Below are 1,106,010 nucleotides of genomic sequence, written 5' to 3'. Positions count from 1 at the left end.
GACCCTCATTGCCAGAAAACTTTATTTTAAATTTGAAAGACACACTTTAAAGAATCAGCCTTGATTAAAGACAGGCCTGCCCTTACACCCAGATCCTAGTCTAAACCCATAGAATGGTATGCAGGATTCATGTCTTTGTTTACCTGGAGCTAAATAGTCTATGCTAACAATGTGAATTATGAATTATGGCTGAGCCTTGAGTTCTGAGGTCTCAGGTTGGCCTGTGGAGAGGTTAGAAACTCAGGCCAGCTATGCCATTGGGCTGCTGTTCATGTCTACTTCCCTGACCTCCCAGTAAAAATCTTGGACCCCTGTGAGGAAGGATTTGGGCTTCTTCCATCCCATGTGGGAGATCCAAGCGGGAATGAATTACTTCAGAGTTCTCAGCCTCCAAAGGCACTCCAATTCCCCATGGTCTCTTTGGCAGTTGGGATGTAGTCCTTGGTGCCCATACTGATGGTCCTTGTCCTTGGTGAGGTTCTGAGAATCTCCAGGGTTGGGATACAAGCCTCCTCCTGTCCCCCTGCTCCACTCTGTGGTCCCTCACTGCTCTGTGCATATGACCTCCTGTTAAGAGGTTGCCTAGAGAAACAGAAGAACAGTAAGCTTCCTTTGGGAATAGGGGGAGGAACTTTCTCTGGTCCTTACCTAGTTCCAGCTTTGGATCCCCGCCCCGGCTCTTGCAATGACTATCAGGGTCGCTCCGGAGCCTCCTCCCCCACCCCCCGAAAAAAGTTAGATTAGATAGACAGAGAACAACAAGGAAAGCTTAGTACCAGACAGGAAATGGTTAGCCTGGACTCACATATACCTTACTATGTAGGACACAAAGATAAGTTACTCCTCACTAAGGTATTGAAGATTTCTTTGAAAACCCCTTCTAAAACTATTCTGCACCTAAACTCTTGACAAATGCCTTGTTAGAGTTATAAGCCAGCAAGGACTATCCCAAAATCTACCAAGTTCAGTAAAAATTATGCTTCAACACTACAAACTATTAAATACACAAATGAAAATAGACATGAGACAACTGAATAGTACCCTACCATTTTAAGGTGTATAGCAGCCAGTTGTATGTAAACTAAAATTGAAATGTCAATGAAGTAACCGCAGGATGTGGATAAGAACTTGCATTTTCTAATCATATTGGTCACTCAATACCATGTCATTTAACTATATAAGGTTGTAAACAGTAGTTGATGTTATATTGTGGTTTTTTAATTGGTCAGGATGAAATTCTGCCAGCTCTGCCTTCAGACCAGAGATGGTCTCCCCAAGAAACTGTTGAATTTATCTGGACAAGAAGATGCTGGACACTATGCAAAGTACATGCTTGCAATGGAAGAATTATGACTGGATCTGAACTGTAATACTGCAACTAGGTGGAGGAATCCACCATGGGGATATGGGAAGGGGTTGGGGGAATCCCAGAGCCTATGAACTGTGTCATAAAATCAAATGTAATAAAAAAAATCTTGGGCCCTAAGACCTGCATGAGTTTCCTGCTTAGCAACATCTCATGCATTTTTGTCACATTTCTAGGAGGATAAACATTTTCTACCCAACCCTGCAGGCAGTTGACCACTCATGACTCGTGCCTGTTTTCTCCTGGATCCTGCCCTAAGTAACATTTTGTGTGGCAGCTGACTTGAATCTGTGACCTTTCATAGTGCTGAACTGTGCCTGGAAATAAACTGCTTCTATTGATCCTATTAGTCCTTCTAAAAGAAATAGGGGACACAATCTGAATGATAATGCTACAAAATTGAAACCTGATAGTTTTTCTAAATTTTCATTTGTCTTGTTTTCACAAGCAGAAAGATGTCTTTGAGAAGGCTTGATATCCACTAGTTTAAGAATTAGACAGGTTCGGGACCCAGCACGATGGCGCAGTGGTTAAGGTCCTCGTCTTGCATGCCTGGGAACCCATATGGGATCGGCATAGCACTTGGGAAGTGAATCATCGGACGGGAGATCTTCCTCTCTGTCTCTCCTCTCTGTATATCTGCCTTTCCAATAAAAATAAAAAATAAATCTTTTAAAAAAATAGAATTAGACAGGTTTATGGGCCCAGAGCAGTAGCCTAATGGCCAAAGTCCTCATCTTGCACACACCAGGATCCCATAAGGGCACTGGTTTGTATCCCTGTGGCCCTGCTTTTAGGGAAAGCAGTCAAGAACAGCCCAGAGCCTTGGGATCCTGCAACTATATGGGAGATCTGGAAGAGGCTCCTGGCTCTTGGCTTTTGGCTCAGCTCTGGGCATTGCGGCATCTTGGGGAGTGAACCAGTGGACAGAAAATCTTCCTCTCTGTCTCTCCTCCTTTTTGTATATCTGACTTTCCAGTAAAAACAAATAAATCTTTAAAAAAAAGAATTAAACAAGCATAATATGAGAAGAGAGTAAGAAAAGTTTGTTTTTGTCAAATAAAATTGTTTATTTTCTCAGATGCTGACCATTAGATTCACAGACCACTCAAAAATGGTTTTAACATTTTCTTTGATGAAATATTCCAAGATTAAATGGGGAATGGTGTGGCACAGGAGGTTAAGTTGCCACTTGAGATGCAGGCATCCAGTACAGGTGCTGGTTTGAATCTTAAGATGCTCCACTACTGATCCAACTTTAGCGCATAAGCCTGGGAAATCAATGGAAGATGGCCCAAGTGCTTGGACCCCTGACCCAACATAGGAGACCTGGAAGAATCTCTGGCTCCTGGCTTTAGCCTGGTTCAGTCCTGGCTCTTGCACCATTTGGGAAATGAACCAGCAGATGGAAGATCTTTCTTTCATTCTATCTCTCACTCTGTCTCTGTAACTCTGATTTTAAGTAAGTAAATAAATCCTTTTGAAAAACATGAATTAAGCCTGAAAATTTCTAAGTTCATAGCTTAAATCATTTGGTTGTATTTATTTTGAAATTATGGCAAATAATTTCATCTATTTATCTCTTAACATACTGCTACCAAGTTGGAATGGAGAGCCCAGCTGCCTTTGAGGGTTGTTAAATACCACAAGCTGTTTCTGAAACACTCTGGGATCAATAAAGCTTAAAATATTTCCTCAAATGCTTTTAAAAAATTTCTCAACATGTTAGCTTATTTGCATTTTATTTTTCTCTTATCTTTATAAGATTTTGAAGCTACAATTATAAGCTTCCAAAGAATCAATTTAGTTCTATAACTATACGGGAAAAGTTGGATTGGGCAAGTGCATATTTGCATCTCAGTACACTGATATGCCAGATTGACCACTTGTCTGACCTTTTCTGGGCCATAGTTTTTACTTTTGTAAAATGGATGATTTGAACTGGATAACTGTTGGGTTCATTTCAACACTAAAATTATCATTTTCGATTTAACCAGTATATACTAATCCTTAACTTCTGCACATTGGTGTGGTACACATAGGGTTTATAAGTGGAGAACATATGTTAATCCAGGCCCTGAGGATCTTACAACTAAACAGAAGAAACCCATTTACAATATTAGAAAGATTTTTGTGGCTGCTATGGTTATAGACCTATAAACTCAATACTATGCAAATTGCACTGCAAAAGAAAGATTTCTGCCTATGTGAACCATAGAAAGTTTCATGGATGGCCTAGAAGATGAATCAGGATTTTCCAGTGGAGAAAGTTGTAAAGACGATAAGGATCTGAAAGGTAACCTTGTAACCCATTATGAGTGCAGAACGGATAATATATTAAACAGCAGTCCTGCATCTTGGTTTGATGCGGCATATAATCAACTGGCAACAAACGAAACTGAGAAAAAAAAAAGCCAGCAGAAAAGTGTCTAGAAACTTTGAGCTGCATGGTACTATTTCCCTCCTAATCCCATTTTTTCTCTTGTCTGTCCTCTATGAAACCAGCTGATCTGAAGGATGACACATCAGTAGTTACAATTTCTTGGTGTTCCAATCCAATGAAAAGCACTAGCAGGCGGTCAGAGGTCTGGGGATTTTGTCGTCCCAGTTCCCGATCTGTCATGCCTCTGTATGGTGTCTGCACACTCTACGGAAAGCCACAGTCACTTGCCTCTATGGGTTTTAAGACTTTCTGTCTTCAGGCCAAAGGACAATGCTTTTGTTTCCTAGTGCAGCTGTAACAAGATAATAAACAGTGCTATAGTAAACTAGATGCCTTACAACAGCAACAACTTGATGTCTCATGGTCTGGAGGCTGGGAGTATGAGATCTGAGTACTGTCTAGACTATATTCCCTTTCGGCAAGAAAGACTTTTGCTTTTTCCAGCCTGTGGTATTTGCTGATAGTTTTTGGAATTCCTTGGCTTGCAGATGTGTCACTCTGATTCTCTACCTTTGTTGGGTCATGTCTCCCTTCTCCCTGTGTGTCTACCTTTGTACCTCTTTTTTCATAAGGACACCGGTCATACTGGGTTAAGAGTGCTTTTTCAGCATGATCTCATCTGAACTAATTATGTCTGCAGCAGTTCTATTTTCAAGTAGAATCACATTCTACAGTACTTTGGGATTGAATTTCACAAGCCTCTTTTGGAGGGATAGGAGTACACAGTTCTGCCTATTTCAAGATGTTAGGACTCCCCAAGAAGTTGAGCTGATCTCACAGCCCTGTAGTGTCTCTTCTTCGGGACCAAAACTCTGCCCAACCTTTATAATTGGCCCCATTAATGAACTGCCCTAAACCATTCATTTGATTTGCACCGTTACTTGTTCTTCAGAGTCTACTTTATGTAAATTCAATTGCCTTAAAAACTATTTGATCAGGTGTTTTGCCATTTTGTTTTGTTTAATGGTGAGATTTTTTTTTTTAAACAGGAAAACCACGGGCAATCTAGATTGAGGAGGAAATAGTTACTAGGGCAAAGTATGCATCAGTAACAAGAGAGCCCAGAGGCAAGCTCTGAGGCAGCAGCCTGCTTTTTTATATGGTTATGAAAGAGGTATGAAGTGGGAAGGGGCACTGGAGAACCACTTCCCCCCCTCATGTCCCAGAGTGAAATCGCATAGCTAGTCCTTCATGTCTTTGGTGTGGCACCCTTTTCCGCCAAGAACTCTTCCTTCACTTCCTCTCATGCTCTGTCCTTCCACAGACCCTCACTTGCTGCTCAACTGCTCAACTCCTTGGTCTGTGTTCCCTACAGGTGGCATCATCCTGCATCTCAAATTGTGCGTTGACAGTCACTATCCTAAGTGTTTTCTAATCTCTTTTCAAACTGTCAGGGAAAACTTCCTTCCTAGAAAGCTGGATAACATCACCACCCCCTACAGTTTATCTCCAGTCACCTGTCTCCTTTATTCTCATCTACCTTTCCTTTTAGTACTGACTCAATGGCATAGAATCTATTTATTTTCTTGTTAAGTATCTGCCCCCTTAGAATTTCAGCTCCACAAAAACAGGGGCGTTTTCATTGTTCTGTCCCCAGTTGCTGAAACTGTACAATTACACAGTAGGCTTATAATAATGGCTTAATAAATGGTAGTCACCTTAAAGATAGAAACTACAGAATATGGTAATGGACATCATGTGTTGGAAAGAGTACTGGGGAAGGAATTAAATAAAGCTTCAGAGTTTTTATTATTATTTTGATTTGGTTTGATTTTGGTTTAGGTTCTTGTAGGTAAGTTTCGTTTCATCCAAGTCATTTTGCCTTTCTTGGGAAACACGCCAGATTTACTAACCCAGCTTAGTTACTCTTGCATTTTACACTTTGAGAAGTAGTTGCCTTCACCTGCCTTGCCATTTTAAAAGTCCTAATGTTAGTCACACACTAATAATTCCTGTGAGAAATGTTAGTAGGTTGTGAGTCATAAACACAGTTTTAAGATTACACTTCTGATTTGTATTTTGTCATTCTATTAGCAGATTTTGTTGATGTCACTCTGTCAGTGGGTTGTAGTTGGGATTCCCAGGCTCTTTTTCCCTTTCCTTGAACTTCATGCAACACTTTTATGCTTATGCCTCATGAGTTGAGTCAATGCTTTCATTTTCGCATCAAATATTTAAGTGACAGAATTAGTCAATGTATTTAATATGATTTTCTAGCTTGTTCTATCATGCATAATTTTTATCTAATTATTTGCTTCCAATTTTAGGCATGACTAAGAGATATTGTGAAATGACAGCTCCACAGTGTGCTATAGGAAAGCTTTCCTACACCTTAAAAGCTTGTTCAGCATGATGTCTACACTACTCCTCAAAATGACGTCTGGGCCTGAAATTTTGTAGACAAATGGAAATGTGATATGCTTGTCTCCAACTGTCATAGTCACTCATGGCCCTGCCAACCTGTGACACATACTCTAGAGAGTATATGTCATTGTTTTACGTATAGTTCTTTAAACTTCAGAGGAAAAATAGATTAAACTAACTTTTTTTCATGTTATTCATGATCTGATTTTTTTTAAAAACTGTTCTCTGTATTTATTTTAGAAAATCTCATTTAATATTTTATAATCTGTCAAAATTCTATCTTTATGTTTTTAAAAGACAGTGAAAATTTTAAGATAGTGAAAATTTATACTGTATGATTATTTACTGTTCACTTTATAAGATTATGGAATAAAATTAAAATAAGAACTACTGGGCAGCATAGTGAGAAAAACAGCCATCTACAATGCCAGGATCCCATATGAGTATCAGTTCAGTTCCTAGCTGCTCCACTTCTGGTCCAGCTCCCTGTTGATGTGACTGGGAAAGTAGTAGAGGATGACCCAAGAGCTTGGTCTCCAGAACCCACATGAGATTCTTGGAAGAAGCTGTGGGCTCCTGGCTTAGAACTTGCCCCGTTCTGGCCATTGGGAATGAATCAGTAGATGGAAGATTCTCTCTCTCTCTTTATTCTGTAACTTGCATTTCAAACAAATAATAGTTAAAAAAAATAGGATCTACAAGACACATGTAATAATACGCTAAAAGTATGTACTAAAGTCAAAATATAAGAAGGTCAAATTATGGCATAATCTTGGCCAGATATGATTCAGGTATCATTAAGACAATTTATTTTAGCCATTTTTCTCTGATTCCAAAGCAATTGTATTCTGACTGGTTATTAGAAACTATTAGAGTGGGCATTTGACAGAATGGTTAAGACAACTTTTTGAGATTCTTGCATCCCATGTTAGAGTTCTCAGATTTGAATCGCAGCTCTGTTCCTGTTTCAGTTCCCTGATGAAGCACGTTTGGGAAGCAGAAGCCAGTGGCTCAGATGCATCCATCCCTGCCACCATGTGGGAATCAAAGACTGGATTCTTGTCTCCCGGCTTGGATATCTGTCTTGGCTTTTGTAGGCATTTGAGAAGCTCTTCCTTTATCTGTCCCTCTCTCTCTCTCATTACCTTTCCCTCTGCCTCTGTTTCTTTCTCTCTAAAATGAAAGTAAATTTTTTTTAAAGATTTATTTATATATTTTTTTTATTGGAAAGACAGATATACAGAGAGGAGAGACAGAGAGGAAGATCTTCCGTCCGATGATTCACTCCCCAAGTGAGCGCAACTGCCGATGCTATGCTGATCCCAAGCCAGGAGCCTCTTCCGGGTCTCCCACGCGGGTGCAGGGTCCCAAAGCTTTGGGCCATCCTCCAATGCTTTCCCGGGCCACAGGCGGGAAGCTGGATGGGAAGTGGGGCTGCCGGGATTAGAACTGGCACCCATATGGGATCCCAGGGCATGCAAGGCGAGGACCTTAACCACTGCGCCACCGCGCCGGGCCCGAAAGTAAATTTTTAAAAGAAAAATTTAAAGAAAAATGCTGTCAGTGTATAGCACAAACTTCACACTGAAGATACTGTGATCCCATGTAGGTGTCAGTTTGTGTCCTGTCTACTCCACTTCCCATCCAGCTCCCTGCTTATGGCCTGGGAGGGCAGTAGAGGATGGCCCAAAGCATTGGGACACTTCACAAGAAGCCTGGAGGAGGCCCCTGGTTCCTGGCTTCAGATCGGCTCAGCTGTAATCATTGTAGCCACATGGGAAGTAAACCAGTAGACAGATCTTTCTCTGTCTCTCCTTCGCTCTGTAAATCTGCCTTTCAAATAGAAGTGAATAAGCCTTTTTAAAAAATTGTGAAACAAAGCAACTGTGTTTGCATTTTCTGTACTACACTTGTTCATGCTACTGGGCTCTTGTTGCTTGAAAAAGATTCTTCCACTTTTAAAATCTGGCAAAATTCACATTTTCCCAACATCATTCCCTCTGTCATCTAACCTACATATGATTCTCTCAGGCCTTTTTGCTACTCTCCAGATCAAAATTGGTAATTATTACAATTAATATTAGTATCATATCCACATCGTAATTTGCACTGTGTTTTCCCATGTACTGTGCATCTGATTCTTCACTAATATTGTATGAAGAGAATGTCTAATACATAGAAGCAGGCAAACTATAGCCTAACATCTGTTTCTGCACAGTTCTTCAGCTAAAGATATATATTTTTTTTGCATTTTAAGAGCCTGTTAAAAATACAGAATACACTAAAATATTTACTATTTGTCACTTTACAGATGAGGCTTTTCTACCCCTGAATTAATAATATGACCTTCATTAGAGGATGAATAAAAAGAGGCAAGACTACATAGAGTTGAAGAGCTAGGAACCTTTTGACTTAAAGCTATTTCTTGAAAATTTTCACAAATATATTTAAAACATTGCAAAATGACAGAAGTGCTACTTTCCTTGATATCCTTAAATTCTGAGAGTACAAGCACTTTTGCAAGTGAGTGTTCATTAGATAATCACTGTGTACCAAGTATTCTAGAATGTGCTCCTATTACACTGCTTACTGTGATTATCTGTACACACAGTGTTGTTCTAGGTATATTTGCTACTCAAGAACCCCTTATGGTTCCTAGCAGTAAATGAGACAATATGGCCATAAGTATATTCAACTGAAAGATAACGTTAATAATGCATAGTGATATATTATACAGTCAAAATTCCTAATATATAAAAAGAATGTTGTACCTGTTACTGTTGCTGAATGACCATATTATTGTCATGATATGGGGGAAAATGGTTGCTGGGAAGAAAACGATGAGGAGGAGAAAGGAGAGGGGGAAGGGAGAGAGGAATCCCTGTATCTAGAAAACTATATTATGGAAAATAATGGTAACATTATACATACAAAAAATCTCAAGATATATTTCAAAAGGTTCTTTTTGAACATGTAATATCTGGACATTTCAACCAATTCTGATAAGTGCTAATGTTCTAATGACATAGTCAATTGGTTTTAAATTTTTTATCTGTAAAATTAGAAGTTTATCCAGCCACTTGAATCTATTCTCTCTAAAGGCTTTATGTCTGAAAGACTAATAAATGCTAATATATATAAATTTATAGTTATGTTGATTTTTAAAATTTCCAAAACTAAGAGTCGAGATCTGTGGGCATGTAAGCACTAAGTAGATTAACTCATCCTTTCAGTGCAGCTTTAAACAGAATCAAAGAACAAAACAAAACAAAGCAATACACCAGAAACACACACACACACACACACACACACACACACACACACACACACACACACACTTCAACTATCTAAAAGCTCTGGAAAATGTACAAAAAAACCCAGGCAGATTCTGGAAGTGAATTAGCTCTTGAAAAAAGTTACTGACTCATAACGAATGTCATGTTTATATGATTTTAACCTGAAGATAGGCTGTGCACTACACTGCATGAAGTGACAGAAAATCCTGATAGAAAATCTAGAGATTTCAATGACTATAGAATAGAGTTTAATGCAACTTTAGCTGCCAGAAAGCTCGGGAACTCTGGTTGACCATGAAATACATGTGCCTGGGACAGATTATGAGCAACCTGGTTAATAATCAAACAGTTCATCAGAGGTGAGTTCTGGCGGCTCTGCTTCCAGTTCAACTTCCTACTAAGGTGCCTGGGAAAGCTGCAGAGGATGGCTGGGCTCACGTGCTTTTGCCGTTGCACCTCTGAGCAATATCCTGATGAAGCTCTTGGCACCTATTTTGTCCCTGTCCTGGATATTTGAAGAGTGAGCCAGACAGATGCAAGATTTATGTGTGTGTGTGTGTGTGTGTGTGTGTGTTTGCCTTTCTGTAAGCCAATAAATGTTTTCAGGAAGAATGAAAACAACAGAAAATGCTCAACTTGAAATTATAGAGCCAGAAAAAAATACCTCAAGAATAAAACTGAAATTAAGACATTAATTTTAAAAACCAACAGAAATTATTACCAACAAATTTACTTGAATCACAATCCTGAAGTAAGTTCTTTAGGCTGTAAAGATATCAGAGCGGCTTTCACTGGTGGCTCAGCAAGGTTACGCACCTGCTAGCACTAGGATTCTACATGGGAGCCAGTTTGTGCCCTGGCTACACCACTTCTAATCTAGCTCCCTGCTTATGGCCTGGGAAAGCAACAGAAGATGGTTTGATTCCTTGGGCTCTTGCACCCAAATGGGAGACCTGGAAGAAGCTTTGAATTGGCTCAGCTCCACTGTTGCAGCTGATTAGCGAGTGAACCACCAGATGGAACACCTGTCTTTGTCTCTTCTCTCTGTAATTATGCATTTCAAACAAAAATAAATATTAAGAATATGCTATCAGAAAAAATCCCTATCCTCAAATTAAAATGTTAAAATTGATTTATATATTAACAGGGCAACAATAAAAAATGAAATTGAAACCATCTTAAAATAGTGCACAGAACAAAGCACATAATAGGAAACTTAACAAAAAATGTCAAAGACAATCACTTTGAAAATTACATAACTTGAGGGCAATTTAAAAAGAGATAAGCAATTGAAGATATATATTAAGACACACCAGGTTTGTGGATTGGAATACCCACTATTTTTAACAAATCAATTCTCCACAGTAAGTATGTAGATTTAATGCAGACCTAATTATTACCCCAAAGACTTTTTTTTGGGTAGGAATTGACAAGCTGATTTATTTGTATGTATATATGCATACATACATATGTATATGTGTGTGTGTGTGTGTGTGTGTGTGTGTGTATAAATGCATAGGAACCAAATATCCAAAGCAGTCTTGGAAAAGAAGAACAACATTAGAGAACTCTGGTATCTGACCTACAGGCTAAAATAAAGGACACTAATCAAGACAGTGTGACACCCACATAAGTTCTAATCAGTAGATAACTGAACAGAATAAAAATGTCAGGAATAAATTAGTGCTTTATAGAGTCATTTTGTTTTTTTTTAAATCCTCATGTAATGCAATGAAGAAGGAAGTTTCAATAAATAATTCTTGAAAGAATTGGCTTCGTATAGTTTTAAAAATGAAACTTGACACCTTCTCCCGATGCCTTCTCCTTATATTTAAATAATTAATTTGACACTTCACAGGCCTAAATGTGAAAGCTTAGACCATTGTAGTTTTAAGAAAATCAAAGGCAGGACTGGGTTGTGGTGTAGCATGTTAAGCATCACCTGCGTTAATGGCGCTCCATACTGGCAGAGGTCCGAGTCCTAACCACTCCATTCTCCAGCCAGTTCTCTGCTAATGGCCTGGGAATGCAGCACAAGATAGCCCAAGTGTTGAGGAGCCTGTGATCGTGAAGAGAACCCAGGATATACTCTAGGTTCTAGGCTTCAGCCTGGCCCAATTCCTGCAGTTGCAGCCACTTGGGAAATGAACCAGGGAATCAAGCTCTCTCTCTCTTTCCCCTCTTCCTGCTTTCATCCTCTGTGACTCTTGTATTCAAATAAATAAAAGACAATAAAATATTGGTATCCTGGCTATGTAAATAATTCCTATGGCTCAATCATAAGAAGGTCAAATAATGCAATAACTAATAAATGGAGGATTTAAGGAGAGAACTTAACAAACAAGATGTATAGCTGATCAATATGTACAAGAAAATGTGTGTGCATCATTCATCACCAGAGAAATACAGATAAAACCTTCAGGAATACCTCTACCTATCCACCCAAAAGGCTAGAATTACAAAGATTAGCAATAATATACTCTGGTTTCTCTTCACATCGCATAAATCTTTCACCTTTTGCAAAGATTAGCAATACCAAGTCTTAATAAAGAAGTGGAGCTGTAGAAATGTCAGGCATATTTGCTGGTAATGTAAGTATGATTCTGAATGAATTCTAATAATTGACTATAGTATCACACATACATATGTCCAGTAATTATAATTCTAGCTGTTCACCCGAGAAATGAAATCATATGTTTACAAGAGAACTGCTTAAAAATTTATTCATTATAAGCAAAAATTGCAAGCAAGTGACTGTACTTAAAATCTGTGATGTATTTAAACAGTGAAATCATATTTAGCAATAAAAAGCAATGAGCTATGTATGCATATATACATATAAATACATTTTAAAAACATTATGCTAAGTAAAATATCTAATACATTATCCTATATATGGGTAATATAATAGGCTGAACTGAAATATAATAGAAAGGAAATCAGATGACTATGTATGTGGTGGAAAAAGTGATTCCTAGGGCAGAAGTATGAGAAAGACAGCTCCTCTAGGCCAACAGGCAATGCCAATTGCCTCATCAGAGGATGGAAGGCAGAACAGGTTGGAAATTTTTCCTGGCCAAGCTTTGCAAAATGTTTCTATGTCTGGGGATGCACTAAGACACACTTTTCCAACCAGTAGACCTTGGAAAGATTTTCTCAACCCTAAAGCAATAAAATGACAAAATCTCCGGGCTAATGAAACCACTCAAGTAATACCCATGAAACACTCTTTCCCTCAACACAGTCTGTAGGGTGTTATCAAAGGACTGTCCCCCATCCCTGGGTGCTGATGTAGCTTGACATCAAGGAGAAGCCCTTTCTGCCCTGCTCTGCAGACACAGAAAAAAAAAAAGACTGAAGCATGTGTCCCAAACACCTTCCTCCATAGCTGACCCTCTCCATCCTCGTCAGAAGCCCACATGGGCAAGCATCACTCTCAACTATGTAAACGATAATAAAAATAAAATTTGAAAAAAAGAAGATAGGCTCTTGGAGGAGTGTGGCCCAACATATTTTCATATGAAAAGTAGACTCTGGTCCTGGCATGATACCGTAGCAGTTAAGGTCCTCACCTTGAACATGCTGGGATCCCGTGTGGACGCTGGTTCTAATCCCAGCAGCTCCACTTCCCATCCAGCTGCCTGCTTGTGGCCTGGGAATGCAGCAGAGGACAGCCCAAGGCCTTGAGACCCTGCACCCATGTGGGAGACCTGGAGGAGGCTCCTGGCTTCGGATTGGCTCAGCTCTGTCTGTTGTTCCAGCGGCTGCTTGGGTGGGGGGCGAGGTGAACCATCGGACGGAAGGTCTTCCTCTCTGTCTCTTCTCCTCTCTGTGTATCTGCCTTTCCAATAAAACTAAATAAATCTTTAAAAAAAAAAAAAAGTAGAGTCTGAGCTCCTGAAAGGCATTATCAAGAGGAAAATGTCTTCTTGCTTTATCTCACTTCCTCTAGGAATTTACAAAAGCAAGTATGGGACATACTCTGTGTTTAAAAATACAAATGTTGTAATTATTACATCATTGTAGCATTTTAGACTACTTTGAAATGGAATTTTCCAGCACTGAACCATCTCACAACCAGCCTTGAATCAGAAGACAATAAATGATCTACTAAACAGATGACATAGGCCTGGGATACACATCATATGCATGAGCAATCACAGGATGTTCGACCTTTCTCAAGCAGTATTTTCAGCAAAGTGCTGTAAATAGCTCCAACATTCAACCTGATGTTACTGACTTTAGACATATTTGCTTTCTCCAAATATGTATTTTTGTACTAAAAGTTTCAATTGCATTGCATTCTATTTTATTGCTTATCAAAAGCTTCAAGATCTTAGTTTTCAGAAAAGAAAAACCCGCTGATTCACAGTATTTATGACTTAATCCACAGAGTCCTCCTGTCTTTCTTGTCTTTTCTGTGTTGATATTCAGACACAGCACCACTACTTACGTCTAACAGTGATTATGTCACCAGGTTATATTTATCTGTTTGCTTATTTCCTCCCTCATACATAAACTCATAAACTCCTTTAAGGCAGAGCCATCATCTAGATGTCTTATCATTCAACTTCATAGCACAACATCTATAATTTGAAATAAATGTAATAAGTATTGTAGAATACATTCAGATGTAGCTATTTTTAAATGTAGCTAAGAAAACTGGCATAAAGAAAGAAAACAGGGACTGGCGCAGTAGCCTAGCAGCTAAAGTCCTCGCCTTGCACATGCTGGGATCCCATATGGGTACCAGTTCTAATTCTGGCTGCTCCACTTCCCATCCAGCTCCCTGCTTGTGACCTGGGAAAGCAGAGGAGGACAGCCCAAAGCTTTGGGACTCTGTGTGGGAGACCCAGAGGAAGCTCTGAGTTCTGGCTTCGGATGGCCTCAGCTCTGTCTGTTGTGGCTACTTGGGCAGTGAATCAACAGATGGAAGATTATCCTCTCTGTCTCTTCTTTTCTCTGTATATATGACTTTGCAATAAAAATAAATAAACCTTTTTTTAAAAAAAAATAGAAAGAAACTAAGTAAATATCAATTACTTAGTTGATCCTAAGACTCACTGTCTCAGGCATGGAATTGAAATTCCTCTCTAGGACATTTTTCTTTCAGATATCAAGGCACCAGGGAAAGTGAAGCTTCAATTGGAAGATGGATTAAGTAGATACAGTGAGCCATGCCTTTGTTGAAGCACTCCTAGCTTGCAAAACAACAAAAAAACCAAACAAACAACCACTTTTCTTAAGGGATTTTATTCACATCTCTGAGCCTTGAAACAAGAGTGGCTAGCCCAAAATCAAAATGAATACTCTTTCTGGATGTTTGTGAGTGTGTGTGCCAATTATTCCTTTTCTAATGATATATTCAGTAGATAGGTCACGTCGTGGAATAACTGCTCTCAACTGGTTTTCGTCATGAACAGAATAAATACTCAGACCTCTTAGTTGAGCAATGATCAGCATGATTTGACTCTCGTTCACTTTCCTAACTTTATCACATATTTTTTTCTCCTTTTTGTACTACCCTCCACACCTGTAGGCTACCTATTCTTTAATTTTTTTTTATTAATAAAATTTATTTTGACTTTCTTTACATACTTAGTTAGAGTAAGAAGGTTCAAGGGCTACAGGAAAGTGGATAATACTAGTATGTTTTCCATATTGTTACCTTCATGTTTAAAAGGGGGGTATTAAGGGAGAAGGCCCACCCAATTTCCCACCCTCCCCAAGTCCCGGGTGTAGGGCATGCTCTGAGGTTCTTGCTCAAGTGGTTTTGATATTGCAACAGTTATGAATCGCTGTCAATCTTGCCACTCCAAGCACTATGAGGTCTTTGAAAAATCCACTGATTGACATAGTCCATCATAGCTGAGATGGTTGGTTGACCCGTTCTGTCTTCTCTCTTTTCTTCGTTAGGGTTCTGAGTCCAGCATTTAGATTAGGAAGATCTCCAAAGAAACTTCTTGTATGTGCTAACAAGTACAGGGCCTGGCACCGTCCATCGCTCCAATCAGCTGGTGGTTGCAATTGCTGGGTTGGTTCTGTTTTCACTCCCGACTTCCACTGGAACCAATGGGTGTTGCAGTCCAGCCTGGTTCTGCCCAGCACATACTTGGCCCTCACCTAAACCAGTGGGACCTGCAGCCTAGTTGGAGCGACCCACAATAACCCCCACCAGGACCGCCCCTACCCTGGTTTGCCAGTAAGTGTAGCAGTAATCCAGTCTGTCCCACACCCCATTCCACCCCAGCCGCTTAGTTTTATGTCCTCCTGTGGAAGTGGTAACCCAAGAGGGATGATAGGCTACTTATTCTACCAGCATGGTAAGGTTATGCCTACCTCAAAGTCTTCGCATTCAATCTGCCCCCTGCTTTGAACCTACTCACCCTTCTTATCTCAGCCAACTGTTTACTTTCTCTTCGGTTCTCAGGTCAAGTACAGCCTCCTATTCTCTATCACATTACCCAAAGTTACTTTTTCTATGGCACTGACTGCTCAGATGAAACAATCTTTTTTTTTTTTGGTCCATGTATACATATACGTGTGTATGTGCATTCATGTGTGTGTATGTCTGCCTTTCCAATAAAAAGAAATACATCTTTAAAAAAAAAAGGAAAGAAGTATGTACTTGTGTATTTTTCTTCTCTGCTATAAAATCGGCCACAGTGCTTAGAAAAGTAGCTGACATGGTAGGCCTCAGAAACACTTGCTTAACGGTTTCAGATAGAAGTCAGTCTTTTTCTTCTGTCACTTGTTAATAATAGCTGCACTGATATTCAGCGTTCTGGAGACAGTTGGAGCAGACAGCCTCACTACCTGTCAAATTTATCTCACATTAATTCCCTAAATTCCCTAAGTTTTGTGCACCCTTACTAGTCGATTCATTGTGATTTCAGAATAATTTTAAATACTTTAAGGTCAAGGTTTCTTTTTTTTTTTTCATGTTTTTTTGTAATTCTACACTACTGTCTTCTCAAGAACAAGTATTTGTTTATTGTTTAGTGATCTTCCAGGAGAGATGCCCTCTGGCCAACTGGAAACAGAACTACTTTGTGGTAAGGAACAGGATGCTCCAATTTGGCTCCATTAGGAAAGTCATGAATCTGTGGGAACAGTTCTTGCCGGCAGTAGAGTGAAGGGAGAGAGGAGCACAAACTTCTGGCAAGGACTTAAGCGAAAGTGGGAGAAAAATCAGGGAATACACATCTGGTGGACGATAGAAAGCTGGAGTTGGGGAACAGGATAGAAAAGAAGGCAGAATGTTAAGCAGTTTTTAATAGCAATGGATTTGGATAAAAGAAACAGTTTTACTAAAACTATGAGTTTTGTTTTTTAGCACCAAGTGTTCTGGAAAAGAATCTGTGTTTAGCAACATATTTGGCATTTGGCATTAAATGTTTCTTCTTTATGTCCTTAGCAAGCAAAATATTAAATAAATGATTGTGAGTGTAATGCATTAAGTTGTCTGACCTGATTTTGGAGACCATCCACATTAACATATTTCCATTGCCTTAGATTTATGGATTTGAAATTTAATTGTAACTGGATGTTCTCTGCTTATCTGAAACTTCATTCATTTCCTTTCTAGATAACCTCATAGTTTTCACTACCTTCTCTTTTGCCGTAGTTGTGCCTCGGCACCACTGCTGAAGTAACTTTAAGGTGCCTGGTGGTGGGCCTAGCATGGTGGCCAAGCAGTTAAATCATTATCCTGTTACAGCCAGGATCCCATATGTGTGCTGGTTTGTGTCCCAGCTGCTTTATTTCCCATTCAACTCCCTGCTTTTGGCCTGGAAAATGTCTTAAGTTGAACAGACGTTTGGAGTATTGGCAGAAGATGTCACTTAAGAGTCCATATCCCATTTCAGAATACCTGGGTTCAAATTCCAGCTGTTTTCTGAATTACAGCTTTCTGCTGATGCACATCATGGGAGACAACAGGTGATGGCTCAAGTAACTGTGTTCTTGCCATCCACATGGGAGACCTAGATAGGATTTCAAGATCCTGGCTTCAGCTTGGTTCAGCCCTCATTGTTGTGAGTACATGAACTCCTTCCCCTATACTTTTAAAAAAGGAAAATATCATAGGCCAAAATGTATTTAGTATACTTAATCAACTTGCCTTACAAACAATGGCATTAACCTTCAGTTGGGTAAAGTTGTGTAACAGTAAGACTATTGTGTAAGACAATGCTGAATACTTCCTGGAATGTATTGAATGATGCACTACAAATGAGAACCAGAATGGTCGTATGAGGATTGGGGGGTGGGGAATGGGTTCTGAGGAATGCATAATGCTTTCATATCTTAGTAAAGTCAAAGTGAGTATAACCGTTTTATGTCAGGAAGTGTGTATGTTTAATTTTCCTCTTACTTTAAGAAGGACAGAATATCTACGGAAAATTATCAAAGATAGTTTGGAATGCCTTTGTGAAGGTAGGCTAGAGGAAAGCAAGCTTTCCTGAAACATTTGACTCCTATTAATGAATGTGGAAAACAGAAATAATTAGACTTTTTACCCCTAAAACAATTAACCAGTTAATCCAATTAAGTTGAGATTTTGTGGAAAGAACATAGGGTTCTAGCAGTAAATCATCCATTAGGTGGTCACGTGATTTAAACAAGCTATTTAGCTTTCATGATGTCAGTTTTCCATTTCGAGTTAACCAGGGATTCAATGAGGTGATCATAGAAATCTCATTATGGTCTAACATTATATGATTTCCTGAAATCACATAAAAAAGTTTGGAGATGAAAAAATAAATACTAAATCTGTGCTGGTAAGAATCAGGCTGTTAGCTCTCTTTTTAAGATATAGATCTGACGAAATAATATTTTTTTCTTGAAGTCTTCATAGTTCCAAATACCTTCTTCATTTGCTAGTTTCTTGATGAGTTTTACCAGAAAATGGCATCATTATCTGTTTACTTCTAGATAAACAAGACACATTGTTTGAATCTTCAAAAACTCAAAATAAAACACCAAACAATAATTCACAACTCAGTTTAACCCTAAATCATATTTATTAAAAATCCAAACATTCAGAGTTAAACCAGAAAGAAGAGTTGAGGCAAAGATTTTAATGCCTATGTAAACTAGAGAAGGCAGAATTTTCTGTGAACAAGGAGACATAGTATAAAGACATACATGCTTCTTTTGTTTAGATGAGGAGTGAATAACCAGCCCTCTCCTTCCTGTCTCAGATATCTGGCGATTCTTTGATTACTAATGGCATTGAATATTTTAACATCCTCTTATTCATTATGCTCAGTTTGATAAATTGATCATAATGTGTGACAATTTTCCTCCTCTTGGCTTATATACATATTAAATTACATATCATATTTTATTTATTATGAACATATTTGCCCTAAAGATTAGCAAAGTTATGTTCACCGATCATATTCTACTCAGTTATTCCTTACTTGTGATTCTACTGTCTAAAGTTCAGTAGCCCAGAAAATATTGCTACTGGCTTATACACATTTTCTCAAAAGCTTTTGTTTTTAAAATATTATTACTAACTTGAACTAGTTAGACTCTAACACAGTACTTTCATTGCAAATCCAGTTAGGCTGGCCTATACTTCTACACTTCCCAAATAATTATATTCAATGTGTTGTAATTATCCTGCATATTCTTTCCAACATGCAGAACTTCATTTGTCGAGAATTTAGTATTAAGATGATCAGAATTCCAATAGAGAACCAAACAAATTACAAATTGTAACTATCATTGCCAATGAAGGCTTGTTTAAGCAAAGAAACAGAAGACAGGGGTCTTTATATATTGATTACCTTGAGTTTGAGTCACAACTAAATGATCAGATAAAATGAAAGCATCAGTTTGGATGGTGAGATATAAAATCCAAATGAAACAAATGCTCAATTCCATGTTCTTTGGAAAAGTTCGTAGTGAAATCAGAATTCACAATCTAATTTGTTGGGGGCTGTAATCATATGAAAAAAATCCATATATTAGGAACAACTTGTTTCATAAAGAGGCAAACATTTGGGCAATTATTTTTATGTTATATTTAAATGAAGAATTAAATATTTCCACAGTATTAAATGACAAACAGCAAGCAGCTGAAAATTATAACTAAGAAACAAATGAGTTATAACAGAAATTATTAAATTAACCAGCTGTTCATCTGAATACATGAGTGAATGTTGGAATAAATTAAGGCAGAGTTACTGTGTTATCCAAATTAGATCATGTACAACTCAGCAGAACAGCTATCTTACTATCATTTTCCTTATGTATTTCTTTTTTTTATTTGAAACAATGTTAAGCACTGAATATCTCTAAAAAACTCATTTAGAGCAGCCATATCATAGACCTCATCCCATCATTCAGAATATGAGAGCTTTGTGATATTAATTATTTAAAAGTAAAAATACTCTAGGTTATAATTGAATGAAGTGATAAGCATGATCAATCTGTATGAATACATGGGATGTTTTAAATCTGTCATTTAGTTAAAAGAAACAAGAAAATAAAAACAAAACCTACACTACACTTACATGAGAAGATGGAATAAAGCTTCCTTTACCAACTGGCTTCATGTAATTTATTTATTTCTAAAGGAAGTTACCTTTATTGGACAAAGCATCTTTGTCAATTACATTATTAATCTTCAGATCTTACCAGCAAGTGCCTGAAATAACATCATAAGACAGAGAGACAGACAAAAAATTCATTATTCTTGAATAATATACAAAAAGTTTTGATTTATGGAGTCATTCTTATTTCCTATGAATGGGTTAATCCCAATAATATACAGTCTGCAGATCCCTTAGATTTTGTTTTATTTTTAAAATTATTTTAATTCTTATTTCATATGAGAGACAGAGTTACACAGAAAGGAGAAGAAACACATATAGAAAGAGGCTATTTTCCATTTGCTGGTTTATTCTTCAAATGACTTCATTGGCCAGGGGCGCTCCAGGTGAAAGACAGGAACTTTTTTTAAGTCTCTCATGTGGGTGCAAGGGCTCAAGCACTTGGGCCATCTTCTACTGCCTTCCCAGGCACGTTAGTAAAAAGCTGAATCAGAAGAGTAACAGCTGAGACTTGAACTAGCATCTATGTGAGATGCCGGGATTGCAGATGCCACAATGCTGGTCCCTTAGATTTTAAGTATTTATTCTGTGTGTTTAAAAAAGGGGTCAAAAAATCACAGTTGCATTGATAACAATTTACAAATAATTGTTAGAGCAGATGTTTCTGAAACTTAAAAATATGTTTTAAAATATCTTTGTGCTCCAGCATATGTAAACAATTTTGGAAAATATCTTGTTGGTCTGATCCCATGGGGTATGCATCAGAAGCAGGCTAGCAGGATGCTCCTCTGCCAATGTCAAATTGAAACAAATCTTCTTGGTCATCAGTTCATAACCTTTTTATGTTTGGTACGTCTTTTTAAACACAAAATGTTGTTGAATGTTTTAAGCAATCAAAAGGCTAAAACAAATACTAAAATTCTCAATGAAGATACTCTTGCACATAACAGAATTTTACAGAGTTTAAAAAGAGATCCATAGATTTCACAATGTTTATTTTGTCATTCTGAACTGTGCCTTTGAGAAAAATTCTAAGATCTTGCCTTACAAGCACACAGGAGTGTACTGCCTATCTTGGTAAACACAAATTTCTTAAATATTGCATGGATATTACAATACTTTTTAAAAAAGATTTATTTTATTTTATTTTTATTGGAAAGGCGGATATGCAGAGAGGAGAGACAGAGAGGAAGATCTTCCGTCCGATGACTCACTCCCCAAGTGAGCACAACGGCCGATGCTATGCTGATCCGAAGCCAGGAGCCTCTTCTGGGTCTCCCATGTGGGTGCAGGGGCCCAAAGCTTTGGGCCATCCTCGACTGCCTTCCCGGGCCACAGGCGGGGAGCTGGATGGGAAGCTGGGCTGCTGGGATTAGAACTGGCACCCATATGGGATCCTGGGGCATGCAAGGCGAGGACCTTAACCACTGCGCCATGGCGCTGGGCCCAATACTTCATTTTTAAAGATCATTTCCTTAGAGGCAATTCTATCCCATTTTGTCAAATTTACTCATTTAAGATGTTTTGTGGTTTAATTTCTAGTCCAGCTGATTTATCCAAATTGTGAAATATTTTACAAAGCATTTTAAATTTTCTAGGACATTCCCAATAATATCATGGGGCTCAGTATGTATTAGCTGAGAAATATTCATCTAGAACCTAGAATGCTTCTAGATACGATTTCTTGTCTCCTGATATACACCCTTATGCACTATTTAAATTTTTTGTTGTTCTGTATCATTTGGTATTTTCCAGATATGTAGACAGCATTGTTTCATTTCCCCCTTTCTAGTTATACTTTTTAAATTCTCTTTTTACTAAAATCTGCTCTTCATGGTTGCTGTTCTTTAGGCAAATGCCAAGCTTTATGGTTGGTTTCTCTTGGACATAGAAGGGAAGTTAAGGCATCCTTAACTTTTGGTTCCTAAAATCGTGCCACAGAAACAGAGCAGTATTGGGGTTATGGTTTTCTCTTCCATTCTTGACAGTCTCCAATGTAGACCATCTGAGTGAGTCTGGAGGGAATGCCATTTCAAGGCTGGGAAACTTGGGAGAGGTCCAAAACCACAGTCGGTGTTTAGGAGTCATGAACATGACTCATTGTGACAATAGAACTGATGCACTGTACAAACACCAGTTTTCAGCAGTATCTGGGCTGTAATCCTTTTGCTCATGTAAGGGCATATTGTGTCTTGTGACCCTGTCAATAGCTTGAGGTCTGGATGATGGCCAGCCTTCAACTTTTCCAAATCTGCCAGCTCACTGTTTTTGCAGAATTGTGTTTGTAGCCCTACATTTCCATAAGACTGGAGGAACTCCAGCTGTTTGCTTAAGGAAGTAATTGAAATTCAATGCATATTAAGCCCAGCTTTCCAGGAGAACAAATTCCTTCAGAGAGATAGTCTAGGCATAAGATATGAAGACATGCTATTTAGTTGTTTAATAAGTGCTTATAAGTTAGGCTCTTAAAATAAGTTTTAACTTTAAAAGTCTTTTTCAGTTTTAAATTCAGGCAAAATTTATTCAGTGATAGTAAAATAGTATTTCATCATCTAAGAAAGACTTGTTTAAGATGCACGTTTCCATTGAGAAATTATAAGCAGTGAATTACCAAATAGGAAATTCAGCAAAGATAATTTTAGGAAGTTATAAGAAGCACCAATAAATAAAGAATGTTAACTTTTAAAATGTTTATTCTAAACAAACAAGTTAGTTGCTACTTAAGAAAGAAGACTAGATATAAAATGTTTAAAAACCAGGAACTTGACATACAGGAAAATCAGGAAAACAAACAAAGAAAGAAGAAATTAGTGCTTAGTTTGAATGTGTTCTTCAAATATCAAGTGTGAGAAACTGAATCCCCAGTGCAATAACCTTGAGGGGTAGGACCTCGAAGGGGTGGCAGGTCAAAGAGGCCTTCATGAACGGATTAATGCCCTAGTCAGAGCAATGGGTTAGTTACCAGCCCCCTTCCCTACACTTGTATTCTCCCTTGCTTTCTGCCATGGGGAGACACTGCAAGAAATCATCACCAGATGAGGGTCTCTTGATGTTGAATATCTCAGCATCTAGAACCATAAGAAATATAACTCCAATGTTTATAAATGACCCAATTTAAGGTTTTTTGTCATAGGTGAACAAAACAGACTGACAGTGAGTGACTAAATTCTATAGGATATAAATGCTAAGGAGAATGTTTGCAACCTTTCTAGATATAACATTCATAGAAAACATCATTTTCTACTTAGTGCTCTCATTTAATGTGGAGGAATTCAATGTCACGGATGGCTAAAAGATTTGTCTACTATTTCCAAGCTGGTGTGGTTGAGCTGAGTTTCTGCCAACTGACTGAGTACTAAGTAAACCAGATAAGAATATATACACTGAAAACAATAAAGAAGTGGGCATTTGGCCTAGTGTAAACATGCCCACATCCTGTTTCAGAGTTCCTAGATGTTGCTCCTAGTTCCACTCTTGATTGGAGCTCTTGCAAATGTGCATCCTGGGAGTTATCAGTTTATGGTGCAAGCAGTTGGGTCTCTACTGCTTACATGGGAAATCTGGACTTAGTTTCTGGCTCCTAGCTTCAGCCTTGGCTGCAAGCGCCAGAGCTGAGCTGATCTAAAGCCAGGAGCTTCCCCAGGATCTCCGACACTGGTGCACGGTCCCAAGGTTTTAGGGCATCCTTTATTGTTCTCCCAGGCCACAAGCACAGGGCTGGATGGGAAGTGGGACAGCTGGGGCACAAACTGGCACCCACATGGGATCTCGGTGTGCAAGGCAAGGATTTAGCCACTGAGCTATTGTGCTGGGCTCTCTTTGTTATCTTTTTAAAATTGTTCCTCTGATGCAAACGTAGGGTGCCAGTCATGTCTCTGTACCCTGCAGAGTGGTCTTCTTGGTTTAGCGTTTCCTCCCACATAACTTTGTTACTCTGATATCTGTGTCCTGTCTTGGGTTCCCTGCCCAGCGCTGATTACTCCCTAGAATTATGTTATTTGCTGCTTGTGTTGTCTGTGAAGGTAGCAACTAAAATTTATGAAAACATAGTTTTTTAGTTGTATCAGACTACTAAAGAGGCAAATGTTGGGCACAACAATCAACTCACTGCTTAGTCTACCCTCATCCCATACTGGAATGTCTGATTCCTGTGTTCTATTTCATTTCATCTTCCTGTTAATGTGTAGACTGAATGGCAGCTGATGCTCATTGACATACTTGAATTCCTACTACCAGAGTAAGAAACTCAAACTGGGTTCTAAGATTCTGGCTTTGGCCTAGGCCAGCCCTGGCTATGGCAGGTATCTGGAGAGTCAGCCACCAGATGGAATATCTTTCTATCTTTCAAATAAAATGAAAATAAATTTCCAATGAAAAATGAAAGACTGTATTAAGGTTACTTGTGCTTATAGTACAAGTGCTTTATATGCATTTACTGAATAATTTAGTTTTTATTTCTTTATTTAAAAGGCAGACGAACAGAGAGAGAGAGAGAGAAAAAGAAAGAAAGAAAGAAAGAAAGAAAGAAAGAAAGAAAGAAAGAAAGAAAGAAAGAAAGAAAGAAAGAAAGAAATCTTCTATCCACTGGTTCTCTCTCAAAATGCCTATCCTAGCCAGACCAGAGTCTAGGAGCCCACAACTCCTTCTGACTCTTCCCAGTGGAGGCAGGAATCCAATTTCATGGGCCATTATGTGCTGCTTTCCAAGTACATTAACAGAAAGCTAGTTTGGAAGCAGACCCCAACCAGGCACTGCTATACAAGGCACAGGTTTCCTAAGTGACAGCTCAACATCCTGCACCGGGGAGCCTGCCCCCATGTTTACCCATGTTAAAAGTGGAGATTCCTTTCACAACTTTTCATGCCTTGCCTTCTTGCTTCACTGAGGTGCATAGCGAAAGTAAAGGAGAGACAGAACTGGCTCAATATGAACGTAGTCGTGAATCGACTTTTTCCCTTTTGGTCAAACAAGTTCTTCCTTTAATCTGTGCTTTGCATCTTCTGTTATAGGTTTCTTTTGTTCAAAGCCTGTGTGGGGTAAAGGCAACAAAAAGATCTGTGTTTCCTTCTCATAATTAATCTTGGTTTTTTTATTCTGTGTAGTGTACTGTCAGTAAAGAAACCCTCTGATTTCCAATAACCAATTTCTCCACTCACAGGATGTCATCACTCTCAAAGGTCCCTCCTCCTAACACCACCACTTTGGGGTTTAGGATGTCAATAGCCCTCATGGACTGTATGATATTGGGAACATTTTGCAATTAGGAAAAAATATGTAATAACAGAATTACATATGCTACCAATGCAAGTATTCCATTTTTCATTTCTCTTCTTTCTTGTCAAGGATGAAAAGACTTTTCTAAAACTCTGGGAAAATAGGAATATTGGGAATGGGTACACATCATGAAGCTTGAGAGCTGCCTACAAAGTATGAGAGAATTTCTCTGAAGTAGCTGTGCAATCTTCACTGGCTTCCCCAGCGAACTTGCTCTCCTAGTTAGCTTTCTGAGATCCTCAAGTAGACTGGAACTCATCTTCAGAAGTAAAGCCTTGCCAACACCAAATTTCCCGTATCAAAACCAAAGTCACCAGATGGTAGGACTACAATGGAAGTTGAATTACTTTCATCTGAATTAAGCTAGTCGTGGTTCTCTCCACCAGCCTGTTAAAATGAACATTATGAGCTCATTAGTCTATACAGAACACAACTGTTCATTTGCCTCTAGATGTTCAAATCTAAAATCAATAGTGTAGACTGGCTCAAATTAACTTCAAAAAATCAAGCTTCCTATGGAATGAACCAAGTAATTATGTCTGCTACTGGTCCAAACATGCTGTCAGAGTTTTGGAGAGGCATTACAGTGAGTAAGAAGTGGGAACGATGGATCTAGACCATGCTGGAACATCTCTGCTAACCACAAATATTTCTTTTGCTACAGCACAGAGCGATGTTTGTCTTTACAATCTCTAATGAAAGCCCCCCAAAACATAGAATATAATTAAATTCTGAATTTTCAGGTGGTTGAAATTGCCTATGTGAATAAACATGTGGTTTAACTGGGACATCCTAAAAATTCTTTGGTTTGACTAGTCTGTGTTTGCTCTTGGGGCTCATGCTGCTTTAAAATGGTCGCAGTTAAATCAGACTGTTGAAATTCAGAGGTTGCCTGTTTGATTTACTTTACGCCACACAAACCCATGCAGACTATTATGAATGCTGCATTTAAGAAAGTTTCCCATATTGGGTCACACTAAAAAGGAGATTAAATGAATCCATTTTTCAAAAAGGTTTTGGTAAGTAGAAAGGAATGTTGAGGTGATGCCTGTATAACAGAAGTGCTACTGATGTCTCTTTCTCGAGGAAATCTGTTCAAAATTTCCCCTTCTCCCAGGGGAAAGAGAATTGTAAAAAACATGCTTCGGATTCTCCTGAAACGGAAGGCTGGCAGAGGGGATCTGCTGCTCTCAGCAGGGTCTCTAGGCAGCAGAACTGAAGTAGCCCAGATATTTTCAAAGGCAATCTCATTGTGAGCTTTGTGGTACAACAGCATGTCCAGGTAGGCACTCCTCCATTGCTCTGCATTGCCCACTGCAGGCAATGGTGTGCTTGATCTGTTTATTTTACTACTAAAACATTATTGCAGGCATACTTTCGTTAATTGGTCACAATTCTGTTGTTTGTAAATTGAATTATAAATCCAACATGTATAGGCATTAGGGTTGTGGGGAAGCATGTTACCTCTGCTTACATTGCTGACATCCCATAATTAGAGAGCTAACTTGAGTCCATATCACTCTGTTTCTTAACAGCTTCCTGTTAAGGTGTCTGGGAGAGCAGTGGAAGAGGAACGGCCCAGGTAACTATGCAGCTTATATTCACATAAGAGACCTGGAAGAAGCTGCTGGCTCCTGGCTTCAGTTTGGCCAGGACCTGGTCACAATGGCCATCTGGGGAGTGAATCAGCCAATGTAAGACCTCTCTCTGTGTTTCCCTCTCTGTCAAAAACTTTGCTCTTCAAATAAATAAAATAAATACTTAAAAAAAAACCCACCAGAAACAATTGGATTTAAATGTACATATATTATACAAATGTGTTCTAAGTTATAGAGATTTTCTAGAAATTATGGTGTGTCTGAGAGTGGTATGTAAACCAGTTTTAACAGGGAGCATGTGAGGTCTTAGGGTAGCTAACAATTATCCCTTGGAATCAGAGTTCAGGTGAAACATCGTGCATGAAGAACAGTGTGAGATGGGCTAGGCTGAGCTAGACCCTTCTAGGGAGGCGTGACAGTCAGGAGCCCAAGGAACCATTTTTAATACTGCTAGCTCTGTTTTAACTAGTATGATGCTCATTGAGAAATACCTTCTTGTTAATTAAAAACAAAAAGGATTTTAGACTGAAAGATTTAAACAGAAAGTTTTGTTGTACAAGACAGGAATAAAACAACTATTTTATTTATATATAAGCATGTGGTGAGAAATTGTCATGCATTTTGCTATAATTTTCCTGCTTCAAGACTGAGGAGTACTGAGTTACGGTTGGATATTAGTAAGAAAGTCCGAAGTTCTATTGCATGGCAGAGTGACTACAGATGATGTCAATATGTCGACTATTTCTCTACTTTAAGAAAACCTACATGATAGTATTCTGAATGCCTTTACTATAAATAAATTTTAGTGTCTTAAAGGATAAATGTATTTGCCCTGAATGAATATTATACAATGTATACATACATGAAACATAACCCATAAAAAGCATAATACTTATATGCTTGCTGATTATTTTAATAAAAACCTCTCTTAATCTTAAAAAAAAAGACTACTTCAATTTCCCAGTTAAATGACTTAAGGATGGTCTACTCACTGAAGTAAACTGTAGCCTTTGACATAATTTGCTTACCAAGCAAATCCTAGAGCAGTCACTTCATGTTGTTGCCCAAACTGCTGATTTTTTGGAGTTAATGGGATAAGACATATTTTGTTACTTTTCTGGAACTTTGTGTTTGGTAATGTCTTTGCTTCTGCTCTTTTCATGTTACAAAACAAATTATCTTCAAACAGATATGCTTAGTGTTTGAAGCACGCATTTCATAAAGTAACAGAGAACAAGCTGAAATATTTTATTGCTATGAAGTTTCCTTCCCAATCAAGAAGAAAAGTGGGAAAAGTTACCTAAACAGGATGGAAAAATGTTCACCCTGGTCCATTTTAAAATCCTTAACACTGTTAGTTGTGATGTTCAGTTGAGTTGAATATCAAATGTATTCAAAAGGTAAATTTCACTTTTTATTGCTGAAAAAGAAAAATCCTGAGATATCCAAAATTCAGCTATATGGCTGGCTGATGAAGGGGTGGAGAGATAAGAGAAGTTAATCAGCTGTGCTTGAAAATGAAAACATTGTTTTATAGTCCTGAATAGGTGCTGAAAATGAGTCAACTATTGTGGTTGACCACCAGAGCCAGGGAACCCTGTCTATGTAGACTTTACCGACTGTTAATCTTGAATAATTCAGAAGCAACAACTACTTCTGTAGACTGCCCCCTGCCAAACGTTCTCTGCTTGTTATGTTGCTTCTCTCAGAGCAAATGCAGGGCAAGGCAAATAACGCTTACTCATAGGTAAAGTGGAGTATTTCCAACTATTATTTTGCCCTCCACTGGTCTCTTGTTCCAGGTTCTTTTTATAATTAGCATATAATTAGCTCAATAAGTCAGATATCAGAGATCCCTCAGTCTAAAGAGTTTAGGCCTGACAGGTCACAGGGATTGTGTCTCAGAACCCTAAGCACATATGAGAAAAGATGCAAAGGATAGTGGGTAGAGGGCATTTGAAGTGTGAAAGGAGGGAGGTCAACACAGTCAAAACATGACTTGTCATGGACGGATTTAACAGTCCAGCCTGAGAGCCAGGCAGTAGCATGAATGTGGCCCACATGGAGACTACCTACAAGTCTCACTCAAGTGAATGCTGGGCATTATCCTGCAAAGAATGGTATCAATATGTAACAAATTGATTTGTAACTAAATTCTCCAAAAAGGCAGTCCCATGCTGAGAATGTAAGATTGTATTTGAGGATGTAGCAGTTTAACCCTCCTAGGAGAAAGCAAGTTTTCTCTATGCTATTGTATTTAGTTTCTGGGGGCTTGTAAATTAAAATGACAAAAGAGTAATAGAAGAATAAGGTTTATTTGGATGCCTATGAAACCAACAGCAGGAAAAGCACCTGCCTCAATGAATAGTTAGTTAGGGACTTGCTTAATTTAGTAGAAGTGGGGAAGGGAGTGACATGTAGAAAAGGCACTTATGGTAAGAAGAAAAAAAAGTTCTTTAGGGGCATCTATCAAACGAGTACCTATTAAAAAAGTGCTCTACTTTTCCAGCCCAGTTCCTTGCTAACACGACCGGAAGAGTGACAGATGGAATCAAAGTGTCCAAATAGCTCAAATTCCCATGTAGGAGAGCCAGAGGGAATTCTGGGTCTCTGGCTTCAGCTTGCACCTGCCCTGGCCAATGTCCCCATTTTGAGAGTGAATCAGTAGTTGGAAGAGTGCTCTCACTCTCTTTCTCTGTCCCTCTCTCCAATAATTTTGTCTTTCAAATAGATAAAGATTTTTTTTGATACAAATTTGAAGTTTATTAAGATGAAGATAGAATTAATAGTAATTTGTTTAATTCTTATGTTAATTTTATGAGACAAGCTTTCATTCAAACTAGCATGGTTTAATTTTGAATCTAACTTTCCCTTTCTTTTCTCTTTTTTCAAATTATTTTATTTTTGATGGTTTTTACATGGTTGATTAGGATGATAAGGGTAAGGGATTCAGGGGGTGAGATCGCTATTTCCACATTCTCTTTTTCCTTCCTCTATTTGAGGGAAGGGGAGTGATAAGGAGAGAAGCCACACCCAGCCTCCCAAATGCCTCTGTACCCTGAGATGGAGGACAGGCACCTGATACCAACCCAGGATCACCAATGTGGGGCATGCTCTGAGGGTCCTGTTCAAGAGCTTTTGATAATTCAACAGATCTGAATTGCTGCCAGCCTCACCACTCCAGTCACAATGAAATCTCTCCAGACTTCATTGACTGATATAGTCTACCTTAGAGTCTCCATTTGCCCAAATATTCAGTGCCAACTCTTGGATGGAGTAATTGATCAATTTGTTTTGTCCTCTGTCCTCTGTTATGGTACCAGATGTCCTCTGCAGACTCCAATGTACTGCCATATCCTCCATGTGCATCTGGATATGCTGTTCACTGCTCCATCTGAGACGCTGAGGAGGCCCAGCTCTGACACATGCACTCCATGGTCAGACCGAGGAGCCTATGATTCTCTCCATGGTTGGGGTTCTGAATCAAGCAATTCAGTTGGGATGATCCCCAAAGAAACTTCATCTGAGGAGATCCCAAATGAATTTTAATGAATTTTAAAAAATTATTTTGGAAATACATAGAAAATTAGTGGAAAAAAATTGGTGATAAAAATAATATTTTTCTATTCAGGTATGAGTAGTATTTGCTTTCCTCAAAGGCCAAAAAACTCCACTGGAGAAGAGTTTAGAGAGGATCTCATTCTGCTGCCTTCTCTGAGATCAGACCCACCTTGGACACAAGACTAAGGTCAGCCTTGTTTCCTGACAGCTGCTGCTTTTAGGCATAGCAGGAAGCTTCAGGAAGGCCCGCTTGTCTACCAGTTGGCTTGCAATTCCCTCCAGTTGACAAAAATCCTGTACCGAAGTGGCCTATTCTATTTTTATTTACTTGAAAGGCAGAGTTACAGAGAGAGAGGAAAGGAGCAAGAAAAAGAGAGAGTTTTCCCACTATTGGTTCATTTCCCAAATGGCTGAAATGTCTGGGACTGAGATAGGCCACAGCCAAGAGCCAAGAGCGTCATCTGGATCTTCCATGAGGATGGCAGTGGCTCAGGTCCTGGGGTTATGCTGCTTTCACAGGTAGTTGGTCTGGAACTGGAGCAATCAAGACTTGAACTGGAGATAATGCAGAATACCTATGTTACAGGCAGCAGCTTAGCCTACTATACTACCGTGCTGGTCCTGGGCATGCCATATTTTGATTCCTTCCATCCCGCTTCTGATAAGATCATTGAAAAAATTAATTCAGCATGTTTGAATAGTTTTTAATAGTCTTTCTACAAAGAACATTCTGGTGATCTCTTGGTATGCAAGAGATATTAATTATCTTATTTTCAAATTCCGATATCATAGCCAGATATTTTTCCTTTTCAATGAAATGTGGCTTGTTGCATTATTCCTCAAAGTTCACATAGCATTAAAATGACAAATAATATTTTGGCAAGAGATGATATAGTGAGTAGAACCTACAAAATTACACTTTCTTTTGCTAGGACAACAATGATTTACATAAGTAGAAGAAAAAATTTAGTAGAACAACTTTTTTATTATATCCATTATAGGAAGCATTTAAGAAGTATTCATGGAATTTCTACTATTAATATATGCTTCTTGGTGTTTACACTTATGTTTAAAAAAGTTGTTTACAATTTTGAATAAAGCGAATGTGGTGACTATACACATACATGGCATGTAGTTCAGCTTTAATCAAGAAGGAACTCCTTTAACACGTAGCAGCACAGGTGAGTCTGGAGGACATGAGGCTCTATGAGATAAGCCACGGGAGAAGGATAAACACTGCCTAACTCCAGTGCTATGAGTCATCTAAAACAGGCCAGACAAGAGAGTACAATGGCAGTTACGGGAGATGGGAGTACTGAGAAATGAGGAGCTGCTGTTCAGCAGTGTTAATCTAATTGGGAAGTCATTAGACAAAGGCAGATCAGTGTTCTTGGTTCCTACATATGCAAATTAAAACTCAACTCAGCTAACAACCTTCGCCAATCAGTAAATGTCAACTAACCTTGAACTAGGGACTTTCTACTCCTTATACTTAACCAATCAAAAGCCACTGATTGACCTCTTTCTAATGACTTTGCACTGAAATGATCAAGGCTACTGCTTTCCATTGACCAACCAAATAATTTCTTTGCCTTGCTTTAAGATCACCTTATAAAAGTTTGCCTTCTCATTTTTCAGCACTCCCCAAGCCACACTCAGTTCAAAGTTGCCCAATTCATGAATCTTATCTGTTCAAATGAACCCTTTAAAATTCAAGATGCTGAAGTTAATCTTTTTTTTTGTGGGTTATTTGTAAGTTATACTCTTTTTTATTATTATTATTACATTTGATTTCATAACTCAGTTTCATAGACTCTGGAATTCCCCCAAACCCTCCCTGTGCCCTCCCCCCGTGGTGGATTCCTCCACCTAGTTGCAGTATTACAGTTCAAATCCAATCCTCATTCTTTCATTGAAAGCATATACTTTGCATAGTGTCCAGCATCTTCTTGTTCACTAAGTTCAATAGTTTCTGGGCGGACCATTTCTGGTCTCAAGGCAGAGCTGGCAGAATTTCATCCTGACCAATTAAAAGTCACAACATGATATCAACAACTGTTTACAACCTTATGGAGTTAAATGACATGGTATTGAGTGACTAATATGATTAGAAAATGCAAGTTCTTATCCACATCCTGTGGTTACTTCACTGACATTTCCAAAGTTAATCTTTAACAGTGAGTGTAAAGCTTCAGTTATACAACATAAACTTTTGAGTTCTGCTCTTAACATTGTGCTGGTAGCAGACAATGCTGTTAAAAAAAAGTCTTTAAAATGTCAAAAATGTGCACTAGGAAAAAAGTGGATAGTTTAAAAAAAATTTTACATTAAAATAAATGTATCTTTGAATTCTGTTTCCATGAACTTTTTGAATATCCTAGAATTATAGACTTAAAATCTTGTTAAAAGGATATAGCTCATCTAAACTGTCCTTACTCAGGTTTGTTTTTATTTAAAACTGTTCTTATTTCAAAATTATTTAATATTGGAACCTATAAATAAGTTATAAAGAATAATCAATATGCAATAAACCTGCCATTTGTAAATAGAAAATTTGAAGATGTGCATCTGTTCAAAAAGTGATAAAATTTGAATTACACTTAAAATAGCTATTTTGTATAGTTCTTTAAAAAACCTCCATGATAATATTTGTAGGCACACATGTGTGCCATGTGTCATGAATGGATTAATTTATTTCTCACTATAGCTCTCTGAGACAAGTATAATTATTGTCTGGATTTACAAATGAATAAACTCAGACACTGAGAAAAAATGCATAGGATGTTGTCTTTGTTCGTTTACACTGATAAGAAAAATGACCACAAATGCTATGTAGAGAACAGACATTTATTACTCACAGTTATGAAGGCTGAAGAGTCCAAACTAAAGGTGCAAGCAGGTTCAGGATCTGGTACGCTCCTTGGATACAGACGTTCTTTCCAGATATTCTCATATGGTGGAATGGATGAAAGGCAAAAGGATAGGGGAGGTTAACAAACACCCTTGAATCCTTTTCCCTCAAACCCTTATTTATTTATTTTGTTTGAAATGCAGTGTAGTGAGAGAGACAAGTCCATCACTCTTCAAATGCCTGCCACAGCTGGGTCTGGGTGACACCATAGCTGGGAGCCAGGAATTCCAGCTGGGTCCGCCCAACTGGGAGACAAGGACTGGGTCATCATTTGCTTCTTCCCAGACACATTACCAGAAAGTAGGATCACAAGCAAAGCAGCTGAGACTTTAACAGGCACTCTGATATGGGAGACCTGCCCGTCTAGACCTCTTTCATAGGATCACTAATTCTCTTAGGTTTCACCATGATCTAATCATCTCCTACCTGTGCTCAAGGTTAGTACCTTGGGATTCCAGCTAAAAGATGAGTTGGGGAGTACATAGGTAGACAGTGTGAAATTACAAAATAGTTACTTGAATTTTCATTTATTCACTCAAAAATACTGAATGATCCTTGATTACTTGCCCAGAGAGTTTTCAAGGTAGTGAGCAGCACAGCCATGCTTTTGTCCTCAACAGGAAAGAGGGAAACTGACAAATACGGTATTGAAGGTGGTATATACCATGGAGAAACGGTAGGACTTAGGTTAGGGAATGACTTAGTTTCTGAGAAGAGCAGGCTGAGAATGGACAGAATAGTCAGCTTGGTGAATGAGGGGAAGAGGATCATGCCACAGAAAGGAAGCAGCATGTGTGAGTTGCTGATATGAAAAGGGCATGTTGGAGCTGGCACTGAGGCATAGCCAGGTAAACTGCTGGTAATGCCTGCAATGCTGACATTCCATGTTGGTACCAGTTCAAGCCCTGGCTGCTCCCTGTTTATAGCCTAGGAAAGGATGGCTCAAATTCTTTTTCTTTTTCTTTTCTCTTTTAAAGATTCATTTCACTTGCTTATTGGAGAGACAGATGTACAGAGACAGGGAGGTACAGACAAAAAGATCTTGCATTCACTGGCTCACTCCCCAAGTGGCTACAATGCCAGGAACTGAGCCAATCTGAAGCCAGGCATCAGGAGCTTCCTTAGATCTCCCACACAGGAACAGGTCACAAGGCCTTGAGACTTCTTCCACTGACCTCCCAGGCCACAAGCAGGGAGCTGGATGGGAAAGTGGAATAGCTGGGACATGAACCAAAGCCAACGTGGGATCTCGGCTGATGCAAGGTAAAGATTTAGTCACTAGGCTATCTCGATGAGCTCATGAATCAAGTTCTTTGGACCCTGCACCCACATGGGAGACAAAGAAGAAACTCTTGGCTGCTGCCTCAGGTTGGCTCAGCGCCAACTATTGTGGCTATTTAGGGAACAAACTAGTAGATGGAGGATGTATCTCTGTCTCTCTCTCTCTCTCTTTCTCTCCGTAAATCTCTTTTCAAATAAAAGTAGATATGTCTTAAGATGAAAAAGAAAAGGATGTGTCATATTGTGGGAAATGAAAGGAGTAGCAAGTGGTTAGACCATAGGCAGCAAGGAGAAGAGTGACAGAGGAGGATTAGTGTGGCAGATGCAAGCAATAAATGGGGTGGTGAAGCAAGTCAGCTGTAAGTGATTGATGCATGAAAGGACATTAGGCAGGAATGTAAATTCTTAGGTTTCCAGATTGTCCAACTAGGTGGATGTTTAGATTGGGGAGCAATACTAACTTCACTTTTGAGTTGCTTGAATTCAAATGAAGATACTGAGATTAACTAAATATATGTACAATGTTTGATTAGACTTATTGAAAATTGATAGTCTGTAGATGGTAGCTAGAAAACAGACGAAAACAACTCCTGTGCTTGGACCCCTGCCAGCCATGTGGGAGAGTGGATGGAATTCTGGGTTCAACCTGGCCAAAGGGCCACAGTGATCATTTGGGAGTGAACCCATGCACAGAAGCTCTCTCTGTATGTCTCGGTAACTGCTGCTATTACTTCCTCTATCTCTGTCACTTTGTCTTTCATTTAAGTAATTGTAAAGAAAGAAAAAAGAGTAAAGAAAAAAAGGGAAAAATAAGAAAGGAACATGAACCAAAGCCAGAAGGAAGAGAACTGAAGAACATATTTCATTCCCTAGTGTGGAAAGGTTGAGTAACACATCACAGAGCAATGAGCCAATCCTTCATTTTTTTCTTTTTCTTTTTAAAGCATAAATACCCTTAATAACTCAAAGATTCAAGGTGATATGTTAGTGGCACCAGGTAAATGGTGGATGTAGCAGATGCTATAGGCGGTCAAAAGAGGGGGAGGCATCTAGTTTTAGAAGAACTTTCCGTAGGAAGCTGGGTCTTGTCATGGCTACGGGTCCACCAAAGGAATTTAAATAAGAACTAAGAGGAGCAGACATGAGGCATATTTTGTCCAATAGTTACAAACAGAAACTGAGATGGTGATTTCTGCCCTCACGGAACTTATGTATAAATGGAGAGGTTATCGCCAAGCAAAAAAGCCTGTCTAAAATATTTAACAGGGCTATATTTTATGCACTATGAAATTAGACTTGTGGACCAACTGATCTGAGTGCCGAGGAAGCATTAGACTAGTTGTGCTACTCTGGGATTAATTAAGTAAAGACTATAGAGGAAATGAATTTGGAGTTACAGTTGAAAGACAGTCATGAATACGAATCTCTTAGGCTTAATTCGGCATTTTCACTAAAATATTTGATTGCCCAGTAAATACATCTTGACTGTCCATTTTGTAGCAGGTTTTTAAAGCCTAATAAACCGAATTTAAAAGCTTTTTTTCCCTTTACTGTTCATTATAAATGTAAATTGTAATTGCTACAATGAGCCATAATTACCTAAAGCCAGATTAGATGAAGTCTAAGTGCCATTACTATTCTCTTAATTAGGGAAGGCAAACTCAGGGGAAAAGGAAAACGGATCAGTGATGCTTGCTTTTACTTAAGCAGAGCAAGGACACTCAAAGGAAGTAGACAACAATAGCATGGTTCTAAGCCAATGGGTGCATCAAAGAGTTCACCGTTAGGGAATGTGATACCACAAGCCCTGAAATTTCCAGTGTGGGTTTTCCCCCCATTGATCACTCTTTTCTATATTGGTGTCCAAAGAAAATCCCTGTTCTAAAAATAGAATGTTGAATACAACTAAATACAGGAAATAGATGGCTTTATGATTAATACTCATAAATTGATCTCAAATTTAATATTCACATGTTTCCCCTTTTCACTGTATGCCAATTGTTTCATCCCTCCATTATTTTGATTTCCAAGGGAAGATATTTCCAGCTTAGATGGAGGAAACAAAAGGAGCAGGTTTTTGTTCTGATACAGAGAGCAAAATGCTGCAAATGTAAAGATGTGTGCTACTTCTATTTTTTCTTTCCCAGGTTTCTCTTATGACTGATGTAGTAGTAAATAGTTCCCAGGATTACACAGAGGACTCTCTCCCAACTGTCAAAAAGTAAATAAAACCCAAACAAAACGCAAGAGAATGATGCTGCCCTGCTGGGTCCTGCCAGGGCATGATGTCTGTGCCAGGGCTCTCAGGAGGCAGGGGCCTCTCCTGTGACCCCCAGCTCCTGAGGGAAGGCCCACGGCAGTCTCTCCAGGCGCAGTAGGAGTGTAGGAACGTGTTTTCACATGGCTTAGAGCTGTTTATTTTTCCATCGATGGACAAGGCTTCATTTTGATCAAACAAGAGCTCAAGAATTTTGGTGAGTTATTCAAAAGGGCATATGAAACAGATTTCAGCGAGTCCTGGTTATCAATGCATCTGAATTTGATAAGACATAGCCTCCCTCCTCCTCCCCTCAATCTGTTACACCAACAAGATACAGGAAATGATTTGCTTTGCTGTTTACAGTTAAGTAACAAGGGATAAAAGAAGCCTAAGATTCATTGCGAACCAGTTCTCCCAGGCTGAGAAAGCTGCCCAGGGAGGTCAGAAACTTGACCGTTTGTGCCTCCCTTGCTCTGCTCTGGGAGATCCTGGAAAGCGGTCCCTCCTGGGTTTTATACCCTGGGGGTCACATGATATGCTGGACTTAAATGCTAAAGGACATCCTGTTCTAGGAAACAGAAAGGGGCCTGGAACAGAAGAGGGCCTGTCCAGCTCCCCATTATCTCAGGATGTTTCCCACGCAGCACATGCTATAGTTACTCCTGAGAGTTACAGTGAGAAAGTGCAGAGACCTGCAGCACTAGAGGGGTTTACATACTCTTTGCTGGCATTGCCTTGCAAATCAGCTTATTGCCCAGGAGCATAACATTTGCAGATAGAGAACTCAGGGTTTAAATTACTTTGCAGTGTCATTGCTGAGAACTCCATTTTATTTTTTTCAAGCAAAACATGTGTATTACAAAATAATGCATGACTGTTGTAATTGAAACAAAAATTAAACTAAATATACAAAAACATAAATACAAGGTAAAAATTCATTATTTTCCTCCTTCCGTCACACTGAGTCATATAGAAGAGACTATTTATAGTATACCCATGTACAGAGCTATGTGGATAATATATTTCAAACACAGAATTATGTTTATTGGAAAAAGCACTTCTACTGGAAATTACATTCTTACTTGGGTAAAATCATTTGACCTCATCAAGCTTTAGTGTTCTCAATTGTGCAATAAGGATGTTAATTCCTACATCAAAGAAAGATTTTTTTTTTCTTAAAAGATTTTATTTATTTATTTGAAAGCCAGAGTTATAGAGAGATAAAGAGAGGCAGACAGTGAGCTCTTCCATCTGCTGGGCTGGTTCACTTCCCAAAGGGCTGCAAAGGCTGGGGCTGAGCCAGGCTGGAGCCAGGAGCTTCTTCAGGGGTTCCTTAACGGGTGCAGGGGCCCAAATACTTGAGTCAGCCTCTGTTGATCTCCCAGGTACATTAGCAGGGAACTGGATCAGAAGTAGGGCAGCAGGGTCTCCAACTGATGCCCATATGGAATGTGGGCACCAAAGAAGGTGCCTTAATCCATTGTGCAGCAGGAAAGGCCCCAGAAGAATTATTTTTTAAAAGGATGTATTTGTTTATTTATTTTACCTGAAAGTCAAAGTTAGAGAGGTGGGAGAGAGAAGATGGAGAAGGAGAGGACTTTTATCTGCTATTTCATCCTCCCAAATTGCTGCAGTGGTCAGAGCTGGGCCAGTATGAAGCTAAGAGCCAGAACTTCCGAGTCTCCCATAGGGGTGCAGAGGCCCCAGGCTTTTAGTCATCTTCTGTTGATTTCCCAGGCCATCAGCAAGGAGTTTGATTGGAAGTGGGGCAGCTGAGACTAGAATGGGTGCCCATACAAGATACCAAGTGCCATAGTAAGAGGATTAACAGACTATGCCACTGTGTCAGTCACAGAAGGAATTTTTTTTTTTTCAGATTAGAAGAATTAAAAGCAAAGTGCTCAGCAGAGTGGTTAGAAGTTAGAAAAGCCTCACCTATCACCAGATGTTATCTATAATCCATTTGCCCCTTCTCTCTTCCTGGCTGCAGCTTATTTCCAGGGTTCAGCAATTGCACTGGGCATGTTCTCCACTCATATCACTCCTACCCCAGCCCTGGCCACGGTCATGGCAGGTGCTTAGCCAGTGACCACTGAATGAATGAGCACATCCTGAACCTGCTAGTGAGCAGTTTTACTCAGATTCATTGGGACCGTTTTTCTTCTTATGCTGACAGCCCCAGCAAGACAGTGGACTCTTGATCTCATCCATTTTTACCTGGTATTGCAATAAATAGGTATTACCCAATGCTTAGTAAACATAAGCCTGTACCTGATCATATAAGTCTAGTGCTCAGCTTTATTCCAGGGAGGAGGAATTTCAGCAAGGAGGGATTTCAAGGAGCCAGGAACAGAGTTCTGAGCTCCTGGCCCAGCACCAGCTACTAAGGGCATTTGTGGAATGAACTAGTGATGAAAGACCTCTGCCCATCTTTCTGCCTTTCAAATAAGGCTTGGTCCAGACCTGGCTGTAGGGATCATTTGGGAAGTAAACCAATGAACGGAAGATTTCTATCTCTCTCTTCCTTTCAAACATATGAATTCTAGAAAGGAGCAGCAGCAGCAACTCACTGTGGAGCAAAATGGAAGCCCTGCAGTTCTATTTTTCTCAGGCAACCTGTGCTTGTTTTAAACAAATAATCTTTTCTGGCTTCTTCTGAAACTTTTGATCTAGAATGCCTTTGGGGGGGCTTGCTGAGGAAGGGAGGTCTGAATCACAGCCTCATAGATGGGAAAAGTAACAAAAAGAGTTTTTCTGTTTGGTTGCTGGGTCTGGCTAAAATTCTTGAATCATCTGGATTCTGGAATTAAAACAACCTTGACTGGGCATGAAGTGCTATCAATCACTTTATTTTCCCTTCAGATACTGCTCCTTCTACTTCACTTTCTAGCCTGGATATTCTTTGTAATTTATCATCAGGAGTTAGTTAATCATCTTGCTTGTAAGTCGTTTTTAAACATATCATTTATTATTAAAAATATTTATTTATTTGAAAGTCAGTTATGGAGAGGCAGAGAGAGAGAGAGAGAAAAGGAGAGAGAGATCTTCCATCTGTTACTTCATTCTCCAGATGGCTGAAGAGGATGGAATTGGTTCTTGGCAGTCAGGAACCAGGAGCTTCTTCCAGGTCTCCCGCATATAAGGAAGGGCCCAAGTAGTTGAATTATCTTCAGCTGCTTTCCAAGGCACATTAGGAGAGACCTGGAACAAAAGTAAAGCAGCCAGGACCCGGATAGGCATCCATATGAGGTGCTAGCATTGCAGGTGGTAGCTTAAGATACTATGTCATGATACCAGTCCCTTAAACATCTTATTTAAATGAAAACTATCCAGTTTATTTTTGAGAATTTCTTGGATATGAGCATCCATCAGTTTACCTAACGTAGAGCATAAACCTACCCCAAGTGGCAATTACCAGCATTTTATGGCCCCTATGTTAGGTTTCATACTTTCCACAGGTCATTAACTGCATGTAATATTATAGCCTTTCTTCCCTTCTTTGTTTTGTATTCCACACTGCATGTATAAGACTTTTCATTTAGTGTAACTTTTTAGTATATGAGACAGAAAACAGGGGTCTTAAAGAATGGGGTAAAATACAATGGTTAGCAGAACCTAGGAAGGGTATATGAGAGAGAAGGATGGAGACAGGGTGGTTAATGAATGCAAGAGTACAGCTGGGCAAGAGGAATGTCATATAATAATCTATATTATAGGAGAATAATCATGTTTGATAACAATTAACTGATATTTCATAACTAATATAGACAAACTTGGATGTCACCAATCCAAAAAAATGTGTAATATCTGAGGTGACAGATGTGTCAGCAACCTCAATTTGTTGACTAGCTGTACAAGTGCATACATGTATTGCAATGTCAAATTTATTCCTAAAATATGCATAGTATCTTTGTGAATTAAAAATAGAGGAAAAACATGATAAAATACATAATACAAAATTATGTACCAAGAGCATTTTTAAATTATTATTATCTTTAAATTTAAAAACAGACAGAGGCACAGAGACAGATAGATAAAGATATTCATTTGCTGGTTCACTTCCCAAATACTTGCAAAAGCCTGGGATGGTCTGGGATAAAACTCAATCTGGGGGCTCCCACAGGAGTTAGGGCAAGGCCAATATTTGAACCATCACCTGCTGCCTTTTCCAGAGGCAGAGTTGGAATTCTAATCCAGACATTCCCACATTACTTGGAGAATTCTCAAGTGGAACTTAAACACTGTACCAAATGCCCATACCATCTTCTATACATATATAGTTTTAAAGATTTATTTATTTTTATTGGAAAGTCTGATTTACAGAGAGAAGGAGAGGCAGAGAGAAAGATCTTTCATCTGCTGGTCCACCCCGAAGTGGTTGCAATGGCTGGAGCTAAGCCAATCTGAAGCCAGGAGCCAGAGTCCTCTTTGTGGTCCCCCACGTAGGTGTGTAGGGTCCCAAGGCTTTAGGCCATCCTTGACTGCTTTCCAAGGAAACAAGCAGGGAACTGTAAGGGAAGTAGAGTGTCTGGGATATGAACTGGAGCCCATCTGGGATTGTCTTTTTTTTTTTTTTTAAAGATTTGTTTATTTATTTATTTATATTAGAAAATCAGATATACAGAGAGGAGAAAAGACGGAGAGGAAGATCTCTCCCCTTGCCCCCCACCAATGGTTCACTCCCCAAGTGGCTACAATCCGAAGCCAGGAGCCAGAAGCTTCTTTTGTGTCTCCCACATGGGTGCAGGGTTCCAAGGCTTTGGGCTGTCCTCGACTGCTTTCCCTGGCCACAAGCAGAGAGCCGGATGGGAAGTGAAGCAGCTGGGATTAGAACCAGCACCTGTTTGGCTTCCAGCGCATGCAAGGCAAGGACTTTAGTTGCTGGGACACCACATCAGGTCCCAATTATATATATTTTTAAGTACATAATTCAGTGGCATTATGCACACTTTCTTTATATTCATCACCATTGTCTGTTTCTAGAACTCTTCTGTTATTCCAAATAAAAATTCAAAAATCACTCTTTCAGAAATGTAGATCTGTTGAAGTATGCCTTTAAAAATGATTAACTCGGAAAGTATATTGAAAAATTTGTGCAGATTTTCCTCAAAGCTACTGAAATACACCCTGAGACAAATTATAGCATCTTGTATAAGCAATGTTGTTTTATTTTACTCAAATACAGTTTTTAACCTCATGTAAAAGCAGATTGGAATGTCCAACACTGCATCAGCACCAAAGTGGAGTAGAAGGAAAGCCAATTAACCAACCTGGTACATTTTATGGGAACTAGGTTAGCTTGTACCTTCTCTTGAAGAAAATCTTCTTTGTTCACTTCACCAGAAATAATTTCTTACTTTACTGAAATTTGCTTCAATTTTAGCTTCATTTTATTGCACTTTTATCTTGTATCTTACGTAGAATCCATCTCCTTATCAGAAATAGTTCCTTAGTGAATATGCTGAAATACTTATTTACTCATATTTTATAAGTTCTTTCACTTCCTCCTTAAATAGTGGACTTTGTCCAAATAACTAAAAGAATCAAGGGAACAAAGAACAACATTGCAGATATCACACATTCTGTTTTCAAAGTTTTCTAAAAATCCGAAATAATTAGTATGCTATTGGACTGATGTAAAGATGGACACACAGGCCTACAGGACAGAACCGTGAATCCAGAAATATAATCTTCATATATAGCCAAAGGATTTTTTTTGACAAGTGTGCCAAGAGCATTCATTGGGAAAAGTAGGGGCTTTTCAGTAAATAATAAATGACATTTAAATATCTATGTGCAAAATTTAAAAATGAACTTGGACTCCAACTTTACAAATTCATTGAAAATTATCTCAAAAAAGAATGAAGGTTTAATTAGGAGAGATAGAAGTCATAAAGCTTTTTAAAGAGAAAGCATGTACATATCACTGCATTTAGCAATAGTTTCTTGAGTATGACACAAAAAGCACAGGAAATAAGTCACTAAATTGGACTTCATCAAAATGTAGAACTTTTGAGCAGGATAGGAATAGGAATCCAACAACAGAGACAAAATGCAGCCCACTTAAGAGGAATATACAATTGTAAATTAGGTGTTCTATGATAGCAAGTCTCCTCTGGAGTGTATGTGAGTGATCCAAAAAATTGTCAAAAATGAAATTAAAAGAAGTTTAGGTGGATGGATTCCATTCTGCTCTATCTGTATAAATGTCTCTTTTCAAATTTTATTTTTATTCATTTATTTATTTTTACCAATACCAGGTTGTTTTGATCATTACTGCTCTGTAGTCCATCCTGAAATCTATTATTGTGATGTCTCTGTTTTTTTTGGTTTGTTTGTTTTTCAGAAAGCTTTGACTTTTTTTAGATCTGAGAAGAATGTGTTGGTATTTCCATTGGCATTGCTTTTGATAGTTTGTACATTTCAATGATATTAATTCTAAACCACAAACATGGCCAATTCTTCCATTTTTGTGTCTTATATCTTTCTTCAATGTTTTGCAACTTTCATTGTAGAGATTTTTCACATTCTTGTGAACTGAAATCATGTCATTACAAACATTTAAAAGGAAAAAGAGGAAATTAAGGAGAGTGAATGTGGAACATGGGCAGGAGAGAAAATGCAGTGGGACATATTGCTACTCTCCTAAATCTGTATTGTAAATTACATGAAATTTGTTCATTCCATATAATTAAAATAAGAAGATGATTAATGTCCAAAAACGTTTATTTTAGTGAAAAATAGTGAAATCCATTATTTTCCTTTTTTGAAAATTTATTTTTGGGGGCAGACTCCAGGTAAGTCTGAGCAGCAGTGCAAGTGTCTGGATACCTCAGCCACCCGTGCAGGCCCAGGCTTCCTGCTGGGAATCCTAGCTCCTCTTCTACCCCTGTTAGGCAGGGGGAAGGTCATTGCCTGGTTGCTGGCCACCCAGCAGCTAGCTCTTGGGTCTTGGGGATATGAAATTACTTACTAGGGACAGTCATGGATAAGACCACTGTACATTTAGGTGAGGAATAAATCCTGAAGGATACCCAATGACAGGGCCACTGTACTTGCAATTAAGCAAGGAGATTGAGACGTGTTGGTTTGGTGGGGACAGACCTGAAGATCTTTATGGGTCAGACTGATGCATTAGCCCACATCATATTCCTGGGTTGGGCTTGTTAGCACGGAACATGGCTTAGCACCACATGCCGGTGCAAATGCAAGCTATGACTGGGGGCCTGTCTGGCAGGGCTAGATCCCAGCACCTGACAATGAGTGTTGGATCAGGGGATGAGTCACATTAGACTGGGCCATGTCACCAATCAGCATGCAAAAGAACCAGGTTCGGGGTTGGATTCTGTCGGGGATATGTGGGCCCAACTCTATGGAACCTCAAGTCCCACTGGTTAGCTTGAGAGTTGGGATGGTGATAGGCTGAACTAGGTGTGACCATGGAACTCCGTGATGGTCACCAGTGCGGGACTGGGAACAAACGGGGCAGATCCAGGCTGCAGCACCCACATGAACACCCTAAAACTGGGTGTGGGGGTGGGCCAGGCTGCACCAGTTCATACAAAGGCCAAGACAGATGGGGCAGGCCATATCAGGTAAGGTCAAGCACCTGCTGGCATGTGTGAAATCTGGGTCTGGGAGTGGCCTGACGGGGGGAACCTGGGAAACTCCCTAGAGGGTCTTAGCTTCCACTGATGAGCACGTGGTCCAGGTCTGGGTGTTGGGCAGGATGGACAGGGTCCTTCCATCTGCCCGCAAGCATGTGAGTTGGTTTTGGAAGGGGGTAGACTAAGCAGGGCCGAGCGAACCATAGCCCACTGGCAAGTGCAGAAACTAGGATGGAGTGCAGGTCATGCTGGGCTAGACTGCCACACCTGCTGGTTTGCATGAGTCAGGGGTGAAAGCAGACTGAGCAGGGCCAGGTTGTACCACTTGCCAGTGAGAGTTGGGACTGGGGGCTGGGTGGGCCAGGCCAGACTGCAGCATCCAAAGACAAAGGCCAAGACAGAGGAGGGGTATGCTAAGGTGGATCAGAGTCACACCTGGCACATGGGAGATCTGGGGCTGGGATCAGACCTGGTTGGGGAGCTAAGGGGACTCCCTGGATGGGTTATGGATCCCACTGGTGAGCACAGGAGCAGGAGTGGGGGCTGCTATCTGGTCTAGACATGATTGTAGTCTCCCTCAGCACAGCTATGGACTGGGTCTGGGCCAGGCAAGACTGGACTAGATTCCAGCACCCGTTGGAGCTTGTGAGAATCAGGATGGGTGTGGGATGGCTGAGCTATGTCTCTGTCCCCATTAAGCCATGCTTGAGCTGTGTCTGGGTGTGGACTAGCTGTGGCTGGTCTGTAGCACCCAATAGTAAGTCCCGGAATGGGTGAAGGCCAGTCAGGAAACACCACTGTTCCAGCTAGGACAGGAGGTGGACCAAGTAGGGCTGGCCCGTGGACCCACTGATGTGCGTGAGATCTTGAATTGGGAAAGGTGCTGATGGAGGAGCTTTACAACTCTTCTGCCAGGACACAGTCTGTGCAGAAAAGCACAAGAACCAAGAAAGGGAGCAGCCCAGACCAGGTCAGGTTACACTACTCATTGACTGACCTTTGGCTCAGGTTTGGGGCAAGCCAGGCTCAGCCAGTTCATATCACCTGCTGGCAAATCTGAGAGCCAAAATAGTGTGTGGATCATGCTGGATCAGGCCACAATATGAGTCAGTTTACATTAGGACTGGGAATGGGGGCTGGGTGGGTCGGCTAGGCTGTAACCCCACCAGTATGAGCTAGAACTGGGGGTAGGCCAGGCCGGGCCAGCCTGCGCCAAGATACAGCACCTACACGTAAATGCTGAGGTGAGGTGAGCCGTGACAGACTGGACCACAGCGCCCATCCAGCCCATGTGAGACCCAGGGCATAGTGGGCAAACCCAGTAGGAGGCCTGCAGGGCCACTATTCCCAGTGGTGAATGTGAGAGCTGGCATTGAGGACAAACCATTCTGGGCAGGGCTGCAACACCTGTGGGCCTACATGTAAGCTGGACTGGGGACAAGCCAGACAGGGCAGACGGTATCTACTGGTACATGCATAAGCCAGAGTGGATGTGGATTGGTTGAGCTTTGCCACAGCATCAGCTAGCAAATGCTGGTATGGGGCAAAACTCTGTTGAACTAAACTGCAGAACCACCTGTAGAGTACAAGATCTGGGAGTGGGAATGGGCCCAAAAGGGAAACAGTGAGCACCTCCCTCTTGGGTTGCCACTCCAACTGGTAAGCATGAGAACTGGGACTGGGACAGGCATGGCTGGACAGAGAGTGGTACCCGCCAGCACATGTGTGAGCTGGATAATGGGATTGGTTGGATTGAACTCGGCTTCAATGCCAGTTGACATGCATGAGAGCTGAATGGGACGTGGGACAGACAGAACCAGGCTGTTGTATATATTGGCAAGCATGGGAATTAGAGCAGGGGGCAGGCCTGGTGGAGGTAATTGCGGGTCACTTGACTAGTTTTCAGCTTCCATTCATTTGCATGGTGGCCAAGTGTTTGGTGGACAGGATCAGGCTGGACTACAACAGCATAGTTTGCATAAAAGAGGGCTAGAGACAACTCATCGAGCAATTGCAACCAACAGTGTGCACATGTCCATATGGATTTTGAATGGTGCTGGACCCTGTACTGGCATGCACACACAAGAATCAGATCTGGGATCACCTCAGATGAAGTTTCTTTGGGGATCATCCCAACTGAATTGCTTGACTCAGAACCCCAACCATGGAGAGAATCGTAGGCTCCATGGACTGACCGTGGAGCGCATGTGTCAGAGCTGGGCCTCCTCAGCGTCTCAGATGGAGCAGTGAACAGCATATCCAGATGCACATGGAGGATATGGCAGTATATTGGAGTCTGCAGAGGACATCTGGTACCATAACAGAGGACAGAGGACAAAACAAATTGATCAACTACTCCATCCAAGAGTTGGCACTGAATACTTGAGCAAATGGAGACTCTAAGGTAGACTATGTCAGCCAATGGAGTCTGGAGAGATTTCATTGTGACTGGAGTGGTTAGATCAGCAGCAATTCAGATCTGTTGAATTATCAAAAGCTCTTGAACAGGACCCTCAGAGCATGCCCCACATAGGGGACCCTGGGGTGGTTGGAGGCTGGATGTGGCTTCTCCCCTTTCGTCATATCTAGGAAGATAGAAAGAGAATGCCATAACAATGGTCTCACCCACTTTCCTCTAGCCATTGACTCTTATCTCAATAATAAAATTTGTAAAAATAATTTAAAATATAATTTATACAATTAAAAAAGTAATAGTAATAGTTATAAAATATAACATTTAAACAACACAAAATGTCTGCTTAGAATAGCACAAAAATATGCAGTATTGCAAAGAATAAATCTAGCCAGAAGAGAAAAACAAAAATTTATTTTTGGGTCTGGTGCAATAGATGGAGAATCTTTCTCTCTGTCTCTTCTTCACTCTGTAATTTGCCTTTTGCGATAAAAAATAAGTGAATTTTTAAAAATTTATTTATTTTATTGCAAAGTCAGATATGCAGAGAGGAGGAGAGACAGACAGGAAGATCTTCTGTCCAATGATTCATTCCCCAACTGGCCACAACAGTTGCAGCTGAGCCATCTAAAGTCAGGAGTCAGAAGCCTCAAGCCTCTTCTGTGTCTCCAACACAGACGGGTACAGGGACAAGGCTTTGGGCCATCCTCAAATGCTTTCTCAGACCACAAGCAGGGAGCAAGATGGGAAGCGGGACTGCCAGGATTAGAACCAGCGCCCATATGGGATCCCGGCACATTCAACGCAAGGACTTTAGCCACTAGGCCACAGCACTGGGCCCAAATATCTTAATATTAATTTATTTTTTTATTGAAAAGGCATACAGATTCCTGGAGAGGTTCACACCCCAAGTGGCTACAATGGCCAGAGCTGAGCCAAGCTGAAACCAGGAACCTCTTCTGGGTCTGCCACATGGATGTGCAGGTTCCCATGGCTTGGGTCATCTTCCACTGCTTTCCCAGGCCACAAGCAGGGAGCTGGATGGTAAATGGAGCACCAGGACATGAATCAGCACCCAGATAGCATCTTGACACCTGCAAGCTGAGGACTATCCAACTGAGCCTTTGCATTGCCCACCCTCTATTTTTTGTAATAAATATTTTCTATGAACTTTTGAAATCCTCAAATATAATGAACTTGTAGAATTCAATGAGTCAGGAAAAAAATAGTTCAATTAAAAAAAGAAGCAAAATATTTGAGAAGACATTCCTCCAAAGAAGGTCTATAACTAGCTAAAAAGCGCATGGAAAGCTTAATGTTACCAACGATTAAGGAAATGAATATCAAAATTGTAGTGAGAACCTCTTTTCTCTCTATGAACGTAACTATTGTTAACAAGGCTAACAAAGCAAATATCTTCAATGAATATATGAACACCTTGGGGTCTTGTTATTGTTGCTGGAAAGGTAAAATGTGCTTGGAAACACAGTGGAAGATGGCCCAAGAGTTTGGGCCTCTGTGCCAATGTGGGAGACTCCGCAGGAGCTCATGACACAAGGCTTTGGGCTGTCCCCAACTCAGCTAGGGCAGCCATTTGGGGAGTGAACCAGTGGATGGAAGGGCTCTCTCTGCGTCTGTCCCTCCTCTCTGTTTGTCATTATACCTTTCAAATACATTAGTAAATCATGAAAAATAAATGTACAGCAGTTTCTAAGAAAAAAAAATTAGATGTAGAATTGCTACATGATGATTATGTTTCTGGATAACACCCCCAAAAGTAAAAGCAAGAACTTAAAAGTTACTTGTACAGCCATGTTCATAGTATTACTAGTCCCAGTATGCTAATAAGTTTAAGCAACTCAATTGTCCATCAACAGGTGAATAAATAAGCAAAATGTGATTACAACATGGATGAACCCTAAATATATTTTGCTAAGTAAAATAAGTCAATCGCAAAAGGAAAAATATTGTATTTTATATAAGAAATTATTAAAGTAGTCAAATTCATATCGATAAGAAAGTAGTATATGGTTGACACTGTTTGGGGAAGGAAAAAAGGGAGTTTGTGTTTAATGGGTTCATTAATTTGGTGTGGAAGATGGTGTGAGAACATGATTGGCTGGAGGGCTGCAGAATAATCTGTACTGACTTGATACCACAGAATTGTGCACTTATATGGCTACAGCGTGCATTTTGTATTTTGTATATTTTACCATGAAAAATATCACTGTCAGCCTTATAACCTTTAATTACTAGCTTTCTAAATGTATATTTGGGGAGAAGAATTTATTTTCCTTTTTCTTTTTGTGTTCATTAATATCCTTCCAGATTTTGTTCTTGAGCAGAACTGATCTAGTGAGATTTAATCAATTATACTCTGGAAGCATCCATGACGCCCATAATTTTTCCCAGAATGGAAAATCAGCAACAGAGTCCCTGAACTCAAAGATAATCAAATCTAATTCTTGGGTTTCACAGACAAAGATGCAGGGACCTGAGGGGATTTCGTGACTTGAGGAGATAACACAGCTGCTCTCTGATGCATTGGATCCATGGCCATTACTACTTTAACAGAAGCCAAGAGGTTTACAGGCTGCATACAACTTGTAGTGCAAATCATATTAGCCAGAGAAACAAAAGTGTAGTACTGAGGAACTCAGTAAACAAAATAGCCGCTAGAAAAACAAGATTAAGGATGGGCTGAAAGAGTTACATTTAAGACCCCTGAAAGTTACATTTAAGACCCCTTTGATCCCTGGTCACAGGACCTAGTAGTTGCATGGCCAAGTGCACAAAATTACTCACGTCTGTCTTCAACTCGTGTTTCATTTCAGAGCACACATCACAGAGCTCTGAGATGCAAGGAGGTTGCACACACAGAGTATCAGACATGGAATGTGCACTGTATCCCTAATAATCTTTTCATTTTCCAAAATGGTCTAGTCAATAAGGAAAGAATGAGCTTGATTTTTGTTTTCTTTTCATAAACTCATCAGAACATAAGGGTTTAATGGAAATACATTCTTGAAGAGTAAACACATTTCCTCCTGGGAGATAGAAACATACATAAAGGAAAACAGGCGAGAGTTCAGGAAGCAAGTAAAACCACGGGGCTCTTCACACTGACTCCTTTCCACTCTACTCATTGCCTTCAGGCCAGAACAGCTCTTTGGCAAAACCACTGTCAAGTGTGCCCTCTCTCCTTGCGGTGCCTCTCTTCCCAGGTGCAGCCGTGCAAAAGTACATCATCTTTCAAACCACCGTTCCTTAATATTCTTTATGTTATAAGGGATTTATTGCTACTTGCTGTAGGAAAATAAACAAAAACAATATTTTGAAAAGGAGCAAAAGTTCAGGAAATTTCAAAAATCATTTCTCAGTGGTATGTGCCTGGATTATGCTGAAATACAAACCGGATTGTATTTACCTTTTTAAAGTATATTCTATTATTAGATGGCCCTGTGGAATGATCCTATTACTAGTTCTGATTCTGTCACTCTAAAAGACAGAGTAATCCAAATGTACAGAACGGCTACAATCTCACAATGTCCAGAATACTATGCTAAGGGATATTATTCTTAGGTACTTTGTTCACTAATTAATGACTTGGGGCTGGCACTGTGGCATAGTGGGTAAAGCCACTGTCTGTGATGCAGGCATCCCATTTAGGTTCTGGTTCAAGTCTTGGCTGCTCTATTACACAGTTCCTCTAGATGATTATATTTACATGCATGTTTTCCGCTATATCTATTGACCTTGTATTTTGCGTGAATGTTGTCATCTATCACAAAGAACACACAATATTTGTCCTTTTTGTATTGGCTTATTTCACTGAGCGTAATGGTTTCTAGTTGAGACAATTTTTTTTTTTTGCAAATGGTAGAATTTCATTCTTTTTAATGACTGAATTGCAAAGGTACAGTGCAGTATGCATCTCTGCTCCCAAATCAAAGATGGACTCCCAATGAAACTGTTAAATATAACTTGAAAATAGGATGCTGGACTGTCTGCCATTGTTCATACCTGCAACGTCAGGATACACTTAAATAGCAGAATGATGGACTTATGACTGTTCTTGAAGGACTATACTATTGTAATGATACAGGAAAGATCATCGGGGGAGAGGATTTGGAGACGGGAAAAGGAAAATTTCAGAGACTATGGAATTGTATCATTAAAAAAGAAAAGTCTTTGCTGCTTCACTTCCAAACCACTTCCTTACTAATGTGCCTGGGAAAGCAATGAAGGATGCTTGGGTCTCTGCACCCATATGGGAGACCCAGAAAATTTGCCATCTCCTGGCTCTTTGATTTCAAACAGTCCAGCTCTGACTGTTATAGGCATTTGGGGAATGAATATGCAGATAAAAGATATCTCTCTATGGAACTCTGACTTTCAAATAAATAAACAAATCTTTAAAAAACCTAATAACTACATATTAATAATTATGTTATTAGAAACATATTAGCATTAGCATCTTGAAGTTTCCAGGTACAACCAGCCATGAGCCTGTAAGATTCTTAAAGCAAATTACTTTGTCTCAATTCTGTTTTTCCAATCATTGCTATGGGAACATGATAGAAGAATGGTAAATCATCTAATAAATGAAAAGAATAAACAGAAAAATATCAATGAACTAGCTGTTCATTAAGCATTGAAAATGAAAAGCCGGGCCCGGCGCGGTGGCACAAGTGGTTAAAGGTCCTCGCCTTGCACGCCCGGGATCCCATATGGGCGCCGGTTCTAATCCCAGCAGCCCCGCTTCCCTTCCAGCTCCCTGCCTGTGGCCCAGGAAAGCAGTCGAGGACGGCCCAAAGCTTTGGGAACCTGCACCCACGTGGGAGACCTGGAAGAGGCTCCTGGCTTGGTATTGGCATAGTATTGGCCCGTTGCGCTCACTTGGGGAGTGAATCATCGGACGGAAGATATTCCTCTCTGTCTCTCCTCTCTGTATATCTGCCTTTCCAATGAAAAAAATAATAAAAATAAATCTTTAAAAAAAAAAAAAGAAAAGGAAAAGTCAATCTTTTTAGAAAATTTGTGTTTTTAGTTTCAGTGAAGGATTTTCCCCCAAAAATAGTCCTTTATATACAATTATTTGTTATATAAAATGCTACTTTGCAAATTGAAATTCGACAAAGTACACATTGAGTCCCAAACTGATGCCCAAGGTACAGCCTACTTTAAATAGCTTTTGAAATAATGGTTACAGATTTTTAAATCCTGACACTGTTGCTCCAGTTTCAGTAAATGGACACCTGTTTATTAATCTGAAAAAGAATGAAGTTGGATTCCTAGCTTGCACCATGTACAAAATTCAACTTGAATCATATGCTAAAACTTTGACTCTTAGAAGAAAATACAGAAATAAATTTTCGTGACTTTGAGTTTGGCAATGATAGATTAGATGTGACATCAGACGTATAAGTAATGAAAAAGAAAGATACATTTGTTTTCATTGAAATTAAGAACTTTTTGGTTAAAAAATGCAGAATAGGAGAAAATACTGCGAATCATCATCTGATAAGGGAATTGAATGTACAAATACAAGGAACTCTTACAACTCAAAAATAAAAGGACAGGGCCCGGCGCGGTGGCGCAAGTGGTTAAAGGTCCTCGCCTAGCACGCCCGGGATCCCATATGGGCGCCGGTTCTAATCCCGGCAGCCCCGCTTCCCTTCCAGCTCCCTGCCTGTGGCCTGGGAAGGCAGTCGAGGACGGCCCAAGGCTTTGGGACCCTGCACCCACGTGGGAGACCCGGAAGAGTCTCCTGGCTTCGGATCGGCATAGTATCGGCCCGTTGCGCTCACTTGGGGAGTGAATCATCGGACGGAAGATCTTCCTCTCTGTCTCTCCTCTCTCTGTATATCCGCCTTTCCAATGAAAAAATAATAAAAATAAATCTTTAAAAAAAAAAATAAAATAAAAGGACAAAGCCCAATGAATTATAGACATGTTACGGTCAGCATGGTGGTGAATCTTACTAGTCCTCAGCCTGAAGTAATGGCCTCCTACATGGATGTCGGCTCATGGTCCAGCTGCTCCACTTTCAATCTAGTTCCTTGCTAATGGCCTGGGAAAGCAATGAAGGATAGCCCAAGTCCTTGTGTCCTTGTACCCATTTGAGAGACCTAGAGAAGCTCCTGGCACCTGGCTTTGGACTGGCTCAGTTCTGGCATGGTGACCATTTGCTGAGTGGACAAGTGGATGAAAGATTTCTCTGTGCCTCTCCTCTCTCTTTTTGTAACTCTTTGAAGTAAAATAAATAAATCTTTAAAAAAAGACACTTTTTCAAAGATGAAATATAAATGACCAAAAATCTGTGAAAAGATGATCAATATCTTTGTCATTTGGGAAATGCAAATCAAAACCAAAACACATTGCAATCTATGTTCATTATGACAGATAATAATAAACATTGACAAGGATGTAAAAAAATAGAATTCTCATACATTGCTAATTGGAAGGAAAATTGGGCAACAATTTTGAATAATAACCAGTATTTTCTTCAAATGTTAAATAGTGTAAACATGTGACCCAGCAACTCATTTCTAAGTACATACCAATGAGAATTGAAAATATTGGACAGCATAAAGATGTGTGCATGATTATATTATGTATTATAATAATAAAAATTAGAAGCAACTTGAATCTAAAGAAAATAGATTATGAAAGTATAAACAAAATAAATATCATACCCATACAAAAATATTATTTAGTCTGAACATATATGAAGTGCCAATCTTAGCAATGTAGATACTGCAACATAGACAAAGCCTGAAAACACTTTGGTAAGTTTAGGAAGTCATTCAGAGAAAAAACATGTAGTATGTATGGTCTTACTGTATTTGATCTTAGCCAAAAGACCAACGAGTGATACATGTATGATCTTTTAAGTGATATGTCCAGAATAGAAAAATCTGTAGAAGCAAATTTGTAGGTTTGGGTTGTCTAGGGCTGGCAAAGAAAGAGGAGTGACTTAATAATTACATGATTTCTTTTTAGGGAGATCAAAGTGTTGTAAAATTGATTGTGTGGGGCCCAGCAGTGGCGCAAGTGGTTAAGGTCCTCGCCTTGCATGCCCGGGATCCCATATGGGCGCCGGTTCTATCCCAGCAGCCCCGCTTCCCATCCAGCTCCCTGCCTGTAGCCCAGGAAAGCAGTCAAGGACGGTCCAAAGCTTTGGGCCCCTGCACCCGCGTGGGAGACCCAGAAGAGGCTCCTGGCTTCGGATCAGCATAGCATTGGCCATTGCGCTCACATGGGGAGTGAATCATCGGACGGAAGATCTTCCTCTCTGTCTCTCCTCTCTGTATATCTGCCTTTCCAATAAAAAAATATAATAAAAATAAATCTTTAAAAAAAAATTCAATACAGCTCGTTGCTATTAAAAAATGGGAATTATTGCAGGTTGAGTTTGAGTATATATTTGTTTTAACAGGAATCCTCTTAGGTGTGCCAGCATGGTGGTTGTTAAGAATTATGCCCTTAGAAGATACATGCCAAAATATTTAGAGAATTAGAAGAAAGGGACCAAGGCTGTGATGTAGTGGGCAAAGTCACTGTTTATGATGGAATCATCCCATATGGGCAGGAGAGTCGCAGCCGCTTCATTTTTTATCTAGCTCCCTGCTAATGTACCTGGGAGAGCAGCAGAGGATGTCCCAAGTGCTTTGATGCTTGCGCCCATGTGGGAGACCCGGAAGATTCTGGTTCCTGCATTGGGCCCACTAAGCTCTCATAGACGTGACAAGAGATGAAAGGTCTCTCTATCTCTCTCCTTTTTCTCACTCTCTCTTTCTCCCTCTTTCCTTCCATAAATTTACCTTTTTTTAAAAAAAAAAAAAAAAAAAGGGAAGGGAAGCGGGGCTGCCGGGATAGAACCTCTGCCCATATGGGATCCCGGGCGTGCAAGGCGAGGACCTTTAACCACTGTGCCACTGCGCCGGGCCCTGAATTTTTTTAAAGCCTGGATCAAATTGAAGTTTATACACTGCAACTGGTCGTCATGCATTTTTACTCATAAAGCAATTTCAAAATGGTAATTTTGAAAAACTGAAATATTGAATGTCGAGTATTGAGTATTCAATATTGAAAAATAAATGGTAATTTTATAATTTTATGACTGTGTTTCTTGTGATAGCTTTGTCTTACTATGTAATTATTAAATAGAAGTTACTGTACTCCAAAATTCATTTCACTTTTTTCAAAACCAGAAACATCAGTCATTAAAATGATCATGCTCTGAAATATAATAAGTCACTGGACACAGCCAGAGCCACCAGGCCTTCATCCTCCATGAGTCAACTGATTAGTGGAAGCTAATGCCTACGCAAGAAAACATCGTCATTTATTCTTAAGGGAGGATGCATTTAGATATCAGAAGAGGTATGGGATTGTGGCCTCATACCAGCAAGTGTTTCTGATTCTCAGAGTGGTTTATTCAGTACCCTCATTATAGTATCACCAACTAGGGCTTCTTGGTCATCTTCAGAAGGCATGTAATACTGTGTTAAAAATAGGGGATCGCTCTTGCCTGGCCCAGGGAATCTTCAGGTAGATAATTGATTATAGTTTCTTTGTTTTAGGAAGACTTGGTTTCCTCGTTTAGAATTAGCATCACTTTGAAATCAGCATTAGCTCTGCTTTGGTAAATTTTTCATAAAATACAGTAAGAGAGGAATTGAGTTAGTTTCAAGCACCCAGATCCAACTATTGACATCTTTGTTAACCGATTTATTGACAAATGTTTGCAATGTCATTAACATTCAACCATTTGGTTTGCTCAGTTAGTTCATCACACAATCAATTTTTTTTTATTATTTTTTTATTGGAAAGGCAGATATACAGAGAGGAGATACAGAGAGGAAGATCTTCCATCCGATGTTTCACTCCCCAAGTGAGCACAATGGCCCATGCTATGCCGATCTGAAGCCAGGAGCCTCTTCCGGGTCTCCCATGTGGGTGCAGGGTCCCAAAGCTTTGGGCCGTCCTTGACTGCTTTCCTGGGCCACAGGCAGGGAGCTGGAAGGGAAGCGGGGCTGCTGGGATTAGAACCGGCGCCCATATGGGATCCCGGGCATGCAAGGCGAGGACCTTAACCACTTGCGCCACCACGCCGGGCCCCATAAATTTACCTTTTAAGTAAATAAATGGAATGTTGATTAAACTTTTACCTATATTGACACTAGGGAATATGGGCTTTTAGTACGCAATTATGTTAAGACATGATTAGTATTCTGACTATGGAGTGTTATGAGAGCACACAGCTGAGGGTCATAACATAGTTTGTGCAAGAGCTCTTATCACAAATGACATTCAACTAAACTTGAGATAACTGTTGTGTCCTAGTTTTTGAGATTATTGATTGTGCTGCATTGAATACAGGCGTACGCAATGCGTTCTCAAATATCAGGTTTGAACGACGAGACTACAGAGAGAGGGAGAGACAGAAAAAGATTCTCTGTACACTGGCTCAATTTCCAAAGAGCTGCAAAGGTCAGACCTGAGCTGATTCAAACTCAGGAGCCAGACACCTCCTCCAGGTCTCCCATATGGGCGCAGAGTCCAAGGCTTTGGGCCACCCTCCACTGTTTTCCCAGGCCACAAGCAGGGAGCTGGATGGGAAGTGGAATGGCTGGGACATGAACCAGCACAATATGGGATCTTGGTACGTTCAAGTTGAAGATCCAGCCATTGAGCCATTAACTGGGCCTTATCCTTTTTTTATGTTTTACATAAATTTTTAAAAAATTTTATGACATTATAACTGAAACTTCACATTGTCCTTTATAATATCTAGATTGTGACAAAACAGTTGGTTGGAAAGTAAGATATGCATAGAGGAGGAGAGAAAGAGAGGAAGATATTCCATCTGTTGATTCACTCCCCAAGTGGCCACAACAGCTGGAGCTGAGCCAATCCAAAGCCAGGAGTTAGGAGCTTCTTCCAGGTCTCCCATGCGGGTGCAGGGTCCCAAGGCTTTGGGCTATCCTTGACTGCTTTCCCAGGCCTCAAGCAGGGAGCTGGATGGGAAGTGGGGCTGCTGGGATTAGAACTGGTGTCTGCATGATATTCCGGGGTGTGTAAGGCGAGGATTTTAGCAACTAGGCTGCAGTACCAGGCCCAGCTAGCAGTCTTTTAAAAGGCTCAGTAGGAGGTGAGAAGTCTGTTATATTTACAAGTCTTCCCCTGCTGAACTCTTTTGCCTTTGTGATATTACATGATTTTCTTTCATCATCTTTTCTGTTTAGAAATCTTCTTTTGGCCATTTTTAAAGGACAATATGTCTCTGGAGACATATTCTCTTAGTTTTTCTTTATGTGTTTTTCCTTTTTAATCTGTGAATGTTTTCTTTCTCCTTTATTCTTAAAGAATAATTTTGAGTGTGTCTAGTATTTCAAACTGGTTACTATTTTCTTTCAGGCTTGAAAAATGCTGTAGCTTTTTGTGTCCATAGTTTATGATGAAAAGTCTTTTATATAAACAGTTTTCCCCCCTTACAGATAAGGCATCCTTTTGTCGTCTCTGCTTTCAAGATATTTTGCTTGTGTTTAGTTTTTTTTTTTTCTTAAGATTTAAAAAAATAGATTTTTTTGAGCTCTTCCATCTGAACAGCTGCAAGGACCAGGGCTGGCTTTGAAGCCAGGAGTCAGGAGCTTCTCTGGGGTCTCCGATGTAGCAGTGTTCCAAGACTTTCAGCCATTTTCTGCTGCTTTTTCAGGTGTATTATCAGGGAGCTGGATGGGAAGGGGAGCAGCTGGAAAATTGAATCATTGCCCGTATAGGATTCTGTTGCTGCAGGTGACAGCTTAACCCACACAGTGCTGGTCTCTGTCTTCAGTTCTTATAAGTTTAGACATTGTGGATGTTTCAGTGTAGACGTATGTGTGTGTACCTTTATTAGAGTTTACTCAGCTTTTTAAAAGTCTATTTTTAATCTATTGTGTAATTTCTATTTTGCATATTTTTATGTTGTTTTTTTTCTATGTTTTCATCCATTCTGTTGAATCAATCCATAAAATTTTAGAATTTTTGGTTCTAATTTATTATCTTAAAATATATAATTAGTGTTATTTTTGTTTCCAAAGTCTGTGAAGATTACCAAGAAAATAAAATTATATTAAGGAAATGTGGCAAGGGCCTGGTGTGATGACTCTATTGGCTAAATTGTCACTTTGCAAGTGCTGAGATCCCATACGGGTGTTGGTTCATGTCCCCGCTGCTTCCTTTCTTTCTAGCATCTGGCCTGGGAAAGCAATGGAGCAATGCCCAAAGCTTTGGGGCCCTTAACTCATGTGGGAAAACTGAAAGATGCTCCTGGCTCCTGGATATGGATTAGGCCAACTCAGGTCATTGAGGCCACTTGAGGACTAAGTCAGGGGATGGAAGATCTTTCTTTGTTACTTGCTCTCTCCATAAATCTGATCTGCCTTTCCAACAAAAACAAATACATCTGAAAAAAAATAATGTCGCAGAAACCTGATATGGTTTATAATTATTTTAAGATTAGAATAGGGACACTAGATAGTCATGTGTAGAAGAAAACATTTTTGGGTGGGGCATTTGGATCAGAGGTTAAGATGATAGTTGAGTTGCCACAACCCAGACTCATGTTCTGGTTCTGCTTCCAGCTCCTGATCCCTGCTAATGTGAGCTCTGTGGTGCATTGTCGCTGTCTGTCCCGCAGCGACGGACTTGGTGCACGGAGCTGATAATAACACGCGTGGACCTTGACTGATGGTCAAAGCCGAAGTTTATTAGGGGCATCAGACTTTATACACTGAGAGTCCGTACTGTTTCCCTCTCTTGATTGGAATTCCTTTTGTTTTGTATATTACACCAGGTGTTCTCATTTACATGCTGTTTATACCAAAGGTAGCCATTGGGTTGTTGTCATGCAAATACTGTCCAATGAACTGCAAACCTGTGCTCGCTGGCCTTCCAGGCTCACAATGTCCTCCTACAAATCCCCCTTCTGTGTTTTATAAAATCAGGCCTGAAAGTTGTAGCTGGGGGAATATGCTCTTGGAAGAGCAGAAGAATGGGGAGAAACAATGTTATATATATTAACAGCTATAATTTCTCCCGAGCTAACATGTTTTTGAATTTAACCTAAATCAGAGTTGCACAGGAACAGTGAACAGTTAACATCCATCATATGTAACAGCTGAGTATAAACTTAACATCACAGTTTCTATACAGTTAGTATTAACAGTTGATGAAAGTTTTGGGGAGAATCTCAACTTACAATTTAAGCCTGGCCATTTATATAATTGAAGTGTGATTTTACAGATTTCTATGCATTTAGGAAAATCAAAATAGTCTTATGATTCTACCAAATCATAGAAAAGTGTTAGGCAGGTGAGCAGGGAAATCTCCAACAACCTAGTGAATGAGGAAGAATTTAACTCTATATCCTAACCTAGTAAAGTCCATGAAAAGCAAATAGGGAGCCCAACCAGTAAGTACAGGCTGAGCGATTATCGGTTAATTGGCCTTTTTTCTGACTGTTCCAAATGTTCTATATCCATGTCTCTCTGTAGCCTGATCAGTTAGGTACACGTTGAGTGATTATCAGTTAGCTCACTTTTATTAGTGTCTAGTATCTAAAATAATTTTGGGGCTCACAAGCAACCCTGATGGTCGGTGTAAGAGAGGGCTGGGAACCGCGGCTGGAACTAGGTAAGAACTAGAGCAAGCTCCTCCTCTGAGTCCACTTGTCTCTGAGTGCCACCCGGGGCTCCTGACTGAAGTTCCAATGTCACCAGGCCCTATCACGAGGGAACTGGGCTACTTAAATCCCGTGTGGGAAATTCAATAGGAAAGGACTGACCTCAGAGTTCTCGGCCTCCAAGGGCACTCACCTTCCTTGTAATCCCCTTGGCAGTCGGGATAAGGTCCTCCTTGATGAGGCAGGCATCCACTGCTTCTGTAGTGAAAGCACATGGGAGACCTCCGGGGGTCTCTGGGACTAGGATAGAGAGCTCCTTTTATCCCCCTGCTCCGCCTTGAGATCCCTTCCTGCTCTGTAGACACAACCTCCTTTAAGAGGGTGTCAGAGTCGTCCTTGGATCCCACCACAAATTAATATGGCTTTTCTAATGTCTAAGGCAGAATTTGTTATCTATGAATAATAAGTTATACTTAAAGTCTTCCTCAAACATCCTAAGAGGGTGGAGAATTTTTCTGCACTCCTGACCTGTAGTGGGACAAGAGGAATATTAAGCCAACTTAGTTTTCAGTTCTTAGAGGCAGTTCCACTGGGGGGTTCCATCTTCTCCAGAGGCAGCGTTGCGTTGAAGGGAGTTGCTGTACTTCCAAGGTCAGATGAGCCATAGGGAAACAACAGTTTTGAGGATCTATCAGGAAATTCTAGGGACAAGAGCATAACCTTTCCCATAGATTATTAGTGTTCCACAGTATTAATCATTCAGTTTATTATCAAACACATCATGAGGTCAGGGACAGTTGTGCTTGATGCACCAATCTCTTAGAATCTCCCATGTCACCTGGTATTGGGAGGGGTCTGGCCTCATCCTCCTCCAATGTTTCCTTGATGGTGATGCATCTTTCAGGATGAGGTCGTGAAGCTGTCTTACTGCAGGAGCTTCCTCCAGTGAATGGAGTCCAGGACTTGACTTTACGAGTAGGTATCCACACAGGCTGCAGCTCAGTTTCTGGGAAAATAAGCATATCCTCTTTCCACAGTTAGCAAGGGGTCAGGGCCTCTACACTTGTGAGTGGCTAGGTCCCTCCATCAAACCAAAGACATCCACGTTGGACCTGCAAACTGCCTCCAGTAATGCAGAGCTGTTGCTCACTAGAAGGCAAAATGTGAAGAAAATTTAAGGTGAATAACACCAAATTAATGCACGCACAGGGGTAGCATATTCCCCCTTCTGCTTTTAAAACATATATTGTTGGAAAAAGTAAATTAGATTTAGTAACAGTTTAAAATCATGCAGATACTTTTACAATTCTGTCAGAAAGCTCTGGGGAGTGGCTGCAGGTTGCCATAGTCCTGAGACAACCTGTTCTTGTTGATAAACAAACAGCAACACATGATAACAATTTTAAACAATTTTTACAAAAGACAAAATGTTAAGACACACATGTATGCGCGCACACACACACAGACACACACACACTTTTGGAGACTTAAACTATTATTCTCAACCAAGCTTAGTAGCAGTGTTCACCAGAAATCTGTAAGCGAAATGATATTAAGTCAATAGTCTTTTTTTTTTTTTTTAAGATTTATTTTTATTATTTTCTCATTGGAAAGGCGAATATACAGAGAGGAGAGACAGAGAGGAAGATCTTCCGTCCGATGATTCACTCCCCAAGTGAGCGCAACGGGCCGATTCTATGCTGATCCAAAGCCAGGAGCCTCTTCCGGGTCTCCCACGCGAGTGCAGGGTCCCAAAGCTTTGGGCCATCCTCGACTGCTTTCCCGGGCCACAGGCAGGGAGCTGGATGGGAAGCGGGGCTGCAGGGATCAGAACCGGCGCCCATATGGGATCCCGGGCGTGCAAGGCGAGGACCTTAACCACTTGCGCCACCGCGCCGGGCCCAAGTCAATAGTCTTGAACCAAGAAACTCAGTGAAAAACATTGATCACTGCTATGAAATTCCTCCATCAATCTAAAAATGCAAATTTCAGTCTTCCAGTAATATAGGCCTCCTAAGAATACATAGTTAACAACCAGATACAACTTTAGAGCTAAATCATTAAAAGCATGTAAACTAAAATTTAAACCTTCACAATTCCATGGAAGCATACACCATTTTGACACAATAAAATTTTACTCCATGTTGCATTTGGCAATAATCTTAATATAATTCAATAGTATGGTCAACTGTCTCCACAAAATGGGAGATACATCCGTTGGCATTCTTGAGGCCTAGTAAGAATACCAAGGGAAGTCCTAGGATTTGAAACCTTTGAATATTTAAATGCTTTTTTAAAGGTAGCTGAAAATATCTGAAAGATTTGTTGTTGAAGTTAGCATGACACATTATACATTACAATTGGTTATTGATGTGAGAACATCACTCAAATATCTTTAAAACAAATACAAAACCTTGACACATTAAAGGCAGTGAGAGATTTGATAACTAGCCAAAAATACGAGAATTACATTAATACATGCACTTTGTAGACGATATCACATTAATTTAACTTATAGCTTGATATAATCTAACAGTGTGTTACAGTTCAATTCTATACCAAAATTACGATAAAATTTCACTCCTTTTTTAAAAATGTCTCCCCAAAAAACCCTCAAGATTTACAAAAGCCCAGTCTTTTCTTTGAATTCCAAGTTCCCAAAAGTTGCAATGGATATGCAGATGAAATCAGTTAGCTAAACATTTATCACAACAAAAGACCTTGAAATTGGTCAATATTGTGAAATCTAGCAGTTAAACTGAAGGCCTGTATCCCAGTTTTCTTGTATCCCAGTGTCCTCAGCATTATAAAATATTCCAAAAGACATGCAGTTACAACCTGGGTACATTAACACAAAAACAGCAAACTTTCGCCTTATAATGATATAATGCCATCGCCCAAATACTCCTTAAAGCAAGAACATCACTTTGTTAATTTTAAACAATAAGAACTTAATGAGACAGAGAACATTACTTAATATAAAAACTTGCACTTAAAAATTAGCATACATGATTAAGCAATGCTGTATAGAAAAAGTGCTATATGAATAACATGCATTCACCACAATTGATTAGAATTTCCCCCGCCAGCATTTATTTGCTGGCTGTTTTAAGTTTGAAGCTTCTCCGCAGACACAAATTGAATAGGATGTTCCTGTTTTGTAAACCTCTGAATGTTTGGAACCCGGATATGGCTTCTCCAGGAGTCTTCTGGCCACAAACATCTGCCACCACGATCAAATTTAGATTTACATTGCTTTTTCCAGTACTGGCCTCTTTGGCACTTAGGACATATTCCTGGGGAGTGACTGTTAGAAGTATCAGGGTGGTATCTTTGAGTTGTAGGAAGCATCCGGCAATTTTTTCTCAGGTGTCCTGGCTTGCCACAGTTAAAACATTTAGCATTCATTTGCTTTTGAATGGCAAAAGTTTCAAGTGCTGCTAGGCGGGCAAGGTGTTTAAATGTGCCTATGTTGTGACAGGCTTTGAGGTAACCCAAAAGGTCTTCCTTTTCTTTTATAGGATGAATAACAGCCTGGCAGTCCTCGTTTGCATTCTCAAAAGCCAGTTGCTTTAATAACAATTTCCTAGTGCCTTCTCCTCTAACTTGTTTTTCTATGGAGTCTGTCAAATGCCTTACAAAATCAGCATAAGATTCTCTGGCTCCTTGAAAGACTTTTGTATAACTGCCTGCAAATTCAGACCCAGCTTCAATTTTCTCCCATGCCCACAATGCTACGTCTCGTATATGAATGAACGCAGCTTGAGGTAGCAGTATCTGTTGCTCTGTAGTAACCCACTGTCCATCTCCGACTAACATATCATAAGTCAATTGCCCCCCTCCAGGCAGTTGGTGACCTGATGCTCCTAATGATCGCAATTTTTCCTTAGCCATATCGCTTCTCCACATTTTCCATTGTAAATGTTGAGAAGGAGAAAGTCCTATTTTTGCTATTACTTCAAAATCATAAGGAATCCAGTTTGCTCCCTGGCTCCAGCCATTTAAATATTCCCACACATACGAAGAAGTAGGTCCGTAGGACATGCAAGCCTTTTTAAAAGCTGTGATGGCATTAACATCTGGGCTTTCATAGATAGGTTGATGGTTTTCTTGACTAAGTATGATTGGAAAAAGCAATTGGAATTCATGAGGTCTCCAGGGAACAGACATTTGGAAACGTCTTTGATCAGATTTAAGAGTGAGATGGCATGGGCTGGTATTTAACTGCTCCTTTATCCCTTCCTCGTTTACCTCACTAGAGAAATCCTGTGGTTTAACACTACAAATTTTCTTCTTTTACTTAGTTCTCATTTCATTTTCAGTCACATTATGGTAACATCTTTCATTAGGAGAATCTCTCCTGAGTTTTCTTTTCCTAATTTCCCCATTTGCAGCATAAGGCCTTTCTCTTTTAGCTGCATTACAGTGGCATCTAGGAGGGTCTCTCACACGTTCTTTTTCATCTTCATCTGTAGTATAAGCCATTTCTTTTCTAGCCACATTACAGTGGCATCTTCCAGGAGTGACCTGGGAAAATAGTAGAGGATGAACCAAAGCCTTGAGACCCTGCACCTGCGTGGGATTCCTGGAAGAAGCTCTGGACTTCCGGCTTTGGATCAGATCAGCTCCAGCCATTGTGGCCACTTGGGGAATGAACCAGTGGACAGAAGATTGACCGAGTGGATGGAAGATCCTCTTCTCTGTATATCCTCTTCTCTGCGTATCTGACTTTGCAATTAAAAAAAAAAGATTAAAAACTGCATTGGTGACCAGTGAAAGTGACTTGGACTTTGTGGTTCATTTTCAGATTCTGTATAAGTTTTAAAGGCAAAACAGAAGAGCAGACAGGATTCACTGATGCATAAGATGTGGAAATTGAGAGAAAAAGAGGGCTCATTCTGTATTTACTGAGTCAGAATATGTGTCAGACAGCGTGCAAAGTGTTTTGGCCTAATAAGATAAAAAAGCACAGCCCCTGCTCCAAAGCAGAATATCTAGGACTTTTTTGTCTAATCTTCTCGCCTGTAAGAGCAGAAAATGTTTTATCTTTTGACCTAGTGCTCACATGAGCATATTTGTATCTGCATAACTGAAATAAAATTCTCAGCAGATTATACTTATTCACATAATCAATAGTAGTATGAAACATGGTTACTATAAAATATTTTTATAATATTAAAATAAAGCATCTTTCTATATTCTATTTCATTTTTGAAATATTGGCTATAATCTATTAATTCATTGGTTCTCAAACATTTGATCTCAGGAATTCTTAACCCTCTTAAAAATTACAGATGCCAATTTTAAATATTGTTCAAATTTTGCCATTATTGATGTGGAATTTCTTGTCAATATTTACCACGATATCCATTAAAACGGATAACTAAAATCTGTACTTAGCTCATCTAACAATAATAACTCATTATGTGTTAACATATATTTCAAACAAATTAATTGAGATATAAAGAAACAGAGAGGTGACAGAGCAAGATAGAGAGGGTAGCACAGTGTGGAGAGAAAAAGAACTTACCATTCACAGTTCAGTCCCCAAATGCCTACAACAGCCAGGTCTGAGTCAGGTCAAAGCCATGGCCAGGAATTTGGTAGAGTCCCACACACTTGAGCATCTGCCTCCCATGATGCACATTATTGGGAACCTGGGGCAGGGAATCAGAGCCAGGAACTCTAGCAGGGGACCAGGCATCTTTACTGATGTCCTGTTTCCATGAACATCTGACTTAAGGGAAATTTCTTCAAGATTCTTCACCATATGGATGCTGAAATTGTGCCAATGAACTTGTGCTTCATTTACATTAAAATTCCTTGGCCTGTCTTGCAGTACAACAGATCACCTAACCACCTATAATTTGGGTCATCTTAAGTTGGTAATTTGCAAAATATTTGCTCACTGAGTTATGATCTCCAAAGGCTTCCAAATTTTATTTCTAATACAAAAAAAAGTCACATCCATCAAAACCATCATCAGTGCCATCAGGAAAATCAGAATGTTGTTAGAATGTCATTCTCCCTCACATTGTGTTATATGAACTTTCTAAATTTTGAATTTTTGCTTGAAATCATGAGCTTTGTCATTAGCAGTAATGATATGGGATAACGATGTGTGTTTCAAAAAATTTCAAACATCACTCTGTGCATAACAACACTTTTTCAGTTACTGTTCCATTAAAAAGTGCTTTGTTCAGCTTGCAGCTAAATTGAACATTTTTCTCAAGATGATATCTTGTGTCATTATTCTCTCATTTTGTCACAAAGAATATTAAAAAGATGGATACTTAAAGTTGAGATTTAATAAAAACAATAGTTTCACTGTTTCATCAAGGACATTCTTAAGTGACACTGGTATTTCTTTTCCTTTTGAATGATGGCCAGTAAGAGCCGCTGCACTCATATTTGACAAGGGCCTGCGGTTTTATCCATCATTCCTTCTTCACTATTAGTGGAATTGTCAACACAGTGGAAAAGGCAAGTAGCATCTTGGTATTACTCTGAGAGTAGTTTTGACTTTATGGATTTACCGGAAACAGCTTGGGAACCCCAGGGATCCATGGGTCACATTTTGGCAAGTGCAACATTAAATCAGTTTGATAACCTACTAACAAGTGAAAAATCACAACTAGACATTAGTTTTACCCTTACTAGCCAAGATCATGTCTAGTAATAAAATGAGAGAAAATTCCACTGAAATTTATCCAATTTAAAAGTTTATATTCTATCCAATAAATGTTATCATATCATGGGAAGAAAATAATCATTTAATAATTGCAACAAATATTAGCATTTGCTGTGAGATGCTATTTTAAAATTAGGATTGTAGATACTATAATAGGTAGAGGCTGTTTTCAAAGCATTCAGAGCAATGTTAAAAATAGATAATAGCAGACAAAATAATAACATTTCAGATACTGCTACATTGTATGATAGGAATACAGGAAGCTGAGATTAGCACTACCCAACTCATATACTTTAAAGGACTTTATTGTGATTACCTAGGCACATTTCTGCACACAATGCGAGGAGTCTCTGGAGTCAAGAGTCACAGCCATTGCAAATCAGCCATCCCAGATTTTCCTATTCCAAAGCCTGGAGTTTATTTTCTAAAGCAAAGCATGAACCATTGGAGTGCTTTCTTCCAGGACTGTTAGACAAAGCAGGAAGGTGGGACTGACCTGTACATAGATTTGAATGTGAGATCTTTTATGGTCCATTATGAAGTGGAGCAGGATGAAAGATGGATATGGGCCATGGGGCTACATTTGTCTTCTTGTCTTTTCCTGCAAATGTTAAAAGATTTGCTTACGTAAAGAGATAAGGAAGATGGCATACATAATTTGGAGCCCCTTTCAACAGGCATAACAGTGGGTTACACTAGTGGATAGACTGAGTACTCTTACAGAATTTATACTTCACATCATATTAGACAGATTTTTAAAAAGTATCAGGGTTCAGTGTTGTGGCATAATGGGTAGGCTCTGTCTGCAGTACCAGCATCTCACACAGGTATAGGGTTAGGTCCTGGATATTCCACTTCTGATCCAATTCCCTGCTAATGCATCTGGGAAAGCAGTAGCAGATGGCCCAAATATTTGAACCTCTACAACTGTGTAGAAGACCCAGGTAAAGCTTCTAGCTCTAGATTGTCCCAACCTTGTCCACTGTGGTAATTTGGGAAATGAACCACTGAATGGAGGATTTCTCTCTCTGCTTCTCCCGTTCTGTAACTATGTCTTTAAAATAAATACGGAGCTGGTGCAATAACCCAATCAGTTAATCTTCCACCTCTAAGTACCAGCATCCCATAAGGAACCACAGTTCATGCCCTGGCTGTTCCACTTCCCTTCAAGCTCTCTGCTTGTAGCCTCGGAAAGCAGTGGAGGATGGCCCAAAGCCTTGAGACTTTACATCCATGGGGGAGACTTGGCAGAAGCTCTAGTTCCTGGCTTCAAATTGGCTCAAGTACAGCCATTGAGGATACTTGGGAGTGAACCAGCAGATGAAAAATCTGTCCGTCTTTCCTTCTCTCTGTAAATCTGCTCTTCTGATGAAAATAAATAAATTTTAAATAAGTAATTCTTTTTTTAAAAAGTAACAGATTAAATATTCATTGTGTACAATACTTTTGAAAGATATTTATAGTTCTGTTTTTTGTTAGAATTTGGCCATGACAAAATCCTTTAATTCACAACCAGTTATGGCTTGATTTCTTGGCAATAGTTATATATATATATATATATTTGGAAGTTATTGTTAAAAGGAAAAATGTTACCATCATATTTGGAAGCATAAATTAAGATATTTATAGATTTTGAGTCTGAGGTTTGCTGTTATTTTGTTTTTTGTATCACCTGATAGTCTAGCACATAGTCTTAGAATGTGTTGTCCAATGCAATATCAGTCAGTCCCCTAGGGCTATTTAATTAACTAAAATTCACTGGAGTTAAAGAATCAGTTTCCCACAGACACTGGACTCATTTCAAGTGCCCAGTGGTCACTAGTGTTGAGTAGCTACAAAAGTAAAGAATACAAATACGGCATATTCCCATAGTTACAGGAAGAATGCATTGGACAACACTGACAGAAGTCAATCTTAGTTCTATAATTACATTGATGCTATCTGTAGATCACAAATTGAGCTAGCTACATAGTGGGAGAAAATGCTCTCCACTGGATTATAAAGAATAGGAGTGTGGAGAAGACGGAAAATGTTCAGGATTCGGTGGTGGCAAATCTCCAGGTAAAACCACGGAGAACTGAATGAAAAGGTAGACTGGAGGAAACGTGGATGAAAAGGTTGATACTAAGAGTTTAGAAAACTGGAAGCACTGAAAAGAGGTTTGTGGCACACAGGGAAATAAAGAGACAATTTAATCAAAGATGAGAAAATCTAATTCAGGTGTTTGTTGAGCTGAGAGGAAGTGATGTATCTCCAAGATAATACAGAGGAAACAGCGGCCAAATCTGGTAACTGACTGCATGTGATAAGGGAAAGAAGTCACTAGCAGACCTAGGAGAAAGCAGATGATTCCACAGTTAGTGCCATTGTGAGAATGGAGACGCTTGCGGAGGAAATGGAGACTTGAGTGTTTATCCTTCTCAGTTGAAAGGATGGTCAGGGGTGGCACCCTCAGAAAACAGGAAGAAATGTGAGATTTGGTGGGGTCAAGGGTTGGTGGATAAATCACTCACAAAAGACGAAGGGTAAAGATCTGAAACAGATGGGGAAAGTCAGGAACTAAACAGAATCTTTTTTTGAGAGCTGTTCCGCTTCGTGAGAGGAAAAGGAAGCAAGTCAAAAGTGTGAAACAGTGTCAGGGAGGTGCCTAATGCCCGGAAGAGGGATCCTTCTGAGAGATGCTCGGCAAGATTTTAGCAGAAAGGAAGAACACGCACAAAAACAAACCTCACTGGTAGAACAAACTTTGACATTTGAGCAGAAAAGAAATGAACCTGGAATTCTAAGCATGACACTGAACGCCCTTTTTTACAGTATTAACTAAGAAGGTAAGAAATAACCCGGCTGTAGGACAGGGTGAATCTTCTAGAAAAATTCTGCAGTGGAGAGAATGTTACAGGGAGAACTTCTACACTGGTTTATGCACGAGGTGACTGTAAATGGGAGGTGGCCCACAGCGCACCTCAGCCGAGGGATCGATCGAGTGATTCGCTAAGAGTAATTAAAACTTGGAAAGCACCTTCTTGTGTCCCCAGTGCTCTTCCCGAGTGTATTTTCTCACTGTGGGGTAGCGTGGAGGATGGTCCCAGCCTCACTCTATTTCACATTTGGCTTATGAATTGGCAGAGACAAAAGACAGTGGTTAACAGTAACTGGCAGGCAACAAGCTGAGGATACCAGCTCTGTCTTTGGCAGTGCTTCTAATTCCTTCCATGTTCCTTGGGATGCACATAAGGCTTTGTAAGATGCTTTCACTACGTGGACAACCAGGTTCCACCTGTTTCTTTTGGAACTCATAATCAAAATGTGTCCCGTTATGCTCTAAGTTGTGGCCAGTGCAGATTATAAAACACACTTTCAAAGGCTGTAATCTAATTATGTTGCTGGGTCACAAAGTTGGTTTGTATTTTGGCTCAGACTACTGTTTATGGCATATGGTGTATTTGTGTCCTTTTTATGTTAATTGGTGCTTTTTTTCATAGAAAGATGAGTTATTGCTGCCAATAACAGAGTTTAGAGTAAGAAAAAAAATGAAGTTCTAACTTTGCTAGTAGCTCTATTTCTCTTGTGCACATGTGCACACGTGCACACCCACGTGTTGAGAAAAGTGTATATATCCAAGAGCAAAACAGGGCAGCCACTCTGAGGCCTTTAACCAAGAAGCGTTTCCTCTTCCAGAAGTAGTGATTAGTGACTTGTTTTCATTTCTGTTTCTGCTATGTAACAGAATGTGAGAATTGAGACAATATGTCTGATTCAAGGTTCTGAAAGGACAAACCAGGCAAAAATCTTAAATTACCTCTAACACACAGAAAAGATGAAAAGCAGCCAATGACGCCAGCTCCCTGATAAAGACATTCCTGAAGCTCTGGCCTGTGTCAAGCAGAAAGCCTGGCTCTCCTAGCATGACAGGAGGCTGTCCTCTGATGCTGCCCCTGCCCTCTCCTCCCAGTCTCAAATCTACAGAAGCCCCAAGTATACAATCACATTTTTTCATTGCCTGGATTTCCCCGCCATATCCTGTTTGGTGCAATCTCACACATTCTTCAAGATCCACTCCAGAGTTTGATTCTTCTGTGAACTTTCTGGAAGCCTCTGAGGCTGAACAGATCAGTCAGTTCAGGCTATCACAAAGTGTCATAGGCTGGATAGCTAACAGAATCACCGGTGCTGTAAGTCCACAATCAGGGTGCCAGCACTGATGGCTTCCGAGAGGGCCTTCCCCACTGCAGGCTGCTGACTGACTCCTTGTTGCATCCTCTCAAAGTGGAGAAGGGACAAGAGAACTCTCCTGGGTCGCGTTGCCCAGGTCACTAGATTCCTCCATAGATGCTTCATGCTGGATCTAAATGACTTTTCCCCAGGCCGTACTTCCTTGTATCATTACATTGGAGGTTAGGATTTCTTTTGTTTTGTAAAAGATTTATTTATTTTTATTGGAAAGGCAGATTTACAGAGAGAGAAGGCAATAAATCTTCTATCCACTGGTTCACTCCGCAAATTACTGCAATGGCCACAGCTGAGCCTATCTGAAGCCAGGAACCAGGAGCTTCTTCCAGGTGTTTCACTTGGGTGCAGGGTCCCAAGGCTTTGGGCCATCCCTTTACTGTTTTTCTAGGCCACAAACAGGGAGCTGGATGGGAATTGGAACATCTATGACATGAACCAAGGCCCATATGGGATCCCAGTGCATGCAAGGTAAGGATTTAGCCACTGAGCCATCATGCTGGGCCCGAGTTAGGACTTCAACGTATAAAACTTGGGAAAATACAAACATGTCCTTATCAGAGTCACTTTTCATTGTGTTCACAAATAGCTTCCTATACCTGACTCTGAAAACTTTGTTCTAAAATTTCCATTGCTTAACAATTCATGAAGGGGTAACATAATAAATAACCCAATTGAATGGGAATTTTTGGACGAGATCTTGGGTTTTGGATCATAGTTGTGATGGAAAATTCACTAACTTCGGTGATAGAATATGCATGGAGCACCAGTAGGATCTCCTTAAGTTGGACTTGAAAATAAAACATGTAGTTGAAAATAGTGCCAAGTGTCACAGCTTGCCAATGGAGGGGGCTAACTGGGAAAACTGTGCATAATTTATAATCTTGAATATAAAGCCAAATGCTTCAAATCCAGTTATGATTTTTATATGTCAGTTCAGGCTTTATAGAGTATTAATAAATGTTATGATTTTTAAAAAGTTTTGGTGGTAGCATTTGGAGCAGTGGTTATTTCAGGTGGATGTCCCACATCCTGCATCAGAGTGTCTTGCTTGGAGTACTGGCTCCACTCCTGTTACTTCAGTTTCTTGCTAATGAGCAGCCTGGGAGTCGGCATGTAATGGCTCAAATGCTTGGTTACTGACATGCAGGTGGGAGAACTGGGTTGCATTCTAGGCTCCTAGTGTCCTTCTTTTGTAGCTCCAACTACCCTAACATTTGAGGAGTTAGCAAGCTAATGGGAAACCTTTCTCTCTGCATACTTCTGTTTTTCTGCCTTTCACAAAACAGCTTAAAAAGATGTTTGAAAAATGAGCCAGCATTTTGCTGTAGCAATCCATATGGATTCCACTCAAGGCCCAGCAGTTCCACTTTCTATTCAGCTCCCTGCTAATGTGCTTTGGAAAGCAACAAAAGATAGTTCAAGTCCCTGGACCCCTGCCAAACACATGGGAGACCTGGAGAAAGCTCCTGGCTCCTGGATTTGGCCAGCAGATGGAAGATATATCTGTCTCTCATTTTCTTTCTAACTTTGCTTTTCAAATAAACTAATAAATAAATCTTAAGAATAGTATTTAAAAATTTTTACTGTCAATTTTGGGAAAAAATTAGTTCAAAAGAATCAAGGTGTTCTTTGTACTGCTATTTTACTAATCAATGGTGCATTACAATTCTGCAAGGAGTGGTGTAACACAGCATGGTAGTGTGCATTTCTTGGCAATTACTTCTTATTCCTTTCTCTTTGTAATAATACACCTTGCGGTATTACAGGTTAATGAAACGTTCTTTGAGAAATATTTTCCTAAAGCAAGCTCATTATAAAATTTACTTCCCCATAACCACAACATGTATTATGTAGTATTTTGTAATATTTTCTATAATATATTTGGTAATAATTTGCCTTATACAAATATATATGCAAACGACATGCAGTCTATATTTCCACTTATGCTTATGGACTGATAATGAGTGTGATTCAAACCGTATGTTTTGAAAAAAAAAAACTCTCAAAGCCATTCAGTGCCAGGTTACCTACATCTTTTGCTTTTCTTTCTTTTTTAAAGTAAGGTGAAGGCAAGAAAGCAAAATAATACCTCTGCAATTTATATCGAAGTGAATACTAACAGATTTTCAGGGTGAGCGAAGGAAATGAGATTCTCCATTTGCAGCTGCGTATGAAAACAGTGAGCTAGTGCACACCTGTTAGGAACTAGAGAAATACTAAGAGCACTAGAAGTAGACAAAAATAGCTCAGACATAGAGGCTACTGTTCAAAGGATTTGAATAGCAGTGATGCGGTAACGCTAAATGTTGTTAGACATTAAGAGAATGAGAGAGAGTGAGGAAGAGACCCTTTAAAATGAAATCCATCTAATTTCATGAGTTAATTCTTTTTCTGATCTAGCATGGAAAAACAATTAGCAGCATTTCCCTTTCTAAGCAAGATACCCACAACTCGGTCAACTGAAGCTTTCTCTTGCCACTGTAAACCAAACAAGGTGGGACTGGGAAGGGAAAGAGGAAGTGTATGTAATGGTATATGTGTGGCGCGAGGGGAGGTCCAATCCTTTCAAGCAATGAAATTGCTCTGTAGGGATAACTACAAGGTGAAAAGCCCAGACGATTTTCCCAAATGAGTAGTGTATTTTATCCACACATTACAAACCAAAGCCAAAGTAACTGAATTGAGAATGATTTGCAAAATGCTGCTGCTTTTGAGAAAAGTTTTCTTGATCAAATTTCATATGACAATCGTACTTTTCTATTTTGGTCTTTTTGAGGGTCTTTTTTTTTCCCCCAAAGAATCTGGCAGGAAATGATTCTTGCCACCTAATCAAAGGGGGCATATTTATGTATTCTTACTGATGTGTCCAGGAAATCCTGTGGAGAGAAGTTACTGATAAAGGAGAGGAAAAATAAAATGCCGTCTCCTTCGTTTTCTTAAACTTCTCCTGCCCCGCTCAGGGAGGCTTTCTTCTTTTAAACTTTAGGTTTCAGGATAAAGGCTAATATATATCTCTTGTTGATGAAAACTTCCAAAAGAGGTGATTTTAGAGGCATTTTCCTGTCCTGCCTGGGTCTGTCCAGTGGGAACATGGATTGTTAATCCCCACACAGTAGAAGGCATTCCTACTTTACAGGTTGCTAATCTCATGCCTGACAGGCCATCTGGTCTCCTGCTGACGTCCGTGAGCTGCGTGTCAAAGTCAGGAGTAATACAGGCTCTCTGATCTCTGCTGAATGACAGAGCCGCTGCCAGCTGGGGACGGGGCTGGCTCTTCAGATTCCATCACGATTTGAGCAGCTGCAGCTGCTGCCTTAGGGAAAACCAGATGCACCAATATTTCGAATGCATTTTCAGCTTTGCTAGGAATGTACAGACTTGTTGCAGTTGCTTTATCGGACTCTGGTATTTGAATTCTGCCACAGAGCCAATTCCAATTTTGATCATAATATGATAATTCTGAGCACTGGATGCCGTAGACGAAATTTTGCTTAAGGGCTCATGGATTCTTACTGTCTTGTTCTATGAACTGTTAGTGGTTTTCTCCACACACCCACACAGCAAGCGAGGTCCTTTAGTTTGGTGGGGGAGGTAGCAGTGGGGCAGGAAGAAAATGGGAGCAGAGAGAGAGAGAGGAAAAAAAAAACAGAGTAGAGAGAGGGAGAACAAAGGGGAAAGGCACCTTTCTAGCCTTGAGGTGGGTATTAGGAGTGGGGGTCAGGGATTGGCAGATGTGGCTGCAGGTGGATACCAGCTGCCTCAGGGGATTGGTGGAGCAGGGCTGGCAGGTATGGGGATCATAAAGTACAGGGATTGCTAGAGAGCATGATTTAAACCTAAAGGTCATGAAGCTCACTTAGGCAAGTGGGCTTTAAGGGGACCAAGACCTAGGGGATTTATGGTAGTGTTGGATAAGCAGGCATTGAAGGTAGTGCTGGAGTGCTCCTTATGTGTGCCCTCTGTTGTGAATAGTTAAATGATAAAAAAGTCTAAGGATACACAATCCATTCTAAGAATGATAATCTGGTGGTCCATCTACTCTGCAATAACTTTTAGCTTTTCTCCCTAAAACATACTGTATCCTTGAGCACATGTGGGCCATTTATGACCAGCTGGGAACAAGGAGCAAGTTAAGCCAATTGCCTTAAATCAAATTTAATTGCACAGAATCACTGTTGCCATGATTTAGGGATTAGATTGTCACTCCTTTCCATATTACACACATTTGTTGATGATGGTTGTTCAAAGTTCAACCTCCTTTCCTTTGTAAAGAAGACCTTGCATTCCCCAGACTGCTCCTCTCCTTCTTCAGCATGCTCCCCAAGTTTGCTGTTTGTCACTTGTGAAAGTGTGAACAAGGAAATTTAAGACTCTTTTACAGAGTTCAAGGTTTTAAAGGCCATGATTCTTCCTGACTGAGAATCTTGACCCTCAATTTAAATGGTTCTTGGTGCTGTGGGGCTTGGATTTTCTAACCAGCTAATAAGGAATTTCACAAAGGAAGAACAAAAGAAAGAAAAACTGGAATCTATATGCATTGAACTTCTACTACAGATTATTTTTAACCTCTGAAGAAAACATAGGCGCATTAAATAAGCAAGGAGGCTCTCCGTGAATGTTGTTCTTCTGAATCTCTGGAACATTGAATTGGGCCTGGTTGGAAGAATACTGGTAAAAGGTACCTGTGGAAGGAAAGCATGAATGAATAAATTAGGAACTAAATAAATTGGGTACTTTCAGGAGAAGCTTTTGATGAAAGAGAACAGTATATTGCAGGGAAGGAGAAGGAAGAAGACTGGGTAAACATTTAGCCATTTACTTTTTACCATTTTTAAAAGATTTTTATTGCAAAGTCAGATACACAGAGAGAAGGAGAGACAGAGAGGAAGATCCTCCATCTTTTGATTCATGCCCCAAGTGACAGCCTTTGTCAAGTGACCGCAATGGCCGGTGCTGCGCCAATCAGAAGCCAGGAGCCAGGAACTTCCTCAAAGTCTCCCAAGTGGGTGCAGGATCCCAAGGGCTGTCCTTGATTGTTTTCCCAGGCCACAAGCAGAAAGCTGCTTGGGAAACAGTGCTGCTGGGATTAGAACTGGTGCCCATATAGGATCCCAGCATGTTAAAGGTGAAGACTTTAGCCGCTAGGCCACAGCACCAGGTCCCTCCTTTTTCTGATTATTAAAAACATCAAGTGTGTGCTGCTTAAAATAGTTGCATTTTAATAAAAGCAACCGATCTAATGACTAGTTTTTAGTCCTCAGGATGTATAACGTCATACAAAAAGCAATATTACTTAGTTTGGGTTCTGGTATGCTGTTCCAAAGACTCAGAGGCTAAGAACTGTATTCTTGATTTTAAGTAACTTCCAATTCTAATTGTTCATATGTAATAGATGTTCTATTAGGATGATTGTTGAGCTGAATTTTTAAATTTCAAAACTTATTCGAAAGACCCTTATTGTAATATTTCTCTTGGTTTCTGTGTGTATAAACTTCCTTTCTGCTAACTGGAGATTTTTTTTTAATCACTGAAATCATTTTATAAGAACACTAGTAACTTTTCTCATGTGTAAGTCCAGCTTGAGTGTAAATATATATTTTCCAGGATTTCAATTTTCTCATCTATGAAAGTAAGGACAACATTTGGTAAATTAATAGTAATTTAAGAGGGGTGTGCAGAGAAATCTTTAATACCTTGGTGAGGAATAACTAATCTGTGTCCTACCTAGGAAGGTATATGTGAGTCCACGCTGACTGTTTCCTTCTGGTTCCAAGCTTTCCTTATTGTTCTCTGTCTATCTATTCTAATTTTTGTTGTTGTTGTTGTTTTTTAGGGGGGCCTCAGGAGCGACCCTGATGGTCATTGCAAGAGAGGGTAGGGATCCAAAGTTGGAACTACGAAAGGACCAGAGAAAGCTCCTCTCCCTAGTCCTGAAGGAAGTTTACTCTTCTGTTTCTGTGGGCCGCTCAGGGCTCCCGGCTATTGTTCAGATGACCTTGGATTCTGCAAGGAAGGATTTGGGCTTCTTCCATCCCATATGGGAGATCCAAGCGGGAATAAATGACCTCAGAGTTCTCAGCCTCCAAAGGCACTCCAATTCCCCGTGGTCTCCTTGGTAGTTGGGATGTAGTCCTTGGTGCCCATACTGTTAGTCCTTGGTGAGGATCCAGGAGTCTCCAGGGTTGGGATACAAGCCTCCTCCTGTCCCCCTGCTCCACTCTGTGGTCCCTCCTGTTCTGTGCATATGACCTCCTGTTAAGAGGTTGTCAGGATCGCTCTTGATTCCTCCTGTATGTCTTTGTAGTTTAACTATTGTCTAATGCTGATTCGAGTCTGTTGTGTATAAATTACCTGTTATGTTCCTGATGGATTATGCTTCATGTCTTCCTCATATATTATAAGGTGATGGAAGATTTCTCTGCTATCTTGCCCCATTTCTGAGTAGCATAGGGTCTTAAAAGTATATTAGGTTTTTACAATTCTTTGATGTAGATCATAAGCAGTCTGACTCACGTTGATTGTTGACTCATTGGTTACATCACAATATCTTATTGAATGAGATACAGGTTGTTTGAGGTTGAAATAATATTACAGTTTACAGGTACTGTTTTTGGATTGATATCATTTCATCTTAAATTAAGGCAAACATGTGGTATCTAACCTTTTGGGATTGGCTCATTTCCCTTAGCATAATGGTTTCTAGTTGGGCCCATTTGGCCACGAAGAACTGCATTTCGTTTTTTTGTTTGTTTGTTTGTTTTGTTTGTTTTTGTTTTTAACAGCAGAGTAGTATTCCATGGAGTAAATACACCATAGCTTTCTTATCCAGTCTTCTGTTGATGGTCATTTCAGTTGCTTCCAATTTTTGCAATTATTGATTGTGCTGCGCGAACATAGGGGTGCATGTTGGTTTCTCGTGTAACAGGTATATAACAGATAGGGGTGCATGTTGGTTTCTTGTGTAACAGGTGTTTTGGATATATTCCTAGGAGTGCTATTGCTGGATCACATGGTATGCAGATTTTCAGTTGTTTGAGTTTTCTCCATACTGATTTCCATAATCCCATCGTCTACACATGTCCAACAGTTTCATTGAGAATCCATCTTTCATCTGCATGCAGGGATGCATGTTTCACTGTACCCTCATGTCTGTGTATGATAGACCCCAGTACTTCATCACTATATATTACCAAAAGTGAGAAGCCATGAAACAAGGTCAACAACTGGTATGAGTTAGAACAGCCACATCATCAACAACAACAACATCAACAACAAATTATAGCATCTTGCAAAAATAACATGCCACCGGGCCCGGCGCGGTGGCGCAAGTGGTTAAAAGGTCCTCACCTTGCACGCCCGGGATCCCATATGGGCGCCGGTTCTAATCCTGGCAGCCCCGCTTCCCTTCCAGCTCCCTGCCTGTGGCCTGGGAAAGCAGTCGAGGACGGCCCAAAGCTTTGGGACCCTGCACCCGCGTGGGAGACCCGGAAGAGGCTCCTGGCTTCGGATCGGCATAGTATCGGCCCGTTGCGCTCACTTGGGGAGTGAATCATCGGACGGAAGATCTTCCTCTCTGTCTCTCCTCTCTGTATATCCGCCTTTCCAATAAAAAAATAATAAAAATAAATCTTTTAAAAAAAAAATAACATGCCACCGAGTAACCAACACCTGAGTGACAAAATGGAAACACAGATTTCTCTGCACACTCCTGCTAAAACTGTTCTGCACCTCAACTGCTGACTTATGCCTTGTTAGAGTTATAAGCCAGTTTAGACTATCCTAAAATCTGCCAAGTTCAGCAGAATTATGCTTCAACTCTATAGACTGCTAAATACTAAAATGAGGATAGACATGAGGCAGCTGAACAATACCCAATAGCCATTTTAAGGTGTATAGAAGCTGGTTGTATATCAACTAAAATTGAAAAGTCAATGAAGTAGTCACAGTATGTGGTTAAGAATTTGCATTTTTAAAGAACTTTTAACATATTTGTTACTCAATACCATGTCAAATAATTCCATAATGCTGTAAATTATTGTTGATGTTATGCTGTGGCTTATATTTGATTGGGATGATGTTCTGCCAGTTCTGCCTTCAGACCAGAGATGGTTGCCCCAAGAAACCGTTGAATTTATCTGGACAATAAGATGCTGGACTCTATGCTTGGCATATACTTGCAATAAAATAATCTTGACTGAATTTGATCTGTAATACTGCACCAAGGTAGAGGAACTCACCAATTGGGGGAGGGTAGGGGGAGGGATTGGGGTATTCCCAGAGCCTATGAAACTGTGTCACATAGTGCAATGTAGTTAGTAAAAATAAGTAAAGTAATTAAAAAGATAGTAATTTAAGAGAATCCAATGTTAGCATCATTGTAATTCCTTCCTGTATTCTACTTAAAGTTGCCAATAGCTAGTATCGTGTGGTATTAACAAACTGGAAAATTGATAGTGAAATGCACACATTTATAAAGTTGAAATCAAGCTATTCATATAGAAACAAGTGAAATGCTGCTTAAGTTATGAAAATAAAGTCAGAAAATCTTTATCTACTGGCTTGGGGTATGTAATAAACAGAAATTAGTTTAGAGGTAAAATGAAATAAATTGTGTTTTGGGGTTGTTACTAAGCTATATTTTTTTCAGGCAAGCTTCCCAAGGGTCAGACATGTTTATTAAAAGGGAAAAAACCCACACAATGTAATAAATCCATTCTTCTTTCATTTTGCAAAATGTCAAATGTGATCCTTTTAATTTCTTTCTTCTTCTTTTTCTTTCTTTCTTTCTTTTTTTTTTTTTTTGATACAGCAAGCAACACACTGCTGTAGTTAATAGCAGGGTTGATTGCTGCTTGACAGAATTTTTTTTTCCCACAAACAGAATGGGCATTTACACAAATAATATCTGTTGATTTTTAACCAATTAAGATGGGGGAGATGTACTCATTTGTTTATATACAAATAAGCTATATCAGTGTCAATAACTTTAAGTTTACTATTTATTCACATCTATTTTCTAGATGGTTTGTTTATAGATTATAGGTGCAGATTATAATACTGTAGAAACTTCAGTCCCAAATAACAGGTTGGAGATTTTGATGCTTAGTTTAAACATATCTACACTGTGTTTACTGAGTGCTGAAGTCCTGCTGAAATACTGTTTAAGCAAGCTTCTGTTTTAGGAGTTACTTGGACAAAAAAGTATAATGACAAAGAGTTCTGTTGAAAAATGCTTCTTAGTTGGTCCCTAACCCATATGCTTTCACAGGTAGAAGGGTGAGAGTAAGGGACCATCACAAGGGATTACTGTGGTTGTGTTAACTCTGCCCTATAATATTCAATGTCTGATGTTCGCATAGTAAAAAAGTGCTCAGAAAAGTGCTCGATTCTGTTAGATTTTGACAGTTTCTTGGTATTATTTATAGTCAATGGCCAATTCTATTGGGGAGGAAGCTTTAAAATGTGTCTCCTATTCAATCATTTTCCATATGCGGTTGATATTCCGACACAAACTTTAATGATAGTCATGAAAAACTATAAAAGGAGAAAGTCATTTATAGTAAGCCATCTATTTATTTTCTAAGCATCAGGCAAGGGACTTGCATCCGTACTAGTCCATTTAATTCGCCCAATAATGCTACAGAAGAATCAGCAGACTTCTCATTGAAAGGTTGAGATAAGCAAACTTTTGTTTCAAAGAAGATGAGCTGAATCATTTTCAAAGGTCCCAGCTCCCCATTTTAACAGCCTTAGAGATAATGTGATTAGGCCAAATATTGACTGAATAGGATTCATTATTTCTCCATTTGATGCTTTGACTGAAGCACTTCATAATCTGCTTCTCCCTTTTGTATTTCATGTACAACTACGCTGCAGATAAATGCCAAAAACTACGATTTTCTTAGTTTTTAATTGATCATTGGCAAATAATCACTATAAGTGATGAAGTTTGAACTGATGAAATTATAATTAGCTCCATGGTTGCTAGTCAGATAAGCTAGGATAGATAAATACAATTATCAGGAAAAAATAAGAGCCAATTATTTCTGATTGTAGACTGATGAAAGACGAATTCTGCAGGGACCCATAAAGCTCAGGCATTTGCAAGGCCTTAGGTTTGTGCCCTAAACTTTTGCAACCAGGAGAAACTAGGAGATATAACGAAGGGAAAAATTGCCCCATCATCTAAAAATTTTTAGATATTTTTAAACATTATAATACATTGGAAAATCTTATAAATTCTTCTTTGTATTACATACCTAATTTGTATCTCAAAACATGCATTAAAAGACAGTGTTTCATGCTAATAACATTAAAGGAGTTTATATTGGAATAAAAGGTGAATTATTCCACATTTAATCCTTGGATGATGACTCAGACAGTTACGTATTTGTTGTATAGAGTTTGTTACATGAAAATGTGATGATACTTGGCTTTGAGGGCCAGAGTTTGAACTCCAATCTTAGAACGCCCTCTTCTGTTGACTGGTGGTTATGAGAAATCCTGATTTTTATCAGGGGATTTTGCTTGTATTTGCATATTTTTTTATAATTAACTTTCTGAAATGTGATTATACATCACTAGTTTTGATAATAATTAACCGTTTTACCTGAGCTATAGGGTAATTATATCCAGGATTGATGTATTGAACAGGAGCATCTAAAGTTCCTGCATCTGAGAGCGCTGGGACTTACCTGAGTCTTGAGGATCAAATGAAAAGATTGGCATAAAGCAGGGCCATTCTCTGTCAGCTGAAACAGCAAGCATTCTCCAATCATCATTGCAAGGACATCAATGTTTCTTAGTTTGGTAAATAATGAAATCGAATTGCAAAGTGGCTTTCCCAATACCATCTACCTGGTAGTTTTTTTGACCCCAAATCCCGTCCTCTCTTCATTCATACATGAAATAAGGTACAAGGTAGGTGGAAGAGAAATGATGTATGGCATAGAAGAGTTTGCAACTCATTTTTTCAGTTTTTCTTTTAGCATTCACAATTATAGTTGTGAATTCTATTGTTAAATTACACCATTTTACTAGGTGTGATTGCTAAAATTATCCAAATATATTCCAGTTAAAATATTTCAATGTGTAGACTGATTGTAAATACTGTTAAATGTTACAAATTCTCCCCATTAGATAATTACCAAACAAATTGCACCCTTATCCTTTCATTTTAATGTCAGAAAGTGGAAAGAGATGGACAATGATTCTTTCTAGTACTGACTGTACTCTAAGGGTCTCAGAGTTTAAGTTAGCTTTTATTGTTATGGTGCCGCTAAAGTATTGGATATTCATTGCTTTATTTTTTTTATTAGATTTCAATTTTTAAAGTAATTTTAATTTCACAGAAAATTTGCACATAAAGTATAAAGATTCTTTATATACTCCAGACCAGCACACTCTCACGCCTACTGCACTACTTTTAGAGAGACACATTTGGCATATCAGATGAGCTTACACAGATGCATCATTATCATAAATGCATAGTTTACAGCATTTACTCAGAGTATTGTAAATCACTTGGGTTTGGACAAATACATCATGTCATGTAACCAGCATTATAGTATCAATGCCCTAAAAATGTCTGTGCTCCATCTTTTCAGTCTTCCTCCCTGAATCTTTGGCAATCACCAATAGTTTTTACTGTCTTTTTAGTTTTGTGTTTTCTAGAGTGTCACATATCTGGAATCATACAGTGCAAGGAGTTTTTAAAATGTTAACTAAAAATTTGTACTCAGCGATTTAAAAAATTCACAACCAAATAAACTTATTATTACATTCCATTTTCTATCAATGTGTAGGAATACTTTTTCATATAGGATTTTCAGAATTATTTTTCATGTACCAATATGCATTCAAGTGGCTTTCATGTCTTCCTTTACTGGTGGCTCATTCTGATATAACAAGGAATAACACTCCATTGTTTGTACCTTAGATTATGTACCCACTTCTCTACTGAAAAATATCTTAGTTGCTTTCAAGTATTGCAATTATGAATGAAGTTGTTATAAAAGTCATGTGTGGATATGTTTTGAAAAGACATAATTGCTGAGTTATATGCTAAAAAGCATTTATATTTCTTAGAATTTTACAAATTGGCTTCCTGAGTGGTTGTACCAATTTGCTGCCCATGAGTAATGAGTAAGAGAGCTAACTGTTCCTCACCCTTGGCAGTATTTAGTGTGGTCAACTCAGATGTTGATTTTTTTCTTTCTTGTTGTGTTAGGAGGACTGTATATCCTGATTGCCCTTATAGTATTGGCTCTCTCATGCTTTCATTAGTGGCAGCTCCTGTTTCGCTCTTCAAAGTATCTCATGTTGAATAATATATAATATTTCTTTTAGTTTTCCATGCTAACCATTGTGGACATCAGGACCCAGGGGAGTTAAACAACTTTTCCTAGCTGACCAGTTAAATGCTGGGACTGTGGGAAAATTTTGCCTGAATTTTCTGCCTATATTTTCCTCACGTGCCAAGGTTATGTCTGCCTGCAACATCTACAGAATTTCTTTCAGGTTTTTTCAACTCTTACTTGTCTCGGAGGGTTATGATTTGTTGCTCATTTTGTGGAGTTTACAGGCTAGGTCATAACCGTGATTAAACTTTTCACAGAAAATATAATCCCATTTTCATAATGAAACACAGGTCTTGCTGATACAAGTACTCATGAATGCTAACAGCTTTTTAAATGGCTTCATTGGATTTCTTTGTAGATTGATCACTGTAGAGTGCTTTGTTAGGTCATATCCAAAGGCTCTGATGGTATTCAAAGGCTATATTATCTTTACTTAATATTCTGCCCTTTCTGTGAGGCTCCATCAGATCAAATCTTGTGGAATAATAATTTCATTAATGAGTTCCTGGTAAAATGGTGTCATGTCAGAGCATTTAGACCATCTGTGGTGGAGTCATCGCATGCACTGATGCCTGAGAGCTACCCCCAGGAAAGCTGATTGCCAGGAAACACCTTTGGGAACACAGGGACATTGGTGGAGAGGGGAGGTGGGTTAGATCCAAAATGTGGCATGCATAGCAAGGGCACTGTTGGAGGAAAGCAGTTAAAATATTATACTTTACAAAAAAATCATTAATTTTAACGCAGCTTAATACATTCTCCTTCCAGGAGTATTAGACTTTTAAATAGTGATAGGGCAGACGGAAAATCTCTGTGTTAGTTGACAGTCTAGGCAAGGATATGTGTTTCAATAAGGAGACTGCCTGGAAAGCCTCAATGTAGAGAGAAAGGCTATCAACTCTAGTAACTGTCAGGGCACTTCTTGGTGCACTGCTATGAATTTAGGAAGGCTTCCCATGGTGAGAGACTTTTAGAAAGCAATTCACTGCCTGGGCTTTGTGTCTGATAAAAATCCAAATTAGAAATTTACATTGTCTGCTAGGCTGAAACTTACAAGTATATAACCCAATTGCATCATAAACTTGATCACTTTTGTGTTTTATGTGGAAACAGCATGATGGTTTCTGTTTGAGTATAATGAGGAACCAGAGGGATATTTTTAAGTCCATACTTTCTGCTGAGGAAAACCACCCTAAATCTTGCAGAAACATCTCCAAAAGTCAGATAGATAACAGAGAACATGTACAATTTTCCCACAAAATCCACTGGGGGTATTTTTTAAACCATTTTCTTAGTTTTTTCTTTTTCATCCTGACTTATTAGGGATTGCCAAAATATATTCAATATCCATTACCAAAACACTAGCTTTCTTTGTCTTAGTCTCTTAATAGCCTGCAATAAGGTGTATTGTTTATGCTGCAGTTAAGTGAAGAGGATCTTATGCTGGAGGCACCCTGGGGTGTTGCCATAGAAATGCCACGATCACTGGTTCAGCATTAGGATTTTTGGCCACACAATTGAAATGAGCATACAGTGAAGAACAAGTTGAAATTCTCTTTTCAAAAGGATCCAAAATAGCCCAAGTTACACTTATTCCTTAGCCATGTGGCAGACATAGCAGACATATTCTTAAGAGTGTGTATATTTTATATATATTGAACATATTACAGTATGATTGACTGGCCTGGAAACACTGAGTGTGAAGCCTCTTGTTGTTAAAGTTAGCGGTGCCTACTGCCTGGTGATACTGTGAAAATTAATTTCCATTACATCTGTTTTATTTGTCTTATTTTGTTGTTGTTGCAAGCGAAACCATACTCAAATCAAGGTGTTTGTAGAGACCTTTCTGGATTCTCTAGACACAAATCTGCTTCTAGATTCATTTGGTTGTGGGAAGACTTCAGTCCCTTGCCATGTATGACCGGGCTATGTTTTTTCTTGTTTTCTTTTGTTTAGGGATTATTCTTAGCTTTTAGAAGCTGTCTTGTGGGATCTGGAGGACTACTCACTTTCTGGTTTACATAACAGTGGAATAACAAACTTGTGCTGTTTTAGGCAGTGCAAGTGTGATAATTCATTATGACAGCAATAACAAACTAATACCAAAACAAAGCAAAGACTAAGCTATCTACACTTCTTTTCTTTGTCCCCATCTAGTTTCATCATTGTCCTTCTCCTCCTGACCAGTCTTGATAGTTCTGCTTTCCTTTCTGTGTGTTTTACTCTCATGCTTGAAATCAGTGTGAGAAAAAGAGCAGCTCTCCTCCCTTTTCAGAGTCTGATTCTTCTGCTTTCCTCAGAGTGCTCATTTCCCTGCCCCTCCACCTTTTTTCTCTCTCCTTCTACTATTCATCCTCTTCCCTTTTTTGCAGAAGAGTTAGAAGGTGATAGAATGTGGTGGCAGGTAGAATGGTTAGAATTATTTAGCAGATGGAGAAAAGATATCCCACTAGTTTCTTTACCAGGAAATATCTTTATTCTGTTCATGGGTTAAAACAAACTTGACTGGGCCCGGCGCGGTGGCGCAAGTGGTTAAAGGTCCTCGCCTTGCACACCCTGGGATCCCATATGGGCGCCGGTTCTAATCCCGGCAGCCCCGCTTCCCTTCCAGCTCCCTGCCTGTGGCCTGGGAAAGCAGTCGAGGACAGCCCAAAGCTTTGGGAACCTGCACCCGCGTGGGAGACCTGGAAGAGTCTCCTGGCTTCGGATCGGCATAGTATCGACCCGTTGCGCTCACTTGGGGAGTGAATCATCGGACGGAAGATCTTCCTCTCTGTCTCTCCTCTCTGTATATCCGCCTTTCCAATAAAAAAATAATAAAAATAAATCTTAAAAAAAAACAAACTTGACTAAAGACATAGAAAAACAGTTATATGGGTCTTAGAAAAGCTGATTTTGAAATGCAGTGCTTGTTCAATGCAGCAAAACATCAGGAGGTGGTTGGGAAGATAGCAGTCACATTAACAAGGAGGCTGGAACTATATCAATGCCTCCATGAAGATCAGAGTTGTCAGTGCTGTGTATATGTTTACCTTTAGACTATCCTCATTGGCAGATCATAACCAACATGCTAATTGCAGCTCAGCCATTGTGTAACAGATGACAGCCTTCTAAGCTACATGCATCTTTATCTTCATATATAATATATGGTAGAGCAGTGCAATATGTTTAATTCTAAATGATACACATTTTCTTCTAAAAAAAAGGTGAATTCAGGAGAGTGAGACATGAAATGGGTCTGAAGAGTAAGACCCACATTTTTCAGCACTGTAGCAGATGTCTCCACGTTAGGGCCTTTCTATAGATTAATTTGCTTTGGCAATGTCTTCAATACATTCAGCCACTTGAATTTAGGTGAGGAGAGTTTTCTGCAGTTGGGTAGGAGAAGGAGAAACTTGGCGTATATTTTAAGACTACAGACAGAATTATACACCAAAAAATCTAAGCTGAATATAGAACAAAATGGACTCTCCTAGGCTAGAAATGATAATTTGGGGGGGCTATGGGATTTCAAATTTGGCCAGCAAAAGGTGATTAGAACACAGCAATGTTTAATGTGAAAGCAGGATTTCTTATATTCATTTTTATGCTAAATGTACAGTTTAAATGCTTACTAAACAATCTTTCAGAAGATTATTTCTTACTGAAGTACTGTGAGGTTGATACTATTTGCATGTAACAAATAAAAAGATTAGTCTTATAAGGAGTCACCTGCCAAAGACCTTTCCTAAGTAAATGATAACATTCACCTTTGTGGTCTCACTGCAAAGTGGCTGTTCTTGTCTTTCAAGCTCTCATCTATTCCCATTAACCCAGGTACTGGCAGAGGACTAGCATATAGTCACCCTCTGTCTGTCCCTATATCTATCTTGTGATAAAATAAATGAAGCACATGTTTATCACCACTATCCATCCCTTGAAATTTTCGTATGAAATCTGCATCTCCATCTTCTGTTAACCATCACTCTATTTTCTTTGTCCATGAATTTGAGATAACTCATACAGATATTGTCATAGAGCATTGGTCTTGTTGTTGCTGTCCTTTAATTCACAATCAAATATTATAATAATCTTTCAGGTCAAGATTAGCCAAGACAGGGTTGGTGTTGTGGCATAGTGGGGTAAAAACACCACCTGTGATGCCAGCATCCCATCTGGGCCTCAATTTGTGTCCCAGCTGTTCCAGTTTTGATCTAGTGCCATGCTAATCAATTGGGAAAAGCAGAAGATGGCTCAAGTGTTTGGGCCCTTCCACCTACATGGAAGATTTGCATGAAGCTTCTGGCTTTGGTGTGACCCAGCTTGGCTATGGCAGCCACTGGAAGAGTGAGCCAGTGAATAGAAAATATCTCTTTGTGCCTATAACTCTATGTTTCATATAAATAAATCTTTTTTTTTTTTTTTAAAGAAAACAGTAGCCAAGACATTCCTGATTTACCAAGTAATGCTCTTTGCATCACTCCAGCTGACTTACTGGCATATTTCATGTTTTTTTTTTTTTTTAATCTGCTGGCTCTGCCAGTTAGACATCCCTGTTCTTGGGAAATGGAAAGTAAGGAATGTTTCCTACAAAGGATATACTAATGGCTTATTAATCTGAAATAATCTACTTCTACCTGACCACATTGAGATTCTCATGTTAGGGGGCTAAGTAGGCAAAGAAAGGAGTGCTATCCTAGCAAATATACCATAATTTTACAGATTCTTTAGAGTGTTTCATCATACTTCCAAGTCACACGATAGTTATCATGGCCAATTGCAAAAGTCAAGGCCTGGCAAAGACCACAAACCAACTGCACAGAGTCCTCAGTGGTGATAGCCTGGGTCATTTCACCAGGTAAGTACTGTACCCTTCCTTCCTTCCTTCCTTCCTTCCTTCCTTCCTTCCTTCCTTCCTTCCTTCCTTCCCTCCTTCCTTCAATCTGAAGCCAGGAGCCAGGAGCTTCTTCTGGGTCTCCCACATGGGTACAGGGATCCAAGACTTTGGGTCAGCCTGCAGTTTTCCCAGGCCATAAGCAGGGAGCTGGATAGGAAGTGATGTAGCCGGGACATGAACTGGTGCCCAATGGGATGCTGGTGCTTGTAGGTGGAGGATGTTACTATTCCTTTTTACCAGTCTCCTCTTGTGAACCTTTTGTCTTTTCTCCAAAGCCACAGGACTCTCCAGTTCAGATCTGTAGAGAGTTCCCTCATTGCCAATGCTTACAAAGGTGACTGATTCTTAGTTTCAATGCTTCAAGTTCCAATTCTTGAAGTGGTAATTTGGGGAGGATTCTTCAAATCCCTCTAGTGACAAATGAGAATCAATTTCCAATTGCCTAAGCCCTTATTCCTTTTCTGTTCCCAGTAATAAAATTTCAACGGATCACCTGCCACTAAGTCTGAATTGTTCCAGAAAGCAGATGATACAGAAAAGGGTTTTTGATAATGACATGCTTGGATGGCTTTCATTTTTTAACATTTACCATACATATATGATAGACATATATATATATTTAAATGTATAAAGATTTAAATATATGTTTTAGAAAGATCTGCACAAAAATAATTTTTAGTTGCCTTTGTACAAATTGGTACTTGAACAATAATTTAGGAAGTGGTTCAGCTTATTTATTTCAGAGCGAGGGAGAGAGAGGCATTATTCCCAACTTTTGACTCACTTTCCAAAACCTGCGATGGTTAGAGCCAGTCCAGTCAAGCTGGGAGCTGAGACCCAATCCAGGTTTCCCACAAGGATGGTAGGGATTAAAACTCTGGAGTCATCACTTGTTTTGTCCCAGAGTGCACACTGGCAGAAAGGTATTCTGGTATATGATACAGGCATCCTAACAGATGTCTTAAATGCTAGGCAAAATCCACACCCCAATCAGTTCTGGTTGGAAGAATTGAAGAATGTATATAACCTATATAAATATAACATTATATAAATATAATAGATAATAGATACTGATAGTTCTTTTATTCTTTTCTGAGTGACCAAATGTGACATTCAAAGCATACACGCGCATGTGACTCCTGGTATGGAGATAACTTTTACTGGGCATTTTCTCACAATTCTTACAAACTAGAAAGATATATATAATATTTAATGCTAGAGTTTTTCCATGTAAAGTTAATGTGCCTTAGAAAAGGTAAGGCACTTTTCCCAAGTTTGCACAACTACTGAGTGACTGAAACAATAGTTTCTGATTCTATTGTCTGTGTTCTTATTACAATGTCACTCAAAAATGAATCTTATTATCCTGGAGTAGATATAAAATCAGACTTCATATTTTGCAGAATAATCAGGGCAATTATAGAAAGAAAAGCTTCTATATAGTTGATTAAGTAGGAAATAGTCAAATGTTTGAACTTTGCAAACAGTTGAGATTTTAAAAATTAATAATTAGGCTTTAGGTAATAAAATGCATGATGTGTTAATATCAATAGTTTTTATAATTTTACCTACTGTCATTCAGTGAGATGAAAACATATTGGAACCCCAGCTGTAGGCCACTTGTCTATAGGCAAGTGTTACACTGTTGGGTGAAAAGCAAAGATCTGGCAGACATTTTGGGCCTGGTTAATGCCAGTCTGTATTAAGTACATCAGTGTGCCAATATAGTTGTATATCCTAATTTTTAAAAAGCTACATGTGGGAAGGTGGGGAATGCCAGGACAAACCACCCTCTGTGTTGCCAGGCAGTGGAGGGCTGCAGGTTTCCCAAGGAAGGAGGTCTGGGGACTTGTTGCAGTGGGGGTTTCTGAGGGCATGTTTGATAGAGAAGGGATGACTTTTGGGGACTTGCATAGACTGGGCCACTACATTTGCAAATAAGTGAGGAAACTAAGACTGGGTGGATCTGAATGGGGAAACTGGTCTGGCTCAGGCCAAGGCATCTGCCCATGTAGGAGACCTGGGCTGGGCTAATAATCTTGCCTGCCACACGTAGGCATTCACAACAACTGGGGCTGGGAGGCATGCCTGGCTGTAATATGCCACAGCACCCACTTGTGAATGTTGTGGCATGTGAAGCTGGGCAGCAATACCTGCTAGAATGTGAGAAAACTAGATCTGGGGGTAGATTGTGCGGGAGATTTGTGGGTTTGCCTCTGTGGGACTTCAGCACATGCTGATTTGTGTGAGAATTGAAGGCAGTGATAGTTCAGGCCAGGCTGGACTGTGGGACTTGCTGACACTTGCAGGAGCTGAGGAACTGGGAGAAGCTAGCTGGGCCAGGCTACAGCACCTGCTGGCACATGCAAAAGCCAGGACTGAAGGAAGACCATGCCAATCAGGGTTGTGGCACCCACTGGCACATGTGAAATTTGGGGCTGGGAGTGGACTTGAAAGGGGAACTTGTGGAACTTCCTTGCTAGGCTACAGGTCTTGCTGGGGAGCATGAGAGCTGGGGCTGAGATTAGGCATGGGCCAGGCCAGATAGGGGTGCAATACTTGGCATGTGTATGGGCTGGGTCTGGGAGCAGCCAGTCTGGGCAAGGCTGCAACATGTATGTGCACTGGGTCTGGGGGCAGACTAGATTGGGCTAGGCTCCAGTACATGCTGGTGCTCTTAAGAGCCAGAGTAAGTGTATGATGAGCTGGGCTAGTCTGTGGCACCCACAGGGTCACATGTGAGCTGGGTTGGGTGGGCCAGGTTTGAGCTAGGTGATAACCTACCAGCTAAAGCTGGAATGGGAATGGTGAGTGCCAGGCCTGGGGATGGGCCATGTCAGGGGAACTCCCATGCTGGGCTGTAGCTTCCACTGGAGAGCAGAAGAGCTGTGGTTGGTGGCAGGCTGGGCCAGGCTAAACTGCAGCACTTGTTTGCATATGTGCGTGCTGGATCTGGGACCAGGCTGGGCTGGGCACATACTGCCATGAGTGAAACCTAGGACAGATTGCAGGTCAGGGCAGGTTGGGCTGCAACATCTACCAGTTCACATGAAGGCTTGGGCAGGGGGTAGGCTGGACTGGGCTAGGCTGTTGCTCACTTGTGAGAGCTAGAACTGGGAATAGGCCAGGCTGTGCTGTGATGCATACACTACCAGTGAATGTCCCAACTAGGGGCAGGGTATGCCAAACTTGGCTGCAGTACCTGCTGGCATGTGCAAGACCCAGGGATAGGAGTGGGCCTGGTAAGGAAAATTTGGGGGACTCCTTGCTGGTCACTGATTCCACTGGTGAGAGTAGGTTCTGGGACTGGAGAAGGCTCAGACTGGGTTAGTCTTTTGTACCTGCTAGTTCTTGTGATAGTCAGAATGTATATAAGCTGGCTAGGCTGCAACACCTGATGGCAAGTGCCAGGACTATGTGCAAACCCTGTCAGGCTAGACTGAAGTACCCTCTGGTAACTGGCAAGTGCAAGATCATGAGCTGGGAGCAGGTCTGTCAGGGCAACTGTGAGCACTTCCCTGCCAGGCATCACTTCCTGCTAGTTAGCATGAGAACTAGAGTTGGGGGCAGAATAGGCCGGACAAGGTGGCAGCACCGATTGGCATACATGTAACTAGGTTTTGGGGTATGACAAGCTATGCTAAGCTGCAACACACATGGGAGGTAAAGGCACTATCCAGTGAGAATTTCTGTCCTAAGAGTGTAGAACAAGTGTGGACTAGAGAACATTGGGGATTTGTGAGGTCTGGCTAGCATTAAGTTGTGGTACATGGGTTAATAATGTTCACCATTGTGATGTTTTAAAAAAAAAGCCAGTTTATCCTGGATTGCACAATGAAGCACTCACTGTCTGATATCTGAAAGCACACATTTCTCTTCCAATGACATTCTTTTACTTAACATTTAAACGTTTATGTTGTCCCTCCTTCTGAAAATTTCAAACCCTGAAAAATGCTTCTTGCATTTTTGGAATCATAAAAAGATTTGAATATGAAGCAAATGTACAAACACATGAATATTTATACCTAAACCACTTTGCCTTAGAGGGTTGTAGTGAAGACCCAGGAGATAGATGGAGGGAGAGTATTGCTTATCCTACAGAGGAAAGCTTTATGAACCATGCCAAAGCTGGCTTTGCATGTGCATGAAATGGATTGATATGTCTGTATCGATGTTCTTTGAACACAAGATCTTAGAAACATCTAGGAATAGAATCATTATTTATTGCAAATATTATTTCTTTGGGATCCTATGTGGGAGAGATGATGGAATAGGTGAGCTAAATAAATTATATATTGAATATTTGACTTCTCCATAAAATTACTTTTAGGAAAAATATGATTTAAAAATGTTACAATGATTTTCCTATGTAATAGCACTGTATCATATTTTAAGCAATTTTTAAAATGTGATGTTTTGAGGAAAAACAATTTGAGCAAAACATTGTAACAGGTCCAGTTTATAACTGTTTGTATAACCTGCTTGACATCCATGTTCTTATTGACTCTAAGTAAGCATTTTCAGTATCTAAATAAGAATTTTCAGTCATCAATTATCATAACCAGAATAAATTTTAGGGTTAAAGATGAATAATTCAAGAAATAGTGCTAGAAACTTTTTAATGCTTCAACTCTAATCAGCAGGTGGAATTTAATAGCACCTGGATCAATCAGAAACTAATAAGGTAAAAATTGCTTCCTCTTTAAAGAATCAACATTTTCTCATTTGTATTGGTGCTTCTTAGAGGAAGAAATCACTCAGCAGGTTTTGTAGAGTCTGCCATGTGGGAGATAAGATTGTTGCTTATGGATCAGAGAGGAATTCACAGCAAAACGTGTTCTGTTGGGCGATTAACCCCAGAGGCTTATCTGTGCTGTTTGTCTTTTTATATACACAGCTTTTCAAGTACACTTACATATCTCCGCTGATATGGGTGCTACTCAACCAGTTTTAGCCAAGAGGCTTTCTAGTCAGACAACACTTGCCTGGCTTTCATTCCCCATTTTATTCCTTGGGATTGGTTGGGGTTTGGACTACCAGGCTGTTGAGCGACAGCTTTTGGAAAGAACTTACCCAGTACTTCCATGGCTTAGTGGTGGGTTCTGAAGATTTAGCCCTGTAACACCTGGCATTGCAGTTAGTCTGTGGGTGGTTGTCCTTGTGGATATAGGCAACCCCAAAAGTGGTAACTGTGTTGATGACTTTTGCAAGGAGTCAGCAACGAAACCACTAAGCCTGCATTTAGGGGCCACACTAGTGAGGGCTATCATTACACGGTCTGCTGATTTTGAATTAGCTACATGGACACATCCAACAGGGTTTCATCAGCTACCTGGGCTTCCCTTAGCCCAGTCAAGCAGACACATACAATGAACTGTCACACCAGTGTGCAGTGAGTCATTGCAGGGTGACATTGCTGCATCCTCACATATGCTGATCAGAGCCAATGAAAATACAGTGGCAACGTTTCAGTTTTAAAATTAGCCTAACATAGGCATGTTATTATATGTTCTGAATCTTTTGATATTTGTAGCTTGCATCTGATTTTCAAAATTTATAGTTTCCTTGACTTTGTATCTCAGTAAAGTCTTTGAATTTCAGAGCAATGTGTGTTTAAAATCATACAAGCTCAGCTTTTTTACATTGTCAATGAATTTGCAGTAAGAGGAAGATAAAAATGAGTCTTTTTTTGCTCATCTCTTACTAGTTCTCAAGTTGACTGTAGATCCTTTTATTAATTTCTGTTTTGTGTTTCACATATAATAATAAGGTACTGTAAGCAAACTTTGTGACCATGGTCTTGCTTCTTAAAGGCTAACAATTTTGAAATCAAGCAAGCTGTGTTACTTTGATTAAATTACAGAACTGACATCTATTTTTGGTGACAGTGTAACTAAATTTGTTTCACTTTTAGTAGAAGTATAAAATTAGTCATAAAATAAGTTATAAATTGAAAAGATATCAAATACAGTATAAAATCAAGTAGATTTAAATAAAATATATTATTATAAAACCAAGTCTCTATAAAAAATGATCTGATTGGGCAATACAATTAGAAGTAGTCTGCAAGGCAGCTTCAGATACAGGCTGATGTTTCCAACCATAATAATGAGGGGGTATTTAAGTTTCTCTTACTGCATGAGAATTTAATTTCTAGAAGTTTCTGTGGCCTTAAAATCAGTTAGTATAACTTTTCAATAGGAAATGTTGACTAAAAGCACTGGAAAGTAGAACCAAAGAATACATGCTGTCAAAAATGTAAACCAAATTATTAATTTACTTCGTTTATAGAGTCTTCAACCAAGAAATTGATATGGACTTTGTTGCTGTAAGTGCTGCTGTTTGTAAGTTTTTAAGAGTCCTAAAATGATTTTTCTTTGCTAATATTTTAAAACACTTAAGGAAGTTAAGTATATTCTATAGTGCTGTTGCTTTTTGAAATAGATACTGACAAGGAAATTGAGGAGCTGCAGAATTTGTAAGTTGAATCATTGGAAAGGCTCCTTGAGTGGCCCCTGGATGTGTCTTCAGGTTTCCTCATCATGTGATGCTGCTTCTCTGTAAGGCCATTGAGCAAAAAAGGATACAAATAGAAGCAATAGTTTCTTGAACTGTTTGATAATCCAATTATTCATGAGACATGAATTATATGAAGACGTTAGGAAAGGATTTAAATTCATGACACATAATGTCTTTCAACAAAGATAATATAGAAATAATGATATGCCACTACCTGAGGACATCAAAGACACATTTGTCATCAATTCAAGGATCAGTTACATTTAGTTTCTGCACACAATAGTTTGAAATGCCCTGAAGATCAAATTAAAGGCTTATTTTGTCATCATAGATGCAATGCTAAGCTAATGAATGTTTCTACACACTATCAAAAATAAGCACAATTCAATTAGTTGCTCTGAATGAAAGCCTTTATCACATGGAAATAGACTATAGGAGTGTTATTTTATACATGAATTCATATTTTGTTTCAATAGTGCTGCAAAATTGATGTGTATTGCTTTCTGCACCCCCTCGCTGGATGTGTTCTGTTCCATTTTTTATTTTTTTAAATTGTTTTATTCAGTAATGTTTACATAGTTGAATACGGCAAAAAGGGTCAAAGGCTACAGGAAAGTGGGTAAGACCATTGTTTCCACATTATTATTATTATTATTATTATTTTTCTGTATCTGGGGTAAATGCAAAATAAAGGGAGAAGCCCTACCTAGCCTCCCACCCATCCCAGGTCCCTGACATGGGGCATGCATGCTCTGATGGTCCTGCTCAAGTGGTTTCTCTGAATTGCTGCCAATCCCACCATTCCAAGCATGATGAAATCTCTCCAGAATCCACTAGCTGACGTGATTCACTTTAGAGTCTCTGTTTGCCCAGATTTTCACTGCCAACACATGGCTGGGGTAGTTGACTGATTGGTTCTGTTCTTCATCCCCTGTTTTGTTGCCATGTATCATCTGCAGGTTCCAATGGACTGTCATATTCTCCATGTGCACTTGATTGTGCTGTCCACTGCTCCATCTGAGCCTCTGAGGAGGCTTAGCTTTGACACTTGCTCTCCATGGTCAGACCATAGAATCTGCACTTCTCTTCATGGTTGGATTTTTGAGATCAGCAGTTCAGTTAGAGGGATCCCCAAAGAAACTTCATCTGAGGTGGTCCCAGACCTGATTCTTGTTTGTGCATGCTATACAGAGTATGGGACAGTCTGTCACCCCAATCAGCTTATGCACAAGCTGGTGCTTGTACATGCTGGCTCAGTTCTGTTTCCAGCCTTGTTTTCCACATGAAACAATGGGTGTCCCCTACCCTGATTCCCATGCTTGCCACTATCTATCGTAGACTTGTCCAGTCTGCCCCATATCCCATTTAGCTCTTGTACATGTCAATGGGCATTGAAACCTAGTTCAACCCAACCAGCCCTACTATCCAGTCCACACCCATACTGGCAGGTGCCTTTCTGTTTAGCCACCCCTGCCCCAGTCCTGGTTTTCATGCTCTCCAGTGGGAGTGATAACCAGAGGGAGATGCCCACTATTTCCCTACTAGACCACTCCCACATCATGGACTCTCTGGGTCGTTCTGCAATTTTACTTGACAAAATTAAACCCCAGTGCCAGCATCTGCCAGCTGATACTGTAGCAAAGCCCAACCAACCCTCACCCACTCTAATTTATGCTTGCACCAGCAGGAGCAGTCAACCCAGCTTGGCTTTTCCCTGATCTAGCTCACATGAGGCCCACAGGTGTTGTAGCCCTGCCTGGTCTGGTCTGCCCCCATCCAAACTCACACACTCCAGTAGGAGTGTTGGTCTAGCAGGGGAGTCCTCCACATTCCCCTTGCCGGCTTTGTCCACCCCCTCTTCTGGTTCTCACATGTGCTGTTTGGGTGCTGTGGCACAGTCTGGCATGGCCCACCTCACCTTGGTTTTTGCCAGTGGGTGTTGTAGCCTGGCCCTGGCCCAGCCCACTCCCAATTCCAGCTGACGCTGGTGGGGGGGTTACAGCCTAGCCCATCCCAGCAGGCACCCAATCCCGGCTGTACTGGGTATTGGTATATGTTGCAATCAAACATGGCCTGACCTACACCCTGTTCTGGTATTCTGTTCCATTTATTATTAAGTCTTGCTAATATTTTACTCCTGTTTAACTCTTGAGTCAGTCTGAGTTCCTACAGACAGTAATTATTCATTTTCATTCCATGTGGATTTTTTTAATTGCTGGGTTATTCTGTTTATGTTATTCTCTTTGTTGTTATACCCTTGCAATTGGTATTGCCTTTCTAATTTTTATGTGACCATGTTTACATAATATGTACATACAGTGTTTCATTCAAGGAAAGGGTTCTGATCTCTCTCTCTCATACCTACATATTTTCTAAGCTAGCCAAGAAAAATTTCTTCAGTTAGAAAAATGTATCTTTACTTTATTCATGCATGATTCTATTTGTATGTTGCCTTGTATGATTCCATAAATGAGTTAGTTTTCCTATTGGGCTCTTAATTATTGAGGATAGGGACCTAAATCTTACCCATATTTGCACTCATTTAGCATAATTCATTACACATCATTGAAACCAATAAACATGTGTAAAAAATCTAAGAGTGTATGAAACCTGTTTGATCTGAGTCATAGCATATTGGTTTCTTTACTTCGTTACTTGAATTTTAGTATGTTGGTCTTAGTTATATAGGAATATTTAAAATGAAATATGCAGGGCATGTGTTTGACTCAGTGATTAACACACTGGTTGGGATACCCACATCCCGTGTTAGAGTGATTGGGTTGGAGCGCAGGCTCCACTTGAGCCAGCTTTCTGCTAAGCTGAAACCCGAGAGTTCGATTACTAGGATCCATGTCACTTACGTGGGAGACTGGACTAAGTTTTGGATTCCTTGCTTCACTTTTGCCCAGTCCCAGCTTTCATGGGCATTTGGAGAGTCAACCTTCGGACAAAGATGAATCTCCATCTCCCTGTCTTTCAAAAGAGCAAAAATGAAGCAACCCAAGATTGTCTTTGAATAGACAACAACAACAAAAACAAACAAACAAACAAAAAAAACCAAAAAACTAAAAGCTCTGACCCGAATTTCTACTTAGAAAAGTGGAAAGCAGAGTCTAAAATTTTTCCACAGAACTGAGTAGAGAATGAAAAAAGACTCAGACTTGAACTTTAGAACTTTTTTTTTCCACATTAGAAAAGTCAAGAGTTCTTTCGGAGCACATTTGAGTGAACTACAGAAGTTTGTACAAGGTCAAGTATTTTACACCACAGTTGAGATACTGCTTGGAACATTTACATATCTGTCACTTTGCTGTAGATTTCAGCTTTTTGCTAATACTTACTCAGGGCGAGCAAATGATACTTGGTGTTGTTGTGTCTTTGCTGCCCATATGGGAAATTCGGGTTGAGTTCCTATGCTCCTGGGCATTTTGGGAGCAACCCAGTCAATATGAAGTCTCTATTTCCCCATCTCTGCCCCTCATTACAAATGAATACATTAAAAAATGTAAAACCTTTTGAAAATATTCATGAAAAAACACACAGATCTCACTTTTTTTTGCATTCTAATAAGCTCATGTTTTAATTCGATTTATTTTGTGATTGTTTTGAAGTTACTTTGTACCTGTCATCAGATAGTAATGCAGAGAGGAGAGGTGGAGGTATGTTACATTAGCACTTTTGTTTCTCTTTGGAGTTGGTTTGGAGTCAGGGTTAATTTATTTTAATGGCATCATGTTGTAAATCTTAAATGATCAGTAGGTTATACAGGACCTGTTGTGAAGAGATAAAATTGCATCATTTCTTGAAAATAGGGTCATAGGGTAATAGCTGAACCATTGACACAGGAGCATGAAAATATCATTTCCTATACAGTATTAATAAGCTACTGTACTTGTAAATGCAATTGTAAGGAAGTTGACACTGGGTTGGAGCACATATCCTGAAAGATTCTATTTCTTCTTACTTGAAAATTTATCTCCTGAACATCAAAATTCAACCAGTTATGGATGGTCCTTACATGTCATGTAGATCTTCTTCTTCTATCTTTTAGCTATAAATGTGGTACAAGACCTGAACTGATCTTACCTTTCTCTTTTTTTCTGATTCCTGGAATGTTCTTTATTTTCATAATTTCAAGTTGTACTTTATGTAAGCAATGTTTAACTACTCATCTCTATGATACAAGTTTTATTTATTATATCTCAACAGCTTTAAATGCTTCTGGGAATGAAACTCAAGCAGCACTACTCTAACCTTGTCACTTTATAATAGGTAAAAATTGAAATGTCTGGGTCCAGCATCATAGCCCAGTGGCTAAATCTTTGTCTTGCAAGCACTGGGATCCTGTATGGGCACTGGTTTGTGTACTGGCTGCTCCATTTCCCATTCAGCTCCCTGCTTGTGGCCTGGGAAAGTAGAGGATGGCCCATGTCTTTGGGACCCTGTACTAATGTGGGAGACTTGAAGAAGCTTCTGGCTCCTGGCTCAGCTCCAGCTGTTACCGCCATTTGAGAGGTGAACCAGAGGATGGACTATCTTTTTCTCTGTCTCTGCTTTTCTGCATAAATCTGATATTCTTTTTTTTCTATTTTATTCATGATTTTTTCACATTTTATTATTATTGCTATCATTTTATGATACAGTTCCATATTCCCTTATTCCCTTCCCAACTCCCTCCCCCCACCCAGTTCCTTTATATCATTACTAACATATAGTTCTTTATACTCAGTCACATGTTCATCATTGCGGGCATGGACAATGGCAGAGAGTCCAGAATCCTATTGTCAAGATATAATATAAACAGTTTCACTGTAAGTCCATCTTTGTCTGGAAACAGAAATGCATTCCACACTGCATCCTCACATCTGGTTGTTAGTCTCCATTACATAACTACTGTATATTCCCTTAAATGAAAAGTCATGATACAAAATCAACAATAGAAAGAAAAAATAGAAATTTACAATGCCATGAAGTTAAATAACATGTTACTAGATATGACAGCCTCCATTACACAACTAACATACCTTCGCTTAAATGAAGAGCCACAAAACAAAATCAACATCCAAGAGAAAAAAGAAATAACACCAAGAAGTTAATCAACATGCTATTAAATGTCTAACCTGTAGCTGAAGAAGTGAAAATCAAGAACCTTCTTGAAGAAAATGATGCTACTGTATGATCTACGAGTCATTGAATGATTTAATCAGAAGAAAGTGTTTTGAAGAGATGAAACCAACAGAAAACAACAAAACCCATGTGATAGAGTTTCCGCTGATCTTTATTGGAGTGTGTCTCCTCCAGACAATAAACAGATGCGTTTTGTTTTTTAATCCAGTCTACTAATCCATGATGTTTGATTGAGCTTAAGCAATTTACATTCACAGTTAAATATACATAGGTGGTATTTTGGTCCTGTCATTTTAGGAATGGGTTTTTCATTGATTTAGTCTTCTGTTGTCATTTTACTGGGATGTTCTTCCCGTTTGCCTTTGGTTTTGGTAGATGCTATTCCTCTTCTCTGTCAAGAGAACATCTTGAAGTATCATTTGTAGGGCAGGTTTGGAAGAGGCAAATTCTTTTAGCTTTTCTTTACTCTGGAAGAATTTTATTTCATTTTCAAAGATGAAAGAAATCTTTGCTGGATATGCTATCCTGGGCCAAAAATCTTTTTCTTTCAAAATGTGGAATATGTCACTCCATTCTCTTCTTGCCTGTAGAGTTTCCTGTGAGAGATCTCCTGTGAGCTTGTGGCCTGGGAAAGCAGCTGAGGACAGCCCAAAACCTTGGGACTCTGCACCTGCTTGGGAGACCTGGAAAAGCTCCTGGCTCCTAGGTTCGGATTGGTTCAGCACCGGCTCTCCGGTCACTTGGGGAGTGTAGTTTTGGATGGAAGATCTTCCTTTCTATCTCTCCTCTTCTCTGTATACCTGCCTTTCTAATAAAAAAAAATCTTTCAAAAAAAAAAAGATGATGAAATGGCAAGAAAGTAAGGATAAAGCTGATGAGATGATCAAAAAGTATTAACAAAGAGATAGAATTGAGAGTACACTTGAATTTTTTTTAAAAAAAAATCCATTTTTTTTTTTATGGCAAAGTCAGATATATAGAGAGGAGGAGAGACAGAGAGAAAGATCTTGCATCTGTTGACCTACCTCCCAAGTGGCCGCAATGCCTGGCACTGAGCCTATCTGCAACCAGGAGCCTGGAGCTACACCCAGGTCTCCCAAGCAAGTACAGGAAACCAAGGTTCTGGGCCATCCTTGGCTACCTTTCCAGGCTACAAGCAGGAGCTGGATGGGAAGTGGGGCCGCAGGGACTAGAACTGGTGCTCACATGGGATCCTGGAGCATGCAAGGCAAGAACTCTAGCCACTATGATCTCATATCGGGCCCAAGAATAAATAAATCATTAAAAAATTTCAAGTGTCATCTAAATTTTCTCTCTTTCTTCCTACTTTCTTAGTGTCTATCTCATCAATTAAGATTTCCTCTTTTTTTCTAATTTTATTGCAAGAATCTTTGTCTAAATCCAGATTATTTTTCATTTGCACCTCATCAAGAATATTTTAATCTGGCTTTCTTGATAAGCCCTAACCAGCCCATAATGTGTGTATGTTTACATATACAACTTTACATTAAATTTACTTACTTTCTCATTGAAAGAAATTCCAGAATATATATAATCTTCATTAATATTATTTATAACAAACAGTTAAGAGGGTTAATTCAGTTTAATGAAGGCATTAATTCTTTCATTTAAAATGATTTTCTTAAATACTAATAAACATCTAGTTATTGTTTTAGGCCTTCAGGGACATTGTATTCCAGTTATAGGAAAAATTTTAATGGTAAATAAAATAAAAAATCAGATTTAGGGCATGTTAAACATATGTGATAAAGAGAAAAATTAAAAGTCCATGAAAATGTAAAATGTTGAAAGAAGACTCCAATAAAAAGCATTCTGCTGAGTAAAGACATGACGAAAGAGTGGAGCACCAGCCCTGGTGACTGTGGATGATGCAGTTGACCACGGGCAGCGTGTCTACACAAGGCCAGAAGACCAGGCCTGGGGACTGCCGCTGACCCATGGACTTGGCAGCTATGAACTGTACTGGGATGGTAGTATCCAGATATGTGGATAAGGGGTATATCGAGTAATTACGTTACAGGTGAGGAATAACTGTTGGGGAAATTCCATGGACCAGGTCATTGCAATTGCAGATAAATAAGGGGCTGAAACTGGATGGTTAGTGGGGGAAGCCAGAAGACAAGTCTGGGTCAGGCCAGTTCACTTGCCCACAGGGAAGATCTGGTCTGGGCTAGCTGGCATTGATCATAGCCCACTGCCACACATACAAACTAGTGCTGGGGGTCTGCCTGGCAGGACTAGATCACAGTACCCACCATTGAGTTTTAGGGCAGGAGTGGGCCAAATTATACTGGCCATGACACTAACCAGCATGCGAAAGAACAATGTCTGAGGATAGATTCTGAGGGTAATTTGTGGGCTCATCCTTGTGGGAGTGCAATACCCACTGGTTTGTGCAGGAGCTGAGCCAAGCTAGATATAACCACAGAACTCACCAATACCCATAGGAACTGGCATTTAGAGTACACCAAGTAGGCCCAAGCTGCAGCACCTGCAGGTGCACCCAAGAATTGACTGAGGGTACAGGCTTGGACACAGCATCCACTAACATTCGCATAGGCTGAGATAAGGAAGTTGACTGTGCTAGGCAGAGCCCTGCTACCCATTGGCATTTGTGAGATCTGAGTCTGGGAGTGGGCCTGGTGTGGGGTCTTGGGGAAATCCCCTATTAGGCTGAGGCTTCTGTTGGTGAACACAGGCGTTTGGAGCTGGGTGTGAGCTAGACCAGGCAGGGCTCCTCCACTTGTCAGGAGATAAGTGGACTGGATATGCGAGCAGAGTTGACATAGCCAGGATAAGTCATGGCACACACTAGCATATGTTGGAACCAGGATGGAGTATATGCTGTGCTGGGCTAGGCTTCTGTACCCACTTATTTGTATGAAAACAGTAGATGGGGCAAATTGTGCAGAGCTAGGTTGCAACATCCACCAGCCAGAATTGGGACCAAGAGCAGGCTGGGCCAGGTTAGGCTACAACATCTGATGGCAAAGTCCAAGATGATGGATGGGCTATGTTGGGTTGGGTTGGAGCAACCACCATCGTGCACAAGTTCTATGACTGGGGTCAGGCTTGTATAAAGAGCTAAGGAGGCAACCCTGCTGGGCTGAGGTTCCCACTGGTGAGCGTGAGAGCTGGAATGGGAGAAGCATGGCTGGACATGGCTGCAGCATCTCTTGGCATGGATGTGGACTGGGTCTGGGGTATGCTAGACTGGGTTAAGCTTCAGCACCTGCTGTTCAAGAGAAACACAGAGGCCGTGGGGCAGGATGGGTTAGGTATTGGCACCGACTGAACCATGTGAGAGCTGGCTTTGGGGTGGCCTTCTTGAGGTTGGGCAGTAGAACTCATTGGTAAGATTCGAAATGGGTTTGGACTGGTTCAGCAAGGCTTCTGTACCTGCCAATAAATGCTGGGACAATAGGTGGGCCATGTCAGGTTGGGCCAACACCCATTGGTGTGTGTGATTTATGACTGGGATATAGCATAATAGAGGAGCATGGGTACCTCTTCAGTCAGAACACCATCCCTGCTGGTGAGTGCAAGAACCAAGGCTGGGAGCAGTCCAGACCTGGCCAGGTTAGGGTACCTCCTGGCATGTGTGTGGATCAGGTCTGGTAGTGGGTCAAGTTGGGCCAGTTTATAACATCCATTGGAAAATATGAGCCCTAGAATGGGAAAGGCTGGGTTGGGCCCTAACACAAGCCAGTTCATGTTAAGACCAGGACTGGAGACTGGCTCACTGGGCTAGGACGCGACCCCCACAGCATAAGGTACAACTAGGAGAAGACTTGGCTAAGTGGTCATATCCACTGGCACATATAGGAGCCAGGATAAATGCAGGCTGGTCAGGCTTTGCCACAGCATCAGCTGAAGAGTGCTGGGACTGGGATAGGGTAGACTGCAGAACCACTTGAAAAGTGCAAGATCCAAGGCTGAGAGTGGGCCTATACCAGGGAAACCGTGGGCATTCTTTTGACGAGGTACAACTCCCACTGGTGAGCATGAGAACCATGGTTAGGGGTAAGCTTGTCTGGATAGGTGGTAGCACCTGCTGGCATAAATGTGGACTGGTTAGTGGGTTTGGTTGGGCTGAACTAGGCTGTACACCCATTGGTGTGTATGAGAGCCAGTTGGGTTGTGGGATGGACTGGACTAGTGTGCTGCAAATATCAGTATGTACAGGAACCAGGGCTGGGGGCAAGCCTGCAGGGGGTTACTGGAGTCACTCTGACAAGGCTGCAGTTCTCACTGGTGTGCATGAGGGCCAAGAGTGTGTTTGGAAATGTTAAGCTGGGCTGCACCATCCATTGGTTTGCATATGAGATGGGGGCTGGGAACAAAACTGATCTGGCAAGTACAATTACCAGTGTGTATATAAGCTGATGCAAGTGATGTACAAAGCTACAGAACCCTGTTCTGGATGGCACACATAGGAGTCAGGTCTGGAGTCATCTCAGGTGAAGTTTTTTGGGGACTTGGTTCCCCTCTGCTTGCAAATGGACTGGTAGACTCAAAATTCCAAGCACCAGGAAAATCACAGGATCTGTGTTCTGACTGAAGAGTGCACATGTCAGAACTGAGCCTCCTTGGTTGTTGAAGCTTGTGCAGTGGAGGGCATGCCCAGATGCTCATGTGGGACATGATAGATTATTGAGTCCTGCAGAGGACGTTTAGTACTATGGATGGCAGAACAAATTGGACAGCTCTCCCAGTCAGGCTTTGACAGCAAGCTATCTGTGGTGAGTGGAGATTCTGAGGTGGATTGTGTCAGCCAATGGACTTTGGAAGGATTTCCTCATCCTTGAAGCAATGAAATCAACAGCCTCTCAGAACTATTGAAACCATTTAAGCAGTACATTTGGAACTTGCTTTACATCAGGAATCCTAGGATGACATCAAGTGGCTGTCCTCCATCCCCAGGTACTGGTGCACTTGGGATGCTAGGAGTGGTCTTCTCCCATCCTTTTCCCTGCTTCCCTTCCCCCAGACACAGGAAGAGAAAAAATGGAAGCAAATTGTCTAATCCACTCCCCCCAACTATACCTCAACCCTCCCCTCTCTAACCCTTGATTCATACAACTAAATAAACAGCATCAAAGACAAAATAGATTTATATAAAAAAAGAAAAAGTAGAAATCATTAGGATAAAGAGCATTGTAGGCAGAAAAGAAGACAAGGCACAGAGAAAGGAAGCCAACGTTTGTAAGGAATAAAAAAGAGGTCAGCGTGACTGCAACAGAGTGAGCAAAATGCTAAGGTTAAAAACTGTGCTAGATCTCAGAGGATCTTACAGGTAATACTCAAAATTCAGATTTTTGTTCTGATTGAATAGTGAATCCTCTGGAGAGTTTTTGCATGAAAGTGACCTGATCAAAGTTTTATTTTAAAAGAATTTCTCTGATCACTTTTTTTTTTTAAGAAGACTTCTTATAAGGCTATTGCAATAGCTTTGAAGTTGAATTAGGGTCCCTAAGGAAGCAGACTCCGAGACTCAGGCTACTGTAACAGGTTGATTAGTTCTCTTGAGGTTGAAATCTATGGAAGGGAAAAAAGGGGAGAAAAGGAAAGGGAAGAGAGAAGAAGGGAGTGGAAGGGAGGAAAGGAAAGGGAAGAGAAGGGAAGGGAAAAGTAGGGATGGGAAGGAAAGGGAAAGAAAAGAAAGGGAATAGAAGGGAGTGGAGGTGAGGGAAAAACATGAAAAGACAACAGAAAAAATTGGCTTATGATCCCCAAATTGCTAGACTATCTTATAAAGAGCTAAGATGGACATGTAGGCTGCAATGGGCCAGATGGCTGGGCTTTATCCATACATGTGGACTAGTCATAGCTTGTACAATGCCCCATGGGGAAATGTGAGCTTGAGTGAAGTAACTTCTTTCGAGGGAGACAATTTTCAAAGAAAGCTGACAACTGAGTTTATATCTATTAGAATATGTCCCAGTAAGTCTTTCAATCCTGAAGGACAATCTGATGGAATATCATTGCAATCTATACTAGGCAAGAGATAATGACTTGGAAAAGAACACTGGTGATGAGAACAACTAGAAGATAACCTATCTTTGAACGTTACATTTTTTTAAAAAAAGATTTATTTCTCTATTTTAAAGGCAGAATTGCAGAGAGAAAAGGAGAGAGAGAGAAAAAAAGAGTTAGAGAGAGAGGAAAAGAGAAAGAGAACTAGCGAGAGCGAGTGAGAGCGAGTGAGAGCGAGTGAGAGAGGTCTTCCATCCACTGGTTCACTCTCCAGATGGCTGTAACAGCCAGGTATGGGCTGGGCTGAAGCCTGGAGCTTAATCTGGGTCTTCCACATATATGTATGGCTCCAAATACTTGGGTCATCTTCTGCTGCTTTCTTAGGTATATTAACAAGAAGCTGGATCAAAGGTGGAACAATCAATTAGGTAGGAGTTGGCTGCAGCACCTGCCAACGAGAGTAGGGATTAGTGGCCATTTGGGTCAGGCCAAGCTGTAGCATCAAAACCAAGAAGGAGGCTAAGCTATTCTGAGCTGAGTCAGAGCAACCACTGGCATGCATAAAGCTGTGGCTGGGAACAGGTCCAGTCAGGGAGTTAAGGGAATGCCCTCATTGGGTTGTGGTTCCCACTGGTGACCGCGGTGGCTGGAATGGGCACATCAGTCTGGGCTGGATCCTTGGCATGGTCGTGGACTGGATCTGGGATGTGTCAGACTGGGCTAGACTCCAGCACATACTGGTGCTTGTGAGAGCCAGAATAAGTATAGGATGGGCTGAACTAGTTCTTGGTTTCTGATGAGCTACATGAGAGCTGTGTCTAGGTGTGGACCAGGTCTGGCTGGGTTGTAGTTAAAGCAAGGACTGGAATGGGTGTGAGCCAATTGTACAAGGCCACTACTCCTGCCATGATAGGAGGTGGACTAGGACAGTCTGGGCCAAGGACCCACCGGTGTGTGTGAGATTTGCCTCTGGGAGGAGATCTGATAAAGGAGCTTGGGGAACTCCTTTGTGGGGATGCAGTCCCTGAAGGTGAGTTCAAGAACCAAGACTGGGAGCAGCTCAGACCAGGCCAGGTTAGAATACCTACTGACATATGTGTAGCTCAGGCCTGGGGGCAGACAAGGCTGGGCCAATTCCTAACACCCACTTGCAAATCTGAGAACCAGAACAGGGTATAGGACAGGTGGGGTTGGGCCATAGTGTCAGCCTGTAAACATTAGGGCCAGGACTGGGGGCTAGCTGGGCCAAGTTGGGCAACTGTATCCACCAGCATGAGCTGGAACTGTGGACAGGCTGGGTCAGGCCAGGCTATAGCACCCTCTGGCAAATGCCGAGGTGAGATGGGTCATGCCAGACTGGACTGCTATGCCCATCAAAACATGTGAGATCAGGCAGGGATGATGTGAGCCCAGTAGGGGAGCTGTGGAGACTCTTCTGCTGGGCCACTGCTCTTGCTGGTGAGTGACAGAGCTGGGACTGGGGCAGACCAGGCTGGGCAGGGCCACAACACCTGTTGGCCTGCATCTGATATGGACTGGGGGAGAGTTAGGCCTGGCTAACTGATTGCATCCACTGGTATGAGCATGAGCCAGAATAAGTGCAGGTTGGTTGAGCTTTGCTGCATGCAGCATCAGCTGGCAAGTGCTGGGATTGGGGGCAGGTCCTGTTGAGCTAGATGATGCAAGATCCAGATCTTGGAGTAGGCCCAGTAGGGAAACTGGGCACCCCTATGATAGGCTGCAGCTCCCACTGGTGAGCATGAGAAACAGGAGTGAGGGTGGGCCTTGCTAGACAGGTGGTGGCATTCACCTGCATGAGTATGGGCTGGGGTCAGTTGGGTAGAGTTAGGCTTCAAGGCCCAATTATATATATAAGAGCTGAATAGGATTTGGGATGGACTGGACTAATCCAGTGCACATGCTGATAGACACAGAAACCAGGGGTGGGGGTCAGCCCAGTGGGGGTTAATGAGGATTGCTCTGACTGGGCTGCAGCTCTCGAGGAGGTACATGAGGGGTGACTGTGTGGAAGGGAGAGTTGGACTGGGCTGAAGCACTCATTGGTTTGCATGAGAAATGGTACTAGAGACAGATTTGACCTAACAATTGCAGTTGCCAGTGTGGACATAGGCTGATGTGGGTGACAAAACAAATGACCCTGTACAGGTGGGCACACACAGAAGAGATAGGCCTGAGATCACCTTGGATGAGATTGCTTTGAGGAGTCCCCCAACAAAACTGCTGGACTCATAACTTCAACTATGGGGAGAGTGGCAGGACCTGTGTTCTGAGAGTGGAGTGCATCTGTCAAAATTGGATCTCCTCAGTGGCTTTGATGGAGCAGTGGACAGAATACCTAGAGGCACATTGGGAATATGTCAGACCATCGAAGTCTGTGGAAGACACTTAGTACCAAAGCAGAGGAAGGAGGGCAGAACACATTGATCCACCACCCCAGTGAAGCATGACAGAGCAAATATCTGAGCAAACCGAGTCTCGGAGGTGGACTATGTCAGCCAATGGAACTTGGACAGATATCCTCATCCTTGCATCTGCAAGATCTACAGAATTATCAAAACCACCTGAGTAGAACACTGGAGGCATCCTCCACATTGGGGACTTTGGGATGACATCTGGTGGCCATTCCCTATCCCTGGGTACTAAGATAGTTGGGAGGCTGGGTGTGGTTTCTACCCATATCTCTCCCTTTCCCCCAGTTACAGGAAGAAGGAGAAGAAAATGTGGAAACAAAGGCTTCACCTATTTTCCCCTGATGCTGGACCCTTCCCACCCTAATCAACTATGCAAACATCATCAAAAATATATACTTTTTAAAGTGGAGCAACCAGAATTTAAAGTGACACCCATATCGAATGTGGTTTGCAATAGTGAACTTACCTGCTACTCTACAACTTCCGGGTGATTTAAAGGCGTAATCTGTATGACCAGATTAATATTTCCTGATAGGTCAAATTTGAGATAGAAGACAAGTAGAGGAAGCAAAATTGACACCATGGCTTTTGGCTTCAGCAACTATAGAACTGATAGTTCATTAATTGAGATGAGGAAAACTATAGGAAGAGCCTAGATGGGGATGGATATTAAAAGGTAAGTGTTGATACGTTTGGTCAGAGAGATTTATCAGACAATAAGGCAGGTATACTCTTTCTGGGGTTCAAGCAGACAATGTAAATTTGACTCTCAGGTCATGAGACTATTTTTTAAAGATTTATTTATTTTTATTGGAAAGGCAGATATACAGAGAAGAGGAGAGACAGAGAGGGAGATGATTCATTCCCCAAGTAGCCACAACAGCTGGTGCTGCGTCGAACCGAAGCCAGGAGCCTGGAACCTCTTCCAGGTCTCCCACGTGGGTGCAGGGTCTCAAGGTTTTGGGCCATCCTCGACTGCCTTCCCAGGCCACAAACAGGGATTTGGATGAGAAGCAGGGCTGCCAGAATTAGAACCGGCGCCCATAGGGGATCCCAGCACGTGCAAGGCGAGGACTTTAGCTGCTAGGCTACCATGCAGAACCTGGGTCGTGAGACTATTTAAATAAATTAGGGTAATGGTATAAATACAGAGCAGGTAAACTGCTTAATGATTGATCACCAGGGCACTTTGACATGAGAACATGGAAATACAGAGCTTAGCACATGAGATTAAGAAGGGAATTTTTGGAAATGTAGGAAGAAAATCAGTTCAGTGTAATTGCTAAAGGAACATTGAGGAAAATGTTTCAGGATCAGTGAGGAGTAAGTTACTTTAAATGGTCCAGACAGAGCAAGTAAGACAATCAGAGAATTTTGCTTAGTGAAACATGGGGTAACTTTGATTAGAAAGATGTTGATAGAATGTAGAGACATACATTCTATCAAATCCTTGTTATGGTGTATATTAAAAAGACATATTGCAAAGAGCAAGAATGTGCAACTATTCCAAGAAATCTCTCAAGGGAAAAATAAAGTCAAGTATTAAGTAAGGCAAAGTAGGTATGTAGGGAAAATATAATGATTTTCTAAATATTAGAAATTACAATTTTAATATAGAAATGAATAGAGTGAAACTTGATTATACAACAGAAAGGGGAATGACTTACTGACACTGAAATAAAATGGACTCATGTAATTACTTTTTAATAAATAATATTTTATACCTGATAACTTCAGGAATAAACTATTTAATCCTTTAACTCATATCTTTATTATCATATCCAATCAAACTTAAAATATTGTCATAAAAATTCTGGTGGATATCTTCATCTTGCTTTGTCTTCCTCTGAAAGAAGTTCTAAAACAAGGATTTAATTGGAAGATGACCCTATCGAGACAATGAGATATTGAATCCAGAAAAGGACAGCCACTGAACATGGGTAAGAAGCTGTGGGCTGTGTGCCATTGAGCAATTTATTTTCTCTCATCTCTGAAACTATTCTTCATTAACTATTGTAATTCAAGAGATCAGAACCCTTTAGCTAGTGCTCCTTTGCATAAGTTGTGTTAGAAAGCTCTGCAGAGCAGGTGGTAAAGGGATTCTGTAGCAAAACGGAAATCTTGTTGGTTCCAGTGTGCTCCTCTTGGGCTTTGGAAGGAAGAGGGGAAGGAAGAGGGAGAGGCAGGGAGTTAGAAAAGGGGGACGGAAGAGCGGGTGAAAGAAGAGGGAAATGAAAGGAAGAAGGAAGGGGAATCAAGGAAGAAAACAAGGAGAAAAGAATATCTGGCACCCAGTAGTGCACACAGTGCCTCTTAAGGGGACATTCAACTGATGCAATCATCAAGCGCCTTGACTGTCCTGATCTGTCAGAGAAGTGGAATGTCACTCGAGGGACTCTTTAGCATGAAAGATTCTCCACTCTTCTCCAATCAGGTGAATCGATAGTGACGTGCTCAGGCTTAGTATCTCCCCTGGCACCCTGTTACATGGTTTTGAAGTCAGCTCTGAAACATGGAACCCTCCCTGGAAGCTTTCACTGGGACTTCAGAGCTTGCTTTTTCAGTGAGTCCCACTGCTGTGTCACCTCAGTGAACTTCTTTGCCACCTAGTGAACCTTCTATGTCCATTTCAATGAAGTCTGGATATCAAACTTGGAGGTGTTGGCCTCTTCCTAATATGCTCTTTCTCCTCGTTAAAGTGTTTTCTACATTTCAATTCTTCTTATATCGAACCAATCCCCTACTACTTTAGTGCTTGGTTACTTTTTACAGTTTTTTTTTTTCCTGCTGAATCTACTATACAGCTTTTGTCTTTTGATTGGATCTGGACTACTAAAGACTTCTCTGAAGGACTTAAACAAAGTTCAAGGTCACTGCTCACACAGTAAACCTGGATAAAGTTGAGACTGATAAAGTTCGACACTAAATAACACAAACTCTTAGAAAACTAAAAATTAAAGGAAATTATTAAGTATGGTAAAATAAATTTATAAAAATCCTACAGCTGGATAACTATTCAGTGTTGAAGCTTTAAACATTTTCCTTTGAAATGAAAAGAAAGCTGCCCAGATAATATGGACATTGTAGATTATATGGTTGAAAAAATATAAAATTATGAACAATCAACAAATAGAATAATACATGAACTTAGATTACTAAATAGAAAGTCAGCATATAAAATTTAATATATTATTTCTACCTATATTTTATCTGTATTTGTTATATATATATACACATATACATTAAATGGCATTGTGCAGATACACATATACATTAAATGGCATAAGAATTTATGAAATACTTTGGAATAAAGCTGTACAGATGTCTACATTGACAGTAATGTTGAAGGAAGGTAAAGGCCCACATTACTAGAGAGATGCATGATTTACTCATTGCAAGACTCAGTTTCCCCCAGATTTATATATAGGTTGAGCATAATTTCTCTTAGAACTTCAGCGGGTTTCATTTTAATTTGAACAGTTAGTTTATATGTTGCTTTTAAATTTTATATGTAGAAAAAAAGAGATCTAGAATAGCTTGCATAGATTTCACTAATAATAAAATTTCAGGGCATATTACTAAATATCAAGCCATATATAAACTTAGAAAACTATAATATAATGTTGTTGCAAGATTAGGCAGAGAGACCAATGAGATAGACTATGGAGTCCATATAGACCCTCACATGTATGTTCACGTAATTTAAAGCAAAGATGCAGCCAAAAATTAGTGGAAGATTTGTCCTTTTGAAAAGTAGTACTGATCAGTTGGATATCGGTGAGGGAAAAGAGATTCCTAACTGCTACTTCACGCTATACAGAAAAGTAAACCAATTCAAAATGTTTCCTATGCCGAAATGTTAAAGGAAACATAAAACTACTGAGGGAAATACAGAATAATATCGCTATGATCTTGAAGTAGACAAACATTTAAAAAGAAAAAAAAAAACCAGAATGTAAAGTGCCCAAATCATGAAAGGAAGTGCCTAAATTAAAGTGAGAACTTCTGCTTATCAAAAGATAGCATAGGGGCTTGCATTATGGCACAATAAGTTAAATTGCCACCTGAAAGTGCCATCCCATATAATCACCATTTCAAGTCCAAGGCGCTCCATCTTGGATCCAACTCTCCTTGAATGGGCAAAGGAAAGCAGTGGAAGACAGCCCAAGTGCTTCGATTCCTGCCACCCAGCCTTCTGCCTTAAACCTGTCATTGTGACCATTTGAGAAGTGAAATAGTCCATACAAGATATCTCTTTCTCTCTGTAACTCCTACTTTAAAAATGATTTCTTTTTAGAAAAACACATCATAAAAAGCAAAAACTTGGGCAAGACAGTCTGCATATCTCTCATACACACACAAAAACATGCACAGCACACATACTTGTAACAAGAGCTATAACAAATTCATACAAACCAATTGCATGAAAGTAGAAAACAATAAAAAAATGAAGCATAAACTTTAGAGAAGAAACCTAAATTGCCAATATTTATTTGAAGAAGTTTGCAACATCCCTAGTTGTCAGGAAAATGTCAGCAAAACTGTATTGAAACAGTACAACATATCTACCAGCTCTAAGATTGAAAGGTGCTTTGGGCAGTCATCAGGATTGGAGAGGATGTGAAGCATCTTTGCTTGTCAGAATGGAGGTTGGTGTAAAAGCTTGGATTGCCATGTAGTAATATCTGCTGGGATAGATGGATAGACAAAGCAAATGGTTTTCAAGAGAGTCAACTTAGATTTTTTTGTGTAAACACACACACACACAAATTAAACATCAGTCTATCCACCCATCTATCCACCACCATCCAACCTGGCCATTCAATTCATAATATGTATTTGTGAGGTTTATGGTATAGGAATTAATTTAACACTTTTAAACTGGAAATGACCCAAATATCTTCATTAGCATAATGTGTAAGTATGTTGTGGGAACTCATATAATGGCACAATATAAAGCAAAGCTTGTTTAAAGTAGAAGAAATAGTGTTTGGTTGTGGGGCTGGGGTGAAAGGAGCCTCTTGCAAGGTGCAGGGGGTGCCCCAGTGGGGCCGGACCCAATGCTGGGGACTCAGGCCATGGTCACTGCTGCCTGAGTGTTCCTAGGCCATGGTCACTGCTGCCTGGATGTTCCTAGGCTTTGGGCAGCCAATGTGCCTATTTGGCACCAGGCTCTGCCTGCTGCTCACCCGGCAGTGAGCTCTGGAGTTTTTACGGCATGTAATCGCTGCCTAGGAACATCCATGGATAAGTCCAGTGCGAGTGTAGGTGAGGGGTGAATCCTAGCAATGGGGTCATGAAACTTTCTGGCCAGTGTGGGGTTTGAGACCTGCTGGTTTGGAGGAGAGTCCATAAGATCTATTTGGGCCAGACTGATTCACCAGCCCACATGGAAATCCTGAGATGGACTGTTGGCATAGAGCATCACTGACTACCACACACCAGTCTATATGAAAGCTATGGCTGGGGGCCTGTCTGGCAGGACTAGGTACCAGTACCTGAATGAGTGGTAGAAGAGAGGATGGGTCACACTTGGCAGGGTCAAGACACTAACTGGCACATGAGAAAAAGAGGTCTAGGGGTAGATTCTGTGGGGGAAATGCAGGCCCAATCCTGTGGAAATACAAGTCCTGCAGGTTAACTCATGAGTTGGTGATGGGCTGAGCTAGGTGTGACCATGGAACCTGCTGTCACTTATGGGTAAAGGAACCAAAAGCAGTCTGGGCAGGTCAAGGCAGCAGCACCTGAATGTACATCCTAAAACAGGATGTGGGGTGGGCTGAACTGCAACTAGAAGGGGCAGACTAGGCAAGGCCGAACAAACCTTAACTCACAAGGAAGAACAGAAATCAGGATGGAGCACAGGTCATGCCGAGCTAGGCTCTTACAGGTGTGCATGAGCCAGGGATACTAGGCCACAGCATTGAGGCAAAGGTTGAGACAGATGAAGGGTTAAGCCAACTGGGTCAGAGCAACCACTGGCATGAGCGTAATCTAAGGCAGGGAATAGGCTCAGTTGGAGAGCTGTGAGAGTACACCCTTGCTGGGTTGGGATACCCACAGTAGGGTGCGGGGGCTGGAGTGGGGGCTGTGTTCTGGTCTGGATATGGCTGTAATCTCCCTTGGCACAAGTGTGAACTGGAGCTGAGTGCACCTAACCAGGCTAGACTCCAGCACCATCTGGTGCTCTGGAGAAACTGGGTAGATATAAGATGGACCAGGCTAGGTCTCTGCCCCTGCTAAGCCATGTGTGAGCAGTGTCTGGGTATGGACAATCCTTGGCAGGGCTGAGACATCCAACAGTAAGAACTGGAATTGATTGAAGGCCAGCAAGGAAAGACCACTGTTCTTGCCAGGACAGGAGGTGGACTAAGTAGGGCCCATAGACCCACTGGTATGTGCAAGATCTGGCATATGGAGAGGTTCTGATTGAGGAGTTTGGGAAACATAGTCCCTGTAGGTGAGCACAAGAATCATGATAGGGAGCAAACCAGACCAGGTAAGAGAAAGATACCCACCATCATACATTTGGGATAAGTTGGGGGCAGACCCGGCTGAACCAGTTCACATCACCTGCTAGTGAATCTGAGCACCAAAACAGAGTGTGGGCCAGGGCAGGTTTGGTCACAACACATACCAGTACGCATTACGGAATGCCAAGGAGAGGTGAGCCATAACAGATGTGGCTGCAGTGCCCAAACAGCACACATGAGAACTGGGGATGGAGAGGAAAAGGCCGGCAAGGGGAATGTGGGCTCCCCTGCTGGACAGCCATTCCCACTGGAGAGTGTGAGTTGGGATGGGGGCAGACCAGACCAGGCAGGGCTACAACACCTGTGGGCCTCATGTGAGCTAGATCAAGGAAAAGTCAGGTTTGGCTGACTGCTCCTGCTGGTGCAAGCATAAATTAGAGTGGGTGAGGGTTGGTTGGGCTTTGCCACATTATTAGCTGGCAGATGCTGGCACTGGGGGCTAATTCTGTCAAGTTAAACTGCAGAACGACCCAGAGAGTCCATGATGTGGGAGTGGTCTAGTAGGGAAATAGTGGGCATCTCTCTCTGGTTATCACTCCCACTGGAGAGCATGAAAACCAGGACTGGGGCAGGGATGGCTGGACAAAACAGCACCTGCCAATATGGGTGTGGACTGGATAGTAGGGTTGGTTGGGTTAACTAGGCTTCAATGCCCATTGACATGTATGAGAGCTAGGTGTGATTTCTTAGTGAGGGAGCACAAAGTAGAGAGCTATTGTCTGCCTAGAGCAACTTTCAGATCTGCAACAAGTTTGGTTCATGTAGTGTCTAAGAAAGAGATTAAAATGTAGGAAATGGTTTAGCAGAAGCTCTTGGAACTAATACCACATTTAAAGCAAAACAAGTAGGATTGAGCAGAGAGAGAAGTTGAAATGCAGTAAAATCAAAACAAAAGCTTCAGTGCATTATACAAGTAGCCCTGGGATTAGGATTGTAATTCAACACTGAAGAAAGAATGCTGGGATTGAGTCCCCACAAGGAGCAGTCTTCAGTTTTGGCTTTAGTAGTGTGAAGGTTGTGACATTGGATGAGGTGGTTCTTTTTAGTTGTCTGAGGCCATACCACCCTAGAGCTCATCTGATCTTGGAAGCTAAGCAGGGTCCGGCCTGGTTAGTACTTGGATGGGAGATAAGGTGGCTCTTTTTAGTCAAGCTGTCTCAGGGTCTTAGTAAAAAGCTATCAGCCACTAAAACTTTAAGGAGCCAGAGGAAAGGCTATTTCAGTCTGAAGGAGGGAATCTAAATTGTGTGCTATCTTCAATGCAGATATATTTTAGGGTGAATTTTACAGCTAAAGGGAAGTGTGGGAAAGGTGTTCACAAACAAGAGAACTGAGAGGCCAGGGGGTGGATGGTAACTTACACGGATGACTTCAGGAAGTCAGGAGACTGAACTGGGTGACAGTTTCTCCCATTGGCCTCCTGTACTGCAAAGGGCAATGCCTGTTCTCCCAAGTTGCCTTTCCCCCGTTAGGAGGTGGTCAAATGCCATCTGGGTGTGCCAGGAAGTGTGGCTGTGGGGGATTGGCATAACCAACCTCTGTTCTAGTCTTTTTTTTGGTTAATTTCTTCTCGAAGATTTATTTATTTATTTGAAAGGCAGGGTTATGGAGAGTGAGTTAGATAGAGATTTATCCATCTAATGGTTCACTCCACAAATGGCCACGGTTGCTTAGCCTGGGCTGAGTCTCTCTAAAGCCAGGAGCTAGGTGCTCTAGGTTTCCTTCGTGGTTGGAGGGGTTCAAGGACTTGGACTATCTTATGCCATTTTTCCAAACACATTAGCAAGGAGCTGAATAGAAGTGCAGCCATGGCTTGAATCAGTGCCCACATGGATTGCTGCCACCTCAAGCATCAGTTTAACGCACTGTGCCACCACACCAGTTCCCTTTCTGATTCGTTTATTGCCACTCCACAAGAAGCTTGCATCAATGTCTATTCATCACTGATAAGGCAATTAACCGGTTGCCTCTAGATAATTGTATTCATGAACATCCAGAGTACGCAGAGCATCCTTCGTAACTGCAGTGTGACAGAGAAGCAGTCATTGCAGGGGAGTGCTCAAGGAAGAACCTCAGTATCACTCGAAGGCGACACATGAGAATAACTCAAATGAGAATCAAAATGTACTTATTTGTGGAAACGGCTGCATTCATCCAGTGTGGACCAACTAGCTCCCATTAATGCTAATTATAGTGGCACAAGTTGAAAATAACTGCTTTGACCACCTGAAGAGAAGCATTCAATTTAGTTTATCAAGTTTCAAGTCTATTTCACATGAAATGGATAATATCCCCCATGATTTGAAATAATGTCTTTTCATTTTAAACTAAGTTCTCCTTTGATGTGGATTCCCTATGACCAGTTGGTTAACATGTGCTTCAGGAAAGCCCATTGTACGGTATAAATGTCACTAGAATAAAGGTTTCTGATTTCTTTAGCTATTTTAAAAAAGTAAGGCAAGACAATATATGAAAACAGAAATTTTAGCGCAATATTAAGGAAGTTTACTTCCCTCCCATTCCCTGCAAAGTGAGCTTAGAGGAGAGGAGTAAAGTGTAATGGAGAAAGAATGAGGGTAAAATTACTTTTACATTTTCTGCAACTGACTGCTTTGCTCATTCTGCGATTTAATGATACCAAATTATGAATAATTTGTACAGTTTTGGTAATGTGCGACCTATCACCAGTGGTATTTTTTTAACTAAGATCATTCATTCTTACTTAGTAGAATCTCAGTAACACATATAAGCACATCATTGAACTTTAGACCTTGTGCCATAATTCGTTCTGTTAGTCTAATTTATAGTGATCAGTTCACACTAAGAATTAAAATTCTTCATGTGCACCAGAGTACAAATATCAGTCTTAAATTTCCTTTATATTCCATACGAGTTTATGGCACAAGAAGCATATGCAATAACTTCTGAATGCTTTTGTGCAGCTGTGAAGGATGGGATACATTCAAATTCATTTATAAGCACAACTGCAAAATTCTAGCATTTATTCCGCGGTACATGATTGGATTAATGGACATTTATAAGTGAAACATCTGGTAGAAAATGGAAGAATATTACAGAAAAAAACATTCATGGAAAGTTTCACTTTATGTTTATTTATAGAATAAGTATAAAAAAGATGAGATTTCAGGATCTTATTTTTTTAAAATTTTCACTCTTTTCTGAAGTTAGAAAAAAGTATGTATCAGCAATTCTTTTAGGAATCAAATATAGTGTTTAAGGACACTTTTTAGTTGATATGCACACATCCATGCTCTTCAGAAAGCCAGGATTGGTAATCTCTTCTTATTCATAAAGACTGTGGACATTGCCTTTCTTGTTACCAACAATTTGTACGTAGTCATTAAGTTATCGTAATGAACTGCTGGAAGAAAACAATCTTGTCTTCTTCATGGTCCTGGAGGCATTTTATTTAGTAAGAGTCAAGACTCAATGGTTCAGCCTCTGGTCCTGGTGTTCCTGCCTAGAGTGGCAAAGACCATCATGTGATGAGGCACGGGGAATGTGTTTGTCTGTCCACACCTCTGTCTCCTTACAAAGGCACCAGCATTCACTCCTGGGGAAATTCATTCTAAAGATCCAAAGCAACTTGTCACTGTCAGAAGTCCTAACCTCTAAATACCCTAATAGGATTAAGTTTATATGTTAGCACCATTAAATTTAGGGATCAAATCATATTCAAATCATAGCTACTGTGCTTTTTAGTAAGAGCTTATCCCTTTTCACCGTGTCACATCCAGGACTCAAACCAGGAAACGTATTTCATTGTTGTAGGCTGCAGCTTAACTCCCTATGTCAAAATACCAATCTCTTAATTATGTATTTTTAGAAGTTACATTTTTTAAGTTGGGTAGGATTAAATAAAAAATTATATTAAGCTAGAGTGCATTTTTATCTCACAATATCTCATAGTATATTTTTATACCAGATTTTTTTATGTTTAAGCATTCATTCACCATAGGACAAAACACATACATTTCTAATACAGCTCTTTTGAAGGTGCAACATGCTTAATATAAACGTGAAGTTTTAAAGAGCCTATAAAGAACTATGTACATAACTATTTCGTATATGCAATGCTTGGAGGAAACACAGAAATTAAAAGATGAGAGGACCGGGAGGATGAGATTTGTTTGGAATATCATAAATTTGTGTTATTTATATTTTAGTTGGCCTATGCATTATTATTAATTAATGAACACTTAAAAATTAACTATGTTATGCTTCTGTGTGAAATGTTCAATGCCATATTTCACGTTTTCCTTGGTTGATGAGAATCCAAATGGATAGAGTATCTCATATTGTAGAAAACTTCTGTAAAAATGTCATAAGTAGATATAAAGCAGGTATTCCATTGTAGAGACTTTCTTTTCATCAATTTGTAACAGAATTATTGCTATAAAGATTGTAAATTTTATGCATTCCACAGGTACAGTTCTAAGATGATAACTTCACTTCCCTCATTCTTCTTGCTCCATCCCATCCTCTCTTTCTCCTCTCTCTAAAGGCTTTTGCAAAGACATAAGTTTAATCTATATTCACAGGCTTCACTTGGTACTAATCAAAATATTCAATAAGTAAAAAGAAAAAAATAAGAAGACCACATTTCCTTTGGAGCAAACAAGGGCTAAAAATGACAATTATACCAAAAAGGAATTGGATACAAATGACAACAGTATGTTTCAGTAGAGGTAACAGAGACCTGAATGTCTTCCTGTGGCTCTGTGACTTGGAGATCTTCATTTTCATAACTGATGCTCTCCTGTGTTGACTGAAAGATTGACTAGTTTATTGTTAAGAATTTATCCTGTCCTAGAATGCCAGGGTTCTAATGATTATTGCCAGAGGACAAGGAGTAAGGTAGTAGTGTAGGGAGTTCTTTGAACCCTTTCAGCATGTTTAATATCTGACCTAATATTACAGAAGTGTGTATAATTATGCATTTATGATCCTTAACAAGAGAATCCTACAGTGGAGTGGGGAGTAGAAACTAAGTAGAAATTCAGCTGATTGTGCTGGGTGGGATAAGGTATTTTCCCACACTAAGAAGTATAAGTCTTAATTTTAGAGGTTTATGAATGTGTTATCTCACATGCTAAAAGGGGCGTTTATAGTCTATTTTGAAGGTAAGACAATGTCTCTTGGGTTGGGAGTGTTATTCTGGATTAGTTAAAGAAATCATTAAGGCTCAACATGAAAGTGACGAGAAGCTCAGAGTAAGGGAAGGAGCTGTAGCAGCAAAAAGCAGAGGGGGTGGAATTGAGAGGTTAGAAGATGCAACGCTTCTAACTTGAAGATGGAGGAAGAGACTAAGCCAAAGCATGCAAAAAATTCAAGAGACAGCTTAGCCCTTGAACCTTCAGAAGAAACACAATTGTGTGGACACCCTGATTTAAGCCCAGTGAAACACATTAAAGATATTTAATCTCTGGAATCAGAAGACAATAAGTTCATTTGTTTTAAAAAAGATGTTCATGTATTTATTTGAAAGGGAAGAGAGAGAGAGCCTCCATCCACATGTGCATGCACACACACACACACACACACACACACACACACACACAGAGCTGGCAGGGCTGAGTCAAGCTGGAGTTAGGAGTCAGGAACTACGTTTTTTTTCAGGAACTACATCTTACTCTCCAGTGTGGATGGGAAGAATTCCAGTTCTTGAGGCATTGTGTGTTGCCTTTTCAGAGGGAGGAAGGCAGTGGAAAAGTGCATAGGAAACAGAGCTGGGACTTTGGATCAGGACATTCCACTATGAGCTGTGGATGTCCCAAGTGGCTTTCCAACTTGTTATACCAAATGCCCATCCCATCTATGATTTCAGATTATTCAATTGCGTAATGTGATATAATGTCAATAAATAAATAGAGTGGTTTTATAGGTAAAGTCAAATTTTGGAGATGATATCAGCTATTTTATGTCTTCATTTATTTAAATACAAACTGCCAATCAAATAATACAAAGAAACTGCCAGCAATAATCAATAATATAAATAAACTTATATAAAATGCAATTGACTTTTATTAAAAATATAAGAAAAGATAGCTGAGCATGATAGCCTAGTGGCTAAAGTCCTCACCTTGCATGTGCAGGGATCCCATATAGGTTGCTGGTTTTTGTCCCAGCTGTTTGCTTCCCATCCAGCTGCTTGCTTGTGGCCTGGGAAAGTGGTCAAAGACAACCCAGAGCTTTGGGACCCTGTACCTGCATGGGAGACCCAGAAGAAGCTCCTGGCTCCTGGCTTCTGATCAGCTCAGCTCTGTTGTGGCCATTTGGGGAGTGGACCAGCGGCCTGAAGATCTTTCTCTGTTTCTACTCTCTGCAAAATCTGTCTTTTCAATAAAAATAAATAAATCTTTAAAAATATAGTTAAAGATAGACTGGCAAAGGTTTTGGATATAAGGGTTATCTGCTTTCATTCTAATGCCTGGATTTTAATTACTAATGCAGGTTATATACAAAGGCAAAATTATAAATAAGCATTTGAGTAAGACAGGTATAACATTTTGCAGAAGAGTGCAAGGAAAATTTGCACCACTATTTTGGTTCTCCAAAGTAGTCCCTTTGAGAGATGTAGATTTTTTAATGCTGTTCAATTCTTCTAATGAGAAAGAATGACAGTGGTGACATGGGTGTTTGGAGCAGGCTAAGCCGATACATAGGATGTCTGAATTGCACATTGGAGTTCTTGGGTTGGATTCTCAACTGTACTCTCCCTTACAGTTTCCTGTTGAAGCCCTTCCTGAGAGGTATCAAGTGACGGCTCAAGTACCTTAGACTTTGGGCGGTGTGAGCCAACTGATGGAAGACCACTGCCTCTCTCTGTGTGACTGCTTTCAAATAAATGAACCATTAAATAATTTTTAAAAGTTAAGTGAAGGACACCGGCTACAAATGCTTAATTTGTCCTTCCCTTCTATTTTAGCTCAAAACTTCTTAGTTGGTTTTAACTTTAAATGTCCAGCACAACTAGAAGTGAAATGATAAAAAACAATCTAAAATAGATTCGCTTTGTTTTCCTTTTCTCTTACATTTTTTGAGGAGATTTACAATATTTTTATTTCACCCTGCCTAGATGAGGGGAAATGTGCTGGTGAGAGAATCCCATGTTCATGATAGGACTACAATAAAGTCAGAGAAGGGATAATTTTAGAGTCCTCTTCTGAAATCCACTCTGCCAAAGGGCCTTAATAAGCAAGAAATCTTAATTTATGTCTAAATGCACACGTGTTTCTGGAGATTTTATTTTTTTTAAATAGAAATTAGAAGTGTGAATTGAACTTTGATATGTCACCTAGATGCAGTGATCCTAGAGAATTTTTCTGACACTAATGTATACTAATTAATATTACCTTACATTGTGGAATGTTGGAAAGAAAAATAAAAAAAGGTTTTGCTCCTTCTATACTTCCAACATACACCTGCACAGAAGACCAAGAAAGAAAATACAATTTTCACTCATAAAAACTAGTCATAAAAATTTCCTTTTTTTTTTTGGCTTGAGGTATCTGGATTCAAAGTATACTGTGGTATGGATACAATTTGGGGCTCTACATATATTATGACCATAAATGCACTGAACATACAGTATAATTAGCCCCAACATTTCATATCTGAAAATCTTAACAATTCTTAGTTTGCAATTTAATTGACAAATAAGCCTTGTTATTTTAAGATTTATTCTTGAATTTGCTTCACCAGAATTGCTTATATGAATGGTCATGAAATGTTAGTGCACATACAATATGTTGCCCAAAGTCTCTTTCTTTAATAGAAGTGTAGTTAAAAAAACAAAAAACAAACTTATCCTATGTAACTAGAGATTTGATCTAATTCATTGGAAGATCTGAAACTACCTAGTGTCCTCAATATAAAAGATTCCCAATTTCTTCTTTTCAATTTCGATAGTTTCTCATTCAGAGAAAAATCTTTCCAGGACTGTTTTTATTATTATGTGAACTGCATCTTAATTTCATTTATTACAGTAGCAAACTGAGATAAAGGTGAAGTGATACTGGTAGTGCAAAGATTTTTTTACCCTCCTGCCCATGTAACTATGCTGTGACTCACATGTCATATTTACTGCACATGGTCCCGATTCTCAGAGGAATCTGGAGCCTGGCTTAATGTTCTCTAGGGCTTTTAAATATATTTGAGCATGTAGTGAGAAGAATTGGTACCCTAGTATGGTAGTTCATGCAAATATTTATGAGCCAGCAGCAGTGCCCAGTGTCACTGGCTGAGGCCCCTGAGCACTGGGGCATGGGCAGACTCAGGGCAGTTTAGGGATCCTCTAGACCAGCCTCTAGGGAGGGTGGTATCGGAGGCGGCAGCAGTTAAAGTGATACTATAACCCAGGAATCCAGGAAACTCAGGCAGAATTACAAAGTGTGGAAAGTCCACTTGCCAATTAAGCTCCCAGGAGAGCTGATCCTGCGGCTTCTGTGGAAATAACTCTCGGAATTAATGCCGGGGCAGGAAGTGCTGCTGCTCAGGACAGGATTACCAAGCAAAAGCACACATGGGCACGGCGATAAGGCTTATCAGAGAGACGGGAGTACTGAGAGGTGAAAGTTTCCAGTTTTCAAAACTGCCCCAGGGTTGCAGAACAAATGTCCACACCCTCACAATAGAAATTAACGTGAAACAGTGAGGCATTAATAGTACAAAGAATAAAGCTCTCTTAGAATGTGAAGCTTCAAAAGTTCAGATTATTGCGAAGTGCAAATAAAAAACCATTTTTCTTGTAATTGAAAAATACAGTGACAGAATATGTAAGCCAGTGTTTTGAATTTTTTTGCTTTTATTTTTATTTTTTGAGTTTTTTTTCAGTGTTTTTAATTTTATTTATACATATTTGAAGATGTTCAGTTTCTTGTACAGCATCCACAAACACTGAAATGTTACTGTAAATATTTTTATTTGAAATTATGTTCAGGTTAGTAAGTCAAATTTTAATAGTTAATTTGAATATAGTTAAAAATAAAGAACCGCTTAAACATGAAAAAAATTTTAATTGTTAAGTATTTTTTTTTTACTATTTGCCAAGTAAAATTTTTCTGGTTTTTAAAATTCATATATGGTCCATAATGTTGTATAATGATACTGAGGCCTTGTTGGGGCTTTTAACTGACTGGATCTTTACTCTGTTAGACCTATCTTCAGACCATAGAAGGTCTCCCCAAGAGGCCACTGAACTTATCTGGACAATAAGACGCTGAACTTTATGCTAGGCATGTGTTTGCAAGCAATGAATCTCAACTGAACTTGAACTATGGTTATGCAACAAGGTGGAGGAATCCACCATGGGGGGAGGGGTATGAGAGGGGTGGGGGGGATCCCCAGCGCCTATAAAACTACTACATAATATAATGTAAGCAACAATAAATAAAAAAAAAAAAAGAAATAAAAAAAAAATTCATATATGGGACAGAAATTTATTTTTATTTTTATATATATTTAGAAGACTGTTGTGTGAATCATCAGCTCTAGATAAATAAAATTGATATTTCACAATCATCTACATAATTGTTTTTGAAATATTTCATTAGAAATTTTTGCAGTTTTTGAAATATTCTTATCAGCTGTGGTAATAGTTGTATCAGCAGAAGGATACTTCTCTAAGCAAAAATTATAATATGTTAGGTGCAACATATTTTTCAAGTGACATGACATGAATAAGCATATGCATAAAGGTAATCTAATAAGTTTTAGGAAGGTAACTCAATAATTTCATAATCAAAATATCTCACTAATAATATGCATTTACTGTCTTATATGAAATTATGGCAATCAAGTATGCTTTTCTGTAATTTATAATTTTGTTATTCATATGTAATTATTATTTTATGCTAAGTAATAATATAGCATTTAAGGAAAATATTTTTTATTTTATTATTAGTTTTATGTGAAAAGCCTAGAAGCATAGAGGCAGAGATCTTGCAATCTTTTGTTCACGCTGCAAGTACTGTCATCTGCGGCTGGACCAGGCCAAAGCTAGGCACTGGACACAATCTGGGTCTTCGATGTGGTGGGGCAGGTACCCAGGTACTTGAGTTATCACCTGTTCCCTCTGAGAGTAATCTACACTTAGCAGGAAGCTGAAATCAAAAGTAGAGCTCAGGTTTGAACCCATGCACTATGACATGAAATATGAATATCTAAAACATTGTCCTTACCACTGTGCTAAGTCCCTATCCTTTGCTTATTCTCTCTCTTTCAAAGGTTTACTTTATTTGTTTTAAAGGTGAAGTTACAGAAAAAGAGAGAGTATCTCCCATTATCTGGTTTGTTTGCTAAGTGGCTGCCGGGGGCCAGGAGTTTTTCCAGTCTCTCAGGTGGTTCAGGGGTCCAAGGTCTTGGGCGTGGTTTTACTGTTTTCCCAGGTGTTTTAGCAGGAAGCTGATTGGAATTGGAGCAACCAGGACTCGAATCTGTGCCCAATGAGATGCCTGCAGCAGGTAGCAGCTTATGCTGTTGTGCCCTGAAGCTCAGCCCCTTTTTAATTTTATTTTATTTACTTATTTTCTCTTATTTTGAAATTTATTTATTTTATTTTATTTTATTTTTATTTTTATTTTTTTTATTGTTGTTAACATTGTATTATGTGATACAGTTTTATAGGCACTGGAGATTCCCCCCACCCCTCTCATACCCCTCCCCCCCATGGTGGGTTCCTCCACCTTGTTGCATAACCACAGTTCAAGTTCAGTTGAGATTCGTTCCTTGCAAACACATATCTAGCATAAAGTCCAGCGTCTTATTGTCCAGATAAGTTCAGTGGCCTCTTGGGGAGACCTTCTCTAGTCTGAAGATAGGGCTAACAGAGTAAAGATCCGGTCAGTTAAAAGCCCCAACAAAACCTCAGTATCAATATACAACATTATGGAATTAATTGACATAGTATTGGGTAAACAATATGTTAAAAATAATGCAAGTTCCATTCTTCGAAACCTCTGGGTTGAGACAGTGTCAATGACAGGTTCAAAAAATAACCAACAACCAAACAAAAAATACAAGTTAAATCAAGGCAAACATGTGGTATCTAACCTTTTGGGATTCGCTCATTTCCCTTAGCATTATAGTTTCCAGTTGGGCCCATTTAGCCACAAAGAACTGCATTTTGTTTTTTTTAATAGCTGAGTAGTACTCCATGGAGTAGATGAACCAAAGCTTTCTTATCCAATCTTCTGCTGATGGGCATTTTGGTTGCTTCCATGTTTTTGCAATTACTGAAGAAATGGGCACGGGAAATGGGCAAACATTTCACAAAGGAACAAGTCCAAATGGCAAACAAACATATGAAAAAATGTTCCAGCTCCCTGGCAATAAGGGAAATCCAAATTAAAACATCGATGAGGTACCACCTAACACCAGTTAGATTGGCCCACATAAACAAGAACACCAACGACGCTTGCTGGCGAGGATGCGGGGAAAAGGGAACCCTACTCCACTGCTGGTGGAGCTGCAAATTGGTACAGCCTTTATGGAAATCAGTCTGGAGAACACTCAAACAACTCAAAATCTGCATACCATATGACCCAGCAATAGCACTCCTAGGAATATATCCAAAACACCTGTTTTACGACAAACCAACATGCATCCCTATGTTCATATTTATTTATTTTAAAAGCAGAAGACAGAGAAACATCTTCCATCTGTTGATGGACTCCCTAAATGGCGACAATAACTGGACCTAGGCTGGTGTGGAGCCTGGAACTAGGAGTTTCTTCCAGAAATTCCATGTGGGTGCAGGGCCCAGGGACTTGAGTCATCCTCCACTGCTTTCCCAGGTGTGTTAGCAGGGAGCCGGAAGTGAAGTAACTAAGATTCAAACTGGCGTCCACAAGGTATGCCAGTATTACGAAAGGCAGCTTTATCCACTATACCACAGTGCAGACCCTAGTTAATATATATATGTATATATATTTAAATTAAACTATATTTATTTTTATCTTTTTAAAAATTTAATTTAATTAATAATTTTTATGATACAGTTTCTTTAGGCTCAGGGATTTCCCTCCTCACCCTTTCATCCCTACTGCCTCCACACCCCCTCTGTTTCCCACTATATTATAGCAATATATATAGTCCTTTGACAATAGCATAATCCCATTGTTCTTCCATTTACATGTAACATAACATTGTAGGTACAGACAATTGTAGAAAGCCCAGCATTCTATTATCAACATATTTTTAACAGTTTCAGGGGGAGTCCATCTTTTGTTCAGAAGTAGAGATACATGCTGTGATGTGTCTCCACTTCAGGGTATACTTGCCTCCTCTATGCAGTTCCTCTAGATAAATGTACATGTATACATGTTTATATATCTATCTGTTGATCTTATATTTTTTACATGAAAGTTGCCCTATATCAGAGAAGATACATACTTATCCTTTTGGGACACAAAAAGAGAGTCTTATCTATTTAAACAGAAGGGAGAGACAGATATAGACAGAAAGGGAGAGAAAGCTGGAAATAGAAACAGAAACATGGTCTTCCCTCTTGTGGCTTACTCTTCTAATTGCTGCATATCCTGGATCCGAGCCAGGCCTAAGCCAGGAGTCAGGAACTCTCTCCAGGTCTCCCAAATGGGTGGCAGTGACTGGATGCTTGGGCCATCATTTGCCTCTGAGCTGCATTAGCAGGGAGCTGGAATAGAAGGGCCAGGGGGCCAGAGTAGACACTCTAATACAGGATGCAGGCACCCGAGACAGAGGTATAACCCTCTATACCACAACCTATGCCTCTGTTCTCATGGTTTTAATAAGGCCCCTTACACTTTCAAATTTTGGTGAATGCTATAAACTACATTGTAACTCTGATCATAAGCTATAGAAATGAGGTTGCTTTCTAGTAATTTTCTCCTTGAATAATTTTTTCAAATTTGCATATAACTGCGATATACAAGAATACATTGTGGAATGGTTAAGTGAAGTTGATTAACACCTCTATTACAATACATGCTTATTATTTTTGTGGTAAGGACACTTAAAATCTATTCACTCAGAAATTTTCAAATAAATAATATATTGTTACTATAGTCAATGTTATTATCTTATTATTGATGGGTTCAGTCATGTGCTACAATATATCTCTCGAAATTATCCCTCCTAATTGAAATTTAAGGCTTTTTTACTGATGTCTTTGTATTCTCGTCCAACTCCTGGTCATTGGTAACTACTGTTTGCTTCTTCTAAATCAAATTAAAAAAAATTTTTTTTCATATTAGTGAGATCATGTGGAATTTGCCTTGTGTGCATGGCTTTCTTCAACAAGCCTAATATTCTCCATTATTCATTCATCTGGCTCCAAATGGCAGGATTTTTAAGGTTGAATAGTTTTCTATTTTATATATAGTGTATCATATATATATATATGTATCACATATATCTCAAATTAAAAATCTATTCATTGCTTGATGAGCCCTTAGGGTGAAATCCTATCTTGTCTATTATGGACATTATGCATTAAACAGGAAAGTAGATATATTTACCACATAGCGATTTCATTTTCCTTTGGAAATATACCCAGTGTGATTTCTGGATCACATGACAATTTCATTTTTATAAAAGATGCTCCAGTAACGCTTCCATAATTTATGCTCTCACCTACAGTATACAGAAGTTCCCTTTTCTCCACTTCCTTTTCACCACTCACCTTTTGTCATTTTGGCAATGGCCCTTCTAACAGGCATTAGGTGGAATTCTTACTCTTCACAACTGAAGCTGGTAGATGGTTTGGCCCTTTAGAAACACAAACGTTTCCAGTTTCAAAAATATGTGTTTGCCTTTACACTTGATCTTAGCAAAAAGGCTGAGAAGCGATGTGTTTGCCTTTAAGTATTTGAAAAAACATATTCAAAAAATAGGCCTGACTTATCATGGACTACAAGCATAGGACCAAGTCGCTCGGCTCTCTCTGCTGACTATCCACATGTGCAAGTCTTGGAGGGTATCTCATTGCGAGTTCAGTCGCTATGGAGAACAAGGTTGACATTGCTTTACCAGTGAAGGAGTTTTCCCGCCTTCATTCAGCTTGATACTAGGACACTGATTCGCATTTATATGTTAATGTCCTCTTGTCTGACCTCCTACTGAGTGCATTTTGGTCACCCTGTGATAATGACAAGCGGCACAGGTGTTTTGGGGACATCTTATGTGAAGCTTGGAAGATTTATGTCTTGACAGCTGTATGCAAAACCTTCTGCACACAGAGATCAGCATATTCCCGAAAGATATAATGAGTAAAACTAGAAGAATAATGAAGAAAAATGACAGGCACATGGGAGGGAATAAATAGGGTATGCCGCTAGTAAATAACTCCCTGAAGGACTCTTAGAAAGGACTTACTGATTAATTGAATCAATCCATCATCCTTTGGATGACAGTATCAATGTGCAACATTTTTAAGAGTGTTTTATTCCTTTGGTGTTGCAGCTTAAATTCATAAGAGGGTAGAAAGATCATTTAAAAATATGCCTCCTTTGTTATTAAGATGCCATACTATCAAGATCCTCTCATCATAGAAAACATTTATATTAATAACAATGTAGACTGTATAAGACTGTCAACATGTGGCTTGTGAAAGGATTTTTCCTTATGGAAGCTAGCTTCCATTACCCATCCAAATTTTAAGCTCAGGGAATGAATATTTAACCAAGTGGTTAAGATGCCTGTGTCTGAGAGTGTGCTTGGGTTTGGCTCCCAACTCCAGCTTCCCGCTAATGCAGACTCTTGGAGACAGTGGTGATCGCTCAGGTGACTGTGTTCATGCCACCCACAGGTGTGATCTGGACTGAGTTTGACTTCTAGCTTCAGTTCCAGCCTAGCACTAGCCATTGTGACACGTGGGAAGTGAAGCAGCAACCGAGCTCTGTCTCTGTTTCTCTCTGATAAAAGAAAAAAAATCTCATTTGCTTCTTCATTTAAAAATGCCAAAGTATCAAAGATTCACTTATGAGAGAGAGAAGAGTGCAAGATCTTTAACCTACTATTTCACTCCCAGTCAGCTGCCTACCAGGAATTGCATTATCAGAAAGTTGGACACAGGTGTCAGAACTGGGAATGATGGAACCCAAAGTTACTCCAATGTAGAATGTGAGTATTGTAACTGCTAGAATAGAGGCCTGCTCCCATGTTTAAAAATGTTCAAGGACATTTTGAAATTGAACTTCTTCTAGTTCTAGAGAATACATAAATATTAGTCTTGTTTTTAAAGATTAATTTTATTGAAAGAGCTAGAGAGAGAGAGAGAGAAGGAGAGAATCTTTCCTTTCGCTGGTACACATCCCAGATGCTCAAAATTGCCAGGTTTCCCAGGTTGAAGCTAGGAGCAAGAGTTTTATCCATAACGTCCAGGTGGGTGGCAGTGGTCCAAATATTTGCTGCATCTTCCATTGTTCTTCTCATACCATTAGCAAGAAGCTCAACTGAAAGACGAGATTCCAGGAAAGACTAACCAGCACTCATGTGGCTTTACCCACTATACTGTAATTTTGGCCAAACCTTTGGCTTTATTCCTTCTGGTAAGAACTCGCTTTTGTTCTTTTTGTGTCACTGGCAGGTCATAACTCATAATACTTGTGCAGATTTCAATGGCAAGTGTGGCTCCTGAATGCTATTGCTGACATAAAGGCATAAATACACGAATATCTTGGAGACTGTGCTTTCACTGTTATTGGGGTCAGTGTTTCTAGATGTGAGTTATGCTTTATACTGGCCATAATGTATCAATCACAGAGTTTGTTCTTTTCTTGGAACTGAATGGACTGAAGATGTAATAAAATAAAAAGATCATAGGGTGATCTTTCACACATGATGAAAATAATTGGATTTCTTTTTGTTTTTACAATGCAAAGATCCTGATATCAAAGCTTCCTGAGTATAAACTTAGACATTGCGAGCTGAAATTTTGTCAGATGGATAAAATATCCAAAGATAGATTTTTCTTGACATGCAAAGCAACTACTTGAGATGGCACTGTTTATCCTAGTTGTTGTTCATCTCAGCTATTCACTGTGTGCCACTGAAGAAATTACATAAAGTTGCTAAACCTGAAACTGAACATAACTGGTAAGAGCATATCATACATACACGCTTATCTATGGCTGCTGGAGGTTATCGGTTCTTACTATAATAGATCATACAATGAACTATAATATAATAATAAAATCCACTTAACTTTGACGCTATAATTAAACTGAAACCCAAGAATTAAGAATCATTTTACAATTTATCATGAAGTTGAGGTCATCAACTCCCTTTCTGCATCCCTGCCTTGCTGCAGCCCTACCTGCACTGTCCAATCCTTTACTCCCCTTTTGTGTACTGGAAAACAGAAGCTTCTGTGAAACTGCTTTTTGAAACCTCTGAGGGCCAAAAGTCTCCAACATAGTTGCTGACTTTTTCTAGAAAAAGACCATTAGTTCATTATCATTCTATCACAAAATTAGCATAATTGATAACACTCCTACTCCCATCATGCACCAGACACCATGATATTTTTGGGATTTCCAAGAAAGCTCAAGGAAACGTGCAACACTCAAGCCTTGCCCCAAACTTTACCCTTAGGATATTCAATGAAACATCACCCAGACACCACTGGCTACACTGCCGTATCCATGCAGGCAGCCCCTCTCTGGATGATGCCTGAATTGCTTCTAGAGCATTCCTTATTTGCTTTGCATGCTTTACATTTGTTTACCTGGTGACCTCTGAATCTGAATCTCAACCTCAATTTCTTTCTTGAATTGGAGATAAGAACCTGGATAAGCAACACTATAGCACACACAGAGACACACATACCACGGAAGTATCTGTCCGTATCTGCAGGACAGAATTCATAGGTTAAGAGTTGATCTGTGAATTCTCTTCTTTCATGTGGCTGAGATGTTGTGTGCCTTCAACTTCACAGAACAAAGCCGCATCCTGACAGTCATGCCATCTATTTTGTAGAACAGCGCAAAATCAGTGTTTCACACCACAAACAGAAATAAAGCAGGCTTGACAGTTACAAGGCTCTCCACCACGGCTCAGAAGTCAGGTACTGCAGGTTGATCTTGAGCTTCTTGGAATGAGGCCTCAAAGGCTTTCTTGCTTTCAGTCAACTCCTGTAATTTGATTTGTGGAGCTGGTGTATGTGTGTAGTGAGCAGAAGATTCCCACAAGTAACACAGACCTGCCTGCTGCTCTTTCCTCTGAGCGCATCTCATGACCTTCACCTAAAATTACTGTTGCATCTTACAAATGCCAGGGGCTTTGTCTCTGCTTACCCTACCCTACCACATCTCAGTATAATCCTCTGTTGAGTTGAACATCAATATTCTAATAGCAGCAGAGAAGAAGATGATTTTCCCAAGGGCGGAGGAGATACGTAGTTATTTTTAATCATTTTATTTAAAATAAAAATTTCTATGAGAAATGAAGGGTTCTATCATTTAACCAAAGGAGTTTAATCTAGTGTCCTAACACCCCTGATAGAAGTTAGTTTGAGGTGCACTCTGAAGGGTAAATATGGTCTCCAAGTGATGGCAGGTCTGTTGCAGGCAGTCATGTGAAAATGCCCTGAGGACACAGCCGATGACTGAGCGAGAAGGGGGCCGGCCTTATCCTGTCTAAGTCCTTTGAGTACTGAGAGGTCCCTGAGTTGCATGGAATGTAGGCATCTCCTGGAAGCTTGATAGGACTTCCCAGTCAGTGACATCATCAAACACACACTGAAAAGCAGCAGGGGTTTTCAGGGAGGGCTCAGAAACTTAATTGTTTTGCTATTTATTTTTAAAATGCAAATTACACTAGTAAGTCAAAAAAATCACTCTGTTAAAAATACATTCAGAATTAACAAATGCAAAACAAAGAGACACATCAGGATTGAAACTCTCGCCTTCTGAATATTAGGTTTATAACAAAAGCTCAGCCTAGAAAAATAGCATTCTTCACCAGATTTTTGAGGAGGATACAGCTGTACAACTTAGATGTTTTCCCAGATGGAATCACACCACTGTGCTTACTGCTCCCAAAAAAGGTTTGTCCACTGATTACTTTTTAGTAGTCAACAACTGTTGGTTTTGTTTTTGTTTTTGTTTTTTTTGAAAATTTTGGTGGTGATGATAGAGGTGATTTGGTGGTAAATTGGCTTCAACTTAAAAGAAGACTATGAGGGCTTATTATCTGTATCCATATACATGTCCTATAAGGCGATCACAGCAGGGATGTACAGTGAAACCTCATTGTAATACTTACATTATTAGTCACATTAGAAGAAATTCTAGTATTTATATTTTAAGAATCAAAGGACAATACATTGGTAAGTAGTTTACTTATACATTAAACATGCATGGCACGATAAAAGCATCATATGAGGTTTCACTGACAAGTTTGCAATTATGTATTTATACATGTATATATGGACAAACGTGTACAAGCCATTGAGAAAATCCAAGCACAAGTGCTGGAATTTTTTTGTAGTTTAAATTCCAATAGCCACTTATTATTCTTTTATCATTTTCAAATGCATTTGTGTGCATATTACAGACATCCATGCAAACACAGTAATGGGACTGGCTTATGTAAACCTGGATGGGCTAAGGTTCAAAGTAGTTTAACCCAATGACTAAAACTTCATAAAAACCAATGAAAAAAAAAATAGCGCTATGCCAGCTTATAATTTTCCCAGTCTGAATTCCACTGTACTTATTGTTAGTGCATTTGTTTTTAAAAAAATGATTTTTACTGTCTCAGGTGGATGTAAGAAAAAAACATGTGAGTCAACTGAGTTACTGATAAGCCTGCACTCATAATGTTTTCCACGAATGAAAACCAAGTAATGCTTGAAAGTATAGGACAAAATTTCCTAGAAGTTCAGAATATTCCATAAACACTATTAAGTTTCCAAAGGCATCTTGTTGCCAACTACATTAACAGCACAGTTTTTCTGCCACAATAATACAGGAGGATTGAAATACACTCTAACACACAACAGATCCCCCAAATGCCACAAAGAAATCTCAAATATTTCACCAAGGTAACTATTGCACCCCCCCACCCCAAAAATAATCTCATACGCTGAAGTTAGAAAAAAAAGGTCACCTACTTAGGGTCTTCAGCTGGAATTAGATATAAAAGAGTAAACATAGCTAATACGTAGTCAGTCGGCCTCTGCTGCCAGAAATCCACAGCTGTTTGTTAGTAAAAGACATTTTAGATACTTACAAAAGCACCTAGAGTGCAATAAAGAATATCAGCGAGTTACGCCGTTACAGCTTCCAGTAGATTAATGAGCTTAGTAGATTCATACATTTCCCTTTGTCCCACTCCTGCCCCATCAGAAGACCTTCTTGATGAAGTATAAACCTTGGTGGTGTTCTTGTTGCTTGGTGTCGTTTGGCCACCATGCTGGTTCCATGCTTTACTCCGCTGACAACCGGCAGTTTTCTTCTACAGACGCTGGAGCTGCTGAGGATTCAGTCCTGTTCCTTAATGTGAAACACACACACTTGAACGCATTCGGGCTTAACAGCAGTGACTTGGGGATGGAGGTCTGCACTGAGATTGTTGGGCACACAGCGTAGGAGGGTTAAGGCAAGTATGTACGTACAGCCTTTAGGGCAAACAATCTGCCATCTGGACTTCTGTTACAAGGTCATCATGGCATTTTCTTTTTAATTTTCTTTCTCTCTTTTTTTTTTTTTTTTTGCAATTACATTGCCTAAGTAGCCGTGGTGCAATCAAGATGTATGGAGTGCAGAAAACGGGGCTCTTAAACGAAAATGTGCCCTGAATGGCTTCACAGCTCACAGAAGCCCACAGGCCAGGTTGCGGACAGGTTAGTAACGGCCAGCAGAGGGCACCGACACATTTCCTTATGATTTTTTTTTTCTGGGAGAAAGGAGCCTGTTTTCAGGAAATCCAGGATTTGCATGTCCCTGCATTATTTACTTTTTTCTCTTAGAAAGAGATCAACTGAAATTGCAGTGTGTGTGTGAGTGTGTGTGTGTGTGTGTGTGTGTGTGTGTGTGTACATGTGCATGCGTGTCAGTGTAGGCAGAACCTTTGTGTGTGTTTGTGTATTACTATGCACATTTAGTTAAATTTGGTTACTTCTTGCTCTTCATAAAATGCAGGTCACTGCGAAACAAGTTCTTTGAAAAGTCCAATGGGCTGACATACTGAAGTTGTCTGTTTTATTTTGACCTGTGGTAAAGACACACAGAGAGAAACAGGGAGCTTTAAATGAAGGGGAAAGGAATGGATGCCTGTCATCCAAACTGTTTCTCACCTCTCCAAGCACAAAAGCAACACCCCCTCCTCCACCACTCCACCTCCCCTCCACACTGGGTTTTAAACAGACAGAAGCTTTCGTCCTTTTCTTTTCTCTGAGTGCAACCACTCAGTTACAGGATATTTATGGTAACTTCAAATCTATTTCCGGGGACACATGGAATGAATATGCACAGCTGTACAACCAGAGTGTCAGGAAGAATGCGGTGTTTCAAGTGTTATCAAATACACTATAAAATATTCTTACTGGGGAGGAGGCCCATCAGATCTCTACTTGCTTTTCATACAGTCGGTGGTCATCAAGATGGTTCCTATCAACGTGGGATTATTTTGTGCGGCAGTTTTAAAGCTTAAACGTTATTTCAAAGAGCTTTACCAACATTTAAGGGGAAAAACAAACAAGGAAAAAAACCCTTCTTCTTTAGATGAGTTACTGATAATCTGAAGAATTATAAGCTAGGATTATTCACTGAACTTGCCAAAGGGAACACTATGCATTGCTTGTAGGCACTGAAATATGACCTTGACTCATCACTTATGGCAGTGATTTTTCATTGTCCAGATCTTGGACCCTGGAGAGTTGCTGGATTTAATGGAAATCTCACACCTAAACTGACATGCTGATTTTCAGTGTTGGCCTCCCTCAAAGCAAGAGGCTTTTATATGCTGTTACTACAGAATACTGTGAGTGCCTGGACTGAGTCATGAGGGCAAGCTCCTCTTAGTCTAGGAGCCACGTTTGTGGCAGGTTGTTGGAAGGGCCTGTTCCCTAGTCAGAGACGTAGGAGAAGCTCAGGTCTCTGTCACGCAGCAGGGGCTGAGGTTTGAAGATGAACCAGTTTGGGTTTCCCACAGGATTTGACCAGACAGTGGCTCTTGGATGCTGGGTTTGGAGGGTCACACCACTGAAAGGGTCGTTCATTCCACACTGTGTCTTGTAAAAACTCAAGGGACAAAAGGGGACCTAGCATAATGGGAAGAATGCGATGGCATGGCAGTGTGGCAGCCTGGCCAGTGAATTAAAATCAGATGCAAAAACGCTAGATCAATTTCCAAGAATACCTGGATATTTGGAAAAAATAGTAAACTAAGGAGTCAGCCCCAACACTAACATAATCTTTGTTTTTCCCTTTTTCTGTTCATTTTTTCTCATCTGTAAATTAACAATCTCAGTTTTATTGTTTGCAGTTGGCATTTGAAATATTCTGTGTAATGAAATCATAAATTTTATCCTCAAGAAATTTAATTCTGCTCAAGCATACATATCTTTGTAGAGTCCCTAGTTCAAGCACATTACAATTATAAATGCTAAATTTGAATAACAGGTGATTATGTATAATAGCATTCTTGTATTACATTACTACTGTAGCTGATCCATATCTATTATAATTTGGCTATGTTGATTTATTATTCATTGTGACCAGCATTATAAAATCTACATGCTAGCTCAAAAATAAAAATCACAAGGTTTATAGATATCTTGATTTACTTATGAACACAAATAATTTGTTACAAGTTATTTGAGGTGCTAATACAGGAAGGAGTTCCAAAAAGTTTGTAGAAAATGGAAATGAGAGATTTTTTTTTGTGAAAAAAGTTCTGAAGTTCAAGTATAGTTTTCTTCCCCACTAAATGCATTTTTCTGCTAATTGTTTAAAATTTTTGAAACACCGTTTGAGAGTGACATAGGTCACATGTTGTTTTACTGACATGATACGTGCCTTCCCTTTTTAGGTACTGTTCGTTAACATGTGCATTACTTTTAGCAGTCATCAATTATATTTATTAAGCACTTACTGTGTGATATGCCCTATGTTTATATGCTTCACATGTTCTATTTCATGTAATTTTAGACCAGTTATAAAAATATATAAGCTATGATCTCAATTTAAGGCTGAGAAAACTTAGGCTTGGTGAAATTAAATGGTTATTCACATAAAGGTATAAGAAAAGGTAAAAAGAAATTTAATATCAGGCAGGCTTTGTTTATAGGTCCTTTTTTTTTAATCACTACTCCTGATTGATTTGCCTTTTTAAACTAGAACACTTTGCAAAGGGTTGCAATAAAATATTGAGAAGAATTATAAAGAATTTAAAGGACTTATAATTTTATTTTTTTATGAAGTCACCAAATCTCGCTGGAAGGATAGAGAAAGTACCATATAAATAGCACACAACTATAGCACATGCCAACAGAAAAAATATTGGAGGAGAAAAGATTAAGACATATTTTATAAAGGCAGCAAATTTTATAAGAGAATTTTAAGGACAGTGGAGTTTCAAATAATAAAATTTGGAAAAAAAAGATTATGTCTGGTGTCAAGAGAAGAGCATGGGCAACTACACGAGGTTACATAAAAGGTTCATGGAAAATGGAGTGAAGATATCAGTGAGAGGCTGCTGCTGTAGCACAGGGGGTTGCCTTTCCGCCTCTGATGCCAGCCTCTCATTTCAGTGATAGATTGAGTCACTGCTGCTTTATCTCAGCTCCCTGTTAACGCACTCCGGAGAGGAGCAGAAGATGGCCCAAGTCAGGCTCTTCCACTCACGCGGGAGACCCAGATGGAGTTCCTAGTTGCTAATTTAGCCTTGGCCCCCATCCAGCTATTGCAGTCATTTTGGGGAGTGAATGAGCAAATGGAAGATCTCATTTTCTCTCACGCTCTTTGTTTTCCAAACACACAAAACAAATAAATCTCACTTTAAAAAAGATACATTTATTTTGCTAAAAAAAATTTTGAAATTCATGCAGAGTTTGGTAATATGTACTTTCTAAGAACTTCCTGAAGACGGTGTGTACACGTATTTGAATTTTTTTTGCAATAATAAATAGACATGCTATATCAGATGGTCTCCAGAGGTTCTTGAGGCTGAACAACACCATCACCTCAACCCTTCGGTGGTCTTGAGGGCCTGCTGGCAGGAAAAGTCCCTGATAACAATTATTTCTTGATTCTTATATTCTTATGTTTGGAAAAAATAAAACCTCTAGGCTGGCCAGAAAAAATGGCTAAGAAGAGACATCAATTTCTGCTCTCAATAGATTGGAAACCTCAGGAGGATAGGCTAGTTTGATTCATCATTATATTTTCTTAATGTTTCCCAGAAACTTCTTTCCATAAGGAACCCAAAAGTAAGTAAGGATTGAAGAGAAGAGCTAATCTTTCAACACAATATTGTAGTTCAAAGAGAATATTGTGGTTCTATGACAATATCATAGTTCTATGAGAATATTGTAGCTCTATGTATAGCCTGTGGTAAGGAATTTGGACTTTATTCAGTAATAGGGAGTCATTGATAAATTTTAGTTAGGGAAGCAAAATCACTGTAGTATGTTAGGGAGACCTTTGTGGCAGCCAGGTCAGGATAGGCTAGAAGGTTTGAAATAAGAGATTGGATTTAGATGGCGTTTTTAGTGTTTGTGGTTGGGGTTAGGTAGGAGGTAGATAGATATGGGAAATTTAGGTCATAATGGGTACCAAATAAGAGTCAGACCAAAAGGATGAATGCCTAATGTCATACAGCATATTGGGGTGAGTATATTTCATAATAACATATTACATATTTTATGAGCAAATAGAGGAAGGCCAAATGTTGATTACTATGATTTGATCAGTACACACAGTGTATGTATGTATGTATATTATATATATACACACAGACACACAGACACACACATACATGGCTCATTGTAACACATAAATATATAATATTATAATAGGTCATGAATGCATGAACTAGGGCAGAGTTGTGGAGATGTGAAGAGGGCGCATGGCATGCTATGGAGGCGATGCTTTGAATGATATGTATTATTGGCTAATTTTTTTGAGTTCATAAAGACTTTTCAGCAAGGCTTCCACAGAACTATAAGGGACACAACGAAAAGGCGGGCATGATTCACAGATAATCTATTTTTAAAGAGAAGCTTGAAAGAGGTGTCTAAAGGGAACTTTAATCTGTTCAGTGTAGAAATACTCTGAAAATTTGTTTGTCACCTTGCACACTAAAGATATTAAGAGGCAACATGATTCAATGGTGGAAGACAATGACAACAAACATATATCTTCAAAGAGAGTTCACATTTTAAAATGAATTGGAATCTTACTTTCTATTTTGATCTTCGCGTGCAATTCAGCATACCACTTGATGCTGATATATAGAATTTGTTATCAGTTGTTATCCAAGGGAATTTGCCTAAACACAGATATAAAAATCAGGCTTTGATTGTATGTCTGCTCTCTTGAGTGCTAGAGTTAAGGGTTTGATAAGTTTCAAAATGATAAAGATTCATTTTCACATTATATCATAGAAATTATAGAAAAAGAATTGTTCAGTTCTTTTAAATTTTTGAACACTGTGACTATATTGAACCTATCATTTATCATCTACATGAGAATCCCTTCCAGAGTAATAAAGAGGGGTGGTAATAATTATACCAAAACAACCAGTGTGAACTGGGTCTATCTTGGTTATCCTAGAAAGCATGATTTACATATAGTTATATTCATTATTCTATCATTTTCTACAACGTTCTATCATTTTCTAAAAAGACAACTTTTGTGATATTTCAAAGAAATTATGTTATAGGCTTTTGAGTCATGCAGGTGATGCTTATGTAAGACTAAAGGCAACCTTAGAAGCGATAGTTTTGATATTTCAAATAGAAAATCACAGAGAAAATGTTATAATTATCCCATTCAAAGTAATATTAGTGAAAGCAAAAATACTGAATTTTTTTCAACTGAAGGAGAATTGCATGCCAATTATTTCATGCCACAATGCATTTACTTGATTTTCTTTCTGTTTCCCAGAATACCTCCACAGTCCAGGACTTACATGTACATAGGTTGTAGTTGTAAATGAGATGTTTTCTGAGGTCCTTGATAGCCATAGGAGTCAAAGCCACCTATGAAATCAACTGGAAAGAGACATATTCATGGTTAAGGGCCACATGAGTTACTAATATAAAACTTCCAATAATCTATTAAACTTAAAGTGACTAGGAAGCAAAAGAAAAGATAGTTCTTTCAGGAAGTGATTTTCTTTCCACTCAACTTCGAGATTCAGTTAGTGTATTGCAAGAATCTTTCTACTTCAGAGAAGAAATTATGTACCCTTATCAAATAACCAAGATCAAGTTGGAGTAATAAAATGTCTTGCACATTGAAGATGCTGTATGCCTTTCTGATTAGTATGGAGGATTCTCCATAGCACATTTTGATTGTCACAACATAAAAATAATGATCACTGCAATCATGTATATCCATCAGCAATTGCAGCCCTGCTAGTAGCATTAAAGATCATCAAAGTCAAGAACAAGGTGCCATGGGACAGCTCATGTAAATGAATTCAATATTTCTGTCCCCTCCATCATGTATTTTACAATCAGGTGCAGACAATCTGAGGTAGAGACATGCAGCCAATGTCTAAGTGGAATACTCATCCAGATAGTTAAGCTATGATAAGATACAACAGTGATTAGTGGGTATGGGTGTAGTTTCCAAAATGACTCAATAAAATCTCATATTTTGCATGTTCCTTTATACTTCTCCCATCCATTCCACCCAGATCCCAAGGATCTATGTCTTTCTTTAGAGATTTATTTCTTCTTCTTTTTTCCAAGATTTATTTATTTTTGTTGGAAAGGCAGATTTTTACAGAGAGAAACAGAGACAGAGAGAAAGATCTTTTGTCCATAGGTTCACTCCCCAACTGGCTTCAATGGCTGGAGATGAGACAGTCTGAAGCCAGGAGCTTCTTCTATGTCTCCCATGCAGGTAACAAGGCTTTGGCTCATCTTCTACTGCTTTCCCAGGCCACAAGAATGGAGCATTGGGGAATACAGCATCTGGGATGTGAACTGGCACCAATATGGGATCCTGGTGTGTGGAAGGTGAGGATTTAGCCACTGAGCCTTCACGCCAGGCCCCCATGTCCTTTTTGCCCTGGAGACCTTTATAATGGTAGCTTTGATCACAGTAAATTACATTGTAATTTCCAAGCTAGATTGTAAATATGCCTTGCATTTTCCTCTAGATTTTTTTGGATGCTCTCTCGGGGAACAGTTAGCATGCTACAAAAAGGAGTGATCAATTTGGATCCACGAAAGCCATTTCACATGATAGACTGAAGTCCTGATAGCCAGTCTACAACTGGCCATGTGAGAGAAAATACTTCTAAATAATTCCAGACCACGTGTGTGGAGTCAAGCCAGTCTTGGAGTCTTCTCAGCTCAGGTCCCTGCCATACCAGTGAATAGAAGCATTTTATCTTTCACTTGCTTGTTTGACTTACTCACCCACAGAATTTATGACCAAAATAAGCAATTGTGTTACACCATCAAGTTTTGAGAATAGTAGCTGGAACAGTGAATATTAAAATTGTGGGGAAAAAAACCTGTTTTTTCTTCTTTTTGTTTTTAAAAAAGATTTTTAAAAATTACTGGAAAGGTTGAATCACAGGGAGAGGAGAGAGCAAGAGCGAGAGCAAGAGAGAGCAAGCAAGAGAGAGAGAGAACTTCTATTTCCTGCTGTATTCTCTAAATGACCACAATTGCCAGGGCTGAGCCAGGCCGAAACCAGTAATTATAAGTTTCATCAGAGTTTTGCACATGGGTGTGGGGGCCCAAACACTTGGCCAGCTTCTTCTGCTTTCCCAGGCATGTTAACAGCCAGTTAAATAAAAAATGGAGCAACCAGGATGCGGATCAGTACCCATACAGATAGTATCCATATGAGAGGTTGGCACTGCAGACAGAAGCTTATCTGACAATGCCGCAATGCCAGCCCTGTTTTTCTTTTCTATTCATGGGTAAAAGGCTGTGTAATGGGGATAAAAGAGACCAAACAAAAGGCTGACATGACAGAAGACACGAAAGAGATAAAGTAGAGACTGGATTAAGATGCCCTAGGGTGCCTGCTTTTTCTGATATTTTATTGGTCTATGCTCTCTCGTCTTTGCTCTATTTCTTCTTCTTCTTCTTTTTTAAAAGATTTATTTATTTCTATTGCAAACTCAGATATACAGAGAGGAAGAGGAGATAGAGAGAAAGATCTTCTGTCTGATAATTCACTTCCCAAGCAGCCACATCAGCCAGAGCTGTGCCTATCTGAAGCCAATCCAAAGCCAGGGACCTCTTCAAGGTCTCCCACACAGGTGCAGGGTCCCAAGGCTTTGGACCATCCTTGATTGCTTTCCCAGGCCACAAGCAGGGAGCTGGATGGGATACAGTGATGTTGGGATTAGAATCAGTGCCCTTGTGGGATCCCAGTGTGTGCAAGGCAAGGACTTCAGGCGCTAGACTACCACGCTGGGTCCTGCTCTCTTTGTAATATTCTGAGAGCTACATTTGGAAGGTGGAGAAAAGTGGGAAATAATGCAAAGCACATGTCTATGCATCAGGCAGACATCATTATTTTCAGAAGGATCTATCATTTAGAGTAATTTAGGTTCATAGCAAAACTGGGTATAAAGGACAGAGAAATATTATGTATCCCTTTCCCCCCTTAAATACAACCTGACTAATTATCTCCTACCCCAGAATAGTCTAAAACTCAATCCAAATCTCCCACAGGGGTGGCAGAAGCCCAATGACTTGATCTGTCAATGCTGTCTCCCAGGTTCTGCATTAGCAGGAATCTAGAGTCAGGGGCTAGAGCTGGAAGCCAAAAAAGATAACTCTATTGTGGGACTCAGGCATCTTACCTACCACACTAGGCACCTGTTACTCAGAGTGGTACACTTGTTACAGTCCATGAATCTGCATCAGTGCCTCCCAGAGTCCATGCTTCCGTAAGTTTTGGGAAAGAGACCACATGCAATAAGCTTTGAAATATCCTAACTGTCTTGGTCCTAACAGTTGCCTTTGTTCTCCCAATTGTCATTCCTTCTTTCCTAACACCTGGTAACCTCTTGTCTTTTTATTAGGTCCAGAATTTTGCCTTTTTCAGAATGTGATACAGTGCATTCTGGATATAGCCCCCCTACCTCCTCAGTTTTCTGTGAGGTTATTAACAGGATTAGAGTTCCACACTCTGAGGTTTTGTCTTTGTAGGATAATCTCCACCATGAGGATAGAATAGTGTAGGTTTTAGTAGATTAATATTATAGAAGACATAAGCAGTAAGATTTCCAATTTTCACCAAAATTGAGCTTTGTTAAACCTGAGTTTATTAGTGCTGATATTATATTTACTCATACTATTCCAGCAAACTTTCAGAAGGCCATCCTTGGTAATTAGAAGTATCAAACCATATACTGGATTTAATGTAAAATTTGAAGATTTAAATTTTCTTTCTATATTACGATTTCAGCAAAACTGAGGAGTAATTTTGATTGTTGATTCCTCCTTTGGCTATGTTACTCTCTGGTATCTTTGCTGTGTTCCTTTCCAGCATCCATCTATTTTCTAGAATGCTGTGATGAGAAAAATAAGTGAAGCAGAAAAGCCTTGTGCTGCCTCTTGTGATTGTGATTGTGTCCTGCAAAGTGCCATGGCTTTCTGTAACATTCTTTGAGATGAGGCAAGCATCCATTTTGGCTTAATTTATTTGCATTGTATCTGAGAACTTATGTAGGACAATGAATTAGTGTTTAAGCAGTCATTTCTTCCCTGAGAATTATTTACCTTTTCAGCCCTATCCTGCATGACTCTGATAACGGTAATGTTTGTCAATGTAATGAGGGGTGTTCTCTTTACAGCAACTTAGCATATTTAATATGTTATTTTAATGCTTAACAGAAAAAAGATGAGAGACTGAGAAATTACCAAAGGCTAAGAGGAGGAACCACCCTTATGGTATAGCGCGTAAAAATACCCATGCAATGCCAGCATTACATATGTGATCTGGTTCATGTCCTAACTTCACTTCCAATGGCCTGGAAAAGCTATGGAGAATAGGCTAAGTCCTTAGGCACCTGCCAGTTGGTTATATCAACACATCCAAATAACAAGTCCATTGAACACTTGAAAAGGGAAAATGTAAATTGTGATTCACACAAGGTAAATCGTGAACTTTCTGGACTTTCTCCTTAGCTAGCTTTATTTTGCTTTATGCACCTGGCATTTTAAGTGTACATGTGTGTTAGTCTATTGCTTCTACCACTGTAATACAAACTGTATGAGCTTTCCTATTTTCTACTGTTTACTCTAGTAGTTAATGGAAGACACTTGGTTCTTACTTACTGAATGAACAGTGTAGACACTTTAGGCTGCAGAGAGAAGTAAGATCATTGAATGAAAATGGGAAATACTAGTAAAATTTCTAAGATTAGTTGGACTTAGTATTTTATCATTTACTTCATAAGGGTATGAATTATGATAAAAATAAGATTCTCTGTAGAAGATCTAGGATGTTAATTATTGCCTGGATGCTGTGAAAAACAACAAACTTTTTAGATGTCAATGAGAAGAGGCCATCACTGTATTTGCATTGATCATTCATTGGCATCAACATGAGTAAGCTGAAAGGATCATCCATTGATAAATGCCTTAAGGTATTCCAAGTGTTGACAGTTGGTAGGAAAACTCTATTCTCTTTATGGACAATCCCAAGAATACTAAACCAAGACACACAACTTGAAGAAAAGTGAAAGAAAAGACCTGTGCTTGTTTAATTTGTGTCTCATTGGAGGGATTTGTCTTTGTTCTTCTGAATACAACTCAGCAATGCTTTCTCAAATAGCTTATTTATTTGTAATTGACACACCAAAACATACATACTTAATGTATCTAATTTGACGAGTCTGGATATTTGCATGCCCATGAAAGCATCACAATGAACACACATATCCCTTTGCCTCTAAAGGTAACTCAGTGAAGTTAATTGTTTTCTTTACAAATGTTACAGAATTTTCTCTTGGGCTTAGTTTTCTTATCTACAATATGGGTATGTTTACATGCACTGACCAATGGAGGCACAAGTAGTCCAATTATTTTAAATTAGTAAAGTGCCATATCATTTTAATAGCTATGATTTATAGCATTAATGAGAGTGGAATTTAGAAATTACCAAGTAAGAGAAAAATGCTTTTTTGAATAAACAGCCTTTGCTAAAATTGATTCCCTGGTGTGAGACTCTTTTCTACTGAAACCTTTTAATCATGAACATTGAGTTCAGCAAATCTAAAACTGCCTTTTGAAATACATGTTGTCAGTGAAGTATTGTAATAGAAAATTGTCCCTTGCTTATTAATGACAAAGCCACTAGTCAACACACTCTCTTTTGGAGACAGAACTGAAAAAAAAAAAACCACAACAATGAGGGAAATTTTTTAAAGGGCAGTTCTCAGAAAGCTAAGCTTAAATATTTAGAACTCACTGAAAGACATTAAAGAATTTGTGTGGGTCTGTGAAAACAGTGCGTGTATCCATTATCTCTGCAGGTATGAATTTCAAGGGTACTTACCTTCGGTTGTCCAGAAGGAATTTAGACCATAACTATTGTAGGTTTAATTGAAAAGGACTGCTTTTTTCCCTCTGCTTAGGCTTACTTTGTGGCAGCAATTCAAGCTGACTGTGAGTTTGTGATGTTCAGTCTGGGCTAAAATCCCTTTGTGAATTCTAAACTATTTTTCCCCTAATTAAGAAAGCACAGTATTTTACAGGGATCTTTTATGCTTGTTGTCTGAAAGGTCACTAAGCTAGTATGTTAACAGAGGGCTTCTTGCAGACAGAACACATGGAATGAAATGAGATGTTTTAGCCAAATCACTGCACATGCTTTATTTCCAAGCCTGTTCCTCAGGGACAGTGGGGGTCCTATTTTCCACGTTTCCTTCTTGGTTGCATCATAAGCAGATATTTAATGTTTTAAACTTGATAAAAATCACCTTATGCTAACCATTTGTTCTTAATTTGAATGTTGGTTGTGAGAATGGATAACACATTCATTTATCTCTACAGGCATACATGTTTCTTGGTGTATATACATTATTTCAATAAAATGTTTTTAAAAAGCAAAAGAAAAAAAAGCAATTGCATCATAATAAAGCATCAAATGGGTCAATGTTGTGGTACAGCAGGTAAAGGTGTAGTCTGTGATCCTCTGGTATTCCAGCTGTCTGCTCCAATTCAGATCCACCTCCCTACTATTGTGCCTGGGGAAGCACAGTGTTTGCATTCCTCATCTGTGTGTGAGACCTGGAGGAGGCTTCAGGTTCCTAGTTTCAGTGTAGCATAGGACCCACCATTGTGAACTGGTGGGGAAGCAGATGGAAAATCTCTCTCTCTCTCTCTCTCTCTCTCTCTCTCTCTCTCTGTATGCGTCTGTGTAACTCAGCCTTTTAACTGAATAAAAATGAAATAAAAAATATAAATTCCGCTTGTGAGCCATCTTGTCTGGTTGCTTTTCTGTATTTCTGCTAATTCTTACAAGGGCAACTCCTTCAATAATATTTGAAGAAAGACAAAATGGTTTTCAAAGGAGCCTAGATTGTGACCACCAGATCATGAGATCTTCTAGTCATTTCTAGTCATGCCACCACTTAACACCTCACAGGGAACATCTGGAGGAGCAGAGAGATCTGAAGACCTGGGCTCAGGTTGTACACTTGCTTCTCAGCATTGTGCTCATAATCAGGCCACCCTTTCACCGATCCCCAGTTTTTTCCTCTGTGAAGTGAAGATAACAAACCAATGTCAATGTTGTCAAAGAGATTCAGATGTCTTGTACGTGGAATATTTGGGTGTATTCCCAAGTGGATTTACAAAATTTTTCATATTAAAAAAAACTTCTTTAAGTTTAAATTTTCTTGAGCCTTTTGAAGTTTGCTCAATGGTGTACGTGACCTTTAGACTGATTGGCTAGGCTTGTGGTATGTAACAGGTACCTACACCCTATAGAAATGCTGTTGCTACCTGAGGCTTATTTCTGCTGTCCTACCCTACATTAATGTGTGCTTTATCGCCAATAAATGGATGTATCCACCTGATTAACTACCAAGTGTGGTGCTTGCTTGCCCAGGTGGTCTACTGTCCAGAGACCCCTGCAATGAGAGAGAGAGAAAGAGAGAAATCTCTTATCTTCTTATCTGCTGGCTCACTCCGCAAATGGCCACAAGTGCCAGAACTAAGTTGATCCAAATCTAGGAGCCAGGAGATTCTTCTGGGTTTCCCGTATCGATGCAGTGGCCCAAGGAAATGTGTCATCCTCCACTGCTTTCCCAGGCCATAAGCAGTGGACATGAACTGACACGCACATGGGATGCTGGTGCTTGCAGGTAGATTAACCTCATAAACCACCACATTAAGCCCCTGAATGTGGATTTTTAAAATACATATTTATTTACTTTTTTAGTTACTTTCAATTTATCCAAAAGGCAGGGAGTCATTGTCCATCCACTGGCTCCCTCTGCAAATGCTCACAACAGCTAATTCTTGCCCAGGACAGAGCTGGGAGCCTAAAACTCTATCTGCAAATCCCCAGAGGTGATAGTAACACAACTTTAGCTTTCATTTGCTGCTGTCCTGGGTGCACATTAGTAGGAAGCTGGATTGGAAGAGGAAGAGCTAGGATTTAAGCCAGCTACTCAGGTATTGAATGTAGAAATCCAGTAAGTATCTTGATTATTGTGCCAAATGACCATCTCACAAAATGGGATCACAAGATGTTTATTTTTGGTTCAAAATATTTGTAATCTGTGAATACTGTTATCAGAAAGAACACTGAGAGAGACTGGGACCTGCCTGATTTGTATTCTTGGATATTTAGGAACTATGCAAATGAGGTACTAATGGAGTGGTTGACAATGAAGATGTTGAGAGTTCATTGTATTGGATTAGACAGAAGTGGATGAGCTCAACTCTTGGTGGACAAAGTTTCTGTTTTCCCTCAGATTTAGAACTGGTTGTAAAGAGACAAAAAACTAACTGGCTATGTAGAGAATTAGTGCAGTCGTACACGGAAAAATAAAAGAAATTCATGTTTGATAGGTTTTTTTTTCAGACTTGAGTACTTGATTTGGAGACTGAAAAGGTTTAGTACATATCCTGTGTGAATATGAAACATCATGGACAGCCATGTGTAAACATTGTCAAGTAGGAGACAGCATCTAGCTTGGTTGAGTTGGCATACATTTGCAGCTGAGTTTAGTTGCTTTCTCTAGCAATGTGCAACTTTCCAATATGTGGAGGAATGGAACCTGCGACACACCAGCCATGGTTATTACAAATCTATGCATAACGGAAGTGCATGCAAGGAAGGAAGCCAGAGGTTCTGGTGAGGGCACTGACTGCCAATCCTGGACACAGATAATGATGAGAAAGACTCAAGGTATGACAAAAATGTAAGTTCCAATTGAGAGAAGCTCACCAATAAAGATGAAGTGGGATTTCTCCAAGGATAGAGAAATGAGAATGAAAGTAAACAAAGCATGACTTTAAAGCAGGTCAAGAACTGATGATTGGATAAGATCCAAATGTATGTTTCATGATGAAAGGAGTCAATGGGGAAGATGAAGTGAGTGGTGAAGAGGAGAAAGTATAAAGCTAGAATCACAAAATTATATATCCAGATGCATTTATACTTTTAATTTACAGAAGCATTTGGAAGATGGTGCAATAACTAAGCCAACCACACCTTAAATGGGCTGGGTTCGTTTGTGTCATGACATTTGAATGGATTAGATTCATCAGCCTTTATTTTGTTCTCTGTTAAAATTGCTTTCAATTATCTATGACATGGCTTTTCGACGGAATTGGAGGAAACAGTTATTAAAAAGATAGGTGAGCCAGTTAGAAACAACTGGGAATGTCTTTTCAGCTGACATCAGGATTTACAGTTCTCGCATATTTCAATGCAGCAACTTTCATTAGTGCTGTGGCACCTAAACATATACATGTTTAGGAAACAAATAAATAAAACATGTGCCTATTAATCACCCATTAGAGTGTATCCACCCTGTATTTTTTGTTAACATAATCTTTATGTAATTTTGCAGTCTCCAGGAAGAGAAACCAAAGAATTCTTAGCTTAACTTAATCATCATGTAAGAACTGAAATAGTTTCAGGAAAGGGAATGTCTAGTAATTACTTAAATATTTTCCTAACTGATATTTGGGAAAATTGAAGCTGCACTGAGGAGAATGAGCTCATCAAACATGTTTTATTCCTGTGTGATTTATGGCATATATTTGGTCAATATGGTTCCCTAAGGAAGTCTCTTTTAAAAGAGGCTGCTTAGTTTTGTTAAGTTATACAAATCTTCATAATTTATCTTTCAGATTTCATGTAAAGGTTACTTTCTTAGGAAATAATTTCCTTGTCTTCTAAATAGTGTATGATTCTCTTGGAGTGCATTCCATGACACCTGCCCTTCACTTTGCTTGGTTGTTTTACTGAAATTCCTCTTCCATGTCTGACTTCCAAGTCTGACCGTGGACACCGTGAAAGCAAAGATGGTGTCTGTTTGGTTCTCTCTTTCCCTGAAGAAGCACACAGAGTGGGTGCTCAATGAACAATTGCTGAAAGAATTGATTTCAGCTCTCACAGTGAAGTGATGTGGAAAGAAAACTTGTTCCTCTAAATAATTGGCCCCAAGCAAGTCAGTTTGAATGTCCCTTTCCTCAAATATAAAGTTAGAAGATCGAAATAGGCAATTCATGATACTGTTTATAGCTTTGGGACTCTGCACAATTCAATATTTTGGACATTGGTTTACATATCAATGTTAGCAATAGCATTTAAAACCAGCAAGCCTGCAAAGGAATGATGAATGGGAGAATTGATTTCAAATGAGTTATGGCTGAGCATTATTATTTTGCATAATTTTACCCGATTAGCTTCTAGGGAGATATGCTGCCAAATAGGAGCTTGTGAAGATATAAAGGAAATCTTCTAGATCCACAGGCTCTACAACTATGGATTTGTTCAAGCACAGAAAATGTTTGAAAAAAAAAATGCATCTTTATTGAACAAGTAGGGTTTTCCTGTTTTCTTAATGATACAGTACAATAACAATCTGCACATTGCATTAGATATTATAAGTAATCTAGGGATAACTTGAAGACATAGGAGATAATGGGAAGGTTTTACGTAAATATTACTCATGTAAAGGACGTGGGTGCTTGCAAGTGTTGGTATCTAAGGCTTGAAGGAACCTCCTGAAACTAGTATCTTCCAGATAGAGGAATAACTGAACTCACATGAGTATATGGCATCTGAATTCTGAGGCATGTTTTCCAGCAGGCCAAGAGAGATGAAAACGGTGTTGACTGGGAGAGGACAATAGTAATGACAGATTTGGAGCTAACGTAAGTCCGACTGCTATGATTTGCTATGATGGTGCATGGATGTGTGCCCATATGTTTCCCTTTGCAGCTCCACTTTCGGGACTTTTTTTTTTTTTAATATCAGCTCCATTAGTTAAAAAGGCAGCAATCCATAACCAATTTTCATTTTGTGTCAAGATTGGTCATGTATGAACTAGGCTCCTTTGTTGATAATATTTGCAATTAATCCCCCAAGCATACCACCCTCCCCCACCCCCAAAATGCCTGTCCCAGTCAACCCTGCTGGCTCTGATGCTTGGCCACCGTGTATTAAATATAAAAAAAATGAATTGAAATTCCTGTTTTGGACCTAACCTAATTTCCAGGAGGTAATAGGCCTGGGTTCCCAGAAGCACTCTATGCCTCTTGATAGTAACATCCTAATTTCCTTTCCTGGTAAATGTTTTAAACAAGATTTTAGCACCAAAGGAAATTAACCTTTAAATTAATCATAATTATAAAATGCCATCACTGATTTTTGTCTCCAGCCTAATTACTTTCTATTATTTAAACAAACCGCACCTCCTGTGAGCTTTAAGTTTATTTCGTTTTCATTTCCTGCCACACAATGACATCCAATCACAGAGGAGGCATCCTGAGTCCCCTCCTGCTGCCAACGGCCCCAAATGTCACCCAGGAGAAAGATGGAGTATTTGCCCTGATCTTCTTTAACACAAGGTGTGAATTCAGTGGCTGCAGGTCTAGGTTTTTGACACAGTTGTTTGCAGTCTGCAATGTGTAGCGCCTGTCTTTAGAGAGTCAGTGTTTCTTGGTCTTCCACCTTTCAGGAAGGACATTGCTAGGTTAGCCTTTTGCTTACAGCAGGTGCCATCTCCCCAACTGATGCACAACTGCATGTCATGAAATGGGTACCAGGTAGCATCATTTGCCTAAAGACAAGCATTGATTGTTGTTTTGTGGCTCTTGTCTGGAGGGCTTTTAGAGACAGTTCGATTTCCTGTGCCAGTTCTTTAACATGCTCTGTTTTTCTTTGGAGATATAACAAAGGGATTCTAGCAACTTCATTTGTGAGCATTCTTGTGCTAAAAACAACCCCTTTCCCCCTTCTTTTACACTGATTTCTTTTTCATGTTATTATCTATGTGACAATAGAGATGGTGGCATCAATCACAGCCCACCCACTACAGATGAAATGAGAAACAAAAGATTGTTCCCCCAAACCATTTCTGTGAATGTTGCTGCTTCTGCTTTCTTTCACATGCTCTGGCTTTCTCTTCTATTTAGTGAGAGTAAAGCAACTTGAACATTCTGCATCAGCTGGGTGACTTCAGTTAACACTGCCACAAACTGGCTTTGCATGAAATACCTCTTTTATTAACTTCAGAAAAAGATCCTCATCTGCTTATCTGAATACTCTCCCCTCTACATTGAGTTTTTAGAAACAAAGCCTTGATAATTCTAAATCAACAGAGAACAGCAAATGCATTAATTTCCTCCCCTCACATTTTCACTCGCAAGTATTAGATTTACTTAAAAACAAATTATTTTTTATATGTGTGAAAATCATTACAGTAAGACAGAGGAGTTACTGTAAGAACAGGCAGAAAACAGCAAATGATGATTGGAGAATTAGACTCAACCTTGATCTGAACATTGAAAATGTGTGTTTTCTCCTAAGTGAACACAAGAGGGAGCAATTTAATAGTAGGTGAAAAAGAACAGCACAGGCTAATTTGGGGAGACAAAGGAAAAATTAGACATGTCGCTGTTAGACAGTGTTATTGTCACGCAGAGGAACCTGTGCACGCATATGTATGTGTGTAGGCATCTTGTTCAGGGGTTGGTCCCTTATTCAGTCTTTTATTTGTATATGTAGGAGCACATCTACCCCCTTTCTTCCATTGATTTAGAAAATGAAAAAGTGGTCTAACCAGTAGTTATTCAAAATAAACTGAGACCTAAAGAAGTATCACATTTTTCCCAGCAGTTTTCATGTAGCCCAAAAAATATTTTTGGAAAGCTTATTGATTAATTCACTGATTTCCAAATACTTCCTAAGATCTCCACAAGGTTGGGTATATGCTGGATGCTGACAAGACAAGAGACAACAAGACGGATGACACCCTTCAGTAGTCTTTTATGTTGAAGTCATCATTTTGTACTGTACTTCATTGTCAGAAGTTTACAAGTGAACTTGGTGACTCTGGGAAAGTCTATGGCTCTCTGTGAAGTTGAGCAAAGCTAGTAGTTTTCTATCATTTAATCATACAAACACATAGTTCAAAAGAAATCTTATACAGAATTAAATAATGTGAAAGTATATAAATGAAGACTTTCTGGGCTTTGTGGGGGAAAGTTGGGAAAGGCACAAAATTACACCTCCTATTATGTTGGCCCCATTAGGATTCAGCAAAACAACATTTGAGATTAGTGACATTCAAAGTCTAGGCCTATAGGCTTTAATAATGTGTGATCCTGTTCAAAGATGAAGATGGAAATGGTTAATTCTGGTTTGTGTGAATCTGGTAGACATGGACAAAAATCCAAATCATTTTAAAATTTGCTAAAACAAAATGAAGGTTTGATTAAAAACACACTAGCAATATATCACTCTTCGATTACTTGAGTATGACACTTGCCAAGCATAGACACAGCCTTTTTCCATTTCTGTCAGCTTGGCTCTCAGGAGCTTGGCACCTTTTCTGCTACTACTTAATGTTTAGAGTGATCTGTGAATAATGGGAAACAAGCTCAGGTTATTCAACTAAATATACAGCATAAGCCTGCAACCCAGACAAGGATGATAGAGATATGGTAATCGATAGAAGGAATGTTAGAATGAAGGGAGAAAGGGAGGGATGGGAGAGATTGAGACAAGGAGGAAGGAGGGAGAAGAAAAGCAAAGCCAGGAGACACGTAATATACTTAGGTGTTAATCGAGAAGTAGAATTGAGAATTATAAGACAGTTTTAACTTTGTTGTCTCCTTTCTATACTTTCTTCGGTAAACCTACATTGCTTTATAAACAGGAGAAAGCATTTTATAAGGGGAGACTACTCCTTCTTGCCCTCTTCATAGGTGAGTGTCTGTGACTGTGCTCAGAAAATTTCATTCAAACTCAATGACCTTGAAAAGCTGGAGAAAGGAGTAAAACACACAGAATAGAATTCAATGCACAGAAGAGTAGGTCAGCAGGCTTTACAGAAAAAAATCAAGCAAAACAATAGAAAAGTAATAGCCTCAGAGAAGTGAATTTTTCTTTTAAATGTAAGATTCTATCAGTCTTTAAGATTTTTTGTTCAATTCCAGTTGATATAGGAGAGCTCAGTCAGGATTTTGTGCATTTGTCCTTGGTTGGTGGGTATCTGCATGTGTCTAACTTCAAGTTTAAACATGTAGAAATCATTTTCCAATATTGCTTTCAAAAGAAATCCCTTAGGATGTTCCTGTTTAAATGACATCCCATATCTTTCTCCAGCTTATTTCAGTGTTTAATAACATTTTCAAATACTTTGAGTCTCTTAGAGAAGATTGTGACTACATTTGTCCTTTAGTAATCATGGGAGGATTGGTCCCAGGACCCTTCCACATACCAAAATCCATAGATGCTCAAGTCCTTTATGTAAAAAGGAATATTTGCACATATTCAATGCACACTGTATACTTTAACTTATCTCTAGCTTACTTGATGGACATAATGAAAAGTAGATATATGTAATCATCTGTACTATAGTTCCTTTTAGAGAGTGAAGACAGAAAAAAATGTCTTATGTATTCAGTACATAAAGGTTTTTTTTTTTTTTTTTATAGTCCTGCAGTGGTGGTTCAATGGCTAAATCCTCACTTTGCATGTGCCAGGAATCCAAAGGGTGCGGTTCATGTGCCGGCTGTTCCACTTCCCTTCCAGCTCCCTGCTTATGACCTGGGAAAGTAGTAGAGGATGACCCAAAGCCTTGGGAACCTGCAACGTGTGGGAGACTCAGAAGAAGTTTTTGGGTGCCGGCTTTAGATTTAGCTCTGGCTTTTGTGGCCATCTGAGTAGTGGATCAGCTGATGGAAAATATTTTTCTCTCTGTCCTCCTCTCTGTAAATCTGATCTGCCTTTCCAATAAAAATAAAAATAAATCTTAAGAGATTTTTTTCTCCCTCAAATACTTTTGGCCCATGGCTAGTTATACCAGTGGATACTAGCCCTGTAGATACAGAGGGATGATTATGTTAAGAAAAATCGGTCAATTTGTTAGAAAACTGGCATTTTATATTCTGATAATTAAAAAAGAGATTTATAAGAAACTATAATACAGTTTTAAAAGTCTTGTGAGTTTTTTGGTTAATGATATTTTCCATGGCTGCATGGCCTGCTTTTAATTGACACACTGAGCAAGGCTGATGAAGCATAGAAGTACATGCTCTGTTACTGTACATGGGTATTGACTATTGCACAGAAGCACTAAGGACTTAGTGAGAGTGAAGAGTTACAGATCTAATAAAAGGCTCACTAGACCAGGAACCTTGAAACATTTTTTTTTTTCATAGAATGTTGTCAAAAAGAAAAAGTAGAAGGGAATAGAAAAGACTGAGGGCCAGGAAGAAAACACAGCATGTCTAGTGACAGGAGACTCACTGAAGATTCCTGCCACAAAGCCAGCACAGCCAGGGAGCCTGCTCCCCTGGAAGAAATCTTTTCTCCCAAGACGTCTCATTGATTTTTCGTGCACAAATATATAGAAGTAGGTTGCTGTGGCTGGCCCACTCAGTGGGGTCAGGGGTCATGGTGCGTTGTCTAGAGCCAGGGGCTCCTGTGAAGGCAGATCAGTCCACAGCAGGAAATGCTGGCAGGGAACTCCTACCTGGACAGAAGGCATGGAGCTGTGCCATGCAGTCCAAAATCCTTAAAACCCCTCACCCATGGCATATGATAGGGTAGTGAGCATAGGCTAGCCCCACCCTGGGTCCCAGAGATGTTTCCAGATGCCTAGAAAACAGTGTGTGCACACAGACAAGAATATTTCATGTTTGCGGAAAATGAAATGAAATGATAAATATATGTTCATAAAAGCCCTAAAATCTACCAATGTAGTTTTTCATAAATGCATTTTTCTATTAACTATTTGAATGTCTTTTATCTTTGAAGATGTTGAAATGGAGCTTATTAAGTTTCTCCAAAATGTGTATGTTGAAAACCTAATCCTCAGTGTAACTGCATTTGGAGACACAGCACTTATTTGTTTTAAGGTATATTTATTTGACTGAGAGAAAGAGAGAGAGAGAGGGAAAGAGAGAGAGAGAATATCTCTCAACTGTTGATTTACTTTTCAAATAACCATAACTAGCAAAGCTGGGCCAGGCTGAAGTCGAGGGCCATGAATTCCATCCATGTCTGCTTTATGAGAGTCTGGAACTCAAGACTTGAACTGGGTCTGTATTAGCAAAAAACTGGAGTCAGAATCAAAGAGCTGGAGCCAGGAATTAAACCCAAGGGTGCAGGTATCACAAGCAGTGGTTTAATATCTATGCCAAACATCTGTCTTTCCCAAAGAGAGAATTAAAAAATATCATTAAGGGTGGAGGAAGTCATAGGATACAATCTAAGAGAAAGTGATGCACAGAGAAGGCTGCAGACACAGCAATAAGGTGCCATCTGCACATCAAGGAAAGATGCCTCTTGATCAACCAAGTCTGCTTACATCTAGATCTTGGACATCCAGCCTGCAGGACTGGGAGAAAGTAAAAGTTACCACTGTGTAGTACGCTATTAAGGCAACTTCACTGAGTAATAATCAGAGAAGGGATTGGATTATGCTTCCATTCAGCATCTCTGCTCAGAGGGGTAATTCTTCCCTCTGGTAGGCACAGCAGATGGCAGTGGTGCTCTGTGGGTTTGCACTGCTGTGCCTGCCAGGCTATAGCACTGGCTGAGATAACTAAAGGATCAGACATGCAAAACTACAAGGTCTAAATGTTTTCACTGGAAAAAAAAAAACAATTTGTATTATAGTGTCTGCTATGATCTGAATTTTGTGTTCCTCAAAAATTCATGTGTAGGAATTTGATCACCAAGGTGATTGTGTGTGAATGTGATGACAAAGGCCTAAAGGACTGGCCTTTAGGCGGTCACATGTCAGGAAGCAGGACCTGTGTGGATGGAATTAGCGTCCTCATCACAGAGGACCCAGACAGCTGCGTTGGCCCCACTAGCCTGCAAACACACAGCTACAAGATGCCATCTATAATCCAGGAAAGTAGCTCTTACTACAAACTACCTAATTTAGAACTTTCTATCCTTTAAAACTGTGAGAAATAAATATCTGATGTTCATGATCAACCAGTTTGTGTTATTTTGTTAATAGCAGCATATTTAGTCTAAATATGAATCAAACCGGGCTCTGGAAAAGCAAATGAAGGCATTGGATGTGCATGCTGCTTAACTTCTGGTTTCAGTGATGACATTGCTACTACATGGAATCCAAGCTTGGATTTTGGTCATGGAGCTTGACCACTTTCCCAAGCTCCCTGTAGGTTTCTGCTTCTTTTCTCTGGAGTTCCCTGGGGTTGGATGCGCTGTGAGGCTTGATACCGAATAGAGAGCCTCACTGGTTAGTATCACATTCCAGAATGGTTTTTTTTCCAATTACCATATTCATGTTCCTATCTTCAAAGTTCATTATCAGTACCAGTTACACAACTACAACTAGCCTCCGTACCTCGTTAGGCTCCTAGGAATGGAACTGAACTAGCTTGGCCAGCAGGTAGTCATCACACGCTCCTCCCGCCACACTGTGTTTCCTGAGTGTCTACAGGAATTCTGTGTTCTTCCATAGAAGCTGGGCATTAACAAAACTGTGGAATGCTTTCTGGATCCTCTTATCTGTGCATGCCTCACTGTATCTCATCATGGTAATACGGTGAAAGAAAAGAAAAGCTGTGGATTAGAGATAATTGTACACGCTTCTTCATTGTACTACTTTCAGAGATGTTAATAGATATATGTGTATTCTAAATTTTTAGCTTTGACTGTAGACTTTTTTTTTTTTAGCAGTGTATCTTGTGGAGCTGACACTTCTGGGATTCTCTTTGGAAGGGGTCGTCTGTCCTAGAGATAAACGGATTATTTGTTTTGGAGACTTGATGCATTAATGAATATTGTCTGAAGATAAAAGTGCAATGGCATCATGAAATGAAACCAAATGCTATCACCTAGGGAAAGCTCAACTTATACAGGAAAATTTACCTTCCATCAATTTATAGTCTGACACAGAGATGACAAATGGTAATACATGACCTGTGGTGCTCATATTCTTAAACTCCACTTTTATTTTATCCTCAATAATATTGGATTAAATGTTGAAGTGTAAGACACACGTGTTTGCTAGATGTCTTCTCTGACATTAGGTACCTCAAGCTAAAACTCTTCAAGCTGAACTAATTCTATTTCCCCCAACTGCATTTTCATCCAGTCTCACAAATCTGCTACCTTTTCCTTACTTTCATCCTACAGTCCATATGGCAGATCTTGGTATATCAAATAGTCTTTGTCCTGTTTCCAGTACTGGTCCAGATTCTTATTATCTTTGATCACAATCAGTTTCATCATGTCCTAGCTGGTCACTCCCTAATCTTTTACCCTCACAAGTCTTTCCTAGAGACATCATTGTGTGTTTTCTAAAGCTCACTCCTGATTATGTTTCTCTATATTTACAAACTACCAGCCCAGTGATTTGTCCCTGTGCCATACTAAATGAAACCTAAACTCTTTAGTCTGCCATTGCCCATTTTTATAGTATCTATTCCATGCTTGCTTCTCTAGTCTTCTTTGGGTGCCCACTTATAGTACATTCAGTAACCTTGATTTGGCCACTCTACAGATTTTATTGTATGGGTTAAATATCCATTCCTGGAACGTTGGGACTAGGACCACATAAGATGTCAGATTTTAGAATATTTGCATATACATAATTAGATACACTGGGGATTTGACTCAGGTATAAACATGAAATTTACTTATGTCAGGTAATTTTATTAAATATTTTTAGGACAATTGTGTTTGGACAGTAATTTTTCACATTGAGTCAGGTGTAGAATTTTACACTTGTGATGTCATGTCAATATACTTAGGAACATTTTGGGATTTAGGTTTTCAAGAAGGGGAAGCTCCACTCATCTGAAACACCTAATGGAAAGTTCACATACAAAGTTCAAAAAAGGCAAAAAAATTGTGTTATTATTCATCTTTATATACCAAAAACCTGACATCACACTTGATGCACTGATTTTTTTTTACAAATGCTTATTTAGCAAAAATGTCGCCATTTGCTTTTTTTAAAAGCAGCATAAGTTACCTACTTTATATTCCTGATGTTTACATCATAGATGTGTGAGATTGAAAATATATCTTGAATCGTTTATAATGCCTCTTTTTGTTAATATGGTTAGAAATGAATCAGAAACACAATTCTTCAGATTTTTAAAATTTCAAATCATTGTATAAAAGAGTAATGGGTCTCATTATCACCCTTCTCCCTACCCCATCTTTCCAAAATCCAATCTTAATATGTTTAGAAAACAAGAAAAAAGACTCCTCTCTGATTCATTCAAGGGCAAATATGCATGCAAATCCAGAAAGTGCAGAGGTTCTTTCCCCAATCCTATTTCAGATCTTCAGGAACAAATAAGGAGTGAAAACTTTTGTCAGCCATGTTTGTAGGAGCAGTGGACTATGGGACCATCTTGAAGCTGTTGAGAGGGGCTGCTGTCCAAATGCAAGGCCTGAGTGTTGAAGCTTTGTGCATAAAACTTATAAAAATATTCATGCTAACCATGTTTAGAAAAAACTCCATCTTTCATCTTTCATATTCTTCACTAGAATTTTTAAAAGTGAAATATCTTTTAACCTATTTTTCATTGAAATAAAAAAAACATGTTTTCAAAGTGAATGAGTCTTCCATTTGTTTCAGTATGTTGAACTCATTTATGGAAAACACTTTAGCCCAGTGGCCACCAAAGGCTTGTTATACATTCTAATGATGTGACGAGTAACATTGTCTAATGGGTAGGAAGGTTAGAATAGGTGGTAAAGAAGAATCTCTGAACTTGAAAGAAGCAGAAGAGAGCTTTAATACTTACAGCTGTCCTCTTCTTCAGTTATACATTTCACAACATAACAGGCGTAGATGAACCCTGCCAGCTGAAACAAAATAGAAATACTTTAAATATCAGGCAAAGGCAACAGAACCAGACATCACTGCAACAGTGACATCAAAGACAGGCAGTTTATGACCAAAATCAGGGCTTCAAAATGAGCCATCAGTCTGGATCTTGACTCCACTGTGGATTCTTGATTCAAGCCATGCTAATCTGCTTTACTAATAAGTACATTGCTCTGTATTTCTCTGATTGCTGATCATGTGTAAGCTTTGTTCATTGTCAGGCAATCTGAAACAAATTATGTGAGGTACGGAAAGAGACAAAAATTACAGCCACTCATGAAAGATTTTAATATTTGCAATTGTGTCAATCAATTGCTAGCTTGCATTTCATTAGGTCAGAGCCAATGATTCTAAAATTGGACTCAATCATCAGAAAAATGCTTTGAGTGAGAATAACAAAGGAGATTCCTTGGTATATTATATGGAGTCTCTCAGTTAAAAAAAAAATCAAAACTCTTATTTATAGACCTGTTACCAGTCCCAGGGCTTCCTGGGTATAATTAAAACAACCTCTCACAGAAGATTGATAAGGTGGCTACCTATAAGTAGTATTGTCACAAAGCACTGGATTCAGTGTTTCTTTCTGAAACATACTATGAGAGATCCATCTGCCTGCTGAAATTTGTGCCTGTTAAAGAGCATAGCAAAATCACTGGATACCTGACTCTTCAGATGGAGTGCTTTTCTATTTCTTCACGTTAGCATAACATATAGTTAGTCAGAATTCTAATCTCCAGTTGAAAAGAGCAAGTATAATTTCCTAATAAACTGGCAGCATTTTTTCTTCAGGCAAAAACAACCCAGTTTAGGCAGAATTCTTAAAATTATGGATTCAGAACTGTGATGAAGAATACTGATGACATTTCAGACCAGCATTAATCTGGCTGAGGCCTGACCGTGTGAATGATCATATTTGGTGTGGGAAGGGAACATTAGGAAAGGCCGTCACACACAGCGAGAAAGGCATGATTAACCTAATGAAATTGTTCTTCATTAGGTGACAGATAGTGAACTTACCGTGGATTTGAGAGGTATGTTTTAAGTTAGAGACTACACTAACAGGTATTTAATGGGAGTGCAACTATTTGGAGATGGAAAGAAATGTTAGAAAATCACCAATTTGGATTTGAGGGAGAAATTCGGTCCTGGTAGATTTGAGCTCTCTTCCAAAGAGAGCTGGCAAGGGACAAGACAGTGGTCACCCTGGGACAGAATTGGAAGCAGCAGAGACCTCACCTGGGGAGGAACAGTTAAGGAAAATCATGTTTTTCAGTGGCTGTTGTTTTTGCATCCTTGATGGGGGCCTTTTACTCTCCTATCCACCAGTGTGATCCTGAAAGAGTAGAGATCACCGAGCTAGGTAGAATGCTGCTGCTGATTCATTAGCAGAATTAGGTTTTTTTAAGTAGTTTTTAGGAACCAACCTAGCATATTTCCTTGGGATATATATTATTTTTTTGGCAATAAAATAGTGATAGTAAGAGCTACTTCTTCAAATAATCAGTATCATTGTTTCTCATTCAATATTAAAATCTATTCATGAGAAAAGGAGAGAGAGACTGCCATCTCCTGGAACAATCCTCTAAAATGATGAAATGGGTGGGGTAGAGTGACCAGGACAGGAATGAGTTGCTGCCTGGAGTAGGGTTGTAATTCTGGCTTCCCATGGGGGTGACAGAAACTCAAATACTTGAACCATAACCTGTTGTTCCTTAAGACACACATGAACAGGAATCTGGAGTCAGGAGCAGAGATCGATATCAAATCTAGTCACAACATCCCAATTGATGTTGAAATCAGTATGCCAAATGCATGCCCTGGGATCATTGTTTACCTGGGCCTTAGTTTTAGAATATAGGGTTCTAGTTAAAATCAGGTTTATTTATTTCAAGAGAACAGATTGCATATTTCTTATACACAAGTTTAAACACATAATTCTTCCCACTGTCTCCATTCTTCCTTTCACTTTATTCTTTTCAAAAATTTTTGAATTTTAATTTAAAAGGCAGACTTTACAGAGAAAGAAGGAGAGACAGAGAGAAATGGTCTTCTCTCCATTATTCATTCCCTGAATGGCCACAATATCCAGATATGAGCTTATCTGAAGCTGGGAGCTGGGAGCTTCTTCCAGGTCTCTCACACACGTGCAAGGTCCAAAAGATTTGGACGATCCTCTACTGTTTTCCCAAACCATAAATGGAAAACTATATTGGAAATGAGGCAGCCATGACAAGAATGGGGGCAGTATGGGTTGCTGGCGCCACAGGCAAGAAGATTAGCTCAGCACATCACTGTTCAGGCCCCTAATTTTCCTTCTAATCTTTTCAATAACATATTTTCAAAAAACTTTATAATCACAGCCTTAATCCTCCACTAAGTAAAGAATTAAATAAGTAGAAAATAGAAAGACCATTATTTTGCAGGAGTATGTAAGTAAGAATCAAATCTCAAGATGTCAATTTCACCCAAACACATTTTTTTGGGGTACTCTATTCTAGCTAGCACAATGTGAGAAAACACATATTTGCCTTCTTGGTTCTGGCATATTTCATTGAGCTTAATCGTCTCCAAATATCCAACAACTGATGACCGGATAAAGAATTTTTATTGTAGCTACAAAAAGGAATACTAGTCAGCCATGAAAGAATTGAATCCTATTTTTATCAAGGACTTTTATTTGAATAAAAAAGAGATTTCCATAAGAATACAGTAATACTTCTTAATTTTTAAAAAATCTATCAGACCTACAAAAATGGTCTTTTCATTGAATTACCCAGTCTCATGGGTGCCTGATCACTGGTGCTTGGATTTGGTTGGGCTAAGAAAGCCATGAATCTGTGACATTTCACAAAAGATTGGAAGCTTTCCCAGTAATATTTGGAACTAGACAAAGATGTCAGCTATTGCCACTCCTATTCAACATAGTACTGTAAATCCTCACTAGAAGTAGTAGGCAGGAAAAGGAAATGAAAGGAAATCAAACTAGAAAAGAGGAAGTCAAACTGTCTCAGTTTTTATATGACATGATTCTATACAGAGGAGAACACAAAGACTTGATAAGGACACTGCTAAAACTTACAGGAGAGTTTGGTAAAGTGACAGGGTACAAACTAAAGGAACACAAATCAATGGTCCTAGTGTATACAAACAACTCCAGGGATGAAAAGAAGTAGTCAATATGGTACCTTTCAAAATAACAGAGAAGACACTTAAATACCTTGAAATAAATCTAACTAAAGATGTGAACTATCTTTATGAGGAAGATTATAAAACATTTAAAAAATGGAATAAATAAATACACCAGGTATATGGCAGATATTGTGGTCTAGCTCTGCCACACAGGTCCCCTTGACCTAACTTTCATGTGTGCCACTGGGTGGTGGTCAATGGCTGATAGTGGTCAATGACAGCGGTCTCTCACATGGGTGGGTACATTGGTCTGACCCAGAAAGGTCCTCTTGTTTCCCTCCTTCAAATTACCTGGTCACAGCCATCTCCCTAATCTGCAAGTGCAGCAGAATTGTCAGTGAAGTCCTCTAGAAGTCCTTACTTACCAGCCATATTTTCCTTCAGTGGCCTACCCTCCCACACAACCCCAGATACCCTTCCCTGAGCAATCCTAAAGCCCTCAAGCCTCCCAAGCCTGGCCTTCTGTTGGGGTAGCATGCTGGCCTGGAGCCCAACCTGCCTGTCTTGGATCTAGGCATGTGTACATGTCCCCCAGGCCTACTCTGCCAGCGTGGTGTGTCCACTGGTACCCTCACTGTGGTTTTTATTTGCTTTCCCCTAATAGGTAGAGAAACTGAGTATGTTTTTATATAAGTATTAGCCATTTGAAAAATGTCTCATGTTTATAGCAGCACAATTCACAGTAGCTAAAATATGGAACAATCCAGATGCTCATCAAGGGACAAATGAATAAACAAAATAGAAATGTACATATACACCATGGAATACCATTCAGTCACAAAAAGGAATAAAATCTGAACCATTTGCAAGAAAATGAACCCAACTGTAAATCATTATGCTTAGTGAAATAATCCAGTCTCCAAAAGACAAATATGTTTCCTCTGATCTTGTGCAACTAATACACAGAACATAATAAATGCTGTCTCAGTGAGATTAGCACACTTGGGATTAAATGTTGTATACAGCAGTTAATTATACTATTACACTACTGTGTAACAATGGGGTTTCCATTCTTGTTTTTTATACTTCCATTTTAGTTTAGCTTATTTTCTATTTCCTTTACTTGCCATTTCATTACATACATACATCCAGGCATACATATACATTTATATAACAGAAAGCTAAGCTTGTTACTGTGAAATGAATGCCTATGCTAGTGTAATAACTTGGGGAAAGCAATAAGAGGGAGAGATAAGAAAGGGGAAAGGAGAGTGAGGGGCCCTATGCTTATTATAAAAAATGTGAAAACTACTAATTTTATAAAAAATTCTAAAAAGATTAAAACTAAATAAATTTAAAAAGAAAAGAAAATCTTGCTAATGAGTATTGATGAACTCTGAGATCCAGGGTCAATGAGTTCAAATTTCTCATTAAAGTGTCACTGATTCTTCTTTATTAAGTATACTCTCCAAGAATGCAGCAAAGGCACTGCGTTCAGCTCACAAGTGATCTTTTAATTGTATTCAGCTGTGTCCTTTAATGATCAGGGGAGTTCTTTTTTATATAAATCTTGCTGCAATTCGTTACAAAAGCTTGCTGATTAAGAGGACTTTAGCTTTGAAATTGGTCACCTCTAAATACAAATGGAAATTTGTTTCCCTTAAATTAATTAAGATTCACAAATTCTGCTGTCTTCCAAACTTCCTATGCTGTATCCATTTGTAATTTAAACACCTTGATAGCAATTTATGAAATTTAACTGTAGGAAAAGTTACTTCTAAAATTCTGAGTGCTACCTATAATATACAGCTCTGCGATTTGCTATCTGGGTTGCAAAGATGAACTACACTGGAGTTTCTTAGTCTTGGCACTACCGACATGTTCAGTTTGGTAAGTATTTAGGATGTTCAAGCAGTAATATATTACAATTGGGACAATAAAAAAAAAACTCCAGGTATTACTTTACATTCTTTAATGTTATCTTGGTTTAGGGGTCCTGCTTCAGATACAGGCCCAGCCTTAAAGTTGTAATTTTATAGTAATACAAGGAATTCAGATGCAATTTGAAGTAGATTTAGATAACATTGTCAGGACAGAGGAAGAAAATTGCATGTCTACGAAGTGACAAAGAATTTACCAGTGTTTTGGTGTGTAAGTTCATCAGCCATTACATACATTTTAACAAATCGAGGCAAAAATGGGAATTGCTTATCCAGAGAGTACCAAGAAGAAAAGTAAGGAGTGCATTTAAGATAACAGGCAGTAATTGCATCTCATGAGAAAGTTGGGAACTTGTACTATAGCAAAGGAAATCAAAATTGTGAAGGCAGATTTTGGCCAGAATCACTGAACTTCAAGTGTGTATCAAGTTAAAAATCTGACTAGGCCATTTTGCTGTAGTATGTTTAAGGAGTTTACTTTGCAAAAATACATTTGTTTTTCACAGAATACAAAGCCTTCCCAATGAGATACTCAACTTCCTTTCTATCCTTATATATACATAAGCATACACAGAGCATATAAATATGCATATATATTTATGCTTATATAAATTGTATTTAAATACTTCCACTTCTTAGTAGAAATGCATTCTGTTGACTTTCTTTGGTTCATGGCACTCTGATCTCCATTACATCCTTTGCTTGTGGGATTACACATGTGTTTATTCACTTTTATTATTATTTTTAATTTTTTTTAAGGATTTATTTACTTTTATTGAAAAGTCAGCTATACAGGGAGGAAGAGAGACAGACAGGAAGATCTTCCGTCCACTGATTCACTCCCCAAGTGGCTATAACGACTGGAGTTGAGCTGATCCAAAGCTAGCAGCTTGGCGTCTCTTCTGGGTCTCCCACATGGGTGTTGGGTCCCAAGACCTTTGGCCATTCTGGACTGCTTTCCCAGGCTACAGATCAGGGAGCTGGATAGGAAGCGGGGCTGCTAGGACATGAACCAGTGCTGATATGGGATCCTGGCGTGTGCAAGGCGAGGACTTTAGCCACTAGGCTACTGCGCTGGACCCTGTTTTGTATTTTTGATGGAAGTTCTCTACATTAGAGCAAACATATGATATTTGTCCTTTTGGGATTGGCTCATTTCACTTAGCATAATGTTCTTCAGTTCGGCCCATTTGGATGCAAATGACAGAATTTCATTTTTAATAGCTGAGTATTATTCCTTACAGTAGATATATTGCCAGGAATTAAAGAAAAAGGAATTTATCTCTACTAAGGAATGAAAGTAGTCTCTTAGTGAAACTTGTAAATATATCTAGACAACAAAAAAATCTGAACTCTACTATTGCCTATGGTGTCATGACCCGTGTAAGGAGCACAAAGTTGCATCCATCTCTCTTTCATCTCTAATTCTAAGTGGCTCTTGATGCTCTTTGTTAAAATGGCTGAGCGGTTGTTTTGCTCATCTTCTTAGGGAATGGCTCTTATTTCAGTTTGTGCTTTGTTCTGTTTTGTTTCAAATTCAATTAGTTTTGCTGTGATTTTTACCTTTTCGCATTTCCTATTCATTAGTGTCTTTTTTTCATAGGTCCTTGTGATTCATTAATAGATCATTCATATGAGACATTTGATTATAAGCACCCGAGGTTGTAAATTTTCCTTTTAACATTATTTTTACTACATCTCATGGACACTGGTATTCTTGTTTTTATTATTCTTGCATTTCTTTGTTATCATTTTATGATACAGTACCATAGGCCCTGGGATTTCCTCTACCTCCGCCCTGAATCCTCTGCTCACACTGAGTTCTCCCATATCATCACAACAGCATAGTTCCTCAGGGCAGTCATAACTCCACCATTGCGGGCATGGGCAACACAGAGTGCAGCATCCATTGTCAACACACATCCAGCAGTTTCACTAGGAGTCTATCCTCGATCCAGAAATAGAGATGCACACTGCACCATATCCTCACATCCGGACATGTCAGTCTCCACCACACAGTCACTGTAAACTCCCCCAGGTGAAAAGCCACAAAACAAAATAACAACAGGAAGGCAAACAAATTTGCAATGCCATAGATGTTAAAAATATGCCACTAGATATGATAGTTTCCATACACAGTTGCTATGCATCCCTTAAATGAAAAGCCACAAAACAAAACCAACAACAGGAAAAAAAAAATAGAAACTTACAATGCCATGAGGTTAAATAACATGCTACTGAATGATTGATGTGTTGGTGAAAAAATGAAAAAGGAAATCAAGAATCTCCTTAAAGGAAATGATACTGCAGTATGTATGGGCCATGAGAATTTATGAGAAAAAAGGAGTTTTGAAGAAATGATTCTAAAAATAAAAACACCAAAATCCATGAGATACAGTTTCCACTGATCTTTGTTAGTGAGATATTCTCCTGTAGGTAACAAATAGATGGGTTTTGTGTTTTTAATTCAGTCTAATAATCTATAATGTTTGATTGATGAGTTTAAGCCATTTATATTCAGGGTTAATATAAATAGGTGGTAATTTGCTCCTGTCATTTAGTAATTGGTTGTTCATAGATTTAGTCTTCTGTTGTTATTTTACTTGGATGTTCTTCACATTTGCCTTTGGTTTTGGTGGTTGCTATTCCTCTTCTCTGTCAAGAGAGCATGATTAACATAAGCACCATTTTTAGGGCAGGTTTGGAGGAGGCATATTCTTTTAACTTCTCTTTATTGTGGAATAATATTTCATTTTCAAAGACAAAGGAAAGCTTTGCTAGGTAGGTTATTCTGGGCAGACTTTTTTTTTTTTTTGCTTTTAGCATCTGAAATATGTCACTCCATTCTCTTCTGGCCTGTAGAGTTTCCTGTGAGAGGTCAGTTGTGAATTTAATTGCCTATACTCTGTAAGCCAATTGATTTCTTTCAGGATCACATTTAAGGATCTTTCCCTTATGTTTAATTGAAGAGAGTTTGATTATCATGTGTGCTGGTGAAGATCACTTTTGGTCAACCCTGTTGGGAGTTATGTCACCCTCCTGGATATTGTTTCACAGTTCTTTCTCCAGTTTAGATATATTTTCTTTTATTATTTACTTAAATACATTTTTAAAATCCAGTTTCTCTTTCTGCACCTTCTGAAACTCCCATAACTTACATATTTGACCTTTTGATAGCACCTCTTAATTCTTGAACACTTGTATAGCTTGACCCAGCTCTGCTTCCAGCTCTTTGTTTTGCATCATGACAAGACGTATCTTCCAAATCTGAGGTCCAGACCTATTCAGGGTGGAACCTGTAGGATGCCATGTCATTGCAACTCACTGAGCCCCAAATGAGTTCAATCGCATCTTAGTGCATGTACTTCTTGTCCCATAGTCTTTGCCTCCCTGCACAAGATGGCTGCAGATTTGGCTCTACTGGGAATTTGGGGTTTGAAATCCCACCCCCACCCCCGCTCCTGCTGTCACCTGTTTTGGGTCTGCTGCTCTGTCTGTGCTCTTGGTAAATTAAACAAACCCACAGAATGGGCAGTTTTCTGTCTGGGTTCACCTCCTGAGCTCCCATGAGCTCCCTTTCCCACCTGATTGCTGGTGGAGTTCTGGCCACCAGTGCAGTTTAGATCACTTCTCACTGAGTGTTGCCAGTGTATCTGGTTACTGTAACACTGCACCATCATCTCCGCTGCTTTCCTGTTGTCCATCAGTCTGCAGGTGTCCTTCTACTGTTGGCCTGTCCTCTCCTACTTCCTGGAATGTGCCCTCTCTGCTTCACCTTGGCTAATGCTTCTCCATCTGTTTTTACATGTTTTTTTTTTTTTTAAACATTTATTTTTTTTTTTTTTATTGGAAAGGCGGATATACAGAGGGAAGGAGAGACAGAGAGGAAGATCTTCGGTCCGATGGTTCACTCCCCAAGTGAGCGCAACAGCCGATCTGATGCCAGGAGCCAGGAGCTCTTCCAGGTCTCCCATGCAGGTGCACGGTCCCAAGGTTTTGGGCTGTCCTCCACTGCTTTCCCAGGCCACAAGCAGGGAGCTGGATGGGAAGTAGGGCCGCCTGGATTAGAACCGGCAACCATACGGGATCCTGGCATGCAAGGTGAGGACCCTAACCACTATGCTATAGTGCCAGGCCCTTAAACATGTTTTCGCCCTATTCTGCCATCTTGCTTCTCGTTTGTTGTCATTTCTTCAAGTGCCACATGGATCATGCAGTAGCACCATTTTCTAGAAGAAGGCTTTTGATTTTCCTTTTCATTACTTCAGCGACACATTGGTCATTTTGTAGCATGTTGTTTAACTTCACGTTAAGAAATTTTGTGCTTTTCTCCCTGTTGTGCATTGTGCTTACTGACTCTGTATTTAAAGGGATCTATAATAGAAGTGTAGCAAAGACTGACATGTCTAGATGTGGAGACATAGTGCAGTATGCATCTCTGCATCCAGACCAAAGGTGGACTCCCAGTGAAACAGTTTAATATATCCTGACAGTAGGAGGCTTGCCTCTGTAACATTGTCCATGCCTACAATATCAGGAGACACTTTAATATTTGAATGATGGACTTTTGACTGCTAATGAAGGACTCCCATTGTGACACTACAGAGGAAATCAGTAGGAGGGGAGGGAAATTTGGGAGGAAGATAGGAAATTCCAGAGCCTATGGAACCGTATCATAAAATGAAAAATAAATGATACACACCTGTATGCTTTTTAAAAATGATAAACAATGAAATGAAACTAAAGTATAATGAACATAAATAAACAAATATATATGCAGTCACTTTTTGTAACACTCATTGCTAGTAGTTTTGATAGTTTTAATTACATTGCAGAGCTGTCTCTCTCTTCGTCTATTTCATCTCTCTGAAAGCAAAGAATGACAGTGCCCCACATCTTCTCCTTTCTTTCCCCTTCTCAGGCTGGCACTCTGAAGAACTGCAAGTTATTTTTTTCACCTAAATTTAAGTGTTGCTTCCCATGAGAACTGACAGTTCATTCCTAATGTAGGTTGTAGGTTAAGCTTTTCCTGTGATTGGCCTAGACAGATGGAAGGTATTTATAAGAGGGAAAAGGAGAGGTAGAAAGGACGTATTCTAGCAGTTCTCAGAACTGGAAGGATGTAGATCATGTTCAGAGAGGAGGAAATTATCCCAGGTGACAGAAGTGTCTGCCATGGGGTGGGGTAACTCATGTTATGACAGTAAATCTGAGTATCTACAATTAAAATCAGATGATATTATTTCATTCCTTATTTAAACAGGGTTAGAATTATAATTGGAAGATGTGTTTGGCCTTATGCCAGGGAAATGCACCATTATCCACTTGTGGAAATAACCAAGATATTGCAGGTGTTTTCGCCTTGGGGTTTCAAAACAGAGATGAGTCTAAGTTATTCATCTCTTCACTTTTGTGCTTTTGATATGATTTGCTCATTTCTAATTTACCTGATAGGAAATTACATATCATCTTGCTATCATTACTGAGTGAAAGGAAATGTTATTTTCTCCATATAAGTAAGTCAGATTACCACTCTTTTTTGTATTCATAAACAAAATTATGAACACATGTCCCAGAAATCCACTTAGAAGCCAATACACCAGAGGAAGTTGAAGGCTTTTAAAAATGGTTTTTAAAAAAGATTTTAAAAGATTCAATTGTGATCCAAAAATGTAACAATCTTAGTGTCTAAATTATTATATGTCGACATTTTGCTTCTGAGAAGTTGTAATGGTACCACCAAAGTACAATAAAATCTCTGGGCACTGTATGTAATGTCATAGATGGAACAGAATTTGACTCTCCAAAATCATGCAGATGTATTTCTTTCTTAAATGTCTATTTATTTTATGTTAAAGGCAGATTTACAGAAAGAAGGAAACACAAACCATACAAAGCTACACACAGAAAAAGAGAGAGACATCTTCCATCCACTGGTACACTCCCCAAATATCTAGACTGCTGGAGATAAGTCAATCAGGTGCTAGTAGCCTGCTGTTTCCACTAGGTCTCCCATGTAGGTGCAGAGGCCCTAGGATCTGAGCCATCCTCCACTGCTTTTCCAGGCCATAAGAAGGAGCTGGATTGAAAGTGCAGCAGCTGGAACATGAACTGGTCCCCACAAGGGATGCTGGTACTTCAGGCAGAGGATTAACGTGCAGAGTCACCTCACCAGTCGCAATGAGGTTAAAAACTTGATCTAATTATAACCTCTGAGGGGTGGGTTTGGTCTTTGGATCTTCGATGGATTGTGCTCAGAAGGTAGTTATCAGGGCAGTATTGGTGACTCAGCCTCTCTGTTTTCTGGTTCAGCGTGTGGTTGTTCCTCCACATCTGCTCCACCAAAGCCTCTTCTAACAGAGGCTAGCGTAAGGAGCCACCTGATCCTTGACTGTGAATCTCCTAACAAATCCTTTCCTTCCAAAGCAGTTCCTCTCAGGTATTCAGTTGAAGTGTTGAGATGACTAATGCAGAAAATTGGAACCCTCAAGTGGGGTCATCACCATTGACTTCACCTGAATATATGGAGAAGTCTTTAGAATTGAGTTACCACAAGTGGTTTGAGGAGTTTTGATGAACAGGTTAGAGAAAGATGGAACACTATAAACTGATTTATGTGTGTGTGATTCTGCTGAGGACTCAGTAGATCAGAATCCTTGTTAGGAGTGTGGGAACGATAAAGCATGCTGAGGAGTTTTTAGAAGGAAATGGATAATTGGACTAAAGGGCACCTAGTTTCCACAGTGGCAAAGAACTTGATTTTTATTGTGGCCTTGTTGTCCATGTCTTGAGATTTCTTTTTTTCTTTCTTTTTTTTTTTTGGAGGCTGAACTTAAGGATGATGGACTAGTTTGATGAAGGTTTAAGGTAGCACAATGTCTAGGTTATGAGCTGATTATTGTTGGCTTATGTTGGTAAGTTTTACAGAGAAAATCAGTACCAAAAGAAAGCAAAGCAGAAATACCTGGAATATTTGCAGCCAGGTCAGGTAAAGAAGAAAGAGAAAGCTTACTGGGAACTGAAAAGTGAGGCGGAAGGAAATAATGTGCTAATGAACAAGTCTGGTTGGAAGATCCTGATTGCAGGCTAGAAATGTGCCAGAGAGAGCCTTTCATCACAGTCCCGTTAGACGCCTCACAGAGCTAATTTATCTAGAAAAATTTTCTAGTGCAGAATCCTTTCAGAAAGGAGCCTTGGAGTGCCACAATCACTCAGGACAAGCTCTAGATTCCGGCTTGCCAGGTTCTGCCCTTGCTCTTGGCAGATGCTGACACTGCTCATATGATTGCAGTTTTGCAGAATGTAAAGAGTTATGTGATGATGGCTGCTTCCATGAAGATTTCAAAGGAAAACATGGAAGCCAGGCACAATTTTAGTGTAATGTTGGAGGCCCCGATGGAACATTATGTAGTGAACCTGTGAGATGTATAACTGCAGAAGATACCTTAGACAAGTACTGATGCCAGCAACATGAGAGATTTGCCATAGGAAACTGCAAATTGTGTGCCAGACCAGCATTATAAAGCCACTGACAATGATGTTCAGTCTCAGGGAACACCATGAGGCAAGGATAAGCAGAGCTCCAGAGCACGGAGGCCTCCATTTAGATTTCAAAAGATACTTTAGGCAATCTGGGACCCCAAGAAGATATTGGTGCCAAAGGTAGAGCTGCCACAATGAGACGCCACTAGGGCAATGTCAAGTGGAAATGTGGGGTCAGAACTGTAGCAGAGTCCCCATCACCAAATGATCAGTGGAGCTGCAGAACTGAGTCTTCCACCTGTGAGAAATGGATTGTAAGCAGCAATGCTTGTATGCCCAACATCACAGGAAACAGAGCCCCCAACACAATATGCTCAAGATGATACAGTTGAACTTTAGGATATAATGTTTGTTTTTGTTGTTATTGAGTCTTGCTCTGACTCTAAATTCAACTTCCTTTTGGAATTCAGATCTATACCCAATGCTTATTCTGCCATTATGTCTTGTAAGTAAATAACTTGCTTTGATTCTGCAAGAGTTCATAGCTAAGAGAGTTTGCTTTGTCTTAGGTGAGCCTAAGAACTTTGAAACATTAATGTAGAATCAATTTAAAACTTTAGGTATTTAGGGGGTAGAATGACTGCATGTGTTGCCAGCCGCATCTGTATGCACTGGCCACATGCCGTACCCAAAATGGCGCCGGCCGGCCGGAGAAGCCACACTTGGTGCCTGGTGGAGAGTCACATAGCTTTTGCGGAACTGCGCAGGTGCCTAGCGCATTCACAGTGAGCTGCGGCGTGGCCGGCGCATGAACACTGGGGACTGACGAATCCAGTCGCCCAGGACCCTGCGTGATTATGACGCCGACCTATCATCGGCGGAGGCGGGGCCGGTCAGCACATAAGAGCAGGCAGCCTGCCGGGGTCGGGGCCCTTTCCTCTTCCTCATCTTGGTGTGCACAATAAAGTTTACCGCAGAAGGCTTCACTCGCGTCTGCCTCTTATGGCTGGACGATAGGACACGTGGGCGCGACATGCATGTTGTAATGAAGAACCAAATTTTGAGGTGTCAAGTTAAAATATTAGGAACTGAACTGATCATTGTTCCTCAAACTGACAGAGTTTTAGACTCTTAGGTCTTATGCTCGTGGTTAGTGGGTTGAATAGGGACTTAATTATGACCTCTGAGATTTGGGCCGGGTGAGGGGTCTTTAGGTCACTGCGGGCTTGTCCTCAGAAGGCAGTTACAAGAGAGTTGGTTATTTTAGCCAAGCTTGGCCTTAGCATAGGTTCTCTTTCTTGACCTTTGGATAGAAATTACCTAATGGTGTCTTTGATTTATGGGTTGTTTCTGCTCCAAGATGGTACATTTGAGAAAAAAAGAAATTCAGATTCACCCAGATCCTTATTGCACCCCAAGGTACCTAGCTGTTTTGCTTTCTCTCTGCCTTAATATAGTCTTCTTATGTTTGTCATATGTATCGGTCACTGTCTCTTTGCTTTTAAATACTTGAGAGGAGTATCTTGGAAATAAAAACATTTATTTCAGATTGTATTTTGGAGGTTCAAAATCTACAATCAGGCAACCCCATTAGTCTGGCGTCTGATGGAGGCTGGCAACTGTGGAGCTGGTATAGAGGAAAGTAAAGCAGAAGACTTAAGACAATACTTCATCTACAACCTAGTATCACAGATATAACAGAACTGTAGTCCTAATGCCCCAACAACTGAAGCAAAGACTGGGGAGTCAAGACTCTCCGGGCCAAACTGTGGTGTCTAAGATATCCAGGTGAAAGCCTGGACTTACATTTCTTTCAGAAAGTAGAAAGACTCTCCCCATCCACCCAACACCAGACTCAGTGGAGACCATTGGAGATATCTAGATTTTGAACCTCACTCTGTAGCAATGAGCATCCCACTCTTCTATACAGGTGTATAATAGGAGTTCTAGGAGAAAACTGGTAATAAGGCTAATCTCTGCTCTTGTGATATTACTGAAAGTCACCTGGGAGCAACAACAGAGCACTATCCCCCTTCTGAGGCCTGAGTGTATCAGTGAGTGGACAGTCTGGACTCCAAGCCCCATTTGGCAGAAAGAAGTCAGCATCCTTCCTCCTGCCAAAGTGGTATTAGATGAGTCAATGGAAACAGAAAGCTTAACTAAATTCTAGAGCCTCATGGCACAATATCCCAAATGTCCATGTTTTCAGAGAAATTACTGATCCATCCAACAATGAGCAGGATTCAAACTTAATAAAATGCCAATGTATCCTAACATGTTAGAATGGTCACATAAACATTTTAAAGTAGTTATCTTAAAAATGTTTCAGTAAGCAATTGTGAACACACTTGAAACAAAAGGAAAAAAAAAATTTAAAAACCCCGACAATCTAAGGAAGAACTGCATGAAGATTTAGAAATGAAAAATGCAATAATTTTCATAAGAAAACTCAACTGAAGAATGGAGGTGAGCAAGGAAACAAAAAGGGAACTTGGGAACTGGAAGACAAAACAGCAAAAATTACCTAAGCCAGACAGCAGAGAAAATTTAGACTGAAAAAGAACAGAGCTTAGGAGTCCCCAGGAGAATCCCAAATGATCTAACGTTTTGTCATTTGAGTTATACAAGCAAAGACAAAGTGAGCAGCACTGCAGAGTTCACAAGGGAGGGAAGGATAGAGAGAGGTTGGATAACAGGTATCAAAACAGAGTTAAAAAGAAAGAATAAATTGTAGTGTTCTGGAGCAGAACACTGTAAGAGATTCCAGTGCACAGTGGGTGATTCCTGTTCACAGTCTCAGGTTATGTTTTCAAAGAATGAATGAGAGGAGGAACTCAAAGTTTCCAAGTGTGGATTGTTGATGAAAAGAAGGACAATTTGACTGCTTTGATTAGTACACATTGCTTACATTTGTTTAAATGTCGTACTCTGCCCATAGATGCACACAATGGCTGAGGATTCTTCAAAATTTCAAAAACATGTTTAAGAAGATGAAAATCCTAACTTGATTTGATTCTTACTCCCTAAATTCATATATCAAGTTATTATACTGTACTCCATATATATGTGCAATTTAAATAATTCTCAAAGAAAAAGTAATAGAAACTTTCTTAACTGTGAAAAAGACAAAAATTTATAAATTTGGAAAAGTGAATGACCTTCACAAAGAATAGTTCTAAATAAATTCACACCAAGATACATGAGTCAAACTTCAAAAAATAAAGACAAAAATCCTAAAGGAAGAGTGAAGGAAAGCTTAGCGCGTAGCTATTCTGCTGAAACAACTTAGCGATTTTTAAAGAAACTGATCACACAACTGCTATGTAATTGAGCAATTGCACTTCTGAGCATTGAGCCCAAAGAAACAAAGTGACACTTCACACAAAACCTGTGCCTGAATGTTTACAGCAACTTTGCCCCTAGTAGCCCCAAACTGATCATACTCAGTTTCTTTCAGTGGCCAAATTGCTTTAAAAACTGAGGGTATACTCACACCATGAAATAACACTCAACAGAAAAAGAAAATCACTGTTACATGTAACAACAAACATGAATTTCATAGAGTTATGTTGAGTGAAAAAGCAACCTAAAAAACTATATATTACACTTGTACGAAATTTTTGATATGAGGAAATATAAAAATAGAGAACAGATAAATGGTTGCTAGGTTGTGAAGAGGGGTGGGAGTCAGAGAGCAGTGGATGAGACCTTAAAGATGCAACATGGAGAAACCTGTGGCAACAGTTCTGTATCCTGTCTGAGTCTGTATTGGTACGGGGATAATGTTGGCCTGCTGGCTACTATTTGGAGAAGCACGGTAAAGACTACTACGATAGATAATATTACTCTGCATAGCTGCGGGTGCTACGCGGTTATCTCACAATTTCACAATAAAATAGGTGCTTGAAATGTTATTTAGCTTACTGTCATGTAGATAGATAGATATTAGAAATCTATTAAATGAAATAGATGCACTTATTTCTAGAGCATAAAAGTATGCTTAAATTTGAGCTGTTGGACCACGAGAAAAGTCTAACAATTTTTGATGTAGGGGGGAGCAAGCACAATTCTTTAAATCTAAAGTTATCTAAATATCCCAAATAATTCAGTTCTATTACACTTAAGTTTACTAATGTAGTTTTTTTCTGAATTCAAAAATTCATATGTTCTAAGTCCATTCTTTCTAAAATAGAATCTGAGTGGAGGGTATTATGCACCCAATGTATTTATAAATTTCAGATGATTTTTATTTACTGTTTTTTTTTTGTCTCATTCCAGTTACATAACTTTGGGATTACTTCAGTAAAACATTCTAGTATGATTATGTTACTATTGTCAATCAAAGTCTTTATCTCAGATATTGTATTACATGAGTTGGTGTATTATCTCTGTTTTCTGCTAGGTGTTTCTTACTCCATGCTATTCCTGTTGGTGGACTATTTGGAGCATACTACAAATTTTCTTTGTGAGAATCATCCAGGTATAGTTATCAAGCTAGCACAATGTGGAGGATTGCCTCTAGGGCTATTGTGAATGTTCACGGACTACTGAGTCAGAAAAGCTTTTCAGAGGATCAGAAATATATCTTAATACCAGCCTTTAGGTATTGTGCCGCATCATCAAGCATGACTGTATTATACACTTTTTAGAAGATTAAATAAAACTGGACATACATGCAAACTTGCATTATCTACTTAAGGTTGGGAAATGGAGTGAACCAAATGCCAACACTGGCTTAACCAATAATTCCCATTATAACTTGGTCTCCGGAGAGAGATAAGCTTCTTCAGTTCAATCTTACCAATGAGTTACCTTTGTTCAAATGAGTCTAAAGTGTTAGTTAACGTGGCAGAACAAAAGAGATTCAAGTAGAGTGAAAGGTGGCTAATAAAATTCAAATGTCATTATGGTTCATACCTCTCTCAGTGCTTAAGTACCAGATTAATTTAAAAACTGTACTGAGAACCATAGTTCAACTATTTTATTCATGTGGCAGTTGAAAGGTGATCAAAGAAAAGACTAATCTCACACAATAGACTGCCACAAATGTCGACCGTTTTAGAGGTAGGAGCCTTAAGGGACTCCTCATTCATTGAAACTAATTAGAAAGTATATAAAAAGAATTGGGAACCTATGAACACACTATTTTAACAGTGAAACTAAGTCTAAGATTGTGTGTTTGTAATATACAGCAGAAACAGATATATTCACAATGAATTATTTGAGGCAGAAAGTATAATTTGAAAGTATTCTATAAAATACACACAGTTAATACTATCCTACAAAAGTTCTGTACAAGGTAATTATATGGGGCCCGGCGCGGTGGCGCAAGTGGTTAAAGGTCCTCGCCTTGCACGCCCGGGATCCCATATGGGTGCCGGTTCTAATCCCGGCAGCCCCGCTTCCCTTCCAGCTCCCTGCCTGTGGCCTGGGAAAGCAGTCGAGGACGGCCCAAAGCTTTGGGAACCTGCACCCGCGTGGGAGACCCGGAAGAGGCTCCCGGCTTCAGACTGGCATAGCATTGACCCGTTGCGCTCACTTGGGGAGTGAATCATTGGACGAAAGATCTTCCTCTCTGTCTCTGTATATCCGCCTTTCCAATAAAAAAATAATAAAAATAAATCTTTAAAAAAAATAAAAAAAAATAAAAAAAAAAACAAGGTAAGTATATGATTCTTTGGGGTGAAAACGGTACAAGTTGCATATTTTCACCCCTATTTAGCCATGCTAGTGATCTTTTTATTTTTATAAAGTGAACATATTTCACAATACTGTTTTAGGAATAAAGTAATGCTTCCCACCCAACCCTCTCTCCAAAAGTATTCCCACATTCCCCTTTCTTCTTCAATAAATTTTAAAGTTATTCACTGAAATACCTTCAGTTCCCTTAACAGTCAGAGGTTTAACTTCCCATTAGGTAAAGGAGTCAACAAACAGTAAGTTAAAACTGAAAAAAATAAACACTGTCAAGACTAGATCTAGATAGCCAAGGATGATCAATTTTCAATATGTCAGTTTAGTTCATATAGAATGCATTTTGTATCCTTTATTTGGGTATCATGGATCAGAGGAAACACATGACATTTGTATTTTTGAGACTGGCATATTTCACTAAGCATAATGGTTTCCAGTTGCAATCATTTTGTTGCAAAAGACAGGGTCTCATTCCTTTTTATGGTTGAGTAGTGTTCCACGAGATTTTTATGCATAATTTTTATTAGCAGTAACAAGAACCTACAGAAAACTAACTTTTAAAAAGTAAGGTATTTGGAAAAGAGTAAATTAGCTACGTTGGGTATTTAAAAATCAAAACCAAACAAGGCTAAATTTTCTCATTATATTTCACTGGAAAAGGTGGTGACCCAGTAATGACAGTGGGATTACAAAGCCAGATTGTTTTGGAGAAACTAGGAGAGCAGCTAATCTAGTAATAGTAATAGAATACTAACTGCAAGAAAAGTTACATTAAATGTGTACTTTAAAAAGATGCAAAAAGTATCAATATTCTTCCCCAGATGTACTAGAGAAGACACTAAGGAAAAAATAGAATCTATTATACCACTGAGACTTTAGCGTATAATACACAGCCACATTTCAAGAAATTGTTAATGAGATGACACTGTGTTACTACAATCTGGAGAATACACTAGATATATACCTGGTTAAATGCCTGGACTCAGAAAGGAACATTGATTGAGAGCTCAATTTAACTTGAAAAAAGGTTGGAACAGGAAAGTTTTAGGTGTCTCATCATGAGTCCTATTTTGCAGGACACGAACACATTCTTGAGAGATGGCAGCAATTACCTAATGATCATCTTGTGTAATTTTAAGTAGGTTGCCCAAAGAAGCAGAAAAAGAGTATGTCTAGAACAAAAGAGCCCAATAGCCCCCAATTTCTTCCGGACTTGCCTGTTATAACCAGCAGAAATGTACTCAATGTGAGAACCACAATTGAAGAGAGATATCCAAAGGGTTTGTCATCACACTGCAAGAAGTGGGATGCCACTGAAAAAGAGATCATCTTCATCTTCATGTTACCTCAGAGATGCTTAAACTAGTTAAAAACTAAAGTATCATTGGTTCACATTAAGTTTGGAAACCATAAGTCTGTTCATATTTTATTTGCAAGTGTGTTGTTAAACTAGCATTTTAACTCCTCCCCCAAGATAAAATAAATGAATACTTTTTGTCCACATTAAAGTAATTGTGATGAAATACAGTGAAATATTTTATGTTTTGAAGATCATAAGCCGTTAATTCCAACTTCTGTCATCCTATATTGTCCACATCTTTGTGGGCATAGGGTCTTTCAGTGGTCAGAAGATGCTCCTTTTAATTTCATCTGAGGACCTTAAGTAGGCTAGATCCCACACTCCAATTCTACTTCCTAGAAACCATTCTGGAACCCTAACTTGCCATTCTCTAGGTTAGAACTTGATTTCCAGCGAAGTGTGTGTTCACAGAAACAGAGGATAGCTCAAATAGGGCAGCTGGGAATTGAAAATCTTGGTGAATGAACACTAAGTCTCACCTCAAACCTCACTGTTGATTCCACAACAAAGTGCCTTGTTTGAATACCAAACTTTGGGTCCTGACTCTTGTCAACAGATAATGAATTCCAGGAGAGATGTTAAATAACAAACTCTCAATTATAAAAATAATTAATTGACTATCATCATCTAAAAAGTCAATAAAAATGGTACACTCACTGTACTCAAAAGGATAATAAAAGACCTAAATAAACAGGAAATATTAGGATATATCAAACTAGGGAGAAGTTTGCTTCAAAATGCTATGGTAAACTCAGAGGTATTACAGGATTTTAAAAATACAGCTAAGTAGAAATCTCAGTGAAATTGATTCCTTTACTATGGCATCTATGGGAATAAGCTTTATTGTTATGGAAAGTTACTTTTTGTGGCATTCCATTAAACTTGCTTTTGGAGCAAACTACTTCTCACAAAATGTGGTAGGGAAAGACGAACGGGAGTGAAGGTAATGACAGAAAAAGAACCCCCAAGGGGAATACCATGTGAATTTTGGAAGGCATGACTTTTGAAGCCATTTGCTTTCTCCAAGCAATTTTAACAGATACAAAACTGAATCAAAGTGTCACTAAAAGGCGTGTCAACCCTGTCTTCCGTAGTAGTATAACATAGTTATTCTGAGCAAATTTGGAGTCAGAATTTGCCTCTGACTAAGGTTTGTTTAAAAAAACATTCATTTATTTATCAATAAAAAAGTCAGAGGAAAGGAGACAGGCAGAAAATAGGTCCCACTTGCTGGTTCATTGATCAAGTTCCAATAACATTCAAGGCTCATGGAAGCCCAAGCTGCAAGCTGGGAACTCAATCTAGGTCTTCATCTGACTGGCAGGAATCCAGCTACTTGATCCTTCAAAGGTCTTCATCAGTATGAAATGCCAGAGCCTGGCATTAAGCCCAGGCACTTTGTGGGGGTGTAGGCTTCTTAAATGATAAGTCAGACAGCAGCCCCCAACTGTTTTTAGCCGACGTTTCTTCCTTCTTTTTAATATATAACTTATATTATCTTATTTCTTCATTAGTTATAGGTAACATTGATGCTACCATTTCAGAAAACAAAAGCCAGGTAAATGACAAGCGTGTTTGTGCATTTATTTTACAAATTTCTTAAAGATATATTTATAATTTTAAAGATTTATTTATTTTTATTGGAAAAATCAGTTATACAGAGAGCAGGAGAGACAGAGAGGAAGATCTTCTGTCCGATGGTTCACTCCCAAGTGGCTGCAATGGCTGAAACTTAGCTGATACAGAATTAGGAGCCAGGAGCCTCTTCTGGGTCTCCTATGCAGATGCATGGTCCCAAGGCTTTGGGCAGTCTTCAGCTGCTTTGCCAGGCCACAAACAGGGAGCTGGATGTCAAGTGGGGCCACTGGGATACCAACTGGCACCCATGTGGGATCCTAGTGCATGTGAGTCAAAGACTTTAGTCACTTGGCTATCATGCCGGACTTGAAATACTTACTATTTTTTAAAACTTATTTATTTTTATTAGAAAGGCATATTTACAGAGAGAAGGGGAACCGGAGAGAAAGATCTTCTGTCTGTTGGTTCACTCCCCAAGCGGCCATAACGTCTGGAGCTGAGCATGTGCGAAACCAGGCCCAAGGAGCTTGTTTCAGGTCTCCCATGCAGGTGTATGGACCTAAGGCTTTGGGTGTCCTTTACTGCTTCCCCAGGCCTCAAGCAGGGAGTTGGTTGGGAAGTGGAGCACCTGGGGGCATTAACCAGTGCCTATGTGGGATCCCAGCATTTGCCAGACAAGGATTTAGTCCCTGGTTCATCATGCCCAGCCCTTTTAAAAATATTTAAAGCTAAACATCAATGAACATTCTGACCAACCTTCCATATCTTAGTTACAGCTGGGAGGTAAGAAAGGTAAGCCAAACTGTCAGTATTCAAAGACTAGCTGGCATTGCTGGAGTGCTCACTATGCTCTGGGCATGTGCTAACACCATTAAAAAAATATTGATTTGCTTTTATTGGAAAGGCAGATTTACAGAGAAAAGTAGAGACAGAGAAAGAGATTTATCTGCTGCCTCACTCCCCAGATGGCCACAAGGGTTAGAGCTGAGCCGATCCAAAGCCAGGAGCCTTTTCTAGGTCTCCTATATAGGTATGAGGTCCTAAGGACCCGAGATAGCGTCTGCTGATTTCCCAGGCCATATGCAGGGACCTGTGAGGGAAGTGGAGCAGTCGTGGCATGAGCTGGTACTCATATGGAATGTCAGCACTTGTAGACAGAGGATTAGAGGATTAGCCAATTAAGCCATCATACTAACTCCACGTGCTGACATCTTTATGGCTATTATCTTGTCTACTCTTCAGAACACGAGATAGGGACTTTTGTCATCATACATTATTTATCAATGAGAAAACTACAGCTTAAATAAACAAGTGGTGTCCCAAGATTAGGAAATAGTAAGACAAGGATTTAAGCCAATGATTACATACCTAAACTCCTTATGCTTTTGACTCTCACACAGTATTTTTAGCTCATTCAACAGGTGAAATTGAAAATACTATCAAGAGAAGGAAACACAAGTGTCTCAAAAGTAGAAGTGAATTTGTAATCAATTTAAAAAACAAAGTAAGTTTTCTGAATTGGAAGATTGTGTACAGGGTTAGCTTTGAGCTTTGGATTAGTAAAGCTTAGAAATCAGCAAGAAAAACTGGCTCAGCTACTAGACAAACCACAGATGAGTTTAATGCCACTCGTGGGAAACCTGGGGCATGTAGGAGAAATAGAATGTTCCTCCCACTCATTTAATTACCACTGAAGATCTCTTTCAGTGGTTCCGGCTCATCATGATTTTATGGCCCTCTTCTGAATTGTTTATACATGATTCTACACACCAGAGTGGGCTTCTTATATCAGAAATATATTGGTGAGCCACTAATTACCTTTAGCTTACTGCTGATGAGCAAGGAGAGCTTACATTATGCGGAGCATCTAATGGATGTAGAGGTTCTAGGAGACAAAACATTAATCAATGTCTCTCTTTGCCAGATAAAATACTGATAGCAAAGTTGTACATCACACTTTTGATTTTGTTCTAGCCTATCTTTCTAGCCCCAACACTTGTGGCTCCCCTTCTTTCTTCCATCTTAAATCTCTGGTTGTTGCCCAAATATACATACCTTTCTGTTTGGTACTTTTTTCATTAAATTTTATCTATTTTTTTTTAAAAAAGATTTATTTATTTTTACTGAGGAGGCAGTTTTACAGAGAGAAAGATCTTCCATCCATTGGTTTACTTCCCAAATAATAGAAACAACCAGAGCAGAGCTGATCCAAAGCCAGGAACCAGGAGTTTCTTCCAGGTCTCCCACACAGGCGCAGAATCCCAAGCAGGAGGGGTGAATGGGAAGTGGAGCAGATGGGACTTGAGATAGTGCTCATATTGAATCCTGGTGTTTGCAAAATGAAGTTAGCCATTTACCATTGTGCTGTCATGTCTCCCATGTAATATTTAGGTATACTGACCTCTGCACAGGCATCAGCCACTGATGAGACCTAGTCTTGACACATGTACTCCAAGGTCTGACTACATATATTGTGATTTGTTTTGTGTCCAGTATTTGAGTCCAGCCACTTAGCTGGGGAGTTCCCCAAGAAACATCACCTGGAGTGATCTTAGACTTGACTTTTGTAAGTGTTATCCAGTGCAGGTTCAGGTTTTATCACCTATATCAGTCAACACGCATTCTGGTGGACGCAGCTGTCTGGTCAGCTTTGTCCCCAACTTCAATTCTTATGCAGACCAGTGGCTGTTATGGCTTAGCTCAGCCTAGCCCACCACAGGCCTGGTCTTCATGCAAACCAGAGGGTACTATAGCCTAGTTGGGTTGACCTCCAATAATCCCCACCCAACCTATCCCTGGCCCCAGATTTTGTGTGTGCTGGCATGCATTTCAATCTTGCTTAGTTCATCCCGCATTTCATTTGGCTCTTATGAACACCCATGGGTGCTACAGATTAGCTCATCCTGGTTTGTTCCCAGACCCAGTCCACATGCATGCCAATGGGTGCTGCTGTCTTGCACAATCTGGTTCTCCACTAGCCCTGGTTCTTGTGCTCACCAGCAGGAGCTTTAGCCTCACAGAGGAGTGCCCCTGGTTTCCCTATTAGTTCTGCTCCCATTCCTGGATCTTGCTCTTGCAAGGGGGTAATGTGGTGCAGCCTGACATGATTTGTACCCAGTCCTGGAATGTTCCCATGGGTGCTGTAACCTAGCTTGGTTTACCTATACCCATTCTGGCTCTTATTTGTGCCAGTGGGTCCCACAGACTAGCCCAGCTTGGCATCTCCCAAAACCAGCCCATTCCTCGCTATCACTCTCACCAGTGGAAATCATGGCATAATAAGGGAGTCCCTAAAGTTCCTCTATCAAGACTGTTCCCAAGCCTGGGTCTTTAGCCTGCAAGCAGGTGATATGGCCTAGTCTGAGATGGCCTGCCACCAGTCTTGGCATTTACTAACAAGTGCTAAAGCCTGATTCAACCTGGCATGGCCATGTTCCTGGTTCTCACCAGTGGATGCAGCTACCTAAATCAGCCTGGCCTACCCCAGCCTTCATATGAACTAGTAGTTATTACAGTCCAATCTGGCCTGGCAGGCACCCTTTCCTCGCTGTTGCTTGTGCCGCGTGTGCTATGGACTGTCTCACCCTAGCCTGTTTTGAAGACCCAGCTCACACATATGTCAATTGGTGCTGCAGCCCAGCCTGTGCTGGCCTGCTTCCAGGTCCAGCTCTCGCATCACCAATGGGAGCTATAGCCTAGCAGGGGATTTCCCTAATTTCTCCTACTAGGCCTGCTCCCAGTTCAGGATCTTGAATGTGTCAGGGGGTGCTGTAGCCCAATCTGACATGGTTAACCCTAGTCCTGGCACTCACTGATAGGTTTTGCAGCCTAACCCAACTGGCCTGAACCCATTCTTTTTCTTGCTTGTGAATGCTACAACCTAACCCAGCCTGGCTTTTATGCAAACTGGTGGTGCTATAGCTTAGCCTTGCCTGTCTCATAGCCATTATGACTTTCAAAAGCATCATCAGGTGTTGGAGCCTTGCCAGTCTGATCCTCTTCCAACACCAGTTCTCTGATGGGTACTGCAGCATTGCCTAGCCTGTGTGCACCCAGCCTTAGCTCTCATACTTGCCAGTGGGAGCCACAGACTAGCAGGGGAGTCCACAAAATTCTCCTACCAGGCTTGATCCCTGCCCCAGATCTTGTGCATGCTGGAGTGTGCTTCAACCCAGCCTGGCAAGACCTACCCACACTCTCAGCCCTTGCTGGTGAGTATTGCAGCTTAGCTCAGCCAGGTACGGCCTACACCCTGTCCTGGCTTTTGTGCATGCCAGCAGGTGCTATGGCCTTTTCCTGCCCAGACCCAGGTGCTGTGGCTTTATGCCTACTCCCAGACCCAGGCATACAGATGCTAATGAGTGTTGCAGCCTTGTCTAGTTTGGCCCATCCCCAGACAGACCTGGCATTTCATGCTCCCCAGAGGGAGCTGTGACCTATAAGGGGATCTCCCCAAGTCCTCTACCAGGCTCTGGATCTCACATGTGCTGACAGTTGCCACAATCCTGTCTAGCATGGTCTGCCCTCAGTCCTGGACCTTGCATGCCAGGGAGTGTTGCAGTCTTGCCCAGCCTGGCCTCCTCCCAATCTCAGCTCCTGTGAATATCTGGTGGGTTCCTGTAAGGTGAATTCCATGGTTCAGCCTTGCTCAGCCTGTCACCACCCCAGCTTTTCCTCACAAACCAATGGATACTATAGTCCTAAAGAGGCAAGCCCAAAGACCCCTACAAAATCTTACCTAGCATCTGGTTGCTATCCAGGATCTCATGTTGCTGGTGGGTTTTGCAGCCCAGCTTGACATGGCCCACCCCATCCCAATACTTGTAGGCAGATACTGTGGCCTAGTTCAGCCAGTCACGCTCCCAGCCCCACTTTTGCATGTACCGCCGGTGTCAGGCAATGCTATTTAGCCCAGCCCAGATATCCCCTGTAGGCAGGTGACTTGTCCTGACCCCTTCATGCCTTCCAAGCTCCCCCTTTAAACCAATCTATCTCAACTCTCGTGACTACCTATAAGTTGTAGTGGTCTGATCTGCGGAAACTCCCAGAAGTCATTCTTTCCCTGTTAAACATGTCCTCAATGCTCCCACTGCAATAAGTGGGAACCCCTTCCCCGGGCAATCTATAGCCAATGCCCCCCACCCCCAACCCCATTCTGGAAGCTTGTGTCCTTGCTCAGCATTCTTGCCTTCCACACATATGTTAAAAAAAGGAAAAACAGAATAGAGTACAAAACTATGCTTACACATTGGTATAATTAGCACAAATTTGGCATTAACCAGGCTTAAATGCCTGCCAGCCGTGGCTGTTTTTCTTCCAGCAGTGTAATACTTCCCTAGGTGCAAGGCAATCTAGGCAGTTGCCTACATCTGGGGATTTTCATAGTTTTAATAGCGTGTTGTTCTATCAAACAGAATTTATCATTGTACAGCAAGTGTGTATTGAAACACAGGCTAATCCAAAGCTCTTTCTCAGGTAAGTAAGTGTTCTGTAAACACCAAAAAGTTGAGATGGGTACACTTTGTGCACTAAGTGCACTTTGTGCACTGAGATGGGTACACTTTCTCACTTTGTGCTCTAACAGTACCATTCAATATCTGCATTACCTAGTTTAATTTATTCTATTTTAATTTTGCATATTAGTTCTTAAACTGTTATAAGTATTCTTAAATAACCCAGAGTATTTTTATTATTCCAGAAATTATTTTCTTGATCTTTCCACTATCCTTATAATACCCCACTCCACTTCCATGTAACCATTGTTTTGGTATATTGATAATCACAGGGTAACTTTACTAGCCTTGAAATTCACACAACTAGAATTTTACTGCTTTGTGTATGGATTCTTCCAATGAGAATTTTTTTTGAGATTGATCCAAAATACCATTTGTATCAGTAATTTACTATTTTGTAATTCATAATATGAATAAACATGTTTCAGTTAACTTTTGCTGCAAAACAAATCTCATCAAACTTTAGTATCTTGAAATAACAACCCCCTTTCTCATTGCTCTGTTGGTCAGTCAGTGATTATAGTTAAATTCAGCTAGGCATTTCTTTCGATGGACTTGGTGGGGTTAGTTCAGGCCTCTGTGGTTGATTATGATCCATCTGGGTTGCACATTTTCTAAATGGTGGCTGATTGTCAGGTGTTGTGATGAGGACAAAGGGAACAAACACATATTTGTAATTGCATACATGCCAAGACACTCTGGGCTTGTTCATATTGAAGTGGTAGGCTCAGAAAGCAATGATAGCAGCCTGCACTTTTAGAATCTGTTTGTATTACACTTGAATCATTTCAATGTCCAAAACAATTGGGGGCCATTACAGCAAAAATATCCATGATAACTATAATTTACTTATTCACCTTTTGGAGTACACTAGAATTCTCTGCAATTTTGAGATACTATGAGTGAGGTTGCTTATAATTTTTTTTAAACAGAGGCTTTTGGAGAACATATCGTTTCACTTCTGTTACAGAAATACCTACTAGTGGATTTGCTGGGTCATGAGATATAAGCCTGACTGAATCTAATTATTCAAGAATATAGATTGTTACCATCAAAATTCAATGTAATTTTTACTTGGGGTTATGTTTGTATCATAAATCACTTTTCCACCACTTTATTACACCCTAAACTTTACTAAAGGTTTTCTATGCAGATTGTCTGATGTGAGTAGGGCTGGAGAAATGAGGGAATTCATTTGAGACTGCAACCGGATGCTAGGTAGACAACTGTGAATTCATTTGAAACAGTGGAGTTAGAAATGCTCCCCAGAAAACCCAGCAGCGCTTCTGAATGCATGGAGAGCAGAATGGGGATTTGGACAATTTTTCAATCTCACAAAACAAATTGATCCTGGTAGGTAGAAGGTTTTTACTGGCCTAATACCTATTGTTTCCTAACTCTGGATGGTTCTCATTTTGTATCTTGGATTAATTTGTTTAAACAAATATGACTCAAGGGTTCATGATTAAGAATTGACAGGAAGATAGTCTCATGCTAATTACTGACCCATCGTGAAAGCTAATGGAATGATACCTATGAACGTACTTCTTGCTCTTGGAAGAAACAGTAATAGGCTCATTCTCTTCACCTCTAAATATATACCAGATTCATTCTCTGTTCTGCCATCCTCAGAAGAAGGAAGGTAGCTTTATATTTCTTCGATGTTCCTGGTGTATATTGGATTAGCTCAAGTGGTTCCTGGCTTGCTGCTTGTCTACTCTCAGCATGTAGAAATTGAGGACCCATTAGCTAACTTAGAGATGTTCACAGAAATATTTCCTAACACAGAAGCTCAAACATGGGTGATTTGCTTGTTCCTTTTACTATCACAAGTTCTAAAAATTCTTTAAAAGACGTTTATCATTTATTAGTGAATATTGTTCATATTTCTGACAGGTAGCTTTACTATATTCCTGTTACACTAATTCTATTTAAGTGATCATTTTTTATTTTGTCTTTGTAATTTTTATGCCATTATAATTTCCTCATTACTAACTTGCAAAAAAAATCAGAGAAAGAAAAACATTGATGACTTCATTAAAAAATGAGAGGATTAGAGAAAGCAAAAGGCAAAGGAAAAGGAATTAATAATTTGTAAAGATTTGAAAAAAAAGCAAGAGGATGACTTTTTGTTTAAGATTTATTAATTTCTATTGGAAAGGAGTACACACAGAAAGAAGGAGATGCAGAGAGAAATATCTTCTTCCATTGATTGACTCCCTAAGTGGCCACAATGGCCATAGCTCAGCCGCTCTGAAGCCAGGAACCAGGAGGTTCTTCCGGGTCTCACATACAAGTTCACAGTCCAAGGTTTTGGGTCATCCTCTACTTTCTTCCCAAGCCACAAGCAGGAAGTTGGTTGGGAAGTGGAGTAGCTGGGACACGAACTGGCACCCATATGGTATCCCGATGAATGCAAGGCAAGGATTTAGCCACTGAGCCATTGCACAGGGCCCAGGGATAACTTCTATACAGGGCTTTTATTTTAAGTATCATTTCAAAACTCAATCAAGATGTTGTAATAACCATGTTTTTAGTTTTTAGTTTTTTTTTTTTTTAGTCCAGCACATTAGTTTCTACTCTGCCTTGCAGTGTTGTTCTTCGAAATCCAGGAAAATATGTTTTAATCCCATTAGATTTCTTACTACATTTGAATAGAGTTAAGAACCAAGTTTTTCATAATCATAGCAGCAGACCTCAGAGGGAGAGAAAGCCCTTTGTATGTTTTTCTTGTCATTATCCATTTTTCTCTCAGAAAAGTGAGCCTTGATGAAAATCTATCTTCTTGCTTTGCCTTAATGACTTCGAAACTGTTGAAACCTCATTACTGAATGTCTCATTACTGAATATGTGTGTGTGTGTGCGCGCGTGTGTGTTTGTGAGTGTGTGTGTGTGTACTTAAATACATTAATATACAAAGATACAGCATTCCACTGGTTTTCATGGTGGTTTATGATGGTTGGTTGAATTCTTACAAAATTAGCACTTTCATGCTTCTGAAGATCAACTTTCCAATGCTAGACAAACCAAGAGATACTGTTACATTTAACTTTCTTTTCACCTCCATTCCCAAACTCTCCATCTAGAATTTGCTTTTGACTAAGTGTAGTATCTTCTAGATCCACATCCTTAGATAGTTGTGATTTCAACTACTTATAATTTCACTGTCCCTGGTAATATTGTTGCTTCAGAAAAGCAGGTAGGCTTGTTGTTCCTCATTTCTGACAAGCATATTCAATTTGATGGTATTAATGAACAACACTAATTGCTAATTCTCTAGTGCTCACTCAGCTATGAGCCACGCACTGCTCATGCATATGCTTTCTCATTCCTCATAGTCACTCTATGAGATCCATAGAACATCGTACTCATTCTAGATCAGAAATTTGGGACATTGTAAAGATAAAATATTTCTTCATATTTGCTCACATATAATTTGTGGAGCTGTGATTTAAGCTCAGGCTTGAGATCAGCTGGGAAAAGCTGGCACTGGGGGCTAGTTCTGTCAAGTCAAACCATAGAACTATCTGGAGAGTGCATAATCTGGGAGTGGGAGAGGCCTGGGAAGGAAATAGTGGGCTCCTCCCTCTTGGGTTACCACTTCCACGGGAGGGCATAAAACTAGGACAGCGGCTGGGGTGGAATGGGGTGTGGGACAGACTGGATTACTGCTACACATACTGGCAAACCAGGGCAGGGGACAGGCCTGGTGGGGGTTATTGCGGGTCGTTCCAACTAGGCTGAAGCTCCCACTGGTTTATGCAAGGGCCAAGTATGTGCTGGGCAGAACCAGGCTGGACTGCAACACCCATTGGTTCCAGTGGAAGTCAGGGCTGAAAACAGAACCAACCCAGCAATTGCAACCACCAGCTGATCGGGGCGATGGACTGTGCTGGGCCCTGTACTTGCTAGCACATACAAGAATCTGGTTTGAGCACACCTCAGATAAAGTTTCTTTGGAGATCTCCCCAATCAAAATGCTGGACTCAGAACCCTACATAAGAAAAGAGAGAAGACAGAACAGGTCAACCAACCATCTCAGCTATGATGGACTATGTCAATCAGTGGATTCTTCAAAGACCTCATGGTGCTTGGAGTGGCAAGATTGGCAGCAATTCATAACTGTTGCAATATCAAAACCTTGGCACTGGATGAAAATCGCCCTGGCTTAGGCCATAGCCATGGGTGAGATTCAGCGCCTAGAGCCACCAGGAGCCTCAGCACATCTCCCACTGCCTGTGTGGAAAGGTGAGACCCAGGCCCCGACAGGCGCAAAACAGCAAAGGATAAACGACAAGCAGGTGCAAAAAGAAAACCAAAGAGTCTTCCAGCACCCGCCTGGGGGCTGGAGGGCATCGGGACAAGAAGCGTCCCATGCCTGGATCGCACACGGCCACAACCATGCACGCGCCCGGAGCCGGTATCGGGCTTGCTGGAGCGCCGTGGACTACCCATGGAGCTCTGTGCAGCAGGTCCGACTGCTTTACTGCTTGCCTGCAGGCTTGAGCTGGGGGCAGGACCGGAGTGGGTGGAGCTTGAACCTGGGGAAGTAGTCTTCCAACCACCACATGGGAGCTGGAAGGCCCGGGGACAAGCAGTGTCGCATGCCTGGATCTCACGCGGTCACAATCATGCGCGTGTCTGGAGCCGGTATCGGGCTTGCCAGTGCACCATTCGGCGGCAGGCTCTGCCTGCTGGCCGCCCGGCCAGGGAGCTCTGGGATTTGGTTTCTATGATTGCTGCTTAGAAAGCTCCATGATGAACCTTCAGGGCTTTGGGTATATGAACCAATCCTAAAGATTCCCAATGATGTAAATCTCCCCCGATGGACCTCTACCTAATATGGTCTCAACCCATGTGTTTTTAAAATTGTATAACCAAATATATTTTCAAAACCTTTTACTACTCAGAAATTGGGCGGGAGAGCATAGATACCTTCCATCTCCTGTGAACGTGTGAGAAAACTGTGTAGTGTAACCTCTCAGACACATAACAGGTAACTTGTAGACAAGAGATTCAAGACAACATTAGACAACAGTAAAACTACAAAGATATATGGGGGAATCAAGAGCGACCCTGATAGTCTATTAACAGGAGGTCATGTGCACAGAGCAGTGGGGGACCACAGAGTGGAGCAGGTGGACAGGAGGAGGCTTGTATCCCAAACCTGGAGTCTCCCAGATCCCCACCAAGGGCTATCAGTACGGGCGCCAAGGACCACATCCCAACTGCCAAAGAGACCACGGGGGACTGGAATGCCTTCGGAGGCCAAGTACTCAGAAGACATCCTCCCCGCCCCCCGCCTTTGGACCTACCACACGGGATGGAAGAAGCTGAATCCTTCATCACAGGATCCAAGGCCATTGGAACAACAACCAGGAAACCTGAGTGGTCTTCAGAAACAGAAGAACAGTAAACTCCCTTCAGGACTAGGGAGAGGAGCAATCTCTGGGTTTTACTTAGCTCCAACTTCGGGTCCCCACCCTCTCTGCAATGACCATGAGGGACGCTCCAGAGCCACCCCCCCCCAACACACACACACACACACACACACACACACACACACACACACACACACACACACACATTCTCACAAATTGGAAAGGATAGGCAGAGAACAACAACAAGGAAGGCTTGGTCAGCATGGACTCACACACACCTTACTAGGTAGGACATGGGGATTAAGTACTCCTCACCAAGGTATGGAAGATTTCTCTGCACACCCTCCCTAACACTGTTTCACACCTCAATTGTTGAAATGTCATTGAAATAGTCACAGGAAGTTGTTAAGACCATGCATCCAATTTTGACAAATTGGTTGCTCAATACTTTGTCAATTTATCCCTTATCGTTATTAATCGTTGCTAATGTTATGTTGGGGCTTTTAATTGACCGGGATTCTACTCTGTTGGCTCTGCCTTCAGACTGGGGAGGGTCTCCCCAAGAAGCTGATGAACTTGACCGGCCCATGAGATGCTGGACTCTATGCTTGGTGTATGCTTGCAATGAAGGAAACTCAACTAAACCTGAACTGTGGTTGCGCAACGGGGGGGCGGGGGGGGGAGAGGAACCCACCATGGGGGGAGGATTGGGAGAGGGGTAGGGGTGTCCCAGTGCCTATATTGAACTGTGTCACATAATACAATAAATAAAAAATAAATAAAAAATAAATTAAAAAAACAAAAAACAAAGAAAAAAGAAATATCAAAACCACTTCAGCAAGAATCTCAGAGCATGCCCTACATCCGGGACCTGGGGAGGGTGGAAAATTGGGTGGGCCTTCTCCCTTAATACCCCCTTTAAACATGAAGGAAACAATATGGAAAAAATACTAGTCTTACCCCCTTTTCTGTAGCCCTTGAACCTTTTTACCCTAATTAACTATGTAAAGATTGTCAAAATTAAAAAAAAAAAAAGAGAAAAACAAACTCAGGGTCGCATAGTACCAGAATCTATGCTCCTATACAATTCTCTATTCTTTAAATTTTGATTTGGTTGCAAAAGACTACATCCTCACTTGAATTGCAGTTTCTTGAAATATTTATTTTATAAACTGACATTTTTCCCTTGAAATGGAGCTGGTTAGGAGATTAAACATATGTAAATATAAAAAAGTACAGCTTTCCCTTTGAGAGGCAACACTACTTGATTTTATTTATTCACTTAGTTACTTAAAAGGCAGAGGGAGAGAGTTTCCAAGTCCATGGCTTATTTTCTAAGTTCTTGCAATGGCTGTGGGTGGTTTAGGGTTGGCTCAGATCTGGAGCTGAGAGCTGAAAGTGGAGAAATCAATCCAGGTGTCCCACGTTCATGGCAGGAACTGTTACCTCCCAGGGAGTGCATAGGAGGTGAACTAGAGTCCAGGAGGTGGAGCTGAAATTTAAGCCAAACGTTTTGTTGTGTGATGTGAACATCTCAGCCACTAGGCTAAATGCCCACTCTGAACATTATTTATTTATTAAAAGCCTAAACTATAGAGAATAAGTTTCTCTTCTGTTTAAACATTCTGAAAAAAATCTAAAGTATCTGACTGTAAGACACTCGGTTTCTGTGACTTTATTTTGCTTTATAGAGGTAAAGATTTCAGACTTACTAATGTTTTTATTGCTGACAATTAATGGAACGGCTATGATGTTAAAGTACATTGCAACTAAGATAAACTATAAATAACAGGTAACAAAGATGTCTAGCAGTATAAAATTTTACTAAAATTATAGTAATTGAGAAAAATGACTATTTGGTACAAAAATTACAATAACTGCCAGTATGGTTCTCTGTAATTTAAAACTTGATATTTTAGATACTGATGGAAACATATAGAGGACAAAAAAAAAAAAGAAACAGAAGATGGTTTTATGTCTTGGAACATATAACATAATAGAAAGGCGTAACAAAATTCACAGTGTGTAACATTATAGTTCATGCTCTACTGAAAAGGAGATACAGAGGAATCCAAGGTAATAGTGAAAATACGAAGCATTGTTGTGTCTTCAAGAGTTCTTGCTATTTGGAAAGCAAAAGAAGCCTGTTGTCTTCCACTCTAACTGCACTCACTCCTCACGTCTTACTGGGAATCTGATGGAATGAAGGCTGGATTGCAGATGCACTTTCTTACCACCATTCTTCAGCTGTGATTGCTTTCTTTGCTGTGAAGGGTCACATTGAGTGAGTCAAGGATCAAGTGAAAAAGGGAAGTGAAACAACCCATTTCTTGTTCTTCACTTCTTCCAGCCTAGAATTTCTATTTCAAACTCGAACTTGACTCTCCAGCAAGTTACTGTCAGCAAAAGCCCAGTGTAGTGCAAAGCAAGCCTGAGGATTATTTTGTGCCAGAGTGTTCAGTAGAAACATGGGATCCATAGTTATGCAAAAAGATCCATGGGATTAATGAAAAATAAAGCTGCGTTAGGTTTAATCATTTCTTATGGAGGAATTGAGTAGGAACAGAGATCTTCCGTGTTATTTCAGAGCAAATTCTCCCCCAAATCAAACTTTAAATGAGCTCAGGAAGATGAAGTTTGGCAGTCATTTCTGCTAGAAATGCCAGTCTTGGTCAGAAGGAGCAGAGTACCGAAGCTGGCACAGAATTGGCATATTTTTAATATTACAAAATTCTAATGATCTTGATCCTGTCCATTTTGATACTTCTGGTAACTCAGCAGCTTGATCTCTCAATGGAAGTGTTTGGGAAAATAAAGGAAAAAAAATTCTTAACTTCAAATAAAACAGAGTAGGGGTTTTTGTTTATTAGTTATTTTATCTGTATCAATTTATCAGAAGAAACCATTAATCTACTGCATGAAGATAGATGTTTCTCTGAAGAGATTAAAGGCCAGTTTGTCTCAGGAAACTACAAAAGAAGGTTCTGAATGGCTCAATTAAAAAATTATTTTTAGCCTTCTAAAAAATGGTGGGTGCAGAATTTGCTTGTGAGTTCCATTTTTGCTCATTTCAAAAATTGAGTGTCTATGCCTCACTCCCCAATTCATTGAGTGCTCAATATTCTAAAAGCCTATAATTAAAGGAAATGGAGCATTTTTCCTTCAAAAAAAGTCAAGAATGTGCTCAGATTATTTGGTTATCAAATTCCAATCACATAAATTCCATAAGCAATATCCAATTGCTCTGGGAACATGAAGGAGTCAAGAAATAAATCATTTCATTTGTTTCCTTATTTGGAATGTTTAATTTTAAAATTTAATAAATAACAGCATCTTTGGAAAAGCCTGTTTTTCTGTCCAGTTGTCCATCAAATATGCACTTCAGATATCCAAAGGAACATCTTACTCTTACCATGTCCCAAACTAATTTCAAGTTCCTCCTTCTAAATCTAGACTGTAGCCAAACCTTTGCCTCAGTTGCTGACACTGCTGACCTCTCAGCTGTTAAACTGCAGGGCTGTGAGCTTGACTGGGACTCTGCTTTTTCTTACACACACTGTAGCATCTGAACACGTTAGGGCCACTGCAGTCTCATAGATCCTCCTTGCCATTTCTCTCTGCAGTAATGCTGCAATAGCTTCCCTCATTTCATTGGCTGCCAACCATTCATTGTCCACTTGCTATACAGCAGGCAGCTGGCTGATTTTAGGGTGTAGATACATGCTACATTCAGTACATGTAATGATGACAGCCTCCACACGCAGCATAATCCATGCTCCATTACCTTTGTGACCTGACCTTCTCTTCCTGTCCTCCATCTTACTTTTTTTTTTATGTGCCATGAACATCCTTATTATTATTAGTGAACACACATTCCCTGTGCTTCTTACAAGTTCTGTCCAAACGTCCTCTTCTCAGTAAAGCTTGAAAAGGAAGATTTGCAGAGAGAAGGAAAGATCCTCCATACACTAGCTCATGCCCCAAATGGTCACAGTGGTCAAAGTTGAGCTCGGGGTCATAGCCTAGTGACTAAATCCTTGCTTTGCATGCAATGCGAGCACATATGGGTGCCAATTTGGTCCTGGCTTCTCCACTTCCCATCCAGCCATTGTGGCCACTTGGGGAGTGAAACAGCTGATGTTTTACTCTCTGTATTATATTCTCTCTGTATTATCTTCTCTCTATAAAAGCTGCCTTTGCAACAGAAAATGAAACTATTATTTAAAAAATGCCAAACCATGAGATAAAACAAAATAAATATTGAAACAGACATTTATAACATCAGGTGCCTACAAAAAATAGAAATATCTGAAATAAATGATCTAACCAAGCAAAAATGAACAGGAAGCAAGAAAATGATAAAATCACAGCAGAAATACATAGAATTGAAAGTAAAAAACTACAAATAGTTAAAACCATTGTTAGCATGAGTAAAACAAAATTTTAGCCAGAGTGGCAAAGAAATGCAAGAGAGTAAAACAAGTAAAATTAGGATGACAAAGCAAACACGAGAGACTAGTAAGGGGATCTCTTCTTGTTGAATGAATCCTTTGGTCACTATGAGGTGTCCTTCTTCATTGCTTTTAATATTTTTTGCACCAAAGTCTACATTTTCAGATGTAAGATTGGCTACACCAGCTTATTTTTCCTTTCCATTAGCCTGGTACAGCTTTTTCCAATCTTTTAACTTTCAGTTTCTCCATATCTTTGTTGGTGAGATGTGTCTCCTCTAGGCAACAGATAGATGGATTTTGTTTTTTAAACGAGTCTGTCAATCTTCGATGCTTGATTGATGACTTGAAGCCATTTTTATTTAGGGTTAATATTGACAGGTAGTAAATTGATCCTGTCATTTTAGTGACAGATTGTTTATTCTTTGATTTAGTCTTCTTTTGTTGTTTTATTGGGATGTTGTCCACTTTTGTCTTTGTTTTTGGTAGGTGCTATTCCATTTTTCTGTCAATGGAACACCTTTAAGAATAATCTCTATACTTGATCTTAGCCAAAATGCCAAGAAGCTATAAGAATAATTTTTTTAAAAAACTAGTTTTATTTATTTATTTATTTTTATTGAAAAGTCAGATATATAGAGAGGAGGAGAGACAGAGAGGAAGATTTTTTGTTCACTGATTCACTCCCCAAGTGCTGCAATGACCAAAGCTAAGCCGATCCAAGGCACGAGTCAGAAGTTTCTTCTGGGTCTCCCATGTGCGTGCAGGGACCCATGTGCATGCAGGGACGGCTTTGGGCCGTCTTCCACTTCTTTCCCAAGCCACAAGCAGGGAGCTGGGTTTGAAGTGGGGCCCATATGGGATCCTGGCACTTGAATACAAGTACTTTAGCCACTAGGCTTCCATGCTGGGCCCTTTAATTATTTTTTATATGGCCTGTTTGGAAGAAGGGAATTCTTTTTCATTACTGTGTAAGAATTTCTTTCATTTTCAGAGACAAAGGAAAGCTTTGCTAGGTAAGTTAATTTTTTTCCTTTCAAAATTGAGAATAAGTTCTCCGTTCTCGTCTGGCCTTTCAGAGTTCAGCAGTGAGATTGATTAGGGTTCCTGAATGTGTTAATTGATTTTTAAAGGATGTTCTCCTGGCTGAAGAGAGCTTGATGATCATGTGTTGTGCTGAAGATCGCTTTTGGTTAACCCCATGGGAATTCTGTGTACCTACTTTATTATTTTTTTTTTCTAATTCTTTCTCCAAATTAGGAAAGCTTTCCTTTATTATTTCATTGAATACTTTTCAGAATTGGAAGACATTTGCTTTCACAATAGAGAAACAATAAAAAAAAAACTGGAAGTGGAACTGAGCTAAGTTAAGAAAAATATTCAAGCATCAAAGGACACTATTTAAACGCTGAATATAAGAGTTATGAGATGGGCCTATGAGTGATAGCCTAGCAGCGAAAGTCCTCACCTTGAATGCGCCAGGATCTCATTTGGGTGACAGTCCTAATCCTGGCTGCTCCATCTGCCATCCAGCTCCCTGTTTGTGGCCTGGGAAAGCATTTGAGGATGGCCCAAAGCCTTGGGACCCTGCACCCACGTAGGAGACCCAGAAGAAACTACTGGTTTTAAGTTGGCTTGGCTCCAGCCATTGCAGCCACTTGGGGAGTGAACCATTGAACAGAAGATCTTCTCTGTCTCGCCTCCTCTCTATCTGCCTTTCCAGTAAAAATAAATAAATACATTTTTTAAAAGTTATGAGAGTTTCAGAAGGCACAAAAAGAGAAGTTAATGTTCTCTTAAAGAAATGCCCTCCAGATTTGCCTCCACTGTTATCCAGCCAGAAGGCCTATGGTCCTATTTCCAAGATGGCTCCTTCATGCTCTGGAATGTGTGTGATTCCTCACTTTTGTTTGGGCGTGGTATCTTCCCATTTACTTTCTTGGTCAAGTTTTCCCCATTTTATGGCTTTCTTCCCCACTCAACAAGAACAAAATTCAAGTCTTAAAATGCCTTTTCTGGATTTCTCTCTTTCTGTCCATTTGTTGCCAAGGTTTTTAAACAATTATTTCCATGCTTGCTCTTCACATACCTTTTTAAAATTATGAGATATCATTTGATGACTTGGTACATGTACAAGTTGTAGAATGCACAATTCATACTAAAAATGTCTATGTCCTTAAAGATTTATTATTTTGTGGTGAAAACACTATATCTAAACATACATATATTACATCACACACATGCACACACATATATGTACTAAATATATATGTGTATATTTTACATGTATATATTTTACATGTGTATATACTTATTTATATGTATATTTTTATTAGAGAGATACAATATTTGAGTACATATAGTATTGCACCACAGAGTGTTACAGAACACCAAAACATCTTTCTCTTGGGGCTGGTGTTGTAGCAAAGTGAAAGTGGATACAGTTGCTGCCTGTAATCCTTAAATTTAATATGTCATAGGTTTGTGTCTCAGCTGCTAGTAGCCACAACAACGCAGCAGCAGAGGCCCTAGTTTTTAGGCTCCTGCTGCCCACATGGGAGATCCAGATGAAGCTGCTGACTCCTGGTTTTGGGCTGGCCCAGTCATGGTCTTTGTGGTCATCTTGGGGGTGAACTAGCAGATGGAAGAATCTTTTTTTCCTCTCTCGCTGTCTGTCTCTAATTATCTGTAGTTCCAATCATCAAAACTAAATTTTAAAAAAGCTTTAAAAAAAACCCCTTTTCTGATTTAGCCATATCTTAGTATTCTTTCACTAACTCTGCAGATGTTTTATTCCACACATGGGCGCAAGCAGGCTTCATCTTTGTCCTTCATGGAAGACTGTTTTCTCTGGGATGAAAGCCAGTGATTTCCAGGGTGCTTTGGACCTTGCTTGGTTTGGCTTGACTTGGATTCGGTTTTACCACTACTGAAGAACCTGTAGATTCTTGAGATCCTTATACCCTTTGTCCTTAGTGACAATACTGCTTTTGTTTTCCTTCCTTCTACTTAAAAATTCGTTTCTTCTTTTGTCCTCATTTTCTATTAAAACACTAAACAACTGTTATCCCAAACTTATTTCTTAAGCTGTCTCACTTACTGTACTTCTGTATTCACTCAGTAACATGCACCGCATGTGGACTTGAAAGACACTGGAAACTATTTTAATGAGGACAAGAACAAAATTCCTTATTAAGATAGAGTGCAACAGGAAAATCTGATTGCTCTGAATTGTGGGATGAAAGACATGTGGAAAGCAAGTGTAGAATGACCCTCAACACCCTGCGTGAAAACGGTAGGAAGAATCCAAAATTCACAACTGCAGTCAAAATCTTTCCCTGAAGCTCCAGTTTACTGAGCAGCTGTTACTACGTATCTCGATTTGCATAATGTTAGATTACTTCAAATTCTCCATGTTCGCTCCAGGCCTCTTAGTCCTCAGCTATGGCTTCCTTGTTTCAATTTCTGTTTCTTAAAAAGCATAATTATCTATTCCATTGCATTACCCTGAATCTTAGAGGCTGTCATTGACAGCGCTTATGCTCCTATTGCTACACTTCTCATCCTAGGTTCCTTACAGATTCAGTTGTTTCTCTCCCAGCACCACTGCTACTGTTTTACTCTTGGACTTCACGATTTCTTGCAGAGTGTGTGGTCATAGGTTGCCGATTCGTTTTCCATATCACTGCAAGAAAGATCCTCCTAAAAATGCAATGTTATCATGCCAGTCCTATTTGTAAAGAATCCTCAATGTTCCTCCAGAATAAAATTCACTCTCTTACCTTGCATATATGACATTTCAAAATTGGCCCCCTGCCTATCACTCCAGCTTTATTTCTGTAACACTGTTCGTTCTAGATGCACAAAACTACTTGTACTTGTTCATCAACGTCATCCTATCTAAAAACTTCTGTAACATCTGACAGCCCTTGGCCCTGATGGTTCTTGAAAAAGAATTCTTGCATTCACTGGGATACCTTTTCTTGTTTCCTCAAAACTTGGGGTAGATGTCATCTGTCTTTACTGTGAAACAAACCCTTGTCTTTAAAAACTGGATTGACATTTCATTAGTCTCAACCATGCTCACTATAAAAAAAAGACAACAGAAGTTTCTGCATTTACTTAATCTCTGTTAACAATCTTTTTTTTTCTATAAATCGAGATGGCAAAATGAGAATATAATTTTCATGTAAAAAAACAAGTCTGAAAGAAATTAAATATTAACTTACATGCTGTGTAATTCCACTCTTCCTTTGGGAAAATATTTAAAATATTTTGAATATTTACAAAAATAATACATAGAAGCAACAATCATTTTGAAATGTTTACATGCATTGCATTATTCAGTGCTGCATAATTCACTCAATCCTGTTACTTTCAGACAACTTCAATTTTTTCTATTAAAAACATTCTATTAAACTATATGTGTTGATTAGGTTATTAAATCAGGAGTAATTCTTTAGGAAGCACAATTCAGAATAAATTCTAGTAGATAACAACTTATAGATCTTAAAAATCTGGTTAATTCTTTTGCAAACACTATCAAATTGAATTTTAAGCATAGACTAAAGTAGATAAAATATGTTACAGCATTTTAAAATTACTTTTACGATGTAGCTTCTCTAAAATGCCTCATGGTGAAGAAACTTGCAGAGAATAAGCACTTGTATGTGATGAATGGCAATTAAAAGCATTGGCTTCTGGACTGGTCACAATGCTCAGGGAGTCAGGATATTCTGAGTAAGTTAAAGGAGGGTTTGAGAGCTTTAAAAAACACAAATTAGCTAATGCTGTAGAGAGCCCTTGATGATCTCACGATTCTCTGGAGGTGGCAAATGGATCATGATCCAAGAGGTTATGTGGGGGCATGACTGAGTCATTGGGATGACACAGTGTGTGCTTGGAAATAAATCTGGAATGAAGGCATCTGATAGAAAACATTTGAGAATGACTGGGCTGATGTGAGAGGACCAATTAATCTTCTGGATGTACGATAATCTTTTAAGTTGTCTGTAGTAGATCTAACATGATGAAATCCTAAGAGGTGAAACAGTGCATTAGAGAAGGCTTAATAAGATTATAGTTAGTACAGGGAAAGCAGTGGGGGGGTAGAAGGAAAATTAAAATGTCTAAATTATACGATGGATACTTAAATACATGGCATGCAGAGGCAGTTAAAATAAAAGATACTGTAATTCTAAAAAACTGGAAACCAAACCCCTTAATCTCTCTCTTTAGGAGATCGCATTCTGCAGGGAAATGGGAATAAGATTTAAAGGTGTTTATCAGCACCTTTTTTTTTTTTTATAGATATGCAGCAAGACTCTTTCGGGAGATTAGGGGAAGTCTTATCACTTCCTTTCTCTGGGAAAGACAGAAAGCAGTTGAAGGGTATGAACATAAACCAGTAGAGAATTCCAATTGACAATTCCCAGTGGAAGGCTGCCTGGCAGGGGAGAAACTGGAGGCAACTTGAAGGCTGGAGAGACGCCTGGGTGCAAGAGCCACCAAAATAATATTTTTGCATTTAGTTAGACTTTTTAAAATTTAAAACTTAATACTTTCATATTCTTATGAGATGTTTGTTTTGTGAATTTTTCCTCTTTCCCTTTTGAGCAGATATGTACCCTGCTTTGTTTAACCCCTGTTGAATGTGACTGCTCTCATTTGAGAGAGCTGTTGAAGTGCTGACAGAATCTCTCTCCAGAGACAGCCTCTACCCGCCTTCCACCAAGTGGAAGATAACAAAGGAAAAGGCGTTAACTCTTGAATTGCCAGAAGAAGGCCATAGAATTACACACATATTTTCCAATTGCTTCCACTTAAAATGAGGGTCACCTTAGAGAGTGCTATAGAGTTCTAAAAATGATCATCCCGAGTCATGAATCTTCCTGTTAGGTTTAGGATTATTTGTTTAGATGTTTTGAAACATCAACTACCTGCACTTAATATGATAAATTTGACTGTACTGAATGTATTTCATCTCACTTACTGATGAATGCCTCAGTTAGAACTGTAAATAAGAAAAATCAGTAAAACAAATGCATGTCTATTAAGTGTTTTGCTAAAACCAGAGGGGAAACGGCTTCATGGGGAGACATGGAAAATTCTGAACACTTTGATGACCTTTCAAAATTAAGCTAAGTTGATGCTTTGCCCAACAGATGGAGAACATAATTTCCAGTAAATAGACCACAAGAGAATGCATTCCTCTGTCTGAATTCTTCCCCAATAGAATGAATTAACAGAAGCATAACATGAGAAACGGAGCAACAAAACACATACACATGTGTGAGCTCTGTTCTACAGGATTTATTACATTCTTTTTAGCACTAAGAATCTGGAGTACCTTTCTTTGGGTTTGTCTTTGGGGAATGCTGTAGAATGGTTTAATCATCTGGCTTTGGTAGCTGACTGCCTAGGGCAGCTGTAGCCTTTCTTATCATTATGTCTCACTGTGTGTCACCTTTCCGAGACAACTATACGATCAGGATAAGAAAAAATTGTTTCTTTATGGCTGTAGATCTAACAAAACCACATGCTGCTCACAGCCCACCAAATGAATGCCTAGCATCAAAAATCAACCTGAATTAAATGAAGTAGTTGATTATAAATGCTAGACACTCAATTTAGAAACTGTGACTTAAAGAAAGAAACAACACAGGCATTGTTCGTTTACCATGAGAGAAAAAAATGTGATTTTATGAAGAGAATGAAATATTTTCTGAGGCTGTGTGAATTCTGATTGTGGCGACCAACGCTAGCTTTGCAAGTATGACATTATAAAGTGATTATTTAAATGGCAAGTGCATCAATATTTTTGTCATTGCCAACAAGCATAGCCTAGGAATACACAACATCTACATTTCTGTCTCATTTATCTCAATACCATGCTAGTTATCAAAATATTATAAGCAATGGAGGAAATCAAGTGCAAGTTCCTTTTCTAGACAGCAAAATTTTGAAGTTGATTAATTAGACAATACTTATACCCAGCAAATGTTTGAGAAGGAATGTTTGGTGGTTGGATCAAAAGCATCACACAAGAAGGTGCTTTTTCAGCTCTAACAGCACTTATATTCAGGATACTGCATTCATTATTTTTCTGATAATGAGGGGTCGGGGTCTGAGCTTTCAAGGCTCCGCAAGCAGAAGACTCTTCACAGAGCAACCAGTGAGTGTGGCTGAGACGACAGCTGAGATGAATGTCTTGCTGGAGAGGGAAGAGCTTAGCTGAGAGCTGTGCATCTCTCTTAGGGGACACACTCATTATATTTCCACATTGACGGAAATACAGAGCTTATACATGCTTCCCTCTGCAAGAAGGCTGGATATGGAAGTTTGATAAAGAGTTAATTCATCCCATCCTGCTTTATTATGCTCTGTATGTTCATAAATTATAGTAATATACCACATGAAAATAATACAAATATGCATCCTTATTACTTAAAGACCTACCCTTAGTTTAAAATGATATGAATATTTTCGCAGCTATAGAATGGAAACACATTTTGTTGATTCTACTTTTAATGTTTTTCAATCATTGATGTAATTCTAATTAACATAAAGACATTGTCACATGGTGTGATGTGGAATACCAATAATTGGGTAAAAATAGAACTTCAGAACATACAATGACATCATGTGGTAAGATACAGTGGTGCTAAGGGACAATGTTGTGGCACGCAGATAAAGCTGACACATGTCATGCCAGCCAGCATCCTATAGGGTTTTGGGTTGAGTCCTGACTGTTCTATTTCTGGTCCAGCTTCCTGCTAAAGCATGAAAAAGTAGTTAAAGATGCTTCAAGTACCTGGGACCAGGTCACTCATGTGAGGGACTACTCTTGCCTTCTGCATGGCCCATCATTGGAAATGAACCAGCAGCTGTTTCTCCTTTCTCTGTGCCCATACAGGATCTTGGTGCTTTCAAGGTGAGGATTTAGCCATTGAGCCATTGCACTAGGTCCCTGATAATGTGCATTGTAGGAAGGAAGCAGGCAATGGCTCAGGTGGTTGGATCTCTGTTATTCACATAGGAGACAGACAGGGATTTCTGGATTCCTGTCTTCATCCCATTTAGTTGTGACTCCTAGTAGCCATTTGAGGATTGGACAGGTGGTCTCTATCTTCTGGCCTTTGACTCTTTGTAGTCTTTCTTTCTTTATTTAATTTTAAAGATTTATTTTATTTTTGTTTGAAAGGCAGAATTACTGAGAAAAGGAGAGACACCTAGAGAGAAAACTCCCATCTTTTAGTTCATTCTCCAAACAGACACAATGGCATGAAATGAGGCGCTCTGAAGACAGTAACCAGGAACCTCCTCTAGGTTTTCCATGTGAGTCCGGGGACCCAGGGACTTGAGCCATCCTTTGCTGCTTTTCCAACCCATAAGCAGGGAGGTGGATTGGAAGTGGAGTATGAGTAGCTACAACATGAACTGGAACCTGTGTAGGATGCTGGTAGGTGGGGGATCAGTCTGTCAAACCACGGTGCTTGTCCATGACTCAACCTTTCAATTATAAATAAATAAACAATAAACAAAAATTTTCAGAAAAGTATCCTTTTCTCCAGCTATTGCGGCCACTTGGGAAGTGAACCAATAGATGGAAAGTTTTTCTGTCTCTTTTTCTCTTTGTAAATCTACCTTTCTGTCTCTTTTTGCTCCTTGTAAATCTGCCTTTCCAATAAAAATAAATAAATCTTTTTTAAAAATTCAAAATGATTCAAGTCTGCCCACCAACCTGTGGCAGGCACAGCCTACCTGAAGAGAAATCCTGTGGATATGAAAGGGAATGGCCAAGGGTAACAGAAGAAGAACTACAAGCAACGTGAACAAGGAAATTAATGTTTCCCTTAAAAATGAACAAAAGACCATGTCAATCTTAGTGTTACAAGATGATGACATTGAGGGTCTCCCAGAAATTAAAAAAATTTCCAGGAATTTAAAAAAAATCAGTTTTAAAACAGAATTGAAATGCTTGAAATGAAGAATTCAGTAGAGCAAACTACAAATACAGTGGAACATCTTAGCATTACAATGAATTAGGCAGAAGAAAGCATTTCAGAGCTAGAAGACAGCTCATGTTAATATGTCCATCATTAGCAAACTAGAAAAGGAATTCAGCTAAGTTTAAAAAATATATGTCAAGAATTGAGTGAGTCAGGCAAACACCAAACATACGGGTTTTTGAATCCCTGAAGGTGAGAAAAGGGAAGCGAAGCAAACTTCTCTAACATGGAAAAAAAAAAAGAGGAATCCAAATATAGGATGCGCAAATAACCCCAAATAAGCATGAACAGAAATGATCTTTGCCACAGCACATCATATTCAAATGCTCTTTGATTAAGCATAAAGAAAAGATGCTCAAATATGCAATCCCAAAACATCAGTAACGTACAGAAGAACACCAGTCAGACTCAAAGCTGGCGTCTCATTGAAAACCTTACAGGCTAGAAGAGAATGGAGAGACAAAAATCCAGAATTTAAGAGGAAAAAATTCTGTCAGCCCAGAATACCATACCCAGCAAACATTTAATTTACATGTGAAAATGAAATAAAAACCTTTTAAAGCAAACAAAAATGGAAAGATTTTACCCTGCCTGACCAGTACTATACAGGATGCATAAAAAGATGCTACAGACAGGAAAACAAGACACCTACAACAACCAAAGAAGACAACAATGAAGAACATCTCAGTAAAACCACAAAATAAACCTAAAGCAAACAGAGAGACCTGCAACTAAAATAGAACAAAATCGATACCTGTTGATAGCAACCCTGAATGCAGATGACTTAATCTAATTAATAAAAGACATAGACTAGCACAATGGACTAAAAAAAAAGGACCCATCTATCTGTGAACTCCAAGAAACACATCACACCAACTTTCACAATCCTGAAAGCGAAAGGATAGAAAAAGAAATTAGTAAAATAAGTGGGTGTAGCCATTCTAATATTGGACAATATGGACAGTACATATTTTTATTAAAAAATATTTATTTTCATGTAGGGAAGGCAGAATTACACAGAGGAGGAAAGGCGAAGAGGGAAAGATCTTCCATTTGCTGGTTCACTCTCCAAATGACCACAATGGCCAGGGCTGAGCTTATTCAAAGCCACGAGCCAGAAGCTTCTTTCGGGTCAGCTATGTGGATACAGGGTCTCTAAGCTTTGGGCCATTCTACACTGCTTTCTAAGGGTTTCAATAGGAAGTTGGATGGGAAGTAGAGCAGTTAGGCACAAACTGGTGTCCAAATGGGATGCCAGTGCTTGCAGGTGGAGGATTAGCCAGCTGAGCCAGTACACTGGCCTTGACAATATAGATTTTAACGTAAAAAGCATTAAAAGGCATGGAGAAGGGCAGTACACAACGACAAAGGCTCCATGGATCAAGAGGAAATAGGGATAATTAATGTATCCACACCAAATGTTAGGGCAGCTGGCTATGTAAAGCCATTACTAACAGATTTAAAAGGAGATATAGACCCCAACACAATAGTTGTGGGTGATGTGAATATCACACTATTTTCAATGGATAGATCAACTGGATAGAAACTTGGCAAAGAAGCAACAGAATTTATATATACAATAGAACAAATGGACTTAATAGACATCTACAAAATCTTTCATCCCACTGACAGAATGTGAATTTTTTCCACTGATGCATGGAACTTTCTCTAGGATAGACCATGTTATAGGGCAAAAACAAGCCTCAGCAAATTCAAGAAAATCAAAATCATTCCTAGTGTATTCTCAAACCATTAGGGAGTGAAACTGGGGACTATCAAATCAAAATTCTACAGAGAATATACAAACACCTGGGTGCTTAACAGCACAGTCCTGAATGAACAGTGTGTCAAAGAAGAAATCAAAAATGAAATTAAAGGGCCCAGTGCGGTGGCGCAAGTGGTCAAGGTCCTCGCCTTGCACGCCTGGGATCCCATATGGGCGCCGGTTCTATCCCGGCAGCCCCGCTTCCCTTCCAGCTCCCTGCCTGTGGCCCGGGAAAGCAGTCGAGGACGGCCCAAAGCTTTGGGACCCTGCACCCGCGTGGGAGACCCGGAAGAGGCTCCTGGCTTCAGACCGGCATAGCATGGCCGTTGTGCTCACTTGGGGGGGTGAATCATTGGACAGAAGATCTTCCTCTCTGTCTCTCCTCTCTGTATATCAGCCTTTCCAATAAAAATGAAATAAATCTTAAAAAAAAAAAAAAAGAAAAACAAGTCAAGTATATACCAGAAGGTACTAGATAAAAACAAAGAAACAAACAAAACCAGCAAATCAACCCCAAACGTGGCAGATAAGAGGACATAGAAAATCAGAGAGGAAGTAAACAAAATTGAACTCAAAAGAGCAATACACGTGACCAATCACTCTAAGAGCTGGTTATTGGAAAAAAATGAACAAAATTGATATGCCACTAGCCTAACTAATCAAAAAAGGAGGGAGAAGATGCTAATCAATAAAGTCAGATTAAAAAATGAGACATAATAACAGACATAATGGACACACAAAGAATCATCACGAACTAATATAAGCAACCTGATGGCACCAAACTGGAAAACTCAGAAGAAATGGATTTCTGGCCTCATGCACCTACCTAAACTGAATCATTATGTCATTGAAAACCTAAATAAATCAGAAACCAGGACAGTGACTGAATCATAATCAATCGCTCCAAAAAAAAAACCAGAAAGAAAGTCCAATACTGATGGCTTCACAGCTGACTTCTATCCAATATTTTGAGAAGAAATAATTCCAATTCTTCACAATCTATCCAAAACAATGGAAAAGGAATCAGTCCTTCTTAATTCTTTCCAAAAAGTCAAAGTAACATTAATTTCAAAACCAGAAAAGTGAACAACAGAAAAAGAGAACTATAGACCAATACCGTAATGAACATAGATACAAAAATCCGCAACAAAATATTAGCCAACAGAATCTAACAACACATTATATGGACCAGGTGGGATTTACCTAGGTACATAGGGGTGGTTCAATATCAGTAAACATGATACACCACATCAACAAAATGAAAAATAAAAACCATACGGTTATACCAATAGATGCAGAGAACGCTTTTAGTAATATCTTTCACCACTTTTATACTCAAAACTCTAAGTAAAATAGGTGTAGAATGAACATTCTATAAAGGACAATCAATCAATAAATGAAAAGGCTAATGCCAGCATCCTACCAAATGGAGAGAAACTGGAAGCATTTTCACTAAGATCTGGAATCAGACAGATATATCCACTCACCTCTGCTATGGAACACACACTGTAGGTCCTAGACAAAATTGCCAGGCAAAAAAAAAAGTTAAACAAATTCATATTAGAAATGAGGAAGTCAATTTATCTCTGTTTGCAGAAACGATTCTCTATATAGGAGAACCAACAGATTCCACAAAGTGACTACTGGAACTAATAAGTTTCTGGCAAGGTAGCAAGATACAAAATCAATGAACATAAATGGATGGCCCACTATACATAAAGAACTTAACGGCTAAAAAAGAATTTGTAAGATCAATCACATTGAAAAGAATGGAGTAGAAAAAAACACATAAATACCTTGAAATAAATCTAACCAGACATGTGAAAGACTGACAATGAAAATTACAACGCAATAAGAAAACAAATAGAATATAAAATATAGAAAAATCTGCTATGTTCATTGATTAATAGAATCCACATAATCAAAATGTCCATATCACCAAAGTATTGTATAGATTTAATGTGATCTTCATCAAAATCCTCAGAGCTCCAAAAGATGATGCAAAAATTTATATGAAAGCACAAGAGACACTGATATCAAAACAATCTCAAAGAAATAAAAATAAAGCTGAAAAAGTTACAATTCCAGATTTCTAGATGTGTCATAAGGCAGTGATAATCAAAACAATCTGGTATTGGTACAGAAACAGGAAATGAGAGCAAAGGAACAGAATAGAAACCTAGAACTGGGCCCGCACATCCGCAGTCGACTAGTCTTCAATAAGAGATCCAAAAATAATCTGAGAGAAAACGGGAGAAAAGGCAGTCTCCTCAGCAAATGCTACTAGGAAAATTGGATATCCACTTGCAGAATTAAGAAAAAAGACCTCTACCCTTCTCCTTATTAAAAAATCAGCTGTAAATAGATTTAAGCCTATGTCCAGACACCATCAAATTACTAGAGGAACACTCTGTAAGACATAGGCCTCGGTAAAGACTTCTTACAAGAGACACCCAAATCACAGGAAACTGAAACCAAAATAAACAAATGGGACTATATAAGGCTAAAAGCTTCTGTACAACAAGGGAATACAGTGAACAAAGGGAATACAGTGAAGAGGCAACCAAGAGTGTAAGAGAAAATCTTCACACTCAATGTAACAGATAGGGGACTAGTGACAAGACTTACAAACAGTTTCAGATACTCAACATTTAAAAAAAAACAACAAATAACTCTTAATAAAAGGACAAAGGATATGAATAGATGTTTCTCAAAAGACGAAACTCAAAAGGCAAAGGGACACTTATTAGATAAATGCAAACAAAAACCATAATGGGATTCTACCTAACTCCAGTGAGAATGACACACATATGAAAATCAGCAAGCAATAATTTTTTTGGTGAGGATATGAAGGAAGAGGTACTCTAATTCACTTCTGTTTGGAATGTAAACTAGTATAACCACTTAGGAAGTCAGAATAAAGAGTGCTTAGACAACTGAGAATTGATCTATCATATGGCAAAGCCATTCTGTTCCTATAAACATATACAAAGTAATTGAAATCTACATTTGAGAGTGCAAACTGCAAACCTATATTTATAGCAGCACAATTTGCAATATTGATGACATGGAATCTATCCAGATGCACGTCAACAGAGGAATGGACAAAGAACTATAGTATATCTATGCAATGGAATACTACTCAGCTGTAAAAAAAAGAATGAAATCTTGTAGTTTGTTACAAAATGATCTCATCTGAAAACCACCATGCTGAACAAAGTAAGCCAGTCCCCTCAAAATAAAAATCATATTTCTGCCCTGAAATAAAATAGCTAATAATCAAAATACTATATTACATACTATGTATATTATGCATTATTTATTATGTATGTTTACATGGAAACATATATATGTATATATGTATATATATATGTATACACAACTATTGAAAGTAGACTAGCCTATCAGAAGTAAAGGTATAGGAAGTAGATGACTTTATGCCCCCAAAGAATGACTGTCAGTGAAACTTATAAATATGCTTCTATATTAAAACTCTAGGTTTTCTACCATTGTTAGCACTTATCACATCATGATACACTTAAATGCCAGAAAATTAAATGCATAACTGATACTATAGAACTATACTATCATAGTAACATGGAGGAGAGGCAGTGGGAAGAATGGGGAGGGGAAAGGATGAACTCCTATTTCTACAGAAATATGTCATGAAAAGTAGTAATAGTAAAAATAATAACAATAGAGTTTCTAATAAAATATCTGATAGAAGTTGAGGGAAGCATATTGGTTATCAAAGATTGGGGTAATACAGGATTTCATGGGGATTGGGAAAGGTTAATTAGGAAAGGTTTATTATTGTGATGTAGCAAGTAAGGATACTGTTTGTTTCACTGAAATCTTTGATGGGCACATTTTCGTATTCTGGGTGTTGCATTTCTCATCCATTTTCTTACAGCTAGCCTGGGAAAAGCAACAGGAAATGACCCAAGTGTCTGTGCCCTTGCCACCTACTTGAGAGGACCAGATGAAGCTCCTCACTCTTGGCTTCAGTGTGGCCCAGCTCCAGCTGTTGCAGCCAGCTGGAAGAAGTGAACCAGCAGAGGGAAGAGCTTCCTGTCTCTCCATCTCTATTTCTGTCTGTCAATCTCTTCCTGTAACCTCTGACTTCAGATACATAAATAAATATTTAAAAAGGTACTAAGTTATAGTTAGTAGTTAAGAATCTCCAATGTTCTACTGTAGAGTAGCTTGAACATAGATAACAATAACATAATTTTTCTTAAAACCAAATGCTAGAATATAGGATTTTGAATTTTATTCTGCATAAAGAACAATAAATATTTGAGGAAACAGATATTTTTACCACAACAAAATATACAAAGTATACATATGTTCTATTACAATTGTATGTACAATTATATATGCCAGTTAAAGTCTAAAAAAATGAATTTATAAATAAAAGGCAATAAAAAAAAAGATGAGGAAAAGATTTCTGAACTCAGGCTCAATGGACTTATTGTCTCCCAAATAGGTCAATTCTGGCATTCCCTAGGCACCAGAAAGAAAATCCATGGGGACTGAATTTCTTGAGCCATGTAAATATGGTGAGAGCTCAAGTTGAAAGAGATACAGCCACCAGGAGCGAATCTAAGAACTAGATGCAATACTAGATTCAGCTAATAAGATGAATTTAAAATGCTTTAAATTTTATATAGAAGCACATATGACTAGCAGTATTTAATTAACAATATTAGAAACCTATTTTTATGTTTATGAGCACAGTTATGGTTTCACCTAATCTATTTTTACCTAAAAGTATTAAAATTTGCAAATAAACCCTTGTGCTTTACGTAAGGAAGCATTTGGAAAGTTGTAAGTTCTGCTAAGATGGCAGAGAGGAAGGAGGCAAAAAAAGAGGAGAGAACTGAAGAGGGTGGAGCGTGAAAAGAAGTAAGTACAATTAGAAACACTGAAGAATCTTGATCTGGGATGGTGTGCGTGTGTCCATACAAAAGGTGTAAAAGAAAACCCTGCGGAGCTCCGGATGTGTTTAATGCCTGTCTCATACAAGATTTAAAAGAAAAGCAAACAAAATATTCACTTGGAAGTTGAATGTGAAAATATCTACCCTGGAAGGGTGTGTTCTGCTTCCTGTGCTAGGTATGAGTTTGGAAGAAAAGACCTACGAAATCACCAAGCAAGTCTCATTTTGCATTGAGAAATTGTTGGGATTAGCATTGTGTAAAAACAAGAAAGTGAGCTGTGGTACTTCTTTCCTTCCTTTTTCTCTCATTAGTATCATAACAGGAAGTTAGAAAAGGCTCAGCTTGAGACATGTGAGATCAAAGGTGTGTCCTACATGATACAATCTACATGTCTGTAAGATTGTTGGATTAAGAAAAAAAAAAGGTGTGTCCTTTTCTTCTAATGAAAAAGAAATGGTACCTTAAAGGAAATACTGAAAACTCAGTCAATATTCCCAATCATCTCTGGTTTCAATCCTTTTGCCTAAAATTAAAAGCAGACTGTTCTGTTAAATCTGTCAGAATACTTCACAAAGACAGATCTGTGAAGGCATATAATCCAGACCTCATCTTCTCCATATGTGTACATTCTATGTTAGCAATCATATGAGCAAACATTTCAGCAAGCGGTGGCATATTTGGAGCCACCTGTGCCTTTAGAGATGTGTTCTCTGAGTGTGAAATCACTTGTAGGGGTGGAAGAATCGGAGCGCTAAGGGTCAGAAAGAACCTTTCAGCAGAAATAGAAAATAATGATGCAGGCTCTTACATAACACACCACAGTGATTTTGCCGGCGGGCAGTGCAGAGGATGTGTGGGAAGGACAAATGGCTGAGAATGATTAAGTTTCAGAGAAGTTGGTCTGTTTCTGAGTGGGACTGAGTGCCACAGGCCCAGGGCTTCTTGTCTACATATATGTTCTTACAAATGCAAACACAGATCCCTTACTCTCACTTCTGGTTACCCAGGTAAAATTCAGCTTAACAAACTCAGCTGTCCTCACAAACACTTTAAACAAGTCCTGTAAAGACAGGACTCTACAGCCTCCTCTAACCATGCTTCAGTTTTCAACTAACTATGAAAAAGCTAATACATTAATGTTAATAACCAATCAATTAAAAACCTTACTGTTATACTTTATATCTTCTTTGAAATAAATATTCATTGTCTTCATTGTGTCTTAGGAAGCATTCTGTTGGAAAAAGAGTGTGAGATGCAAAACCAAAAAAAAAAAAAAAACAATGAGTATCTATGGAGTCTCTGAAAAACTAATTTTGTTTTAGATTTGTAGCAGAACGCAAACAGCTTTATAAAACTATAGGATAGAGTCAATTAATGGTCCCCAGAGTCCCCTAACTGAATCAATTTAATAACCTTCCTTCTGTTCCTAGAATGTCTAATCTGTAATACAATGGACATGATAGTGGAATCTCACATTTATGGTGTGATTTGGGTAGTGCTACGATGTGTTTAAGTAAGGTCAAAGAGGACTTCTCAGCTTTTAGAGATTTAGGGTTGTTGTGCACACCAGGAGGAAGCAATGTGGAGAAACACTGAGCCTGGAGAGCCCTGAGCCACTGTGCCTGTGCCTGCCCATGTTCTTCCTGGGGCCTTCCACGCTGTTTCAAAGACCGCATAAGAGGAGTGTGACCTTATCTTGGTCTGAACCTCTTTGGCAAGAAATAAAGGCTGCAGAAGATAATTTAATTGGCGAGACATCAGAGGATCCAGTGTAATTCCATGAAACGGCATCCAAGACACACAGGCGTTTTTCAGGACACAAGTGCTGTGCAGCAGCTTGATAACACCAGGCACTGCGCTGAGCCAAGCAAGAGGAAAACACGCATTTCCTTCTTGATTGTTGAGGGCCCTCTGTAAAAGCTGTGAAATCACTAAAGGAGGCTTTTAAGTATTGTTGGGAAAACTGGCCAGGAACGCCTTTCATAGCGCCACTGGAATCTCAGCAAGCTATTCATTGGAACCCTATTACTTCTCTCAGAAGGCAGAGGAGCAGGTATTTCCACTGCAGCATGCCTTGGCTGCATTTTTCTATACACTGACCACTTGAAAAGAATGTTGTATATTTCAATGAGATCTGAATATGGATATTCAGAAAAGACCGTGATTTTTGAATATTGATTTATGAATATTACAGAAATGACCGTGATTTTTAGTTTGCACTTCACATTGCAAGTGCCACTTTATTTTCTAAACTACTGTGTGGAGGTAGGTTAAGTGGAAACTAGGTATTTATAATTTATCCTTATTGGAACTTAGTTAAGAGATGGGCCAAACAGTTGCAAATATTTAGTCTTTTTGTGATAAGTTCATTCCACAAGCAGCATTATGTCTTAAAGAGACTAAATATGTTCTTGCACTAATATTTAATTGGTAGAATTCTCTTTGGTTTGCTTTATTTCCTCCCAAGCTGATTTATTCCTGTCTGTTCTGTCTCCAGGGTAAAATAATTTTTAAAAAATCCATTTATTGTCAACTTTCGAGTGATAAAAATAGTTCTAGGTAGATATCAGAGCTATTCACTTAAAAAGTATGGGAAGTACAATAACTAGATGATTTAGAAATTAAACTGACAGCCTACATACAGACTTTTTACAACAAGGAGGGACATAATGTCATGGAGTTGTGTCTACTGAGTCCTTTCTCCCAAGATTTGAATTTCATACAAAAAACTTCTTAAATTTGGATTCTTAATGATTTTCATTCCCTAGATGCCTTTTAGTTTATGGATTGCTTTTCTGAAGAAAGCTTTCAAATATATAAGACTAAAGTCAGGCAATAAGAAGAAACAAATTATGCACAATTATAGCAGCAAAGTATTAAACATTGTATTAATATTGGTAAAGTTTTGTTAACAGTAATCAATAAGCTGTAGTTTAAGGTTTGATATGTTTTGCAATTTTGAATTGCTGATGAACATAAACAATATTCAGGGCCTAGTTTACTATCAATATTCATTTTACAAAAAATAAAGGCACATTTTAGTAGAAAGAAGGTAATAACAAAAATCAGAGCAGAAATACACGAAATATTTTACAGAATAATAATAAAGGAGATCAACAAAACTTAAAATTACTGCTTTGCAAAAATAAGCCAAATCTTCACATCTTTGGCTAGATTGACAAGGTAAGTGCATATGCCTGTGAATATGGAAGAGTAGAACTATGACTGCACAAACTAGATCAGGAAAGGATGGTGTGGTATGAAGTAGAAGTAGGAGAGGACATGGAGAGAGGGCAAAATGTGAAAGTCAAAGAAAGAAGCCTCAAAAGAAACCAAGCCTGCCAATATCTTCACTTCTGGCCTCCAGAGCTGTAAGAAAGGAAAATGTCTGTGAAGTCACTCCATGGTGGTTAGTTATAACAGCCCTAGCAAACACACACTAGGCCATCAACTCTTACATAATAAATACCAAGTGTTGCTTTCTAAATATGAAAGTGGAAGAGAGGGATTGGTGCTATGGAATAGCTGGCAAAGCTGCCATCTGCACTGGCAGCATCCCATATAGACAGTAATTTGAGTCCTGGCTGCTCACTGGAAGAGTGCCGGTGAAACCAATATTTGGGCCCCTATAGCCAACATGGGAGACCAGGAAGCTGTTAGCTCTTGGCTTTGGACAACCTCAGTTCTGGCCATTGTGGCTGTTTTTGGGGAGTGAACCAGTAGATGGGAGGATCTCTCTGGGTTTCCCTCTTTCTGTAACACTGACTGTCAAATAAGTAAACTTTTTAAAAAAAGTGAAAAGGAATGAGAAAGAGTGAGACTAAAAGACATAGAGGAAAAAGAGAGGAAAAAGAATGATGAAGATTTGAAGATTGAAACTGAGATTGGAAGGTGTATATCTGTAAATTTTGAAACATATTTCTCTTTCCTGTCTCTATTTATTCACAATTCTTGATGCCTTAGCGAAAGATATTTACAATGAAAAATTCTACAGGGGTGATAACTAATATAATATTTTAACCAAATTTTCCCAGATTCCTAACAGACTTTACATGATTATCACAACAAAGATGAATGCCACACACACTAGTTTGATGAATTATATTGCATTTATAAGTGAAAATGCAAAAGAGGATAGTAGGAGAATATAAAATATTGAAGCAAGAGCAATACAACATTTAAAAAATATCCTAAAATCATATTATAGAGGAACACTGAGCAGCTGTTTGACAAAGAAATATTATTTTGGCAAGATACAAGCTATGTGGTTGACACTTACATAATCTTATGCAATAAAAGGCAAAAATGTCTGAGCAAGCTCACGGATGGAAGTCTGAAATTGAAAAAAGGCCAAAGAGGTTAGAGAAAATATGACCGCATTTTTCTTGCATTGGCACAGTACCTTTCAGATAATGATAGCTAAGAACTTCTGTGTGGAGGGATGGCATCATCAGGCTATAAATGGGGCTATAGCAGGTCAGCTAGGGTCAAGTAGTGTAAAGACTAGTGCCTATTTAAGCCTACCTGCTGTGTAGTCCCTATCTATTCCGGAGCTGTAACAGGAAAACAAAGTGCTTTATAATAACATAGGACATATTTTCTTTAACAAAAATATTTTAAGACTTGGCTATTATAAAGAATTCTGCTATTATCTTTGACTCACTCTAATGGCAGGGAATATGGGAATCATTACATTGGAACTGACTTCCTGTCTTAAGGTGTATAATTCCCATACCTTTGTTGATGATATGACATGAGAGAAAACATTGAAGGTATGTGTTTTTATTGATTGTCAGTGTTTCATTTATTGATTCAGGCAGTACACATTTTTTGAGTGCCTAATGTATGAGGACAGTAATCTAAGTACTCAAATAGAACAATGAAAAAGACAGATACAATATTTTGGCTTATTCTCAAGGTACAATGATAGTCCTCATTTGATTGGACATAAACTATCAGCATTTCAGCAAGAGAATACATACAGTAACCTGAAAATCACCAGACTTATGGTCCAATGATACATCTCTAGGACAAACATTGTAGTCCAATATTGCCTGGAACACCTGCCTCTTATATTCGAGTGCCTGGGATTGAATCTCTCCTCTGCTTCCAATCCAGCTTCTTTCCAATGTGCCCAAGAGGTAGCAGATGATGGCTTAAATACTTCCTGACACCTGAGTAGCAACTTGGAATTCCTGCTCCTGGCTTTGGTCTAGCTCATCTTCAGCTATTGCTGGCATTTGCAAAGATCTCTCTTTATAGATAATTTGTACTTCCTCTCCAGTCATTCTGCTATTCAAATATATAAATCAGTAAAACTTTATAAGTGGATATCTCTCTAGGCTACTAAGAATCCCACATTCTGCCTCTTATTTTTCCTTGGTTCTCTTTCCCTCAGTTGCATATTCTTCCACTAGAATTGGAGGGTTAGTTTTGTTGAGCTGGGGTATTTGGAGAGGCTAATCATAGTGGAAGAATGAACAACATTTTGTATAGGTATGAATTCCACGTTCATTTCCAAAGAAAACATAAATGGGTTACCTCAGTGTCCTTAAAGTACAGCATTGAAACAGCAGAAGGAGACTTGACTGAAACAATTGCTTCATTCTCACATTTGAGAACATTAAAGGGGCTTCTTCACAGCCAACCTTAGTGTTTGAAACTTTTTAAACTAGAATGAAATAAATTAGAATGCTTTGGCAATACAAGTCATCACATCTTTTCTTTCTTTTTTTTCAAAGGTTTATTTTATTTTTATTGGAAAGTCAGATATATAGAGAGGAGGAGAAACAGAGAGGAAAATCTTCCATCTGTTGATTCACTCTCCAAGTAGTCACAATGGCTGGAGCTCAGCCGAACCGAAGCCAGGAGACAGGAGACTTCTTTGGGTTTCCCATGCAGATTTATGGTCCCAAGGCTTTGGCACATGCTCAACTGCTTTCCCATGCCACAAGCAGAAAACTGGATGGGAAGCAGGGCTTCTGGACCTGAACAGGCGCCCATTTGGGATCCCCGTGTGCAAGGTGAGGACATTAGCTGGTAGACAACTGCACTGAGCCCTCTTTTCTTTATTTAAAATAAGTTTTTGATAAAGAGCACTGTTAGTAAAATTCATGAAATGTGTTCATGAAAACTATTATTTTTTTAAAGATGTATTTATTTTTATTGCAAAGTCAGATATACAGAGAGGAGGGGAGACAGAGAGGAAGATCTTCCGTCCGATGATTCACACTCCAAATGACCACAATGGCTGGTGCTGTGCCAATCCGAAGCTAGGAACCTGGAACCTTTCCCAGGTCTCCCATGCAGGTGCAGGGCCCAGGGCTTTGGGCTGTCCTCAACTGTTTTCCCAGGCCACAAGCAAGGAGCTGGATGGGAATTAGAGTTGCCAGGAATAGAACCGGCACCCATTCAGGCATGTTCAAGGCAAGGACTTTAGCTGCTAAGCCACTGCGCCAGGCCCGAAAACTATTATTTTAAGTGTGGTAGACTTGAAGTATAAATATTCATTCATTTTATTTGTGCCAGACATTAGGTTGGGACATGAAGAGACAGAACAGATGCAAGTTTTTAGCCAGAATGCAGAGAGCCTAATAAATTCTCATTAGGTAAATTAAATGATGAGAAATAAAATAAGACAAGAAATTCAATGTATCAATTAGCTCATTTTGTAGATGACATTCTTCATAACTTTGTTTATCATATGGTGTTTTATATTAACGGCATTTACTAACATAAATACTGACAGAGGTCATAGCAGATGACTTCAGATTTCCCGGGTTCTCAGGCAAACATCTCAATGATTGCAGTAAATGACAGTAAAAATCATTTTATCTGAACATCAGGTACTTCACAGAGGTTTTTGAACACGCAGTTTGAAAACTGAGCCATTGAGGAACTTATTAGTCATGGAAATTAAAATTGAAGAAGGTCTGATTGTACTGTGCAACGCATCCCTTGAGGAATGGTGTGAGATTGTCTTTTACTGCCCATTTTTCTCTATAGTTTTGACACATATATTCTGTATATTTATATGTATTCTATATACATATATATTTCTCTCTTTATTTTTTATACAGACACACATATATATGTTTCTCTATATATTTTCTTGTTTCTGAATGACTCAAAGAAAAGGAGTTCTAATACTTCCATTGGGATAATACTATAGATGAAGGTTTCATTATTTTGAAAATTTTCCTGATACATATCCCGAATTTTTCTTTTCTTCGTTTTACCTTCATTAATACCAGTTACATCTCACTGGGGCAAAAATAAACAATTCCAGCTTCCCTGAGTTGCATTCTTCGGAGACCCCTTATTCCCTCCCATGATGGCACAGTCTGACAGCACATCTGTTTAAGAGACATCCTGGCTTTTTACTCCTGTTTCTTTCCTTTCTAATTTTGACTTCTGATTTAAATTCTCATAAGCTTTGTGTTCATTTAGGTTCACGCACACACACCTTGATCATATAATAAGCCATTTTTTCCAAGTTGAACTGGCAATAGGGGTCTGAAAAATATCTTCGTGTAAATGGTATTCATGAAAAGCTCAAGCGACAGAAATCACTTTATTGTTGGGATTTTCATCTTGCTGAATACAATTTTGTGCTAAAGAGATTATCTTAGAAGGTTTTGTCTGCAGCACTGTTATTGTACTGGTTGATTTATAATCAGAATGTGCAGTTTAGCAAAGCTGCATCCTTCATTTCGAAAGAGATTTTGTTCTACAGACAAGGTGACATGAAACACTTGCCCTTCTAAAAGAGGATTAGAGACTTTTACATTTTAAAGCCCATTTTGGTACAATCACTAACATGAAACCAGTTTCCAATTTCATAAAAGGAAGATCTCTAAGGAGATATACAGCTTAATTAACTGAGAAATGATGAGCATTACAGAATTTCACACTGATAAATTATGACTTCCTGTAAAGACCTTAACCTTACCTGACCTTTTCAGTGGAAACTCACTAAAAGAACTAAGTTTTTTTTTTTTTAAAAGAGTCCTGAAAATATGCATTAAGAGTAAGTGGACAAGAACAATAGGGAAGAGTCATCAGCATTTAAATCATTTTCCTGTTCATTTTGTTGTTGTTGTGTTGTCTCTGAGGCCTATTGAATGTTTTCAGCATATATGTCAAGATTCTTTCTGCAATTATGGTTTCATAAACACAATAAATAGTACCAATAGAATTAATTAATTTCATGAGCAGAATTCATTTCCATGTTTATAGGATGCATGCTTTCTTTATAGTTCCTTTGTGCAGCCTGTCTTTGTCGTCAGCATAAGCATGTAAAAGCACATTTGAGTTGTGCTGACCTATGTGGAGCTCTGCTAGGTAGTCTTTAGAAAGCACATAACTGTGAGCTTCCTGTGCTTTTCAATTGGTTAGACTTTAGAATCAGCTCGTTCTCCCAAACACACACCTATACACACACAAACCAACGCATCATGTTGGTAACCAGAAAGTTTGATTATGTCGAGAATGGACGAAGTTACAAAGAAGTTGAAAAAAGTAGAAGGAAGAGAAAAATAAATGAAAACTTGAAGAAAATGAGAGAGGAAATAACGGAAGATCAAAAGCTAATACCTTTACTTCTGGTAGTATCCACTTTTAATTAACACTTGTATTATTTCTTAGGAAGTTACATACCCAAGAGCTGTTTATAATATGAAAATTTTTAAAAAAGTGTCTGAAAATCAGAATATAAAATTATTCCTGAGGATATCTGAGGTTAACCTCAAGCCCTTCCAATAGTATTATCTATGCTTATCCTTATAGCACATCCTATTCTATAATTTGAATAGTAAGATATGAAACAAGCTGTGTAATCAGAATTTCTCTTGCTTTTAATTGTGAGATAGATGTCGATTGAAAAGCAAAGTTGCATAAAAGGTTCCAGATCAGTAGTGTTTTTTGAAATATTGATACTTCAGCAGATGTACATATGCTTACTTTATTAACTAAAGTTACCTTTGCATCTAAGGATTTGGGCAATTACCTGCTGCACTCTGGCTGAGGGCTAGCTCAATTCAATTTTCATTTAGTCGATCTAAGGAGCTGTGTGGTGATTAATAGACACCATGAAAGAAGTTGACTTTCTGAAGTCCGTATTGTTTTTCCAAAGACAGCTCTAACTCACAAAACGTATTCCTACTGTAGGGGCTCTTCCTATCCCACAGTGCTTGGTTTCATTTTACACAAGCAGGTTTCTTCTATGTTTAGGCCCCTCTCTTCTCTTAGAACAGTTACTGCAGAAGACGTCTATAAGTAAATTATTTCTCTACTTCTTTGGGATGTAAATCCCTCTCAAAGCCTCTTGTGAGCTTCAAACCTAATGTTTCGTTTTGTTTTTCAAGGATTGGAGCCATCCTTTGACATGTAATCATTAAGGAAGAGCATGGCCACATTCCTGGTTACTGCATGAGAGACAGCCTTGGCTGTCCGCATTGCAAATCTTGAAGATATTAGAAAATTTATTTTGCCATACCGTGGCTTTGACACTACCAAGTCTCTAAACATTTCTTACCATGTTTATTTTAGGTGCTGAAACTTTCTTGTAAGCAGTTTACTTTCTGAGAACAAGCTCTTGTCTTGCAGGAAAACCTAATTACTAAATTACTAGCTTTCTCTGCCTCTAAAATCATGGTTTCTTGTTGATCACTCAAAAATGACACTAAAGCTCATTATGTAGAATACAGTGAATGTTTGAATAGAGGTATCAAAGAACTAGAAGACATTGTTTTCAGGCATGTAATCATGGTTATAGCGATAAAATACATAGAAATTGCCATTTAATAAGGAGGACAATTAAAGAAATAGGAAGAAGAAACAATAGTCAGAAGAACCTACTTAAAGGATACATAGTTTTACCTTAAATTGAGCAAGAATTTGTCAGTCCATTCTCGTACCCACCCATGCATGCATACTCCCATCCAGAGTTTTACAAATGACTTGTATCTTTTCCCTGGAGCTATGGAAAAATGATAAATAAGACATTCTTCTACTTAAGAAGTTCATAATGTGCAAGAAGTCATGGAAATGTATAGACATTTTCTGTTTAAGTAGGCTATTGTTAAACACATATAATTAAGAGGAACGAGGGTTAAAGCCTTACTAAATATTCGAGGTGTCAGCAACAGAAGAGAGACTGAGCTATAGCCTAAATGAAAAATGAGATTCTCTAGGGCATAACAATAACTAACATTTAGATTATACCTCCTAAATCATAGAAGCATGTGTCACATGCTTCTACTCAAAGGCTCAAAAATTCCTGCAAATAGTGAAAATGAATACCTGTAATGTTAACGCAGGACCCAGTCTATTTTCTAGCTCAGCACAAGGTGTCCCTGCCCATCCTTTAACAAAAGAAATTCCCTCATTTTGGGGAGTGATATGGTTGGCTCGACAAGCTTCTGGTCATTGGACTCACAGATTAAAAGTTCTGATAGCCTGTCTTATCTGCAGGGGTTAGTTTAGGGGAATTTGAGATCCAGGGAATGTATTATCAGCTTAATACAACCCCCCAAAGGAGCTGGAACCCACTTGGCCAACATAAATTCTCTGAGTGCCACAGCATCATTGACCTGTTAAAGGAAAATCACGAGCACCACTAACCAATCAGAAACTTGGATAAGGGTGGATCACATACCTCCCAATCCCAATTTCACACTGTAAGAACCTTCACCCTTAACTCCTGGGCAAGCCCAGGAATGAACTATCTGTCCAGATCCTTACTCTGTGCTTTCTAGTAAATAACTGTTTTCTTCCACTACCCTGATGGCAATGAGTTCCTTGCATTGCATTAGCAGATTTGCTTTTTCTTTGTGGGGTACTATAGCAATATCTTCAATTAGTTTGGGTTGTTATTACGCAATACTAGGTTTTAAAAATCCCATTTTACTTTCTGGGTAAAGGATGTTTGGATCATCTGAGGTCTTGTCAGTGGCAGACTACTATTTTAGATTAAAACAAAAGTAGCTTCACTGTTTTCATTGTACCAAATGTTCTACAAGAAAAGGGACAGAAGGAGTTCCAATCAAAAGCTAGGTAATAATACATGCAAAGATGTTCATGAAATGACATAGAATTTTGCAAATATTTTGGTTTGTTTTAGTTAATGACTGGGAAATTGGATTATATACTTAGGATAGGATCAAATTATAAATAAAAATATTTTTTTCCAGACAAATTAGATTTTATAGCATGGCATTTGGTTCTACAATTTAAAAAATTAGGCATGAATTAAATATGACAATAGTTTGGAGGTTGCATGGAATCAGGAAGAACATTTAGAGAAAACTGCAGTAGCCTGGGTGTACATAGAATACAGCATAAATTCTACCATAAACCTTATATCATAAAACCTTATTCAGAGTACTCAGATCAGTTTAGGACCTTGTCCAAGGATGTAAAGTTAGTAACTTACGCTTTCAAATTTATTTTTCACCCAGAATAAAGTTATAGCTGCTGATGGATCAAGGACACAAGTTCTAGACCTTTCTGGTTCAGACAGAAATCAGAGCTAGGTCCCTCAGGGAATCTTGAACTGTGTTTCCATAGAGTATCCCAACCCATGCCTACATTGTGCCCCACGCCATCCTCTGCATTTCTAATTATTTAGCCTCCCCAAAAAGAAAAGGTCACTGTAGTTGAAGTAACTGTGACAAACTACCCCAGCTCTGCCTACTGCTCATCTGCTTTAACTCCCCCACCTCTGCAAATACCCTGAGACCATGAAGTTATTTAAGACCCAGCCTGTTGGTTCCAGGGTCTGACCGTGGAGTGCATGAGTCAGAGCTGAGCCTCCTCAGTGGCTCAGATGGAGTGGTGGACAACAAATCCAGGTGCACATGGTAGTACATTGGAGCCTGTGGAGGATGCCTGGTACCATGACAGATGACAGAACAAACTGATCAACTATCCTAGCCAAGTGTTGGCAGTGAATATCTGGGCAAATGGAGAATCCAGGGCACACTATGTCAACCAGTGGATTCTGGAGTGTTTTTGTTGTGCTTGGAGTGGTGAGATTGGCAGTAATTCAGAACGGTTGAACTATCGAAACCTCTTGAGCAGAACCCTCAGAGCATGTCCCACATCGGGGATCTTGGGGTGGTGTCAGGTGGCTGTCCTCCATCCCAGGGTGCAGAGGTGTTTGGGAGGCTAGGTGTGGCTTCTCTACTTGTCACCCCCTACCCTTAGATGCAGGAAGGAAAAAAAAAAGAGAATGTGGAAATGGTGAACTCACCCACCTTCCTGTAGCCCTTGACCCTTATCACCCTAATCAGCTACCATCAAAAATAAATATAATTAATAAAAGAAGACGCAGCCTATTGAAGGTCAGGGCTGTTGCCGCATGTGTAATTCAGCTACACACTGGCATGGCTACCTCTGACAAATTTATTTCTCTTTATGTGTAAATTAGACCTAACCTCTTTATATCTCTTCCCTAACAGTTATCTTGTGGTACACAGAGTAAAGTCAATTCAAATGTCCACCTCCTATTTCTCAGAATCTGCCAACCTGATACATTATGTGGTCTAAGAAATTTTGCTAGTATCATAAATGTTATGGATCTTCAGAGTGGAAAATTATGCTGGATTATGCAGATGGGTCCTGTTTAACCATAGAAGACCTAAAAGTAGAGTTAGGGTCAGAGTGTTGCATCCTGAGAAAGACTGCAGCAGCCATGATGGATCTGAAGGTAGAAGAAGAAAGCTGCTAGCTAAAGGAACTGGTGGCCCTGAGTAGCTAGGGACAGCCGCCAGCTGACAGCAAGGAAACTGGGACTCAAGGAAACTGGGATCACACAGTCTTAAAATACTGGATTTTTCCAATTTTAATGTTCAGAGCAGGAAAAGAATGGAGGCCTGCCAACCCCATAATTACAATGTGGTGAGACTATATTAAAGGTTTCTCCTTTCATTGATGATATCTGTTGTTTGACACCGCTAGGTTATTGATAATTTATTGCAACAGTAATGGAAAACTAATACACTTACGTACTTTTTTAAAGGAAAAGCTAAACAATAATATTAGAGTTGGGAAGGCATCAAATGCTCCCAAGAAAATGTTTAAATACATTCTCACAAAGCCTCACTAAACATATGGGGGGTAATACAGAACCTGAGAAAGAAAAGTAAGGAATTGTAGTGTCTTGATAATTTTTGAAAAGCAAGGAAGAAAACATGAGGTCTATGCTTTACTCTCAAATATTAATAACTTTTCCATGTTTGCTTTTTTGTGTTATAGTGTTTCATCTTGTTTATCCCATATGGTAATGGTTGACACAGTGTTTTCTAAAGGTGTTTGTCTATGAGTTGTGCATTACTGGTGTGCAACAACACATGTACAATTAAACATTAACCTTTTTTTAATCGAATTCACAGTGATTTTTATGTTTGTCCAATCTAATAATGAAAAGTGGACCTAACTTTTCATTTTTATCTCATTGTTATATTAATTTGTTTTCATTATATTTTAAAAGCACTTACTGTAATGGATTAGGGCTAAAAAGGAAATGTTGAATTGACAAGTACTGGTTAAATGTTTAAAGAGATGTCAAGATTAGAGTAAGTAGAAATAAAAGGAAAGGAAGCAATGATTTTCCTGTTTTAGCTCTTACTCTGGCCTGGATGTTTTTATATTCTCAGAAGGCCACATTATGGAAAAGACAATTAAAAAAAAAAGACTTATTTATTTGTTTTGAAGATGGGGCAGGAGTAGGGAGGAGAGAGAGAGAGAAAAAGAGAGAGAGAGAGAGAGATTCCTTCCATAGTGTCTCAAATGGTTGTAATGGTTGGGGCTGGGCCAGGTTGAAGTCAGGAAATCTTCACCTACTTCCAGGTGACCCATGTGGGCACAGCGGCCAAAGGACTCGGGCCATCTGCTGCTTTCCCAGGTTGCATTACTGGGGAGCAGCCAGGATTCATTTAGTGACCAGTAGGAATGCCAGCAACACAGGCTGTGACTTTCCTAACTAAACCACAGTCACCTTTCCCTTAATTTTGGGGGGAGGAACAAATGCCTCTTGCATGTGTATAGGCTCCATCCTCTGGTTCTCCTGTTGATCATGGTCTTTATGGAAAATTTCCTATGACAATAAAGTATGTAGCCGTTTATTCTAATTCAAGATTTTTTTTTGAAATAATATCTCAGTGTTTAAACAACAATTGCACACTACCCGAAATGGCTTTGTCCTCTGAATGGGGAACTTGTGCTAATTTTTCTGGCACTTTTATAGCTCTGGCTTCAGCATAACTTCTCTCCTTCACACTAGGCTGTTCTCTGATAAGGTGCAGCTAGGGAAATCCATGGCTCTATGGACCAGCCAGGTTTTCACATCAGTTAAGTTAATTGACAGAAGACTTAACATATTTCTTAATTATGGCTGCAAAGTCATTACTAGAAGAATCCCCCAAGTCATGGAAAAACTGTATTTTCTGAGGAACTGGTTCTGAAAGTGGCTCAGTGAAAGAACACACACCTGATGGGATTCTAAAAAAGAGCAAGAGCAACCCAGAAAAGGATCACAGGATAAAGAAAGGACTAAGGAAGGTCAGGGACCAGGAAACCACTTTACCCACACCCCTGGCCCTGGGCAGCATCTTTTTCACCTTGAGTGCATTTGTCCTTCCAATCTCACAGAGCTATGATTAAGGGAATATTGAACTTTCTATTTGAAACGATTTTGAAAATGTAATATTATATAAATAGGTATATACTATTATTCATAGAATGAAATGGCCAGAGAATTGTGGTTTACTAAAATTGCCTATCAGACTTCATGCATATGCAGTAACTTCTGTTGCTATTAACACTTCAATTAACCTTTGTTTTCTTTGGATATCATACAGTAATAATACAATATAGATTCATAGAATTAAAGGCATGAAAATGACCTTATGAGGTGATTTAATACAATGCTCTCAATTTAAGAATATAAAAGGCTGAGACTCAATAAGATTAAGTGACTTCCCCTAGGTCACTTAGCTTATTAATGGTGAAACCAAATATAAAATTTCCTGCTTCTTGTCCTTGTGAATTTTCTTTGTGTGATCTTGTGAATAATAAATGCTCATTGTAAAAAATGAGAAAAATACTGAACATATAAAAGTGATTAAAATCACGTATAATTCTCTAATTCAAAGGTAGGCATTTGTGATGGTTTCTTATACAGCTATATATTTTTTCTTTTATATTTGGAATGATATTTTATTAATAGTTTGATATCCTCTTCTACTGAAATGAGTACGACGAAACATCTTACTGGCATTAAAAATTTCTGTAGTCTATATCTCATTTATCCTTTTAAACATTCACTTATTTGCAGGGCAGGGCAACAGAAAGGGAGAGATAGAGAAACACTTTCTACTCTTTGGTTCACTCTTGAAATTACTACAAAAGCCAGGGCTGAAACCAGGAACTGAGTATTATACCTGTATGTTCCTTATGGGTGGCAAGGACCCAAGTACTTGGACCATCATCTACAAGCACATTCTTTGTTAAGATTTTTTTTTTTTTAATTGGAAATGCAGATCTACAGAGGGAAGGAGAGACAGAGAGAGAAAGATCTTCCATCTGCTGGTCCACTCTCCAAGTGGCCTCAGTTGAGTCAGAACTGAGCCAGGAGCCAGGAACCAGGTGCTAGTAGCCAGGAGCCAGAACTTTTTCTGGATCTCCCACTTGGATGCAGGGTCCCAAGGCTTTGGGCCATCCTTGACTGCTCTCCTAGGCCACAGGCTGGCAACTGCAAAGGAAGTGGAGCAGCTGGGATGTGAACCGGCATCTGTATGGAATCATGGCCCATGCAAGGCAAAGATTTTAGCTACTAGACTATCGTGCTGAGCCCTAACCCAAGCACTTTTATCGGAACCAGGATCTGAGGTGGGGCAGTTGGTACTTGATCTGGGTCTGAAATATGGGATGCTGTTGTTGCAATCCAATATACTGTGCCATAGTGCCATGCCTCTCCCTTTATAAAAATGAGAGACAGAGAGAAAAACCAAGAGAGAGAACTGTCATTCATTAGTTTAATCTCTAAGTGGCCGCAATAGTTGAGGCCGAGAAAGGCTGAAATTGGGGGCCAAAAATTCGTTGCAGGTTTCTCTTGTGCATAGCAGATCCCATCATTGCTGTCTGGCAGTTTACATTAGCACATGGCTGAAATGGAGAAGGAAGCAAGTATCAATCTGAGGCTCTCTCCCATGGGCTGAGGATATCTTAACCACTTCCCCATGTGCTATGCTTTTATTAACTGAAAATACTTTATGTTAGCATCGTGTCCCAGTTAGAATAAATGTCTTTGGTTCCTGGTGAATATGAAAACTGAATTCTTTGAACATTTCTTTTTAAACGAATCTGGAGTGGAGGCCAGTTTTGTAGGCAGAGGCTCAACCCATTGCACCACAATGCTGGCCTCTGGAATGCATATTTCAAAACAAAGTGTGTGTTAGGAAAATTATCAATCTTACACAATTTATACTAATGGAAAATTCATGAATTTTAAATTGATTCTTAAATCTCTCAGAGATTCTCTCATTTTAGATGGTAAAATCTGAACACTAAAATACCAACAGGTAATGGACAAATGGGATGCTTCTGTGCTTGTACATCTCTTCTGATATACTCATTTTTAAAGTTATGTTGTAAAGTTAAATTTAACCTTAAATATGTGAGAATATTTACATATTTTGTCATTCACTTTCCCATTTCGATCTAGTTTCAGTTAAATTCCTTCCTTTGGGAACTGGTCGTATCTTTTTGCAGTAACTGAACATTTTACAGTATCCTGCATGAGACTAAGTTATGTTATACACTATAGTACTAAGATGTCCAAAGAAAACTAAATGTAGAGAAAATTCAGGAGAGAATCCAAAGATTACTCAGAAAGTTGAAAGTGGTCAGCATTCAAGCCAGGCATTTTACGGGTTGTTGGGATTTTGGTTAATTGTGTCAGACATTCATTCTTTACTTGAAAAGGGAATTAACATGTAATCGAGGATGATATCTTACCTGTTTTAATTTTATGATCTTAAGGACAATTCTTGGGAAATGTGTTAGTTTTATGCTTCTAAATGGACAGAAATCTGTCTCTTCAGTGTTGACAGAAGAAGACCAAGATGCTTTAAAACTTGTCTGTTGCGATCTTTGTACACCACCACCATGGCCCTTCAGAACCTAGCAGACAGGATTTGTGCCATCATTTGATCTGTGGATTAACTCCCCTTATGAACTCAACACAAAAAAATAGAAGAGAAGCAATATGACTTGCTTTAAAAGTGGTTTGGGATTATATTTTAAGAACAGAAATCTTTCTGGAAATGTCTAATGACAAATACATGGAGGTATAAGTAAGAACTCTCCCTACTTGAAAAAAAGTTTGGGGAAAATATTTTTTTCAAGCAAAGTAGCAGACGAGACTCAGGAAGTCACAAGTTCAGGGAATAGTATAGTATCACTTGCTGCTTTTCATGGGTTAGCTGTGACTTGAGGTATCAGGAGTAAGGCACTGATGAGACAACATCCAGATTTGATATTAACCAATGGGAACAGGAATGCATTACTCATTGGTGATTAGCTTACTGCATCACTCAAGAGAAAGAATTCACTTTGGCCTCTATTCTACACTGATACAGCTACACGAGCTGCATCTTAACTTTGACATAGAGCATTTGAATTCATGTTTTGTATTCTAAGGACGAACCAGTTTACACGTTACAACACTTGTGAATGAGGACGATAAAAAGACCAAAAGAAATATAAATAGTGTTGGTTATGTGGGATTAGTAAAATCAATTATAAGGCAGTTCGCCTTCAAAATTTTACTATGAAGATATAATATAGGATCATCATCACAACAAATAAAAATAATAGCTGCCGTTAGCTGTTTCTGCCCTGAAGTTCAGTATAAGTTCAGCTTCTCATTTTCTATTCTCCCCTGACTTAGTATTTCGAGTCAGAGATATGCACATACTATTTTTCCATCAGAAGAGCTGCATACTTTGATAATGGATTAGTCAGAGTCTATGTAGGATTTGTTATTCACACGGTATTATTTTTAGCATTCATCTTCAATGTTCATAAATCCTAAGTTACAGTTCTGGTAAAATGAAGGAGACATTTCCACTAGATTTCTCTACTCATTTCAATATTGCTTCTCAATTTCATGATTCTGAATAATATCTAAACATTGAGAAATCACAAGTTTCCATCTCTAATGGTATTCTTCCTGAGCTCAGATTAACAGACTCCCCTGCTGCTAAATATCTCTACATGGTCATGTATTGGACATTTAACTGAATCTGTTAATCACAGAATTATTATGTTTCCCTAATCCTTTCACACTGTCCTCAACACCCTTCAACTATTATCAACATAGGAGTTACTGTGGATTTTTTTCTTTCTCCTGTGCTTATTTTGAGCAGATCCTAAGACATATATAAAATTTCAATATTTTTCTCATTTTCTGTATTCTACAATCTTTATACATCATCTTTTCCTCAGATTTTTTCTTTTTAATAGCCTCCAAACTGGTCTTCTATTCAGTACTAGTTCTAAATTCCTACAATCAATTATTTGTAAAATGGCTCAAAAATCCTTAAACAAGATTATCTGGCTGGGGTGGTTTGACCCATGTGTGCGCTGGAGTGGGGTCTGTGAGCCCTGTAAGGGGTTGAGCATGGCCTGAATCTGGTGGCCTGGCATGTCAGTAGCTCCAGGAGAAGCCCAAGGGTTGTCTAGAGGTGTGCTTCTGGGGACTTGATGGTATGGGCTAGTAGGAGTCCTGGGGATGGCACAGGTGGGGGCATGCAGAGATTTGGAGGTTCACGTTCAAGTGAAGAATGACCTCTGAGGGACTTGCTTTGACAAGATTGCTGTTCTTGCAGTTTTGAGCTTCCTCGGTGGCTTAGATGGAGCAGTGGCTGGCATGCCCAGATGCACATAGAGGATGTGACAGTCCATTGGGTTTTGTAGAAGACATCTAATATCATAGTAGAGGAGAGAGGAGAGGTTGCTTAGGAAAGAGGGTGAGAGGAAGTGTGAGAGGGTAGACCACTGAGGGAGTATGTTGCAGGTGAGGATTGACTCCTGAAGGACTTGCATTGACAAGGCCACTGTACTTGAAGGCAAGTGAGGGGGCTGAGATCGAGAGCTGTGGAAGGGGAACTGGAGGACACAAGCTGGGTTAGTTAGCATTGACCACCACTGAACGCCACTCACTGGTGCACAGTAAAGCTAGAGCTGGGGATCAACCTGGCATGGATAGACCACAAAACCTGCTAGTGAGATTTGGAACAGGGGACTAATAATCTTAGGCTGGGCCATGACACTTACCAGCATGTGAATGAATCAGATCTGGGGACAGATTTTGTGGGAGGGGGTGTGTTTGTGTCCCACCCCTATGGAACTACAATTTCTGCTGGTTTACTTAAGAGGTGGGGGGTAAACATCGGCTGAGTTAGGCATCACCATGGAATCTTCTGACAGTCATGGATATTGGGGTTGGATACAGCGTGGAATGGTTCAGGCTGCAGCACCTGCAAACACACCCAAGAACACAGTGTGGGGTGGAGTGGGCCTCAATATCTGCCAGCTCATACATAGGCCAGCACAGGGTGGGGGCAGACTATACTGGAGAAGGACCTAACACCTGCTGGATCTGGAGTGGGTCTAGTGGGGGAACTTCGGAAACTCCTCTAGAGGGTTGCAGCTCCTGCTGGTTAGCATATCCTCCAGGTCTGGGTGTTGGTCAGGCTGGCAAGGTAGCTCCACCCATTGGCAAGCTGGTTAGTTCTGGAGGAGAGCAGATCTGGCAGGGCCAGGCCAAACCTTAGAAAACTGGCATGTGCAGGAGCCAGCCTGAAGTGTGGGCCATGATGGGCTATGCTATTACACCTACAGGTTTGCATGAGCCAGGGATAGGAGCAGACTGGCAGGGCCAGGCTGCAGGACAAGCCAACAACAGTTGGGACTGGGGGTGGGCAGAAAAAGGTCAGGCTGCAGCATCCTGTGGTAAAGACCAAGATGGGGGAAGAGGTATGCTGAGCTGGGTAAGAGCAATTATTGGCATGCACAAGATTTGTGGCTGGGAACAAGCCTGGTTGGGGAGCTAAGGAGACGACCCAGATGGATTATGGTTCCCATTGGTGAGTGTAAGAGCTGGACTGGATCAGTGAGCTAGGCTGGATGTGACTTCATAGTCCCATGGCATGGGTGTGGACTGTGAAGTGGTTCTGGGATGTGCCACATGGGGCTAGGCTCCAGCACCCACTGGTGCTCATGAGAGACAGGGTGGTTGTAGGACAGGTTGGGCTAGTTTTCAGCTCCTGAGAGCAGTGCTTAGGTATGGACCAGCTGTGGCTGGGTTGTAGCACCCAATAGTAAGAACCAGAATGGGAGTGGGCTGGTTGGGAAAGGCCACTGATCTTGTCAGGATGATAGGTGAACTAAGTCAGCCTGTGTCAAGGACCCACTGGTGTGAACGAGTTCTGTCACTGGAAGGAGACCTGATAGAGGAGCTTGGGGAACACCTCTGTCAGGACACAGTCCCTGCAAGTGAGCACAAGAACCAAGGCAGGGAGAAGCCCAGACCAGACCAGGTTACAGTACTTGCTAGCATCTATGGGGGTGGGATAGATCTGAAGACCAAGATGGGGTGTGGGACAGGCTGGTTAGGGCCACAGCACCAGCTATCTCACATTTGGCCAGGGCTGTGGGTGGCTGGGTTGGGATAGGTTGCAGTGCCCACTGGAAAATGCCAATGTAGGCAGGCCATGCAACACTGGGTTGCAGAACTCACCAGTATATGTTATACCTATGGGGAGAGATCCAAGCCTGGTAGAGGGTCAGTACAGGCTCTCCTACAGGGCCACTGCTCCCACGGGTAAGCATGAGAACTAGGACTGGTGGCAGGCCAGGCAGGGTTACAATATCTTTTGGCCTGCATGTGAACTGGGTTGGAGAAGGGCCAGACTGGGCTAACTAATTGCACCCACTGGTGCATCATGAATCAGAGTAAGTGCAAGCTGTTTGGACTTTGCCACAGCATTGACTGGCAAGTACAGGGACTGGGGGCAAATCCTGTCGAGCTAGACTGCAGAATCACCTGGAGAGTGCAAGATCTGAGACTGTGAGTGGGCCCAGTAGGGAAAATGTAGGCACATCTCTGATGTGCTGCAACTCTCACTGGTGTGAATGAGAACCAGGGCTGGGGGTGGGCCTGGATAGACAGGTGGCAGCACCAACCAGCATCAGTGAGGGCTGGATAGTGGGGTCAGTTATGTTGAATTAGGCTCCAATGCCCATTCTTGTGTACAGAAACTGAATGGGATGTGGGCCAGACAGAACTAGTGTGCTGCAAATTCTGGCAAGCACAGGAATCATGGCTGGGGACAGGCCTGGTGGGGGTTATTTGGGGTTACTCCAACTGGGCTGCATTTGTGTACATGAGAGCTGAGTGTGTAGAGGGCTAGGTTGGTCTAAGCCATAGTATTCATTGGCTGGTGTAAGAGACAGAATTGATCCAGTAATTGCAACAACCAGTGTGTATTGGCTAATGTGGGTGACAGATTGAGCCAGACCCCATACTGATAAGCATGCGTGAGTCAGGTCTGGTTTCACCTCAGATGAGGTTTCTTTGGGGATGCCCCTGACTGAACCACTGGACTTAGAACTCCAAGCATGGGGAGAACCACAGGATTGATGGTCTGACTGTGGAGCACATGTGTAAGAACCGGGCCTCCTCAGTGCCTGAGATGGAGCAGTGGACAGCATGCCCAAATGCACATGGAGGATATGGCATTCCATTGAGGCTTGCAGAGGACACCTAGAAACACAGCAGAGGATTGAGGGAAGAACAAATTGGAAAACTACCCCAGTCAAGTGTAGACAGCAAATATCTGAATGAATGGAGACTTTAGGATGGACTGTGCCAGCCATTGGAACTTGGAAGGATTTCCTCAACCTTGAATTGGCAAGATCAACAGCATTTCAGAATGATCGAAACCACTTAAGCAGAACCCACTGATCATGTTCCTCATCAGGGACTCTGGGATGATGTCAGGTGTCATGCCCCATCCCCAGGTACTGAGGCGGATGGGAGGTTGGGTGTAACTTTCACTTTGTCTCCTATCTTCTCCCAGATACAGGAGGAAGAAAAAGAAAATTTGGAAACAATGGTCTCACTCGCTTTCTCCTAATCCTCAAACCTTCTTACCCTAATCATCTATGGAAACATCATCTAAAATTTAAACAAAAAATTAAAAATCCTGCAACATCTTAATTCTGAACTATTGATTAGATTAAATCTATATTATTTCTTTCACCATTCTTCACTGTCCTGTATGATTTGGCTTTCCTTTGTGTACTGTACCCCTTTGTGGCCCCTCTTTACAGACACTGGCTATAACACCCCTTCTAAGAAAGGAAACTCACTGCCACTTTCTGACTTTATTCTTCCATTCTCTTTACCCGAATGCTGATTCAATAATGATTAACATGAATCACTTCATTCAGGTCCATGCAAAAATAATACTTAGAAAAAAATGTGGGGAGGGGTTGGGGGAATCCCAGAGCCTATGAAACAGTGTCACATAATGCAATGTAATTTAAAAAAAAAAGAAAAAATGTTATTCATGCCTTCTCAGATGGAAAAGGTCCTTTCCACCCATTGCCTTGCCTTCTCTATTTTTGTATTTTCTTCTCTAACTACCTGTCTTTCTCTATGCTTATCTCCCTCTCTCTGCCTCTGTCTGTACACACACACATACACACCCTTTATCATACATATGAATGTGAGTTTCATAACGCAGAGGTTTGTTCTCTGGTGTGTGTTTCAGGCCTCACACAGTCTTGGCCCTTAACTGGAAATCAATATTGTTCAAGAATCTATACTTTCTAGATTGTGTGGGCTCTTTACCCTAGTTTTCACTATTGCCGCCTCATCATTATACTCCTCCTTTAGTGATCACACTACTTAAACTGTGATGGGAGAAAGGAAAATTAAACAATGAAGTTGATTCTACTTTTTAGTATCTAAGAGAAAAAAGATGTTAACATTACCTTGGCTTATTTAATTATATAGTTTATGACAAAATACTTTGAATTGCAGTTATTTTACCAAATAGTACAAACTATTAAAGTTGGTTAAATTTTCTGTTCAACAGAGTAATGTCATTGCTACTATTTAAATATTCAGGGTTTGATACTGATTGGGCTAATGCTGATATAAAACAGAATATGGAAGCGATAAACGTGGAAACAGGATTCTTCTTCTGCAGGATCTAAGTTCAGGTTTAGGGCACAGTGAGCATGAACCTTGATTCACATTTGATTTTATTGTTACTATGCTCCTGATGTTTTTATTATTGCATTTAATTCCACAATCCAGCACTTCTGTTTAGGTATATTGTTACTTATTACATCATCATAATGCCACTGAGATTTGATCTATGGACTGGCTTCTTTAACTCAATTAAATTTATCTGACAAGCTGCATGAAATTCTAAGCTTCACAGGTTTATATTTAACCATGACAGGAAGATGCATTATAATCTTTACCTAGCTAAACTAGATTGGAAGATACTATCTGACAGGGAACCGATCATTGGTTGATGGGTGTGGATAACTGAAGCTGAGAATGTGTCATGCCGTTAGATTCAAACAATTGGTTTGCTGCTGTTATAAATGTAGATTATAGGTGAAAATAAGATTTTTTTCCCCCTCTGGAAGGTTCTCCTTACTTGCTCTTCCTTATACATTTTCACATAGTATTAACAGTTTTGGAAGTTTTGAAAAAAAAAAAATCCAACTGTGAAAGTGTCATTATACAGTTTCAAATGATTTTAACCAAGTTGCTGGTGTGTTTCGCTAACACCCATAAAGACTGGGAGATAGTATTTTTTTTTTTTAGGTTTCTCTGAAATTAGAATCATAGGTTATAGAAATCTTTTGTCTCTGAATGTTTTGTAACCTGCTACTTTCAAAAATTTTGATTAAATTCAGTGCCTCACCATTCTTATTTGTAAAGTAAATTTTAACCTAATTGGACACAAAATGTCAGTGGGAACATCATGCTACATCTGATTTGCACCTAACTGTTGCTCCCACCATACCCTTGCTGTCCACTTCAGTTCTCTGGGAGTGTCATCAGTCTTACTTCACCTCTTTGATGCCCTTTGATACTTCAATTTAACAAACATTTGACATATGATTTTGGCTGCCACCCAGGGTTGTTTGGCTTCTTCTTATCTGGATTATTCTTCTGAAAATCTCAAGCCCACTTTCTATTTTTTATATGCCCATGGTTTTTCTCCAACACAAGGGGTAGTAGTTGAACACTAGGTGAGTATGTTATAACATTCACTTCTTAACTTAAGATAATCAAATATCTTAAGGAAAATAAGCATCTTGTATTTCAAACAAAATAGTTTGTGACTCAGTTAAGAACCCTGTTAACAGAACACCAAAGAGGAGCAGAATTTCCAAAAGGTGGAATTTTGGTTAAATGAAAGATAATTCAGGGAACTTATGCCAGTAACTCTTTGTGATTGCAAACAAATTTATCTGTGCACACATCTCTGTGGATGTTATGTAAAGTGAGAGATTGTTTACACCCCCTTTAAATGTTAACTGCAAGCTTAGGAGTATTTTAATAACAAAATTTTGTGGGCTATATTTCCTATGTCAACAGCTAGGGTAGATACTTGGATAAATATTACATCAATATCAATAAAAGTCTAAAGAAAGCTGATAGAGTTGAAAAGTGCACTGAATTGTTCAGACAAACTCATCTCTGATGCCAGAGAAGTTTATGCAGAAATGAGCAGGAAACAGCTAAAGAGTGCACACCACAGATGGCACAGCAGCCAGGGGAGCTGTGCAATGGAGAAGACAGGAAGTATCATTCAACCAATGGCTTCTGCACAGTAGGCTGTCCTTAGCTTGAAAGCTGCTTCTATTCCTGCCAAAAGCTTTATCCGCATTCAAATTCTTTCATTCACCTAGCAGTCAGGGCAGGCTTCCTTGGCATGTGATGTGCAATTACACAGGCTTCACGCTGAAAAAGGGCCAGTGGCACTTGCCTTAATGTACAGCTCTCATTGTTTAGAAATTCTTAATAACATTCCAAAAAAGTGTATTTATTTTACTATTGCAAGGGATGGAATGAGAGAGAGAAAGATAGAGAAAAAGAGAGAGAGAGAGAAAGAGAGTGAAGGACAGAGAGAGGCGTGATGAGAAAAGATATTTTCCATATGCTGATTTGCTCTCCACATTTCTCCAATTCCCAAAAACGTTGGAGCTGGGGAAGGTTGAAGTGAGGAGGCTAGAACCCAACCCAATTTACCATGTGAGGGGGAGGTATGTACTGCACACGTCACCTGCTGCCTCCTCAGATGCACATGAGCAGAAAGGCAGGTTTGGAAGTGGAATTAAGAGTTGAGCCTAGGCACTTTGATAAGATATGTGGTCATATGGTTTCCCTTGAAGATCAAAGCAGGACTGAATGGAAATGACAGCATAAAGCAAGCAAACCCAGATAACCTGAGTAGGTTTTTCAGACCGTCCAACGCCGAGCATCAAGCAGATTCATGCATCCACACATGTCTGAACACTAATTAGTAGAAATGAATAACCAAAAGTATCACAATGTGATTGGAGAAGAACCAATAGGCCCTCCAGCCTTGAGGCACAGCAGAGTGAAGGCCAGAAAATGCGTAGCAATTAAATAAAACTGTAGTTTCAGGAGAGCAAGTATTTTAATGATTAATGATTCACTATGTACACATGATGTAGAACAACAAGTTAAGGGTAAAAAGATCCAGGTTGGCAAAAAATATTTAGAACAACACACATGCTCACTATATTTTTCTAAATAAAACACGTTAAGCCACATGACTTAAATGTGTAATATATCTTTACTTTGAGCAATTTCTATTTGTTCATATGTGTGTTTGCTCATAGTTCTTAATGAAAACATATGCATGTCAACTGATATGTGTGAAAAAGACTACATTTTACCTGCTGTCACTTTTCAGAGAACCTTCAATCACATCACTAGCTTAGCAACTAGTAGTGCTGTGATTTTAAAGCTGACCTTTTTTAGGTCTTTATTTTTCTCCTCTATAAATAAATTAAATTATATTTGTTAGATTTTTTCTCCTCTGAGGAAGAAACAAAAGTATTATCATCACTGCTGTAGAAATGTAGGTATTAAAAATAATAATTTCATCACGTGGCATATAGAAAATTGCCATCTTAAGGTTGAACTATTTCATACTTGGCTGCTGACAAGGAAATATGAAGTCAGCTTCTGGGATAAGGTCCCACAGCAGTACTGGTGAGCTTGCTCCTTGAATTTATGTATAAAGCCAAAGTTTGTTGAAAAGGTGCATATTGTAGAGCTCTTTTCTGTTTTGACTTTGCTGTCCTGTGATCTTTCTTTAATATAATGCACTATATAACCTCCGCCTTTACATGGCTGTTAACTTTCTATAGCAATGTATATTTTATACTCTGTGAATACTTTCTGTATAGCACATTTGCACTTTTATCATCTTTTTATTCACCTTTAATAACCTCTCTGCGGTTCACTCCCGAATTATGCCTTCTAAAATATGTTCCTATTGTGCTATAAGAGATTTTCTTGGTCCATTACAAAGGAATCCCATGCTATACTTTCATTTTATTTGTGAATTTGGACCATTTGTGAATTTGCTACTTGAATGGGATATTTTTCTCTGAAGTACAATAAAATGTTTGTATATTTTTCCTATAGGGAGGAACAAATAGAATATTAATCTTTTGAGTCTGCTCATTTATAAATTACAATAGTACCAAACAGTTTAGCTTTTGTATATTTGGTTCTTTGTAATATTTTATTTGCATGTATGGCAAAGGCTGCTTTGTAGCCACAGCATTAATAATGTAAAGGAGAGATTAATAACAAAACGTATCTCCTTCTACACAATACATACCAATAAACATACATACATAAACACTAAAAGATACACATCAGATACATTATATTCCCCAAACCCTAAACTTCTATAGATGGAAAAACTGAGGGCATGCTACACAACATGTTCTATTGTTTTAACACAACCCAAGGAACACGATAGGGGAAAATCAATATTTTGTTAATGAATAATTGAATGATAAACCACATTCAGCTACTCAATACTATTTTTTCTTAATACTATTTTTTAAAGAATTGTTACTTGATGCCATTTTAACAATACTCAAAATTTTCATTTGAATGTGCTGTAAAAACTCATCAGTCATTTCAGTTCTTAATCTGAAAAATTACTTGCTTAATTTTCCATTAATATCCCCAGTGAAAACTAACTTTTTTGATTGATTTACTTTAATGAAAGGTAGACTTTACAGTGAGAGGAATGGCAGGGAGTGAAAATCTTGTATCTGCTTGTTCACACCCCGAAGGCCAGAGCTGAGCTGATGTGAAACTGGGCACCAGGAGCTTCTCCCAGGTCTCTCTCAAGGGTGTAGGGTTCCAAGGACATGAGCTATTATTCTCTGCTGCTTTCCTCAACTATAATCATCAAGCCAGAAGTGCAGCAGCCAGGACACCAACCAGTACCCATAAGGGTCCTAGCCCCACAGAACGAAGGATTAGCTTGTGGTGCCACTGTGCCAGCCCATGAAAACCAACTTTTTTTTAAAGAGTTTTTTTTAAATTTTGATTTTAAAGATTTATTTTTATTTTATTTTTTTATTGGAAAGGCGGATATACAGAGAGGAGAGACAGAGAGGAAGATCTTCCATCCGATGATTCAATCCCCAAGTGAGCACAACGGCCGATGCTATGCCAGTCCGAAGCCAGGAGCCTCTTCTGGGTCTCCTATGCGGGTGCAGGGTCCCAAAGCTTTGGGCCGTCCTCGGCTGCTTTCCCGGGCCACAGGCAGGGAGCTGGAAGGGAAGCGGGGCTGCCAGGATAGAACCGGTGCCCATATGGGATCCCGGGTGTGCAAGGTGAGGACCTTAACCACTTGCGCCACCGCGCCGGGCCCATCACAAATTTTGATTTTAAAGGCAAATCCACTGAAAGAAGGCAAAACACATATATACCATCCATCCACATCACTCCCCTAATGTCCGAAATGGTTGGGGTTGGACCAGTCCAAAGCCAGGATTCAAAGATGGACACGGGCTGTTTCTTCACTGGTTTTCCAGGTACTTTAGCTGGGAGTTGGATTGGAATTGTGGTTGCTGTGAGTTCAATCAGTGCCCATAAGGGTTGCTTGCAACACAGGCAGAGACTTAACTTACTATACTATGGCACTGGTCCCTAGATATCATGTTAATGTCCCAAACAAAAAGGATCTATGAAATAAGTACTAAGGAATTCAGTGAATTAGAGAGGAACAAATCCTTCTTTAAAGCTTTTATAATTAAATAAAGGGAATTGTATGAGAAATAACAACTTATTCCATGTAATGTGGACTAAATGAATGACTAGGAGCATATATGTTACAAATTTTCAAAGGAAGATACTTGCAGCCATTTGTGTGGCTTCATGGAGCATGTCCAACTTTTCCTCCTGAGAGGCTGGGCTGCGCTTAGTGAATCTGGAAAATCATGAGGATATAAGCATGAATCAAGTTCATGGTGTGAATACTTTTGTAAAACTCAGGACGTAGAATTTAAATTTTATTTTCCAGGCAGCAGAAAGGCACAAAGAATTTTGAACAATGTGATAAGCATGCATTGCAACATTTTACAAAGCAAAGACATACTGGAATTGGCAAAGAGCTATGTAGGTCATCGTCATAATAGTTACGGTGTGAGTACAATGTGTACATTGTAAATAACTGATTAAACCTGATGAATGGATGAAGATAATGTACAACCAGAAATATAAGGATGTCAGAAATGAAGCTAGTAGAAGAGAAGATTATTTGACTGCAAATTTTGTTTCCTAACCATTTAACATTGAATTGCCTGCCCCTTACAACTCTCTGAACACTCTCCCACTCCTCACCAAATGTTGAATTCCCTATATCCAAGTTTTTGTGGATACGGTCTTATTTGGAAATAGGGTCTTTGCATAGATTTTAAAAAAAGTTGAACTCAAGTCTTCGGGGTGTGTTCTCGACTGGTATGTCTGAAAAAAAAAAAAGGAAATCTGCACAGAGTCACACAGAGTGAAAAATGTTATATGGTGACAGAATTGGAGATTGGAGTTAAGTAGCTGTGAGCCAATGTACATGAAGAACTGATGACCAAGTGATGGTTGGTGTGATGATGTACCGTAGTTCAGCTCACTGCTTGGGATGCTTGTATCCCATACCAGAGTGCCTGATTGGAGTCCTGACTTCTCTACTTTCATTCCAGCAACCTGGGAGGGAACAGATTTGTGGTGCAAATTCTTGGGTCCCTGCCACTATTGTGGGAGACTCTGTTGGAGTTCCAGGCTCCTCACTTTATCTTGGCCCAGCTCTGGCTGTTGCAGGCAAAAGGGGAATGAATAGTGGATGAAGACTCTCATCTCTCCCTCTCTGTTATTCTGCCTTTCAGGAAACAAAACTTCAGAAAACAAGAATCTGATGGCCATGGTCACCATCAGAGGGAGGACAAAGCAACAAAGGGATCTCTCCTGTTGGTGTCAGAGGGAGCCATGATCACACTGACAGCCTGCAGAACTTTTTTTTTTTTTAATTGTTTGGAGTCATTTCAATTTGTACTGTGACAAAAGTAGAATATCTGTGTGGAAATCTTTCCCAGACAACAAGATCTAGTAACAAAGTTAGGAAGTGGGCTGAAGGTTTGCTATATTGTAGTTGAAACAATGAACCTAGGTTCCTTGAGGGAGGAAGCTCACATAGAACCAGAGTTAGAATTGCGGTCAATGACCTGCTAATGAGTGTGTTTAACAAGCTCTTGAAGAAAACAGTCTTAACTGGCTGATTCGCTAATATCTATGGTGTAAATTTTATTTATTTAATTATTTGTTTGGAAGAAAGAGGGAGAGAGAGAGAGATCCATCTGCTGTCCACTAGCTTGCTTCCCAAGTAGCCCCAACAGATGGAGCTGAGCCTATCTGAAGCCTGCAGCCAGGAGCTTTATTTGAGTTTCCTGTGGGTGCGGTGTCCCAAGCTCTTGAGCCATTCTCTATTGCTTTCTCAGGTCACAACAGGGAGCTGGATGGAAAATGGAGCATTTGGGACATGAACGGGCATCCATATGGGATCCCAGCACATGGAAGGCGAAGATTTAGTCAGTAAGCTATTGCACTGAGCCCTACGGTATAAATTCTTCCCCTGTGGCCAATTCAAAGATACTCATGCCAACCGGCTAACAAAATTTATATAAATTGAATAATTTAATAAATGAGTCTTATGAATTACTTGAGCTGTTTTCAGTGCACCATTTCTTGGCTCTACTCATGTTTAGGTCATTGACATTTCATGTACTTTCCTCATTTTGTTCCTCTGTTGATACAAACATTAGTCAGGTCTGTAATAAGGTATTCTCCAGAAGCTCTCTAATCATGTCAGCATTTTTTGATGTGGCTTATATAATGGCTCTGTCAATGAGAAATGGTGCAAAACACTGACACAGTAGTTTCAGATTGTGGGCTTATTTTCTAAACTGAAAATTGTCATCCATATACCTAATGTTATAGCAAATACATTATGTGGTGGAACAGTAATGTAAATAAGCCAAAGGGGGATCATCTTCATATGAATTGTGTTTGGGTTTTGAAGGAATTTTAAGACTTATTTTGTGGGGCCCTGCAGCGTGGCCTAGCAGCTAAAGTCCTCGCCTTGAACGTGCCAGGGTCCCGTATGGGCGCCAGTTCTAATCCCAGCAGCTCCACTTCCCATCCAGCTCCCTACTTGTGGCCTGGGAAAGCAGTTGAGAATGGCCCAAAGCTTTGGGTTCCTGCACCCATGTTGAAGACCTGGAAGAAGTTCCTGGCTCCTGGCTTCGGATCAGCATTGGCATTGGGGCCCGGCGCGGTGGCGCAAGTGGTTAAGTCCTCGCCTTGCACGCCTGGGATCCCATATGGGCGCCGGTTCTATCCCGGCAGCCCCGCTTCCCTTCCAGCTCCCTGCCTGTGGCCCGGGAAAGCAGTCGAGGACGGCCCAAAGCTTTGGGAACCTGCACCCGCGTGGGAGACCCGGAAGAGGCTCCTGGCTTCGGATTGGCATAGTATCGACCCGTTGCGCTCACTTGGGGAGTGAATCATCGGACGGAAGATCTTCCTCTCTGTCTCTCCTCTCTGTATATCCGCCTTTCCAATGAAAAAAATAATAAAAATAAATCTTTAAAAAAAAAAAAAAAGAAGTTCCTGGCTCCTGGCTTCGGATCAGCATTGGCATTGGCCTTTGCACTCACTTAGGGAGTGAATCATCGGACGGAAGATCTTTCTCTCTGTCTCTCCTCCTCTCTGTATATCTGCCTTTCCAATAAAAATAAATAAATCTTAAAAAAAAATTAGTTTTGTGGTGGAAAATTTGCTATTATAATTGTAGTAGCTTTAAGAATTACATGGGCGTATTGCCAAAAGAACCAGTAGAAAGGAGTATAACACCTATTGTGAATTTTTCATAATTCAATTTTCTATTTGAAATGTTTAACAGACATAAATTTTACATATTTTGAGGGTACTATATAATGCCTCTGTGGATGTATACACTACATGCTGTCCAATCAGTGTAAACATATTTATCTCATCAAACATTAACATTTCCTTATAGTCAAAGCATTTCCAATCCTTTCTCCCAGATTTTTCTTTGTGCGGAAATGTACAATCCAGTAAAACTATCTGTACTTGGTCTACTATGTAGTTGAATCTCAGAACTTCTTTCTCTTATCCAGCTACAACCTAGTGTTTAAACACAACCTTTTCTTATTCCTTCTTCCCCTTTCACTTCCTTAGCACTTCTTCCTTCCACCACTGTTATTTTTTCTGCCTATGAGATGATCTATTTTTAAACTCTACATAATTAGTGAGATCACATGATACTTATCTTTCTGTATTTGATTTGATTAACCAAACAGATTAATGTTTGGTAAATGATAAAATTTCATCATTTTTTATGGCTATAATCCATTGTGCTTATATACTACATTTCCTTTATTAATTTTTTCAATTATTAGACACCTAGGTTGTCTCCATTTCTTGGCTATTGTGAATAGTTCTGTAATAAATCTGTGAGTACAGATGTTTCTTCAATAAACAAATTTAATTTTTGAATATGTACACAGGAGTGGAGTTAGTGGGTAATATATATATTAGTGCTATTTTTAGTTTTTTGAAGAACCTACATACTGTTTTCTACTTTCCCATCGACTGTGTGCAAGGGATCCTTTTCTACCAGATCCTTGTAAATAGTTGTTATATTTCATGTTTTTGAGAAAAGTTAATTTAATGGAATTTTAGGTGATACCTCATTTTATTTGATTAATTTGCATTTCCTTAGGATTAGCAATGTTCAGCATTTTTCTCCACATACTTGTTAAATTATGTATTCTTAATGTGAATTAATCTGGTAATATATATTTTAAATTCAATGTACAACTTTTGTTTTTAATTACCTGACTCAAAACTAAAATAGCTTTTTAAAATATTTTTTATATTCATCAACTAATTGGAGAATGTAAGGTGCTAATTGAAGTGTGAGGTGACAAAAAATACACTGGATTAAAGAGCTTTCAAAGATACAGTACTATGCAAGAAGCAAGATTTGATTCTGTTGGGTTTCTTATGGAAATTCCCTAATAAAAAATTTAAAACCAAAGAAAAATAAAATTAAATTTCTCTTACACAAATATACTGATAACTAATACTTTTCATATTTTTGTGTAGTTGAGAGGGAGAGAAAGCAAGAGAGAGATTACATCTATGGGCTCATTATCCAGTTATCCACAATGGCTGGGACCAAGCCTTCCTGAAGCCAGGGGCTAGGACGTTGATCCAAGCCTTCCCAATGGGCAGGGACCCAAATACATCAGTTATCACCTTCTGTTTCTTGGGGTGTACATTAGCAGGAGCGTGTTCAGCAGCTAGAACTGAGCCTCAGATCTAGGTGCTCCAGTTATAGGATGGGAGCGTTGTAATTAACGTGCCAGCCATGAGGACAATGTCTACTGTCATACTGGTGATTTCTAAGAGTTATTTCTGTTTATAATACCTACAAGTCTACATTATTTTAAATCAATTTGATGAAATATAGATTTTGATATTAATAATTTATTGCCTTCACTATTTATCCTAAAATTGAGGATAGTGTAAATTTAAGATTCCATGGCATATTCTACCATGTATGGTATTTCTTTGGAGAATAAAATCATTTATGGTGCAGAAATTTTCATTATTATAAGATGCAAAATTAAAATAAAGTAGAAAAACATCGTAACTATTATTTTATTATATTTACTTGTACTCATTCAAAAAGAAAATTACATTTTAAAGTTAGATGATTCACAGACAATCCATTAGAAAGTAAAATAGATTTTAGCTTATTTTATGATGTTAGTTGTGGCTGCTTGTATTCATTTTAGCTCACTTCCTTATCTTCGCTTTATTATACTGCTGTAATGATTTAAATAATGACATTTGGTAAGTGATCAGTGGATTGCCTGTACTATTGCCCTAGCCGAGCATTGTTTTACAATGGTCAGAAGTATAGCATCAAATAAAACCTTAGGAAACAAATGCTATTTGTACAGCTGGAATAATGCACAGTCAAGGATCGGGGGAAATTGGGCAAGACCATTGTTTACACGTTTTCTTTACTTTCTTCCTGTATCTGGGGGAGGGGATGATACAATGGGAAAGATCATGATCAGCCTCCCCAAAACCCGATGTCATCTCAAGGTCCCTTTTGTGCAGCATGTTCTGAGGGTTCCACTCAAGTGGGTTCAATAGTTTGGAGATGCTATTGCTATAGTGGCTCTAAGGACAAGGCAGTCCTTCCAGGGTCAGTTGGCAGACATCGTCCACCTCAGAGTCTCCATTCACCCAGAAGTTTGCTTTCAAGTTTCACTGGGGTAGTTGAATAATTTGTTCTCTTCTTCCTCTGCTAACGATTGGGTGCTGCAGCCCAGTCCAATCTTGTCCACCACATGCTCAGCCCTCAGGTACACCAGGGGGAGCCGAAACCCAGGCAGAAAAACTCCCAATAGCCCTTACTGAACTGGCCCCCAGCTCCAGTTCCTGTGTCTGCCAGCATGTGTAGTGGGCTGGTCTGGTCTGTCCCATATCCCATTCAGCTCTCCTACACATCATTGGATGCTGAAGCTTCACCCAACCCAACTGACTCCACCCACTAGCCCACATTTGTACTAGTGAGTACCACCGTCTGTCTAACCAGGCCCACCACCATTCCTGGTTGTCATGCCCACCAGTGGAAGCTGCAGCCCATCAGAGAATTGCCCACACACTGCCCAGTGGACCCACTCCCTGCCCTGGATCTTGCACATTCCTGTCCTGACCTGCAGGACACAACACTCAAACCCTGAGGGTGGACTGGGAATGCTAAGCTGCTGACCCAAGAAACACAAGGGCACACGTACTTGGTGAAAGAGTGCAAATGCCCTTTATTTTACTCCTCATATATACACCCTCTTCTCTAGGGGAGGAGGAGATGGGGAGGAGTTTCCAGGAACTAATCAACTATATTGAAACAGGGGAGGAACTAATAATCTATGTTGAAACAGGGGAGGAACTAATTATTTGAACAGGTTCAAGGGTGGAGGTTCTGTTCTGCTTGCTTTGCACGGGGTATTCTAACCATAATATCCTACTTACTGTGGTCCTGTTTGCCCAAGGCAGCTATAGACTGGCCTGGCCTGGTTTGTCCACAGTTCTAGCTCACTCTGGTGGGTTCTGCCACCCAGCCTGGTGCAGTCAACCCCTAGGCCCAGGCCTTATATGAACTGGCTGGTGATGCCTCCAGACCAAGCCTGTCCTGCACCCCATCCTGGTTCTCAGATTTGCCAGTGGATGTTTTGAGCTGACACAGCCCGACCCACTCCCAAATCTGAACCACATGTATGCTGGCAGGTATTGTAACCTGGTCTGGACTGGGCTGCTCCTCGGTCTTGCACTCACCTGCAGGGGTTGTACCCAGACAAGGGGTTCACCAAGCTCATTGTTGGTTCTCCTCACAGTGGAAGATCTCACGCACACCAGTGTGTCCTTAGCCTGGGCAAATTTAGTTCACCTCCTGTCCTGGCAGGAACAGTAGGCTCACTCAACTTATCCTCACCCGATCTGGTTTTTACTGTTGGGTGTTACAGCCCAACCACATCTATTCTACTTGCTGATGCAGCTTTCACACGGCCCAGTGGGAGCCTAAACCTAGCCCAGTCCATTGTACAATCATTCTGGCTCTTATGAGCACGAGTGCATGCTGGAAAACCAGACCAGTCTGGAGCACCCCAGACCTACTCCACACCCATGCCAAGAGACAGCTGTAACCAGCCCAGACCACCATACCCATTTTGGCTCTCACACCAGTGGAAACCATAACCCAGCTGGGGCGTCTCCTTAGCTCTTCTACCATGCATGCTCCCAACCATAGATTTTGTACATGCCAGTGGTTTCTCTGGCCCAACTTGGCATAGCTTGTCTTGACCTTTTTCATCGGATGCTGCAGTCTGGTCTGACCTGGCCTGCCCTCAGTCCTAACTTTCACTGGCAAGTGCTGCAGCCTAGCCCTGCCCAGTCTATTCCCATCCCTACCTCATGCAAACTGGAAGGTGTGATAGCCTAGCCCCACATTCCAGCCTAGCTTATGCATTTGCCAATGAATTTAGGTTGGTCTGGCCCTGCCAGGTCCACTCTCTTCCAAAATCAACCCGCACACTTACCAACAGGTGGAGCTACCTTGCCCAGTCTTACCAACACCCAGATCTAAATCATATGCTCACCAGCGGGAGATATAGCCCACCAGGGCAGTTTCCCAAGTTCCCCTACCAGACTCAGCACCAGACCCAAATCTCACATGTGTCAGCAGCAGTTACTAGGTCATTACCAGTCACAGACTACCCTCTCATCTCAGTCTATGTATTAGCAGTCGATGTTGTGGCTCAACCTGCCCTACACCTTGTTAGTGGGTGTGGCTGTGGGTGCTGCAGCCTAGGCCAACCCATCCTGTACTTAACCCTAATACCAATGAGTATTGGAGGGTACCATGATCATGCCTAGCTCAACCTGTCACCTAGTGTCAGCCGCCAAAAAACCAGCTGACTTGCAGATCACAGGTGTGGACCCACACATTCCTCACAAAATCTACCCCCAGACCCAGTTCTCTCACATGCTAGTTAGTGCCATGGCTCAGCCTGATATTTCTCTTACCTGTTATAACTCTCACTCATCGGCACTGTGATCTAGCTCAGCCCAGGCTTTACTGTGCACCAGTGAGTGGTGTTCAGCATTGTTCAATCCTAACTACCCTAGGTGTGATAACCCACAAGGGCTGGTGCTTCTGTCTGACCTTTAAGGATCCTCATGTTCCACCCTCAAAATCAAAATGCCAGGTGGCCAGAGGGCTTGGCCTGGGAACCAATGTCACAAGCTCCACTTCTTGGGATCCCCTCCCCTGGGACAAACCGAGTTACCTAGCTCCAAGTACATGGCTGCCTGAGCTTCTAACCCAAGCCATGCTGCCTGGTCTCAAGCCTGATTCAGACTTGGGCCAGTCATCCTGTTAGATGCTAGAGTCAGAGAACCCAGACCCCCAGGGGAGGCTGGTTCCTTTGGCTCCAGGAATTAAAATAAATCTTCCAAGTAAAAAATAGTGTCAAGGGAAACCTCTTAGTTTTCTGAGAGACAAACTTGAACTACAGATTGATACTGTATTTAGTAATCTAACGTGAAAAAATAAAACCATACAGGTAAAGTATCTGAATTGTCTAATATTTCATATTAGAACCTCATATTAAGACTTTTATTTGTTGCCTCTCATTCTTTGTACTGTCAAAGACCTTGTTATCACTGCTAAAAACCTTATAATTTTCTCTTTTACTTTTCGTAGTTAATCATCTTTTAGAGCAATTAAACATTTGTCAAAAGTAAAACACCAACAAAATCACCCAACACATGTAACTAGAAGAAAACACAAATATGAATATTTTTAACATAGCTGTAGGGAGAGGCTTTCAGTGTCTCAGAGTTACAGAATATTATGGAGACACAAGTAACTTTATAAAAAATTAAATTGTCTCCTATGTGCAAAAACACCATGAATGAATAGAAGAGACAACGAGAAAGCAGAATGAAAATCTATACAACAGAGATGAGAGACAAAGAGCTACTAGTGGTAAATTCTAGGGCCGGCATTAGTAGGCAGGCCTCTGCCTGCAATGCTGCAACCCATTCTGTCTCCAGTTCCAGTTGCTTTTCATTTCCAAACCCACTCCTTTTGATATGTCTGGAAAGTTGGCAGAGTAGTCCAAGTTCTTGGGCCATGATTTTTATTTTTTTCTCTCTCTCACTCTGCAATTGCCTTTCAAGTAAAATAAAAGAATTTAAAAGCAATGTTTAAAAAATGAGGGCATATTCTTTACAAGATTTTCCCCAAAGCTGAAACTGCGAAAGAATGAAATATCACAAAAATACAATCCACCAATCTTCTTCATATTTCGTGAGTTCTATTTGTACCCATTCATGCCATCATCTTAAAACTGTGAAATCATAGAAATAAAATCTCTAAAATGGGAAGATGTAAGCGTTGCTATACTCTTGTAAAGACTGAACTAATCCTTCAGCATGCTCACCACAGTGCTCGTCACAAAATAATAACTAAACCTTTTTTTTTTTAAATTAAATCAATGCATTCTAATGCTTCCTTCTTGTCTGAAGCCCCCAGAAATGAAATAAAACTGAGGAAGAATGTTTCCAAATCAAAAGGTAAATGAAGAACCAGGAGAACCAGGACCCAAATCTGCAGAAGTTATAGCAAGGAATGATTTTTTCTCTTATATCTGTTTTTGAGCTCTGCAGACTTTTTAATGCTCTAATAAATGTAAGCTAGATCACATGATACTGTACTATCAGACAAATTCATATACTTGTGGGCTAAACAGAATTTTAGTTTTGAATGACAACTATCAAATAAATTTATTGTTAGAATTCTAACAATAAGTGCTAATTTATCATTACTCTGTTCTTTTTATATGGACATTTATGGAGACTGTTATATAGAGACTACTCGTAGTTACACAAATGCTGTCTATTTTTATTTATTTATCTTGGTGCAGAGTGAACTGAGTTATTTAATACACATTCCTAGAAGTAAGGCAATATCGAGCCAAAAGCATTCTCTCTCATGTAGCTTGCCTCTTGGTTTTCCTTGGGAAGAGCACCACCGGATTCAAATAGCTGATAGCACTTTCAGAATATGATCCCATTTCACTCTTTGCAATATTCTTGCGTTAAAGAAAATGCAATGGCCACATTTTGGTAATAAAGGAAAAAATAACCTGGTAAATTTTACAGAGAGAAGGATAATAAAACTCGAAATTATTTTCTTTAAAAGGGAAACTGATAGAAAACAGGACATAGAAACATCCCAGGTTATTCAATCCCTAACAAGTTAAGGACAAAGACTGTGGTCAGATTTCCAGTACCAAAACTGTAAGCTAAGAATAAAATATAGGTGGTAGTAGAAATGGAAGGAAACTCTAAAGACAGCTACTTTACATGAAGTCCTTTTTTTTTCCCCCTAAAGATTTATTTATTTTCATTACAAAGTCAGATATACAGAGAGGAGGAGAGACAGAGAGGAAGCTCTCTGTCCGTTGATTCACTCCCTAAGTGAGCGCAATGGCCGGTGCTCTGCCAATCCGGGAGCCAGGAGCCAGGAACTTCCTCCAGGTCTCCCCCACTGGTGCAGGATCCCAAAGCTTTGGGCTGTCCTCGACTGTTTTTCCAGGTTACAACCAGGGAGCTGAATGGGAAGTGGAGCTACTGGGATTAGAACCGGCACCCATATGGGATCCTGGCAAGTTCAAGGTGAGGACTTCAGCCGCTAGGCCCATGAAGTTCCTTCTTAAAGAAGCTAATAGTATGAGCAAGCAAGTGGGTCCACATCAAAATTTAAACAAATGAACAAAAACAAAAAAGAAGGAACAGGACTAATTTTCTGGCTCCAACCCACATTAAACAGAGTTGGGGAGCAAGTTGTGAAAAAAAAATCAGTTTCAAAAGAGAGAACTCAGTCTGGGACTGGAAGCACACAGGGTAGGTTACCAAAAAAAAGGTCTAATTCCAAAGTGTGTAGAAGAATTCAGAGACCAAAGGGGAATATTTATACCTAGAAAGATTAATACAGAAAATTTTGTATTTATGCCCTCATGCATTTAGGGTTTGAATCCTTTTACATGCAAGAAAACATTGAGGGGGATGTATATATAAATGAAAGATGATTCCCATCTTCAATTCTTGTGTTATAGGATTAATTACCAGCTTTCTATAATGTTGCAGTTGTTAAATAAATTCATCTCACCCTTTATCTTCGAATACATAAACACATATGTCTTTATGCCTAATTACACATACCTATACACTACAGTAAAAATTGCATTAATACCTTGCCCTTGTGAGCCATACTTCAGGTTATAGAACTGGAACAAAGAGACGAGCCGATAGACAAAGGGAGATCATGCACAAGAATTCGTCATAGGAGAAGTTAGTTGCATTTTATCCTTGGGTGGAAGTACTAGATGGTGAATGTAAAATATATTCTAGCAAAGATGCAATAGCTTCTGATAGCTATTCTTTAAACGCTTTGGGAGTGAACCTTTCTGCATTGAATCGGCAGCAGCAGTTATTAAGTCATGATGGACAAGTCATGATCATCCTATGCTGTGTTCTGGTTTAGCTCAGTGGTTACTTTTGGTCAGCATATTATTCATCCGTTTCTGAAAGCCTCATAGAGGCTTAGTAGTCAAAGCCTCCTAGAATAGCAGACTGTCTAGGTGCAATGATATAAACTGGAACAGGAAGCAGCCACTCTTCCTGACTGCTCTGCGATGGCTCATTGGAATCAATGGTTCAGTGATTTCTATGTGAACAATATGAAACTTCATCACAAAGAGTTTTATTCTGCAGATGAAAAGTAATTTAGTTCATATGCTGCAGTGATGCAAATCAAATCCATAACACTTTTACTAATTGCTGAAAGCAGACAGTGTTTCAGAACTTCCAAAATACTGGCACAGAACCATAGAGATATAGAATATGAAGACTGAGAATAGTAATATGCAGACATTTTGGAAGTGAAGAGTCTGCTTAGATATGATTTTATGAATGTAGTTTTGTGGATACAAAATTAGAACAAGCAGTCTGAATTAAAAAAAAATCCTTGGTTTCTTAGTTTACACCTTGACATTAAGAACCTTTTGACTTACTTCTCACTTACAGTGAAAACTGATTTTATTGCTGTTCAGACAGCATTTCTATCCTCTGTCACTTTGGATACAATTTCATGTTAGTCCTGAAAGTCTGTTTCACAATAAACAAGCATCTTCACAAACAGCAAAGGTCTAAGGCGTTGACTATGCAGAAAATAAACAGTGCCTAGCATAGTGCACATCGTGAAAGACTCATATAGTCATAAAAGAACGAAAATGTCAACCTCACTTTCACTGCTAAAAGGAAGGAAAATGGATAAAAATAAAAATCTTTGCTAGAGCAGCAGTGAATCAGATGTTATACATGTAATATGCTCCATGAATAAAATGGAAGTCTTCATAGTTTTCCATCACTTCAGTGATAATAACTGTAACCTCCACTGTAACATGAACTGTCAATTGCATAACTCAAAGAATTGGCTATATTTGCAAAATTACATGTATGTTGATGACAAATTATTAATTGTTCATACAGAATCTAAGTTTAACTACATCCAGATTAAAGTGAGAACTTTATAGTAAATATCATATTCCATATGATATCAACAATAATAGCAGGACACTTTCTTTAGTCTGAGGTACTCTTGCATTGCGTCAAATGTGATATGTTGCTTATCAAAAATCATAAAAAATTATTTGAGGTTCTTGTTAAAATACTGCTCAGACCCAAGTGTCACAGATAATAGATTCATGGATTTGAATGATTTGGAAATACTTATGTAGTTATTTTAAACTAGAGATGAAAACTACAGCTGGAAATATGTTCTAGCATAGTAAGTTTAAAATAAGCTGCTGTTTCCCATGTGTTAAGAGGATGATTATTAAAAAAACAAAAACCAAGAAACACAATTGTTGGTAAGGAATTGGTGAGAATATCAAACAGCATAGTTGTTATGGGAGATACGGCAGGTACTTTGAAACACTAAAATTAGAAATGTTATATGATCCAGTAATTCCACTTTGGGTGTCTACACAGAATTGACAGCAGGAACTTGAAGAGGTGTTTGCATAAACATATTCAAAGTATCATTTTTTTTTGCTAGAATAGTGGAAGCAATCAAATTGTAGTGAATGGGTTAAGCTGCCGCCTGCATCACTGGCATATCATGGGTGCTTGTTTGAATCCTGGATGCTTGAATTCTAATGTAGCTCCCTGCTAGTGCTCTGGAAAGCAGGGGCAGATGACCCATGCATTTGGACTGTTTCCACCCACATGGAGACCTGCATGAACTTCCTGGCTTCTGGCTCCTGATGTTTCAACTTGGTTCAGATTTGACTGTTGTGACCAATGGATGAAAGCTCTCTCTTCCCCTCTCTCGCACTCTCTTTCTCTAACTCTGCCTTTCAAACAATTGAGTAAATCTTTCAAAAAGTATATTCATTGACTTGAATAGATAATAAAAATTCTGTCACTCACACAGTAGAATATCATTCAGCTTCAAAAAGATGAAAATTCTGACCCATGCTACAAATTTAATGACATAGGTTAAGTGAATAAAGCCACTCACAAAAAGACAAGTACTATGTGATTCTACTTACTTTGAAGTACACAGACAGGATTCATCCAGAGTTAAAGGAGAATGGTAGGTGCTAAGGACTGGCATTACATGGTAGGATGGAATGGGGAGAGCTGGTTTTATGCTTTAAAGACTTATTTTACTAATTTAAAAGAGTGACAAAACAAAATTTTTCATTGTTTGCTCTCAAATGACCACAATGATTGAGGCTGGGCAGTGCTGGGCAAAAACCAGGAGCCTAGAATTCCATCTGGTTCTTTCATATGGATGGGAAAGGCCTAAGTACTTGGGCTATTTTCTGCCGCCCTTTCAGGTGTATTAGTAGGGAGCTGGATTATAAATGGGGCCTCCAAAACTCAAACTCATGTTCACATCCAGAATACAGATGTCCCAAGCAGTAGCTTAATCCATTGAGCCACAAAGCTGGCCCTAGGAGGTTTTTGTTTTTTCAATGGGTATAGATGTGCAGTTTTGTAAATGAAAAGAGGGAAAAGAGGTATGAGCTTTTGCTACACAACAATATAAAGGTACTCACTGTGGAAGTATAAATTTGAAATAACTGAGATGATAATTTTTCAGTTTATACTACAGTTACAAAAATTGGCCCTGCCATCACTCCCACTGATGGTAGACATTGGGGTATTGAAGCATGTACAATCATGGCCACTATGCTCTCAGAAACAACGGCTTGGAAGAGAAGGCAGAGATTGCAACAGTCTGAAGCAGAACAAAGGTAGACGGGTCTCTCTTTGAAATGGGAGAGATTCGGAAAAGACTGTGAACTTCCTTTTTAATGAAAGATTCTTTTTACTTTTATAAATCAGTTCTGGGCCCGGCGCGGTGGCGCAAGTGGTTAAGTCCTCGCCTTGCACCCCCGGGATCCCATATGGGCGCCGGTTCTAATCCCGGCAGCCCCGCTTCCCTTCCAGCTCCCTGCCTGTGGCCCGAGAAAGCAGTCGAGGACGGCCCAGAGCTTTGGGACCCTGCACCCGCGTGGGAGACCTGGAAGAGGCTCCTGGCTTCGGATCGGCATAGTATCGGCCGTTGCGGCTCACTTGGGGAGTGAATCATGGTACGGAAGACCTTCCTCTCTGTATCTCCGCCTTTCCAATAAAAAATAATAAAAATAAATCTTTAAAAAAATAAATCAGTTCTTTTTTTAAGGTTTATTTATTTTTATTGGAAAGGCAGATTTACAGAGAAGAGGAGAGACACCGAGAAAAGATCTTTAGTCTGCTGATTTACTCCCCAAATGGCCATAATGGTCGGAACTGAGCCAATATGAAGCCAGAAACTTCTTCTGGGTCTCCCACAAGGGTTCAGGGTCTCAAGGCTTTGGGCCATCCTCAATTGCTTTTGCAGGCCACAATCAGGCTGCTGGATGGGAGGTGGAGCAGCTGGAATATGATCAAATGGAATATGATCCATAATGGATCCCGGTGCACATAAGGCAAGGATTTAGCCACTAGGCTATCACACTGGACCCTTAACGAAAGATACTTAAACATAAGAGCAAATATTAGAAATGCATTTACAATTCACAATTACAGTCAGGCACATGATAGGCTCCTTAATCTTCCATTGTGCACCTGTACCAGGATGTGAATTAGGTGAAATGGACTGAGGCAGTCTAACTATATTTCTAGGGCACATCGGGAGAGTAGGTGGGTATCCTGGTTAAAAGGCCTCTTTACTTACCTGACAGCTGCCATACTAGCACTGAAATACTGTTTACAACCGCGTTCAGAAATACCAAATATATAAGGAGGTTCGGTTCATTATCTTTGCATTGCATGTTCTTATTCATAAAAATGCAGTGTTATGGCTTTAGTGGCTACAACATGGAAACTTTCAAAATAGTATAATCTTGGCAATCCCACTGTACTGCTGAGAGTAAAGGATTCACAGTCTAATACTGGGAGCTGGATTGTATTAGGTATTCTTCAAAGTTTAGAAAGATGAAGGGCCCTCAAACAGTTTATGGGCAATGTGTATTGTATTTAATGTCATTCCCTCAAGCCTTTTGAAGTATTCTTCTTTCTTCCTGTGACAACTTGTGGAAACTGCTGTTTTGTTCTCCAAATGGAACAACTGGCTTTCCGGGCATCTGTGGGCTTTGCACAGGTGACATCACATCGTGCTGAGGTGTACCTATGCAGGACTATGACATTCACTTGGAATCTGAACCACTAGCCTGTTTCAGACCAAGAAAAATCAAAGAAGGCTCTAAGTCTGGATCCCGCTAGAAACACAGGAAGGCAGACGCTATTTTAGGTGTGGTATGCATTCCCTCAAAAATTTCGAAACATTCTTAACACAAAGCTGAATAGTATTTGAAAAGTAGTAATTGAGATATTTTAAGACTCCAAATTATCCTATTTCTGCATACATTTAAATACTTTAAACCACACAAATATCTTTTTACTATTACAATCTGTACTATATAATTTACAATAGTTAAAATAAGTGGATTGGGCACATATACTCATTGGAAAAAAAATGACTGGTTTGTCAATTGCTGGTGAGCTGACATGTCCCCTGTGAGTCTAGTGCATCTCTGAGTGGACTGAACTTCACTGACAGCTATGTGGGTCTCTGTACAAAGTCTAAATTCTCCTCCCATTTATTACTACACAAGCATCTGCCATATGGTCCTTGTACTGCTTAATTACACATTTCATTTCCACTTCAGTTAACATACTTCACTTATTTGTTGTTTCTAATATTTGAGCTAAAATTATATCATTTTCTTCTTTTTAGCCTGACAGCATGGATCTTGATTGCTTAAAAGGAAAAAAAAGATTCAATCCTCTAAAACAGAATGAAGATCTAATCAACAACAAGAAATGTCTTGCAAGAATCTGACCTTCTCTTTGGGGAATGATTGGCTTTCTGTAAATCGGAACGTGTGGGGCACTTTTTAAAGACTCTGCTATTTGATTAACTTGTAAAAGCTAAGATCAACTGACAAATTCAATTATATATTCAAATTATATTTCTAAATTGGCTTAATTTTTTAAAGTGATGAATGAACCATAGGGGAAAAATTCTATTACAATACGAACAACCAGAAATAAGTCACATCATTAATATTATGTCTGTGCATACAAACGTCCCTGTTTCTAATGATTAACACGATGAGTTTCATGAGAGGAAATATCTGTCCTATAGGTTAGCCACGATGCTTATTTTTTAGAAAGAGAAATCTGTTTGAAGAAATAAGGTAGAAAAAGAAGTGATGATATGTTTGGGAAAGCAATAAAACTCCTCAGGGATTTTTCTTTGCTAGCAACACAGACCATAAATAGAGGAACTATTTGTCTACATTCTTTCTGTAAAGGTACAGAATTTGCTAATGACTGCCTGGTAGGAACAATTCAGGAAGAAGACATTGCTGATTACAAAAGATATTTCTTAGTAAGATTCTTACACGGTGCCACAGTGATAAGTAATATGTTACTGAACATTTGCCCCCTCAAGAGACTTAATGTTCCATAGTCAGAGAAAAGAAATATTCCCCTTTGTATTCTCCTATTAAAGTTTGAAGCATTGTCAGTGCTTGAATATTTTAAATTCCAATTTTATGGAATAGTTTTAGAGCAAGGTTATTACATAAAAATTGATTTGTGCACAAAATGGAAATTAGCAATTTGTCCTAAGAACATTACTGAAAAAACTAGTCTTTATGACTAATGATAGATGATAAAATATATCATGATTTCTTTTTTTTCTTCTATATCAGTGAGTCAGCAGACAAAACTTCAATAAAAATCACATTTAAACTAATAAGTATTAGTTAAATCTTCCTTACTAGTCAGTCCCATCATTTATCAAAAGTGAGATATTAAATTGAGTCTTAGTCTATTAGTAAATAGTATGGGCTGCAGTCTATTATTTTTTATCACTCTGATTTTACCTGTATTGTGTGTATTACTGTAACTGACTCAGAAGAGAAACCCTGTTACACAGTCATCCATAAGGTATTTGTGAATGTAGCCAAGTGTTGAGGAGTTAAAGGTGTCTTGATCCCATAAGCACCATGTTTGAACATTTACTTTCTGCCAAGATATGCTACACATTAAAAAACAAAACAACAAAAAATTCAAGGCAGATACACACAAGCAAAGTCATACAGTCAGTATGACACAGTTGGGCGGTGGCTGAGTAAAAAGTTCAGGCAACCTCCTGCACACAGAAAACAACAATGGGGAGAGCTACAGAAGCCAGATGAGACACCATAGCACCATGCCCTACCAGAGTCTTAGCAAAAGTTCCATTGAAGAAAGCAAGATGTCAAGAGTGTCTTGTCATTGTCGCTGGAGCTCATGTCATGCCATGACCTGAATACCCATGCCAGCCCCATTGTTGAACTCATTGGCTCTGTTCCCCAGGATGTTACCCTTGGTATGAAAACTTGGAGTTTTCATTTTTAGGTAACCTTTGCTGTGGCGGAAAGTAAAATCTCAGCCATACGAAGACTTGGAAAGGGACCTAAGAACCATACCTGGCCTCCCACGCACAGAAACAGCATTTGATGAAGTTCAAAGACCTTTGCCACTTAGCCAGTGCATAGGAATACGTTTCTTGTCATAGCTAGCATCAAATGGACACCTGAAATCTGGTGGGCTTTTCTCATTTCAGTGCATTACTTCTGGCCTTGGATAGGCCTGAAAGAAACTCCAGGTCTATGGGAGGCACAGACCCTGAAAGAACCAAGTGTGACAACCCGGGACCAATCTGGATAGCTAGGGGCTGCCTTGTTCATCCTCGAAACATGAGTGGACAGCAGAATGAGGGACCATGTCTTAGAAGCTCATACTGTACTGGTTAAGACCAACGATGAGCGGATCCTAATAGTTTCCATTATGGATCAGTCCCTAACTATGGAGTCTCTGCAAGTGCCCCAATATCACTTTTAGAACTATACCCTGTGAGATAGATGTACTTTTGTCTGTGATACCTCCAGTCTCTCAAAGGCCTTGTAAACACAAGACTGCACAGAGTCTGGTGACTGTGAGATCACCTAGGGCCTGCTTGAGTAGCTGTGGAGATGCTGCTTTCTCTACACCTACCACATTGGGCCAACAGCCAGGGATCACACGAATGTTTTGGTGCTGATGAAACCTAATGATGTCTGTCCTTAGCAGTGCCTGTAGACAGAGCCTATGGATCTGCTTTAGTGCCCAATGTAGTTCCATCATTCTGAATATTCAGTCTTATTCTTCAGCCAGCACCACCAATAGCAGATAGGTGTAATATCAATGACCCCCACCTCAGTGGCAGATGGATCACATAGCCTAGTTAAGAACACAACAGACTGCTTAGAATTCCTATAACTGTCCCAAATAAAGCAAGATTCCTGAAACCATTCCTTCATTGTGCAGAAGAAAATGGATTCCAAAGAGTATCAGGGATTGTCAGGGAACCATGACCATACCTAAAAAGCAAAGTAAGTATCAGAAACTAATCATCTAGAAGTTGAAATTTCCAAATACACTGATGAAAATGTCAAAATGCTTGTTTTAAGGTGTTTTAAGGAAACTCAACAACATTGGGCTACAATTCATGATTCTTTCATATTTTTAAAAAAGAACACATTTTCATTTCTTTAAAAAAAATTTGTTTTTTTTTATTGGAAAGATAGACATACAGAGAAAAGGAAAGACAGAGAAAGATTTTCCTTCAGCTGTTCATTCCCCAAAATGGACACAATTGCTGGAGCTAAGCTGATCTGAAGCCAGGAGCCAGGAGACTCTATGTCTTCCACATGGTTGCAGGGTCCCAATGATTTGGGCCATCATCTGCTGCTTACCCAGGCCACAAGCATGGAGCTGGATGGGGAAGTGGAGCATCTGGGGCAGGAACTGACACCCATATGGGAATCTGGTACTTGCAGGTGGAAGATTAATGAATTGAGCCATTGTGCCAGCCCCTGATTTAATATTCTAACAGAGTGATTTGACAGAGAGATGGAAGTAATTAAACAAAATCAGGCAGAAATTCTTCAACTGAAAATACATTAAGTGAAATTACAAGTGTGAAAGAAGGCATCAATGATAGAGTAGATCAAACAGAAGACATAATCATGGAACTTGAAGATAGACTATTGAAAATACAAATTTGGGGGAGGAAAAAAAGAGAAAGAATCAAGAGGGATGAAGAAAGCTCAGGGGAAATAGAGGATAGCATTTAAAAGCATACTTGCATTAGGATTCAAAAGGGAACTGAGAATGCCAAAAGACTAGATAAGATATTCAGAGTTATTGACAAAGAGATTCCTTAAAGCAAGAGAAAGAAACTGCCTGGGTACAGGATTGCCAAAGTTCACCAGTTAAGTCTACCCCAAAGGTACACTACAATCTTGCTCACCAAAGATGAAGAGTAAATTCTCAAAGCTGCAAGAGAAAAGAAACAAATAACACATAAAGAAGTCCCGTGTGCCTAACATAGTTTTCCCACAAGAAATAAGACTTTCACAATACCAAACAAAAAATATTGCCAGCCCCGAATAAGGCATCCAGCAAAGCTAACCTTCTGATATGAGGGGGAGACGTGTACATAAGCAAACAAAATCAGAGAGAATTTATCTTCACCAAATCTGTGCAACAAGAAATATCAAGGGTAGTTCTTTGAACTGAAAGAAGAGATGCTAGCACTAGCAAGTAAGAAGGAAATATCAAAGGGTAGATGCTCACTGGTAAGAGTAACCATGGAAACAAATTTGGAATATGGTCAATTCAGTTACATGTAAATTATATGTTTACTGTAAAGTTAAAATCTCTATATGAAAATGTTAAAAGCATATATGGAAACATGCCAAATATAACATCAAAATTCAATATGTGGGCAGGAATGCATCACAAAAGTACAGATCTTCATAAGGGTTTCTTTTCTCTTTGCTTTTTTCCTATTTTTATAATCAATATTATTATTATTTTTACCATTTCCAGATGGGCTGCTATAGCCAAAAGTTTTTGTAAGCTCAAGTCAATCATATATCAAAATCTGTTTAAATGTGTCAAAATTTATAGGCAAAGAATCAAAGTTCTGTTCTAATCAAATGGAATCCAATATAGAGTAAAAAAAAAAACATATATCAATCAGATAAAGCAATAGCAGTAAGAAGAGACCAGGAAGGTCATTATATAATAATAAAGGATTAACTCTAGGAAGAGAAAATAGATCTTGTAAATATATATTTTGCCCAGTACCAGAACACTCAAACACATAAAGCAAATATTAACAAGCCTAAAGGAAGAGATAGATTGTAGTATAAAAATAGAGGAGTGTAATATTCTACATGCAGAAGTAGAAGATTTTCTACCCTCCATCACAAATAGTCGCCATGATCGGATGGGTTTCATCGCTCGGATTCAAAGATAGCTCAACTTCAGCAAGTCAATACATGTGATAACACTGTATCAGCAGAATGGTCATCTCAATATATGTACAAGGTGAATGTGATAAAATTCAGTATCCTTCATGATAAAAATCTCTGAAGAAACTACAGCAGAAGAAACACCCTTTAGCACAGTAAACCTTGCATATAACAAGACAATGTTAACATGTTGAATGGGGAATTTTTGAAGGCTTTTTTTGGCATGATCTAGAAGAATACAAGTATGTCCACTTCTACCATTTTTATTCAACAAAGTACTGGGAGGTAATACCTAGAGCAATTTAAAAAAGAAATGAAGGACATCTAAACTGGGAAGAATGGAATCAAATTGTCACTGTCTGCAGGTGAATTGATTTCATATATGGAAAACTCCACAGACTCTACCAAAATTCTTTTAGAACAAATAAACAATTTAGCATTATTGTAGAATACAAAGTCAATCGATAAAATCAGTTATGCTGTTAAACATCATTGGGAATCACACAAAGAATTTTCCTTTTACTATGTTAAGTAAAGAAGTCCTTAAGGATGAAATCATGTAACTCAGAGATCATTTGTGAACATGACAGGGAATCACAATCTTTAGAAAGTCTGAAAAATGAGCTGGCACATAAAATAGGAGAGTAGAAAGAAGGTCCTTCAAATGGACAGAGCAGGGCCATGCCAAACTCTTGGGCTTACAAGTCTCCAGAACACACAATTAATTTACAGAAATATGCCTTTAATGGTAAAATTCTAGTATCTTAGTTAGAGGTTGTCTTTTTAGTATTTCATGGCTGAACTTCTGCTTTTCCTTTCAAAGAGTTATCAAGAGAGGGTTTACCATACCCTAAACAAATGTCTATTGATTTAAATACTTATTACTGTTACAAATACTATTATTGTCATTCTGGAATATTTTCTCTCAAATAGTTATTTATAATTGATACATTGGGGGTTGATTCTAATTTGGTTATTCCAGAGTTGTTTGATTTCAAAGCAAATGATATGACCAGTAATCACACTGAAGAAAGATGATCTCTATCTGGACTCTCCTCAAGAGGAATTTGTAATTATTTTGAGTAAAAGTTCTGCAATATATTTGATATATTCCTAGAATTATATTGGGTCTAACAGTTATCATATATGCCAGGAAAATGTATCATACTATGAAATAACACCTATTATATGGGTCAAAGCAAGAACCATTTATAATTATTTTGAACCTTTTATTATTACTATTTTAGTTTGGATACTATTTTCTCTACAAGTACGATGGCATTTATTTCTCTATTCACTCATTTTTAATTTTTTTAAAAAGTTTTAAATTTGCTTTAAAAGATTTACTTATTTATTGGAAAGTCAGATATACAGAGAGGAGGAGAGAAAGTGAGAGATCTTCCGTCCCATGATTCACTCCCCAAGTGAGCGCAACGGCCGATGCTATGCTGATCCGAAGCCAGGATCCAGGAACTTCTTCCGGGTATCCCACATGGGTGCAGGGTCCCAAAGCCTTGGGCCGTCCCCGAACTCTTTCCCAGGCCACAAGCAGGGAGATGGATGGGAAGTGGAGCTGCTGGGATTAGAACCGGGCGCCCATATGGGATCCTGGGCACATCCAAGGCGAGGACGTTAGCTGCTAGGCCACTGTGCCAGGCCCTCACTCATTTTTTAAAAAGACTTTTATTTTATTCGAAAGGCAGAGTTAAAAAAAGAGATATAGATATAGAGATAGACATATGGAGACACAGATAGAGAGAGGGAGAAAGAAAGGGAGAGAGAGAGAGAGAGAGAATTTTCATCTACTGGTTCACTCCCGAAATTGCTGATTTGGCCAGGGTTGGGCCAACCTGAAATGAGGTACCAGGAACTGCATCCAGGTCTCTCACATGGGTGCAGGGGCACAGAGAGTTGGGCTTTGTGCTGTTTCCCCAGATACAGTGGCAGGGAGCTGATTCTGAAGTGAAGCAGTCAATACTCAAACTGGTGCCCATAAGAGATATTGATGTCTCAAGCAGCAGCTTAGGTCTATAAAGCACAACATTGACCACTATTATTTAATTTTTTAACTGATATTTGTTGGAAGTTACTACATGACAGGTAATGTACTATGTGTTAGGAATTTAGTAGAGAACAGAAACAAGCAAAATCCTCTCCCCTTTTGTAATTTTCCCCTTGCATGCAAATTAGACAAATTAGTGATATATATATATAGAGAGAGAGAGATAATATGGTAGCAGGGACAAGCACTACAAGAAAAGAACAGAGCAAGAGTTGAACAAGGTCATGTGATGATTAAGGGAAGAGGATCTGAGACAAAGGGAAGGCCAGATACGGACATTAAGAGCAGAGTCTCCCTCATATGTCCAAGGAGATGTGCTTAGAGAGATGTCAGGGCCAGACACAAAGCAGGTGTGAACAATGTGCTGAATATGTGTTTGACTGAGAGAGATGGCATGCCATTGCAGGGGTTTAATTATTTGTTTATTTATTTATTTATTTATTTTCATTTGTATTTGAAAGGAAAGAAAAGGAAGGAGGGAAGGAGAGAGAGAACCTTGTATAAGCTGGCTCACTCTGTAAATATCTGCAACAACCAAAGCTGGATCACATCTAAGCCAGGATTCCAAGTGTCAACCCATGTCTGCTAAGTGGGTGGCAGGGACCTTAATACTTGAGATATCATCTGCTGTCCCCCCTTAATCCCATGAAGCTGGAACAGAAATAGAGTAGCAGAGGCTAGAGCCAGGCAATCTGATGTGAAACGCAGGTTCAAGTGTTTACCTAATCACTGTGCCCAAGGCCCTCATCAATTGCAGGCTCCTCCTGGACTCTCTCTACATCTGTGTACAGAGTGATCAGGCACGGGGTGGAATGCTTATAACAATAGGAAACTGATCAGAGACCAAGTCTAACCCCTGAGATTTGGCTTTGATGGGAGAGAGAGGTGAGGAAAGATGCAATTATGGAGAGAGAGTGAGCGGGTAAGCAGGTCCTGGAGCAGGCCTTTCATGAACTGTCATCTCTCCTCAACTATCCCTCAAAGAGATGGCCGAGCATCATTTTGGGCGTGGTTGGGCATAAGCTGCTTCCAAATCCTGTGCATATTGTTTTAAGTAGCAAAGAGACTCCATAGCTGCGTTCAATACTCAACATCTACAAAGGGTGACAAATAGAAAATGTAATCTTGCAAAAAATACAATAAAAATACCTGTCTCGTACAGGGATACAGGGAGGAAGCAACACATAGGGAATGAATGAAAATCCACTTTTTGCAGCATTTTCAGCAAGTGGGTGGTATTTCCAGGGTTAAATCCTAATGAGTTCTCTGTCCTGGCTCCCAGCACTATCTGAATTGTCTCATCTTTTTGTGGTTTCTGGGACAGCTGGCAAAGCTCCTCTGACGAGGAAAGGCCACCTGCCAGTCCTGATCTCTGGCTGTCCCTGCTTAGCCGAGGTGCTGCCCATTACTCAGTCAGGCATATCTGCTTCCTGCTTCAGAGCCCGCGACTCGTGGAAATAGCCTGTCAGCTCCCATCTGCTTCATGAAGCTGCCAGTCCCCGAGGAGCAGGACCTCCACTGTGATCTCCTGTCAGAGACTGGAAACCCAGAAGGGAATAACCCTTCCAATCTGCCTGAAATTGCTGTTGTGAAACCAAGGCCTGCCTCGGGGAACCACAATATACTATAGACTCAGACGAAAATTAGATCTGTAAGTACACCACATTCTTTTTCAAAAAGCTTGAAGAACTCGTCTCACCTCTGTGTGGGAGGGTTTTGCAAGGGCTTTAAATTTATAGTCATTAATAAGAAGAATACTGCCTAAAACAAATATTATTTTCCTATATCAGGCAGGTATGGAGAAAGCTCGAGAATAGACAAAAGCTTTTCACCAGTGAACAATGAATGTTAAACTTCCATGTCAGCTCCAAGCGTGAAGTGGATTATAGCAGGTGCAATTAATTGCCATTACATTTATTGGAACCTTGAAAACAATTAGCAAGTGTCCTAGTTGATATGACAGATTCATTAATCATCTAATATATTCTTGCAAATTGACTTATCAATCAAATAACTACTTCTGGCTGAATAACTCATGACTGTGCTTATGACTTTATTCACAATATGTGTCTATTTTTCAAGGAAATCAAGTGGCTTTCAGCTAAATTCAGGATTTCCCTTAGTTCCAAAACAAATACAAATTACGTCTCAGACTCTGGAAGTTTGAGGCACTGTAGCTAGAGAAAAGGCTTTGAAAAAGAAGGAATTTAAAGCTCTAGAAACCACACAGTACAGTCAGGCATATATTCCATAGCATAAGAATTTGCATTGACAGAAAGATCCTTTTCATCAGATTGTCTTAAAAACAATGTAGCTGGGTTTAAGGCAATTTTAAAGTTGCTCCAGAAGCACATAGGTTTCTTGGCGATAAACTACTCAGTCACTTATCCTCATAGCATCTTTGTAGCTGATCACAAAACATCTCCTTACGTTCTTCTTTTTTTTTTTTTTTTGTATTTTGCAAAGTTTTTTTTCAAATTATTTCTTACTCAGTAAAATTTTGCCCTTCGGCTTTAGCCTCCCTACCTAGTACCACACAATAAATTTTACATCTCATCCAGGGGATGTCATATTCAATATTTGAAGATAGGACCCGGCAAAATAGCATAGTAGTTAAAGTCCTCGCCTTGCATGCCCTGGATTCCATATGGGCGCCGGTTCTAATCCCGGTAGCTCTGCTTCCCATCTAGCTCCCTGCTTGTGGCCTGGGAAAGCAGTCAAGGATGGCGCAAGGTCTTGAGACCCTGCACTGGTGTGGGAGACCCGGAAGAGCTCCTGGCTCCTGGCTTTGGATTGGCTCAGCTCCAGTCGTTGCGGCCGCTTGGGAAGTGAGCCATCGGATGGAAGATCCTCCTCTCTGTCTCTCCCCCTCTCTGCATATCTGCCTTTCCAATATAAATGAATAAATCTTTAAAAAAAGAAAAAAATGATAGCAAATTGGATGCCTTGTGTTTGCTCAGAGTCATGTATTGCAATTGCTATAACTCGAAAACCTTTTTCTCGTCTTCCTGTTATGGAAGCATTTCCATTCCCTATCATTCCATCATCACATGGAATCATGATACTCTAAATATGAAGGAATAAGTTGTAGCCTCCATTGTTTGGAATTTTTATGCCTTTCAATGCAAGTTAAACCTTGTTTTGTCTTCCTTTGAAAGCTTAACACATTTTTGATTCAAAGTGCACTTAATTGTCAACCAGATATCCTTGAGGATTTTTCCATGAGCTCTGTTAAATCAAACACACCCTACTCTACTACATTTCAGGTCATTCGTATAGCCTTTCGTAGGGAAGAATCAACCTTAATAGCATTTTATAATAGTGAGTAAGACAAGTTTTTGATATTTGAATATTTGATCTTTTATTTGATCTTTGTGACCAGACATAAATATCATAATCTTACTGCCTCAATTTCCTCATCTGTGCAATAGCAATGACAGTAGCACTTGTATCATAAAACTACTATGAACATTAATTTCTTTGTGAAGTGTTCCTTTATAGGGCTTGATTCAAAGGAAGCAGTTCAGGAATGTACATTATTATTATTCAAAATGCATATGCACGCATACACACATGTATTATTATTTATTATTGTTTTTTTAAATTATTGCAGTTTCTACTAACATTTTAATTTAATTGACAAAATAGGCTTCCTGCTTTCAGAAGCTTGCAGACCAGTGTATCCGTCATTGCTACCTTGTCGCCACCATCATTATTGTCATAACCACCATTTTCTTATTTTTGCAGTCACTATCATCAACTTCCCTCAAGAGACACTGTCGACAGTAAGTGTGGAGGTCCTGTGACTCACTGGCTTAAGTACATCTACATCGGATCCACAAGCTTTTTTTTTTTTTTTTTTTTTTTGCTATTACAAGCTTTTAATGCTGTATTCTTTTTTCTGTTTTTAATGCATGATATATACTTAATATATTTTTATCAATGCTTTTCCATTTAGAGCTCAGCAATTGTCATCACCACTAGGTGTTCAATATTCAGGGTGTATCTTATGATTTTACTGTGAGTCTATAAAAAGCTTATTTGTCTTCCTTCCCTTCATAACTCTTTTGATAGCTTTGAAAAAGCAGGGCATGATTTGTTGTTTCTAGTCTCTTAGTGCCTGCATCTTTCTTCATAACTCTCCAAATGTCAGGATAACATCTCAAGGATCCTATGTGCAAGCTTTTTTTTAATACCCTGGCATGAGCTCATTATGGAACAAGTGGTTTGAATCCATGTAGAGTTGCTCGGTGCTCTTTTCTCTGCTCAAGAGTTCAATCCACACCTATGTTCTCTCTCTCTCCACATAATCTGTCCATGGCAAAGAAGACAAAAGCAGCCGGGAATTTCTGCATTTTTTGTGTCCTCTGATACCATTTTAACCATTATTGCAACAGCAGATTATTCTAATGTTATTCTTCTCTTGCTCTGCACATAGTAAGAAATCATTTTTATTGTTCCATTTATTTTCCAAAGGCCTCAGCTTGCTCTATTTAATAATAACCAAAGGACTTCTAATCTTTAATGTGTATTCTATTTTCAATGAGAAGTCTGTAAACTGTGTGCATCCAGGTTCATTTATCTACTCAGTTAAGTGTTCCAAGTAATGTTTATCAAATTCTCTTCGTGTGGTCAGGATTTTCTTCGGGGAGCCTCTAGGTTCTTTCTGAACCAATTTCCTGTTATGAGCTTTTACAAATTGGCTCACATCTGTCTTTTAGTAAAAACGTTTCCAAGGCCAGTGGATATATTTGTAACCAAATCGAGCATTTCTTCCTGTAGCTATCAAAAGCATTAAAGTAATACTACCACAGTCACAGAAAGCTTCTGTTTCCAGTTGGCTGTTAATTGGTTCTTCGTAGGTGGTCAGAATTCAATGCAGTTATTACTCTCTCCGCTGCTTCCTTTTCCTGCTAAGGGGTCAAATCATCAGCAAGGTAAGTGATGAATTTGTTGAATACTCTGGTTCTGTTAGGATATCATTCATAGCAACTGTTCAGATAATGAAAGTCTCTCATAATCAAGATATATTTTATCTCATAATCAGTATTAGAAAAATCTATCCATCCACCCAAACAGTAGTATTGTGGTGTCATGGGGTCTGTCTCCCTTTCTCTCTCTCAAAAACGCGCGCGCACACACACACACACACACACACACACACACACACACGGCTTTTGTTTCTGATTGCTATCATTACTTCCCAATAATAGGATGCTTACTTTTCCTCCCAAGTACAATTTCTTACATATACTGTTCACTGTCCGACTTTTGAGAACTCGTTAGCCTTCCACTGCCTTTCCTCTGATATGCCTGGATGGATCTATGGCATTATCGTTAAAATTGTGTAGTTAATTTGTAGCTGTTTATTTAATTTCCATGAATTTGAATATTGATATTATAGTCATAACATTAACGAGTAATGCTGGTCTCCTTTCTAGTTTCCTCTGCGTTTTCATGCAGTTTTTCTAGAAAGTTTCTAACCTGTTGTGCGGTATGTGAGATTATTTCTAAACTTTTCAAAGACTATATTGATTTTACTCTTCAATCTCTGACATGTTTCTTATCGGTTTTATTTCAAGGAAAAGGTATTTTTTTTCTCTCACATGCCAAAATTCTCTTCAATGTTGTAGTAAGCTTCTTACATGTACTGTTTTTGGTCACTTGTACATATCTTTTGAACATGCTCTCCATTTTGTTATTCAAAGTCATGGATACAGAGATAGGTATTTTTAAATATATTTTTATTTTGAATTTTGAATTATGTGGTACAATTTCGTATAGGCTAGGATTCCCCTCCAAAATACCATCCCCATCTGATTTTTCCCATTTTGTTATAATAGAGTAGTCCTTCATAAGGAGGTTGTTGAGATAGGTATTTTATCTCACAGAATAATGAATTAACTAAACATGTTTTCTCAACTACTTGTGGCATATTCCAAAATCCAAAGCAAGCAAAAGTTCCTATCTCTGGCATATTTTAAATTTCTTGACAGATAATCATCTCACGCTTGTGCTGTGGGGATATATTTGTCTCATAATAGATGTGTCAGAGCTGGTACAGAATCACCCTCTCTCTCCTCCACTACAGGCACTAACCTTCATGACAATCTTGCCCTTCCTTGTTACATTGGCACAATCTGCTAGAACTTTTCTCCTTGCTTACAGAGGACAAATTAAAATACAGAGGAAAGCATGGATTCATGTGATTATTAGAGCATCTTATTCAAGTCAGCAAAGTTATAGATCCAATAACCTAACAAAAATTACATAATTCTCTGTTGTGCAAAGCTATCACATGCAAAGAAGTTACAAGTTTGATCAAGTAAGCAAAGGAATGGCAAGGGTAATCAGTAAGTTCAAAGCTTAGGTTGACTTTCTGTGGTTTGGATGAAATTTAGCCACACAAAATTTTTTTTAATTAAACTTTTTTGTTTCCTCACTTTTACGAGTGTTATATCTACCTTTGGATATTCCAATGGTAAGAGCAATGAGAGGCAATCATAAAGGATCATTGATTTGTTCCACACTGCGGTTTTTGTCTTTTGGTGACAATACATTTGTGAAAAGTTTAGGACTTTCCTGATAGTGAGGATTGAATTTGAATTTAAATATACCCAGTAGAATGATGAAAACAAGTAGTGAAGCACTTATCTTGCATGCAACATTTACTCCATCCAACACATGAGCTCAAGATGACTTCTATGCCCCACAGAGCTTATTTTTAATTCGTTTCCAAATAAAAATGTTATCCTGTGTGTAAAGCAGTGAGCCAAGTTTAACTTTATGATATCATATATTTAACAAATTGGAAAATTACTGACATAGTGCTGAAATAATTTCACTGTATTTTCAATGTCATGTTTGCATTTTTAATGCCTAAAGGGACTGCAAGAGTCTTTGGGGCACAAATAAAATGACTGATGTCAAAGAATTTGTGTTCTCAATTCAGTTTTCAAAAGTTTACATTCTTTTGCTCTCAGACAGCTAATCCCCATGACTGAATTAACTGGAAAAGGACAATACTGGTATCCAGGCAGGGAGAGGTGGTGACTGATGAATATGAAAGTTGGAAACAAGCATTAGGAGACTATTTTTAACTCCCACTCCTCCACATTTTCCTGGCTACACATTGCCCTTTTCTGATATTTTACTTAAACCCAATAATGTATCTAAAGAAGGCCCATTCTGAAAGAAAATGAACACACTGTTGGCACAATTTTCTGACTGCTCATGCTAGCCACAATTGGGATTCAGGAAGACAATGCACTCATGCTTAATAATAAGTCAGGGAAATATGAATGTCTTTTTGCTGTTCATCTGTACACATTTTATGTGCAAATATGTTTACATTCTAAAAAGGTAGATTTTTTATATCTATGATTTATAAGGCTGAGATTTTCATGAAATTTAAAATGCATTTATCCATAAAGAAATATTAAATATTCAAATAGTTTTTCAATGCAGTCCAGAATGCTTCCTCTATCTGATTTTGATATTTTTTCACTTTTATCATACATATTTGATATATGGGCAAATATACATATAGTGTAATACATTAACTTACTTGTATCTGTCACATAGATGTATGAGGGTATTTCTTTTTTTTTAAAGATTTATTTATTTTTATCACAAAGTCAAATACAGAGAGAGGAGGAGAGACAGAAGAAGATGTTCTGTCCGATGATTCACTCCCCAGGTGACCACAACAGGTGTTGCTAAGCAGATCCAAAGCTAGCCAGGAGCTTCTTCTGGGTCTAGCCCAGGGGTGCAGAGTTCCACGGCTTTGGGCCATCCTCAACTGCTTTCCCAGGCCACAAGCAGGGACCTGGATGGGAAGTGACACTGCTGGGATTAGAATTGGCGCCCATATGGCATCCTAGCACGTTCAAATGAGGACTTTAGCTGCTAGGCCACTGCAGTGGGCCCATATATGAGGATGTTTCAAGTAGCTTTTAGATATATGATGAACAAACTATGCATAAATTTCAACAAAAATTTTTAACCAAATTTCCCTATCTTTTAACTCCATTCCCATGAAAATTCTGAAGAGTTCTATCTTAATTCTGAGGTATTTCCAAAGAGGAAATATCTTGAGCATATCAATACTTCAAATTATTGCCATGTCCAGCATCTTTGAAACTCTGTAACTTCTTTATATGAGTTTATGGTAGCTTTACAGGGTTCTGTGAATGTGCAGCCTTATCTGGAAAGGAAGGATAGGACCAGCTCTCATGCCAAAATATACTAGAAACATGTGCCATTTCAATTCAGATACATTCTATTAGGCATTGCAAGAGAACATATGTGTCTCTCCATTTCCCTTGAAACTAGGAGTAAGTCTTTGTAACAGATACCAGTTAAATAAGTTCTATTAGTTCTATGCTCTCTTTAGTTATCTGTTCTTAGTCTCTATTTGATTAGTTATGTGAAATTCTGTGATTATTAAAAGGCTAATCAGAATTTGTAGTTGACAGAATAAATTTATGTACTTACATAATCTACCAATTAATAATGTTTGTAAAACTCATATGGATAGATGTTTGAATTGAGCAACTCAAACAAATGTAACCATTATCTTTTTTTATAGGTTACAATTTTTTGTTATTATTTTCCAAAATACAATTTTATAGGTAAATGAATTCCTCTCTTCCCCTCCCGTTTTCCCCCTCCCTGTTTTCCCATCCCCCTTTTTTCCATCAACACTGTAGAATAGTCCGTTAGCAACAGCTGCAAGTTTAACATTATGCTATTTAAGTGTATCATGGCATTGTTAGTACAGGCAAAAGTAGACGATCCAATATCATACTGTCAAGATATAGTTAGCTGTTTGACTGCGGATTCTCCTTTTATTCACGAGTAGAGATGTATACTCCACTGAATTTCCACTTCTCAGTATGCTAATCTCCATTATACAATGATTCTATGAGAATATATGTATTTACTTGTTTACCTATATACCTATTTGTCTTACATTTTGTATGAAAGTTGTCTTAATCAGAGAGAACATGTGGTATTTGAATTTTTAGGACTGGCTAATTTCATTGAGTGTAATGGTCTTCAGTTGTGACCATTTTGTTGCAACTGGGAGAATTTCATTTTTTAAATGGCTGAGCAGTATTTGATGGAGTAGATGTACCACTGTTTCTTTGTCCATTTTTCTTTTGAAGTCCATCTGGGTTGTTTTTATATCTTTGCTATTGCAGACTGTGCTGCTATAAGTACAGGATTGTGAGTTGTTTTCTTGTTTGCAGATTTCACTTCCTTTGGATATATTCACAGGAATGGGATAACTGGGTCACATGGCAGATCAACTTTCGATTGTCTAAGCTCTCTCCATTGTGATTTCCATAGTGGCTGTACTAACCTACATGCTCAGCAACAGTGTAGTAGGATCGTTTTACCCTCTTGCCACATCCATGCCAGTAGCTATTGCTAGTAGAGTTCTGAATGTGGGGAAATGTCACTGGAGTTAGGTGGAATCTCAATGTGGTTTTTACTTGTATTTAAGCAATAACTAGTGGGCCTGAACATTTTGCCGTATGTCTACTAGCCCTTTGCATTGGTTCTTTTGTAAAATGCACGCTCATTTCCTCTGTCCATTTTCTAATAGGGTTATTTCTTTTACTGTTACTAAGTTTCTAAAACACTCTTCATAAATCTTGGATATTAGTCCCTTACATGTTAAATAGTGTGCCAATTTTTTCTCTTACTCTGACAGTTGCCTCTTTGCTTTGTTGATAATTTCCTTTGCTGCACAGGCACTTCCATGCTTTTGGTGATTTTTCTAAGAAGTCTTTGCGGATGACTATAGCTTCCTGAGTGCTTCCTACATTTTCTTCTAATAATTTGATGGTTTCTGGGTGCAGATTCAGGTCTTTGATCTACTTAGAGCTGATTTTTGCTTTGGGGGCAGGGATGGAGTCTACTTCTCCAGGTGAATATTCAATTGTTCCAATAGCAGTTAAAGAGACCAACTTTTTTCCTGAGTTGTTTTCAGTTCTTTTGTCAAAGATTAGTGGCTGTGTATGTGAGGTCTCACTTCTGGGTTTTCTATTCTGTTCCACTGATCTTCTCTGTTTCTGTACCAGTATCAGACTGCTTTGATACCACTGCCCTGAAGTATGCCTTGAGGTCTAGAACTGTGATTTCTCCAGCTTTATGTTTATTCTTCAGTATAATTTTGGCTATTTGTGGTCTCTTGTATTTCCAGATAAATTTTTGTAACATCTCTTCAATTTTTGAGGAGAATGTTGTTGGGATTTTGATTGGGATTGCATTGAATCTGTATATTACTTCCAGGAATATAGACATTTTGATGATGTTGATTCTATCAATCCAGGAACATGGTACATTTCTCCACATTTGTTGTCTTCTTCCATTTTTTTTAATGCTTTCTGATTTTCATTGTAGAGATCTTTCATGTTTCTGGTTAGGTTTATTACAAGGTTGCATTTCTTAATTGTCTGCCCTGCTACCTCATCAAAATCTCTTATGAGTTCCAATAGTCTTTGTTGAAACAAATAAAGTCATTGTTAATTGTTTCAACAAAGAAATTATAGCATTACATGGTTGAATGCATTTTCATAGAGTTCCAGTATTACCACAGAGTAATCAAATAAACAATTAGAAGACAAAAAAACACCTATACAAAGGAATTAAATTACTTACTTGAAAACCAGTTTCATATATATATATATATTCAACTAAGGTATTATTTTCTGTGATAAAAATTCTAGATGGTTAGTGAGTTTTTTTAATGCATGCTTGGTTTAAAAAGATTTACATGGTATCAATTCAATAATTTCAAAATTCTAAAGCATGATTTGAAAATGATTTAATTTCAATAACTGTCAGAAAAGAGATAATTTCTGTAAGAGACTGGTCTAAATTATTCCATAATTATTCCACTGGAATCCTCAAAGAGTGTCTAAACCTATTCCTATTTTCTGAGGTTGGAATGGAAGCTCCATGTGAGAGCAGACAGATTTTGTCTCTTTCAGTTTAATTTTCTGTCTGAGTTTTTATATTTTACTTGTTTGTTCTACCTGTAAGTAGGTAAACATCATAGAACTGACTTGCAATTGCTTTGGGGGTGGGAGATGAGGGAGAGGGATACTTCATATCATTGATAGATGATATTTTTCATCATTTATCTTAATGATTATTTCATCCATAAAGAAGTTTGTTGAAAATAAAAGGATGCTATCCATTTGTAAACTAAGGCATGAGTTAGTTGTTTGGTATTAACAAGGGGTTGAACTATTTATTTGTGCTTTAAACATAAAGGTCTTCACTCTGTGAATATAATTAACTTTTCAGTTTTGATGGAGCCTTAGCTTTTGGCAAAGTTTCTGATATAACTCAGCACTTGGGTTCTTAATAATGAGATTCTGAGTGAATAGTAATACTAATCAATTCAGAGGAAAGTGTATTTTTAAATGTTCATTCTCACATCTTGGTGAGATTCTATTAAAATATTTAATGCATGGGTTATTCTCTCTTGTGACTTCCGTGATTTTGCTTGATTTCTCATCTATTCCTATAATGCTTATCTGCAGAATTATTACAGCCACTCACTTAAAGAACAAAAACTGGCTATTCTGAATATTAGTAATAAGGTGTGTTGAAAGTCACCAAAATTTGAAATTAAAAATATAACAAAGAATCATCTTTATACATACACACTTTTTTCTTTTTTTTTTAATGATGATTATTATTTTATTATATAGTTCCATAAGCTCTGGGATTTCCCTTCCTCCCTCCACAAATCCTGTTTCCCCATATTGATTTTTCCCCGATGTTATTATGGTAGTTATAATTCATTATAAATAGTCATAGATTCATTGCTGTGGGCGTGGACAATGGCAAAGAGTCCAGCATCCTACTGTCAAGATATATTTAACAGTTACATGGGACTCTATATTTGATCTGGATGTAGAGATGCATACTTCATTGTATCTTCACACTTACATTTGATAGTCCTCATTACACAGTTAGTATAAATTCCCATAAATGAAAAGCCACAACAAGATTAACAACAGGAGGGGAAATAGTAATTTACAGCATCATGAAGTTAAAGGACATGTTACTGAATGTGTCACTGAAAAAAATGAAAAAGAAAATCAAGAACTTTCTTGAACAAAATGATGCTACTGTATGACTTATGAGTCAGTGAAGAATTTAATACAAGAAAAAGAATACACTGTTTTGAAGAAATGAAAATAAAAGCAAAAACAGCAAAATCCATGAGATATAATTTCTGCTGATCTTTGTATATAGGCAACAGATGGATGGGTTTTGCTTTTAGAGCCAGTCCACTAATATATGATGTTTGGTGGATGAGTTTAAGTCATTTACATTCAGGGTGAATATGAATAGGTAGAATCATTAACCAGGGTGAAGCAGAGAGAGCACATTCCAGGAAATAACAGAGGACAGGCTGGTGGCGGAGGGGCACCTGAAAGCAGCAGAGACAACAGTGTAGTGTTGCAGTGACCAGCTACCCCAGTGGGAGTCAATGAGCAGTGGTCTGAGCTCCACCAGAGTTTGGAGCTCCATCAGAGTTTGGAGCTCCACCAGCAGCCAGGTGGGAAGGGGAGTTCATTGGGAGCTCAGGAGGTGAACCCAGGTGAAGACCTGACCATCCTGCTAATTTGTTTGGTTCGACCAGGAGCAAAGGCATAGCAGCAGATCCAAAACAGGCGGTGTGGAAACAGGTGGATTTAATAGCCCAGTCCAACTCCTAGGGCCAAATTGGGTACAATTTTGTGTAGGGAGGCAAAGGTTATGGGACAGGACTACACATGCATTAGGATGGGAGTGAACTCATTTCTGGCTTAGTGCATTGCAACAATGTGGCATCTTACAGGTTCCACCCAAAACAGGCCCAGGAAGTACTCAGACTTAATGGCCAGCAGATACAGGACTCTACCAGTGCCACATCAGGCACCATTTTGCACAATGGGGCAAAGGTTGTGAGACTGGAGCGACAACAGTGAGCTGTGCATGTGCTGAGTTGGAAGTGAACTCACTTCCAGCTCAGTATATTGCACTGGTCCCACATTGAAAATAATACTGACTTTGGCATCCTACAACTCAAAATAGGTCTGGGTAGTCGTTAGACCTAATGGTCAGCAGGTTCTGGCATGATCAGCATCGCCAACAACCTAGGTATTTAGGACACCTGGTGTCTCCGTAATACTACAAACTGCTTGAACTGGAAGTGGGAGAAAGGTTGTACAGACAATGATGCAACCACAGCATGGGATTCAAGGAGGCGGAGAGTAGTGAGCCAGCAGCTGGGGTTGAGAAGACAAAGATAGAAGCCTAACACAAGAGCCCAGACATGAAACTCACTGGATGGAGTGGCATAAATGACTGCGAACAAAGAGCTGAATATCAAATGCAATAAGTAAAATCAAATTGTAGACCTGTGGGTGACATAGCACAGAAACATGCTCTAAGGAGAAGAATCTGCTAACCAGAAGTACAATGACCAAGAGTAAAAGAAGAGACAGAGGTACAATTAATATTACTGAAGACTCCCCTACAAAGGAGCAAACGTCCTTTGCCAACCTCAGAGTTAACTGAGAAATACATCGAGGAATTGGGGGATACAGAAATCAGAAAACTCATCATAATCAACAATAAGAGCCACATGCAGGAATTTAAGTAATATATTACACAGGAAATAGCAAAACTGAAGCAAAATCAAGCAGAATTATTAGAAATGAGACACAAAGGAACAAGTTAAAATTCAATGGAAATCTCAATAGTAGAATGAATGAGGCAGAAAAAAGAATCTCAGAATTGGAAGATATTTCTAGTCCACAATGGTGAAACAATCAAAAAAGTTGGAAGAGGAACTGAATCAAACTAAGAAAATTATTGAAGAATTAAGGGATACATTTAAAAGGCCAAATATAAGAGTTATGGCAATGAAAGAGAAGGTGGGTTTAAAAAGGCATTTAATGAAATAATAAAGGAAAATTTCCCTAATCTGGAGAAAGAATTGAGAAACAGAACACAGGAGGGCACAAAACTCCCAGTAGGGAAGACCAAAAGTAATATTCACCACAGCACATGATAATTGAGCTATCTTCAGTTAAACATATGACTCTTATCTGTGCACATGGACTCATAGGAGACCTCTCACAGGAAACTCTACAAATTAGAAGAGAATGAGTGACATATTCCAGATTCTGAAAGGAAACAACTGTCAACCCAGAATAACATACATACGCAGCAAAGATTTCCTTTGTCTTTGAAAATAAAATAAAACCACCACAGTGAAGAAAAGCTCAAGGAATACACTTCTTCCAAGCCTGTCCTACAAATGATACTTAAAGATGTTCTCTTGATAGAGAAAAGTAATATCATCCACCAAAGTCAAAGGTAAATGTGAAGAACATCTCGTTAAAATGACAAAAGAAGAATCAATGCACAGATCTTAGTTTTTGTTATGAAGCATTCTGCTAAAATCTAAATCTTAAGTATATTACTATGCAAAAAAGAAAAAAAATACTTGATTTCCTCTCCATTTATAGGTAGAATACCAATAAAACTACACTTTATCAACATTGTTATCTTTATTATTTTTGCACCATTTTTAGTTATAAGAATGATTTTGCAAATAGATTTTTCTGACAATATGAACCTTAAGAATGGCTATATGTAGAGATTGCACTGATGATAACAATGGTAAGGCACAGTATGAAATAGTCTAGTCTAGGTTGTTGAGGACATCATTAATTGCCAATATTTATTCAGGTTTCAAGCTGTGTCTTAAATAATTGCTCTATACTATTAGTATTTATAATCCTTCCCCAACACTTTGAGGTACATACTGTAATTGTTGGCTTATGCAAACAGGGCTGCAATGATCTTACCATCCCATGTACCCTCTGTAAAGGGATTCTGCTACTCCTTCCTGTCAGGATGTGGAGCCTAACTCCCTACCCTATGAATGCAGGACTTGAAAATCTGGGTCCTGAAGGCTTTTGCTTATTTGCAAATTACTGGAAAGATAGCTTACTGGGATGCCTTTCCTATCTAAAGTAAACTGCTATGTAAATGAAAAACCTTTGTTTCAGAAATCTGGTTCACACTCTATCAGAGTCCCCAGAAGTATTGGCACCTGTTGTTACTGAGTTAGCCATGCTGGATTTTAATTCAGATTCCTTCTGTCACTGGTCCTGCTAGCATTACAGCTCTCCAAATCAGAACCACTTAGCTGAGCCTGGTAAATCCATAAAGCTACAAGAGATGATTAATACATTGGGTCTTTAAGACACAAAGCTTTTCAGTGGATTTGTGAGTACAATCACAACAGACTAGCTGCTTGTAGTTCTCTTTTATAGATAGGGAGGTTAATGTAACAAAAGGTTAAATAATTTGCCAAAGGTCCTATAGCTAATAAGTGGAGTTACTAAGAATGAACAAAAGCAAGATGACTCTCAATTTTCATCTTGCTGAACCCACTACACCCTCTTTGATACCCTGTATCATCACTGGTAGTGACAACACTGGACTGTGTTGATGAATCTGATGACCTTCTCTGGCAATTCTTTGTAAATCATTTCTCTCTCTCTCTCTCTCTCTCTCTCTCTCTCTCTTTCTGTTGACAATGTTTGTTTTTCTGCTGAAGCTTTGGAGTTGGACGGGAAAAAATGGCAAATCTGATACAGTTTTGAAACATATACCACCTATATTATAATAGCATTAAAATAATTGTGGCATAGGAATGACAGTTAAAAGATAATGAGAAAGGAACTTCTTTTCTAGAGAACACAGCAATTATCCTGCAAAGATGTAAGTTGACTGTAAATCTAACCTAAACTGCCTGCCTGCCTGCTTCTCACACAGAACTGGTGTTGCTATGCCATTGTTATGTTACTTAATGAAACCAATTATTTAAAAATTAAGCACAGGGCACTTTATGACATGGTATTTATTATATTCAAGTGAAGCTTATTTCAATTTCCCCTCTAAGTTAAAACAGCCTTTCATGAGTCATTTCTAAGCATTTGCTATTTTTCCCTGGGGCTGTACTTTTTTATGCTAACGTTTTTCGTGAAAATTTCTGATATAAAAAATTAAAAAGGTCAATTTCATGATGAGGCACAATGGCATAGATAGTCTAAATGGCACCCCAGACTCAAGAAGCTAATTGCTTTTTCATGGAACTCTCTGAAGTGCCCACACTGCAAACTGGCCAAGATGAAAACCAACAGACATTGCCTGGAGCCTTAGAAAACTATAATCAAGCAAACCTATACTCAAGGCACTCTAACCTATCTATCTCTGTGTCCCCACACCATGTTTCATTACCTGTTTAGTAACAGGTATACTATTATTGAGCAAGTCATGATGGCACAGCCCCACCAAGACTTCTGAAGGCAGGTTACACACATACAACTGCTGGATTATTTAGACAGAACAAGTGAGGCAAGCCCACACTATGCTGATGTGTGACATACACAAAGGGCAGGGCTAAATGCAAGGCTGGATTCTTTCTAGAGAAGTATTTTAGGAAGTGTGTATTTTATTGATCTCTGTGAATACACAATAGAAATATTAATGCTTGCTTTACAGAACAATATAATTTAGAAATTAAGGTCAGATAACACACATTGAAAAGTCAGCTCAGTTAATAAACAGAAATGCTTATATTTATGTCATGGGCTTGGAATTCTGTATCATTTCCTTCTAGTGTTCATAAAAACACTGTTTATGCAAAGTAAGTATTAAATTGTCAAAATGTTTATCATTTAGGAGAGCTCTAGTGAGATAAAAGCACACAAGTGTACTCATCACTGCAAAATGAAAATATAATAGACATTTTCCCTGATAAAGCAAATGGGGAATTTACTTAGAATCTGTTACTTACTAGATGGTTAATGAGCCACTAGATTTCAAATCTACTGAGTTACTAACCAAGGATTAGGCCAGCAAGACTATCATGTGGCTAATTTAAACATGTTTATCCACATAAGACGCTCCTCATTATATTTCCTTTGATTCTCATATCTCATTTCCTACTATTTTTTTCATCATGCATATTATTTAGACATTCTGAAAAACTAGTTGATTTGTTCCGGGCATTCTAAGACCCATGGATTCTGTGTATACACAGATTTAGATTCTGATAAGTTAAACTTTCATGGCTAAAATGTAGTTCGATTTTTTGTTATATTTTTATTTTAAATTTTTGAATTTTGAGGTGCAATTTTGTATAGACTGGGATTCCTTCCCCAAATGTCCATCCCTAACAGATTTTCCCCATATTGCCACAATAGTTTAGTCCTTCATAAGGAGTCATAATTCTATCAGTCTCTTATTTAAGTGTGCCCGACATTGGTGGTACATACAATGTCAGACAGTCCAGCATCCCACTGTCTACACATTTCCAACATTTCTTTTGATTGGAAGCAGGAATTCATATTGCATTGTACCCCCACATAGGGATATAGTAGACTTCAGTACTCTATCACTATACATTTCCATAAATGAGAAGCCATGAAACAAGGACAACTGCTATGAATTAGAACAGCAGCCACAACAACAACAACAAATTACAGTACCACTGTAAAATGCAAAAAAATGTACCAACACATGAGTGACAAAAAGGAAACACAAAAGTCTCAGGAAAAATGCCACCATGCAATGCATGAGCCAGCAATGAATTCAACAAGAGAAAAGAACATATTTGGGATAGATGACACTAAAATCAAAACTATCAAAATACATGGAGGTAGCCAAAAAAAAAAAAACAGTATGGATTGGGTTATTGAAGTTAACTTTCCATGATGGTTTCCTTATGTTAGAGAGAACACATGACTCATTTCACTGAACATAATGGTCTCTAGTTGGGACCACCTAATTGTAAATGGCATGGTTTCATTCTTCTTAAGAACTAAATAATATTCCATACATCAAACTAAAAAGTTTCTGTACAGCAAAGGAAACAATTAACAAAGTGACGAGGCAACCAACAGAATGGGGGAAAATTTTTGCACACTACACAAGTGATAGGGGACTAATATCAAGGATTTACAAAGAGCTTCAGAAACCCATGGACAGTAAAAAAAAAAAAAAACCCTTTGGGAAAAATGGGCAAAGGAAATGAAATGACATTTTTCAAAATAACAAATTCAAATGGCTAACAGACATATGAAAAGACGCTCAGGCTCCCTAGCCATAAGAGATATGCAAATGAAAACCACACTGAGGTACCACAAAACTCCAGTGAGACTGACCTATATTCAGAACTCAAGTAACAACACCTGTCGACATGGATGTGGGAAGAAAGGTACCCTCCTTCAATGCTGGTGGAAGTGTAGGCTAGTACAACCACTGTGGAAATCAGTACGGAGAGTGCTTGGAGAATTGCAAATAAAGCTGCCATAATGACCTAGCTATCCCGCTCCTAGGAATACACCCAAAGGAAATGAAAAGTGCATATGAGAAGGGGATCTGTAATCCTGTATGTGCAGCAGCACAGTTTACATTAGCAAAGACATGGAAACAATCCAGATGTGCTTCCAAAGAAGAGTGGTTAAAGAAATTGTGGTACATCGACTCCATGGAATAAAATGCAATTTAATTTTAAGAGCTTTTCAAAACTTAAGGAAAACTTCGGAAGAAAAACCAATTAATACTCTGATTTCTAGCATATAATGGAGGTAATAGATGGATATGAAAAAAAACTCATTGTAGGTCAACAGAAAAATTCCCCTTCTCCCCCCCTTTTTAAACCTCTCTTTAGTAAGTGAAGCACTTACTAAATCCCAATGAGCTTGTCTGGAACTCATACTCATAAAAGTGCCATACAAATAATGGAGGTGTAAGTCTCAGTACTTTCACCTGCTAGATAAGTTCTCTAAATTGTCTGCTTGATCTATGCAGCTTATACTAGTTATTTTCTTGCATAAAACAGATTATTTTACTTTTCCATACATACATAAAATCAAGCACTTAAGACAAAATTCCAGTTGTCTTTAAGTCTCAAGACACAAAACACTGTCAGGAAACAGAAAACTGGTGGTGAATTTAGCTATTTATTTTGCAAATATGACAGAGTCAAGCATTTGTTTCTTTTACAGGGGCTTTATTTGGCTTCCTATAATGATGGCACTTGAAAAGCTTGCAGGATAACATTATCAGACAAGGAGGGGGTCATCATTATCTACACAGTAGGTAGCAAAATCTGGTGACATATTTTCAGTTCTGCAGGCACAGGAGGTCCCTTGTGACAGAAACACTCCGATGCAAAACTAGCTGGTATTCTTTCAGGAACTTATGTAGTTTTTGACATCTCCCATTTTTTTTAAAGATTTATTAAATTTTATTGGAAAATCAGAAATATAGAGTGGAGGAGAGACAAAGAGGAAGATCTTCCATCCTATAATTTACTCCCCAAGTGGCCACATGGCCGGAGCTGAGCTTATTCGAAGCCAGAAGCCAGGAGCTTTTTCTGGATCTCCCACGTGGGTGCAGGGTCCCAAGGCTTTGGGCTATCCTCGATTGCTTTCGCAGGCCACAGCGGGAAGCTGGATGGGAGGCAGGGCCGCCGGGATTAGAACCAGTGCCCTGGTGCATGCAAGGTGATGACTCCAGTCACTAGGTTACTGCATTGGGCCTAACCTCTCACATTTTAAAAGAACTTGGATTCCACATAATTTCCAACTTACAGTCATGCTAAAATGAAGTATTTTATTATGTGGCACAATCTCCCAGAAATAACTCTGTATTCCCAAAGAGGGTTCCCAAGGTATTCTCTAGGACTCTTGCTTTAAGGACAAACATGGTCGAGGGCTAGGTTGTTCAGGCCTGACTTAGCAGGAGGGGAGGATTGCATTCTGTGAGTGAAAAAGAAATGTTTAACTTTCTTAAGTATTTGACAATTACATAAATGTGAATTTGTGAGAAAATATTTGCCAGAGTGATAAAATGTTTTATATTTATCTGTGACTCATTCCACTGTTGCAATAAGGTTATGATTCCCCTAATTGTGAGCTGAGAAGTCCAGATTCTGGGTGGGTTCACTCTGTGACGTAGATTTATATGTACATCATCTATAGAATAAATTATTTCCAGACACACAAGTTAAAAAGATAGTTTATTAATGCTTGATGTACTATAAATTGTTGATTACACTGAAATTGTTTTATTTGAATATAGGATGGTAGCAAAAAATCCTATCAACCTTATCAAAGCCAAATGAACACATTAGAATAAATTTTGAACAATCTTCCTCATATGGGACAATGCAGAAAGATAAATTAGGGTCAGGAGCTGGCAGTTTCATCTTCTTTCCTGCCCCTATTTAATAGTTGCACCAACCTGCCAATCAAATGATTCACTTCCCAGGAAGTACCTCTCCTGATTGAAGAACACCTCTTCTTTCTCCCCTACTTTTTTTTTTAAAAGATTTATTTATTTATTGGAAAGTCAGATATACAGAGAGGAGAGACAGAGAGGAAGATCTTCCGTCCGATGATTCACCCCCCAAGTGAGCGCAACGGTCGCCCATATGGGATCCCGGGGCGTTCAAGGCGAGGACTTTAGCCACTAGACCACACCACCGGGCCCCTTTCTCCCCCACTTTTGCCTTCCAGGTCCCCCTCATGAACACGGTCTGTGTGTGTAAGAGAGAGATTTTTCGTCTTTGCAACACACTTTATTACTTTACAAGTCATATTTATGCCTAGGTAAGAGGAAAGCGCCTAGAATAGGAATTTTTAGATCCTGCCTAGCCCACAATATTCTCATGTATCCCTGAAAAATACACTATCCAATAAAAGGAAAGGAAGGGAAAAAGGAAGAATTTGGAATGTATGTATTTGATATTCAAAAGTACTACTAGAGTTAAAAAAAAATCAAACACCTCTCCAGCAAGTTCACAATGAAGGAAAACCAACTTCTATCTATCTATCTATCTATGTATCTATCTATTCATATATTATCAAGTAAGATAAAAATCAAATTTTTGTTAAAGTTAATTGGACATTTTGATGATTGTGCAAATAAATCTAGTCTTCATTTCTTTCAATATATATTTGTGGCAATTTTCTGGATGAAAAATAAATCAGTTTTGTGCTCACAGGAATACTGTCAAAATAGCTAGATTAAACAGTGACTGCTAGATCCGCATTTCCAGCACAAAATAACCCTATGGTATTGAATTGTGCAGGTCACTCTGGAAATTTATTGAAATTATATCATGACATAGCTATTGTTACAGACTGAACTGCCTTTCTTGCCTATCTATGTGCTTTGTTCAAGAGCAGCTGTTGGCTTCAAGCTGTTGTCTGCTTCCAGCAAAAAGAATGAAAGAAAAATGCTTTCTAGGGAAGTCATGTACAAAAACATGAAAGGCTATGAAAATGGATTCAATGGGAGAACAGAAAGTTCACTGGCAAAAGTCTCCCAATCAGTGAGTGTTAATTAAGTGCTGCCAGTTCCCATTGGTAAATAACACTGCTTATGCTATTTATGCAGAGTGGAAAGAGAGTTGAAGTTAACACATAGAATAGAATTCTGCCTCACAGAGTACTTGATTGTGATGGTTTTAACTGCTCTCCTTACCATATGCACCAAGACAGCAGAATCACAGACAACAGAACCATTGAAAGCACTCAAAACACAAAACAATTCAACACTTCAAAACAAAATACTTCATTGTTTTTTTCTTTTGTTAAAGATGCTGCTCAGTGAAGATATTATGTATGTATAAACTTGCCTAATGACATGCTCTATCTTAAGAGTTTATAAGAATACATGTTTTTATTAAGCAAATACTGAAAACATTGACAGAACTGAATGTCATGTACATGATGCAGGTTCAAGGTAACCATGTTGGCTTTTTGACTTTTAAAAATAGTTTACAAAGTAGACCTTTATTTTTTTGGACAGTTTTTGAGCTAGTAAATAAGTAGAACTAGAATAAATACATTTCAGAGGACATTGGGCCTAGTGTAGCAGCTTAGTGGTTAAAGTCCTCGCTTTGCACATGCTGGGATCCCACCTGGGTGCTGGTTCCTATCCTGGCTGCTCTACTTCCCATCCAACTCCCTGCTCGTGGCCTGGGAAAGCAGTAGAGAAAGGCCCAAAGCTTTGAGACCCATGTGGAAGGCCTGGAAGAAACTCCTTTCTTCTGGCTTCGGATCAGCTCAGCTCCAGCCATTTCAGACAAATGGGGAGTGAACCAGGTAATGTGAGATCTTTCTGTCTCTACGTCTCTGTAAATCTGACTTTCCAATAATATATATATGTATATATAAAGAAAACTTTTCAGAGGTCATGGTTTCTCAAACACCCTGTTGCAATATGCGGGTGCCTTTTCTCCATGGTTTTGTAGATATGAAGTGTGCACTTAGTTGATGGCATAATGGGTGGAACACTTCTTATACTCCCCTCCTCCACTTCAGCATTTGGATTTCAAAAGACTGAACATTCCCAACCTGGATAGCCCCAACATGCTTTTCTTCTTCCCCCTCACACAGTACTCTAGATGATTCCATCTCATAATTCAAGACTCATTCCAGAGGTTCTGACATTCACTTTACCTTTCTCTAATATCCCTAGGATGGGTGCTATTTGTAATCTAAGTTCCCCAATGTCTGTTTACAATTTCCTGTCATAATACTTACTGCTCCTTCTTGTAACATTTGGTTTACATATATCTTTTTAAATTGGAATTTACTCTAGGACAGAAAATGTATTTTCACAATGACTCTTCCCTTAATTAGTATATTTTCAAATGGATACTTTTCTAAGGATATGGTTTGAGAAAGAAGCTCAATATCATGCTCCATTCAAATCCAACTCCCTGCAAGTGGCCTGGGAAAGCAGTGGAGGATGGCTCAAGTCCTTGAGCCTTTGCATCCATATAGGAGAACTGAAAGAAGCTCCTGACTCCTGGCTGTGGCCTGTCCCAGTTCCTGCCATTGTGGCCTTGTAGGAAATAAACCAGTGGATAGAAGATGCTGTCTGTCTCTTCTGTTCTCTATGTAACTCTTTCAAAGAAAAATAAATAAATGAATCTTTTTAAAAAATGAAAAAGAGTTGAAAGGCTAAGCATCAGGCTTTGTGAGGCGGAATAAAGAATATCCAAGATAGGAGACAAATCATTAGCAATATCCAGCAAAAAGCAAGGAGAAAAATATTAGAAAAATTGAGAACAGTTTTGGAGATTTATGGGACACAGTCAAACATATGTATCTCCGGATCATAAAAGTGGAAAGAGAGAATGAATTAAGAGAATCACACAGCAAAATAATAGCAGAAAACTTTCTTAATGTAGATAAAGGACAAAGCACAAAATAGGGAAAGCCCAAGAAAGTCCTAACAGCCAGTTTTACTAGAAACATTCGCATACTGACACACTAAACATGGGAGTAAATTTATCCCTGGTTGTAGATGACATGATTCTCTATACTGGGAACCAAAAGGCCCTAAGAGACTTTTGAAACTCTTAAGAGACTTCAACAAAGTTTCAGGATATACAATCAACAGAAAAATTGGCAATCTTTCTATACACAAAATTCCACAGTTGCAAAAGAGTTTGTAAGATTAGGAACAAGCTTAGTTCCATTCACAATAACAGAGAAAATAGTTATTTACATTGGGATAAATTTATTTAAGGATGTGAGTAATATTTACAATGACAATTACAAGACCTTAAAGAAAAAAAAAAGAATAAGAAAGAGAAAAGACAGTATCTCCATCATATGGTGCTGGGAAACTACATGTGCAAAAGTATGTAATAAGATCTGTATTTACAGCTTATACAAAAATCAACTCAAAATGAAACAAGGACATAGATATATGCCCTGACATCATCAAATTACTGGAGGAAAACATGGAAAACATTGAGACAATTGCAAGTTACAGGCTTAGTCAAATACTTCTTGCAAAAGACCCTCAATGCACAGATAATTAATACAAAAATAAGCAAATGGATTTCATTAATCTAACAAGCTTTTACAATGCAGAGGAAAACATCAACAATGTGAAAAGGCAACAAACTGAATGTGGAGAAACATTTGCAGATTATGCAACTGATAGAGAATCAATATCCAGGATCTGTATCGTTAAGAAACAGACAAGAGACATAAATAGGCAACTTAAAAAAAAGATTTATTTAAGTGTAATGTCAGATATACAGAGAAAAGAAGAGACAGAGAGAAAGATCTCCCTTCCACTGGCTCACTTCCCTAGTGGCTGCAAAGGCCAGGGCTGAGCTGATCTGAAGCTAGGAGCAGGAGCTTCTTTCAAGCCTCTCACATCAGTGCAGGTTCCCAAGGACTTGGGACATTCTCTATTACTTTCCCAGGGAACAGGCAGGAAGCTGAGTGGGAAATAGAGCAGCTGCAATAAGAACTAGTGCGTAAATGGGATCCCGGTGGATACAAGGTGAGGATTTAGCCACTAGACTACTGGCCAGGCCCTAAATAGGCAACTTTTAAAAAAGGAAATACAAATGACCAGCAGGAACATGAAAAATATATTCAGGATCCTTAGCCATAAGGGAAATAAAAATAAAAACCACAATGGGACAGTATGGAGATTTCACAGAGCTCTGAATATTGATCTACCATTTAATACAGCCATTCCACTCCTAGGGAGGTATCTAAATATAATGAAATCAGCATATGAGAGGTTTTTGTACACCAATGTTTATAAAAGATCAATTTACAATAGATGGAATTTGGAATCAAGCCAGATGTCCATCAACGGATAAATAAATAAGTAAATAAAATTTAAGAAATACTATTCAGCCACGAAAATAATGCAGTCCCATCTTTTGCAACAAATGGATTGAACTGGAAACCATTACGCTTAGTGAAATAATCCAGTTTCAAAAAAGACAAGTAGTATACATTTTTCTTTGATCAGTGGTAACTGATATACTGAATACAAAAACAATCTATATGAGATAGATAACTTGGTATTTGATAATTGTTTACAGCCTTTTCTTCCATGCTTGAGGAGCAGTAGTCTTTTTTGTTTTATTATGCATTGTTCTCTTTTTTTGCAACTCGCTAGCTATTGAATTCTTTACCCAATTGACTCTTAAGCCTGTTATTTGAAAAGACTTGAGAGTATGCCATTATAAAAATGACAGAAGACTGTGGGTGGGGTATGTGGGCAGGTGGGAATGTAGAGCGAGGAATACCACTGTACTCCTAAATCTATATCATGAAATGTATGAAATTCGTTCATTTTATTTAAGTTAAATAGTATTTAAAAAGAAGGTAACATTCTAGTTACCTAGCCATATTCGACCATTATATTCACTGAAGTTACATATATTAATATGTCTAATGTGCTAAAAATATTGAAAGCTATGATAAGTGAGATGTAATAAAATACATTCATAAAGTGAATCTGTATTGTGAAATACATGAAACTAATTCACTTTATATAAATCAAATAATTAAATTTTCCCTTTAAGGATTTTACGGGGTAAATAACCCTTCCCTTTTTAGAAATTTGGTGGCAGTAGACTTCCTGAAGAAGATCAATGAAAGTAAACATGGATAATTAAGTATAAAAAGGAGAAATGTAAAGCTGTGAGTCTACATGAGAGTAAGTATCTAAACAACCTGACAACAGAGTACAAAGGTGGAAACAACATCGGGAGCCATAGAGCGTGGTTTGCCTGAACTCTCAGCAGAAGCACTCATCAGAAGAGCCAGAAAATCAATTGTTAGGAATTTGAATTTTATACAGTAGTGACAGGGAGCAAACACAGAGTTTGTTAACTGACAGGCAATAAACCTAGTTTTGGCAGCAGTATTTTGTGCTGATTTGAAAGGAGATAGACTGAGTGCAGTGAGGTTAAATGGAAATTAAGTTGAAGTGGTCCAAGAGTGTAGTGATTAGAGCAGAGACTGCCATCTGGTCAATGGGGATGGAGAGGTGATTTTAGAGACCTCTTAGTAGAAGTGATCCAATCTGAATGTAGCATAAGACAATAAAGAGATAAAGGCAAGTGCAGTTGCATGCTTTGAATAAAAGCAATGTTTCCTACACTGCAGTTTAGACAGCAAGGAGGGAGTAAAGCAAAAGGTACAACTGATCCTGCTGCCTTTCCAACATCATTCTTCCTTTTCTTTCCTTATTCTTTTCCTTTTCTTCAACAAATCATTTTAAATATCTACTCTAGGTGTAACAAGGAGTTGGAAAAGCAGATTGGAGAGAGTGGAAAATGGTACCTAAAGAAAGCCATGTGAAAATATGAACATCATGTGTTAGGAAGACAAAACGTGACCATTATATAATACACAGGTCAGCAGGAAAAAAAAGAGGAGAGAAATTCAGTACAATTGAGGAGAAAGTTGCTACATCACTCAGGTGAACTGTGATGGGACAAAAATGGTGGCAACAGTGAACAAGAATCGTTTTCAGAGGCACGTAAAAGAATAATAGGTCAAAGGAGTCTAGCTACAACAAAAAGTGATAGGAAAAGATCAAGACTAAAAAAGACTGGGCCAGTGACCTGGGAATGGAAAGGGACCACTTCACCTTGATAAAGAACATCTAGAAAAACTTAGCATCATGGTCAATGGTTAGAGACGAGAAGAGTTCTCACTAAGCCCAAGAAGGAGGCAAGAATGCCCTCAGCCCCCACTCCTTCTTAACATTTTTGCTGGCTCTTAGCTAATGAAATGAGAAAAAAAAGAAAAGTTATCTGGATGTCTTCGGTTAAAAAAATAAGATGGTTGTCTAAATGGAGTATCTGAAAGAATCATCATCATAAACAATAACATCTTGAATTCATAGCAATTGAAGCATGATTACAGGAAATAATATTAATGAGGTCAACAGATTTCCTACTGCTAGCAATTAACAAATTAAATTGAAGATAAAAGCACAATACTATTTGCATCAGAATCACAAAACTAAAATATCTAGGAATAAATCTGAGAATTGTCTACAAGATCTATATTAGGAAAATGACAAAATGGAATCAAAGAATTAAATACATCAATATATATATACCTTGCTTATGTTCAACAAGATTCAACATTTTGAAGTATTAGTTCTTCTTAAATTGATTTATAGACTCACATAGTCCCGATTAAAGTCACAGCTTGCATAACTGTAATTATAAATAAAATGACCCTGAAATATATAGGACACCAAAGGCATATAATCACCCACACAATGTAAGAGAGAGAAAATATAAAATACGACAACAAAATTAGAAGACCGACACTACTTGACTGCAAGACTGAACACAAGCTATTAGAATCAAGAAAATGTTGAATTAGTAACGAAAACAAATAAAAAGTAAATCAGTAGAACTAAAAAGAAAGCCAAAAAATTTACTTAGGTAAATATTACTCAACTTTGGAAGCATCAGAGGGTTCTTAATGAAAAGAAGACAGTCTTTCCAGCAAGTGGCACTGGAACTACTGAACATCCACATACAAAGAAATGAATCTGGACTCAAGTTTCCTTAGAGTGTTGATGAGGAATAGCTATAAAACTTGTGGCTAAATCAGTATTTTAAATACTCATTTGAGTTGATTCATTTTATACAAAGTCTTGACAATCTCATATGTAATATGTTTGGCAAGTTTTTAATGCCAACGAAAGTAATGAAAAAGGAATTGAATTTTGAGAAACCACTGCATTAAGCAATTATATTTCAAACTTAATGCTTCTTTCACTTGTAATTGTAATTATTATTAACCTTTTTAGATCAAAGTAATTTTTAATTTTTCCAGAGACACTGAAGTAGACATAGTTTCATATGTAGCTCAGCTCTTCATCACAGCTGTTTCTGCATGCTGAATCCATGTAATTTGTGTGACCTATAAGAAATATTCGAAATATATACTTAAGTTCGCAGATTTGGAACTTAAAATTTCCCAACCCAGTGTACTTTGAGTATGTAAAGAGACGACTTCTATTATCATGTGTAAATACAAATGCTGCTGTATGAATCCAGAGGAGGAAAAAAACACTTTTTCCTAGGAAAGACTTGTCTGTTTGAGTTTGATGTTATAGGATGAATGAGTCCTCAACTTTAGCGACATGAGAGGAATGGGATAATATAGCGAAAAACCTCCAAGTTTTAGAATTACCATGAATTCCATAGAATCATCAAAATTACACATGAAATTGGCTGCTAGGTACCTTGGGGCTATGATGGTCGGATATAATTTCATCTTTCTCCATTTACTTGTATGGCATTTACAGTAAGAGATTGTCCATAAATATTAGTTATCTGATTGACTCTGGCTAAATGGTTGAATTCTGTCTTGTGTCAGATGAAGAAATTACAGTTTCATCCTCTTGGCTAAAATATTTCAGAAATTATGTTTATCAGATTTTTATTTAGCATTTTTTTTGCTGGGTTCTTTGTTTATGAGATTTTTCTTTTTAAAATATACCTTTAAATTTATTTATTTGAGAAGCAGAAAGATGGAGTGGTTCAAGGGAAAAGACTTCTTCCAACTGATAGGTCACATCCCAGGTGCCTAGGACTGTGCTGGGTGGAAGCCAGGAGCCTGTCTCTCACTCTATCCGGGAATGAATTACTTCAGCTTTATATACAACAGCCCAGAGTGTACATTAGTAGGAAAGTAGATTGAAAGTAGAGTTTAGACCTGAGTTCAGCGACTTTCTTATGGGAGGCAGGGGTTGTACATGACATTTTTACTGCTGAGCCAAATGTCTACGTGTTTATGAGATTTTTGTATTCAGACTTTTTGCAAAATTTTCCCAAATATTTCATTGACACTTTGCTTTATTAAAACAATGAGTATCAAAATTTAGATTCTATCAGAATTACCTGGATAAATTGTTCAAATACACTCCTGACTAGCCTGACCCACGTTGTGATGGCAGTTTAGGATGGGGTCAGAGAGTATGCTGTTGTACTCATCCAAACTGGTATTTTGGAATCTTGACTGCAAGTCAAAATTGTTCAAGATAAATATTTCAACAGATTCTTCTAGCCATTTTATTGTACCTCTTGGGGTGATCAGGTTACACAGGTGAACTGTTTTATGGAATTCATATCTGCCTATAACATTGTTGGCATGTTAAATTCTATTTGCATTAGTAAGAAGTAATGATTGCATTGCTGAATTCTTAGAATTTGGAGAAGTGTTTGATGTAGTAATTAACATGCCAACAAAAAACCTGTATCTTATTTCAGAGTGCCTAACTGGCAGTCCTGGCTCTGTTTCAAATCTAAATCTTCAGGCCCTGCGAGATAGCATGGCGGTTAAGGTCCTCGTCTTGAACGCGCCGAGATTCCATATGGGTGCCAGTTGTAATCCCGGCAGCTCCACTTCCCATCCAGCTCCCTGCTTGTGGCCTGGGATAGCAGCTGAGGACAGCCCAAAGCTTTGGGACCCTGCACCCGCGTGGGAAACCCAGAAAGAAGTTCCTGGCTCCTGGTTTCGGATTAGCAAAGCACTGGCTGTTGCAGTCACTTGGGAAATGAATCATTGGATGGAAGATCTTCCTCTCTGTTTCTCCTCCTCTCTGTACATCTGCCTTTTTCCAATAAAAATAAATAAAAATCTTTAAAAATAATCTAAATCTTCTACTCTTATGTACTCTTAACGGCAATGGAGGGTGGCTCAAGCACATGGGAGATCTTTGAGTTCCCAGCTCATTGTTTCATTCTAAACTGTCCCAACCTGGCTGTTGTAGGTTTCAGAGGAGTGAACCAGTGGGTGGAAAATATCTATCTCTCTCTGCCTCTTTGGAAAAAATTTTAAAAAGTAAAACTATACACTGAGAGAATTAGTTTAAGGGGTGAATGCTCATACTTAATATACTAGCTTATATTTTGTGGTTGTGTTGAAGCTTAAATATTTCAAACATGAAGGCCTACATAGAAAGACTTCAGTGAGTTTTAATGGGTTGCATAGAGTCCCAACTCTTTACCATAATCTAATAATCCCAAGCACATGAGCCAGAACCATGAGGGCTTCATTTACAGCCAACTCTCAAATCTCCTCACATAGTGACGGCTTTTCTCACCTGCTGTGGAAAAGAACAGCTTCCCATTTGTCTCTGATTTTTAAGCCAATACACATACTTGAGTGATTCATAAAAACTGGAGCTGGCTCTTCATGAACTAAAGTACTGGTGGATAGATCTAATTTGGTGCATGATCACTGGCTAAGCACTCAACCTGCAGGCTGGTTAGAATGTGTAATTTGCAGTTCGGTCCTATCAGAATGTTCTGCATTATGTAATTTTCTTTCTCTCTGAACGTTTGACATGGGATACACTTGAAGCAAAGCTCCCTACTTCCAGCAATCCACATGCAAGAAAAGCAGCTTTTTCTGACTAGAGTGCTATTGATATATGGGCAGCCAGGAGAAACAAAGGGATTCAAATCTGGCTAAACAAATGTTTTAGAAAAACTTGGATAACATAGGTAAACTGACAACAAATGGAGGTGTAAAGGAACCTCATTCATGGGCCTAGCAGTGTAGCCTAGTAGCTAAATTCCTCACTTTGCACGAGACAGGATCCTATATGGCCCGCGACCCCACTTCCCATTCTGCTCCTTGCTTGTTGCGTGGGAAGGTGGTCAAGGATGGCCCAAGGCCTTGGGACACTATATCCACTTGGGAGACCCGGAAGAGGCTCCCGGTTCCTGGTTTCAGTCAGCTTAGCCCCAACCATTGCAGACGCTTATGAGTGAATCAACAGAGGAAGATCTTCCTCTCTGTCTCTCCTCCTCTCCTCTGTGTATCTGACTTTCTAATTAAAAAGAGAAGAAAACCTTATTCATAAGTCCCCAGAGAGTGACGTATCTTATCATTAGAGGGACAGAAACTTTTGTTCTTCATAGTCAACAGTGAAAGAAATAGGAACTGGTGATACTTTTCCTGCTAATGGTTTTTCTTGACTGTAGTACTGAGTTAACACCTTTTACTTAGGACTCATTTTGTTTCAGTGAATGACAAAGGTAATAGTCTACCTGTCAAATACTTAACATTTGTTCCAAAGTGCATTTAAGGAAGAGGGTGGTTTGGAAGTGAAGCCTATTTTTGATTGAGGAACAGTGTGTATCTTTTTTACTTAGCTAGTGGAAAATTTATCATGACATAAGATAGCTGCAAAGACAAAACTTATTACTACCTACCACTCTGGGAGAGCTACAGGATAGCTAGGTAAGCCACTTCTTCAGCAAGAGCAAGTTTGTAGGTGAAGTGTGGAGCTAAGTAAGGCAAGGGGACAATCATTACAAGCAAGCATCCACAGCTGGGATTTTTGAGAGACATTAATCTCTCAAACATTGAAAATGTGTGGCTTTTTAGAGTATCTTATCTCTAATGAGTTTCCATCATAATTTTTAAGTGGAATGTATCCATCTTAAAATATAGGACATTGATTTACATGACAAATGAAACAGATCAAGAAGAAGCCCTTGTTCAAGCCCTGAACATTTTTGTTTGCATTATTATGAATATGGAGAATGTATTTCCCTGTGAACTCAAATGACTATCAATAGTATTTTGATTACATAATTCTTTCTGAAACTTTAGAGTGAGTGGCCATCGATATCTATGGTTGTGCATTGCTTCAAAGACATTGGCTTCTACTGTGAGAACTTTGTTATACAGTTTAAATAGTTAAAAATTTAGCTGTTTCAGCTAAAAAAAAAAATAGTGTTTATGCCCATAGTCAAACAGTGTGAGCCTTTCAAAGATCATAAGTGTTTTTGCAGATTAATATTGTGACTACATTCAAATATATAGTGTCAGCATCTTTTACATAAACTTTTTGAAATTTTCTACAGGATACAAGTCTTCCTGCGCTGGATACTGATCATTAAAATTTGGTTCCTCTCTCATCATAGCTGTGAGGCTCTTTAATGACCAGGTATTTCATGACAATGTGCCCTCCATAGCTTTTCATCACTTCATTTAATCATGTCACAATAATTTCTATTCCTAAATGAAAGCTAGGATTAATGTACATACATAAAGGCTTTTGGAATTTGAAGTAAATTTTAGCTCCTTTGAAAAATACACATACTGCATACTTTGCCATTGTTTTCCTCTTTTTTCCTATAATGTTTCCCTAGTCTTTTATGTGTCATTTTTCTCCACTCTCTTTACCTTTCTTCCATAATATTTCTCTTCTTGCAAGATTTTCTGCTTCACTGGTGCTCAAGATATTTACTTTGAATTTAAATGATCCTTTAAGACATTATTTCTTTTTCTGATTTTCCAACTGTGTGTAGGTGCATGTAAGAAATCCACAAACATTTCTACCATGGAAAGGGAACCAGCAGGATTTTAAATTCTGTCCAATTATAGGTTTTCCAAGTGTTCATTTTCCTTAGCCACAAGGGTCTCCATTTACACTCTTTATTCTTAGCAATAAATACAAAGTCCATATACTGTAAGTAAATTTGGGGAGTAAATGAAGTAACCAGAAAGGTACTATAACAATAATAATAAGGCAGAATAAAGATGGCAGAATAGGGAAAGGACACATTTAAACGGATGGAAAAACATTTAATCAGGATGAAGCAGAGAGGACATATTTCAGAAAATAGGAAAGGACAGAACAACAGCATAGGGGTACCAGGAGACTGACAGAGGAAAGCAGCGGGCACAGCAGTGTTGTGTTGCAGTGACTGATACTCCAGCAGCACTCAGCTAACAGCGATCTGAACACCACCAGCAGCCAGAACATCACCAGCAACCAGGTGGGAAGGGACTTACGCTGAGAGCTTGGGAGGTACACCTAGACAAAGAACTGTCAGTCATGCTAGTCCATTTAATTTGACCAGGAGCAGAGACAGAGCAGCAGATTCCAAAGTGAGAACAGGGTGGATTTCACAGCCCAGTCAACCCCCTAGAGCTGAATTGGGCGCAATTTTCCATAAGGAGGAAAGGGCAAGAGAAAGCCTTGAGCATGCCCTGAGCTGGGAGTAACCTCATATCTGACTCGGTGAACTGCAACATCATGGCATTCTACAGGTTCCACCCAGGGCAGGTGTGGGTAGCCCTTAAATCTGACGGCCAGCAGATCAAGAACTGTAGTGGTGGTACGTCAGGCTCCATTTTGTACACTGTGGCAATAGCTTTGGGATTGCATGAGACAACAGTGAAATGCGTATGTGCTGATCTCATGAGACCTCGCTGAGGTCCTCGGATTGCACTGGTCCCACAGGAAAATAATACCTACTGTGGCATGGTACCCGTCAAAATATGTCCATGTGGCACCCAGACCTAACGTCCCACAGATTCCAACAGGATCAGCGCCACCAACAACCTAATTATATAGGACACCTGGTATCTCTCTAATCCTGGGACTTGCTCCAACTGGAAGTGGGAGAAAGGTTGCAGAGACTACAGTGTAGCCTCAGCATGGTTTCACAGGAGGTAGAGAGTGGTGAGCCAAGAGCTGGGGATGTGGAGACCACGGTGGAAATCTAACATAAGAACCCACACCTGGAATTCCCTGGAGGTTGTGGCACAAGTGACTGCAAGCAAAGAGTTGTGTACCAACTGCAATAAGTAAAATCGCATTACAGACCTGTGGGTGGCACAGCTTAGAAACCTGCCCCAAGGAGAAGACTCTGCTAACCAGAAATACAATGACCAAGCAAAACAAGAGACAAAGGCACAATGAATATTACTGAAAACTCCCCTACAAAGGAGCAAAACCCATAGGCCAACCTCAGAGTTAACTGAGGAAGACATCGAGAAAATGGGGGACACAGAATCCATAAGACTCATTTTGAAGATTCTGATAAAAAATGAGAAGCTCGTGCAAGAGTTCAAAGAATTTAAGTAAGCAATAAAACAAATCAAGGCTGATATTTCAGAAATTAAGAACACAGTAGAACAAATTAAAAGTACAGTGGAGAGTCTCCAAAATAGAATGAATCAAGAAGAAGAAAGAATCTCAGAATTGGAAGATATTTCCTGTCATCTGGGGGAAGCAAACAAAAAGCTGGAAGCAGAGCTGGATTAGGCCAAAAAAGGCATTCGAGAATTGAAAGACACTATTAAGAGGCCAAATATAAGAGTTATGGTAGTCCCAGAAGATGCAGAAAGAGAAGCTGAGTTTGCAAATGTACTTAATGAAATAATCAAGGAAAATTTCCCTAATCTGGAGAAAGAATTGGGAAACAAGATCCAGGAGGGGCACAGAATTCCCAACAAGCTTGATCAAAAGCAATCTTCACCAAGAAACACGATCATCAAGCTCTCCTCAACTGAACATAAGGAAAAGATACTTAATGTGCACGTGAAAAACATCAATTGACATATACAGGAATGCCATTTAAACTCATAGGAGATCTCTCACAGGAAACTCTACAGGCAAGAAGAGAATGGAGTGACATATTCCAGATTCCAAAAGAAAAATTGTCAGCCTAGGATAACATATCCAGCAAAGCTTTTTTGTCTTTGAAAATGAAATAAAATTCTTCCAGAGTGAAGACAAGCTAAAAGAATTTGCTTCTTTCAAACCTGCCACCAAATGATACTTCAAGATGTTCTCTTGACAGAGAAGAGGAATAGCACCTACCAAAACCAAAGGCAAATGGGATGAACATTCCAGTAGAAAGACAACAGAAGACTAAACCAATGAACAATCCATTCCTAAAATGACATGACCAAAGTACCACCCATTTATATTAAACTTTGAATGTAAATGCCTTAAGCTCAATCAAATGTCACAGATTAGTAGACTGGATTAAAAAATAAAACCCATTTGTTTATTTTCTGGAGGAGACAAACTTTAGCAAAGATCAGCGTTGACTATATCACATGGTGTTTTTGTTTTTGTTAGTTTCATCTCTTCAAAACACTTTCTTCTGATTAAACCATTCAATGATTCATAGATCATGCAGTAGCATCATTTTCTTCAAGAAGGTTCTAGATTTTAATTTCTTCAGCTAGACATTAGTAATTTAATAGCATATTTAACTTCTTGGTGTTGTTAATTTCTTATTTCTCCTGGATGTTGATTTTGTTTTGTGGCTCTTCATTTAAAGGGATGTATAGCAGCTGTGTAATGGAGACTGTCATATCTAGTAACATGTTATTTAACTTCATGGCATTGTAAATTTCTATTTTTCTTTTTATCCTTGATTTTTTTATTTTGACTTTTCATTTAAGGGGATGTACAGTAGCTGTGAAATGGAGACTAACATATCCAGATGTGAAGATGCAGTGTGGTATGCATTTCTGCTTCCAGACAAAGATGGACTTTCAATGAAACTGTTCATTATATCTTGACAATAGGATGATGGACTCTGCCATTGTCCATGCCCGCAATGATGGACATATGACTGAGTATGAAGAACTATATGTTAGTAATGATATACAGGAACTAAGTGGGGAGTGGGAATTGGGGAGGGGATAAGGGACATGCCATGAGCCTATGGAATTGTGTGTTAAAATGATAATAATAATAATAAAATGACAAAAAAGAAATATATCGGCTTTTATACTTAAAATGATATCACTTCTGCCTGTTTCCTTAGTAGAAAGCATCAAAGTAGTTGGAAAGTTGAATTAAGAGAGAGGAACAAGGCATAAATTTCATTGGATAGTTAAACTTAGAGTGGTTCATACAGTGTTATTTTAGGGTAATCCTCCCCCTGTGGTGCTGACACCATGTTTAGGTGCCAGTTCTAGTCCTAGATGCTCCACTTCCAACCCAGTTTCCTAGTAATGGTCTGATAGGGCAGAATTAAATGGCTTTGGGTTGCAGCACTAATGTTCGAAACTCAGAAGAAGCTCCTTGCTTACAGCTTTGTATCGGTCCAGCTCTGGCCATTGCTACCTTCCGGGGGGTCAACCAGCAAATGGAAGATCCTCTCTGTCTCTCTCTTTCTCTGTCTCTGTATATGTAATTCTTTCAAGTCAATAAATAATTTTTAAACTAAAAAAAAGGAAAAAGCAATAATAATAAAAAGAAACTATCCCCTCTGACAATACAGTGTTCAACATCAAGTAATAATCAAACACCTTAAAGATATTTACATGAAAATGGCAACTAATTAAAAGATTAACAATATACTACCATAATGCATAAAAATATTTCACATACATCAAATTACATACAGTCTGTATTCAATCTGAGATTTTTATTTTAATAACATGTTATCCCCCAAATAGTGGAAGACTGATGATGTGACCTATGTCAAAGAAAATGGCTTTCTTAGTGCGAATACAGAAAGGATAGAAGCGGGATGTTAAAGCAAAATTCTCCTGCTTTAAGGTTGGTCTTGAAATGAATATATAAAAGCGCTGTAAGATAAACTTCTTTTCAAAATAACCATAGCAACACTTAACTCCTAAGAATTCAACAATAATTTAAACCAAAATTTGAGAAAACGCAGTATTTACAGCAAAACTGATATGCACAAGCCTTTCTGCAGTGTTTTTGCTTTGATTTTGACAGTATCTGAGTATTAGACTGAACATAATGATCTGAAAGGAATAGTTTGTATTTTAGCAGTTAATAGAGTTTTGTTGGCCTATATAGAGAATTGTTTCACTGGTCATTAATCAGAATATAATCACATGTCAGGGAACATACAATAATAATATCAAAAAATATTTACTATAAAACAGATGTTCTCACATTTATATCTTTATTGTATTTCCAACTAACATTTCTATACAGGATGAGCTAAGCCAATCAAAAACAGGAGCCTGAAACTGTTTCTGGGTCTCCCACAAGGGTGTGGGGTCCCAAAACTTTGAGGTATCTTCCACTGCTTTCCCAGGCCAGAAGCAGGGAGATAGGTGGGAAGTGGAGTAGCTGGTACATAAAACAGTGCCCATATCGTATCCTGGACCAATGCAAGCTGAGGATTTAGCCAATGAGCATTATACCAAGCCCACAACTTTCCTTATTTTATATTCTTTAATAAATATTGTGTAATTCTCAGATTTACCCTATGTCAAAATGAAAAATATTTATCTTAAAATACTTTAAGAAATATTATTTTAAATATCTTGAAATGTTATTTTAAGAATATAGTAGTATGTACAAGAAACACAGAGTAGAGGACACTTTTTTAACAACAGATATTTGTAAAGTGTTTTAAGATATGTAGATAAGTAAACTTCCTAATCTTTACAAAGAGCTTACCTCAATGAAAAATGCTGGATAAACTTGACTCTAAGGAATAAAATATTTTGAATGATTAAGAAAATCAAATATTTAAGAAAACAAGCCTAAAAGATAAAGGAATCATTAGAGGAATAGCCCTGAAAATGTGAGTTTCCAGAATACACTTATTTTTATGTGTTTAGTTGTACTTTTAAAGGATTTATTTATTTATTTGTAAGTCTGAGTTAGGGAGAAGCAGAGACAGAGAAAAAGGTCCTCCATATGCTGGTCTACCCAGAGGCCAAAACAGCCAGCGCAATATCAGGCCAAAGCCAGGACGCCAAGAGTTCTGTCTGGGTCTCCCACTTGGGTGGCAAGGGCTCAAGCACTTGAGCTACAGATGTGTTTCTTTAAAAACAAGAACAAACAAACAAAAAATAATAATAACCAACCCGCTGAAACATAGGTAAAGGGAATGTTAAGTTGTTCAAAGAAAGCTAATTCTGAATTTTCACAAAACACATAGGTGAAATCTTTCATAAAGATCCTTGCTTCTTAGTAATCAAGAAAATGCAAATTGAAATAAATTGACAATGTATATTCCAAGATTGCCAAAAAAAAATTAAAAGCTTAATAATTCTGGTATTTTAAGCAGTAGGCTAGATGTGGGAAGAGTAAAGAGGGGCTGTTTATCACTACATTTGACAGAAGAGGAAACAGAATGTGCATCAGGTTTAGGAGAGGGGAAGTAATCAGTGGAACCTTTGAGGGGAAAAGTTCCCAAAGAAAGCTCCTAAAAGCAGATTCTGTAAAAATTCCAATCTCCTACACTCAGCACGGGTTTTTATAAATAGAAGACATACATTTTTTTTCAAAAGATACATCTTTCTTCCCATGTAAAAGGTAAAAGAGGTTGCTGACTTAAGAAAAGAGAATTTGGAATTTGAAAGCAAGGATCAAGGGAGTGTGGCGAGCAGATCATCCTTTCATTTCCAGCCTGCAATGATTCAGCTGTATGAGTCAGTGTTCTTCCAACAAAACAATGGCACCAAATGACTCACTGGTCTGTCTAAAGCTTCAACTTCTACAGTATTTCAAGGAGAGTGCAATATGAAAATATTTTTGATGTACCTATTTGTTACTTGCCTTTTTCATTTTATTTAATTTGAATTATTTAATTAAATATGGTCTCTTATTATACTTAGGGAGGAAATAATCACTTTAAAATTTGCTTACAATATATCTTGGCACAAATGTTGTCCACAGTGGCAAATAATCTGGTATGCAAATGTTCTGTTACTTTACATATAATATCAAAGACAGAGACATAGAGACACATCTGTTATCTGTTCGTTCATTCCACAAATGCCCATAGAAGGAAGGTCAGGCTGCAGCTAAGAGCCAAGAACTCAATCTAGCCGTCCCATACGGGAAGCAGGGAATCAGCTACTTGAGCCATCACCATGTCTTCTCAGGTACACATTATTAGGGAACTGAAATGGACAGTCGTTCATGAGCTCCAACTCAGGGACTATGATGTGGAATATGGCATCCTTAGCAACAGCTATTTATGCCTGTGCAAGTTTGAAAAGGGACAGAAAAATACATTCTAAATCCTTGTTGGAGCATTGATTTCCTTGCCAACTTGCAAGGATAGGTTTTTTCATTGTGCATACATTCAGAACTTGAACTAAACATATTTTAATTTGTGCATTTTCTCAGAGAGTGCCACTTGGTAATCAACAACCAATGAGAAGTAAAATCTAGGAGTTTGTGTGCTACATGTACAAGTGTTGGCATTTATAACAGTGTACTCCTTGGACTCTAAAGTCTTAACTCTAATAAAATAACTTGAATGTAAACATTTTATAATGTGAATGCTCTACATTGTAAGGTTCTCCATCAAGCTTTGAACAATTTCAAGAATAATAAGTTATCATTTCCATTAAAATTAGACATAAACCCCACTCTCACATGTATACTGAATCTCTTTGATTCTGGTCAAATAACAATCCAAAGCTATGGCATCTGTTTGCTTCTCCTTTTATGCAGTAGGAAGACAAGCACTTTACAAGATTTGCCTGTAGTAAATCTCTAATGGGAAACACATTCTATAAATGTGGGTGAACATCATCATAGATTTATTTCATTTTTTAAAGACCTATATTTAAGCAGTCTCCAAGTTTTTCTTCTTATTCACCTTATTTTATAACCACATTATTGTAAAGAATCTCCAGCATAGTAGAGGGGACAGTTAGTGGTTTTCAACTAATCCAGAAAAAAAGGTAAGAAGATACTAATATACATTCGTTGGCTTAGATTAAGAAAAAAGTAATTCTGTCTGTTGTTTTCTTGTCATTTTAGGAGCTTATAATTGTTTCTCTTGTGTTTGAAATCACAATAATTTGGTTAAACTTTTAGATGCCTTTGTGATAAACACCTTTGAATGATTTCTTAACTCTCTTATGAAAATCCTGATTGGTCATGATTTCCATGATTGCTAAATAATACTGCTGCTCCCTGTCACACACCATTAACAGTAAAACAACTAAAATCATTCATATTAATTGAGTGGTTACTCTGTGAGAAAAAAATGTGCCTTTCTTTTTCTACACATAAAATTCAGTGAAATGGGGTTATGATACGAAGATGGCTCAGTTGCAACTGTATAATCTTAACTCTGGTTACAATAACTCAGCAATATGTGAACAAAAAGTCACTTCAGAGGGTCCTACACCACATGGCGGTGATCTGTGCCTGCAAAAAAAAGATCAATCTGTGAAACTTGGAGGAAATGTAGTAAAAAGTTACATGAGCCAAAAAGAAACAAGGAAACATGGCACCAAAGAACAAACTGAACCTCTAGGAAATGACACTAATGAAGGATGATATAAAATACCAGCCTAAAAAAGAATTTTAAAAATTCTTTCAAAGATGCTCAAGCATTTAGAAAAATGATATATGAATAATGTGAGCATATTAATACAAATATTTCAAAGGAACAGATTCTATAGGTGAAGAGTACAATAACGAAGCTGAAATGAAATGTTCATCTAAGGGCTTTAACAACAGATGTCATCAGGCAGAAGAAATACTTAGCAAACTTACAGACAGATAATTTGAACTTATTTTGTCAGAAGAGAAACAAGATAATGAAAAAAGCTAAATTAACACAGAGAGATCCATAAACAATATTCAGTATACAGGAAGTGCTCATGATAGACCATTCTGGTCCTTCCTTTAATTATATATACAGTCAGACAATGCAGTTATGATGCCTAAAGATACTTTGATTAATGGTCTATTTTACTATTTGGAAATAAGAATATTTCTCTTTATTCTTTCATTTGCAATGACCCAGAGCTAAAGGCACTGATTGTGGATATAAGCTAGAGATTTGACTGACTCAGAATCAGGCAAAACTTAGCAAAATCCAGTTTCAGGGCTTGGCGCAATAGCGTAGTGGTTAAAGTCCTTTCTTTGCACGCCCGGGATCCCATGTGAGTGCTGGTTCTAATCCCAGCAGTCCTGCTTCCCATCCAGCTCCCTGCTTGTGGCCTGGGAAAACAGTCAAGGATGGTCCAAAACTCTGGGATCCTGCACCAACATGGGAGACCCAGAAGAAGCTTTGGATTGGTTCAGCTCCAGTCATTGAGGCTGCTTGGGGAGTGAACCATCAGAAGGAAGATCTTCCTTTCTGTCTCTCTTCCTCTCTGTATATCTGCCTTTCCAAAAATAAAAATAAATAAATCTTTTAAAAATAATCCAGTTTCAGAACGGTTATGGAAGTGATAGCAGTTCCTATATTAAACATTTCTATAGACAACTTGGCAGTAATTTATTTCATGTTTGACATTCTTAACAAACATCACCCTGATGATCAAGGAGAAAATAATGGAGAAAACGAAGCTTCTTCACTCACAGGCCTTCGTTTCCCTTATTTACTGTAGGTATGCATCATTGAGATTCCAATTCTCTCATCTCACTACCCTGAGTGTTGAAGCAATAGCTATAAGTACTATGAAGGGTATTAATGAGGCACAGAAATATGGTCAATGTGATTTTTCCTTCGGACTAAGAATCTAGTCTGAATAGCAGAACAATGAATGGCATTCTAGTTCACTTCATAAATATTTACAACAGGTTTTTTTTTTTTTGCCTTTTTAAACTTATTCACTGGCAAGTGAATCTACAATCTAAAATATTGGGTAGCTTTCAGTAATCATGTTAAGATTATAACTTATTGCCCCTTATTGCACCTGGAATCATCTCAATTAATGACTACCTGGGACTCCTTCAAAGTCATGTGTAATTTATCAATTTTTGTGCCAGTTCACCTAGAATTCAAAATAAAATGGTGACTATGATTTTTGAGGTGAGAATGAACAGTCATTAAGAAAATGAGATTTTTAAATCTAGGAAAAAATAAGTTCTTAAATTATTCCTGGCATAAGGGGACTCAAATTTCTACATACCAATACAACCCAGGTATGGGAGAATTTTTATTACAAACACACTGCAGCTCCAATGCCTGGATTTGAGTGGGTTAGGGAAAGAACAGATTGTCAATTAGAGTGAGAACTGAAAGTTCAGCTTGTAGAGCATTTCAAACGTGGATGGCACATTGAGAGAGAGGCAGATCCTGAAGGACAGAAATAGATGAAAGCTGTAGATAAGAAGAAAATCCTGTGTAAGCCAAGTGTATGATGTTCTATAACCATGTCATTGGCATCATGTAAATGCCAAACATAATTTTATATACAGCTTAGGCACAGCAGATGTTGGCATTTAAGTATAGGTTGCTATAAGAGATAATTGCCCTTGAATGGAAAAGGAAGTTCACTGGCAGAGAAAAATGATTTTCCTAGTTAACAGTTACAACCCCAATAATAGAATTGTTTTCAACCAGAGGTTGCAGGGTGGAGAAAGAGGAGAGATATAATGCCACCTCTATTCCAATCTTAAAAGAAAGAAAATCAGCTTCAGTTAAATTGCAATGTGTGGGTTGTATACCCTCTCCTCCCTCTCTTCTTAAACCTCAAGGCTTCACGTTATATGGAACAAATCACATCCTTCGTAGTTCTGCTCTGTTTGGTACAGCTGCTTGCTGCAGGTGGTGCCCTAAAAATATATTGTTTGTTTATTTTCCAATATAGCAGTCTGTAGAGTGGTACCTAAAAGTGCAACTGCTCTCTTTTCTTTCTGTCAGTGAACCAAATGATGAAAGACTAAGACCTTTGCCAAACCTAGCATGAAAAGGCCCAAATAAGAGGCACAGGTTGTGCTTGGGGCTTAGTTTCTGATAAGTTCCATTTTCTTTGGATTCATGAAGCAAAGCTGACAGGCAGACTATCTGTCATCAGAGCCTCCGACTGCGTTTCAGTGAAGCAAAGCCAAGCAGCAAGCTGCCTTTGTAGGGAGACTCATTGTGCGGCTTGGGAGATTAATATCTGTGAGCATGTGGGGTAAAAGGGGGGAAAAGTTAAAATGCAGTAAGAAAGAAAATAAATGCAAAGATTAATCTCAGGTTATTGTTCATGCAGATGTAATTAAATAAAGCTGTCAGTGATTTTTTGTTTATAACTTAAATGATCAACTAAAATTTCCAGCCACATTGGTAGGGCACATAGAATTAATCCCATTTTCTTTAAAGAGTTGCTGAACACAATATAAGAACTTGTAAGTAAAATGTATTTTTTTAAATTATGGTAAAAATGATACACAAAATTATGACTTCATTAACATTATTTTAGATTTTTCACATGTAATGAATTAAAAACACTCAAAATTTTCAAGATTTAAGTGTGTTAGTAGAGAAGAAAGAGTCGTGATAATGAGTCATGTCAATTTTTAAAAAGGCACTACATACTATAAAAATCTTGACAGTAGGATTCTAATGAATAGATTTTGTATTCTAAGGATTGTTGGATAAAATACAATACTAGGAGGGCTTTTCTAAGAACACTGAAAAATATTGACATCTACAATGAAATCATAAATGTTTCTCCAAAATTTACTGCATTAAAAATTCACTTGAATTATTAACATAGGAGAAGAGATGGCATGAGAGAGTAAATATGATGTCACAATTCCAGCCGTCAGAAATTGGAATGATGTGTATGCTGATAGCGAAGGAGGAAGACCTGAGCGAAGCGCTGAGCTCAGTTTCAGGTTTCAGGCACGCTCAAAGAGGTGAATGGAGAGTGAAAGGAAATGGGAAAAGGCGGGAAAGCATTCAAAAGCTAATTCAGATACAAGAAATGTGGGGAGAAAGGCCAGCCCTGGAGGAAAGTGTTGAATCTTTTAAGGAAAGAGGACAAAGGGCTGGTGTTGTGACGTAGACCAAAAAGTTACTGCCAATGATGCCAGCATCTCACATGGACACATTTTCACATCCTAGCTGCTCCATTTCTAGTTCAGCTTCCTGCCAATTGTCTGGAAAGGCAATGGAAGATGGCCTATGTGTTTGGTTCTCTGCCACCTCTGTAGGAGACCCTGATGAAGTTTCTGGCTGTTGGCTACATTCTAGCTATTGTTTCAGCAACTGAACTGGCAGAGTCAATTCTCTTTCTTTGGAATTCTTAAAGCAAATAAATAACTCTTTAAGAAAAGGAAGAGAACAACTTAATTACAAAAAGGGCAGACAAAAGTAAAGAAGTGAGATATTGTTGCCTTCCCTTGGAGAATGGTGATGTGTTTATCGACTGCAACTCGGTTAGGCCTGGGCAGAGCTCTGGATATGCCCTTGCTGGTAGAGGCAACTGCCTTACCACACTGTCACTATAACCCTCCAAACTTCAAATAGCAATATGACCTGGTTCTGTCAGTTAGATCCTTCCTCAAAAATCATCAGAGAGGTTTTTGTGGTCTCTTTATGAAGCTGTCTTCCCTGCCCTACTTAGCAGCGCACTAATCATGTTGCACATAGGTATGTGCATGTTTCTTCTCACACAGAAGCTTAAGTTGCAGGAAGGCAGAGATGCTGATCCATTCCTGTGTCATCAGTGATACATACCAGTGAGTGGATTACAGTGAATGTTTATTAAGTCACTGAATAAATACAAAACTACTTTCTGGCTCCAAGAAGTTCAACAATGAGGAAGATGATAGTTATTTTTAATTTGAATCGTTAGACAGAACTTACACCGATTTAGACCATCATTTCAAAATTGCAACTGTTGCCCCCAGTTGTGTTGTTCAATGCTCTGGCATCTGATAGACTGAAGTGCATCACCGATTGTAATTTTATGGGTTAACTTGGTTATGTGTAGTTGTGATTTGCCCCTCTCCTAGGAGTAGTATGTCAGAAGAGAGCTGTATATCTTGAAACATGGAGCACAGTATATGATGAAATGAGACAAAAAGTGGAAATGATTTCTCCATAGGTATGAGTTTATACCTAGATTCCACACAAATGGAATATATATTTATTGCTAAGAATGAAGGAATTGTCTTCTGCTCAGAGCTCCGCTGCAGCCATGAGGAAACAAGTGGAAATGCAAGAATACATAGGGTGCACAGCCATCTCATTTTCCTGAAGATGATTATTTTTTTTCTGAATTCAGATCTTGAGGAAGTTCCTGAATGTGTTAAAGCACAGTAATTACAACTTACTACTCCCCATGGTCTCATGGTAGTAAGTTATTATGAGTACCTATCAAAGAGCCATTAGGCCTAACTAGGAGACAAACTCACGGCACTGTTTCATTGCAGGCTCTTCAACTCAGTGCTAGATAAATTTACTACAGTAATGTTGAATATGTTAATACAAGAAGTTTCAAGCAAAGAAAATGTGCCACCGAATGACTATTTCACTTCAGTCCATAACTAGTACGCACATTAAAGGACAATAAAGGAGTTCCCAAACTTATTTTTCTTTCTAGTTGTGGCCACCACTTTGTGTTAATTTTAATAATCAGGCTTAACTTTGACTATTGTCTTTAATTGTAATCAACATACATTTTTCCAACTTTGTGAAATAAATGTATTGCTGAAGATGACTATGTCAACAACTATTGAATCAATGGCACAGAACTTTCTCAGAGTATTACTTCAGTTTACAATCAGTTTCATTATAACATACACAATTTTTAAGGGTTTAACCAACCTAATCTTGTTGTTCAAGTAATATGCTGACATGTAAAGCTAAGAAAGTAAGTAAGAGAGAGAATGAGACAAAAGGGGAGAAATCGGAGGGGAGAGAGAGAGAGAAAACCATTTCATTACTGTGAGCTGTAAATATGAAGGAAGTTATGAAGAAGGGGCTAGGGAAAGTGAAGGTGAATGACTGGAAGACAGCAGATAGAGAGAGGAAAAAGAAAAAACCGGTATTTTTGAAGTTGATGATAATAATATGACTAAACTTCTAAGAGGATTTATTATGAATTAATAGAGTAGAACAGAGTAATTCAAACATTTTAAAATTTAAGAAGAGATAAACTCAAAATGTACTGGGAATCATTGTCTGTATCAGTACCTGACTATGAAACCATTTTCACCATCACCATTAACCAAAACAGACATGTGACTATAACTGCCTCATGAAGCTAATGAAACGGAAGGGTGTGTGCTTCATGGTTAAGATACTGTGTAAGACAGCTTGCTTCTGTTCATCTGCTTCTGATCCAGCTTTTTTTTTCTTTTAAAAAAGATTTTATTTTTATTGGAAAGTCAGATATATAGAGAGGAGGAGAGACAGAGAGGAAGATCTTCCATCTGATGATTCACTCCCCAAGCACTGCAATGGCAGGAGCTGTGCTGATCCGAAGCCAGGAGCCAGGAGCCTCTTTTGGGTCTCCTATGCGGGTGCAGGGTTCCAAGGCTCTGGGTTGTCCTTGACTGCTTTCCCAGGCCACAAGCAGGGAGCTGGATGGAAAGTGGGGCTGCCGGCATTAGAACCGGTGCTCATATGGGATTCTGGCATGTGCAAAGTAAGGTTTTTAGTTGCTAGGCTACTGTGCTGGGCCCAATCCAGCTTTTTTTATTATACAATGGATAACGAATTGAGTAACTGGCTTCTTGCTATCCACATGGGAGATCGTGATGAGGTTCTGGTTATGTGGTTTTGGCCTGGCCTAGTCCTGAACGCTGTGGGCATTTTGGGAGTTTCTCCTTCTTTCTCTTTTCAAATAAAATGAAGTTTAAAAGGTAACAGTGAAATTGATATGCATGTATGTTTGTGCGGAGAATGTTACAGATGGTCAATAAGGATGTTTTATGTGGTCGTGACTCTGAGGATCAGGTTTCAGAGGTGTTGACACAGTGGGAGTCAGTTAGGAGAAGCTTCATCAGGAAACAAAAGGCAGAGTCAGGACAAATGCAGCCCCACAACTACGGGGAGAAGAACAAGCAAACGATGAGGATTAGGAATCATACTTCACAGAGTGGAAGGATGTGTGGGTTGAGGCGAGTGGCGTGTTAAGTCCTATTTATAAGACTTGTAAAAGCAAAAGCTACAGAAGGAATATCACAGATGGCTCTTTTAAAAACATGTAAACACTATTTAACATGCACTTCTTCATATTTTTATTCTTTTTAACTAAGTATAACGTGTTAAGCAGTAAGTTATCTATCATATTACAGCTGTCATAATTTTCTTTTGAGAATATCTTTTTCTTGTTTGAAAACACTAACTCATGCTATTATATTCTACAATGGAGTTTAGGAGTTCTTGTGAAGACGAACTTTCCATCAAAGACTTACTTCTTAAGAATTTTACATCATAATAGATTGTGGCTGGAGAGACGTCGTAAGATAATGTTATTATATGTTACAAAGCAATATATTAATCTCTTATTCAAGACCAAGAGTTTGCAATGTTTTCACAAAAAATTATTTTGCTATATTTAAAAATATCTAATCTGGGAATAATTTATGATTTAATATTTTTACCATTTTTTTCTGCAATACCTTTAGGAATACTAATTTAAATGTAAGAAATAAAGGGTGGAATTTGTGGCATACCATATTAAGCTTCTACCTGGCATACCCGTTGTGGCCACTCCACTTTCTAGCCAGCTCCCTACTAATGCACCTGGGGAACAGCAGATGGTGACTCATTGACTTTAGCTCTTACAGCCATGTGGGAGACCTGGTGGTGTTTCTGGATCCTAGCTTCAGTCTGTATTAGCCCAGCTATTATGATCCCTTGGAGAGTGAAATGGCAGGTAGAAGATTCTGTGTCATTCTGTTCTTCAAATTAAAAAAAAATACTTTAAACAATGAAATTATACGTGGTCCCTCTCTGCCAACAATTTCAGCTTAAATCTCATATTACTAAATGAAATCAAATTGGTGATGTTGCAGTCTATATTCCTTGATAGCATCTTTATGTACTAGAGTTTCCATTCAATGTTTTCAAACATTCCCATGATGAGCGGGAGGCACACATATAGGGGCAGATATGGCATATTGATAAAAATGGTGAGAACTGGAAAAATGTGTGAGCTGGTGGTTTGATAAACTAAACAGTATTTCCCTGGCTTTCAGAAACACAGTTCTATTTGGGGAGTCAGTAAATTTAGTAGAATTTGTTTATTTTTGCACATCACTGTGAATTAACCTGAAACAATAAAAGTATTCCCAATGAGCAACGAAAGAAATTGTGTTAAAAGAAAATAAACCATATAACTGTTATTGTTTTCAAGGTAGTTTCTTAAACATTATGTCATTTGGTTCATAATTACAAAATAGTTTATTACACAACTGGGTGTAGAATTTAAAGATTGTTATTCCCACACTGTGAGTATTTTATCTCATATTTCCGAATTTGCAGATTGGGAGTACCAGAAGGTATCAAAGTAACATAAAAATGCATACAGTGATTTGACTACAGAGGCTAACCAAGTTGTACTTTGCTTGTTCCTGGGCTCACAGAACAATTCACGAATTTACTTAAAAGGACACTTTCCAGTAATAAAGCAAAATAAAATAAAGACTCAATAACTAGTGCTTCTTTTAACGGAAAAGCAATTGACACCTGTAAATATTAGAGCATTATGCCCTGAAAAAGCATATTCATATAAGTTAATTATTATCTAAAGCAAAAGAAAATATAGTAAAAATTTAAACCCATACCCATTTAGGAAATAACACTAGGCTACATGTGAGTATTCAGTAGTAATATTTATTACTGTTCTGGGATAGACACAGTTGAGTTTTTCAAATGAATTTCTAGAACTCAGCTTCTTTATATGTGTTTTGCAACTCTGAATTATAATAAAAAATGTCTTCTCCCAATTCTATCTGCCATCTTCATTTTCTTATTTCTATAAATTATCATTGGAAAAACTCTGTATTTACACTGATACTGTGCTCTTCTGCATAAACTATTCTGAAGCTACACAAAGACAAATCACATTTATTTTGCTTATTGGGTCACTACTTTTTTGAGTAAAAGCTGTGTGTATTTAAGAACCCATGAGACTAGAGTTAGAGCAGTGTATATAATAATCCAAGTCAAACTACAGCACGGTTGAACCACAATGGGAGCTGGGAAAGAAGCCAAGCGCTTGTCATTCTGTCCACTTTTCATTGCAGGAAGCGAGCGATTTTGCTCTATGCACAATATTGCTGTACTGTCTCTGACAGGGGAGTAGGCATGAGAAGCCTGTTTCCAGTTTTACATCTACACTGGTTCACTATTCAGTGAGGAGATGGAGCACACACATTCTGTAGATGCAGAAATTCATTATTTATAAAAGTATGCTGGTTTGGGAATTGGCTTGACTTGCCTAGGTTTAGTAGAAAAATAATGCTGAAGCCAGAAAGAAGTTATTCAGGTTCACAGAATGGTGATCAAACACAATATGTTGCCAAACAATTAAGGATCCTAGTAGAGGGCTTAAGAGTGAAGTATTAGAATAGACCCGAATAATAGTTTTATTTTGTTTGATTTTGCTTTGATGAAAACTGAAATTTATAACCACCTATATCCTACCACAGGTATAAGGAAATAAATTTAGTAGGAAAATCATATTCTCAGTATTGAGATTCACTGTTTTAGAAAGATACTCAGTTTCTACGTAACCTAAAAGTTAAATAAAAAATTCAATCAGAAACTGTGTAGTTTGCAATTGATGTTTCCTGTTCTTCACCACCAGTTTAAAGGCCAATTTTGTTGATGTCTAGTTGATATATATATATATATCGAGAGAGAGAGAGAGAGAGAGAGAGAAAGAGAGAGAGAGAGAGAGCCAACTTATTTGCTGGTTCAATTTCCACATTTTTGCAATAACTGAGGCTGGACTTGGTTGAAGTCCGAGACTAGAACTCAATCTTTCATAAGTGCAGAGCTCAACATGATTCAAGTTTTACATTTTTAAAAAGTTTAAGTGCTATAAAAATCAACTAACTAAATGAAAGAATATTGGAGGCATCTTTTTATAATGATGTCACTCAACTTCTGTAACTTCTTATTTGCATGCTACAATTTATCTATCACAAAAGTTGCTTTATATAATTTGCCAAATGACAAATTACTAGGTTTTCCTTCAAATCTAATGAATGTAAATATTTGGGAATTGTTTAATTTGGAACAGCAATTTCTTAGAAAAAGACTAAAAATGTTTCTAAGACATAATAAACAACTGTTAAGTATACCATTTAATCCTTTACATGTCCTAATTTAATAGGAGTTACATAACAATTGGAAGGGGGTATTGAAATATTATTTAACTTCAACAAATTTTGGTGATATACCACTTTTGTCATGTAAAAAATCATGTGTTTTGAATATATTTTTCCACTCTGTAAAATTGCAAACCTGTTTTACTTCATTAAAAATGAGATTGAACACTGATAACTTAAATAGTTAAATAAATTTTCATCAGCCAAATCAAACTTACTTTTTGTCCTAAAAGGTCTGCTTCAACTTAAAGGTAATATTAAATGACCATTAAACCATATCATGTTGAAATAGATTAGCACCTGGGTAGCTATGTATAACATTTCCCTAGTCATCCTTTTAACATGACATAGTCTGATAAGTTATACTGATTATACACATTTTTATTGCTAACATTGAAAGCCTTTTTAAATGACATAATCTGACAATTTATATTCATTATACACAAATTTTATTAGTAACAATGAAAACCAGGGCACAAATCTTTAACAGTCAAATTTTTGCTAATAGATATTTCTAGTTGAAGGAGGCATGAAAGAACAATGCACACTATCGAACTACCCTGTGTACCACACACACAGAGTGGCATGGTACACATACACCTCAACGACATCCAAAAGAATACCCATGCACCATTCCCAACACAGCCGTCAAGCAAGTTGGATCAAGGCATCATAAAGTTTGGAAAACTTCGTGAGCAACACATCTGGGCAAGTTTAGCAAGCCAAATGACTGACCAAAAACTAATGGTGAGAAATTACTTGGAAGTATCAGTACCGTTCTTAATCAGAAGGCTTGGATTTTATCTACAAATTGTTTGCCACATTCTGCTGAACAATAATTTCCATTATTTCATGTACTGTATAAAGTATGGAGTTTTCTGAAACATAAAAATAGATATACCTGAAGAATGAACTGGACAGGCCATGGTTTGATAGCATAGTGGTTAAAGTCCTCGCCTTGCAAGTGCCGGGATCCATATGGGTGCCTGTTCTAATCCTGGCAGCCCCGCTTCCCATCCAGCTCCCTGCTTGTGGCCTGGGAAAACAATCAAGGACTCTGCATCTGCTTGGGAGATCTCGAAGAGCTCCTGGCTCCTGGCTTTGGATTGGCTCAGCTTCAGCTGTTGTGGCCACTTAGGGAGTGAACCATCAGAAGGAAGATCTTACTCTCTGTCTCTTCTTCTCTCTGTATATCTGCCTTTCCAATAAAAATAAAAATCTTTAAAAAAAAAGAATGAACTGGACAACTAATGTAATTTAAGAAGTAGACAGGTTCTCAAATTCTTCCTGAAGTGTTTCATGACTTTCGTGTTATTCTGTGTATAGTTTCCAAGTAACTTGTAATGACTATGGGAAACAATGTTCCTATTTAAACAGCATCCTCTGGTAACTCATGAAAAGCAAAACACAAACCAAAACTCCCAGATGTTCCTTGCTGTAGAGCTGTTGGCTATAACATTTGTATCCCAGAGGGTGCTGGTTCATAACTCGGCTGAACCCACACGGGAGACCAGGAAGAAGTTCCTGGCTGCTAGCTTCAGACAGACCAGCTCTGATGATTGTGGTCATTTGGGAGTGAAGCAGCAATGGAAGATTTCTGTCTCTTTATCTCCTTCTCTCTATGTTATTCCACCTTTCACATTAATAAATATAAAAAAAGAATAATCAACCTTATTACTTAACAATGTGTATGAAATAAATGAAATAATGTAGAGGGAAGAAAAGATCAGGCAATTTTGCTTTGAAGGTTTACATTAAGTGAAAAGTATTGAGTCTCTGGGTATGGGTAAAACCGAATCCGCATAATCTAAAAGCAGGACCCAGCCTCCTGTCTGTGTCCCACACCGCAAAGTGCCCCTGCCTGCCATTTATCAAAAGGAATTCAATGGCTTAAGGGAGTGATCCAGCTAGTCTTACAAGCTTTAATCACCAGTCAATTGCTTCTTCAATAGATAAGGAGCTTAATGGCCAGTCTTGTCCTGGAGTGATTTTAGTAGGTGAATTCCAACTCCGGGCAGAAGGTAATTACTGTATAAGCCCCAGACCAACTGGAGCCCACAAGTCCATCACAAATTCTTACAGAGCATGGCATTACTGATCAGTTAAAGGAAACTCACAAGCTCTACTGACGAACCAGGAACTTGGACCACGCACCGTTTAGCGTCAATTCCAATGTCTAAGAAGCTTCACCCATAACTCCATATAAAACTCAGGAATAAAGCATAGTTGCTAGGTTTCCTCCTCTGTGCTTTGCAATAAACACCTACTTTCTTCCACCACTCTGATGTTGGTGATTGGCCTTCTGTGTGTCTGGCAAGCGGCCCCAGTTTGTGGGTTCTACAACAATGCCTCCTACCATACCAGTTAGACTGTAGTTCAGTGACATGGACAGGGAAATGAGAGATTGGTGTTATTTTTCCTCAGTGATAGTTACTTTAACATACATTTGAACATACATACTTATTTCAGTAATTGCAATAAATGCTTTTTTTAAAGTATCATTTATAAACATTTGTAAGACAAACTCTCTTTGTGTCGTGTTGGCTACAAAATAAAGCTGTATAATAAATAATGTGCAAGCCATGCATCTTATTCCTCTCACCCATAGTTAATCAATCACAATGTTCTTTGTCATTCAAGGATTCTGAATTTTTGCATCTCTGGAATCCATTACCTATCAGCCAATACCAGTATTAATACTGAAACTCTTCATCTTAGGTACAAGAGCATTTACATGCCTAATATATCTTAGGAAAGACTTTTCACCAGTCCCGTTGCACCAACACACTGTTAACTTGGTCAAAATATTTTATATGTAAATTCAGATGTGCATATTTTGTAATCTGCAATTATAATCACATGCTTTTTGCTGAGATATGATTAAATCTTATGTAATGTATGTGAACATGTTCCTAGCTGATCTCACTAATTTTTTTATTTTGTCTATTTTGTAAATGTGGATATAGATTTTTCTCATTATACCTGCATATCCCTGTAATATTATTTTTTGGATTATGGTGTTTGATAACGAGGGGGAATGTTGCTAAGGGAGGAGAAACCTGGCAGCCTCACATCTGGCTCATCGTTAGGATGTTCTAGCAGCCTTTTACGCCCAGTTGGAGGCTGTATGATTAATAATCCCTCATCCAAATTATACAGATATTATACTTGTCTTCCTTTGGCTGGAGATGGTGGATATCTTATGTGTTTGCCATGCAAATCTGGGCTTTGTGAATGCTAATTTCCAAACCAGTCAGACATTGACAGGCAGAAAACTGCACAATGGGTTGACAGGCATGCAGAGGTTCAGGGATGTGTGAAAGAGAAGTTGAGTGAAAGCGAGGGAAAAAGAACCTAAGACGTTCGGAGTTAATCAAGAGAAGTAGTTGGCAGAGCAGCAGTTTATGAATGCAGGTCTAAGGCAAATATCCTGGAAGGGAGGGCTGTTTCAAAGACTTAAGCAAGCAATGAAAAGAGGCAGAGTTTTTGCTGACTTCATGAAAAGCAAGGTGGAACTAAAAAGCCAAGATCATGCCAATAAGCTAAACAAGCTGCATTCTCTGTCTGCCACGTTCCCCAAATGGGTCTGCACCTGTTTGCACATGGGGAGCCTGAGTTCATTGCTACTGTCACATCACCAGGGCTAGGGATCCTGTCGTCTTGGCTTGCTCAGTGGCAGTAGAAATAGGAAATTCGAAGGTGTTCTCTAAACTAGAATAAACTGAATGTTCACATTTCAGGGGAATGATTTTGGTAACACAAAAGGGGAGCAGCAAAGATTCCAGATATTATTTTATTGCCTTATCATTATAGTGGAAGTCGTGAGAATGAGTACTAAAAAAATGTATTTGGAGGATCTCCAATAACCAGGTAGAAAAATTGTCAATAATAACCCCTTTTTGGTTTTCATTACAAAGTTCTAGTTAAGATTTGCTAAATTTTCTTTGACAGCAGGTACTTTCAGCCCAAGGCTTGCTATGCAAAAGGGAGAAGAAAGATGCCATAGGCTACAATGGATTGTCCAAAATATTTTTCCACTTTATGAAGAACAACACAGATAGATCACATCTGCTCTGAGGGACGTTCTATCCATCTTCTTTGCATTCTGCCCACCTTACTTTTACAAATGCCTTTTAAATTTTGAGAGGTTATCTCAGTATCACTGTACACTTCCATACTCAAATGTACTTTTTAGTAAATCCCCTGTATTTCAAAATATTGTGGTAGATTTAATGAACCTGCAGATATAACTTACAGGTATGTAAACATCTACACACCTGTTCATGTAAACTGTCTTTCACTGAATCAAAGATGGAAGGTTTCCAAAATGTCCTGGGTGAAAAGGGGAGCTTTCAGAACTCCATCTCTAACACAAATATGAAGACATTTGGCTTTTACCAAGATGGCAGTAAAGATAAAGAATGAAGCTTCTGCCCTACTAAAGACAAAGCATAAAGCTTTAATGATCAAGAGGGCATTTTGAAAGGTGTCCATAGCCACAGGCAATCAATCAATCAATCACACATCATTCACTTTTCAGCCACGAGTTGCAGCTCAATTAGCCTCAGGAGAGCACCATGAGAAGAAACAAGCTGACCACAAGACCATCATCAAGTGTCCCCTGAACACAAAGACTGGTATGAGGAAGACAGCAGAAGATAGCAACACACGTGTTCATTGTGGATGCTGAGGTCTAAAAGCATCAGATCAAATAAGGTGTGAAGAAGCTGTGACATTGATGTTGCATTGTCAATACTCAGATCAGATCTGACCGAGAAAAGGCAGCATGTATGTGACTGGCTCATGAGTATGAAGCATTAGAATTTGCCAACAAAATGGAATTATCCAGCTGGCTAATTCTAAAAAGGCCTTTTCACCATAAAAATGTAGACATTTGGTCTGTTCCCAAATTTCCCAAATATTTCGCTTTTCCTGTGTGAGAATGAAAATTTGATTTAAATGAATTTTGACGATGAAATGAGTACTATCATCCCATCAATCTAACTTTTTATTTCAAGATAAGCAAATAATTTGTTATAGAATGTACCTGAATTTTTGCTGAATTTGTTTAAACTTTCTCAGGTTGAACATGTTTAAAAAAGTTTCCTTATTATTCGAGCAAAGAAAACAATTTAAATGTTCTGGAAATCATTTATTTTGACATTCAAATCTGTATGGGTCTCCCTCCTTTCTGTTGATACCCTGGTTGGACGATTCACCTGGTGGTGGACACTGACCCACGAATGCTGAGCGTCTGCTCCCAGCTGCACTTGGTGTGTCAGTGTAGACGCTCCACACCTGTCTTTGCTGTCCACAGAACACTGTAACTGACATGACTGCTACACCAGTGTTGTTGTATTAGTGATGTGACTATCAGAACCTCCTGCTGACACATCAGAGCAACCAGTACTGGTTTTCGTTTCAGAAATGTGAGACGTATTCCCTAGCACAGCAAACCTAACCTAACACATATAAATTATGACACCCATAGTTATTTTTTTTTAATTTCAGAAGAATCTTATGAGTTAATTCATGACATTCTATCCAGAACCTACTATTTCTTATTATTCAGTTATGAACCAGTATCACTCCCAAAATAATTAACTGAAGAATGAATTAACACATTTTGCGTTATTTGTTGCTGATTATTATAAGATTTATGGTCATCAGTTGCAGACCTACATGGAATCCAAAATGTAAAGCCTGAATATCTAAGTTCTATAATCAATACATGGATTTTTATGTGATAAAGTTGTCTCAGCTTTGTAAATCCTACAACATTATGCTGTTAAGTGTTATTGCAAATGACATGTACTCATCTCTGTCATAGTAATATAGTAATCCAAAATTATATATTTTGGATAATACAGGCATATCATTTACAACTATGTCATTTGTAATTTTTAATAGCTCCTGGTAGAAGGAGGATCCTTTATTGGTACATAACTGTGAAAAAATGGGAGCATGGAATCTATAGAAAAGCTAAATTCTTTTAGAAAAATGAGTAAGAGAATAAAAGAATTAAAGAAGATAAACGGTACCTGGGAGAGACCTGGAAAGAAAGAAACAGGGCAAATTGAGACAATTCACCATCCTAACGACATAGCTGGAATACTGTGGGTGAAACAGCTACTGAAATGTTAGATGCTTGGATCGTGCAGATTGTTCACTGTGGAAATCCTCCAGTCTTCTCCCAAGAATCGCGGAAAGAATGTACCGGAATCTGAATTATCAAATGTTGACTACCTCTATGTGAAAGGCTATTTACTGAGTATTTAGTCAGCTAGTCAGCAAATTAGTTCAGGCCAAGACAAACTGTTGTGAAAATTCGCATAATGATTAGGAAAAAGCAGAAAGATCACACTTTGCCTGCAGATCCCATTTGTGTGCACTGAGGGTGAACAAATTTCAAACCATTCCAGAAGTAGTAGAAGTGGTTGGCTATCAACACTTACTGCGAGGACAATCTGGAGGGAACTATGAGCCACCTCTACGTACTGGTACTCCAGAAAACACCCTGAGACCGTGATGTAGCGATGGTCCTCTGGGGCCCAGTCTGGGGCAGGTGTCACTGACGTCACCTTACAGCCTAGTCCATTCTCCATCCACCACGAGCGGTGCATTGAAATATTAAAAGTCAGGATAAGGTCCGTTTCCTGCAAAAAGGCAATTTATGAGGATGAGGATTATAAAATAAAGGTCAGTAAGCTTCTTGAGGATTGAAATGCTCTGGCTTTACTGTTAAGAAATCGAGGTTCTTCCCCTCCCCATAATTTATAGGCAGCAAAGAAGCATTTCAGATAATTGCAAACCTTATAATAATAATATAAAACTATTTTGTTGGAAAAATTCAAGTGATTTCCATTAATTGTAATGCTAAAGAGTTTTTATCATTGAGCTGTGTAGATAATACAAAGAGAATGCATTAAATCATATTACCAAGTTCATGGTTTTGCAAATTTTCTATACTTTCCTCTTCCTATAAATATTACTTTTTTTTCTCCCTTGGATTATTTACTTCTTACACAATTCAATGTTAACACTGCATTTCAACTCAGCAACATTTAGCATAGAGTTATGGCTAATACTAGAATTATGAGACTTTTACATAGTAAAACATATTTTTTCTCCTTCCTATTACTTTGATCCTATTAACTTCTGTGAATTTCATCAAAAAATTTTAGGCTTTATTTTTTTATTGAATTAAGTCATCATAATAAATGCACTTACAAAGGAAAATCAAAACATATTCCCATAAGAAAAACAAAAGGGCATATCTTTGAGGAAAAAAATAGCTGTGGAACCTAAAGGTTACTGAGAGTGCAGGCCAGAGTAAGTGTTCCACACAGCGCCACTCTGGCCTGGCAGTCATCAAAAGCATCGCACTATTTCCTTATACACACTCACCAGCAATTTAGGAACTGAATTTTAACTCACAAAGGCAGCTGCCAGCTATTTGCTTGGAACACCTCATATTTTCCTTTTTTCTCTGTTTAACTAACTCTCTAAATACGCTTCCTTGACTTTGTATTATAGGTTTTATCTGTCACTTCCCCTTCTTAACCCTTTCCTTCAGGATAAGCCCATTTTGACTCTTCATAAAAACTGACATTTTCCTAGAATTAATATCCACTTATTCACATTCCTAAAAATACAAATGACCACGAAGTGTTCAGAAGATTTCAGCAGACAGACACAAATGCCTTGTGAGGAGCAAGGGATGAGACGTGAGATGGGGTACACACCCACAGTTGGAGTAAAATTCCTCCCGTACACAAAGGCACGCATTTCTACACGCATTCGTCCTATCCAGCAACACTTGGGAATCATCTCTGAAGTCAGTGGAAACCGCCAGTCCAGGCTGCAAGCAGCCTCCCCTCCCTCGCATCCCTCTGTCTGCATCTTGGCCCCTGGGCTTCGCCTGCCGGCTGCAGCAGTGCCAGGACATACATCCAGCGCTTGCTTCCCAGGGCTGTCTGTAGTGAGAACACTTTTTAAAAGCTTCCCAATACGAACTCCCTTCACATCGTATTGGACATTAAACCAATTAGTGGTCAGAGAAACAGCGGAGACACTGGGTGATGCTGAGGGAAGCAGGTGGCAGTGTGAGGCCGGGAAGAGGTTCACGTTGGATGAACAGCTCTCTGGTGAACAGGTCTTTGCACTGGGGAAGTATTGAACCTTTTAATAATTATATAGGTTTATTTATTTATTTCCTGGAAAGGCAGACTTACAGCTTAAGGAAAGACAGAGAGAAACCGTCTATCTGCTGGTTCACTCCTCAAACAGCCACAACAGCTGGAACCGGGCCAGGAGCGTGGAGCTTCATCCAGTTCTCCCACCGGAGTGTAGGGGCCCAAGGGCATGCGTCAATGTCCATTGCTTCCATAGGCCTCATGTAGGGAGCTGGATCAGCAGAGAAGCCTCTAGGAGTCCAGATGGGGCTCATAAAGGATGCTGACACTGCTGACAGAAGCTTAACTTTATTTTCTCCTTCCTATTAATTCGACCCTATTAATTACTGTGCATTTCATCATATTATATCTCTATGGAAATCAACAACTCTTCAGATGAAGCTTAAAGATAAGTTTTCTCAGAAAGTTTGGAATCACAAATACCAATACATGGCTATCAATAGCACATCAGCAAATCTTGTCGTTCAGGTGGAAACTGGCTGAAGGGAACACAAGAAAGAAATTCTATTACCCAACAAGTCAAGAGGAAAGATGAATCCTAAGAGAGATTGGGAAATTGAACTATTTAATTCTCAGTAATACTTGAGGACACAAGAAAATAGCTAACAACTACCATCACTCCAAAGCCAGTTGATAAATTGACTAAGTAGATACTGCACAAAAAATGTCTTATATTTCCCTTTATGACTTCGAGGCACTCCTTTACATTGGAAATGAAAGTGTTGAGTTGAAATGGCCAGGGAATTCAGAGATTTGAAAAAGAATTTCCTTGGAGCCATCTGCTAAAAGGTTCATCATCTGAATGGTGTTAGTTGGGTGAGGTTGTACCTGTGCTTTTTCTTCTGAAGTCTATCAAAGCAGCTTCATATGATCTATTGTATCTTGGGAGTTCCATGAACTGGTTTGACTCAGACATAACAAATGACAAAGTATAGCCTCTAGTTGGAGCTAAGTATACTACACAAAAATGCAGGTAGTGCTAGTGTTAGGAAGGCAACTGGATTAAGAATGAACTCATGGGCCAAACACGGTAGACTAGCAGCTAAAGTCCTTGTCTTGCATTCCTGAGATCCCATATAGGCACCAGTTCTAATCCCAGTGGCTGCGCTTCCCATCCAGCTCCCTGCTTGTGGCCTGGGAAAGCAGTCGAGGGTGGCCCAAAGCCCTGGGCCCTGTGCCTATGTGGGAGACTTGGAAGAAGCTCCAGGCTCCTGGCTTTGGATCAGCTCAGCTCCAGCCATTGAGGCCAGTTGTGGAGTGAATCAACAGATGGAAGACCTTCTTCTCTGTCTCTCCTCCTCTCTATATATCTGGCTTTGCAATAAAAATTAAATAAATCTTGAAAAAAAAAAGAATGAACACATATGTGATGAATATAAAGTAATGATATTTGTGGAAAATCATGGGTCATCCAGAAAGAGAAAATTAACTTTAAAATATTCAAAATATGAAAATAAAGATATATGAATTAGAACAAGCATGGGATTGTTTTTTTCATGCTTTCAAAGTAGACCAAATGGTTAAGGAATGGTTGGGATCTGCACTCCACATCTTCCCAAGGTTTGAGAAAGGAAGTGCTTGTAGGGAAATATGCCAGCAAAATTGTGTAACTGCAATTTAGATACATTTTTACTAAACGTAGACTCATTAATATGTAGTAGTAATATATATATATATATGTATATGTGTATATATATATATCTTCATATTATATTTTGATTCCATTTTGTTTTTGAGGCTTCTTCATATCAAAGTGAAAGATTAAAACTTGATTGGCAGTTTGCTATGTACTATTGCACTGATCAGTTGGTATCTTTCACGTATGATGACTGGCCAATGTCTTCCAAGTGCTCCATCTGAAAGGACTTGCTAGATTTTGCTCTGGGACCTTCAGTCTTTACAACAATTACTTGGCCACACAGCACTGTCAGTCTGCACTAAGGAGCTGGTGCTTTTGTTACATAGCATGCAATTTTAACTTAACCCTTACGTATCCAGAAACTTAGCTAATGCCTAGCTGTGCTTCAGGTGGCTTGCACATCTGGAAGCCCTGCATGTGAACTAAAGGAAGAGCCTAGGGCTATTGGCTTCCTGATCAAATTATACAGTTTATTCCAACGCCTGTTCTCCAGCTCAAATCTGGGGTTGAATTCCAGGACTTGACATTCACAGTTCACACATCTAATTGGCACATCAGGATCCTCCTGGGCATATTCGTATATTTTGGATTTTTCTTCTTAGCTAGTACACTTGCCAACCCTCCAGCCATCTCCTGTCTTTTCATTTTTGTCCATCATGTTTATACTCTTGGTTTACTATGTTTTTATTCTTTAATATCACTTTGATGGTGTTTTATGATCAATTATAAATCAATGTCATTTTCAGTGAGCTATCACTATATGAAAAATCTCTGTATTATGCATAGGATGATTCAAAAAAGTTGTGAATAAGGAATTTAAATAAGTATATAACAGTTAAAAATTTTTGAAGTCCATCCACACAAGTGGTTGTCCAAAAGGTTATGAAAAAATGCTTGAACTTAAAAAAATGCACCAAATTATCTTTTAGTTCTTTTTTTCCCATGAGTTTTCTGAAGTTCTTTCAGACTCCCCATTATTATCTTTTTGTAAGTTTCTATGTATGTATATGTAGTACTTTAACCACAAAATGTATATTTCAGTTTGTAAAGCAGAAAGCAGATGATACAATGTTCTTTTAAATTCAACAGATTCCTAAGTAAGATCTATTCTACTCATAATCAAGTTATTTAATTTTTATCTTTTATAATTTTCAGATAAAATTATGAAATTAGACACAAATATGCTTTTTTAAAATATTCATTTTAACTTGAAAGGTATATTTATAGATATAAGGAGAGACAACAAGAGAAGGAGAGAGAAAAAGAGAGAGAGATAGAGAGAGAAATCTCCCAAATGTCTGCAATGGCTGAGCTCAATCATTGCTAAGCCAGGAGCCAGGAGCTTCTTCTGGGTCTTCCACTTGAGTGCCGGGGTCCAAGGACTTGAGCAATTCTCTGCTTTCTTTCCTAATCCATAGCAGGATTGTGAATGGGGAGTGGAGCAACTCGGGCCAGAATCAGTACTCATTTGGGGATGCCCTTGCTAGCAGGTAGAGTGTAAGCTGATTGAGCCATTGTGCTGGTCCAGGCATAATGTGCTTTCAAGCAGAAAATAAAATAAAAACCCCCAAACAAAATATTTTATATTCTAGATGTATTTTTAGAAAAAAATGCAAAATGGGTTCAGAATTGTAAGATGCTTAATGTTTTACATCTAAAAAAACCTTTTATTATTCTGATCAGTATAATGAAAAAACAAAAGTCCTCACACTGGTATTTATAGTTATTTGTTTTCGGAAGTCTTCAAAGTTCAGATTAAAGGGTCCCATTATTGGTTGTGCAATTTTCCAAAATGAAAAGGTCTGCCGTGTTACATGAAAACTGTTATTAGCTCAAAAACTTGTCTCTGACAAGGTCTTTATTTACTCAGGTCAATGCTATTCAGCTAATTGCTTAACAAACAAACATTTGAGTTTAAAGTTGACAAGTAAATGAGAAAATGATTTCAGTACTATTCAGAATTTCAATAAAAACCCAACATTTGTTTTCGGAGTCTTTGGCAGTTGAAGAGCAGCATACGTGTATGTTTTTATGACAGTATGCTTGGAGCCTGTACTCCCAGGTTTGAAGGTAATGGATAAGAATGCAAAATTCTGTTACAATTTGAAAATATGAAGTCCTCTGCTAAATTTCTCAACTTTTCTATTACATTTTTCTTCCTTTGAAATGGTTTGGAAGGTTGTATTTGAAACAAAGAGTCATTTTAAAAATGAGGTCTTACTTATTTGCAATGAACATATACTGGATGAGTTAATGACACTGTTGTAAAATATTTTACTCTATCTCATGATCAGTATTTGCAGACATGCAGGCACTAATTCATAGAAATATGAAATATTCTTAAAAGTTGTAATAATTTGTGGCTATTTTCCTGCTGGTGAATTTATTATTCAAACTCTCAATATTTTTTCTGTTAATACAGGCATGGATCTATGAAAACCTGCTTCCGTATATACAAACCCCAAAAGCTAATGTTATCTTGGAAACATGAAAATCAATGAAAGCAAATCGTATTTTTCAAGATGCAAGAAAAAAAGAGCTGTGAAAGTATGGTTTTGAGAAGATAAGGAAACTGACAAATGCACTTTATCTAACAGGCTGAATGAATGGTGAATGTGTAGGACTACAGCCTAGAGTATAAGAAAGTTCGTATTTACCAAATCCCAAACCTAAAGATGTGATTTATTTTGCTATATTATGAACTTAAAAGAAGTTAATGGAACATGAAATACATATTTGTACAACTATGTTGTTCGAGAATTTTCAAACTACCAACTATGCGTACTTCAGGATTTAACTAATCATGAATCTGAACTAATTTTGATACCATCACTGAGCTAATCCAGTTCACATGATTAATTTTTAAGTGAATTTAATTCTTTTTGAAAAAACAAGATGGTTTTGTTTAAAAATGTGTATGTGTGAGTACCAGTGTGAGAAAGACAGATTTTCCACATAATAATTAACTCTCCTAACCAGGACTAAGCCAGGCAGCAGCCAGGAGGTAGGAATTCAATGCAGGTACCTGGAGGAATATTATCAGGCAGTTGGAGTGGAAATGGAGGCAGGAATCTGATCCTAAGCCCTCCCAAAAGGATGTGTGTCTCAAGCTGTGCCACAGTACACACCTTGCTATTATTTCAACTTGTATTACAAATTATTAGTAATAAAGGATATTGTATTGGCTTACAAATGGACCTTCAGAAAACTGAAACAAAATAGAGAGCCCAGAAATGAAGCTATGTATATACTAAACGATATTTTATTTTCTATTTTTGAGTTAACATTTTTTCTTCATTAATTCTCATAATAATGTAATTTTAATGCAAAGAGAACAGATTCCATGTAATTCCTAGATTTAGTTCTAAGAATATAAGAATACTTTCCCTCCTTCCTTTCTTCTTTTCTTAAAAAAATAATTTATATTATATTGTAAGGCTTAACGCTTGATTTAATAAAGATTTCAACAAGTAAAAAGAAGAAATCATTACTTATTCAAGAAAAGAGTTTAAGAAATATTTATGTAAGCATGGGGAGCATTATAATCACTGCTCTAAAAATAGATGAGGAAAGTCCAGTTACTTGGCTTTCTAAAACGTGGGGTTTCTAAAAGGAAATGTTTCTTCCCATTGTGTGCAAAAAATTTAGTAAATGTTTTATATAAAGTATTTAAAATTTAGTGTTATATGTATTCATTATTTCTTGCTGTAAAACAGGTTTCTGATATCCACATTACAATAAGGGCTATTATTTCACTTTTTCTAAATCTTACTTTGTCTGCTCTCTTAGCCTACATAAATATTTAATGTTTTTCCACAAATGGCATTTACCTTCTACATTGTACACATTGTTGAAAAACTGCATTTTTTATGTAATACTCCTCAATATCTCCTTTTAACATCTGCTTAACTCTCTATATTTGAATGAGTTGAGTTGCTTCTTCTAAAAAGACTTTCCTGATTAATTTGATTCATCATTTAACACCATGGAGTTATTCCTGGCACCTTTTATGCATGTCATTATTTAGTGCAGTTGGATTTTGTTCTGGGTAAAGGAATATGTTAGCCCAATATTATGTTCATACATTCACTGTCCATACACAAGACATGCATAATAACTCAGTTGGAGGAGATATTCTGCATTTAGGATACAAAGAATTTTGTTTCCAGTTTATGCTTGTAGTGTTCTGAAAGGGAAAGAAGGCATGAAGGAAGGAAGAAGGAAGGAAGAATGGGATAGAAAGAGAAGGTAGGTGGGGAGGGAGAGTGTATGGGAGAAAGGAAGAAAGGAAGGAAGGGAGAAAGGAAGGTAGGAGGGGAAGAAGGGAGGGAGGTAAGGAGGGAGGGAGAGAGGAGAGTAATGGAAAGGAAGAAAGGAAGGAAGGAAGGGGATTAGGGAGGGAGGGATAGAAAGAAAGAAGAGGAACTGCAAAGAAGGAATGGGGGACAATGAAAGAATTCAATAAATATGATTGCATGCTATGTTAGAGTTAATTGAAACTGCAGGCTCAAAGTTGCAATTTTTTTTTTTTTAATTTAACCTCTGAAGATAAGACTTAGCAGCTAGGAGTGAGAACCATGTTTGGCAAATGAGTCTTTTCTTCTCTCTTTGCCACCCAGACTAGCAGATGCTAGAGGCAGGATTTTCTCAGCAGTTACAATAATGAAAGATCAACTTCTCACTGACTTTATATAGTTTTCAATGTACTGAAATCTCTTCAGGCGGCTCTTCCTGCTGTTTTCTCACTTTCCTGTTTGTTTCCTCCCCACAGGTAGCTTTTTCCATCTTGTGTGTGTTCCTTTCCTGTCTAAGCACTTTGAAAAGTGATCTGCATCCACGCGAGGGTTTAGGAAAAAAACCTATTGCCAAGGATGTTACTGCCATTTGAGTGCTCACCTGAAGGCCACCATTTCATTAGTTTTTAAAGCATATTTATTTGGATTTTTTCTGCCAGCTTGAAGGCACGGAGGTGATGATGGCATTGAAGGCAGGAGAGATTTAAAGAGCCCTGAAATGTCCTCAGTAGTTGCCTAGAATCCTGACGGTCGCCTCCTACCTAAATGTGGAGCCCTCCCCTGGCACTCCCACAATCATTTTCCCTGAGAAAATTCTGATTCATGTTCCATGTTTTTGCTTGATTCCAATAGCTTTAACTTGGTAATAGCCTTGAATGAGGAGGTTACAGTCATTTTGATCTGTAGTTCAAAATGTTTCTTGGTTACAGTTGTTTTCAGGGATGCTAATAAAGTTTCATGTACTTTAATTTGTTCATTTCATTTACTGGAAGAGACTGTTTATTGGGAAAGTCACACGGATGATAGCAAGATAAACATTAACAAAGTATTAATGTTTTTAAAGATGAACTTCATAGTTATTTTCAGTTATTAAGAATGTTATAATTGAAGCTGAAATGAAATACTGATTTTGGTAAAATTTTTCTAAAAAATCTCTATAAATCTTTGAAGGTAACAAGTATATCTTCTATTCCATTAGAATTTTGCAATGTGCTTTCAAAATTGGAGCTATGTGTACTGCAAAAAAAAGATAAACAATTTATTTATTTCTTACATTCTCTAAACTATGTCAACATTTAGAGGTAGGGATTACTATCCTTATTTAACAGAAGATGAACTAAAGCTGAGTGTATATATATATATATGTATCTATATATATATAAACTATCTATCTATCTATCTATCTATCCATCTATCAATATCTCAATGCATCAAGAAACTGGATTTCACACTAACATCTTGTCTGACTTTAGGCCTTTTCACTCTACTTCATTATTTCTTAGGAAAATCATCTTGGCTACTCCATTAGCCATAGCCACATCACGATGTTTTGCAAGGTCTCTTTTAGGAAGATTCTTTGGAGTAAAAAGATCAGTGGGCTCAGTGCTCACGCAATTAATTTTTAAAATTTTCCAATACTCTTAAAACCCTACCCAGCAATTCAAAGTCCTTGACTTATTCTCTTACTATGCCAACTCCAACTTAAGTGTCTCTGTACCCTGAATTTACTGTAGAGTTATTTGTCATGTATTTGAATGAAGAGGCATTTACAGATATTTTAGCTGCAGGTTATTCTCTTGAGAGAACTTTTCTAAGTAGTAAGATTTGTCTCTTGTTTTATACTGGCAAGTACAAAGATCAATACTGCTTAGAATTTGTGGAGACAAGTATAAATAAACCTCTAAGTCTAAATAAAACACCTTTAAGTGTATGTACCTATCTCATTTGAATTGCTTCCAAGAAGCTCTTTTCAACTTTCGTAATTCATGAGGCCAAGAGGCTACTGATGGAAAAGTCACTGTTCAAAAGCAAATGTTAAAAGGTGAAGAAAAGTTCTCAGCATCTACTTTAGGAAGAGAGAATACTCTCCCCAGAAGTCTAGGTAGAGTAGAAGTTACTGTTAAACAGGGCCGACAGGGTGGCTCATAGCCTAGTTCTCCACCTTGCACTGCCAGCATCCCATATGGGTGTGATTCAAATCATGGCTGCTCCACTTCCAATCCAGTTCCCTGCTTGTGGCCTGGGAAAACAGCAGAGGATTGTTCAAGCCATTGAGCCCCTGCACCTATGCAGGAGGCCAAGAGGAGACTCCTTGCTCCTGACTTTGGATCATCTCAGAACTCATTGTTATGGCCATCTGGGGAGTAGCACAGTGGGTGGAAGACCTCTCCCTGTAAACATGATCTCTAATATAAATATATTTTTAAAAACAAGGAGTTTTTATTTAAGGTACATGTATGGTAAAAGAAATACCTGTTGTAGTTGTAGCAAGATGAGGAGAGGGATGGGAACTGCACATGACAGATGGCTTCTAGTAATGAGGTGGATAGTGCTGCAGTATCAGTCACAACCAAGTGGCTCTTACCTATTTCTTATGAGAGATTACAGGATTCAGGCCCTTTTAACTTTTTTTTGCATATTTTACCTACTCAAAGCCATCATTATCTGTCAACCTGTATTTCCTACTGATTGATGACTCCCGTCTTGAGAGTTTCAAAAGTTATTCGAGAAGTCTTAGAGACAAAAAGGGTAATTTCACAAATTCCATAAAAATGATTGTTCATAGCTGTAAGAGTGACATTTGAATTTAATATTACACACACACATATACACACTATGGGTGTGTACTACACATGCACACATGAATTTGGAATTTGCACAGAGAAATATTTTGAGACATGATTTTAGGCTATAGTTTGATAGTGGATTTTGTTAGACTCTCTGGAAGGAATAATAAAACAAACAGCTATTTTCTTGCAGTGAGCATGAGAAATTTTTGGTACCTACTTCTCTCACAGCTTAGGGATCTTTTACAGTTCTTCAGTCTGACGAGGAGTTTCTATTTGAAACTGACTACTGAATTAGCCGAATCCTGATTTTTGAGACTTAAGCATCATAGTATATGAGGAATGGTCCAGAAAAGAAAGGAATGAAAAAGATCGTCATAATAATCTCAAATATTTAGCGATATGAAAAGTCCCAGAGAAGGCTCATTCTTTACAGTTAACTCTAGGGAGTCAATTATTTTAGTGAAAGATTAAGCTGATGCATTGTTTCTAGAAGACAAAGTAGATCAGCCTCCAGGGGTGAGTGTGGGGCTGAGTAAGGAATTCCTACAGCTGCAGGTTCAAGTACAGGTTGCAGGGTCCTAAAGCCCTGAAGATTATGCTCAAAGACTTGTATGTTCTCTTCCTTTCAAAGTGATTTTGTACCATAAAATGATAACAACAATAATAATAATAAGTAAATAAAAACAAAGTGATTCTGTAACTGGAGGAGCAGAGGGGGACTAAACATTATGGATTGTATGATTTATGTTATATAGATTTATTCAGTATCACTTAGGAAAATGTAAGCTTCTCAGGGTACCAATCAAGCTCTTTCATACAAAATGGCTTAGAAAGTGACACTGGGGCCTGGCGACGTGGCCTAGCAGCTAAAGTCCTCGCCTTGAATGCGCTGGGATCCTATATGGGCGCCAGTTCTATCCCAGCAGCTCCGCTTCCCATCCAGCTCCCTGCTTGTGGCCCGGGGAAGCAATGGAGGACGGCCCAAGGCTTTGGGACCCTGCACCCGTGTGGGAGACCTGGAAGAGGAGGCTCCTGGTTCCTGGCTCCTGGCTTTGGACCGGCATAGCACTGGCTGTTGTGCTCACTTGGGGAGTGAATCATCGGACAGAAGATTTTCCTCTGTATCTCTCCTCCTTTCTGTATATCTGACTTTTTAATAATACGTAAATCTTTAAAAAAAAAAGAAAATAACACTGTAATTTTAGGTTCATAAATAATTGATTACCAGTTAGAAACCTGCCTCCATTGACAACTACTCATTTTAGCCCTTAAGTATTGCATGTTATTGGGTGGGCCTTCTCCCTTAATACCCCCCTTTAAACATGAAGGAAACAATATGGAAATAATAGTCTTACCCACTTTCCTATAGCCCTTGAGCCTTTTTACCCCCAGTTAACTATGTAAAGATTGACAAAAATATAATTTAAAAAATAAATAAAAAGGTATTGCATGTTGCTGTATTTGACGATTATCCTAAAATTTCAGCATTGGGCACAATTAAATCTCCTTAGGAAGTATCAATATCATAGAAATACGCTAGTGAAAAAGAAAAAGATAAATAATTTTTAACCGATCAGTTATTGTTCACAGCTAGAACACAAATGCTGACTTGCATTTAGACAATGGATTTGAAAATGTTCAAACAATTTAAGAATTTAACATAATTAGAAAATTTAAAATTCTGCTTACTGTTACAGAATTATGGCTACATGATCCTAACTTTTCACTTTAAAAAATCCAGACATAAGAATTAAATTTTATTGTCTCTCCTAAGGTTAAATTCAAATCTGACACATTTGACTTCTTTCACTCTAAAGTGCAGTAATTAATTTTCCGTGGTGCTACTCTGTCACTTAGTAGGGATTGAAGCTTCGGATTTTATTAACTGTATAATTTGATTTCTCCCAAGTTAAGTCTGTGTTAATCATTCCCCATAAAGAGAAATGTCTGAGCCTGACTGAGATCACTGAAAACAAGTATAAAAGAAGGAGTAAAAATATTTCATGTTCAGGAGATTTTGAAAGAGCTTGTGTAATGCAGAATCATTTACTTCTTCCAGGTTTAAATTATCCAGGTAATTGTGGAATTTCTCTGCTGTTTGCCACTTGAAATGTCAGTAGAACTAAATGGAAGAATAAAAAGATAGTAAATGAGAAGCCTTGAATTCATTCTTCTTGCATTTTTCTATTAAATAGCTTTTTAAAACATTTTTATTTTGAATTTTGAATTATGTGGTACAGTTTTGTATAGGCTGGGCTTCCCCCCCAAACTCCCACCCCGACAGATTTTCCCCATTTTACTACAATGGTGTAGTCCTTCATATGGAATCATAATTCTATCAGTCTCTTATTTAAGTGTACCCTGACATTGTTGGTACAGACAATGTCAGACAGTCCAGCATCCCATTGTCTACACAAGTCCAACAGTTTTATTGGGAATCCATCTTTCGTCTGAAAGCAGGGATGCATGCACTCCACTGAGGAGCTGATATTTTGGCTAGACTTTAAGGAACAAGAAAGATTTAAGTAGGGACAGGAAGAAAAGGGAAATGGAGACAAAGACAAGAAAATGAAAAAAAAATAATTTAAATGGAAAGTGCTTGAAAAAGCGAGTAGCTTTGTGTGGTAAGTGTTTCGTGTGTGAGTGTGTGCGTATGTCAATGGGTGTGTTGGATGCCTATGAGTCTGCATGTGAGCTTTGTGTGAGGCGTGTGTATACTTACACATTTGAGAGACAGTCCCCTTGGGGGCAGTAAGCAGCATGTGGTATAGAAAACATGAATCATGGAGTACTAAAACAAAGACACAACAATTTCTGATCAACGTATCACTTTTTATGTATGAAACCCACAAGGTCTTGTGAAATTGAGTTTCCTCATTCTAGAAAGTTAGCTTGAATAGATAGGGTTTTAAACTTCTTTCTTAAGGAGAGGTGAAGAAACTTGAGGCCTGGTTACAACTTCATAGCGTTCCATTTGCTTCTCACTCTAGCAGTGTGGAGAAAAAAAATTCTCACTACAGCTGAATAACTAAGAGTTGCTAAAGGACAAGAGCCTGAATTGGACCTATATTCGTATTATCCTAATATTTATATTTCTCAAAATGAGTGATTTGAAAATTTGAATTATTTATATACTTTCCAGATTTGTTTTTTTGTGACTGGTACTAACATTAATATTTCCCTTTTTATTATTCACACATAATTTAGTTAAATCCACAGGCCCAGCATGATAGATCAGTTGCTAAATCCTATGACAGAATCTCGTGTATGTCCTGGTTGCGCCACTTCCTTCTAAATCCCTGTTTGTGACCCTGGAAAGCAGTAGAGGATGGCCCAACGACTCAGGACCTAGCACTAGCATGGGAAACCTGAAAGAATCTCCTGGCTGCTGGTTTCGGACCTGCTCAGATCTGGCTTAGCAGCCACTTGGGGAAACAACCCCAGTGAGTGAGTGATGTTTTTCTCTGTTTCTCCTCTGTGCAAATCTGTTTTTCCAACAGCTAAAAATCTTTAAAAAATAAATTTACATTATCATTTGGTGTTTTTGTTATGATACAAATTAAAGTCTTTGTGCCAGATGACAGAATGAAAACCCAGGGCTTGGTGAGCCAAAAGAAGTCATCTATCCATCTCTTCTTATCCATTCAGACACGTGCTTTGGGACAGAGCGCAATTTGTACATCTGTGTGTGGTGTCACCAGCCACAGGAAAAAAATCTGCTTTGTCATGGACTCACTGACATCAAAGAGCACACTTGCAGAAAGCAAGCATTTCACAGAGAGGGGCCTGTCAGCTATCTTGGTGTCTGAATTCTCCTTTTAGACTACTACTTTTGTAGGGTAAGCATTTAATGAGGCATGAGTCATTTCACAGGATGGATTTCTGGATGTTTAATGTATCTTTAAATGTCTGTTGAATAGATTGATTTGCACACTTGGAAATGTAAAGACTGCTCCTTTAGTCTGTGAATCTACATTGAATGAAGCTGCTAACAGCTCAAGGATCATAGTGCTTTAATATTATTATATCACGAATCAGTGATTCAATTATTGCTCATTTTCTAAGAACTTTCAGAATATAAACAATACAAAGCTAATGTGAAGGCTTCCATACAACTTAGAGAAAGAACTTTTAGACTGGGACTTTGAGAATATGGGCTTTTATCTTTGTTTTTTCTTTTTCCCCACATTATATATTTCTGCTTAGTTCAGACAATGGCAATATTTTCTTTAGATAATGACACAAGAGCACAATTTCCTCTTTTCCCTTTCTAAAGTGATAACAAATAAATCAAATCTTATTTTAATGTATTAATAAAGAATATCTGTGTTACAGGAGAAAGAGTAGGAGCTTCAGAATGAGGTATCCTTTTAAATCTTGGCATTTGATGTTTTCTAACTGTATGACCTTAGCCAAGTTAATTAACCTTACTGTCTTCTTATTTAAAATGTGGAAAGTTCTCTAAGATTTTCTGTGAGAACAAAAATATGTAAAACATCTTCAGCACAGAAGAGGTGCTCATGAAGATCATGGGTTTCCTCCTTTTACAATAAATTTAAATTTTTAAGGCAGAAGTGCTAAAATCTTTCAAGGCTTTGAAAAATGCTTTTGATGTACAACTGACTCTTGTCCAAATATAAACGACTACCACACTTATCAGATATTGTCTGCTTTCTAGCATTATAAGTCACAACATCTTCCCCAAATAAAAACAAAGCAAAAGAATATGTATGAATTCCCTAGGGGCAGGCATTTCGCTTACTGGTTACGCTGTTGGTTAGAACGCCCACAGACCACGTAAGAGTGTAGGGGTTTGATACCCAATTCTAATTTCAGTTTGTTCATAATGCAGACCCAAGGGAGGAAGTGGGGACAGTCAGCAATGATGGCTCAAATAGTTGGGCCAAGCTACCCCTGTATAAGACTGGGAAGGGGGTTTCTGGTTCCTAGTGTTAGCCCTGGTCCTGTTCCAACTGTTTCAGGCATTCAGGGATTAAGAAGATGGGAGTTCTTTCTGTCTTTCTTTCAACCATAACTAGAATTTACTGTGATGCCTCATTGCTGAATCGTAACATGCAGTATTTTCCTTCCCTGGACCTTATTAGGATCATAACCTGACCTTAGTGAAGAGCAGTGCTTGCTCAGTGCTTGGTTCCCCTGCGGTGTCAGAGAGCCAAGATTTATTTAAGAAACTGATAGATAGTCATGTCTCCCATTCAATTGCTGTGTGGTTTAAAAATCAGATTTTTAAGAGAAAAATGTCCCAGGGAAGGAAAGAAATTATGTTCAACTATCACTTTGCAATTTATGCTTAGCCTTTTTGATGATTGTGTTTAGGGCTTAAGTGGAATGAAGGGAACTCTAGTGTCAGGAAGACAGAGCAGGCAAACACAGATCAATAGCCAGGAAGATGCTCAAGAAAATGACTTTTTCTCCCTATGTGATATTTTTGATGTGTGAATGGTGCACCTTATGGGTTTAATTTTCTTAGTTAAGAAAAAAGTTAATAGGAAAAAAATCCAGATTTGAGAAAGCTAGACGCTAAGATTGGAAACTTTAAGGAATTAAACGACAGGAATGAGCCACTCTAATCTGCTTAAAAGAGCCGACGAGGGCATGCATGGTGTCTCAGTCCATTAAGCTGCTGCTTAATACCATACAAGAGTTCCTCCATTTCCAGCCTAGCTCCTAACTAATGTGCACCCTTGGAGGCAGCAGATGATGGTCCAAAACCTTGCGTTATTTTTGATAAAGGTGGGAGACGGAATCCCAGGCACCAGGATTTAGCGTGCCTCAGCCCCGGCTATTGTCATCTAGGAAATACAGCTGGTGAAGGCACACAATTTCTCAGTGTCACTCTGTCTTTCAAATAATAATAACTTCTACTAAACAAAGAAACCAAAAACCGAAAAAAAAAAACTCCACTTTAGAAAGTTTCATAAAAAAGTTCTGAGAAAACACAATCATGTATGTTATTTGGTATCTAAATAGCTTACAACCATTTGCTCTTGTGATATTTCACATTCATGCTTATAAGTTTAGAATGTGAATTCTGTTTGAAGAAAAATACCACTAGTGGACTCAAATTTCTTGAGCACAGGTTGCCAAAATCAAATTGCTTATTTAAAAGTGGTAGTCTTTTTCCTGTGTTTTAGAAAAGCGCAGAAAAAAAAAAATATTCTGACCATAATCTGTAAGACTTCCTTCTATTTTGGATTTTGAAATCTAAAGAAGTACTTATTAGAATATCTTTGTTAAGCCCACATCCTTTCACTTTGAATTGTCTCATCATTACATGAGAGGATTAAAACAAACAAAGGTAATTAAGCATTACATCCAAGCTCACTGCCTATTTTTACATTTAGTGCAATCCTTACACTCTAAAGGCCCCAGAGGATCTCAATTTATAAAATCTTCTAGTAAACACTAGAAGCAGATGGAAACTCAAAATCTACCTCTTATTTCCATGTTCCTTTAAAGCTCTCATTCTTCTAGTGCAGACAGGTAATGGGTGCTTATCCTCTTGACCCCATCAGGGCATTATGCAGACTGATGGCTTTCCTTTTTCTCCACCTTTCTTCTACATCTGGAATTGGCTGTCTACAGGCTTGCTTAGTAATTAATTCTATTGATCCCAGAGACTGATGCCTTCCCTGAAAACTTCAGGAAGTTTACCTTTGTTGAGATCATGTAGCTCAGCATGCAATATAATTAACTGTCTGGTATTTCCTTTTCTTTCTTCTGATAAGAGGAATACTACTTCTCAAGGAAAATACCTTTACATAAGATGTTGAGTTGACCAATCAAAGTACATTATCACCTTCAACACTTGAGACTTATAAAAGGAAAGGGCTATGTTTCAGGTAGGGCCAATTAGAAGCCATTCCTGGGGAACTAAAATAAAACTCACCAGAAGGAGACTCTGTCCTTTTGAAACTGAGTACCTCAAAGGCTGATAAAACCTGCAGAAGCCTCATGTCACCTGCCCTGTCACTCCAAAGGGCACACTGGGGAGTGCAATGATGAATAGAGGAAAACAAACTAAGAAGAAATAGAAGAAAATGAAAGAAAGCTTTTCAATGGAAAAGCTTTGCACCCATGAAATCTGCTGTTAGTACATTTACAACGAGCTCTTCACACACTCCAGGGCAGGGACAAAGGGTAGCCTTTATGTATTTTGAGTAGAGTTCTTGGCTTGTGGATTTACAGTGCTTTAATATAGTTTCATTCTTTATTTCTAGTCTCACATTTTCTACAGCTAATTGTGCTTGTTATTACACAGGGTCGTTATTCTTTACAAATTTAAGATCTAAGGAATGACACCTTTTCCTTTGTGTAGTCTTTTCTATTTACATTCTAAATAGTGTGTGCTACACCCTGAAGAATTAATTTAGCCATGTACTGATAATCCATTCAGGCTCAGGAGCTTCCTGTTGTCACAGTAAGAGTGTCAATTTTTCTAGAGAGGAAATGTAAATCCTAGTGATCACCTTACAGCCTGGGGCTACCCAAATAACAGGTCCATAGGGAAGGACATCATTTAAAATTGTGCTTTAGATAAAACAGCCAGAAGTTGAAGGGCTGTGAGCATTCATATGACTGAAATCCTAGAACCTGAGAATGTGACCTTATTTGAAAAAAAAAACATTGTGGGCAAAATTAAGTTAAGGATCCTGAGATGAGATCATTGTGTATTATTCAGGGACCTCTACATCCACTGGTAAATCTCCTTTTTTGAGCTCTTAGGAGAGAAGTCACAGACAAGAGGAGAAGGCCCATGTGAAACCGCAGGTAGAGCTTGGAATTGTGCTGATACTGCAGTTAGGTCAAACCCAAGAAAAGCATGAGGCCAACAGGGCTGCAATAGACAGGGAAAGATTCTTTTGCAGAATTCCTGGAAGGGACATGTCTTTGCATGGATCTTGATTTCTCATCTCCATAACTATGATAGAATATATTCTATGTCATCATAAGGCATTGAATTGAGAGTCACTTGTTACAGCAGGTATAGGACATTAATATGGGCATTACAAAACATGAATGTGAGCAGGAATTATTCCCATTCAGTGAAAATCAACATGCATGTTTTCAATTTTATCAATGAAGACCCTGAGTTGGGAAGAGTTTCCAAAGCTAAGAAAAGAGAGGTCTTTAGTCATCAGTCTTTGTTCGTCCAGTCAAATTGATAGTCTTTCCTTGGACACAGTGCTAGAGTAAAATGTGCCTGAATATAGTAATCAGGGTAGCCTGGACATCAATGACAACTTTGGCTACAATTTAGGTTCCTGGAACAGTTTGATCCAGGGAGAGCCAGATGAGACATCTGAGACAAGTCTGAGAAACAATCTATTTTGAATGTAAGAAAGTAGGTGTGCAGTTGCTGACTTACCTTCTGTTTCTGAAGGGACATCTAGCCTTAGAATGGAACTAACCATGGGGCTTGCAACATGGCTTCACAGGCTAATCCCTCACCTACAAGCACCAGTACCCTATATGTGCATCGGCTGCTGTCCTGCTGCTCTGCTTCCCATCCATCTGCCTGCTTGTAGTCTAGGAAGGCAGCAGACACTGGCCTAAGTCCCTGGGACCTTGCATCCAGGTGGAAGACCCAGAGGAGGCTACTGGCTCCTGCCTCAGATAGGCTCAACTTCAATTCAATCTGTGTGATCATTACGGGGGTTGAACCAGTGATGGAAGCTCTTTCCATCTTCTTATCTCTGGAAATCTGCCTTTCCAATAAAATTGAACACATCTTAGCCAAAAAAAAAAAAAATGGAGGCAGAAAAAATGCAAAATGTGAGAAAAAAGTGAGATGCTAAAGACATGATTTAAGATTTTGTGTTCATCTATGCTTACAATGAAGGAATCTCAACTGAACTTGAACTGTGGTTATGCAACAAAGGTGGAGGAATCCACCATGGGGGGAGGGTTAGGGGAGGGGTGGGGAGAATCCCAATACCTATAGAACTATGTCTCAAAATACAATGTAATCAATAAAAAAAAAAGATTCTGAGTTCTGCCAGGTTGGACTGCAACACCCATTGGTTCCAGTGGAAGTTGGGGCTGAAAACAGAACCAACTCAACAATTGCATCCAGCAGCTGATCGGGGCGATGGACTGTGCCGGGGACCCTGTACTTGCTAGTACATACAAGAATCTGGTCTGGGAATACCTCAGACAAAGTTTCTTGGGGATCTCCCCAATCAAAATGCCGGACTCAGAACCCTAACCAAGAAAGACAGAAGACAGAACAAGTCAATTAACCACCTCAGCTATATGTTGGCAGCGAAACACTGGGCAAATGGAGACTCTGTGGTGGACTATGTCAATCAGTGGATTCTTCAACAACCTCATCGTGTTTGGAGTGGTGAGACTGGCAGCAATTCATAACTGGTGAACTATCAAAACCACTTGAGCAAGGATCTCAGAGCATGCCCCACATCTGGGAACTGGGATCGGTGGGAAACTGGGTGGGGCTTCTGTCTTAATATCCCCCTTTACCTCAGATACATAAAGGAAACAATATGGAAATAATAGTCTTACCCACTTTCCTATAGCCCTTGAACATTTTTACCCTAATTAACTATGTAAAGATTGTCAAAAATATAAAAAGATAATAAAAAATAAACCTTTAAAAAAAGTTAAAGAAAATATTTTGAGTTCTGATATGTAGTATTCCAAATTTGATGGTGAAACCACTAAATTTGATTTTGTGCAAGACACTTAAAGCAAAGAGTGTTTCTATGCTATATAAAATACGTACTATAAGTCTTGAAATGTAGTATGCACTTTGGAATTATCCTATTAGGCTGGAATTCCATTAATGTATTCCCAAAGAAATTTCCTTAGAATTGTAGCTTCTCAACATTGGCTGGAGATCTGGGTCACCTGAACAGCATTTCAAAACCTCGGGTGCCAGGAGCAGTCCGTGCCAATTAACTCAGAGGCTCAGGGACTGAGACTGAAGCCTGCTAGGTTCTTAAGGTTCCCTAGGTGACTGCGGTGAGCCGCCAAATCCGAGTAGCATTGTCTTAGAGCTAACTCACAAACAGGATTTATAAAGAAAGGGAGAGAAAAAACAGGTGGCTTTCACTTTAAATAGCAACTCTAAGGATTGCCTATTTATTGTGTAGAGATTTTGAAGTTCACTACCTCAATGTAGACAGCTTCTAATCTTGTTTTTGTTCCCTTTGGCAAATCATTGCTACTTTTCTATAGCAGGAGTTGAGAGAATATCCTTTAGCCTTGGTAGGCTATGCTCATTTATCTTTATTCTGTGAAAAGCCCTCTAAGCTTTTGAGTTCGTTATTTTATTAAGGACTAATAAATTTAACTTGACCATGCACCTTGCTGAAATGTTCAGTGTTCATACGAAGCAGGCCACCAGACAATGTCATCCTTAAACGCTTCAACTTAGCTTATGCAAAGTGTTAGTGTTACATTAACAGCCAAGGTTAAATTACGTGCAAATTATAGATTTATTAGGTTCCAACTACTTTTCCTGAGTCTCTAAGAGCATATAATCATGAAGGTCAAATTTGATAATCTCTAGAAACTCACAGGAGACTGGAAAATAGAAGGAGCAGATAGCTGAAGAATGGGAACTGGATTTGCAGTGACTGATGCATTCCTTGCACCTCTGTGACTGTGTTCATTGTTGTGAGCTTCATTTTTATCTTTTGCAAATCATAGCAAGTAATGTTTCACCTGTAAATCTTACAGTATCAATAAACCATGTCCACTGGCATGACTAAGGTATACAATTTAAACATGAAGATTAAATTGCCAGAAATTTTGAAAAAACAGGATCATCACATATAGGAGTCCTGCCTGGATGATTCAAAGAGGAAAAATGGTCCAACAAATAGCAAAGTAATACTTATCCAAAAGGTGTGCCTCAGGAGAATCAGAAATTGGAAAGCTGCAGAAGCCATCTGGGTCTGTGGCACTGTGTGTGCTCTTCATTCACCTTATCACAAGTATTCACAGGTGTTTACAATGAGGCACGTACCCTTGAATACCAGTTACTGATTTAATACTGTTTTCACACCTTTTATGTACCAGACACTTGTCTTATTTAATCCACGCAATAAGCAGGTGGGGAGCCCAAGGCCTGATCTCAAGAACACTCTATTGCAAATGACTGTCAGAGCAGGAATTAAAATAAAGTCTAACTCTGTGGTCATGTTTTCTCAATGATCCCAGTTCTGGTAAAAAAAAAAAAAAGACAGTTTAGCTTTTAAAGAGGAAATAGGAAATACTGACAATTGTTACACAAGATTCCTACCTATGATTGCTACAATGTCAGGTTGCAAGCTGCAATTCAACATAGGAAAGCTGCTGGTGCCAATTTCTTATTTCCCCTGCTGAACTATTTATCAGATTTCAACATGTCGTAGTATCTCTGTGATGCTCTGATCAGCAGAGTAAAAGTACTTCTTAGAAATGGAACTCTGAGAAAAAAAGATGCTTTCTAGTGTTTGAACACAAACAGTTCTTATATGAATTTTGAGATATTTTTAAGTTAAATGGAATGACCAGGTCAAAGAAGTGTACTCTTTGAAATACATTAAATTTGTTTCAGAGGCAACCTGTTAAAATGAAGCTTTTCATTATTTCAGTTTTATGTGAAAGACATTTGAGTCTTAAGAATATAATTTTCTTTTTTTTTTTTTTTGGTACTTAAGGAAGGACTGTGTTTCTCAAAATTAGATAAAGCCATTTTAATCTATAATTCCTTAGTAATCCTATTAGCATCCACGGAGCATAGAAACATAATTTATTTGGTAGGAAAACTCCCCTTCCATTTTAGCAGAAGTAGAAAAATTACGCTAAGTTGAAACAGGCTAAGTGGATTTGGAAACATAAGGCAATGCATTTTCTCTTCCCTTTTTGTAGTTTTCTTCAAAGAGGTCTTCTACATTTTTAGTTAGATTTATTCCTAGCTATTTCATTTTCTTCTCTGTTATTTTGAACAGTAGCAAATATCTTAATGTGCCCTTGATTCTCATGAGATGGAGCAAAATTGGAAATATCTCAGTCTTCATGTTCTAACTACGCAGCATAATTTTCTTCCTTAAACACCATGATTAATATGGCATCTTTTCAAGAAATTTTGGGAGGGAAACAAGTGAATTTTTATTTGTTTTCAATTTTGTATGAACCTTAGATAAACATATTCTTATTTTAAGTGCATCCATGGGGAAAAGGCATATTATTTAAAAACTCACATTACACAGAAAAACCTGACCCAGAAGGTAATTAACACATTAACAACATCAAAATAAAACAAAAAAGTGTTCGTGGAGATATGAGTCACTTTTAGCTTAATTTCTTCACATTTAGTATGTTGACTTCCTTGATAGGCCACAGTTCCAAAATGATCTTTCCATTAACTGTTTTGTCCCTACCCATCTGGAAAGGCATTAAAGAATGTGTGAATTCTTTGATCACCATTTTTCCCTACTAAATATCTTTATATGTTTAAACCCTAGTAAATATTTTTCTTTAAAAATCTAGAATCATTACCAAGAGTTTTTCAGATTTAACAGCTTGTTATTTGTTTGGAGCACATCCCAATAAAAGCAAAATATATTGCAGGAACTTCTTAGCATCTGACTATAGATATATCATAGGAAAATATATTTTAAATAATCTTTCTACATTTTAATAATCCAAACTAATATGTTAATTACTTCAGGAAAAGGTCACTGCAAAGTATTGAAAATTTAGTAATTTTAGAATACTATCCATTGCTGACATAACCTGGGCATGCATTTTTAATTTCATCACAAGGCCTGGCACAGTGACCTAGCGGCTAAAGTCCTCACCTTGAAAGTTCTGGGAACTATATGGGCACTAGTTCTAGTCCTGGCAGCCCCACTTCACATCCACCTCCCTGCATGTGGCCTGGGAAAGCAGTTGAGGATGACCCAGGCCTTGAGATCCTGCACTTTGATGGGAGACCTGGAGAAGGTTCCTGGCACTTGGCCATGGATTGGCACAGCTCTAGCCATTGAAGTCAATTAGGAAGTAATCATAGGATGGAGAATCTTCCTCTCTGTTCCTCCTCCTCTCTGTATATCTGACTTTGCAATAAAAATAAATAAATCTTTTAAAAAATCTATTAATTTGATGCCAAACATGATTTGATTACTCCAAACTAATTTCTATCAGATCCATATTTCTGAATCTATTAATAACATAGAACTAATATCTTACACTAGAATCACTGAATATGTTGAAATAATATTACCACCGAGGTTTTAGAACTCATAATCCCAATTGATTTACACAAATGATATATTTGTTGCTTAATTCATCCAACAAGCATATATAATACAATTGAGTCTTTGTAGAGAAGGAGATGACAAGTCAGCAAATAAGGCGTTCAACCTATGACCATGAAGTGCTATATGAAATGAGCTAGAGACAGGTATGTGCAAAAGGAAGGCAAAAGACCTTAAAGGGATTTATATGGAGGAAAGATCATAGAGTGGTTCAGTGTCAGTACAATACTCAATGCTGCTCATTGAGGGACATTAAAAATTCACCAAGTTGAAATTAAAAGAGGACTAAATGGTTTGAATAATGCAATTGTGCCGGGCAAGAACAAAGGACCTTTGGGTTTTAGAAAATGATTGGATGTGGAATGTGTTGATGAATAAGAAAAATGTAAGAGTAGATAGCACATTAGTATGAAAAGATCAATGAAGATACTGTGACTAGGAAGAAGAGTTTCTGTTTTTATGATTCTTATTTTCAAGTAATTATGAGCTATACAGTAGCATGTAACATGTCACTGTAAGAGTAACAGTACATCGCAACATGTCAGTCCAGTCTTATAATGAATTTGGTTACAAATACTATTCCTTTTATCCCGCAAATGATAAAGATTATATTCAAATAACGTTAATATTAGTAAACTGTTCAGTAAGAGATTTTGAACTGAAACTCAGGAAGGACAAGAGACATTCTCTCTCCCACCTTTTGGGACTTGGGAAAACCACAGCTAAGCAGCAAGATGCACAGGAGGAAGGGCCAGGTGCTTAAGCAAAGAAAACAGGGAGAATTTCTGACAGAAAAATGGCAGCTGAGAATGGATTACAGAAGTAATAGAACATTAAAAAAATGATGTCTATGTTAAAAACTTTCAGTCAAAACAAGATAGATTTCAGTCTCTTGTTTGCCAAGTAAGCTACTACCAGGTTTAACTTGCCTCAAAACCTTTCGTTGAAACACAAAGTGCCTGAAGGCATTGGAAGAGAATAAATGCAAACTGAGAGAGGAGCTGACCTTGGAAGAAGGTAGTGGTACATTGGACAGAGTAATCCAACTCCTATACAATCCTGGCAGTTTATTGACCGAAAAACCAAGACAGGATAGTTCAAAGAAACCACAAGTGTTACAAAGTCAGGAGTGGGGAGAGACAGAGGGAGGAAGAGAGGAGAGATCCCTAAATTCCCAAGCATGTGTTTGTCATAGTGTCTGGTTATTCCCCCAACCACATGTGCATAGAAATAACTCTCGGAGGTAGAATGAAAGATTAAAAATGCATTTGTGATCTATGCTGGTACAGACATTGATGGGTAGTTTGAATCCAACCAAGTTCACTGCCTACTAAAACAATCAAATGAAAAAGCAGAGTAAGAGGACAGAATCCCAATTCTCTATAACACACAAAAAAATGACATTGCCCCAAAAGCATGCTAAATCCACATGTGAACATTCAAGAAAATATGACTCATTTTGAAGGGAAAAACAGTCAAACAAAATCAATCTGGGAGTTGCTTAGTTTTCCATCAGCAGACAATATTTTAAAGGCGCTGTCATAAACATACTTAGTTACAGAAATGAAAACGTGCTTACAACAGTTGAAAAGATAGGATATCTCACCAGAGAAGTGGAAAACATAAAAATTAGAATAAAATGGAAATTCTAGAACTAAAAATATAGTATCTGAGAAAAATCCCACTGGACATAATTAATGACAAATTGAAAAGGGCAGAGGCATGGGTCAGTAGACATGAAATGTGATTGATGAAAAGGATCCCACTAACAAAGCATAAAGAACTAAAACAGAAAAAAGGTCAGAATCTTAGGACTCTGTCTGTAATACAACAAAGTTTCAAAAGCAGAAAACAGGAGATGGTATAAAAAAAAAATCTTTGAGAATGCATGTATCACTGAGTGGGTTAAGTAGCTGCTTGGAAGTCCTGCATTCCATAACACACTAGTTGGGATGACTTCTCAACTGTGCTTTTCATTCAGCTAAGAAGACAGCAGGAGGTGACTCGAATACTTGAATTCATATCACACACAAAGGAGACCCACAAATAGGATGGGGGGGCGGTGAACAAGATGATAACTTTGGGCTCGGGGCTATGATTCAGATTGCATTTCGTATAAGATAAAGTACTAAGACAATATTTATAGGCAGCTATTTTCATTACAAATTCCGAAGATAATAGAGCAATTAAGCTAAAGGAGTAAGTTTGTTCAAAATGGGCAAATTAAGAAGTAAAGAAAAGTGGTACTGATGAAATAGGTCCTGGAGATAGAGGATTTGGAAAGCTGACTTTAAAGTCTTCAATGGGAGAAAAATATGTAAGAAAAGTATAACAAAAAGCAGATCATAAGAGTAAAGATTTAAGGATTCAGGCGGATGCAACCTAGACCTATTTAATGAATAGGAATTGCACTTGTTGCCTACAGTTACTGCAGCATGAAACTTCCACATTGAACTATTTGCAAGTCCAAATCAACCCAGTTAATGGTATCTTCTGTGTTGTGATCATTATACTCAGCATTGAAAATAAAGACAAAAATTAAATCTTAGCCTATCTTTATATTGTGCTATTATAAAAGTGCAAAGGACAGATACCAAAACTTTTTATTTTGTTAGCAATTTTTCTCAAATTCTTTAGCTATAGTGAGTTAGTAAAGCTTGATTAGATTTATTTTCGTGTTGGACATCCTTCGTATTAATGTATAAGTTTAGAATAACTTATTATTTTTCTCTTCAGATTTACAGGTAAGGTGAGGAACAGGGTTTAGTAAAACAACAACAATAATAATAACAATAAGTCCAACAGGACTGAAGAAAGAATTTTCTGGCTAAATGCCTTGATTAATTGTTCCAATCCTAAATCTGCCCTTTGCTCTGAAGGACAAAGCATTTCTGAGCATCTGTGACTTTTTGTGTACTAAGTTCTTAACAATGAGAAGGAATGACTGTTTAGACTAGAATAGTTAGATTTCCATGATTTATCTTTGATCAAGGTTATGGTAAGCCAAACCATTATTAAAAACTTATTCTAATAATTTAACAAGAAATTATTATCATGGAGATGGGAAATACTCAAACTGTTTATATTCAGGATGCTTTCTGCTAGGAGGCAGACTTGTAGGAAATGCTAGATTGTAATTAGCTAGTGGCTTCTGGGTTATAAATCAGAAAAATGGGGTCAATGTAACAGCAACAAGGTAAGATAACTTGATGTATTCATATCACAAGGCTCTTCTGTACTGACATGGGACTATCAAAGAGCATAGCCTTTCTTGCCTTGGACTATGCTGACACCTGCCCTGTCACTATTTGTGCAATGACTCTCTCTTCTATTCTTTGAAGGCTCATTCATTCCACTTCTGTCCAACAGCACTTTCTCTCTTTCAAATGACTTTGCATTTCACGGCTCTTGAATCTGTCAATTTGACAGAGTGATTCCCAAAAGATTTTCTTTTATCTGTTATTTTCATAGCTTGTGTTTCCAAAAACCAGATGTTCCTTCAGATTCTCCCATGCAAATAATAAGTAATAACCACATCAGTAATCATCAGCAAGACACACAGTTGGAGATTATTCCAGGTTACATGCTTCTTAAAGTTTCTCCTTACTTATGGGTAATGTAATTTCCTGAGCTTTTTATTTTTTTTTTAACTTTTAATCCATATATTCATAAAGCTTGAAAGTGACCTTAGAAATCATTTGACTCAATAGCTTGATTTTATAGGAGTAGAAAGTGATGCTCCAGAGATTTTTAAGTTGCATAATGGGTAAATTGTACTAGGAAGAAACTCAAATTGGAACCCACTAACTTCCAGCTTCCTCTATTCTGTGCTGCCTTACGGGCATACAGCTTTAGCACTTATGTCTCCAAATATCCTGAGTTCTTCAGCATAGTAAATCTATCTTCTGAATATTTCTAGTTTTTAGTACCTCTAACATAGTACAAGCATATAAATAAAAAGATTGCAAGCCATTCAGTAAATCCACCTACCATTAAGTGAATTTAATTATACAAGACAAATTGCTACTATATCACAAATAATGAAAAGAGAGAGACTTCCAATGGATGCAAAGCAAGTTGCGTACCTGTTTTGACTTCTTCTCTTTTCTTTTTTTTTTTAATAATCTTACTTAGTTGATTAGGGTACAAAGGGTCAAGGGCTCCAGCAAAGTAGGTAGTAGCTTTGTTTTTACACTAATATCATCACTTCTTTTCCCCTGTATCAGGGGTGAGGGGAGAAACAAAGGGAGAAGCCCCACCCAGCCTCGCACCCATTCCAAGTCCCCAATGTGAGGCACGCTCCGATAGTATTTAACACGTGTAAACACTGTTTTCCTATAACTAAAACAACCTACTCCAAAGAAATAGAATGTGGTTCAAATAAAAAGTCAACACAAATTTTATGATTCATGCAAAACAAATATGCTTGTGAAGAGAAGAGGTAGATATTTTTAAAAAATTTTTTATTTAATGAAAAAAATTTAGTTTATCAGGATAATAACAAAGGAATAATTGGCACAACATAATTCTCATCAATTGTCATGTTAATTCAACAAGGTTAACCTATGCAAAATGTAAGGCTATGACACTTTGTCCTGTCACTCTATTAGGCTTCTATCATCTATCTTTTTTCATTCATTCGTCCTTCATTAGTTTTTAATATAAAATATTTAAAATTTATATATAGTCAACTATATGTAAAGTGTCACTTGATTTTTATTCGATACGTTATTTCAAATTTGTGGAAAAAATGCTCAACCTAGTGGAATTGAAGTGAGTACGTTTAAATCAAGGTGAGGCAAGGTGGTGTTTAGGAGATAAGGACCTAATATTACTCTACTCCAGAAAGCAGTGTCAAACACAGAGATATCATGAGCTTATAACAACCAATTTTGTCCAGTTTTACTGGGTTTTAGATATATTTGGAAACTGTTTTCAGGTAAAAGAGCACACATGTGGCTATGAAGTCGGCTAGCTCAAATCAATGCGATATCTTTATAGAGAAGTTAAAAACATGGGGCTTCTAGAGGCTGGGGTCCCATTACTGAGGGAAGAAGTCTGAGGCATTTTGGGTCAGAGCAGAGAATGTATTCATTATCTTCCTTTGTCCCTCTCATCCCTGCATGCTGAATTTTCCAGATGTCTTTCAAATTTTCCAGCTATCATGACTTCTAGAGACCTACAACCGAATGAGTTTTAGAAATATTCAATGATATACTTTCTAACATTTGGACATACTATGATTTCTCTTCATCCTAGAATCCTTCAAAATATTCTATAGCCAATTCTGAGATGAGTGATGAAAGAATAAAGTAAAACTGACATTAGCCGCAAGCCTTGTAATGATTATTTTGGCTGACTTTCTTATTCTTTTTGTATTTTACTTCTCAAATACTGCTCTAGGAGGATTTCTGTCTTCTCTTGGAGCTCTGAGAAACAGCATTTATTTTTCTTCATCAGATCATTTAAATCGAGAAGAAATACTTGTCAGGTAACTGGAAGTATTGTTCGCATTCCATGTAACAACTGAAATTAGAGGTGACACTGTGCTTCCCTGTTTTACTGTGTATTTTCCCTCTGAAAAATTTCTGTGTTGTTTCCAATAAGGTTTCCAAGCTGTTAAACCACACACACACACTCCAAAACCCAGGTGTCACCAAATAAACTATATCTAAGAGGCAGCTGATTTTCAGCCTTTCTACATATACAACACAGAGTGGCAAATTTTCATAGACACACTCAGTGTCATAATCACAAACATTGCTGCCCTACAGTCAGGTGACAGTGAAGTGAAGAACAATAGCCTAAAAGTGCTTGACTGTGGCCAACAGTGATGCCTGATTATCCTCTTAACCCACCCCCCCTCACCCTTTTTTTAATATTTATTTTCGTACCTAAGTGAGGTCACAAAATGATAATCCCCAATCTGGATATTAGCAACAGAAAGACAGCATTTTAAACTTCTTTACATCATTTGGATGATCATTTCCATGGGTATATTAGAAATTCTTGCTTTGAAAATCTTGAAGCTTTCGCTAATTAAGGCGTATATTTTTGGGAAAATTCCTAATTGGACATGAGCATATTCATTACACTTTTGCTACTGGCCCCCTCCCTGATAGTCTGGTTCTTGTAGAAACTCAAATTACTGTCCTATGTCACTTTTGTTGTTTCTTTTATTTATATCTGTCTCCCTTCCAAATATATTACCATTTATTACATCCATCTTGTTGAAGAAGATAATACAAAGATACTTAGGAAATGTTTACCAAGGACATGAATTGTGCTAATAACATGTTATGCTCTGAGGATTCAGGGTCACCACACATAAAAGAGTAGCATATTTCCCCCATATTTGAAACCATTACGTTTGCTTTCAGATGTATAAAAATATAAGTGACTTCTTAACTTGTGAGAAAGATGTATGTCTTAATATATCTACCTGTCTTTCTATAAGAAAATATTTCAAAATGTTTGTGAAAGTCAAATCAAATTGAAAATATAATTTTACTTAGGAGGAAAAGTTTTGACACAAAGACTTTTTTCTCATTTACATGGAAATTGTATGTTATGAAAAATCTGTACGGATTTCAAATTATTTGCAGAAAAATAAACTCATGCTTTTAGTTCCATTTTGTACATTGTTTTAAAGCCCTCTTGAATGTATGCATTTGCATGCATGAAATTCATATGGTGACACACAAATGTTTATAACAAAGATTATAAATGTATTTTGCCGTGCAATGGCATAGAAAAAGGCTGAATATACTTAATACACTTAAATGAAATATGCAAGAAGTCTGAGTCTGTATCTCTTCTTTTGAGATACCACATAACAAAGTTTCATTTAAGTTATTATGTATTTAAATCTAAAACTGAGTTTTGGGGTTAATAAATAGCTTAGTGTCAACCAGTCACAAATATCCAACTCATCATATCATGTCCAAATAAGGAAAACACTGTTTTGCTTTTATCCAGGAGATCTATACTTGGTTAAATCAGACTTTTTCAGTATTTAAAATGAACACCGGAGTATAGTGGCTTACAGAGATTGATTGAATTACTCAAAACCAACATTAATTGTGCTTGATAAGATTTTCATGACATCCCAATTTTCATTCCTATGTCTATTTCCCATTTAATGTCTGTTTCTAGCAACAAGTCAAAGCCAAAAAAGCTCTAACGTTGCCAATTGGTGATTTCCCTTGGTGTCATGGCTAGCAGTTCAGTCTTATTTTTACTGATGAATGACCTTAAAATATCATCTGCTTAGTAGTATAGGGAATGACAAATTTTCTATTTACATGGGGCAACTATTGTACTACTAAAACGTTACTTCTTTTAATTGCTGAGATTTCTGAAAAGTAATGCAAAATTATAATAATGGGTGCTAATGCCTTCTTTGGAAGATGGCATTGGGGCTGATGATATGAACAGAAAGACACAGTGATAGCTTCTGTGGTTTCATTTGATACCAAACTGTGGCATCAGCGTCGATGTCACTTAATGAAAGTAAATTGTCATCAAGTTATTTTATTCTTTTTTCTTCTAAGATTTTATTTTTTTATTGGAAAGTGAGATGTACACTGAAAAGGAGAGAGAGAGAGAAACATCATTCACTCCTTAAATGGCCTCAATGGCCAGAGCTGAGCTGACCCAAAGCTAGGATCCAGGAGCCCTCTCCAGGTCATCCACATGCTTTCCCAGGTCACAAACAGGGAGATGGATGGGAAATGGAGCATTTGAAATAGGAATGCCACCCATATGCTATCTCGGCGAATATAAGGCAATGACTTAGCCACTAGGTTTTAGCGTGGGCCAAAGTTATCTTATTCTTTACCTCTCAAATTTTCCAAACTTTAGCTATTCCTAAAAGTTTTAAAAAAGCTGGATATTGTTTCTATTATCATTGATATTAGTTATTTGTGTCAAATGTTAGAGGTGATTTAATTCTAATTTTTACCCTCAGTGAAACATTCTCTTCCTTTTGGATATCTCCAATAATGTACACTTAAAGCTATTTAATGTTACAACGCAGATTTGCTTTAATACTGGCATTTTAAAAATGTGTAGTGGTAAAGACTACTGCAATAGGATATCGATAACTAAATATGATGAAAAAATAGATGATTTTAAATTTATACTATCTTTCACTTCTGTGCTTTCCAGTTGTTAAAAAAATCCCTCTTTTGAGCATAAAAAAAATATGGTCAGGTTCTACAAAGAATATGGAAGTCTCCTGGAAAAAGTGATGCCTAAGATTTATGTGCTTTTTTGTGCTGTGATATAAAATTATTTTCATGAAATAGAATATTTATGAATATAGAGTTGTGAGAGGTGAGTGGCGACAGTGTCACTGAGGGAGGATTCATAATGGAGATTGGATGGAAAATTTAAAGATGTACAAAGCCTAAATGATGAACAATAGCAGAAATCTGAACTTCAATTCTTTACTTTAAAATCCTTTATCAACTCCAAACTTTTTATCTTTCAAAGCCCCATGTATCCCCAAAGAGTTATTCTAAGGAAAAGTTGTCAACATTACAAACATTTCACTGAGACAAGCCTATTTGTAGGCATAGATGTCTTTTTGCTCACTGCTAGGGAAACTCCAGTAAAAGAACCATACCTGTATTGTCTAGGATGCATAAGCTAACCTGAAGCAGTATAAATACTGCCAAGCAAACATAAATTTTTAAAGGAAATCATGTTGCATAACTCAGTTATTTCTCCCTTCTGACAGTTAAAGTAGCATGTTTTAAGTTTATGAAATGGAAGTTCTTAAAAATTTACAGTAAAATTCTGATATACCAACATATTTTGTCATGATTATACATTGGAAAACTTACACTAAAAATCTACTGGGTATCCCATGACATTTCCCATCACAGCATTTGAAAACTCTGTATTCTATCATTGATGAATTTTGGCAAGATTCATTATGTTGGCTGTCAATATCAATCTTTGACTTCTTATAGTTTGGATATTTTAATGGAAAAAATGCTTAATTATAGTCAATTTAGTTTTTGTTGTGCAGTTTTATATCATTTTCTTCTTGTGCTCTGAATATGTCTTGCATGAGGATATGATGTTAAAGAAGTAAATAAGTGACATATTCTTACATCTTTTATGAATATACACCATTTATAAATAGTGCCCTGCAAACAAAAAAGGATTAGCAAATACTTTTAATCATGTCTGTAAAAGCTCTATATACCACCATCCTTCTCAGAAACTTGGTAAGGACAAGTAAAAACCACCAGTAAAGACATTTCCTGGTAATATTTCAAAGTATTTGTTTCTGCAAATATTTTCTTTACTTTCAAAGTAAAAACACAAAGATTGAACTGAAATGCTGAATAAGTTGAATAACAGATAAGGATTATTATTCTCATTTGTACCATGAAAAGATCTTTTCACGTATATGATTCACTCAGGAGCCCAGTGTGACAAGCAGAGAGGAGACCCTGGTTTTTCTTTTCCTGTGTTCATTCATTTGACAAATATTAATGGAAGTCCTCTTTGTACAAGACATTCTGCTAGGAGTTGCGTGAGATACAGCAATGAATCAGCAGAGATCTTGCCCTCAAGTCTTATGATGCTTTGTTATAAGGGATATGTCAAAGCCAGGTGGCAAGGCCACTGAGCCTAGAGCCCTCAAATCTGTAACTGACAGTCTTTCTACAGCATTACATGAAAAGAATAAAGCAACCATGAGAGGGGATTCTATATTTAAACTCCAATATATTAAGCACTGGAAGAAGTATCTTTTAATGTGGAAGCAAGAATGTGTGGTAACTTTTGTATTTCCGAATGTTAATGTTTACTCTTTTATTCTTTAAAGATTTATTGTGTTTTTTACTTTTTTTTTTTTGGAAAATCATATATACAGAGAGGAGGAGAGACAGAGAGAAAGATCTTCCGATTCACTCCTCAAGTGGCCAAAGTGGCCTGAGTGAGCTGATCCAAAGCGAGGAGCCAGGAGCTTTCTCTGGGTCTCTTTCATGGATGCAGGGTCCCAAGGTGGTGGGCTGACCTCGATTGCCTTGCCAGGCCACAAGCAGGGAGCTGTAGTAAGTGGAGCTTCCAGGACTTGAACAAGCACCCAAAATGGGATGCTGGCTGGCCCTTAAAGTCGGAAGATTAGCCAGGAGAGGTATCGTGTGGGCCCCAAATATAAATGTTTATAAAAACACATTTTACATTCTCCTGTTAGAAATGATGAGGAAAAATGAATAAGCATGGTGAGACATTTGCCTTTCATCTATTTGTATGAGTAAAGGAAGAAAGAAAAAGAAATGAAAATGGTAAAGAAAGAAGAAAGAAAGATATAATGGAGCAATTTTTTAAAGCCTGCAATTGTTCATTTTCAACTTAAGTTTGTAGACAAAACAAAAATCAATGGAAGGTACTGATACCTGTTTAAGACAATAAATAAGGGCTAAAACTGTATCATTTTAGTTTTAATTTTACCTTTTTATTTCAAATCAGTGGTAGATGGAGTATGTGTACAAGTCCCTTATGTATTTAGTTAAAATTTCATGTTCATATGCCTTGCCCTGCAACTCCTGAGTCACAGGGTGTGGGGTGGGGGCGTTTCACAGAGGGCTGTCTAAGGGACATGGGAACTGAGGCACTGCTTACTCCTTTGCTCTGGTCTAGCCTTTGGAGAGAGGGCTCTAAGTTGATTTTCAAAGAAAAAAATGTCCTTTGATCCTTTTTCTTTCTCGGAGCTATAATTGTGATATTTCTGCTCTCTGATGGCGGTAGGAGTCAAATAGCTGAGACACTCTGGAAAGGTGACACAGGCCCTGTGAAGTTGCCGTTTTGTGACAGCTCATCTCCTGAGACCAGCATCACTGAGCGCTGGTTTGGATTGATCTTTTCAGCTCGGGAAGGGGAAATGACCACACTCATTTGATACAACATGACTTACATCTGGGATGACTACACATTTGATTCTTCCCAGAACTGTCTAGTTAGATCTATTGGCTTCTTTTTCCTCTTCATCTCACTATGGGGCTGTATCAGTTTGGACAATAAATTACATGATCACAAGATTCAAATACAACAGAAAAGACAAATTCTGAAATACATTGTTTCTCTGACAAACCAATGAAGAAAATCCTTAGGTAATCAAATGCTGTATCATTTGTGCTAACATTTACAAGTAGAGCAGAAATCATACTATGAAAGTAATTTTAAAATTTCTCACACAAGAGATTGTAACAGTTGAAGTAAATGATTTTTGGTTTAGTTTTCTGAATGGAATAAAAAATATTTAGTTAAATATACAATGAAATTAGAATTGGAAAAATTTAAGGAACATTAACAAATTCAAAATGTTGAATTAATTAATTAAATCATTTCCATGGTAGTTATGTGAGCATATAAGCACCTTAATAAGAGAAACATTTTGTTTTAAAAGTGGCCAACACACATTGTTGTACAAAATTATTTTCAATAGCATATAATGCTAGGATATTTGAATGTTTTAAATTTTCTGGAAATAACAAAAGTTAAATTGTTACATATTACAAATGTTTCATAAAAGCTGGTTGCAAAGTCTGGCACTATCTAAATTTCATCCTCTCATGCTTATTGTGTCATTTATTTTCACCAGATGAGAGCTTTTTTTGAGATGTAACAGTAGTGGACAGTAATTTTAGATCAAATATAGTTAGAAGCAAAACATCATTACCAGATGTGACCACTGAAGAGAAAGTGAGATACAATGGCAGCTTTCCTCATGGAGATATTGGAGGCAATGAAGTTTCTGTGCACCGAGGTATGGGTAATGTAAGGAAAGAAGTACACAAGGGTACTTACACCCATAAATGAACACAGTAGAAGAAATTTTTAGCGGCAAATACACAGTTTCCAAAAGAGTGAGTTAAAAGTAGAATACAGAACAAAGGAATAAAATAAAAGCAAATGAATGAATGAATAAACTTCCTTACATCATAGTCAAAGACTCTTTTGCTTTTTCTTTCCTTCCCCCTCCCTTACCTGTCTCCTGCTCTCATTTTTTCTCTCAATCCCCAATTTCTACTGTTTTCTTATGCAGAGCATTCGTTGTATCAATGCTTTTTTTCATTTCTCAAAGTCCTTACAGATTATTTTAAGGTATATTGTAAATATTTTATTTCTGGTTGAACTCTAGTATAATCACTAAGTACCATGCCCATGATAAATACAAAACTGAGTAAATAAACCAGAATGAAAAGATTTTAAATGCAAACTACAGGCAAAATTTTTATGCAAAAAAGACTTTATACCATGAAACAGGAATTGACTTTTTCTCAGATCTAATTAGTATAAAGCAAGTGCTGATGTTGATGCATCTAAAAAAATCACAAATATTGCTTTTAAGATTTATTTATTTGAAAGTACAGTGAAACAGATGGAAGTCACATACATCCGTATAGAGAAATATATATACAGATCTCCCATCTGCCAGTTTATTCTCCAAATGCCTGCAGCAGCTGAGGCTGGATCAAGCTGAAGGAAGCAGCTAGCAAGTTGTCTTCCATATGGGTGGCAGAAATCAAAGTGCTTAAATGTCATCATTTGCTGCCTCTCAGATACATTAGTGGGATACTAGATTAACAAAAACATTTAATTTTATTTATTTGAAAGGTGGAGTTACACACAGGAGAGAGAGACAGAGTTCTTCCATCGGTTGGCCCTCTCACCAAATGGCTGCAGTAATTGTGGCTGGGCCAGGCTAACGTCAGAATATAGGCAATTCTTCCACATTTCCCTTTTGGGTCATTCTCCAATATGTTCTCAGGCATATCAACATGGAACTGGATGGGAAATAGAGTAGCCAGAACAAGAATCTGGTACCAATATGGGATACCTTTAGACAGATAGAGGTTTAACCTGCTATCCCATAAGCACTAGCCCAAGAAACTGGAATTTAAGTGTTGTTTAGCTAGGACTTGAACCAGGAATTCCCAAATGGGATGCAAGCATCCAAGCATTGACTTAAAACTAAGTATGACAACACCTATTCCAAAAACCAAAAATCCGAAAAACAAAACCAAGCAAATAAATTTAAAAACTACATATATTTGAGATAACACGAAACTTTTGAGTTACTCTACTCTGTTAATTCAGTTGTTCATTTATCCATCTAACATATACTTGAATTTATGGATTTCTAATCATGTCCTAGAGGCAAAGAAGCTTCCCTAAGGTGATTCGGGGTGGATCTGGCCTTCAGATATATCCTGAAAAGCCTACACAATGATGCTCATTTCTAACAATCAGGAGAGTCACATATAAATTCACTTATATTTCAAAATTTGAAAAACATAAAAGCAGAAAAACTCAGTTTGAGAACAAATAGACATAATTTACTGTGACCTTGCTGGCTGCGCTCTCCAGCTTGCTAGACAGCCCATCAATCCTTATTCCATGTCTTAGTAGTGTTTTTTCTACCTATCTACTCTCCAAAATTAACTCATATTGATTCTACAATCTAAGTATCACTGCAATTTCTTCATTTTACTTATGTATCCACAACCAATATTTTACTCTTTTATCTGTATTATCAGTATCTTGTATGTCTTGCATGTCTTCCTTTCATGCCCTGATACCCACATTTTCTAATCATGCAGTCAGTGTTCTTAATTTTACTATTAAAATCTGACCATGTCACAGTGGTTTCTTTCCTTTAAGGCTGGTTTATTTATTTAATTCTGCAAAGCCTGTGGTTGGTATTTCTAAAGCACATACTTTAACAATGTAAAATAAGCTTGATATATGGCCTTTCTATGAGTATTAAGTTGAGAACATTTGTCTCAGATGGACAAGCTAATTAATTTGAAAAAAAATTTTCAAAAAATCTTACTCATTAATCCAGCACTTCATTTACAAAAAGTCCTGTAAGAACTAGGCAGGGTTTTTTGTTTGTTTTTGTAAGAATAGACATCAGAGTTTGAGTTCAAAAGATCAAAATCAATAGTATTAGAGGCCATTTTTTCCAAGGCATAGTAATAGCACAAGTCCCATTGACTTTAATGGAAGTCACCAAGCTTATATGCCATGTAACCTTTTGAAAATGGAAGGATTACCATTCAACCAATGCTACCACATGGTGCGTCTATTGATAAAGTATTATGCATAGAGCTGATATTGATCAGAGTGACTTAAATTTCTTCTCTTTCCTCTAGTGTAAACTGAGTGTCATCATTCCTACCCATATCATAATGATTTGGTCTTGCAAAATGGAACTCAGTAGGGACTGAAAATACCCTATGTTACAGGATATTGGCACTTTCACTTTGTGATTCATGTACCAAAAGTAATGTCACTTGGGATATTTTATTATTTTGCTTGCTGCTTCATTGATTTATGTAAGAAAAGAAACAGAGTAAGTCTATACTAAGTACAGAATGTCTTTATACATTAAAAAAATGTGTCTAGTCAAACAGGGACCTTTCCACTCCTCTATCCTAAGGAAATTTTTAACTGTGAAAGTGTTCAATTCCAGAAACACTTAAGCAAGTTGTTATTTATAAGAGGTTTAGATGACCTTTCTTATGAGCAGGTTAAAATAAGAGAATAAGGGCTGATGTTGGGTGCTGTGGTTGAGATGCTGTTTGGGATGTCTGCATCCCACACTGCTCAGCTTCTGATTCATTTCCTGCTAGTGTGAACTTCAGGGAGCAGCACGTCTAAGGTCTCTGCCACCTTCATGGAGACTCAAATGGTGCTCAGTATTGCCATCTTTGACATGGCCCAGCTCAGGCTATCGGGGATGTTTGGAATTTAGCCAGCATATTTTGACATTTCTCTCTCCTTTTCAAATACATAAACAAATCATTCAAAAATAAAGCAAGTAAGTGTGGTATGCTTTTCTAAAAACATAAACATCAAATTTGCTACACTAATGCTGATTCTGATATTCATGGATTCCTCATGTACTACACAATGCAAATGATCTTTTAAAGAACCGTAAACATGATTTTAGGGTTAAAGTTAGTATAATAATTAATAAAAAAATATTTATAACCATGGGTTCATGGTACGTGTTCTTAGTAGGGCTCTACGGCAACTCACTATCCCCAAAACAGTTTAATATAAGTCACAATTTAAAAGTAAATTTTCTTCGTAAAATAAAATTTGGATTCAATCAGGTTAGCTACTTTTATATTTTAAGAGGCCATAAATATGTCTTTGGTTTTGGATGCTTTTATGGGCTTCCTTGAGAAATTGTTATTTCTGCTTGAAAAGGCTACACCGAGAGATGGCATTTAGAACTTGACTGAATGTTAGTCTCTAAATGTTCAACTTATCTATGGATGCCCATAATCAGTCACTTATAACACCCTCCTATAAACAACAATAATAACTGCAGTGATGGTGTGCAGTTCTATACCAATTGCTTGTTCTTTTTAAAAAACATTTTGTTATTATTATTATTATCATTTTATGATACAGTTCCATAGGCTCATGGCATGTCCCTTATCCCCTCCCCAAACCTCCCTCCTTACTTCCTCTATATCATTACTAACATATAGTTCTTCATACTCAGTCATATGTCCATCTTTGCAGGCATGGACAATGGCAGAGAGTCCAGAATCCTATTGTCAAGATATAATGAACAGTTTCATTGCAAGTCCATCTTTGTCTGGAAGCAGAAATGCATACTACACTGCATCTTCACATCTGGATATGTTAGTTTCCATTTCACAGCTATTGTACATCCCCTTAAATGAAAAGTCATGATACAAAATCAACAATAAAAAGAAAAATAGAAATTTACAATGCCATGAAGTTAAATGATATGTTACTAGATATGACAGTCTCCATTACACAGCTACTATATATCCCCTTAAATGAAGAGCCACAAAACAAAATCAACATCAGGAAGAAAAAAGAAATTAACAACACCAAGAAGTTAAATAACATGCTACAAAATGCCTAATGTGTAGCTGAAGAGATGAAAATCAAGAACCCTTTTGAAGAAAATGATGCTGCTGTATGATCTAAGAGTCATCGAATGCTTTAATCAGAAGAAAGTGTTTTGAAGAGATGAAACTAACAGAAAAAAATAAAATCCATGCAATAGAGTTTTCCGCTAATCTCTGTTGGTGAAGTGTGTTTCTTCTAGACAATAAATAGATGTTGTTTTGTTTTTTAATCCAGTCTATTAATCTCTGATGTTTGATTGAGTTTAGGCCATTTACATTCAGAGTTTAACATGTATGGATGGTGCTCTGGTCCTGTCATTTTAGGAATGGGTTGTTCATTGGTTTAGTCTTCTGTTGTCATTCTACTGGAATGCTCATCCCATTTGCCTTTGGTTTTGGTAGGTGCTATTCCTCTTCTCTGTCAAGAGAACATCTTGAAGTATCATGTGGTGGCAGGTTTGAAAGAGGCAAATTCTTTTAGCTTTTCTTTACTCTGGAAGAATTTTATTTCATTTTCAAAGACGAAAGAAAGCTTTGCTGAATATGTTATCCTAGGCTGACAACTTTTTTTCTTTTAGAATCTGGAATATGTCACTCCATTCTTTTCTTGCCTGTAGAGTTTCCTGTGAGAGATCTCCTATGAGTTTAAATGGCATTCCTTTATATGTCAATTGATTTTTTTTTCACGTGCACATGAAAGGATCTTTTCCTTATGTTCAGTTGAGGAGAGCTTGATGATCATGTTTCTTGGTGAAGCTTGCTTTTGATCAAGCTTGTTGGGAGTTCTGTGCCCCTCCTGGATCTTGTTTCCCAATTCTTTCTCCAGAGTAGGGAAATTTTCCTGGATTATTTTGTTAAATACATTTGCAAATTCAGCTTCTCTTTCTGCATCTTCTGGGACTCCCATAACTCTCAATTCTGAGATTCTTTCTTCTGCTTGCTTCATTCTATTTTGCAGACTCTCCACTGTACTTTTAATTTGTTCTACTGTGTTCTTAATTTCTGATACACCAGCCTTGATTTGTTTTATTGCTTCCTTAAATTCTTTGAACTCCTGCATGAGCTACTCATTTTTTGATCAGAAGCTTTAAAACGAGTTTTATGAATTCTGTATGCCCCGTTTTCTCGATGTCTTCCTCAGTTAACTCTGAGGTTGGCATAGGGTTTTGTTCCTTTGCAGGGGAGTTTTCGGTAAATATTCTTTGTGCCTTTGTCTCTTCTTTTGCTCTTGGTCATTGTACTTCTGGTTAGCAGTCTTCTCCTTGGGACAGGTTTCTAAGCTCTGTCACCCACAGGTCTACAATGCGATTTTACTTATTGCAGTTGGTACACAACTTTTTGCTTGCAGTCACTTGTGCCACAGCCTCCAGCAACTTCCAGTTCTGGGTTCTTATGTTAGATTTCCACCGTGGTCTCCACAGCCCCATCTCCTGGCTCACCACTCTCTTCCTCCTGTGATACCATGCTGAGACTACACCGTTGTACTGCAACCTTTCTCCCACTTCCAGTTGGAGCAGGTCCCAGGATTAGAGAAATATCAGGTGTCCTATATAATTAGGTTGTTGGTGGTGCTGATGTTGTTGGAACCTGTAGGACTTTAGAATTGGGTGCCACATGGACCTATTTTGACGGGTAATATGCCATAGTGAGTATCATTTTCCTGTGGGACCAGTGCAACTTGCTGAACTCAGCAAGTTCTCAGCGAGATCAGCACATGTGCAGTTCACTGTTATCACATTCAGTCTCAAAGCTATTGCCACAGTGTACAAAATGGCGCTTGACGTACCACCACTACAGTTCTTGATCTGCTGGCCATCAGATATAAGGGCTACCCAGACCTGCCTTGGTTGGAACTTGTAGAATGCCATATTGCTGCAGTTCACTGAATCAGAAATGAGCTCACTCCAAGCTCAGCACATGTTCAGTCCTTTCCCTTGCTCTTTCCTGCTTACACAAAATGGCGTTCAATTCAGCTCTAGGGGGCTGACTGGGCTGTGAAATCCACCCTGTTCTCACATTACCCGTGTGAGATCTGCTGCTCTGTCTGTGCTCGTGTACAAATCAAATGGACCAGTAGGACAGACAGTTCTTTATCTGGGTTTACCTCCCTAAATCCCAGTGAAAGTCCTTTCCCACCTGGTTGCTGGTGTAGTACAGATCGCTGTTCGCTGAATGCTGCTGGATTATCAGTCACTGCAACACCACAGCGTTGTGTCCGCTGCTTTCCCATGTCTGTCAGTCTCCAGGTACCCCTCTGCTGTTGTTCTGTCCTCTCCTATTTCCTAGAATGTGTCCTCTCTGCTTCATCCTGATTAAATGTTTTTCTGTCCGTTTAAACGTGTCCTTACCCTATTCTGCCATTTTGATTTTCCCAGTTGCTTGGTTTGTTAAAGTGGTTACCATCACTCTTTTTACTTACTACAACATGATTCACATGGAACTGCTGCCCACATTTCTGCACTCACATATTTCGCAAAAATAATTAAGCCCGTTTGGGAAGCATAGAATCTTTCACCTGCAAATATTTGAGAAGTTATGCTGCCAGCATCTTTGACAGGCTACTTGATGCTGTGCACCACTTTTGATTTAGACAAAGGCTCTGACACAACAGAGCGTCCGTCAACTATTTCACAGCTTTTCGTTCTATTTCATCATACCCCAAGGATGTTCCTGATTGCCTCTTTCATCACACAGCACTGGAAGGAGAGGAGATGTAAATGCACTTTGCCACTCACAGCTGAGCTTCCTTAAAGGTACAAAAGAAAGCTACATGGGCTACTGGAGATCATTCTTAGTCATTCTATGATATTCAAAAGCAAAGGACACCTTTTACAAACATGACTTTTCAAGTACTCTTAATTTTTCTTATTTTTAGCTGTCGCCCCAGAAATATCCACCATCTTAAGAGACACTCCACTTTGACAGGTACTCGGGAGACAGGGTCCGTGGCTGTATCTGCCTTTGCACACAGGTTAAAAGTTTTTGCTTAGGTCAGCAGTATCTCTGCTCTTTTTGGCAGAACATTTCTATGGAATCTCACTGCAAGGCTTAGGGATAATCATAATAATATCTCTTGCTGTAATTCAAAACATTTTACTAAGATCCACAATCAGTTTCCTTGTAACCAGATATTTGTTTGAACGAAGAATCTCCGGAATTCAAAATCTTTCATTTATATCAGCTAGCTTTATCTCACTTCCCCTTGCTGTTTTTCTTACTCTTTACCACCTTCCTTTCCCAAGTTTTTGTTTTCTAATATGATCTATATTGAGATGAACTAAACACTGCGCTATTAGGAGTATAGGAGTTTGGAGAAGAGCCAAAGACAGAAAGTATTCATGAGGTTTCCTAGAAAAGGAAACTGTCTGGTAAGAGTTTTGTATATATATATATATATATATATATATATATATATATATACACACTCTCTATATAAATTACAATCCTCTACTCATTTCCTTTATTCCTCTATTCCTTTATTCCTCTACTGGTGTACGGTTTTGAATATTAGTTGTATTAGAGTGATCCTAGAAATGTTTTGTTAACTTTTTTTCCTTAACAAAGAGATGAAGCAGGAAACTCTAAGAAATCTGTAAAGTTACTTCATTTAGGCACATGTGCTAATACGATCATAAGAGGAGCCTGAGTGCAATTGAACAGGATGTCAATAAGCAGCAACTTTGCTATCAATCATCTGTAGTCTTGCTCATACATTTTAGTCTAACTACTTGAGTTTCATTTGTTTAAGTGGTTAAAAACATTCTTTTATTTCTCTGCTGCGTTCATCAATACAAGGATCCTCTTTTTGTTTTCTGTCCACGTCAGGGTGTCTGTCCAACACCCTAACAATATTAAACTTGGCTGTGGATTTTCTTTAGGCAATGGGAGGGAGTGGGAATGAGAGGTTTTGCATCCAACTGGAAATGCTAAGAACATCAACTCATTCTGTCACTACTCTATGTGTACATAAATAAAAAGATATGCCAGGAAGGGAATATCAACTAGGAAAATGAATATGGTAATAATGTTTTGTTTTAGGAACTTTAAATTTACCACTACTTTGGATTTATTGATTCCTGACATTATATAGAGGTGACACTTTAGTGAATCATGATCAAACCAAGTAAGTTTTATACTCTTCATCCTAGTAAAGGAGAGAGAAAATTATAATTTTAGGCCTTCAGTTATTTAGAGGGATCTAACTAATACACATAGAGAATTTCTCACTAGTAAAATTCACAACTCATTTTTCTTCAGAATGTAATACCTAAAAGAGTTTCAATTGTAGTTGCTCAGAAGTACTTTTTAAAGGAAGAATTCACTCTATCTAGGTAATTTTTCACGAAATGAACTTACAGATTGAATTTTTCAGGAAAAGGTTAGACAGCTTTAAAGTTAGATGTTTTAAGAAGGGAGAACTAATGACTGTTTGACAGGTTTAAAAAGTCGCACTTGACAGCATGGTTATGGCTTTTGATAGTAAGACTTCGATGTTCTGCTTTATTGAACGTCAGGCAGCAGAATGGAAAAAATCATCTGAATGACTTCTCTTCTTTAAAACCAGCAATTTTTCATTTAAAAGCATGAAAGTAGTTTTAATCAAATGATGATCCCTAGTATCCCTTATAACTCCCAAACTCTATATGACTTTATGAGCTGAAAATCACTTGCTCAGGGTTAGACGAATCCACTATTTCATTCAAGGATTTCTTCAAAAGTCCCTTGAATTTTGGGTGTGACTGGAATGATGAGAATTAAATACTTTTATTATTTCTATTTCAAGTGTTATCACATTAAGAATATGCATTTTTGTTTGCTGTTTCCATTGCAACAAATTACACTATTTTTTCCATATATAGAGAATTGAAACAATAACATTAGCATGTCTGCATCATGTCCTTACTTAAATAATTACTATTCTGATATTGAAAAAGGTGATAGGTTAGCCAGATAAAGCAAAGAAAGCCCACTTAAATTTGAAATTCAAATAGAATATAAATAATATTTAGAATAAAGAGATCCTAATATTGCATGGATCCCTTGATTTTTTGGTTTGATGAAGTGGGTTTCCAGTACTTGCCAGATATAAAAATTATATTAATTACAAAGATAAATTTTTGTTTATTAAACATTCATCCTGTTTTTGTTTACTTCTTTTCACTAGTCTTATTTGAAAGAGAGAGAAAGGAAGAAAGGAAGGAAGGCAGGCAGGCAGGCAGGCAGACAGGCAACAGAACAGGCAAAATTTTTGCACATGCTGGCTTACTTCCCAAAAGACCACAAGCATGATGGGCCAAATCCAAGCTGAGTGACTGGAATTCTAGCTAGGTCTCTCATGTGGATGGAAGAGACCAAGTTAGTTAAGATGTCATCTGCTGCTTCCCAGAGTACACAATAACAAGAAGATAGACGTGAGTCAAATAGCCAGAGTAAGAATTAGAAACTCAAACATGGGGCATAGGCTAACCAGTGATGACTGAAGCTGCTGTGTTAAATGTCTGCCTCAATTAACTGATCTATTTATTTAGTAATATTTTAAAAGCAGCAAGAAATATGATATGAAAAGAGTGAGAGAGGCACAAAGTCCTCTCTGATCCATTAATTTTCTTTCTAAATACTTACTGTAGCTGCAACTAGCTGTCGGGGGCCAAGTAGTTAGGCCTTTACATCTGTTACCTTCCAGGGTATACATTAGCAGGACACGGAATTTGGCTACTCCAATACTGAGGATATCACAAATAGTGTCTTCTTTTCTGTCCCAAACATTTGCCGCTTCCTCTCTATGCTTCTGTACTGGTATTGTGTAATGGTTAATTTTCTGTGTCAACTTGATCTGGCCATGAGTTGCTAGATATTTTGTTAAACAAAACTTCTGCCATGTCTGTGGAGGTCTTCATGTGTAAAATTAACATTTGAATCAGAAGGCTGAGCAGAGCAGATATCCCATCCTCTCGGGGGTAAGCCTCTCTCAATCTGTGAAAGCCTAAATAGGCTGGAAGACTGAATACGAGAAATTTATTCTCTGCCTGCAGCTTCAAGCTGAGGGTGTGGACTTGGACTTGAATCGAAACCATCAACTCACCTGTTTCTCAGGCCTTTGAACACAATTGTACTCAGGCTAGAAGTATGCCATTGACCTATCAGCCTCCATCAATGATGTGACATAATGATGGATAACATCATGCATATGCATTCAGCCATGGATATAAATGTGAATATGTAACAGTACTTCAAAAAGGTTATGAACATGGAATTAAGTAGTAAGCTCATTTCAGTGGAGACAATTTTTAAAAATTTGTACATAATTTTTTAAATACACTTCCACACCGCACACTTCATTTCCACAACACATTTTACAATGCACATTTCATATACTTTTACAATATGCATTTTCCATGAACATTTTGAAGACTCCGGCTATGAATGTGCATGTCGTGTATACACACACACACACACACACACACACACACTGCTTTACTAATTTTGCTTCTCTGGGGAATCCTGACTAATATGGTTGGCCAGAAAACAGAAGAAATCCCCATCTTCTCAGTAATCTGTGCTGTTTGGATTATGTCACTTATTGTGCATAGGTTTATTGAGGGTGATCGGAGACTCATTCATTTTGCTGCAACTTTCTCAGCACACATTGTCCCTTCTGACCCTCAGTCACATATAGCATTTTCATGCGCAAGTCTACTCTGTACTCCCAATATATAAGCCTTTCTTTTTCACTAAGAGTTTGAAACTTCCAGTCTTCTTCACACTTTGGAACCTCATATTCTATCAGTTTCACAGTATTTCCCCCTCTCTCAAACTTTCACAAGTAGTCTGGAATGCCTCTGCTTCACAATGATAACAGTAAATTCACATTTCAGACCAGAATATTCATCTTTCTTACTCCCCCTTCACAAAAAATTTTGGAAAAAGAGGTCACATTCTCACATTTCGGTTTTCCCGTAGATCTCAATGTGCTTACATCAGGTAACAAATCTTCCTACTCCAAGGATCTATCCCCAGGTATATTAATCAACATATTTTTATGATCTGACCAATACTGTGGTGCTTATTCTAATAGAAGCTTCTGTTAACATGGTGTAGTATGAACATTACCTCCTTTATTCCAGACTTCTGACTCAGCTCTGTGCTTGTCTCCTGGATCTCTATGGTTACATCATTCTCAGGCTGCTCTTTCTTTCCCTGCCTCCTTCCTAAACATTGATTTTCTCAGGACTTAGTTCTTCTTTCAATTATCATTTCACTCTATTTACACTTAAATAGACCTAATAACAGAGATTCATGACTTTCACTGTATTTAAAACTCTTCAACCCATAGCTCCAGGCTAAAGCACTTAGTTTTTTACACATTGAACTTTGTGTAGCTAATTGGCTGTCCTACAGGAGCACTCACTTGTAACTCAACGTGTCCCACTCATCTCTCTTCTCCACACTCACATAGATATTAGTCTCCTTTAATAAGGTCACCACCAAAACTCTGTGGAAGGAAAATGGAATCAGAAGGGATGTTTATTCTGATTTATAAAGACTTGTTTACTAATTTGATGGTAATGATGAAATGTGCTATCATGAGAATCACTGAGCACTTGTAGCTGTAATTGTATATATGCAGAGAACCCATGAATATTATGCTTACCATCATGTGCATTTCCTAGTGCTTTCTTATCCTCATACTGTCAGTATCTGTATAAATAAGGGAATTCGTGCAAGCAATGCCTTAGGGAATATTAAATAATTCTTTATTTTCACATTAACTCTATACTAGCAATTCTAATCATAACTAACTTTATAATAGAACCAGAGTTACCCAGTTTCCAAAACAGAAATCTGGAGGCCAGTTGTCTTTCCTCCAGTAACACCCTAAATATTCCCGAAGTCCTAGTAACTTAATTCCATAGTATCTCTCAATTGCTGCACTTACCTCCAATTTGGTTGAGATATTTTTGTGTCAAGTCTATCAATAGCTTCTATCACAATTTCACAGTGTTACCACACTGATTTGAAATTCATTTCTGAACATTCAGTAATTCAAACTATTGAGTACCTCCTTATAATTTACAGGAAGAAGTTCAGGTGGACCCTGCTTTTTTTGTTTTAGCCAATTTTCTCCTTTGGAAGGAAACATTTCAATCTCTGCATTTCTGGAGGCCCAAACATTCTTGTTGACCCTCATTCTCTGCAGAAGTGACAGAAGCCTCCATGTTCTGTCTCCAAATACCTGCAACTCTCATTCCCTCCTTAAACTAGTGATACTGAGGAACAGTTAGGTTTTATGAAGTGTGGCACTCTTAGATAACACAAATCCTTAAAAATGTTTTTAAGTAAGGGAGTGAATGCAGATGATTGCAAATTATAATCTGAAAATTCTCATTCTACATCGCTTTTGTTTTTTCAAAGAAGCAAAAACAAATAAACAAAAGCAAAACCACCACAAAAACAACCACACGCATCTTCTCTGAGTGACTGAACAGAAAGCATCTGTAACTACATTAGCAAATTTAGTAGAGCTAAATTTCAGTTTAGATAAGAATCTGAGATAGAAGAATCATTCTGGGAAAGTTGTAAGGCTTTAGGGACATAGATTTACAATGGAAATGCAGTTTCAAAGGCCATAGGGAAAAAGATATGGAAAATGAGAAAGTGGAAGGATTTTAACAGAGGGGAGATTATAATGTTATTGATTTCTCATTGTTCTCTCAGTTTTTGTATAAATACTTTTCATGGAATATTGCTTTCTTATTTACAGGTCACATAACCTAAATTTAGATGCCTAAATTTACATGGGTAAAAAGTAGTAACTTCCCAGATACACAATTAACCACCACATAATCACAGAGGTATATTGTGAAGAGCCATATCACCAATACACTGCAGACCAATGTAATGGTGAATTTTCAAATTTCTACAGTTCTCAGATCTGGGTGAATAAAGAAGGTGAATTAGATCTTGTTAAGAGTCCTTCAAGTGGGCTATAGGCATTGTGGCACAGCAGGTTTGGCCATTTTTGGTTGTTTCTTTATGTCATATTCAGGGTCTGGCATCAACTTGTTTCCTCTTTGCATCCACCTTCCTGCTCATTCCCATTCGGAGAGAAAGCAAATGGTGGTGCAAGTGGTTGGGTTCCTGACAATCATGTGGGAGACTCAGATGGAGTTACTAGCTTCTGGCTTTGATCTGGCAAAAGTCAGGTACTTGGGGTACCAGTCTCAGGTACTTGGAAAGTGAACCAGTGCAAGGAAGAGCTATCATCATTTCAAAGAAATGTTAAAATTCTCTAGAGATTTGCAAAGCTTTATAGCTCAGCAAACTCTAGCTTTCCTACAGTTTATCAACTCCGTTCCAACTAGTACTAGGAATAAAACTAATTATGAAAATCATTTCATTATTATTAAAAGGTGATCTGTATATTTCTGGTGTCCAGAGATTCTACAGATCCTGCATTTTCCCAAGGACACAACCTCTGTATTAATGGAGATCAGTGCTGGAGCACTTTCTTCTGTGTAATGGATTCCAGGGAGGAAGACATGTGCATAAATATTTGACAGTACAAAAATAATTATTAAAATTTTTTGAAAACTGATGGTCCTTGAAGTATTTTGTTGTTTCTTTTGCTTCATTTTGTCCTCAAGGCTAATGAATATAACCTCTACTAAATTCCAAATTTAGCTTGAATTCTGCAATCAAGGACATTCTCATTAGGGTGGCTTTTTTTAATCCATACTGAATTTGAGATAGCATAATGTCTTGGCTCTCTTGGGTCTACCCTGTGCAGAAAAAAATGCTACTATAGGGGAAAGTACATGCAGTTTTAATCATCAAGGCCTAACGTTAGTCTTATTCTTCTTAATTAAGTGACCTTCTACAGGTCACTAACATTCTAAACTGCAATTCCTTACCTGGTTAGCACACTACCTGAGACCACATTTTTGCTCAGTAATCATCTCTTTATGATTTGTATTGATGGTGAGATAGGGATTTACTTGTCTGTTTTTTTTTTTTTTTACCAAAGGCTGCCCTTTTTACGGCTATTTAAATGATTTCTCGGCTTGGTCAGTGCTGTTTTCTCTAGATTACTATTTTCATTGTAATGCACTTCAGGAGTAACAATTATTGCTTTTTTTCAATACAGGGGAAGTACATGTATGTCACATAGACTGTCAAACTCCCAGATAATGTTGCAACCACTTTCTCTCTTTCTAGTCTCAGAACAGGATAGATTCTGTTACTCCCAGAACACATGGAAAATCATGAGGTGCACAATGATGGAGAAAGGGAAAGAAGAGGATAACATATTTTTATATCTGGTTCTATAATAATTTGAGTGATGTCATCATCAGCAACAGCTTCAAAAGCAACGGTAAATGTTTGGCTTTATTTGGAAACAGAGAAGTAGAACAATGCATGAGTGGTGACTAGTGGCAAGGGAGGCATTAAGTATGAGGAACTGGCATTGGCCTCTGAAAAAGTCCCAAGTTCTCGAAGTCTGAAACTCACAGTTTATTATTCTTCATCATTCTGGCATCTCTCCACATTAAATACATATTCTCTGAAATCATTCTTTCTACACATGCCACTTTGAGTCAAATCTACTTTCCTCTTGTCTACCACTTGCACCTTATTGTTTTATTTTCTTTAATAATTTCAACCAAAGCCAGAAGTAACACAACTTTTGGCTAAACCCATGGTTTCTCTTATAATGGTGATGCATTCCAATTTATGGTGCTCTGGATTTTAAGCAAAAGATGTACTTGAAATTTTTGTCTTCTCCAATATTTTCCAGTTACCAGAAAGAAGCTTGGCAGAAGAGTCCATGATCTTCAGGCTCAGATTTTATCAGATCTCCCAAGAAAAGGAAATCAGGGTCTTTATCACACACGGAAGAAACTCCAACACCACATACCCTTGAATGAGTGTATTATTTGCTCTTATTGTCTTTGTCCACTTAGAAGATTCCAAAGTTTTCTTTCAATCACTCAAAATGCCAGTGGGAACAGCAGGCTGATTCTCTGGCTACATTATATGTTGCCTACTTTCTTGGGCTTATAGAAATTATGCCCTCACTTTTGTGAAGCCAAGTGTAAGTTCCTGAACAAGAAATCCCATTCTCTCCTGTTTTCCTAGAAATACCACGACTGCTTTCTGCAGAATTTCGAAGCTGGCCTGTGGCCTTAAGGAAACAGACATAATAATAACAAGGTGAAGTGTCCCTCCTGCTCCCCCATTTCTGTTTCTCTCACGCCTTTCTTCCTGCAATCTCAGTGAATCAGCTTATATAAGTCAGTGTTCAAATGAGGGTGTAGTAATATTGACAGTTCGTGTTTTCTTTCAAGCTGAGAACACATGATTTTAGAAATCATGTACTTTTATATAAAAATCATTTTAAAATCCCGAATGCACTTAATGCAGCCCAAGGGCAAGTCCCTGGCAATTGTGCTTCATCGGTGGCAGTCCTGACACTAGATGTAAGGCATAACCTCTCAGCATGAAGCAGCTGTCGCCACACTTCAGCCCTGAAAGATGGCCTCGAGGCCTCAGGGAAGAATCTGATTGCTATTATTTAGCACATAATTATTGGCTAGTTTGCTATTTGAGTTTCCCAACTCACAGTTAGTAGCTCAGGGCAGCAATAAAATCGAAGGGAAAGGACAGGCGTTTATAGTGAAAGTAATGTGGGTAAAGTGACAACCAAGAGTCTGCAGACTCAAGTGAATATAAGCCCAAAGCAAAGGCATTTTCCTGTATATTAGGACATGCTTTAAGAATTGACATGGGTTCAGTTTCTGCATTTGAAACTGTCTTCCCTCCATCTTAATGTCTTCCAGTGAAGATGTATGCATCTTGTCAGCGAGTATATTTAATATTGTTTCATGTATGTTTGTGTGTTTCCTGGAAGACCTGTTTTTGTATCGACGTGACTCCCCACAATTGAGGAAACACTGGTAGGGATCTCAAATTGTCAACAAAATTTGATGTGTGTTAAAAATTTTTTGTTACTTAGAAAGTTCATATACTATTTAATTAGTATTAGTATAGTTAGAGTAAAGAGTAAATAACTAGTTTTTGGATTATTAGAAGATTGCTGAAATTACAGGTCAGTTATCTGGAAAACTCAATTATTGAATTATTTAGCAGTGGTGGGAAAATACTATTTGATGCTGTTGAATAAAACCTAGTTTTATTCCTTAATAAGCAGAAATAAAACAGTAACATCACCTAAATTTTAAAAGTACACAGAAATTTTCTATCCCTTTTATCTTGATTTATAAAATTGTGCATGCTATATTTAATTACATAAATATATATTCCTCTGATGTACAGTTAATCCTTTGCTTTTTGCTTTTAAATAATTACTTGATAGATGTATATTTTCTAAATATAGATAAGTAAGAAATAGCATCCTCAAAAAGCAGGCATTAGAGAGCAAAATATATTATTTTCCATAATGGGAAAATATTCAAATAGGTTGCTGAAGCTGATTCTTATAGTTGTGAGTAGTACTTTTTATTTTAAGCTAAGATAGGAAATACTTTCAGGGGCTGCACAAACAGACTAACCCACAGAAATAACAATATTTCAGATAAATCATCAACCTCTCTATGGTCCCTAAGGCTTATTTTAAAGGAGCTTTCAGCTGGGGGTACAGCAGTAAGTCTCTGATGCATGTAATAGAATCAGGGGCTCCATTACAATTCCAAATTGGCAGTACCTCCAAGTACTCTATCTCATGGCTCACATCCTTGAGAGGAAAATATGGGTCCAAAGTCCCACAGAACTTACCGTGACTCACACAATTATTTGTATATGTAACTAAAAATGAATTCATTTACTGAGCAGCCCAGACTGGCAGGTTTCTTTTAGAATCAGATATGCTATTTAAAGTGGTGGTACCACTTCAGGAATAATAAATATTAAAAGTCAAAATAAATATGTTGTATGGGTGAAGCTATAGTCTTTACTACATGCATTTACCAGCACAGGATTAAGATTTTAAAGTCCATATGGTCATTTTTCTTTATTTGTTTTTAATTTAGAGAATCTTTGTAAAGGTATTTAGAGAGATATAATATATAATTTAGAGATATATAATGGACGAAGAAACCATAAATTACAGGGAATGTATGCTCATAGCTATGTGTATAAATCATTTTAATCAGAGATAATATTTAGCCGATTATTTCTCCATGATGCTGTGTTAGATACTGTGCATTAATAATTAAACAGAGGTGATTCCCGGTTGCTGTAAAATTTGTGCCTATGAGAAATCATGGAGATTTAAGTGATATGTAGTGAGGTGGATATTGCAAGGGACTCTTCAAAATTTATTTGGAACCATGAATAAGTAGACAGGCATATTCATTTAGTGATTACTTAAAGGAAAAGGAGTTTTCTAGAGCTAATGCTATTAGGGAGTTTGGGCACTTGCTGCAAACATGTTTCTTTTAAATCCCTGCTAGTTATGATTTATTAAATTTTTATAAAAGAAATGATGGGGGTTGGTAATGTTAGACAGTGATTAAAACCACTCTTTGGAATCAGACATCCAATAGCATCCAATATCTGAGTGATGTTTGGAGTCCTAGCTGGTGTGCTTCCAAATCAGCTCCCTGTTTGTGCATCTGGGAAGGTTGGCAGGATGACCTAAATATTTGGGTGCCTGCCATGCACACGGAAGAACTAAAGGGAATTCTGGAAACCTACTCCTGGCTTTGGCCTGGAACAGCCTGTCTGTTGAAACCATTTGGGGGTAAACAAGAGGACAATTTTCTTTTTTTTCTCCATCTATCACTCCCTGTCTGTCATGTGAATCTCAAGGAAGGAAGGGATTTTTTTTTCCCCTAAGGAAAAAGTTATTGTCAACATGAGCAGAGAGGCTTCTTTCTTTCTTTCTTTCTTTTCTTTGTTTTTCTAAGATTTATTTATTTATTTTTTATTTGAAAGGCATATTTTTACAGAGAGGAAAACAAAGAGAGAAAAATATTCCATCTATCATTTTAATCCCCAAATGGCCACAAGGACCAAAGCTGAGCTGACCTGAAACCAGGAGGCCGACACTTCCTCAAGGTCTCTCATGGGTGTAGAGGCCTAAGGACTAGGGCTATTCTCTGCTGCTTTCTCAGAACAAAAGCAGAGAGCTAGATCGGAAGCAGGTGGGAAGCAGAGCAGCGGGGAGACACTCAACGATGTCCATATGGGATGCCAATGCCATAGGCAGAGAATTAGCCTGTTACTCCTGCTGCCATCCAGAGAGATTTCTTTCTCATTTTTGTTTTCTATCAAGAGGTGTTTTTTTTTTTTTTTAAGAAACTACTTAATCCCTTCCATCCAAGATTATTCCTACTCCTCTCATGGAGAGAAAACCTGACTAGAACGTTAAGAAAGGATGTATCTCATCTCAGTCACTATCACAGGGAGAGAAAGTAAGAGCCTGGATGCTAACTGGTCTCAGTCACTGGGCTTAGTTATGTCGGGCTTAGTTATGTCGGCCTGCTCCTATTGGCTGCAGTCTCTGCCTTCAGTAACTTGCCCACAGATAAATGCCGTACCTTCTGATATCTGCTATAGCAATAGCAACTTGAATCTTTATTGTACTTTACTGTTTTTTGAAAAATAAAATTGTTTCATTCTTTTTTAAAATCATTAAAAGGCATGTTACATACAGAAAAAAATATCTTTTATAGGGTTCAGTTTTGGGAATTTTGGCAACTGCATGCAGCACCCAAGGCAATAAGTAGAAGAATTCCATCCCTCCCTTGCAATTTCCCTGTGCCCCTTTGCAATCAACTCTGACTCCCTTGATAGCCCCTGGCAACCGCAGAACTGCTTTCTGCCTCTGGGGTTCTGACTTTTCCAGAATGCCATATAAGCAGAGATACAAAAATGGAACCATACCCTTTTTAGGTTGACTTCTTTCACTTAGCAAGAACACATTTGCGTGTTCTCTACAATACTGCATGAATCAGTCGTTTTGATTGCTAGTAGTAGTACTCCATTGTACAGAAGTTATACATTGTAATAGCTTATCCATTCACTACTGGCTGATGGAAGTTTGGGTTATTTGCAGTTTGGGTGATTATAAAGGAATTTATGTAAACAATTACATAAAGATATTTGTGTGACCATCAGCTTTTATTTTACCTAGGTAAGTATATCACACAGCAGTGGTTAGATCTCACGGTACATTGAACTTTGTAATAAACTGCCCAACTGTGTTTCTAAGGGTCTGCCGGTTTGCACTCTTGATGGATGAGAGTTGCACTTGCCTTACATGCGTGATGGTACTTAGTACTGTTGGTTTCTTCTTTATTTTAAGCAATTTAACAAGTGTATTGTGATAACTCATACTGTATGCTTTCCTTATGACTGACAGTTTGGCAATTTTTCAAATGCTAATGTGCAACAGATTTTTTTTTGGATTAAGTGTCTAATCAAATATTTTGCTCATGTTTTAACTTGGTAATTATTTTCCTTCTTTTTAGTTTTGGGGATTTTTGATAGAGTCTGCTGTGACTCCTTTGGCAAACATATTATTGGAAATATTTTTCTCTTGTCTGTGTTTGAGGAGCAATTGGAAGTTTACAGGTTTTCAGAATCTTTTTATTTTATTGATTTCTTCACAATATAGATTTAGGAGCATTACAATACTTCCCATCATGCCTTTCCTCCCATTCTCATCCCACACCCACCATCCTCTGTCCCAATTTAAAAACAAAAAGTTCACATTGGCATCCATTCAGTTCACTTTACAATCTCACGCTTAACACTCCATTAGGCAAAGAATACAACAAAAGTAAGTAGGAAAAAAATCTTTATGTTCTTTAAGGGTATAGACAAAGGCTATGAAAAATGATCAGATCTTCTCCAGCTGCAGACAACTGCAGAGGTTACATTGTACCTAAGCAAGTAACACTGCTGGGAGGAAAGCAGCCAAAGCTGGTGGGCATTGTGGGCCTGGCTAATGTCAAGTAAGTGTTAACTATATCAGCGTGACAGCATAGGGAACATCCTATTTTTTTAAAGATATGTGGAGGGAGGATGCCAGCATGAGAGTAGACATGGTATGGGGAGCAGTGCGCAAGTGTGGGGGGCCCTGGGTAGTCAGACTGGCATGGCACATTGCCAGAGAAATGGGTTTGGGATCTACATGTTCACATACACGGGGGGGGCGGGGGTTTATGGATTGCTCAGGGAAGTGAGTCTGGAGATACGTTTGAGGAAGAACCACTGAGGGAGAATGGTACAGGTGAGGAGTGGTACAGGACTTCTGGGGGATTTCTAATTGGGCTACTGCACTTGCAGCCAAATGAGGGGGCTGTGACCAGGTGGTTTGGAGAAGGGAAACCAGAGGATCTTTCAGGGCCAAACCAATACATCCACCCATTTGAAAGACCTGAGTTGGGCTTATTAGTATCAAAAACTGCCTACTGGCACACAGGAAAGCCATAGCTGTAGCCCTGCCTCTCCCTCAAGGAGTGTCAGAGCAGGGGGTGGACCATGTTAGACTAGGCCATGATACTAACCAGCACATGAGAGAACCAGGCAGAGATTCTGTGGGGGATCATGAGCTCACCCTTGTGGAATTGCCATACCAGCTGGTTTGCTCAAGGACTGGGGGTGGGGGTGACCAACTGAGCTAGGTATGACCATGGAACTCACTAAAACTCATGAGTACTGTGGTTGGGTATAGACTGGGCTGGTCCAGGCTGTAGCATCTGTATGCACACTCAAGAATTGGGTATGGGGTATGGAGTGAACCACAACATCCAGCATCACACAACAGCTGACACTGGGGGGCAGACTGTACACATGTGAGATCTGACTCTAGGAGTAGGCCTAGAAGGGGAATTTGGGGAACTTCCCTGGTGGGTCTTCACTTCTGCTGGTGAGCAGGTCAGTCAGGCTTGTGTATTGGTCAGGTCAGGCAGGGCTACTTCACTTGTCAGCAGTTGTGTGAGTTGGCTCTGGGGTGGGGGTGGGAGTAGACTGAGTAAGGTCGGGCCAAACCATAGCACACTGGCATGCATGTGGACCAGGATGATGTGTGGGTCATGCTGGGCTAGGTTAGACATATCTACTGATTTCCTCAAAAGCCAAGGATGGAGGTAGACTGGGCAAGGCTAAGCTGCAGCACCTGGCAGCAAGAGTTGGGACTCAGGAAAGGTCAGGCCAGGACAGGCTACAACATCTGATGGCAAAGACTAAGTCAGGTGATGTAGGGTTCAACCATAGCCACTCCCAACATGTATGAAATCCATGGCAGGGAGCATGTTTGGTCGGGGAGCTAACAGGCTGCCCCAGCTGGGCTGTGGTTCCCACTGGCTAGCACAAGAGCTGGAATGGGGGTATGGAGCAGGCTGGACATAGCTACAGTATCCCTTAGCATGGGTGTGAACTGAGTCTAGTGTGTGCCAGACTAGGCTAGGCTCCAGCACCCACTGGTGCCCGTCAGAGCCAGAGTAGGTATAGGACAGGCTGGGTAAGTTGCTGCACCCACTGAATCATGCAAGAGTTGGGTCTGGGGTGTGAATGGGTAATGGTTGGGCTGTGTTAGGATACAGAATCCACTAGCATGAGTTGGAACTTGGGAAACACTGGGCTGAGCCAGGCTGCATTATCTGCTAGTGAATGTCAAGATGAGGTAAGCCATGCTAGACTGGGCTGCAGAACCCACTAACACACACAAAACCTGGGGTGGAGGTGAGGCCAGTAGGGAGTCTGTGAGAGTTCCCTTGCTGGGCCACTGCTCCCAATATTTAGCGTGAGACTTAGAATTGGGGGCTGACCAAGCTGGGCAGGGTTACAACACCTGTTGGCCTTCATGTGAGCTGGGTTAGAGGAAGAGCCAGGCTAGGTTACACGATCATATCCATTGGTGCATGCATGATCCAGAATGACTGCGGGCTGGTTAGGCTTTGTGGAGGCATTGGCTAGCAGGGGCTGGGGGCAAATCCTGTCAGGTTAGACTATAGTGCCACCTGAAAAGTGAAAGGTACAGGGTTGGGAGTGGACCTAGTAGTGAAACTATGGGCACTGCTCTGATGAGCTGCAGCTCCCACCAGTGAGCATGAGAACCAGGGCTGAGGGCAGGCCTGGCTGGACAGGTGGCAGCACCTGCTCACCTAAGTGTGAGCTTCTAGTGGGGTTGGTTGGGCTGAGCTAGGTTCCAGTATCACCCATTGGTATGTACAAGAGTTGAATGGGATGCAGGATGGACTGGACAAGTTTGCCACACATACTAGCATGTGCAAGAACAGGGACTGGGCACAGGTCTAGTTCATGTTACTGAGGATCACTCTGAATAGGCTGCAGTTCCTGCTCATGTGCTTAAAGGCCAAGTGTGTGGCAGACAGGACTGGACTGCACTGCAGTATCCATTGGTTTGTGCATGGAATTGGGCTAAGGACAGAACTGACCAAGAGACTGCAACCACCAGTGTGTGTGTGTGTAGGCTGATGTGGAGGATGAACTGAGCCATACCCACACTGGCTGGCATAAAAAGAAGTCATGTCTGGGGTCACCTCTGGTGAGGTTTCTTTGGGGACCTCCCAACGGGACTTCTGAACTCAGAACTCTAGCCATGTTGAAAATCGCAGGATCTGTGATCTGACCGTGAATTGCATGTGTCAAAGCTGGCACTCCTCTGTTACTGAAGCCTGTGTAGTAGACGGCATGCCCAGATGCTCTCGGGGGACATGATAACCAATTAATTGAGATCTGCTGAGGATGTCTAGTACCATGTTGGGCAGAGAAAATTGGACAACCTTACTGGTCAAACTTTGACAGCAAGCATCTGAACAAATTGAGACTCTAAGCTGACTGTGCTAGCAAATGGATCTTGGAAGGATGTCCTGAACTTTGAAACAGCAAAATAAACAATATCTCAAAACTACTGAAACCACTTAAGCAGTACCCTTGGTATATGCTCCACATCGGGGTCCCTGGGATGACATCAGTTGGCAGTCCCCGATTCCTGAGTACTGATGCAGTTGGGTTGTTAGGAACAGCTCTCACTCCTTCTTTCTCCACTTTCCCCAGATACAGGAAAAGAGAAAAAATAAAAGGCGGGGGGGATTGGAGAGAGTTGTCTTGTTCACTTTCTCAAATCCTTGAACCTGCTCCCCTAATTGGTGGTTCAAATGTGTATGCGTCCTTCTCAACTATGTAAGCATTATCAAAAATAAAATTAATTTATTATTAAACCTCAGGACTCAAAATGTCAATATCACTCATATAGGTTACATCTTTTTTTTGGTACTCCTCTATGTATTAGTTACCACAGATGAGAGAAAACGTATTTTTCTTTTTGTATTGGCTTATTTTACAAAGCATAATGGTTTCAACCTGCATCTATTTTGTTGCAAAATTTAGGATTTAATTTGTTAATGTCCAAGGAATGTTACCCAGTGCATATATCCATATTTTCTTTATCAAGTCATCTCTTGATGAACAACTAAGTTGATTCCATATCTTAGTTATTATGAATTGAGCTACAATAAATATGGATGCACAAATAACTCTCTTTTATAATAATTTCATTTAATTTGGATAAATTTCAGAACTAGGAAGGCTGGGTCACATGGTATATTTTCAGATCTCTGTTTTTTGTAATGCTTGTACATTTTAACAGAATTTATTTCCTCATGTTTTCCTGTATATTAGGGTGTGCGTGCACACGCGCATGTGTGTGTGTGTGTGTGTCATGCTTTCATGTCCTACTTAAGAAATCTTTGTTTTAATATCACAAATCTTTCTACTGTATCCTTTTTGTAGTTTTATATTTTCAGGTTTCACATTCATCTATGTGACCCATTTTGAACTGAATCTATTCAGTTTTAGGTTTTAATTTCTTTGACATGACACAGAATTATGTAAGTCTGGTTTTCCAAAGGCTAATTGCAATGTGCAAATATTTGCAATCCGTTTAATAAAGTTTCCATCATTCCTAATATTCAACTATATTAATATATCATGTACTTTGTATGAATATTTTGAAATCAGCATAATTTTGTGGGATCATATATTAGTCATTTGCAAAATAGTGGCACATTGAGATATATAGATTTTATAAATGTTGACACAGTGCATCATAAAATATAAAAATCATATGTTAATATTACCTAGGGCCTAGAAACACACCTTTATATATTTGAAAGTTGCCAAAATCACTATGGTTGACACAGTTTTCAAAAATTCCATTAAAAAAAGTTCAAATGCTATCACTGGCATCAAATTTGATTTTTTTTTTCAAGTAGAAATGGCAGTGGTTTTATTCATCTATTAGGAGAGGGGAATCTTTTTTCCTGCCAAGGGGTCATTTGGGTATTTATAACATTTTCATAGGCCACATAAAATCAGTAACATAAAGATTAGTTTTCTACAGATTTATGGAATTTCAAATCCTTCATACAATTACCTTGACTTGGAGACCAAATGATTTCCTAAGGTTTTTAGGTCACATAGGCTAGATATGTCCTATCTCTGACTTACATGAAAATGTCTGCCAAGTATCTAAGTTTGTATAGTTACAATTTATCTGTCACTTGCTCTTTAAATTATCACATTCTGTGAAAACTGTGCCTAGTTCAGTTTGCAATTAAGTCACAAAAAATAGCTTCCTTGCATATCACCATCACACTCAATGTTTTATGCAAGCTTGCCAATTTGTCACACAATGATTTAAAATGATATGTCATCAGGGCTTGAAATTTAACAAAACCACTAGTTTTTATTGCTTTTGAATATTCCTTAATGCAATTGGTTTTCTTTTTCTTTTCTTTTGTAAAGACTTCAATTTATACAAATATGCTGTAATCCCATTGTCTTTTGTTGAGGGGGGTAAAGGTGTCAACAATTTAATTCACTGTTGCTTTAACAATTTCAACATATGTGTCAACATTATAAAAAAGATAAATAATGTGTCAGCAACATCAAGAAAATATTTTAATCCCATGGGTTCTCGGAACTATCTTTGTGTCTTGCCAGCATTCAGAAATCATACATTGTGAAGGACTGAATGACTGGTTTAGGCCACTAAATAGCAGAGAATCATCAGTTGAAGCTGTTATGCATGATTCCACTGAAACAAATATGGCAGAATGAGAGAACCCTTCTGAAAAAACAAATTTCACTAGTGGAAGCAATATGCTAGCAGGAAGCATAGGAGGAAGGCTTGGCAGTGTTTTCAAACAGAAAATGCCTGCTCATGAAATACCAGAACTGCCATTTGTCAGAGCGTATGCTGAATTCCAAAGAAAGGTGCTGGAAGGTTGTGAACCAAAGGGAAATGAGAAGGATTCAGAAGGGAAAACAACTTTGAAATGATCTGAGGACTAAGCTCCCACCATTGCCAGCAACAGTTTTGCAAATCAGGAAAGAAGACAGCTAATTACTGTTTTTCCCCCAAGGAATGATTATAGTACTCTGAAATATCACACAATAGAATGACGAGAGTTTCAGATGACACACGCGCTTGTGCACACACACACACACACACATATATTAGAAAATATATTATGGAAGAGATGGGTATAAAGCCTCCCAGCACTGTGAAAGTGTGTATGTCAAAAGTTTACAAAAGAAGGCTGTTTACCTTCACTATTTCAGAAAAACAATTTTGTAGTTTACCTTGGTCATCTAAGCACATGTTTTAACATTTTAATTTGTTTTCCTGAGGCAGGTAGTAACTACCAGTTAAGATGCCTGAATTCCATATTGGAGTTAATGCCAATATCTGACTTCTCAATCAAGTTTCTAATAAAGGCAAAGTCTGAGAAGTGAGGATGATGACTCAGCATCCTGGTTTCCTAGGTAGAAAATATGTATTTTTTTTCTGGATCCTTTGTGCTCAGCATAGCCTTAGATGATGCAAGCATCTGGGGGAGAGAACTAGCAAACAGAAACTTTTCCCCTGTGTATTTCTACCTCTAAAACAAACATTCCTAATAAAAGGGTTTTTTTATACTAATATTGAGAAGAATTTCTAATTCCCTTGCCTTTGAAAGATGTTCTGAATAAACGTTTATTTCAGTTTGTGTCACAATGGTGACAGGTCACAAAAGGCAAATGGTGTACAATACTTGCTCCCCAATCCCTTAACTGAGAGAAGAACACGCCAAGACTGCAGGTGAATGCTTGAAATTATAGATAGCACTGAAGTCTTCACAGATTTTTTTTTCAAGAATATTCTTCTTTTCCCTTACAGAGAGCATAGCTTTTCTCTTGTACTTTGAAGCCATTATTAAGCACAATAATGGCTACTGGAGTACAAATATTACAGTATTGTAATAGTGGCTTGGATAACTGAGATGGCTACTAAGTGCCCAGAGTACAGTGAAAACAGTTGTATACACAGTATAGAAAGGATGGTTCGTGTGTCATACAGGAAAGAACAGCCTGCTGGCACAATTCAGTTTGCTACCCAGAACCCCATGCAATTTGAAAATCATGAATTATTGATATCTGGAATTTTGCACTTAATATTTGTGGCTCACAGGTGGCTGTAGGTAACAAGCTGTAGAAAGTGATATTCAATAGGAAAGATATACTGTACCTTTAAACATTTAGTAGCTTTAATAATCCCACGAAACAAGTGTTAAATTTTATTGATGATACAACTCCGTCTTAAGAGATATTAAAGTAGCCCCAGATAGCATTTGCAATTGGGTCCTGGAATTAAACCTAGGTCAGTCAGACCATAATGCCCAAGATTTTCTATTTAATCATGATTACAACACTTTTGTGTGTTTCTGTCTAGAGGAGCTATTTTTCCACTAGAACTCCAAGTAGAACACCAAAAGGTTAAAATTCCCCACACAGCATCAATATCTGTGAAAATTCTAATCAAATATTTAAAGAACCTCAAAAGCACTTGGACAGGGCTCTCCAGATAGAAAACAGCCGCCCTGCAACTGCCCCACTAGTGTCTCTGCTGCTCCAACAGCTGTTATTTGCCTTTCTTACTTTTTTTCCTTCGATTGTCCCTGATGTCTAAGATTGTTCATGCCAGTGCATGGAGCTTTTCCAATTTATTTCTAAGCTGAAAGAACTGCTTCTGGTTACATCCACCTTTTGTAGCTTTAACTGCTAAGAGTACAGAAGCCTCTGTTAGCAGAGAAAAATAAGCCTCTTTTCCTTTGTTATCCAAACCGGAATACACAAGTGGTTATTTCCACCAAGCCTGACTGTGAATAAAATGAATAAAATTAGTTGCACTGTCAGAAGGATTTGAGGGGAGTACTTTTCCTAGAAGCAGAATTTAACGTTAGTGTAACACTTTCTATATATCACATGTCATGCTGCATGCTTGCTAAACCATGCTGGGTACAGTGTGTATTTTGCAAACTTCAGTTTCAGATCATAAAGGCGGATTAAGTTAATTCAGCCTTAAAATTAATCTTAGAGCTTTTTTGATTGAACAATAAAAAGATTAAAATCAGGAAGAAAACTGACCAGTTTTACATTTTTGAAGGACCATTTGTCATGAAATGCAAGTAATAAAGAGACCAAGAGAAAGAGGGAGGCAAGAAGATCCTTTAACATGCGGAAAAAGACAAGATATAGAGAGTCAGTCTCAGCAGCTCAACAAGGTGGCACAAGATGATTGTGAACAGTGAGACACTTGAGAGAGCAGAGATCAGGCTTTGGTGCAAGGGATACGGAAGATAGACGGTTTCCCTCTGTATCCACAGGTTTGAAATGGTGTATTCAATCTCTTGTAGACTGAAAATACTTGAAGTCACAGAATTGTCTTCTGATGTGCACTATGTAGCTGGGAGTGATTGTATTTGTATCGAACAGGTTTACACTTTGTTTTTTCTTGTCATCAATCCAGACATAACACAATATCATTCACTTCAATAACATTTCCATTGTATTAGACATTATAAATGTCAGGTATTATGAAAAGCCTAGAGATGATTTAAAGTACACAGGATTTAGATAATATGTAAATACCAGGCTGCGTTATACAAGGAACTTGAGCATGTGTGGATTGTGATATGTGTGGGAGTACAGAAATCAATCTGCTGCAGATACTAAAGCACAGTTGTCATTAAACAAATAAGACTTTCTGCAGCTGTAGTTCTTGGTTCATCACTCTAACAGGAAATATTTAAAAAATAGTATATGCTGCAGGGGTAAAACTGTAAATAACATGTATGCCATACATGCAAATTTATTGATTCACATTTTTTGAGTCTGCATTGCTGTCCATTGACTGTGATTTTGCTAGAGGATGTATCTTCTATTCATAGTTAAAACAGAGTATTTTTTTCAAGTGTAAGTATTAACTCTTATATTAACTGACACAAGATATATTTTGAATTCTTTTCAATTATTTAGGTAATGCTTGATCAAACTTTATAAGTGTTTTTGTGTTACTACTTATAGGAGGGGCAATTTCTCCATTTGTGTGGTATATGCTACTCATAATTTTGTATAGTTGAGGTCTAACATTATAAATTAAATTAGTCCTAGACACTTTTAGAAAATAAAAATAATTTCCTAGTGCATTTACCCATGACCAACCATTATTTCCTTAGAAGAAATTTATAATGTAATTATTGTTTATTCTACCTAATTTACTTAGTATATTTATTGTAATAATTTGATGTGTCAACTTTAGCGGGTCATGAGGTTTCCATAAAGTTGGTCAGACATTGACTCTGGGTATACTTGTGAGGGTGTTTGAATTGAGGTTTTGTATAGAAAAATAAGGTGGAGAAGGGATGAATTTTTTTCTCTCCTTGATTACTGAACTGGGACATGAAGGTTCTGAGGTCTTTGGTCCAGATTAGAAGACATGTCATCTGCTGGACGACTACCTAAATGTCACAGGATTCTGCAACAAGGTGGTTACTGATAACCTTAAAAACATCAGGTCAAATTGTAGTGAAGATAGAAGTCAAACTGAAAGAGCAAAGTAAGTGGAGGATGAAGAGAAGAACGGAAATACATTATCTACCTTGCTTGGGAGAGTTATGAGGCTGAAAACTATTTTGTTCTAAATTTAAAAATAAAACTCCATGTTCACAGGCAAAGCGAAAGAATCCAAAGAGATGTAGGAAAAAATGGATTGTTGATAGCAAGATGTGGACTTGGAAGTGGGAGAGAGAAGATTAGAAAAAATGTGAGTAGAGGTTGAGCAAAAAATGGAATGAGAGTGCATTATATTCTAATAGGGTAGAAGGAAGTTTTTTCACTTTTAATTTAAAAAAATTATTTTAATTGAAAGAAAAGAGGAGAGGATAGAAACAGAGGGGAAGAGAGGGAAGGGGATTGGAAGGCAAGGGCAGAGAAGGGAAGGGGAGAGAGGCCCTCTTTCATCCTTTCGTTCATTCAAATATATATTGGAACCGGGAAGCAGAACTCAATCCGAGTCCCTCATATGGGTTTAAGAACGGAACTACTTGATTCCTCATCTATTGCCTCCCACGGTATGAATTACCAGGAAGCTGAAATCAGAACTATAGGACCTGGAGCTTGAGCCGGGCACTTCAATATGGCATGCAGGTGTCCCAACTGATAGCATAACTTCCGTCAAAGTCTTACTGAGAAAATGTTTTCAAGAAGAAAAAATTCTTAGGTAGAAAGAAGTCTGTGAGAGTGAGCATGAGATAATGTCCATCTCAATCACTGAGGGATGAAGTTTGGGTTAGAGATTTGGGGACAAAATTTGATATTGAGGAATAGTGTTTGGAATAAGAGAGAATGTTACACGGAAACAATGAGAAATTTTGAAATGAGAAGCAGTGATGGGGTCAACTTATGAATTGTTAGTATGCTTTTAGTTTTGGTTTTAGATAGAGTTTATTAAGATATTCAACATTTTTGATCATCCTAGATAGTATGTTAAGAACTGGTATCAATGATTAAATGAGTCTGAGATTCTACACTTTAAGGGAGGGCAGTACTGAGAGGAGTTAGTATGAGTTCCAGACTTCATAGAAATGTAAGATATGAATATGAGAATTTATATATGAATCATGAGTAGGAGACACAATAGATTAACAGCTTGTAGTAAGCAATCAAGAGTAGTTGGTAGCTATTCACCCCTTGGAAAATGCTTAGATGTGTATACATTTCTTGTAGGAAAGGTTTTCCAGGCAGTTCGCCTTTTTTCATTCTGCTTGATTTCATAGTGCACAAGTGGAAATGATAAAACTGACAGATATTAAGAATAATAAAATAAAAAATAAAATTCATAATATCAGAGATTAGAATAACTTGAACCCATATTTTGGTAGGAGATACAGATATAATTTGATACTAGTTGAACTCAGGAATGCTACTTAATCTCTCTGCTACTCCATTTTCTCTTCTGTAAGTGGAAATAATACTTTTATATAAAATGTTTGGCATTATTCTTGAAACTCTGAAATTACTGTGTTCATATATTTCCCATTGTTAATTTTGTTTTTATTGGGGAATTCCTTATCTTATATTTTGAATATTGAAGGACTTACTCTGAACCAATCCTTCTAAGTAGTCAATATGAAGTGACGTTGGAGACTGAGTTACTGACTCTATTATTTACAACTTCTTGCATCCATACCATCTACTGAGTGTTTTCCGTGTGCACTCTGCTAAAGGCAAAGTAAGACTCCATAAACCGAAACATTGGGTTTAACCAAGTGATTTACTTTAGCTAACAGAATGTGGACAAAACATCTGTTCCAAATCTTGGCCTTCAGAAGTATCATATAATCTCACATCATCCTTTCTGATTAAATATTGCCGGAAGAGTGTTCGCTTGGTTGCAGAACACACAGCAGGAAGTAGATCAGTCCCCACCTGCAGCAGATAGTCAAGTCAAATCAGGCCTACAGCCTGAATCAGAGGTGTCAGATCAAGCACATTCTGACCCTTGAGCCAAATCCAGCCTACAGCTAGTTTTGTTGGCTGTAACACAAACAGTGTTTTGTTGCATTTTTAAAGAGTCATAGAAAAGCAACAAAGAGATCATGACAGAATATGTTTGGCTCAAAAAACCTAACATGCTTACTATTTTAATTTAAAAAGAAAGTTTGTTGGCCTGCTCTGGGTCACTAACCACCTGCCAAATTGTAAGTCAACAGTAACACTACTGAGATCAACTGTGCTACCTCGCCAACTTCCAGGCAAGAGAACACTAAATGTTTCTCGTATATCATCACAATTAATTGTTTTACATCATTGTTGGAGTAAAAGATAAGCAATAAAAGCTGAATTAAAACATGAGTGCATAGTCCCCACTGTCATAGAGTTTGTGTACTGGTTTATGAGACAGAGAATTATTAAATATGCACACCAATTCAAATTTTTGGATACACATAGGGGAAGGCAGAGGTTGGAAATGAACATTAGTTGTTTGCATAGTCACAAACATGAATCAGAGAAAGAGACTGTTAGAAACTCAAAGTAGGATTTCTGGTCAGTGTTGAAATCCCAGTTACTGGTGATCATGAATTTAGAGTGTTACACATCTTTCCTGTGTCCCACATATTTTGGCTGTCTTCTGAAGAGGGACAGAGGTGAGCTTGTTTTGGTTTTATCCATCATTGAGTTTAACAGCAAGGAAAAACAGAGTAAAAAAAGTATCAAGACTTAGCACAAGAATTACTAAAAGGAGAATGGAATCTAAGCCTGCAGAAGAAATCTGATATCAGGTAATGTTAACAAATCAGTGCCACAAAGGTATTAAAGTCTTTAAAGAGAATAGGTTGTAGGAAGGGAGCTCACAATAAGCAAAATAACATGACTTTATTTATAACCAGAACCTATGTTTGTCCTGATAATTATGGAATACATGTTTTACAACCTTAGTCATAGAAAACTGTTCTCTCTCATTTTCTCGTCTGAATATTATAGTGTAAAATATTTAAACACAGGCAGGGTAATACTGCTCACCAGCTGGTTTACATTTCAATACTGGAGGGCAATCTGAGCTGCTGAGAATCCTCTTTTCCATGGTCATTAGCAATGGTCACTAAGTCTTTTGTTATCATATGTTGATCAAGATAGAAGTTCCTACTGCGTGGAATAGTAGGCACATTTATTATTATTAAATGACTAAATTCATGTAGAATGTAGAAAAAAGGCTTTCAGTGAAAACAAAAGTATTAAAAATGTTTTTCGTTAATGGGATATGAAGCCTATATGTCCTTTAGAATAAAGTTTGCAGCATCTCATGAAATTCCTGCCTCCCATCATTGATAAAAAGAATTTCTGTTGCAGTGGCATTTAGCCTAGTGGTTAGGCTGTTCATGACTCACATTAAAATACCCAAATTCAATTCATGATTCCAATCTTGACTCCAATTTCTTGTCAATGTAGAAGCTGGGAGGTAGTGGCAATCATTCAGTAAATGGATTTTCACCACTCATGCGGAAACCTGGATTAAATTTCTGGCTTCCATCTTTGGCATCAGCCCAAGTCTAGCCTTTGTGAGACATTGTGATGGTTATCAGAGGATGGGAACTCTCTCTTCTCTATGTTTTAAATAAGGAAATAAAAACCCTTAAAAAAGATTTATTGCCTTATTCAACTCAGATTTCTTTATTAGTTAACTGCATCCTTTTGGGGTCAGTGCTCAGCCAAATTTCTAAAGATGAAAAAGTATAAAACAGGATCACAAAATCATGGAACTATACATGATTTCATACAGAATGAGGGGAATAAATGAAAAGAGGAAGGTTAAGGCATTGACACTATCTGAGGGGAAATTTGGGCCTTAATGACATATTTAATTTTAGAAGGTCAATAGAAAGGTCATGTTGCAATCGTTTTTATTAAACTGTTTGCTTCGATTATGTTTATGTTTGATGTCTTTGGATTACATTACAGTGAACAAATATGCCTATCAATTAATTCAATGATTGAATGCTCAGTGAAATATGAGTTGGTATTCTCATTTATGTTCAATTTTTTAGGTAGACCTGTATGAAATAATCCAATGGATCTGTTCAGTTCTTTCTGAGTTCAAAAAAAATCCTTTCTGAATGTGCAGAGTTGAAGGTTAGAACCTTGACCATGGTGGTGTCTTCATTGTCATGTGACATGATCCTTGAATTCAGCAACATTCTTTCCTCTAAACTGCAATCCCAGACCAACTTCTTGCTCCTACTTTAAAAGCAGCAGATGGGAAAGCAGTATATGTAGGATCCTACTGGACTGCTGAATTTGGGTGGTGAAAAGGGAGTTTACATAGTGTAATAAAGAACAAAAGTCATTCTGAGAAATCTGACAAAGTAAGCAGCAACTGAAATAAAATATTACTGTCCTACTTACTTCACATATATTTAAAGAATTTCACTCTAGGGAGATCTCTACCTGGCTGTTTTGCAATCATTTTGCCAATTCTAAGCATACCAACTTAATCTCAAAAGACTCCACGGACATTGAGTAATATCAGGTCTGTTTTGGAAAGGGCAAAAGGAGAGTCCGAAGCAGAGAGAATGCAATCTGAGAGGAAGTTAGAAGCAAAAGTAGACTAAGGGTAGAGGTGGGAATTTGAATGTAAATTTATTTTTAAAAGCTAATTTACTTAAAATCAATTAGTTTTAAACTAATATGATTAACACTGTTAAGTGTTAGTCTATAGCTAATCAGAACATTAGTAATGTTTATAAATTATCCATGAATTTAAACATTAAAAATATTTTATTCAAAACTGGAAATAAGAGAGGACAGAGAGAGAAGAAGCAAAGGATGAAAACACAGTAAAACAGAGATGGATGCAAAAATAGGCACATACACACACCCACCCTACCATCTGCTGGTTCCCTCCCTGGAGCAACAATCCTGGCTGTTTAATGTGAAATCAGGGGGTCTGCAACTCAGTCTGGGTCTCCCACATGGCAGGAAAGCAACTACTAGAACTATCACGTGCTGTTTACCATGATACTTGCAAGAAAGCAGAATCTGCAGCAGAGCCAGGGCTCAAACTCAGATCCTGATAGGTACAGGATGCAGGCATCTTAGCACTACACCAACAGCCACCCCAGAGGAAAACAGATTTTGGAAATTTGCAATCTGGTGCAGAGGTCTCAGTGTCTGGGTCAAGGACCGTTGTGTAAAATTATTTTCATAATAATTTCAAGATTCAGTTGGTCTTTTTGATTTCTTTAAAATATGCAACAGATTTTTTCAGAAACTATGTAATATGTGGCACTACAGTAAATGTGGAAGCAGATACCAAAACAAGCTATCTTCTGTGAAGACAGATATTGAAAGAGATTATAAAATACCTGACAAATGTGTTGTTTCCATGAATGCTTTTTCTTTTGGAAACTGGTTTTAATGAAAAAAGTTGTTTATATTAACCCTTAAGTGGATTATTTTTATTCTTACTTGAATTGATAAAAATGTAAATATTTTTAGTTTTAATTTTAATTCGGTAATTAATAACTGTGACCCACATGAACTGAAAGTCTTTGAAATTCTTAATGCATTTTAAAGAAGTTCAGCAACATGCTGGGAATCTCTGATATAGCTGGAAAAAAAATACAGGTTTTCAATCTTTGGCACCTGTAATTTATTTTCTTCTAGCTAAGAGAGAGAGAGAGAGAGAAAACAAAAATAGCTGAACTACAGGGGAAAATCAGTTTCATGCGTATGCCTTAGTTTCTCTCAGCTGAGGCTGAGAATCTTTGTCTGAAAATCCTGGAAAATTTGCACTTCATTTTTATTTGAATGAGAGGGTGTCTCAATGACACAAGTGCAGAGAAAGAACATGGTTTTACTCTTCCTAGAATGGTAAATTTCTTTTTTAGATGACTTAGCACATCCAGCATCCATTCCACAGTATTATGTGAGTTTCCAAGTGCTGAAATTTAAAGGAATTTATGTTGATTGTTAGGCTCTCAGAAATAACTTGAAAAGTCACTACACATTTACATGACTATGAACTGAGCTTTCAGAAAGCTCCCAAAGGTACCAGATCCCAGGGACTTAAATCTTACTGGTAAATCTCTCCACAATGACAAATTCTAAAACAGCACAGAGATTAAAAAAAAAAAGAGATCTGACTAGATTGAAGTCAGTTCACTGGAATGTAAGGCACCGCATGCATTGCTTTGACTTATTATATGGAAAATTCATGGCCATGCGTTTGTTGAGCACTATCCATAGAGGTGACAGCTGCAGATGGATCTTCTTGCTGTTAATAGCCCACAAGTGCAAAGGAGCCACCCAATATATTTTAAAAACATGGGCTATTTTAGCAGAAAGTAGTATAAGGCTTGTCTCCTTTTAAAATATATTTACCATTAACTAGTGCGATGGGATTATAGGAAAAATTGTCCCTCACTTGGTGAAGCTACTGCTTTTCTGTTTCCAGTGAGAGATGCAAAAATTATGAAATTGAACATCCTAAACCTTTCTCTCATTATGTCTCATTACATCTTGTTATGTAGAGAATCAGAGAAGAGAGAGGAAGAGCAAGCTAAGTAACAAAAAATTTTAATGTTTTAGAAATATTTCTTCTCACAGACCAGATTGCAATTTACAATCTTGTCATTCCATCAAATGCTATGACACTTCACAAAGCCACCTAAATGCAAAATTGGCCAGGTTTAACATAATAGCTGGCTGTGTCAAACACAAGATTGCAAACGTCGTAAGAAAGGATGATGAATGGCTGTGGGATATTTATATGCATGGTATAGATATGTTGGTTAAACTACTTGAAGAAAATCTGTTAAAAATGATTATTTTAGCTACAGACTTGTACCAGAATTTTTGTTTTGTTTTGCAGATATCTGGGATCCTAAGTTCTCCTAGGGTGGCATCCTTTCTCTTGCTCCAGTTTCCCCTGTAATCATTCTGTTTGTATCACCATCACTCTGGGCCCTGGAACAAGACAGTGACTCACAGCAGAGCTCATGAGGGTACTGCCAAAGCCTTTGCCTCTGCTTTTAGGTGACCTGCGCAGCAATTCTAGCCTTTCTTCCACCCCTATGTCTAGAAGGCTGATGGATCTGGCTGCAGTGTATGACACGCTCATCGTCTACCTGCTTGTGAGGTGTTTTCCTAGAGGCCAAGTCACATTTAGAATGCTGAAGGATTCAGATGAGCATGGCCTTGAGTGACTGGTGATCAGTTTTCACTTTCTTAACTGAAACAAAAAATAATATTCCAAAGCTATTATTTTAGTTTTTCCCCTGAGATACAATGTAGTAGGTAATACAAATGACTCCATTTTACATCATATTTAGACAGTAGAATTTTTCCATATAGAATTTAATATTAAGACAACAGTTGGTGATCTTTATATTGTAACCAGAAGGATGAGAAATGTGGGATAGGAATTAGCTGAATCATTCAAGAGCTTGACTCTCACCCAAAGGCTGGGAAAGCTGAGCCACACAACCCACAGTTCAGTTTGGACTTTGCTTCTCATTACTTTGGGAGAACTTTTTATGACCACTCATAAGACACTAGAGTATATGCTGTGCTATGCACACTTAAAACACCTACTTCCCCTTTCATAACACTCATATTATTTGCTATTACTGATGCTTTTCTGCATAGGATTCACCTATGCTCCCTGGAAGCACTGAATGAATTTGTTTTTTGCTGTGTTTAATTATCTTCCACCTGACCCCAATGCTTCCAGCTTCAAGCAAGCCCAATAAATATTTAAGCCAGCAAATGCATACTAAGCTAGAGGAAGCAAACAAAACGAGTAATCTGTACAAGGCACAGACGCTGACTTTTTGAGCTCGTTCACCTAAGTATCTTAAATGATTAAACAGAAACATCCTCTGTGACATAATTTTTGAAGTATAGACAAAGCTATTTCTCCTTGTCCATGAATTTTTACAGTTTCTTAAATATCAGATCAGGTTTTTCATTTTCCAAATAGTTCTTGTAGGAACATAAATGCAATTACTTAGGGGAATTAGCTTAATCCTGTGAATTACAAATCTTGATTTTACAGGTTTAGAGACATGAAAAGGGGAAAAGATTTAAAACGTGGAGTGTGGGAGCGAGGCAGCTCCTTTGGAATCTATGAAAAGTTGTCTCAAGTCTAGGCTTATATTTTCACCTATTCAAGCAAGGAACTTCCATAACATCTCAATTATGCAATGCATACTCACTGTGGCCTAAATGTTTCCATAGAAGTGGTAGGCATTATACATCTATCTTGGCCAAGACTTACACCTAATGGAAAGAACTAGAAGCAGTATGGCTGGTCTCCTTTAAATAATTTCATTACCTGTTGCTTTCCCACCTTCCATCCCCATGATAAACTGCATAGAGAACAGTTTATGTTTTGACAATGTTCTCCTGGGAGAGAAGAGTTAATGGATTTTGGAATAATAAAAAAAATCCAACACATTGTTTCTACCATTACATCTAAAAAGGAACACATTCTATACCATGTTATAGATGGGTTACTAGGTCATGTGCTAATTTGGGGTAATTAGTAATATTTAAGCTCAGGTTTCTATAATTTAACATCATAGCATTTTCATTTTAATTGGAATAAATCACTTTAGAAATCTAATAGTATCAAGTCAAAATTAACGACAGAGGAATAAAAACTTTTCTTACAAGAAAGCTCCTGCTTTAAACCAATTGTATATAAAAGACTCACATACACAGTATCTAGCTTTTTTAAAGCACCTGGGCATCATAAATTATCCTTTATTGTTAACCTCAAATAAAGCAGGGTTATCTCAAAGGAGGAGTAAAGTCAACAGTAAAACTCAGATTACCAAAAATTCTGCAAAATGTACCTGTATTGGAAAAAGTCATGGATAATACTGTTTAATTCCTCCTTCTGTTTCTATCAGGCTCTGTATTGCCTAAAGGGAGAGTACTGATTTAAAACAACAACAACAACAACAACAAACCCTTAATCTTAGCTTGGAGGATTTGTTCTGTTTTGTTTTCCTTAAGCAGCAGAGTTACTTGAATCAAATGGGAACCTTTTTTTTTTTTTTTTTTACAAACACAATTGGAAAAGTAGGATTACTTAGAAAAAAGAAAATGGTGTTTTCTTAGCATTGAGCTATAAAGCAAAATGCAAGTCAAGGAGCTTTTTAGGAAATGGCAAGCGTTATATAGAAAAATCTCTATTTCTCTGTACTCTGAATATGAAATTCCCTAATGTTCTGTTTTCACTACATACTACGATGAATGTGAGAGAGATTTTTTTTTTAACGGGACTGTTTTATCATTACTTACTGGAGACAATCTATAATAACATACAAGAAAACTCATCAATATTTTCTCAATTTAATGATATGCATCAATTTTGTATTTTTACAATAATACACATATAAGTAATATCTGAAGAAATAATAACATGATCTTTGTATTAACAAAGCTAATTATTAAAAAATGCTTTTATTTTCAAATTCCTTTTTTCAATTCTGTTTTCCTTTTTAATCTTACAAAGCAATCACCTAAAATCTGAATGATGAAATAAGATTTTAATTTATTTTAAATGGAAGAATCTTCATTGGAGTTGAAGAAACTTTTGATACAGCCTAAATGCTGGATTCTTAGCTTAGCCTTGCCACTTCTGAATATAGGACCTTGTCAAACTGAGAAACATCAACACTTTCAGTTTCTGTTTATGTAAAACATACAATACTCAATTCACAGCCTTTTAAGGGGGTGAATTTTACATTGAATATAATTGACATGTACTCAAAGGGTTTGCAGTGAGGAAGAAAGATTCACAATAGCATTTAGAAGTCATTAAAGGAACAGAGATGGAGACAGTCAAGCATCACAATGGGCTTGAGCGTCTAGTAAGTCAGGAAAATATGGAAATAAAAAATAATTATACAAAAATTAACAGGATGAAGAGGAAATACACTAATTACACTAATGTCTCAAAAGAAACAAATTTTATTATCAGAGTCTATTTTCACACAGGAAATACCCAATATAGTAGGGAAAATAGTTGTAACAAAACTAGAAGCTTTCATATGGTTTTTCTCTCCATAAATGCCAATGGCATTAGTTAAATAACTCAATAAAGGTCAGACTGAAAATGTGATCCAACTTGCTGGAGAAAGCCCAGTAGATAAAGACTAGAGGCACAGTGACATAAACCTGACCTCAATTTTCCTAAGAAGTTCCTTTCTCTATTCAGCCTTGAAGCGAGCTAATTGGAAGGTACTTTTTGTTCTTTAATGAGAGTATATTGGTTTATATAATTTGGAAATGAGTTCGTTCAGATAAAATTTGCTTGATAATCCAAATCCGAATATTTAAAACACAATGGATTTTATGTCTTTTCCTTTATTTGCCTGCTATGTAATTAGAGCCATCAAGCTCTCTTTGAGAAAATTGAGATGCACTGAGCAGCAAGTTCAAGATCAAGACCCAATTGTATGAAAGAAGACTGTTGAGTCACAAGAAGGCATAGTTTTAAAATCACTGACTTAGGGGCCCAACAGGCTAATTATCTGGCTGCAGCACTGGCATTATCTATGGGCACCAATTCTGGTCCTAGCTGTTCCACTTCCAATTCAGTTCCCTGATTAACGACTGGGAAAGCAGCAAAAGGTGGCTCAAGTCTTTGGGTCCCTGTCCAATAAAACTAAATTAGTCCTTTTAAAAACGGAATTAGCTTATTAAAAATTTGTGGTTAAGAAAATTTTAGATTTGTTTAAAAGATGGTGTCATGTGGCTGTTTAATGCAATAATGTTTTAGGAAGCACCTATTAGGACATATGCTTATCCCTAAACTTCTCCCAGGAAAATAATATACACTGAATCTTAAATCTTTCTACCAAGTACAGATAGGGTGTTTGGGTCACACAAACTAGGGACTGAACAATATCCTGTGTTTGACACTGGTCCAGTTACTTTTCTAATATAAATAGAGTTGAAATAGTGTTTATGATCTAATAATACATGCCTCAAAGGGTTTCCATGATGTTCAACTGAACAAAGACCCTATGGATTAGAAATGTAGATGCTCAATATACATTGTATCTTACCATCCATCAAAATGTAATCCTGAAAAAATTCCCATGACAAGTAAGGGAGCTTTTAAGGCTCTTGCCAATATGAATCCAATGTTGAATTTTAGAACATTTTGCCAGGGCCAGGTGTAATGGTTCAGTGGCTAACTCCTTGCCTTGCAAGCATCAGGATCCCATATAGAGGCCAGCTCCTGTGCTGGCAGCTCCACTTCCCATCCAATTCCCTGCTGTGGTCTGGGAAATCAGTAGGGGAGGACACAAAGCCTTGGGATCCTGCATACACGTGCAAGACCTGGAAGAAACTTCTGGCCCCTCGTTTGGATAGGCTAAGCTCTAGTCTTTGTGGCCACTTGGACAGTGTACCAGCAGATAAAAGATCTTTGTCTGTCTTTCTTTCTGTAAATCTGCCTTTTCAGTAAAATAAATAAATCTTTTGAAAAACCATTTTGCCAAAGGGATTATGATTTTGTAATTTCTCCCCTACTTGTTATTACCTAGTTCTGGACACGAAGAATGGATTAAGACTTAGACATTTCTGTTTGTTTAAAAAAATGCTGAAGGAACTTTTTATGTTAGTCAATCTATCAAGAATATGAAATAATTGGATTTTAAAAACCCTGTTATTTTTCATTGCAAAGACTAAATTGAATATATTTCCGTAAATGACAATGAAAAGCAAAGTAGTGGTGAGAGTACCATTATGTATTTAATGGTGTCAGAACAACATTATTTCTAAATTTTATGAATTACTAATTTTATAAACAAGTTTGAGGATCTACTATTACGTCTAAGGTATCAAATGAGATGCTGACATGCTTCTCTGTGAACTGGAAAATGATTATCTTTTACTATCAGTTAATGGCTCAATCTTGAGGTCCTGAGTAGTGGGGCATCTTTCATCCTGTTTGATAAGTGGACACTCAGTATTTTTTAACTGAATGTATAGTTCAGTGATTTCACTATCCTGACTACTTTAGCTTGGTAATCTAAACTTTTTGGAATATCTATATTCCTCTAAATAAAATAATTGTTAGATTAGATGTCTTCAGTGTTTCTTGAACATCTGAAATATAATGGGCCCCCATAGCCTTGTCTGTATACAGAAAGAATTGGTCTTAGTTGGCAACCAACTATATTAAAAAAAACATAAAATGAAGATTGCTCCTACTTCACTAATGTGGACTCTCAGAGATCTGCTTGCATGACTTGCTCTGATTTAAGTGCCTGATACGCATCTTTCATTGGCCAGACTGTGGGAATCTAAAGCAAGCAGTCCCTGTCCAAACAGGCTTTGATTTTTTTATAATACAAATAAATACCCTAAAGCATGCATACAGTTGAGGTAAGAGGTAGTTAAAGCTCGAACATGACATTAGCACAATCTATATTGGGCAACTGAAATTATTTTTACTTTCTGCATATCAAGGTATTTCTTTAATGAAAAATTCTCTTTTCAGAGCTGTTAACAGCGTTTTCAGGTCAGAAACAAGTCCAATGAGCAGAGTGTGGATAAATCTGTGAGTTTTGCTCAATATCTCAATATACTGTTGTACAATGGGTCACGCTCAGTTTATAACGATTATCAACTGAAGACCAACTTCATTAACCACTGAGTAATTACTAACACTCTCATGAATAATGGGCAAGGTAATTTTAGAAACAGCCATTTAGCTGACACATCAAAGGTAACCAAACATGTCTCACAAAGTAATGACACTGACCAGTGAAAAATTAAACCACATCCCCTCATCAATTTGTTTTTCAGACGAGCTAATGGAGTCTCTTACAGAAAAGGCAGGGCAGGTTTTATTTTTACTTTTCTGGCTTTAGTTGTTTGACCTTGATCGGGATAGAGGAAATATTTACAGATAAAAGATTGGCAATGATGCCATTGGTGTTTCTCAAACTTGTTATAATAGTGACCTTGTGGTAGCTCACCATGATCCCCCAAGCTTAAAATGACCTTTAACCTGACAAATTTGGAGGAGATATCTGTAATTTGTAAAGCATTATGTCACACACACACACACACACACACACGCACCTTTTCTTCAAGAATTTGGGAAATGACTGTGTTCTCACATGAGAAATATTCTTGAAATTGGAGGTGTGATAACAAAGAAGGATGTTGAGGAACAGAAATTTCAGAGACAAAGATTCATAAGTTATAAACAAAATTCAAGAATGACAAACAAAGGAGGCAGCAGTTTCTATGCAGATCCTCTGGAATTCTCATGTTCAGCACATTGAATCCAGACAAATTATATAAGTATATTCATAGTTAATTTCCCATTTTGCCCTCTCATTCAGTTTAATTCCTTTTATGACAACTAGAACATGGAAATATTGACCAATAGATATCTTTATATTCTGGCCCTCTTCCTTATCAGTTAGTCAGTCAAGTAGCAAAACCTTACTTCTACTCCATGTTTGTACCTGACCACCATGCTACCACATCTATATGACCCCAAACTCAAAGGTCAATCCTACAATTCTACCTTAATTCTAATTTTCCAACACCTATTTCCTCAAACTTCCCTTACTTGCCATCATTTTACTTTCAGCTGATCACATTTACGAAGCTTGATTAATATGTACTTCCATTGGCAAGATCCCAAGTGAGCCAAATTTCACTGACGAGAGTATAAAAAGAAACAAAATCTGACCTGTTTTGTAATATCTTCTAAGGAACATTTATTAATTACAATAAGAATGTCGGTATCTCGCAGTGGAGAATCATGGAACACACCATCCTAGCCAAGTTTCACAGTCAACATCACCTGTAATTTGTTTTGGCATCATGTTCCCTTGGTATAAAGTGCTGAGGACACATTATCTTTGTGCTGCCCATTTTGACAATAAACACCCTCTATGAGAAAATATTATGGAATCTCAAATGGAGGGACATTTGGTAGAATCATTGGTGGGTTCTTCAAAATTTCAAAGTTGTGAAAGTAAAGGGATGACCAAGAAACTTCAACCAGAACAGACTAAGGAGCAATAACGATTTAATGACAGGCAGGGTTGTGAATATGATCCTGAGCAGGAAATATACATTAATACATAAGTCAAGGGCCCGGCGTGGTGGCCTAGTGGCTAAAGTCCTCACCTTGAACGAGCCAGGATCCCAGATGGGTGCCAGTTCTAATCCCAGAAGCCCCAGTTCAGTCCCAGCTCCCTGTTCGTGGCCTGGGAAAGCAGTTGAGGACGGCCCAAAGCCTTGGAACCCTGCACCCATTTGGGAAACCTGGAAGAGCTCCTGGTTCCTGGCTTCGGATTGGCTCAGCACTGACCGTTGGGGTTCCTGGAGAGTAAATAATTGGACAGAAGACCTTTCTCTCTGTCTCTCTTCCTCTCTTCCTCTCTCTCTCTCTCTCTCTATATATATATATATATATGACTTTGCAGCAAAAATAAGTAAATCTTTAAAAAATACATAAATCAAAATGCTAAATAAATTTTGTACTTCAGTTAGTAGCACTATAGCAAGGTTATTTGTGTGTGTGTGTTTGAAAATGTTCATTAATTATATATTAACATAAAGATAGGTGAAGGTGTGTAGAAACTATTTACTACTTTATAACTTCTGTAAGTCTAAAATTAACTCAAAATAAGACAATCTGAAAAGCCTCTCAACCTCATTTCTTCAAGCACCATATAGCAAAGCTTCACAGCACGGTTGCAGAATGCAATTTCTCATTTCCCACCCTCTGCATCACTAGAGTCACCCCTCATTGTCCAGTACCTTGCTTTCTTTCTTAAAAATAAGTAGTTATTTGAGAGGAAAGGAGGGGGTAAGGGAAACAGAGGAGGTGGGACGTGCACTCCTTTACTGCTTTACTTTCCAAATGCTTGCAGTGGCAAGAGGTGGCAAAACTGGAAACTGGGAATTAAATCCAGGTTTCTCATGTGCATGTCAGCAACCCAATATCTTGAGCCATTACCATCACCATCTTCCATGGTCTGCATTAACAGGAAACTGATGTTAGGAGCTAAAGAAACTGAATCCAGGTACTCGATGTGAGGCATGGGTGTCATAACTGATATTTTCTCCAAGGGTAAATATCTTCCTTTTTGAATTTTTCTTAAAACTTTTATCCACATACACTATCATGGCAAAGCTGCTGCTTTCTTCTTTATTCTAATATACCTCTATATCCCAGTTGCCTTATTTACCAAAGTTACTAACTTCTTTGAATAACTATTTTGTCTAATCTTTTTTTACATTTTATTATTATTATTATTATTTTATGATACAGTTCCATATTCCCATATCTCCTCCTTAATTCCCTCCCCACACCTATTTCCTCTATATCATTACTAACATATAGTTCTTAATACACAGTCATATGTCCATCATTGCGGGCATGGACAATGGCAGAGAGTCCAGAATCCTATTGTCAAAATACAGTAAACAGTTCCATTGTTCCATCTTTGTCTGGAAGCAGAAATCCATACTACTCTGCATCTTCACATCTGGATATGTTAGTTTCCAATTCATAGCTATTGTACATCCTCTTAAATGAAAAGCCATAATACAAAATCAACAATAGAAAGAAAAATAGAAATTTACAATGCCATGAGACTAATTTTATATCATTGTACACTCCTGTTTTTTAATGTCACTCACTATGTCTTCTGTCTTCAACTATTTGCTCTTTTTTAATTTCCTCTTGATGTAACAGATACCAGAGTTTGGTGTTTTTTTGTTTGTTAGTTTGTTTTTTGCAGGGGAGGTTAAGCCATTCCTGGAGGTACTGCAATACCATGAAGATGCATAGAGTATATGCAGCAAGCTCCAATTCCAACTCCCTGCTTCAAAAAGCCATTTAACATATTGTCCTTGGATACAGGAAATATCAGACATTAAACTTCTCAGCCTTTTGGCTAAGATCAAGTATAATTAGTATTGGACAAAGATTTACCAGAGTATGAGAGGTTGAAAAAACCAATACCATTATTCTACTCTCTAGTGAGGGCCTTTTTGCTATGTCACAATTTGGCAGGAAATATCATATGGCATGCATCCAAAAACTAGCAAGCACATGTGCCTCTTCTGATAAATTCACTAGTCCCATTATGGGGCCAACTCTGGTGGCCTCCTGTGACTTTAATTAGCTACCTAAGGTCCACTTCTACTTTTAAATCTACCAACACTTGAAGTTGAAGACACACACATGCAAATTACACCATGCTGCTAGACCATTTCCTCTGTAAATCCAGAAATTTCCAAGATTCAGAACTTGTGTTTTCTTTTTTGTCCTCCCTCCATTTAACTCCCATGATATTCAAAACCATAAGTGTGCCTGGATTTTCAGTTCTGACCTCTCCTCTAACTACCTGAAGGTGACTATCTTTAACTGTGTGAAGTGAGGGCTGGCTAAAGACAGCAGGGCACCCATATCTTCTGATGTCCATGAGGCACTCTTCAGTGAAGAGGAGTGGCTGATTCCTCATTTCTGTATTTCCTAGAGTAACATTGCATGCCTTTGGAAAGTCTTAGTTATATTCTCTTTCAATCCAGTTAGGACTTTCATGAACTAAATTTTCTTATTGCTTCCAATCTCTTCGCTTTCTATTCTGAAAATTTTTTTAGATATTTAGAGACATACGTACATATACTAATAGCACATATCACCAGAAATCCAATACAAATGAGAAATAAGATCATTTATATTTTACTTGTTGATTGGTAAGAATTATTTGGCATATTTTACTTCAGAAATGTGGCAATGTGTTAACACTCTCTGCTCCCATAACAGCCATTACATAATTAGCATTATGCAGCATTGAGGTGTCATACTGACATTTTACTGCCAATTTCACACAACAATATTATTGACTTCAAGAAATAGTAGGTACAGATTTATGACATTATTGAGACAAAATTCATGACATTGCTTTGACCTGAAGTACTGTCAATTTTGCTTATGTAGATATGTATTGTAAGGGTGGGACACAGGAAGAATGGAAAAAATAAAACTACTATACTCAAACTCAGGCAGTGATACTGTAAGTTGACTGGTGGTACAGTGAAGGAAAACAGAGGACAAATGCTGCAAATATATTACACTAAGAATACCATATGACATTTCACCCAGGCTGTTCTCAGCCTTTTACAAAATTCTTCAAGATTTCTGAATCACCTTTGCAATTGAAAAAAAAAAAGCCATAGAACAGAATAATTAATTTAAAATGCATGGATGTATGAATTTTACATACTTATTTTTTAAAGATTTATTTATATTTGCTGGAAAGTCACATTTACAAAGAGAGAACAAGAGACAGAATCAAGTATCTCCTGTCTGCTGATTAACTCCCCAAGTGATCAAAATGGCAAGAGATGAGCTAATCTGAAGCCAGGAGCCAAGAGTTTCTTCTGGGTCTCCCACATGGGTTCAGGGTATCAAGGCTTTGAATTGTCCTCTGGTACTTTCCCAGGATACAAGCAGGGAGCTGGAAGGGTGTGGAATGGAAGTGGAGAAGCTGGGACAGGAACTGATGTCCATATGGGATCCTGGCACTTATCATTAGGTTACTGTGCTGGGCCCTTACGTATGGTTTTTACACTCCTGTCTCAACAAATGAGGTTAGGCACCAGCTCTTCCAAATAGCTTCGTTCTTAACTTCTGGTTACACAAATGTAAAAGGTAATTATTTCTTAAGAGTCCAGACTTTGAAGTGATTCCTGTATATACTGATAATTAGAAGGTCAATTCTTGCTAATATTTTTACACATCGAAAATACTGTAATAAAATATAATTTCGTGATCTTGAATACTTCATACCATTCAATTAGCTTTTGGATATTATATACTTCTGTCAAGAAAGCAATACAATGCTCTCTTTCTACTTGAACCACCTGCAAATCAAAGACTTTAGCAAGGCAAAAAACTAACAAAAACGACCTCCCTCCCCTAAAAAACATACTGGTATATATTTAAACAGTTTTAATTTTCCATATCTCAATAAATTTAGACAATTTTCTCTAATTCCAAATTACTTATGACTAATTGGTTATGTATCCAAAAGGAAATGTGAAAGACAAGTTTGATACCATATACAGCAGTTCAAAAATTGTCAGAGATTCATATTTATTCAAATATTCTGTATGAAGTGTTTATCTGATATAGCCATTAGGATAGTAGAGTCACAGAACACTTGGCATTGAGAGATTTTAAGGCTCAACATATTAGAACAATGCTATTGAAAACATATTTTTAGCAATCTTTGGAATGAACCATCTGCTTTCTCTTTGTTTCTCTTCTACTTCAAACGCTCAATGTACCATGGTCTCCAAGATCTCCAGGACCACTTTGTCACTACAAGAATGGCTTCCTCTTTAAACCTCAGTTTAAGCAGTTCCAAACCATGAATGATTTGAGTTTTTGAATCACAATAAACCCTTCTACTCTCCTGTAAAATTTTATTAGATTAGGCTGCTTTTTAAAGCTAGGAATATTCATTTGTAATCTTCCAAAATGTTCTAAAATTAAGGTATGATCAGAATATATGAGGTGGGGTAGGATATATATGTGTATGTGTATATATATATATATTTTTTTTGCTAATATTTCAACACCATGCTAATGGAGGAGTGAGGGAAGTATCAATCTCTAAATCATAGGCAACATAAAATTGTTTTTCAGGCACATTGGATAGATGATGTCCCAAAAAGTTGGGTCCCTGGTATTGTATAGTAGTCTTTAATCTGACCCAGACCTGGCTGTTAGAACACTGAGGAAGTAAACCATTGGGGGTGGGAGGTTGACTCTCTCTTAGTCTGCCATTCAATTAATTAAAATATATAAAATATTTTTAAAGGAAAGAGAGCAAGCAATTTTTTGGTGAAAAACTGTTAAAAACAGAACATTAAAAATTTCAAAAAAAAGAGAGAAGTCACTGAATGCTGCTGTTTACTTTAGCACATTAGCATCTGTCGTTAACACAGAAAAATAATCAACTTTTATGGCAGAATTGAGACTATATGACATTTCATCTTGTAGTTATCTTGTAAGCAAAAGCCAATTCCATTACCATCATCTAGTACACTTCACTTCAGCAGCTACATCATTTTCATCAACTAAAGCAGAGCACTTGATGCTTATACCAAAAAGCAAAAAAGCAAGTACAGTAACTGAAACTATATATGTACATCTGTAAATCTACCTTCCATATATATGCTCTTTCCATAATATATATTTTTAAATTGGTCAAATAAACTGATTTACTCATATGTTGATGAAAGAGTAAACACTTAGAAAGAACACAATAAACTGTGTTGGAAACTTTCTGTCATCCCAAGATTCTCGTGACAGTATTATTGGTGGACCCTATTGCTACTTTATATTTGATATAAGGTATATGTGATATAACTGCTTCTCTCATAGTTATCTTAGCCTTTCATCCATTGCTTGTGTTTATGGGCAAGGAATATGGTCTCACCAAGAAGAAAACAGTCCCAACTTATGCTTTTATTATGCTTAATGAATGAAAGCTCATTTTCCTTTCCAAGTGTTTGGAGTTCCAATCAAGTGAAATAGCTTCTAGCTTCTGTTTAAAGAGTGAATGATACAAAATTAAGGTATTTTCATGGTAGGCATTGGAACAAGTCTGCTTAATTTAAAAGCTAGGAATCTTAATTTTCAAGAAATTTGAAATTATCAGTGTCCATATTTTTAGAATTTAAATATAGCAGGTTATACCATGGAATGTTGAGCAGGTACTATTCATTGCGTTTTCATCAGAAACCATTGTTACTTTGTTTTTATTTGTACTTCAAACACAATCTGGAACTCTGGATGCATTGTGAAATGTTTGTCATTCATTTATTACTAAGCTTAGTGTAAGTAGCAAAACACAAATTCAGTTCCTTAGCTAGAACGTCCAGTGTTATGTCAGTGTTATGTACATTTTGAAAGCTTTATTTATTCAAAAGGGCCATTTCCTTAATTTTTAAATAGCAGCTTTGCATAATGTAAATTATTCTAATTATACTAATCTTACAAACAGGTAGGAAATATTTAGTAATAGAAATACTTCCTTGACTTCACAGGATCATTTTGTTTTTATTATTATTTAATAGTTACCAAGCAGCCATGCTGAGCAAAGCCCTAATTTAGTGTTTATCAAGTACTCTGAAATGCGCAGATAAAAGAGACCAATCTAGCAATGCTTCAGTTAATTTCACACTATTTACTCATCAAAAGGCCTACTGAACACATTTTTCATGTTGTTGATTTCTCTTTTGACAAACTTAAAAAGTTTTGAGACCTATCCTTTCACAATCAGCTTTTTATTTAGTTTGTCAATTCATCAAGGTAAGAATTTCAGTAACCATTGCATGATATTGACGATGGGCTTTATGCTAAAGAGGTTTTAAGCAAGAGGGAATAACATTGAACATTAGGCTAATAAAGATCCCTTCAATTTAATCAAATCCCTCCATTTTTAGCCTTTTGTATTGTAATCTGGTTCTAGCTATGAGGATTTAAAAAGAGAGAAGTGGCTTGACCTATTCTACGCCCACATTGTACATTTGCTGGGACTTTTTGTTATATAGTCCTTGTAAGGAGAAGACTTGGACTTCGTGCTTTTGCTTTATCATGAGGCTAAACTTGCCATATGTTCAGGGGTGTGAAACAATATGCATAGAAACCACAAAGTTGCATACCAATGCTATGTATCTTTATTTTTCTCACTTCCTCCTCCACACATTTTCTCTGGCATGCATCTAAGAAATTGAATGAAAATAAGAGTGTTTTATTTAAAATCACAGGTGCATTTAAATCTAAATGAATGGCATTGTTAATTGATGATATATGCTTGTATCATGCACAGAAATTTGTTTCTTTAAGAATAACTTTTGGGCCCAGCACGGTGGCCTAGCGGCTAAAGTCCTCACCTTGAACGCGCTGGGATCCCAGATGGGCGTAGGTTCTAATCCCAGAAGCCCCACTTCAGTCCCAGCTCCCTGTTCGTGGTCTGGAAAAGCAGTTAGAGGACGGCCCAAAGACTTGGGACCCTGAAACTCTTGTGGGAGATCCGGAAAAACTCCTGGCTCCTGGCTTTGGATCAGCTCAGCACTGGCTGTTGCGCTCACTTGGGGAGTGAATCATCGGATGGAAGATCTTCCTCTCTGTCTCTCCTCCTCTCTGTATATCTGACTTTCCAATAAAAATAAGTAATTCTTAAAAAAAAGGAAAAGAGTTACTTTTAAGAAGCATTCTGTTTTCCTTTTGCTTTCAAGTTAGTACAATAGGATTTATTAATTTTCTCCTTTCTTGAAATCCATAATCACTTTTTATTCACAATTAATATTCAAGGTTTAAAGAAATTTCACATACCCATGATACACATTGCTGAATACATATCAGTCCCCTTTCTGAATTATTTATATGCTTAGTCCTTTTGTCCATATGACTTAATATGGGCACACATCTCATGAGGTAATTGAGTATTGCCAATAAACTTAAAGATAGAAGAAAAAGCAGATGCTACACTGTCAATGACATATACCAACCTTAAAAACAAACAAATAAAAAAAAAACCAAAAACAACAAAAAATATACCAACCTAAAAACTGATCATGTTTTGATCCTAGCTGGAGGCAACTTGATAGATGATACTAATCTCTTATATTTCTTAAGGGACAGATACCAGTAGAAGGAAAATAAACTTCAAACCCACTAACAGTGGTCTCTGTAGTTTGTGTCAGAGACAGATTTGCTAGAAAATATTACTAAGTATTTAAAAAATGTGACTTAATATTTTTCTAATAAAAAAGGCTTCTAAGTGAGTAATAATTGTTACAGATGAATGCTACTACATTGAAGGTATTTTCTAGTACATTAACTCTAATAGTAAGCAAAGCACTCACTTTTCTTATCCAATGCCTCATTCTGTAAATGTTTTTAAAGTATATTTTGCAAAATTGCCATAATTGTATATTTAGTGCTTAATATATTATCTCTTATCCTGGAATAATACTGTATTGTCACACTGTTCCACAATTATATACTTTCATTATCATTTTCACTATAAGAATTATGAAACAGATCCAGTGACATTTGGTTGACGTGGATACCATGTTATTGTATATCCAACTGAAACACTTAAAGATAGTAATCTCTGTACCACATAGCCTGCTGCGCTAAAATATTACATAGTTCCTCTCTGCACAAGGTTTGTAGAGTCAGTAAGAGCAAATATTTTAAAAATCTTTAGTATAATTATACATAGCTTAGTAATTTATATTAGTAAGTATGTATGTGGATAAAAGTGGAAATCAACCAAAAGCTGGTAAAAATATATTGAGTACTAAGCATTTTGTAATTCATTTGCACATTTTTTCTTCATAATAACAGCATGGAGAATAAGTATCTTTATTCCAAACTCACAGATACATAAACTGAGTCATAAAAAGGCAGCATAGCTTCTATTGAATAACTGTTGCATGATGATGTTGGTTTTGAAAGCTAGGTCTTGTTGACTTTGACTATAATATGTTTATTTCCAAATATACTAGTGAACAGTATTTCCATAAAAGAGGAACATGGATCATTACAGATATGAAAACTATCCATAGATAATAGGCAATGAAATAGACATTTTATAATTGCAGCCATATGAATATTTAATTCGAGAGAGATGCTTTTACAAAAAAAAAAAAAAAGAGTAAATTACCATATCAGCCAATTTGAAATCAAGGCCCTTCATTTCCTAATCTGAAAGTTTTAGATTGCATATTTGTTCATCAAAATTATTGGAGCTGTGCTCTAAAAGGAAGCTGACATGTTTGAGGGAATTGGTCTGACATTTAATTCATAAAACTTTAAGTATTTGCACAAATTACTAAAATTGGTTTCTTTATAGCCCACTGTATCCTGCTATGCTTTCTAGCCAGCTCATTAATTTTCTTAGAAATAAAATGTTAAATCCACATCTCTTCTGTTGCAGAAGGCACCGAGAATATTTAAGCATAAATATTTTAAAATGGTGGTGTTTAAAAAACACTGTTATGTTGTCTGCAACATGGCCTTAAAGTCTGTAATGAATCTTGCCACTTTTTAAATCACTACTGAAAAAAACAGTTATTTAAAATGTGTGTCAGATTGATTTTAATGATTTTAAGGACATATTCATTTTAAAGTAATAAATGTGTTATCGAGATGTAATTCATTATAAAATACAATTTGTATAAAATATGTGAAGAATTTATTTCAGATGATTCTTTTGCTAATCTGTGTACATGCACAAGAGCAGACATTACATGGATGATTTAAATGAGTGAATAGAACAAGGTCAGTGGAAGGGACCTTATGCACCCTGAGTTCCACTGAGAGCCGTGACCTGGATGGTTCGCTTACTGTCCGGAAGAGACAATTTTGTCAATTTTAGTTCTTTCATTATCTAATAAGAAAAGGGGTGAAATTTATTATCTTAAAGTTTAGTTGAATGGTAGTTTTGATTTACAAATATTGAACATTGATATATTCATTTATAAGCATTTTTCTGCACTGTATTAAAGGCTTACTATGTGTAATGTATTAGAAATGTAGATATTTAGTATATAATCCTTACCACTCATTTCAGTGAAATGTATTTTCAAGGCAAAGTATGACAAACATGATTTCTAGTAACTGGAACATATTATAAAACAAAAAAATAATGAAAAATAATACAAAAATAACTGATGATAAATATAGGCATTTAATATTTTTAAAAATTATGAAAGACAGAGAACATAATGTTGAACATTGCTACCCAGTGGTTTCAGCCCCAGTAACTGAATCATTCAAAGCTAGGAACTAGGACCTCAGTTGAAGCTTGCCAAAGGAATAGCAGGATGCAACTTACTTAAGTCATATTCATTGTCACCTAAAGGCCTCAGTAGTAGGAAATGCACATTGAACACAATTATTCCAATATGGGACACAAGTGTCAAACATCCACAACTTATCAAATAGTTTTCAAGTGAAAAATGCTAACACTAAATACAAGAGAACTAATTGTGGATAAAAACATAATAATAAAAAATAATAATCAACTATGTTGAAATGAACATGTTATTAAATTTGTGCTTTTCATGCATAAAGTCAAGAGACATATAAACATGCCGTAATAACCTTCAGGATAAAATAAACAAGTAAACCAATTACTAAGATGTAAAAAGTGTTCAAAAGCAATTTTTCTCAATTGATACCATAATAAAACAGGTGACATGAACTAGGTCATTGGGAATTACTGAAAATGTAATAGCAATGCCAACAAAAGCAATTACACAAGGCTCACATTTAAAAGCAAAGATTATGAGTAGAAAAATAAATATCTATTTTGCTCACTGTAGGGAAGTTATGGTTTCCAAAAAAAGAGACATGAAACTATTAAAAAGTAATCTGAGATTTGTTATTTGAACAAATCTGTGTAAATATGCATATATGTATATACATAACACTGTGTATATTTAAGGATCACTATACACAAGTAAAAAAAATACACATGTTAGAAGATTTTCATTTCTCAGATGGCCATAATGTACAGCAATGGGCCAGACTGAAGGCACAAACTTCTTCCTGGTACCCACACCCGGCCTAGGTCACAGGTACTTGTGCCATCATCTGCTGTTTTCCCAGGTCATTAACTAGGAACTAGATTTTCTCATTTTATGCAATTTAGGTAGATTTTATGTGCCCAGAAACATATCAATTTTTTTCCAAATTGTTAGTGAATACTGTTTGTTATAATTCTTGACAATTCTTCTAATCTGTGTTGAATTCATTGTAACGTCTGGTCTTCTCATTTTTGATTTTACTTATTTTGGTCTTCTTTTCTCTTTTCTCTCTCTCTCTCCGTTTTTCTGTTATTTGGAGAAAAAGTTATGAAAGCATAGAAAATAAAAACCTAGCAATACCCAAAATGGTGATTTTATCAGCAGTAAAGGCCTTCCCAACACTAAATACCAGCACCAAACGGCTCCATGTTTGAATTGTATCAAAAATTGAAATAAGGACTAATCCCAGTTCTCAAATACTCAAAACAACTTAAGGGAGAGAATATGTCAAATTCCAGCTATGAGGCCAGCATCATTTTAGTTCCCAAATCAGAAAAAGGTACAAGGAAAGACAATCACAGAATCATATCCCTGATGAATATAAACACAATTGTCCTAAACAAAATACTTACTAATCAAATCCAAACATCAATCAGGATTATTCACTGAAATGAAGTATATCAATCCCTGTTGTGTAGGGTTGCTTAAAAATACATAAAACAATAAATGAGATATTTCACACTATCAAATCCAACAAAATGTCAAAATTATCTTGATAAAGAAACAGAAAGCATTTGATAAAATGTAACATTAGTGATATTTTAAAAAGTCAAGGAAATTAGTTATAGAAAGAATATGCTATAATATAATCAAGGTATTATACTATAAACATGCAGTTAGAAGCTTATTGAATAGTGAAAAGTTAGAAGGCTTTCCTCTAATACCTGGGACCCAGACAACGATACCCCCTTTCACCACTACTGCTATTCAATATTCAATATTGTTCTGAATCATTAGGTAAACAGAACAAAACAAAAACATTGTGGCTAGTGATGTAATAAACCTGTAATTGTTAGGCAAGTTAAAATTATGTTATTAAAGAATTAAAGAGAATAAAGGAAAGGAAGAAGGTGGGATTGAAGGTGAAAGGTTGGAGGATAGAAAGTATATAATTATAACTATGTTATACATAAAATCTGTTTATATTAATAATAATTATAATAAACACTAAAATGAGCAATAGTGTCGGTAGAGAAAAGGGAAAATCTGTAGGGTTATAACTGGAGGCACCAACACCCAGATATAACTAAGGAAAGGGCAATAATTAATCACCGGGTCTTCTTATTCAAAATAAATATGATTATATGTAGAACAAGCTAAAGTTAGTGTCATGGTATTAATTCACCAAGCTACTTAATTTACTTTCCTCTTTCCCAGTTCTGAATCTTGACTTAGGAATCCTTTCCAATGTTTCTTCTTACATGGGTGGGGGCATGGGTGATCAGGGCTTGTCTAATAACTTCCTTTTCTCTTACATTTAAACTCTCCAGCAGACAAATCCTGCTCCAGACTGCATGCTGCGTAATGTGGACTTGGCTGTGATTCATGCCTGTTTGCTTTTATTTCATATTTTTGCCTTTTTTCCACATGGACCCCACAGAGAAAGACATTACACACACAGACACACACACACACTCAGATAAGTGAATCTAAAAGTTTCTGAGAAATCACCAAAACAGTAAAAAAAAGCCTGAAAATTTGATCATCTGCAATTCCAGTCAGTGTTTCAAACTTAGCAGCCATTAGCCCTTGAAGTGCATAAAACAGCTCTGCATCCTTATGATCAATTCTCGTTTTGGGTTAGCTAGTTCATGTATTTTTCTGTTAGTAGCAACTGGCAAAATCTTAACCAATTCTAGCTGTTCAAAGGGATTGGGGCTAACATTCTTACAAAGGATGAGGAGGTAGCAAAGAGTGAGGACCTGAGACCGCAGTACAGTCAGGAAGAATACCAACACAGGACTCGGGTATTTGGTGTGCAGCACAAGGTCATTGTGTGGCTTATAAGGGCCAAGAGAGTGGACCTGTGGTGGATGCTGGAGGTGAGGGTTTCTCTGTTAACACTTTGTTCAAAGCTGGCCTGCTGAAGGCATAAACAGAAAAATAAACAGACAGAATAAAGATTCAGTGGCAAAGAGCTTCAGGGCAGAAAATATGTAAGAAGCCATTTTGAAGAGAAATCATTTCATGTCTCCATTCTTTGTCCTGCTTTTATTTTTCTTGTTTCTTATTTGTTTATTGCATTTAGTAGCCATTACTTGGGAGTTTGACTTTTTTACTGGTGATTTCCAGTTCAGCAGCTCTCGTCTGCCTGCAGAGTCAGCCCTTGGCTGACTTTCTCTGGAAAAGGACTGGTCTCCTTAGGCCTGCTCTGTGACCTGCAGTGACTAGCTGCCCATCAGCAGATTTGCATCAGCATTTTATGCCTTTTCATGGAAGGAAAATAACAATTCATTTCTTCCTTACACCAGAGCTGTTGCTTCATGCCTGAGGGAAACAATGAGGGGGAAGGAAGGCAGTTCCCAGCGCTGTCATCTTGCACCGCTCCTGTTTTCCCTTTACCCCACCAGAAAAAGAGAAACTTGCAGGCTGCTGTCAGGGAAGCAGTTCAGCTCCAGGCATCTCTCAGCAAAAATTGAACTTTCGTTAGATGCAAACATATACAGCAATTATTTCAGGTCACTGGTGTTATCATTGCACTCTTCAGTGCAAACAGACACATGGAAGTGACAGCAGCTCTAATGAAATATTGGATCTGGAGCATTGAAACGGTAAAATTCCAGCATTTCTTAAGGGCAACCTGGTGATTCATGGTATAATTTCAAAAGCTTCCTAGTTAATACAAGTCATTGGTTTTGTTCACTTTTTCTTTCCCATAAATTATTCAGATTCTACACCACAACTGACATTATATAACATAATATTCATGACTTACAGGCCAATGGCATAATGTTGAAAATTCTTGACTTGAGAAATGAGCTACTGGTGGAATGAACCACATTTTTAGAAATTCAACATCATTTAATTAGTTAACCAATCTAACCATTTTTTTTTCCCTCAAAGTCTCTTGTGAACTTACCAATAGGCTAGGCTGTTATTGTAGCTAAAGAACACATTAGATGTGATCCTTGTCCTAAGATATCTGAAAATCTATTTGAAAATATACAATTGGTAAAAGCTATAGCAAAAGCAGGAAGAGCCAAATCTTTTAGTAGGCTTTTCATGTGCAATATAAATCGAGATGTATATTTATGGACTGGGAAATGAGAAAGCTTATTGAAGGAGGTAGCCATTAAAGCAGATGTTGCTTGGAAAAAATGAAGGGGAGAAGTTAGCAAATCCTGGGAGGAAATAACTGTGTCAATAAAATCCAAACATCTTTGTAACATATACAAAAGCTGTTTTTCTTTGACAAAAAAAATTAAGTATCTTAGAATGCAACCCATCTATCTGATCTCAAAATTTGGTATCGTCTCCGCAGTCCTCCTCCATCTGGTCCCTTTCCCTACGGAGGCACTTGGCAGGAGATGTGTCCTTTTTAGTCTCGCCTCCACCTAGCCCATTCCTATCATGCTGGAATAAAAGGACGTCCTAAGCACCTTGCTGCATTTAGGATTTTGCCTTGCGGTAAACAAATCATGAAAAGAGCAAGTGGCAGTGGGAATTAGCTGCACTTATGAACTTTAACTGTATTTAAAACTTAGCAACTGAGAATCAGAATGGCAGAATAGGTAAGGACAAGTTTAAACAGATGGAGAAACATTAACCAGTGTGAAGCAGAGAGGGAACATTTCAGGAAATAGGACAGGACAGAACAACAGCACAGGGATACCTGGAGAATGACAGACACAGAAAAGCAGTGAAAACAATGGTGTGGTGTTGCAGTGACTGACATACCAGCATCATTCATTGAGTGGCCATCTGAATTGCACTGGCAGTGGAATTGCAAAAGCAACTGTGATGTGTGAAGAGACTTTCACCTAGAGCTCAGCAGGTAAAACCCAGGCAAAGTATTGCCCGTCCTGCTGCTCTGTTTGATTTGACCAGGAGCAGAGACAGAGCAGCAAATCCCAGATGGGCAGTGCAGGAACAGGTTGGATTTCACAACCCAGTCCGCCCCCTAGAGCCATGCCAGGCAACATTTTGTTTAAGGAGGCAAGGGATATGGACAGGAATGAGCATGCACTGATCTGTGAGTGAACTCATTTCTGGCTCAGAGAACTGCAACAATGAGGTATCCCTCAGGTTCCACCCAAGATAGGCCCAAGCAACCTTGAGATCTGACAGCCAGCAGATCAAGAACTCTAGAATTGGCACACCAGGTGCCATTTCGTATAGTGTAGAAAAGGTTGTGAGACTGGAGCAACAACACGGAGCTGCACATATGCAGTGAGCTCAGCAAGAACTCATAGAGCTCAGTGCATTGCACTGATCCCACAGGAAAATAATACCAAGTATAGCATTGTACGGGTCAAAATAGGTCCATGTGACCCTCAGACCTAATGTCCTACAGGTTCCAGCAAGATCAGCGCCACCACCAACAACCTAGCTATATAGAACTCCTGGTGTCTCCCTAATCCTGGGACTTGCTCCTACCATAAGTGGGAGAAAGGTTGTACAGAAAACAGTGCAGCCTCTGCATGCTATCACAGGAAGTGGAGACTGGTGAGCCAGGAGCTAGGGATATGGAGACCTTGGTGGAAATCGAACATAAGAACCCAGACCTGGAACTCACTGGAGGGAGTGGCACAACTGACTGCAAACAAACAGCCAGGTACCAACTGCAATAAGTAAAGTTGAACTGTAGACCTGTGGGTGACAGAGCGTAGAAACCAGCCCTAAGGAGAAGACTCTTCTAAGCACAAGTACAATGATTAAGAGCAAAAGAAGAGACAAAGGCAAAATCAACATCACTGAAGACTCCCCTGTGAGGGGGAAAAATTGAGGGGTACAGAATTCAAAACACTTGTTATAAAACTTTTTATCAACAATGAGAAGCATGTATAGCAGGCATTCAAGGCATTTAAGGAATATGTTACACTGGAAATGAATCAAGCGAAAACCTGATATATCAGAAATGAAATGGAGCAAATTAAAAGTACAATGGAGAGTATCTAAAATAGATTGGAGGAGGTAGAAGAAAGAATCTCAAAATTGGAATATATTTGCTCTCACCAGGGGAAATAAACAAAAAGCTGGAAGCAGAGCTGGATCAGGCCAAAAAAAGTATTGAATTGAAAGACACTATTAAAAGGCCAAATGTAAGAGTTATGGGAGTCCCAGAAGGTGCAGAAAGAGAAGCTGGTTTTACAAATCTATTTAATGAAGTAATAATCGAGAATTTCCCTAATCTAGAGAAAGAATTGGGAAACAAGATATGGGAGGGACACAGAACTCCCAACAGGCTTGACCAAAAGCAAGCATCACCTTGACACACAATAATCAAGCTCTCTTCAATTGAACATAAGGAAAAGATCCTTTAATATCCACGTGAAGAAAATCAACTGACATATAAAGGAATGCCAATTAAACTCACAGGAGACCTCTCACAGGAATCTCTACAGGCAAGAAGAGAATGGAGTGATATATTCCAGATTCTAAAAGAAAAAAATTGCTGGCCCAGGATTATGTACCCAGCAAAACTTTCCTTTTTCTTTGAAAATAAAATAAAATTCTTATACAGTGAAGAAAAGTTAAAATAGTGTGCCTCTTCAAACCTGTTGTGCAAATGATATTGATGTTCTCTTGACAGAGAAGAGGAGTAGCGCCCACCAAAACCAAAGGCAAATGTGAAGAACATTCAAGTGAAATGACAACAGGAGACTAAATCAATGCACAACCCATTTTACAGGACCAAATTACCACCCATTCATATTAACCCTGAATGTAAATGGCTTCAGCTCATCCATCAAACATCATTGATAAGTAGACTGTATTCAAAAACAAAACCCATGTATTTGTTGCCTTCAGGAGACACATTCCAGAAACAAAGATCAGCGGAACCTATATCATCTGGATTTTGATTTTATTTTGTTAGTTTCATCTCTTCAAAACACTCACATCTATTTAAATTATTCAATGACTCACAGAACATACAGAGCATCATTGTCTTCAATAAGGTACTTGATTTTCGTTTTCTTCAGCAACGTATTAGTCATTTAGTAGCATGTTATTTAACTTCATGGTGTTGTTGATTTTTTTTTCTTCCTATTTTTGATTTTGTTTTATGGCTTTTCACCTATGAGGATGTATAGTAACTGTGTAATGGAGACTATCACATAGCAGCATGTTACTTAGCCTCATGCTGTTGTTAATTTTTTTTTGCTTTCTTGTTTTGATTTTGTTTTCTGTCCTTCAAGTTAAGTGGATGCCTAGTAACTCTGTAAAGGAGACTATCATATCTAATAGCATGTTAAATTCATGGTGTTGCAAATTTGTGCTTTCTTCATGTTGATTTCGTATTGTGGCTTTTCATTTAAAGGTATGTATAGTAACTGTGTAATAGAGACTATCATATCCAGATGTGAGGGTATAACGCAGTATGCGTCTCCTTTCAGACCAAAAATTGACTCTCAATGAACCTGTTTACTATATCTTGACAATAGGATGCTGTACTCTCTGCCATTGTCGTTGCCTGCAATGATGGACATAGGACTGCGTATGAAAGCTATACTATAGAAATAATATATGGAAATTCAGTGAGGGAGGAGGGATTTGGGGAGGGGATATGGAAAATCCCATGGAAATCCTATGGAAGAGTATCATAAAATGATAATAACAAGGAGAAGAAAAAAACTGAAAAAATTTGGTATCACATGCATTAAGTAAGCAGTCATGACCTCCACAAGGCCGTAATGCTCGTTTCAACTTGCCACCTATGTTGCAGGAAACAAAACCATGCAGGTACCATGGAATGATTAATAACCAGGTTTTTAATGGCAATTAAAATGATCCATGGGATGGGTTTAATGTTAGTTCTTCTCATTCCAATTCATATGCTGGAATTCTTACTCTTAAAATGTTGAGATTAGGGGGTGGAACCTTTTGGAATGATTGGGTGATAATACTAATGTCCTTGCAGACCCCATGGAAATTTCTTCCCCTTTCTGACATCAGAGGAAATAGAGAGAAGATGTTTCACTATGAGTCAGGAAGAAGTCCTTCACTAGACACCAAATCTGCCTGCACTTTGATCTGGGACTTTTCAGCCTTTGGATTTGCTGGAAATAAATGTTTATTGTTTAAGTTACCCAGGTTGTCAATACATCAGTGCAGTGTGAACAGACCGAGACAATCAATACCTTCTAAACTGAACATTTTTTGCTGAATGCTGTGGTAATTACTCCATGTAAATTATTTGTTTTTTGCTCTGTGAGTACAGAATTCAAATAAGAACATGAGGATATTAAAGTTTTCAGTTACCAGTAAGTGACGTACAGATAGACTGATAAGCAAAGTAAGATATTTGTGTGATCCACTAATGTCCACCCTCCATGGAAGGAATAGCCATTAATCAGTACGAATTTTTTATTTGAACTGAGCTGAGACACATAGAAAGTGACTACAAGAAGGACAGAGAGTAAGTGAGAGAATGGAAGGGAAATATATATTATATGTATAATTCATGATTGGATGCTATGTAGCCTTTAAAAAGAAGGAAGTTCTTTATACAGCATTGAAGGAAATAGAGGACATCATGCAAAGGTGAAATCAGGCATAGAAAAATTTATAATATGATTTCATTTATATGGGGAAGCAAAAAATTGGTTCTCACAGGTACATAGCAGCATGTTTTAAGCAAGTGGGAGAATAAGGTTGGGGAAAATGGAGTTGGTGTAATACATTACAAACTTACAGTTAGATGAGAGGAGTAAGTTTTAGGTAATTGTTGTATTACTTGGAGACCACAGTTAACACCTGTGTATATGCTAATTATGTTGATCACATTTTCATTTGGTGCATACAGAAATCAAATCACATTATACTTTAATTGCCAATTAAAATAAATGTTTCAAAAATCTTCATTTTCTACAAATACTGAATTAGAATCTCATTTGGACACAAAAGTTGTTGTCCCTTGCTCTGCATCAAACCACTTACAATTTACCTAACTTAAAATGGACATTTGATATGATGATAAAAAGTATTAGTAATTAGATCAGAGATTTTGAAAGATCTGTGAGAAGCAATATAGATACCAGCAAATGAGGGAAAATTTTACTCAAGATTGTGAGAATGAACATAATTTGAAGATTTGATGCATATTGAGTTTAAGTTGAAAGGCTAATGTAAGAAGGTATGGGAAGACAAAGCTTAAATGAAATGTACTTAACATAATTTTACTATTTATGGAATACTTGTAACCCAGATTAACTTAAATGGAAGGTACTTATTTGATAGGAAAAGTTTCAACTTTTAGGAGCAGCATTAAAGTTGATACAAGTGATGAGCAAAACCAAGAGAAACTAAAAACCAAGCAACAAGACAAGGTAGTAAGTAATCAGTCACTGAAAAACTATGTTTCCAGGATCAGGACACATTGAAGCATGGAGGATCATTTGTATCCAATCTTCATACACTTGATGAAGAACTTGGAAGACACGAGAGAATGATTGCTTAAGAGGGAGTAGCAATGTTGGTATACCACACACCTCTAGTTCTTACCACAACCTCCTGACCTCATTTCTGATAAGGCTAAACTTTGTGTTTAAGTTATCTTAAATGAAATCTTCACTACTCTTTGGTTTCTGTCCTGGGCTCTTCAGGTGATCAGAAACATGTATGCCTTAGCAGACAACTCTCTACAATATCAGAGGGACCTGCAGAAACATGTGCCCTTGCTTTTGACATTCTACAGGTTCATTAAAAGGCCTCAGTGAAATGGATCACCACTCATCCAAATATACTTTCTTAATCACTGATTGCTTGCATTTGCATTTCTTATGTTTTCTGTTATTTTCCTAGTCTATCATTATGCTCCTAGGGATCACTTCCCAATTAACAATCTGTACATAATCCATAGCTCATTTTCTGCGTTTAAGGATGATCTAGACCAAACACAAAGCACATAAAAATCATTAGAAAGAGGGTCATATGTTAAGAAAGAAATTGGGGCAAATGAAGAGAGAAAACCAATATTGCTTCCTATTCATTTCCTGTAGATGCTCAATTCTTCTTCTTTTTTTTTTCCTTTGCAGTCATATATAGCTTGAGATTTGGAAGATATAAAAGTCATCTTGCCATCATATGTAGGGAAGGGGAAATCCAGAATGGTAAGTGCCACAATTATCATCCTGATCTGTGGGAGATCACTCCAGGATCTCTGCCTGCTTAGCCCATATGGGAGGACATAGGTACATGGCACATTGTGCCCTTAGCTAACTGAGACTCGTCATGGTCTGTTCATTTGACATGCAGCAAGTGCAATGGGCTGTACTCCAGTCTCTCTTCTCTGTTCTTGAATGAACTGTGCTAGGACTTACTTTGTAAACACTGAAGTCAAATGATACATTCATCCTGCTTTTCAGCAGGTGAAGAGTCTGCCTTGAGACACAGCTCCCTGTGTTTGTTGTGCTTCTTGACCTTTAAATGTCATTAGAGGGTCCAGAGATAGGCATATCTGATAACCAGTCATAATGTTTTTGTTGGGTGGAACTACTATTGGGAAGGCCTTTTGCTTGCCCCCTTTTCCTAACTTATATAAGCTTATGGTTTCTCTAAACTAAACAGACATTCTTTACCAATGGTTTGTCTCCGGTGTTTCTGCTGCAGAAGAGCACTGTCGGTGCTCACCCCCTCGGTGGTCTTGCAGCCTGCTGGACGGAAGACCCACGAGACTGATCTCTGAAATTTAATTTGGTAAGATGCAATAACCTGGATTCTGCAGTATTCCTCAGATCAGGATATGTGCCTCTATTACATTCTGTATATCATCTCTGGAATTTGATGTCTGTGTATCTTAAGGATGCATATTCACTCTTTCATTCTGTCTCTAGTAGTCTCCAATTGTGGATATTCAATAATCTGGAGATACTACACTGAATGAAGCATATACACATATTTGAATGAGGAGCAACTGAGCAGTCCATAACAATGACTAAGTTTTGACAAGAAAAAAAATTAATTGAAAATAGTCTATGTTTAGGTTTCATTTTTTTCTGATGTCACCTGTAATAAAGTTCGAGCAACTTGGTTGCTTTAGCATCAAATAGACATTTGCTCTTGAGGTTAGGAGTCTGAAACAAGGGTGCTGCATGATCAGCCTCTGCTTACAACTAAGTGAAGACTGGTTACCACTCATGACATTATGTGATTAAGTATTTGTGTATTTTAGAGGCAGAATGATAACTCTTCTCTCACACACACACACACACACACACACACACACACACACACACACTTCTATTGGTCCATACATGAAATACTGCGATAGGTGGGGCTGTAAGGCCCAAGACAGGAACAGAGAACGCCATCAAGGTCTACATGATGGGTAGTAGGATCCCAAGTACTTTGATCAATCATATTGCTTCCTTGGTACGTTATCAGGAAGCTCAACACAAAGCAGAGATGGCATTTGATCTCCAGCAATCAGAGATGGCTACAACCCTCTCAAGCTGCAGCCTATCTGGGCCAAAACAACATCTATGCATTCTGTGGCTGTTAATCCTTTATGTTCATTTCATGTGGTTAAGAGACACTTAGATAATACAAGTATTATTTCTGGGTATGTCTATAAAGATAATTTTGGAAGAGATTAGTATTTGAGTAAAGATGTACTGTCAGCAATGTAGACAGACATTGCTTGATCCATTGAGCACCAAAATGAATAAAAAGGCATCTTGCTTGCTCTGCATCCATGCATCCATCATCCATGCATTCATCCATCTATGCATTCATTCATCTTTCCTCTGATGGTTTTGTCTCTGGAGAACCTTCATTAATACATTTCATCACATGGTGGGTGCATAAAAAGCTAGGAAGTTCCCTGGCTTCATATATGGTGGTGTCTTGAAAAAGTTTATGGAAAATGCACATTATCAGAAAAAATAAACTGTGCTTGGAGTCACATTTAATTTTGTCCCCAAATGCTTTTATTTTTTAAATTCCATTCTCTATGAGCTTTAAAAAGTATTGCTCTATGCCTACAAATCCAAATTTAATGGGATTATGCTATAATTACTGTTTTATCACATGATTACTTATCAAATGTTATCACATTAGTACTGGGGTTTCAACATAAGATTGAAGGGCCTATATATTCATTCCATTACAGTCTGAAAAGAGGGGGCACAAAGATTCTTTGTTTTTAGAAATCATAACCAGTGGTAAAGCTAATATGAGTACTTACATAAAATTGCTATATAGATGTGCTATTCTTTCTGAAACATCATATACCCATTCCTCCTTAATTTTCTGCTGGAAACACTACTTTTTTTCTTTCGGAAACTACTATTTTAGTCTTTCTCCAGTGGTTCTGGGATGATGACTAGAAGCACATACATGGTCAAGATCAGTTAGAGTTTTCCTTTGCTCTGATCACAGCTTAGCTTAAAGTACACCACAATTATCAAGAGTGGATTTAATAGAGGTCAAAAGGGAAAATATATCTAACTTCAGGTGTCCCAACAGGACTAAATTACAGGTATTTTGTGTTACTTCTGAGACTTGCTGAGTTATTGAGCCAAACGACTAAAGATGAAAATCTGCTTGAAAGTTGTAGCTAACACTGATTGAACATATATTCAGTTGGGATTTTCCCTTTTTGGGGACAGAGGCAAACCTTTCATTATGGTAGCTTGAGCTGTTACATGTACATTAGCTTCAAGTTTTTGGCAGAAGATGATGCTATGCATTAAGACCCAGTGAAATGAACTGTTTCCATACTAACACATCAGTTACATTGAATCAGAACTGATTATGCTTCTAAATTAAAATATGCTCAAACCTATATTCTTTCTTCTCTAATATTTAAGGTAGTGTTAGAGAGAGAGAAAGAGAGGGAGAGAGAATCTTCCATCAGCTTGTTCACTTGACAAATGGGCTCAATGGTGTGAGCTGGGCCAATCTGAAGCTAGGAAGCAGGGGTTTCATCGGTTTTCAATGTGCCTGAGCATTTAGGGAATCCTCCATTGCTCTATCAGGGAGCTGGATCAGCAGTGGAGCATGTGGAATTCAGAGAATCCCTCATATTGGATGCTTTACCTGTTTTACCACAGTACAAGTCCCAAACCTATACACTAATGTACACAGAGGATGTATTTTCTATGTTGACTTGACCTTCACTTTCAAAAAAGTTCTAACTTTACACACAATGGAAAGTTCAGATTTAAAAACTATAAAATTCTATGAAATTGTAATCTTAGTTTAACCTGTATGCCATCTGTTAACTGTTTTGTAAAAAGCAAACAAACAAAAAAAAACTTTGTTGTTTCAGTTTATTTTTTTTGATAGGTGCTACAGATTGAAGACATATCTTTTTTTTTCTCGTTCAGTAGTATGTAGAATTGAAAGGATTAAAATACTTTTTGCTTTCAAGTTTCTACATGCAAGATTTCCTTAATGGGTACAGCAATATTATTAAACCTTCAAAATATATACACAGTTTCAAATCACCACAGGCAACTGTTTTGGAGAAAATTACCATACAAAGAAACTGATAATATTCCTCGGTATGTGGTAACCTCAGCAGTTGAAACTATCACAGGGTTGCAGATATTTAAGCACGTTGACATGAAGTGATCCAATGATGGTCAATTCTATTTAAGGAATTTGCTAAAGTGAGCTAATACCTAACAGACTCCAACAAAGTGTCAAACCCCATGTGGATGTTTACTTAAAAATGCAAAATATTGAACTATAATTCTTGACTCGCCATTTAATAAAAATGACAAATATCCACAAGCATCTACAACTTAAGATAAATACAAGGTAAAACAAAATGCTAAACTAAAATGAAAAACTTGATGTCTATGGCAGAAACATCCAAATTCTTTCAGACTCTTATTTCTTTATAGCTGTTGAATACATCTTTCTGTCTCCTTCCCATTGATATTACCCTTTTCCAGCTATCAGCATTTCCTAATGGGTTGTTTTAACAGTCTCTTAATGGATTCCACCACTGTAGCATTAATTCCCTCCAAGCTGATCTTCCCCAACCTGAGATTGATCATATCACTAAGCATCCTGAGGGTAGAGTTTAAAGTGCTTTACACACAAGAAAAGTACTTAATAATCTGCTGGCTGTTGAGCTCTTGATTATTTGCCATTCCTTTTCTTATGTTCAAGGTATTAACAATATCAGTTATCGCAGAGTTCTTATCTAACTAGACTCAAAGTCTTTGTGCAAGCTTCTCTCAGTCGAGAAAGATTTCACTTCCCTTTGCCTATGCAGGGTCTGAATATGACCCTGCTTAGATTTTTAGATGACACTGGAAAATTTCCAATCAAACTGCTGCTTTGCTCTGTTTTCTGTTGCAATAACAGAATATCCAAGACCAAGTAATGTGTCAAGGACAAACTGGCTTATGGCTCCAGAGACTAGAAAGTACAACAGGATGGCAATGGCATCTGGTGAAGGCAAATTCATTCCTGAAATAGGGTTTTCAATTCATTCATAAATGTCCTATTCCCAAGACCTAATCACCTTTTACAAACTCTACCTCTTAATCACAATAATAAAAGTCAAAGGAGTTGGGGAGTACTTAAACTTATTCTGCATACAGCTCAAGTTATCTGTATCTCTCCAAGTGTTCAAATACATCCAAACTGAACTCCTCACTGTATCTATCATGCCCTAGAGTTCTGAGTAACTGTTTGCTTCTACTATTTGATCATATGATTGTATATCATATGAGAGATTGAATCTTCTCAGTAGTTATTTGTAATTTTTAAACAAATCACTGATTTACCTTACCATAATATTCAAAAACAGTTGAAAATGGAATAATCATATTGGTCCTCCAATAAGCAAGCATATAATCTGAGGCAGCAGTGAAGAATACATGCTGGTTTTAAAAATATTTTTTCAGAAATGTTTATTATGTTGAGATCCAAAAGAAAAGCACACGAAGTTGCTAAAATTAGGGCCAGTGATCTTCGGGAACTTCAGTTACTTAAGAGTAGTTGTTTTGACCAAGGCGTAGAGTAAGAACACAATGGCAAGAAGAACATCATATTTTTCTGACAATCTTTCGGGTTATGTTGTGTGGTATTTTTATCAGAGCAAGCACAAAGGAATAGTAATGCAAGTTACAAAGTAGAATTTCCACTAAAAATCACTTTGATTTGTCCTTTTTTCACAGGGAACCAATATTGACTATGCATCCAGTCTTCTGTAAATACAAGATCTGGCATCGATTTTTCTGTTTGTTCTAATTACATTAAAATTAGGTATGTAATAGATAGCTCTGGATTGGGTCCTTATTTCCAGTTTTCTAAAAGAAGCCAAAGTATTCTGCCAGCTTCCTGGTTTGTAAGTGAGATGGCAGTGAAGCACTGGGGTTCTTCGCTTAGGACATAAATTACACAAAACTTATTTTCTTATGGAATCCTATTGTAAGTTAAAATATAACTTATAGCAAGTATTAATTATTGCACCAAACTTCACTCTAGTATATTATTATTGTTTAATATAAGAGAATCTTGAATGTTATTAAAAATGTTTAAGGTGTTAATTGTGCTGATTTCATCATTATACAATGATTATATGCATTGAAAGATCACACTGCAGCAATAAATATGCAAAGTTATGTATACATTAAACAAAATTATGTAAAAGGGAATAATCAGTTTAAAAAGGACTCTTTCTGTAATAGTTGAGTAAGATAAAGAGACCATTCAATAAAGTCGGTCCAGGAGATATGTCTCTTTAGTTATTATAGATTATTAGTACAAGTTGACACATAAATTCATCACATAAAATATCACATTTACACTCCTAATAGTTATGTAGTGAAACTACAGTATCCTCTACCTTTCGACCCATGTGTAATGCTTAGGATGTCTTCCACGAGGTGGTGCTCAGAAATCCTCACCTGATAACATGTCCACACTTTTTGCTCCTTTTCAATGAAGCTGCCTCCACGCAGCCCGGTTTTATAAAACCACAGATGCAGTTTTTGATGGCCCTTTTTTTTTTCTTTTTCCTTGCCTTCGACACCATTAGCTTCTATTATCTTTTTTTTTTCTGTGACAATTTAATATTTCCTTTGGACTTCTTATTTCTGTGTAGTCACTATGGTGCCATAGGGCTACTGAAGCACTCACCATCTCCATTTGGCAGAAAGAACCTCAGGACTTCTTCACTTTGCACCCTACATGTATTTTAACCTGTGATATATGTTTAACCCATGTAACTGTTATCTTGAAGGCTTTTCTGGACAATCATAATACCTGGCCAATCATAATACCTCTAAACACCTTGTGTAAGGTATTGTAGCTTGCGTTACTCATTTTCCCTGTCTTATGTCCTGTTAAATGTACTTGCCTTGTGCATTTGTAGCCCCCTTTTTCACAGCCACTCCTCATCTCAGCATCTCTTGTTAATCTCATGCCCATGGCTTACGGTTGCCGGATTCTGCATCTGTATATATGTTCCCAGTTTTTTCAGCTTGTACATAGCTTTGACACATTCTACCTTCCTCAATACTCTAGCTACTTTTTCTTTCCAGTATGACTCATCCACCTCATCAATTAAGTTTTTTCTACTGCTGTAGCACTGAATGTTTTGAGGGTCCTGGAATTCATGTTGTGCTTGGTCATTTTGTGCCTGCTGACATGGAACTTACAAAACATTTTATGGCATTTCTTATTGGTTATTTTCTCTTGTGAGTAAAACTCTTTTTAAAATATTTGTTATTTTTGTTTTAAATTTGAAAGGCATGTTTCAAAGAGAAGGAAAGACAGAGAGAGACATCTTTCATCTACTTGTTCACTTCCCAAATGGCTGCAACAGCAGGAACTGAGATGATTTGAAGCCAGGAGTTTCCTTCAGTTTTCCTGTGTTGCTGCAGGGTCCCAAGTACTTGAACCATTCTCAGCTGCTTTCCCAGTTCACAAGCAGGGAGATGGCTAGGAATCAGAGCAACTAGAACACAAGCAATGTCCAAATGGGATGCCAGCGTCATAAGAGGGGATTATATGCCAGACTCCACAGTATACATTTTATGAAAAACTCCTCAGATTTAGACTCATAGATGCAAGGTACTTAGCAACTTTCACCCCCCATATACCTCCAAAATGATTTTCTACAACTTTTTCTTTATCCCTGTCTTTTCTGCACTTGTAATTTGATATTTTGAAATAAAACAACATTGCAAACTCTGAGTTGTATCTGAAATACGATGAAGTTAAAACTCCCAACTATTTCATCAGAGAAAATATTCTGATTCACGCTTTAAAAATCAAATCAGGCAAAGGAAAATACATTGGGCTAAGTCTCTTCCCAACATTCCTTTTGTCTTTCACCAATTATTGTGATTTATATGAATGTGTAAGAATCAGCAAGTTAAATTTTGTAACAAGAGATAGTTCACTTTTTTTTACTCCTTTTTAGCCTCATTTTGTTCAGTGTATTACATGACACAAGCAAAAACTTCCCTACAGCTAGATTAAGAATTTCATCAGAAAATAGTTCACAGGAGGTTCTCTTTTTATATCACATAAGAAAAAAACAGATTTAACTCCTCCTGGTTATAGGAGATACATACATAGTTATAATTAATGGGAAAATCGATTGTGATTCCAGAGGGAGTCCCACTAACAGTGTACAAGATGCTGTTCTGACCTTTCATTTATTTCCTTCTCAATTCCCTCTTGTCTCTCTAGGCTGTTGTGTCAGGGTCTGTCAATGGTTTGCTAGAATACAAAAGATTTCCAGGAAGCAGAAAAGAAGCAAGACCTTTCTCTTCACAAGCCAGTTGTATCCCTTAACTCAACTTCTCATATAACAGGTCTACAAACCCAGAGCAATGCAATCCAAGGAATATTGGATGGCTGTAGTGGTGTTCTGGAGCATAATTTTTGCTTCAGTGGGGGTTTTTGTCTGACATCCACACTAAGAAAGTGTGTGATTTTGTGTAAGTACACTTTATGTAAGAAAGTTCATGACTGGGGTGTATGACTTGGAAAGTTCCTTAGGCTTGGGGCATCAGACTCCATATAATAATGTCAAAATTGCTTCTTTTAATGACTTGTAACAAACAAGAGTGTTTTTATGAAGCACAGAAAAACACCTGATGTAAAATGGATATACAAAAAGATGGTGAGTTTGACAAACATAGAAATCCAAGAAATTTAATCAGGAGTCTACAACTGTCAACAGATAGGACCGTCACTTGAAAAAAATCTGTTAATGTGTGTCATCTACATGTGCTTGCCTGACATAGGGAAAACAATACATGTTCTGTTTTCCTTTTAAGATATGTCTGTGGTACAAATGAAACAGTACATATGAAAATATTGGAGAAGGTTAGAAGTTTCCACTTAAAAAAGTTTTAACAAATAACTATTTTCAATATTTTTATCAGATTTAGTTAACGGTGCTATTTGATGCAATGTTATGGTGTAGAAAATTAAGTATGTAACATTTTCCTGGATAGACAACCATTTTTATGTTAAACCAAATAAACAAATCTAGTGTTTCCACCCAAGGAAACAACATCACGTGAATTTGCAATTGAAATGATCCATAAACTATGACATAAAAATAAATTTGAAGATTTCATATAAAAGCTTTGTTTATTTTCAAAAGGATACTTCTAAATTTGTTTTTCTTATATGCTATTAAACGAACACCTATATGTATTGACCTTATTTAATCCAAATCAATGCCACATAGTCAGCACAGATGTTAGGGCTTTCTACACACAACCTGTAGTAACTGCAGGACAGACACAGTAAGCCCTTTCAAAATAGTCGATCTAAGCAATCTGTTAATTCCACACTTCCAAGAAATAGAATTTCTGCTCCACTTCCTTTGAAGTAATCAGTGATGAAGCTGAAATAGTAGTCCACTGGGAACCAGACTGTTACTTGGCATGTACAATGTCACAGGCACATTGAATTAGAACTTTTTAAGACACAAGTAATGAATGAAGACATGTGTCTTCTTCGAAGACCTTCTGATCAGGGCAATTCACCCCATTTGAAACTTTATAAATATGCCTCCCACCACCTCACCAGCTTTCCTTATTATTTTCTTGAGGCTTGTTATCTGGCCAAGCTGTTTTTTTTTTTTAATGTCAAAATGAAAAGGTTTGCTTAAAGTGTTTCTACTTCTTCCAAGCTCTAGTCACCATGATTTGCATTGATAAAGTGCTTACATAACATTTTATTTACAATATTTGTTGTATTTCTACCATAACTTTCCACTATACCTCACATTTGCTTCCTAGTGAAATTTTGGGGAGAAAATGTAAAAAAAAATGCCCTTCACACACAAAAAAATTCTGAAATACAAATTTTCTCAACATGGCTGCTCTCAGACACTTATGTTGCAAAAAAAAAAAAAAACTCATGTTTTAACAAAAAGAGTAAAAGGGCATAATGTTTGCTAAAAAAAAAATGTAAGGGTAATGGGGCAGGAGAGCAGAGAAAGCTTCCATCTCCCTAGAATGTGTGAGAAAGACTTGAAGTATAACCTATCAGGATCCATAACTGGTAACTCATAGACAACAGACTCGAATCAGAATAAGCCAATAGTAAAACTACAAAGGTATACGGGGGAGTCAGGAGCAATCCTGACAGCCTCTTAGCAGGAGGTCATAGGCATGGAGGGCGGGGGGCAGAGTGGAGCAGGTGGACAGGAGGAGACTCCCAGATCCTCACCAAGGACTATCAGCACGAGCACCAAGGACTACATCCTAACTGCCAAGGAAACCATGGGGAATTGAAGTGCCTTCAGAGGCCGAGAACTCTGAGGTCACCCACCCCCGTTTGGATATACCACATGGGCTGGAAGAAGTCCAAATCCTGCCTTGCAGGATCCAAGGTCATCGGAACAACAGCCAGGAGCCCTGAGTGGTCTGTAGAAACAGAACAGTAAACATCCTTTAGGACAGGAGGGGAGCTTTCTCTGGTCCTTGCTTGGTTCCAACTTTGGGTCCCCATCAGGATCACTCCGGAAACCCCTCAAAGCAAACAAATAAACAAGCAAAAATCTAGAATAGATGGAGAACAGCAAGGAAAGCTTAGAATCAGACAGGAAACAGTGTGGATTCACTCACTAGGTGGGACACAAAGATTAGTTACTCCTCACTAGGGTATTGAAGATTTCTCTGCACACCCCTCCTAAAACTGTTCTGCACCTAAACTGCTGATACATGTCTTGTTACAGTTATAAGCCAGTTTAGACCACCTGAAAAACAGCCAGGTGCAGAAAAATCATGCTTCAACGCTACAAACTGCTAAATACTAAAATGAAAATAGACATGAGACAGCTGAATGGTAACCTATAGTCATTTTAAAGTGTATAGAACCCGGTTGTATATAAACTAAAATTGAAATGTCTATGAAGTTTTCCTTCTCTGATGGTTCTCTGTCCGGTTTTGGGATTAAGGTGATGTTGGCTTCATAGAATGAGTTTGGAAGGGTTGCTTCCTTCTCTATTGTTTTGAAGAGCTTGTAGAGGATTGGGGTTAGTTCTGTTCGGAATGTTTTGTAGAATTCTGTGGTGGAGCCGTCTGGGCCTGGGCTTTTTTTCGTTGGGAGATCCTTGATGACTGTTTCAATCTCTGCCTCGGTTATGGGTTTATTTAATTCTTCAGTTGCCTCCGGACTGAGTTTTGGTAAGTGGTGAGAGTCCAAGAACTTTTCTATTTCTTGGTGATCCTCAACCAAAAAACCAAAACAAACAAGCCACTCAAGAAATGGGCACGAGAAATGGGCAAACATTTCACAAAGGAACAAGTTCAAATGGCAAACAAACATATGAAAAAATGTTTGAGCTCCCTGGCAATAAGGGAAATCCAAATTAAAACATCGATGAGGTACCACCTAACACCAGTTAGATTGGCCCACATAAACAAGAACACCAACGACGCTTGCTGGCGAGGATGCGGGGAAAAGGTAACCCTACTCCACTGCTGGTGGAGCTGCAAATTGGTACAGCCTTTATGGAAATCAGTCTGGAGAACACTCAAACAACTCAAAATCTGCATACCATATGACCCAGCAATTGCACTCCTACGAATATATCCAAAACACCTGTTTTACGACAAACCAACATGCATCCCTATGTTCATAGCAGCACAATCAGTAATTGCAAAAACATGGAAGCAACCAAAATGCCCATCAGCAGAAGATTGGATAAGAAAGCTTTGGTTCATCTACTCCATGGAATACTACTCAGCTATTAAAAAAACCAAAATGCAGTTCTTTGTGGCTAAATGGGCCCAACTGGAAACTATAATGCTAAGGGAAATGAGCGAATCCCAAAAGATTAGATACCACATGTTTGCCTTGATTTAACTTGTAATTTTTGTTTGGTTGTTTGTTATTTTTTGAACCTGTCATTGATACTGTCTCAACCCAGATGTTTCGAAGAATGGAACTTGCATTATTTTTAACATATTGTTTACCCAATACTATGTCAATTAATTCCATAATGTTGTATATTGATGCTGAGGTTTTGTTGGGGCTTTTAACTGACCGGATCTTTACTCTGTTAGCCCTATCTTCAGACTAGAGAAGGTCTCCCCAAGAGGCCACTGAACTTATCTGGACAATAAGACGCTGGACTTTATGCTAGATATGTGTTTGCAAGGAACGAATCTCAACTGAACTTGAACTGTGGTTATGCAACAAGGTGGAGGAATCCACCATGGGGGGAGGGGTATTGGTGGGGTGGGGGGAATCCCAGTGCCTATAAAACTGTATCACATAATACAATGTTAACAACAATAAAAAAAAAAGAAATGTCTACGAAGAAGTCACAGGATGTAGTTAAGAACTTGCATTTTTTTAAAACATATTGCTTACTCAATATCATGTCAATTAATTCCATAACGTTACAAATTGTTGTTGATGTTGTGTCGGGGTTTTTAATTGATCGGGATGATACTTTGCCGGCTCTACCTTCAGACCAGAGATGGTCTCATCAAGAAACCGTTGAATTTATCTGGACAATAAGATGCTGGACTTTATGCTTGATAAATGCTTGCAGTGAAAGAACCTCAACTGAATTTGAACTGTGGTAATGCAACAAGGTGGAGGAATCCACCATGGGGGGAGGGTTTAGCGAGGGGTGGGAGGAATCGCAGTGCCTTTAACACTGTGTCACATAATGCAATGTAAATAATAATAATAATAATAATAATAATAATAATAATAAAGAAATCTAAGCCAATAGAGTAAACTCTGCTTAAAGAAACCAAAAAAAAAAAAGGTAAGGACATATTTCACTGATTTTGATGAGGTAGAAAAATTATGCAAACATCATTCTAAACCATTTTTCTGTTAGAGTTGCTGTGTAATCTTATTAAATGAGAGGCTTACGATAATAAATACTAAGACAGAGAAAGATAAGTATTAGTTAAGGATCACCTTTGTTTATCCAGCATAGATATCTGTGAAACTTACATGGCTTTTCCTCACTGATATAATAGAAAGAGTTTCATTAATATTGATTTTCCAACATAATTTAAGTGAAAGAATCTATTTTAGATTAATAAACTAGGAAGAATCTTCACACCTGGGCCAACTGTTCTGTGGAATTACAAATTCATTTTCTGTGGAATTGTAAATTCATTTGCAAAACAAAATAAGTGGGTAGTGTGCATTTTTCCTGGTTTCTATTTGTAATACCAAACAAGAGGAAACCACAGGTTTTCTGTCACTTCACAGGTGACACTATAAGCTGACAAGAAAATCATAGTACCCAGCTGGGGAAAACTTGATGCTAATACTTTGTTCACTGAAGCTTTTGATATTTATTCCCATGGACAACCTTATCTAAAACCAATTATTAATATGTCTACTCTTGAGAAAGTGCTCACCATTTCAGAACATATATTTCATCAAACTCTCCTACCTATGAGAAGCACTTAAAATGCAGTAAATTTCACGTTGTGTAAAACAAAAAGTGTATATGTGTTTCACTAGTAATCTGTATTATGTGAAAGTAATTTTAGAATAATATAGCACCATTCTTGCCAAATAGTGGAACATAACCTCAGTTTGTAACATTATCTGCTGAATTGTGGTTCAGAGTAATATTATTTAATGGTTTATAACACCTTTACAAAGCATGTGAAAGGGGGTTGAGAAAATATCTAGTGTAGAAGACCAGAAGTCACTTGACGTCCTTGTGGGAGTTAGCTTGTGAAAGGTTAACTAAGTAAGATACATTGTCATTTTCTTAGTCCTAGGAAATTCTGCTTCAGATGCTTCATTGAAGATGACAATCATTCAGAGTCAGGAAGGTGTCTAAGCATTGAAATTCACATCTAAACAATCATGCATCCATGCACCTGTGGTCTTCGGAATGTTATAAATACTAAATCCATAATTCACCCATTATAAATGAAAATATTAAGGAAACAACTGGGCCCATGTAAGCATATTTTATCTGTTCTTGATGTCAAAGATTTAAGGTTTAAAACCACACCACCAATTCATTAGGATCCTTTTAGTTTCTAGGAAGAAATAAGAAATAAGAAAATAGAAAGATATACTAAAAATTAGGGTAAGATCTTTCTTATTTTTATTTGTTTTCCTCAGTCATGTTTGTGATGTGACTAACATCACGTATAAGAAGTTTGTTATAATTCTGCTTTTGGAGAACACACAGGAAAAAATTTACCTTGCATTGTCTTTTCTGTTTTTTCATGGCTTCTTAGATGGCTAAATGTAGTACTTAAAAATATAAACCCATCAGAGCCACAGTGTAGTATGTTAAGCCTCTGCCTATGGTAGCTGCTCCTCTTCTGATTCCTCCCTGTTCATGTGTCTCAGAAAGTGGCGGAGGATGGCCCAAGGTTTTATGACCCTGCACCCACTTAGGAGACCCTGAAGAAGCGCCAGGCTCTGGCCCCAGACCTGTCCAGTTCTGGTTATTGTGGACAATAGGAGAGTGAATGAGTGGGTGGAAGATCCTTCCTATATCTCCCTTTCTGTAAGTTTGCCTTTCAAATAAAAATACATCTTTAAAAAATTTATCAATATTTTTAGTTTTATTTGATTTATTTAGTTTTTTTTTTTCATTGAAAAGTCAGATAAACAGAGAGGAGGAGAGACAGAGAGGAAGATCCTCTGCCTAATGATTCACTCCCCAAGTGAACATAACAGTTGGAACTGCGCCGGTCCAAAGCCAGAAGCCTGGAGTTTCTTCTGAGTCTCCCATATGGGTGCAGGGTCCCAAAGCTTTGGGCCATCCATGACTGCTTTCCCAGACCACCAGCAGGGAATTTGGTGGGAAGCGGGGCTGCTGGGATTAGAACTGGCACCCATATGGGATCCAGGTGTGTTCAAGGCGAAGACTTTAGCCACTAGGCCACCGCGCTGGGCCCCAAATTTATCAATCTTGATGCCAGTCAGATAGGCTTGGTTTCATACCCTAATACATAGCAGCAGGTGACATCACTCAAATAACCCTGCCTTAGTTTTCTTACATTTAAATGGGTAACACGGTTATCCCATAAAGATGGTTTGGAGGCCCAGAAATCTGAGGTCACCCATCTCCATTTGGATTTCAAACATGGGATGGAAGAAGCCCATACCCCGCCTTGCAGGATCCAAGGTCATCGGAACGACAACCAGGAGCACTGAGCGGTCCGCAGAAACAAAACAGTAAACTTCCTTCGGGACTAGGGAGAGGAACTTACTCTGGTTCTTGCCTGGTTCTGACTTTGGGTCCCCACTCTCTCTCATAATGACCATCAGGATTGCTCCAGAAACCCCTCAAAACAAACTAACAAATAAACAAATAAACAAACAAAAAACCTAGAATAGATGGAGAACAGCAAGGAAAGCTTAGAAACAGGAAATGGGCAGTGGGGATGCACTTATAACTCACTGGGTGGGACACAAAGATTAGTTACTCCTCACTAGGGTATTGAAGATTTCTCTGCACACCCCTCCTAAAACCGTTCACCTAAACTGTTGACATATGTCTTGTTATAGTTATAGAGTTAGACTACCCAAAAAACAGCCAGGTTCTGCAAAAATCATGCTTCAACGCTACAAACTGCTAAATACTAAAATGAAAATAGACATGAGACAGCTGAATAGTAAAAAAAAAAAAAAAAGATGTTGCATGGAGCATGACATCCTACCTATTAAAACATTTGTAAAGACATGGACATATTATAAAAGCAACCGTATGTCACCAAATTGAAAAGCTTCAAAAAAATGAACAGAAATTTGGGTACATAGAACCTACCAGGATTCAATCCAAAAGAAATATAAAATTTAAACACATAATAAGTAATGACTGAAAGAAAAGTCTAAAGATAGTTTTATTATCGAATTCTACATAATATTTAAAGAGAAACTAAACCCAATACTTTTCAAACTATTCCAAAATGAGGCCTGCATGATACTGATACTGAAACCGAAGACAGAACACAGAAAGAAAACTACAGACCAATGACTTGGGTGAACACACATGAAAAAATTCTTAATATTTTATATGGTATTCCTCTTCTTTGATGATCTACATATAAGTAGCAATATGTAAATATAAAGCTGTTTTCATATGGATTTCAAATTTAGAGTCAAATTTTGAATTTAAAATAATTAGAATTTCTAACTCTTAAACATGATGCTTAAACCTTTTTTTTTAAATAGATAAATATTTTGGTTTTGGCGTTTGAACGTCACCACCTTCTAGAGAGGTAGTTATCTGTTATGTAACATTACAGGCATTCTGAATTCAGACTGCAGAAACTTCAGTGATCTTTTAGAACTTTCAGGGTTAATGTTGCTTATTTCAAAAGCTTAAGCCTTTTAGCTATTATACGCTTGATGCAAGGGTGCTGTGGAAAGTGAAGCTATGATTTCTAACTGACGACACATGTCTTGCTACAGTTATAAGCCAGTTTAGACCATCCAAAAAACAACCAAGTTCAGCAAAATCATGCTTCAACACTATAAACTGCTAAATATTAAAGTGAAAATAGACATGTGACAGCTGAATAGTAATCTATAGCCATTTTGAGGTGTATAGAACCCGGCTGAATATAAACCAAAACTGAAATGACTATGAAGAAGTCACAGGATGTAGTTAAGAACTTGCATTTTTTTAAAACATATTGCTTACTCAATATCATGTCAACTAATTCCATAACGTTACAAATTGTTGTTGATGTTATGTCGGGGCTTTTAATTGATTGGGATGATACTTTGCCGGCTCTACCTTCAGACCAGAGATGGTCTCACCAAGAAACCGTTGAATTTATCTGGACAATAAGATGCTGGACTTTATGCTTGGTAAATGCTTGCAATGAAAGAACCTCAACTGAACTTGAACTGTGGTAATGCAACAAGGTGGAGGAATCCACCATGGGGGGAGGGTTTAGCGAGGGGTGGGGGGAATCGCAGTGCCTTTAACACTGTGTCACATGATGCAATACAATTAATAATAAAAAATGTGAATGAATATATATATATGGATATATATATATGGCTCTGATTTCAGTTTTATACCTACCAATATCACTGATTCAATTAGTGTGGATTTTTGTTAGCTGTTTTTGTTCCAGAATCCTAACTCCAATTGTAAAATTCAGCAAATTTGCTTCAACTCATTGGCAATCTACCAAACGGCTAGCAAGATACCACATGCGTCAGAGACGTTTCAGCCATGTTTTCTTCCTTCATCCACCACAGGTCTTAGTGCAGCTCCTGAATTTATTTTTACTTGCCATATTTTTAAATTCATTGTTGGTAAATTTCTGCATCTCTCATTGCCTGTACTGTTCATTGCTTCCTTTTGCATGTGTGTGTTTCCCCCAAATCTGCAGCTCATTTGGACAAGAAATTGAAATAACTTCTTGATTTTTTCCTAACTGATCTTACAAATTATGATCTTCTTTCACTTACTCGCTGCTCTATTTCCAAACTTGATTTTCTATCAATAATCTATTTTGATTGGATTTAATGTCTTCTTAGCAGTCACGTTTTCGTGTTCTTGTTTATTTTCTTGCCAGGAAAACTCACTTTCCTATATTTGTGGAACTAATGATGTTCTAGAGAGAACAATATATACTTTAAAGTGCCTAATATGAAAAAAATCTACATATCATCATTTAAATTGTTAAATGACATCTACCAAATTCTTATCAGCTTTATCTCTCCATTAAAGTGAATCAGTATTGTGAAGAAGATCAGTAGCAGAAAGAAGCATACACTCATGGCACAACACTATTGGGAGTAATTTCAGTTTTACTGCCTTATAACTTGAAATATTGTGTCTTTTTTTTTTAACTAGAATGCATTGATGACTACCATAACAGCTAGGGCTTTATGAATTTTTATATACTGCCAATTATACAACTGTAGCCTGTGCAACAAAATGTACAGGGAGAATTTTTGCGTGCTTTTACAGATTTAGTAATAAACTTAATAGCATAATAAAATAAACTCTCCCTTGAAAATGAAAACTTAACCTTCAAGATGCAATAAAAATCCTTTAAAGATCTCAAAATTCCATATGTATTTCAGATCAGGTTCACTCAGACAGAAATAAATTTTGTCTGAGAATATTTAGCCATTTCTTTCCTATAATATTTAATAACATTAAAATGGGGTCAACTTAACACCTCTTAGAAAGTCTCATGTAAACAAACAAGCAAAAGAATACAAATGAAAAACTAGTAGTAGACAGTGGATAAGTACTTTGCCTAGTAATTAAAATGTGGATTGGGAGACTTTCAATCTATTTTAAAAAATTTTTCAATTCCAGCACTAAATCCTGAGGTTAGTTTCTTACTAATTATGTATAAATGAAAGGAGTGCTAGCTCAAGTAATTCAGTTCTTGACACCAATGTGGGAGTCCCGGCTTGAGACTGCTGCACTTCAGCCTGGCCACAGCTCTTTGCTAGTAATCTAACTGGGGTGTGAACCAGTTGCACAGAAACTCCCGTTCTCACTCTCTCTTTCTTCCTATTTTTCTGCCTCTTAAACAAACAAATAAACAAACAAAAACCCCACAAAACACAAAGACAACATATGTGTGATTTATAAAATGGAAGAGAGCATATACTGAAATCAGCTCTCTGGACATACACAGCAGAAGATCATAATGAGATTGTTATTTAACATTTGTTAGTGTACATATCTATATTAGACTTTAGAAGTAGCATTTTAAAGCCTTAAGTCAAATGTAACAGAATGAATTTTCCTCAGTAAAAAAAAAATCTTATGTTTCAAGACAAGTAGGGACAAAAGAGAGGACGGATGGGGTGAGGGAGGAGGAGCCTTGAGGCTTCCAGCCGGTCTCATCAAAACCCCTTGAACAAAGCTGATTAGCACTGTTGATAAAGGGCGTTGCTAAGGACGCTGCCATTTGGAGTGCTTTCAGAATCAATCTGGGAAACCAAAATTAAGTCTGTTCAGGGAGTAGAGATCAGATTTTTCTGTGTATGAGATTTGGAGCTCATCAGCTACTGTATCAAATAAAAAAAGAACTATAAATTAAACTACTCTTCTACCCCAAAGATGGTTTCATGTTATTGCTCCCTCCTCAGTTTTGAAATGACTCCCTAAAGGACCACTTCTAATTACTGAAGATATAACAAGATTTATTTCGAATGTTGTATATACACTCATGACCAATAATGCAGCTGCATCACCTGTGACTTCTTTAAATTTCACTTGAACTTAAGGGCTTTAAGATATAATTACCAGGAAAAGCTAATGTGAAAATCTAATCACAATAAGCCTCCCATAGCACCTGTAAAAGTGAGGGTGGGAGCTGTTCTTCGAAGCACACAGAAGGTAGCTCTAAATCAAATCATATCCTGCTTGCCGTTAAAATCTAAAAAAAAACTGTCCCTCTCAGAGTAGACTCATTACTAACTAGTGGGATTGGTTAATTAATTAATTAAATGTTAAGCTTGAAGAATTTGAAAGTGCCCAACAATTTAGAAAAATTGGTTTGAGTGAAGCAGAAAAGTCCCTATGCAACCGTGAAATTTTTGTCAAAAACTGCACTGACTTGATGGAAGGTGATTTGGTTTGAACTCTTTAATGAGCAGAGGAAATGAGTACTGGGGGCAATGTGCATTTTTACTGCAGGTGTCTAATTGGCTGCAATACAGGCATCATTAGGATATCCTGTGACTAAAACATTCATGCTGATTATATACATATATATATATATATAATATATACACACACAAACACACAACCTTTGAATGCTGAGGAATATAAAGGTGTTTGATAAAAGTAACATGTAAACATGTTAACAATAATGCTAGTATGACAAAGCAGTAACCACCACAATTAAACCAGAAGTTCGTTACCAGCTCAAAAAGTCTACTACCATGGAACAGACTACAGGATGAGTGGCCCAGATTAATAAGTGGGCATTGAACTGTAACGTTAAAAACAAGGCAACATGTTAGAAATCTATCCATTATTCATGACATGTGTGTCATGATAAACGCTTCCACTTAATAGCATTATTTCCTTTCAGTATTGACTCAGATTTTTCCTTCTACGTGTTCCTTCTCTAGCAGCCTGGTGTGAAATTCTCATGCTACACGGTGTTGTGTGCCCATCCTCCTTAACCAATTATATTCTTTTCTGATACTGTATCATACTCTGTACTTTTTGGCAAACTTTATATTTACCTATATACAGCTTATTATTTATTCTTTCTACACTAAACAAACTTCCTCAAATACTCTTGAAGATGTTTAGATATCCAGTTTTGCAATGTACCTAAGAAAGAGTTTGTGACATAGTAGAAATATTTGCAGTAATAATCAACACATTTTTGGAAATTGCCCTGACTCTTAAAAGTCACCCTGAATATATATAGAAATATAATCATTGAAATATTAACAAAAATGCCTGTTGCAGTGGTAGACGTTTATTGGGGCAAAATGTAAAGCAAAACATAATCTGGGGGCAGAAAACAGGAAGAAAGAAAAGAATGATTTAAGAAAAATGAAGTAGGAGTGCTTTGGAAAAAAAAAAATGGTTTAACTAGGTACTTCCAGGTGTTAATAACCTTGAATTTGATGTAAAAAAAAATGGTCCATACTCTCTGCTACTCTCCTGTGTTTCTCAGTTATCACTGAGTGTGCTGTGCAATAGCCTAGTGGCTAAATCCCTGCCTTGCATGAGCCAGGATCCCAGCTGCTTCACTTCCCATCCAGCTCCCTGCTTTTGGCCTGGGAAAGCAGCTGAGAACGGCCCAAAGCCTTGGGACCCTGCACCCACATGGGAGACCCGGAAGAAGCCCCTGGCTCCTATCTTCTGCTCAGCTCCAGTTCTAGCTGTTGTGGTCATTTGCAGAGTGAACCAAGAGATGAAAGATCTTTTTTTGTCTCTCCTTCTCCCTGTTGATCTTTTTGTTCTCATAAAAATAAATAAATCTACAAGAATATTTCTCAAGAGATTAAGGCTTCAATATTCAATACATTATTTAACCCAACAATAATTTTTGAAATACTCAAATATTTATTTCTCTTTGTTATCTTTTGCTCTCTGAAATTTCTTTATTTGCTAGCGCCAGTCAGCTGGTGGAGAGAAAACATCGGTGAACCATGATACAGTTATAACAAATTCAGCTGCAGACAGGAATGATTCAAGGAATTTCTAAAAGTGTCTAATAAGAGAAAGTTCTGGATGAGATGCAGATATGTGTATTTTAAAAATGAGTTGACCTAATTCCCACATATAACTAATTTTTAAAATTACTAAAAATTCTGCTTCTGTTAAATTGCTGCATAAGGGTTTGCCAATTCTTGACCATTTCCTTTTAGGGGTAAACTTCTGAACCAGGGAGTTCACAATAGCTGCAGTAGACTCATCTCCCCTAAATTATGGCAGCACTAGTAAATGACAGCAACGAGTTTTCACCACATGTAAGGATCTCCTAGAGGGCTTATTAAGATGTGGCTCCTCTGTCCCACTTCTAAAGATTCTCATTCAGTAGGTCTGGGGTAAAGTGTGAAAGTCTGTTTACTCATGAATTTTTATGTGATTCATCTGCTAACTACAGTTTGAGTGCCACTGCTTTACAGAGAAGATATTTTTGGATAGACTTCATCAGACTTGCTGAAGAACCCCCAAGAAATTCAACATTAGGGTGTGGCCCATGCTTACCTCCTCTTATTCATCCAAATGACCCTCAATAAATGTCTTTTCTAAATCATAGAAGATTCAAACATTCTAACAGAAATTCAGTTCTAAAACAATCAATCAGGAGATCCTGCATGGTGATTACATGCACATATGCAATGTATTTTCTTTTTTAGGTAGTTTAATTGTTAATATTATTTTCCATGATATGGTTTTATAGAAATATATGCATTCTAAATCCATCCCCTTGTTCCTCTGTCCCCAAACTCCCCTACCATTTTCTCCATATTATTATAACTGTATAGTTCTTCAGCAATAGTCATAAAGCTGACATTCTGCAATTTAAGCATATCACAGTATTTTAGGTATTGGCAATGGTAGAAAAATCTAATATAATATTGTTACGATATATTATTAATAATTCCTTCAGAAATTTTTCTTTTATTCAGGAGTAGAGATATAACTACAATATATATTTACTTGTTGGTATGCTAGTCTCTGTTACACAATTCAAGTAGAGAATATAAAATCCACAATAGTACAGTTGTGGAAACAAGTCAAATGCCTATTGAAAGAGAAATGGATAAAGAAATGGTGGTACATCTATTCCATAGAACACTATTCAGCTATTAAAAAGAATGAGATTCTACTTCATGCAATAAAATGGTTCACATTGGAGACCATCATACCCAGAGAAATGAACCAACTGCAAAAAGACAAATATCATATGTTTTCTCTGACATAAGGCAACATTCATGCAAAATACAAAACACACACACATATATACATATACATATATACATATATATACACATATATACATATATATGTGTGTGTAAATAAGTTTATACATGCAATGTATTTCAATTTTCTGATAGCTACAGGGAAATGTATTCTTCTTTATCTTTCAACAATCTGGTGCATCAACTATTTTCATTTTTGGAGCAAGGCCTAAAATTTGCACTTTCAAAGGCACACACAACAAAAAGCACCACAACAGTGAAGTCTATTATTTGAGGCCGGTTTTGTGATGTAGGAGAGTTAAGCTGACATTTGTAATGCCCAAACATGCACACATATAACATCATGTGTACATGCCATATGGGGACCTGTTCTAGTCCTGGTTATTCATTTCTGATGTAGCTCCTTGCTAACGTGCTTGGGAAAGCAGTAGATGGTTCAAATATTTGGGACCCTGCCATGATGTGGGAGACTTGGAGGAAGCTCTTAGGTTGGTCCTGGTTTAGCCCTGGCCATTACAGAAATGGAGAGCGAATTAGTGGATGAGATTCTCTCTGTCTCTTTATCTTTCTGTGTGTGTTGCTCTACCTTTATATAAATAGATATTTAATAGAGAACATATGGTTCTTTCCAATTCATATTGTTTTGATATCATAGTGGCTTGTGAGTTTAAAAGTACTAAATTTATTTCACACACACACAGAGTTTTTGCTAGTTGAAGTTGGGAATCAGGTTGCCAATGTAGGTTTTGTAAATGGGTGGTAGAAACCTACTTGAGCCATCACTACTACCTTGAAGGATCTTCACTAGCTGGTATCAGGAGTTGGTGCCAGAAATTGAACCCAGGCACTTTAAGGTTGAACACAGATGTCTTAACCTGACTCTTAGCTACTAAAGGCATACTCTTATAATGACTTTCCCAAAGGACTCAAGATGCCATAAATTTTGATTTATTTTCCATTTGTATCTTATATAATATGTTGAATTTTAAAAATTGTGTAAAGTTTCTGTCTTCCCAATCACAGCAAGACACACACACACACACAAACACACACACCTGTAAAATTTTCAGCGTGGCCCTCCAACTACCATTTGTTTTTATTTCTCTATCTTCTATATCCCTTGAAGCCACTATAACGGTTCCAGAAAGTTTGGCACTACTAATAATATTATATATCCAGAGAGAAAGTCTTCAAGCAGGGGCCATGCAACCTTGTAAGATGCACAGACATGAACCCTCAGCCTCTGAGAGCAGAAATCAGAGCCATGAAGTACTTAGGGTTCCACTTGGATATAGATGAATCTGGGGGTCATAGTGAGACTTGTTGCAAGAGTGGTGCTGTAGCAGAAGACCTACACCACTATCATGCCAAATGGAAATATGGTGCCCAAGCCACCGCAGTGAATCCCCACAAGGGCAATGCTCAGTGGACCTGCAGGGATGAGACTGTCATCTATAACAGTAGAGATGCATACTGAGACAAGTAAAGCAATAAGTGAGTGGTGTTTGAGGGGCTGCATGTGTGGTGTTTCAAGTTAAGCTGCTGCCTGTAGTACTGGCATAAAATAAGGGTGCTAATTTGAGTCTTGGCTACTGCTTCCAATCCTGCCCACTGCTTACGTTCTGCAAAAACAGTAGAGCATGGCTGATGTTTTTAGATCCAACTCCACACATGGGAGACCAGGAAGAAATTCATGGTTCCCAGCTTCACATCAGCTCAGCTCTGACTGATGTGGCCATTTGAGGAGTGAACTAGGGGTTGGAAGACCCCTCTCTCTTTCAATCTCTCTCTTTGTAATATCACCTTTCAAATATGTTTTAAAGAAAACAGAGGGGGCAGAATTTATATAGTTGCAAGCTATAAAGAATGTCCACTTTGAGGACTGTTGCCCGTAAGACATCAGGCCTAGAACATCAGATATCAAGTATTAGGATTTAATGTTTTCCTTGCTTGCGTTTGGTTTCCTTTGATCTGATTAGCCATGCTTGTATCTTTGCATCCATATTTGGAATGTAAATGTATATTATCTGTCCATTCCAGAATTCTATCTTTAAAGTGTGTGACTTGTTTTTGATTCTATGGGTATATAGCTAAAGGAACATGCCTTGAGTTTTAGGAGAGAATTCTAACTTTAAACAATCCTGGAACATTAATATTCTGGAATGCTTAGAGATGGAATGACAGCATTTTACATTATGATATGGGCACGAATTTTGTAGCCAAGGCCACAATGCTACAATTTAGATAATAGTGTATGTGTTCCTTAAGTGCTTCTGTATTGGGTTTAGTCCCCAGTGTCCAACATTAACAGTTGATGGATTAATGTTAATGGTTAATGTAATAAATGTGGAAATGACCTCACTAATACAAGAAGTAGTGAGAGGCTTTTAGGTGACTGGAGGTGTGCTCTGGAAGGTGATTTTTATAAAAAGGGAACTAGTTATTTAAGCATCATTCAGCCTCACTTCTCCGTATCTTTCCAAACTGTTCATTGACCCTTTCTGTATGTGTTCTAACAAACTCATCAGATGCAAAACAATTGGGGGTACTTAATCTGGGTACTGAATCTCTAAAACCAGGAGCCAAAATAAAATGTCTTCCTTCTCGTGTTGCTTCTCTTATATTACAGTTAAGGTAATGAAAATTTGACTAATACAATCACCTAGAAAACATAATAATTACCTAGTTTATAATCCTTTAAAATTTTTATTGCAAAGGGAGAGTTTCAAAGAGAAAAAGAGACAAAGATCTTCCCCCTATTGGTTGAGTTCCTGAATGGCTGCTATAACCTGAGCAGAGCCATCCAAAGCCAGCAGGCAGGAATCCCTTCTGGAGCTCCCATATAGAAACAAAGTCCCAAGTCTTTGAGCTATCCTCTAATGCTTTCCTATGCCATCAGCAGACAGATGGATAGGAAGTGGAGCAACTATAATATAAATGGGCCCTTTAATGGGATGCTGGCACTGAAAGGTGGAGAATTAATTAGCTCATTGACCCACAGCACTGGCCACTAAATATGTGACCATTATTAAAATTACACTTATCAGATAATTGTCCAAAATAGTTTTTAGTAAAAGAGTTTCAGGGGTAAACATGAAGACTAAGCTGACTGAGGAAGAGTTAGAAATGCACAGAAAAAAAAATTGAATAAACTTACTCTTGATGGAGGGAATCATTTTTCCTTTTTTAAAAAATTTATTTATTTTTATTGGAAAGTCAGATATACAAAGAGGAGGAGAGACAGAGAAAGATCTTCCATGCACTGGTTCACTCCTCAAGTGTGTGCAATGGCTGGAGCTGAACTCTTCAAAGCCGGGAGCTAAGAGCTTCTTCTGGGTCTCCCACACTGGTGCAGGGTCCCAAGACTTTGGGCCTTACTTGACCGCATTCCCATGCCACAGGCAGGAAGCTGGATGGGAAGCAGGGCTGCAGGGACACGATTCAGGGCCCATATGGGATCCCAGCACAGGCAAGGCAAGGACTTTAGCCACGAGAATACAGCGTTGGACCCCTTTTCCTGTATTTAAATGTCATGGACCCTTTTATCTGGGGAGTCTCTGGAAGAGGCTGTAAGTGACTTATGAGTCCCACTTCGTTTTTGAGGAAAACATCTGAACTCACGGTGTAGTCAGATCTCATAGTTCTCTGAACTAGACAAGGATTAAATTAATCATGTTTTTACCAGGCTTAAACTTAGAAAAAAATCACCCTGTTTTTCACCACATTTGATTGAGAGTAACATTTATCATCACTTAAACTGAAATAGATACTATAATAGATATAAACTTGCATATTGTAACTAATATCTTGCAGTAACCCATAAGTCAATAACATTTTTTCATGTTGAAGACTTAGGATATATAATTGGTCTGGTTTTTCAATCTTTCTACTGCTGTTTTCAAATAATTTGAAATCAGTATTGTCAATATTTTCCTTGACAGCACATAATTATCACAATAAATGCTACAATTTGCTTCCCTATCTTCTGAGAGCATATTATGTATATTATAAGAAGTTAGATATTGCTTTATAATTTAAAAATTCATATTATAAAAACACATTTAATGTAAATTTACCAATAAATAATGCTATAACAAACAGGGAGAAATCTCTCACAATATTTTGTGGGAGAGTATGACATGAAGTATTTCCTATATATGGGGAAAGATAGAAATGCTATTTAGCAAAATGTGTGTTTTGAGAGGTCAGATAAAATAATGGTGACAAAAAGAGCCTTACTTTAAAACATGGCCTCCATATTCACCATTTAATTCACAATTAGTTCAAAACAAGCTGAAAGGATTGAAGATTCCAATGACCATGCTTTATAAAATGTCAAGTTAAACTTCTAACTGTGAGCCAGATTGCTTATGATGCAGGCCTTTCAACTGTAAATATCAAATGCATAAAGGACAGCATGAAGCTTTTAACTTTATAAAGATGGCATGCAGACTCTAACATTTTGGAAAAATTAAGTCACTTACTTGTGATTATGAAGAATCATGTATTTAAGCATTACACCGGACGCCTCTTGATCAATTATGTGGAAGTCAAAATGTCATACTGCAAATTCTAGCGTGGTATTCAAAGACTTGGTTAAAGAAAAGACTAAAATGACTGCTCAGAATATTTTTTAAAATGTGGAAAATAACACCTTATTTAAATTCTCCTTGAAATCAAATTACATTTAAGATAAATTTAAAAAGCTTAGATCTTTAACTTTTAAAAATAAGAGTGTTTGAAGTCATCCTTTCTAAGTGCTATATGTAAATACATTGTTTCGTTCACCAAAACCTAATTTTCTATTCAAAATCCATAGGACTTCTTTCTATAAAAATATTATCCCTGGGGCCTAGCGTGATAGTATAGTGGTTAAGGTTCTTGCCCTGCACGCTCCTGGATCCCATATAGGTGCCAGTTCTAATCCCAGCAACCCCACTTCCCATCCAGCTCCCTGCCTGTGGCCTGGAAAAGCAGTTGAGGACTGCCCAAAGCCTTGGGACCCTGCACCCACGTGGGAGACCCGGAAGAGCTCCTGGCTCCTGACTTCAGACTGGCTCAGCTCCAGCCGTTGCGGTCACTTGGGGAGTGAACCATCGGACAGAAGATCTTTCTCTCTGTCTCTCCTCTCTCTATGCCTGCCTTTCCAATAAAAATAAATAAATCTTTAAAAAAATATTGTCACTGATCAGGCAGCAATGAAAAGATGATAAAGTTAAATCATCTATTTTGTGTATTAAATAGGTTCTTGTTTGGAATAGATTTAAAATATCATACCTTTCTGTATGCCCAATATTTAAGTAACATTTCTTTTGATTGAAAAGAATAAGTTGGCATTCCAAATCTCCATCTGGTTGCATATTATTCTGAAATGTACAAAAAGCTAATTCCCATGAAAATGCAGCATATCCTCTTAAACTCCAAATATTTATGATGTAACCTTTACAGTATCTACTTTTTAGAATTATCTTAAACCACATGATGTAAGCAAATTTAAAAGGTGATGGCATAGTAAGATATCAGACAAACCACCTTGTTCTGCCTCTTGCTCATTTTAAGGCTGATGTGAGTAAATCAAATATATTAAGCAATTATGTGATTTTTTTTCCTTAAAAATTACTGGACTGGTTATAGTGTAGAAACAATTTTATGAGCGGTGGCAGATGCTCAAAAATCATGGATTCAGAGAAAATTTTTCTCAAAATTTTAAGTGTTGCGGTGAAACAGAATAAAATTTTCTATCTGTCAAAACAAAAAACAGAAAACTAAGAATAGTCTCAGTGATCTACAGTAAGGCAATTTGTTAATCATAGTGAGGAAGAACAAAACAGAATTAAACCTAGCAAAGTTATGGGTAAAGTGAACTAATAACTCATATTATTAACATGTCTGCTCTCTGTTGACTAGGATCATAACCTATGCAGTCACTGATGAGCTGTCATTCATTTGTCTTTTTCACAACAGCATATCATTTTTAAATGATTTATTTATTTTTATTGGAATTCAGATTTAGACAGAATTATAGACAGAAAGATCTTCCACCCACTGATTCACTCCCTAAATGGTCACAGTAACTGCAGCTGAGCCAATTTAAAGCCAGTAGCCAGGAGCTTATTCTGGGTCTACAATGCAGGTGCAGGGTCCCAAGGCTTCGGACCATCCTCCACTGCTTTAGCATGGCATAAGCAGGTAGCTGGATGGGAAATGAAACAGGACAGAAACCACCACCCACAGGGGATCCCGATGCATGCAAGATGAGCGTTTAGCCATTGAGCCCTAATGCCAGGCCCCAAAACAGCATGTTGTAATTCCTAGTTATCAATGGAAGTGACTCCACACTGAGTATAATGAAGATACTCCTTCATTGTAAAATTAAACATAAACTTGTCAATGGGAGGAGGAGCAAGTGATGGAAATTCATCCTGCATCATTACCATGATTTCATTCACTGGTAAGTGATAAATTGTGCCTGCTGAAAAGAAATATTGCTGAAGCCCTAACTACTAGTATCTTACAATATTATTTGATGAATATAGGGTAATTTAAGATGTAACTTGTTAAGGTAATAATGATGGACCCTTTATCCAACATAACCAGGGTCTGATTAAGAAGGGGAGAAGGAACACAGAGAGGAGTCACATAGGACTTTGGTGGTCCTAGGCAGCTAGTTCAGGGACGAGCTTGAAGCCACTTCCTCCTCTCATCTCCCCCTCCAACACACACACACACCACACACACACACACACACACACACACACACACACACACACACACACACACCTCTGTGGTCCTTTCTGACCACCTGTGATGCTCACCTCTCACCACCTGAAACCTGAGAGGGGTTAGTCCTGCACTAATGTGTGCATGGTAGGGAGGGGCTCACTCTCTTGGTTCTGCACTTCTCTTGCTCTACACTCTGACTCCCAGTACCTGCTTGCTCTCTGGCTTCTCATCGACAGACTTTTAGGACAGGTAGCCCCTGAACATGGCCCCTGTATGTCTGAATTCCTCACCTCTGTTCACTGTTTGAGCAGGACAGTAAAGATATTAATGCTAAGATGTTTTTGTATTTCTAATCTGTGTACTTTCCAGAGTTCCAGGAAACGTGAGACTTAGTAGTAATGGAATGTGGACAGAGAAGCCAGTAAAAGGGGAATGTTTACAGCTATGCAAGTGTGTCCCGGTTGTTCGCTGCATGTATCTCAGGATCATTTATATTGTTGGGAAAACTGGGTTATAGTCTTCAGTTCAATGGAAGGATTTTATGATATTGACCATTTGTTCCTCTCAGGGTTTTAATTCAGACTGGATTGCCATTGGACTTGTAATTTGTTTATTTCTAATAGGCCTAGTTATCACCCAGCTTGGTTAATAAAGAGTCCTAACACCCTAGACTTCTCTGTCATGATCTCACACCCTGCAGCAAGGGGACAGATGCCGAGAGTATATGGTCTTGTAATGATCCAGGAACTGACTGCAGTCATGCAGCTTAAATACAAGGAAATTCAGTCCTTTTGGAATGACCAGAATCTGGAGAGGAAACATGATTCTCCTGACAGGTTAACTTCAGAATTTCAGCTCCTAGGTTTCTGTAAAATAAGTTTTCAGCTAATAAAGCTTGTAGTGCTTGAAACTATTGTAAGTTCTTTATATTTTCCCTGAATAATTGGGTGCTTACATGTATTTGAGCATAAGCCCTAAACCTATCTTAATTCTTGAGTCTGTTTCTAAAACATAAATTCTAAATCATTATGAAAATCTCTCTGAGCAGAGGTCATGAATACTATTTCTTTAAGTTTTTGTCTTTTCTAATCCTGTCACCATGTTCCTGGTATTTATACTACAGTGAATGTAAGGATTTTACCAATTTTGTTGTTTTACTGAATCTTATGTTATAAATAAGAATTAGAGAAATCACTATATAGTATAATATGTCCAGTGTAAAACTGACAGAATTTTCACTATTATGGTCAAGTGTCCAGTATTTTTTCCACATTTATATATCATTATGTGGAAAGAGGATTTCTTATATAGATTTACTATTACATATATATACATATATATAAAATAATATATGGATTTTATTGTTGAAAATATGATATAAATATTTATAAACACCATGCAAATATAGCAACTAACAACTAAGTTATAGCATATATTTAACCCTATCCAAAACCCCACCATTATTAAAAAATGTCATAGTCCGAAACAGGACTAGAAAGAAATCCAAATGAAAAAATCCATAGTTTAGCAGTGCAACAGTTCAACAGAACTATCAACTAAGTTTAGAATGTGAATTCAGTATATCCTAGGTGACTTAGTCATTCACTTCTGGAAGAAGAAAACTCCCTCTCTGTTAGCAAAGCAAAATTCATATCACACATCATAGCATGTGAACTACAAATTTCACAATCGAAAAAATATCATTCGCAACAATAAACCTGAGTATTTTGCAATAAGGTATTACAAGTAAAAGTAAAATCTCTTCAAACTATATTTGGTAATTTGTACAAAGTATTAAAATACTTATCCTCTCTTTAAGAGGATATTTTGGCATTATTAACTTCAATAAGTATTCTAATAGTAAAGGAATAATGTCACTTAAATCATAAATCAGAGTTTAATATCTGAATGAGTCACCTGAGGCTCTTATTAAGGTTGCATTGGGACACAAGGCACTTGTGATGGGAACTGAGAGGTCTGTATTTCTGACTGGCTTCCAAGTGATTGCCTGCTGCATAAGCCTACGTGATGGCCATGTTGCAGAGAGGGAGGGAAGGATAGGTTAGGCTGCTTGCTGTAAGTAAAAATATTAGATAGTTGTCCAAAGTATTGTGTAGTGGCTTAAATAGATTTTCACACATATATCAAGTCTAAATAGTTAGTGGAAATATAATTATTTCTTAACTTTTTTCACCTTTTCTTTCTTCTTATATGAAACTATGACATCTTGGTTTATAGAGAAAAATGGCTTTACTAAGACAGTATATTTAGCACTTTGGAGATAATCATTTGCCCTAAAAAAAGTTTCCACTACCTGGTTTGGGAACATCTCAAAGTTTCTTTGGGGATCCATTCAACCAAAATGGTGGACTCAGAACCTTAACCAAGAAAAGACAGAAGATATAGCAGGTCAATCAACCACTACAACTACATATGGGCAGCAAAACACTGGACAAAGGGAGACTCTATGATGGGCTATTTCAACCAGTGGATTTACAGCCTCATTGTGTCTGGAGTGGCGAGATTGGCAGCAATGCATAACTGGTGAACTACTGGGACCATTTGAGCAAGGATCTCAGAGCATGCCCTACATCTGGGACATGGGGTGGGTGGGAATCAGGGTGGGGCTTCTCCTCAATATTTCCTTCAGCCCTTGTAACTTTTTACCCTAATCAACAATGTAAAGAAAACCAAAATATAATTTAAAAAAAGAAAAAAAAAGTTTCCACTTGCAATTATCCAAAAATGTTCTTAAACCTCACAGCCACTGTTAAGTTAAATTCGACTATCTGAGAGAAGAGAAAAGCATAAAACAGTCAGTTGTGGCCTTTTGGGCAAATTTAATTATGCTTCAATTTATTGACCTTTGGGGAATGTGCCAACTCTACTCTTACTACTGTAGAGGCCTACATATTAAGGTATACAATAGCCATCCTTATTACTCTGCACTCTGAATAGAAAAGCATCATAGAGTACTTGCTTTGACCACTTCCAAGCACAAACTTGTCAAGGAGGTATTTTAACATAGGGAACTATAAAAAGGCCAGATGAGCTCAAACACAACATCTTCTTTGCCTGAGAAATGAAAGGCTCTGACTATTTTATACCATAATGTACCTGAGGGAACAAACTTGATAGTGTGTCACTAAGATTGTCAGTAGATGGGTTGTGTGTCAAGGGCAGGTAGTTAATTAAAGAGAAAGCCTGTTAAAAACTCTAGGGGAAGGCCAATAGAGTTTGAAAAGTGCCTTCAGCAATTTGGTCTTCAGCTCCACTCACTTGCTTCTACAATGCTTGTCTCTGGGTTCTGAAACTCAATTTCAGGGAGCTACAACAAAATGAAATTGTACCTTCAGTTAAAGCACATTCAAATGTATGCCCCTCTTTTTTGCATTTATACATATTTCGTAATTTTATATTCTGAGAGAAATTAGCTACCTACAAAACAATTATGGGGTGGATGTTTGCTGCAGCCATTGAGACACAGCTGAGAATGCCCATATCAGCTATCACAGCATCTGGACTTGAGTTCTTTCATTGCTTCTCATTCCGGTTTCTTGCTAATGTACATCCTGGTCAACAGCAAGTGATGGATCTAGTAAATTGTTCCCATATAATAGATGCAGATTGATTTCTAGGATGCTCACTTTATCCTAGCCCAACTCCAAATATTGCACACATTTGGGGAGTGAACTAACAAATGGACCTTTTCTTTGTGTATTGTGCCTTTTAAATAAGTGACAATTAAGCATTAAAAAAACACCAGATTATTTGTTAGTCCAACCATTGTGCTCACCTTGAAACATTCACCAACCTCGGAAAATTCCCAGGTAAAGAGGTCTCTCTGCATGGAATTATTTTAGCAAAAGAATCTTCTGTCCATGGAAATTTAAAATTCAGTACCACAATTAGAAATGGCAACTTAATAGAAGAGGTTTTGGTGTTAAAATATATTTGTAGGTACTTTTCTAACTCTACTTTATACTTTGATTTAAGTACACTGTATTGGTTAGGCAGGACACAGAAAACTCTCCATTTTTAAAGAGGTCAAATGCCACTCGAACCTCAAGGATACATTGGAAAACTAAAATGAAACAAAGAATTTTACACTGTACTGACTGAATAACAAATATGGATAAACACAAGCCCTTTCTCTGTCTCAGGCATAAGATGGGATTTCTTTTGGTTTTTATTTCTCTAATGCACATTGCAGAATACATTGGCTAAGTTTTCAGTTTCTGTTTAAAATAATTGTCATCTTGTATGAATTTGATTCTGATATGTAATGGTATGACATGTACATGGATTTAGAAATTCTTACCTTCCATGTCTGTATTCAGTATATCAGAGCTACAGCTACTAGAGCTGGAAAGCAGAGTTGGGAAGTACTCCGTTAGTAATGAATAGATTTGTCTACACAAAAAATACATAGGGATGCAGAAGAAAACAGAATTGCTTCAGTTGCTATTTTAAGCATCTTGTTTCTCCAAGAATTATTATATTAAACCAAGAATGATCACTTAGTTCATATTCATCAGAAATAACTTTTTATAACCATAATCATATGTCTTTTAATAACCTTGAGCAAAGGATATTTTAGCCACCAGTTTTCAATTTTTTTTACTATAATGCCAGCAAAGAAAAAATCAAACACATAAACATTGTAAATACATATGCTTCCCTTTGCTGTGTACAATGCCTTCTGATATTTTTTAATTCAATTCACTTCATTTTTCTATTCTAATCAGATGAGGCATTGCTGATTACTTGAAAAATGACTAGCTTGTACTCAAAATAATTTAAAATGCTCTTGGTTTGGAATTTGAAATTCAGTGCTGAGAAACAATAATATGTGAGTATGCGCTTGATGAGTTATTCTTTTATCATCTATTTGTATTCAAAAAGCAATGAAAGAATTTTCAAGTGTTTATCATCATTTTAATGCAAAGTTAAAGTCAGTTTCTTTATATAAAATGTCATCATTCTCTCATAATGGCATTGGAGAATAGCTCAAGTATAGAAAGAAAAATAAGTGCCATATATTAGATGCTGTGAAGGTGGAATTTTAATAAAGTTAAAAACATCAGTCCCATGCAAAAATTTTAACAGGCTCACAGCAAAGATTTACTTAGCTTATCAATGAAAGAACTAGCAGACGGTAAAGCTGCCTTCAAGACAAATAGGAGAAACTTTCCATTACTCTTAGACAGCTATATACTGTGGGGTGTGTGTGTGTGTGTGTGTGTGTGTGTGTGCATGTGTGTGTGTGTACTCAGTCCAAAGCAAAGAATTCTGGATTAGGTTTACTGCTTTAATTATAAGATAGGTTAAATTTCTACAAAACAATAGTACTAGATTCTGGGATAAGAACAAGCATATAAACTTATAGGAAATCAGAAAAGGGGGATTTTATCAACCACAGAAACCTCTGTACATCAAAGGAAGCAACTGATACAGTGAAGAGACATTCAACAAAATGGGAAAAGTAGTTATAAGCTACTTAAATGACAAAATTTTTTTAGCAACTTGAAGGAATTGACACCCTAAAACGCCAATCTTTCCAGTAAAGAAATGTGGAAAATCCTCAATAGAACAGTTTTAGGAGGGAGTGTGCAGAGAAATCTTCAATACCCTAGTGAGGAGTAATTTATGTTTGTGACCCACCTGGTAAGGTATATGTGAGTCCAGGCTAACCATTTCCTGTCTAGTACTAAGCTTTCCTTGTTGTTTTCTGTCTATCCAATCCATATCCTTAGTATTTCTCATAATGTTTTAAGAACAAAATGGCTTCAAAATGAGATTCACATGATGAGCTCCCTATATTCCTACTTTATTAACTCAAATGATTTCTTTTATCTGAAGAAAAGTTAAGAAAAACTGAATTTGTTTTTTTCCTCAATCCACAATTTTAACAAAATAAATCTGCACAAAGTTAAAATATACAAGATTTTGGATGACAGATGATATCCTGGCATTAAAATTGTTTTTGCTATTTGAAAAATATTAAAGAAGTTCATTTTGTAATTAAAAATATTTCAATCTATATGCAAAACCAATAGACAAATGAGAATATCTGATTTCATTAATACATGCACATTTCAAAATGCTCATAAATCATTGAAATTATAGTAGTATATAATATTTATTACGTTGCAAAAACTTAAAACAAATTTTGATAAAATACTATGTTATAGCAAAAGTGAAACATACACATTTATTGATTTTTAAAAATTAGTCCACTTTCCTGTATTCTTGCTAAAATGGAGTTTTAAATTTTTATTTGCTAAAAAAGATTATTGAGTGAAGCATTAAGCCTATAAGACTATAAAGCTAATCTAAAATGTTATCTGAAAATAATAAATATTAATTTAAAACATTTTTGTCTCCGCATAATATTTTGATCTAAGTGGCTTGCAGAATTAATGTTCTATTTATCTGTTATTTTAAGTGTATGTACAGAGCTCTATATGTTACACATTACAAACTGCATGTGCAGTGTTGTGCTAAAAATAATTAAAGATTGTATGTATCCTTATTAAAAAGTTGAAAACTTAACATAAGTTAAATATGATTTTCCATATACAATAAGTAATTTTTGGAAGCTAAAGTCTTTGTTTTCTTAAAGTTTTTACTGAAAAGTCAGATTTTACAGAGAGAAAGCGAGATGGAGAAAAAGACCTTCCACGCACTCGTACACTTCTCTAATGACTGCAATGGCGAGAACTGGGCCAATTCAAAGCCAAGAACCAGAGCTTTCTCCTGGGTTCCCTCATGCGTATGGAGTCCCAAGGCGTAGGCCATTTTGCTGTGCTGTCTCAGGCTATAAGTGAGCAGCTGGGTGTGAAGTGGAGCAGCTGGAAGATGAACTGGTGCTCATATAAGATGCTGGCTTTAGCAGGAGTAGAATTAGCCAATTGAGACCTTGTGCTGTTCCATAAACTAAGTTTTTGTCCCTTCAAAATTTTGCTTATAATTAAAGGTTGTTCTATGAATATTTCGATGAATCTACATAATAGCATTTTTAATTTTAGTGTTGACACAAAGGGGTCTCTTTCATATTTTTCATTCACACATTTAGCGTCTTATGTATGTTAGGAACTATACAACGTTTTAAAAGGCCAAAGATAAGATGGCAGTATGTTCTCTCTTACGCAGCTCAGTCTGGTAAGGAAGGAATACAGCTAAGTCAATAGAACGCCTTGTTTTGTTTAATACATTAGAAGCAATGAACTATGATTTGGAGTTGATTCTCTATGGATTATTCTGGAGGTGTGAGACATGGTTTACATTTCCTGAAAGCAGAGGCTGAGAGAAAGGTTCTGGAAAGAAGTGATTTCTTGAGCAGGATGCTCTCCTAAGAAGTGCAGTGAAACGAACAGTATTAGCACAGCAAAGGGGAAAGGTAAGCAAGGTTATGGTCTCCATTGAAGTTAAGCTTCAGCCTGGTCTCAGGAGAGGCTCTGAGTCAGTTCTCCCCAGAGGATGAGGCCAGCTGTGTTAATGATACCATTGACCGAGTTTTGGGAGTGAATGGAAGATGATCTATGAAGGTCAGTGCATGATGATGTCCAAAAGGCAGCATCAACTTTGTAATGTTGGATTTGACTGTGGAAAAGAGAAGACACACCAATAGCAGTGTTTGTATAAGATAGACTATAAATGGTGGAAAGCTATAAAATAATGGTCATATATGTAACAAGGGATTCCCAAGTGGTACAAAGAAATGATAACTTCAACTGAAAATTAGCTGTTAACTATAGAAATTAGTTTATGTGATGTTAGCAGGCTAAACCCACAGGACATAGTCCTGTTCATTATCAGTCAATTATATGCCAGCACGACTAAATGGCTTGAATATTTGTGACAAAAACCTATTTTCAAATTTTATTACTCCGAATCCACAGGAGTAATTTCCAACTGAGATAATGCTCAACATGTATTTTTTTTTATTGTCCTTTGCGAAATCAGACATAACTGACATTTCTATAGGTTAAGTTTGTTACACTTGCTGTATTTAATTCACCTGAAAACTTAAGATATGACAAGTATTATAACTGGCCTAAATTTGCTTCTAAATGTTTATAATTTCACTCATTATACCTTAGCAAATCCCTTTTGCAATAAAATAATGTGGATTTGATTCAATTCTCCTTCAAATGGTAACAACAATAGTAGCTAATACTTATTGAAATGCTATTATGTGGCTAAGTCCTTTACATTTACTTTCTAATTTAAATACTGCAGTGACCTTATTAATAGCTAGCATAACTAATTTCAGATTGTCAAAGAAGAAACAAGGCTACTGGGTAGCATCCTAACAAACCTCATCTGCCTAGAAGATAGTAAGAGGAGGATTCATACACAATCCTGTTGGACTGAAGAATATATATCTAGACTATGACACTGTATTGTCACCCAGTGACCCTAGACACAGGTTCAAGGCTTTAACCAGAATCAGGCAAAAACCTCTGCTCAAGTAGGTGGACTCACATTCTGACTTGTATCACCACCAATCATGTGCAGGCATATCCCTGTAACTCAGGTGTATCCCTGTAACTCACTGCAGATGTGAGACCCAGATGTATCACAGATTGGTGTCAGTCTGGGTGCCAAAGGGACTACTTGCCCACCCACTCACCCACCTACCCCCAACCTTAAGGTTCAGCAACGAGGACTCTAGTAGGGGTGAAAAGTGGAGTCTCAGTTGCAGATTGGTAAAATCTAACACAGAAAACACTAACGGTCTCTGACCCAGGCCAGAATATAGAGATGGAGCTTGAGACACTGCCCTAGTGCCAGCTGGAGCTGCTTAGGCCTCACCACTTGTGTTTATAACATTCCCACCATCATCTGTGACTGGCACTTTAGCAGAAGGTAATCCAAAGCAACATACATGCTGAACATATCCCTAAACAACACTGATCTTGGCATACTGTAGCTCTAGGAATGGTCTAGCATTGTAATACTGTTGTGACTGTCCATTATATGCTGTCCCTCCCTCACCTCAGCCATCACAACATTGAGAGTAAATGCCTGCTTGGGGGAAGAAAAAGGAAATATATGCCAAGTCACTGCATAGAAACCCGGATTTAGTCCTTCCACACTGAGGCTCAGAGCTGGGAAAAAAATCCCAGAGTGTTTGGCTATAGGTTGGTGGTAATGAATGAATCATCTGGGGCTTGTGGAATGTTACTCTTTTCAAATAATCCCACAAGTCATTCAGAAAAATACTAACTGCAAAATATGTGGCCACTCTCCAGCTCTGATACAGAGACTACATACCAACAACAATCTCATAGCAATTCTGAATTTATAGAATTGATTTGTGCATATAAATAACAACATCCACCACAGGTTCAGAGAAAATAAGTAGACTGCCAGAATTTGCAAGACAGACACCAAATAAGATTATGAATTCTGGAATAACTTTCTCATCGTTTATATGTAGATAACACCATGTGCAAAAGGCATCATTTTAGTCCTGGATATTACTGCACATATGGCAATATATATTGAAAACACATCAACTGGAATTTTTAAAGTTTATCTAAATAAATACAGACACACAGATAGACATATATAAATAAAGATTTTTTCATCCATTTACTCACTTTCCAAATGCATGCAACAGGTAGGGCTGGGCAAAACTGAACACAATGGCCAGGAACCCAGTTTAGTTCCCATGTGTATGGCAGAGATTCAACAACTTGAGCCATCACCTTCTGTTTTCCTAGATGTGCTTCAGTAAGCAGTTGGCTTTGGAAGTATGGCTTGCACTTGAACTAAGACATTCTGATGTGGGATGCAGGCATCCCAAGTGGTTTTATAATGGTCAGATTTAACATGTGCTCCTGTGTCTACATACTTTTAAGTAGAGTATAAAAGTTTTTAAATAGAGGATAAAAGTATCTCTTTTAACGAAATTCAATGAGCTTTAAGAAGAATGCAGAGGAATTAATAAATAGAGTATGGAGTTAACTTGAAAATATAAAAGAATAATTGAGGTTAACTATGTGAGTTTGAAGATAAGCTAAAGATAGCCAATGGGCAGACACAAACAAACAGAAAAAAAGAAGAGAAAGTTTTATAAATATTTCAGATAAAAGAACAAAATAGCATGGTAAAAATTTTTCGGTTTTATTGACATGAGACATTTGATTATGAATAATACAGATCAACGGAGAGAGGAGAGACTTACAAAGTACTGTGGAAAAAAAACTTCTAACAAGAGCATTGCAGTCAATAAAGTTATTCTTTAGATATGAAGGAGAAATAAACATTCCCAGAAGAAAATGAAAAGAATTTTACCATCACCAGATATATTCTTGAAAATATAAACTAAAAGGGAATTTTTAAAGTTGAAATAACAACACACAAGTAAGAAGAAAATATTAGAAAGTAAAAATTCACTTGTAACAGTAAGTACAGAAAACTCAAAATATTCTAATATAAATATGATTTATTTAGTTTATTGTAAAGAGTAAAAACAAAATAACAAAAAACCAAAAACATGTTGATAGTATAAGAGATAGTCAATAAGGAAAAAGTGGAAAAAGCAACTGCATAAGTACAGCTTTTTTGTTAGTATGTTTTGTCTATTTCTTTTTGTGCTGTTACTTTGATGACTAATGTTAAGTTGTAATCATTTCAAAAAGCTTATTATATTCAAAAGATATTTCACAAGCCTAATGTCAACAATAAAATAAAACTATGAGACATAGCAAAATAGTTATCAAGGATTCAAACTACATTTTTGTTACATACCACCTAATCTGAACATATACTAGTGAGGAACAAAGGGATTATAATAAAATCAGAAAATTATCCAAATCATAATATTAAGACTTTATCTATCATAGCCATTGTCATTATCAGTAAATAAAATTGTCAATTATAACCGAAAAAAAGAACTGAAAGGATTGAAAAAAGCAAGAATGATTGCTTGCTTACAAATAACTCATTTAATGTGTAAGGCTCCTCATGAACTTTAAGTGAACTGATGAAAGGATACATTCCCCAAAAAGGAAATCAAATACAACAAAAATAGAATTCTATATTTGGTAAAATGTGATTTTAATGAAAAGCAGAAGATAGGAGATAATGTGGGCTGGTGAGGTTGTGTGTCAGGCCGTCTACTCCTATAAGGCTGGCATCAGACATGGCCACTGGACTGAGTCCAGTTGGCTCCACTTCTGATCCAGCTCCCTGCTTTTGGCATGGAAAAGCAGTGGAGGCTGGACCTAGTTTTGGGCCCTTGAATCCTCACGGGAGAGCTTGAGGAAAGTCCTCACTCCTGGCTCAAATGGATTTGGCTTTGGCTGCTGAGACTATTTTTGGAGTGAACCAGCCCACTCTTGCTCTTTCTCTTTCTCTCTCTTCCCTCAATCTCCCTATCTCCATTACTCTTCCTTTTCAATAAAAATCTTTTTAAAAGAGAGACGAGGAAATACATTATATAGTGATATTAATCAATAAGCAGGACAATTCATCAAAAACTAAATAGTTCTTACATATGTAGTCAGTATTGCAAAAGTGAAACAAATAAAGCAGATATTGACAGACCTAAAGGGAGAAACAGACTCAAACACAACAGCACGATATTTTAACACTCCACCTCCAACTACGGAAAGATTATCAAGACAAAAATGCCACAAACTGCAGTTATTTCTTATTGAACACTAAAAATCATATGGACATTTATAAGATACTCCATGCAATATCTGAAAAAACTACATATTCTCATCAGCACGTAAGCACACTCCAGGAGATATAGGTTCCGCTGATCTTTGTTTCTGAAATGTGTTTCCTGAAGGCAACAAATACATGGTTTTTTAAAAAATTATTTTTAAATTTATTTTATTTCTATTTGAGTTACAGAGACAGATCTTCCATTTGCTGTTTCATTCCCCAATTAGCCACAATGGCTGGAGCTGGGCAGATCTAAAGTCAAGAGTTTCCTCCAGATCTCCCATGTGGGTGCAGGGGCCCAAGGACTTGAGTCATCCTCCAGTGCTTTCCCAGGTGCATTAGCAGGGAGCTGGATTAGAAGTGGAGCAGCCACTTGAATGGTGTCCATTTGGGATCCTGGCACTGCAGGCAGCGACTTAGCCTAATATGCCATAGTACTAGGCCCCCTATCTACTAGGAAATACATTTTTTTCACATTTTATTATTATTATTGCTATCATTTTATGATACAGTTCCATATTCCCTAATCCCCTCCCCTATTCCCTCACCCCCCTCCCACAGTTCCTTTATATCATTACTAATATATAGTTCTTCATACTCAGTCATATGTCCATCATTGCAGTCATGGACAATGGCAGAGAGTCCAGAATCCTATTGTCAAAATATAATATAAACAGTTTCACTGTAAGTCCATCTTTGTCTGGAAACAGAAATGCATACCACATTGCATCCTTACATCTGGATGTTAGTCTCCATTACATAACTACTGTACATTCCCTTAAATGAAAAGTCATGATACAAAATCAACAATAGAAAGAAAAATAGAAATTTACAATGCCATAAAGTTAAATGACATGTTACTAGACATGACAGTCTCCGTTACACAACTACTATACATCCCCTTAAATGAAGAGCCACAAAACAAAATCAACATCCAAGAGAAAAAAGAAATTAATAACACCAAGAAGTTAAATAACATGCTATTAAATGTCTAACCTGTAGCTGAAGAAGTGAAAATCAAGAACCTTCTTGAAGAAAAAGATATCACTGCGTAATCTACGAGTCATTGAATGATTTAATCAGAAGAAAGTGTTTTGAAGAGATGAAACCAACACAAAACAATAAAAGCCATGTGATAGAGTTTCCACTGATCTTTATTGGAGTGTGTCTCCTCCAGACAATAAACACATGGGTTTTGTTTTTTAATCCAGTCTACTAATCTATGATTGATCGAGCTCAAGCAATTTACATTCAGAGATAAATACACATAGGTGGTACTTTGGTCCTGTCATTTTAGGAATGGGTTTTTCATTGATTTAGTCTTCTGTTGTCATTTTACTGGGATATTCTTCCCTTTTGCCTTTGGTTTTGGTAGGTGCTATTACTCTTTGTCAAGAGAACATCTTGAAGTATCCTTTGAGGAGCAGGTTTGGAACACGCAAATTCTTTTAGCTTTTCTTTACCGTGGAAGAATTTTATTTCATTTTCAAAGATGAAAGAAAGCTTTGCTGGATACGCAATACTAGGCCAACAATTTTTTCTTTTAGAATCTGGAATATGTCACACCATTCTCTTCTTGCCTGTAGAGCTTCCTGTGAGAGGTCTCCTGTGAGCTTAATTGGCATTCCTTTATATGTCAATTGATTTTTTTTCACGTGCACATTAAAGGATCTTTTCCTAATGTTTAATTGAAGAGAGGTTGATAATCATATGTCTTGGTGATGCTTGCTTTTGGTCAAGCCTGTTGGGAGTTCTGTGTCCCTCCTGGATCTTGTTTCCCAATTCTTTCTCCAGATTAGGGAAATTTTCCTTGATTATTTCATTAAATACATTTGCAAACTCAGCTTCTCTTTCTGCACTTTCTGGGACTCCCATAACTCTTATATTTGGCCTCTTAATAGTGTCTTCCAATTCTTGAATACTTTTTTTGGCCTGATCCAGCTCTGCTTCCAGCTTTTTTTTTTTTGCTTCCCCCTGATGACAGGAAATATCTTTCAATTCTGAGATTTTTCCTTTTGCTTGCTTCATTCTATTTTGGAGACTCTCCACTGTACTTGTAATTTGCTCTACTGTATTCTTAATTTCTGATATACCAGCCTTGATTTGGTTTACTGCTTCCTTAAATTCTTTAAACTCTTGCATGAGCATCTCATTTTTGATCAGAATCTTTAAAATGAGTTTTATGGATTCTGTGTCCCCCATTTTCTCGATGTCTTCCTCAGTTAACTCTGAGGCTGGCATATGGGTTTTGCTCCTTTGCAGGAGAGTGCTCAGTAATATCCGTCATGCCTTTGTCTCTTCTTTTGCTCTTGGTCATTGTACTTCTGGTTAGCAGAGTCTTCTTCTTGGGGCAGGTTTCTAGGCTCTGCCACCCACAGGTCTACAATGTGATATTACTTATTGCAGTTGGCACACAACTTTTGCTTGCAGCCACTTGTGCCACTTGTGCCACAACCTTGGGAGTTCCAGGCCTGGATCTTATGTCAGATATATACCATGGACTCCACAGCCCCAGCTCTTGGCTCACCACTCTCCACCTCCTGTGATACTGTGCTGAGGCTGCACTGTTGTCTCCTCAACCTTTCTCCCTTTTCCGGTTGGAGTGGGTTCCAGGATTAGAAAGACACCAGGTGTACAATCTAGTTAGATTGTTGGTGGCGCTGATCTTGTCAGAACATGTTGGACGTTAGGTCTGGGTGCCAAACAGACCTATTTTGACCGGTACAATATCACAGCCAGTATTATTTTCCTGTGGGACCTCAGCGAGCTCTTGCTAGCTCAGCACATGTGCAGTTCTATGTTGTCCCCTGCAGTCCTAAAGTATTGCCACAGTGCGCAAAATGGCGCCCGAGTGCTATCACAACACTTCTTGATCTGCTGGCCATCAGGTCTGAGGGCTACCCAGACCTACCCCAGATGGAACCACGTCGTTGCAGTTCACTGAGTCAGAAATGAGCTCACTCCCCGCTCAGAGCATGCTCAGTCCTTTCCCTTGCCTTTGCCTCCTTATGCAAAATGGTGCCCAATTCAGCTCTAGGGGGCCGACTGGGCTATGAAATCCACGCTGTTCTTGAACTGCACACCTGGGATCTGCTGCTCTGTGTCTGCTCCTGGTCAAATCAAAGGGACCAGCAGGACAGACAGTACTTTGTCTGGTTTCACCTCCCAAGCTCCCAGTGAAAGTCCCTTCCCACCTGGTTGCTGGTGGAGTTCCGTCTGCTGGTGAAGTTCAGATCGCCATGCTGGAGTATCGTTCACTGCAACACCACACTGCTGTGCCCGCTGCTTTCCTGTGTCTGTCAGTCTCTTGGTACCGCTCTGCTGTTGTTCTGTCATTTCCTATTTCTTGATATATGTCCCCTGTGCTTCATCCTGAATAATTGTTTTTCCATCTGATTAAACGTGTCCTTAGCCTATTCCACTATCTTGATTCTCCAGGTTTTATTTTTGAACACAGTCAACTCTTCTATGAACTTTGATTGATGAGTTGAAGCCATTTAAATTCAGTGTTAATATGAATGGTTGGAAATTTGGTCTTGTCATTATACAAATGAGTTATTAATTAATTTAGTCTCCTGTTGCTATTTCACTGGGATGTTCTTCACATTTGTCTTTGGTTTTGGTGGGTGCTACTCCACTTCTCTGTCAAGAAAACATCTTGAAGTATCATTTGTAGGGCAGGTTTGGAAGAGGCACACTATTTTAACTTTTCTATCTTATGGAGGAATTTTATTTTGTTTTCAAAGACAAAAGAAACCTTTGCTGGGTACATTATCCTGGGCCAGCATTTTTTTTTTTTCTTTTAGAATCTGGAACATATCACTCCATTCTCTGCTTGCCTGTAGAGTTTCCTGTGAGAGGTCTCCTGTGAGTTTAATTGGTATTTCTTTATATGTCAGTTGATTCTTTTTTCACATGCATATTTAAGGATCTTTTCCTCATGTTCAATTGAATAGAACTTGATTATTGTGTGTCAAGGTGATGATCACTTTTGGTCAAGCTTGTTGGGAGTTCTGTGTCCCTCCTGGATCTTCTTTCCCAATTCTTTCTCTAGATTAGGGAAATTCTCGATTATTACTTCATTAAATACATTTGTAAAACCAGCTTCTCTTTCTGTACCTTCTGGGACTCCCATAACTTTTACATTTGGCCTTTTAATAGTGTCTCTCAATTCTTTAATATTTTGTTTGGCTTGATTCAGCTCTGCTTCCAGCTTTTTGTTTGTTTCTCCTGGTGAGAGGAAATGTATTCTAATTTTGAGATTCTTTCTTCTACCTCCTCCAATCTATTTTGGATATTCTTCATTTTACTTTTAATTTGCTCCACTGTATTTTTCATATTTGATATATCAGGTTTCACTTGATTCATTTCCAGTGTAACATATTCCTTAAATGCCTTGAATGCCTGCTTCACATGCTTCTCATTGTTGATAAAAAGTTTTGTAATAAGTGTTTCAAATTTTGTATCCTTGCCTTTGTCTCTTCTTTTGCTCTTGGTCATTTTTCTTGTGGTTTTCACAGTCTTCTCCTTAGGGCTGGTCTCTAAGCTCTCTCACCCACAGGTCTACAGTTCAGCTTTACTTATTGCAGTTGGTACCTGGCTGTTTGTTTGCAGTCAGTTGTGCCACTCCCTCCAGTGAGTTCCAGGTCTGGGTTCTTATGTTTGATTTCCACCAAGGTCTCCATATCCCCAGCTCCTGGCTCACCAGTCTCTACTTCCTGTGATAGCATGCTGAGGCTGCACTGTTTTCTGTACAACCTTTCTCCCACTTACGGTAAGAGCAGGTCCCAGGATTAGGGAGACACCAGGAGTTCTATATAGCTAGGTTGTTGGTGGTGGCGCTGATCTTGCTGGAACCTGTAGGACATTAGGTCTGAGGGTCACATGGACCTATTTTGACCCGTACAATGTTATACTTGGTATTATTTTCCTGTGGGATCAGTGCAATGCACTGAGCTCTATGAGTTCTTGCTGAGCTCACTGCATGTGCAGCTCACTGCTGTCGCTCCAGTCTTAATTTCTTTTCCACACAGTACGAAACAGCACCTGGTGTGCTGATTCTAGAGTTCTTGATCTGCTGGCTGTCAGATCTCAAGGTTGCTTGGGCCTATCTTGGGTGGAACCTGAGGGATACCTCATTGTTGCAGTTCTCTGAGCCAGAAATGAGTTCACTCACAGATCAGTGCATGCTCATTCCTATCCATATTCCTTGCCTGCTTAAACAAAATGGTGTCTGACATGGCTCTAGGGGGCGGACTGGGTTGTGAAATCCAACCTGTTCCTGCACTGCCCATCTGGGATTTGCTGCTCTGTCTCTGCTCCTGGTCAAACCAAACAGACCAGCAGGACGGGCAGTACTTTGCCTGGGTTTTACCTGCTGAGCTCTAGGTGAAAGTCTCTTCACACATCACAGTTGCTTTTGCAATTCCACTACCAGTGCAATTCAGATGGCCACTCAATGAATGCTGCTGGTATGTCAGTCACTGCAACACCACACCATTGTTTTCACTGCTTTTCTGTGTCTGTCATTCTCCAGGTATCCCTGTGCTGTTGTTCTGTCCTGTCCTATTTCCTGAAATGTTCCCTCTCTGCTTCACACTGGTTCATGTTTCCCCATCTGTTTAAACTTGTCCTTAGGCTATTCTGCCATTTTGATTTCAACTTTACTTTATTTATTCAAGTATGTTAGATAGATTTCATAGATCTCTCTCTCCCCCTTCGAGATAAAATGAAAGCAGATAAATCAAATTTTTAGTAGATACTCTATTTCCTTTTGGAGCACCTAGATTTTATGCTTTGCTTTTGGCTTCAAACCCTTATTAATGTAAACCTTCCGAAGCTATGTGAAGGTTAAATTACCTAGATTGTTGTCATCCATGTTGGAATGTAGAGTAGCTCCCAGGTCACAGGTTTTTGTTCTTGTTGAATTTTTTAAGAAGATCATAAATGCATCAATAGAATGAAGGACAAAAGACAGATGATCAGCGTAATAAATGTAGAAAAGGTATTTTATGATCTTCCTTTTTGATGGAAACGCAGAATGAATTAGGACAGAAAGAATGTACCAAAGTATTATAATGGCTGCATCTGAGAACTCAACTGCTGATGCTATATTGAATGGGAAAATCTTACAAATTTTTCTTTATATTGGCAACTAGACAAGATAGATATAAATAAATGGAACAAAGTGGAGAAAACAGAAGTAAACCTCAGCATCTACCAATAATCTTTGTGAATAGTGCTAGCAACAGTCAGTGGAGAAGTCAATCTACTAATGGCGCTACAAGAATATGGATATCCAATGATAGGAGAATGAAACTAAGATCTGCTGTCTCCTTCCAGGTAGGTAGGAAACATCTGCTCATAATGATTTTAATATCAACATTCAAGTCCTTAAGTTATAAAACTCCTTAATAAAAAAATGGAGAAAACCGTTCAGTACATCAAATGGTGAAAGAAGTTTTGGATAAAACCCCAAAAGCACAGGAAATGAAAGTGGAAATAGAGAACAAACTGAAAAGTTTTTGCAGAGCAATGGAAACAATAAAGTGGCAACACAGATGAAATAGCTGTAATCTATACATCCATCAAGTTTCTAACAAGAAGAACATATATGAAAGCCAAATAACTCCATAGCAGCAAGACAAACAAACCAAAAATATTAAGTTTACACAGGACAACAGATCCATTTCTTTTTTTTAAGATTTATTTTAATTTTTTTATTGAATAGACAGATATACAGAGTGAAGGAGAAACAGAGAAAGTTCTTCTATCTGAAGCTTCACTCCTTAAGTGGCCATAGCATATACAGCTGAGCTGATCCAAAGCCAGGAGTCAGCAGATTCCTTCTAGGTCTCCTATGTTGGTGCAGGGTTCTAAGGCTTTGGGTCAACCTCTACTGCTTTCCCAAGCCAGAAGCAGGGAACTGGATGGGAAGTAGAGCAGCCAGGATATGAGGCCGTATCCATATGGGATCTGGTGGATCCAAGGTGAGGATTTAGCTACAACGCTATTGCACCAGGCCCATGTATAATTTTTAAAGGAATGCATTAAAGTGGCCAAGACTTGCATGGAAAATATTAAGCATTATTAATCATCACTAATATCTAATCCTGTACAGTGATCTCACTTCTGTATATAAATCCAAAGTAAAGCTATCAGTTTGTTGAAGAGACATGCACTGCCATTTTTTGCAGCATTATTCACAAAAGTAAAAAAAAAAAAAGAACCTGTATTTACCAATTGAATATTGGATAAAGTGTGAATTATAGTTATACATATAGTTATACACTATGTTTACATGACAGAATAGCATTCAGCCACAAAAAAGGATGAAATACTAATAATTGCTACAACATGGATAGAACTATAGGTCTAGGTCATTATGCTAAGTGAAATAAGCCACGTTCAGAAGGATAAATGCTGCATGATATTACTCATGAATAGAAATGAGTAGAATTTTAAAAAGTTGATTACTAGAAGTTGAGAATAGAATAATGATTACTTGAGGCTGGAAAGAGTAGGTGATGGGAGGTGGGGAAATGTTGATTAAATGATACTATATTAGAGTTAGTTAGAATAAGAACTTGTACTATCCTATTTCATGGTCGGATAAATAGATGCCGATAATGAATGCATTTTGAAAAATAAGTTATCTGAGAGGGTTTTGGATGCATTCACCACACAGAGATGATGACTGTGTGTGAAGAGGCCAGTGTTTCAATGATGGCATCCGGTATTAGCGTGCCAGTTCAAGTCTCTATCACTCTGTTTCGGATCCACATTTCTACTATTATGCCTGCAAAGGCAACAGACGATCCTAGTGTCTCAGCTCATGACACTCGTGTTGGGCTCCCGTTAAGTCCAAACCCGTCTATTGCAGCCATTGAAGTAGTGAGCCATAAAATAAAAGATTCCCCCATTCCCTTTTTCTTTTTGTCACTCTTCTCTTGAAATAAATTAGCACTTCAAAAAATGTGCACATAGATAAGATTTCCCCGATTTGTACATTATGCAGCATATTTATATACTGATACATTATATGTTATATCATAATTATATGGTGCACCATTTTCATGTCAACTAAAAAGAGTATCTTGTATCCACCACTCTTTCCTTTGTATTTTTATTGTTATTTTCCATGTTGCAGTTTTGTAAACATAAGGATTTCCCCATCCCATCTCCATTCCTCCCTGTCTTTTTTCCCTCCCAACACTTCCATATTATTACCATAATTTACAGTCTTTCAGCAACAGTCACAGATCTAACATTTGACTATTTAAGTGTAACATAGTGTTGCAGGTACAGGCAATGGTAGAAAATTTAGCATCATACTGTCAAGATATATTTAGCATTTAACTAGAGCCCACCTTATTTGCGTGTAGCAATGTTTACTATAGTGTACCTTTACCTCCTGTATGTTAGTTTCCATTATACAGTTTAGTTTTGAGAATATATACATACCCATGTTCACCCTTATATTTTGCATGAAGATTACCTTATTAATTGTAGCAACATTGTTGGTTCATACTGTAAGTAACACTGTCTTATTATAAAATCTATTTTCAGAATTCTCCAAGGATTTTGATTGACTCATAAATTTCTTTACAAATGAGAGTGTGCATTAGAATTTCTGTGAAATATGATCATATTTTATCCATGGATAAGTAACAAGGTTAGTAAAAGTGTCCTTAAAAATACTACATATTAGCTGCGGAAAAATCACTCAATCTCATCACACATCTTTCATTATCTTTTTAGATTTATTTATGTTGTCAGTTCTAGTTTGTGTATGCATATAACATTATTTGTAACTAACAGGTAAAGTGCAATAAAAGGAGAGTCATGAAAAACCAACTCTATGTACCATCATTGTCCCTCATGGAGAAAGCAGGTAGAAGAAAATATGGCAACCACAATCATAAATCAGGATAAAAAAGGTGAACATATTATAAATGTTTTTGTTGACACTGCCAACAAGATATTCTATATATTTTAGGGCTATAAATCAATTATAAAAGGCAATACTGATGAATCAAGCAACTAAAGTTTCAAAGTGATGAAATTTAAATTCCAAATTTTCCTTTCATTTTTAAGAATTTTTTATTTTTATTGGAAAAGCAGATTTACAGAGAGAAGGATAGACAGAGAAAGATGTTTTGTCCACTGGTTCACTCCCCAGGTGGCCACAATGGCTGGAGTTGAGGCAACACAAAGCTAAGAGACAGGAGTTTCTTCTGGCTGTACCACATGGGTGCAGGTCCCAAGGCTTTGGGCCATCTTCTACTGCTTTCCCAGGCCAATAAGGGAGCTAGATTAGAAGCAGAGCAGCAGGAACATGAACTGGTCCCCCCATGTAATCCTGGTCCTGTGCAAAGTGAGGGTTTAGCCACTGGGCTACTGTGCCAGGACCTCCAAATTTTCTTGATAGTAAAATGTTGGTTGGCAATGTGTCAAATATGATGACTATTTTCATGACTGCTCACCACGTGATTTGTCCTTCTATACTATAACAAGAAGTTTTCAGTGAATTTAGGGGCTAAAAAATTTTAGAGTTTAAAATACCATCTCTTCAATTTTTATTCTTTCAATAAATATTTGTAAAACTCAATTATGTTAAATGTATCATGCTATGCAAGTGGTACAAAGAATATAGTTTCAACTTCCAAGATTTTTTGTTTTAATTTCCTAGGGAGAAATCATACCTGAAAATTTAAAAAAAAAAAAGGTTAAGTATATTTCACTAGTGTCGCCAAGTATTTCAAGCTCAAAGTGAATACAGAGGAGCTAATTTCTCTATTTTATTAGAAATTACTTCCTTCTAGTTCTCATCATCATACTTAGGGGGAAAGAGTACATAACCAGTAAAATGGTTCATATAAAATATTTCCAGCACAGCTCAAATTTCATGAAAGCCATAACAATGTCATAATACATACATACATAATACATAAATAAGTAAATAGAGTTAGTGTATTGGGCCCAGCATGATAGCTTAGTGGCTGAATCCTTGACTTGCATGTGCCAGGATTCTATAGTTCATGTCTCCAATGTTCCACTTCCCATCCAGCTTCCTGCTTGTGCCTTGGGAAAGCAGTGGAGACTGTTCCAAATCACTGGAACCCTGGAACCGCAGGGTAGACCTGGAAGAAACTCCTGGGTCCTGGGTTTAAATCAGCTCAGTTCTGGACTTTGTGGCCACTCTAGGAGAGAACCAATGTGTGGCAGGTATTTCTCTCTGTCTCTCTTCCTCTCTATAAATCTGCTTTACCAATTTAAAAAAAAAATCTTAAAAAAAAAAAGAAAGAAAATGTATTTCTTCTTGTACTCATATGTTTCTTTATCAAAAATCTCTATGATACCAGCAAATCCAACATGTTATTCTCTTCCTTCCATCTTAAAATTACACTGTAAATCTATGTATGTAACTATTGTTATTTTAGGCAAATGGTTTCTACCACTGTACTGTGGTTTCAAGGATAGCAGTGAGATAATAAAAGTGTGTTAAATGATAATTATTTACATCAAGATATTTATGAAGGATATGCAGAAAAAATGGATAGCTCTATCCCAAGTAGTCTGATTTTTATTTCTTAGAAAATTACAAATAGCTTGGTTGACTTTTGTGTTCAATTTATTTTCTCTGTGGCTTTTGTTTGGAGTAGATAATATGATTATAGGAACAGAGTACTAATACCTCACATTGCATGAATAAGGTTATGGCTTAATTTAATTATAGTAATTTACAGCACCATTACACAAGGTTGTTAAAAAATGAGCCACTTTCAATGGGCAGTAAGTTGACATAAACTAACAATGTACATTTAAACTAAAACTACCTCATTAAATTTTAGGATGTCATTATTCTTTGTCTTATTTTAAATACAGTATTCTATCTTCTATGACTCAGAATAGTTCATGACATTAATTTTGATGCATGGGACATTAGTCATACTTTTCTCTCAAATTCAAATGCTACAATATTCAGTATATGTGGCGGTAAATATACTTGAAGAAATTTTCAGTGTATTAATTGACTCTGTCATTAACATGAAGAATATTGGGCCCGGCGCGGTGGCGCAAGTGGTTAAAGGTCCTCGCCTTGCACGCCCGGGATCCCATATGGGCGCCGGTTCTAATCCCGGCAGCCCCGCTTCCCTTCCAGCTCCCTGCCTGTGGCCTGGGAAAGCAGTCGAGGACGGCCCAAAGCTTTGGGAACCTGCACCCGCGTGGGAGACCCGGAAGAGCCTCCTGGCTTCGGATCGGCATAGTATCGGCCCGTTGCGCTCACTTGGGGAGTGAATCATCGGATGGAAGATCTTCCTCTCTGTCTCTCCTCTCTGTATATCCGCCTTTCCAATGAAAAAATAATAAAAATAAATCTTTAAAAAAAAAAAACATGAAAAATATTAGCAAATATCACTCTGAATAACATTTGGAAAAAGGGAAAATATAACCACTTTTATTTCCATTTTCAATTTTTAAAACATGAAAGGTATCACTGTGTAAAGGAGGGACAACTGTACATACTGAGAGGACATAGTCTTATTTCAGTACAGTGTTAATATCTTCTCTAACATTGAATATACTCTCTGGGACATAATGTTCTTAAAATACAAGTTCTGACAGCTTTCTACAAGATCCTTTATTCTCAAATATCATGACGTTGTCACCCCCAGAAAAGTGCTTTTTCATTTGCCTCTAAATATAAAATCAAGGGGGAAAAAGAATAATCTCTAATACTCAGCAATATTGGCACTAATCTCACAAAAAATTTTGACAATTATCTCTGTGATAGTTGGAAAGCAAAATATCCAAGTGATCAATTAGGTATTCTTCATCGTCTTACCACATTGGCACATTACTCATTCCTTTGAGATGATTCATTAAAATATCATGCCATCTGGAAAGATCAACAATAAAATTAAACTGGAACATGAATATTTGAGCTTTTCAGAAGAGTTTTAAAAGGAACGTTTCCTTGGACCAAATGAATGAATCTCCCTAAAAGTATAAGGACTAACCTTAACACTGGATTCTCATCTACTGTGACAATATGTTTTGCAGGTATCAGAGGGACCTCGCTTAAAAAAAGTCTTTCAGCTTAGAACCTGAACAAAATCTTTGAAGGAAGAGGTCTTAAATATCAAGAATCCAACTGAAAAATATGAACATCCCTGAGCATATTGATGTATAATATTCTTTTATAAACAAAAGAGAACAAAATATTTTCCAAGATGTGCATAATTATCATCAATGCTTTAAGGTCACAAAGTGGGATATTTTGTCTGACACTACCTCAGATCTGCTAGAAACCAGTACTTACTTCAGCTTGAGCCATTTCATTTTCATATACTACAGACTTAGCATTTGTTTAAAATAAAACATTAAAACAACTATTTTAACTTATACTATAAACAATAGTAGTCAAAATAAAGCTTTATGAATGAAGAAACAAAGTCTTTTTTAAATGGGAGCTTTAGAGAGAGTGTAAAGCAGGAGTAGAATGTGAAGGCCATATTAAGTGGTATCTATAGGTTCTCTGTGAAACTAAAGAAAAAAGAATACAAAGGATTTAGGTTCATTAGGTGAATAGGAAAGATGTTGAAATTAACAATCTTAACGGATTTTTCTTTTGCATATTTTCTAAATAAGATTCTCAATTTATTTGAAATAGAAGCTTATTGATTATATTAATATAAGACATCAACAATTTCTAGAATGTTGGACAACATTAGGAATGGCTCACACTCAGACTATGAATTTGTTTGGTAACTGAATTATTATTTCATTATTATATACTTTATTTTCATGTAAAGTTGAGAGAACTGGTAGATGGATGGTAAAGCCAAATTAATTCGCAAAATGCAGAAGAGGTACTGGCACAAAGGCTAAACTGGTTAATCCTTCACCTGCAAGTGTCAGCATTCCATATGGGCACCAGTCAATATCCAGCATTCAGCTAATGGCGATCTGAGCTCCACCAACAGCCGGAACTCCACGAGCAACCAGGTGGGAAGGGACTTTCACTGGGAGCTTGGGAGGTAAACCCAGACAAAGAACCGTCAATTGTGCTGGTCTGATTGATTTGACCAGGAGCAGAGACAGAGCAGCAGATCCCAGACGGGCAGTGAGAGAACAGGGTGGATTTCACAATCCAGTCAGCCCCCTAGAGCTGAATTGGGTGCCATTTTGCGTAAGGAAGCAAAGGCAAGGGAAAGGACTGAGCATGTGCTGAGCTGGGAGTGAACGCATTTCTGACTCAGTGAACTGCATCAACATGGCTTTCTACAGGTTCCACCCAAGACAGATCTGGGTAACCCTCAGAACTGATGGCCAGCAGATCAAGAATTTTAGAAGCGGTATGCTAGGCACCATTTTGTACACTGTGGCAAAAAAATTAGGACTGCTGGAGACAACGGTGAAATGCGCATGTGCTGATCTTGCCGAGAACTTCACTGAGTTCCATGGATTGCATTGGTCACACAGGAAAATAATACCGACTGTGGCATTGTACCAGTCAAAATAGGTCCATGTAGCACCCAGACCTAACGTCCAACAAGTTCCACCAAGATCAGTAGCAACAACAACCTAGCTATATGGGAAACCTGATGTCTCCCTAATCCTGAGACATGCTCCTTCCATAAGTGGGAAGGTTGTACAGACATCAATGCAGCCTCAGCATGGTATCACAGGAGATTCAGATTAGTGAGCCAGGAGTTGGGGATATGGAGACCATGGTGGAAATCTAACATAAGAACCTTGACCTGGAACTCGCTGGAGGGAGTGGCACAAGTAGCTGCAAGCAAAGAGTTGTGTACCAACTACCATAAGTAAAATCAAACTGTAGATGTGTGGGTGGCACAGCTTAGAAACCTGCCTCAAGGACAAGACTCTGCTAACCACAAGTACAATGACCAAGAGCAAAAGAAGACATAGAGGCAAAACGAATATTTCTGAAAACTCCCCTGTAAAGGAGTAAAACTCTATGCCAATCTCAGAGTTAACTGAGGAAGACATCAAAAAAACGGGGCACACAGAGTTCACAAAGCTCATTTTAAAGCTTCTGATCAACAATGAGAAGCACATACAAGAGTTCAAAGAAATTAAGGAATATTTTACAAAAAAAAAATAGCAGCAATAAAGCAAATCAAGGATGATATATCAGAAATCAAGAACACAGTAGAGCAAATTAAAAGTACAGTGGAGAGTATCCAAAATAGAATGAAGCAAGCAGAAGAAAGAATCTCAGAATTGGAAGATATTTCCTGTCATCAGGGGGAAGCAAAAAAAAGCTGGAAGCAGAGCTGGATCAGGCCAAAAAAAGTATTCAAGAATTGAAAGACACTATTAGTAGGCCAAATATAAGAGTTATGGGAGTCCCAGAATCTGCATAAAAAGAAACTGGTTTTACAAATATATTTAAAGAAACAATCAAGGAAAATTTCCCTAATCTAGAGAAAGAATTGGGAAAGAAGATCCAGGAGTGGCACAGAACTTCCAACAGGCTTGATCAAAAGCAATCTTCACCAAGACACATGATCATCAAGCTCTCTTCAATTGAACATGAGGAAAAGATCCTTTAATGTGCACATGAACAAAAAATTCAATTGACATATAAAGGAATGCCAGTTAAACTCACAGGAGATCTCTCACAGCAAACTCTACAGGCAAGAAAAGAATGGAGTGACATATTCCACATTTTGAAATAAAAAGATTTTTGGCCCAGGATAACATATCCAGCAAAGGTTTCTTTTGTCTTTGAAAATGAATTAAAATTCTTCCACAGTCAAGAAAAGTTAGAAGAATTTGCCTCTTTCAAACCTGCCCTGCAAGTGATAGTTCAAGATGTTCTCTTGATAGAGAAGAGGAATAGCATCCACAAAAACCAACGGCAAATGTGAAGGACAGCCCAGTGAAATGACAACAGAAGACTAACGCAATGCACAACCCATTCCTAAAATGAAAAGACCAAAGTACCACCCATTCATATGAACCCTGAAAGTAAATGGCTTATGGTCAAGCAAATGGCATAGTAGACTGCATTAAAAAACAAAACCCGTGCATTTATTGCCTGCTGGAGACATATTTCACCAAAATCAGTGGAAACCATATCGCATGGTTTTTGATGTTTTGTGTTGGTTTCATCTCTTCAAAACACTTTCTTCTGATTAAATCATTCAATGACTCGTAGATCATACAGTAGCATCATTTTCTGCAAGAAGGTTCTTGATTTTCATTTCCTTAGGAATATGTTAGTCATTTAGTAGCATGTTATTTAACTTCTTGGTGTTGTTAATTTCTTTTTTCTTCCTGATGTTGATTTTGTTTTGTGGCTCTTCATTTAAGGGAATGTATAGGAGCTGTGTAATGGAGACTGTCATATCTAGTAACATGTCATTTAACTTCATGGCATTGTAAATTTCTATTTTTCTTTCTATTGTTGATTTTGTATCATGACTTTTCATTTAAGGGGATGTACAGTAGCTGTGAAATGGAGACTAATATCCAGATGTGAGGATGCAGTGTAGCATGCATTTCTGCTTTCAGACCAAGATGGACTTGCAATGAAACTGTTTACTATATCTTGACAATAGGATTCTGGACTCTCTGCCATTGTCCATGCCCGCAATGATGGGCATATGACTGTGTATGAAGAACCATACTTTAGTAATAATATAGAGGAACTAGGCAGACTTGGGGGGTTGGGAATTGAGACTGGGATAAGGGAAATACCAAGAGCCTTTGGAACTGTATCATAAAATAATAATAATAAAATGTAAAATGTGAAAAAAAGAGTGTGAACTGAAGCTTAGCAATAATTAAAACTGGTACGTTAAAAACAATGAGAGAGATTTGAAATCAATGACTAACTCATGTCTCTTCCATTCAACCTTATGTATGGAATCCATGACTCTGTCACAGTTAAAATCATCTTCTGTGTTCATACAGCCACTATGATTTTTTAAGACAGCTACCTACATACCTGTATACTTCACAGGGCTTAAGATCAAGGAAAAGGAGCTTTGGCATCAAGTTTTAAGTGTGGAGCTATAGAAATGGATTTCTATATAAAGTGAAATTAAGAATGAGTGTGAGTGTGCTGTTGATGACAGGTAGGACTGACTTTACTAAAGCAAACAGAAGCAAATAGAGGTGGGCATTTGATGCAGTAGTTCCAAAGTGAATCAGACTATCTAGCTTGAGCTCTGGCTTTGCTTCCTATTCCAGCTCCCTACTAATGTACACACTGGAAGACAGCAGGTAATGGCTGAACTGCTTGGGACCCTGACACACATTGAGAGAACCTAGATTGACATTCTTCTGAGCTATAGAAAAACTGATGCTGCCATTCAGATGGAAATACAAGAGATCTGGAATAGTTAAATACCAGAATTCAATGCCTGGTCAAAGCCTAGGGTCAAACCCAAAGCCCTGTCTGCCTGCCCGCCTGCCTTCTTTCTTTCCTTTCTCTCTCTCTCTCTTTCTCCTTTCTCTTCATTTCTACCTCACAGTATTGCCAAACTTCTTACGATGACTCTATTTCTCTACAGTAGCCAATCTACTAAGCAACAATAGGAAACTAATAACTCTGAATTGACAGGAAATAGTTTCTTTATCCCTGGTTTCTTAATGTAAACTTGAAGTGAATCTGGTATTCAATTCCGTAACCTGAGTCTGTGCTACAAGAATGAAGATGCCCTCAGCTGGATTTCCAGTTTTACTCTTAATAAGGCTGTGTGTATATTTTTAACCAGTTTGGTGGTATTATCAGTTTTTTTCTTGACTTTCATGAATATCATTTCAGTGGATCAATTATGCGGGAATTTCAGAGTACCTTACGTTCCTTAGTTTCAAAATATGTTTGCTAATATTTTAAATGTTTTAAATCAATTTTGGATCTTGAAGTTTCTTACTAATATGTCAACCAAAACTAAGTCAAAGAATGTGAGACATGTTAAGAATCAAAGGACCTGTGGATTCACTGCAAAATGAAATGATGGAACTCAAAAACATCTTGTAATAATAGTGACATCATAACCCTGATTATTATTCATAATAATGCTTCAACAGTTGGAGTGAGTGGCTAAAACAGTTTAGAGTTGCCTTTTCAGCTAACAATAACAGCGGCAGGTGTTTGTCCTATTAAATGGACAGTTTGCCCACATCCCACACTGTAGTGTCTAGGTTTTACTCCCTGTTATGCTCCTATTCCAACTGCTGAAGTGCATCCTGAGATGGCAGCCACTGATAGCTTCTTCAAGCATTTGGGTGCCTACCACCTATGTGGGAAACCTGAATTGAATTTCTGGCTCCCAGATTCTGCAACTCTAAAATGAAATGCATCTTAATAAACTGCATAGATAGTTTTAAAATATTAAAAAAAACCTTCATTACCTTACATATACTCAACTGGCCTTTTACAAAATATGAGCAATGCCTGTGCACTGTGATAAATGAACAAGTGAATGGCCTCAGAAGCTGAGGAGATGGTGCTAAAATCCCAATTGTATCAAATAAAGTGTCTTTCCTTTTGCAATCTGTTTGATGCAGAATACTTTAATGTCTTGGCATTAGATGGCTGCAATTCCATCTAAGCAGTGTACAACATACTCTTCAGTCATTCCTTTGTTGTTTTTCTTCAAACAAAATATAATAAATCAAATCTGAAATTCCTTTTTTTGTTAACAGCTGGTATTATTTATCATAAGGCCTGAATAGAAAAGACATTAACATTTTTCATTGTTTTGATAATGTAACTTATCTTTAGATAAATTCCCGTCAAAATATTTCTATTAATATAGAGCAGATTCAATGTGTAACATCTAGAAGCTCAAGTTTAGGGAAAAAAATCTCCAGACTTTTTTTGAAGAGAAATGCAACTGTTTTGTGAAAAAGCTTGTGTCTTGGTTAGTATTTCCTGCTTTTCCTTTTACTCATGCAAAGCTGCTAGCTGACTTTGTGTTCATGGGGAGAAATAAAAAAGTGTGGGTTCCCAAAGAACACACACAAATCCCTTGGATATTGTTCTAAGTACTGCAAAAGTATTTGAGAATAGTCATTGATATTTAGGGAGTTCTGACTACACCATGGGAGACAAGTCTGGATATCTTTCCCAAACAAATGAAATGAAGAATAGATTCGGAGGAAAGGGAAAGTAACGGAGCAGATAGGAGTGGGATGGAGGAAAATTATTTTGGACTTAAAGGCAAGGCTATTGCCATTGTGCAAGTGTTAAGTAAGTGGTCCAGGCAGGAAGAACTACGATCCTTACACCTGACAGGCGGCCCCTGTTAGCATAAGAGGTCCTGAGAGCCACAGAACAGGCTCATGGATCAGTGCACTCTTCGCAGTTCTCTACTGTGTTCAGACACTGTTGAAGATTTCAGAGTTTTGTACACACGTGTGCACACAATCCTTCCAAGTTAATTAAAAGAAACAAGTTTAGTTGGTGTAAAGCTTCTTTAAGAGGTAGAAATCTCTTCGGGTGAGATTCAAATGCCTCAGAATCTGACCAAAAAGCAGATGCTACTTAAAGGTCGGCTTTCTTAGAAGACAAAAATGTATGATATAAACACCAAAGAGACTTTCCTTCATGGTCACAATCATGTATATGTCAATTAGAAGAAGCCATGTTTTTAAATGCAAGTATGAGAATTCTTTCCCTGTGCTTCCTTAGCACACACACACACACACACACACACACACACACACACACACACACACACACACACACACACACAGGGGCACACAAAAAATTCACATTTGAAATGATTAACATGCATATCCATATGCAGGGATTATAAGAAGCTATCTATATACATGTGTGAGAAACCATTTAAAATTGGTGCTTTGAGATTTCTAAAGATTTGTTTATTTATTTCTTTTGTAAAAAGCAAATGCCTCATCAGTTCTCTCACACAAATGTTTAAATGCTTTTGGGAAAAAAAATGAATTTTAAAGTGTGCTCAGTCATACTTTATTCAGGCGAAGCAGTGAAAAAAGCCTTTGCATCAGAACTACAGTTTGCCATAATCTGGTTAAAATTATCTCCAGCACCACCTGTCATTATTAATATGCAGAGAAAGGAACACTACCTAGGGTCTGACTACAGTGCTGTGAATGTTGTCGGCCGTCAGCACCTCGGTACTCTCTTATCGTAATGGCAGGTACATTTTCAATCCTTCTTGAACTTCCATATTCCTACTGAAGTCAATCCCTGGTTTAATTTAAATGTGTTTTAAGGAAGACTTCATTAGCACTTAACATCTACTCAGGGAAGTAAATCCACAGGTTTTTACATTTTCTATCTTTAGGTTTACTTAAATTTTCAAGCTAAAACATATTGCTTGGCTTAAAAAAACACTGTCACTTTGTTTCAGAACGGATAATGTGCTGTAGCATACGGTCCAAAGTGTTAACAGTATGACTTCTTTTAAAGGAAATTAAACTCTGAATGCCTTGTCCTAAAGCAACTCAGACTTACAAAAAGGGAGATAAAATGAGATCATCTTACTCAAACAGATGAACTTCTTAACTGACTTAAAATTTTTAATTTTGATGATTTCTAGCCATGTCAATATCAGTGGAGTTGAACCCTTTTTATGGCTTAAGAATTCTGTAAATAAGCTTTCATAGAACTCCTTTGGGATATAACTAGAATGTTCTGTTGCCAGTCCTTTCATTGCTTTATTTCCAACTTGATCAAAGGAACCTGGATCCATGCTTGAGAAAACTTCATTGTTACTTCTGCATTCACAGACACATATATGAATAACAAAAATATGCTAAACAAGCCATAGGAATGCATGTCACAGAGAGCTTAAAATAAATATACTGGTTTTAATTTGCAGCCATGTTTGATAAAAGTTAAATCATAAGATTACTCGGAACCTACCAAATCTGATGTAACTAACAATTAGTGTGTGTGTGCTAATAATGGCTATTTTGGCTGCTGCAAAACGCTTAGTTTTGCAGTTTTAATTTAAAGCATGTATCTACATATAAAGTATGTTTGCATGGCCACATGCCATACATACAAACGCTTTGCTAGAACAAATATTCTGAGTGCAATTATCTGAGGCAGTGTGCCTGCTGAACGCGACTGTCTTTAAAATCCTTTCTCTCCCAAATGGGACACAACATGTATTGATTAGCTTAAAAGGAATGTCTATGGAGCCCATAGACAAATCCCCACAAAAGTAAGCTCCGAGGATGATTACATTAACAAGATTTGCACTGACTCCCCACAACCTCTTTTTGTTTTTTTCCTTTTCTTCTTTGAGAGAAAGAACAGAATATCACTGAAGGGAACAGATATCTTTATATAATGATAAAATTTGTGAGATATCATCTTAATTATAGTGTGTGTGTGTGTGTGTGTGTGTGTGTGTGTGTGGTCTATATCAGCCTATTAGGCCAATTACTGGAAGTTGGGAAGGATGAATGGGTGAGAGAAGTTTAGATAATGTGCACTAAAAAAAAAAAAAAAAAAAAGATTTGTGGGCTGGTGTGATAGTCTATTGGCTAAATCTTCGACTTGTAACGGCAAGGATCCCATATGAGCACTGGTTCATGTCTTGATTGCTCCACTTCCCACCCAGCTCCCTGCTAGCAGCCTGGGAAAGCAGTGGAGGATGGCCCAAAGCCTTGGCGTCCTGCACCCATGTGGGGGACCAGAAAGAAGCTCCTAGTTCCTAGCTTTAGATTGGCTGAGTTCCAGCCACTTGGGGAGTGAACCAGGGGATGGAAGATCTTTCCCTATGTATCTCCTTCTCTCTATAAATCTGACTTTCCAACAATAACAAAAAAAATAAATCTTTTAAAAAGGCAGTTTCGGGCCCGGCGCGGTGGCGCAGTGGTTAAGGTCCTCGCCTTGCACCCCTGGGATCCCATATGGGAACCGGTTCTAATTCCCGCCAGCCCCGCTTCCCTTCCAGCTCCCTGCCTGTGGCCCAGGAAAGCAGTCGAGGACGGCCCAAAGCTTTGGGACCCTGTACCCGCGTGGGAGACCCGGAAGAGGCTCCTGGCTTCGGATCGGCATAGCATCGGCCATTGTGCTCACTTGGGGAGTGAATCATCGGACGGAAGATCTTCCTCTCTGTCTCTCCTCTCTGTATATCCGCCTTTCCAATAAAAAAAAATAATAATAAAAAATAAATCTTAAAAAAAGGCAGTTTCGTGAATATAAAGAATGTCAAAGTTTTATAGAACAATTTAGTAATTAACCTATTACAGAAATTGATGAGAAGATAATTTTTTAAAAATTTAGAAGTTAATGTTTGAGACCTTGTACAAAGGTTAAATTGAAACAAAGCAAAATATGTCAACGAAGGATATACATGACCTTATCACATAACATTCAACAGCAGGAAAACAAAGGCAAGGAAAAACCTTCTAATCCAGAGGTCAGCAAAGCTTTTCTGAAAAAGGCCACAGAGTAAATACTTTCAATTTTGCAGGCCATATAGCATGTGCTGCAGCTACTACACTGTGATTGTGTAGCCACAGGGATTTGTAATGAATGGCTGTGGCTGCATCCTAACAAAACTTTTAAAACAACGGTAGGGTGAGGACAACACTTGACCCTTAGGGTACAGTTTACCAAACTTCGTTTTATATTTAAGAGAGCAAATACAGGAAAGAAATATTGGCTGCGGAAAGCTAAAAGGATGTATTTAAAGTAAATTAATTAAGAAACTGTTTTGTGGCAATTAGAATCACCCATCTCCCCATTAGATCTTATCCTACTAAGTTAAAATATGAGACTATTTGCTATACAGCATGAAGGACACATTCACTTTCTTCCGAGTTTGGAAATCCTCAGCTTTATGTTACCATAATTATGCGTAGAATATTTATATGGATGATTATTATCCAGTTAGAGAAATGATGTTCCAATTGTGTGTCTCTGCTTTCAATATTTCGACATAATTGTCACTTCTCGTTAAAACTAAAATAGCCTGGAAGTTATTCTAGACTTCTGTCCAACCTGTGCTCATTTCCTTAATCTCTTTCTAGTTTCCTGCAAAGCTCCTCCATTGGAATCCACACCCCATTCTTCCTTACACTGTACCCCTCAGGGTTGATTTCTCAAGGCATGGCCCAATTTTTTCTACACTCCATTGAAATGCTTTTGATTTTGTAAAAATAGAAAGTTTTTCCTTTTGATATTTCTGTAGCTCTTCCCAGCCTGCTTCCTCCTGGTCTCCTGTCCTGCACTGTTTCATATTCTGAGATGCAGCCACAGAGTTCTGCTTTTGATTCTTCATATGTGATGCACTCAACAACCATCAGTGAACCCTTGCTATAGCAATACCATTTTTTACCCTCTGTAAAAAAGTCTCGACTCATCTAAGAAACTGGCATGCTAAGCTTTACCTCCAGGGTGAATCCATCCCGGACTATTCTACTACTCTGACTCTCTGTATACCAAGAGAGTATGATGGAGCACTTTCCTTCAGAGCTTAAGTACGGTATCATCTTAACTTCCTAAAGTACTTAAGCTTGCTTGATGTGCTTGAAGTAGTTCCTGTCATACTTCAGCTCTGAAGGAAGTTAAGATGATACAACAGAAAACACATCTTCTCATCCTGTAATTGTACATCATTGTCAGTGTGACAACTAGGGGTAGAATATATATATTACACACGTAAAATATATAAAATTCTCCACTTTATGTCATTTGAGATCCTTAGTATTCAAAACTATCTCTGTAAAGCTGACAAAGTATTTATCATTTTTTTTCTGCAGAGAATTTTTCTGTTTTTAGATGAAATGTTACTCATTTTTTAGCATATTTATAAATAGAAACATCACATTATATGATTGTTATACATGTTAATGGATATGTAAACATAAACTATCATAGGTCTTTGCAATGCTCATTCATTACCAGGATTAACACTGGATAAAAATGACTTGAATTTGAATCCAGAAGATTACATTTCTTCTCCCCTCCTATTTTTACTTTCAATTTTATGTTTCAATATCATGGGCACAGGGATTTCCCTCACCCATCCCAAACTCAAAACCTCCAAATTATTTCCCCCACATTATTACAATAATAAAGCCCCTCCTAAGCAGTCATAAGTTCATAATTCTGCTAGCAGAAGATTATCTTTCATTTCATAAATACATATATATATATGTCATGTAGATGAATATGTACTCCTGAATATATAAAGATTGAATATCTACAAGAAGATAACACATTCATCATTTGGTTAAAAATTATTCGCAACTATTTGGAAGTGATAAGTTGAATTCTCTCTTTTAAGATCACATAATTATATTAACTATGGAATGTTAGTGTATGAATTTTGTCAATAAAAGTCTCAAAATACCTTGAAAAGGAAATCCCATATAGATGAATTATTTTTCATAAGCCAAAAGCGTTGCTTTATCTTTTTGTATTAAAAGTTGTTTGCAAGAATATAATAACTTTGTAATATCGTAAGTTTGAACATTGCTACATTATCAAAAAAAGATAAGAAAATCACCTGTGGGAATACTTTGCTAACATCATTTCTTTGAGAAATAACTATGATCATGGGAAAATTCAATCAAGTATTCAGAGCACCCCAGACAACAGCAGAGTTGTTGTACTGACAAATACATTCGCATGCTATTATCTGGGAATATTGCTCCCCGGAGTTATGCAGTATGGGTGGCCCTGAAGAACAAAATTGATACAAATAGGTTATATCAATATTTAGAAGTAGACAGAACTTTATATTGAGCTTTTATGGAGCACTTCAAAATGTTCATGAAAAATGCATATTATGGAAAAACTATGCATGGATTTAAAAATATGGTGCAGCAAAACAAATTCATTTTTACATTTCATTTTCCATGAACTCTTTGAAGTATCTTTATACATGATTACAAAATAAAGTTATTCAAAAAAAACATAAACCACCTTACATGAGAACTTTATGGAAACAATCTTTGTCACATTTTCCTGTCTCATTTTGAGTTTGTGTTTTAATATGTTAGTGTATATGCTTGCTGCAGTACAATTATACTCTTTCTGGAAAGGCAAGTAGTATTAACCTATAGCAATGTGTCCCACATAAGTTACACTGATGAGCATCTGATACAAGTCTGTTGCAAGAAAATTTTGAAATCTTTTTATGACATTCCACAACATTAAAATTCTATGATATATTTATTTGGTTGGGAGAGAGTGGGAGGAGAGAGAGAGAAAGAGAGAGAGAGAGAAAAGAAGAAGAAGAAGAAGCAGAAGACGAAGCAGCAGCAGCAGAAGAAGTAGCAGTTGTTCCCATCTGTGCATTCACTTTCCAAATGGCACAGGTAACTAGGCATTGTCATGCTGGAAGTAGGGCTAAGTCAGACAAGATTTTCCTAATGGGTAGTATGGGCCCAATGACTTGAAACATCCCCTGCTGCTTCCCAGGGTATAAAGTAGCAGACATCTGGAATTCACAATAGAGATAAGACTTGAACATCCCATTCCCATATGGGATGCTGATGTCAGAATCAGTTGTTTAATTGGTAGGCCATTGTTATGCCCTCCATGGACTTTTTGAACATTCTTCAGCTATTTAAATCATCTCAACAGATATAGATAAATGAAGTTCATTTGTGACTATATGCAGTGGAGAATTTCACTGATTTGAAAACAATTTAGATAAAACCATTTCATTATAAATTTAGAGATATGTGCACTATTTGGGGATTTGGGGTGGCTTTAGTAGCATAAACAACATGAGAAACAATGTAGAAAGCACACACATACTAATAGTTGTGTGATAATATTACAGGGGATAAAAATTATGTATTTCCAAAACAAAAGAAAGAAAAGAAGGAAGAGAAGAGGGGGAGTGGGGGGGGGGGAGAGAAAAACAGAAAAGGAAGAAATAGCAACGTAGAAAACTTTCTAATTTTTGTAGTCCTAAATCATGTCAAAGCCTTAGTCCTAATATAACTTTCTTGGAAAATTCTAGATGAGAAGTATGAGTTTATCAGTGTCCAATGTTTATTTTTATATGACTGCTTATCATGCCACCAAAAGCAAGCATTACACCTTTATTATCATAAGCATTCAGTAGTGTCCTGGATCATATGAACATTTCCTTTATTCACTGAATACACAAAAATAAATTATGAATTTTTAATTCTGAATATTGTTATTATAGTATTATTATATATGTATCCCAATTTTTTATTATTTATCATAAAAGTAATCTGCCTTGTGTTAGTTAGACTTGTGCTCTTAATATTTAAGCTAAACCATTTTTATATTAGTAACAAATGCCCAATATCCATTCCTACTGCTATCACCACTATACTTTTTTGGAGAATAATCATCCTAACTGGTAAGTTCAAAATGCGTAATAATTTGAGATATGAGACATTCATGAGAGTTGAAAGGAAGCATATTTTAGTTGTTGACTTAAATGGAAAATTTTCATAGATATTTTAGTTGATTTTTATGAGACTTAACACCTTCTACTGAATTCTTCCTTAAAAAAAAAAAAACCTCTAAGTTAAATGAATTCTCTTTTTGACTCCATATGTTACTTGGAGAAATATTACAGAATGCCTGCAGTGATAGAATCTTTTTTTACATGTCTTATTACATATATCTGCAGGTCTCCGCTGAGAAGACCTATTTTAATTTTCATTTTCAGACTCTCTCCTGAGAAGCAGAGCTGCAGTCTTCTTTCAAGGTCACAGGATTTGATGGATGAGGAAGACATACAGAGATCCCAGTTTCATTCCAAATTGAAAAGAACAACAGAAAAGAAGATTAACCTGTCCCAATTAAGCCAAATGAGGCCAAGGGCAGGCGAACTTTGTAATAACTGAATACGATCATTTGATAGCTGAACTATTGAATTTAAAAAATATTTTTCCAGCTCCCTGACTGTATGTTAAAAGTAGTGTGCATCTTACATAAGACTCGCCAGTTTCAATACTTTGTCACCCAGAGCACTTCTTTTCATATGGGGCATGAAGTAATGAGAACTGCAACAGTGGTTAGCTTCAGGTAACTCTTTACAACATTTGGATAAGAATTTATGAACCTCAGACCAAAGATTAAGCTTCTTTCCTGTCATCCAGGGATTCATGCTTTGAAAGGAAATGTTTAATTGCCTTGTAAATAACTATCAGCCAAGTGCTGTGAAAAGCATTACAATTACAACCTGTGAATGGGTGCCAGTGTTGTGGAACAGGATGTTCTGCCACCCACAGGATGCAGGTATCACATATTGCAGCATTTAAGTCCTGGCTGCTCCTCTTAGGATGTAGTTTCCCGTTAATTTGCTTGCAAAGGTTGTGGAACAGAGCTCAAGTATTGGGGGCCATTATCATTCATGCAGGAGACCAGGATAGGCTTTATGGCTCCTTTTTTGACCTTGTCTAGACTTGGCTATTATAGCTTGTGGCCATTTGGCAAAATAACCAACCAATGGGCTGAAAATGTGTGTAGCTTTCTCTCAAGGAAATAAATAAACCATTTAAACACACACACACATAAATCAAGGATATCACTTTTAAAACAGAGAAAATGTATAGGAAATATGGATGCATTTTTTTTTCCTGTTAGTTTGTATTCATACAAGTATTCCCCATTGAAAATGAACAAAATCAGTTTAAAGCAATACTTTAGATTTAGAACCCTGTAAATTCATGGGATTATGAAGTTGTGAGGTTGTAAAGGCTATTTTTAAGGATCCAGTTTTGAACATATAAAATCTTATTATTGATGCAATATGCATTCTTTTTTGCACTCAACTGTTTCATAGTTTGCCAATGTTGTCTTATTGCCATGATGCTTAGGAAATGATAACACTAAAAAAATTGGTAATGAAAACTGGTGGGGTGGTTCATAGGCTAATCCTTTGCTTCCAAGCACATACATCAAACATGAGTGTCTGTTCTAGTCCTGGCTGCTTCACTTCCAATCCAGCTCTCTGCTTAAAGTCTGGGGAAGTAACGGAAGATGGCCCAAGCTCTGGGACCCTACATGCACATGGGAAGCTCAAAAGAAGCTCCTGGATTCAAATCATCTTACGCATGACTGTGATGTCATCTGAGGAGTGAAGCAGTGGATGATCATTCTCTTTTTCCCTGCTCCTCTCTATAAATCTTGCTAGTGAATAAAACTAACACATTTTTTTCAAGAAAATTTGGAAATGAAGATGAACATGTAGTCATTCAGAATACAAGTTATGGTAGACAAGGAAACTGACCATCACTAATGTAAGGGATGTTTTAAACATTATTTTATTGGAAAGGCAGAAATACAGAGAGAAAGAAAAGCAGAGAGAAAGATCTTCCATCTGATGGTTCACTCCCCAAGTGGCCGCAATGGCTTGAGCTGAACCTGATCTGAAGTCATGAGCTAGGAGCTTCTTCCGGGTCTCCCACGCGGGTACAGGGTCCCAAAGCTTTGGGTCGTCCTCGACTGCTCTCCCAGGCCACAGGCAGGGAACAGGATGGGAAGTGGGGCTGCTGGGATTAGAACTGGTGCCTATATGGGATCCTGGGTGCATTCAAGGCGAGGATTTTAACTGGTACACTATCACGCTGGTCCCAATTTTTTGAGGATAAATGCATTAAAACAGGATAAAGTTTCTTATCATGTAATGATTTGGTAATCTAACCAAACTGGAAAGTATACATGAGGGGGGGTGGAGCTAAATAATTTGAAGAGAATTAAATCCTCTGGGAAGAGAAAATTAAAATAAGGTTCATTAACTGCAAATTTGTGAATAATAAAAAGACATTGACTATTTCTATACAAAAGCAAAAGGATTGTAATGAGGACTTCTGAACATCATCTCAGAAATTTAATAGAATGTGATACTTAAGGAATCTGAGATCATTAAGTTAAAATTGTCATTCAAACATTTCTGTGCCAACCTTACTTTCCGTACATATAATAGATTAAGTTGTTATATACTAACATAATTCTTAACTTATAGATTCAAACAAATCATAATTGAAGCATCATAAAAATAACTTCAATACTGAAACCAATTGGAAAAGCTATAAAAATATCAACTTACAAAGTGGTCCTTAAATAATATAGCTAATAATAGTGCTGTATATGTATGTGTTGAATTTTTTAGCTAAATGCTGTAAGAGTTCAACAGAAAAAAATTCAGTCTTGGGCAGAGGATCATAAGGAAGGCATCACGGCCTGGATTAGCACAAATTCTTCTGATTAAATAATTGGAAAAGAGGAGTGAGAAATTTATCACAAGGTGTAATAATATGTAAGTACTGGGATAAAGATTAGAAGACCTGAAGGGCAGGATTGAAAGAGTATGTTTTGTAGTGTGCTTTTTTATGATTTATTTATTTTTATTGGAAAGGCAGTAATGCAGAGATAAGGAGAGAAAGAGAGAAAGATCTTCCATCTGCTGTTTCACTCCCCAGGTTGGTGCAACGGCCATGCTGAAATGATCAAACCTACGAACCCGGAGCCTCCTCTGGGTCTCCCAAATGGGTGCAGGGTTCCAAGGCTTTGGGGCATCCTCTGCTGCTTTCCAGGCCTCAAATAGGTAGCCGGATAGGAAGTGAAGCAGTCAGGATGTAAACTGGAGCCCACATGGGATCCCCGTGTGTACAAAGCAAGGATTTAGCCACTGAAGTCATTGTTCCATGCCCTGGAATGGGTTTTATGATATAGAAAATGAACAGGAGGCAAAGTGGAATGTAGATGGCAGAAGGCATTTATTGTCAGAGCATTTGTCCTTGAAGAATCATGTCAGGTAAATGTACACAGACTTCCCCTGTTATATTAAGATGTGCCTATGTGGATGCACATAATTGACAGAAAGAAATAGCGTACGTTTGTAAATATTAGTGGCCATGATCAAATGTTTCCTTTCAATGTACTTTATGAATGGTGAGATTACTCAATAATGAATTAGGCAGTCAGGTAAGTAAATGGAACACTCACATATATTGAGATATTTCATCTTATTTTACTTTATTTTATTCACTTTCACCTTACCTTTATTCTGAAATTCTATCATCTTAAATGGCAACATGTTTGGGCTTAATGCAAATTAGGAACTGAATCATTTCTCTTGTCTGGGGAATCATCACTCTGTTGACTGATTTTCCTGGGTGACCGCTATCAGTCACCCATTTGCTCACTTTGCTAGCTCAAAGGTTCAATGTGAAGCCTTTTCCCAGAGCTGTGGAACAAATGTTCAAGATTTTCTTCTAGTAGTTTATTTTGCTTCTATTAAGCAGATTTTAACCATATGTCAGACCATTTTGTAATTCCTGAAGTCATAGTATTCTATAATTTCTCTGTCGCAGCATATAGTTGATATACATGAAATAAATGTAAATGTGAAATGTAGTAAGAATTGTTTTGGGGATGGAATTCACTTATTGATAGTCTTGAATAAGTACACAGCATTACAATATCAAAGACATGTTTTAAAACATTGGAGTGAAGGTAAGATTACATTACTAAGCCTTCAGTAAAGTTGCTCTAGGTTACTTCCAGATTATTGGGGTCAAGCAATTTGATTCATGTAAGTTGTAATCTTTATTATATGTCTGTGCAAATTTTTAGGATTTGGAGCTATAATAAGCAAACTGACCAACAATTTTAAAAGGGTACTAATTGTTAAGGGAGAACGTCATATACTTTTATTAGTGGAAAAGTTTCTTTGCCAACGAAATGGATAAGAGGATTATGCCTTGCAGTGGACAGAGTCAGTCAAAATATTATTTCTAAGATGTGATATTAAATGAGTAGACCTGATTTTAGCATCAATCAAATTATGCATAAAATAAAACTAACTTGTTCCCTATTATCCACAAGGAACACATTCCTCAAGGCTCCACTTAGATGCCTAAAAATGCAGGGCTAGTAGTATTATTTTTTGTATATATGCTTGTGACAATGTTTAATTTAAAAATAAGCACAGAAATAAACAGTAATAATTAAATAGAAAAATTGAACAAGATGATATATTAAAAGTTATGAGAATGTTCCTCCTTTCTCATTTTTATTTCATTACACCTTCACTTCATAGCAAAGTTGAACGCCAAGCATTAGTATTTTGTGCATAAATATGTATACATATATATATACTTTTAAAACAATCACAAATGCATATATATGTGATATAATATAGGCATTTATCGAATATATATTTATATATGCATTAATAAAACAAATATAAATACAATAATTTAGGAAACCTCTATCTTATAAATCGAGTGAAGATGACAACATAACAAATGGTAAAAAGAAATGTTTAAAAGTAATTAGTAAGAAGATATATCACAGGGCAAATTAAGAAGACATATTAAATTAACAGAGTTGAATACTAGAGTTAGAAGTAAAGAAAACATGCGTAAGAAAGAAGTCCGAAGATAAGGCCAGGCAATCTGTATTTCTTCAGTTAGTTAAAAACATTGGAAGGAAATTAACGCCCTTGTTTTATGTGTGTAGATACACATACAAATGTACAACACACACACATACACATTTCAAATTGTTGAAAGATAGAGATATCACAGAATAATAGAAAGGAAAAAAATCCAGTGCACACACTTTGCAAAAGTTGCATCTAAGCAAACTGACCTACACAACAGTAAACATACACAAAGTTATACGGAATCAATTCAAAGCAAGTTGATGAAGAAACATTAACAACAAGGTAAAAAATGTTAAGCAACATGATAGTCAACTCCAATGGTCTTCTCTCATCATAATGTAAACACGGATGATCAAACAACTTCACAGAATAATTCCTGCTATAGGTAAAATTATTCATGCTGTAGAAACAGTATCATTACTCAGATGCCAAGAAGGGTTTTCTATATGCAGCTGTTGTGTGTGATTACTATTCAACACACTATCATGATGGAACTAGATTTAAATCTGACATTTTTCAAAGTTCCATATCAAAGATTTATGATATTAAAATCTTTTTATTTGTGTCATATATTAAAATAAATGGGATACATAATTCATGTTAAAATGTACAAGCATATATAACTATTTGGGGGGACATATAGAAACCATAAAGGCAGGTACTGACTTCTTGCAGATAATCATTCAAGCAAATTCAGGATTATAAACACAGGACTGTATGGGACAATCAGTCCCACATGGCCTATGGTGATATAGTTTGCTACTTGTCTCTTAGAAGTCCATCCTCCTTCATTTCAGTTTCCAAAAAAGCAATACTGTTAAAAATACAGTTTACTAGGCACATTAGAAAAGAAAGATTAATTCATTATATTTGCCTTTGGGAATTAAAAAAAAGGGGGGGTCAGCATTCTCTGGAGTTCATTGAATCTGACAGACCATTCATCCATGGCTTGAAACAGAGATCACACTGCAATAGCTGAAGTCTCAGAGTTGAGTCCCTTCTGAGCCCCTTAGCCATATTAGTCCATCCAAGGCTATTCTCACTCTTGAAAACATACTGTCAGTAGATCACTGTGAAGGTCTAGCTCATATGTTAGCTTCTGTCCTATTTTTCAGAATCGGTCAGCTAGGTCCCATGCAATTCTGCAGTTTCAAAGTGTATCCTGTGGTGTCTAATCTTTTTGAGATTTTTCTCTCTTATTTAAAAGGCAGAGTTTCAAACATAACAATGCCTGTTAGGAAACTAATTGCCTGTTTCATGTGTATAGCTACACACACAATCACACTTAAGGAGACAGACAGAAAGTAATCTTTCATCCACTCCATTCACTCTCCAAATAGTCACAACGGCTGGAGCTGAGTCCATTTGAAGCTGAGAGCAGCGAGTTCCTTTCAGATCTCCCACGTGGTCCAGTAGTCCAAAGAATTGGACAATCTTTTGCTGCCCTCCAAGGCCATTTGCAGAAAAGAGGAGCAGCTGGGACTCAAACTAGTGCCACAATAGAATTCTGGCAACACAGGCAGAAGATAAGGCAGCTACATGACCATGCTGGCCCAAGGCTATTTTAAATATTTTTCCATACTCATTTCATACACAAACATCATAGTTACACACATGCATACAATTTTGGAAAGTATGGGCGAATATACTAATATGTAACATGGATTCTATGATGACAGGAATAAAATGAAGAAAGAGTGGTATACAATTACATTTCTGGTATAATTTGTTGTAGTCTACATTTACAAATAGCTATATATCAAATGCACTGGTATTTACTTTTTAAATAGATATTAGCATACATACGAGTTAAAATATTTGTATTTCATTTTCAGTATCTGCATTATTTCACTAGCAAAATGATGTCAAATTCCATCCTTTTTGTCCAGATGTCAGAATTTATTTCCATTATTTACCATGCTTTATTTATCCAACCATATCCTGATAGATTTCTATGTGAAATCATATCTATGGCTGTGAATATTACTACAATAAACATAGAAGCACAAGATATCCATTATAGGATGATTTCATTTCCTTTGGATATATTTCCAACAGTGGGATAGCAGGATCATCTGGTGTGTGTTTTAGACTTTTGAGAACCTACCATACTGTTTTCCATAGTGGTTACGCTAATTTGCATTCCTACCAACAGAATATTTGATTTCCCTTTCCATTTTCTCCACAACCTTGCCATCACTAATTTTCTGTTCTATAATAGCAATTCTTATTGGAACCACACCCTACCTTATTGTAGATTTTATTTGCACTTCTGTGATGACTAGTGATACTGGGCATTTTTTTATGCATTTGCTTTATGGCTGTGTTTTTTTTTAATGTCTGTTTAGATGCTTTGCCCATTTTTTACTTGGATTACTTATTCTGTGTTGCTGCTGAAGTTTTTGAGGTCCTTGTACAATGCGATATTAATCCTTTATCAAACTATTTATTCATTGATTCTCTTGGATGTCTTTTCAGTTCATTAATTGCTTTGTGGAAGCTTCTTGGTTAAATATAATTCTAGTAGTTTATCTTTGCTTTTATTACCTTTACTTTAAGGTCTTATCAAAAACCATGTATTGATATTGATATATTGAAGTTGTTTTCTATACTTTCCTCTAACCTTTTCTTACTTTTAGATCTTACATGTGGAAATTTGATCAATTTTTAGTCTATTTTTGAGAGGTAGGGGATCTTCTTTTAAAATGCTGGATGTAGAAATCTCGTTTTTCTCGAATTGTTAATTGGTGCACAGTCCTTTCTCTGGGAAGTGTTTTTGGCACCTTTGTCGAGGTAAGTTGACTCTAGATGTGTGGGTTTATTTCTGGACTTTCCAATGGTCTACATGTCTATTTTTGTACCAGTACTATGTTGCTATCATTACAATAGCTCTGAGTGAGGTCTCAAAATCTGGCATTGATATTCCAGCTTTGTTCTTACTGTTCAGGATTTCTTTGGCTATATTTGGAGTGTTATTGTTTCCATATGAATTTTAGAATTGCATTTTTAAAATATAATTCTTTGAAAAATTAAGATCATTATTTGGACAAGGACTGTATTTACTTTATAAGTTTCCTTGGATAGCATAACATTTAATAATATTCATATCTCTAATACTTGAAGATGGAAGTCTTCCCACTTTTGTAACTATTGTTAATAATATTGTTTTAAAAAATTATCCCTCTTAAGGCTTTATTTTGTATACTGCAACTTTGGTACATTTGTTTATCATTGTAACTGTTTTAGTGAATGTGTGTTATTCAGGAACACTATTGTTAGAGTTTATGCAAAAAACAATTAATTTCCCACTTACCCATTATCTCGAAATGCTCAACATCATTCCAGAAGACTAACACAACAGTATTCATTTATCCTAAATGTGTTTAAAATTCAACACATAGTACCTTTACTACAGGTGTTTCCACTAAAATTCTTTTTTAACTGGAAAGTTCCTTTATACATCTGGAAATGTTATTTAATTCATGTTTACGTGCAGGCCTACATGCAGGTGCATCAATATATAGACAATAAGGACACTAATTTTCACTGTAAATTAAGGGTTCATTTTCCTCAATATTCTCCAACATGAATATAATGAGAATATGTCCTAGAATAGTTAAATGATTAAATTGCAGAAATAAAGCTAAAAATTCATAGACTTCATTTCAGTATACATGATAGTAGTAAGTCAAGCATATTTGTCTGATTTTAACTTTTAAAATAAGGTAATTTCAGAGACATGTTGACAACACTGAATTGTGTTTCTTTATATTCTTTCAGTAATTTATGTGTTAATTTCCATTTTAACCAGTCAAACGTGAACACTTATCATTAAGGGGATTCTTAGATGAAACATCCAATAACAAAAAAGAGCAGCATTATTTTAAATGCTGAAGAAATTAACTCTAGTAAGCAATCTTGAAAGAAACTGAACTGTAATTCTTACTTTTCCTCACACACATCCCAGCTCATGATCAAGACCCATTCTGACTCCCTTCTCTCACCCTGCCTGGCTTCCACTCATTTGCTCACAAATCCTACCAGAAAACATCATAGCAATATATTTACAATAATCCAAACATGTTTTCAAAAAGTACCACTGCAACTACATGGATTCTTACCTAAAAGAAAGATTTGTTGATTATCATAGGAGATACATCAGTTGAAAATCATTCATAGTTGTTTTTTTTTTAAGAAAGCTATAGCATTTTATTGAAACAAAATAAGTGCAAAGAAATATTTCTTGGTCCTGGCAGAGGAGCCTAGTGATTAAAGTCCTTGTCTTGCATGCACTGGGATTCCATATGAGTACTGGTTCTAATCCCAGCAACCTTGCTTCCCATCCAGCTCCCAGGTTGTGGTGTGGGAAAGCAATCGAGGACAGCCCAATGCCTTTGGACTTTGCACCTGTATGGGAGACACAGAAAAGTTTCCTGGCTCCTGGCTTTGGTTTGTCTCAGTCCTGGCCATTGCAACCCTTTGAAGAATGAATCAATGGATAGAAAATCTTCCTCTCTGTCTCTTCTCTCTGTATATCTGACTTTGCAATAAAAATAGATTTCAAACATTATATAAAAGAGAATGAGAGATGAGAAGGTGGGATAAGAAATAAATGTAGGCACAATTCTCAGGAAAACAAAATGATGTATGGTACTGTATTTATGGGTGTCTGTGGCAAGTCAATAAGATGGCAACTAAGGTCAGTCCAGGTCACTGGCGGGCAAAATGGTGGCCAAGGACAGAGCCCTGGGCGTGAGCCAGGGCAGGAGTCAGGTAGCTCCAAGGAAATACTGATTGACCAGGGCGATCTCGCTCACCCACCCCTGGCCTTTGGGAGGTGGCTGCCACAGTCATTTTCCTAGTAATTGCTCCTAGTTTCTCCCCCCTGGAATTCTGCAATTCCTAGCCTGATGCCATCCCTTATGCTATATAAGAAACTGAATTTCCCCAATAAATCGGAACTGCTTAGGCAGAACCCCTGTCTGTTTGTCTCTCCTGGGCCGGGAGGCTGGGTGGCAGGCAGCAGGCTCATCCCATCGTGCATTGGGGTACTAAAGAAATCTGTGGGGGAGACCCTGCAGATGTCCTCTGTTTCAGTAGTTAAGAGTGAAATTTGAGATTTGTTCACTTTCATCACGACATTTGGCAGGTAATGACCTAAAATTTTTCTTTGGGGATACAGAGGTGAGACTTGCCTTCCATACTGTCTCCATTCTTGGCATCCACAGAACAGAGACCACGAAGGTAAATTATTCCTAATTGTGATAAATTATATGTTTTATATTCATGCTAATGGAGAACTACTGCTTATCAGGTAATAAAACCAAAGCACTAAACTAATTGTAACCAAAATCTTGGGCTTGATATAGAATGATCCTAGACAGGAAAGATACTAGTTCATTTATGATGCTGTTATTACTGACTCTCAATACACACCTGACTAATTTTGTGACAATTTATGAATTTATTACCTTAATATGTCTAACAAGGCTAGTTCCTCCAGAATGCATTTGCTTTTTAATCCTAATATAGTCTTAAAAAAAATAAAGTTTAGGTTGCCTTTGAGTTTGCATTTGTTGGTATCCATCTGTTATGTGCCATTTATGATGACATAAATATATTCACATATTTTAATAGCAGTCTTTCACAGTTTTGATGGAAAAATGATTTCATTATACTACACTGTGACCATCATCCATGCTTTCAGGATGATTCACCTTGTCTAAGAACATACAGACTTTTACATCCCAAAACACAAAACTCTTGTTACAAAGGTCAGGATATGCAAGCTTTTGTTAATCACTATCTTGGAGGAGACTAACAGTCTGTAGGATTGGTTTTTAATGTTAATTAAAGAGATTCAAAAGGGAACAGCAACATAGACAATGAAAAAGGGGAGGGAAGGAGATAGCCCGGGAATTAGGAAGGCCTTCTTCTGTAATTTACAAATGGAGGGAGACATGAAGGAGAGATAGCATTGGGACTTGGTTGCTTCAAGAAACCAAGTATTCTTGGCTTGTGATCAGCCTTTGGTTCACATACACTCTCAGGTCCTTCATCTCCTCCTGTCTTTATTTTACAGTATGATTACATTGATTGCATGTTAATTAGCTACGATTTGGATTCATGCAATTCACCTTCAGAATACAGAAAAGCAATGTAATCAAACAATACTTAGTACAAACTAACAATCCTGAACCCCAACAGCTAACTTAAAGGGATTTAAGATGGAAACATCATTGGCAATGTATTCTAATAAATGAGTCCTTTAAATTTTCTTTAGTTGTTTTACAAAAGTTTCAGAAACAGAAACCTGTAATTACACAATTTCAGCAGTAGCATTGCCTTGGTTTTTCAAATGATGCTTAACTATTCCCATATTATGACTCACATTCTATCCCCCTAGAAGAACATGACCATAGCTGCTGTTTTAGAGACAACTGCATAAATTTGTAAAATAGAGGGAGGTCCCATCCCCTGTTTAAGCTCTTTTTGCTCTCAGCTTTCTGTCTCCTTTCTATAGTTTTCTAACCATGAAGTAGGAAACTCTAGAGCCATTTCCCAGGGCTCTGACGCAATGATTCCCCTATCTCTCTGGCCTCTCTTTGATATTTCCACCCGCTAACAAACTCCCATCTTATCCTCCCCCATCTGCAGTCTCACCCCTCAACCACACTATCCCTCCATCCACCATCTTGCCTTTTTCTTTCCCTTCCATTTCCTATCTGAAGATCTCTGTTTGCTCTCCTCACTAGGTATCTGAGTTTCAATTCAGCCTCCAAATTCTCCATGCTAAATAACTTCCACCTCTGCAATGGCAAACAGACAGAGATTTCCTATGTTTAGACCTTTTTTTCTCCATTTTAACCCTCTGCCTAAACTGTTATCCCTCTGTTTCTTTTGAATTATCCCTGCTCAGCCACCCCCAGGGCCTAAACTTTCAGAGCTCTCTCCCATCCCTAGCCTCTTAGCTTAGAGGGGTGGGGTAAGAGATAAATGAATTAAAATTTATTAAAAGAAAACACAGAAAAAAGAAAAAAATGTTATTTGCCAAACTTGTTCTGTAACTTAATTTAACAGTTATGTAGTTATATATAAAAAGAATCTGGTATAGAGTTGTCCTAACCCACTGTTATATTAGTCCAAAGCATGACATAAGCCTATGTGCTCTTATCACTTGTTTTACAGAATATTTCCAGCTTAAATCATGTTGAAGAAAGGGTGGGACGTCATGAAAGGATTGAGAGGAATATATCTTGTATGATTTATCTGTAATATAATTGATTATTGTCCTTAAAATTGCCTATAGCATTTTCTAAATATTTATCATTGATCTCAATGCTTTTGCTAATTTGGGTTTGCTAATTTTGCTAGTTTGGGTTAATTGTAAACCTGTGCTCTTGTTTCAAATTTATAGCAGGCATTAACCTTTTGGGTAAATATTTTTTAGAGCTGTTATTTGTTTGTTTCCACTTGATAATGTTTTTGTTATATGTAATTAATCTGGTGTTTCCAACTCCTTTCTTCTCTCACTCCTCTTCTCTCTCTCTGACTCTGAGGACTTAGGCTGTGCAGTTTCATCTCCAGACCTTAAATAGATTGTTAACTTCTTATACCAAGGAGCCTAATTGCCTTCTCACGGGCATTACCTTAAAACTATCAGGACTATGCCTGTGACCACAAACTTCTAGCTTAGTCCATTAAGGAATATAGGGATAGAATTGACCATCCCTTTGGCTGACATTCTGAGGTTGCCTCTCATGCCTACTTTTACTGGGGCCCAGAGGAAGAGTAGTGAGCTAGACAACAGGAAGCTCATTAATGTGGCTTTATACAGTAACCTGTTGTCCAGGAGACTCAGCAAGGCCAGTTCTCCCTCCAGTCGCACCTGCTTGAAATGTGGGAAGTCAGAGGATTAGACTGCTGAAAATGACAGAAGTGGCTTTCAAAGAATCCTGTCAGCTCTGCCAAGAGCAAGACCACTAGAAATGGAACTATCCTCGGTGTCAAATAATTCCTAAGCCAGAACGATGGTGGGCCAAAAGCTAAAAAAGCCCTTCATTCTGCCCAGCTCCTGAAGCATCCGTCGTTATGGAGATATGGCCTAGGGTCGGCAACATCACAGGTAAAGGTAAAGTTGTATAGTCCATCCAGAGAGACCATCTGTTCTGTACCAGCATCCTTTTCATGCCAGCTCTCTTCTCTGTCCAGCCAGGTAATGGGAGTCAATAGGATGACTCTCTCCATAAACTCTTTCACATCCATTATGGTGTCTCTTCCAATATCCCACATGAAGAGATACATGGTCCTGTGCTTCACATAACACCTGTCGAGACCTTAATAGCCACCTAATTATCTAACCCTGCTGTCAACTTTTGGATTTGGATAATGGCAGAATATTTCCGGTTGGTCCCAGAACTTCAGTGCCCTGTATGTAAGATCTCAGAAACAGTTTTGCTAGCTGGCACCATAGCCATGAGGGTTTCAACTAGAGCCCTGGCTCTACCATAGGCCCTTACTTTACTCCTGCTCAGATCAGAAAGGCCAGAATATTCACCTTAACTCCTGATAACTGCTGGAGTCCACATAAGCAGAGAGAGGGAAAGAGCACAGGACTAGAAGCAGGCCAGACTATCTCCAACAGAACATAGACACTATAGATCAGAATTGCTTCTTTCCCACAACCATACAAGTAATTTTGTTGCTTCTTTTTATATCCTGATTATTTCTCAAGGCCTCACTAGACAGTCTTAACCAATTTTTCATGCATGTTCTACTCTAATCCTCCCCAAAACAATATAACAAATACAAAACAATATAACAATATAACAATATAACAATATAACAATAACAAAAGGCTAGGATATTGGGGCTGAGCAGAAGTGACCCCAATACTCTGCCAAATCCAAGGGACACTCCATCCAAGAATGATCAGAATGCAGATTCTGCGTGGAAGTCAACACCTGCCATGATGATCCATCTGCCACCAAAGAGGCACCTCTGAGAAGCTCTTCACTAAAACAAACCCATGGAGACTATGTATTCCAGCAAGCTTTAGGAAGAAATTACACCAGCTTTTCAAAAGGACTTTTGGTAATTAAACCTTGCCTCCATTCCATGTCATCCACTCAAATATAAAATTTTTTTCTAACCAAACCATTAACTAGCTTCTTTTGAAGTGCTAGGAGTGTCTCTCGATCTCCTATTCCTCCCACCAGCTTGCAACCACTGCCGAGAGAACACTGCACCCAAATTCAGCTTGAAGAAGCCATGAAGGAGGGCAATGCCCATTTTCCTTTAAATATAACAAAAGGCGGGAATGTGAGGAGTGATTCAAATATCCTTGTGCCAATTCCTGCTTCCTGTTCCCTATAACTCCCAAGATTCTCATTGTTCTGGTTATCTACCAATCAGAAGTAACCTGACGCCTTACCTGAGAATCACACTCCCCAGTCTCTCTGGCCCTTCCCCTAGTCTCCACTTACCTACCTGTGGCTTCGATCATCTCAGTCACCAGTCCCTGGAGCCAACACACACAGCCCCTCCACTCTCCTCCCCTGCCCTTCCCTGGCTCTTCCTCGTCCTCCTCCACCTTGTCCCTCCCCCTGCACAGGCAGCCTCCATCCTGCCACCATGGCAGAAGATGTGTCCCTTCCAGTTTTCTCCCCCTCCACCCTTGCTCCTTTTCCTACCCTGCTGGAGTAAAGTATCTACTAAGCACCTTGCTACATTTGGAATTCTGACTTGCTGTAAACTAATCGTGAAGAGAGGACCTCGCTGCGGGAATTAGTTGAGCTTAACAACATAAGAACTCAAAGTGCGCTTAAAACCTAACACCCATCTCCATCTCAACGTCTCTTATTCACTGATCACTGAGTCCATAGATCCCATTCTTCTACCATCCATCAACCATTGGATCCTGGCTGCGCTGCATCCTGCACACCTCAAGCGAGAACCTGCTTCAAGGATGGTTTGACACCAAATCTTGAGAAACTGGAAGGTCTTCATGTATTCCAAGATGGTTGATTAGGAAAAAAAACACTTTTATTTCAATTGCTCATGAGATGATACCAGTGAAACCGGGAGAATGTGTGTTTCTGGGAAATAGGTGGAGAGAAATTTTCAGGAAAAAAATTATGGAAAGAAGGGAACACTTAGATCAGCAAGGAGTCCACAGATGCATAGCAGCTAATGGAACAACATCAATGATTGCTGTAGCTGGTGGTGGCAGGGAGGCATTCTACCCAGAGCAAGGTGACAGGAAGTCTGCAGAAGCATGTATTTCACTGAAGATGTTGTCTGGGGGAGAGTCATGTATCCCCCAATGACTCTGAGTCCAGGTGAATGAGTTTGTGGGGGAAATGTGCTCTCTTAAATCTGGAGAGTGCATTGCTTCTCTCCTTGATCCCAAACTACATAGAGACCAGCAGGGGAAGTACCAACTTCCAGAATGAGACCATAATGAGTTTAGCCTAGAGATACTGGGGCAGGATACCCAGTCAGCAAGTTGTGTCTTCCTCTTCAAAGCACCAGACTCAGGGACCAGGCAGCTCACTCTCTGGATGAGAGGCAGCTCACTCTCTCAATGGGCAGATAGGGGATAACCCTGAAGTCCATAACTGTATACTGTGACTGTGAGAATCCAGCATTTGTGCAATATGCCCGGAAAGCAAATAAGGATGTCGAATATGTTTGAACCTTGGGACAATGACTGAGCTCAACTCCAGGAGTTGAGCATTACCTCATGGCTGGGAATAAACATTGTGGAAGGCTTCATGCTAATAACACAGAACATGGAAATTCTGTGTGTTACTCCTGTTCCTGAGAGCAGAGAATTTAGGCACAGAGAGACACCTTGGCACATTGAGGGCAGAGTCATTAATCATGACAATCAGGGTGAACATTCATTCTCCACTAATGAGAAGAGCTATCAGGCATAACTTGGATGTTTCCCTGGACTTTCTCTACCACAAATGCTGCCAGAGCTCTCTATTACAATTAATATACATCACTAGGCATACAGATATATTCTCCAGACCAAGTGGGATTTATCACAGGAACGCAGGGATTGTTTAACATAGGTAAGTCAATAGAAGTGATACATTGCATTCACAAATTGATGTATAGACGGTGCATGATTATCTGAACAGATGCAGAGAGAGTTTTGACAAAACTCAACTTCTTTTCATGATAAAAAATAATAAGCAAATGATGGGTAGAAGGAATACTCTTAACACAATCAAGGTAATTCATGACAAACTCACTGCCAACATCATATCGAATGTGGAAAATCCAGAAGCATTGCTACCAAGACCCAGAACAGACAAACATATCCACTTTCTCCATTGCTATTCAATAGGTTTTAGAAGCTTTAGTTTGGGCCATTAGGCAAGAAAAAGAGGATACAAATTGGAAGGAAGGAATTCAAATTATTCTTATTTTAGACGACACGATCCTATACATAGCAGAAACAAAATACTCCCCTAAGAGACTACAGAAATTCCTAAGAATTTTGGCAAAATTACTGGTTATGAAATCAACACACACAAATCAATGGCATTTGTATGCAGAAACAATATCATAGCTGAGAAAGATCTCGTAAGATCAGTTGCACTCAGGACAGCCAATAATAACAATAATAATAATAATAATAATAATAATAATAATAATAATAAACAGCAGCAACAACAACAAAATCCCCTTAAATACCTTGGGATAAATTTAACAAAGGATGTGAAAGTTCGAATTAAGATTAGAAAAATATGGCATGCAATAGAAGACACCAAAAACAGTAAATTTTTACCTGTTTGTGTTTTGGAAAAACTAATATCAAAATAGACACATTAACCAAAGAAATTTAAGATTCAATGTTGTCCCTATAGAAACGCCAAAGACATTTTAGATAAAATGATGCTACAATTCATATGGAAACACAACAGACCTTGAATAGCAAACAGAAGATCAAAAGAATTTTGATCCTAAACAAGAAAAACAAAACCAGAGGCATAAAAATATCAGATTTGAAGACATACTAGAGTGTAGTTATAATCAAAACAGCCTGAATCTGGCAGTGAAACAGACATGTAGTCCAACAGAACAAAATCTCAAAAATGAAAACACACATCTACAACCTACAAATATTTGAGAAATAAGCTAAATCCAATCCTTGGAGAAAGAACAGTCTCTTCAAAAAACAGTCCTGGGAAAATGGGATCTACATGTGTTACCTTATACCTTATAACAAAACAAACTCATAATGGATCAAGGATCTAAATTTACAACTTCATACCAAGAAACTGCTTGGGGAAAGTTTAAGCCGTGGACATAGGAAAGGTATTTTGGATATGTTCCTAGATGCGTAGTCAATGAAAGTAAACATAAGAATCTTCTGCACAGCAAAGGAAACAATTAACTGAAGAAGAAACTGACAGAAAGCAGATGATACTTAGAAACTATTCTGTTAAATTATTAATATCCAGATTACACCACAGTGGTAGTTTTACATTGTATTTGTTGAAAGCTACGATTAGTGGTACACTTTGTTATTTCAAAGTAAGCTGAAACTATGTTATTTTGAAAATTAAAAGAGATAAGGCAGTAGAGAGAATGTGGGAGGAAGCGAAGGATAATTTTGAGATTATCTTGTTAGAACTGTACCTTAAAAAATAAACAAAATGTGTCTCTTCATATTAATAAAAATGAAAGAGAATTGAAGGTACAGCTTCCATTTCCCAATCACCCAATTGTAACAAGAATTTTTTTTTAAAAAAAGTAAAAGGCAAACAGTAATTTCATTATTTAATAATGTCACATTTGAACAATTACTATCACATATTCAACATACAGCACAAGGGGAACAGACATTTGTCCTAGTGGTTAGGATACTTATTGGAACACCTGTGGTTTTTGTCACAGTGCCTGATTTCAACACCTGGCTATGTTTTCTAATAACAACTTCCTAATGGGGAGTGATGAAGGCTTAGGTGGTTGGGTCATATCAACCAAGTGAAAAATTGGATTAAGGTCCTGGCTACCGGCCCAGTCCCAGTTGTGTTGAACATTTAGAGAGAGAAGCTCAGATGAGAGCACATCTCCACCACCACCAATCTCATATTCTCTCGCTTTCTCTCAGACACATTTAAACAAACAAACAAAAAATCAATGAACTGAAGACAAAATGTAAGAACAAATATCTAATATGAATTCATTTCAGATTGTAGATAGTGTGGTTGGCTTTTCTTTCAATGAGTGTTCAGCGATCTTGATAAAATGGCTTCAGAGAAAAGTGTGCTTTGCTAAGAAATTCCATTACTTTAAGTGGAAAAGTGTCTTTTGTGTGTTTCTGCATTGAGGCATTAAGTAGCTTTATGCATTGTTACTGACTTTTACTTTATTTTCCTAGGAAGCAAACCTAACTAAAATAGTAAATGTTTACATTTTTAAACTGTATAAAAAGTACCCGTAAAACTGACAGTTAAGACTATAAAAATGTCTTGTTTTATACAAGAGCTGATAGGGTTTATCAATGTTGTAATTACTACTTCTAATCACAAAAAAACCTTGGATTTCAGCAGTTTATCATTGTCACATGACCACAAGGTAGTTTTCAGATTAAACAAAAGTATTAATAATTGAAAATGGCCTACTTTAAACACCTAAAATACATGAAATTATATGTACACACACACACACATAAACACATACAGTTTAAGGTCTTCCATGTCACAAAATGAAGAAAGGAAAATTAGGTCAAGAATTTATTCTATTAATATTTTGCAGTCTTTTAACTGGTTGCTTAGGTGGATTATAAAAAAAAAACTTTAATAATATGTTCTGAGAGATGTTATGATGAGTATTAACCTAAAAGAAAGAAAGCAATTAAAACTTACTATTTAATTGATATTGAAAATGTGTTTTATTTCTTCTCATTTGAAGATAAGATCTTCCCTTGGTTACAATTAAAAAGTTTAAAATTAGAATTGAAAGATAAATACTCATTTTAGGGATTATCATTTACATCATTCAATTTAAATTACTTCAAGCTTTGACCAATGGACAAAAAACATAGAAACTATATGAAAAGTCCAACTTAAAATGAAAAGCCATGTGGTCCATTTGTTTCTTATGAAATATTTATTGGCACTTCATATGGTATATTTCTCAGTATATTTGATCACATACGTATTTCAGAATATCATGAGTATGCCAAAATAATAGCAAAATTATTCTGGCTGTCCTCAACAAAATTTCATTATAACCCCAAACTGGAAATCTGATACTTAATCCTATGTGCACTTGTGTGTACATGGCTGTTTTTGTAATGTAAACATACTGAGAAATGATTTGCATACAAGGTTTAAACATAGTTTGTCTTGGCTTAGCTTCATAAGGTTAATCTTCCTTAATGTTAATTTGTGTACATTCTGTGCTTGGCTTGACTGACATCATTTTGGGGCAGTTGTGATGCAGAGTGTTAAGCTGCTGCATCCCTTAATAGCTTGCCTGACATACAGTGCTGCTTTTGCTTTTAATATAGTTCCTTGCTAATGCACAAAGGCGGCAGCCAAAGACAAGTGCTTTGGCTCTATCCCTCATGAGGGATGTACTTTCGAGTTTCCTGACATGGACCTGTTTCAGTCTCAGCTGTTGCAGGCACTTGTGGAATGAAGCAACAGTTGATAATCCTCTCTCTTCCAATGTACTTACCTTCCTCTTTCACTGTACCTTCCAAACATATCAATAAATAAAATTAAAAAATAAAAAGGAAAGTTGTTGATTTTCAAATCACAAGTTTGTCACTTCTCCATTTTAATACATAGAGAATATGTACATAGCTTAGACTTCCTTTATTTATTAATTTTTATTGCAGATTTATTTATTTGAAAGGCAGAGTTACAGAGAAATTGATTTCTCTACCCACCAGCTGTCTTGCCAAAATGCCTCAACAGCTTGCTGTCAGCCAGGCTGAAGCCTGTTGCTTTAACTCTCTCCAACTAGGGATCACAGTTCCAAGCACTTGGGCTAACCTCTGCTGCTTTCCAGGTACATTACTAAGGAGCTGGATTAGAAATGGAGCAACAGAGACTACAGTCAATGCCGTCAATGGATGCCAGCTTTGCCCCTGGCAGGTTATCATGCTACTCCACAATGCTAGTCCTGCTTGTATTCACTAACAAGTATTAGCCCACTCTACACAAAAAGTGTTCTGGGCTAAGGTTATGACCAATTGTTTACCAATAAGGAAGTCCATTGATTCCTTCTTGGCTATTAATTTATGTGTGAAATGGTTCTTTTTCTAAATGCAGCCAATACATAAACATAAAATAATTGAAATTAGGTTAAAAAATGCATTATGAAAAAATGTTGAAAGCACACCTTAGATTATCCATAATAAAGGAGGAAAACCACGCACTACTATTTAAAAACACCTGAAAATCTCTCATATTAAAACTAAGTCCCATTTGAATTTCCGTAAGGTTTTTAGTCGGTCTGACAGGGATGCTAAAATATTTCTTGAGACAATTCTCTAAATGTTGGTGAGATTACACTTGAAAATATGTAGCATTTTATTTATGTAGCCTTAGGTATTTATTTTCATATATTTAAGATGTTTTATAATAAGAAATATTTGTGTCTCAAAAGTAGTTGTGTATGTACAAGGGAGGTTTGACAAGGCACATGAAAAGGTACATACCATCAATTAACCATCATAGAGGACACTTGGTTTGCTACAGAAATCATCAGAGTACATAGAGGGAGTAATTGATATTTTAAATTTTGATAATGAAACCTACTTATTTTGCATAGTGAAATTAGCAGGTACTCACTTTCTTAAAAATTGAATCTCAGGTTAGAATCTAATCCTATGAAGTCCTCCCCCAACTGCCCAAATCCAATTTTTTAAGTCAAGAGAAGAGGACATTAAATTGTTCATGGCACATTAACAAATCCCAGTAAAGAAGATGCGTAGCTTCCTATTTATTAAGCCTGGCATTCCCTGACTATATGCTGTTGAAGTATAACCAAAATCCATGGAAGGCTCATAGGGAGATGGAATTTGTTGTTTAGTCAGGTAAGAGACATCAGCATCTCTGTTGGTTAGCCAGTCTCTTTAAATTTAGATCATAGAAACTATTTTTGGACCAAAAAGAAGTAGCATTTTTCCAAATGATGCAAGAATATTTTAAATTAGCTAGCCAAAGTAATTTATAGATCTCTTGTTCTTAGTCACTATTTCAGTGTAAATATGTTTCAGAAGACATTAAGCTATCCTATTTCTCAGTAAGGTCTTATATGAGTTGTTTAAAGGTCAAGTGGGCTTAGAGTCATAATATAATCAAGCCTTATGTATACATACAAGATATGAGCAACTTTTCCTTATCAAGATTAAAGGAGGTTATAACTATGAGTAAATGTTATTCTAATTCCTCATTTTACAGATTTAGAGGTTGAAGTTCAAGACAGCAAATAACATGCATTATGCCAGTCATGTGACAATAGGCAAAACTTAATCTCATACTGTGTGTTCTGACAAGTCCACTTAACATAGCACTTCAACAGAAACGAATGATACACTTATGCCCTACAGAATCTGGAGAAACCATAGCTGATGTCTGATATGACTGTAACCACTCCAGTGCAAAGGGCAACCAACTACTTGAAGCAGTGATGACATTTCACAGAGCAATGTAAAAACAGAACTCCATATTGTTATTATGTGTTATGGGAGTGATGAATAGACTGAATGAGTTTCAGCTGCACTCTACAAACTCATGGACATTGAAAAAACTTTCAGTCCCAAAGAAGTTTCTCCAGAGTTAGTATGCGATGTAGAAATGGGAGGCAATTAAGAAAAAGTCAGACTGAAATGACTACAGGATATTAGAACACTGGAAAAAAGTTGAAGGCAATTAAGATTCTGTGACCTGTTCATATATAATCTCTTTGCTACCAAAACACCATTCAATCACTGTATTTTACATCTTTGCATAATGAAAACATCTGCACCTGCACAGGCTCTGATTTAGCTCACAAACACAACACTTCTTTGTTGTGATTGGAATTTTATTTCCTGTAACAGGTCATTTCCTCCCACTTTTGCAATAGCCAACTTCCTAGATACTTTACAAGAATATCTGCTTGAAGGATTTTTATCATTAAAACAGTAAACATAGTTCAAATATGTTTCTAACTTTTAAAAGTATATATTTCTTCTGTTAAAATTCAACAAATCACTGCTGAAGGGCTACCATGAGTAGGCACTAGAGTCTCAGTAGCCCTAAAAGGCTCAGATTTTAGTGGGCATGGTATATAAATATATATATATTTATATATTTATATATTTATATATATATACATATAAATATATATATTTATATATTTATATATTTATATATAAATATTTATATATTTATATAATATTTATATAATATTTAATATATAATATTTAATATATAATATTTAATATATAATATTATATATAATATATAATTTAATATATAATATTTATATAATATTTATATTTATATATAATATATATATTTATATACCATGTGTATATATATATATATATACATACATACACACACATATATACATATATATATACACACATATATATGTCAATAAATGTCACAAAATTAAAATGGAGAAATTCCCAGCAGAGGTCCATGAAAATCTGATAGAGTTATCAAAAAAAGAAATGTACTAAGCGTGTGTAACTATGTGGTCAAGGGGGAACCTTCCTAGTGGAAAGAGGAAATGTTAGGATGGTGAGAGCCTTAGCGTACACAGGGACTAAAGAAGATATAGAAGTGGCATAGTTACAAGCTGCTGTGGAGCAGGTATTTTATCCAATGAGTTAAGCTGTCATTGGAGATACTCACATCCCAAATTGGAGTTCCTTGAGTTGATTCCTGGGTCTGGCTTTTAAGTCTAACTCCCTATTAATGCAGACTTTGGAGGCAGAAGTGAAGATTCATGTAATTGTCTTCTTACCACTGATGTGGAAGAATTCATTTGAGTTCTGGATCCTTACTTGAGATTTATCCACTCCCAGCTTTTCTGGCTTTTGAAGAGTGAATCAATACATGAGAAAGTATTCTTTCTCTCTGTCTATCTGTGTTCTTCTCTTTCTCTGTCTCTATCTAATTCATAAACAAATAAATAAATAATCGTGACAAGCAGTTTAGGATATCTCAACCTTGGCATCTTCCAACACAAAACATTCAACACAAGTGAGCTCCAGTGCTAAATCTTGCCTGCAGATGAATGGAGTAGTCATTGTGGAAGGAATATATGTTGCACATTTTTCACCCACAAGGTATTATCTAGCTACTACTTCTATCAACCACTCAATCCACTAGAAATAAAAAATATATTTCCCAGAATAGAGCCCTATTTCTAAAAGACATATATCAACAATATGTTGGAAGGTTGACACCATTGAAACTTTCCACCTAGAAGGAACTAAAATTTAGTGTTTTCATTATCCGGTGCTACATATAAAACTGCTGTTAGTTTTAAAACAATGCCAGCATTTATTTTGCTTATAAATCTACTCAATTATCTCTTGCACCACAAATCAGTGACAACAGCTCAAAGATTGAAATTAAATGAATAAAAAGCACAATCATTGGTCACTTTTTTGGTGGTTGTTGCTGATACATAATGAGATTTCAGTTGAACTGCTGCTCAAATTTCTTTATGCATTCTGCCATGAAGCTGCTTGATAATGGGCTCCAAAAATAAGTATCACAACAGGCAAGATGGCGTCATTCTGCATCGTAGCAACAGATTTCAAGTTCCGGCTCTGTGGCCGATTCCAGCTTTCTCAAGCAGCAAGTGCTAGCTTGTACACTTGGTTCACTCACATATGTGTGGGAAACCTGGATTTTGTTTCAGAATTTTAGCCTTGGCCTGAAGCAGCCCAGTTGTTGTGGCCATTTGGGCACTAAACCAGTGTAAGATAGATCTGATTCTGTGTACATGTCTATCTATCTCTCAATTTCTCTGCATTTCAAATAGACACAAAACATTTTAAATTCTACTGAAAGCCAATCAGGAAATGTGGCATCTCTTATAACAAAGTTTTGTAAATCATATAGTTTAAACCTTCTACACAGCATTCATTAAAAAGTAAATGATTAAGGCCCAACAAGATGGCCGAGTGGATAAACCCTCGTACCTTGTATCTGCTGGGATCACATGTGGGTGCTGGATCACGTCTCTGCTGCTTCACTTCCCTTCCAGATTCCTGCTTGTGCCCTAAGAGGGCAATGGAGGATGACCCAAAGCCTGGAGACCCTGAGCTTGTGTGGGAGACCTAGAAAAGGCTCCTGGCTTCTGGCTTCAGAATAGCTCCACTCTATCTGATGTGGCCACTTAGGTAATGAACCAGTAAATGAAAGATCTTTTTGTTTCTCTTCTCTGTATATCTGCCTTTCCAATAAAATTTTTTTTTCCAAAACTGCTGAAATTATAACATTACTGAGAGAAAGTATACTAGGCTCTAATTTTTAGTGAAGGAGTGGTAAGTAACTGTATATTTTAAATTATTTGAAAGGCAGAGTTACAGAGAGGGTATGTGAGAGATATATCTTGCATTTGCTGGATTATTCCAAAAAAGCTCAACAGCCACAGCTGGGCTGGGCCAGGACAAAGACATGATCCAAGAACTCCATCCTAGTTTCCCAATTTGGTGCCCAGGGTCTCACGGCCTCCTGCTTGAGTGGCAAGGGTCCAAGAACTTGAAACATCTTCTGATGTGCTCACAGGCATTTTAGCGAATTTGGATCAGAAATGCAGGAGGTTCAACACAACAAGGAAGGATGGAAGGAAGCAAGAAAGAATAAGAAAGGTATTTTATTTACTGGTTCACTCCCCAAATAGCTGTAATAGATGCATCAAGCCAGGCTAAGCCAGAATCCCAGAATTCAATACTGGTTTCCACAAGGAGACCAGATATTTGGCCAATAATCTGTTGCCTTCCCAGGAGCATTAGCAAAAAGTGAAGTCTGAAGCAGAGTAACCTGGACTTTAACTGACACTCAAATATGAAATGGTAGTATCAGAAATGGCGGTTTAACCTATGTGCCATAGTGTTGGCTCCTTGTTACACTTTAAAATGGCAAATTTATCTTGGCTGGAATTAACAAATCTCTGGGTACATGTTACTCTTTCTTGCCTGCAGGGTCTCAGCAACACTAAAGTCTTTAGACCTATATTGTTTGATCCTCTGACATCAGATCCTGCATAGAGGCATACTGTAAAAAAGTATCCTTTTTAGAAGAGAGCAGGGGTAGTAGCAGATAAGGCTGATAAGTTCTACTGGCTTTATTGTATCTTAACCACACACGTGACCTTGTAACTTTGTATAGTGAACTGTTAAAGCAACAAATTTCTAGGCCTGGCACAATAGCATAACGGCTAAAGTCCTTGCCTTGAATGTGTCAGGATCCCATATGGGCACCAGTTCTAATCCCAGCAGCTCTGCTTCCCATCTAGCTTCCTGCCTGTGGCCTGGGAAAGCAGTGGAGGATGGCCCAAAGCTTTGGGACCCTGCACCCATGTGGGAGACCCAGAAGAGCTAATGGCTCCTGGCTTTGTATTACCACAGCTCTGGCCCTTGCGGCTGCTTGGGGAGTGAACTAGTGGATGGAAGATCTTCTTCTCTGTCTCTCGTCCTCTCCGTGTATCTTCCTTTCCAATAAAAATTAATAAGTCAAGTCAAACCACAGAACTATCTGGACAGTGCATAATCTGGGAGTGGGAGAGGCCTGGGAGGGAAATAATGGGCTCATCCCTCTTGGGTTACCACTTCCACGGGAGCGCATAAAACTAGGACAGCGGCTGGGGTGGAATGGGGTGTGGCACAGACTGGACAACTGCTACACATACTGGCAAACCAGCGTAGGGGCTGGCCTGGTGGGGGTTATTGCAGGTTGCTCCAACTAGGCTGCAGCTCCCACTGGTTAATGCGAGGGCCAAGTATGTGCTGGGCAGAACCAGGCTGGACTGCAACACCCATTGGTTCCAGTGGAAGTTGGGAGTGAAAACAGAACCAATCCAGCAATTGCAACCACCAGCTGATCAGGGCGTTGGACTGTGCTGGGCCCTGTACTTGCTAGCACATACAAGAATCTGGTTTGAGAACACCTCAGACAAAGTTTCTTTGGAGATTTGCCCAATTGACATGCTGGACTCAGAACCCTAACCAAGAAAAGAGGAGATAGAACAGGTCAACCAACCATCTCAGCTATATCTTGGCAGCGAAATACAGGGCAAACAGAGAGTCTATGATGGACTATGTCAATCAGTGGATTCTTCAAAGACCTCATGGTGCTTGGAGTGGCCAGATTGGCAGCGATTCATAACTGTTGAAATATCAAAACCACTTGAGCAAGAACCTCAGAGCATACCCTACATCCAGGACCTGGGGAGGGTGGAAATTGGGTGGGCCTTCTCCCTTAATACCCCCCTTTAAACATGAAGGAAACAATATGGAAAAAATAATAGTCTTACCCACTTTTCTGTAGCCCTTGAACCCTTTTACCCTAATTAGCTATGTAAAGATTGTCAAAATATAATAATAATAAAAAAAGAAATGGAAAAAATATTAATAAATCTTAGGAAAAAAACCCCACATTTCCAAATATAATCTTGGAGATGCTACACTGAAAGGATCACACTATACATTAAATCAAACACTAACACATGGCACTCTTCATTAGGAAGGTGTAAGTATAGAAGCTGACTTTCAAGTTGGAATGGGCCTACTTTTTATCTTTTCCAGTGAATTATTTTGGGGAATTTGTGCCCCCAATCATAAAACTTCTGAACTCTATGGATTTCTGTGAGTCTAAAGGGTTGTTTCTATCAAGTAACAATGAAAAACTCCATTAAATCTCAAAATGTAGGTGTTTCTAAGTTATTTAGCACTATTTGTTCTAATAAGTTAGCAGGCAAAGAGAAAATTTTGCATCCTAGCAAAGCTACATGATGATTACCATTACAAGAAGGTCAAACTTTACTCTAATGAGCCCTAAGGAATAATTTATTTGGAAACCAGCTGATCTACTTGGACATTTGTTCATCTGATTTGATGGTACATGGAAATATGTATCAAGTACGAATAAAGTAAAGGACAGTTAGAGAAGTACAAACAGCTTAAGTATGAGCAGCTAAGCTACTTGTTCTAGAAAGCTACCTAGATTTGTAGAAGTATGAGCTCAGAGAGAAAGGAATCCAGACTAGTAATGCCAGCACCCTCACAAAGCATTGTGGCAAACCACAGCACAGGGGCTATCTTCAGTCTATCAAGTGTCACAACATTTTTTTTTTTTTCTCAAGAAACAGAGAATGAGTATACATCCTATAACTTGCATAAGAAACAAGTAGATTGTAGTCAGTGCTGCAGTGGTCACATAGATGTATCAACTCTCTCCATTCCCCACCCAGATCTGAGTACTCAATATCCAGCTAGTTTGTTTGCCGCTGGCTGACTCATAATCACACTAGATTTTCACAGAAAACTTAGCTCACTTCTGATGATTTGTCTACTGAATATATTAGTGAGGGGCCATTTCCACCTGTAGAGGCCATCGAATTGTGTAAGTGCTCTGTTGTGATGCAATTCAGTTTCATCCTCTGCCCGGATACACTTTATTCCAATTGTTTCCAGATACTGATCCTAAGAGCACACACTGATGAATTCCTAGTAAGCAGATCTTCAGAGCATAATTGCTACAAACTTCATCTGCAATAAGTAGAGGAAGCAAGGTAGTAGAGCCAGAGAGAGAGCACAGCAAATCTGGAGAATTATTCTCCTGCTTCATCACTTGTAAGCCATTCAAGCTTTTTCACATTTTTATATGCTTGAAATTTTCATGTAGTTCTTTATCTATGTGATAACCAATGTGCTACAATTTACTTTGCAGTGAATTTCCTTTTGAAATAGTACATAAATTAATGATTCACCCTACATCTAAATGTAGATTTGAATCAAATAAAAAAAAAACGAACAAAGCTAGCAGAGGTAGAACTAGAAATCAGACTTACTAGATTTTAAAGTAATTTAAATGGCTTTGTACATATCCCTAAGAGAAGGGAGAAGGTATTTAGGAGAAAACCACTGACATTAATTAGAAGATTTGGTTCTGAAAAGACCAATGGGTTGGCAGTATTTTAAAAATAATGGAAAAGGGACATGAGCTTAAGAGTGGGCCTGGTGTAATACAGTCAACAATACAAAGGGGAGTTACAAGAGGTAAATGCGGGTAGACAGATTGATAGACTTAAAGGCTATTTAGCAGCTTAGATTTACAGTTCCTAGCAGATGCTCAAGAGATTAGGCAGCCATTCTGGTTCTTGAATCAATAACCAGGTGATTGCAGGTTCACTGATGAACTAATGCCCATTGGCCAAAAGTCGTGTTAGGTTTCTTTTTAGGGGAAGCAAGATAAAAAAATCAGGGCTCAATACTTTAAGTTTAGTCATGGCGTTGTCAGACTCTGGAAAGATGCCAGATAATTTTAGATTTCAGAGATGAGCTGTATGCCTCAAAGTTCTGGAAATCATCTGAATAAATTAATAAGTGGTCATTGCAGACCCTGATACAATCAAGATCATATAGTACAGTACAAAAATAAAGGACAAGATATGAGTCTTTAGCAACTGCAGGATTTAGTGCTGGAGAGTAAGAGGAGACATTGTAAGGCATTCACAGGGGAAAAACAGATGGCTGTTGTTTCTCAGAAGGCAATCAAAATGTTTCCAAAACTATTTGGGAACTGGTGTTGAATGATGCTGAAGCAGCAAGTAAGAATGGGACTAAAAAATTATTTTAATAAGGAAGCAATAGGCAGCACACTCAAGAGCTGCTTTGAGAAGCGGGAGGAATATGAGTTGCAGGAAGCAGGTATATGAAGCAGTGAGGCATTGGGCAAACATCACCCAGGAGCAGCAGTGTAGTGGGGCTGAAACAATGGCTTCAGCCTGTGATGCCGATATGTATGTAAAAGCGAGTTTGTAGCCCATTCACTCCATTTCTCATCTAGTTCCTGGTTGATGTACATGGAAAAGCAATGGGAGATGGACTAAGCATTCGGGCCCTTGTCACTCATGTAGAAGACCCAGATAGAGTTCCAAGCTCATGGATTATATGAATTAATGATTTTAAAAAACCCTCATGCTTTAGTGCCTAGAATTAAGAGCTGACATTGAGGTTGGGACTGTGATGCAGCTAGTTAGGCTGCTGCCTACAGTGCTGGTATTTCACATGGATACTGGTTCAAGAACTGGCTGCTCCATTGCTGATCCAGTTCCCCAGTAATGCATCTGGTAAAGAAGTGGAAGACAGCCCCAAGTACTGTGTCCCTGCAACCGATGTGTGCTAATTGGGTGAGACTCCTGGCTTCTGGCATCTGGCTGCCTCAACAGCAGCTGTTAATGCCATTTAGGAAGAAAATCAGCAGATGAAATATTTTTCTTGCTTTTTTTCTCTCTCATTCATCTATCTATCTATCTATCTATCTATCTATCTATCTATCTATCTATCTATATCTTTTTATCTCAAACAAACAAAAGAATCTTTTAACAATTGAAGAAAAATGTTAGAAATGAATTGATATTGTAAGGACCAGTGTTTTAGCAAGTCAGGAAAAGCTGTTACCTGTGACAAGGGCATCCTCTTTGCTGGCAGATTATGTGCAAGTTCTTCCACTTCCAATTCTAATGGTTGGAGAAAATGTGGAGAGAATGTGGGCCAAGTGTTTGGGACCTTTACCTGCACGGGAACCTAGATGCTGCTGCTGATTCCTGGCTTTATCCTGACGCAATGCTGGCCTTGGTGGCCATCTGGAGAGTACAGCAGCAGATGCAAAATTCCTCAATTGTTCTCACCCCCTTTCTCTGTGTAATTCTGACTTGCAAAATCCTATCATTCAATTAATAAATAAAATTTCACAAAAGTATTGGTAGGGTAAACAGCTCACCTTAAAAAAGTGCTAAAATTAATTCTTTCTTCCACACAGCATTTAACAATTGAGGATCCTGAGTTCAGAATTTAGGAACAGGATTGAGTGTTTGGCCTAGTTAGATGCTGGCTGGGATTTCCATAGCCCACTTTCCCCTGCAGTGTATGCACTCAGTGGTGATGACTCAAATTTGTGAGTTCTGCTACCATCTGGGGAACTTGGGATGCTTTTAAAGTTTCTGGCTTCAATTCAGCTGAGTCCAGTCTTACGGAATCCTACGATGTGAAATCAGAGGATGAGAACTTTGTGTGTCTCTCTCCTCTCTGTCTCTACCACTTTAGTCTCTGTGGAATAAAAATGTTAGGCTTTGAAATTTTATTAAATAAAAGATTAGTGAATTCCATGAAAAAGCATTTGAAAAAATGTGCCATTTTATGACTATTTGATCTCAAAGCCACAAGTTGCATGTTCATATTCAGGAGAAATCACCAGGAAACACTTTTACTACAGCTCCATTTCTTCTCTGATAAGTTTTCCAGCCAGCATGTGGAACCTGGCTAGCTGGGTTTGAATCCAGCACATGTGCTTACTAACTGTGGAAAGTACATTGAAACCCTGATCCCTGATTCTGTTTCTTCATGCACAGGAAAGAGATTTTTTTTTATTTAAAGCTTTTTTAAAAAGTTATTGTTAATAACATTGTCTTATGTGATACAGTTTTATAGGTGCTTGAATTTCCTCCGCTCCTCCCACAACCCTCCCCCCCCATGGTGCGTAACCACAGTTCAAGTGCAGTTGAGATTCCTTCATTGCAAGCACATACCCAGCATTGAGTCCAGCATCTTATTGTCCTGATAACTTTAACGTCTTCTTGGGGAGGCCTTCCCTGGTGTGAAGGCAAAGCTAACAGAGTAAATTCCCGGTCAGTTAAAAGCCCCAACAAGACATCAGCAACAATATATAGTGTTATGGAATTGATTGACACAGTATTAAGTAAACAATATGCTAAAAATATTGCAGGTTCAATTTTTCGAAACACATGTGTTGAGACAGTATCAATGACAGGTTAAAAAAAAATTACAGGTTAAATTAAGGCAAACATGTGGTATCTAACCTTTTGGGATTCGCTCATTTCCCTTAGCATTATAGTTTCCAGTTGGGCCCATTTAGCCACAAAGAACTGCATTTTGTTTTTTTTAATAGCTGAGTAGTATTCCATGGAGTAGATGAACCAAAGCTTTTTTATCCAATCTTCTGCTAATGGGCATTTCAGTTGCTTCCATGTTTTTGCAATTACTGATTGTGCTGCTATGAACATAGGGGTGCATGTTGGTTTGTCGTGAAACAGGTGCTTTGGATATATTCCTAGGAGTGCTATTGCTGGGTCATATGGTATGCAGATTTTGAGTTGTTTACGTGTTCTCCACACTGATTTCCATAAAGGCTGCACTAACCTGCAGTCCCACCAGCAGTGGAGTTGGGTTCCCTTTTCCCCACATCCTCGCCAGCAAGTGTCATTGGTGTTCTTTTTTATGTGGGCCAATCTTACTGGTGTTAGGTGGTACCTCATCGATGTCTTGATTTGGATTTCCCTTATTGCTAGGGAACTGGAGCATTTTTTCATATGTTTGTTTGCCATTTGGGCTTATTCCTTTGTGAAATGTTTGCCCATTTCTCGTGCCCACTTCTTGAGTGGTTTGTTTGTTTAAAAGGGATTAATGAAAGAACAATGTCATTGAATTCCTGTGAAAATTAAAAAAAAATTAATACACACCAAGTCCTAAGAACCACACCTGGCAAGGTATAAACATCCATTTAGCATGAGCTGTGATAGTTGGTCAGAAGGTTCACCAACAGCACACTTGCTGTCCTCTTTGATAGAATCTCATTGAGCAGATCTGACTTCCTCTGGTCAGAAGAAATTTGAGAGTTTCTGCTCTGGACTGACTTAAATATTTACCATGCCCTGTGAGGTCTGGCCTCCAGTTTTCTTTTGGTTTCTCAAATATTCCTATCAGTTCTCATTCCAGGGTGAATGCACTAGTTGTTTTCTCTTTTAGGAATGTCCTTCCTTGGGAATTTTGGATGCCATACTCTGGCTGGTCACTCAGATTTAAGTTTATGTTATCTCCTTGGAGAAGTGACTTCCAAATTAATAATTAAAACCTGAATTAAAATCAATAACCAGTCACTCTCCTTTACCTCCCTTTGATTAGTTCTCTCAAAATATTTGTGGCTCTCAGAGATTTTTCATGGTATTTCATTTTTATTTTTGTCTCTTTTGATTAATATGTAATTCTATTCCAAGTAGCCAAGAAGAATGCCTGTAAACATTATCTACTGAGTAAATAATTCTTGAGTAAGCGAACAAACAAGTTAAAACATCAAGGTTTTTATTGTTTTAGCCTCTAATTCTCTTTCTACTCTTTGCATGCTTATGTCTATAACGTCATCCCATTTGAGGGCATGGTGGCAACCTCAAAGCTCTACCACTAATAAATTAAAACACTCACAATGCCAGAGGGTTGGTAATCAGTAACCAGTGAGGAAAATAGCTTTTAATTCTTCATCAGATGGATCTTAAGTAATTTCTTAAGGGAAGCTAAAGTTTCACAATTCAGTGAAGGAAGAAAGCAAACAAAAATCTATCAGCTCTCATAATATCCTCATTATAAAATTCAAATCTGTATTTTCAAAAAGCATCTACTACTGTTCTTGGAATCTGCATACCAAAAGATTCTACTTTGAATTTTGATACCATTTGAATTCCTTTACAAATATTTCTGATACAAATTAAATGCTAAACTTCTCACTAGAGAGTTTAGAAATATATTTATTTTCCTAATCTCAAAGGGAAAATATTAAATTTAAATATGCTTTGTTTAAAATAAAACCCAGTCCTTGGGAGCCCTCTTAGCAGTTAAGATACCAGTATCCTAAATGTTAGTGTCTTGGTTTACTTCCTAACTGTAACTCCCGTCTCCAGTGTCCCTCCATTGCAGACCCTGACAAACAATGTTAGTGGCTGTAGGAATTCGGTTCCTGTCCCCACATCAGATGCTCAGTTTGAAATCCTGGATCTTGACTTCTCTCCCTGATCATATCCAGCAGTCAGAGGGACATTTTAAGAATGAAAAGATAGAAATATTTTTAGGTCTCTCTCTCTCTCAACTCTTTCTCTTCCTGTGCATTTCTTTATGCAGTAATAGTAATAAAGTTAACCTGAGTGATTTGAAATATACTGAGGTACAATCCTCTCAATGCACAGCCTTGCAGAAAACCAGTAACTTAAGGAAAAGAGACCAACAGTACTTAAGAATTTACTAAGTTGTTCTTTTCCTACTTCAAAGAAAATCAGCAAGAACTATTTTTAGATCTAATTTGTGTCTATCCCCACCTCTCCACATTTTGTTTTCCTGGAGAACACAGCAAATGCCATATATCAAAATTTGTTTTCTCTGAGCACATGGGGGTTGGAAGGTGTAATTACACTGCCTCTGTGTCAGATAGATAATGACAGATGTATCATAAAGAGTACCTCAGTAGACACTGGAATGTTGCTTCATTCTGTGAGAATGCAGGACAATGAATTAGTGCCCAGCCTCCATGAAATGCCAAGGGTAACATGTTTCCAGCTGGAGAAGCAAAAGCAAAAGATTCCAAAAGCCTTTGTGGTTTACATGTGGTCATTTTTCAAAAAGAGGCACATGTATAGAGCAAACAGGTTCCCAGCAAATGGGGAAACAAACAAAAAAATTACATTTCATGAACATTTCTGCGAAGATGTTTCCATCAAAAATTTGTGGTACTATCTTGTCTATATATGCCTTGTTGATAGAGTAACAATGCTGATTCACCTGGCACCAAATCTCAGCCCCTTTTTGGTGCCTCAGCCAGTAAATCTTGGCTGTCAGTGATGGGAACTGATGGGAAATGATAGCCTTATCGAGCTGCCTTGTGAACTGTAACTCATTTGTTCTCAAGATCCAGACTGACAGCCCTTGCATTTCTCTCTTCTAGCAAAATTGAGCATAAATCACTTTATCATTTTTTCACATGACATTTTATCAGAATTCTGGAATCCTATATAAAGTCATAGGAGCTAGAGATAGAAAATGAGACAAGTTCTATCCTGTAGTTGAGGAGGACTGTACCTCGAAAAACATTAATGCAACCAGAAAAATCCCACTGGGCTTCAACTAAACACAGATTCTTCCTCTTTGAAAAACACACCGTCAGTTTTCCTTTATTTTCTTTTCTTCCTTCCTTTCTTTCTCTCCCTTCCTTCCTTCCTTCCTTTCTTTCTCTCTCTCTCTCTCTCTCTTTCTCTCTTTCTCTCTCTCTCTCTTTCTTCATAAGAGGATGAGGCTGACTATAGTCCTGCAAGGCAATTGCTTTTTGATCTAACAAGCAAAGAAATGGCCCAGTACAGTTTAATGCACCCACTGCTTTAGTTTGGTGCTGCAGTCTTCCAAGCATCAGGTTGATACTATGTGCTAGATCTATTCCAAGAAAACTGACTTGCACTGATTTAGAATAGCCTACCTGCTTATCTTCCCTTCTAAAAGAAATATTTTGTAAGTATGTATACCTTGATGCCAACTAAGGATACAAAGGCATTAAATGTGCCCTGAATGTTTATGGGTTCACAACTTTAAGACCTATGAAAGTAAGAGGCAGGGATCCAACGCTACAAGATGGATACAGCCATATCTACATACATGGGGCACATCAGCACATTTGAGACCTAGAGGAGGCAGCGTCTGATTGCTGGATGAGGGAGACAGCATTCAAGACAGAACTCTGAAAGCTAACTGAAGCCAAATCTGTGAGAAATCTTCTCCAAGTGGATCAGGGACTCTTCCCTTGAGATACATAGACTTTCCCAGGACGGCATGTCAGTTTATTTCCCCTTATCTTTAACCCAAACATAAGTCTTTGTCCACTCAGTGGTTCACTTAAACATCATAATTTTAAATCAAGCTTGCTGAAAATTTTCATTACCATCTACAATTAACTTTCATATATTTGTCTACTGATGATCTATAAGATCCCACATTTGAACAGAAAATACTAAACATGTATGGTTTGGCAATCACACATCATCAGCAATGACCTCTGCATTTGGGGGACTGTATAATTTAATGCCTCCTTCCTTGGTACAGTCATGAACATCCTTGACTTTATAAGTCCTTAGGCTTCTGAATTGGAATGCAGATCTATGAACATACTGGGTCATTGATTCTGAAGTGTAGCATTAAATACACACTTTCATGGTTTATGACATATACAGTTATGACTAATAACAAGATCTCCATTTTCACAAACTGATGAAAAACAACTATGCAGATTAAGAAGGGCATTCAGTGCAATCAGTATACATTTACACGTCAAACCTGAGCTTTTAATTCCCCTGTTTCTCAAAGTCCTCTTCAAGGGCAAAGGTTCTGGCCTTCACTGATATCTTGTACTGTCTAAACAACCCCTTGTTCATTTGTTTTCTTGGCTTAATTGTTGGAACAGCTGTTTAAGTAGGCATGTAGGGAATCCCCTGGTATTATATACAAATATTTAAAATATATTAACATGATATTAACATGTTAAAAACACTTGGAAATTTCTAAAATTCAAATGTTTAGTCCTCAAATGTCCTTGACTATCACCTATTTGTTGTTTTATTTAATTGAATAATTGGGTTAAATAAGGACCCTATAGGATATGTGTTTTGAATAGATGTGATATTATTCCCAAAGAGAAAAAAATATTGAATCTTGAAAGGTCTTAAATACTTTGGTCTTTTTATGGATAAATCACAATTTTAGAAAGTAGGCAAACAGAATCATAATATATCTGTGCCACTGCAGATTTACATGGTAGAGGAAGAAACTAAGGAATAATAATGAAAACTAAAGGTTCGATGTAGTGGCATGGAGCAGCCATAGTGGTAACAGTGAGTAGCAGTAATCATTTGAAGAGGGTTTTACATAAAGTAATCCTGGTGACTGCTTTGCCTTTCATGGTTGTATTTTAATTTGCAGTTAAGTGATAACAGCTCTGGTTGTTTTTCTGAAGAGAGTAGAAAATAAGGAATAAATAGAAAGTCTACATGTGGGAATCTGGCCAGAGACACTGCAGTGAACAGAGAACTGGGACCAGCAAAATCAGTTATCCCATAAAACAATTTCCTGGATGCAAAACAGTTGGTAGTTTCTGTTTCCTAAGCAACCTTTGCCTGTGATGGAGTGTTGGGATGAACATCATAATTCCATTGCAACCATATGCACTTAATAAAATCTCTCTAGGAATTAGTCTCTCTAAAAATAGACAATGAAGAAGTTATCTCATTTGAATTTATTGCCATTTTCACTCAGTAAAGTTCTATTTAAGCAACTATGGAAGTCATGTTTATAAGCAAGACATGGACAATTTTAAAGTATGTATGAATCATATTGATATTCATTACACCCAAGTAATTGAAAGCTTTCGGAATTGTGTGTGTGTGTGTGTGTGTGTGTGTGTGTGTGTGTGTGTGTATGTGTATATGTGAGCGCAATTTGTACTTGAAAATCTGTTTGATGACTTTAAAGTTTCACTCATTAAGAGAGGAACTGTGTTACCATTTCTTGAACTCAGAGATATTATCTCAATAAACATACATGTTGGATGCAACATTGCCTGGTTTCTGAACCATAAAAAACCACAATTTTGCTTGTTTCAAAGTATACAACTTTGCAGCTCACAGCTACCATATCACAATTGCATGTGAAGTCATCAAGCTGAGCCAGTGGAACTACCACAAAGAGATATAAAGAGATACCTGTGTCCTTCCAGTCTTCTGCTGTTTGTGTATTTTAGTCCAGGTACCAGACATACGAGTGAATTTGCCTTACAGGATTGTAGGGCCTACCATTCTGATTAGAACCACATGAGAGAGAGGCCCAAGTGAGGAGTGTGCAATGGGACACAGTCAACCTCCATAAGACATAACAGTATGATGACTGTGGTAAATTACTAAATCTTAGAATTTGGCAGTGCTTTATTATAAAGCAGCACAAACAAAAAATATGTGGCCATGTGTGCCAAATGATTATGATTGCCTGATGGGCACATATTTTCAGATAAATATCTATTCAAAAGAAACTTGGCAATATGCACAGAAGTAGTTTTCTTTTGTTTTTAACTAAACACGTCGAATCTCAGTATGGTAAATTCAATCGAAGTATTATTCTGACTTTACTTCCATTCTAAAGAATTGATAGTTTATTGACTCATTTGCCATTCATTCCTCAGGTTCATAAATGATATCAAATAGTGTTAGGTGTTTGTTGCAGTCATTAATAAAATTTTCAGGATGTTCATATAACAGAGTGCCAGGGTTTGAGCTCAGCTCTGCTCAACTCACTGGAGACAGTAAGTATTGGCTTTAGTGCTTAGATGCCTACTGACATGGAAAAACTGCTTTGGATCTTGGCTTCAAAGCTTAGTCTGGTCCAGCTCAGCTTTTACGGGCATCTGGGGAATAAACGCAAGTATGGGAGCTGTCTCTCTCCCCTCTCTTGCTCTTCTCCCCTCCCTACCTGACTCTGTATCGCCAATAAATAAAATCGAATTTAACAAAAATTAAAATGTACAACAACCATGACAAATATTACCCTTGCACTAGTTATACAAAAAGAAATATTTGGAGCCCCAACCGCAGCACCTTGATGACATGATGAATGGCTGGCCACAAAGAATTATGCCCAAGATACAATGAAAACATAGAGGAGGGAGTTCCTGCATCAGCAAAAGAAGACTGAGAAGATAGTTCAGACAATACAACAGTGGCATGGATAACTAAATAAAGAATGAGCATTTACAAAGAAAAATATGATTTTCCATCATAAAAGCAAGACAGATGTTGAGCCCATGTACAATAAATAGGAAGTAGCTTGTGTTATAAACACAGGGTTTAAGAAGATAGAGCTGTGTCCTGTGAGAATAGGATAGGAAAGACCAGCTAGCAAAAGCTTTGCATTTTTATGCTTATTCCTCATGCCCTTTTACCTAATACACACATCCATGCTGGAAAATAGGCACACACAAGCACATTTATGATCTATATATCTTTGAGTTAGAGATGTCCCGGAGTATTCAAATTAATTTGATAATACTGGAGATTCAAGTTAGAAAAGCTTGCTTCTAATCTTAGAAAGATACATCTCCTTGTATGTCAGGCAAAAAAAAAAAATGGTGTTACAACCTTAAATATTTCCTTTGGATCCCTGAGAATACCTTCTGGGTGATTAACTCACCATAAACTTGTGAAGGACTTCCGAATATTTTGTCTCCCATTTTTTCCTGCTGCAGCTTTTAGTTAGGCTGCTCTTACTGACAAATGAGAACCATCAATGCCTGGCTTATTTATAACATCCTTTTATATGTTTGCAGAAGAGCTCAGGGAGCAATTCAAATAGAAATGCAGCTGCTTTTAGTTCCACTAAATAAAATAAGCAAGCATACTTAGTTTGTTCTCATAGAGATGACATCACAACCTAGAAATATTATTAATAATAAGTTGTAGACAATAGGCACAGATCCTAATCATTGCCCACAGTCTGGATAGAGGGAAACACCCAGCTCTTTGATAATCTTTTTGTCTTGTAAGAAGTATCTATTGCATGAAAATTTGTTACAAACTTTATTTAAGGAGTTGACAGTAGCAGAAGGAAATTTAGGGGGAAAGATTCTGAAAAACAACAACACATCTGAATAAGAAACAGTAATTGAAAATGGTTGGGTACATTATTTGTAGGAACACGGAGAACATATTTTATTGAGCGAAAGAACACTATCCTGGCTTAGGATGCAGGTAATAGAAAATGGTAAAACAAGGGAAATATCTTTAGCAGGCTGAAAAAATCTCTGGCATTCTACTGCTTTGAGATAAAGCATACAAATATGCAATTCTAAATCAGTCCTTAAATTGCAAGCAGGTAGCTATGCCAAATACCAATTTTTGCATGCCTAAACAGGATCTTTTCCCATTCTTTCATATTTTCTTTGAAATCAGGGAAAAGATGCAGTCTGTTAAAGAAATGAGGAATATGTTCTACCTTCCTACTGGATATATCCTACTGGACAGCATAAATGCTTTACACAAATAAACATGTGATAAAGAAACACAAAAAATAACTGTTTAATTGATAGGAATATTATTCAAAATAGTTGATAAGGGAAAAAGGAAACACCGAGATTAAATAACTTGCTAGAAAGACACAATTCTTAAATGACATAACAAATTACAATATTTTAAAAATTTATTATTTAACTTTTTAAAGCATATTTACTAAAGGAAAGCTGATATACCTGTTTATATTTATAGTGTGTAATTTAATTTAATATACATATATATTAACTTAAATATATATATATGTATACAGGGTGAATTCAACAGTATTATAAATAAGGTCATATTGATAATGACAATTTTGGCCTTTGATGTGTTGCCCATTCTTTTTATTGTTCAATATATCAATAATATATCCACATCACAGATTTTGAATGTATTCATCTGTTGATGGGCATTTTTCTCTTTTTAATATTTGACTGTTACAAGTAAACAACATTCATGTAAATTTTGATTTGTACTTTCATTTCTCTTGCTTAAATACACAGAAATGAAACAGTTGTGTAGAAAACAAAGGTGCATAGTTCTTAAATAAATTGATTAGATAAGAATAGAAGTTTGTTCAGCAGAAATTGCATTAACTTCAGTCTTAGAGGGATATGAAAAATATGAAACAAACAAACAAAAAATTGTGGGCCATATTTCCAGGGAACTGAGAGAAATTTTTAGAGAAAAATTGAGAGGACAAAACACATACTTCATGGGATAGTGAGGAACAGGACATGCATGTTGTTCTGGTCCACTGCATGGTGCAATCAGCTGCCAATGAGGAGCTGCCATTATTTCAAGATAACAAGAGGTTATCATGTGCACCCCCACTTTGCCACTGTTAGCTTTACTTGAGGGAGGATTTCAGAGCCACCCACTGACTTGAAGTCTACTCTTGAGAGCTGATTGGACCCGGATCGACTACTTGGCTCCACAAAGGGACGAATCCCTTCACCTTCCACCCCAGCAGAGCCCAGGACTTACTAGACAGCTCAACTGTTTCACTGCTACCAGGAGCAACTGGGGGCAGGCAAGGTAATGTGGATGGGATGGTAGAAACCCTGCATCATGCAGCTGTTGCATCAGTCATGGAACTGTGTTCATTCACCATGTGTGATCCAGGGAAAGGTCCCTTTCATTTCTTTGGGTTAGAACCAGTATCAGCCAACAAAATATACTGTGATGATGTTATCACTGCAACCATTCACAAACCCCAAAAACACCTTTGCAAGGCTTGTGCTACTTGGGAGCAATCTACCCTGTGCCTTGCAGAACTGGTTGTTGATAATCCAACCTTTGGAGTACTTCACACTCATTTAAGGTGGCTGGAGTTCTCTATTTATATTTCTCTACTTCAAAGCTATTCCTAGTGCCTAGCACTATCCCCAATATTGGGCTCCCACCCTACCATGCCTACATAGTATCCCCACTGTATCAGGCCACTAAGACTTTAACAATCAATATTAATTTCCTCAATCCTACTGGAATCTACCCTGTTAGACGCAGAGAAGAAACTGCCTGCATTCTCCCTTTCAGTCACCTTTTAAGTCCTGGAGCAAGGTTTAGTTCATACCTTCATCACCATTACAAGCTTCAGCACCAGCTGTAGACTTCCAACAAAAACTGAGGAAAGATCAATCAACATCTCATTTCAGAGCCACAATTATTGCTACCATACACTGCAACAGCCCTAATGCTTTGGCAGTGAGACAAGGGACCGGCCCTCTGCCCCACTTTGTGTCCGTCAGCACAAAGAACAAGGCACTGGCTGTCACAATCCCTTGTAAAACTGACAACAAATGCTCTGGATAAAAGAAAACGCACGCTAATGCTCACCTTCATTGCAAACATTCTACCTCTATGAATTGCAACAAACCAGACCACTGTGATGCTTACAAATATCACTAACACTGAGTAAAGCAAAAGATATCACTTGAACGCTACACTCCTAGGCTCAGCTAGAATCTGAAGCATCAAGCCAAGTTACATACTACTTTTTATCTAAACCATTCAAATTTACTCCATAAAGGAGGGGAATTGTAATACACCTGATGCACAGATATCAGCATAGGCACACAGGAAGCACAAACAAGCAAAACAGAATATCACCTCCAATAGAACACAATGGTTCCTCAGACTTAGATTCAGAAAATCAATGAAATGTCAGAAATATAATTCAAAATCATGATTAAAAGAAAACTGTGGGGAACACAGATGGAAGATCTTTCTCTCTCTCTCCCTGTCTCTCCCCAGCTCTATCCCTTCTACAAACTCTTTCAAATAAATAAATGAGTAGTTTTAAAATACAGAGATACGTCTTAAATAAGTGATCTAATGGTAGGTCTAGAAGACAATATTGTTGAGTATCATTGCTCCACTTATTTACTCAAAGATTCAACACAGTCCCAAAAATCTCAGCAGGCTTTTTAAAACATTAAATAATTATGAAGTTATATCTAAAAAATGTAGGAAAATTAAAAAGATCTGAAATCTTCCAGTTTGACAAATATAGTTGAGCTTTCTTCTGAGATACCACTAATCTGCTTAGATAACTAAGAATGTTGAACAACATTTTGTAATCTCAGGTAACTACTGCCCCTCGATATTTCAGATATTTCCTATCTTTACTCAATTAATTTCCTTATTGAAAAAAATTACTGCTTACTTAGAACTTATTTTGGGACTTTCTACTTATGGGATGAAAATTCATAGTCATGTGGAAAATATTGTGGGATCCTTCCAGACAGTTAGATATATTATCTAGCAATTCACCTTCTCAGTATGTATCCAATGGAAGTGGAAGCAGTATCTAAATGAGATATTTGTCCTTCCATGTCACCATGACATTACTGATATTGTCAAGATGAGGAAACAACTTGAGTCTGTTGATAGACAAATGCATAAATAAATTACAGCATCTACATGCATATGAATACTATTCAGCCTTAAAAAGGAGTAAATTTTTCACAATATGGATAAACTTTGGAGACACTATGCTGAATAAAATAAACCAGATACAGAATGAAAAATAGACCCTAATGTTATGATTTTGAGAAACCTGAAAAATATTGGATCCACAAAAAAAGAGCTAAATGGTGGCTACCAAGGGTGGCAACAGGAAAATGAAGGAAGTAACAAGATGTTGGTCCAAGGGTAAAAGACACAGGTAAGTGGGAAGAGCAGGTTCTGTAAATGAATTGTGAATTTTGATGACTATGGTTTAGGCATATAGACAGACAGTATTGATATTCATTATGAGAGTATGTATTGAATTCTCTTGCCATAAAAATCAGTAACCATATGAAGAAATAAATGGCATAACTATAAGAAATACATCATTGTATGTATGCATGGGTATATCCAAACTTTATATTGTATACCTTAACATAATTTTATGAAAAATTTAACTAAAATTGTTTGTAACAGAATGGATTGTGTTACAGATTATTTTAATCCACTGTGTTGATCTAACCCATCAGCGGAGACTGACAAACTTACAAAGAACAGACCATGGTTCTGTCCCACAATTCTGGAGGCTGATAAGTCCAAGATCAAAAAGCAAGTATGTCTGGCATCCAGGAAAGGCTGTTCTCCGTTTCAAGAAAGCAACTGATCGTCAAATTCACACAAGGTGATGCATGTTATATACTCATATGGCAAAAGAGAATTAACCCATGACTCCAAGACCTTTCATAAAGTTGCTAATCCCATCAATAGTAGCATTTCCTCATGACTTGATAACCTGTAAATTGTCAAACTCTTAATACTATCATATAAACAATGAAATTTCAACATAGGACTTTGAGGGAATACATTCACACCAAAGAGAGAGGTTAATACATATTTTGCCTTTACTGTAATGTCAAAATCAACACTGTATATTGAGACCCTATCATGTTCTAGGCACTTTCTAGAGTAGGATCTTTATGAGGTAGGTAATATTTTTTATATTTCAGATATGAGGAAATTAAATTGCATGAACATTCTGTGTTGGTCAAATTCAATATCATAAATTGAATTCATTTTAGAATATATGTCTTTCTAACTCCAATACTCTCACTTTCCCGTTCTGCTTCCCTGGAACAATGTTCATACATTTACCCCCTTTCCTATAATTTTTCAGGGTTTAATAATACCACTTTGAACACTGAACGATTTTGGCACTAAAACACATTATAATATAGACAATTCAGTTTCCTGCAGTGTTCCATCACTCTGAGTGTGCACATGAAAGAGCACAGGTGTGCATTGGTGCTTGACAATCAATATCAACAACAGCAGTAGTTAAACTATTTAGAATTGAAAAAATATATTTGAGTCCACCTATCTTTTTGGACTAGTATTACATTTTAACTTGAGAGTTATTTAGTATCTTGAAAATGATTTTCTTTTATATGTTATGTAGTTGAATATTTTGGGATTTACTCATTCGTTTATAATAAGATCCTAAGGAATTCACAGCAAACACTAAAACAGCTCCCAGACACACTATCTGTAGGAAAGGTCAGAACCTCGCTGTGGTTTTCATTGAACCTTAAAACACAGACAATTTCAACAAGACACTGGTACATGGTAGCTCAATACAACTCCAACCCTGCTGAGATTAGCAAAATCAGAGGATATTTGACTGAAGCTATAAGGAAGCTGTTTTTGTTGTTTTCTTATTATGGTTTTAGTTTTTGGATTTCTATGCACGGAAAGGCTAAGCAAAAGATATATCTTATACGTCATTTACACATTAATTATCTTCTAAACTCAATTTGGGTGTGGTACAAAATACATACACAGGAAAAAATAAAAATGCTAGTCTTCCTCAAACAGTTCATGACAATGACCTGAACAAGGTAGTAAGATTAAGAGCTAAACAAATTAACCCTCACTTAGCTATCTAGGCAAAATGATATAAGCATACCCAAATCCAAGCTTTGTTTAGGAAAGCATCGCATGTTTTGGCACTTAAAAGTACAGAGATTATATTACCTTTTATGTTTGGTAAAGTACTTTAAGCATTCGTCAGCATGTCCTCTTAAGCTGCCATAACATAAAAAGTTCAATTTAAATAAGTGCCTTGGGTCAAGTAACAGAATTGAAGTAAATTAGATTAATAATAAATACTAATGTTGTCATTTAACATTCACTGTAATTAACTATTGCTGCAAAGTCACAATCTTATTATTCCTGACTCTCTGTAAGTTATTCATTTTATATGGCTTTGACCCCTTAACATTTATTTATTCATTAAAATAATTTATGATTAATGGAGTCAGGACATGTCACCCCAAAATATGCTGTTTGGGAATGTTAACTGTTTTCAGTAGGAAGGAATTGAGAAATGTCAAGTTATCTTCTTTTCACACAGGCAGAAAAGTAAGCAGCAAATAAATTTCCACTGAGAATAAAATTCTCCTGTATTAGGAAAGAAAAACACACTAACCACTGAAGGAGTGAAAACTAAATACCAGTAATCCTTTGTTTCTATTAGTAACATACATATAATCTGACACCTTGATCTTTCTTGCAAAATATTGTTTAAAATTTTAGTAGGGGATGCATACTAGAACTGGATAACATATCATGAATATATATGTCAGATAATATTTACTGTAGATATTAACTTACTAAAATTGAGAAATTCTACACAAGAAAATATATAGGCACACTTCTGTTTTCTTAATGTTTTGTTAGAGATGCTATCTTATCAGAAAGAATAGCAAACAATACAAAGGGTAAATGCAGAATAAACGCTATAAGATAAAACATATGATTTCAGCCTCATTATCATATTGCACTCTTTTAAATATCTTTATTAAAAACCTACAAATAAACGGATCAGCAAAACATTTTGCCAATCTGAGAAGTCTGGAGCAATGTTGGGACACTCAGGTTGAAAATATTTGGTAAACAGTACTTTCTTAATCGACTTACTCTGAAGATTATGCATGATTCCTTTAGCAATTCTGACTACTGAGAAGATTATGTTTTTATTATTTTTTAAAAGGAATTATCTGACAGCTTGGTCCTTTTCTCTGTGATGGTATTCTATCATTTTTGTTTTTCAAAAGTAGGCTATATAATTTCAGATTGTACTTACATACAAGCAAAAAAAAAAAAAGATGGGTGGTTCATTTAATGGGATATATAGTAAGTGTGTAATAGAGACTATTATATCCAGATGTGAAGATACAATGCAGTATGCATCTCCACTTCCAAATCAAAGAGGCACTCCCAATAAAATTGTTAAATATATGTTGACAATAGGATAGTGGACTTTCCACCACTGTCCACACATACAACATCAGAATACACTTTAATAGCAGAATGATGGACTTATGACTGTTCATGAAGGACTATACTGTTGCAATGATATGAGGGGATGTGGGAAGGAGAGAAAGGAAATCCCAGAGCCTATGGAGCTGTATCATCAAATAATAAAATGAATATATTTTTTTAAAGTGGAAAAAAAAATCCTTCATCTTTGTTTTACCTAGCCTTGCTCCGCTTCTTTCTAATAATCTGCATGTGAAAACCAAATGTGTTACTTTAACTGCACTTTGCTGGGTAAATGCCTCCACACGGCTGGGTTTCCAGGCAACGGCAAAGAGACTAAGGCCAAGACAAAGGAAATGATGCCCTACTTCAACTGTCAGAACACAAGGGATTCCTTCATAATGCATTAATGCCCACAGGACTAGCTGACTACTTGATTTAATTTTTCATAAGTCAAAAATTTGTTTTTTCAGATAATTATTTTTCTGAAGTTACTGTTTGACTTTTCTTTTCCTGTTTTAAAACAGTATATCAATAAATTTAATGATACCTAATTCACCCTAGCGTACTAGATATAACCTACTTATTACCTCCTTTCTCCTCTAAATGTTATGTATGATAAAATGATCCTATTCCATCACAATTAGGAAAAACAGGGACAAGGTTTATCAGCAAGTTAATGGCCAAACATTTTCACACCATCAGCAGTTCTTCAGAAACCACTGTTTTCAGTTAAACTTCTCATTAAAAGAGATTGCAGTTAAGGTCACAGTTTTGCTTCCCTTCTTGATGAGATAAGACAGACTTCTAAAAAGCCATGTGTGCTGTAGCAAGGTGAAGCACTGGACAACACAGAGACAAAGAGGGCTAGAGAAGAACATAGCTGAGGTGGGCAGCACGGTGATGAGGATGGGTTGCATTCGTGATGCCTGGCAGCTTTTATATTGAACATTAATGGAACATTAAATTTACTTTGCCACAGTTCGTCTTAGAGCTGTGGACTAGCTAGACTGGATAATAATTATGAATGACAGCAGACGCTCAGACAATGGATTATCATTTCAGAGAGAATTATTTTCTGGTTAATAAAAAAAATACAGAATTTTACAAAGCATATAAGAAAGCTATAATGCCCCCATAAAAAATCATTTGAAGCAGACTACTTGAATTGTAAATTGTTCTCATATACAAAGTAAAAACAAAGTAAAATCAAATAATCTGTTATTCTGGCACAGGGCAATGTGGGACAAAAGCACTGAGGGCATATTAATGGTCAGAACTTGAATAACACCTTGGTAGTGGTAGCTCCAAAGCCAGACTACATAGTTATTTTGGTGACACAAAACAGAGAAAACCTCTCCGCTTCTGAGAAGAAAGTATAAGGCAATACTTTCTTATGCTAAAATGTTGGATATGGTATACCCAATTTAACTACATGGGAATGTACATATCACAGTATGGGTTCAATTATTTTATCAAAATATCATCAAAGAGTCCCAAGGCATGGATGCTAAAATATAGTCCTGGAAAACTTCACCTAACTTTTATAGTTTTGTTTTGTGTTCAAGAAATAAACCAAGCAAATAATTATTTCCTTTACCACATTTTGTCTTCACTTGGCTTCAAAGAGATTTTCTTATTCTTCAAATACCATACATTAACGGGAACAGATGCATATACATTTATACACACAAACTGTATTCAGTGACACTGTTTATAATGTCTTTTCTCCCAGAAAACATAAAATGAAGTTGAATTTTATCGAAAGCTTAAGATAGCTCTGTGCTAAATTTTATTCCTTAAACAAAGTTAAGTGCCACAGCCGACATCACAAAGTGGGAACTGAGAGTTCAGGAAGGAAAACTCTGTTGGTCAAATCTGACTCTCATTCCCTTTAATTCCGACTTCACATGTCCTCTGAAAACAACTGACATAAAGGAAGGGAAATCTGATTGCTTTCCACTTAGGGATATTTTAATTTTTAACACCCAACATACAACAAATTGGCAGGACTAGAAGAGAGAGCATTACAGAATATGGAAAATGCTCTGGCATTTTCACTTCATAATTTCAGGAATAACTTAAACCTCAGAAACAATAATTGGCTTTGTCTACTGTGGCCCCCTCCAGTTTATGAAATTCTTTGAGTTCTACTAAAAGTGTATTGAGAGCCACTTCATAAAACACACATGCTGTGATACAGATTCTCAAATTACTACAAAATCCTTATTATGATATAAGGCATCTGGTATCGAGTACTCAGTATTTTAAAGGGGAAAAAACAAAACACAACGGCAGGAGTTGTGGTGTAAGGTATAAAAACCCTGCCTGCGATGCTGGCCTTCCATTTGGATCCTGTGTTCAAGACAGCTGCTCTTCTTCCAACCTAGCTTCTTGCTAACAGCCGTGAAATTTAGTGGAAGATGATTCAAGGTTTTGGGTCCCTGGCATCCAGGTGGGAGACCTTGGTGATGGGCTTGGCTTCAGCCTGGCTTAACCCTGGACACTTTAGCCACATGGAGAATGAACTGGTAGTAAATGTAAGATTTTTTTCTCTCTCTGGCTCTATTTCTGTAATTCTGAATTTTAAAATAAATCTATAAAAACATTTGTAATAAAAGCAAATATATCAAGACTATTTAATGTTAGGAAGTAAATATATAAACATATTGGGAGAAAATGGACATAAATATGTATGATTTTTCACAAATCAGATACAAATACTTTCTCTATGTTGTTCAGATAAGGATAGTTTCTATTGCTGTACTTACAGATTTACTGAATTCTTCCCTTAGGTTTCTCTATTCTTTTGAATCAGTCCATTGAATTTGTACAGTGATATTTTTGTCTCCAAATTTTCACTTGATTTTTCCCTGAATATTTGCTGATGTTTTGTATTTTTGAATTCACTTCAAATATGGTTTTAATTACTTGATAAAATATTTCATAATGGCTGCTCAGAAATTTCTGTCAAATAACTTCAAATAACTTCAACTCTAACCTGTGTCAACTTATTAATGGCATGTGCTGTTTTTCTCATCTGGTTTTCTGTATTTCTGATCACTATTATGACATGTGAAAGGGGCATATCTGTAATTATTAAACCAAAAGACTATTATAAAAGGCAGCAATACATTTTACAAAATGCATGCAACCACTTAGGCAAAACACAGAAGTCCTTTGAAATTTAAAAACAGCTAAAAAGTCACTTCAGAATAAAGTCAAGCAACCTTGCATCTATTAAGCAATTGAGGTCAAAATTAAATCTCAACTACTGTTTGTGAGTTTTAATTCCAATAGAAGTCAAAACCCAAGTAGATTCACCGCTGACATCTACCAAATATGTAGGAAGGAAAAATCAGTACCAATACCATTAGAACTATTCCAAAAAATTTATCAGAAAGTGGTATTTTCACATCCAAGCAGCATTTTTCTGGTATCAGAATTGGAGAGAAGGAAATATAAGAATAGGAAAGCTAAATATCTTAATCTCCAATAAATATACTTGTAAGAATTCTACATGAATTTTTATAAAGTTAGAATCTATACATGTTTGCAACAGGTGATATCCCAAGAATGCAGCACTTGCTAAAAGTTCAAAATAAATCATTACAGTTCATGGTGTTAGTAAAATAAACAATAAATGAAAGGTCGTATGACTAGCTCAAAAAGTGAAGAAAACAGAATTTCATGAATTCTGTTTATCAAAAAGTGAGAAAAAAAAACTCCCAGCAAACAAGAAATACGTAAAGAAATGGTTTTGAATAACTGTAGGATTTTTATCATATGAATTTTTTATATTAGCAATACACAATCAGATATTAAGAGAAAAATACTATTCATAACATGATACAGTATGATATGTTAAAGGACACATTTGATATGACATGACGACTCTGTTTATGCAGACATAAAATCATTGCTGAGAGAAAATAAAAAGCCTAGATAGATTAAATAATACACAATTTTGTATTCATAATTAATGTTATTTAGAATATAATTTTTTCAATCTTTATAGATTCAGTGCAATTAGTATTTCAATTGCAAAAACATATAAAACAGTTAAATGACTATGGAATGTATATATATTTCAAAATTTCTAAATGTTTTGAAATACATTTTTCAAAGAAAAAAGTTTGGTGATTATCAAAACAATCTCTCTTAAACATTATCAGATATATCCGTGCAAACAGAAAATTCTGGACATACATATATTTAGAAAACTAATATAAGACAAAGTCAAAACACAATGAAAAATACGCCTTTTCAGTGAATGGTGCCAGAACATTTGAATGTCTATCTGCTCCAAACAAGCAACTTCAATTCGCATATCATATTATCCACAAAATTTTAACTCAAAATGATTCATCTTCCTAAGTGCTTATCTTAGAGGTATGAAATTTCAAGACGACATACAGAAGAATGATTTTGTGAAGTTCATTTTGATACTTATGACACACAAAGCCTGATCTTATTTATCAACTTTAATGACTGATAAGTTCAATTCACTGTAAAAAATTGCTCATTAATAAATGTTAACTCACAGGGAAACTGTTCTTTGCATTGCATATATGATCAAGTGGCTTTATATGGTGTAAAAAAGATCACATGTAGTAATTAAAAATATTGTACAAATATTTGAACATTAAACTTTTCAGAAAAATACTACATTAAACAACCAACATTAGTAATTACTAGAACAATTAACACTAGAATCACACTAATACAGCAATTCAATTTTTTAAAATCACTAAAATTTAAAAGTAACCATTACGGGTTTTGGCAAGGATGTAGAAGAAATCTAATTATCATGCACTGCTGGTGAGAATGGAAAATGGTACTACCATTTTGCAAACTGCTTTAACAGCTTCATTAAATATTTAATATACTCTGATTCATCTAATGTAGACATTCGAATCCCTGGGATTGAGCTAAGAGATATTAAAGCATATATCTGTAGAAAGAGTTATATGTAAATTTTTATCAGCTTTGTGTATAAGTCTTTTAAGAGTCTTATTCTGTGATACATGAAAAACACCCAAATACTTTATATGTCATATGTATAACATACAATATGTATGTTATCATAGATAATCATATTGGTACAGTTAATGACATAAAGCAAAGAACGTCATAAAAAGAAAATATTGGGCCTGGTGTGTTAACCTAGCAGCTAACGTCCTCACCCTACACACACCTGGATCCCATATGAGCACTGGTTCTAATCCCAGCAGCCCTGCTTCCACCCAGCTCCCCGCTTGTGGCCTGGGAAAGCAGCTGAGGATGATCCAAGCCTTGGGACCCTGAACCTGTGTGGGAGACCCACAGGAGGCTCTAGGTTCCTGGCTTCAGATGGGCTCAGCTCTGGCAGAAGTGGCTGTTGGGGGAGGAATCAGCGGACAGAGGGTCTTCTTTTCTTGTCTCTCCTCCTCTCTGTGTATCTGACTTTCCAATAAAAACAAATAAATCTTTTTTAAAAGGAAAATGTTGACTTGGCTAGCAAACATACTTGCAGGTTCAGTTAAGACTGACTTTTATAATCGTTTAGGCCTCTATGAGAATGGTAGAAAGTAACAGCAGAGCATGTGCAGATAAAGAGCCTTATGACAAGGAAGGAAAGAGAAAACGCACTAATTCAGGCAGCTAAAATCTCTCAGCCTTAATAATAAAAATCATCACTGGAGACTTTTTTGTTATTTTGTTTTGCCTGATTTTTTTTTTTAATTAAAACAATTATATTTAGGTCTGGCTCTATGGGCTGGTGGGTAAAGCTGTGGCCTGAAGTGCCAGTGTCCCAAATGGGCAGTAGTTTGAGATTCTGCTGCTTTACTTCTGATCCACATCCTGTCTGCCTAGTGAAGTGCAGAGGACGGTGCAAGTAGTTGGGTCCAGGTCCTCAAGTGTATGAAGATCCTGCCTCCTTGATCTTGGCTCCCGAAGCTATGGCTATAATGGCTACTTGAGGAGTGAGTCAGATAGAAGATCTCTTTCTGTTTTGCCTTCTCTCTGTAACTCTGCCTTTCAAATAAATATATAAACCTTAAAGATTATATATGTCAAGTTTAGAAGATGTGAAGAAATTGTACATATTTATTGTAAACTATGTGAGGTTTTCATGCTTCTATATGTGCAATGTCCAATCAGTGCAAATGTATGTATCTTCCCAAACACCTGATAATGTTTACTGTGAACACATTCCCAAATCCTTTTAATTTTTTTAATCTTGCATTTATCAGTCCTGCCATTATAGAATGTATTAAGTATTTTAACTTCAAAATAATATTTCAAGAATATTCTATACTATTGCACTAATCAGATAAGTAACTTAGGTTTTCTAATATTTGGGGATAATAAAAACAAGTTTTTTCCTTTTCGGATTTTTTCGCTATTCATCTTGGTGTGAGAATTTGTCAAATTTCAGAAGCAGCATTCTACTGAGGGTTTCAAAGAAATATTCCTTTCTGGATATCTGGATAAGAGATTCTTAATTACTAAGTTTTGAAAAAATGTCCACAAAACCTCTGTGCCTTTCCATGCATTTCCTCAGTCTTATAATAATAAACAGATAAATTTTCAGGAAAGCATTTTTACTTTCTGTCAAGAACCCAAGTATAATTGAGATTATCTGTGGTTTTTTAATTCTGCAAGAGTTGGACTAAAATATATTTGCATAATACCAAAAGCCAGTAAATCATGAATAACAGCCTTATACTGAACTATTTTTATAATTTATGTTAGAAAACCCTTCCAGTATTATCATTAACCATTTTTACCGGACATACAAATGTCAGAAGTAGTGCAGTGGGAATGATTATAGCAGCAAATAGTTTGAAGAGACTATCCATTTATTCAATAGACATTAGCTTGATTGTCTAACATGGCCAGATACTTGGCAAGACACAAGAAAGGTCAAAAATGAAGATATAAACATGGGTCCCACGGTGGGTGTTAGCATTGCCGTTAGAAGATTATATGGTCATTATCTCTAACAGATATAGTCCTTTTGGGATGGAAATTAGTGGACAGAATCTCTTGGCAAATTTAAGGAGCAATATTTACATTTTACTGATGTAAAATCAGCATAAATTGGGCTTGTCGCGATGGTGGAGTGGTTAAGGTCCTCGCCTTGAACACCCGGGATCCCATATAGGAGAGGTTCTAATCCCAGCAGCCCCGCTTCCCTTCCAGCTCCCTGCCTGTGGCCCGGGAAAGCAGTGGAGGACGGCCCAAAGCTTTGGGACCCTGCACCTGCATGGGAGACCCAGAAGAGGCTCCTGGCTTTGGACCGGCATAGTATCGACCGTTGCACTCACTTGGGGAGTGAATCATTGGACGGAAGATCTTCCTCTCTGTCTCTCCTCTCTGCATATCCGCCTTTCCAATAAAAATAAAATAAATCTTTTTTAAAAAAAAAAGCATAATTTAAAGAAATTTTAAATATATTAAGGTCAAAAATATGTGTATATATTTAAAAACAAACATTTGAAAATTTTTAAATTCTGTCCCTGTTACATAAAAATAATTCATTAAGACATTCATTTTGATATTAATACATTATTCTAGTTGATTCTCTTATTGAATGCATCCAGAAAAGTTGAGCAAACTGTAAAAGTATATAGAGAAATTTGAGATACTACAAGACAGAGCTTTTCTGTCAGGATTTGCAAAGGAAAAATAAACAAGGAAGTGGTGTAGCATTATTCTTCTGGTGCCATTTATGGCTTTTTTTTTTTACAAGAGTGCTAAGAGAAAATTTTGGCAGCTTCTGTTGGGTGGGAATGGTGACAGACACGTATGTTCCCCAGTGAACTACCGCCATATTCTGCACTGAGACTTCAATATATCCAATATAGGAGTTAACTAACCAAGTTAAAAGAGTTGACCAGAAGCAGAGACATTCTCCTTGAGAATTGCCTTTCTAATCATCCCCATTCCTGAAATTAGACAAAAATTATCCCAGGTTGCTGGTACTTCCAAGTACCAACAGGATCAGATGTGCATCCTCGATGGAGGTCAACACTTGCAAAATCATTCCTGGGCTCCAGTTTATTTCTATAACATATCTTATTTTTACAAAGTATTTTCAGACTTATGTCTGGTGTGATATAAGTCTGTGATATAAATCATATACCAGAGATAAAGAAATTCAATAGAAACAGTACACAATAGAAACAATTCAAATGTTCTACTTATCATAGCTTATTTAGATTTTTAAATAACTCAAGAAATAAAATTCAAGATAAAAATTTGTGAAACAAGAAAAACTATTAAAGCAAATTTTAAAAGCATCAAATTAAATTTTGGAACTGAAAAATGTAGTTGTCTTATTTAATAACTTGAAGCGTTTTAACAACAGACTATACATAATAAAAATAAAGATTAGTAGGCTAAAGACTAAATCAGAGGTCACATGTAGAATGAAGCAATGACTTTTGGCAATTCATTTGCTTCTTGATTGCTTCTTTCCACTAGAATGTAAACTTCTATACTGCAGAGCATAACTCAATTAATGTGCTTTCATTGATATCAAGCAGAATTCTTACCACAGTGGTCTCTCATTAAATAATTACATTATTTGTTATATTATCTTAAAAAGTACTTATGAAAACTATATTAAAAACTGTTTGTAAAAATTCATTTTTAAAATCACTGCCACCACAATAGTTATGATAGGATTTACATTAATTAAAGATTATTAAATACTTTTATGAATTTTTCCTAACTAGTGGATGAATGAGGGTTAAAGGCAACAGAAGTTATTTGAAGGGTACGTGTGCATGTGTGTGTGCGTGTGTGTGTGTGTGTATGTGTGTGTTTATGCACACGCATGTAAAACAGAGTGTATATATTTAAGAAACAGAGTAAGAGAGTTGACAACTAATTCTGAATGTGTAACATAAGACAACTTTTAGACAAAGTATATAACAAGTAGATATTTAATCAAAAAGCATATATTAAGGCAAATATATTATATATATTATATATTTTATATAATATAAATGATACTATACTATATATATTTTTTCTCATAGAGGAACTATATAATGGAGACCCTATACCAAGAATGTAATTATGTTGTAGTATGCACTCTACTATTGTAATAAAAGGAGAATTAAATGACCATGACAATATGTTATTAGATTTTCTGTCTTTGCCTATACCTAAATTGCCATGATACACTTAAATGGCAGAATCTTAAACTTGCAGCTGTTACTGAAGGACAATACTATTGAAATAATTTGGGGTAAAATTGTGGGAGGGTAAAATGAAGAGGCAGGGAAGTCATGGAGAGAGGGCAATTTCTATACCCACAAAACTCCATCATAGAAAATAATGATAAAAATTAAAAGTGCAGAGTGTGAAAGAAAGCTTGTACTCCACATGATTGAAATAGACTCATAAAATGCCAGAATATGCCTGTAAGTGAAGCAAGTGTGCTAACTTTATGGTCTATAAACAAAAAATCAAATATGTCTGTTTATTTAGAAATAAATAAAACTGAATTCAAAAATATACAGCAACCAAATATAAAAACAAATGTGAAAATTGATGTGTAGATTACTCAACAGAATAACATAAATGGAAAAACTTAAAACTCAATCCAAATATGCCATCTTAGTTTATTTAAACAATCAAAACACTTAAAAAACTGATTTTCTGCCTGAAGGTCCATAAAACCCATGTAATTCTCATATATAATATAATTATTTTCTGTAAATTTTATAACTCTCAGAGATATGAAGCAATGAAGAGTAATCAAGCCATTTTTGAAGAGGAATGATATTTGCATACAGAAAATAACTGCTGTATCTATACAGAACTTTACAGAAAAGTATATTTTAAGAGCACATGGGTATATATCAATGAAATGGTATGAAAATCCCATTGATGTTTGCAGAATGATCACTGCACTTACCATAAAGCAGATATGACAATGAAGAACAATTGTCTAAGTACATGGTGCTAATACAATCAGATATACATATGACAAAAATAGAAAATTAAACTCTACCTCACATCACTCAGAAATCAATTTCTGCACTAGGTACTATGACACAAGAGTTCAGGGGCCAATTGGGACTCCTATATTCTTTACTAGATTTTCTTTTTATTTTAACTTCAATTTGTTTAAAATTGCCCTTTTTTTTTAATCAAGATGGCGGAATAGGGTAAGGACACCTTTAAGCGGACAGAGAAACATTTAATCAGGATGAAGCAGAGAGGACATATTTCAGGAAATAGGAAAGGACAGAATAACAGCATAGGGATACCTGGAGACTGACAGACACAGGAAAGCAGCAAGAACAGCATTGTGGTGTTGCAGTGACTAATACTCCAGCACCGCAATCTGACCTCCAAGAGCAGACGGAACTCCACCAGCAACCAGGTGGGAAGGGACTTTCACTGGGAGCTTGCGACGTGAACCCAGACAAAAAAGAACTGTCTGTCCTGCTGGTCCCTTTGATTTGACCAGGAGCAGACACAGAGCAGCAGATCCCAGGCAGGCAGTGCAAGAACAGCGTGGATTTCATAGCCCAGTCAGCCCCCTAGAGCTGAATTGGGCGCCATTTTGCCAGAGGAGGAAAGGAAAAGGGAAAGGACTGAGCATGCTCTGAGCGGGAAGTGAGCTCATTTCTGACTCAGTGAACTGCAACAACGTGGCATTCTACGGGTTCCACCCAGGGCAGGTCTGGGTAGCCCTCGGATCTGATGGCCAGCAGATCAAGAACTGTAGTGGTGTTACATCAGGCTCCATTTTGTACACTGTGGCAATAGCTTTGGAACTGCAGGGGACAACAGAGAACTGCACATGTGTTGAGCTAGCAAGAACTCGCTGAGGTCCCACAGGAAAATAATACCGGCTGTGACATTGTACCGGTCAAAATAGGTCCGTGTAGCACCCAGACCTAATGCCCTACAGGTTTCAGCAAGATCAGTGCCACCAACAACCTAAATAGATAGGACACCTGGTGTCTCTCCAATCCTGGGACCTGCTCCAAAAGGAAGTGGGAGAAAGGTTGCAGAGACAACAGTGCAGTCTCAGCACAGTATCACAGGAGGTGGAGAGTGGTGAGCCAAGAGTTGGGGCTGCGGAGACCATGGCGGATATCTGACATATGAACCCAGACCTGGAACTCCCTGGAGGGAGTGGTACAAGTGGCTGCAAGCAAAAAGTTGTGTGCCAACTGCAATAAGTAAAATCGCATTGTAGACCTCTGGGTGATAGAGCTTAGAAACCTGCCCCAAGGAGAAGACTCTGCTAACCAGAAGTAGCATGATCAAGAGCAAAAGAAGAGACAAAGGCACAATGAATATTACTGAACATTCCCCTGCAAAGGAGCAAAATCCTTTGGCAATCTCAGAGTTAACTGAGGAAGACATCGAGAAAATGGGGGACACAGAATCCATGACTCATTTTGAAGATTCTGGTCAAAAATGAGAAGAGTAAAAATGAAAACATAAAATGGGATACAATTATCATCTGTAAAACCAGCTAGGAACTAAAAGTTAAATTTTATAGAGCACTCAATAAGGTAATGAAAACTGAGTATGAAGATCAGGACATTGCATAAAACAAATATATCCAAACTAGAAAAGAATATGAAATTTTTTCAACATCATCAATAATCAGGAATATTAAGGCAAATCATTTTGAAGTTTTATGCACATATCCACCAGAAATGATACAACTAAGAAACTTCATACCACCGAGACTGACCAAAGCTATAGAACTGGGAATGACAAACATTTTCTACAGTCATGGGTATTTACTTTAAGTTTAGCAGGCTATATAGTCCCCACCACAAGTATTTGGCTCTGATGCTATACCACAACATAGCCACAGGTTAGGGCTAAGTTAACGAACTTATTATCTTCCCCAAAAAACACTACTAGTTTAAAATTTAAATGGCAACATGAATTTGCTTAGTATGAAATAATTTTCAGTCTTCTGAAACAGAGCAACAGGAGTGATTGTAGGAGTATGAATGGTTAAAAGACCATTACTTATGTTTTCCCAGAAATTTTACCATTATGACTCAGAAATGCATACTATGGCATACATACAATAATTTATTGGCATTATTTTTGGAAACAAAAATAATGAAAGCATTATATATGTTCACTAATAACAAAAGCGGTGTGCAAAATTATCTTTTAATAGATCTTAAAGTGATATAGTAAAAAATAAATGCAACAATATTTTGTCTTACGAAAATATGATGACACTTGAAAGATGTCAGACAGTAAAATTTCAATGCAGCTGAATTCCACTTGTATATTTTAATTAATATTTTTAGTAGAAATTAATGCTTAGCCATATTGTTTTTGCATAAAAAATGCAATGTTGAGAAAGGATTACAATAATAGCATGAAAGTCAGGATATTGGTATAGTAATGGGAAAAGTATAGGAAAGGATAGTAAGATGCTATCTCTCTCTTTATGTGGATGATGTATACAAAAACATTTTCTCTTTCCATGCATTTTTTCACAGTTGTGTTAAATGTTATGCTGTTAACTTGTTAAATAACAAGCTGCTTATATATACATATATATATATATATAATTATTTTGTTTATGTATTTGCAAGGCATAGTAATGCAGAGGGAATGAAGGAAAATGGGAAAAGAAAAAGAGAGAGAATGAAAGAGGTCCAAATGAAACAGAGAGCACGAGAGAGAGAAACTGTCCAAATGCCAGCAAAAGCTAGGGATGTGCCAGGTGTAAGTTAGAAACCCATAGCTCCATTCGAGTTTCCATATAAATCGCAGAGAACTAAGAAGTTCTCTGCTGTCACCTGTTGCCTTCTCAGAAAGGCTTCCAAGTTAGGTTGGAAGCAGAATAGGACTCAGAACTTGTAGTTTGACAAAATTTATAATCAGGTTTAACATTTTGTCCCATAATTTCTTCCCTCCAGAAATGTTTCAAAGAATGTTGCTATCATTTTAAGGCTTCCTATTGATAGAGTAAGAAAAAGAGATATGCAGATCTATATAAAGCAGGCATCAAGTATAACAACCAAATATGCAAGTTTCTTCTACAAAGATTTTAAGTTTATAATCTAGGCCAACATCAAAATACGCCAAGAACTTCTTTTGTGACTAGGTTGAGCCAAGTAACAGAAGCAAAAACATATCTGGTCCCTTCCTCAATTTTTACTTCTTAGTATGCTTTTTATTCAATACTTGAAGGACTTTCTAGTTCCATGAAAAAAGTTTTGTGCCAGTGAGCACTGAAGTGCTGACATTTATCTATCTTGGTGCTTTCCAACCCTGGTTTCACAATAAAATCAACTGACAACTTAAGAAAAACAACCCATGGTCCAAATGTAGCACAGATTAATTAAATAGAGTTCTCTTCGGGTGTGGCCCAGGCAATTTTAAAGCTCCCTAGGATATTCTAATGTGTGGTAAGCTTCAGAACCACTGACCTGTCTGATGGCTCCCTCAGAAGTATGCATAATTAAGTCAGAGATGTTTAACTTGCTTCAGTGTAGTCAATTAGGAAGAGAAAAATCACAGCTTGTAAAGTCCAATTTATTTCACATAGCCTCTAGTATACTTTCACTAAATGTGAGAAGGCGCTCTCTTTAAAGTTCATAAATTAGCATGGAAATACAGACAAATCAGATTTTGATTTCCTTTTCTGGATGTTTACCGCTCATTCAAAGACTGAGTGGGGGAAAAAAAACAAATTCACTGATCTGTACAACAGTAAGTTTCTTATTATTGTGGCCCAGCCTGTTAACTTTTAAATGATCTCTTGTGAACTTGGGTTTCTGACAACATTTTATACAGAGGTAACCATTAATTGTACCGAATGCTTAACTCAGGCAAGCTGGTGTGTTTAATTCTGCTCTATGCGTCACTAACACTATATGCTAGTTGTACTTCGTCAGACTGATGACATAAAGGACACAGTTTGCTAAATTTGCAGTGTATTTCAGTGTTTGCCTGGCCTCCTGCTTGTAACTCAAATTTTACTTCTAACTCCCAAGTAACTGTTGTGATTAGGTCTAATGAAAACATTCAACAGCAGGAAGCTTAATTTCTTGAAAATGCTCCATTAGTTGCTAACTTTCTCTGAAAACCTTACATTGTTAAATGTACTGTAGATTTGCTGAGGCCACACAGTCAAAAGACAATCCTGTAAGGAGCATCCAAGAATCTGAAAAATTGACCTTGAAATCTTGAAAAATCCAAAGTTGCTAGGTGAATCCCACTTATTCCAATGTAGAAATCTGCAAAGCATCACAATCAACATCATCTGAAAAGTATGACTTTAAAAAGGTACAAGGGAGAAACATAAACATGTCAGATGTGAATGTGAATTTTTAACGTAGCTCTCCATCATGCCAAATCTAGAGTTAATTCCCTTGAAAACATTTACACAGAGAATCCTAAACTTTCAATGTTGAAATCATCATCATAATTGTCTCTATTATACATATTTAGGATTGCATTGAAGAATTATCACAAAGACATGAATAAAAAGTATGGTTGAATCCCACTATACTGTTAATAATATGGTTAGCAACTAGAATACTAGATAGAGCTGTAAGATTATAAAATTTTATAATAAATTTAATATTTTGTAACACAACTTGTAAAAAATGTAAGGTTCCAGCATTCTGAAAACAACTAATTATTTTAGGTAAATTACATGATGCTTGGCTGTCTCAAAGCTTCAAAATAACTTTTTAGCTAGAGCTAAAAGAGAAAAATTTTAAAAGACATATTGATATATGTTAGTACTGTGGAAAATATTGTTTTGCCACACTTAGTTGTATATCTTTCTCAAATCATTGGTAAAAATGATGTGCTAGCAGAGATTTCAGATATATGATTGCTTCAAACAATGCTATTTATAGAAATGTAAATATATATACACATGTATAAAGTTTATTTTTCTCATAAGATACAGTTAGGCATAATTTTAGGGAAAACATGAATTTAACAAATTTCCCTCTGGTGATTTCTTTTGTCGGTACCCATACATTTGATTGTAATTTAATGTTTCACTTGTAAAAAATAAAAAATTCCATGTCTTTCACCAATGCAATCTCAAGAACATGATGATGTTTTGCACTCACTCCTGCTCTCCTTCCTCTTTCCTTTCTTGTTTTTCTCTTAATTTTTACAATGACGTACTTTCAGTTTAGCTCACCTATCCACTAAATAAATAACTCAACGTGAAGTAGAAAAACTCAAATTTTTCAAGAGTATAGATTGCAGTAAAATATCAAAATGCATTTTTCACACATACACATTACATTTTTTGCATGCTGTCAGGCAAAGCATATGATAGTGCCTTTTTTGTGGAATGGCTTATTCACTAAGCATAATGTTCTCCAATTGTATTCATTATCTATCTATTTAGCTAGCTAGCTATCTACCTACCTACTTATTTCAATATATTCACATATACATGATACTTCATTATATGCAATAAATATATAATTAGATAATGCAATTAATGTATATCTTCGTTCATGATATGAAATACATACTATAGATTATATTCTATATAATCATGTAAATACTTAGATATAGATATGTATCTTTCAGTTATGTCATGATGGCATGGTTTATCATGTCTCCAAGGTGAGCAACTTTCTAAGTTGTCTTTATTGCTCAGTCTTTCCACAAATATGATTTCACTCCTATAAAACCCTAATCATCATTTCTTCCTTTCCAGCTATATCTACATAATTTAATGATCTCTGATCTGAATCTTTGAAACACATTCTATCTCTTTGCTTTTAGACCTTCTCCCCTTTCATTAAAGCAAAATGACAATATAGAAATCATATTTATGGTACACCATTGAATTTTATTATAATTACTCTTATCAAATTATGCTAGTATTTAAACAACACTATTCATCAAACTCAGACAGGAAAAGTTCTAAACCTCTTGGCATTTTATTGCATCATTTCTCCATTCTCTATTTTCTGCAAAAAAATATTCTTGAGTTTTGGAATTATGTTTCTCTTTCACTTCATTACTTCCAATGCATTAGTTGAAGTTTCTCTTGCTCATACAGGGTACAATTGGTATAACTCAAAATGTATATAGACTATTAAAGTATCATGGATAAGACTAAAGGATGCTTGATCTCTGCAATGACACAGGGCAACATTACAGCATAAATTTAATCATATCCATTTCCTGTGATGACAGCTTGCTTGTATCCAAACAGCCAAATGAAAATCAAATTAAAGAGCCACTGAGGTATCCCTCTAAATGTGGAATGGGAATGATTATCTAAAAAGTTTACAAAAGGAATTTAATTCCACATTCCTATAAGTAACATGCCAAGTGTAAGTCGTAATAATGTTTACCTCTTCAATTTTTTTTGTATTAAAGGCCTCAAATAGCTTCATGAGGCTAACATTATCATGGTAATAACAATTTCTTTCTGTTTTGGAAAAGTAGAATGCAATATTACTGTGCCTACTATTTGCATAGGCTGCAGTTTTCTGTTTTAACACTCTCAGCAATTTATTAAAAGTAAATGCTGAAGGTATTAGTGTAAAAACCATAAATAAAGCATACACTGTTTGTTTATCTATCCAATAATTCACCATCTTCTATCACTCTATAATCTGCCCACTACACCTTCATCACTTCACCTTGTATTGTGATGAATACATGTTAGAATATTTTTTCTTTTGTTCATCCCTATATCACTGGTAAGAGAAATCCTCCATCCCCCTACCTTTACAAAGAGTAAAGCAATTGCAAGAATGTATGTAAAACACCCTTTACAAAATTATACAACTCTAAATGCTGGGAGGACACACAGCCAAACATTTCTTTAGATGACCTCTTGGAGGCCAACATCCTCAATGGATTTATCTAATCATTTGTCTAGTATAATGAATCTTATTAATAAGTAAAGACACACACTCTTTATTAAACATGTGGAGTTGTAACATTAGACATTGTGCTCTGCTTAGAATATGAAATCTAAGTTTCTAAAGACACTCCTAGATGTTTTGAGTTGGAGTACAGACATGACTGGGCTTTTATTCTTTCTCTGCTACCTAGAAATTGTCTAGTATTATTCAACAGAGTTTACCTCTTTTTGTCTTTATACATTTGCAAAATGGAGAAATAATAGCTACTATTGAGGTCTGTGGTCAGGATTAAGTGAAGCAGTGCACAGAATTTTACGTAGCATGGAACGGTCACATAAAGCATGATTACTACTCTTGTTCAAAAATTACATTCGTATAGAACTTATATGGTCTGACTACCATAAGGATCTGTGATGGAATTTATAGCACATGCTTACCAAATGTAGTGTGTTTGGAGTGGGCCTGAGGTTTGGGTACTTGAATATCAGCAGTGTGTACCAATATCTGCAATGTTATCTTGCTTATTCTAATAGAATATTCTCCAATCACTTGGTATTGAAGCAATGCTCCATAATTTCAGCCTTAATTTAATAAAATACCTTACAACTTCGTAAAGAAAAATGAGTTGTGTTAGAAAATCATACACCAGTATTTTTGAAACTGTGCTCTCTGATTCTAATTCTCACTATCCACTGTCTTATGAATATATAGCTCTCACTTGAAAGACACTGAACGAAACATGAGGAAATTAAAGTATTTTCAGAATTGATATAAGGAATTAATCTCACCAGTTCATAGTTGTACTTCATGTATTGGATGACTGTGTAACAATGATGTTAATGAATATCTACATAGTGTTTTGTAGTTAAAAGGTTATTTTACAGATCTTAACTTATTTGTCTTCCGTACTGCATAAATGAGCCTTAGATTGAATTGCATTGCATTTAGCTACAGATTTTTGCTTAAGCCAGTTTTCAGAACTTCTTGATTTTCCTTGTATTGGCAATCTATCAGAAAAAAAAAATCTCCAAAAGAGAAGAAACATAGGTAAAATGTTGGAAAGAATGAGGCAAAAATAGGAGCAGAATGTCTCAGCTAGATGTCTAACCATAGACAACAGGACCTATTTTGCATGAAATAAGACCTTCAAACTTTCATTGAATAATTTATAAAATTCTCCTGTGTCTGGCATTTCTGTCAAATGCAGCAACTTTTAAATTGCTCAACCCTTCAAAAATCAATAGAAGGAAGAATTGTAGTCTCCTTGATCATAAATACACTTTTTCTACGCAATTGGAACAAAGCCACAAAATAACCAAGTACAGAGAACATGCCTTGACAGTTTTCCCAATGGTAGCTGTTATAGTTAAGCACAGCCTTAAATTCCTTCAGGGCAAGACAAAAGAACTAGTCTTCCTCAGTATTCCTTTTGTTGGACAAATTCTTACCTGATATTGCCGGGGAAAATTAATTTCTGCTTTGCTTATGATTCAAAACTGTTAAGGATCACTTCTGACCAACTTACCACTCTGTGTCTATAATTAATCAATGGCATTTGTTGATTTACCAAATGCTTGTTTTATACTATGTTAAAAAGATTATACAATGTTGGAATAAGAGGAGTTCTACAGTATGACAGCTTGACAAATTGGAAAATATATGTGGACTAATGTTTTAAAATTCACATTGCCTTGGAGCAGGTATACAGACTTGTGGCTACGAAAACTTTGCCCTACATTGGATTACTGGAGGTTCAGTTCCCAATACCAGTACCTTTCTTCAGATCCCTGCTAAAGAGGAGAATGCAAAGAAGTAATGATAGTTGAAGTAGTTAGGTCTCACCTTTATGTGAAACCTAGACTGTGTTCCTGATCTGGTCATAGGCCCCAGCCCTCACCTTTGCAAGTATTTGTGGAGAGAATCAGTGAGTAGACTCCTTCCTCTCTCTCTCTTTATCTCAAATATAAGCACACAATTTTATATGCATACATGTACAAACATATATATTTATGTACATACATATACACACATGCATGATGTTATATTGTGCATGATATAAATGTTCATAAAAGAATTTGCCTTGAATATATAATCATTCAAAAAATAATTGAAAATAAATTACCAAAGTCAATTCCCAGTTTTAAAATTACTTTTAGTTCACTGAATAATAGACATGATACTTACATTTAAATGGAGACATAAATATTGTTCACATAATAGGTAAATTACCCTGATTTTTGCTATTTAAAAGAAAACAGGCGTATGATTGATTGGTTGTTATCAGATGAGAAGGTTGTTTGACATCAGGATACTGTTGATTTCATGTTTCATAGAAATGACCAGATATGATAAATTGCTAAACAGAGAAAAATAAGCATTAGGATCTATTAACTCCATGCTATGATTTAGGTAGAACCAAGTTCAGCATGGTTAGAGTCAGGAGGGTTGAAAGTTTCTCAAGATCAGAAATTAAGTTTTGGCCAGGTACATCAAAAGTAGTATATAAACAGATTCAATCAGTTCACATTTTCTCTGGTTACTGAACATCCTCTAGGAATACAGAATTGAAATTAAAAACACTCAATCCTAAAGGATAACTTAAAAAATGTACTTAACTTCAGACTCTGTAGTCAATGGGGGTTATATTTGATGGCGAGTTCTCTGTGTGTTGCTCCTTTTGCATTTGAAGAGACAAGAAATTAGAAGTGACTTTGGAATGTGTCCTGAGCCTATTGCTCCACAAAGCTATGTGCCCTGTTAGAGGGCTCTGCATTTACTCAATAAATATTTACTGAGTAACCATTTTGCATCAGAACCTGTTGAACTACACAGTCTCGGGTTTTAGATGGTCACAGCATGCCAAACTGCGATTCACAGATTAGGAAAACCAAAGACCTGAGGAGAGAATGATTACTTTGGCCCACTAAACATAGTCACCATCAGCCACAAGGGAATTCTGTGCCAACAATACTACACAGAAGGTATGAGGATAAAATTTTGTTATGTAAATATATATATGTGAGTATTCAAAAAGTTCACAAGAAACTTTCATTATCTTTTAATCACATGTTCAATGGACTTAAGGAAACATTTGCATATTTAGCAAATATTCTCTACATACAAAGCATAAGTATGAGAAAAAAGATCTAAAGAGGGTCCTGACACTGCGTAATTGCTAGAATTACTTATAGACAACGGGAACACATAATTTGCTCTCCAAATTTGGACATGTCTTAGAGTGAATCATGATGAAACAAGACCCAGACTGAACACAGTGTGCAAGGATTCACGATTCTCCTGTAGAGAATTAAAACTTCCAATATCAGGTTCAGAAAGTATTGATTCAGTGAATGTGGCCTGGAGTCTCGGTATCTATATTTTTAAAGATCTAAGGATGGTTATAATCATGGGTTCCTGAAGTAAAGACTGATTGCATTAATAGAGAACAACATTAGAGGAAAGAAACCTTCCAACAGATCAATAAACAGCCTCAAGGAGATGTGAAAGGACTGTCAGCAGCTCATAGACTCCCTTGTCCCATTCCATTGCTTCTCAGAGCACACTGTCCATTTCTCTGACATACCCAGTTCTGCTGAAAGCATTACCCTAGAGTCAGCTGTCATAAATATCCTATAGAACATTTAGACTGCATTTCCAGCTACAGGAAAATATATGAAGGTGTTGAGCCTTTTCCATTTGTGACACATGACTTACTTAGAGAGACTTTTGGCATCATTATGTTTCTTTCAGCAGCATTTTTCTCATTTGGATTCTATTCTTGCAATTTCAGGGATATTATTTTAAATGGTCAGCAAAAGTGAAATTAATGAGTCTTGACCGTTTAGGAACATCAATGGCTTGTAGTTAGAAATCAAATTAAAGAGAATTGACTAAGTTAATTTTAAAATACAGGACAAGTCAAACCACTGGAAGTGAATTGTGTATCACAAGACACTATAACCACCACACATTAGCCTTTGTTCACCTTAACATTTTTGTGATTAGTCCCATTGTGCCCTGATAAAGGGACACATGACTTAATCATTAAACAAAATCAAATTAACAGTGGCATATAGTCTTACATTAACTTACTTATTCTTGTTAAGATGACCAGAGTAATCCATGCAATATTTTAATTCTTTAATTATACTTGAATATTTCAAATCTTTCTCACATCAGTTTTTTTTTGATTACTGTCACATTGTATCTATTTTATTAAATGTGAAAATAATACTAATTTATTGTTCATAGTATAGAAAATGATAAGGACACAGTAATGAACTAGTTCATCAAGTTAATTATTCTAATTAATTTTTCTCTCCAGGTCTGGGAGACAGACAATTAACACAGAGAAGGAAGTTCATTTCAGAGGGTGGTACATACCAAGCATACAATTCATTGGAGTGAAATGATTTTTATTATTTTCCTGTACAACTAACACCAAGGACTACTATTTATTGAATTCTTACACTGCATGAGCCCATAGTCAGGAATTTATACTGGTGATATCATTTCATTCTTTTTACTTTCTGACAGATATGATTAATGTTCCTACTTTCCTAATGCAAGACTGAGCAAATAATTTAGTAAATGTACGAAACAACCAGAATTACAGTCAAGTTTTAGGTGGTCCAAGTATCTGATAGCAAGTCCATATGTAGAGAACAAAGCACAAAAACAAAATAGCTGAGGGTGGCATTGTGGTGAACAGTCAAAGCACTTCTGATGCTGGCAGTCCATACACTTGTGTGGTACAGCAAGTATAAGCCCATCACATCCATCTGGATAGAAACATAGGGACCAAAACTACAGAAAGCGGAGGAGGGAAGAAAAGGGCATAAAGCAATTGAGGAGGGCCTCATACTCCATGCTGGATAATTCGTGTTTTTAGCTTTTGTTTTTGTTTTTTATCTAGCAGGAAGCTATTGAGATGTTTGAAATACCTTAAAAAACATTCCCTTTCAGCAAGACCACACTATTTCTGATGTCAAAACAGGTTGCAGAAACTCAGACAACAATCCAGGAAATTTATGAATATCTATGGTGTTCAAGAGTTGCTTATTACATCAAACAGTAACTGTGAAGATGGCTATTCGCTCTAATCATTACATTATCAAGGTGAATCCACGTGACTCTTCAGCTGTGTATGGAAAGAGGGCTTTGGGAAGAAGTTATCCTGGATTCCCCAATATTAAGCTAGACAGACATAAACGTTGGAAACCACTAAAAGCGAAACAGAGTTGGGATAAGAGTTTAGAAAAGTTGCCAATCATTAAGCCTTAGTTTCCTCACTTGCATAACGAAGATGCAAAACATGGTTACCTCATACGCTGTGGTGAGGACTAATGAACTGTAAAATATGTAAGCCCCTTCAGATGGTTCCAGACACGTGCCAGAAAACTGCTAACATAAAGCTTTCTGTAACAGATTGCACATAATTTTGTTGTTCTCTCTTTCATGATGGTTAAGGATAATGAATATTCATGAGAAAGTTATCACTCCATTTAAACTTAAGTTGGCAATATGAATTTAAGCAAAGAAATTTGAACTTTGTAACAGGAAAGCAAACCTAGTGCTCTCCCCAGGACACTGCATTCAATAACATGCTATATATTCATGTATAGATATTAGAATGTTGATTTCTTTGGTTTATATATTAAATTTAAATGACAATAGAGATAACTAGTAGTTTCATCAAACTTTCTGGTCCTAATATTGCTTGTGATTAAAGAAAAACTGCGGACAATTAGGTAATGTGCTTTGCCCCAATACTGTAGGGCTTTAGCAAACCTGAGTGACTGATTATGGAATCCTCAAGAAAATCTTCTAAAATAAGCCTTTAGCCATTTCTACAGAATTCTTCCAGAATGGGCCTGAGCCCAGTAGACGGCACAATTTTAGCTCACATTTATTTCACTTTGGCCAGGTGCCTGTCTGTTGATGATTTTAGTTACAACTGATAGAAAGAGGAAAGTTGGAAAATGAATAAAATTAAGATTGTCCATAAATTAATTCTTCTCTTTATTTCCTTTCATGGAAGAAACATGCATTAAGAATATAAACAATATAAGCTGCACGTTTCCTTCCCAATCACTAATCTTTTACAAAATATATGTATTAGATATATGATTACATTGTGGGATTAATCTTATACTCCAGGATACACAATTTTGGTTGTACTGTTCACTATTGTAAAGATGAACTTAATATGACTGAAAAGAGAGGGAGGACTTCCTTACACTCAGGTGATAATGACGCAATGTCTGCTTTCACAAGAAAACACTGAAATGCTTCAAATCGAACGCAAATGCTATCATATGCAAATGCTCATATCTGTCTTAAAAGTAACATTTACAGATCATCATTCCTGATCAGTATTTGTTTCAAATTAAATTCTTATTTATAAAGAACAGAAGCAACTAGCATATTTAGCATTTTTCAAAACCTTAACTATTTGGTTAATCTTTATAATTCTGTGACCAGCCACCACATGAAGATATTATATTGGGTAGTATGGGCAAGTTCAATAACATGCATGATGCTTCACTGTTGGATTTGGGGTAGAAATCCTAGGGAATCTGCAATAGTTGTGATTTGATAAGGTACTGCAACACAAAGATGTCAAATCTCTATTAATTTCCACAGAGATTACTTCTTGAATGAAAACAATGTGTGATAAGCCAGATGGCTTTCTTCTACCACAATGTGTCTCAACATTTTTTTAAAATCTAAAACACATTCACATTCTGAAATATTACTGAGGGCTCTAAAGAACATTTCATTATGTATTTTATATCTAAAGGTATTTGCAGACTTAAAACTAAAACAGCGAAAATTAAAATATGGGTTAATTCTTTCTAAAATGGGATAAACAATGAACATACAACATGATCATATAACTAATACATTTCGGTGGAATGCAATTTTCTTCTCAGAGAAACTTTTGGTGAGAAGTGTTTCACTGTCTTACACTTTGGTGAATCTCCTTGGTGCCTGATTTAATACTAGTATTTATAATTTTATATTTGCACTTTCATTTAATCACTTGTCACATCTTTTATAGGTTGCTATACAGTTTTTTTTTTTTAAATCTGGTCTCACAGTAAAACAAAGCAAAGAAAAATAGACATTCATTTATTTGCAAGTATTTCAAGTGATATGCAATATTCCTTGATATTACATAAGAAATTCTCTCTGTATGTTATTTGATAAGCAAACAGAGATACAGAAGACCCATGAATGCAATCTTCCATTCACTGGTTTACATAAAAAATTCCTATAATAGGCAGGTCAGTGTCAGCTGAAGTTGGGAGCTCAGAATCCCACCTTCTTTTGCCACAGAGTATAGGAAATCATCCCCGAGTCTCTGCCTGCTACCTGGTGCATGTGACCTAGGGCTTGTCTGTCCTGGTCTAGGGTATGACTTCCAACCCTGTATATAGAATGTGACCTCTGATATAACTGGAAGGTCAACAGGACTACGCCTGGCTTTTATCTAACTAGAGAGTCATTTTGGGGTGAAAGAACTACCTGAAAATGTCCTCTTACCCTCCCTTTTCTTAGCCCTTTATAAACCTGGAACTTGGGCTGAATAAACAGACATTCCTCATCAGCTTATCCCTGGTGTAGCCAAACAGCACCCTCTCCTCACCCTTGGTGACCTCAGGGCCGCGTTGGTAGACCTAAACCGCGAAGATAGGGGTGTCAGGGAGTGCCAAATGGTTGACTCCTAGAGTGTTCACTAGCAGGAAGCTGCACTGAAAGAGAACTGCATTGAAAGAGCTGTGATTCCAAAGAGACACTTCAAGAAGGGATGCAGCGACTTATCTGCTGTACCAAACGTCCATTCCTTTAGTAACATCTTTAAAGGCTAGATTTAGTGTAGTCTGAACACTATCTGCAACTTCTCACAGACGTTGAACACCAGTGCCATCTTTCACTTCCAATGGCTCTTTACCTTTGAATTATTCATAACTCAATGTATTGGTAATTTTGAAAATGTTTATTTGTTGAATTACATAGATCATCCAATTTTTGAACCTACTGCATTGTGCTCTTATAGTATCAAAAGCCATACCTTCAGAATCCCATGGGATTCTCAGTAACAGGATTGTCAGTATGTTGTAAACTTTTTTGATGTCATAGACTTCATAAAAGGACTGCAGGGATACCAGGAGCTCTAGACCATAATTAATCCACTATGAACCAGGCAATGATCTGAAAATGTTGGCTCCTATACCTGGTTTGTGGCTTCTTTATTGCCTAATAACTCACTACTGTTTTACAGTAAAAAAAAAAAAAAAACACACACACAGAAATGAGAGACAGAAAGATCTTCTGCCCAATGGTTCACTCCCCAAGTGGTCACAACAAGTGGCTGGGGCTGAGCCAATCTGAAGCCAGGAGCCAGGAACTTCTTCTGGGTCTTCCAGTTGGGTGCAGAGTCTCAAAGGCTTAGGCTTTCCTCGATTGCCTTCCCAGGCCAGAGAGCAGGATGGGAAGCGGGGCTGCCAGGATTAGAACCAGGGTCCACATGGCTACTGTTCTGGGCCCCAAAGCTTTATATTGAATGGCACAGTTAAGTCCTATTGCTATGTTCATCTTGTACATATTCTGTTATTATTCTCATCATATATCATCACAATAGTGATTTAATTACTTGTCATCTCTGTTCTATTTTATAAAATGTGAACAAAAAAACCTATTCTGCCATGTTTTCTGCCAAAAGCCTCAGGGCTAAGGTACATATTTGATGCTTAAAAATATTAGAAGTAGGAGGAAAGGAATAAAGGAAGGAAAGTTTCTGATGATACTGTATTGATACATGGTAAGAGCTGAATATTTATGGAATATCATTTCAGTGTATCTAATATCAAAGTCTGCACTAACTTTGTAGATGACACCAATTTTGACTGAAACTGTAATATTTCTTCCTCTTACATGGCACAATATTAAATTCCTCCCTAAAGCAACATTTTGTTGATATCAAAAAGCAGGGAGCTTTTTTTATGATCAAAAGTCCACGTTAGGGGGCTTGATGTAAGGTAATATTTACTCCATATCCCATTAACATTGTCAGCAACACTGACTTTCCTTTAGTGAGCAAAAATTTCTTGATAAAATTAATTTTCAGGGAGGTATAATGAACATGTACTTAGTAGACACGTTTTAAAGAAACGCATGTTTCTTTTAAAAACATTATTAAAAATGCTTCAAAAACATTTTTAAAAAGTATGTTTTATACATCAGGATATCACTCGATAAAAATAGACATCATTGATGGCATGGACTTTTATGAGATTTCCAATGAGGAACTAAAAATCAGGGTAAGACAAGTTATATTAAGCAGTGGTAGAAAAAATAATGTTAAAAACATCTCTAAGCACATTGAATTATTCTGCTTGATGTTTAGGGAAGCATGGAAATGCTACGAGGATGTTTTACTGTGCCTTGTGAAACATGGCACCATTGTTAAAACGTTTATCTCTCACACATATTGTCTAAATTTGTAAACAAAAATAAATATTTTAAATTTGGAAACAAATTTCTTTAGGGATATGTAGTACATGTACTTGATGCTGTTCTTCTAGTATATTTTTAATGCAAATTTCTAAAGCAGTCGCACTGTGGAGTAATTCTTGTATGCCACTTCTTTCTGTCTATTCAAAATTTTTTATAAAAATATTTTGCATTATTTGAGCTACAAAAATAAACAGATGAAAACCAAACTGTATTTTTTAACTGCAAAACTATTTATTTATCTACATTATAATAATTTCACCCAACAGCAATTTTTCAAGCCTCTTTTCACCACGCTTATATGAAATCATTTTACATGCTTTTGCATGTATGCATAAGTCTAAAAGGGAAGGCATATAATACGGGATTTTGTAGGCTAGTATTAATTAGAGGCGTGAATCTGCAATTTTTTCTTTCAAACAACTTTACATCTTCTATTAGGGACCTGTGAAATTTTAAATTCTTTGTGTCCTTTTCCCTGCACAGACAACAAATTCAGAACTGTTCTGATGGTCACTTCAGCTACCCGCTAGTAAAACCTCTCTTAATCTACATTCACACACCCATGTAAGCTACACACAGACACACTGTATCAAGAATAAAAGCTTGGGCCCAGCGCGGTGGCACAGTGGTTAAGGTCCTCGCCTTGCACACCCGGGATCCCATATGGGCGCCGGTTCTAATCCCGGCAGCCCCGCTTCCCTTCCAGCTCCCTGCCTGTGGCCCGGGAAGGCAGTCGAGGACGGCCCAAAGCTTTGGGACCCTGCACCCGTGTGGGAGACCCGGAAGAGGCTCCTGGCTTCGGACCGGCATAGTATCGACCCGTTGTGCTCACTTGGGGAGTGAATCATCGGACGGAAGATCTTCCTCTCTGTCTCTCCTCTCTGTATGTCTGCCTTTCCAATAAAAAAAAAAATAATAAAAATAAATCTTTTAAAAAAGAATAAAAGCTTAAGCTAAAGCTTAAACTGTTGAAGAAATTTAAAACCGAACTGCACCAGGTGAGGTTTTTGAGCCATTAGTGTCTTAACAGAGATTCCAGTCCTGATCAAATCTCTTCTGTGAATAGGCTTCTTTTAAACATATATGCTACTTAATTTTAAAACTATCTAGCTGGTGGGATAGACACAGAGGTCCAATGAACAAAGGCATTGTTTACAACATCCACAAGTCTATACTTCATAACCTAGCTCCTTGTTAATGCACCTAGGAATCCCAGCAGATGACAGCTCAACTGTCTGACTCTGGCACCAACTGAAACCTAGATGGAGTTTCTGGCTGCTGGCTTGGCCTGGTGCAAACCTCGCTGTTGTGTGCATTTGGAGGGTGAACAAGTGGATGAAGATTCTGCTGTCCATCACTCCTTCTCTGTTATTCTGCCTTACAAATAAATAAACAATGAATCTCAAAATGTAACTTATCATTACACATTTTTTAATGCTACTCAGGTTGAATAGTCATTATTTGAAATACTTGGGACAAAAATTGGATTTCAGAATTTTTTTAAGAGTTTGAAATATTTGCAAATATGTAACAACACACTACAAGGATGAGACTCAAGTCTAACTACAAAATTGCTGTATATTGTGCTGTTGCATGTTATAACTCATATAAACAGCCTGATGATTTTATACAATGTTTTAAATTGTTTTGTGAATAAAACAAAGTTTTATAATAAGCAATTTTCTACTTGTGGCACCATGATGATACTCACATGTTTTGAAACTTAGAATATTTATGATTTCAGATTTTCCAATTGGGGATGTCAGTCCTGTCCATTAGCAGCAAACTGCATGAGCTAAGATTGGCATTATTTTTGACAAACAGGTAAAAAGGCAAAGCCTCCATTTTCATAGATGAGCCTCACATAAGTGAGTAAACATTGAGTGGTGACAAATTCTCATAAGTGTTAGGTTGCAAGTAGGACAGGTGAAAAATTGAGAGCTGGACAGGTCTGTAGACAGAGTTTTGTAAGACCTTTCTGAAGAGGTATTCCCAGGCTAGAGACCTCCATGAAAACCGTTGCTATTCATAAGTTTAAATGGAGTAATATGTGAAGAGGAGTTCAGACGGAAGTAACAGAGAAAGGAAACTGCAAGATTAAGATCAATAGAGAATTAATCAGGGAATTGACAGAGGCTGTGTCACACAGGGCTTTAAATGCCACTGTGTTAAATATTTTTCTCAAGTATTATCTCTATTATCATAACTAGAATTATTTTATAAGTTTAGAGGACTGTTATGTATGGGTATCTCATATGTTCTACAACCATTCTCTTAATTTTGTATAATTAGATGGCTAAAAGATATCTTGCCTAAAAAATAATGTCTTAATCCCTTTGTATATAATATTTTTACCAATTACTAATTATATCAGTGGCAGGGTAGTTTAAAATTTCCTGTTAATTACTAATAACATCTTAAAACAAAAGTTTAAACTTTGTGTGAAAGCAACCAAAACAGAAAATTGTTGCTAAATAAGCTTACTTATTAGTCACTTCTCTGAGATTAATTTGCTTAATTGGTTCAAAAGGGCACAGTGGTAATGCAGTAACAGTTACCGATGAATTGTTGTGCTGGCTTGCATCACTGTTGCTCCAACCAGTGAGCCTCCGTGAGCTTCCTAGGTCATAAATAGCACTTGACAACCATGCTGATGTCTCAAAACATAAGTGCCAATATTATTAGAAAAAAACAATGCTAATTGAGTAATGTAGGCCACTCCCTTCAAAAACATTTCCCCCTTTTGCTCAAAACTCTCACTCCTTGCCTCTATTTAATGCAAGCTGATGAACTCTGATTCTTATTTTACTGAAGTACACTGAAGCAGTTAAAAGAGAGCTTTTGCAAGTCTTAACATCAAAACAATAAAAAGAAATATAAATATAAAAGCAAAGAAATATAAATACATTTTAAATGATTTTCCACACTGTGGAAATTTGTTTTCCTATAAAGAACATCTCACCAAGAAGTAAACACTGATTTCCTCTGTCACAGGAGCTTACCAATTAAGACAAAAATATCATTAAACATCCTGAGGACAGCAATTCCACTGTGTTTCTAACCCTGACTTTCCTCACTCTGGGAATGGTAACCACCTCTTGTGAGTGGACAGCTTCAGGAAAAATAATAGTAGATCGAACAGACCCTAGAGATCTTAAGGGGACAGATGTCACAGGCATACAGCCAACATGTTCTGCTCAAAACAGTCTTTTTTGTTTGTTTCCAAATATCCTTGGAGACTATAACTTAAAATTTGGCCAAAAAATGGTGAAATAACGATCTGGTTTATAAAATATCTTGTGAGAATATGAAATTGAAGAAAGCTTCTTACACTAATGACACTTCAAATAATCCCTGACACTACTCTGCACTGAGATTCTTCTGTATTACCAAACCTCATCTACAGAACCACCAGTTCCTCTCTATTTCTAAACATGCACTTACCAGGATTTGTATTTAATATCAGCTTTAGCTTAACTGTTTAATAATGTTTTCAAAATGAGTTCATGGCACTTGTGTTCTTGTAGAGAAATTTCAAACTTAGAAAACACTCAAGAGAATAGAATCATCCCAAAAATAAAATGTCCACAACTAAGAAAGTGATATAAATCTGGAAAATGTTATCACCACTATAAATCACACTTATAGTGTATTTTTCATTTATCCTAAAGAAAACTGTAAGTTGCTGCATTTCTTAATAAACAGTGGAAGTATTTATTGATCAAGAGTTCATCTTTCCAGGGTCAACAGATTGCACTGCAATACTCTGTCCTCATTATTTCATAAGCAATTAATACTTCATGTCTTTTTGCACAGTACATTATACCCATTATTTATATTAGTCCACATGTTGTTAATTTCTATTAACATAGAAATATCGTCCATTTCTAAATGATATATCCTTAAGAGTAATATAAAAAGAAAAATAAATTCAGTGGTACTACTTATTTGGTTATCTGGCAATATTAAGGTTGGCCATCTCTCTTACTATTTTTTTTTTTCATTGAGAAGAAGGAAGCAGGAAGGAAAAAGACAAGAGGAATTGCATTCATTATACTGCGCACCATGATGTCGCAGTTAACATACTACATAAATGTGCTAAGAAGAGCGAGGTAGGGGAATAGGGTATTAAAATGCTTAATGGAGTAATTGTACTCATAAAATCAGAGTGCAGAACTTCAGTCCACCCATTCAGCAGGCTGCCTGATGAATCCTGTGAACTGGTTGTAACACGGAAGGGCCTAACCAGGCAAACATTTCCTCAGGATCAAAGTGGGCCAAACTGTGTGATATTTTGTTTCCCCTCTCAGGATTAATTGATACTATGAAACACAGTCTCACTAGTAATTCAAATGAAGGATTCCATAATGTGTCATTGATATATTTCCATCAGGGCAGAAAAAGAACACTTCACTCTAATATCAATAAAGCTGCTTTGCTACAAATGACTTTTTACACAGAGGACATTTCATGGAATACTTCCAGGTTCCGTGTGAGTGTGCAAACCTTGGAGTCTCACATGTATCCCTAGCAGGTTACCAGTGCTGATGAAGATAAAGCAAAACTAATTATATTCTATAAATGGTTATTGATTATTAAATCATTTTCCCTTTTTCTCTCTTCAGGCCACATTTCTGATTACATTTGGCATCACACACATTTTCTTTATTAATTATTTATAAAATTATCTTTAAAATGTAGGAGAGAAACACTTTAACTTCTGAATGGAAACGTGTATACTTCCGTATTTCGTTACACAATTCGCAATCAGAAAAGGGTAAATCCAGTACTCTTTGAACTTATTTGCATTGAATAAATAGAATTTATTGAACTGTTTATTGAACATTATTCCCACTTTACAGTGTTTTGAACTAGTACTCCAAAGGTTCAACTACATTTTCAGTGCAAATTATAAGGAAGCATAGGATAGATTTGTTTTTTTTTTTTTTTTTAAAGATTTATTTTTATTATTTTTTCATTGGAAAGGCGGATATACAGAGAGGAGAGACAGAGAGGAAGATCTTCCGTCCGATGATTCACTCCCCAAGTGAGCGCAACGGGTCGATACTATGCCGATCCGAAGCCAGGAGCCTCTTCCGGGTCTCCCATGCGGGTGCAGGTTCCCAAAGCTTTGGGCCGTCCTCGACTGCTTTCCCAGGCCACAAGCAGGGAGCTGGAAGGGAAGTGGGGCTGCCGGGATTAGAACCGGCACCCATATGGGATCCCGGGGGTGCAAGGCGAGGACCTTTAACCACTTGCGCCACCGCGCCGGGCCCTAGATTTGTTAACATATGAAAAGAAACAGGGAAATAGTAACTTATTCACTATTACTTTGGTTCCTTGGAAGCAGCAACACCTATCTGTAAAATCTATTGAGTCATATGTTGTTATAGTTTTCATTTGTTTCCCACATACATGCAGAGACAGGAGGGAGCAACAAAGAGAGAAAGAGCTAGACAAGCATCTTTTATTTTCTTTTTTTTAAAGATTTATTTTATTTTATTAGAAAGTCTGATATATAGAGAGGAGGACAGACATGAGAGGAAAATCTTCAGTCCATTGATTCACTCCCCAAATGGCCACCATGGTTGGAGCTGTGCCAATCCAAAGCTAAGAGCCAGGAGCTTCTTCCAGGTCTCCTATGTGAGTGTAGAGTCCCAAAACTTCGGGCTACCCTCCACTGCTTTCCCAGGCCACAAGCATGAAGCTGGATGGGAAACGGGGCTGCTGAAATTATAATCAGTGCCCATAAGGGATCCGGGCATGTACAAGGCAAGGGCCTTGACCACTAGGCTACCACTCCTGGCCCAATTTTTTATTTCTTGATTCACTCTCCAATGGTTCCAAAAGTCAGGCCTGGGACCAACTAATGCCAAGAGCCTGCAACTCCATGCAGGCCTCCCAAGTTGGTGGCTGGTACCAGTATACCATCCAGGTTTCCCATGTAGTGGAAGAGACTTGAAGCACCACCTGCTCATGAGCAGGAAGTTGAGTCTCAAATATAGATACCAGGGCTCAAATCTAATATTCTGATGAGGTTATGGACATCCCAGGTAGTGACTTAATTGCTGTACCAAAGTCCCACTCTTCATTTTTGTTTAAAGATTTTTAATTCTTCGAAAGGAAAGTTACATAAAAAAGAAGGGTTAAGAGAGACAGATCTTCCATTCATAGATTCACTACAATAGCTGCAATTGCTGGGGATGACAAACAGAACCTAGAGTCCAGTTGTTTCTTTGGGGACTTCCAAATGTGTGCACAGGCCTAAGGCCTTGTGTCTTCATCCACTGCTTCCCCATGCACTTAGGCAGTGAAGTAGACTGGAAGTATTACACCCTGGAAACAAACTGGTGCCCATATGAGATGCTGGTACTGCAGACAGTGTCATGGTTTTTTAGAATATGGTACTGAGTAACAATTATGGTTCTAGAATAATTTCCATAATGTAGGCTCTGGAGAACAAACATGTGGTAATTCTATAGATCATGGTTGTGTCTGTTTCTTTTTATTTCTAGCAGGAGACTATCTTGTATCTTGAAACATAGATTTATATGCTGTTACTTTGCATAGTTAGCTTTTACAAACTTTCCCCAGTCAGTGATAATCCATTATAATAGACGAAATATGACTTGACTTATTTCAACAGCAAATTATTCCATCATCTTCTTATTTTCCAATGTCAAAAGAGGTCACAATTTTAGTGGTTTTTTTCATATGATATAATATTTAAATGGTAATTATATCTAGATTTTAAAAGCAAATATCAAAATGGTTTCAGTGCTAACTTTCTAGAAGTTTCCATCAAATGTGAACACTATCAAATGTGTTCACTAAACAGATATATGCTCATCTATAACTGAATTACTTTTATTTATGGTCGGATAACTTTCTGATAACGTAATGAAAGCTGAGCAATAGGTCCTTGCATCCCTAGTTACCAGAGGTTAAATAATAACAAACCATGTTATATTCACAGTAAAATAATCTCCATTTCTCTTGTGTGGTATCCAAGTTTACTGTTCTATTTTCTAAATGTAGTTACATGATTCAGTGATATCACCCCATATAGCGCAAATAGAAAATGACATCTGAAAACAGTCATATTTAGGAAAGATTAGAATATAAATTTTACATAAGTAATATATACTAATTATTATAACCAATAAAGTAGAAATTTTTATGGATAAGCAAAAGACGACTAAAAGTTTTCCCATACCTATTACACAGAAAAAAATATTTCATATATTTCATTTTCCCAGGTAAAAACAAATATGTGAATTGCCATATTTTATATGCATTTTCCTTCTAAGTGCTATATATTTTGATGTTAAGATTTATAATACAAATAGCATCTCTCTTCAAAATAACTAAGTTGGTGGTTTCAATTAAATATCATTTCCCTGCATTTTACATATAAACAGGAGAATCACAACTGTCAAAAACAGTACAACAAAATAAAAGACTATCTGAGGAATTATCAAAAGTATGAATCCAAATAGCCAAATACAATTAATATTCAAGTATAATTGGCTATAATATAATTAGACAATTTGAATTATAGACTAATTTCATAATGATTTCCTGAACAAGAAATCTATTAATGTATCAGTTCAGGAAATAGCACACTTCATGTTGGAAATATTTAGTTTTGCATTAATATTTAATGAAGAAAAATAACTTGGAAATAATTATTATTTATTGTGTATGCTTATTTGTTACTATCATAGCATATATCACTTTATATTCTCATTATGAACTTAACAGCTATATCTTTATAATACAATGCTTCTTACTAATGGAAGCATGAGGATAATAATTGAAATATATTAATTGAAATTTTAATAATAAATGTTGGATTGCCACAATTTTAACATATATTAGCTATTAAAATTGTGTGTGCAAAAGTACTGAAGTTCCAATAGGATGACTGTATGCTTCATTTTTATAGAAACCATTTCATCCCTGAAAATATGTACCACTTTAGCTGATGACTGTGGTTTCACTTGTAAAAATTAAATTATGTAGTTCATCAGGAAAAGTAGAAGATATATTGTGAACAATGGTAATACAACAATCTCAACTTAGCTAGCCAATTTGCCCTAAATTTTCATGCTGTTTTTTTTTTTTCACTTCTTGCCAATATTCACTGTGAAAGAATCACATACTTATGAAAAATGTTTTCTGGAAATAACCATTTTTCTTTCACAAATAGGTATGTCACAGATTTTTGTTTCTTTCATTGTATTTTCCATATTTCATCATGAGATTCAAAGCAACTCATTCACTTACATGATAGACACTTTCCAACCTTTAGTGAGTTGGGAAAAACAGTAGCTTGCATTTAAATTTTAAGTATTGTCAAGAGTTTCAGGATCTCTATTTTTCATGCAACTGTACATTTTTTTCAACCAGTATTACTTCCTTCTGTCACTGTTTTATTTACATAGTGGGAAATAGTTGCAAATACTGAAGGGTTACATGGTATAAATACCCATTTCTCAAATTCTCTGAGCAGGGAAGGAAAGAAAAATGCAGTACAGATAACTATATAATGTAGCCCTTTATTGTTTTCCATTAGATTACTTGTTAAAAGGAAAATATTACATTTTCATGTGTTCTGCCAAGCTTAGCCTTGGTATATAAGATAAAAAGAAATAGAAATACATTAACTGCTTCAACGCCAGTGTGCTTTGTAAGAATTCTGACTCTGAATTACCACACCCTTAACTTGTAATGTTTAAGAAGTGGATTCAACACCCATACCCAAGGTCATGAAATCACAAGCTTTATTTGATGTTGATAGTTATCATGTGAAGTAGTGAGCACAATTATAGAACATTTGTACAACCAGTCTGGTTGAAATCTCCCCTCTCTCCTTATTTCCTATTAACCAACACTGATCTGCTGATCTGCTGGATTATTTTACTCAGCTAGAATGCCTGAACACCTGCCCGGCAATTTTTAATGTGGTTATCCAACGTTGAAAGTAGCATTAAAAGTCATTCCAGTGTGGAGTTTCTTTGAAGAATGTGGATAATAGAGAAGCAGAGATGTATAAATTGGGTAAGGAATTCAAGACCTAGAGAAGGTGTGCCTGCTTTTCTCACATGCAGGCAAAGCAAGAACAACTTATTTTCATTGGTCACAGCAGCTTCCTGAAAGGACTGCTTGCTACCAAGGGTATGGAGGGTCATGTCCCTTGTAAGAATCTCAAACACTATCCACTGGAATGGATTTTCCAGATGACAATGAGAACTTGTCTCACATGTGATCAGACACATCTCAGAATCTCTGGTTCTTTTGTTCTTTCATGTCACCTTATTCTATAGACTTGGCTATCACTTTCGAATAACAAAAACCATATTATTTCTAATTGGCATAATGTCACAAATCATAGTTTTTAAGAAAGAGGATGATCAAAGTGCTTTTTAAGCTTTTCTATGTTACTGTATACTATATATGTCTCTTATAGACATTTCTAACTCTTCCACCCTTTATCCCTCCCTACAAAATATGACTGCATGAATAATTTCCAGTGATATTTTTTCCCTTTTATACTTTTTTTCTAGCAATTGGAGCCTTTTTAACATGTACAGTAAATCTCTGTTTTAAGAATGTCAACAAATTTGCCAGGACATTCTCTTCTAATGAAGTAGAAAAAAAGAAAATTTAATAATTTTCCCATTGTATCATATATGAAGACACATAAGTTGAAACTCTGAAGAGTCAATATTTGCAACTGCCTTCAATAGATTACCTCATTTGACTTAGTTTTTATTAGTTACATTTCAGTAGAAGAAAAAAGCAGTTTTAGATATTTAAACTCTACTCTGCTTCAACGATGAAATCACTCATGTTAAAAAGATAATAGCAACACAAAACAGTGTACAAAGTTCTCTTTATGAATAAAAACTGTTATTCTAAGTCTTTTATAAAGCTTCTTCAGAATAAAATATTTGTTTACCATTTCTCTATTTCTCTGTGTCATATTTCTCCGGCACTTATTTTTTCAAATAAAACCGAATGATTAAATCATGTTGCTGTTATTTGTGTTCAACTAGGAAAACATTTAATGGAAAAATATGCAATGTCTGTCTCTTCAACTCTTCCAAGATGTTATCTCTGAAATATTTCTAAATATTTATCAGTAGTCTCTCACAAATGAATGTTAAACATCAGGGAACATCAACACCATGTAAATAATCAATTTTCAAACTAGTCTTGCTTTAAGTTATATATTTTATAACACAATTGACATGTCTTCAATGATAAAAATGCATGTTATAGTTAAGGACACCACTCAATTTACCCTTCTGCAAGGTACATCTAAGCAACATGATCAGGGTGAGATTCTGGCTTGCTTACAAAGACATGTTAGCATGCTACTGATGATTCAGGCAAATCATCCGTAAATTACCTTTGAGAGGTCCCCGGCCTCCAAATAGAAGCAGATAACAAACACATTCCACGTAACCCAGAGGACTAGCCAGACAGCATACTGCAGAGAAGCAAGAAAGAAATAACATGTGATTATTCTGGAATCAGTTCAGCAAGATTCAAAAAGCATTTGAACTCTTGAAACCCTAAACTTTCAGACTAGTGAGAAGAATTACATACTGTATCTTTCTGAGGAATTAAATCATACAGACATTTATTTCTTTGTTTAGTCATTCCCAGGTTTTGGTCCTAATATTCAAATATTTTAAGGACAGTTTCTACGTTTTAAGACAGGATAAATCATAAGCTGCATTTCTACTTTCACGTGGAATGATTACGGTATCTAGACATCAATAAATGTACCATATATATTCAAAAGAAAACTTATGTCTTTGCCCAGTGAATCTTCTCCATTTTTTATTTCTTTAAAGATTTATTTTTTTATTGGAAGGCAGAAATACAGAAAGAAAGAGTTAGAGAGAAAGATCTTTCATCTACTGGTTCATTCCTTAATTTGCCCAACAGCTGGAATTTGGGTTGATCTGAAGCCAGAGCCAGGAGATTCTTCCAGGTCTCTCACGCGGGTACAGGGTTCCAGGGCTTTGGGACATTGCTTACTGTTTTCCCAGGCGACATGCAGGGAGCAGGATGGGAAGTGGAACAGCAGGGACAAGAACCAGAGCCCAGCTGGGATCCCAACAGATGCAAGGTGAGGATTTAGCCAGTAGGCTATTGCACTAGACAGGAAAATTCTTCATACAGAAATAATATCCAAACTTTTTCTAAGTTACCAAGAACTATCTTCAATCTGCTCTCAAGCCCTTGTCACATTTAATCGGTTTTTTTCTCTTTGGTGTCTCTTTCATTTCTTTGTTAACTCCTAAATTTTTTTTTTTTTTGGTCTCACTATCTCCCATGTAGCTCTAATTTTAACATCTTTTCTACCTCGTGTATCTTCTTCAATAATCACATTTTTCTTGCCAAGACATGCTTTTGATCAGTCAGCAAAATTTTCTGAGCACCAAGAAGGTAACATGCTAGAAGATAGTGAAGATCCAGAGACCAATTTAAATTTTCCCTGAATTCAAGTCAAGATCAATTTTTACAAAGTTATGGTTTTATAAAAGAATCATAAAACATACACACCACAAGCACAAAAATAAAGGAATAAAAAGTTTAACAAAACAGATGGAGCAACATTCAGAGATAATAAATCAAATTCACAAACACCTAGATGAAAGTGTGGCAAGTTGAGAGATTTATGTGGGAAGGGTATTGTAAACAAAGAAACAGCAAATGTGAATTTAAAATAAAATGGACAAAAAGACCAAGTATCCCTCCCTGCTAAGTAACTCAATGATTTCCGTGCTTTTTCAAGTTTTTTTATTGTACTATTCAAGCATATCCATTATTTTATTCCATATTTACCTTTTGAAACACATTTCACTCAGTTTATCTCTTGAGTCTCTGGAAGCAGGCATTGATTACCTGAAGTTCCATGTACAAGGACGGTTATTTTCCACTCCTGTGGATTTTGTGCATTTTTCATTTATCACTGAATATTTTTGTTTCTTCCAGACATGCTTATCATTACTTTTCATCATAGATCATTGAAATATCACCTTCTGAGTGATACCAAGTCCAAACTGATAGAAACAAAGTCTGTGCTCTAATATATATTACTTACTATAATTTCATTCCAAACATCTATCTCTTTTTTGCATCCTTTCTTCAATGTACAGTTGTAGAAATATATTCCAATGTACTATTGGAGAAAAAGTATTTTTGTTGTTTATAACCTTATATTATTAATTTAGTACTTCATACAAAATAAGCATTCAGAAAATACATTGGAAACCAGCGAATTAGTGAGAAGCAGCATGGAGAAATTATTTTCAGATTAAGCATACATTCATTTCTTCTGGACCTAGATATTAAAGCAGTAGTCCCATTTACATGGTGAGAGCAACTGAGAGTCCTACATGAAAAGTTTATAGAACAGTAAATGGTGAGTCAGTTGTTTTGCAAAGTTGATGAACTCATCTAACTGCTCAATTTTTACATTACTGATTACAGAATAGACGAAGAAGCTATATAAGGCGAGGGCAAGAAATGAAGACAGGACCAGGAAGATGAGCAGGTTACAGAAAATGAGGAACTTTGAGTTAGCCAGTGATCTAAAGAGGAATTTATTATTCAGCATTGATAAATATAAATTTATGTCCTTATTCAGTGTTGATAAATTTATACACATATTTTTTTGCTTCACAGATCAGAACTATATTTGCCAGGTCCTACCTTAAAGATAATGAGAAAACAAAGGATAGGTTTCAATCACTTGGTTACAGGGAAACAGAAAAGGGGACGGGGCAGGCAGGGGTAGAAATAGAAATAGAGGTGTAGAAAAGTAAGAGATAGGCAGAGAAGTGGTAAGTAGAGACAGAGACAAAGATAGGTAGAGAGGTAGGAAGGTAGCGAAAAACGTCTAGGTCCAGGTTAATAGGAGTGTTTATGATCATCCCTCTCTGATGCAGAAGAGAGTGTTACACAAACACTAATTATCAAATACAAGAGTAACAGTGCAATAAAATGCCTAGCAAGAATTAAGGAAAGACACGGTATTACACATATCAAATATTTCAGCAATTTGTCACTGGCAGGCATACTACTTGATATGGCCTTAAAGGATGTCATTATTGTACCTCTTCTTAATAACTGAAATTATCTTTAAAGCTCATTAAATGCTAAGAATAGTATCTTCCTCTGTGTGCTATATGTGGCATGGCTCTACTCAAACTATATGCTTTAAATATACAATAATATCATCTTGAATCTTCACTCAAACTAATTTAGGATTTATCAACAGTTAGTGACTTACATTTTTGCCCTTGCTTAAAAGTAAAGTATAGTAATTTTGCTTTTAAAATCCCAAGCTAAAGCCTTATGTTTCAATCACTAAAATTAATAGCCTTATAGAAAGATAAGACAGTGTGTCACACACAGCAAATGGAGATTAGGAACTCAGGACATACTACCTGGTTCTGTCACACAAGAGCTTTGTACCTGCATTCAAAGCACATGGTCTCATCACACATCAGATTCTTAATGTGAGACAGATGTTAGCACATTCCATATTAGCACACTTGTATGAAAACATGAGAGCGAATTGAAGACATATTTGAAAGTTCAGATACTTAGGGGTACCACCGCATGTTGTTATCTTATTGTAATTGTAATCCCCTTATGAAAATAATACAGCAATAATATCAAAAGTTTTGTATCTTTGATTATTAAAATATACTTTCCACATTAATGTGTCTAATGGTCCCTTGGCCAGCAAGTCAAACCCAGACACTCGTTGTCTTTGTGGAACCTTTATTGTGGAGATGACACAGCAAAACCAGTGCGCAGCGGCTGCACAGCGGCCGCCATGCAGCCGCCGTGCAGCCGCCACATGACGAGGCGCACAGCAACTACATCTTGGCAAGATGTGCTCTCTCCCTCTCTCTCCCTCTCCCTCTCTCTCTCTCTCTCTCTCTCTCTCTCTTTTTGTCTCCCTTATATTGGGTAACTCGGCCAATCAGCGTAAAGGTCAGCTCTGCATGCAGCAGGCAGGCCAATCCTCACACAGATCACGCGCTGTCCACGCGCCATCCACGCACCCCTGGGCCAATCACAGCAGACTTCCTGAAACTTGTTTTTTCTACCACAGCAGGAAGCATCAGTTCGGCGCCTGTCTGTCTAGGGTGTGGGCTGCAGGCTCTCTACAGCTCCCCACAGCTAACATATTCTTTCATTTAATTGAACTGCATTCAACATGTTTCTTGTTGTAACACATTGTTCCTTAAAATAAAATGAGAATTACATACATTTATATATTATGTATATATTTATACATATATATCTATATGTGTATATATAAACACATAGGAGTTATTTGAATGAGAGCTACAAATAGAGAGGGACATAGAAGGAAACTTCCATCCTTGATTTACACCCCACATGCCTGCAGTGGCCAGGGGTAAAGGCAGGAGTCTAGAATCCCAAGCAGATTGTCCACATGAGTAACAGTGGCAGGAGAATTTGTGCCATCTTCTGTTGCTTTCTTTTCTTCACTTATTCATACAAACTGAACAATTTTCACATATCTCAGATACAGACTTAGGAGTATAATTATGTTTCCCATCTTACCCTCTCACTGGGACTTGTTCCCCACCCTCACCCCTCATTTGTTCTTTTTTAAAAATTACAATGAGCAGTTTTAGTTCACTTCAAAATTAGAAGCTTAACACTCCATTATTAAAATAATTTAACAAATAGCAATTAAGAAACAACCTAGCATTCTGCAAGTGGATAGACAATGGATATAAATTATAAATAAAATCTCAAAATGTCAATCTCACTCAACATTATGGTTTCTAGTTGTATCCTTTTTGTTACAAAAGATAGGATTTAATTCTTTTTATGACTGAATAATACTCCATAGAGTATATGTACCACATAAATCTGTTGATGAATATCTGGGTTTTTTCCATAAGTCAGCTATTGTGAATTGAGCTGCAGTAAACATAAGGGTACAATTTTCTCACATGCTGATTTCATTTGATTCTGGTTAATCTAAGAGTGGGTGACTGGATCATTTGGATGATCTACATTAATATGTCTAAGGAATCTGCAAAATGTACATCATAATGGTTATAGTACTTTACATTTCCACCAACAGTGGATTAAGATACCTTCCCCCCATATCCTCATCACCATTAATTGTTTTTTAATTTTCAGATGACTACCATTCTAATTGGGGTGAGGTAAAACCACGTGGTGGTTTTTAATTTATATCCATGACAGATAATGATTCTAAGCATTTTTTTCATTTTAATGTTGGTCATTTGTGTCTAAAAATTGCCTGTTTGTGACATTTTGCTGGATTCTTTGTTGAGTTTCTTGATTTCTTAATAAAACCTGGATATCTATCCACTGGAAATTATATATGGATATATCCATCCATTGGAAATTAACCATTGTATAATTTCCAAATGTATCTCACATTCAGTTTGTTGCCTCTTCAACTAGCTGACACTTTCTTTGCACAGCAGAATCTTCTTAGCATTACAAAACTGATTTTTTAAAAAAAAATTTTACTTTATTTTTGGAGTCATTTCCAAGAAGTCTTTACATATACCAATATCTTTCAGAGTTTCCTGATATTTTCCTCTATCAATATGATCGTACCAAGTCATAGATTTAAATTCTTGTACCATTTAGAGTTTATTTTTATAAGGTAAAGATCATGCTTCTTACTTCTACACACATATAGATCCAATTTCCCTAGCATATCTGCCAGGTACACTTGAGGGGAGACTGACCAGAAATAGAGTAGCAAGCACTTGAACTGGTGTTCATATGGAGGATGCCAGTTTTGCAGTGACCTAACCCACTATGCCAAAATGGCCCACTTTAATATGTTTTGTGTGTTTCTTATATACCTTTATATTTAAAACTGATGTATAATAAATAGACACATTTGTGAAATACCTGTGAGTCTTTCTAAATGTGTACATTGGGTACAAATTTAGTCAGATGAAGATCTCTTTCTCCTCAAACATTTAACATTTCTCTAGGGTGAATCATTAAAATCCTTTCTATTTTAATTTTTAGTGAAATACACACTATATTATTTTTTATAACCATCTACCTTTTTATATGCACAGAACACCAGAAGTTCTTACTTATGTGTAATATAACAATAAATTCTGAAACCCAATCCTGGGTTCCTTGCTATTTGTCAAAGGATGGGAAAGGGTTAGGCAAGTAGCCAATTGGCCACCTTGGGATATAATATTCTGGGACACACCTGGGTCTCACGGTCATGAGACCTTTCCATTTAGGGGAACATGTTGGGCTCAAGTAGGATTCAGGATGATACAGCCTGAAACAAGTATATCTCACCATACCATGGATGTTTGCACAGTGCTACAGTGAGGCTGCCGTCTGGCTTTAGCCACTGCTTAGAGATGGAGGCAAACAGTATTTGTCTCATATTTGATTTACCTGCCTTAGCATTGGGTCCCAGTAAAGATACCATACTTCTTGCTACACAAAATTGTGGATGGGTGACAAAAGTAACTGTGTGGCCACTAAATGGCACCCACCATTCTGAGCCACAATCGAGTTTTATACAATCAACAGATACTACAGTCAGGGATGCATGGCACTTAAGGGAAGAGTCATAGGGTACACATGACAATGACACATGTTTAAACAAGTTCACTCCATCATAGCTCATATCTCAATGGTCTGGAATGTCCAGACACTAACTTGGAGCCATTTCCTGGAGCAAGATGAACAGTTTGTATATAGAGGTTCTTGTGCTTAATCAGGTGTGGGATCTCACCCACGGTGGCCTCTGAACTCTAAATTCCTAACTTCTCCTGCCTGTACTGCTCCTTCTAAGGCTGGAGTCTTGCTCCATTCTCTGTAGGAGGTTTTAAGAACTCCCTTTGACTGACTAATGAGGACCCAAGTTTCCAATCTGGGGTACAGGTGTGGAACAGTGGTTGTGGAGTGCTGCAAGCATGGCTTCTGCCTTGGTGGTTGTGGTACTGGGTTTCAATCTAAGATGTGAATGTAATTTGCTCTCCCTGTACCAACTAGAAGGTGAAGTGTCTGTCCAGGCAGTGTTGTGTTGTGTTAGGGAAGAATAAGGTGAGCAACCCCTTCCTTCCTTCAATCCATCTTTTCAAATTGTTGCACTAAAATCATGTACTATATTCCTTTACCTGATTTCTGTAACTGTTTTGAAGACCACTTGGTGCTTGAGTAGCTGTTGGAACTGCTATCCTTCTGGGGACGTGTTCAATCTTGTCTTAATCAGCTGCTTTCTATCATTTGTTTATGATTCTCTGCCCTCCACAATCTTCTGCAATACTTTGTGATTATACTGCTGGACACCTTGTAAATCATTTTTAACCAAATCAATCCAGAGGCACATTCATTGGAGGTACATAGTAACTGTACTTCATAACTTACTATTATCCATTTAGTCCTACAAATATGTAGGCCTACAAATGAAAAGCATCAACTTCAGTGGTGTAGTTCCTTTAACAAGCACAGAAACACAGATGTTGATTCTTGAAATGGCAACATTATCGAAAGTTATAGCTGACTTTATCTTGTTTAACTTTGTTCACTAATTTTCTCAGGTTAACTGTCTTATACCCATTACTCATTATATTTCTTTGGTAGTCTGTTTTAATTTTTGTACTTGTTTCTCACATTTTAGTAGCCATCATTTATCTAAGTTAAAGATCTTCCAATTAGATTTGGCCTACAAAGATTTTTACATTCCCTTGCAACTTGGGCTCAAAGTGAGTTATTATTGAGAACAATAAGCCCTATTGTTCATCCTGTTCTTAAAGTTATTCACCTGAATTATTTAGGTATACACAGATCTATACTAACTTGTTTCTAGTCACTGTAGTGAGCAAATGTCATATAACTGACACTTTTCCAGTTAGAATAAAATTGGAAATGATGTTCTGCCCAAGAGATATAACCTAACAAGATAACAAAGTATCGTATTACTATATATTACTTGACTTGTAGTTTTTTGCTACAAAACCAATTTTGGTACATCATTATTGTTTTCATGAAAAAAAAAACCTTTTATTTTATGTTTCAAATAGAAACGTCCAGGTGTTGTCTGTGATGAGATAGAAATTAAACTGCATAATGTATAAGATGTTGTCTGAAATATCAGGTGAGTGAGTAGAAGACTGATTCCACTTGATTTTCAACTAAATAATTACAAGTTATTAATTGAGACAAAATGCCTGAATCCTCAAAAATTTTTTATTGAATTTGTAGCTCATTATAAAATTTAATTAGGTATAAAAGATAATACTTATTTATAGTATCAAAGATGACAATTCAAATACTGTAAAAGAGACCAGCTGCTGATATATAGCTGATCATATAGAAATTAGTATATAACACAATATAAAGACTAAGACAGTGACAAATACTTTATTTAAGAGTAACAGGGAAGACTTTAGTTGGCTATCAGCGTTTCAATATATTTCTCTCCAATAAAGATATGGAAAATTAAACTGATATTGAAAAATTATAAAGTCTATTTACCAAAGCACAAAATATTTTAATCTTAATATGGAATCTCAAGTTTTCATAAATATAATAAATATTAGTTTAAACTCAGTTGAGAAAAATAAGGCCTTATGTTTTCTAAATAACAAACAAACAAACAAACAAACAAAAACCTGGAAAACAGGCCCTGCACAGTAGTCCTCAGTGTGAACATGCCGGGATACCATATGTACACCAGTTCTAATCCCGGTGACCTCACTTCACATCCAGCTCCCTGTTTGTGGCCTGGGAAGGAAGTCAAGGGTAGCCCAAAGCCTTGGGACCCTGTACCTCCAAGGAGACTTGGCAAAAGTTCCTGGCTCCTGGCTTCAGCTCAGCTCAGTTCAGTTCAGTCACTTGGGGAATGAATTAGCAGGTGGAACATCTTTTTCTCTGTCTCTCCTCCTCTCTGTATATCTGACTTTGCAATAAAAATAAATCTTTTAAAAAAAAACTGGAAAAGGATGGTATTGCTTTAGATAAATTAATTTTTATACATTTCATATGTTACCAGTGACTGTAAAATCAATTTCAGGGAAAATGGAGTTGCCTTTAAAATATCAAATTATAGAAACCAGTATTAATTGAAATAGGTATTTAGATTTATTCATTAAAAAGATTTATTTGAATTTATGCTTTTTACATGCGTATAATCTCTTTTTAAATAATAAATTATCAACTTTTCATTTTAAAACAGCATAGTGATAGAAACAGGGAGAGAGGTTTTCCTTTTCTTGGTTCACTCCACAAATGGCTGCATTAGCCAGAATTGCATCAGGCCAAAGCCTGCATCCAAGACTTCTTCAAGGTCTCCCACATGGGTCTAGGTGCCCAATCACTTGGGTTATCCTCTGATATTTTCCCAGATGCACTAGCATGGAGCTGGATGTGAAGTTGAGAATTTAGAACTCAAACCAGCACCCATATGGGATGACGGGCCCTGCAGGTGGCAGCTTAACATGCATTGTCACAATGCCAATCCCAACTGCTTACATTCTAAGGGCTAACTGTGGTGGGTCTTGAGTTGGTATTCACTAAGTACTATGTAGATATAAGTAACTATAACAAAATGAAACTGAGAAACATCATAGGTTATATCTGTTACTCTCCTCATATGATTTATATTTATCATTGAATGTTACCTATAGAAATGCTTTCAAGTGTGATTATTTTTACTATGATGCAATGCTGTTATCATTCCACCAGTATTATTAACATCAAGCAGCTAATATAAATGGAATAATGCTATAGTTTAAGTGAATGGTGAGAGAACCATTCCTAAGAAACACTGAATTGACAAATACTGTTTTTCTATTTTTTTTTAAAGATTTACTTTATTTTTATTGCAAAGTCAGATATACAGGGAGGAAGAGAGACAGAGAGGAAGAATTTCCATCCGATGATTCACTCCCCATGTAACTGCAATGGCCAGTGCTACACCAATACGAAGCCAGGAGCCTGGAACTTCCTGTGGGTCTCCCACATGGATGCAGGGTCCTTGACTACTTTCCCAGGCCTCAAGCAGGGAGCTGGATGGGAAATGGAGCTGCTGGGATTAGAACCAGTGCCCATATGGGATCCCTTGCGTTCAAACAAAGGACTTTAGCTGGTAGGCCACCGTGTTGGGCCCAGCAAATACTGTTTTTCAAACAGTTCCTTTAAGCAAGTAAATGACTAGGTCTTTTAGTGTAGACATTGAAGGTGTTTTAATAGATAGTAGTACACATGTGTACTTGTAAGACAAATAATCATAGACAAAATGGTAAAAGTAAGTTAATCTTTTGTTCAAAGTCATTTATGATTTAGGTTAGTTTTCTCCTCTCAAATAATAGTATTATTTTATTAGTTTAGGCATTTTCATTATTGCCTTGTATACTACTTTGATAAAAAGTGGCCAAAGCAAAGCAAGTCATTTCTTAATTGTTGATTATTTTATGATGAATGACAGTCTACTTTGTTGAAAGCTTGTGTTATAATTCATAAAACTCTCCTTTCAGATCTCATATCACAGAAACAACATCTACATCAAAATACAGTGGTATATACTTTGTTGTTTATCCAGAGTTGAAGGTTCTCCTATGTTTCCCTGATCAAAATCCAATGTTATATCACCTGTTAGAAAACCAATGCAAATCAAGGATCATTATGCAGATTCTAGAAGACAGATTTCAACCTTTTCATTTTCCACTAATGTTGCTATTACATGATGAAACCTCTTTGCAATTTTATAACTGCATAGGAATTTTAAGAATTGCAGAACTTTTACCACCTTCTAAAATATTAGTATTTTATCCAACTATGTAACTTTCTTATTGTATAAGATATTTAAATTGTTAGGTCTTTTTGTTCACCCTACTATGGCTATAACAGCCAGGAATGGATTAAGCTGAAGTCAGGAGCCAACAGTTTCATCTACAATAGCTATGATATCACTAAGTGACAAAATAACATGGGACTACTCACCAATGCAAATGTAGGCTATCATTGTCTGAACTGTCACTATGAGATACATGACTGCTCTATAACTTGGTTATAATACCAATATAATACAAATGCTATAGAAAATTGACAACCAGCATTGTTGAGGGAATAACAAAATTGTCTGCAGGTTCAGTACCTTATCCATCATTACAACCTTAAACATGTAGTACATACTAGCAAAAATGATATAGTTCCTCTGTTTCAACACTGATTTTTTTTTTCCTTCATAGTGATCTGAAAGAGTGTGTTAACATGCACCAAAATTCAAATTCTTTGTTATATCTCTCATATGATACTGATGGCAATAGTGACTGCTTTGTGATATATGCAGTGTTAGTGTGGTTTTTTGACAAGAATGTGTGGCTCGGCAGGTAAGGTATGAGATATCAAGCTGATCCTATAGGATGTCAGAAGGTTCATCTGCATCAGAAGATTCAGATACTGACAGCACACACCATTGCTTTGAAGAAGATTTAGCAATATTAACCTCAGGATCTGTGGAGGTCAAGGGCTGGGGATCTTGAAACACAGACATTATTGAAGGTCAGTGCTTCATGGTAGCAGATGCTTTATTAGAAACATTGTTACAGGAAGCTATTTCTTCTTTTTCTTTGTGTCCTCAAGTGAAATGTTTTTGGAGGCTGCCAGTATGTTGTTCTCTCTCATGTCACATGAAGATTTTATTCCAATGAACCACCACACTCATGGGTTCCATCCTTTTAACATTTGTGTTTGCTTAAAAGCTGTTGAATGAGTTTTAAAATGTCCAATTTATGGCTCTGCTTCCTTTGTCTTCTGAATTATCCTTGCCAGTGCAATCATCTGATGAAGATATTAGCAGACTTTGACTTGCTTTATAAAAAAAGTTTCTCTTCTAATTTAAGTGTCCTTCAGTGTCATTTGTAATCATGTCAGAGGAGCCTCTCTCATCAACTTCCCTTATAATATTTAAGATGTTTCTGACTTCTGCTGCCACAGTGGGGAAAACCTGATGTCAGTGACTACTCTGAAATGGTGTTATCTACTTTCATTTGCATTTGCCAATCTCTTCCATAAACACATGATGCTGCAGTCAGGATTAGCAACAGGGCCACAGCCTGAAGGTTAGGTGGGAATAAGTCATCTTCACCGATTTGATAATTGATTAGCTATGGCAGTGACATAATGTTTAGAGGCAGTTACATCACTTGTACATTCTCATTAGCAGTAATGGAGAGAGAGTAGAGATGGCTCTGTAGTGTTGTGTATCATCAGAAGAATGGCAGGCCTTTGTGTTCAGCTATTTCTTTACTTGAGGAATTAATTACCCATGGAACAATCATGGAAAAAACTAGCTGCCACACAGATTTGTCGTTGTGTCTTCAGTATATAGACAGACAACTTTCTTTTGCTCCTAAAACCTGCTGAATACACCAGGCTTGGTTTGATCATGTGATTTGCCATGCGGCCATACAACATTAGAATAAGTCAGCAGTTTCTAAATACTGAGGCCTGTATGGCATTTTTTTTTCAGATTTATTTATTTTCATTGGAAAGGCAGATTTGCACAAAGAATGAGGGATGGCAAGAAAGATCTCCCATTCACTGGTTTATTCCCCCAAATGATCACAACAGCTGGACTTGAGCTGATTTGAAGCCAGGAGCCAGGAGCTTCTTCTGGTTCTCCCACATGAGTGCAGGATCCCAAAGACTTGGGCCATGCTCTACGAATTTCCCAGGCCCCAGTCAGGGAACTGGATGAAAAATGGAGCAGGCTGGACATGAACTAGTGACCAAATAGTGGTATGTAGATGTAGAGGATTAGCAGCTTGAGTCATTGTACTGCCCCCTGCATGGCATTCTTATTGACATAGATAGAACTGGGCAACTCCCAGTACAAGTTCATTCTATCATGAGTGAAGACTTCCACTTGTGGAAGGTAGCTTCTCTCCTTTATGCATTTCATGAGCTCTTCTGTGCAGATGGAGGTTGTCACAGCATTAGCTAATGAACATTCTCCAGTAATTTTTTGAGGCTGTGGTACATATAGGCAGTTATCCAAGCATCCTTCCTAGACTTCACTTCTTCCTTCCTTTCATCAAGAAACACACAAAGGAAGTTTATTACACAAAAGAGAAACTGGAAGAGAAAGCTGCCATCAGCATTGGGAGGAGTCACAAAAAGAGCTGCCAAAGAAGAGGTTGAGTCTAGGGAATTTTTAAATGGAAAATTTTATGAGTTGAAAACTTCTAGTATTGGATAAGGGTTACTCAAAGAGCAGCTGCTAGAATCACCTTTTATGCAGAGATATGCTAATATGTGAAACTGAAGCCACTCAGAGGTCAGAGAGAGAAAGACTCATTTTGCATAGGGCATCTGATAGAGTGCCAAGACAGATCTGCTCAGATCAGGGCCTTGAGCTGATGTAAACTTGTTGGATGATTATGGTGATCATGTTTTCTCCTCCAGTACCCTTGTCTCTCTCCACCTGCATATTTTAAGAATCTGTCACCTCATGTCTCTATGAATCCCTTCTCTGAAGAGATGACCCTAGCTGGCATCAGTGAAAGTACAAACAACTGCTCTGCCTATTTCAAACTGGGAAGGGGATGGCCTTGAGGCACAACAGTGGTGCCTCTGGACAATGCAGCCTGCATTCAAGCTGCACTTGCATGACCATCTGAAGCATGACTGATTCTAATAGAGGAAATGAAGTCTGGCAGTTTAGGGTACATATGCAAAGACCAGGAATAGGAATATGATTAGATCCAGAATGAAGAGCAAAGAGGGCAGGGTTGACTATAACCATGATTCTTATCCTATAAGCTTATTTGCATTGAGCTGTGGCTGTATCTCCCTCACCTGGGTTGCAGCTTATAAAACGTAACTGGCATGAATTTTAACTAATCTAGAGTTACTAACATGTACATAGAGGATATGTTAAAGGAGTCATGTAGGACTACATCAGTGTTTCCTTTCGAGGCAAGGAGATAGACTAGGACCATCCTATTATCCGTTATATTTGCCAGGGTTTTTAGGAATTATTTTATATATAAAATGCTTAGTGATTTCATAAGCCAATTGGTCCATGTCCTCAGTTAACATTTTCCTTGATAAATTATAAAGAAATTCAGATTACTTTATAGAACTATTTAACAAATCTTGCAACCACGTATCAGAACCCTCCCTAAACAACTTCTTGGCTTTATTTAATTTTTCTGAGGGTTGACTTCAGTGACTCCATCTTGATTTCCTTTCTCTCTTTGTGATTGTATTTTGAGCACACTGGTGATCTTTTTTTGCCCCTTGCTGCCAAGACAAAACTGACCTGGTTGTTAATCCCAACAATGTACTCATAAAGACTAAATGATTTTGCATGGATAATTTTTCTACCAACAAGGATAAGATTCTATCCTTGAATAGAATAGGGTCCACACTTAGTGATTCATCATTCCCTTGAAGCATTTTATCACAAACCAGAGAGACCAGATTTGCCAGTATAAATGCATTGCTGATTGACTTTTCCATGAATTTCAACTTCCTTCTGTTTTACTGTGGAAATGGTCAATTCAGTTCTAGCAATCTGATGGCTGGTTTTCGAAAGTGATATGTGTTACTTTTCATAAGGTCCAATCTTTAAAACATCCAATGTGTAATGTTTTTAATATTTTATTAAGTGATCAGTTTATGCTTCTTAGCTTATGAGGAAACATTTAATCACAGTTAATCAATTCAGAGAAACCTTTCTTCTTTCACAAAAACAAAAGGTGCACACAACACAGAGTGAATCAAGGAGAAAAGAAGTAAATGATGCTCAAATAACGAGTGTTGAAGAGAGACTGGCACGTCAATGAAAAGGTGAGAAGCAACCTCAGACTATACCCACAATTCACTTTTCTTTGGTTTTAATGCAGTCCTTGGAATACTGAATATTCCAGTTTTACTTTCTGGGACATTGTGAAATTCTTTTACTTGAGTGTTTTCAGTCTACAGTTGTTTAGATGCAAGGTTGTACAACTCATGGATGTGAAATGTTTTCTGTATGGCTTTTTAACTCTGTTTACTGAACTTGTGGAGCATACAACGACACTATTGAAACAAAGGAACTGGCTTGAAGGAGCTAACAGTCCCTAACCCTGGTCTGTGGCCACACTCCACTGCTCCTGAGCACTTCACTTTCCCAGCATATTACAATACTACTAGCTTTGACACTTCAGGAAATTCTACTCATAACACCATACATAATGCTCAAAGTCTTTTCCAAGAGACAGACTTACTAAAGTATCCAAAATAAGGTTTCTTCTTAAAATAGGGTAATTATTGAGTGTCCTGCAGTTATTATAAGGAAAGTTTTTGAACATCACATGATTGATGTAACATATTATTCATTAGCTATATTGATGTAGACAAATCCAGGGGCAATGTTTACATTAGGGCTGCATACAAACAAATACACATTCTACACAATTCTAAACTAGTTATTTTTAAAACTTCGAGTATTTATCTGGAAAGTGAACTTTCAAATATATCTAAATTTGTTACTGATACATCTATAAATGTAGTAATAAATCAGACCTACACATTTTTTCCTATCTTAGAAGCACTATTTCCCCATTTTCCAAGAGATCTTTAGTTACTATTGCAAAAGAGGGTTCCTCATTCCAAGTGAATCCCATCCTGCGTGGTTTGTTTAGATCAGTGTGTGTCTGTTTTAAGCCTCTTCCTCTTCCCTACTGAAGTGTGTTTCACTGCCTACAGAGGATTAGCTGGACATAGACCTAAATTACCAGAACTCTATTTACAGTTCTGACCTCAAGGCCAATAAAGATTATCACTCCGAAGTGGACAATGAGAAAAATGAGCAACAGTTACCTTTTTGAAATGTTAAGGGATAAGCTGCATATGGTTGAAGCAAGAACAATGAATTATGAAAGTAAGCCAAGGGTTTCCATTGGTGACTCTGAAGTAGTGCCATCTATGGTCATAGGGTAGCAATACGATCAGGGCCTGTGTAGAGTAGCAGCTACCACTGTAGCTGTGGAAAAAATGGAGGGTCAGAAGATTAAGGCAAAGAGAAAGTAAAACTGCTAAGGATGCCCAGCTAGCCATGTGCTCCTGGAGATAACTTCAAGATACTACAGAAAAAGCGTTAACTTGGGGCTTGTGAAGGTGATAATGAACAAGAAAGAAGCAGTAGTAATAGTAGAAGATTGTTAACAATGATTATTTTCATAATAAGGAAACCACAGAAAAATCTCCAGTGAGGAAATCCTTATGAGATACCACAGGGAAGAAAAAAAGGCATAAAAATCAAACAAGGAAATCTGGAGAAGACTCAAAGCAATCAATCCCAATATAAAAATAATCAAGAATTCTTCAAGAAAAAAAAAACAATGACAGGCTCCAGTTCCAGGTTTGTGTAATATATTAAAGCAAAAATGCAAGCAAGCATTGAAAAAGGTGGTTTTCATCCCAGCATGGAAGCCAGTCTTCAATTATGTGAAGGATTACTTCCACATTACTAACCAAGAGTCTAGTAAATATTTTAGGATGCAAGTATTTTTAAGAAAATAGCTTCAACAGTTTGTTAAATTTTTCTGTCTTATTTCTGTAACAATGATATCTGGCTATCCTCTTTATAATTTAAAGGAAATAATCTTGTAAATCGTTTTAATCTTCTCTATGGCTAACGTTAAAGGATCCTCATTCCTACTGGTTCTTTTGTATTGCATTTGATTTTAAGAGTAAGTTGATCATAAAGTTTTCTCTAACATTTTAAGCTGCTACAGAAATGCTTTCCAAATTGCCTTCACATAAAAACATTTGTAGCTATTTTTTTTTTTTTTACTGGTTTCATTTCTTTTCTGACTACACAAGTGACAAGACAGAGATCTCCCAATACTTTGTGTGACTGCTTGCTTAGACCTTGTCAAGACTGAAATAGTCATCAAACTTCAGGTCATTTATACTATTGGTTATACTGTTAATTTGAGGGCATGTCAGCATGGCAAGAAGTCCAGAGTAACACAAGTACCTAAGGATGACAGAGATCATCGTGTGCATTACTGAAAAGAAAATCTTTAAAGTTACTAAAGCTAGTTACTTGTATTTAAATTCATATTACATAAGACAGAAATATGGATAGATACACATTAAGAATGGTTGAAATAAATCATCTTGAAACAAAGAGATGTTTATACCCAATCAGTTTAAAAGTTGATAGTCTTTCAAAAGCATTTGGTCCACTGTATATTAATTTTAACATATACACATTATACCATATTACTATGAAAACAGTAACAGTGACCAACAAAATATGCTTTTAAAAATGTGTTTCTTTTGAGAAACAACTGCTTCGAACTTTTTCCCTTTATTTTTAAATCAGTTTACTTGTTTCCTTTATATTTGAGTTCAGCTTTTTTTTGTATTTTGGATATTAATCACTTATCAGCTACACAATTTGAGGAACACTTCCTTCAGTTATACATGTTGCTTTTTTTAACTGTTATTTCCTTTGCTATCAGGAAACTTGGGTTTCAAATAATTATATTTGCCTAATTTTGCTTTTGTTGACTATGCTTTTAGGGTCATATTAGAAACTCATTGTCCATACCAATGTCATGTTTCTCTGTTTTCTTCCAACATTTTCATTACCGACTTTTGGTATATGAATTATCTTTTGAATGTTCAGACATTTTGATACTTTATAGTTTTATTATATAAATATTCAGCAAAGAAATTCTTACTATTACCCATGTTTATTTAAACTAATACTTTAACAGATATAAACAGATGGGTTTTGTTTTTTAATCCAGTCTACTAATCTATGATGTTTGATTGAGCTTAAGCAATTTACATTCAGAGTTAAATATACATAGGTGGTACTTTGGTCCTGTCATTTTAGCAATGGGTGGTTCATTGATTTAGTCTTCTGTTGTCATTTTACTGGGATGTTCCTCCCGTTTGCCTTTGGTTTTGGTGGGTGCTATTCCTCTTCTCTGTCAAGAGAACATCTTTTTTTTTTCAAAGATTTATTTTTATTATTTTTTCATTGGAAAGACGGATATACAGAGAGGAGAGACAGAGAGGAAGATCTTCCGTCCGATGATTCACTCCCCAAGTGAGCGCAACGGGCCAATACTATGCGATCTGAAGCCAGGAGCCTCTTCCGGGTCTCCCACACGGGTGCAGGTTCCCAAAGCTTTGGGCCGTCCTTGATTGCTTTCCCAGGCCACAAGCAGGGAGCTGGAAGGGAAGTGGGGCTGCAGGGATTAGAACCGGCGCCCATATGGGATCCTGGGCGTGCAAGGTGAGGACCTTTAACCACTTGCGCCACCGCGCCGGGCCCAAGAGAACGTCTTGAAGTATAATTTGTAGAGCAGGTTTGAAAGAGGCAAATTCTTTTAGTTTGTCTTTACTATGAAAGAATTTTATTTCATTTTCAAAGATGAAAGAAAGCTTTGCAGGGTATGTTATCCTTGGCTGACAACTTTTTTCTTTTAGAATCTGGAATATGTCACTCCATTCTCTTCTTGCCTGTAAAGTTTCCTGTGAGAGATCTCCTGTGAGTTTAATTGGCATTCCTTTATATGTCAATTGATTTTTTTCACGTGCACATTTAAGGATCTTTTCCTTATGTTCAATTGAAGAGAGCTTGATAATCATATGTCTTGGTGAAGATCGCTTTTGATCAAGCCTGTTGGGAGTTCTGTGTCCCTCCTGGATCTTGTTTCCCAATTCTTTCTCTAGATTAGGGAAATTTTCCTTGATTATTTCATTAAATACATTTGCAAACTCAGCTTCTCTTTCTGCACCTTCCGGGACTCCCACAACTCTTATATTTGGCCTCTTAATAGTGTCTTTCAAGTCTTGAATACTTTTTTTGGCCTGATCCAGCTCTGCTTCCAGCTTTTTGTTTGCTTCCCCCTGGTGACAGGAGATATCTGCCAATTCTGATTTTTTTTCTTCTGCTTGCTTCATTTTATTTTGGAGACTCTCCACTGTACTTGTAATTTGCTCTACTGTGTTCTAATTTCTGATATACCAGCCTTGATTTGCTTTACTACTTCCTTAAATTCTTTGAACTCTTGCATTAACTTCTCATTTTTGACCAGAATCTTTAAAATGAGTCTTACGGATTCTGTGTCCCCCATTTTCTCAATGTCTTCCTCAGTTAACTCTGAGATTGCCAAAGGATTTTGCTCCTTTGCAGGGGAGTTTTCAGTAATATTCATTGTGCCTTTTTCTCTTCTTTTGCTCTTGATCATGCTACTTCTGGTTAGCAGAGTCTTCTCCTTGGGGCAGGTTTCTAGGCTGTGTCACCCAGAGGTCTACAATGCGATTTTACTTATTGCAGTTGGTACACAACTTTTTGCTTGTAGCCACTTTGCCCCAACCTCCAGCGAGTTCCAGGTCTGGGTTCTTATGTCAGATATCCACCGTGGTCTCCACAGCCCAGCTCTTGGCTCACCACTCTCCACCTCCTATGATACCGTGCTGTTTATTGTCTGGAGGAGACACACTCCAACAAAGATCAGGGGAAACTCTATCACATGGGTTTTGTTGTTTTGTGTTGGTTTCATCTCTTCAAAACACTTTCTTCTGATTAAATCATTCAATGACTAATAAATCATGCAGTGGCATCATTTTCTTCAAGAAGGTTCTTGATTTTCACTTCTTTAGCTACATGTTGGACATTTAATAGCATGTTGCTTAACTTCTTGGTGTTGTTAATTTCTTTTTTCTTCCGGAAGTTGATTTTGTTTTGTGGCTCTTCATTTAAGGGAAGATAAAGTAGTTGTGTAATGGAGACTGTCACATCTATTAACAAGTCATTTAACTTCATGGCATTGTAAATTTCTATTTTTCTTTCTATTGTTGATTTTGTATCATGACTTTTCATTTAAGGGAATGTATAGTAGTTATGTAATGGAGACTAACAACCAGATGTGAGGATGCAGTGTGGTCGGCATCTCTGTTTCCAGAGAATGATGGACTTACAGTGAAACCGTTTATATTATATTTTGACAATAGGATTCTGGACTCTCTGCCATTGTCCATGCCCGCAATGATGAACATATGACTGAGTATGAGGAACTATATGTTAATAATGATATAAAGGAATTGGGGGGGAGGGAATTGGGGAGGGGATAGGGGATTATGGAAGTGTATCATAAAATGATAGCAATAATAATAAAATGTGAAAAAAAATGAAAAAAAACCTAATAGTTTAGCAGATATACCTAAAAGAGCTGGATCTGAATTATAATGCCCTAATGACTTCAGTTCTATATTCTGATACAGTAAATAGACTGCCATTTCTATTTCCATCCACTTTCAAAACTCATATTTCTGGATAACTGCAAACAGTTTCTCCTATTTTTATGGAATAGTAGATGTTTTCTTATGTAACAAGTCCCAGCAGCAGTGCCCATGGGCTAGTCCAACCATGGTGATAGAAATAAACAGAATATTTGACTCAGGATGTCAGCTATTTAGGCAGCCAATCATTTTTATTGGAAATAATGACTGGGGATTGATATCAACCAAAGGTATTAGCACTAGACATCCCTTTTTGTAATATTATGTAAGACCTATCCTAAAAAATGTATTCATACTTTCTTAAGGAATATATTTCAAGAAAAGTCATTAGTCTCCTTATGTTTAATAAATTGACAGATGTGTTATTTGCTAGAAGGATACTATTTGGTTAAATCTGATGGTGTCAGTAGGTAGGGTCTTGGATTTTATATTAAAATAGTGTTCAAATAAATGAATTTTTATGTGCACTTAGTGGTAAATTCTCATTAAGAGTTTGGCATATGATAATATTTGTAGAGATGAAAATAAAGAAAAGTAACAAACATTTACAAGGAACAATATGGATACATTGTGTGTTTATAACATATACTAGCCTTTTTTACTCTTTAGTTTTTTAGAAAAAGCATTCTAGGGCTAACAGTATAAATTTCTAGGCTAAACATATAATTCAAGACTTAAACATTCAAAATTATTTTTGTTGTTTTTTATTCAAGATTAAAATTTAATTTAATCCAAACAAGCTTAATTAATCATTTCTTCTGGTTGGGATAAAGAAATAACTATTGCATCCTTATCAAATTATGATTAACTTTATGACTACTTAGTTCAGTTGTTTAGGGTACTCAAGTAGTATATCTGTGATCCTTGATAATGTGACCGCCTAGAGTCCCTGCTCTATGTCAACAGTACATGTTTTCAAATACAAGGCCACAAGTTTTTACAAGGCAAAGCAATGTGAGGGAGGGTTAACATTATTCCCAATTACTTGCAAACTTATGTGCTTATTAGTTGTTGGGCTATTAATAGTGTCATTTCATGTGGAAATATCATTCCGAAATGGTCATGTCCATCTGTTGCAAGTATCCTGTATCTAATGACAGGTCCATGGGGAAACACATAGGCCTCTCCATATAACTTTTGGACTTATGAGAAAGACAAGCATGGCTTTAGGGAGTCCCAAAACACCAAAGAGTGCTTGTGTTGCCAATGCTCCAATATTCCACTTTTTCATCTTTCCTCATCTGTTTTTACTCTTGAAAGCACACTCAAAATAATTTGCTGCATGCACATCTTTGTTTCAGAGTCTACCCAAGCATGAAGATCTATGTGTAGAAATCTCTACAGCTGTCTGTCCATCAGCGGAAGGTGCGAAGGGGATATAATCAGAGACACAGGAGGTGAATCAAGCCACAGAGTTTCTGGTCCCACTTGCAGCAAAGACAAAGCCCTCCGAATTTTCCAAGGGAAAGATAAGCTTTCATAAAACACTTCAGTGAAATTATAATTAGAATAAATTGTAATATTAGAAGTATAATAAGCAGTCAATAAACACTAGGTTCACTTAAATGAAAAAATGTAAAGTCCAGGATTACCACAAGAAATACTATTATTTTACAAATATAGACTCCAAAATGCTGAAGGCTATGACTATTTTACAAAACACATTATTCAAATTTTAATAGTAAAATAATTATGAATATACTAATATTATTATAATCAATAATACATTAATTGTACTCTAGTGGCATTGTAATTATTTATTAATTAGTATTTTATTTAATTAGTATTAATAAATAAACACTATATCCATGAATTAATTCTAGCTTAATTCAGTGTTCCATTTAGGTTATTTTATACATTTTTTTTTCATTCCTCATGTATACCTATCAAACAACAGACCTTTGCACATGGAAAAGGAAGGGATGATGTCCATTGCTTTCAAATGTATTTATTATTTCAAATGGTTATATTTGTCCATTTTTTAAATTTTTGAAGACAATAATTTTTCAAACTTGAATTTATTCAAGGAATTTACTACATGTCCTCTTTGTATTTTAAACATATTTTTAGTGCACAATGCTATTTATTACTAAAAAAACTTTTTATGGTTTCACTTTATTCCTTTAAGAGTGCAACCTCATAAATAACATAAATGATTTCATTGTTATTCAAGATAATATTAGCTATCATATGTTATTAGTTCAATATGTACTAAGTATTGCTTAAATAATTTTACATGATGGTTTCATTCAGACCTCAATCTGTCAAATAGATTGAGTAAATAGACACAAGACTAAAGTATTTGCTAAATCTCTTGCACTCAGTCTCAATTAGATATCCTTGGAAGCAGAAAAAAATATTAAAAATAAATTAAAGGTTGAGAAAGAAGATACTAAACTTTCATCCTTTGAAAGAAGTTTCACAGATACATTATTTAGTTATGTATTCAATATTAAAGGATGATCAATATATAACATCAGTTGCACTAATATACAGAGAGACAATGTATATCATTTTAAGTCTTATGAGCTCTGGACTTCTGACTTAAATTTCAGCTATCCTACTAAGCTTTCTAATGTCTCCAAATCCCCTTAGAAACCAAATAATCAATCGAGACAAAGAAAGAAAACTGCAATGTGCCTTCAGAAAAACATCTTAACTAGAAATCATCATGTAGAAATTCCAGAGTGGATGGAGCCAGATGACTAACAGGGCTGAGAAACAGAAAAGACAAGAAATGGAAAAGAAAACCACAAAACATGCAATAATAGATAAAACCCACTCCTATCATAATCTGAAAAGGCTGTTTTGATCCTGTCAACGTAGTCTAATTTTTTCTCATCCAGAACTTCATTTAAATGGATCCATGAAGTACAAAGTGTCTGTATTACTGTACCCCAGAAATGATCCTAAACATTATTACATGTGTTAACATATTACTGCCTTTTACTGCAGTACATTTTATAAAAGCTTCTCATGTGCTTACTGGGTGATTTGCTGGTGAACATTTGGAGTTTTTCCCCCCACTTTTCAGTTATTATTAGTAAAATTGTTAACATCAAGTACAAGATTCTTTGTGTGCATAGTTTTAAATTTATCTTGATAAATAATCTGGAGCACAATTGGTAGCTGATAGAAAATATCACCAAAATATATTTCTGAATGGTTGTCCATAGTATGAACCATTTTGTCTTCCCAGTAGTGATGCATGAAAATTCTAGTTGTTCCCTATTTCCTCTAATATTCACCTTTTTTAAATCTTGGCTTTTTTAATTTCTAAAGAAGGATCCTAGAGAGTTCTTATTTAGGTTTCATTAAAGATAATGTTTGCATATGCATATTTGACAGATACTTTCAATAAAACAAATGGTAAAATTAAAGGAAAATTAAGATCTGGTAAAGAAAAGGCAAAAAATAATATGAAAAATGTAGATAGTCAGCAGGAAGGTGAGAGAGTGACGACACATTAAAACAGAGAAAGATGAGCAGATAAGAAACAGATCTGGCACAGTCCCGGGTAACAGGAAGGGCCAGGCCAGTGGCAGAAAGATGCCTCAGGAACCGTGGACACAGAGGGGACACAGAGGATGAATCAAGTCACAGATTTGCAAGTCCTGTTAATTTATAATCCACTTACAAGCCAAAACAGAGCAGCAGAGCCCTTGTAGATGGGCACAGGAGTGGGAGTGAAAGTGACAAATCACCGTCTACCATAGCCATAGGTGGTGGAACACTGGGCACCATTCTGAGTACAATGGCAAAGTCCCTGGGGGATAATGGTAAGCTGCACATGAACTAAGCCCAGGGCAGACACACACCAGCTCTCCAAGGGTCTTACATGAAAGTTAATACCATGAACACATTTTTCTGATCCTACTAGGAAAATAATATCAATTTGGCATTTCATGGTTTCTGTTCAAAATTGGTCTCAGTTGACCCCTGACCTAGCTACTAGTAGGTTCGGACAGGAAGAGAAAGAAGACAATCCTTATGTCACTCAGAGTGGGTCCAGAGCAGAGGATTCTATGACAATGACAGCCCTGTGATTCAGTTTAAAGACACAGCTGGTGTCTCCTTAATCCCATTTGCTCCTGGAGCTGTAAGCAGGAAAAAAGCTGAGAAGATAACAGTGCAGCCACAACACTGCATCTCAGCTGGCAGGAGAAGTGAGCAGCTTAATGCTGGATGCAGAGGCCACAGCAGCAGTACAGATGGGAGCCCAAGACAGAATTCACTGGAGGGAATGGTACAAGTGCTACAGAGATAGGCGCTGAACAGGATCAGTAAACTGGGTCTGTAGTCCTATGAACCTCACACCTAAGAAATAAACTGACTCAAGGAGAGTTCACTAATCTGAACTGCAGTAGTTGAGGGCAAAAGAAGAGGCACAGTAAGATAAATGAGATTATGGATGCCTCTCCCACAAACGATCAAAAGATTACTTCAACCTCAGAATTAGATTATGAAGACAGCGAAGAACTGCCAGAAAATTCTTAATTATTATAAAAATCTTTAAAAACAGTGAGAAGCAGTTCTGGGAACTCAAGGAATTTAAGAAGTATATCACACAAAAACAGCAGTCATAATCAAAATTAAATTTTACAAATGAAGACTACAGTAGACCAAATTAAAAATGCAATGGGAAATCTTAATGATAGAATGAGTGAGGCAGAAGAAAATATTGCAAAACAAAACAAAAAAAAACACTACATGTAAGAAAACTATCCAAGAATTAAGTGATACCATCAAAGAAAAAAATAGGGATCACAGAATTTCCTAAATGCCTGGAAAGAGAAACTGTATTAAAAGATGTATTCAATGAAAAAGTAAATTACTCTTTCCCTAACATGGAGAAACAGGAAGTGAAATAAAAGAAAGGCAGAGAACCCCAGCTCGATTGGAAGCTATCCTCATCACACAAAGCACAGTATGATCAGTATCTCTTCAGATGAATATAAAGACAAGATACTCAAATGTATACACCAGAAGCATCAGACAACTCACAAAGAAACATCAGTCAGAATCACACCTGATTTCTAACAAGAAAATCTATAGGCAAGAAGAGAATGGAATGACATAGTCCAGATCCTAAAAGAAACAAACTGTCAGTCCAGAATTACATAGCCAGGAAAGCTTTCATTTGTATTGAAAAATAAAATATAAAAATAAAATCTTCCAAAGCAAACATAAAGAATTCACTGCTATCAGATCAGCCCAAGAACTGTTTCTTAAAGATGTACAATGGACAGCAAAATAAGGAAAATATCTACCAAATCCAAAGAGGACAAAAGTGAACATTGAAATAAAACCAAAAAAGATCTCTAAATCAAAAAAGAACCCCAGTGCTAAAACAAGGCTAATGCACCGCCTGTTGCTATTAACCCTGAAACGAATCAAAAGACATAGATTCCTGCACTGAATCAAAAAACAGAATCCATCTCTTTCACCAACAAAGACACACAAAACTAAAAGTGAAAGGATGGAAAAGAATATCTCAGGCTAATGGGAAGGAACAAGCCTGTGTAGCTGTTCCAATAGGAGATACTATTAACTTCAACATGAAAAGCATTAAAAGAGATGAAGAAGGATAGGACATAATGGTTCAGGATTCAACTGTCAAGAGAAAATACCAATTATAAATGTATACATACCGTATGCCAGGGACTTAGCTAACTGGAACAACTGTTGACAGATTAAAATGTGAATATAGTTTACAACACGGGAGTAACACGGGAACTTACCACCACCCTAACATTAATGGGCAGATCAATGAGATGGAAACAACAGAGCTCACCCAGAAAATAGAATAAATGGATTTAGTTGATTGCTACAGAACCTTACTGTAGATACAAAATGTATAAATGTTGTGTTGGGGGCAATGACCATTTTCTGCCCTGTGATTGGCCCTTTGCCCTGATTGGGGTGCCTTGGTATCTTTAAGCTGATTGGAAAAGTTTGACATATAAGCCAGGGGGTTGGCGGGGGAGGGGCGGGAGCGTAACGGACATAACAGTTTCAACGGAAGATCGGAATAAAGCGCCTCAGAGACTCTCAAGTGTAGGGTCATTTCTTCCTCAGGATGGGAGGACCCCCGATATATAAATATATATATTACATATAATATGTAATATATTGCATATAATATGTATTATATAATATATATTTTATATCTAAATGTATATTATATATTGTATATATAAAATATATAAGTATAGATATATACATACGTGTGTGTGTATATATATATAAATATGTTTTTTACCAGTACATGGAATGTTCACATGAACTGATTACAATATAGGCAACAAAGCAAGGCAAATTTAGAAAAATAGATGTATCATTCATCTTCTCAGACCATCATGCAGTTAAACTGGAGATCAGCATGCAAAAATAATGCAGAAAATATGCCAAAACCTGGAAACTGAACCAAATCCTGCTGAATGAACATTGAGTTATAGAAGAAATCAAAGTCGAAATGTTTAAAACATACTTAAAGGCATATGACACAGCATATTGAAACCTGTGGGAAATAGTCAATGCACTCCTAAGAGAAAATTACATTACAGTCAGTATCTATGTCAAAAACCTAGAAAGGTACCAGGTATGTGAGCTAACTGTATGTGTAAAAGAGGTAGAAAAACAATAGCAAGATAATCCCAACAGGTAGCAGAAAAAGCTGGCAAAGGAATGTGGGCTCCCCTGTTGGACAACTACTTCCATTGGAAAGCATGAGTTGGGATGGGGGCAGTTCAGACTAGGCAGGGCTATAACACCTGTGGGCCTCCTGTGAGTTAGAACAGGGAAAAGCCAGGTTGGGCTGATTGTTCAACTGGTGCAAGCATAAGTTGGAGTGGGTGAGGGTTGGCTGGGCTTAGCCACAGCATTAGCTTGCAGAGGCTGGCACTAACATCTAACACAACTATCTAGGCCACAGTCATGCTGTTGGGTGCCACCACTTGTCTGGCCAGGCCCTCCCCAGCCCTGGTTCTCATGCTTACCAGTGGGAGCTGCAACCCATCAAAGCGGTGCCCACAGTCTCCCTATTGGGCCTATTCCCAGTCCCTGGGCTCGCAGTCTCCAGGTGGTTCTGCAGTCCAGTTTGATTCGTGTTGCCCCTGGTCCCAACAAAGTCGACCCACCCAGCCTGCTCTTACTCTCCCCCAACCCAGTTCACACGCAGGCCAACAGGTGTAGGAGCCCTGCCTTGCCTGATCTGCCCCCAATCCCACACTTGTCACTGGGAGCAGTGGCCCAGCAGGGGAGCCCCCTGCAGCAGCTCTACTGGGCTCACCACCCCACCCTGACTGCCTCACATGTACTGGTGGGTGCTGCAGCTCAGTCTGGCATGGCTGTCTCACCTTGGTATTTGGCAGTGGGTGCTATAGCCTGGCCTGGCCTGGTCTGTCACCAGTTCTAACTCATATTGGTGGGTGCTACAGCCTAGCGTAGCCCAGCACCCCCAATCCCAGCCCTAATGTGAACTGGCTGGTGTTGCAGGCTTACCTGGCTTGTCCTGCACCCCATCCTGGTTCTCAGATTTGCCAGTAGATATTATGAACTGGCCTAACTTGGCCCACCCCCAGACATGACTAACACATGTGCCAGCAGTACCTTAACGTGGTGTGTCTGGGCTTCTCCCAGCCTTGATTCCTGTACTCCCCTGCAGACACTGCAGCCTGATAGAGGAGTTCCTCAAGCTCTTCTAACAAGTCTTCTCTATGTGGCAGACTTCACACATATCATAGGTCCATGGCCCAGAGTGACCTAGTCTACTTCCTGTCTTGGCAGAAACACTGTCCTTCCTCAGTGGGCCCATTCTGATTCTTACTTATTATTCTTACTTACTTACTTACCCAAATCTCACATGTGCTAGTGCTGCTGCCTGGACCTGCTCCACCTGTTTTAAACCTGTTTTAAGCCTCTTTATTCTTACTGGATACAACAGCCTAACCATGGCTGGCCCATGCACAGAGAGAGCTCTTGTGTGGTTCACTGGGTACCGAGACCTAGCCTTGCCTATCCTACACTCATCCTGGCCAGGAGCACCAGTGAGTGCATTTTTTCCTACACAGAAAAATCATAAACCATAAATATATTATCAGATACAAAGTAAGACAAAAGTTATCTTGGCCAGAGGTACCAAATTGAAAAACACAAATAGCCAACTCGTATTAAAAGATAATTTACTAATTTGTACAATGTAAAATATGATAACATGTATAAGTGCAAACAAAAGACAAACATTTCATATTTGGCAAAAATTTGCCACCCACAAAATTTAAGCTCATGTAATATAACAAAAGAACAAGCTGGCAAAATGAAATTAAAAGTATCTCAGGATATAACAAATCAAAATAGAAAGTAATGAAAGTTTTACTTTCCTTCATGTATATACTGGTATGTACTGGTATGCGCAAAAACTGGCATTGGGAGAGGTTCTGATGGAGGAGCCTGGGCAACTTCTCTGGCAGGACACAGTCCCCTGCAGGTAAGTGCAAGAAGCACAATAGGGAACAACCCAGTACAGGCAATGGAAATTATCCCACTGGCATACACATGGCATGGGTTGGGGGCAGATCAGGCTGAACCTGTTCACATCACCTTCTGGTGAATCTGAGCACCAGAACAGAGTGTGGGTCAAGCCAGGTTCAGTTGCAACACATACCAGTACACAACAAGCAATGCCAAGGTGAGATGAGCTGTACCAGACGTGGTGGCAGTGCCCAAACAGCACATGTGACAATCAGGGAGGAGGCAAAGCCGACAGGGGATCGTGGGCTCCCCTGCTGGATAACTACTTCCATTGGAAAGCGTGAGTTAGGATGGGGGCAGTTCAGACTAGGCAGGGCTATAGCACCTGTGGGCCTCACGGTGAGCTGACTGTTCCGACTGGTGCAAGTAAAAATTAGAGTGGGTTGAGGGGTGTTTGGGCTTAGCCACATCATTAGCTTGCAGAGGCTGGAACTGGGAGCTAATTCTGTCAAGTCAAATGCCAAAACCACCTGGAGACTGCATAATCTGGGAGTGGGTGTGGCCTAGTTGGGAAATAGTGGGCACCTCCCTCAGGGTTACCATTCTCACTGGACAGCACCAAAGACCAGGACAGGGGCAGGGGAGGCTAGACAGAAAGTCACCTGCCAGTAGGTGTGTAGACTGGATAGTAGGTTGGTTGGGTTGAACTAGGCCTTAATGTCCATTGTCATGTGCAAGAGCTAAATGGGATGTGGGACAGACTGGACAAACTTGCAGTACATACTGGCAAGCATGGGAACCAGGTTAGGGGGCAGAACTGGTGGGGGTTATGGGGAGTTGCCCCAACTAGGCTGCAGCTCCCACTGGTTTGCGTGAGGACCAAGTATGAAGTGGGTAGGATCGAGCTGGACTACAATACCCGTTGGTTCCAGTGGAAGACAGGACTGGAAACAGAACTGAGTCAGCAATTGCAACGACCAGCATGTACATAAGCTGACTGGTATGACAGACAGTGTTGGAGTCTGTACTAGTGAACTAACTCAAGAATCAGATCTGGGATCATCTCAGATGAAGTTTCTTTGGAGATCCCTCCAACTGAACTGCTGATCATAGAATCCCAACCATCAAGAGACTGTCAGCCAGTGGACTCTGAATAGGTTTCATTGCGATTGGAACTGTGAGACTGGCAGCAATCCAGAACTGAAGAACTGAAGAACTATCAAAACTGAGCAGGACCCTCGGAGTGTGCCTCCTTTTGGGATGGGTGGGAGGTTGGGTGGGGCTTTTCCCTTGGTTACTCTCCTAACCCCAGATACAGGGAAAAATGATAATATTAGCGTGGAAACAATGGTATTACCCACTTTCACCCTGTAGTCCTTGACCCTTTGTACCCTAATCAACTAAGATTATTAAAATAAATTAATTAAAAAAATCAAAATGGGAGTGGGGAGGATAAATCAAATAAAGACCAAAAGAACAATACATAAGATCAATGAATCAAAGAGCTGATTCTTTAAGAAAATGAACAAAATAGATTCTCCACAAGGTCAACTAATGAAAAAAAAAATAAAAAGGAGAGAAGACACAAATCAATAGATTGAGACATAAAAGTAAATATACCCCAGACATATGTAGAATAATAATAAAAATATCTAGCAACTATATACCAACAAATACTTTAAACACCTTGGAATAAACCTGAACAAAGATGTGGGAGACCTCTATGATGAAAACAATGTAATTTTTTTAAAAAACAAACTATAAGACATTTTAAAGATATAGAAATTTACCATGTTCCTGCACTTGGAGAATCAACATTATCAAAATGTCTATATTACGAAAAGTGATACAGAGATGCAATGCAATCCCAGTCAAAATCCCAACAAAATTCTTTTTAGAAATAGAAGATACAAAAATTCATCTGGAAACACAAGCAACCATGAAAAGCCAAGGCCATCCCAAAGAGTCACAATAAAGCTGGATAAATCACAATTCCAGATCTCAAGACTTACTATGGGGTAGTGGTCATCAACACAGTTTGGTAGTGGTGCAAAACCAGAGAAAATCAATGGAACAGAATACAAACCCCAGAAGTGAGCCCACATATGTACATACAACTAATCTTTAACAAGAAAACTGAAAATAACCCATGGGAAAAAAAAATGGCTGGTCTCTTTAACAACTGCTGTTGGACAATTAGATATCCACATGCAGGAGTAAGAAACAGGACCCCACCTGTCACCTTACACAAAAATCAGTTCTAAATGGATCAAGGATCTAAATCTGCATGCAGATTAACAATCTGAAGAGCCTTATTCGTGTTAAGGAAATCATAACAAAATTTCCAGGCTCAATCACCTCATTCCTTCCAGTCACCAGAACAAAAATGAAGAAAATTACACAAAAATATCACTCATGAATACAAATACAAAAATTCCTGACCAAATACTGGAGTACAAAGTTTAGTGATACATAAACATTAAATACAATATGAACAATTATTGCTTTTTTTTAAAAAAATAAAGATCATTTGATACTAAAAACAACGACCTATACTTTATCGGTAGACTTTAAAAATTTGACAAAGTTTAGTCATGCCTGAAAGTATTGCTGAAAAATATACAAAAAAGTGTATTTCATAATTATATTTAATTTTTAAAATATGTATTGGAAAGGCAGATTTATAGAGAGAAGGAGAGACAGAGAAAAAGATCTTACATCTGCTGTTTCACTGCATAAAAGATCACAATGCCAGGAGTTGAGCTGATTTGAAGCCAGGAGCCAGGAGTCAGGAGCTTGTTCCTGTTTCCCATGTGGGTGCAGAGTACCAAAACTTGGGCTACCCTCCATTGCTTTCCCAAGCCACGGGCAGGGAACTGGGTTGTAACTGGAGCCACCAGGAAAAGAACTGTTTCCTACATAAGATGCTGGCACTTGGTGGTGGAAAATTAGCTAGTTGAGCCATTGTGGTGGCCCCCTAACTGTGTTTTTTAAAACCCCTAGAGCACATCTGAAGCTAAATTTTCACTTAATGGTGAAAGTTCAAATTTATTTCTCCTGCTACTAAAAACAAAGTATTCGTTCTCTTCACCACTGTTAAACATGATCTTGAAAGTTCCAGCTACCTCAATTGTTACAATGCAAGCAGGTGAAAGAATGTCTGAGAGCTTAGAAAGCTAGGAATACAATTGTTCCTACTGAAGATAACATGAATTTTCTATGGTTTATTCACTCAGAATCTAGTGCCTCCTGGGACTAATAAATCAATTGAATAGGTCACAGGCTTTTAAATAATATCACTATTGTAGTCCATAAATGCAGTAGATCATTACTATTTTTTTATTCTAGCAATATACACAGAAATGAAATATCATTCATATACATTAAACAAACACACACAAATCCTTAGTTTTCAGCAAGTAAAACAGGTAGAGTATTTCCACGGTGAAAACTATAAAATGTGATTAAAGAAAACAAACAGAGTGTTTACATAAACAGAGAAATACACTGTGTTCATGGATTGGCAAAATCGAAGAACAACTATTTCAAGTTTGCACATATTTTCAAAACTTATTTATTTGAAAGGCAGATAGAGAAAGAGCAATCTATCAGATGCTGGTTCATTCACCAGAGGGTTGCTCATTGTAAACACTTAGGCCATATTTCACTGCTTTCCCAGATGGACTAGCAGGAATTTGGTTTAGAAGTGAAGCAATCAAAGCATGAAACAGAGCTCATACAGGATACTGGCACCACGGGTAGTCTCTCAGCCTACTATACTCCAATGCCATCCCGTAGAACATGGATCTTTAAGGTGACTACAGCAAGCTCCTGCAATATTATGTTCAGATAAGACAATAGTGTTCTAAATTTATATAGACAATTAAAACATTAAAATAGCCTTAAATATCTTGAAGAAAAAAGTGGTAGTAATTACTATTAATATTAAAGATATACATATATTATATATGTATGTATCTTTACATATATAGATTTATACTAATCTAGGAAGTGTGGTAATGGCAAAGTGATAAACACATGAATCAATAGAAGACAACAGTGAACCCATTAACCTTCTACGTGGATATGCTCAACTGATTTTTGACAAAGGTATAATAGGAATTAAATAGAGCATGGTTAATTTTTCAGCAAACAGTATGGAGCAACTGAATATTCATGGGCAGAAAACAAGCTTCCAAGAAAACCTTATACATTGTGAAAATGCAAAATGTTATAAGACTGATATATAAAATTATAAAATTTCAGAAGACATTGACAAAATCTTTAGGAATGAGGACATGGCAAGGAAAATGAAGTGAAACCAAAATCACAGTATTCAAAACAAACAAAAGAATGACAAACTAAACAGAAGTGAAGTAAAACACATTCTTCCATGAAAAGAAAATTTTACTAGGATTAGATCTATTATGAGGTATTGGCTAAGACATTGCTTTGGATACCAACACTAGACTAGGGTATTGTTAAGAATGAGCACTCCAAATACATCTATTGTTTTCCCTTTAGATATATTTATTTAATAAAACAAACAGAAATATTCTTATTAAATTGGATGGTCAATCTTTAATTCAGTCTTCAGTTCATATAGATAGTGCTTAGTTTCAGTTGGAAGACTATAGCAACTTATTTTATCATACAATAGCTATAATTACAGAACCTTATTGACTAAAATCATAAAAATCCTATAATATTGAAGTGACTATATTTTAAAATCTTTCTTTCTTTCTTGATATATTTATTTATTAGAAAGTCAGAGCTAAAGAGAGAGATGAGGAGATAGATAAAAAGTATTTCAATTACTGATCCACTATTGCAAGTGACCACAATGGCGAGGGCTGAGCCAAACTAAACCTAGAAGCCAGGAGTTTTATCTTGGTCTCTCATATGAAAGGGGGCGGAAGGGTGGGCCAGTGGCCCAAGCATTTGTGTTCCTTCTTTTACTTTTCCCAGGCCTTCAGCAGGGAGCTAGAACAACCAAGACAGAAACTGACACCCATATGGGATGCCTACTTCACAAATGGTAGTTTCCCTGCTATGCTACAATACTGGCCCATGGAGTAATTAGGATGGTCAGAATGAAAAAGAAAATATATTTGTTATATTCCTACACTCTCTGATTCCATTTAAAGTAATGGTTGTTAATCCCAGAAGTAAATAATCACAATGTCTAATTTCCCCATAAAACTTTGGCTCTATGTCATCTAAGGAGCAATAAAATATTTCATTGTCCCTGAGGGGCTGCTCCACAGTATTTGCCATGAGTTTCTGAACCCCAATAATGCACTGCATGTCTCAGTATGACTCTCTTAGCCATCCATAGCTCACATTGTTTCTTTATATAAGAAAGACAATATGGCATGATCAATCCCAATTTATTTTGATACTTGTTCTAGTGAAAAAAATACTACTGCTAGCTACATCATTAGGAACTTGAAGCAATGTGTCACATATGAAACTAATATAGTCTCAATATAACACAGTACTTCACTACTTCATACTGTAGCAGAATGTTTTTTTACAGTTTCAACAAAATACTTTTAGGTAGCACTCATTACTCAAATGTCTATGAAAGCGGCAAGTCAGCTTATGAATATCTTATGGAAAAGCAAGGTTGAGAAAATGTTGAGGTCACCAATGAGAAGAAAGATGTTTTAAAAGAGTTAAAGAAAATAAGGGAGAGAATCAAGATGGTGGAATAGGGTAAGGACACGTTTAAACGAACAGAGAAACATTTAATCAGGATGAAGCAGAGAGGACATATTTCAGGAAATAGGAAAGGACAGAACAACAGCATAGGGGTATCTGGAGACTGACAGACACAGGAAAGCAGCGGACACAGCAGTGTGGTGTTGCAGTGACTGATACGCCAGCAGCATTCAGCGAACAGCGATCTGAACGCCACCAGCAGCCAGAACTCCACCAGCAACCAGGTGGGAAGGGACTTTCACTGGGAGCTTGGGAGGTGAACCCAGAAAAAGAACTGTCTGTCCTGCTGGTCCATTTGATTTGTACAGGAGCACAGACAGAGCAGCAGATTCCAGGCGGGCAGTGCAAGAACAGCGTGGATTTCATAGCCCAGTCAGCCCCCTAGAGCTGAATTGGGCACCATTTTGCCTGAGGAGGTAAAGGCAAGGGAAAGGACTGAGCATGCGCTGAGTTGGGGGTGAGCTCATTTCTGACTCAGTGAACTGCAACAACCTGGCATTCTACGGGTTCCATCCAGGGCAGGTCTGGGTAGCCCTCGGATCTGATGGCCAGCAGATCAAGAACTGTAGTGGTAGCACATCAGGCTCCATTTTGTACACTGTGTCAATAGCTTTGGGACTGCAGGGGACAACAGTGAACTGCGCATGTGCTGAGCTCGCGAAAACTTGCTGAGTTCCGTGGTTTGCACTGGTCCTGCCAGAAAATAATACTAAATGTGGCATTGTATGGGTCAAAATAGGTCCGTGTAGCACCCAGACCTAACCTCCCACAGGTTCCAGCAAGATCAGCGCCAACAATAACCTAACTAGATAGGACCCCTGGTGTCTCGCTAATCCTGGGACCTGCTCCAAAAGGAAATGGGAGAAAAGTTGCAGAGACAACAGTGCAGCCTCAGCACAGTATCACCGGAGGTTGAAAGTGGTGAGCCAAGAACTGGGGATGTGGAAACCACGGTGGATATCTGACATAAGAACCCAGACCTGGAACTCGCTGGAGGTTGGGGCAAAGTGGCTACAAGCAAAAAGTTGTGTGCCAACTGCAATAAGTAAAATCGCATTGTAGACCTGTGGGTGATAGAGCTTAGAAACCTGCCCCAAGGAGAAGACTCTGCTAACCAGAAGTAGCATGATCAAGAGCAAAAGAAGAGAAAAAGGCACAATGAATATTACTGAAAACTCCCCTGCAAAGGAGCAAAACCCTATGCCAACCTCAGAGTTAACTGAGGAAGACATCGAGAAAATGGGGGACACAGAATCTGTAAGACTCACTTTAAAGATTCTGATCAACAATGAGAAAGAAGCATGTGCAAGAGTTCAAAGAATTTAAGGAAGCAGTAAACCAAATCAGGGCTGGTGTATCAGAAATTAAGAACACAGTAGAGCAAATTAAAAGCACAGTGGAGAGTCTCCAAAATAGAATGAAGCAAGCAGAAGAAAGAATCTCAGAAAGATATTTCCTGTCACCAGGGGGAAGCAAACAAAAAGCTGGAAGCAGAGCTGGATTACGCCAAAAAAAGTATTCAAGACTTGAAAGACACTATTAAGAGGCCAAATATAAGAGTTGTGGGAGTCCCGGAATGTGCAGAAAGAGAAGCTGAGTTTGCAAATGTACTTAATGAAATAATCAAGGAAAATTTCCCTAATCTAGAAAAAGAATTGGGAAACAAGATCCAGGAGGGACACAGAACTCCCAACAGGCTTGATCAAAAGCAATCTTCACCAAGACTTATGATAATCAAGCGCTCTTCAATTGAACATAAGGAAAAGATCCTTATATATACACATGAAAAAAAACCAACTGACATATAAAGGAATGCCAATTAAACTCACAGGAGATCTCTCACAGGAAATGGAGTGACATATTCCAGATTCCAAAAGAAAAAAGTTTTCAGCCCAGGATAACATATCCAGCAAAGCTTTCTTTCATCTTTGAAAATGAAATAAAATTCTTCCACAGTAAAGACAAGCTAAAAGAATTTGCCTCTTTCAAACCTGCCCTACAAATGATACTTCAAGATGTTCTCTTGACAAAGAGGAATAGCACCTACCAAAACCAAAGCCAAACTGAAGAACATCCCAGTAAAATGACAACAGAAGACTAAATCAATGAACAATCCATTCCTAAAATGACAGGACCAAAGTACCACCTATGAATATTTAACTTTGAATGTAAATGGCTTAAGCTCAATCAAACATCATAAATTAGTAGACTGGATTAAAAAACAAAACCCATCTGTTTATTGTCTGGAGGAGACACACTCCAACAAAGATCAGCAGAAACTCTATCACATGGGTTTTGTTGTTTTGTGTTGGTTTCATCTCTTCAAAACACGTTCTTCTGGTGAAATCATTCAATGACTTGTAGATCACGCAGTGATATAATTTTCTTCAAGAAGGTTCTTGATTTTCACTTTTTCAGCTACATGTTATACATTTAATAGCATGTTATTTAACTTCTTGCTGGTGTTAATTTCTTTTTTCTCACTGATGTTGATTTTGTTTTGTGGCTCTTCATTTAAGGGAATGTATAGTAGTTGTGTAATGGAGACTGTCATATCTAGTAACATGTCATTTAATTTCATGTCATTGTAAGTTTCTATTTTCCTTTCTATTGTTGATTTTGTATCATGACTTTTCATTTAAGAGGATGTACATTAGCTGTGAAATGGAGACTAACATCCAGATGTAAGGATGCAGTGTAGCATGCATTTCTGTTTCCAGACAAAAATGGACTTACAATGAAACTGTTTACTATATCTTGACAATAGGATTCTGGACTCTCTGCCATTGTCCATGCCTGCGATGATGGACATATGACTGTGTATGAAGAAGTATATGTTAGTAATGATATAGAGGAGCTAGGTGGGGGTAAGGGAATAGGGGAGGGAATAAGGGAATATGGAACTGTATCATAAAATGATAATAATAATAATAAAATGCAAAAAAAGTGGAAAAAAAAGAAAGAATGTAAGAATAATGTGGTTCCAAAACTTCAGTGAAAATATCTACTCAACCACTGCCCACATATTCCTCAAGATATAATACATTACTCAACACCTACTGTGTTAGGCTCTCTGACAAGAGATACAATCTCAGAGCTTGCTTGCTCTCATGTTGTTGAACACCCAGAAAAGGCATGGAAACACCAGAACAATTAAGTATTTCTGTAATAAAATTCAGGGAATGCTGGAAAAAGTTCATCCTCACCCTAAATTCTGCTTCAGACTCATTCCAAACAAAGTGAGCAAATACAGCCGTAGTAAACAGATAAAGCTTTCCTTAAAGAACTCATTACTCATTTTGCATATGGAAGTACTTTCTTAAAGACAAATGTTTTACATTTGGGAGGCAGAATTACAGACATAAACAATCTTCCATCTGTCCCTGTACTTTCCAAATGGCTGCAGTGGCCGAAGGTGGATCAGGCAAAGCCAGAATTGAGGAATGTCTTCTAGGCTTCCCATTTGGATGCAGGAGCTCAACCACTTGGACCATTTTCCTCTTGATTCACAGGTGCATTTAGCAAGGAACTGGATTGGAAGTGGAGGAGTCAGGACACAAACTGTCTCTCAAATGGATTGCCAGTGTTGCAAAAAGAGGATTAATATTTAAAACCACACTGTAGGCCCATGAAGTAGTCATTGTTAATAGAATAAAGAAGTTGAAAAGCAACTCCCTGCAGTGTGGCAGCTGTGGGGGTTACCCCAGCCTGGCCTGACCCAATGCTAGGTACTCAGGCCAAAGCCACTGCTGAAAGGCAGTGAAAGAATCCTAGGCTTTGAGTGGCCAGTGTGCCTACTTGGCCCCAGGCTCTGCCTACCGGCTGCCCGGCACCAAGCTCTGGGATTTTTACGGTATGTAATTGCTGCCTAGGGATACCCATGGATAAAGCCAGGGTGAATGTAGCTGAGGAATGAATTATGGGTGATTCCCAGCAATGGGGTCACGGAACTTTCTGGCAAGTGTGGGAATGAGACCTGGTGGTTTTGAGGGGGGGAGACGATAAGATCTCTTTGGGCCAGACTGATTGACCAGCCCACATGGGAATCCTGACATGGGCTGTTAGCATAGAGCATCACTGACCGCCACACACCAGTCCACATGAAAATGGATGGAGGCCTGTCTGGCAGGGCTAGATACCAGTACCTAACTGAGTGGTGGAACAGTGGACAGGTCACACTTGGCAAGGTCAAGACAATAACCAGCATGTGAGAGAACCAGGCTCAGGGGTAGGTTCTGTGTAGGCCCAACACTGTGGAAATACAAGTCCCAATGGTTAGCTCACAAGCTGGGGTTGTGATGGACTGAGCTAGGTGTGACCGTGGAACCTGCCATCACTTATGGTAAAGGAAACAAAAACAGTCTGGGTAGGTCAAGCCAGCAGAACCCAAAAGTGCATCCTAAAATAGGAAGCAGTGTGGGCCAAGTTGCAACTGGGCAGGGGGAGGGGAGGTAGGGGGAGTAGGGGGGTGGGAGTGGACCAGGCAGGGCTGAGCAAACCTCAACTCACAAGGAAGAACAGAATTCAGAATGGAGCACAGGTCATGCCGAAGTAGGCTCTTAAACCTACTGGTTTGATGAGCCAGGAATACTATGCCACAGCATCAAAGGCAAAGGCTGTGACAGGTGAGGCTAAGTCCGTGCAACCACTGGCACAAGAGTAATCTAGGGCTGGGAATTGGCTCAGTTGGGGAGCTGTGAGAGTAAACCCTTGCTGGGTTGGGGTTCCCACGGGAGAGTGCAGGGGCCAGAGTGGGGGCTGCGTTCTGGTCTGGATATGGCTGCAGTGTCCCTTGGCACAAGCGTGAACTGGGGTTGGGCACAGCACCATCTGGTGCACTGGAGAATCTGGTAGAAATAGGATGGACTAGGCTAGGTCTCTGCCTCTACTGAACCATGTGAGCAGTGTCTGGGTATGGACAATCCTTGGCTGGGCTGAAACATTCAACAGTAAGAACTGCAATGAATTGAAACCTAGCAAAGAGGGCAGGCCTATGGAACCACCAGTACGTGCAAGATCTGGCATAGGGAGAGGTTCTGATGCAGGAGCTAGGGAAACTCATCTGTCGGGAAACAGTTCCTGCAGACAAGCACAAGAACCATGATAGGGAGCAACCCAGACCAGGCCAGAGAAAGATACCCACCACTATACATTTGGCATAGGTTGGGGGCAGACCAGGCTGAACCAGTTCACATCACCTGCTGGTGGATTCAAGCACCAGAATCATGTGAGTCAAGCCAGGTTCAGTCGCGACAAAAACCACAAGGGCACAAACCCAGGATTTTATATGTTGAATCACGTACTACAGGAGGAGGAAGGACTTGACTTTTACTTTACTTCAGGATAAACGGGAGATTTAGGAGCTTAAGTAGTGTAGCAGAATGTTGCCACTGAACAACCAGTCATCTCCTTTGATTTAAGGGACCTTTTCAAAAGAAAACAGTGTTTTGAGAATTTACTTTTAGAATTGCTATCCTGTATTTAATTTAGAATAGACAGGGTGGGGGAAAGGGAGAGAAATAAAAGGTTTATACCTCTGAGTCATTATTCCACTCCTGAAATGTCTGTGAATCAGCAACGCAAGCTGGGCATACCAGGTGGTGGCAGGGACCCAATCAGTAGTGCTAGGAACCCAGCCAATCTAACAAGGGATGTTAATGTTTCAGGTGTGTTATAACTGCTGTGCTGAAAGCCTGCCCTGCGAAATGTGTTGTTAAAATAATCTCATTTTAACTATGTTCTGGGACATCTAGAAGGAATTTCATACTATATTAAAGATGAATGCCATTTTGGATAAAAATTATATAGTAAGGCAAGAGAAATATGAGAGAAAATAGCTGAGACTTAAATAAAATGGAACTATATCCAAAAAGTGAAGATAGTATTGGTGATTTTAGTAATTAAAATTTCACAAAAAGGCAAGTTCAACTTTGCCTCAATTAACTCAGATTTCTAACCCAGGACAGAAAAGTCATGACACAAATGGATGCTCCATAAACCCCAGAGTGGATATGTAATAGTATATCTGTCCACCTTTCAACATATTTCTTTTTTTTTTCTTTTTTTTTTTATTGTTGCTTACACTGTATTATGTAGTACAGTTTTATAAGCGTTGGGGATTCCCCCCACCCCTCCCCATATCCCTCCCCCCATGGTGGATTCCTCCACCTTGCTGCATAACCATAGTTCAAGTTCAGTTGAGATTCATTGCTTGCAAACACATGCCTAGCATAAAGTTCAGCGTCTTATTGTCCAGATAAGTTCAGTGGCCTCCTGGGGAGACCTTCTATGGTCTGAAGATAGGTCTAACAGAGTAAAGATCCGGTCGGTTAAAAGCCCCAACAAGGCCTCAGTATCAATATACAACATTATGGAATTAATTGACATAGTATTGGGTAAACAATATGTTAAAAATAATGCAAGTTCCATTCTTCGAAACATCTGGGTTGAGACAGCATCAATGACACGTTCAAAAAATAACAAACAACCAAACAATAAATTACAGGTTAAATCAAGGCAAACATGTGGTATCTAATCTTTTGGGATTCGCTCATTTCCCTTAGCATTATAGTTTCCAGTTGTGCCCATTTAGCCACAAAGAACTGCATTTTGTTTTTTTTAATAGCTGAGTAGTATTCCATGGAGTAGATGAACCAAAGCTTTCTTATCCAATCTTCTATTGATGGGCATTTCGGTTGCTTCCATGTTTTTGCAATTACTGATTGTGCTGCAATGAACATAGGGATGCATGTTGGTTTGTCGTAAATCAGGTGTTTTGGATATATTCCTAGGAGTGCTATTGCTGGGTCATATGGCATGCAGATTCCGAGTTGTTTGAGTGTTCTCCAGACTGATTTCCATAAAGGCTGTACCAATTTGCAGCTCCACCAGCAGTGGAGTAGGGTTCCCTTTTCCCCGCATCCTCGCCAGCAAGCGTCGTTGGTGTTCTTGTTTATGTGGGCCAATCTTACTGGTGTTAGGTGGTACCTCATCGATGTTTTAATTTGGATTTCCCTTATTGCTAGGGAGCTGGAACATTTTTTCATATGTTTGTTTGCCATTTGGACTTGTTCCTTTGTGAAATGTTTGCCCATTTCCCTTGCCCATTTCTTGAGTGGCTTGTTTGTTTTGGTTTTTTGGTTGTTTTGAAGTTCTTTGTATATCCTGGAAATTAGCCCCCTATCGCCTATATCGTGTGCAAAGATCTTCTCCCACTCTGTGGGTTGCTTTTTTACTTTGTTGATTGTTTCCCTTGCTGTACAGAAGCTTCTTAGTTTGATGAGGTCCCATTTGTTTATTCTGTTCTCAACTGCTATTGCTTTTGGTGTCCTTCTTAGAAAGTCGGAACCTACTCCTAGGTCTTGCAGTGTATTTCCTACATTTTCTTGCAAGAGTTTGAAGGTTTCTGGATGTAGGTTTAGGTCTTTTATCCATGTAGATTGGATCTTAGTGTATGGTGATAGATGTGGGTCTATCCTTTTGTTTCTACAGGCTATCAGCCAGTTGTCCCAACAACATTTACTAAAGAGGCCTTCCCACTTGCTTGAGCTATCATTGGTCTTTTTGTCAAAGATTAATTGGCTGTATTTGTGTGGGTTCCCTTTTGGTGCTTCTATTCTATTCCATTGATCTTCCTTTCTGTCTTTGTGCCAGTACCAGGCTGTTTTGATAACCACTGCTCTATAGTATGTCCAGAGGTCCGGGATTGTGATTCCCCCTGCTAACCTCTTATTTTTCAGGATGGTTCTAGCTATTCGTGGTTTTTTGTGTTTCCAGATGAACTTTTGAATCATTGTATCCAGTTCCGTGAAGAATGTTTTGGGCAATTTGATTGGAATTGCGTTGAAAATGTATATTGCTTGTGGTAGTATAGACATTTTAATGATATTGATTTTGCCTATCCAGGAGCACGGGATGTTATTCCATCTTTTGAGGTCTTGTTCAATTTCCTTTTTAAATAGTTTGTAGTTTTCTTCGAATAGGTCTCCTACGCTTTTGGTTAGATTTATTCCCAAATACTTCATACTTCTCTCTGCTATTTTGAATGGTATCCTGTTGGTTAGATCTTCTTCCATCTTGGTGTTATTTGCATACACTATGGCTGTTGATTTTCGTTCGTTAATTTTGTACCCTGCCACTCTGCCAAACTCTCGTATAAGTTCTAGCAGTTTCTGTATTGAGTCTCCTGGTTTTTCTATGTATAGGATTATGTCATCTGCATATAGTGAAAGCTTGACTTCTTCGTTTCCTATACGTATGCCTTTGATTTCTTTTTCTTGTCTTATGGCCTCTGCAAGTACCTCTAGGACTATGTTGAATAGCAGTGGTGATAGCGGGCACCCTTGTCTTGTTCCAGATCTCAGTGGGAAGGGTTCTAGCTTTTCTCCATTCAGTATGATACTGGCGTTGGGTTTTTCATAAATTGCTTTAATTATGTTGTGGATTTTCCCATCTATGCCTACTTTGGCTAGAGTTTTTAGCATGAAGAGGTGTTGGATTTTGTCGAAAGCTTTTTCTGCATCTATTGAAACTATTATGTGGTTCTTGTTTTGCAGTTTTTGGATATGGTTTATAACATTTATGGATTTCCGAATGTTGAACCATCCCTGCATTCCAGGGATGAATCCTACTTGATCCGGATGAATGATCTGTCTGATGATTTTTTGAATTCTATTGGCTAGGATTTTGTTGAGAATTTTAGCATCAATGTTCATCAGAGAGATAGGTCTGTAGTTTTCCTTCTCTGATGGTTCTCTGTCCGGTTTTGGGATTAAGGTGATGTTGGCTTCATAGAATGAGTTTGGGAGGGTTGCTTCCTCCTCTATTGTTTTGAAGAGCTTGTAGAGGATTGGGGTTAGTTCTGTTCGGAATGTTTTGTAGAATTCTGTAGTGAAGCCGTCTGGGCCTGGGCTTTTTTTCGTTGGGAGATCCTTGATGACTGTTTCAATCTCTACCTCGGTTATGGGTTTATTTAATTCTGCAGTTGCCTCCGGACTGAGTTTTGGTAAGTGGTGGGAGTCCAAGAACTTTTCTATTTCTTGGTGGTCCTCAAATTTGTGGGAGTACAGTTCTTTGTAGTAATTTCTAATTATTTTCTTAATGATTGCAGTGTCTGTTGTTATGTTGCCTTTTTCATCTTTAATGCTATTGATTCTCACTTTCTCTTGTTTTTTTTTTGGTCAATCGGGCCAGTGGAGTGTCTATTTTGTTTATTTTCTCAAAAAACCAACTTTTTGATTTGTTGATTTTATGTATAGTTTTTTTGATTTCTATTTGGTTTATCTCCTCCCTTGTTTTGATGATTTCTTGTTTCCTATTGTGCGTGGGACTCTTCTGCTGCTGTTTTTCCAGATCCTGGAGGTGTGTGGTTAGTTCCTGTATTTGGCGTCTTTCTTGGGCCTTGACATGCGCTCCGATTGCAATGAATCTACCTCTTAGCACTGCTTTGGCGGTGTCCCACAAGTTTTGGAATGTTGTATCAGAGTTTTCATTGGTTTCCATGAATTTTTTGATCTCATCTTTAATTTCTTCTCTGACCCATTGTTCGTTTAATAGCATATTGTTCAATTTCCAAGAGTGCCTATACTTCCTGGGGAGTTTTGAGTTGTTGATTTCCAGTTTCATCCCATGGTGGTCTGAGAGGGTACATGGTATGATACTAATGTTTTGGAAGTTGTTTAGATTCGCTTTATGTCCTATCATGTGATCGATTCTGGAGAAGGTGCCATGCACCGCTGAGAAGAATGTATAGTCTGTGGCCTTAGGATAAAAAGTTCTATATATGTCTACTAAGTCTAGTTGTTCTATTGTTTGTGTGAGCTCTGTTGTTTCTTTGTTGAGTTTTTGTTTCGTAGACCGGTCCATTGTTGTTAGAGGTGTGTTGAGATCGCCTACAAGAATTGTGCGGGTGTCTATGTCTTCCTTTAAGTCTGTAAGTAATTGCTTTACGTAACTAGGTGCATTAAGATTCGGTGCATAAACATTAATGATGGTGATTGCTTCTTGATGGATCATTCCTTTCACCAGTATAAAATGGCCTTCCCTGTCTCTTTTGATGTTAGTTAGAATGAAATCTATTTCGTCTGAAATTAGGATAGCTACCCCAGCTTTTTTTTCTCGTCTATTGGCGTGAAATATCTTTTTCCATCCCTTCACTTTCAGTTTCTTTGCATCCTTTCTGGTTAGATGCGTTTCTTGTAGGCAACAGATGGTTGGGTCTTGTTTGATGATCCATTCTATTAATCTCTGTCTTTTGATTGGTGAATTTAGACCATTTGTGTTGAGAGTTAAAATTGAGAGTTTGCAATTTTGCCCTGCCATGTGATTGTGTTGTGTGTGTGTTGTTGCCTATGTAGTTGTCTTGTTTGTGCAGCTTTTAGTTTGGAGACCTTCTTATTTGCCAGCTTTGTTTGTGATTTGCCTCCTTTTTGTCCGGGACTAGTGCATTTCTAAGGAGACTTTGCAGAGCTGGTTTTGTGTAGACATATTCTTCTAGTTTTTCTTTGCTATTGAAGTATCTGATTTCGTTCTCATATACAAATGAGATCTTTGCTGGGTAGATTATTTTTGGTTGACAGTTGTTTTGTTTCAGGACTTGGAAGATCTTTGTCCATTCTCTCCTTGCTTGTAGGGTCTCTTCGGAGAAGTCAGCAGTGATTCTGATGGGTTTTCCCCTGTATGTGATCTTTTCTCTACTTCGTACTTGTCTCAGGATTCCTTCTTTGTCTTCATTGGAGTAGAACCTGAGCACCGTGTGTCTGGGTGAAGATCTCTTTGGATCATGTCTGTTGGGAGTTCTCTGTCCATCCTGTATGCGGGGTGGATTCGTGTTCCAAGTGTTTTGGAAGTTTTCCTGTATAATTTCATCAAGCACTGCTTGCATCCCAGATTCTCTTTCTACTCCCTCAGGGAGGCCGATGATCCGAATATTCAGTTTTCTAAGGTAATCCTTCATCTCTTGCATCATTTTATTAGTTTTGCTGAGGTTTGTCTCCAGCTGTTTAATTCGCTGGGCACTTTCATTTTGTGTGTCTTCTGTTTCAGAGATCCTTTCCTCTGCCGCATTTATTCTGTTGATGAGGCTTTCAATTTTATTCTCTTGGGCATCCAGTTTGGTTTTGATTTGTTGTATTTCGGTGATTATGCGGTTCTGGTAGTCTTCCAGCTTTGTGTCCACGTCTCTGAGAAATTTTAGCATTATTTTCATCAATTCCTTTGCTGGTAACACTTCCATGTCTTCATCTCGCATCGCCGATATTGATAATGGCTTTTGGCCCATGTTTGGTGGGGTGCTGGCTCTTTCATCTGGAGCACAGCTCTTTCTAGTGGTTTTTCCCATTGCGTTGGTGAATTCTGGTGGGGCAAATGAACCCGTGTGTTGAGGGGCTGTCAGGTGCTTTCCTGTAGAGATTGGAGCCTGCAGGCGTGGTGTTGCCGAGCGTGGTAATTTTCAAGGCACCGTTGGTGCGTTCTCAGGGCCCGGGGCTGTAGAGCACCACCTTGGGGGCCCAGTGGATTCCAGGCACACTCTGGGCACCTCTTCTACAGGTGTGACACCCCAGGGCGTGGAGGGATGGAGGCGCTCTCTGGGTGTGCCCCCTGCACGGGAATCCACAGGACTTAGAAGGTTTTATGTGCTTTCTCCCTGCGTTCTCCGTGTCAGGGACTGCAAGGTTTTTCAGAGCCCACCTGGTGCGTCTCCCACACACGGGACTGTGGGTGAGGCACTTTCCAGGCGTGGCTCTTGTGCAGTGAATCCACCACTCGTGGTGTGTGGGTGTTCAGAGCCCCTGCTCCTGTGTGGCTCTCTCACACCGGCCCTTAGCGGAGGAGTGGCCCAGGCGCCCTGTTATAATTTCACGGCAGGTTCACACCGTGTCAGTGTGGTGCAGGAGTTTTCAGAGCTCTCCTGGTGGGTCGCCCACGCTCAGAACTGCGGGGTGGGAGGCGAGGGGTGAGCAGTTCACCCTATGGGAGTGGTACCTGCGTGTCGGGGACACACAGCGCTACACTTCCCAAATCTCAAAGCTCTCCTGACACCTGACACCTGACACCTGCGCTGTGGAGGCGGCTGCTGCAGGCGGGGCCGCCTAGTCCGCTCGGCGCAGCGACCAGGGTCTTCCTGATGTTCTCGCGCTTCCACCAGGCAGGATGTGGAGGACTCCAGATCCTCGCCAGCAGCCTCTGCGCACTGAGACGCACTGGCCCCCTCAGTGTAGGAACATCCGAGGCGCCTTCCTGGGGCCCCCTCAGCCACCAACACCACTGTGCGTAGTTCCCAAGGCACAAACCCAACAGTTTCAGTCTGTCTGCCCCGCGTTCTCAGAGGCTGGAACCTCAGTAGGGGTCAAGGAATGCGGAGGCTGCCACGTCAACCCCCCCCCGCTCACCAAACGTCCGGCCGCTGCAGTCTGCCTCCGCCTCCCGCCGGCGACGATCCGCCCGATCTCCCCGCCTCCGGGCTGTCCGCGTCTCCCGTCAGGCCGTTTTCAAAAGTGACTCAGCAGGTCTGGAGTGGGATGTCGGTTTCTCTACCTTTGCCCTGCTCCGTTCTCGCTGTTCTTCCGAGTTGTGTGGATCTTTTTGGCTCCACACTGTCCTAGGGAGCCTCACGGACCTCTCCCTGCGATTCCCTGCTGTTCCTCTTTGCTGCTTCTATAACTTTCTATCCCTCTTTCTCTGGACGCTCCCTCACAGCCTTCCTCCTACGTCGGCCATCTTTTTTTTCCCCCCCTCAACATATTTCTTAAGGACCATTTCCAAAACTGTGGCTTAATTTATAACTGCTAATATCTCTCCCTGCAGACCCAGATGTTACTAATTGAATGCATAAAATTAAATGTGGTAAATATACAATCAGCAATCCAAAAAAATGGAAAATAAAAAAGAGTTGACACTATTTTTCCAAAATGAGAAAGGGTAGAATGAAAATTAATTTATTCTGCTCTTACATCTTAATGCATAATAAGAGACTGAGGGGACAAATTCAATGACATTGAAGGGCCTCACATTTTAAATGAATGGACATATTTATTTGTCCAGCATGCATAATAGAATTGTATCATTCAGGATTAGTAGAGGTCATGGAAAAAAAAAATACCTGGGATTGAAAATAGCAAACTAATTTTTTTTTTACCTAATGAAAACATTTGTAGCAAATATAATGACATAATTAATCATATTGCTATACTTCAGGGGACATAAAAGAATCACTTAACAAAAAATCATTTAATCACCAATGACATATGACAAACATTGGCTACATGTGTTTGAATTGAAAATTTTATATTATTGAATATAGAGTTACAAGGCTTGTTTTACTTACTACTTAATTAAATATTTGTATGTCCTTATAGTTTGGTGGCAATGCCAGCATCAAATTCACATTTGCATTTTCTCTAATTTGAATATCAAAATGGGCCATGCTAATACATTGCTTGTAATTGAATATAAACTGAGTATGAGGTTAGATGCTGAATTATGAGTATGCTATTCTATGTATTATTATTCACAATTTTCCATAAGTCACATACATTCTCTCAGCTATAATGTTCCTATTTGTAAAGCTATTTTAGTGAGGGTCAACATTTGTGTTTTTGAGAATCTGTAGATAGAACACGACCTTATCTTTCAGTACTGTTTCAATTGAAATCATAGGTCTAACAAGGAGCCAAAGCTCAGAAACAGCTTCCATTACGTACTACTGCTCAATGAGTAAAGCTCTGCTATTTTCAATTCCATATTAAACACAGATCACTGTTGTGAGTCACAACAAATTCTAAAGTGGAAAACATGTACTTCATATATAAGTATAATCCCAGACTGTCTATTCAGTGACATGCAGTCCTCAGGGTCAAACACAAGAGGAAGGGATTGTCCTTTAGGATTTTAGGATCAAGTTTAAATCAAGGGTAGATTAAATCCTTTGCTCCCTTGATGGACTGCATTCTAGATTTCTGTACTTAGGATCACTATTACATCATTTTAGTGTCAATAAAACTCCTTCATACAGTCCAGCAAATATATCTCTTTTGATGAAGTATTCAGCTTTTCAGTGCTGTTGAGGAGTTTCTAAGTGAAGGAAAAATAATTTAGGAAAGAAAATGAATGTGAAAATGGTAGGATACATTTTCAAAAATCAATAGCAAAAAAGGGAATCAAGAAAATCCATGAATGAAAACATCCAAATGTTTGACAAGAAGTCAACTTCACTTTATGAATTAATAAGCATGATTTATTATTGGTAAATGAAGAAATATTGCTAAAATGAAAATCTGCAGTATAATGAATTCTTTGAAAAAAATTATGTAATATAAATGTAACAAGCAGACATAGCACTCACCAAACAAGATAAAAAGTCATTTTAACTACCAAGAGAAGGTATAAATAGCTCTGACCAAACTTCAAAACAGAGTGCCCTGAACCCATGATAATAAAAGAGCAAAACAACAAGAATGATTAGTATAAACATCATAATGTCTTTAGATTCTGGATAGTGCTTTCAATGAAATCAAGTCGTATTGTTCAATTTTACTATGCAATCTTTTAAAAAGTCCACAAACACCAAAACTACGTGATGAGGTTTTAACAAGAACACATGGTATTGAAATGTTGAATAGAAATGATTTGTTCTTAGCATTTCGCTGGCATTAGAGAAATGATTGGAAATATTTCTTTTTATTAAAAATGTCAGCATGGAAGGATTTAAGGATGATCAGAGCAAATCCAACCAGCAAACTTCATCAGCCAAGAAAGTAACAAGAAAAGTAAAAGGCACTACTTACAAGTACTATGAAAAATGAGTCCACATTTTGAAACATCTTTGGCAGTATATAGTAAGTACACTGGACTCAACCATGAGCAGAATACTGTAAATCTCTTCAAATTCAACAAAGTTTAAATGATCTAGCAGTTTGACGATCACAATAATTAAATCCATATTTTGCTTTAGCATGAAAAATATATACATGTAGGTTTATTATTTAAGAAAACGAATAGCTGTTTTCCTTCTTTCTGTTCCACATCACAATAACTAATGAGATGATAGGTTGGGATTTTTATTATGACCTGTCTGAGTCATCCAATAAAAATCACAAGAACTGCCAATGGTTATGACACAGATATTTCCTGTCTTCAAATCAGTAAGCTCAGCAAGTACTGCACAATGCTGGACACTTACCCTCTCACAGCCTTAATTCCATCTAAGTAGGGGATTATAAAAGGAATCCTTTAGAAGCACTAAATCAGTGTCATGTGTCCGAACTGGTCCATCTAATTTTTTTTAAGATTTATTTATTCTTATTGGTAAGGCAGATGTACAGAGAAAAGGAGAGAAAGAGAGAGAGAAGAAGATCTTCTGTCCGATGATTCACTCCCCAAGTGACCGCAACGGCTGGTGCTGCATCAGTCCGAAGCCAGGAGCCAGGAACTTGTTCCAGGTCTCCCACATGGGTGCAAGGTCCCAAGGCTTTGGGCCGTCCTCGACTACTTTCCCAAGCCACAAGAAGGGAGCTGGATGGGAAGTGGAGCTGCGGGGATTAGAACCAGCACCCATATGGATCCAAGCGCGTTCAAGGCAAGCACTTTAGCCGCTACGCTATCGCACCGGGTCCTATTTTTTTATAGCAAGGAGAAAATTCATCCCTACACTGCACACCCAAAATAAAATCTATATGCTTACATGTGGTAGAATCTCAAGAGGCACTTTAAAAAATCAGAAATTAAAACAAACACCACAGCACCCTCTTCTCACTTTGAAAGAACTTCAATTGCAAGAACTACTCCTAAAATCATGCGATTGAAGAGTCTAGAATGTACTTAGATGTTCTTTTGCTACAGTCCCACAGTAAACAGCAAAATGGTGTGCTTTCACCTCCCATTAATAGAATTTACATAATCCCTAACAGGATAAGTACAACAAGAAACACATCTTAAATATAATGGTGCTATCTTATTAGATATTTAAATCCAACCAGATACACTTTGGGTTGCCAAGTCACCTTAATGCATTTTACTTTATGTTCTCAAATAGCACATGCGTTACCAACTTATACAAAAGCTTCAAAAACTATCATCATTACATTAAAAGCCTTAGCTGCAATTCCCCTGAATTATTTTTAACTTTGTTTTGCTACTTCAAAAATTCACCAACACTTCTTTTCCAACATATGACTTTCATACACTTAACAAAATAACAATGCCAATTGTTCCATGTATTAATAAGACAAATGTGGATATGTCACACAGTCTGCTTCATTTGCACTAATTACACTGACTTGATCCACCAACCCTCCGTATCTGTGTGTTACTGTTCATGTCTGTCACACAGACACACAGCGAATAAGAAAGTTAAGACTTTGATAGTCATTCACTCTTAACTTCTTTATAATGAGAATATTTGATGAAATATTAAAGAAAAACATTACCCACTTTGTGGTGGAAATATTTTAAGTTATCCCACTAATTCACTGAGTTTCTAATGCTGTTTTTATTTTAAGAGGAAAATATTTCAAATAATATATATAAAAACAAGAGTACACAACATGTTTTAGCATTTTTCTGAGGTTTGTCTTTCTATATCCATTTTCTTAGCAATTTCTTTTTATAATGTAAATGGACTGAACAGTGTTCTATATGTGTATTTTTGGAAGTAATAGTTAGGACATATAGTGGAATAATGTCTTTTCTCCTTTGCATGCAGTGAACAAAGGATCAGCATGGTATAATTTATATCTGGAAATCCAACACTTTGGAATATTAATTCTCTGCCAATTCCATTCATATGCTAAATCCTTACAACTGAAGTCACATCTTCAATATGTTGATTCTCTAGAAACTAGGAAAGATTTCAGGCACTTAGCAACTTTTGATTCATGAATAATTTTACTCATGTGAATTGCTTCTGAACTGTAAGTCTCTTCGGTTTTATGAGGGGGGATTGTGGTCTGTGTGTACCTACCCTAAGAAAATCACTTTTTAGTGCTTTCACTCCTTGTTCTGGCAGTGTATCTATTTCTTTGTATAAATAATATCTACTCATTTGCTTTCTGTAATATCCTATTAGAAAAATTTACAACTTTATATCTCAACCTGATTATTGGATGACCTTCTACATAGAAAATGAATGGTTTATTGATTAGTTTATAAGCACAAAGCAGCAGGCATGTTGCTTCTGGCTGCACTTCAGATCTTGCAAATGTGGATATATCCACATCTCATTTAAAAGAGCAGCGTACTTCTTTCCGATAGATAACTTCACATCTAAGGATTTCTATTAGTAGTGATATTGTGAAAATATTTATAACGTACAATATAATTTCTGGGCAATGTTAATCATAGATATAAAACTTATTTAAAGTAATATAATAATAATTTACAATAGACTGTACATATTTTTATTCTTTTAACTAAATTTTAAAATGCACTAATATGTGCAACACTCCATGTATTTCACAGAAACTATTCTCAGAATATATTTCTCTCCTTCCTGTTCCCTTCTTTTGTCTTTTATTCACAACATTTTCAATTTACTTTTGATAACAGACTCAGTGATTCTGTAAATGAAGAGCTTTATAAGTAAAAGATAGACTACTGATGTACAGGGGTATATATAAAGAATATTACTCAACCTTAAAAAAAGAATGAAATCCTGTCTTTTGTGACAAAATGGACTCAGCTTCCAAACACCACATTTAGTGAAACAAGCAAGACTTCAAAAAGCAAATATTATGTGTTTTCTTTGATTGAGTGTACCTTATATATAGAGAATACAATATACAAATATATTAGTGCATTGTGAGCTTAACTGACATTTTTCACGTAGAGAAACTGCGACAAGTCCCCTTTATTTAAATCAAAATATTCATATTATACATGCCTGACACAATACAGAATCCTGTAATTTATTACTATATCCAAATGGAAGCAACATGCACCAATGCATTGTTATGATAAATACATATGATTTCTATGATGTGTACTGCAGTGGTATTCGTGTATATTCTCTAAGTACAGGTGTTCACGCTGTTGCTCAAAATTTTGACTGATGAAGGCTCACAGATAAGTTTCTCACTGGCCATTTTCCTTGGACTCAGTGTACTGACTTGTCAAAAGTGGCATCTCTTGTCACAAGACAAGAAGTAGTTACAAGCTAGCTGATGAGATACCAAAAAAAAAAAAAGATTAGAGTTTATATCATTTCAAGTCCACAAAATTCAGAAGACCTGTGCTTGCTCCATGGCTCCTTACACGATGAGCTGAAGCTTCATAGGTAGGAGCTTTGAAAGGGCTCTGTCTGCCTGTGACACCACCTCCTCTAGTTTATCTCCAAGAATCCTTTCCAATAAACCTTTTAATTTTACTTTTTCAAAACGATTCATTTTTATTGAAAAGGCGGATATACAGAGAGGAGGAGAAACAGAGAGGAAGATCTTCTGTCCAATGGCTCACTCCCCTAGTGACCGCAACGGCTAGAGCTGAGCCAATCTGAAGCCAGGAACTTCTTCCGGGTCTCCCACGTGGTGCAGGGTCCCAAGGCTTTGGGCCATCCTCTACTGCTTTCCCAGGTCACAAGCCGGGAGCTGGATGGGAAAAGGGGCCACTGGGATTAGAACCGGCGCCCATATGGGATCCCAGTACATGCAAGGTGAGGACTTAAACCACTACGCTATCACACTGGGCCCAACCCCTTTAATTTTAGAATGTGTCATTATGCAACACAATCTAGGAAATTTCTAAATTTGCCTCATAAAACTTCATGACGATACTGTTTAATGCATATTAATTCAATGGTAACACCAAATGCTTATCTCATTTTCATCAACAAATTGTTCTGATTTTTAATTTTTAATATTTTAGAGAAAGCACTTATTTGCAAGAATATAAAAAGGACAAGCTTTGCTGTGCCGTGTTTTGATGTGCAAGGGCCCAGAGGAAGTGGGGCTGAGTCAGGAATTTGGAATTCAACTTTACTCTCTAACAGAAGTTGAAGGAAACTGCCTCTCTAGGTACTGCAGCAGCAGGAAATTGGAAAAGGAAAATTGTGCAGAAATAAACCTATGAGTAATTGTACAGAATATAGTTGGCCCAACTGCACCAAATGCTTTACTCCTCTGTGAATTTAACTTGCATCAATATAATGGATGTTGAGGAGGGTATTTGCACTTCTCTCTAGAACTGTCCAAGATAGGTAGGGGTAGGTTTAGGTACAAAATCCTTCACATTCAGGGGAAAAGAGTGAGAGGAAGTAAACTGAAAGTATGTCATTGTGTAGATTGAAAAAGAAAGGAGAATGGGGGAGAGTGGGAAGGATACTTGAAGAAATGTCAACAATCAATAATGGGAGATCCATAGCACCACCAATCAAGAATTTTTTTTAATTTATTTACCCTTCTCTAGTCACTAATACATTGGAAAGCAAAAATCTTAGAATCAAAAGGAGGGAAGAAGTAGAACAAAAGCACAGAAAGTTAATACCTTTGCACAATATAGTGCAATACCTCGGGGAGAAAAAATGATGAGGATAATGATAAAATGGATAAATGACTGAAGCTTTAAGCTGAAATTCCTGGAATGTTAATTTCTTAACGTGCCTGAAAATCCATTAGATTTTAGACGCTTTTAAGGGGATGTGGACTCACAGGGGGCTAGTCAGATAGTGCTGGCAGGGCCATGTGGGGACCTGCAGGCTCGAGCCCAGGCAGGCAGAGGGAGCCTGGGGATTTCTCCAGGTGCTTAGTTCTGGATGGGATGGCGATGGAGAGGGGAGAGCCCGAGGGTAGTATGCTGGCTTTTTGAGCTGGTGACTGGGCCTAGCATCGGCACATGTATGAACCGGGTCTGTGAGAAGGCCTGGTAGGGGAACTTGGTAAACTCCCCCTGGTGGGCCACAGCTCCTGCTAGAGAGCATGTGGTTCAGACCTGGGTGTTGGTCAGGCTGGGCAAGGTTACTCCATCCCTCAACAAATGTTTGGGTAGGTTCTGGAGGATGGTGGACCTGGAAGGGATGAGCCAACCTTAGCCCACTGACATGTGCTAGAACTAGACTGGTGTGAGGGTCATGCCAGGCTATTATACCTATCAGTTTCCATGAGTCAGGGATGGGAGCAGACTTGGTAGAGCCAGGCTGGGCCAGTTCATAACACGCACTGGCAGATGCAAGGTTACGTCAGGTCACAACACCAGCCAGTTCACATTAGGGCCAGTACTGGTAGCAGGTTGTACTGGGCAAGGCTGCAGCAACCACTAAAACAAGTAGGAACCACAGCAGGCTGAGCCAGGCCAGGCGACAGCACCCACAGGCAAATGCTGAGCTGAGGTGGGTCATGCCATACTGGGCAAGGTTTATTTGAGGATCCCTTCAACAGACCTGTTGTATTTAGAGCCCCAACCATAGGAAGAATCACAGAATGTATGGTGGGACTGTGGAGTGCGTGTGTAAGAACCCAAGTGCACATGGAGGATATGGCAGTCCATTGGAGCCTGCAGAGGCTATCTGGTACCATAAGAAAGAAAGGAGGATAGAACAAGTTGGTCAACTACCCAGCCAATTATTGGCAGCAAATATCTGGGCAAGTGGAGACTCTGAGTTGGACTTTGTCAGGCATTGGACCTTGGAAGGATTTCCTTATTCTTGGATTGGTGAGATAAACAGCATTTCAGAACTATTGAACTATTGATATCACTTGAGCAGAACCCTTGGAGCATGTTTCACAATTAAGATTGTGGGATGATGTCGGGTAGCCATTGCATCTTCTCCTCTTATCTCCCATCTTTCCCCAGATACAGGGAGAAGAACAAAAAAGAAAATGTGAAAACACATTCCCTTAACCCTTGAGTCTTCCTAACCTAATCAATCCTGTAAACATCATCAAAACAAAACAAACAAAAATTAAAAAGAATTTAAAAAGAATGAGGGCCCAGTGCAGTAGTCAAGTGACTAAAGTCTTTGCCTTCATGCGAGGATCCCATATTGGTGCTGGTTCATGTTCCAGCAGCTCCACTTCCCATCCAGCTCCCTGCTTATGGCCTGGGAAAGCAGTCAAGAATGGCCACAAAGCTGTGGGACCTGGCACCCTTATGGGAGACCCAGAGAAAACTCCAGGCTCCTGGCTTCAAATTGGTCCTGTGGGAAGTGAATCAGCAGATGGAAGATCTGTCTCTTTATCTCCTCTCTTCTCTGTATATCTGACTTTCCAATAAAAATAAATATACATATATATATATATTTTTAAAGAATGAGAATTACTGGATAAATGCAAATTCAAATCCATACAAAACACTTTGTTAGTTCCATCATATTTGTGACCCTTCCCTTTGCTCCCTAAATCTGTGTTCACTTGTTAGTATGGTAGATGTAAATTTTCTAGTTGGCTAACCAGAGGTTTTGTATTTTTAAATACTATATTGTATTTAAATATAATTACCATTTTAAAATAACTACCATTTAAATAATAACTTTATGGATGGTAGATACAATATAATAAAACTTCATAATATACATTTTGTTTGCTAAAACATCTAATGCAGTTTTGACTTTTAACTTTGTAATCAAAAATTCAGAAACAGTATAAAATATTTGACTTACACAATTTAAAAGTTGATTGCTACGATGTGACTGCATACCACGACCAGCAGGGAGTGGTGATAACAGGCACTTTCAAACAGCTACACATAAAGTTTTAAATTTACAACAAAATATATCTATATAAACAAAAGTGCTAATTTACGTATGTAAATAAGCTTCGTTTCCCATGTTATCATTACTGCAACTGTGAGGTGCTTTTCACTGCATCCTTTTTCATTTTAGTTTTGACCTCATTTTAGCTCTGAATCAATTACATACTTCTGCAATGGACCCACTGAGGAATCCCTGTTTATAACAAATTCTATCTGTAATAGCTCAAAGTTTCTCTGGAGCACAAGTATTTCTAGTATGATACATATGCCTTCTATATCAATAAGTTTACTTAAGTTAATTTGTATCATTTTTGTGTTTTGAAATTGTAAAAGCCACCATTGAGAATGAAACTGCAAAAAAGGAAAAAAAAATGCAAAGGGAGAAAGTTAGAAAGAAGGGACTTCATTATATCACCCATGAATTGAATCAAGAATCAAGGTGCATGTTATTAACAGGGTCTGTAAAACTGACAAAGAATGCAGAACATCATGACTGCATCATGGAGTAAGTGCACAGCACCACATTTCTAACTTAATCCATTCACAGAACAACACAGAACTGCGAAGTTCTCTTTTCCTGAGATCATACAACTTGGTGATCTCAGGTGAAAGCCAAGAACAAAGCAACAGAAGCATTTCCAAGAAGGAATTGTTGAAACAAATTTGTTTAATTTAGCTGTTAGTGCAATAGAAATCATAACAAAATTTAGAAAAGATTGGCTATTTAGTATTTAATTTATTAAGTGAAGTCATCTACAATGTACTCATAATTACATCACACATGAGAATATTAACTTGATCATTGATACAGATATGCTATTCTGATGGATAATACCAAAAATATTTTTAATTTAGAAAACTTTGTATTAATTAATACCAACTACATGAGGTGACTGAAAAAACACCAGATGATTAACTCCACACTTGAGATTTTGCACCAAGTCTTGAGGAAGTGATTTGCCCTTTCAGAGCTTTCAATAGTTCAGCTAAAACATCAGTGGTTAGGTTCTGAAGACTCTCAAATTCCCTCTCCACTCTACTTTCCATAAATTAAACTAATATGTGAGTCACTTTTGCATTCTCTCATATTTAAAACTTACCACTAATCCAGAAAACAAGTCAGTCAATATAAACTAGCACAGACTGACCTTTCTGTTTCTCTAATCTCTTCTTCAGATGAATACACAATAGTCTTTAACAGTCTCCTTCTTCTCTTCCTCAAGCATAGTTCAACTGAAAGTTCAAGGATCAGAAAATAATATCCAAAAGTGCAAGCCTTGCAAGTAGCCTTGGAAGCAGTTGCTCCCTGATCTTCTGTTCTTAGGATTCTAACCTGCTTATTCCCTCTCAAGCAACAGATAGAAACAAGTTGTCTCCTTTCCTAAAATAAGTTACAGAAAGCAGAAAGCCAGAATTCAGTCAATCAGAAAACATAAGAATATTTCACATCACCCAACTGTCTATGTAAGCACTGCCAATACAGAAATTACAATCCTCATTCCATGGGATCTTGCCCCACACCAAAGAAGAATAAATGCTATTACTGAAGGGCCAAAAAGAAATTGAACAGATAAACTTGGGTGGCATTCCAATTATGTTTCTATACGGTTGTCCATTTCTTACTGAAACTTAAGTTTAAAAACAAATGGTTGCCTACAATGTCAGGATACACTTAAAGAGCAGAATGACAGACTTAGGACTGTTTTTGAAGGATTATACTACTGTAATTTTATGGAAAGAAAGCATTGGGGGGGAGGGTACTTGAAGAGGTGAGAGGGGGAAAAACGAGAGCCTATGGGACTGTATCACAAAATAGACAATAGAAAAATAAAAGAGGAGAAAAAAGTAAAAAAAACAAAAAAACCAGAGAAATGACTATGTATCAGTATTGCTACAAATATTATTTTGTCACTTTGCTTTTGATCTTTATCAAAGCGGTGGTGAAGAATGATATACTACTGCAGCTTTAATTATCTGACTATTTTAAACTCACAGGTTTAAAAAAAAAGAATGGTTATTTAAAAAAATGAATGGTTAATCCATGGAGTTGTTCAGTGTTTTATTTAAAGCTTCCCCTGTCACATAAAACTAGGATCAAACTGATTTCTTTTGCAAACTTGTCCTTGCTTAAATGGCCACAGGCATGCCTCCATGTGGTGGGAAGGAGAGGGACCATATCCTTCTGCACCTCTGCAGGACCATATTTGTGATTTCAATGGAAAACTCAATTTTGGAAGATTTTCACTTTGGGTTCTTTTTTTTTTTTAGCGTATGTATTTGCTTTTTTGCTTTTTTTTTTTAAGTCAAAGTTACAGAGATAGTGAGTGAGGGAGAGGGAATGGGAGAGCAAGACAGAGAAGGAAAGGGAGATGGAGAAAAGGAAAGAGAGATTTTACACCTGTTGGTTCACTTCCCAAATGCCTGCAACCATCTGAAGGCAGGAGCCAGGTATTCCTCCAGTGTGGATGCAGGGGCCCAAGGGCTAGGGTCATCCACAGCTCTTTGCCCAGGCCATAAGCAAGAATCTGGATGGAAAGTGGAGTAGCTAGGACTCAAACTGGTGCCCACAAGGAGTACTAGAATGCCAGGTGGACGGTTAGACGATAGAGCACTGTGTTAGCTATCTCTTTTTTATTTCATCATTTCATAGTTCAAAGTGTAAAAATTAAGTAGTTATCAGATCATTATAATGACCAAGTTTTATCATAACATTTGGAAATACACTGAAAACATTGCTAAGGGAGTTTTGTTTAACTAGACAAAAACAAACAAACAAAACATTAAGACCAAATAATTGAGTCTGAACTTTTTTTTTCTGTAGTAGAAAAGCTTTCATCTTTTATTCCAAGATTTACTACTTTGGGGATGGGAGTGAGTGAGTGCAAATTCAGATAAGTAACTATCCACCACACATTTCTAATTGAACTTTTATATTTATTTACTATTCATACTATTCAGATTTAGATATCCTGTAAACTTGATTTATCATTCACAAATAAATTGCTTTTAGTGACACAAAAATTCACTTGAAGTTGTAAGGTTTGGTAAATCCTTTATAAAATGACACAATGGTTACAATAAGTGTCAGCGTAAACTAGTGGCTTTGATTTTTTAATTTAAATTTTCCATTATGATAAGCATTTTATTTATTTTAGTTTTGTTTTTTTCTTTACCGGAGAGAAGGAAGGAGGGAGGGAGAGAGAGGAAAAGGGTGAGAAACAGAGAGAAAGAGAGAGAGAGAGAGATAGAGAGAGATTGATCTTCCAGCCACTGGCTTTCTCTCTCTCAAATAGTTCCAATAGCTGAGGTTGTTAACCTTCACATTTTACATGTCAAAACGAGAAATTCTGGTAGTTGGGTAAGTATTGTGCTGCAATACTTAGGAATTCTGCATTCCATATTGCAGTGCACTTTTGAGCTTCAGCTATTCCATTTCCAACCTGGCTTCCTGTTTATGCACCTGGGATGGCAGGGGTGGATGATGGGTCTGTGATACCGCAAATGGGAGACCTGGATCTACTTCAAGGCTTCTGTTTTGGCATGGCTCAGCCTGGCTGTTACATTTATTTTGGGAATGAACCATTTGATAAACAAGTTCTCTCTCTCTTTGAGTTTCACTGTTTTATATACATTTTCAAATAAATAATAAACCTAAAAATAGACAATTGACAGCAGGTACTAGAAATGTTAAAATTTAGGTAATCTGTGATAATATATGGAAATAATATCTATATTTAGTTCTACAAATACTTGTAAAATTGTTAAAAGCTGCCATAATACATTGAGAAATATTAATTTTGAAATAGCTTTTATCTAATACTTTAGTTTCTCCATGAGCAATAAAATTAGTATTTATGAATGAATAATTCCAATATACAGCACTTTGTTTTAGAGGTGATTTTTTCCTGTGCATTATTTTAATAAAAAACAAAAATTCAATTGTAACTGTCAATATTTATGTATATTAAAAGCTTTCCACTTCCATCAGTGACAACCACAGGATGTACTTGGCTATTGATTTGAAGCTATTTGTACAGGATGGATTAATGGTTTCTTCTCCCGTAAATATAAATATTTCAACCTGAGCTAATAAAACCTACAGACTGTTAAACAACCATTAACAGTATCCAGTTCAAAACAACCACCTAACTTTCTCCTAGAGCTTTCTTGAGATAGTTTCTTTTGGAATAGGAAGAAACTGATGAATTATACTTTAATGACAACCACATTAATCATTTTGCATATCTAGCCATATCCATGTTTTAAAATAAATTATATTTTATCAACTTTATTTACCCAAAAAATTCTGTAGTGAATTGTTAATTATTGACTGTTTCAAAATAAGCATGGTGAGACCTAACTCATTTACCGTTTCTCAAACTCCAAGATAAAATTTATCATTAGAGAGATATAACTATATTTCAATTAACAATGCATTAGATTTTCAGAAAAGCAAGGTTCATATCAATGTCTTCCTTCTTAAATCTTTATATGTGGACATTCACTCCTCACTAGGATAAGGAAATTCATTAAATATAAGGATTACATTTTTTTAAAGGTTTATTTTTATTATTTTTTTTATTGGAAAGGCGGATATACAGAGAGGAGAGACAGAGAGGAAGATCTTCCATCAATGATTCATTCCCCAAGTGAGCACAACGGCCAATACTATGCCAATCTGAAGCCAGGAGCCTCTTCCAGGTCTCACACACAGGTGCAGGGTCCCAAAGCTTTGGGCAGTCCTCGACTGCCTTCCTGGGCCACAGGCAGAGGAGCTGGAAGGGAAGCAGGGCTGCTCGGATAGAACCGGCACCCATATGGGATCCCGGGCATGCATGGCGAGGACCTTAACCAGTTGCGCCACCGCGCTGGGCCCAGGATTAATGTTTTTTTTTAAAACTCCTGATTATTGTTAAACATGGAATAACAGATTAAAGATGCTGTAAGAATAATGACCACAGTGATAATGATTTAAGTGTCTTTTCTCAATAAAAGGTTAAAAATACTTCTTTATTATATTCTGCATTAGTATTGCTTAGGAGATTTGCATAGAATTCTGCACTTCCTTAGAAACAGTTCCAATAATTCTGAATAACAGCTGCTAAGAGTGCTTTGTCTCTTGACCCACAAACAGAAATGAATGGCAAAATTGCACAGCATGTTTGGTTGCATACTTAAAATACTTTTTCATCAAACTACTTAGAGGAAAAAAGAAGTACTTATGTCATAGTCAGGCATAACGGGTGATCTGGTAACTATTTTATTTGCACATTTAAACTTTCAGCACATAAATTTCAAAGGCAGCTTGCTATATTCATCATTAAAAATGCTAAATCATGGCAGTTTTCATTTTATTTAGTCATACATACCTGAGACTGAAATAGCATTTGTACAGATCAAAATTGCTTAAACATCTAGCTATCCGGAAGTACTTACTTCCAGTCCATACTTTGTTGTTTATATGGTTAAAGTAAATAAATCAATTTATTTACTATATTATATTAATTTTTATTGTAAAATAAACATGTTTATATGACTAAGGATACATTTTTTATCGTCCTAGTTAACAGTTAAAGGTTTCCTGAATTGTTAGTTAATCACCAAGTCTTCCTTGGGTGGTAGAAACTGAAAATTAGAAACCACCACAAAGCCCACAGCTAATTTTCAAGGGTCGCTCCCTAAATTTCTTGCCTGCAGACTCCCCAATTTTAAGAAGTAATTTATCATATATCTTGGAAGAATAAAGAAGCTGTTGTCTTCAAAGGAGAAGATAATCTATTTCAAAATGACTTCATTAAGAAATCCATGTCAGTTTATGCACATCAAGTGAACTTATCTGGAGCTGTTGAGGAGCTGGGTCAGACTGACAGCAGATCATTGTCTATCAACTGGAAAAGTAAAGAAATAGGACAGGATGAAACACAAAAGAACAGGGTCCAAAAGAAGGAAAGAAAATGGAAGCAGTAAGTGGTACGAGATTCAGGGAAAAAAGAGTCAAAGGAGCTTGTTTTGTGCAGAACATAGCATTGCAACAGGAGGTTACTAAAATAGCAATGTCCTTTTCAATGTTGAAACCAAAAAAAAAGTCAGAATTCCTAAAAATAAGAAGTCACAAAGATAAGTAATGCAAAAATCCAATCCATTATAGACAATGAAATAAAGCTATTAACAGCAAGCAATTTTGACTCCCTTAGTCACTATTTTGGTTTGAAATATAACTCCAGTTGTATCTGAAGTTTTATCTCCATGAGCTGGGTCCCTAGTATCAAACTATCCTAGACTCTTGAACATATCCATTTGGGTGTTCTGTTTATAAGGCAGAGTTCCATGAACCTTATAATATTCAAATATGTAGATCAATATAAACAGACGCTCACAAGTGACACAACTGGAACTGTGGTTCAGAAACTGACATTGTTGTGGAGAACGTATCAAGGAAAAGTTCATGAAATATAGTGTTGAACAACAGTTCGAATTTGGTAATTTCTAAGTGTCTATTTATTGATTTACTTCTCCACATATTTGAATAGATTTTTTAATCTTAAAGAAAATACTTTCTTACACCTCCATTTCTTCTAGATGCCATCTTCCTGTTTTAATAATTTCATAAATAATCTTTAAAACTGCATTGAACCACAACTTCATTTAATAACACACAGAAATCTCTTATCTGTTCCTATAATTTATACAAATTTATTAATTAAGGTTATCCACTATATCTAAATTGCAAGCAATTATTAATAATAATGTAGTCCTAAGGAAGGGGGAGGGTCCTCTTTTTACAGTTTTCCAATGCTGTTGATCACACTTTTTTCCCTGAAAAATAAAACTTCTTATTTTTCTTGACATTACACTTGTAGTTATTTTCATCCTTGCCTCGTTATACATCTCAGAGTTCTTTTTTTTTAAGGATTTATTTATTTATTTTTTATTGAAAAGGCAGATATACAGAGAGGAGAGACAAGAGGAAGATCTTCCATCTGATGATTCACTCCCCAAGCGGCTGAAATGGCTGGAGCTGAGCCAATCTGAAGCCAGAAGCTCTTCCGGGTCTCCCACGCAGGTGCAGGGTCCCAAGGCTTTGGGACGTCCTTGACTGCTTTCCCAGGCCAGAAGCAGGGAGCTGGATGGAAAGCAGGGCTGCTGAGATTAGAACTGATGCCCATATGGGATCCCGTCGCGTGCAAGGCGAGGACCTTAACCACTACTCCATCGTTCCGGGCCCCATCTCATATTTTCTTTGCATTTTTCTTAATACTAATTTTCTATTTTCCATTAAGCCTCTATACCTTTGCTTTTGTTTTTATAAACTAAAACTTATCTTCAAACATGACACAAATCAAGCATATAATAAAGTTTTAAATCACATGGCAAATACGACGAATAAACATGACTTACCATAGGGAGAGCAGAGTTAAGAATCAAAAAGAGTTTAGACTGATGGGGCCAAGCACAGTAGCCTAGTGGATAAAGTCCTTGGGTTGCATGCATTGGGATCCTATAAATGGGAATCGGTTCATTTCCTAGTAGCCCCTCTTCCCATCTATTCCCTGCCTGTGGCCTGGCAAAGCAGTAGATGATGGCTCAAAGCCTTGGAGCCCTGCACCCATGTGGGAAACCTGAAAGAAGTTCCTGGTCCCTGGTTTCAGAAGGGCTCAGCTCCAGCCTTTGAGGACACTTGGGGGAATCAGTGGATGGAAGATCTTTCTCTCTGTCTCTCCTCTCTGTGTATCTAACTTTCCAACAAAAACAAATAAATCTTTTTTTAAAAAAAGAGTTTAGACTCAAAAAGAAAAAAATCAAAATCAGTGCATACAGTGTACTATGCAGAGGGCAGGTAAGTGAAAAGAAGTTTATGATTTAAATATTTAGTATTCCTGATTGTGACCTAAATATCAGTGACACAGTAAGCATGTAGCTCCATTCAATATAAGAACTGCCTTCATGAGTTCTTCATTCTGATTATGTTTTTTATTATTCATGAACATGTTCTCTGCTTTTTTAATAGGCATATTAAACAATTCCTAAAGCACTCATCATTTTTCTCCCAAAATTTGGTTTGTTTTGCATAAATCACTGCAATAAACAGAATTTTACCCATCTGGATACCAAGTTTAAATCTGAGACCTATTTGATATTTTTCCACCAAAAGAATGAAAAAAAAAATCATTCAGCTTCAATTGATTCTATACCTCTTAAATCCATTCTCATTTCCATTATAATTATTGTTTCAGCAGCTAAAGTCCTCCTCATCTTTCAAGTCCAATACTGCAGATCACATAATCTCTCTTTCAGAAATTGCTCACACTTTGCACTTACTAATATTTCTAATTTTCTTCAGATTGATCATAACATCAAAGAAGATACAACTTTCCTATTTAAAACAAAACCATAAAATAACTATGGAAGCAGACCAGAAAAAGTCTGGTTTTCAGAATATAATAATCTGCATGAAAGATCCAAATGCTTGCTACCCTTTGCAATAATGCCTTTTCTAGTTTATCTAATTCATCTTCTCTATAGATTCTTTATTGATTCAGAGATAAGCATGTTTTTTTCTTTTCTAGTTTCTTTCTTTAAATAGGTACAGAAAACCATTATTTGTTATGCAAATGCTCTGAGTTTGAAGATGATATCTTTGCTACTGTACAACATTTACAAAGTAAAGTTTCTGGGTTACGGTATACATATGTGTGTATGTGTGCTGTGTATTGCTTTAATTTTCAATCATAGACAAATACAAAAATACATATAATATAAAAATACACAGGCATAATATATTAGTTCAAACAAGATTCCCATTCTTAAGACACATTTTACAAATATACTGATATATCAGAACATAATTTTTTGTTTTCTATGATAGTTTTGCCAGCAGAGGGGTGCCCTTCTCACTCCCCATTTTCCCTATGGACATTTTCCACATCATATTATCATAATACTATATCCCCCTAGGAATGTTACAAGTCTAACTTTCTGTTATTTACATGTATTATTTTATGGTAGGTATAGGCACAGATAAAAAAATCTAATATCACACTTTAAAGGCATATTAAAATATTTCATTGAGAGTCATTTTTATCATGAGTAAAGACATGTACAGCAAAGTATCTTTGCTTCCTTGTATGCTAGTCTCTGCTGTAAAGTTCACCCTCTGAGAATAAGTTTATATTTTTACTTATATCTATTTATTTGGTATTTTGAATAATGGTTGTCTTAAAGAGAACATACAATATATGTCCTTTTGAGACTGGCTTACTTTGCTAAGTATAATATTTTCCAGCTGAGTCCATTTTGTTGCAATCAGTAAAATTTCATTCTTGTTTATGTCTAAGTAGCATTCCAAAGAGAAGTACAACTATATACATATATAAGAAATTATATATATATATATACATTTTTTTTCCCAAATATATTTGGAAAGTCAGTTATAGAGAGAGGACAACCGACAGAGAGAAAGAACTTCCATTCAATGGTTAACTCTCCAAGTGGCTGCAATGGCCTGAGCTGAGCCAATCTGAAGCCAGGAGCCTCCTCCGGGTCTATCATGTGGATACAGGGTCACAAGGCTTTGAGCTGCCGGTGACTGCTTTCCCAGGCCACAACCAGGGAGCTGGATAGGAAGTGAGGCGACCAGGATTAAAATCGGTGCCCATATGGGATCACAGTCCGTGCAAGATGAGAACTTTAACCACGGGCCTGCTGCGTCAGGTCTGTGCTACAATTTCTTTATTCCGTCTACCTATTGACAGGCTTCTGAGGGTTTTATTTTCCATATCTTTGCTATTAATAATTTTTCAAATAAATTCATCAGCAGGGAAAGATTGAGAGGCAAGTCTTCAGGAACATATTTACAATGTCTAGTCTATATTATGGAAGAAGACTTAAAACAATTGTAAAAAGAAGAAAGTACAAAATGTAAGAATCAGAAAATTACAAGGAATTTTTTTTTTTTTTTGCTTTTTATAAGGCAGATTCACACAGAGGAGGAAAAGTCATTCTATCCACTGGGTCATTCCCTAAATGACCACAACGGATGGAACTGGGGCCTTCTGAAACCGGGAGCCAGCAGCCTCTTCTGGTCTCCCATGAGGGTACAGGATCCCAAGATTTGACTCTCCTCCACTGCTTTCTGAGGCCAGAAGCAGGGAACTGGGTCAGAAGTGGAGCAACAAGGACACAAACTGACAAACATATGAGATGCTAGTATTTTCAGGCTGAGGACCAGCCAATTAAACCATTGTGCCAGCCCCAGATTACAAGGAGTTTTAAATAACGTCTTACCTAAACAACTTTCCAGGATATAAACCCTGGAGACCACATTCCGGGTAAGTCAACATACAAGTAATTTTGCGTTGCCAAGTTACTCCTTTGCAAAGCTGAGAAATGTCAGCCATGCTCACAGCATCCATGTAACACATTTCAAATTTTCTCTGGAGTAAAATACCACAATACATCACACATTCTATGCAAGAAATGTGGAACAAATGATTTGACAAAGTCCACCTTTGTTGCTGAGCTATAATTTTAAGTTAAATATTGTTTATCCATTTTAGGAGACAACCTTAAGGAACTTCTCAGTGAATAATTATGTTTGACCCATTTAACTTCAGCACTTATTCAAAATAGGGGAAACATATGGATGACAGAAAAAAAGTACAAGCAGAAAGGCAGTGGTTATGTACACTGCTTGGGGGAAATTGGAGAAATGGCAGGCGATATTTGCACATAGATGTTGATATTTATGTCAATTTTATTTTTATGATGCGGAGATAGTATTTTGATCATCATTTTAAAATCTTCTAATCTTCTAATCTTTAAATTCTTCTAATCAAAATTTCTAATCTTCAGAGTTGCCAGAATGACAACTTACATCATGAATTATTGTTCGAAATCATACATCTAGTAGTATCATCCTTTAAAAGGTATAATTTTTATGCTCTGATCAGTCATATTATCTGAATACAATATGGGAAAATATATGTCTATGAAACAGCAATTTCTAGAATCCAGTAGCAAATTAAAATTCTGCAATTTATCCACTCATATCCAAATTAAAGGTATGGAAGACAATCACTAGAAATTTTTGCTTTGCAAGGAAATTTCAAAGATTTTATTCAGTTCAATAAGCCTGATTTTTTTTTTTTCATTTACGTTTGTACATATTGGTATCCTGAGTCATTTTATGCTGCTTCCTCTTGTTGTCTGCCTTCGTTATCCTTCCTCAGATTTTTGTTTCATACAAATAAAGAAGCATCATAAACCCACTTTTAAAATTGACGAAGCATCAACTCCACTGTATGCCTGGCAAGGCAGTGGACTCCTTTGTGTTCAGAGTCCATTTGATAGAAAATCATTTAAGCAGATGAGTTGTTTATTTACTGCATTCAGCAACTGGGGAAATTATTATTACTGATATGGGTCATTCACAGGCCACCTTACATGCTTACAGTAGATAGACCCTAGATACCAGATTAGTCCTGAGTATTCCACCTTGCCTTGTGATGGATTCACTGAAGTGTATTAGTAACCCTAATCACAGCATTAGAAGGACCCATGTGCTGCACAATTCTAAAAGGGTTTAACAACAGTATCCCTACTAGTAATGTGAATATTGTGCTCTATTATGTATGTATCAGCATGACCAGCTTTTTCACTATTTTCTAAGCTTGTAGAAGAAGAAAAGTTGCTTTCTGGGATCTTTATCATTTTACATTTAAAATCTATCGATAGTTCTGTGTACTGCATATGAGTGTATCTGCCTTATCACCAATGCTCATTTGTAGACTATAACCCACAAAGACAACTCTCAAATGAAAAGAACCATCAGCAACTAAATTATGAAAATAGTGAGTAATGGATATTTAGTAACAATTCCATACATGATATTTGTTTTGTTTTTCAGTGTCTGAAAGCTTTAATCCTATAATGGTACATAGGAAAACAAAAAAAGGTTTGAAAAGTCATGGTTCATTTTCAGCTGAGCCAAGGATGCTGGAAATCATTACAGAAACATTAAAAATAAAATGAGATAAATAAGTAGGCAGGGGAAAGTTCCATTGATATTTAAAATTTTCAGTAAAGTTTTGTGATAATGAGCCGTGTGGAAAATATTTGAGTACAAGAGTCTAATAAAGCATATTGGACTCCTGTTTAGAAGAGCCTTAAGCACGTTACACCTTAGTTCAGAGTCTTCCATCCTAAAACTAGAATAAGATCTAGTTTGGCAAGGTAGCTGGTTAGCATATAAGGTTACTAAAAACTTCTCCTGTAGAAGTATCAGAATATCTAAACGGGTATGAAATAAAATAATTTCTATGAGAATGGAGATGGAAAGAGTCCCCAAATAATTTCCTTTGTGTTTAATAATCAACCTTGTTTGAATGACTAATGGATGCAGTTGGGTATCTCAAAAAACATTCTAGATGACAGAAAAATAAACAGATGTCCAGAGAGGTATCATAACATAATGGAAATGTGGACTCAAAAACCAATATAGTACAAAGCTTAGGAGATTAGAAAGAAATGCTGAGTGTAAGCTGAAGGTGTCACTGCTGTTTTGAACCCAAACATTACAGTGAACAGTGAAGAGCCAATATAACACCGAGGACAAGAGAAGCAATGTGGTCTATAATATATTGGCAATAGCGCAGATGGAGGATTGTCCTCAAGGCCTAAGCAAATCAGCAAGGGCATTAGGGCTATGGATGCTCACATGAATGTTCAAACCCTAGACATCAGAGTCTACTAATTCTGTTTCTTAGAAACTATGACATTAGCAAAGCTGGAAAAATGCTTGCTAGCTGGAGATTGGGAATATAGTATTATACTGAAGCAAATGGTATCATTTGCTGAAGCACCCATGAAAATTTTAGATATTGTCTGGTATTTTAGTCATGTGAAAATATGTTTAAATTATTCATCATTAAGGTGAAAGGAATGAGGAATAACTACTGCACATGGATAAGCAATCCTGGGCATGATGGGTCAAATATTAAAGAATACGATGGAATTGGGAGAGTGCACTTTATTAATCTGGCAGATGCACCATTCCAAGTCTTTGTGCTTTGGATAAAGGACTTGCTTTACTGCCAGGTGATGAGCTTCAAGAGATATCTGATTTCCAATGATTCCAACAGAGATCTAAGTTTCAATACAGAGCTAGTCAGACAGATTTCCCATCCACTGGGTCAGTCTCCACATTTGAATCACACCAAAACTGGAATGGAGTGCAGGAAATCAATCTGGTTTCCCAACATGAACACCACAGACATAATCACATAACTTATTACCTAATTCCTTCCAGTGCAATTACTAGCAGGAAATTAGAATCAGAAGCAGATCTAGAAGTCAAACCCAGGCTCTCTGTTACAGGATACAGGTATGAAGAATTAAATGTTAAACTGTGACACCTATGTTAATTGACAGGTAGCACACATTAAAGGATTTAAAGAATTATGAATTAACTCAACTGGCAATATTATTTTTATCAGTAAGTCTTGATTCAACATTATTCATTTTGAATGCTGGGAAGTAAGTTTATGTTGTTTCCTTTAAAATATGCTAATAATGTTCCTAGAAGGATGTTTACAGAAATATTTATCGTCCTGAAATGAGATCATTCAATAGACTTACGACAAACACATTTATTTCAAATCATTTATTAATGTATTTGAAAGGCAGAGTGACACAGATGCCTGCCAACAGCCTGTATTAGGCAAGGTCAACAAAATCAGTAGTCAGAAACCCATTCCAGGTCCTCCTTATAGGAATAGGGACCTATATATGTGAGCCACCATCTACTCTTTCCCACTGATTAGCAAGAAGCTGGATCAGAAGCAAAACAGAAAGGACTCTAAAAACAGCACTCTGAAATGGAGTTGGAGTGTCAAAAGTGGGTTTGCTACAAACTGGATTAGCAAAATATATCAAGCATTTTATATAAAATTTGATAGATTATTTTATGTCCAAATATCAAAAATTCTTCTGGAATTCCAGCTACAAATTAGTGTACCTTTGCAAAATGTGAAAAGACAGAGACATGCCTTTCTATAAGACAGTGATGTTTAAATATGTATATGTATATATATATATTAAGATTTATTTATTTTTTGTTACAAAGTCAGATATACAGAGAGGAAGAGAGACAGAGAGGAAGATCTTCCATCCAATGATTCATTCTCCAAGTGAGTGCAATGGCCGATGCTATGCCGACCCAAAGCCAGGAGCCAGGAGCCTCTTCCAGGTCTCCCACACGGGTGCAGGGTCCCAAAGCCTTGGGCCATCCTCAACTGCTTTCCCATGCCACAGGCAGGGAGCTAGATGGGAAGTGGAGCTGCTGGGATTAGAGCCGATGCTCATATGGGATCCTGGCGCGTTTAAGGCAAGGACCTTAACCACTAGATCACGTCGCCCGGCCCTATATATTTTATTTTAAGAATATTCATTTTGGGAGAAGCTAAAATGGCCGACCAAGGATGACAGCATAGAAAGGGATTCGGTGAAGGAGGGGCAGGGCACGGCTGAAAGGTGTGCAGCGGACCAGAGAACTGTAGGGAGGAATGCCAGAGGCACCCTGGACATAGAGCAGCTGAGAAGAACTCCATAATTTGGAAGGAGTCTAGAGAAAGAAGGCAAGAAACATTTAGAGGCAGATCCATCAGAATCACCGCTGACTTCTCAGAACAGATGCTCCAGGCAAGAAGGGAATGGAATAAAATCTTTCAAATACTGAAACAGAACAACTGTCAACCAAGAATACTGTACCCAGCAAAGATCTCATTTGTATTTGAGAATGAAATTAAATACTTCCATAGCAAAGAGAAATTAGAAGAATATGCCAGCACAAAACTAGCTTTACAAAATCTCCTTAAAAATTGTGCTGCTCCCAGAGAAAAAGGAGCCAAACCATAAGTAAGGATGGCAAGTGGGAAGACCACCACATTAAAGCTCATACAAGAAAAGACACTCAGATACCAACAACCTCAAAGACACACACACATAGCAGGACAAAATCACAATCTCTCAATATTAACCCTAAACACGAATGGCCTCAAAAAACTGAAAATCAGCATACCATATGAGCCAGCAATAGCACTCCTAGGAATATATCCAAAACACCTGTATCACGAAGAACCAACATGCACCCCTATGGTTATAGCAGCACAATCAATAATCGCAAAGACTTGGAAGCAACCGAAATGCCCATCAGCAGAAGATTGGATAAGAAAGCTATGGTTCATATACACCATGGAATACTACTCAGCTATTACAAAAAAACAACAAAATGAAGTTTTTTGTGGCCAAATGGGCCTAACTGGAATCCATTACGCTAAGAGGAATGACCCAATCCCAAAATTTAAATACCACATGTTTGCCTTAATTTGAGATGAAAAATGTCAATCTGGAAAATAGTACCCGTTTATTGTAATATTATTTCAATCTCTGACAGCCTGTCAGCAAAGTCATGCTTCACCACTATAAACAGTTAAATACTAAAATGAAAATAGACATGAGACAGCTGAATAGTAATCTATAGCCATTTTGAAGTGTATAGAACCTGGTTGAATATAAACCAAAATTGAAATGTCTATGAAGAACCTGCATTTTCCTGTTAACATATTGGTTAATCAATACCATGTCAATTAATGCCATAATGCTGTAATTGTTGTTGATGTTATGTTGGGGCTTTTAATTGATTGAGACGATCGATACTTTGCCGGCTTTACCTTCAGACCAGAGATGGTCTCACCAAGATCGCTGAACTCACTATGATAATAAGATGCTGGACATTGTACTTGGTAAATACTGCCAATGAAAGAACCTCAACAGAATTTGAACTGTAGTAAGGCAGCAAGGTGGAGAAATCCACCGTGGGGAGAGGGTTCGGGCAGGAGTGGGGGGAATCCCAGTGCCTTTAATATTATGTCACATAATGCAATAAAATTAATTAAAAAATATTCATTTTGGGCCTGGCACGATGACTCAGTGCTAAGTCCTCTTGTTGCAAACATTGGGATCCCACATGGGTGCCAGGTTGTGTCCTGGCTACTCAGCTTCCCTGCCTGCTCCCGCCTGTGGCCTGGGAAAGCAGTAGAGGATGGCCCAAAGCCTTGGGATCCCTACATGGGAGAAACTCCTGGCACATGCCTTGGGATCAGCCACATGGGGAGTGAACCAGCATACAAAAGATCTTTTCAGAGATTTTTGAAAGTTCACTTAGCTGAATCACCCTACAGAAAAACAAAGCAAGCAAGCAAGCAAACAAACAACAACAACAAAAAACTCTTTAGTAAATCACTACTGCATCCCACAATCTGTCTTTGCAGGGAAACAAGTAAAACCCATAATGTGATGCATAGGTATTAATTCATTAGACTCACCTGAAGGACTTGTTAGAAAGCTGATTGCTGCTTCTGCAGGTACTCGCCAGGGCCCAAGGGTGCAGCACATGCCCGGGCACTAGTGGGGCCTACAAACTAAAACAGTTCTGCACCTAAACTGTTGACATGTGTCATGTTAAGAGTTATAAGCCAGTCTAGACTACCAGAAAAACAGCCAGATTTAGCAAGATTATGCTTCAACACTATAAAGTGCTAAATACTGTAATGAAAATAGACACAAGACAGCTGAATAATAATCTATAACCTTTTTAAGGTGTACAGAACCTAGTTGTATATAAACTAAGATTGAAATGTCAATGAAGAAGTCACAGGATGTGGTTAAGAGCTTGCATTTTTAGGTCCGGCACAGTGGGCTAGCTGCTAAAGTCCTCGCCTTGAATGCCCCGGGATCCCATATGGGCACAGGTTCTAATCCCAGCAGCTCCACTTCCCGTCCAGCTCCCTGCTTGTGGCCTGGGAAAGCAGTTGAGGACCGCCCAAAGCCTTGGGACCCTGCACCCGTGTGGGATACCCAGAAGAAGTTTCTGGATCCCGGCTTCGGATTGGCATAGCATTGGCCATTGCGCTCACTTGGGGAGTGAATCATTGGACAGAAGATCTTCCTCTCTGTCTCTCCTCCTCTCTGCATATCTGCCTTTCCAATAAATAAATAAATCTTAAAAAAAAAAAGAAAAAATAGAACTTGCATTTTTTTTCTTCTTTTAACATATTGGTTACTCAATACTATGTCAACCAATTCCATAACGTTATAAATTGTTACTGATGTTATGTTGGGGCTTTTAATTGATAGGGATGACACTCTGTCGGCTCTACCTTCAGACCAGAGATGGTCTTCTCAAGAAGCTGTTGAACTTAACTGGACAATAAGATGCTGGACTCTATGCTTGGTATATGCTCGCAATGAAAGAATCTCAACTGAACTTGAACTGTGATAATCCTTCCCACCACGGGGGAAGGATTTGGGCGAGGGGGGCGGGAATCCCAGTGCGTATAAAACTGTGTCACATAATGCAATGTAATTAATTAAAAAAAAAATGAAAGAAAGCTGATTACTGGGCCTTACCCTCAGAGTTTTTAAAGCCTCTTGTTTAGGAAGACACTTTAATGTTGGCTCTGTTTTAAATACTGTGTCCTTTCATTTATTTCCATTGATTTTCTAGGCCACAAGAATTAACCTTTTTATTTTATATGGAATTTAAAAGATATAGACCTGCTGTTCCCAAAGCAAAAAAGAAAATGAAGATAAATAAAAAAAAACAACAGAAACCTATTTACTAAGTGGATAATGAGTGTCAGTTTACTGCTATTTTGATTATAAGGCATCCATTTGATGATGATGATGATGATGATGGTGAAAGTTAATGAAAAAGTTTTGTAGTCATCTTCAGCAGGAAAAGGAAGTAAACACAAGAAGCCCTGAAGCTTCATTTTTACTGTGAAAAACTAATCGACTATCTTCTGCAAAATGTATACTGGCTCTAAAGCTGTTTTGTGGAGTATGAGACTGAACTAAAATAAAAGGTTATACTCACTATATATCATACTCATAAATGTATATATGAATTTCAAGGTTCTCTGCTGATTATTAGAAAGACAAAACAAGTTTCGAATGATTTAAGATACTTAAAATATTTTTTAAAAGATTTATTTATTTTGATTACAAAGTCAGATACACAGAGAGGAGAAGAGACAGAGAGGAAGATCTTCCGTCCAATGATTCACTCCCCTAGTAAACCGCAATGGCCGGTGCTGCGCCCGATCCAAAGCCTGGAACCAAGAACTTCCTCGAGGTCTTCCATGTGGTTAGAGGGTCCCAAGGCTTTGGGCCGTCCTCCACTGCTTTCCCAGAGCACAAGCAGGGAGCTGGATGGGAAGTGGAGCTGCCGGGATTAGAACTGGCACCCATATGGGATTCCCGGCGCGTTCAAAGGAGGGCTTTAGCAGCTAGGCCACGCCTCCAGGCCCAAGATACTTAAAATAATTTTATAATTAGATTTGCAACATTTAAAATAAGCAATAAGATTGTTTTCACATAAAACTTTCTAAAACCTCAAAGCATATCATTTTAAAAAACAAATGATTTCAATTCTATTTATAAAATAAATTATACACAGTGATACAGTCCTACCAATTCTAAATTGTTTTCATTTATGTTACAAAACAAAACAAAGCATTGCTTTATTCTCATAATTTCACACCTCATATCAAGAAAAAGGAAAAATAATAAAACTTACGAGGACTTGCATGATAGCCTGTTGACTAAAATCCTCCCTGCATGCACTGGAATCCCATTTGGGTGCCGTTTTATGTTCTGGCTGCTCCACTTCCCATTGAGCTCCCTCCATATGGCCTAAAAAAGCATCAGAGGATATCCCAAAGCCTCGGGACGCTGTATTCACAGGGGAGACTCAAGATAAGCTCCTAGCTTCGGGTCAGCTCAGCTCCGGCCATTTCTGACACTTGAGGACTGAATCAGTAGATGGAAGATCTTTCTATCTCTCCTTCTGTCTTTTCAATAGAAAAAAGTAAATCTTAAAAAAAATTGGATAAATCGTTTTTGATAAACAAAACAACCATCAATGGAAGAAAAAAATCTTTGGATAAGAGCTGATTCGTGTGTCCTGACTTAGCTAATAAAAATCTGCCCTTCTTTCCACTACAAGATGGCTTGTTTTGTTCACAATATAGAGCTGTAAATATGGTAATGCATATATTATAATCAATTTAATATCAGCATGAATATTATTTCTCTAATATATTTGATAAATGTTATAAATTATTCCTGAATAACTTTACTTAACCACTTGTGCTTTATAAAATTATGCTTCCCTATTTCAGAACATAATTGCGAAAGCCTAATAAGCTTCAAATTATTAGTGATAGACAATATGAGCACTGAAAATAGTGAAATTGAATGTATTGCTGCATTTCATAGGTGAAAACTTGCATTTCAAGGAAGACAAGCTATTCAAGAATAAGGGACAAATGCAAGAGACATACACAAAATCTACATTTAAGTCTCATGTTTTTAGTGAACTTGAAGCACGTCAACTTTAATATGACCGGAGATGTTAAAAGAAGTTTCAAACCATACAGCAAAGTGGGCAAAGTACAGTGAAACAATTCTTTAAGTATAAGTGGAAAGGAGAAATTTCTTGCCTTGTAGAAAAACACTGAAGAAAATAACATTCACAAGAGTCTTCAAATTGCATTTGGAGTATCAATCCAGAAAAATTCTTCGAAGTAATATAGTTCTTTGGGTACTCATTGAATAGCATCATTAGATACTCATCACATAACATTCTCTGTTTAAAGAGGAATTTGGCTATGTAGCACAATATTATTGTAATAGTCATAATATTGGGCCTGGCACAATGGCCTAGCTGCTAAAGTCCTTGCTTTGAACGCGCCGGGAATCCCATCTGTGCGCCGGTTCTAATCCCGGCAGCTCCACTTCCCATCCAGCTCCCTGCTTGTGGCCTGGGAAAGCAGTGGAGGACAGCCTAAAACCTTAGGATCCTACACCCATGTGGGAGACCCAGAAGAGCTCCTGGCTCCCAGCTTGGGATTGCGCAGTACCGGCCATAGTGGTCACTTGGGTAGTGAATCATTGGACAGAAAATCTTCCAATAAAAGTAAAATAATCTTTAAAAAAAATAGTCATAATATTTATAAATCATACTATGAAAACTTTCCTGATTCTAACATTCATAAATTTTCCCTCTCTATAACTTTATGATGAACAGTCATTAATGTGACCATTTTAGGATATTCAAAGAAATTGGGCAATTGCCCCATTCACATATAAACATACATAAATATTCATAAAATAGGAAGAGCCCAAGTGGTTGAAAACAAGATATTTAACAACAGTTAGGTTTGTCTAATGCATTAAGCAACAGGAGATAGTAAACTCCATTTATACCTTCAATTCTTGCTTGGTAGACCCTGAAATTATAACTTTATTGTACAAATATGTTACCTTGACTCAAATAAGACTAACATTAAAATGAGCTTACTATCCTTTGAAATACGGCAGGGAATGAAAGTTAAGTGAACAAAATTTGAATCCATGTTTATCAATGTAAAAGACATAGCAATTGAAGGGGAAAGATTCGTTATCTAAATAACACAGAAGTGTGAACGTTTAAAAAGTGAAAGATAATTATGTTACATTCTTCACATGAACACTGATGTTACTTATTGAAAGTTAAATGGGATTGTGCCACAAAAAGTAGTCCTTTCACTATAACTGAGTATAGTTTCTATAGGGTAGGAAGCAAAGTATTTTTGTTATCTAACAAAAATACTATGATGTCTCATTTCATCTTATGAAGAGCAGTAAAATTGAGTTCAAAGAAAAATTTTCCTCTGTTGACAAGAGTTAAAGATTTTGAAAATACAGGTTCATCATTGTTTTTTATGGTCAGAAAATTCTTAACTGGGCCCGGTGGCATAGCCTAGCTGCTAAAGTCCTTGCTTTGAACGCCCCAGGATCCCATATGGGCACCGGTTCTAATTCCGGCGGCTCCGCCCTATCCAGCTCCCTGCTTGTGGCCTGGGAAAACAGTCGAGGACCCCCCCCAAAGCTTTGGGACCCTGTACCTGTGTGGAATACCCAGAAGAGGCTCCTGGTTCCAGGCTTTGGATCAGCACAGCACCGGCCGCAGCGGCTCACTAGGGCAGTGAATCATCGGATGGAAGATCTTCCTCTCTGTCTCTCCTCTTCCTGTATATCTGACATTCCAATAAATGAATACATCTTAAAAAAAATAAAGCAAACTCTTAATTATATTATGCGCTGAAAATAAGGCATAACATCAGATATCTAACAGCAAGTACTCCTCCCAGTGAAATTCATTCAGTTTCAACCCTAATGTATTAACAGGAGCGGAGCATGGCAAAGACACAAATTATACTAAAGTTTTTTTGAAAGAAAAATTGGTAACAGGCTTGTTAAAAATGACCTATTTGTTTCTAAAATTTATCTCCTTCCTTATCAATTCTCAGTGTTAGTCTTCATTTTACACTGGTTTGCATGAATAATACTAAAAAACAGGATTAAGCCACTCTTCTGAATTTAACCATGGGGGAGGAATGAACAGCATTTTTTAAATCAGCTGAACAATGCCACATTAGAGGACCTTTACATTTTTTTAAGGGTTTTTCCCTTATCCTTGACTAAATTTCTGCAACTAAAATTATTTTGAAGTAATAATACAGAGAAGAGGAAAGAGAAGATACAAAACTAAGCCAAATTCTAATTTAGACACAAATTACTTAACAGTAAATGGAATATCTGAAACCTTTCATCACACCCTAACTTTTCAAAACAATGAAATAATTAACTATTTAAGACATGTAATGATTCTATTTTATAATTTTACATCACATTAAAAGGAAATTATTTATAAAATAGTATCATCCTAAGTGGATTTTTATAATGTATATTTAGTAATTTTTCATTTTATGACATATAAAAATAATTTCTGGATGAGTAAGATTAACAGATTGCTAAATAATTCTTTTGCAAAGCTCTTTAAAGTGGTACTTTTAAAAGAAAAAACATTAAAAAGAGTAAAAATTGATTCCATTATACTGCAGAAAATGGCAGGTCTAAACAATTTGAAGTTTAACTGTTAACTCTAGATAACATGTTCTCGTGCAAGGAGTTCCCAGATGAGCCAACATTTCTAACACCACTGACAAGATGTCTACAAATACAACTCAGAGAAGACTAGGAAAATGACAACCATTTCATTCTGGAGGCAGCGGGGCAATCAAAAGCCAGCCTAGAGCTAGAACTATTCTCAAGGCCTCTGAAGAGTCAACTTCAACAAATTTCATATTGTAAAAACAAAACAAAGATTTATTTTGAAAAAAATAGTATGTGGGATATTACACAAAAAGTGATTTTGTTGTAATTACTAGTTACAAAGACCTTCTTCATTTAGTGTTGATTTAGCTGGCAAGGTAAAATCAAAACCATTATTGAAATTTACAATTAATAACGCAAAGCTGAAATCCTTTGTAGAGTCAGCTCTTTTAACCTATTCTTACAGTTATTATTTGACACAATGACTATGCCAAATCAGGATTCACATGCTCAACTTACCATAGCTTCGGCAGTGAAAAGCAACCTATCACAGAAGTGGTGTTTATGTTTTGCGTAACATCCTGTCTCTCCCCACTACCTTAGAAAGAGTGGAGAGAACAGCAGTGATGAGGTGTACTGATGTTATCAGTGATTACTTTTTTCTTGATTCAGAGATACTAGTACATGGAATGAGGAAAAAAAAAAAAGGAGGGGGTATGAGAACAGAGGTCGAACCAGGGATACAGATGAGATTCTAAAAAGAGAGAGAGAGAGGATATCATGTGAAATTCAGTGAGAACAGCATGAACGCAAAGCTCCAAAAAGTCAAAGTTCAAAACCTGAATTAACAAAATAATGCAGTAAGAAGTACAAAACTAAAGAATAAAGAAGCTCGATTACTCTATAAAATATTTTTTGGAGTACCTTGCAAATGCAATGAGAATAAAAAAGCACTATTTATATTAGACTTACATCATGAAAATATATTTTAAAACACAGTCTATGGGAAAAGAGATGTTAAAAATATTGTACGCTGGGTCTGGCATGACAGCACTACTGGCTAAGCCTTCTCCACCTGCAAGAACTCACATCCCAAATGAATGCCAGTTTGTGTTCCGGTTGCTCCACTTTCAATCTAGCTCTCTGCTTATGGTCTGGGGAAGAAGTGGAGAACGGCAGTGTTTGGATCCTGAACCTTCATGAGACCCAGAAGAAACCCCTGGCTCCTGACTTGATCGGATCAGCTTCATTCACTGAGGCCTTCTGGGGAATGAATGGGTGGATGAAAGATCTTTATCTGTTGCTCCTTTTCTGTTTAAATCACCCTTTTCATTCAAAATAAGTAAATATGTTTAAAAATACTGTCTTCTTTAAATGGAAGTTGAGATGCGATATATATGTTGAAAACATATTTCTGTTGAAATAATAAGTTCTTAAAAGTCAAACATTTAATAATTATAATAAAAACTATAAATACATAAGAATAAATTTAAGAACAAAATTTATATAATGTTCAAAAGAAATTTACTAGAAATTAAAGAAAACAAGAGAACCAATGATATGTGATAATAAATGGATTCTTAAATCAAAGAAAGTATTCCTTCCACAAATTATGTTTTTTACAAAAGGAGTTTCAATTCAAATAGCTGTTGTTTAGAGATCAAAAGTTGATCTTAATGTTAATATTAAAGAACAAAATCTGAAGTGTTAATGAGAACGGAATAATTGCGCAAAATTATTATCTTTTTATTTTATCTGTGGAACAAAATAGAAAACTGAGGGAAATAATACCAGTTATGATCATCTAAAACAGCAATAAGATATTCCAAGCATTTGAGATAGTAAATTGTGTCTTTGTTTGCCACCCATATGTTAAAAAAAAGCAGTATGGATGCCACTTGTAATTTTCTTTTTTTTTTTCTTTGGATGCATCTATTTTCTTATTTAAAATTTTATTTTTGATGATGTTTACATAGTTGATTGGGGGAAAGGGTTGAGGATTAGGGGAAAGAGGATGAGACCACTGTTTACAAATTTTCTTTTTCCTCTTCTAGGATCCAGGGGAAGGTGGGAGTTAAGAAGAGAAGCCACACCAAGCCTCCCAACCTCCTCAGGACCCCCGGTTGAGAAAATGGCAACCCCATTTTATCTCAAGGTCTCCATTGTGGAGCATGCACGAAAGGTTCTGCATAAGTAGTTTTGAGAGTTCTGAAATGCTTTCAATCTCACTAATCCAGGGATGAGGAAATCCTTCCAAGGTCCATTGCTTGACAAAGCCCAACTTAGAGTTTCCTTTCACCTAGATATTTGCTGTCAATATTTGGCTGGGCTATTTGACCAATTAATTCTGTCCTTTTTCCTCTGTTATAGTACTGGATACCTTCTGCAGGTTCCAACGGACTGCCGTATCCTTTATATGCATCTGAGTATGCTGTCCACTGCTCTGTCTAAACTACCAAGGAGATCCAGTTCTGACACAGGCACTGCACGATCAGATTATACATCACATGATTCTTTCCACAGTTGGGGTTCTGAGCCCAAAAATTTTGTTGGGGGGAATCTCCAAAGAAACCTCACTTAAAGTTATTTCAGACCTGACTCTTATGTGAGCTTCCCAGTGCAGGGTCCAGCTCAGTATGCCACCAACATCAACTTAGGCACACACTGGTAGTTGCAATTGCTAGATCAGTTCTGTCTCGATCCCCACCTCTTACATAAACAAACAGTTTCTGCACCCCAGCTGAATCCCACCCACCACACACTCAGTCCTCACATACACTAGTGGGAAATACGCCCTAGTTGGAACAATCACAAATAACCCTCACTATGCCTCCCGCCAGCCCTGGTTCCTGGTTCCTACATGTAGCAGACTGGTCTTGTACATGTCAAGGAGCATCGAAACCTAATTTCACCCATCTAACACAACTATCTAGGTCACAGTCATGCTGTTGGGTGCCACCACTTGTCTGGCCAGGCCCTCCCCAGCCCTGGTTCTCATGCTTACCAGTGGGAGCTGCAACCCATCAAAGCGGTGCCCACAGTCTCCCTATTGGGCCTATTCCCAGTCCCTGGGCTCGCAGTCTCCAGGTGGTTCTGTAGTCCAGTTTGATTCGTGTTGCCCCTGGTCCCAACAAAGTCGACCCACCCAGCCTGCTCTTACTCTCCCCCAACCCAGTTTACACGCAGGCCAACAGGTGTAGGAGCCCTGCCTTGCCTGATCTGCCCCCAATCCCACACTTGTCACTGTGAGCAGTGGCCCAGCGGGGGAGCCCCCTGCAGCAGCTCTACTGGGCTCACCACCCCACCCTGACTGCCTCACATGTACTGGTGGGTGCTGCAGCTCAGTCTGGCATGGCTGTCTCACCTTGGTATTTGGCAGTGGGTGCTATAGCCTGGCCTGGCCTGGTCTGTCACCAGTTCTAACTCATATTGGTGGGTGCTACAGCCTAGCGTAGCCCAGAACCCTCAATCCCAGCCTTAATGTGAACTGGCTGGTGTTGCAGTCTTATCTGGCTTGTCCTGCACCCCATCCTGGTTCTCAGATTTGCCAGTAGATATTATGAACTGGCCTAACTTGGCCCACCCCCAGACATGACTAACACATGTGCCAGCAGTACCTTAATGTGGTGTGGTCTGGGCTTCTCCCAGCCTTGATTCCTGTACTCCCCTGCAGACACTGCAGCCTGATAGAGGAGTTCCTCAAGCTCTTCTAACAAGTCTTCTCCATGTGGCAGACTTCACACATATCATAGGTCCATGGCCCAGAGTGACCTAGTCTACTTCCTGTCTTGGCAGAAACACTGGCCTTCCTCAGTGGGCCCATTCTGATTCTTACTTATTATTCTTACTTACTTACTTACTTACCCAAATCTCACATGTGCTAGTGCTGCTGCCTGGACCTGCTCCACCTGTTTTAAACCTCTTTATTCTTACTGGATACAACAGCCTAACCATGGCTGGCCCATGCACAGAGAGAGCTCTTGTGTGGTTCAGGGGGTACCGAGACCTAGCCTTGCCTATCCTACACTCATCCTGGCCAGGAGCACCAGTGAGTGCATTTTTTCCTACACAGAAAAATCATAAACCATAAATATATTATCAGATACAAAGTAAGACAAAAGTTATCTTGGCCAGAGGTACCAAATTGAAAAACACAAATAGCCAACTCGTATTAAAAGATAATTTACTAATTTGTATAATGTAAAATACGATAACATGTATAAGTGCAAACAAAAGACAAACATTTCATATTTGGCAAAAATTTGCCACCCACAAAATTTAAGCTCATGTAATATAACAAAAGAACAAGCTGGCAAAATGAAATTAAAAGTATCTCAGGATATAACAAATCAAAATAGAAAGTAATGAAAGTTTTACTTTCCTTCATGTATGTACTGGTATGTACTGGTATGCGCAAAAACTGGCATTGGGAGAGGTTCTGATGGAGGAGCCTGGGCAACTTCTCTGGCAGGACACAGTCCCCTGCAGGTAAGTGCAAGAAGCACAATAGGGAACAACCCAGTACAGGCAATGGAAATTATCCCACTGGCATACACATGGCATGGGTTGGGGGCAGATCAGGCTGAACCTGTTCACATCACCTTCTGTGAATCTGAGCACCAGAACAGAGTGTGGGTCAAGCCAGGTTCAGTTGCAACACATACCAGTACACAACAAGCAATGCCAAGGTGAGATGAGCTGTACCAGATGTGGTTGCAGTGCCCAAACAGCACATGTGACAATCAGGGAGGAGGCAAAGCCGACAGGGGATCGTGGGCTCCCCTGCTGGATAACTACTTCCATTGGAAAGCGTGAGTTAGGATGGGGGCAGTTCAGACTAGGCAGGGCTATAACACCTGTGGGCCTCACGGTGAGCTGACTGTTCTGACTGGTGCAAGTAAAAATTAGAGTGGGTTGAGGGGTGTTTGGGCTTAGCCACAGCATTAGCTTGCAGAGGCTGGAACTGGGAGCTAATTCTGTCAAGTCAAATGCCAAAACCACCTGGAGACTGCATAATCTGGGAGTGGGTGTGGCCTAGTTGGGAAATAGTGGGCACCTCCCTCAGGGTTACCACTCTCACTGGACAGCACAAAGACCAGGATAGGGGAAGGGGTAGCTAGATAGAAAGTCACCTGCCAGTAGGTATATGGGCTATAATAGGTTGGTTGGGTTGAACTAGGCTTCAATGTCCATTGACGTGTGCGAAAGCTAAATGGGATGTGGGACAGACTGGACAAGCTTGCGGTACATACTGGCAAGCATGGGAACCAGGGTAGAGGGCAGAACTGGTGGGGGTTATGGGGATTTGCCCCAACTAGGCTGCAGCTCCAACTGGTTTGCATGAAGACCAAGTATGAAGTGGGTAGGATCGAGTTGGACTACAACACCCATTGGTTCCAGTGGAAGACGGGACTGGAAACAGAACTGAGTCAGCAATTGCAACAACCAGCATGTACATAAGCTGACTGGTATGACAGACAGTGTTGGAGTCTGTACTAGCGAACTAACTCAAGAATCAGATCTGAGATCATCTCAGATGAAGTTTCTTTGGAGATCCCTCCAACTGAACTGCTGATCTTGGAACCCCTACCATCAAGAGACTGTCAGCCAGTGGATTCTGAATAGGTTTCATTGCGGTTCGAACTGTGAGATTGGCAGCAATCCAGAACTGATGAACTATCAAAACTGTTTGAGCAGACCCTTGGAGCATGCCTCCTTTTGGGGATCAGGGATGGGTGGGAGGCTGGGTGGGGCTTTTCCCTTTGTTACTCCCCTAACCGCAGATAAAGGGAAAAATGATATTAGTGTGGAAACAATGATATTAGCCACTTTCACCCTGTAGTTTTTGACCCTTTCTGTCCTAATCAGCTAAGATTATTAAAATTTAAAAAAAAATTTAAAAAATAATAAAAAAAGAAAATCAATGGAAATATGAATATATATTTTGAAAATGATAACAATTATGCAACTACATTTGATTATGGCTTTTTAAATTTTCAGCTCCTTTTGATTTCCTTACTGTACCCAAATATCTTTACCTGTTTTATACAACTTTAGATATTGCTAATTGCATTCTATTTATATTAGTTATTATTGTGCAATGAGAAATTTGGAGAGTTCAGTATATATATCTCACTATGAAGAACCTAGATGTTTTCTGCTTTTGTGATTTCTGCCTTACTTTCTTGGCTGGGACCTGTGTGAACTCCAGGCCTGACAGTCTACATGACACCTGGCAGGGGACCTGGCAGGTCAGGTAGGCAGAGCACTCCTCAGAAAGGAAGTACCTTGTGTTTGATAAGACCCATTGCCCTAGAGCTCATCAATTTGTACCTTTTTGAAAGTTGCTTGCTTCAAACACACCAAAGAAGCCTATCAACTTGCTCTTTTTGAAAGTTAACAGTTAAATCATGACTGCATAACAACATGGAATTGACCTGAAATATATAAGTACCCTGTGCTGTTCAACCTCGCTCTCTTTTTTTCTGCCCTGCTGTTCCTGCTGCATCCTTGGCTGCAGCTGCCCCTCCCCCACCCAGCCCTGCTGCGTTGGGGGGTAGGGTGGGTAGGAGCTTGCTGGGAGACCTAGGTTAACCTGAATAAACTGCCTTTATACATTAGCACCGATTTCAGACTTGATGGTTTTCTGGGGATCTCAAAATCCGGCACAACAACTATATGCAAGATATGTGAAGACATTATATATAATAGTATATGTATATACATAAAGCTTATATATTGTTCATTCCTACTTTATGATGGTGTCTAAATATTTATCACTTGTGTACTCTATCTTGGCACTAGAACTTGGACTTTTTAGTCCATTTAATATGGACTTCACATTGCCTAAAACAGAATGTATTACATAATAAACACAAAAGTCAATATTTGACTAGTAAAATAATAAAGTATACTTCTATAAGAAAACAAAACTGCAACATTGAGTTATTACTCTTGGAAACTACCAGTCACAATTCAATTTTAGATTTCTAACAGTGAATGTGCAAATTCATGGGACCCTCAGGAGAAACTGTCTGAAATACAAAAAAAAAAACCCACGACTGTTTAAAGGATTGAAACAATAGACATAAGATGTTTTCTCATGCATTGCCAGGAGGTACTTCTAATGTAATCACCATAATAGACAAATGAATGTGATTAAGTCTTGGTTTTTATCAAATCCCTTGGTATATGTAAATGCTTACCATGTGATAAATGCTCAAAAAAGCTCATAGATATTCATAAAATGAAAACAATAAGCTTAGATTTCATATAATCAATTTTCAGTCCACCAAACTACTACTGAAATGTGTAAAAGAATAAAGTCATTTTTGGTCATGCAGTAATTCAGAAAGTTTGCCTTACAAATACACCTTTGGAAGAATGTCAAGAAGAAAATGTATAGAATATGAGACAGCATAAATTTACTTCAGGAAAGCAGAGCAACCAGGAAAACTGTATGACAGGGCTTAAGAGCAACCAATTTAGATGGAAACAAAAGGACAGAGACCCAAGAACAAAATCTCCTGCAAAGGAAGCCATGGCATTAAGAACCAAAGGCTAAGGTAAAAATCCAGGTCAAACAAAAAGAAGTTGCCTAAATAGTATGTCATACAATGGGTTGTAAAAACAAAAGCAAAATAATTATCAAGCACTAGAATGCACACCCATCTGGGAATACCTTTAGGATATACTAAAACAGAAAAGAAAGACTGCTGTGTCTCTTACAAGAAAAAGGAGATAATCAGAAACTTTAGGGGTCAAAGTTATAAAATAAAAGTAGCTGGTTCATTATTAGAAATGTATATATAACATTATATAATATACATAACTATATATAATATATAACTATATTATATATATACATACATATATATGTGTATATATATATATTCAGGAATTAGGAATACCTTCAACAGGGTAAGCAAGGGAGAGTTTACTATAAATCCAATTTCACTTTTTGATTTAAAAATTAATTGCATGTATTCATCTGATTTTTTGTAGACATAATCTAATACCTAATCTAAAATTATAAAAGAATCTTATATATACATATATAAACACTTCATTCATTCACTTATAAAAATTATTAGATTGTTTACAAGCAAAAATTTAGATTAACAAAATACAGTTTTTCTATATGAGCATCTTTCCACAAATGGTTAGCCATAGCCTGCACCAGAGTGATACAAAAATTATTCTTTGGTAGAAAAAAAATGGTCTAACATGGAAACACAATATTTTGAGGAGGATAAAATGTATGCACAATGTTGCATTATTACATTTATTTTAAGACCACAAGCCATATCCATTAAACCTGTAATGATTTTTCTCTCCTTCTCAGGCTTATGAGGAAATACTTATTTTCACAACTAGGCTAAATCATTAGAACTATTGTTAATTTACTACAATCTCAAGCCTTTTCATCTCTAGTCTATATTGATTTTCTGTCCTAAACAAAATGTGTGTAGTTTTAATGATTTAGTTGTAGTAACCTTTGGTTTAGACATATTTGCCTAGGGAAAAAAATGAGTAAAATTGGAATAGGAACAACTCTAACACAGATTAATAATTTCCTAGAAATGACACCAAGGAGTGTATTTTTTTAAGTTGGTACATCCAGTGAAATTGGCCAACCTTTAGAACTCAACTAACACCACCTATTGGCATGGATGTGGGAAGAAAGGTACCCTCTTTCACTGTTGGTGGAAGTGTAGGCTAGCACAACTATTAGGGAAGTCTGCACAGAGAGTGCTAAGAGAACTGCAAATAAACCTGCCATATGACCCAACTATCCCACTTCTGGGAATATACTCAAAGGAAATAAGATCTGCATATGAGAAAAAGATCTGTAACCCTATATTTACAGCAGCACCAGTCTACAAGAGCAAAAATATGAAAACAACTCAGATGGCCATCCAAAGCAGAGTAGATAAAGAAACTATGGTTCATCTACTCCATGGAGTACTCCTTAGCCATTAAAAAAAATGAAACTCTAGCATTTGCAACCAAATCATCCCAAATAGAGATCATTACGCTCAGTGAAAGAAGTCGATTTTAAAAAGTCAAATATATGTTTTCTCTGATATAAGGCAACCTTTATGCAAAATCAACAGCCTTTTCAATACTTTGTTTTCAATACTGTTTTTGCTACATCTCATGGGTTTTGATATTTTTGTTTTTATGTTTATTTTCTTCAAAAGCATTTTTTCTTATTAATTTCTTCACTGACTCATAGGTCCTACAGTAGCATTATTTGCCTCAAGGTTTTTTATATTCTTTTTCATTTCTTCAGCAACACATTGGTCATTAAGTAGCATGTTATTTAACTTCATGTTGTAGATTTCCTATTTTTCTTCTTATTGCTGATTTTGTTTTATTGCTTTTAATTTAACAGTATATATAGTAACTGTGTAATAGGGACTATAATATCCAGATGTGAAGACCCAATGCAGTATGCAACTCTACTTCCAAATCAAAGATGGACTCCCAGTGAAACTGTTAAATATATCTTGAAGATAGGATGCTGGACTCTTTATCATTGTCCATAGCTGCAATGTCAGGATAAACTTAACGTGTGTAACGACAAACTTTGGACTGTTCATGAAGGGTTATACTATTATAAAAATATGGGTGGAATCATAGGGGTTAAGGGCTTGCACAGGGGTAAGGGAAATCTCATAGAATCATTTAAAAAAATATAAGAATCAAAGAAAACAAGAACAGTTAATAATCTCTTACCAGGAACTCTTACAATGATTTTCAAAAGACCAGTCTTACCTGCCCATTATCCCACTCTTTGTATTTCTTATGCCCATTTTGCAAGACCTATCAAAGTTGAAATGACCCAAAAAAGCTGATCTGGTCCTTGCCCACTTTTCCATTTTTTTGGAATCTCCCCACCTGTAAAGATACCACTAAGACCTCAAAGTTTAAATATGCAGCCTGTTTAAAAACTGAGCCTCTGCCATGTCATCATTCCTTCTACACCTGGACAGTTGCCACCTCTTTCAATTTAATTAACTTAGTCTGTGTGAATCCCTATTGCATTTCTCTGTCTCTGTTTTGTGTCTGTTTCTTAACATGAGCAGTAAACCAAACAATCTGGAAATATCTGTAAAAGGCTTGTCTTTACGTCCATTCTTTATATTTTCCATAGGAATTAGAGTTCTATGAATAATACAAAACCAAATGACTGGTTTCCAGTAAAAAGTAAATTCCAAATATTTAGAAAACTGTCACTTAGCTTTTACAGACCTATGAAAGAGTCCGTAAATTTCTACAGCACTATATCAAAATTATTTTCAGGAGCTAGCACTGTTTTCTAGCAGGTTACAACACCATGAGCAACACCAGCATCCTATATAGGAGTGTCAGTTTAAGACTTGGCATCATATCCAGCTTCCTAATAATGCATTTGGAAAGGCACAGGATTATGGCCTAAACATTTTGATATCCACCATTCCTGCAGATGACCAGAATGGATTTGCTATCTTCCAGCTGTGGCCTGGCCCAGCCCTTTCCATGGTAGCCACTTGTGCAACCAGTGATAAAAAATCTGATTTATTCTTTCTTTTTCTCTCTGATCGTCTTCTTTCTCTCCCCCTTCCTCCCTCTCTCCCTCTCCATCTCCCTCTTCATCTCCCTGTTCCCCCGCCACCTTTCAAACATAACTTTAAAACAAGAAAGTATCATTATGCTCTTAAATCATTATATATGAAATACATGGAATTTGTTCATCTAAAAAAAAAGAAAGAAAAACCAAAAACTTTAACAAGAGCTTCTGCTTTCTATGTCTAACCATCATAGCCCTGCTATCAAAATATTTCTAACTGTAATGAGGTCATTTTTCAATGTTTCAGTAGCAGAATAAGAAAAAAATTCTACTATTTCCCATTAATTTGAATTTAGATTCATGTGTTACAGTCAAAGTGATGTAACATAAAAGTTTTCATTAGACAATCTAGTACGTACGTATGTATTGGGCTATTTTAAAAAGTTCATGAAAAAGTGAATTTAAAAAAACTACGTATGAATTCCACATTTTGTATCAAAATCAATGTCTTTTTTTTTAAAAATTATTTATGTGAAAGTTTTGCCTTTGCTATAACTTGAATTCTAAATACTCTCTACACTGGAAATGCCATAATGAATTATAAATTTATTCTTAATGTAATACAACATTTTTCGCTTCTCAGATTGTAGCTCTCTGAACTGTGCTTAAGAGGTGGTTAGTCTGGTAGATCAGAGCATGGTGTTGGCAATCAGGATGACCTGGGGCAAAATCCCCACTCAACTGTTTCCTAGTCACACACCTATGGACAAAACTGTGTGAAGCTGCAGTGTGGTTTACCAAAACTGCATAGGAAGGGGACAGGAAAATGGAACTAATTTTACTATGCTTTTAGTACAGTGAGTTCCTAAAAAGTTCATGAGAAAATTAAAATTATAAGGTATTAATACAAAATTATTTTGAAATCCATGCACATTTTCTCATAACATGCATTTCCAGAAACTTTTTGAAGTCCTCTTTGTGTTTTTTGCATTGCTTTCTCTCTCTCTCTTTTTTTTTTGATGAAATTTGAAAAAAAAGACTTCTTGTTCTTCCTAGTTTGTAGACTAGGTTTATCTAGCTAAAAGAATAAAGAAGGAAGTGAGGTTAGAAGAGAGGAAGGATGGAAAGGGGGATAAAGGAATACAGTAAGACATGCAGCAGTAAGATAGGAAAGAAGTTACAAAGGAAGGATTGAAAACAGAAGAAAAAGGAACATAAGCCATAGGAAGGAGAGAATATTTTCCATTTAGTTAGTTATTTCCCATTATACATTTTGGTAAGTATAAGGATTTGTTCTTCCTCTGTCTCCCTCCCTCCCCATTCTGCTGCCCCATACACACTATTTTCCCCTATAATATTACAATAGTATATTCCATCAGCCAAAGAATATTGTTCATTTTAAAGCAGCCTTCATTTTGGTAATGCCACCAAAAAAAGTTACCATGCCACCAGCAAGTAGAAACTCTTCAGATTATTTTAGACAATTTGCAGCTGCCCAATACTTAAAGAATTTTGTCAGTATCTAAAATCTAGGTATCTCAGATCACATTTTGCTTGTCAGTTTATTTGTTTTACATGTAGGCACATTAAATGATTTCATTAATAATACAAAGTAATGCTTTCATCACAAATATGTGAATATATGTGTGTTATCAATTATTACATCAGAGTTCATCTAGCATTTTTAGGAGGGACTTAATTTTATCAGTAATTCCTCTGTTGGCATGGTGTGAAATTTCCTTTGCTTACAACTAAAATAATCCGCTTCAATTTCCTTCAACATTTTCCACCACATAATAGCCCTTAAAGGGGTACCAATGAATTCTTAAGTCTCGATTTATTTTAACTTTTAAATATTTATTTTCTATAAAAAGGAATATTAGTAAAGTAAATAAAAGTAATTACACATGCATTTGTTTGTATTATTCTTCATGTTCCAAAAATTACACAATATTTTTTCTCAGGATGGGTAAGCAGGGATTATTTTAATTAGATAAAATAAGATATCTCATCAAAGTTGAAAGTCTTCACAAATAGCAAATGTGAAATGTCCCCTAATTCAGGACATTTACTGTTTTAGCAAAATTTGACCTGAGGATAACAAAAAATTTTCATTCCATGTTCAGTTTTTAAAATTCAATTTCAAAAGGAGTAAAAGCTACTAGAGAAGTAAAGGGAGTAGATTTTAATAAGATGAAAATAATGTCAATATGACATCTTATGTTCATTATATAATGCACATATGTAAACTATTAAGATAAGCACTAAGACTCCAGGAAAAAATAAGTACTATTTAAAAATACTTCCAAAAAAAGGGGAGGAGGCGGAAAGGAGAAAGTAATAAACACAAGTGACTCCCAACTTAAAAAATATTTGAAATACCTTACTAAAACAATGTCATCGAAAGAACAAATATGAGAACAGATAATATTCAGAGTTAGCAACAGTCCAGGAAAATAAATTCTGCTGTGCACTAGTGAGAGCACAGTAAGATTTAGAGGTAGATAATTATTATAAGGATATCTTAAGAGTATTAAAATTGGTCATATGTTTATTATACCTAGATATTTCTGTTAAAGAATATTGTAATAGAGATGTTATGGTACCCTATATATATAGTACCCTATAACCATTTTAAGGTGTATAGCAGCTAGTTGTGTACAAACTAAACTTGAAATGTCAATGAAGTAGTCACAGGATGTGGTTAAGATCTTGCACTTTCTAACATATTGGTCACTCAATACCACGTCAATTAACTCCATGATGTTGCAAATTGCTGTTGATGTTGTGTTGTGGCTTTTCATTGGACGGGATGATAGTCTGCCAGCTCTACGTTCAGACCAGGGATAGTCTCTCTCCCAGTGAAACTGCTGTATTTATCTGGACAATAGGATGCTGTATTCTATGCATAGTACATGCTCACAATGAAGGAATCATCACTGGATATGAATCGTACTACTGCAACAATATGGAGGAATCCACCATGGGGGGAGTTCGTGGGAAGGGGTTGGGGGAATTTCAGAGCCTATGAAACTGTGTCATAAAACGAAATAAAAATAAAAATAAATAAATAAATGTCAATTTTAAATTATCACCTGTTTAAATATTTTGCTATAACCTTTACTTATAGCATAAAATTTCTGTGAAAAATATACAAATAAGCCTACAGTTTCAGAGGAATAAAGAAATTTCACTGTTGACATTTGTTTCCATAGAAAATCTATGTATATTTCTTGACTACAGTGATAAATTATTGTCACTTACAGCAAGTCCCATAACACACATGTTCTTTCACTCTCAGGTAGCTGGGTTAACAGAATTCCAGTAACTTATTTTTAAAAGTTATCTCTTCCATCATCATTAACAAAACTGAAATGCATAATTCTATTTTTATGCTAACTCCCTATTTTTCTAACTCTACCTTTGATCTTCAACATCACAGCATCTCCATCATTAGGTTGCATGATTTAATTACTCAAAGACAGCTTGCTATCATTTGCGCAGAAATACAAAACTAGAATGGAATTTGGCACCAGAAACAAATTATTTTGCAATACAAGGCTAAAATCCACAATATATTGGTTTGGAGACAAACTGGCAGGTACAGGCCAGGAGGGCAAACAGGAGACGATTAGTAGAAAAGGGAACAGCAATTAGGAAACTGTATTTGAGGGCTGGAGAAACGAGAATGTGCAATAATTAGGCACAACAATTATCTTTACTATTTCCTGCTGTAATTGGGAAAACAGCAAACAGACTTATGAACTTTTAGGTCTTGTGAAGAGACTTTTGAAGCAGAGTTGACTGTGCTGTCACATTTTAGGCACATATAGCATGATATAAAGAATAGTTTTCTACAATTAAGCAAGTTAAAAAAAATAGAAGTTTCTCCAGTATAGCATTTCCCTTTTTGCTAATGATCTTCAAAGTAAGGCAATGTGTCAGGCAAATAACAAGTTCAGAATATTGTCTACAAGTAAATATCAAATCCTGACTATATTTCTAAGACATATTACTTTTTTTTAAAAGATTTATTTTATTTTTTCATTGGAAAGTCAGATATACAGACAGGAGAGACAGAGAGGAAGATCTTCCGTCCAATGATTCACTCCCCAAGTGAGCGCAATGGCCAATGCTATGCCGATCCGAAGCCAGGAGCCTCTTCCGGGTCTCCCATGCGGGTGCATGGTCCGAAAGCATTGGGCTGTCCTCAACTGCTTTCCCAGGCCACAGGCAGGGAGCTGGATGGGAAGTGGAGCTGCCGAGATAGAACTGGCACCCATATGGGATCCCGGGCGTGCAAGGCGAGGACCTTAACCACTGTGCCATCATGCCAGGCCCTAAGACATATTATTTTTACAACGCTTCAGAAAGATTTCCAATTCTAATACGTTCATCTATACTAAAGTTCCAACTATCCTAATGACCTTGTTCTGGCATGCTAATTCCCATCTCAGGACTGAGAAAGTACCATGCTACAAAAGGATGTAGGGATATGCCTTCTATCTAAAAAGGAAGGAGCATAATTTGATACATAGAAATCCTTGCATTTTTTAGTTGCAGTATTAAAATGGATAGAAATAAGTCAAGTAATACTCAATATCCTTTGGTTCTAATTTACACTTTCAGTTTTTTGTTACGTTGTGCAGTTTAACATTATTGTTCAATAAGAAGAAAATGCATAGCTAATATTAATTGAGCAAATTCTAAATAGTAAGCATTGTATTGGTGACTTTTCATGGAATATCTCATCTACTCCTCAAAATTAACCTCTAACTTTGAACTGAACATGCTCATGCATAACTAAGTATATACCCCAAGCACTTCCATAAAAGTCAACATGAGATGCTTTAGATGCTCATTGCATTGTTACAGAAACCTGTTAAGAAGAAGAAAATCATGAGGGAATTCAAAATCCACTTGAAGAAGTAACAAGAGTGCTTTATATATTCATTAATAATATATCAACTTGGGCCCGGTGACACGGCTTAGCGGCTAAAGTCCTTGCTTTGAACACTCCGGGATCCCATATGGGTGCCAGTTCTAATTCTGGCAGCTCCACTTCCCATCCAGCTCCCTGATTCTGGCCTGGAAAAGCAGTTGAGGACAGCATTGGGACCCTGCACCCATGTGGGAGACCCAGAAGAGGTTCCTGGTTCCCGGCTTCAGATCAGCATAGCATCGGCCGTTGTGGTCACTTGGGGAGTGAATCATTGGATGGAAGATCTTCCTCTCTGTCTCTCCTCCTCTCTGTATTTCTGACTTTGTAGTAAAAATAAATAAATCTTTAAAAAAATAATATATCAACTAATTAAAGCATTACAAAATAAAACAAAACAATAATTGCCTGAGTTGCGGGTCAGGAGCTTAGAAGCCACTCCCCTCAACCCACAACCCATGTGATGGCTTCAGTCCACCTGTGATGCGCATCTAAAATCAACCTGAGAAGGGGTGATAGTGCATTGTTGCAGCAACATTCCCTTCACAAGTCCCCATAAAGGCCCATGGTATGGAGGGGCTCACTCTCTTGGTCCTGTGCTTCCCTTACTCTAGCTCTCTGACTCTCGGCCTCCCAGTACCTGTTTGCTCTTTGGCTACTCTGTGGACATACTCTGAGGACAGGTAGCCCCTGAGCATGGTCCCTGTTCCTCTGTATTCCTCACCCTTTATTCATGGCTTGAGCAGAATGGTAAAGATGTCAAAGCTAAGATTTTTGTATTTCTATGTACTTTCAAGAGGAGAAGTAAAGCCTAACAATAATGCAATGTGGCTGGCAGGAAAAGGTGAATGCAGCTTTGTGTGTTCAGGTTGTTGTCTGTTACGTTCTTCTGATACCTTATATAGCTGGGGAAGCTGGAACAAAGGTCTTCAGTTTAATGGATGGACTCCAGGCTAATGAACATTTTTCCTCTTAGGATTTCAATTCAGACTGGATTGCTATATTGACTTGTCATTAGCTAATTTCTACTGGGCCCTGTTATCACCAAACTTGGTTAATAAAGACTCCTTAATACATCATAGACTTGTGTGGTGTGATCTGATCGTGCTCACACCTTGCAACACCTTCATTTTAAAGAAAAGAAAATTAAGTATTTTTAGGTTTTGCAGAACAGGACACTGGCCTGAGGGGAGTAAGAGTTCACAAGGGATCTTCCTTGCCTCATCTCCTCAGCAATGTCTGGAAGGCCCTATAGGAATTATTGGCTTCACAAGCCCTGTCTCCACAATGAGGACCCCACCTAGAGCCACAGGTCACTCCTCACAGCGGCAAGCTGGGGAGCTGCAGCCTTCTCCATCTCTATCCCCTTCCCAGCCTATGATGTATAAAACCCCAGTGCTATATATCCAAGGTGGCCATTCCCCTCGCAATGTCAACCAACCAGGTCGAAGTGTTCCAGGACCATCTCCAGCCAGGAAGCAGTCTGCCAGACTATCTCCCCTTACTAATAAACCTCTAGCTGAATTAAAGCTTCTGTCTCAGTCACGTCTGAACCTAACAAATATCAGTCAGGTAAAGCTCTCCAAAGACCCGTAAAATTTGGCAAAAATGAGATTTTCACCCTGGTTTTATTGTTTCAGAATTTTTGGTTTCAGAATATGCGCCATTATATTTCCTATACTAATTAAATTATCATTCACATATAAAAAGACAACGTGACTATATACCTTGAGAAGATTCGTTCTGCAATACCACATACTCTATTCAATTTTTGTTTGTTTTTTACAAAGGCAGACAAAGAGAAGGACAGACTGAGGGAATTCCAAACAAGCACCTAGGAAATTAGTCTGGGTCTTCAGCAGGCACACTGCCTAAAGCAAAACCAGTGTGCTTTATCTGGGGTTCTGAGGACACAGGTACAGGTCGTGGAAGGGCACCATTTGTATAAAGAAGCTTTCACAGAACCTGAGACAGCCTGCTGGTGGTGGTGAATAAGGCAGACCCGGAGCTGATACATCTGTGCTTTGACCACAAACTTGCTTTATAACTTAAAATAGACTCTTATAGAATTATCCTTTGTCAAATAGAAAAGAAATAGAAAAAAAAGACAAAACCAGAAATAAATCTACATTAATGAAGAGTAATAGCTGAGATCTAAACACAGAAAAGTGAAAAAAGAAAAAAAGAGAAAAAAACTTGAGTTGCTGTTCCCATAGCAACTGCATTGCAGTTGGATTTCACTTTTATGTTAACTAAGTTTAACTTGAGTAGGAATGCAAAATACTTCCTCTGAGCCAAAAGGAGAATTATAGAAAAAGAGAAACAACGGTTTAGAATATTCTGGAAACTAAGTCAAGTATTAGCCTGAATACCTACTAATATTCTCATATCAATATGTTCATTGGTTTATGTTCATTTATATTAGTTTGATACTATCTATATTCAAATATACAAACATGGTTTGTGAAAAATAAGGAAAAATCTTGTTAAAATCTGTTAAGAGTCCATGACTTTATAATTTAGAAATATAAAGATACTCTTCTGCTAATTATTTCAAGAAAATATTTGCTGAAATTACAATTTATGAAGATACAATCTAATTACATTCAGCATGAAGTGTTTTAAAGTTGACATTTTTAATTGCTGTTGATGAAATTTGAATCTGAAAACACACAGTACTTAAGAGAGTACCCATGTCCTTAAGAGAGGATACACACATAATTTTTCAAGACTTTGATAATTTGCATGTCTTTATTTCAATACGATTTTTTAAAAAAGCCGAAAGAGTACTTACTCCAGTTACGTAACGTGGTCTATATTGAATAGTTCCAAATAAACCGAGAATCACGATAATAATATGTATAAAATTGGCCAGAATGGGTGCCCACTGATAACCAAGGAAGTCAAATATTTGCCTCTCCAGCACACAAACCTAGAACAACAAAACAGAATGAACAGATCAGTACATTGAGAAATATCCTAGTAGTAAAAGAAAAAAAGGATTGCATTTGATATAACTCACAATTATAATTGTTGTAACATTTCTGACAATTGTCCTTCACAGTGAAAATATCATTTACAGGTATACTTGCAAAAACAAGTATGTAATTTATAAATCCAAGAACAACTACAATTCTTTTCAAGAATTTAGTGGAAGCAACAGCAGTGTCCATAAAGTCACAGGATACAGTGTACTGGCAAATACCTGGAGTCATCAAGCAGCAGATAGGCAAAGTACACATGAAGTGACTATTGTAAGCATATATTTAAAAGACATTATTCAAATTGGAACTGGAACACAGGGAGTTTGATCTAGAGAGAAAGGATCTTTAGCATTAACATATAGGATTTGGGGTACAGATTTGTTGTTAAACAACTATAGTCTCCTATGTGTGTGTAAATCATTTTCCTTATCTGGGTGTTTGCTTCAAATGTGACTTTTATTTTTTAGTCATAATTAGTTTCCTAAAGTAACCAGGTGAAAGAAACTAGAAGGAATTTAGGACAATGGAAATTGAAAGCAAAAATAAGCTATTTCTATTATGTAAGTAAGAAATTTAAGTGCTTTCTTATCACACTACTTTCATCTGCACTCATAACATGGATGATATTTTTACGTACATCTCAGCAGTGAGAAGAGAAAAACAAACCCACTCTAACCAACCAACCAATCAACAACCACCACTTGAGACTGGCCAACTATCCAGAAGTGCCATTTTTGTATCAAAAATGTGAATCTGGATAGTTGGCCAGTCTTTCAGGACATCGAGTAAAGCAAAGCATCTGGTGGGCTTTATTCTTGCTGTCCTTTCTCAAGTACACCGACAATAAATGATGTGTTCACAGAAAACATTCTCAAACAGCCTGAAGTTCCACATTAAGAGTTACCATTTTTTCAACTGTGTATGATTTTTTAATGATTTTTTAAACGATTTTGATAAGCCCTAAAAGCATCATACTACTTGAATGAAACATCAAATGAAAATACCAACTCTAAATGTAGGTAAGGTGCTTGTAAATTGAATACCTGTAGTTCAGTTTGAAGATTTCTTGAATGACCTTTACCACTATTCTTTAGCTGAACAGAACATTTTCCCATCAGGCTTTGAAAAACAAATACTTGCATAACTCCTGTATTTCCCAAGGCACACTGAATACCCTGAGATGGCTGCAACAGCCACTGTCCATCCTATTCAAATATTTATTGATTCTTTTATTTTTTAACAGGGCTCAAAGTTTAAGATCTCCAGCTTCTTAGACCTTGTGACCATCACAGGAAAGGAGGCATGTTAAACAGCACTTATTTCACTTCTCATCATTTTCATACAGGAGATTGAGGCATATTTTCCACCATCACTGAGGTACCCTTGCCTACTTCTAAAAAACAAACAGTACTGCAGATCAGTGCTGCAAATTACAAATAACTATGCAGCGAGGACCAAGAGATAGATAGGTGGGCTCTAGTGGGGAAAAGGGGCATACCAGAGACCCCCTCAAAACCTGTCTTTCTCTTCACACCCCAAAGTATTGTTCCTTTCATCTCTCCACCTCAGGTCAGGCCAAGGAAAGAAATACATCGGAAGGGTTAGCTGGTTTACTGGAGAGTTCAAGTCCCTCTCCGTTCTGCCTATCTTTAGACCGAGAGTTGTAGAAATGTTAAAGCCTAGCAAAAAGGCCCAGTGTAGCCTGCCTTCCTCAGCAGCAGCACTAGTTCACTGACTACCCCAGTCCCACTGACTAGGGTACTGGGTCCCTGTTCACATGTGTCCCTCACCACAGGGCAGGTGGCACTTAGTGTTTTTTCTTTCTTTTTTTTTTTTTTTTCAGCTAAGTGTATGAAGGCATAGGATAATGCAAATAAATAATACCTGAATATAGAACCAAATACATATGTGACAGCTCTGCTCTGATGACAAGACCCAGTAAAAAAGGGATAGAAATGGCAAGCAGGATGCAGAGAGACTCTTCTGCATCGAAGGGGTGGCACTAGGTTCAGCCCAGGAACAACCCCAGAGAACTGCCAAGTGAACTGTCCCAGGCCAAGAAACCCCTGCTGGGCAAGGGGGCTGAAGTTGTCAGAGGCAGACTGGGAAGTCACGTTCTTGAGCCTCACCTCAGGCTGCTCTCCCCCCTCAAGTTGCTCCTTCTACATACTGCTTCTTTCAACCAGTTCCGGAAACATCAGTTTGAAGATTTCCTCCTCCTGGTCCTGCAGTGTCTGGGACCCAGAGGTCCAAGTCAGGGGCACAGGACCTAGGACTGCTAGTTGCAGCATCTGAGCGGAGTTTAGGTGGAGAAATGCATCCTCCCCAGTACCCTGTTTCTCCCCAAGCCCCTGTTTTCAGCTTCTGGGCAGCAGCTTTTGTCCATAGGCTGGTTTGAAAGCCAAGCTTCTTAAGGCAATCAGAGGCTGAGAGGCCATGGGTGGGTGTGGCAGGTTCCTGGGGAGGTGTTGGGGGGACTTCACCGTTGGCATGTCCTGCACCTGTATCTTCCTCTCACTGGGGTGCAGCCAAGCATCATCCTTGCTTGAGTGTCCTTTTTCCTCTCTTTTTCTTCCTCAGGATCCACTGAACCGGCCTCTAGTCTCCGTCAGCATGTGGATGTAGAGGGTTTTCTTCATGAAGATGGAGTCATTTATATAAAGGCGGTTTGCACGCTAAATCTTTTCCACTATCACCACTGCAGTCGGTGCAGTCCAGCCAGGGCGGCTCCGGGCTGCAGCAAATGCTCGGCCATCTTTCCCTCACTGGGGAGCAGGCCCACCGCACCAGGCTCCAGTAAGAACACACTGGCGGTCCTGAGAGGGGGCTGTCCCATGCAGAGGCCACCTCCTCGCCCTGCGGGCCTCCGGGGTTGACCTGGCCAGAGGACGGAAGGGAAACCCACGAACGAAAATTCTGGAGGCTCTGTTCTCCTTCCTCGCCCCGCCTCCCTAGGCGCCATGCCAGCCCCCTCCAGCCACACACACACTCTCTCTCAGCTTCTTCTCCCTCGGCGCGCCGCTTCCCACAAATCTGTGCCCTGAGGAGGCTGCCCCTCATTGAGTCTCCTTAGTGCCCTTCCACGCATCCGACCCCCCCACCCCAACAACTCTTGGCCACGCCGACCTCTGACCTTCGAACTCTGGACACCCTCCTCCACGCTCTTTCCTCAGTCCAGCAGCGCAGTATCGGGACGCCCGACATCCCAGCTCTGGCCGCTTAGCTCACAAGCCCAGCCGCTTGGGGGTCACTCTAGAGCACGGAAGCGCGTGGAGACGCCGAGTGTGTGGCACACTTTCCACTCCGAGAACACGGGCCCGTGTCAGGTAAGTCACGCCCTCGCACCGGGCTCCATGGCGGAGTTCTGTTTCTCTCCACCCGCGTACTCTCCACCGAGACGCCAGGGCCCAGAGCCAGCGGAAGCGGGGAGTCCTAGTCTAGAACACTTCATTTCCCAAAAGGCTTTGCGTCCGCGGGGTCGCGGGGCACTCTAGGAAATGCAGTTCCCCTCAGCGCGCCGAGGGCGAGATTTCTTTATTGATTCCTTTTTGGCAGATATGAATAGGGGAAAAAATGCTGGACTATCCTAACTCGCAGATGCTAAACCCAGGATATTTTAGAATATCAACTAATGTAATGCAATATTCTAATTGATAAATATATGTAAACTATCATACAGTGTGAATATAATCTTCGTTGCATAAACTTCAACCTGCTCACGTGGCTCTTCTGTTTTTTAATATATTTATTTATTTAAGGATTTATTTATTTTTATTGGAAAGGCAGATACATAGAGAGGAGGAGACACAGAGAAAGATCTTCTGTCCGATGGTTCACTCCCTGAGAGGCCGCAGCTGCCCGGAAGCTGCGCCGATCTGAACCCAGGAGCCAGGAACTTCCTCCAGGTCTCCCACGCGGGTGCAGGGTCCCTAACCTTTGGGCCATCCTCGCTGTTTTCCCAGGCCACAGGCAGGGAACTGGATGGGAAGCAGGGCTGCTGGGATTAGAACCGGTGCCCATGTGGGATCCCAGCACATTCAAGGCAAGGACTTTAACCACTACGCTATCGCGCTGGGCCCCAAAAATGTATTTATTTTTATTTGAAAGGCAGTCTTACAGAGAGAATGAGGTGCCTTCCAATCACTGGTTCACTCCCCGGTGTCCTCAATGGCAGGAGCTGAACCACTATGAAGCCAGGAACCAGGAGCTCCCTCCAGGTCTCCCACATGCAGGGAGTCAAGGACCATAGCTTTCCTCTGCTGTTTTCCCAGGCAATAAGCAGGGAGCTGGATTGGAAATGGAGCCATGGGAACTAGAACCGATGACCATACAGAATGCCAGCAATGGGAGTTGGAGAATTAGCCTGTTGAGCTCCACACTGTCTCCTACGATGACATATTCTTAAAAAGAATTCATGTGGTCAACACTTTGTATACATGAGGCCAGCTATGCCATCAGCCCTCTACGACATGTGTCATCTACGTATCCATGAATGGTCTCAAAATTATCTGTTAAAGAAAAAAGTTTTTGTGAGAGCATTATCGCTAATGATTTATATAAACGCTCATTGTAGCCCACAACTCCCTTCTCCTTATCCTATGAATAAACAGTAAGGAATGTAAAACCAACAGCAAGAAAAATCTACACTCTATAAATTGTGAGCATCGTAACTGTGGAAAAACAGCAGGGAAAAAGTATAGAGGATGAAGCACATCAGTCAAACAGTGGGAACTATCTCAATAAATGTACCAAATACGGAAGAAAATAGCAATGCCATCTTTAATTATAAAAATATGTAGATGATAATGTACCCCCTAAGAAGCCAAGGTTAAAATGAAATCACATAAACATTTTTCCGGTTCACTTTATGACAGAATACGTTCTTACTCCCAAGGTTAAGCAGACTGCATAAGTTAACACGTAATCTTTCACTTAAAATATTTGTCACGTTGTTTTTTTGGTCCTATTAACCAATACAAGTAGGTTTATCACAGCTTCTGCAATTTGTAACTAAATCTGAAGAATGAGGTTCAGAAAAAGTCAGTCCCTATAAGGAGAAAAAAAAAATAGCAACTATAATTTAATGAGTATTACAGCAATGGTGAGAGTTTCCTAAAAACTCCTTCTAGTAGGAAGTTCATTAACTATTCCAGGGTGTTGCGTGTGGGCCAGAGGCGAGAATATTTGTAAAAAAAAAAAAATTCTACTCCATTCAACACATTTATATATTCCCTTTCAGTCTTATAATATTTCACTTATTTTACATAAATTCCAGGGAGGGAAATCTGATTGTCTTGTGTTTTGGGATTAAAGAATTGAAAAAGTAGTCAAACTAAGCAACTTATTCTGAGGTTACAGATGGGAAATGATAGATAGGGGCTTGTGCCACTGTGTGTACACACATAAGGTATGTCTTATGTCTTTATTTTGTCTACGCATTCCAGACCTATCAAAACCCAAAGTAACCTTCATAGATTATGTTGTAGGAAATACTTTCTATGCTTACATGAAAGCATTTATTTATGTTGAGATAATGTTGAGATTCTTTTTGATCACATTTGTAAGTTTATAATATTATATCATCCATGATCTAATACATGGCATTTGAACACTGGAAGATTTTTATTCTCTACTTTTCTCTCTCAGTCTCTCACAAGCCTTTCTATTTTTAAATAAACAGCAAATTAGCAAACAAAAATTTAAGAATAATAATTATTATAAAAACCTATTCTTTGATAAATATGTATCAACTACAAAACATGTCAATTGTTCTTTTCTTTTTCACAAATGTAAATACAGATTTTAACAGTCATTGTTAATAGAGTACAGCGTGCTTAACCTGAAAACAATTTTAAAACCCTTTCTGATAACTACCAAAAAAATTACGGAGTTGTGTGTTTACATTCTGACAATGTAAAAATTAAAATACATGGGCATGGTACAATGGCTCAATTGCTAACTGCTCATCTTGCAAGCATTATGGGTCTAAATGGGTATGAGTTTGTGTCCTGACAGCTTTGCTTTCTATCCAGTTCCCAGCTTTTGGTCTGGAAAAGCAGCAGGGGATTGTCCACACCCATGGGAACTTGCACCCACCTAGGAGACCTGAACAGGCTCCTGGCTCTTGACTTCAGATCAGCTCATCTCTGGCTGCACTGGCCGCTTGGGGAGTTAACTAGCAGACACAAGATCTTTCTTTCTGTCTCTCTTTCTCTCTATAAATCTGCCTTTCCGCCTTTCCAATAAAAATAAATCTTAAAAAAATAACAAGAGCTTAACTAAACATAAAAAAAAGGGTTGATAAATCATAATTTATCCTATTTCATTTGGTCCCAGGTGCTGTTATTGTAATAAAAGTCAACCTTGTAGTGTTTCAAACCATGAGTGACTGAGGTAGAAAATTGTGATTGAATTCTGATTCAGTATGTGACCAGAGGATGCCTCCTAATTTCTAGGAATCTATTTCTTCATCTCTACAATGAGAGTATTATTATATACAACATGATGATAAAAGTAGTGTAGATAGAGTACTTTCTAAAATGTCTATATTGCAAGTTAGATGACTGCTATTGCATTTATTCATTTTGATAATGCATATAACAAATTAAGATACATGGATTTTAGCACAAATATTGTAGATGTATATCCTTGCCAGCATACTTCAGTTGGAGGTGACCGAATGTTTCTTATGATATTAATCATAAAAGTAATTGTGAACAACATAATTATAAGAGATTTTCTGATGGGTGTTCTCCTTCCTAATTAAATATCTCATGGATTAAATGTATTGTTTTACTACAGAAAGAAAAAACATCAAACATCAACATTTCTTCTTGTTCTACTGTTTTTTTCTCTCACCCCTTTCAAACGTGATGTAATCAATATTTGAAAAAATTTGAGTCCATTTAGTTAAGAATAATACACATTATCAAGGACATACCAGCAAACATATATTGTAAATAAAATAAATCAAATAGAAAAAAGTATTTATCCTTCTTAGTATGCGCATTTTTGTACAATCTTTACTTTTGAAATATCACACATGGTATTTATGTTGAAACATGGAGTCACTGAGCATTTTGAGGAGGTTAAATTAAAATAATGATTTAAGAATACATAAGAGGAAAAGCATAAAACAAAAAAAATAAAAAAAACAAAAACAAAAACAAAGAAAAAACATAAAAAAGGAAAAAAACTAAAAAACAAGAAAAAAAAAGAATACATGAGAGTCACATAAGTCAAATAGGTAATTTCACACTTTTCACTGTTTTTTGATAATTCCATTTATATATAACTCTAAAAATTCTGTCTACTATTCCATTTGTTGTGATAATGGAATCATTTATTTCTCACAGCTGTTCACTTTGCATAGCAATTTATAACCATTTCATAATTAGCAATCATGCTATCAAAAGACAAGCTGATGACTAGCATATTATACTAGCCTACAAATTTGAAAAAAAAATTCTAAAAACATAACACTTAACAAAACATAACAAAGCAATAAATAACAAAAACTTTTGAACTACTTTTTGTTGATATTGAACTTTCCAATTAATGTGATTTCCTAAATCCCTTTTTCTAAACAAAAAGAGATTTATTTATCTATTTTGATTGGAAGGGCTGACTTACAGCAAGAAGAAGAAACAAAGAGAAAGATCCATCCAATCATTCACTCCACAAATGACCACAGTGGTCAGAGATGAACTGATCTGAAGCCAAGAGCTAGGAACTTCTTCCAGATCTGCCATGTGGGTGCAGGGTCCCAAGGGTGTGGGCAATCTTCTGTTGCCTTTCCAGGTCAAAATCAAGGAACTAGATGCAAAGTAGAGCAGCTGGGACACAAACTAGTGCATGTATAGAATATTGGTGCTTTTAAGGCGAGGATTTAGCCACCGAGTCATGATGCTGGGCCCAACTTTTTGAACTTAATCTGCAAGTACATATGTTAAACTTATGGTCCTGGGATTGTGGTATCATGTGTAAAATTGCTACCTGCAATGCTAGAACTCCATGTGGGCTCTAGTACTATCCCAGCTAATTCACTTACACTCTTCCTCCTTGCTAAGGTGCCTGAGAAAGCAAAGAAAAACTGCCCACAAATTTTGGCCCATACTCCCTACCCACAGAAACTGTGATGAAGCTCTGGGTATTCCTGGTCCTGGCTTTGGCCTGGCTCACTGCTGGCCTGGCTCACTGCTGTTGCAACCATTTCTGAAGTAAAGCTGTAGATGAAACATTCTCTCCCTCTCTCTGTCACTCTCTGTAACTCTTTCAAATAAATGGATAAATCTTTTAAAAATATATTAATAAGTCTGTGCTTATATCTAATAACTAAACTTTGCTTGATTTTAGAACTTCAGTTTAATTCTTCCCATCAAGAATTTGCTCTTACTGAATAAATAGTGAGGCTGGATTCTGATATTGTAATTATTAAGATCACTTTGACCAAGCATGTGGCACAACACTGGAGGTGCTGCCTGGAAACTCACATCCCATATGGAAGTGCCAGGGTTCCTGTAATGGGGTGACATTTGATTCCAATTTCCTGCTAATGCATATCCTGGGAGGCAGCAGATAATGGATCTTAGACTTGAATCCTTGCCACACACACAGAAGGCCCACATTGCATTCCAAAAAGCCCTAGTTTAAGGCTGGCCCAGCCCTGGCTATTGTGGGCATTTAGGATACTATTTGGTGAATGAAACACAGACTTTCTATAATAAAATCAAAATAAATAAATTTAAATAATTTATAAGAACTTATAGCTGAAACTCTATAAGTGCTTCAATATGTTTAACCATGCTTCTTCTGAAGATTATCTAACATAATCTTTATTGTCAAAATAAGAAAGCTGATGCTCACAGAAGGTAACATGTCCAAGACTACAACTTCAGGAGCTATGATATAAGACTAACGATTTGAAAGCTGATGCTCAGGTTTCAGTCACCAACTACTAATCAAAAACACAGTAGAATCTATTTAATTCTTTCATGATTTTAAGAGCAGCTGTTTTATTATCAAATACTTTTCTATTTCATTGATAAAATTTGAGATATAATAGTAACTATAAGTATTAATGTATACTGAAATATACTAAAGGATTAAAATATACAATGATAAAATATATATCTAAATGCTTTAAAAATTCACAGTACTATGACAACACTGTAAAATAAGAATTGTTACTATTGCTCTCTCATTATAGATTACACAATTCGCAGTACAGATTATTTCACATTTAGAGAAGAATATTTTGAAAAGGTATACCTTTTCTACTATAATGCACTTAGAATAAAGATAACCCTATAACCCTGGAGTTGTGCTGCAAAAATGTTTTATGCTTTCCCAGCTAACTTCTAATTCATTAAGTTTACATTGCATTATTGCGCATGTGATATAAACTGATAATAATCCAGACCATCTTGGCAGCTGGATCACTGTTTTTATTTCTCTACAGGGTTCATAATTTTACTCAGTGGAAATCTAACTTCCCAGAAGAATCTAAGCACATCTGAATGACAGCTGTTCTAGTTGGGTTTCATTGCTTACTCAAGGCACACGACAGGTATGAGTTAAGAAGTGCATTGCACCCATTTGACCTTGAATCTCCAGTACCTTCACAACAAGGACTTAAATTTTTTAAGATCAAGGCAATGCACACATCCATCACAAAATTATAATGCCAAAGAAATGTTTAGTGAGGAGACAACAGTGGCCATAGATGTAAATCATTCATATTACAAGAACTGATGGAATATTTCAAGCACTGAATAATAAAAATATGTCTTAGGTAACAGTTAGGTGTGAAAGTGAAAACCAGTGACAATATTATCTAGTAACTTAACAGTCATATTGCTTAACAGCATTAGTCTTACATTGTGACATACATTGATATCTAAAATGGTCCCTAAGGAAGAAATGCCCAGGAGCCTCAAACAGGCTCATCTTTGTCTTGTCAATGATACCCCATGTTTTGGATTCACATGTAAGTTCTTAATCAGTTTCTGAATCTTCCACAATTTACATAGCAAATGCACACACACACACACAAAAACACTACCATGGATAAATATTATAGATGCTTACAAGGGCAGGTAAAAATATGGGCAGACTGTTTTTAACAAGATACTTCAGGAACTGGTTAGAATAATATGCTAAATTCATCATCAGCATTATTCATTTATGATTTATTCATTGAAAGTACAGTAAAAGCCTAATACTAGCTTATGAAGTTCCCATTTTCATGTATTTTATTATACTATTTCATAGCAAATGATTTCTCTGGTAGAAACCTGCTGCTATTTTTTTAAGCACAAAATTATATTAAACATATTTAAGCTGCCATCTGGAGAGTTGAAATTTGCGAACAGGTACGACTGCAGATTTTTTTTAAAAGCTGATAAAGTCTAAAATATCGCTCAGTAGCATTATAATGAAAGCCACGTAGAGTTTTCAGTTTTTGTCTAAATAAACACACGTGCATCTTTGTATACATTTTATGAATTTAAAGCAAAGTGAAATACCATTTCAATATTCATGCCCCTCCATTAGTTATTCTCTTCTTATCTGAAGCAATGAATTAGCAATATCATTAGCATCATCAGCTGTCCCCTGGTAAGCAGCTGCTATGTATTTAACAGAGCTGGAGGTGCATGATAAGCTGTCACCGGGAACAGAAGAGGACATTACAGTCACCTGCAGGTTGGTTTATTTTCCCCTTCTCATTTTACTCCCATCTTCTCTTCTACACCTTAAAACCAAACATCAGCAGAGATTTCAGGTCTCTCTTTGACGAGATCAAGACAGATATATGGAACATGTCAATCAAACCTCTCAAACTCTAGGTGACATCTCTTTCATAAAATTCAATTTCATCAAGATGGGAAATGGGATGACAACCTCACTTACTCTGATGGCTTAAGGCCAATCAAGAGTTGAAATGAAAGCAGAAATGCTGTAATATCACTACCATGTACTGGCAGTCACTGTGACAGATGGTTGTATCAGACTGCAACCAGTAATACAAAAGAATAACATTTCAGATGGCTACAAGAACATTCTTGAATTGTCATGAGGTACATTATTTCTGGCATAATAAGAACATGTCTTTGGTGTCCTTTAAAATAATCATCTGAATTCCACACAGATACGCTATTCTAAACAAAGGCAGTCAAACCATTTGTTTTGCTGTTGATATGAAGTATCTGTGGCTATCCAAGTCTGAATGCTATGAAACTGACATTCCATATCAGTTCTAGGAGCTCAACCCTAGCCTATATAAATGCAGCATAGGTAACTGGCAAAGGTTCAAAATTATGAATTTTATTGAGCTATGAAATATATTTTATACCTTGAGAATTAAAAACATTACATGCTAAATTTCATGCATGATTTCTCTTGCAATGTCCACACATGAACTATCCACTGCTATTTGTAACACTGAACAATATGAGCTTGTTCAATGAGGTAAACTATGAGTTATGTAATCACACCTCTGTTTTATAGATGATAAAACTGAGGTATACTCAAAGATTAATTTGATAAATGTCACATGGCTGTCAGTTGGTGAAGATGAGTTGTCTGGAATCCAAGACATGAACTACCTTGTTATCACCCTCAAGGTAATAGTAAATAGGTGTGTATGTGGTTGTGGGTGTAACTGTACATGTAGAATAAATATGCATAATCTGTATATCAGTAGTTATATAAAAGCATATATTACATATTTAATTATCCTCTGCTTTTGAGTATGAACTTTTTTAGTGAAATAAAATTCTAAAGATATTTATTTTCAGCAGATACATTAAAGTTTGTGAGAAAACAAAAGCCAATAAACATTCCTTTGGTTCTTAGGCCAACAGTGCATTTCTGAAACACTTCTCAGTCTTCAGTTTCTCAAGGACATGTTACTTCACTTCATTGCCTATGGGGGAAAAATGGCTCTTTTGAAAAAAAATACATAGTTTATCAAAACACAGATAGAGTTTGAGAGGATACCTCATTCTTTCATCCACAAATGCCTAAAGAAAGAGCCATGGCTGTTTCAAGTGGTGTGATGACTTTACAGGCCCAGTCAAGTCCAGACCTTCCCTATGTAATTATAATTTTGTAAATGCATAAAGAATCAAGCAGCATCTTGGTGGGAATTAAAATGAAGCCTGGTCAGCAAAGCACAATCTTCTAATTACTTGCACAGATGGTTTTTCTCTTAAAAATAGTAATTACTAGTTCATTGATAAAAAGCAAATAAAATTGCCTGAGCTTCCTCTTTTATCTTATTATGTAATAAATTTCCAATTTTAGGCTATCATTTTGGTGTATTGATTTTGAAAGTTTTAAGTCAGAGTTATACCTTAAAGTCGAGTTCATGTTATACTAAAAATATTTGCTAAAAATTCTGCATCATGAATACAACTCAATGAATAAATAACACATTTCAACTACAATATCGTTAAGACTATGATTTTAAATGTCAAAATGTTCCAAAGCTTGGGCTGAATCCTTGAAAATAACCATGAATCTTTGAGAATTCTCGAACATGAGCGTGACATATAGACCTGATGTACAGTTTAACAATTATAATGAAAACAGTTTTGTGTAAATTCTAGCATATTATAATGGAGCTACTACAAGAGGAATGAATAATGTGGATCTCAATGAATTCTGGACTGTTTTACATGTGTATGTTCAAGTTATATTCCTTTGTATTTTTATATTCAGGCTTAAACATATACACATATTTTCAATTTTATTTTAATATACATTTTATATACATATAATATGTATGCAGTATATGCTCACATATTTTGGTTGTGGATCTATTTCCAACAGCACATAGTTATGCAAATTGTAAGATGTGATTGTGACATAATTTTTACATTTACCCTAAACAGAGGTGTTAAATATGGCACTTTGATTTAGTTAACACTTTACATACTGGTACACAATAGTTCATATAATATTGCTACTATATATCATTCAATGCTAGCGAAGATACAAATTTTCAAATGCTATTTTAAAAAATGCTGACCTGGGCCCGGCGCGGTGGCGCAAGTGGTTAAGTCCTCGCCTTGCACGCCCGGGATCCCATATGGGCGCCGGTTCTAATCCCGGCAGCCCCGCTTCCCTTCCAGCTCCCTGCCTGTGGCCTGGGAAAGCAGTTGAGGACGGCCCAAAGCTTTGGGACCCTGCACCCGCGTGGGAGACCCGGAAGAGGCTCCTGGCTTCGGATTGGCATAGTATCGACCCGTTGCGGCTCACTTGGGGAGTGAATCATCGGATGGAAGATCTTCCTCTCTGTATCTCCTCTCTGTATATCCGCCTTTCCAATAAAAAATAATAAAAAAAAAAAAAATGCTGACCTACTCAAGAATTCATTCAAATCGCAAAAGTACAAAAATGATAGGGCTATGCAATCTTCTGCTCAGTAGACTTTCTCAGTGCAGTTCAACCTCATTTTAAAGTTACTGAGTAACACTAGTTCCCACATTTCACAAGTTAATTGAGATTTAGTGATATAGGAGGTTTTATATCTCTTTTATAGAGCAATATCATCAGAAGCAAATGGCTGGTTATAATAACAAACTATAGATTTTTTAATATTATGGTTGCTTTTAATAAGAAAAGTAGCATGATTACCTTCATAAATCAAACCAAGATTTGGGACTGAAAAAGGAAGAAAATTAACTATTTTAATCAGTATTCACAGTTGGATATGTATTTGCCAGCTATGACTTCCTTGTACACACTGTGCAAGTAATGTGTCAGAGCTTGACATAAGAAGTCTCCCAGATGAGAGTCTCACAGAGGCAGTGGTATATGAGTGGATATAAAAGTGGTTGCCAGGATGAGGCATCTGCATATACAATGTTATGGAATCATACTTGTTGCATTAGATTTTAAGGTGCCATTTTTTAAATGTTTCTTCAAATTTGAGTAAGTCTTCATTCCTTAATATATCTTAATTGAAAGTTTACCTTGGTATACTAAAAATAAAAACTTTTGTTGTATGAAATTGTAAGCTTCAAATCTATGTGATGTAGTTAAATTCATTTCACTAAGCTTGTTTTCTTCATAGACAAAAACAAATAATAAGGGTTTGTTAGGTGTTTTCTTTATACTGTGTACAAAGAAGAAATATTTTGGTCAGCTCCTTCTTAACATTACTCCAAATGCTTCTGAAAGCTGTTCCATAATTTCACATGCTGTGGCTTGCACATTTGAAACAACAGATCTCACTCAGTCTGAATCACAGTCTATGTGATTCCCAAATTGGAATGTTAGCTTTGATAAAGTGATTTAGGCATATCTAAAAGCATGGTAAAGAAGTATATGTACCCAAAGAACAAAAGGGGACGTAAACATGTCTTAATTTGGCAGATGAGTTGTCACCTGTTCTTATAAACAAATAAAAAACAGGGATCACAGGACAGATGAAACAATGAACAGTTCTAATGCTGATTAATGTTGACCTTATCTAGACTGATGGAAAATATAAGAATAGTTATTAGTCATTTCATGCTTTTCATTTTTATGGCAAGATATGCAACTCTGTAAAATGAATTAACATGGTCATATTGGAAACCTGAGTCTGCATGGTGTCTATTCATTTGCCAGGAGAAACATTGGGGCTATCAGGCAAGTGAAGTTTGTCTCATCTGGATGAGGCCAAGGAAGACATTTTATTGTTCACACCCCCAGTGTTCTGTTGGAGATTTCTCTGCTCTGTTTTCTAGACATGCCATTTGCTTTTTTTTGTTCAATCCTAACCTGAGTTAAAGTATAAAAACCTTACAATTCTTTTCTAGAAAATGAATATAAACAGAACATTTTCATCAGTGTTTATGGTTCTTGAGATATTAATTACAAATAACATTCAGAAGGTATGTGATATACTTCACATTTTAATGAATTTACTTCTTCTAATATACACGTTTGTGTGTAGGTTTTATTATCATCTTAGATAATATATTAAAGAGAAAGCTAAAGCATTAAATAACTCTGAGAGGGTTATAGAGAGCATAAATAAAAGCCAGTCTTACATCCAGATTTTACATCCCCAATCTTACATAACACAAGACAGCTTGTACCAGAAGTGCACTTTGTAAGACATAGTTCCATCTCATCATTTCTTCAGAGCTTTCAATTTCTTTTTCAAAATTTATACATTCAAATTTTTTTTTGTATCTGACAAAATTTTTAGCTTTTGATAGAAGGTCTCATACCACCCATTAAATATCTTTACAATCAGCCTAAACAATTTCCTATGGGAATCAACAACAGTTTTTCTCAGTATCTTCTCAGTTTTCTATATCTGTTGTGCAATTTCTACTTTTCCTTCCCAGATCAAACAATATCCTATCTTTAAATTCCTTATGAAAATTCTTCAGAGAATCCTGCAACTTTGAGGAGAGCACACCTCTGTGTTACTACTATTTAGACTAAATATGTTATAGCTGCATTCCACTCTGTCACACTTATGAGTTGGCTCTGGCCTTTAAGGTCCTCAAAGAAGAAAATGGGATATGATGAATCCTTGTGTAATCAGTGCTGAAAACCTGGCAAAGATTTGCCATTTGTAAGCATTTATGCAGCGTTTATTTGTTTTATAGATGACAAGCCACATAATTTCCATGTAGCAGCAGGTTCAACAATGGATGCAATAAAGAACTACGGCAAAGCTAGTATCTCTTAGGCCTTGTGATGGAGATGAACAGGTGTGAATAACATCTGGCTCTGCCCTCAAAGAGATGGTGAAGTGGCACACACACACATTCCTCATTAATTCTGACACATTCTACTGAAGCAGTTTTGAACCTGAAGCTAGGCAAGCTGAGATGAGGGACCATTCTTCACATCTGAAGTGGGAAAAAGAGAGCCTGGATATTAAGGCTGTCTCTCTCCAAATTGCCACTTAAAACTCAATTGCTGAGGTGGAATGATTTCCATTTAACAGCTACAGTACAACTGCACCTTGATAGCTATAACAGTCACTTAGCTTGTTCCATCATGATCCGAGAGATACAATGAGCCCTGATTGAGTGTGGCTTCCTTGAAAAATCAAACTGGGAAACTGGTAATCTTTTGAATTCTTGTAAAGATGGCAAATTTACCAATTAAGGCCATCAACATGCTATGTTTTTCCTTCACAATAAAAAGGATAGACGGGGACACGAAGTAAAATAAGACCAAATTGGGATATAGCTCTGATCATTTCTCAGGTGATACTTTTAGCTAAAGAGTTTTTGTCAGAGATTTGAATAACCACATTGTTACAGTCAGTCCTTTATAATGCTTCTTTCACTAGAACTATTTCAGAAGTCTACACATTTACATGCTATTGCACCAAAACAAGAATTTCGAGAGAGAGTATGTGTGTGTGTTGGGGGGGCTGTTCCTCAAAGTTTCAAAAACTACATCTCACGCATATTGCTCTTCAATATTGTTATTGAAGGTTGTGTGAATGTGAGTTGTAGTCAAAACCTAGTATTTCACACTTCAGAATTCTCAGATTGCAGACAAGAAAGAGAATCTAGAATTCATTGAATCTAAAGCACATTAAACATTTCTCTGTAATGATTATAAATTATAAAACTTCCATATGCCTTTGTTCCCTTGCCTTCTATTTTTAAAACAATAGCCAGAAGATCTTTTTAAAACATAATCAAATTGTGTCACCTTTCCATTAAATATTCTCTGCTGCTTTCCCATCTCAGAGTAAAAGCAACCCTGTGTAATTGGCCCTGGTGTCCCCATTATCTACCTTCCCACCCCTGACTCCAGCTCTAATAACTCAATCCCCTCCAGGCACAAGTCTCTTTCTTGATGCTTGAACATAACAGGCATTTTCTTGCCTCAGCACTTTTACAAGTTCTGTCCTTTCTGCCTTGAAAATACACTAAATCCCTAACCTCAATGATTTACTTAAAAGTCATCATCAGTTCATGGAGACTTCTGTCTATAATTTCACCCAATCACAACTTCCACACTGCCTACTTCTGCTTTATTATTTGTCCTCATCTTTTGCCACTTTCAGACATTTTATGTGCCTTAGCTTTATTACATTGTCGATTTACTGTTTTCCTAGAGGGAAACAAACCACCAGGAAGTTTGGGACTTCTGTTTGTCTTACTAGCTTTTATTCATTTCCTAGAACAATGCTTGACAAATATTAAGTGCTCAAAACATACTGCTAAAAGATGAAGTAAATATGACTAATGACAGACATTTAACATAGTGAAAGTGATAAAGCTATGGAAAGGCACTTGCTTGTTATTGTGATGATTTATGGAGCTATTTTAACTAACTAGCTATGTAATCACTGCTAATCATTTTTTCACTATCTTCAGTAAAATCATAATCAGTAGACTCAATGAAGAATACTAGTCACTAATCTAACCTTTTGCATATATTGCCAGAAGACAGAAAACCCTTTACATTCAGATACTCACACATTTAGTTGAGCGTATAATCTGGAGGAATGATGAAGGGGGAAAAATAGAACAACAGGGGGTCAGAGATCATGCCACCTGGGAATGGATGTGGATGATCAGGAAGCACTATTCCAAGCATCAATTCCCTTCAGAGGTTTAGGATGAATTCATTTGTCCTGGGCTTGATTTAAGTGTCATATGTCATGTGTCACCTGGTATGTGTTGGCTTTGTTTTTCTTAATGTTCTTTACCTGTTATAAATCCATCTAGGCTGAAGTATATAATATTGGTTGGCATCAAATTCTATGATATTTAGTTATGTTTCTTCTTTTCTCTATTTTCTTTTCACCTTATAATACCTGCCTCCCTAACACCCTAGCTAAGAGTACTGTGGCATTCTCACAGATGTATGTGGAATGGGTGGGAACAGCAATAGCTGGTAGTTACTTGAGAATTTACATTCAAAAGACTAAGTCCTTATAAAAAATGGGATTAATAAGTGTCAGATGGTTTGTCCTTTTCTACAAATATTTACACCACTGCCACAGTAGAAGGCGTTTTCATCATGGGTAAGCGGAGTCAGAGGATAGGTCTCTAGAGCAAAAAGGATATTTTGTGCTTCCACTATGTGATCCTGGAAATAGATGAGCTCTGGAGAGGTGATTTTGGAGATGGTTAAGGAGATGGTTACACAAACTTGTGCACAATTTGCAGAAAGCCAGGGAACCCAACTAGGGCTCAGGGATTTAGGGATTTAACCATCCCAATAAACTCCACTCTGCACTGGTGCCCCAAAACTTCTGTATCAATGTTATCTGACACCCAAATTTATGTGGGTAGTTAGACCTCAATCTGGCTTTGTAAAATAGTTTATGGAACTTTGAAAGAAATATAAATCATCCATTATAATTAGATGATTGTCAGAGGAAAAACTGGTAAACTCAAAAAGCCTTAATGCTTCACAAATTACCAGAATAATGACCACACTGAAGAAAGGTGAGAATCCCCCTTCTGAAAATTATCCAAGTTAAGTTTGGCACCAGCCATGAAAGAAGAAACTTCAAAATAGAAGACAAGTCATGTTAATACAAAGTGAAGAATACAAAGAAAATAGTTAAGTTTTTAAATCCTATTTTCATGATTTTAATCCCTTATGTATCTAACTGCCCACTTAAATATAATGCTTGTTATGGATATATTAAACTTCCCATTGAAAATATGCATTATTTAATTTCATATAGTGAAAACTAATATTGTCTACAGTACAGACGAGAAAATTGGTGCTCAGAACGCTTTTGTAACTTGTCTGCAAGTATGATAGGTTCCTATGTTGTGTTATTCATCTCTGCCTTGTATAACTTCAAGTCTTATCAGTTATGAACTCTCAGACATCAGAAATTTTCAAGTTATTGTTTGCTTTCCAAAATTCCTGGGATGTACTACAAAAAAAGAGGTAATAAAATAAAGGATTTCACAAATACATGACTTTTGTCACTGGATTATTTTTGCATTAATCTTTTGCTAGCACCAAAAACTGAATACAAAAATAAATGAGCTCATGAATGAAAATCCTTAAATTATTAAAGTTCTGATCTTCTATTTCCTTTGAATGTGAAGCAAAGGAAACAACCAAATAATGCAAATGTGCAAATTTACAGAGCTCTGAGAGTGCATTTTGGCTTCCATTTCTAGTTTCACTATCTAGCACTTGTGTGACCCTGAGTAATACAATTCTTTGTGTGTGAATCAGTTTTTGCTTTCATCTTTAAAAAGAGTACTATGGCAGTGTCTACTTTATGCAATTAAGAAGTGAATGAATATATGCCCAGCTCATGGAAAATCATTGCTGCCTAGTAAATACAATGATTTGGTGGATTTTAAAGGAAAGATACAAACTTGTTGTTATTTAAAACTTTTATTTGCCCTATATCCTGGAAATAACAGTTGATGTTTTCAGGTTTTAGGTAAATCGTATTTTGCCATACTGTAAATCAAATGGGTTTCCATAAGAGAGCCAGGAAATTTAATGAATTTTTATTCATCTCAGTAATTCCTGATTTTATAATGGAGAAGTCTCCAGTTATATGTAGTATATTACATGATAGAGCACACTTTTCTAAACATACTGAACAAATAAATTAGTTCAGTATGATAGGCATGATAAATTCCATACTCTGATCTGGTAAGAGCTATAGCATGTTTTGCCTGCCTGATTCCTCATGCAAATCCGAAACCACAGAGCTGGAAATTGGATCCATCAGTCAAAGGCATTGGCCAATGGAGCATTTTCAAATAGAACACACACAAGAGCAACCAAGGTTTCAGAGTGGAAATTCACAAAGAGTGTTTACTCTTTGCTTAATTGACCATAACATAATGGAGACGATAAAAAATGAAAATAAAATAAAAATTTTAAAAGTAGCTCAAAATTCACTGGTCATTTGTTTTCATCTATCTTTGCAATGAACTGTATGTTTTGGATGACCAAATTGATCAAGTATGTGGAAATCAGTACTCTATGATAGAAAAATCTTCAGTGTCATAGGCAAAGAATAAAGGACTGGAAATTTCAGATGCAGGATGCTATTTACTGCTCACATCTAAAATAATATATACAGGTTTTCTAAGTTGTTTTTTAATTGATTCTCATTTAACAATTGAAAAAATGCTCTTTGAGACATCATTTAATCTATGGAGAGGGATAGTATGAAAGCAAATAACCTAAAAGGGTTTTTATCCTTTTTTCTTTTTAAGAATCATTCATTTATTTGAACATCAGAGAGAGAGAGAGAGAGAGAGAGAGAGAGAAACTTCCATATACTGGTTCAGTACCCATAACACTCATAATGCAGCAATGGTGAGGGGTGGGCAGGAATCAGGGAGGAGCAGCCAGAAGCCAGAGCCAGCAGTTTCTGCCAGGTTTTCCTTTTGTGTACCTGGGACCCAAGAACTTGGCCCATCATTCACTGCTTATCCTGTGCCATTAGCAAGGTAATGGGTTGGAAGTGGAGCATCTAGTACAGGAACAAATGATAACATGAGATGCCAGCATTGCCAGCAGAGGCTGCACTCAATAAACCATGTCAATCCTGAATTTTACCTTGACACAACCACCGTAAACTCTATCTGCTAATGTTTATTAATGTTTTACAAGTATTAGAGCCTTAAAATGTCTTGAATCCTGTGATGTAGATTACTAGTTAGTACAGATGAAGAACTGAGGCACCGATGTTTGAAATAAACTAAGATCAAGAATTAAAGGACAGCAATGAATGTTGCATTGTAAAAATTCAAGAATATCCAGTGTAGTTTTAGTCACCCTAACTAACCTATGAAAAAAGAATTACTTGTGATATAACTGATTTAATTGTTTCATTAATTACCTTTTTTTTCTTGTTTCTGGTAATAGTATTGCAACTCTATAACAGCATTAATGATTTCTGGTTTTCAGTAAGATACTGAGTTACATTACTAGGGGCATGAAACTTGCAAAGGTGGTTGCTTGCATTTAAAAATATTTACACGGAGCCTTATCGTCTCCCACAAAGCTATAAATTATAAATTGGCATGTAAGGGCTCCAAGATCATCTCATTTTTCAAAGAAAAAAATGTGAGAGAAAAATCAGTCTTCGTCAGAAACCAATGTATTTGCCCTTAGATAAATTTGTGACCTGTATCTGTTGGTGATACAGAAACACAGCTCTATTTCCTTACTTTCAAAGTATTCCTTTAGTTTTACATGTTTGAGACCAGCTACAATTCTTTACTTTCAACATATTTTGCTCAAATACTGACAGTACAGCACAGATAGTAAATGACTTCCCATTTCCCAAAGGACTTTTTGATAATATATTTATCATTCCAATACTCCAAGGGGGTAATTTTCTTGTAGGAGGTTGGTTTAATTTGAACATGTATATCAACTTTGTATTTCATATCTATTTGGTAGAGAGCAGTTTCAAGTAAAAGTAATGTTTCTCCATTACGCTCACAAAGATGTGAAGAGTAGCAGGCTATGAAAGAAATGATGCCCCAAAGACACCAGTGTTGTATAATATCTATCAATTGGGTAGCCAGAGGAAAACTAGAACAGAAGGCCCAGTGCAGTAGCCTAGCAGCAAAATTCCTCACCTCTCATGCACTGGGATCCCGTATGGGTGCCGGTTCCTGTCACAGCAGCCCTGCTTCCCATCCAGCTCCCTGCTTGTGGCCTGGGAAAGCAGTCGAGGACGTCCCAAAGCCTTGGGACCCTGCACCTGAGTGGGGGACCAGGTTCGGCTCGGCTCCAGCTGCTGTGGCTGCTTGGCGGTGAATCAATGGATGAAAGCTCTTCCTCTCTGTCTCTCCTCCTCTCTGCATATCTGACTTTCCAATATAATGAAATAGTTCTAAAAACAAAATGACTTTCAAATAAAAACAAATAAAACTTTTAAATAATAAAAAAAGTAAGAACATAATTTAAAGCACGCATTCTGTTGCTGGTTATGGGTGGGGTGATTGTTTCAATTATGGTGTAGGGAAAAAGGGATTCATGTGCTTTATTTATCAATAAATAATTCAAAGTACTTTGAGAATTCGGATCACCAACTGTGATAGACTTGCCCTAATTTAGCATTTAAGGATTAACCCTTTTCTCTCTCCGTCTTTCTTAAAATAGAATTTTTTTTCTCTATTGCTCCATGGCTGGTTGTACAAAGATACAGCATCTTCCAAAGCTTGGAAGGGCCACATGATTATCCAATACCTGTGCACTGTTCAAAATATTAGGGTGAATTAACATGAATATTATCTTTACAGAGTGAGGAGTAGACAACCACCTTGCTGCTTTCCACCTCCTATTTAGGTTTTTGTGGTTCAAGCAAACATTTGCAATTAGACAGACATTATTTATTCTTAGCAGATCATAGAAAATTCAGAAATCCTGGCATGTGAGCACATGAACATTTTGCCATTTGTGAAATATATGTTTATGAAATGGCTGTCATAAATACACATTCTTATAGCTGTATGCAAGGTCTGGAGCCAAACACATTACACCAGCATACTACTTGCATTTTATCACAGCACTAAAATATGCAACACTTTGCCTTGGAAAAACACTATTGTGGACATTATAAAGAAATTAGCCACAATGAGGTCTGAGTAGTTATCACCCTGCAGGGAAATACACTGATAGAATTGAACAGCAACAGCCACTTGGACAATAGGACTACACCAGTTCACGATCAGAGCCAAGCAGGCCTAATTGATCACCTGGCTTCAGTTTTAGAAGAGTTCTACTCAGTGTGAGGACTAAAGCAGCCAGGGACTTAACAAGAAAACTATTAAACCCAATAAACAGCTGACTAGAAATAGAGGTGATTGTATTAGAGTAATAATTAAATGTTTGTGAGGCGATAACGCATATGTTGGGTAAAACTCTAGCTTTGCAATGTTTTTATTATTGGATTTGTTAAAGAATTACATTATCTACTTCTAACCTCTGTAGTAGCTCAATAGTAACTCTAGAAAAATGCAACATTTAGGGTTAAGGAACAGCAATTATTGGAGGCAACAGCCATCAAATTTTAACTTCTTAGTGCCAACATAATGTAATATAATCTCGAATTTTTTTTATGTAGGACTCCATCATACTCAAAATATTTTCATTGGCTGAATCATACTATTTTGTCACATTTTTCTGGTTTTTTGAAACTCATTAATTTTGGATTTACAACAGTCAAATAAGATATATCTTAGGGGGAAAGGAAGCAATAGAAATTAATACATACAATACTGATATATATTCCAGTCTGTTAAATAGTTGAAGAAAGTAATTCACAATTTTCTAAAAGAAATGTCTTTATAAAACAATGTCTAATATCTGACAGATGTTTGTCTCAGGGAATGCCCACTACCATTAGTTATATTTATTAAAATTGAGTGAGAATCTACTAGATTCAGGAAGTGACTTCAACTGAAAGAAAACCATTAACTGAGAACATGCTGCATGTAAACAGCAAGTACACTGTAGAGGAGATGACACAGAAAGTAAAAACAGCTTCAGAGTAACAGAGTGATTGAATTATTCTCAGAGTAAGAACAAAAAAGCAAACTAGTATTGCATTGTTTCATAGAGCATCCTCCACAGTTAATCATGTAAATTGCATAATGACGGCTATTAGTGAATACATAAGGTTGACATACAAGTCTCAAATTAAGCAATTTAATTCTTTCATCACATACTCAAAGCCTTACCACAGGTAGGGGGTTTGTGGATTAGGAAGGAGTTCAAGCAACCTTCAAGCCAATAATTGCCTTAGCTATGCTGATATTGAATCAGTATTTTGTCAGGAACCAGATTTAAAAATATTGTTCCATCCCAATCTTATTGTTCAATCCCTTCAGTTAGAGAAAATTAATATAATCATTATTTTCGAAAGACATGCTCTCATACAGAAAAAAACCAGAAAACATACTAAATCATTACAATAAAAAAGTGAGCTTAGCAGAACTGCTTTATACAAAAGCACATGTATTCAATCTCAGCAAAAGTAATTACACCCAAAATTCTGTATTTTATTTATTTCACACAGACACACATATACCCACACGGAAGGCGACCATTTCACTCTCCAAATGCCTGCATGAAGCAGCTAAGGCTGGCAGGCCAAATTCATGAGACAGGAACCCCAACCTTGTGTACTACAAGGGAGGCAGGAATTCAGCTCTTTGCATCATTACCTTTTATCTCCTTCAGTGCGTTTGCAGGAGCAACTCTGCAGACAGAGGAGAGAGATCTCCAACCAGGCCTCAGACATAGGATATGAACATATCAGCCAGCAATTTCCTTTGTTGTTTTACAACATATGCAAAGTATAAACATTATTAAATTAACTGCAAATGGAATTAAAACAGTCCACCACTAAAACAGTGAAAATCATAGCTATGACTGACAGATTTGTACTATAAATTAATACTGGAAGATCATGTTCATGAACAGAAAACATGAATATTGTAAAATGGTTAATTTTCTTAAATTTGCCTGCCAATATAATGAAAAAGTGATCAAAGAACTTATTGGTGTATTCCCATTATTGTTAGACCACAAATTCTGAGAAGCAAATATACAATTGTAGGAAGGAAAACAACTAAGTTTGTTCTCTGACATAGCTCTCAACGCTTTGTAAATAAGAACTAACGTGATTTTCATCCACCGTCCTAATTCATCAGCAATTATTTTTCTTTATTCAGAAATAAAGAATAGTGTTTTAGCACAGGGGCTTAAACCAATGCTTGTGATGCTACTATCTGAAATGAGCACTGTTTTGAGTTCTGGCTGCTCTAATTGTGAGCCATCACCTGCTAATATGCCCAAAAAGAGCAATGCAAGATGGTCCACGGCCTGGGCTCCTGCTACACACAGGGGAGACTTGGATAGAGTTTCAGGCTTCTCCTTTGCAGGCTTGTCAGCCAGCATCGCCTGCCTCACATGCCATCATTGCAAATGCAGATTTAATCATTTTAATAGCATACAAAATAGGTTATTAATGAATATAGAAAGTATATGAACATAGAAATCATATAAAGAATAAACAAATTAAGATTATGAAACAGAATATTACAGGTCAGTTGTAATTTCTACATGAGCATGCCCCTCATCCTATTTTCAATTTTTAGATCTCATGTTTCTCCTCCAGGAAGAAGTGATCCTGAAATTTGTTTTAGTGTCTATTTCCATATTATCAAACGACATTTGTATTTTAGCTTAAGCTTTTGTGGTACATTGTACAAGTATTTTATTATTTGTCCTTTAAATTATGAGTTTAATACTATTTATACGAGAAATTTACTTACAGCATTTTCATTTAATTTCACTGATGAAGAGTGCATTTTTCAATTGTACTAATAATATCTGGTTTGTTTCCACTTGTACGTCTGTGGCAGCAATGCATGACGTGCACACTCTGCAATGCTGTAGTGAGTACGAACGTATTCTGTTTTACACCTTCTGCACAAGTGAAACATTTTTTTTTTCAGATTTCAGATTTAGGAGAATTGCTTGGTAGTGGGAAAATACAAAACTTCAAATTTTAAATAACACTCATACAACAAAAGCACAGATAGCCCACGTTGACTGATTATATAAAGTTTGCAACCTCAACACTTACAATGGTTTCTCAAATACAGATTTACTTAACAATTTCCTATATTTTAATGAATTTCAAATTCCATGTAGGGGATTAGCAATGGTTTTATTTTTAAAATTTTTAAAATAATTTATTTATTTTTATGGTACAGTTCTATGCATTCTGGGATTTCCCATCCCCTCCCAAACCTCCATACCCCCACTGATTTCCCCGGTGTTGTTAAATAGTATAGTCCCTCATAATTAGTCATAAATCCAACATTCTTCCATTTTAGTGTATCCTGACAATGTAGGGATGAACAATGGCAGAGATATATTGTCAAGATATGTTTAACAGTTTCATTGGGAGTTCATCTTTGATTTGGAAATAGAGATGCATGCTGCATTGTGTATTCACATCTGGAAGTGAAAGTCTCTATTACACAGCTACTATACATTCACTTAATTGAAAAGCCATTGAACAAAATCAACAAAGCAAAAATGGGAAATTTACAATATGAAGTTAAATAACATGCTACTGAATGACTAATGTGTGGTTGAAGAAATGAAAATCAAAAAACCTAAAGCAAACATTGCTATGGTGTGAACTATGTGTCAGTGAAAAATTAATAAGAAAAAAAGTTTTTGAATGTATGAAAACATTCTCTATAGAAAACGACTAGGTCTGGTGTGGTAGCCTAGTGGCTAAATCCTCGCCTTGCATCTTCTGGGATCCCCTGTTGGCACCAGTTCCTGTCCTGGCTGCTCCACTTCCCACCCAGCTCCCTGTCTGTGGCCTGGGAAAGCAGTACAGAATGACCCAAAGCTTTGGGATCCTGCACTAAAATGGGAGACTTAGAAGAAGCTCCTGGCTCCAGGCTTCAGATTGTCTCAGTTCCGACTGTTGTGGCCAATTGGGGAGCGAACCAGCAGATAGAAAATCTTTCTCTCTGTATCTCTTTATCAATGTATATCTGCATTTCCAATAAAATAAATAAATAATTTAAAAATGCCTGCAGAAAAATTGTCATTTGTTTAGTGATTGTTCTTATTTCCTTATCATGTTATTTTACAGTGGTTAAATTCTTGAGCTAACTTCTATCATGTTTTGCCTTCCACTTTTAAAACTCATTGTGCTTCTAGTGAAAAAATATGTATATATACACACACGTATCTATATGCTGTCTATAACGTATAATGTATTTTATACATATTTGATAAGTACATAGATGTGTTGCCTTTGTGCTGAATATAGATTACATGGAAAGGTTATCATTTTCTAAAATTCAGTTTTATTGGACAGTCAAATATACAGAGTGGAGGAGAGAGAGGAAGATCTTCCATCTGTTTTCACTTCCCAAGTGGACACAATGGCTAGAGCTGAGCCGATCTGAAGACAGAAGCCCAGGTTTCCCACACAGGCAGGTGCAGGATCCCACAGCTTTGGGCCATCCTCAACTGCTTTCCCAGGCCACAAGTAGGGAGTTGGATGGGAAGCAGGGCTACCAGCAGTACAACTGACGCCCATATGGCATCCCAGCATGTGTGAGTCTAGGACTTTAGCTGCTAGGCTACTGCAGTGGGCTCAAGTTTATCATTTTTACTCTAATCAGTGTTTCCTCAGATTTCAGTTTGAGATAGAATATAGGTGAATTTAAAAATAATCCAGGGGGCCTGGCGCTGTGGCCTAGCGGCTAGAGTCCTCACCTTGAACATGCCAGGATCCCATATGGGCACTGTTTCTTATCCAGGCAGTTCTACTTCGCATCCAACTCACTGCTGGTGGCCTGGGAATGCAGTTGAGGATGGGCCAGAGCATTGGAACTCTGCAACCCATGTGGGAGACCTGGAGGAAGTTCCTGGCTCCTGGCTTCTAATTGGTGCAGCACCGGTCATTGCAGCCACTTGGGGAGTGAGTCATCGGACGGAAGATCTTGCTCTCTGTCTCTCTTCCTCTTTGTGATCTGCCTTTCCAATAAAAATGAATAAAGCTTTAAAAAAATCCAATGGTCCTTCAGACATTCAATTAATTTAGTGTATTATCATTTCTAAAAATTTACTTTTGTGATTATTTTCACAAACTTGTTTTTTTTGTCACGTATCTTTTTGCTTTGCTATATTAAAAATCATTACCATTTTACCTACTTTGTTATGTCATTTAAAATTTTATTTCTATGTTTTATTCTATTGGTAATTACTTTAGGTGCTTTGTAATCTGTACATTGGCTATTACCACCTAAATGTTCAATTCCTAAGGTAGTCAAAAGTACTGAAAAGGAGGGAATTCTCCCAAACGCCTTTGATTAGACCAGCATCACCTTAATGTCAACAGCAGAACAATATAAAACAGAACGAGAACTATAGCTTAAAATGCTTGATAAAAAAAGCTGAAAAATTTTTCAAAAAAAAAAAACTAGATAACTGAATCTAAGAACACACCAAAAGATCTGCATCATATTCATCCCTCTGTGCAGAAAAGGTTAAACAAGGACCCAGCAGGATGACTCAATTGGTTAATCCTTTGCCTGTGAGAACCAGTTCCTACATGGGTAACACTTTGTGTCCTGGCTGCTTCAGTTCCAATCCATCTCCCTGATTGTCACCTGGGAAAGCATCAGAGAAGGGCCGAAAACCGTGGGACCTTACAAACACATATGTAAAGCCTAGAAGAAGCTCCTGGCTTCTGGCTTTGTATCAGCTCAGTTCTGGCCATTGTGCACATTTGGGGGGTGAATCAGTGGATGGTAGGTCTTTCTCTCTTCTTTCTCTCTGTAAATCTTCCATTCCACTATAATAGATAAATCTTTAAAAAATAAAACACACGTAAATCAGCATGAGTTGCATCACATTAATGCATTGAAAATTAGAAATCATATGATTATCTCAATAGATGTAGAGGAAGCATGTGATAAAATTCAATATATTTTCATAGTAAAAACTTTAAGCTAATGTGTATAGAAGGAACATTCCTCAACACAATCAAGGCAGTGTCTGTCAAGCCCACAAGTAGCATAATTTTTTTCATGATAACAGTTTCAAAGGCTCAGGATTTTCTCTTTCTTCCTCCCCATTTCTCCTTCCTCTGATTTCTCCTATATAATTACAGTGCTATAGACATTCAATAATTGTCCCAAGTCTATCATTTCACTATTTAAATATACTAAGTAGAAGATACAGCATCCTCTTTTCAAGATAGACTTAACAGTTTTATTGGGAGTCCTCTTTTTATTCATGAGTAGAGATGCATACTGTAACATATATTCAATTCCCAGTATGCTAGTCTCCATCATATAGTACGTCTTCATAAGATAGGTAGATACATGTTTGCTTATATTCCTATTGATTATCTATTTTGCATGTCACTTGCCTTATGTCAGATGGAACATATGATATTTATCCTTTGGGATTGAATTATTTCAATTATTTCTATTGCGACTCTTTCAGTTGGATGATCTAGCCATCTTCTTTCTATCCAAGTCAAATGATATTAGCTTATGAAAGTGTTACTTTTACAACATGCTTACTGTAGCTCAATTTACAATGGATGAAAAAGATAACACATTTGTCTACCAAGTGATACTAAGAAATATGATATATATATACATTATGGAATACTACTCAGTCATAAAAAGGCACGAAGTCCTCTATTTTGCAACAAAATGGATACAATTGGAGGCCATTATGATTAGTGAAATAAGCTAGTTTTCAGAAGACAAATACACATTTTCTCTGATAAGTGAGTTGCTTTTAGATATAATTTTTAAGCTCACATTAAAAATAATTTTATTATTTTCCCTGATATAGTTTTGTAAATATGGGATTCCCCCTCACCTCTGCCCTTCTCCCCATTTTTCCCTTCCAGCATTTCTCCCCATATTATTACAGTAGTACAGTTCTTTCATAATGGTTACAGGATTAACATTCTGCTATGTAGATACATCATAGCATTTTAGGTATGGACAAAATGAGACAATTTAGTATTTTTAACTGGTTTATTTAACTGTTTCACTAGAGTCTTCCTTTGACTCAGGAGATGTGCTGCCTACTGCAACAAGTTAAATGCTCTCCCTGAGATTCAATCTTTACTCACTATAGGTAATCTTATAGAGATTAAAATTGGCATAAATATTCCATATGGTATTGGATTTTCAAGTGCATATTTTGATTCATATTTGGTTAATAAAAATGTATAGAACAGAATAAGGAAATTGTGATGATGTTTCAACCACAACATTATGCCTTAAAACAGCCTTTTCAAATATCCTTGATGATAAACAGCATAATTTACTAACTTACTTTTGAACTATAAGTAATTAAATAATACAACTTGTTTAAAAACAAAGAATAAGAGCCCCAAGAGAAGTTTAGGTGCAGGACTTAATCAGTTTACAGTAGGAGACATTTGATAAAACCACTATTAAGTAATTTGTGCCCAAATATCAAGACATAACATCTAAGTAAAAGGAAAACCTCTTAAAGACAAAAACATTGAGGCTAAAGAAGTTTCATAAAATACGATATGACAACATTTGATATATCACCTAACTACCAAAAGGATACCCCCAAATCCTATTAAGATGACTTAATGGCCAATTAAAATATATTCAGATTATTATTTTTCTTTTTGCTCCTTTTCTAAAAATGTTCAGGGATATTCTTCCCCACTCTTTAAGATGAAGGTCTGCATTTAGAAAGCAAAGAATTATAAAGCTGAATTTTATTTTTTAAAAAGGTTCCATAAATTCATTATTATAATATCTCATAAAGCCTTATTTCCTCTAGAAGACTCTTCCAATTTAATTAAACAAAAGGAATAGTTTAGGAAGACCTTTGTTTAGCAAACCTGTTTTATAGCACTAAGAAACCAATGTGACACAATTTAGTTTACTTAAGACATATATATACGCACATATATATGTCTTAAGTTACACATTATATAACATATATGTGCATGTATACATAGTACATACACATATTGTGTGTATATATATATATGCTGGGGCCAGCATGGTAGTGAAAGAGGTTAGCCCTTCACCTGGGGTGCTGGTATCCAATATAGATGTCGGTTCATGTCCTGACTGCTCCACTTACAATCAAGCTCTCAGTTTAAGGCCTAGAGAAAAAAAATTCAGAGGGTGGCCCAGATCCTTGGCCTTCTATCTCTTTTGCGAGACCTGGAAGAAGCTCATGGCTCCCAGCTTTGGGTCACCTTAGCTCTGGTGGTTATAATCATTTAGTAGTGATGCAGCAGATGGAAGGTCTCTATTTCTCTGTCTCTCCTTCTTTCTGTAAATCTACCTTTCCAATAAAAATAAATAAACCTCTGAAAATACATCTATGTGCTTTTCATCAGTATATAATTTAATGCAAAAAAGAAAGGGGAATGACCATTGCCATCAAATGAATGTAAAATTCTGGTTCTACTACTATGCAATCTTATTAATTAATGCAGGAAAAACAAAAACCACTATACACCTTCTGTGCTTGATTCATTCTTTCTGCTTCCATACAAATGGCAGTCATCTGCCCTTACTCATTCTACATATCCAGAAATGCTGCTCACATGAGTGTTTCTCTAAATACATTCACAGGAAGACTTTCCCAATGCCTTCTAGAATACATGACTCTTTTTACTCCACGCAATTTGTTTCCATTACAAGAAATTGTATGAGCTCTCAAATTTGTAATAAATAAATTCTAAAAGATTATAAGATAAAAAGATTTCTAGCTTCTTTATCAATGCTCTTAGGTCACAAGTATGTTTGTAAAATGTCTTAGCACACACACAGCGCATGAAAATGGTTAGTGTACTGACATTATGAGGGGAAGCATTACCGAAGAGACATATTAACAATGCTAAACTCTTAGCTTCAGTAAGCTGCAGTGTAAATGAAAACTACCTAAAATAAAGAAAGCATCATTTTGAAGATTCAGGAAATAAAAACAAAAGCAAAACAACCTTGGTAAAGAGTGCTGAATGCAGGGTGAAAAGAAACGACATTTTATAGTTTAAGAATTTTATCAAAAAATTTAGTGAGCAGGAAATGATATATAGTCCTTCAGTTGTTGACATGCATTAAACACATGTCCTATGTTCTACTTTAAGTAATGAATTACTCAGATTTGCTTTAAATTAAATGTATAAAACTGACATGCTTGATATATCCCTTACAATTTGAAATAGGCGGTGCAGAGAAGATACTTTGCATACTTATAATCACAGAAGACTAACAGATAGCAAAATCTAGATTCAAACTCAGAGCCATTTGAGTTGAAAGAGCCAGAGTTGAAATTATAATATTACTTTCCAATTTGTGATATAATGATATATTTCACTTTGATAGAAAGCTTTTTACTTTATAGGATGTTAAAGTAATACTTGGCCTGCAATGCCAGCATCCCATTTGAATGTCCTGGTTTGCATTTCTGATTCTGCTTTCTGATAATGGCATGGAAAGGCAGTGAAGGACTGCTCAAGTCCTTGGAACACTGCACCCATGTACGGGATTCAAAATACGCTCCTGGCTTCTGCCTTTGGATTGACTTAGCTCTGCTGTTATAGCCATTTGCAGAGTAAATAGTAGATGGGAGACCTTCTCCTTGTCTCTCCCTGTCTCTGTAAATCTCTGTCTCTCTCTGTCTCTGTAAATCTACCTTTCCAATAAAAAATATATATAGAGATATATATGTATATATATATAAACCTTATTTTTGATTATTGGTTATGAAGCAAGAAGATACTTTTTACTCAGATTAATCTCTCAGCTGGGGACCAACACAAGTTTAAATTAGAGAATAATATGAAACTGCTTTTTCTTTAAAATGAAAGTTCCACAACTTATAGTAGCTATACTCCCAGATTTGAAGCTAATGAAACCATAAATGCAGATATACCACTCCTGTGGATTGTACATTCTGTGCTAAATTAAGTCAAAAAGCTAAAATTATGGAACTGGAGTAAATTGCCAAATTTTATTTTTCCCAGAGTAAGATTCCTTAAATACTCAATAAGCTTCTTAGAGCTTTTTGAATCAAGGAACTTTTGTAATATACTGAAGTGCTAAAATATCATGTGGAAAAGCTAAAGTAATAAATCACATGGATGATTAAATGTTTCTCAGAATACTATCTGGCTTATAAGCCAAGAAGAACACACTTAGATGAAACAAGAACATAAGAAAATGTCACAAGAATTGACCAAGAGCAAATGTTTGAGAAGCAGCTTGAAATATGTTGCTGAACTAAGAAAGTACCAGCTTATCTCCCTTTAATTATTGTGCCAAAGAAGTAGAACTTTAATTAAAATGCACTGAGTATGAAACCAACATGCCTTAAGACTGGTGTTGGAGTGGCTAAGGTTTGGAACTAAAAAATATGAAGCAACATTTTTATGCAACTGAAAGTAATCCTGTGATAGTTATAGTAAGCTCAACAATTAACAAAAAATATCTTCCATCAGTAAAACATAATTTATTATTTTTCTTCAATCCACAATAATTTACTTTGTAGATAATTTAACAAGTGTCTTTTAAAATAATCATATACGTTGTAAGATGTCAAGGAAACAACAGAAACTAAAATCACAAGGTTGTAGTATTACAGTGTCCAAATTACATGTTTGAGGAGTAACTTGGTAAATTGTTAGAACTCTGCTGATATTCTGGGAGAGTCCTAGCAGTGTTGGGACTCTCTGCATATTAAGAAAGAGATTTTTTCAGAAATCAGGCACTTCATTTCAGCTGAACTTCAAAGGCTTTGAAAAATTTGGCGATAGAATAGATGTACTGACTCAAAATGCTTGGTAAATTACTCAGTTACATCTGCGCAACAGGCATCTTTTCTAGGAAGTAAAGGCATATATGGGTTGGATATTTGATTTTTTTCCCTCAAATTATTCTGATTTCATAATTATTATAATCAATAAAATTTCGTTATTTAAATTCTGAAATAAATTTCAAATTGATATTGTAGTTATAAGATATGCTGATTTTTATTTTAAAAAGCTTTTACCAAAAATATTTTGAGAAGTTAATAGTCATTGGGGATGAAAATATAGCATAAGACTGAAACATTGCTATACCTTGTTTCCTCTGTGGAAAACATCTACTATAGATAAGAAGTCAGTAGTGATTGACTTGGAGTAGCTGAAAGTCTTAGCTCATTCAGTCATCCAGGATTCTGATCTTAAGTAGCAGAGTAACTTCAGAAAAAGCTGAATCAACAAATATTGAGATTTTCATTAGAGGGTACATGCAGTTCTTCCCACATATTTATTATAGAACAATTCTACATTTATAGAATGCCATAGATAATAGCAATCAGCAATTTCAAATTCCCTGTGGATACATGAGTACTTATATGGATCATTCTAAAACTTTCTGATTTTTGAATTTCAGTATTGTGACTACACTAATTAACAGATGTATTGCTCACAGTTGTTCTTTTTCTTTTAACTGAAATTCAACATGTGCAAAACCAACTTTATATTCTAGGTCAAACCCAGCTGCCTGGTGAATACTTGCTTATATTAGCTAATTGTCCATGCCAAAACCCTTATTTTTTTTCAAAGGAAATTTATACTACCGATTTTTTTTTTTTTTATTGATCACACAGATTCAACTTCTTTCCAAGACTTCACTTTTTCCTCATTACATTTTCAGTGCCACAATATTGTCGTCTCCACACTGGGGCAATTGTTTTGAAAAGTATACTTTGTCAATATATTGCTTATCTTTCCCAAACTTTTAATGTCTTTCCATTGCTTACCATACTAACAACCAGATTTCTATTTCTCCTGTAAGTGAACAAGATTTCTAAGAACTAAGACTTTAGATTTTTATCTAGCTCCACTAGGGTTATCTCTAAAATCAAACCCAATCCATGTAGGATTTTGGAATACAGCAGCCAAGCTGATCTGAAGACAGGAACCAGAAATATCCTTAGGGTCTCTCATGCAAATACAGGGTCCCAAGGCTTTTGGCCGTCCTCCATTGCTTTCACAGGCCACAAATAGGAAACTAGAACAAATGAGTATCAACCAGGAAACAAACTGGCACCCACATGGGATCCTGGCACATGCAAAGCAAGGGACGCAGCCACGAGGCTACCGTGGCGGGCCCTATTTGCTTTATTCCTTAACATCTTTCACTCTAGAACCACCTTGAGAATTAGTGTTTTGCTTTGTCATAGCTTTCACAGGTCCACATTACAATGCCTTCTTTAAGACTCCATTTCATGGCTTTGACTTCACAAGTGATATCTTCTTGCTTTGAAATCATGATCATAAAACTCTCTCTTCTGTTGTCTCTACTGTAATATAATTCTGATTACAGAGTAGTGTATATTTAATTTCCATCACATGTTATTATACCCTCCTCAAAGATACATAATTATGTGCATCATGTATAACAAATAGAACACTGCTTTGTATATATGTTCAATACTCTCTGAAGAACAGTAAATTTATCAGTTCTAATGTTCAGATATAGGTATTTAAAATGAACCATATTAAAATAGATTCTTTATTAGCTTCAATTTAGGGATACCGTTTGAATACTCAGTAAAAGAGGAAAAGCAGAGACATATGTCTAGAAAGTTTCATAATTATTGATCCTCACACTCTTATAGAGAAGGAGAAACAGAGAGACTTTGAATCTGCTGATGCACTCCCCAAATGGTCACAACAGCCTCCTACTTGGGTGTGGTAGCCCAGGAACTTGAGCCAGCTACCACTGCTTTCTCAAGCTATAAGTAGAGTTGGAACAGAACTGGAGGAGCTGGGGCATGAACCAGCACTCCTATGGATGCTGGCACTGTAAGGCCCAGGATTAGTCTGTGAGCCACCATACTCCCCCTTCCATTCCAGTTTTTTTTTTTTTTAATTAGATATGCAATTATTTGTAAGGCAGAGCCTTAGGTAGAGGGGGAAATGAGAGAGAAATCTTGCATCCCCTGATTCATTGCACAAAATGGCTGCAGGAGCCTGGACTGGATCATGCCAAAACCAGGAACCAGGAACTGCCTTTTAGTCTCTCACCTGGGTGGCAGGGGCCCACATACCAAAGCCATTACCCACTGCCTTCCCAGGCACCTTGGGGAAGAGCTGGAACTCACGTACACACTCAGGTGTAGGAATGCTGGTTTTGTAAACAGTGGCTAAGAAGCCCTGACCTGCAATGCCACTTTTTATTCTATTTTATTTATTTTTTTTTATTTTGATGATCTTTACATAGTTGATTAAGGCTCAAAGGGTCAAGAGCTACAGAAAAGTGAGTAAGACCATTGTTTCGACATTCTCTTTTTAACTTCTTGTATCTGGGACATGGGGAGATTCAGAGGGGGATGCCGCACCCACCTTCCTAACCATCCCAGGGTTCCTGATGTGGGGCATGCTCCGAGGGCACTGCTCAAGTGGTTTCGATAGTTGCACTGTTCTTATTTGCTGCCAATCTGTCGTTCCTAGCATGATTTCATCTTCAGAATCCACTGGCTGACACAGTTACCTTAGCTTCTCCACTTGCCCAGATTTTCACTACCAACACTTGGCTGGGGTAGTTGATCAATTTGTTCTGTACTCTGTTGTGATATCAAGTGTCCTCCTCAGGCGCCAATGTACTACCATATCCTCCATGTGCACATGGATATGCTGTCCACTGTTCTGTCTGAGCCACTGAGGAGGATCAGCTTTGACACACACACTCCACGGTCAGACCATGGAACTTGCAAATCTCTTTATGGTTGGGGTTCCGGCAGTTTGGGATCCCCAAAAAACCTTATCTGAAGTGATTCCTGACCAGATTCTTGGGTGTGCTTGCCAGGACAGGGTCCGGCACAGTCCGTTGCCCATATCAGCCTATGTATGTGCTGGTGTTGCGACTGATGGGTCAGTTCTGCCTCCAGCCCCATCTTCTACCCAAACCAGTGGGTGTTGGAGCCCATCCTAAATCTGCCCACCACACACTTGGCCATGTAAACCAGTGGGAGCTGTAGCCTTGTTGGGGTGACTCTCAATAATCCTCACCAGGCCTGCCCCCCCTGCACTGGTTTCTATTTTTTATTATATTTTGACAATTTTTAAAAAGATTTATTTATTTATTGGAAAGTCAGATATACAGAGAGGAGGAGAGACAGAGAGGAAGATCTTCCGTCCGATGATTCACTCCCCAAGTGAGTGCAATGGCCGATGCTATGCCAATCTGAACCAGGATCCAGGATCTTCTTCTGAGTCTCCCCACATGGTTGCAGGGTCCCAAGGCTTTGCGACCGCTTTCCCTAGGCCACAAGCAGGGAGCTGGATGGGAAGTGGAGCTGCCGGGATTAGAACCAGCGCCTGTAAGAGATCCTGGGCATTCAAGGTGAGGACTTTAGCCACTAGGCCACTGTGCCAGGCCCTATATTTTGAACAATCTTTACCTAGTCAACCGGGGTAAAAAGGTTCAAGGGCATTGGGAAGTGGGCAACACCATTGTTTCCACATTGTTTCCCTCCTGTATCTGAGGTAAAGGGGGACATTGAGGGAGAAGCCCCACCCAGTTTCCCACCCCAAGTCCCGGATGTGGGGCATACTATGACATACTCGCTCAAGTGGTTTCGATAGCTCACCATTCATGAATCGCTACCAATCTCGCCATTCCAAGCACGATGAGGTCGTGGAAGGATCCAATGATTGACACAGTCCCTCACAGAGTGTCCATTTGCCCAGTATTTCGCTGCCGACATATAGCTGAGGTTGTTGATTGACTTGCTCTGTCTTTTCTTGGTTAGGGCTCTGAGTCCGGCATCTCAACTGGGGAGATCCTAACTGGCCTTCAACCTATTCTGGTTCTTGCTGTAGGATGTTTCAGCCCAGCCACTGCTCATCCACGTCCCATATAGGTCATGTATGGCTCAGTTGGGGTTGAGAGCTAGCCTAGTCAGTCCCACATCTACGCTGGTCCTCCAGAGAACCAGAAGGTGTTGCAGTCTGGCCAAGCCTGGTGCATCTTATCCCAGTCCACACTTGTGCCAAAGGAGGCAATAACTGCATCCTGACCCGAATACAGCCCCATTCACCTGTCGCGACCCCTGCTGTGACTGAAGCCTATTTCAACCCAACAGCCCCACTATCTTGCCCACACACCTGCCAGAATGTGCCACTCTCTGTCTAGCCATGCCTGCTGCAGTCTGCACTTTGGCTTGGCAGAATTAGTTTCCTATGCTAATAAAGCAAACACTTTTTGTGTTAATAGCAAACACAAGAATTCACATTTAAAAACTGCACGTTTTCTGTGAAAGCCGAAGACAATTTAAGCTTACAGTTTTGACCTTGGAGAACTGTAAGCCTCCTTTTCGCTAAACTATTTGTTTTAAAGTATCATGTAGAGAGAAAACAGTGGTGAATATAGGACAAAACAGTCTGCCTTGTAAGCCCTGGATTGAAAGTAGAAGACAGGTTGCAAATTCCATCATGTGCTTGCACTGCCAGCTGTCACTAAAGGATTGGCATCCAGAATTGAAAGTATACCTTAATAAGTTATTTGATAGATTGGCACTAGCAGAGGAAGTAATTTTCTAGAAGTTAACAAAACCTAGAACTTCTAAATTCATAAAAGCAAAAAAATGGACTTGTAATGAAAATGGCAACTATTTTGTTAACTGTGAATATTATTTAGACATTGCAGGATCAAATTAAGCTAAATATAAAGTTAATCAAGCACAAACATTAAGATAATATATATTCAGATGAAATGATGATTGGTGAAGAAAAGTACTTAATACAATTTAGCATCAATTTTATGAATGGCTAATATTTCATTTGTAGCAATATGCATTAGATGCAATACAGTGTCATGGTTATGAAGCTGGAGCTGTTATTAGCAGCTGGTTAAGCAGAATGAAAAAAAAAAAACACAGTAATGCTAACTTAAGGAATACATGATATTTACAGAACTTGGCTCTTCACAATGTACCTCTAATTGGGCTTCCTTCACATGAGGTTAAGCTTGCCTCCCTACCAAATGTCAATGTTTAGGGCATGCAAGTTTCTCTTAAGGTGCATCTAATATAGTGCTAAATCCAAGTAAAATTTCATTCTAACTTGCCTGAAAAAGATATGAAATAGTAACATTCCAGGAAGATTGTGTGAAGGGGAGTTGTATTTCAGGAATTATAGTCTTGAGATGTCTGATTCAGCTTTAATTATGTGTTAGAGACAGGTCAATATGATATTAAACAGAAGCTCTGGAAAGACTTTCATGAAGAACGAACTGCAGAAGTACACAAGCTCTGGAAAAGAGAAGAGTAACATTGGTTTCATAAAAGGCTGGAATAGATAGAGTTTCAGAATGACTTTAAGAAGGAGTATGATCTACAAAGCCTATGGTATACAGGAGAAGGTGAATGACATTGACAGTTAATCCTCAAAATTTACACTTGTGTTAAGAATTCAGGAAAAAATCCTTTTACATTTGCAGATAAATTGTCATTTTTTTTATAAAATTTTGGAATGTTCATTCAATATAGTCAGCAAATATAAGTTATTATATTGAAGATGGGCTTCAGAAAATTTCATTTAATCGTTCCAGGATTTTTTAAAAACTATAATTTCCTTTGGAATTTAGAATAGATATTACATTAATGGTATCATATTTGCAAGATACTGAAGACAACAGAGAATGACATGCTTACCATCAATCTATGACATGTACTACAATTTGAGAAGAGTAAAGATGGCTTGTGTGGGGTGAATTTTGATCGTTTTTTTCCTGTGTGCAAGTATGAACTCTCAAAAACTGGAAGCACTGAAAAGAACAAGTGTGACACTAACTCCTTTCCAAAGCTTGGAACTGGGAAGATGAGATACAGACAGTATTTCACTCATCATGCTTTGGCACCAGTACAACCACCATCAGGATGTACTGTAGGGAACAAGAACTGTGAAGCTGTGACACCTGGATATACAGGTGGGAAATAGCAAAATCCATCACCATGGTAAAAAGAAACAGATACAGCAAATCTCATTACAGTGCTAATAATAGAAAATGTTATGAAGGGGTATAATTATGGATTGCACAGAATTTTCACAAAATGGAATGCAGATACAACTTTTGTTTTTCTCTCAGGAAAATAATTTTGTCCTCATAAAATTAGTTTAGGAAATCATTTAAAGGACCAAATGATAGGAATTATCAGGAAGTATTTTAGACAAAAATATTAATATGTGCCAATGTAAGTCTTCTGTCTAAACTGAAGCTCTTTCTCTGGGTTATAATGGTTTATATTCTGTTGTAGCATCTGAGAATCTACTGAAAGCCTGTTGTGGGCTAAGGAGTTGATTAGCGCTCATTGAGCTGGGCAGGAACAGGAACTGGGCTTGTGCTTAAAAACACCTAGACTAATTGGACTCATCTGTATCCAATATCCTGCTAAATGAGGATGCAGGGGGAAGAGTATGTAAGGAGAGGTGAAGGAGCAATAAAGAGACACTTTGCAGAGACTTCCACCATCACTAGTCTCCTGTCAGTGCTTCATCCCCAGACCCTCTCCCTGTCCACATTACTGGCTCTGCTGGCAGGAGCAAAAGCCATAATCAAGTCTATTTCTTTATTTGTCTGGATACAGATGTGTTGCAAAACCTTTCCATTTATACCAAAGTATTGAAGTTTTCATAAATGAGCTACAAGATGAGGGTTTCCATATAGTTCCTGAAGTTTGTATAAGAAGACTAAAACAAGTGCTGTGAGTAATGGAAGACACTGGATTGCAGTTTCAGTTCTTTCAAATCAGAATAAACTTTACCTAAATATCATGTTTGCTCATAAATAAAGGAAGATTAACAACATTATTAGGGCCTATTTTGGGTAAGAAAATTTGAGAGGAAAATAATACATAAATTTAAACATGAAAATTAAAGAATGATGTAAAGATAAATGCACACTTGGATCAAGGATCAGTGTATGGTGTTTGAACATAGTACAGCTATACTTACACTGCATGCAGCTTCTTTCTCAGGATATACTCAGAAATTTTAGATACGACTGGCTTATGCCTTACATTCTACACAACATATGGTTTATTCTTTCTATATATTCTTCTTCACTTCACAATGACCACTCATCATTTGGTTTCTCAAGAGGCTCCTCTTTCTGACTTCCTTTCAAATTCTGTTCCCAATAACAACCACCCCATTCATTTTGCATGTTATAGTTCATTTAGCAAATCTTTTCAGATAAGTTAATTTTACAAATTGGTGATAAAACAGTGGGCTGTATACTTAGGAGGTATTTTACAGCTGAAATCTACTCAGTTACACCAAGAGAAAAACTTGTTTGCAAACCACTTGGAAAAGCTGGAAAATGAAATATCTTGTGATTCATATGTATAATACTAAACTAAACCAACAAATTAATCAGGAGATGCACAGAATATATCTGAATATTGACAGATCTACATGAAGTTGGAAAACTCTTTTCTAAAGTAGATGTACACAAAGAAACAGAGTTCAGTAGTTTTAGTATTGAAAATACTAGATTAAAACTAGTCTTAGAAGCTAAAAATGGAATACACAGAAAATAGGAGCTAGTTAATAAAGAAGAATATTTCTGAATGTGTGCTTTTTATATGCTTTCTAGAAATACATAGAATTGTATGAACACATATATATAAAACTTGAAAAACTGTGCTTGAAAATATGTACTATTTAACACTAATTTATCTGATCTTATAAATTATGATATCTTCATTACCTGTTAACAGTTAAGGTCAGTGAATGGAAATTTCCCCTCAGGAAGTACAAATATTAGCAAGATTAGGTGACGTGATCCTTTAATTTGTTAGTACTGAGGTAATTGAAGTGTCATATAAATTCATCTTCCTTTGTGTGGTATTAATTCTCTTCAGGTCATATTCCATGATTAATTCTGCTTTGCATTACTTTATTTCCACTCCATCTTTTCATCAAAGATTCCTGTCTTCACTTTTCTCTAAGATTATATTGTAGATATTTTTGTATGACTACATGTCTCTTCCTACTTCTGTGTGTCTCAAACACAAATATGTTGTCAACTAACAGTATTCCATTATCTGTCAATTTTTTTAAATATATAGTTTTAAAGATTTATTTTTATTATGTTTTTATTGGAAAGGCAGGAGAGACAGAGAAGAAGATCTTCCGTCCGATGATTCATTCCCCAAGTGAGCGCAACGGCCAATGCTATGCCGATCTGAAGCCAGGAGCCTCTTCCGGGTCTCCCACGCGGGTGTAGGGTCCCAAAGCTTTGGCCCGTCCTCGACTGCTTTTCCCAGGCCACAGGCAGGGAGCTGGATGGGAAGCGGAGCTGCCGGGATTAGAACTGGCGCCCATATGGCATCCCGGGCGTGCAAGGCGAGGACCTTAACCACTGTGCCACCGCACAGGGGCCCTATCTGTCAATTTTTAAAAAAATGTTTATAAAATTGTTTTCAACTGTTTAAAATGCAGAATGAAAGAATGATATGGAGAGAGGGAACGAAGTAGAAAGACACAGAGGGAAAGAGAAGGACAAAGGGACAGAGAGAGAATGAGACAAGACTTATGCCAAATTGAAGTCAAGACTTAAGCCCTGATCTTTGATAGGGTGGCAAGGGCACAAATACTTGCACCATCACCAGCTTCACTTCTTCCCCAGATGCATTTCCAGGAGGCTCCATCAGGGTGGGATTCTAGGACACAAAACAGTACTGTCTATGATATGTAGGCATCCCAAGTGGTAGTCATTGTGCAACATCCACCTCAATCTTTCAGCTCATAAAAAGGTTTGATTATTAGCAAATGATTCCATGTCTTATGGGTAAAATTCTGATCATATTAGAATCAACCCTATTAGGCACTGTGTGTTATATTTCTTATTTCCTATTTAGATAGGAAGAACATTTCATACATTTTGCATTGGTGAACAGTTTTAAAATCTAATTTAATGTTAACACTATTTTGTTGCATGTTAAAATTTAATTTTACTGAGTCAGGAAAGAAGTGGCAATAAGCCTGTAAGTATACAGGTAAATCAATATGAGGCTTGCTTTTTATATTGCGGTGGATTGTAGGGGTATATTTTTAACAGTACTGCTGAGTATTTAATATGGTTACATGTGTGATAATATGACATGTGTGTTAAATAGAGGGGCAAGGTAATTGGCCACTACTACAGTTACTTAAATGTATTTCTAAATCCTCCCTGAGTATTAATTTTTGTCTTCTGAAAATTCTTAGATTGAGATCTTAACCCACATTATGATAGAAATTGGGAGTGGGACTTTGGGCTGTTATATTGAAGTGTACCATGGTGTGATTTTGAATGCCCAAAACTGTGAAAAACATAACTCTTTTTTAAGTCACCCAGGTCTATGGGGTTATGTTGCCCCTGAGCTTTTGTCTCCCTTCACCATATGACTATTTGTGCATTCCATGTGGGGCCTACTTTCAGCTAACTTGCATCGCATCTTGAAATCTATGAAATCTCAAGTGTATCATGGGTTGATCCACAGAGGGGAGGATCAGGACAAGTTGCAAAGAGTAGATGGGAAACTAAGTATATCTTTAAAAAGTTCTTAATGAAAAGAAGCTATAAATGAAATTGATGGCATCTCTAGAAAACTGGTATGTTTTACGATTATTTATTAAAGGTAGAAAGTGCTCTGTAAATCTAAAATTATAACATTAATATTAAATCCACTTGTTTAATTTCAGAGAGTTTGCACTTGCAAAGACTCTAAATGTTCTACAATAAAAAAGAGATTAAAAGATAAAATGGTCAGAATGCTTACATAAACTCGCAGGCATGGAAATCCTTAGAGATATATCTATAAATGTAAATGCCAATTCAATATTAGAACTAATTTGCAAAACAGCAACGAGGCATATTTATTTTTAAATCAAACACGTGAAGCATCTCAGAATAAACCCTCAGCCACACAAGATCCCAAGTGGAGAAAAGCCAATCCATAGTCAGCATGATAGGGTTCCACACAGAAATATGTAATTGAGTCCTTCTCGGGTGCAGAGAAAAACTTAGATTTTGAGTTCAGGTCAGTGAAGTTGAGTTTCAGTCTTTAGGAGGTAGCATGTCTGTTCTAAACTTAATTTCCTAATGAAATCCTAATTTCTGTGTCTCTGTCACACACACAAACAAAACAGTTGTCCTGTTTTAGAAGTTCTCATTTTAAAAACAGATTATAAATATTCATCTCTTTTTCTGAGACGATATTGACAAAATTCAAGAAATCTGTGTTTATTTTAAAAATGTAATTTATGCAAGTGCTAAATTCATCATAATTAATAATTCAAAAAATAAAATTGGCATACTATCCCAACTGCATTCTCATATAGTATCTGGAAGATTTGTGAGTGTAACTGAAAACAGCTGGTACTTAAAAAGAAACACACCAACCAATGACATTACACATTATTGTGGTCCATTGCTTTATCAAAACTAAACTTTAGTATGCAAGTTTGTAATATAAGGCATGCAGAACACTTTAAAATTAAAATAATAAAAAGTACTGCCTAAAGAGTAAAATAAGAAAAATGGGACATGAAGAGAAAGAAGGAGATGAAGAAAACAAGCAAACAAACAAACAAACAAAAAAACCAAATTAGCACAACAAGCCACTTAGTGAGAAATGAATATCCTCCTTAGTTAAGAAGAAAAAATCAGCCTTTTAGAATAGTAGCAACAGACTATCCATTTTTGTTTTGTTTTATTTTGTTTTTTTCCATTTGTTTTTTCTTATTTTTGACCATCTTTACATAGTTAATCATGGCACAAAGTTTCAAGGGCTTCAGGAAGGTGGGAAAGACTATTATTTCCATGTTGTTTTTTTTTTTTCCTGTCTCTGGGATAAAGGGGGAAGCCCCACCCAGTCTCCCTGATGTGCAACATGCTCCGAGGGTCTTGCTCAAGTTGTTTTGATAGTTCAATAGTTATCAGTTGCTGCTAATCTCGCCTTTCCAAGCACGATGAGGTCGCTGCAGAATCCACTGATTGACATAGTCCACTTTAAGAGTCTCCATTTGCCCAGTTTTTCAGTGCCAACATATGGCTGGGGTAGTTGGTTGATTTGTTCTGTCCTCTATTGTGATGCCAGATATCCTCTGCAGGTTCCAATAGATTGGTATTTCCTCCATGTGCATGGAGAGCATTGGTTATGCTCTCCACTGCTCTGTCTGAGACTCTGAGGAAGCCCGGCTCTGGCACTTGCACTCCATGGCAGACCATGGGTTCTGAATCCAGCAGTTCAGTTGGGGAGACCCCAAAAGAAACTTTGTCTGAGGTGATCCCACACCAGATTCTTGTGTGTACTTGCAAGTACAGGGCGTGGTACAATCCATTGCCCTGATCAGGAGGTGGTTGCAATTGCTAGGTCAGATCTGTTTCCAGCACTGTCTTCCACTGGAACCAATGGGTGTTGCAGTCGAGCCTGATTCTGCCCAGCATACACTCAGCCCTCACATAAACCAGCGGGAGCTACAGCCTAGTTGTAACGACCCACAATAACCCCCACCAGGCCTGCAACAGACTAGCCCAGTCTGTCCCACATCCCATTCAGCTCTCCTACATGTCAATGAGCAATGAAGCCTAGTTCAACCTAAACAGCTCCAGTATCCAGCTCACACACATGCTGTTGGTTGCCTTTCTGTGTAGGCACCCATGTGCTTGTCCTGGTTTTCCTTCTCTCCTATGAGAGTGGTAACTGAAGAGGGAGGAACCCACTATTTCCCTACTAGGCCACTTCTATTCCCGGATTATGCACTCTCCAGATGGTTCTGGACTTTAACGTGACAGATTTAGCTCCCAGTACCAGCCCCTGTCAGCTGATTGCATGGCAAAGCCCAACCAACCTTCATCCATTGTAATTTTTGCTTGCACCAGTCGGAACAGTCAGCCCAACCTGGCTTTTCCCTGACCTAGCTCACTTGAGGCCCAAGGGTGTTGTAGCTGTGCCTGGCCTGGTCTGCCCAATCCCAACCCATGCTCTCTAGTGGGAGTGGTTGTCCAGCAGGGGAGCCCACAGTGCCCCTGGCAGCTTTGACCCCCTCCCTCCCTGGTTCTCACATGTGCTGGTTGGGCACTGCGACTACATCTGGTATGGGTTATCTCACCTTGGTATTCCATAATGTGTACTGGTTTTTGTCGCGACTGAACCTGGCCCGAGCCACACTCTATTCTGATGCTCGCATTCACCAGCGGGTGATGTGAACTGGTTCAGCCTGATCTATCCCCAACACGTGCCAAGTGTATGCCAGTGGGTACCTTTCTATGGCCAGTTTTGGGCTGTTCTCTGTCGTGCTTCTTACGCTTACCTACAGGGACTGTGTCCTGGCAGAGGAGTTGCCCAGGACCTTCAATTAGAACCTGTCCAACAGATTATCTGTTTTTAATGACTCTACTATAGAAATGTTGAAAATGTAACACAGAATGGGAAAATGTGAGAGAGGAAATGCTAGGAAGGGTAAAATTAGAGCACTCTATGAGGGGAAAGCTTCTTTTAAAAGAACTGTGCTTCTTGTAAATGCGCACCTTACATAGACTTTGTGTGAAAAAAGAAAATTCTGATAGAATGAATCTCAAATGAACTGGATTAATACTCAAGAACATTTCAAGCTTTGAAGTTTTTTCACAATTAATCAAATACCTCCAATGCCAAACTGCATGCCCGTAGAAAACTGCCAACCAACACATTTACAAAAACTTCTGTCTTGATTTCTCTTCCAGTTACGGAATACAGTCTTGCTAAAGAATGTATACCCCTAACAATATAGCTACTGATATAATATCACACATAGAAAAAATAACACAAATTGAAATTTATTCTGTTGGTTTTCCTAATGAGTCGTTCTGCCTACAATGGATTTGAGAATGTCCACTATGTTTGGTCCAACTTGACTTACACTTTAGTGCCTGCCTTTAATCTCCTTAGCTGAGACTTTCAAATTTCTCACATTTTATAGCAAAAAGTATGCACAAAATGCAGATGATGCTTCCTCCCATGTTTTCTGCATAGATGACTCAGCTGGGGTGACCAGCGCACAAACAGCAAAACAGAACCCCTTAGCATACTACATACTTTAGGGCAATGGAGGAAAAAATGTCTGAATCTGGACTTTTTGGATAGCATGAAATAATTCTTTCTCTGTCTCTAAAATATTTGGGTACCTGAATAAAAAATTCTTCAAGTAAAATACAAAGAAGTAGCTATATATGCCGATAGATTTTTTATAGGCATATATATCGAAGTAATAGCATATGTTTCTTAAATTTATATATATTTATATCCATAGTGTGTAAATTTTATTTTAAACATATTACTATGATTAACAATAGTACATGCTTTGTAATGCATAGAGTTGCTAAATTACCAGTAATAAATTAAATAATTTATTTTTATATCCTTAGGTAAAAACAGAATTAAGATTTCTAAAAGATGTTTTTGAATAGTAGAGATATATACAGAACTAAAAATAAAGTCAAAATTAATTACTTAGGCAAGCTGGGAAGAAAATGATGATCAATTTTGATAGAAACACTCTCATTACAATCAAGCAGAATAGCTTAATACAAACTTTTATAAAGTCATTACATCACAAGTAAGAAACAAACTAAACATAAATATTTAAATTTTGCTTCTACTTTACATCAACTTCTAAAATTTTAATGGATCATTAAGTAAATTCATCACTTTACTAGAGAGATCTGGCTGAACAAAAATAATGGTTTCTAGGCTCATTAATTAAGAAGCAAACTATCACATTATAAGAATATTTTAGCTGACAACCTTATTGTTTAATCTCCACTTTTTGTTTTTACAAATAAACCATTCTTGAAACAAGCTGTTTTGAATAATCATTCCTGGAAAAGAAGAAATAATGAATGATTACAGAGCAACAGCTGCAGAACAGGCACCTTAAGTGGGAGGGTGAGGTTTCTTTCCAGTTGCCAAAGGGCCCACTGCACTGCATGACTGTGTCCTTGACTGAGTGTGGTAAGAGAAACAGCTTAATGGCACAAATCAGTCTTGACCCTTGTTCAAGCCGTATCTTAAATTATTACATTGGATAGCTTAAAACACCAAAAAGAATTTTGTCAAGCCTCAATATCCAGAGCAGCTTAAAACTTTATATATTTCGGAATAGTGAGTAAGATACCACTTGCACTGATAGTGATGCGTGTGTTGAAGAAACAATTTTCACACAATGCCAACAGAGTCACACCCTTTAAATCCTTTGGGTGAAAACTAAGTTGAATCTTCATCCTCTGGTTATTCTTATTCAGGACCAATGGAAAAAGAAAAAACCTGGAAAACTGCTTGGGATGTTGGTCATTAAGCACAAGTGTAATAACTTCCCATCCTGAGATAATATTTCTCAGGTTGATGTATGTAGACTATTTCAGGAGCTACAAATTACCAACTAGTATCTCGAAAGGACATAAGAACAAATATAAACAGATATATTGGTATACTTTATTTCAGGGCAAATGAATTAAAGGCAACTTACAACTAACAAGCATGTGTGTACATATTTAGATATGTACTTAAGATTCTACGAATTTATTCTAAGGATATAATTAAAAATGTATATAGAAGCATTTTACACATTTTTGGTTATTCAACATTATATTATTCATATTAGCATAATTTTTATAAATAAATTTAACTGCTAACAGAAAAGAAATGGCAAAATAACTAGAACCCATGGAAAATAAGACATTACAGAAAGAAGTCATTAAAATTCATTATTTATACTCAAGGTCATGAAAGATCCTTATGAAATAACAGTAACTGAAACACCAGATAATGTATATTATTTCGCATCCATTATCTTTCACATCTAAATTCTTTTTATGTGTAATATTCTTATTTTTTACATTATTGTTACTATTATTATCATTATTATTATTATTATCATTTTCTGGTACAGTTCCATAGGCCCTGAGATTTCCCTTACCTCCTTCCTAATTTCCCTCCCCCCGTTCTGAGTTCCCCTATGTAATTTTCTTTAAATGTTCAATATTTACTATCCTAAAATTTAACTTGTAAGTTAAGATGTAATAAATAGGAACTGCCTGCTCCTGACTCACTTCACTGTTTTCTTCGTTCGTTCGTTCCTTCCTTCCTTCCTTTCTTCCTTCCTTCCTTCCATCCATCCATCCATCATTCTTTCCGAGCTTAATCTAAGTCTCCCAATTGGGTGGCTGAAGTCCATATGCTTGGCCCACCTTCCACTATTTGTCTAGGCCATCAGCAAGAAGCTGGATCAGAAGTGGAGCAGCCACGACAAGAACCAGCGCCTATTTGGAATGCCCAAATCACAGGTAGTTCTTTAACCTGCAAAGCCATAGTGCCAGTATTAAAGTGTTGTTATTTCTAAAGGCTCAGAATCTTTGTGTTTACTCTTAGAACTTAGGCCTCACTTTTTTCTTATGTTCCCACAGTACTCCATTGCAGTACATTTAACATATGATATTTCTTAAGAGTAGTTAACCTCTATAAGTAACATCATAGTGCTTATTAAATAAGTGTTTGCTCTATGGGCTAACAAATTGGTTTAGTATAATTTTTATGTATGAAAGATAATTCTAGTCAAGCATTAATTTGCATGCTCAATTTATGACTGTCATTAGTAGTTACATTTGATGTACTTGTATCTTGTCTAAAATGAAGCAGTTCAGAATCCACAGATATTCTAACAATATGCTTATTATATTCAATGTTTCTTCAACATATTAAAACCCATAAAAAGTTATATTAAGCAGCTGCTGGTATTGTGCAGGGGTTAAGTTGTCATTGGCAAGGTCAATGTCCATATCACAATGTCAGTTTGAATTTCAGCTGTTCGACTTGCAATACAGCTTCCTGTTAATGAGCCTGGGAAGGAATGGAAGATGGCCCAAGTTACTTGGTTTACTGCAATCCATGTGCAAGACCAAAATACACAGCTATGCTCTAAGTTTCATTCTGACCCATACCTGTCTATTTGACAGTAGATCCTAGATGATGGAAGATTTTTCTTCTGGTTTCTGTTCTATTTCATTCAAGCCTTTCAAATTAATGGATAAGTATTATTTGAAAGTTATGTAATAAGCCAACTTCCCTAAGAAATAATCAATGAATCTGCCAAAGTTAAATACCAGCCAACTTGATGCTTTGTATTATTGTTTAGCTATCAGTGGTTGGTAGACTAAGCTCTTTTATTGTATTACAGATTTAGCGGCACACACAGAATGGGAATGAATGTGCATAAAGATGATGTGCTATTAAGAATCCAGAAATGTTTTTCTTTCTTGTTCAGGAGATAAGATGTTGCAAAGTGCAATTTAAATGAGAACAAATTCATAATGAAATCTGTTTCATCATCTTTGTAAGTTATGCAAGAATAAACTCACATTCAATTAAAAATTATTCTAGAGGTTTGTGTTCTGATGACACACCACCCCACTGGAGTGCCAGTTTGAGTCCTGCTGCTCAGATTCCAACTGCTCTCTGCTAATGCAGTGAAATATGGCCCAATTACCTGGGCCCTTGGTACATATATGTGATACCCAAATAGAATTCCAGACTCCTAGTTTTATCCTGGCTCAGTAGCAGCTGTTAAGACCACTTAGGGAATGAAAGTTCTTTTCGTCTATCTTCCTCTTTTTGTGTCACTCTGCTTTTCAAGTAAATAAATAAATCTTAAAAACACTGCACACAGGATAAATAGCTTCATTTTCTATGCTATTTTAAAACCCAGATTATGTATAAATTACTCTTCAACTCTTCCTACATTAGCATATTTGAATGTCAACTAGTAAGACTTTATTATTGACTAAGACATTTTGAGGACAAAGTCTATTGTGCCGTCTCCATTTTTTAATAGAAATTTTACAATATTATATTTTTCTAGAACTGTTCTTTCTTTTTGTTCTCCTGGAAATGTACCTTTCAACAGTTTCAAACTATGTCTCTATCTGTATTCCAAGAATGTACAGAAATAACATTACTGCTATTATGTGAGGTTCAAATGATTTAGTTTTATGCATGTCTTAAAAACTATCAGCAGCGACACTAGTACAAATATGTTTCTACCAGCAGTAATTTTGTAACGCACGACATAATAAAATACTGAGTCAAGAAGATTCATGTGTTTGTGCATTTGAGAATGTATATTGGGATTTTAGAATGAAAACATAAATTTTTTCACCTGAGCAAATATCTAAATTTCATTTAGGTAAACAAGAAACCCAAGGATGTGTAAAAAAAAAATCGATTTTAATCTATGATTAAATAAAAATTCACCACATTTCTTCTTGCACATAGATGATTTCTAGAGTTATTTCTAGATTCTACCAAACACACACACACACACACACACACACACACACACACGAAATATCTGAAGGAATTTCTCATTTGATTTGGATTAAAAATAAAATTAGAGTACACTAAAATTTAAAACTAGGCCTGTGATGTGTTGCAGCTGATTCAACTGTCCCTTGTTATGCTGGCATTCCATATTGGAATGCAGATTCTAGACCCAAATGCTCCTCTTATGATCCAATTTCCTACTAATGAGCCTGGAAAGAGAATGGAAAATGGTGTAAATACTTGGATCACTGCCATTCATGTGGGAAACAAGGATGGAATAAGTTTCAGTTTGACTTAGAAGAAGCCAATGGAGTCTCTAGATGAGTGAACCAGCGACTGGGGGTTCTTCTTCAGAAGGCTTGAACTTATCTTTTAGTTCTTAAAGTCTTATGAACCATTTTTCTTATGTTCTGCTTCTATTTCAATGAGCTTTATTCTGTTTTAAAATTTTTCTATTGAATTAAAGCAGTACATTACGAGATATTTGGACTTCAAAATATTAATCCTAATTTATAGTATTTTTAATGTTGATTAAATACTTTTTCAATTATATCACTATTTTTATGTCCTACTCTGAATGATGATGTGCTACTTTGTGTCTCTGAAATTCATATTCAGTGTTTTCACATGGATAGCTTGAAATCTTGCTAAGGTGGATTTACAAGATGGGAAATGGCAAGTGCTGCAACATCGTGACTTACTATCTCACCAATTACATAGATTTAACAAGGTGAAAGTAAACATCAATGATGCAAATTGAAATCGAACTGTTGATGTGTCTTTAGTCATTACATTGCAAATAGTTCAAAAATGGGGAAAATGGTGTTCAAATATTAAAAAAAATTATTATCCAAATCTGAAAATATGTGTTTATAACATTGTTTAAAAATGCTAAAGAACCTACCATGTATTATTTGTTTCGCGTTCATCTACCATCCATATGTACACATTGAGGAGTGTGGTTGTGTTGGAGATTTGTTCATCATACGTACTCTGTAGTTCTCAACAGTTTGTGAAATCAAGAAACACATTCTTTGCCCATATCCTTATTACATGAATTTGAAAAAACAAGAATATGTTTATATTATAAAAGATTGCTTTATTATTTGTAAACTGTTAATAACAAAACTATGCACCTAAGAAAAAATTTAGCGCTCTAGTAAAATATTTGTCAGAAATGAGGGTACTTCCTGTTCTCTCTTTCTAATTATCTGATGAAAATTCTCTAATGGCTTACATGTTCAAAATTTTATTTATCTGTTTTGTTTGTTTGTTTCATTTCTTTAGTCTCTTTGTCCTGGCTGTTATTTGGATTTCTTGCTTCTTTATTTCTTTGAAACACACACACACACACACACACACACACACACACACTTGAAAGTCAGATATACAGAGAGAAGGGCACACATAAAGATACTTTTTATCTACTTACTCACCTCTCATAAGGCTGCACTAACTAGGGCTGGGTCAGGCTGAACCCAGGAGACAGGAGCTCCTGCCTGGTTTGCCTGTGGTGGAAAGGTCACTAGCCCTTGGGCCATCCTCTGCTTTCCCAGGTCATTAGTAAAGGACCGGATTGGCAATGGAGCAGCCAATTCCTTAACTGACATCTCTCTGGGATGCTGGTGTTTCATGTAGCTGGATCTATCCATTATGCTGCAACGCTGACTTCAAGGTTCTTAGTTCTCCATTTAAAGAAAATAATAATTTTCTGGAAGGCAGGACAGCAGTATGCTTACAGGGCAGCAGATACGTTTACATCAGGAGACTGTTACCCATTTAATAAGAATACAGCTCACTCATCCACTTATTTTTGATATTTGAAGAAATGTATTAGGTATCTAATTTAGATACATAAAACAGGCTATTCTCAACATATTTAAAATAGAGAAAGAATTATTAATATAATACAAAAGAAAAATCATACAATGAAATATATAAATCATGTTTCATGAGAAACTTAGACTTATTTGTTATTGATGGGAGATAATGACAAATTTTGCATGTAAAATTTAGATTTGAAAATACGTAGGGTATGAATATGGCAAGGGAAGAGCCACAGGTGGAACGCATTATTGCTTGAAGAAAGTGGAGTAAAGCCACATATTATCCATGAGGATGAATGTTATATCCTGAGAGAACCCAGATGATTATGTTGGCAGAATTTTACAATTCTTATCAGAGTCCATCTGTTTTTGTTTTCTGAATATTAGTTAAGGAATATGCAATAATTATCAATAAAGCTATGATATTTTGATAATATTTTCCAAGATGCTACTTTCTAGTTATATTCTTTTTTTTTAATGTTTTCATTGGAAAGGCAGATTTACAGAGAGAAGAAAATACAAAGAGAAATATCTTTCCACTGCTGGTTTAATTCCCAAGTAGCCACAACAGCCAGAGCTGAGCCAATCCAGAGCCAGGAATACTTTCTGGATCTCCCGTGCAGTTGCAGTGTCTCAAGGCTTTGGACTATTCTTTACTGCTTTCGCAGATCACATGCAGGGAGCTGGATGGGAAGTGGAGCACCTGGGGCACGAACCGTTGCCCATTTGGGATCACAGTGCTTGCAAAGCAAGGATTTAGCCTCTGAGCCATTGTGCCAGGCTCTCCAACTATATTCTAAAGTATATTCACTTTGTATGTAGGAAAGTAATATAGTGCAGTTCTTTTCTAGTAAGATTCTTTAAGAAATGACAAAAAATAATAATCAGGGACCAGTGCTGTGGCATAGCAGGTAAAATGCCTCCTTGCTTGCAGTGCCATATATGTGCTGGTTTGAACCCTGGATGCTTTACATCCCATCAGATTCCATATAACTGTACCTGGGAAAGCAATGGAAGATGGCTCAAAATCATGAAACCTGACACCTACATGGGAAACTCCAAAGAAGTTCCTGGCTTCTTCTGCCTAGCTTTAGTTGCTGCAGCTGTTTGGGTAGTGAAACAGTGGATGGAAGCTTTCTCTCTCTCTCTCTCTCTTGATTTCCCTCACTCACTCTCATTCCTGCTTTCACTCTATTTTTACAAAACTGATAGTTATAAAAGTGTTTTCAAAATAATTTCGTGTTGAATAAAAACTTAATAAAGTATTAAATAAACATTAAATGGCATAACATTATATAAATATTATATACCTAGGGATAGTAGGTTGAATTAACAGAATGTGCGGAAATTCTTTTATGTATGAAATATGAAATCACAATCACTAAGTTATCACAAATTTTGTTGAAATCTTCCAAAATCCAGTAGAATACAATTTAACATATGAAAAAATAAGCAAAATGCAGCTTATTGTTCTGGCACACTAAATAAGAATTTGAATTTCATTCTTTAGATCTGACCACATTAGTAAATATTACATGGAAAATCTGTCTACTGCATAATGTAGTGTGTTTGTGTTTGCTAACAGAGACTGAAATATCAACAACAGTGTCCAGAAATATTTACACTGCCAGCTGAGTTAACTGAATGTGTAGTATAAACCAGGGATTGGACTCAGTCTCAGACTCACAAAACCAGATTAGGGAGTGGCTATTATCCTTATTCAAATTTTGCAAACTAAGAAAATCCTGCCTGAGTTGCTAGGCAAACTAAGATAAGACTCCCTAAAACCACAGCAGACTCATAATGCAATAAAAATTTATTTAAGTCTATAGGAGTCTACATCTTTTTTTTTTCTACCTCTCTCCTTTGGTAACAAAGATAGCTATCAGGATGAAAACTTCAGTTTTTTCTCGTTTTTCAGCCATCATTTAAGAAATTATCCATAAGCTAACATTCAGGCAAACTAATATTCAGTGACTAGTGAGAGTCGCCCAATAGAATACATGCGTCCAAATTGTAATGTATGAAATACAAAATGTTATATTATGTAGTATAATTAACACTGAATTGTTTGTACCTCAAAATAGGCAACTAAAATGCCAATTATTTGTTAAGTATGATGTTACTTACATGATTATTTCAGAAACAAATATTTATTAACTTTACTGAAATCGAAGTAAATTAAACTTCCCTTTGGTACCAACAGATAGTTATTCACAAATGGCAGCATGAATAGGATATATAGTGATAAAATGTCAATATTTCAAAATTCAAATACTCTTTACTTTCTAAAACATTTATTGAGCACAGTCATGTGAAAACATACATAAAACAGGATAAATAAATTTTAAATTAAACAGATTCTGCCTAGGAAGCACAATTGACAAAATAAACACAAGCAATGTATTAAAATCTCTAGTAAAGCTGAAACAAATATATGGCAACATAAAAAAGAATGTAAATAAACACATTCAGTATAACTGAGTGAAAGTCCTTAGAAATATGTTTAATTGATTTCTCCCAAGTTTTACAACTTTCTAGGGAAGAAGCAACATTTAAAACTAGAGAATAAAAATGACATGAAAACTTAATAAACTTGCAATAAATTTCCTTATCAATAGGGAACAACTTATGTTAATTTGCTTATTGAGTAATATGTGTTAGGTACTATATACAGAAGTACTTTAAAATTTCAAGGAAAATGAAATGAAAAAAAGTTTTATTTTGGTGCATATAAGAGTCTAAACAAATTATTTCATGCCTTAGTAAGAATTTGTTTTTAATATAACTTTTTATCTGATTTTCCTATATTGAATTTTACTATTTTACTAACATAAGCATGTACAATGCACAAATGCATATTATTATGGAGTTGTATTTTAAATTATGATTTTGTTAAAAATGAGATCACTATATGTACTATATATGAGTCAGCAACTGATTTCTACCTAATCACAAATAAAGATTTAATCTACGGTTTAAACACCCACATACAAAGAGATAAAAAATAGATTAGAGGGATAGTTTGGTATTAGAATGTTGGGTTAGATAAAGGCTCGGTTTGCACTAGATCACTTTATGTGCTACTGGATCAGATGTGACAGTAGAAGGCATACCATACACTAGTAATCCTATGTTGAATGCTGGCATTGATTCATCGAGAGGAGAAACAATTCTTCAAAATCATTTAGTAGCTTTACACGTCTGTTAATTGATCTTATTACCATTTTCAAAGTGGGCTTACATTTATTTTTATATGTGTCATCTTTCCTGATGCTCAAATCTATTAAATTGTTTTCTTTTTCTAATTTCATGTTTAAGTGGTCAAAATTTACCCAAATTTCACTCTGTATTATTTATCTAATTCTCTTTGCTACCTTTATTAAAGAAGAATCTCCAGTTCTGCTAGTATGCATTACTGAAAGTTTCACTATACCAGCAAATTTTCAGATGCGTACTTAGAACCAATCACTCAACCACTCAAGGACTCCACACCAGCCTCACATTTAACTGTCCTCTCCATTTCCTGCTGCCTATTTAGATTTACTTATAAAGCTTCACACAAGTTGCCTTAAAATTCTCTAAAGATGATATTTAAGAGTGTGAATTTCACATGAGTTAATCACCAAAGATTACCGCTAGAGCAAGGATTTTGGAGCCAATATAGCCTCTTTAGCAACTTCTTGAAAAAGCAAAAAGAAAAAGCAAACAAAGCATGGTTTTAACATGATTGTTTTGAAGTGATAAAAGCTTATTAGGGCAATATCAAATTTTGCCCGTTCCACAAATTCAGTATTGAAAATTAGACATTGAATATTTGTGATAATCTTGTGAGTGGAAACATCAGGGGCAGAAAATGATGCACCAATAGTCCATAAATCCCCTTCAAAATGAGATTAAAAATCTATACAATTTTAATCTTAATATAACTATAGTTATTCTATGGAGAAATGAAGGAAGAAATTTGGTTTAAAATAAAATTCACCTCCAGTTCTACCATGATTAAAATTGAAACAACATAAGGGGTATTACAGGAGAGAGCATACTGAGCATACTGAAAAACTTGAACCTGTAAATAAATACCCATAATATAGCATGGCCACAGTGTTATTCTGGAGATCACACAAAATTTTTTTCACTTGATGCATCTTAAAGTTGCTAAAATCACCAATACTAATATATACATACATATGGATGGATTATATATATATATTTATTTATTTGTTTGCCCTCAGTCAAGGAAATTTATGCACCGTCCCAAAATATATTTGCATGTAATTATTTCTTAAGTTTTTTGAGCTCCTTCTCAGTCATTAAAGAAAAGATATTAGCAGAGCACATATTGTATGCAAGAAGTCATGATCAGTCACTGTAAAAGCTGTTTGTGATTTTCTGAACAACTGTACAAAGTCCTATATTCCAGACTCCTAGTTTTATCCTGGCTCATATGTTCTTTCATTCATTCATTCAATAAGATTTTGAATACTTACTTTGCTAGTTTTTCTCTTCTATTTAGTGTATACAAAACAGAACTGAAACTTGGTCCCTGCCCACTAAGGACTCTAAATTACTGTGAGGACACCAAGGGACATGGAAGATGGTCCTGGGAAGAAAAGAAAACTTCACAGAAGAACTGGTATCTATGTTGGGTTTATAAAATAATGTATTGTTAGATTCTATGGGGTTAAAGGCTAAATGTGCAATCTTGGTGAAAATCAAGTACCTTCAGATACATTTCAGATATCATTAATTCTTAGTAATTTAGTAATGGCAAGTATGATACCATCAGTATCAGTTGAAGTAGTACGTTTTTCATGTACCTATACTTTTCTTTCTGGTTAACTGTTTGAGAGCTGAAGACACATGGAGCTCCTTCTCCAGTGTCCTGGAGTGTGGCTGGAATTGGAATCCTGAAAGGATCCATTCCTCCAAAGGGGTAGCAGAAACCCAACTATTTGTATCATCTGCTTTCTTCCAAGACTACCTCAGCTGGTATCAAGATCTGGACCTGGATATCAAACCCAGACACTCCAATGTGAGGTACAATTGCTGTAGTGGACAGTACTATTTTCTAGTTCAAATACTTATCCTAGCATCTGCATCTCTATTATACCATTGCTACTATTCAAGTGAGTAAAAATAATTACTATTATTTTTTACATTAGTCTGAATATAAAATACACCCAAAGGAAAATTAGTATGCAGGAAATGTCTTATTCTATTTAAAGTAATTCTTTCTCTTTTCTTGAAGAATAAAGCAATCGTCTTTTTAGCCATGAATTAAGATCATTTTGTGCAAATCACCAAAGAAAACAGTGCCATGTGCTATTTCTTTTATTTCCTATATGCCTTCAGCATATATATGGAAGAATGTGAAAAAAATACTATTTATTTATGCAAGCCCACAGGAGCAGAGTGTTATCCCACCCACTCTTCCAAGATTTTAATTACAAGAGTAATTATGTTGGCATAATACGCAAAATGTTGTGTGAATTCATTTTCAATTATTTAACATTATCAGCCGATGAGGGCACGAGTTACATGCGAGTACATATTTGTATTAGTTGCTTTACAAACATTACTAAATTTTAAAATTATAATTCACAACAATAGGTAACTAATTTCCTTTAACTTCTTCCCTTGCTAGGATTCATACTAATTAGAATTACTGGGACTGACTTGAATGTTAACATTAAAATATGTCTTTAAATGTTTAAGTTATACTCTTAACCATACCAAAACGTGGATACATGGGTCATTATATTTAAGGGTAATGATTAATGTAAATTTATTTTAATTTTATATTTGCATATTTATCATTGTACTTTAACCCAATTCACGCACACATATATCTACAATTTCTCCCAGGGGAAATAAAACTGTGATATGTATGGCTTAGACTAAATAAGATGTCAACAGAAAAAGATCCATAACAAATATATATAAGAGTATGATGAAACTAGCTTTTTAAAATTTTGGTTTATGTTTACAAATATATATATGGTATATATGCATTAAAATAGAAGTACAAGCCTATGTTATAATTTAAAAATTTTAGGACCTTCTATAGCACAAACTAAGTTGAAAACCATTGCTGACAGCCAACTTTGACCCTGTCCTTGCAATCTTGGCAACATAATTTGCACCCTGTAGAAATGAAGATGACTTTTTGCTATGACAAGACTGTGTTCGACATTGGTTAATTAGCACACAGATGGCAGGGAAGCTGCCCATTTCACCCCCTACTCTACAAACTGCACATTTATATGCAGCACATATTGCAAAGTGGAATATTTGCACAAGTCATATGGCAGCAATCAGGTCTTCACTTTTGAAAGTTAGAATAAAAAGAAGGTAATGATTATGAACTTCAAAGTACAGTGCACTCAAATAATTGGACAAGCTTCATTGAGAAAAGACAAGGCTCAACTTCTGCAATGTTCTTATCATCTAAAACTTAATTGTTGGAAAAAGAGATGTATTTGTGAAATTTATCTAAGAAACTCATAAAGTGGTTAGTGACTAAAATATTAGCGTGGTTTAAAGGAACATTGGAGAAATATCATGTATGCTTACCTTCAGAATGCATTTGAAGGTTTTGTTTAAATGTATCTATCCAATGAGAATGAATGCATAATGATTATAATCCAAAGGCTTTGCTGAGAACATCTGCCGCTGAGCAAACAAAGCTCAAATCCTGGCCTGGAGCAGTGCCTTCCCAAATCCTTAATGCACACCCAACCTAAACATGATTACTCTCCTCAAACTAATTCATGGATTTTGAAATGTTTAAGTATCTGTGTTCTTAGAGCAAATATTGCTGAGATTAAGGTAATAATGACACATATGGTTTCAGAAGCTTTCTCCTGAGCTATGGAATGCCTTTACTGAGTAACTGTAAACAAAGATGAAATAAATGTCCAGTGAAAAATTATTGTATAACTAGGTTTATTTCAGTGTGATCTGGCTAGGGATAATCAAAACCTAACCGAGATGACAGAAAGGAAGAAACATCCAAATCTTGGCTCTCAGTAACAAATGTACTCCTCACTGAGTTGTTCTAATAGTCTTAATAAGTTTCTATTTTTAATTTATAAAAACAACACTTAAAGACAATTTCATAATGCTGAATGAAAACATTTATGAATTTGTTTTAAAAGTCATAGATTTAGGAATTTCCTTCTTGAGGACTTATTTGCTTTGTTCATTCAAGCTTAGGGTTTTTTTTTTTAAGATTTATTGATTTTTATTGGAGTTTTAAAAAAGATTTATTGATTTCTATTGGAAGAGAGAGAGGCAGAAAGATCTACCCTCCACTGGTTCACTCCCCAAATGGTTGCAACCTCTGGAACTCATCTGATCTAAAGCCAGAAACTTCTGGGTTGCTCATGTGGGCTTCAGATTGTAAGACATTGGAACGTCCTCTACTGTTTTCCCAAGCCATAAGCAGAGATCTGGATAGCAAGTGGGGTAGCTGGGATCTGAACTGGTACCCATATGGGATGCTGGCACTTAGAGATGGCGGTTTATCCAGTTTAACTAAAGTTCTGGACCCTCGAGGTTAATTTTAAACTTCCCTAGTGTTATGAGCCATGCTTTGGTACACTGTACTAACCTAAAAAACTTATGAGTTCATTTCACAATAAACAATTTCTTTATCATTCACGGGGTCACGCTAATTTTCATGCTATGTATTTTTTAATTTTCTCATATAAAATATATCTATACAATGTCACCCCATATTCCAGAATTTTACAGAGCCTGATATCTAAATAATTAAGAAAATAAAAATTTATGTGGAAATGCATGTTCATATCTTCCCCTTACATTTCTTTTTTGCTTCATTAAGACCGGACTTTTCTTTAAAAGTTTCTCAAGACAGCTTTGTGGGACTGCCTATGTCTTTGTGCTTCCCTGGCCATGAGACTTTTTACTTTGAAGGTGTCAAACGAAGAAAGAAAGCATCACATAATTTAGGAGTGAGAATCAATGTGAACCCTCAGTACTGGTCACCCTTGAACAGAAAACGTAATGTGTATTCCAGACAAGAGACCTACCGCAGAGGACAAGGACATGGGACAAAGCCAGCTCCTGCATTCACCTTTCAAGATTCTTATAAAGATTATAGCGTATCTACCCATTTGGAGGAAATATTGCTAATGGAATGGATTTTGCACTCATTTTTTCAAAGCTGAATATTCAGGATCAGTATGCTTCTATAACTGTATTGTGAAATACATGAAATTAGCTCATCTTACATAAACAAAAGATTTTTAAGAAGGTCAGTATGATTTTATCCAGAATATTTTTAACTAAGATGTTTTTATTGTCACTATTTTTGCAATGCTTAATACTGCTTTTCAATTTAAATGTTCATAGTAAACGCTGAAGATTGAAACAAAAATAGCATGATGATGACTTGAAGGATATTCTGTTTCAATATCAAATGTTACGTTGAAAAGAATTGAAAGTTTAAATGCAAATTATAAAACAAAACAAAGCAGCAGATTTTTTTTGTTTTCCACCTAGGATATAGAAAGCTATGAAAATGCCTCTCCTAATCAGACAAAGGCAACTGGCCAGATGGACTACAAAATGAAGTTTTCTTAACCCTACCAGAAAACTGCAGTCACATACAGCAACCAAAAACTTGAATTCCAAAAAGAGCAAACTCATCTAAGCAGGTAGGCAACACAGCATTTACTGAATGCTAACACACGCAGGCCAGCTCAGCAGTATAGGGGTGATGAAGCAGCACACAGTGTTCCATAGCCTTATTCTTGTACAAAGAACAAAGCAGTAAGACATAGCTGGGAAGCTGCAAAGAGGCACTATGACTAAAAACAGAAAAGGAAGTACAAGATAGCCTCAATGAAGTGAAAAGGCAAAAAACAGAATGGAAGACAATATTTGCAGATTATGCTACTGATAGAAAATTACTTTCTAGGATCTATAAAGAGCTTGAGAAAGGTAATAACAAAATGAGCCTGTTAAGAAATGGGCAAAGGATATAGACAGGCAATTTTTGAAGAATGAACTACAAATGGCCAACAGATTCATGGAAAAAATAAACACAGGAACAACACCTCAGCAACACTAACCTTCAGGAAATTGTAAATAAAAGGTACAGCAAAGTTTTAACTCATGCCATTTAGAACAGCTATCATCCAAAAAATGAAAAAGTAAATAGGTAAGTAACTAAATATACATATATATGTATGTATACACACATATATGCATACACACAAATGTACAAGACATACTATATATACATATATTCATATACAAACACTATTATATATATTTTGGTGAAGATCCTCACCAATATACATATATTATATATATACATATATTATTATGTATATATACATAAATATATGTATACAAATATAAATTTTATATACTATATTATACAATATGTCAATTAAAATACATGATTATGTATTATAAGTATATACATATACACATATGTACATATACACATATATAAATATTGGTATATAAATATTAGTGAGGATATGGGGAAAATGCACCGAAGTCCATGGCTGCTGGTGAAAGTATAAAGTAACAGAACATCATGGAGTACCACTTGAAGATGCCGTAGAGACCCGAAAATACAGCTACCATGTGACTCAATTATCTCACTGCTGCCTCACAATTTACCCCCTCTCCTCCACAGAACTCAGCATGTGATAAAATTACTTGTATCTCTATGTTTATTGTAACTCAGTTATTAACAGCTAAGATATGAAATTAACTCAGATATTCACCAAACGTTTAGTGGAAAAAGAAATGTAGTTTAGGTACACCATGGAATACTACTCAGCCATAAAAAGAATGAAATCTTGACTTTTGTGGCAAAATGGATGCAGCTAGAAGCACTATTCTTAGTGACAAAAACCAGTCCCCACAGCACAGACACCTTATATTTTCCCTGATCCATGGTAACCTAAACACAGGAAGCAAAAAAATGTAATTTGTGCAAGCAAGATGACATTTTGATACTTATTATTTACAGGCCTTGCCAATATTCTTGAGGAATAGTAATTTTGCTTTTTTGTTATTGTTTTTCTATTTGTTATATGCTGAAATCTATTGGACCATTAAGATCATGAATACAAAGTGAAAGTGAAGTGACAGTATGCCATTTTAAAAACAAACCAAAAAGGAAAAAAAAAAAAGGGAAGAAAGAAAGAGGAGAGAGGGTAGGGGCATGTGCAGGAGGAATGGTAGGCTGCGAAATCTATCACTATAATCCTAAAGCTGTATTGTGAATTGAGTGAAATTTGTTCAGTTTATATAAATAATGTTATAAAAAAGAACCCAGAAAAGTTACATAGCATTACTGATAGCAATAAAATAGTGCTAATAAATACATGAAAACTTCTATAACATTTATGGATTCAAAATCAAATTTTGATGTATATACTTCAGGTAATTCCAGTCAGGAACTATAAACCTTTTGTGAGTCATCACACTACTTCTTGTCTTTGCAACTAAATGGCTCCAACTTGGAAATCATTAGGCTTAGTGAAATAAGTCAGTCTCAAAAAGAAAATATGATATTTTCCCTTAATCTGTGATAAGCAATACACATAGTACAAAGAATATAATTCCTGTAAGAAAGGCCTCATGGGATTTTGTAATTGTCTACAATTTTTGTCTATCCTCCTGAGGAACACTAGTTCCTTTATTCCCCCTAATTATGATGTGTTGATATCTTTACCTAACAGAGTGTTAGCCCTGTGATTGCAAACTGAAATGAAAATATGACATTGTGATAATTAGGACCAAATAGATAAAAGGAAGTAGGAGGGTAGGTGAAAAATGTGGGCAGGAAGTAAGGTATGGTAGAAAACATCTCTATATATTACTAAATCAGTATCATGAAATACGTGAAATCTGTTCACTTTATATAAATAAAAATATGAATTAAAACAAAAATAAGATCAATACGAAATCTGAATATACATAAACAGCCAAAATCATTCAGAAAAGACAGATATTACAGTCTTCCTGATCTTACAATTTATTAAAGTTAGTGTACACCACTGGTATAGTGAATGAAAGAAAAAGGTAGAGGAATCAACAACCCAGGATGAGTTGTACACATACACAACTTGTTTATTATTTTTTTTACTAAATATTGCATGGTAGTCAATGGCATAAGAATAGTTTTGAAGCAATTGTAGTGGGAAGAGTATATATCCATAATCAGAAAATAAAACTGCAACCTCTATCATTATAAACTTCATACAATTAAGCCTGTAAATAATTTAGTAATAATGTAAGATTAAATGCCACTAGCCAAGGGAAGTAATTTGAAGAATAACACCAACCATGTTGATCAAGAAAGAAAATGCTAAATTAATCAAAATTTACATATTAAGTAAAACAACTAACAAATATATGTGTCATAAAATAATCATATACACCTACACATAAATTGATAGAAATTAAAAACTCATCATACATAATTTACTTCAATTCAAAGAAAAATAAATCACATGCTGTTAACAATTTATGAAATTGTTTGATATAACTGCATGTTAAATTAGAATCATTCACTTTTTTTTTGCATCAATGTAGATACAAGTTTATTTGGAGACATTTTGTACACACTATAAAAAATAAACATAACTGGGCCCAGCACGAAGGCTCAGAGGCTAAATCCTTACCTTCCATGTCTTGGGCTTCTGTTTGCATGCCGCTTTGTGCCCTGGCTGCTCCCCTTCCCATTCAGCTCCCTGCTTGTGGCCTGTGAAAGCAATTAAGAACCATCCAAAGCCTTGGGACTCTGCTCCCAATTGGGAGACCTGGAAAAAGTTCATGGTTTCTAGCTTTGGACTGGCTCAGCTTGCACTATTGTGGCCACTTGTGGAGTGAACCAGTGGACAGAAGATCTTTCTATATCTTCTTTACTTTGTAAATCTGCTTGTCCAATGCACATAAATAAATTTTAAAAAAGAGAACATAACCATGAGATGCAACTACAAACTTAACAAAACAGTTGAATTCCAAAACACCAAAAACAAACGTTGTTACAAGTACAGATCAATAGAATCCCTTATTAGTTTATTATGGGAGTTTGAAAATCATAAAGCCACATTCATCTACTACAGAGCAGTATTCTTGCAGCCTGACCCAGAAATCGCACTGCTTGTTATTTGCTTGTTATTTACCTAAACATGTTGAGCACTCAGGTCCATTCAATAGCCTAAACACTGATATTTACACCAATCTTTTCAAAACTGCCCAAACTCGAAATGATCAGCGTGCCCCTCAATAGGTGAATGGATAAATAAGTTGTATTACAACCAGACAATGAATGCAAAAAATGAGCTATCAAGCCATGAAAAGACATTAAATACCTATTGTTGCATGTAAAAAAGCAATCTGAGAGCATTGCCTATTTTAACATTGCAATTTATGATGTTCTGGAAACAGCCAAACAACAGAAAGAATCAAAATATTAGTGGTTGTCAGGATTTTAGGGGAAAGCAAAGATAAACAAGACTAACGTAAGCAGTTTTCCCGGTAGTGATTCAGTCTATATTTTACCTTACTGAGGGATACAGTCCTTATACAGTTCTCAAAACTTACAGAAAGCATAAGAGTAAATCCTAAAGGAAATGCTATCTCCTACATGAGTATGTATAAAGATTCCACGGATTATATCAAACAGATCCATTATTGCAAGATCTTCATGGTGAGAGAGGTTGACTATGTGAACTCAATGTACTCTGTGGTCAGTTTGTGTGTGAATCTAAAACTGGTATGGTAAGTCATTTTACGGAAGATTAAAAAATAGACTATGTATTATGTAATAGAGAGCGGGATGGAGGTGGAAGGACAGCAGGCAGCAGAAATGAGCTCTTGGTTAACACCTTCACCTATGTGTAATTTTCCTTGTCTGACACTCTGTCATTTTAGAAGGTGGATATCTTCCTGTTTAATTTTACATGGAATTATTTACCACTGTATATGCTTATCAATATTTGGCTATTTGCTCAGTAGCAATTTGTGACTCCAACAAAATATTTCTCATCATAAAGATATTTAATGTAAAAGGATAGTTTAAAATATCATTTTTACAGTCACTGCACAAAGAATTTATTCTAACAAATATCTAGTGAAAACCTGCCAGTATAGATATTATACATTGAAAGCTTCAGTATGTTCCAAAAGCTGCGTGACACTGTTTACAAGCATGAGAAACTGAGTCAGTCATTCACATGTGGAGCCTCACAAGGATTCCTCTCATCCCACTGGAATGATAAGAATCATTTAATGATTTGACTGTGCATATGCTTGTCCCTATTAATCTGTGAAGTGCTTCTGCACTTCATCTCATTTGCGTTTCTGAATAACAACTTCCTGAGAAGTCATTTTTAAAAAAGAAATCAAGTCTTAGAATCAGTGAATATGTCTACAGAAATGAAAATTCCAATTTGGAAGGTAGAAATTGTTTCTGTGAAGGGATTTGTGGCCAAGATACTGTTAGTATTTTTGCCAGAGACACACTCTTAGGTGCATGTTTCTAACTAGAATACAATAGTACTTCACTTGATGACTGCCTTCAGAACTGTCCTCTGTTCTTGATTAAAAAAAAAAAAAAAGGAATAGTTTGCAAAAGGCGATATGGACATTGGAGTTCCACGTGTTGAATGTGCAGGCTCATTGTGTTCCTGACACTATCTCCATGTTGCTGTGTCTGAGTGAAGAGAACAGTGATGAAAAGCTTTCTTGCCTCCTTGTGCAACATTTAAAAGCATGGTGATTATCATAGAAAAGGAAAGTCATGCTTGTTTCTGGCATTTTGTCAACATTAATTTTGTTCCAGGGCAGCCTTGCATCAAGTATTTTGCATTCTTTCTTTATTAACATCCCACAGATAGCGAATATTTTGTAATATCCAGAGTGGAATTTTCATTACCACTCTAGAGGTTGGCAGAAAAGGAGGGTGCAAAATATGGTTATTTTTTTAGAATTGTACCTATGAGATAAATGAAACCTGCTATCTTTATGTTAATAATACATTTATCAAGAAAGAATACTCTGGAAGATAATTTCCTTTGATTCTCCATGTGTTCAGAGTCATTGTCAGCAATGCACATTGTCAGCAATGTACACAATGCATTTGTTGAAATGCATTTTCTACACTTAGTGACATTAACATCTGTTGTAACTTCTTTAGTGTAATATTATTGTGACTTTTGGATGTTGAAAAAAATTCTCACACCCCCAGGAAAGCATTTTTACATATTGCTGGATCCAATTAACTCATATTATATCCATTGGAATAATAGGCTCTAAAAATGTTTAAAGGCCATTTCTGAATAAGAGAACAGACCATTTAGAGCTCATTCTTATTTCCCTACAATATCATGTTACCTGTTATTAGAGATTTATGATCTTTTATATATAACCTCAGGGATGTTGTTTGGGTAATTTATGACACATTGGGATAGATTTTCCTTCTCCTTCATGTAATGTTTCAGCTCAAAAATTTTCTAAGTGTGTATGGCTTTAGTTGATAACAAAAGTGATAAACTGCCATGTAAATAATATAATCAAAAATTTGGGGTATAGTTAAAATGTTTCACAAGTCCTTCAGGAATAATCTATTTTCATTTTTGCCCAGCCCTCTGCATGAGTAACTACATTTCTCATAAACAAGCTTTTATGAGAGGAATAAGGGCAAAACCTAAGAGATTTCCTATAACTCTTAAATATTTAATTATATTGAACATAGCATTTAAGTATGGATTTTGATGACTTTGAGAGAGCCATTAAAAGTCTAGAAATGGAGCTATAAATTCTATCAATCTATAGACCTATAGACTTAATAACATACTAGAATTCTAGATAATTATCTGAGGGAACAGTGTCCAGAAATAGTATAAACTTCAGTGGGTATCTTTCAACAGAAAGAATGCTTTTTAAGAAATAATTTACCATAAGCACCAATTCAGAAAACACTATGACAAATAGCTAAACATTCATATGAAAGAAGCTAAGTTATGAATAAGTTAACTCAATCAAGTACTAATTTAGGTGTTTTGTGAAGTTATTTTACAGAAGTGATTATAGCCAATAATCCACTAACAAGGATCAAATACTTTCGGTCAGTGTGAGCCTAGCTCAAGCAATTGAAATGGAAACACTATGATAAGAAGAAAATTTCCGTTGAAAGCCTCTTGCTCTATCTCAGATTTTCACTCTCCAATTGCTTAGAGCCTAGCCTGCAGGTTTCAGACATTTCTACCTAACTGGCACGATCAGTTGTCACTCCTTATAATAACTCTTTTAATGCATATGTGCATGCGCTATTGATTTTACCTCTTTGGTTGAGCCCTAAAGCAAGCAAATTGGAAACAATGCAGGGAAAGTGTTTAATAACCAGTCATTTTTAGCATGAAATTTTGAAAATGTGTTATATAATGAATCCATGAAACAGGAGTGGGCAAGAGAAGGATTTATTTTGAAAGCATTTTAGATTAAAAAAAAAAAAAAACTTTTCAACATTATTCAAATTGAAAGGTGTATTAGGTTAAAAAAAGAAAGTGACTAATTGACCCAGGAAAAAATGAGGTTAAGTAGATATTACTTGACAGAGCAAAGATTCAAAATTGTTTAGTGGGTATTCCTGGGCCACTTAAGAGGACAAAGCTACTTTTGCTTGAATAAAATTGAATTTGATAAAGAAAGCTACGTAGGATCTAGGTGATTTTTAATGCGTATAGTAAGTGTGGCAAACAAGATTAAAGGACAGCTGACAGAATAAGAACTATGTGCTATTGAGTTACAAATGCTGTCTGAAAAGTTCAGTTTGGAAGAATGCTCAGAACAAAGTTTTCTGTGCTCATAATTTCTGATTTGTATGTCTACAGTAGTGTTAGAAAGCCTCAACTTTTAAGTAAAAGGCTTTGGGGTACCTGGTATAAACGACATTGCGGTGACTATTTTGTGGAATCACAGTTTTATAGTTTTTCACTTTTGTTTATTCTCTGAAATGCAAAGCTGAAGATTTCTCATAATTATATTCATTTTCACATGCATTTTATTATAAACAGTCATTATTTTAAAACTTTTACCATTTCCAGGAACAAATTATCTAGTCTCATGATAAACTTCTTTATGTACCAATTTCTGTTAAGGCCATTTGGTAGATAGTAGCCTATGTGTGTAAGAGGAAGTAAATAACAAGAGAACAATATCAATTTATGCGCAATAAAACAAAGAAATCAGTCATGAAGGCAGGGCACATCTCCTTGTCTGTCTCTTCTAACTCAAATGTCCTTGACTGTCCCTTGTCAAAAAGAAGTCACTGAAATGAAGGAGCAAAACAAAATAGTTGGTCCAAGCAGGTCACAGTCCCTAGGCTGAAGGTTTCATTTGCTTTTCCAATAGGTAAGACACTTGATGGTCAATACTTCATGGAGAGGTTTTTTAAACGGAATTCAACATCCTAAACTTCCTCAACTAGATTTTCCTGGAAGTAGGAGAGGTGGCAAAATGTGGATTTTGCCAATTAAACTGAACTGTACAGATTTACAGATGATACAATACTTCTCAGAGCTGTTTTTATGAATTTATCCATTTCATTAATTTCCATGCATTTTTTGTTACAAAGCTAACTGTAAAGGACTTTATGAATTTTTAAAAATTTTAACTATTATTTGTTTTTTGGAGTCCTTGAAGCGTTTTCTTAATGCTTCTTTAGCTTTGTGTAACATTACTGATAATAACAGGTAAAAGAAGCTGAATAGACTAGATGACTTCATAACCTGGCTATGGTTCGATGATTTCAAAGGTGATTCAGAAGAGTGAAATAACTATAAATGTCCATATGCCTTTTTACTTTAAATATTATTTTAAATTTATGGGTGGGTGGAAACTCTCACTTTACCAAAGATATTCTCTGAACTATGGTTATTTGTTGCAAATATTAAAGTCCAGATATCACCAATGATTTGAACCCAAGGAATTCATTTTAACTAAGATGCAGAAAGAGATGATTAATGACCAGACAATATAACTTTCATATTACATATTGGAAAAAAATGGACAGTAATTCCTAAACCTATTAAATCAGCTGGCCAACTCAGTAAAAGACTGCAAATTCAGTCTACATTTAGACTAGGGGTTCATTATCTGAACACTTTTTTTTCTTTTAAATCACATTTTCCTTCAGATATGTAGCAAGTTAAAAATAGACCTATAAATAAATATATCAATATCTCTTTCAAATTTTTTTCGATGCTGGCATTGCATCTTCCATTAGCAAAACAACAGGCCTCTCATCCTCTGCTAGCCCCCTAATATCTAACAGTCTTTATGGAAGTATACATCTCCAACATTCAATTTTGATGATTTGTTTTTTAATGAACTTCTACTTTACCTAGGCAAGAAGAAAATTTAATATGCTCTTTTTTGCTTCCCAGAGAAAATCATTAATCCAAAGGTAAATGTTTATTTATACTTTTAAGTCTCCTCTGAAATATTTCATGTAGATTTTTTTTTCTGCTTAAAACCTAAAAGTATAAGAGAATTTCCTTGTTTTTCAATACAGGAGGAGCTTCAACAATAACAAGAACAACAAAAAATGCTAACTTTAAGTATATGAGGCAGAAACAATATAATTGGACTAACATTAAAATATTTAATACACTGTGAGTAAATAACAAATACATTAACACATGCAAAATAATGATTTTTGAAATAGGGAAAATGCTACTTTGCTGAATGAACTAGACATCATATTGGACTTTTCTAATCTGTTATAAAATTAATTAGTGTAGAAAAATAAAACTGATCCTAGAAGAATCTCATTGTTCATTATATAAAATCTATCTTTCTTTGGCTATATAAGATATTTTTAGTTTTTACATTTAACTTTATGGTTCAATGGGAGATAATTTTTCTTTTATAGTCCCGAGAGCTTTATACCTGACATACAGAACATTTGTAATTCTAGTTTGAAGAATTCTCCACAGAATGAAAATTCATCATTTGAAATTGAACTACCTGAAAACTGAAACTTTTTTGTTTTAGCCATAGTAATGATGAAATTAATCATTTATGTGAACAAAACTTTTGTGCTGCATTGAAATATGTGAGTTTTGTAGTGAGAAATTGTTCAGTTTATGTTGATGATAACAAAACACTTTAGCATTGCTGTGGGTTCTGTTGTCTGAAGACAGTGTCCTGAGTAAGTCCAAACATTTACAGGTTTTACATTTAAATCAATACACTGGAAATTAATAAACACAAAGGTGGAATATGTGTCATATTTCAAAATAGGAAAATTGGTATGCCATAAATTTTAACATGTAGAAGGTACAACTGTTTGTACAACCAATGGTAGAAATACATGCACTTTGTGCAATATGTAATTCAATTTTATACTAATTAATCCCTTTGTCCTGAGTCTAGTTCTCCATCTACTAAAATCCATGGCTAACGATTTTTTTTAAAAGTAAGCTAATTATGTAAGCTTACGCTTAACATGATTTCAAGATTATTCATTCCCTTTAATTTGGGCTCCATACAAATAATTACTTTGGAGCTTAATATTTGTACGAAGTTAAAAGAACATCTGTGTAGGCTCAACTACATAGAAACAGACCTATTTAAATACCCCCTTTCCCACAAATAATCACTCAGTAGTGAAAATGAGTGTGATCTTTTATGATGAAACCCTTAGCACAGTCTTATAACTTCCCTTAACATTCTGGGAAGGCATATATCGACGGAAGGTGGTGAAACTGTTTTCTACCATGATCTGGTGCTGTGGAAAATCAGCAGATCAACATATTCTTCAAATGTTGGTGAGAACAAGGTCAAATGGCCCATTATGAGGCACAGGAAGATACAAACAGCAAAGTTGGTAATCTCAAACATAGGGAATGATCCAGAAATCACAAGTTTATGAAAAAATTTACAATACTAAAGGAAAGCTTAATTGAAGGGAAACCATTATTTAACAATTTTGGAAGATTTAAGATCCTTGAGTTTGTAAGAAAGAATTAACATCCACTTTGTTAAAGGACTCTTAAAAAATAAAGAAAAGAGAGTAAATGTGAAGAGAAGCAAACACTCTGAGACTAGGATACTTGGCATTTCCTGAAGTAGCAGTTAAGACTGAACTTTTAAAGTGTCTAATAAAATGATCTTTGCATAATTTGAAAAATAAGAGAAGAGAGAATGGCTTCTCATCATCCTGTGATCATCTGGCTATCTCTATTTAATGAGATCTTCCTTTTGTTTTCATGATTTGTCATGATATGTATTAGGCCAGAGTACAAATAATGTCATTTTCCATCCGTATATGTGGTGGCAGATGTCTATTCATTGCTATTTCTGCAGCATTAAGTGACATTCAAACATGCACTTTAAAAAAATTATGCTGAAGGTAACAGTATAAAATTTCAATCTCAAAAGTATCAGGATTTCCTTACAAGGTACATGAGCCTGCAAATGAAATAGTTTACCACTCTCTGATATTTCAAGTTTATTTCTTCAAAAATAGATTATGATATTTATGTGAAAATTCTCATATCAGATAACTAGAAAAATATAGATTGATACATTGAAAGCTTTTAGATTGACAGTGTATGAGTAATTACTATGGAAGGAAACAAAAATGTAAGAAAAACAAATTTATGAAAAATTTACAAAAAATTGTCATGAAAGTTAATGCTTGTCAACTACTGAATGCAAGCTTTTATGTGAAACTATTAGTAACAGTGTAAATTTTACTATGAAAAAACATGAATTTGGGCCTAGCAAGATAGGCTAGCTGCTAAACTCCACGCCTTGAACATGCTGGGATCCCACATGGGCGCTGGTTCTAATTCTGGCTACCCTGATTCCCTTCCAGCTCCCTGCCTGTGGCCTGGGAAAGCAGTCAAGGACCACCAAACGCCTTGGGACCCTGCACCCATGTGGGAGACCCAGAAGAAGTTCCAGGCTCCTGGCTTCAGATTGGCTCAGCTCTGGCCACTGCGCCTACTTGGGGAGTGAATCATCAGATGCAAGATCTTCCTTTCTGTTTCTTCTTTTTTCTGCATATCTGACTTTCCAATAAAAAACACTGTTTAAAAAAAAAGAAAAAAGAAAAAACAAGGATTCTAGACACATGCTTTCATAGACTATGCCTGCTAGACATACATTTTCAGACTAGAATGATAATATAAAAATGGATTAATCTATTATAGCAGAATGCTCAACATAAATTATATAAACCTGTCATTATGCATTTATTTACTATAATAGAAGTATAGCAGGAAATACAAACTTGCAATAAAATATTTTTTGAAAGTGTGGCTATGTGCATGTATTAATTTGCTTAGCATGGAAGCAGTAATGACTGTTTCTACAAGCATACATTGCTAATTCTTGCAGGGTTTTATATTTACAGTTCAGTTCCCATTTTAAATATCCATTCAACGACTTTTATGTCAAAATCTGAAAAAAAAAATAGTAATCTCTTATTCTTAACTTTAGTATGGAAAGCTTGTTGGAATCAAATTGATTCTTCACACAGAGTAGAGAGCCACAATTCTTAAACTATATTTCTAAAGGCAGACAATGATCATGAATAAGAAGATGGCTGCTAAAGTAATATGGCATGATAATGATAAGTTTCATCTGGCAAAAATATTTCACATATTTAACATTTTAATCTTACAAAATTTAGGATTCAGGACTAGTTCAAATAAGTAACTAACAGGTATAGTTGGAAACACTAAAGTGAGAGAACATAGTTAGAATGTTTACACATCCTATATGTATAAAGTATATATGTATATATGCATAGGAAAACATCATATATTTTCTTAATACTTTTAAATTATTTTAAAAACTATTTTATATAGATGCCAAATATGAAGTTTTCCTTACAAAAATACAATAGCCATCTGTTAATTAAATCATTTTTGCAATCAGGCTTATTATATTCAAATCACTTATTAAATTCTGGGCACATGTATTAGACCTCTATGATTTTATAGATATAAACCTTTGGAGTAAATTACTGGGTCTTATCAAGGGAAACTATCCAGTTAAACTGAAATTTTCCAAGAAAAACATAAATTTAATTTTATATAAGTCTGTTGGATCATGATAGTGAAAATTCCATCCAGATTGTTAAAATTTATTGAGGAAGTACACTATTCAAAATATTAGTGAGAAAACACAGAGTTGGAAATGTTGAGGTTCCTGTTTAATTGCATAGTATAGAACAATTTAGTAATAATTTTGGGTTATTAATAGTAAGTTATATTGGCATAATATTTTAAAGCTATCATCAGAACTTTTGAATTACACTGTTTAGAATTTATATATATATGATCATAAAGACCTGTCTATATTTGTACGTACAGGGGTAATTTAAAATATTGGAAAATTGAAAGATAATTTCATTGTAAAAATTGTTGATCTCTATGTGTTTTTTGTAATATGGCTCTTTCATTAATTTCTGAAATATCCATGTTATAGATACACACAAACACAAAATGTACATGTACTACCTACCTATCTACTCTATTTACCTATCATCTGCTGTCTACAAAAAAAAGAAATATCCACCTGAAAATTGTTATACAAAAAGTGGAGAATTCATTCAGAATCTGTGGCCCTCAACTCTGCAATATTTAAATATCTTGCTTCTCTAAATCAAGTATTGTGTTAAGCTGTCGTAGAAAATAAAATTTCAGTTACTGCCAAATTAGATACAGTTAATTATTAAAAGTGACAGCCGGCATCTTCAAGTGTCATACACTATTTGAGGAGGTTTCCAATAGAGGCATACTTTGATTTTAATAGGAAGCATCTTTGATGTTTGCACACTGCTTCACAGCAAAAGAAACCAATATAATAGTTACAGTAATCATTTATCTTGGAAAGTAATTCTGCGGATAAAAGACCCAATATCCAAGGTTACCCGTGGGTAATTAATGAAATACAGAAAACATTATACTATTATACTTATACTTAGCAGCTATTATACTTAGCAGCTCTCTCAGAGTCCCCACTGCTGTCAAATCACTGCTGCTGTGTGCTCTCCTGTTCTTTCAACAGAAACTGTGCAACTTCTTCGGATCTTGATCTAAGTTTGACCTACTAATGTAATTACAGTCGTAAAGGCCTTTATATTTCTGCCAATTATTTTACAATTAGGGATACTTGATTCTTTAAAATCAAATAGGTACTCACCAGAATACAGTAACTGGCTAATTTAACATCATTTTTTAAAAAAGATTTATTTATTTATTGGAAAGGCAGATATACAGAGAGGAGGAGAGACAGAGAGGAAGATCTTCCGTCCGATGATTCACTCCCCAAGTGACCACAATGGCCGATGCTATGCCAATCCGAAGCCAGGATTCAGGAACTTCCTCCGGGTCTGCCACGTGGGTGCAGGGTCCCAAAGCTTTGGGCTGTTGACTGCTTTCCCAGGCCACAAGTAGGGAGCTGGATGGGAATTGGAGCTGCCGGGATTAGTACCGGCGCCCATATGGGAGCCTGGCACGTTCTAGGCAAGGAATTTAGCTGCTAGGCCACGCCGCCGGGCACTAATTTAACATCATTTTATTTGAGATCATTTCTGTTTAATGGCAGCTTCTTCTCTGCTCCTACACAGAACCACTGAGCACCAAACAGTGTAAATTTCATGCTCACCTCTGCTTATGAACTACCAACTTCTGAGGCAACTGCACCTTATGCTAGGAAGCATGGTATAACATTTTCTAGTGATAAATTAGAAGTCATGCTTTTGACTATATTTTAAAAAGTTAGGACCATCACCGTAGTGCAGTAGGGTAAGCCAACACCTGGGGCACCAGCATTCATAACAGGCAATTGTCCATATCTAGGCAACTCTACTGCTGATTAATCACGCTGCTAATGGACTGGGAAAGCAGTAGAGGATGGCTAGAGTTCTTGGGACCCTGCACATAAAAAGGGAGACCCAGAAAAGGCCCCTGGCTACAGATTGGCTTTTTTCTGGCAATTGTGTGTATTTGAGCAGTGAACCACTGGGAATAAAAGCTTTTCATTTTGTCTCTCCTTCCCTTTTAAAGAAACACACAAACACATGCTTGAAAAAAAGTTGAACTCATTCTTTCTTCTGAAGTAAAGAATTTTTTCCTTTCTTCTTTTTGATCACACTGAGCTCAATATATTGGTAGAAATACGACTGATCACATGACTGGTTTACAATCCAGAGTCAGTATGCCTGGGTATAATCACAGGGTCTCTGAATTTGTGACCTTGGCTAAATTACCTAACCACATTCTCACTTTCTTCAATTATCACATGTGGTCATGCCACAGTATCTATTCGTTAAAAATTCTGTGATGATCAAAAACTTATTCTTGTGTTAGTACACAGAGTGGCTGTGAACTTTTTATTTCTAAAGGTCTGTATGCTAAGATGTCAAAGAACAAAGTACTGATAAATTTGAAATCTGGTTAGGGTGCTGTGCCTCACTGATAGAGGACCACTCTCCTTGCATTCCCACATTATGGAAGTGATGAGCACATGCTTTATTCAGCCTCTTGCACAAAGGAACTAGTCCCATTCTCAGTATCCGCATATAGTCCAGCCACTTACCCATAACATACATTATGATTTCATCATATTAACTTTGACAGGACAAAGACAACCGATGACAGCAATGATCATAAAATCTGATATCTAAATAAGGCAATAAGGCTTAGATTTTTTATATGTTCCATTTTCTCAGGATAAATATAAGAATTCATGATACTTGAACATTTTTGATGAGTGCTGTAATAGTTAAACACTTAGGGATCTGTTGCATGGTTTTACTGGATGGCTTCCCCCCAACCCCCGCCCTAGATTTATTTACTTTGACTAGAAAATCAGATTTACAGAGAGGGGAGACAGAAAGAAAGATCTTTTGTCCAGTGGTTCACTCCCTAAGTGGCCCCAAGGGTCAGAGCTGAGCTGATTGGAAGCCAGGAACCAGGAGCCTCTTCCAGGTCTCCTACATGGGTGCAGGGTTCCAACGCTTTGGGCCATCCTGTATTGCTTGCCCAGACCACAAGCAAGGAGCAGGAAGGGAAGTGGAGCAGTTGAGATACAAACATCTCCCAGCAGTTGCAAGACAAGGACTTTAGCAACTAGGTAATTGAAGGGCCTTGGATGGCTGTTTTTTATAGTGCTTTCTTATATTACTGACAATCAGTGTTTTTTCCACTAAAAATTGCTGACCTCTTTTTTCAAAAGATTTTATTTATTTTTATTGCAATGTCAGATGTACAGAGAGAAGAAACAGAAAGGAAGATCTTGCATCTGATGATTCACTCCCCAAGTAGCCGCAATGGCCAGAGCTGAGCCAATCTGAAGCCAGGAGCCTGGAGCCTCTTCTGGGTCTCCAACATGGGTGCAGGGTCCCGAGGCGTTTGGTGGTCCTTGACTGCTTTCCCAGGCCACAGGCAGGGAGCTGGATGGGTAGTGGGGCGGCCAAAATTAGAACCAGCGCCCGTGTGGGATCCCAGCATGTTCAAGGAGAGGAGTTTAGCAGCTAGGCCACTGCTCCAGGCCCTGAATTCTTTATGTAGTGTGGAATAGGAGAGTGAAACTTGTGATTACAAGCTAAATTGAAAATTTGTCACTGTAAAAATTAAAAGTAAGAAAAGGAGAAAGAAGGATGGGAGGGAGGGATTGAAGAATGTGATGCACCATTATGCCCTTTCATCATCTGTGCTTACGAAATACCTGACATTGGCCACCTGCATATAAATATTTTAAAAAGTCATTTGCTATCCAATTTATTTGTTCAACATATAAGTTAAAAGTATTTAGTTTAAAATTTAAATTATGAAGTACTAGTTTTAAGAAAATTGCTTTGAGATTGGTATGTGCTATAGTTCTCCAAAGTTGCAATTGTCCAGTTAATGGGATCAGCGGCTCCCATATTTCCCCTATAAAGAAATTTCTAATCTTAGTATGTGGGATAAAATTTCCAAATCTTCATATTTCTTATGTTTACGACTCTTAAATATAGTTATCACCAAGCATCCAAAAATGTTCTTTTGTTTTTTCCAAGAGCCAAAATTGTTCGTATTCTAAATGTTAAGTGATTATAAAATTTGCAAAAATATTTTGGTAACCAACTAATATTAGTACTGACATTTATTTAAAGGCAGAACATTAGACTTAAAAGTAATAAGCTGAAAATAAAAGATGAAAATATGCATTTAAGTTTTCTGAAAAACCTAAAATATAAACTTTTAAATTCTCTTAATAATATAACATGTAAAGGTTAAAGTCCTAACACAAAAACGTATTGTGTCCAAATAGAGACAAAAACAAAAACAAAAGCAAAACAAATGTAAGAATTAGAAGTTGACAAAAGTGCAAGTGAGAAAGATTAAAGAAATATAGGAAAAAAGCTAAAGCAAATGAGTGATTAATTAATTATAATTTTCTTCTCTAATATCTAGTCACATAGAGCTATTACTATGTTTTTGAATTACATATTACGTGCCAGAAACTTTTCTGCATATCAGTGTCTTCTATATATTCTCTTACATACTTACCTATTTTTAGTTCCTCTAGAATAAAAATACTTTAATTAATGACACTACTTAAAGGCATTTCATACCTTCCAACTACTAAGTTGTTAGGAAGAAATGTAATGTTTTTCAACTTGTTTAATTCAAAAAAATAAAACTAAATACCACGATATATTGTTTTGGTGATTGATCAAGGAAAAAAAGCAGAAGACATCCAAATTGGAAATAAGTTAACTAATTTTTATTGAAAAAAAGAAAATATTATAGGCCCAGTGGCCTAGTGGCTCAATCCTTGTTTTGCAAGCATTGAGATCTCATATCGTGTCCCAGATGCTCACTTTTCATCAAGCTCCCTGCTTATAGCCTAGGAAAGGTTAGAGGACCTCTCAAAGCCTTGGAATCCTATACCCTCTTGGGAGACCCAGATAAAGCTCCATGTTACTGGTTTTGGATCAGCTCAGCCTTGGCTTTTGGCAACCACTTGGGGAGTGAACTAGAGGATGGAATATCTTTGTCTCTCCTTATCACTACAAATCTGCTTTTCTAGTAAAAATAAATGAATCTTTAAAAAATATTATACATAAAAAATTTCAAGGAATTTACCAAAACATATGCAGAAGAAACAAAAATAAAGAACTACCAGAAGGCAAAACCAAAACCTACTAGAATTAATTATCTGTCTGTTTCTAGAATTAATGCATAAATCTCACTAATCAAAATGAAAATAATTCAAACTGGAAACTAAGGATTAAAAATATCCCTGTTCACAGATGACATGATCTGTATATGACAGAACCAAAACACTGAGTAAAGAGACTATTGTTACTCCTAAGAGATTTTGGTAAGATATCAGCACGCAAAATCAATGAACATAAATCCATGGGTCTAGTATGCACACAAATAGCTCCATGGCTGAGAAAGAACTTGTAAAAACAGTCTCCTTTAAAATAATGGAGAGGAACAGCAAACACCTTGGAATGAATCTCACCAAGGACATGCAAGACCCCTATGATGAAAGGCATAAAATTTTAAAAAGGAATAAAAGAAGACATTAAAAGACAGAAAAATTTATTATGTTTGTGCATTAGTAGAATCAACATCATCAAAATGTCCATATTACCAATGAGATCCCAGTCAAAATCCCAACAACATTCTTCTCAGAAATAAAAAAAAAGATGATACAAAAATTTGTCTGGAAATACAAGAGACCACAATTATGCAAGCTGTCCTGAATAATGGAAGGTGGAGGAATCACAATTCCAGACTTCAGGTCATACTGTAAGGCAGTGATCACCAAAGCAGTCCAGTACTAGAACAGAAACAGAGATCAATAGAACAGAATAGAAACCGCAAAAGTGAGCCCACACATGTAAGAACAACTAGTCTTTGACAAGAAACTTAAAATAACCCGAGAACAAAGGCTGTTTTTTTTTTTCAACAAATGCTATTGGGAATATTGAATACTAGCCTGCAGAAAAAAGGAACAAGATTCTCACCTTTTGCTTTATACAAAAATGGATCAAAGACCCAAACTGGTAACTAGAAACCATGTAAGTATCTGAGGAAAACAGTGAGAGCATTGCACAATATAAAACAATTGGTAAAGACACCAAAAGTTAGCACAGGCAGTTAAATCCAAAATAAGCACAAGGGTGTACATCAAACTAAGAAGCTTCTGTACAGACCAGGAAATAATCAGCAAGCAACCAACAGAATGGGACAAAACCATTGCCCACTTCACAACTGATAGGGGATTAATAGTCATGATTTGCAAAGAGATTCAGAAACTCAAAGACTGAAAACAAACAACTTTAAGAAATGGGTGAAGGAAAGAACAGATATTTCTCAAAAGAACAAATTCAAATTGTTAACAGACACATGAAAAACTGCGCAGGCTCCCTAGCTGTCAGAAAACACAAATAAAAACCACATTGACATTCTACCTAGTGAGTGAGATTGTAGATATGTGGATGGGGGAAAAAGATACTCTAGCCCACTGTGGTGGGAATGTAGGCTAGCTCAGCAACTGCGGAAGTCAGTATAGAGAGTGCTAAGACTATTGAAAATCTACTTTCTGACTCAATATATATCCAAAGGAAGCTAAAAATGTGAACAGTCCTTGGGTGTACAATGCTGTACTGGATTATGAATGGAGAATGATATATATGTATATATTTATATATATAGTAGTGCAGAAGAAACTGTTGAGGAAATTTTATAAATTAACATCACTGAAATAAATGCAAACACTTGTTCTTTAGGCACAGACCACTAAGTACTCTTATTTTGAAAGCAGAGTTTTCCATAATATAATTTTGAAAAAATAGTACTCTCAAACACCAATTATTTTATCATTTTCAATGTTTACCTTGCTTCAACTAATTAACATATTTTACTATATTTGAAAATATTTATTAGATGTTGTTACTATCAACTATAATGATTCTGGTTGCCAATTTAAAATATGATTTCAGGAATAATATCATAATACCTAATTATCAATATATCTATAGTGTTATAAGAATCATAATAAAATCCAGGCAAAATGTTGACTACAAAGGTTAAGATTGCATACTCTATTTTTTGTATTTATTATTATTGGTGTTGTTATTATTATTTTATGTTACAGTTCCTTAACCCTCCTCAGATCCCCTTACCATCACTGTGTTCCCTATATTATTGTAATCATATAGTTCTTCATAAATAGTTGTAACTCCATCATTGTGGGCATGGACAATGGCAGAGTACAGCATCCTGTTGTCAAGATAAATTTATTAGTTTCATTGGGAGTCATCTTTGATCTGGAAGTAGAGATGCATACTGTATTGTATCCTCACATCTGGATATGATAGTCTATATTACACAGACACTATACATCTCCTTAAATGAAGAGCCACAAAACAAAATCAATAACAGGAAAAAAAGAAGAAATTTAAAATGCCATGAAGTTAAATAACATGTTACTGAATGACTAATGTTTCGTTGAAGAAATGAAAAAAAAATCAATAGCCTTCTTGAAGGAAATGATGCTACTGTATTCTTCCACAGTAAAGAAAAGTTAAAAGAACACGCCTCTTTCAAACCTGCCCTCCACTTGACTTTTTTTTTTAAGATTTATTTATTTTTATCAGAAAGGTGAATATACAGAGAGGAGGAGAGACAGAGAAGATCTTCCATCCACTGATTCACTCCCCAAGCAGCTGCAACGGCTAGAGCTGAGCCCATCCAAAGCCAGGAGCCAGGAGCTTCCTTAGGGTCTCCCACACAGGTGCAGGTTCCCAAGGCTTTGGGTCATCCTCCACTGCTTTCCCAGCCCAGAAGAGGAAGCTGGATGGGAAGCGGGGCCACCGGGATTAGAACCGGCATCCATATGGGATACCAGTGCATGCAAGGAGAGGACTTTAACCACTATGCTATTGTGCTGGGCCCTACATTTGATTCTTAAAGATGTTCTCTTGAGAGAGAAAAGGAATAACATCCACCAAAACCAAAGGTAAATGTGAAGAGAATCCCAGTAAAATAATAGAAGATTAAATCAATGAACACCCCATAACTAAACTGACAGAACCAATTAACACCTATTTATATTAACCCTAAATGTAAATGACTTAAACTCATCAATCAAATGTTATAGATTAGTGGACTGGATTTATAAAACAAAACCCATCTATTTGTTGCCTATAGGAGAAACATCTCATCAACAAAAATCAACGGAAACCATATCTGATGGATTTTGATGTTTCTGTTTTTAGTTTTATTTCTTCAAAACACTTTTTTGTTTCTCATTAAATTCCTCACTGACTCATAGATCATACAGTAGCATCATTTTCTTCATAATCTTATGCCTTCTTATCTAGGATCCCGTGGTAAGAAGGCAGATCCCACTGACAGATACATTTTCTGCTTGTGGATAGGTCCAGTAAGACTGAAATATTTTTTGCTGGGTAACCCCTTACCTAATGTGCACTATTGCATAACCCTGTTAAAAATGACCAGGTTCTTATGCATTATTGCTCCTGCATTACGCTTGCCTATGCTGCTGTTTCTGCTGCTGCCTTTATAAAGAATAGCAAAAAAGTGTACTTTCAGTTGCCTGCCCTGCATACCTCACAGGTCTCATGGTTAGCCAATATGAAAATAATATCTATAACATTCACAGTATTCAAAGAGCAATTCATGATAAAAAGATACATAGTACTTAGTGTCACCTGCAAATATGGAAACCAGCTCAGCAAATGTTAACCCTTGCTGCATAAATTATTATTTTTCATATGATCAGAAATTATCATTCACAGTTAATTATAAATAATTTTCACTCTGCAATATATTAGCATTTTCTTCAGAATTTTACATTTAACACACCTTACCTCTCAATTGTCAAATAATTCTGAATCATAATTTGAGTTAATACAGATGAAAGTTAAAACTGTCTGTAGCCACAGCATCCATAAAAATTTCAGAGAATTTTTAATATTTGCAGGTAGACATTTAGCCAAGTGGTTGAGGCACCCATATTCAACTTAAGCATATCTGGGCTGGATAGCAGCACCTCCTCCTGACTCCAGTTTTCTTTAAAAAACCTCTTGGATAGCAGCAGCACTGGACCAAGTAACCGACTCCTGCTTCCAACATGGGAGATGTGGATTGTATTCCTTTATCATGGACCTGGCTCATGCTCGGGCCTGGCAACCGGTCAGGCCCACCCTGCGCAGGCATCCACGGACTGAAGCAGTGGATGGGCGTCTTCTTTCTTCATTTAACTAAGTAAACAAATAATTGTTTTGACTTAACAGCAATGTTTTCCTATGCAAATAATCACTGGTTAGTTATTCCTCTTTCTTTAAGAGAGATTTCATTTCTGCTGCAATAAAAGCACTATTAAATATAAGTGCTCAATCTATTTCAAAGCACTTGTAATCTTAAATGTTTATAATTTTTAATAATGCCGTAATGAAAGATCTTAACTAGCAATAAAAAGTTGAGCCATGGCATAGATTAGCGATATTTTCTTTAACATTTATAAACATTTTGACATTAAGGGAGTGATAAAGCATTATCCATTTTATAAGACATCAGTGATAAGTAATTAGGACTGTGTCAAAACCCCACAAATTGTCTGGAAAATGTATCTTTTGATGATGGAAGCAATTTACAGAAACAATTATGTTATGGCCTTAAATGGAAGTTACATCACACATTTACTATGATTTAGTTCAATCCATACTCTTATCAATGAAGCTCTACTATATAGAATATGAGATTTATATTTTTACTTTAAAGTGAAAGACAAATAGAAAATAATTCATTATAATCACCATGTTGCTATAATTTACACAGAAAACCCATATATTTTGTGAAAATACATAATACCACTGTTTAGAAATTACTTAACAATGCATTTATATATGGCCTAACATATAGGCTCACAGCTACATAAAAAATAATTTACATAAATTGGGAGCTGGATTACATGTGAAGCAGCAAGACACAAACCAGTGTCCATGTGGGATGTTGGTATTGCACATTGTGACTTTACGCATTGTGCCACAACCCTGGACCCCAGGAGTGTATCCTTTCTTTTTTTTTTCCCCCTCTTTATTTTGTTGATGATCCTTACATAGTTGACTGGGGCGCAAAGGGTCAAGGGCTAGAGGAGAGATCATTATTATCACATCCTTTTTTTTTTTTATCCTTCTTGCATCTGGGGGAGAGACAAAAGGAGAAGCCACATCCAGTCTCCCAACCATCCCAGAGCCCCCGATGTGGGGTCTGCTCCAAGGGCTCTGCTCAAGTTGTTTTGTTAGTTCAACAGTTCTGAATTGCTGCCCATCTCGCTATCCCAAGCTTGATGAAATCTTACCAGAATCCACTGACTGACGTAGTCCACCTTAGAATCTTCATTTGTCTAGATTTTCACTACCAACCCTTGGATGGGGCAGTTGATTGATTTGTTCTGTCCTCCATCCTCTGTTCTGATACTAGGTGTCCTCTGCAGGTCCTAATGTACCGTCATATCCTCCATGTGCAACTGGTTATGCTGCCCACTGTTTCATCTAAGCCACTGAGAAGGCCCAGCTCTGACACAAAAATTCCACGGTTAGACCATGGATCCTACAATTCTCTCACTTTTTCATATTTATTTTCCCATAACCCTGGATTCTGATTACACGAACCACTGAAATCCCAGCTTGTCAAGATATAAGCAAAAACAACTATTCTGCTCTTATATTATGTCAGTGAACAACACGGAGAAGGTAGTTTCTCTGACAATATATGCACAGGGCATCACTATTGTTACATGAAAATTTCAAGGTATGGTGTGCTAAACAGCTCACCTGTCCATGTGCTATTTTATTCACTGCTCCTATATTCAGTGGCATAAAGTGAAGATAAATCAAGAGTTTACTAAGAAAGTTACTTGAAACACTGAATTAAGTACACCAAAATCTGTGCTGACTTCTTGTGTATAATTATTTTCACAAATTTTCAGAAGATTTTACAAAATTCCTGCTCATGGAAATTTATTTTGCATATGCTACTTTGACATATTGATGGAATATTTAAGAAAAAAGAGTGTATGAAATACAATACAATGATGACTGAACAACCAAAAGAAGTGGAAAGAATATTGTTGCTTTTAGCCCTTACTTCCAGTATCATGGAACCATGGCCTTCGTACTGTTTTTTTTTTTTAAGATTTATTTTATTTTTATCGCCAAGTCAGATATATAGAGAGGAGGAGAGACAGAGAGGAAGATCCTTCCTCTGACGATTCACCCCCCAAATGACCACAGCAGCCGGTGCTGTGCCAAACCGAAGCCAGGATTCAGGAACTCTCTCCAGGTCTCCCACGTGGGTGCAGGGTCCTGAAGCCTCGGGCGGTTCTTGACTGCTTTCCCAGGCAACAAGCAGGGAGCTGGATGAGAAGCAGGGTGGCCAGGATTAGAACCTGCGCCCAAATTAGAGCCTGGCACTTTCAAGGTGAGGACTTTAGCTGCCGGGCCACCTCGCTGGGCCGCCTTCTTACTTTGTATGTACTGAGTATTATGGTTTACAAATTAAGCCCTGATTATAGTGTAGATTGCAACTATGTCTTAAAATTTTTAACTGAAAAGAAAAAAAGAATTGGAGATAGAAGTGGGATTCAAGGAGTCGGAGGGAAAAGACGAGAGTGAAAACTTTGGTTATTTTCTTAGAACTGAATTGTGACATGCCTTAAGTCTGTTCTCTTTATATTAATAAAAATAAAAATTTGAAATGAAGCTTCAGTTACTGTAAATGACCAATTTTGTTTACCCTGTGCTTCTTCAGTTTCCAGTTCATTTTATCTCAATCCTATGTGGATCAATGGGAGACTGTGCTTTCTCTTTAATATTAAAGTTTTTCAATTACTTAAGTCCATTTTTGCCTGGTCTTCATATGAAACAATCCAATTTCCCTTTAATCTTCCCTTTCAGGTTCTGGTTCACTTTCCTTTAATTGTCTCTTTTCCTCCACTCTGGATTTTCTTTCAATATTTTCACTTTTCTTCAAAGAGACATAGCCTTAAAGAAATGTAATGTTAGAAAATGTGGTAAAATTATAGAACACAATTATAACACTAGATGAGTATGTGGATATGAAAGACTTTTGTGCGTTAATCAACTCTCTCACTATTTGAGTGGATTATAAACATGAAACATCCTTTTTATAAGATCTTTTGCCACACAAAAACACTCTGCATGGAGAAAATTTTGGAGTCTCTCAGATTAGAAATACACTTATGAGACTTTTATCCATTTTAGATCTATAATGATAACATTGCACAGTAAATTCTTTTGAAATCAATGAAACATTTCTATTGATGTTCTGTAAAACTGACCTTAACTGTTTCATAGCTTCTTTAAGAACACATTTTAGATAAACAAGCAAAATATGAAGTGGCACTGCTCCTTCTTTTTCAAGCATCTTCACTACCAAATATTATTTCAATTTGACCTCTAATATCAGTGTACTTCTACTCTTCTGGGAAAAATGGATCTCATTTATATATTTAGGGGTTGAATTTCTGACTCTAATTCAATAAACATTAATAAAATGTTTTGTTTCAGAGGAAGAAATTGAAATAGCAACTAGTAGTGTTCCAATATTTGCAGTACAACAGTGAAAGCATCATTTTTCTGATGTACAAATGTAATCAATTTTATACAACCTATGAATTAAGGTAGAATCAGAAAACAACACACTATAGGTTAGACATAATACAACTGACAACACAGTTAATCAGTACATTTTTTTTTTTTGCTAGACCAAGGATAATACCACTTAGAATCTCTATTTGCATGTGCATTCAAACATGCCTAACAGGATTTCATATCAATGTTTCAAACACAGGAATTCTGAAAAAATACATACCAGAGTGTTAAGATCTCTAAATTCTAACCCATCTTATGTAGTATATACTAGTACCACTATAAGTATAATGCTGCTTCAAGAATTATCTGATTGAGCTAAAATCAAGTAACTAGCACATTTAGATTTTAATACTTATATTATTAAAATTTTAACTGTTTTTTTAATAATGTAGAGCAGGATTTCATATCTCTTTGCCTTTCCAAACAGCAGAAAATAAATTTAAAAGTAATTTAATTGTTGGTAATCATTTCTCTTTGCAGATTAAGGCAGTCTACAACCCATGTTGGTGTGTTTAGCGCAAGTCCTGGCTTTTGAGCCATCTTTCTGCTAATGTACATCGTGAGAGGCTGCAGATTATGGCTCAGGGTTTAGAGCCCTGCCACTAACAAGGAACACCCAGATGGAGTCCCAGGCTTCCAGCTCTGACTGTCCACCTGTGCATGGAGCTTTTATCATGGTCTTTCCTCTCTGTTTTCCCTCTCTAGTCTCTCTACCTTTCAAATAGATGCAAATGAATAAAAAAGTTAAAAAATTTTTTTTTGCTATTTTAAAAAACTACTCCAAAAGACTTGCAATTTCTTAAACTTCAAATAATTTTAAATTCTGAAATCAAGAGTCAGGGGTAGGTGTTTAGCATACCATGTAAGATGCTGGAAAAGAAGCCCTGATTCTGTATCAGAGAATCTAGGTCAATTCTTGGTTTTGGCTCCTGATTTCAGCTTTTTGTCAATGTAGATTCTCCAAAGCAGAAGGTTATGGTGTAAGTAATGTTGTTCTCTCCATTTATTTGGGAGACCCAGAATTACTTATTATGTTCCTGCCTCATCAGGGTTGACCCAGCCCTGGCCATCATGGCATTTGCAAATGACCCAGTAGATGAGAGCACTAGCTCAATGGCACAGTTTTTCTTTCTCCTTCCTTCCCTTCATCTTTCCCTATTCCTTCCCTTCACTCTCTTTCCTTGCTCTCTTTCCAATGGAAAAAAAAGCATGCTTTCATTTCTAAAAGATCATTTTTATGGAAAGGCAAAGTTACAGAGAGAGAAGGAAAGACACAGAAAGAGATATCTTGCATCTACTGGTTCACGTCTCAAATCGCCCCAGTGGCCAAAGTTGAGCTTATCCAAAGCCAGGAGCCAGGAGTTTCTTTTTGGGTCTCCTATATGCTTGCAGGGACCAAGGGCTTGAATTGTTTTGACTGCTTTTTCAATCAATATACAAGGAACTGGATCAGAAGTGGAGCAATGAGGACTGGAACGGGCACCCACACAGATTGCCAGACTTATAGATGAAAGCTTAGCTTGCTACACCACTGTACTGGCCCCCACACATACCTTATTCTATATTGTGAGTTAACTCGCATATTCTACTCTTCATATTCTGGAGAAGGTTGCATGATGTCACATTACTTTGTGTGTCTCCATTAAAATCTCCAATGTGATTTTACATTCGTGACTTGAAATTGGCTGTAAGGAAATTGACAGGAAGACTTCAAATGCTACAAATCAGGGTCTGACTCACTGTTTTGTCAAATGGATTCAAGAATGTGAAAGATGGGCAGAATTTTATCATAATGCTTAAAATGTTGTCTGCGATTGTTGTAGCCCATGCTGTCGTGCCTAGGTTTAAGTGCTTGGTCTTGGTTCCTGCTAAGGAACCATTCTGGGAAGCAGCAGATGATGTCTCTGACAACTCACATGGGAGATGCTGTTTTTGGAATTCAAAGAATGAATTAGCAGACAAAATTCCATGTCTGCCTCTATTCTTATATCTCTTTGTCTATTCATTTAAAAAGATTTAAAAACACAGAATCATAATTCAAAAATTAGGTACCTAGGAGTGTATAGTATAGAGTAAGCTACAGAAATCCTTTGTCTAACTAAAGGGTAACCATGGTGCCATGACTATGTGAAATGATATGAATATTATGCTAAAAATACAGCTAAAATTATAAGTAAATAGTTATCTTGTTTTAAGAATTATTTTGTATTGGTGTAACAATTTATAAGTTAGTAATGTATGGCTATTTTTTTCAAAAGTCTCCAAAGACAACTAAAGTTATCACAAGTTAAAATTTTGAATACTGTACAAATGGCTCAATTAATAATTTAGTTTAGTCTCTATATGTTAGTTACCACAGAGGAAACTTAGTATATTTGTCTTCTGGGTTCTGGCTTACTTCACTGAGTAAATGATCTCAAGTTGCATATATTATAATGTAAAAGATTTTCATCCATTTATTAACTGAGTAGTATTCCATTGGGAATATCTACCACAATTATGTAATATATATGGATGGAATTAACATCTTGTGATTGGATTATTTGTGTGGTCCTTGTATATGCTCCTACAGAATAGCAGTTTTTCTACTTATTACATACTGACTTCTTTTTTTTAATTAAAAAAATTAAATTTATTTTGTAAATAACATTGTATTATGTGACACAGTTTCATAGGTACTGGGATTCCCACCTCCCCTCCCATTAGACATTTTTAAATAAACCGAAAAGTGAATATATATTGCAGTAGGCATCTCTACTGCCAAATCAAGATAAACTCCTGATTAAACTGTTAAATATATCTTGACAACAAGATGCTGGACTTTCTACCATTGTCTAGTCTTCACAATGTCATGACACACTTAAGTAGCAGAATAATGGACTTACGACTGTTTTTGAAGAACTATAATATTGTGATAATGTGTGGGAAATCAGAGAGGGGAGGAGAAGTGTGTATGTGTGGGTGAATCCTGAAGCATGTGCAATTGTATTATTAAATAAATAAATAAATAATAAAGTATGTTATTACAAAAATTAAAATAAGCAAAACATAAAGGAAAGGGAAAGAAGGAGGGAGAGAGGAAAGAACTACATAAAATCTATTATTTTAATATAAATTTAAAAGAACCAATTTATTAAAATTTTACATTTAAGAATCATTATTGAGTGATTTTTTTCCAGGGAATAATCAAATCTTGTTCAATCTGTTCTTGTGCAACTCCTATGGAAAATCAGTCCATCATAAATAAAACTAAAATTCCATTTTATCTTGATTATAAATTTATGACTTCAGATACTTCAAAATGCATAAATATATTAACATATATATGACATGTTTCTCTTAAATCAGGAATTTGTACATTGTAACATTTAAGATCAACCTAATATTGCTTTCTTTTTAAAAGATAATTCATTATATAGGTTTTCATTAAGTCAATCTTTTCTGAAAAATTATTGGTTTTAATAGTCAAAATTAGGTAGTTCTTGAAACCAAGATAAATGCAATACATCTGTTTGACATGGACATTTGACTTGTATGTACATAACATATGTACTCAAAAGTCTGGTGTAATATTCACATATACAATGTTTAGCATATAATTTAATGTATACACAATATTCAACATATGATGCATTTATTCAGATAAGAAACAACATTGTTCCCAAATACAAATGTGCCCATAGTAAACCTGAATGTATTGTTTGTGTGCCCACTTGACCACGTGCAGTACCATAAGTGCACGTGCAGACTGTTTGGTCTCAAGCGTGAGGGGAGATTGACACTGAGAGCAAATTCCTGCTAGGGGACTGCAATGTAGATCAAGGTAGGAGTTGTTTCTCCGATCTTCTACCTCTGCCCTGCTTTCATTGTAAAGTTTCTTGCCAGCAGCACAAGTTTGCCACTAAATATTATCTTGAAGGAAAACTCCCTGGATGATACTCTGATAAGAAATAGAAACTAGTGTTTGTGTCCTCTCCTTGCCTCCAGCCAAATGAGCCTTATTGCCTTATTCAGAATTGGCATCCTTGACAATTACAACTCTGAACATGACTTCAAAAAGCAAATAGTAAGGATGCAAAAACAGAAGGTAAACACTTGCTGCTGTGGAACATCATATTCTCTTCTATGCTATGACCTTAGATTAGTACTTACAGCATCAGAATCTGACCAGCTCTGTCATGTCATAAGATTGCTAAGAATTTCTTCTAAAAATTATAAATTCTTTATCAGATTATCTATGCAATCAATATGTAGTGTGTAAAAGCAGCACTTTGCTCTTGTAATTTTTAGGCCACTTGAAGTACTGTTTCTTAATTTCTCCACTTTGATGATTTTGCTCTTGTGAGACCAAGTTTGCAATTTAAGTTGAAAATTATCCAGTTTCTTTTGTCCCTTATGCTTGCCACATGGATGACAATTACTTCTAAGAACTGGTAAAAATGCAATGCTTAATGTAAACCAACTCCAGAAATATACATAAATGTGTTATCTAACAGCAAGGATTCAAGAATTGCATTGTTAGTTGATATCATCATTGTGCAAACATCATAGTACATGTTATACTTACACAAACTAAGACAGCTGTGATGTCACTAGGTGACATGGGAGTATTCATTCATACAGGTAATAGTTGGTTGAAATGCTATTATGTAGTGCGTGTCTGCATCAATTGATTTTTGTTACACCAAACCAAGCTTGTCATATATTATCCAATCACAAAGATCCCTTCAAATATGGAAATAAATGATATTTGAAGATGTGCTAATATATCATTGCTTTCACATATTGTGACTAAGAGTTAAAAAGAAATAAAACTTCGAAAGTGTCTGGTACACTAAAGACTATATATTCAACAGAAGATGCGAGATGGCTTCATGTTATAAGACTGATGGAGAAACAAATATGGAAACATCTCTTGGGGAAATTGGATAAGAATTTGGTGACTTGGTTTGGCACTGTGGCATGACAGATAAAGCCATTGCCTGTGATGCTGGCATGCCATAAGACATGTCTATTTTAGATCCAGCTCCATGTGTGATAATGGACTGGGAAAGCAATAAAACATAGCATAAGCTTTTGAGTCCCTGCTACTCAGGTAGCAGACTCAGATGAAGCTCCTGGCCCAGCCTCCTTAGCCTGACCCAGTTTTGGCTAGTGTGACCATTCAGGGAGTGAACCAACAGACACAATTAGTAAAACAGCAAAGTAAGCAAACAGTGACTTTGACATAAATGCATCGCTTTCACACCGAATTCCATTCATTTCATTGCTCAGTCTAATGTTAAAATGGCAAGCTGGCTCTAGGCATTTACATAAAACAGTATAAAACAGTATAAAAATAAATGAGGGCCCGGCGCTATAGTGTAATGGTTAATGTCCTTGCCTTGCACGCGCCGAGGATCCATATGAGTGCCGGTTCTAATCCCGGCAGCCCTGCTTCCCATCCAGCTCCCTGCTTTTGGCCTGGGAAAGCAGCTGAGAACGGCCCAAAGCCTTGGGATCCTGCACCCACGTGGGAGACCCGGAGGAGGTTCCTGATTCCTGGCTCCTGGTTTAGGATTGGTGCAGCACCGGCCATTGCTGTCACTTCGAGAGTGAATCATCAGACAGAAGATCTTCCTCTCTGTTTCTCCTCCTCTCTGTATATCTGTCTTTCCAATAAAAATAAATAAATCTTAAAAAAAAATAAATGAGCCAACTCTCTATCTCCAACTAGGTTAATTTTCATTTACATGAATAGGATCAGCATAATCAGAGAGAGAGGTGAGAGAGTGGCAACCATCTTCGTTTATGATTATTTTTTAACTAAAAGGAAATCAGGAGGCTAAGTGTATAGTTACTTCATGGGAAAATTTAAAAAGCATACATAAGTGGTTAAGGATACAGTAAATAAGGATCAGGGGTTTCGTGCAACAGTTAGGATCCTAAATGGAGGACCTACGCATCATGGCTAAGTGCTTGGGCTTATGATCTGTACCTGTTCTGCATTCCAGGCCTTGAAAGATAGGCACTCTAGAAAGCAACAGATGATGGCTCAAAAATGTGGGTCCCTACTGCATGTCTGCAAGACTGATTTCTGCGCTCCTAATTTTGGCCAGCATTAGCTGTGGCTGTCAAATCCTTCTTTTTCAATCTCTCTTCTTTTCACTTAAATATGTCAAACTAACCCGATCTTGTGTTAACAATCATTGGCTCTTCACAGACACATAAATTTGAGGATGAGGTCTAACTTTAACAATGATTGCCCAAGTCAGTGTGAAAACTTAATTAATCTTTGTGAAAGAAATCTGTTACCATTCTTGTATCATTACTTTTTTCCTTTATAAAGGGTGTCTGACTAGTAAATTTATTATGCTTACATAATATCTGGAAGAGTAAAGTTGGCTAACTTGTTTAATAGAGCTAATATACCTTATTATGTAATCATGCTATCAATAGCAAAATGCAATTGATATTAACCAGAAGGAAAGCATTTCCTATGTTCAGGCATGTATATGTATGTGTGTGCGTGTGTGTATGTGTTTCTCTTCCTGGGGATACCTTCTATTCTTCCCCCACCCCAGGCAATTCATATCCCAGTTTGTGTCCAATAACACATTTCTGTGTTTTTATCATTGCATTAGGTTGGTCATTCTGATTTTCTATGCACAGAGAAGTATTCCCATTGCTAACAGGACAGTCAAATAATCTTTAAAAATTTAAATGGAGTTTTACACTTTGACATTCCACCATATTTGGGTTAAAGTTGACTCACAATCCCTTCCAGTGGTTCACAATGCCCGAGATGTTTGTACCTTGCCTGCCTCTACAAACTTGTACTATGCTGATTCTCTGCCTCCACATCATTTCAGACATACTGAAATGCTTTGTTGCTAAACAATGCCTCGGGGCTCTTAAGCTTGTTATTTCTTATACCTGATACACTCTTCTCCCTGTTCATTCTGTAGTAGATCCTTGATCAGAAACTAGTTCTTTGAGCATCCCAAGAAACATAGCCCTTAACTGTCAATTTATGTGGCATCACCAAGATAATTCCACTCATCACATTTTTCACTCTTATAAAATTGGATAGGTTGATGAAAGTTATGGAACGTTAATTGTATCTCAACAAAGCAATATATAAAATGGAAAATATCAATTACAAAAGAATAACTTTCTAATACTTTGTTTCGTAATTCTGCAAAAATTTCAAATGGAGCTGAAGGCCTAAACACATAAAAAAATAGGATAATTATAGCCTTCAGTGGGAGGCATCCAGCAAGAAAAATATTAAAAATGGAGAGGAATGATTATATAGTATTTACCTCTCTATATTTTAATTTTAGCTGCTTTATGGAAGACTTGCCAGAGAAAATAAACTGAGGAGACAAAGCAATGAGAAAAGTAGATATTACAAGACTGCATCTTTTTTGTTTTCCTACGGTGTGAGGGGGGCATTTTACTCATGAAAATATCTATTGCCCTTTAAATGAGAAAAAAAAAAAAGAACATGGATGAGGCTTAAGTATCCCATTACTTCAGACTGATAGTTTGAAATCTTCCTACTGATAGTTTTACTAGTGCAAGTGATGGTCAATTAAACAGAAGGATTAAAAGACATAGCAAGGAGGCAAAATGAACAAGTTTCAGCAGCAGACATGCATTCAACTGCAGACTTTTCAAAACTACCAGAATCAATAAAAAAGTCATTTTGGCAGCAGTTTTTTCAATGAGCCGTGTTTTGCTTTTATCTATCTATCTATCTACCTATCTACTTATTTATTCATTGCAGATATTAATGGATTATTTCTCAAAACAAACAGGGTTATACAATCAACGTCAAAGGTTCTTATAAAATCATTTGGAAAAATAAAACTTTCATCCAAGCATTTCAGTTTCTTCTATTTTATTCAGAACAAAAATTTGATAATTGGATATTGTGACATTTTTAGATGTGTATCTATCTGAAAGGCAGACTTGGAGAGAGAGAATGAGAGAGAGAGAAACAGAAAGAAATATCTAATTTGCTTGTTGACTTCCCAAATGGCCCCAAAGACCAGGTTTGTGTTGAGCCAAAGTCAGGAGTTGGGACTCCACTTGGGCTTTCTATGTGGGTGGCAGGGGACCACGAACTTGTACTATCTTTACTTTCCTAGGTACATTATTAGGGAACAGGACCAAAAATGGAGAGAGCTAACCCGCTGAGAACTGGAGCTCACCTAGAGTGCTACAGATGGCAACTAATCTTGCTGCACCACTCACCAGCTCCCTTATAAATACTCTGTATGGATTTTTTTTTCCCTTCCATTTCTTTATTTAATTCTTGTTCATGTATGGTACAGCTTGTTCTCTAAAAACTTCGACAACCTTGGATGAGGAATGAAACAGCATCCACACAAATGTGTAATTTGGTTGTTTTACTGGTCTCAGCTAAGTGAGGATAACTTGAACAGTCATAATGATGGAATAGAATATCTCAGTTTCTAGCATCCTAATTGAAAACATGACATTCCAGAAAAAGATAAAGAGATGGTTTCTGAAATTCTCAACATGCTTCATTCCATGCTCATTGTAACTATCACATAACATGTCAGGTGGAAAAGTACATTTTAAACCTTGTGAATTAAGTGCAAATACAAGAATATCCAGATAAGACTCATTATTATTTTTTTATCATGAACCAATGGGGGGCACTAAAGAAGAGGACGAAACATGGATTTGGAGTTTAAAGATACCAATAAAATTAACAGCCATATAATTGTGACCTTTCATGAGAAATGAAGTATCAACAGTGTTTTTAACACACCTGTCTCCTCCATGATATAAATCTTCCCTTTACTCTAGAAGAGTAAAAGATAATGTGAATTTTTCTAAAATGTTTGAGAGTATCTCCATGTTGCTAAGTGTTACAATTAAATATTCCATTGCTTTCATCCACAGTTCTCTTTTTAGATATGCACATTTGCTTCACAGCCTGGATAGTTTTTGGTCTTGTAAGAGGAACCATAATGGATACATTTTTATGATTCATATTTTTGTATTGTATTTTGTTTGTGTTTTATCCATGAGGATGCAAATTCATTAATTTTTTTTTACCAAGGAATATGGGTAACCATAACAATTTGGCTATTCATTCTAATTTGAACTTCTCTATTTGTTATAATGAATGATGTTTTAAATCATCCTCAAACATGTGGCTTTTTTTTTTTGCCTAAGTAGAAATCTCTCTAGAATCCATTTATCTAATAAAATTAGTATCTTCTGGTAGTGCCACACTGTTTTATAAAGTCATTGCTCTATTCTCAACAGTACATTAATGTCAATTCTTGATTCAAGTCTACAAAAATCATTTTACTGCTTGTCACTATGTAGAGTATTAATAATGGGAATATTTTAAATATAAACTAGCAAGTAAAATTTATATTTATGTATTTTAGTTTAAATCTATGTTTTTGAAGAAAAATTCCGAGATTCATCTTAACCTAAAGATAGTATTTTTTACAACTGCAATATAAAGTCAAAGCCAGAATATTGGTCTTGATATAACTCCCTAATTTCATTCAAGAGTTAAATTATGCTTCTATGTTTCAGTAATGAAAAGGAGTATCTTTTCATGGGCCTATTTTATTTTGCATTCATACACTTTCTTAAATTAAGTTTATAACCATGTCTGTTGTTAACTTTATATTCTGTTTTTAGTGTTGTTTCTATCAACTTTTGAGTCCTTTATTTAGTCCAGTTACTTTTACTTGGTTGCGTATGTGATCTGCAAATATTTTTTACGGTGTGTAGGAATATTTTTTATCAACTTCATATGATTTTTTTAGGAGTTATTTTTATTGGAAATTAAGATCTACAGAGAGAAAGAGAGGAAGATCTCTCATCTACTGATTCATTCCCCAAGTGGCCTCAATGGCCAGAACTGAGCCAATTCACAGCCAGGAGCCAGGAGCTTCTTTCAGGTTTCCCATGATGGTGCAGGGTTCCAAAGCCTTGGGTCATCCTCTGCTGCTTTCTCAGGGCACAAGAAGGGCGCCAGATGGGAACCAGAACAGCTGGGATAAGAACCAGAGCCCACATGGGATCCTGGCACTTGAAGGTGGAGGCTTAACTGATTGAACTGTTGCACCAGGCCATACTTCACATAATTTTCTCAGAGAAAACTTTTTTTGCTGAGGAACAGTTTATCTGCTTTTCTTTGTAGGCAATACAAAGTCTAAAATCCAATGCTTTGTAGTAGATTCTGAACAACTCATATATTTTTATGACAAATGCTTTGTAGTTCTGCATTTTGCTTGTAAGTTTGATACATTTTGTGTTAATTTCCATGAAAGAAGTTGTATCTCAGGCACGAGTCTTATTTCAATACCCATTGATTGTCCAAGAAATTTTGTTATAAAACCTACCCTTCATAGACTGAATTGTTTTTATATTCTTATCATAAATCAGTTACAGTATCTAAGTGTGTATATTTTTGGATTATTGATGCATTTCTCTGCTTCTGCCAATAAAACCATGAATGTCTTTTAAAGACTATAATTATGAACTTTACAATTTGAAAGCTAAGCTATTATTTCCTTCATTTGATTTATATTTTTTTGCTATAAAAAATCATTCCAAAAGCTTAGAGATTTTAGTTTTTGCAGCTTTATCCTGTATATGTAAGCTCTCAATAACTTGGATTTGGTTTATTTGTATGACCTTAAATAAGGATCTAATTTCAATATTACATGATTTTTTATCTTATTAATAGAGCTCAATTTCTCCCCAAACCCCTTACTGAATAGTTCAATCTTGTTGCCTGTTACATGGTGTTATCTCTAATACTCGGGACAAGATTATTGCTCTGTGAGATTTCTTGCTAATCTTCACCTTGCAGAATAGCAAGGGACTATTTAACAAGTCAAAATCTCTGACTTCTTTTGGAATATCTAATAATTTTGGTCATTTAAATTGCAAAAAATTATCTAATTCATATGATTGGTGTGATAATGTATGCAAAAGTATAAAAACAGTAACTGAGATAGAATGGACACTGCACAAATTATAAGAATTGTGGTATATTACACAGCTTTTTCAAACTTATGTCCTTGACTCAGCTTGGTAGCCTAGTGGCTAAAGTCCTCACCTTGCATGCTGCGGGACCCCATTGGGTGCCAGTTCATGTCCCAGCTGCCCCACTTCCTATCCGGCTCCCTGCTTGTGGCCTGAAAAAACAGTCAAGGACCTGGAAGAAGCTCTTGGCTTCTGGCTTCTGATTAGATCAGCTCTGGATGTTGCAGTCTCTTGAGTGAATCAGTGGGTGGAAAATATTTCTATCCTCTCTATAATTTTCCAATAAAAACAAACAAAATTTTAAAAATGTGACCTTATTTATTATTTCTTTTAGGCATAATATATTGAACTGTATGTTTTTTCTTAAAAACCAGAATAATAAAATCTAAATTCTTTATGAAATTAAAACAAAGTTATTATTTGCTCATTAATAATAGAATGTGAGATGTCAAGAAACTTGAGCACTTCTGCAGAAAGCACAATTATCTAAAAATAATATAAAATTTTTTCACATAGTTAGATGGTATATTGTCATACACACACACACACACACACACACACACACACACACACACACACACATTTCTTCTTGGAACCAACTGGGGCAGAGCAGCATGAGGTATAGGCATCTGGGCAGAAGATGCTATGATAGGCTTTTGTACCTCAACAGTAGATGCATCAGGTACAAAGAAAACATTTGACCTGAGGAGCGACTTCTCAGCCAAAGCTAACAAGGTTAGAAAACAACCAAAAGTCAGTCACAAAACCAGATCCCAAACCTGAATTACTCAGTAAAACTCTCTTGAACCCAGAAGCTCCTTGGGGGGGGGAGGCAGGGGATGTATAACAGAGACTATGAGTTGACTACATTAATCCATAATTAAGTTCTAAAGCAGAAATAACTCAGTTTCCTTCAGTTGCAAGATTAAGGTTCCCTCCACCAAGAGTAAATATAAACCCACAAGCTAAATTGAGTTCCTCAATAGTTTATGTTCTTTCTATACCTGAATTTTTAAATTTTTAAATTTCAAATCCGCTATAGAAATGAAATCAACTTTTATAAAGACCTTTTCTTTACCTAAATTAGCTGAAACATTTTACGCCAATGTTTATGAAACTTAGAGCAAAGAATATTTTTTTCTTTGTGCTTGCACTTGAAATGGGCCATCTTCACTTTGCACAGAAAAATATTGGTTATCCAGATTAGTTTTTCCATTATTAATATGATAAAATTGATCTTCTGTACCTTTGGTTCATCAACAATTAAAAAGTGGATTAATTCTCAATAAACCCTTACACAATCAGCACTGTGGTCACTACAAATTTTGTCCTAATCAGGCAACTAGGGTTCTTCATAATATTCTCTCTCTTTTTTTAAAGATGTGTTTATTTTTATTGGAAAGTCAGATATACAGAGAGGAGGAGAGACAGAAAGGAAGATCTTCTGTCTGATGATTCACTCCCCAAGCGACTGCAATAGCTGGAGCTGAGCCAATCTAGAGCCAGGAGCCAGGAGCTCTTCTGGGTCTCCCACGCAGGTACAGGGTCCCAAAGCTTTGGGCTGTCCTCAACTGTTTTCCCAGGCCACAAGCACAGAGCTGGATGGGAAGCAGGGCCGCTGGGATTAGAACCAGAGCCCATATGGGATCCCGGTGTGTGCAAGGCGAGAACTTTAACCACTATGCTATTGTGCTAGGCCCCTTCATAATATTCTAAATAAGCAATGTTACAGGTTGAATTGCTACAGTTTCTCCCTCTATATTATTCAAACTATTAACTGCTAAATATGTGTCTGATTTGCAAAAATGAAGTCATTATGAGAATAGTTGGTGATTAGATTTAAGTACAAATGTTAATGATAGAATCAAAATATTTTATATTGCAGGATGGAGTTGCATGACCCCTGTCATTTAAAGATTTTAACTGTGAATATGTAGTATTTAGATAATAAATAAAAATTAAAAGTTTTAAAATATTATGTAAGAATTTACCAGTCATCTGGTTCAATGCTCTATTTTAGGAGTCAGTGATTTATGATGCATTCTGCATTGGCTCTCTATCACATTTATTCAGTATAAAAAGTAGCATTTATTCCTGAATGTTATTTACATGAAATCATTCTACAGAGTAACTGGAGGGGGTGTCAAAAGTACTGCAATGCTTAAGTATTTCTTGCAAAGGAAGTTAGCATGTCAGTAACTAATTTCATGAAATAAATCACATAGTTCTTTCTAAAATGTTTACCTGTATTTGATGATAGCAAACTGTTTTATACTAACACAATTGTCAAAAATGTTTAAATGGTTATTAAATATAATGTGTATTGTTAATTCAAGCTTTTTAGTTATTTGGAACATTAACTTGGAAATCTGCGCATAGTACATTTTTCATGATTTTGATCTAAAAAATTTGAAGCCATAGAAGCATTTCATATTGTACAAAAGGAAGTTCTCAGGGATAAAATTGCTGCCTATAAGTCATATGAAATATTTTGCTATGTTTTACCATGCTAATATTCTACTAACACTCAGCTTGAAGAATTTAATATGGCCAATTTCCTTATGATACTTGAATGACTTTATACATGTTGGTTTATATTCGTATCACAGGCAATGATCTCCCAGATTTGAGTCTGCAATTAATAAAATAAAAAAAAGCCCATTTAGTCCAAAGTTCACAAGTCCAGAACTATTTCAGCAATATATCTATTTCCAGTTTCACAAACTGTAATTATTGTTGCTCAATTTAATTCTTCAGAGTTGTACTATGTGTATGACAATGGGACAGAATGGGGTAAAGGACCCTTAAAGCGATCTTAACTCTTGAAAATGTCAGTGTATGACTGACAAGATCTTAAAATTAAGCACATATTTGACCTGGAAAATGTGTATTTTAACACATTCTACTTTGAATCTTGATTTCCAAATAGAGAGAAGGGAACAGTAATGCAAAATATAAGTTTGGTTTTAGAATCTATCTTAGATGAATGTCTCTGTTATTAAAGCTAATTTAGTATGGCTCATATGGATTGTGGCACAAGCTGCTCAAACTTCCACTTTAAATGTCTGCATCCTATATAGAAGTGTATGTTTCAAATCCTGGTAAGATTGCTTCCAATCCAGCCTCCTTATAACACACTCATTAGGCAGCAGATGTTGTCTCAAGCACTTGAGTTCCAACAGTCCACTGGGACATCTGAGCAGTGTTCCTGGATCCTGACTTCACTCCGGCACAGTCTTGACTTTTCAGGACATTCAGAGACATAACACAGTGTCTGGGAGAAACCTCTTTCTATTTGTCATCCTTTCAGAACATAATTCTTTTAAAGTAGTCTAACAGTGGAGATGAATAAATAGCTCTGTTCATGGTGTGCCTGTGCTTAAGTTGACTGACTCATAAACAAATTCATAAGACCCAGACAGTCATTAGACCAAGGTTGGAGATTGCCCAGGTCCCTTGATGCTAATTTGAAAAGTGTTTTGCTTTAATGACTCGGCTTAATGGGAATTTTCCTGAATGTGCAGCCTGGGTAGGGTCATCTATAACACTTTACTACTCAACATTAAGTGGCGAACACAAATCAAGCTATTTTTATTCTCTGAAATTATTATATATTTTAATATAAACATGCTTATATCTTTCCTTAAAAAGGTCGGTGATTATTTCCTTTAAATAAACTTAAAAAAAGTTAAAATGGACATGACAATGCATCTTAACTATTATGCATACATATTGAGGCCAGGGTTGTAGAACAACAGGTTAAACCATTGTTTGGGAGCTAAATTCCATTTACCTGTAACTGGGGTACAGATAGCCTGCACTGTAGATGCAACTTTCTGCCCATGTGAGCCCTGGGATCCAGCAGATGATGGCTCAAACACTTGGGTTCTTTTCACCCACACGGAAGACCTTAATAGAATTCCTGGCTTTAACTTGCAATTTAGCCAAGCTCATCTGTTTTGGACATATAGAGAACGAACTAGCAGATAGAAAATAGCATACTGAAGACAATTTGCTTTTCCTTCTCTCCTTTTTTCCCTCTCTCCCTCCCTCTTTGACTCTCTTTCTCTGTCCCTCCATCCTTCTTTTTCTGTCCCTTCTTCCCACCATTGTCTATCCTGAATTTCCAAAAAATAACATGAAGAAATACATATGCTTTATGAAATCTAACTGTACACCAAAGCTGAATAACAATTTGGAAGAAACACTTAATTCGATGATTACTAGCTATAGATTAATGCATTTAGATGTTTCCTCTATACGAATGAGTACTGTAAGAGAGATATACAAAACATTTTCATATCTCTTACAGATGAGAAATTCTTTTTGATACAGTTTTTCATGATATAGCTCCATTGGCATAGATAAGGATTTTTAATAGCATGTTCTCTAAGTTAATTTAGTGAGAAACATGAATTTTGGGAGATACTCTAAAAATGGTAACTGTTGGCCTTTTGATATACACCAGAAATAATCGATGGCTGTATCTGACAAGAAAAGTAGATGGCTACTGCAACATTGTCAAATTCACAGTTCAAAACATGGTTTTAATTACTACTGTGTGAGACAGATTGTCTTTCTTCTATTGGTTCAGAATCTTGCCTTCTTTGAATGGTTCACAGAATCCTAGTTCTGCCTATATTTGCTAACTTTATTACATTCTCTCTTTCCAGATACTCCTTTCTCCTAGCAACAATCATTTCAGTTAAGTGAGCTGAGCCAACTTGACTTAATCCTTTTGCTAAACATACTGGTGTCTGTGTATGCTGGGAGAGGGGAAAGGCAAGTTCCTTATCAAGACTGATGGGACCAAAATTGTGTTATGCCTGAAACTGGAAAACAAAACAAAACAAAGCAAGGCACCATTACTACCCTATTGAGATGGTATACATGAAAACTAACCTTGCTCTGTGGGAAGAAAAACCAAGAGATGAGGCAACACCATCAAGACTTGTTATGACTTTGTCCTAATTCTGGAGTAGCAAATTCAAATGTATTCAGCAGTCAGCAAGGGGATGCAAATGTGAAATGCTGTACCTGTGCAGTCATGGATTGATGTGCAGACATACTCTAATCATGGCCATTTAAATTTTATTTGTTTCAAATAATATAGTAATTAAAATAAAAAATAATTAATATATGATTCCAATTCAACAAATCTGAAAGATTTATTCAGGTGCATACCTACTTAATATCCCTGCATGAATCTAACTGGGTTCAAAATAAATACATACTTTAAAGTCAAATAATATGCTAAAACATTGGTAAGAGCACTTAACAGCACTGGGTAAAAATTGGGTAACCTCCAAACAAAAATAGTAAAAGCATCACTTGCTGATTTTTAAAAATGCAATTCTGCAGAGACACATGGGGGTTCTTGCATGGTAAACAGTTACCAGATTCTGACACATATTAAGGCTTCAGAGGTCCTTCTTTGGAGGTGTGGCATGATGATCAGGGAACCATTCAATTATTCAGACATTCAAAGTGTCTGAGCTGTCTCAACTACATTGGTAAGTGAGGAGAATATGACAGCTCAAGAGGCAAAACTGACATACTTTACAGATAAATGATTGCAGTAATAACATATATGAATAAATAAATGAATGTGAGCATTAAAGGAACAAAAAATTACTTTAGGGTTCAACATTAAGAAGATAGTTATTTAAGCTCCATGATGTGCTATCTAGTTTTAAATGTCACCTTTGCTATTTCCTTTCCATGCTATGTGTTGCACTATCCTAGTTCTCTCACTCACTCCTGCATTGGATAAAAAATAACACTATTGGATATGTTTGAGATTTTTACTAATATTAAATATGTTAGCAGCATAAATCCCTCAGGTTATGGTGGGCATATGATATGTGCTCAATCGATGTTAGCAAGAATTTAATTCAACAGTTTTCCTACCAAAGTCGGTAGCCAAAGTTACATGTAACTTTTATATTAAAAAGTAACTCAATCAAAACATAAATGTCACATTTTCAGTTGTACTAGCTACATTTAAATAACTCAATAGCCTCCTATACAACACAGCATTTCCATCATCAGATGGAGTTCCAGCATATAGCAATGCTTACTTACACTATGGGGCCTACATGCTAATGAGTCTAGAGTCTAAAGGACCCATTTTGTTAACTGAAAAATAATTCTCAGGTCTGCCTACTGTTATCACATGAAATAGTAGTCATTGACCATGTACTGAACAGACCAACTCTGCTCTGATTGAAATTGTCCAGAGACTACAAAGTCCAAGTAGACTAAATGTAAACTGACCTTGAGCTACATGTTCAAGGCTCTCATGTCTTGCTGTTCAGGTCGGTGCTTCTTACATGAAAACACCTGCTTGAGTATAGCATCTGTCATGCCACGGTCTCTCCCCACTATTCACCAAAATGCCTGTCCCAATATCAACAGTGCATCCTGTTTTATCAATCATAAAATATGGCATGCATTTCTATTTCAAAATTGCTAAGTAGAAGCCCAAAGAAACTTTACGGTAGGCATATGAATATTCTGATATTCAAATACACACCTCCCCCCAAAATACAAAATTAATTAGCATTTACTTCCAGGATGATGTTTTTCTATCATTTTAAATTTAATTGAGCCTGAAAGTCGAGGCCATCAATAAGCGGAATTGAAGCTTCCATTCCTATCATCTTTCTTTATAAGCTCATTCATGATGCCTCCATTATAGTCAGGTTTGCTTTCTGGCTCCTCATTATAGTATGCTGATTCTTATCTCTACACACTTGTTGATCCTGTACCTTTCTTCCCTGTACCGACTACTACAATTCTCTCTCCATATGTACAATCTTTCTTCATTAATATCCACATCGTTTTACCTTTGCAAGCACCTTTATGAGTAGATGTTGTACCATCCAAGCCATAAAGTTATGTCTAGAATATGTAACTCCTTACTGATTTTACAATACAAATTACCTTCTTGATATACCATACATTTCCTCCTAATTCATAGATACACTGTACCTTGTACCATTCTTCATAGGAGGTAAACTGATCTTTAATTTTGCAAAACATTACATGTGTAAATCTATTATACTTGTAATAGATTAGTCAATATTCAGTTGCTAGATCAGTTTCCATAAGTAGGTAGGACATGTGGTTTTAGACACCTTAAAACAGCACAGGCACAACTATCAGAGATATCTAAATGTAACAAAATCTAATGAAAAATTGCAAGAAGTTACATTTTCTCAGTGAGGCAAACAAACAAGGTTAAAAAAAAAGTTAAATCCAAGGAGAAAATGGAGAAGTTTGAGAATACAATGAAAAAGTTATACATGGGGATCAGTAAAAAAAAAAAAAAAAAAAAAAACAAAAACAGGGAATGTTAGTACCAAAGGTTTCATAGCCAGAAAGTAAAAATAAAAGGAAAATGAGACAAATAGAGACATGATACAATTAGTTTTGCAGTGTATGGGAAGCATGTTTGAAAATATAGTACCATAGGGAGCAAGTTGGAAAAGAACAGCATTGTGAGTAGAGTAGTTTGAAATGGAGAAGATGGAGCGGTGACAGGATCTGATCATGTAGTAGCTATTGCGTTAGGGTGGTTAAGGTAACTAAAGGAAATGGGCCAGAGAGGTCAACATGTGAAGGCAAATAATTAGACTGCTCATCCTCATCGACTAGGATTTTGTAATATTGAGATCACTAGTAATTATGCCAAGAGTAGTACTTAAGAAAGTGAAGGCCAAGAACTAAACCATTCAAGGAACGTTTGGAAGTGAACGGGGAAGGAACATAGTTAAGGGTACAGTAGAAGGCATCCTGGAGGTGCATGCCTTCATGAAGAAGGGAGAGTGCGTGGAGGAGGAAATCAGAATAACAAATTTGGTTCAGTAGCATCAGCGGGCAAGAGAAAGGAACTGCCACCTGTGAATGGTGCAGGAGAAGAGCAGGATAAAAGAATGATCCCCAAAGACAAAGAACATGCAGGGTTGCTAATTATTGGCTTTTAAAACCTTAGCAAAAATTGTGTAACATTTTAGTAGTAATGCATTATATAAGACTCCCACGTTTTTATAACTGTTTTAGTAATTAAAATTTATCTCAAGTTGCTGATGCATAATATAGATAGCACATGATGCGGAAAGCAAAAAAGTAAAAATCTCTATTACAAACTTGAAAGTGTCAAATAATACCATTTTTATTCATAATAACTAGTTATTTTCAAAGGATGAAACTAAAGGTGAATTGTTTGCTTCCTATTTAATTTTTCTCAACCCATACTTTTCACTATCATCCTATTTATCATTTTGACTTAAGTATGTTTGCTTTCTTAAAGTATGAAGATGATAAAAGTTGGAGGCTCACAAACACGCATTAAAAAGCAATTTGAGTTTTATAGAAGACAGTAAAGGGAAGCAGAAATGGCTACGGTAGGCAACACAATTGTTCAAATAAAATGAAATAGTCTATACATGTTCTTTGTAGGCATGTGCACACAAACTTGACAAAACAGGTGCTAGGGGAGAAGGAAGAGAGACAGAGGCGGAAACCTGGGAGTGAAGGTGAGATAAAACTGGGCTGATTGAGTCATAGGAAGCTATTCTTACAGTTTACTAAACTAGCATTCCTTTGCAAGCACTTGATTATTAATCAAAATTACCTTGTTTATATGCTCTATATTCATTACTACTTGAAAATACCAAGAATTAGCACCAGGTGTTGCAGCATAATGAGTTAAGTCACTGTCTGTTATGCCTACGTCCTAGATCAATTGCCTGCTTAATTCCCAGTGTTCTTGCAATTGGGATCCAGCTTCCTGCTAATGCACTAGTGGGGAAGCAGGTGAGAAAATATTTTATACCTGATAACTATGCGGAAGTCCAGGATATAGTACCTGTCTTCTGATTTTGGCCCAACCTATCACTGGCTGTTGCAGCAATTTAGGAATGAGTGAGCAGAGAGAAGACTTCTTTCTTGTTCTCTCTCTCTCTCTCTCTCTCTCTCTCTCTTTTTGTGTATGTGTTCACTCTGTCTTTCCAATAAATGACAGAAAGAGAGGAGAATGTATAGAAGGAGGGAAGAAGAGAGTATTATGTTCTTAGAATTACATCCACAAATCATATTGACTCTGCGAATTAAGATTTTAAAATTTTAAGATTGATAATGAAATAAAAGATATAATAAAACAAACACTGTTGACGATGTAGATAAAAAGAAGCTGGTATTTGATGAGAAATGTAAATATAGTCTTTGTGAAAAACAGAAGTGCCTCAAAATTTAGGGTCATCGCTGGGTTACTTCCACAAATTCATAGAGAAATGAAATGTAAAAAAATACATATTATTCTTGAACCAAAAGATTCTGAAATATGTGCATAGTTTTTCATGATGCGTTTTGCATGCAATTTTTGAAGAATCCTTCAAATGTTCCAACAATCCCAATAGTGAGTATACACCCAAAGAAAGCAAAATCAGTGTGATGAAGAGACATTACCATTCCAATGAGAAATGCACATCATTGGTTAAGACGTGGAAATACCCAAAATGCCTAGCGATAGACAAATGAATGAAGAAAATGTCATTCACACACACACACACTGAATATTATTTATCTTTTTGAAATGAAGGAAATCATGCCATTGGAATAACATGGGCAAATACTACTTACATGTTTGTATTCAGAACATTATTTAGTATATAACACACGATAAGGTACAAGGTAACTGAAATATTAAGAAAACATTTTGATACAAATACCAAACTAAAAGCTGTTTGCTTCAATTCTATTTTCTGGTATAATTTAACCAGATGAGGAGTGAGCCTGTATGTACAAATGAACAGAAGGTATATTTGACTTTCACATTTTTATCTTGATTGATATTGTCTCCTCTTTATGTGAAGGACTAATTTGATGATCAGCATTTTTCATAAAAATGGAACTATACTAAAACATAATACTGTTATTCATAATACATAAAAGGTATTTCACGGTGAAATTCAGATACTTTAGATAATTCAACTGTCCATTAAGAACTTCCCATTAGTGTTCTAGCTAGAAAGACAATAACTAAATTCTCATAAATGACATTAGAATTAAGAGATTTATTGATAGTGATTGGAGATTAAGAGTCTGATGAAATTGACACACTGATAAATAAATGAACATGTTTTTGTTCTTTTCACAATCACCAAAAAAAGCATCTATTTAAAAATAATGTATCAGGGCCTGGCGGCGTGGCCTAGCAGCTAAAGTCCTCGCCTTGAACGCGCCAGGGTCCCATATGGGCGCCGGTTCTAATCCCGGTAGCTCCATCCAGCTCCCTGCTTGTGGTCTAGGAAAGCAGTCGAGGACGGCCCAAGGCTTTGGGACCCTGCACCCGCGTGGGAGACCCGGAAGAAGTTCCTGTTTCCAGGCTTTGGATCGGCATAGCATTGGCCGTTGTGCTCACTTGGGGAGTGAATCATCGGACGGAAGATCTGTCTATCTCTCCTCCTCTCTGTATATCTGACTTTCCAGTAAATAAATAAATCTTTAAAAAAAATTTTAAAAATAAAAATAATGTGTCAGTTAAACTGATCCATTTAACAATTAGATATTTTTAAACTGAGATTAATAAGTACTGTTATTTAAAAAGAAATCAATGAGTTATCAGTTTCTTTTTCTAGACTAAACAACTATATAGAATTATGTCTGCTTTCTTCAATGTAAAATATCATTGCCTTTATTAGTATACAGCAGCACACTTGGAGGCCTGTGGGAGTTCATCCTAAGTACCAGTGACATTGATGACATGAGAACTACTGGCAGTCTCATTAAGCAAAGCTGAGTTTGATTTCTCTCTCTCAATATTTCTAATATTGATTAGGCAATCAACTCTGCATTAAAGTACAAAATTATCTCTTACAGTTTTGAGTATCTGAGTTATCTGACTGTGCATAGGAAAGAATAAAAAAAGGCTAATGAGCCTATGAGCCTAATTCCTGCTATGTATCAATATATAGTCAATCCAAGAGGTCAATTTTCACTGAGATCATGACTAACACGGCATTCATTATCACAATTAAGACTGAAAGTTAATCGCTTTCTTTGTCATCATTCAATCTCAGAACCTGTCCTAGATATTCTTTCTAATCAACTAATTGATGACTCATATAATACCTGAAACAATAAGTTTAGATTTTCTATGAATTTGTAACAAATGGACTCTGTGAAAAAATCAATTGTTTTTAGCTAATATATTTAGAATTTGATCACAGGAAGGGATAAAAGAATCAGAAGAGAGCCCGCCGTCATAGCATAGTGGTTAAAGTCCTTGCCTTGCACACACCGGGATTCTACACAGTTGCCGGTTCTAATCCCTGCGGCCGGGCTTCCCATCCAGCTCCCTGCTTTTGGCCTGGGAAAGCAGTTGAGGACGGCCCAAAACTTTGGGACCCTGCACCCGTATGGGAGACTCAGAGGAGCTCTTGGCTTCGGATTGGCTCAGCTTCAGCCGTTGCGGTCACTTGGGGAGTGAAACATCAGATGGAAGATCTTCCTCTTTGTCTCTCCTCCTCTCTGTATATCCACGTTTCCAATAAAAACTAAAATAAATCTTAAAAAAAAGTATCAGAAGAAAATAACATTGGGGGAAGGAAGAATTAGTTAATTTCTTCCTGCCAAAATTATTTTTCTGGCTCCTCTCTGAGTCCCTCCTAGTTTTTCAGCTGCTTTGCCTCTTAGCAACATAGCCACATTGCCATAGTCTCTACCACATGCTATCATGTTCTATATTTTCACCAGTTTTTGAAACATACAGGAATAGCCACACAGGAAATTAGCAGTAAGCATTCACTGAGTGTGTGTGGTTTGCCCAGCACTAGGGATTGTTAAGACAACCTTTAACACACTAGCTCAGTGGGTGAAGGGAATACAGTTTCAGGCTCCCTAGAATACCACTAGGAAGGAGCTTTGATAGTACTTGGTATCATTCTATATGGCCAAGTTCATAACAGAAAATCTGCAAATATTGTACCTGAAATATGAGAAGTAGTATAAACACCAGGTTGTATTTTCTGTTGAAATTTGTACACTCTCTTTTTTTGTTTCAAACTTGCAAACATCTGTAACTACCTGATCTCACGGTTTTATAATTGCATAAAAGTTAATAATAATAAAAAAAAATTAAGGCTGTTTTTCCTTCCATGTCCTATACAGCAATGTATACAGAACTCTTTTTTTTCCTGAGGTCAAACAAATAGCATGCATAAAATAATTATAAGAATGGTAAGAAATGAGCAATTCCCTCACTGATTCCAACTAGTGCGTGTGTGTTCGTACAGTCAGACTATTGTTTGACCTGTAACACATTCTGTAGGCTTAACTGTTTCCCATGTAAAACTAGCGTTTTGTGAATGTGTGACAGTCCCATTGAACAAACTTTGTATAGAAAAATATATGTGAAGTAAAAGATGACAAATTGTTAAATCAAGAAACTATAGGTGGATATGCAACTATGGATGAGTTTAAATCACCTTTATGTGTCGACATTTTTCAAACTGTTTTTAATTAATATACATTATTTTCAGAACCTGGAAAACACTTTAGTTGAGGGGAAAATCTTATTTGTTTTCTTGAATAAGAATAGTTTAGGGAAAATATGAACATTCAAATAAGGTCATGAATTCTTTAGATAGATACCACCCTGCAGACACGAATGGAAAACATTACTCTGAAAAACTCACGGTTAAGATATTTGTGGGACAATATAATAAGGGATACCTAATGATGCCCATCCATCTTCAGTTCCTGTAAATATACCAGAGGGACAAATAAGGCATTATTAGAGGGTGACCTATTTAAAGGCAACCCCAACTAATTAAGGTTTTGAACTTGACCCACATGATTAAGAGCTTCTTAAATAAAGTTCACGGCATGGTGCAATCCTAATTTGCTTCCCAGATCCACCAAAGCTTGGACTTCACTCAGTCACCTAGAATCAACCTTCTCTTCTCCTCTCATTTTGACTCCCACCTGTGATTACCCAATTTCATCTCAGCCTTATTCAATCAAAGCATATATTTGAAATCAAAAGTTAGAGAAATCCAATGTATCATATAACTGGTGTGTCCGATATGTGTATATCTTCTGAATATAGGTGACTCCATCAATGGTGCACATTATAATTAACAGCATCTTGATATTAACAAATGCATGCAAATATATATGCACAGTACATTTATGTGCTTACATATTTAGTACTAATCATTGCAATTATTTGATATTTCTCCACCAATCTACTGAAAGGTAAATATCTGCTAATTTGTTGCCCATTATTATACTTTAGGGAACATCTTTCCAACATGCTCTTTTTCTTTAGCAAACTGTAAGTTTGCACATTTTGGAATAAAACCATACACTGGACTCCGGGACAAGGTAAGGAGTAATGACATTACCATAAAAAAGATGTAGAGATATAAATTTCTCCATTAAATGCTGTTAACTTTCCTTCATATTACATGTAAGATTCCAAAACTTTTTGATCCACCCTGATGGCCTTTGGTTACCTCAAATAGGGAGTGCCTGGGTGCCAAAAGTGCTTTCGGGAACTGACACAAGGAATGTATATCTCAGACATTCATCAGTTTCAGTATCTTCAGAAACATCATATTTAAAACTGCAAAGTAAAAATTTTCTTCGAATCCTTTTAAAGTTTATAGTTCTCTGAGTATATTAAAGCAGTCAAACATACATCCTGATAAATAGCAAATGAAAAACAGCATATGCTTTTCTATTATTAGTCTTCTATATCTAAAAGCTAGAGTGATTTTTCAATAGGGTAATTGATAATTTTATACATAATCACTGAGTTTGAAAAGTACTACATAGGGTCCGACAACATAGATATAATTTGGAGATATTAAATCAAAAGAGTGGTTTTAATTGCTAAGAGTAAAGTCTATGGATCTTGCTTGTCTTTTGGCAGTGATGTGACCCTCAGCAAGATTTTAATTTCTGTGTACCTAACTTTTATCCTTTGGAGAAGTGGGATATGACAATCAATTTCAAAGAGATTTTGTGAGGATTACATGAGATAATCCAGAGAAATGCTTGCATGTTGTGTATAATCATTCAATATGTCTTAGATTTGATATTATTATACATCAGGGCTGCAATGTATCATCAGGAAGCTGGTGAATTTCCCAAACAACACATATGTAGAAGATTTCTTTCTTGAAATTAAAATTTTCATGGTGATTACTGGAATGAAATGCAGTTGAATGGAAGTGCTATCCAAAGCCTGTTCCCAGGGATCAGTGAAGCCTATAGCTTAGATGTCATGATTTCACAGAACGTTAAAATGAAAAGATATCTCGAAAGGATAAACTTGAGAATGTTGTACAGCATAATCCTATGCTAGAGACTGAGACCACAAATGAATATATTACAGGGAAGACAACTAGTACTTTTGTTTCTTTCCAGCACCCCTAAATTAGTTAAATTGTACAATTATTTTATAACATAATTTTTATTAACTCCTTGATTTATGTATTGTCTAAAGTCATTATTCTCTGCTTTAAAAAAAGAACCATGCAGCTGATATAAAAGATGAGGTACACTACAGATAGAAACAAAAATGCAAACGTACAATTATGGGATGAAAACGAATTTGCATTTCATCTGGAATCTGGGAAGCAAAGTCTGCAGAATAGCTTAGTAATGGCAGTAGAGTCAGCCTGAGCTCCAGGGTGACTATCTACTCTTGGAAGTTGTGCAAACCAGTACATGCCTGCCATGTACTCGATTGATTGTACCCATTCAATGTTACAAGCCTAAGACAGACACTTGTTTTTACCTTAAATCTATTTCTTAATGAAAACTGTCATTTTGCATATTTATACACCAAATACCTAAGTAGCCTATGTTTTTAAAGACAAAATATACATTCCCACAATTTGGATGCAGACCTCTTGGCAAAAGTTTCCTATCTGTCACATTCCTTAGGGTCCATTGTACCATTCATCAGAATATAAGGTTCAGATAGTGACTAAGCAATTTGTTCCACTGCATTATACAGAAAGAACAGCATCCTTCCTGATATGGAGATTTAATCAAAGATAAGTGAGATAATTGTTCGCATTCTCACGTGTAGCAGGTGGTGAACAACACCTGGATGCACATGTTTTATTAAAATACCTTCTATCATTCACATATTGCCTACATAAATTTTATTTCATGGGACACAAAGTTTTGGAGTGCTATTTTTGGATTTTCATTCATTTTACTGGCTTAACTACCCTTACTTAAATGTAGCGTAGAAACTATTTAATTCTTTTACTTTTTACAAATAAGAGATAGACCCCCTTCTAATTGGATAACTATCACATATTCTTCTTAAACAACAGTTTTGTCTTTATGTTCTACACCTTGAAATATATCTTTGAATCTGCATTGTTGGCTCTCTAGTGCCTATTAAAGTGTGCTCCAAGTAGCCACCAGCACAGAAGTTTCCCTGAAGTCAACGATGTGCTAATTCTCTAGATTGTTCTTTGGCAAACATGGTCCATGAACCAGACCTTTCACTTCATCTGATTTTTAAAACAATTATTGGAACACAGTTTGACCCAATCTTCTAAAGACCAACTATGGCTGCATACATGCTACAAAGATAGAATGGTTTTCATAGACATCTTCTGACTCAAAAGACAAAAATATTCACTATTTTGTACAGGATAAGCTTGCTGATTCACATGCAAGATATTTTAATTTTCTTTATCCTAACAACTAAATCAGGTTATTAGGAATTTATAAATCTAGAGATCATCGGGATTCAATGCTTTCTGATGAGTTCCATGATGCTCTAATCCATAGGCTCCCATGAACATACAGGATGATAAAATTGCCTGTAGTGATTTTATTGTATTCTTTGCAGTGGTATTATTGGGGATATTCTTAGCCTCATCACAGGCTCCTGATAAAAGCAACATATCTAGATTTGAAATATAAACAAATTATTTTTCCCTCCTGAGGAATTACTTAAGCATTAGTAGTATTACTATTTGAAATATTGTAATGTTTTCTTTCTCTTTCCTTTAGGAGATATAAATTTTAAAGATAATACAGAGTATTGTTTTGCCACGTTACTGGCCAGGCCTCCCTATGCCCTGTATTTACCTTTGTTTTCAGTTAGTTTCCAAGCACTGATTTTTTTTTTCCTTCTGATTTCTTTATGCACTTCATGTTATTGCAATGTGTGCATTTTTAACCATACTTCATGTATTTTTAATCAAGATTGAATATAAATGAGAGTATCACCTTAACAGAAAAAGACCTGAAAGAAAAGCTGCTTGAACCTTTTCCCCGTCACAGGAATCTATCCCTATGACTGCAACATGCCCTATCCCCAGGGTTCAATTCATACTTCTAGCAAACAAAAATGAAAGCAAATACTCTGACACCACCATGACCTCAAGGGGAGAAGTCTGCAGCTATCAGCAGGACTGCATCTATGGGAAAAAGAGAGCCACATTCCCTTGGTTCAGTTAGAACATCTGTATGGACATTCTACCCTGACCCTTGTAAGAACTCACATTATAATTCAGAACCAGATACAAGTGACAACACAGCTCTACATGCAAAAGCAACATAAAACAGAAGGTGGAATTGTGTTGATATGGAATGATAAGGACACTACTAAAGTTAGTTTATGGTGGGATGAGAGAAGATGTTTAAACTAAATTTTTGACAGACTGTCAAGTAAATGACAAAGTGCATGTAAAAAATGCAATAAAAGTATCACAAATGACATGAAAGCGGTTGTTTGTCTTTTACTTAGATACAGGTAAGTTGACACCATTGGACTATATATCAGGAACTTAGTTATGGGATGCAAATACAAAATTATATTTTTCATTATCTAACATGAGTTTTTCTATTAAATAAATGTCTACTTTAAAAATGATGTTTTTTTCCAATTCAGTATTGAGTAAAAAAATTCTTCTTATTCCCACCTGCCTCTCCTTTTTGAATCATGATAAGAAGGCAGAGTATTACAAAGGAAGACAGTTTAAACAATGCAAAACAAGAAACACTTTCTACCTAACCACTGAAAAATAAGCCAACTTTCATGGAGACCTCCTATGCTTCCACAATTATCTGCACCAAATACTTTCAAAGTTATCAATAGAAATCTCTAAATCTTTTCTGCTTCATCCATAAATAGTACTAATTAAATAATGCAACATAACACTTTTACCATTTGTGTTTTGATTTCTTTTCAAATATGATTCTATAACTGCTATGGTTACATGCAGCTGGTATTTAGTAATTTAAAAAACTATCACGATTGCAATTTACTGCATTTTGGTGTTCAGGATTAGCTACTTCATTGTTACTTACTAGCATATGTTGACCCTCATAAATTTAGTTAGGAACCGAAACTAGATTTATACCAGAAAATCACATAGAAAAATGTTTTTTCCACCAATGCTTTTGCTGCTAAGTGTTGACGTTCTTTCATATGAGAAGCTGCATCTAAGTTAAAATGTCCTGAATTTAAGCCATTCTTAAAAGATTTAGTTTTATACCATATAAATTATAAGGTAAGGTCACATAAATCAAAATAATACAAACATCTTGGAAGTAGGCAGTATCTATGGCAATCCAATGTAATCTCAAGGAATATCTCTTAGTAATAAAGACAGAATGCACTGACAAACACCAACTATAAATCACAAGGCACAAGAAGACTATCAATTAGTTGTACAACATACCCAGAAGGTCTTAGTGCCAACAGCTGAAAGAATTCCAGATGAAATAATGAGCCTACAAGATACCTCATGCACTAGTTATTATATAAACTTCACTTTTTTATCAACAGTCAAAAGTATTGTTATCAGTGCAACAAATGAGCTATAGCATTTTCCTGGAAAATTGATATGCATCCAATAAGAATTTTGCTATTGATCTCAAATACCTGAACACATTAAAAAATGTAATTGTGGAAAAATATGCACAACTATCTGTCTAATTATAATAAAATTTATCCTTCAATTATAAAATTATAACTTAGTTATTTTAATTTTTAATTAATACTTAATGTTCGTTTGATGGTGTACAGTCCAATATTTCAACATGTGATGCAGTGTTAATTGAGAAAATACATTAAAATTTGTGTCCTTTGTGTTTAGAGCCTACTTGTTCCTTTCTTCACAATATTCTTACACGATGTAACACATTTCTGTGAATTATAATTACTTTACTGTGCTGTGAAACTAGACCTTATTACCTCCATTTAACTGGCCCCACAGCATCCTTGAGGATTGCTTTGCAGTTTCCTACTCTCAAATGTACACCTGTACAACTAGCACAGCTCCTGAAAGTATGAATGAACTCTTGTTACTTACAGAAGACACATATGTCTTTTTGAGCAAGTTACAATTCCCTTAGAATAGAGAAATATACATGGTTTGGATAGAGGGGAGAACAAAGCAACAGAACCTAATGACAGAATGTCAGAAGTGAAGGTCTATCTCATCTGTTGGTCTCTGTAAGTCATCATACTTGGACCTCTTTTACTTAAGTAGGCCCAATATCACAGTCATTGCAGGCTTCCTGTGGTAGTTCTGGGGGTATATTCAGGTAATAGATGATGTAAACACTCTGTACCTTATTTGGAAAATCTTTTGGCTAGCAGTTTTACACTATAAAACGTCATTCAAACATTCAATGTAATATTTATCAAAATCTCACTACGTTTGTTTACAGAAATAACAAAATAATCAATCCTCAAAATCATTATGAGCTGCAAGACACCATGCATGAAAATAATGAGAGAAAAATGTAAAAGTGTTATACCTCTGAATTTCAAAATATAATATAGTGCATTATAATTAAGAGTATGATAATGACATAACAAAGTTCAGAACTGTAGAATAAAATTAAAAATTAAGAAATTATACAGACATGCACAACCAAAGGATACTCAATAGAAGCACCAAGAATATTTATGGAAAGAAAAAATAGTTTCTTCAGCAAATTGTGACAGAGAAACTGGGTTATCTACAGGCAACACAATGAAATAGCTCCCTTATTTACACTGACTTCACGTAATTATTAGAATTTCTATGTTTTCTCTAGTATTGTTGGAACTAGTGAAATGCAGTGTGGGAACAGCCATGAAGTTCATCTATACGTGAAAATAAGAAGTTGTGTCTCATATTTATAATGGAAAATGTTTTAGTATATTTTTTTAAAAATCTGCTGTAAGTAGCATTCTGGATGACAAATACTGTATTATGTCACTTATGTAAGTATTCAAGAATAGTCCTATTCAAAAATAGAGTGGAATAATCGTTCCCAGAAGCTGAAAGAATGGGAAATGTCAAGTTACTAATGCACCTGGGAGGAAGCAGATGGTGGCTTAAGTTCTTAAATCCCTGCTACCGAGGTGCAAGATGCAGATGGAGTTCTACGCGTCTGCACGCAGACTGATTCAGCCTTAGCTGCTATGGGTATTTGGGGATTGAGCTGTGGCTGCAAGATAGAAATACATGTAGACACACAGAGAAAGAAATAGAGACATACAGATATGGAAGGATTTTGTCACAGTTGAAAGGGGATTATTTACCCTTTTAAGTAAGTAATAGTGAAATAAGAATATGCATAAATAAAAAAGGATAAGTTTTAGAAGAATGTAAGAAGATAACTTTGATGTCACCATACTTTAAAAAGTAACAATAATAAACATGTAAGGAATAAACTGTATTCTTGAATGGAGTGTTAAAATAACTTCAATCATATTTTGATCTCCTTCATTTCACAAGCAAAAATAATTTTTCAACAGTTATTCATGTAAAATATATTACTCTGTATCTATAAGTTTCTCATCCCTGAAATGTATGTATACAGTGATTAAACCTTCTATACAAGTAAATGCTATCAACAAATAAAAATGATAAAATTATTTTTTTGTTATACATTTATTTTTCAAAAGAGCAGCTTTATTCACAATAAGCAGAGCATGTAGGAACAACCCGAATTGCCACAGAATGGGAATGAAAAAACAAATTTTTGCATATTTACAGAAATGAATACTTGTATAATGCAAAAAGAACTTCTATTCTTCAAGTCCCTACAACATAGATACACAGAAAGATGATGCCAAGAGAAAGAAGCCATACACAAACAAAAAAAGTTTTGATCACACACACACACACGCTCAATTCATCTGCGACACTGGAAATTACAGTAACCAATGCTTACTGTAATACACTTGTTGACAGGAATGAGAAATGGCCAGATTTTGCAAGCATGGGAATCATGGCAGTTCATGATCTGACTGGATAGTTGCTTGCTTGAGTATAAGTACTTGCTAAACTCCCCAAATCATACAGTTAAGATTTGAACATTTCACTGCACATATATTTTAATTCAACAGTAGAGTAATATTCATAAATTGAGGATAATCGCTGCTACAGTTACTGCTTGGCTGCACTATGACATTAGCTTGCCCTGCTTCCATATTAAAACATTTTTCCTACAATCTATTTTCTGCCTCTCAACCATCACACTCTGTACAGACCTATAAAGTTATATACCACCCGTGACTCTCACTAAGAACTAAAGCCAATATCTTAGAACAATTGACAAAGTTCTGGGCTCCACTGTAGTCCTCTCTGATTTCATATTTGATTTCTTCCCTTACCAGTTCCAAAACCACTTGATGTTTCTTGTGCCAAACTTTTGCAACTATTCTCCCTTCTCCCATATCTGATGCTATCCTCCCTCACCTGTGAAACATTTTTGATACACTAACTCTAGGAAACACTCTCTGGTGGTAGTGTTTACATGTATCATCTCTTGACACTTGCAGTTTCATGTCTGTTTTTATTCTCATAGTATGTATCACTAAGATACAATAAGACTTATGTGCTTTTTTGGTTTGTGGCACAATGTTGCATTCCTTGGCCTAAAATACTGCTAGCATACATGAGGCACTCAGTAGCTATAAATTTCTTCATGGATGCATGAATGGATGGCGGGATCTATAAATACAATAACTGCTCTAGCAAGGTTCAGTTTGTGTTATTAAGATATTGTGGTGGATATGACCAAGGATAGTCATTATATACCAGTGATATTCCTCCTGTTTTACTATTATTTTAATACATGAATTATACAACGCTTATTTTCAGAAGCATATTACTACAAAAAAATTCTGTATTTCTTAGGGTAGAAAAATCATTCTAGAAGTGTTTAAAGAAGTAGAACTTTCATTTTACACAAAGTCAAAGTTTTTCTCAATTGGTGTGTTGACACCCTTTGGTAAGTTTATTCAAAAATGATACACATACAAGTTGGTATCTCATTTTGTGTATAAAAGACAAACTGAAGTAATGAAAACGTTGTGCTTTTGGTTAACAACAACAAAAATCACAAACTTTTGAACAGTGACATTTTTCTTAGGATTTTCAACCCCTTGACTCCTTGATGGCTACTTTGTCATCAATCAGCTGCTCACTCAGGTAAGTCCCCATTTAATCCTCATGGTAACTGGTATCATGATAACTCTCCAGCAGAGTTACACAGCTGGAACATTCACACTGTGATTTAAGTAAACCACTTACACATAATCAAGGAGTGCAATAGCTGAGCGTTCCTCAAACAGTTGATGGAAGTGTGGTTTGTGGAAAATTACGCATGTATTTCAAATTTCATCTTGAGTACTAGAAGTAACTTATCTTTCAATTCCGTTTTGTGTAATAAGTAATGCAGAACAATATTCCATACATAGTTTGTAATAAATTATTTTGAATATATTTCCTCAAAGAGTAGGCATACTATGCTGGTGAACTTGATTTCTGCTTAAATAATACTTGCTAAGATCTTGATCAAATCATTCAATGTCTTCCTTAAGCTTCCTCATTTATAAAAAAACAGATAATAAAAACATTTTTCTTCTAAAGTTGCAGGACAGACAAAAACAAAATGGCAAGTGTGAAGTATACCATTTGTATTTGCTACTATGACATCCATTCATAAGAAGAAAGTATTACATTTTCTTTCCTCTTTGAAATCTAATGACTTAACAAGAAATATTACAATAGGGCCCGGCACGGTGGCACAGTGGTTAAGGTTCTCGCCTTGCACGCCCGGGATCCCATATGGGCGCCGGTTCTAATCCCGGCAGCCCCGCTTCCCTTCCAGCTCCCTGCCTGTGGCCGGGGAAAGCAGTAGAAAACCGCCTAAAGCTTTGGGAACCTGCACCCGCGTGGGAGACCCAGAAGAGGCTCCTGGCTTTGGACCGGCATAGTATCGGCCGTTGTGCTCACTTGGGGAGTGAAACATCGGACGGAAGATCCTCCTCTCTGTCTCTCCTGCCTTTCCAATAGAAAAATAATAAAAATAAATCTTTTTAAAAAAAGAAATATTACAATAAATAAAACAGCAACAAATGCTGTGTATATGTAAAAGAAATTCCTCTTGATATGATGGCAGAAAACCCTGCTTTTCAGAAAATTTCCATTAAAATTGGGGCACAACAGTGTGTGCTTTACAGAGATTAGGGATTTAGGTTTCTTATATGTGCTTTTCTCTACCAATTACCATGAGCACACTGTAATCTGGACTTAGTCTTGCTGCTCATTCTCTGCCAGCCACAACACCAGAGAACAACTGTTGCACACATCTTTTTGCCTTCCTGGCTTCCATCACCATCAATACAAAAAACACTAGTGCTTCCATTCTTCTCTTGCACCTGAACTGCAACTCCTTGACTGGTATTTAATTAGACCCACAACACATTGATGTGTAGATCTCCACTGGTCAGATCAGGCTAGTCCTGCTATCAATGTACTGCGTGTAAAGATCTCCCTGAAACATGAATCCTTTTCATGCTGATTTAATTAACCAGGTTTATAAATGTTTAACACATGTAAACATAACCTAAGTCACTGTGCTCATTCGAGCTCACAACCTTTGCAATGCTGCTAGCTCCTCTGTTTAGGATGACGTGTGGCCTGCTTATGCACCAGCTCTTTATACCGTTTCTCACAACCAATATCTGTTCAAATCTTCTTGTACATATCTAAGCCTTACCTGTGAAATAACAGACATGCTTCCTCCACTGTCATAGATATCTTATTCTCCATACAAATTAGAATATCAAATGTATTTTGAAAAGGACTCCTCTCTAACCCTGCACACTATCTATGTGTCACAGCTCATGAGCAGGGTGACATTCTATTACTCAGGGGAAATAGCATTATTGTAGGTTCAGTGTTATGGAATAATTATATACCTCAGGGAGGGCAAGAAAGAATATCATTTAGGAGAAAATTTACTTACTAAGTTGATCATGGGAAAAGAGAACCGTGAAGAAGTATATACGGACTTTGATTTTTTTTTTAAACAAAATGAACTTTTTTTTTGATTCTACTTTCCTGAGAATTTTTGACATATTTTCATAGTTATACATGAATTACTAAATATTGCTTTCCATTTGTTTTATGCTTTAAATGTTATCATTTTATTTTTCCTTAATATTAATGCAATTATACCTATAGATCAATATTGAAAGTAGAAATTTAGAAAGAAATAAACACATAAAGGGTTGTCTTATATCAAAGAGAGCATATGATATTAGTCCTAGGATTGGCGTATTTCATCAAGCAACATATTCTCTAGTTGAGACCATTTTGTTACAAATGGTAGATTTTTTATTTTTAGATTCATTCTTGGAAAGTCAGATTTACAGAGTGAAAGAGAGACAGAGAGAAATATCTTCTGTGCATTCTCTCACTCCACAAGTGATCACAACAACCAGAGCTGAGCCAATTTAAAGCAAGGAGCTTCTTCCGGATCTCTCACGCAGGTGCAGCTTCCCAAGGTTTTGGACCATCATGGACTGCTTTCCCAGGCAACAAGCAGGGAGCTGGATGGGGGTGGAGCAGCCAGGACATCAATCAGCACTCCAATGGATTCCCGGTGCATGCATGGTGAGGACGCTAGCCACTAGCCTACTGCACTGGGCCCGGAATTTCATTCTTTTTAATGGCTCAATAGTTTCCATAGACTATACATAATTTTAGGGAATAGGAGATTAAGACTCAAATCAGGATACCTAAATAAAGGCTATTATTCATTAAAAATAAAAGAAAACAAATCAAAGCAAAATTATACATTCAAGACAAAAATGTTAAGATACTCATATTTACTTAATCCAAATATAATGATTGCAAAATCTCATTCTTCAGTTGAGATAACAACAAAAAGATGAAAACATGCCATTTATAATAAAAAAAAGGCTTTAATTTTAACTTTTACAATGCCAAAACATTATGAATAATCTCAACAACAAAACAAAAAAATGTTCTCTAAAGACACCATGCCACAGTAAATGATATTAGAGATCAAGGTTAACTCAGTTTTTTGGCAAAAGTCTGTGGGCAAAAATCATAAGAAAGAGAAAAAGGAAAAAAATATACATTAGGATACTAAGCTGCCTTTATTTTACTGCTTTATTCTACTACATCTAAAGGAAAGAGGAAAGTGAAAGTTTGAAGAAGAGAGTAAATTTAGATTTGTAAAAATTAAAACATGAAGAAAAATGGGTTAGGTAACTTATGTTCTTCTATTACTGCATTATGCATCGTTATTGAGCTTAAAATATTTTTAATGAGTGATAAAATGCAATATAATTTTTATAAATCTGATATTATACCACTTAATAACTGATATTCAAATAAATTTAAGGGCATTGTTAAAAAATTATTCCATGAATTACAGGGTCAGACATTCTTCATCTCAGATAGCACTAATTAGCTTACACCACCAATTACACTGATAATAAGATGCTTTAAAATGTGAATTCATAGACTCTAGGAAATGCAGATGAAATTTTTCAAACTTCATGGACTACAACATAATCTACCTTTTTATTACTTTCATACAAAAGTAAATGTAAGCAAGCGTAAATGCCTCAAAGTTGATTCATATAGATTCATACTACTAATGAATATCCTTTCCTTTGATGCACAATATATTTTCATATAATTAAACTACTATGTAGATTATATTATACAGTGATACTCACAATGAGATCTGAAGTAAAATAAAGTTTCTTTTCATTTAAGTCTTTCTACCTAAAAAAGTTTCATTTCATGCATCAACAAGGTTGACCCCAAACTCTTTTTTTGTACTTAATAACTTAGTAATCACTTTCACAAATGCACTTTTAATGTGTTGTTTTCTGAATATAAGACAACTAACAAATGTGTTTAGGCAATAGCAGAGTTCTCATTCATGTGGATAATCAATTGATTACCAAAGAGAGATGAAATCACATGTGTGGACAAGTGCTGTATCAGGGCTTTCATATGGAAAACAAAAGAAACAGGTTAGCAACACTTTATCAATATTTTAAAAAAGAGTTACTCATTTGAAACAACTAGGAACTATTAAGCAAGGATCGTTTAAATGCTCAAAATACATTTTCCAGCTGTTACAGACTTTTTTTTTGTAAAGGAAGCAATCAATGTGATATGGAAGATATAAAAGGCTTTTGAAGCAACATAATACATTTGCAAAAGAGGACATGCTTCAGGGAATTGTCCTGTGCACAGAGCTGCATGTTTCATTTGAGCATCGCTATAGATCAATACAGCTGAATCTATCAGAGAAACACAAGCCCACTAACAAACATCAGAAAATTCTTTGTGTTGTAATCACAACCTCATCTCTTGGGAAATTGCACCACACGAAGTCAACTGGATGCTGCTTTCCTTAGCACCTCAAATCAAATCACTTTTTAGAATAGACCTTCCCAGCTTCCAAGAAAAGCTGGCAAGTGCTGAAAGCCTATAAAAGAAATGGAGCTTGGAATGAAGTCAGATCCAAACAAAGAAGTGCTCACAACTGACACGGAGGTCAGGTTCAGGCTTCCTTATGGTCATTACACCATGGTCCCTGACGCTAAGGCGGCTCTGATGACCTGAGCCACAGAACTAACACGATGCCTTAAGCATGAGTCTCATCCTTTTCCTGTATTTAGGCACCACCATCTTCTAACTTATTAATTATCCAGGGGTGATAGATTGCCCCACATGTGCCCCTTCTTTAAAGTCGGATCCTTGTAGAAAATTGCCACTTTTCCTGCTACAAAACTAGACACATGCTTGAAACCTGATGTAGAGATAGAGCTTGGATATTCTCCCAAACTACTCCAATATTTTAGTACTGACAGCTTCTGCAATTGCGATTCATGACATTTATCCTACAGATCTTGGCCCAAGTCTGCTATGAGGTAATATTCAGCTCTCTCAGAGAATTAGTGAGCATGTTTTTGCACCCCAAGCTTGAATTACCTAAGCCAGTCACACCCATGAGCCTGCAACCACATCCTCCAGTAAGTTACTGCTCCCCAACTCTCAATGATAGCTTCTTTTACATAAGTTCCCATGTGATCTCTTATCATGGCATTCGTGTAGTTTACGGACATCACAACAAGCTGGATAGAAGGTATGGACAGAGACCCAGTGATGTGAAGTAGACAGGAAAACTATAAGGAAGAAAGGGGTGGAGGAAGGAAGCCACCTGACACTCTAGTTTCAAGCATGATCTAGCTAATTAGATGTCGGTCACTTGCTGGAGGATATCTTGTTCAAATCAATATCCCCAAAGATAGCATTTTCTCTAACCAATCATTTTCTTTTCTTTAAGAAAAAAAAATCATATAATAGGCAAAGTGAAATCATTATGGATCTATGGCTTCACAACATATTTTTGGGTATTACAGAGCAATTGTATGTTATTCAGATTAGGTCTTGTATAAATACATTAAAAACTACCAACAGGCATGAAACTTGAGCAATTCTATCGTACAGTAAATATATCACCTGTGGCAAGACAGTTAAATCAGATATAAAATTGCCTCTTTCAGATATAATTTTCCCCATCATAAATTTAAAGAAGGCAGCCAGTCTCTTGTGCTTCTTTGCCTTAGGAAACATTTGTGATACAGAACAGGAAGAAAATTGCAGTAATTTTCCTACATGTACATGGAGGTGTAGGGGGGCACTGGACAACTGAATGCATTGCAGTGGTTTGGCAGATAGAGACAGAGACAGGGCAAAGAAATGCAGGAACTCCAGATTGTTGGAAGATACCACCTGAATGCAGCCTGATTGAAATTGTTCTGTTGGAACATCCATATCCACATAGTAACAGGAGACTATATGTTTATGAACACTTAGGATAAATATATGAGAGAAACACTTCTATTTTATACTAATAGTGATACAAACACATTTTTAAAAAGTTGTGAATTTATTGACAGGCTCATAAACAACATTCTCATAAACAATTGAATCTGATGACTGTTTTGCTACTTGAAGAAGGTGAGATGATGAATATTTGTTAGCTTATTGTAGACACTGTGCATTAAATCAGTGTTTATGAGCCTGGCATGATGGTTCAATGGCTAAATCTTCAGCTTCCAAGCGCCAGGATACCAAATTTGTGCTAGTTAGTGTCCCTGCTGCACCACTGCCCAATCTGTTCCCTTCGCATGGCCTGGGAAGCAGGAGAGGATAAACCCAAACATTGGGACCCTGCACCTGAATGGCGGACCTGGAGGATGCTCCTGGGTACTGGCTGTGGATCGGTTCAGGTCCAGTTTCTGCAACCACTTAGAGAGTGATCCAATGGATCTAGAAAATCTTTCTTTCTCTGCACTAAACGGTTCTTACTTTCCAATAAAAATAATTAAATATTTAAAATAAATGAAGATTAAATCAAATATGTTACAATGATAGGAATTACACATAATTGTAGATTATATTTGTAATTTATAATTGCACAAGTAAATTTCAAACAAGTATATCTACTTTTCAGACATGATAAAACCAATTTTTAAAAAATAGTTTCTTTTGAACATTTCCCTTTCACATGAACTTTATTAATAGAGTTCTTTTTACATGTAAATTACTTTCTAACTTCATTACCTGTCCCACATACACTGAAAATTTTAATAATTCAAAGGAAGCACTCAAGCATGCCTTTGTGTCTCAAGGATCAGGAAATCATATAAGAAACAATACTTGGCATTGTCAAGTACTAAATGAGAAAGAAATTTCTTCAGTACAGAGTAAACCATGTTCAATTTTAACACATACTAGAGCAGTTTGTTAGCTTGTACATGATTTAAAAATCCAATCAGCAGAATACAGGTCTTTAGAAATCAAAGGACCATTATTCTGTGTATCAGGTTAAGCTGCTAGTTCCAAACCCAGGCACCTCATATTGGAGTGTCATTTTGAGTCCTCTCTGCTCTGCTTCTGATCCATTTTCCTGTTTCTCTATCTAGAAAAACAGCAAAATTTATGGTCGAGGTCTTGGGAACATAATACCCACGTGAGGGACAGGACAGAGTCCTAGGCTCCTGGCTTTTAACCTGGAACCAATCCCAGCTGGTACGGCCATTTGGGGAGTACCCAACAGATGGGAACATTTTTTTTTTCTGTGTCTTTGTCTCTCTCATTTTCCCCTGTCACATTGCTTCTCTGATAATTGCAGAGATCTTACAAAAAAAAAGTTACTAAGCTTCATTTTCTACAAACAAAACAAAACAAAAATACAAAAAAATTAAAAACAACCCAATATCCTAGAAAGCAGCAAGACTAGTAGCAACTGACCTTCAATCCAAAAGACATTTAAATTAAAAAACAAGATAAAAGGAACCCATTGTCTCTCTTTGTATAGAGTCCTAATACAGGCGTTAATGCAGTTCTTCAAATGCTGCACCACTGTCATTTCAGAGCAGTAATTTTTTTCTTGCTGTTGTGATGGTGCATGTTATGTACTGTGAGATAATTAGCAGCATGTCTGGTTGCTACACAACAGAAGTCACTAGTATTTTCCCCTAATATTTCCACCCATCGTGAGAGTCAAATTTGTCCCTAAGCACTGTCAAACATCCCGTGGGAGAAAATACATGTCACAAACAGTAAAAACCAAAAGTTTTACTCTCAATCCCTTCAAGCTATCTTAAGGGATTGACTTTCAATGTTTTGAAATCAGAGAAGATCAAAAGGTAAGGAATCCTGTGAAATCTACTCCTATGAGTCTATTTGGTTCCTTCCTGTTCAGACAGAGGACAATAAGGTGATTAAGAAATTACTTTACAGTTAGGAAACTTTAATTAAAATTTCAATTTTAATGCTTAGAAGCTGTATCATCATAATCAAAGTTACTTAAATACTTAAATACTAGATATACCTAGTCTTCATATTGAATAGACAGATAATAGCAACTACATTGTACTTGTCATTGGAATTAAATGGAAAAGTGCTTTTAAAGAATATGCCACATAGGTGTAATCAATATTAATTTTATGCTTACAAATATATGCTTTTGATGATATAAGAAAACAATGCATATATTCTGTTTTGTTTTCTTCAAAATGAGAGGCTTTGTAATATTTGCATCCAAATACATTGCTTCAGGTGTATTGTTCATTCTGTGTGATTATGTACATACTGACAAATATTCAAATATTCAACAAATAAAAAGTATGTAAAAAATAATATATTAACATTGCATCCTTTGGAATATCTTTTAATTTAAATGCTAAGAGTATAAGAATGAGGCAAGATTATAAATGTAAATCTACCACTTATTTCATCTTTTTAATATAATATGATCCTTGCTAATATTCATCTTTTATTTCTCTTTTATACATTACCAATACTCCCCCCCCAAATTCAGGACTTACATTTGTTGTATATGAAAAACCTCATTCCTTCAACGCGGTTTTCTGAAAGCCAAGAAATGCTTATTGTTGAGATTAAATGGGAGTGTATTTTGTCACTCACTATCTTGCTCTAACAAGAATCCACAGGAGACACTTAATTTTGTATATGTCAGTTATGAAGATGAGTGTATTGGTGTATTCCTCTCATATGAAGAATTCAAATAAGGCATGATCTCTGTCTCCAAGGAACATCATACTTATTGTATATTAAGTAATATGGAAAATAATGCTTTGCAATTGCTAATTTTTATTGCAATAATGAAGGCAGCAGAAGAGCAGGAGTATTGTCAGACAATTACTAACCAAAGCAGAAACAACAGCTACCACCTAATGCTGCGTGTGTGTGATGCCTTTCAAGTGCCTGAGCATCACTGCCCTCCTTAGACGAGCTCACATGGCTAACACGCTCAAAATCCCATTAGATTCATCTCCCCTGCTGCCCGATGGGTCCAAATAAATATTACTAACTGCTAACTGAGTAAACTGAGATTATATACCATGCTTTAGTCAGATGGAAATGCTAAATAACATCCACAAATCAGATCTTTCATCTGCTGTTTTACTGCCAAATATTCCTAACAGCTTGGTAGGGCTCAGCCAGGCCAGTGCCAGCAACCAGCAGTCTACTCACCCACATCACCAGGCCATCTTCTGGATATGAGATGCTAGGTTTATAAGTGACAGCTTAATGCATTGAGCACAATATAGAGCCCTCACATTACAGTTTTCAGTGAATAAAATATTCTGGCATTTAAAAAGCTAATCATGGCCAATGGATTAGGATTACCAAGTGTAGGATTACAAACTCCTGATTTGTTCTCAAGTTTAGTCACCCTGCTGATGTCATTAAGCAATGTGCTTTCCAACTGTACAGTGCTGTCAATTGAGAAATCAAGTCTCATAAATGAACTGAAACTCTTGTACACTGTAAAATGGCAGGCTAGTGTTTATGTGCTAGGCCTATCTATTCAAAAAACCTTGCTCTTAATTAAATATGAAATTTAAAAAAAATTATTTCTTTTTGTTGGAGAGAAGATCAGATTTACAGAGACAAGCAGAAACAGAAAGAAAGATTTCCTGACCACTGATTCACTCCCCAGATGGCTGCATGTACATGGGTCCTGGTGCTTGGAAGCTGAGGATTTAGTCATTGATCCATCGCAAAGGGCCCATCTGTATCTTCCTGTGCATAAGTTAAATTATTACCAAAATTCCACAAAAAGATAATTTTACTAGAACTTGTATTTTCCTTAATCTTAAAATCTTTTAAATCTCAAGTGTAGTCAATTATGAGTTACAAATGAAGGCATGCTTCTTTAGTTGTCAAGGATTTCATCTAATTTCTTAAATCATTTTCAGAAAGAATATATCTGAAGAGTCTAAAATGAGCGTAAAATGGCTCTAGGTGCTGGGGAAATGAATGATCAATTAGCTAAGTACAATCACTAGATAAATAACACCTATGGTCCAATTTGCAGTTCAGTGAAGGATTCCGGTTGACAATGAACATGAAGTAATACTTTAAATATTCATAAGACAGCTTCAGATTATAGTACAGGCATCATATTACTAATGCCAGACAATCATGTTGTGTTCAACAGTGACTGAAAATTAGAATCACCATAGCTTAAGTGTAAAAAGTGAGGTTCCCAGGATTGGGCAGGGTGTTTGGAGAGAATTCAGGGACTTGGTCCTGCAAACTTCAAAGTATCACGTTTTTCTGATGTGAATCAGCTTGTAAGACCCTCATTGGGCCACTGAATTCTGAGATAGTTCAATAAAATAGTACCATATTTTACTTCACAGCTTCTTTCGATTGATAATATAAGCTCATCATATGTTTAGGAGATGAATACCATATAAGCATTATAGTGAAAAAATCTTGCATTTAATTGTTTTACTATAGTTTTATAAACAAAGAGGCAAGTACAGCTACAATCAATCATTCATGTTAAAACTATTATTTACTTCAAGAAATTAGCTCATTTTAATTTCAAGGTTTTCCTATGGGTTGCTTTCCAGTTATTATTTCCTGTTTATGAGAAATAATTTCCTTCTTCTACTAAACTTTCTATTAAATTCCTTACTGAACGGAAGTTTCTGGGACAAGGTATATGTACAGTATGTGGACACAGATACTACAGCTCTGGATTTTGATTTTTAATGATGCCTCCAGCTGTTATAACAGTATCCGAGGGAATGGGTAAGCTTTATGGTTAATGAGAAGCGGTGTGCTAAATAAGATGATCATTCTCTGCTAAATTACAAAACAATAAATTAAGGGATATTTAATACACATTGATAGGTTTGATATCACTGTAGGTTGTACATTTACAAAGGCAATGTGACATAGAATTAGAAAAAATTGTAGGTTTGGTGTTTCCAGTAAAATTATGGATTAGAAGAACTTTAAGCTTTAGTACAACTTGAGTATATATCACATTTAATTAAGACTACAAAAAGAAAATTTTACATTTTCTTAAAATGACTCAACATACACACTTTTGGATGGTTAAATAGATCTTTATGGTAATTGTAGTTAAAATTGATGATATATAATTAGTGTATAACGTTTTGTAATACTTTGCCCACTGTGAATTGAACAAATCACAATATTTTATATTGGTCTCAGGAAAATTGTGACCTGCATAGTTCTTGCTCATAAGTGTTAGCCTGATACATCAAAAGCATCAATATTGGTGAAAATGAATTAAGTGAATATTTTGCTTCAATTAAATAGATTAAAATATTCAAAGTCTTCCAGCCATCAAGTTTGTTTTAACTTTCTTCTTTTTTTAAAGATTTATTTTTATTATATTTTTTTATTGGAAAGGCGGATATATAGAGAGGAGAGACAGAGAGGAAGATCTTCCATCCGATGATTCACTCCCCAAGTGAGTGCAACGGCCAATGCTATGCCAATCCGAAGCCAGGAGCCTCTTCCTGGTCTCCCACGCTGGTGCAGGGTCCCAAAGCTTTGGGCTGTCCTCGACTGTTTTCCCGGGCCACAGGCAGGGAGCTGGAAGGGAAGCGGGGCTGCCGGGATAGAACTGGTGCCCATATGGGATCCCGGGCGTGCAAGGTGAGGACCTTAACCACTTGTGCCACCGCGCTGGGCGCTGTTTTAACTTTCTGATGACTCAAACTTATCACTTAGGACCGTGTGGGAGACCAGAAAGCAGCACCTCCTCTTGCCTTTGGATTGAATTCGCTCTATCCTTTGTGGCCACTTGGAGAGTGAACCAGCGGATGGAAGAACTTTCTCTCCATCTTGTGTTCTCTCCATAAATAGATCCTGCTTTCCCAATAAAAATAAATAAATCTGTAAAAAAAATTTGAAAGTTTTGTTAACATTGGGTATAATGGCATGCTTGCTTCATCATTTATCCAACATGGGGTTGAGATCATCTATTACAGCTCAGTCCAGACAGGATAATGTGTGAGAAAGCAAATTTCAGTTCCGTTTTTGGAACATCTTGCATGTCAGTTAAAATCAGACCCTTAAAAGCACATAAGTATTGAATTTTGTATTTGATTCTATTTTTTCTTAACAAAAAATCTCAAAGAAGCAGAGGATTCTAATTATTTTCTTCTTGATGTTTTATTCTCTTGCTGTGTTCCATGAGACACTATAAAGGAAAATAGAAATGAGACTTTAGGTATTCTTATCAAATTTGATATAATTTTCAGGGATAGTAGACTAAGGAAAATAATGCAATCAATAATTCTGCTGGGAAGATCATAGTAATGAAACTTATAAAAATATTTTGTGTATGACCTTAAACTGTATATGACTCTTAAAGTATGAAAAAAGTATTAACTATATGAAATTAAGTGTTAAAGTATAAAATAAAGTATTAACTGAAATAATGTGATATTAACCTGTTTATAATGCCATGTTAACTGGTATGTAACTTCTCCTTTAGAATATGTAGCAATATTAAGCAACATGTTTGTAACACGTTTGAACTAGCCTAGAAGTATGTATTGCCAGGATACGGTTCACCCCCAAGCCAAACAATCAGCAACAAGTACTGAGTCAAGAAAATGGGTATAAGAGACCTGTCAGACAATGACTCTCAAATAGCTTGTAGAGCGATGGTACTGTCTTAAGTTCTCACAGCTTGAGCCAATGAGACAGCCTGGCATTGGTCCAATGTCTCCCGTGACCCCATCACCTCTCCTGCTCGCCAGTGCCCCATCCAGGGAAAATAAAGTCCTACATTCTGAGACTAAGAGGATCATAGGGCCCTCAGGTGGAGATTTTAATTAAAGTTAAATTATTGAGTAGAATTTAACTTAGTTTGTTGCATGAACAGGAAATAAATATAGCATTAAAATGCATGATCCTGTAAGTTTCTTAATTGTGCTAGAAGGTAATAGAAACACTTGTGACACCTGCCATAAAAACTTTTGTTACAGTCATGAGCTTTATGCAAAACTTTACTTGAACTCATGTATTAGATGCATATAGAAAATTACATAGATTTCAGAATTTTGGCAAAATAAGAAAGGTATATTCCTCCATTGTCTGCTTACAAAATTACATTGAAAATTCTTTTGAACATAATAACTAACATTTGTTGAAGATTAAGCACTAGGTACTCTTCTAACTTAATACAAATATTAATTGAATGCTCATACAATCTTGTGAAGAAGAGGTTAAGTTCTTTCTCAAGGATACTATAGCTAAAACGTACTGGATCCTGCATTTGAACTTGGCTATTGCAAGCTTTGGAGTCCGATAACACTCAATTATCACAGTATTAGCTTTACCCCGATAATACATAGCCTGATTACAAAAAGAAATGGCTCCTTGTCTGTATTTATACAAAGGGTAAATTGTTCTTGAGCTGGGACTCTATTTTTCTTCCCTTTCCTTGGTTGCCTTTCTCTATGAAAACGTATACGAAATCAAACTTGAATATATAGATTTGATAGGGAGAGGTTGAATGATTTTAAACAAACTTTAACAAATGTCCAGAGGAAATCATGCAGCTTAAATGTGTACTACATATAAAACATTTAAGAAGATGAGAATTAGGGACTATAACAGTTTAAAATTCAAACTTGCAGGAAGTCTCAAGCAGAGATGATAAAAGAAAACAAAATGATGCAAATTTAAGTAGATTAAATAGAGAGAAAACCCAGTAGGGGGGAAACCTTTAATCAAGCCAAAGTACTGAAGACAATAGAGGCTGATGATGTGGAAATGGTTAATAGTTTTCTATGTACTGAGATCAGGTCTATTTGGTTGATTGTTTCAGTTCTTGTAATTCTTGATAACGTACTCAGAGATAAACCAAATACAGGTAGACTTGTAGAACTCAAATGTGCTCCATTTGCAGAAAGAATATTCAAGTAGGCTCAAAAACTGAGATTCAGAAACAAATTCATGTGTCACCAAAGCGCATTAGTAAAAAAAAAATGAGATGAAAAGAGGTTAATAATTAAGCTTATTGGAGGTGATGCTATAGTTGATTAATGTGAGATTATGTAATACCATGATACAGGTGCCCTGTTTATAGTGAAATACAAAAGTGTAACATCTAACATCCCACAAAGGAAAACTACTGAGGAAAAAATATTTTAAATTTCCCCTGAAATCCATTTTAAAATCAAAAAGAGAAGTGATTTTAGCAGGCAGCAAATTATAATGATCACTCAAATATTTTTACAGGAAGTTGTTCTTTATATGTAATGAAAATGTTTGATGACCTCTGTATGTTGTTGTTAGTTCTTGTGATAAAGTCAATCACAATATCTCTAACTCTAGGAAAGATACAAAATATATAATTAGATATTTAATTTTCTTAAATACTATAAACTGTCAGACTTGTATTGAATGTAATTTGAATGCACTTGAGTGTGGTCAAGTATCATGACAAAGGAACGTAGAAATCAATTATTTTTATCTTTAGGCAAAGTATAACTTTAATGGGGACAGCATGTCCATACAAAAGAAGAAGATTCCGTTATGTTAAAAAAAAAAGAAAGAAACTTAAGATTAGCAAAAGATACAATGCTAGAAAAATTAAAATGCAAATATGCTAAGTATGTGAAGTGAATGATAGTAAGAGTATACTGAATGAGCTTTCATGCAAAATTGTTTACTAGAGCAGAAAGTGCAGGAGAGAGAAAATGGAAGATGTGGTTGTGATTTGGGGAAGAAATTCTAAGGATATTACAGTGCAACACATTTTGTAGCGCAAGGTAGAAAAAGTGCAATTCAACACACATGATAAAGAGAATCACAGAAAAGAAGTCATATGATGTAAATGCTATTTGCGAGAGGTAACATCCTGGTACTGTGGGTTACTGACATGAACCATAAATGGTAGAGGGTGCTTGTGGAGGGCGGAAGTGTGTGTGTGTGGGGGTGGGTGGGGATAAAGCTACCATCACATGCTCCTGGGTGACAGAAAGGCAACTGATTTATAATATTTAAACTTTTATAAAATATTTTATTCTAAATGTTCCAACAATTTGTGGGTAAAAGGTTATCTTCAGAATCTGCATGGAACTCCATTACATAGAGACTATACTTGAAATCAACTCAGTTTTCTTACTTGGCATAAGGGTAGTTCTTGTAATAGTGTTTATTTTCTTAAATCTCTTGTCCTAAAGGTTGACATTCTTTAATACACATATAGAGTAAAATCAATAATAAAAGGAAATTCTTGACATCATTTACATCACTTGAATATTGTTTATGTGTTTGATTTAATAATATCCCTATGTTACAGTTTTGTATTGCTCCTTTGGTATGTTATATTACAATGTGGTCCCAACAGTTTATATAGATCATTAGTATCCTTTGGACTCAGTGCTTTGCAAAGGCTCCACTTGAAATTAATTTAATGTTTACTTTGCATGCTGTTTGTTAGTCTTTTCATTTTGAATTTTGGTCACATGATGCATGTATATCAGCAGTCACAGCAATATGCTATACTAATTTCTAACTGGAAAATGCATTTACAATGTAATAGGCTACTAAATTGTTATGACTTAAAGGAATATGCAATTGGAAGAATTTAACTGATGTTTATCTGATATATAATGGTTTATATCTGCCAACAACTTATAGCTTCTTGTATGTCAAGCATAGTATTCCCATCTCATTTAATATAACTTCATGGGTCAAATACTGTATTTTTTGAATTTTAAATACAACTGCACTGAATAATTTAATATTTAAACATGTAGTGTGTACAGGCAATATTCTGCCATTTATATTCTAGTTTCACTGCTATGAAGATAATTTAAGAAATTTCATGGTCAATAATTATCCTGTCCCAGCTCAGAGAAGTGAAGTGACTTTCTGAATGTGTAACACAGCTTATATTAAAAAGAAATCTACAGGCTTACAAAGCTTGTTCTTTACTACCAGGATAATTTTTGTCTAATGTGACTCTGGCTTCTAGATGGTTAATTTTTTCACCACTGTAACAGAGTTAGGCTTAATTACTAATTTAGACTAGAGGTTTTATAATTTCCTTTAACTATTATCCAACTATATCAAAATTATTGAAGTCGGAATGTCAATGCACACCATAACCACATATGCCGATATTTTGCAGTTAAAATTCAGTATTCTGAAGCATTTTTCTTTAGAATCATTGAAGACCATCTCACTTCTTTTTCAGTTCTATGATCTAAACTCTACCTTCAAGTCTAGTTCTCAAATAGCTTAGGTTTATAAGAAGACAGAAAGAGAATACTTATAAATGACTCCAAACAAGATTACTTTGCTATTTTGCCAAGACATGGCACATTTTTAACTTATCCACTGGATGAAACGTTTGACAAGGTTTTGGAAAGCCTGTATTAAGTGTCAATTAATATTGTGATCTACCACTTTACTAGCTGGGTAAAACTAAGAAAGTAACATGAATCCCGTACTCTTTAATTTTTTTTATCCATAAAACAAAAGTATTGATGCAACATGACAGGATTAATAAAGATAAGCCTGATAGTTACTAATGTGTTCTATTTTTTATTTGCTTTATCTTTACGCTGATTTCACAAAGCTGTAAGTGCAAGAATGAATCCTTCCAGTCGTCCAAAACAGAATACACCATGCATAGACGTTGTTTTTTTCAAATGCTATCCATTAGAAATGGGAGAATCATTCACTGAGCATTTCCTACAAGTTTAAAGATAATTTTTTGCAATTTATCCACCTAAATATTTAAGCAACCTAAATCCCTACTAAAATTCAATGTGGAAAATCATGATTAATTTTAAATAAAAATACACTGTCTTAAATAAAGTTTCCTTCTATATTCAGCAGGAGTGGACACCAAGGAAATAAATTGTGAATATTCAGTACTTATAAAAATTAACTCATACAAAAATTCAGTATTAAACATATTTTAAATTTCAAAGTAAAATGATATACACCGTCTTAAATAAACTGCTCTGTTTGAGGCATCAGTGGAAACAAAGGTCATGCATGTGACATCAATTTGATTATATACGTTTGTTAAATGAGTCAATAGTAACAAATGATGTGTCGTTGGGAAATCAGTCATACTCACATGTAACCTTTGTAACAATTACGCTTTGTTCCCTTCAAACTACTTTAATTGTTAAATCCACTGAGTGTTTCCTTTTTCTATTTGGAGCAGTCTCAATTACTTCCCACATTAAGAAAGCATACTTGAGATGACTGTATCAAGCTGGTGAAAACTGGATATTTTTAGAAGAAAAAAAAAAATATTTGCTCAGCAAACTAAGGGGGCGAGTAAAGAGGTGACTGACAAAGATAACTCAAACATCAATGCCAGCTTCCTATTTCCTCAATTTAACTCCCTACCAGTGCTTTAAGCATTAGTTCTATAGCAGCCACAGTTAAGGAAAAAAAATAAAACTGTCTTTTGTAAAATAACTGAGTTTATTTTTCTGCAAGATACATTTTTGTACCATGTAGACCTCTGGCAATTTTATATTATCAGGATTATTACAACATTTTTAAGGCCATGTGACTGTAATACATACTGTTTATTCTGAAAAAAAAAATCCCAAAAGCAAAAATTAGAATGCATGTAGTATAAACACACTTGAATAAATGTGGCAGCACTTAACACTATGCAGTTTTGAGATTCCACTGGGATATGGAAATGAACTGTTTTGCACTGTAATACAATAGTAAAGCAGCGTTAACTAGCATTGTCAGCTGTATATGCCCTCACAGTATAGCTAAAACATCTTTCCCCAAAGGAAATAATTAGCCAACTATCTGTGTCTACAACTATTAATAAGGTGTGTCACCTCTTTTGAGATAGTCGAGGTAGTTTACATGAGACTCTTTTCCAAACAGATACATTACATTCATTCTCAACCTCTCTCTCTGACAAGCTTTATCTTTAAAGAAGTTTTAGGTTCACAGCAAAATTAAGCAGAGTTCTCATATAGCACCTAACTGTTCCTCCTTTACACATACAAAAAACCCACTGTTATGTCTCTAATATCTCCATGGCTTTGGAGTCATGGATTGTGTAGCCTTTTCAATTAAGCTTCTTACCTTTTGTGAGTTTTTAAAGTTTTCATACATGTATTTTCATGTCTTGATAATTTGTTTATTATCACTGAATAATATTCTAGTATTTGATTGACGTTGTTGAATTATTCAGGAACTTATGAAAGGATGATTTAGTTGTGTTTACATTTTGATAATTGATAGTAAAGAATGCACAGGAGGGTCTGGAATGGTAGCCTAGCAGCTAAAATCCTCACCTTGCACACGCTGGGATCTCATTTGGGTACCAGTTCTAATCCAGGCAGCCCTGCTTCCCGTTCAGCTACCTGCTTGTGGCCTGGGAATGCAGTTGAGGATGGCCCAGTGCCTTGGGACCTACACCCTTGTGGGAGACCTGAAAGAGGTTCCTGGTTACTAGCTTCGGATGGGCTTAGCTCCAGCCATTGCAGCTGCTTGGGGAATAAATCAACGGACAAAAGGCAAAAAAGAATGCACCGGAGTCCCGAGCGATGGGTCTGTAGCTAAACCTTGTCTCACATGAGCTGGAATCACATAAGGGAGCCAGTTCATATCCTGTTGCTCTTTCCATCCACCTCCCTGCTTGTGGCCTGGGGAAGCTGTCAGGATGACAGCTTGGGATCCTGCACCCATGTGGGAGATAGAGAGGAAGCTCCTGGCTCTTGGCTTTGGATTGGTTCAACTCTGATTATTGTGGCCACCTGCAGAGTGAACCAGCAGATGGGAGACATTTCTCTGTTTCTTCTTCTCCATCTGCAAAATTTGTCTTTCACATAAAAGTAAAATGAATATTTTAAAAACATCTTTTTGAGTTTTTTGTATATTTCAGGCAAATAATTTGTGTCAAAATTGTCTTGCAAATACTTTCTCTTCATTTGTGGCATATCCTTTAATTTTCTTGTGATCTTTCCAAGAGTAGAATTCTAAGGCTGTAGAATTTAACAATTACTAATTTGTGAATTATGAAAATCATGTATATTTCTCCATTATCTTCAATAAGTTCTATTATTTTGTGTCTCATATTTAAATCAGATTCATTTGGAGTTAATTTTTGTAACACCTGCAAAATCTGTGACTAGATACATCCAGTGTTGCGGCAATCTTTTTTGGAAAAAAGTAGCTTTGCTCTGTTGTGTTGTCTTTGTTCCTGTGTCAGAGATCATTTGAGTGCTAATTATGTACCTTACTCTATTCCTTTAACGCATTTGTCTGTTCTCAAACAATACCATACGCCTTTAATTGCTGTATGTTTACAGTATTGTAGCCTTGAAACTAATGGGTGTCAGTCTACAGTTCACAAATGCACAGTTACGTGGACAGAGTGAAGAAGGTTGTGTGGGGTCACTTGTGTGATGGAGACACAAGTACTTGAGCCATCAACTGCTGCTCCTTGAAGTACATATTAAGAAGAAGCTAAATATAAAGCAAGGAGTGGAATCAATCCTAAGCAAGCCTGTTTGGCATGCATGCCTACTAAAGAGTGGCTTTACCTCCCGCATTAAAATTCCTGACCTTTTATTTTCCTTTTAATTTCACAAAATCTGCAGAAAGAAAGCACTTGCATTTTAACTATATACTTTGAATCCACCCTGAAGAGCTTAAGCTATTACACTCACTTGTCTATAGTTATTGTCTAAAAAAACAAAGAATGAAAAAAAAATAAAGAATTCATGGAAAGCAAAATAGAAGGAAGAAATATATATCAGTTACAAAAAGCAAATATCAAGTGTGAAAAAGTACTTCATTTTTTTGAAATTATTGAATTCCTTTCCAATATGAGTAGTTTCTCCAGATTATGTAGTAGTAATCAGTGCAAATGTAGCCTCAGGAATTCACAGCAGTTCCAATGGGATGGCCTCTCCTTCTAAAAACCTCCCAAGAGCACTTGTAAATATCACAGATAGGTGGATTCAACTTTCACATTCTTTCACATTCTTAACAGTTTCAGACAGTAAAGACCAAATTCCAATCACAGCTCTTGGCTTATTGTTTTCAAAACACAAACCAATAACATGGCTATTTTTTTTTTGTCTAAAGTACCATAAATACACTTCCAGAAAGCTGTGTATAGCACATGTCAGGAAAAAACTTTGAAAATAATCAAAAGACTTTTTTGGATATTATTAAAACATGTGGAAGATAATAGTTCTTCAATTTGCTATTCTTTTTTATTATTGTTTTATGATGCAGTTCCATAGGCTCCGGGATTTCCCATGCCACTCCCGAAGCCTCCTCGTCACCCTTCCCTATTGATTTCCCCTGGAGTACTACAACGGGTGTTCTTTATGAGCAATCGTAAATTCATCATCCCGTTATTGAAGTGTTTCCCGACACTGCAAGTATGGACAATGTCAGAGAGTCCAGCATCCTACTGTTAGGATATTTTCAGCTGTTTCACTCATAGCTCAACTCGGCCTGGATGCATAGAGACATATGCACTGTGTCCCCAAATCTGAACACTTCAGCTCTGCTACATTGCTTTTGTACATCCCTTAAATACAAAGCCAGTAAACACAGTCCACAATAGGGAGAAAAACAGAAAATGTTCATCAGCATGGAGATAACATATTACAGAATTACCAATGTATTGCTAAACTGGTGGAAAGAAAAATCAAAAACCTTCTTTAGATATTGATGCTATTGTATGGCCCACGTATTGTGGAAGAAATGACAGTAGAAGCAAGAACACCATTGCTTATGAGTGGTAGCAAAAATATTGTTGAAAGGGGCATTTACAACCTCAGGTGCTTACAAGTAATCAAAGAGTCTCTTATGGATGATCAATTAGTAAATCACATGGACTTATTGAAAAACATACAAATAACTTAGAAAAGCAAAATGGTAAAATTCACAGCAAAAACACTTAGATTTGAAATTTATATATATTGAAAAAAAAAACACCCTGCAAGTTGAAATCCGAAAGAGCGTTCCCTAGGAAGATAAGCAAAACAGTGCCTCAGCCATATTAGCAAATGAGCACCAAGAGGGGACAACCGCTTGAAATTAGAGATGAAAGAGAAATGGTTCCAAATTTTGTTCTTCATGTGAGTCATGACACTGTTGGCATGGGCAATAGAAGCAATTGTACTTTTTGTTGTCTCGGTATATTTAGAAGTTTCATCGGCAATCTACTTTCATTGCTTAGTAGAGATACATTCTATTGATTTTCTTCAATTCCTGGTAGTCTGGTCTCCATTACATCTTTCCTTTGTTGGGCATTTCACTTAGCATAATGGTCTCTAGCTGGGCCCATTTGGATGCAAACAGTAACATTTCATTCTTTTTAATAGCTGAGTAATATTCCATAGAGCAGATGTACCACACTTTCCTTATCCGGTTTCTGTCAATGAACATCTAGGTTGTCTCCATTTTTGTAATTGTTGATTGTGCTGCAGTGAATACGGGGGTGCAAGTTGTTTTCTTATGTGTCAGATCCTTTGGACATATCCCCAAAAGTGGAATTGCTGGGTCATATAGTAGGTGAACAATTTGATATTCAGCAGATTAACTTGTATAATTGCATGGGCTATGGTGTGAGATTGCCTAAGTTGAAAACTAATGTTGCCACTTACTAGGCACATTACTTACAGTCAGTTATTTGTCTGTTCTGTGCTGCATAATCCTTAAGACAGCAATAATTACATCAATATCAAAGGGACATTTTAAGAGTCTTTGAGTTAATAATTATAAAGAGTTAACAGCAATGCCTAATATAAAGGTTGTTTTAACAACTACTTGCTGATTTTAAAAGATTTAACTTCTAGCACAGCAGTTAGATCCTGAAAATATATTTTCAACAACAGAAACACTTGATCAAAAGAAATACATGTAAAAGACTTAAAATACCAAAATAATTCATCCATGCAGAACAATTATGTCACAGATGCATAGCTTTCTACAGAAATAGTTGATTAATTTGCACTTTCAAGATATGCCCCTAAGCCACACTTTAAAATTTGTTACTTTACAAGCCTGATAAGAAATACACTATTATATTTCCACAATACATGCCCTAAATGAAAATTAAATGAAGAGAATTTAGGCAAAAATGCAATTAATGAACACATGAGTTAAAATGCAAAATAAATGAAAATTTACATCAATGGTAAGAAAATTTTCACAATTACTAAACTTTTTGTTTTTCATAATGAAATGAATTAAGAATGCAAATCTGGTCTGGAAAATGTGAAATCCATCACATTTCCTGTGAGAAAGCCAAACTAAATTTTACATCATTTGGCTCTATCGATAAAACCTATTAAGCCCAGGAACTTGCAATTTTAAAAGGCCTTAGAGAACATCAAACAGATGTTTTGTCCAATTATGTATGACAGTTCTGCCTCTTAGAGTGAAATGGCTTATTCCAAACTTATCCAGATTACTATCAAGTATGGTGATTTCTATGGTAGCAACCGCTTCCATGGCTTCCATGAAAAAAATTAGGGGACTGTTAACTAGGTATAAGACAGTCGCAAAAGTGAAATGCATGCATGAAACACAGAATACTCATTGAAAAGGGTTAAAGCTTTTACAACATCTGGCACGGGCTTGTGTAGGTGTGTGTGTATGCACATGTGTAGTGCAGCAATACAGGACGCTCCCAGCAGCGAAGCACTAAACAGTAACTGAAGTTCAGATGACTCAAGCACGTTTCCTTTTAGTAAGAGAGAAGACAGCCTCTTTATTTAGTGCTTACTTCATATACAGGCATCAGGAAGATAACTATGAGGTGCCCACTTAGCACCTATTTCTCTTATGTTTACATGTGATATTCTAAATAACAATTTGGTTTCCATTTATAATGGAGAAAATCATAGGTGAGGGGCATACAGTTTGGCTGAGATCACAAAACTAGTAAGTTGTAGAGCTAGAATATGACTTCAGATCTCTCTACTGCAGATTTGTATTCTAGTCAAGATTCTCAAGGTTTATTAAACAAAAAAGTCCATTTTCACAACCAATAATTCAAGTGAATCAACTCTTCGTGAGAGTAGCTCCACAAAATTGAGATCTTCATGCATTTCATGAATTTTTGTAAAGACAAGTCAGTCTGCTACTTTTATAACAATCAATGCTAGTCAATGATCCATTTTGCACATTCTAAAATTCCAACTGAATCAGAGATCTAAGTAGAGAACTTTGCTTTCCTTGACTTCCGCTGCCACGTTTATCAATCTGCTCGTAAACAGTCTAGCTGGACAGAGGTCTCAATCCAGTTACTGCTTATGCTACCAGAAACAGCTTCTGAAACACACACAAACAAAACGATCCCTTGGGGAGAAACAATAGTCTCAACTCCCTCAATTGTTCCTCTCAAGCCAAACTTTTTATCCCTCATTTAATCAGACATCGCCATCAGTTCAGACAATTATCTTACCTAAACTTCAAAAATAATGCCTCTGTGGCCAGAGGTGTGGTATAGCAAATTAAACTGCTGCCCGAAATGCCAGCATCCCATGAGGGTGTACATTTGAATTCTGTACTGCTCCCCTTTCAGTTCAAGTCCCTACTAATATGCCTGGGAGAGCAGTGGAATATGATTCAAATTCTTTGGTCCAAATTTCCAAACCTGGAGCTAGGAAATTTGGAAATTTCCAGCTCCAGCTTTTGCGGCCATTTGGGAATTGAACAAGCAGATGGAAGATTCTCTCTCTCTCTCTTTCTCTCTCTCTCTCTCACAAACACACAGACACACACACACTCCTGTGTTTCAATTAGATAAAGCTTTTAAAAAATACTCTTGTTTTGAATCTGTGCTTTCGTTACAGCAGAATCCTCATCCTCCTATTAGACAAAACTTTGACCACTGAATTTAAGAAATTGGTTTTTCTTGTAGCACTTTCTGATAATAAATGCAAGGAGTTATAAAAGTGTGATTTACCTGCAATTTCAATGAAACAATAAATTTCAAATAATTTATTGTTTAACCAATAAATCTACCATGCAGCCTTCCTGTGGCATACACAATTGAAGAGACTATCTTGTCCCTTTATTCATTTCTAAATTTTGCATTAACAAAAATTGATACAAATAAATGAGTGCATATATTATACATGCCAAGTATGATAATTTTCAGATATCATACTTCCTAAAGCTTTCTAAAAGATAGTATTGCCTATGATAGTGCTATAGGATTCTCCCTATTTTGACTGGAACGGTAACAGATGCTAAATGCATCTTAAAATTATGAAAAAAAATTAATGATGCCTGTTTCCATCACAAATTTTAAGATATTTCTTAAAATATTATAAAATGATTTAACTCTGGTTAATGTGATTTAAGAAGTCAGGTTCCTATATGTGCACAGGCATGAAAATCATATTAAATTTTATTTTCCCCCCAATCATATTCCAATAGGCAGTTGTCTTCTATGGCATATATAATTGCATGAAAATATCCCCATGTTTTCAATAGCAAGCCTGCGTAATTTCTCCCCTGCGACTCCATATTGTTTTAAAATGTTATTGTTTTAAAATGTCATTACTAAGGAATTATGCATAACTACATATTTTCTAGTAGAGTTAATGTGTTCAGTCAGTAAGAAATGGTTTTCTTTGATACCATTGAAATATAAACACTTAAAGTTCACAAATCTTAAGGGCCAGGGCAGTGGTTCAGGCTGGTAATTCTCTGCCTGTGGCACTGGCATCCTCTATGTAAACCCCTTCACATCTCAGCTGCTCCAGTTATGATGCACGTATGGCCAAAGAAAGCATCAGAGGATGGCTCATGTCGTTGTGATCTTGTACCTATAAGGGAGAGCCAGAAGGAACTCATGGCCCTGGCTCCTGGCTTCAGATTCACTGAACTAAGGCTGTTGCCTTGAAGGAATGAACATTACTGATTCATTATCTCCTCTGTCTTCTTCTTCCTTTTCTCTGTAAATCTTCATTGCAAATAAAAACAAATCTTTAGAAAGCTAACAAATATTGAGATTTAGTGCAGCATATTTAACTTGACAGCTATCTAAGAACTAATAGTTCTATGCTATCACTGGTCAAAACTTGCTGGTATCTTCATTCTTCATAATTCAAGAAATACTAACATAAATATGCAAAATGCTAGACTCAATACTAGGTACAAGAATAAAAAACTGAACATTTTTACCTCAAGGTATTAAAAAATTCATGGGGCACATGAAAAAGTCATTAAACAATTACAATTTTATACATAAAATTTTTTTTCAGGTTTCAATTATTTGTATTGGAAAGTCAGATACGCAGAGAGGAGGAGAGACAGAGAGGAAGATCCTCCATTTGCTGATTCATTCTCCAAGTGGCTGCAATGCCCAGGGCTGAGCTGACCTGAAGCCAGGAGCCAGAAAATTCTTCCAGGTCTACTATGCAGGTGCAGAAGATTCTTCTGAGTCTCCCACATGGTGAAGGTTCCCAAGACTTTGGGCCATTCCTGACCACTTTCCCAGGCCACAAGCAGGGAGCTGGATGGGAAGCAGGGCCACTGGGATAAGAATTCATGCCCATATGGGAACCTAGCGGCTGTAAGATGAGGAGTTTGGCCACTAGACTACTATGCTGGACCCTATACATAAACTTTTATGACTGGGGAAATGTAGTTCTCTATGGGTAGCAGTATAAGGCAAAATAGATTTTAAACATGTTTCATTGATATCCTAGATTGATTTCCATATGCCTTCTTCTGGGAGTTTTGAATTTTAAATCATTATAGGAAGAGAGTGCCTAGGTGATCAGCTCCAAATTAATGAGCTTTCCTGGTAGTAGTTTCTGCCTGGTTTGCTCCAGGCTTTACCTGATGAACATTTTACCTGTGTTGATTTTTGTCTAGTACAACTTGCATACTCTGTAACGTGCCACAGCTATGAAGCTGCAAATTCAATGCCAGGGTTTTATGTCCTTCAAGCATATAGCATAGGTAAAAACAAAACAAAACAAAACAACAGAAAACTGCATTCAACACAATATATTTCACGAATGTTCAGAAGTTTTCTCAAAGCAGACCTCTAAACTTTCCAAATTTTTAGTGCTACAAAATATGGATCAGTCCCTGCTTGGAATAGAGACCAGAAAACTGGGCTTGGGAGATGGGATGAGTCACAAGGTGGAATATATAACAGGGGGTTAAGTTGGAGATGTGACTAGCAGGATAGCCACTACAAAGATCAAGCAAATGATAAAAAAATTTATCCACCTTTTATCCACATGATTTGGTTTATAAATAAGAGATTAAAGAACTGTTGTATCATTGCTAAAAATGGACATATTATAGGAAAATAACTTTTTCCAGAGAAAGAAGGTAAAAAAAAAAATAGGAGGCTCTTGCATAGCATTACTAGTTCATAACCAAACTTGAATGTATGAAGTTGCCTTCATGCTATGTTCCTGCAACCATAAAGTTCAATAGCATTTATGTTCTTAATCCACATTATGTCAATGGCATTGAGAATAGTTTCAAAGGAGGATACTAGCAAATGTAAGTGCTGTATTTAATACTAGTGATTTTAGTTTGCAAAACAGATGCTCATATATTTATTGTGGAAAAGTATATTCCTGGAAAGGAATTCTGGGTATTTTGTTGAACCTTCAATAAAAATAACCCCAAGAAATTCAGTAATAGTTCAGACAATGCTTTATTTACTAATTTTATATACTGTTAAATGTTGCAATATTGTTGATTTTTAACATAATTTATGGAATTTACAAGACATTTATGAATTACTCTCAGTGTAAATGAGGATTGGCTCCTGACAGTTAAGATCTCAGTCTGAGGAACAGTCTGGGAAAAAGAGAATTGATTTCATTAAAGTTATGACTAATATTGAGTACATGCTTTATCTAATGATTAATGAAGACAAAGAGTCCTGTGCCACAATGTCAGGAACATGAAACCTTATTCGTACTCTAATATTTCTTGTAGTACTGGGTGAATCTTGTGGCAAGCTTTTCTCTGCACAGTCCCATTATTTCCCCTTCGTCCTGCTTTCCAGACACCTATAAAACTATTGTTTTTAACCAGTCAATAGTCCATGTGTAAGAATCTCCATTTCAGAATAAATTCTCTCAGGAAAATTATGCAACACAGTGAAAAAGCAATGGGACTACCAAGATGAAATCATAGTCATGGCCTTTAAGGAATGCCTGATTTAATTGGGGATTAAGGGAGAGCAAGAACCCTTGTTCTTTGAAAGCAGGGATCATGAAATGAGTAAATAATAAGAGGAAAAATGTGATGAGTGCCCTAAATAAGTGAATTGCTTAAAAAAGTAGTAGAAGAAATACAACTTTATTTGGAGAATAAAGATATCTCAGGAGCTGGCATTTGAACTAACAGTTAAGATACCCAGAGTTCAACACCTGGCTCCAGCCCTCACTCCAGGTTCCCACTAGCACAGACACTGAGGGTCAGCAATCATGCTTCAAGTTCCTGTCAACCTCTGTGAAGAAAACATGGATTGACTTCCTGGTTGCTAATCTTGCCCAAATAGGTCTGGACATTTGGCATTAAGCAAAATGGGATCTCGCTCTCCATCTTTTTCTGGTTCAATAAGTTTCAAGTATACGTATATAACTGCTGAATGTGGAGGCTTTTTAATGCTATGAGAAAATAAAATTTCTAATGAATATTAGAAATTGTTCATAATTTTTTAAATACAGGTGTGAAAGATTCATACTGGGCAAAAGAAAGCAATGAGATGCAATGAGAATCCCAGCAATAGGGCTCCAGAATATTTCCTGATTCAAATCTACTCTAAGATCGCCTCTCAGGACAGGAATCTAAAGTAAAATAAGAGGTAGCAGCGCTAGCAATGTTAGGCTAGAGTGAGTCACAAAGAACAGATCCACAGTGGCTTGTGATGTTTCTATAAAAGCATGTTCAGAATCAGTATGAGGACGAGTATCTAAGGCTGAAGATTTAAAAAAAAAAGCAAGAACAGCAACAAGGTGAAGGAGCTTCGAAGAATTTGGAATCACTATATTACAAAAAGGAGGCTTAGCCTTGCCATCACAGAGCTGATTGACTGGAAGAATACAAAAGGTGTAAGGGCTTGGAATGCTCTGAACCAAAACAGGTTCATTAGTTACAGAAAGTGTGATTCAGAACTATAGCACAAAGCCTGACAAGTAGCTAACTAAAGAAAAGTGGTGATACCATAGCTGCTACAAGTGAGAAGATGAAAATGAGAGTTTGGCTTTTACCTGCTAAGACATGTGCTGTCTGTGTGGTCAAAGGTAAAATACTTGAGAGGCCATTTCATTAGGTTAAAAAAGAAAACAAGCCAATGAACTATTTCCTAAATCAGCACCCAGTATCACTTTGCATGAGGAGTTAACAATTTTCAGCATCATAAGAGATAGGCATGTTCATTGGCCACAGTTTACCCTGGCATAAAAACCTATCTCACTGTTTATCAGGGACCATCTGGAATCTGGTATGAGTTCCAGAAGGGAAATGATGGCTCAACTCCTGGCTGCTGAGCTAGAGCAGTCATCAGTGATGTCCTCTCTTGAGGCAGGTGGCACCTGCTAGCAGGACTCAGTAAAAATAGTAACATCACCTCCATGCCTGGCCCTGATTCATTCATCCACGCTTGAGCCATATCTCCACAGGAAAGCTGGAACTAAACAAGCCACAAATGCAATGTGGAATGTAGCGCAGGTCACTTGTCTCATTAAACAGTAGGAGATGCTTTTGTGCTCCAAGCTGCTGTCCACTTAAGCTTCTATTGAATACACTATTGGAAATTCATACCCAATTAAGGAAAGGCAATGTGGTTGCCATTCTGAATGATTTAAACCTAACCCATGTCTTTCACAAACTCTTGATGGCAAGGGCAACAGCAGCCAGACCAAATGGCTTACTGTCCCACACAGCAGATCCTCCTACTAAAGATGCTCTTTGTCCCAGTCTTTCAGAATTCTCCTGAACTCAGGAACTTTAACACAGCAGTTCTAATGAAGAAATGTTTATAGGTGAAAATTTTGTAAGACTATTGTTTGATGCTTAAGCAGCCTGTGAACCATTTAAGGGAGAATCCTAAAAGGTGTTAACAAAATGTAATACAACTTGAATAATAAAGATAAAATGCTATGTGTTGTAAAGAGTACATTTGTGATGTGGTTGTCAGGTTTGCTTGATTATTTAGAATTCTTGAAATAAGAGAAACAAATTGTTGCTGAGTATACATAATAGACTACAAAAAGGAAACACAAATTAAAATGCTATGATACATTTTGAAAGAAGGCAAAATAATTTGAGGGGATTCATTATGAGAGCAAAGCTTGATTAACCTACTAATGAGTACTTTCAGCTAGCTTCAGCAAATGGGAGCCAATAGGAGCCATTGCCCTTGGCCCATTTCTCAGGAAAACGACTCCTCTTCTCTTCTCTCTGGATGCACAAACACTGTGCCCCTCAGAAAAAGATACATGTCTTAGTTCTTATGGCTCCCTTCCCCTGAATTTAAAAGTAAAGCATTCTTTAAAACAATTTCAGCACTTCAGTTGGCAAGGAAATATCGTTTTCAGGCTCCAAAGCATTAACATTGTCATTACCTGCCAAAGTAATACCCTCTTAAGTTTCCCCATAAAGCAAGCAAAGCAGGAGCACTTTCCCAGCACAGTTATGGAATGTATAACACAATCACAAATACAATGAAAAGAATAAGAGCCAGGCTTATCAAAGACTACTTTATAATCATTAATGGAGAAACAGTTGCTTAAATTATTTTAGGCCTTTCATTGACACGTGAAATGTTGCATGTAATCTCCAACTCACACTACTGAAATTCAGCAAATGAGGCTAATATTTATGAATGCTGACTTTGTATCTTGTGTATTAAATCATCTTTCCTAACTCAAATGCTGTCATAATGAAGTTTATTCCTCTCCCTTTTTTATTCATTTTGTTCTGGCATTATTACAAATAAGATTGTGACTAAGTGGTTAGGCTGGGAACTGGGATGCCTAGGTTTTATCCTAGATATTCTTTTACTAACTACATGATTTTATTAAAGTCTGCTTGTTTCAATTTTCCTCCATTTAATTTGAGAATACATCATCTATCTCATAATGTTATAAGATGGCTACACAAGTCAGGACATGTGAAGCTTCTGTACAGTGCTGCACACTACATTTTGTGTTGTTCTTTCATGCTAACTATGAACACAACAAAATTGATGCCAGAAAAACATTTGCTAAATGGATGGATTTACTTTAATCCACATACTAGCCATGTGAAACAGGCATTGCTATTTTTAGTTCAGGGGAGCTCACATTTTCAAAAGAAACCCAGTTAGTCTATATCGGATTTAAGATTTACACTAACAGGAGGGGGCATTCATATTGATGCATTCTCACTGTACCATATCAAGGAACAGAGTATAATGTAAGGCCTTGTTATTCAAAACCAGCAAATACAGCCCAGTACAAAGAGTTTTTATGATCTGTTTTCTTTGATGGATTCTTATTGTAATTCAGTAATTAGGTATCTTGTCCTCAGAATTCTATTTCTAGCATTTCTTCATAATGAGTACATCTGACTAAAGTGCAATGAGAATAAAAATTGTTCACAAAAGAATGTGGTTAAGAAAAGGGAAGACTGTAGAGTGAAAAGGAAAGGCAGAAACAAAAGGAGAAATAAATACAGACAGACTTGAAAAGAATGGTTTCCACAAAATGATGAGCTATCATACCAAAGTTTGTCTTAGAAAGGGTTGAATATAGCACGGATTTGGTTTAAAAACAAAGTTATCTATGCTGGTTCTGTTCTAGGAACAATGCCCAGCTGTCACATTAATGTCCCACCTGCTTTGTAAACCCACCTCTTATTCCAGAGAAGTATCTGGATAAGGTGAAAAGGAGCTGAGTAGCTGACAAGGAAAGAGATTAAATTGGAAGGTGAAACATGACATGTGAAGTTCATGAAAAAAAATGTCCATTACAGGATTCCTCTGTTACATTTTACACATCAACTAGAGACAAAATACTCTCTCATGGCCTAACAAATCTGCCTTAGATTGACAAATAAAGGCATATTATATTTAATATGGAATCAAGTTGGGAGTTTGGGTATTTGCTGCTTTTAAAACTCATGCAAAACAAAAATGCAGCAGTTGAAATGTACTTTCAAGTTGCACTAATGTGTTTTGAGATAGAATCCTTAGAATATGCTCTGAACTGAGAGGATTATATTCTTTCCTTCTTATTAAGGTGGCTACACAAGCAAGAGGAAGTCTATTCTAAATAACAAGCTTTTACATATAAACACACATGGCTAACTCATATGTTATAATTTATTTTTAAAATTAAGCCCTGCTGTTTCCACTTCTCAAATTTATAATGGTTTCAGGATCTGTTTATGGCGGGGAGGTCATTAACATACTATTTATAAAGACTCTATTTTAAGTCTAGCTTGCATATGCATATATGAGCTGTGAATCAAGATCCACAACTCTTTTCTAATAACTCCACAGTGCCTGCTGGAAGTGCACTCTAGGTAAGTACACTTTACTGTTCTGCCAAAGCAATTAATTATCCAAAGCAGTGCATTTCCCTGCCAGTGCAATGAGGAGCAAAAGCCACACAAAAGGGAGACTCAACAATGGCATAGATGAGTGAAAATGGCACCACACTTAATGATACAGTTCAAGAAACAGACAACGTCATTATCTAAAAATTCAAAATAGGTCTATAGGTGGGGGAAAAATCTAAGACCATACACTCCCAAGTGTATCCTTGGTGAGGCAAGAACTTCTGACTTTGTGCAATGAAATCTGGAGAAGGATTCAAAGAGCTGAGAGGACAGTTTTGCTAATCGTACAGAGCTATGCCAGCCTCAGCTCTTTTGCTCGCTTTTGGTGCTCTTCTATTTTCTTTTTAAGACTTACTCATTTTTATTGGAAGGGCAGATCATATTTACAAGGAGAAAGATCCTCCATTCATTGGTTTATTCCCCAAATGGCTGCAATGACAGGACCTGAGAAGATACTAAACCAGGAGCCGGGAGCTTCTTCCCAGTCTCCCATATTGGTGTAGGACCCAAAGGCTTTTGGGGTATATCCTCCTACTTTCACAGGACACAAGCTGGGAGCTGGATGGGAAATGGAGCAACCAGGACAGAAATCAGTGTTCACATGGGATTGTGGCACCCACAAATTAAGGATTTAACCATTGAACTATTGTGCTGGGCCCACCCAGGTTCTATTCTATACACCTCATATCTAATGATCACATGCACTTCAAAAATACAAACATGTATGCACATACGTGTATATGTTCCTAACATACACAGGGATGTGTACTTTTGCTTTTAAATGGAAATAAAACTACTAAATTTTACATTTGGAAGATGAGAATAAAAACCTGTAAGACCTTTAAATAAATAATCATATAAGTGTATATAACATGTTGTCAGAGAAGAGAGATAATGCATGGCAGAATCTTTCCATATTGAAATTTTACAACAAATATCTAAGATTGGGAAAATTATAAACAGACAACATTAACTTCCTTACAATTTGGGAAGTTGGGAAGTCCAAGATCCTGGCACTTGTCTGAGTCCTTACATGGCATAAGGAAAGGGGGCATAATGGGGAAGTTACCACGTCCCTGTGCAATAGCAGCAGACTGGAAGAGACAAATAGCTCCCTTCAACTTGTAAAAGATGGGCCCTAATTCACTCATATGATTTTGCCTTCACGAGTTAATCATCTCTGAAAGGTTCCAAGTCCTCTCGCCACCACACGAGCAGTCAAATGTCAACATCTCCATTATAGGGGATACATCCAGGAGGCAGCACAGGCTTTGCAGTGAGAGTGTGAATGTGAAATGTAAGGAGCAGCTAGCTGACACAGATGTGTGCTGCATGTGCACAGCGACGTCATGAGCTCACATTATTCTCCGTGGATCAGGTGGAAATCACTGGAGATTCTCAGTTTGCTGAGTGGAGTATGAGTTTGATAAGAACGAATATAAGAGATTAAGAGGAAAAGAATAAGCAAGTGGGATAAAAAGTTAAAGGAAATACTGTGAGACTTCAACTTCTGTAGAAAGGATAAATGGCTGTATTTTGTCTGAGATGGTAAAACTGCTTTGGAGTGAAAAAATATAATTACACAAAAGTAACTATGGAATTTTTTCTTTTTAGTTCACCTTCTATTCATTGAAAAAGAACAGCTATTTCAGGTGCAGCTCACTATTATGGAAGGAACATATGATCAAAAATATACATTAAAGCTTGAAACTGGTTAATTAATTAGTTAAAAGCAGGCAAACAGTCTAATATGACCAGCTAATTCACAGATCTAATACACAAAGAGCCAAGAATCCAGTAAAAATGGAAAACAGATCTAGGAGCAATTTCTTTTTATAGGCAATCAACACTTAGAAAGCATTGTAAGATCTTACTTATTTGTGCTTTAGAACGATACTGCCACTGCATACATTTACTCATTGTTTACTAGGTAAGCAGCACACTTACAAGCACTCAAATATACTAACTTACAGAATTCCATCAAAAAATGTGTTTGAGCCAACATTGTGGTGCAGTGAGATAACTTGCTTCTTGCTTCCTCAGTACTCCAAATGAGCAATGGTTAAAATACTGGCTATGCCACTTCTGAACCAGCTCCCTGATAATGTGCCTTGGAAAGCAGCAGAAGATAGTCTAAGTACCTGTGCTCCTGTCATCCAAATGGGAGACCCAAATGGATTCCCCAGTCTGACTTCAGCCTGGCAGAGCTCTGACGATTGTGGCCTTCCTGAGAGTGGACCAGGAGATGAAAGATTTCTCTCTCAAACTCTGCATCCCTCTCTGTAATTCTGCTTTCAAACAAATGAATCTATTAAAACAATTAAAAAGATAAGAACATACAGAAAACATGTTCTAATATATTTTTTGCACTAAATATTAGATCAAATTTGTTTTCCAGGTTGATATAATCTTTAAGGCCAAAACATCAAGCTCACGATTTAGATCATGATTCATTTAAGGTATCTGTCTCATTTGGAAAATAACATTCATTGTTATGAAATGCCCTACTTGTAGGACATAATATTAATGCTATGTATACTAGGAAAATGAGGATTTTTGTTTCTCATTTGCACATTTTCGCATTTGTGTATTTCTCTAAACTGTTACAAGTTTCCTTATGAACTATCTGGGCGCCCCATGTAGGTGCAAGGGCCAAATCACTTTGGCCTTCTTATGTTGCTGTTCTAGGTACCTTTGCAGGCAGCTGCACAAGAAACAGAACAGCTAAGGCACTAGCATTGTCAATAGAAGCCCAACCTGCTGAGGCAAATGCCAGGCCCATATGCTTATGTTTCTAATTTGTATTTACACAGTGCTGGGATGGACAAGGCTAACTTTTATAACAGATCAGAAAGAATTGTCCTAAGCTGACTAGCTTTTTTATTTGATAGAAATATGTTTGTTTCTATTATTAAGAGCATCCCAGTTTCTACCCTATTTGTAGTAAAACACACATACTGATATTCATTTTCTGCTATTCATTGCCCAGCTTCTCTTCCCTACCCCCACTTCTCTCACATAAAGGATGCAAAATCAATAAAGAATATTGTTAAAGGACTCAAATTGAAATAAAAATTAAAGATTAATACAGACATTTCTAAATTTTCTTAAACATTCCTTTAAAATCTCTAGATATTACATTTTTGATGCCTACTTTTGGACTTCTGATATTTTTATAATATAAAGGGTGCAAATGATTTTTATAAAATATGTTACATAAAAATTATGCAGATTCTAAATTTTGCACCCTATTAAAATTATCTCTCCATTGAAACTTTTGGTCAACTTCATGAGATTTTTTTCATAAATATCTTCTGTCTGTATTGCTAGGTACTGAGTAATTTGCGTCACTTTAAGACAGTCCCTGGGATTAATATGTCTCCCAACATTTAAATTACCTTTTTAAAACAATGAAAATATAAAAGCGCCAAAAGTAACATGGGAAGAGATATTTGAATACTTCTCCATTTTCTCCTTGAATATCAAAACTTTCTGACTTTGCATAAAGACATGAATATTTTAAGAAGGCTCAACCATTTAAATCACAAAACAGTCAGGGTAATACCCACCTCAGAATCATATGCATGGTCTAATTTGTGACAAGGAAAAACTTTTTGACAAATTTTTGAAATGAGGCTTTCCCATCTTCCACATAAAATAGAAGTTAAGGTTAATGAGCGAGATTATTCAGTAACATTCTAAGTTGTCTCCATTATAAACACCCGTGAGGAAGTCATTATTACTTAGAGTGGTTTTCGCTGTTGCTAGCATGTAAGTAGTGTTGGATTCCTACATGACTTTAAGTTGCATGTTTTAGTCAGACTTGCTTTTCCAACACCTAAAATGTGCAGCAATTTGTGAACAATCTTAGCCAATCATAGAAATAAATATTTAAACTTTCTAAATGCTGTATTATTTACTGTTTCTCAAAGATTGGAGCTTTTTGATCAATTCACATGAATGTTTATTTCAAATCTGTTATGCTGAATGCTTTATCCTAAACTACATGTACTGACAATAAAAAGCCACATTTTCATTAATCTTTATAGCAATGCCATTTTCTATCATTTTTGAGTATTGTAGAATTTTTCCATTGCTGGATGACATTTTATTTTTAGTAGATGAATATTTCCAAACCTAAGTATTTGACTACATCCAGATATTACTATGTGCTATACATTTTCTAATTCTCCCAGTGTTAACTTTCATATTTTTAAAAATATTCTACTTTGAAAAGTCTCATAATTAAACACAGAAGATGAAATCTATCTTTACGTTTCACCTACATATTCTGCTAATAGTTACTGAATCAGCATTCAAGCATGTAAATGAAGGCAAAAGTTACAATTCAATGAGATAAATGTTCCTGATTCTCACCATCCAGGCACTATTAATACTGTAAATATTGTGTTAAATAAGATAGATGTTCCTTTTATTCCTCTACGTTCTAGTGAAGAGCATTGCTGGCTATTCTTTGATACCACATCTCAACTTTTCAATATACACAAAATGGAACATGGGTTTCCCTCGTGCCCTGCTGCATGGGAGAGGATTTCATGGGCCCAGCAGGAACTCTTCTCTGTTACTTTGCATCTTTTCCTCAGTAGGCTGGTGGAAGCAGCATATACACAACACTTTTTCTTACCTTTCCTCATTCTCTTCAGTCAGTTGCTGGCAACTGCACAGAGGCTCATATGGTTAGGTCTGACTTCCAGTAGGTCTAAGAGCATAAGTCAGTTAGAAGCCATAAAAACAGAAATAGCACAAACCTCCAAGTGGCAAAGGAGCTGGAAATGGAGCATTATCCTGACCCCAAAGAAGAAAGAAATTGCAATAAAATCAAATACAAAAAGGGAGATACTAAAACTGATCCTTCAAACATACTAAATAACTGAATGTTGGGCTTATGACTGATGCTGAAGGATTATATACACTAATGTAATAATACGGGGAAAATAGTGTAGAGGAAATAATGAGGGAGTAGGGAGGAATTCCTTTGTCTATGGGATTATATCATAAGCATTAAAAACAATAAAAAGAATTGGACGAGTAAAAAAATACAAAGAATCACTGGAGAGATGGAGAGTATCTTTCATTATCAGATTCATTTCCCGAATGCCTACAGCAGCCAAGAGCAGACAAAGCAAAAGCCAGGAGCCAGGATGCCAGGATAGCCATCCAAGACTCTTACACTTGAGAACTCGGTAAGTCACTCAACAGCCTTTTTTTGTAGTACGTTATAGCCATAGTGCATTAAACTAGTAATTCTACCACCATTTTGAAGACTTGAGGTATTTGAGGTTTTACATTTCAGTTTTCTCCACAAATGAAATCCTGGAATACAGGTTATTTTAAATTGAAGGCTGACAGTGAACACTGCCACAATCCTTTCTGCCTTTACAGCATTTGGTGTTTACTTAACACTGTCTATCTATTTTGACATTACAGGTGGATAAAAAAAAAGAAAGAAAATGTATAATTCCTGGACCATTTGGATTGTGGAGCTTTTTGTCAGCAACAAGGCAGCATGAAAGTTCAAATCGCTTATAAACGCTAACAAGTTCTATGAAAAAAATTGTTTAGGATCATGTTTACTTAGTGTTTTTATCTGGAAAAATATAGTTTTTAATGGATAAGAAAAGGATGCTATTTGATTGCTGATATATTTATATCTAACTATCTAGTATTTTCTACTAAATTGTTAACCAATTTTAAGCAATTGTATTGAAACCACTGATTGAAAATGATCATGCCATACCAAGTTCTGGAAATGTTAGGGTGGCATCGAAGTCAAAGATGAATTAAAGAAGAAACATACACTTAGTCCTGCGGGATAGCTGAGGACACCCCTTAGGTTCGTATTAAGCTTGCAGATTTATCAACAGTGGGCATGCGAGGGAAAAGGCAAGCAAGAGTTTATGAGCTCTCTGAAAGGATTGATTTCCACAAGTCCGTGATTTAGCTGGAAGGGATGCCTATATATTTAGCTAGCAAAGGGGTTAATGGATTCAACCTTTTGAAAAATGTACTTCTTTACATGCACAAAGCATGATGGATAGTTAGCAGAATGCACATGGGTAAACATAGGTGAACACAAATTAATTGGAAGGCACAGAGTTTATTGTTTATTTTTCCTTGATAGATGGATCTCATTATTTTTCTTGGGTGAACAAAGCCATAACTGTTTCCAGAGAAAGAAGATGTGGCAGCTCCAGGAACCTGCTTACAGATGGACAGCCAGCAGGCTAAAAATATCACTTGTGTCCACCTCATCAATAAGCTAGCTCTGTGAAAAGTGGCAATTATTCCTCTCCTACGTTTGCTGCCATTTCAGATGCATGACAATGATTATTGATAACTAGGTATGTACAAGAAAATATATAGGGTATCATACACTCATTTACTATCCAAAATCCATATCAGAAAGTACCACTGTGCATCATGCTATTTTTTAAAGTGGCGAGGAGTAACTATTGGTGTGTTACAGGATTATATTGATGTGGCATTTTGCTACAGACCTGCTAATTGATAATGATTTACATTTATTATTCACTGTATTTGGAGAGTCTGTATTATGCACGGCAAAGGAAGAAATATCACTGAAGTGAAGGAAGCACTGCACTGAAAGAGGCATGCGAATGTTGCCTGCACCTAAGTGTTACAAGTACTACTCTACCAAGGATGTTTAAGATGTGTGTGTGTGACAGTAATATCAAATAAATGAAGAGTAACACTTTATACAAATAAAAACTTTAATTCTTGAGAAGAGTCAAGAAGTAAGATACACAGCCTTACGATCTTTTGAGAGAAATATTTTAGTAACAATTGCTGCGCATAATTAAAAAAGAAACCACTCTCAATTAAAGGCACTATGAAACAAATGACAGGTTCCAGGCATCAGCACAAAGCTAAGGAGATTTCAACAGCCTCATTAGTTTTATAACTATGCATTGCTCAGCTAAATCTACTGCAGACTGGTGTTTAGATACATGATCTATTCTGATACTTGCAGAAATATGGGCAAAGGACCAGCTCACCTGAAATTAGGAGAGCAGGTATGCAAAATCAGAGTGCAGCAAAAGCTATATTTAGACAACTTTACTGTTTTATGAAGGTCAGGGAATTTGATAATACAATATGAGAAACAAAACCAACCATGATAGTCAAACCTCAACACATTAGGTCATGGAGTTTAAGGTACTTGGGCGTATTCACATTGGATTTTCTATATGAAAATTCTATTTCCTGGTACTTACATTCTAAAATGCACAAAATGTTGCACATTTTTGTTAATTTCAACCAATGACAGACTATCAAATTGAGTTTTAAGTTAATTTAAATGACAGAACATTCACATTATGCTAAAAGTTCCTCCAGTGCCTGAAAGTCAGTGATTAACTGTGATGTGTTATTTCAGAGTTACACAATTACATAACAATCAGAAATTCTTCCAAGAGCTTGCATGATTTAACTAAGTGAACCCTTGTTCCCAGTTTTCTTAAATGTGTAGTCTCTGAGTATAAAAGACAGGAGTGCATTTAGATGCAACCTGTAGTGCTGAATTTATAAGGGCTGATAATTAGGATGAAAAAATCAGCAAAGTAATGTTCTCTCATTTACTCTCAAAGCACGTGACGATTTTTACTTTCAGTCTGAAAACAAATAAATTTTCCAGGCTATCATTTTTTTTTTCTTTTGAAAAGATTCTCTGGGCACTAGTATCTAAGAGTAAAATATGACTAGAGAGCAGTGTCATAGTGTTCCCTTATTTTCAATTACACGGGATGAGTTTGTGGTCCAGCACATCAGGTTGCAGATGGGTAAGCTTGCATCCCATATCAGAGTGCCAGTTCAAGTCCCAGTTACTCTACTTCTGATCTAGTTTCCACTCTTGTAGTCTTGGAGACAGCAAGATGCTTCTTGCATGTCACATATATCCTGGATGGAGCCACACAACATAAACATTAATAATTAACCATTTTTGCTCCTGCCTGTAACATTATTCAATTTATACATTTCCAAAATGTTTCTATACAAACCTGGATTTGTATCATAAGTTGTCTTAGCCAGTACAAATGAAGTATCCTTTTTGCCAGGCTAGCCTGTAATGCCAACTCATTTTTCCCCTGAAATCAATATATCAATATATCTATGAACTTCTGAATAAAATATTTTTTTAAATTTCATTTCAATATATGACACAATTTCATAGGCTCTGGGATTCCCCCAACCCCTCTCCATGTGCTCCCTTCAAGGTGGATTCCTCCACCTTGATGCAGTATTACAGTTCAAATCCAGTCATGGTTCTTTTATTGCAAGCATGTACCATGCATAAAGTCCAGCATCTTGTTGTCCAGATCAATTCAACAGGTTCTTGGGGAGACCATCTCTGGCCTGAAAGAAGAGCTGGCAGAATATCATCCCATCTAATGAAAAGCCACAGCATAGCATCACCAGCAATTTACAACATTATGGAGTTAATTGACATGATATTGAGTGACCAATATGTTAGAAAACGCAAGATCTTAACCACATTCTGTGACTATTTCATTGACATTTCAAGTTTAGTTTATACGCAACTGGCTGCTATACACCTTAAAATGGCTATAGGGTACTATTCAGCTCTCTCGGATCTATTTTCATGTTAGTATTTAGCAGTTTATAGTGTTGAAGCATAATTTTGCTGAACATGGCAGATTTTAGGATAGTCCAAACAGGACTATAATTATAACAAGGCACATGTCAACCGTTGAGGTGAAGAACAGTTTTAGGAGGGGTATGCGGAGAAGTTTTCACTACCTCAGTGAGGAGTAACTAATCTTTGTGCCCTATCTAGTAAAGTATAAGTGAGTCCAAGCTGAGTGTTTCCTGTCTGGTTCTAAGCTTTCCTTGTTGTTCTCTGTCTATCTAATCTAATTTTTTGCCGGGGAGAGGGTCTCCGGAGTGATAGGACCCTATTAGTTCAGTTCAATTAAAGTCTCTATCACAATATTTTTATGTGTTAAAATAAAGGCTTTCGTTTTATGTGGGCCCTTTATCTGCCCATTCTCAATTACACATCCTATGAGAAGTTATATTATACACATAATATGTCCCCTCAAACCAACTTTTTAAAGTACTGGGTTTGTTAATGGAGGGAAGAGTAACAGAGAAGAAAACAAAAGGGAGATGAACTCTTTCACCTGTGGTTCATTCCCCACATGACTGCAACAGCCAGAGACAAGGCCTGGCTTATGTCAGGAGTCAAGAAACTCCATGCACACCTCCCACACTGGATGTCAGGCTATCTTTTGCTATCTTCTCAGGGAGCTAGATTAGAAGCAGAACAGATAGAACTTGAACTTGTATGCTGATATGGAAGGTATCCTAACGGCAGCAGAGTCAGCTGCATCTCAATGCCAGCTAGCTCCCACCCTCTCTTCTTAAGAACAGAAACATAGCTTTTATTTTTCTCATATGTTATATATTTTAAAATATTACGTGCATATTTATAGCAGCAAGATAAAAGAAGAGAAGAAAGGAGAGGAGACTAGGATTTTGTTCCTAATTTCTGGATGTGGTCCACCAGTTGTTTGCAAGCATTTTGAGAGTGAACCAGTGGAAGGGAGCTTACTCTCCATTTTTTTTTCCTCAAATAATAAACAAATTTAAGAGATAACAGGGTAAGTAAATATACATAAAGTTTTCCATATGATTTATTTGCAGAATACCATAGAGTAACATTGTGTAGTATGTATCTCAGAAGGCAATTGGAAAGTAAGATATTCTTTTGAACTCTAGTTTTGAATAGTACCATCAGGAATAAGTCAGTCAAAACACACAGGTAACAAACAGGTGATGAGAAAAATACACAGTTCTACAGACTTGTATCACCATGTGGCCTAGCTCATCCAAGAGGGAGCTGGCAACCTCTACTTGTGAGTTGCCAGACAGAGCATTCACCTGGATTTAGAGAAATTTGTCTCTAATTTCTTCCATGTCCTTTACCAATCTTATATCTCTGGAAATAAAAATCATTCAGTTCTGACTGTTCATCTTTCATATAAGCTTAGTAGTATATACCTCACAGACTTGTTCCAAAGATCAAATATGCATATAAAATTTCTCTGAAAAATCCAATTTCTATAGAAAAAGTAATGATTACACTTATTTAATATCACTGCCACATTTTCAATGTTTCTAACATGGAGATGGACTCTAACCTATGAGCTGTTTTGATAATACATTCCCTCTTCTCAACCAGTTGTACTTACTTAGCAGTGTTTGGCAATGATCGACATGTGCCTTTTGGAATTGATTTTAATTTCCCTTCATGAAAGACATCACGTGTATTTATCCATTTTCCTAAACTTGGAGAAGCTAAATTCTGTAACTGCGGTTTGTTTTTCTTCCTTCTTTTTTACCACTCACCCAGTATTTCCAGAAACAAACCACTGTAAAAGTCACACCATGGCACTTTAATAAAATTAACCGAGTCAGTAAAATCATCTTGGTTCCCTTCACTGCATCCCATTTCATCTCGCAGAGCCACAAACGTGTAGTTTCTTCCCCAAGATATTTACTTGGAAAAGAAAGTGAATGCCTTATTAACAGAGTAAGTGATGATTTGTAACACCATAAAATTCTATTCCTCAATTGCATTTAAGAGTCACTATTAATAAAAAAGTCTTCATCCTGAACTCTCATATTGCTAGCTCTGAAGTCAGTAATAATCATTTTAAAACAATGCTTCATTCCCCTTTTCCAAAAACCTCTAAGCACCTGGGAGACATTATCTAATTAATCTTAATGCATTCAGAGTGGCTCTGAGGGGTTGTTTAGGAAGACAAAAAACATCCATAAAGTTCACCATGACTATCATGAAAATGTTTTATGTTAAGATACATACACAAAGCACAAGGTTTTTGCTGCTGGAATTTACTTGAAATCATTTAGACAGCTTTCAAGAAATGGATCTATATTCTCAACTATTATGTAACATAACTCATTTAAAACAGATTACTCCAAAGCATTTTTAACATTCTTAAAATTATTTTGATTGACATTGTTTTCTCTATCCATACAAAGCAAAATGATAAAAGAAATATTTATCAATTTTAAAAACATTCAAAATTCCTAATATCATTCATGGGCTCTACAATTTTAGGTCTGATCCTGAATTTTAGAGTTTCTGTCAATTAAAATGCTCATGCATTGAAAGAAATTTCAAAACTCTTCAAATTATATTTAGGATTTGTAGGGTATGGGTGAATCAAAATTCTTGTGTAAGCTACAAACAAAGATAAGTACAAAGTCAATTTACTCTGGCTTGCTTTGGGGGGGGGTAGGGAGGGGTCTAAGGGCAATGGCATAAACTCATCATATTTAGCTTACCTAAGTGTAGAAACTGAGGAAAATCAGGACACAGAATACTAAATAAATTTCATTTGGCAATCTCCTGGAACTACTGTAGTATTTTCCAAGGAAACCCATTGATCTTCCAAGCAGAATGAAGGCAATGTGGTCATGCATATGTCTTCGTAGTGTAGTGAGTACAGTAAGACTCAGGTATGGCACTGTAGAGAATGATCTGTGAATTTGCAACAGGAGTGTGTGCGCCAGGTTCTTCTCTTGAACCTCACGAAATAGAAGATTATGAACTTGACTTCTCTAGGTACTTCATCCTGCTCCTTAAAAGTTAGATTGGCAAAAATCCCTTGCTATATGTTTCACTCATTTCTTGTTTAGGAAGACTCAACATCCTTACAACACATCTAAAATGACCTAAATTTAAAATTGCCCCAGAACATTATGAATTTCATTAGGTCAAAGACAGCATTTCATTATTCAGTTCCCAGTGGGCATACTGTTAGGCCAAGTTTTCAATTCATTCTGCATGAACAATGGATGGGGGATCTCATGATAAATGGATTAAATAGCCCCATATACTGAGTTTACCTCTATGTTCTTTTTATGTCAGTGGATATTTAACTTGAAGATATCTGGACTCTAGAGTGAATGACAAAATGGGAAAGCTGTAGAGTTCCAGACCTGCTATTGTATCTTGGGGCACACATTTGGAGACATTTTCATACATTGTTTTCAGTTAATAATGCATAGTCATGTTCTTCATAACCCATCAGTATTATTTTCTTCTAATCATGTATTATGTTCTAGAAATAATGTTAAGTTATGTACAAATAAGCATGCAAATCAATGGAAGCTATGTGTAAAGGTAATTTTGTGTAGCTTAAATACTGTAGTCCCTAAAATATAAAAGCATCATCAAGGGCAAATAAGTTAAAAGCCAATATTGACTCCAGTAAACCATACTTTAAAAATTATGTGCTCCCACAAATGATAGAGCAAGAGTCTAAACATTAGGATGATCAAAATTGTTTCAACTGGATCCTATATACCTTTTTAAAAATATATATTTATTTTTACTGGAAAAGCAGATGGACAGAAAGAAGGAGATACAGAGAGAAAGATCTTCCACCTGCTGGTTCACTGCCAGGATGGCTACAAAGGCCAGAGCTTAGCTGATCCGAAGCCAGGAGCCAGGAACAAGGAGCCTTCTCTGGGTTTCCCATAGGGATTCAGGGTCCCAAGGCTTTAGGCTGTCCTCACTGCTTTCCCAGGCTACAAGCAGAGAGCTGGATGGGAAGGGAACTGGTACCCATATTGGATCCCAGTGTGTGTAAGACTCTTTTAGTCACTAGGCTACTGCACAGGGCCCCTATATGCCTTCTTTAAGAGCAGTTGATTCCTGTAAACCCTAATTGCATTGATTGTTTTTAAAGATTTATTTGTTTGAAGGTCAGAGTTAGAGAGAGAGGGAAGACAGACAGAAATTTCCCCATGCAATGGTTCACTCCTCATAAGACAACAATGTCCAGGACTGAGCAAGTTCAAAAGCAGGAGTTTCTTTCAGGTATTCCATAGGGGTGGCAGGGGCCAAACATTTGGTACATCTTTTCCTGCTAGTCCCAAGAGATTAGCAAGGAGCTGGATGGAAAGTTGAGCACCCAGGACATGAAGAAGCCCACATACAGGGTGCTGGCATTACAGGTGATGCTTTACCTGGCATGCTACAAAGCCATCCCTGACAATGTTCAATTGGCACGTTATGGTTGTTAATAATCAATGGATTCAAGGATACAAATCTCGAATGAATGAGTATGCACTTAAGGTCATTACTGTAATGGCACCAGGTGCTTGTGCTTCATCTCTTCAAAATACATTGCTGTTTCATACATTTGTTCTGATTGACACTGAGCCTTCAAGTAAAAAATTGATTTTGAAATAAAAATTGCTTTCAGTCAATAGATAAACATCATGGAGATAAAAAAAATACTCCCAAGATATCAGAGACCAGAAGACATTTAAGTCCCTCATACATATATATATATATATTTAGAATAACTGTATTATGTAGAGACTGGCAAGTCCTTCACTATTAGAATCAAAGTTGATCAGTTAAAAAGAAATGTTTGCCAATATTGTCTTAACATTAGTGCAAAAGATCTTTAAGAATCATTAAATATTTTCATCTCTTCATAGTAAACAGCAGCATAAAGTCCTGTATAATTTTGCACGCACACACTAATCAAGAGATCTCCACGGCTCTGTGTTGCCTCTCTTCTCACTGAGTGCTTTCTCAGAACTATCTCAGCTGCCCTATCAGGTCCTTTATCATCCAAGTAACTGCCTCAAACACCACAACTCTAACCTGGATCTCCTCCGCCTCCTTTTTACATTCTATCTGAGTAATTTTTCTGAACATAAACACAATGCTTTCCACATTTCAAAATGTTTCATTGGCACTCAACTGATGTCGATAAGAGCTCAAACTCGACAATATGCAATATGAGAGTTCTCATATTTTAATGTCAGGAGTTTCCTATGGTAAATCATGGTGCCAACTTCACATTCCAAATTCACTATGTTCTGAATGTTTAGAGTCCGGATACTCAGAGAGTACATTTGTCCAATGCTTCCCATATGCCAGTTGCCCTTCCAATAACGGCCTCTCTCACTATCCAACCAAGTGCCACACATTCTTCTACAGTCACATTACCTACCAAGGAGACATTTCTCCATCCCATCTTTATATATACCCAGACACAATAATCTAAATGGTTTCTTTTCTTTTTATTTCTTTATCAAGACTCCCCTGAATGAGCATTTTTCATCCATCACTTGTCTTTCCTTGGGTCTGCATTTTCCCCTCAGCATCATTTCCTTAGACCTGGCAAGGAACATTCTTAACTCTTCTGTTTTTTTTCACTTTTTTCCTGTTTCTTTTACACACCTTCCCTATACTCTTGAATGTATTTTTAAATGCTGTGAAAAAAATGATCTTGAAGACAAAGTTACAATGGGATTTTCCTGGAATGAGAAATCTCATTCATGCATAAAAATATTAGAAAAGTCATATTTTCTTATAATATATACATATATTTTCAGAACTAATTTTATTCATGTAGGTCTAACATGAATGTTTATCATGCTTCTTCTCCTTCTAACGCATTCCAACATTTTAGGCACTCAACAGTTTTGTGTTCCTAAGCAGTTTTGTGTTATAGCTGTCATATTGGACATAAACTCATGATTATGCTATTTTGAGGATCTAAAATAGCAGTAGATGCTGTGGTTTTGATAATATTTTGAGTATCCCCAAAAGTCCATAGTTTTAGAACTTGATCTTCAAAACCCTTACAGTAATGGATCAATGTTAATGGTGAATGGATTAAAGTGAAGACGTGGTACAATTGCAACATCTAGAAGGGGGCACGAAGGGAAGCCTTTCAGTGGTTGAGGAATTTTCCTGTCAAGTAGCTCTCCTGAGAGAGTTACTTATTTAATCCATGTTCATCTAGCTTATCTCTCTTCCTTAGTCACCTTGTGGTAATAGGTGCTACACACGGTCTGCTGTCGCCAGACCATCAGTTAAAAGATTAATGCCATTCTCAGATATGGGATTGAAAACCTCCAAAATATAAACACGTCCACACAAAATTCTTCTTCCTTTGTAAAAAGCTCCTTTCAGGTATGTATTGCACTAACATGACACTAACAGAGTGCATTTCTGTGTATAATTGTATATCCATATCTAAATGTCTATTTTACTCTAAAACTTAACAATGCATCGCTTTAGTATGTATGTCTACCTTGTCCTTTTTTTCTACATGTGACAAATAGCACAAAAATGTGCCCTGTAAGTTTTCCTTAAAATATTTTATGTATTTCCTCAATTCTTACATATTTTCTTGATACCTTAGATTTTACTCAATTAAAGTCACTTACTTCTGAAATTACAAAATTTAGTAAATGTGTTTACTTTTCATAGGGAAAGATCTTGTGTTTAGTTCTGAGCTAAGAGGAAGAATATTTAGGTCTGTAGTTAATACATAAATTGAGATACCCACCTTCCATATTGGACTCCCTGAATTTTAGTTTTAGCTCTCCTTCTAGTTCCATAACTCAGCTAATGTATATCCTGGGAAGAAGCATGTATGACTCAAATATTTGGGTTGCTGCCACTTTCAGGAGTGTGAGATTGAGTTGTGGACATCTGAGTACAGCCTGGCCAAGCCCTGGCTGTTGTGAGCTCTTAAGGAGTGAAACATTTGATGGAAGAGCCTCCTCTTTATTTTTATGTGCCTTTCAAATAGATTTAAAAAAAAAACAACCTAATATACTGGTATCTGTTTTTCAATTATTTATAACCCAGCCAATCTTCAAGCTGGTACAGATCTATAAAATGTCATGATAACTAGTCAGGATTGATGATTCTGTTAGATTTTAATTGTGTATGACTATTTACCTACAAAAACACATTATTTAAATGTTAATACAATTATAAATATATTATATATTGATAGTGTTCCAAGAAATAAATTATGAACAAAAATAATGACATAATTGGGGATTTTTTTATACACCCGTTTATTTTGGGGATTATACAACATCTTACAGATATTATTTGGAGCATCCCTTACAATTGCTTATATCCTTACAAAGGAAATTTTAAGATATGGTAAGTTTTTCCACTAAGATTTTTAAACAAGAAAACATGTAATACAATGAAAATGCAGCAAAACAAAGAACAACAATTCAAAATACCACATCAAAACAGAGGGCGGATGTATTTGCATGGATAGGTAAAAAGAAAATAAAAGAGAAATAATATCTCGATAACCGAAGTCAGTGTATAGAAACTTTTTTTAATTCAATAAAAGAAGCACCTCAAAAATCAAGTTTATTTATGAAATACAAGGCAAAGGTAAGAAATGTCTAAAGGACACAAAATTTGATTATCAAAGTCAATTCACAGCTCAATATCTTTGATATATTCTGGGTTGCATTCCTCTTCAAGAGCAAGAGAAGAGGAATGGTGTAGATGTACTCAGGTGGGTTTAGGAAAGTCAAAAGAGGAAATAGAAATTCTGTAGGCACATGTGTCAGAAAGATGGATGCTCAGTCCAACAGAAATTCAAGGGTGCCTAAAACTGTAAATTGACTCCAATAGCCATACATTTGTAAATACTGAAATACACCCAGAGCATAAAATTAAACCCAGTTTGACAGTTTGACTTTCATTACTGTTTATCTCACACGTTTGATTCTTACAAATGCGGACAGATTCTAGATCAAGTGAAAAAAGGCACATTTTCCTAGTCAAGACATTGTGCGGAACATATATATGTCATATATATCTATATCATATATGTTATATATGTGTACATATATAAATATATGAATGTCCTTAGATGCCAAGTGACAGAGAGATTGATTTGTTCATTATCACTGTAAAAGCCAGTGACAAGGAAATCCAAGGTTTTGCTTCTCCCCATTGCTTAAAGAAAGAATCAATCATTATCCAACAGACCTTGGGCTTCATAGTTTTACTCAATGGGTCTTTGAAGTAGACATTTCAGATTAAGAGCAGAACCTCTTAAAAGGCTGAATCCAATAATTCTATCTTCTGTATAGTTTTACCCCTCAGGATGAAATTGTGGGGTCCATTAGAAATACTTATATTGTACCTGGTGTAGTGTCCTAGTGGCTAAATTCTTGCATTTCGTGCACTGGAATCATTATGGGCACCAGTTTGCATTCTGACAGCCCCACTTCCCTTGCAGCACACACATAATATATAAAGCGGCCTGGGGAAGCAGTGGAGGATGGCCTTGGGACCCTGCACCTGAGAGGGAGACCCAAAAAAGCTCCTGGCTCTTGCCTTCAAATTGGCTCATTTCTGGCCATTGTGGCCACTTGGAGAGTGAACCAGAGGATAGAAGATCTTTCTCCCTGTCTCTCCGTCTCTCTGTAAATCTGAATCTGCAATGAAAATAAATAAATCTTCCAAAAACAATAAAACCTAAATAAAATGCAAAAACAATGGTCCTGAAGAGGTTTGGGTTATTGAAAATAAAGAAATATTTATTAAAATCATACTTTTTTTCATTTTAGAAATGTATTGTATTCATTTGAGAGAAAGATGGAGAGGAAGAATCAATGAGAGGCAGACAGAGAAAGCTCCCATTTATTGGTTCATTGTCCAAAAGCCTACAATGGCCAGGGGCCATTGGCCTGCTGCCAGAACAATGCTGGAAGTTGATAGCAGACTGATCAGCAGGAATTCAGCTTCTCAAGCCATCACAGTTGCCTCTCCGCATGTGCACTAAGGGGACACTGGACATGGAGGGGAGTCAATATTTGAACGCAGGTGTTCCTGCATAGATATTGGCATCTGGAAAAGTATCCTAACTACTACCTTGAAGGTTTGCTGCATGCATTTTGCTCTTGAGCTAAACATTTACAGAGAAAAATTTTCCCCACTTCTTTACTCTCTTTCGTATTTCCCTCTCCTTACATTTTAAAAATATATGAAAATCTACCTTATATTGATTTTCAGTAAAGGGCCCATAAACCGTATATACAGTTGATAGATACTGTTTAGGTAGTTACATTTTGCTAAAACTGTAGTATTTGTAAGAAAGAAAATGTCACTTGGCATTCTAATTTAAAAACCGCGTCTTCCATGATAGTAATCAAACAGCAGAGTCAACAAAAAAGCACATCTTTAGGAAACAGGACAGATGTCAAGCTAACATGGTCAGAGCAGTTTTGGTCTGACTTGTAGAATGAGTTTTATGAAGTCAGGGTGGCATCTTGATACAAGCTCTGTCCTCAGGCTAGGTAAGGTAGAACTACTCTATTGCTCAGCAGGTTGTCTGCAAGTTCTTCAGAACCCCGTGAATACATGAGAAGAGCTGAAATAACAAAGTCCGGATTTCCATGCTGAAGTTCAGAATATTCTCTCATAATATTATCTTTGTTGGTCAGTAGTTCCTATTAACAATATACATCCACAGGAAGATCCCAGGAAACTTAAAACTTAGCTTGCTGTCTGGAACCCCTGGTCTCCTCTCCCCCTTTTCTTTTCTCCTCTTTTCCTCTATACCAAATGTGTTTTATTTTGCATATGGGGCCAACAAGTAAACCTCCAAGAGTTTGAATCTGAGCTTACTTTTCCTACCTTTGATGAGCACTTTATTATTTTTTTTTACCTTATTTCATTTTATGTGATGGGTAAAACCAGTGAGTCTAAGTGATGAATGACAGAGAAAGTGCCATATGGTGTGGATGAAGAGAGAGATAGAATGCGTTTACATATATTCGTTCACTCCCCAAATACCCACAGCAGTCAAGATGGCCTTATGTGAAAACCAGTCTGCATCTCCCATTTGGCTGGAAGGGATCCAAATATTGGAGCCATTCACCTGCTGCTTCTCAGGATGCACATTAGCAGAAAGTTAGATCTGGACCAAAGGAGCTGGTACTTAAACCAGGCACTCCATTATGGGATATGGCATTCCACAGCAGCGTCAAGCATTGCACCAAAAGTGCATCCCTAAAAATTTCTTCCTCTTGATCTAATTTTTAGGGGAAAAAATAAGCACATGCATAAGATCGACTCTTGATTATTCATTTCAAACTTTGCTCTTCTGAAACCTAGTATATTAAGAAATATTAACAGGAATTATACAGAATCAAGGAGCGTAATGAGTCTGGAGAGTTGGGCAACTCTGGGTTAAGCAAAGTTAAATAAGTTTCTTTATTGAAGAATGTGTTAAGCATGTTGGATGAGTTGCTATGCATTGCTACTCCCCACATGGTGTTTTAGCATTTACAGATCATTTCATGATCGAAGTCCTTTTTTTTTTTTTTTTGCTGGAACACTAATATTCTGGGACTATAACACCTGAATTAGCGTTATTATCCAAAGAACTCAGATAACTGACTATAATTATACGGGATCATTTCTCTTTCAAATCACTCAAATATAAAAATATTCCTTGTATACTTTCTCGATGATCATTATTTTATACTTCCTTGATGGTCAAAATATTTCTTGATGGTCATGTTTTTTATAAAATGTTTTTATAAAAAGATTTTTACAGATTGTTGTATATATAGATTTTTGTGAAAAGATTACATGTATGTAAACTTCTAGATAATAACTTGACTCCAATAGGTATAAATTCACAAGGAAAGCTGAATTTCCTTAACTTATGATTGAATCTAAATTTCTGAAGGCCTGTAGAAAAAATGTGAAGTACATTGCACTTCTCCCTCTTATGAATTGGTAGTTATTATTAGAATTCTTGCTAATTAGTTCATTTATCCTCTACTTGATGGCTAAGCCAGAGGCTCACAAAAGACAACTTTCAATTTCTAGGCAGACCTAATTCTCAAATCAAATTTGTGAAGTTTGTAATTATTCTAACTTAAACTCACACATGTCTCTCTAGTAGTATATCAAAAGATTATTAAACCATTGTGTTAAACACTGGGAATTTACTGAAAGGGTTAGATATTGATAAGGATTATGCTTAGTAACCTTTTAAAACTGTAACATATCAATTTCAAACTGCAGAATATGGCTTAAATGTCATTTATACATTAGAATAAGCGGAAACACATAATTGTCCTCTCCATCAATCATCATTCAGCTTCATTTGTAGTCCTCCAGAGCAGACAAAGGTTACCAAGGCTGAAGACCTTGCTTGCTATTCAAAGAGCATTAAGTGTTTAATTTTGAGGATTTCACCAAACTCATGCATAAAGGGAAATGGAATTACTTTCTAAACATGGCAGTAAAAATTGTGTATTTACAAGTATATCTGCAAAGATGTCCTTTCTCCATGAATGGGTTTCATCCTAATGGCAAGTATAATACACAATCCATTTCTTAGCTGTTTCTGTAGCAGTATAGAAATTTCACAAATCCTTTCCATTTTTCTGTGTTAGGGCACTACACATTTTTTCCTTCACACACTTCTATTCAACAAGTACTTATATTCATCTAGCTGTAACGCTAAGAAATTTATGCCAACACCAGAGAGAATACTGAATCTGAAACATGCAAAATGTAGTGTTATATAATACGATATATTTAATATATATGAAAAGCCTTCAAAAATTCATGGAAAATGTGTATGCCAAAAAATATGCATCCATTTCAAATATATTTGTGATAAAACATATATCTTGTAATTGTGCTCTCCTTGTTTTTAAGTATCTTCACATAATCCATCAGGATGGTTCTGATGTTTAAATAAGCAACTCTATCTAAAGATAAATGGTGCTACGAGGAGAAAGAGGGCTTTGAAAAGGAAAAGACAATGTTTTGATAACCTCCAACAAGATTGTCTCAGCTAGGTAATGCCAGACACAAATACAGAGCTTCTATATCTTCAAAGAAAAAGAAAACTATTTTCTTGATGCCTATTGTGTACTTTCAGGTGCCAAGATTTGATGAAAATGCAAGATAATTTGTGCTTTTTAATTTTCTAAAAGTGGCTTGTATTTAATTCCAGCTGTATTGACTAAAAGGAAGTTTTCATCTCATTTAATTTCTCTACTGTAGGTAAGAAAATCCCACTCTTAACATCTTTGAGGAGGGTCCAGAAAATATAGATGACTGATCAGCTTTCAGTAAAAGGTTACCATTCTGCCAAAGCAATTGACCTACAAAGTAAAAGGTCAAAAATACCATTTAAATGCTGTCTGGAAGAATGGCCTTGTTCAATGGACAGGTTATGTCACAAGAACACTGACAGAGCCCTTACAGGGACCTGAAATTCTCCCCGTATACACTAAATCACAAGACTGCACATCACCTGCAATCCCAAGATCGGTCAGATTCTTCCAAAGGAACCTCCAGTGTTTGGGACTGGACACACTCTTAGTTCTTTTATTTATTTTTTATTTTATTGTATTTTTTTAATAAAGATTTATTTTATTTTATTGGAAGGGCAGATATACAGAAAGGAGAGACAGAGAGGAAGATCTTCCATCCGATGATTCACTCCCCAAGTGAGCACAACGGCCAATGCTATACCGGTCCGAAGCCAGGAGCCTCTTCTGGGTCTCCAACGCGGGTGCAGGGTCCCAAGGCTTTGGGCTGTCCTTGACTGCTTTTCTGGGCCACAGGCAGGGAGCTGGAAGGGAAGCAGGGCTGCCGGGATTAGAACCGGCGCCCATATGGGAGTGCAAGGCGAGGACCTTAACCACTTGTGCCACTGCTCCGGGCCCCGCACTCCTAGTTCTATACTCAAACAGATATTAAAGTGGTAGCTATTGCTGAGGGCAGAACAACCTCACAGGGCAGTACCTGGTGGCATTGATCCAGCAGAGCCCTGGCTGATGCAAAGATTTAGAGGAGTGAACCAGAAGATGAAAGATCTCGCTATTTCTTTCTGTTTCATCTCTCTTTGTCACTATGTCTTTCCAATATATAAATAAATATATTTTTCAAATCTGGCCAATCTGGTAAAAGCCTATTACTTAATATTCAGATATATAACATGTATACTATATATATATATACATATGTATATATATATATAGTTCTGTTCTTCCCTTCAGTCACCCACTGTGCCCTGATCCAGTGTTAATTTCCCAGAGTTTACAGTAACTGATAAATAACTGAAAGCAGTGTCTTGATAGTTGTTTCAAGTCTTCTGTCACCACAGCACTATGATAAATGTTTAATTTTAAGCTTCTAGATGACAAAGAACGGTGCATATATGCTAATTTTGCAGTGTACCATAAGCTGTTATGCTTTCCATTCACCAGGGAAGTTAGTGCTTAATAATGAACCTAAGTCACAGTTGTGCCACATTCTAAATGCCAATCATCTTGAGGCAAACGTCCTATTGCTCTTATTTTATTTCTAATAGTATCCTACACATTTTATTATTCAGGAGAATTCACCTTGTGTCACAAAATAGTGTTAAAACAAATATACGAATTCAATGACATTTCAGAATGCAAATGATCAATATAAAAAACTTGGTGGTGGGCCCAGCGCAATAGCAATGTCAAGGTCCTTGTCTTGAACTCACTGGGATCCCACATGGGTGCTGGTTCATATCCCAGCATCCCCTCTTCCCATCCAGCTTGCTGCCTGTAACCTGGGAATGCAGTTGAGGATGGCCCAGAGCCTTGGGATCCTGCACCTGCGCGGGAGACCTGGGAGGAGGCTCCTGGCTCCTGGCTTCAGATTGGCTCAGCTCCAGACATTGTGGCTGCTTGGGGAGTGAACCATCAGACGGAAGTTCTTTCTCTATCTCTCCTCCTCTCTGTATATCCGCCTTCCAATAAAAATAAATCTTAAAAAAACTTGGTGACATTTCTACACATAAGTAATAACTAGTTGAGAAAGCAGTTAAGAAATAAGCATGATGTGTAAGAAATCAGCAATAATTGTATCCAAAGGAATGAAAATATTGTATACAACAAATTATAAAAGATTGATGAAAGAAATTTAAAATATGCAACTAAGTGGAATGATATCCCTTGTTGATAGTTTTAAAACTAATGTTAAAATGGCACATCAATAAGAGCTATTGATTACATGAAATTCCAATGATAATTGTTGCATATGGTTTCCTCTTGTGTTCTTAAGACTTTATTTGTTGAAATTTAATGCCCAATGTTAGGCCTCAAGAAGATGGAAAATTAAGTACAGAATCGTGGTAGAGGTGAGGTTTTCAGTGAGAGATCAGGATTCAGGTAAGATCATGATGATAAAGCCCCAAGAATAAATCCTGGTGACTTTCAGACAGAGGAGATACATCAGAAAACACAAATGCACAGTCTCTTTTTCTCTGATTTTCTGTATCACCTTATGATTGTCAACAAGAATACCATTAGCATATATTGCACCTTGCGTTGGGCTCCTGTAATCATGAGGCAGAACAAACTTTATTTTTCCTTTCTACAGTTATCAATCCTCAGGTATTTCAAAAGAGTAAGACAAATCAAACTGTTGCAGCACTTTTCATGAAAAAAAGTCCTAAAGCACACTCAGAAAAATTCTAAATAATGAAAGTATACTAAGGGAAAAAGAAACAAATTTGGGGGGGCTTTACTTTTCTTAATACCAAATTTCATATTGTAAACCTATAGTAATGAAAATAAGATAGCACTGGCATAAAAAAAGAAACATGAACGAATAGAGCAAAATGGAATGCCCAGAAATACACTGAAACTATATAAGTAATTTATCTTCAACATAGAAGGACACTATGGAGAAAGGACAGTATCTTGAAGACATTGAGCCAGAAAAACTGGATTTCTACACGCCAAAGAAGGAAGAGTTCCTAACTTTGCACTATGGACAAAAGATGTAAATGTAAGAGCTCAAGGCGTAACACGTCAAGGAGAAGCTGTTGATGCTGGTGTCAGCAGGGATTTTTGTTTTTGCATGTTATATCAAAACGGTAGACTGTGGAAAAACTAAAGCAAAACGAAACAAAAAAGATGAATAAATTGGACTAAGTCAAAGTATGAAGTTTCTGCATTTCAGAAGAAACTATCAAAAATGAAAAGATAGCATGCAGAATAATAAGAAGCCATTTGCAAAGCATATATATAATAAGGGATTTGGATGTAAAATATATTTTAAAAACCTGCTGCAACTTGATAACAGAAGAACAAGAAAATACATTCTGTTTTAAAATGTGCAAAAGATGTGACTAGACATTTAAATAAACATTTAAACATGACCAACAGTATGAACAGCAACCTTAATCATTAGTGAATTGTAAATTAAAGCCAATGTGAATTAGCACTTTACACCTTTTAGGAAAGTTGTAATCAAACAGCCAAGAGAAAAGAAATGTTGCCAATAATATGTTAGCCACTTTAGGAAACACTACAGAGGTTCCTGAGGAAATTTAGGATGTAGCTATCATTTCTATGTGATTATAAGCAAGCTGAAAACACCTCTCACGTGTACTTCTATGCTCACTGTACCGTTGGCCACAGTAGCTAAGACACAGAAACAATATCAGTGTTCGCTGCAGGACAAATGGATAAGGAACTTAAGGTGAATATATAATGTAGGGTTTTAGGCAGCCTTTAGACACTGAAATTTGAAGTAATTTGCAGCAATTTTCAACAAAGTGGATGAGTCTGGAGGACGTATGCTAAATATTTTTGTTGTTGTTTTTAGAGAATTTTGTTTTGTTTTGTTTTTTTTAATAGTCTTAGTTGATTAGGGCACAAAGGCTCAAGAGCGACAGGAAAGTGGATAATAATTGTTTCCACATTAATATCATCATTTTTCCCCTGTATCTGGGGTCAGGGGAGAAACAAAGAAAAGCCCCGCCCAACCCTCCACCCATCCCAGGTGTCTGATGTAAGGCATGCTCTGAGAGTCCTGCTCAAGCAGTTTTGATAGTTCAACAGTTCTGAATTGCTGCCAATCTCGCCATTCCAATCGCGATGAAGCCTATTCAGAATCCACTGGCTGACATAATCTCTTCATGGTTGGGGCTCTGAGATCAACAGTTCAGATGGAGGGATCTCCAAAGAAACTTCATCTGAGATGATCCGAAACCTGATTCTCATGTGGGTTTGCCAGTATAGGGTCCAGCACGGTCTGTCGCCCCAATCAGCTTATGCTCATGCTGGTCGTTGCATTTGCTGGGACGTATGCTAAGTTAAATGAGCCAGATACAGAAAGCAATAGTGTGTGATCTCACTTACATATAACACCTTTTGTTAAAAAGGTCAAATGCAGAGATACAGGAAAACATAACTATCAGAGACAAGGAGACATGGAGAGATGCAAGTGAAGCAATGCCCAGTGGAGGTTGTACAGGATAAGCCACGCTACAGTCTTAAGTTACAACATGGAAGTTGTAATGACTACAATTGTATTAGATCAGGACTTTTTGTTAATAAGCAGTTTCAGCTTCTGCTGTCAAAACCGAACTAAATAAAATAATTACATCCATTATTTTGCTTCAAAATATTAAACATATATATGTATACCATGTTGCAAATTTCAGAAACGTACAAAATTCATTAAAATATAGAATTACATCAGAAGAAAAACAGATTTGTCTGAGAGCTAACGATTCTAGGAATATAAAACAACTTGCCCCAAATCTTCAAATTCCAGATTCTTTAAAAACCATGCTGAAGCACATGATCTCAGTTGCCATCTGGTTGCTTGGTCTGACAGGTATTTTAGCAAGTTCTGTGTTAGGAGGTATTGCTTTCAACATTCTTAAAGTGGAACTTGACTGCCAAGAGATTATAAAACACCTTGTTCGCTGTGAATATATAATGTTAGATCATTTCACCCTGTGAATAGAACTTTCTGGCATATAACACAGAAATTGTTGAATAGATAGCCCAGGCCGACTTCATTATCCCTTGAGATAAATACTCCTGAGATATTTGTCTAAACTCTATTTAGTAGGATTAGAGAAAAACAGATTTTTCTCTTAAGCAATTTAAAAATCAAAAGATTAACCCCTACGCTAAATATATCTGTGAAGGATCTGGAATTAATTTCATCCACATGGTCTTTTTTCCCATTTATTCTAACAGCATAAGAAAATGGAATTATGAGATTTGATAATTATTTATTTTTTTTTTAAGATTTATTTTTATTATTTTTTTATTGGAAAGGCGGATATACAGAGAGGAGAGACAGAGAGGAAGAGCTTCCGTCCGATGATTCACTCCCCAAGTGAGCGCAACGGGCCGATACTATGCCGATCCGAAGCCAGGAGCCTCTTCCGGGTCTCCCACGCGGGTGCAGGGTCCCAAAGCTTTGGGCCGTCCTCGGCTGCTTTCCCGGGCCACAGGCAGGGAGCTGGAAGGGAAGCGGGGCTGCCGGGATTAGAACCGGCGCCCATATGGGATCCCGGGCGTGCTAGGCGAGGACCTTAACCACTTGCGCCACCGCGCCGGGCCCAAGATTTGATAATTATTTAAAGCCTAGTCTCTACTCTTCAGGAATCATGCTTCTTTTTTTCTTTTCTATTTACTATTTGTTAAATACTTTACCTGGTGAAGGATACCACTATGATTATAAAATAAACTTTAAATATGTTATTGTGAAAATTAAAAAAGAAGGGGGAACAGTAGGAGAGGAAGAGGGAAGAAGAGCAGTGTGAGAAATGATCAATGCGTGTCTAAATCTGTGTGTACGAAATACATGAAATTTGTTCACCTTATATAAATAATATTTTTAAAAATATTATGAATTACATGGTTATATAAATTAAATGTCTTAAAATTATTTTATGTAGCTTTCATTTGGATACATAGGCATTTATAGTTCAAGCTTATAAAAAAGCATACACTATTTATTCATGCTAACTACCTTCATATTATACTATTTTTGCCCTTAGGATTTATATAGAGTAATTCATCCAATTTCACCTGTCTGTGAACTTTCAGGTTTCAGAAATTGGAAAAGACCTGTAGCTCCCTAATATTGATTAAATTGTATTTTTTAGACATAGGTATATGGATTCTTTTCCCAATGACTAAAATTAATGTTATTAATTTTAAGTTATAAAAGTACAATGAGGAAATATGAATTGATTGCCCTTATGCCTCCTAAGTACCAATATGGTTTACCAAGTCTCAACCAATCGGGACAGTAACTCTATAACCAAACACAGATTGTGAACACCAGGCCCAAAAAGGGCAAATGTTCACTGTGGCCAATCAGGTGGCATGTGTAGGTCATATTTTTTTTCTGGTAATAAATATAGCTTGCACACTGGTCAGATTAGTCATACTGAGGCATAAACAGTCTGAAATGCTGCAAAATCCTAAAGTTCTTCTCCTGGCTCTAGTAAGCATTACAGTTAGAATTGGATTCAGTTTATCTTTCAGTCATATTCACAGATAATTGAAACACATTCAATATAACCCTATGCTTCCCAGATTTCTGCTTAGTTAACACTTACAAGGGAGAGATCACATATATTGTTTCCATTTCTGCTGCCATAAAGTAACAAAATGCTAAACTACAGTGAAATCATTTACATATAATTATGACTATAAATCATTCACAATATTTACAAGGTGGTCCTTATAATTGACAGTGAAAAGATAATGAAGTATATACTGCAAAAACATTAGAATGTGTTCTTATAATAGAAACTTAATCAAAAGTATAAACATGACTATCAGTACAGTCTAATGCAAACTACAAGTTCTCCTCCTAATTTATAAACAATTCAATTAATATAAATGAGAATGATAAGATAAGCATATTAAGTTCATGACAACTCTGTTTCAGAGTTCTGAGCTCATGAAGTTTTAACATTTAGATGGCAATAGTTTAATTGCAAATGCCATATTCTAAGGAAATCCAAAAGTTCTTATTTGAAAATTCCTACACTGTTATTGTCTTATGAGCATTCAGTATAATCAACGTCATTGAACAGAATCTGATGCTTGTTGAATGATTACCTAACGCATGCTCCTAATAGCTGCAGCAATAAACGATGATGAAGCAAGAACCAATAAAAAGCACAGCATCACATGTCAGTATGTCTACAGATTTAAAATTAACTCTGAAAGAATTCTTGCAAGAAGAGATCAAGGAAACACCACAATATAAAAGCTGATGAGAAATGTGAAATACAGTACACAAAAGATTTGTACCCTGAAATTTACGGAACAAGAGTGCAAATAAATTGCAAACTTTTAAAACTACAAATGAACCTTCAAAAGCAGTTAGGATATGTAATGGATTTAAAAGAAAGGAGAAAGAAATGATAAAATATAAAGGAATTATTTATGAATATACGTGAAAATCATAAAGCAGTAGTAATGTAATCTCAAACTGGATGAAAGTAATAAAATGTGATCAAGTGAGGCTCATTTGAAAAGTTTAAGGATGAGCTTCAATTAGACTATCTGCTACTAATTAACATATATTAATAGCTTATGCTCCAGAAATGTTCTTAAGAGGAAAAAAGAAAACTCTTACAATGAAGTAACTAATGTGTACTAATCTTCACCGTGAGCAGACACGTGCACTCTTTTGATTTGTTTTATAGGAGAGGGAAGTTGTGAATGGGGTAGATACACAAATATTTGTATCTAAAAACATCTACCAGAGTCATGTCTTGTGAATAATAAGGATTTTTCAATTAAATAGATAAATGTCTATTGTCAGGGTTATTTCAGAATTAGACAGTGGAAAACAATGAGATAATAGATGGGATAAATTTTCATTTTGGCAGAAAGTATGCATTTTATTTTTGTAAAGTAATAACCAAAAGAAATAACAAAAATAGCAACAATAACAAAAAATGTAACTTCACCAGAGGACAGGCTTTAAAATTTTACTAAAATACACTACATTCCCAAAGAATACCTCTTTCTTCAATTGGATATCTAATTTCTGGACAGTTATAATTAGTTGAATAGTGACTGATGGATCACAAATAAAAGTGTTGCCAACTGATGATAGCAAATCAAGGCCATAAATAGTTAACATGTCCAGTCCACAGGAAAGAATACCTGAACAAAAGCGTTACCAATTTCAATCACACACAAACACACAAGCATAAAATTAATTTGTAGCGATCAAACAGAAATATCCAATTTGAAATTCTAAAAATACTTAAAACTAACACTGATATTTTAAATGTAAGACTAGCAAGGACTATTTGCCCATTCATATGAAATCACACTTTAAAAAACCACAATAAAGGGCCCGGCACGGTGGCGCAAGTGGTTAAGATCCTCACCCTGCATACCCAGGATCCCATATAGGGCGCCGGTTCTATCGCAGCAGCCCCGCTTCCCTTCCAGCTCCCTGCCTGTGGCCCAGAAAAGCAGTCGAGAAGGGCCCAAAGCTTTGGGACCCTGCATCTGCATGGGAGACCCGGAGGGGGCTGCTGGCTTCGGATTGGCATAGTATCGGCTCGTTGTGCTCACTTGGGGAGTGAATCATCGGACGGAAGATCTTCCTCTCTGTCTCTCCTCTCTGTATATCCGCCTTTCCAATAAAAAAGTAATAATAAAAATAAATCTTTAAAAAAAAGCCACAGTAATTAAAACAGCATGATTGTGTGTCATGAGTCTATGTAATGTTCTAGTTACAGAGATACAATGGTTGGCAAGTGATCTTTCAATTCAAAATGCATTGGGCCTGCCACGTCAGCTTAGTGGCTAAAGTCCTCGCTTGGCACATACTGGGATCCCAAATGGGCACTGGTTCTAATATTGACAGCCCTACTTCTCATCCAGCTCCCTGCTTGTGACCTGGGAAAGCAGTCAAGGATGGCTCAAAGCTTTGGAATCCTGCACCTGCGTGGGAGACCCAGAAGAAACTCTGGGTTCCTTGCTTCTGATCAGTTCAGCTCCGGCCATTGTGGCCATTTTAGGAGTGAATGGATGGATGAAAGATCTTCCTCTGTCTTTCCTCCTCTCTGTATATCTAACATTCCAATAAAAATTTTTAAAAATTCAAAATGCATTAATATTATATAAATATATAGTAAAAATAGGTTTAAACGAGAACATAACATGATGTCTTTTGTATATGAAAAGCACAGTATACACAAGACTTTAAAATCTACCAAGTATTACCTAAGACTATACAAATCTGACAGAAAGCTGACTGTAATTTAAAATTGACAGAGTTCTCAAGACATCTCTTGAGGGATTACTATGTAAACACTCTTGAGTTTAAGTACACAACTTATAAAACGTTTAACTTTCTCTTAATTTGCTTTTGTTGAAAGTGCAAAGCATCAGTATTTACAGAGTCCTAATAAGGTTTCCAAATCTGCGTACCTATCCATTAAAATGAAACTTTGGTGCATTTCATTAGAATTATGTTGCACAGAAATTATATTTAAAATTTCTTTAGGAGGATTCTTCAAGAAGTTCATGGGAATGGAATTAAAAATAAGTGATTATTTTGTCACAGATATTTTTAAGATTCATGCATAATTTTTCCACAATATAGATTTTCCATGAACTTTTTAGATATTTCAAGTTATATAGAGAGTGGAAAAAGAAAATAATCAGCATATGGTCTGAGGGTATCCACTTACAATCCAATCTAATGCTTCTGAAAAAGCAGTGCAAGATGGCGCAAGCCATCTTCCCAGAATAGGAGACCCGGATGGAGCTGCAGACTCCTGCATCCATCATGGTGCATCCCAGGGCACTGCAGCCCTTTGGGGAGTGAACCAGCGAACAGATGCTTGCTTCCTCACTTGCTCTCTCTTCCTCTCTCTGGCTTCTTTTCTTTCTGCTTCTTCTTCCTTTCCCTCTGTCGGCCTTTCAAAGAATTGCATAATTTTTAAAAAGCAATAAATATTTGTATAATTGGATAAAGTTCTTCTTGAGTGTTTTATTTCCTTTCCCGAATATCCAGGTAAATGGCTTGATCAGCTACTTGGTGGAAACAGAGGTTACAATAACACATGAAAATGGAAGTATTTACCATGATGTTCAATCTGCAGCCCACGTCACTGTTTCAAATTCACAAGGGGAAAAAAAAAAAACTTTTAAAACTCCCTTTTTCATTGCTCTTAATTTAAGCAGCTGTATTTTTCCTTCTAGTGTGCACTTGTTAAATGTTTAGGCCTTGTCAAAAACTCAAGGAAATCATACGACACTGGTTTTAACAAGTAGTTATACTTTAAAATCCATCTGTTTAAACTTGATGTTCCTTCCAACTTCTGTTCATCATGGACTCTGATTTAGTTCCAAATTCACTGAACACGTCCAGAAGTTTAGCCTAGTGCTCCACTTACTATACTAACATTCTGATTTCTGCATTTTCAAATTAGTTGCTGCCTCCCTCACTCCAAAGAACTTTACCTGTCTTATCATAATCCTAAAAATGTATAGATTATTAAACACCAGTTGGTTTTTTCCTCTCTGAATAAAGGGTACTCCAGAGATGCTCCCAAGAGCAACATGGCCCCCAGGGTGGATAATTCGGTTTACTAATCTGCCTCAAAATGGTATTTGGTGCATTGGAGAGATAACATTATGTCATTATTATTTAATTGTGTGACTAAAAGTAATTTGTTGGAATTTTTTGAATTAAGACATCTAAATCCAACATTGGAGTGTCTGGATTCTGCAACCTATTCCACCCCTAATTTCAGCTTATCATTGTGATGCAGATCCTGAAAGGAGTGGTGATGACTTCAATGACTGGGCTTCTGCCACCCACATGGGAAACCTGGATCAAGTTCCCAGCCCTGGGTCTTGATTTCCACTTCCTGCTATTGGAAATTAAGAGAGGCATCAGTGGATGGCTCCTGTAAATGGATTCCTGCATTCCATGGGGAAGACTCAGACTGAATTCCTTACTCTCAGCTTCTGTCTAGGACTGTTCACGGTATTTGGGAGTTAATTAAAAATGAATCTTTCTGTCTCCCTTCTTTCCCTCACATCTACTGTCCTTCTCAAATTAATCAATTTTTAAAAATAATTTTAAGATAGATTATTAAAAATAGAGACAATACACACACAAATTTTTCTAATTAACTGTACTTTCAAAAGGCTGATAACTACAGAGACTCTGAGGGAAAGTATCTGGAAAATATTGTAAAAAAACAATTTTACATTGAAGTAGAGAAAGACTGGTACTAAAACAATTATCAATGGTATCCAAACCCTTCCATGTCAGAATTTAAGGAAGGAAAAGATTCATCCTCCTTCTATAGATAATATGACACAATAAAATTCCAAATCTCCATTTTGTAATCCCCCATCTCCTACTGGATCTACCTGCTGCGTTGGCTGTGCACCTCTCTTCCGTTGCACTAACTGATGAGCTGCTCTTCTGCTTTGTGCAAATGAACACTCCGTTCCTCATCAGCACATTGCAGTCACCAATCTCGGTCCATGACAACGGGGGGAACGGGTCATACAGAACAGGTAGGAAGTCCCGCAGTAGGGAAGGCAGCAAATTCTAGTTTGAAAGAAGCAGGCACAGGCTTGCCAATTCTAACCTGACTAGTGCTCTCTCAGGAATACTGAGTTGCAAGATAGGAACGAAGCTTTGATAATCCAAACGCACTTTGATAGAACATCAACTGAATTTAGTACCAGAGAGCAGCATTTTTAAAGTTCTAAATTTTAGCTGCAGGCTGGGAGAATACCAGAAGGAAAATAAATGAAAGCTTCTCACCACTTCAAAAGCTAATCTTTGCAATGCTTTCATTAGCAGTTTAAAAAAGCCACACACATGTATTTTTGAAGTAGAAAAGAAATAATTTTGATGACTGATTGCTGTGGGGTATAGTGTAACTTCTCAGTCTCCAAAATGGGCAAGGTCAGGAAATTCTTTACTGCTGTTGGACTTCTGAAATATTTGGCTTGTAAGGGAATCAAAATAGATATACATGAGAGAGATTAGATGATGAACTCTTCATTTAGTTGCCTCCATAAAAGATAAGTATCTGTTATATTCAGAATACAAAGGATGCAAGGGTTTTCTTTCTAAAGAAACTATTCCCTTAGGCTAAACGTAAGGGCTCAATTTTTCACAATTTAAACAAACAGGGTATAAAAATATTTAAATTACACCATCGAAAGCTTCAATGGCAATGACAGCTAGGGGAATTCACTCTCTCCCTGTAATATAACGAGCTGAGGGCAAAAATGGGGAAAATATTCTCAGGTGAGTTTAACAAGGAAAAATGTGCTTTAAACCAAAATACCTTAGTCAAGTGCCATACAGGTTTGTAAACAGTAAAATAAATAAAAGGCAACTTTATGTTCCCAATTCTGCTACAAAATATTTCCTACCCAAAGATCTTGCCTTGAGAATAGCTCTGCTTGCCAAGTGTAATGTGGGTTTTGTGGCTATCGGATCAATGATACTATGGATGTAACATGTGGGTTGTGGCATCTGAGAGAATTCCTAATTACACAGAGTCCACATGACATCAATCTTAAGGAAGAGAAAAATCCACCATTTATTCTTTCAAACCAAGTGATTCAAAAATTTCATGCTATTACAATGGTATGCTTTTCAAAAAAGATTTCTATCATCCTTGGCTTCAGTGTTGACATTAAGCTCCATGGGGATCCTTTCTCTCTATCTTTTCTGGGATCATGGAAAAATTTCTCACATGATTCCCATCTTACAAGCAACATTAAAATACAGTGACATTGCCTTGTACATGTCAATGTTAGATAGAAATGTTTTCACATTATTTAAAAACATGGGAAAAGGTATAAATTGTACAGAGACACAGGATACTCTGGGCAGAGCATCATGCACTAATGACAGTTCAGAAAGATGTTGAAAAACCATGTGTTAGACTAACTGAAAGCTAAAATAACAGGCTAGAAGGATGACCCAACAACTGGTACACAATCGCATAGCAAGTGGCATAGGTAAGAGCGCAGTGTAGCAAATGAGACATCTAGAAACTGGAGGAAAAGAGGTGGGGGTGATTTTCAGAGAGTTTGAACCCTAAAAAACCCCAGGATAACATAAAGATAATTCTTTGATTCTACCTTTATTACAAAAACATTACCAGCTTAATTTGACTGAGGAAAAAGAGATCTTAGGATCAACTTGCCATATCCAGAAAACCTAGGATATTTAATGGTAGTCAAGATGTTATTAGTAGTTGTCTTCTTGTATCTGGTTACTGTTAATATTCAACCATGCCATTAGAAAGTGTTTTTTTCTTCAGAGAAAATAAAGTGGTAATAGATTCTTCCAGACCACGTAGTCAAAGCAATGCTTAGGAGAAAGGGTCATAAAAATGTGAATATTCTTAATACAGGCCCCCCAAATAGCTATTAGACATTTTAATTACTATAAAGCAATGGTTAGTAAAAGTTTTACAAATGAATATATACTCATACACTGTTGGTCATTAAAAAAAAAGAAAGAAACATTAAACATCAATTATTTAAAAAGATATTTTCCTTTTGGTGTAGGTCAAATACCCCATGTCTAATAATATTGTCACTACTATTTTGCCAATAGGAAAGTGTGTGGGGAAAAAAAAGTGTGTGTAATTAAACCTGGATATTTATTCCTCTCAAGTATTACTAGAATTTTTAGTTCAGCCATTAGAAAATGAAAAGTAACAATGTTAAAACCCGTGTTGTCAGAGGACTATGCATTCGATTGCATTATTCCTGTTTCCCTGACAACCTGCTAGCATCCATGACCCAACCAAATTCCCCACAGTATTGCAGAAAACGCTTTTAATAATGTAAAGGTCTTTTCTTTGGTGGGATGATGTTCTCTTAGTGAGCTTGGAATTGCCATCAACAATCTGTTCATCAATTTTCATTTAAGTATCATAAATGTGATTTAACACTTATTAACCAATGATCAGATTATTTTGCACAAGATGCAATTCAGAAAATATACTTTGAATTGTAGGATTCGCTTGACATCCAAGGACTGTGAAAAAGCATCTATTCAAAATACAATTGTTAGTTTTCTTCCCCCCACTCACATATTACCTTGAATAGTATATGCTAAGTGTAAGAGGAGTACAAAGGATCTTTACTAAATATTTTAAACAGGTATTTAAAAGCTCATTTGTATATATTCATCCATGCTATTTTAAGACATTAGTAGAGCACATTCCAACTTTTGAAAATGGAGCATTACTCTTCCTGCTTTTAAAAGTCATGAGGACCAAGCAATATACTACTCCTTTGTACCAATTTAATGTTTTTTAAATGTCTCTTAACTTTTTAACTGTGAATCATTTGCCTTCCAATTTTCTGAATTTTTGTTTAAAAAAAAACCAGATAGAAGCTTGTTTTCATCCGTCTCAGCATTTTATATTAAAGAGTGTCTAACATACTAGCAGTAGGCAAAGTGGTTCCATTTACTAAAACATGTAGCCTGGATGTTGTTAATCAATGGCATTTTATTGATTTTTTTTTAGAGAACAAATTCACTTGCAATGTATTATATACAAAAATAGAGCACTAAATAAACAAAATCCAAAAGGAAATACTGTCATGTTATTTCCTCGAGAGCCTCCATTATTCGGCATAGTGGCAGTAAGATAAATAAATAAAAGCATTATATTTCAGGAAAAAAAATTTCCTTTACATGTTTTAATATCTAAATGCTTATTGTGTAATTAGAAGACAATCCCAAGATGTTAAAAATGTTATGGTGCAGTGGCATCAAAATTACAATCCTGAACATTTTCACATTTTTATGTAGTCTCTGCCTTTGAATTTCCACTATCTTTCTTGAACTGAATACTATCTTTTTCCAAGGGTTTTTTTCTTTTTAGGATTTATTTATTTATATTGGAAACTCAGCCACACAGAGAGGAGGAGAGACAGGAAAATCTTCTGTCCACTGATTCACTCCCCAAGTGACTTTGGAGCCGATCTGAAGCCAGGAACCTGGAACCTCCTCCATGTCTCCCACGTGGGTGCAGATAACCACGGCTCTGGGCCATCCTTTAATGCCTTACCAGGCCAATAGCAGGGTGCTGGATGGGAAGTGAAGCCACTGGGACAAGAAGCAGTGCCCATAAGGGATCTTGGCACACACAATGTGAGGACTTTAGCCACTAGCCTACTGTACTGGGCCTTTCCCCAGGCTTTTAATGAATGTTTCAGTATGAAAGAGTAATCTATCAACCTACTTCCTTTTATAAGACAATAGCAAAAATAACAATAAGAATCTCAATGGTACATAACAAAATACTACTTTCAGTACATGATGTTCTAAAATGCCACTGGTAAATTATTACAACTGTCTTCCCAGAAACCTTTGCAAAAACGGGCCTAACACATCATTTAGAGGCAGATTAGGGAATGATTACTTTCCTTGATTATCTGTTGTTGCATTGAAACTTACACATCAACATATTAAAACTGAGCACATGGAATCCTAAATGTGTGATATTACATCAGTGCTCCATCATTCTTCATTGTCTTTTCAGGTAAACACTAGCACCACCAACAATCTCTAGATTATTTCACAAAGTTCACGAAATGTTGAGTTTCAAAGACAAGTTTAGAGACTGCCGTGGGGCAGGTTCTGGGTCACCTCCTATAGCAGATGGAGGTGAGGCCAGAATTAGAGAGCATGGGCTCTGCTTACTGATGCCAGTCTGTCCAAAAAGTGAGACAAGCGTAGTCTGGTATTTTGTTGTTGTTGCTGTTCATTAGATACGTTTTCTGTAAACTCTTTGAAGATTTCAGGTCTATTTTACTTTTACCTTATCTTTTTTTTTTTTTTTTTTGCCATTTCTTTTGCTTTCTTCCAGTAAATTATTTACAAAGGAAAGTTCCTTCTTGTGTTGATGAATCTGTGTGGTACCTCTGAAATATTACAAGTCACCAGTACAAGTACCAAAGTGCAATTAACAATAGAAAAGTGAATCAAGTACCTCCTTTCCACGTTTTTAGGACTATTCATGCATTAAGCTTAGTTTAGTTCAACAAAGATTTAATGATCATTTAATTCACTCCAGACACGAAGTTGCACTTTGAAAACAGAAACAGCCCTAAGAACATCTGCGCTCCATAAGAGTGTAATTACAGAGTTATCTGCAAAGCTATTTTTGATAACTATCACACAATTAAATCTCAACTGGCATTCCATCTTAAGGAAGATCAGTATCTAAAGTAAGCATATTTGACACACAGAAAAAAATTATTCTAGTAAATACTTTAAATACTTTAAATCATCCATGAAAACCTAGTATAAAACACTCTGTATACCACTGCTATTTTAACAATTTTGCATTCAACATTGTGACAACAGCTAAATAATAATAAAGCAATGTTTTGTGAAAAATCACTATATAACCAAAACTTTCTATTTATAATTATTAAGTTATTAAATGAATGGGGAAAGACACTGGAACATTTTTAAGAATAAATGCTTCTCTTGGTTTCTAGGTTTTGCTGTTTTAACATTAAATGGCACTTCAAATAGTACAATTTTAACTTTTCAGTTAATGAAAAGACAAACTTACAGAGAGGTGAGACAAAGAGGAAGATCCTCACTGGTTCACTGCAATGGCCAGAACTGAGCTAATCGCACAAGAAACCAGGAGCCAGGAGTTTCTTTCTGGTGTCCCGCAGGGTTGCAAAGTCTCAAGGACTTAAGCCAGTCTGCTCCACATCTCTCAAGCCAAAGGTAGGGAATTGGAGCAGAAGTGCAGCAGCTGGGACTTGAATCGGTACCCATATGGGATAGTACACTTGGAGGTGGAAGATCAACCAGTTGAGCCACTGCACTGGCCCCAAAGCCTATATATTAAGATGTGGTAGGTAGTAGGTACCAGTAAATATTTGCTCAATTTGCTCAATATCATACCCATCACTTTGGAAACTATAGAGAACTGAACCATAAGCTCCCTTGTCTTTTCCAAGTGATGTCTCTGTGACTCTACTTAGAAGCAAGTATGTTCTAAAGCACTACATGCTATGGGTTAAGTTATATTTCTGTCCTCATTTTGGATTAGGCTCCATAAACCATCATTTCGGACTAAACATGAATTGGACGCAACTCCCTGAATGCCAATGGAAAAATTGTATTCAAACTCAAGGAAAAAATAATTAGGGCCCAGTGGTATGGCATAGTGGATTAAACCACTGGCTATGACACCAACATCCCACAGGGGTATCAGATTTATTTTATTTTTATTGGAAAGTCAGAATTACAGAGAGAAGGACAGACAAAGATCTCCTGTAAGCGGCTGTAACAGATGGAGGAAAGCCCATCTGAAGCCAGCAGCAAGGAGTCTCTTCTGGGTATCTCATGCAGGTGCAGGGAACCAAGGCTTTGGGCCATCCTCAACTGCTTTCTCAGGCCAAAGGCAGGGAACTAGATGGGAAGCAGGGCTGCTGGGATTAAAACCACTGCCCATATGGGATCCTGATGCAAGTAAGGCGAGGACTTTGACCGTTATCCTATAGCGCTGGGACCAGGTGTTGCACTTCTGATTCAACTACTTGCTAATGGCTTAGGGCAGCAGGAGAGAATTGCCCAAGTGACCGAGCCTCTGTACCCACTAGGGAGACCCAGAAGAAGTTCCTGGCTCATGGCTTTGTCCTGGTCCAGCCACAGTTTTGCAGCAATTGGAGAGATGAGTCAATGGAAGGTCACTGTCTAGCTCCATCACTTACTTTCTCTCTGTATCTTTGCCTTTGAAATAAATTTTTAAAAAAAGAAACATAAATATTAAACCAGTTTGGTAGCTCCAAGAATGGTTTACAGAATAAATGAGGAATAATAGAGTCCTAAAAGATATCTAGGTGTTAGAGCAGCAAAGAAAGGAAATGATATTCTAAGGGATGGTAAAAATAAACATGTCAACATAAAGGCCATGATTTGTGCAGAGAACATGTTTCAGTATCATTGGAATCCAAGATGAAAAGCAGCAAGCATAGCTAGGTAAGCTATGGGTCAGAGAGAGCAATATATTTCCTGCTAGGAAGAATGTTCTCTATAGGTGATAGGGGGACATTTAAATATCTTGATTAGCTGAACAGCATGATTGAAATTGTATTTGAGATACATTTTTTCTTTATATATGCAGTGAAAAGGATTCACAAAAATGGTATGAGAAGGGACTAATTTGGGCAATAAAAGCCTTTAGTTAGGTTTATGGCAACAGGGACTGATGATGTACATCTGAGACAAAAATCAGTAGGCAGAGCCCAATGCACAAGTCATCACAAAACAGGTGGGAACAAGACAAGGGATGGCAAGAGAAAACCTAAAGAAAAAACGAGGCATTGAGAATGCAGTGAGGAAGTTAAAGTGGGTGTAGACACTGACTCAAGATGCTTAACTAGTGAAAGGAAATGTCAATAAGCAATAAATAAGGGAATGTAGGATCAGGGTTTGGATAATGAGAAAGTCTGACCACGGATAGGAACGGGAAATTAAATAGACTTTGTATATGTGCTCATTATTACTGATGTATCAGTTTAAAACGCAGGAGAACAAGAGCAACAATGAGGCCTGCACAGGTCGGTACGGGAAAGTGTAAGAGTTGATGAGCGTCTACAACAACGGGAGAGGCAGTGGCAGCATGGCCTTCCTTTGAATTCACCTTTCCTTTATAGGCTTATCCCTAATGTCCAGTGTTACTCACACATGAGATACTCATTGAACATTTTAGCAAATACTATGGTGTATTGATTAGAAAATGAACACAAAGAACTAACTAGTCATCAAGGGAGATTATGTGAAGGACTAACAGATATCTTTGGAAATACTTTTTAAAGATGCATTAAATTGCTTACATGAATATTTGCAAAACACAACTAATATGCTATTAGTTTTCATAATTTTTTTTATCTGAAGCTTACTTTAATTTCTATCATTGTGAGACGAATAAATCAAAATAATTAACATATCTATTGTTTCACATAATTATCTTTACTAAGGCCTATGTTGTGGCACTGCAAGTTAAGTCACTTCCTGTAAAGCCAGTACTCCAGAGGAGCTCCTTGAGTTCAAGACCTGCCGGCTTCATTTCTGATCCATTTCCTGTTAAAGATCAGAAAAAGCATCACAGGAAGACCTTAATGTTTGATCCCCTATCCTCCTATGGGAGACCAGAATGGCATCCCTGGCTCCTGGCTTCAGTCTGACACAGCTTCAGCTGTTGCTGCCATTTGGGGAGTAAAACACCGCATGGAAGATTGTGTGTCCATCTCTTCTGTCTCTCCCTCTCTGCAACTCTTCCTCTCAAATAAAGAAGATCTTTTGTTGCAAAATTATTTAAGATCTACTCTATGGGCAATTTTAAAATACATAACACATTAACTGTCATCATGATAGTTGCCAGAATTCAAAGCCAAGTTTGGAAGAAATAGTACATTTTCACTCCTTCAGGACATTCCTCATTCCTTTTCTGTTTTTGTTTGTTTGTTTGTTTCTGTTTGCTTGCTTTTTGCATTTTTTTCTTTCATTTGTTGTTTTTGTTGGATAGAAAGCGAGACACTGGGATTAGAACCAATATTGACATTAGATCTGGGCATGTGTAAGGAGAGGACTTTATCCAGTAGGCTACCGTGCCGGGCCCTGTTCCAAATACTTTAACAGCAAAAGGAAAAGATAGCTGTTGAGAACAATGAGTGTATATTACCAAGCTGCGTACAATAATTCTATGAAAAAAGTGAGTAGGTAAAACACTAGGCATATGTCTGTATTCTGGACGTACTATACACATGAATTAAAAGAAGTTTCTTCTATTAATGAATTATTATAAAATCTTCAGTAATTCACATAGGAGAAGCACACTCTTGAAGAAGTCAAGTTCTGATCTGTCCTGCTTTTTCTTTTTTCATGACTAGTTCTGATAATCTTATAGAATATCATTTAAACAATTATCTCGAAGCCTGATTTACCTACAATTGATAATTTAAACTGCTACATGGTATATTTAATATGTATCCTCATAGCGATGGAACAATTTTTGCTTTGTCAAATTTAGTTTTTTTAATTATTTATTTATTATTTTTAAAAGATTTATTTATTTTTATTACAAAGTCAGATATACAGAGAGGAGAAACAGAGAGGAAGATCTTCCATCCGATGATTCATTTCCCAAGTGACCGCAATGGCCGCTGCAGTGCTGATCTGAAGCTAGGGGACAGGAGTTCTTCTAGGTCTTCCACACGGGTGCAGAGTCCCAAGGCTTTGGGTCGTCCTTTACTGCTTTCCCAGGCCACAAGCAGGGAGTCAGGTGGGAAGTGGAGCTGCCAGGATTAGAACTGGCGCCTATATGGGATCCTGGTGCATTCGAGACCAGGACTTTTAGCCGCTAGGCCATTGCGCCGGGCCCAAAATTGTTTATTTTTTATTTGAATGTCAGATTTACAGAGAGAAAGAGAAAGAAATCTTCCATCCACATTTAGGTTCACTCCCTAAATGGCCACAATGGCCAGAGATGAGCTGAGCTCATCTGAAGCCATGAGCCAGGAATTTCTTCTGGGTCTCCCACGTGGGTTGCTGGGTCCATGGACCTGAGCCATTCAGCACTGTCTTCCCAGTCTATAAGCAGAGACTTGGACCAGAAGTTGGGCAACTGGGACAGAAACCTGTGCATATATGGGATGCTGGCCCTGGAAGTGGAGGGCTAGCCTGTTGAGCCAGGTCCTGGCCCCATCTTCCTCTTTTGTCTGTGTGTGTTAAATATATTTTACAAGATAGGATATTTTTTCTCCTTAACCTAGCAGTGAAAACTGCCTATATCCAGCAAGTGCATTTCCGAATCATTATAATTTGTTGCATAATTTTTAACAAAACACTAAATAACATTAATATGCAAGTGACATGTAAGCATATTTATAGTGCATTATTAAAACCTGAGCAGGAAGAATAACAACTTGAGACAAATATCAATTCTGATAGGAAAATTTCAAACTGCCTTTCTTCTTGTAGGCACTAAAAATGATCTGAACACTGTGTTTTTGCAAGACCTCGTTTCTCAACTCACAAATCACTTGTGCCTCATTAAGAAAAAAAACTAATTATGTTACTCCCGTTGCACTTATTTTATAATCAGAAATAGGTTTTAACTGCATAGCAATAGTTAGGAATTTATGATTTGTTTTACTGTATTCCAAAACACTAGTTTCCGATTCTGTTTCTGGAAGTCCTTGCCTCCTAATCCCGTCTAGCCCACTAGCAGAAGAGGTTGTTTCTAAGCTCTGGAAACCGCACTTTCTAATTTTCTTGGTGATGCCCATTCTTACATCCTTCAGCTATGTGACTATACATCTTACACATTTCAATGTCAAAAAAGTAACAAGAACATGTAAGTTTCTTTTTAAATTAATCTGGCATTGCTTTGTAAAAAAAAAAAATCTATTTAAAATTAGTAGAGTCAGCAATGGGAAACTCTCTAAAATTTCATAAACTATTTCAAACATTTCTGTTAGCACTGACATTTCTTCAATTCTGTAACATGGATGTTTGTTAATATTTCAGAAACATCTACAAAAGTGCTTCAAAAAGTGTGTGGCTATGGAATGAAACATTAGTTGGATTAAAAAAAACCCTTGAGATACATTCATAAGTGAGGTATTTTCTGAGTTCAAAGAAAATGCTATTACGACAAAATTAAAGACAGATATCCAAAAATTTCACACCACAGTAGACATGCTTCAAGTTTATTCCTTCATAAACTCTTTGAGATAACCTCATATCGGTTGACAAAAGTGAACAGTTATGTTCAAAAACATTCTAATGCACAGACCAGGATAATTTAATATTTGAAAGTCAGAAGAGGGTTATTTAATTTAAAAAGTGAGGGAAAAAAAAGCATTGCAAAGCAAAGAACAGGCAGCATAGAAACATAGTGGAGAAAATATAAATGGAGGAAATGTTAGGAAAAGGCTAGCTGGAGAACAAAGGGGAGTAGCTTGAGTACCATTGGGAAGAGACACACACATGCAATCTTCTTCACAACTGAAAGGGTATGGATGTGCAAAGTCTTTGGATGTCTCTGTCTTTCCACTGAGCAGCAGAGGCCAGTCCAGCTGCAGTATAATCAATGTGACTGTGTTTGTTTTCCTTGTAAACTTGCCGTCCCACAAACCACCCCTATGCTCCCAGGAACGCATGCAAGGCACTCGGACTCTAATGTCTGTGGGAGGTCCAGGGAGAGAAAGGATGGGCAAATTAGCCATAATTGGATCTTATTAACTTAGTAATTTAAATTGCTAATCTGTTTCCAAGTAGGCTCATTTGTAGATAACTCATCTTTAGCTGACTGAACTTGGCTTTTCTAACCTTTGCTTGTAATTGGAGGATAACTGAATAACTTACCATTTGTTTGCTGTTATTTCATTTTAAAAATAAATGGCTAAAATTTCTAGACACATTAGAATTGGAACTCAATTTTGTATCTATTGAATTGAAAGTACGATCAGGAAATCACTAGATTTCAAATGAGTCCAATTAACAGAAAAAATATATTACACAAACCTAGATGATATAATTAAAGCAGTTAAACAGCAGGAGGGAAGAGAAGGGCTGAATAAATTGTGCAAGGGGAAAGTTGCATATATACATATGTTACTTTTATATATTTATATATAATACCTTTTTTAGTCTTTTTTTTTATTATTTCATTTTATGACACAGTTTTATAGGCTCTGGGATTCCCCCAACCCCTCCCCAAACGCTCCCCCCATACTGAATTCCTCCATATTGTTACAGTAGTACAGTTCATAACCAGTCATGAGTTCTCCATTGCGGCATGGACCATGCAGAGAGTCCAGCATCTGATTGTCCAGATAAATTCAACAGATTCATTGTGAGACCATCCTTGGTCTGAAAGTGGAGCTGGCAGAATATTATCCCTGCCAATGAAAAGCCAATATATGACTTAAACAACAGGAAGCAACATAGAAATTATCAACATCATGAAGTTAATTAACATCGTATTGAGTAACCACTATGTTAGAAAATGCAAGTTCTTAACCACATCCTGTAACTACCTCATTGACATCTCAATTTTAGTACAAACAAAACCCGCTGCTAAAAACCTTAAAACGGTTACAGGGTACTATTCAGCTGTCTTGTGTCTATTTTTATTTATACATTTAGCCTCTTATAGTATTCAAAGGCAGCTTCACTTGCTGTGCCACACTGATCACTCCTGTGCTTCTTTAAAAAATAATCATGTGCATGATTTAAACATCTATAAAAATATAAGGTCACAGTAAAGACTTGTCTCCATTCTGAGGAACTCTCAGAAGAGAAAAATTAAATGATTACAGAAGAAAATAATCATATAAATACAACTTTGAAATACTAAGTGATAAAGTATGTAAAATATCACTCAAATTGAATTTATATTGGTAATGTTCACTTAATAATGAGGTCTATGAGATGAACAATGTTTCCTTATTTTTGATATTGTAAATACCTATATTTTTCTAGTTTTAAAACTTAAAATATTTCATGATGTGGTTGGTTTTCAACAAATATTTGAAAGAATAGTATTATTCCATTAACTCATGCTATAGTCAATGTAAGATAAATGCATTTTTATTCTTTTTATCCTTTTTCAAAATATTAAGCAGTGTCATTTCTAAAATGTCCAAAATTATTTTACATGCACACAGAAAATGCTGCAGATATGCACACAAAAATATGCTTCTTCTCAGAGCTGACTCAGCGATATGTGGTTAGTCACGGTCCAGTGTTTCCCTTATTGAAATATCCTACGGTCTATAATTTCACTGCTTAACATTCATTTGAATAAGAATTCTTAGGAAGGCAAGGGAAAGATATTTTACTCAGTTTTACCAACATTATACTCTTTCAGCAAATATTGTTAGGAATAAATGAATGAACTGTGATAACTATGAATTCTGTGGCCTCATTTCCTTTTCTCTTCTAAATCAATATGCTGAATCAAACTTACTTGGAAAGAGTAATAGCTCTGATTGTACTATTCCCAACTCTTCAGTTAAAACAAATCAGGGAGTTATGATATCTTTATGTAGTCACTATGTTTTCAGGGACAGGCATTTTGAATTTATTTTTTCTTCAATCTAACAAGTTTTCTTATGACAAAGATGACTAGTAAATATAGCTTTTATTAAAAGTTAATTGCCGGACCTGGCACGGTGGCGCAGTGGTTAAGGTCCTCGCCTTGCACGCCCTGGATCCCATATGGACGCCGGTTCTATCCCAGCAGCCCCGCTTCCCTTCCAGCTCCCTGCCTGTGGCCCGGAAAAGCAGTCAAGGACAGCCCAAAGCTTTGGGACCCTGCACCCGCGTGGGAGACCCGGAGGAGGCTCCTGGCTTCGGATTGGCATAGTATCGGCTCGTTGCGCTCACTTGGGGAGTGAATCATCGGACGGAAGCTCTTCCTCTCTGTCTCTCCTCTCTGTATATCCGCCTTTCCAATAAAAAAATAATAAAAAAATAAATCTTTAAAAAAAAAAGTTAATTGCCTTCATTTCCTTGGATGTGGGTTCTTAGTATCCTAAGAAATTTACATTCATATTCAGGATAGTAAAACCAGAATAGACTCTCATATGCGAATTCCTTAATGTATGTTTCCTTTTATTTCATCATCAAATGCATTATTTTATATGACATATTACATTTTGCATTCACATATTATTATTTTTTTTTACTGCTGGTTTTTTTAATACTAGTTGCAAAACAAAGAAGTTCTTTCCTGAAATGCATAGAAGTTGGGGCTGGAAACTCAGATTATATAATTTTCACTGCACACTAAAAATAAACTAAAGGAACATAGACAAAGTCAGAACATCAGGTAGCATTAGCCACGATTTTCACTTTTGAATCACTTGCATTGTTAGAAATGATACAAAGGGAACTGGTTCAATATTAAAATATATCAAAGCTCTGTCTCAGTATGGTAAGGACAATGATCAGTCATACAAAATCCACTAACATTGGTATAAAGAACATTGCTTCTTTGCCAAAGAGGAGATTGACCCATTTTCACATTAGCTTTTGCAGATACAAAGAATCCTCCCAGAGTGCACAGGTGCTGATGCATGCTACAGAAGATGTCAGGGAAGAAAGGCTATCTCTGATTCCTGCTGCCTTCCCTGAACACTAGAAAGAGGAGACACAGGTCACTCAAAGCGATGGCATTAGATTCAGCCTGAAGTGCACAATGACCTTAAGGAAAATGGATACGTTGTGATGCCTGTTCTCTACAGCATCTAGAAAATTGAAGTTTAGTACTAATAGTAGCCAGTGATTAATTATATTTTTAAAGATTTATTTATTTTTATTGGAAATTCGGATATACAAAGAGGAGGAGATACAGATAAGAAGATCTTTTGTCCGATGATTCACTTCCCAAGGGGCTGCAACAGCCGGAGCTGAGCCAATCCGAAGCCACTTCCAGGTCTCCTACATGCGTGCAAGGTCCCAAAGATTTGGGTCCTCCTCGACTGCTTTCCCAAGCCACAGGCAGGGAGCTGGAGGGGAAGAGGAGCCGGCAGGATTACAATCAGCACCCATATGGGAACCCGGCATGTACAAGAAGGGGACTTTAGCAGCTAGGCTACCACACTGTGCCATAGTTATGAATTCTATTTTAAAAGTTTCCAGAGAACATTATACTATACTGAGATGTAAGATTGTATATTCCCTACAAAATATTTTTACTTAGAATTAAACAACATTTTTCCATTCAAATCAAGGGGTTGCTACTTTTGGTGGACTCATGCCCAAGGACTCATTAACGTTTCAAGTAATGTTAATGAATTAACTTACTCCAATGCAGATTACAAACCCAATACATTTTCAAAAATGTAAAATACATATATGTGTCTATACATCTATACATTCAAATAGGTACTTTTATACGTAAGCTAATCTAACTTTTTAAATCCTTTTTAGGGGATGATCCCTGATATTTACCAAGATTTCTTTTTTATTTTTTCTTCTGCAAGATGGATGTCACTGGACAGAGGTGACGGGAAACATGTGACTAAGAAGAAGATATTGCTCTAGAAAACAGACCGCTAGCAACATAGACCAAAGTACTGCTTAACTTAACTTCTTTTGAATGCAAAATTAACCTGAAAAGAAATCTCAGAGCTTCACGATTTAAATAACAAATTATATTTGAATTGACTTCAACATTCCTTTTCTAACACCGATATTGAGGGAGAATAGAAATTACTTGCTGAAAATCATCAAAACAATCTCACTTTAAATTAATAGGTGATACCCGCTTCACATTAAATTAGAATTTTTTTTTAAAGTCTCTAATTGGTTGTGTTCTACAGTAAGAAAATGTGCAGAACAGGTATGGGTAGTACATTTTCAAGGGCAAGAAGTAAATCGTTTTCCACAATCTGGGGGTGTGATACGACACTAGAGTTGACAGTCAAAGCAAAACATGCTGAGGTTCCAGTACTGGATCCAAAACCTAATGCAAGCAAGTAGATGAAAACTTCTAAATTCCAGATATGTTTGCCTGTCTTAGAGCAGAATTATGAAAGGAGCCAGTGTGACTCAGTGTTGCATAGTGCCTGGAATAATATCGCTGATTCGTAAGTTGTTCCTGTGGGTTGATGGTGGTTGTTGCTATTGTTAGATAACTAAGTTATGTGCAGCAGAAGTCTGCGCTCCAAGGACTGAAGCTCAGAGAACATGAAATTAAAGGAGGGAAGAATGGTGAGGAAGGCATCTCATTTCAAATTTCAGCTTTCTCCAAAATGATCAGTATGGTGGCCTGGCATGAATTCATCAGTAGTTCAATTCTATTTTAAGCCAAAAACTGCTCACAACTTTTGGGGAAATTATGTACTAAATTCTAAGTTAATCAGGACGCATCAATCCTTGTATATGAATGTAAGGTTTTAAAGAAGGGATATTCATGTAATTATATTCATATTGAAAGTAAACTTGCTTAAGACTTAAGAAATGTGTTCAAGTTTTTATGTTTTATTATTAAATTTTATTTATTTGAAAGGCAGTCAGATCAGTTTTCCATTCACTAGTTCATTTTCAGGAGCCTGGATAATCAATCTGGGCCTCCTACATAAGTGGCAAGGTCACAATTACTTAACTACTATCTGCTTTCTCTCAGTGAGCTTATAAGAACAAAACTGGGGTGGAGGTAAAGTTAGGATTCACCCCAGGCACTCCAGGATGTGCTGAGGGGACCTCAAGCTCTAAACTATGACCCTGTGGAACAACCACCTCAATTTTTTTTTCTAAAAAACTATTAAAAGTCAGTTTTTGGATCTTTTTCCTTTGCTTGGGAATTACAAATGTAAATTTGGTTTCTGTTACCCATGCAATTTTTTCAAGAGACCCACTACTGGCAGTTTTTACTTTAGATATTAAATGCTAGTGCTAGTCCACAAATACATCACTTCACCAAGTTTAGGTAGTGTAAAGATTGGAAATGATTAGGCTGCGCAGTAGCCTAGTTGCTAAAGTTCTCGACTTGCACTTGCCAGGATACCATACGGGTGCCAGTTCATGTGCTAGGTGTCCCAATTCCGATCCAGCTCCCTGTTTCTGGTCTGCAAAAGCAGTCGAGGATGATCCAAAGCTTTGCGACCCTGCTCTAGCTCAGCTCTGGTCATCGCGGCCACTAGGAGAGTGAATCCATAGATGGAAGATCTTTCTTTCTGTCTCTCCTCTCTGTAAATCTGACTTTCCAATAAAAATAATAATTCAAAAATTTTTAAAAATGGAAATGATCTGAACATTTTAAAGAAAAATCTTTGTGGAAATTTATGCATTACTCTAAATTTTTCACTAAATCCAGGGATCATCATTTAGAAAAGGCTTTTTTTTTTTTTTAGCAGAATGGAAAAGAAAAAAAACCCACAGATTTAAAACAGATTTTAAAAAATCTGGGAAAATTGGGCCCGGCGCGGTGGCGCAAGTGGTTAAAGGTCCTCGCCTTGCACGCCCGGGATCCCATATGGGCGCCGGTTCTAATCCCGGCAGCCCCGCTTCCCTTCCAGCTCCCTGCCTGTGGCCTGGGAAAGCAGTAGAGGACGGCCCAAAGCCTTGGGAACCTGCACCCGCGTGGGAGACCCAGAAGAGGCTCCTGGCTTCGGATCGGCATAGCATCGGCCTGTTGCGCTCACTTGGGGAGTGAATCATCGGACGGAAGATCTTCCTCTCTGTCTCTCCTCTCTGTATATCTGTATATCCGCCTTTCCAATAAAAAATAATAAAAATAAAAATCTTTAAAAAATAAAAAAAAAAATCTGGGAAAATAGGTGATGTGGAGAAGAGGAACTTTAGCAATTCAGACTGAATATTGCCAGAGAAAGGGGCTGGGCAGAGCAGGTATAAAATGCACTTGAGGAGACAGATTCACAAATCATACCAGTAATAGCACTGGATGCTTGTGGTAGTGGAACACCACTCTTACACACACACACACACACACACACCCTTTGTCACTTCCCCATCAGTGGGCTGAAGGAGCTAATTAGACAAACCTTTAGCACACATGGAATGGTTTACAGTCTCAAATTAAAAAGGAAAAAATCTAGAAGTACCCACAAATACTACCCTCATCCAAGAAGCATTGAGTAAAACCAACTGAACATTTTGGCCCGATGTACACACATACTAGAAGTGATGTTGTCTTTACTAATGACCCAGGCACAGTCAATGTGATGTTGCTGCTAAGCAGAACCCTGAGTAATTATGTTCAACCACAGAACACCGTTGCAACCCTTACGATGCTTTTATTCTCAGCTGAGATATTTAAAATGTGGTTCTCTTAATGAACTGTAAAATGATCCAATCAGATACTCTCAAGCACGATGCTTGCAGTGCCACTTCATGGTGATGGGATTGCAGAAGTCAAGATCAGTTGAGAGACTAAGCAAATAACATCCCAACACTCTGCAAAAACTATCAGAAACGCTAAGTGTAATCCTTCAGAGGGAAAAAGGAGTGCATTACATCTCCTTCCAAGAGCAAAGAAATTTTTTTTTAGAAGACTTTGGCTAGAACTGGTTTATGCCCCAACTTAAAAATATTCTCTGGTGAAGTAGAAGAGATCAAATAGAATTAGCTTATGCCAATCAGAATTAATCCCTAGAAAGGAAAAGCATCCTTCTGTGAGCTGTAGATACCTGATATAACATGAACTAAACAGGCAAAGAAAATGGCATTTCAAGAGAGGCAAATAGCTAATCATACTTGAAGACATGTGCAATACGTATCCATTCTTCAAATAACATATCATACAACAGGAAATCAGCATCTGAAAGCACTTTAGTGAGAATAATCAGATAATGCAAAAGAGAATTTTGAGGCTACTGTTTTCAGCAATATTTATCATACAAAAACGGGTAAAACGTTTAGCAAGGGATATGTTAAAAATAATGAAATATTCTTATGGCTAAATTTCACATAGCCTTTCAAAGCAAAACATTGCTAATATATTTATAATTTGTTGAATAATCAAATTCAGATAACTTTTAGGTGAAGACATGTATCAAATTAAAATCCCAGATGTAACTTTTATTATTTATTTACATTTTATAGTGCATTTTAATAATTATATACATTTTAGATCAGAAAAGACATTATTCCATGAAAATATCAGGGCAAGATAAAAGGAGAGAAAGACAAAAAGAGTGACACAAATGTGAAGGGATGGACGACAACTGATTAATCTGCTTGATAACTGTATGTTGGAGCCATGAGTATACTGGAAAAAATATCAACATCTGCAATCTTATAGAAAGATGAGGGTAAGTCATTATTCATGGAAAGTGTATGCTATGAATATATCATTTGTGATTTTTAAAAATAGTTGTTAACCAAAAAAAATCATTTAACTGCATTTCTCAACAACCTTTTAGAAGCATCTTCATATTTACTGAGATAGAAAACTGCACAAAACACTGCGTGCAAAGAGATTATAAAACTGCATGTTCTGTATACTGCCATTTTTGTGAAAATATGTTAAAATGACAGAAGTGATGCAGCAGGTTAGGTTGCTTCTCGGCACACCCTCATGCCTGGATGCAGCTCTGCTTCCATATCCAGTCCAGCTGCCTCATTATTTGTCTAGGAGCCAGCAGGAGTTGGTTCAATTCCATGGTCCCTGTCATTCACTTGTAAGACTCTCCTGGCTTCAATTTTCACCCTGGTCCTGCCTTGGCTATTGTTGGCATTTGGGTTGTGATGTATCAGGAGAAAGATCTTTCTCTCTCTACCCACAAATCAACTTTAAAAACAATAGAAACCAGAAATAAAAACCAAGTATACATTTGTAATTATATTTTATCTCTATGTGGTATGATAATCCATGGGATCTAACTTGTTATTTAAGAATTCTTTCAATTTTAAAGTTTTGTTTAACTCACTAAAAAAAAAAACTTGGTAGATGAGAAAAGCATTTGTGTACTTCATTAATGGAAGGAACAATTTAGAAGGACAGTCAAATCAGTTCTTATTGCTGATATAGTCTGGTTTCGAGCAGGTGTATGATGTAACAGTAGACTGCCACACAGAACATTCACATCTTGGTTTGGAATGCCTAGCTTCTGATTTCAGCTTGCTGTTAAGGCACACCTAGCAATGCAATAGGAGAGGGACACCTATGGTCTAAGATTTATTTGTTTTTATTGGAAAGGTGGATATACAGACAGGAGAGACAGAGAGGAAGATCTTCCGTCCCATGATTCACTCCCCAAGTGGCTGAAATGGTTGGAGTTGAACCAATCTGAAGCCAGGAGCCAGGAGCTCTTCCAGATCTCTGACGTGGGTGCAGGGTCCCAAAGCTTTGGGCAGTCCTTGACTGCTTTCCCACACCACAGGCAGGGAGCTGGATGGGAAGCGGGGCTGCCGGGATTAAAACTGGCACCCATATGGGATCCCGGGCATGTTTAAGGCAAGGACTTTAGCCACTACGCTATTGCGCCAGGCCCCAACACCTGTGTTCCTGATACATACAACTAAGAACATGACTGAGTTCTCGGCTTCTTGCTTTACTGGTCCCAGCCCTGTAGCCAAGTAGGTAGATAATAGGAATGTAAAATCTCTCTCTAGTTATTTCTTTTGCAGCCTCATTATCTTTCAAATAAATAAAAATAATATTTAAAGCTATAGTTTATATTTTGTAATTCTGCACATCAGAATCCCAATGAAATTCTCACAGGAGGCTAAATCTAGGTGTCTATATGTATAGCAAGAAGGAGTAGTTGAGACAAATTAGTAGTTAAGTTTGACGCCAAAAGTTGTTTAAAATCAAATGAAGCCCTAAGCAAAGCAGAGAACATTGAAAAAAATGTATATTTATGTACATATGTATATGTATCTATGCACATATGTATATGTACATATGTGTATACATACATATAATGCATATATGTATATGTATGTGTATATACATATATGTGTGTGTATATATGTATATATATATGTATATATATATATATACATGAAGGGAGGAGACAGACTGACATTGTGATAGTGGGTTAGGTTACTGCCTGTGATGCTGGCATCTCATATGAGTGCTGGTTCATGTCCTGGCAGCTCCAGCTTAGTACTGATCCAGCTCCCTGCTAATGTTACTGGGAAAGTGGCAGTTGATTATCCAAGTGCTCAGGACCCAGCCACAGACAAAGAAAAGCCCAATGGAGCTCAAGTCTCCTATCTGCAACCTGACCAGGTCCTGGCTGTCATAGTCATTTGAGGAGTAAACAAATGGGTGGAAGATATTTCTTTCTATGTCTCCCTGCCATCCTCTTTCTTTCTCTGTCTCTCCACTTATAATTCTGCCTTTCAAATACATAAATAAATCTTAAAAAGGGAGGATGAGGAGATAATATTTGAGATATTGACACAAAGAATGAAAATTTCTCTATATCAGGCAATGTTTTGCTAAAAGACAATCCACATCTAAGAGCCTGCAGACAGGTGGAGCCATTAACTCAGACTGCATTATGAAAGAAGTACTAGAAAAAACAGATGTAGAAGATGCTGATTTAGTTTTTGGACATGCTATGGGATTCAAGAATGATAATCAGAAGGAACCTTACAAATGTGTCCAACAGTTAAAAAGAAATGTAGGCTAGCAAGAAAGCACTGATAGTTCAAAACCAAAAGGACACATTCTGTCATGCGGGTAGGGTGCCTAAAACAAACATGAAAGGTGCCTTTACTTGGACCAAGGGCTGGAAAGCAGGAATTATGTGAGGAAAAGTAGTCCATATTAAACTAATAAGCAGCTTTCAGAAACAAAAGCAAAGGAGGAAGAAACTGTCAACAATATCCAGAGGGAAACCAGTAAATGCGAAGCAAAGTCACGGCTGTTATCTCATTCAACCCTTCGAAGGATCTTACGGAATTTCGTGCATGTAACTGGCATGGAACTGACTGAGCAGAATCAAGTCAAAGGGAATTTAACAGGACCTGGCCAGATTGCTCAATGACTGGATCCTCACCTTGCAAGTGCCAGGATCCCTTTTGGGCACCAGGTTTTGTCCTGGTTGCTCCATTTCCTATCCAGCTTCCTGCTTGTGGTTTGGGAAACCAGCAGATGGCTGAAAGCCTTGGGAGCCTGCACCTATGTGGGAGACCCAGAAGAAGCTCCTGGTTCCGGGCTTCTGATCGGCTGATCTGTGGCTACTGTGGATGGGGAGTGAACCAGCGGATGGAAGACATTTCTTTCTGTCTCTCCTTCTTGCCATAAATCTGAACTGCCTTTTCAAATTAATTAATTAATTAAAATAAGTAAATATCTTTAAAAAGGTTTTTTTAACAGAGTTAAATAAGAATATGTAGAAATAATGATGAACAATTATTTCTTTCCCGTCAGTTGCTTTATCAACAAAACTTGTATGAGTAAAGAAATGCTAATATCTTAAAATTTAAAAGTATTGGATTATAGAAGAGCAAAAGAAAGAAAAATTGCACCCAATCCAATATCCTGATTTTCACTGACTCATAGGTCATACAGTAGCCTCATTTGCTTCAAGTAGGTTTTTAATTTTCTTTTTAATTTCTTCAGCAACACATTGGTCATTCAGTAATGTGTTATTTAAACTCATGTTCTTGTACATTTCATATTTTTCTTCCTATTGTTGATTTTGTTTTATGGCTTTTCATTTAATGGGATGTATGGTAACTGTAACTGGAACTATCACATCAAGATGTGAAGAATCAATGCAGTCTGCATCTCTATTTCTAAATCAAAGATGGATTTCCATTGAAATTGTTAGAAATATCATGATAATCGGATGATGGACTCTCTACTATTGTCCATACCTAAAATGTCAGGATACACGTTTAGTGCAGAATGATGGACTTAGGATTGTTTATGAAGGACTATCCTACTGTAATTTTATGGGGGTAATCAGTAGAAGGGGAGGGAATTTGAGAATGGGGGAAGGAAAAATCCCAGGGCCTATGCAACTGTACCATAAAATAAGAAAAATAAAGATAAAATAGAACAACTCCATTAATTCCTAAGAATAATTAAGTGCAATATGATACATGCAGCTACTAGAGAATTGATTTTACTGTTTTATTGAGATTATGTTCCAGTCACTTATCTAAGCATGCATACATGTACACATACATACACACAATTCAATTCAGAAAGCCCTATCACTTTTTACACTTCAGAGCTGAAGAAATTCAGGCAAATAAAAAGCTGAAAAGTGCCAGGAGAGTAACTTGCTATGCAGCCAGAGTTTGAGCCAATATCAAAATCTAAGATAGTACTGTAAAATAAAGAGGTATGATACAACCAATTTCTTCAACATAATGTATCATTGATCTTTCAAATTTGAAATACGAAATTATTGCATTATGTATAATATTTAACTCATCAGTGGTTGGGTAATTTGTCTAGTATTCAAGACATAACTTCACATGTACACTTCCTCTTATCAGAGTGCCTGGATTTGACTCTAATTCCGTTTCTTTTTCTTTCTCTCTCTCTTTCTTTCTTTCTTTCTTTCTTTCTTTCTTTCTTTCTTTCTTTCTTTCTTTCTTCCTTCCTTCCTTCCTTCCTTCCTTCCTTCCTTCCTTCCTTCCTTCCTTCCTTCCTTCCTTCCTTCCTTCCTTCCTTCCTTCCTTCCTTTCTTTCTTTCTTTCTTTCTTTCTTTCTTTCTTTCTTTCTTTCTTTCTTTCTCTTTCTCTCTTTCTTTCTTTCTCATAATTCCGACAGTAGGAGAGACGCAGACAAAGATCTTCTGTCTGATGATTCTTTCTCAAAGTGGCCACAATGGCCGGAGCTGAGCAAATTTAAAGCCAGGAGCCCAGAGCCCCCTTGGGTTCTCCCACGTGGGTGCAGGGTCTCAAGGCTTTGGCTGGTTCTCAACTGCTTTCCCAGGGCACAAGTAGGGAGCTGGTTAGGAAGCATGGCCACCGGGATGACAAATGGCGCCCAATGGGTGCCCAATGGGATCCCAGTGAATGCAAGGTGAGGACATTAGCTGCTAGACTACTGTGCTGGGCCCTGCAACTCCACTTCTGATATCGGTTTCTTGTTAATGTTCCTTGGGAGGAACAGGTGATGGCTGAAATCATTGAATCCCTGCTACTCATATAAGAGAACTGGATTTAGTTTTGGACTACTATTGTATGGATTGCAAAAGTGGATCAGTAGACAGAATATTTCTACATTGCAGTTTTTCTGGCTTTAAAATTTAAAAAAAAATCATGAACTATTGAAATGCCGATCTTACAGCTAAGATAGCACACCTCTTGCTTTAGCTGATTACTAGTAACAAGAATAGGTTAGACCCTTGTCAGTTAAAAATGATCAAGCACACTTTGATCTGGGCACTGGGAATGTACGATCATATTACAAATTCTCTTTAATAACTTCAATTCTCCCTCAATTATTAGTGAAAGTGGCCCATTTTGATTCCGAGGGAAAATGTTGGTCTCTCAACAAGGATACTGCTCTTGGCTGAAATTGTCAAGGTACAGTCTTCATGGTTTGAATACTGTAAGAGGATAAACCAAAAGTTACAATATTAATTTCGAGGAAAGATGATAATAGCCTTTAAGTCTTGTCTCTGGCTCTGACTGACGCCAGAACAGGTCAGGAGCAGCCTAATCTGGCTCTGTCCTGGATGAGCCACAGATTTGTTCTGAACAGATTTTATATAACCAGAAAATGGCTTATCTGATTTTGTATATTCCTGCTAAATCAAGATAATGTCTTTGTTGATTACCTAATCTCTTTCCAGATCTCCAAAATTTTTTTTTCTTAGTTTTACTTATGTGAAAGGCAGAGTTACAGAGAGTAAAAGACACAGAAAGAGCGAGAAGGAGAGAGAGATCTTTTGTTTTCTGGTTCACTTACGTCCACTACCACTAGAGCTGGGTCAGGTTGGAGGCAAGAGCCCTTAAACAACTTTTTTTTAATTATTAATTTCATTGGTAATTTGAAAATAACAGCTCACTGAGGTATACAGAGCTTCCAAATGGCAGCCTATTTCATTAACTGTTCCAAAGTCCTATTCATTAATCTCATCATCAACACCATCAGAAGAATCTCAAGAACTGGGAAACTATCAGACTCCAACACAAAACAAAACAAAACAAAACAAAAACAAAGAAACAAACAACCAACAATACCAGCATGTAGAAGTTTTCCAATATGGAAAAAGAAAACTCAAATTTCAACACTGACATAAAATATTGTCATTTTCTTCCTTGAAGTCAAACACCCCTTTTTTCATCTTTAACAAAACACCTGATACTGCACACACTAAGTAGTTAGAATCGGCTGTACACCGTATTTCTAAGTTAAAGTGGTATTAAAAGGAAGAAGTCATTCTGTACAGTTTATGATTCAGGCAGCACGCCTAACTTCTTTAGAGAAGTCTCAGGACACAACAATAGTGCTTTTTGAATATTGCCTCCTGTGTCCCACCGAATAACACAATCATGAAAACTCAAGAGTTAGGATCCTTTAACTCTTGCTGTTATTGTAGACAGATTAGAAGATTTATTGGTGTCATTTTATGCATGTTGTTGGTATGTCCATCTAGATAATAAAAGATATGCTTTCAAAATTCATAGGGAAAATTTGTTTAAGCCTACACAGCATCAACCACTGTTCAGATTAGTTCATGACATTGCTAGTATTTGTTGTAGCACCAACAAAACATTTTCAGAGTTATAAAAATATGTATGTAAGCTAACTACAATTAACCTGAAACTCATTTATACTTTCAGAAGTATGAAGCCCACAAGCAACTACAAACAGTGCAAGCTCAAAATATGCATTTGGCACATGAGCGATTTGCAGGTAGCAGAGCTGACGGGAAAGGGTCAAGGCACTGCCTGGTACACAGTAGTATCTGTCACCCGTAACCACTTTCCTGCATTTGTGTAGAGAATACCAATTAGGACAAGCAAAAACACAAAACAAAACAAAAAGACAACACAAGATTTGCAATTATTGGTTCAGATTACTGTTTATCATTCACGATTACAAAATACAAGCTCTCAATCTCAATCAAAGATGTGAGACAACTAGATGGATAGCTTGGTAAATAACTAAGGAACTGCATCTTCAGAGAGAAAGAAAAACAGGGAGATACAGACCCATAGGGGAAAAAACACATAGACTAATGTGAACAGAAGCACAAAGAAATTTCTTAATTGGAGTTGAATATGACAAAAAGATTCCTTAAATTAAATGAAGATGAAGACAAAGCTGTGTTTTTCAGGAATATAACTGTTCACTGTAATTTTGATGTTACAATTAGATTTCAGTCATCTGTTTCATATTTTAATTTTAATATGAATTATGCCATAATTTGGAAAAATACAGAAAAGCATTCTAAAATGCATGCTCAAATCTCAGGAGGGATTGATCATGTTTCTTCCAAGAAGAGCCACAGTTATTGGCAACACACAGCTGTGCTCATTTATTACTAGCCAAATCTATTGGTTTAGGCCCTCAAAGGGCTCATCAAAGTAACAGTTATGCCATTGTCCACCTGGGCTACATTAACAGGTTTAACTGATATGGCTAGTGAAGCGTCAGTTTTTAAGTGCTGTCTGTTGCCAAGACAGGCATTTAATAGGGTCATGTCGCAGTGTGATAACATGAGATTTAAAACTTGACCCATTTTTTCTTAGTTATTGAATATCTCCTTTAAAAGCAAGAAGATCAGCATGAGTTTTCATCAACATGCACCCAAGCATGTATGTGTGGCTATCATCCCTGCTAATTCTAAGTGACTGTGTTAGAGCTGGTCTTCTGGGAGGCCTCCTAATAGGATTTGCTTTGAGTCTCTAGACCTGCTTCACACATGGCATTTCCTTCTTCCCATGCTACTCAAAGTGAGACAGTTCTTCAGGGAATAAAAGGTGCTTTTCACAATCACACACTCTTAGTGATTAAGTGTTTTACATTTAGTTATACATAATATAGGATTCTGTTTTTCCATGAGAGCTCACTATCTGCAATTACCTCGCTGCTTCAAACAAAAGCATTACATCTTGTTTGATTTGTAAAAGCAGTCCTACTCTTTAGTTCTTTCAGGAAAAAAAATGAACAGACTGACAACTGTAAACCTACTCTTACCTGACAGGTTGTGGGAATGCCGTCAAAGAGAAGACAGATGAGGATCAGATTCCCTATTTGACACCACTGAAAGCCTATGACCGAGGGAGCTCACAGAGAGATCAGGTTTAAACAAATAACAAAGCCTATATTCTTAATTCTGGCCATATCCTCTGCCTTGGACTGACTCACAGGTCATCGCTGGGCCAGCATGGCCAGCAGGATATGTGCACGGGGGCTACAAATGGATGTGAACCTGTTTCTTCATCTTTTTGCTCAGTGAAGAGTTGCTAAATAACTCACATTCCATTTCTGATGCATCTGTTAATTTATTGGCTCTTTCTTAAAAATCTAAAACTGTATACTGAAAGCTCCAGTGGTCGATGAGGACACGGAGTTGTCTGCATAAAACAGTTCGATGGAATAGAGTTATTTTTCAATGGCAATGTTTCCTAGAGTAGCAAATCAAGGGTTTCAAATGTGGCTATTACTAAATGTCACTACAGAGTATGTAAAACAGAAAAATGAGATTTCATTGATAAAATAAATGGCGTTCAGTGTAAATAGCTGATTAGAATTATAAGGGAAAGTCCCACCTGATATTATCATTACAGGTTTGAGGTTCAAAGCTTCTTCCTTCTTGTATCCCTTTGCTTCAGCAACGACGTTGACATTTAAGTCAACTATGTTTTCTAGTGATTCCGTAAAAATACAATTGCATCTGCCTTGGAGTAAATGTTAATGGAAATAGTAGCTTATGAACAGAGATTCAGGCTGACTGTGTACTTGAAGGAAGTAGGTCATACATGTTTTATGATGGCCTGATAAGAAATATTTATCTTTAGCTGAATTTTAAATAAGGACTGATTTCATTGCACATACTCATTATCTGAAATTCCATGTAACCAATAGAGGCTAGAGAAATATAGCAGACTAAGCATAAATACAGAAATTTCCTTAGCTCTAATAACAAGCTACTGCACTCCAGACATTCAGCTGACACATCTAAAATTATTTTAGTTAATTTCAGTGTCCCATACAGCTCTTTTAGCAATAATGGGAATTCTTTTTCGCTGTTGCTATTTGTTTCCCTTTGAGAAAGTCTGGTGTTATTCTCCTATTAATCTATTTGTAGGACTAATAAGACCTTACAGGTGAAGTAAGGGACAATCCCCAAATTTGTGCTAGAACAATAAAAAAATAACAATGGAGGGCCCACCACGGTGGTATAGTGGGCTAATGTCCTCACCTTGAACGCGCCAGGATCTCACATGGATGCCGGTTCTAATTTTGGCAGCCCCGCTTCCCATCCAGCTCCCTGCTTGTGACCTGGGAAAGCAGTGGAGGATGGCTCAATGCCTTGGGACACTGCGCCCACCTGGGAGACCTGGAGGAAGCGCCTGGCTTCGGATCAGCATAGCATCGGCCGTTGCTTTCACTTGGGGAGTTAGTGATCGGATGGAAGATCTTCCTCTCTGTCTCTCCTCCTCTCTGTATATATGCCTTTCCAATAAAGATAAATAAATCTTTTTTAAAAACAACACTGGATTTGTAAGCACTGAATTGTACCTTTCCTGAGTAACAAAGGAAGAGAGAACAGGAGAGTTTGATTCCAGTGTTTACATGTAGCCAGTTGACTCAGAGTAATCTCATATTAAGGAGCCCTTTTCCACTTCAGCTATGTGAGCGAGATCTGAGTTGCACTGTGATCACTGGAAGCAGAAGGAGCATTAACTGATATACCGTCCTTTATCCTTTTCCCTAAGGCTTATAAAAGACAAATCCAAGTCCTTTACTCTTTATCATATGAATTGGAACCACTCAACAACTTTATTTACCAGAAATGCTGACACCTCGATTACCTTAGTTAGTTCACTATGGCCTAAAAAAGCCATGGATGGAGTCTCTGCTTTTGATACTGCCATTTCTCCAGGATATGTTTCTATGTGATATATTTCTAAAGACACTGTAGAATGTGCATGTCCCTTTCCAATAGACCATCCCTTTACTTTTGTGTATTGGTGTTTCTTCCTCAAATACTAAATGTCTCTTTCAGGATACAGACAGAAATATTATATTAGCTTAAAGTTATTCTGCACAGAGATTACAACAATAATGTCTTTGAGTAGGTTAACATATTTGTAGTGCAAGGATAGAGGAGCTTAGGAAGGAAAAAGATAAAGTGGTTTGGAATGTGAGGAAGGAAAGCTGCTACTTGATTACAAGAACTTCTCTCACAACAAATGTGGGAATGAAAAGAAGTAACCGAAGTAAGAAACAGGGGAATTGATGGGGTTGGTGACAGTCCAGAAGGTTGAGATGACTTAGGAAAGACAGAACACAAAAAAACACATCTCCTGGGTCTTGTCCCACTGGTTTAACCATATTGATTATCAAAACTAACATTGTTTTAAGATATTGATGGACACTGAATTATATATTTTCTTCAAATGGTTTGAGTTAGCAATGAACATATATATGCCTAAGATTGTATTTCGTTAGTAAATTATTTTGCTGTATACAAATAAAAGATTTATTGGAGAAATAATAAATGAAAAATATGTTATTTGAGATTGAACAGCTAATTTGCATGTCTATTAAATGTGGAAATCTATTATGTTGACTATGATGGGGAATAAAGCTCATTTATAAAATTTATGGCACATATTTTGATATATAAGCATAGTGAAGTGTTCCCTGGCTCTAACAAATATTTGTTGTGAATTAGAAGTATTTGTAAACACTTGCAAGAATCTCAACACAAGTATGTTACAAAAATATAGGGAAGAATCTATTTGTGTGACTTAATAAAAGGAAAATGGATAGTTGTTCATGAACACTTTTATAAATTTTTATTTTCTTTTTATCAAAAGGCAGAGAGAGCCAGAGACACAGAAATGGAAGAGAACTGCCCCCTTTTTGGCTCATTTGCTTTGTCTTGTCAAATCCAGGAGTTCAGAATTCAGCTCAGATCTGCCATATAGCTGGCAAATACACAGGGACATGAGGCATCATTCCCAATTCTCACTGTACACACCAGGATGCTGGATGGAAGATGAGCCAGGACTCAGATAGTTGGAAATAGGATGGAGCCACACCAGCAGCATCTTCTCCACACTGTCAAATGCCCATCCCATGACTCTGTTCGCAATCTTTAAGCTCATGTTTGATCAAGTTCAGTTTTTTTCATTTGCTTTGTCCTTTCCTGGACTTACTGCAGCCTTATTTCATTTCAGTATTTTATGGGTAGCCAGTACTTACACAAATTTTATTGTTTCCGTCAGGTTTGTATTTGGGTGTCTCAAAGATATATTTGCTTTAACTAAGGATTGATCAACACTGCAGCCAAATGTTTTTAATAAAAGAATGCAGCTCTGATTAATTCTTTATCCAAGTTAGCACCATTGTAGCCAGACTATCTATAAAACCATAATCAACCCTGAGCACAGATTTGAGATGGGCATAACATTCAAATAGCTTTTCAAAAAAAAAAATTATGAGTATCTTTCATCCTCAATTTGGAAAATAATTTACTGAATACAGTTAGTGAATAAGAAAATAACTAACAGCTATTATTGGCTTTATAATCAGCTTGGCATGAGTGTGGGCATTTGGCCTAGAACTTAATCCATTCACTTGGATGCTGTTGGCCCACATCAGAGTGCTTGAGTTTGACTCTTGCTCTAACTTCTGGTTTCCAGCTTTTTGTTAATGTGCATTCAAGTAGTTTGCTCTTGAGCCCACACAGAAGACTCAAGTTGATTTACAGAAACCTGCCATTGTCTGTCATCCCAACACCATTTCCTTCATTTAAGGAATAAAACAGATGCTGGGAGTTTTCTATATCGTCCATGCTCTGCCTTGCAAATAATTGTACATACTTAAAAACAAAACCCAGATATTTGGTCTGTGTCCTTTCAGTTCTAGTTAGTATTATACTTTCCTCCCTAAATCTGAAGCCTAGTCTGCATATAATGTTTTACATGCATAATTCTGGCAACACCCCGATGATGATTGTGTGCCTTACTGATATCTAAGCCGTCTACCCTAGTCACTGCTTGGGATTCCTTCTGCACTATACTGAGCCCCAGCAACTGTGTTGCAGCTTTGTAAATTTTGTGTCCTTTGTGTCCTTTGGTCACATCTTAAGCTCTATTGCTCCTGTCAACAGGCAGAGGTTTTAGGTCAATTATATTCACCTATCACCTATTAAGCTTACCCTAATGATACACTTTGGGTCATTCCCATTCACTTTTCCATACTGGTCCTGTATTGCTATACAAAATACTGTGTCTCATCAGTTTTCCTAAAGTAAAGGATAGCCAGTTACTAAACAGCACAAAATATATACCAATTACACATGAAAAAAGCATTTTCTGAATGACTCATTTCATCAGAGAGTTCTGGCATTGTCAGTGATAGCAAGTCATAGAAGATGATTTATGTTGACAAAGACAAAATGTTGGTTCTTTAAACAACGTGACATGACAATAATTTTCTAACTCAGAATATATACAATATGTCACAGTACCATGAATGCTTGTTAGAAAATGCATGCATATATTGTCCGAACTTATCAACTTACATCTCTATCAAAATGTGATTGTGCATATCTTTCCATCTCCATGTTGTTACTACTTTCTGATAGAAATTCAAAACAAAATATATCCTTGTGGCTTCGCTTTGTTCTTTAAAACAATGAAACAGCACTTCCAGGAAGAACAGTAGCATTTGTCTTTCTTTAGGTCAAAGACAACGTGATTCCTAAATTATGCTCGAGAGATCAAAGGGAATTAGGGTGGGAAGTAGGGTGGCTAACACTGAATTCGTTTTACCTGTCTTGCTAACTGAATCCTCCAAATGACACCACATGTTCCCCTTTTCACAGCTCATATTTAATCTTAGTTGGTTCAGTTTGCCAGCGAAGCTTCGCTCAAAGCTCAGAACACAGTGTGGGCAGCTAGCTCAGAGCTTGCCAAAGTCTATTTATAAACCACATGAAGCACATTTTCGTCTTCAGTGTTTGTGCATTCAAGTACAGCATAACATTGCAGGGTTGTCAACTCTTTTCACTAGATAATTTTTTCAAGATTACACTTCTCCCTAATTATTTTTCATACAAGCTGAAAATAAATTTAGCACTTGTTATTTTTTTTTCTGGAAGGAGCAAAGTTAAATGAGTACCATAGCCAGGCTGGTTTCTGAACTACCTTAAACACCAAGATGACTTATTCAGAGATTATACACACGATGATTGGTCAGGATACTACAAGGAGATTTTTCAAATAGCTCAAGAAGAAAATGAATGTATGTTTTAGTTATATAAAAGAAAACGAAGGGGTAGAAACAAAAATGTGAGAAGAATGGATAGCAGTGTTTCACATTGTTGGTTTCACAATGAAATTTATAGGAAAAAAAATCGTTACCAGGGGAACTATTAGGGATTTCTACAATTTTTTTTTTCTCACAAATGAAATTGGAATAAAATTTTAGTTTATGGACTATCATATTTTAATTCATTTCTTTGTTATTATTCAAGCATATTTACTATTTACTGCGATACAGTTTCGTAGTTATAGGGGTTCTTCCCTTCCTTTCCCCTCCCACCCTTTCTGTTCCCTGCCCTTATCATTTTCCCTGAATCATCATAGTAGTACAGTTCTTAAGTAATCTAATTCCTTTCTTAACAGTATAATGAACGCATTGCATCTTTCAACTGATGATATACTAGAGGATGAAATATAACTGCTCTCATTTTTTGTGTGTGTGCTTCATATATTGAATACCACAAATCAGGAAACATGATAACTGCCTTTCTGGAGGGCTGGTTTATTTCACTGAGCATACTGGGTTTTTAATTCCAAAATCAACAGATTTGGGATTTTGATTATTGTTTACAACCCTTGTCTATACTCTTGAGGAACTGTGGTTTTTCTACTCACTACTTGTTGAGTTCTTTATTTTGGTGGAGGTTTTAGATTTTGATTATAAAATAAATTGCAAGTATGTCATTGTAAAAAATAAAATGTAAGGAAGGTTGGAGGTATGGGCATAAGACGAGAAGTATCATTATCTTTTGAAGTCTGAATATATGCAATACACGAAAGTTGTATAAATTTTTTAAAAGTATCTACAAGTAAATTTCAAAAGAACTATAGTTGCTCTCAAATTGTAGGCATTCCAGTTAAGGTGACAATAAACCACACAAATATAACAGGCAGACTAAAAGCATGAGTCTTTCCTCGAAGTAAAGATATAGTCAGCAACAGAGTTCTTCTACACACATGGCATGCTGATAGCAGGGATACCCTAGCCTTTATGGCACACCTCACCAGTAGATAGCACTGTCTCTTTTAACATTCCCATCCCCACCCCACCCAATATTATAAATGCCAGGATCTCGTTTCCATGAATAATTCAGACACTAGGGGTATTTCACCTTGATCGCAATTTTACCATGTCCAAAGCCTATAACTTATGTATAAATCAGTGAATCTAACCATTTTTTTAATCAATTCATGGATTATGAATTAACCCTGTAAAAATTGCCTGGGTTAGTTTCATTGGTATGTATATAACACAGAGATTGGCATACAAATTAACTACTTACCTGACTAACATGCCTGGATTTTAAAAGTAAACGCTTACACAATGAAGTTAATACAAAATTATAGTCATAAAATTATAAATATTGAAAACACTACACCCAAAGTAGCCAACCTTAAGTCTTTAAAGTTGAAATTATAAGGAAGTTTAAAGTTAATAAATGATTGTGGAGCATTCATCTTGTTATCATCACATACACTCCAATTCTCAACAAAATTTGTATGTTTCAGTCTCCTTTACTCATAGTGGCAATGAGAAAAATACTGGGAACAGCCACCAGTCCCTGATGGCAGTAGCGCCATGGAGGATATTTTCCTTTCAATCAATGGCAGCAATTAGACACATACTCACAGACATATACATAGACCCATACAAAGCCACATATACCAATACTACACTCATCAATAATTGCATAGAACCATACATCCACACATCTACAAGTAATACCACCTAGCCATGCTTCCCAATCTCTTAGATGCATCTACAGATAATGGTGGTCTGGAACCAAATCATTACATAACAGTGATGTGGACAACTAGTGTGTAGGTTGACCTGTTGGTTGTCATGACTCATGACATAGGTTACCATAGATAGACAAGGCTATGGAGGCACAGAGAGGCCAGTGTCATGTGACTTTGTTCCAAATAATAGATTGTTCTTAAAAGAACAGTGGTGATCTGATATAGCTAAGTTTATTGATGTTCAGAACTTTCAGCATACAGCCAACTATTGTGCTGACCAAATCATCTGATAAAATGACTGATCAAAAGGTAAAGGTAGCAAGACATTAGTTAACTTTTAATTTCGTTTTTCTTTTATTTCAATCAAGAGGTTAGAACCTAGAATATAAGTAAGACACAACTGGCAGTAAATGTCTCAATTTTTTTTTTATTGTAAGGACTTTTCCAACCTAAGTATTTAAGAAGTTACATGCTTTAATTAACATGATAGACAAAGTTTTAATATGCCATTAAATAAACAGTTCAAATTAAAAGCAAAAAGATATACATTCAGCATGAATATAAGAAAGGTCTATAAATAATAACCTAAGAAAGACATGTTATATTTTAATCATATACAATATATTTTAAACATTACATATTAGTAAAAATGTTATATATAAACTTAATAATTGTGTTATTACAAAGTTTGACAGATTTTACATGTAGCAAGAATGATTACTATAGACTTTCTTTTATTTTTTAATTTTAACTTTGGCTATCAAATATCAGTATATGCAGTATTTGTCTTTCTATGTATGGCGATGTCACTCAATATCATGTTTTCCAGTTGCAACAACTTTGATGCAAATGATAAAATTTTAGCCTTTTTTAGTTAAATAGTATTCCATTGTATGTTTGTGTCTGTATATGTGTGTGTTTATATATATATATATATAACATATTTTAATACCAATGTGAATATTATTAGCTGTTAATTTTCAATTTCTGTAATTATTACAAGGACACTTTTGCAAAAATAATGTATTAGATTAGTGAGAGTTCGACAGTATAACAGCTGGTTGAAATTGGAGCAGAATGGTACACTATAGTAACATTAGTAAGTAAATCCTGAGAGTGTTAACAGGAAAACCTTGTTAATGGAGCTGGGATTACCTGTATGTTTCTAAAAAAGGAAAATGAAGGCAATGGAGGAAAGGGGAGGACTCGAAGGGAAGAGAGAGAAACGGAGGAAGGAGGCAGACAAAGATCTGAAGAGTTGAGAAACCTGTTTCAAAAAGCCTTTATATATCATTACTGTTTTCCTTTCTCGAACACCTTCCTTTGTTTTAATACTGCTGTGGTGCAAACTTTTATAACTTGTACATACAGTTCATGGTGATTCATGAAGACCATAATCAAAACTAAAGCTTGCCATTAGGTTTTGTAACCTAATTTGTTGTAAAATTAAAATAAATTCATTTGGCACATGACTGCAAACATAAATGAGACTAATTCTTTGTTAACAACAATAACAGCAACAATAATAATGAATGACAAAGATACAATGTGTATTCAACCAATTCCTTGCATTGCAGGCTTTCAATTTATTTTATATTAAGCCAATATTTAGAAACTACTAAAGCAAAACATCTGAAAAAATCCAAAAGAGCTATGTTTAAATTAAATCTTCCCATAAATTTTGAAAACAATTAACACGATTTTAATGTCTTTATAGCAAAGTACAGTAATATGGACTTTTGTCTGATATAGCTGAATACATCACAAAAGGGCCAATTTATATCACCAATTCTTCAATTTTTATAATTAATTTACAATATCTTTATTATTTTAATTTTTACTTATGTGAAAGCATGAGCTACAGAGAAGCAGCAAGAGACAGAGAGGTTTGTCAGTTGCTGGCTCACTCTCCAGGTGGCAAAAACAGCTGAAGCTGAAGCAGGTGCAAGCCAAAAGCTTCCATGTGGACTCACTTGGGCCAACTTAAGTATATATCTCACACCATTAACAGGGAGCTAGATCAGAAGTAGAATAGCAAGATACGGGATTGCAGAAGGCAATGATACCTAACACAGCATAAGCCCCTAAATTGTGCCATCTTTAAAACAATGAATTCTCTGTTAAGGAACTAATATTAAGGGGTCGAAAATGAATTTAGTTTTGCAAACACGCTAAATAACCATGTCTGGTACCTTACATGAAGTATTTTACTTCTCACTGCAGGAATACCTTAGGGAGGTAGACACTATTAGCTGTTCTCATTTAGGGGCTTTGTCTAGAAGCAAGATTGTTACTGTTTCTCATTCCCACATACTCTCATGGGAACTTTCACATAGATTTTTGTCACTAACATAGCTCTTTATTTAATATCAATATCTCTTTCTGGCATGTGATCTAACAAAACCTTTTAAGTTCAATTTCATTGCCCCATCTGTGCATTTTCTTTGAAGAGTTAAACATCAGAATTGGACCTTGCTTTACAAAGTCAGTCCTTCATTATATGCTTAACTATTTTCTATTAAGACAGGGAACCCCACCCACTGCCTTCCTTCTCAAAGGCCTCAACCAATTGGAGGGAGATGTTGGCACAGTCAAAGGCCAGGTACTAAGTTCTCCTCTCCCACATGGGTTGCAGGGACTCAGCTATTTGCTACATCTCTGCTTGCTAGGATCTACGATGGCTGGGTGTTACAGACACACTAAAATCCAGATACTGTGATGTAAAATATTCTATCTGACATCTTAAACATTAGGCCAAACACCTGTTGCTATATTTGGTTTTTACTTCAAAAAGTTGGCAGAATTTAAATCACAAGTGTGGACTACCATAATATAAACGCAGGGCAGATTGAAAGGTTTCTAGGGACCTTGCTATGATGCCAAAGAGGAATAATGTGGCCCACTGGGTGTAAATTATTTCAACAGTAACACCTACCGCAGGGACACATGCAGGTTTGTAAAAGGTGTTATCTATAACATCAGGAGCAAATCACATTTCACAGTAAATCAAGATTTGCTGATTCTCAAAATAAAACTGGGGTTTTAATGTAGGGAAAGGCACCTGGAGCTTACTGGATGCAGGTCTATTAGAGGAGGGTGCGAAGTGGTAGCAGTTGTTTCTTACTTGATTATGTTTTTCTCCCTTGTGTAAGTTGAGATATTTCTGCCTCCTGGCCCTAGGGAAAATGATGTGAAAGCCTTATATGTACTTACAGTTGAGCTGCATTTAACCTACAAGGAAGAGCTAAAACATGTTTTACCCTACTTTTTGAGCTTCAGGGATCATGGAAAATTTTCCTCCTTAGGGAAGATTGGACAGAAAAATAATTCTTTCCTCCCACCCAAGATAACAAATATTTACAGAAGTTTAGGACCCAATTGATTTAAAAAACACACAAAAACAAAGCAGCCTTTCTATATACTGTTCAGGGTCCCTGGAGGTATATTGTGCAAATCGGTAGATGCTATCTCCAAATCAGAAAAAATAAAATATCTTAGTTTATCTTCGCCTTCTCCAAACTGTGATTTATTTCAGGGAGCCTTATGGGCACAACAAACAAATTCAGAGCCTCTATTGCCCAAGGACAAGCATACTCTCTCTTCTCAATAGAAAACTTCCCAACCATCTGAGTGATCTCTGGGGAAAGAAACAAGGATGACTGTAGGCAATTTGGCTTTATACTCTAAATATCCACTTGGCCAAGACAAAGTGAATTTTATTACCCATTACAATTTCATAGAAGGTCATCCAAATTATTTTTACCGCAATTAGCTTATTGTACAGATATAATTTGGCTGTAGCACAGACCTATTGGAAAAGCACTGAAATTCTTTCATAACTCAGAAATATGAAAACTGCACCAGTGCGATACTTAATACAAAATAGTTAACAGTTTAACTGAGGGCAGGTACACGGACATAGAGGATATCCTTTGAAAAAATATTGGAACATAAAAGTTTATATGAACCATCAATAAAATTTACAAGCAATGTAACTCTAGGGAGGATGAATTCTGGATTTGGATCTTCCTAGAAACACTGGTTTTCAAAATAACCAACTGTGTGGCTCTCATGCATTTTCCATACGAAAATTCAAAATTTAAGTAATTAATTTCAATAATAGTAAGAAATGGGAAGTAAACCAAGATATTTTATGCTTAATGCCCATGCATATCTTGAGTTCTTTCCAAAATCTCCTTCCCAAAATAGTAAAGATCAAAAAATATATAGTTGCTAATGTGCTTTACAAACTGTAATAATGTACAGAATTCAGTTAATGCTTTGCAGAACAGTGAACTAAGTAACTGCTACCACATTCACATTCATAAGTATCAAAATGAGATTTTCATATGCATCTACATTGTCATTTATTAATTGTAAAAAAATTATCACAGTGTAATAATGACAAAAAAGATGCAGAGATAAGTGAAAACCCTTGTGCCTTAGATATTTGGTTTAGGAAGTTAATAACAGTGGCGTGGTACACCGCTATGCAGTGGGATTTATTTGCCATAGAGTATGCTAAGCTTGCCACACAACTTATTGTAGTTGATACACACAACACGTGTGAGACAGGAACATTACTGTCCTTATTATACAAAATAGGGAAAGAAAGGCTTAGAGAGTTCATGCAGTTTGTCCTGATTCTCAGACCTTAGGAGTGGTAAACATGTGCTTCCAACCCTGTTAGTATGACTAAGATTACACACTCTGCATATGTTTGCTAATTTGAGGCAAAAGAAGGAAGCAATCCTGAGACACAAAAAGGAGCAATCCTGAGACACAGAGAATGTACCTATAAATGACACTAATTAATTCCTAAAATTAAAAATCATTATCTTTGGCCATTAATTTACTTTTAACTAGATAATCACAGGTTTTTTTTTAATGTCACCACCAGATATTAAATGTTTTTGTAGTCAACTAGCTGCAAATGATTTCCCTTCATAGAGCCAATCAGTATATGTTCCAATGTATACTCTCTCACAGGTTATTAACTCATCCCTTCAGAATCGTTACATTCAATTAGTATTTGTTTTGATTGAATTGGACATTAATGTATGTCTGCATTTCAGCTACTTTCTCCTCCATGACAACTCAATCACCAAGCCATAGTCCCTAATCAATTAATTCTCCCAGTCTGCACATTTACTGTCAAAATGCTCTATAATTTCTGACACCATGGACTCATTCCCCCACTTTCAGGAATTCTATCTGTATTTAATTGAAAAAGAAACCCCTAGCCACACAACACTGCCTACACATTTTATCACTTTTTCCTTGAGTTATAAAATGTGTCATTTCTATGGCTAAGGGAGGTATATTTTCATCTTGCTTTCTCTCTCCATTTTATGGAATCATTTTACTTCTCAGTCCTGCCTCCTTTCCACTTTCTTATGTTTCTCAGCGAAAAATCCAAGAGTGTGGGAGTGAGGTCATTATGAAGGCTTTACCCCCATTCATGACTCACCCTCCACCTCCTCCATGACATCACCACCTTCTGCCCACACATTGCTCATACGAGAGACCTTTAGGAATATTTTTCTTTTGCTTCTTCCCGGAATTGTGACATAAAAGGCAAAACTGACTGCAAAATACCACCTCTAATTTATGAACATAGATAAAATGAAGTTATTTTTCCCTGTCCTTTGGATTATTTCATGTCTGTTAATTATTGTAAGTTTAAAATTCTTTGGTGGATGATGCTGATTCCTGATTTTACACAGATGCTAAGTATTATTTGGCACAGTCTCTTCTGTTACTTGGGAGTTATCATGTGCTTCAGGTCACATTCACTAACTTTTTCCATAGTCATTCCAAGCTATCCTTCTCTTTGCTGTCCATTACTTTTTACTAGAGGGCCACAATTCTGTTCCCACAGTATATGCTCTACGTACACAATCTTATTCCTGACCATGGTGTGAAATGCTATGTCCATCAGTGGTCTTCGATCGGCAAGAGCAGTTCCAAGTACAGAACACTTCAAGAAACAAAAGAATCAAATATTCAGATGCTCATGTCATTTGATGTATATTTGTAGAGGTTTCTATAAATTTTTATTGGTTGATTTTATTTAGCTCAAAGGTGGAAAGAAAAAGAGACATTCTATCCATTGGTTCACTCTCCAAATGAACATAACATTTAGGTTTAGGCCAGACCAAGTTTGCAATCTGAAGAACTGTTCACTTGTTAATAATATAGTCATACAATCTATTTTGAATTTATAATTTAAACACACATGCATATATATTAAAACATTCCAAATACCTACTATCCTACTATTATCCTCTTAAGTTCATTCCAGAAACCTATTATTATTCTCTTATACTATATGGAAAATACTACCTTTACACTTAAAGAGGCACTATTTTACTACCAAATCCAGTTGTTCAGTTATCCCTCTGAAATCAATTGTAATGTAAAACCTTAACTAGATTATAGCCAATATATAGTAAAAATGTCTGTGATATACTGACCGCACAAGAGAATAGTGAATTGAGAGAGCAGTGTGAGGACCTCTTTGCACACAGGTAATGAAATTCTATAGCAGGAAAATCTGACTATTAGCAATAGGGCATGAATTCTGAACTTCAGACTACCTAGAATATTTCAGATTCCTAGTAAACCAAACTAAGTATGGAGACTTTACAGAATTTTGAATTATTACTGAGACTTGCAGGAAATCAGAGGAACACTTTTAACCAAATATTTTATGGCTGCTCTAAAAAAGCCACTGATTGTCTGGATAGCATCTTCCCCAATAGCACTCGTCATTGATTATAATCCAAACACTTAGATTTATTTTACTATGTGACCCTCAAACATTCTGAGTTCACACCTGATTCCCCCAACCATGGAATGTTTGAGTTGCTCAGAATTTAGGTTTGGATCACATGATAATGCATATATTTTTTTTTTGGAAAAAAATATTAAATGCTTCATTTAGTGAATCCAGAGTAATGTAAATACTAGAGAAGACAAGAAGATACTCATATTTGCAGCTTGAAATTTAACATTAGCCCTTTTAATTGTTAAGTTCCTCTTTCTATACACACCAAATTTTATACTAACTTGTCTTTCAATAACATTTATTTCTCTGAAACAAAGACATATATTTAGAACATTTTTAAAATAAATTCCCCATCACAAAAAGCTTCTTTGTTAAAAGGGGACAGGTCCAACCTCAATTTTTTTTTGTTGTTGGTACAACTATGGAAATTCTTGATAATACAAACTAATGCATAGGAAGAAAAACTCCTTCTATTATAGAAATGTCACTCAAACTCTTGAGTTTCTTCTTATTTATACTACAGAAGTCAGTGATCTCTGATAAATATTATTTTAAATCACACATTTCTGACAACTCAATTAAGCCCCTCTGTAATTTTGTTCTAAGTAGAGTATTGAAAACCATCTGATTTGAAAACGGATTTACTACTCCATCATCAGGACTATTCCATTTGATCATTCTAAATTAAACTGGTTATGTATTTATATGTTTATATATATATTTATTTATTTTTTATTTCAACACTGAGTTCATGTTAGTGAAAATCCTCAAAAATTCCAGAAATGAACATTTTCAAGTGTGAAATCCTCAGTACTATAACATAAAATAACTTCATATTTCATTGATGTTCTCAGTTCTAAGTATGTACAATTAAATATATGCAGAAACCATGATATGAATTAAATACCTTGACATTAAATTTTCCCAGACATTACTATTACTAAATGAACACACACACGCTTGTGTTTCAAATATCTATAGCAATTAGTTGTTTCAATAATAATAATTTAAAAAACCCACAAGGACCTTCTAAAGATTGCCATCATTTGTTTTCTTTGCAAGACTGTATTAGCAGAAAAGGGTAATCCATTATTAGTAGCATGCATTAGTCCATTCATTTATAGTATTTTGCAAAACAAATATGACTGATTTCTTTAGTTGGGCTCTGGGAAATAAAAAGTTGGCTCAAATCTAAATCATCACTTGAAGATTCACTGTGAATTATTAAGACAGAATCCCATGATTGTAAATAAGCCCTGCACCTTTTTACAGCTGTAGGGAGCTGCAAACTGAAGCTCTTCATTGTCTAAGATAAACTCCCAGAACAGTCTGAAATCGACTCTGTATGGCAGAGTCTCAACAAATTTCTACTGAAATTCTACAAATTTCAACAAATTGTATGAAACAAACTTCCCATCAAAATAAGTCATGGTAAATATGGGATAGGTGACGTGTGTGTGTTTCTTGTGGAAAACAGCTCTTCTACAAAGATTCATATTGGGTTTGTGTATGTGGCATACACTTTTGTATTGATTTGTATTTGTTATGAACTAATTTGTGAATTTCACTTATTTTTTAAAGATTTACTTAGTTTTATTTTGAGGTCACAGTTACAGAGAGATAGGGTGAGACATAGAAAGAGAAATCATCCAAAAGTTGATTCACTTTTCAAATAGTTGCAATGGCCAGAGCTGATGTGACCTGAAGCTGGAGCCAGGAGCTTCTTCCCAGTCATCCACAAGGGTGCAGTTGCCCAAAAACATGAGCCATCCTCTGCTGTTTTTCCAGGACAAAAGCAAGGAGCTGGATTGGAAGTGGAACAGCTGGGTCTAGAAGCTGTACCCATATGTGACGCTGGCACCAAAGAATAGGTCTACCATTCTACCATGCCAACTCTAAGAAACTTCACTTATAAAGAATGAAAAAGGGAGGAAAGAAGTATACACTGTTTCCTGGTGTCTCAAATCACATGCTAAAAATATGACATAGTAAACTTATGAACTGATGCACATACTTAACCCTATTTTTAGCATAGGAAAAAAAATAAATGCAGATTTCTCATCTCCAATCAATACCTTTCTAAACCATTCCAAATGAAAAATGAAAAAGAGATGACAATAAGTAGACAGAAGAGACAGAGATAAAGAGAGAAAGGGAGAGAAGAAGAGAGATAGTGAAAGGGGGAGAGAGACAGAGAAAGGAAGTTTTCTTCCCTATCACAGTGCAGTAATCATTGGGCAATGAATTCAAGCTGCTTCTAAAAAACTCAACATCCAGGAGGGGCACAAAACTCCCAACATGTTTGATCAAAAGTGATCTTCACCAAGACACATGGTCATCAAACTCTCTTCACTCAAACATAAGGAAAAGACCCTGAAACGTGCATGTGAAATACACATATAAAGAAATACCAATTAAACTCACAGGAGATCTCTCACAGGAAACTATACAGGCAAGAAGAGAATGGAGTGACATATTCCAGATTCTAAAAGAAAAAAAAATTGTCAGCCCAGGATAACATATTCAGCAAAGCTTTCTTCTGTCTTTGAAAAAGAGATAAAATTCTTCCATAATAAAGAAACGCTAAAACAATTTGTCTCTTCCAAACCTGCCCTACAAATGATACTTCAAGATGTTCTCTTAACAGAGAAGAGGAATATCACCCAACAAAACCAAAGGCAAATGCGAAGAACATCCCAGTAAAATGACAACAGAAGACTAAACCAATGAATAACCCATTCCTAAAATGATAGGACCAAATTACCATCCATACATATTAACCATGAAAGTAATTGGCTTAAGCTCAATCAAACGTCATAGATTAGTAGACTGGATTAAAAAACAAAACACATCTAATTGTTGTCTAGAAGAGACACATTTCACCAACAAAAATCAGCAGAAGCTGTATCTCATGGATTTTGATGTTTTTGGTTTTGTTAGTTTCATCTCTTCAAAGCAGTTTCTTGTGATTAAATTATTTAATGACTCATAGATCATACATTAGCATCATTTTCTTCAAGAAGGTTCTTGATTTTCAATTTCATTTCTTCAGTGACACATTAGTCATTCAGAAACATGTTATTTAAATTCATGATGCTGTTAATTTCTTTTTTCTCCCTGATGTTGATTTTGTTTTGTGGCTTTTCATTTAAGGGGATGTATAGTAGCTGTGTAATGGAGACTGTCATATCTAGTAACATGGTATTTAACTTCATGGCATTGTAAATTTCTATTTTTCTTTCTATTTTTGATTTTATATCATGACTTTTCATTTAAGGGGATGTACAGTAGCTGTGAAATGGAGACTAACATCCAGATGTGAAGATGCAGTGTAGTATACATTTCTGCTTCCAGACAAAGATGGATTTGCAATGAAACTGTTCGCTCTGTCTTGACAATAGGATACTGGACTCTCTGCCGTTGTCCATGCCCACAATGATGCACTTATTACTGTGTATGAAGAACTATATGTTAGTAATGATATAGAGGAACTAAGTGTGTATGTGGGGGGGGGGTTGGCGAGGGGATAAGGAAAATCCCAGAAGCCTAGGGAATTTTATCATGAAATGATAATAATAATAACAAGAAGAAGAAGAAGAAGAAAAACAAACAAAAACTCACTCAAAGAAATTTAGCTCAGTGTTACTGTTGCAAGGAACTGAACTCAAATAAAACCACATGAGTCTGGAAGAGGACATTGTGTTCTTGATAATCATTCCAGAAGCTGCCTGCATTTTGGCCTTATAATCAACTATATCAGTCACAATCCTTTATGTGTTGTAATACAAGCTAAATGTGAGTTTCCAAACACTGTATTTGCAATAACTAGTTGCACAGTAATGGGAACTAACAAATACTTTTCTTTAACAGAATATCAGCTAAATTCTAGTAACTACAGAAAGCCTGAAAGGGCAGATCCCTTCTTCACACATAGCATATCTACATTGATTTGTTCATAGGGAAATGAGGTTTCTTTCACTTACAGCTCTTGAAGTCCAAAAGCATTGCCAGAAGATCTTGTCAAGTGCCTTTTGTCTGCAGGGAGGGACGACTTAAGGGTGAGATCATGTACTGAGACATCAAGTGGAAGACCAAGCAAACACTGCTGAATTCCACTTGTAACAATCCATGCTGATGAAAACAAATTCACTGCTTCAAGTCCTGCATTCATTCTTCACAAGTGTGGAGGCACCAGGAGACTTTCACTTTCTAGTAAGCCCTCCCATTTATAGTTTCCTTCTCCTCAGTCACACATTTGGAGCAAGATTTCAGAACATGAAGTTGTGGGATAGCAAGCTATGTTGAAATTGTAGCAATTATCTGTTATCTTGGGGGTATAGATTGTGGATAAAAAAAATCGCTAAAAGTGAAAATAATTTGGCAGAAACTATGAATTGAATATGTGTGGTAGATTTGACAAATATCATGAAGAAGACTCATCTATTTCTATTATTTCTTGAGACTATACACTGGAAATGAGCAGCTTAAGCCATTGGTGTATAGGCACGTTAGCTCGTTTCATTGCAGATCTTTACATATGGCAGTTATAGTTGTACTTCACAGATGATGAAACTATGTCACAATGAGTTATCTTTAACACAGTTGGTAGCTTAACATTTTTTCCCTCCTCTACACACCTAAACAACCTCTCTGCTAAAGATTCTAACTTCATGGGCCGGGTGCGGTGGCACAGTGGTTAAGGTCCTCGCCTTGCATGCCCAGGATCCCATATGGGCACAGGTTCTAATCCCGGCAGCCCCGCTTCCCTTCCAGCTCCCTGCCTGTGGCCCGGGAAAGCAGTCGAGAACAGCCCAAAGCTTTGGGACCCTGCACCTGCGTGGAAGACCCAGAAGAGGCTCCTGGCTTCGGATTGGCATAGCATCGGCCATTGGCTCACTTGGGGAGTGAATCATCGGACGGAAGATCTTCCTCTCTGTCTCTCCTCTCTGTTTTCTGCCTTTCCAATAAAAATTAAAAAAAAAAAATTCCAACTTCATGAAGCAAATAAAACCTTTTTTCGTTTGTTTTTATGGTCATACCCAACAACTTTCCCACTTAACCGAATGATGATTGAGAGCTTTTATGCTTAGCTAATGGACATAAGTTTGGGGAAATATCTGTTTGCGTGAATTTACTCAAGTGTTTTAATTTTTTTTTTTGGCAAGCCATTTGTTTTCCGTATTGAAGGTGTTAATAGACTAAACCTGCTTGAGCCTTAGTCTTTAATCTCACATATGTATGGCAATCTCTTAGTGTCAGAGGTAATGATTTAATTGGCCTACAGTGGGGCCTAAGCTTCAAACATTTTTAAAATCTCTCAGAGGACATTGTAATATGAGGCCAATGTTGAGTACTGCTAATCTAGTCTAGGTGCCTACTTTCAGAATGGATTACAGAAATATTAACTAGATGAGAAACAAGAGGAGTAAACAGTACCAACAGCTTATAGGGTCTTGATTTTTATCCTTAAATATCTACCTGGGCTGAAAGCCAAGAGAAATAGCTGAAGAGAAGGCATCTTATATGTTTTGCAGCTCTGCTGCTACAATAACTCTTTTGGGCCCTTCTACAATAGCAGTTTAATGTTAAAAGATTTGCACTATTGCTTTACTTAATGTTTTTTAAATAGTCTATTTAAAAGAAGTGTCTTCATTTGCAAAAATCACTGTTTTGTATTCTTCTTGTTCAATTTAGTTTAACCTATAACATTTTCCTTTTTAGGAAAGGCATCAACTTGATGATTCCCAACTTCTTTTTAGTCTTTTCCCATTTTTTTTGTGTGTAGCCTTTTTTTTCTTTTCTTTTTTTTTTTTTTTAGTTTGTTAACTGGTTTCTTACCTGTCTGCATATTAATAATAATACCTCCATTAGCAAAAAATAACTTTATAGAATTGAAAGTAAACTTGCTTATGTAATCCCAACTATAAAGGCAATGAAACTTATACTCGAATCCAATAATATCTAGTTTATATTCTTTCAGTTCATGAAAACACTAAATCTCTCTCTTGCCCTTAGGTTGTTTGCTTTCTAATGCACATTTTTCTTGATTACTTCTTCTTTTTCTTTATGGTTTCAGCTACTGTACCTTTAGTAAGAAATATCTTCCAGATGTTCCACTGGGGATTGCCCTCACCCAAGTGCAATCTAAACCTAACTTACCACCATCCATCGCAGTGCATGTGAAGTGCACAATTTGAATTAAGTAAATGCTTATGGAAGGAGAGAATGCTAACACCCTGGTGTGTAGTCATATTTGTGGATCTTCCCAGACTTTCTGTGTAAGCAGTACGTTTACAAATGGGACAGTAGCTCATATTTTGTGTTTTTTACACCACGCCTTTCAGGTCAGCAAATGTAACTCTATTATAGTGCGTAAATTTATAAAATTCTATTTTTGCCTCACCACAAAATAGGCCCTTCTCAAATTCTACACAGGATGTTGTCAAGGAAATCCTGTGCTCTCTGTACAAGTTTGCTACTAAAACTCTGGGGAACTCATATTATAACCAAGTCCCTGTACACTCATACTTACTCACCATACATTTATGTGCTTAGAGTTTCAGTGACAATCACTGAGCAAAAGATGTAATTTTGACTTTGGTATGTTTCTAAATAGATGACCTATTAAAAGTTAATTCTCAATTTCTATTGTTTGTGATTGTAACAAGTCACATACAATGACGTATTTGATGTATCAGCTGCTGAGGCATGCAATGACTCATCTCAGAAAGCTTTGATAACTGAACAGTACAATCCAGGCAAGTTCAGAAATTTGAATTAGCTCTCATATCAAGTTGATAAAAGATAAATGAATGCAGCTATAACATTCCAAATGATTCAAAATGCATAATGTAAATTAATTTACGAAAAAACCACAGAAATTCAGATCAATTTCCATTTACAAAAGGCAAGTTGTTTCAGAAGTACATATAGAAATGAAAAATTAGAAGATAGGTCTACTATAATTTATATTTTTTCATAACAGTGTAGGTGGACTTATACATTAGAACTCGATATAAGTTGGATTTATACATACAGGGGTATTTTAAAAATTAAAAGAAAAATATAGTTAAAAACAGAAATGTTTTACTTTGTAAGTTACTTCAGTGAAAAAACTTAAAATTCTTGCATAGGTCTTTGGTATTCCACATTTCTCATGAACCTTGAGAAGATCTTCATAGATTGAAATTTTAAATATACCATACCACCTATTTTCCAAAGCATTCAATCTCCAAATGTGAAATTGATTGCTACTAAAAAATAGGAACTGAACAAATGGAAGAAGTAACAATAGCAGTAGAAATGAATACAATTCAAGCTTTCACTTTAAAGAATATAGAGTTTCTGACAAAATACTGGTTCACTCACTTTTCTTACAAGGAGCATATTTACAAACAAACTGACAAAAACCCAGAAAGAATAATTGTACTAAATGTATAATTTAAAGAAAACATACTGAAAATGCTTTGACTAGAAATCCTTAGTATTTTACTCTTAACTTGGTTAAAGATAGGAAGTGCCAAATTATAGTTAAAATGCAGCAAAAACCACGAGAGATTGCATAACATGTAGGTGGGGTGGGAAAATAATATTAGCAATCCTTTGTGGTCTAACATTCATTTATTCATTTTAGAAGTTAAGATTGAGTTCGTGACAAATGTTAACACGTATGAAAGGTCTTCCAAAAGTGCACAAGAAAATGTTTTATGAAAAAAAACTATAGTTTAAACTGATTTTTGCACCAATGTAAATTTATGATTTATTCCATTTTTCACAAACTTTTAAACACCTTCATATACTAATTCTTATGATACTAGACGTTGTCACAGAAAAGAAAAAATAAACGGAGTCTTGGATTCTCTCTCTCTCTCTCTGCCTAATGCACAAATGCCTGCAGACACAGCAATGCATAGTTGGATGGCCACTGTATCCTGTTTGGTTTACAATCACTAATAATCCCTCAGCTGAATTCCACCGAGCATGTCTCACCTGAGGCCATCAGATTGAGCCATGTTCCCTCCTAGTGATGGAGTGATGCAGTTCACTGCTTGCCAGGCAGCTCATTCCCTCCAGAAACAGCAGCAGTAATGTCAGAGAACCCACACGGTTCTTTACTGGACATCTCAATAAGAAGGTCCCATAAGTATTTCCAAATCAATCTGTACAAATTCAAAGTCATTTTATTTTTTGCTGCAAACTGTCCTTTTTACTAAAATGTTCACTATCGTAGTTAATAGCTGTAGCTATGCCTGCCAAGCTAGGCCTTCTGCCATTGTCTTTTATCCATCCCCTTCTCCAGTTCCCACAGTCTGGCACATAGCAGCAACTGAATAATACCGTGTAAAATAAAGCTGTTTGAGGCAGGTGGTGGAGGAAAGAAAGAAGAGACAGGATTAGGAATAAGAGAAGTAGAAAATCAGCAGAAGTATCACAAACTCACTATTTCTCCTACATTTCCATATAAATAACTCTGGGTCAAATAATTCACTTTACTTATTTCTCTTTATCTTAAAGACAGAGACAAAAAAGAAAAAGAATTCTTATGCTGGTAGGCTTCCCAGATGCTCACAGCAAAAGAGTTGAGCCAATACTGGACTCATACATTTCTAAAGCTGAATATTGACCCTCCCACTTCTTGTTTAATGTCACTTATCACCATTCTCCTGTCTGGCAGAAATGTTCTAGGGACAAGTAATGTGGCAAAGCAGGCTAATTCACCACTTCTGTCACTGACACACCATATCTGAGTGCTGATTTAAGTCCTTGCAACTGCAGTTCCTAAACAGTTCTTAGAAAGAACTGCAGTTCTTAATTTGTGCCTGTTGGGGCCATTTGGAAAGTGAACAGAGAAAAAAAAAATCTTTCTCTATAAATCACAATTTCTAAAAAATGTTATTTTACTATCAAAATCATCTTTGCTGCATAATTTTGCTTTTGTAGTAATGGCCACTTCTGCTTTAAGATTTATATTTAATAGATGCAACTATTTATACAAAATACTCAAATGTTTTGGCTTATTTTGGGAGCCAGAAATCCTGTTCTTAATATGTTTTTAATGTTGGAATCCCCAAGTCCAATCGTTTTCCTATTCCATTTATACCAAAGTCACACCAAGACAAAAGTAAAATGTAATGTAGATCCTAGTCACTTTTTCATGCTGTGTTCACAAACTGAAATATCTTAAGTGGATTCTTTCCCTGCCGATTGCTTCCCACCTAAGCATTGCACAATTATATCCCTTCTTGAATATTCAGTGTATATTCATCCCCATAAATCCTTTTTTGATACTCCCAGAATTAGAAGTTTTATTCTCTTTGGATGTCTACAGAATTGTATTAAATCAACTATAAGTTTCATTGTAGTCAGAAGATGATACACACAATATTATTACAACAAGAAACTTAGTCATTCCCCAGAATGCCTGATGCATCCTGTCTCTGAGGCACCTCTACATTTTCAATTTCAAGGTCAGACAACAGTTCTGCAAATAGGAGGATGCTTGGTGATAGTAATCTCAACTTTTAAAAAAGCAGTCATTTATTATTTGAAATACAAAATGAAGAACAAAGGGAAAAACAGATTAAAATGTTTCCTAACTGATGGTGCATTTCCCAGCCCCCTGCAATAGCTATTTAGGCTGCACTGAAGTCAGAAAATAGGAACCCTGTTGCCATTTCCCACATAAGTAGAAGGGTCTCCAAAACTTGCATCACCAGGCACTTTAGCAGAGAACTGAATCAGAACAATGTAGTCAAGAGTTGAAAAAATAATACATTATGGGATACTGGCATCATAAGAGGTTGCTTAACTCATTCCATGACAGTGCTGGCCCCATCATGGACATATTTTATGTAACATAAAGTGATATACAGGTTAGATGGGATTAATACTTGGCTAAACTTAACCTAAGGAAAAATAAGTCTCAGCTTACAAAGTGGTTATATAGGGGTTATTTGAGAGCATGAATATTATAAGGCATTGGTCCTCACATTTTTGATCAAAATAATAAATCACTCTGATACTGATAAACTTCAGTAATAAGTGCTAACCTAATATGAATTCCAGATCTGGACACTTCAATATTACCCTCTTCACTTCCTGCTCTCTCTGTGTGCTGTCTTTTCCCTCACCTTTCCTCAGCCTCGCAAGTCTTGGGAAAATGGTGCTTGAAACTTAACCCTCTTCTTCCAGATCAATAGTTTTTCAAGATTCAGGATTTTATCATACATTCAGTTTGGGAAATGATTCACCCTCCCATGACTTTGCTTATTCTACTGTTTGAAGAAACACAAGCCAAACCCTTCTGAAGTGTTTTATGAACTGAAATTCTGCTGCTTGTACTGCAGTGAAGCATGCTCTTGCCCTCCCTTTCCTGAAGATGTTAAGAATGGTAGCAATATAAAGGAGTCAGAATAATTGGTACTAAGGAAGATCTACCATAAACAAAATTTGCATCTATGATGCTAAGCCACAATTCAGCCCTGTAGTGTGTAAAGAAGTTCCTATGACAAGTGCGTTGGTTACGTAAGTTCTCTAAATGATCAGAACAACTCTATTGTAGCAAAATGTCCAATACTACATGGGACCATTCCTTGACAACTAGTTAAAACAACTACATAAATTACATCATGTATCTCCATACTATCAGACTCTTATGATAAACCATTAATTTAAACATACTATATTTCTTAATTGTAATTTTTTTCTTTTTTAAATTATTAATATCTTTTTATGGCACAGTTCCATAGGCCCTGAGATTTCCCTTACCCACTCATCAAATCCCTTCTCCACACTGAGGTCTCCTATATTATTAACTATAAAATTCTTCACAAACAGTCTCAAGTTCATCATTGCAGACAGATTCCAGCACTCTACTGTCAAGATATATTTAACAGTTTCATTCAGAGTCCACCTTTAATCTGCAAGTAGAGATGCACACTGAATTGAATGTTCACATCTGGATATGACAGTCTCCAATACACAGTTACAATTCATCCCCTTAAATGAAAAGCCACACAACAAAATCAACAATAGGAAGAAAAACAGAAATTTACGATGCCATGAAGTTAAATAGCATGCTACTAAACGACTAATGTGTTGCTGAAGAAATGAAAAAGAAAACCAAGAATCTTCTTGAAGAAAATGATGCTAGTGTATGATCTATGAGACAGTGAAGAATTTAATGGGAGAAAACAGTGTTTTGAAGAAATGAAACTAAAAACAAAAACATCAAAATCCATAAGATATAGTTTCCACTGATATTTGTTGGGGAGATTTATCTCCTGTAGGCAACAAAGAGATGGGTTTTGTTTTTCTATTTCATTTTTTGATTTATTTTTTACATGTATTTTTTATTACATCTAATTTTATAACAACGTTTCATAGGCTCTGATGTTCCCCCTTGCCCTCCCCTTGCCCTCCCCCCATGGTGGATTGCTCCACCTTATTGCAGTATTACAGTTCAAATGTAGTCTTGTTTCTTTCAATGCAAGCATGTGCCTTGCTAGTGTCCAGTATCTTATTGCCCAGCTGAATTCAACAGTTTCTTGGGGAGACCAACTCTGGTCTGGAGGCACAGCTGGCAGATTATTGTTCCGACCAATTAAATGGCATAACATAACATCAACAAGAGTTTCCAGCATTATGGGGTTAATTAACAATGTAATACTACATTTCACAGGTACCCTTTTACAAATTGACAGCATTTCAACTTAAATTAAGGCAAACATGTGGTATCTGACCTTTTGGGATTGACTCATTTCCCTTAGCGTAATGGTTTCCAGTTGAGCCCTTTTTGCCACAAACAACTGCATTTTGGTTTTTTTAATAGCTGAGTAGTATCCCATAGAATAAATAAACCATAGCTTTCTTATCCAGTCTTCTGTTGATGGGCATTTCAGTTGCTTCCAAGTTTTTGTAATTATTGAGTGTGCTGCTATGAACATGGGGATGCATGTGGGTTTCTCGTGCAGCAGGTGTTTTGGATATATTCCTAGGAGTGCTATTACTGGATCGTATGGTATGCATATTTTCAGTTGTTTGAGTGTTCTCCATACTGATTTCCATAGAGGCTGCACCAACCTGCAGCCCCACCAGCAATGGAGAAGGGTTCCCTTTTCCCCACAACCTCGCCGGAAAACTAAATTAATGAATAACTCATTGTGAAAATGATAGCACCAAGTTACCACCTACTGATATTAACACTGAATGTAAATGGCTTAAAACTCATCAATTAAACATAGATTATTTTTTTTAAAGATTTATTTTTTTATTATTTTTTCATTGGAAAGGCGGATATACAGAGAGGAGAGACAGAGAGGAAGATCTTCCGTCCGATGATTCACTCCCCAAGTGAGTGCAACGGGCCGATACTATGCCGATCCGAAGCCAGGAGCCTCCTCCAGGTCTCCCACGCGGGTGCAGGGTCCCAAAGCTTTGGGCTGTCCTCGACTGCTTTCCCAGGCCACAGGCAGGGAGCTGGAAGGGAAGCGGGGCTGCCGGGATTAGAACCGGCGCCCATATGGGATCCCGGGCGTGCAAGGCGAGGACCTTTAACCACTTGCTCCACCGCGCTGGGCCCAACATAGATTATTGAAAAACAAAACCCCACGGCATAATCTAATTTAGTTTTCTGTTGATCTTTTATTGGGATGTTCTTCATATTTGTCTTTGGTTTTGGTGGGTGCTTTTCCCTTTTCTTGTCAAGAGAATATCTTTAAGTATCATTTGTAGGGCAGGTTTGGAAGAGGCATATTCCTTTAATTTTTCTTTACTATGGAAGAATTTTATTCCAATTTCAAAGACAAAACAAAGCTTTGCTGAATAGGTTATTGAGGCTGAAAACTATTTGCTTTTAGAATCTCGAATATGTCATTCCATTCTCTTCTGGCCTGTAGAGTTTTTTTGTTAGAGGTTAGCTGTGAATCTGATTGCCATTCTTCTGTATGTCAATTATTTTTGTTTTAAATCACATTATCACATTTAAGGATCTTTTCCTTATGTTCGAGTGAAGAGAGCTTGATGATCATTGTGTCCTGGTGAAGATCACTTTTGATCTATCCTGTTTAAAGTTCCTGTACCCTTCCTGGATGTTGTTTTCCTATTTTTTTCAAGATTTATTTAGTTTTATTGGAAAGGTGGATATACAGAGAGGAGGAAAGATAGAGAGGAAGATCTTCTGTCCAATGATTCATTCTCCAAGAGGCCACAACGGCTGGAGCTGAGCCAATCCGAAGCCAGGAGCCAGGAGCTCTTCTGGGTCTCCCACACGGGTGCACAGTCCCAAGGCTCTAGGTCTTCCTCGATTGCATTCCCAGGCCACAGGCAGGGAGCGGAATAGGAAGCAGGGCCGCTGGGATTAGAACCGGCAGTCATATGGGATCCTGGCACTTGCAACGCAAGGACTTTAACCACTACGCTATCGTGCCGGGTCCTGTTTCTCTATTCTTTCTCCAGATTAAGGAAATTTTCCTTTATTATTTTATTAAATACATTTTTATACCCAGTTTCCCCTTCTGCACCTTCTGGAACTCCCATAACTCTTTTTTTTTTCTTATTAATTACGTTGCATTATGTGACACAGCTTCATATGCTCTGGGAATCCCCCAACCCCTCCCTGTGTCCTATCCCATAACTCTTATATTTGGGCTTTAATAGTGTCTCTTAATTCTTGAATACTATTTTGAGCTTGACTCAGCTCTGCTTCCAGCTTTTTGATTGTTTCCCATTGTGACAAGAAATATCTTTCAATTCTGAAATTCTTTCTTCTGCCTCCTTTATTCTATTACTGAGACTTTCCACTAAATTTTAATTTGCTCTGTTCCATCCTTCATTTGCAATAATTCAGCTTGATTTTGTTTCAGTGTTGCTATTTCCTGTGTGATATACTGCTTAAATTTCTTGAACTCCTGTAAGTGCTTCTCATTGTTGATAAGAATGAGTTTTCTGAATTCTGTATCCCAAATTTTCTCGATGTATTCCTCAGTTAACTCTGAGGTTAGCAGTATCTTTTGCTCCTTTGCAGGGCAGTCTTCAGTAATATTCATTGTGCCTCTTTCTCTTCTTTTGCTTTTGGTCATTGTACTTCTGGTTAGAAGAGTCTTCTCCTTTGGGCTGATTTCTAAGCTGTGTCACCCACAGGTCTACAATTTTACTTATTGTAGCTGGTGCATGGTTCTTTGTAATCACTGGTGACACTCCATCCAGTATGTTTCAGATCTGGGCTCTTATGTTAGGCTTTCACCTTGATCTCCAAAGCCCCAGCTCCCGGCTTATCACACTCTACCTCCTGTGATTCTGTGCTGAGGCTGCACTATTTTCACTATTTTCTTTACAAGGTTTCTCTGGTCACAGCAAAACCGCAGCTGCTTCCTCTGCTGCTTTCCTCTGTCAATCAGTCTCCAAGTGCCCCTCTGCTGTCAGTCTGTCCTGTCCTATTTCCTATTATACGCCCTCTCTGCTTTACCCTCGGTAATGTTTCTCTTTCTCTTTAAATGTGTCCTTACCCTATTCAGCCATCTTGATTTCCTAAACACACTATATTGATCACACAGCTTCTACAAATGTAATGAACCGCAGTGCTAGTGAATGATACTGACAAAACATTGTAGAATTCATGAAAAGCCTGCCTTAATCCCAGGATATTTCTCTCAATCTCTCTCTCTCTCATTCCATCAATTATGAATCTTAATTTATGATTACGAAACTCAGTGACAGGATTAGAATTTCTGCAGATTCTTAAATGTCCACTAAATAATATTTCATTAATCAGTTATGCTTGATCACTCCTAAATGCTGTCCTCTCATAAGAGGTTAATTTTAGTGAGCGAAACTTGTTTAAGAGTTAAATTTTCTGCCCAATCAAAGAATGTCTTCTGTTTTGTAATTCTAATGTGGCATCACCCTTGGACATTAATGACATGGTATAAATTGCTGGCATTTACAAAGTACTTAGCAGTGATACCAATAAATCAAGATGGTGTTTCCAGCAACATTAAGGTTTTAAACCTCTAGCTTACTAACCCTGTGTCTTAGCTATTAGTAAAGTGTAATTGAAATATTAATTCTCACTGACTTGGGTAGAGTCAAGTCACTTCAGGAAACAATATTACCTGACATGACTGACCTTTTTTGATTAAAATAAGTTGTCACTTTTACAAAATACCCCTTGTATATCTCATTAGCAAATGCAGAGCTGGCAGTTCTAAAGAAAGAAATTTGTTTCAGGATTATGATGAGAACATTTGCTTTACTTGTAGAGGTGTAACTGAAGTAATAAACTATCTGTATATCACTATTAGCAAGAACACTGGCTTGCATAATAAAATATACTGAAAGCAGCCACACTAAAAGCAAACCTCAAGATAGAAAATTCTATGTAAGAAGAAATTCAAAAAGATCGTCAATTTATTAAGATTTTTCTAGACATGCAAATAAATAGATCTATCACTGCCTAATTCTAGTGTAATGATACAGAGTAACAGTTATAAGGGTATTACAGAAGATAACTGGATGCCATTTAAGTCTACAGAGAAAAAGAGAGAGGGCAAAAAAAAGCTAACGCCACACAAAGAAAGGAGAGCTATTGAGCTATTTCCTCCATTCAAGTTTCATAGTCCTGTCCACACAGAGTTTAGGAGACATAGAAAACTAAAACCACATTCTGTGGAGCATCACTGAATTGACAGTTCTCTGTAAGGTATGGCTCAATAAAATTCATAACATACCATATACAGTTACAGAATGATGCTGTAAGTAAATTGATTTTTAAAAAAATATATAGATATATGTTTGAACCTAGTCTCGTGCTGACCTATGTTTTAAAAAGTTTATTTAAATGCGAAGAGATCGCAGATACATGTGAGGCCTGTTCAGAGGAGGAGAGGCTCTCAAGGGGAACAGTGGGAGGGGAAATGATTATGCCTCCTGTTTTGTGCCACCAGTAAGAGATCGAAATTCCAAACTGGCAGTTTTCATATGATGTTATGAAAGCAGTGGTTTCATTATACCACTCTGAGAGGAACTATGCCACTGGAGGGCTCACTAACTGATAAATAGATTGGTGCATTGTACGAAGAGCAGGGGGAATGTGGCTTCCAGCTCATTGTCCTAAGCTAATGACCTACCTGTCCCATTTTATTCCCCATCCCCTCTCAGGGATTTCTGACTCTTAAACTAAGGGTTGCTGAATGGCGTAGATTCTATAACTAAATATTCTGTAATTTTCATCTGTTGACTGAGGACATAGGACTTGTCTATCTCAAGTTTGGAGCTCTTATCCAATGTATCCCTCGCACAAACTGGAGACCTTTGACACACCATCAATGGCTGTTGTGCTACATTTTCATCATTACTACGCATTGTTGTAGGCTCTTTGAACAGTATGTAACCTGTGTGCAGAGGCTAGATGATACACCCACAGATTTTGCTCCCTGAGAGAGGGGACCACTGTGTCTGATACCATCATGAGATGAAGGACATGCTGTTGCCAATGGAAAAGCCATTGAGAGCCTCCATAGTGTGCTGTAGCCTGGCCCAGGGAGCCCCTGTGAGTTGGTTCTTCAAGCCATCTTCCCAGCATGGGAAATACTGACCAAAGAACTTGAATCATCCTCCACTGCATTCCCAAGCCATAAACAAGTAGCTGGATCAGAAGTGGAGCGATTATTACATAATAATTTGATGCTGGTGCTCAGGCAGAAGCACACCCCACCTATGCCAAATGCCAGCTCCTCAGATAGTATTTACACTGTTAATTAAATGCAATGATGGCACAAACGGGTAGGATAAAGTCTTAATCATTTACATATATATGCTTGCTGATAAACTTTAAAGATTACTGTCATATTCAATTAAGAAGGCAGTGAGTCCATAACTATTTAGCCATGAAGCTAATTAACCTTGTAAATATTGAATCCTTGAATTTATTGATGATATTTTCTCCCTGTAGAAACAAGCTGATGCACTGGAAATAATCATAATAAAGTGTACATAGACACAGACACACACACACACACACACACACACACACACACACACACACATCTAAAATGTGTTTGCGTTCACTTACCCATGCAAAAACATGCCTATAATGGTGAAACCTTAGAAATTAAAAACAAACAAAATATTCAATAACAATTTTTCTGTGTGCTTAATTATACTGTTCAATAATGCACTCCTTTTCTGGGAGCCTGTGATAAAGGGAAAGTTACAAACATGACACGATATATCAACACAGGTGGTTAAGGCTCACATTCACCACTTTGATAAATAAATTTGCATTGCCATATTAATAACTGCTAATAGGCTGCATTCAATTTATATTCTATTTTAAAGTAGGAATTTTAATTGATAGCTATAGAGTCATTTAACATCAAAAATTTCCATGCCTTTTGATTTTCATGATGTATGACTCAAAAGATAAAATAGCACACATGCCAGCAATATGAACACACTAACTAGTGTTGAGAGATTCTTTGGAGTGTAGCAGCTCCCTGCTTGCTTTACTGCTTTTAATATAATGTGAGAAAACCATTAGAGTCCAATAGACATTGAACACATCAAAGGTCTTATTAATCCCCAAACTATTACTTTAAAATTGATACTTAGTGAAAATTTAAGTAAAGGAATATTTCTTAAAGATGCAGAGGAAAAGCAAAAATGTAAAAGAGAAACTTAAATAGTTTAATTGATACACAGAACATTGGTTGCTCATTATGCTCATCTAGTTTTTATTTGTTCATAATTTTCAGCTAATACAGCATGTTCCTCCTCTGGAAGGCAAGAGTTAGACCTCTTAAAGTTCCCTACAACATGCTGTCAGTCTGTAAAATTTGAAGGTTGTTCAAACACATTCAAACATGATTACATGCTTTCATCCAATTCAGTTCACATAAAAGGGGGCAAATGGATAACATGTTTCACAGAGAATTATAAATGATGCATTTTTGTCTGAGTTTTGGAAAAACACTTGCACAATCATCATTATTCTTACTCTAACTATCCAAGGACATATGAAGTATAAACATGACCAGGACTACAGAAATAAGGCTCTTTGGCATTTATTAAATTAATCAACAAGAAAGTATTCTAGGTAACACAAAAGTAATTAGTAAGGAAGTTAGTCTTTTATTTAGTATGTTTTCCCTAAATGAGATTTATCATATCCCTACCACTCAATAAGTAAACTCAGGGCTGCATTAAAAAATTGGGGGCCCACCGCGATGGCCTAGCAATGAAAGTCCTCTCCTTGCATGTGAATCCCAGCAGCCCGCTTTGTCATCCAGCTCCCTGCTTGTGTCCTGGGAGAGCAGTCAGGAATGATCCAAAGCCTTGGGACCCAGCACTCAAGAGGGAGACCCAGGCTGCCATTTTTAAAAATTTATTTATTGACCTGAGTTTACTTACTTGAAGTAAATATCAGTGGCATATATTAAGTATATTTTCGAATGGAAGATTCAATGGCACACATTTCTTTTTAGATTTTTCTAAAGCAAAATAAGACAGAGAGTGATAAGAAGAGAGGATATCAGATAAGGAGAGAGAATATCATCATTTACTTTCCACCCTCTGGTATGGTCTAGATCCTTAGAAAAGTAAATGTACCACTAACAAAACTAAAATAATTATGCAGGGAACAAGCCACATTTTATATAATGCACACACACATATTTTGTGTTAGTGTTAGTTCATTTCTCATGTAGAATATTTTGCTTTCAGTGAAGTTGCATAACCAGGTCTTAATTTTTGGCTATCTGTAAATGAAAGATATTAATGGCTGATTTTAAATAGCAACCATGTAAAGTGTAGTAGGGTGAGACTAGAAGTGTGCTCTGTGAATCTGGACAAATCAGATTGCCCCTCATTCTACAGATGAGCCTCACCCATTTATTACAAGGCCATCCTCTGGCACAGAGTTATTTGATGGATCATCGCATTGGCTCTCCCGGTCTCCATCTTGTTGGCCAATACAATCAGTTTCGAACTCAATGGCCCTCATAAAAATCTGAGCCAGTATTTGATTAAAAAACAAAAAGACAAAAAACAAAAACAAAAAAACCCAACTTTTCTCACTACATAAAACTTCACACATTTTTGTTACCATCTAATGTTGATGTCAATCCTCATTTCAATAAATGTTAGATTCTAATCCTCAAGATGAATGCATTAGAAGATGAGACCTTTCAAAAGTGCTTAGTTCATGAAGGTCAAATCGTCAAAGATGGGATTAGTGTCATTGTATAGCAAAGATTTCAGATATGTAAAACAATGAGTGGTTGTAATTCATCTACCTTATTGTACTGTTATAGCAACTAAGGAAGTTCTGTTCCTTGGAGGACTCTAATACATGTTGTATAAACCTGTAACTTTTTCGAAAAAGTATTTCTATAGAGTTTAATTAGTCTGTAAATGCGCTGTGGAGCTCTCCTTTTGGCTGTTGTGATTCACTTATTTCAGCTTTTTATCCACCTGGAAAAATGGAAAATATCCACTTGTTTTTTCATATAAAGATTTTAAAAAGGGGGATATATTGACTAATGTATTCCTTTACTGCCTTCAAAATGTATTTTATTAACTTTTCAAAACTCAATTGATTCATCACCTGTGCCTCTTAAGTGACTGTTTTATTTTACCTGTATAATATTACAGAAACAATAGCTAAGGAGTAGTTAAACATTTTCTCTACTGCTTTAAATGGATTGGAGGCAATAGAGGTTAATAACTTTATACTCCAGTTTTAAAGTTTTCTTCCTCTTTTCTCTTAATAATCAAACATTTTCTAAAATGAGGAAATAAATGGATTCAGGTCCAGAAAATTAATTCTTTAATGATGGGTAGCTGAAGAGGTCAAGCATGCAAACATTTCATTATTGTAGACAGTGCAAGTGCTTTATCTTCTCATACCTTCTGCAGAACACACTCTCTATAGAGCAAGGCAATATGTTAATAAGAGATGCTCAAGCAATAAACTTAGTCTTCAAAGTTCCACTAGAATTTTCTGGTGAAAAACAGAAGATAATATATTGCACACTCAATTCCACTTGAGCATCCCCAATAAAATGTCAGGTCTACAAATCTTCCTTTTAGTTAGCTGATCTTGCCATGTTGTTATTCTGAAAAGCATGTTCATTAATTCAATGGCTAAACTTTAGCCTGCACATGCAGAAATCTCCATATTGGTGTGTCAACATGGTTACACACTGATATTGAGGCTTGCTTCCTGTTTTCCACGGAGTCAGATATTCACATGCTCAGATGCAAATCTCACAGCCATGCAAAGAGAATTCCTGTAAGAATCATGTTAATTTTTTTTTAAATTTTAATGGCTTCAGTTATTTCTCCTTGAATATATTTAGTTACAATCCAAAGGAAACAGAAACGCAGCAGGAACCAATAAAGCCTGCTGGTATCCTCACTTCAAAGTTCTATCAAAAGGAAACATTATTTCTTTACTTTTTCTCATCTCTAAGGGAAGATATCTTTTCCAGAATTATAGTTTCATTAATTCTTGAAGGCATAATGGCATACACCTTAGGCACCTGCAGAAGACCCAAATAATTTTTTTTTGCTTGCTTCAATGCTTTGTAACTTTTCTATTCAGTTTGCTTTATAAGATGTTCTCATTCTGATCTAATAATATTCTCTATAGATGAATAGCTATTACAGATTCATTTTCTTCATTTATATGAAGAACTTTGATTTTGAGTTTTCTGTCTTCCTGGAATAGAAAAGTTTCATGTCTTTCAGCTATAATATCAAAAACTCCCAAGGGAGCATTTTCTTTCCTAGCTTTATTACTAAAATCATCCTGTTTTATTTTATTATTTATTTTGATTTGTAGATATGTTATTATGGCTTGCAGACTTCTCTAAAGAGTTTTGCTTTATTTGTCTACGACAACATTGAGGTATCCAAATTAAGTTCTACTATTTCTCAATTCTTCAAATCTTTTCCAGATAAAATCTAGCAGCTAGATTTTTAAGCATGATGTATCAACAACTAATATTGCATGAATAAAAACTGTGAACATGGGGTCACTAACAAGAAGAAACCTCCAAAGTAAATTATGAGTCCTGCCTAGTTTATTGATAAATTGATTTTTTAAAACTTTTCAGTGTGAGTTCTAAGGATCCTCTTCTTAATTTTTCAAATGGTAGATTTTCCAAGCATACTAGATTTGCACACAAACTAAAAAACTCTAGCAGTAATAAATAACAGTCACAAAATGTATTACTATCTAATTTTGATAATATAAAGTCATGGGTTATTTGTTAATACTGCAGTTACAATGTATCAAGTACAGCATGTATACTCTATCTTCTATGTAGGACTCATAGCAACTTTGCCTTCAAGTATGAAAACCCAAAACACACAATCCCCAAATCACCAAAACAAAAAAGAAACCCTTATTTAACAGTGAATGAGTAAATAACATAGAGGTAAATGACTGGGAAAATTTGCAAACTTTTGAAAATGTTTTAAGGCTTTAATCCCTGCAGATACTTTCTAGGCAGCCACAAAATCACAATAATATTAATGAAGAAAGGAGAATTTATTCAGGATGACACCATGCTCCACTCTCTCACCGAGATCCTTCTGCAACATCCTAGGAAGTCCAGAGTTCAATTACACATATGTTTTCTTTCATTCAGAATGTTCATATTCCACATGTTCAGTATTCTGCTGCTGAGAAGCCAAACTTTAGTTTCTATTGCTGATTTTCATAAGACCTTTCCATTTTGTAATTAACCTTTTGCTAACTTATCAGTCACACACATTTTTGGGGTTTTATAATATCTAAAATCCAAGACATTCTAAAAATTCATGGATAATAATGTGTACTAGCTGCCCAGACACTTCCAGAAAGTCTTTCAAAGACTTATATTCATATTTTTAGGGCTGCCTTGGCTCTAAACCATATTCATCTTTCTTCACAAGAAACCTCCAAATAGAAAAATGGCTACAACTCATTCAAGGAGCAAAAGATAACTGATAAGAGATAATCAATAACTCAAACCCTCTGCTCAACAGCCAATGCTGGAGTTTCTCTGCCCACTTTAATAAAATATTGATGGGGAACAAGGGGACAGGCTTCCCTGAAGGGATGCTTTTATCATAATTCTTCCAGGAATAACTTCCAGGGTATTAAGTGTGTCGGAATAAAACCACATCTTTCTATTCAAAGTGGTCCAAGAGACTGATGAGAAATCTGAGAGTACTTCCACCCTGATTAGATGGACGTTCTTTAGACAGGATGAGAAAGGAGGAGGAGATGAAGGTGCAAAATAAAATAACAGCAAAGGGAGCAGCATTTTGGCATAGCAAGTAAAGCTGTTACCTGCAGTGCCTGTAACCCATATGGGTGCTGGTTCAAGATACATCTGCTCCACTTCTGATGCAGTTCCCTGCTTATGACACTGGCAAAGCTGCACAAGAAGGGCCTAAGTGTTTGGGCACCTGCAACCATGTGGGAAACCCTAAGGAAGCTGCGTGTGCTGGCATCTGCCTGGCTCACACTGGCAACTGAGGCATTTGGGGAGTTAACCAAACGATGAAAGTGTTGTTTCTCTACCTCCCCCTTTCCCATCTTTCCATAACTCAGCGTTTCAAATAAGTAATTAAACCTTTGATAAAAAGCACAAAACCCATTAATGCCCATATAAACTCATATTAAAATATTGTTCATAAACCATAATTAAATTAAAATATATTAATTTTGCATTTTTACATAACTAAAATTACGTCTAACAAATATTAACTGAAGAACACATTTCCATTTTTTACAGAATCGTGTATTTGAGTGTAGAGTGAAAGACAGAGATGGGGATAGATAGAAATTTATGTTGTGTGCTCTTTCACAGGCCTTGCAAAAGCTCATTTCTCCCTCTCTTGCATCTACCTGAGGCCACGTGTGCTTGGCCTGCCTAGCTGGACAATGGAAAAGTGCAGATTAAGTGCTAGAAAAGTTTTGCTTTCCTAACATACAGAATGCTGTGCAACCATCTCTGCTCATTTCCCTCCTAAAAAGAGCACATTTGTAGCTATTCAGGTATCTTGAAACCATTAGAAGAAAACATTTAGGTGACAGCTCTGACATTATTGAACTAATGCAATAAGGCCATCATTTATGTATGCATAAAGTGTGTGTGGTAATATTCTTTGTGACAAAATTCAACCAATCGTTAGATAAAGATGCATTTACAATGAGAAATGATAACACCCATTTATCTATAACCTTATTTATCCCCATTCCCTTTTACCTTCATTTCAGAAGACTTTTCTTTAGCTTCTTCCTCACAAACATAAGTGTTTTAAAACACAATTCTTCATGGAACAATAAGCAAAATTCCCAGAAGGCACAAATATATATAGACAGGAGGAAATCGGTAGTGGCTGTCATCTATTTATAGGGTAATATTCAAGGTAAGTCTCACTGCAGGCAATGTTGAGAAAACACCCGAGGATATATCATCCCCCTGAAAGTCACATCGTATGTTTTCAGAAGACACTGAGATAGTGAGATAGTGCTAAGATTGCTTTTGATATGGTGACATGTACAGCTTCCAATGAAGCAGCAATCTAATCTTTATTCCAATCAATTTTGGGGGAAACTCTTAAGTGGAAGACTAGGAAGTGGCAGGGAGATAAAAAGAGAACCTACAGAATGTCAATTCCATTCATTTATCTTATATATATATATTTGTATGTTCTATATATTAATTAACCACAAATCAAGGGAAAATGTAATTAACATTTGGGGACTGCTTACTTTCACTAAGCATAGTCCTTTCTATTCATAGCCAATTTATTGCCAAAGACAGGACTTCATTCAATTTTATGGTTGAAAAATGCACAATAGCATATATATGCCACATTTTCTTTATCTACCCAATATCTGATACAAATGAGTTGATTCCACATCTTGGCTGTTGCGAATTGAGCTGCAATAAACTTGGGGGGCCCGGCGCGGTGGCGCAAGTGGTTAAGTCCTCGCCTTGCACGCCCAGGATCCCATATGGGCGCCGTTCTATCCCAGCAGCCCCGCTTCCCTTCCAGCTCCCTGCCTGTGGCCCGGGAAAGCAGTTGAGGACAGCCCAAAGCTTTGGGACCCTGCACCCGCGTGGGAGACCTGGAAGAGGCTCCTGGCTTCGGATCGGCATAGCATTGGCCGTTGCGGCTCACTTGGGGAGTGAATCATCGGATGGAAGATCTTCCTCTCTGTCTCTCCTCTCTGTATATCCGCCTTTCCAATAAAAAAATAATCAAAATAAATCTTTAAAAAAATAAACATGGGGCACAGATAACTCTTTAATATGCCAATTTCATTTCTTTTAGTTAAATTCCCAGAAGTGATATAAATCTATGTTCATATTTCTTAGACATCTGCATACACTCTTCCATAATGGTTGTTTACATTCCCACTACCAGTGTTAGGGTGCCTTTTTCCACCATCTTTTCCAGCATGTGTTGTTTCTTGATTTTTTAGATGACAGTCATTCTCACTGTGGTGAGGTGAAATCTCTGTGGATTTTCTATGTGTTTCCCTGGTTGCTAGTGATCTTGAGCACCGTTTGATGCATACGTTGCCCATGTCTTATCTGGATTGTTGCTTTGTTGTTGTTGAGGTTCTTGAGCTCTTTCTTCTTGAGTGTTTTTGGCTGTTGTGAATAGTACTGCGCTAAACAGAATGTAGATATCTAGATATGTTTTGAACATACTAATTTGTTTATATTGGGCACCTACCCTTAAGTGAGATTATCTAATCATGTGCTAGTCAATTTTTAAAAGAAATTTTCATTGTTTTTCACAAAATATACACCAATGTACACTCCTACTAACGATATGCAAGAGTTCCTCTTTCTCCACATCTTTGTCAGTATTTGCTGTTTTTGATAATTTTGAAAACAGTTTACCTAACTGGAATGTGGTTATGTCTGATTGGAATTTTGATATGCATGGCTTTTGTTTTTTTAAAGACTTGTTTATTTTTATTACAAAATCAGATATAAATGGAGGAGGAGAGACAGGAAGATCTTCTGTCTGATGATTCACTCCCCAAGTGACTGTAATGGCTGGTGCTGCGCTGATCTGGAGCCAAGAGCCAGGAGCCTCCTCCAGGTCTCCCACGCAGGTGCAGGTTTCCAAGGCTTTGGGCCGTCCTTGACTGCTTTCCCAGGCCAAAAGCAGGGAGCTGGATGGGAAGTGGAGCTGCCGGGATTAGAACCAGTGCCAATATGGGATCCTGGTGCGTTCAAGGCGAGGACTTTAGCCACTAGGCCACTGTGCCGGGCCAGATCTGCATTGCTTTTAATGATTGCTGATGTTGAGCATGCAGTCCTGTGCCTGCTGGTCTTTAAAAGACAATTTAGTGACTATTCAAGACTTTTGTTCTTGTTCTTTGATTTTTAAGTTTATTTGAAAAAGAAACATATAAATATAAAGACAAAAAATTACAGATCTTTAATCTACTGATTCACTCTTCAAGTGGCCAGAAAAAATGTCAGCCAGGACAAAGGAACCACAAGCTTCGTCTGAGTATTGCATATGGGCTCAAGGGCTCAAGCAGTGTGTGTCACCTTCTTTTCCAGTGGCATTAGCAAGGAGTTGGATCAGCAGTAGAGCAGCTGATATGGGAACCAACACCCATTTTGGATGACACTGTAGGAGGTTGCTTAACTCTCTGTGCCACAGTGCCAGGCCCCTGTTGTCAGTTACTAATCAAATTATTACTTTGCTACCAAGTTACCTATATATTACATATTAACGTCTTCTCAGCTGTAAGTTTGCAATTTTTCTCCCATTTCATTTTTTCACTCAGTTGATCACTTTCTTTGCTGAGTAGAAGCTTCTTTGAAGTTTACACTCCAAATTATAATTGGATATAATCTAATTTATTTATTTTGTTTCCTCTGCTTTCAAAGTTTTATCCAAAATATCCTTGCAGAGATCAATATCTTACAGTGCTTCCTGCATGTCTTCTTCTAGCTTGATTGCTTCAGGACTTGCACTTCAATCTTTAATCCACTTTGAGTTTATTTTTGTGTACACTGAGAGGGAGAGTTGATATACGTATACATACAGTGAAGGCCAAGATTGCCTGGGATAATCACCGAGGGCTTTCCTGCAGGTTCAACTCTTGTGTTGGGATTTTTCTTTAAAAGATTTATTTATTTTTTATTGGAAATGTGGATATATAGAGAAGAGAGACAGAGAGGAAGATCTTCTGTCTGACGGTTCACTTCCCAAAGTGGCTGGTGCTGAGCCAATCCGAAGCCAGGAGCCTCCTCTGGGTCTCCCACGCAGGTGCAGGGTCCCAAAGTCTCAGGCCATCCTCGACTGCTTTCCCAGGCCACAAGCAGGGAGGTGGATGGGAAATAGAGGTGCCGTGATTAGAACCAGCGCACATATGGGATCCCGGTGCATTCAAGGTGAGGACTTTAACCACTATGCTATGCAGCCCAGCCCTTGAGTTGGTATTTAATCAGGAACAAATCCTGGCATTGGACACTGCAGTGAAGTTGCCTCTTGGGGGGCTTGAATCTCTTATCAGAATTCCTTAGTTTGAGTCCTGGCCCTGTTTTGTTTCCATCTTTCAGATTATACACAGCTTTGAGGACAGCAGGTGGTGTCTGAAGTACTGGAGTCCCAATGAAGTTCTTGTCTCCTGGCCTCACCCTGGGCCAGCCTGGATGTCTGCAGACGTTTGGGGATGGAACCCGCATGTGGATGACATCTCTCTACATTTCTCTGTGTCCTTGCCTTTCAGAGCAATATACATTAGTTAAAAAAAAAAGCTTAAATTATAAATAGCAATTTGTAAGGCACATACCCTCATTCCAGAGAAAATGAACAGTAAGAGCAGATAATATCTAGGCAATTTCAGGCAATGGTCCAAGTTGGTTGTAGGTAGAGCCTTGTGAGTCATGATCAGACAGAAGACACAGGCTGCTGTTTAATATGGTCATGAGCCAGGAGAAACTAAGGCCTCATTTTATAGTTACAAGTAAGTGGCTACTCTTAAGTACTTTAATAAATCTTCAAATGGCCAAGGAAATTGTGCACATATTTAGAAGATTTAAAATTCAGAAAATTCCTATTTTCAATCTCTTCAGATACACAGCAACCAATGTGCAATTCTGAAAACAAAATATATCTACCACTTCCACATAGTTCCAATAATCCAGGTTTTACATTGTTTTTGTTCAACTCCAAGCTGGAATCTAGTGATAGTGTCCCCAGCTGCTAATTTTGGACAGGTGACTAACAGAAGGACTTTAGGCAGAGAAGTCCATTCCACCATTTTTTTTCTCTATGTCTTACAACACAAGTACTCCATTTCCTATTTACAAACCTCAGTAGCTTCCCTTCCTACTCTCTCCTCAGATTGATTGTAGTGATAACACATTTAAAAACAAAGGACTGTGCCAGAATTCCAACAGGTGTAATTAATGTCAAGTGCTCAGGCAAGTGGCTCTGCTTTCCCGCTGCCTTCTCCACCTGCTGCCTTCGTGAAGCCATGTCCATCTGTTGGAAGTGTGCATCCAGAATTCATTATGTTAAATACAGAGAGGCACCTGAACCCTCTTATCTCCTTAAGAGAGCCCTCAAAGCATCACGTAATAGGAACAAATAGTTAAGTATTGAGATAGCATAGAGAGCAAGAACATAGGATCTTCAAGGCACTTAAAGCATCTCAAGGTCAATTGTTCATATTCAGAACTGTAGAATAAAACCATCAACAACCTCATTATAATTTTTTTACACACATATGTTTAGATTTAGATGCTTTACTTGGTAAAAAAAAAACTATCATAATTTGATAATGGCACACTGGTTAGATAGAAGTTCTGTGCCTCACACAGACTTACAGATGTAGGCAAAAAGCCATAGAACGGATTCTGTAAGAATCATGTCTGAGTTAGTGTACTTCCAATGTGGATGAGACTGGAAAAAGCCAAAATCATTGATAGGAAAAAAGTAACAATAAAAGTAGTAAAGCAAAAAAGGGGGTACGTTTTAAGTGCAGATACAATGTCAAGCCCAGTGTTTAGCACTTTGGTGTCTGCTTTCCCAGCGATCTCACCTAGGTGCCACGAAAGTGGCAAAGAATCTAATTTGATTCATGACTGATAATCCTTGCATGTTTTTTAATCCCCTGAAGAGCATTGTGATTGAAGAAAAAAACAACTATGAGTTGCAATAGCTTAAAACATACACATGTACAGACTCGTACAAATGCCATTTCTGATATAGAATTAAAGCCAAAAGAACAGGTAGATAATGTCATCATTTGAGGAAAATCTGAGGATGGTACCTAGTGCTTCTCCCCTCCCCCCCAAAGCAAAAATTAACAATTCCAGATAGCTTTAAAAAAATTGCACCATGTTTAGTTCTCTTCAGGATAAGTACATTGGGCTATCGATATAGACACTCCTAATTAATCATTTCTGAAACTTCACAAGGGTTTTTAGAAAAATAATTCATTTTTTTAATTGGAAAGGCAGAGCAGATTTACAAAGGAGAGACAGAAAGAAAGATCCTCCATCCATTGGTTCATTCCCAAATGTCCACAATGGCTGGAGCTGATCTGATCTGTAGCTATGAACTTCTTTCAGAGCTTTTATGTGGGTGCAGGGTCCCAAGATTTTGGGCCAGCTTCTACTGCTTTCCCAGGACACAAGCAGGGAACTCAACGGAAGCGGAACAGATGGGACGTGTACTGGCATCCACATTGGATCCTGGTGTTTGCAAGGGGACATTTGGCCACTGAGCCATTGTGTTGGGCCCAGTGTCTTTTATTTTCTTAAGAATTTATTTCTCTTGAGTTGCAGAGTTACAGAGAGAGGGAGAGGGAGGTTCTAGGAAAGAGAGAGAGAAGAAGAGGAATCTTTCATATGCTCATTCATTCTTCAGATGATCACAATGGCCAGAGCTAAGCCAGGATCAATCATGAAAACTAGAACTCTACATATCTCCCATGGGGTGGTAGGAGACAAAGCACCTAGGCAATCTTTAGTGCTTTCCCAGGTCTATTTCCAGGAAGTCAAATTGGAAGTTGAGTTGCCAGCACTTCAGCCTAGGCCCCCATGGGATGCTGTCATTACAGACAGTGGCTTAACCAACACACCACATCAGTCCACCATAGGCTTTTTTTGTTTTTAATCATTAGGACTATAAAGAATTTCATAATGTCTATGTCAACCATACTCTTTATATGCTTATTTTTAGATGAAATTTCTTGAGAGATGGAACAGTGTTTGGGATTCACACTGAGATATCCCTAACACTCAGGGCATGGCTCATGACAGGTGATCAGTAAATATTCATAAAAATTAACTTTGTGTGATATGCAATATTATGGGCATGTAAGAATAAGGATTGTGACTTGTTCCACTCTATTTCTATTTTTCTGCAACACCAGAAAATGTGTTACAGTGTCTAGCTTCTATGACATCATAGATTTTCTATAATTCTTCCTAGGAAAAATCAAGATCCAAAAACGCATCTGCTTTAAGAATTCATCCAGGTTCAATCCAACTAAAAGTAAAACAAAACAAATAAAACTACTGAGCACAATACATGTGAATCATTGTGCTAACCACTGCAGGATTTCAAAAAGAATCCCTGCCCTGGTGAACCCTTGGACACATACACAGTAAACTCCTATACAAAGCTATCTTGGCAGCAAAGGAAATGAAGACATTATTAATTGCCAATTAGCTCCAACATGCTGACTATGCTCTTTCTTAAAATGAGTGGGGAGAGGACACAATTAGAATTAAAGATTTTCTGTTGTAGGGGTATAAATGCAAAAAGGAGAAGACCAACAGAAGATAGCAAGCAACTGAAGTTCCTAAGATGTCAAAGTATAGCAGTAACTTTACTTCTCAGGCTTCTCCCCAAATGATGCTTAAAAACAAGGGACATTCATAAAAAGTGAATTCCTAAAATCATTGCTAGTGTTCTCCAAGTACCAAACAACATGATCAAGAATCAGTGTCAGTGACATTTAGTGATTCTTTTGCTTTTTTTTTTATTGACACTGATCAGTAGACATCACCAAACCATATCCAAGAATGTCGTCAAGAGTCGGCTCTTTGGCACTACAGGCCAGCTAGCTACACAGGCTTCCTTGTACTCATTTTATCAGCCTCCTCCTAATGGCATTAACATGTTAAGCATCTCAGCATGTTTTGAGAACCTTTAATTAATTACACTGAATTTAATTATATGCCAATAATGCAAGACAAAATTGAATAGAGTCAATAAAAATACCCAAAACAAATTACGACATGAATTCAAAGGTGAAAAAAATCACTTCTGGCTGGAGAAAATAATGAGATGGATCATGGACAAAATGGCATGTGAAATCTATCTTAAAGAGTAGATGCTATTTTGATAGGGATGAGTGGGGGTGGAGGTGGTGATTCCGACAGGAGGCAGCACAATCAATAGAAGCACCAAGGTGGTTACTCTAAGGGGTTATAAAAATCAAGCAATAGTCCCTTTTTCTTTCATGGAGTAGTAGGAAGAAGCAAATGGGAATTCAAAGGAATTATGGTCTTCAGTAGATGAAGACTATGAGCTTAATCTTGGCAGTGTTCAGTGATAAGGGCAGTTTTTTTTTTTTGCCATGAAGCAGGAGATATCAAGATGGTAAGATAAGCATGATGATTCCCAGGACAGACTTTCCATTTTTATCTCTTAATCAGTCTGCATGTCCAAATGCTCTAAAAGCAATTCTAATCTTGCATCTCACTAGAAATCTAAGGTTCTCTATGACTGACAAATTAATTCTCCTGGATTTCATAGCTACATGGCTGTATAGGACAGAACTAAGCAGGGACTCACATCAGAAACCCATTCTCAGAGGTTCACATTGCTCAAACAAAAACCAAAGCAAAACTCACATGGGGGAAAAACAGTGAGTTAAGATGCTATCCCAGTTCAAGCTCCAGCTTCTCTGCTTCCCGTCTGGCTCCCTGACAACATGCTGGGAGAGGTCAGATGATGGAATCCTTCTAATCATGGGAGACTCAGATGCACTTCCTGGCTCCCGGCTTTGCTCTGGACTAGCACTGATTGTTTCGGCCATTTGAAAGAGTCAGTGGATAGAAGTCTCTGTTGTTTGTCTCTGTCTTTTTCTCTGTCTCTCTGTGTGCACCACAATGCCTTTCAAATAAATAAACTTTTTAAAAATCACATGTGCTATCAAGACATTTTAACATCAATGAAATAGAGAGTTAAAGACAAATTGGCATGTTCTGTAAAAAGAAAACTAGATGCAAAAACTGAGAACTAAATGAAATAAACAATAAATTCCAACAAAATGGTTACCCAGGCAATAAATTGAAGTATCAGATTAGGATGAAAAGATAGAAAACTGGTGAAAGGCGCAAGGTGAGAAAATGAGTGAAAGGAATAAAATAACAGCCCAATCAATGGGATCAGGGAATTTGTTTAGCTTGGATCTGTGAGAAATGGATGCAGAGTTCATTTAGTTTGCAATGTGGGCTGGCCTGATTTCAGGAACAGGAGTGAATTTGAATTCCCAGATGGGGTAAGGAAAGCTTGATGGATACTGAATGAATATGGGTACAGGGAAATGGCTTGGCAGCAGTCCAAACACATTTGACACTTTCTGTTAAGAATTATTTTTTGAACCTTTAGTCATCTTTGGAACTCTTACATATGCTCTTTCTATATTACCGTGTCTTCCGTATTGAAATGAAGAAATTGAAATATGATAAAGAGATGAGAAGGAATTTTTTCTATGTAGGAGAAATCACTTTTAAGCAAACGTTTTATACATTTGAGGAAGATGACTAGCATTTACACTAATGACAACAGGGACCAACGATGCAGCCTTATAGAACAATCTAAAATTGCTAACCTGACAATGGACACTAATTAAATCAGGTGAAATTAGGCAGAGGCAACAAAAAGATTAAGGAATGAATGGACTGTAAAAGTACAAGCAAAGGGTGACGAAGTTAATAAATGAAGGTGACAAACACAAAGGCAGGGATTTTTCAAAATAAATATAAGCAAACAAAATTGATGCAGGCAGTTTCTACTTGATTCTACAGTGTATTCTTTAAAACCAATTATAAAACAGCTTGTATTTCCCCCTAGGAGTAATTCTGTTATTGGATGTTGTGTTTCTGAACAAAGATTCATTTTCCAAATAAATCATAAATATGATCAACAATATGCCATCAGACAAGATAGGACATTATTAATCCTTTATAATAATGCTAAATATCACCTAGGTAGCTGGAGCCATACAACATGTGCATAATGAACATTATGTGTGGATTATAAAGGGGCTCAAATGGCCTATAATTTATACATTCTACATAGAATCTTTTGATTTTGCTGCGTCATAAATTTGAGCTGATTTAATAATTAGCATATTAGCTATGATAAACATTATTTAAACGTTTATTCAAGAATATTGGACTAAAAAATTGATTGTTTTAGAAAGCTAGTCTTTGAAGTTGAAAAATTAGCATGCTGGAAGTCTTTGTGAACTTTTGCTTTAGTCTTTACATTTTCTTCATGTCTACATTTGACATATGCACAGAGTATAATGTATATGATGATTCATATTCTCCTCCAACAATTGCATACACATTAATTTTAAAGATTAATAACAATACTATAATACTGGTGCAATTATTACACTCATTTTATGACTAGGAGAATGGAGACAACTTATCTTAGGTCATAGAGTGGTAAGGATTAGAAGCAGGATTCAAAACCAGGATCCAAGCTATCACTCCAGACAATTACCTTTTCTTTGAAACTTCCTGTGAGAAGAAGTGTGCACTAGCACTTGAGCTTGCTCAAGGATGGATCATTGATTTCCACCACTTCAAAGATGAGCATTTGGCACAGTCATGGAGACAGATGCCAGCCAGGATACCCACACCCCATTTTGAAGTGAGTGCTTCCAGGACTGGCTCACTTCACTCTGATCCAGCTTCCTGATAATGCATACTCCAGGAGGTAGCAGAAGTTGGCTGAAGTATTTGGGTTCCTGCCACCCTTGTGAAAGACTAGGACTGAATTTCAGGTTCCTGGCTTTTGCCACACAGTCATTTCATTGTCACAGACAAATGCAAATAGAACCAGCAATTAACAGTTCTCTCTCTTTCTGCTTCTCATTCACTTTCTTTCAAACCAATGCAACTACTACTAATAATAGTAAAGTTTAAAATCCACTCCAAATTTTTCTTTTTTTAAGATTTATTTTATTTTATTTATTTTTTTAAATATTTATTTTTATTATTGTTTTATTGGAAAGGCGGATATACACAGAGGAGAGACAGAGAGGAAGATCTTCTGTCCGATGATTCACTCCCCTAAGTGAGCGCAACGGCCGACGCTATGCTGATCCACAGCCAAGATCCAGGAACTTCTTCAGGGTCTCCCACATGGGTGCAGGGTCCCAAAGCTTTTGGGCCATCCTCGACTGCTTTCCCAGGCCACAAGCAGGGAGCTGGAGGGGAAGTGGAGCTGCCGGGATTAGAACTGGCACCTATATGGGATCCTGGCGCGTTCAAGACGAGGACTTTAGCCGCCAGGCCACGCCGCCAGGCCCCCACTCCAAATTTTTCTACGAGGCTCTGAAGGGTAGAGTTTTATCTTTACTCTAGTTTATCTTTTCCCATTTCATTCCATATTCATTCTGATGTTGACTCCCAAAACATCAGAAATTATCTGAAAGGCAATAGTGGATCATAACCCAAAGACTCTATCTGGCAATCAGCTGCAGGAGCCTAGCCTTAGTAAGGACACTGTTGCATACTGTAAGACATGATCTTCTGAAACTCCGCAATATCAAATGAGAGGTTTCCTTCCCTTCTTCAATATTTTCTTGAAATAAATAAAGGCCATCCATCACTTGGAAACTTTAAACAAGAATAAAATAATGTCAAATTTAGCTGTCATCCCTTAATCAAGGAAGACATGAAAAATTGAATAAGGGTGATGCAGAAACTCTTTAAATTGTATATGAAGCCTCAGAACTTGTAAATGTTTAGAAACAATCAAAATTGGACATACAAATAGGGCTCTAAAGGACTCACTATATTCAAATCATGAATACTTTGCTTTAAAGATCTATTTTATTTATTTGAAAAACAGATTTATAGATGGTGGAGGGGGGGCACAAAGAGAGACAGAGAGACCTTGCATCCACTGGTTCAGTGCACAAATGGACATGATGCTAGGATTGGGCAAAGCCAAATCCAGCAGCTTCTTTAGGGAATGCTACATGGGTGAAGGGGCCAAAGAATGTGGGTCAGTTTCCTCTGGTTCCCTAGCTACATTGTAGGGAACTACATCACAAGTAGAGCAGCCCGGACAGGAACCATCACAGGATGCCTGCTTCACAGGAGGAGGATTAACCCAGTAACCCACAGTGGCAGAATGCTGATCCCCAAGCAGCAACTCCTAATAGTATCCATAATGATGAGATAATGGAATAGAAACACATCTGTCTGGAATGATGATGTTCAAATGGCCCTGGCAAACTCTACCTATCCCTCTAAGATGTTTCTGCACAGGAAACATACCGTTGCACCAGTAGTATACACTGCAAATACTGAACCAAAAACCCAAGTTCTACAATAAAGATTTGAAAAGATACACTTATGTTAAAATTTTCGTTTAGTTTTATAGATTGTTCACCCAGAAAAACTAAATAAAACACGTATCTCCCAGTTAAAAAGAAACTTTATATGGAAGTATTAGATCTAAAAAAATTCTAAGCTTTGTTTTATTAACTTTATAAAAATGGATAAATTTATAATAGAAACATCTATGATCTTTGATAATGATATTAAATTGGTCTTATTTCTTGTTTCACTTTTCCTATCTTTTTCAAACACCAATTTCAATAAAGCTCCTGCTGGTATATTTCAACTATATTGAAATTACATGCTAATCTCTGATTAAATATTCTTAAAACAGTATCTCACTAACACTTTCTAACCACTGTTGCTCAAATAAAGATGTCTTTAAATATATACACAGTATGTATCTATTTATATGCACATACCTATATCTGTATATATCTATAGATCCTTACATAAATCTAGATCTATTTCTAGATAGCTAGGTATATTTCTACACAGGTATCTAGATATGTATATAGATGTAGGCGTATATGGCAACTATTATCACCTATGCAATTAGGGATAGTCAGAAATTTGTGAATGCTACACAATAATATAAGAACTAAGAGAAATGGGGAAGATTTCCTTTATATACATTAAATGTAGCTCTATTCTATCATGAAAACAGAAAATACATTTTATTCCAACGTATTAAGTAGTTATGCTCATTCTTGGGTCAAGCCATCCATCCTCTCTTCAATACAACTTCTGTCATAAAAACAAAATGTTTTTCACAAAGACACCTAATATTGTGACTATTACGACAGGTCAATACAGCCTAAGAAAAGGCATAATATGAACTTTATTAGAGATTTCTATTTACATAAGATGTTGAGAAAAGGAGTACACTAGAACAGAATCGGCATTAGTTGAAAAATACCCTGCTTCCCGTCCAGTTCCCTGCTTGTGGCCTGGGAAAGTAGTCGAGGACAGCCCCAAACCTTGGGACGCTGCACCTGCTTGGGAGACCTGGAGAAAGCTCCTGGCTCCTGGCTTCGGTTTGGTTCAGCTCCAGCTGTTGCGGCTGCCTGGGGAGTGAACTATTAGATGAACGATCTTCCTCTCTGTCTCTCCTCCCTGTACATCTGCTTTTCCAATAAAAATAAATAAATCTTAAAAAAAAAGAAAAATACCAGTAATGATATGCTGGCAATTTTATTGCTCACACTCCTTCTAAAATGTTTTTCTAACCCATAAACATGTACGCTCTAAACAAGTTTGAGAGTAGCCAAAAAAGTATTTAATGAATCAGGAATAATAGTAGCCTATGACAAGAAAGGTTTCACATGCACTTTTAAGTCTTATGTTGTTATCACAGAAAAAGGGTCCCAGGAGGGAACATGATGCATATATGGAATTACGCTGTTTCTTTTTTTCACTTTGTCTTCATTACTAGAAAGTCAATCCCAAATGTGCTGTTTGTCAATGTGTATTTCTTATTATCAACAGTGACAGCTACAATATTAATATATAGAACTCTACAAAAGGAAACACACACACACACACAGACACACACACACACACACACACACATACACACACACAGACACACATACACAATGTCGGGCTCCTGCTTTACAGCTGCCATGGCCGGTGTTTCTAACACAAGTGCAATTGTTGGGACAGATACTCTAGCGAGGTGATAGCCCTCTCAACAACTTTTCTTTGAGTTTTTAAATTTCTTTTTATTTTTTCATTTTCAAATTATAAACTAGAGTTGAAGACAAAATTCTTGTTGCTAATCCCTGAAAACTGCAAGTGAAAAATGACAGTAACTCCCTTTACCCACAACTTAACAGAGAGGTACTTCATTATATAGTTCCCAGTCTTTTAGGAAGTGCAAGAATGCTCACATAGAAACGAAGCCTAATGCCTGGCCTGAACCCACCATCACATTTGGACTTTCAACTAATACATACTACAAACAGGATCCCGAGAGGCCTCTCTGAAGATGATTTTGTGGGGAAAAGAGGAGTGGTTTGAAAGACTATGAAAAGAGACCCTCAGAATTGACCTCATAGAAAGATTTTACTTCAAAGATGACACAGAAGAGCTCATCCTCAAGTAAGGCTCCAACATCCTCAACGCATTTTAGCTAAACATTATGGATGAGGAAATTGTGGATGCAAAGGAAGGACTTTGTGTTTTGTGTGGTAGAGTAGGCGAGGCAGGGTATTTCACAGGTAAGGAATACAGGAATCTGGTGAAGGCAAGGTTCTGCCTTATGGGACGACAAGGGCTATCCGGATATACATGCCGGGGTGGACACATGGCTGGGGAGGAATATGAAGGTACATGCTTATTAGAATGCAATCAGAGATTGTGCCATGATGCCTGAAACCCAGTGACAGCTCACAGGTACCTATAATTTTACTAGCAAGATACACATAATCAATCACATTTTTTCTTTGAAAACTATGTTTATATATTAGCAATATCAGATTGCCATTTTATTTTTATTTTTTAAAGATTTATTTATTTTTATTGGAAAGGCAAATATACAGAGAGGAGCAGAGACAGAGATGAAGATCTTCCATTCAATGATTCATTCCGCAAGCAGCTGCAACTGCTGGAGCCAAGCCAAACTGAAACCAGGAGCCAGAGCTTCCTCCAGCTCTCCCAGGCAGGTACGGTGTCCCAAGGTTTTGGGACGTCCTCGACTGCATTCCCAGGCCACACACATGGAGCTGGATGGGAAGCGGTGCTTGCAGGTATTAGAGCCAGTGCCCATATGTTATCCCGGCGTATTCAAAGTGAGGACCTTAACCGCTACGCTATCGCGCCGGGCCCAAGATTGCCATTTTAATTCATATTTATACTCCCATAAAAATGTGGTCTCATGGTCTTTTTTATTTAATCGTTATTAGCAAGTTCAGCCTTTCAATATAGATTAACATTTTGACTGTGCAAATATTGTTTCACAGAGGGAAGGCAGGGAGTATAGGGGTAAGCAAGGTAGTGAGGAAAGTGTGGATATCTTCTTGAAGCTATGCCTATGTAACTCACGGAATCTGTTCTCATTAATAAAAAAATTAAAAATAAAATAAATTAAAAATGTAAGACAATATTTCTAGTTTTTAAAAACTTCTTTAAAGATTTACTTATTTTTATTGCAAAGCCAGATATACAGATAGAGAAACAGAGAGAAAGATCATCCATCCACTGGCTCACTCCTGAAGTGGCCACAATGTCCTCAGCTGAACCAATCTGAAGCCAAGATCCAGGAACTGCTTCTGGCTCTCACACACAGGTGCAGGGTCTCAAGGTTCGGGCCATCCTCCACTGCTTTACCAGGCCACAAGCAGGGAGCTGGATGGGAAGTGGAGCAGCTGGAACATGAACTGGCTCACATATCAGATCTCGGTGCATGCAGGGTGATGATCTAGCCACTGACTGAGCCATCACATTGGGCCCTCAGTCATACTTTTTAAAACACATAATATTATGCCACAACAAGCTTTCAAGACAAAACTCAAGTGATTCTTTCAATGTTTGCCTTTTCGGAAAGACAGAATTTCTTGAATTTCCACAACTCCTGATTATGAATTCCATTTCACTCATGCCTATAATACAACAAATTAAGATGAATGACAATAATAAGGACATGTCTTTGGGGAAACAATCTCCTTACTACTGTAGTGTTTTGATATCTGAATTCAGCAAAGCATCAGTACATATTTCCAAAGTTGAATTAATATGTTAGTGCTCTTTGCATGATGCTAACAGGTTTAAGCAACAGAAAACCAAATTTTCCATTTCCTTATTTTGAAAGGAATATGACTCTGTCCCATTGGCAATCATGAAATTAATTAAGAAGTATAGTCAAGGACATTTTTTTCCTTTTTTGCAAGTTGCTCCTTATATGAGGATACAATCAAATCCAAAATCCAAGGGTACTCAAAATAACTCCACCCGGGCATTCCTGGTCAGGCAATAAGATAGCTCCACAAACAGAGAGGTAAAGAAGGCCAACATTGTCATACCCTGACAATCCTGCCAGCTGGAGATAAGACAATGGATTTGACAATGGATGATTTCTGATTGGGTAATTATGTCTCTTTTTCTGATAGTGTCTAATGACTTGAAAGTCATGTTGTTATTTTTGTTTTCTCTTTCTCTAAAAAAAAAAGTTTTATTTCAACTTGAAAGGTCACAGGTAGAACAGAACTGAAAGGAGTATGTAAGTTTCTGCCTGTGTTGCTCAGTGCAGCAGCTGTTGAAAAACTGAGGCCCTTTATTTGTTCTTTCAGAGACAGATTTTTGACAATTAGCACAGTTAGGACACATGAACAGAATATACCTCTTCTTTTTTCAAACTAATACAGTATCCTGATATGTTGCAATTTGCAAATCTGACCTGTATTTTTTTTTCTTTTTGAAATTCTTATTACTTTACTTTTACTTTACTATGTCTTTACTTACATTTCTCATATAACATTTTTGGTGATCTTTAGTTAGTGAAGCTTATATAGCAAAGTCAACCCAACCTAACTAAAAGAACAGCATGCCAAGCTTGAGAATTTTAAACAACTGAATTTCACTGCAAAGAATAAGATATTGATAATACTAAGATATAATAGGAAAAACAGATATAATCTCCAAATTGCACCCATTTTTCTTGTTATTAATTTATATAACATAAATTCTATAAATCTCAAAGCACAGCTTCAAGGAAACACCTAAACTTTGCTCGTGCCCTTGCTTTTTGAGAAGTCTATTAATTTAAGCAGTGTTTTCATGAACAAACAACTAAGAATAAATTGCAGTCAAAAAATCATTCCTATTGTTTAAAGCTATTGCATACTACATGGATACACTTGTGAATATTTGACTGAGACAAAATGTTAGCAAACTGGAAGATCAAACTAAATAGGCTCAAAAACACTAACATGACTGTTCCTTGAAATTAGAACTCTTTTAAAATTAATTTGTTTAAGCTAGATTAGTTAGCATAACAATTATTGAAAGGAGCCTACCCATTGAAAAGCACATATGTGCACCACATATTTCCATTTTTGTCTACATATGTGTTCCCAAGATGTTACCAGGACTGTATTAAGTGTGATGATATGAATATTAACTACACTCAGAAATTCACTAAGAAACTGCATAATCATATCTTTTGAAAAGGTAAGAATTTTGAATTTAATGTAGTGGTGATTTACTTTGGTTAAGTATTAGATGTTTTCAAGAACCTTATTTTATTCAAAGCAGAAAGTATTTTCTGTTATTTGCTGCTGAAATTGGATAAAGAAATGGTTACACTTCATAGTGATGCCTTGTTACTTTAAGAGAAAAAAATTTCTTTTTATTGTTCTGTACAGAAACAATAATTGAGGTAAAGACTTCTCTCATTCATAAGTTATGTGTCTACATAAACCCAACCAATTTTTGCACATATAATCTTGCATCAACTTAGGTTGTAATTTGTGGCAGTTTCTCCTGACTAAAATTGTAATTTGGATGGAATTCAAATTCAGAACATTTTGAGAATCTGACAGGTTAGACCTGGATTAAAGAGGTAACAGAAGAGGGTAAGTTCTCTCCTTTAGACTCAACAAATGTGTTAGTCTGTTTAGGATGGCAACATGAAATAAAACAGAACAGAGATATTAACGACAGAAATCTGTTTTCTCACAGTGAAGGAAGACTGGGAAGTTCAAGGCTATGAAGTCAGCAAGATCATTTTCCGGTGAGACCACTCTCCTTGCCTGGCCGTTGGTAGTGTCTAGGTCCCTTGTTCTAGTCCTGTGGCCATTTCTCTGCGCATGTGCAGAGTGTGCACTTCCTGTTCTTGACTCCAGCCCTATTTGATCAGTGCCCTACCCTTATGAACCTAAGCAACCCTAATTCATTTCTTAAAGGTTCTACCTCCAAATATAAATAATAGATGTTAGGGCTTCCACACACAAATTTGAAATTCCAGTGGAGGATACATGCCTTATATTCTAGAGTAAGTGTTTCACTCACAAAGTAAAAAACAAACAAACAAACAAACAAAAAACCCAAAAAACAAAACAAACAAAAAATCCAGCATTTTTTTCTTTTTATTTTCTGTGCCACTCAACTATATTTGAAACAATGCACTCAAAATCTAATGAATCATTAATAATCAAATTTTTGAATGAAATGTGATTTTACATATAAATGTTTAAATTCAGCACCTGGATAGTTGTAAGGGATGCATGATTACATTAACTCTTTTTTGCTTGCATTAGTATATTTTATCTACTTGCTTCAGTAACAAAAAAATTCATAAGAGTCAAAAAATTTCATAGAGTCAAAAAAATTCATAAGAGTCAAAAAAATTCATAAGAGTTTCTTATGGAAAACATATAATGTTTAAGATCTGAGCAATGGCACATGAAAGGGAGGCTTAGATTGAGTACATATGAGCAGAGTATAGTGTAACAATCAAATACAGTTCATCAATAATATCTACACTCATCATTTTTTGCATCACACTTAGCCTCAGAAGATAACCAGCTCTCATTTGCTGCGTTAGTATAGCCATACTCTGATATTGAGTTTTTCTCATCTTTGCTATCTTCTTAAACATCAGTAATAGCTTCTCCTACTGCTGTAATTCTGAAACATGTGATATAAGAAATAGAGCTTTTAAAAAAACTTCTGGATGAATTAATAGTATGTATTTTATTATCTCTTTATACTACTCTTAGCCTCCAAAGTGACGTCTACTTCCACCTATGATTCCATCTCCTCCTTTCTTGCCCCATCTCCATCACCTCCTTCATCATCTGCACCTCCAATTCTACTTTTATCTCCCCCTATGTCCACCTCATCCTGGTCTCAATTCCCACCTGCACTAACTCCATTCTCCCCGTTTCTATCTCCTTTTCTATCTCCACGTCCTCTCTTTAGTGTCATCTCCATCTCTACCTCCATCTCTACCTCGATATGTATCTTCCTCTATTTCTTGTCCTTATTTTTTCCAACTTTATCTTCTGTATATTTTAACACTCAGGAACCTCTAAATTCATATCTCTTGGATGAGCTCATGGATATCAATGAGGCAAAAGGTTAGAAAAATGACTAGTCAGTGTTACAACCAACAATAAAACCAAGCAAGAAAGAAGGGCTGGAGATAATGCACAAATAATTGTAAGGGTTTGAAGTGAAGCCTGACACGTGGGTAGCATATGATAGGAGAATGGGTACGAACATACACAGATTGCTTTTAAAGTCTCAACAACTCATATCCATGGTTCTTTGGCTGATTTCACATGCATGATCTGGGCTCTTAACAGGGACCCAAATCAAAGATTCCTGGAACACAATATCTAAATACTGTTTTTCTGGTGTACAAGCATGACAAGAGGAAGAACAACATAAGGGAAGATTTGAGAGCACGGGTTTCTTTGCAGACATAATATTTGAAAATTCCATTCTTTCTTTTCCCAGGTTGTCATACAACCTGGCTCTCCATGAAAAAAGCATATGCACACACTTATTCAGTTTAAACTGGATATGGTTATAGTCATAGCAAAAAGTCGAAGATCTGTGTAAGTATATACACTCATGAGGGAACTTCACAAATTCAAGAAAAACTGAAGCAAAATATAAGTTTATTTTTTTGCACAGATGTTTATTTCATAATATGCATTTCCATGAACTTTTTGAGGTTTACCCGTAAATGAATTATACACCCATTCGTCTACTTCCACATTATTTGAAATACTCGCTCTAAAGCAATGAGGATTGGTTGAAGTTAACTCTCATGAGTGGATTTCCAACTGGCTCTTGATTTTTGGGAAACAAGTTTGAATGAATCAATATGCCACAGCTTGGACAAGGACTCAAGTAAGAAAGGACTTCTAAAAATTATAAGATTGCAATCTCCAAAGTTAATACTTGGGTGATCATTTCTCAGTATGGAAAGACTCCTAGTCAAATGGCATCAATTGTTGCCTGTTCATGGGAAAATGCTCTGCATTCCCTGCTGGCCCAGGTTGACAAAAATCTCTTTGTTCATTGCTCAAAACAGTGATATATCTGTCTTAATCAATAATATAATCAATGCATAGGTAGTTTGAGAATATAAATTATTTGGATACAGAATTTGCACATTGTTTTCTCTATTAGAATTTATCAGATCCTCACATAACACAATTTAACTCTGGATAGGTAGCAGCAATTTGGCAGATTTGTTTCCCAGTTCCAGATATTTTTCTCCCCATTGTCTTTGCACAATATAATAACTGACATATACATAAAGCATAAATGGTGAAAAGAATTAAGATTCCTTGAGCAAAGCATTTTGTAAAATTACCATAGTAATAATTTAACTAATACAATGAGAGATTTGGTTCTCCATATGAAATTAAAAATTAAAAGTTAAGTTTTACTTAAGGCATATCTACCTTATAATTTATGTTGGAGCACACTACTTCAAAGAAATATATTTTAATATTCTATAATCAGGGCCCGGCGGCATGGCCTAGTGGTTAAAGTCCTCACCTTGAACGCGCCGGGATCTCATATGGGCGCTGATTCTATCCCAGCAGCCCCACTTCCCATCCAACTCCCTACTTGTGGCCTGGGAAAGCAGTCAAGGACAGCCCAATGCTTTGGGACCCTGCTCCCGTGTGGGGAAGAGGTTCCGGGTTCCCGGTTTTGGATCGGCGTAGCACTGGCCATTGTGGTTACTTGGGAAGTGAATCATCGGACGGAAGATCTTCCTCTCTGTCTCTCCTCCTCTCTGTATATCTGACTTTGTAATAAAAATAAATAAATAAATCTTAAAAAAATTCTATAACCACTGTTTTAGGAGAAAATACAAAAAAAAAAAAAAGAACACAATTTCAGAAAATTACTGATGTATCCACCTAAATTGAATGTGTTCATCCTTAAAATACTATTAATAGGTAACGTTCTTTGCTAATTCCAAGATAAATATTTTGCTTATCAATTAAATTCTTCATTAACCTACCACAATACAACAGCACTGTTGTGCAGCTGATAACTCCCTTTTATTATGCAAATAAGAATATACAGGTGGTTACAGGTTCTGAAATAACTGTAACTAATTATACCTTATTCTCCAATGCCATAATAAAAAATTACATGAACTTGATATTGACATACAGAAAACACGCAGTTTACGGAAATGACATGGTATATGAAACAGCTGCTACCACAAATTACAGTCAAACAACTTCAGGGTGATTGTGCTGAAGGTTCAGTCATCTACAGCAGATTTCCTGTGACTTACTCAACAGGGATCGGGGTAAACACTCTTAATATCATTTAATCTCATTTGAATTATACTTGATTAAAGGTTTCATTTTGACACAATCAATGAATTACCTCAGAAATTCAATTAGTGTATAGAAATGGTGTGCTTGTTAGGGTAATACATTGGCAACACAAGTGATGACAAGTTACTTGCTGAAGCACATGAAGTAGTAACCGAGTCTGCACTAAATGATGACAGCAGTGGTGCAGCTGCCAGCCAACCTCAAATTCAAAGTAAGACTTAGAGAGCATCTGCAGCGACCAAGAGTGTGTGTTCACAGTCCAACAATCACGGTGTATGAAGCTCATGTCTAGCACTGGAGAATAACACAGGGCAATTTAGTCCGTGTATCATCTTTTTGTGGTCGTGAAATTTGGACTTTGAGTAACCCCTATCTGAGTTCCACGACACTAAAATGGATGAATGAAGATTGTGTTATTATTACGATTCTCGATACATCCCACCCTCGCTAAGAATATTAGACTTTTCTTCAAGATTTCATTTACCAATACTTTAGAGCCTCACCATCAGACTCTGAGAGGCACCAATAAACCCAGAAATGTAATTGCAGACATTGATCATGACAGTGTCCCATGTGCCTAGTTTTGCAAGTGGTCAAGCTGTTGTTTAGAATTTAGTAAGTCAGTAACAGAGCACCTACGTTCAAGTCATTGGGAGGTTCTGCTCCAAAAGCGGCTTCCTGCTGGTGTACACTCCATAAGACCACTTGTGTGATAGATCTTGGAGTGAGTACCCAGCTCCTACCTACTGCCCTGATTACAAGCATCATTAGTAATAAACAAGGAAGCAAAACTAAATTTCATTGAGAGTGTCATATCATTTTATAAGTTAACAATAACTTTAATTTACAGCCAGCGTTATTTTACCTGCCTTTATAAACTTGCACAAATACCAAAACTACAGTTTGTAAATTTTGGTTTCCACATAGAAAATTGACATCTATGTGAATGTGTAAGTTTGCACACACACACATGTAAGTATAATTCAGTAGCTTTTGAAACACTTCTGAAATTGCACTTGTCACCTAATAACTCCACCAGAGGGAGATAAAATGCTAGTCCACTAAAGTTATGACACTAATTTAAGTCGTTCAGTAAGTTTTGAATATATAAATGTAACACAGAGTTGAAAATGCTTAGTTCACAGTTTATGAATAAACAGTTGGCTCAAATTACTGTTTCACTATTTTTTTCTTTACCTAAAAGAAAATTCTTCTTAAACACAAGATTAGTTTTTTAAACAAAAGTTAATTTCTCAGGATTTATGTTTTTCTTTAATAGGATTTTCATGACTGGCTGATAGAGGATAGTTATGAAGGATATCCATGAATGAAAACTTGAAAATCTATCCATGGGTTTTACCTTTGCTTCCAAATAAACATATTTATGTTCTATGTTTCTATACACTGTGAACAGTACTCTCATGTATGTCTCCTTTTTGGGTATTAGTAAGATGTGGAATAAGGTAACAACCATGGGGATGATATTTTCACCAGTAAAGCAGATGAGTAAAACTCTTGCTACTTAAAGACCAAATTCCATGCAGATTTGTGATCTAACTGAGAAACGAAGCATCATTATGCAGAGCTAGATGGTACAGAGACAGGGTACTGAAAGAGAGAGGTGAAGTTAGGAGAAAGTTGGTCTAAGAAAGAGCTTCCCTTAAAAACTTATCTTATTTATTTGAAAATAAGAATAACAGAGAGACATACAGAGAGATCGTCCATCTTCTAGTTCACTCCACAATGGTGCAGTAGCTTCAACAGAGCTAGGATGAAGCCAAGAGCCTGGAAGTCCATCTAAGCCTCATGCAATGGGCAGCAGAAGCACAAGCACTTGAGCCATCTTTGGTTGCTTCCCCAGGAACATAAACAGGCAGCTGGATTGAAAGTGGAGCAGCCATAACAACAACTGGAGTAAAGTAGTACAATGTCATCCCTTTGAGGCAGAGAAGCAGACTCTGAGGTTTGATTAAGGGTTAAAGTGGGAATCCTCCAATCCTTACAATGTAAAGCCAAAGATGTCCAAGTGAATGAACAAGTTAATTCTAAGCCATACAATGGTCCAAGGACATATGAATCATTACTTGAATCAGAAGCTGGGAAAGAAACATGAAGTGAAAAACAAGAGGAAAGAACAAGCACGAGAAAGCAAGAAAGGACTCAGGCTCGAATTTTTTTTTTTATGTTCCATATTTTTAAAAGAAACCATAGTTATCCCAATGGACTGCAGAGCAAACATTAAAAGAAATCCCTTTAGAATCAATTAGTGTCTAAAAAATCTATCAAGGATGTCACCCAAAAATATTGGAGAGGTAGATAATTAAAGTAAATGAGTAGCAATAGCACAGTCCCATGAATACAAGGTTTGCATATTTATGTTTAATGCTATTATAGCATCACAAATAATGCAATAAATCAATGAAAATATTAGAAAACCACAGTGTTCTGACCCCCACAGTGTATCTAAATATTTCTATTCAAATAGCTCAACTGAGCCTCTAGAACAGTGGCATAACCAAAAAGGTCAAGTGCACACTCAGTATAATTTTCATAGAAGCAGGCATAACAAAATCTCATATTGACATTTTTCATGAGCGGAGACTAATGGTTAAAATATATCTACTTTCAGTCAGACACTTAACATAATCTCCTAAAATACTCAATAATTACCAAGACTTGAGTATTAATTCTACTTTTAAAATAGGAAGAATTGGGGCCAGTGCGATGGCAGAGCATTGTAACCCTCCAACTGTAGCATTGGCATTGATTCAAGTCCTAGCTGCTCCATTTCTGATCCAGCTACATGTTTGATAGCCTAGGAAAGTAGCAGAGGATGTCACAAGATCTTGAGCCCCTGCAACCATTTGGGGGACCCAGGAACAGCTCCTGTTCCCAGCTTTTTACTGGCCCACCTCTAGCTACTATAACCATCCGGGGAGTGAACCAATGGATGGGAGATCTCTTTCTCTCTCTCTCTTCTTTCTGTGACTCTCCCTTTCAAATAACGATAAAAATGAATCTTTAAGACAACAGCATCCAGTCTGCTCATATCCTGGCCTTAAATTTCCCATCTAGTTCCCTACTTTTGACCAAGAGAAGCAAAAGAGGAAGGCCTAGTCTTGAGACTCTACACTTATATGGGAGACCCATCTGGAAGAAGCTCCTGGCTTCTGGCTTTTAATCAGCACAGTTCTGGCCAACTGTAGCACTTTGGAGACTGAGCCAGCAATGGAAGATATTTCTGTTTCTCCTCTCTATAAATCTACCTTTCTTTTTTTTTTTTTTTTAAAGATTTATTTTTATTATTTTTTCATTGGAAAGGCGGATATACAGAGAGGAGAGACAGAGAGGAAGATCTTCCATCCGATGGTTCACTCCCCAAGTGAGCGCAACGGGCCGATACTATGCCGGTCCGAAGCCAGGAGCCTCTTCCGGGTCTCCCACGCGGGTGCAGGTTCCCAAAGCTTTGGGCCGTCCTCGACTGCTTTCCCAGGCCACAGGCAGGGAGCTGGAAGGGAAGCGGGGCAGCTGGGATTAGAACCGACGCCCATATGGGATCCCGGGCGTGCAAGGCGAGGACCTTTAACCTCTTGCGCCACCGCGCCCGGCCCAAATCTACCTTTCAAATAAAAATAAATTAAACCTTAAAAGAAGGACACTTCTTTCATCAAAATACAATCTCCCTTCCACAAGCAGGCCAAATAAAAATTGCCCTCAGGAAACACCTATAGGTGATTATATCATTCTTTTACATGACATGTTTTCTTTCAGGACTTAAATAATAATGCAGTTCGTGGGGAAAAAAAGCATTTTAAAATATGGTTTCTCTAAACAAAATCAAACTCCATGTATTTGTCCCAAGGGAAAATATCTGAGGAAGCAATATAAGGCACATTATATGGGATGTTATAAGCACCTTATAAAGATGTAGGTGCATTCTACAAGCTTGCTAATTAGAACTCAGAGATAATCATAGGGTTTTTTTTTAAATAAGCTCCACGAATGTTAACTTACCATACCAGTTTTTCAACTGTATTCCTTTACAAATACTCCTAGAGGAAATGTGTAGTTATTAAAACTATGAAAGTAAATGTGTATGAATCAAAGCAAAGCACACTGTAAATTTTATGACCATGCACATGGGATTGAATAATATGTTACAAATTGGCTATTTAAAGACAAGAAAATATAACTTACACCAAAGTTGCTAAAATCTAACAATGGTTTAGTAAGAGTACTTGACTCAATTATTACATAATAAGCACTTGAACCAAATGAAAAGAGTTGTGATTAAAATGAAGCCTTAAATAAAAGAGAGGCCTTCAAAATATTGCTGGGTGTTCCAAAGCTACTGAGAAAGTTTGTTAATTTAAATCAGGGCTCATGAGACTACGTTTAAGAAGTCAGTCCTTTTTCCACAATGACAAATCACACCTTAAAATTGCCTTCATAGTCTTGAAACCCTAGAGCTATGCAAGACCCTGAGCTGTCCTTCAGCTTTGGCCACCAAAAATATCAACAATAAGTACTGCTTGCATTCCACCTGCAGCATTGTCTAAATGAAGGTAAATAAGGCATTCATGCAAGAAATTAACACATGGCAGAAAATAATACTGAGCTTCAGGGCAAAATTCAGTCTTGCTTCAAAGTAAAAATCAACGAATATGACTTGAGAATATGAAATCCCCAACAGGATCTCATTACTATAACTCAGAGCTACATACTTAAGGGATGACTTTTTTTTTTAAATATTCTAATCTTATTTTAATTGCACCATACCCTCAAACAATCTCTTCTCTAAAACTATTCAGAGGAAAACTAGCATTGTCTTATTTACTATTAAGTCTGATTATCATTATGTTTTTGTCTATTAATGTTAGTGATTATTTTAGTTACTTCTAGTCTTCTGATATCTATTCCATTACCCACAGTTTTCACTATATTCTATAAATGGAAAGAATCTAGCATGCTGAACAGTAACAAACTTCAGATTATGAAACCACTGAAGCAACCAGTCTAAGGACCCATCAGCAGTATGTAAAATATCAAATGATCTAATTTCCTATACATATTAAATGATGATGTTAGTAAAAGCCAATACACTATTTTATAGTGCTACACACCTTGTTCTAATAATTTCAGGTTGGTATGTTGAACCACATAGCAAAGTGAAATCAAATTGAAAGTCTGATAACAGAATAAGTAGAGAACGGGCTGGGGAGATGAGAGGATGCAGACAACAAACTATCCCAGTTACAGGCTGAAAACACGACAGGGAAATAATTCATTAGTATCAAAGATTCATACGAGAGTTAACAGGGAATTCCCCACTAAACTTCATGTTTTTAGATCCTTCCCTGCACTCAGAGGTAAAGGAAGGATGCCTGGGGACATGGCCTTTAGAAACTGTAAACCTGGGAGAATCAAGATGGCAGAACAGGGTAAGGACACGTTTAAACAGACAGAGAAACATTTAATCAGGATGAAGCAGAGAGGCCACATTCCAGGAAATAGGAGAGGACAGAACAACAGCAGAGGGATGCCTGGAGACTGACAGACACAGGAAAGCAGTGGACACAACAGAGTGTTGTTGCTGTGACTGATACTCCAGCAGCATTCAGCTAACGGCCTTCTGAACCCCACCAGCAGCTGGAACTCCACCAGCAACCAGGTGGGAAGGAACTTTTACTGGGAGCTTGAGAGGAGAACCCAAAGAATTGCCCATACAGCTGGTCTGTTTGATTTGACCAGGAGCAGAGACAGAGCAGCAGATCCCAGATGCGCAGTGTGAGAACAGGGTGGATTTCACAGCCCAGTCAGCCCCCTAGAGCAAAATTGGGCTACGTTTTGTGTAAGGAGACAAAGGTAAGGGAAATGACTGAGCATGTGCTGAACTGGGAGTGAACTCATTTCTGACTCTGTGAACTGCAGCAACGAGGCATTCTACAGGTTCCACCCAACACAGGTCTGGGTAGCCCTCAGACCTGATGGCCAGCAGATCAAGAACTCTAGTAGTGGTATGTCAGGTGTCATTTTGTTACACTTTAGGACTGCAGGGAACAACAGTGAACTGCGCATGTGCTAAACTCGCGAGAACTCACTGAGTTCCGTGGATTGCACTGGTCACATACAGGAAAATAATACCGACTGTGGCATTGTACCAGTCAAAATAGGTCCATGGGACACCCAGACCTAACATCCAACAGGTTCCAGCAAGATCAGCACTACCAACAACCTAGCTATATAGGACACCTGGTATCTCTCTAATCCTGGGACCTGCTCCAACCGGAAGTGGGAGAAAGGTTGCAGAGACTACAGTGCAGCCTCAGCACAGTATCACAGGAGGTGGAGATTAGTGAGCCAGGAGTTGGAGCTATAGAGACCATGGTGGAAATCTAACATAAGAACCCAGACCTGGAACTTGCTGGAGGTTGTGGCACAATTGGCTGCAAGCAAATTTTTGTGTACCAGCTGCAATAAGTAAAATTGAACTGTAGACCTGTGGGTGACAGAGCTCAGAAACCCTCCCCAGGGAGAGGACTCTGCTAACCACAGTGACTAGGAGCAAAAGAGGAGACAAAGGCACAATGAATATTACTGAAAACTCCCCTGCAAAGGAGCAGAACCCTTTGCCAACCTCAGAGTTAACTGAGGAAGACACTGAGAAAATGGGGGAAACAGAATTCAGAAAACTAATTTTAAAGCTTTTGATCAACAATGAGAAGCACATACAAGAGTTCAAAGAATTTAAAAAAAGCAATAAAGCAAATCAAGGCTGATATATCAGAAATTAAGAACACAGTGGAACAAATTAAAAATTCAGTGGAGATTCTTCAAGGCAGAATTAAGCAAGCAGAAGAAAGAATCTCAGAATTGGAAGATATTTCCTGTCATCATGGAGAGGCGAAAAGCTGGAAGCAGAGCTGGGTTAGACCCAAAAAAGTATTCAAGAATTGAAAGACACTATTAAGAGGTCAAATATAAGAGTTATGGGAGTTTCAGAAGGTGCAGAAAGAGCAGTTAGTTTTACAAATATATTTAATGAAATAATAAAGAAAATTTCCCTAATCCAGAGAAAGAATTGGGAAACAGCATCCAGGAGGGACACAGAACTCCCAACAGGCTTGACCAAAAGAGAACTTCACCAAGACACATGATCATCAGGCTCTCTTCACTCGAACATAAGGAAAAGATCCATAAATGTGCATGTGAAAAAAAATCAGTTGACATATAAAGGAATGCCAATTAAGCTCACAGGAGATCTCTCACAGGAAACTCTACAGGCAGAAGAGAATGCAGGGACATCTTCCAGATTCTAAAAGAAAAAAAAAAATTGTAGTCCTAGGAAAACATATCCAGCGAAGCTTTCTTTTGTCTTTGAAAATGAAATAAAATTCTTCCACAGTAAAGAAAAGTTACAAGAATTTGCCTCTTCCAAACCTGTCCTACAAATGATACTTCAAGATCTTCTCTTGACATAAAAGAGGAATAGCATCAAACAAAACCAAAGGCATATGTGAAGAACATCCCAGTAAAATGACAACAGAAGACCAAATCAACACACAATCCATTCATAAAATGACAGGACCAAAGTACCACCCATACGTATGAACCCTGAATGTAAATGGCTTAAGCCTAATCAAACATCATAGATTAGTAGACTGGATTAAAAAACAAAACAAATCTAATTGTTGTCTAGAAGAGAAACATTTCACCAACAAAAAATCAGAGGAAACTATATTGCATGGAATTTGATGTTTTCAGTTAGTTTCATCTCTTCAAAACACTTTCTTCTGTTTAAATCATTCAGTGACTTATAGATTATAGAGTAGCATCATTTTCTTCAACAAGGTTCTTGATTTTCATTTCTTCAGCTACACATTAGTTATTTAGTTATTTAACCTCTTGGTGTTGTTAATTTCTTTTTTCTTTCTGATGTTGATTTTGTTGTGTGGCTTTTCATTTAAGGGGATGTATAGTAGCTGTGTAATGGAGACTGTCATATCTAGTAACATGTTATTTAACTTTATGGCATTGTAAATTTCTATTTTTCTTTCTGTTGTTGATTTTGTATTATGACTTTTAATTTGAGGGGATGTACAGTAGCTGTGTAATGGAGACTAACATCTAGATGTGTGGATACAATGCAGTATGCATTTCTGCTTCCACACAAAGATGGGCTTACAATGAAACTGTTTACTATATCTTGACAATAGGATTCTGGACTCTCTGCCATTGTCCATGCCTGCAATGATAGACATTTGACTGTGTATGAAGAACTATACTTTAGTAATGATATAGAGGAAGTAAGTCGGGGGGGAGTAGAAATTGGGGCAGGGATAAAGGAAATACCAGAAGCCTATGGAACTGTATCATAAAATGATAATAATAATAATAAAATGTAAAAAAAAAAAAAGAAACTTTACATCAAACACTGCGGCAGATTAGATAAGCATTTTGTATGCCAGGACTGACTCCATTGATTGGCAGATTGATTATAACGATATTTGTATATTAAATGTTTTCCTAAGAAGTACGAACACATATAATTGTATAATTTCAACCAGTGACAGCCCAGAAGACCAAACTGAAACTGTTGCTCTATGAGAACGAGTTCTTCGTATTTGTCCACCAATAGTGTTCTACAACTTTACCTTGGGTTGAATATTTTCAAATGTATGTTATGTTTCAAGTGTATGTATGTTATACTGTTACTACTGTGTTATCTGTAAGCTTGTAATGTTCTCATGAGCAGTCTGAGCCCAAGCATACCGGCAAATATGGTAAACACTAATGCTAGAAACTAAAGTGCACAAGACTGAAAGTCAAAAGTTTCATGTCTAAGAAATAATTTGATAAACCTTAAGCAAAATTGTTCAAGAAGTTCAGAAATTTTGTAAACCTTCAGACACTGTCAAGGGCACTGCTGACCTCATTTGAATTTGGTGGTTCAGACTAAAACAACACTTGTGTGAATGTCAACTGGAGAAAGCACTTCTTGAAGGAATTCTAACTTGAAGAAATTAAAGAAAAATACAGAACACCATTTCTGAATACCAAAAATGGATCCTTATTTGAACTAAAGGAAAGTTTGCCAACTGACCTATTAGTGGGCCATGGAATTAATTTTGTGAATTTATCTTAATAATTGGATACATGGAAAATATTATACTGCATCACAGTAAACTTTTGGGCATATAGATTTAACTTTAGTTTATAATGTTTGCCTTGGTGTAACATACAGTAAATTTATGCATGAGTTAGATTTCAAACTCAAGGAAAGCTATTTGCTAACAGAAGCTAGTTCAAGTTGTGGGAACTACTATCTCTCTTTTGGGGAATCTATTTCCTGGAAAAAAAACATGTTATGGGAATATGATTATTTTGTAGTGTTGCAACCTTGGCTGGAAAAGCATGCAGTATAAGGAATTGATTTTTCTCCATATGTTAACATGTGATATGACTGAAGAACAGTGGGCCCTTGTGCACTAAAATCCTCCATACTCTCCTCAACCATGTTTATCTTTGGGCTCTGGTTCAACCTGTGATTTGCACTCTATGACTTCAGTAGTTCTGGAGTTACCAAGAATACAAACTCTCCTGGTTGAATCCTTAACATTCCGTTTAGATCTTTTGAATTCTAACTTCCACTGTTGCTGTTTTGTTACTTATATTTGAAAGGTCTGACTACTGAGTGACCTCCAGAAATAAAACCCAAATGAAAACCTGGGTATCACTGCCTGATACTTGAAACGTCCATGGGTTTCAGCATAGCCATCACCATCTTATACCTTGTAGATGGGGCTAAATTTCACATTTGCATTCTGAATAATATAAGCAAGATTTGTGACTGATCTTTTAAGAATTAACATCCCCTACTGATCAGTTCTGCAGAGAAATGCCCACTATCCCTTCAGGAACTTATTGTCCTAGTCTAACTATGTCTAGCAAAGTCCATCTCAGTTAAAACAACTACCAGACAATTTTTTATAATTCAATATAAGTGAGCTCTTTTTCCCATCTTCTTGGTATCAGATAGGACTGCAAAAATCAGCAAATACCTTTCATTTTCTTAGAAAATGAATTTTATTGTTCAGAACTGCCTTTGGAATTCAATTTTGCTTTCAGGGCAACTACTGACTGTAACCATATCTGGTCAGTTGACTAAGAAGTTGTAAACACAAGCACAGTGAAACAGAAATTACTCAAATAAGTTTTTAGGAATGTATTTTTATGGCTTTTACCCCTTTACTTTAATTTTTTTTCCTGACGTTGGAAATAAGGTTATTCAATTTGATATCATAAAGTAGTAGCTATTAATAATATAGGCTGCAAACCAGTAGAACTCATAGCTAAATAACAACTTAAACAAATAAGACATGATGGAAATAGATGACTGCTATTCCTGGTTCAGCAACTCAACCATATCTTGGCTGAGGTTTATTGAGTCTTTTGACCTTTCCTTATATTTGCTTCTAATTGACACACGAGTATTATTCTCATACAGTGTACAAAGAAACAACAAGGACAATGCTGGCCGTATCTGACCCTTTTCATCAGGAAAACAATTTTCAATAAGCCATTGCAGACATAGCCACCTGTAAATGCAAAGTAGATCATTAATGAGGAAAAGGGTTGTCAACATTAACTGAGTCAGATAAAAATGTATTACTTGCTTTAGGCACCTTGCTAATCAGAAAAGCTATACTCTATTAGAATAAGGGCAAGACAAATGTAAACCAAATGATTATTACAGTGTCCCACGTTGTGCTATCTTTTATAAAGTCATTTAGTCAAGAAAATGTTAATTTACCTCTTAATAATTAATTTTGTTTGCTATTTATAATTTAGAAAAAAAATGAGTTTTTAAAAATGTTTATTTTTTGTTTATTCAAAAAGCAGAATTACAGAGAGAGACACAGAGAGAGAGAGAGAGAGAGAGGAAGAGATAGAAATTTTCCATCCCCTAGTTCTTTCCCAAAATGACCACAATATCATCGGCTGAGCCAAGCTAAAGCCATGATCCAGAAGGTTCATACGGGTCTCACACATGGGTAGAGGGATCGAAGCACTTGGGTCAGTATGCCACTTTCTCTGTTGCACTAGCAGAGAGCTGGATCAAAAGTGAGCAGTGGGAATTCTAAACAGCAACTATTATATTTCCTTCAACCATTTCACCAGAAAACCAATTCCATAAATAAATGTTTAGTGCACACTTCAATCTAAAACCAAACACTTTTAGAACCTTAGGTAATCAGTCACCAGTTGTTAGGAGAAGTTATCCTATTTCCAGAGTGACATGCTCTCAAAGTTTTTATTACATATGCTGAAGCAAATAAATGCCTCGTCATGGTCTCTCAATCAATTTTTATCTAAATAAAGAGTAAATGAAGGCCAGGCATGCTAGCCTAATGGCTAAATCCTTGCCTTGCAAGTGCCGGGATCCCATATCACTGTTTCTTACCCTGGCTGTTCTACTTCCCATCCAGCTCCCTGCTTATGGCCTGGGAAAGCAGTAGAGGATGTTCCAAAACCTGAGGAACCTGAACCCTACAGGAGACCCACAAGAGGCTCCTGGCTTGTGGCTTCAGATCCACTCAGCTCCAATAGTTGTGGCCTCTTGCGGAGTGAACCAGGGAACAGCAGATCTTTCTGTCTCATCTCTCTGTATATCTGTCTTTCAAATGCATGGGAAGGCAAATGAAAGGTGACTATACTTCATGTTGGAATACGTGGATAGATTTTATTTCCATTGTTTGCCACTTACATATAGAAATTGTATACAAGTCAAAATCTTTCCAGAAATTAAGACAGTTTCAATAAGTACTAACTTGGATTTACTGATAGATTTGTTCAATCATGAAATACAGCTTGCTCACTCCAGAGTTGCTTCAGAGATAATTCCCAATATTTGAGTCCGACTGACCCTGGGGCTTCTCAAGATTCGATCGCCTTAACATCATTACCCACAAAAATTTCCAAAAGCCAAAATCAAAAGGGTACATTTGCTGGTGATGGTGGCATTGTCCTGCTGCTTGAAGTCTGCCCAGTCTGGTTTCTGGAGCAACAGCAGTTCTTCATAGTTATAAAGTTGACTGTGTTTTCTCCAGAACTCAAAGGACATCAATTAGGTCTCAGTCTTCTTGCATGTGTCTACAGAAAAACTGATGGATCACTTCAGAAAACATGTTATCTTCACTAGAATAATCACATTATTAAGAACTGTGTCATAAAATATTGATCTATTTTATACCCTTGTCTTTGTTTGCTGGATCATAACTGCTTATATTGTAGATTCAATGTATAGAGAAAAATCACAAAATTAAGTGACATGTAAATCACAATACCTTTGCATATTGAGTCCGAACATCAGGAGTTTTTTTTTTTTTTTTTAATCCTGAAAATAAATCAAGGCATCCCACATGTACTATGTCTTCATTTAAACATTTAACATATTATCTTTATATATTATCTCCCTTCATTTTTTATCAGCCTTAAATCACAGCATATTGTGTTTGAATAACTGAATTTACTGCTATCAGCATTTTTTTTTTTTTGTTAGGATTCTGCCTTTCCTGGGGCATCTTTCATCTGAAGATATTTAAATATATATTTTTTCTTTTCTTCAATTCTGTTTTTAACATGTATTATGAAAAACTGTTTTATGCATGTGTTTGTTCCACATTTAAATATATAAAGTCAATAATAGGAGTAATTAATGTTTTGCTATTTTGCTTCTAGCTTATGCAGAATAGTCATTTGATTATCAAATCTATCCAGGATCTGCAATTAAGACCTGATTCTGCAGCTGCTCTCTTTCAATATATTGCATTTTCCTTTCTTTGAAACTGTTGTTTTCCAATGTGTGTGGTGTACAATGCGTCTTCAAAATAAATGCGATTTCTCTTTCTATCTTCAGGGCCAAACTGAAAAGATACTGTATCAAGCTTTTCAGAATTAAAGTGGTGCTTTTAGTGCCCATATATATTTTTTTGTGATACTGAGTGCAGTCAGCAGCTTTGTCAATTTGGTTGTTGCTGTCACAATAGGCTTTCCAGATGTTCAAGTGTAGAAATTTTATGAAATGCCATGGAAAGAATTCATTTTTGAAATTCCTTTTCTTTTCTACTTTTTCCCTTAAGGAAAGGTTAAACACATGAGTAGCCATGACAAGTGTAACTATCTACCTGTCTATAAACAGCCTGCAACAAGGACACAAAAGACCTTCCAGGGTGTTGGAAGTGATAAAAAGTGAGTGCAAACTACATGGCTGGACAACTAAGTGTTAAAACTTCAAGAAGATTCTGCTTTAATTCTTTCATAACTCAAAGGAGTTTATCCACAATACTAAATGGAAGCATCTAGCTAATGAAATGTAAAGATACAACTTATTTTCAGAATTTGGTATGGTATTGGAATAATTTGTCTTTTTAAAAACATTTATTTATTTTTATTGGAAAGTCAGATATACAGAGAGGGGAGACAGAGAGGAAGATCTTCTACCTGATGATTTACTCTCCAAGTGATCACAATGGTCAGTGTTGCGCCAATCTGAAGCCAGGAGCCAGGACCTCTTCCAGGCCTTCTACATGGGTGCAGCGTCCCAAGGCATTGGGTCATCCTCAACTGCTTTCCCAGGCTACAAGCAGGGAGCTGGATGGGAAGTGAAGCTGCAAGGATTAGAACGGGCACGCATGTGGGATCCCAGTGTGTTCAAGGCGAGAACTTTTGCTGCTAGGCCACTGTGCCGGATCCTATTTGTCTTTTAAAAAAAAATGTTGTTTTTTTTTTCTCCAGTGGCATGCAACTTTAACAAAATCCATTCCTACACTTTGCTTAACACTTTCATGGTCATAAAATAACAGTTGTAGCTGAAAGGGGCTTAGGCATTATCCAGAATGATCAATGTACTGTTAAATTACCACAACATGTGTGATGACTGACACTAATTATCACAAGATTATCACATATGCTTATGCATGTGTGTCTAGGGTGCTTTTGACAGGAATGTACTTCACTTTTCAATATCACTTCATTATCTGCTGTCATTGATAGGAACTAAAGAAACAGTAAGCCAATCACTTGGACATAGCCCCAACTCTTCCTGCTTCCTCAAGACAAAAAAAATCACTTAGGTGTTGTTTCTTGTTTCACCAAAATATTGCTTTTATTATCAACAAAAAATGAAAATATTCCAGTTTTATTGCCTTTTTCTGATTCCAAATTAAGCTTACATATATGAGCATGATGAAATTACCTTTAAAATTCTCTCAAGAAATCAATTTAGTTTGAAAATTTTGTGTAATAGGGAAAATACTCAAATGTCATCTGAGAAAAGAAAAAAATTATGCAGAGAATAGATTCAACAACCTTTGTTTATATTTGTAACAGCATGTACATTTTTATACAGCTTTTCTATTTCTGAGAGAATGTCGGGATTTTGATTGGGCTCTCAATAAATCTGTATATTACATTCACTAATACAGATATTTAGATGATGTTGATTTTATTGACTCAGGAACATAGTAATCTCTTCTAGTATTTCTTTAAAAAACATTTCATAATTTTCATCATAGAAATCTTTCATATCTTTGATTTTGTTCCAAGCTATTTAGGATTTTTCTGCAATATTTAAACAGGAATATACTCACAATTTTTTTCACACATGGGGTTGTCTTTGTATATTACAACCATCAATATGAGTTCATTAATTTTGTCCCTGCTACCATGTCAAACTCTCTTATAATTTTCAATAGTCTCTTTATTGAGACTTTCGGTCCTCTAATTACAGACTTATGTCATATGTGAACAGGAATAGTTTTAATTTACTTTTTCCAATTTGATTTTTTCTGTCTTGCTGATAGCTATAGCCAGGATTTTCTATGCCATGATGAATACTAGTGGTGAAACCGGACATCCTTGCGTAATTACAGACCTTAGTGTGAAAGCTTCCAGTCTTTCCTCATTCAATACTATGGTAGCATTGGTTTATCACACATTGTTCTGATTGTGTGGTAGAATGTTCTTTCTTTGTCTATTTTTCTTAGTGGTTTTAATATGAAGTTGTGTTGATTTTACCAGAGATAAAAAAGATTCAGACATAATCAAAGATTTCTTAGAAAATCACCAAAAGCATGGGCAGTCAAAGCCAAAACAAACAAATCAGAATACATCAAAGTAAGACTCTTCTGCACAGCAAAGAAAATAATCAACAAAGCAAAGAAGCAACAAAAACTAAATGGTTGGACAATTAAGTATTAAAAGAATGGGAAAAATGTTTTGCAAACAACATAAAACAAATATTGGACTAATATCCAGGATTTACAAATAGCTTCAGAAACTCAATGATGTCAAATAAAACAGCCCTGTGAAGAAGTGGGCAATGAGATGAGCAGACATCTTTCAAAATAACCAATTCAAATGGCTAAAACATTTAGGAAAAAATTGTCAGGGGCCTAGAGCAATAATCTAGTAGCCAAACCCGTACCTTGTATTTGCTGGGATCTTGTATGGGCACATGTTCATATCCTGGCTGCTCCAATTCCTATCCAGGTCCTGCTTGTGGCTTCCCTGCTTGTGGAAGAATAGTTGAGGATGGCTCAAGACCTTGGGACCCTGCACCCATGTGGGAGACATGGAAGAATTTCCTGGCTCCTGGCTTTGGATTAAATCAGCTGCTGCCATTGTGGCCACTTGGAGAGTGAACCAGGGGATAGAAGTTCTTTCTCTCTCTTCTCTCTTTCCAATAGCAACAACAATATTAATAGTTTGATTTACTGAATAACAAAATTACTATTATAATTTATTTTTGAATAAAGGCTCAGGTTCCTTTGCCATTAGAAAGATGAAAATAAAACCACACAGAAGTTCCATCTAACTCCAGTGAGACTGGCCTAGATTTAGAAATACATTAACCATATCTGCTGACATGGATTTCACTATTCTGCTGTTGGCTGGAATGTAGGCTAGTGCAGCCAGTATAGAAGTCAGTATGGGGAGTGCTAAGACTACTGGAAATTGATCTTCTGTATGATTTAGCTACCCCACTACTGGGGATTTAAACGAATGAAGTGAACTCTGTATATGAGACACTGAACAACAACTCTATATTCACAGCAGCAAAATCCACAATAGTGAAGACATGGAAACAACCCATATGCCTGTCAAGAAAGGAATGGGTAACAAAACAGTGGTATGGGTCCAGTACAATAGCATAGTGGTAAAGTCCTCATCTTGAACGCGCTGAGATCCCAAATGGTCACTAGTTCTAATCCTGGTGGGCCTGCTTCCCATCCAGCTCCCTGCTTGTGGCCTGGGAAAGCAGTTGAGGATGGTCCAAAGCCTTGGGACCCTGCACCCGCGTGGGAGACCTGGAAGAGCTCCTGGCTCCTGGCTTTGGACAAGGACAGCACCAGTCATTGTGGTCATTTGGGTGTGAGCCATCGAATGGAAGTTCTTCCTCTCTGTCTCTGCTCCTCTCTGTATATCTGTCTTTCCAATAAATATAAATTAAACAAATAGCGGTATATCTACTCCATGGGATACTACGCAGCCATAAAAAAGAAATTCTACCATTTGCAACAAGAGTCTCACCTGGAGTTCATTAAATTCAGTGAAATAAAGCAATCCTCAAACAATAAATATCATATGAATTCTATGATAAAAGACAACCTGCATACAAAATATTAGACAAATACATATATATGCAAGCATGTACATACATATATTCCCATAAATGAACTGTATAATGGGGATTAGCATACCCAGAAGGTAACATACATTGCAGTAACCATCTTTACTCCCTATTAAAAAGAGAACTCCCAATTACTTAAACTAGTAAATATACCTTAACAATAAGATATCGGACTATCTATCTCTGCCTGCCCCTATGATGCCATGATACAATAAATAGCAGAATGGAGGATTTACATGTTGTAATAATATGGGGAGGGGGGACTGTGTGGGGTGAAGTGGAAGGGAGAAATTCTTGTATCTGTACTTAATGACAAATAATTTGAAAAAGGAAATGCATAGACTATAAGTCTTATGCAATTCAATACAAGAATTCATTCTGGGCTAAAACAATAGAGACAGATTTTGTAGAGGACTTAGAGTGTGATGAGAGTTTGACATTTGTGAACTAATACACAATTCTCTAAAGTGCGAAGGATAGGATAAACATTGAAATTAGGTTTAATTATATAGGCAACGCAAGATAAACTGATACTTGAAATTGAAATACTATCTAGGGCTCAAAATGGAGAGTGGAGCAAAAAAAAATAGGCAAGTATTAGAGGAATTTGTTTTTTTTTTAAAGATTTATTTCATTTTTATTGCAAAGTCATATATACAGAGAGGAGGGAGACAGAGAGGAAGATCTTCCATCCAATGATTCACTCCCTAAGTGATCCCAATGGCCAGTGCTGTGCCGATCTAGAATCAGGAGCCAGAAACTTTCTCCAGGTCTCCCATGTGGATAGAGGATCCCAAAGCTTTGGGCCATCCTCGACTGCATTCCCAGGTCACAAACAGGGAGCTGATTGGGAATTGGAGCTCCAGGGATCAGAACTGGTGCCCAAATGGGATCCTGGCACTTTCAAGGCAAGGACTTTAGCGACTAGGCCACTGTGCTGGGCCCGAAGAAAAGCTCTTCCAATGCTAATCTAAAGGATTATGGGCTTCCATGTAAATCCACAGCATCATTTATAAAGTGTTACAGTTGTGGGAATGGTAGTTTTTGTTGATTCAGGATACACAGTTTATGAACCTCTCTTGAGATCTGACTCACAGAGGCTGGGTGGGAGTCTATCTATAAATCCATAAACCAGAGGATCATGGCCTTTCTGAACATGGAGACTGTGTAACGTCCTAAATTTCCATCTATGGCAATACACTACTGAAGCCATTACAGCATTCTCAATAATATTTTCATTAGTTTCAGATTGTTGCCATATTTCATCAGTCCATTCAAACAGGCTGTACAAAATGGGTCATAAACATGCAATTCCAGTAGATCTTAAATACGTGGAAGGTCGGCAGGAATCGATGTGTGAACAGCTTAAGTGCAACTCCTATGACTAATCAAGAAGAGATGCTGTCCATTGCTCAAAGGTCATGCTTTCCAATCAAGCCGAAATTTGTTTAGAGTGTAGAAAGAAATCATTGCCATTCTCAGTAACAGCAGTAAGCACTGAAACTTGGGATACCCTTTCCTGTTTAGTACAAGCTAATGATGTAGGAAAGAGTCTGTCATTCCTTTGTCCATCAGTATTCCTACTTATCTCTACATTGAAAAACAAGGTTGCAAGAATTGAGAATGATCAAAAGCTAAATATAAGAAATAGTTTGCAATATTTCCATTGTTTTGATAATATACATGTACAAGTTACAAAATATACATTACATAATATAAATGGCATAATTAAATGGTCTTATAGTTTCATTTAAAATGGTCACTATAAAGTAAGAAATGAATGAAAATTCATGCAACAATCATTTAATTTTTTACTAATACACAATTAAGTACAAATTAAAGAACTAATGACACATTGATTAAAAGAATAAGATCAAGAAATTTTAATAGGCAAAACTTCAAAATGTTTATGGAAAATAGAATTAAAGCTCATTTTTACCAGAAATGTTTTGCTACTCATGCATAATATTTTAAACATGTAATTTCCACAGAATTCTGAAGGCTGCTTCATTCTATTTCTTCTGATGGTAGTTTTCTGCTACTTTTGAACAAAAAGTACATTAATTTTGAGCTGAGTAAAGCTAAATAGACTGACTCGTACAGATAACTAGTCATCAAGACTGAGAACTGCTTTCTACAGTATTAGACACTAAAGTGTGTTCAGGAGAGATGTCATTCTTGAGACTTGATTCACAGTGGCCTGATTGAAATGAGTCAGAGAAATACTGGGAGATATTTATCACAGATCAAAAAAAAAATGAAGATTTTCACTGCAAAAGAAAGAAGAAAGGAAATCATGGAACAGGAATTTAGAGAATGTACTGGAATTAAAAAAGAGAAAAAATATATTGGAATGCTAACTTATCTTGGCTAACAAAATGCCATAAAAAATAATAGGGTGTTAAGAATCCAATTTGCATAAGCCATTTTTTACTTAGAAAAGGGCAATGAAGAATACTTTTCGATTAGGCTGATAAACAATGCAGTAGAAAGCACTTGTCATTATGGCCAACAGATGAAGTCATTATCTATTATATTGGCATCCTATAGAAACAAGAGTCCCAGCTTCTGAACTAGCCCCTCTGCTAATGCACCCAGGAAAGAAGCAGAGCATGGCTCAGGTAACAGAGCCCTGGCCACCCCAATGCAGGACTCCTGGCTCCTGGCTTCAACCTGGCCCTGTGCTGGCCACACAACCCTTTCGGGAGTGAACTAGTAAATAAAAGATTCTCTCTCTTTCTCTCTCTCTCTCTCTCTCACTCTCTCTCTCTCTGACATTTTCTCTCCCTCTCCTTTTCTCCCTCTCTCCCTCCCTCCATTCCTCATCCTCAACCTTTCCCCACTCCCTCACCCTCAAAGATTACTCTGGCTACTATCATGGATACATAGATTCTCTATGTCACTTCATAAAGTCTTCAAAGAGAAAATCGAAAAAGAAAGCATGTACGCATGCCTAAGTCTTTCCCAAATCTCAGAGATGCAGCAGAAAAAAGGCACATTGAGCAATGGCAGTGAGTGCTTGTGATAGAAATGAGGCAAAGAGGTGAGGAGAGCAGGGAGGCAATCAGCACAGAATGGAGATCTATAGGCAATATCTTTAAGGATGGAGTCTAGGGGCATATGCCATGGTAGAGCAGGCTAAGCCTTTGACTTTAATACCAGCAACCTACATGGACCTTGATTTGCATTACAGTTGCTCCTATTCAAATCCAGGTCCTTGCTTATTCTCTGAGAAAGGGAGGCCCCCAAAAGCTCCAGGCTCCTGGCTTCAGATCAAATAGTTCTGTCTGCTGCAGCCATTGGGGAGTGAGCCAGAGGATGGAAGATCCTCAATCTCTATCTTCTTCTCTCTGTAACTCTGCCTTCAAAACAAACAAACAAAACAGAGTCCTACACTGTTTAACGCCACAGAGCAAAGAGAGAAATGAGTTGGAGCTCTTAAGTACGTATTCATACATGATCATGGAGGAGGCAATTTCAGGAGAGCAGCTTTTTGGAACTCAAACATATATATTTTTAAATATCACATAGTACCAGATAAATATTTCAGGTGAAACTGATAAATGGAAGACAACTAGAAAGATTATTCAAAGATACTATTAGCAAAGGAAGAAAAAAAACCAAGAATTAAAGAATTTGTGACTGACTACATGTCTTCGCATTGCCTGGAAAATTACTCTCACTCCCATTTCTGGAAAAATATGTCTAGCTATTTTTAAACATACTTATTGAGATATAGCTCATGTGCCTAGTTATTCCTGAGAGTTCATTTTACTCTTGTAATCATTTCAGATTGTAACCATACACAATAATCATCCTTCTTCCTGTTTTTCTATTATTCTTATATCATTTTACAAGGTGTTTCTATGAATGTTTCTGTTGTTCCATAATTTTGATTCTACAACTTTTTTGTAAAAAAAAAAAAAAGAAAGACATTTAAAAGGTAGATTTAAAAAAGAGAGAAGGACATAAGGAACTTTGATCTGCTGGCTAAATAGCTGTAAATCCTGAAATTGAGCTGATCCAGTCAGGAGCCAGGAGCTTCTCTCGAGTCTCCCATATGGTTGTAGAGACCCAAGGACTTGATTTGTCATCTGCTGCTTTCTCAGTTCCTAAGCAGGATAAGAAGTAGAGCAGCTGGGGCATGAACAGGTGCCAATATGAGATGCCAGAACCACAGGAGGATTAGCCTGACATGCCACCATACTGACTCTGATTCTGTCTTGTCTGTGCTTCACTTGAGTCTTTTGAAGGAAAGGTTTCTTACAATTAACCTAAGTTTCTGCAGAATAACCTTTCAATAAATATCGTGCAACTGAGTAAACTGGAGGAAAAAGTGTTACAAACATATGCACTCCTCTATTCTTCCTCTTTTCCTGCTTCCTCTTCTTCCCTTTCTTCTTCTCCTTCTTCTTTTAAAATACAGTCATAGTGTATCTTAACAGCAGCAATAGGCTCAGAGGAATACACTGTTGATTTTGCAGTGAGACCACCGCCAGAAGCCCTTACACAAATCTAGACATCTCAAATATAGGGTGCAAATACAAGTGTAACTAGATAAGATGTTTACTCCCCAAAACACAAGCGACACAACATAATGAATGATATGATGCTACAGTCACGAGGTTTAGCAGAGGCTGCTGCCAATGTAACACAGCCCCAAATAGCATAATGGCTGGAGCCATGAGATTCTTACAGACTGCCCACATGGGTGCAGGGTCCCAGGCCACAGGTACAGAGCTGGATGGCAAGCAGGGCTGCTGGGACAAGAACTGGCATCCAGATGGGATCCCAGCATGTGGAAGGTGGGGAATTTAGCCACTAGGCTACCACTCTGGTCCCAAGAAATGTTTTAATAAATAGAAGTAATTTATAAAACAATGATGAAAGGATAACAAAATAATTACATAAGCTGGTAACAAACTATTTCTTATTATAATGAAGGATTATGTACTGTACGTAATGGTATATGCAACATTTTCTTATGACTGGCAGAGCAGTGGGTTTGTATACACTGTTACCACCACAAACAAAATACCATACTGTAACATAACATAACGACGGCTATGGTCAGTATATGATGGCAATTTATTGGTGCAGCTGAACATTTGGGGACCACCATTATCCCTTTAGTCCAGTTAATGAAATGTCAGTATGTGATACATTGCTATGTCAAACTGGATATCTGTAGTAATACATACCACAGCAGTAATGCTTACAGAGTGTAGACTATGTATGTCATGGTAAGAAGTGATTTTTCACTTCATTAGTTTTATAGAGTTAAAGTAAATATTTGCCTATAAAGGTACATGCTGGAGTACAGAACTGGAGCTCTCCGCTCAGTATGATTAGTAAGATGACAGACTAATGTTCTATCGCCAATTCTTTTATCAATTTCACAAAGAATAGAGAAAAATGTTTAAATAAGCATGTATTCTGAATAATTTCAAACCAAAATGTACTCTAAATCAATGCTCCACACTTTAGAAATTTTAGGATAATAGGATAATTGCACAAACAATTGGATAAACCTTTTAGAATAAAATATTTAATAATTGATAATTTTCCTTAATTATCAGTAGAATCATTTCAACTTTGATTTCATCTGAAAGTTAGAAGTGAAAGCTAGGAATGATTTAACTGTGTTGGCTGTCATTATACATAAGGCTTTTAATACAGTCCGTTAACATTCACTTGAATTTTAGAGTTGTACATTGACCTGGTTTTTAAGTATTACACAGTCTGACATCATTAAGATGAATATTCTATTTATAGTGGATTCTACTATAAAACCCAAGAAAAATCTTGTAGTTTATAACTTTCTTTGTATGCTCAATGTGTAATAGTGAGGCACATGTGTACCGTTATACTGTGCCAATTGATAATTGGCTTTAGTTTTCAATATAATAAAATCAACAGCAGTATACATAATGCCATACATCATACTGTCTTAGAAATGTTCTTGTTCATTTAAGCATGAGCATACCAAAACTGAAACCTTATCTTCACGTCCCTTGCCAGTTCTTACTGTCCCATTTGACCCCCAAGGAAATCACTAACATGATTTCTAATATTGTTTTATACAAATAAACTAATATGGTATGTTATTATGTGTCTGCTATTTCAGTGGATGGTAACTACTTTGGCTACCATTTACAATAGACTTTGTACATCATTGGCTGCATTGAATTCTGTCATATGAATATACCAGTATTTTATGAATCGTTACATTAGACTATTTTCCATTTTAGTAAATATTTTTGACTGTTTCAAAGTGTTTAATAATGTCACAGCTCTACCATAACTCTTTTCAAATATCTTTAAATAAGTAGTTAATGTATTCCAGAAACCATGTTAATATTTGTGACTGAAAATATTTCTAAAGAAACAGAACCTTTTATGAATCTTTCATTCAAGTTGCAGTGACAGATAAAACAAACAAAAAAACCAGTACTAATATTAATATATAAAAATTTAAAAAGTTCTTCAGGGGACAAGTGCTGTGGAATTGCAGGTTAAGTTGATGCTTGTAATACTAGTAATCCCATTAGAGTGCCATTTTAAGTATAGGTTGCTCTGTTTCCTATCCAGGTCCTTTTAACGCATCAAGAGAAGTAGATGAGGCTGTTGTTCCCAAACACCTGGGTTCCTGCTACTTACATAAAAAACCTACATGGTGTTTCCCGCATCTGCCTTCAGCCTGGCTGAGCTCCAGCTATCACAGCCAGTTGAGTAGCAAGCCAGCTGAATCAACATATAGCTAGCTATCTAGTTTTTACTTTTTCTCAATCTCTCTTCTCTCTCTTCTTGCGCTTTTTGATAAATAAATCTTTAAAAATTTGTCATGTAATGAACCTGTGTATCCTGCTTCCAAGTAACATTATAAGGGAAGCACAAACATTACTGAATGTCAATCTTAAAGGCAAGCAGGGATTACAGTCTTCATAAACTGAAAATATTGAGACTGATCTTGAAAGAAGATATTTTGCAATGGATTCAAAGTAGGAAGTAGATTTTCCGGAGAAAAGTTACAAAGGTTATTTGTTAACATACCACCGTTAGCAAACCAGGAATGGGAGACTAACGTTTGAATCATAAGTGATAAAGATGAATACATTCCAAAATAATAGGCAAGACTATACATAATTTTCTAAGTATTTTGGACTTTATTTCAGAGATAATGAGGAACCTTTAAAAGGCAGAGGAGTAGAATTGCTATATTTTTTAGAGGATGTATTGAAGGGCTGCAGTATTAAAGGCCCAATACCACTTAAACCAATGCTGTAATAGTTTTAATGGAATATGATAATGACAGCTTATGCTGCATGCATTTGAAAGATAAAGTGTGAACATGATGTTAATGAGGTAGAATCAACATAATGTGTTATGGATTTGAGGTGAGTCTGAGAAACAAGCAATGTGTTTGACTTAATATTTTGATAAGAAAGTAATTGAGGGTGCTATTTGCCAAAATCAGTTAAATGATTGGAATATTTAAACACGATGACTACCATTTTTAAAAGATACAGTAGGGAAATTTACAGATTTCATCAAGCTACAAGATGTGGCTGATATTACTAGTTTGTCCTTAAAATTCATTATCTCTTTATTTTTTTTTTATACAATAATCAAATAGGCACATTTAATAGCCCTGGTTTTTAGTCCCCTTGATCACAGATTAAGTTCTAAAAATGAAATTTGATGAAAAGTAATGCCTGTGAGGAACAAGTCATAGCACCTTAATATGAATTATTGGGCTATCTGCTTTCTCTTCTCATTAAATGAAGACAGGAATAAGGCATAGATGACATACTTTGTGATGTCACTGTGAAGAGAATGCACTTGTGAATCGTATCCCTGTAAGCCTGGAGAAGTATCTGGTAAAATGCAGCTGCTCTATTCCCACATGTATGTTGTTTGCGAATGTTATAAGTGAAATAATTATTTATCTAATTTAAGTCCTTACACCATATGACAATTAAAACAATTTAAATTCTATCCTAATATAAGGAAGCTCGAAATGGAAATATTTGAATATTCCAATGATCCAGGTACCATGTAATAATTTTAATTCCTCCAACAGGGAAACTGAGGTGGTCCCTTACACTAGAATAGATCGATGGATAGATAGATAGATAGATACATAGATAGATAGATAGATGAAGAGTCAGTTGCTTAAGAATTTATACTTTTTTTTTTAAAGATCTATTTATATTTGCTTCAAAGGCAGAATAATAGAGAAAGATTGAGAGAAGGGAGAGATCCTTCATTTGCTGGTTCACTCCAGAAATAGCCACAATGGCTAAGGTTGGGCTGGTCCAAAGCCAGGAGCAAGGAGCATCTTTTGGGTCTCCCACATGTATTACAGGGACCAAACACTTCAGTCTTCCTCTATTGCTTTCCCAGATCATCAGCAAGGAGCTGGGTTGGAAGTGGAGCAGCCAGGATTTAAAGTGGTGCTTACGCAGGATATTGGTGCAACAATCATAGGCTCAACTCACTACATTATGGGCTGATTTTGAGACTTCTTAATTATCTCTATTCAGAAAGAAAACATGATTCTCAGAAACATAAAATGCTCACATAAAAATTAAGAATTATGAAAAATTAAGAATCTTCAGCACAGGCTTAATGCAAGATGTATCTTTTACTCTCATACAACCATTTCACGCTAAAGGGTCAACATTTATGAAACTAGTTTAGTTCTTACAAACTTCTGAGGAAGAGTCCTTGCATTGTTGTATTCTCCATGGTTAGAATTGCTGTCAACCATTAGGTATAGGAATGGATAAAGAAAATGCATCCCTACAGCCTATACTCAGAAGTTGCATGGAATTTCGCTATCACTTCTTTACCAAGAAGCAAATCACACTGCTGCACAGAGAAAAGAATGCTGATTTTACCTTATTCCCAGGAAGAAAACATATTTTCACAGCTGCTAGCAATGTTTATAACATTGCGAGAAATGGGGATCCAATAAATTGGAAAAGATAAATGTCAAAAATAGGTTTAGGTAGGGGCAGGCATGTGGACTAGCACATAAAGCACTCATGACCTATAGTAGGATTACTAGATTAGAGTTCCAGCTCTGACTGCTGACTTCAGATTCCTCCTATACAGAACCTGGATGACAACACTGATGGCTCAAGCGACTGAGTTCATATCACCCATGCAGTATCACTGAACTTTCTAGCTCCTAGCTTAGGGCCAGGCTAGACCCAGATTCTTCAGGTCTTTGAAAAGTCAAGAAGTGGGGCCCGGTGCGGTGGTGCAGTGGTTAAGGTCCTCGCCTTGCACGCCCAGGATCCCATATGGGCGCCGGTTCTATCCCGGCAGCCCCGCTTCCCTTCCAGCTCCCTGCCTGTGGCCCGGGAAGGCAGTCGAGGATGGCCCAAAGCTTTGGGCCCCTGCACCCACGTGGGAGACCCGAAAGAGGCTTCTGGCTTCAGATGGGCATAGCATCGGCCGTTGGGCTCACTTGGGGAGTGAATCATCGGACGGAAGATCTTCCTCTCTGTCTTTCTTCCTCTCTGTATATCAGCCTTTCCAATAAAAAAAGTAATAATAAAAATAAATCTTTAAAAGAAAAGTCAAGAAGCGGATGGAAGGGGCCCGGCGGCGTGGCCTAGCAGCTAAAGTCCTGGCCTTGAACACGCTGGGATCCCATATGGTCACCGATTCTAATCCCGCGTGGGAGACCCGGAAGAAGTCGGAAGAAGTTCCTGGTTCCCGGCGTTGGATTGGTGCATGGGGAGTGAATCATCGGACAGAAGATCTTCCTGTCTGTCTCTCCTCCTCTCTGTACATCTGACATTGCAATAAAAAATAAATAATTTTTTTAAAAAAAGAAGTCGATGGAAGTTCCCTATCTGTCTATCTAACTGCCTTTTAAATTAATAAATATTCTAAACATTTTCTTTGGAATTTATTAGAAATGATCTTACAGATTAAATAAGAAACCAAACTTGTTAAGCATCCAAATTAGAATTGACAGAGACATATCCAAGGGTTGACTTAAACTGAATTGCTGTAGGGAGAAGTTTTTGGTGAATCATTTAGACAAAGAAAACCAGTACACAAAATGACACGAAGCAATGATCATGAATATAAAGTGGGATGTGGTAGAATTTGGGCAGCACATCTAAAGTGTTGGATAAGGGTGGAGCTAAATGAAACAGTGAACGTATCTTTAATGCCACCAAATTCATAGCTTTAAATGTAACCGCTAATACGATGGGATTAGGAGACAGAAACTGCTATGGGTGAACAGTCACTAGACTGTAGCCCTCATCAACCAAATTATTCACTTTCCACTTTGCCTTTTCCAACATTTGAGGACTAGGTTACAGGTTAACACGTACGTGTCAGGAAGGGAGCTCTCACCAGACACTGAATCTGCCAGCACCTTGTTGTTGGGAAACCCATCCACCAGAACTAAAAGACACACATTTCTATTGTTTTTGCAATCACCCAGTTTGTGGTATTTTGTTGTGGCAGTGTTGACAGTACATGCCAAGTGGATAGCAGGTGATAGGCTAGTGTTTGAAGATTAAAAAAGAATCCATGAAAATAAACAAACAGAAAACTTAGACATCAACTCAATACTTCCATAGAGAACATAGAAATACTATAAACAAAAAGAAAATGACTAACGCAGTCCTCTAGTCCCTCATTAATACAGTCAAAGCAATGATTCCAGATTATTTCATATGCAAACCTAATCAGTCACAGGCATTGGTTTGAATTTCATCTTTACGACTTTCTTTTTTAATTTACAGGGGATAACTTACAATGTAATATATAACAAAATGGGAAAGCGGTGCAGCTTATACAAAAATGCTTCCTGCTACTCTGAAACAAAAGCCAAACCCCCTTAACAAATCAGTCAGAGTTTATTCATAAGCACGTTTGAACAGATGCCCAGGAGGCAAGTGCAAATTGAAAACAGTTCTAGTCAAATCTACTTTATTTCATAGCACTTGGACATTTTTAAAATATTACTAGTGCTTGTGGATTTAGTGTCTCCTTATTTGAGGCTTGATCCTGCTATCCTTTTCTTGAATACAAATCATTGAAACATAATATTTTTATTCAAATTTTGCATTAGGAATAAAAAAAGCATGAACCAATTGATTTTTTTCCTTTTGTAGGTCAAATCATTCACATGGTTAACAACTATACATTATATGTGTGAAACAAATTCGTATTTTATAAGTACATTCATTGTAGTAATTATAGCAGAAGATGACCACATAGAGAATCAAAGAATATTACATTTAGTATAGCATATTTTATTACGTGATTAATTGTAGCTATGCATTTTCAGTTATGAATTAAGGTAACTATTTTACTTATTAATACAACTTGAAAACATACATTTACATGCACTTCTTTACAAATTTATACACACATACTATATATAGTGCACATATATACTGTATATAAGCATATACTTATATATGTACATATACACATATATACTTACATGTATCTATGTGTGCACTATATATGTGTATATATATGTATATAGTGTACAAGTATACTGTTTGCAATTCTTCCAAATTTTTTTATGAAAGTTTTGAAGACCCCTCATAATCATAAAGACCCCTTGCTTTCATAGATTTCAGAAGATATCTCATATTTATAGGTTTCAAAATCTGCAGTTTTAATTCTGTTTTGAATGAAAATCTTTCCACTATATATAATGATTTTAAGTACAACACACAACCTCTAGTTTTGTTTTGTTCAAATTTTTAATAATGTATTTATTTTCTGTATTTAAAGACACAGAGATTTTCGGAAGATGGCCGACGTAGGAGGAAGGCTGTGAGTGAGCGTCTAGTGAGAGAGGGATAGAACGCTACAGAAGCAGCAAAGAGGAACAGCAGGGAACCGCAGGGAGAGGTCCGTGAAGCTCCCTGGGACAGTGTGGAGCCAAAAAGATCCACACAACTCGGAAGAACAACGAGAACGGAGCAGGGCAAAGGCAGAGAAACCGACATCCCACGCCAGACCTGCTGAGTCACTTTTGAAAACGGCCTGACGGGAGATGCGGCCAGCTCGGAGGCGGGGAGATGAGGGGGATCGTCCCCGGCGGGAGGCCCTCAACAGCGACGGAGGCAGACTGCAGCGGCCGGACGTTTGGTGAGCAGGGGGGGGTTTGACGTGGCAGCCTTCGCATTCCTCGACCCCTGCTGAGGTTACAGCCTCTGAGATCGCGGGGCAGGCAGCCTGAAACTGTCGGGTCTTGGCCTTGGGAACTACGCTCAGTGGTGTTGGTGGCTGAAGGGGCCCTGGGAAGGCGCCTCGGTTGTTCTTGCGCTGAGGGGGCCAGTGCGGCTCGGTGCGCAGAGACAGCTGGCAAGGGTCTGGAGTCCCCCACACCCCGCCTGGTGGAGGACCGGGAGGACTCTGAACGCTGCACCGAGCGGACTGGGCGGCCCCGCCTGCAGCAGCCGCCTCCGCAGCGCAGGTGTCAGGTGTCAGGAGACCTCTGAGATTTGGGAAGTGTAGCGCTGTGTGTCCCTGACACGCAGGTACCACTCCCATAGAGTGAACTGCTCACTCCTCGCCTACCATCCCGCAGTTCTGAGTGTGGGCGACCCACCAGGAGAGCTCTGAAAACTCCAGCACCATACTCACACGGTGCGAACCTGCCGTGAAGTCATTATAACAGGGCGCCTGGGCCACTCCTCCGCTAAGGGCCTGTGTGGGGGAGCCACACGGGAGCAGGGGCTCTGAACACCCACACACCACGAGTGGTGGATTCACTGCACAAGAGCCACGCCTGGAAAGTGCCTCACCCACAGTCCCGTGTGTGGGAGACGCACCAGGTGGGCTCTGAAAGACCCTGCAGTCCCTGACACGGAGAACGCAGGGAGAAAGCACATAAAACCTTCTAAGCCCTGTGGATTCCCGTGCAGGGGGCACACCCAGAGAGCGCCTCCATCCCTCCACGCCCTGGGGTGTCACACCTGTAGAAGAGGTGCCCAGAGTGTGCCTGGAATCCACTGGGCCCCCAAGGTGGTGCTCTACAGCCCCGGGCCCTGAGAACGCACCAACGGTGCCTTGAAAACTACCACGCCTGGCAACACCACGCCTGCAGGCTCCAATCTCTACAGGAAAGCACCTGACGGCCCCTCAACACACGGGTCCATTTGCCCCACCAGAATACACCAACGCAATGGGAAAAACCACCAGAAAGAGTTGTGCTCCAGATGAAAGAGCCAGCACCCCACCAAACAAGGGCCAAAAGCCATTATCAATATCGACGATACGAGATGAAGACATGGACGTGTTACCAGCAAAGGAATTGATGAAAATAATGCTAAAATTTCTCAGAGACGTGGACACAAAGCTGGAAGACTTCCAGAACCGCATAATCACCGAAATACAACAAATCAAAACCAAACTGGATGCCCAAGATAATAAGATTGAAAGCCTCATCAACAGAATAAATGCGGCAGAGGAAAGGATCTCTGACACAGAAGACACACAAAATGAAGGTGCCCAGCGAATTAAACAGCTGGAGACAAACCTCAGCAAAACTAATAAAATGATGCAAGAGATGAAAGATTACCTTAGAAAATTGAATATTCGGATCATCGGCCTCCCCGAGGGAGTAGAAAGAGAATCTGGGATGCAAGCAGTGCTTGATGAAATTATACAGGAAAACTTCCAAAACACTTGGAACACGAATCCACCCCGCATACAGGATGGACAGAGAACTCCCAACAGATATGATCCAAAGAGATCTTCACCCAGACACACGGTGCTCAAGTTCTACTCCAATGAAGACAAAGAAGGAATCCTGAGACAAGTACGAAGTAGAGAAAAGATCACATACAGGGGAAAACCCATCAGAATCACTGCTGACTTCTCCGAAGAGACCCTACAAGCAAGGAGAGAATGGACAAAGATCTTCCAAGTCCTGAAACAAAACAACTGTCAACCAAAAATAATCTACCCAGCAAAGTTCTCATTTGTATATGAGAACGAAATCAGATACTTCAATAGCAAAGAAAAACTAGAAGAATATGTCTACACAAAACCAGCTCTGCAAAGTCTCCTTAGAAATGCGCTAGTCCCGGACAAAAAGGAGGCAAATCACAAACAAAGTTGGCAAATAAGAAGGTCTCCAAACTAAAGGCCACACGAACAAGACAATTACATAGGCAACAACACACACACAACACAATCACATGGCAGGACAAAATTGCAACCTCTCAATTTTAACTCTCAACACAAATGGTCTAAATTCACCAATCAAAAGACAGAGATTAATAGAATGGATCATCAAACAAGACCCAACCATCTGTTGCCTACAAGAAACGCATCTAACCAGAAAGGATGCAAAGAAACTGAAAGTGAAGGGATGGAAAAAGATATTTCACGCCAATAGACGAGAAAAAAAAGCTGGGGTAGCTATCCTAATTTCAGACGAGATAGATTTCATTCTAACTAACATCAAAAGAGACAGGGAAGGCCATTTTATACTGGTGAAAGGAAAGATCCATCAAGAAGCAATCACCATCATTAATGTTTATGCACCGAATCTTAATGCACCTACTTACGTAAAGCAATTACTTACAGACTTAAGGGAAGACATAGACACCCGCACAATTCTTGTAGGCGATCTCAACACACCTCTAACAACAATGGACCGGTCTACGAAACAAAAACTCAACAAAGAAACAACAGAGCTCACACAAACAATAGAACAACTGGACTTAGTAGACATATATAGAACTTTTTATCCTAAGGCCACAGACTATACCTTCTTCTCAGCGGTGCATGGCACCTTCTCCAGAATCGACCACATGATAGGACATAAAGCGAATCTAAACAACTTCCAAAACATTAGTATCATACCATGTACCCTCTCAGACCACCATGGGATGAAACTGGAAATCAACAACTCAAAACTCCCCAGGAAGTATAGGCACTCTTGGAAATTGAACAATATGCTATTAAACGAACAATGGGTCAGAGAAGAAATTAAAGATGAGATCAAAAAATTTATGGAAACCAATGAAAACTCTGATACAACATTCCAAAACTTGTGGGACACTGCCAAAGCAGTGCTACGAGGTAGATTCATCGCAATCGGAGCGCATGTCAAGGCCCAAGAAAGACGCCAAATACAGGAACTAACCTCACACCTCCAGGATCTGGAAAAACAGCAGCAGAAGAGTCCCACGCACAATAGGAAACAAGAAATCATCAAAACAAGGGAGGAGATAAACCAAATAGAAATCAAAAAAACTATACATAAAATCAACAAATCAAAAAGTTGGTTTTTTGAGAAAATAAACAAAATAGACACTCCACTGGCCCGATTGACCAAAAAAAAAACAAGAGAAAGTGAGAATCAATAGCATTAAAGATGAAAAAGGCAACATAACAACAGACACTGCAATCATTAAGAAAATAATTAGAAATTACTACAAAGAACTGTACTCCCACAAATTCGAGGACCACCAAGAAATAGAAAAGTTCTTGGACTCCCACCACCTACCAAAACTCAGTCCGGAGGCAACTGCAGAATTAAATAAACCCATAACCGAGGTAGAGATTGAAACAGTCATCAAGGATCTCCCAACGAAAAAAAGCCCAGGCCCAGACAGCTTCACTACAGAATTCTACAAAACATTCCGAACAGAACTAACCCCAATCCTCTACAAGCTCTTCAAAACAATAGAGGAGGAAGCAACCCTCCCAAACTCATTCTATGAAGCCAACATCACCTTAATCCCAAAACCGGACAGAGAACCATCAGAGAAGGAAAACTACAGACCTATTTCTCTGATGAACATTGATGCTAAAATTCTCAACAAAATCCTAGCCAATAGAATTCAAAAAATCATCAGACAGATCATTCATCCGGATCAAGTAGGATTCATCCCTGGAATGCAGGGATGGTTCAATATTCGGAAATCCATAAATGTTATAAACCATATCCAAAAACTGCAAAACAAGAACCACATAATAGTTTCAATAGATGCAGAAAAAGCCTTCGACAAAATCCAACACCTCTTCATGCTAAAAACTCTAGCCAAAGTAGGCATAGACGGGAAAATCCACAACATAATCAAAGCAATTTATGAAAAACCCAACGCCAGTATCATACTGAATGGAGAAAAGCTAGAACCCTTCCCACTGCGATCTGGAACAAGACAAGGGTGCCCGCTATCACCACTGCTATTCAACATAGTCCTAGAGGTACTTGCAGAGGCCATAAGACAAGAAAAAGAAATCAAAGGCATACGTATAGGAAACGAAGAAGTCAAGCTTTCACTATATGCAGATGACATAATCCTATACATAGAAAAACCAGGAGACTCAATACAGAAACTGCTAGAACTTATACGAGAGTTTGGCAGAGTGGCGGGGTACAAAATTAACGAACGAAAATCAACAGCCATAGTGTACGCAAATAACACCAAGATGGAAGAAAATCTAACCAACAGGATACCATTCAAAATAGCTGAGAGAAGTATGAAGTATTTGGGAATAAATCTAACCAAAAGCGTAGGAGACCTATTCGAAGAAAACTACAAACTATTTAAAAAGGAAATTGAACAAAACCTCAAAAGATGGAATAACATCCCGTGCTCCTGGATAGGCAAAATCAATATCATTAAAATGTCTATACTGCCACAAGCAATATACATTTTCAATGCAATTCCAATCAAATTGCCCAAAACATTCTTCACGGAACTGGATACAATGATTCAAAAGTTCATCTGGAAACACAAAAAACCACGAATAGCTAGAACCATCCTGAAAAATAAGAAGTTAGCAGGGGGAATCACAATCCCGGACCTCTGGACATACTATAGAGCAGTGGTTATCAAAACAGCCTGGTACTGGCACAAAGACAGAAAGGAAGATCAATGGAATAGAATAGAAGCTCCAAAAGGGAACCCACACAAATACAACCAATTAATCTTTGACAAAAAGACCAATGACAACTCAAGCAAGTGGGAAGGCCTCTTTAGTAAATGTTGTTGGGACAACTGGCTGATAGCCTGTAGAAACAAAAAGATAGACCCACATCTATCACCATACACCAAGATCCAATCTACATGGATAAAAGACCTAAACCTACATCCAGAAACCTTCAAACTCTTGCAAGAAAATGTAGGAAATACCCTGCAAGACCTAGGAGTAGGTCCCAACTTTCTAAGAAGGACACCAAAAGCAATAGCAGTTGAGAACAGAATAAACAAATGGGACCTCATCAAACTAAGAAGCTTCTGTACAGCAAGGGAAACAATCAACAAAGTAAAAAAGCAACCCACAGAGTGGGAGAAGATCTTTGCACACGATATAGGCGATAGGGGGCTAATTTCCAGGATATACAAAGAACTTCAAAACAACCAAAAAACCAAAACGAACAAGCCACTCAAGAAATGGGCACGGGAAATGGGCAAACATTTCACAAAGGAACAAATCCAAATGGCAAACAAACATATGAAAAAATGTTCCAGCTCCCTAGCAATAAGGGAAATCCAAATTAAAACATCGATGAGGTACCACCTAACACCAGCAAGATTGGCCCACATAAACAAGAACACCAACGACGCCTGCTGGCGAGGATGCGGGGAAAAGGGAACCCTACTCCACTGCTGGTGGAGCTGCAAATTGGTACAGCCTCTATGGAAATCAGTCTGGAGAACACTCAAACAACTCAAAATCTGCATACCATATGACCCAGCAATAGCACTCCTAGGAATATATCCAAAACACCTGTTTTACGACAAACCAACATGCATCCCTATGTTCATTGCAGCACAATCAGTAATTGCAAAAACATGGAAGCAACCAAAATGCCCATCAGCAGAAGATTGGATAAGAAAGCTTTGGTTCATCTACTCCATGGAATACTACTCAGCTATTAAAAAAAACAAAATGCAGTTCTTTGTGGCTAAATGGGCACAACTGGAAACTATAATGCTAAGGGAAATGAGTGAATCCCAAAAGATTAGATACCACATGTTTGCCTTGATTTAACCTGTAATTTTTGTTTGGTTGTTTGTTATTTTTTGAACCTGTCATTGATACTGTCTCAACCCAGATGTCTCGAAGAATGGAACTTGCATTATTTTTAACATATTGTTTACCCAATACTATGTCAATTAATTCCATAATGTTGTATAATGATACTGAGGCCTTGTTGGGGCTTTTAACTGACCGGATCTTTACTCTGTTAGACCTATCTTCAGACCATAGAAGGTCTCCCCAAGAGGCCACTGAACTTATCTGGACAATAGGACACGGAACTTTATGCTAGGCATGTGTTTGCAAGCAATGAATCTCAACTGAACTTGATCTATGGTTATGCAACAAGGTGGAGGAATCCACCATGGGGGGAGGGGTGTGGGAGGGGTGGGGGGAATCCCCAGCGCCTATGGAGCTGTACTACATAATACAATGTAAGCAACAATAATAATAAAAAAAAAAAACTCAGGCAATAAAAAAGATAAAAAATAAAAAATAAAAAAAAAAATAAAGACACAGAAAGAGATCCCATTTGCTGGTTCACTTTCCAATAACAGGGGCTGAGCCAGGATCAGAGGAGCCGGGGCCAGACTGGTTGAACATTACCAGCTGTGAAGTCTGTGCACTGGCACATTGAAGTCTGTGCGCTAGCAGGAAGCTGTAATCAGCAGTGGAATTAGGAATAAATCCAGATATCCTACATGGGATGTCAATGACTTAACAGCTTTTCCCCAAGTTATTAGAAGTAACAAAAAAAAATTTGTTTCATTTTGTGATTTTAACTGAGAAAATTTCTGGGATAAAATGAAGAAGAAATCATGAAAATAAACTGTATTTTGGGTACAAGTCAGAGTGAGGCAGGATATTTCAACTTCATTGACGCTGATACATTCATTACAGAGATATTTGGGAGACATGGGGCTTAATTGAATGATCCCTACCTTTCAATCTCTTCTCCATTCTCCATGCACAGTAACAGCAAACCTCAATCACACCCAGTCCTATATTCTAAGGAAGTTTATAAACATATGACTCTTACGTATTGTCAAACTTTGATCCCTCCTACAAACTTTTGAGGTGTGATAACAGAATGATTTTGTGTCTTACTCAGTGAATTTTGATTCTTTCTCATATTTCACAAATATATTTGCACAACTAAACATAAACTCTCTATTTACACAACCAAATTGTGGACATGGATTCAGGCCTGGAAACATTGTTATCACCAACTCAGAATTGTACAAGCTGTTTGGTTATTGCAGTAAGCTTACTTTCAAACTATCCCCAGAAGCAACGTAATCTATACCATTATTCAATAATTGTCAAAAGCATTTTCAAATGTAATTGCAAATGACTCCAAATGATTTTAATGGGGAAATTTTGAATTTTCAAAATTATAATTATAACCAAGTATTTGTATATTTTTATACTTAAATGATTAAAAGTTTCATTAAAATTCTTAATATCAAAAATCAACTGCTACTGTACTAAACTCTTTCTCTCAGATTAGTCTCAGGATTATATAAATATGCCTGTCTGTCATGAGTGAACATTCAAAATCTCAAATATCTGCCAAAAGCAACATAGGGTTTACTGAAATACACAGTTTGTTCAGTCTTCCCAACCCATCAGAAATCTCACACTGAAAATTACAGATACTATTGCAATACAATTTAAACATTCATGGGTTTTATCTACTAGTCACTATACACAGTGTTTCATTTTTCCAGTACCAAAGTTAAGTGGGTTAACTCAGCAAACTGTTTTCTCAAAGTAGCAATGCTATCTAACACTAACATGGTTATTTATAACTATTATTTTAGTACACATCTTGAAGCAGTCACTCATAGATATTCCATTAACAAAAGAGAAAAACTAAACGTCAAGATATTAAACAACTTGACTGAGTTAGACTCCTCATATTCTGGCTCCAATTCCCCTCTGTTTATCCCAAAACCCCATGAAGCTTCAGGAAAATCTCTATCTATAGGTTGATACTAAGTTATAGAAAAGAGCTGAGCATGCTTTAAGAACAAACCAAAAGCAACCAAAAAGCAATCAAGGATAGCTAGATAGATACATACATATATACATACATACATAGATTCATAGATAGACAGACAGACATAAAGCTTAATCTGAAATTCAAATCACATGGAGTTCTAACTGCAGAATAGTAACTTTCCCTAACGTTAAAAGTCACACAAAGAATTATTATTTATTTTTAAATAAAGTAAGAAATACGAAGAAGCCAATTCAGTAAAATACTAGGTTAAGCACAACTATTATCCAATATATATTTCCAAAGAAAGGGAGTAAATAAAAAATATTACTGAACAAGGAGAACAGATGCTGAACTCCTTGGTGCTAGTTGGTGTACACAGAAAACAGCACCCTTGCATGCAATCAGACTAGTGAATACAGCACTGTCTTCTAAAACCTGTACTGCTCGTTCCTTAACCTCCAAGTTAAAGCCGCCATACATAGGGAAGTAATAGAACTTGGAACTCAGGCATCCATACAGGATGAGTGGGAAAAAAAATAAGAAGTTTATAATATAAATCTAAAAATTAATAAGGATTTTCAGTTCTATACTGAGTACTAAAACTATTCAGATGCCAAAATAATATTAAAAACCAACAGAGGTCCCTATGCGTTAGTCTAGTGGCTAAGATCTTTACCTTGCGTGAGTCAGGATCCCACATGGGTGTGAGTTTGTGTCCTAGCTGCCCCACTTCCCATCCGGCACCCTGCTTGTTTCCTGGCAAAGCAGCTGAGTATCCTGCATCCACATAGGAGACCTGGCTGCTAGCTTTGGATCAGTTCAGCTTTGGCCGTTAGGGGAGTGAATCACTGGTCGGAAGAAATTTGTCCCTCCTTCTCTCTGTATAGCTGCCTTCCTTACAAAATAAATAAATCTTAAAAAATTTCTAGAAGCAAGACAATTCAACACCCAACAATTCACAACACATATGGATGAGACTTAAAACAGGCTACGGATTTATTTTGATAGCCTTCCTATGTACTTGCCAATTTTCATTTCCATATACAGCCTGCTTTTTGAATTTATATATAATTAATTTAAAATGATTCTTAATAGGTGAGGAGTTGAGAAATGTTTTTATTGAAATATGTTGTCTACCAAATATAAATATTTAGCTTTTCAAATAAGTAGTCATTTGAGAAATGAGTGCTAGAAATCTAGCACTCATTTAAAGGAAACACCTAGACAATTGTGTCTTCAAAGGATCAGGAACACTAGCATCAACTAATGGGCATAGCATAATAGTTAAAATATGACATGAAAGCACCAAAACATTGTATCCATTATTAATTTTCATCAATATTAGACAGATTTTAACACAAAAAATAAAAGCATACTGTCCCCTAACTGATAAATACTGGAAAATAAATTTCTCATGTGTGAGGCATGCTATGCATCCTGTTGCAAAAACAAGATACACTACAGCTGATGAAATAAGAAATTTATTATTAAATATATCTATATGCAAGCAGAGGATAGACCAGAGCAATAAAAGACACAGAATAATGTTATCTGAGAAATTAATACTAAGCAAATATTCTTGGAGCTACAAGTGTTCAAATATCTGAAGGAGTTAGAGCTATATAAATCCAGCACCCAGCATGTTGCCTAACACATTATAGATACTCATTAATACTGACTTTGTGACTGAGGGAATGAATCAATTAACACACAAATCATTTGCTGATTATAGGCAAGGCCAGAAAATCATGCTGGAATCACAAAATTAGGTGCGAGCCACAGGAAGACTATGTATTCCTTTAATGTGTGAACAAATTACAAATTTCAATAGTCTTAAAACGGGAAAGGCAGAAGACACCCTGCAGCTGTGCCTGCTTCAATTCGTGTGTGAGAAGAGATCTCCCTTCACACAACACTTGGACAGGCTTACTTTTACAAATCATTATGATGCGCTTTTTTTTGTGTGAATTTTCTACAGTGTTCTTGCCTTTCTGTTTAAAGTAATAATTTCCGGTGTGTTCTCTGCAACCTAAAATTGTATTGTGATTTCCATCCCCAGCTGTCAGTAATTAATGTTAAGAGAACCAATTTTCAGTTTCTCATTCATTTGATCCCAACACAACATACCAATGCTATATTCCAATTCCTAGTTAACAGGAGTAGAAGAGAACCAAAATGATCTTAAAGTACAGGCACCACCCATTAATGTTCATGTGTGTGTGTGTGTGTGTGTGTGTGTGTGTGCGCGCGCGCGCGTGCGTGTAGATGGCATTTTAAAATTGGGGGGAAAATGGAAAGAGAATGCAAGTTTAATTTTTATGCACAAAATTGAAGCCCATCTTCAGATACTTATTTTCCACAAAGTTCTGAAAGAACTCACAAGTATTAGCGCAACTCATATTAAGCTGCTATAATGTACATCTATACAGGATCAGGTATGAGTCACTCACTGGTGATGGCAAGACACTCATTTGGCCAGAGTCCCTAATGGAGAAAAGAAAATGAATTCTGGTAAAACTTAAGCAGAAATGAATGTCAAATATATGGTGAGACTTCTGTGGAAAAATGGTAAAATCACTGAATCTTTGTAAAAAAAAAATATGAAGACAATAAATGCATGGAGATCAGGAGTATACTGATTGATAAATCATTTTGAGAAGGGATGAGAGGATGTTGAAGATGAAGTCTGCAGTATCAAACTTAAGAGTACAAACATAGTAACTGAAGAAGGCTGCTGATTAAAAGATACAATATCTACATCAGATACAGCTCAATTGGTTCAGCTCACACACATAAAAATATAACTACAAATCTTAAATGGAGCAAATGCCTGTTCATTCAGTACCAAAATCAGTCATAAGTTAGCTGCAGTTAAGATGGGAGGTTTCAGTGGACATTTTACAAAAGAGGGATTAAGATCCTGAAACATTTCTTCAAAGAATTGTAATAGATGAAAAATAACTTTGCAAATATGATTCTGATGACTAAACACAGTCAAATCAATGGTTACCAGAGGTGGAACTTGCCCAATCGAAAGAAAAGCAGACCAGAGCAAAGACCGTTGCAATAGTTCGGGGGTGACGAAGGTGCAGTGTTGATTTTCTTGAGAGCCAAAGAATGACAACATTGTTGTATTATGAGAGTATTTTGGGAAAGTGAGCCAAACTTAATAGCGAAATTCTTGGGAAATCTTCCACCGACATTCATTCTTCTCTATGACAGTGCTTTTGTTCACTACCCTCTTCAATAATGGTAATTTTGGTTAGCATTCTGATGAGGATTAATGTGAGTTAATTCAAAATCCAGATTTGGTTCATTCTGATTTTTCTTTGTTGAATCTAAAAATACGTATATTTGAATTTTATACACACCTACCCACACACTAATGAACACCCATCTTTATTTCATACCACTGTAAATTGACTATTTTGATATTATATTCCCAGGACATTCAGTTCTTTAGGGAAGGAGTAAATGGTTAGTTTCATCATTCAAAAATGCCTTGAGCCAGATCTGGTGGAGTAACCTAGTGGCTAAACTTGCCTTGCATATGCCAGGATGCCATATGGTTGCCAGTTTGTATCTGGAGGCCCTGCTTTCCATCCAGCTACCTACTTGTGGCCAGCTCCTGGCTCCTGGCTTCAGATTGATTCAGTTCTGGCCATTGTGGCCACGTGGGGAGTGAATCAGCAGACAGAAGATCTTCCTCTCTGTCTCTCCTCCTCTCTGTACATCTGCCTTTGCAATAAAAACAGTGAATCTTTAAAAAAAGAAAACATGCATTTAACCTGATGGAAGTTATATCTTTTCTCCTTGTATTGTCATTTTTGATTTCCATTTCCCTTATTGTGTTAGTGTCTTATTTCAATATGTTTTGATAATCAGATGTGTCTATATTTTGTAGCCCAAATGTGAAGGAATACAAGTATTACATTGAGACTTAGGTAATGTAAAGCATTTATTTTAAAAAGCCTTGGGTATAGTAGAGAAAGCAACAATGCTATGAACTGGGTAATTGAAGGTAAGATAGAGAGTTCAGAGTTTGGTTTCAGATCTTACGCTTTTTTGTGTGTTTGTGTGCCAGATTTCCCACAGATAAAAATGGAGATAGTGGAAGCTATCCCCTGCATCAGGAGATATTGGCCATCTGAAAATGAAATGTTAGCTGTGTAAATATTTTCTTCAAAGTGCTAGATACAAACATCAAGTAGCACTGAACATCAGTGTGGACTTAAGGTGTACATTAGAAGTGTGGACCAAATATCAGCCAGATTTTCAACCTATGAAAACCATCAAGTTCCAGAAACCAGGACTCTATTACTACCATTCTAGAAATGAAGAACTTACTTTGTTATCAGTGTTACTGCCAGGGTCTTCCTTTACTTCTCTTTGAATATTGTGCAAAGACATGCTTATGCACCTGAAAACGTATAAAATATGTACCATACAGAAGAGCAATCGTTACGCAAATTTTATTTTATATTGATTTTGTCTTTGCACTGTCTTCATTGCAAAGTCAGTTCATGCAGAGAAAATCAATAATTGAACATTAAGAACTGTTCATACAAAGTGCTTACTATTGTTTTGCCTATCTATTCATTTTGTTTTATTTTCCACACTTCGTAATACTGCAAGTTGAAAAATGCATAAATGAATAAATTAAAGTTAGTATCCTCCTGTCTTTTCAAAGAACAAAAACTATTAAATTCAGGCAGAATCTTTATTCCTTTTTACTTTTCCAGGTGCTTTCCAGGTTTTCTTTGTCAATATCAATGCCTTAAGATCATATTATTCCATGAATGTCATTGAAATGAGCAGTACTGCCATATCCTGTTATGAAAGGACATTTGATGATTTGTTAGGTGAGAGATTATTAAATCTTGAATTTGAAATGATGGGGTATTATGAAACCACATACTTCAAACAATGGTAGGATCCACTCAAAGCATATCTTCTTTCAAGTGATAAAATACCATGAGGTTTCAATGTTAAAGTGGTTTAGGAGGCTTTAAAATTTGAACATCTGCAGTTATTCACACATGAACCTTGCCTTTGCAGCAGAAATATCCCAGTAGCATTAACGGTGAGAATACTTTATTCTTCAAACCACAGTTAATTACTTTTAGAATTCTGCATCGACAGATAAGTACATTGCTGCTAATATCACCCATTCCATGTCTAGAAAACAAAAACTTGTAACTCCCAATTAATGTTAACAGTAACAAATACAATTTTCTATTTTTCCATGCTGAAAACATTTGGGAAAATGTGATAAATATTTGCTTGTAAATTTTAAGCAAATCTCACATGCACAGAAATACATCTTAGTAAATTAATTCATGTATGTGTTTATCATAGCCTTCTCTGAGAAATATATATACATATGTATAAACATATTTTATGATAAATTCGCTGATGTAAAGAGTGTGTCCACACAATTCAAAGATAATGATAAAATATACAATAGTTTTAACTGTAACTTTTGTAGAGGCAGTTGATTTGCATGCAATGCTTTTCAGATTTTGCCAAACTCACAGATGAATAGCTGCAAAACTCAGCATTCTCCAAAAGAATCAGTAGGATCTTTTCACACACACACACACACACACACACACGAAATATTCAATAGTTCATGGAAATGCTTACTATGGGGAAATATTTCAAATTATTTTGCAACAGAATCAATTTATCTTTTAGTCTAATTTTTAATGTATTTATGGGGTTCACAATTCCTGTTTCTTTAAGGAAAGTCAATGATTTATTAGTAAGACCTTCAACTAATTTAGAAAGCCCCTCCCACATGGAGTAACCAGGTTTATTCCATTTATTTATTTAAATGGTCACATTATCCAAGGAGGTGCCTAAAGTAATTTTGATCAAATACCTGAATATTATTATCCAATCTGTTTGATACATAAAAGTAAATGTCACACTAGTCAACCTACACTTGCAATTGGTGTAAATGGGATATTTCTATGATAAAAGTTGGTTGATATTTTTTTTTAAATTTGAAGTCCACTGAAAAAGTTAAAATGAAAAACTTATGCTTCAGAAAAGCAAGTTCTACTTCCCTACTATATTAACAAATAGTACTATTGAACAGTACTATTGGGCAGGAAAAAGATACGCTTTTATCCCAATAATCCCACAAAAAAATCCACCACATAACAGCTAATATTCAGATGCAGTAATATAGTTAGATCATGATATTATTTTAGCACAAACATGTTTAGTATGAGGTACTTAATTAGAAATGTATTACATATTTCTTAATGTCTGAGTTAACAATTAACTTGCAAAATACAACAATCAGCACTTATGAGCTTATCCAGCTGGCTCCAACAAATGATTGCAGATTTATGTTTGCTGAACATTGATGACAGATGAAATTTCACAAACACAACTTAAATCACTCAGAATTACAGATTAACATTATTGAAATATAATGCACTCCTCCTGTGATGTGCTCAGCTTTATCAGTTACCAGAAATTATTATGTACTCATCTGATGGCTCCTTTCCTGCAGGCAGGTTTTAATGAAGAGAGTGACAGTGTGGGAACTTGTGAAGAATGTAGAAAATAATATAAGTAGAAAAGAAGGCCACATGGAAAAATGCAGTTTATGGGGCTAGCATTGTGTTGTGAAGCCAGTTGGAGTCCTAGGTGACCTATTTCTGTTCCTTCTCTGTGTCAATGTACCTGGGAAATCAGCAGAAGAGAGCTGACATGTTGCAGCATCTCCACACACAGGAGAGACTTGGATGAAGCACTTGATTCTTGCTCTCACTCAGTGTTCTCTGGTTGTTGGGGGAGTCTCTCACCAGATGCAAAATCTCTGTTCCTCTCTGCCTCTCCCTCTGTCTCTGTATCTCTGCTTTCCATAACAATAAAACACCCCGTTAGAGGCTATTGAAGCTGTGTTTGAAGGCTAATCCTCTGCCTGCAGAACTGGCATCCCATACAAGTAACCACAAATTCTTAGTCTCCTGCACCAAATTCAGAGACCCAAAAAATCTCCTGGCTTCAGCTAGGCTCAGTTCTGGCTATTGGGCCATAAGAACAGTCAAGCAACAGTTGAAGATCTTTCCATTTGTCTCTCCTTCTGTCTCTGTAAAATTTACCTTTCAAATAAAAGTAATAAATATTTAAAACCTATATACATCTTGGGGAAAAACAAATCGGCATGGATTGGCCAATCATTTGTATCTAAGCATTGCCTACAGAAGATGCAAGCATTGTTTCACAACCTAGAGCATGCATTAATTCTTCTAGGATGTTAAATATATGCAAATGAAAATTTTAAAAAGGTATGAAATTCAAGCTATTTGAACCAGCTTTAATTCAATTTATTAGAGGGTTTACAGTTGTAAAGTATGTCTTCAGGAAAAGAGGTTCTGGTAAAACTGCAATAAATGACAGTATTTGAAAATAAAAGAAAAAAACCAAAACTTTAAATGTTTGACTTTATGGCTTTTCCCTTGCCTATACACATAGCAAAATGTTAGGCCTCTTTTTGTTCTAGAAACTTCACCAATTAAAAAGTTTTAAAAAGGACTGACTTACGGTATTGATATCCAATTCCACCTATAGAAACTTTACATAATTAGCTTACGACTGCAATATCTTGGGGTCAAGTGTTTGGTGCAGCTGCTGAAACGTCTCTTGGGATAACTACACTCCTTATTGGAGTGCTTTGATTCAAGACTCTGCTCCAGTCTTGGGGGCAGTTTCTTCACATCATACATGCCAGGAGGGGACAACAATGGCTCAAGTGATTGGTTTTCCATCAGTTGCAAGGGAGACTGAGCTGAGTTCCTGGCTCTGCCTTCAACCTGGCCTAGGTTGCAGACCTTTGGTCAGTAAATAAATGAATGAGAGATCCTTCTCAGGCCAACTCTCTCTTCATGTTGTTCCACCTATCATTTTTTTAAAAGACTTTGATTGAAGATTTACATGTGTAGGTGATAGATAACTAGAGATAAACGTCTCTACATCTCAGTTCTCCATCATGAACGAGTCATGAATATAAAATCTCCATTCAAATCATTCATCTCACTATCCTCTTCATTATTTTTCACCCTCCACTCAAATTCCCTGTCCCTAAAACTGACTGTGGAACCCTGTTATGCATCTTGGATATGTGTGCTATGCAATGCAAACCCCTATACCATCTGTAAGGTTCAGTTTTGAATCAGGTTTGCCAGTCAGGGTTTCATTTACAAAATCATGTATATAGCTTAGCACTCTGCGGTTCACAAGCAGCAGCAAATCATAAAGAAAAGGACAAGAAATTTTGTGCTGAGAAAGGTGGTGTATGAAATCCTGAAATAAGGAAAGGGGCACAATGTGGCAAAGTGAGTGTGCTCTGTAGGGAAGACCAGAATATGCGCCGTAGGCATAGTGAACAGATATAATTACTATCAAAATGGCCTGGAAATGGAACCATACCATGGGACTTTAAAAGTACTGAAGGCAACTGGAAAGAGTCCAGAGAAACAAATGGAGCCATCTACCTGGGTTTTTGGTGCATGTCAACCTTCCTCCACTGACCAAGAGCTTATGCATGGACTAGCGCCTCACACCCAAACCAATGTCATCTTCACCTGCACATCTCCTTTTCAAGGAGCAGCAACTTTCAATCCTTACAAAACTATTCAGCAGAGAAGCTCAAAATACAGATAGAATCTCATAATGCCAATTCCCTGGAAATTTTGATTCAAGGAGTGTGAGGTTGCTTTGGAAAATCCACTGAGCCAAACTGGTTTAAATCTTACCAACAGTCAGATGTAGAAAACCCAGAAGCTATGACTGACTTATAGACCACGGCAACTTCAGAAGCTCCATAAATCTAAATCACCTAAGACTAAACTACCTCTTCTCCACCATCACACATGTTTCTACTCATTTTACCTTTATGTGTAATTTCAGGCTCATGAACAGGAGAGATTTCATTTTATGGCAGCATGATAATGAGCTAAGGATCACGACTTAATGTGACATTTTTTTCTCAACAATGTGTTTATTTTTATTGGAAAGGCAAATACACAGAAAGGAGGAAAGACAGAGCAAGATCTTTCATCCAGTAGTCACTCCCAAGGCCACAGGGGTAGGAGCTAAGCTGATTCGAAGGCAGGAGCCAGGAACTTTCTCCAAGTTTCCCATGCTGGTACAGGCTCCCAAAACTCTGGGCCATTCTCCACTGCTTTTACCAGTCACCAGCAGGTAGCTGGAAGGGAGGTAGAGCAGCTGGGACACAAACCAGCACCCATATGGGATTCTGGTGGATGCAAGGCAAGGACTTTAGCCAATAACCTACTGCACCACTTTTGTTAGAGTTCTCCAAAGGAAAATAAGCTATACTGCTTCCTTTGAGTTCCTATTGCAATGAACAGTCACAGAACGACAGGGAGCAGGAATATCATTCAACAATAGAAAGCAAATTTCAACTAGTCTTCATTATTGACTTATTTTTATAGCCAAATGTGCCTAATTTCCTAATACTAAGAATTGAGCCATCTTTTCCCCAACACTTATATATAACTACATATTATCCTGTATGACTTTGAAAAAACCAAATATCAGTATGAATACATCTATAATGTGTCATTTTACTAAGTTTTGTTTATTTACTTAAAAGAGTTGCGGGGGGGGGGGGCAGTAACTTAGAAAGAGACAGATTTCATTCACTGGTTTGCTCCCCATATGGCAAACACAGCCATGGCTTGGCCAGGTCAAAGCCAGGAGCCAAGAAATTTCAAGTTTTGCATCTGGACATGGTACTCTCTATTGCTTTCTCAGGCACATCAGCAGGTAACTAGGTGAGATGTAAAATGACCACACCCAGCATGATGGCGCTGTGGCTAAATCTTAACCTTGCAGGTATTGGGATCCATATGGGAACCAGTTTGTTTCCTGGCTGCTCCACTTCCCATCTAGCACCCTGCTTGTGGCCTGAAAAAAATAAAAAGAGAGAGAGAATGACCCAGGGTCTTAGGACTCTGCACCCACATGGGAGACCAGGAAGAAGCTCCTGGCTCTTGGCTTTGGATTGGTCCAGCTCCTGCCATTGCAGCCACTTGGGGAGAAAACCAGTGGATGGAAGGTAATTCTGTCTCTCCTTCAATCTGTAAATATGCTTTCCCATTCAATTGATCAACCAATTAATCTTTTAAAAATGAGCTAACGAATTAACTTTAGACATACATATTTTTTTGTAAACCAGTAATTCTATGTATTTGATCCAGAACTGCTTTCATTCGTTTTTGACTAACATTATGAATAGGCATTACTTTCCAGTGATTCTTTTATTCCCTGTGAAGTAAAGGATATAGGAAGATAGAAGTAAGAATTGTCATTGAGTAACATTCAGGTCTTTGAGTTCAACAGTTTTTCAGGAAAGACTACTCCATTTTTGGATACATTCTACTTTAACTGTCTGCCAGACGTCCAAATGAAGCTGTTAAAGGCCAGGTACCATGTACACATCAGGAGCTCAGGAGTGGATCTTGCAGGAGTGACATCAGAGTCAGGATTTGAACACTAGAGGAAGAATTCTGAGGTTGAATGATACTGCTTGTAACAGTGATATCCTCAAGAAAAAAGAAGACCAGTAATTTAAACAAGGAAGATGACTTGATAACAGCATTCAATGAAAGCAATGTCTACTAATGCGAGGGTAGAGGGGGAATTAAATCCTGTAATGTATGTGGGCCTTGGGAGTGAAAATGTGAAGTGTTGCATAAAACTTTCTCTTGGATAATATTTTCAAAGCAAAGATCAGACAAGATTGGTTTTACAAAACCAAGTATTTGGTCCTTTAAAAATGGAATGATGGTGCTGGAAATAAATTTTAAAACAAGACTCCAAAAGAAAAAGGAGGTATAAACCAAAAAGTAAAATTTTATATGAAGGTTGTGAACATTTGCTCCCTCAGGTCTCTTCTCAGGGTGTCCAATTAAATTTAGTATCTGAGGGTACTTCAAAGAAAAATGATATCCAAAGACAAGCTCATTTAAGTGTCAGAAAACTTAGAGAAGAAAGAGGTCTCTCCAAAGTTCATAAAAAATCCTGCTATAAAAAATGTTGCTTTATGTTGTAAGATTGTTTTGCACCCAAACTCATTTTTATTTCCATTTCTCAAAAAAAAAAAAAAAACTTTCTAAAGCACTTCCTTCCACAACACTGGGACAGGGGAAACACTCTTCGTGGCATAAAACAAAGATTATTTCACAAATAAAATGTAGGTTGGAAGTTGCGGTTGGTAACTCAAAGTAACATGGATTCAAAATTCACTTGCGAGTAAACTAAAGTGTCACATGAATTGTGTTATTACGTATATACAAATTACAAAATGTATACTAAGCACAAAAATACATGAATCGATTACTGATACAGAATAATTTTACATAATCTATCTGAATTCCAATAAACAGCGCTATTTTTTCTTTCATTATTATCTCTCACACTGGAAAAAGATGACCCATATTAGTAATGAAAAGTATTATAATCATTCAATTATTATTGCTAGAGACACAATATTGCAGTTAGTATACTATTCAAGAAAAGTACCAAATTTCCCTATATATTTTTTTTAGATATTTTTTTGAAAGGCAAATAATACAGAGAGGAGGAGAGACTTAGAGGAAGATCTTCCGTCTGATTATTCACTCCCCAAGCGACCACAATGGCTGGAGCTGAGCCAATCTGAAGCCAGGAGTTTTTCTGGTCTCCCACATGGGTGCAGGGCCCCAAGTCTTTGGGCTGTCTTCAACTACTTTCCTAGGTCACAAGCAGGGAGCTGGGTGGGAAGCAGGGCCACCAGGATTAGAACCGGTGACCATATGGGATCCCGGCGAGTACAAGGTGAGGAATTTAACAGCTAGGCTATCACGCCAGGCCCAATTTCCCTATATTTGAGACAAAGTATTCACTGACCTTCATCCTGCATAAGAATCAAATTTACTCTCTCATCTGTATTATAACCTTGAGTCCAAAATTACAGACTGAAGTGAAAAAATATTTGTCTAATTAGTACAAAGCGCAGCTGGCACTGCATGTATATTGTAAACTAGTTATTATAAATCCCTAAGGACAAATATTATTGAAATAGAGACTTCACCAATACATTTAAAATGCTTCTTCATGTAAGTATACATTTTTTTAAATAGTCATGGTAGGTACAGAATCCAAGGCTTTTAAAAACTGTATATATACACACTTTTGTGTAAAGGTAAGTGTTATGACAGCAGTGTACACAACGTATATATATGTCTACAAAATGAGAAGCAGCAGTGGATAAAAGTTTGTTCAATATTTGAACAAAAGCACATTAGTTCAATATCGTCTTCTGTTTTTAACAGACATGATTACTTTTCAGTTGTAAGAACAGAAAATATAATTAAAGATTTTACATAAGTATAAAAGTATAATTAAAGATTTGCAGGAAAAAAATCTTAAAGTCACTTTATATTCATCATAAGCTCTTCTTCAAGTGATTAAAATGTCTAAATTTAAAAGCATTCACTGTAGATTCTGTTCTCAAGACATAAGATAGCTAATGAAGCAAATATATATGGTCTCCTTAAGTACATAAAAAAATGTAGATGACCTAAAATGAGGTCGATTTTAATTAGTGGAAAATCTAGAATGTAAAATCTAGAATGTAAAATATTTTAAAGTCATCTAAAATGTCAAGGATATTATAGAAATCAAATTAATGATTAACCAAATGTGCTTGGCTTTCTTAAATAACTAGATACTATAAACACAGCTTTGTGAGCCATACTTCAACCACATCTACTTTGTCTTTGCAACAGGTAAAATAAATATTTAGATAAGACACAATATCAAGATTCCGGAGATAGTTGATCAATTTCATACCAATGGAAAGCGGCAGCTACCAGCCAAAATAATAAGATATCGGCTCAAAAATAATATATATTTAATAAATAGCATTTCCAATTCATGTACAATTCAGGATTATTTTAAATGTGCCACTGTAATGGTCCTATTGCATCTTAACTTTGCTTCAGGTTAGGTTTAACATTACCCATTCTAATGTAGTAGCATGATTTATTTTTATTTTTTAAAGATTTATTTATTTTTATTAGAAAATCAGATATACAAGAGGAGAAGAGACAGAGAGGAAGATCCTCCATCTGCTGGGTCACTCCCCAAGTGATCGCAACAGCCGGAGCATAGCTCAACTGAAGCCAGGAGCAGGAACCCCTTCCAGGTCTCCCATGTGGATGCAGGGCCCCACGGCTTTGGGCTGTCCTCTACTGTTTCCCAGCCACAGGCAAGGAGCTGGATGGAAAGTGAATCAGCCGGAACACAAACCGGTTCCCATTTGGGATCCTGGAACATGCAAGGCAAGGATTTAGCCACTAGGTTAATGTGCCGGGTTCACACAATTTTTATTTTAAAGCAAGTAACCACAGCACACTTACTATGTGCCAATTACTAGCACATGATTAAGGAAATTGGAGTGGACACACACAATCCCTACCCCTATGAAGCTTTCAGTTAACACACACACAACACACTACTTGTAGGGCTAGCATTGTGGTACATTGTGTAGTTACTGACTGTGACACTGGCATTCCGTATGGGTACCGGTTCTTGTCCTGGCTGTTCCACTTCTGATATGGCTCCCTGCTAATAGTTTAAATACTTGGGCCCCTGACACTTTGTGGGAGACCCGGCTTTAACTTGGCTCTGCCCTGGCACTGCAGCCATTTGGGAAGTGTACCAGTCACGAAAGTATCTTTCTCTATTTGTCTCTCCATCCCTCTATCCCTAATTCTTTCACACAGAAATATAGATCCTTAATAAAAGTTATCTTACAAACATCTCTGTGGCACTCTGGCACGAATAAGTTCAAACTTGTGACGGGACAGGTGAAGAGTCCTGGATTAGCTGTGGATGGTAAAGCAAAGCAGTGTCTGAAGTGACAAATGGAGTGCAAAATGAAGAAGCTGGGCAAAAAAAAAAAAAAAGAAGCTAGGCTGAGTGGAAAGGAAACACTAGGCAGAAAAAAACAATTGGATGCCTGAAGATATTGTGGAATATTAAAAATATTATCTACCGTTAAGAAACTGAATGTGAGTCATTTTGACTAGTCAGTATGTTTAATCAACACTTGAGACTCAAGGTGGAAGCGCTCACCACATAGAGGTATGTAGAGTCACTTAAACATGTTTGTTCTTTACTATGGAGTAGTCCCAGACTCACGGGTCGCTGGAAGCTTCAGTGTCTGAACTGCGTTTCACAGACATTGCTCTTTCTAAGGTGGAAAAGTGAAAGCAGCAGTGGTAGAAACAGCATACTATAATCAAACTCCAGATGAAATGCCACGTTTAACTTATACAGTGGTAGGAATGGTGGACACGGAAAGAAAAAAGTTGTAAACATATTTTAGAGGTGAATCAAGAAGGCTTGATGAGTCAGAATCAGGGTGTGAAGACAGAGAGTGAGGATAATGAGATTGTGCTTAATTAAAAAGGAAAAAATGTGTATTTATAGGACATCAATATTTATGAAAGCTAACTGATGATGCAGGTTAGTTGCTGTTCTCTACATGTTGGAATCTGACATAGTTAATGTTAGTATAATTCAGCAACACAACAATGGCAGAAACTGTTATACCAAAATAAATTGCGAACATACACAATTAAAATAAACATCTATGAGATGTAACTGTCAAAATAGCAATTTTGATTTAGTAAATTAGAACTGGTCTGAAAATTGAACAGGAATTAAATTTTTGTCCTTTATTTAGACCCAGCATATTTCAACCAACAATGTTTTTCCCAAAAGGAAAAAAAGTATTGAAACTCTTTAATACTAAATATTCAACAACATGATCCAGGAAAATTTGCATAATATTCAGAATGCTTTTTTTATGACATCCTAACTATTCATTTTTTTCCTTTGTTATTTGAAGGTCAGAATGATGAAGAGTGATGTGGGGAAGATGAAGAAAGGATGGATTCCATCTGCTGAATGATTCTCTAATTGCTAACGACAATTAGAGCTGGGCAAGGCTAAAGCCCGGTTGCCAGGAACTTCATCTAGACTTTCCAAGTGGGTGGCAGGTGCTCAGGAGCTAGGAGCTGAGTTCCAAGTAGCTAGCAGGCTCCAGGGCTGAGGCAAAATAGGTAAGAATTGAAGGATGTCATATTCCAAGCAGCTTAACATGTTATACTGCAAAATCTACTACAGTTTAATGATTTCTAAACCATGCTCATTGGAACCCTATTTCGATTTTGAAAAATAATGAAAGAAATAGCCTCCATCACAAAAATCCAGTCATTTACAACATCCATGGCACGTAACCTTTCTAAAAAAAATCCCACTGAGATCCTACTGCACTGGGCACAGTTAGATGCTTTCTAAGTAAGACTGAGGACCAAGGCAAGGGACACAGTTCACCTAAGTACATGCTGGCGGTAGGCTCCTCTTTGTCACAGTGGTCAAAATACATTTCTCCAAACTAGATTATAGGCATGTTAGTACAACATGTGTTGAGTTTAAAGCTGTTTAAAATGATGTGTCTTCACTGAAACAATAATTTACTATTTATGGAAAACACACAGGACAGTGCATACAGTTAAGTCTTGGTAAAATACTGTTCTTTGGAAGAATAATCACAAATATTGGTTTTTATTCAAAGCAATAAATGAAAGGTAAGATAGGTTTATGAAAGGTAAGAATGAAAGATATCTGCAAGTACATAAAATCGTGCTATGTTTATTACTGATATTTTTGCAATACTATTACCCCATTCCTCTAAATATATCAAAAGAGGGACAGATGTGGTACATTTTTACATTGGATTGAATTATCATGAATTAAGCTGTCGTACTTGTATTGAATTGTTTCTTCTTTACTCTCTTTGTGATATGCAAAATGAAAACACAGATTAAAATCAGAATTGTATCAGATTCAAAGTAATATGGTTGTGAATGATCAGTAACTGTTGGAAAACTAAGGTTATACTTCAGATCTTTAAAATAAAAAATGGGAAATTATGAATAAATCTGTTTCCGTATTAGAACCTAAGTTTCCTGATTTGTAAAAGGAAGATGATGGTTTACATTATTATTAAGAATTCTCCCTGCTTTGTGGAATTTTGATAGACTCATTGTAGCTTCCAAATGTTAAAATTATTAAACATAAACTTTTAAAGAAATAATCTTCTAGGGTTGGTATTAATGGCATAGGCAGTTAAGCTACTATGTGCAAACACGTCATGTTTAGGATAGAGTTAATGTCCTGGATATTCTACCTTCAATCCAACTCCCTGCAAATACACTTAGAAAAGCAGTAGGAGAATGTGCAAGTACTTGGGCCCCTGCACCCACATGGGAGAACCAGGAAAAGCTTCAGGCTCCTGGTTTTGGCATGGTGCAGCCCCAATGCTTGGGTCCATTAGGTCAGAGCGATGGAGAGAAAGAACTAAATGAGGAAAAAGTCCCAGTTTCTGCCTTTGTCACGCTTTCCCTGCACCACCTCTACCTTTCAAATAAATTTAAATAATCAGTCTTAAAAATGATATGTTATACATCTTAATAACTTTACATGCTTTTAATATTTATTACACTCTACATATAAGTAGAAAAAATAAACCGTTAAAATTTCTACTTATTTGAAACATTTTACAAACATGAAACAAATAATTCATGCTTTCCTATAAATTTTGTATTCAGAATTTGAAAAGTAAAACTTGACAGTAACCATTCTAATGGTACAAAGTACTCAATAGTGACACATTGTTCACAGTTAAGACCGGAGACTCAATGTATAATCTCAGGCTTCACAGTTATACAGAAAAGTAAATTAGCTGCATAGTAATTTATTTTAAAAATTTGAGTACTCTGAAAAAATGTTATGAATATACAATAAATGTTGTGCTATGCATGTTAATAGTTTTTGGTTTATCAAAATGTTTTATTCTTAAACAATACTCTCCAACGACTCTGAATAAGTGAAAAGTTATTGTGGAGATCTTCTATGTAAAATCTCAGCATCAGATAAAAATTTCCCTATGAATTCACACAAAAGCATATATCAAGTTTGACTATGAGCTCTCATTGAACACAAGCAGATGCTGTGGGAGACAGATGACAGAAGTCTAATGAGAGTAAAGATCTGTGATCATGGAGATATTCTAGGCAAAGTTAAGCTTTTTAGCTTGTGTTCAGACAGTGGTGCTAATCAGAATGGATAACTCTACTACGTTATTATTTTCCAAAGAGCACTAACTGGTTATGAACGGCCAAATACATTTTTAAAGGTAATTTTAAAATCTACAACCAATACAAATTTTACAAAGAAGTATAATAGTGCATAGATCAGACTAGACTAATAAGGATACATTCAGAATAAACAGACTATTAAAAACAAAACTTTACGTAACAGGTGTTTATAGACAAAAAGATCTTGTTTTTAAAAGAATAAAACAAGACGAAAATCAACCTTAATTTTGTCTACAGGTACTAAAAAACGTTACAGTATGTACTATAAGTATAGTTAAATAGCAATAATATTCTTAAGCTTGATATATCACAGCATTAATTCAACCTGTGGCTGAAAATATTTCTTAGTTACATAAATTAGAACATTTTATCGGTAAAAGAGAATTTCTTTCATAATCATTGATACTGCTTTCTAAAAATTTTAAAACAAATTAAAAGTGTATGCCTTATGCAAATTCATTTAGCATTTTACCAGTCTGCTTCATCATTTTACTATAAATGATCATAACCTCTAATATGAAATAGTTATATTAGGAGTTAAAGCTCTTTTGAATCTCATTTCTATACTTACTAAGAGTGCAGATACTACTTTTCCTTTGTTATGAACTCTCTTTTAAAGAATATTTATACAGTAAACAACCTTCGATAGGAGATTTCATGTTACCCATGAGAACTCAGGGTGGGGTTATTTGTAGTCAAGATTTTAAAGATAGTAACTTTCCATTCAGAAAAACTCAGATTTTTTTTTTTAACTATAAAAACTCAAGTTTCCAAAACTCATGGCTTCTTCTTGTCAACCCAAACAGTTGGGGAGACAGTGAAGTCCATATTGCTTGCCACACTGCAATAAAACTTTGTCTTTAATCAAAGACAATATGTCTGCTTTCATCATTGGCCATGAAAATGTGGCAAGATGAATTTTGATAATGAGAGTAAGGTAAAACACCAGATTCTTCACATTCTGTTTTTTTAAAGATTTATTTATTTTCATTACAAAGTCAGATATATAGAGAGGAGGAGAGATAGAAAGGAAGATCTTCCGTATGATGATTCACTCCCCAAGTTGCTGCAGTGGCTGGTGCTGCGCTGATCCGGAGCCAGGAGTCAGGAACTTCCTCCAAGTCTCCCAGATGGATGCAGAGTCCCAAGGCCTTGGACCATCCTCTACTGATTTCCTAGATCACAAGCAGGGAGCTAGATGGGAAGTGGAACTGCTGGGATTAGAACCAGTGTCATATGGGATTCTGGTGAGTTCAAGGTGAGAACTTTAGCTGCTATCACCACACCAGACCTGATTCTTCATATTCTTGATAGGATCCAAACATTTCTTCTTTTAAGGAAAAACTTTGTATAGTTTTATTTTCTCAAAATGAGATGAATGAACAGTCTTAATAATCTTTCCCCTACCTAGGTTCTTCTAAAGGTCAAAGAATAGTGATTAGCTCCTTGGGTGTGTGATTAGTCATAAATACATCAATGCTATGATTAATTTAGTGACTAGTGACTTGGAAAACATAAAAACAAGCAAACAAACCAGATAATTTGAAATCAGAGTGACTAAGTTTTATAAGACTTCTTCCCATAGCTCATGTCAAGCTATTTAAGTTCACACTCAAGCAAGGACAAATATTTCACACACAAAAAAAATCTGAGTCTCCTCCCTGGCTTAGACAGAGCACTGGATGGCATGCCCAGGTGCATATAGAGGATATGATACTCAACTGTGGCCTGCAGAGGGCATCTGATCTCATAGCAGAGGATGGAGGGCAGATTGCCCAGAGAAGGGGTTTTGGGGATGTGTGGGAGGGAGGATCATTGAAGGAGTATATTGCAGTTGCTTGTGAGAGACAGGGGTGTTGAAGAAGGGCTCTATTAGATCTCAGCTTCTGCTGCACCACATGAGAGCTGTGTCTGGGTGTAGACCTGGCATATGTGCAGCTCAAGACTTCGAGTAGGCCAGGCTGAGCCAGTTCATAACACCCATGGGCAGATCTAACAACCAGGACGGGCTGGATTGGGCTGCATCATCCAGCCAGTAAGGATTAGGTCTGGGACCAGGGACTGACTGGACTAGGCTAAACTGTAGTACCCTCCGACATAAGATGACTCTCACAAGCCAGGATGGGCCAGGTAACAGCACCCATCTGCAAATGCCAAGGTGAAGTGGGCCATGTCAGACTGGGCCACAACATGCACCAGAACAAGTGAGACCCACGGGAAAGGGTACAAGCTTAGTAAGGCAGCAGCATGAGTTCTGCTGCGCTACTGCTCCACTGGTGGTCATGAGAACTGGGACTGGGGATAGACTATGCAGGGCTGGGCAACAAAACATGCTGGACTGCATGTGAACTGGGTTAAGGGGAGAGCCAGTCTGGGCTAAGCAACTGTATTCACTGGTGCATGCATGAGCCAGAGTAAGTGCAGGCTGGTTAGACTTTGCTGCAGCATCAGTTGGCAAGTGCTGGGACTGGGGGCAAATACTGTGATGCTAGGCTGCAGAACCACCTGGAACGTGCAAAATCTGGGACTGGGCCTGATCCTGGCAGGGAAACTGTAGGTACCTCTTTAATTGGTTGTAGCTCCCACCAGTTAGCATGAGAACTAGGACTGGAGGCAGGCTTGGCTACATAGGTGATGGCACCCACTGGCATGAAGGTGGGCTAGATAGTGGGATTGGCTGGGTTTACCTAGGTTTCAAAGCCCATCAATGCGTACGAGAGCTGAATGGGATGTGGGACATACTCGACCAGGCTGCTCCACATAATGGCAGGACATAGGGACCAGGAATGGAATGGGCTTAGTGGAGTTATTGGGGGTCAGTTCAACTATGCTACAGTTAGTGCTTGTGTGTGTGAGGGCTGAGTGTGTGGTAGGCAGGAATGGGCTAAGCCACAGCCATTCATTGGTTTACATAAGAAACGGGGATGGAGACAGATGACGCAGCAATTGAAACTACTAGGGTGTGTGTAGGCTGATGTGGGTAACGAACAGAGCCAGGCCCCGTACTGGCAAGCACACACAAGAGTCAGGTCTGGGGTCACTTCATATGAGGTTTCTTGTGGGGATCCTGCCCAACTGAACTGTTGGACTCAGAACTCCAACCATGGGGAGGACTGCAAGATCTGTGGTCTGACTGAAGTGCATGTGTCAGAACTGGGCCACCTCAGTGTCTAAGAGAAAGCAGTGGCATGCAAAACCAGATGCATATGGAGCATATGGCTGTCCACCGGAGTTTGCAGAGGACACAGGAAGAAGGGCAGAAAAAATTGTACAACCACTCCAGCAAAACATTGACAGCAAATATCTGGGCAAATGGAGACTCTAAGTGGATTATGTCAGCCAATGGACCTTGGAAGGATTTCCTCATCCTTGGATCAGCAAGATCAACAGCATTTCAGAACTACTGAAACCACTTGAACAGAATCCTGAGAGCATGCTCCGTATCAGGGACTCTGGGATGATATTGGGTGGCTGTTTCCCAATCCTCAGGTACTAAGGTCTTGTCTTTCCTCTCCCCACTCCCGGTCACCCAGATAATGGAGGAAGAAAAAGAAAGTTTGGAAACAATGGTCTCACCACTTTCCCCTAACCCTTGGTCCTTCCCACCCTGATCAACTATTATCAAAAACAATAAATAAATAAATAAATAATTAAATACATACATGTTTTACCTCAAACCCTAAAATGGATTAAAGATGGTAGAAATAAATTACTAAGCATACTTTCATTCAAATGCTTTAAGATATGTTCATTTCTTTATGTAGAAATTATTAAAAATCATATATCACCCAAAAGATTACTAGATGCACCCTTTAAATAGTATCTTGATACCTAACCATACTCCCACTGGCTTTTTTTTTTTTTGATAAGCAGTGAAATTGTGATCATATTCTGTGGGAAAATAAAAAACTTTAAAAAGTTTGAAACAGAAATAAATACATGAAAGTAATTTCATTCATAGTCAACTTTCTCACTTTATCTAGAAGACAGTAATACCAACGCAGCAATTCTTAACTACTTCTATGTATAATATTTTCCCCCAAAATCAATGCCAAATATAAGAAAGCACCTCATCAAACAAGAACTTTGATATTCTTCGTCATTTACTATTTAGCATTTCTCCAAGTAATTAAGTACAATCCAGCCCCTCTTAAAAACTGAAAATCATTTTCTCCATCAGCCAAAAAATGGTAAGTTCAGATTCATAGCCTTTTCATCTACATTTCATTTTGTTCTGCAAGGAATAAAAGCAACAATTAGGAGACAACTCATAGAGCAGTTTCACGGTAAGCATCAGTGGCTTGCTTTCACATTAGCTGTTCAAACAGCCATCAGGGGATAATGATTTTTCAGTCACTAACAATCAATAAATTATTCAGTTGCAATTTCCCATAAGTCATTGCTATTGCTACCAGTAATCAAGTCACCTCTTTCATTTCTTAAAACTAGGCATCAACAAAGCAGTATGACTAAATACCAGCTGGTCTTCAATAGTTCCCATCAATAATTTGCCTGTTTAGACATTAAACTATATTAGAAATAGATGAAGGCTTTATATATTTTAAGTCAGGGTGAATTGCTGAGTAATTGCACTCACATCACTCACCCTACTATCAGTGAAGAACATTATGCTGCCTAGATGAAGCCAGATTAAAATCAATTAAACAGATGACTTGGTTTTGTTTAGTACGTATTTTTGCAATTTATCCAACAGCTGTTTCCTGAGTACCACTGAAGACAGCATGCGAAGCAGATAGAACCCTTTTGAAAAAATTGATGCTTCTTTGAATCTCTTTTGCAATGTATGATTCCTGAGCAGTGTTTTAAATTAATTCTGCAATCATAAGGTTCACAATGACGCTAATTTTTTCTGATTTTCCAGATTCTGTACTAATGTTTAAATACAATCAGTTGCATGACTAGAAATGGTGCTGTTTCAAAATCAGTCCTAGCGATGAAAGAAACATTTAAAAAGATGATATTTAATATGAAGGTGTTGTGAAATCTATTAATATTCACTATACATATATACATATATACATGTATACATATATACATATACAGTATCCTTTCTCTCATATACGTGTGTGTATATATATATATATATATATATATATACATCAGCCATATGCAGGTGATTCTCCTTTCAGCAGATGTAGGAAATTTTTCTTTAAAGCAAAATAAAATGTGAGTTTTCATAGTCATGGTTGGATGACATGCATATGGATGGCATAGGCACAACAACTTCCATTCCTGTTAGCCATGCCTTTCTGTTATAAAAACCATCTAGGCAGAGGGAAAGCTGTTTAGTGCAGTCCTACATATATGTATGTGTGCATGCAGTGGATTACTTTTTGCTCTAACAGAAGCATGTTTTTTTAAGGAGTTTTTTTTTTTTTAAGATTTATTTATTTTTATTGGAAAGCCAGATATACAGAGAGGAGGAGAGGCACAGAGGGAGATCTTCCATCTGATGATTCACTCTCCAAGCGGCTGCAACGGCTGGGGCTGAGCCAATCCAAAGCCAGGGGCCAGGAGTGTCCCAAGGCTTTGGGCCATCCTTGACTGCTTTCCCAGGCCACAAGCAGGGAGCTGGATGGGAAGTGAAGCCAGTGGGATTAGAACCTGCACATATATGGGATCCTGGTGTGTTCAAGGCGAGAACGTTAGCCACTACACTACCGTGCTGTGCCCATAACAGAAGCATGTTTTTGCAAGCCCAGATTTGCCTGTGACTTATGATTAGTTAACTTGCGTATATTTCTTTATCTTAAATATTTATTTTTGTTGAAAAGGTAGATTTCCTGACCCACAAGAAAATGATGTTTCATTTTGTGTCATTAAAAAGCTTAAAATATTAAAAACATCCTTCATTGAAACAGGAGAGGGAGAGCAATGAAGGAAATGCTTGACTTCCTGATTATCTTAAAATTTATGAACTTGAACACATGAAAAAGGAAAATAAAAGCTATTTTTTCTAACTACTTTCTAATAAACTCAGTATTAGAAATATGAATGCCTCCAAAAACAGGAGAATCAAATGTGGAACAAGCAACATTACAAGGTATGGTCCTATAAGGAACCATACTGTTCCATTTGAAATACATGTATCTCAAAATACTGAGAACAGTAATATTAACAGAAAAAAAAATTGCAAAAGATAACCAAGGAGCAATGGGCCTACAACACAGGTCAGAGATGTTTAATATTAACATTTGCTATCTCAAAAATTTAACCTCACAACTGATATTTTGCTTCCCTTTCCTCAAAAAACCTTTATCAAATAAAAATGTAGACATTATAAACACGTGAGGAGACTGTTTTAAATTTTACTCATCTGATAATTTTTGTCTAGCCTGTCTGAGGCATCTATCTGCCTACAGATTGGTCAGATTCTTTTGTGTATATTGCAAAGACTAATGGTCAATTTTTGATGTGAAACTCTGATTAGGCAATAAATCACGGTATGTGAGAGCTTGATGATTCTCTATAAAATGCTTCCCAGGTTTCTTCAATTTTTTTCTCCGTTTACATGTCAAAACTTAGCCTGAAGATTTCAGTTTTAGGATTTAATCAGGATATAAAGTAGCCTCTCTTACATACCATTAATGCATAGTTGGTGTTAGAAACAATAAAACTTAAAAAGAAGAAATTTCTAATCATATACCATTATGGGAGGATGCATCCAGAAAAATAAGAGGACCTTTGTTCTGATGTCTAGTTTGAGTTCTTTGGTTTATTAAAGGTGAACATAGCTTGCAGCTGCAAAGTGGCCATGATATGGAGAGTCCTGTGGCAGTAGGCAAGACCAACCTAGTGAACAGGCAGAACAGATGTGTCCGAACAGTTGCCTACCAACATTCTGGAGCCCTACTCAACTAAGAAAAGTGTAGATCCAAGCAAAGAATCCATGATTTTATGCAAGGGCCCACAACCCAACATTGTGGTGACCGTACAGTGGGTAGGGTGGGGTCCTGAGGGTGTGGTATAGCAGGTGTGTGCTTAACAAGGACCTGCTCAGACAGAGCAGCAGACCCTTTTTCAGAGTATGGCAAAGGTTCTTAAGCCGCAATTCCTACTTGTTCTCATCCAGAGACCAGGATGTTTTGAGTTACAAAAGCAAGAGTGGTAAAACTAGGAGACAGCACACATTATTAAGAAAATTAAACTTAAACCTCTTTTGACCTGCATTGCAGTGTTTATTCACTTAACAGTGGAAGAGTTTTACTACAGATAACAATAAATAGCAAACCCAAGTTGGCACTAAAGGTCAATTATCAAACATAGATTAAGACAAACAGCATTCTGAACCCTGGGCTGTGGCCTAACAGCTAATGTCTTCATCTTGAATGTGCGGTTATCCCATGTGGGCACAGGTTTTAATCCTGGCAGCCTGCTCCCCATCCAGCTCCCTGCTTGTGGCCTGAGAAAGCAGTCGAGGACAGCCCAAAGCCTTGGGAGCTGGCACCCATGTGAGAGACCTGGAGGAGCTCCTGGCTCCTGACCAGATTGGCACAACTCCAGCTGTTGCAGTCACCTGGGGAGTGAATCATCAGATGGAAGATCTTCCTCTCTGTCTTTCCTCTCTCTCTATCTCTCTGTAGATAGATAGACAGACAGATAGATAGATATGACTTTGCAATAAAAGATATATAAATCTTCAAAAAAAGCACAGCATTCCATAGCAGGGAATGAGTCGTATTATGATTATGGATTACAGAAAGAAAAAAAAAATGCAGAGGATTTTGGCTGTGCATTAAGTCAGCAATTAGTGCTAATGTCTTAAGTTGCTGCACCCAGGTTCAATGCCTGCTCTTGAGTACTGTATTTCCTGCCGAGGCATATCTTGGGAGGTCCTAGTGATATCTCAAGTAACTGTGGTTCTGCCACTTTGTGGGAGATTTGGACAGAATTCCTACCTTCTGGCTTCAATTCAACTCAGTTGAGCAGTTGCTTGTATTTAGGAAATGAACCACCAGATGGATCTCTCTCTCTCTCTGCATGTATTTCTGTCACTTTTCTGTCTCCCACATATACAAATTTATTTAAAGAGAGAGAGAGAGACAGAGAGAGAGAGAGAGAGAGAGAGAGGGAGGGAGAGAGAAATAGGACCAAGCACCGTGGCCTAGCATCTGAGGTCCTTGTCTTGAGCACATCAGGATTCCATATGGGCGCCGGTTCTAATCCATGCAGCTCTACTTCCCATCCAGCTCCCTGCTTGTGGCCTGCGAAAGCATTCGAGGATGGCCCAAGTTTGGGACCCTGCACCTATGTGGGACACTTGGAAGAGGATGTGGGCTCCTGGCTTCAGATTGGCACAGCACCAACCATTGCAGTCACTTGGGGAGTGAATCATTGGATGGAAGATATTTCTCTCTGTCTCTCCTCCTCTCTGTATATATCTGACTTTCCAATAAAAATAAATATGTAAAAAAGAAACATACAGAAAGCAAATGAAGAAAACATGGAAGACAGCGGGAGAAATGGAGTAGGAAAAAGTGAAGGAGAGGAGGAAGGGTGAGAGGAGCAAGGGAATGAGAAAGGAGGAGGGAAGGCAATGTCTGCCTACCAGATAACAGAGTGGTTTAGTTCAATGGTTCATGCATGTGCTTCTAAGTTACAAACTTAAAGTAGCCTTACAACTCACCAGCTATGGATCCTGGGGAAAGCCGGCAGATATGCCCAAGCATAGGTTTAAAGACACAATAGTGAACCCAACAGTTGTCGCATTGATTTTGTTCTGCAATTAGAACAATTATTATTTATAAAAGAGATGCTATCATTTGTAATACCAAGTGTCTTCTGTGTAGAGTGTAAACAGCAGTTCAATGGAGTACTACATATTGTGTATGGTAATCAGGGAGAGAATTGCCAGGGAGAGTGGAAACAAAAGTTGATTTCCTAAGTGGTTTTTAAAGAGCAGGTGAGGAGTCAGTGAGAGAGAATATGCTGACCTCGTGAAGGAGCCACAGAGGGGACCAACACTGCCCAGTATGTCATTTAGGCAAATTCCCTCATGCAAATTCTGAAGAGATCTAAAAATCTTACAGAAGGCTCAGATTGAAGGGCTTTCAAATTAAATTAAACAACAACAAAAAAGTACAGATCTTTCCTCTGAGTTTATGATGGTACCTGGCAGGAGATGGAAGTAAGGAGACTAGAAAGTTCTCCTGGGATTCAATAGGAACCTTGGAGAGAATTTAGGCCACTGAAGCCATAAAATTGAAGTTTAATCTAATTTAACAACCACTCTGAGATACAGACTGGGGCCCAGCCGACACACACACTGTAGTCTACTTTTCTAAATGCATTTCAGCAGAAGAATGGTGGTGGCAATGGCAATGAAAGCACTGATGACTTTCCAATAAGGGCAGGAAATGGGCAGAACAAGTGAACTACGCAGACCAAAAGTCCATTAATTTAAACAAGACATTTATGTCTAACAATGCTGGAGTCTTGTGAACAAGGCAGAGGAATGAGACAGGGGAAAATAAAACTCATCCCAACAATGCTGCACCACTAACAATATTGATCAATGAACCAACCTGAAGCTGCTGAGAAAACGGGGTAACGTAAGGCTCTGAGGTTTAGATGCCTTTCATGTATTCTTAACTGTGATTTTTTAGTCAGATTTTAAAGACATACTTACGAAGCTGCAGAAGATTCCCATACAAGGAAAGAGAATGCATATGGCGTAAGATCATCAAAAATACAAATTTGTTTTTAAAGTGAAAAATTACACAATTTAAGCCCTGCATTCCTAATTCAAAAATCAATTGCACATGTTTACTTCAAAGTATTAAAATAATTCCACCCTTTAACAAACATTATAGTTTGAGCCTTATCTTCATATTTTAACTATTTATATACTAAAAATACTCACAAAAATTTTTCACGGTCATTTAATTATAATGAAAACAACTGACAATTCTTGACACCACGAGGGAAAATAAATGTTCTATGGTGAATTATTAAAGGATCACAATAATGCAAAAAGCAAGCCTTAAAGATATAATGGCTAGGGCCCAGCACAGTGGTAGCATTGCAAGCTAATCCTCCATAGGCAGCAATGGCACCCCTTATGGGTTCCAGTTAGTATCCTGCTCTCCTATTTATGATCCAGCTCCACACTTCTGACTTCATAAACCAGGGGAGGATGGCTCAAGCCCTTGGGCTCCTGTAACTGCACAAAAAACCCCAAAGAACCTATTGGCTCTCAGCTTTGAACTGACCCCACTCTGGCCATGGCATCCAGTTGTGTAGGAAACCAGCAGAGAGATTTCTTTGTCTCTCCCTCTCTCTCCCTGTAACTCTGACTTCAATAAATAAATCTTAAAAAAAAAACATAGTGACTACAAATATAGTTGTTTTGTTTAACACTCCCTCAATGTAAAGCTAGGGTTATGCATTTTTTTAAAATGTAGACACTCCATTAAAAACAATAAATTGTACTGGCATAGGAGTGACATCCAGTGACTTGATATCAGTTCCTATGGGAGAAAAATAATTATTGACTGCAAGTGACAAGCTTGATGTGATTTGGTCGTGAAGGAAGCCAGTGTCATCAAGCCTGTATCACTGCCAGCCACGTCTTGCAATGTTCTGGATCCACTCAACACACTCATGATTTATCCTGTAGTGATGAAATCCCATCTAGGCTCTCATTCTTATGTCCAATTTCTGTGCTGTAAGTGGAAAAGTGTAACACTGCAGGACATGCATGTACAGTGTGAATTCTTAAAACCAGAACAGAAATAATTTATGGGAATGAGAATATTTCCTTTGTAGAAATAAACCCTTCATGGAAAAGGCAAATTTTCTTCAAATATTTGAGAACTCAGCATCAGAGCCATTCATTCTTTGTTTTGCTAAGGTGTTAAGAGTAGCCCACATGGATATGATTTAAAAATCCATCTGGCTAATATAGCCAGACAATAAAGGAGGAAGAAGATGGGGCTTTGAGACTACAATTCAAGCATTCAGTCACATATATTTCAAGAAACGTAAGACATTTTTGAGCAGTCTCACTACACCAAACACTACATGTTAGTAAGCTGAGATACATATATTCAAAATATTTAATAGCAATATACCCCAACCATGGGGCATAGATCTATGAGAAAGGATACCAGGCAAAAAGAGCAGTGGGGCAGACCCAATGCACACTGCATCTCAACCCATTACTATCAGTCTCAAAAGCAAAGGGTAATGTGTAATTATAGCAATTAATTATGGCTCTCTACTTTACTAGAGTATGACTGAGGTATAATAGAGGCTTTGAGAACAAAACAAGAGAGTTTTAAGAATCCAATAACTTTTGAAAGAAAACATGAGGAGTGATTCTGTGAAACTAGAGAGGGGAACATCAAAGTAAGAAATCTGTAATGGCATTTGTAGTGACAGGAAAACACAAGTATCCCCAAACTGCTGTATCATCAGGAAAAGAAGAGTAGGTATAAAGTAATTAGATGATTACAAAGGTGACCAGACACTGGGGTCATGAAGGGCTATGTGCACTACGCAAAGTGGTATAGATGCTATGCATTTGGCTATAGGGGGCCAATGAAGAACGGTAAGTAAGTAAATAACATCATGAAGCTACTTAATGCAATGAACATTCATTCTAATAGCACTGAGAAAGATTAATAAGGCTTCGACAATTGTGTAGAGGTTGCCTGACCTAGAGCAGTGGCATAGGAATAGGAAGGAGATGTATAATAAAGGTAACAGGTTAATTGACATCAATTGATCAAGTAGGTTGACTAGTAGATTCTTACTTGGCAAATCAGGGTCATTCGCTTGTCAGAGACATTGCAGGAGAGTACTGGAGATAATTAACTGTATATTTTTTAGTTTCACTCTTTAGTGAAATATGAAAGATGAAGGTTCAAGTAACAAGATATAAGTTGGTACTGAAGCTGTGAATTTCACTTAATACATCCAAAACCAATCTAAACATGTACATTAGAGGAGAATAGAAGGAATGAGGTGAAGACTAACTTTAAGATATTTAAGTAGTTATTAAGAAACGAAAGACTGTGAAGAGACTAAAGTGAGGGTCTTCCTAGTGTGACTTTAGAAAGTCAGTTTAGCTCAGTGCATTTCAATTTCCTAAACTTGCAACTCAAAGATAAAAAATAATGCACCGTTTACCAGATAATAAATTACCACAAATGGTCATGTCTTCAAATGTTATCTTTTTCTTATGCAAATATTTCCATTTACTAGCTTAAATAAATATCAAGTCCCTAATTCAACATTTTCTATAAAAAGCCCCGCCCCCAGGCAAAAGTAACAAGACCAAAGATAAAATACATAGTATAACTGGAAGAGTACAAGTTCTGGAGTGAAATGGATTGGGAGAACTGCCTTAACTTTGGCAATTTAGTTATCCTATCTGAACACATTTTCTCAATTGCAAAACAAGAGTAAATGTATCTCCTGCATAATGAAGGTACATAAAATCAATAGCGTAAGAAGCCCATCTCTTTTTGTAGCTATATTAAAAGCAGGTATTCATTGAGTAAACCTTAATCCCTACTCCATTGCATCTCTTTAATTCTAAAGAGCACTGTACCAGCCATAATACAACATTTCCTTAATGGTTCAGGGTTATCGTTACAAGTATCATTTAACATTACAAGGCTGAAACACAAACATGGCTGCATGTGTAAGGGAACACCAGGAGAATGAAGCACTCAACATAACATGCAGAGTGATGCTGAATCCACAGCAGTTTGAGATGATTTACCAGGAGTGCACACACACACACACACACACACACACACACACATACACACACTAAATAGCTGCATTTCTAAGACCTGATATCATAGAAGGACTATACACAAAATATTATAGTGATTATCAGCCTCTCAAGTAAAAGACTTGTTTGTTCTCACATTTTTAATACAACTTTATTTTATATCTTTCCTTGTATTTTAAAATAAAGTCTAGGGGCCAATTGTTATTTCATTTTGGATAAGGTGGCTGCCTGTTAACACCAGCATTCTATTTGGGCACTGACTCATGTGTCAACTACCCTGCTTCTGGTCCAGCTCTTTGCTAATGGCCTGGACTCAATCCCATATCCCATGTGGGATTGCTGCATGAATCTCCCTGCTCTAGGCTTGGGCTTCGCTCAGAGGTAACTGTCATGGCCATCTGGAGAGTGACCAAGGTAACAAAACACCCCTCTATCTTTGGAACTCCTTCAAATAAATACATGTTAATAAAATGAAAACTACAGTCTGAGTTGAATCACATGATAGTCACATGCAACTCTGTTCTATTGCACCTGCAGCCACAATAGTTTAAGATTTTTGAGTTTGATACAGAAGAGCAGATAAATGACCTCTTCTGGCTAATCCCAGTGCTTGTTGCCACCATAACCCAACACCGCCCTAGGTGAGTGTTGAGTGTCACAAGAATGAGCACCAGATGGATGGACAGCTGATTCATAGCAATATGGGGGTAGAGCCAATGGACAGACCTGAAAGGGCAAGTTATGTCGGCCAGACTCTTTGCCTTCCCATTGTAAGATGTACAAATGGAAACAGAAAAAAAAAAATTGCCAGATACAGTGAGATAATTGTGAAGCACTTCATATGAAATTCAAAATTTGGAGGATCCAGAAAAGGTATGAGGAGAATGAAGGCAGCTGGTAGTGTAGAATGAATCTTGTGTGCAAGGAGAAACAAGAGCATACCTGGTGTGTGTGTGTGTGTGTGTGAGAGAGAGAGAGAGAGAGAGAGAGACAGAGAGAGACAGAGACAGAGAGAGAGATAGTGTTGGTTGAGGGGAAAATAGACAAAAAAGCAAAGTGAGGGGGAAAGAGGAAGCCAGGAAGCAGGACAGAAGAAAAGACAAAGGGGCAAGGAAGAAGAAAGAATGAGGAAAGAGAAAGATATCTGTCACTAAGAACCTTGAGGATTTTAGCGATCTAACTCCAGTCTCCCTATTTCTTTGAAATGTGCTCTTCCTACCCAAAATAACTTGAAAGAGTCCTTTCTTTCAATCAATTCAGCCTGATTCTTACACTATCATTATATCAAAACACAACTGATATTGTTCTAATAAAGTTCCCTGTGTCTATTTTGTAGATTGTAATGGCTGACTCTGCCTTTGAATGACCTTTGGGTGACTTACTGCCTCCACCCTGATCTATTCTCTCATCTGTTTATCCTACTGCAGAATCCTGAGCTTCCTTCACAGAATCATGGTGTTGCATGACAAATCTGGGAGGGGTTTAGGTTTTACCTCCTCAACAAGCCACCGCTTCCAGCCCCTCTCACTAACTGTAGTTCTTTATCACTGCTCCGCATTGGTACTCTCCTGTTGAATCTCTGCTTTTCTTGGTCTCATCATTTTCACTTATCCCCTTCCTTGAATGTTGCTCAGATTTCATAGGTCGTTAAAAGCACTGACAGCCGAGTTGTACACTCTTTGAGAACATGCAATGAGCTTCGCAACTTGAGGTCTTTATTGCCACTATTCTCTCCATTTCACTGCCAAGTTAAGGTTTCCAGATTTGGTTCAGTTAATCATACATCCAAAGTGGTTATGACTCAGATGGTCAGGATCTGAATGGTTGACTTTTCTGGCAAGCAATGCAATCAATGGTGGAACAAGCTACCCCATGGTGAGCAGCAAGTGCCCACTCAAATAAGCTCTGTGGTTAACATTTAAAGAAAGGAAAGTTGGGCTTGAGAGATATCCCACTCTGATCATTTTTGACACATTTGAAACATGCAAAATTAGGCGGGAGGGCAATTAACACCTTTAACTCATAAAATAAGCCAATAGGTTGTGCTATCCTGAGAAGTCTAGAGTATATTAATTTTAGGGTAATAAACTTAGCCTTCTCTCAATCTCATCAGTCTATCTCTGCAAATAAGGAATCCCATACAGAGGCAAGATCAGATACCTAAATTTATGCCCTGAGGTTTTCTGAGAATTGCAATCCTGGATGAACAGGTCTCCTCCCTCTAGTGTGAGTCATGACAGAAATGTTAGAAAGAAGAGGGATGCATGGCAGCTGAGAACTGAGTATGATCACCTCACATATAGTTCTGTATTTCTAAGGAATTCTGCAGTCCTTTATCTGATATCTAAAAAACCTGAACTGCTGGACTTTGCCCCATGATATGACACTGGGCAAGTCACATTTTCAAGTTGTATGTATCATTTCCTTAATACTTTAAGATTGCTGGGCTGAACAAAGCAGATATATGTCTTCCTGTAGCATTTTCAGAGTCCATTATACTATGTGTTTTGTTGTTGTTGTTTTTTTATTTTCTCTCCATATTTCTTTTACCTTAACAACGCAATTAAGAAGAAATTTGGAGCTGAAAATTCCCTCTGAGAGAAATTACTATGCCATATTAATCAGCTTCACATGAAGAGCCAGCAATTTTTCCCCATTTTTTTAATTAGACTTTTGGCAATCTTCACATAGTTAATTAGGGTAAAAAAGGTTCAAGGGCTACAGGAAAGTGGTTAAGACTATTATTTCCACATTGTTTCCTTCATGTATCTGAGGCAAAGGGGGTTTAAGGGAGAAATCAGCCCAATTTCCCACCCACCCATCCCAGGTCCCTGATGTGGGGCATGCTCCAAGGGTCTTGCTCAAGTGGATTTGACAGTTCAACAGTTATGAATTGCTGTCAATCTCGCCACTCCAAACATGATGAAGTCACTGAAGCATTCACTGATTGACATAGTCCATCTTAGAGTCTCTGTTTGCCCTGTTTTTCACTGCCAACATATAGCTGAGGTGGTCGATTGACTTGTGCTGTCCTGTTTTTTCATGGTTAGGGTTCTGAGTCTGGCAGTTCGATTGGGAAGATCCCAAAAAACACATTTCTGAGGTGTTCCCAGACCAGACTCTTGAGTATTCTAGTAAGCACAGGGCCTGGCACAGTCCATCACCCCAATCAGCTGGTGATTGCAATTGCTGGGTTGGTTCTGTTTCCAGCTCTGTCTTCCACTGGAACCAATGGGTATTGCAGTCCAGCCTGGTTCTGTCCAGCACATATTCAGCCCTTGCATAAACCAGCAGGAGCTGCAGTCTAGTCGGAGTAACATACAATAACCCCCCCCCCAGGCTGACCCCCTACCCTGGTTTGCCAGTATGAATCGCAGACTAGTCCAGTCTGTCCCTCATCCCATTCAGCCCTCATACATATCAATGGGCATTGAAGCCTAGTTCCATCTAACCAGCTCCATTATCCAGCCAACACAAATATTGTTGAGTGCCTTTCTGTCTAGTCACCCCAACCCTTATCCTGCTTTTCATGCCTCTGGTGGGAGTGATAACCTAAGAGGGAGGAGCCCACTATTTCCCTTCTAGTCCAATCCCACTCCCGGATTATGCACTCTCCAGGTGACTTGACAAAATTTGCTCCCAGTGCCAGTTTCTGCCAGCTGATGCTGCGACTAAGCCCAACCATCCCTCACCCACTTTAATTTTGGTTTGCACCAGTAAGAACATTCAGCCCAGCCTGGCTTTTCTCTGATCTGGTCCACATGAGGTACACAGGTGTTGTAGCCCTGCCTAGTCTGGTCTGCACCAATCCCAGCTCACGCTCCCCAATGGGAGTAGCTGTCCAGCAGGGGAGCACCCCTATACTCTCCCTGCCGCTCTGCCCCTCCCTTCTTGGTTCTCATGTGTGCTGGTTGGGTGCTGTGGTCACATCAGGTACAGGTAACCTCACCTTTGCATTCCATAATGTGCACTGGTTTTTTTGTTGCAACCGAACCTGGCTCAACCCGCACTCTGTTCTGATGCTCAGATTTGCCAGTGGATGATGTGAACTGAGTCAGCCTGGTCTGCCCCCGATCCACGCCAAGTGTATGCCAGCGGGAAACTTTCCACGCCTGTTCTGGGCTGTTTCCTTTCATGCTTCTTGCACTTATCCGCCAGGTCTGTGTCCTGCCAGAGGAGTTGCCCAGGCTCCTCCATCACAACCTTTCCCAATGTCAGATTTCACGCATACCAGGGGTTCCATAAGCCAGCCCTACTCAGTTCACCTCCTGTCCTAGCAGGAATAGCAGCTTTTCCTGACTGGCCTTCAACCTAATCTGGTTCTTACTGTTGGATGATTCAGCCCAGCCATGGCCCGTCCATACCCACATATAGCTCACACATGGTTCAGTAGGGGCTGAGACCTAGCCTAGTCTCATCCACATTTATCCTAGTCTTCCAGAGCACCAGATGTTGTTGGAGTCTAGCCCGGCTTGGTGTGTCCAGTCCCAGTCCACACTTGTGCTAAGTGAGATTACATCTGTATCCTGATCAGAACGCAGCTCCCATTCCAGCCCCCATGCTCCTTGGTGGGAACCTCAACCCAGCTAGGGTGTCCCCTTAGCTCCCCAACTGGGCCTGTTCCCAGCCATAGATCATGCATATGCCAGTGGTTGCTCTGACTCAGCTTGGCATAGCTGCTTTGCCTTACACACTGGCTTAGCATCTCTGGCTCATGCAAACCAGTAGGTGCAAGAGCCTAGAGTTTGACTTAAGTTAATGACTCGGCATGACCTGTGAAGAGCCAGCAATTTTAATACTAAGTTTTGAGACAGAGACAAGTAGAAATACCTTATATTAAACATAGAGAATTAAAATTTGGTAAATTATTTTCTATTTACCAGCACAAAATTCAGTTATTATGCCTACTGCTTGTTTCCCAACTTCACATCATAAACAATACTATATATTGACTTCATTCATTGTAAAGAAGCTAAAGTTTAGGTACATCATCCTGGAACCCTCACCCTGAAAATAAGATCACAGAAGAATAAAAGTTATTGAAAAAATAGTAATTGTTTCATTTGATAGCTTTAAATATTTTTAAAACTTTGTAACAAAAATCACCAGCTAGACAACAGAAGTCTTCTGAAAGTAGTCGGAATAAACCCACCCACCAATCTATGTACAAATATAAAATTGCTAGATACAAATTTAGATTTGTTTCCATCTCAGTCCATAGGTATAATGAGGAACACGGTATTCCCTGAGGAAAAAGCAGTAGCAACTCTGCAGAAGCCTGATCATATATATTTTTAAATATTTATTCACTTTTTTATTTCTAAGACATAATTACAGAACAAGAGGGAGAGACAGAGAGACATATTCCATCTGCTGGCCATGCCCCATGATTGTATGACATGCTCCAGATGGGCCAGGCTGACCTCTAGAGCCAAGAGCTTTCTCCAGGTCTCCTGTTTCTGCCATCTTCAGCTATATTTTGTAGAACATTGCCAAGGAGTTAAATTGAAAGTACAGTAGCTGGGACATAAACCAGCAGCCAAATGCAATGCCTTCATCATATATGGTAACTCTACTGGCTATGGTACACTACACCAATCTGACCACATTTAAACCACGTTTTGTGAGTAAACATGATTCATGTGCTAAAGGTCATTGCTCATGTACAGCTGGCACAGCTGGTGCAGTGTGATCTGCCTCTTTTCCGGTGTAACATGTCCTTTGTTTTCTGACCTTTTGAGTACACCGGGGCAGCATTTCCTCATGTATGCAAAGGAAGAACTTCCTTCTCAGTTTACTCCAGGTGCCTTGACACTGGATGTGTAAATCAGGTTAACCTACCCTGAAAAAAGTTGTCCTTGCCACAGATCTGTTCCCCAGAAGCTAAAACAAACAAACAAAAATAAAAAAATACCACAAGCGTGTTGCGTATAATTCTTTCACAGAGTTTATCTGTTTCAAAAGGGAAAATACTTGACAAATAATAATATATTTGTAACTTTTACCTCTATTTGAATTTTTATCAATATTTATTTCATTGAAAGTCAGGAAGAAACTCAGATTTGATATTTTCATATATATCCCAATATCTTATTAACTGATATGCTGACAGAGATGTGAAAATAAATACCAAGTTTAGAAACACGTGGGATAATGTAGATGATTTTGTCCTAGTTTATCGCTGTTTCTTTTAACTGTGATTATATTTGTTTTATAGAAACGCCTGATGTTATTCAATTCATGGGAACTTCATGTGGGAAAAAGATTACATTTCTTAAAAATAAGCATCAGTCCATGAGCATTGTTCCTTGGAAATTAGAACAACTGTATGTAAATGACACTAGGGCAACAATACACATTACATTATTTTTGATGTTCAGGAATAAAAAGAAAGAATTTCCTGATTATTAAAGTTTATTTTCAACTTCTTGAAATGGCCAGCACAGAATCTCAAATTGCCTCTGAATTTCTTTGTGTATGATTATTGCTGAGGTCAAAATGTTTGTTCCCCCTTTAAAATTTGCATAGAAGCTTCATCTTGAAGCAGTAGCATTATTTTAGAAGGTGAATTTGCTTCTTCTGGATGGGATTAGTACTTCGGTAAAGGGAATTAAGAGAACTTGCTGGTCTTTTGTCCATCTGTCCCTCCAAGCATTCAGGAGTTGCGACCTCTGTGAGGAACAGGTCACCATCACTTTGACCTTGGGCTCCCCAGTTTCTAGAAATGCAAGGCATATTTTTCATAATTACCCAATCTCAAATATTTTATTACATAAGACAGCATGAGTAGACTGAAAGAATGGAAAACACACATGAACTACCATATAGGATTTTACCTATCCATATACAGAAAAGTCATTACTTTTAAGGATATTCACAATACTCTGAAATCGTTCATACTGTGTCTACATCTTTGTCATTAACTTAAGTCAAACTCTTGCACCCAATAGACAACTTGGCATTTATCCCTCCCCTCATTCATGATAACTTCTGTCTCTACAAATTTGCCTATTATAAGTACTTCATAAAAGAAACGTAATATGTTTGTCATCTTGCATTTGAGTTCTTTCATCTACCCAGAGCCTTCAGGTTCACATGTTGCAACATGAAATCAAGTTCCATTTTGTTAATTCATTCATCTGTTGATGGGCACTTGAGTCACTGTCACCATTTATCTATTTTAAGTAATGCTTCCATGAACAGTGGTGTACAAACAACCATATGACCATGCTTTTAATTATTTCAGCTACACACTTGGGAATGAAATTGCTGGATCAAATGGGAATTTGGTTTAACTGTTGGTAGTTTTTGTTTGTTTTTTGTTTGTTTTGTTTTGTTTTTGGTGGTGTTTTTGTTTGTTTATTTTGTTTTGCTTTAGTCAAGGAGCAGATTAATGCTACCCTTTCGACTAGGCCAACTTTGTGGTTTACAAGTGGACAGAAAAATATCAGTAATTAGTCTCAAAATTAAGAAAAATTCAACACCTACAAAATTGATTCCGTATTGATCAGCTGATGCTAAGTTTGTTAAATAACCCAAAATAGGAAACCAGCATTGTTTATGTGGCATGTAAAACCACTGCCTGTGATACTACAGCCCATATTGGTGTCATTCTGTGCCTTGGCTGCTCTACTTCCAACCCAGCTCTCAGGTTATGCACTGGAAAAGCAGCAGAACACGCCCCAGGTACTTGAGCCCCTGCCACTCACATGGGATACCCCCCATTAAACTCCCAACAACCTAGCTCAGCCTGGATATTGCAGACACCTGGGGAGTGAACTAGCAAAAGGATGATATTTTCTTTATCTATCTCTCTCTCCTTCTGTAATCTGATTTTTAAATAAAAATAGTTTTCAAAAATTAAAAGTGAAACAAAACATCTTAAAACAAGTGAAAATGTAAAAGACAGGAACACAGGAGGTATGGATTATATCCTGCCTAAGCTCTAATGCACCCACAACCTTAGTTTAATCCCATTTAGAATGTACCAACTTCAATCAGTGCTTTGTCTATTTCTCCTTTCTCATAAATTATTATCCTTTGGAAAATTCTGAAATAAGACTTTTCTTTGAATGTTTTTACATGACATAAATTGAACATTCATTTAAGATGTAGCATAATAACATTTCCTCATCATTCCAATTTTTTTTAACCTCTTTGTTGCATCCTCTCAATCTTTTACTCACATTGACAGCCTGCTCATGTTACCTTTAGCAAGTGAGTTATCCAGTCAACTGTCTTTTTCTTCTGTGTACTTTGAATAAATGCCAGGAAACTTAAAAAGGGGCCAAAAAAATGAGATCCACTTTCAGCAGACTGAACCTGGTTTTCTTCCATTTCAGGTCATTTTCAGGAAAAAAAAAAAAAAAGTAAAATAAAAATGACCTTTCTGAACCAATTTGATGACTTAAGCAGGCTACCTCATTTAGAGCATGCCATTCAGATCAACTAGCTTCACATAAGTCAACACATAGTGCCCTGTAGAAAGCATCTGTCCTAACTACTAATATGAGAAGATGCACTGTGACAGGATGCAATGGCAGTACAAAAAGCATAGATATAAATGACTCTTCTAAAATGTTCTGGTTTGGATTGATGATACACAGGTCAAACACCACTTGCAGTGCACTCAGAAAGCATTAAAATAGACAAAATAATATCTCTTCTGGCTCTCATCTTTTCCATGCCATTCAGCAGATTGTTCTCAAAGGCCAGGTCTACACTTGAATGTGCATGATCCAGCTCACCCTTCTGTAGTCCCTGCTTCACTCTCCATTCTGTTTTAAAAGCAACAGTAGCTGAAAATAGCTCAGGAATGTGAAGCCTGCATGACAGTGCAGTTGCCATTTCAGACATGCACAGGAAATGTTGAGCATGAAGCTGTTTTTCTTGATGGTTTACAGAACCCAAAACAATGGTTGAAACTGCTCACCAATATAGCCGCTATAAATGTAGGTCATTAAAAATAAGTAAATATAGGTCATTTAACCTGTAATTAGTTAGGAATATGCAATTCTAAAATGAAAGTAAACAAGAACCAATTGTAGTAAGAAGAAAAGGAAAATACTCTTACATAACCTTAAGGTATTCTGTAAAAACTAGAATACTAATCTCATATTGTTTAAAGATTTATTTTTTTTTATTATTTTTTTCATTTGAAAGGTGGATATACAGAGAGGAGAGACAGAGAGGAAGATCTTCCGTCCGATGATTCACTCCCCAAGTGAGTTCAACGGCTGATACTATGCCAATCCGAAGCCAGGAGCCTCTTCTGGGTCTCCCACGCGGGTGCAGGGTCCCAAAGCTTTGGACGGTCCTCAACTGCTTTCCCGGGCCACAGGCAGGGAGCTGGATGGGAAGCCGGGCTGCCGGGATAGAACCGGCGCCCATATGGGATCCCGGGCGCGCAAGGCGAGGACCTTAACCACTGCGCCATCGCGCCAGGCCCCTAATCTCATATTGTTTAAGGACTAAATACATACTACTGTTTAGGGACTATTGTGAGAAAGCCAAAAGAATAAAATTACAACATCAACAGCTGATTTATAAGCAAATAAAACTTAATCATGTCTTAAACATATTTCAGCACTTTCCTTTATGTATCTCATCTGTACATTTTTCTAAGACAAAATGTTCTTTCTTAGTGAGTATATATATTTTTAAGAATACAAATTCAAAATAGAAATATCCAGGTGGAAAACACCCACACGAAAGAAAAACACAAAATATATTTGAAAATGAGTGGGTTAAGGAGATTGCAATAGGAAATATGATCTCCAGTAATCTTTAAAACTCATCTGCACTTCAATTGCTGAAATGTCAATGGAGTAGCCATAGGATGCAGTTAAGAACTTGCATTATTTTTAACATATTGTTTACTCAATATTACATCAATTAGTACCATAACATTGTATATTGTTGCCGATCATATGTTGGGGCTTTTGATTGATTGGGTTTTTACTCTGTTGGCTCTACTTCAGACCAGAGAAGATCTCCCCAAAAAGCCGTTGAACTTATCTGGACAAGATGCTGGTCTCTATGCTTGGTATATGCTTGCAATGAAGGAATCTCAACTTAAATTGAACTGTGGTCACACAACAAGGTGGAGGAATCCACCATGAGGGGAGGGGTATGGGAAGGGTGGTGGGCATCCCAGTACCTATAAAACTGTGTCACATGATGCAATGTTATTAAAAAAATTAATTAATTAATTAAAAAAACTCATCTGTGCTGTTTAAGTTTCTTCAGCAGTATTAAACATTCTCTAAATTATGAAGAGTGACTTATATATATGTAAAATATATATTATATGTATACTGCGTATAATAGTTTTTTGATAAATAATTTTCCCAAAGCTACAGTAAGGACTAGGTCCAGAAACTCAACCAAAAACATCTGGCCCCTTAATCACCATGGTTTAAATGACCATATTATTAACAGATTTTGTCTGTAGGCTCCCCAAACAGAGATCATGCTTCATTGAACAACTGAACAAAGACCGGATTATAACTCCATCAGTAACTATATTTAACTTTAGAAAAATCCGCAGAGTCTTTGCACCACTGATTCCTCATTAGGAAAAAGGTCTTCTTGAGAGCTTATCTTCATCTAAGATCACATCATACAAGCCTTTAACCTCTTTGTAGTTGCAGTTTCTAGGATCATGAAAACCAGAGTGCTTAAAACACAAGACTTAACATCCATAGAGAAGGACAATATACCATGTCATAGAATTGATAACATTTTATTTTGTATCTTTCTGGTATTTTTTTTTTACTATTTTTTTATCTGGTTTTATTGCAGGCAGTAACTGCTAAGATGAAGACTCTAAGATATTGCCACCATAAAGAAACTATGTAAGTACACATACCCTAAAGTGACAGCTTGTTGTAACCACAGGAATCTGTAATATGTCATCTACAACATATCGTTCCTGAATACACATTTTTAAAATGTTTCTAAATTTATGATACAACTCCAGAGGCTATGGGATGTCCCTCTCCTCCCACTGATTTCCTCTACATTACTATGCTAGTATAGTCCTTCATAAGCAGTCATAACTCTCTCATTCTACTACCTAAGTGTATCCTGACATTAGGGGTACAGACAACGGCAGAGTCCAGCATCCTATCTTCCAGATGTATTTAACAGTTTCATTGGGAGTCCATCTTGATTTGGAAGTAGAGATACATGCTGCATTGTATCTTCACATCTGGATATGATAGTCTCTATTACACAGTTACTAAATTTTGCCTTAAATGAAAAGCCATACAACAAAATCAACAATAAGAATAAAGCTAAAAAATTTACAAAACCATGAAGTTAAATAATATGCTATGAATGACCAATATATCAATGAAGAAATAAAAAAGAAACAAAAACCTTTCCTGGAGAAAATGATAATACTGTATGACTTCTGAGTAGTTAAAAAATTTAATAATAGAAAAGAAACTATTTTGAAAGAAAAATGACACTAACATATAAACAAAAATATAGTATACATTTTATGTATTTTAAAATATACAAATTTTAATATCTGCGTTCACCTTAGGGGAACATTAATTTTGTATTTATATTGTCAGCAAATGAATAGTCTTCTATTACGTCTTGCTACTAAGTTTCATTAAGTATCCTCTAGCAACATTCTATTTCTCCAAAAATTTGTCCTGATCACAATTCTTTCACTGTATTAGCAGGGGTTTCGTGAATTGAAAGTAGAACAAACAGCACAGAAACATGTGGTCATATGGATTATCAGTACTATGTGGTAGCTTTACCTACTATACCCTGGCACTGACCCTCTGGCTAAAAATTTTCTATAAACCACATATTTGTCATGTAGTCTCAGATAAAACGTGGACCTGAAAGTATCCTGTGGGTTTTGTTTATTTGATACTTTTTCCTAGTTTCCACACTTTTTCCTAGTGAGACATTTTTTTTAGAGGAGCAAAAATATATCGAGGACCCTTAAATCTTATTTAACATTATGTATTGAGTGTATTTCATTCTTAAATATTCTTTCAGATTCTCACAAATCAATTATTTGTTCATTTGTTTAGAAGGCAGGGACAGACACAGATACATGTCCCATCCACAGATTCACGCTCTTAGTATCACAACAACTGGGCGTAGGCCAGAGGAAAGCAAGAGCTGTGAACTCAATTTCGATCTCTGATATGGGTAGTAAGACCCTAACTCCTGGGCCATCTGCTGCTATTTCTGAGGCATGTATTAGCATGGAACTGGAATCAGGAGTGGAACTGGGTTTGAATCCAAGCACCCCAAATTGGGACGGGGTATCCTAAGGGGCATCTTAACAGCTATGCTAAATGCCATTTCCTCCTCCAAAAACGATTTTAATGATTGCCAAATGCAACATCATGTGAATGTATATATAAAAACAAATCATGTCCATTTTGACAGAGCAGATTTCTAAAAATAACACAAAATACCTGGATCAAACAAAAAAGAATATTCAACTTTTTAAATAACATCTGTAAAATGGTGAACTCCAAAGTCTGAGCGGACCTTTATTTGCACTGGTGGACCTACACATTGCCCCTCATCACAGAGCATGCTTTTGCACTGTCTAATTTGATGGGTTAAGATTATTGACCTTGGGTGATTTCACTTGTGTTCATCTCTTTTTAAACCATTCATACTATTAGTGTTTGAAATTTCCATTTTTATGGTGACAGTCCTCGCCTACCCCTTTCTGCGGGGCTGCTGTGTCTCAGCAAGCTTTTTCTCTATGTGCTCGTGTGGCTAAAGCCACACTTAAGACAATAATCAAGGAGAGTGGTCTCCGTGTCCTGAGTTATCACTGTTCAATTGTCTGTCTAAGCCTGGTATGAAAAAAAGAAACATCCAAGCTAAGTATGAGGCAAAAGTGAACCAAAAAATGATTTCTGATGGTCAGGCCATCTTAGTGAATAAAACCAATGTGAGAGCTTTATTAGGTAGCTCAGCAATCCAACAATTCACTTCTTATAGTTCCTGAGAATGCTATTTGTTGCTTACCTCACAGAAAACAGTATTCATTTCTAATGAGAATTTAGAAATTTATTCTGTTAACTGCCTTTACAGCTCAATTTCCATGGTTATTTCCCCAGTATGCTACATACACCAGGATATTTCCAAGGTAAATATTGTTTATCTCTAAGCTAAAACTTCATAATAGAAACTAGAACATACAAAAAAGACAACACTTTCAATCTAAATGTACATCGACTTTTTCACTACCAAATTATCTAATACAATTAATGTAGTTATTGCAGAGTGACTATTGGAATAACTTACAAAAGATAAAGAACAAAGCTGTGAGGAGGTCAAACTTAAGTAGCAAATGCTATATAAATGTATTCTGTAATCCTAATTGTCGCCAAGTGTCTTTGCAAGCAGGCTGATCGAAAGGTGAAATCACACCCAAACTTTCTCATACTTGTTGGAAAAAGGTATCAGAATATTGGATTTTGTGATAAAAATGCATATGAAAAATGCAAATACACTGCTGTGTGAATAAGTTTATTAAAAGTAACAAGACGAACCATGATACTTAATACATTCTAATCTATGAGTTAATTATCACTTCTTTCTGTCATTTAAAATTGGACCAAATGTTGGAAATTTATCAGGTTAAAATCACTTCCTACGTGCACCTGAGAGAAAGCACACTAGCATGGGCATATGGAACAGGGAAATATAGCTAACAGAATCAGCTCACGGGAATGAAATGTTTCTAATGAATTAGTTTTATTATTTGTAAAGTATTATCCCAATAGAATCTGATTATCAGAACCATAAACATGCAGCGACAATAGCCACGATTTTTCTAAATATCCTTTCATTTTTAAATTTCTTAATCTTGCCAAATTACTGGTTTGAAAAATATAAAGCATGACGATTCCTTCACGAAAGTTGTTAGCCTATAACACAGAGATAAAACAGACACAATCGCACTCAGACTGATTTGAAAACTCATTAGCGTCTGCAGTCTTTCTAATTACCAATCAATTCCTACATTTTACCCTAAGAAGGAGGAATGCTGCCATGAGGTGCGTCATGACTGGATGTATCCGGAGTCAATTTCAGCACTGTGCAGATATCTGACAGTTGCTTACACAAATTTTAAAAAGTCTATGATGTCACTAGTCAATATAATCTTATGGGATCAACACTGCATATCAAGTCTACAATTGACCAAAATACCATTTTGAGCACAGATACGACTGTGCAAACATGCATGAGATACAGAAGAGCACAGATACACACATAGCACAGGTAGACTCAATAACCAGGTTTTTTTTTTTTTAATTCTATATTGTGTTCTAAACTCATGGCACATTAAGTCACACATTTCTACAGTCCAACTGCATCTAATAATTTCTTTCCATTTCTTCTTAAATTGTAAGTCTTTTCGTTTTAACTTTTAAAACATTTGACATGCTTAAATAAACCAGAATGCTTAATGGTTAAAAAAAAAAAAAAACAACAACAACACTGGTGATAGAGGATGCAGCATAACAGCCTAATAGCCAAGTCTTCACTTTGAACATGCTGGAATCACACGTGGCTGCCATTGTAACACCAGCTGCTCCACTTCCCATCCAGCTCCCTGCTGGTGACCTGAAAAAGCAGTCAAGGATGCCCCAAACCCTGGGATTCTGCACCCGTACACGAGACCTCAGGGAACTCCTGGCTCCTGGCTTTGGACCGGCTGAGATCCAGCCCTTGCTGCCACATGGGAGTGAACCAGTGGACAGAAGATCTTACTCTCTGTCGCTCCTTCTCTTTGCAAATCTGACATTCCAATAAAAATTAAATGAATCTTTAAAAAACAAATTATGATATAGTATTTTTATCAAATCTTCAAATGGAGACAACAGAAAATCAGAAACTTTATGGAAGAGGTTTGTTTTTAATCTTTTTATACAAACATAAATTAATTCAAGATATACCCAAACACACACATTTATAAACAAACCCGGTTTGAATAATGAATAACATGAATTTTATTAAATAATACTGTATCATTAGTCAGTTCAGAATTACACACACAATATTTGCAAATTAACAGCACCTGTAAAGTGTTTGTATCAACCCAGTTAACATACAGATAGCAGATGATCTATAAAAAAACAAATAAAATCACATACTTTTAAATCATTTGAGAAAACATTAGTAATGAATTTAATTGAATAATTAGGAATTGATAGGTTGGAAATGACACACATTATAATCTTATTATTACAAATTGCCCATATGGGATGCTGGTGCTTGCAAGTGGAGGATTAGCCTGTTGAACCACAGAGCCAGCCCCACTGAATCTTGCATTGGAATGGCTGAAATCAAGTCCTAGTTTCATTCCCTGAATCTAATTTCCTTCTGTGCAAATCCCAGGATGCAGTGGTAATGGCCACGTAATTGTGTTCCAGCTACCCTGCTACTCACATGGGAGCCCTGCATCAATATGCCAGCTCTTGGCTTCAGGGCCCCAAGCTATGACTGGCATTTGGGAAGTGAATTAGTCTCAATCTCTAAACTCTCTCTCTCTGTATTCTCTGCCTGCTAAATAAATTATAACTCAAGAATAGTATATACACAACAAGAATTTCCATGTTTTAAAATCATGTATTTTTTTGGATTTCTTTGTAACAGATCACACTGGCATAAAGAGTGTGATCTGTGATCACACTTTGTGATCACACTGGCATAAAGAGTGGTGGGACACAGCATGTAGAATACAAGCTCATATGCTGTACTATTCATGAACTGGATGAATATTCCTTTAAAAATATTTACTAATTTACTTATTTATTTGAAAGAGTTGTAAAATGGGAAAGAAAGAAAGAAAAAAGAAAAGAAAAGAAAAGAAAAGAAAAGAAAAAAGGAAAGGAAAAAAAGAGGAAGAGAACTCTTTCCTCCACTTGCTCATCCCCCAGATAGTCACAACATGCTCCATCACTGGTTCTTGTAGATTATTAGCCATCAGCTGGAACAGAAGCGCAGAAGTCAAGACAGGAACCAGTGTCAATGCAATGCTGACATGGCAGGCACTGCTACATCAAAACATCAACTACACCATGTCCTTCAGTTTTAGGTATTTTTAGAGAAGATGAGCATATAAAAATAAACATTTTTCTGAACATGAGATATGAATCATGTTTACAAACTGCATTTGGATTATTTATATTTAGCTCCATCTGATCCTGAACCGATGGTCTTACTATAATGACTTTCTAGCACCAAGAGATCAACCTGACTACTGAGAAACAAACCAGTGCCAAGGTAAGGAATGCATTTGACACATGTTCTGAATAAAATTACTTAGACACAGTAGTAATACTACTGCTTTTCTAAGCTTTAGAGGCTGAAAGGGGGAGAAAAAAAGTCTTCTAAAAAATGAGCCACTCAAACGAAAACCAAGAAAATAATTTTAGCAGTGTAATCAAAAGAAGAGGACATACCAAGAGGATGCAAGCAGCAGCACTGTCTTTGCTTAGTGAGGTCAGGAAAACCGAGCCAGAGAAGCCGCTTTAAAATAAAGTCCTGAGTAGCAGCTTTCCAGCCAGGCAAAGCTGTGAAGGAGAGCAGGAAAGGCTGTGGAAAAATAGGAATTGCTCTTCTAACCACAGTAAAAGATGGCTAACATTCAAAACATGATACCATGGTACACAACTTAAACTTTGTCTCAATGATAATAAAATAATATTTCAAAAACTTAGAGCAGAACAAAAGCATTTGCATATGTAGGGTTTGAAAAATTACAGTAAATAGAATAGGGAGTCAGGCATAGAAGAAAAGATTTCTGAAAGTTTCTGAAAACTCTTAGAACCACCAACTGGAAAAAAAGGATGCTACTTTAAATGCAATATAAAAATGACAATATACAAAGAAAGTTTGAGACAGCATTGAAAGGTCTTGTGTCATGATGACAGATCTTAAGGAATGATTGAATAAAAGCTCTGATGCCTTTAAAAATAATGATAGCATATTCAAACCTAATAAAAGAAGGAAATGACTAATTCAATAAGAAATTGAAAAGTGTACATCTGAATGCTATATTTGGAAAGTTATTTTAAAGTTAACATCAGAAGAAAAAAAATTACAACAGGAAATACTGTGTCCTATACTAGCAAATCCAGGACATTCAAAAGTGTTAAAAGTGAGACCAAATTAAACAGCAAAACTTAACTAATGGAGGAAAGTGATAAAATTGCTTAAAATGATTTCTAAAAAGCATACAGGAGGGCCTGGGGTGGTGGCCTAGCATCTAAAGGTGAGGTGGTCCTCGCCTTGAACACACTGGGATCCCATACGGATGTCTGTTCAAATCCTGGCAGCTCCACTTCCTATCCAGCTCCCTGCTTGTGGCCTGGGAAAGCAGTAGAGGATGGCCATGGGACCCTGCCCCTGTGTGGGAAGCCTGGAGGAAGTTCCTGACTCCTGGCTTTGGATCAGCACAGCACCGAACGTTATGCTCACTTGGGGAGTGAATCAGCAGATGGAAGATCTTCCTCTCTGTCTCTCCTCCTCTCTGTATATCTGACTTTCCAATAAAAATAAATAAATGTTTAAAAAAAGCATACAGGAAAATCAACTTTAGTATACATTCTTCAGCATTTTAAAGGTTGTGGTACATAATTTAATTCAATGTACAAAAATGTACCAAAGTTTTCTCAAAACTGTTTTTAAAGTAGAACAGAAGAATACGAGGAAGGAGACAAGAATGATAAATAGAGAGCGGTTAGCCTAGCATTTGAGAGAACTTTTCTTCACAACAGAGTGCCTGAGTTCAGTGATCTGTGCGGGACTCTAGCTTCCCATTCCTGCAAACAGCAGGTGGCAGCGGCGATGCTTTAGGTCATCCGACTGCTGCCTCCATGACACAGACCCAGACTGCACCGCAGCTGGCAGTGACCCAACTCCAGCCATGGTGCAAATGTGGGGAGTGACTCAGGAAATGTGAGTTTTCTCTTTCCCACTCATGTATGATACTTAAACAAATGTTTTTTCATAAAGTCTGTGATGGCTTGGCATTGCATAATGGATTAAACTGCCACCTACCCTACAATGTTAACGCCCTATATGAGTGCCAGTTCAAGTTCCAGCTGCTCCACTGCTAACCCAGAAAAAAGGAGAATACTCCCCAAATTCTTGGGCCCCTGAACCCTTTTGAGAGACCCAAAAGAAACTCTTGGCTTAGGATTCGGCCCGGCCTACCCTTGGCAGTTACAGCCATTCGAGGAGTCAACCACCAGACAAATCTTTTTCTCCTTCTCCCTCTCTCCTTCTATTGCTCCCATTCCTCTCACTCTGCTTTTCAAATCAATAAAATTATTATTTTTAAAACTTTACAAATACAGATCTCAAGTGTCATTATCTATCATACTATATCCTCACCTACAGTGTACGTGGGATCAAATCTGTTACCAAATATTTCTTCACATACTTGAGCTATCTCCCTCATGAGCATTAGTGAGAAGCTGGACGTGGAAGTGGAGCCAGGACTAGAACTCAGAACCTCTGGTATAGAATATAAATTCCCAAACAACAGCATAAATTATTGCATAAAATGTTCTTCACTGGAAAGTTACAAAATTAGAACAAATCCATAACATTCTGTTGTACAATATTCAAAATCTTAAAACAAATATCTTTTAGAGGGACATATACATATGTAAAACAACAGAAGGCAATAAACACTTCCCGGGCCCGGTGCAGTGGCCTAGCAGCTAAAAGTTCTTGCCTAAAATGTGTCCAGGATCCCATGTGGGCACCGGTTCTAATCTTGGTAGCTCTACTTCCCATCCAACTCCCTGCTTGTGACCAGGGAAAGCATTCGAGGATGGCCGCAAACCTTGGGACTCTGTACCTGCATGGGAGACCCAGAAGAGGCTCCTGGCTTCTGGCTTCGGGTCGGCTGAGCTCTGGCCGTTGCAGTCACTTGGGGAGTGAGTCGTTGGATGGAGTATCTTCCTCTCTGTCTCTCCTCCTTTCTCTATATCTGATTTTCCAATGAATACCTAACTCTTAAAAAAAAAAAAAAACACTTCCCGCTACACATAAGGGTATCCTAAACACAAAAATATATCACACAATTTACAAGGAAAGTAACAACATATGTAATCCTATAAATGAAATAACAAAATAACAAATACAAATAAGATAAATATTTTGCAAAAAAATTAAAATGTCAGAAAACACATTTAAAGCAACTAAAAGAAAGGTACATTTAAATTTCAAGCTAATAAGTAAAATATTAACTTCATACCAAAAAACACTAATGCAAAAAACACAGGCAAAAATGGGAATAAGAAAAATAAATGTAAATTAAATCTATGATTAAATGCTGAACCTCATCAAAAAGGGAAAAATCAAACTGAGCAGAACAATTGTATTTTTAAAAATCAAACTGGCAAAAAATAACAAAATGCATTCGGTTTTCATGTGTTTGGAAGCTATTTGACAATGACTTTTTTAAATTAGCCATTGTACATCTTAATCACAGAATTTCATCACAGGAATTAGGCTTAGGAAATAGCTATTACATTAAATGTGCATTATAAAATATTCATTTTGGCATAATTTATCTTGTTAAAACTATTCAAATTCTGAAATACCAAGAACAACTAAATATCTTCGAATAGAATAGAAAAAACAAAATACATTAAATCAAAATACAGTGTGGTTACTAAATTTTCCAAATGTACCTGTAATTAGACTAAAAATAGTGTGATATAAAATAACTTTATCTCAAAGTTTATATTTGAAAAAAAAAAAAAGATGTTGATCCTACTCCCTGCTTGCATCCTGGGAAGGTGGTCAGGGACAGCCCAAAGCCTTGGTAACCTGCACCCACGTGGGAGACCCAGAAGAAGCCCCTGTCTCCAGGCTTCAGATTGGTTCAGCTCCAGCCATTGTTGTCCCTTGGGGAGTGAATCAGTGGACAGAGGATCTTCTTTCTGTGTCTCCTCCTCTCTGTATATCTGACTTTGCAATAAAAATGAATAAATCTTAAAAAATACTTTATTCATTTATTTGAAAGGCAAAGTAACAGAGAGGGAGAGACAGAGTAAGAGTGACAGAAACCTTCGTCTGCTGGCTCACACCCCAATTGTAGCAGCTATCATGATTGGGTGAGGTTAACAGCAGGAGCCAGGAGTTTCATCCTGGTTTCCTGGATACACAGTTAGGACTCAAGGATTTCGTTGGCCTGCTGCTGCTTCCCTGGTTGCATCAGCAGTAAGCTAGATCAGAGGCAGAGCAGGTTGCACTCGAACTAACTCTCTATTGTAGTATGTGGGCATTCAAGTGGCAGCTATGCTGTTAAACTACAGTTATACCCTCTATATATTTAATACAGGATTGCGTGCATGTATGAGGGCATGTGTGTATGTATATACATTTATGTATATCTATAGAGAAAATTTTAAAGAATTAGCAAATAATCTTCACTAGAGTTGTGTTTTGAAAATGGGATTACAAGTTGCCCTTTGTTATTTATAACTTTAACAAATTTCTACAGTAGACATATTTTCATAATCAAAAGAAATGATGAAAACACTTTATAAGCACATTCAGTTTAATGAATCTTTCTCATAATAATATTGTTGAGTTACATTTTATGCGATTCAATAATTTTGAAGAAAATACATTTCCAGAACAACAAGTTCTATTTTAAAATTGAATTAATAGATCTTTTTCCTGAGGAATTATTTCACTTAGTATCGGAATAAGATCCTTCAGGGCATGTATTAAAAACTACACTAATTCACACGGCCGCTCAAATGCATTCCGTAATGATGTCTTTTCCCAGTCGGATTAATAAACTGTTGGGCATGCCTCTGAAATCAAAGCTAGAACTCAAAGCAAACAGATTACAGAAATCAGCCAAATAGCTCAGAATGTTCCTCATGTGACTTTTAAAATTAAAAATACCTGGTAAATTGTCTTGTCATTATTTTTCTTGAGTTATTCCTTTCTGCTGTGTAAAGAAACTTTTAAAATACTAGTGCTGTAGTTGAGTTGTCTCCCCAAGAGTTCATGTTATTCCCCAAGTTATTATGTTTGGGGGTCGTAAGGCCTTAACTGGAATGAAATGCATCTATGAGGGTAAAGCCTCTGTGATGGCAAAAGGTTCTGTGCAAGAGGACAAAGATGATCCTGCTCGTTGCTAATGTCTTTTGGCCCCCAGTTCAGTATGTCTAGTGAAAACAATTACTGATAGACTTAATAATATTATATGTAAAGCGTATAATATAAAATCAGTGAGGTAGAATAACAAACTAATGCTCTGCTTGCAGAACTGGCATCCCATACTGGTGCTGATTTGTGTCCCAGCTACTCCACTTTTGATCTTGTTTCCTGTATTTGGCTTAGGAAAACAGCAGAGGTCCAGGGCCTTGGGCTCCTGCACTCACATGGGAGACCCAGGAAAAGCCACTGTCTCCTGGTCATAGACAGGTTCAGCTCCATCCTTTGTGACCATCTGGGGAGTGAACCAGCAAAGGGAAGACCTGCCTCTGTTCTCATTCTCTTTCTGTAAAATCTGACTTTCAAATAAAAATAAGTGTTTTTTAAAAATGATATAACAGCAGACTGTTCATTTATCAGTTTGACATTTCAATAACTAATAACTTTAGGTGTGATAATAAGGATTCATCTCTGGAAGAGCTAAAACTGTTCAGTCTTAGAATCAATTATACTTACCTCTTAATGTGGATAATGTATCTAGCTCTGATCAAATTTTCTGGTTTTACTCATCCATAATTGAAAACAAAACTCAAGTGATACTCGTGCTGTGAGTAAAAAGAAGGTTGTTCTGAGCATGCTTAAAGATTTTGGTTGGTGTGTCAGACGAACTTAGCTCATGAGAAAGGCAATTTTCCTTAGGAAAAAAATTCTGCAGTAATGCAGCAGACACAGTTAGTGGTCTGCCTGTACACTCTCATATCATGTTACCCCTGTTGTGAATACCAATCCCTAGTTTTGGGTCGCAGCACCAACACTCACGGCTTATCACATCTGAGTTACCTCAGGCTGCTGGAACCAAGCTGTACTCAGCAGGTGAGAGTCTAGGAATTTGTGATTCCCGATTAAGGACTGAAGCTCACAAGGGTATCAACAATCAGACTCACTGACTACTGATCAAAATAACACTAAGGTATTTCTACACATCTGTACAGCTTCCCAAGTGGGACAGCTCACACCCATTTTGTCCCAGTTTCCTTTCCATTTCCTCTGCCTTACCTATCTGTTTTTCTCAGAATATTTTCAATAAATTGCTTTCTAACGAATATCTGCTTCCCCATAAGAATTCCCCATGGCTACTCACCTCAAGGTCTGTTGTAGAGAACTAACCCTAAGACACAAAATATACCACCTAAAATATTTTTTAAAAATTAGGCAAGGATGTAATCATTGGTAATAAATCAAAATAGCACAATATCTTGAGCAATCAGAGACTAATGATATGAGCATCTTTAAAACATGTCAAGAAGTGGAGACGGTAGTTACTGAATATGATCCTCTACTGATTATCAGTACAGCAAGACAGTGATTAGAACAGCAGTTCACATATCCCACTTTTGCAAGAGCTGGGAAGCCAGGTTAGAGACCATATAGCATCTCCATTTAGTATAATAAACAGAAAAGGAAAGTTAAATAAGTAAGTAAAGACTTGCCTATGTTACCCCATCCCCACCCAAGTCACAGGCTATTTAGAGAGTGAGCCGCTTTTGCTTATGGGATGAGGGTGGAGGGAATTAAGTCCAGGCCTTAGTGCCAGGTTCAATGTCAGCATCCTCACAGTGAAACCCAATATCCAGCATGCTTACACCCCCTCCACTAAGCCAGTAATCATGAACTGGCCACTGTAAGCAACCCATGCTCTTGCTACACGGAGCTATCTTGAAAATCTGCTCACCAAGAGTCCTGGAATGCATCCAGGTGACACAAATCACCCATTTTCAGGCCTTTAGAGTCCTTTCTCCCTGCTGCCCTGAAGACAACAGCCACCCCACTCAAGCACATAGAAGTCTAAGAAGATAAGCACATTTGCCTCCCTTTTTGCTCCATCAAATCTACTCCGTTTCTACATTCTTTATTTTTCCCTGGTATTTCATACACAGTTTTAAGAGAATAATGATACTTCCTTAAAAACCTCCCTTCTTTACATTCCTTTTTCTCCATTAAAAAAAAAAAAACTTACAATGGGATACTTTAAATTTCCTCTATAAACACAGACTTAATCCTCTGCTAAATAATTCAAAAGCTAAAAAGCAGACAAAAACTATTGTTCTTCAAGACTATAACAAGGACTATAAACAATAATCAAATGTCAAAATGTCCATTTTGCTCCTATACTCTATACTTTTATACTCTCTACAACAGTTTCAACAAAGCAGAAAAAACATGAAAGTTTGGGAAAGTAGGGGGCTGACTTATTTCGTAGTTATTATTAATATAAAGAAAACAGATTGCATATGTTTCAAACATACAGTTCTAAGAAAGTAAACATATACTCCTCCTTCCTCTTTAGTATTCCCTCTTTCTTTCATTTCTTTTTTCCTTTATTTATTGTAATAATATGAATTTCAATTTTCCTTAGAATTGTATGTTTAAAGTACACTAAACTCAAGAAACTCAAAAGACCCCAAATAGAGTAAACCATTAAAGAGTCTCGGAGACATGTACTGTCCAATTGTCAAAAAGGCCAAGGCAAAGGGAGCTAGCACTAAAACAAGAAAAAAAAAATTGAATGACTCAAAACTAAGTCCTCAGTTAATTAGCAGTAGACTTCTCCACTGAAAGCTTAAAGGCCATGAGAGAAAAAGAGGAAATATTGCCAATTCTGAACCAACAACAAAGAATCCAGGCAAGAGTACTATGCCCACAAAAATATCCTTCTGAAATGTATTCAAAATAAAGACTCATGATAATAAGCCAAAACTGAAGGAATCTATAACTAGTGGCAGAAATGCTCAATAGAAACCCATATCAGAAGGGAACAAATGACATTGCAGCATGAACACGCATAAAACTACAAAAATCAATAGTAGCCTGATACACAGGTGGGATGGAAGAAATTCGATAATTCATATTTTATATTTACTCCTTTCAGGATATTATTTGCTATGTGCTTAAGGGAAGAGGTTTTCATCTCTATGAATAAAGACTACAATTCCATTATTTTTCTTTGTACTCACTAAGTTTTGGTGTCAGAGGTATATTGCTCACCCAAAATGTTTTGCAAACATCTGCTTCATCTCGACACAAATTTGCAAGATTCATCACAGAGCCCATTCTCATTTTTTTCTTCAGAAAGTCTTAAAAACATACTTTCTTAAATACATGTAGGACTATGCTAATATTTTTATTTCTATGTCAGTTTTCTGATTCTGTGCTTTGAGGCAAATATGTACATTTCACAGGTATTAGCAAAATTTGACATTAAATTACTTTGTATCTCTGAAAAAAAAACAACTTCACAAATGGAGCTACTATATTATCTATTCAGCACTCCCACTGCTAAATGTGTGGTACAAGAAGTAAAATAAATATATCCAGGAAATGCGGGCACTCCTGTGTTTACTGCAACAATGATCAAATCAGATAACCTCCAAAACTGAATGTATGCATAATGAACTAAAATGTCAATTATTTCTACTTGTGACATAACAGATGAACCAGGAGTTTAATATTTTAGGTGAGATCAGCTACACACAGTAGGATAAGTGCCACATGATGTTATGCATGTGAAATTCTTAAAAGTTATCTTGTAGTAAGGTAAGAATATTGGCTACCCAGCGCCGGACAAGGAAAAGGAGGAGCAGTTAATCACTAAAATATAAACTAAACAGGAAGAAAATCTTCTCATTGCACAGCAAGGTGACTACATTTAACAGAAATAGATTATATACTACAAAATAACTAGAAGAGAGTATTTTTGTATGTAAGCCAATCTTCATTATTTACACATAATTAGGCTAAAAGGAGTTTTATATTTCTTTGACTCATAGCTTTTCTTTTATTGCAAATTGCATGATTTGCCACATGGACACAGGAGGGAAGGTGGGAACATTTCTCTCACTTTGCCCTCCCCCTACTCAACTCTCTGTATCTTGACCAGTGACCCACATGGCTTTGCAATTCCCTCTTACTTGGCAATGAATGTGGAAAGATTTTAAAAAATTGTATAATTGCAGTTGTCTTAGTTCATTAATTGTGGAGAATGTGAAAACCCTTTCATCTCTCTGTTCTATTTTCTAGATCTATTTACATTGACTTCCTCATCTGCAGTGAGCAACCATGAGGATGGTCTACTCAAAACAACACAGCCACAGTACAAAGCAATGCAAGGTGACTGAGAGGGACTTGACAAGAGAAAAAGCGTAACATGAATTCTCTGGGCCTGCAGTCCTTGCCTTTATCATCAGGCATGACGCTGTTGCCTTCATCCACTTTATTCTGGGAGTCATCATGGCTCACCAATGAGTAAATGTTCTTTTTCTTCAGTATGCAGTGTGTCATTAAAATTAAAAGACCAATAAATAAAGAGTTTAATTCTCCAACAATGTACTTCAGTGTTCTCATGGCAGTCCAGCCAGTACCCTTGCAGTTAGGGTGCCAGATATTAAAGCAATTCATTCTGGGAGGCACCATCAGGAGCTTCAGCTTCCAACTGCAGTTTTCCAGCCTGGTAGAAACACTCATCAGAGGTGATAGCTGAAAATAATGAGGTCTGCTCAGATCACGAAAATGCAGTTTACACATACTTGGTAAATTAACTTGAAGTTCTGTAGCCTCTTTCTTCAATCAACTTGTCTCTCCTAGAAACCCTGCAAGTGAAGTCAGATGCGCTAGCTGCTATCCGGGACCTTTGAGACCAGTTTGCTGGCCACCATGACACCACTGCCACCTGTACTCTGGGTACCTTTTGAGAGGTGAAGTGGGCCGAAAGCTTTGATGTCTTGCCTCATCTGAATGATGGCAGTAAGACACTGGAAGAGAGTATTTTAAATGTTTGCACGAAAAGTAAGTACTTAGATGAATGAAATACAAAGGACCTTAATTTCTTCAATAGACAATTTATATATGCATGGGAATATAACAATGTAACCTATACATATGTATACATACACAAATCTATATATAACACATAAATAAAAAAATAAACAGCAATATTTTAAAAGATAACAAAATAGGAGTAGGTATATCAACAACAGAATATTGAGGGGGGAAATACAAAATCTAGGATGCAGCACTCCACTTAGAAGAAAAGGAAAAGTATAAATTATACATTATACATGGTAGATGTACTTCATATGAAACCATACTAAAAAATTCGAACATGTATTCACATTTAAAGAAATAACACTGGCTTTACAACAAAAATAATTATAAATACATGGGCATAGATTTTAAACACATCTTAACATTTTAAAATGACATTGGACATTTAACAGCCGCATTAGAAGCTAAACACCAGAAATGAATAGCTCCAATATCCCAAGGGGGAATGACTCATTTAGAATTATATATCCAGGCAAAAATTAACTGTGAATTGAGCAGATATTCAGACAAGAAAAGTGTCCAAATGTGTCTCCCATGTACCTTTACTCAGGAAGCTTTTGGCTGAGTGTACCATTAAAACAAGAGGATAAATAAGGGAGGAAGAATATACAGGAGGACAGACAGAATCCAACTGGCAAGATGGGAGCTGGCTACGAAGCAAATGTAGAAAGCAGCCTGGGAGCCTACATGGAATGCTCCAGCAGCATCTAATGCCCAAGAAGCAGCAACTCAGACAACACAGCATTATGAACATACTGCACAGAAATTCATATTTCTGAGAAGGTACTAGTAGAGCGGTGAATGAACTAAATCAATAACAAAAGGCAATTATCGATGAACACCTAAAAGATGAAACAAAGTGATTGCTGCAGCAGTGATTACATTTTCTTATTGCAGTAGTAGGATCACCGACACCTATCTACCCAAATCTATGACCTGATTAATAGCTGATATGGGAAGAAGAAATGTATATGCAGGTCCCAGCAGAAAGGAACCAGATTCTCATTTCCTATGGTGAGAAATTAACAGATAACATCAATAATGGATAAACCAAGACACAAAAATGCACAATGCTGCTTAAATATATGGAAGCAAATATAAAAGGGAAATAGCTGGAAGTTGAAAGTGGTTATTCATAATGACTGGGAAAGGATTAAGGAGGTTAAGGATTGTGTAAAAAAAAGTAACAGGTGTATGTTCAATGCATAAATGAGTAAAACTCTGGTACACCAAAGAATTGATATCTAATATTTGAAAACTTAGCAAGTATTTACATCAATAGAAAGAACAGAATGTTTTAGATTATAGCTAATTCAGATCAAGGAAATCAACAAGCAAAGAAATTGAACAAATTGCCCTGAATCCCTGCCCCAGACACATTCCAACTTTCCCTGTTCTCTCGGTACTTTTTTCTCCATAAATACATTATTGTGTGAAATGTGCATGGCATATTTATTTATGCCATTTATTGTCTCTCTTGGAATTTAAATGTATGCTCAGTGAGAGCAAAGATTTTATCCCTGTTCTTTTCCATTGTATCCCCAATACTTGGATGAGCATCTGACACACAAAAGGGTAAAAGACAGTTGTGGAATTTACTAACAATTCCTAAACGCGGAAATGGAGCTGCTCTCTGCATACTGCCTATGTAGTGGACTCATCGTTTTGATTTGCCTGTGGTTAGACATAACAAGTTCATTTATTGGAAGTCTGGTCCCCACCTTCAAGAGATGAAGCTTAGTGAGAAATCATTAGATTATTAAGAGTGCTGCCCTTGGAAAACATTGAAGTAATTCCCATGGGACTTTGAGTTAGTTCCACAAGAGCAAGCTATTATAAAAGAGGGTGGCTGATCCTTGAGTTGTAATTTAGCTTCCCCCTGACAATGCTAACTCCTTCTGGAGCAGGTGTTCTCATCACTGTGATCCCATTTGCCAGATCTTTATGAGAGCCTCTTCGATATTGGTGCATGCCCTTGAAACTCTAAAATTGCAAGAGATACAAAAATATTTTTTTTTCTTTTTTACAAAGTTGGTCAACTCCAGGTATTTTATTACAGTACTAAGAACTGAACAAGCATACTCATTGCAAGGTGTTGTAAAGATGACTGGGTTTTGATAACATTCTACAAGTTCACAGGTGGCCTCCTTTTTGAATGTGGAAGAATAGTACTAAGGAAAACCCACAATCTAACAAATAACTACATTTTCTTTTATCAGAGCTGCACTTCAAAGTAGTAACATTTCATGATAACCACCTGTAAGCAAATTTCTTCTTATGGTAAGCAAATGTCAGCAGGAGAAAGTAGGACTCCTGGGAGGAAGGAGTATTATGAACACAAGCCAAATAGAAAATCATGTGTCCTCTCATTGTCCTCCTGGCTGACAGCACTGATATTGCACAGTCATGAAATTGATAGGATCTGTCCCTGTAGACTTGGAACTAGGCAATTTGTTCAACTTCCAGATAATGACAGGGACCATTATGCTCTTCCTACTCCTTCTCAGTTGGAACCCTAATGCCCAATGGGTACAAATGTAATGAGGTAATAATCAAGCCTTCAAATACATTCACAGTTGCTTGTGTTTACAGCCATAGCAGAGGTCTAAGGTTTCCAAAAGGAACCCACTGGCACTCATTCTGCTGTTGGTTAGTTTCAAAGATTTAAAGTCTATAATCCTTCCCATTTCTTTACAGTTAAATAGAGTTAATAACCTCAGTAGATATAGATTATCTTTTCATCCTGAACTTGCTGAGTGCTTTGCAATAACAAATCCATTAAGATAGTGGAAACAGGAAGGACAAGCTCATAGAACGCACACTCAGAGTGTTAACAAAAGTCATTCAGAAACAAATTTCACTGTTGAAAGTACTTTTTTCTCTTTTTTCAAAGTCTAGGTCTCTCTTTTTCTTCTTTCAAGTCCTTTCCATATTCGGAAATCAGTAAACAAATTCCTCATAATTCTTAAGTTATTTAGATTTCTAAAATGTAAGCATGATTAATGAATACCAGTTTTATCTGGGATGTGAAGATTCCTTCTGATTAGCTATAGGCCTGGTTAACTAGTAGGTACTTGAATTTCTCACCACCTTGCCCTTTATTCTTTCTTTTGTAAAAAGATTTTCCATCTCATAAAACAAAACTGATTGGCTGTTCCCTGTTATTATCCTATTTCACCTAACATGCTTACCTCCAGTTCCATCCATGTTCCACAAATGACAAAACTTAACCCTCTCCATTACTGAGTAAATACTCCACAGTTTTTTATGGACCTCATTTTTCATAATTCATCTTCAATGGATGGACTACTAACATTCTTTGGTTACCTTGAATAAGGTTTCGATAAACACTGGGGTGCAAATACCTCTTCACAAGGATATCAATTCTTTTGGAAATATATGTGAATATTTGATATTCATACATATATATAGCCAGAAAGTAAATATATAATACTTATTAAATGTAAGTACAATAAGTACATATTTAAATGTTATGTTAACATAAACATTTATTAAATATAACTAATTTTGGTCCCATTTATATGAATATAAATAAAGAAATATAAATATATAAGCATATATTTTATGCATTTACATATTTGTAACACAGATTTACAAGTGTAGATATAAACTATATAACATCCTTCCCAACACTTTTATCATTTTTTTTCTTCTGGTCTTTTTGCTAATAGCCAACATTACAGGAGTGAGGTGATAACTCAAGGCGATTTTACTTTGCTTTTCCCTGAATGCGTATGATGGTGAACATCTGGTACGTAGCTGTCGGGCATCTGTCCATCTTTCTTTGAGAAAAAGCTGTTTAAATCTGCTCATTTTAAGCTGAATGAGCTAAGATTTTAGTTTTATTTATTTTTTTTTGGGGGGGGGTTGCTATTGACTTGCTGGAGTTCCGCACAAAGTTTTGTAACAGCCTTCCTTATCAGATGGGTAGCTTAAAATATTTTTCTAACATTCTTTAGGTGTTTACTTCATTTGGATACTGGTTTTCCTTACTGTTCTAAAGTTCTTTAGTTTGATAAAATCTCATTTGCCTACATTTTATTTTATTCCTGTGCTTTTGAGGGCTGATCTAGAAAATTTTTGCTCATTGCCATGTCCTGACATACTGTTGCTATGTCCTGGCATGCTAACAGTTTCAAGTTTCGTTTCCTACATTTAGAACTTCAGTCTTTTTTGAGTTTCTTTTTGTGCATGATAGGAAACAGGACTACAGTGTTATTTTTCTAATGAGTATATCACGTTTTCCAAGCACCATTTTTATTTGTTTTCATTTTTAATTTTAATAAAGGGGATAAACTAAGATATTTAATATATAGGGTAATAGGAGCATAGTATCATTTCCATATAGTTCTTCTTAAAGATTTATTTGTTGGGATGAGTGTGGTAGCCTAGTGGCTAAAGTCCTTGCCTTGCACATGCTAGAATCCTATAAGGATGCTGGTTTTAATACTGAAGGCTCCACGTCCCATCCAGTTCCCTGCTTGCAGCCTGGAAAAGCAGTTGAGGAAAGCCCAAAGCCTTGGGACCTGCACCTGCACAGGAGACCTGAAGAGGCTGCTGGCTCATGGCTTCGGATTGGCTCAGCTCTAGGCATCATGGCCGTTTGGGGAATGAATTAATGGATGGAAGATCTTTCTCTCTGTATCTTCTCCTCTCTGTATATCTGATTTTCCAATAAAGATAAAGATTTATTTGTTTACTTTGAAAATTAGAATTACAGAGACAGAAAGAAAAAGATAATCCAATGACTGGTTCAATCCACAGATGGCCGTAAAGACCAATAATGGGCCATGTCAAAGCCAAAGGCTGGAACTTTACCCAAGTTTCCCACATGGGTGTAGGGACCCAAACACTTGAGTTACGTTCCACTTCTTTCCCTGGACTATTAAGCAGGGAGCTGAATAGAAAGTGGAACAACTGTGGCACCCTTACCATATTGTCACAACACTGGTCCCTAAATTTCCATACAATTATAAAAGAGAATGTATGAGCCAGCATGGTAGCACAGTCCTGCGGTGCCAGCATTACATATAGCCACTCGTTTATGACTCAGCTACACCACTTCTGATCCAGCTCTCTGCTATATGGCCTAGGAAAGTGTGCACAATCACCCCAGTCCCCTGCCCTGCTACCTGGTGGGCATGACCTAAGCCTTACTTCCCTATGGCCTGAGCCAAAACTACTACTTCCATGTAGGAGTATGACCTCCTACATGGCAAGAAGGTCAAGGGAAATACATGTGGAGCATGACCTTTGACATCACTATAAGATCAAGGGAAACAGACGTGTCATATAGCTAATTACAGTGTCTTTGGTGGGCGAGTGTGGGGAAGGAGAGGGGAATGCCAGAAGATGTCCTCTTGCCCTCCCCTTCAGTAACCTTTATAGAACTGCATTGAATAAATGGACATTCATCATCAGCTTGTCTCTGGTGGTTCTTATGGCCAAAGAATAATTTCGACTCACCCTCGATGACCTCAGGGTCTGCTGGCAGGTTTGAACCACTACAGGAAAGCAGCAGAGAATGATCCAAGTCCTTGCATCCATGTGCAAGCCCAGGAAGAAGCTCCTGGCTAGCAGCATCAGATTGTCTCAGCTCTGGCAGCTGTGGCAATTTGAACAGTAAACCAATGAATTCAAGACCTGACTCTGTCTCTCCTTTCTTTGCAAAAATATTATTTTCAAATAAAAATAAATAAATATTTAAAAGGTAAAATAAGAGCATGCAATTTTTTTTCCTTATGAGAATGTCATTAGAGATGTTAATTAGGCATGATTCTTTCAGAATGAATCAAAATTAAAGATTTAGACTACTGATGTTTAGATATAGCTGGAAAAAAAAATATTCAATGAATTCCTGAAAGCTTTTGCAATTTATGGTTTTGTAAAAAAATTCAAACATCCAGATAAAATTATCAAAATTTCAAGAGATTTATTTCTTAAATGCTATAGTAGTTTATATTTGCCACCAATCATGCATTCTCCCATGTCGATAAAGCTTCATATGTATTGCTAATCTTAATAAATTAAAAATATCTTTTGTTTTCTTTTTTTAAACAATATAGTCCTGTTTCTGCTGATAGCTTATTTATTTTGGTTAAAGGGAACAAAGAAACACAAAAGTATTCTTGGAGTAAACATGACTGTAAACATTCAATAAAGTGTCAACAAAAGCAAACATAATTAACTTGAACACTGCTGTATAAAATTGTAATTCCTAATGGTTGACATGTTTTTAATAATCCATATATGTAATTAATTTCTAGATACTTAAGTGTGATAGGTGAGTTTATTTTAGGTTTATTTAGGTTTTAGTATTTAGAGGTAAATACTTAATACCTATATAGTAAATATGTTCAATTTACCTTTTTTCTTGATACGTTTTAAAATTTAACTTAATCTAATCTCATGCCACATCAGGGCTTAGAATGCCAGAGCCTGCACCCATGAACTGACAGTGCTTTGCATGCACTGTCTGCTCTGCCTAGAATGTTCTTCCTCTAAATATTTATAAATTTTGCTTCCTTACTTAATCCACCATTTTCTCAAATGTGATCTTACAAGAAATACTTGCATGGGCTGGCACAATGGCTCAGCAGTCCAGTGCTGGTATCATATGTGGACACCATTTTGTGTCCCAGCTGTTTCACTTCCCATGTAACTCCGTGCTAATCACCTGAGAAAGCAGTGGAGGATGGCTCAAGTTCTTGGGCCATTGCACCCAAGTTGGAAATCCAGAAGAAGTTCCTGCCTCTTGGATTGGAGTCAGCTCAGATGCAGCTGTTGTAGCCACTTGGGGAGTGAAAAAATTGATGGTTCTCTTGTTCTCTCTATCATTCTTACTTTCAAATAAAAATAAATAAATCTTCAAAAAATTTTTAAAAGGATATGTTGTCCTCTCTGATTATATTGCATCACACACAAATACAACACACACAAGCCTCCATCTATCTTCTTACCATGTTGCATTATCTGTGATCTTTCTACCACACCAAAATGTTAACTTCTTATGAACAAGAACTTGGTAGGTGGAAAACAGTTGAAAAATATCTGCTGAAGAAATGAATCTTAGAGAAGACACAGTTGAAAAGATAATCTATTTCAATTTTTGAACAGAGAATCACTGCATTTTATTTTCTGAATTATCCAACTGTTCTGCCTATTTATTTATATGTACGAGTTCACAACACTGAAAACAATTAAGGTCTCCCTACTTCTAAAAATAGTTAAAACAGACTTTAGCAATCTGTGAAACTACTGGCTGAGGAATACCAAAGTACTCTTTATGTCTTTGTAATGCTTTCAGCAACATGGAAAATGCTGAGTAAAACATAAGGAAAAAAACAAAACAAAACAGAGAAACAAACAAAAAAACAGAATGAGAGAGGAAGGAATAAAGAAGAGGGAAGGAAGTGGGGAGAGAGGAAAAAGGAAAACACAACCCCAGATTCACAGAGCTAAGATCATCTTAACACAGGCTTTACAAAATCATGCTTCGGCACTATACACTGCTAAATACTAAAATGAAAATAGACACGAGGCAGCTGAATACTACCCTATAGCCGTTTTAAGGTGTATAGAGGCTGGTTGTATATAAACTAAAATTGAAATGTCATGAAGTAGTCACAGGAGGTGGTTAAGAACTTGCATTTTTTTAACATATTGGTTACTCAGTATCGTGTCAATTAATTCCATAATGTTGTGAATTGTTGTTGATGTTATGTTGGGGGCTTTTCATTGATCAGGATGATGTTCTGCCAGCTCTACCTTCAGACCAGAGATGGTCTCCCCAAGAAACCGTTGAATTTATCTGGACAATGAGATGCTGGACTCTATGCTTGGTATATGCTTGCAGTGAAAGACTCTCATGTGAACTTGAACTGTGGTAATGCAACAAGGTGGAGGAATACGCGATTGGTGGAGGGTATGGGGATGTAATTAATAAAATTTATGGGCAATATAATTAATAAAACAAAAAAGGAAAGACAGGCTTTAAAAGAAAAGCATAAGTTATTTGATTATTTGATTCTCATAGCTGAAAATAGGAAAGATAGGTACAAAACGCAATATGTCAGGTTTTCTTCTTCATGATGTTTACATTTCATCATGAAGATTGCACAGTTAGGATCATAATATAGTTTTACTGTTATCATAAAAAAATGGGGCTGTCATAAATTAGCCTTGTTGTCTGGCAGGGTGGAAAGGATGTGGGCAGACAAAGAAAGATGAGACTTAAAATAACAGAATTTTTCCCCTGAGCACTTTGCACTATTGTGCCTCAATTGGTTCAGGGGTTTGTGCTCTGGCATTCTAAGCTCTGTAGGAATATTAGGCAAAAAATATTCTAAGGACTACACAGACTGTGCTCCTCACAGTGCCCATGCACCAACCTGGACGTAGATTAGCCTTTTTTGAGGGTCCTGTTACATCCACCTACAATTTTCTCAGGATTGACATCACTGGATCTGAGCTAATAATACAAGACAGCCTGGAAAGTTGTGAAAAATCTCCTGTTTTTCTCTTTCTTAATTATTCAAAGGAAAGTTCATAGATGACGTCAATAAAACAAAAAGGAACAAAATGAAACTCCATTTCAAAGTAAAAATGAAAAGTAAGAGGGGGGTAAATCAAAGTCCAGACTGTTATTGCTGGTAGTAGTTTCTGCAAATCTTAGCAAAACAAATATTTTAGAAAGACTCTGAGCTGAAAAAGTATTTAATATTCAAAAATCCATTTTACCGTATACTTTTACTCTAGAAACTTTCAAAATAAACATGCCCCTCTGTCTTCACAGGGTTAGTTTTCACCTATCTCTGAACTCACTCCAGTGGTCAGCTGGCAAAACAAAATAACAGTTTTTTAAGCTTTTGCTCTAAATATTATGGTCCGTACTCATATAGGATCACACAGAATAATAAAAGGAAAAGGGATCCTTCAGTAATATACTTATTCACTGACCACCTGCTATATGTACTGAACCAGATGCCTTCGGGTGCTCAATAGTAGACAAAACTAAATCAAATACTTACAATATGTGAGAAAAAATTCCATCATTTATTATAATACTTATTGATAAAAGATAACACTCACACCATAAGGGTAAAGAAGTCAAAACCTCTGAGGAATCAAAGGAGTTCTATTTCACATATAATTGTGAAATTCAACATACAGATTATGAAAAGGGGATAATAAGATATTAAAGACAGAAAGAACCATACAACATGAAGTACGGCATAAGAAAGAATAAATAGGTATAGAACAGAAAATGCTTTATCAGATGACAGGGTATATGGAGTTGAACAGTAGAGAACAGCAATTGGAAAAATGCAGTGTAATCAATCACGGATGTTAGGGTGGTACACTTGAATGCAACAAGCAGAGTATCAGAGCATAAACTAGGTAAAGGTGTTGCTGCATTTACCTATGAACCAGCAAAGAGGTGATTGAGTGTCCATACAATGGAGTGAGGCAGCAAGGAGGTGACCAGAGACATTCTGCCGGGCCTTGCCACACAGCCAGAATCTCCTCGTAGCCTTGCTAACCAAGGAGCGGTGCTCATCACAGACCCATGCCATCCGACCCAACTGCATGGCTCCCCACAAGGAAGTAGTGATATGGGTCCAGAATAAGATAATGACAATCAAAATGGACAGCATCAATAGCATTTAGAATACAAAGCTGGATATACAAGGGATTAGCCAGAGTAGTTCTTAGAGGAGGCCATTTTAATGCCAACCCGGAAATAATAAACTTAATATTTCACAGTAATGTGAGGGAGAACTAGGAACATCCCCACCTTCTTTACGTATTGTATGTCATTGACTTTTCATTGTAACAAACATAAGAAATTCTCCCATTTTACATTTGAAAAATCTAAGGTTTGGAGAAGACAACAACTTAAAATAGAGTAGCTCTCAAAACTTGGATCCGGATTGAAAACTCCTGGCTTATATAATAGTCTCTAGAGGGATGAGAATGGTAATAATCACGTACCATTTTTTTATATAGATTTTTATTTCAAAGTCAGACATACAGAGAGGAGGAGAGACACAGAAAAAAGATTTTCTATCCATTGATTTACTCCCCAAGTGGTGACAATGGCTGGAACTGAATGATCTGAAACCAGGAACCAGGAGTCTTTTCCAGGTGTGTCCCATGGGTGTAGGGTCCTAAGAATTTGGGTTTTCTTCGACCACTTTCCCACGCCACAAGCAGGGAGCTGGATGGGAATTGGGGCCGCCAGGATATTAACTGGTGCCTATATGGGATTGAAGCAAATTCAAAATGAAGACTGATGACAAATTATTTTATGCATGTAATTTTAACCTATTAATCTTATTGAATTTTCCTTTTCTCTCTAGTGCACAAAGCTGGCAATGCTATACCGCAAATAAGATTTAGGGGTAAGCATTTGGCACTGTGATTAAAGCCCCACTTGGTGGTCTGGCACAATAGCCTAGTGGCTAAGTCCTTGCTTTCCTGTGCCAGGATCCCACATCGGTGCCAGATCATGTCCTGGCTGTTCCACTTCCAATCCAGCCCACTGCTGCAAAAAGGAAACTGACTTGCTCTTGTTTGCTTTTGCCTTCAGTTTATTTACTTTACTTTTGGGGGGTTATAACATCAAGATAATTTCATCTGTTATGATCTGATTACTGTGTATAGCCCTTGTCTGTATTCCTATTAGACAGCAGTCTTCTCACTTTGTATGAGTGGATATTATATTTAGTGGAACACTATGCCTCAGATTATTAAGCAAACTGAAAATATATTAACACATAACTTAAAAAAAGAAGGAAGCAGGAGGGAGGGAACTATGCTTACATTCTTCAACTTATATTTGTGAAATATATGAAATCTGTTCTGTTTATGCCAATAGAGAAGAAAATTGGAAGAAAAGATCAAGGATAGAAATGATTTCCAAGCCTATATTTATACAGGATCATGCACAATTTATGAAGCCTTTTTAATGTACAAGAAAAATTGAATATAATTGCAATGGCTAGAAAATGCAACGGAGGGGATTGCAGAAGATTAATCAATCAACTGAGTACTGGTCCAAAGAACAGAGACCATTTTATATGCTTAGGATCTAGTATAGCAGTTAAGATGATGGCTGAGATACTCCCATGCCTTACGAGAGCCTGAATTTGACTCCTGATTTTTCCACCTTGAATCTAACATAAAGCTTAAGTTCTTGGGTTCTTTCCACCTATGTAGGAGTCCCTGATTGAGTTTCTGGCTCATGAATCAGCTGATGAAAAGTCATTTCTGTCATTTCTGCATTAAAGTCTGTGCCTTGAACACACCAGGATCCTACATGGGCACCGGTTCTAATCCCTGCAGCTCCACTTCCCATCCAGCTCCCTGCTTGTGGCCTGGGAAAGCAGCTGAGGATGGCCCAGAGCCTTGGAACCCTGCATCCATGTGGGAGACCTGGAAGAAATTCCTGACTCCTGGCATCGGATGGGCGCAGCACCAGCTGTTGCGGACACTTGGGGAGTTAATCAGCAGACGGAAGATCTTCCTCTGTGTCTTTCCTCCTCTCTGTATCTGACTTTGCAATAAAAATAAATAAATCTTTAAAAAAAGAAGCAAACAAAATAAATGTTTGAGGTAGACAGACACATTATAGGCTCTCTGATACTTGCGAACTGAGCATGTGTATAAAAATCTTCATCTGCCCCAAGGAACTTATCATGCCTAATACATGCATCATGTGAAAATAAATAGATTTGGAAGAGAAGAAAGGATGATTGACTGCGACTCCTCTAAATCTCCTTAAGCTATACTGGGCATTGAGGAAATATTCATTTTTTTTAACCTGGAATAAGAAGGAAAGATATTGGGAAGGCATTTGCACATGGCATATGCTGGCTGTGACATCTGGTGGGCTTCTTCAAAGAGACAACTTTGAACTGGACTGAATCAGAGACAAAAAAGCAATACATTTGAAGACAACCATAAGAGGTAAAAGGCAGTCTGAGTAAGGGACAGCAGAAACAAATGAGTATCCATGAAAAGTTTTTCAAAAAGTATATTAGAGACCAAGATGTATAGCACTCTTTACGTTTCTGCAACACAAGGATGCATTTATTTGCAGTGAAATCCAACCTCTCTTTCCTATGCTTTCTGCTTCTGGAGGGTATATATTTTGTAGATACATCCTGGGCTGTTCATACTTTGTAGGAAAACTCTAATGAAGTAAGATGTATACATCTTTTTATTCGTATTCCATTTCCAGCCTCCAGAGTATGAAATGCTCTGCTTTCAGTGTGATGCTCAGAGCCTCACAAATCCCCACATCACCTGATGCAAAGGAGGTAGTCAGCATTCTGTGTTAAGTAACTACACAACAGGGTTCATCCTGGCAAGTGAACTTGCTTTAGAAGTGGAAACAATGAAAGCCTACATGATCTCAGTTGTCCTGGCATGATGAATGAGATAGAATTCCAGATAAACCTGGGACTAGACACCGGAAGCAATGGATGGCTTATTCATAACATCCATTCTCCTTTTTTCTTTTTCTTTTTTCCCCCAAATTTTATTATTATTGCTATCATTTTTTGATACAGTTCCATATTCCCTTATCCTCTCCCCAATCCCCTCCCCCCAGTTCCTTCATATCATTACTAACATATAGTTCTTCATATTCAGTCATATGTTCATCATTGTAGGCTTGGACAATGGGAGAGAGTCCAGAATCCTATTGTCAAAATATAATATAAACAGTTTCACTGTAAGTCCATCTTTGGAAACAGAAATGCATACCACACTGCATCCTCTGAAAGATGCTACTGGACATGATTGGAGAAATACAACAAGTACTGAATTGGTTGTCTTTTTAAAACAAAATCTGGTCATGTTCAATTCCTTGGAAAATTGATGCTTATTGTCTATAAGCTTATTTGTTATTTGTCTATCACAAAAGATAGCAAAAACAAAAAAAAAAGTGTAGAGGCAGAAATGCTATCGTGGGCTCACTGAAGTATTCCTGCTCTCATGACCAACTCCACTGATTCATCCAATGGATCATATACTTTTTTCACTCAGATTGGATTTCCCACATAGGCCTTCGAATTCGTAAAGAATGCACTGAGAACATGGAATCTGTAGTTATGCTCACAGCATACCACTTTGAAAGAACTTCTGTGTGAGACTGAAATTTTGCAATCACTCAAAAGTGCAATCACATGGGATTCTCATATTCTCATTATCAGTCATCTAAGCAATAATTTGACATTCTAGTAACATAAAATATATGTGTATACATGAAAAACAATTAAACTTACACACATGCTTATAAAAAGGCATATGGTATTTTATCTTTTGTGTAAAAAGATGACCAGAAAATTATTTTGTCCATCTTAGCACCTGGAATCCTCAGAAACATTCCTATTAATACAACTCTGATCTCAAAAATAGCTTCTGGCTCAATAGCCACTGTTTTTCAGAACTTCTTGGTCCTAACCTCAGTTGTGTCCACAAAGATAACTCTTAAACAATTTTCTGAGGTCATTCCCTGCTCATTATTTTCTGCCATGGGCCCAATATGGATCTGACTTTGATCCACACACAGTTGGACTTGAAGTCCAACAGTCTAACTGGAAAAAAAGGTGTATTATAAGGTCTTGTGAGGTAAGAAAATATAGTCTGTGGCCTTAGGATAAAAAGTTCTATATATGTCTACTAAGTCCAGTTGTTCTATTGTTTGTGTGAGCTCTGTTGTTTCTTTGTTGAGTTTTTGTTTCGTAGACCGGTCCATTGTTGTTAGAGGTGTGTTGAGATCGCCTACAAGAATTGTGCGGGTGTCTATGTCTTCCCTTAAGTCTGTAAGTAATTGCTTTACGTAAGTAGGTGCATTAAGATTCGGTGCATAAACATTAATGATGGTGATTGCTTCTTGATGGATCATTCCTTTCACCAGTATAAAATGGCCTTCCCTGTCTCTTTTGATGTTAGTTAGAATGAAATCTATCTCGTCTGAAATTAGGATAGCTACCCCAGCTTTTTTTTCTCGTCTATTGGCGTGGAATATCTTTTTCCATCCCTTCACTTTCAGTTTCTTTGCATCCTTTCTGGTTAGATGCGTTTCTTGTAGGCAACAGATGGTTGGGTCTTGTTTGATGATCCATTCTATTAATCTCTGTCGTTTGATTGGTGAATTTAGACCATTTGTGTTGAGAGTTAAAATTGAGAGGTTGCAATTTTGCCCTGCCATGTGATTGTGTTGTGTGTGTGTTGTTGCCTATGTAATTGTCTTGTTTGTGCGGCCTTTAGTTTGGAGACCTTCTTATTTGCCAAATTTGTTTGTGATTTGCCTCCTTTTTGTCCGGGACTAGCGCATTTCTAAGGAGACTTTGCAGAGCTGGTTTTGTGTAGACATATTCTTCTAGTTTTTCTTTGCTATTGAAGTATCTGATTTCATTCTCATATACAAATGAGATCTTTGCTGGGTAGATTATTTTTGGTTGACAGTTGTTTTGTTTCAGGACTTGGAAGATCTTTGTCCATTCTCTCCTTGCTTGTAGGGTCTCTTCGGAGAAGTCAGCAGTGATTCTGATGGGTTTTCCCCTGTATGTGATCTTTTCTCTACTTCGTACTTGTCTCAGGATTCCTTCTTTGTCTTCATTGGAGTAGAACTTGAGCACCGTGTGTCTGGGTGAAGATCTCTTTGGATCATGTCTGTTGGGAGTTCTCTGTCCATCCTGTATGCGGGGTGGATTCGTGTTCCAAGTGTTTTGGAAGTTTTCCTGTATAATTTCATCGAGCACTGCTTGCATCCCAGATTCTCTTTCTACTCCCTCGGGGAGGCCGATGATCCGAATATTCAATTTTCTAAGGTAATCCTTCATCTCTTGCATCATTTTATTAGTTTTGCTGAGGTTTGTCTCCAGCTGTTTGATTCGCTGGGCACTTTCATTTTGTGTGTCTTCTGTTTCAGAGATCCTTTCCTCTGCCGCATTTATTCTGTTGATGAGGCTTTCAATCTTATTATCTTGGGCGTCCAGTTTGGTTTTGATTTGTTGTATTTCGGTGATTATGCGGTTCTGGTAGTCTTCCAGCTTTGTGTCCACGTCTCTGAGAAATTTTAGCATTATTTTCATCAATTCCTTTGCTGGTAACACTTCCATGTCTTCATCTCGTATCATCGATATTGATAATGGCTTTTGGCCCTTGTTTGGTGGGGTGCTCGCTCTTTCATCTGGAGCACAACTCTTTCTGGTGGTTTTTCCCATTGCGTTGGTGTGTTCTGGTGAGGCAAATGGACCCGTGTGTTGAGGGGCTGTCAGGTGCTTTCCTGTAGAGATTGGAGCCTGCAGGCGTGGTGTTGCCGGGCGTGGTTATTTTCAAGGCACCGTTGGTGCGTTCTCAGGGCCCGGGGCTGTAGAGCACCACCTTGGGGGCCCAGTGGATTCCAGGCACACTCTGGGCACCTCTTCTACAGGTGTGACACCCCAGGGCGTGGAGGGATGGAGGCGCTCTCTGGGTGTGCCCCCTTCACAGGAATCCGCAGGGCGTAGAAGGTTTTATGTGCTTTCTCCCTGCGTTCTCCGTGTCAGGGACTGCAGGGTTTTTCAGAGCCCACCTGGTGCGTCTCCCACACACGGGACTGTGGGTGAGGCACTTTCCAGGCGTGGCTCTTGTGCAGTGAATCCACCACTCGTGGTGTGTGGGTGTTCAGAGCCCCTGCTCCCGTGTGGCTCCCCCACACAGGCCCTTAGCAGAGGAGTGACCCAGGCGCCCTGTTATAATGACTTCACGGCAGGTTCTCACCGTGTCAGTGTGATGCAGGAGTTTTCAGGGCTCTCCTGGTGGGTCGCCCACGCTCAGAACTGCAGGGTGGGAGGCGAGAAGTGAGCAGTTCACTCTATGGGAGTGGTACCTGCGTGTCAGGGACACACAGCGCTACACTTCCCAAATCTGAGCTCTCGTGACACCTGACACCTGCGCTGCGGAGGTGCTGCTGCTGCAGGCGGGGCGCCCAGCCCGCTCGGTGCCGCGCGCACTCACCAGTGCGCTCGGTGGTTTCGTGCACTCACCAGGCAGGATGTGGGGGACTCCAGACCCTCGCCAGCTGCCTCTGCGCACCGAGCCGAGCCGCACTGGTCCCCTCAGCGCAGGAACTTCCGAGGCGCCTTCCCGCGGCCCCCCTCAGCCACCAATGTGCTCTGGTTTAACATACAGGTTTTAACATATAGTTTTTTTCTTTGTGTCTCCCATACTTAAAAATTATTAAAATGGCCTTATACATACACATTTGCATGTTTGCACATGCAACTGTAATTTGCTGTAACATGAATTATCAAGTCTTCCTTTATAATTTCATGCTGTTCTCTCCCATAAATCCACACATGCAGTCCAAAAACCAATTTTTCCTCATACATTCTGGTGTTCAATATTCTCAGGTTAAAATAGGTTTAAAAATTTTAAATATCATGTATGCATTCCAGGAATAAAGTCTGGTATTTTTTTTTTGGTTTCATATCCTCCCAATTAACTCTTTAAACTGAAGAAGAAACAACACATTAATCCCATCTTTCAAAATCATCAGAAGCATCTTATGGCTCTTGTTGAACAGGATAGTCTTGTCAAGTCAATGTCATTCTCACTCCTCAAATACAATTGTACTGACATACAGGGCAGCTGACTACATTTTGGAGAGGTTAAATGAGATTATGAAAGCAGGAGCTTTGATCGCCTAGCCTGTAGTATATCAGATGAATACAGCTGATAGCTCTGTGTTTCAATATGACTCATCCTCAGAAATCAGTTACTTAAACATGTGTTTATTATGGTGAACCTTCAGAGGAGCTATATTAGATAAGCACTTTTTCTGTACTGTGTTCAATGGATGTTTAAACATAAAAAAAGTCTTATCAAAACTGCATTAGATATTAAAATTTAGTTTAATGTAAAATTTTCTCTGTATTTGATCTTTATCCAATTAAAAAAAAGACATTTTTGAAAATATCATGACATATTAGTTTAAAACACATAATTGAGGGGCCAGTTTTATGACACAACAGATTAAGCTGAAGCCTGGAAAAAAAAAAAAAAAGAAAAAAGCATCCCTTAAGTATGCTTGTTCAAGTCTTGGCTGCTTTACTTCCAACTCAGCTCTTAGCTGAAGTGCACAGAAAAGCAGGATGGCCCAAGTATCCTGGATGCTGCACAATGTGGGAGACACTGATGGAGCTAGAGACCCCTGCCTTCCGTCTGACCCAACCGTAGACCTTGCAGAATGAAATTTATAGAGTGATTTACTGAATGAAACAGCGGAAAGATGTGTGGTTCGTCCTCTCCCTTTCTGTCTTTTTCTTATTTTTGTAACTGTTTTAAATAAATATCACCATAAAAATAAGTATAATTGAATGTGTACACAAATTGGTGCTCTTATCAACCATCTGAAAAATTACAAACATTTCTTTTGATTTCATGTTTGCAATTTTACATTCTCATAGCTCCTTGCACTTACTCTCTAATCAGTAAATAACACCTACATTTAAAAGCCCCTGGTTCCACTGTACAAGAACATCCACATACGCACAAAATGTCTGCACCATAGTGTTATTTTAGATGATGACATTTTAGTGGTAGAAGTCTTCTTATTATAGGGACCATGGTGAGCTCCAGATATTCCCAAAAATCTTCAGCACTGCATGAAAACATGAAAGGAGTTTCTCTGGATCAGAAGCTCCATTGTTTTCCTAGGTTATTTAGGCAATAAATTATACTACTGCATTGAAAATATATAAAAATGTTGGGAATTTAGGTTCTTGGGTAAGATGCCTCTTGGACCACTAGCATCCAAATTAAGAATGCCCAAGTTCAAATCCCCACTCCACTCTCAATTTCAGCTTCTAACTAATGTGCCCTCTGGGAGGCAGTGGATGAGGTTTCAATTAGTTACTGGACCCACGTGAAAGAATAAGAAAGATTTCCAGGAACAAGAACTTTGCCTGGCTCACTCCTTGATTTTGTAGGTATTCTACCACCAAAATAGAAGATTTTGGGGGCAATGAAGGATTAAATAGAAAACTTTTCTATCTCCCTGTCTTTTTCTCTTCCTCTGATGCTCTGCTCTTGAAGTCAAATGTAAACAAATTTTTTGAAAACATTTTTATGCAAAATGTTGTAATATGTCTATATAACCTAGATACATGTTTCTATATACTTTAAATCATCTCTAGATTACTTATAATACCTATTACAATGTAAATAGCATATGAGTAATTGTTAGTACTGTATTGTTCAGACAGAAATTACCTGGAAAAAATTCTGTACATACTCTATTTGGAGAAAGCATTTCATGCTTTCAGTATGATTCAGTAGCAGCTGGCTGAATCTGTAGGTGCAGAATCCACGGAAATACAGGACCAAATGTACATTCGGAAGAACACATGATGAGAAACATTGTATTCTTCCAATTCATTACCAATTTCTCTTTAAATGGTTTGTTCTCTGTTGTAATTTGTAAGCCAGGCACCCTGAGGCAAGATTCTCTCTGTTAGCATTTTTTCCCAATAAAGAAACTGAAGTTCTTACTGATTCTATGATACAAAATACATCTAAACACATAGACGTACAAACATTCATATATATGTACATATATTTTTTTCAGTACATCATATAATCACGAAGTCCACCTTACTATCTAGTGCTTATTAAAACAGGAAAAAGGAAAATCTTAACAATCATAAATTTAGATTACAGGCACTGTGTATGGTTAAGGAATAAGCATTAATAAAATTTATTTTATATTCTGGTACTATGCCTCAGTTAACATGGCTACAGGTTGAAAGTTTTGGAGTAACAAAATTTTCAGGAAAGTTAGGAGACTTCTAGTTAATATTTATTCATTCTTCTTAAATGTCTGGAAGAAAGGGGGAAACTGTTTTATTGAAAGGTCTAAAATAAACCATCTGTATAAATTTGACAGCTCATTATGATAAGGAAAAAAGTAGAAAGTCTGAAGAATCAATGATACAGGCCACATTTTATCCATTATTCACAATTTAGTATCACTAAATGGTATTTGAAAACAAAATTCTAAAATATACTGTGGGAGGGTACAAATAAAGTTTCAAAATGATATAATCCTGATAATTGCTAAAAATGCATTTGCACCCTGCAGGGTACAAGTAATAAGACCGACCTACAATTCCTCCAGACACAGCCATCATTTTAATAGCTCCACCACGAGTCTAAGCGATGCAATTAATTCGCTGGCATTTATGCAAGTTTTTGTTGGTGAATCTATGTGAACTCAGACATCATCAGGCAATATTTATATGCTGAGTACACAAATAGCCTTGTCACTCAGGAACTGCCTCCTTAATGCAAAACACCAGCATATCTGTCTCATTTCCATTATCATCAGACAAGGCACGTGCAGCACATAAGGGTGGCTGACAGAAAGCCGTAGTAATCATGACTAGTCTATAATTGGCAACAAGGATGGATAGCAAACATGGTGCTCTGACAATTATGGAGAACCCCAACTGCAGAGACTCACTGCCTAGATAATACCATTTTCACACTTTTTTTCTGGGTCAACTTAAAATAATCAAAGCCCTCTTAAAATGACATTCAGAGAAATATACCATTTTAAGTGTTTGCTATTTGAATTAGTTTCCAGAATCAGTAGAAAATATGATGTCACCTTGGCAGTATTTTTATATGCCACCAGTTTCTAAATGTCAGAGCTAAAACATCTAAGAATATTTTTTTTTTCACTGTTTTCCCCAACCATATGTATTGTGATAGAAGGGCAATAATATTTGCTCATAATATTTTAATTTACAAAAATCAAATATGAGATCCCATCAGAAAAATTCACAAATGCTACAAGTGGAAAACCTGTGGCAATGAGGTGATAATAACTATTCAGCAAATGCAAATTTCACCTAAGATATTTAATTTGCTTATGTAATGGATAGGTCTACACTATTTCCACTTACTGTATTTTACTTCATCCACTCTCAAACTCATTTGTAACTAACATTAGACTAGGTAGTGCTTCTCCGACACAGTGGTTTCACTTGTCCAAATAGTTGTAGTCAGCCATCGCCTGAAAACATAGCACAATACAATAAAATATTCTAAAAGAAACAATACACTCACTTTAATGGCAGTGAAACGTAACTGTTCTTTTTTACTACATTCCTTTTATTGATTTAGTACTATGCTCCTGCTATGAACTCTAGCGTAAGTGTGTATATTGTGCTTCAAAAAGTTCATAGAAAATTCAGTTAAAACATAAACCTGTTTTGGCATATCTTAAAATCCAAAGATTCCTTTTTTCATTATCTACTTTGTTATTGTTAATTACATTGTATTATGTGATAGTTTTATAGGTGCTTGGATTTTCCCCACTCCTCCCACAACCCTCCCCCCATGCTGGATTCCTCCACCTTGCTGCATAACCACAGTTCAAGTTCAGTTGAGATTCCTTCATTGCAAGCACATACCCAGCATTGAGTCCAGCATCTTGTTGTCCTGATAACTTTAAAATCCAAAAATTTTTTTAATTCATTAAAATGCATGAATTGAAATGTACAAATTTTAAAAATTATGCTGTTCCACAGATAGCTGAAGGGACTCTCCTATAGAAAAATAATAAATATGATTCTGTCTGATCTTTGCTTTCAGGCAAAGATTCTTCTCCATTTCTGGTAGATGTGTGTGTTTGCAGTAATGACATCCTGGGCAAGAAAAGGTATGCATGCTTCACCCAAGCCCACAAAGAGAATATTTCTGTTTTGCAGGCTGGTCTGGACCAGCGTGAAAAGGAAAATGGTGCCTCATGTCTTGATCCAGCCAATGAGCTGTGCAGAAGGCCAAACTTCCTTTAGCCCCACCTCAGCCTTCAGCATTTCCTGAGAAAGGTCTAAGGATCTAAGCTAGAGACCTTCTGATCTTACCCCATGGCTGTTCAGGAAAGTGCTTCATCTCTTCAGAACTGAAGCTTTACCTAGGAGCTTGGGATTTCAGGTGTTCCCACAGAAGAACATGTACCCTCAGTTATGCAATTTAAGCCTCCTCTTCCTCCCCTGTGAAGTGTGGATATGATGATGACTTACACATTTGCTTTGAAGATAAAAGGTGATAATATAAGTGGCACGTTTGGCAAAATGCCTAGCATTTCAAAAAAATATATGTAGCAATTACTGTTACTTGATCCACAGAAAATCTTCATTTCTAGTGAACAGGCAAGCATTGCTGTGGTGACATTTTTTTTCCCACACAGAAAAGATAAAGCTAGACAACTTGGCATGCAGCATATGTTCTAAAATTGTATAAGCTACCAAAGGCAATGGGAAAGCAGATGAGAGCATTTTAAAAATTAAAATGCCTTTTGATTGCTCTGCATTCTGTCCTGTGTTGCAGGCAGGCAAAGTCAGAATCTGTATCTTCATAAATGATGGATTTTTGCAGCATAAAAGGCATAGCAAAGGATATTTCAAATTTTGTTTTGAAAGCACTGGTTCCCACACAGTTTTAAAATTTACTTTCTCTCATGGTTCACCTTTAAACTCCTATCTTCCCCTAAGAAGAAAATAAAAAATAAGAATCTCTATTTTTGAGTTTTATTAAAATGCAAACAGCAGATAAACATTGGAAATCACATGAATAATTTTATGAATCTGATGTTCCTCCACTGAAAATTCTCCTCTTTGTCCTTACTTCAAGCACTTGAGCGTTACTTGCATTTCTTTCTTTCCTTACATTTTCAAAAACACAATGAAATGAATCCTTCTAACACGACACTTTGTTTCTGTTTATTTGATAATGTGGTAACCAACATCTCATTATAATACACTAAATGCCTGTGGAAAGAGCGAGTAAAATGCTAGCTCTAATTCTCTGCTTTCCTTATTATTAATACTAAATTTCCCATAGCTCTGTTCTTTTTTGTGTTCAATTCTCTTGAGAAATATTGGACAATTCTTACTGAGAATTTTTTTTTTTTTTACTACATACGTTGCCTGCAGGTTGAAGATACCAAATGCATTTTTCTATTTTAGATTTTTGAGTTATGTATAAAAGACCATTCCATTTTACTAAATTTTTGGCATTTATCCATTTACACTAGATAAGCTGATGATGGAGAAATATGTTTTTTCCAGAGGAATAATAACTAAGTTCCCATTGTCCTAATGGAGCTTTTTAAAAACCAAGGCATAGTGAACTAGTTGCAAGAAATTAATCAAAAGAAAATATATTTCACATTATAACACATACCTTTATTACACTGTATGGTACACAGTAATAACATGTATTTTATACATAAATGATAATTCTTATCAGTGAGGATAAGCAAAATAATAATGATATATCAGCCTCCAGACTAACTGGCGATACCATTCTGAATCTCTAAAAAGAAATACAACTTTCATTTTTATTATTATTATTTTAAATTTATTTATTTTACAATATAGTTCCATAGGCTCTGGGATTTTCCTGACCTGCCCCACCCTCCTAAATCTCCAATCCCTTACTCACTTCCCCTAGATCATTAAATAGTACAGTCCTTCATAAGCAGGCACAGATCTACTATTAAAGTGCATCCTGACATTGTGTTTATGGACAATGGCAAAGAGTCCAGCATCTTCTTGTCAAGATATATTTTATAATTTTACTGGAAGTTCATCTTTAATCCACTCTATCTTCACACCTCAATATAATAGTCTATTATACAGTTCTCTAAATGACTATATGTACATGCACATTTACCTGTATATCTATTGGTCTTGTATTTTTTAAATTAATTACCTTACATTATGTGACACAGTTTCATAGTCTCTGGGATTCCCCCAACTCCTCCCCATACCCTCCCTCCATGGTGGATTCCTCCACCTTGTTGCTGTAGTACATTTCAAGTTCAGTCAAGATTCTTTCATTGCAAGTGTATACCAAGCATAATACAAAATAGAAGATCAATAAGATGCTGGACTCTATGACCTTGTATTTTGTATGAAGATTTTCTTATATCAGAGAGTATATAAAGCACTAAATGCTGTGAAAAAAAAATACATATGTGGCTTGCTTCTCCCCTCATTTCAAAAACTTATACACAGCACTACCTCTACTCTGTATACCAAAATCCCTTAACCGCAACTCTATATCAGTATGTACGTGAAATAAAGCCTTGATAGAGAGGACAAAAATTAAAACTAGACATAAAAGTGAGCTAATGTGGTATGCACCTTTCTGCTTTTATCATACTTTACTTAACAAATATCTTCCAAACTCATCTTTGATGTCACAAATGACAGAACCCTCCACCCCCGCACAAACCCTACTCCATTTTAAAGCTTTAATGGTATTCACTGTGTTCTACACCACATATCCCTTATCCATGTACCACCGATGAACACACACCAATTTCATAGCTTTGCTGTGGTGAATAATGCAGTAGATGGACATGGCATCTCTTTCCACACACTGGTTTCATTTCTCTTGGCTATACACTCAACTGTGGAATTGCCAGATTATATGACAGTTAAAGAGCAACAAAGGGTTTAGTTGAAACTTGAAAATAGGGGAATTGGGGAGATCAAATAACAAATTGCAGTTGAACCTGAGAAATAGGTACAGGAGGTACGCTGTAAATTCTTACTTAACTGTAAATAGTAAGAACCCATTATACATACAAACTTAAAAAAGCACTGAAAGATGTTTGAGGCAGGGGTTCAGAGAGCAATTAAGGAATAGGTACTTTGAACATGGTATCACTATGTTATCACTAGTACTGAATTGTGTCTGCACTGATCCAGCCTCCATAAACGTGCTCTGTGGGAACGCAGCAGACTACGGCTTAAGCACCTGACCCAGCAACCAGGTGGTATATGCAAATGAAGATTCTAGCTCCAGGCTTCAGCCTAACCCCTTTCTAGAGCTTGGAGGTATTTGGACATTGAACCAGCAAACTAAACACCTCTCTTTCTGTGTCATTCTGCCTGACATACGAACATAAACAAACAAACAAAAACTCTGTTAAGCAAATTGAAAAAGAAACCTGGGCTGCTCCTGACTCCAGCTTTCAGCTAAGCACACCCTGATAAGGAAGCAGTTGATGCACAAGAATGTGGGTTCACCCATAGGAGACACCCACACTGCATTCAGGTGCCAGTTTATCTGGTTTACCCAAAAACCTGGGCATTTGGGGAGATAAATCTCTCTCTCTTTCTCACCCCTCCCCCCATAACCTTTCTCTCATCTACCTCCCAATTCCACCTTCCTTAAAATGAATGTTTATTTCTAATAATGTTCTCATTAGATAAAAAAAAAAGCATGTGAAGCTATGCATGTTTTAATTAGCTTGATGAAGCTATTTCCTGGAACATGATGGGTTTTCAAAAAGTTCACAAAAATGCATATTATGAAAAAAATGTGCATGGACCGTAACACTGTTTGAATCCATTATGTTTTCTCACTTTCCCCTGAAAAAAAAAAAATGAAGTATCTTTGTGTACATATATCGAGACATTATATTGGCTCTTCAGTAAATTGTATTTGGACAATTGCATAGCCCCATATGGAAGAACTGAATTAGACCCTTATTTTATCGAATAGGTTAGACCATGTTAACTAACATACTGGAGGCAGGATGACTGGGAGGGATACAGTAAGGAATGTGAATTGAAAAGAAAACACGAGAAGTTAGGTGTGGCTTGTAGGTTATAAGAAATACACTAATACAAAATATTAACAATTGGTCTTTGACATGGGCAATACCAAAACTCTTACAATTTTTCAACTTCTGTTTTGTTAAATTAAAAATATTCTAATACTAAAAGTTTCATTAAAAATACTCCAAACTGCAAAACTACTAAAAAATGGAAGAAATTACTTCCTGGGTCTGGAAAATGATACTTTGACTTTGATATCAAAAGCACAGGCTACCTAAGAGAGATGACAGATGGAATATATTAAACTGTAGAATTCCCACAAAACAAGGGAATCAACAGAGTACAAAGACAACTTGCAGAAGAGAAAACATGTATAATCTATAACCTGGCAAGAGATTAATATGCAAAATAATAAATGTAAATACTTGTTATAAAGAAAATAAATAACGTATTAAGAAACAGCAAAATACAGAAAACAGGAAAATGACAATGGATGTATAAGTGTTCTTTAAATCACTAGCTAGTTGACAAACATAAATTAAAACTACAGTCAGACATCACTTCTTAGCTGTTCAAGTAGCTACCATCATAACAACAAAAGATAGAAACTATTGAGAATCTATGAGCAAAAAAAAATCTTGTATTCTATTGCTAATAAAGCAAACTAGGGTAGCCATTATGGAAAGTAATATAGAGATTCACTTAAAAAAAGAACTGGGAGCTGGAAAATAAATGGTATCATTATTTAGAATCCACGTATGCACTACCATGTTCATTGCAGCATTATTCCTAGTCACCAAGACTCTACAGACTCAACTTAAAGGTCTACCTACACTTGAATGGAGAAAACATCTTGTGTTGCATATGTGTTAGGGAGTGAATGGTGTTTATGGAAATTTATTCCTCCTTAAAAAGGAAATCCTGTCATCTATGGCAACATGAATGAAATTAGTGACATGATTTCAAGTGAAATAAGCCAGACAAACAAACAGGAAAAAAAAAAAAAAAACAAAACTTGTCCCCTTGCCTTGTAATTGGGATAACTAAGACAGACTTCATTGTTTCCAGACTTACCCGACAGAACTAAGTCGTTTTATACCCACACCCTTGTATTTGTTGCATTTCTCAGAGTTGGCTGTCTTCCTGCTATTCCACCTGTAATTCCAAATGCAGCTACTATATTTTCTCTACGAAGACTCCCTAACACATCAGTTCCACATGAGTCCCACTTCAGAGTCAGCTTGCAGAGACAAGCAGGCATTATTATTTTTATTATTTCTGTTATAACAAAGAGTGATTGAAAATAGATATGAATGATAGTGCCACTGGAATTTATGTAAGACAGAACCCAATAAGGAAATTAATCTTCAGAGAATCAGTGTTAGATTCATTATGGAATCACAAGAAAGTCAGAGTCCCAAATCTCAAAAAGCCTTGTTGCATCGTACACGACAAAAAAGAAAAAAATATTCTAAGACAGAAGGCCAATCATAGATGATCTTTAAAATCTAACGTAAATAATTTCAGCAGAAACATCATTGTGTCACAGAGATTTTTTTGTCCTTTACAGATGCAGTGATGGTCAGGCCTCTTCAAAAGTGGTAGACATGCTGTGCAATACAGGATAAGCTTCAGACAGAAATATTTACATGTATCCTAATGAATATGCATTGGTGTACATCGGTGCTTACATATCTGTATGGTTGTATACATTAAAGATTTATTTATTTATTTATTTATTTATTTATACTGAAAAGGCAGATATATGCAGAGAGGAGGAGAGACAGAGAGGAAGATCAACTGTTTATTGACTCACTCCCCAAGTGGCTGCAATGTCCGGAGCTGAGCCAATCCAAAGCCAGAAGCCCTGAGCATCTACCTGATCTCCCACATGGGTGTAGGTCCAAAGGTATTGGGCCGTCCTCGACTGCTTTCCCAGGCCACAAGCAGGGAGCTGGATAGGAAGCATGGCTGCCAGAATTATAACCGGCACCCATACAGGATCCCGTCACGTGCAAGGCAAGGATTTTAGCTGCTAGGTTCCTATGCCGTGCCCAGCACATGTATTTATTTTAATCATCTAAAATAAAAGGAAACAGATTTCTCAAAATTTAAGTGTTGTAGGGCCTGCTGTTGTAATATAAACTGCTGCCTGCAATGCCAGTATCCCATATGAATACCAGTTTGAGATCTGTTTGTTCTACTTCTCATCCAGTTTCCTATAAATGCATCTGGAAAATCTACAAAAAACAATTCAAGTACTGGGGTCTCTGCCCCATATGTAAGACCAGAATGTGGTTTCAGGCGCCTGGCTTCAGCCTGATCCACCCCCTGCCACTGCAGTCTTTGGAGGAGTAAAGTAACACATGGCAGATCTCTCTTTGCCTCTTCCTGTCTCTCTACAACTCTGTGACACAAACAAGTGAGAAAATGATTTATATTCTTAAAAATCCTATGTATTACTGAGTAGAACATCAAATAGTACAACCAGAATATACCGGCCTTCTAATCTCAGGCATAAGATTGCATCAGTAAGGATATATGCTACTTGATTTGATATAACAAATCATTAACATCTTTTAAGTTTCAATGGCCACAGAATATGTATATACTCATTCCGATCCAGACTGGCTGAGCAAGAGATACAAGCACACGTAGGTGTGTTAGCCTTTTAACCAAGGTATACAGTTCTGAAGTAGAGATTATGCCAAGTCAATCATTTCCGTGAGCTCTTAACCATCCTGCACAGTGTTGCACTTAATGTACCATGGAACAGATAATTCTTCCTTGTAACCCTTTTTTCAACTCACTACTTGGAAAAGAAGAGATGCTCATTGAATATTTGTGAATGAAAGAATAAATAAGTCAGGTGTGTGTATGTGTGTGTGTGAGAGAGAGAGAGAGAGAGAGAGAGAGAACATGTGCGCATGGAATGGGAATATCTCTAGAGAATATATTCCGTTTTAGCACTGTTTTCAGGAAACCTGGGTCAGAAAACTACTGGAATGATAAGGAATCCAAGCATAAATACAGCTTGACATTTTTTTTCTCTTAAGAATTTTATTTTTCTTGCATCTGATATCAACCTGATTTTCCTTGATGTAATGTTGTTTAAAAAAATCACTTTTTATTCGGAGTAACGTGTTACTTCATTAATCATACTTGAAAAAATCATCTCTAAATGCAAATAGAAAATCAAGAATTAGCAATCTATGCAATCGGTTCTGCAAATTCATTGTAAGACCACAGAGGACAAATTACACACACAAAAGCCCACAACTGTGTGCATATCTCCCTTATCTTGACACAAGTACAATCAAGTATTAGATTCATGATTTAAGCAATGGAGAAACAGCTTCCTTCTCTTGAGTGGGAAAAGATTCTTGGCCCAAGAGGAATTAAGTACACAAAGAAAAGCACTTACTTATGCAAGTTTCCAAGCAATTCCTACCATCCTGAGGTTTATGTACACATACAAATGACATTTAGAAGCTAAATTGCACCTCGCAGGCAAACACTATCTTTTGCTCCAAGTTTAGTACAAAAATGGGATAAAATTAAAAAAAATCCACATGATTAGAAAAATAACATTGATATAAAACGTTTGTGTAACAACTGCAGGTTTCAAAAAGATACTTTTAGAACTAATTTGAGCAGAATTAAGACATTAATTAGCATAAGTATGAAAGAACTGGGAAATCTTTCATGGAAGAAGGATGTAGAATATCTGGAGAAGCAAAGAGGGGAAAAACAAAATAATAAAAGCAGTCCACAGATAAAGTAAATAATATAAACACAAATAGCATGTATCTTTGCCTAACTGATCTTCTTACTTGGAATCATTTTCTTACCGCCCTCATCCCTCTATCAGAAGTAGACGATCTATAAGAAAGTAAAGAGAAATGCAAATCATGCAACTCACTTGAGATAAATAAATGGCGTTTGGAAAGAGAACAAAATGAAAATAATCCTACTAAGCAAAAATTGTAAAATCTCTACTTCTCATGCCACTTACTCATTATTCTAATTGATGATTAAATGTTTGAAGGTTAGTACATTTTATTTCTGTCAAAAAGTTTTTAAATCACTTGAATGCCGTGTTGTTTTTCTTTTAAACTATCGCAGATGCTTGGACTTTTTATATTATTAATTTTTTTTCTGTCATAGATGATAACACATTTGACAATATTTCAATACAGACTAGCTCAGAAGTCTACTAAGTATGTAAACCTTTCATCAGAATGTTCTATTTCAATATCTATACATCTCAAAAGCTTAAAATGTTCTCTCTAAAATGTAAAAGAATTCTATCAAATTAATACTTAAAGCTGTTTCTAAATAACACAAGCAACCTACTTCGTAATAATAAATTGGATCACTAGATTTGTGTTTCAATTGCTCAGGAAGGTTTAGGTAACATGACTTCTTATCTCTGAATTCTACCATGCCAGTGAGTTATGAATAAACGTGATACATTTGCTGTCAATTCTGAATTGGCTGTTTTTTAAACAATACCATTCATGAAGAGGCACATGTATGTCCATGCAGCATATGTAAGTTCTGTTCCTTTGATACCTGCAGTGGTGACAATCGCAGGTTAGTGCAACCCTAATCTTACCGCATGTGTTAGACATCTAGGAGTCCTTGGGGGGAGCCAAGTAGCAGAGATTTAACAGAATGGCAATGAGATTTGGGCAAATTCCAAATGCTGGGATTCAAAATCAGAACTTTGAAAGTTGGGAAATCATAGTGAAAACTGGACAGAACTAAATCCTTCCTCATAACCCACGCTTCATCCAGATGCAGTTTCCCAATAGGTCGCCTATAGGTGGTTTCTCTTGCCAGAATCATGTTCCTCTTAACGTTGAATCTAATCAGCCTTAGTCTTCAGGATGCAAAATAAAGAGCAGATTTTCCAGGAAGCTGTATTAAACGATCCAAATCAAGTATGGTCACTGTACTTATTTGTTGTATCATCACAGAACTCCTTACTTTACAATAAAAATACTGCCAGACTGAAACCGCCTTTCTACGTAGATCTATTCCATGTTAAAAAAAAAAATAGTAGTTGCTGGGTTATCAGGTGAGATAAAGAAAATAAGAGTATGACATCTGTAGAACGATCCTAAAAACAGAAATCTGAATGCCTGACTCTAGGATGGTGACTGACCAACAGCAGTCATCTAAATAAAGAAATACGAGAGTGACACAGTCCTGGGAAACCAGCAAGCGAAAACATTGACTGTGGTACTAAGACAAGACCGGGGCTTTGTCACCACAGTTAGCATAAAGGAATGAACCAGAAAAGATGAAGCAATCTTACTCTTACAATTCAAGCAGAAATTCAACCCAAAACTTCCAGACTTTCTTCCACCATGGATCTTTAGATGCTGAGGTAGAATTGCCAAGAAATCCATGAAAGTATACTAGTTTTACTGTGTAGATTTTGTTATGTATTAGATGTTTATATCTATTGAATATTCACATTTTATCCCATTCTGCAGTGTGATTATATCTGAAAAGGGTCTGGGTGGAGACAGAAAAGCAGCAAATGAGAGAATAAAGATAGGCTTTTATGTCATGACCCTAAAAAAAAAAAAGGAAAAGTTACCAAAGCTCTTTCCCCCCTCTCCACCATGTTAGGACTCAAATGAGAAGGCAGCTGTCCACAAGCCAGGAGCAGAGCCCTCACCAGGAACTGACCTGGCCAGCACTCGGATCTGGGACTTCCAGGCCTCTCCAACAGAAATGCATATGTGTTGTTTAAACTACCCCATCTGTGGGTTTAATCTTAATGACAGTCTAAGGAGAAAGGAAAATAAGAACTCCCACTGTTGCATATAACCTCTCAAAATAAAATGTGTAGGATTATTTATCTTACCAGTATCACTTCAAAAAATTTGGAAGACTACTGGTGTTGGCAGAAAGATACTACCAACCTCACATTGGGCTCCTGACACGTGCAGTTGTGCTGTGGAATTTTTCATTACTTACTAACACTGTTAGTTTAGGAGTATATAAAATAGAGCCCCTAATGCTACTGCACAAGCCTCTCTTGCATCTGTCACTCTGCAGGTCACATTACAGGTGCTTCCAAAAATGTATGAGTGGCAAGGTTATACAATAACTGAACCAAGACAATTCAAGTCAGGGTCTTAACAATGACAGAGGATCTCTTGGCTACTCCCACTCTTAACTCTGACTACTTTTCCTTCTGCTGAGGAAAATGATGGAAACATTCTAACAACGCCGAACAGCTGAACAAGTGGTGGACTCTCATGACATTATGGTCTTCAGGACATGGCAAGCCCCCTTAGAGCATCATATCTCATCTCTCTGGACCACTTATAGCCTTCCTGTTGATGACGGGTAGAAGTCATAAAAGATGGCTATTGATCTGTGAATTGCCATTTCAATTGAATTCTTCTTTCAGTGGTTAAGGACAGAGGTCTAATAAGCTTTCTGAGGAGTTGCATTATGCAAAGTTTAATCCCTTCCTTTAGTCTTAAATGCACATATTAAATTATTATATCCTTAAAAAGATAGAGTACACAATTCTCTGATAGCTCAGTTTCACAATATTGACTGTAGACTACAGTTTGGCATCAGGACCATTCACTGAACCATACACTTAAAAAATTGGTAAAATATATCGAAAGCATCATGTAATGAAATGATCCCAATTAAAGCGTTTTGTTAAAATTCCCAAAATATGGTTATAGAAGGAGGACACAAATAAGTATAAGGAATTGCTTAAATTGCCTCCTTTATGTGTCGTATTTGTGCTATGATACTAGAATGTCTGTGGATGAGATTTTTTTTCATCAGATTTACCATTTTACTAAAATCACATGGCCACACACATACACAAAGAAATTGCTGGTTTTCAATTTCACACAATCGTGAAATGGGAACAATAATTCCAATGGCATCAATGAAATAAACTATTTTTCTTTTGCATATAGCTGTACAATTCTTTGTGGAATATACTTCCAATACATTTCCAACAGTTCTTCTAGGAACACTAAAGCATACCTCCAAAGGAATGTGCCGTGTTAAGTATCAAATTAATTAATGAAGGGATTCTTTTCTACCACATACAAATTCCAGAATGATAAAATATGGTTATTGTGTAATTTTGCTCCTTTTGCCCTCCTCTCACTTTAGGGCTGGTTATTCAGTAAACAGCTATAGGAATGTAATTATGATTTTAAGAGCGCTTGAAAAAAGAAACAAAATAAAAAGAAAAAAAAGACTTAGTGAAAATTAGGAGATTTTTAACAACAGAAGACCAAAGAAATTTCTTAAAATATATACATTGATCTAGTATTATTTAGTCATATACAATATAAAAGGAACAGAACTGAAGTATATACTTTCTCTAGAAACATCTTTACACATCTCAAAGTTGCCTACTAACCACCTTTCCATAAATCAAAATAAATAGAATGGCTTTTATACATGAAGTCCATAAACCATTTTCAAAGACTCCATGGTAGTTTCTTAGATTACTGAAATTTACATTAATTAAAAAGCATGAAGCTTATAAAATTAGTTTGAGTGGTATCATTATTTATTCTGTATTTGAGAGTACTTGGATTTTACAGTCTCTTAATATCCTTCAGTACTCCACTTCCAAGCTTAAAATGGAAGGATGTGCACTGTACTCCGCCTTCCTGGGCCTAGCACAGAGCACATGCACAGCCCCTCTCCTTCACCCTAGCACGGACAAGTACTGCCCACAGTTCATGAGCTCTCTTCTCCCTGCACTTGAGCCAGTCAGGATTCTGTACAATGTAGATGGAGCTAGAAATTAGGAAGGAGCAACAATTCTCCAAGTTAAATTGTGAAACATGGTCTTTTCTCTGCATCCAAGAAATCACAATGCTATCAGCATCTTTATGCATATAAAAGGAGAATTAATGAATACTCTAATCTAACATTGGGAGGTAAATTGCTTTTTTCTAGTACATAAGGCAAAATCTGACAATCTCTTTGAAAGAAACTTGAATTCAAACATACATTTAAAAGGCAATCACTTCTTTTAAAAAGATTCCCAGATCCTTCAACCCTCTTGAATAGAGCTGTAATGGAAAAACACTGTTTTACCATAATGATCACTCCATGCAGTGTGTGTGCTTTTGTATGTCTGATGATGGGTTGTTTTGCCTGAGGCACATTTATTTTGACTCTGTATGAGAAATGAAATAAATATATTAGTTATTTCTTATCAAGTGTCATTTTTACTGGATTACTTTTTATTGTACACATGAAATCAAACACATTCATAAGAACAGAAAATTGACATCACTCAAATAAAGACCACTTCCTTCATTCAGACAGCAGCAGTCTGAATGAGATTATAACTTGTGTATCAAAGGCTAGCTTGTTGCTGTCCTGATCAACAATGGAAGGACAGGGAGAATTTATATAGCTCATCCCTCAAAATACATGAGCTACTGAAAGCAGAAAATTATATGGAAGGTAAAGGGCTTCTGCAGCAGCATTCAAAATCATTTCTGGTAATTTCTCACACATATTAGGGAAAATTTACTTTAGGACTATTGTTCATGCTTGCTCATTTAGTAAGACATCATGTTTATTTATTCAAGTTCTCTTTATCTCAGAGATAACTCAGATAATTAAGCCACTCACGAAACAAACTTTCAGCAATTGATTTCTAAGAGTATTAGTGTAGGTGCCCTCTTACCTTAACTTTCCTAGAAACTCCTCCTGAGGTTTAATTTCTGCTGTTAGACACAAGTGCTTCACATTCCAAATTGTTTTTCAAGATTATGCTGACTAGCATTAGTCACCTATGTTCATATAACAGACCTTCCTCTTTCTCAAAACAAAGCCAATTCTCATTTACAAAACTTCCAAAATAATTGCTACTAATTGCAATGACAAGATATAACAGATGAAAATAGTGAAAAGCACATTCACATCATTGTCCACAAGACAGAACTTTCCACCGCAACACAGAAAAGAGAATTATTTCAGACTCATTCTAAACAAGAAAATAGTCCATCACTCAACTGAATAATAAAGCTGGATAAATACTGGAAAGAAAAATATCAGAGCATGGTGACGCCTTTGGTTTTACTCTTAGTAATGAAGGATCCTGAGTGGAAGAAAAAAGACATCATTTTTTCTTAAAACAAATGTGGACTGCTATGTTGAGGATAGACTGTGTCATACAGAGAAAATTCACAACCATGCAAATTATAGATGAAGAGTTTGGTCAAGGCAGTAGCATAAAAAATAAGTAGTTGGTTTTTGACACATTTTGAGGGGACAGTCATCATGACTTCTTCATGGAGCACTTATGGATGGAAGAGTAACAGGTGAACAAACTGTGTCCCACTGCACCTGCTGATTACTGGAGGGAAGAAATTCCATTAACTAAATGGGGTATAGGAGGCTGTGAGTGTATGGATTTAGAAGGTAATAATAGCAATTCTTCCTAGTTACACAATGTTAAAAATAAGTCACTATAGGATGTGAATGATGATACAACAGACATCCAAATGAAAAATAAATGAATCAGGTTTAAAATATCATGTATCCATATACACAGAATATTCTTTGTGAAGATAGACAATCAAGCATTATTATTTCTCTATAATAGAACAAAATGTGGGTGATACTTTATTTTCTTCCCTGGACTTACACTGAGTAACTGCTCTAGTTATGATGTGAAAAAAATGCAGAAAATATGCTAAATATATTAACATTTTGATTATGTTAAAGTGATCACATTTTGTGTAAAATTTTTTCACTTATTTTTAAATACATAGGTAAACATGTATGTACATATATTCTTCTAGAGGAATTGTGTAACAGAGATTAGCATATTGCAAAGGAAATATATATTGCAGTATGGATCTCTACTCCCAAATAGAAGAAGGACTTGCAATGAAATAGTTAAATATATATCTGTTAAATATATCTTGACAACAAGATGCTATAATTTTTATCATTGTCTATACCTACAACGTCATGATGCACTTAATAACAACATGATGGTCATGTGAGTGTTACTGAAGGACCATAGTATTGTAACGATACAGGAAAAATCAGTGGAGGGGAGGTGTAAAGGGGAGGGTACGAGGGGGAATACCTGTGCCTATGAAACTGTATCAGGAAATATATAAATATATATACACGCATTACTTTACTTAAACTTGAAAAAAAATGTTTACTTATTTTTCCTTGAAATGCAGATTTGCTAAGAGAGAAAGAGACACAGAAAAAGATGTTCCATCCACTGGTCTACTTGCCAAATGATTGTAAGGTTAGAGTTGTGTTTGTCCAAAACCAAGAGCCAGGAACTTCATCCTGGTCTGCCACACGCATACCAGGGCCCAAGGATTTGGGCCATCCTTGACCACTTTCTCAGATGCATTAACCGTGAGCTGGGTTTGAAGTAAAGCGGCCAGGACTTTTCCGGGGTCCATATGGGATGTTTGTACCATAGGCAGAGGCTTAATCTATTATGCCATGGCACTGGACCCAGGTCGTTTTTGTTTGTTTATTTTGTTGTTTTTAGTTGGAAGACAAACAGATAATACAAAAATTTACAGACAAAAATTTCCCATCTCTTAATTCACTCCCCAATACATATTGCAGATATCCATCCCATTGGCAAGTTAATTGCTATGCCAAAACATCTGCCCCATCAACATTACTTTGCCATGACTCCACTGTTTCATTTGAATGATCACATTGTTCTATTTTTAGTAATATTTTCATTTTGAGATAATTTGTATTAATAGCAAAGCTGCAAATACACAGAATCACACTGTGCCCTCACTAAACTGCCTTACATAACTGTTTGTCAAATTGAACAAATTACTGTTTTTAGTCAAATTTTATTATTTAAGCAACTGATTCACTTCAGATTCCATGACATTTTCTGTTGATAACCTTTTGTTCTGTTACAGAATTGAAGCCTGGTGCCAAACTACAATTAGTCAACTTCTCTCCTTTATTACAAATTGTTCATGACCCTGGTTGGCACTGCTGAAGTCGAATGGCCACTCATATTTTTTAATGGTAGGTTTATTTTTATTGGAAAGGCAGGTTTACGAGAGCAGCAACAGGTATCTTCCATCCACTGGTTCACTCCCCAGATGGCCACAATGGCCAGAGCTAAGACGTCCTGAAACCAGAAACCAGAGCCAAGAACCTCTTCTGTGTCTCCCTCATGCATGAAGGGTTCTGTTGACTTAGGACTTCCTCCATTGCTTTCCCAGTTCATAAACAGGGAATGGATGGGAATGGTAGCAGTTGGTACATGATCAGCATTCATGCGGGATGACTGGCATTTGCTGGTAGAGTATTAGCCATTATGTTGGTGCCTGTTTCACATTTTTTAATTACTCAATTTTGATTTTTCTGATTTTTTTTTTCTTGAAGAACACCATAGTGGTGCAGTGCCCCTCTTATCAGATCATATCAGAAGATCCATGACATCAAGCTGACTTACCTGGAACATTTGGTTCAGGTTTCTGACTGCACGGCTTCTCTATTAGATATGCACTATTTAGTCTTCCCAAACTTCAGCTTTTAAAATGAGTGACTATATTCAGTTGACACTCAGGAAAAATGAATTAAGGTTCATTTGCTACTCCAAAACCAGGTAGACATTTGACCTTGTTTCTGTAGGAAACAATTATTTCATCTTTATTTGCTTTATTTGTTTATTTAATCATTTATAACATGAACTCAGACTTCTTTTGCTCCTTTAATTTGCAGCACATTTTTTTATTCTTCTGATTAAATCATGAAGGAGAGAGACACAAGCTTTTAACCAATAGTTTACATTTAAGTACATGATTTCAACACTTTCAAGTTTACACAACTCACAACTAAGATTCAAGTAAATCTTGGTTATCTTGTTTCTCACAAATTTCAGAGAAGGAATATAATGGAAATATAAGTATAAGCAACTTTGGCAGGAAAAAAATAATAATGAAATAATGGATCAAGAGACAGGGAATGTCTTCAGAACTCAGGCATTATCAGCAAAAGGCAATACAATACAAACTAGGTGAGTCCATCCCATTTAAGTTAAGTATGAAAAATTACTATAGAATTGTAAATAAAAATTAAGACACATCAATTACACAGTGTGATGTCATTCTATGGCTATACATGCAAAGCCTCTTCCAAAATTGATGAATAAGCATCACATTTGCTTTCTTTGTACCAGTGAAAATACGTATGATAACGAACAAAAGGAAGCCACGCTTTACTCAAGAAAACAAAGCATTTTTACCCCAGCTGTAAGCAGCTGCCTAGGTTGTATTGTAGCTAGGCAAGTGTTAACTGCTGGGGAAGTCAAGCAACTAATAGTTGGCAGGCATTCTGGGCCTGGTTAATAACACATTTGTTAACTATACCAGTGTGCCAGCATAGTTGCCTTTTGTTTGTTTGTTTAAGATATGTGGTGGGGGGGAGAGGCAGACACCGACAATCTGGCAGACAGGGTCTGAGAATCCACATCGTAGCCTGCATGAACCCCAGTATGTGGGCAGAGCCCCCAGAGCAGCATGACACACTGCTGTGGGACTGGACTTGGGGATCTGCATGCTCACAGGCATGGGGGACTCTGGATTGCTCAGAGAAGGAAGTCTGGGTTATATAGCAGGGAGGACTGCTGAGGGAGAATGTGACAGGTGAGGCATGACTTCTCGAAGACTGATTTGCCCAACTGATTTGCCCAAGGGCTGGAAGTGGTGATGAGCCAATCTAGGCATCATCATGGAACTCACCAACACTCATGGGTACTGTGGTTGAGAACTGGCCTGGCTCATTCAGGCTTTAGCACTCATAGCTGTGCCAAGAATTAGATGTGGGGCAGGATGGGCTGCAGCATCCACCAGCACAAAGCCTGATGCAGAGGGACAAAATATGTAGGGTAAGAGGTTAACATCCACTGGCAAGTGTGAGATCTTTATCTGGGAGTGGGCCTGGTGGGGGAACTTGGGAAACTCCTTTGGTGGGCCATTGCTCCCTCTGCTTCATTTGTTAGTAGGAGTGTGGATTGGCTCAGGCGGGTGGTGGTGAGTCAGGAAGGGCAGGGAGGGCAGGGCCAGGCCAAGCCATAGCACATTGGCATGCACAAGAGCCAGGATAGAGGTGTATGCCATGCTGGGCTAGACTAGGCTATCACACCTACTGGTTTGCATGAAAGCTGGGGATGGAACAGACAGACACTGCAGGGCTAGGCTATAAGACCACCCCCTAGCAAAAGTCAGGATGGGGTTGGGTCAGGCCAGGTCAGGCTGCAGCATCCAATGGGTGAGCAAGGGGACAGGCTATATGAGCTAGGTCAAAGCAGCCACCAGAATATGTAAGACCTGTGTTTGGGAGTAAGCTGGCCTGGCAGGTAAGTGGATAGCCCAGTTGGGCTGCAGTTCCCACTTTTGTACACAAGAGCTGCAATTGGAGTGGCAAACTGTTCTGGACATGGCTACAGTATCCCTTGGCATGGTTATGGACTGAATCTGTGGAGTGCCAGACTTGGCTAGGCTCCAGCAACCACTGGTGCTCTTAGGTGCTAGGGTAGGTATAGGACATGCTGCTCTATGTCTCAGAATTCACTTAACCACTTGAGATCTGGGTTTAGGGACGAGCCAGGTAGTGCTGGGTTATTGCAGCCAAAGACAGGAGGCGGAATGAGTGTGGGCTGGTCGGGCAAGACTGCTATACCTTTCAGGACAGGAAGTAGATCAAGTCAGGCTATGCAAAGAATCCACTGGTGTGTGCAAGATTTACCACTGAGAAGAGTGAACTGATAGATAGGCTTGGAGAACCCTTTTGTCAGCTGGCAACCCCTGCAGGTGAGCACAAGAATCAAGGTAGTGAGAAGCTCAGACAAGATCAGATCTACACTTACTGGCAGATATGTGGCTAAGGCCCAGGGCCAATTCAGGCTGGGCCAGTTGACAATACCCACTGGCAGATGTGAAAACCAGGACAGGGTGCAAGCCAGGCTGGGTTGGGCTGCAACACCAGTCTGCTCACATTAGGACTGGAATACAGGGCTACCCTGTAGTACCCAGCAGCATGAGCTGGGACTCGGGGCAGACTGGGCTAAGCCAGACTGCAGTACCCAACGGTAAATGCTGAGGTGAAGCAGGCCATGCCAGACTTGGGCAGCAGCATTGGGGGTGGAAGGGAGCAGTGAGCCTGGTAGGGAGTTGTGAGGACTCCTCTGTTAAGCCACTGCTCCCAGTGGTGAGTGTGAGAACTAGGACCAGACTGGGCAGGGATGCAAAACCCACTTGCTTGCAATGTGAACTGGGTTAAGGAGAGAGCCAGGCTATGTAATACAGTCATATCCACTGCTACATACATAAAACCAGAGTGGGCTGGTCAGTCTTTGCCACAGTATTGGCTAACAAGTGCTGGGATTCAGGACAAGTTCTACTAGGCTAAACTGTAGAATCACATGGAAAGTGCAAGATTTAGGGCTCAGAGTAGCCCTAGTAGGGAAATTGTATGCACCCCTCTGATAGGTTGTAACTCCTACCTGTGAACATGAGAACCAGGGCTGGGGGCAGGCTTAAATGTACAAGCAGTGATAGCTGCTCTCATTAGTGTGGGCTGGTTAGTGGGTGTGGTCAGGATGAACTAGGTTCCAACAATCATTGAAGTGTATGAGCGCCAATTGCCATGCAGAATGGACCGTACCTGTTTCCTGCACATACCAGCATGTGCACAGACCAAGGCTGGGGACGGGCTGGTGGGAGTTTCCTGGGGTCACTCTGACTATGCTACATTTTCCACTGCTGTGTGTGAAGGCCAAGTGTGTGGTAAACAAAAATGGGCTAGGCTGCAGGATTTGTTGGTTTGAGTATGAGATGGGACTAAGCACAGAACTGTCTGGGCAAATGTAACCACCAGTGTGTGTGTAGGCTGATGTGGGTGATACATTGAGCCGGATCCTGCACTGACTAGCACACAGTGCAGTCATGTCTGTGACCACCTCTGATGAGGTTTCTTTGGAGATCTCCCAATTGGACTGTTGAACTCAGAACTCCAATCGTAGGGGAAAATCATAAGATCTGTGTTTTGACCATGGAGTGCATGTGTCCGAAGTGAGTGTTCTCAGTTGTTTAAGCCTAGAGAGTGGACAGCATGCCCAGATGTACATGAGGGATATGATAACAAGTTAATTGAGGTCTACAGGGGATATCTAGTACACAGAGGGCAGAAAAAGTTGGACAGCTTTCCTTGCCAAGCTATGGTAGCAAGTATCCGGGAGAGTGGACACTGAGGCAGACTGGGTCAGCCAATGGACCTTGGAAGATTTCTTCAACCTTGGTATGACAAAATCAACAGCATCTCAGAAATATCAAAACCACTTGATCAGTGCCCTTGAACCATGCTCCATATCAGGGACCCAAGGACAAGGTTGGGTAGCTATGCCCCATTCCCAAGTACTGATGTGGTTGGGCTGGTTGGAGCAGCCTTCTCCCCTTCTCTTCCCACTTTCCCCATATACAGAAAGAAAAAAAGGAGATTGGAAGCAGTAGCCCCATCCATTTTCCCCTATTCCTCACCCCTCCCAACTCCAATCAGCAGACAGCATGGGCATACATCCTTTACTATGTAAATAGCATCAAAACTAAAATAAGTTTACTATTAAAAAAGAAACATATTCACACAGAGAAGTGCCACCTTTTCTTGGTCGATTTTTCAATAGGCTGCAGGCAGACTACAGATAGATTAACCTAATTTCTTTTTTAATGACTAACAACTTGAACATGATGTGTTGAGAACTGTGGCCAACAATTTATAGAGAATCTAAACATAAAGAACCTAAGCACTTTTATGAGCAACAACAGAAAATTGGAATTTCAAATCTCTCTCTTTTTATGATCTGATAGTGGTAACTGGAATTAGATGCAGGGAGAAGTCAGTGAAATGAGTGAATTTAAAACAGGATATTATTTTTTCATTTCTTCAGTTCAAGTGAGGTTTCATATGACATCTGTCTCAGATAAAAGAAGCAGGTATGGCTCAGCTTTCTCCGAGCACATTTAGAGATTGTTACCTATCACTACTGAGATACCAAATGGCATCAGGTCACTGAGAACCAGCAAGCTACACCATGTCAAGCTCTTAGTTCAGGATGCAGGCAAGCAGATGGAAAGGAAATACCCTAATTATATTTCACAGAATTCTCTTTAGGGGAAAAAAGAATTATTAAAAAAAAAAAAAGGAAGGCATTTAACAGGTGCTAGAGTTCATGCTGAGTCCTTGGTCAAAATCTACTGGAAAAAATACTAAAATGAAAAAAAGTTATCCATGATCTCTCATATAGTGCTGTTTCAGTGTCGAACAAAGAAGGCATAAAATTCATGCTAGATACAAATAAGTGGTACATAATAACTTTCCTCATGATATTAATCTATTTTTGCATAAAAAGGAAAATGAATGGATGATGCCAAACAAGATAGATGCTAAATAATGGAGTTGTTGAAAATCAGTATTGTGAAACCCTAAGTGATTAGTTCTTTAAAAATCATGTTTTGTTTTGTATATATTGGGTTTTATATGGCAGCAATAAAGCATATCAGGAATATAGTTCATAAAGAATTCAGAAAGGAGAACCAGGTATTTGGTTAAAAGACTTCAGGAAAAATATTTAATAGCACTGGCCATTACAGTTAAAACTTAGAATGGTAAGCATAATTTTCATTAAGGGAACCGAAAAAAAAAAAAGGAAAACAAACGTAGAAGAATCAGAGCAAAGGTAAATTAAGTTGGAAAAAGGAAATTGGTAAAAACTGAAAAAAGCTAATGAAAATAAAACTGCTTCTTTGAAAAGGTCAGTGAAATCCAGTCTCTAGCCAGAGCAACAAGAGGGAGCAGAGGGAGAGAAAACACAAATGCCTAAAAGGTAATACAGAATGTCAGAATGTCACTAAGGATCCTACAGGTAAGAATCAGATAAAAGAATTACAGGAAAAACTCTATGCCCCGCAACTTTGTAACCTAGAAAAGCCACACTAGTTCTTTTAGTAGCACAATATACCAACAGACTTATATTTGCACAACAAAACTGTTAGAAGATAGTTTCACTTGTGAATTGAACCAAATTTTGTATTAAATCTAAGTTAAAACTATATGAAAACGGGGGAGCGAAGATGGCCGACGTAGGAGGAAGGCTGTGAGGGAGAGTCTAGTGAGAGAGGGATAGAAAGCTACAGAAGCAGCAAAGAGGAACAGCAGGGAACCGCAGGGAGAGGTCCGTGAAGCTCCCTGGGACAGTGTGGAGCCAAAAAGATCCACACAACTCGGAAGAACAACGAGAACGGAACAGGGCAAAGGCAGAGAAACCGACATCCCACTCCAGACCTGCTGAGTCACTTTTGAAAACGGCCTGACAGGAGACGCGGCCAGCTCGGAGGCGGGGAGATCAGGGGGATCGTCACCGGCGGGAGGCCTTCGGCAGCGGTGGAGGCAGACTGCAGCGGCCGGACCTTTGGTGAGCTGGGGGTTGACGTGGCAGCCTCCGCATTTCTTGCCCCCCGCTGAGGCTCCAGCCTCAGAACGCGGAGCAGAGGGCCGAAACTGTTGGGTTTGTGTGGAACTACGCACAGTGGTGTTGTGTTGGTGGCTGAGGGGGCCCCGGGAAGGCGCATCGGATGTCCCTGCGCTGAGGGGACCAGTGCGGCTCGGTGCGCAGAGGTAGCTGGCGAGGGTCTGGAGTCCCCCACATCCTGCCTGGTGAGTGCTTGAAACCACCAGGACTCTGATCGCCGCACCGAGCGGGCTGGGCGCCCCGCCTGCAGCAGCAGCACCTCCGTAGCGCAGGTTCAGGTGTCAGGAGAACTCCTGCAACAAACTGACACGGTGCGAACCTGCCGCCGTGAAGTCATTATAACAGGGCGCCCGGGCCACTCCTCCGCTAAGGGCCTGTGTGGGGGAGCCACACGGGAGCAGGGGCTCTGAACACCCACACACCACGAGTGGTGGATTCACTGCACAAGAGCCACGCCTGCAAAGTGCCTCACCCACAGTCCCGTGTGTGGGAGACGCACCAGGTGGGCTCTGAAAAACCCTGCAGTCCCTGACACGGAGAACGCAGGGAGAAAGCACATAAAACCTTCTACGCACTGCGGATTCCCGTGAAGGGAGCACACCCAGAGAGCGCCTCCATCCCGCCACGCCCTGGGGTGTCACACCTGTAGAAGAGGTGCCCAGAGTGTGCCTGGAATCCACTGGGCCCCCAAGGTGGTGCTCTACAGCCCCGGGCCCTGAGAACGCACCAACGGTGCCTTGAAAATTACCACGCCCGGCAACACCACGCCTACAGGCTCCAATCTCTACAGGAAAGCACCTGACAGCCCCTCAACACACGGGTCCATTTGCCTCACCAGAATACACCAACGCAATGGGAAAAACCACCAGAAAGAGTTGTGCTCCAGATGAAAGAGCCAGCACCCCACCAAACAAGGGCCAAAAGCCATTATCAATATCGACGATACGAGATGAAGACATGGAAGTGTTACCAACAAAGGAATTGATGAAAATAATGCTAAAATCTCTCAGAGACGTGGACACAAAGCTGGAAGACTTCCAGAACCGTATAATCACCGAAATACAACAAATCAAAACCAAACTGGATGCCCAAGATAATAAGATTGAAAGCCTCATCAACAGAATAAATGCGGCAGAGGAAAGGATCTCTGAAACAGAAGACACACAAAATGAAAGTGCCCAGCGAATTAAACAGCTGGAGACAAACCTCAGCAAAACTAATAAAATGATGCAAGAGATGAAGGATTACCTTAGAAAATTGAATATTCGGATCATCGGCCTCCCCGAGGGAGTAGAAAGAGAATCTGGGATGCAAGCAGTGCTCGATGAAATTATACAGGAAAACTTCCAAAACACTTGGAACACGAATCCACCCCGCATACAGGATGGACAGAGAACTCCCAACAGACATGATCCAAAGAGATCTTCACCCAGACACACGGTGCTCAAGTTCTACTCCAATGAAGACAAAGAAGGAATCCTGAGACAAGTACGAAGTAGAGAAAAGATCACATACAGGGGAAAACCCATCAGAATCACTGCTGACTTCTCCGAAGAGACCCTACAAGCAAGGAGAGAATGGACAAAGATCTTCCAAGTCCTGAAACAAAACAACTGTCAACCAAAAATAATCTACCCAGCAAAGATCTCATTTGTATATGAGAACGAAATCAGATACTTCAATAGCAAAGAAAAACTAGAAGAATATGTCTACACAAAACCAGCTCTGCAAAGTCTCCTTAGAAATGCGCTAGTCCCGGACAAAAAGGAGGCAAATCACAAACAAAGTTGGCAAATAAGAAGGTCTCCAAACTAAAGGCCGCACCAACAAGACAATTACATAGGCAACAACACACACACAACACAATCACATGGCAGGGCAAAATTGCAACCTCTCAATTTTAACTCTCAACACAAATGGTCTAAATTCACCAATCAAAAGACAGAGATTAATAGAATGGATCATCAAACAAGACCCAACCATCTGTTGCCTACAAGAAACGCATCTAACCAGAAAGGATGCAAAGAAACTGAAAGTGAAGGGATGGAAAAAGATATTTCACGCCAATAGACGAGAAAAAAAAGCTGGGGTAGCTATCCTAATTTCAGACGAGATAGATTTCATTCTAACTAACATCAAAAGAGACAGGGAAGGCCATTTTATACTGGTGAAAGGAATGATCCATCAAGAAGCAATCACCATCATTAATGTTTATGCACCGAATCTTAATGCACCTACTTATGTAAAGCAATTACTTACAGACTTAAGGGAAGACATAGACACCCGCACAATTCTTGTAGGCGATCTCAACACACCTCTAACAACAATGGACCGGTCTACGAAACAAAAACTCAACAAAGAAACAACAGAGCTCACACAAACAATAGAACAACTGGACTTAGTAGACATATATAGAACTTTTTATCCTAAGGCCACAGACTATACCTTCTTCTCAGCGGTGCATGGCACCTTCTCCAGAATCGACCACATGATAGGACATAAAGCGAATCTAAACAACTTCCAAAACATTAGTATCATACCATGTACCCTCTCAGACCACCATGGGATGAAACTGGAAATCAACAACTCAAAACTCCCCAGGAAGTATAGGCACTCTTGGAAATTGAACAATATGCTATTAAACGAACAATGGGTCAGAGAAGAAATTAAAGATGAGATCAAAAAATTTATGGAAACCAATGAAAACTCTGATACAACATTCCAAAACTTGTGGGACACCGCCAAAGCAGTGCTACGAGGTAGATTCATCGCAATCGGAGCCCATGTCAAGGCCCAAGAAAGACGCCAAATACAGGAACTAACCTCACACCTCCAGGATCTGGAAAAACAGCAGCAGAAGAGTCCCACACACAATAGGAAACAAGAAATCATCAAAACAAGGGAGGAGATAAACCAAATAGAAATCAAAAAAACTATACATAAAATCAACAAATCAAAAAGTTGGTTTTTTGAGAAAATAAACAAAATAGACACTCCACTGGCCCGATTGACCAAAAAAAAAACAAGAGAAAGTGAGAATCAATAGCATTAAAGATGAAAAAGGCAACATAACAACAGACACTGCAATCATTAAGAAAATAATTAGAAATTACTACAAAGAACTGTACTCCCACAAATTTGAGGACCACCAAGAAATAGAAAAGTTCTTGGACTCCCACCACTTACCAAAACTCAGTCCGGAGGCAACTGCAGAATTAAATAAACCCATAACCGAGGCAGAGATTGAAACAGTCATCAAAGATCTCCCAACGAAAAAAAGCCCAGGCCCAGACGGCTTCACTACAGAATTCTACAAAACATTCCGAACAGAACTAACCCCAATCCTCTACAAGCTCTTCAAAACAATAGAGGAGGAAGCAACCCTCCCAAACTCATTCTATGAAGCTAACATCACCTTAATCCCAAAACCGGACAGAGAACCATCAGAGAAGGAAAACTACAGACCTATTTCTCTGATGAACATTGATGCTAAAATTCTCAACAAAATCCTAGCCAATAGAATTCAAAAAATCATCAGACAGATCATTCATCCGGATCAAGTAGGATTCATCCCTGGAATGCAGGGATGGTTCAACATTCGGAAATCCATAAATGTTATAAACCACATCCAAAAACTGCAAAACAAGAACCACATAATAGTTTCAATAGATGCAGAAAAAGCTTTCGACAAAATCCAACACCTCTTCATGCTAAAAACTCTAGCCAAAGTAGGCATAGATGGGAAAATCCACAACATAATCAAAGCAATTTATGAAAAACCCAATGCCAGTATCATACTGAATGGAGAAAAGCTAGAACCCTTCCCACTGCGATCTGGAACAAGACAAGGGTGCCCGCTATCACCACTGCTATTCAACATAGTCCTAGAGGTACTTGCAGAGGCCGTAAGACAAGAAAAAGAAATCAAAGGCATACGTATAGGAAACGAAGAAGTCAAGCTTTCACTATATGCAGATGACATAATCCTGTACATAGAAAAACCAGGAGACTCAATACAGAAACTGCTAGAACTTATACGAGAGTTTGGCAGAGTGGCGGGGTACAAAATTAACGAACGAAAATCAACAGCCATAGTGTACGCAAATAACACCAAGATGGAAGAAGATCTAACCAACAGGATACCATTCAAAATAGCAGAGAGAAGTATGAAGTATTTGGGAATAAATTTAACCAAAAGCGTAGGAGACCTATTCGAAGAAAACTACAAACTATTTAAAAAGGAAATTGAACAAAACCTCAAAAGATGGAATAACATCCCGTGCTCCTGGATAGGCAAAATCAATATCATTAAAATGTCTATACTACCACAAGCAATATACATTTTCAACGCAATTCCAATCAAATTGCCCAAAACATTCTTCACGGAACTGGATACAATGATTCAAGAGTTCATCTGGAAACACAAAAAACCACGAATAGCTAGAACCATCCTGAAAAATAAGAAGTTAGCAGGGGGAATCACAATCCCGGACCTCTGGACATACTATAGAGCAGTGGTTATCAAAACAGCCTGGTACTGGCACAAAGACAGAAAGGAAGATCAATGGAATAGAATAGAAGCACCAAAAGGGAACCCACACAAATACAGCCAATTAATCTTTGACAAAAAGACCAATGACAACTCAAGCAAGTGGGAAGGCCTCTTTAGTAAATGTTGTTGGGACAACTGGCTGATAGCCTGTAGAAACAAAAAGATAGACCCACATCTATCACCATACACTAAGATCCAATCTACATGGATAAAAGACCTAAACCTACATCCAGAAACCTTCAAACTCTTGCAGGAAAATGTAGGAAATACCCTGCAAGACCTAGGAGTAGGTTCCGACTTTCTAAGAAGGACACCAAAAGCAATAGCAGTTGAGAACAGAATAAACAAATGGGACCTCATCAAACTAAGAAGCTTCTGTACAGCAAGGGAAACAATCAACAAAGTAAAAAAGCAACCCACAGATTGGGAGAAGATCTTTGCACACGATATAGGCGATAGGGGGCTAATTTCCAGGATATACAAAGAACTTCAAAACAACCAAAAAACCAAAACAAACAAACCACTCAAGAAATGGGCACGGGAAATGGGCAAACATTTCACAAAGGAACAAGTCCAAATGGCAAACAAACATATGAAAAAATGTTCCAGCTCCCTAGCAATAAGGGAAATCCAAATTAAAACATCGATGAGGTACCACCTAACACCAGTAAGATTGGCCCACATAAACAAGAACACCAATGACGCTTGCTGGCGAGGATGCGGGGAAAAGGGAACCCTACTCCACTGCTGGTGGAGCTGCAAATTGGTACAGCCTTTATGGAAATCAGTCTGGAGAACACTCAAACAACTCAAAATCTGCATACCATATGACCCAGCAATAGCACTCCTAGGAATATATCCAAAACACCTGATTTACGACAAACCAACATGCATCCCTATGTTCATTGCAGCACAATCAGTAATTGCAAAAACATGGAAGCAACCGAAATGCCCATCAGCAGAAGATTGGATAAGAAAGCTTTGGTTCATCTACTCCATGGAATACTACTCAGCTATTAAAAAAAACAAAATGCAGTTCTTTGTGGCTAAATGGGCCCAACTGGAAACTATAATGCTAAGGGAAATGAGTGAATCCCAAAAGATTAGATACCACATGTTTGCCTTGATTTAACCTGTAATTTTTTGTTTGGTTGTTGGTTATTTTTTGAACCGGTCATTGATACTGTCTCAACCCAGATGTTTCGAAGAATGGAACTTGCATTATTTTTAACATATTGTCTACCCATTACTATGTCAATTAATTCCATAATGTTGTATATTGATACTGAGGCCTTGTTGGGGCTTTTAACTGACCGGATCTTTACTCTGTTAGACCTATCTTCAGACCATAGAAGGTCTCCCCAAGAGGCCACTGAACTTATCTGGACAATAAGACGCTGAACTTTATGCTAGGCATGTGTTTGCAAGCAATGAATCTCAACTGAACTTGAACTATGGTTATGCAACAAGGTGGAGGAATCCACCATGGGGGGAGGGTTATGGGAGGGGTGGGGGGAATCCCCAGCGCCTATAAAACTGTACTACATAATACAATGTAAGCAACAATAAAAAAAAAAAAAAAGTAAAAAAAAAAAAAAAAAAAAAAAAAAAAAACTATATGAAAACTATATATATATATACACATATAGTTTTACATAGAAAAAGCATACATATGTGTGTATATGAATATATATTGCTTAGAATCTCTTTAACAGTACTGAGGGAATATGTCATAATTCATCTTATGCAACTGGAACTAATCCAGCACAAAACCAAAAGATCTTCCAAGAATAAAACGTCTAGTAAGGTCTTGGCAAAACAGCATAGTGGCTAAATCCTCACCATATATCTGCCAGGATCCTATACGGGAGCTAGCTTGTGTCCTGGCTGCTCCACTTCCCATCCAGGTCCCTGCTTTTGGCCTACAAAAGCAGTGGAGGATGGTCCAAAGCCTTGAGGACCTGGACTTGTGTGGGAGACCCAGAATAGGCTCCTGGCTCCTGGCTTCAGATCAGCTCAGCATCAGCCATTGCGGCTACTTGTGGAGTGAACCAGTGGATGGAAGAATGTTCTCTCTGTCTCTGCTTCTCTCTGTGAATCTTTCCAATGAAAATAAATAAATCTAAAGAAAAAAAAAAACCTAGTCACCAATATCTCCCATGACCACAAATATAAAAATTCTCATCAAAATAACGGAAAGTTGAACCCAGCAAGAGCAACATTTAAAGGGAATTATATTCCATGAGCAAATGTGGTTTACAACAGGTGTTCCATGCCATTAAACATTCAAATATCAATGAAAGTAATCCAGCACATCAAGTAAAAATAACAGCAGCAACAAAAAATGATCGCATGACTATACTAACAGGAGCAGAAAGGGTTTTTAGAAGTCCAGCAATCACTCATGATAAAAATCCTCCACAAAGATCAGTGGTTTCCCTTGATGTAAAAAAGCAAAGACAAAACAAAACAAAACCCAGCATGTGGCATCTCTCTAACTTAAGGACAGTGACAGCCAAAGATGTCTTTTCTCCCGACTGCTTTTGATACCATACTAAAATATCTTGTGTAAATCACACAAGGATATTGTCTCAATCCATTTTGTTCTGAGACTGAGCAGTTAATATATATATATATAAAAAAAAGAAAACAGCGATGTGTTTTTCTTACGGTTCTGGAGGCCGAAAGCCCAAGACCACAATACCAACATCTGTTGAGGGCCTTCTAGTTGCACCATCACGTGAAGCAAAGCAGAAGGACAAAGAGGAAAGGGGAACCCAAATTTCCCCTTCAGATAGGCATTAATCCCACCCACTGGATAGATTCATGACAATGGTGTGATTTCCCAAATGTCTGATATCTTGAGACAATCAAAACAGCAACTAAATTTCAACTGGAGTTTTTGAGGGAGAAAGTATTCCTATCACGATACATACAAGAGGTGTAAAGGTCAGGAAGGAGGCCAGCACTGCAATGCCAGCATCTGCATTGCCAATTTTAAAGTGTGTGCTGGTTCCAGTTCTGACTGTTCCACTTTCAAATCAGCTCCATGATGAAATTTCTTGGAAAGCAGCAAGACTGCCCAAGTTTCCTTGGGCCCCTGTACCCACATGGAGACCCAAAAGAAGATCCTGATTCATGTCTGGAGTGGCCTAACCTCAGTCTTTGTGGCCATCTATATCCCTCTGTAATTCCATCTTTCAGATAAATAAATAAATATTTTAAAAAATGAAGAAACAGCAAGAAATAAATCTGTACATTTCACATGTTGTATTACTATTGGATATCTGAAATATATAATCTTTTGAAACTCATAAACAAATACAGCAAGATTCTATATTACAAATTTAATATGTAAAAGTAAATAACTTCCTATTCATGACAATGAGTAAGTGTAATTTGAAATTAAAAAGATGCTATTATTTGTATTGTCCCTCTCAAAATAAATTTTTTGTTTCAAAATAAAACTGAGATGCAAATTTTAAATAATGTATGGTTGTGAACACTTGGTACAGCACTTAAAATGCTGTGTCAGATCTCCTAATACAGTATCAGAGTTCAGGAATTGATACCCATTCTGGGTTCTGATTCCAGCTTCCTACTAACACATACCTTGAGAAGCAGCAGGTGACAGTTTAATTGCCTAGATCCCTAATTCTGAGTACAGAGTTCCTGGTCTTCAGAATTGAGAAGATGAGACTATGAAAAGGAAGTCATTCTCTATTTTCCTCTCTCTTTCATCTTCTTTCTTCACTTTTATTCTCCTTCTGCATTTTAAATATACAACTTGAAAAAATAGTATATAATAGCAATGCGTTCAAGAACCATATAAGGAAAACCAAAACTCAAGTAAACAAAATTAAATAGTTAAATACATTAAGAGAAAAATTTAATGTTCATGGATGGGATGGGAATATCCAATAGTGATAAGATGCTTGTTCTTCCAAAATTTCCTATACATTCTGTGCAATCTTAATCAAAACTTGAATAAGTTACCTTATTTCAATAATCTGATCCTAAAGATTTCAGGGGAGGGTGAAATACCTAGAACAGTCAACACAATATTGAAGGAGGAAAATAGAGGCAGGGAACTGATACTTCTTAATTTCAAAATTTATTAGAAGGCCACAATAATCAAGACAGCAATGTCACTATCGAAAGAATAGACATACAAGTCAATGAAACAAAACAGCTCAGAAATAGTTGCAATTAATGAAACCTAATAAAGGAGCAAAGGCAATACTCAATGATTCGAGGACAACTGAAAAGCTAGTTTAAAGAAAAAAAGATTATTTTTTCTCCCCCCTCCCCTTTGAGTAGTGTGGATATTGTAATGACAGAAAACTAGACATACTCTTACCATAAAAGCGAACCCTCCGACTCCTTGGCACTTACTAAAAAAAGGTGAAAACTTTCATATCCAAATCAAATCTACTCACAGATGTTTAAAACTGCTTTACCTGAAATTCCCAAATCATGACAGCAACCATATGTATCTCAATGGGTACATAAATAACTTGTAGTAATCAAACAAATATTATTGAACATTAGAAGAAATGAACTCTCAAGTCAGGAAAAGACACAAAATAATTTTGAATACGTATGATTAACTGAAAGGAGTCCAAATATATGACCTAATCATTAAGACACTGCATTCCATATCAGAGTTGATATATCCCATTTAGGGTTGATCATCTGCTTCTGTTCATAGTTCCAGCTTCCTACCTATGCGCACTCCGGGAGGCAGCAGTGATAGTCCTATTGTTGGGTCCCTGTGGGGGAGACCTGGATGGACTTCCAGCTGTTTGCTTCAGCCTGGCCAGCTTCCCTTGGCTACTAAAAGGATCTGGGGAATAAGCCAGCAGATGGAATCCCACTCGTTCTCCAGCCTCTCCCACTTCAAATAAGTAAATAATAATAATAATAATAATAATAATAATAATAATAATAATAATAATAATAAATGTTACGTAATCACAGTATAATTAAAACTCCTTGACATTCCAGAAAAGAAAAACTATTCTGTGTGTGTGTGCACACACACACAACAATGGGTGGGAGAACAGAATGAACACAGGAATTTTAGGGCAGTGAAAAATTCTTCATACAATATAATGACAGGTATTTACCCAATAATCACAGAAAGAGATGTAAAACCTTGCCATAAACTCTGCAAAGACAAAAAACATATTGCTTCAAAATTGTTTAAATGGATTTTGTTGACCTGGTTAGAGAAGTGTGGAAAAGCTTTTTGGGAGAAGTGACACTTACCCTACTTTGACAGTAAGGATCTGTGAGTATAAACTAGGTGATAAAAAAAAAGAGAGAAAGAAAGGTGTTGAGACCTTTTAATAAAGAGGTAGCAATGCTGAACACCAGCACACAGGGAGGCTTGAAGAGGTAAATGGCAAAAGAGGTGAGACAAGGTAGAGTCCTAGGGGGCCAGATTATGCAAGTCATAGTAAATTATGTTAAGAAGTTTGCCTTTATGCCAAGAGCCATAGGATGGCTTTGAAGTGTTAACAGCAGGGAGATAAAGCTATTTGATCTTCATTTTAAATGCTTTCTTTGGCTGCTGTGTAAAGAACACAAAAGGAGAGCCAGAGAATAGAGAGAAGAAAAGTTAGGCTACTTAGTGGTTAGGAAAGGGAGCAAGTGGCAGTCAGTGCGACAGGACAGAGAGACCTTAAGCTCCTATGAGGTTAGGAAAAAAAATCAGCAAAACCAAGCAGTCTGTAGTTGGAGGTGAGAACAACGTTGGGAATCATTCCTGATCGCTTGAGTCCAATTTTCCCAATCTTTAAAAGTTCTCTTTCCTCTAAGATTTTAAAGAATGGGTCATCGGTTAAATTATATATATTTTTAAATTAAAGGGATGGATGGGGCTAGTTTGTCAAGAACAGTGTCTTCCTCCAGCTTGTATAGAAATTTGGTATTATGGGGAATGAGCAGTTAAAGGAGGCCCAAGGTTTATCTGTGTTTGCTGGCTTGCCTAGTGACTTTGCTTGTTCTAGGAAATTCGTTGAATGTTGGTTGTGCTGAACGTGTCAGAGACAATTGTCAGTAAAAGCTGTATGTTTGACCTTTCACAGCGGACAGTTAGCAGAGAAATTCGTTCTCTTACCGAGAAGTGGACTTTTCAGGTCTCCTCACTCTGCAAGGATCTGGGGTCATGTGGCTGGTTCTCACTAAGAGAGTGGGGACAATAGTACTGATGTGTTATTTCTTAATGATAAAGCATAAGAATTGGGGTGATTTTCTATTCCCTCCTACTCCATCCATTGGTTTCATGCAAAAGTTTATAAGGCTTCACAGAGAGGAAAGCAATGAGAGTCAGCTCCACTAAATCGGCATGCAGAAGGCTGCCTGCTGATCTGAAACCATGAATTGGGCTGTTAGGTGAACAAGAAATCAAGCTGCATTGTATTACACCACTGGAATTTTGGACACTGTTACAACGGCTAGTGGTATCTGAACATGTAGATTTTCATGGTTTTTTTTTTTTTTTGAGACATTGATGGAAAACCATCAGACACTTACAGAAACAGATGTAGGGCTAAGGGGAGAACTCTGGACTGAACATTTTAATTTGAGAAGCACCAGAGTACTGATGAAAACAAAAATGAATGAGATTGCCTGAAGAAGACAATACAGTTAGAAGGGAAGATGACTTTAGCTCACTAGCTGAGGTTTCATTTAGGCAGGTGCTAAAGTTATTCTTATTGATCTAAAGGTGTAACAGATAAACTCACTTATTCAGTGACAGCTAAGCATTCACACATCCCTGTTCTTACTTCCAGGCACAGGTTGGTACACAGAAATACAATGATGTTCAAAGACGGATCTTCAAGATAGCTTGAATTACTGGATGACACGTGGATGGAAGGTCAGAAAGAAGGTCTGAAGGTTTTGTAGCAGCTTCACTGGCTGTGTAAGTGTGGGATTTGTAGATTGTCGTTTACTGAAACAGTAGGAAGCTCCTGAAACAGAACGAAGCTTGACACTCTTCAGGAAATGAGAGACACTAACAGTAAATCACAGAGGCTGCCTAGTAAGAAATTTGGACTTTATTCTATCTAATTAAATGTAATTTTATAATTTTCACTAAGGGGATGACATGGAATAATATCAAAACTATACTTCAGATTTGTGATACTAAATAATTACTTGGAAGTTGAAAAATAATCTGTGTACCATATTCTGTGACATTATTTCCAATGATCAAATAATTTCTTAGGAAATATTATTACATTACCTTTTTAATATAAATTATTCACAGAAATACATTTTAAATCAACATAAGAATTTCAAGGTAGATCCTACAAAATTTCCCCACATTTTGGCAAACTCAAGTTATACACATTGAAGAACCAGTAATTCAACAAATGTGAATCATTAATCAGGTGGGTTTACATTCAGTACAATGGCTGAAACAATATTCAGGGTGCCGAGATCTGACCTCAAAATCCCTACAGTAGAGTTCAACAGCCACAAGTGATAGCTCAACCATCGCTGTTACCCAACTGGGAGATCAATAATGAGTTTCAGGCTCCTGGCTTCCATGTTGCCCAGTCATGGTTGATAGGAACAAAACAACTGGGGAACAAAACAACAAATGAAAGATCAGGACAGTTATGTTCTTTATGTTTAGCACTGCCTTTCAAATTAATTGAGGAAAATAAGACCTGGTTGTCTGTAGTCAATTTAGAGACAGAGAAAAATGAGCTTAGGAAATTCCAAATACTATGTAATTTCAAAAGAAGAATGCAAGCCTGGGGTCATCTTTTGTCATCACAGAGGAGATGGCATTTGCATAGGATCACAAAGAATAAACAAGGGTTTGATAGCGTACTAGAGAGTAAATTTCCAAAGAAAGGAAGAAAACAAAAGTACTGAGAAATAAAATGTCAAAAAATACCATAAGGTAAATTATGAAGTTTTAGGTTAATTCTAGAAACATCTTTCATGTCATACAAATAATCTTGTATATTAACTTAAACAAAACAGAAACCCCATATAATTTATCATGCTCTACTTTAAGTGACATGGCACTTTCTAATTTCTAACACATATCTATAAATCTCTCTCTACACATATAGATAATATATATAGAAATATAGATAGTATATAGATATATATAGATAATATATATATTTATATCTGTATATACATACACAATTACATATACACACATGTAATAAACTTTTTGGTTTTCCTTCACAAGAATGTTCCTTCCACCAGAACATTTACTAATCTTCTGTTTTTGTCTGTGGTGTAACTAAAATACACTTCAGTACATAGCAGATATTCAGTAAATAAGTTTAATAAATACACCTCACCCTGTAATGCAAAGTCCTCAAAAGTGAGAGTCAAAAGTAATCCACGCAGGTGCTTGTCAAAGTGGTTAAGACCCTACCTGGGATTCCAGGTCCAGCTTCCTTCTATAGTACAGCCTGGGAGGCATCAGGTAATAAACACTGACAGATCCTGTCAAGCGCCTGAGAGTCACGCAGTGAGTTCAGGTTCCTGGCTTCAGCTGAGCCAGTCCTGCCTGTTGCACCTACACTTGAGGCAAACTACTGGTGCTCAAGAGCACAGCATATGAGTGTACTTTAAAAACAAACAAAAACCTGTGGGAAGTGGAATTAAAAGTTCAGTGATTGTGGTGCATAACTGAGATGATGAAAATTATCTCTGCAGTTTTCAAAAACATTTTTCAGTAAATTTATATTTTCATCACATCTTTTCCAGGAATGCTTTGAAGTCATCTACATGATAATAGTAACACAATATAAAAATGTCCCTTAAAGCATGAAGAAAGCAGATACAGAGTCCTAGAATCTTCATATCCTGGCATCGCTCCACATGTCAACTGCATCTCAAAGCATGGTATTCTTGTCACTATTTCCTGATCTCATGAATGTTACATTATTTCCTCTCAGGGTCCAGGCTAGAACCAGAAACACAGCCTTTCTCAGTCTCTACAAGACACTGGGAAAAGAAGCTCAGCGTTCTTATGTTATTATGCGAACTTATATCACATGGGGCATCCACTCAAGCTCAGACAGTGACCCTTCCCCCTTCCCTTTGCTGGAATCATCAAACTCACAAGGTGAAGCTCACAACGTTTGTGGCATTATGAAGAACGAAGTCCTTTTCCTCTGAACCAGAAGCTGTGTGTAATCCAACAATATCTTTGAAACAGTAACAGGCTACCTAACCATCTGCGAAAGAATAATATCAATTGCCAGACCACACACAGTTAGATATCTCCATGGTGCTCAAAGAGTGCTAAAGGAATGCCTTTGTAATATCATCTTGGCTACTCAGTTCTTTTTTTTTTTTTTTAAGAAGTGACAGAATCAGCATTCTTTATTATTTTTTCATTGGAAAGGCGGATATACAGAGAGGAAAGACAGAGAGGAAGATCTTCCGTCCGATGATTCACTCCCCAAGTGAGCGCAACGGGCCGATACTATGCCAATCCGAAGCCAGGAGCCTCTTCCGGGTCTCCCACCCGGGTGCAGGGTCCCAAAGCTTTGGGCTGTCCTCGACTGCTTTCCCAGGCTTCGACTGCTTTCCCAGGCCACAGGCAGGGAGCTGGAAGGGAAGCGGGGCTGCCGGGATTAGAACTGGCGCCCATATGGGATCCCGGGCGTGCAAGGCGAGGACCTTAACCACTTGCGCCACTGCGGCGGGCCTGGCTACTCAGTTCTTAACACTGCAAGTCTACAGTGGTCCTGGTTTTTTGGTGTAGGTTCAGAAAATGTGAATATATGTATGATTGTGAACATATATTTGAAATGCTTCCATGCTTGAATAAAATCAAACAGTATTAATCAACCATTTGTAGGAGTTTGATGGGAGAACAAAAATAACACAAGGAAACTGGGGCAAAATATTTAAAAGACCTAAAAAATGGAGGAAACAACAAATATTGGCCAGAGTATTAAAAAAAAAAAGTAGAACCTTTGGCCACTGTTATACTGTAATATGTCACAGCCGCTATGAAAAACACTGACATTTCATCTTAAAAATATTAAAGCAGAGATTATCACTGTGGCACAGCAGGTAAAGCCAGCTCTACATACTCTGTCATCCCATATGGGTATGGTATGTCCCAGTTGATCCAGTTTTCTATTAATGGCCTAGGAAAAACAGAAAATGACCCAAGGTCTTTGCCTTGCCTCCCAAGTGAGAGACCGGGAGAAGCACCTGACTCTTGATCTTGGCTCCATGCTTTGGCCTGGCCCAATGCTGGCTGGTGAGGACATAGGGGAAGTAAACCAGCAGGTATAAAACCAATCTCAAATAATTTTTCTTTCTGTCTCTCTGTTCCTCCATCCCTCCCTCCAACTTAGACTTTGAAACAAATAAACAAATCTTTTTTAAAATTAACTGAGAAGTACTATAAATTTCAGCAATTCCATTTCTGAGTATAAATCTAACCTAATCCAAAGCAGAGATTTAAACAGATTATTGTAGACACACACCCAGGTTCGTGGCAGCATTCTTTACAACAACTGATGGAAGTGAAGCAAATGTCTACTGAAACAAATGTGGTATATAGGAACAATTGAAAACTCAATCTAACATATAGTCTGACACAGACTATAGCAAAAATGAACCCTGAAGGCAGTGTATCAAGTGAAACCTGCTGTCATAAGAGCACACAGCTTGATTCCACTTCTATGCAATAATTAGTAGTCAAACTCATAGACTTAGAAAGAATGGGGTGGATAGTGTCTGAATGAAGGAAAAAATGAGAATCTAGTGTTCATGTGGTAGAAAGTTTCTGCTTACAAAGAAGAAAAATTCTGGAGATGGATGGTAGTGATTAGTAGTACTATTTATTGTTAGTATGCTATAAATATGAAAAGGGGAAAACAATGTTTACCACAATTTTGAGAAAGTAGTACCTCACCATCTTTTAGCTTAACAAAGTAAAACATTTTAAAAAATTGTTATTTTGGGGTCTCATAACACTAGCAATGTTTTATATTTCAGATTTTCTTGGTTACTCTGGAAGCATGAAGCCAAGAAATTTCCACCTCCCTGAAGTTACTGCTGTGCATCTGTTGGTGAATATGCTGAAAGGGTAGCCCTGCTGAAGCATCTTCTATCAGTAGTGGTCTCATACTTTACAGGCCAAAGTGCATCATACATTGGGATTACTCCACCAAATCCATGCAAGTCAGGGGATCCTAAATGTTCTCCCAAAGCATGAAAAACAGTCATTATTTTCAAACTATGAAATCAATGTTACATAAAATAATATCTATTAAAAATCCATAGCAGATCCTAACTACTCTTAATCTAAATCTTACAGAAAAATGCTGTCCCAATTTAATGATACTTATTCCACTGCTGGAAATGAGATGGACCGATATTTGAGAACATATTTCGTCCTGAATACACACAAGGGTGTTCATCATGGTTTTCACAGTTTAATAATTCTTTAAACAAACTCAAGATTTTTAATTCATACCCAGGAAAGGTGTCTGCTGCTGCTAAATCATACAGCTGGGTCAGTCTCCGTGGCTCTCAAAACAAAACACAGCATGAAATCCTGCCCTGGGCAATCAAATATGTCCATTTAACCCACCCTGAATACCCTGATGATCCCTTTAATGGAATTTGAGAGAAACCAAATTATCCATTTCAAACACTGAAAAAAATGATGCAGAACAGTTGGCAGATGTGGGGATGGGAGAAGCAAAATCTTTTCATGATAAATATATTACACTGATACATATCTTTATCTTTGTCTTCAAATAATGGCAGGGAGGATAATTATTGCTGACAGCCTGATATTTCAACATACCTAGCAGAGAATTTTGAATGTTCTTAATATATATGAGAAATGCCAAATACCCTGATCTTATCATTACACATGATACAAATGTACCAAATTGCACTGTACCCCATGAATTGGTAAGACTATCTGTGAATTTTAAAAATGGGAGTCAAGATATTAGTATACATTGGCCACAGATTTTTAGAGAAACCTTATCAATGAGCTAGTATTACAATCCTAAAAACACCTTTTGAACACAATTGCTATTTCATTTTTTTGAAAAATCATTCTTTTTCAGCTGCCATGACTCTCAGATTATTGTTAAATGTGTGTTCTGAAAAGCAAACGCTGAAATGCTGAACCCCAAATGATGTTTGGATGTGGGCCACATGAATAGAATTTTTGCACTTCCCAAAGTTCAAGGGAGACACATCACAATGTCCACTCTGTAAAGACACCACTGGAGGGCATTATCTCTGACCCTGAAAGCAGGCTCTCGGCAGACCCTCTAACCCAGTACACAGGTGTAGTGACCTTGGCCTTCACTTCTCTTCCCTCCCAACCACCCATATTTCTGCTGCATATTTCTTACTTGGTCAGAATAGCCAGGAAAAAAAAAATAATACTGGAATTCTGTGCAAGAGCATACCATGAACTCCTTTGCTTTTTGAGTCATATCATTGTGAATCCATTATTTCCTTCAGGCAGCAAAGCAAACAGGCAGCCCAGTGTCCTGGTTCCAAATCATGGGCCCTAATTTCAAATGCCTAAAATCTCCCATGCTGAATGGACAAATGGACTGTTATTTCAAGGTATGAAATATTTTGGGCTCTATAATAACACCCTTCAGAGGAAATAAGTTGTGAAGAATTGACTAGTTCTCTCTACCCCCAAAACATAGCCCAATTGCTGCACTTTGCAATTCTTACATTTGCCAGACCTATCTTTTGCTCCCTTATATTTTACCTGGTCATGTAATTTACATTGCCACTGATGTAGTTACCACAAGATCTCTATTCATATCTCTTCAAGTACTCTGCTGTTCAACAACAACAACGACAACAAACAAGTAATCATGTTTATATAAATTAGCTTCAGAGTAAAAATAAGAGTTTCAGTGAAGGCTGGGAATTGTTGCTTACTGATGAGGGGATGAAGAACAGATAGACTTCGTAAGACATGTTTTCCTGAATCCCCAGGCACCTCTTTCACTTGCCAGGATCGTGAATATGTTGTCTTTCTTTACACACGATGATGGTCAAAAGCTCAAATGTGATTCTTAAATGAGAAATACATACTATCAGCTATGTGCAGATAAATTCTGTTGGATAAATGGTCATAGGACATACAGTTAATTGCAAATTCAGAATAGAACCGAAAGAATATTGCCTCCTAATTTGCTATTTCCTTAATGTCCAAAAGAAGTGGTCTATGAAATGGACTTATGTCACAGAGGGTTAAGACTCCTTTGTGGCCATATGAGCTCGACCAGAATTCACAACTGCTTCATTTCTGATTGATTACTGTGTTGGTGTCACCTGGTACAAGCAGAGTGATGGCTCAAGAACCTAAGTTCATGCCACATTTTAGGAAGACCTAGATGAAGCTGCCGCCTCCTGATTTCAGGTTAATCCACTACTGGCCTTTGTGAGCATTTGGGGAATGAACCAGAAAATGGAAGATCTCTGGATCTCACCTTCGATCTTGCTCTCCCTCTCTCTCGCTACCAATAATTTAACATTTTAAAGAAATACTTTTAACAAGAAACTTAACATTTTCAGTATTTTCACCTTTGTTCTGAAACTACTTGCTTCCTCCTAAGTTGCTCATATTGTAATGGAACTGCTTTACTGAATATTTGAAGTTTCCACACCAACTGCGTTTTCAACCTTTCTGACCCATTCACATTCTTTTCAGTACTTTAACCTCCTGACGGCTCATTCTATGTGCTTCTGTGCAATCTTCTGATCGCACAGTATAAGGCCCTTCTGCAGTTATTCCAAGAATGTATGTCCTTCATCCATTCATTCTTCTCTTAAAATCCCTCCCATGCAGAATATTTTAAAATGCAACCCCTAGATTATTCCCTCTTTCTCACTCGCTTCAGTTATTAACCTTGACCTCTCAACAGACTCAGCATTGGCCCAGTGAAAAATCATAATTATTTTCTATCTACTATCATAATTATTTTCATGATAGTAGAAAAGAGTTCAAGATTAGTTCCTAGGTTTCTCACATGTTCTCCCTTTTCCAACTAAATTGCTTCCCAACAGTAATGTAACCCCTTCCTCCATATCTCGCTTAGAATTCTAACCAAGCACTCTACCAACTACTCTATCAAACTATCCATCAGCCATCACATGTCAGCATTTGCTATTACCAGATGTCTATCCTGTGGTTTTGCTCTTTCTAAAAAAAATTATTTATTTTTTTATTGGAAAGTCAGATATACAGAGAGGAGGAGAGACAGAGAGGAAGATCTTCTGTCCGATGGTTCACTCCCCAAGTGACCGCAACAGCTGGAGCTGAGCCAATCCAGAGCCATGAGCCAGAAGCTTCTTCCAGGTCTGTCATGCGGGTGCAGGGTCCCAAAGCTTTGGGCCGTCCTCGACTGCTTTCCGAGGCAACAAGTAGGGAGCTGGATGGGAAGTGGAGCTGCTGGGGATTAGAATCAGTGCCCATATGGGATCCTAGGCATGTAAGGTGAGGACTATAACTACTAGGCTATCGCACTGGGCCCTGTGTTTTTACTCTTACCACATGATACAATCAAGCACCAAGCTTCCATTTCTTCATAGTTTAATTGATACTGTTAATCAGTGAACAGACTATGTATGGGTTTCTCATAGTCTCATAGCCTCGTTCATTGCCCCAACCATCTATTTCTCCATAGATTTCCAGTAGAGTCAAAGGATGGGTCTCTCTAAACAGTATAAACATAAAAACAATTACCTCTTGTTGCACAATATAATTCTTTCTATATACAAAGACCCCTCATAGCACTTGATTTGTGAGGTAACTTTATAGGATCTATATTATATATAAGCTGCAGCTGTTTGGTTTTGAGATTTCCAACTCTCTGAGCATAGTGAAAAGTCAAATGTCAGATCAGAAAATAAATTTTAGAGCTGGCATGATCAAATTTAGGGACAACAATTCCCTTCACACTATCCATTTAAACAGCATCTTATATCAACATTAGTACTATCAGCACCTGGCCTGACACCAGCTGCTCCCATCCTCCAAACTAAGATGAGGTGCTTTCCTCCAACACAGTGAAGGACAATCTGAGGAGCCATATTTCATTGAATTTTCAAAATATTTCAGTTTCCCAATGAGAAGAGAAATGACCAATGTACTGCTGGTCATAGAAGTACCTGACTTTCACCACATATCCTTTTCAAGTCAATGTATTTATTCCCTTCTAGGCTCAATCTGCATAATGATCAAGCCACACATGATTGGCTGGTAAGTTATATTACTCATTAAAACACAATGGTGATGGCGCAAATCAATCCTAAGCAGCCTCATTGGTGTTAACCATCAGCTGTTCTGCTTCTGAGGCCAAATCATAGTGAAACAGCTAAAATTTCTTTACTTCTATTATGTCAATACACTTGTTTTAAATGCTTACTGAGTAAAGACCTAAAATTCATCTGTTATTTGATATATTATACCTTGAATACTTAAAAGAAGTTGCACTTTAGCTTTCATATTACATGGCCCTTTCTCTTGGCTTTGAATAAAATCATTCTTGAAAGATATGGCTAAATAGCCAAGGTTGCCAATGCAATTTGAACAATTTCACAGAGAGTATCAAATTTTAAGAATTCAATTCAATTCAGTGAAAAAATAAATAAATAAATAAATGCACCTCTAGTCAGTACATGATTTATTTTCAGTTCTGGCCTGGCACAGCCACCCAAATGATGGTGTGGTTTACTCGGCTGTAAAGCATCTGAATGGCCAGCGTGGGACAGCAGAAAGCGGGTATTAAATGGTTCTGCACACACTGAACACTGCATCGTGCATGGTAAATGTTTTCTCCAACAATCATGAAAGATCCTGACAAAGATTTTAAAGTTCAAATTAAAACTTTCCCTCTTATAAAGCTCCATTGTAAAGAACAAGTTCACTTTCCTTTGCACCAATACTGCATTTTCCAGTGCTTTATACAAACACTAAAGTCTATATTAGCCACTTAGGTAGGAGAATGAGAAACAATGATTAATTAATGATTCATCAGATATCCAGTCAATGATGTCCACTTTGCATTGGCAATACTGTTTTTGGCTCTTTTATTACTTTCTGCTACACTCCCATTGTCTAGGAGGATAATATACTTAATAATACTTTTCACTTCATCTGGCAGGTAACATGTAGAACAGGTTTAACAGAATGTTTTGAGAAATTATTTTTAGGTGCACCACTGTTTCAGATCTGGTATAATTATAAAAATGCTGATGATAACTAAACTCAGGGCTTTTAGAGACTTAAAACAGGACGCTCGGTTCCAGGCCCTCATCTTTAGAAAATACACAGAATAATTATATCCACTCTTTTTTATCCCAAGGAAATATAAAATACAGGGAAGAATGTGAAATCATATCAGACTGTTCCTTCTTTTTCTACTATTTTGACAAAGAACCATTTGAGCTGAAAAAAATATGGCATAATGTCCAAAGCCAACTTAAGTCGGCAGAGTCACTTCTGCTTTCTAGCTTTCCATTCTAGTGTAACAGCTAATGTGGGGACTGGAACAGATCTCTACCTTTAAAAGCTAACTCACAGGTGTCCCTTTGATGTCTCTTTACTGGAAGTGCATCCTAAATAATTACTCCACTGGTATATGGTATCTGAAAGTATGTCTCAAACCTAGTTTTCCAATGTGTTACTTTAATTGAACACAGTTCTTTCTACTTCTTTACATTACAAGAAAGGCTGGAAACCCTCCAGACTCTGTTCATATTGTATTTTCTAATTAGATAATTGGCAAACTTTAATTAATAACATGACCCCAGCATTAAAAAAAAAAAGACAGGTCATATTGTTAAGCACTTATAACTGAGAAATTTTAGCAATCACTGACTTTCGCAAGCCAGCCAACTTCTTTTTAGTTCTCAACAATCCTTTAATTAGGCTAGACAGAAAGTAGCATGCACTAATGTGTGTCCTGGCTAAATTCCAGGGGTAGGGGGAGGCAGATATTTGCAATCTGACCTACCTAAACTTCCACTGTTTTAAACATAATACAATGATCTCCACCATTATGCATCCTCATTTCATTTGGCATTGATGCTTTGTAGGAGATATATAGATACAATATTCCTACATTTTACAAAGATTACTTGGCAAAAAGGCCGACTGAAAACCCAGCACATCCAGAAGAATGATACATTAAGGGAAGATCGTATTCAAATACACACACTTCTTTCTTCCTTTATATATCTAGGAATAGCTAAAACAATGCGTATGCACACACAATTCACACTCACCTGGACTTTCAGATGTTTCTGGAGAATTACACCTAACTGTGAATAAGGAAAGGCTCACCAGCATTTGATTATATAATTGCTAAATTTTTCCTGTGTTTCCTTGCTTGTTCTTGCCTCTTTTCCTGCAGTTTTGTCCTTCTATGTCTTAGAGGGTAATACATATGGTGATCTATGAATTGCTCTCTACACTGCCACGTACTGAAAAGCACCTCCCAGAAGGCTCTTATAGAGGAAAACACCTTTAAATTCAAAGAATTAAATTGGAAGCCATCCTTCTAGATGGACCTTCAAGAAGTCATGGCAAACACTGCGGCAAAATGGTGAAGATGCTGTTTGGTATTCCCACACCCTTACTGCCTGAAACTCTGCTTCCTAACTAGTCAAGCAAATGTGCATCCAGGAAGGAAGAAGGTGATGGCAAAAATACCTGGTCCTTTGTCACCCTTCTAGGAGACTCTGCTGTAGTTCTTTGTTTCTAGCTTCATCCTGAACCAACCCTGAACTCTGAGCACTTTGGGGAGTGAAACAGCAGAGGAAAACTCTCTCCTTCCATATTTTCACAAAACAATGACGAGTAAATAAAACCTAAAAAAAAAAAAAAATCAGAGGTAATGTGATCCATTACTCTCCCTTCAAGGACAGCAAATAAGAATTCATTAAATATTTTACACAAGAAATCATGGTGGGACGGGCACAATGGCTCAAGGGTTCATACAACTGCAAGCGTGGGGATCCAATATAGGTTGCTGATTCATGTCCTGACTCCTTACTCCCAATCTTGCTAGCTGCTTATGGCCTGAGAAAGCAGTAGACGTTGGCTCAAAGCCTTGGGACCCTGCTCCAATGTGGGAGACCCAAATGAAGCTCCTGACACTTGGGTTCATATCAGCTCCTGTGTTTGGTTTGGCTCCACTCCATCAGCTGCGGCCACTTGGGGAGTGAACCAGTGGATGGAAGTTTTTTCTCTCTGTGTATCCTCTCCATAAATCTGCCTTTCTAATAAAAATAGACCTTAAAAATCATGTTGGATAAAGACAAAATGCACACTACATAGGATAAATAAAAAAATTCTACTTTAGTATAGTTATTTGGCAATCAATAGCAGCCTTCTGGGGAATCTAAATGTCAAATATCAAAATATTTACTAAACATTATTGGGTGTCAAAAATCACCTAAACACTATGAATAGTTTAAGGGCTATTTTCATTCCTGAATGACAATATTTATGAAAGTGTGTGTCTGATTGTTTATACATATTGTGTTCCTGTAAGAGCAAGGAAAAGTTTCTAAGTACTTTAGAGACCGGAAAAGGTATTATTTTTCACTTACAATCTCATTCTTAACTTTAAAAAAAAAACTGTAGAAGACAGAGTTACAAAGAGGTAGTAATTCTGAGAGACACAATTTCCATCTTCTGATTCATTCCCCAAATGACCACAATAGGCCACAGCCAGGACCTTAGAATTCTCTTTGTGCCTCACTAAATAAGCGCAGGGGTTCATGCATTTGGGCCGTCCTCCAACTGCTTTTCCAGATAGAGTAGCAAGGAAATGAATAGCAAGTGGGACATCTGAAAATTTAACTGGATGCCAGTCTCAAAACTTGTTTCACATGTCTTGTGGCCTTTAAAAAATAACTTATAATTTGACCTAAATTTTTTCATATTCAGGAAAAATGTCTAGGTTTCTATAAGTAATTATATGTCTTTTCCCCAGTGTATACATTTCTTATCTAAATCTTTCTTAAGATCCTTCAAGCCACTGTTCCTGCTAGAACAGGAGGCTAACTGAGTAGTACTGGCACATGGACCCATTGGTACGCACGAAAGCTGGCACTTGGAGGGGTTCTGAAGAAAGAGCCTGGGCAACTCCTCTGGCAGGACACAGATCCTGCAGGTAAGCACAAGAAGCAGGAAAGGAAACAGCCAAGAGGTCATGGAAAGTGTCCCACTGACATGCATTTGTCATGGGTCAGGAGCATACCAGGCTGAATCAGTTCACATCATCCACTGGTAAATCCGAGCACCAGAACAGAGTGTGGGTCGAACCAGGTTCGGTCATGAGAAAAGCAGTACACAACATGGAATGCCAAGCTGAGGTTGCCTGAGCCAGATGTGACCACAGCACCCAACCAGCACACGTGAGAACCAGGAAGGGAGGGGACAGAGCTAGCAGGGGAATAAGGGGTGGTTCCCTAGCTGAACAGCCACTCCCACTGGGGAGCATAAGCTGGGATGGGGGTAGACCAGACTAGGCAGGGCCACAGCACTTGTGCACCTCATGTGGACCAGATCAGGGGAAAACCAGGCTGGGCTGATTATTCCTACTGGTGCAATCTACAATTAGAGTGGGTGAGGGTTGTTGGGGCTTAGCCACAACATCAACTGGCAGAAACTAGCACTGGGGGCTAGTTCTGTCAAGTTAAACCACAGAACCACCTGGAGAGTGCATAATCTGGGAGTGGGAATGATCTGGGAGGGAAATAGTGGGCTCCTCCCTCTTGGGTTACCACCCCACTTGGGAGAGCACAAAAATTAGGACAGGAGCTGGGGTGGCTAAACAGACACCCAACAATATCCGTGAAGTCTGGATAGTTGAGCTGGTTAGATGGAATTAGGTTACAATACCCGTTGACATGTATGAGAGCAGAAGGGAATGTGGGACAGACTGGACTAGTCTGCGGTACATACTGGCAAACCAGGATAGGGGGTGGGCCTGGTGGGGGTTATTGTGGATTGCTCCGACTGGGCTGCAGTTCCCACTGGTTTATGCGAGGGCCAAGTGTGTGCTGGGCAGAACCAGGCTGGACTGAAACACCCATTGGTACCAGTAGAAGACATGGATGGAAACAGAGCCAACCCAGCAACTGCAACGACCAGCTGATCTATGCGATGGACTGTGCCGGACCCTGTGCTTGCTAGAACACACAGGAATCTGAACTGGGAATACCTCAAAATTTCTTTGGGGATATCCCCAATTGAAATGCCAACTCAGAAGCCTAACCAAGAAAAGACAGAGCAAGTCAATCAACCACCTCAGCTATTTGTCGTCAGTGAAATACAGGGCAAATGGAGACTCTATGAGGGACTGTGTCAATCAGTGGATTCTTCAATGACCTCATCGTGCTTGGAGTGGCGAGATTGGTAGCGATTCATAAATGGCGAACCATCAAAATCACTTGAGCAAGAACCTCAGAGCATACCCCACATCCAGGACTTGGGCTGGGTGGGAAACTGGGTGGGGTTTCTCCCTCAACATCCCCCTTTACCTCAGATACATGAAGGAAACAATATGGAAATAATAGTGTTACCCACTTCCCTATGGCCCTTGAACCTTTTTACCCTAATTAACTATGTAAAGATTATAAAAAATATAATAAAAAAAGATCCTTCATGAAGAAATATATTCTCATTTTAGCAGAATACCACATTTGTGAGAAGGCAAATTAAGAGTCTCAAATAGGGCCCGGCGCGGTGGCGCAAGTGGTTAAAGGTCCTCGCCTTGCACCCCCGGGATCCCATATGGGCGCCGGTTCTAATCCCGGCAGCCCCGCTTCCCTTCCAGCTCCCTGCTTGTGGCCTGGGAAAGCAGTCGAGGACGGCCCAAAGCTTTGGGAACCTGCACCCGTGTGGGAGACCCGGAAGAGGCTCCTGGCTTGATCTGCATAGTATCGGCCCGTTGCGCTCACTTGGGGAGTGAATCATCGGACGGAAGATCTTCCTCTCTGTCTCTCCTCTCTGTATATCCGCCTTTCCAATGAAAAAATAATAAAAATAAATCTTAAAAAAAAAAAGAGTCTCAAATAGTCATCAGTTGTCTTCTCTGACACTAAAGGAAAAGTGACACTCATTGAATCTTAGATAAAACTTACCTCACTCAAATAAACTGAGCAAAACAGCAAAAAAAATATATTATTGGGCCCATAATTACCCATACAAAGTAACTTTCAAATAAATCCAGATTCAATGCTGCCTCCCAGTCAATATTCACACAAATGTTTACTCGCCACTCCCGTCTCCGATCTCCTTTTCTTTCATCCTACTTTCCCCATGCCTTCAGAACAGTTAATCCACTCACCTCTACATCGTGATTAGGTAAGAATTTTCAGAGGTCACTCTTTTCCTTTTGCAAACTCATCTTTTGCTCTCTGAACAGCACAAAGACCACTAGGAAGAACACTTCTGGTTGTATCTAAATCCTCTTGCCAGCTCCTTGCTTGAGCTCAGTGGATCTCAGCAAGAGGACTATTTTGTTGTTTGGTGATGTTTAGGGACATTTTGGTTGTCACAATTGGGAGTATTTACTGCTAACTAGCCAGTACAGGAGAGGAATACTGTCCTACGAGATATAAAGTAGCCCTCAAGTTAAAAAAAAAAAGTAAAAAACAAACAAACCAAAAAACCTAGACCATAATGGTGATATTTCCCAAGCAAGTAAAACTCATTGTATGTGAGGTTTTTGCCTTCTACCATCATTCTACTCACACTCATTAAAGAACCACTGCAGCCTTTCCAAATGGTCCCACATATCCTGATTAGCTTACTCCCTTTTCTCCCAAATATATAGAAATATACATGCAATGCCACTCTTGCCTAATTCTCACAACCATGTACACTTTCCAAAACACCTTGGTGTCTTCTCACTGTGTTTCTCTACAACCCGGCATTTCTGATCATCTTAAGTAAAGCCAACACGCACAATGATATTTTTGTTCCAACAACTGGGCATATTGCCTTCTAGCCTTCTTAGTAAATCAATGCTGCCTAGTTTGGTGGCAAACCTATAGGAACAGCTTTTAACAACACTTTCCCAGGTTGACATTGCCATATTCCACCATTTCTCACCATGCCTTCCAGTGATCAGTTTATTCTCATAAACTCCAATAAGCCCTTAGTTTTGCTCCATGAAGAAGAAAACCTCCATTTTCTGCAATTTCATTCCAATGTTAGAAAGTTGGATGCAACTGGAGAAATAACTCCTCCTACCAATGCAAGCATAACTTTGAACCAATTCAGCAACCCTTTAATTTATTGCAGCTTTGCCCTCACACTCTCCTCAGCGCTTGTGACAAATCTACGCAACTGTTACACAGTTGCTTGATTCTGCTGTGGTATTCTGGGTTATGCATCGTAATGATGAACATCACAAGGGATGATGTGTGTTCCTACAAGGTCAGAACAACTTCAAAGGGGGTTCAAGTCTGAGCATGAACCAAATTCTTGCCTCCTCTCTTCCCTGCCTCATCTCCCCAGCACTGTTATTTTAAGAGCACCATTGCTGTGCACATGTGTTCCACACATGTAGTCTTCATTTCTCACAGCTTTACTGTTTTCACTTCTTACACTTATAATGGTCATTTATCTAACGTTTAGGTATAGAAATGTCATACACCAGCCTGCTACGTTTTGATTACACTAATTCTCATGATTTGCTTTAGTGATTTATTCTTACTTCGCTGATACAGAATAACTGCTTTGCAGGTATCTCTATGTATCATTTCATTTAAAAGAGGCCTAGTTTATTTCCATTTCTTGATCATATCCCAGCTTCTCATATCCTGTATATCACACACACACGCACACACATGAGAGCATGTGCACATAAGCATCTTATAAGCATAGTGAGGCGCTTCAGAAATTTCCTGGAAACCTGATTTAGAAGGATGAGTTTTAGTGCAAAAAATTTTTAAATTCACACTCATTTTGATCACAATACACAACTTCTACATATTATGAAATAGCTTTACATAAACTATTTTTGTACCAATATAACTCTAATTTGAATTCCTCTAAATGTTCTGAGATACTCTTCTACAAGTGTATATATTTCTCTAGAATAGCCAATTAGCATACGTCAACATCTATGTAACCTCCTAAATATCTCTTAACTCAAAAGTGACTGAATAAATAAAAGGCAAAAACAAACAAAACAACAAAGCAAAAATCCTGCAAAATTTGTATCTGTCTTCACCTAAGTGAAGATGGGCTGAGATGATTAGGTTTATTAATGTCATTAATTAGCATGAATATATTTCTGATGAGAGATGTAGCAGCTTTTATAGATTCTCAAAAACACACAAAAGAATATTGCTATAGCTAAAACATAAATAAATTCACTCCATTATTTATATCCCTATCTGCTGCAGCCTTTGAATATTCCTAACAACATGGCACCAACTGTGTTAAGTGAAGCCATAGAATCTAAAACTGAGCTGATATAAATGAATGTATTAAAAATGACCAGAATGGCCCAATTTACATCACCACTTATATCTTATAAATGAAAGTTAATCTTGTTTGTGGGAAATTTTAATGTGATTTTATTTCACACAACAAATAAGATATTTTAAGTGACTCTCAAGTTCAGTAAATAGTATCTCTCAGTCAAATAATAAGGATCAGGTCGCCATTTTACTAATCTTTAATTATCACAACAACTACACATGAGATTTATGATGGAGAACATGCTTTGACACTTCTTTCAGTTGAACTTAATTGGTAGAAAAGGGTAGAAAGTTAGACTTAATTTATGCAGCACATGTTCATTACTCTATTCATGTGAAGACATTTCATAAATCCTACTTGATGAAGCTGATTTAGTAATTACCTAATTTCTTCACACCATCCATTCATTAATACATTGACTTTAAAATAGTCACAACTGTAACAGCACTGCAAGTTAGGAACCAATTCCAAGTGAATGTTTTAGAGTTTCCTCTCATTCTCCAACACCCATGGCACAGCCCTACACACAACTGGGTCTTATCTACATATACATTTCTCATTAATATAATGAAAGATTTAGATTAAACAATCGGTCTACTGGAAGTAAACACACAAAATACTAATAAATATATGCAAAGTCCACAGTAAAGCACTATATAAACTTCAAAAATAATACACTAGAATTCCCTTCTCCCAATTTAATTGGCAAACTGCTCTTTTGGGGTATGATATTTAACAGAAATGGCATGAAAAAGGTGCAACAGTCGTAACAATAATCACTCCATTCTTATAAAAAGAGACCATAAGCCAAAAACCTTCTTTAAGGATTAAAACAAAAAGTAACATATAATTATGTGTTACCAAATGCTGCTGTTGCAAGATTTACATTTACTAAAGTTTAACTTGTGCTTTTTGCCTTAATTTTCAGGCATCTTTTTTTTTTTCTAAATAAAAATAAATCGAGTCCAGCACAATCTGTTAAATATTAAACTGGAAAGGCACTGTCCCAATCACCTAACACTTGGGGACTGTCCCAAGAAAGTTTCTAATAAAACCGGAAATATGTCATCAAGAAAATTCAGTCATGAATCTACAGAATAAATAAACTTCACAATAGAACCTAAACTTTCTGTTTAACTCACAGTAAAGTTCATCTGCTTTTGAACTGTTAGACAAGCAGACATTCCTCCCTCCTACACCCACATGCATCCCCTCACAATCTTACAAAAGAAAAATGAATGCCATTTATAACAGGCCAACAGAAAACCAAGGCTTAGTTTCATAAATGCCATGCAGGAACTACACACTAATGAACATGTTGTGATTGAATACAGTGGAAGCACACATTACTAAAGATGAACGAAACTCAAACTACTAATTCATGTTGATGGGGTGAGAGAAACATAATTTTATAAGCATTATTTAAATATTTCAGAAAAATCACAAGGTGTATTTACTACTATCAAGCTTGTAAATTCTATTTTAAAAGAGGAAAAAAGGCCCAAAGCTCTGTATAAGCCACTTGTATATTATTAAATCTACAGAAAGTTTCGAAGCTTTCAATTATGTAATCTCATTATTTTCATAAGTAGCATTAAATACATTCACATCTACTAATATCATCCCTGCATCTCAGAGCAGTCAGTGGAGCTACAGGTAGTAGCTGGATACACGTCTTATATAGGGCGCACTATTGCATTCTCATAGATTAATAAGACAGTGATATCAGAATGACTATACCCAGAGGGATGAACAATCATTTCCAGAAGCAAGCTGCCTTCTAGCACCGCAAGTATCACAACTAAAGTGGTGCTCAACCCCAAGTCAGTCAGCATTGCCCTTCGCCAGGGGCTAAGCCCTTGGAGGGCAGCAGGATTAAATGTTCTCTTAAAGATTGTGAAAGTCCTTCCTGCTTTACGTGTCTGACTGATATCAGAAACCATACTACATGTGATACTCTGGGAAATCCATTCCATATCTCCTAAGGCTAGAAGACCCTCTAAATTAGGATCCTATGAATTCCCTACAATGAACAGTTTAGATCCAACACTGTTCCCTCCATGACTGGACATACAGCTTTATGCTAAAGGATTTGAGACATCTACGTATTCTATTGTGCAATTAATATAATACAGACTCACACAAAGACTTCTGTTACCAAGCATAGGGTTTGCTGAATTGATTCTTCTCTTCCAAACTAAGACCCATTTGTTTCCAAAGAATATCACATTGTTGAAGATTGTAAATGTGTTACTGTTTCATAGTGTAGCACTGATTTAAGAAATTAAAGTTAGTATGAGGATTCTTCTCCACCCCCAACAAGGCAAAACTGTAGAGGCTGGTGCTGGAAGAGAGAACTGGGTTTTGGATTAAAGACACAGTTTCTTTCCCACTGCTTTTAAAACAAAGTGTTTTATCAGACAATTTCCCCAAGGAGTTCCAAGTCCACTAGCCTGCCATAACTATTGAAAATGTCAGTCCCTGTGCAACATCAATAATTGGACCTGACTCAATTTCAAATCAGAGGTTTTGGATTCAAGCAGTTGAAACCTAATTTCAAGAAATTCAATCTCTGCCTTTTCCTCTCTCTTTCTGGAATTTTTTCAAATAGTAAAGTAAATCTTTTTTAAAAAAAAAAAAGATAAACCAACTCACTTAAGTAAACATATAAAAATGATAAAGTATTTGAAATAGGTATTCCATTCATTTTGCAGTAACATTTGGTATATTAAAAGATATATGTACTCATGTATTACTACTTGCTACATACAAGTTTAATGAGTATAAGTGTGTGCATATTGAATATTTAAATGCTTGTTCATTTTATTATAGTTAAATTTCAAAAAGAGGTGGGCAGTGTAGAGACTGAGGCCGTCCGATTCACTGGTTCATGGTACCAAAGTCCTGCAACAGTCAGACTTAAGCTAAAGCCAGGATCTACAACGGAACCCAGGCAGGTCTTGCAGGTGGCAAGAATCTAAGTACTTGAGCCACTACCTGCTGCGTTTCAGACTGCATTTGCAGAAACCTGGTTGGACATGCAGTTATCACAACTCAAGTTTTTTGTGCACTGTGAAATGTAGGCAACCACAGTGGCAGCTAAATGCACTGTGCCACAACACTCTCGTTTATCACAAAATTTGTTATCTTAAAATATTAGGTAAGTATTCAATATTAACTTTTAGACTGTATGATTAGCCTAGAGTCAAATTTCAATGAAAAGTTTTTCTGAAAATATTAGTTTTCATGGAAGATTAATATATGACATTAGAAAAAGTACTTTCAGGCCTGACATGGTGGCCTAGCGGCTAAGGTCCTTGTCTTGTACATGCCAGGATCCCATATGAGCACCGGTTCTAACCCTGGCAGCCCCACTTCCCATCCAGCTCCCTGCTTGTGGCCTAGGAAAGCAGTCCAGGACGGCCCAAAGCTTTGGGACCCTGCACCTGTGTGGGAGACCTGGAGAAGGTTCCAGGCTCCTGGCTTCTGATCGGTGCAGCTCTGACCATTGTGGTCACTTGGGAAGTTAATCACTAGATGGCAGATCTTCCTTTCTGTCTCTCCTCCTCTCCATATACCTGACTTTGCAATAAAAATAACTAAATCTTAAAAAACAATGTACTTTCTTGGTTCACTGCAGGTATTTCACAAATAGTTTCTGTGCTAAATGAAATTCAGCAAGAATTTCTTTGCTGCAGAATTTCTTGGATATGCTAATATTATAGTAAATATTATGACCCAAGTGTGGGGTTGGAGAGAGGATAAAAGTTCTTGGTTATGAAAACATTTTCAGGATTAGATTCCATCAATATATACTTGCCTATTTGCTGTCCTCAAATGAATGGTGATTGATGTGTAAGTGCAACTTTAATTTCTAATGAATACTTAAGTAGATATATTTGAAAGACAAGCATATTAGCTTATCCACTTCAGACCATTTCTACCTATCACCTTAATTTTTATTTCTAACAGAATGTTAGATTGTATTTGATTAAGAAAAAAAGCTTCTTTTCTACAAAGCTCACTGTTGCGACTAGAGTCACTACTGCTCAGATCATATATATATAAGATATACATGCTCTTAAAACAATTCTGTGTTGCTTAGATGAAGAGCTCAGAAAAATTAATCTGTTAATAAACACAAACTTTTCACTTTATGGACATATTCTCCCCTGAATGACCCTAAACATCCTCTACAGCAAATGCATCAGGAATTATTTACACTGTTTCAAACAAAGAAAACAGTATCACAAAGTGTGTGTGTGTGTGTGTGTGTGTGTGTGTGTGTGTGTGTGAGTGTGTGTGTGAGTGTCTGTTTGTCTGTCTGTCAAGCAAAGCTAACACCAGTCGGTTGTCTGGGACAAAAGCACTGGACTAAACACAGAACAGTTTTCTAACCTACTCCAGAATTTTTTCATCATATTCCCTCCTTTCTCTCCCAGAGCTGTGCTGAGCACAGAGAAAAGCAATTCCACAGATTCAGACTGAGGGATGAGGCACTTGAAGGATCCAATTCTGTCCCAGCATTGTGCTTCCAGATTCTTCCACATCTCTACCCGTCGCAAAGTTACACGTTTTCACACAAATTCTGTGAAAAGCCCTTCCATTTCTCTTAGTTAAATGTCTGAATAGGACTAAGTTACAAGTCAGAAACAGAAGAAAAGTGTTCTTTCACATCAGCTGCAGGCCAAGGAAGAAATGAGCTAATTATCTAGCTGAGCTGAAGAATTTTGAAAACAGGTTCATATATAGTCATGCGGTACAGTTAAGTGAAAACCCACATTCTAGCCCAGTATTGCTCAAAAATGGGTTCCAGACAGGTGACACGAGTATCCTCTGAGTATTCTCTGAAATGGAAATTCTCTCATCTCAAATCTATGGAGTCAGAAAGTATTGGGCAGATCCCAGACATCTATGTAAAAAGTCCAATAGGCAACTTTGTAAGTGTTGAAGGATAGTTGGTACTAATTTATTTTAAATAACCTATTTATGTCTTTGCAGAAACAATAATTTTCGCAAATATTCTCTGCTGCTAGTGGTGTACTAGGACATAGAATTGGGGAATACAAACAATAAGCAAATAGCATTAATCTTCATTAGCCAAAGATCAAGAGTCAATTAAAACAAAAAAAGAAACATGAATGTATTTCTTTTTCTTTCTTCTTTCCACATTCTATTCCAAGTGTACACACCATGGTCTCCAGATCCACTTGAGTAGCTATCTGTCAAAATTTGGCCAGAAGTGCATAGCAGCTATACTTCTTTATTCCATCTTTAAATGATAACAGAAACATTCAAGAATTCTTTCTTTTCAGTGGAAATACAAATGCTTTGCAGAGTTCAAGCAGACTTAAAACTTAATAGAGACAACAACAGATACTATAAGGGGGGAGGGGTGCCTCTCCTCTTATTCTTTGATTTTCCGGGTCATTGGAGCTATACTGACCACTGTGTCACCAAAGAATTAGTAGCAGGTCTTTGCTTGTTAGTAAAGCAAGTGAAAGATACTGACAGTTCCAGGTTACATAGAAGATATGTGGTGAGACACAACGGCATGGAGCTAAAATCAGACTTGGAGTCAATTCTCTACTTTCTCACTTAGTATGGTGGTGACTGAAGAAAGTTGCTTCATCAGGATAGGGGGTTTAGGGCTCCACTTCCTCTTCTGTCACATGAGGGAATTAATATTGTTACCTACATAATTAGGTTACTGAAGAGAATTCAGTGAGAAACAAAAATAGCTAATGTAGCATGTAGCCCCGAACAAGTTTCCAGTAAATAATAAGCTTTCATTATTTACAATAGGTATAAATATTTTACCGTGCTAGTTCTTAAGGCATATAAAATTATAAAATATGCACAAAAGATGCCTCGTTATTTCAAAACTCACATAAATGACATTTATAAATTTTCTGAAAGCTTTTAATTTTCAAAGTTAAATACACTCCATAAGTATTTAAAAAGTTAAAAATGATTAGAAGCTATCTTAATCCTATTCTAAGCTGAGAAAATAAAAAAGTCAATTGCTTGTATATATTAAATGTTAAAGTTTCTTTATCAGGCTCAGCATCTATTTTATAGACTGTAAGCAAAGAAAAGGAAAACATTTTTTTCAAGAGATGAAGCCACATAAATCATGTAAATGGGAAGACCTTTCATATCTAAGCATATCTGAAACATTAAAAAGGAGAAAATCAGTTTATAAATTTTGTTTTCCTCCCTGAACTGAAGAAGCAAAACAATACAATTTTATCTTCCCTATTATAGCTTGAAACGTACCTCAATCTTAGAGGGGCAGTAGCAGTAAATGTGTCATACTGTATCATTGCAACCCCACAAAATATAGATGTAAACACCTTTCTCGTCTCTATCATTATTATAGAAGAAAAGGACCTCTAAACGCATTGGGTTTTAATGCCCTGTGTGTTGTGTTTTTCATTTGTTAAGTTTTAGGAATGTAAAGGGAAGAGTTCATGCAGTTCATAGACACAATTCTGAGAATATAATACCTCATTTTCCCTTGTCTCCTTCCTTTCCTTTGCTCTAGTTGTAATAACATATTTTTAATTTATTTTTGAGGGGCAAGCTTAATGTTCCACCACATAAACAGTTTAACAAACAAATGGCAACAATACTACTCTTTAGCAAGAGGTTAGACAAAGGTTATAAACAATAACCAAATCCTAGGATGTCAATTTCACTCACACACATTAACTTTCTGTTTCTTATACATTAACTATTACATTAAAAATAGCCAACAATCAAAAGAGGCCAATACATAAGCAATTTATTCTGCAGATCTGGAAAACACTGAATTAAAATGTTTCTATGTGCATGCTTGGTTTCTGACACTTGTGTGTTATCAAGCCTGGGAACAGTTTCATTGCAGTCATAATATATTAGCAATACTGGTTTCAAAACTGCTAATGGGGAAAAGTGACATTGAACCGCTTGAAATTATATCATATACTGTAAGTCAAATGAAACCTTTGAAAGTTTAGAGATTTGCAGTATCCACAAGTACTTAATGCAACTGAGGCCAACATTTTTCTCTTTTACTACCAGTAGCAAATGATGCTTCTGCAACTCAAATTTCTTTTCCCTCAGGCCCATATGTTCATAAAAAGAAGACAAAAACTAGACAAAACAGTCAAGGCATCCTGTGTTAAGGAATTTATGATGTGGATTCTGATATTCTTGCCTGGAAAGTAGAGAATGTTCCCCCACAGTTCCTCAAGCAGTGTGAGACAGAGAGGAGGCAGCAACGCCTATTTGCATTTCCAGACCACTACCCACCACAGGCCCCATGACAAAGATGATTCCTGCTCTCTGCACGGAAGATGTTGCCCATCCACGTTTTTGTCTGTTTGTTTTTATTCCTTGACAAGGGATAGGAGCACCCCTTCATAGGCTGGGCTGTTAAAGCTCTATATTATGAAAGTTGCCACAGCACAAAGAAGCAGAGTTGGTCACAGGAAAAGTTTTCTTTTTCCTTTCTTTTCTTCTTCCTTCCTCACATTTTCTTTTCCTTATTTCTTCCTTTCATTACTTCTTTCTCCCTTTCCTTCTTTCTTTCCTCCTTCTTCCCTTTTTTCTTTTCTTTCTCTCTCTCCCTCACTACCTCCCTCCCTCTCTCTTTTTCCTCCTTCCTTTATTTTCTTCCTTTCCTTCCCTTCCCTTCCTCATATTTCCTTTCTCTTTCTTTTTTTTTCCTTTTAACAGAAAAGCAGTGTTGACTTACATTGAAATAGCTGAGTACAAACAAATATAGAAAAATGTTGGAGACCAAAGCAGCAAACATCATAAGGAAAGTCATTTTTCAACTTTTCAAACTTTTAACACATTTTTACATTGTAAGTTTCAAAACTATTCAATGGGGGATTTTCAGGCCTCATGAATCAGATTGGCTACAACCTCATGATATCCCTACTAATGGCATTTGACTCAAGAAATTACAATGATCTTAGTGAGGGCTTGTGGCAGAAAAAAGTTCTATACTTGCTAAGCAAATTAAATTTATCAAAAGTATCCTAAGAAAATAGAAAAGTGTACTTTTGAAGATATTCTATGTAAGTGTTAACTTTCTAGCATCTAATAAAAAAACAATTATGAACCTTGTTAATCATGACTATTGAAATACACTAGAATTATGAAAGGTTTTAACTTAGTCCTTTTCTACTTTCATATATTTATGTCCTGAATAGGTGTGTACCTCTGAAAATGCTTAGTAATTATGAAGGACAGATGATCAATCTTAATTAAATTTCACATGTACTGCTTCACACAACTGCACACACATGTGTAATAATCTAATTGTTAGTTGCACCTGCTCCAAGTTAGCGAAGCACATGGCAATTTTGGTATTTTCAAGTGTTATTCTGTTGAATATAATCCAAATTTTTGTTTCAATGATGTATAACATACTTGTGTCTCGTGGGTGTCTGATGTATAAAATGTGGGTGGAATTTATTAACCTTACTTGAAAATAAAGCTGTCTTCTATCTAAAATATACTGTGTTCTTCCATATTACAACATAGAACTGTTCTCACTGAAACACAGTAGTGTAATTTCTCCAACATCTATAGGAAGTTCCCTGTGATTTAACCAAACATTGGATAAAAATGAACATTCTTTGAAAGTTGTAAAAACAAAGTTCAATTGTTCTTGTCTTATAACATTACATCTACCACTAAAAATGCAGGGAAATATATATATATATATATATTTGGTATATGAAGTTTTCACTTTCATTGTATTAGGGGTACAATGACTTAAAAAAAGCCTTCTTGTGATTATAATTTATACTCCACAATGATCAAATATGATTCCAGGGATCACATCCCCTTTTACAGGAATTAACATGAAATCTGAAGTTGTCATAACAATTTAGGGAACAGATTTTAATTTATGATGCATAGAGATGAATGCATTCTCATGAAAAAAAATAAATTTGTTGTCAATAGTATCAAATTCTGATTTTTTTCTTATAAACTGGTAACCTGACTTTTAAAAGGAATATGTTTATCTATATTTGTGTAAGAAGCAATTAATTAAAGTCATATTGAATATGACTAAAATCAAATATAAAGTATCCTGGCCCATAAATTTCTATGAAGATTGACTTATTTTGGTTGTTATATTGTCTGCTTTAATAATAACATGAAGAATGAAGTCCACACATCTGCCACATTAAGAGATATCATCCTCTACTTAGAACAGCCACAAGCTGATAAAGATGAAAATATTCATTTAAGTTTTAGTAAGGTAGAAATACTCTGCTGACAAGATTGCAGATTCACGTTTTTAGAAAAGTACAGTTTCCTTCTTAGACCACCATTGGCTTCAATTCATTTGAATAAACCTTCGCTTACAGCTACAAGAAAAGATGCTTAAGTATCATGGCAACACATATTACACATTTCAAAAGTACACTAAACAGGATAAACTTATGATAAGCGTGCTACATAAGTAAGAACAGAGTCCGGGAAGCTGGTTTACTTGTAAAACAGTATTCATTGTAGGTCAAAGCTACACAAACTTTTAAAAAACATACCAAGAAAAGGAAGATACATAAACACCCTATTGTTTCAGTGCAGTACTTGGCAACTAATAATTTGCTGCTGAAGAATTGTTTTTTAAAAAGAACACTGAATACCATATTTGTATGAGCCAGTGATTATCAAGAATCCCTGAGCTTGTATGATCATATCTCCCTATCAAACCAAATGGGTTTCTTTGTTCTTTGTTTTTTGTTCAGCATCTGCATTAACATGGCTGCTAATTATATTAGCCTGCTGACACATAAAGTCTGAATAGGAAAATCACATGATTCTTAAAGAGCATAAAATGCTCCTTTGGATTCAAATGTGTCCTTCCTTAGATTGAACACTTCTGCATTCTAGCTAACTCTGGCTTGTTGAACTTAGCTATGATGCACAATTTGTTTCCTAAGTGTTATAGCACTTGTCCAACGCACCACTGCATGCATGCTTGTGTACACACACACACACACACACACACACACACACACACACACCCAGATACACACTTGGGGAACCTGTAGTTTTATTTCTGCTACTTTATGGTTTTTGCTCTCCTATCAGTATACTTACACTTTCCTAACATTATCTTAACTTCTTAAGGAGTTTGCATTCATCACACAAATGTTTTGTTTATCAAATGGTTACATTCACCACAATAAAGTCCAACTAATTAAAAAAGTTACAAATTAACTCCACCCACCCAGCCACTCATTTTCAGAGTCTTGTGCTTTTATATTGTGAATCATCAAATGTATTCTTTTCATACATAAAACCAGAATATTCTGAAAATGTGTATACATTTTTGCACAGTTAGCTAACAGTGAATGTTCTCATTCTTCTGATTAGCTTTAGCATCAAGAGCACAAATCCTTTGTTGCAAAACTTACAAGTACCTGTAGTACAGAAGTGTAACCAGTTTACACACTACTAAGGAAATGCTACATTCTACATTCTTAACATGTTCATACTTCCATCTTCTTTTTCTTACAACCACGTGCAAAAGCACATCATTCACAGATCAAAAAAATAAACCATCAGATAACTTTCTTTGGAAAGAAATACATGCAGAGGCAATATCCAGCATACAGCACTGCTTCAGCTAAGTATTAAACATAACAAGAAACATTTGTGGGTTTCCGAACCCTGAAGACAGTCTTCTAGGAGGCTGCATGGCAAGCCTTGTTCTTTTGAACTCTTCACTGACTGGACACTCAACAATCACCTTCAGCTCAAAGTCCTTTCTGCCTTTAGGAGACGATTGTCGGAGAGGTGAGTGACTTTTGAGAATAATGTTCCATTCTCCAAGAAAAACTGTTTGACAGTAAGTATAGGCAAGCACCTTCCACCGCACATTAACCACATGCAGGGTGGTATACTTCCACCTCTACACCCTCACCTCAGATGCTGCTTTGAATACCATCTAGGAAGTGGAATCCAAAGACATCGTGTTGTTTTCCATTATCGGTTCCTTGCCTCTTTGAAACTGCACATTCCTCAAAAAGTCCACCTAGTTCCTCACCCATGGGAACAGACAGGATCTATTTTAGAAGCAATAACACACACACACACACACACACACACACACACACACACACACACACACAATGGGATTCAGGACATTTTCCTGGGGTGTCTGTGTAACATTTGTGACTTAAGGGTTATTGATTCAGTCCATGGTGATGGTGTTGCTGAGTTCATCTAAGTATTGTTCTTCAATCTACACAGTTTTAAAACTCTGAGACTTGCAATGGCACTGACTGTCCCAAAGCATTATACTTACAAGGCAATAAATTAAAAGAAAAATAATACCCCTTAGTTAAGAAACAAAGAAGCTACAAAAGAAGAAAAGTCAAAAATTCCACATGCTTCAGTTTAACACCTATGTAGCGAATTCTATGTGGCAGTCACGTTGCTACATTAATAGAAACTCAAAGCATAAAGGGACAAGAGTTACATCTTGCTTTCCTTAAAGAAATCAAACACAAGTATACCCTACACTTGCCAAACAGTCAGCGGAGGGATAGACACGAGTGAGGGAGCAGAAAGGCTCGCCTCTCCTGTACCCCACAGTGTGTCTCCTTGAAATAATCTTAGATATAGGCAATATATACTGTCACCTTCCCTCCTTTTCCTCCACCATCCTAACCGATGGCAGACCCTTTCCTCCACTCCCCTGCACACAGTCTCAAAGATACATTACAGAATAAGAGGACCCAAGTGTCACTTACCAGTTGCATGCCACAGATAAAGATAAGCGTGCACCTGCCACTGCAATAACCCATGGTTTCCGAGACCCCTGCCACAGCCAGACTGTCCCACGTCGGCCACCGTCGAGCCCCCACTTTATCCAATCAGATGGCGGGGAAGGAGAGGCAAACCTGCCGAGGGCTAGGGGGCTGCGGGCTGCCGCTGCCAGCGTCCTGGGAAGTGACTGGCATTAGGACCTGCTGGCGCGGCGTCGGCGGCGGCAGCAGCTCCAGCCGCGCCCGCCACACATACCTTCACTCGTTCGGTGCACACGCCGCGCCGCGGGCAGCGCCGCCTGCGGAGACGAGCCCGGGGCCCGCAGGGGCAGCAGCAGCAGCCTGGCAGCGCCGCCGCGCCCTCGGGCATCTGGACCCCGAAGTTTCGCCCCCGCCGCTTCCGCGCCGGCTCGGCGCACGGCACCCCCCAGCGCGGCCGCCGCCCGACGCGCGCTCGCCCCGCACTCTCCGCGCGCCGGCTCCGGGGGGTGGTGGAAGCGTGCGCGGGGCGCTGCCCGCCTCCCTGCGCCGCCCGCGGCTCCTCGGCGCCCGGCGTTGCGGGGCCCGGCGGGCGGGGCGCAGGCCGGGCGGGGGCGTCCGGGCTCCGCGGTCGCGGCGGCGGCTGCTGCGCGCAGCGATGCCAGGTCCTCGCCGCGTCCCTGCAGCGGCCCTGCCCCTCCCCGACACCCCACACGCCCTGCTCCCGAGGTGATAATCCTCCTCCAACAATTCCTACAACCTGCTCCCTGCCGCTCCTCCCTGGGCGCCAACTTGGCTTCCAGGTTGGGCAGCTGCGGGGCGGGAAGGAGCGGGCTGGAGCGGTAGCTGCGGCAAGGGTGGCGGTGGGTACTTCGGGGCGAGGGGTCCAGGCGGGCACGCCCGTGACTGGCCGGGCTGCTGTGGGTCCTAATCCAACAGTGAAGCCCAAAGCACTAGGCGCGAGCAAGCCGGGGTGTGCGCAGCTTGAGTGTGCTCGGGGAAGAAGGGACCGGGGAAAGGAGAATGCGGGGTGGTGAGATGGGGCGAGGCGAGGAGAAGGCTCAGAGGCCTCCAGAACACCGGGCGTCTTCCAGCCGGTCCCTCTCCAGGGTTTGAGGTCCAGGGAGTGCAGAGTTTTAGAGCCTGGGGAAAGGGTCCGAGTGGCTGCTGGAGTTGAAAAAACTGAGTAACCGAAGAGGATAGGGACGCAATGAATTGCCGTACTTGCACCAAACTGTTGTTTATTTTCACTCAAAACAGTAAAGGTCGGAGACAATTTTAGGAAGCTTTTGTTACTTAGGCTTGACAGACCGTCCCGCCCGGATGCTCGAACTGGGCTCTGCGCTACACCTGCTGTCCTCCCACTAGGCACGCATCGGAGCCCGCTGCTGCCACCTGCGGGCGCAAAGCTGAAGGGAGCAACGCCCCTCGGGCATGGGTACTGAGAACCCAGGGACCAGATTTTGCAGTGTAATTGTGGGCAGCTGGTGAAAGCATTTCTGACTTTGTCGGGAAGCGAAGATGTGAAGGAGGTTCACTAGGGAAACCGGGTCATCGGACTGAGTTGTCATGATTTATATGCAGTTTAAGTAGGGAGTGTGTCTCCAGCTAGCCTGCCGGAGTCTAGGCCTGATTGGAACCTCATCAGAACAACCTCACCAGTCAAATGGGAAAATGCCATTTGTATATGGTTAAGTTGTGCTTGGAGCCACAAGCAAAGATTCTGAATGATTGCTCTCTCTGAACAAATATTATGTCATATCAAAATAACTAACTAGAAATTGAATAGGACATAGAGGCTCTGTTCTCCCACAACCTGAGGCTGAATTTTCAGAAATATTTTTTTCTGTGCTAAACAGCAGGAAAAGGACTTGATGTGTTAAATTTGTGAATACGAGTATTTTTATTATTCTAATGAGGATGTCTGCTTTTGATCCTACCATTTGTAGATGGCCGTTTCTTTCAAAAAAGCAACTTTTGAGGTTCAGTGTCATCCTCAAAGCCCCTACCGTGGATCCTGGCAGGTCTCAGCACCTCCATAACACGTGGAGAGACTGAGGTCACAGGTGGTTGAGTGACAAATATTTCTGGTAGCTCTAACTTACCTTTACATGTATGTGTCCAGGAGCTGCAAGGTTTGAAAGTATTTTGTATTTCTAAACCAAAATACAGTTGCCATTAGTTCAATGGAGTAAGCATCATCAGGTGAGCATAGTCCAAAATAATCTATTGTGTATTTTGGAAATAAAGATGGAGCTGAGAGAGTGGTGTTGAGTGGCTTGATTGGCACACATGTACATGTTTTGAAATGCCCCCACCATGGGCCAGAAACATGTTCACTTGTTGCTAATAAGTGCCTTTTAAAGAAATGAGCAAATTTAAATGAGTTGCTTAAAACGCCAGTAAGTCACAAGTTGTGTTTCTAAAGAAAATAGAAATAAAAGTTATTGCTAAATGTTAAAGAGCCTGCTGCAGTATCATCTAAAGCATTTAGGTGCTCACTTCAATTTATCATAGCACCAATAATGCACTCATGCAGATCCATCTGTAAGACCGTAATGGCTTCTTGAACAACAGCCGCCTGGACGCTCAAGGCTGAGCAGGCAAAGTCAACGCATGATGCTCTATATAGCTGACTGAGCCTCATGAATAGTCTTTGGAGCATGTCCGTTCAGGAGCTACATGCCTTCTCCCTGTTGGCATTGGAGATTTGTGTTATAGTTCTAAAATATGTATTTGAAAGGCAGAGTTACAAGAGAAAAAAAAAAAAAAACAATAATAGAGGACTTGCATCTTCTGGTTTGCTCCTGCAGAGGCTGCAGTGACTGGGCTGGGCCAGGCAAAGCCAGGAGCCAGACACTGCTTCTGAGTCTCCCATTCCACTGACAGGGACTGCAGGAATTGGGACATCTTCAGCTGTATTCTCAGGCACTTCACCAGCGGGATGGACTGGAAGTGGAGCAGCTGATTGGCACCTATGTGGGACTATATATTCTCCAAGCACAGCAAATGTGGGAGAAAGCACGATTCAGGCACATGGAGGAACCTTCCCTCAAGCATGAACAGAGTTGGTGGATATATTCCAGTTTCTTCAGCCCACACATGGCAACCCCCAAACATTTTCTAATTTACAACATGAACATTGCAACTGGATTTGAGCCTTCCTTACCCATAGTGGTAACCTGTTCATCCAATGTGATGAACTAAGAGATAAATGAACTGTTACGTGAACGGCCTGGGTAAGTATTCTAAAGCAGGATGCCAAGGCCAGCCAGAAATAACACACACTTCTACATCTCTTTTGTCTCTTTCTTCCTCCTCATTTCCTCCTCATTTCTGTATTCTGTTAGTATTCCCTGTGACCTAACCCAGTTCATGCAAATTCTTTT

The 1,106,010-nt window shown here is 37.5% G+C and overlaps 1 protein-coding gene, 1 non-coding gene and 1 pseudogene across 2 annotated transcripts; 1 reads left to right on the top strand and 2 right to left on the bottom strand.

Moving 5' to 3' along the window:
- Nucleotides 1–134,096: 134,096 nt before the first annotated feature.
- On the bottom strand, nucleotides 134,097–1,102,831 carry NKAIN2 (sodium/potassium transporting ATPase interacting 2). Its single transcript, XM_040965392.1, has 7 exons — nucleotides 1,102,628–1,102,831; nucleotides 661,190–661,327; nucleotides 565,089–565,169; nucleotides 318,877–319,077; nucleotides 159,033–159,093; nucleotides 139,517–139,598; nucleotides 134,097–134,593 (listed from the first exon to the last, which is right to left on the bottom strand). Exons 1-7 carry the CDS (start codon nucleotides 1,102,679–1,102,681, stop codon nucleotides 134,584–134,586), a joined length of 627 nt encoding a protein of 208 aa, XP_040821326.1. The 5' UTR covers nucleotides 1,102,682–1,102,831; the 3' UTR covers nucleotides 134,097–134,583.
- On the top strand, nucleotides 189,958–190,082 carry LOC121146300. Its single transcript, XR_005882174.1, has one exon. It is a non-coding gene; the product is annotated as a small nucleolar RNA ACA64 (small nucleolar RNA).
- On the bottom strand, nucleotides 399,223–399,391 carry LOC121146308 (annotated as a pseudogene).
- Nucleotides 1,102,832–1,106,010: the final 3,179 nt, after the last annotated feature.

Source organism: Ochotona curzoniae, unplaced genomic scaffold (assembly GCF_017591425.1).
Source record: "Ochotona curzoniae isolate NIBS_2020 unplaced genomic scaffold, NIBS_Ocur_1.0 scaffold_3890, whole genome shotgun sequence".
Taxonomy (NCBI): Eukaryota; Metazoa; Chordata; class Mammalia; order Lagomorpha; family Ochotonidae; genus Ochotona; species Ochotona curzoniae.
This window is presented reverse-complemented; position numbering and strand designations above follow the sequence as displayed.

Coding starts and splice junctions, on each gene's coding strand:
- NKAIN2 (XM_040965392.1), bottom strand. CDS start 1,102,681: ATGGGTTATTGCAGTGGCAGGTGCACGCTTATCTTTATCTGTGGCATG. Junction 565,170..661,189: donor GACCACGTTACGTAACTGGA/GTAAGTACTCTT, acceptor GCTTCTCTGCAG/TATGCTGTCTGGCTAGTCCT. Junction 139,599..159,032: donor AACTGAAGAAGAGGACAGCT/GTAAGTATTAAA, acceptor GTCTCTTTCCAG/TTGATTTCATAGGTGGCTTT.